Source organism: Dasypus novemcinctus, chromosome 14 (genome assembly GCF_030445035.2).
Source record: "Dasypus novemcinctus isolate mDasNov1 chromosome 14, mDasNov1.1.hap2, whole genome shotgun sequence".
Classification (NCBI taxonomy): Eukaryota; Metazoa; Chordata; class Mammalia; order Cingulata; family Dasypodidae; genus Dasypus; species Dasypus novemcinctus.
In genome coordinates, this window is record NC_080686.1 from 69,075,734 (window position 1) to 70,227,325 (window position 1,151,592).

The window sequence follows — 1,151,592 nt, forward strand, 5'->3', positions numbered from 1 at the left end:
GTGTTTTTTGTGTTTTTTAAAACTCTTGTGATAACCTATATTTCTATGAAGTTTTGTAGAAATTGAATTTCAATAAATAAAATTTCATTTAATAAGTTTTTTACATAATGAAGCCTGCGGTGAATCATTCTGTACATGAGGAAATATTTAATAATGGGAATAATTACCTCCTGTATCACTTTCTCTGATATCTCTTCACATATATTTAAAATAACCTAATTTTCTCTTATTCTTTCTTTTTTATTATCTTTTTTTAAAAGATACATAAATCACACAAAATCTTATTCTTTTCAGAATTTAATTGCAGTTTAGAATTATTTTTAGAGTGGCAGGAAGGTGATGCTATGAAAATATTTCAATTTGACAAAATTCTGTCCTTTATAAACATTGATAATGGTAGCTATCATCATATGTGTGAATCTCTATTTAGTCAAGCATTTTACAAATAGCAAATGATTACATTGAGTCTTTGTTACCATGGAAAAAACAAAATGTTTAGAAGCACAGAATCTGGGATGGAGTCCTTGGTTGATCATGTAACAGTTGTAAATTGGGCAAACACTTATTGTGGATACTTTCACATAAAAAGTCAGATCTAGATTGCTACTTCACAGGTAATGGAGAAGATCAAATGAGATTATGTATATAAAGGTGCATTGTAAAATTTAAAGTTTTCTATATGAATTGTTATCATTATTTAACAAGGAACACATTTGAAGATGTCTCCCTTTGTTCCCATTATTCCTATAAAGATGCCAATAAATTACCTTTTTCAATTTCCTACTGATTAATATTACCTCTGGCATCTAGACACATCGGTTAAATGCCATGCAGCAATACCTATACAGTTTATTAGAGTAGAGATAAAAGTGTCTCAAAAGATCAAACTCAAAGTCACAGCTTAAAGGCTTCAGAAATAGCCCACAGCTAGTAATTAATGATCTTGATGAATCAGTATTATTTATATGATAAATGATTGGACATGGTTATATGCACAACCCATATATTCCAGACTTTAATACAGTGTCACTTTTGAAGAAATACCAGAAATCATAGTGTTCCAAACCTAAACTATTTGCTAAATACTGTTAGAGATGATCCTTAAAGCCATGGATTTAGATAAACTAAGAAGTTCAGTTGTTTTTCAAGCTCTCTCACCCCAGATGTTCTCTATCCTGATGGTAGTGTCAGAGCTGCTGTATACAGCCACACAGTGATGAAGGGTCCAGGGAGCGCCATTCATACAGAATAGAATAGGAATTGAATACCTAATCACTGCCAGGGTACAGCCTTGTGCCATACATACAGCAACTCCTACCTAACCAAGATTGACTTCGCCCCTGACCTCCTCCTCAGACTTCCCATAACACCCTGGAAGCATGCCACACTTTGGCTGCTATAACCTTGAGTACAGCCCATGCCGAGTACGTCTTGTTTTGAGAAAAGAGCACATAATAAGATGTTTACCCAATACTTGCCCACAAGCCCCTGGTACTTAACCGCCTTTGTTAGTGAGCTCAGTCTAGACTGTAGAGTGGTTGCCATAGGTGTGAACTTCTTGCCATCTAGCTATTCATTGTGAGGAACCTGCGGCTCTCTGTACATAAATTCCCCTAATAAATGCTTTTGGACTGATCACCCTAGCATTTAATGGCTCTTTCTACTGAATCTCCACCAGCCCCATTGTAGGGCATTTTGGGGCAGTCCCAGCTGGATCTTCCCTAATTTCTTTTTTTAGGGAGAGTCCTGTTGTTGATTCAATGGGAGTCAACAACAAACCTGAGAGTCCACAAGTGGAGACACCAAGGGTAGTGGTGGGTATTTCTCATACAATAACAGGAGCTGTCTGCAACTTCACACTCTTCTGTGTGACCACTGCTTTCATTGTCCTGGTTCATTGACTCTGAAGCTCCACTTTCCACAGTCAGCTGCTCATGAGTCATTGTCCAATCCACTTCCTATTTCCTCAGGATCTGAAATGTTCTTTTTCTTGCCAACCCATCTGGGACAATTTCTTTTCTTCTTGAGATGAACTCTTTATGAGTATGTTCCCTTAGAAGTGTTGGGCCCCTAGTGACGGTGGGTTTCTTTACCCCACAGCCCTCCCTCTAAACTGCATGGTATGGATGGGGAGTGTAGAGGAGGTATGGTGGTACATGGGCTAAGCTATCATGACAGAGAGCCTCGCTCTGTACCTGGAACTATTCTGTCTAGCTGACTATGAAACTGCCTTTACTCATAGTGCTTTTCTTTAAGTTTTCCCTTTTAGTTCAAGCCTTCTTCAGCAAATTGTGGTTCCTCAGACAGGGAACCCCAGTTGTGAACCAGGTTTAAGTTCTCTTTCTCAGGCCCCTCAGACTCTAGGCAAATCAAGAGACCTGGTTGGACATGTCTTTCAATGCTAATGAACATTCAGTGAGAATTAAGTTCCCAGATAAAGGACAGAATTCTTAAAGGATGATGATGCCCACTGCTATAAGTAAACCCAAAGACATCTCATTTCTGTCCCAAATATTCAGTTACATAGCATGATGAATATGCTATTATTCTTAAGAACATTCTATAGTACTTCCTTAAAATATTATGTGCAGTCTTAAAGGAGCTCCTAGAAATAGCACACCTCTTCTCCTTGAAAGTCTGAGCAAATTGACCAATCAAATAAGTCAGTGTATCTCAAGAGGAGTGAGTAGAGGTGCAGGGTTGTTTCAGTGGAGCTTCTTCACCTGGAAAAATAAAAACAGCTGGAATGTAGAATAAACATTCCTTATTCATATAATCATTCTAGTATCTCTATGGAGTCTTCCGTTAACACTCTCCAAGTATAGGAAGAGGAAAAAATTGGACCAGGTGGACCCTCAACTGACAATCGCAATCAGGAGCCTAGTGGTGAAAGGAGACAGAACAGGAAAGGAAATCTTCTGTAGTCCTGTTCTTGTCTTTGTATTATACAGCAGGTGTACACAAATAGAAAATTCAAGAAAGGTAAACACAAACAACACAGGCATTACAGAGTCCATTTCCTTTATCGAACCAAATAAATGAACTCCTGTTGCCTAAAATTTAGGATAAAATCCAAACTCTTTGGCTTAGCATATAGTATACTTCATAATTGTACCATTATCTACTTTCTAAGGTCCATTTCAAATTACTCTCCCATATGTATCCTTTAATCCTGTAATACCAAACTGCTTAGTGTTCTCTCAAATCATCATATATTTTCATACCTCTCTGATATGCACATGCTGTTTCCTCTTCCTCAAAAGGCTCCCTCTCTGACCTTGTCTACTTGGTGAATTCCCTCTCAAATGGACCTACTTCTCTGTTTTTAACTTGTCTTAGGGAACATTTATTTCCAAGGAAAAGAAATTCAAACTAGAACTAGTCAAGAGGTAAAAATCCTATTTATAAGTATTATAACTAGGACTTTATCTAGAAAATCTTCTACTTTTTATTGCCTTAAAACAATCAACTGACCCTCTGAAGTTTCCAACATCAAATGCCAGGGAAAAAGTCTGATTAGAACCATTTTTCAAATCATTGTTAGAATGGAGAAAACGTGGCCACTTTGGTTCCACCATTTAGAGGGAGTTGATAAGGAGAGCAAATACTCAAAAAGATGGTGAAAAATGTGGACATGGACAATGCATTCTTTTGGGGGAGGGAGGCGGGTATCACATTCAAGTAGTCTTAATTAGCCTGAAAATTCCTCATAGGCAAATCTTGAGGCCTGGTTTGAAGAACATGTGAACATGTATACAGTCCATCTGATACATTGTGTGACCTGTAACAGTTATTCAGTAAATGGTAGCCATTATCCCTGACTCCTACCATCATTGAAAGTAAATATTCCAAAATATTTGTTGAATGAACTATTGAATGAATGAATGAAAATTTAATAAAGGCAACTGAATGTACACAATCAGTTTTTGCTATTTCCATGTCTGCCCATGACCAGATATCAGGAAAAGCTAATTTTCTGTAAAGTTTATATTTATTCACCAAACTGCATAACATTATAGGTAAAACAACACTTTGAACTAAACCATACTGAGAATCTGAGAACCTAAGAAGCTAGATTGAATTTGGGAGCTTTTATTATCCTCCTCTCCATTCCCCCTGCCTTCAGGGTCCAAACCAAGAAACTTGTGGAAAGCAAAACATTTTTCAAATATGCTACCATGACCTTACTCAATTCCCACCAATTGAAATTTATTCTGTCCACGTTGGGTTCTCTCCATGTCCAGCAAGATCAATAAGCATTTTCTATTGATGCCAAAATAAATGGTAACAAAATCTGCTGATGAATATTTTTTGGAAAGGGCTTACAAAGGAGAATGATGATCACTCAAAGAACAAGACATAGGTATCAGGAAATGGGTTATTCTTTCCAAACCTCATATAGCAACCTAAACAAAACACTTGGTCTCCTTGGGTCTTGGTTTCTTAACATAGAAAATGGTTGTAAAAAAAGTATCTCTTTGTTCATTGCCAAGACACAAATACTCTGAATGCATAATAAATTTCCTAGATTTCACCCAAATTCCAGTGTTTTATCATCACTCAAACTGGAAAGAAAACCTATTACATATGGGGAATTTGGACTAAATAGACTTGGGCAGGAAGGGTTCAAACTGATCTCCTCTGTCCTTTGTAAAGATAGACTTTCTCTGAGAGCACGTATAATCATTTTTTAAAAGCTCATCAAGTAATTCTTGAATTGAAATGATGACTCTATAGACATGGACAGTCTACAGGAAAATGAAGGATGTACTTTCCAGCTGCAAGTCCACATATCAGACATAGAGGAGAACTGAAACTCAAAGGAAAAGAACCACACAGACATGCCCTCCCCACTTCTACACCCTAACCTCCTTGCAGTGGGAAATGGCCTAATGTGAGATGGAGTTGAGGCTAAAGAGTAATGGAGTTAAGTGGGGAGAGGGGTTTAAATAGCCTAACCATCCTATTACCATTGAATGAGCATAGGGATTTAAACCTGGGCCTTCAGTTTGCAGCCAAATAGCTTCCATAACAACAAACCTGAAAAGAAACTTACCCCAAGAAGAAAATAAGAAGATACTGATTTAAAAAAAAAAAAAGAAAGAAAGAAAGAAACATAATTTTGGTCCCAAATTCAGCCACTAATTCCCTGCCACTCTTCCCATATACCCTTCTTCAGCAAATAAGCCAGCTCCCTCAAATATTAGGAAAATCCAAATATTAATAGAAATCAGTTTATACATAGAAAAAGATGCACCCTAACAAAAATTGAAGAGAAAGAATTGTAAGTAAAAAGGAGTCATAGAGGAACGAGTGATTTTTCAATTTTAATTTAATTTAATTAATATCCTACAAATTAATAATAAAGACAAAATCCAATTTCAAAGGCAGCAAAAGTCTTGAACCAATATTTTACACAAACAAATAAAGATTTATCAACTGCAAATAACACATGAAAAATTGTTCAACATTATTGGTCATTGGGGAATTGCACATTAAAACCACAACAAGAGAAGCAGATGTGGCTCAAGTAATAGAGCTTCCACCTACCATATGGGAGGACCTGGGTTCCATCCCTGGAGCCTTCTGGTGAAAAAGAAGAGAAAGCATACCCACTCGGCAAGCCAGTGCCACATGGTGAACCAGTGCCCCATGCAAGTGAGTCACGCAAAAGATGATGACGCATCAAACGAGAGACAAAGGGATAGTCAAAGTGAAGTGCAACAGAAACCAGCAACTGAGGTGGTGCAATTGAAAGGAACCTCTTTCCCCATCAGAGTTCTCCAGGATTGAATCCTGGTAAATCCTAGAGAAGAGAAAATGAGAAGAGAAGACAACACAGACAGCAAAAACAGGGTGGGAGGAGGGAAAGGGGGGAAAGCAAATAAATAAATATTTAAAACAAAACAAAACAGAAAACTACAATAAGATCCTATTTCATACCCACCATAATGGCTATAGACTAATAATCTCCAATGTTGGGGAGATATGGAATAATCATTTATTCTCTTTTATTGTTGATGGGAGGCTAAAAGAGTGTAACCACTTTGGAGAACAGTTTGGTAGTGACTTTACATTTGAAACTACATCTACTCCCTGTTCCACAAGTAGATGCCCTGGGTGACAGCTCCAGCAGAGGACTCAGCCAACAGTCAGCCTCAACTGCTAGACACATGAATGAAGACATCAGGAGATGACTCCAGGTCCCACCTTTGAGTCACCCCCAGATTTGGCATCTTCCCACTGAAAGTCCTGATATCCTGGGACAGAGAAAAATCATCTCTGTTGTGCCCTGTCCAAAATACTGACCCACAAAATTGATAAACATAATAACATGTTTTACTCCATGAAATCTTGGGATGGTTTTTTTATGCAGCAATAGTAGCAGACAAAATTTGCCTCTTTCATCTAAGTTGTCCAATTTGCTGACTAAAACCGTGTATAGTGTTACTTACCTATTTAATAACCATACGATCTATGGCAATAACCTTGTTTCCCCAGATATTGATCATTTATAATCCCCCTCCATTTTGCTTAATAAATCTACCTAGGGGGTTATGAATTTTGTTCATCTTTCCAAGGAGCCAGCTTTTGGCTTTGTTGATGTACCCCATTGTTTTCTATGTTGTTTATTTTTAACTTTTTCTTTATTATTTCCTTCCATTTACTTATTTTGGGTTTTTTTTTTCTCTTTTTCCCAGCATTGGGAAGTGTAACCTTAAACTATTGAATTTATATCTTTCTTCGTTCTCAATATAAGCATGTAAAGCTCTGTTTCCCTCTAGCAGGGCTTTTGGGCATCCCACAAACTTTGATATGCTTTATTCTACTTTTCTTTTCATAGTCAATTTCCAGTTTAATTCTACTGTAGTACACTTTTTGTTTTTGCTATTTTTGTATTATTAAACATTGTATATCAGGGAAGGAAGAGGAGAGCCATATTAGCACAAACCAGGAATATAATAATGCTTAAAAATCTTGCCAATTTTTCTTTAAATTAGTGGTCACTTTATGTCCATATTGAAATCCAGTGCAAAAAAATTTTAAATAGCTAATTTTAGTGTAAAAGAACTTGAGAATAATAATGAAAGCAGTAGAATGCTCTATCATTTTATCTAGTCTAGCTTTAAAAGGGGCCAAAAAAACAATACATCAAAGTTAGTAGGGAGACAAAGGATAAGATAGAAGAGCTGGTCCTATAGGGCACTTGTAGTTCAAATGCCCATAATTCTCTTATCTTGTTATCCAGAGAGTCCTACATGCTTAAGCAGGTCCTTCACTATAGAAGGGCACCTGTGATTCACTCGCCCAGGAAAGCAGCAGCAAGAGGAGTTCACCTAATCTAGAACAGATTGATATTCACAATTTATCCTTGGATTTTCTTTTGCACATTTCTTACCAAAATTATTCAAGACCAGTGGTATTTCAATATCACAAGAGAAAAAGTATTTTCTTAATTTAGATGATTGTTGTTGTGGAAAGTCAATTTACATGATCCAAGATTTTGTTATATCACATATACAGGATTCCTATGTGGTGGAGCATAAGGGATTTGGCCTTTATTTAACATTTACCAATTTTCATTTGCTTTATGTATATGTGTGTTGCTTTATTTTTCCAGTCCTACAAAAGGATTGACTTTTTTGTTTTTCATTCTCCTACCTTCAAATGAAAAAAGAGAATTTCAAAGATATATAAGTAACTTGCCTATGATCAAATAATAATTGGCCTTCCCAGGATCCTTACCTATATCTGTTTTCACTCGATTTCATGATATTTCTATTGTGCTGCACGGGCACTTCAGCTGTCTTAAATAATACTTTTATCCATTTCAAATATAATAATTATCCTTATTTGATATTTCACTTTTGTTGATGACTAAATAGCAAACTGATAAAATTGCTGGCCAATATATACTGCTATTTAGATAATATTGGCATCATTGGTTTTTGTCAGGAAGGCCAGCAAAGGGCAGATGAGGACTGACTCTCCCCTCCTTCTTAGAGCCAGTTGTACTTGAATCCCAGTTGAGAGAGTGCACTTGGTTTGGAGCCCACAATCTTTGAAAGGTAACATAGTAAAGAGAATGGTTGGGCAGGAAAATATTTTGCTTATCAGTATTATATTCAAAATAATTTTTCATTAATACTTGTTGAAATACTCAGAATGTTTTTTAAAAAAGAAAAGACGTCTGAGAAAATCTGAAAATCAAAAGATGGAATGCATTTATTAGAATAGGATTTTGTAGATTAGATGGGCCATAAAGTTCTATAGTCTCTTTGCAGGCCTTACTTTTTCATAGAGTTAATGCGTTGAACATAGAAGAAAATTCCCCTGTGCATAGACACATAATTTTGAAGAGGCCATATTAAGGATTTTGAACTTTCTCAATAGGAAGCTATTAAGGATTTTAAGCAGGGCAAGGATGTCATAATATTTGCTTTTGAAAGAGAGCTCTGACTGCGGGTGGAGAATGAAATGGATGGACAGTGGATAGAGTTGACAAAAAGGAGAACTCAAACACAGAACAATTACAGCAGTCCAGGTGAATAATAATGGTAGTTGGACTTAGATGATGGCAAAGAATTTAGATAGAAATGGATGGGAATAACTTACGGAATCGATAGCACTTGGTGATTGATTTGGGCTATAGGGTATCAGAGAAGGATGTGTCAAGAATGACACCAAGGTTCAGGTATATGTAACTGAGTACTATTTACTAAAATAGAGATTGCAAAAAGAAGAATAGGTTTGCACGGTAGTGTTAGGGATATCACAAGTTAAATTTTAGGTACTTAGAGCTTGAGATGTCTGTGAGGCCCACATGCAGGGATTAAAAATGGAAAAATCTGGTATGATCTAAATTATCTTCTTCCTTCTCTTTTGAGAATTAATCTTCCATGTGTTCATATCCTGCATTAGTTCCTATTGGATCGTTCTTTGCCCTAACAAGTAAAAAGTATGAAAAAAAATTCAATGTACATTCCTATGAAATGCATAAGGCAATGATCCAAGTTAGCCAGTAAGATCTATGAATTAATCATAAGAGATTAGCTTTAAAATTATTCCCTTTAGCCTTCTAGTTAAGTTGTAAAGGGAGAGAATGTTAGAAAATGGGGATGGGATGGAATTTGAGCTCTAGTACCACAAGAGCTAGGATAAGTAGTATGAAATATTCTGTTACCAGCAATAGTACCTGAATAATTTACCACCTGCTAAAAGTTCTTCTATCTCTGTGGTCAGCAGCTTCCCTCTTCTCCTCCTCACCATCCTTCCTTGGTTTCCTTTTTCACCAGAGAAAGGACTAGTTTTTCTCCATGACCTAAAGACCCCACAGGATCTGAACCCTGCTCCCAGTCCACTCTCGTCTTGCACCACTTCTTTCAATCAGTTCATTTATGGGCCTTCTTGGTGTACTTTAAGTCAGCCACACTTAAGCCTGTTTCAGAGTCTTTGCATTTCCTATTTTGCTTAAAGCACTCTTTCCCATCTGCCTGGCTCACTCCCGCCCCTTCACTTCCTTGACATCTCTATTCACACATTCCTCATAAAAGAGGGCTTCCCTGGTCATCTAAGTAAATTAGCACCCCTCCTCATCACTCTATCCTCCTTTTCTGCGTATTTATCTCATAACATTCACTGCCACCTGATGTACTTTCACATATTTATTCTTTCCCCATCTCCCATTCCCAATATAGACTCTATGTTCCTTTAGCGCAATGGCTTGTTTTGTTCACTACTGTATTTCCAGAGCAGAGAATAAAGCCTGACACATAATAGATAAAAAAAATAAATATTTGGTTAATGAGTGAACAGATGAGTGGATTCCTGGCAATTACAGGATGGCTGCCTAAAAAGAGGTGGCAGGAAACTTGAGGACCACGACTCACCTATTCCGATTAGATTACTCTACATGTATTTGTTACTCGGTCATGCAGAAATTTTACTTTTTACATATTCATTTTTTTTTTATATCCCTTTAAGTCCTTGGGTCCTAAGCATCTCTCAGTTATTATTCTTTTCTTTATTAGAGAAGCAGTGAGTTTACAAAACAATCATGCATAATATAGAGGATTCCTGAACACCACCCTGCGGCGGCTTGCTCGGTCGGTGGCGGTGGGGTCAGGCTGCGGACGAGGGGTCGGTCCAGCTTTGGACGAGGGGTCGGTCCGGCTTGGGATGAGGGGTCGGTCTGGCAGCAGACGAGGGGTCGGTCTCACAGGGGTTGTGCGGTTCGGCTGACGGGGTCGCCCGGCGAAGCCGACGACGAAGGGGTCGCCCGGAGAAGCAGGCGACGAACTGGGGACAAGGGAGGCCAAGCCCTTGTCGGGGACTCTCAGGACTGGAGGGCGCACGGCAGAAGAACTACCGCGGAGACGAGGTAAACACGCAGGTCCAACTTTATTGAGGAAGTGGCTACAGTTTTATAGGGGCTAGGGAAGGCTGATTGGTCGAAGTTTATGCCATGTTCTGATTGGTTGTCGCAAGCAGTTACTGGGGAGAAAGGTCGGTGGGAGGTACTGGAAGGGGGAGGGGTGGTGGTTAGGGATTGGCTGTTGCTGTTGCTGGGGGAAGTGGCAGGGTTTAGGGATTGGTGGCTGCTGTTGCTGGGGTGGAGGGCAGACTTGAGTTTCCCGCCTCGTGCCTGGCTGTTGCTGCTATGGGGGGGGGGGGGGGGAAGGCAGACTGGAATTTTCCACCCTGCGCCTGCGCAGGGAGAAAGAAGAAGAAGGGTGTTGCCTCATAAGGCATCGTGTGGCGCTATCCGGGAGGAGGGGCGGCCGCGGAAGCATGGCTGCCGAGAAGGGGAGACCCGAGGGCACTCTGCGCCCATGCCGAGCTCCCTTCAGGGGTGGCGGTGAGTCCGACCAGCCACCCTAGTATGGGGGCAGCGGCTTGGAATTAGGCCTACTGCGGCTGCTCCCCCGCCAGGCCAGCAAACCACACTTCAGCCCGAGGGGTGACCGCACCACCCCACCAACAACAACTCGCAGTGGTATGGAACATTTGTCACAATTGATGATAGTAGCACTTTTTATAATTCAATTATTTGTTAAAATCCATGCTTTAATTTAGGGTTCACTGGCTGTATGGTACAGTTCCAGGGATTAATTTTTTTTTTAATTTTGTTGCCATATATACAATCTGAATTTCCCTCTTTTAATCATATTAAGATATATATTTCAGTGCTTTTACTTGTGTTCACAACATTGTGCTAAAACCACCACTCTTACCAAAATATTTCCATCATTCCAAATAGGAGTCCTGTACATTTAAAGCCTTACCGTCCTATTCTCTAACCCCATCCCATCCCTTGGTAACCCATATTATAGATTCTGACTCTTTGAGTTTGCTTATTCTAATTGACTCAAGTCAGTGAGATCATACAATATTTGTCCTTCTGTGTCTGGCTTATTTCACTCAACATGATGACTTCAAGGTTCATTCATGTTATCACATGTATCAGAACTTCATTCCTTTTTTTACAGCTGAATAATATTCCATTGTATATATACATAGTACATTTTATTTATCCATTCACTGGTTGGTGCATACGTGGGTTGCTTTTATCTTTGGGCAATTTTGAATAATGCCTCTATGAACCTCAGTGTGCAAGTATCTGTTCAAGTCCCAGCTTTCAATTCTTTGGGGTACATAGTGGAATTGCCAGATCATATGATAGTTCTATACTTAGCTTTCTGAGGAACTGCCAAACTGTCTTCCACAGTGGCTGCATCATTGCTCATTGCTACTGGCAATGGATGTATGCCTATTTTTCCATATCTTCTCTAACACCTGTTATTTTCCATTTTTCTTTAATAGCAGCCATTATAATGGCTGTGAAATGGTATCTCATCGTGGTTTTTATTTGCATTTCCCTGATGGCTAATAATGCTAAGCATCTTTTCATGTGCTTTTTGAATATTTGTACATCTTCTTTGGAGAGATACATTTTTTATTTCAGTGAAACAAAAGTTTGTCAATTTCTTTTCTGAACAAACACTTATTCTATTATTTATGTAATAGCCCACAAAATCTCCCATTTTCACATTTACTGTCCTCAATATTCACACCACAGTACTGTGTGCACATACCTGTGGGCTGTAATAAAGATCCATCCATTTAAAAAACAGTCACTTGGAAAAATGTCAACTGATAAGTGTAATTCAAAATAATAACCAGCAGATGGCAGACTTGCAACAACATCCTGATAGTCTTATGCTTGCCCTGAGAAGCACTGTAACGTTAGATGTCAAATTTTTCCACAGATGATAGAACTTTCTGAGTTTTGGCCGCTTCAGTGCCAAAGAAAAGGAAATTTTTTGTGCTGTTTCTTGCTCATAATAACTACTTTTAAGGTATAGTCCTCACAAAAAACATATGCCCCTGGTAATATCTCATTTTCCCATAGGTGGAACTGAATACTCAGGGCCATTCATGAGCTTAAGGAAATGTCGAATATAACTTCATCTTCAGCCTAATTCACTATTTAGATAGGACTTCATCTTTAAATGACGTCTGTTAGGTGGTCATTAAGACTACTACTTTAAATCTTTTAATGTATGCCCTTTGAATCTCACTCAGGCAAAGCCATATATTAAAAACTAAAATTAGTATAGGGCTTACTAATTTACGTAATTCCATCAAGTGCATTTTTATCTTCATAACAACAGTAAGGGATGAACTAGAAATTGATTTTTAAGATAGAAAATCCTAACTTGGTCAGGAAACTCTTTTAACACAGTGGGCAAAAACACATGAAGATACTAGCAAATTTTGCATTTAAATATAAAAATTGTGTAGAGCAGGGGAAATGCATGATGTCTAAAGACAAACTGAGTTTTTATCCTGACTTCTTTGCTTTCTAAGTGTTTGATGTTGGGCAAAATATGGCAAAATACTTAGTTTCTCTGACCCTCAATTTTCTCATCAAAAAATGACAATGATGAAAGCCATTTTTTCAGTCATTGCAAGTGTTAATACTATAGCTTATTATCATATTCATATTTGTCTTTTTGACAAATGTTTGTCACATAGAGCACTGTGTATTAACTTAGGAGTACACAGTTAGCATTTGAACAACATATATGAGATACAAGCACAGGGGAAACTCTTAGTGGAGGGTCAGATAGATTTGATTTATACAGACTTAGAAAAGAGGAATTGCGATTTAAACTGAGGGATCTGGTCTAGGAAAAGATATTGATAATTACATTCTGCTGGCTTGTTAGCAGCAACTGCATGATGTGATTATGGCAATACCTTAATTATCCTGGCCAGTCTGGAAAATTCAACTGTCAAGATTGGCAAAGGACTCAAAAAATGAGCACAGGGACCTGGGAGCCTCCAAAAGATATCACTGCATTCACGCATTTCTCTTGTAGGTATGTCTATGGTATTATACACGTGAATCTAGAAGACTAAGTGACCTGATTTATGAACTCAAAAAACATGAAAAATAAAAATGAAAGGTCAAGTAAAAGTTTCCAGAGCTAGATATCTTGATGCAACAAAAAAGTAAGAGCTGCCTCATTGAGAGTGAGGAGGAAAATAAAATAAAAGTTAAAATCAGTAATAAGAGACCTTGAATCATGATATTTCATGGTTAAGTTTTTCCTGCTTGATTAGCCTTGGGATTTTGATTATATACAGAACAATGAAATAATTGATGTTCAGAACTGTGATTGCTGATTTGAGCAGTATAATCAACTTTGGAAATATTCCCATTTAAAAAATGTTTAGGTGTGTATGTGGTAAGGTTCAGGTATTCATACAATTCCACAATTTTTCTGATTTATAGTGTCTGATTTATAGAAATAATACTTTCATAAAGGCACCAAAGATTCTTAAATAACAGATTTAAATCATCTAGTTCATTGATTCATTTTTATATTAATCTAATGTTTACTGAGTTTATCCCATGTATGAGATACTGATCAGAATGTCTTGAGAGGTCTGATCTCTGTTTGCTTTTAACAATCCTTTTCCATGAGGAAAAGAAAAAGATATCAGTGCAGCTATGATTTATGCAAGGCTTTCCGGTACTTTTCTACCCTTTGGGAAAACTGCTCAGAGCAGCTGAAAGAGCACAAATTAGCTAGCAAATCCCATTATCCCTTACCTTCTCTTTCATAATTGATTCAACAAATGAGAAAATGTAAATGCAGCATATTGCAAATTTGTGGCTTGTAAGAAATACAAAAAGAGATGAGGGAAATAAATATCCATTGAAAAATATGTAAATATGAATTTTCCTAAGAGGATATTATCAAAGGTAGATATTAAATAACTTTTTAATAAAAGTGTATGAGATGGTTAATCCTTTTTTACTGGATCCAAACTTAACAGTTTCAAATATTTGTTATTGCTCACTGGAAATGCATAATTATATACCCAAGGTTCATTTCATTCCATTGAAACCAAGAAGTGTTCTAGTTAGATAACATATGGAAATATAAACCCCAAGTCAGTTTGGGAGGAGTTTTTTGCTCCTTTTTGTTTCCATACTTAACAGTGACATAAACTTGTGGAGCGTTTAAAAGCAGACTCATATATGCCTACTCATCAGTGCTTGACAAATACATTCATCAGCCCTGGCCCCATTCTTTAGCTGATTTTTACTTTCCTCAAAATGGTTTTGTAGTTAGAGCTGAGTAGTGTTTCCTGAACTTTGAAATATATTTTTTAATGGTCAAAAACCAGTGCAGTTGAGTCAGCAATTGGAATCTGCCTCACCAGGAAAGAGTCAGATGTGTGAAAAGCTATGAAATTCTGAGTCCGCTCAAAAAGGACTTTCACCAGAAAGAGTCTGAATCTCCAAACTCGACACACTGGATGACTACCTGAACATAATTCAAAAAGCAACAATCTTGTCTTAAGATGTGTGTAGAATTCTGGTGGACATCACATTCAGCTCCATTTTGTACTTGTTTCATCTATAATTTCCATTAATTGCCTCAATGATTTTCTGAGTAGGTATTACAGCCATCTTTTTAGAAACAAACTATAATTCAAATGGCTTTTCAATTTAAGTGGCTTTTCCAATGTCATCTAGTAGGTGAATGACAAAGGTTGTAGTCCAACTCTTGTGTGATTTCAAGGGCCATGCCCTTTCCACTTCTTACAATATCAAACTGCTTCTTGAACTGAACTTGAATATCATAAAATTTCATTATATTCAAGTACGACCTCCTGTGCCCAGCATCAGCCTGAGGGATAAACTTGTTACGTTAGTTTGCCCTTCCACATTTCCTTTCAGCATCTTGCCATCTTGCTGCCCACTAGATTTCCAGTGAAATAACATATTTCCATCTAGATGCCCATGGTCCTAGCTCCACCCCCCTCCTCTTTTTACCATTACATGTTACACTGAATTGAACATCTTTTCCACCCCAGAATTTGAGGCACTGTGGCATTTCACAGAGAGAAATTTTGGGACAGAAGGGCCTTTTCTTTGCCTGTGAGGTTGGATAAACATACAGAATATTATTTGTGTCATTTCATATATACTTAATCATTAAAAGTAATTATATATGGGAAATTGTGCAATATTTCTCTTAATAAAGAAACAAACACCTGGCAATTAAAAGTACTAACCTCAGGTTGAACTAGTGGTCTAAATTCTGAATAGCCTATTCAAATATTTGCTTCAAATTTTCTTGTATTCACCATTTTAGAAGTTTCTTGTTTAATTTTGTAAAGAATGTTTAAATTGCATTTTAAGCTGATGTGCAATATTGACATTGTGCTAAATATTTATTATCTACATTTAAAAATGACTCCTCAAATCTTGGAGATTTTCATGTATCACACTGAAAGCAGAAGATGGGACATCTTTTGACTATCTCACATACTGGATATTCATTTTTCTCTAGTAAAATGGAAATTCCATGAAGACAGAAATTCTTGTTTCTTTCATGAATTGCTACAAACTCCAATTCCAGAGCAGTACCAGGTGTATAAATAGTTCTCAGTGAATGTGGGTGAATGGATAAATACTAACTTGTCTTTAACAATTCACTTTAAAATTCTATACACACAAATAATTTTTAATGTGAGTATGGTAGATGAATTGTGTACCCCAGTTTGGACATGTTCTTTATCTTGGTCCACCATGTGGCATATATTGATACTGAATAAAGATATATTATTATCTACATTTTAAAATGACCCCCAAATCTTTGGTACTTTCACGTGAGTATCACACAGAGAGCAAAAGATCATTCTGGTAGCTGTGGACCCATTGAAAATAGAATCTCTTGAAGATGTTACTGCAGTGGAGATGTGACCCAACTGAATCAGGCTGGGCTTTAATCCAGAATACCTAGTTCATCATAAGCAGAATGAAATTTGACAGTGAGAGAGAAAGCCACAGAAAGAAGCCGGAAGTCAACAGAACCAGGAGGAGAAAGGAGAAGAGGTTGAGTTATTCTTTCCTTTTCTCTCTCCAATTTTCTTATTTTTTTTCAGATTTATTTTTTATTTATTTCTCTTCCCTCCCTCCCCCATTGTCTGCTCTCTGTGTCCATCCGCTGTGTGTTCTTCTGTGTCCGCATGCATTATCTGGCAGCACTGGGAAACTGCAGCTAATGCAAGCAGATGCAGAACACACAGCAAATGGACACAAAGGAAACAATGTAAAACTCACCTTCACAGACTTTGCAAATTGGCTGGTGCTGTCCTTCATGGCTTTGCCTTCTAACCAAGAAGATTGGTGCATATTTTTTCCCAGGATTTTCTTAGCTTGGCTCTTGCTCTGGACATGTGTTCATGGCCTAGTGCTTTCCACTGTTTAGAGGGATAAATAGTCCCTTTTCTCCCTGTGAAATGTTTCCTACCACCACCCTGGGTGTGCTATTTTATGTTTTTAATCCAGTAGTCCTTTGACCTTGGACATAGTGCTTTTTTTTTAAGATTTATTATTTATTTATTTCTCTCCCCTTCCCTCCCAGTTGTCTGCTTTCTGTGTCCATTTGCTGTGTGTTCTTCTGTGTCTACTTGCATTCTTGTCAGCAGCACTGGGAATCTGTGTCTCTTTTTGTTGCGTCATCTTGCTGTGTCAGCTCTCCATGTGTGCGGCACCACTGCTGGGCAGGATGTGTTTTTTTTTCACGTGGGACGGCTCTCCTTGTGGGGTGCACTCCTTGAGCATGGGGCTCCCCTACGTGGGGGTCATCCCTGTGTGGCACCTTGCGTGCATCAGCTCTGCACGTGGGCCAACTCACCACACAGGTCAGGAGGCCCTGGGTTTGAACCCTGGACCTCCCATGTGGTAGGTGGATGCTCTATTAGTTGAGCCAAACTTGCTTCCCTCTCCAATTTTTGATTACCATTTGAACACATTTTAAACATTTCTACTTATTTTTTAATATCTCAAACTTTTTACATACATCAAAAACATAGCTAAATTACTCCTACAGAGGGCAGTAGAATCATGTCAGTGGAGCTCAATGAAGAACTGCAGAAAACAGAACAGATGAAATAAAATGGCGTAAACAGCAGGATAGAAGGCTGCATCTTTTTCTTATTTTCTTTATTTTCCTATTGTACTCAAGTAAAAAGCTGCACAGAGATCTAAAAATGGGGTAATATGGGAATAAGAAGAGTTCTTTTTTTCCTCTCTCTCTTTTTTTAGGAGAACAGTGTAGGAAAACCAAAAAACGGAAAAGTATAAAAGGAAATGCATTGTTCCCCAAACATTTTCTCCTTCATGCCTTTACTCTCCTGAATAACATGTGTTCTTCTTTGATGATTCCTATGTAGGATGTCATTTTCTCCAGGAAATCTTTCCTAACTCTCAAGCTCCCAGAGACCCTGTTATGTACTCTTAGAATGGCCTGCCTTTGTCACACCAACGTATTTCCCAAACTAAAGTTATCTTTGTTTACTTATCTATCTCACACACTACACAATAAACTCCATGAGATTCTCAGTCAGTTTTATTTTTCCAAGACCTATTAAAGAATTTAGCTCTGAGTGGCTTCTCAATAAACATTTTATGAAGGAAGTAAAAAAGATAACCAATACATATTTTAAGGTGATTTTTAATAATTGCACACACACGCACATGTTCTTTTGTCATCTATAACATAAGCTATCTGGAAAACATTGCTGGTATTAAACACTGAAATTTCTGGTAGTAGTACATTAAAACTACTTTGAAATGCATCACTGAGTTGGCAGAAAATGAGTGATCCCAGAAGTTCAGAAATGATGGAACACTCAAATCCAGAGAGGGAAGGGATGACTGAAACTACTGCTCTTCCAGGGGCACCTTTTGATTCCTGGTGTTCCACAGCTTGTATTCAGATGGACCCTGTCAGAGGGGCAACAGAGGCAAAACCTTGCACCTTTGCAAACTGGGAGGCCAGGTCAGAGATAAATCCCAGATGCTCCAAATGTAAACTAGGGGCAAAAAGTAAAATGAGATGATATTTTGTTCGCTTTGACTCTAGATAGAGAAGAAATAAAAGATATGTTTCTCTAATATGACAGTTATCCTGAGTTAATAGGTTGCCTGACAAAAGCAAATGCAAGTAGAGAAACTAAACTAAACTAAAGAAAAATAAAATAACACTGTTACAGGAACTAGATCTCACAGTTTTAAAAAATCATAAATCACAGGAGAACATAAGTCACCATGCAGCAGAAACAATTAATGGTAGAATTCATCTCAAAAAAGTATAAATATTGAAATTACCAAATACAGAACACAAAATCAGTAAGTTATTTTTAATCTTTAAAGAAAATAGGAGATATTGAAAGCATGACACATAAATAAAAAACTTCAAAATAACAGGAAGTACAATACTAACATGTGATGTTAGTAATAGAGTGGTTTATGGGAAAATACTCCTAATGTAAGTAGTAATGTACTACTACTATAATTAGTAGTAATATTTAGATGTTCTTTTATCAATTGTAACAAATGTTCCACAACAATGCAAGATGTTGGTCATGGAGTGGTGTGTGGGTTTATTAGTCAGCCAAAGGGGTGGTGATACAAAATACCAGAAATTGGTTGGTTTTTATAAAAGGTATTTATATTGGAGTAGGAGCTTACAGATACCAGGCCATAAAGCATAAGTTACTTCCCTCACCAAAGTCTATTTTCATGTGTTGGAGAAAGATGGCTGCCAATGTCTTTGAGGGTTCAGGCTTCCTGGGTTCCTCTGGGCTCAGCTCCTCTGTTTTCTCCACAAGGTCAGTTGTAGACTATCAGGCTAAATGCTCTCTCTCTCTCCCTGGGGCTCCAGCTTCAGCATCAAGCTCCAAAATCAAAACTCCAACCTCAAAAACCCTCAATTCTGTCCTTTGCCATGCCTTTTATCTGTGAGTCCCCACCCAACCAAAGGGCGGGAACTCAACATCCTACTGGCACAAGAGGTTTACATAATTACTTAATCAAGTAAACCTGTGAATCCAATATAATCTAATGTGCTCAGAGGAAAAGATCAGTTTACAAACATAATCCAATATTTCTTTTTGGAATTCATCAATAACATCAAACTATTACAATGTGATTCCTTATATTATGTATGATTGTTTTGTAAATGCACAATTTCTATAAATAAATAAAGGAAGGAAGCTTTAATAACAAAAAATTTAATGATTGAAATGAGAGACTTTCAATTTGAAATTAACTTTCAATTAATCTGTTGACTAGCAGTTTAATCCCAGGTGAAGAAAGAATTAGTTCACCAAAGGTAATTCCAATGGAAACTACTCAAATAGCAGAACAGTGAGAAAAAAAGATGGAAAATATGAAAAGATAAGGGACATAGAAGATAAAATGAGAAGACATGATGATATACACTTTACTATACACTTTACTATACACTTTACTATAGTTTCAGAATAAGAGAAAAAATAATATAACGAAGAAGCTGTATTTGAAGAGTCAATGGCTCAGCATTTCAGAAACAATGGAAAATCTTCAGATTTAAGAGAAACTAACAAATTCCAAGAATAATAAAAAAAAGGAAATCTACACTGGACATAGTATATTCCAACTGTAGGACATCAAAGGCAAAGAGAACTTAAAAGCAGCTGGGGTTGGGGGAGGGAGTAGGGAAGGAGGAGACTGCTTACCTACAAAGAATGATAATTTCCATATGGCTATCAACCTAGATTTTTATTATCAGTATAACTATCATTCAAGAATAATAATGAAATGAAAGTATTTCCAGTTCACCCAAATACAATCAACTAGTACCTCTGCTGGCTTTTTCTCCATTGTATTAGTTAGCCAAAGGGGTGCAGATGCAAAATACCAGAAATTGGGTGATTTTTTTTTAAGGGTATTTATTGGGGTAGGGGATTACAGATACCAGGCCATAAATCATAAGTTGGTTCCCTCACCAAAGTCTATTTCCACATATTGGAGCAAGATGGCTGCTGACATCTGTGAGGGTTCAGGCTTTCTGGGTTCCTCCCTTCCTCAGGCTTCTTCTTCCTGGGCTCAGGGTTTTGTTCTTCCTGGGGTTTGCTTCTCTTCCCTCTATGAGCGTATTTTCCAGGACTCCAGCTTAAGGCTTCAGCATCAAACTCCAACATCAAAACTCCAACATCAAAAATCCCCAACTCTGTTGTTCTTGCCATGCCTTTTATCTATTGCCCTAATCATAACTCAGTCATGCCCAGGTGCAGATCAGATTACAAGCATAATCCAATATCTATTTTTGGAATTCATAACCACATCAAACTGCTACATCCATTATCAATTCTAAAGAAACGGGAAAAAAAACATGAGGAAAATATGGAGAAACCCTTGAGTGACAGTTCAGGATGGGAACCTATATTTAGCAAATGTGTGATGAAGGTGGATGGATTTGGCCTTGGTTAGGAGGCAACTTTCCAAAGCTATGAAAAATAAAATAGATATGGGAGGGAATTGTTAGAGAACTGTTCTTACTTCTCCCAGCTATTGCCTTAGGACAAACAATGCCTGACCTGGCTACAGATGGCTGATCTAGATCCCCTCAAGGGTAAAATCAGGGAAGCTCAGAAGTCATTTGCATGTAGGATGCTGAGAAAAATGGCCAGAGAGAAGTTGTTGTTTCATGGTACATGAGACTCTGTTTTATCTCCCAGTCTCTGTAGGTGAGAAATGCAGGCATGATTTAGCAGGGTCCTCTGCAAGGCTGCAATGAGGGTGGAAGGCTTATCTGAGGCTCAAGTGGGGAAGCGTCCACTTCAAAGCTCACTCTTGTCTGCAGAACTGAGTTCCTTATAGTTGTAGGAGTAAGAACTTAGTTCCTTTTTTTTTTAAAGAATTATTTTTTATTTATTTCTCTCCCCTCCCCACCCCCGTTGTCTGTTCTCTGTGTCCATTTGCTGTGTCTTCCTCTGTGCCAGTCAGCCAGAGGCCTCCGTCAGCTTCCCGAGGTCATCTGCAGTTCCTTGCCCTGCTATCCCTTAATGGCTGCTGGCTTCCTTAGAGCCAGCGATGTAGAAACAGACCCAGCAAGATAGTAGCTATAACTTTATAGAGAGAGTCACATGCACATAATCGTGCACATCCTGTCACCTTTGCTATATTTTGTTGGTTGGAAGCAAGTCATAGGACCTACTCAAAGGGATGTGACTACACAAGGTTGTAAACATCAGGAGGGGGAGCCGTGGGGGTAATACTCTAATGTCTGTCCACACCCTCTCAGGTTCCTTCAATCCTCTCCCCCCCTCCACCTTCTGAATTCTTTGGGATAGACTGGGACTGGTATCTGCCTTTCCTTTATGCATTGCTTGACAGCTATTCTTAGCTAACAGATCAGGCTCAGAGGCTAAAATTGTAAGGCAGTCAGGAAATAACACCATTCCAAAATGAGATATTTTCAAATGAACAACAAAAAAGTCAGCATAAAAGCTCTAAAGAAATCTCTCAAAGATGTACTTCAAGAGAAAGGAAAGTGATCCCAGGGGGAAAGAGTAAGAGAATCTTATTGCTGCAATTCATAGAGGTCAGCCTCCTGGAGAGTAAGCCTGCTGGGTAAGTATGAAGACTAGATTGAGAAGTTATCTTGCAAAAACCAAATTCCTGTCATATGCTGCTTTTAAACTACATACCTAAAACATAAAAATTTGAAAGGAAAAGATTTGGGAAGCATACCAGGAAAATATTAATCCTTCTAAAAAAGTTATTTTATAATATGTATTAATATCAGATCAAATGGACATCAAGGAAAATAATACTAAAGAAAGTCATTACTTTTTTTATTAGCAGTCATTACTGCTAAAAGGCTTATAAAATCCTAAAAGTATGTACAACTAAAATACAGTTTCTCATATATATATATATACACACACACACACACACACATACACATACACATATAAACACCATTGTACATAACTTCATGGGAAAATCCACAAACCTCTATTAGAGTGAGAAATCTCTGAGAAATTGATACATCAAGCAGAAAAAGAAATCACTAAGGACATTGCAGATTTGAAAAGCCTCATTAATAAGCTTGCTCTAATGGGTATAGAAAGAACATTGTATCTAACAGCTGAACACACATAACACATATAAAAATTGACAGTGTACTAGGTAATCAAGCAATTTTAATACATTTTAAAGTATAAATATTTTACAGACCACATTCTCTGACTACAATTCAATTAAATTTGAAATTACAAAAGAGTCATTCAAAACTCCACACATCTGGAATGTTAAAATTATATCTCTAATGAACTCATTGGTCAAATAAATTAATACAAAATAAAAATAATAATAACCAAATCATAATTAAGATAATGCATATTAAAGTTTGTGCAAATGCATTACTATAGAGGTATTTATAACTTAAATTATATTTATATATTTATAACCTTAATATTTGTGCATTAACCATCAAACTTAAAAAGTCAGAAAAGGAACAATGTAAAAATCTCACCAAAAGATGAAGAAATAGAATAATAATGCTAAGGCTAATAATTAATGAAACAGAAAAAAGAGAGAGAGAGAGAGATTAGTAACACCATAAGTTTTCTCTTTGATATAAGATTATTAAAATGGAAATAGTGATAAAGGAAGAGAAAGACCAAATAAATAATATTAGGAATACAAAGAGATATAGCTGAAATTTAAAAACATAATGGAAATACTAAAACAACTTAATGCCAATAAATTTAAAATTTAGGAGGAAATAAAAGTTCTTTTAAAATCTCATGGTGGGAGTTGATATGGCTCAAGTGATTGGGTGCCTGCTTCCAACATGGAAGGTCCCAGGTTCAGTTCCTGGTGCCTCCTAAAAACAAAAAACAAAATAAAACAAAACAAACAACAAGCAAACAAATGAAAAAACCAACTCAGGAGAGCCAATGTGGCTCAGTGGTTGAGTCCCAATTTCCTACATACAAGGCCCTGGGTTCAGTTCCCAGCCCCAGCACCTCAAAAAAAAAAAAAAAAAACTCATGGAAAAGAAATATAAAACCCAAATTATTCTATAACATTATAAAATGGAACTATAAACATTAATGTAATTGAATACTTATTTTTAAATATCCCCACAGAGAAAAATCAGGCCAAAATATTTAGAGGCAAGTTCTATTAAATGTTTGAAGGACAGAAAATTCCAATGTTTTACCATTTTTTCAAATAATACATTTTTAGATGCCCTATCTTATTTTACATGCCTAATATTGCCTTAATATAAAAAAATCTGTTAGGGCTGATATGTAAATGGAAAATTGTAATGGAACATAACCACCTGAATCTGGAAAAGGAGATTAGCTAATAAAATAACTAATAAAACTCAGCTATGTATTAAAAGATAATAATAAAATCAAGTATGATTTATTCTCTGAATTCAAGATTCACATCTTGAAAGAATTAATATAATTCAACATATTTTATGAATTGAATTTACCACATAAGCAAATTAAATCATCTCAGTAGATTTTTTTAAAACTTTGATAATATTTTGATAATAATCCATTATAAAAACCTTTAGCAAACTAGGGAAAGAAGAAAATGTCCTCCTACCAATAGAGATAACCACTAAATAATGGGCAGATAGCCTATTCAGTGGTGAAGTATTAGAAGCATTCCTCTCAAAATCAAAAGCAAGGAAAAATACCTGCTTGCCTCATTCATTTTCAAGTAGCTCAATATGCTAGGAGAAAGAAACAAAAGCCATAAGGAAATAACAGGAAAAGAAAAAGTGAAACTCTTAATATCCTCAAATGATGACTGCCTCCCTGGAAAACACAGAGAACTTATAGCCAAATGATTAAAATAAATTAATTCAATCATTTTGCTGAATAAAGCTTAATTTCAATCTCAGCTAAATTTCCACAAAGAACAAGAGTTAAAATATTTTATTTAAAACAGATACCATTTAAAATAGCCATAAAATATAGGGTAATCAAGAATACATTTAAAAAGATGTGCAATACCTTTATGGTAGAAATTATGTTTCATTGAAAGGCATAAAAGAAGAACAAACAATGAAGGAATTCATGTAGCCAAGTTAAGGAGCACTCAGTACTAAAAATATTTCAATAATCCCTAAATTAGTCAGTTGAATTTTAATGGAATTTGACAAAAAGGAGTTTAAATTTACATAGAAGAGCAAAATGGTCAAAGTTAGCCAAGATAAAACAAATGGAGAATGTATCATATCAGATATCAATACTTACTATAATTATAGTTATTATAAAGCTATAATTAAGGCAGTGTAGCATTGTCAAGATTACAGAAAACAGGTGTGTTATGGAAAGATATAGCTATATATAAGATAGAGATTACATTGTAAATAAGTTAGGAATTGACAGAATATTCATAAATTCTGGATTTTGAATAATATTTAGAAAGTTCTTTCCTATCTAAAGGTTATAAAATAATTCACATTTCATATGTAGTATCTCTTTTTTTATATCTAAATGTTTAATCCTTTTGGAATTTATGCTGGTATAAAATGTGAGGTATGGTTTTAAATGTATTTATTTTTTATGGCTATGCAATTGTCCCAATAACATTTTTGGACAAAGCATTAATTACTTCACAGACTTGAGATGACATTTTTATCATATGCAAAACTTATGATACATTTTAATATTTTTTCAAACTGCTATCCTGTATCACATTGTGTGATATGGAGGGTATCTGATATATTTTAATGTGTGATGTGACCAGTTTATCTCATTGCTTTCTTTCTTCAATTTTCTTATCCATTACATTTGTCTATTTTCTCATATAAATTTAAATTATCTTGTCTGGCTAAAAAACTATTGATAAATTTATCAGGATCACACTTTATGTATAATGGGAACCCTTTATATTACATTGTATAAATCTACCCAGATTTTCTTTCGTATCATTCAGAAGTGGTTTAAAGTATTTCATCTACAATTTAAATATTTCTTAAGTTTATTCTAATTATTTTATCTTTTGTGTTTCTATTACATATGGGGTTCTTTTTCTAGTTATGTCTTTTAACTGTTTATTGCTTGTATATAAACTAATGACTCATATCTGATGCACCACCAACTTACTGAAGTATCTTATTGCATGTGGTAATTTTAAAATTGATTCTTACAATTTATACAAGTATACAGTCTCATTTCTAATTTTATACTTATAATATTTTTCTCTTACCTAATTTTATTATATAGTAATTTCACAGCAATGTTAAATAATAGTGTTGATAGGGAGTAATCCTGTTTTGTTCCTGATTTTAGTGGAGCTCTCTCCGATATTTTCCATTAGGAATGCTGACTTTTGGATTGAGACAGCTATCATGTTAAGAAAGAACCTACATATCCTTAATTTATGAACTGTTCTTACCAAGACTTTTCATTTGATTTTGACAAATAACTTTAGCACTATTGAGAAAAATGAAGGGATTTCTTTAGTTTTGGATTTAGTAATATGGTTAATTAATAGGTAACTTAATATTGAACCATTCTTCCATTCTTGGAGTAAACCTCATTGTTTCAAAGTGCTGTTTTAATGTGCTGTTAAGTTTCTACTTACTAGCATCATATTTAGGATTATTTCATTGATAGTCATGAGCTATACTGGTCTGTAGTCTGATTTTGGCAGTAAATGTCATCACATCTTATAAAATAATAATGTTATATTCTCTTCCTAAGAAATAGATTTTAAAAGTCTGTCTTTTCTTGCTATGTTATTGAAATCATTCAAATAACATTTCAATTTATTGGCTCTTTGAAATATTGGTGAAATTTTCCTGTGAAACCATCTGAGCCTTGTGATTCTGGAGAACTAATTCTTTGACAAATTTATCTTTCATGGGAATCAATCTTTTAAAATATTCTAATTCTTTAAAAGCCTCTTTTTGTACATCCAAAATTTCTTGGGAAAATATATATTTATCCATGCCTTTAAATTTATTTTGCATAGAATTATGGAAAATAGTTTCCTTATGACATTAAAATTTGCAGTATTATTAACTCCATTTTTGTTAACTCAATATTTGAGGTGAGAAAACAGGCTGATAAAATATTTAGTTCCCATTTGCACAGTTAGGAAGAGGCAGATCATGCCTTCAAAACCAAGCCATCAGACTTGGTTTGTGTGTATTCCCCTAAATCTCATTGCATGTCCTCCCAGTTTCCCAGCAGTCTGTCTTAATAGGGCATTGGCTTATGAAGTTTTTGTCAGTGACTGAGACCCCTTAAAACTAATGCTACTTTTGCTATGACAGCATTACGAGTTCTGTCATATCTCCTCACTGAAGATATATTCTGGCAATCCTGTACTGAAATCAAGCAGCTTGAATGTGGCTAACAGAACACTAATCAAAGTGACATCCTGCCATATATTGGGCTAGAGGAATTGATATCTTCTTTAAAAAAAAAATCAAATTAGATACTGCTGTTCTGTTGCAATCTGGCAAAAGACTATCTACTGATAGTACAACTCAATATAACCAGCTACAACTTTACTTAACAAAAGTAATTACACAGAAATATTTGCTAACTCATATTATTCCAACCCAGAGTGGAAGAGTTCATTGTAATTAAAGTTGGATTGAAAAATAATAAATATAAGCAGTATATAATTTAGAGGAGAAATTCTTATAAATAGGAAGTTTTATGAAATGGTTTCTAATATATTAATTCCTTTAAGTGTTTAGACTGAATCATAAAAAATTTATACCAGGAAAAAATTATAATTGAGTAACTCTCTTAAGTATAATGGAATGACCAGCTCAGCTCTGCTCCACTATTAGTGCCAAGCAATTTCTAATTCCACACTCTCAAGTACTGAGCATAAGCTAGAGGAGTGTCTTGTGATCCTGAACTTGCCAAAAGACCAAGCATCATTCATCATGAATTTAATTCATGAAGTGAGGACAGTAATATCACAGGAAGTCTACCGTTTCTGTCACTTACCCACTTTTCCAACTTCATTGTAAATATTTGCTCCTACTTGTTTACTAAGCTTCATCCACTCTGCCTGGGTTTTTGTTTCCTAGAATATATTAATTTTTACCTGCCTCAGGATCTTTGTGCTTGCTGTCTTTTCTGGCTGGGAGATCTTTCCCCAAATCTCCATATAGCTGGATCTTTATCATAATTCTGGTTTCAACTCAAATGTCAACTTCTTTGGAGATGTCTTCTCTGACTGCAACTGTTATTGGCCTGAATAAACACCAAGACAATGATCTACAACAGATATTTTACCTTTAGGAAGTATTTAGTTCAAGGTCAAATGGAGTCTTGGACATAGAACAGAGGATGTAAAAATTCCTGATTTTGTGTTTATGTCCGGAGAGATAAAGATTTACAATGAAGAAAAATCTACTTTAGACTTTTAAAAAGTACTGGAGTATTTAATAAAAATTAACCTTATTCAAAGTTTAGATTTTAAGGAATGAGTTTGAAAGGCTTATATAAGACATAATAAAAATAGGTTTAAAAGAAAAAATTATCAATTTTATTATAAATATTCCTAAATTGATATTGCATTAAATTTTTCATGTATCTTAAAATTGTTTATTGGAAGTGCACACATCTCATTTAACAAAGATTTTGATGGGGACTTCAAAAGACATCTTTCTCATCTTTTTCAAGTAGGACCCAACCAGACAAAATATTACATCATATCTGTATGTAGAATTAGCTATTCTACTGGAATAGAGACTCCATCATAAGCATAGGTTTTCTTTTGTGTCAATCAATGATTCTAGCACCACAACGGTCATTATGGGGTATCCAAAAAGTATGGCTGGATCACCATTCATTAGATTATCACAGTCTTGTGGTAGAAATAATAAATACATAAATATAAGAATCAATGAGCTCATCAAAATACATAAATCGAAGAATCAATGACCTCATACACTGAAATAAATTCTAAAGGGCAGTGGAGAAGAGTATGTCATGCCAAATAAAATGGTTCCAGTTGTCTTAAGAATAAATTCCTGGGGCTGCCAAGGGAGCAATATGGATTAGACTTCTCAAGGAAAATTTCATAAAATTGCTGCTACTTAACTGGGGATGGTGAAGAGAAGTGAGATATGGATAAGATTAAAAAGGAGGGAGCCTATTGCACAGACTATTTTAGAGTTTTCACTCTATATGTTTGTATATACTCATAATGATACATATCAACAGTTTTAAATATTTTTGTTAATGTTTTATAGTTTTACAATATTACGTATTCTTACAGATTATATGTGCACAAATGTACGAGCACTCATTCATATATTTGACTTTGTTTCTATTAATAGCTGTTAAAAGTGACCAATCGTTAATTTTGGAGACAGCGCAAAGTTTCACTCATCCAAACTGTCATATGAATCTCTTGTACAAATCTATAAGCTCCAATCTGAGTTCAGCAAAGTACTGCACCAATGAATTGCCTGTTAACCAGAGGCTAATTTTTTAAATGTTTCGTTTGGAACCATACTCATATCCTCTGCTTTGCAATCTAACGATGGCAATTTTTTTAGTTAACTTTATAAGATCAGTGTTAAAGAGATTACCAAGCTACTAAGAGAAATAAGAAGTGTAGATTAAGTTTAAGGGTCTGAAACATCTGAAGACTATATCTTTTGATACTATTAACATTTTAATTCTCATGGACTGGTATTTTTCCTGTTGATAATTTAAAGAGAACTCATTTACCTTTCTTTTTCTATCATTTCTCATTTTGTACTTTAAATTGCCTGCCTGTAATTAAGTGTACTTTTTTCCCAGATCGTTCATAAAATAGAGTATATTAGCATTTTCCTTATCATAATGCTCTATAGAGGTATATGTTAATGTACACTCTATAATTTTTAGATGAAGTTAAACTGCTTTGACTGAAAGTGAGAATATCAGAAACAGTGTTAATAAGTTGCTGTTATTTAAAAAAAGCTTTTCTTATCTGTATGAAATGAGATTCAAATTTCAACTTGTATTGATCTGTAGATCCTTTATTATGACACTGAGTTAAAATTTATTTAATTCTGCAAATGAAATTCCTAAATGGATAATTGGGGAGAAACTTTTCTCTGAAGATGGTAATATATGGATAACATCTTTGATAACTTGCAAATATAAAAATAATTCTTACTTGATCACCTAAAAATGGTCTTCCTGCTATCCTGGGTGACAAGTACAATACAGCATTAATATGTCTCTAATTCAGTAGCTGATGTTAATGATATTTAACCATCATATTAAAAAAATCTAACAGAGTATAATGGCTATTGTTCATCCCTTTTTATTCAAGTCGTTCAGTGAAATTTATAGTCTTAGTTTCTATTTGCTTAACTGTATAAATTAATGCCATCTACCCTAAACACAAAGTATAGAAATTCAAGGTCAGTTTGTAGCATTTAATTAGTTCAATTCAGCTCATATTTATTGAGCATATGTCATGCACTCTGTACTGGGTTAATATGGAGGATACATAAATATGTTACCCTTATGTTTGTCTAGTGGAGTGACAAACCTAAGGAAATCATTGCAATGCCCTATGATGGTAAGTGTCATGATAGAATTGTGCAGAGATTGCACACTCAGAAGTGAACTGAGATTGTACAGGGGACCCACATAATCTAGATTGGAGTTGGGTTTTAATTGAGTCGTTAAAGATGGCCAATACTGGGAGAATTAGTGCTAGTATGTGGTGTGCTGCCAGAATGAGGGGGCAGTTTGTGCAAAGGCCAGAGGTAAGAAACAACCTGATGTACGCAGGCAGTGATAGCAGTTTAGTGTTGCTGGAGCACCATTTCCAAAGACCTTGAAATTTTATTTTAATATCTGAGAGGCTACAGAGTGACTAATCTTCAGAATCAGACAAATCTGGATTCAAATCATACTGCTTGTCTGACATACTCAATATATGACTTGGGGCAAGTTATATATCTTTGCTAAGCCTCATTTGCCTCATCCATAGGACAGTTAACCATGCCTGACTGCTAGGGCGATTGTGAGGATGAAGACAGAGACCATATAGTAATAATCTTAGCACAGTATCAGGGATTTATTTTACCCTCAACATAAAACCAAAAGAATGATTGAGAAAGAAAAAAAAACTTCTGAATTAGAACTTTCCAACTGCATGGCATCAATAATTAATCTCTCTGAATTAACTATAATATAAAAGAAAGACTCTATAAATGCAGTTCCTACTGTGCACCAGGTGTTTTAACATATGCTAGCTCATTTGGTCTTTGCAACTCTATATTTCAGATGGCATTGTAGATTTTTTTATTAACAGGAGAGAAAACATAGCTTCGGAATGTTTAAATAAGGTACAAAAAGTAACACATCTATCAATTTCCTAAATCAAGTTTCCAACTCAACCTGATAAATTACATTGCCTTCCAACCTTTTACCTGTGACAATCTCGTGGTATAATGCAAATAATATAATTTTAAAACTATAAAGCACAATGCAGGTGTTGGAGGGATTATTAATATTACCTTCTAAATTGTTCAGAGACACTTGCTTCCTACACACCAACTGATTTGCGTATATAGTTGCTTCCTGTGGTATCAAAAACTGAAATTTGCAGCTGCCAAAGAGTTAACAAAAAGTGCTATAAGGCAAGGCAGTCACTGAGAATTCTCTTAGCACATGATATAATACAATGGCATGGGTCAGGGAAAACCAGAAACCCAGAAGAAACCGGTTACTTTTGAAGAAGAGAGGACAAACAGGATGAAATCTTCCCACTAACAAGCTGAAAATGTTGTTTGCTTTATTTAATATATATCCATTCATATGCATCATTTGACCCAAATGTAATGTTAGGTCAATTTCCATGGGGCAATTGTAAATATTTTTAAAATGTACTAAATTATACACTCCATTAACAGCCCTGCTGAGCCTTAATTTGGCAGCCTCACAGTAACTCAGCAAGATATTTAGAAGATAAAACTGTTTCAAGGTCAAAGAATCGTAATCTCCAGTTGGCTTTTTTCATTTAGTAAAACTGGCTCCAGCCAGACCAGGAGATTATGGTTTAATTCCCACTTGGGCTGCTTAATAGAACAAAAGAAAAACAAATCCCTGATTCTGGCTAGCCTAGTACTTAATGTGCTTTTGAGCCCTTATCCACTTCCACCACTCCCCAATATTGTTTCCCCCAGTCTGAATACTTTCATCTAAAATAATGGCCTGGACTTGCCAATTAAAGTAAACTGTGGTATCTTGTGCTTTTCAAGTCCTGTAGAAAATTCCAGGAAAGTTGTGAACTCTTCAAATTTAGACTGTGTTCAAGAGTCCAGATCCAAGTAAGTTAGAAATATTTATTCTTTAAATTTTTCCACAGATACTTTTAAATTAGCTATAACACACATAAATGTACACATATCGTCAAGGGCAAACATTGATTCTCAAAGGTAATAATTTCGAAACAGAATCTAATCCCATAAAGAGGTAAAGAAACATTTTTCTGTCCCATAATTTCCAAGGGTATTTTCACAATGGAGTTCAACTTGAGGATATGAAGCAGCCCTTCCTCCCTTTAGCCCTCTTCCCTAGTTCTTTCCAACTTTGCCACCTAAGGCCTGCTAAGCATAAAAAGCTTCTTCTTATTGCTGAGCTATATACTTTTATAATATTTATTTTCTTAGCTCCATATAGTCCAAGCTGGAATTTCGAATTTATGGTCATAGACATCCAATATAAATTTCTTACGCAGGGACCCACCTTCCTTCCTGTTTATGACAGATCAGTAGAGTGATTTTGGTCACTCATTTACTCATATTTGTCTGCTCTCTGTCTTCAATTGCTTTCCTTTTTTTTTTTAATCCTTTGAGCTTGTGAGATATTTTCCAAAGCTCTTGGAGTTGGTTCCATTCTCTTATCATGTAAGTGTCCACTTATCTGCATTGTAACCTAATGCTTCATCTTTATTAGTCTTGTTCTCCTGACCAAACTAAACAATCTTTAAGGACAAGAACTGAAATTCACACTTTTAGTTCATACCCCTGGAGCAGTGTTGTCCAATATAACTTTCTGTGATGAGGGAAATGTTCTAGCCATGTGTGGTTATTAAGCACCTTAACTGAAGAACTGAGTTTTCAATTGTCAAATTTTAGTTAATTTAAATTTAAATAGCCTCTTCAGCTAGTAGTTACTGTTTTAAACAACACAGCCCTTTAAAAATTGAATACATAGCAAGTACTCAATAAATACTGTCTAATGAACATATAGAGCTTTATTGGTCAAAGTACCTCCATTTTCACACAATTTTTTATTCCCTTTTGGAATTTTATCATTAAACACCTTGGTCTTGGAAGGAAGAAGGAAGGCAAACAAAGTATTGGAATGAGATGCTTTCGAGGGAGAAGCTTTACAGATGTTCTTGGGAAAAAACACACTTCAAAATCATAATTTCTCTCTCTACTTAGTTGTATTATAATTGTGTTTCTTGGAGGAGCTCAAAATTTCAAGTCTGTCTCATACTTATCATAGTAACCACCATTATCAGTCATCTGAAGACAAATTTCATTCCAGATTTTCAATCAAATTTAATCAGCTTGAACCAAAGACATTCATGAATATTTTCATGAAATGTGAACCTTAACTAACTCAGAATTATAGTGCATTCTTTTTTAATATATTGGCATTTTCATGATCAGAATAACCCATTCATTTTTATTCATAAAATGTTGATTAAATTTAAAATAAATTGAATACATTTTATTGTGAATTTTACCATATCCTTTGAGACTCATGTAATGTGGTAGAAAAAGTAAGGGCTAGTTAGAGTGAGATCTATAGTACGTGAACTCTATAACCTAGGGCCAACCACTAACTTCCAAAATAATTCGGTTTTCTCAACCCTAACTTGCGGGAAATTGGACATGACTTAGAATTTTCAAACTATGTTCTGAGGAATGGTTGAAAATACATAATTTAAATCTCATGAATACAAAGGCTGATTTATGCCTAAAATTGTTATCCATAATTCCTCATATTAAATGGGTTTTCATCCAAACAGGCTCATTGTCCTCACTGATTATCTTCATTAAAAAAAAGCAAAAGTTAAAATATGTATTGATAAATAAATGTATAGTAAGGAAATATTTAAATCCATTTTATATTGAGATTCTTGTTAAATTTCATTTGGACAGGTTTCATTGCTAAAATCTTTGAAAACTGCTGGCTTGGAAGACCCTCAGGGTCAGTTGGAGCCCTACAACAGGTGTCCCTCCTCTGAGCCAGTGTCCTAGTCTATCCTGTGCTCCTTTCAGAGTTTCATCTTTCCCAGGATTCAGAAAGCCCTGCTCTAGTTCTGAGTTTGTTCTTCATTCTGAAAGCTCTTTCTTTGAGAACACAGAAAATATCCTTTCTGAGCAGAACTTTCCCTCCTTCTCTCCACCTCTTCTCTGCATTATTTACATCTCTTTGGTTGCAAGTGACAAAACCTATACGAAGAAACAAAACAGGAAATTTTTGGAATGGTGTCAGTGCGTGTCACTGAACAACCAAGTGTCAGAAGGGGCAGTGCCATGGATAGGCATCATGGGCAGGTGGATCTCGGTACTGAATGCTACCAGCAAATCCCTAGCAACTATGACTACTCAGTATACTTATCACATGGCTACATGAACGCATCATCTCTCCTTTATGCATATCACCTTCATTTGTCTCTTTTGATATAGTCCATCTTTTTCCCCATTGTAAATGTGGAGTCTCTTTAATTCTATTAATCAATTATTTTTCCATTTTACATCCATTTTCATCCATGACCCTGTTCACAAGGCTACAGAAAGAAGACATGGCTGATGTGACTGCTCCTATTTTATATATTAGAACACTGATTACATGACTGTCAAGTGCTATATCCAAAATTAGCACCTGGGTCTCCTCATTTGCAGTCAAACTTTCTTTCCACAAAACTTCTCTGTACATGGTATAATTTATACTGAAGATCTTCCTCCCCACAACATCCTAGCCCCTGATATTTTAGGGAATTGAGAAGAGGAAAGTTTACACTGGGGTAGTGTAAGTTCATGTTCTCTGTCTCCTACAACCTTCCTTACCAGCATGGTGAATGCTGTAGTTAGTCTGCCTGATGTATAAGTTTAGCTTCATTCCTCCAGCTGCATAGCTTGTCATCCAATTTGATTTGTGCAAATACTCTTATCTTAACAGTGTTTCCTGCAAGTCTGGAGGGGAGGAGACTTGATTATGGACTAGGGCAAGTACAAGTTCAGTTGATATGCAGCACACTGCATAATTTAGACTTCATCGCTAGGGATGAGACAATCAAGACCACTCATATCCAAATGAGGTGAGTGCCTGAAGAGCAACAGGGAGCCCTAACCGGATTTCAAACACACCTGGGAAATCTTGACCTCTGACCTTCCCCTGTGCGTGGAAAGAAAACCTTGGAAACAATGTCCCTCACCACCAGGGCAGCTTTCCAACTCAAGTAGGTACATATTTTGGTTCATACCAGCTGCTGCCTTCCCTCAAGTTTTGGGATTTCGTGTATCACAGATTTAGCCTGCCAAGAGACTTTGAGTTGACTATTTTTAGTCATAGGATAGATAAATCCTACAGAAGAATTCTATGGGCCCAGCTTGGGTCAGGAACTTGTTCTTGAATCAGTCAGCTCTGTCTAGAGGTAAGGTACTGTGATTGGCTTAATCTGGGTCAATTGCTCTTGTTTTGTCACATCATTAGAGTCAGGAGGCAGGATTAAATAAAAACATGCTGTGTACTTGCCTCTTCCAACTCCTTGAAGATAAGAGTTGAGATTTATTCCCATTCCTTAGCACAATGCTTGGTACATAGTAGGAGCGAAATAAATGGTACAAGTTGATTGCTGAGTTGTAAATTTTACAATTTGGTTAATATTATAGAAAACATAAGAGGGTATGTAGTTTCACATTTACTTCAAAGACCATAAACCTCATAATGATTTCAATTTGTACCCAAGTTAAGGCTGAGTCCCCACGACACTCCCCAAGGAAGAGCTACTGAGGTCTTATTTATGTATACTTCCTGATACTATAATTCTAATTGCATTCCCCCAAGATAACAGCTTGACTTCCAATTTGATTTGTACATAGGAGCTTCCCTAAGGCAAGCAGCTCTATAATGAATTTTAAAATCTATCTTCTATTTCTCCTTTTAACAGAGAGTACTTTTATATTTTTCTAGAAAATGCCTTATTCTGTTTATATTTTCTTCAATATTTCATAGTTCTTTATGTAATAATTCTGGGAACTATCTTCTGATTGTTTTCAATGTTTGTTTCTGGATATGTCATTTTAATACTTTATTTTTGCCTCTTTTTCCACATGTTCTTGACTTTCTTTTCAAAAACCAAGATGTTTATTGGCAAGGAAGTAGTAAATATTCAGAGAATGCAATGAAAATCATAATTGCAGAATGAAATGGATAACTCAAGGTCAAAAGTGAAGAAAAACCAAAATGCACCTTTTTATGGATTATATTCACCACTTCCTAATCAGGATGATTCAACAAGCAAAGTACTTTGTTTTGTTTTGCTTTCCCCAGCCAAAGTACATGTCATTTTGAATTAAATAATACTCTTCCTTTTTGGTATATTTGCTATGTCAGATGAAAATCAAGTGCAATATAGCATTCCTTTAATTTATATGATTTACCAGATTTTACTGTTGTGTGTGGGGACCTACAAAATCCAAAAGAGTAATTGTCCATGAATTTAAAAATAAACTTAGGGACGAGGTTTTTAAAAAAGCCACTCTTCAAAATGGAGTTAATAATGAAGCAAAATAAAATGGTTGCAATTAGCTCTGTGTAACCATGGTTACCTCCCTACTGAGTGCTAGCCATTTGCCAAGCAGGGTTCTAAGTGCTTTGCTTGTATTATAATTCATGTTTCTCTCACTTCCTCTTAGTTTGGATGTATCAGTTAATCTCTTCATATCTTTATTTCCTCGTCTGTAAAGTGATCATAGTAACTAACTAATAGGGTTGTTCTGAGAAGAAAGTGAAGCATAAAACATGATGTTCTTAGACTAATTCACTAGCAGTTACTAAATATTCAATAAATATTAGTTATTTTTACTGTATTCTAGGAAAAAACATTTTGTTAGGCTGCTGCTGAGCACTTAGGTGTCCAGGTAGTCAATTAGGACCGCAAACCAACCAGAAAGTAACAACTAAACCTTTATTCACGTACTGTGACAGTGGAAGTAAGAGGCAAAAAGTGCTGGCTCCTCAGTGCTCCATCATTCTTCATGGAACACACCAGACAAGGGGCAAGTGTAAGCCCCGCAAACAGGGGGGTCATCTCATTGTCTGAGAACTCCAAACAAAAGACTATTTCATAGGCCCATGGGCTGAGAAGGAGGGTTAGGGAAAGACTAGGAGTGGAAACATACTGAGTCAAAGTAGAGAAAATGCCTCAGCCACCCTCCCTGGAAAGCTCTGCAGAAGCACCTGGGTAATGCCTCAGCAGAGGGTCCCCATAAGGCTGCCACTGATTGGAGGAGCCTGGGCCAGGAATCAGCTATGCATATGAACATGGCTGGCCTAGAGTGTCAGGTATGTGATCTGAATCCATTTTTCTAACTCCCTCTAGAAAATGACAGTGCACTGATTGTGCAACATGTCTGGAGTGTGGAAGGCAGTTTCCTTTCATGGAGCTTGCCAGGCAAAGCCTTGTCATTGGCTATGGTTGGGCTTCCGTCACTGTCTAGAAATAGGATGAGAAAGTCCAACTATTGTTACAACTATACACAAATTTACATATGATGAATAACTATTAAGATCTCATAATTTGATGGCAATGTTTCTTTTAATTTTTTTCAAAAGAGGTTTTAGATTACATAAAAGGTACTTAAAAAATATAGGGTATTCCCATATGCCCCACCCCCACACATACTTTTCCACATTAAAATCATCTTTCATTAATGTGGTACATTTGTTACAATTGATGAACACATATTGAAGCCTTGCTACAACTGTGGATGATAGTTTACATTATAGTTTACACTCTGTCCCATACAGTTTTGTAAATTATGACAAAATATATATTGACCTATATCCGCCATTGCAATGTCATGCAGGAAATTCCAATATCCAAAAAAGTACCCCCATATTACACCTATTCTTCCCTCTCCCTCTCCTCAGAACATCGGTGGCTACAGCCTTTATATCAATGATAAAATCTCTTCCATTGCTGGAATAATAATAAGTCTACTTTAGTCCATTGTTCATTCCCTAAACTAGGGAATGAACAATGGACTAAAGTAGAGGGGGCTTGGATCCTATGGGGCAGATGGATGGAACCATCTTGCTTGCATTTGCAGATACTCTCTGTTCCTTGGGATGGGCATTGTCCATAAACATCTCCTTGTTAGTTGTCCTGGGTGAGTCCAACGGGAATAGAGGGTGGTGAGCCTATGGTACTGTTTCTTAAGAAATTCACCTTTTTAAATTTTATGCCTACCAGGGAAAAAAAGAAAGAGAAAAACTTCGGAGTTCCTACATGTGGTCAGGCAGAGACTGTGTACTACATGTCTCTAAAAGAATAGTTTGCATCATAGTTGATGTGAAGGGAGTCCCTTAGAATTGTGCTATGCACAACCTGCACACACATGAATGTCAGCCTGCTTCTCATGGACATGTTTGGAACTCACTCAAAGGCTGAATAAGAATTACTGGTACTTTCAGGTACATGAGTTTGGTTCATGTGACTCAGTTTTGCGAAGTCTTGCTAGTTCTAAGTGAATTGATATGGCCAAGTTTCTAAATCTGACAGTCTGAACAAAGAACTGATGATCTATATGATGATCTATAGTGACCTTACTTAAGAAGAATAACACTCAGAGACCAGAAGGGACATCAAGCTAGCTTCCTTTTTTTTTTTTCCCCATAGTTTCTTAGCAAGCCTCTATTAATCATTTCCATGTATTTGCACTTGGCTAAGTCAGGTCTTGAGTTGATAGAAGTAAGGAAAAGAGAGGTGGGAAATTACAGTATGTACAATGTTATCCTAGGTTAAAAACACCTAAGAGTGACAAGTAGCAGTAACTCCCTCAGTGTCTCTTAATGGGGGTGCTATGGAATTTTGGGTGAAATAATTATCCATTATGTCCATATACACGGATATTAACCCTGTCCTTCAGGCCCTAAGTTCAGGGAGCAAACTGTAGTCATTGTGACAAGCAACATGACCCTAATCATTTTCCAAATATTCCAGGTGGGGGAGTGAGTGGTAGTATTTTTCTCTCCTCCTAGAGTTTCCACCCTCCACCCTTCTGAGAACTACTGGGCTAGAAATATCCCATAGTCTGTAGTAGCTTAATTCTAGGATATATAGACTAAAGGGGAAAGCATGTTTTTTACTTTGTATCTCATCCTTGATGATTTGGTAATATGACTGGATCATAATTAGTTTATTTGCTTTTCTGTTATACAAAGTACTTTGTCACTGTTTTGAGCCTCCTTAGTTATGTGATGCAAAAACCTTTTCAGCATTCAGCATCTTTCATATATACTTCTTTTGCTTAGTTTTTAAATGTAAAATCAGTAAATTTAATGTAAAATATGATGCGATAGAAAATTTAAGGGAAGGTATTGGTTGATATTTAAATTCATTTAATTCTATGATCAAAAAACAATGCTTATTAAGGACAAACTATTTATTAATCATTTAGTTGCTCTATAAGCAAAGCTTATTTTTTACTTTATTAACATAGGACTTTTTACCAGTGTTCTACACTATTGTTTTAACTTTTTATTTCTTTTCCAAGAAATTATTTCCTTCACTACCTTTTCTAGCTTTCTTTTCTTCTTTTTTCTTTGACATTTTTCCATTCAATTATTTTAAGTCTATAACTTCACTGAAATGTACATGTACATTTCAAACATGTAAATAAGATTAAGCAAAGAGGAATAATCAATGTGAAATATTTTATATTTGGATTTCTTCTTACTATTCAGAATATTGAACTGGTGATACCCCTTAGAGAAAGCATTTAATCTTTTCATTTAAAGAGCTCAATCAGCCAAATGGGAAGAACAATGTCTGGACTGTGATTTTTTTCATTGTGTTAAGGGACTTAATCCTAGGATTGTGCTTTGAACTTTGACTAAATAAATTCTATATGTTAACCTTCCCCTTTATAAAAACTCATTTAATGGAGTTACATTTACCCTTTCACCATAGATTATGCATTCAAACCAAATGTATGGTTATTATTTCAGCCACAGTCTAATATACAAACTAAGTTGTAAAAATACTCATTTAACTCTATCACTCTCTCATGCCTTGCTTTGTCAGCTTTCTAATTGCTTGTCTATTGCTGAATGAGAAAATGCTGAAAGACCATTAATTTTCTTCTCTATTACTTTCTAATATTTTTCAGTAAAGCTTATAATTTTCTTGTCTAAATGTTTCAATGTTAGAAACCACTGCTAAAGTTGGAACAGTAGCATAAGTATCTGTGAAAATTATCACAGTAACCAGAGATCATTTGTACTCACTAGCATCCATCCTAAGCAATTTTCTTCCCACGTCAACCAAATGTCAGTGACCAAAAATTAAAACTTATTGTGTCCCTTTAATTCATTGCATTCATATCCCAATATACTAAGAAAATAGCTCTAAGTTTTATTTTTAGGTTTCCCTTGGCTTTAAGAAATACATTCACTTTGGAGGTAATTGCATGTATTTTTAAATAACTCATGTAAGCTATTCAAGTAATAGCATGTGGATTATCACATTTTACAACACTTTCTTTATTTTCAACTTGAGATGGGCTGTGGCAAACTTTAAAGTGCCTTGCTCCTCACTGAAGGGCACTGTCATGTATATCTACAGCGAATTTCCCACCATTCATCTCCATTTCATTCTCAGATCAGTTTATGTGCTTTTCCTATGGTTTAAGATTTAGGAAAATAGTTTATACTGATGGCATAGTAATGGTGCATTAAAGAAAATTTACTTTTGTGTTAACTAGTAGATTCCAGACAAATTATAGGGAAATCAAATTTTATGTAAATAAAATTGATAAATTCTTCCTAAATTGCTATGTGATAAGCTCCTAGGACTGGGTAGTTGGATTGAAAATTCATGATTTCTCAAAGTATTCTCATGCATAGAGGTGTACATGTTTCCATTCTCTTAAGTCCACCTGTCACCTAGAAGTCATTTAATAAGCATTTGTCAAGGGAAAAACATATAATAGTTCAAAGGTTAAGAAAGTAGGCTCTGGATTTGTACAGTCCCATTGCTTACTAGCTGTGGGACATGCACCACTTTCCCTCATTAAACCTATTTCTCATGTGTGTAGTACACAGAGGTGCATCTATCTCCTAGGCTTGCTGAAAGGATTAAATGACCTAATGCACAGTCATTACTTAGCACAGTCCCTGACACATTAGAGCACAACAAATGTTAGAAAATTGACAACAATAATCATAATGCTCCTGAATGATTACTCAAAGTAAGGAGCAGGGTGGGGGGGCCTTAGCTTTCTCTGTAAGACTCTAACATTGACATGACTCAGTTCTAAAGTATTCCACAGATGGAATCTTTTCACCACAAGTTTCTAGTTTTTCAGAAAGGGAATACTATGTTCTCAGTTGGGGTCAGGTGGGCACCCCCGAGTCAACCCTATAACCAAAGGAACAGAGTCATGAATACTACGATAAATGCTTCAATTCTGATCCTGTGTTTCATGACCATTCCCATAAGAAGCAGTAATGACTGAGAACCCAGTAGCCACCTCAAGTGTTGTCTAGTGTGGTTATTTATCAATGAATCATTGATATCAGGTAGCAGTCTAGGGATTTATTTGGTCTTGAATTAGTCCTATTTAATCTTCTTCTGTTATTAGTAAATCTGAACGAGTTTGCATATTAACTATGCAGTTTATACCAGTACTGTAGCTGGTATACGAGAGGGTTGCAGACTAAAAGAACTGGCAAAACAGGTTAGAATAAATGTTACTTTAAGGAGTTAAAGGATTGAGACAAACCAACCGACTGTAGGTAAAGCATAAAGAATGGTAGTGTCATAAGCGAGAAACAAATAAGGTAGGTTGAATTCCTTTATAGAATGGGACAAAGTTTTATATGCCACTCAGCTTTGGATATGTTTATGCTTATACTCAATATGGTTGTTTATAGTATTCTAGGACATTAATTTAAACAAAGTAATGAAGCTGAATTGTGAAAACAATGTAAAGAGAACTGGGAAGCAGCCTAGTAATCCAACCTGTCTTCTTGCTTAAGAGTCAAATATATCAACTGTCTCAAGCTCTTGCAAGGACTCTGTCTTTCAAACATTTCATAAATCAAGAGACAGTGACATATTTGAATTTCAAAATACTGTGGTCAGAAAAGTAAATAGAGCTAGACTAGCAACAAAAAACTAGTATCTATAAAAAATTCTGAAAGTAGTGAAAGTTTCGATCAAGATTGAAAATTATGTTTATCAAGGATAAGCCTGAATTCAATCTATTCAGATCAGGATAGTGTATCTCTGTATTAGGTAGGCAACTGGCAAAAAGGGTCAATGGGCAATGTTAAATACAGTTAAAATGGCTATATAATGACAATCAGAAAAATGTGGCTGCATTTTAAAAATTATTATATAAGTATAAAAACTTACTTTGCTAAATTTATGAGGATTGAAGTCAAACAACATTCAAAAATAAGATCAAGCACTTAGTTGGGTATTGGGTTTTCAGTGTTTATATAACCAAAGGCTGTAAAAAATAATAATAATGATTTAGCACTTGCTTCTTGTTTAGCACTGTGTTAATCTTTCTTAATTCTCTTAAACTACTCTATAGCCCCATTTTACATTTGAGAAAAATGAGGCACAGAGAGGTTAACTAGCTTCACCTAAGCCACCATATGAGTTATGAAGCTGAAATTAGAACCCAGACAGTCTTTCCCCATAAACTGTGCTCTTAACTTGATTTTGTAGAATTATGCAGATTATACTCAACAAAATTAAAGAACGTGTATCCAAATATTGTCCCTGAAAATCTTGGAAAATATAAATTTTGGCATTTGGGAGATTAATATTATCTCCAAACTTTCAATACTTCATTTTTTCATTTTATAGCAAATGCAATTTAAAGATTATTTTAAAATCTGTGTTAAAGCATACTAAAGTTGCCCAGAAAATTCCCCTGGGGTTCATTGTTTTTGCAGTGTCTGTATCTAGTTTGGCCTCAGCCAAGGTCTGTTGCTATAAATACTATGAACCTCAAACTGATGACTCACATATCCAAAATGATTACAACTCAATCCCATTTAGCTGTTTCAGAGACTGGAAACTATGCCCAGATGCTCAGCTGCCATTCAGTAGTGACTTGAATGGCCAAGTGTTTCAATGAGGAAAACCACGACACACACCAAAAAAACTGCATTTAAAAAAATTAACAGTAATTCATATTTTCAATAAAATTCTTCAATTGACTATTAGTTACTATATATTTATACAACTCAAGTCTCAACACAGTTTCCTAGATTTTCCTAATCTTCACATTGTTCACACCATGTAAGTTCAGCAACATCTGAAAGCTCTGGTAAAACATGCAGTCCAAACGTTAAGCCTTTTCTTTTAAGAAATATTAAACAGAATAAAATTCAGTCTAATAATATGTATATGTAAATATTAAGAGATTTATTATAGAAGTGTCTTATGTGATCATGGGTATGGGTATTGGCAAGTCCAAATTCCATAGGGCCAACCACAAGTTGGAAATTCAATGAAGGTGATGTTGAATTCCCCAGGAGAAGCAGGGTGGCTGAAGTAGAAATAGAAATTCTCCTTTCTGATTGCTGAAATCATCAGTTCTCTCTTCTAGGCCTCCAACTGACTGGATGAGGAGACTCCTCTCATTACTGAAGGCAATTTCCTTTGTTAGTTGTAGATGTCATTGACTGTAGATACAAGCAACTGGCTAATGATTTACATTCATCTATAAAATACCCTCATACTAACACTCAGGACAGTGCCTGTTTGATCAAACAACTGGACACCATAACCTGGCCAAGGTGACACATAGACTTTACATTCACCATAATCATAATGTGCTTGAGTTTGAACTTAAAGGGTCCTTAGAGGACCTTCAACCTCAGGTTTTCTAATTTTTGTTTTTAGCTGTAGAAATATTTTATGAAATAAAGTCATGTGCTATATATAACAATTCCTTTGTTAACTTAAGGGTCCTTCATTGCTTTCTTCCCACTCCCTTCCTTGACTCCCCTATTAAGAGTTATTAATTAATGAAATTGGCCAAATTAATGCATGTTGTTAAAAGCCATTAATGAGCACAGGAAAGTGGCTTGCTCACTCTCTTCTCTACCCTATGCATGCTCTGCCAGAATAATAAGTCATTCAGCCAGCTTTCAGGAATGCGCTTCTCACCAATTCTCCCTTCCTTGCTGGAGTGTGGAAAGCTTCAGGTTTAGGTAAAGGGAGAAGTAAATCTTCATGCTCCTGACCCTGTATCAATTTAGGGGAAGGACCAAGCTAAAAATGAAACTTTTCTCCTTCATTTTGTGATTGTGCATTGTGGGACCACATGGGGAAAGGTTGCTTTGATTTGGATCAAAGTCCTTTTTTATCCTGAAGGCCCTACCCTGGAGACCATGTAACAGTATTCCACACCTTGCAGAAACCTCTTCTGGTTTCTGTGAGGATGGGGAGGTCTAATTCAATCTCCACATTGTCCAAGCAATCTCAAGGAAGTTTTTTGAACACTAGCACCACTCAGAATATAGTTTAAAAACTACCAAATTCTAATTTCCTCAAATGAGGAAGCACGAATTTATCAGAAGTCTCCTGATGCCACCCCAGCCCAATACCAGCTCAAACTACACTGTTTATCATTCCCAACACACCTCCCAGGTTCTGGATCTGGGGCCATTTCTTATAGATATCACATTCTGCCAGCCTCTATTATGACTTAATATCAAAGTCTCTATAGAAGAAATGGTCTCATTCAGAATATTAGGTCAAAAGTGATAGAATTGGGTAGTGGGAATATTAGCTGAGCCTAAACTAGAATTCAAACTCTCTGGGTGGGTCTGTTGAGCAGGTTGGTCTGAGGCCTACAGGTGTCTACTGGTATTAACTGATTTGTTGGGGAGGAGGTAGAAGGACAGAGATCATGATTTCTGAAAAAGCAGAGGGCTAATTAGTGCCTGTTCCCCAGAATGGCCCAGGATGTCTAAGCTCTGGAGGGGAAGATGTGGGCAGAATCTCAAGGAAAAATGGTACCTCTTGGGATTCAATCTTCCAATTTATAATGAAATATTCTCCATGGAAAAGTATGACAAAATGGAGATACAAGTTAATGAAATTTAAGTTCTTATTCTTAATGTAATAATAACATTAAAAAGCTTAAATAAACTCAATTACAGTGGTAAGAAGCAGTGATTCCACTGGGCATCTGGAAAAACAAATTTTATTTTAATATTAGTTCAGTTGTATGATTTGACCTTTAATAAAGTCATATTAATAGGTTTCTGTGTGTGTAGAGGAATAACGGGGGGACTCAAAGGCAGATGAAAATAAACAGGAATTCAAATGTACTTTCTATACTTGTGGCTTATTTCTGCCTAGGCTAACATTTCCCAGAATATGTTTTATGTTTTATTTTTTTCTTTATCTTTATTTATTTTTAAAGACTTATTTTATTTATTTCTCCCCCCCCCCCCCCCGCCATTGTGTGCTCTCTGTGTCCATTCGCTGTGTGTTCTGCGTCTCTTTCTCTTGCATCACCTTGCTGCATCAGCTCTCCATGTATGTGGTGCCACTTCTAGCAGGCCGCGCTTTTTTTCACGCAGGACGGCTCACCTTGCAGGATGCACTCCTTGCGCGTGGGGCACTCCATGTGGGGGTGCCTGTGCGTGGCATGGCACTCCTTTAGAGTGGCAGCACTGCACGTGGGCCAGCTCACCACACAAGTCAGGAGGCCCTGGGGATCAAAACCCAGACTCTCCATAGGGTAGGCGGACACTCTATCAGTTGAGCCACATCTGCTTCCCCAGAATGTGTTTTATAGAACACCAATGCTTCCAGTAAAAATATGTTTGCTGTATTAATTTTCTTCAGAGGTATGCATGATGTCATTTAAAGGAACTGTGGTGGAAAGACTTCAGACTGCCCTCTGATATCCATGCCCTTGTGTAATCTTCTCTCCCTGAGTCCTATGGGGGCTGGTCCTATGTCTTTCTTCTAACCAGTAAAATATAACAAAGGTGATGGAATATGATCCCCTGATTATGTTACATTATATAACACTCCACCTTCTTAGCAGATTCACTCTAGAGACTCCCTGCTGCCTTGATGAAGTGTCTATGTTGGGAAAGTCCATGTGGTAAGGAACAACCGCAGCCTCTAGGAACTGCAGTTGGCCTTCAGATGCTTGGGGCAGCCTCCACTCAGGAGCCTATAAGAATCTGGAACTCTCAGTCTTACAACTTGAAGGAGGAGACTTCTGTGGATTTTTCTCCAGTCACCTCTCCAGATGAGATTGCAGCCTGACCTACTCCTTGAGTACCGCCCTGGGGGACCCAAAGTAGAAGACCCAGCTGAGCTGTGCCCACAATTCTGACCCACAGAAACTGTGAGATAATAAAGCCATGTTGTCTTAAATAGATAAGTTTATTTTAATTTGTTACATAGCAATAGAAAACAAATACAGGAACTAAGCAGTTCTGCAGGAGGTGGTTAAGCATTTCCCAGTTATTTGGAAGTAGTAAAATATATTTGGCTGAGTTTATAAGTGTATATTTAGTGCCTAGCTATGTGCTTAGAATACATTGGCATAAATATTTGAATGAATAGAAGACTGAATGCGTGCACGCATAAATGAACCAGTATACTTTAGGTCCCCAGTAAGGACGCTCGTGGATATAAATCACTCCTCCTGGGAAATTTCTACTTTTCCCATAGTTTCAACTATACCCTATAATTTGGTAACTAACCTACACCTCTAGTCCAGATCTCTCTCTTGGATCTCTGTCTCTATCTATCTCTGTCTCTGTCTCTAAATGTACATAGAGAGAGAGATTTCCAACTGCCAGTATTGGAAATCTCTTCTTGAATACCTCCAGGCGTCTCAAACCTATCCCATCCCCAAAGAAAATCTTAATTCCAACTGCACATCACCTAAAGCACAGCAAAAACCTGAGGAACATCTTAGACCCCCTCATATACATCCTGTATTCATTTGTTCACCAAGTCATATTGGCTGCAATCTCATGCAGTCTCATTATCTGCCTTCTCTATGTCTGAGCCTGAGCAACTTAATGGAGGAAATATAACTGAGTTAAGAAATAGCACATGATTATGATTACCAAATCATTATATAGATACCTTTTTATTTTCTAGTATATTGTAGAACAATCAAAAGTAAAAATCTGAAATGATGGAAATTTGCTGAACTAGAATCCAGAAGCCTTACTCTCTGATAATGATTGTAAAACTCTATACCCTTTACCTTGTGATTGTAAAGACCTTGCCTATAAACTCCTTATCCCGGTTTTCACCTTTGGAGTCATGATAACTAGGCAACTCTTTTTTTTAAATTTTTATTGACTTTGTAATAATATTACATTAAAAATATATATATATGAGGTCCCATTCATCCCCACCACCCCCACCCCACCTCTCCCCGCCCAGCAACACTCATTCCCATCATCATGACACATCCATTGCATTTGGTAAACTAGGCAACTCTTAATGTTTATTAATGAAGGAAACTGAGCCAGCCCCACCCCAATTACTAATTAGCATAAACTGCTAAACCTGTTGCAGCAATTTGATGTTATTGATGAATTCCAAAAAGAAATATTGGATATGTTTGTAAACTGATCTTTTCCTCTGGGCATATTAGATTATATTGGATTCATGGATTTACTTGATTAAGTAATCTTGTGCCAGTAGCACCCTTGATGGGTGGGGACTCACAGATAAAAGGCACGGCAAAGGACAGAGTTGAGGGCTTTTAATGTTGTTGTTTTGATGTTGGAGTTTGATGCTGAAGCTGGAGCCCCAGGGAGAGAGGCAGAACCGTTCTCCTGATAGTCTACAGCTGACTTTGTGGAGAAAACAGAGTAGCTGAGCCCAGAGGAACCCAGGAAGCCTGAACTCTCACAGACGTCGGCAGCCATCTTGCTCCAACATGTGACAATAGACTTTGGTGAGGGAAGTAACTTATGCTTTATGGCCTGCTATCTGTAAGCTCCTACCTCAAATAAATACCCTTTATAAAAACCAACCAATTTCTGGTATTTTGCATCAGCACCCCTTTGGCTGGCTAATACACCTGTAAATTATAAATCTGTAAAGATTACTGCAGTTCAAAGAGGTAGATTCTGGGCCTTTAGGCCACCAATCTACTTTGCTATGGGCAAGCAAATAAACTCTCTTTGAAACTCCTGTATCTACGAATTGGTTAATAAAATGCATCAGGCAGAAGAGCTCATGTTTTGCTTGGTTATCAAAAATTCAGCCTTGCTATCTGGTCTTCCTTTAAATTTGGGCTTCAGGGGTCATCCTCAGACCGGTGCAGTGCCTATACATAGCCTTAGGGGATCCTTTCCTTTTGCTCCTCTCCTGACCCTGAACACTTCAGAGGATCATTTCCCCGTTCCACTGACCAGAGAGATGGTCTCACCTTCAGGGTTTTAGCCTCCCTGGCTGTGGTTGGCCTCCAGGGCCAAGTCAAAAACAATTGAGAAAATCTCTTTGTCTACCTCTGCTCCAAATTTAGACTCGCCTCCCCAATCCTACTGCTTTTGTTCGCTCATCAGAATCATTAGCTAGTGTTTTGGGTTTTGTTTTGTTTTTTGGATATTTTGTCCAGAGTTTAAACTTATCCATGTCAGGGTTGATCTGTGATAGCTTACATCATTAAGCTGGAAGTAGAACTTAAAGATTTTTTAAAAATTGCTTATGTTTGGATTTATATCATTTCTTCTTTGTCATTCTAGTTTTATTTCATTTTCTTTAAAGTGTGTGGTCTATATAGTATCTACTTTGGGGGATTTATTGAGATATATTTAATGCTTTCTAAGACATCAAATTCATAAAATTGATGACTGAGAAGAGTGTTCTACACAACATATATTAAGAATTCCATTGTAGACATACTCAATATCCTTACTTATATTTTGTCTACTTGATCTGTCAAAGACTGATAAAATTAAATATAAGTAATCCACTACTATGTTTCTGATTAATTATCTTTGTATTTCTGAAGGTTTTTGCTTTACCTATTTTGTACAATATTTTTATACAATATTTTAGATCATGACATCTCTATTTCATTGTAAATAGAAACCTCCATCAATATAAAGTTATCATCTTTAATTTTCTTTGATATTATATTGTGAACTTTACTTTCCTTTTGTTTTCCTTTGATGTATCTAGAACTTAACTTACTTTTTTGAATTTTTTTTTTTTCGGTTTTATTTATTTAGTTTTAAGCAACTCTCTGGTCAAGAATATTAGGTTTATTCTGTGCTGCACTCAGTTTAACATGCCTTTTAAATAAATAAGTGCTTTTTACTAGAAAAGTTATTAGATAATTTGCTTGGTATCTTAATTTATTTCATTATGTTTTTTGTTTTCTTTTTTAACTTTTAAAAAGTGGCTAGTTTTGTTGTAATCTAGAAAGTGTAGAATGTAATTCTAAATTTAAATAACACCTTTGCACCTATGTTTTTCAACTTATATACTTTCTAAATTGCAACAGTATCTAATGAATCTCTTCCTTAATGACATCTGAGAATATTAGAATCTTTATTTTTCATCTTCTTCCTCATGTGGAGTTTGTCACCCTATACTCTAGAGTTTTGTTCTTCAGATATTGTTATGATATACAGCTTAACAAATGCACATATTATTTTATATAAAATTTATAACCATGAACATTTAGCCTCAATTTTGTGTTTAAATATATCCATAGCTAAAATTTTATGAGGTTTACATTTCAATTTATTTTTCATTACACTAAATTAGATGTTCAAGTAGATACATCAGGAAGGATCTGTGGATGAACCTGAATCCTCACATAGTTGAAAGTCCTCAGTCTTCTGTTGTCTTTCCATTGGCAAGACAGTATGGAATTAGAATCCTAGTATATATAAGTTTTGTATGAATTATTGTGCTTTCATCTAACAGCTAATTTTTCTGAGAATTTAAAGCTGGAGTAATTTTTTTCACTTCTAGGAGAACTAGGATTTTTTGCTTTAGAGTCCAATAAATTCACTAGATGCAACTGAGTGTTGGTTGACCTTTAGTATTTTTTTCTCCTTATGACAAACCCCATTAAACTATAGTTTCAGGTCCTTATTCAATTCAATTTCTGTTAAATTGTTTTTTGTTCCATATTCAAGCATGACTATTATCTCAATGGTGAATTTCCATTATTTTCTACAACTTTGATTATTTTTTATTCAACTGCATTCTTTGAATTGCATGATGTTCTCAAACTGTCCTTCATTCAGAGGCATTATGTTATTTTGCTTTCCTGTTTTCAATGTAGTTCTAAGATCCTCAATGCCACTTCCCCCCACAATTTATTTCATATTAACTTCTTTTTAATTCCAACCTATTTTCTTATTATCTTGTCATATCCTGTATCATAGAGCTAATATTTTCTTTAATTTCCTTTAAGAAAATGAAGTATTCCAATCTTTCTTCTGTTATATGGGAAAAAATAGTCTTTAAGCATATGTTTTTATCAATAATATATTGCCTACCATGCTATCCTTGCTTTTCTTTATGAGCATGCTTACTGCATAAACACATTTAATTCATCTTTAAATCTGATTATTTCTATCTGGATCTGTCATTCTTTTTTTCCTAAAGATTTATTTATTTATTTATTTATTTATTTATTTATTTATTTATTTACCTCCCCTTCCCCCCATCCTCCTGCCTAGGTTGTCTGTTCTCTGTGTCTATTTGCTGCGTCTTCTTCTTTGTCTGCTTCTGTTGTTATCAGAGGCACAGGAATCTGTGTTTCTTTTTGTTGCATCATCATGTTGTGTCAGCTCTCCGTGTGGGCGGTGCCATTCTTAGGTAGACTGCACTTTCTTTCACTCTGGGCAGCTCTACTTATGGGGCGCACTTCTTGTGCGTGGGGCTCCCCTATGCGGGGACATCCCTGAGTGGCAGGGCACTCCTTGTGCGCATCAGCACTGTGCATGGGCCAGCTCCACACGGGTCAAGGAGGCCCAGGGTTTGAACCGTGGACCTCCCATGTGGTAGACAGACGCCCTAACCATTGGGCCAAGTCCGCTTCCATTTCATTCTTTCTTAAACAGTGAAAATGGACACATAGCTCCCTTATTTCTTATATCCACCTGAATTTGCCTGTGAGAATTTAAAAATATTTATTTAAAAAAAAATAAATGTTTATTTGTTTTTTATCATGGTAAAATGGTACATAGCATACAAATCATTTTAACCTTTCAAATGGATAGTCCTTTAATACTGACAATACTGTGTAACTTTAACAACTTTTTCCTGACTATTTTCATCATCCCAAACCAAAATTCTTACTCATTTAGCAATTACTCCTCATTCCCTCCTCCCCAAATCCTTGATAACCACTGTTCTTTCTGTTTCTATAAATTTGCTTACCATTTTGATCTACTTCTTCTTTCCTTCTTTCCTTTTCTCTACATTTCATTATTTTCTTAGTGTGATTACACTGTAATTACAATTCAGTAACAAACTCTCTACTCCTATATAGTTTTGTCCCTCCCCCTTTATATTGTTATTGGCTCAGATTACATTTTTATACATTACATGCCCATTAACATAGATTTAAAATGTTATTTTACACATTTGCCTCTTAAATAATATGTGGGAGAGCAGTATAAATCTGAAGTACAGTAATACAGAATTTTATATTTACCCATTTACTTACCTTTACCAATGTTCTTTATTTTTCTTATGGCTTTGAGCTATAGTCTAATGTCCTTTTTTTTCAGCTTGAAGAAATGAAATTAGCCTTTCTTGTAGGGCAGGTTATCTGGTAATGAAATCTTTCCGTTTTTGTTTATCTGTAAATGACTTAACCTCTTTATATTTGAAAGATCATTTTGTTGGATATAGAATTTTGGATTGGCAGATTTTTTTAAAGGAATTTAAATATGCCATCCCACTATATTCTGGCCTCCATGGTTTCTGAAGAGAAATCTGCTATTAATATTATTTGGGAATCTCCTGTATGTAATAAGTAACTTCTCTCTTGCTGCTTTCCAATTTCTCTCTATCTTTGGATTTTGGCAGTATCATTATTATGTGTCTTGGTCTTGATCTCTGAGAGTCTATCCTTCTTGGAGTTTGTTGAGTATTTTTGGATGTGTATATTTATGTCTTTTATCAGATTCAGAAAGTGTAGGGCCATTATTTCTTCAAATACTATTTCTGCTCTCTTTCTCTCTCTTTCTCTCATCCTTTGGGGCCTCCACAGATACATATCTCAGTTTGCTTGATGGTGTCCCACAGGTTCCTCAGGTCCTGTTCATTTCTCTTCACCATTTTTTCATTCTGCCCCTCACAATGTATGGTTTCAATTGCCTTCAGGTTCACTATTCCTGCCTTTGCCTGTTCAATTCTGCTATTGAATCTGTCTCATGAGTTTTCATTTCAATTACTGTGTTTTGAAGCTCCAAAATTTCTATTTTATTCCTTTTTGTAATTTCCATTTCTTTTTTTCCCCAATGTTGTCTTAATTTCCTTTAATTCTTTGTATATGGATTTCTTAAGCTCATTGAACATATTTAAAACAGTTGATTTAAAATCTTTGACTAGTAGTACCAAGGCATGAGCTTCTTCAGGAAAGATTTCTGGCTAATTGTTTTTTCTTCCTGTGAATGGGCCATACTTTCCTGTTTCTTTGTGTATTTTGTAATTTGTTTTTGCAAACTGGATATTTTGAGCATTATGTTGTTGTAACTGGGGAAATCTAGTTATCTCACTCCCCTGGGATTGCTAGGGTTTGTTGTTATTAAGCACTTGTACCTTCAAATTTTGTGATGTTACCAAACTATTTTTATTCCTTAACAGGGCATGAAAAGAGAAAAGTGAAAAAAATAAGTGCTATCTCTTTAAGATTCCTCTCCTGCTTTTGTCTGAAGGAGGGAGGGGATGGAACACTAGCTGCCCTCAGAGCTGGTCCCCCAAAGGTATGAAATAGCTGATCAAAAGTGCATGTCCCTGGGATTTAAAGGACTAGTTCCTTATAGCCCACCCTGGCACCAGCAAGATGCACCAGGAGCCTAGGATGCCATCCTCACTGCTGCCCACTACCACTGGGGAATGGAGGATGATAGCCACTGCTTGGAGGGAAATTCACCAATAGTTATTGCAATTTACCAGCCTCTTCCTCCAACTTTTCTCTGGATGCTATACAGTGTTCCGTTGGTCTCTAGAAAATCTCAAAATATTTAATTTGAATAGTCCTTGCCTGTTCAATAGTTTTTTTGGTGGAGGGGTTGATTCCTGGAGCTTCCTTGTCTGCTATCTTCCCGTAATCTTCCAGTCGCTTGTCAGTATTTGACTAGAGCATGAATGTTGATACTTGTGTCATTTCAGTCATTCAGGAACTTGGGGAGAGGGAATAGAGTGAGGCTTATGGGCAGCCACAGTCAGAATGCTTTTAACTCTGTGTGCTTTCATCTTAATACCTTCACCATGTCAAGAACAAACCCCATTCTGTTAGTGAGCACATTGGGATTCATTTGGGTCTCATGTTAGTCTTTCTGTAAAGAAACTGGATTAAAGCGCTTCCCCTGGGATTGAGGGTTCTTTGCTTGATGTGGCTGCCTAATCTCTTTTCTTTGCCATGTTTGATTCTAAACCATAGCAATGACCCTTAGCTGAAACAACAGCCAGTCTTTACGTATTTGTATGATGCCCCACAACTCCTTTCTTCTGAAAAACTATCAGGATAAATAAGCATATAACAGCTTTCAGCTGTTAAGGGCTAGTTTTAAATTCTAATATATCATTATTTTCTAGAGATGCCAGTTCAATCACATTTTACAAAATTCAACCAGAATTCTTATAAAATACTTGGAAAATTTTGAGGTGAATAAAGAAATAATTTCATAGTTCTTCAAGGATTCAGGGTAAGAATATTTACTTAACCTAAAAAGTATCTTAAAAATTTCTCAAAACTCTCCAGTTAAAAATGTTTTCTAACATTTTAATAACATGAAATTATTGCTGTTGGAAGCATTATCTCATTATTCCTCACACTCCTTTGTTTGTAGATGAACCAGATAGTAAAGAAATATCCATCAGCTTAGTACTTTGTGTATAACTCAACAAGAAAACATCAGAATAATCACAGTTGTTGTTTTTTTTTTTAAGTTACTGAAGAGAATTTATTTTTCTAGACATCATAAGAAGGAAAAGCAGCAACTTCCTTGGAGAAAGCCAAAACTGATTTTTGGATTTCTATCTGTGTTTCAAACTCCTCTTTTTTTTCAAGTAATAAATCTAAATCATAACCTTATATTAAACATGAATATGTCTTCAAATCTCTTGGAAATAAGTGAATAATTTTAGTAAGTGAAATTTGCCTAGTCGGAAGGAAAACCATTTTCTGAAGGAAATGATATTTTGGTAGAGACATCATATTTCCAATTCTCTGATATGAATAGCACTGTCACTGAAAACAATACCCAACAATAATGACCTTTTTACATTAGAGTCCTTGTAGCTCTTCTACATTACTCCTGGAAGTTAGAAGACATTACAAAAGAGCAAATTGTAATAGTAAACTCAACAAACCAATTTTCAAGGTGACTGTTGCAAAAGTAACTTTATATAATAAATTAGGAAGCAAATTTTAGTTCATCAACCTTGCCCCAGACGACTAACAAAATGATGATAATGGACAACTCCCACCAAAAAATAAATAAATTAATTAATTAATTTAGAAAACCCAAAGATATCTCTTAATACAACTATAAGCAAAAGAGTTCCTTCCATCTGCCCCATAAGACCTAAGCCTCCTCCTAATCTGAAGCAGAATGGGCAACATCATACCAAAGGCCTCAAAATTGAGGAATGACAAAATATGAGGGGAATGCAGTCATGGACCAAAGTAGACTTAATAGTGTTGTAGTAATGGAAGAACTTGCAACATTAATATAAAGATAGTGGTTATCAAAAGGTTCTGATGGGAGAGGGAAGGAAGAATAGGTGGAACACTGGGCATTTGTAGGGTATCAGAATTGTCCTGCATGATATTGCAATGGTAGATACAGTCTTTTACACATTTTGTCAAAACCTATAAAATTGTACAAGGCAAAGTGTAAACCATAATATAAACTGGAGATTTTGACTAGTAGCGATGCTACAATATTGGTTCAGCAATTGTGACAAAATACTACAGTAATGTAAGATATTATTAATAGGGGAAAATATTAGAGGGGGAGGGGATGGGTTATATAGGAATTTCCTATACTTTTGATGTAACTTTTCTATAATCTAAAACTTCTCTAAAAATAAAGAGTACTAAAAAAGAAAAAAAAATTGTAATAGTCAACAAACCTATTTTTAAGATGAATCTACTGCAAAAGTAATATTATATAATAAGTTATATATAGTAAGTTAGGAAGCAAACATTAGCATTTCTACTACTTTGGTGCTTCTGTTCCACTCCTCTTCTCCATCAAGACAGCCAGTCAAAACTTATTTAAACTGTTTAAGCTTCCCTCCCAGGGAGAGAATTTGGTAACTGACTAGACACCTCCATATTTCAAAGGAAGTTTGATGTCATGAAGGCAGCCAATGACCACTTTTCCATTGATTTTTAAGGCATAATTTTCAAATGTGATAATCCATAAAAAGTACTTTGCAAGGCACTAGCAAAGAGTGAGTATTCAATAAATCAGTAAGACACACGTGTCATTAGGTATTATGACTATCATCATCATATTATTTTCTCTTGCTTGATAAACATCTTAATATATGAAATACTAGGAAAACCTGTGTTAATTAGATTCTTTGAAACTCTTTGATTACTGCCAATTAACACTTGTTTTAACTTTGAAAAAGTTAGCTTCTCTCTTATTAGTTTTATATTTAAAAATTTCTACTTACGCCTGACCTTCTCTCTGCCCTACCCCATTCCTCTCCTCTTCGACTCTCCCTTCTCACCTCCTTCTAAAGTAAATATACTTATCTTTAAACTGATTTTAAAGTGGACATTATATGATTATTATTTTTCTCTCTTTGCAGTATTTTTATATTTGGAGCAGTTAGAACAGAAAGACGAACTATACTTAGTGACTCCCTTCCCTCTGGCTATCCCTTAAAATTTAGAATTTCCTAGCACTCTGATTTCAAGTTTTTCTTCCCATGATTTATCAAGTGTCACAAACTCAGGGACTACAGGTTCAGGTAGGCAAATTAGTGAATGAAATTACCCAACTGCTCTCTCTAGCGAAGTAAGAGAGGCAGCTGATGCTCAACTCCATACTGTGGTTGCTCAGAGGAAATGTGGGCCCAATTTTGCAGATTGTCTAAGTTTTCTAGAAAAAAAGTTATGAAAATATTTTTGGTGGAATCTTCATGTTTTAAATATTAATAACCAATTAAAAATTCATAAAACACTGAACAGTGCTCTCAAAATATGTATGTATTGGACAGTGTTTGTGAGATATTCAGCTGTCCAATGAAATAACTATTTCCCTTTCTATTGGATATAGTTGTTGTTGCAGAGGGGATGCCCATCCAAGGATTAAATTTCTCAGTCTTTTGCAGATGGTGAAGCCGAATGATAGACTATGCAATGGTGGGTATGGGTATGGAAGTGATGGCCATATTGTCTTTCCTCTCTGGGAGACTGAATGGAAGCAAGAACCTGGGTGTCATCACTTTGGAACTTTTTATGACCAAAGGAGAAAAAGCACTGTGCCAACCAGTTCACTCATCCAGGACTATGTCAGCAAGAAATTCACCACCTTGTTTAAGATATTTTTTACAATTCTGGGTCTACACTTTCTGAGGCTATTTATTAACCCAACCTAACTAATACAGTTGGTTTGGGGGATTTTGAAAGATGAGTTCATTTATTTTCAAGCTCATTAGGAACACTTTCTTAGATGCAAGGAGTTATCCAAGCTGGTATAAGGGATTTTTTCCATCCTTTCACTGAATAGATGAAGTAATTGCTACCTTACCATTCAAGAAGTATTAAGCATGAAAGGCATGACACTGGTTTTCTTTTGTTGGTTTATTTTATTATTTTGTGCTTTGCTTTGCTTTCACTGTACTCTAACAGAACCGTCTAATTTTCTGTAGATTTCTGAGTGTGATTTTTTTTTACTATTATCTACTGAGATCTTTTCTATGAATGTAAAATTTGATGTAACTGTAAATTTTATATTAACTTAGTTCCTTTTGTACACTAAAAGTTTATTTTCATTTTTTTTATCACAACTTGTCTATGAGGTAAGTATCTTATCTGCATTGTACAGGAAGCTGAGGTACCGAGAGCTTCAGGGACATAATCGTGGCAAAGCTGAGATGTGAAACCAGGCAACTGGACAGCATGGTCCATGCTTGTAGCCACTAAACTGAATTCCCACTTCACCAGAATTTGTTTGGCTTTTTGTATTTAATCTCATTCAGAATTTCTTATAATTTTATTTCAGTTGATTCTTTTACAATATTCTGATATAAATATTCTTTGTATTATAGTGAGGAAGAAAGGTGGACATCAAAGAAGAGAAACCCTCAAGCAAATTTGGATGATGTTTCCCCCAGTTAGCAGGTATGGAGGCTAAATGTTGTCTAGAGTGTGGGTGGGTGGAAGGGGAAGAAGATGGAGGAGGAAAACAGCACAGCAGATGAGGAGGCATAAGTAGAGTCTTCCATCCTTCCATCCCTGCTATTATTTGCCCCCAATATCCTCGGTAGGGAGGGGGCAAAGGTCAGCAAACAGGAGATGTCTGGAAACCCTGCTGTAATCCTGATATCTCCAACTAGGCAGAGAACTCGGAATTGCCTCCACCAATATTTAAGCTAGAAGAGACAACTGCCATCAGGGAACAACCAACAAAAAGCAGGAAATGAACAGACTTGGATGGAATTCCTTAGAGACTAGTTGAGCTCCCTCATCATTTCATTAACCTTGAAAAAAAATCCTTTTTTAGTGCGGTCTAATTGTTTTGTACCCTTCATATTGCCTTTGGCAGGAGTTTAAAGTACTTTCCAATACATTACCTCATTTGATACAACCTTAAGAAGTGGACAAATCTGGTTTATTATTTCTCTTTTGGATGAGGAAATCAAGGCAGAGAGATTAAATGTGATATTGATTAATATAGCAAAATTAATAGTGATTGCTGATTTTCCATAAATTTAAGAAAGAATTTTTAAATCGAGTTGTTTTTGTTTTTATTTTGTAATTGTTCTACTATAAAAGTCCTGAACATAACATTACATCTTACCTCTGGTAGATGGTTTCCATGGCAGCCAATACAATACAGCTTAAATACGTTGTTCTCTTGTTCTTGCCATCTAATGTCCAACTGATAGTATGCCAAAAGTTCAGAGCAGTTGCTAGTTATGTGCCCTTTACAAATAGCAGCTGTCTGAATCAAGCTATTGGCATCATGATAACACTATGTCATCAGCTCAGAGGAGGAAGCTTGTCGTACTGTTTGGTATGTATAAAAGGCAGACATACACCCAATTTATCAGACAGCTATTTCATATTTTTAAAACATATGTTTTAAAGAAGCAAACTGAAGAACTTATTCTAGTTCCATACTAATTAGAATTTAACTTTTTAAACTCATTTTAATTCTGTTAAAATTATATATGTTAAAGAATTATTAATACCCAGGGATACATACTACAATTTAAAAATCAGGCTTATAATTCAAATCTGTCAATAAATTCAAAGGTTGTCATGCTATTAATGAAACCTGAAAAAAAAAAAAAAAAGCCCTAATGCTGGCTTTTAACATTTTATCTCTTAAAGGAGTAAAACTAGTATTTGGCACTGATAAGAAGATGAATAATTATGCCTAAAATTTGTATCTGTACCATTGGGAGATACCAGATTGCACTATTTAATTATGTAATAGAGAGAGGAAGAAGCTGGAAAAGAATGCAAAGGAGATATTTAACTAACAGTCCCATTAACTTGAGCAAGATAAATGCATTTGTTTAAAGACTGGGTTCTGAAATTGTTGAAGGACTTTAAACTGGAAGGGGAAATTAGTCTAATAAAGAGATTTTCACTTCAAAAATTAGTATAGAACCCAAAAAATAGGCAAATATATTCCCAAGTCTATATTAATTATTAATTTAGAGGACTAAACCCACGAGGTTTTGGACATAAACTCATTTTATCAAATCTATGGCTTGTTTATTTATAGGAGAAGCCTTTCCCCTATGAGTGGAGTATTAAATATATCTTAGATTTCAGAGGTAATTCATGGAAAAAGGAGATGTTGCAACATATGGCTGTTTGAGGCTGGGTGGACCCCAGAAGATCATGTCTTTAGAGCTAATCCATTCCTGTGCATGTAAATCTATTGTGGATGGGATCTTTTGATTAGAATCAGTAAGGGACCTTTCTTTTGATTAGATCACTTCAGTAAGGCATGACCTAATCCTTTTACTGGAATCATTTAAAAATGGCAGAGACTGGCAGAGCCACCACTATGCTCTACCATGTCCCTGATCACCCACAGCTGACAGATGGCATCTTTAGATGATGCCACAATGTGCCTGATTACTCACAGCCACAACTTGGTGAGACAGCATATCTTGATGCCTTGATTTGGACATTTTCACAACGTCAGAACTGTAAGTTCTTAACATAATAAAGTTCCATTGTAAAAGCTAACACATTTTTGGTATATCACATTGGCAGCATTTAGCATACTGAAATGTTAACCTTCTCATTCATCATTCCACTTACTTGGAAGTAAAATGTACCTTTAATGTTAATATAAAATGTAAAATATTAATCTTAAGGATGTAGATTAACTAAAAGGGGATATCAATCAGAAAATATGAGGAACACAGGATAAAAAGAAGCAACATGTTTCATTAATTCTAAGATGCACTTTTTTCACATTTTAATATTGCTAAATCAAGATGTATATTCTAATCAGTAGTGTGCCATAACTTAAATGGCAGCATTTTTTCTTTCTTGATGTTAGAAAAACCATTTGTTCATCTTAAAATCAACATTTTCCATGACTCAATGATTATCTCTTTTCTGCTTCCCTTTTAAAACTGAATCAGTATTTCTTCCCTGTGTATTGGCTCTGCCTCTTTTCCCTTGCTTTTATTATGTATTTTAAGAATCTCTTACTATTCCCTAATATTTGCATGATCATTGTTGTATTAGGAGTATTATACATGTATATATGACTATTTTACATATGCATGTTATATAAATATACATTTCTTTTGTTAAGCATATCATTATGTAATATGTTGAAATTAAGGCATTTGAAGTTTCATCACTAGGAGAAAAAGACAATGGAGAGGAAAACCTCAGTATTAGAGTAGGGAAAATGAATAAACTATTTAAATAGTTACATTCCATTAATTAGCAATAGCTAATTGCACAATGATGTGGAGATAGCTACCTTGACCCTGACTAATATACAGACATGAAGATTAAAAACCTTCTAGGATATCATGTTCCAAAAACTAGTCAGTCATCTTATGTTCCTTCTCAGTTATACCCATATGATGCAAATAGTAATAATAATAATGCCAATTTCCCTAAATTAAAGACCTTTTGCATAAATCGTATTTTAAAATAAAAATGGTAATATAGATTGTTCTATACCACTGCTGTAAGCAATTATTTCTCATATAGATTTATTGTTATGATCTTGGTGATTTCATTTTGTCACTTGTATTTCACAATTAAATTGCAAATACTACTGGAACAGGTAGTCATAAGGAATTGTGCTGTACTCCTTCCCTGTACTTTCTCACTGCTCCTGATAGAACTTAAACAGCGTTATTTAACTGGCTGTTAAAGAACATCTCCTCAGACTGTCTGTAAATAATATAAATACAAAACCTCAACTCCTTTAAAGTAGTAGTCAAACTACTTAGATAATATTTTCTAGCCTAAAGAAATAAAGTTTTCAAAATCAATTTTTGCATTTCAACAAACTATTGTGACTATATGTGCACATGTATTTATTCAGTTCCCCACTTACTCCCTCACAACATTATAGTGACTTTATATTTTTTAAAATGCAGTTGATAAGAAAGCAGTTTGCGATTCTTCCTCTTTTTTTTTTTTTGAAGTTCTATTAGTTTCATTTGTAAAAGAAACAAAACCGTGTTGAAAATAGTCTATATCATTCTTCAAAATGTTCTTTAATTGCTGTGTCCTTATTTTCACTAAGACACTATATTTTATGGGATGTAATTATATTGTACCTTATATATTTTTAAAATACATAAATATCACCATTAGTTACTTGTAGTTGTCATAGAAACTGAATAGCTAGGCATATAGATACTGCACATAAATGTATATGTACATGTTTGTACACACACATATACAAATATCATTCCTATTCCTGTTCCTTTTGCCAAAATGTACAAAGTAACACCTCACCTTTGTTGAAATCTGAAAAACTGAAATGTGGCTACTTAAAATACTGGACTCTGAGCCCTGTATTTTCCATTCAATAGTGGTAAATGAGAGCCTCCTGAGCTCTCTGTTCAGATCTTCTGAGTCTTTGGGGAAAATTTTGGGGCTGAATTATAAAGCTTTTAGACATGAAGGATTCACATGGAAATAAGCCTCTGCCCCTGAAGTTCAATGATTCATTAATCCTTGAAACTTTCTAAGTTTTTGAGATTCAAAAGCCACGAGGCAGCTTTTACTTTTTTTTTCAACAAATCAATTTTATTGGTACATATTAATATAGCATAAATCCATCCAAAGTGTATGCTCAGTAGTATTTGGTGTAATCACATATTTTTGTGTTCATCACATCAGTCCTTCTTAGAGCACTTTCATTATTCCAATAATAATAACAATAATAATAAACGAAAAACAAAATGCATCACCTCTCAATCTTTCTATGCTTCCCCTGCCATATATAGCTGCTATTCTTTTTCCTTCTTTCCGTCACTCTAGTATATTTGTATTATATTTTGTAAAAACAGTTTTATATGTGCAATATCACCCATATTCGTGTATTACATGAGGTTTTACTGTCATATACAGTACCATGTCACAGTTTCTAGCTTTCCTTCTAGTAATGTACATGACCTTAGACTTTCCCTTTCAATCACTAGCATACCCACACAATAGCACGGTAGTTACAATTACCATGATATGCTTCACCATTTCTATTCATTTCCAAAGAGTTACAAACAACCTTTTTACTTTCAGGTCAAAACTTAAATGATTTTATTAATTCTGGTGGCTCTCCAATTTTAAACTATGTGCTGCTGAAACTTTTATTTTCAAAAGATTCTGAATTTCAAGTTGTGTAATAAGTTTATGGTAAGTTCTGCTTCTCATATCAGTCAAATGTTTCAGACATGAGGTTCATTGGGATCTTAGCAACTCAGATCTCCTTACATAAGAGCAAATGAATAGATGCAAAATTTCACCCAAAATACAGAATTTAAACAATCCAAAACAGTATTTGTTTAGCCGATAAAGCTTAGCTCTGCTCCTGCAACTGTACATTTTGAGGATGTCTGAGAACCTATAAGATTACTCTAGTGGGTGGAACAGTCAGCAAGAAGTTCAAGGAGGCTGGAGGTTCTCTGGGACAGACAACTTGGCAACAGCATTAGAAAGTGCAATGACTTGTTCTTTCACAGCACAACTCCTGTCATTGCCTGAAAGTTGTCCTCATACCTTCATTGACTGGAAGGACCCTTCCTCTAGGAGTATACGCTCAAGGATTAGTCAGAATATCACATCCTTATTAAAACAGGTTCAGACTATTTTATATAATGCTAGAAAGAAAAGATAAGTTCCTAAATTGAGTCAGTATTTCAGGGCTAAGAATGCTTAGGACTAAGCCCTGATCTCTGATCAGCAAGATTTATTGTAAGGATTTTTAGGTGGAGGGGCTGAACTGTCAAAAATACTTATTGTTCTATTTGCTTTTGTGTCAGGAATTGGAGATGGCTGAGCCCCTAGGTAGACATCAGTCAAGTTATTGGGAAGGTAGGGAGTGGCAAATTTTGATAAAGAGTCACAGTTTTCCTAACAAAGAAATAAGAATATATAAAATCATTATCATGTCTAGAGCATATAACAAAAGCTCATATTTGGCTTAGCCAAATATGGTTTGTTTCGCCCTGTTTAGTAAGAAATTAGGAAATATGTAGTGCAGAGCTGATGCAGCTGTTCAAGTATGCCATCAAAACTCAATTGCCTTCCATCTTCCAGATCTGCTGTTCTGACTATGGATCTCTCCTTCTCATGGATGTAGCATGGTTATTTATTACATCCATATTCTTGACAGGAAGGTGATCTTTATTTTTATTTACCTAAAAGTCATCTCCAACACCTCATTTTCTAGAAATGTAACACATGAATACCCTCAACTGCAGTGAAGTCTGAGATAATAACATTATTTTCACTGGCAGCATTGCTGCCCTTAACAAAGTTAGTAAGAAAGAGGAGGTAAGTAGATATTGGGTAGATAGCTCCATTTTCTATTATGAATACCTCATGTACATTTTTCACATATTTTGATATTTGGATCACAAGAAATGCGTAATGAAATGGATGGAGAAATTCTTGAAAAATCCTACCATGGACATACAATAAAATGGGACACTAAACCTGAGTTGCACTTACTTCCTACCTTCAGAAGCAGAATAAACAATAAATATTTGATTTGGATAGTCACATTTCAAATATCGCAGTCACTGTATTGGAACCTAAAAGAGGGACCGTAGCATTTGTTAACTTTTCAAGGCCACCTGAGGAACCTAAAATTCAAATGTTTAAAGGTAGCTTGCTCTAAGGAAGAAAATGAGTCTTTTGGAACTTTGCAAGAATTAAAGGCCATATAATTCCTCTCAACTTCCAGAAGACTAGGTTGAAGAATGAAAACAGGGGGAAAAAATGGATCCAACTCTATTCTTAGACACTTAGTCATAAAACATCAGGGAAAAAAAAACGCAATATTTAATCTTGTGCTGATAGTTTTTTCCCCCATAGATGGTATTATTTGATTTATCTATATTGTCCTGTACAGACACACAGGAATGCTGATCTGCTCAGTTGAGAGATCAAGAGGATATGATATCAAACAAAATGGCAAATGTGGTAGGAGTATTGCCACTCATAGCAAAAAGTTGTTTAAATAAAGTCTCAGAACAGAAACTAGTTTATATAAGGATACATAGTAGTAATTTTGAAGGACATAGTCTATGGGACAAGTAGAAAACATTACTGTCTAAAATGTATATTTTGTGGAAGAAAATACTGTAAACATGTCTTAAGATATTTTTTATCTGAATGACTAAAAAAAATATTGCATCCAAGCTACCATGAGCTTATGCATTTATTTTAAGATTTTAAAGTGGTTAGTTTATATAAAATTCCTATCCAAGTCTTTGACTCAGTGAATATTCAATAAGTTATAATTAATATCTCAAGAATAAAAATCATAAATGTTTCTAAAGATCTTCCACACTTGTTCTGTTACTTAGAACTTGTTCTATTACTTAGAGGAGAATGATTTCTCTTCTTTATTTCCCATCAACAACTATTGAATGGCGTTTACATACAGTATATTGTACATAGTTTAAGTGAACAGTTCATTGAGTTTTGATAAATGTATACCATCTTGTACTTGCTACACCAATCAAGATACAAAATATTTCCGTCACCAAAGAAAATTTCCTCATGCCCCTTTTCAGTGAGTTCCTCACCCGGCAAACCACTGATTTGATTTCTATCACTATAACTTAAGTTTGAAGTTTTAGAATTTCAAAGAGTTGAAATAGTGTTGTGCATAGATTTTTTGTATCTGACTTATACTCAGTATAATATATTAACTTATAATAGAATACAATTGTGTTTAAATATATAGGATAACAATGTAATTATAATATTTCACTCAGTATAAGTTTTAGGGACTCATTCATGTTGTTGGTATATTGGTAGTCTGTTCACTTTTTTTTTTTGAAGATTTATTTATTTATTTATTTCTCTCCCCTTCCCCCTCCACCCCGGTTGTCTGTTCTCTGTGTCTATTTGCTGTGTCTTCTTTGTCCACTTCTGTTGTTGTCAGTGGCATGGGAATCTGTGTTTCTTTTTGTTGTGTCATCTTGTTGTATAAGCTCTCCGTGTGTGCAGCGACATTCCTGGGCAGGCTGCACTTTCTTTGGCGCTGGGCTGCTCTCCTTAAGGGGGCGCACTCCTTGCGCGTGGGGCTCCCCTACACAGGGACACCCCTGCGTGGCACCGCACTCCTTGCGCGTATCAGCATTGTGCATGGACCAGCTGCACACGGGTCAAGAAGGCCTGGGGTTTGAACCATGGATCTCCTATGTGGCAGACGGACGCCCTAACCACTGGGCCAAGTCCGCCACCAGTCTGTTCACTTTTATTGCTGGGTAGCATTCCTCTGTATGACTCTAGCACAGTTTTGCCTACTTGTATATTGATGGACATTTGGGAAATTTTCAGTTTGAGACTTTCATGAATAAAGCTGTGATGAACACTAATAAATTGTTTGTGGATGTATGTTTTCACACTTGGGTAAAAACCTAGGAGTGGAAATCCTGGGTAATAGGGTAGGTATATATTTAACTTTATTAGGGAAGCAGACTTGGCCCAGTGGTTAGGGCGTCCGTCTACCACATGGGAGGTCCGCGGTTCAAACCCCAGGCCTCCTTGACCCGTGTGGAGCTGGCCCATGTGGAGCCCCACGCGCAAGGATGCACCCTGTAAGGAGAGCCACTGACAGATTCCCATGCCACTGACAACCGCAGAAGCGGACAAAAAGAACACGCAGCAAATGGACGCAGAGAAGAGACAACTTGGGAGGGGTGGGGGAAAGGGGAGATAAGTAAATAAATCTTTAAAAAATTATATTTAACTTTATTAGAAATGGTCAGTTTTTCAGAGTGTACCATTTAACACCTACAGCAATATATGAGAGTTCCTGTTGCTCTATATCCTTGCCAGCACTTGGTATTGTTAATCTCTTAATGGGTATGAAGGGGTCACATTTTGTTTTAATTTGACTTTGCTAATGGCTAATGATATTGAGCATCTTGTCATGTACGTTTGGCCATTGGTATATCATCTTTTCGTAAAGTGACTTCTTGAGTCTTTTGCCCATTTTTACTGGCGTGTTTTTCTTTATATAATTATTACATATATATCTGGATATAAGTCCCTTGTGAGATATATATTTTGAAAATGTTTTCTCCCACTTTGTGGCTTACTTTCTCATTTTTTTAGTATATATTGAAGAGGGGAAGATTTTAACTTTGTTTAAATCCATCCAACTTATGATTTTTTTCTTTCTTGATTAGTGCTTTTTGTGTTTTGTTTAAGAAATCTTCACCTACACCATTTGTGAAGCTATTCTCTAACATTTTCTTTTTGAAGTTTCATACTTTCAGCTTTTACACTTAAGTCTATGATCCACCATGAATTCATTTTTGAGTATGTTGTGAGATAGGAATTAAAGTTCATTTTCCCCCATATGGATATCAGGTTGTTCCAAACATTATTTGTGAAAACACTATTCTTTTCCTTAGTACATTTCATTAGTATATTTGTTGAAAATCAATTGACTTTGTAGGTGTGGGTCTATTTCTAGAATTTCATTCTGTTATGTTAATCTATTTATCTGATCTTATGCCAATGCCATACTTTTTTGATTATTATAGCTTTTGACTTAAGTTTTGAAAATAGGCAGTATAAGGTCTCCTACCTTGCTCTTTTTCAAAATCATTTTGGCTATTTGGGGTATTTTGTAATTCCAAATTTCAGTCAGCTTATAAATTCTTATAAAATTTTTACTAGAATTGACTTGAATCTATGAACAATTTGGAAAAAAATTGATACCCTCAACTAATGAGAATACAATCCATGAAAATATCTCTTTCCATCTATTTGGGTATTCATTCATTTCTCTCTGCATTCTTTCATAATTTACACTGCAGAGTTCTTGGACATTTGTAATGTCTGTCTGTATATCTATTCTAGGTCACTGAAATTACTTATATATTTTGTAATATATAATTGGTTGTATTTTATATAGGCTGCTCAAAGCAGATACCATGAAATGAGTTGGCTTAAACAATGGGAATGTATTAGCTTACTGTTTGAGACTGAGAAAATGTCCAAATCACACCATCATCATCATCAAGGTGATGCTTCCTTCCTGAAGACAGGCTACTGGTGATCCTTAGCTCCTCTGCCACAATGGCAAGGCACGTGGTGGTGTCTGCTGTTCTCTCCCTTTTCTTCCAGGTTTCATTTCATTGATTTTAGCTTCATGCGTCCATGGCTCCCTCTCTGTATTCACTCAGTTTATAAAGGGTTCCAGTAACAGGATTAAGACCCTTCCTGAGTGAGTTGGTCTCACCTTAACTGAAGTAACCTTATCAAAAGGTCCTACTTACAATAGGGTCACACCCACAGGAATAGATTAGATTTGAGAACATGTTTATCTTGGGTACCTACGTCCTCAAACCACCACACCTTATTTATCTCCAACAATAATTTTTACCTTTACCTCCTTGTGTTAGTAATTTCTTGTGCTCCTTAGGGAATAAAACATTGCAGCTTTAATTTGCCACAGTATACCCTTCAAATAAAAATATACTATTTTTATGATCTACTTATAAGTATCAAAATAAATTGCTGGGTTTTTTTCTTTTTAAATTTTTTTTTTATTTTTAAGGAAGCTTTAGAGTACATAAATATTAGATAAAAAGTATAGGGGATTCCCATATACCCTGCATCTTACCCCCTCACTTTCTCCCACATTAACAACATCTTTCATTGTGATACATTTGTTACAATGTGATGAACACATATTTAAGCATTACTAATAACCATGGACTATAGTTTATATTATAGTTTACACTTTGCCCTGAACAATTTTATAGGTTTTGGCAAAATGTGTAATGACCTGTATCTGTCATTGCAATGTCATGCAGGACAATTCCAATGTCCAAATAAATGCCCCATGTAACACCTATTCTTCCCTCTCCCTCCCCTCAGAATCACTGGTGGCCACTGCCTTTATATCAATGATACAAGTTCTTCCATTGGTAAGTCTACTTTAGTACATAGTTGCATTCCCCCTTTATGTTTGTTCATTCTTGGGTCTTGAGAATTTTGGGATAGTGATGCCCACCCTACCTCTGATTGAGAGGGATCTTTGAACTCAGGGAGCAGATGGATGGAAATGTTTTGCTTCCAGTTGCAGACACTCTCGGCTTCCTGGGATGGGCACCGCCCATCTTCATCATCTTTTTGTTTGCTGTATTGGGTAAGTTCAGCGATGTGGAAAGTAGGTGTTGTAACTCTGCTGAGATTCAGGGTTTAACCAGCATATAAACAGACCAAAGATTCGAGTCTCTGGGGCATATATTAGCAAGAATAGTGCTAATTATAGGTTTTCCTTGTCTATGTAGTGAATGGTGAATGGCCAGTGTGCCCACTCTCCTTTCCAAGCCTGAAACTTTTGGTGTTCTAGTTTTTATCAGTGGCTCTCGTCCCCAGTTTAAAATTGAGGCTAGTATTTTCTCTGTTTCATATCTTTGGTCATTTCAGCTGACACTTGGAAAAGAGAAGAAATTATAATATATGCTTAGAATACCATCTGGAGACAGAACTCTCCCATCAGAGCTTTATTGTCTCTAAATTTATTCAGAATTATTTTGTTTTATTTTTTGTTTTGAGTTGGAGGCTGAAAATGGAGCTATACAGCATAGTCACTGTTGTACTGTCTTTTAAACATTATGTATAGCATGAGTTTTGAGTGGGTTACACCTTGAAATCTGTGAGTAGGAGATGAGCACTCTATCACTGAGAGAAGAGAAGAATTTAATCACTACGTTTGGACAGAGTTGTTAGAATAATTACTGACAGAGGAGACTTCAGAAAAGAATAAGGAACAAAAAGAAGGTCATTCCTTTGCTTTCTTATGAAATATTTTTTTCATTTCACAACACAGAACGTTTTCATTACATCTTTTTCTGTAACGACAGAATGTCAGAGGCCCATGTCCTCAAGGTGCTATGCTAAACAATTCTACTCTCCTCCTCTCACCATTTTCAATGTTCATAATATAGTGACACCCAAGAAGAAAAATTGCAGGTTTTACTTTGGTTTCCCTTGAGGCAGCAGATATTAGTCCCAGAAGCAACACAGCATATATATATGACAAAGTTTTTTTAGTGTATCAATTTCTATATAGTGTTCTCTAATATACTAAAATTTCTGAAAATAACTTAATTTTAAGTTTGACACCAAGGACAGATTGTCAATATTCAATATAAAGGGAACTATAAACAAATTCTGATACATTCACTAACATCTTAACATTTGGAATTTATAATCCAAAACTAAAGCACGTGATAGACATGCTGTCTTTAAATTGGCTCAATACATAATGAAATCTTTTTTTTCTTTTCTTTCCCTTCATGTTTAAGGAAAGGAATAAGCATACAAATGAATCAGTGTTTTGGGGATATAGTTAATTTTTCCAATGATCTACAATTTTCAGCCTTCTATAGTTTGGCTTTTTTAACTGATGATGCATATAAAATCATTTTCAAATAAAGGCAACTTAAATTCTGAGTTTCTACTGTGGTAAATCATCATTGTCCTATCCTACAAGAATCTACCCCAATATATTGTCATTCTTTTCTTCCTTTGTATATATTTCACTTATAATGTGTAAGTTTTTAATTGTTTCTTATCTTTGAAGGATAAAGCTAGTGACAAAAATATCTCACACATTTTCAGAATAATCAAATGAATTGAAGGATAATGGAAGGCATTTTCTCTTTGTGTGGTGGAATTTCACTGACAAATATATGTTGAGTTAGACTTAACATGAAATATTTTGACATAATATCAAACAACTGGGCAGAATATTGCTTCAGTTGGATATAGCATAATCCAGTCTGGAGGAGTAACTTATTTTACTTCCTAGAAATAATAGGTTAGGAAAGAAATCCAAATCATATCCAAAAAACAGACTTTTGCTTCTGGTCAGGATGGAATAGCATGGACTAGATTCACATTTCCTTTGAAACAACAACAACAACAACAACAAAAAACAGTCAAAATGTAAGAAGCAATGTTTTTCAAGACACTGGACATCAGACAATGCAGGACAGTGAGCCTGAGAGAAGGAAAACAAAGTGAGTCCTGCTATTGCCGCAGCTTGCTGCATTGAAAGAGTTTCTAATCCACAGCAGTGGAAAAGGAACCTGTGGGGAATTAGGAAGTCCAGTAGTTGAGGAAATGGAATCAGAAGCTGAGCCAAAGGAGATCAGGTCACCTGGAGTTCATAAGCAGAGTAACAGAGAGGAGAGAGCTACACAGAGAGAGAACTCTGAAGGTCTGCTGGAGGTCTCTCTTTAGTATTCAGTATAGTGGTGACTGGCTTATGTATGTGGGGGAACCACCCATGATTGGGAAAAGAAACAACTGAATAGATTAGAAGCAACAGGGCCTGGCACTCAAACAGGGCCAGGAATAGTGTCTATTTCCTAAGCCAGAAAGAAAAACGTCATAATTCAAGAGACTTTAGGTAGAGAACCTATAAGAGCCTTGTCTCCATGGTGGAGAATAATTAGTTAAAATTAATTTCTCTCTTCTCACCTTACAAATCTTAAAAAGCAAGAACCAAAAGAATCAAATTGTTTTCAAGTAAGTTAACTGCTTCCTAAAGCAAAGAGTTAAATAATATTTATTAGAATACAAATATATCCAGCATTCAACAGGTAAAATGCACAATATCTGGCACCCAACCAAAGATTATGACCCTTGCAAAGAGTTAGGAAAATACGAACTGTGATGAAAAAAAAAAAGTTAAAAATGACCTTCAGTGGAAAGACATCCCATGTTCATGGATTGGAAGAATAATATCATGAAAATGTCAATCCTACCCAAACTGATTTATAGATTCAATGTAATACCAATCAAAATTCTAACAGTCTACTTTATAGAAATAGGAAAGGCAACTACCAAATTCATTTGGAAGGGAAAGTGTACCTTAGTTGCCAAAAGCATTCTAAAAAATGAAGAATGATGTGGAAGGAATTTCAGTGTCTGATCTTGAAACATATTACAAAGCTACAGTGGTCAAAACAACATGGTATTGACTTAAAGATAGAAAAATTGATCAGTGGAATAAAATTGAGAATCCAGAGGTAAACCCTTACCTCTATGGCCAACTGGTTTTTGAAAAGCCCACCAAAGCCATGTTAATGAGACAAAAGTTTCCTCAACAAACAGTGCTGGGAGAACTGGATATCCATAACTGAAAGTATGAAAGAGGACCCCTATCTCACTCCCTATAAAGAATCAATTCAGAAGGATCAAAGACCTAAATACAAAAGCCAGGACCATAAAACTACTAGAAGAAAATGTAGGAAAACATCTTAAAGACCATGTGATAGTGGTTTCTTAGACCCTACACCCAAAGCATGAGCAACAAAAGAAAAAACAGATAAATGGGAAATCCTCAACATTAAACACTTTTGCACCTCAAAGGACTTTGGCAAAAGGGTGCAAAAGCAGCCAACACAATGGGAGAAAATATTTGGAAATCATGTATCCAATAAGGGTTTAATATCCATGATATATAAAGAGATGCTACCATTCAACAATAAAAAAGACAAGTGGACAAATGAACCTTTTAAAAACTCGGCAAAAGACTTGAATAAACATTTGTCCAAAGAAGAAATACAAATGCCAAAGAAACACACACACACACACGAAAAAATATTCAGCTTCACTAGCGATTAGAACGATGCAAATCAAAGCTACAATGAGATATCATCTCATACCTATTAGAATGGCCACTATTAAAAAGATAGAAAACTACAAGTGTTGGAGAGGATGTGGAGAGATATAATACTTACTCACTGTTTGTGGAAATGAGGAATGGTACAGCCACTGTGGAGGACTGTTTGGAAGTGCCTAAGAAAGTTGAATATAGATTTGCCACATGACCCGGCAATACCATTACTGGGTATATACCCAGAAGAGCTGAGAGCAGAGACATGAACAGACATCTGAACCCAATGTTCATAGCAGCATTATTCCTGATATCCAAAAGTTGGAAACAACCCTGGTGTTTATCAACCAAAGAATGGGTAAATAAATCATGGTGATTACACATGATGGGATATTATGCACCTGTAAGAAGAAATCAAGACTTAAAGCACTTGACAAAATGGATGAACTTGGAGGACACCATGTTGAGTGAAGCAAGCCAGACACAAACAGACAAATACTGTATGGTTGCACTACTATGACTAAATATGTTGTGTAATATCATGGAGTTAATAACTTGAATATGAGATAACAGAAAATAGAATGAGATTGGAGAGTGGAAAACTGAGGGTTAACTTGTGCAGAATTGGTAAAAATGATGTGTGTTAATCTTTGGAAATGAATAAAAACGGTGAAAGTTCAGCATAATGTTTTTTACTAGCTGTACTATTATGTCAGCATGAAAGTGGTTTAAAGCGAAAGTCTATGATCATGTATATTACTAAAAGGAAAGATAAGAAATGTAACATCAGACTGTATAGCATAATGAAAGTACATGTGAAATATGCATATGGATAAAATTGCATATATAAGACCATCTTTCTTTGAAATTGAACAAATGTAGGTTAATATTGCAAGATGTTAGTATCAGACAAAAGAAAAAACATTATGCTAAGTGAAAGAAACCAGACACAAAGTACTATATATTGTATGATTCCATTTAGATAAAATGCAAATATAAATCAATTTATAAAAATGAAATTAGATTAGTGGTTATTAGTCTTTATAGGCTGGGAAATTACTGCTAAGTGATGTGGAGTTTTTTTTTTTTGGAATAATGAAGTTGTTCTAAAATTTTTTGCAGGGATGAATGCACAACATTGTGATTATATAATAACCATTGATTATACACTTTGGGTAGATCATGATATGTGAATATATCTCAATAATACTGCTTAACAAATAAATACATAATTGTGCAAGAATAGCTAGAAATAGCAGCCATGCTTATCAGGGAAAGCATAGAGAGATTGAGAGCTCAGGAATATTTTTGTTTGTTTCTCTGTTTTTGTTTATTATTATTATTGAAATAATTAAAATGCTCTAATAATGATTGAAGTGATAAATGCACAACTATGCGATTATACCAAATGCCATTTACTGTACATTTTTGATGAATTGTATGCTTTATTAATATGTATCAATAAAATTATTTGTTAAAAAATTTTTAAAAAGCAGAGAGAGAGAATTAAAAGTTTTTTTTTTTAATGACCTTGAGTTGACACAGACATCCAATGAGCAGGCAAGGAGATTTAAAAAGTCCCTATAACTGTATTCCATATGTTCAAAAAGTTAAGTAGAGACAAAGAAAAAGCCTCAAACAGAAGTTCTGGTGAGGAAAGTTACTATTTCTGAGATGGAAAGGGCATAAATTGGGCTTAATGGCAGATTAGACATTGCAGAAGAAATAATTAATGAATGTGCAGTCAGTAATAAAAACTATTAAAAGTGAAACATAGAAAGAAAAAAAATTTTTTTTTAATTTAGAGAAGATCTGTGAGCTGAGGGATAACTCCAAGCAGCTTAATATGTGTGTATAGTCCAAGAAGGGAAGAGAAGAAAGGGAGGAGAGAAAAGTATTTAAAAAGAAAAAATTTTTAACCAAAAATTTCCAAATTTGATGAAAACTATAAGCCCACAGAATCGAGAATTTCAATGAATCCCATGCACAATAAAGTTAAATAATGGAAATGAGAACAGTGAATCAACATTTTAAAAGTAGTGAAAAGTCATCCAAGAATAATATATCCCAAAAAAATCTTTCAAAAACAAAAGCGAAATTAAGATGTTATCACACTTAGAATAGTCAAAGAACCCATCACCAGAACACCCACACTACAAGAAATGTTAAAGAAAAAATTTATAGAAACTCAAAGGGAAATAGAGAAATTCACAATTAGAGCTGAAGATTTCAATACTACTCTCAATAATTCAAAGGATATAGAAATTGTGGAAAACACCATCAACCAGCTTGGACTAACTGATGTTTATAGACCATGCCACCAAATGACAAATGAATACACATTTTTTCCCCAAGTACATATAGAATGTTTCCCAAGATAAAATATATTCTGGGCCAAAAAATAGGCATTAATAAATGAAAATGAATTCAAGTATAAAAATTACATTCTCGGGAAGCGGACTTGGCCCAGTGGTTAGGTCATCTGTCTACCACACGGGAAGTCTGCGGTTCAAACCCGGGTCTTCTTGACCCATGTGGAACTGGCCCATGTGCAGTGCTGATGCGTGCAAGGAGTGCCCTGCTATGCAGAGGTGTCCCCGGTGTAGGGGAGCCCCATGAGCAAGGAGAGCTGCCCAGCGCAAAAGAAAATGCAGCCTGCCCAAGAATGGCACTGCACACATGGAAAGCTGACACAACAAGATGACACAACAAAAAGAAACACAGATTCCCTTGCTGGTGACAACTGAAGCAGACAAAGAAGAACACACAGCAAATAGACACAGAGAACAGACAACCGGGACAGGGATGGGGAAGAGGAGAGAAATAATAAATGAATCATTTTTTTAAAATTACATTCTCTGAGCACAATAAAATTAAATTACAAATTAATAAGAGAAAAATTGCTGGAAAATCCTCAAGTATGTGGAACTAAATAATATATTGCTATAAAATAATAGGTCAAAGGAAAAGATCAAAAGGGAACTACAAAGTCTTTGGAGCAGAATGAATATGAAAACACAATATCAAAAGTGTGAGATGCTACTAAAGCAGTACTTAGATGTAAATTTGGGGATAAATGTTGAAAGTTCTCAAATCAATGATTGCTTCTACCTTAAAGAGCTATTAAAAGAAGAGCAAAGGAAACACAAAGTAAGCTGAAGAAGGAAATAAAGACCAGAACTGAAATCAATGAAATAGAATCAGAAAATCAATAGATTAAAAATAAATGAAACCTCAAGCTTATTCTTAGAGAAGATCAATAAAATTGATTAACCTTTAACCGGAATGATCAAGATAATAAAAACAAAAAGGAAGAGAGAAGACACAAGTTACCTATATCAGGAAGGAGGGAAATGAAATCACTACAGCTTCTAAGGCTCTAAGAACAATAAGGAGTATCATGAGCAACTTTATATCCATAAATTCAGCACCTTGGATGAAATGGACAATTCCTCAAAAGGCACAATTACCAAACTAACTTAATAAAAAAACGGACTGCTGATTAGTCCAGAATCTATTAAATAAATTGAATTGGTAGTTTAAAACCCTTCCTGCAAAGATATATAAGACCTTGGCACTGAAAACTACAGAATATTCTTGAGAGATATTAGAGAAGGCCTAAACAATCGAGAGATATACAGTGTTCACAAATTTAAAAGATCCAATATTTTTAAAATGCCATTATTAAATATTAAAATGCCAATATTTTTAAAATGCCATTATTTCCAAATTGATTTATACATTAAACCTAATCCCAGCCCAAACCCCAGTAGGTCTTTTTTATATAGTTTTTAAGTTGATTCTAAAAGGCATATAAGGAACTCAACAAAACCAGAATATATTGAACAATTTTGAAAAATTAAAACTAAGTTGGAGAACCAACATTGCCTTATTTCAAGACTTAGTATAAAGTTACAGTAACTGAGATAGTATCGACATATATATAGACAGTAGATTAGTGGGGTAGAATAGAGTCCAAATAGAACAACAAATAAGTAGACAAATAATTTTCAACAAGGATGACAAATGCAATTCAACAAAGAAAAGATAGTTTTTCCCCACAAACACTACTGGAATCAATGGATATCCATAAGCGGAAAAAAAAAAAAAAAAAGAATTTCTATCCATATGTCATGCCATACACAAAAATTAATTCAAAATGCATTATAGACCAAAATGAAAAATCTAACACTATAAAACTTTCAGAAGAAAGTATAGAATAAAATCTTTGTAGGCCAGGGTTAGGCAAAGATTTCTTAAATTTGGCACTGAAAGCAATAATCATTAAAAATATATATTGATAAATTGGGCCTTATCAAATTTTAAAATTTATTTTCTTTGAAAGATCCTGTTAGAATAATGAAAAGAAAAATCACAGATTGCAAAATAATTGCAAAGCATATATCTGATAAAGTCCTAGTATCTAGAATATATAAAGAGTTCTTAAAACTCAATATTTTAAAAAAACAATTTATTGGAAAAGTGAGCAAAATATTTAAATAAACAATTTACAAAAGAACTATGATGACAAACAAGCATTTGAAAAGAACCTCAATATTATTCATCATTAAGGTAATACAAACTAAAACCATAATGAGCTAGTACCACAAGTCCATAAGAATAGCTAAAAATTGAAAAGACTCACTACACCAAGTTTTGGTAAGGATGAATAGAAAATGGAACTCTCATACACTGCTAGTAAGAATGTAAAATGATGCAGTCACTTTGGAAAAGAGTTTGATAGTATCTTGAAAAGTTTAGCATATAACTAACATATAATCCAGTCCTATGTACTTACCCAGGGGAAATAAAAAGCCCATGTTCATACAAAGACTTGATGCAATTTTTCATATCTGTTTTATTTGGAATAGCTCCTAACAAGAAACAATCCAAATGCCCATCAGCAGGTGAATGGAAAATATAATGTGGTATATTCATACATTCATTCATACATACATACATTTAGACATCAAAAGGAATGAACTGACAACTACAACATCGTTGAATTTTAAAATAATTATGCTGAGTGAAAGAAGTCATAGAAATTATTATAGTTTTTGCCAGCATAAAGCACTTTTATTGCAATAGCACAAAACTCATATATACAAATAAGAGTTCACACAATATTATTTCATTAATATAAAACTCTAGGAAATGAAAACTAATCTGTAGTAACAGAAAATAAATCGATGATTGCTTGGGGAGTGGGGTGCATGGAGGGGCAGGTGGGAAGGATTACAAAGGGCCATGAGGAAACTTTTAGAGAAGATGGATATATTCATTATCTAGATGGTGGTGATATTATTAGTTTCTTTGACTATGCCAAAACACATCAAATATTTCACTTTAAATATTTACAGTTTATTGTGCATAAGTTATACTTCAATAAAGCTGTAAAAATTAGCAAATAAAAATACATTGGTGTTTATATTGAATGGAAATTATTTTCAGTTGTTTAAATTTAGGAAAAAAATTGGCATAATGACTTACTAGAAAACAGGAGATTTTTAAGGTGATCCTCCATATATTAATTACGCAAAGGGTTCAGATAGATTATGTCTTCTACATAATAATGCAATTTTTCATTTTATGATATGAGTTAATGATATTTTGTAATTTTCTTTGTTCACTCACTGAACAATGAATTCTTCCCAAATAGTTAATTCTATTGGGTAATTTTACCTTCAGTTACTAAATAGATTAATAATATCACAAAAACTTTTCTTTCATAAGTTACTTAAAAAATAAACAAAAGGACAACCATTTTAATGTTATATTACTCTATGGAAATGTGCCAGCTCAGAATTTGAATACCCTTGACTACTTATGTGAATACAATATGTTCATTTATCTCCATACACTTCTCATTATCTCATCAGCGTTTGTAGGCTTTCTGACTCACCCCTCCACTGAAAAGGCCTTACCAAGGTGAACTGTGAGCTACTTCTTGCCACAGCTATTGGTGGATTATCAGTCCTCATTTCATTAGACCTCTTACCTGCTTTTGAGGTGGTGTACCACTTGTTTATCCTTGAAATATTTTTTTCAGAAAGTGATATCATATTTTCCTGATTTTTTCCTTTATTTTCTTACCCTTGGCAGAAAATTCTGTCTCCTTCAGGACTTTTCCTCTTCATTTGACATTTAAATGTTGAAGCACTTCACAACCCAATCCTCTTATTTTCTCTGTCTCTTCTCTTGGACAAGGTAAGCTTGTTTAGTACTATAGCTTCAAAAGCACGGTGTTGATGGCTCTCAGATTTTTGTCTTCTTCTTGAGTCTACTAATTTTTTCCTCCTCTAGTTAATCCTACTTGGGGTAAACTTCCTCAATTTACAGATTAGGAAACTAAGAGCCAAAGATTAAGCAACTAACTGAGAGTCACAAAGTTAAAAAACCAGCTAGATTTAAAGCAGAGCACATTTTTATGTTACTAGTCTATGAGAAAAATGATTCTCAGATACATAGAAGAGGCAGAACACAAGCAGGAAAATAATTTTGCATTGGTAGTATGATATAAATTTATAAATCATTTGATCAGTACGGTGAACAGATGGCTTCCATTAATTTCATGGTCTAGAAATTGCTGCTCAACAGTAGTTCTGAATATATTCTCTGTATCCAACAATACTCCCAGTTCTAAAGGCTATTAGTGATATATTTAGAAATTCTGCTGCTATTGAAGCTATATTTTAATCTGAAAACAAGCCTTAGAAGATATTCCCATCATAAATAATCAGTTTGGGGGGTTAAAAGAAACCCAAGCAGAAAATAAATTTCCTTGTGTCTCATTTTCTGACACAGGAGATAACATGAAAATATTTGACAGTGGAACATGAAATTTTATTTATAGAACTTTGATCCATCTCAAACTCAGAAGAGTAAACCTATTGAAAAAAATAAATTAAAACATGTTTCAAATACAACCTTGGATATTTGACAAAACTAGGTCATAATTTTAGGGTCACGTGGGCTACAGTTCTAAAAGAATACCTAAAAGTAAAAAGAAAATGATATGTGTTTCAAACTTTATTGAACAATGAAATTGAAATTCTCTTATTCCTTATTCCTCCCAGGTTCTCTGATTCCAAATCTAGACAAATTCTTTGCTTCACAATTCAAAACCAAAGAGTATCAAAAAGTTAACTAACTAACTAAATAGTGAGCCATGTTTTGAAGCTACAATCGTGGTTGCCTCAACCACAAAGTTCTAGTTAGTGACAAAAAGAATTTTTGCTTTAATGTGAGTTTTTAAAAAGATTTATTTATTTATTTATTTATTTATTTATTTATTTATTTCTCTCCCCTTCCCTGCCCCCCACCCTGGTTGTCTGTTCTCCATGTCTATTTGCTGCGTCATCTTATTTGTCTGCTTCTGTTGTCAATGGCACGGGAATCTGTGTTTCTTTTTGTTGCGTCATCTTGCTGTGTCAGCTCTCCGTGTGGGCAGCGCCATTCTTAGGCAGGCTGCACTTTCTTTCGTGTTGGGTGGCTCTCCTTATGGGGTGCACTCCTTGAGCGTGGGGCTCCCCTATGCGGGGAACACCCCTGCATGGCAGGGAGCTCCTCGCGCGCATCAGCACTGTGCATGGGCCAGCTCCACACGGGACAAGGAGGCCGGAGTTTGAACCGCGGACCTCCCATGTGGTAGACGGACGCCCTAACCACTGGGCCAAGTCCACTTCCCTTTAATGTGCTCTTGTTAGCAGTTGAGAACCCATAGTATGATTCCAATAATTACAGAATTTGAGACCCCTGCCTTAGGAAAACTTTCATTACAATATACACTGCCATCTCAGCTTTCCAAATTAACCAAAATGAATTTAAAGATAACCACTATAAAAATTCCCCTTAAAAATATCTTGTAGTGAAGAACAGATTAGTGGTTGCCAGGGAATACAGATGGGATGGAAGACTCACATGTAACTGTAAAGTCATAGCACAGGAAAGTTCCTTTTTAGTGATGAAATATTGTTGAATCTCGATTGTTGTGGTAGTTACCTGGGTAAAACTGCATAGAACTATATACCCATGCACACACATATGCATGCACACACAAATACACAAACATGCACAAATGAGTGCCTATAAAAACTTGAAAACTGTTGAAATCTGGATTAGCTCTGTCCATTGGTAATAGGATTATACCAATATCAATTTACTAGTTGTAATATTGTACTATGGTTATATAAGCTATTACTATGGGGGAAGTGCACATAGAACTCTACTATTTTTGCAGCTTCCAGTAAGGTTATATTTATTTCAACATAAAATGTTTTCAAATATCTTAAAGTATGAAATAAAAAATAAAAAGCCATTTCACATTTTACATAGGAGCAGGGAGTAGTCAATGAGAAACTTTTATTAGTTTTAAAGCATTTTCATAAGAACTGGTCTATTTCTTTCACTATCAAGTTTTTTAGTTGATTCCCTGATGATACCTACTTCCAGGCATTCTTTCTGTTGTTGTTCTCAAACTTGGGATATCCTAGGTGGGCTCTGGGTGCTTAGTGCAAACAGCTGAGATGATTGAGGCACTTTTTAAAAAACTTTCTATTGGCATATAATGTAAATGGAGAAAAGTGAATGTATACTAAGCATAGAATTTACTGAATTTCCATAAGCTGAACAAAAGCTGTAACGAGCGTTCAATTAAGAAAGAGAACATTACCAGTACCCAAGAAAATCTTTGTGCTCCCTTCTTTTATCCTACCTCTGTAAAGATAACCACAATCCCAACTTCCCATGCCCTCAGTTAGTTTCACTGATGTACTTTTTATAGTGAACAACTCTTAAACCTGAGGAAAAATCATCATTGTTGTGCCACTGTGTCCATACAAGTCAATGCCTAGAGAACCTGAGAGAAGAAGTAGCTGAAAAAGAGGCCACAGTGTTGCATCCCTGAATTTTACCTTCTTCTTGGTTTTCTACATGTGTACACTCCAGAATCATAGTAGTAGTGCACCTTTTAAAAATGACAAGAGCTAGAAACCTTTGTGGGCAAGACCAGGAGTAACAAATTCCAACTTTACCTTCTACGAAGAACTCTGGACTTCTATTCAGTCCCCAATCTCACTAGCACTTTAAATCAATGATCCCATCTGCTGAGACTGTTCCTAATTTATAAGGATATGCTCCATCCTAATTAGAGTACAAGTTTCAAAACAACATTCATGAAGAAGACTGATGCCAAAAAAAAAGCAGATTGCATTTAAAAATAGAATGTTTTCCTGTATGATTAAAATCTAATTATAAGGACACTTCATATTTCATTCTCTTGATTAAAACGTGAGACTACATAAAATAACTTCATTTGCTCATTCTACTACCCATCCATTCAACAAAACCAAATGAACTACCAATAACTGTATGCATACATATATGCAAATACACTCATATTTTACTTGTAGTATGTGAGGATGCAGAGATAAATGATACATACCTTGGTCTCATGATCAATGTAATCTACCAGATACTTACAGAGAATATAAAATATGTAATTCAAAAAAGTCTCCCAAAAGAAGCCCAGAGCACCATAGAGACTTTTTAAAATTAAATCTACTCATATAAAATAAATAAAGCTTCTAGTGGATTTATAGATTCTAGTAAGGGTATATCTGAAGTCCTATAATATAAATATTTTCCATTATCCTCTTCTTGACTCTGTTAAAGAAATGTTTGCAATCTCTCTTTCTTCCTTGTGTATGTAAAAAAAGATTAGTCTATGTGGGAAAAATTAATGCAATTTTGAGGATTCAGTGAGGGTATCCTATTCTTCATGGTAATGATCAAGTAAAGATTCAATACATACTAAGATTAGGCCTTATCCAAGTCGTTAATATTTTTAAACTAGGAAGGTATTAGACCTCTTAATTGTTCCCTTCGTGTTAGATGAATTAGTTCAACCTGGGAAGAGCATTCCAGGAAAGACTGCTGTCTTCTTCATGCTTTATTGTGTGAAACAGCTTATGTACCTAGGCTATAAGGAAGGAGTCCATGAAAATTGTTTTAATGAATCCCCAAAACACAGAAAAGTGCAAAGAAAAAAATTAAAAACTCACTCAGATACCAAATTTCCAAAAGTAACTATTTTAAACATTTCACAAACACATTCAAAACATTTCTTCTTATATAAATATGTATTTATATATAATCTTATATATGCTTACAATTATGCATATATATGTAGATAAACTTTTATATACATATATTTTTATACATTTTCATATATATAGACAAAGGATAGACAAAGAAAATCTAACCTGTTTTTAAAAATGGAATCCACTCTAAATGCAGATTGTAAATAGACTTAAAATTTAAACTTTAATGAATTTAACAGAAAAAAAACTGAAATAAAATTTAAGGACTTTCTTGATATCAAGTACATATTTCTTCACCACAAGAGAATAAGTTTATAGAGATAACTAAGTTCAGAAAAAAATAGATTTAAGAAATTAAGATATTTGTTAAAATTATATTTCAGTATCTACTGATTTCCTGCTATGAAAGCTGAGGAAATTAGCACTTTTTACTTCCTTTGAGCTACACTATTATAGCATAGATTATTTAAATGTCAAAGTGTATAAGATTTATATTTAGTTTTATCACAATTTTCCTACTATGTGAAATCAATTTTTATCAGCTAAATTTTTTATCATAACCAACAAGTCAAAATAGCTTTAAAACATATTTTTTAGTTCACATGTAGGAAGACACATTAATTTATGTGTGCACTTGTTTATTTATTCATTCAAAAACTGAGTGTTTGCCACAGCCCCAGCACTGTGCATTGGGGCTCCAACAGAGAACAAAACCAGAAATCATCCCTGCCTCCATGAGGTTACATTCGAGCTGGGTACAGACGTAAAATGAGATGACAGATCAAAAACAACAGCCTCCCCTTAGTCAAGATATGCCAGTTTCCTTCCTGTCTTGATTTTCCTCCACACCCACTTCATTTTGGGAGTTCCACTGTTGATCTCACTTCCTCCAATCTCTGAGGCTTTCCTGTTAGCATCCTTCAACAACTCGGTCCTTCATCCTGCACTGAAATCTTTGTAAGCATCTCTGGTTTTAGTACCTGGTCCTATCAATCACTCTTTTCTCTACAGTATCTCACATACTGCTTTATAATACGTATTTTTGCATGTTATCTAAAATGTGGTGAGTAAATCTTTCACGAACTTACTAATAGCTTAGGAAAAGTGAGAGTTTGTTAAATGGCAGACTGATTTTTAGAGACTAAGAATTACATAGGTTAATGTGGTTTTTCCTGAGAATGGAAATAGTAATAGTTTCTAACATTTGTTGCCTTTAGTTTGTGATAGACACTATTCCAAGGGCATGGATTATGTCATTTAAATCTCACAACCATCCTATTTTACTAATGGGAAAACTGGAGCAGAGTTACTTGCCCAAGATAACAAAACTAGTGATGAAATCTTAACCCTAGCTGTAAAGTCTTAAGAAAAATTTTTATGAGATTTTAAGTATAAGCATGAAAAAATAGCTGAGAATATATGACAGGAGACTGTTGAAAAGCTTTATAACAAATTCTGTGAAGACAATTTAATGGCATAGAATCATAAGACTATAGGTGCTTGAAGGGGCTTTGGAAAAAATATAGTTCAATTTCTTATAGATTAAACAACAAAAATAACACTTTATATCCTGATAGGTTCTTTAACTTGGCCTACATCTTATAGTTAAAATGTACAAATCTTGACTCCTTCCCTTAACAGCTAATCCCTCCACTTGTGTTCTGGTTTCCATATCTTCCTGACTTTTCAAAGACTCATTTCCTGTCATATCTTTCTTGGTCATTAAACTCTCGCTTTGTTTGAGATACATTTCAACAGCATGAAACTTGCTCTAATCATTCTCATCTTTAAACAGCTACCCAGTTATGGCTTCATTTCTATCTTTTCTATACCAAGAATTTGCAAGCCCCTAGACTTAGTTTTTATTGCTAAACTGAAAACTAAAGTGTATACTCTTTCTGTTCACTAAACTGTCCATTGTCCCTACTAAACTTGAACTCACAGAATATACTTGTATACATTTATTTATCTGGAGGCCATCTACTTCTGAGAAGTGAAAACGAACATTTGCTTTATCTCACAAAACATTCTTGTGTCCTTATTCCATTTTTCTCCTGACCAATCTAAGTACCTGGGATGTATAAAATCTTTGCTGTCAAAAGGCTGCAAATAAAGGCTTTCTCTTTGTTGCTCTTCTTGGATGGCTTTTATTTCAGAACCCTTACACCATCACAGCCTCACTTCTTAAAATGTGTGCATACTTGAGATTACCTCCTCCTCAACCTTCCCCCTCCATTCCAATCCAGCTTCCACTCCCACCAATCCTCCAAAACTGCTCTCCTTAAGGTTCCAAATACCTCCATGTTACTAAATCCAATAGGCACTTCTTAGTGTTATTTTATTCAGTGTTCAATGGCTTTTATTACAGTTGGGTCATTCCTTTCAAAACTCTCTTCTCATCGTGCTCCAAGGCTATTTTGAATTTCAGTTATGCCGTTATATTGCTGGGTCATTTTGAGCAAATTATTTAACTTTCCTGGACCTTGATTTCCTAGTTTGTAAAAGAGGCCTAAAAGTATCCTCCATTTTATTCAGTTTTTGTAGAAATATTGATTATTATTCCAGAAATTGATTCATTTTTCAGTTACAGATTAAAGCCACAGGCACTATAGTTCTATGTGGGCTATATGGATCTGAAAGAAGATCAGGAAAAAATATTACCAATGTAAGGTGATTGTACATAGTCTGGCCATCATTAATTTCTTAGTATACCACAGGAGCAGGTTCTGATAAATTCAATTTTGTTCTAGTATAGAAATTAGCAGGGTTTATAGCAGAGAGGCTTGAAAAATCTTGATAAAGGACAATTAACAAAGAAGGAAATGTTATTTTAAGTGGTAGAAACTCTACTAAATCAAAGCTTACTCTTTGCTTTATGATCAAACTTTCAAAACCTTGGGAAGCCATCTCATTAACTGGTATAAACCTTGCTTTCAAGATAAAAGCAATTATAATTTGTAAATGGCCCTCTTTGTTGGTTTTGAATATTCACCTTGTAACTACATTCAATACAAGGTTAATTGGAGAACTCTTTTCCTGCTACAACTTCAATGCTTAGGTAATAATCCAGTTCTTATACAAGCAGTCAATGTTAAGGAAGCAATTTGTTTGAAGACAGTTCTATTTTCATGACTGAACAATATTCTAAATACTGGGAAAAAATCTTTATAAACAATGTTATTTGGTGGGAAAAAAATCAGCTTTGGGCTCAACTCACAAAGTACATGTTTGTAGAGCAAAGATTTATCTAAGAGTAAACATGCTTCTTTGGATTTTTCTAAGATACAAGTGTATGCATTGTTTTTTTAAGAAAACATTACCCAGTTGTTTACCTAAACAGCTGTCTATTGGAAATACAGGTACTTGAAGTACTTTTTCAGGGTGTATGTGAGGTTTCCGTACATGGAAAGCACAGTCTTATTTACCTCCTTAAACCAGGATGCATTGTTCTCTTGTGCTTTGTACCACCTGAGCACATGAACTGGCTTTAGCCAACCCTACTGGTGGGTATCCCATGGCCCTGGAGCTCTAAGACCACTCTTAGACAGAACCATAATTAAAGTTACCACTTTTTAAAACATATACCTACCTACATACATACATATATATATTTGTGTATACAGATATATATATATGTGTGTGTGTGTGTCTTCAACCACTTTATTTGAAAATCCAGTTAGCAAGTTGACATAGTTCTTTTCTTATGCAGGTAACTAAAGAGCCTACGGTGGCCATGCCACCTGCTAAGGTGGCTACAGCAACCATTCTTTCAAAAGTGTCATCTTTGGCAGTCCCAAGTCCTTTAGAATCCTTAAGGCCTCCGAATGCGGAGTCATCTGACAACAAGAGGATGAGAGAATAGGTCTTGGGAGGCTTACAGTCATCTCCCTTCCTTAGCAGGCCCTGTGGCTCGCCTTTTCCTAGATGACACAGGCCAGTCCCAGAACACAGGGGAGAATAAGGAACAAGGCAATTGAAGATTAAGGTGCTGCAGTGGAATAGACTTCGTCAGAGAATGCTTGGGTCCCTGTTGCAGAGGCAAATGTCTTCACTTTAAACCTCTGATAGTGATCAGGATGGGTCACTAGGAGTCAACCAGATGGAAGGTTGTTTGGTGGTTGTCCAGATTATATTCACAGCCATACACAACAATATCACACTGGGGGAGAGAAGCTGGGTCCATGGTGGCAGTGGCCCAAAAATCATCTAAGACCATCAAGTCCTCCTGGGTAATTATCTTGGTTAAGTCTCTCCTATATTGCTTCATTATATTTTTTAATGTTTTTCCAAAGTTGGAAGTGGCTCATGTACATCCTATAACCAAGGCACTATGAAAGCAATTTAGGTTATACTACTAGCATGAAATTCAGCAAAACTGTCTGCTCATTCAATAACTTGTGTGCAAATACAAAGGTCATTCAACAAGTATTTGCTATTACCACCTGTCAAGTGCTAGGCCAGTTTCTATAATAAAAAGCTGAATATTATGCATATTACTGTGAATAAAATGAACATCTAATTTAACATCATATGCAGGTGGTGCAGAGTCACCTGAACCTACCTATTTGGAAATAATTATTCTTATAATTTCTGAGTATCATCTACAATCCAAATAGAAATAAAATTAAAAATAATTTATTACCTTAAAAACTCTGCTGGGCTTTTAAAATGGCCAACTCTGTCATGGCCCAGTGTTAGCCTTGTGTTTCAAAAGTTCACAAATGCAAAGAAAACATTTTTTTAAAATAAGAATGATTCATCAAGAATAAGTACTTCTTTTAAAATGCATAGGCATTCAAGGAAAACACCTCCAGGTCACAAAATAATAAAAAATAATTCTGTCATAAAAATTATTTATAAAAAGCATTATAAAAATTTTTAGAGAGCTGATCATTGGTGCAGAGCAGAAATAAAAAAGCATGCCAGAGAAACTTTTTCCAGCAAAGAAATGTTAGAAATCTTTTGATGAAAAATCAAAGGAATCAAACATGGAAGAACACAATACTAAAAAAAAAAGAAAAAAAAAAAAAGAGGGTAACGAGTCCAGAATTAAAAAGAACATGCAGCATTGGCCACCATCACTTGAGTTCATTTAACAAGCCAGACAATATTTCAATCCACTGAACATACCTGCAAGGCAGACTTTATTTCCTCTTTTTTATAAGTAAAAGAATGGAGACCCAATTGATATGCAGATCAAAACCCCACCAGTAAAAATAATAAGGCTTGGATTTGAATAGAGCTGTATTTTACATCCAATCACTCACTCTTTCTAAAAGGGTAAATTGCTCTCTCTAAAGTTTCCCTGAAACAAACAAAGTGTGTGAAAAGACAATGGTATCAGCCTGGATATCCCATTCCATGCTTTTATCAGAGGACATGGTCTCTAAAGAAGAAACACATGATTTCTCACTATTGTTTATTAAACTGCTCTCAAAGTAAGTCCCTAATAAGTTCATTTCTGTTATCAATACTCTGAATATTAAATGTATTTGTACCATCATTGCAAGATCTAATATGAAAGCTGGGTGGAAAAAATTATGAGGATTAAAAATTATCTAGGAGGAATGAAGAATAATTCTTGTAATCAAAACTCTGAAAACCAAAGAGAAAAATATTATGAAGAATAATATAGCAACTATCATATAAGAATATAAAATTAAATCTAATAGCCAGTTTCATAATTACTATAATTTTCACATATTATGACAATGTTATATATTAGCCCCAATAGTAAAATTTTAAGTAAGTAGATTGTACAGAATGGCAATTGCATGAAGAAGCCCCAATGTGTGATGGATAATAGCAACAGTGGATGTTAGAGAGGAAAATTAACATCCCATAGTAAGCTTACTCATGAGACATAAAATTGCTGGCATTTGAGACATTTTATAATGATGACTTAGAAATTTGTACTTTGGGACAACCTAACAAGGAGAATCTTCTGAATCTTCAGTGATTAACCTTTTCATAGACTACACTAACTTGAATTAGATGCTTTCAACTATGTTGGCTACCCCATTCTGCCAAACCTACAAACTCCCCTTCTCTAAGGTCTGCTGCATATACCTGTAGAACTTGACATCTCTGTTCTCATTCCTCTTCTATTTCCTGTCTATACTCATTCCATTGGTAAATTCATACAGTCTCATTGCTTGAAGGGTCACTTGTATACCGACCACTTTCAAATGTAGGATTCTAGCCTGGATCATCACACTAATACCAAACACTCATCTCAAACTTAGCCATCCAAGGTTAAAATCCTGATTCCCCCAAACTACTCCACCCACTCTATATTTCCATTTGATTTCCCAAACCATGGAGTCATCCTAATACCTCTCTTTCTCTCACTGGCCCAGATGCAATTTATTAACAAATCTTGTTAGTTCTACCTTAATAATATATCCAGAATCTGACCATATCTCACCACCTCCTCTGCTACTGCCATATTCCAACTACAATGATCTGTCAGCTGGTTTATTAAAATAGCCATCCAAATAGTCTCTCTATTTTACCTGATCTCCAGTCCATTGTTAGTAAAGTAACCAAAATGGTCCTTGGAAACATAAGTGTAATCATGTCATTTCTTTACTAAAAAGACTCAGGACGCCCCCAGTTTCACTTGGAATTAAAACTATGAAGACATTAATGTCCTACATAGCCCTTCATGATTTGTACTCCTTTCTTTGTCTCTCTGGACTTATCGTCTATAAGTACTCTTTTGCTAAATCCCTCATTAAGCCATATTTACCTCTTTAGTATTTCTCAAACTTGACAGACACTCTCCAGTCTGAACCTTTGCATTAGCTATTCCTTCTGCCTAGAACATTCTTCCTCAAGTTACCCTTATAACTCACACCAGCTCTTCCTTCAAGGGCTCAAATATCAATTTATCACCGAGGCTTAAACTAACATCCTATTTAAAGTGCAATCCACAGCCGTCCCCTCAACATCATGCATCCTTCTGAATGCTGCTCTATTTTTATCCATATTACTTATCATTTATAATTTTACAGAATATAAACAATAAGATTAATTAGCTAGTTATTTGTTGGTTATATTTATTGTCTGGATTTTCTACTAGAAATATAAACTCCATTAGGGTAGAATTATTTTCTGTCTTATTCCTTCTGCTATGTCTTCAGTGAACAGTCCTAGTATATGATAGTCACTTAATAAATATTGATGAAGAAATAAATGAATGCACATAGTGTTGAGTTTCTTCCTAGGATCAGACTACACATTATTGGGCAAGCTACTTAGCCATTTTAAGCCTCTATCTGGAAAATGGGGATAATAGATTATTACGATGATGAAATATATATATGTATATATATGGAAAATCACATAAACTATTTTTAACAAATCAATTTTATTGATACATATTAATAATGCATAAATCTATCCAAAATGTACAATCAGTGTTATTTGGTATAATCACAGAGTTATGCATTCATTACTTCAATTATTTTTAAAGCATTTTCATTATTCTGATAACAATAATAATAAACAAAAAACAAACAAAAAAGCTCATCACCTCTCAATCTTTCTATGCTTTCCCTGCTATCCATAGCTGTTATTCTATTTCCCTCTCTGTTTATTTGCTTTTCTATTTTTTAAATACAATCTTATATATGATATATCACCTGTATTCATATTTTAAATGAGGTTTCACTATGTTATACAGTCCCATGTTACATTTTTTAGTTTTCCTTCCAGTAATATTCATGACCTTAGACTTACCCACTCAACCACTGTCATACCCATATAATAGTGTGCTAATTACAATCACTATGTTATGCTTTCACCATTTCTATTTATTTTCAAAGATTTACAAATAACATTTTCATCAATTCTGCACAGATTAAACTTCAGATTTCCATTCTCTAACCTCATTCTATTTTCTGGTGACCTGCATTCTAATTATTAACTTCACAAGTTTACACAATATATTTAGTTCATAATAGCACAATCATACAGTACTTGTCCTTTTGTATCTGGCTTGCTTCACTCAAATGTACTCCAGGGTTATCCATGTTTTCATAGACTTTACAACTTCATTTTTTCTTACCGCTGTGTAATATTCCATCATTTGTTTACAACACAATTTGTTTATTCCTCCTTCAGTTGGTGGACACCTGGGTTGCTTCTAATTTTTGGCAATTGTGAATAATGTTGCTATGAACATCAGTGTGTAGATATCTGTTCATGTCACTGCTCTCAGTTCTTCTGGTATATAACTAGTAATGGTATTGCTGGGTTACATGGAAAGTCTATATCCAACTTCCTTAGGAACTGCCAAACAGTCCTTCACAGGAGCTGTACCATTGTACATTCCCACCAACAGTGAATATACATTACTGTATCTCCATATCCTCTCCAGCACTTAGTTTTCTGACTGTGGTCAGTTGTTTAACAGGTGTAAAATATCTCATTGTAGTTTGATTTGCATTTCCCTAATCACTAGTGATGTTCAACAGTTTTTCATATGTTTTTTCACCATTTATATTCTCTGGAAAATTGTCTTTTTAGATCTTTTGGCCATTTTTTTAGTGGGTAGTTTATCTTTTTATTGAATTGCATAATCTCTTTATATATTATGGGTATTTAACCCTTATCAGATATGTGATTGCCAAATATTTTTTCCCATTGAGTTGGCACAGCCTTTTTACCCATTTGACAAAGTCCTTTGAGGTGTTAAAGTGTTGAATTTTGAGGAGGTCCCATTTATCTATTTTTTCTTTTGTTGCTCATGCTTTGGTTGTAAGGTTTAAGAAACTATCATCTACCACAAGAACTTGAAGGTGTTTTCCTATGTTTCCTTCTAAAAGTTTTATGGTTGTTTCTTTTAAATTTAGGTCCTTGATCCATTTTGAGTTAATTTTTGGATAAGGTGTGAGATAGGGGTCCTTTTTATTTCTTTTGCATATGGCTATCCAGTTCTCCAGCACCATGTATTGAATAAACTGTTCTAGCACCAGCCAGGAAGGCTTGATAGCCTTGTCAAAAAGCACTTGACTATACATGTTAGGGTCTATTTCTGAGTTCTCACTAAAGTTCTATTGGTCCATTTATTTCCCTTTATACCAGTACCATGCTATTTTTACTGGTATAGCTAGGTAACATGATTTAAAGTCCATCCTCCTCTTTTCCATCCTCTTTTCCTTCTGGGACAATGATAATGCATATGTTTGCATTTTGCATTGTCATTCAATTCTCTGAGACCCTTTTGCATTTTTTCCCTTCCTCTTCTCTTTCTGTTCTCCTGTCTTTTCCAGTTCAGCTGTTCTGGATTTGAAATCACTACTTCTGTCTTCAAGCAATTCAAATCTGCTTTTATGTGCCTCTAATGAATTTTTAATCTCATTTTTTTTGTCTTTCATTCCCAAAAGCTGTTACTTTTCTTTGCAGGATTTCAAATTGTTCTTTATGCTCACCCAGTGTCTTCTTAATATCTTTTGTCATTTTAGTCATATTTTCTTTCAATTCTTTGAATTGATTTAGGACAGTTGTGATTTTCATTGAACATCTTAAATCCTTGATCTTTTCAGGATATTTGGTGTTTTACCTTTATTATAGTATGGCTTGTAATTTTTTGCTGATGTCTAGACATCTGAATGTGTTGATGAATTTACACTGATGGCCAATTACTCTCTCTTATCTATGTGGGATTTTTTTCCCCACAGTTTTTCTTTGGTATTTAGTTCAACTTATTCTAAGTCTTTAAAAATGTCCAGCTTAAGTTATCAAAATCAGGCCAGGGACTCACTAATGGGGCACGGATTTTCTTCCAGGAGTTCAGGTTTAGAGAGCCCTAAAAGCAGTTTTTCTCCTTGCAATTTCCACACTGGCCATCAGAGGGTGCTAGTTGGTGTACCTTTCCATGAAGGTATTTCTTTAAATCTCTGCTTTCCTGTGTTTAGGTCTGGCCAGAGTCTAGATTCAAAGTAGGCTCTGCTGGCTGAATTCACTGAAGAGAAGCCCCCCAACTTTCCTTGTAACAGCAGACAGGGAGGATGACCTCTGTTCCCCTCTTAGTTGGCTGCAGTAAGCTAGGGGTTTCATCCCAGCTTACTGTCTTGGGGGTGGGGTATGGGAGTCCTTCCCAGAGACTGCAGGTGTTAGTAACTCATGCTTATTGTTTTGGGTCCTTTGTCTCTCTGTCCCTCACCTTCCTGGGAGTTATGTAGCACTGTTGTGGTCTGCTGATCCCCAAAGCAGGTCCCTCAACCAGATTTTGGTCCTTTCTCCATAGTTTTTGTGAGAGAGTTGAGCCCTGCCTGTCTACTCTAATGCCATCTTCCCAGAACTCCTCTATATCAAATATTAAGCATGGTATTTGGAACATAATAACAGATATAATTTATTGAAAACTTAGTATGAGATGGCATAGTTTGTTTTACATGGATGGGAAAAACTCATGTAATCTTTACAACAGTGACTTGATAGGCACTGCAATTTTCCCAATTTTATAGATGAGGAGGCTGAAACATAGACTCTGCAAGTAAGTTAACCAAGGTCATGCAGCTAGCAAACTGTAAAACTGGGATTAGAATTAGATAGTTTGGTTCCAAAGCCTAATACTGCACTTTACTATAATTATGTCTCCCAGAAGTTAATCTAATAAATGCTAAATATTCTTTTAATCCTTTATAGTGCAGCTCAAATGTCATTTTGGCTGCTATGCTTTCACTATCATTCTTTTATTATGCTTCACTCAAATTCTCTAAAGAATGTTTCTGTTCCCTGTATGACTTCCAGTATTTTATTCCTGCTGCCAGTATAATCTCTTTAGTTATATACCTAAGTGTCTCTTCTTTCAGAAAGTGAACACCTTGGAAGCAGGTACCCCAAGCTTCTAGCAGTGTCTTGCACATTGTAGACTCTCAATTATTTGTAGTTGTAATAAATTTGTTGGATCCATATTTTCAGTTCACTTAGTAGTGTTTTATTTTGTAACTGGGAAATGTTAAAAAATGAACTTTTAAAGCACTACATAGAAGATAAATATAAAATCAGCTATTTAGAAACTGGTTGGTCTTAGGTCCTTCCAGGATAGATGTGGTCCTGACTTTGTTATTAACAGAAAATGAAAAGACAATGAAGATATCTAAAAGTGTAAAATGATACAGGTTTGCCCAAGCAAGTAATCAAACACAATTAAGAATAATTACAAAGTAATTACAGATATGACATAGTCATTAGCAATAATATGTGTTCTAGAATAAAACTGATGAAAAAATATTCTTATACTTGTACTATTAAACTATAGTTCATCATCTACAATAGAGTTCACTGTGTTGTCTAGTCTTTTGTTTTATCCTCTAATTTTTTTCTGTTAATATATAAATCCTAAAATTTCTTCTTTTAACCATAGTGGGGGGAAAAAGCTCTATGCAGTGGAGTGGAGTACAAGCATCCTGTATTTTATGCATGATTGTTTTGTAAACTCACAACTTCTCTAATTAAAAAAAAACAACTGATGAAAGGTCTGAGGAAAATGTAATACGATCCTTGAAAGGAATAGCATAACCCACTGAATGTACTGGGGGAGAGAGTAAACTACAATGTAAACTATAATCCATGCAGTGCAGCAGTGCTCCAAAATGCATTCACCAAATGCAATGAATGTGCCACAATGATGAAAGAGGTTGTTGACATGGGAGGAGTGTGGGGTATGGGGTGTGGGGTATATGGGAACCTCTTCTATTTTTTAATGTAATATTTTTTGTGATCTATATATCTTCAAAAAATACAATAATTTTTTTTTAAAAAAGGAAAGTAAAACAGAATTCTGTAATTGCTGCAGTAACTTTTGCCAGCCTCCCAAGTTTTCCCTTCCATCTTGCCCTAATATATGTAGCACATGACCTAGTTCTTAAGAAAAGCATCTTCTGTCATCCCACTGGAAAACATGAAGACACCCTCACGAAAATACATTTAACTAACTAGGTTGACATCAGTGCATAAAATGTGTTGCTTATACAGGAATAGGGGCAAGGGGAAAAAAGGAGAACAAATACAACATCTGTATTAGAGCCCTGATTTTCCATTGGCCTATGTTTTTCAAATCTGGGCACCCTTAAAATACTTGTATATGTATTGGAGGGATTGTTTTAGCAAATGGGAACTAATGGATAAGAAAGTAGAGTCTTCAATTTATCTGGGTTCTCAGAACATTGCCTTTATTTTTCCATTGTTTGATTTACTTGTGATGAAGTAGCAGTGGAAAAATATCAGCATATTCTTAAGTCAGAATTGTCATAGGTATACTCCCCTGACCTTGAATTAGTCTATCAAAACAGATCTCAAACTGGTCAAAGCATAAATTTTCATACTCATACGTATATGCCTACATACATATACACAAGGTTCACACAGGCTGCATAGAGAGAGCTATTGCATACATGTTCTTTTCTGGGACAACACAGTAAAGCACAGCGTGACACTGTACTGGTTAACATGCCTAAAATGAAGTCCGCACCTCCTTATTTCTTTGCATCTAGAGCTCACTAATAGAAAATGTCCATTTGATGTTAAAATTATGGAATGATGGTAGTTGCAGCAAATGCCTGGTTCTCCTTACTAAATGTGTAGGAAGCATTCATCCTCACTCATACCCAGGGTTTATTTATTATGTCAGCATTTCCCAAACATGCCTAAAGTTTAGAGTCAAGTGCAGAGATTTTTGACAGTATTGATAACCTAGACCCATCCCAGGCATCTGGAATCAGAAACTCTGGAATGCAGCCTCGGGACTGAGAACCTCTGTCCTATGAGATTCTGTAGCCAAGTTTCGATCATACTTACAGGACTTTATGATTTACTACTGGCAGATATTGTCATGGGACTTGGTTTCTTTGCAATAGTTGTTAAAGCTCGTGCTACTCTTTACTTGATGTTTGCCTGGATAAGATACCTCCTATAGCTGGGTTTTTTTTTCCCCATTGAGATGGTTATCTTCTGAGCTACTGCCCCCAAACTCCTGTAGTTTCCTCATCTATGCTTACCTTCCCTCCCAGTGGGATCTGATTCAAGTTTAAATCAAATAATTACTATGATAAAAGGAACAATTATTTTCTGAGACTATGGACTCTATATAATGAATCCAGAAAACAATTGTAGCTTTTTCCATCTGCCTATGTGTATGTGTATATGTATGGATTTTTTTTTCCAATCACAGAAACCTAAAATGAACCATCAAAATACATTTGTCCTATATATTTTATATATATATATATATATCATGTTTCTCCAAGCTCTATTTATTTGCCAAGCTGCTATATTTATTAGCATAAAGACCTAGAACTCAGATTTAAATCAATCCAGTCAAAACAAAAATTTGGCACATTATATTTTTCTGCAGATCTTGCTCAACACTCACTCCTCCTCCTATTCTCCTCACTGCCCCCAACCCATTTAAATTAAATAAATTTTGCTAGTGTTTTTCTTTGTTTGTTTACTCCTCAACCTTATCTCTTGATATACATCAAAAGGTCTTATTATTTTGGGACGTCTCCTATTCCTGATCTTGGCAGCCTCTCTCTGGGTTATATACCACATGAACCAAAGCCACTCTACTTCTTCCTAATTTTTAAAAAATTTAACATATTTTAGAGAAATTACTTCATGTTGGGCACTCTACTTTTCCAAAACTAAAACTTAATTTTATTTTAATAATATAGTATTATTAATATATTATTAGGGAAGCAGATTTGGCTCAATGGATAGAACATCCGCCTAACACATGGGAGGTCCAAGGTTCAAACCCAGGGTCTCCTGACCAGTGTGATGAGTTGGCCCACATGCAGTGCTGATGAGCACAAGGAGTGCCGTGCCATACAGGGGTTTCCCCTGCTTAGGGAAGCCCCACACACAAGGAGTGCACCCTGTAAAGAGAGCTGCCCTGTGCAACAAAAGTGCAGCCTGCCCAGGAATGGGGCCGCACACACAGAGAACTGACTCAGCAAGGTGACACAACAAAAAGAAACACAGATTCCAGGTGCCACTGATGGAAATACAAGCAGACACAGAAGAACACACAGCGAATGGACACAGAGAGCAGACAATTGGGGGTGGGGGAGACGGGGAAACAAAAAATAAAAAATAAATCTTTAAAAAATATATATATATTATTATTATATTTAATAATATTACCCATACATTAATCTCTGGGAGGCCATTAAAATGAGTTTAAGAATGTCTTCAGGAACCAGATTTCATAGAATCAGAGAGTGGCTTATAGGTTTTGGGAGAGGGAGAGGGAATTATAGTAGAATGGGTAAGTAGTTTCTGTTTGAGGTGATAAGGTAGGAGGGATAATAGATGTTGATGATAGCACAATATAATTGTATACTTGAATGTGGTTAAAATGGGAAATCTTTTGCTCTATATTGGTTACTGCAATAAAAAGTTTTATAAAAGAATGTCTTCAGGGGAAGGCAGAGAATGGAAATCACAACTGTATCATATGTATTCCCAAAAGAATGGGAAATTCTGCACACTGGGCTTCATGGTTAGTGCAGAATGTATGCAATGCCTTGTTTTTTTTCTGGACATGTAACTTTGTAATACTTAGATTTTAGACAAAGTGTTGAAGGTTTTTTAGGTAAAAATTAATAGAAAAATCAATACAGTTGATTATAAAAGCAATATATTTCTCACTGTAGAAAAATTATAAGACAAAGGGGGAAAATAATTACCCACCCATGGTTTTCCATGGAATAATAACTCTGTACAGTTAGGCTTGAAGAGAATTTTAGAGAAGTATAAGAATCTTACATACTCTTACTAAAAGTTACAAAATAAACTGGAAGGTCTTTGAAGCTAAAGGCAATATATTGTTTATTGTTGTATTTTATGCAAAGTATCATGTGATGGTTTCAAAATATGCATTCCATCATTTAGAGAATAAAATTAGACTGAAATTACTTTTACAAAAGAATTTGAATCTATTATCCAAATAGATTTTATTAGATAAAATTATCTAATAAAGGATAAACAATCTCCACCATATTCTTTGCCAAAGTACTTGATCATTTGGTGAGTGTACATTTAACTTTTTAAGAAACCACCAAACTGTTTTCCAAAATGATTGTACCATTTTGCATTCCTGCCAGCAGTATATGAGAGTTCCAATTCTTTCACATAGCTGTGGGTCTAGTTCTGGAATCTCTATTCTGTTCCATTGATCTATTTGTTTATCTTATGACAACAGCACACTCTCTATTACTATAGCTTTATAATAAGCCTTGGTTTTCTTTTTCAAAATTGTTTTGGTTATTCGGGTTCCTTTGAATTTCCATATGAATTTTAGAATCAATTTATCAGTGTCTACAAATCAACTGGGATTTTTATTGGGATTGAATTTATGTATAGGTTAATTTGGAAAGAAATGATATTTTAACGATCTTAATTTTTCTAACTGCATACATTGTATTTCCTCCATTTACTTAGATCTTTAATTCCTTTCAGCAGTGTTTGGTAATTTTCAATATATGGGTCTTGGATATAGTTGTCTGACCTCTGTGGAAGAATTCATATTTTTGATGATGTTATAAGTGGTATTTTAAAATTTTTAATATTTCATTTTTCATTGTTAGCACAACCAATGTATAGAAATGATTCAATCATATATAGAACATAGTAATAAACTAATTTTTATATGCTGATCTTATATTCTGCAAACTTGCTGAACATGCTGACTAGTTCTAGTAGCATTTTTGTAGATTCCTTCTCATTTTTTGTGGAGGTGATAATGTCTTCAGTGAATAAAGACAATTATACCTTCCCATTTCCAATCTGGCTGCTTCATATTTCTTGTTTTCTTATTGCATTGGCTAAAACTGTCAGTACAATGTTAAATAGAAACGGTGAATGTGGATATCCTTGTCTCATCCCTGATCTTAGTAGGGAAACATTCAGTCTTTTACCATTGATTATGATGATAGTTACAGATTTTCTTGTGTATCTTTTATAAAGTTGTGGAAGTTCCCTTAAATGCCAGTGTGCTAAGATTATTTGTAAGGAGTATATGCTTGATTGTGTCACATGACTTTTTCTGAAACTATTGAGAAAATCATGTTTTTTCCATTTTAATTTTTTAAAATATCAAATTATATTGGTAGAGTTTGGAGTGTTAAACTAATCTTACATTCCTATGATAAACCCCATTTGATCATGATATGTTGTGCTTTTAACATATCATTGGATTTGACTGCTAAAATTCTATCAAGAATATTTCTTCAATGTATATGAGGTATAGTCTCTATGACTTTCTTTTCCTGAATACCTTCATCTGGTTTTGTTATCATGGTAATGTTGGCCTCATAGAATGAATTAGGAGTAAATCATTCCTCTTTAATTTCCTAGAATATCTCATTTAGAATTGTTATTATTTCTTCTTGAAATATTTGCTAGAACTCATCATTGAAGCCATCTCAGCCTGGAGTTTTCTTTAGCAAAGGTTTTAAATCACAAATTCAAATTTATAATAGATATGTGTTTATTAAAGTTATAAATTTCTTAGGGGGAGCTTTGGTAATTTGTGTCCTTCAAGGAATTTGACCATTTCATCTAAATTGCTGAATATTTTTGGCATAAAGCTGTTCATATAGTCCCTTCAATGTCTGTGGAATCTTTATTGATGTCACCAGTCATCAGTCATATACCATGTATTAAAATTTTTCTTCTCTTTTTTCAATCTGACTAGTGGTTATAAATTGTATTGATCTTCTCATATAAATATCCTTTAATTTCATTGATTTTCCCTATTGCTTTTTTGTTTTTATTTCATTGATATCCATTCTGATATTTTCTATTTCCTTTCTTGTACTTTGAGTTTAATTTTATCTTTTTTCTAGCTTTTTAAGGTAAAAGCTAAGTTCATTGATTTGACATTTTCTTGTATCATAATACATGCATTTAGCGCTATAAATTTGTCTTTAAGTACTGTTTTAGATGTATCCCATAAATTCTAAAATGTAGTGTTTCCATTTTTATTTAGTTCAAAATACTTTCTGTATCCATTGTCTCTCAACTTGGTCTTCCAAATTATTGAGAGATGAACTTTGAGATCTCACAATATAATTTCAGATTTGTTTTGCTTCTTGCAGTTTTATCAATTTTTGTTTCATATACTTTGAAGTTTTGTTATTAGATGTTTAAAAGAAATATTTCTGGGCATAGAATTCTAAACTGACAGGGTTTTTTTTTCCTTTATTACTTTAAAGATAGTGTATTTTTGTATTCTTGCTTTGTTTTCAATGAGATATTTGATGCCATCTTCATTTGTTACTTCTTGTATAGCAAGTTTTTCCTAGATGATAGTAATATTTTTTCTTTATCCCTTGTTTTGAGCAATATGAGCCTTCAACTTCCAACTTCATCCTGATGAGATACAAGTCATAGGTTATTTAGGAGGTGAGTGGATCCAACTAAATGTCCTGTAAAACTGTGGACCTGATGGTGGGCATATGAACCCAAGAATCATTTAGAGATTTAAGCTTTACTTTCAGGCATCCTCAGAATATTCTTTTTATTTAAGCAGGTCAAATCAGCACTCTAGAAGGGAGTCTCCAGGCTCCTCAATTTTGTGGCAGTTTGAGATTATTTTTGAATTCCAAAAAATATATAGATTATGTTTGTACACTGGTCTAATCCTCTAGCCTTGATACCCTTTGATTGTATTAGATTCAGCTGAGATGGCTTTGACTAAATTATGTCAAGATTTAGGGCTTCGATTCAATCATATCATTAGGGCATGCACGATTGAGTCCTCGCTCCCTCTGGTAGGCTACATAAATGGATGCTCGATCAAGAACACAGAGGAGTAGATACACAGAGAAGATACACAGTGGATCCTGAGACCTGGGAAGAGAGATGAATCTCATAGTTTACAGCTGACCTTGTGAAAAGAACAGGGCAGCTAAGCCCAGAAAGGAATGAGCCCCAGAAGAGAAACAAGCCTGATGCAGCCTACAGCTGAGATTGGACAAAGCTGGGACCTGGCAGCCTTAAGAAGAAAAAGTCTGAACCCTCACAGGTATCACCTGCCATCATGCCTCAACATGGCAACAGACTTTGGGTAAGGAAGTAACTTGAGTTGAATTCTTTAGGGCCTTTTGACTGTAAGCTTCTATCCCAAATAATTACCCTTTATAAAAGTCAACAGAGTTTTGGTAGTTTGCATCAGCACACCTTTGGCTGACTAATACAAGTTGTGAAAGACCTTGCTAGTAGAGGATTGAAGTAGGTGGTAATTAAGCCATTGGGTAGTACCTGCCATGTCTCCTTTGCTTCATTCCATTGCCACCATCTTATTCACAGATACACTAGTTTCACCACAGTCAACTTTAGAACATATTTGTCACTGCAAAAAGAAATCCTCTGGAGGCGGGGCAAGATGGCGTCTGAGTGAGTGCACCTCGTAACATGTCCTGCAAAGAAGCAGCTGAGTAAGGTTGGAGTCCTGCTGGACTGGGCTGTTTTGGGTGCTTGCAGGGCAGGAGGTGTCTGGAAGTTGATTTGTTGGGACAGTGACAGAGGAGATTCTTGTGAGAGGTGGAATTTTGGGTTTCTGACACAGACGTCAGAGGTTCTGGCTGGAGACCCTCCCCCCTAGGGCTGGTGGCCGGGCCGCAGTGATCCCTGGGATCTTTGTTGTGTGGGGTGTTCCCAAACCCTGAGCAGGTGGTTTCAGGGGACTTGCAGGGCAGGAGGTGTCTGGAAGTCAATTTGGTGGGACGGTGATGGAGGAGATTCTTGCGAGAGGTGGAATTTTGGGTTTCTGACACAGAGGTCAGAGGGTGTGGGCGGGACCTCTCCCCCTAGGGCTGGCACCCAGCCACAGGGATCCCTGAAGGCTGTGTTGTGCTGCAGTGCTCCCAGGCCCCCTGTTAACCAGATGCGTGGTTCCCAGGTCTGAGTCCCCTAAACCCTGATCACCCACACTCCAGAGACTCACACACCATGAGTCTGCAGTGTCACAGACTTCCCATCCCTGAATCCACCATGCCCAGAGGTCCATCTGAGGTCCTTGATTACCCTAGTCCTCAGCATTTATGGTTTTTTTTTTCTTTTTTCTTTTCTTTTTTCTCATCTTGGTTGCTAATATTGCATTGTCTCTTGGTCTTTTCTCCCATTTTATTCCCCAAGGTCCTTCTTCATTTATTTAGTTTTTTTCCTCCTTTTCTTTTTCTTCCTGGATTCCCCCCTTTTCTTTGCCCACCCCCTTTTTCTCTTCTCTTTTATTCTTTTCTCTCTTTTTCTTCTTATTTTATTTTATTTTCTTTATATAATAGGTGTTGCAGGGAGCACTTCACACTTGCTGTGTTTCCTCATCCTCCATTTCCTCTTTTCTGTGTGAATTGATTTTGGCCACCTACACTATCCCCTTTCCCCCACATCTTGCCATCATCTGTCATCTACTGTTTCTCTCACATTCCACCTTCCTTTCTTTGGCCCAAAAATTGTCTGAATTTTAATTTCTAATACTTTGTTCTGTTTTCTGTCTTTTATCCACTCTTGATATTATTGTCTTTTTTTCTCTTTCCCTCTCTCATGAAAACACTGGCTTTTTAATTCATACTATATTCCTCCCCATATTCAGTTGACTATCTCATTATAGATACTCTACTTACTGCTATAAACCTACACAACTTACATGAGTCTAATGCCCATTCTCCCAGATCTCATATTGTTGCTCTGTTAACATTTATTACCAATACTGCTTTATACATTTTCTTTTCTTACTCATTTTGCTTTCCCTGGCCCTAATATTTTCCTTCAAAGTGAACTTACCCAGCAACAAGAAAATAGAGTAAGAAGAACAAAGTGACAAAGAGAAGACATAACACCTATGCATGAACAACAACTAATTAATCCCCAAGACAAGACAAAGAAGCTAAGGAACTGATTAAACCCATCAAGATAAAATGATGACCAGACAGCAACAAAAAACTACAAGCCAAACCAATAATCAGGAAAACATGGCCAAATCCAATGAATAAACTAAAAATCATGAAAGGGAGCAGAACATCAGACAAGTAATTAAGATCTCAAAACATATATTAGAGACCAACTTAATGAAGTAAAGGAAGAGATTAACAATATGAAGAAAACACTTGAGAGGAAATTGCAGACATATGCAATAAGATAACAGATATGATGGAGATGAACACTACAGTTCAAGAAATCAAAAATACACTCTCAGCAAATAGCAGCAGATTAGAAGAGGCAGAGGAGAGTATTAGCAACATGGAAGACAGTACATCTGAAATCAAACAGATAGTAGAACTGATCGATAAAAAGATAGAAAAAATCCAGCTAGGACTGAGGGACCTGAATGACAATGCAAAACTCACAAACATATGTATTATAGGCATTCCAGAAGGAGAAGAGAAGGGAAAGGGGTCAGAAGGGGTGTTGGAGGAAATAATGGCTGAAAACTTCCCAAATCTACTGAGAGAGATAGATGTATATGTCCAGGAAGCACAACACACCCCAAACACCATAAATCGCAACAGGCCCACCCCAAGACATATACTTGTCAAATTATCCAATGCTCAAGACAAAGAGAAAATTCTAAAAGCAGCTAGAGAAAAGAAAACCATCATGTACAAGGGAGGTGAGGCTCATTAAGATTAAGTGCTGATTTCTCATCTGAAACCATGGAGGCAAGAAGGCAGTGGTATGATATAGTCAAGGTACTAAAAGAAAAAAATTTCCAACCAAGAATACTCTACCCAGCTAAACTAGCATTCAAAAATGATGGAGAGTTCAAAATATGCACAGATAAGCAGAAATTGAGAGAGTATGCCAACAAGAACCCTGCCCTTCAAGAAATACTAAAGGGAGTTCTGCAGGAAGAAAGAAAAAAACAGGAGAGGCCAAGTTGGAGAAGAGTGTAAGAGCAACAAAGAAGACAAAAAGAGAAGGAAGAAAACAAACAAAATGTGACAAACACAAATCCAAAAAACAAAATATGGCTCAGATAAATAATTCCTTGAAAGTAATGACATTGAAAGTCAATAGATTAAACTTACCTGTCAAAAGATTCAGACTGGGAGACTGGATAAGGAAATATGACCCACCTATATGCTGTCTACAAGAAACACATCTTAGACCCAAGGATTCATGGAGGTTGAAAGTGAATGGCTGGAAAACAATCTTACAAGCAAACAATAACCAAAAAAAGGCAGGAGTAGCTATATTAATATCAGACAAAATAGACTTTAAATGCGAAAAAATTTGAGAGATAAAGAAGGATACTACATATTAGTGAAAGGGTCAATCTTTCAAGAAGAATGAACAGTCATAAATATTTATGCTCCTAACAAGGGTGCCTCCAAATAAGTGAGGCAAACACTGGAAAAACTAAGTGAAAGAATAGATGCCTCTACAATTATAGTGGGAGACTTTAATATACCACTATCAATGTTGGACAGAACATTTCAAAAGAGAATCAATAAAGAAACAAAAACTTTGAACAGTATGTTAGAGGAGCTGAATCTAATAGACATATACAGAACATTACACCCAAATACAGCAGGATATACATTTTTCTCAAGTGCACATGGATCATTCTCCAAAATAGACCATATGCTAGGTCACAAAGAAAGGCTCAATGAATTCAGAAAGATCAAAATCATACAGAATATTATCTCTGACCACAGTGGAGTGAAGCTGGAAATCTGCAAGGGCCAGAGGCCCAGGATTCACACCAAGATATGGAAATTAAACAGCACAATCTTAGAGAAACAGTGGGTCAAAGAAGAAATCTCAAAAGAAAATAATAACTACCTTGAAACTAATGAAAATGATAACACAACTTACCAAAATTTATGGGATGCAGCAAAAGCAGTAGTGAGAGGGAAATTTATAGCCATAAATTCATACATCAAAAAAGAAGAAAGAGCCAAAATTGAAGAACTAACTGCACACTTGGAGGAAATAGTGAAAAAACAACAAAGTAACCCCACAGGAAGAAGAAAGAAAGAAATAACAAAGATAAGAGCATAACTAAATGAAATAGAAAATAAGAAAGCACTTGAAAAGATAAACAAAACCAAGAGCTGGTTCTTTGAGAAGATCAATAAAATTGACAAACCCTTAGCAAGACTTACAAAGAAAAAAAGAGAGAAGATGCAAATACACAAAATAAGAAATGAGAAAGGATATATCACCCACAGAAATAAAGACTATCATAAGAGGATACTTTGAAAAACTATATTCCAACAAAAATGGCAATTCAGAGGAAATGGACAAATTCCTGGAAACACACAAGCAGCCTATATTGATGAAAGAAGAAATTGATGATCTCAACAAACCAATCACAAGTAAAGAGATAGAATCAGTCATTAAAAACCTGCCAACTAAGAAGAGCCCAGAGCCAGACAGCTTCACAGGTGAATTCTACAAAACATTCCAGAAAGAACTAACACCAGTCCTGCTGAAACTCTTCCAAAAAATTGAAACAGAAGGAACATTACCTAACTCATTCTATGATGCCAACATTACCCTAGTACCAAAGCCAAACAAAGACACCACAAGAAAGGAAAATTACAAACCAATTTCTCTAATGAACCTAGATGCAAAAATCCTCAACAAAATACTTACTAACCGTATTCAACAACACATTAAGGGAATTATACACCATGACCAAGTGGGATTCATTCTGGGTATGCAAGGATGGTTCAACATAAGAAAATCAATCAATGTAATACACCATATAAACAGATTTAAGGGGAAAAATCACGATTATATCTATAGATGCAGAAAAAGCATTTGATAAATTACAGCACCATTTCTTGATAAAAATACTGCAAAAGATTGGAATACAAGGAAATTTTTTGAACATGATAAAGAGTATATATGAAAAACCCACAACCAACATCGTTTACAATGGTGAAATCCTAAAGTCCTTCCCTCTAAGAACAGGAACAAGACAAGGATGCCCACTCTCACCTCTTCTATTTAACATTGTCTTAAAAGTACTTGCTCGAGCACTGAGGCAAGAACCAAATATAAAAGGCATTCAAATTGGAAAGGAAGAAGTCAAAATTTCATTATTTGCAGATGACATGATCCTATACATAGAAAAGGTCTACAACAAAGCTTCTAGAACTCATAAATGAGTTTAGTAAAGTCGCAGGTTATAAGATCAATGCGCAAAAATCAGTAGCATTTTTGTACACCAATAATGAGCAAGCTCAGGAGGAAATCAAGAAATAAATACCATTTACAATAGTCAATTAAAAAATCAAATACCTAGGAATAAATTTAACTAAAGATGTAAAAAACTTATACACAGAGAACTACACAACACTGTTCAAGGAAATCAAAGAAGACCTAAATAAATGGAAGAATATTCCCTGTTCATGGATAGGAAGACTAAATATTATTAAGATGTCTATCCTTCCAAAACTGATCTACACATTCAATGCAATCCCAATAAAAATCAACACAGCATTCTTTAAGGAACTAGAAAAACTAGCTATGAAATTTATTTGGAAAGGAAAGAGGCCCCGAATAGCCAAAGACATATTGAAAAAGAAAAAGGAAATTGGAGGAATCACACTACCTGACTTCAAAACATACTACAAAGCTACAGTAGTGAAAACAACATGGTATTGGCACAAGGAGAGACACACAGACCAGTGGAACCAAACTGAGAGTTCTGATATAGATCCTCATATATATATAGTCATAATATATTTGATAAAGCCACCAAACTCTCTCAACTGGGAGAGAATGGCCTATTCAACAAATGGTGCCTGGAGAACTGGATATCCATATGTAAAAGAATGAAAGAGGATTACCATCTCACGCCTTATACAAAAGTCAACTCAAGATGGATCAAAGACCTAAATATAAGAGCCAAGACCATAAAGACTTTGGAAAGCAGTGTAGGGAAGCATATACAAGACCTTGTAATAGGAAATGGCTTCATAAACTTCACACCAAAAGCATGAGCAGCAAAAGAACAAACAAATAAATGGGACTTCCTCAAAATTAAAGCCTTCTGCACCTCAAAGGAGTTTGTCAAGAAAGTGTAAAGAGAGCCCACACAATGGAAGAAAATATTTGGTAACCATATATCTGATAGGAGACATATAACCTGCATATTTAAAGAACTCCTATATCTTGAAAATAAAAAGATAAACAACCCACTTTAAAAATGGGAAAAGATTTAAACAAACACTTCTCCAAAGAAGAAATACAAATGGCTAAAAAGCACATGAAAAAATGCTCCAAATCTCTAGCTATCAGGGAAATGCAAATCAAAACTACAATGAGATACCATCTTACTCCCATAAAATTGGCAGCTATGACAAAAACAGAAGACTACAAATGATGGAGAGGATGGGAGGAATGGGAACACTCATCCACTGCTGGTGGGAATGCAGAAGGATCCAGTCATTCTGGAGGACAGTTTGGTGGTTTCTCAAAAAACTAGCCTTAGATTTGCCATATGATTCAGCAATTCCACTGCTGGGTATATACCCAGTAGAACTGAAAACAAGGACACAAACCAATATATGTACACCAATGTTCATAGCAGCGTTGGTCACTATTGCCAAAAGTTGGAATCAACCCAAATGTCCATCAAAAGATGAATCAATAAATAAATGTGATATATACATACAATGGAATACTACTCAACTTTAAGAATGAATACACTACAAACACACGTGATAACATGGATGAATCTTGAGAACCTTATGTTGAGTGAAGCAACCCAGACATTGAAGGACAAATACTATATAACCTCAATGTTGTGAAATAAGTAAACCAAGCTGCCTCAAAGAGCCAGAGACTAGATGATAGGCTTACAGGAAATCGGGGGGTAGAGGAAGGATGTAAGCTGACACCTACATGGGTGAAATCTATGATAAGATAGAGGTAAGTATTTGTACAAGGAAGGGATAAAATGGGGGCATAGGGTCACCTTTGGGTGGGGCTTTGTGGGCTTGAGGGGGGCTAGGGATGGGGGGATGGGTAATATTGCCCAAGAAATTGGGGGGGAGGGGGAGCAACATACGAGCATAGGAGATTGTCAGGTATTTGGTTGACAGTATAATGCTGAGAAATCTTTTTTAAAAATATAATAAGGAAGGTTACCTGTTTAAGATGCTTAAAGGGGATAATCTTATGCAGGACAGGCTCCTAGGGAATATGTGAATGCTCATTTTGCCAAAGTGGGTTATATCATTGGATAGAGACCCATTTAATGAGAGTGAAGGTATACCCACATCCTGGGGAGGACTGATGCCCTCAAATAGAGGGAATTGTATCTCTCAAGAGAAATGGTGGCTCCCAGTACATTAGGGCAGTTGAGCATGTCAAGACCTCAACACTATTGCAAGTATCTCTGAACATGGCCCTTCAAGCAATGAAGATTGACTGTCACTGTGGGCCCTAAAGGGAGGGGGAAAGAGGTATTGAATAGATGGAACCAACGTAATTGTGTGGGCAATAGAAGTGTTCCACAAGAGTACGCAAGGATGGATATAAGGCATGTAAAATTACACCAAAAATATATAGGGGCTGATAGGCTAAAATGTAAGTCATAATGTAACACACAAGATAACTACAAATTTAGAAAATTGCATAGTCTAAAATATAAACCACAATGTAAATACAAATATTACCTTGTTTGAAAGCTATTATCTCAATATCTGTACATCAGTGTCAGTAAATATAGTATGAATATGCAAAATGATTATAGCTGTGGGAAGGAAAAGGTTTTATGTTGGATAATGTGGGAGTACTGTATATTGTATATATGAACTACTGTGATCTAAAACTCTTGTGAAGATAAGCTTAATAATTAGAAAAAAGGGGAAAACAGACTTTGGCCCGGTGGTTGGGGCGTCCATCTACCACATGGGAGGCCCGTGGTTCAGGCCCCCGGCCTCCTTGACCCGTGTGGGGCTGGCCCATGCGCGGTGCTGATGCGCGCGGGGAGTGCCGTGCCACACAGGGGTGTCCCCCGCGTGGGGGAGCCCCGCGCGCAAGGAGTGCGCCCATAAGGGGAGCCGCCCAGAGCGAAGGAGGGGGCAGCCTGCCGAGGAATGGCGCCACCCATACTTCCCGTGCCACTGATGACAACAGAAGCGGACAAAGAAACAAGACACAGCAAAAAGACACAGAAAACAGACAACCAGGGGAGGGGAGGGGAATTAAATAAATAAAAATAAATCTTAAAAAAAAATAATTAGAAAAAAGAAAAGAATAAGATAGGACATAGACACTGAGGAAAAGACGTGAGTAGTTGCCTTGCCAATTTGCATACAGGGCAACACATTGCAGTGATGGAAGGTAAAATATCAAAAACAAAGCTTTTGCATTTTTAAATTTTTTGATACCCCAATTTATTTTTACCTTAATTTTCCCAAATTAATATGTATTCTATAGCTAACCTTTAAACTTATCACTATGTTCCATTTTACTATTAATGGAACCTGGCAATATATTGGGCTTCACTTTTCAGGAAGTTTTGGATCACAGAGAGGTTCAACAATGGCAGGGGAGGAATACTGGTGTGGGGTGTTATTGACAGGGGACACATGGTTGGCAGGGAGTTCTACAGGGCATATATCCAAGGTAAATTAAAATGTTTGGATATTTTCATAGTGGATAAAATTTAAAAAATAACTGAGGGAGTGCTGAGTTCCTAGCCAGGGGAGCTCTATCACAGTCCCTAAAGGAATAGCAACAATCCCCCAAGTGCAACAGCAAAGACCAAAAAATAAGGAAGGTCCAACAATGAGTCCTTGATACTAATGACTATGCTTGTGAGCCTGTGCACCTGAAATAAGAACAAGGCCTAGAGCTGTTACCACGACAGAGTTACCTCCTGAGAGCCTCCGTGTTGCTCAAATGTGGCCAGTCTCGAAGCCAAACTCAGCATGTAAATGCGTTGCTTTCCCCCCAGCGTGGAACATGACTCCCGGGGATGAGCCTCCCTGGCGCCAAGGGATTACTACCAAGTACCAGCTGATGATGTAACTAGAAAATGACCTTGAATAAAAGGGTCAACTCGGACCAGCAGAATATCTCAATCTACATTTAATACCAGGAGTTAAAATGCTTTTTGACCTGAATCAAGGGGGAAATGTAAAGGACAAATGAGTTTATATGGCTATGAGTCTCCAAAAAGAGCCAGGAGGTTATCAGAGGGGTTGCCCTTAAACACACTGCAGCAGAGTCCCAGAGACAGTTAAAGTAGATACAACCCCAGGTATTGGTTCTTCTGAGGGCTACAGAGACCCACAGGTTCATGGTCATGGCAGATGGAGTTCAGTGTCATCTCAGTTGTGTTTCTGTATGATGGAGCTGGACTCAGATGTAATCTTTGTTCACAAGCCTCTCCTGTTACTTTTACCAGAACTAGTTGGTGCTGGGGTTTAATATATACCCAGGAGACCTGAATCTATGGACTGACCATGTGATAGCCAGGCCCTGAGCCTCAACAGACCAGCTCCTACACTCTGGTTTATTGAACTTACCCCACTCAACTAACATGGAGTTGAAGAAGGTCAACCACCACACCATGGAGCCAAGAGTGCCTACAACTGAAAGCAGGAGGGTTGCATCCAGCATCCATGTGGAATCTAAGCCCCCTCTTGTTACAAATGTGGAGTGAACATAACCATTCCAAGGTCCATGGGATGGAGGAATAGAGTATGGATTAGAGTGGATTTACTGATAATCTATTCATGAACTACTGTGATTAGTAATTGAAGAAAATGTGGCATTGGTGTGGAGAAAGTGGCCGTGGTGGCTGCTGGGGGTAGGGAATGGGAGGAAGAGATGAGATGTGGAGGCATTTTTGGGACTTGGAGTTGTCCTGGGTGATGCTGTAGGGACAGTTACTGGACATTGTATGTCCTTCCATGGCCCACTGGGTGGAACGTGGTAGAGTGTGGGCTATGATGTGGACCATTGACCATGAGGTGCAGCAGTGCTCAGAGATGTATTCACCAAATGCAATGAATGTCTCATGATGATGGAGGAGATTGTTGTTATGGGGGGAGGAGTGGGGTTAGGGGGGTGACGGGTATATGGGGAACTCATATTTTTTTAATGTAATATTAAAAAAATAAAGACAAAAAAAAAAGAAAGAAATCCTATCTCACCATGCTGCCCTGCCTAAGCAACCACGACTATTTTCTGTCTCTTTAGATTTGCCAGTTCTGGACATTTTACATGCACGGAATAATGTAATAGGTGGTCTTTTGTGACTGGCTTCTTTAACTTAGCATAATATTTTCAAGGTTCATCCACATATAGCATGCATCAGTACTTCATTATTTTTATTGCCAAATACTTTTCCATTGAATGGATATACCTCATTTTTTCTATCCATTAATCAATTGAAGAACATTGGACTATTTCTACCTTTTAGCTGCTATGAATAACACTGCCATCAACAAATGTGTACAAGTTTTTATGTGGACCTATGTTTTCACTTATCTTGGGATTCCACCTTGCAATTCTTAAATAATTGTTTTGTCATTTTCTGTATGCCCTAAAGACAAGAGAGCTTTTCCAGAGACTTTAAATCATTGGTTTTTACACATAGTTTTCCCTATTTTCACTGGGGAGCAGGTCTACAAAGCTCCTCATACTGCCGTATTGGAAGTAGATAATCCAAAGTGAATTATTGAGACAACACATAGCAGGTATCCTACATCCTCTCTATACTTTTCAATCCAGTCACCAATTCATCTTTAAAATCCCATTTCAGAATATATCACTGCTCAGATCATTCCACTTGATGAAAGTATCTTTTTTCATCTTTCTATTTATCTGAATACTATTAAATTTTTTCAATACTAACTTCAACTTATGCTCTCTTTTTATGGATGCCCTCAGCCAGGACTCCATCTTTAAATTTCCACTGCTATTTTAACATGTTATTTTTAATTTTGAAATGTTATCATATTTCCTCTGATGCTGATAAATATCTATTATACATTGAGCACAGTCTTGAATTTCCTTGTGCTGGGTTACACTTTGTGGAGATGCTTTTCTGAATTAATAAGATCAAGAGTTAGTACATTATGAGTTGTCTTTATTAGATACATCACAAAGCATGTTTTAACACAGGATTTGTGGAAAATTAGGTTTAATTGGAGAATCATTCCATGAATTACTCTGAAGGAATATGGAAGAAAGACAAGGAAGAGAGGAAAGTCAATCAAGAATGTTTATTGAGCAGATTATCTCTGTGTGCCCCATAGAATGCTAGGAACTGTCTAGCACAGCCTGCCATGTTACCTGATTCTATGGAGGGGTCTGTGTATTTCATTGTCTTTTAGTTATTATAATACTTTAAGTTTTAGAAAACTGATTGTAATGCAAATTATTCTTGTACATAAAGATGCAAATGATTTTTTTCCAGTGGAGGTACACTGATTTCCCCAGTCCCTGTAGAAGAAGCCAATTTTGTATCTATTAACAAATCTCACATAAGCATTCCTTTATTGCCTATCAATATGTCTGCTCACTGGATTCTCATGTGAACCAGGTTTTAATATCTTTACTAATTTCTTCACTAATGAATGAGTTAAATAAGATCTTTAACAAATATTCATTTGTGTTTATAAGAGAGTCATGATTCACTATTTTTTAAAATTATCTCGTAACACATTTTTAAAAAATTCATTGAATTATTTTTGCCTCTTCCAAGCATCTAAATCGAGGACAATGGTGATGGGATAGGGGGATATGGAGAATAGTGACTCAGTGACAACTTGCCATGAACAAACAGGATAATTAACCTTTCAAGAGGGATGAATAAAATGAATGGTTTGCACAAAGAAATGTCATACTTGTTTCTTACTCTACATCAGTAATTGCAGTTTGGATAAAGAAAGGGAGTTCAATTATTTGGCCTTTTGCTTTTTAAAAGAGTATCTTGGCAAATATATGTATTGTATATATAACAGAGTTTCTGTATGATGCAATGAGGAAAACGCATATAAATGCTTGATTGGCTCTTGGTAAAGTCCATGTAATTTTAGGTTAGGTATTAGCTTACATTCATAAAGCTAAACCTTTTTAAAAGGCTGCTTTTTATCATAGGACATTGGGTGCTTCACTTTAAATTTTGCTTTAAACGGAAACTTGTTTCAGTTTTTTCCTAACAAAAGACAAGGAGCCAAGATGATTCAGCTTACATTTTTACCTTAGGTGAGTCATCCTGTGATGCATAGCATCCTTCACCAGATGATACAGCTTCAGCTGCAGGCTGCTGGTGTCCAAACCTAATTACTATCGTTGAAACACTATTGAAGAAGATATCTTGAAGTGTCTGCCTATGTGAATTTAGGCTGCTATTTGTTAGTTCTAATAGGAATGAGTTTCTTAAATTCATACCATTAAGACACGCACATTGTTGACTGGTATATGACTGGTTTAACCCCATTAGGTATTTAGTTATTTATTTCTAATCTTAAGTTTACTTTCCTTTGTGAAATTTTTCACATAATAAAATTGTAAAAATGAAACTGATTTTGACATGACTATATCAGGGTTATAATTTAAGTAGCACATTCAATAGTATGTTAGCTGCAGTTACACAGTAGTACAACCTGATTTTCTTTAATGATTTTTGGTGGTGCATGGAGTCCTTTTCTTCATAGCCCCACTTTCTTTTACCAAAAATAAAGAGATCTCTACTCTCCATGTAGAGAAAATATCAAAGAGGATCCTTGTTTCTCTTTCCATCTTTTTATTTACTACAATGTTGAAAGAAGAGCTTATTTAACTAGTGGCATCTTAATATCCACTTGGTCCGTACAGTGGGTAAGATTATTGTGTCTCAAAAGAGTCTGTTCTATGCTCTTGTACTCCCTTTCTCGTGCATTGTAACGATGGGTCAAGGCTTCCTCTCTACTTCTCCATTTCTTTATTTTCTCATTATGGTAAATGCACCTGCAGGAAGTAAGCCCAGATACCCAATACGCTTTTTGTGTGCCTTATGATGATGATGCCTGGGTTCCCCAGTATTTTCCTGTGCCAGCGCTGCTATGACAAATGCTACACACACAATGGGCTGGCTTAACACTAGAATTTATTGTATCACAATTTTGAAGGTTAGAAGAACAAAATCAAGGCATGGACATGGCATGCTTTCTTCCAGAGAATGTAGCATTCCAGTGCAGGCTTGCTATAATCCTTGGGCTTGCATCCCTGCCTCTATCACATGGTGGTCTGTCTCCTTGTTCTCCTTCTTTGACTTTCTATAACTGAATATGTCCAGATTTCCTCTGCCTTGTAAGGACTCCCATCATATGGATTAAGGCCACCCTGATTCATTTTGACCTTATCTAAACAGGATGTTTAAAGATCTCCTATTTGCAGACAAGTCTATACCTTCACTAATAACATCTTCAGAGGTTCTATTTACAGAAGGGTTCACACCCACAGGAATACAGATTAAGATTTGAACACTTCTTTTGTGGTGTACACAATTCATCCCCCAACACTAAGTAGGGCTGCAACTCTAAGGAATCTGACTGGGTAAAACTATTTGGTGCCTGCTTTAAAAATTCAGCTCTTCCCAAAGATGCATGTAAAGGAATAAAGTTGTGAGTAAGAATTAGGAGGTGACCGCCTTAGCCTCATATTCCAGACTTTCTCTCCAGTTCAGCTTTTTTTTTTAAAAAGATTTATTTCTTTATTTAATCCCCCCCCCCACACACACACACACACCACCACCATCCCCATTGGTGTTTTGTGCTCACTGCTTCGTGTGTCCATTCACTGTATGTTCTCCTGTGCTTGTCTTCTTTTTAGGTGGCACCAGGAACTGATCCTGGGATCTTCCAGAATGGAAGGGAGGCACTCAATCTCTTGCGCCACCTCAGCTCCCTGATCTGCTATGTCTCTTATTGTCTCTCCTCTGTGTGTCTTTTTGTTGCATCACCTTGCTGCACTAGCTCTTAGGGTGGGCCTCTGTGTAGCCAGCACTCTTGTGTGGGTTAGCATGCCACACAGGTCAGCACTCCACAGGGGCCAGCATTCCACTTGGGCCAGCTTGCTGCATAGCCCAGCCTGCCTCCACGGGAGGCCCCAGGAATTGAACCCTGGATCTGCCATATGGTAAATGGGAGCCCAATTGCTTGAACCACATCCACGTACCTCCAGTTCAGCTTTTTTGAGATAGTTCTCTATTTGGAAATTTAATAGACCAGTATTTACAAAATTCATATATTGGTCTCCAGTTGGCATCTTTTATTTGTTTCTTCATGAAAGAACCTAAAGAGGAGACATGATAATTGAGAGTCAAATAGAAATATATGGCTTAAAAATTTTTATTACAAAATACCCTAGTTTATTAGAATCAGGTATCTTTGGCAGAAGTATTGCTCCACTTTAACATTTACCAGTATTGATTAGATGAGTTGGAGTCCACATATTGATGCAACATGCTATTTCTGAGTCTAGAGCTGGGGCCAGCAAACTTTTTCTATATACATACCTGTCTCCAGCTTGATCCCAGCATTTTACACATGAAGTTCTTTTAGAAGGCAAGCTATGACTGCATTGTTCAATAATTCAGTATCTTAGTTTGCCAGACTGCTATGACAAGTGCCACACAATGGTTGCCTTATGCAATAGGAATTTATTATCTCACTGTTACAGAGGCTAGAAAACTTGCTTCTTCCCAGGATCTACAGTGTTCTGGTGCTGGCTTGCTGCAGTCTATGGGATTCCTTGGCTTACATCTCTGTCTCATGTGATGTGGCTTTGTCCTCTCCTTTCTTGTATCCGCTTTTCTGGTTTCTGTTTTCTTTCCACTCTTGGTTCCTCCTTGTGGCTATCTCTATATAAGGCTTGCCGTAATCCTGTTTAAAATCAACCCTGCTTCAGTTGGCTACACCTTAACTAAAAATTACACCTTCAAAAGGCCCTATTTACAATGGGCTTACACCCAGAGGGATAAGAATTAAGATTAAGATGTTTATTGGGGTACATAATTCAACCTACCACATTTACCAATATGTAAATTTTGAGCTTTAAGAAATGCTGATGGATAACAAAATAGTCATTCTAGGAATATCCTAATGGACAAAGCAAGTACTTTGAGTAACCTTTATTAAAAAGTTTTCATATTGCCCCCAATTCAACATAAATTGAGCACATACATTTGCTTCCTCTCCCATATGAAAGCCCACTAAAAATTAAAGGAATTTGAAAGGGTGTAACCATGAGGCAAAACTAAAGAGGGACCATTTGTAAATGATAGATATCAACAAATTTCCAGAAAATCACAATCAGATGGTAATGTTGAAGTATGAATCAGTAAAGGAAGCCACAGCCTAGGAAAGGTACTGTGGGGGCTATGGTAGCAAACAGGAGCTGATCACCTGGGTGGAAACCCAGAGAGATTCCAGACAAGAGTCAGCAACCTACCACCTATTCGGCTACTTTTACACTACAATGGTAGAATTGAGTAGTTGTAACTGAGACTATCCAACCAGCAAAACCTAAAATATTCACTATCTGCCTTTTACAGAAAAAGTTTGCTAGCCCCTGCTCTAGGCTGAGAAATAGCATGGTGCATCTCAGTGTAAACTCCAATTCATCTGCTAAGGGCAAGAGCACAGAGGGATCCCTGCAGGGTTTCCCTCACAAGTAACAAGCAACAACAATCTACCACTGTTTGAGAGGAATGTGGATAAAAAAGAAAGACTCCTTCTGAAGACAAAGCATACAAGGAAGGTCAGAAGTTGAGAGAGGAAAAGGCACATTGAGGGAAATCCCTCTGCTACCTTGGTTCCCACCCAAAATATAGGGTAATGCCATAGGGACTTAAAGCAGTTGGTACACTGAAGGGACCATAGCAACAAAACCCAAACCCAGCTCCAATCCTGACTAGATTGACTCAACCTCCCCACACTAATGGCCTGGCAGCAGCAGAAGACTGCCTATTTCCAGGCATAATTATCATGTTCTCTATAAACAATGTCCAGCATTTAATGAAAAATTATAAAGATCCACCAAGCAAAAAATCAATAAGGCTATGGTTGAACTGAACAGCACCATGATCTAATTGACATTTATAGAATGCTTCATCTAACAACAGCAGAATACACATTCTGCTCAAGCTTGCTTGGAACAGTCACTTCACTAGAGCACATTCTGAAAAATTATGAAGATCCACCAGACAGAAAATCAATAAGGCTGTAGTTGAATTGAACAGCACCATAATCAAGTGGATCTAATTGACATTTATAGACTGCTTCATCCAACTACAGGAGAATATACATTCTGCTCAAGCTTGTATGGAACAGTCACTTAGATAGACCACATTCTAAGCTGTAAAACACATCTCAACGAATTTAAAAGAATAGAAATTATACAAAGTATGTTCTCAAAACACAATGGAATAAAACTAGAAGTCAATTACAGAGAGATAACTGGAGAATGGTAAAATTTTGGGGATTAAGCAATACACTTCTAAGTAACATGTGAGTTAAAGAAGATATCTCAAGAGAAATTTTTTAAAAATAACTAAATGAAAAAAGAAAATACAACTTATCAAAATTTGTGGGATGCAGCAAAGCCAGTTCTTAGAAGGAAACAGAATTATATGCATATATTAGAAAAAAAGAAAGATCTAAAAATCGACATTCTAAGCTTCCATCTTATGAAACTAGAGGAAGAAGAGCAATATAAACCTAAACAAGTAGGTTAGAAATAATAAAAATTAGGGTAGATATCCATGAAATTGAAAATTGGAAAATAATAGAGAAAATTAACAAAACAAAAAGCTGATTCTTATAAAACATCAATAAAATTGATAAACCTCTAGCCTGGTTAACCAAGAAAAAAAGAGAAGACACAAATTACTAATATCAGAAGTGAAAGAGAGGGCATCACTACTCATCCCAATGAAGAAATGTTATGAACTCTAAGTCCACCAATTTGATAACATAGATGAAATGGATCAATTGCTTGAAAGACACAAGCCTTTATCAGATAAATGTTTTATAAATATTTTCTCCCAGGATGTGGCTTGTCTTTCCATTCTCTTGACAATGCCCTTTGGAGAGGAGAAATTTTATTTTAATGATGACCTAGTTTCAATTTTTTCTTTCATGGAGTATGCTTTTGGTGTTATTAATATATCCAAAAATTCATTGCCAACCCTGCACCACCTAGATTTTCTCCTGTTATTTCTAGAAGTTTTATAGCTCTTCATTTTATACTTAAATCAAAGATACGTTTTATGTTAATTTTTGTGAAAGGTGGAAGATCAGTATCTAAATTGTTCCAGCACCATTTGTTGAAAAATTATTCTTTCTCCACTGAATTGACTTTGTTCCTTTATCAAAGACAGTTGACTGTATTTTTGTAGGCCTTTTTCTGGTCCTCTATTCTTTTCCATTGATTTATTTGTCTATTATTTTACCAATACCACACTGACTTGATAATTGTAGCTTTAGGTAATTCTTGAAATTGGGTAGTGTAAGTCCTCCAAGTTTGTTTAATGCCAGTATTGTGTTGCTATTCTGAGTCTTTGCCTTTCCATATAAACTTTAAAATCAGTTTGTTAATATTCACAAGATGACTTGCAAGGATTTTGATTGAGTTTGTGTTGAGGCTAGAGCAATTTGCGAAGAACTGACATCTTAACGATATTGAGTTGTCATATCCATGGACATGGAATATTTCTCTATTTGTTTAGGGCTTTGATTTCTTTCATCAGTGTAGGTTTCCTCATATAAATCTTATACATATTTTATTAGATTCATTCCTAAATACTTCATATCATTTTGGTGACAATATAATGGGAATTGTGTTTTTAATTTCAAATTACAATTGTTCATTGCTGGTATATAAGAAAGCAATTGACTTTTGTATAATAATTTTGTATCTTGCAACCTTGCTATACTTGATTAGTAGTTCTAAGAGGTTTTATTTTTGCCATTTTTGGGGGGATATTCTGCATAGGCAATCATGTCATTTGTGAACAGAGACAGTATTACTTATTCCTTCAAAATCTGCATAGAACTCATAAAACTCAAAAATAAGAAAACAAACATTACAAAATGGATAAAAGATCTGGACACCTCACCTAAGAAAATATAGGTGGCAAATAAGCATATGAAATGCCCAACATAATATCTCATTAGGGGATTGTGAAGTAAAACAACAAGATATACCCCCCATACTTGTTAGAAATGGCTAAAATCCAAAACACTGAGAATACCAAATTTTTGAGGATGTGGAGCAACAGGAACTATCATTCATTGCTAGTGAGAATGTAAAATGATACAAGAACTTTGGCACTGTGGTGGACTTGGCCCAGTGGTTAGGGCGTCCATCTACCACATGGGAGGTCTGCAGTTCAAACCCTGGGCCTCCTTGGCCCGTGTAGAGCTGGCCCCATGCACAGTGCTGATGTGCGCAAGGAGTGCCGTGCCATGCAGGAGTGTCCCCCACGTAGGGGAGCCCCACGAAAAGGAGTGTGCCCCGTAAGGAGAGCTGCCCAGCACGAAAGAAAGTGCAACCTGCCCAGGAGTGGTGCTGCGCACACAGAGAGCTGACATAACAAGTTGACGCAACAAAGAGAGGAAACACAGATTCCCGTGCCGCAGACAACAGAAGTGGGCAAAAAGACGCAGCAAATAGACACAGAGAACACTCAAGGGGGGGGGGGGGGGGGGAGAGGGGATAAATAAATAAAATAAAATAAAGAACTTTGGCAGACAGTTTGGCAGTTTCTTACAAAGCTAATCACAATCTTACCATACAATCTAGCAACTGCACACAGATGTTTATAGCAGTTTTATTCATGATTGCCCAAAACTGAAAGCCATCAAGATGTCCTTTCATAGGTAAATGGGTAAACAAACACTGGCACATCCATAGAATTGAATATTATTCAGTGATAAAAAGAATGAGTTATCAAGTCACACATACACACAAAAAACCATGGTAGAATCTTAAATTCATATTGCTAAGTTGAATAAGCTAGTCTGAAGAGGCTACTTACTATATGATTCAAACTATAAAATATTCTAGAAAAGGCAAAGCCATAGTGACAGTAAAAAATCATGACAGTATCCATTTATCAAAACCCATAGAACTGTGCAACAAAAGATGAACTCTAATGTAAACTATGAATTTTAATTAATAATAATGTACCAATTTTGGTTCATCAATTTTAACAAATGTACCACAATAATCTAAGATGCTGAGAAAAGGGGAAATTGTGAACAGGGAAGATGAGGGGTTTATGGGAAATCTCTATACTATATGATCAGTTTTGTATAAACCTAAAACCACTGTAAAATATAAAATCTATTAATTATTTTAAAAATTAATGAGAAATACATGTTTTTTCAGACAAAAGCTAAGAAAATGCATTATGAGCCAGGACAGTTTGAAGTTCTTTTGTGAATCCCAGAAGAAGATCTTGTTCTTAGAACTAATCCATTCCTGTGGGTGTGGGGCACTTTGATTGGACTGTGTCAATAAGGTGTGACCCATGGTGGGTCTCCACTCTTTGCTGGGTTTTATATAAACTAAAAGCAGAACTGAGAGCCACAAGCAGAAAAAGACAGAGAAAGACAGCCACCATTTTGACCCTGCCATATGAGAGAGAGGATCACCTACTGTTGCAGAAAGACAAAGAAGCTCCAAAAGGCTGGCAGAGGTTCTAGAGCCTGCAGGCTGTGTATGCTCTAAATCAGCAGAGCACAGAGGCATGGGAAGAGGCCCCTGAGAGGCGTGGCCCATGAAGCTGGAGCAACCTAAAGCGGAAGAAAGCAGCTCTGCCATGTACTTGATTGCCCACAGCTGAGCTCCAGATGGAGAACAAGCACTTTGCCTTGCACATGACGTGGCAGGATCTCAGGATAACCAGCAGCCAACCTTTGTTGAGCTACCTTGATTTGGACATTTTCACAGCCTAGGAACTGTAAGCTTTTACCCTAATTAATCCCCATTATAAAAGCCAACACATTTCTGTTATTTTGCATTAGCAGTCTTAAGCACACTAAAACACCAGACATGCCCTACAAGAAATAATAAAAGAAGTTCTTCAGGCAAAAGGAATATGATACTAGACAGAAACTTGGATCTACAAAAAAAAGATCGATCTCTGGAAATGATTAAAATAAAAGTAAATATGTCAGACTTTTCTTTTTCTTGTTTTTAATGATTCTAAAACTGAATGACTGTGTAAAATAGGGGTCGACAAACTTTTTCTGTACAGGGTCAAACAGTAAATACTCTTTACAGGCCATTTGGTCAACCATGGATGGTATGTAAACAAGTGAGCATGGATATATTCCAATCAAACTTTATTTAGATAAACAGGTGGTAGCCCAGTTTTGGTCCTTGGACTTCAGTTTGCAAGCCCTGATCTAAAGGAAAAATAAAGCAATGCAGTGTGGATATAGAGCACATGTAAAATGAAATATATGACAATAGTACAAAAGGCAGAAAAAAGGAACTAGGAGTATACTCTTGTTAGGTTCTTAGAGTTTACTTGAAGAGGTGTAGTATTATTTGGAGTAAGACTGGGTTAATTGAAAATGTTTAATGTTAGGACTTGTTCTTTAGTGTTTCTTAGAAATCAAATCTGTGATGCTTGGCAAGTTAAATTGTAGGCGTGATTGTGGAAAGGGAAATATAACATTGGAGGAAGTTTCAATGGCTTTTTGTGTATAGTCAACAATAAATACATTACATATTTTATGTAAATAAATTATGTACTTAGCTAGTGATTTGAAAGAAGTACCTCACTGTTCTTTATTTCCTGTTTTTTCTCAGTGGGTATTTCTCAGTGGCTAAAATGGTCTAGGAAATTCCCCAGATTTTCCAGGGATAAAGAAATAGAGGCCTGCTTTATTAAAAAAATAAAATAAAACATGACAAAGTGTTCTGTATCAATTTTATGGATCACGTCCTTTAAGTGTTTACAAATGGACATATGTTTTGTTGATTTAAATACCCAGGAAATTAAAAACAAATGTTGACTACTTCCTCCTGGTGCAAGTTCTTTGCTGCTGTGTGTACGGGATAATATATTTTAGAAAGAATAAAAATTACAAAGCCCCAGAAACCTCTAAACATAGGCATAATCTACGATCCAGTTCTGTACAGAAATGACTTGTTTAATAAAAAAAATTTTTTCAGCAAATTTAAAACAAAGGAAAACATTCCTACTCTTGGATTAACTCCCACTCTGACTAGTCTTCTCCCAAACAGCTAGAAGAACTCACAATGTAGATGAAACTTTGACATTCATGTTGTCTGACCCTTGGGATCTCTGACAACGGTGAATAATCTTCAAATAAACGAGACTTGGCATTTGCACTGCAGGCAGTCTTGTTTGTCATGCACACAGCCTCTTGTCCCTCAAAAAAGAGCAACAAGGCAATAAATTAAGATATTTTTTCCAGTTTAGCTAATGTTTCTGATAAGCATTTCTTGGACTTGGACTTGGAGTAAAATTGATAACAGAAGATAAGGCTCAATGCAATATCTTCATTGCCAGATAAGGTCAAGTGCTTACTAAACATGGTTCCTGATAGATACCCAGGGCTTTTCTATACCCTTAGTACTCATACACAAGGAAGCTTAATTAGCATGCCTGGGTTATAGATTTCTTAATCACCATGATTCACCAGTTAAATTAAAATTAACAATACTCCACAATTGCTCAGCCACCAAAAGAATACAGCTGTAACCAACAACAACAACAAAAGAGGACTAAAAATGCAAGTCAATAGAATGGAAATGGATGACTTGGGGATGCATAGCACATGTTTTTGGGTTTTCATCTTCCAGTCTCCACCCAAAACCCTTCCTTTTGTTTTTTGTTAGTGGGCCCATGGATATTTTTCTTCTTTTTGTTAGTATTTTGCATCTGGAGCTGTATCTTCCTTTTGGAGGAGGCCACAAAAGGAGATTCTGGAAATTTACTAAACACTCAGAGTGAACATTGACTGGCCTTCAGCATGACTTTACCAAAATTAAGCCAAAGAAAGAACCAGAGCTAACTTCTATTTTTTTATTTTCTTAGAATTAAGTTTCCTGATAGTGCAATATGATCATTACATTAACTTAAAATAGTACTAAATTTGGAAATGAACAAAAGGTAAATGCAGGCAAATTAGGTCTAGAGGACTTAAATTTAAACAGTATTCTGGGGTCTAGTATATAAGTTGTGGCAGTTTGATATTATTTATGCATTCCAAAAAGAGATATTGATTATGTTTTTAAGCTGGTCTCTTTCTCTGGGCATGATACTCTTTGATTGTATTAGATTCAGCTGAGATGCCTTTGATTAAATTATGTTAAGATTAGGGCTTGCAAGGTTAAGTCCCCACCCCCCTTGGGGTATATAAAAGTCACTCACTCAAGGAGAACATAGAAGCAGATATGTGAGAAAAGAGGATGGGAACTCCAAAGACATGGAAGAAGATCCTGTGGCCCCAGAAAGAGAGATGAAGCCATTTCCCTAATAGTTTACTGCAGACCTTGTAAAGAGAACAAAGCAGCCAAGCCCAAAAAGAAACAAGCCCTCCAGCCTACAGCAGAGATCAGAAGGAGTTGGGACCCTGGAGCCTTAAGAGGGGACAGGAAGGCTGAACCCTTGACGACACCACCCACCATCTTGTTTCAACACATGTCAAGAGACTGGTGAGGAACTAACCTGGAGTTGAACTCTTTATGGCCTTACAATTGTAAGCTTCTACCCAAATCAATACCCTTTATAAAAGCCAACAGATTTTTGGTACTTTGCTTCACCACCCCTTTGGCTGACTAATACAATCAGTATATCAATATTGTTTTGTTTTGGTTTTTTTTTTTTACACTTTTTTTAAATTAAAGTTAATAGATCATAAAGAACATTACATTAAAAAAACATTTTAAAAAACATAAAAAACATAAGAGGTTCCCATGTATCCCACTCCCTACCCCTCCACCCCATCATTTTCATAAATTGTATTTTTTGAAGATATATATATCACACAAAAAAAGTTACATTAAAAAATATGAGGTTCCTGTATAACCCCCACCCTCACCCCCACCCCACTTCTCCCACACCAACAACCTCTTCCATCATTGTGGCACACTCATAGCACTCAGTGAACACATTTTGGATCACTACTGAACCACATAGATAATAGTTTACCCTGTAGTTCACATTCTCCCCCAGTACATTCAGGAGGTTAAGGCAGGATATATAAAGTCCAGCATCTGACCCTGCAATATCATTTAGGACAACTCAAAGTCCCCAAAATGCCCCACATCACATCTATTTTGGATAAACTAAAGAGTGATATCTAAACCCTTTGGTTCAGATAATTTTATGAGACTCTAATAAAAAATAGGGGACTCTTTTCCCAAATACATTGACTTTGCAGAGTAACACTGAATTTTATTATATAATTTCAGGAGGTTTATGATCCCACTAAAGCCAATTTGTAGAACAGTTAAGAATACTTGGTCAAAACAAACTATCTTCTGGTTAAATGATACAATTAAGTAAAATAGCTGAATATTTTAGCAAAAACAGTTTATACTAAAGAAAAGTTAGCACTTCATGCCTGAGTCCTCCAGTTTTGTTTTCCACAGTTCATTCTTCCCACATAAGTAAAATGAAAGCTTTTTACTCACATTTGTTCTCTTCTTAGAGACTAGCCGAGTAGGGGGCTAGTTGAGAAGAGGGTTTTCATAGAGCGGAATGGGCAATCTCAGGGGATTTTAGGAGACACACCTGGCATAAATTTCATCCTTACTTTTGAATAATGAAAGAAATAACCTAATTCTTTGCTCAACTCCAGAGTCATTCCAATACAAGTCCCATTAATATTGTTCTGGGCCTTTTTACTCAAGGCTAGACAAGGTTAGGAATCGTCATTTTCTTTATCTTAACTTAAGCTCTACCATGAGAAAAATATGGAGTGCTTAGTAATCACCAGCACCTGAAACTAATAATAATGGACTTAAAAGCTATGAAACCATTGCAGTGAAAGATAGAAGCAAGTCTATTTTTATTAAAATTACATCTTTTCAATAGGAAAAAAGAACTTACGGCATATGAAATGGGAATATAAAATAAGACAGAACAATCTGATTTTAATTATGCTTAATTAAAATCTGTACATTTGGGACTATGACAGAGCAATGAATATTCAGTTTCAATTACTTTTTGCTGAACACTGGTAGGAAGGAATGTAGCTTTTACAATATGAAATTAAATCATTCAAGAAAGGTTGCACTGAAGTATATTTCATATTTTAAAACTTTTGGAAAAATTCATATTTATGCAATAAGAATTTCTGAAGGTTTTACTTAGGAAGTGATTTCAAAACCAAATGTCAGAGGTCAGGGGGATAAATTTGTGAGGATCTTGCTCTCTCCAAAAACTATTTATGAAGCATCATCTGTCTATAGTGCATGTTTTTTCTCCACACTGAAAGCTTACCTAAAACAAAGATATACCAATAAATAAAGAGATGGAAGGAAAAAGACAGGAAGAGAAGAAAGAGGACTAGAAAAACATCATCAGAATTTATTACTTGCCTCACTACAAAGAATATCACAGGCATTAGTGACATTAGACTCTGGGGAAGGTACTAAGTTTTAAAGGTTCAAATTTATCATTTGCAAAATGGGTACAAGAGTTCCTACTCAGTGGGTTTATCATGAATAATGGTATAATGTATATTAGACATCTTGAACAATGCTGGGCACATAGTATGTACTCAGTAAAATGTAGCTGAATATCCTGAACTCCCCTATTACAGTGTGCTTAAAGGTGAATTCACTGTTTTCTTTCCTATATTAAATAATCTATTCTTTTACTCTTTTCTATTTTACCTGCCCAATATTTCTTAGACTTGTAAAATTTTAGCTTCTCACCACCATCTCATTAATTAGGACTTTAGTACTTTACATGGCAATTATTGTAAAGATTCCTTAATCCATGTTTTTTCCATTGAATCCTTGCAAATTACCCATACCTAATGTGAATAGAGACAAGTAACAAAGTACCCTGAATGCTATGGAATCTCAGCAACAAGCCTATGGCCTCATGGGGGTTTCCCTGTAATAACTAACAGGAGAAAAAAGGCCTGAGCATAGTTCACAGATGACTTGGCTGACTGTTAGTGCAAGTGCAAAATAGCATGCTGTCATTTCCTGCCCCACTCAGGACTTGCCTGAAGGTTGGTGGTGAAGGAAATTCTTCCTAGTGGGCAGAGCTCCAAGCAAACTTAGTTGTTCATCCTGTTTAGAGGAAGTAGTAGCCTCAGGTAAGGATATAGACAACTCCTGGGCAGCAGCAAGTTGTCTTGTCCACATGCACAGAAGCCTAGTAGTGGCAAGATTGGAATAATGACAAAGAAGGAAATTTGCAATCAAGGCAAGTTTATGGACCTACTGGAGGGTTACAAAAGGTTCAGAGGATAGTTGTATTTCACTTTAAAGCCTACCAGAGAGCACAGGACACACTCAACAACCAGGGAGAGAGTATGACTTCTCTTGTGGATGCCAGCCAACCTCTCTCCTCAGCCATCCAGTGCTTGCTTAAAGGACATAGCAGCACAGTGGCAGAAATGAAGGTTATTCAAGGGCCCAAAGCATCTTTTCCTAAGGCTAATCTAGCTATTGCAGTGGCTGAATACCCCAAGCCTGCAATAGCAGAGACCTACACAGCACCATCCCACTAGAAGACTGGTACTGCTTCTCAGCGACAGGTTGATTGCACAGAAGCCTTTTCCCTCTAATCCTGAAACATAAATATGGATGCAAGAAATGAACTTGCATTCCTTACTTCTGCCAGCACCACTCTTCAAAGGCTTACAGAGTTTTTGATTTGTCCACATGGACTCCCACATACAATCATCCCAGACAAGAATTCCATTTTACAGCGAAGGCAGTGGGATAATGGGTTCAGTAACCCTGCCATAGAATGCATGACCCAGAAATTTCCAGACCAATAGAATGTTTGGATAGTCAAAGGCTAAGGTGATAGCTCAATGACAATACTTTCAGTAGTTGGGAACTGTCTTCTATGTGCCAATTGCCAATACACAGGGTTATCTCCTAAGTAGTTAGAATATACTTTCTGGAAACTAAGGAGTGGAGGTAGGATTTTCTCTCACCTTAACTCCCAGTGAAACAAAAGCAGAATTTTAGAATTTTTTATACTATCACTTCCTGTAGCTCCAGACCCTTCTTGATTAGAGATCCTGATTCTTGTGTGGTGGGGAAGGAGGATGGACTTTAAATCATGTTACCTAGCTACAGAGGTAAAAAGCAGCATGGTACAGGCATAAACACAGACATATAGAGCAATGGAACCAAACTGACTCTCACATCTATGATCGAGTGATTTTTTGTTTTGTTTTGTTGGAAAACTTACATTTCTTAAAATATTTTGAAGTTAGAGTTGTGGACAAATCAGATACATACAGGAAACACTGATTTGCAACTGAGCCAGAGAGGGTGAGGGAGAGGATTCAGTACATCATTTGTTTCTGCCAATTTAAACACAAGTGATGTGTTTTTGGTTACAGCACCTTCTTGATTTCATGACTTCCTGAAGCAGCAGTGGTAGCTTCTGAGGTCAAGACAGAATTTGTAGCATGATTCCATAGTTACCCAAGGTGGCAACACCTTCTTGCTTCTTGATTGCTCAACTTGTTATGGGATTGGTAGCTTTCCTAAAGTTTCTGTTTCCTCAAGTCCCTCACAGCACAAAACCTCCTCACTTCAGCTCCTTCTGGTCCCAGTCAAGTGATTTTTCACAGGGCTATCAAACTCACCCAGCAGGGGCAGAACAGTCTGTTCAACAAATGGTGCTGGGAGAACTGGATATCCATACCCAAAAGAAAGAAAGGACCCCTATCTCACACATTATATAAAAATTAACTCAAAATGGACCGAAGACCTAAATATAAAAGCTAAAACCATAAAACACCTAGAAGATATAGGGAAACATCTTCAAAGTTGGTGGTGGTTTCTTAAAAATTACCCGAAAGCATGAGAAATGAAAGAAAAAAATGGCTGCATTCTCAGAAGGCAGCCAGCAACATCATTACATGGCAGGAAAGAAGGAAGGGGCAGGAGGCTCTCCTCTGTCACCACCCACCCACCTTCTGGTTACCTCATGTCTCGTGATAGATGAACAGAGGTCGCCTCTGGTCAGTATGACCTGCAGAGCTTGTGGACAGCAGTCAGAAGCCAATCACCACCCGACAGCAACCCCTGACCCACTAAGAGAATCAAATCACCCAAGAGAATTGCCCTGCTTTGTCTCAGATACGCTGATCAGCACATTCCCTGGAGTCCTGTACCCCTAAAAGAAGGGAACTCCAGGGCAGAAAGCATTCTTCTCTACCATGAGCATGCCAACACCCACATCTCAGGTGTGTACTTATCTTCCTTTGTTTACCCCCCAATAAATCCTCCATAGGCCTGATTAATTTGTGGCTCATCGTTGAATTCTTTCTCACAACAAAATCAAGAACCTAGATACTGACTCCGATAACACTTCTGCCATCTAGAGGTCTCTTCCCTCCTATGTAAGACAAATCATTCTTGCTATCATAAGAATGTGCCTCTGTCACTATCTTTTGTCCTTCCTCTCCCACACTCTCTCATGCACTACACTTCCTGGAATGCACTGATCTTGTTCTCCTTTGGTATCGGCAAACTTGCTGAGCTCTTTCCAGCCTTAGAGCCTTTCCATTGTTTTTCCTTGGTCTGAAGCACCCTTCCTAATATTCCTTTCTCATTCACACAGAGCTCTGCTTAATATCAACAACCAGAGAGACTTTAAGTGGCAACCATTTCAAAGTAGCCCTCCTCTATCCCACCCTCAATTTCAATGAGCTAGTTATCACAAGTTGTAGGTGTTTGTTTGATTACTATTCAGTGTAAATCCCCCATCCTCACCCCTGTCCCATTCCACACTGTAACCTTTGAAAAGGTAGAAACCACATGTATTTTGTTCAATGCTGAATATCCAATACATTAGCTGAATGAATGGATTTTTTACTATTAATTATTCTGTTTCTCTTGTATCTCGTCACCTCACACTCTTTAATGAACTCTTCCAGTTATGCTCAATCTTTCCCATATTTTAATCATTATCATTAATATATCCTTTAATTAATCATTTCCTTCCACCCCATATCTCTTTTCCACTTCAAAAGAAAATGTTCAAAGGAATCATTATACCCTATTTTGTTTTCCATTATATCTTAAACCTATACCAATTTATCTTCTGCTTTATTTCTCAATTGAAACAGCTCTTGCTAAGGGTGACACTAACTTTCTGAGGCCAAATATAGGGAGTATGGATTAGCCTTTTTAAAAACTTGTTCTTTAACACTATTTTGCATTATTTACCTCTCCATCTTTCTTAAAACTTTTGTTTTCCTCCTACCTCTCTGGCCATTCTTACTCTTTTCTCGCTGGATCACCCAGCTTTAGCATCTTCAAGACCCATCTATACTACCTATGCTTTTCGGACTTCACTTTTCTCCCTAGCATTTCATCCATGCCCATGATATCCATCTCTAGGCCAATTCCTCCCAAGTATTTATTTCTAAGTCAGACCATATCTTCCAAGCTGCAGACCCATATATCCAGCTGTGTACTAACTGCCTCTCTGATGGCTCAAAGACACCTCAACCTAAACATTTCCAAAACCTAACTAATGATACAGTTCTCCAAGGGATCCCACTCCCTCATTTCCTTTTATTCAGTAGGTACACCACCCATGCAGCCACACAAACCAACCTGACTCATTCCGACACATTCACCTCTATCCAATTCATCAGGTTTTATTGCTTTTACTTCCTAAATCACTCTCGCCTTTATCTAATTCTCTTTCTCTCTAATACCCTTACCCTATCCAAAGTGGTTTACTATTATTTCTTCCCTAATCTAATATGAAAACTTCATTAATAATCATTCTAGGAAGAAGTTATATTGAAAATATTATGATTAATACTGATGTGGGCTATGGGTGGGAGGCTCTTTGTCTCTTCAGAGATAACCTAAGCTGTCTGACTTGTAGGTGTGAGACAGTAAGAGGCTGCAGTCCAGTCCTTGGTGACCATGGCAATGACTCCAGTCCCAGGAAACAGTTTAACAATGCAAGGTCTATAAACTTTAGGTATGCAGAGGAAATGCAAACCAAATATGCCAAAAGCTTATCTAGAATGTATAAAGCCCATGCTAAAAGCTTACCTAAGATGTGGAAGATATATATGCTAATTCAAGCCTATTGAAAACTGAAACAAAGGGACCATTTAACCTTTCCTCTCTGTATAAAAGAAACTCGAAAGTCTTGTTTGGGACTTGGGATTGAAACAGAAAGCTTCTGAGTCCAGCAGCCATCAATAAACCATTTTTCCTTCTCAAAATCATTCCTGAGTCCTGGCCTCTCTATACGCAAATAATCGAACCTCTCTCAAATTCTACAACAATACCAGACATAGCATTCTGGAGGCCCATTGCTGCACCTGGTTCATGATTCTGGCATGGAATTAGGATGCCTGAAGACATTTAGGGCCCAAGGTAACAACTACTTCTAACAAGAATGAAATTATGTTAGTATTGTAACAATCAGTATGGTTGTACTGTTGCAAATGACTGATGCATAATGATGCATACCAGTTGTATCAGTTTCCCCGAGGCTTCTTTATCAAAGTATCACAACTGGGTGGCTTGAAACAATGGAAACTTATTCTTTCTCATGGTTTCAGAGGCTAGAAGTCCAAAATCAAGATGCAACAGGGCTATAATCTCTCTGAAAGCTCTAGGAGAGGATCCTTTCTTGCCTCACCCAGTTTCTGGCAATTAGGGCAATATTGGCATTCCTGGACTTAGGGCAGCATAATTTCTGTCTCTGCCTCCATCATTTCAAGTCTGTCTTTCCTCTGTGCCTGTCTCTCTGTTTGAATTTCTCTTCTTAAAAGGACACTAGTCATATTGAATTAGGGTGGTTCTAGATCCTATTTCCAAATATGTTGGCACTCACAGGTATCCATAATTAGGGCTTGAACCTATGTTTTTAGAGGACACAGTTCAACCTAACATCTTTTCCCAACCACTCATAATAAAACAAAAAGGGATCTTTAAAAATATACACACGTGTGCTTTAAACTCTTCAATGCCTGCCCAATTCTCAACATGATCTACAAGTCCTGGATGGTCTGGCCTTTGATTACCATTTTAATGTTATATTGCTTAATGATATGGGCTCTCCCCAGCAAAGGCATCCAGATGAATGCACTGTAGGATTCATTTACAACCCAGAGTGTGTGCAGGAACCCCCAGCAGAAGATATGGAAAAAACAAAGTAGATGAGAAATCCAGTGCTATGTGATAAAATCATAAATGAGAAGCTACAGAGAATATGTTAACATGAAATGAAACTAATTTTTATGAATATTAGAAAGACAATTTGACAAATTATATTGAAAGTCCTTAAAATACATATGCCCTTTTATTCAGCAATTCCAATCCTAGAAATTCTTCTTAAGGAAGAATAAATATACAAATAGTTTTTGCATAAGGATGTTAATCACAGTGTCCCTTATTATAAAGAAATGTCAGAAAGCTTCTAACCATAGGTGATTAGTGATATAAAGTATGGTTCAACTATACAAGATGTGATATACAACCATTAAAAATATTTGAGGCCAATGTTTTAAAACATTGCAAGTAGTTAATAAGTATTATTAAATGAAAAATTGAGTTACAAAGTAGAATGTGCAGTGTTGTTACAATTTTTTATCTATAGACCTAGAATAGACTCAAACCAAGTGGTTAATTTAGGTGATGGCATAGCAAGTAATTTTCTTTTCCTTCTTTATATTTTTCTGTATTTTCCAAATTTTCTTTAAAAATTGGAATTGTCTTTATAAGTGTGTGTGGGGGGGAGGAAGGAACGCTAATATATTTTACTAAAAGTATGGTAGTATATTACTTTTGAAAGGAGGTTATACCAACATGCTCTCTACTGACATTTTGGTCTGCTGTAGAAAGCAGACCTTTAAATGTCTATAATGCAAGGATAATAAAAGAATTTCTGCTAAACAGAGTTAGTGCATTTTCTGGGCTTCTTTTTTTTTTTTTTCTGTGAATTTTTATGGTGCTTTAAGATGATGCAACAGATTTTTTCCTAAGCTCCAAGAGCAATTTTTGTTGAAGATGATTTTCTTCAAATAACTTTTACATATTAAAAGACTGAAATAGAATAAAAATGTATAAAACCAGACAAGATGAGGAAAAACAAGTTCAGACTCCTGTTCTACTTTCTCAAATGAGCACTGTATTCCCTCATAGCTTGTCTCCATTGAAAAGATCTATGTGTTTTGCTCCTCAAAGACATTTTGAATTGGTATAAATTAAAAGAGGTATGGGTGACTTCTGAAAATGATATCAAACTAAGAATGCTTCTATTATTTACAGGCCAACAATTTTTAACCCATTCCATTAGATAAGACTTGAATCTGTACGGGCTCAAGAAAATTTTAATCCAAATTACTTGCTGATTTCCTATAGTTTCAATGTCTATTCACAACATGTTCATTCTAGCTGATAAAATCTTCAGTAGTGATGCTAAGAGAAATGCTTGTCAAAAGTTAAATCAATGTACCAATTAGTTATTCAAATTTTGTCAATTTTCCTATAAAGTCACTTTTTACATGTTTGGTCTTTCAGTTAAGGAAAATTATAATTTCAATATATAATTCTCTTAAAATTTCTAGGTCTTTTATTCCAACAAGAGAAAAGTTCCTTTTTTTCAAGGAAAAAGAATTAGATAAATTTTGATATGTTTTGGTTCCTTTTTCTTCCTCTTTATTGTCCTCTTTTCTGCATTGCTTCAATTACCTCCCATATTTGTTTTATGAACAGATAATAGTTTTGTTCTCCAATATGTCCTGCTAGATAACTTTTCTGGAATTCCAGTTTTATTATATCACCTTTTCTTCATATATCTGCAATGACTTACTGACCAAGACTCACACTGGCACAACTCAGTCTGGCATCAATCTATTATATCTACCCAATTCAACTTAAACTATTTCTCAACAGATGGTTTCTAATCTGGGCTGGTAGCTGTCTTTTTTTGCTACATGGCATGTTATTTTTCTTTTATTGTCATTCCTTGTGCTTTCATCCCCATCTAAAATATCCATTTTGGACCTCTCCTTTTCTCTCCCTTACCTTCCTGTCCTTAACCAATTAATGTCCTATCTATCTCAATTCTTTGAAATCCTTTGGCTTTCCCTTCCATTTCCTCACCACTAATTTAATTATCTCAAATAATTATTTAATTATCTCACCAATACATGTCTACTTGTTGATGCACCAACAAAATTATAAGCTTTTTTATGGGTAGTGATAGCATCTTAAAACTTTATATTACAATTAGCTATTAGAATTTATTGGAATAAATTGGAGGATTTATGAATTGGGACTAATATACTGTGAAGACATCACTTAATTATATCAGCCAGAACATGACTACTAGTTCTAGAACTGCTTTCTAAAGTCATGAATTCATCCAATTACCTATCAAACATGTGTAGAGGAAGTGACATGGAAATGGAAGAGATAGAGAAACCTGACTTCATTTATTTCTTAAACAAATCTTGGATATCAAGCAGTGATAAATAAAATAAAATGATAATTGATAAATAAATTCAATGACAAAAATTTTGAGATGAAAAGATAATACACAAGTTACAAAACATATATACATACATGTAATTTAAAAATTGTGATCAGTTCTATGACATACACAAAAGGCAGGGACTAAGAAGAATGGAGGAAGGTAGGGAAGAGGAGCGCAACTTAGGTTGTCTGGAGTGACCTTGCTGGAAAGGTGACATTTAAGTTGGGACCCAAAGGAGAGGATCAAGCCATGAGAAGATGGGGTAAAGGGACTTTCCAGGCTATGGGAAGATTATAGAAAGAGGCTTAAGAGTAGAAGCAAAAGAAAAACTTGTACTTTTGAAGCATTAAAGGGGGTCAGTAAGGTGAGGGGTTATGTCCTGAGGCTAGAGCAGAGAGGTTGCCAGGATTCCGTGTCAGGCAGGGCAGGGTAGGCCGAGTGAAAAAATGCAGATCTGACCTTAACCGAAATGTGGTTTGATTTGTTCTTTAATTTATGGCTATGTGGAAAATAGAGTTGGGACTATCCAGTAAGGCAAGATGTTTATGCTTTGAATAAAACACAGAACTATGTCATTCATGGTTTTCAACTTCTACAATTAGTCATGAGACAATTGTCAGCATTTTAAACTGACAGCTTTTTCATTATATCTAGAGATCCCTACCCTTTTATTTATTTGTTTCAGAGATGATTTTTAAAATGCCTTAAGTTTAGCTTCACTAAACTTATTTTCCACTAATACTATGTGGAAATGATTTTCTGTATTGCTCATCAATGTTCAGGAAGGTATTACATGACATCTATATAGTATGCCTCATCTCATAGCTAGTCCTTCTCAAATCCCTAAACAGGAGTTTGCCGATGAAAGTATTCCTTAGTAAACTTTGATGCCATCAAATTCAAAAATATCTATTTGCCTCTGTTTAAGATTAAAGCTAATTTGAACCACTTCATCCTTGAAGAAAAATAGTTAATATCTTTCCCCACTATTTGTTTAGACTTAATTTTTCAGCTAATTTTTTCTAAGCATCTCAAGGAATGGCTCACAGTAAGTTGTGTTTCTGTGGAGATGGACCTTTAGGAGAAAAGAAAAGGCTTGTATTTATAACCCTAATCTGTAATACCCCTTCCAATTCATGATACAAAATGACCTAAATCAACCAAATTAAAAAGAAAACATGTAGGAGTTTAGCTAACATGGCCCTTATGTGATTACTGTCATGAAATCTCAAAACTCATCCAATTTTCAACTGCTGTTGAAGTGAGATGAGATGAGATGAGTAGATATTAAATAATCCTCTATTTCCTCTCAACATATTTCAGTGACAAATTCCATTTTAAACAGTTACATGATTGTAAGCTCTGAAATTAAATATTATGATGAATAACTAAGCATCACTTTTCGGATTCCCTGGGAGAAACCACATTCTCTGCAGCACAAACACTTGGAATAATCAATTGGGAGTCAATTGACAAAGCACTTCAGATTTAATTTGCAGTGTTGAAGGAGCCTCCTTTACTTCATCCATTAGGGTGTGTTCTGCTGCTTCTCTTTGTCCCATTTTGCAGGGGTTGGGGGGTGGGCAGGATTTTATCTTGTTTTGGTATTATTCTGTACTGTAAGATGTGATTCCTCACTTGGTTTTAAAATACACTCATAGGTGAGAGTTTCACATGAACTACAAAAGAGCAACTGAATGAATATCTTGCCAAATTATTTAACCATTTTTTAGAACCATAGACAGGAACAATGGAAAACTTAATTTAAATTTTTCTGTTAGCTGTTTTTTATTCTGTATTTCAGGAGGCAGCTGATGAAGCAGAGAAAAAAAATACATGGTCTTTGTTTTGAGAAAGTTCTAGATTCCAAAATCCTGGTTGGGATCAAAAACGAATAGTTAAATTTCTATTTTATCTGCAAAATGTGGATAATAATGTTTCTCAAAGTAGTTGTGAAGAAAAACGAGAAGTATAAGTAAAAAATCCCTTGCACAGAGGTTGGCCAAAATAGAGAGTTGTCCCTAAGAATAAAGTCTGGATGATTCCTTGTTCACAGACCAAAGGGAAGAGTACAGGGATGTTATTCAATACAATTTCATTTTCAAAAAGATTTACCCTGCCTTGAATACACACCAGTCAGGAGCACACCTGAGTGACACACTCCTCACAACAAACCCAATGTGGCCTGTCCAGGCTATGCCACCAATGGTGTGGGTAGATTCCAGCAGTATAGTGTAGACCAGGAATCAGAAGACATTATATTTATGCACACTGAATTTTGAGTTCATATAATTTCTAATTTTTGAAAAGTATTCTTTTTTCTAGTTTTTTTTTCAACCATTTAAAAGTGTAAAACACTTCTTAGCTTACAAGTAGTACAAACACAGACAATAGGCAATGGCTGTATTTGTCAAACAGGCCATAGTTAGCCAAGAATAGGAGAGAGAACAGGCTCTATAATCCGAAAGATATATTCATATTTCATCTCTGCTACTTAATATCTAGTTGAATTTAGACAAATTACATAAACTTCTTGGGTCTTACTTTCCTCATAAAAAGTACCCCCTTTAATGAGGATAATAAATTTGAGAGGAAAGAAAATAAAGTCAAACCACATCAAGCATATTGCCTGGCACACAGTAGATAAGTAATGTATTTAGTTTCATGCCTCCTTTTACAAATTCTATAAAAGAATAAAATTCTAGAGCAGATAATACACAAGTCAGTGATAGTTGACATATGGTTGGCAATTAACACATTTTCTTTTGGGAAAAAAATGAATGAAGCTGCAACCCTTGTGTAGCAGGTAAAGGGGGTCTTTGAGTCATATGAAGTTTACCTCTACTCTAAATGACTATATACATTGGATGTGAGCTCTTTGAGGGCAGGCTGCAGATCAGACTAAACTCTGTACACCTCACATAGCCTTGCCTGGAGTTTCATATGCTCAGCACATAAAATATTTTTCAAATGAGTGAATGAAATACTGTCTCCCAATGGAAGCACCTGCTTGACTGTGCACTACAGAGTTTCCACTTTTTCCTACCACCATCATTCACAATTTCCATTAAAATGTCTGGTTAAATTAAATCTTGTTTAAATTGGGAAATTTCAGTTACATATGAAATTATCAATAAAAATTTGTTGAAAGAATTGTACACCTATTAAAAATTGAGGCCTCCAATCTCTGGAAAGGATAGTACTCAAATAAAAAATAAATTCTATATGAAAGGCTGTGAATCTCATCTTTTCTTAAAATCCATACTGACAGCTCTTATACTCTGGCTCTCTCTCCCTCTTTTTCTCAGTTCTGTACAGTTCTTTTTTTTTAAGATTTATTTATTTATTTAATTTCCCCCCCTCCCCTGGTTGTCTGTTCTTGGTGTCTATTTGCTGCGTCTTGTTTCTTTGTCTGCTTCTGTTGTCGTCAGCGGCACGGGAAGTGTGGGCGGCGCCATTCCTGGGCAGGCTGCTCTTTCTTTTCACACTGGGCGGCTTTCCTCATGAGCGCACTCCTTGCGCGTGGGGCTCCCCTGCGCGGGGACACCCCTGCGTGGCACGGCACTCCTTGCGTGCATCAGCACTGCACATGGGCCAGCTCCACACGGGTCAAGGAGGCCCGGGGTTTGAACCGCGGACCTCCCATATGGTAGACGGAAGCCCTAACCACTGGGCCAAAGTCCGTTTCCCTCTGTACAGTTCTTTACCACCACAATGTTTCCCTCTTTTCTCTTCTTCTTTCCATTATATTGCCTCCCAATTTGTTGCATAATTTAAGTAAAAGAATATCTGTTATCTCAAAAAAAATGTCAGTGTATAATTTCTATAATAATGGCAGTATTGTTTCCTTAGTTAAGGGTCCCCACTGCATGTCAATTAAAATAAAACTGTCCAACTATATTCTGACCCATGTCTATCTGTCCAAATTCATTTCGATCCACATTTCCTCACTAACCTTGGACCCCTCTGGCTTTCTTCCTCTTTTTCAAACTCTTGCATATCTCAGGGTCTTTGTGTATTTAGTTTCCTCCGCAGGAATGTTCCAATCTTTCTTCCTGTGATTGGTTCCTGGATATTTTTCAGATGTCAGCACAAATGCCACAATCCTCTAAGAATATTACTGGTCTAAATACTAATCCCCTTTGTTCTTGAGCACCTCTTCCTCTGTTTCTTTCAAAGAACAGATCACAGTTTGTAATTTTTTGTTTGTTTTTCAATTGTTTGCCTGCCTCATTAATTTTTCAACTCTCTGAAAGCAGTTTCCAGGTCTACTTCTTTCAAACTTTGGATATACAACAGCTTGTGCCATCTTTAGCATATAGTTGATCTTATAAGAAAATGTTGAATGAATAAGTAAACAAAAGAAATAGTGAATAATGTTCTTTTAACTTCTCTGGATTTGCGTTTACAGTTTCTAGGCTGAAAAAATTAGAAACTTTTGCTTATATCTAATAAAATAGAGATTTTGATGCTTTGAGTAACTCTGTATTGTGATTTACATTAACAAAACATTCATTTATTTCTCTCTTTTCAATTAAGCAAGTGTTACTCTCTATTGATAGGGGCTATCAAAGGTATTCACACCACTCAATCATTAGAAACTCAATCAATAACAATATGTAAGAAACTTTAAAGGACTTCTCTGAGCCAACAAACTACTTTATTATTAGATATACTTTCTTTACATGCCAAACACTTAGCCATTTCTCAATTTGTTGTCATTCTTAAAGATACAGATAGTATTTCATCTTTATTGCAGCAAAGTAGTAGAATATTTTAGAATAGGGCACTGACTCAATCAGTATTTTAAATTTATGTACTCAGAAAAGAAGGCCTTCATTATTATGTATTTCTCAAATTTGGCAATAAAGGAACTAATACATATTAATAATAATGTTTATTATATGTGCAACATTAAGTTATTTTGAGAAAGAATTGGATTTTATTTCTTCAAAGTTTCTTTCTTTTTGGCAAAAAACTCCTAATTACTTTGAACTCTGAAAACATCTATCTGTAGCAACATTTCCCTGATGGCAGTTCTATTTTGAAGATACCTTTTGAAATCACTTGTTAAAAGAACATTTAGAAAAGAGGTAAAGTGTAGTCTCTAACAAAAAAAATAAGTAGCAGTTTTTAAAGAATTTTAATTCACTTAGATTTTTTAAGAATCAGAGGTTCATAAGAATGCAAATAATTACTATTTCTCAACATAAAAATAGATTTGGCAATCAGAAAAAGAAGTATCCCTGATTAGGAGCTAACCTTACCAGTATATTTATCTTTCTGCTTATTAATTTTTAGAACTTGGGACTGGATTGTCACTGGATCCATTCTGGAAGGAACTGTCCCAGGGAAAAGGACATTGGGTATTACCAAACTCCTCTGGAAATAATAATGATAATGGTAATAAAATAATAACAATATAAGCAAATACTTATTGAGTACTTGCAGTGTACTACATAATGTGTAACTAATTTACATGCATTGGTTTGTTAATCCTCAAGTAGGCACAGTTTTTATCCCATTTTATGAATGAAAAAACAAAGGCTATGCAAAGCTATACATCTGAAAGGAAGCAGCAGTTCCAAAGAGATGGTCTCTTTGGAAAACAGGAAAAAAAAAATAATTGAAAGTATATTGCTTCAGCAAAAGGAGGGTGACAAAAGGACAGAAAGATCTCAGACCCTTTACTGAGAAGCATATCCCACCTGAACTATTTAATTAGCACAGGCAGAAGAGAAAGAAAGGAGTGCTTAAACCTTCGATTTACAAAGTTGTAGATCAATAAGAATCATTTATAATTCAAGGAAGAAGAAACAAATGTGGTCAGTGTGTTTTTTAAGTTGCAAAGGTAACCGAAAACAATCATATACTTGTATTGGGAGGGTGAGGAAAAGGGGGAGGGATCCCGAGACCAGCCTGCAGCCTGTTCAGGTCAGCTTAGCTTTTACACCTTGAAGTATATTTGTAAATGCCTTTTGCTGCTATAAATCTGAGAAGTCTTGAAGTGAGACCGTGGAAAATTCTACATTTTCCACTGAAGAATATTGAATAGGACAAGGAACTGGGAAAAGACCGCACGTGCACTACCATGCCTTTGCCCAAGCTCTTTCCCTTGCCTTGATGCTTTCTGATTGCCTGAGCAAACTCCTTTAGACACATTTCGCTGCCATAAAACTTTCTGCAGACCTTGGCAGATCTTTGGGAGCTGCAGTCCCATTTCCCTCTGCAAGTACCTCCAACTAGCCCTTCTAATTTTGTATTTTTACTCTCATCCTCACACCAATAAAAACCACTGTTGTTATTGAGTTGCTTGTAAGGTCCAGAAAAGTTTATTGAATGAATGAAAGAAAGTTTAGCAGTAATAATCTTTGAGAAACAAACAAACTTGACTAGAGCTTGACTAGGAAGACAAAAACCATGACGAGTTCTAGAAGCTTAGATACACGGGACCCAGCACCAGCTGGTTCTGTCCTGATATTGAAGTGAATTCTGAGAAGCATTCTGATTGGGAATGGTAAGTGAAAAAAGATAAAGTGGGGAATCCGGAAGATGTTCAGAAATATGGATAGGAGCTGTTTGTGATTTGGCAACTACTCAGAAAATAATAGTGATGGCTAATTTTTATCACACCATGCATGGAGTTATTTATCACTGACGATTTCAGTACTATTGCTTTTCTTATTTTATAAATGAGGGAACTGAAGCATAGGAAGGCCAGGTAAATTGCCCAAGAATCCACAGCAATGAGCAGCAGAGTCTGGAATCCTCCACCTCCATCCCCAGAGACTGCTACCAGGTACTAGACTACACCATCTCTGTTAGATTGTAGGGGTGAAACTGAGAGAAGTGACAAGAAAAATGTTCTTGTTTTGAGCTCAGATAAATTGGGGTGCTTTCAACAAAAAAGAAAAACATTAAGTTCATTTTGTTTTGCCTCTCATTTTTCAAGGCAGGACCAAAGGAAGAAATGAAGTAACTTACCTGAGGTCACATAGGAAGGTTCTACTGGGTAATAGAAAGAAAGGGGATTTGTGCTTCTTAAGAGAAGTTTAAGTTGTAGCTTTACCAGTGTACTAGCTGGCACGTCATTTCTTATGTGTCTTATGAGAATTGAATTTCTAATACTACCTCTGATGTGAGAGAAGAACTGGGAGATATTGGAGAAAGACCTCAACCTAGGGTAGGAGGGTTTTTTACACAGTTATGAGAAAGAATTCAAGGACTAATCATACAGTAGCAAGAGAATTTAACAAAAAGCAGAAGTGTAACTGGATTCCTCTAGGTTCTTGGGTATGTTATGTAAAATAATTTAAGAACATGCCAGGTTAGTTAGGCCAGTAATTTATTAAGGAAATGAGAGAAGAGAATAGAAATGGGAGAAAATAACAGATTATGGGTCCCCAAGTGTACTTGTGGCCTGGTCCGGGCAGAGAGTGATTTAGCTCGAGCAGTTACTTTTTAAACTGTTAACTACTATTCCTCCCTTGCTAATTTTCAGGGAAGAGGCCCCAGCTGTTTGCTGTTTTGATTGATTAATGCCCCCCCTCCCAATTCCCCCTGGGGGAAGCTCGATGATAAGGCCTGTTGAGAGTATCCCTCGCTTTTCCTCTATCCTGAATGAAATCTCGTTCCAAATGGGGGATTCTCCAGCAGACTTCTGATAGGGTCTTTTCCTCAGGGGATTTTCAGACAGGGTTCCATGGCCATGTATTTTATGGCCATGCTTTTCTGCCAGGTTTTAGATTTGTCTTCCCATTCCCTAAGCTAGCCTACCTCAAAAACACACACTCAAGATGGGAGAGCTGGCGTGCTCAAAAGAGTTGCACAAGTTGTGCCTGCCGGGACTAGGGGTGCTGCTTTATTGAGGCTGGGCTCACCCTCTTCTTCCCCCTCTATGTAAAGCGAGGACTTCTAAGTCCCAATGTCTCACTGGTCTGTTTATACCAAAGAGGAACCCAAAACGACAACTTTTTACTGACTCTGTACTCCTGTTGAAGGGGAAACTGTCTAGGGGAGGGATTGGTGAGGCGTGGTGGTCAGGTGATGAGTGGGCCTTTTGTCATCTGGTATCTTCTGGCACTAGGCCTTGGGCGGGTGGTTTTCCACTGTAGTTAGGTATTATCTGATGGTGATTTTCAGTTGGTTCTCCTCCATTGATGAATTATTTCTCCTACCTTTCCCTACTTCACCTCCAGAGGAGGATTTAACCATGAACTTCAACCATAGAGTTGAAGTTTCAGGGCTTCACTTACATACACCCCTCACTACCTATTTTTCTATTCATAATCTTATCTTTTTTTTTTCCTCAGGAGTCCTCCAAAGTTGTATAAATTTCATCTTCCACAAAAGTGTGATCAGCCCTAGATCTATTTCAACAAATTCCTTAAGGCTTTGTTTATATATCAGGGGGAAAATATCAAGGTCTCCTGATATCCAAGCCAGACTTCCTACTAGATATAATGGATACCTCTCCACTCCCATTTCTAAATTTCTGGGTCTCTCTCCAATCACTCCTTCTAGCACCTACTGATTGCTGAGGTGTAGGAGCTCCCATGCAGACCCCTAGGTAGTGCTGAGGGACGTAAAATAACGTCATTCCTACCTACCTCTGAAAATACCTACAGGTACCATCTAATTACCACTCTCTTAGTTACATTTTTTAATGTTAAAATGTTTTTTTAAAACCAACAAGCAAAGGACAGGTAAATGCTGCAAAGTGTTAACTGCCATGTTTCCAGGGTATTTGTATTTTAAGGGAGGCTTTATGTTGAAACAAAGGAATGAATAAATACATAAAGGTGAAATTTCCAGCTGTTGAGTTGGCTCTTACCTTTTTGCAAGGCCAGGTTGCTATTCTGGTACTATTTGGAATCCAAGGATGGTAGTTGTGCCCCAGGAAGTCTGGGAGAAATAATTCAGGGAAGTGAGTTTATAGTCATTAAAACCACTTTAATTCAAAACCTCAATTCTAAACAAATGTTAAAGATTGTTAAAATGAAAAATAGAATTATGGGCTGTGTTAGTTACATTTTTCATGGTGCTTCAGTTGAAATCAGGAGCAGTTAAAATTTAAACCTTGAAAATAACTGCATATTTCACAAGTATAAATTCAACTTTGGATGGCTTAACACACTTTCTAGTTAATGAAGCATTTCAAATGCATTTATCTTCTTCCTATAAAAGAAAGGAAAAAAATCAAATAAAATTGTTATTGAGTTTTAATCATGACCAAGTATATTGTTTGATACAGGCTTTTCACAGATATTTAAGATCCTTTTCCCATAAAACCAATATGGACAGAATCATCCTGAAGTATGCTAATAATTTATATTATTAAAATATTCTCATCTCTTAAATAAAAATTTTCCAAGTATTATACATAGCAGTTATTTTGGATTTTCTGCCACATGTAAATTAGTTCATGAAAGATTTAATTTCAATTCATTTAATTTCAAGGTGATATACATGAAAAGTGTTGAGAAGTTTTAAGAACAAAGTTTTTTAAAAAATTCATGATAATGAGAAGATGGATACGTAACTAATAAAATCACATTTCAGATTTAAAATGCAGTATAATGAGAACCAATGCTGCAGTGCTTGCTGGTTTTTGATTCCTCAGAAATATAGCACTGACGTCATTTGGAGATTTTTCTTTCTTAGGTCTCATGTCTTGGGGAGATTTTTCTCATTCTTAGCTCTCATATCTTGGAGTATAAAGGCCAAATTATAGGGTCTATCTTCCTCACCAGTGATACCTTCAAGGACTACTAAAAAGCAGAAGAATAAGCTCTGTGCATGGGTGGTTTTAGCTGGGAAATTTTTGCTTGATTTTCAGCCACAAGCCATCTGGCTCAGAGTAGTCTGACCAGAATATAAACAAGAAGGCTTTTTGAACCAATCAAACTTAATATGCATTTGAACACCCTGAAATCCAGAGACTTCACCAGAGATCCCCAAATAGGAGAAGTATTACTCTCCCAACCCCACTCCCCAGTCTGTGACTTCAATGGTCAAAGGTAAAACAGTCTCTCTCCTGTAATCCAGGTATCACAAACAACCAGACTGATCTTTTTGAAAAAGGTTTAAGTCCTGTTACATTCTCCTTAAAACATACACTCAGAATAAAATTTAAACCCCTTCACTCTTCCACAAGTCCCTTCCCTAAACAGACCTCTCCAGTTCCTCATCTCATCCCAGTCTCTTCCTTGCCACCACTTTCCTGCCCCAACCTCCATAGCCTCCTATTCTGTGAAGTCCAACTCTTTCCCTCCTAGGGGCTTTTGTATTTGCACTTCCCTCTGCTTGGAATAATTTTCCCCCAGTTGTCCACAGGGGAGCCTGCACTGACCGTACAATCTAAAATAGTTCTCTCTCTCCCACCCCATGGGTCTCAATTTCATCAAACCATTTCCTTTCTTCCCCAAATCATCTTATATCATTTGTTCGTGTTATTGTCCATCCCTCTGAGGTCAACACTTTTGTTAGCACTTCGTCTTCAGCACCTAAAACAGCTCCAGGTACAATGTAACTGTTCAGAAGTTTTACTTGGATCAACAAATAAATTAACTAATGAACAAAAGAATGTTTTCCAATGAAGGGAGAAAGGAAAAAAGGAAACGTCAATGAATGACCTGGTGGAAAATAGATTTATCACAAGAGAACTAATTAGGCCATCGCAAAAGTCCCATTAGAAAATCAGAAAGTAACTATACAGGACAATAATAACACAGAGAAGTATTCCTTTTTATATCTATGATGGCATTATATTCATTTTTTAAAATCTAAGTATTTACTGAGCAAATAAAATGGACTTTAGGTTCTCTTCAATTTTCTCTAATAAATATTTATTGGTCAATTCAAATCTTAAAATATAAAATTTATTCATCTCTTTGTGTTTTCCTGTTTGTAAACAGTACGATTTTGGTCTAAGACTTAAAATAAATACCACATTAATTTATTTCAATAATTTTATGATGGAATACTGCATGCATGTTTGTGTTTTGCCTAGTTTTGACTTAACAAAGTTTAATGCCATCATTCATGCCCAGAGAAAGAAAAATTTACTTTCTTTTGTTTTTAAGCTTCATTTTTCCCCTCCTTTTTAAAGAAACTTGGTCAAATGGGCCATATAGTACTTAAGACACAGGCCAAACTGATAAAATAAATAGACATACAAATTCAACTACTTAAATAAGACATTTATTCTTCTCTCAGGTCAGGGTCCAGAGGTAGGTAGGCCAGGGGTGGAAGGAAGGCTCTGCAATCACTAACTCATCCAAAGCAGCTCTTCCTTTTCTCCTCATCGTGGAACCTGTGAGAAGGGAGAAAGGGCATGAAGAAAACATTCAATTTTAGGTGCTCAAGCAGGAGCATCACACATCACTCTCCCACTCATATCCCATTGGCCAGAACTTAGATTTACACAAAAGCAGGACGTCCTGAAATATCATAGATTTTTAGCTTACTTTCAGGAACACATATGAATTCCGTCACACTAGCCACCTCTTACTCATTCTATTCAAACAGCGTGATGCTATTAATATAATGGACAGATCTAAAATTCTGAGTGACTTAGTCCAGATCTCTTCACACTATATTTTGATAGGGAGATGGTTGTTGGTGGTGGTAGTGGTGGTTAGGGTGGTGGGAATTGGTATAGCTTTGAAATAAAAGCATGAATGAATATATTTGACCAATTCATGTGGATGCACACTGTTTCTGATCCTTTTTTCTGGCTGGAATAAAGAACAAATCACTCACCAAATGAATGGCTGCATGCCATGTATGCGAGGCGTTATGACTCTGCTCTAGCAATAGTACTACTTGCGTCACGGCAGGTATGAATAGAGCTACAACTCATTTAAGCTTGCAATGGTCTACACTGCAGTCATTTGCCAGGATTCATCCATTTCTGCAGGGGCCAGACAAGCAAATTAAATAGAAATAAGCAAGAGAGCATTACATCTGCATTCTTTAAGCATTCTAAATGGTGGCATACCCTCTGTATGGCCCAATATAAATTATTTAATTCTGTCTCAATTTCTCTACCTGTAAATAAGGTTAGTAATATTTGCCTTCAAGCTATCTGGTATGGAATGCTATTAAGTAGAAAGATGAATATATGATGTTTCCTTAATAGTGGTAGATGTTTGTTGTTGTAGTAATAGATTAGACAGGTTACCAAGCACTCTGAAAAGAGATGGAAGCAATTTAGTATAATAGAATTGACTGTTATTGCAATGCAATTGTGCCTTGTGATACATATAGTCACTTAATTATTTAATAAAAACAAAATGCAAAGTTAAAATATAAGTAAATGACTTGCTTGCTTCAAATACATAGTAGGTATGATTTGTGAATTTGTCTTCTGCTGTAAACATTGACTAATGCCTTGATATAACCATGCATGAATGTTACAAACGTTTTTCCTCAAAGGCAAAGAAATCCACTAAATATGATAAATTAGTTTAAAATAATGCTTTAAATTAAACATGCCTTCTATTATAAAGCCTTTTTAAAGTATAGCCATAATTAATTATAGAAAGTGAGTATATAGTTCTAGTTTATTTACTAAGTTGATTTATAGACAAGGAAAACTGAAGTGTCAGTTATGCCTAATTCATTTTGATTAAGTAATCAAATTAAATATAAAATATCCATTATTCATAAAACTTCTGTAATTTCTTGTGGGGGATATACCACAGAGTTCTATTTGTCAAATACTCCTTTTATAAATTTCACAAAGCAAATTCTCAAGTGATAAATAAGCAATAAATCTAGCATTCACCTTCCAAAAGCTGGTGATTGATTATAAGTACAGAATAATCACTTCAGCAAAACTAAGAAGTTCCTTGATGATAATCAGTAAATGACACTCATATGAAAAATTAGAAGCCTAATTTAAGCTTAGGAAATTGACAGAAAATTGACAGCAAGTACACTAATTTAAAATGTCTGGGTCAGCTGTTTTAATTCTCAGAATTCAGAAACTATGCCCATATTACTTATTTTATTCCACAGTATAGACTGACATGATTTCATTGTTTCTTATTTATTTTTTTAATGGTTTCAAAAGTACATAAAACACAGGTATACAATTTAATTAAGAATTATAAAGCAAGCATCCATGTAATCAATACCGAGGTCAAGAAATAAAAATACTGCCAACACTCCAGAAGATCTTTATCTCTTCCTTCCCTATTATAGCCCTTGGTCTGCCAAAGATAGGCTCTATCCAGACTTATGGTAATCCTTCCCCTGCATTTTCATATGGTTTTAAATCCATTATATGCATCTCTATGTGATAAAACTTATTTTTACTTGTTTTATAATTTCATGTAAATAGGTTCATATTATAAGTATTTTTTGTATATTGCTTTTATAGCTCAATCTTATGTTAATGGGATTCATCTATACCATTTCATGGAGCTATAATTTATATTATTGCTTTATATATATTTATATATACTTTATACTTATATACTTATATATACTTTATATATACTTATATATAATTATATCAATTTTTTTTCATCTATTCTGTTGCTGCACATTTTGGTTGTTTCCATTTTTGGTTATTGTGAACAAGTGCTCTTGGAAATTTTTATATATACATATTCTGATGCAAACTTATGCAAGTTTCTCTTCGGAAACTTAGGAGTGGAATTGCTGGTCATATATTTTTATGCATTCACCTTTTAAAATAGTACCCAAATATGTTCCAAAATGTTTGTACCAATTTATCCTCTCATCAGAAGTATATAAGGGTGCCTTTGCTTTATATCTCTGACAACATTTTGATATTGCAACCCTTTTTCATTTTTGCCAATCTGGAGAGTATGTAATGGTATGGTGATTTTTAATTACATTGCCTAAAACACTATACAAAATTGAGAATGTTTCCACATGCTTTTTGTCATTTTAAATTTTTTCACTGAATTATCCATCTTTTCTTTGGATTTGGAATAGTTTGCAATATATTCAGGATACTAATCAATTGCTAGTAAACATCTTATAGTATTAGTTAGTAAGCAATATTTTGCCCGTGGTATAAATAAATATTCTCACCATATATAATTGCACTTTTAAAACTCTGTAGGGTGTCATCGGATGAACAGAAGTTCTTATTTTCAGAAACTCAATTTACCCATATATCAATGTTTTTCTTTTTAGTAACTTTAAATGTTGTTTTGTTTTAAAATTCTTCATTACTTTAAGGTCATGGGTATATTGAGTCCTATATTGCTATCTAAAAGCTTTTTGACTTTATATGCCAACCTTGCATTCTGAATAAACATTAAAGTCAACACTTTCATATAATACTACTAGTATAATACTTTTTCTAAACCACTGGCTCTGATTTGCTAAATATATTGTTTGGCATTTTTCATCTAGGTTAATGAGATAATTTGATCTATAATCTTTCTTTCTTGTAGTATATTTGTCAGATGTTGCTATGAAGATTTTACTGAACACATGGAAGACTTGGGAATTATTGTTTGAGAGAATTTATATAAAACTAGTATTATTTATTCCTTAAGTGTGTGAAAGAATTCTCACATGAGGTAATTTGGCCTTGAATTTTCTTTGTGGATAGTTTTGTAAAATTATTGTCATATTCTATTTATTTAATAGACATAGCACTATTAGATGCTCTACTTCTTGTATTAGTTTTAGTAAGTTAACTTTTCAAGAAATTTGTCCATTTTATCTAAACTTTCAAATTCATTAGTATAATGTTAGTTAGATCACAATGTTATCCTATTTAATGTCTGTAGGGTCTGTTGTGATGTTCCACATTTCATTCCTAGTATTGTGTCTTTGTATATTATTCAGTTTTTCTATGTATTTATGAATTTTATTATGCTTTAAAAATTACAAATATTTAGATACTTTTGTTAGCTATTTCATTGATTTCTAATTTTATCTTTATTATTTGCTTTTATCTACCTGGGTTTAATTTACTGGTTTTTTTTTTTTTTATCTTTAAAGGATTTGCTTGGATTGATTTTTCTACCTTTTTCCTCTTCCAGTGGGAGCTTCATGAAAAGCTTGAATTAAAGTTTATTAAAAGCTATGAATTTCCCTCCATGCACAGCTTTCAACACATCCCAGAAGGTTTAAGATGTTGTTTTTCATTTCCTGCATTTTAAGTTATTTTCTAATTTCAGGCAGTTTCTTTATTGATTTATGGATTATTTAGGATTATGTTGTCTAATGTCCCATCATTTGGGAATATTAAGTTATCATTATGCCATTAATTTCTAACTTCATTGCACTGTTTATGGCCAAGCATAAACACTTCATAAATCCTTGAGAAAATGTGTATCCTGCTGGAGCCCTGGGGACAGAGCCAAGCCATTCACCGGAGAGTTTACAGCTGAAGAGACCAGAGCCCTGAACAGCTGAGAGAGCCCGGAAAGAAATGAGCCCCAGGGAGAGAGGTGAGCTTTTATCAGCCTACAGCTGAAATTGGAAGAATCTGGGACCATGGAGCCTTAAGAAGAAGAAGGAAAGCTGAACCTTCACAGACATCACCCACCATCTTGCTCCAACACAAGGCAAATGACTTTGGGTGAGAAAGTACCTCTTATGGTTCCTTGAGTTAAACTTTTTAGGGACTTGTGACTGTAAGCTTCTACCCCAAATAAATATCCTTTATAAAAATCAACAGTTCTGGTTCTTTGCATCAGCACCCCTTTGACTGACTAATACGTGGGCCATATAGTCTCTATCAAAAATACTCAACTCTGCACAAAAGTAACACAAAAGCAGTCATAGATAGTATGTTAATGAATGAGCATGGCTTTGTTCAATAAAACTGTTTTTACAAAAACAGGCAGTGGATTCAATGTGGCCTGAGAACTGAAGTTTTCCAGCCCCTAGTATAGACCACAGTAAGGATATTGGATTAGTCTAAATACTTTGGGAAGCGTTTTAAGAGGTATTTTTGTGTTATTTTTTGTTTGCTTGTCCAATAAGAAGGTCTGAATAAATATTTTCAAATCAACACTCAGGTTGCTATGTGGAGATTGAATGGTAGGGAGGAAAAAGTGGAAGCAGAAAAAACAGTGTGATTACAGTGTTCAGTCAAGAGGTCTTGGATGGCTTGCAGTAGAGCTAAAACCCAGCATATAAATTGGTGCAAGAAGAGAAAGGATTTGGTAACAAAATAAATGTTAAACATGAGGAAACTTTATAAACCAAGGAATGACTTATGTGGTGGCATTTACTGACATAGAGATAATTTGGGATTAAGTTAGATGGAAATACAAATTTGTATTTTGGACATGTTTCATATTTTCAGATGCCAATTAGAAACCCAAATGGAGAAGTTACATAGACAGCTGGATATGGAACTCAGAGAAGAGGTATGAGTTGGAAATATATCTCCAATGGAGATACTTTGGGATCTTTTCCAGACAACTGCAATAAAGCAAATATCACAACAAAATGAGAGACAAAATTTTTTGGTTCCCCAGTGCATAAAGAAGTTATGTTTGCAGTATATATTGTAGTCTATTAAGTATGCAATAGCATTATGTCTAAAAACCAACACATATACCTTAATTAAAAATACATTGTTGCTTAAAAAAATGCTAAATGTTATCTTAGTTATCTTAGCCTTCAGCAAGTCATATTATTTTTGTTAGGGGAGGGTCTTACCTTGATGTCGATGGCTGATAACTAATCAGGGTGGTGATTGCTGAAGGTTGGGGTGGATGTGGCAATTTTTTAAAATAAATCATCAGTGAAGTTTGCTGCATCAATTGATACTTCCTTTCATGAAAGATGTTTTCTGCACCATGCGATGCTGTTTGATAGTACATTATCCAAAGTAGAACGTCTTTCAAAATTGGAGTCAATCCTCTCAAACCCTGCCACTGCTTTATCAACCAAGTTTATGCAATATTCTAAATACTTTGTTGCCATTTTAACAGCATTCATAGCATCTTCCCCAGGAGTAGATTCTATCTCAAGGAACCACTCTCTTTGCTCATGCATAAGAAGCAACTCCTTATCTGTTCAAGTTTTATCATGAGATTGTAGCAATTCAGTCATCTTCTAGCTCCACTTCTAATTCTAGCTCTCTTGCTATTTCTACTACATCTGCAGTTACTTCCTCTCCTGAAATCTTAAACCCCTCAATCAACTACTTCAAAACTCCAGTTAATGTTGATATTTTTACCTTCTCCCATGAATCACAGATTTTTTTTAAATGTCCCCTCCTGCCCTGCAAATGGCTTCCTCATCTGTTTACTCATTGTTTTTGCTCATTGTCTGCTCTTTGTCTGTTTTTTTTTTTTTTTGCGGCACTGGGAACCAAACCCAAGACCTTCCATGTGGGAGGCAGGCACTCAACACCTTGAGCTACATCTGCTCCCTACTCATTTTTTTTTATTTTGCTTTTTGTCTGCTAATTGTTTGCTTGTTGTCTTGCTCATTGTTTTTTGCTCATTGTCTGCTTGTTTTTTCTCATCTTGTTTTTGCTTGCTGTCTGCTACTTGCTTAACTTCTTAAGGAGGTACAAGGAAACGAACCTGGGACCTCCCATGTAGGAGGTGGGTGCTCAACTGCTTGAGCCACATCCACTCCCCACAGTGTTCTTAATGGAATATTGAATGGTGAATCCTGTCCAGAAGATTTTCAATTTACTTAACCCAGAACCATCAGAGAAATCACTACCTATGGCAGGTATAGCATTATGAAATGTATTTCTTAAAAAAATAAGATTTGAAAGTCAAAATTACTCTTTGTCTATGGACTGCATAATAGATGTTGTGTTAACAGGCATGAAAACAACATTAATCTCATTGTACATCTCTATCAGAGCTCTTGGGTGACCAGGTGTATTGTGAATGAGCAGTAATATTTTGAAAGAATCTTTTTTCCTGAACAGTAGGTCTCAACGGTAGGCTCAAAATATTCAGTAAACCATGTTGTAAACAGATGTGCTGTTATTGTTCCATTTATAGTGCAAAGGTAGATCAGAATTAGCATAATTCCTTTTGTATTACATTAAAAAATTTTTTTAGTTAATACAAAATATATAATGGCGTGTATCCATCATTACAACATCATGCAGAACAATTTCAATGTTCCACAAATGCCCCCATATTACACCTTTTTTCCCCTTTCTATCCTTTCAGAACCTCCGATGGCCACTGCCTCCACATCAATGATAAAAGTTCTTCCCTTGCTAGAATAACAATGTCTATAGCAGAATAACAGTAAATCTACTTTAGTTCATTGTTCATTCCCCAATCTTGAGAATTTGGCATTGGCAATGCCCACTCTGGCTCTAACTGAGAGGAGGTTTAGATCCCACGGGGCAGATGGATGGGGCTATTTTGAGATGTAGCATAATTCTTAAGGACCCTAAGATTTTCTGGTAAATTGCTCCAACCATTGGCTCCAACTTAAACTCACCAGCTGCATTACCTCCAACAAGAGAGTCAGCCTGTCTTTTGAAGCTTTGAAACCAGATATTGACTTCTCCTTTCTGGCTATGAAAGTCCTAGATGACATCTTCCAATAGAATGCTGTTTCATCTACATTGAAAATGTGTTTAGTGTAGCCACCTCCATCAATTAAATTTTCTGGATAACTTGCTGCAGATTCTGTATTATCATTTGCTGCCTCAGCTTTCACTTTTATTTAACGGAGACAGCTTCTTTCCTTAAACCTCATGAACCAACCTATTCTAGCTTCTTCCACAGCTCCTCACCTCTCTCAGGTTTCATAGAATTGGAGAAAATGAGGACCTTGCTCTGGATTAGGCTTTACTTAAGGGACTGTTGTGGCTGGTTTGGTCTTCTATCCAGACCACTAAAACTTCCTCCATATAGTAATAAGGCTGTTTTGCTTTATCATCCACATGTTCGGTGGAGTAGCACTTTTAATTTCCTTCAAGAACTTTTCCTTTGCATTCAAACCTTGACTAATGAGCACGAGAAGCCTAGCTTTCAGCCTATCTCAGCTTTTGACATGCCTCCCTCACTCAGTTCAATCATTTCTAGCTTTTGATATGAAGTGAGGGATGTGTGACTCTTCCATTTGCTTGAATACTTAGAGGCTATTGTAGGATGATTAATTGGCCTAATTTCAATATTATTGTCTCTCTGGGAATATGGAGGCTCTAGAAGAGAGAGAGCAACAAGGAACAGCCAGTTGATGAAGCAGTCAGAACACATGCAACATTTTTCAATTAAGTGTGCTTTCTTAATTGGATGCAGTTCATGATACTCCAAACAATTACAACATCAAAGATCACAGATAATAGCCAATTATAACAGATATAATGGAAATTTTGAAATATTGCTAGAATTACCAAAATGTGATGCAGAGACAAAAAGTGAGCACATGCTGTTGGAAAAATGGCTCTGATAGATTGACTTGGCACTAGGTTACCACAAACCTTCAACTTGTAGAAAACACAGTGTCTGAATACGTAATAAAGTGAAGCACATCAAAATTAGGTGTGTTTGTGGCTCAAATCATAAAATTGCTAAGATGTGCCTAATTTTCACTTATAAAAATATTAATTCCATATGGATCAATCTAATGAAATTTGATAGCTTGCCAAGGAGAAAATTTAGGTGAGAGAAAATAAGAATAATAAGGACAGAGACCTGCCTGAATTATACCAACATTTAAAGGTCAAAAGAGGACAAAATGTCAGCAAAGAGGCTGAGAAGGAGCAGTCCATGAAGCAAAAACAATACGGGGAGAGTGTCATATCATGTAAACCCAGAGAAGAGATTTTAAGAGGAACTATGTTCAATGCTTCCAAGAGGTTGAGTAATGAGAGGAATGGCCATGGAATTAGGTAGTATAGATGTCATTTTTAAGAGAACTGAAGGAAACAGAAACTGGACTTGAATAAGTTAATGAATGAATGAGAGAGGAGGAAATAAGCATAATGGCTATCAACAACTTCTTTAGGGATGTTTTACAATGATGTTCAGAATCAGGAGGGTAATGGGGATTTTACCTTAGATTATTTGTTTTAAGATTGAAATAACAAAAAATATTTAATATAACAAAATTTCCTATTAAAGAAGACAATGTAGGTGATGCAAGAGCAGCCAGATACCTAAAGGAGGGAAATGGTTAAGGAGGTAAAAATGTATGAGACCTCATGTACAAGCTAAACAGAACAGGGATCCAATATATAAGCAGTGTACCTGAGTTATTCGTTCTCTAAATCTGGATTTCAGCTCTTAACCTTCCAGCCCTGACAGATGGCATTAATATGCCATCTATCAACAGAAGGATAAAGCAGCCCATTTCCAACACAGAAAGCAAAAGAAAATTATAATTCTGAAACAGATTAAAATAAGAAAAGTGAAAAGAGAATTCGAAATATATTGTGAACTTGATATATGTACATATTGGCTCCAAGATGAACTAGTCAAAGAGCTCAACATATTCTGCTCAGTAAACTAGGCAGAGAAGAATAATATTTACACATTTCTTTGAGACAAAAATGTGAGTGGATTGTTACTGAACCAAAGTATATTTCAGTTGTGATGAAGAGGGGAAGAAGAAGAATAAGAAAATAATTTTGAGGTTTTAAAACCCCATTCATTCAAACAACTAATGCAAGATGTTACCAAGTGAGACTCTTCAGCCAGGACATACTGGTAGGACCTTACTGGTTATTTAAATATTTAAATAATGTCTCACCCTTTGGTAAACAGAGCCTGTCTCAAAATTTTCTAGCTCTCCCCTACCATCTTTGTTCCTTCCATAGTTCCCTGTGCTTCCCAGTTATCCAGCAGCCAAGGAGTCAATGCTTAGCACAGCAAAAGACTTCTGATCCTACGTAGTAAACTATAATTTTTTTCTTTAGCAACCTGACACTAAGTTAAAGAAAAGCAACTCTTCCATATGAATATTCTCTCAATACTTAACTCTCCCCTGCAAAATTGTTCCAAAAATCTATGACATTCCTTAGTTTAAAGGCAAGCGCTCATACATTCCTCACAAAGAAATCAGACAGTGTGGCAAGTACAAGGAGAAATGAGATTGCATAGGAAGGGAATAGGAATGTGTTTGGAGAACTACAAATTAGTCCAGTTTGTCTAGAGTGCAGATTATATGAAAAGTAACAGGAGGTGATAGCTTGGAGAGGAGAGGGCAAGGAGGAATTGACACTATTTATAGGGTTTCTGGTGACAGACTGTTATGTGTGAACTTGAGTAAGTTATTTAACTTTCTGTGCCTTAGTGTACTCATCTAAAAAATGGGAGTAATAATATCTACCTCCTAGAGTTATTAAGATTAATTGAGTTAATGGATGGAAAGTGCTCACCTAAATTCAGTGAGTATTCAGGAAAATTTAGCTGCTATCTTGGTGGAGAGAGGTGCCTTATCTTAGGAAAAGCAGGGGTTGTGCTTAGTTTGCATTTTAGTAACTAAATATAACTACCTCTGATACAATTAAAACATAAAGAGGGCATAATGTAAACTCTTTCAAAATGACCATGACTCTCTTCAAGAATTTGGGAAGCTTGACTGAGTCATAGGAAATCTAAGTTTAAGGCCCTATAAAAGAAGTTCTTTAGCATCAAGCTGGCCTAGCAGCATACAGGATAATTTATGATGGGAAGTGGTTGTGGCTCAACTGATAGAGCATCTGCCTACCATATGCAGGGTCCAGGGTTCGATACCCAGGGCCTCCTGACCTGTATGATGAGCTGGCCCACGCATAGTGCTACCGTGTGCAAGGAGTACTGTGTCACACAAGGGTGTCCCCTGCATAGGGGTGCCCCGTGCACAAGGAGTGCGCCCCATAAGGAGAGCCACCCAGTGCAAAAAAAGTGCAACCACCCAGGAGTGACGCCACACACACAGAGAGCTGATGCAGCAAGATGACGCAACAAAAAAAGTGAGTTTCCCAGTGTCCCATGACAAGAATACAAGCAGACACAGAACACACAGTGAATGGACTCAGAGAGCAGAAAATGGGGGGGGGGGGGGAAAGGGAGAGAAATAAATAAAATAAATCTTAAAAAAAATTTATGCTTACAGCTGCAGTTTGACACTGTTTGCAAAACTCTGACAGTAGGATTTATTCATTTTGTATTGCAAATCTCCTAGGAAAAAATGTGTATTGGGGATACAATCTAGCCAATAATTAAATTTTGCTACTTAGAAGATAAATTAAAAGGACTTAGATAAAGTGGATTTGATAGAAATGAAAATTTGGACAATTCGTATAAATCAAAGAATATTAAGGCAGGGAGGCAGGCATGAGGCCCCTCTTTGGTAGTATTGAATATCTTAATCCCCCAGGTGATTAAGTGGTACTTGCAGGAGAATTTTATACTACAATTTGTTTAGTGTTAGAATTTGAATCTGTGAACGGTGGCAAAGAAATTCAAAAATGAAACTATGCTAAAATTGATTCCATAACATGTCCAAAAGACAGAAACCAGGCAACCATTAATTTGTTTTTTGGTACCAGATGAAACAAATCAGAAACTGATATAGTATTTTTGTCAATTTATCTTTAGTTTTATTTCTCATTTATGGTTGCTTATAAGAAATTGACTTATTTTTTAAATTCTTCCAAGTTATTTTAGCACAATAAACCACACAATGAGTTCAGGTATTTAACATGGTAAATTAATGCAGTTAGCTACTAATCCAGTGATGATGGTGTTATGGTAGCATTGAGGAAAGAAACCAAGGCTGAGCTACACTGGGGATACCTTCATTTATTCCCCAAACATTTATTAAACAGTGTGTTATGAAATGGGGACACGAAGCTAAACGAGGCTAGACCTTACTGCCTAGAAGCACATATTCTTGTGGAGTATTCAAACATATACACAAGTGACTGCTGTACTATGCAGTGAATTTAATGATAAAGGTTTATACAGGACTGAGCAGTGGTACCATTTGTCAAGGTTTAATAACTCACTTGAGAGAAATTCCTCCTGTGCCAAATATAAATTGTTCACCATGAACACATATTGATTTTCTCTTCTGTTGTCCAAACTGAAGACAAAAAAAAGTTGACTATCATCCCTTACTAACTTGAACACAACTCTGTGACTATTAAGGAAAAGAATAAAGCCTTAGATTCTGGGGATGGAAACTAAGTTTTTTCATCTGATGGGAAAGATTATTTCAGATATGGAACATAAATATATCTTGGCTTTCAATGGAATATAACATTGCCTTTGTATTCAAACTCTCTGTGCATTTCTAGGAAAAGAAAATAAATGTTAAGTGACCTAGGAGAGGCCTCAATCTTTTCCATTGAAAAGCTAATCAGCAATATTTGAGCACCTGCAATATTTAAAACAATCCTCAGAGTATTCTGAGAAAAGTTCAAAGTCCAGCTTACAATCTAATTTTGGAAGCTAAATATACCATATATATACATCATTTGGACTTCAGAGTTAGATACGAAGGTACAAGTTATCCATACTCTGATTTTATAGGCAGATATACATGATATATCTATTTTTACATTTAAAATAATTCTATTTATAAAATTTTATTTACACACACCTTTTTAGGACTATATCTGATCTATAAAACAGCAAACATATATATTAGCAATAATTCTTACCATTTCTTTATTTTTTAACATAAATGCCTAATACAGCAACTGATATTTAACAGATACATATTCAATATTATAGAAGAGGTTAATGAATATTTTCTGATCAAAGCACAGATAAAAGGAACAGCTATCAACTACTTATTCAGCTTCCTCAAGAATATTTGGGGGAAAATAAGGATGAAAGTTTTTGAAGACTCCTAACAAGGAGCTTTTTAAACTGCACATAATGCAGTCACCATAGAGTTAAGGATTACCAAAGACAATGTTAGCTTGTCTAAGAAAAAGATAAAAAGCTTTCATTGCTTTGCAAATGATGAAAATGTTTACAAAACCAGAAGAGCATTGTTTACGTAACAGGTAAAAACAAAGTAGAATAAATCATTCTTTTCCTGACTCTTTGTCCTCTTCTCTGCAGACTACCTATGGAGACTAATCTCACAGTCTTTGAATTGGTAGTATTTTGAAAATTTGCCTTTGAAATTTCAGAAGACTTAAAATTCCAGCCAGGGGACAAAATTTTCCAATAGCATTTCAGTATTTTATTCCTTGCTAAATATAGAAACACACAATCCAAAAACAGGAAATATCCTTGGAACCTATATTTTATAGCTTTAAGATTTTTTGAAACCTTTTTTATCAGCAAGATCCTAACCAATCCTGAAATATACTTAGATCTAGTAAGGGTGTGGGCATGTCATTTGACATGTCATTTACTTTTTGTTTTGTTGTTTTCAGATAATAAGGAAGATAATAAACCTCTGATGATTTAAGCATGTTTTCACAGGCAACTGTGATGCTTTTGTGCACACTGCCTCTGAGTAGATCATACTTGAGCTCTGGGAAGAGAACGAATGTCTCATGCTATTGAGCAGCAACCTGTATGTCAAATAAAGAATGGCCCTGAAATCTCCCACAGAATTTTCTGTCTAATTTTTTTCAGCTTTGTGTAAGATGGATTTGCAAGAAAAGCATAATGGCAAAAAAAAAGAGGCTGCTTTGGGGAAAAGCATTGTAGAATGATCAGTGATCAGAGAGAGAGATCATGGCTCATTTGTTTTTCAGCATGAACAACAATGTGAACCTGGATTTACTGTAGTAGGCAGTAGGAGATTTCTAAGTAAAGGAGGCTTTATTTAACAAAGGAGAACCTCAGTCTGTTTAGTGATTAAGAAGACCAGGAATTCAAGTGAACTTTGCCACTATTGCCAGTTTCATGAGAGAAAGATGTCTCTGGTGGGGCACAGATGGCATGTTTGAAAGAGAAGAAGATTATGCCAAGAGGTTAATATGCCTCAGAGCACAGCTTATTGATCTGTGTGTAGGACTGCAAAAGAACTAGCTATGAATATTGAACTGTAAGACACAGAAGAGCTGGCAGTGAGGAGGAGTGCATAACTCTCTCTGAAACACCTGAGAAAATTAAAACAACTTGAAATATAGACCCAATGCAGGAATTATTTTAATTCTCCTGGTTTCTATTTTATTTTTAAAAATAACTAGAAAAAATCCCATCTGTTTAAAATGCAGTACACAAACTTTAAAACTTGGAACATTAGAAACCAGGGTTTAAGCAAGAAATATTTGCAGTATTAAGAGAAAAAAAAAAAAAAAAAGCACAAAGTAAAGAAATAACAAGGAAAGGGACTCCAAGAAAGGTTAGAGCCAGATCTGCTTCAGCAGCAAAACCAAATGCATGTGTTCTATCGGTGGGCTTTCACACAGCTCAGTTCCCTTAAATGACAGTTCTATTTTTTGGAAGTGTTTGGTCAATTTTGGTCTTCTTCAGTACATAAAGTGGGCTCTGGCTGCAACTCTATTGTCTCTACCTTAATCTCTGAAGAAATATATGTCTCTCTTCCTACCAACAAACCTTACTCTGAGGGCATAAACTTTTATGAATGTAAAATCCTTGGGTTTCTTGCAACTGAACTTCCTTAAAGGCCATAGAAATTTTTAGATTTCTCATCATTAGTAATTAATATTCATTTAACATTTCTGGATATATTAAGTTTCACAAAATAAAATTAAAATGCAACTTCCTGATCACATACACTGTAATACATAAGAGGAGAAATTTACTCTGACCCAGATAAATGTATTGAGAAATTTCATTCAAATAAGTCTAGAAGACAAGTTTTGCTACCTAGCTTTAAAATGTAAGTTGGAATATTCTAAAATATTTTTAAAATGTTATTTTTCATTCAGTTTTTCCCCATTTTTGTAAACATCTTCCCTATAGTTGAATTAAATAACAAAGAAATAACAAAAACCATAGAGCTGTGACAAGATAAATGCCCTGACAATTCCATGGAGAGAGGTATGCTAAAATCTTTCACTATGATTGTGTTTTGTCAATTTCTTCATTTAGTCCTGTCAGTTTTCATTTCATACAAACTTCAGTTTTATGTTAGTAATTCCAAACAAATTTAGAATTTTATGTCTATCCAGTGGATTAGCTATGTTATCACTATGAAATACCCTTCTTTATCCCTAGGTTACCCTAGATATTACCACATGCTTGACTTTTTAGAAGTTAATATAAATTACTACTTTTATCATATCACAGCAAGGAAATTAGAATATTTTTTACTCTACCTACTCCCCCGACCTTATTGTAGAATTAAGAATTTAAAAACACTTAGCTAGAATGACAAAGAAAGAAAGAGAAAATGCAAATAAATAAAATATGAGAGGGGGGATATTGCACTGACCCCCATAGAAACAAAGAGATCATAAGAGGATACTATGAACACATATATGTCAAAAAACTAAACAATGTAGATGAGATGGACAAGTTCCTAGAAACACTTGAACCACCTAAATTGACCCTAGAAGAAATAGAAGACCTCAACAAGCCAACCGCAAGTGAAATGATTGAAACAGCCTTCAAAACCTCCCAAAGTCTGGGACCAGATGGCTTCACAGGTGAATTCTACCAGTCATTCAAAGATGATCTAATACCAATCTTGCACAAGCACTTCCAAAAAACTTGAACAGGAAAGAATGCTACCAAACTCATTCTATGAAGCCAACATCACCATTATTTTTCAATATTGTGCCAGAAGTTCTAGCTACAGCAATTAGGCTAGACAAAGAAATAAAAGGCATTCAAATAGGAAAGAAAGATGTAAAACTTTCACTATTTCCTGACTATATGATCCTGTATTTAGAAAATCCTCAAAAATCCACAACAAAGCTCCTAGAACTATTAGACAAGTTCAGCAAAGTGACAGGATACAAGATTAATATGCAAAAATCAATAGCATTTCTATACACTGCTAATACACAAGCGGGGGAGGAAATCACAGGAAAAAATTCCATTTATAATAGCTACTAAAACAAATATTTAAGAATAAACTTAACCACGAACATTAAGGACCTATATTCAGAGAACTACAAAACATTGCTAAAAGAAACTGAAGAACATTTAAACAAATGGAAGGACATTCTGTGTTCATGGATTGGAAGACTAAATATCATTAAGATGTCAATTCTACCCAAGCTGATTGGCAGATTCAACACAATCCCAATAAAATCCCAACAGACTTTTTTGCAGAAATGGAAAAGCCAATGGTCAAATTTATTTGGAAAGATAAGAGGACACAAATAACCAAAAATGTCTTAAAATAGAAGAATGATTTTGGAAGACTCCCACTTCTAGACTTTAAAGCATATAAGTTAGCATAGTGGTAAAAACAGCATGGTATTAGCATAAATACAGACATATTTACCAATGGAACCAAATGGAGAACTCGGAATAGACCCTCATGTCTACTGTCAAGTAATTTTTGACAAGGCTGTAAGGCCCACCCAGCTGGGCCAGAACAGTCTATTCAACAAATAGTGCTGGGAAAACTGGATATTGAAAATAAAGAAAAAGGATTCCCATTTCACACCTTATACAAAAATTAACTCAAAATGCATCAAGAATCTAAATATGGGAAGTGGATTTGGCTCAACAGCTATAGCAACTGCCTACTACATGGGAGGTCCAAGGTTCAAACCCAGGGCCTCCTGACCCATGTGATAAGCTGGTCCATGCACAGTGCTGATGCTACACAAGTGGGTCCCCTGTGCAGGGGAGCCTCCCCACACAAGAAGCCCCATAAGGAGAGCCACCCAGGACAAAAAGAGTGCAGCCTGCCCAGGAGTGGCGCTGCACATACGGAGAGCTGAGCAGCAAGATGATGCAACAAAAAGAGACACAGATTCTGGGTGCCACTGACAAAAATACAAGTGGACACAGAAGAACACACAGTGAATGGACACAGAGAGCAGATGACTGGGGGGGGGGGGCAGGGAAAGGGAGAGAATAAAAAATAAATCCTTAAAAAAAAAAGAACCTAAATATAAAAGCAACAACCATAAAACCGGAAGAAAACATTGGAAAACATCTTGAAGATCTTTTGATAGGTAGTAGTTTCTTAAAGTTTACACCCAAAGCGTGAACAACAAAAGAAAAAATTGATAAATGGGACATCCTTAAAATTAAACACTTTTGCACCTAAAAGGACTTTGTCAAAAGGTTGAAAAGTCAGCTGACTCAATGGGAGAAAGTATTTGGCAATCACATATCCAATAAGGGTTTAATTTCTATGACATATAAAGAGATCATACAACTCAACCATAAAAAGACAAACTACCCAATTTAAAAATGGGCAAAAGACTTGAAAAGACAATTGTCCAAAGAAGGAATACAAATGGCAAATAAGCAAATGAAATAATGTTCAATATCACTAGAGATTGGGGAAATGCAAATCAAAACTATGAGATATTACTTCACATCTATTAGACTGGCCACTATTAAAACGTTGGAAAACTATAAACGTTGGAGATGATGTGGAGAGACAAGAACACTTATTCACTGTTGGTGGGGATGTAGAATGGTAGAGCCACTGTGGAGGACTGTTTGGCAGTTTCTAAGGAAGTTTTATATAAACTTGCTGTGTGACCCAGCAATATCATTACTAAGTATATACCCAGAAGAACTAAGAGCCATCATTCAAATAGACATCTGCACACCAATATTCATAGCAGTATTATTCACAATAGCCAGAAGTTGGAAACAACCCAGGTGTCCACCAACTGATGAATGGATAAACAAATTTTGGTGTATAAACACAATAGAGTATTATGTAGTGGTAAGAAGAAATGAAGTTGTAAAGCATTTGACAACATAGATGAACCTGGAGGACATTACGTTGAGTGAAGCAAGTCAGACACAAAAGGACAAATACTGTATGATTGTGCTATTATAAACTAAATATATTATGTAAACCCATGGAATTTGTAATTAGAATATAGTCACCAGAAAACAGAATGAGGGTAGAAAATGGAAAGCTGACAGTTTATCTGTACAGAGTTAAAAGATTGTTTGTAAAACTTTGGAAATGAGTGGAAATGGTGATCACATATCACGGTGTTTGTGACTATCAGAGCTATTATATGGGTATGACAGTGGTTGAAAGGGAAAGCCTAAGGACTGTAACACATAGTGAAACCTAATGTGAGATATGAATATGGGTGATTATGCATAAATGACTGTTTTGACAAAATACAAATACAAAAAATAAACTAGATAGAGGGAAACAGAATAGCAGCTATGTACTTGTAGCAGAAGCATAGAGAGGTGGAGAGGTGGTGAATTTTGTTTGGTTGGTTGGTTGGTGCATTAGTTAGCCAAAGCAGTGCTGATGCAAAATACCAGAAATTGGCTGGTTTTTATACAGGATATTTATTTGGGGTAGGAGCTTACAGATACCAGGCCACAAAGCATAAGTTACTTCCCTCATCAAAGTCTAAGAGCTGCCGACATCTGTGAAGGTTCAGGCTTCCTGGGTTCCTACGTTCCTGGGGCTTACTTTTCTCTGGGTTCAAAGGTTCCTTTCTTCCTGGGGCTGGCTTCTCTTTCCTCTGCGCGCTGACTTCCTGGGGCTCCAGCTTAAGTCTTCAGCATCAAACTCCAACATCAGAAACCCTCAACTCTGTTCTTTGCCATGCCTTTTCTGTGAGTCCCCACCCATTGGTGGGACTCAATGCTCCAATCATAACTCAATCATGCCCAGGTACAGATCAGATTACAAACATAATCCAATATCTATTTTTGGAATTCATAACCGTATCAAACTGCTACAGTTGGTTTTTGGTCTTTTGTAGTAGTGGTATTATTAGTGGAATAATAAAAATGATTGAAGTGATGAATGTACACCTACATGCTTATACTGAATACCATTGATTGTACACTTTGGATGGGTTTATGCTTTATTAGTACATACCAATAAAAATGATTTGTTAAATTTAAAAAACTAAAAAAAAAAAAAGAATTAAGTTCAATTACACTTATTTTCATCCCACAAGTATTATTGTTTAATGGAGTTATATTATATATATTTACTCACATGTTAACTTTTGTGGTGCTCTTCACATATTTAAATTTTGCCTCTGCAAATAGATTGTAAGCCCCTTAAAACTAACCTTATTTGTCTTCTTCATAATATTACCCCTGTCTCTTCAGCCTTACATCTTACCAATGCCTGGAACAATTTAAGTTCTAGCAGTATCAAATACTTATTACTAACTTCTGGATAATCATATGATTTAATGGGCACTTGGGTTGCTTCCATCATTTTGCAATTGTGAATAATGCTTCTATGAACATCAGTGTACAAATAAAAGTTACAATCCCTAGGTTCAATTCTTTGAGGTATATATCCAGAAGTGGCATTTCTATATTTAGCTTTCTGAGGAACCACCACACTGTTTTTCACAGAGGCTAAACCATTTTATATTCCCAACAACAATGAACAAGTGTTCCTATTTCTCCACAATCTCTCCATCACTATTTTCCTTTTTTAAAACATGCCATACTAGTGGGTGTGAAATGTCATCTCATTGTGGTTTTGATTTGCATTTTCCTAGTGGCTAATGATGTAGAGCATCTTTCATGTGGTTATTGGACACTTGTAAATCTATTTTTCTTGGTGAGCTGCAGGATTTCTCCACATATTTTGGATATTAAATTTTATTGGATAGGTGGTTGCCAAATATTTTCCCCCATTCTGTAGGCTGTCTCTTTACTTTCATAATAAAGTTCTTCGATGTGAAAAATTTCTTAATTTTAATGAAGTCCCATTTATTTAATTTTTCTTTGGTTTTTCATGTTTTGGGTATAAAGTCTAAGAAACCATTGCCTAACGCAAGGTCCTGAAGATGCTTAATTATGTTTTCTTCTAGGAGTTTCATAGTTTTGGTTCTTATATTTAGGTCTTTGATTTCTTTTGAGATAATATTTGTATATGACATGAAGTAAGGTTCCACCTTCGTGTATTTACATATGGATTTGCTCAGCACCATTTGTAGAACTATTCTTGCCTGACTGAGTGGACTTGAGACCTTGACAAAAATCATTTGATCATAAACGTGAGCATTGATTTCGGAGCTCTCAACTCAATTCCATTTGTCTATATATTTGGCCTTGTGTCATTAATATGCAGGCTTTTTTGTTGTTGTTTTGTTTTTGGAAGGTACTGGGGATTGAACCCAGGGCCTTGTACATGGAAGCAGGCACCCAACCACTGATCAACACCTGCTCCCTACCATGCAGTTTTGATTATTGTAGCTTTGTAATAAGTTTCAAAATCAGGAAGTGTGAGCTCACCAACTTCATTCTTCTATTTTCAAGATGAGTTTGGCTTTTCAGGGGTCCTTATACTTCCATATAAGTTTGATGATTGACTTTTACATTACTGCAAAGACTTGGAATTTTAATTGGGATTATGTTGAATCTGTAAATTGCTCTGGGTTCAGTTGACACCTTAACCGTATTTAGTCTTCCAATCCATGAACAAGGAATGTCTTTCCATTTATTTAGGTCTTCTTTGAAGTCTTTCAACAATCTTTTCCTTGTGCAGGTCCTTCACATCCTTGGTTAAATTTATTCTTAAATATTTGATACTTTTAGTTGCTACTCTAAATGGAATTGTTGTCTTGATTTTTCCTTCACATTGTTTGTTACTAGTGTAGGAAAACACTATTAGTTTTTGTGCATTGATCTTGTACTCTGCCACTTTGCTGAATTAATTTATTAGCTCTGGTAGCTTTGCTGTGGACTTTTCAGTATTTTCTATATATAGAATCATGTCGTCTGCACTTAAAGCTTAACTTCTTCCTTTCCAGTTTTTATTACTTTTAGAACTTTTTCTTACCTGAAATAAATTCCCCTTCATCATGGTGAATATTTCCTTTGGTGTGCTGTTGGATTTGGCTTTTCAGCATTTTGTCAAGGATATTAATATCTATATTCATAAGAGACACTGTTATGTAATATTTTTCTTGTGGTATATTTTTTCTTTGACTTTGGTATTAGTGTGATGTTGACCTCATAGAATGAGTTAAAAATTACTTTTGTTCTCTTCAGGTTTTGGGAAGGGTTTGAGCAGAATTGGTGTTAATTATTCTTTGAATGTTTGCTAAAACTCACCAGTGAAGTCATCTGTACCAGGGCTTTTTTTTTTTTTTTTTTTCCTTGAGATTTATTACTAACATTACAGATTCAGTCTCTTGGTTATTTGTTGATATCTTTTTTTGTTCCTTGAGTCAGTGTAGGTAATTTGTGTGTGTCTAAGAATTTTTCCATTTCTATTTATTGCCATACAGTTGGTCATAATATCCTCTTATAATCCTTCTTATTTCTGTGGGGTTAGTAGTAACGTCCCACTTTCATTTCTGTATTTTAGTTGAGTCCTTTCTATTTTTTTCTGTAAGTCTAGTTAAAGGTTTGTCATTTTTATTAATCTTTTCAAAGAGCTGAATTTGTTTTCATTTATTCTATTGTTTATTAATTTCTATTTAATTTAACTCTGTTTTGTCTTTGTTATTCTCTTCCTTCTTCTCACTTTGGATTTCATTTGTTCATCATTCTCTAGTTGTGAGGTTAGGTCTCTGAATTGAGATCATCTTTCTTTTTAATATAAGCATTTAGTGCTACAATTTTTCCCTCTCAGCACTGCCTTTGTAGCAATCTCTAAAATCTCTAAGTCATTTTTTTATTCTCAAGATATTTCCAAATTTTCCTTCTGATTTCTTCTTGGACCCATTGGTTTTTTGAGTGTGTTGTTTCATTTCCACACATTTGTTACTTTTCCAGTTTTCTCTCTGCTATTGATTTCTAGCTTCCGTAGTGGTCAAAGAAGTATGATTTTGATATATTTTAAATTTATTGAGACTTGTTTTCAGAACTAAGATATGGTCCCTCCTGGAGAATGACCCATGTGCATGAGATAAAAATGTTTATTCTGCTGCTGTTGCATGAAGCTTTCCTTCTACATGTGCTTTTTAAGTCTAATTGACAAAGTATCATTCAAGTCTTCTATTTCCTAGTTGATCTTCTGTCTAGATGTTCTATCCATTAGTGAAAATTGTTTATAAAGTCTCCTACTATTAATATAGAATTGCCTATTTCTTCAAATCCATGGGTATTTGCTTCATATATTTTGAGACTCTGACATTAGTTGCATATGTTTTTTTAATTTATGTCTTCTAATTGAGTTGACCCCTTTATCAATATATAGTGAACTTCTTTGTCCCTTGAAAAGAATTGTTTGACCAACGATCCATAAAATACAGGATTCCCATACACCATCATACCGTGAACATCTTGTAATGGTGTGGAATTTGTTACAATTGATGCTAATAACATTTTTGTAGTTACACTTTTTTAAACAATAGTAAACTGAGTTACAAGTGAAGAAAAATTATTAAAATAGTACTATTTAATATCACCCATAGTTTACATTTAGTGTATTTTTCCCATATACAACCCTATTATTAACTCCTACTATTAATGTCATACATTTGTTATAATTCATAAAAGAACATTCTTATATTTGTACTATTAACTATAGTCCATAGTCTATAATAGGGCTCACTGTGTTATACAGTCCTGTGTTTTATCTTTTCATTTTTATTCCAGTAAAATGTACAACCTAAAGTTTCTCCTTTTAACCACACTCATCTAAATAATTCAGTGTTGTTAATTACATTCACAATAATGTTAGCATGACCACCATCCATTTCCAAACCTTTACAATCAACCTAAAGAGAAATTCTGTAAAATTTAAGCATCATCCCCCCAATTCTCTAACCTCAATCTATTCTCTGTAACCTATATTTTAGATGCTAACTCTATAAATTTGCTTATTATAATTAGTTCACATAAGTGAGATCATACAATATTTGCCCTTTTGTGTCTGACTTATTTCACTCAGCATAATGTCCTCAAAGTTCATCAATGTCATCACATGCATCAGGTCTTCATTCCTTTATACAGCTGAATAATATTCCATTGCATGTATATACCACATTTTGTTTATCCATTCATTGGTTAATGGGCACTTGTATTGTCCCTATCTTTTAGAAATTGTGAATAATGCCACTATGAATATAGATATGCAAATATCTGTTCAAGTCTCTCCTTTTAATTCTTCTGGGGCTATACCTAGTAGCAGGATTGCTGGGTCATAAGGTAATTCTATCCCTAACTTCCTGAGGAACCTCCAAACTGTCTTCCACAGTGCTGCACCATTTTACATTCCCACCAGCAATGAATGAGTGTTCCTATTTCTCCACATCCTCTCCAACACTTGTAGCTTTCTATTTTTAATAGTAGTCATTCTAGTGGGTGTGAAATGATATCTCACTGTGGTTTTGGTTTGCCTTTCCCCAATAGTTAGTGATGTTGAACAACTTTTTAGACGCTTTTTAGCTGTTTACATAGCTTCTTTGGGAAAATGTCTATTCAAGTTTTTTGCCCACTTTTTAATTGGGTTTTCTTTTTTGTTGAGTTGTAGTATTTCTTTATATATTCTGCTTATTAAACCCATATTGGATATGTGGTTTCCAAATATTTTCTCCCATTCAGTAAGTTGACTTTCCACTTTTGTGAGTCTTTTTAAAAAAATAAATAGTTTTATTAAGACAAAAACTGACAGTGTGGTATGAAGTATACATTTAAACAAAATTTTCACAAAAACCTAACACATGCCTAAAATGATTTTACAACGCAGCTCTAGATGCAAGTCTAGATGGTGTCAAGATTGCATAGATCTCATGATTCAAGACAAAGCATTTTGCGTATCAGTTCATTCTCTAGGATTTTCTTTTTTCTAATGTGGGTTTTTGTTTGTTTGACATGAACCACTGCCTGAGTGTAATTTCTTCTGAGACCAGGATTTCTGAAGTCATTCAACCCTTGAACTGATTCATTGAAACTTGTGCTGTCAATGATTGAACCCTACCACCAATGGTTTCAGAGTTCAAAGTTCAAAGAGCAGAGAAGCTTTAAGAGTTTTCCACCCTTAGAGCAAGGGCCCTTGTCTTTCCCTATTCTCCTGTCTCCTATACCATTCTCTTCCCCTCCCCCAAATACCTCAGCCAGTGGCTAGGATGGACAAGCTGATATTTATAAATTAATTGTAATAGAAAGAGTCTTCTTGTCCGTTTCAAGAATTAGCACCTCAAAGAATGATCTGCCTGTATATTCACTCCAATAAAAGACTTTCCGTCCTCAGTCAGTTTCCATCTCCAAATGACAGCTTTGGTAATCACTAACTGGCTTAGTCTTTTCAGGGGGGCAGCATTAAGTTCCAGAAGAGAACACCTTGGCTTATAGGTTTCAGGCATTCCAGCTTTGAAACAATCTCTCACTATCCTCATTTATCCGTCAATGACATTTTTTGAAAAGGTAAAATATTCTGTACACAGAACCAAATCATTAGTAATGTGTTTTTTCCACTGCTTCACCATTTCCCCAATTAGGCCCCAAATTTCAGCAAAAATGATCCTACCCATCTCCTTTCCTCCCACCCTATCCCGCTCCTCCCTCCGCCTCCCCCTCCCCACAATAACACACCAGTAACAGCCAAAACTACACACACACTATGCTGTAAAAATGCAGAGTTAACACTATTGGGAAGAAGGTTGTGGGTTTATGAAGATGTGCTTTGAAAAGCTACGGTATCTTTTTGCTCTCCTACATGCCACCCTGTAAGTTTTGTCCTTCATAGGCTCTATGATTTTGTCAGCAAGTATTTCAAAGTGCCTTGAAATACTTTTCCCCATTTCCCCTTCCCTGGAATGGGTGTGCAAACTGTACGGCAATGAAAGGCTTTAAAAGCACTTGAGCTGCTGCAGGGCACAGAAACTATAATGGCTCTTCAAAGGACATCTCAAGACCCCTCTATGGTGTCAAGAAAAGTAGAACTCCTTCCCTCCCCCACTTTAAACCCACCGTCAGAAATGACAGGGGGCTGGTACTTAATTAATCCTTGTTATCTTTTTGTCACCATCCTCTGAGGGGTAGGAATGCCACGTCAGCCTTTCCTCATAGAAGGATATGACAACCTGTGGGCACTTGACATTCGCTTCTTTGGCAGGAACCAGCTCAGCCTCATCAGAGTTTTTCCATTTCATCAGGAACATGAGTTCTCCATTGGAGTCTGTAGCTCCAATAATCCGCTCTAGCTCCAAACCCGAGGCAAAGCTTTGTGGCTTTTCTGACTCTTTCTTCTTTGGTTTATTCTCCTCTCCCTCATCTTCAGAATCAGAGTCCGCTTTTGCTTGCCTCCCTCTGCCTTATCTGTCTCATGTGCCGTTTTCTGTGACTGCAGAAACTCAGCAATGAGGTCGGGGCAACCCAGGTTCTCTTCAGGCTCCCATGTGTTGTCCTCATCTGAGAAACCCTTCCACTTCAGGAGGTACTCCGCTTGGCCCTTCACCACTCGGCAGTCGAGAACTTTTTCTACCACATATTCCTCTTGCTCTTCTTCTTGCACCTCTCCCACTTTCTTCTTGTTTTGTTTTCTCCCCATAGTGCCCACCAGCCTTCCGGTGTAAAAGGTGACGCTTGCTTAAAGCAGAGCCCAAGAGCCGGAAGGGAATCGGTACTGCAGAGCGTCTGGCCAGCAGGGGAACCGCGCCCAGGAAAGCAACGAGTGGCCGCGGGGTAACTCCTGGCTGGGGCGAGAACCGGTGCACGCGCGGGCCAACCCCTCCCCGCAGGTCCACACCGCGCAGGCGCGTCGACCGCCGCCCGGCACCGGGAGAGTCTGTTGGTGCACAAAAGTTTCTTATTTTGAGGAGGTCCTACTTATTATTTTTTTCATTCATTGCTTGTGACCTGGGTGTAAAGTCCAAGAAACTGTCGCCCAACATAAGATCCTGAAGATGCTTCCCTACATTTTATTTAGGTCTTTGATCCACTTTGAGTTAATTTTTGTAGATGGTGTAACATAGGGGTCCTTTTTCATCCTTTTGCATATGGATATTCAATTCTCCCAGAATTTGTTGAAGAGGCGATTCTTTCCCAATTAAGTGGGCTTGGCAGCCGTGTCAAAATTTCATTGGCCAGAGATGCAAGGGTGTGTTTTGAACACTGGGCCAAAACCATGATGTTTTGACCACTGTCTCTTTGTAATATGCTTTAAAGTCAGGGAATATGAGTTCTCCAGCATCTTCTTTTAAAATACGTTTTTGTCTATTTGGGGGCCTACCCTTCCAAATAAATTTGATAACTGGGTTTTCCAATTCTGCAAAGAACACTTAAAATTTTGATTAGGAGTTCATTGAATTTGTAAATCAGTTTGGGTAGAACTGACATCTTAACAATATTTAGTCTTCCAATCCTTGAACACAGAATGTCCTTCCACTTATGCATGTCATCTTTAATTCTTCAATTTCTTTGAGCAATGTTTTGTAGTTTTCTACACAAATCTTTTATGTCCATGGTTAGAGTCTCCCACCATTTTTAAAGCTGCATTTTCTTGAATTGATAATAGGAAATGACTGCAACCCTTTAACTGTTTTCCGTAGTTTTGAAGAAGATTGTTCTCCCTGTTTTGCTAAGTGTTCAAAGGTCCTGTGGAAGAACCACACCCTGGAGCATCTTATGCCACAATCTTGGTTGACTGGAAGTCTCTGTGATATTAGTTTTATAGACTATTCTGACCAAAAGTTTATAGAATTGTCTCTCTACTACAATTTGAATTTCTTGATTCCAGGACAATACTTTCTAGTTCTGAATGCTCTTCCCCAGTCTCTGTATTTGGCACATAATAGGTCATCATTTACATGGGTGGAATAATTTATTGGTTTTGTGAATGAAGAATTTGGATCGCCTAGGAGAATATATAGAGTAAAGACTATGCCTAATTGATTTACTGTAATTGTGACAAAGGGACTCATCTTTCAGTTTATATATAAAAGTACTAGACCATATATATGAATTGAAAAAAGAGTACAAAAATTACATAAGTTGTAGACCCCTGCAATAATGAAAAATATTTTCATAGTTAGTTATATATGTTACGAAATGATTTATTATTTGCAGCAATTATATGCTGAGAAATTGTTTAAAATAATTTTTAATTTCTGAGTATTTATTTTTAGCTAAATATATTCTTCTAAATTTTCAAAAGTAAACAAAAGTTTGAATTTAGTCACCAGAGGGAGCTATAGATCACTGTAGATAAAACATTTTAAAAACATGTCAATGTTGTAGGTATTATAAACATACACTTAAACTTATAAAAATAAGAATATCAAGAATAGAGTTGCAGTAAGAAGTACCCAGATTTGAACAAATTCACCTAACTGATGTTTATAGAACATTGTACCCAGTAACAGTAGCACCCATTTTTTAAAAATTTTGCTTGTTGTCTGCTCATTGTTTTTGCCCATTGTCTGCTTGTTGTTTTTACTCACTGTCAGTTTGTTTGTTTTTTCTTTAGGAGGCACCAGGAAATGAACCCGGGACCTCCTATGTGGGAGGCAGGCATTCAACTGCTCACTTATTTTTGCTCATCGTCTGCTTGTTTTTGCTCACTATCTGTTTGTTTGTTTGTTTTCTTTTGGAGGCATCAGGAACTGAACCAGGGACATCCATGTGGGAGATGGGAACTCAACTACTTGAGCCATATCCACTCCCAAATGCCTATTTTTCACAAGTGGATATAGAATATTTACCATGATAGATCATCTTCTGGGCTATTAAGCAATCTCAAAGAATTCAAGCCATTTAAAACAAGTTATCTGACCACAATGGAATTACTGAAAATATTTCTGAACAATCCCTAAATATTTGGAAACTGAATAACACCCTTCAAAATATCCCATAGGCCAAAGAAGAAATCAAATGGGAAATTGGAAAGTACTTTGACCTGAATGAAAATGAAAATGCAACATATCAAAATTTGTAGGATGGCTTCCAGTTGACCCAGCAATCACATTTCTAGGTATATACTCAAAAGATTTGAAATCAGGGACCCAAATTGATATTTGTACACTAGTGTTTATAGTGGTATTATTCACAACTGATAAAGGATGAAAGCCGCCCAAGTGTCCATCAACCATGAATGGATAAACAAATATGGTATATACTTATAATGGAATATTATACAGCCATAGGAACGAATGAAGTTCTGATACATACAACAACATGAATGTCTCTTGAAGATATCATGTTGAGTGAAATAAGCCAGATAAAAAAGAACTAGTATTGTATGATCTCAATAATATGAAATTAGAATAAGCAAATCCATGGTGTTAGAAACTAGAATATAAGTTATAAAGGAATAGAGTAAGAGTAAGAAATAAGGAGTTAATGCTTAATTGGTACAGTTTCTTTTTGGGGTGATGGGATATTTTGGTAATGGATGGTGGTGACAGTATCACAACATTGTAAATGTAATTAAGTGCTCTGAGTTATTTAAATAAAATATTTAAAATCATGTTACTGTACAACACAATGAACCCTAATGTAAACTATGGACCATAGTTACAGTACCATAGTTAACAGTACAATTAAAATAATATTGTTCCATAAATTGTAACAAAGTTACTACACCAATGTAAAATATTAATAACGGGAAAATCTGTGTGTGGGGAAGGGGTTTATGGAAACTATATAAACCTATAAATTCTCAATAAAATAAATAAATAAAAACTTATGGGGTACTGATAAAGCAGTAAATGGGGGAAATTTATAGAACCAAACACTTCTATTAAAAATGAATACAGGGCTCAAATCAATGACCTCAGCTTCCACTTTATGAAATTAGTAAATATAAGAGCAAATTAAGCCCAATAAGAGGAGAAAGGATAAATAAAAGTCAGGCCAAAATCAAGGAAATTAAAAGAAAAAAAACCAGAAAATAGGAAATTTAATAAAATTTAAATCTGGCTATTTGAGCTGATCAATAAAAAATAATAAACCTCTAACTAGACTGTTCAGATGATCAGAAAATAAAAGAAGAATTTATATGATCAATGAAGAAATGAGGGTAGGGAACTCACTACAGATTTTATAAAACTGCTGCTAAGCTATGGGAGTTCAGTTTTTCTAACCTATGAATTCAGAAAGAATACTTATGTGTATTATGTGTATGTGACTGGTCTTCCTCATTTCTATCTCTGTAGGCAAGTTTTGATGCTCTCTCTGGGGCCTCTACAGCATTTTTCTATTTATCCCATGTATTCTACTTGATATTCTACTATCTCTATCATGGTGTTTTGAAGTTGTATGTACTCCAAGCAAACATGTTCTTAAATCTAATCTATTCCTGTAGGGGTTAACCCATTGTAAGTAGGACATTTTGATGAAGCTACTTCAGTTAAGTCATGGCCCAGGGTGAATCTTAATCCTATTACTAGAGTCCTTTATAAGAGAATGAAATTCAGACAGAGAGAGAAAGAAAGTCACAGAAGCAAGAAGCTGAAACAAAAAACCCAGAAGAGAAGGGTGAGATCAGCACGTGCTGCCATGTGCCTTTTCATGTGACAGTGGAGCCAAGGTTCACCAGCAGCCTGTGTTCAGGAATAAAGCACTTTTTTGACAATGCCTTGATTTGGACATTTTCATGGCCTCAAAACCATAAGGGAGTAAATTCCCACTGTTTAAGCTGAACCATTTCAGGGTATTTGCTTTGAGTAGCCTAGGAAACTAAAACAGATTTTGGTATTGAGAGCGAGATGATGCTATTGCAAATACCAAAAAAAAAAAAAAAAAAAGTGGAAACAGCTTTGGAATTAGGTAATGGATAGTGGTTGGAAGAATTATTAGGTGCTTGATAGAAAAGGCCTAGATTACTTTGAAGAGACTGTTGCTAGAAACATGAATGCTAAATGTACTCATGAGATCTTAGAAGGAAATTATGAGCGTTCTATTGGAAACTGGAGGAAACATAATCCTTGTTTTTAAGTGGCCAAGAACTTGGCAAAATTGAGTTCTAATGGCAGATGGAAGGCAGAATTTGAGAGTGATGAAGTTAGATATTTAGCTGAGGATATTTCAAAGCTAAATATGGAAAGTGAAACATGGTTTCTCCTTGCAACTTACAATAAAATGCAAGAGGAAAGGGACAAGCTGAGAACTGAAGTTCTGGGCACAAAGAAACCAGAAATCAATGGTTTGGAAAATTCTGAGCTTTCAAAAAGTGAGTCCCTAGAGAACAGTGCTTCTTTTAAGGGTTTAACTGAACATGGAACCAGTCAGCCATTTCAGGGCAAGTCAGGATTAGAAATGCAGTTATCCAGGAAAGTTCTTCTGTCTAATGTAGTTTCCATGTAAAACTTAAAAGTTTTTTGCGAGATCTGTAGGAATGGAACTACTGCCAGCCTGAACTAGAAAGGACAGAAAAGGGACAAATTGAAGGAAAAACCACATCAAGGGGAGAAAACCATGGAAGCAAATAGCTGAAATCAATGAAACCAGGGAGAGAAATGAGAGACTGGTAGGTGCCTTGCCATGCGACAGAGTAGTCAAAGATCACCATTGCCTTTATGATGCCTTGATTTGGAAGTTTTTCCAGACTCTAATGGTGAGCAAATAAATTCCCATTGTTTAAGCTGAACCATTTCATGGGATTTGCTTTAAGCAGCCCAGGAAATTAAAACATCACATATATTTGACTCCTTTCTTAGCTGAAAATATGAAAGTGTAAAATACTCTTGATTGTAAGAGGCAAAGGACAGAGTAGAATAAGAATGAACTTCAGCAGAGTCAGTGAGCCCCCACTGGGTGAGTTCACAAAAAGTTATTGATGAAAGCATAACTAATGTAAATACACTCACAAGCCAAAATTAATCATAGATGATATTCCTTTCTTATTTTTGCTAGAGTTTTCATTTGGAATATCTAGTAGATATTTTCAAAGTCCTTTTATCATCAACTTAATTTAATCTTGAGATTTCCATCCCACCCCTTAATTTGTACATATATTTAATTATGTTAATAATAGTGATACGGGAAACAGACTTGGCCCAGTGGTTAGGGCGTCCATCTACCACATGGGAGGTCCGCGGTTCAAACCCCGGGCCTCCTTGACCCGTGTGGAGCTGGCCCATGCACAGTGCTGATGAGCACAAGGAGTGCCCTGCCATGCAGGGGTGTCCCCGCGTAGGGGAGCCCCACATGCAAGGAGTGTGCCCCGTAAGGAGAGCTGCCCAGCACGAAAGAAAGTGCAGCCTGCCCAGGAATGGTGCCGCACACATGGAGAACTGACACAACAAGATGATACAACAAAAAGAAATACAGATTCCCGTGCCACTGACAACAGAAGCAGACAAAGAAGAACACACAGCAAATAGACACAGAGAAGACAACTGGGGGGGGTGGGGAAGGGGAGAGAAATAATAATAATAATAATAGTGATGATATATTTCCAAATGTTGACACTAATATATATTCTTGAAATAAATTCTATCTGCTTATATGGACAATTTCAAATTACTTATGAATTTAATTTGCTGATTTTATAATTTTTACATTGGATTTGTAAATGAATTTGATATATGTTTTCATTTTCATACTAGCATTAACATATTTTGTATTCAGATAATGCTTCATAACTATATTATTCTATTGTCTGAAATAGTTTAAAAGCCATCAGAAGCAAATTATTTTTAAAAATTTGATCAAACTCAGACACAAAACTGGGTTTGGGTAGGGTATGTGATTGAGCTGGCTGAGGTCATGTGATCAAACTGGCCGTGACCCTGGGCCTGGGTTTTGTTTTTTTAAGATTTATTTATTTATTCCACCCCCCCCCCCATTGTTTTGCCCTTACTGTATGCTTTCTGTGTCCATTCACTGTGTGTTTTTCTGTGTATTTGTCTTCTCTTTAGGCAGTACCAGGAATCCATCCTGAGACCTTCTGGAGTGGGAGAGAAGCACTCACGCACTCTCTTGCACCACCTCAGCTCCCTGGTCTGCTGTGTCTCTTACTGTCTCTCTTCTGTGTTTCTTTTGTTGCATCATCTTGCTGTGCCAGCTCTCTGCTTGGGCCAGCACTCCATGTGGGCCAGCATTCCGTGTGGGCCAGCTCTCTGCTTGGGCCAGCTTGTCATGGGGGCCAGCTTGCCTTCACCAGGAGGCCTCAGGAACCACACCCTGGACTTCCTATATGGTAGACAGGAGTCCAATCACTTGAGCTACATCTGCTTCCCTGGGCCTGGGTTTTAACTGCCACAGGAAAGGGATAGAGGGACCTATCCCTATACCAGGGTTTAAAGGCTAAAAGGATATGCATTCCAACCTGGCCTTGGAAAAAGCCCTGACTAATACACCATGGTCTTCCTTTCTGAGTGGTGTAGAATAGTTACTCTCTGGACCTCAATTCCCTCACCTGTGAAATGAGCACAGTATTGCCAGAAGTGGGCTGCATGAAGGCTTAAGAGCGGTAAGGTGTGTGGAAGTGCTCTGTCAAGTTTGAAGCAGGGTGATGACCTCATGGGACGGAGTGGCCCCAGAAAGTGGCCATACATGCCTGGTGACTCTACTGCTCTGCACAGAAAGTAGAGCACAGATCAGGGACTGACAGAGCTACCTCAGACCCTGCTTTGGAACTAAAAATATATCCAGATGTGTCTAAAGCCAGGAGGATGTGGGGAAGCTGCCAAGTAGTCCCTGGTCTTCTGTCTGGCAACCACCAGCAGTCTCACTGCTGTTCTCACTATGCTGCCACCCCCTAGGGGAAAGCCTTCCACTCCTCGGACCCCAAATCTCACAGTATCTCTGTCATTTGCTTGTACCAGGCAGTAGACCCCTTTATATGCCTCTCCCTTGACTCTCTCATCTCTGGTCACCACCCAGCGTGTGGAATCTTCATCTGGAGAACCTGGCTCTGACTGGTCCTGTCTTCCTGCACATAGATTATTCTTTGTTTTCTTGTTGCCCTTACCTTTTCCTACTCCTCCTTTTTTTTCTTCTTCTTCTTCGTTTTCATCATCAGAAAGGTCTGTAAGTTGGCCTGGAGAGATTATCAAAATCATCCCATTGTTTCTGTGACAAAATATATACTAGTTCCTACACCTGGGCTCCCATTAATAGTAATAAAATCCACATTGGCCACTGTGAGAAGATGGCAGAGGAGGAAGCTCCAGGAATCAGTCCCCCCATCAAAACAACTATTGAACAGGAAGGAAGTGTCTGAATCAACTATTTTGAAATTCTGGAGTGCATTCAGGGAAGAGCAGGGGGAAGAGGCTGGTAAAGTATGGTAAATACCAGTAAATTAGTCTCTCTGCATGATGGTTACTAGCACCCAGCAACCTCTCTTGTGGTGGGCTGCAGTGGGGTCCAGACCCTGGTGTAGCATGCTGGTGCGAAAAAAAGGGGCATAAAATCCACTTCCCCAAGATACAGGGTGAGCATGGGCCAATGGTTGATCTTGGCTTTTTTTCCTTCCCCTCCTCCTCCCCTTCCCCCTCCCTGACCCAGCTGTTTTTGCTGTCTGTGTCCATACACTGTGTGATCTTCTGTATCTATTTCTCTTTTTGTCTTCTCTTCTCATCTTTCTCCTCTAGAATTCACTGGGATTCCATCCTGGGACTTCTGATATGGAGAAAGGTTCCCTGTCAGCTGCACCACCTCAGTTCCTGGTCTCTGCTGTGCTTCACCTTGACTCTCCCCTTTGTCTCTCTTTTGTTGCATCATCATCATGCTGCATGATTCACTTGTGTGGGCACTTGGCTTGCTGCATAGGTACTCGGCTCACCATGTGGGCACTTGGCTCGCCATGTGGGCACTTGCGTGAGCACCCAGCTCACCATGTGGGCACTTGGCTCGCCACATGGGCACTTGTGTGGGTACTCAGCTCACTGTGTGGACACTTGGCTTGCCACGTGGGCACACACATGGGTACACAGTTCACTGCACAGGCACTTGCCTCAATGCGTGGGCACTTGGCTCACCGCATGGGTGATCGGCTCGCCATACGGGCACTGGCTCACTGTGCAGGCATGCTTCCTCTTCTTCTTTTTCACCAGAAGGCCCCAGGGATTGAACCTGGGTCATCCCGTATGGTAGGCAGAGGTCTTAGCACTTGAGCACATCCACTTCTCTGATCATGGTTTTTGATTGGTTACTTTGGATCACTGAGGGCCTGGCTATGAGAGTGGCCATTTTCCCAGTCTCCTCTAATGCCCAGATAAAAGCACTAGAGGAGAATTAACAACACTACACATCTTCAGAGCTGTGGAAGGACTATATTTGCTGGGCAGGTCATAAAAGCACAGCTCTGGGGATTTGTAAAAGAAGCTCTTGGCATGTTTCCTGGCCCCTCCTTTACCTATCTTGAGGGAAGTTTGGAGTGGGCCTGCACACCCTTTGTGGGCCCTTGGCCTTGTTCTAGCTGGGAATCAATGACTTGGGAAACTCCTCTCCAGTGAGTCCCCCCGCCCCACCCAGAATTTTATCTCCAGTCAAAAGCAGCTTGAAACAACAAAAGCAGTGTAAAAAAGAATTGAGGTGCATGGGGCAAAGGCTTATCTGCTTTAAATCCAGCTGTGGAACACCTGAGAGAAGGAGATCTGTCTCCTGGGAAGCAGAGGGGACATTCAAAATCCTGTAAACAGGGGAACTCGTAAGCAATTAGCAAGCACAAACCTAGGACAAGAAAAGCCAGGGGGAACCCTGCACTTTGCATTCACCTGGGCCTACCTTCCAGACAGAAGGACTGACACTCAAGAAAATCTCCACCACATCACAAGCTGGTTAGAAAATCAAGAAAGACATCTCAGGGAATTAGTCCCATGGGTAGCATTTAAAAATACTAAACTGTACAGTATGTAACAAAAGATTACAAGACAAACTAGGAAACAGGCTCATCCAAATGAAGAAGATAAAAATCCAGAAATACTAACAAAGAAGACCATACTGTGAACATACTAGACAAAGTTTCTTAAAAATGCTCAAGGAGATAAAGGAAAATACAAAAAAGGATATCAGGGAAACAATGAAGGAACAATATGAGAATCTCAATAAAGAGATAGAAATTTTTAAAAAGTAACCAAAAAAGAACTGAAGACCACAATAAATGAAATGAAAAATACCAGAAGTGTTTCAAAAGTAGAAGTAAGAATCAGTGAGTTCAAAGACAAGGCAATTTAAATCAGTCAGGCTGAGTGGCAGAAAGAAAAAAGAATTATAAAAGCCTAAGAGACCCCTGCTAAACCATCAGGAGGACCAATGGACTCATTATAGGAGTCTCAGAAGAAGAAAAAGAGAAAGGGGTAGAAGGACTATTCAAAGAAATAATGATAGAAAGTTTCTCAAACATGGCAAAAGGCATGAATATGCACATCCAAGAAGTCCAGAGAATACCAAACAGTATTAATTTGAAGAAAACTTTACCCCACCATATATTTATCAAACTCTTCATTATAAAGGACAAGGAGATAGTTCTGAAACCTGAAAGAGAAAAGCAATGTGTTATGTGAAAGGGAGTCCCAATTAAATTGTGTGCCAATTTCTCATCAGAAACCTTGGAGACAGAAAGGCAATGGTTTAAAATACTTAAATTGCTGAAAGAAAACAACTCCCAGCCAAAATTTTATTTCCAGCAAGATTTTCAAAAGTAAGGAAGAGATTAATACATTACCAGAGAAACAAAAACTGGGGGAGTTCACTCCAACTAGACATGCCCTAAAAGCAATGCTAAAGGGAGTTCTTCAGACAGAGAGGAAAGGACACCAGACTTGGTCCAGAGGAACAAAAAGAAGTGAAGACCTCTGGTAAAGGTAAACATTTGGGCAATTATAAATGCCAGTACCATTGTATTGTATTTTTTGTTATGTAACTCCACTTCTTACTTCCTACAGGTGCTAATATGCAAAAGCATAAAAAGTAATAAGAAATCTATGGTTTTGGCCACATACTATACTAAGATAAAATTGGTAATGAAGTACAAAAAATGGTGGGGGTTGGAGAGGTATAGGAAAAATGAAAGTGTAGCTATTGAGTGAGTTTGGTATCAAATCAAATGTGATTGTTTTCTATGTAGGATGTTTAATTTTAACCCCATGGTAACTTCAAGGAAAATATATGAAAAATATATTCAGATAGAAATGATAAGTCATACAATATGGTAAAACACAAAAAATCAGATAAATATAAAAGTTGACATTAACAGAAGAATCGAAGGACAAAAAGCTATAAAACTTACAAAGAGTAAATAGTAAAATGCCAGAAGAAAGTCTAGCATTTTCAGTACTGAGTTTAAATGTAAATGGATTAAACTCTTCATCAAAAGGCGGAGACTGAGAGAATGAGTAAAATAGTATTACCCAATTATATTCTGTCTGAAACCTTGCGGACATTGGCAGCCGTCTTGCTCCAACACATGAAAACAGACTTTGGTGAGGGAAGTAAACTTATGCTTTATGGCCTGGTATGTGTAAGCTTGTACCCCAAATAAATAGCCTTTATAAAAACCAACCAAGTTCTGGTATTTTGCATTAGCACCCCTTTGGCTGATTAATATAGTACACCATATCTTAGGTTACAAACACATTTCAATAAACTAAAAAATATTGAAATTATAAAATGTATCTTCTCTGACCACAATGGGATGAAGCTAGAAATCAATAAATGGATTTATAGGAGAAATGGAAAATTCACATATATGTCGAAATTTAAAAAAGTACTCTTAGAAAAAAACATTGGGTTAAAGAGGAAATCATAAGGGAAATTAGGAAATATGTTGAGGCAAAGGAAAACGAAAACACAACATACCAAAACTTATGGATGCAGCAAAGGCGGTGCTGAGAGGGAAATGTATAGCTCTGAACTCTTACATTAAGAAAAGAAAAACGATTTCAAATCAGAGCTACAACCAGAAAACTGTAAGAACTAGAAAAAGAAGAGCAAACCAAACTCAAAGCATGCAGAAGGAAGGCAATGTAAAAGATCACAGTGGAGATAAACAAAAGAGAATAAAAAAATATAGAGAGAATTTTAAAAAAAAGTTGTTTCTTTGAGAAGATCAATAAAATTGATAAACCTTTAGCTAGACTGATGAGATGAAAGAGAGACAACACAAATAAATAAAATAAAAAATGAAAGGAGGGCATTACTACCACCCCACTGAAATAAAAGGGACCATAACAAGATATTATGAACAGCAGTACATGAACAAATTAGATCACCTTCATGAAATGGATAAATTCTTACAAACACACAAACTATCTATACTGACTCAAGAAGAAACAGAAGATTTCAACAACCAATAATGAGTAAAGAGATTGAATGGGAATTCAAAACTCTCCCAAGAAAGAAAAGCCCATTACAAGATGCTGCCCAGGGGAATTTTACCAAACATTTCAAGAAGAATCGACATCAGTCCTCCTCAAACTCTTCAAAAAACTGAAAAGGAGGGAACACTACCTGACTGATTCTATGAGGCCAACCTCACCCTTACACCAAAGTCAGATAAAGATACCACAAGAAGAGAAAATTACAGAACAATATCTCTTTTGAATATAGATGCAAAAATCCTCAAAAAAAAAAATACCAGTAAACCAAATCCAACAGCACCTAAAAAAATTATATACCATGATCAAGTGAGATGTAACCGAGATATACAAGGATGGTTCAACATAAGAAAATCATCATTGCAATACACCACACTAACAGAATGAAGAAAAAAACCTGCACAACCATCTCAGTTGAAACAGAAAAGGCACTGGAAAAAATTCAACACCCCTTCTTGATGGAAACATTTAGGAAACTAGGAATAAAAGGAAACATCCTCATCACAATAAAAAGCATCATATGAAAACCCAGAGCTAACATCATACTTAATGGTGAAAGACTGAAAGCTGTCCCTCTAAGATCAGGAATAAGACAAGGATGCCCAGTATCATCAGTGGTATTCAACATTGTATTGTAAGTTCTAGCTAGAGCAATTAAGCAAGCAAAAGAAATAAAAAGCATCCAAATTGTAAAAGAAGAAGTAAAAACTTTCCCTATTTGTAGATAACATGATCCTATATACAGAAAATCCTGAAATATCCACAAAAAAGATTATAGAGCTAAAAAATGAAATCAGCAAATTTATGGAGTACAAGATCAACATGCAAAAATCATTAGTGTTCCTATATACTAGCGGTGGATATTTGGAAAAATAAATCAGGAAAAAATTCCATTTACAATAGCAACTAAAAATAAGATATCTCAGAATAAATCTATATAAGGATTTAAAGGACCTATGTGCGACGGCTTGCTCGGTCGGTAGAGGTGGGGTCTGGCTGCGGACGAGGGGTCGGTCCCACTTGGGACGAGGGTTTGGTCCCGCTTGGGACGAGGGGTCGGTCCCTCTTGGGACGAGGGGTTGGTCCGGCAGCAGACGAGGGATCGGTCTCACAGGGGTTGCGCGGTTCGGCTGACGGGGTCGCCCAGCGAAGCCGGCGACAAAGGGGTCGCCCAGAGAAGCAGGCGACGAAGGGGTCGCCCGGAGAAGCAGGCGACGGACGAACTGGGGACAAGGGAGGCCAGGCCCTTGTCGGGGGCTCTCAGGACTGGAGGGCGCACGGCAGAAGAACTACCACGGACACAAGGTAAACACGCAAGTCCACTTTATTGAAGGAGAGGCAACAGTTTTATAGGGGCTGGGGAAGGCTGATTGGTCGAAGCCACGCCCTGTTCTGATTGGTTGCCGGTGAAAGGTCAGTGGGCGGTACTGGACGGGGGAGGGGTGGTGGTTAGGGATTGGCTGTCGCTGTTGCTGGGGGAAGGGGCAGGGTTTAGGGATTGGTGGCTGCTGCTGCTGGGGTGGAGGGCAGACTTGAGTTTCCCGCCCACGCCTGGCTGTTGCTGCTGTCGGGGGGGAGGGAAAAGGGCAGACTGGATTTCTCCGCCCACGCCTGGCTGTTGCTGCTGTCGGGGGGAGGGAAAAGGGCAGACTGGATTTTTCCGCCCATGCCTGGCTGTTGCTGCTGTCGGGGGAGGGGAAAAGGGCAAACTGGAATTTTCCGCCCTGCGCCTGCGCAGGGAGAAAGAAGAAGGGTGCCGCCCCACAAGGCATCGTGTGGCGCCATCCGGGAGGAGGGGCGGCCGCGGAAGCATGGCTGCCGAGAAGGGGAGACCCGAGGGCACACTGCGGCCATGCCGAGCTTCCTTCAGGGGTGGCGGTGGGCCCGACCAACCACCCTATTATGGGGGCAGCGGAATTAGGCCTACCGCGGCCGCTCCCCCGCCAGGCCAGCAAACCACACTTCAGCCCGAGGGGTGACTGCACCTATGCACAGAGAACTATAAAATATTGCTAAAAGAAACAAAATAGTACTTAAACAAATTGAAGGTCATTTCATGTTCATTGATTGGAAAACTAAATAATGTTAAGATTTCAAATCCACTCAAAGCAATTTACAGGTTCAAGGATCCCAATCAAAAGTCCAGTAACCTTCTTAGCAAAAATGGAAAATCCAATCATCAAATTTATATGGAAGGCTGAGGGGCCCTGAAGAGCCAAGTCATCATGAAAATGAAATTGGAGAACTCAAACTTCCCAATCTTAAAACTTATTATAAAGTTACAGTAATCAAAACTGTATGGTCCTGGCACAAAGACGGACATATAAAAATATAAACTAACTGAAAGATAAAAAAATCAACCCTCATATTTACTGCCTATTGATTTTTAACAAGGGGGCAAAACCTACTCAATCAGGAAAGAACAGTCTCTTCAACAAATAATGCTGGAAAACTGGATCTCCATTTGCAAAAGAGTGAAGGCAGTTCCATACCTCACATCATATATAAAAATAAACTCAAAATGGATCAAAGACCTAAACATAAGAGCTAGAATTAACAAACTCCTAGAAGAAATATAGGAAAGCATCTTCAGGTCCTTGTGTTCAATGGTTTCTTAGACTTCACATCCAAAGCACAAGCAACAAAAGAAAAAATAGATATTAAAATAGGACGTCATGAAAATTTAAAAATTTTGTACATCCAAAGACTTTATAATGAACATAAAACACCAACTTAGATAATGGGAAAAATATTTGGAAACAACATATCCAATTAAGGTTTAATATACAGAATATATAAAAGAAATCTTTCAACTCAACAACTAAAAGACAAACAACCCCATTAAAAAATGGGCAAAAGATTTGAATAGACATTTCTCCAAAGAAGACACACAAATAGCAAAAAAAACCTCATGAAAAGATGATCAACATTATTAACCATTAGGGAAATGAAAATCATAAAATGTGATACCATCTCATACTCATACCCAAATTTTTAATTCCCTGTCTCAGAAAACGGCATCAAAAGTTCCCAGTTGCCCAAACCACACATCCCCAAATCACGTGAAACTCTACCACTTCCTTTATCAGCATGACCTCAATTCCCCACCTTATACAACAAGTTTTACAAGTTATGTCTATCCTAAGCACAGTGGTTCTTAACTTCTGGGGTTAGGGGGTATAGACCTATTGAAAATCTGATAAAATCTCATTCCCAAACACCCTTATACAATAAAGTACACACAGTTTCAAGGAGCAACTTGAAACTGTTACTCCTTGTAACAGATGTTCTGGAATCCATCCTTAGATCCCAATCTCAGAAGCCCTGTTCTGATCTCCTCAGTCTGTCCCAGTTCTGCCCTTATAATATGCTTCAGTCTTCATCTTTCAGTTCAGCTATAAGATATTCTGTCAGTTGACTCCGACTCCTGTCTCCAGTTGATCCATTAACCAGATGCCAGGATAAACTTTCTAAAATGTAAATCCAATCATGCCACTGCCTGTCAATGGTACTCTTGAGCCAGCTCATCCTGGCTGACAAGAGCTAATTATGCACATCTCTTACCAGCTCTAAACTTAAACGTTGTCAAGTTAGTAAATTAAAACCAGTTATGGTGGGCATCTTTACATGATAAAAATCAACAAAGTCTAGAAATCAGGGCATTTTTTCCCCCAGAGAACCAGTTTGCCAGCTGTGACAGTTTGAAGATTTTTGGGAATCCTAGAAAGATCATATTCTTGAAGCTGATCCATTTCTGTGGGTGCGGGACACTTTGATTGGGTGGGATTCAGTTGGGGCCTTTGATTGGAGTACTTCAGAGAAATGTGACCCAAGGTGGGTCTTGGCCCTCTTGCTGGAGTCTATAAATGGTGGAAACATGCAGAGAAACACAGAGAACAAGAGCTGTCATTTACCCTGCCATATAAGAGAGGATTTCAGGATTGCCTGTAGGTGCAAAAAGAAAGAGAAACACAGAGAGACTGAGGGAGAGGCCAGAAGATGGAATCAGCAGAGTAGTCAAAGCCGAAGCAATGAGGAGAAGAGAGATGAGCCATATGCTTGTAACTGAGAGCTCTGAGAGAAAGCATCTTTAGATGATGCAGCCATGTGACTGATAGTCCACAGCTGCAACTTGGTGAGACAGCATCTCTTGATGATTCCTTGATTTGGACATTTTCACAGCCTTGGAACTGTAAACATCTACCCTAATAAATCCCTGTTGTAAAAGCCAACCCAAATGCTGGTACTTTGCATTGGCAGCATTTAGCATACTAAAACACCAGGTCACCGCTGCCTGTATTTTCAAATGTTGGTGTTTTCCATTGCTTCAAGTCCAAACTCCTCAACACGTTAGGCCTTTATCGTTTGGCTTTTCTAGCTTCTTATCCTACTGTTCTCCATGACCTATATATCTTAATTTTCAGGCACACAAAGCTGTTCCTAGCTCCTTGAATATATTAAATGGTTCTCACTTCTGTAACTCAGATTGTGTCAGTCCCAATACCAAGAATGCGGTCTTCTCAAGATCCAAATCTAACTTCCAGTTCCTCTTCTTTGTTCAATCTATTTATTCCCCCAGATTGACCAACCATCCTAGGTATAGAACCTCATCCATTGGAAATATGATATGTAATAAAAGTTTGTTAAATTTAATCAAAACTTGTTATGGTTCCAGTACAATCCAATGCCTCATTTGATTTTTAATAGAATCCAAGGTAGTGAAGCCAGAATGAATAATATATGTGTACCCCATCTCAGATACAACAAACTTGATAAAGAACATCAGGATACCAACTATTAACAAAGTAGAAGATAATATCTACAGTATGATATCTTTGTATTTGAAGCACCCAGAGGAGTACTTTTAGGCAATTAATTTCTTGTTCTCAAGGCTAATTTGTAACCTTCATTTCTAGCACTACTTGATTGTGTGCTGTGAACTCCTATTGAGGGCAATTACTGGTAAAATTACTTTTAGGAGCAGGTTTGAGAATATATGAATTTGCCTAGCTTTGGTGGATATTAACCGAGCTAGATGTCACATCGTTCCTATGACTCATTCCTCACAGCTGTCAGGAAGAATGAATATTTCTATTCCTAAATTCCCAAAGAGGAAAGTAAGGCAAAAGAAGACTGTGTGGTTTGTTCACATTTAGCATGAAATGTGAATAGCATATGCACTGACACAGAGCATCCAGACAGCATTTTAATTGCTCATCTAACCTCCGGAAAGAGTCACCATCTGTTGAATTCTGAAGATTAAAAGATATAAAACCTGACAGGAAACAGAAAGCACACACTATACCATACAGACTACTCACAAATCTTGGGGAAAAAAACCCACAGTAAAATGTAATTTATCTACACATAAGAAGATAATAACACCACCAGTTACAGGAAAGTGCCAAGAAGTATTCACGTGGGGATGAACATCCAGTGAAACAGTGTTTCTACCTTTGGAAGGCAGTCCACCTTTCCCCCATGATGAAAGTCTTATTGCCTGTGATCAACATAAGTTTTCTTAGCCTCAAAAAAAAATCAAACTTTTTATCGTTAAAGTTAGTTGAAATCAAATTAGCAAAGGCTAGATGACATTTGACCATTTTTACAGAGCCAAGCTATTCATCTCTGGAAATGTCAACGTTTTGCCACGGGTCAGTCATTAATTTGATATATATATATATATATTTTAAAGATTTATTTATTTATTTAATTCCCCCCCCCCCAGTTGTCTGTTTTCTGTGTCTATTTGCTGCATCTTGTTTCTTTTGTTCGCTTCTGTTGTCGTCGGCAGCACGGGAAGTGTGGGCAGCGTCATTCCTGGGCAGGCTGCACTTTCTTTCACGCTGAGCGGCTCTCCTTACGGGGCGCACTCCTTGCACGTGGGGCTCCCCTACGCGGGGGACACCCCTGCGTAGCAGGGCACTCCTTGCGCGCATCAGCACTGCGCATGGGCCAGCTGCACACGGGTCAAGGAGGCCCGGGGTTTGAACCGGGGACCCCCCATGTGGTAGACGGACGCCCTAACCACTGGGCCAAGTCCGTTTCCCTGATATATATTTTTACAATCTCATTTTATTAGCAAAAGTTGCCAATGCTAAAACTGCTTTTCAGTCCCCAAGTACTTCTAGGTGCATGATGTAGTTCTAAAGTGTTTTAAACCTACTAGTGAGACAGATATTAATGTATTAACCTTACCTCAAACCTCATTTCTGCTCTATAAAATGATTGATTATACAGTCAGTCAAAGGGTACAGATGCAAAATACCAGAAATCAGTTGGTTTTTATGAAGGGTATTTATTTGGGGTAGAAGCTTACAGTCACCTGGCCTTAAAGCATAAGTTACTTCCCTCATCAAAGTCTTTTGCCACATGTTGGAACAAGATGGCTGCTTACATCTGCTAGGGTTCAGGCTTCCTAGGTTCCTCTCTTCCCAGGTCTTGCTCCTCTTTCCTCACAATGAAGTTCCTCTGTGTGCTTACTTCCTGGGGCTCCAGTTCAAAATATCAGCATCAAAAACTCCAGCAGCAAAACTGCAGCATCAAAGCTCTAACTCTGCCCTACTGATGTGGCCCAATCAAAGCCCTAATCATAATTTAATCATGCCCAGGTACAGACCAGTTTACAAACATAATCCAATACCTATTTTTGAAATTCATAACTATATCAAACTGCTACATAAAATAATCAGGTATAGGTGAAATTCCAGGTGAATCCCTGCCCTAACTATAATCATCAGTTGATTAGTACTTGTTAATGATAATAATAGCAGTTAATATTCTTTGCAGTAGTTAAAAGCTTTACATTATTAATCCCTTTAATCTTACAACAGCCCTATAAAGGCAATATCATCACTAGTCCCATTTTATATTTCAGGAAACTAAGGTATCAAGAGTTTTTAATTTTGCTTAACATTACAGCTAGTGAGTACTAAAGTCAGAATTCCAACCTAGGCAGTCTTGTGCCAGAGTCCACACACTTATGCTATTTTAAAGCAAGGGAAAAAAATAATCTAATAAAAGTTTAACAATAAATGTTATTAATTAAAAGTTCACTTGTAATGGAATTTTCTAGCTAGAGAGTAGTACAGTTTTTTATTTTTTGCTTTTGGTCAGCAACAGAGTGGCAGCATTTACAATTTTTTCAAATAAATTAGATACATTGATTTTTCAACAAATAAATGTGAAATGCCTGCTGTGTGTCAGATACTGTGCCAATTAATTCCTAGGAATCCAAAAATTAATTAGGCATGATATTGTCCTTCAGAATTTGAAAGTCAAAGGAGGCAGACTCAGTGCACAGAGCACCACAAAAGAACACAGCGTACCACGTTTTGCAGGCAGAGGAGACTAGGGAAGGGAACTGTGGAGATTTGAAGCCATTTGTACCTCAGAAAAAACATGTTCTTTAATCCATTCCTGTGATGTAAATCCATTGTTAAGTAGGACCTTTTGATGAGACCACTTCAGTTAAAGTGTGACCCACCACATTCAGGATGGATCTTAATCCTATTGCTGGAGTTCTTTATAAATGTAATGAATTCAGAGGGAGAGCAGAGAGAAAGCCATGACAAAGAAGCTGAAATCAAGGAAACCCAGAAGAGATGGGAGAGACCAGCAGATGCTGCCATGTACATTGCCATGTGCTTTGTCATTGTTTAATCCCAAACTATTTCATGGTATCTGCTTTGAGCAGCCTAGGAAACTAAGAGTAGGAGATCATGATTGGATTCTTTGATCGGGGTAGGTTTAGGGCAGATGGGCTTTATTTTGTATTGGGTCAAACATAATGAACTAGGGTCTTGATTGGCAATCTGGGTCAGCTGCCTTGGGGATTTCAAATTTCAAAAGATAAACAGGAACCTCAAGAGGGCATTTAAAGAGGAAGTAGAGCATGGCTTTTTGTTTTTGTTTGTTTGTTTGGTTTTTGTTTTGACTCTGAGGGGTACCCAGGGCTTGCTCTGTATAACTTTATTACCCTGGAAACTGTGAGTATGATACTTACATGGCAAAAAGAACTTTAGATATGATTCAGCTAAGGATCTTGAGGCAAGAGTGGTTATCCTGGATTATCCAAGTGTATCCAATGTAATTACAAGGGTCTTCATTAGGGAAAGAATGAGGTGGGTAAGAAAGAAGGAGATGGGAGATGGAAGCAAAATTCGGAGTAACAGGATTGCTGGTTTTGAAGATGAAAGGGCACAAACCAAGGGCTATAGGTAGCCTCCACAAACTGGAAGAGGCAAGGAACAGATTCTTCCCTAGAGCTTCCAGAAGGAGTGCAGCCCTACTGACACCTTGATTTTAGCTCTGTAAGACTCTGACTTCCAAAACTGTAAAATAAAAAATAGGTGTTATTTTAAACCACTAAGTTTGTGGTAATTTATTATAGAAGCAATAGGAAATGAAAACAGATATCCTTCAGGCTTCAGATCTAACTTGAATGATGATCTGCAGATCATCCCTAGCTAATCAAATAATGTTTCTCCTCTTATTCTCTCATATCACCTGAGTATTTTTTTTGAACCAACATAATGCCTTATCAACTATATATTATTATATACAATTATATATGATATGTAAATACATGATAACTGTTTTACTTATTTAATGCCTCTTCCCCATTGAACTGTCAACTCTATAAGGGCAGGAACCATGTCAGTTTACCCTTTGCCTAGCACAATACATAATACATAGGATCACTCAATAAATATTTGTTGAATGAGGAAAAAATTAGTGAAGGAGCTGACTATGGAAATACATCAAGCTTTAGGTGAAGATCTAGAGCTGGGCCCTTTTAGGAAATGGAGGATGAGGAGTGGAAAGGATGGAAAGTGAAAGGACAAGGTAAAGAGTAAGAAAGTTTGAGAGAGGCTGTGTTAAGTAGCTTGGACTTCCTGACTATTCTGCTGCCATTCCAAGATTTTTGTTTAAGTAGAAGAGTAAAATTATCAGACAATACTGTGGAGAATGTTTGGAAAGACCAAGACTTGAAGGAGGAAAACAGTTAATTGATTTTTTTGCATGAATCCAAGAAGGAAATTATGAGAGTCTGAATAAAAATGATGAAGAGATGGAGAGAAGGAAATTAATTCATGTGATAAAAAGGAAGTCATTTTTTCTTTTAAAAAGCATACTGTTGGCAAAAATAATGAACACATGTTAATTTAGCTAAACAATTTCATTAGTCTTCCAGTTATTTTTTGGTTCAATCAGTTAGATTTCTAGAGGACTTACAGTCTTCAGAATTCCAAGGATATTTTTAAAATAAGACAGCATCTCACAAACTTTAATCATTCAAAAACCAAGGTAATGATTTTTTTTTTGCCATAGACTTATCATCTACACTATTGTATATGTATTTTTCTTTAAAACAACATTAAATGAGCAACTTGAATAAAAACAACCTCATCCTAAGCAACATCAGAGAAATCAAAATTTAAAATACTGTTGTATATTTCTAGTACAATTAAAATAAATGTTTAATCATTAAAATGAGTGTTATTTGTTGACCGCATAAAATTATCTCATCACTTATGTAACACACTTTGGAGAACAGTGACATGGAGGCTAATCCATATGAATATGCCTCTTAAGAAACGGGATAAAGATGACTTTGCAAAAGAAAATGGAAACCATAAAAGAGTAAAAAAAACTGGTTCAAATCCTAACTCCACCATGGATTGCCTTTCAAACTTAAGTCAACTCTGAGTCTAATACATTCATCCAATCAATGAGAGCAGTAGTCAAGTGTATCTAAAGGGTCTTCTATTTCACCTCTAATATACTATGACTGTGACAGCTTCCAAACTTTGCTCTAAATTCTTCCAAAGGAAATCATTTTCGATTATCAGGAAAAATGATAGAAAGTAAAATTTTATAATTTTTTTAAGTCATTAGGCTGCTGGCCAGTCCAAAAGAGGATGCTGTCCACTGTCTTCTGTGTTCCTTTTACTTGCCAGACTAGTCCCTACGAATTTTTGTTGCTACTGTTTTGTTTTGTTTCACTGTTCTATGTGTATGGCTACAACAGGAGAAGCTACAACTTTTCGTTCAAGTTCCTGCAAAGGGTGAATATAATATTGCAAAATGAAAGTGCACCATCATAAATCTGGGCAAACGAGATTTTTAGAACACTTCATATACTGCATTTTTCAAAATATTCTAAGTCAACAGAGTCTGAATTTGATTTCAAATGTTTAAATCATTAATTCTATATGCAAAGCTATAAATTTGAAGTAAAACAAGTAGAAAGCTTTGCTTTAACAATCCTCCTTTTAATCCAGTTTATCCTACTGACATTTATTAAATATCCATGTGGCTAATTAATCCAATCAAATATCTCTTTACCAACCCATTGTAGCATACCTAGCACAGAATTCAGCAAAATCTCATTTTCTGATATAATTATTATTTTGGAATATGTGGTAGTTCAAATAGTTTAAACTTTTTAATTTACCTTCATGGAGAATATTTTAAAAATTATTAAGCTTCAATAGTGTAAACAAGGGGACTATTTAATCTGCTTAAAAGTTAAAGTCAGTCAACCGCTTAGGGAATTTGAAGAAAAAATGCTTTAAAAGCTGTATTTGCATAGAAACAAAGATTAAGCTAATTAACATTTTCTATAGCATCTATGTCCAGCTACTCCTTTATTATTTAGTTCTATACATAAAACTATAAAAACTGTAACTTAACTTTAAAATACCTATATAACTTAAATATACTTACCATGCTTGTATGTATATGTGTGTGTATGTAACTTAAAATACTCTCCTAGGTACTGTATATGAGAAAAAAAATTGTGCTTTATAGCTTATATTTTTCATCATGTAAATAAACTCCTTCCTTCTCCAAGTAATGATACAAGGGCACATAAAATATATATACATATGTGCATGTTATTTTGCTATATCATGCCATAAATCATAGTTTTAAACTAGAAATAGAAAATCATTTCTTGTCTACAGAAATATTTTTAAATGAGATGCAAAAAGCCACCACAGTATGGAATACCTACTAAATAAAAATTAAAGTGAACTGCTGATTATGTATAGTGTTTAGGTTAAAGGATATGCTTCTTATTAACTTTAATGAATATATTCTCATATACCTTAGTTAGGAGGCATCTTAAAAGTTGTGAGAGGCCGCGGACTTGGCCCAGTGATTAGGGTGTCCGTCTACCACATGGGAAGTCCGAGATTCAAACTCCGGGCCTCCTTGACCCGCGTGGAGCTGGCCCACGTGTAGTGCTGATGTGCGCAAGGAGTGCCCCACCACGCAGGGGTGTCCCCGCTTAGGGGAGCCCCACGCGCAAGAAATGCGCCCCGTAAGGAGAGCCACCCAGCGCGAAAGAAAGTGCAGCCTGCCCAGGAATGGTGCCGCACACATGGAGACACAACAAGATGACTCAACAAAAAGAAATACAGATTCCCGTGCCACTGACAATAGAAGCAGACAAAGAAGAAGATGCAGCAAATAGACACAGAGAACAGACAACTGGAGTGGGGGTAAAATAAATAAATAAATAAATAAATCTTTAAAAAAAAATGTTGTGAAAGACAAAGTCTTTGAAAATCTTAAAAGTAAATGTAGTACTTTAATATGTATTAGTGACGTGTTATAAACACATATGGAGTAATCTAATTGAAAGTGATATAATCAAAAGGTCCCATCTACAATGGATTTACAGGCACAGGAATGGGTTAGCTGTTAAGAACAGCATTTTCTGGAGTTTGCAAGACTCAAACCAGCACAGGTCTATTTCTGGGTTTTCTGTTTTATGCCACTACTTGTCCGTTTCTATGCCTACATTATTTAATGTGATTATTAAAACTATTTTTAGTATTATCATATCTAATAAAGTAAGAGCCCTCATTCATTATTCTTCTAATGCATATATCCTGGCTATATTTTCACAATTAATTTATATACCTTTAAGGTTATTTTAGCCAATTTTCTCTACCTAGATATAAACTTACTGGGAAACTAATTGAAATACAATCATTTGTCTTGATGAATAAATAGTATCATAGCTGGTTTGGGTTTTTATGCTATAGTTCTTTTCTCTTGGTAATCTGTAGTTATTATTTCTGTCTTTTAATTTGGCAGCAATTGTTGATGTCCAGCAGCAAATCTGACTTTCTTTTCTTCTGTAAACTACTTGTTCTTTTTGCATGAATTTTTGCAAGCCTAGGAATTTTGCCAGATTTGCCTAGGCGTGTACATTTTCTCATCAATCCTGTCTGGAGCTTACTGAACCCTTTCGAATGACAACTTGGGTTTTCAGCTCAAATATCAATTATTTGTTTAATTATTCCCTCTCTTAACATCTGTTCCATTCTCCTTCTGCAAGCCCTATTTTTTTAAATGACTAGTTAATGACATGATATATTAGTAAGTTCATGATACATTAAAAGAAGCAAATAGATTATATGTACTACGTAATATAAATTATCAATACCAATTTTATTTGAACTATTAACACACCATGCAATAATCATTTACTTATTTTGTGTACATTATAGTCTGGTTCTAGGTTATATGTATAGTTTCTCTGATTATTGATTTTGCTATTAATACTACTTATTTAGATTATTAGCAATGAGGAAAGTTAACATTTTGTTGAGCAAGTGTCCTTTTATCACTCTTATCAAAAATGTCTTGTAAGTTATTTTTCCAGTTGTTCTTTGGAATCATTTGTTAAATTCCAATAACAACAAAATTTTAAAATCTAATCAATTTTTTATCCCTCCTCAAGTCCCAACAAACCAAATCAAACAAACAAAATTACTATACACCATGATGGAATTTTAAAAGTTACTCTTACTAATAATGACCACTATCCAGAGATAATCAGAGATTAATACAGTTATATTTGCAAGCCCTATTTTTTACTTTTTAATTCTCCTGGATCTATCCTCCAACTCTCATTTTTTTCATTTTGTATCTTAAATCTGTTTATTGTTCCCTCTGTGCTTTGGGATATTTCTTAAACTTGATTGTCCAGGATAATAACTCAGGTTTCAGCAGAATTCATACTCTCTCTCATTTATCTACTGAATTGCATAGCAGTGAAAATTATGTTTTAGCTCCAAAAAGTGCTCTCATTTTTCTCTTCAAATCATCTTGATCTCCTCTAGACTTATTTCACTTGAGATGTTTCTGTCTGTTTTGATTGTTCTTCTCTTTCTGGGTTTTGGTCCTCTGAGGTGGGTGGGTGGTTTTCTTTATCTGCTCATTAAAGCTTCGCCAACATGAAAGTTCCCTAAGAGTTCTCATAGGTGGTGTAAGGAAATGTGGTCTTACTCCCATGCGTTGAGAGCACGTAAGAAGGCACAGGCAAAATGCCAGTTTGCTGCTGAGAGACCTGCAAGAAGACTCCCTGCTCTTGGGTGTTCTTGTCCTCTCCCATTTTGAAAGAACTCGGCTTATCCATTCAGCTCCTACTTGGCCTCTTGGAGTTGGAAAAACCTCACACAATATTCTAGGGGTGATGCGAGTCTTCTGTGTGTGTGTTCCAGTTCTGAATCCCAAGTCTTAGCCACTACTCTCAGATCTTACACTGAGGCTCTTTTACTATTCTCCAGATGCTCTCCAAGAGCCTGTAGGGAGAAATCCCAGTACTAGTTTTCCCCACAAGAATCCCAACAAAGCCTATAGCATCATTTGAACACATCATCCTTCAGGACCCATTATCCCTTCATATCAGAAGAGGCAAATAGCTCGGATTTAGGTTATGGGAACAGAAAAATGGAAAGAGAACTGCGTGCAAGTCACTGTATTCCCAGTATACCCCTCCCAAATATTTTTCAAAGTTTTTCTGTACCTTTTAAGTGTTGTTAATGCTCCAAGAAGGCAGAGACCATGTCTTTTATTCATCACTGTATGCCAAGGCCTAGTACAGTGCCTGCCACAAATAAAATAAACCATCATTAAATATTTATGGAATAAAATGAATGTTTGTAATAATAATCCTCCAAGAATAGTTTTTCAATTAAGTAGTCAGAGCTATCCCCATTTTCCTTCATTGTTCTTTACATTCAGTTTATGCTTAGAAAGACCTTTCCAAATCTGACATTTACTAAACTTTTACATATAGGTTCATCAGAATTATCCTGTTTTTGCATAAGATCAACCCAGAGTTTTGCTCATTTTAATGATTCTATGACTTCTCTTGGGCCTGTCACAAGGTAAGCTAGAGCTTTCTCATTCAGCTAACATATTTTCCCCTTTAGACATACTTGCATTTATCTCAGGAACAATCTGAGTTTAGTTTCCCCATAAAACTAAATAACCCTCAGAAAACCATGTCATTAGAATTAGATCAGCAACATATGACCATGTTTTTTAAAGGAAAATGAAAAGCACACTAGGGATTTTTTTTTCTGTTGTTTTAACTCAGGGAGCTTGAGAACATTAACTGCTTTTCCAGTCAAGAACAGGTGCAGATTCAGTGATCAGGTGATACCGTTGCCTTGACAGAGGATAACTATTCTTGCTCATAACAGATATATCCAAAGGTGAAAAGACAATATGTTCTGGACTATTTTTACCAGTAACTTTCCACATACATTCAAGAAAAGAATCTTTTATGATAAATTCTCTTCCAATTAAACTGTGCTCTTCTCATACCCATCTTGCTCTATTACGTCAGTGGTGTTCGCACTATGGGGGCATTTTACAGACCCCAGTGCTGAGACTATACCTCATACTAATTAAAACAGGATTGCTGAAAATGGGATCAAGAAAACTGCGTTTTTTAAAGTTCCCCAAGCAATTCCAATGTGCAACCATGTTTGAGAACCAGAGCACTTAGAACTTGCTGCTCAGAGGTTTTCTGAACAAACAGTATCATCTTAGGAACATTTTAGAAATAACAGATCTCAGGCTGAGGATCCCCTGGTGATTAGCATGGACATTCAAATGTAAGAAGCATAAAGCTAGATCACCTGGTTGGTCTCACTTCCAATGACCTCTGCCAACAGGCTGGTTGCAACAATCCATACAGAAATTGCTTATTGAGTGTTTATTCTATGTCAACCATCTTAATTATCAAGATACACTGCTCAAATGCTTTTTGTAGTCACTGGAGCAATGTAGAGTTAAATACAGTTTAAGACCTATCAGGTTAATGTCCATTCCCCATTGGCTCACGAAGATTAGTGAGGAGCCTGGCTGTTCTATGTAGACAAGCCAACCTCTATGTGGCCTCAAAGGACTTTATATGCCCTTCTGCCCCCTCCCTGGTTTAGGTTTCAAGTCCACAAAATCCCACTCCTGCAGAATTATCGCTAAAATACCAGAAAATATTTGCATAACCAAATTGTTAAACTTGCCCTTAATATTCTGAGGGGCAAAGTTAGAGTTGCCTAGGATAGCAGCAGTCTGGGGCTGTAAACTAAAGCTGCTGCAAAGACTTTTGCACATAATCTGGTAGACTGGTAGTGTGTCTGGTGTGTGGGCTCTCTGGTTGATTCTGTGGGTGGGGTTTTTATTGGTACCTTCTTTGACATCATTATCACTTAAATTTTAATTATATTTATGTATTTGCTCTAGAAATAGGTATATTTGTCTGATTAGCACAATCTCCTTATTTTATTTCTAAATCAGCAACCAGCCAATCATGATTACCAGATAGCAAAATACAAGTAAGATAGGGCCTCTGATCTCCAGAAATTCCCATACTACATTTTTTCCTGCTGTTTTGCACTGGCAAGTATTGGAGGGTGCCATCATGTCTTAGTTTTTTTTCCAGTAGGGCAGAGAGAAAAATGATTTGGACTTTTCCAGTTGTAGCTGCTCAAAACTCTACTTCCTTCCTCAATTTATCAAATTCCCGCAGTTGGATTGTCTTATTACTACCATATCTAGTAATATAACTACTAATGTTCTTCTATTGATGGTATCAGTTGCAAAATGCTAACTGTGGCAAAGACTCTACTTGTCTCCTAATAACCATTCTCTCCTTTTTCTACATTAATATAATACCTAATTTTCAGCTTGGGGAATGATCCCATGGACTAAAGGTATTTCTCAGTCTGCACTTTTTTTTCTTTTTTCATTTATTTCTTCCTCTCCCCCCTCACCCTCGTCTACTCTCTGTGTCCATTCGCTGTGTGTTCTTCTGTGTCTGCATGCATTCTTGTCAGTGTCTTGTCTTTTTGTTGCATCATCTTGCTGTGTCAGCTCTCCACGTGTGTGGCACCGCTCCTGGGCAGGCGGCGCTTTTTTTGCACAGGGTGTCTCTCCTTGCAGGGTGCGCTCTTTGCACGTGGGGGCTCCCCTATGTGGGGAACACTGCTCCGTGGCAGTGCATCAGCACTGTGTGTGGGCCAGCTCACTTCATGGGTCAGGAGGCCCTGGGTTTGAACCCTGGGCCTCCCATATGGTAGGTGGATGCTCTATCAGTTGAGCCAAATCTGCTTCCCTCAGCGTGCCTTTTAACTAATTTAGCCACATAGCTAAATTTGGGTCAATGAAATGTAAGAAAAGGTTATATACACAACTTTTGGAAGGTGCCCTCACTTTCCCCTTTTCTGGTTGGAATATGGAAGTGATGGCTAGGGTAGGGTCCCCAAGTTGGAAGACATGTTGAGCATGGCAGAACAGTACTTAAAGTTACCTTAGGTCCTTGATGATTTTTGAGCTGTCACACCAATCTTGAGCTTGCCTACATTTATGTGATAGAAAAACTGATTTCTAACATTCAAAATACTTTTATCTTAGGTTTTCTGTCACTTGTTGCCAAAAGTATACCTTACTAATATATTAACTATGTGCCAGATTCCAAAGTAAGTGCTACATATGCATTATATAATTTATAATATATTATGCATATAGCAACTCTGGAGGTGCGTATCATTTTACCCATCCAGTTAACAAACCTGGGGCTCAGAAAAATGAATTGCTCAGAGTAGTGTTAATGGATTGCCAAAACAGGTGTGTCCATGTCCAAAGCCACCACTCACAACCAATGTGCCATATTATTATTGACAGAATGTAGTATATTTGAGGTTCTAGGTTCAATCTAATCCAAAAGAAGAGATAGATTACTTGGAAGGTTTGTTGTTACCACCCTCCAACTCTAATCCAAATGTAAGGACCACACTGACATCCATTTCCTGCATGGAATAAAAGGTATAGGCATTTTTTAAGAATGGTGGTATTGTCTTACTTTAAGAAGATTCTTTAGCTGGAGTTATCAGTTGGAAAATAAATAAATAAATTTCTATGATTCACTTAGCTATAAACAACCATATGGGTATAAAGGTAATTTTAATCTAGGTCATTTGTCTGAAATCATATCATCTGAATTTGATCTGAGCTACAGAGAATTTGCCTTTTAAAATGATATGTGGGGAGACTTGATTACTAGATGCATTGACATTTTGGGAGGAAACTGCTGGCAGCCTGTCTTGGAGCTGCTCATGCTTCTATCTGCACAATCACTCAACCAGGGCTGCCACAGAAAACTCAGTGAAAAATGTCACCAGCAGAAAATAAACCAATGAAAGTCTAATTATCACTTGGAGAGAACAATCTGAGTGCAATGGCTATTGCACAGATTCAAGATGAACAGCTTCCAAGTTTCCGAGTTGAGTAAAGGGCTATAAATCCATTCTGGGCTGAAAGCATTAATTCAGTAAAATATTTTGTCTTTATAAAATGCATACTCTCCAAAGTGCCTCAAAAGATTTCAAAGATATTCCATAGCCTTCAAACTGGGAGCATACGAAAGGAGATCATTTGAATTTATTTTTATTCACAACAAAACTCTAAACCCACCACCAGATTTCTCCTGGCAGGTAATCAGAATACCTGCTTTCCAGGAAAGTTTGAGACCATGTGATATGAATTCCCTTACCTCTCCTCTCTCACCTTCAAACCCTGTTTGTATGGAACCCATCAGCTCTCCCTGGCTCCTTCAAGACCTTGCTCTACAAGTCTGTTCTACTTCCTTATATATTCAGCCCTCCCTTTTCATTTCTTCCCTTCCCCCAACTTGGAAACAGCTTCAGTCTGTCTCTTCATCTCCCCTTCCTCCATAAGATAGCTGGTGAAGGAAGCTAGCTCCTTTTAATGCAAAACATATTGAAAGAGCATTACTGTTTACCTCCACTTTCACTCCCATTCTCAATTTTAGCTTCTGTAAATCTGGACATTGTCCCTATCTGTAATGCAATTGTTTTATTAAGGCTCGCTAATATTGTCCTAAATTCAGTGGACTTTTCCTAGGCCTCATTCTGTGTAACTGTTAATGTCTCTAGCAGCACTGATTTTTTTGCCTTTTCTGAAGCTGAGCTCATTCTTCAGACCTGACTGATCTCTGCAGGGACCCCATTGTTATCCAGATCCTCAAAACTTTTTCCACCCTTGACTTCCTTTCAATCTGCAGTGGCCTAGTTCTTCTATAATTTCTTCTGATTTTGCTCTTCCAGCATGTTTTATCTGCCCAACCCATAATTATACATGTTCCCCTTAGCACATGTTGCTCCTCATTATGATCTGTATCAGAAATTCCATTCATTTTCATAGTTCTCATGATTATTTCCATGTAAGTAATTCTCAAATCAAATGTCTTTACCTCTGAAACTTCTTCCATGCTCCAAGCCAGCCATACACTGTACGTTCTAAATGACTGCCACATAGACACAAAAATTAAGGTATTTCAAACAGAACATATCCCTTTTATCATAATCCTATCTCTCCCCATTCCTTCTGTGTTCTGCCTCTATTAATGGCCACACCATCATCTTGATTTCTAAGACTCATAATACAAGTGTCATTTTCTATCCTCTCTCTACTTCATGATGAACCCCAAGCCCTTGGAATCACTGACTGCACTCTGAATGAGTACAAGAAACTCTCACAGATACCTTAGCAGATGCAAAATAAAGAATAAGCTTCCTAAAGATGCCTACAAGTCAATGCAGGTCCCGACAATTATGTCCACACAATGACTCTTGTGTCCATCCACTTCTTTTTATTCTAATAGACTCCAAATCAGACCCACATAAACTCTCCCATTGTCCATTATTATAGCCTCCCAAGAGGTCTCACTGTCTCCACTTTCTTCCCATATCCTAATGATCCTCCATTTTGCTGCCATAGTTACCAATTCTAAAAGAAATACAATCAGGATATTTATCTGGTAAAAGCCCTTTAGTGCCTCTTCACAGCACCTCATACAGAATCCATATTCCTGCTTGACATTTAAAATCTCAACACAATTTATTTACATGTTTAACTAAATTTAGTGAGTGCACATGTACCTAAGCACAGTCAAGAGGCTGGGGACAAATAGTCCTTGCCCTTAGGAGGTCTAAATTGAGCACCACAGGATCATAAACAATTTTAAACACAAAAAACCACATGCACAAAAAAAAAAAAAAGGCGATTCTTGTGGAATAACATTTAAAAAGGAAAGTTAGCAGTTGATAGCAACTCAAAAGTAATTCCTATCTTTACACGTGCTTCTTAGAAAATATTACCAGAAATTCAATTTATATCTTATAGTTACACTCCACAAAACCTATTTTCCTTGCCCTGCCTCTCTAATTCCCTCATTCTCTGCAAATTATTTAGAGCCTACTATTTGTTAAATCTTTAAAAATTCATTCCCAGTCCACCCAGGTGGCCTTTTGGTTTTTCTCTCTGACTTCAAATTTAGCTTCCTCTTTCTCATCAATCACTGGGATTCTTCATCACAAAAGTAAACCCAGGTATTGACCCAGTAAACAAGAATAGTTCCTCCTTTTATGCAGCCTTTTTAGTTCTGCCTCTCTCTGTTCAGGAAGGAAGCTGGCAAAGAAATAATGCCTTCAGAAGTGAAAAAAGGATGGGAAGACAGATTTTGAATGCTCATGCATTAAAATATTTTGTCTTCAACTGAAAAAATACAAAGGAAATTCCTTACTAGAGTTATCACTGCTGGGAGAATGAAGAAGTCTGATACAACCAGTCAGAGATGGCTCCCTAGAGAAGCAGACATCAGAGTTGAATCTAAAAAATTTGAGTTAAACTGTTAAGGGCAAGGTTGAGAGAGAGAAAGACCATCATTTCTATATCATGATATTTGAGACAGATGACAGGATAGGATATTTGAGAGTAGTGACATGGAAGTCCAACAATGGTGGGACCTTAGTTGCAAGACTGAGAATATTGAAATAGAGCCACAGACTGGCATGAAAAAGAAAGTAGGAGAGCGTCCTGGGCTTGGGCCCAGTCTTGAAAGTGAATCGGGAAATTTAGAAGAATGGACAGAAAATTTAGCAAGAGAGATCAATTTAAGTAACCCAGCACTATGGATTGCAGCAATGCTGTGTGCGTGTGTGTTTTATGATTGGGGTTAGCAGGAATGATGGAAGGAGGTAGTAGTTGATAGCAGAGAAGATGAAAATGGAGAGAGGAAACTGGAGACTATGTAAGTGTGCAGTGTCACCCCAGAGAGCTAGAGATTCCACCTGTGTTGAGTAATTTAGGAGGCAATTGGTTCTGACCAATCCCCTGGATCCCAGGTGTGAGTAGTTCATAAGTGGAAGCCCTTCTAAATGGAAGCTGGGATGCCAACTTTAGTGGGATTCTTCCTGCTTTAGAAGGGATTAATCCAAGGATTCAGATGAAGTTTGAATCCCTTACTTGCTGCTTGCACATGTAGCCAGCTATGAGTTCCTAGGACAGGAGGGGCAGAAAATATGATGGGTATTTCCTACCTTTTCATCATTATTTTCTAATCTGTTAATTTTCTTCATGATTTTTGGTCTGACCTTCAAGGATACAGAATTGCCCAACACATAATCATTATCCTTGATTCACAAGATACTATCATCATTGGTATGATGACCCTCTTTTATTTTACTTTATTTATGCTGTGCATTTAAAGTTTATTATTCTATAGTACAATGGATATTCATAAAACCACTACCGAAACCAAGAGTAAAACGTAACCCATAACTTAACATTTACCTACCTTCTCCTCCCCTGACTCTCCTAAAGTACTACTATCCTGAGTATTTCTCATTTTGTTGTTTTTTATTGCATATACAGATTTAAATATGTAGTTTTTATGTTGCCTAGTTTTCAACTCTATAAAACGGATACATGGTGAAAAGTTCTCATTTGCTTTTTTCACTCAATATTGTGCTACAAAAATTCATACACATTGATGTATATACCTATAGATTATTCATTTTCATGGTTGTATGCAAGCCAATTATGTAAATGAACTATTCAACCCTCTAGTCAGACTACTTCCTGAACCCACAGGGACACCTAGACTATTTGCTTTGACTCAATCTATTCCTTCTGCCTCTTTCTCTATTGTTATACATGTTGAAATCATCATCCAAATACCAGCTTAAAAACATTTCCTTCTCCAGTTCTATTGCTCAATATCTCGGTCTTAGCACATATCACAACCTATTCTTTATTTATAAATTATGAGCAACTTTAGGTCAAAGGTAGAGTTTAAATCACCTTTGAATTCTTCCTAGCACCTAGAACAGAACTTTTCCTTTACTAACTACACAAGATTTTTGTTGCATTAAAGTGTTGCTGAATTATTAGTAGAGAAATAATAATCTGGCACACAGCACGTATCACTGATGACCAGTTGTCTAGTAAAAGCTCTAAATAGTCCACATAAAAACACAGTTTTTTTATAATTAGGTTAGAAATATATTAATGGATATCACCCAAACATATGAGTGTAATTGCTTTTATTTAGAATAGTTCTAATAAAGTAAATAAAATTTTAGATAACAATCACCTCAAAGAGGGCATTCATTTAATTATATAATTATTTCTAGGAGGGAATTCATTAAATTATAGTCTAATAAAAATTTCAATAAAGGGACATTTTTCTAAATCTTTGTGTTTACAAATTAATGTATCTTTGTTATAATCACTATACACCTTTTACTGCCTATCAGGTCTATAATGAGACCAAGATCTTGCTCAGTAACTATTGATTAAAGTTTCTGGTGACTTTCTACTACACATTGTCACCAATACACTTTTTTTTTACTTTATTTAAAATTTATTTCATTCAGTTTTATTTCAATAATAATTTCACAAAAGTATAAAACTCATGGTACTTTCAAACTTCCTAAGTGTGTAGAAATGGTGACTTAGATTTTTTTCCATGGCAGAGAAATCTGCCACCAGAAATCTGCCACCATAAACAACTATAAAACTAGGCAAAATAAACAAGCAAGTGTTTTAAGACACTGAATAATATAGAGTATGGGTGTGGAGAGAAGGAAAACTTTAAGTTTAGTTTCACTTTCAACCTGGATTACTACCTAGGGCATTTTACAGAGTGTTGCACAGAGAATGGAAGCCCAAATAGAAAGCAACAGACTCAATGGGCACAGAAAACAGAGACTGTAGTTTGGGTCTATTGAGTCAGTAAAATATTCAAGGGCAGTATAACAGAAATGCCAGAGTTACACTGAGGAGATTTCTTAATTCTTTAGCCAAATAGTAAATTACACATCCACAGGGTGAGACTCCTGGCATCCTGGCAGAGAACAATTCCTGGATTACTATGAGATGAATGGCAAATCTGGAGATCACATAGTAATGGGGAGCATTGAAGTTCCAACCAATTAGAATAGATAGACCTCACTGAACATGCCAGGAAATCATAGGAGAATGAAATAGGAGAATGACACCCAAAACTATGAAATAAGAAACTGTCAAAAGAAACAGTCCCAAATATGATGCACACATTGCAGTTAGCAGAGGACATTAAGCAGCTAGTCTAAATATTTTTAAAGATGTAAAATAAAATATAAAGACAATTAGTTAATGTATAGGGAATTACAGTAGATAAATAGAACTATAAAAGCTAAATGGACATTTAGTTTAATTTAATTTTTTTAAAGATTTATTTTATTTATTTCTCTCTCCTCCCTCCCCCCACCCCCACCCCCCCTACCCCCCGCCATTGTCTGCTCTCTTCTGTCCATTTGCTGTGCATTCTTCTGCATCTGCTTGCATTCTTGAGGGACCAGGAATCTGTGTCTCTTTTTGTTGAGTCATCTTGCTGCGTCAGCTCTCATTGTGTGCGGCCTCACTCCTGGGTGGGATGCACTTTTTTCATGTGGGGCAGCTCTCCTTGCGGGGTACACTCCTTGCATGTGGGTTTACCCTAAGTGGGGAATACCCCTGCATGGCATGACATTCCTTGCATGCAGCAGCACTGCACTTGGGCCAGCTCATCACATGGGTCAGGAGGCTCTGGGTTTGAACCCTGGACCTCCTATATGGTAGGCAGATACAATATCAGTTAAGCCACATCTGCTTCCCCAAATGGAAATTTTAGAACTAAAAACAACAATATCTGAGAAGAGAAATCACTGGGTGGCTTTAATCAAATAGAAACTATTCAGACTGAAGCAAACAGATTAAAAAAGACTTAAATGTGACCAACCCCTAGTGACCTGTGGGTTGACAATAAGCGCAATAACACATAATTGGAATCTCAGAAGAAGAGAGAAAAAAATGTATTCAGAAAAAAATGACTACATATTTTCTAAAATGGATAAAAAATATAAACCCACAGATCCAAGAAGTTTAACAAACTTCAGGTATGATAAATGGGAAGTAGTAAGGAGAAATATCTTTCAGGGGAAGAAATAATTATTGCACTAATAGGCAGCATATGATAGTGGTTAAGAATGTGGTCCCCAGAGATAGATTTCTTGCGTTTGTATCCTAGCTATTTAATTAACTAATTGCATACCTTAAGCAATTATTTAACTCCTCTGTGCCACCTGTAAGGACAATAATAGTAACTATTTCATAGATAACAAGATTGTTGTGAGGATTACATGCGTTAACATATGAAGCATTTAGAGAAGTTCCTTGCACATATAGAGTATTCAAAAATCTGGTTTTAAATGGAAGGGGAAACTTTGACTAAGAGATGAAAAGGAATATTGAAAGAATAGTGTGTTATGAAGATGAGGCATATCATTTCTGAATTATATGTAGATGAATTCATTTTCCTCCTTATAAATGTCTTATTCTTTATGCATGCCAGTGATTCCATATCCTAAAACCAAACAAATATAAGGGGGTAAGTGAGATATTCAAGTACAATGACAACACCAAATATTCAGAAAGCCGATGTTATTGGTATTAAATATGCTAGTCATAACAATAATTTTTTTGCATAGCATTTTTTCCAAAAAGTGAAAAGTGTTCATGACATGAAAAGTGGTTCTTAATTTTATGGGTATTCTTCCTCAATTGAGATGTCATCGTAATCTCTAAAGGAAGATTTCTATTTTTCATATAAAAGCCCCAAGGAATAAATTCTCTATAGTTTAACAGGCACAAAACATGACATGTATATTTATAGCATGTTTTTTTTAAAATATAATCCATATTATGATTTACCAGTGAATTATATTCTCACTATTCTTACTTAATTTCAGAATAGGGCCTAATTCTAATTATTGGTATTTAGATGTAGATCATCTAAACTGACTTTCAAAATGAGTAGGCCAATTGCAATTTAAAAAAATTATTTGGCCTAACTAACTTAATTCTATGATAGAGACTCCAGTTAACTTTTCCAAAATCATGATTGACTTAAAAATTTTATTTGACAAAAACTTAATAGTACATTCAAATACAGAGAGATATAGGAGGCTTTTATTCATTCATTCAATGAGTATTTATTGAAGGGCTACTATGTGCTTGGGACACATAAATGAATAAAACTGACAAAAACACTTTGTTCTTTAAAAGCTTACCTTCTGAGTACTCTCAAATAATGGGTCACTGATGCTTCCTAGACAACTCAATAGAAAAAATACTCAGAAAGACATTATAGAATTTTATGAACAATTTCTAGGAAAACAACTTTCCTGCCTGTCCTCCCAACTTCCTGACCACTCGTCTACTTCATGAGCCACTCTTCCCTCTCCACACATAACTAAAAATGTCTCCCAACGCTCTGGGATCAGCACTTTTTCCATGTCTCTAAATTCATTTTTCTTTCTATCATTTCCCTTTATTTCACTTCTTTCACAGCTTTAGTAATCATCTCTAGATTGATAACAGTTTGATGGCTTAATATTAACATTAGACTAGTTGGTCAAAAAATCTGGGCGCTAGCTCTAACACACACTAAATTGCTTTGTGATTTTGGGCATGTTATGTAAACTCTTGAGGTCCGATTTCATAAATCTATAAATTGAGATTATATGATATGCTGCCAAAGGTCCCCTCAACCAAGAAATGCTATGATTCCCTCACTCTCAAATATGAATCTTCATTACTATCTGCCACTCATGGTCTATGCCTATAGGCTAGCTATCTTTAGATTCATTTGTTTGACCCATAACTGAAAAATTTATAATGTAAAAGATCAGTGAATCAAAAACAATTTGTTTCTGACCAAACTTACTTTACTTTCAAAATATTAATGTCTTTCAATTGCACAACTTGATTCCATATGAACCAATAATAGGCAAGGACTGGTTAACAGAAAGATACCAGCTTGATGTCATAAAAGAAGCTCTCCTCCAAAAGAAAATATTCCCTCTTTTGCAAAGAAAATAGCAATTGGAGAAGTTGCAGGGGTAATGAGATTTCCAGGGAGCCTTAAATTCGAAAGATTTTCTTTTTTCTTCTTAAAGTCCACATAGATTGATACAACCCTTCCCACATTAGGAGACATTTTTAGACATGTAAACTTTTAAAGAGAATTTCACAAGAAAAGTGCAGTTTGTACACCACAACACCACAATAAGCAATTACTTTAACCAGACAAATTTCGACAGTCTTCTCTGCACGCCGTATTTATTATTTCTTATACATGCTGTGGTTACATATTACATATTAACCTCTACTCTTCCTTCTGTTTTGAGGGAGGCCTTATAGGTACAGGCATTGTCATCAGAAAGTCCTGAGTTTATTCTATCTTTTACTATCTGTTTTATCTCGTGCAAATTACTTAAACTCTCTTAGCTTTAGTTTCCTCAATTAAAACAATTAGCATTGAGCCTGCACAATCGTAACTGATTTTAATTGCTATCATCATCATCCAGTTTTAACCCATTCACTTGTTTTTTTAAACCCATGTGAAATTATCTTTCCCCCTTCTCTCACTTATTTCCTGCCTAATCAATTTGCTTTAAAATACCACTCATTATTCTACAAATAAAATCAAAACTCCAGTGGCAATTATGAAAGTTTCTGATTTTTTTCAATCAATGTCTTACTTTAGAAATAAACATTACCATAAGGTTTATTCCAGGAATGACATACTGATTTAGTTTTTGGATTTGCTTTGAGGGATGGGTAGAATGACATTCATTTCTGGAAAGGCCCTGTTTCCTTTCTCCAGTCTACCTTTTTCCCTCTTTGTCACCCCTGATTCCACTGAAAACGAGTAATGCAAATCAGTTTTTATTACCAGAGGACTTTTTCCCCGTGTACAATATATAGAAAGATCCTAAAGGGCAAGAAAGAACTGGAGGAGGGGGGGACAGCAAAGCAAAGAGAGGATATGCCCCAAGGGTGGTACCTCTTCTTAGTTTGGTATACTTGTATCTGGAGAAAACTGACCTTGGCAGAGATTTTATTAGAAAGACTAAGGGAATGCACATGGGACATTTTAACGAATCAAAAAAGTTTGAAAACTAAATGCCGTCCAACCTATTTGTAGATGGCTCTCAAATCCTGGGCTAGATTAATAGCAAAATGTTTCTAAGGGTAAGAATAGACTCATCAAGCCACCTTAAACAGTAATATTTCTTTTTGTTATCTAGGATATGGGTAGAATAATAGGAACAGAGAATAAAACATATTGCTATTACTATATATTCCATAACACAATTTTCATTTGGAAATTTCCCTTTGACTGTTCACAGGTGCCTCCTACACAAATTTATGAAAATAAATACTTTTTAAAACTCTGATATTTTTAATAACTCAAATCCTAGATAAATGCAGGATGGAAAATATAGGATGCCCCAAAACAACTGAACAGTTGGCTCTGGCATCTGTCTCATTTTCTTATAATATGTGGCAGACCTTTACCATTGTTTTATGATGCAATATAAAGGAAAACTGCAGGGACTGAATGGAATTAGAACTGAAGTGGGAGTCAGTTTTCTAACATTTAATCTACCTATGTATATTAGTTCCCTACTGCTGCCGGAATAAATTACCACCTTAGTGGCTTTTAAAACAATACAAATTTATTATATTATAATTTAGAGATCAAAAGTCTGAAATGAGTCTCACTGGGCTAAAATTAAGTTTTATGTAAATTTGTGTTCCCTCTGGAATCTTTAGGGGAGACTCTATTCCTTTTTTTTCTAGAGGCCTATAAAACCTTTGTTCAGGCCCTTTTCTTCTATCCTCAAGTCCAGCAGAATTGTAGTGGAGAAATTCGGGTATGCGCGGTATCGAAGGCCAGGACACGAGAATACCGAGAAGGAAGTTGGTTTATTTCGACTGGCCGGGCTCGGCGGACTCTTGCCCTAATAAAAACCGAGCCCCGAACAGCCTTTTCCAGACCCTTTTATACAGAGGATATAGGATTAGGAAGACTAACAGTGATGGTAAACAGACCTTTGGTTAGGTTCTTCAGTGTTTGATCTTAGTATCAGATAGGTTATTTCCTCCAGGTGAGTTACATATTCTCACATCCAAGCCAGTTTGGATTAGCATATCTTCCACATCGTCTGGAGGCAGCCCTGAATACACACTCAGTCTCACATCCCTTCTGAACATTCAAAGACTGTAGGGCCTATATTACTTATTTGGCCATCTTGGAGACTAGGTACTCTTGGAAATAATTTTGATTTAATGCACAGGCTATATCAGAATAGCATCTTCAAATCTCATCTTTCTCAGACTATTTTAAGGACCCTAATGATTATATTGATCCCACCCAGGTAATTCAAGATAATCTCTCCATCTCAAGGACACATCTTCAAAAACCCTTTTGTAATATAAATCAATATATTAAGTTGTTCCAGGGATTAGGACATGGCTATACTTGGTGACCACAATTCTGCCTACCATACCATGTTTTGCATCTGTGCCATCCCAGGTTTTGACTGAATTCCTGGGAAATTTTCTCACAGATCCACAGATCTGTATTTGTGCATACAATGTTAAAGATCCATATTTTTTTCTGATCATAATATTTGAGGACATTTCTAAGCCTGATGGTCTTGAAAAGGCTTTCTTGCAGTTTGAGATTTTTGCACCTTGCTATTATGCATATAGAAAGAATTTTTAAATAGAAATGAAATCCAATCCTACTTTCTTAAGCAGAAAACCTAAAACAGCTTTGAACTTATTTATTATATTTAAATAACTTTGCCACATGTTTTTTCATATAAGTAGCTTTTCTACATGTCAATCCAAAAACAGTCAGCTAGCAACCTGGAAATATTAAATTACTTTAAAAATTTCAAGATCCTGCTTTCCAAATCTCCTTAGTCCCCTTATGGAGCCATTAAGTTTGAAAGAAAACACAGACAAAATTCTGAAACTATTTCATCCAGCATTAAAATTTTAATATTCCATTTACCTAGAATATAGTATAGGTAGACAACAGAAAAGAAAACACTATCACACTCACTATTGTCAAATTGGATGCCCTGCAGTTGGTTAACACACACTAACACTGCTTGAGCATAACAAGAATCAATTTACTGACTCAGGGGAAAAACAAAAAGAGTAGGACCCCCTACTTCCCACTTCCTACTCCATTTCCAGGTAAGAGGAAGATTACCCCTCCTAGGCTCCAGACTTTCTGCTTCAGACAATCCAGAGGCTAAAGGAGTAGAAACGGAAATATATGAATTTTAAATAATCCAATTTTAATTCAGAAAAAAACAAGCTGTGACAATACAGATAAAGATATCTCTTACCTTAAACATACGGCGTAAGAAAACACATGCATTTTTAAGTTATCACCTTAAAACTCCCATGATGTATCCAGTCTAGTTAATATTTATCCACTCCCCAATAAATAAATCTAATTAACTCTAGCCAATATCATTTAGAGGAAAGTATATAGCTTTCAATGAATGCCTCTGTCTATTCTCTTGATTCCAGAAAAAGCATACACTGATGCTACAGTATGTCAAACCACAAACATTAGGGATGATAGGAAGCACAGAAGTAGACATTGGTTGCCCAAGAGGAAAATAAACCTCAAATCTGAGATGTTTGAAGCATTTCAAAGAATGGAAGCATGGCTTCTTTGCATCTAGTTCCTAAAGCAAAGGAGCATTAGGAAAAGCACTCCTAGATGAGATTGCTGGGGGAAGTAAAAACAACACTCTTCCTTAGATTTTACATAAAAAGTTCATAATCTGTATGGGGGGAAACTACAGGGAATGACCTTTTGGTTCCTTAAAAAATCTTCTACATAGTTAAAGTCCATCCAAATAGAACAGACTGCCTCAGAAGATAATGAACTGTCCATCAATGGAGTTGCTTAAGCACAAGCTGATCAAACACTTGTTGGGAGTATTAACCAAGCACCAGATGGAGGAAGGAATAAATATCTACCAAGTCCCTGTCCCACTCTGAATTGCTGTAATTCTATAGTAATATAATGGGAAAAGAGGGAGAATTAAAAACATGTGGGTATAAAATAATTTTATCTAGCAAATTGGTGACCAAAGGAAAGACTAGTAAATAAAGCAAGGAAAATAGTACTAATGTTTTTACTGTGACCATTCAAAACAGTAATTATATACCATTTATCAACTATTAAATTAGTAGAGATTAAAAATAATTACATTACCGAGAGTGGACAAGCATGTGAGAAAATAGAAACTTTCATGCACTGTGATGAAATTATAAATCAGTACAAATGTTTGGTGGACAATTATTAAAATTTAAAATACCCAAGTCTTTTATCCAATCATTTCACCTCTATGAACCCATAATACAGAAATATTCATAGTATTATTTATGGAGATATGTACAAGAATTTTATTTCAGCCCCAAAACTAGGAAAACAAAAATTAGAGTCAATATAAATGCACATCAAGAGAGGAATTATGGTATTTTATAATGTACAATATTTTATAGTTATTAAAAAGAAAGAAAACTCTCTTCTAATGAAGGACAATTTCAAAACTCATATTGTTCAGGGAGGAAATGTACACATAATATAACTGTATTTTAGTTTTTGTTAAAAATCAACAACAAAAATTGATTGAATTAGCACCAAGAAAGCTTCCTTAAGAATGCACACTCCTGGCAGTGGACTTGGCCCAGTGGTTAGGGTGTCCATCTACCACATGGGAGGTCTGCAGTTCAAACCCCAGGCCTCCTTGACCCGTGTGGAGCTGGCCCATGCGCAGTGCTGATGCACGCAAGGAGTGCCCTGCCACGCAGGGGTGACCCCGGCATAGGGGAGCCCCACACTCAAGCAGTGTGCCCCGTAAGGAGAGCTGCCCAGTGCAAAAGAAAGTGCAGCCTGCCCAGGAATGGTGCTGCGCACACGGAGAACTTACACAACAAGATGACGCAACAAAAAGTAACACAGATTCCCCGTGCCGCTGACAACAACAGAAGCGGACAAAGAATACGCAGCAAATAGACACAGAGAACAGACAACCGGGGTGGAGTGGGGAAGGGGAGAGAAATAAGTAAATGAATAAATCTTTAAAAAAAAAAAGAATGCACACTCCCTGTTAACAGGAGAAGAGAAGATACGATTAATGGCAAGATTTTCACTTCTTTCCATGGTAACCTTGGAGCTGTTTAAATTATTTTTGAGAAACATTTACAACTTTTTCATTTTTTTTAGAAATCCATCACAATTTTAAAACCTTATTTATCTCTAGCCAGTGTTTCTTACTGACAATCCCCAAGTGCCATGCAAGTTGTCAGACTGAGAAACTTTATGCATTCTTGTAAAAACTAATATTCCCTTGGGTCAGAAAGCATTAATGCAGAGGGGAAAAAGATTCATTACAAGAAGACGCTTTAAATAGGTTGATTCATTTTTCTATCCTTTGTTTCTATCTTTGTAAAAACTTGCAACATCAAAATGAAGAAAATAGAGAAAAAAGGGATTCAAGTCTAAACTTAATTAATAGTTTATGTGATCAACATGGTGTGGAGTGAATCTTGCAATAGAGTACCAGGAGAGAATCCTCCCAAACTAGTAAACATTAATTAGGTTTCCAGATACATTTCCATTACTTGCCTAGTCTCCTTTGTGCACATCAAAAGCATTTAGGTCAACTTTGCCAGCTTCCCTTCATGACTCACAAGAGATTATATAAATTGTTGGTCATGCTGCAGAATTGTGTAAATGCTTGCTTAAAATAAAATTTATTTCAGGGAATAGGATTTTTTCCATCTTCTTCATAATTTGAGTTTGGCATCAAAATACATCGTGAAAGGAAAAGGAAACCATAATATAATTTTATTAAAGATTTAATAGCAGATCATATTCTCCAAATTCTCTGTTGTTACATCTTAAAACATCAAATTTTATACAATAGAAATTGAGTGTTTACTCTCCACAATAGTGTAATGGCATGTTGCAATAATAATATTAATCTCTCAGTGATATTCAATATCTCATTGTTTTCAGTTCTATTTGAAGGACTCTCACAATCATCATTCCCTGCTAACCAATTACTTGGCCTAGTAGAACTGGCTCTTTCACATTACAAAGATCAACAATTCAAGTCTGATTTGAATAGTTTTAGTTCAACAATACAAATACAATTAGATGCTTTTCATTAACAAATCTCAGAAAAAGTTTTGATGAATGACTACAATATAAATTATCTGAATTAATTACTTCTGATTCTTCTCTGCTCCAGCTCTGGATTTTCACCCTTTTCCTGGACCAGTTTTCTGAACTTTTTACACTTTTCACTACATTGCAGTCAGTAAATCCTCAACATAAAAGTTCCTGACTCAAGGCCATTCTCTGTAATGAGAAAACTTTCACTTCCAATAACAGGGCCATGTGCAGGCCAGAAGCTCACCACAAGTTTGCAATGAAGCCAGTAGAGCCCCTTTAGAGACAGTTCAGTCTGTTCTGATACTATTGCCAAAGGACCCTTCCTATTGAATCTTCTTTTTGGGGGGCACCCTGCCCTGTTCTTAATTACATTTCTGTAGTTGCAATTTCTATTTATTTCCCTTATACAAAAAAGTACCACTTCTCCTCAAGTCTTTGTGAATTTGCCCAATTTCTTTTTTCTCTCTTCCTTATTTGAGGATATGATTAAATTGCACAGAATATTGGCCTCATTTTCTGGGGTGCATTATACAGACTTTCATTTTTCTACATTGACAGCTTCTCAGCACAGATACTTTCCCCATGTTCACACAATGGTACTCTGGGTTGGAGTATTAATTTGCTTGAACACACATGTCAGTCTTTTGTCCAAAATCCTCTTCCCATCAATAGCTACTATTCCAATGTCAGATTTATAAATGAGGCACATTGTCTGTGTCATTTTCTCTCAGAGAAACTCCTATTGGAATCTACAAATAGCATTTAACAATTAGTGAGCACCTACCTTATACTAAGTGCATTCACATATGCTACTGCATTTAATCCTCCTATCAGCTCTCTAAATTAGCAGTATTATATCACAGTACAGATAATGAAACTCGGAGTGAAGAGAGGGATCAAGTGACCTGTCATGGTCACACACTATTTTTTGCCACCTGATGGAGATATTTTGAAAATTAGTGAAATTATACTTAAGAAAAGCATGGTAATAAATTGTTATTCATGTGTCTTTGGTGTGAAAAAAAGAATAAATCTAATGGGAATTAATCAGTACACTGAAGGAGGAATCTAATGTGTGGTATAGTTCCACTGGAGGCTATGTAGGGTACTGAGAATGTATTTACAGTAGAGAGGAAATTATATATAGTCTCTAAAAGAAGATAATGTTATGAATAGATGCAAATAGATCTGGCCAAGATGGATTCTTTTGAAATATTTGAGAACAAATTGTATATTTATGATCTAATAACTATAAAGTGAATTGTCATTGACAGAAGGAGAGTTTTTTAGGAAGAAGAGTGTTTTCTCATTTTTAGTAAGTTTTGATGACAATGGTGGGGGAAGAAGAATTGAAAAGGTAAAATCATTGGAAGAAGTAATCACAACCACCTATTTCACTCCTGCTATGAAGAAACCTGAAAAACTTTGGAAGGGGATGTGTGTCAGAGAAGGAAACCAAGCTTGGAATTGACTTAGAAATCTACCAAATAAATCTCTGATATCTAGCCATATAATATGGGACAACTAGTGATATCCCAAAGTTCTTGTATGAACAAATTATTTTTCCTCTTTCTCTTACTTTAATCTAGATATAACTATGCTGTGTTCTTCATGAAATGGTAGATCATTTCAAGAATACTATTTCATTTAATTTCACATTAAGGAAATAAATACCTTGGTCTTTGGTTTCTCTCTCATTGCTTACTCTACATTTTCACACTGTTTATGGCCCATGAGAATGGTCTAGACGCAGACATATTCAATAGAGCCTTCTTAAGAGACTGTATCATTTCTGATTTGTTCATCACTGTCGTTGGACACAGTATATATGAGAAATACCATAAATATTTGATGACCAAGGAAGGTTTCCTTTTAATAAACTCATGGCTATAAAAATGAATCTCCTGGTTTCAAAAGCTCAAATTGTGCTATTGTAATTTAACTTCAAATATTTACCTTATCTTCCATCTGTATTACCTGTCCAATCCCCCTTCCATGTCATGGAGTCTAGAAAGTAGAGGGTGGGCATGAAAGAGAGTAGCTGGCAACTCTTCTGAGAAGGTGAAAATAAAGATGTCAAAGAGGGAATGCCTACCTGGGTCAAGAGTGGGTCATCAAGCCATGGATGCATCAAGAGCAAACTTACAGCCAAGCAGAGGTCAGAAAACCAAGGAAGAACACAATAAGGAATAGTCAGTGAGAACAGGGGAAATGACAGATGGGGGCTGAATGGTCACCACTGAGTTTTTGGGTGCCCTGGCCTGATGTTGTAGTGTTAGGTGGTGATCCTTTTAAAGAAGGCTAGAAACAGCTGAAGATTAGACATGTAACAAGACAGATTAGGTAGCTAGGTCACCTTCTCCTTAATACACCTGGGAACTTTCTGGTATTTGCTCTAGATGTAAGTATAAGGTTATCCCTGGGTTCTCTGAAATGTTGGATAACCCAATAAGAAACATTGGAGTGTTGCAAAATGATTCAGCAGATTTTACGAGAAGTATACATATTAGTTTGTATATTATGTCATATGCAATGTTCACTGCCTTTCCTCTGGTATAGTGAAATGGCTAAAAAAAAAAAAAAAGGAAAAAAATAGGCAAAGCAAGGGGAATAAGAAGAAAATAATTTGAAATAATTGACCATAAATCTAATTGAAATATGACTGCCCATCATAAAATTGGATACTTAAACCACATATATTTTAGATGAAGATTCAAGGCATTACATATGTAGTCATTAAATAATCAAGCTATCCAAGTGGCATGGGCAATGGCACTTGGACTTTTGCATTTGGGATCTTAAGGAGTGGTTCTATATTTTGGCTCTAACATTTATAGTTGTTCACAACTGAGTAATTTACTTAACCACTTCAACTTTGAAATGGGAATAATAATTATACTGAGTTTTTGGAAGTAACTAAGATCAATGTGCTTTGTAATATGTAAAACACTATTAAATCTTAATTACTATTATCATTGACACAAAAAAAACACATGAAACTTTCAAAACAACCAAGTCAAGATTAGAAATTAATAAAATAATTATTTGATTATTATTAAATAATAATCAAATATTTATTAAAAGTTTGATTATGAATTCTATTAAAATCCCCTGATATACTAACCTAATTAGGCATTATACTATTTTAAAAACAAGAATGTTCTTCCTTGCCATGAAGTCTGGTTAACATTAATTTATAGCTTATATACTACTTTAACTTTCCTGTTTTTTATTGTCCATTTTACTTCATGCTATTTTTATTATCCAAAATAAACATGCCAAATATCCAGTATTATTACCTTGCCTACGGTTGTTTTGTTCCCACAAATATCTCCAGTAGGTTTTAGCATAGTTGTCATGTCTATGATACAAATAGCACCTAAAAATGAGTCTTTCAAAATCATAATTGTGCTTCACTGATTACCACAACCTTTTCTATTTTAGGCAAGGAAAATTCATGACTCAGAGCAAAGAAATCAAGGCCAGACACAGTAACAAGGGATGCAAAATTAACATTCTGAAGAAGATCTGCTTTTTGCTTATCCCATGCAATCTGATTTACAATATTTCCTACTGTGTTTTAGATCAGGGAAAGATGAATCAACTTGAAAGGATAAAAAAATTGTATTTAAGATTTTTCCCCTGGGTCCAAAGCAGCATTTCCCAAAGTGTCCTCAAACACAGACTAGTTCCAAGAGTTTCTTTTTAAAATTTTTTTCATTATTTTTAAATAGCTTTAGATTACATAAATATTACATCAAAAATATAGGGGATTCCTATATACCCCACCCCCTCCCTTTCCCACATTTTCCCCCACTAACAACATCTTTCATTAGTGTGGCATATTTGTTACAATTGATGAATACATATTGAAGTATTGCTACTCAGCATGGTCTGTAATTTACATTATATTTTACATGTTGCACTGCACAATTTTATAGGTTTGACAAAATGTATAACAGATTGTATCCATCATTGCAATATCATGCAGAACTATTCCAGTCTCAAAAATACCCCATGTTATTCATATTCTTCCCTCTCCTTCCCCTCAGAAACTCTGGTCACCACTGTCTTTATAAATTAGTATTACAAGTTCCTCTATTACTAGAATAATAATAAGTCTGCTTTAGTCTATTGTTGCATTCCCCCCTCACATTTGTTTATTCCTCTAGCTTAAGGATTTGGGAATGGTGATGCCCACTCTGCTTCCAATTGAGAGGGGCCTTATATTCCATGATGCAGATGGATGGAAATGTCTTGCTTGCAGTTGAAAATACTGTCTGCTTCCTGGGATAGATGTAGTCTATCTTCTTCCTTTGTTAGTTGCCTGGGTGAGTCCAATGTGTAGCAAAATTTTAAATGAGTCTCCGATACATTGGGGGAAATGGGTTATCATATACTCCAAGGTAAGGCCCACTGATGGGGTTGCCCATTCCCTCATGTTGTCTGCCCTGTCTATAGAGTCTAGATGTCTCCAAGAGTTTCTTATGGGTGGGAAAAAATAGTGAGGGTTCTGTTTACAAATAATGTTCCAACCCTCTAATTCTTCTTAAAGAGTTGCAGCAACTATTAGAATTTTAGGGCTCTAGAAAATTCTAAAATAAAGACAAATTGTTTAATTTAATTATGCCCAGCATTTTCTAAATACATTTGATCACAGGATGTTTTTTTCTTGTTTCTTAACAATGATATGAGTACACTTTGGGGGTCTCTGTATTAATGAAAATGAGTCATAGAACATGAAAAAGAATGACCTCAGAAGTAATCAGGTAAGAAATGCAGGGTGCAGAATCTGATAGGCATTGCTGCCGGGATCTAGGAAAAAGAAAGCTCAGATTTAAGAAGACATTCTAATGTTCAGAGTTTTCCTAAACAAAACTCTCTCTTCAGTTATCAAAGTTTTCATCTGTGGAAAACATGCATACAAACATAAACACACACACAACCTAACCTAGAAATCACAGTCAAAATTATCTCCAATAATCAGACTCTTAGTTACTGCTGAGAAGTCCATGCCAATTACCTATGCAGTCTTTTAAAAAGATTACCATTGGGTCAACTTCATGTTCAATCATATGCTTAGTTTCAATGACTTAGATAACTGAGGTACAGAAGAACAATATTTTTTTCAATCTTTTTGGCACTTTCCAGCTCAATTAGGAATTCTGAAATATATTGTATTAGGTATACCTGTGCATGTTTGGCTACCTGCCCAACTACTTTCCTCTCTTCACTACTGAGACCTTTTGATCCTCTCCTGCAGCAGGATTCTATCTTTTTCACATAGGAGGTATTAAAGAAAATCCTTTTCAACACTCCAGGAACTCAGCACTGAGTGAAATATGCTGGATGTCCTGCTTAGACAAACCTCATGTCCAACTCTACCAACTAGACTACCATCTTATTCCTTAAAATATTAAAACAAATCCCCACCTTAGACCACAGTTCTTGTTACAGGATTTTCACTTTTTTTCCTTAAGCATGGGTCTTTGTCCCGAAAGCAAGTATGTGTCAATATCTCTAGAACTGCAGCATAAGTGGGGATTTACTCATAAGGACTTCAGTGACAGCTTAGGTTCTAGAATTGAAGAAATGTCAGAGCAGGTTCAGCTGCAGGCTGATTCTCATCCACTGAAATACCAAACTAGAATGAGTCTCAGAATATTGTTTTGGGCTAAGCTCACAGGTGGGGATAATGTGGTCTTTGTAAAGGCAGGGGGTTCAAGGGCAATGAGCAGGCAGATTTCTACCTTTCTACTTCTCCATATGCTGCTAATCTGAAAACTTGTGTGTCTGCCTGCAACTGTGAAGCCAGGCCCATAGTAGTAAAGTGGAGTGGGGAAATAAGAAGATGAATCAGAATAATTCAACCCATTTAAATTACCAAAGAGTAATAGCCAAATAATTGGGGAACAAGTATGTTGGGATTTGGACTTGAATTATCTTGGGTTTTTGTTTCAGTCTCCACAACAACTATTAGCATTTTTAGGGTTCCTGAAAATTCTATAATAAAATTAATTTTATTCTTCCCAGTATTTCCTAAACGCATTTGATCCAGTTTTCCTAGGCATCTTATCTGATCAATAATATCCCCACTACTTCCATCTATTTCATCATTAATCACCATTTATTAGTAGCTTGTTGTAGTAGTTCTGCATGAAGCCAACCCAGAGACATAAACCCTGACCAAAAGACTTACCATAGGACCCCAAAGTCCCAACAAAATAAGATGGAAAGAATGCATGGCTGTTTGGCCTGATGCCCTTCATCTGAGGTCTTGTTTTATGTGGTTGAGTTTACTTTCATATCAGGATTCGTGAGGACCTACAATCCAATATTTCCATCACTGTCTATATTGCACAACAATCTATTAATAGCTTTAAGTTAACTCATCTCAAATCATTAAATTATTCAATATGTACATTAAAGTTCCACTAGAGCACTCCCATTTTGTCTATTCAAATTATTTTTGGCAAAATTGTAGTCTTAAAAACTTGTCTTGTAAATAAGAAATTTTTTAAATTTGTAAAGCATCTGAGTAGGAAGCTTGACTATAAACTAGAGTGATAAAACAGCAGTGCTGGTCATCAATCTGTCACATTTTTCATTTGCTCCTATTTACTGAATATTATATTATGCTGAGGGTAACACCTCAATTCCTTCCCGTGCACATGTTCTACTGAAAGTGCTACCACAAAGAAGGATATTCCAAAGGAGCCCAAAGTTTATGTGAAAACTTAACTTATAATTTTAGTTGTTCATATTTAATTTGTTCAGAAACAACAACGTCATTAATTTTTTAGTAGTTCAGTCCCTGTTTGGGTAATGATTTTGTAACCATTCATGTTTCTTCCAAAAAAAGATAGATATTAGTGCTCTCCTAATCTGCAGTAGGCCTGAAATTGGGTGATGAGTGTAACAGATGGAGGTTGACAAGTAAAAGTTGTTTATAATGTGATCTGATTAGAACTTAGTATGCTCCATGGACTGCTGTAGGTACACAATTAATACCTGTTAAATAGGTACATGAATCTCAGGAGGAACTCCCAAGTATGGTGGAAAAGTTAACAGCTTTAAAATGGTGAGTTGGTGGCATCTGTAGGGTGCTTAAATGGAGATGTGAAATAGGCAGCTGGATTTATAGTGGAGCACAGGGGAAATTACGGGGAGATATATCTTTAGGATTTATCTATTCATGGCACTTGAAGAGGAAACAGATTTCCAAATGCAAAAAGATGAAAAATCTCATTTCTTTTAATTTTGCTTATGAATTCTATAGAGAACACTGTCTTTACAAACACAATATTCCAAGATCCTTAAGACAAGAGGCAAGATTAAAAAGAACCAGAAGTGTACTTTATTTTGAAGACGTTACATTTCTTTTAAAATAGGGTCTGATCCATTTAATTAACCTCTAATTATAATTGTTTTCTTATCATCCACATAATGGCCTGAACCCCAAAGACTACAACCTCCTTGAAGTCAGGAAATATCTTTCTATTATCCACCCACCAATGGACACTTAGGGCTATCCCAGTGCATGGTATGCAGTACACAAGTGATCAAGAATTGTTTGAATGAATGAACAGCTTTTTACACAATTTGGAGATAAGTGCATATGGCCACCTGCTGGGTAGATGTACTCTGTGAAGTCAGACCCAAGCCTGAGGATTTGGAGGACTCAGGATTCTGTGGTTGTAAGTTTGAATTTGGATCTATCCTACTGAAGATGTTTCAAAGATTAACATTAATGAGTCAGTATTTTAGAACTTTCCATTTAAAAAATTGTTTCTGTCTTATTTGCCTTCCATTCTTAGAAATATTTTTAATGATGAAACACAAAAAGCAAAAGGTGACATCATTAATGCTTAATTATTTCTACTCCCAAGTAGAACATTCTCTTCTTGGTTTAACTTCATTTGAATACTGTTTTTTGTTTTTAAAATAGTGATGGCTTTCTCTCATGTATAAATATCAATCCACAATAAGAAATTAAGTACATGTATAGAGGTCACAAAAAATACTCTTTTTCACTTCTCAATGTTTCACTGACAACGAATTTTAAAATGGTTCCAAAGTGCAATTTACCAGGGCCAACTATTATGTGGTATCTACTAAGGAACATTTGTTTGGGAGTTTCCTCTCTCTAGTGGTAGAAAAAGAACTGATTTTTGTTTTTCTTACAGGCCAAAATGCTAAATGTTTTGCTTTTGATATGATGGTGCTTTTGGCTAGGAACACTTTTCCTCTCCTGATCAATTCTGGTTTAGATACATGTTATTTACATAAGGGAGCTTTCCAGGTATGTTTGCATTTTTCAGGGGGTTCCTCATGCCCAGTTTATATAAACAGTAAAAATTCACAGCAAAACAACTTTCTGCTTTGGCTTTCTCTGCCTACTGTCTTGTACTTGCTATTTTTCTTGCTTCTTGGTCTTTCTTTCTGTCCCTGTCTATGTCATATTAAGGTTGGCTTCAGAGTCTTTGTCATTTTTCCCAGTAACAGGTGGATTTTATTACCCACTGTTTGAATCTGGTTGACTCTTTGCTGCTGCTTAACAATAGTGTGATGGAAGTGACAGAGTACTAGTTCCAATATATCCTTTAAGAAGACAGCAGGTTCTGCTTCCGCCCTCTTGGAATGCTCACTCCTGGGACATTTTGCCTCAGTACCCTGACACCATACTACAAGAAGCTCAAGCCACATGGGAAACCATTGTATGTAAGTATTCCAGTTGAGACCCTTGGATGAGCACCTATCTGAAAGCCAGCATTAATTGCCAGCCACATGAACAAGAAATTTTACATGTTCTGTCACAATAGACTTCTCAGATAACTATTTCCAGCCTTACTCATGTGGAGCAGAAGAACCACCCAGCTGAGCCCAGAAAAACCACAGAATTGTGAGAAACAACAAAATGGTTGTTGTTTTAAGTTACTAAGTTTTGGGATAGTTGTTATGCAGCAATAGATAACCAAGATACTACTCCCAATGAAAGGCCTGGCTCTCCTCATCTGTCTTTCTCTTCCTGTTATTAGTCCTAGCCTTAGTATTTTTCCCTTCATTGTTCTTCTATTCCCCACTTACTGATTCAGTTTAACTCCAATCAATTTGAAAGAATCAGGAGCAGGCATCTGTAGTTTTCCACATTTTTGCCTAAGATTCTGTATTTCTAAGAACATATTTTCTAAAATAAATAAGTTTAATAGAAGAAATAGCAGAAGAAATAACCTTCAGTATTTTTTGAAAACTATCAAGAATAAAAGAATGATTGATAATTTAATGACTCCAGTTATTAGAATCTATTTGTTGTTAGAGTTGAAGCATTAATTATAATGCTTATATGCTTATATATAATTATGAGTTAGGTATCTTTGAGAATGTCATGTAGCCTACCCATGTAGGCTATGTGGGAACTTTTAGTAATAAAACGTATGATAGTTTTGTAATATATATTAAAAGAATCTAACCTCTTGATATGATAACACCAAATGAGTTTTGCAATGGCACATGAGATAAACTGGAAGAATCAAAGGAACAGGTGGATTTAACTCACTAAAAGAGCTGAGCTTCCCTTAAGTTAAGGGGTAATAGAGTATATTACTTTGGATTTTCCCATTTGTAGGGATCGTCCTTTGAAATATAGCTTTTTCCTCTGGTGAAGCTGATCTTTCAAAGGTCATTTTCTCAGTTTGTCTATTATTTAGATTTCCTGCAACATTTGATGACTGCTCAATTCTTTAATTCTTTTCTAGCTTCTCTTCCTTCTCCTTTCGCCTAAATGCAGCCATTTCTCGCAAACACCTATTCTTGATCTTCTTCTACCTTCTCTGAATAGAGTATACCTTGGTGGCTTTCATTCCCACAACTCAGCTATTATCTCTGTATCTGTCCAGCAAAATGGGTCATTAACTGTTGTTGAATGATAATGTTCAAATCAAGGTCTCCAAATATGGACTTCTTTCCCAAGCTCTCGGCTTGCATTTGTAAATTCTCTACAGAGCATCTTCACCGAGTTATCCTGATTGCACTTCAAAATAAATAAACCTCCAAACTCTTCATCAACTCATAGTTGCATTAAGTCAACTACTTACCAATTATTTTATTTCCTTTATTGCTCCACAAATTTTCCAGTTAACTTGTTACAAATATATAGAATTATTTTCAGATTTTTCTTCCTCCTCCTTCCACAATGGTTCAGTCTGTGAATTTATCAATGCTACTACTAAAATATCCACTTCTTATATCTACGCCTTTCTTCGATTCCCTAGTGCTTAAATCATAATTTAAATTTTTGTATCTTCTTCCTTCTTCGAACTATAACAGTAACCCCCAATTATCTTTCTAATCACACTCTTTCTGTTTTACCATGGAGTCTACACCCAACTATGAAATTAATCCTTTAAAGCAAAGTCTTCCCTCATTACCCATAGAAATTTGCAGGTCTGCTCACAACCTTCAGAGTAAGTTTTAAACTCTGCCCTAGAATTAAAGGTTCCACATATTTTAGCACTACTTTCCTATTCCTCTTACATATCCCTCTTCCTCTAAACATACATTTAAATATCAGTTAAATTGGACCTGTTATTGCTTCCAAAATCAAACAGGTCTTTACCAAAATTTACATTTTGATCCATGCCCTTCCTTCTATTTGAAACAGACCTCTGATCTATCTTTATGGCCTTTAAATGAACTAAGCTCAGTTATGTAAACCCACATTAAAATCCAATGAAAATTCTCAACAAATGTTTTTCCTGTATGTTTATCTAGATCGCCTTCAATTATGTTACTCCCTACTCCCTATTAGTTTTTATCTCATTCTTCCACTTGCTGCTTTTTCCCTCTACTATCACCCTCATTCATAATCTAGCCCTTAGGTTGAAAAACCAGTTGGCATTTGTTATCTCACACTTCATAGTACCTACTGTCCAGCTGCTCATACTCAACTTTCCACTGAATTCCACCTTGCACTCCACAGGCTGGCATGGTAAACCAGCAGGCAGATCCATGCCTGCCTCTACAAGCCTGTTCTGCTCACTTTCAAGATCCTACTCAAGTGTTTGCTTTTCAAAGAAGACTTCCTTGTTCCAGGTATTAAATATGTTACTATTATTATTACTAAATTATTAGAATTCTCATAGCTCCATATTTGTATTTTGTGGAAGTTTTCAAAATTTACCTCATACAGCAGGAGCTTGTGAAAATGACTCATTTATATACTATTTTTTTAATATATGTATAAATGTTATTATTGGCTTTTTCCCCCTCCCATGCACCACTGTTTTTTTTGCTGTCTGTGTCCATTTGCTGTGTGATCTTCTGTATCTATTTCTCTTTTTGTCTTCTCATCTTTCTCCTCTAGGATTCAATTCCAGGGACTTCTGATGTGGAGAGAAGTTCCCTGTCAATTGTGCCACCTCAGTTCCCAGTCTCTGCTGCACTTCACCTCGACTCTCCCCTTTGTCTCCTTTTTGTTGCATCATCATCTTGCTGTGTGATTCACTTGTGCAGGCACTGGCTTGCCGAGTGGGCACTGGCTCGCCACATGGTCACTCGTGTGGACACACAGCTCACTGCACAGGTACTTGGCTTGCCACACAGGCACTTAGCTCACCATGTGGGCACTAGCATGGGCACTCAGCTCACCACGCGGGCAGTTGGCTCACCATGCAGGCACTGGCTCACCAGGCAGGTACTCATGTGGACATTTGGCTCACTGCACGAGCACTCGGCTTTCTGTGCGGGCACTTGGCTCGTCATGCAGGCACTAGTGTGGGCACTTGTCTCACCATGTGGGCTTGCTGCATGGGCACTGGCTCACTTCACAAGCATGCTTTCTCTTCCTCTTTTTCACCATGGTGCACCTGGGTCTTCCCATAAGATAGGTAGAGGCCCCATCACCTGAGTCATATCTGCCTCCTTATATACTAATTTCTAATCTTCTTGAAGAGCAGGTTCTGTGCTCTTGAGGATCTCATAATAAACACATACTTTTTCTTCGCACTTATTATTTAGTCACATTATATATTTTCATTTACATTATGATTATCACCTAACCCATGTCTACAAAAATGTTTCACAGAAATCATAAATAGGCATTGACCTCAAGTGAGCTTTATTTTAAAAATCACATTATAGAAAATTTTAATACTTAGAAATAACAGAGAAGACTGATCTTTATAACATATCATCATGAAAGATTTTTATCAGATGAGGAAAGTAGACTGATTCCCTGAAAGCTAATTATGTGATCAAAGTTTTCTTTCTCAATTTATTTTCTGCTCACTTGAATTTTCCACTTAAGACATTTTCCATTTGATACAGATGAGCCCTTGTTTATTCTGTATGGCCTTAATTTATGTTTCTTTCAAACCTTCATGAAAACTTTCAAAGTTATGCCAACTGGATCTATCATCTTGATAAAAACAACAGTTTTAAATCTTGCCATTTTATCTTTTAAGTAATTTATTTATTTGGCATGATTCCAATTCCTAACTAAAGTCATCTTTGGTAAAAAGAAAATAGAAGTTTCTTTTTTTATTAAACCTACACTAAACAACTACCTTTTGAAATATACAGCGAAGAATGCAGAATTTTAGAAACCAAATAAAGTTATTACTGAATTCTTTTATCTCTCTCCTTTCTTTAAAAGGTGAAATCAAGGAGCAACATCTTAAGAAAGGGAATTATGACACACTTGTCACTTGACTACTCAAAGTACCTAGCACCAAGATTGGTTGAATAAATGAATCAACAAATGCTTTAGATTCTGATTATGTGACAAGGATGAGGTAAGGGGCAAAGATATGAAGATCAGTTTTTGAGATGGGGACCGTAAATGGCCTGTGAGATATATTAAGGTAGACCTAGTCAGTTAGCAGTTGGTTTCAAGCCCCAATGAAGGAAAAGAAGTCTAAACTGAATATAAAAATATGAAAGTCATTGGTGTGCAAGTGGTAGTTAAAAGAATTGGGAGTAGATGAAAATATTTAGGTAAAAATCTGTAGCATGCTAAGAGAGATGGTGAAAGAAATTATTATATTTAGTATATGTCTGAATGCTTTAGTAGGGATGGGAAATAGAATTGTGTGTCAATACAGAATATGATTCACCCAGGACAATAAAGGTAATGCTATATATAAAAGAATAATTATATGTGTGCACATAACTTTCTAATGTACTGCATAAATAGTTATACTTTATCTATGCAAACAAGACTGCACTTAGATAGAGGGGAAGGAGTAAGGGGTAACTTTGGGATATATGTTGAATGAATGAATGGGAATACGTTCAATGACTACTTCTAAGAAGGCCTCCTGACTCCTGGATTGGAGAGTTAGTCCTTCCTTTTCTTTAACTAGCTTTCTACTCTATCCAGCTCAAAATTTTCACGCCAAGGTTGTAAGAGGTAAAACAAAATAGATATTCATTCTAAATGCACCTGCTCCATTTCTCACCACATTCTCTATTCTGAATCCTTACCATGCTGAGTATGACTGTGTCACAAAAAGGATCCTTTTACCCTTCTTAACTTAGTGCTTTCTTCTGCACCAGCTCTGGTTATTCTGACTCTGTAGGATGAATGTTAACTACCAAAGCAAAAACTTCCCACCTCCCAGTCTAAGATGTGACTTTCCTTGCCCCACCTCCACACAAAGTACTGTTCTGACTGAAGTTGAAGGCTTTTCATAATCCTTTCAATCCTTTCAATCCTATAAATAAAATGTTTTAGACCCTACAGTTTTAAGATATCTGGTTGGGGGAGGGGAATGCATGGAGCAGGAGTTCAGGAGAAGGAGGACGGAGGTAAGTCTCTAATAAGAAGCTTTCTCCTCTCTATGGATGTTTTTCTTTCTATAGTGATTTTTTTATTTCTATGTCATTGGTTCCTGATAAATCCTGTAGTAGACACTGTTGGATGTTCAAGGAAATTGATCTCTTTGTCTCTATCTCCCTTCCTTGAGGGCAATACAAGTTTCCTATTGTATCCAGCTGTTCACCCTCCACTGGGCTTTGTGCTCTGGAAGGTGTCAGGATCCCCAGCCTAGAAAGGTGGTTCTTCATTACTCCAAGCCATTTCCCTTGCTAGCGACCGGTGTAGCATGAGTCATGGAACCTAATTCTGGAGAGTGGGACACAAGAGGAAGGAAACACAGAAGAAAAGGTTACTGTTTCTGTTTCTGTACCTTTTTTTGTTTGTGAAGATGCAAAGGTTGAAACTGTTGTAGCCATCAAGAGACCATGGGAAGTGTGAAAAGTGGGCAAAACGGAGTTCGTAAGGATAAAAACTGATTAAATGTATAGAAATAACCTGACCTACCCCATACCTTCTTGTTATATGAAATTATAAATTTTCCTTATTTTTATGACCTTAAATTAAGGTTATTACTTTCAGCCAAAATCATACCAAGTGATACAAGATCCTACTGAGTAAGGTAAAGAAGGAAGGGTATGGGCAAATATTTACTTCTAGCCACCTGAGTGTGGGTAGTAGGTGAAAAGGACACCATTTGGGGAAGTAGATCAAAGAAAATCTTGAATAGCAGTCTGATAGAAAAATCATAAGTAAAAGTAATTCAATATTTCATTGGCCTACCAAAGACACCAAAGGGTTGGGATCAGATTAATATATTCTAATTTACAGCAAAAAGTTAAAGAAATAAAATCTTCCTTTTATTTTTGTGATCTCAACTTTACCCGTAAGAATGCAAGCTGTTCCCCAAACACCTCTTCCCGTTTTAACTCCGATTCTATAGCTGCTCATACCCACAGACTAAGCCCCTCTCAGTGCTTCTCTTTCCTTCCCCTTCTCCTCTCTTTTACCTTCATTCTTTCTTTTATTACATCAGGGCAAGTCTATCTTGTCAATTTCAGAGGCAAATTCTGCATCTTGGCTTTTCCCAAGCCTGTTGCTCTCTGTTCTCATCCAGATTCTGTGACACAAAACCCCAAGAACTGCTTTGGCAATGTCAGATTTCTCATAGGGCCAGAAGAGCAAGGCTGTGAACACTTACACCACATACATTACTATATTTTTGTTCTCAAAAATTCACAGCTCCAGGCTTTGGGAAACACTACAGGACAAATGACCTGGTTCTTCAACAAATAAGTTACAAGTTGGGGTGGGAAAGTAGAAGGGCAAAGACCAAGGGAGAACTTACAGATGGAGAAAGACTTAAAAAATACATCAATCAATCATGATATGGGGCCTTTATTTGGATTCTGATTCTACCCCCCAAAAATACCTCATATTATGAGTCCATTGGAAATTAGAACACTGACTAGATATCTTCTGATATTAAGGAAATATTTTTAGTTTTATTTGTGATAATGGTATCTGAAAAAGAGTTATTAACTTTAAGGGATATGAACTAAAATATTACAGATAAAATTATACGGTCAGAAATTTACTTCAAAATATTATGGAAGAGAAGAAGTAAGTTAAGATAAAATATTTGCTGCAAATTGATCATTTTTAAAGTTGGAAAATGGTTACATAAAGGTTTGTTATATATCTCTGCCTCCTTCAGTTTATGGTTGGATTTTACTGTAATTTAAAATTAGATAGGCACTTTTCAAGATGGCAGAGTAAGACAATTCAGGTCTCCAGCCCTCTACCAGCAAGAACTAGCACAAACATCTTTCTCAAAGCTCCAGAAAACAGTTAAAAGACTACAGTACCAGTGTGAGAGCCGAATCCAAAAAAAAAGAAGAAGAAAAGACAACTTAAAAGCAGTAGAATCTCCTGGTGCCCTGGCAGCCATTCACCCCCCACCACCCCTCATTGGATCAGTGCAGAGCCACCCTACACTCCCATTTGGATCCTTGGTCCCCAGTTTTGAAGAGAGCAGGGTAAACCTCATAAACATCCTGGGAACATTTATGTCTGGCCCAATCTGTTGGATGGTGACCTAAAGGACTTGCCATCCCAGAACTTGCCCTGCCTGTACAAGACAGCTCATGGAACTCTACGCAGAATGCTATAGGAGAGCAGTCAATCATACTGCCTAGTGCAAGTGTTGCTGGCTCTAAGATATGCAGTGCAGTGCCTGGAACCATTAGGAAACTATATCCTAGGGACGTTCAGGTCTGTGCACAAGCCCAAGACAAGACACATGTACAGAAAGGATCAAGGTGGCTCCTAAGCTTTGGTATGTTTTTCTGGGGTACATACAGTTTCAAACTACCACAACATCCAAGATAAACTCAAGTAGACCCACACCATGGGATATTATGATCAGATTGTCTAATGCCAAAAATAGAGAATTCTGAAAGTGACAAAAGAGGAGCAAAGTGCCATGTACAAGGGATCCTCTTTGTAATTAAGTGCTTATTTCACTGAAAAGTCATGGAGGCAAGAAGGCAGTGGGATATCATATTTAAAGTGCTGAAAGCAAAAAAATTACCACCCAAGAATTCTGTATCTAGAAAAACTGTCTTTCAAAAATGAGGAAGATATTAAGATATACCCAGATAAACAAAAGCTGAGGTGTTTGTCACCACTAGACTGGTCTTACAAGAGATGCTAAAGAGAGTTCTGCAGGTTGAAAGGACTAGACAATTGACTGAAGTCACTTGAAGCAGTAAAGATCCTTGGTGAAAGTAACAACATGGGTACATAAAAATGTCAGTACTGTTGTATTTTTGGTTTGTAACTTCATTTATTAGTTCCTGGAGGATATAAAAGGAAAACACATAAAATATAATGACAAATCAATGGTTTTGGACTAATAACATACAAGCATGGAATTTGTGATAAGAACTACAAGAAGGTGGGGGAGTGGAGGGGTTAGGAACATAGTTTGTGTACTCTAGTGAAGTTAAGTTGGTATCAAAATAAACAAGATTGTTATAGATTTATGATATTAAATTTAAGTCCCATGGAAACTACAAAGGAAATAACAAAGAATATGTAAGTTCATAGAGACAGAAATTAGTTTCCAGGGCTGGTGGGTAAGGGGAATGGAGAGTTAATGCTTAATGGGTATAAGTTTTCTGATTGGGAAGATGGGAAAGTATATTTCAATATTGTGAATGTGATGAATCCCATTGAATGGTATGCTTGAGCAGTTAAGAAGGGAAAATATATAGTGTATATATGTCCCTACAATTTAGGAGTGGGGGGAGGAGGAGGGAGAGGGGGAGGGGAAGAAGAGAGGGAGAGGGAAGGAAAGGGGAGAGGGAGGGGGAGGAGAGGAGGAAAAAGAGCAACTGAAGAGACAATGACAATTAAATGCAATACATGATCCTGGATGGGATATAGGAAGGGAAGAGAAAAGTCTCAAAGGAACATTATTGGAACATATTTTAAAAATTGGAATATAGAATACAAGCTTTGTATCAACATTAAATTTCTTGAACCTGATAACTGCATTTAAGATGGTTACATAAGTGAATACCCTTATTCTTAGAAAATGTACATGGTAGTAGTAAGTGTTCAAGGGGCATAATGCATACATCTTACACTCAAGTGTTCAGAAAATAGAGAAGGGAAGAGAGAAGGAAGGAAGGAATGAAGGAAGGGAAGGAGGGAGGAAGGGAGGGAGGGAGGGAGGAAGGGTAAATGTGGCAAAATGTTAAAATTGGTGGATTTGGGTATCTGTGAGGGGGGTGGGATTTTGGAGTTCTCTGTGTGGGATTTGTCCTGTGAGTCCTTACCGTCCTATAACTTTGAAAGTATTTCAAAGTAAAAAGTTAAAAACAAATTAGATAGATGATGACTAGAGAAAGAGAAAGAGAGAATTTTACAGAAATAGGAGAACCTGAAAACCTACTGCTGGCGGGTGACTTGATGAGGGCTACTTGGCTAAGCCTTGGGAGAATAATCCTAGAAACTCTATGGCTGCTGTAAACTTAAATGGCATCGCATGCATCCCTGTGATCTATGTGCATAATTCCTTGAAGGCATTGAGAACTTGCATTTCAGGCCCTCTGCGTGGTGTTTGCAATAATTCTGAAGGGTACTATGACCTTTTCAGATTTTCTGAACACCCACCTACCCTCTTCATACATCCATATGGGGAAGATTTCCTGACCCAAGCCTATGAGAAAGGATGGTGAAGCAAGGCTGAGTCATTAGACAAATCTGTGGGAATTTTCTTTCAGTCATTTATGCCATCAGTCACGGCTAAAAAGGCTTTTTTAAACCTACCTTTCCTGTCTTCCATAATGTACGTATTCAGATTTCAATCTTTCCCTCATATTTAGTATTGTCTGTAAATGAAAAGGAGGCCAGAGGCCAACTCATATTTTAAATCTCTCATGTGAAGTTGTCTCAGAAAACGTAAAATTATTTTTCATCCATTGTGACTCACTCTTTTATGAAAGACCTTAAGTTCAGATTTTAATATCCTTAAAATTTTTGCTCAGTTTTATTAATCTGAATTTGTTAACTTCATTTCTTATGGCTCTGACATAGGTCTTTTTCATAACTCATTTTTATTTGTAGAATAAAGGGCCAATTTCCAACTCTACAGAACAGTTTACGGACTTTAGTTACTGGAACTTAAATAGCTGTCAAACGCAAAACACGTGTATGTTCTTGAAACTTGGATTTCTCTTTGTACAAATTCCTGCACCTGAAAAAATATAACACTTTACTTAGTTATTCAGCTTTGTAATTCTTCAAAGCATGTCTGCAAGTTCCGTTTGAGGGTAAAATGTTCAAGAGTAGGAAGCATGTTTCTCAAATCCCTAACATAAATGGATTGATTTCTGAAGAAGATTTGCATACACTATAATATAGAGGGGAAGCTCTGTCAGGGACAAAACGGGCAGTGGGATCTTATGTAGAGAACATTTGTTTACTTCTTCCTTCCCTTTTATCTGAACTTCCTTTGAGTATTTGGAAATTCTCTCTCTGAACATAAGTCTTGATAGGAAGCAGAGTCCATCTGCCACTAAAAAAAAGCCCAAAAGTTGGGTTAGTTGTGTTCCAAGGCCACATGGCAACTACTATGCAGGCATGTGACGCAGGCTCAACCAATCAAATGCACCTGTGTTGGATTTGGACTCCGGAGTTCATGACCTAAGGAAGCAGTGGCACTGGCGAATTATTTCTATTGCAGAAGCACCAACAGTAACACCCAGAAATGTAAAAAATCCCCCGGATCTTCCAGAGGTATAACTGGCTTTATTGCCATGATGAAAACCAGTACCCAGTACCAGCAATGATGTGGGTACAAGGTGCAGCATTCATGCCTGGTGGCAATAATACCAATGTTCTCACTGGACCAGTTCTCAGGACTGGTTTTCATTTTTTATTCTGGCTGCACAGTCATCTTTTATACTTAACCATGCTCTGAGCTGGTTCTTTGTCATTACCCAGATTCCTCAAATTACCCAATATCTATTTAATACATTATTTTTCAGCTTAATTCAGACAAAGTCAGTTTCTGTTGTGGTAAATAAGAATCCTGATGTTTACAGAAAATGGTAACAGTGTGGCTATAACTGTATTTAGTCAATCTTAACAGATGGGAAACTGGCAACCCATGAGCTACCATAGAAAAATGGCTAATAAAACTATTCCCTGAGTTCACTGGAAGGAAATGCCCACCAAAAGCAAGACTTTAGAGATTTGGACTGGGGAAATCATGGACATGCACCAAGGCCATCTCTAGCCCTCACCTATTCTCCTCCTTTTGTTTGCTGATGTTTCAACGTTTCAATATGTTTCAATTTTGCAACCCAGGAGAGACTTGACAGTCTAATACTCTGAGGGAACATGGAGCAGCCTGACCCTACCTTAAACCCCAAACTGGTACAAACAGCCCCAGCTGCTTATCAGTGTGGGAACTGTGCCCCAAGTTTTCTTCAAACATGTGTTTTGCTTAGTGGTAGTGGTAGTAGATGACTGGCTTCTCCACCTGCAGTATGTAAATACACCTGTACTCAGGTGGTGTCTCTTGTCTCTAGTGGGAAGCAGGGCATGCAAAGCTGCCATCCACTGACCCTGACCTGAGGAGTCAGCCTTCCTGGGAGATCAGCCACTAGGGGATCTCTTCCCCTGCTCTTATGGATGCTTTGTGCTGTGTAAGTAATAAAGCAGTCATTTGTTGAAAGTTTCTGTTGAAACTGAGCCTGTGTTCCTACGATGAACCATATAGCAACTTCCAGCTTAAAGGACATATGAGACACTCCAATCCCCAATTCTTATCTCAAGGCATGGACCTGTGTATCTTGCCAGATGCACCTCAATCTCCTACTTACAGATGTGTGGTTTATGGATGATGCTGCACTAATGCTGTTATCGGCTGGCAGAGGCTGCTGCAGAATTGTATCCCCACTAAGTGTGACCTGAAAGACTGCAAATAAGGAAAACACTATCAATAGGCAAAGTCTGGGGCAATATATATATCATTGTCCTCTTTGCCTAAAAGGAGAGATGGCCTAAAATCAACACCAATTGATGAAAAGCTAATAATTTTGCTCACTGGTCAGGGACTTGGGAAAAAACACAAAATAAGCCTAGGACAACTAACAAGGATGTGAGGATTGACAACCACCATACCAAGGAAATGAGAGAGCCTACAAGTGCAAGCAAGAGTCCAATCCTTCGGCCATATGGGATCAAAGCCCCCTCTCAATTAGAAGTGGAATGGACAAGTCCCAGAATCTTCAGGACTAGGGAATAAACAATGGACTAGAGTGGACTTACTGGTATTCTACTATAGACTTACTGTGATTCTAGCAATGGAAGAAATTATAACATAGATGTGGAGGCAGTGGCCACTGGAAGCTCTAAGGTCAGGGAGAGGGAAAAACAGGTATAATACTGGGGCTCTTTTGGGACTTGGGAATCGTCCTGATTGACACTGAAACAACAGATATAGGCCATTTTATATTTTCTCATATTCAGAATTGTGTGGGAAAGAGTGTAAAACAATGTGAATTATGGTCTATGCTCATTGGCAATGCCCCAGGATGCATTTATCAATTGCAATTAATGTGCCACACTAATGAAGGATGTTGTTTATGTGAGAGGGTGTGAAAGGTTGGGAAGTGGGGCATATGGGAATCCCTATATTTTTTGTGAAACATTTGTGTAATCTAAGTGTCTTTTAAAAATAATATATATATATTTATATTATAATATATATTATTAATAATATATTAATAATATAATATATATTATTTTTTTAAAAAAGATTAGTGACAAGTTGTGAAAAAGTTATGGATAGACCCAGAATACAAACTGGGTGTTTGTCACATGCATTATCGCCAATGGCTCCCACTTTGGAAAAGATGTTTCATAACCAGGCAGAAAGAGGATTCACTCTGGATCATTTCCCCATCACCCCGGTGCTTGCTCAGTGGTCCCATGCACAAAGTTTCCAGAGTGGCTGTTCAGTTATCTATTTCTGTGTAACAAGCCACACCAAAACTAGTGTCTTAACACTAAGAACTGGGGAAGGCCTGAGAAAACATGAATACTTGCTGTGGTGTTGCAGTATCCTTCCTTCTGGGAATCAGACCTCTCCTTCAATCAGTACGTTTCAGCTCTAATAAATATCAGACTGAGTCTGGGCAAGGGATTGTAACTTTCTGGGGGTAATCACCCTCAACAACCCAACCGTCCTCAACCTCCCAATCATCTATTCATGGTTTCTTTTAGTTCCACACTTTGAGTAGTACTTTTACTAGTTTCCCATCATTTTTCCCTAGGGAAACCATGTTCTAATAACCATGTCTGAAAGTCAGGACCGACCCAGCAGCTCTTCAAAATTTGCCACTCGTGTCTACTTGAATTTTGGTTGTTAAGTACTGACATTGGATTCTGTTGTTTCAGGAGTCGTCTTATCCCCACTACAATTAATAAGGCAAGTTTTGTAATGACAGGTCTAGCATTAACCCTGACCTACAAAAGATGGCTACCCTTGAACTTTTTAGTGATTCTGGTGCCCTCTCATGATATATTTTTATTGCTTTGGTGTATGGTGTGTTTTCTGGGCTCTTCTATGGAGCATAGTCTCCTGGTTGGATTTCTGGCCTTGAATAACATCTTCATAGGATATTCACTCCAGCATGCCCACATCTCTCAGCTTTTTAATCTCTTTTTACACTATATATCATGGCAATTCTGGCATTTCTACCTCATGTATGGGCAGTGACTAGCAGCTTGTTTTCACCGTCTCCCCGAATCTTTGCCAGGGTGTTAAACCCTGTATCTCAGAAAAGTTATCCCAAATAAACACTCTTTCTTCTCCAACCCTTATATCCTGCCCAACCTGATCAAACATCTGCAAAATCCAATGCCATTAGCACTCTTTCAGCTCCTGAGGTTGCATGTCAGCCAGTCCACCAGCAAGTTGGAATGTAGCCTTTATCCTTCCTTATCAGGAACATCCCTTGCCTATCACATCCCTGGCTGTGATTGTGTTGTAACTCAACCCTAGGTTTTGGCCTAGTGGACAGGACAGGAGTTTGAGAGCTGATCCTGGACGAGTAGGGGGAAGGGTGTAGACATATATCATCTTTAGGGAGAGAGGACTCTGCATCATTTTTAAGTGGGGGGTACATCAACTAGAGGTATTTGGGGTATACCTGGTCTTTTATATGGAGGAGTAGGCCTTTTCCAAAGGCCCAGAGGACTCAAGAGGATATGAGGATTCAAGTATTTTAGGGCATCAACCCCATGGGCTCTGATATAGGCATAGCAGTGCTATATTAGAGGGATTTTTACCTTCTTTGGATATCAGTAGTACCTGGCCTGGTCTTCAGTTTTTCTACCCTCCTGCTGCAGGAGATAAGAGCTTCTTTGATGCTACCAAGGAGGACCTCAGGCTTTCATGCTTAACTTTTTTTTTTAAGGAGGTACCAGGGAATGACCTCAAGACCTCATACATGGGAGGCAGGCACTCAACCAATGAGCTACACTTGCTCCCTTCATGCTTAATTTTTAAGTAAAGATTAACCACTCTCAGCTTTTTGTTCTAGTTTTTGAAAGCATAAATCAAGCTTAGCAAAAGTCACCTTCCTCCTTATAATTACTATTTTCCCCATATTTCTCAAATGCTTGAAATATTACACCAACAAGTACATTCTTTTCTACCTGTGTGCAATTCCTTTACAGGTATAAGTTTTAGCAATTGTACTTATATCTTATTCCAGGGGTTCTCTGTGCTCCACCAACAGCAATGATTAGGCTCCTCTTTGCCTGTCATGCCAGTGTGTGATCCAGCTCCAAAATCCTGTCCTACTCTGTGTTTTCTTGGGTCACTCTTGCTACCTTCTTACAGATTGGGTTCCCTGTGAAGCACAAATTCTGATCCAAAGGTTAGCATGCAAGCATTTTACCCTTTGGCTCCATATCTCCAGAAAAGAAGGTGAAGAAAGGAAGCAGAAGTTGGCAAAGATATGTAGTACTGTAGTTTGAGCAAGCCTTATGGAAAATGCTGGAGATGGAATAATCCTGCAGAGCGGCCCCAACTTGGGGAAAGGGGAATGGGTCACTGCAGAAAGCCAGCTTGGTCAGGAGGCTGTTTTCAGCTGAAGGCTGCCTGCCACAATATCTCCAAAAGCTGGGTGAATAAATCCTTCACTTTATATCCTGTACCTCGCATCAAAGCATCCACCAGAAGCAATCTGCATCATCATGGTAATAGAGAAGAGAATGAGTAGAACCAGGTAGTCTCTTGGCGCATCTCCAGTACTACAACTTTCAGGAAAAAATAATGGAACATTAGAGGATCCTCATATGACTAGATTGTTTGAAAATAATTTTAGCTAGCTATCTGTGAATTTGCAGGTAATATTATTTATTTAATCTTCTGACAAAGCCTCCTCTGAAAAGCTACTTTAAAAGGGGAAGTACACAGGAGGGGCAATTATTCTGGTCTTATTGTAACCATGGAAGGCTTCGCATTCAGGCTTTAGATCGATAAAGGGAGAAGAGCATTTTAAGCAGAGGTACAACATTGGCAGAAGCCCAAATAAAAGAAGTATGAAATGTTCTGTGCACTTCAGGCATTTAATATTGACATTTTCTTTGCATTAGAAATTAATGTTTAAAGGGTAAAGACTACAAATGCTACTCTCTTTTCTTCATGATAGATCAATCAGGAAGTATGAAGTGTCTATTCTGTTTACATCTCTGCATATCCTTTGGATGATGACAGCAGTCAATATAGAAGAATGTGATCTCAATGAAGGAATTCAGAATTCAGATCACATTCTTTTATATGTTGGATGTGTTTGCTGGTTTGATCTTAAATAATTTATAATCATATTTCCTGACTTGTCCATTAATTTAGTATGTTCGACATCTGACCCCAAATGATCTCTGTTAGGAAAAAAAAGTGCTAACACCATTTTTTGTGAGTTTGACCCTGATGGTAGTTCAACTTAAGATATGGCTCTCGTTGACTTTTCTTGTATCCTAAGGTCATTACTTTCTTTTTACTGTTATATGTTTTGTTTCACAACAGGGAAACAACTCCCCCGACCCCGTTAATCATGTATTGCTAGCTAATGTGTCTGCTCAGATTCACGGGAGTGCTCACGCTGGTCACAGCAGTGACGCAATGTCTTTCTGTGAATCACTTCAGGCTCCCTAGGAAGGCATTATTACAAGACCTTACATGCCATCTGCCAAGCCATCTGTATCTTACTGTGGAGCCTAAATAAAAGTAATAGTCCCTGGTACCTTATTATTGGTGCCCTTCATTCAACAAACATTTAATGAATACCTACTGTGTGCAAGGCACTCTACCAGATACCGTAGGTTAAAAAGGTCTCACAGAGAAGAGCACTATGCAAGCAACTAACTACAGAACAATTTCATCAGTGATAGATGTATGTGCAAATTCTAGGGGGAGCTGTGGGATGTACGTTGGGAAGAAAGTGCGTAAAGATGTTCTTCATGTGAAAATTGCACCATGCAAATAAACATTTCATCCAGACTTTCAAATTACTAAGGAAAAGTGAAAATAAAGATAAAAATAGAATCCAAGGTATTGAAATGGTGTTTCAAATTGCCCTTCAGGTAATCATATTGGTCATAAAGTGAAGGTGGCACTGCTTTCAGCTTGTGAAGCATTACCTATTGCTCATCCTTGAATGTGCAGACACCCAGGGAGAAAAAGATAGATTGGCTAGGTAGGGGAGAGTAAGGGTCTTAGGAGAAGCAATGCCCCGCGTTATACTTGCAGTCATTGATGTAATTGCATGTTCTCTCTACTCCTATGTGTTAGGCTATATTTATATTGAAAACAGGTTCCTGCCAATATGTAAAAATGAAAAGAATGCCCTCGGTGCATTCCCTACTATGCTAATTATGTTTTCAACTGTAATATGCAGTCTTTTATTTGAGGAACACTTACTATGCGACACTAACTATGGGCTAAGTGTATTACAGAGGTAATTTCTTTTAATCCCTCACAGGAACTGTTTGATGTAGCTATTAGTAATTAGTATCCCCATGCACATGAGTTAACTGAGGCTGAGAGAGATTTAATACTGTAGCAATTGGGAACCCAGCAAGAAACAGATTACATGTTCAAAAGGGACACTTTCCAAAGGTGAGAACAGAAGTAAAGAAATAAATAAGAGACATCAAATACCATCGAATAAGCATACAATAATGTCCATAGGAACATGCAACAGCAGGGAATCAATACCACAGGGAAGCCCAAAAGGCAGAGATGGATGTTACCAGAAGGGACATCATTGAAGGAAGAAAGACCACCCCTAAAGAAGTTACAGCTTCAAAGGAATTCAGCCACTGCCTAAAGCACAGGGCAAGGAGGAAGCCAACTGGAAGAACAAATACCCTGTCCTCTCTCCTCTAATCCTCTAATCTCCTGCTGATGCCTTCCACTGACCAAATCACTCAGTGCCAGAGGGCAAGGAGCCTAAGTGATACACTGACAAATGAGGCATGGAGAAGTTGGGGGTGAGGGCAGGATTGGGCAGCAGAGAATAACCAGTGCAAATGATTTTCCCAAAATCACACAAATAGTAAGAGGCAGTGCCAACGGATTCTGCAAACTGTCAAAGATCATGTGGCTTCTATTGGGATAAGTTGTTTTCCCACAAATTATATTAATAACTATTTCAGACAGTTCTACATATTCAGAAAGATAACAGAGATCACATACTCTATAAAACCAAAACATGTTTTTAAAAACATATACATCTGATTGTACACCTTGGATGAATTGTATCCTTTATTAATATGTATCAATAAAATAGATTAAAAATGTGTGTGTGTGTATATATATATATATAAGCTAGAAAATAAAAATATTTGGATTATAAAAGGAAGAATTTTCTATCAGTTGGACCTATCCAAAGGTTACTTTGACAGGTACTGAGATCCCTCATTAAGGTATTCAAAGTGGTAGGCATTCAATAAATATTTTGTGATTACAGTATGAATGAATGACTATCAGGGCCTCTACAGAAGAAAATTCCTAAGCTTGTAGGACTTTTAAATTTGCTTAACTCTAAAGATTCCTTGTATCTCTAAGATTCTATTATATAATTCCATATATATCTGATATATTCCTCAGAGCTCTCAGTTACAAATACAAATTGCTTTAAAGAATTAGTTGTACAGGATGTTTAAACAATCATATGACTAGAAATATTACATTCCCAAGGGGGGAAATCATGAAGGATCATATCTCAGTCAGGAATGCTTTCAGCTGCTGGTGAGAAAAAAAAATCTGAGCCCATATGTTCAGACAAATAGGTGGAGAGCATTTGTAAGGCAGTTGTTGGCGCTGATGTCTTCGCAGTTCTCAGGAGCTTTTCCTCAAGGTTGCACATTAGCTACAGCAGCTCCAAGATCAGTTTTCATGATTAAGGCCTAAAGAAGGAGGAAGTGGCAATGCCTGAAAAAGGTTTCCCCAGGAATCTCATCACAGGACTCTTCAATTGCATGACCAGACAGAAAGAGGTTGGGAGAAAAGGTTGATAATGGGAAGTGTCTGCCACAGCTTCACTGGTGTTATCAGTTGTAAAAATGGACCTCCAGCAGATGTTCGCATCAATTGATGAAGAAAGGAGACAACCAACAGCCTTCTCACAGGTTCACGTTCAGGTTCTGTGGGTGTGCCATGTTCCTTAACATTTCCTCCAGAGATTAGAACCAGGCAATAATTAATCCATAGCCATCTACATTACAGGTAATGCTGTGACAGATAAGTGTGGAGAGTTTCTCTGAACAAGTTTGAAGGTCATTGCAACTCTTAAAGACAGTTTTACTTCTCTACTTTTGGAAAATGGAATTAATAAAACTGGAATTATCAGAATAGTGCCACCTTTAATTTGGAGGTGAAAATTGTTGATTTATTTTAATCTTTAATCTGATGGGTTTTCTGAAATTTCTGATGGAGGTTTATTCAACATCTGCTTTAACGTCTCTAGTGACAAGGAGCTCATGGCCCACAAGGTAGATTATTCCTTTGTAGGAACAATTTTTTTTCAAACCACAGTCTACCCTTTATTCCATACTTTTTTTTTCATTTTAAAAACAATTTACTGAAGTATATCATTCATACATGAATATACATTTTTAAAAAGTATATAGTAAAAGTTGTGAACTTACAAAACAAACATGTATAACATCTTACAGGGCTCCCATACACCACCCCACCACAAATAACTTGCATTGTTATGAAACATTTGTAACAAATTATTAAAGAACATCAGCAAAGTATTAATACTAACTATAGTTTGTATCAAGCATTTGGTGCATTTTCTCCCAACCCACCCTATTATTAATTTTTGCTCATAGACCACATAATATATCTAAAGTGTACAATCAGTGGCATTTGGTATAATCATCAAGTTGTGCATTCATTACTTCAATCTATATTAGACATTTTCATTTTTCCCAAATAAAAACAACAAAAAACAAACTACTATCATATCTATGTGTTAGCATTACTAATTTCAAATCCTATGATGTGCTTTCACCATCTCATTTCATTTCCAAATAATTACAAATAACTGTTTACCAATTCTGCACAGATTAAATCTCATCTTTCCATTTTCTGTTCACATTCTTTTCTCTGGTGATGTATCTCTCAGCTATTAACTCCATGAGTTTGCTCATTATATTTAGTTCATAATAGTGAAATCATAAAATATTTGTCCTTTTGTGCCTGGCTTGCCTCATTCAACATAATGTCCTCCAGGTTCATCCACATTGTCATATGCTTCACAACTTGATTTCTTCTTACAGCTGAATAATATACCACAGTTTGTTTATCCATTAGTCATTTGATGGACACCTGGGCTGTTTCCATCTTCTGGCAATTGTGAATAATGTCACTATGAACATGGATACGCAGATGTCTGTTCGTGTCACCTCTCAGTTGTTTGGGGTATGTACCTAGTAGTGGTATTGCCAGGTCACATGGTAGATCCAACTTCTTTAGGAACTGACAGAGTCCTCCAGAGTGGCCATACCATTTTACATTCCCAACAACAGTGAGTAAATGTTCCTATCTCTCCACATCTTCTCCAACACTTGTAGTTTTCTGTTTTGTTAATAGTGGCCATTCCAGTAGGTGTGAAATGATATTAGTATCTCATTGTAGCTTTCATTTGTGTTTCCCTAATAACCAGAGATATTGAACATTTTTTCACGTGTGTGTGTTTTATTTTTTGCCATTTGTATTTCTTCTTTAGAAAAATGCCTATTCAGATCTTTTGCCCATTTTTTAATAGGAGTCAATTGTCCTTCTATTGTTGAATTGTAGGTTCTCTTTATACATTATGGATATTAGACCCTTGTCAGATACACAATTTCCAAATATTTTCTCCCATTAATTAGGCTATCTTTTTACCCTCTTTACAAAGTCCTTAGAGGTGCAGAAGTACTTAATGCTGAGGAGGTCCAGTTTATCTACTTTTTCTTGTGTTACTAGTGCTTTGGTTGTAAGGTTTAAGAGACCTCCACCTAGTATAAGGTCTTGTAGATGTTTCTTTCTGTTATGTTCTATGAGTTTTGTGGTCCTGGCCTTTACATCTTAGATGCATTTTGAGTTGATTTTTGTATAGGGAGTGAGATAGGGGGCCTCTTTTATTTTTTTTGGTTATGGATATCTGGTTCTCCAAGCACCATTTGTTGAATAGACTGTTCTGTCCCAGCAAAGTGGACTTGGTAGGCTTATTGAAAATCGGTTGACCATAGAGGTGAGGGTCTATTTCTGAACCATCAGTTTGAGTCCATTGATCAATATGTCTATTTTTTGCCAATACCCGTGCTGTTTTGACCACTGTAGCTTTACAATATACTTCAAGATCAGGAAGCATGAGTCTTCTGACTTTGCTCCTCTGTTTTAGGATGTTTTTGGCTATTTAGGGACCTTTTTTCTTCCAAATAAATTTGGTAATTGACTTTCTATTTCTGTAAAGTAGGCTGTTGGAATTTTGACTGGTTTGCATTGAATCTATAAATAAATTTGGATAGAATTAACATCTTCATGACGTTTAGTCTTCTAATCCATGAACACAGAATGTCCTTCCATTTGTTTAGCAGTGTTCTGAATACAGGTTCTTTATATTCCTGGTTAAATTGATTCTTAGATATTTGAGTCTTTTTGTTGCTATTGTAAATGGATTTTTTTTCTTGATTTCCTCCTCAGTTTGCTCATTACTAGGGTATAGAAATGCTACTGATATTGTGTGTTGATCTTGTATCCCACCACTTTGCTGAACCCATTAATTAGCTCTAATAGCTTTGTTGTAGATATTGCAGGATTTCCTAAATACAGGATCATGTCATTATAGTGAGAATTTTACTTCCTTTTTCCAGTTTGGATGTCTTTTATTATAGGAACAATCTTAAACTTTTTAAATGTTGAACTGAGCCAGTTTCTTCTTAAATTCCTATAATTGGCCCTAGTTACAATTTTTTAAAAAACACAATTATTCTTTTATTAATATATAGTGTCCTTTGTTTCTTACAATGGTTTTGCCTTTAAGGTCTATTTTGTCCAATATTAGGATACCTACTCCCACCCTTTGATTATTGTTTTTATTATGTTTTTAATTTATTTTTAATTGTCTTTTTTTAAAAGATACATGATCAAAAAAAATGTTACATTAAAAAATATAAGAGGTTCCCATATACCCTACACCCCACACCCCACTCCTCCCACATCAACAACCTCTTTCATCATTTTGGCACATTCATTGCATTTGGTGAATACGTATTGGAGCGCTGCTGCATGGCATGGATTATAGTTTATATTGTAGTTTATACTCTCCCCCAGTCCACTGAGTGGGTTATGGCAGGATATATAATGCCCAGCATCTGACTCTGCAAAATCATTTAAGACAACTCTAAGTCCAGAAAATGCTGCACATTACATACAGCTAAATTGGAAAAAAATCCCTATTTCTCATGACATCCCATAAATGAAGTCATTGTTCATATTCCCACTTTGGCCACTTCATATTGTTTTCTATCTAGCTAACATCGAGAAATGCTTATTCTAATATACTACAGTTTGACAGGGTCCTTCTCAAAACTTAAAAGATATACATAATATGCCATTCTGTTTGGGATATACAGAATAGCATATTCTATTCTGTTTGCTATTCCAAACAGAATAGCATTCTTCAGATGTAATTAGAATATACTGATTCTTTTCATTTTTATACTACTCTTTTTGAGACCCAAGATTATGCTAATTCTATATATGAACTGTTCTTGATTTAGGATAAAGCAAGTTACAGAGCCCTGTGGCCTGCCTGTAGATACCTTCCTTAAGGTTCAAACAATTCCTTAATTATTTCATGTTTGTTATGTTCAAAGCACTTAGGGACTTTTTTTCAAGCTTCCTCAAACTCTTCAGATTATATAATGATTCATTCCACTGCTCCATTTACCCATATTTATTCAATCAAACGTCTTTTCATATGTCTTGTTGAAATTCATTATAAATAGATAATTTTGATAAATGAGAGAGGGTAAGTTGGAAAATTTCAATGAAACTGTATAAAAATCCATTACTTTATAGGTACTCTGGAAAGTGCTTCAAGATATTTCATTAGAATCTTGCAATTAGTATGCTTTAAAATGACTGTATATAGGGAAGCGGATATGGCTCAAGTATTTGGGTGCCTACCTACCACATGGGAAGTCCCAGGTTTGGTTCCCAGTGCCTTCTGGAGAGGACAAGGAAGACAGCAAGCTGACTCAAAGGGCTAGCATAGCAAGCTGACATAACAAGATGATGCAACAAGGAGACACAAATGGGAAACACAATGAGAAACACAACAAAACAGGGAGTGGAGATAGCTCAAGCAACTGAGCACCTCTCTCCCACATGGGAAGTCCAGGGTTTGGTTCCCCGTGCCTCCTAGAGAGAAAATGAGCAGACAGAGAGAGTGCATAATGAATGCACACAGAGAGCAGACAGCAAGTACAAACAACAAGGGAGGGGGTGAATAAATAAATAAAATAAATCTTTTTTTAAAAATGACTGTATATAAAAGAAAAAACTCTGACATCCTTGGAAAATTAAAGAAATTATCCTGGAAATATTCCAGTTTTTAAAACATATAACCAAAGTAAAAAGAACATTACCATATTAGAATGTCACAGGTGTGGTACAAATGAGAAATGAAGACCAAAAGCACCTTCCAGAGAATATAATATAGAAGATATGTTTTGAAGACAGAAAATGGTCACCTGATGAACATGGTATGCAGGGCATATTAAAGGAAAAGAGCAGATAGCAGAGAGTAAATAAATTATTTATTAACATTTTTAGGGAGGAAGTTGTTAAGAGTTTACTCGCTCCCCAGTTGCCTTTTGAAGTGTGCAGACTGGAAGTACATGAACAAACATTGGCAAATGCCCAGGAATTCTGGAAATTATGCACAAACTAAATGTAGTTAAATCTATGAGACCAGATGGTAGCTACCTGAAATTTTTTTATTTAACCCAGAGAGGAAATTGTTGAGCTGTTATCCAAAATTCAAAATCCTTTTTTTATCAAGTACAATGATGCTAGAGATTGAGAGTTTGCCAAAGAGACCCTGACCATGAGGAGACCCCCCAGGAGATTGTGGAAACTACAGCCAGGGATACTCACTGGCAAATGTTGGGCCATTGCACACATAAAAGCTTCTAATACAGGGGAAGTACAACCTGGTTTATGAATAAGAAACCATGCTAGCCTAATAAGTACATGGAGAACAAAAAACCCATTCATTCGACAAACATTTAATAAGTTCCTGCTGTGTGACAGAACCTGAGTTTGATGCTAAGGAAAAAAGAAGGAGCATCACTACCCCTTCCAAGTGCTTGAACAGAGACTATGCTCTCCCTAAACACTGGCATGAAGGCCCTACCTTCTCCAAGCGTGGGGACAGTGGCTAGGCTCTCTGTGAATGGTGGGTCACAGGCCCACCCTCTCAGAGCACTGGGATCGTGGCCAGATTCTCTGCAATCCCTAGGGCACAGGCTCCACCCTCTCCAAGCACTGGGGATGGGAACACTCTTTCTGAACAAAAGGGTCAAAGACCGAGCCTCTCCAAGAGTTGGGGCAGACTCATTCTTTCTACACACTTGGGCTGGCCTGTTCTCTTTGTCTGAGATGTCAAGATGCATGGTTTGCCCGTGAATTGATTTTTCGTTCAATTTGTCCCTTCTCCATAGTTCAAGCTGACAGTGGTTCAGTTCATACAAACTGCACAAAAAACTTGTCGGCCTTGCATGTAGCTCACTGGGGTCCACACCATCAAACAGTAGGACTTTCTGCAGATCCTTTCTAGATAACTGCCCCTCTAATCCTGACTTGCATGGAAATTGCTGATTGGTTATATGTTCAGTTAAATCCTCACAAGGAGTACTATGCTCTGGAGACTTGCTTTCCAGAAGCTCAAGCCATCAATTTCTGGATTCTTTATCCTCAGGAGTTCAGTTCTTAGCTTATCCCTTTCTCTTGCATATTACTATAAGCTACAAGGAGCAGCGATCAGGCTTCACATTCACATTCCACATTTGGCTTGGAAATCGCATCTAAATATCCAAATTCATTGCAAGTTCTGCCTTCCATCTGACATCAGAACTCAATTTTGCTGCCACTTTAAAACAAGGATCGCCTTTCCTCCATTTTTTCTTCTAGGTCCTCATCAGAAGTGTCTTTAGCATTCACATTTCTACCAATAGTCTTTTCAAAGTAATATAGGCCTTTTCTTTCAAGTACTTCACAATTCTTCCAGCCTCTACCTATTGCCCAATTACAAAGTCATTTCCACATTTTTTGTATTTATAATAGCAGCACCACGCTCACCTGTTTTCCAAAATTTGTTTTAGTTTCTTAGGCTGTTCAAGCAAATAGCATGAGATGGGTCAACTTAAACAATGGGAATTCATTAGCTTACTGTTTTGAGGCTATAAGACAGTCCAAATCAAGGTGTCATCAGGGTAATTCTTTCTCCCCAAATATCGGTGTTCTGGGACAGGATGCCAGCCATCGTTGGCTCATCTGTCACATGGCAAGGAACATGGCAGCATCTCCTGGTCTCTCACTTCTCTTCTGGATTCTGGTGATTTCAGCTTCTGGTTGCTTCCTCTGTGGCTTTTTCTCTCATGGTATGAATTATAAAGGAAACCAGTATTAGGATCAAGACCCACCCTGATTTAAGTGGGTCACACCTTCTTAACTGAAGTAACATTATAAGTTCTTACTTACGACAGGTTCACACCCACAGGAATGGATTAAATTAAAAAACATGTTTTTCTGGGGACACCATCACCTACAGTTTCCAATCATAGCACTTAACACGCTGACAGAGCTCAACAATGGAATAACACATGCAATGGACATGTGTTTTGTGAACAAGCTCCTATTCAAGGTTTACAGATAATGTTGGGTAAAGGAGTAAATCAGGCAGTGGTATGACTGCTTCATTCTAATTCCATTTTGTAAAAATCTGTAAGGAATTTTTTAGGGGCCAGATTTTTTTTTTTTAATCTGGCTTTCATCTTGAAATAAGGAAAAAAAAATTGTGAAAATCTGGGAATCACTTTAAATTGTGATTTGTGGTGTGTGTGTGTGTGTGTGTGTGTGTGAGAGAGAGAGAGAGCGAGCAAGAGAGAGAGAACAGACACAGAAGGACATCCAACATGGAATTTAGATAGCAGAGACATTATGATGCTCTTGTTGTGATACTTCAATTTTGAAGAATAAAAATGCAAACATTTCAGCACTAGCAAAAAGTATCCTAAGAGTTAAAAATGATTTCATTCAATATATAACATGAAAATGTCCATTGGTGAACTTTTATAAAATGTGGTTCTTCTATAATGTCTCACACACATTCTAGCTGTCAGTAGTCATTAGTAAGATCATTATCATTTTTAGTTTAATATAAATGGAAAGAATGAACCAACTATCACCAGAATTAGGTTAGGTCTCCCTGTTATTCATTCTCATGGCACTGTGTACTTTCCCTCTTAATATTTGCCACAACTACATTTATGAAAGAATTTATTACTTTATGGCTGTTGTCTTAACATTGAAGTGCCAAGATGACACAGATTTGGTCACTACTGAGTCCTAGCATCTAGTACAGTGCCTGGCACATAGCAAGTTCTCAAATATATTTGAATGAATCAATGATAGGATAAATGTCAGTAGCAGCAGTTTTAGAGATGAGGTGAAAGGAGGCCAGCGGTTATATGCAGCTCAGAAATAAGGTGAGAATTGGGATAGGTTCAAGGGCCAGTGATGACTGAAGTTCAGTGAGGGGGTAAAAGGTACCTGCTATAAACATGACTTTATAACATAAAATAAAACTGAATGCCTACATATTTGTTTTATGTTGTTGTTTATATTATGTTCGTTTTATCAGGAGGTACTGGGGATTGAACTTGGGATCTAGTACGTGGGAAGCAAGTGCTCAAATCACTGAATTACATCTGCTCTCCACATTTGTTTTTGTGATATTTAATTTTAGAATCAAAGTATATGGTAAACCATATTTTTCATATTTTCATCCCTGAAGTCTAAATATATGTTTTATATTCTCTGCATTGAAATGTTGGTTGCATTTGTCTGGTGATGGTTGCTTGAGAATATTCACTTTGTGACAATTCATTGAGCTGTGCACTTTTTATATATGCACTTTGCTGTATGTGTTTATACTTCAACACAAATTTTACTTTAGAAGATGACAATATTTGATTAACATATTTCTATTTATAGCTAATCCTTTTCAAAGCTCTGACTATTCAAATTTAAGACCTCTAAAGAAACGCTGTCCATCCTTGAATTGCACAAATTATAAGTGTTCCAACTGTTTATTTTTATTTCACTATAATGTTCATTTTGCACAAAACCTAATACTGAACTTCCCTCGTAAGGATCTTTCCAGCTCCAAAACTCTGAGTCATATTTCTTCCCAGATGACATACTGGGATAAACAGGGCCAACTCATCCAAGAGGCACAGTAGGTACTATGCCTCAGGGCTCACAGAAATGCCTGAATCTCTTTTAAAATTAGAAGAAAAAAATGAACATTTAGTTTGAAGATTAGGTTTTCATATAAAATATTAACATTTATATAATACATATATTAGCATATTGATATATAATATTAACATATACAATATAATAGTCACATATTTGTCTATATAAATCATTTGGAAGATAAAATATTTAATGTTTTTGCAGAAAAAGGTCTCATAAAGTCAAAAGTGTCTCGTTGCCATTAAAGTCATAATGTGGCCCTGGGGATGAAATACATGACAGAAATGGATGGATTAATCTTATTATCCTGAAACACATTATGGTTTAAGGTATGAAATCCATGGAATCTTCTGAAATTAGGTCACAGACTAACATGGCCCCTATAAGCCAGTTTTTTTTTTTAAAGATTTATTTATTTACTTATTTCTCTCCCCTTCCTCCCCATTCCCCCCACCCCAGTTGTCTGTTCTCTGTGTCTATGTGTTGTGTGTTCTTCTTTGTCTACTTCTGTTGTTGTCAGCGGCACATTGCTGTTTGGTCAGCTCTCCGTGTGTGCGGTACCATTCCCGGGCAGGCTGCACTTTCTTTTGTGTTGGGCAGCTCTCCTTACAGGGTGCACTCCTTGCGCACGGGGCTCCCCTACGCGGGGGACACCCCTGCGTGGCATGGCACTCCTTGCGTGCATCAGCACTGCACATGGGCCAGCTGCACACGAGTCAAGGAGGCCCAGGGTTTGAATCGCGAACCTCCCATGTGGTAGACGGATGCCCTAACCACTGGGCCAAGTCCGCTTTCCATGAGCCATTTTTTTTTTTATGAAACTGTAAATCAGTCTGTCTTTTTAAATGGCAAATTTCAGTAAAGTCTATCACTTTTACTTTGTTAAAATCTTTAACTAAAGGCTATCAGAACTAAAAACAGAACTCACTCTGATGCTGCAACAGTGAAGAATGCTTAGAAAATACTTTAATCATATTTCTCTTTTTTATTTCATTTGTTATTTTTTCTTTTTCTATGTCGTTACTATATTTTTCTCTATCAGCAGAATTTTTGAATTTATATAAATAGCAATACCAAATATTTGGAAATTTCCATAAATCAATTTGAAAAGCAAATAGTGTTTTTAAGTTGTGCTTATGATATTCTCTTTCTCCCTTTCTCTCTCTCTCTTTCTCTCTTATCTTGTTCTACTTCCACTAGATGAAAGATTTGTTCATTGTATGCTTTAAAGCCTAAGCAATAGAATCAAAAGACAGGCATGGGATCCAACAGGATGTCAAATGTAAGCTATCAATCACAAGCATATTGACAGGTATTCCTCATCAGATGAATAGTTTGATGCCTTCTCTATACCAGGAACTGTAATTCAATCCATAGGAATGGACGGTTTTCAACATCTGGTTCATTTTCCTCTCTAAAATTGGGCCCTATTTTCCTGCTTAAAATAGGGTCCAATCAAAAGACCCAGGAGAGTCTGCCCAAATCAAGGTACAGATAACTATTTTAGAAATATGTAAAACTGCTCCTCAGTGACTGGAAAAATAACAAAGCATACAAAATCTTAGAAAGATTGACTTACTTTGGACAATTTTTTTTTTAGTAATATATATACAACTTAAAATTTCTCCTTTTAACCTCATTCAAATATATAATTCAGTGCTGCTAATTACATTCTCAGGGTTTTGTTACCATGACCACTACCCATTACCAAAACTTTACATTACCCCAAAGAAACTCTGTACAATTTAAGCGTTAACTTTCTATTTCCTATACCCACTCTGGCCCCTAGTAACCTATATTCTAGTTTCTACCTCTAGGAGTTTGCTTAGTCTAATTATTTTATATCAGTGATATCATACAATATTTGTCCTTCTGTGCCTGACTTGTTTAACTCAATATGATGATGTGTTCAAGATTCATCCATATTGTCACATGTATTAGAACTTCATTCCTTTTAGTGGCTGAATAATATTCCATTGTATATATCACATTTTATTTATCCTTTCATTGGTTGATGGACACTTGAGTTGCTTCCATATTTTGGCAATTGTGAATAATACTGCTATGAACATCAGTGTGAAAATATCAGTTCAAGTCCCATTTTTTAATTCTTTTGGGTATATACCTAGAAATGGGATTGCCAGGTCTTACGGTAATTCTATACTTAACTTTCCGTGGAACTGCCAGTCTTCTACAGTGCTTGCACCATTTTACATTGCCACCAGCAATGAATGAGTGTTCCTATTTCCCTATATCCTCTCCAACACTTGTGATTTTCCATTTTTTGAATAGTAGACGTTCTAGTGAGTGTGAAATGGTATCTCATTGTAGTTTTGACTTGCATTTCCCTACTGGCTAATAATATTCAACATCATTTCATATTTTGCTCTTGTCTTTTTACCGCTTGCGTATCTCCTTTGGAGAATGTCTACTCAAATTTTTTCCCCATTTTAAAATTTGATTGTCATTTTATTGTTGAGCTGTAGATTTCTTTATATATTCTGAATATTAAACACTTATTAGATATGTGGTTTCCAAATATGTTCTCCCATTGTGTAAAGTGTCTTTTTACTTTCCTGATAAATTCCTTGAGGAAAAAGTTTTTAATTTTGATGATGTCCCATTTATGAATTTTTTTCTTTTGTTGCTTATACTTTAGGTATAAAGTCTAAGAAACCATTGTCTAACAGAAGGTCCTGAAGAAGCTTCTCTATGTTTTCTTCTAGGATTTTGATAGTTCTGGCTCTTATATTTAGGTCTTTGATACAGTTTGGGTTATTTTTGTATATGTTGTGCAGTAGGGGTCTGCTTTCATGCTTTTGCATATGTACATCTAGTTTTTCCATAACCATTTCTTGAAGAGACTATTCTTTCCCAATTGAGTGGACTTGATACCCTTGTCAAAAATCAGTTGGCCATAAATGTGAGGGTTGATTTATGAGCTCTCAACTTGATTCCAATGGTCTATATATCTGTCCTTGTGCCAGTATCAGGCTGTTTTAATCACTATGGTTTTATAAATTCTGTGTAGATGTTCTATCCATTTTTGACAGTGATGTATTGAAGCCTCCTACTATTAATGAAGAACTGTCTATTCCTTCCTTCATATCCATCAATATATCCTTCATATATTTGAGGGCTATGCTTTTAGGTGTATATATATTTACAATTTCATGTCTTCTTGTTGAATACCCATTTATCAGTATATTACTTTCTTCATCCATTGTAACAGTTTTTTTACTTAAGGTCTATTTCATTTGATATTAGTTAAAGATATCTCAGATCTCTTTTGGTTACTACTTGCATAGCATTTTTCCCATCCTTTCACTTTTAAACTACTCGTTTTAAATTTTATGATGATTCTCTTGTAAACAGCGTATTTTTTAATCAATTTTGCCAATCTTTGCCTTTGACTGGAGAGTTCAATTAATTTGCATTTTAAGCAACTACGGCAGAACTTTATTTTAAGATTTATTTATTTATTTCTCTTCCCTTCCCCCTTGTTGTCTGTTCTCTGTGTTTATTTGCTGCGTCTTCTTTCTTTGTCTGCTTCTGTTGTTGTCGGTGGCATAGGAATCTGTGTTTCTTTTGGTTGTGTCATCTTGCATGATTTCTGATTAGAAATTGGCACTTCAGTTTGTTTGGGAATTCCCTTGTATATAGCTTCTTGCTTTTCTTTGGCAGTTTTCAGAACTCTCTTCTCATCCTTGGCATATAAAAACTTGATTACTAAGTGTCAAGCATAGTTTTCTTTGAGTTTATGCTGCTTTGGGTTCATTGGGCATCTTGAATGTGCATATTCATGTCTTTCATTAAATTTGAGAAGTGTTCTGCCATTATTTATTTGAATATTCTCTCTTCACCTTTCTCTCTTTCTTCTCCCTCTGGGACTCCCATATGTGTATTTGGTGTGATTCATGGTGTCGCATAGGCCTCTTAGGTTCTGTTTGCTCTTTTTTATTCTTATTTTTTATGCTCCTCAGCTTGAATTATTTAGTCTTGTTTTCAGGATCACTGATTCTTTCTTCTGTCACCTCCAATCTGCTGTTGTCAATCTCTAGGGAAGTTTTCATTTCAGTTATTAAGTTCTTTAATTCCAGTATTTCTGTTTGGTTCTACTGAGAATCTTGAAGAGATTCCCATATTATTTATTCATTCTTTTCCTCATAAATTTTATTCTTTCTCTGTGTTTTCCTTTATTTCCTTTAGCATATTTAGTATCATTTTTTTTTTAAGTCTTTGTCTGATAAGTCCAAAGTCTGGTCTTTTTTGTTGATGGTTTCTGGGTTTTTTTCTTGTTCCTTTGGACGAGCCATCATTTCCTATATCTTTCTTTGTCTTGGAATCTTTTGTTGCACACTGTACATTTTAGTATTTTTAACTGTTAACTCTGGTATTTGGTTTCTGAGTTGTCTGTTCCTTGTGTTTGTATTCAGCTAGTGATATGACCCGGATTTTCTTGATTGCCAGGAGCTAATCAAAACAAACAAAAGCAAAAAGCACCTTTCACTTTTTTTGCAAATTGGTTCTTTTTTGGCTGGTGGTCTTTTTCAGAGCTTAGCCCTCCCATCAACACTATCAATCCAAGGCAAATGCAAAGTATAGGGTCCTCTTTGTCTTATCTGAGCCTGTGAGGAGCCAAGGAACCTGATTCTTTCCCTGGGATTGCACGTTTTCCTGGCCCTAGGAATTCCCTATTTATAGCTTACAGGTGTTCAAGTGAACACCCCCTCTACTCCCTTTGAAATAGATTTTCACTGCCTCTTGGATGCTTTTTTGTGTGTCTTAATGCAAGTAGTCCTTTGCCCCAAGCCCCTTTGACTTAATTGTTTCTGACAGTGCTCTAGCTGTTTGAAAGCTGCTCCTCTGCTCTCAGAACAAACTCTGGGAGGTAAGCCTGAGAAAAATTCCCATACTTAGTCCCACAGACTTCCACCCAATAGATTGTCACTGGCATACATGCACCCCATTATGCCACTGCCGCCTGCCATGATGCTGGGGGTTGGTGTACTGTAGTTCCTTCAGGGAGAGTGGAAATCACTGTTTTTTACTGCGATTTACCAGCCTCTCCCTCTGACTCCTCCCCAGATGCTGCACCATGTTCCACCAGACTCCAGAGTTTCAAAATGTTGATACAGACAGTTCCTGCCAGTTCAACAGTTGTTTGGTGGAGGGACTGATTCTTGGAGCTTTCTACTCTGTCATCCTCGCACAATCTACCTGTACTATGGGCAATTTTGAATAGCTTAAAACAATCATAAACTTCTTTAAGCTAGTAGACAGTGCCTAAGAGCATTAGAGAATTGAGTGTCTGATTAGATAACATTATCTTAAAGATTTGTCATGAAATAGATGGAAAATCTAGGCCATGATACTCTATTAAGATAGGCTCCAACAATGTAAATGATGCTGTTTAATATACAATTACCGCAGAGATGGTTCTTTTTAAATTAAATTATTATTCTAGCATAGGGGTTTTTTTTCTCCATATAATGCAGGTATTACATTCTTTGCTCTTAAATGCAGGATGTCCATGTTTACCTAAACCTTAATTTGGACCCCAAAACTTACAATTGTGCCCATATATCTTAAATGTTTATAAAGGGTTTGTTCAGCTTTGTCATTATCTCCAAACTTAGCCTCCCAGAGGAAGCTATAGTCCCAGCAGACCAAAAATTAAACTATACCCTAATATCTATATCTCACACTTACTGTTTATTTCTCTAAAGTCATTGTAATGATCTTAAATCTACATTGGTACTTAGAAATGAGGACTGACCTTCTCCATACTGCCAAAGCAGGTTCTGAATTTGGCTGCATATTTTTTGCCTTGTGGAACCAGTTTGAATTCTGTGAACCAAATTTTAATTAAAACAAATTTAGCTTGTCTCTGGCTTTCTGATGTTCTTAGTCACATAGTTTTAATAATTCATATTAAGTAAATTGCTGAGTTAAGGAAAATCCAGTAAAGAAGAAAGATATTTTTATTAAACAAAAAAGAAATAGAAGAATCAAGAAGAAGTCAGAGGTAGCCAAACCTAAAGATTTTTAGGTAATTTTAGTCCAGATTAAACAAGCTTGTTTTTAACCTAGAGTTAAAAGTTGGTATTATGGATTGAATCATGTCCCCCACAAAGACACATTCAGGTCCTATCACATCCACATCCTGTGGATGTGAAGATACTATTAAGATGAGGCCAAACTGAATCAGAGTGGGCCTTAATCCAATATTACTGGAATCCTTATTATCAAAGGAGATTTGGACAAAGTATTAGGAATGATGAGGAGACAGATGGCAATATGACAGAGGCAGAAACTGAGTTATGAATTGCCAAGAAGCCACCACCAGAATGCTAAAGATATCAGAGAAAGCATGATCCTGCCAACATCTTGATTTTGGACTTCTAACCATCCAAAACTGTAAGATAATAAATTCCTGTTGTTTAAGTCAACTATTCCTTGGTATTTATTAGGGAAGCCCTTTCAAACTAAGATAGTTGGGTATCATTATCTCATAAAAAAGTGATAGAGCAGACTAAGTATTTCTTCCTTCCTCCAGTATTAACACTAGAAAAAATCATCATATATTAATATTATCCAAGGTAGAGAAAGAAAAAGAGACTGCTTTAACAGTGGAGGAGATATTCTAGAGACCCAGTGTTGAGGGTCTGATTATTTAGATAGTCCCCTGGGACAATTCAATGATTCTTGCCCCACTCTACCTTCTCCATCCAACATGGAAATGAATGCAACTAAATGATAGAAGACAGTACTACAGGCTGAGAAGAAAATGTATAAATCTAGGGAAGACAAACAAAGGATTAGGTTACCACTGAGCCCTATTATGGAAAAGAAAAAAGACAAGAATCTGAAACATCGAGTTTGCTCACTAAGAGTTGCAAGCAGGTCTGCTGGTGAACTGACCCAGAGACCCAGGTCGCTGGTGAACTGAGAATTATTTTAAAAGAGCTAAGGAACCCCTTTCAGACTCCACCACAGCTTTTCCCCACCTAATGCTCCATAATTCCTATAAACCTGGTGTGGGTTCAAAATGAGCCTGAATTAAAAGTTACATTGTATATTCTTCCAGACTTCATATGTGTGCATAACTAACCAACAGAAAAGCAGCTCAATAAGGGACTATACTAGTATTCTTTTCCAATTTTGCAGGTAGTGCTAAATTATACTAACTTCAATATATTCTGTTAAGTCTAATTAATCTAATGGGGAGGACAAATAGCCCAATTTTCTTCTCTCCAAATACAATATCAGATATTTCTGGAATGACCTTAGTTCTAAGCCAGAGTCCAGCTATTTTGAAGAACATAGACAAATATAATAATTTCAGGAGATTTAAGATACAGGTTAACAGGAAAAACTAAATCCAGGATAATAAGGGGGACTTCTTGTACCATTGAAGCAGTTTGAGGAGTAAGTATCCAGAAGTTATGAATTGTGGTACAAGTTTGTTGGATAGAAAAGACTAAAGATGTGTTCTAGGGTGGTTTTACGTCTTCCTTAGTGTGTATTTATAGAAACACTGCAGAAAGGAAAAGCTTTTCCTGCAAAGTATAGATCAGATACTGCTCAGAGTGATAATAGGAAATGTATAGCGAAATTTCGGGAGTTTCCCAATTCTACCACAATTATAAATAAGAAAGTGAACCAAGTTCCAGAGGAAATAATTGAAATCATAACTGGGATTTGAGAAGAATAACTGGATAATCCTACCCACTGATTCATCCTTTCAATCACCAATTTGGTATAATATGAAGAGTGATAGGTCCTGCAGATTAATTGTAGATGTTGGAAGCTAAATGAGTGAGTGCTAACTGTAGCTTGTGCTAGGCCTGGTATTGCTTCTAATATTAGAACAATCTTTTCAATTTTGATTTGGTGCAATAATGTATCAGAAAAATGCATTCTTTTCTTTCCTTTTTCTAACTGTATTTAATTTTTGAGTAAGTTATTTATTCACAAGTTTTCACAATTCTAAACATACAAAAGGATATGTAATGAAAACCCTCCCTCCCATCTCTGTACCCCAGCCATCCATTTTCCCTCACTCCAAGGTCCCCAGTGTTATCAGCTTCTCACATATCCTGCTAGATCTTTTATGCATATATGAGAAAATACTTATTATTCTCACCTTTTTTTACATAAATGGGAGTATACTATGCACAATGTTCTGTACCTTGCTTTAATAACATATATCTTAAAAATCATTCCATTTAGTACATAAAAACATCCCTATTATTTTTAAATGACTATAAATTGCTCCATTGTATGAATTTACCATTCTATATTTAATTTCTCTCATATTTATTGACATTTAAGTTGTTTTGTCCTTTGCTATTATAACCATAATGCTGCAATGAATATTATTCTACACACATGTTGCAGAGAACAAGCATAACTATAAAATAAATTCTTAGATAAATTCTAGGCCATAGTATATAAGCAAATTTATATAGAATTTTAATTTTGATAGTTATTGCCAAATTATCCTCTATAGAGATTGTAACAACTTATACTTTACCTCAATCAACAAAATGTTTTTATTTTACTAAGTCTTATATATAAAAAATAGCATTTCTGTTCAGTTCTACTTTGTATTTCTCTAATTATGAGTGAGGTTGAGTATCTTTTCATATGTCTAACAGCAACTTGTAAGTCCATTGCTAGGACAATTATACCATCCACTAGAAAGTAAATACCTGTAATGTCCTCATTCAGATTGTAAGATAAAGTTTCTGGTAAATGTAGCAAGGGAGCATCAAAGATTAGTAATCTTAGGCAGAATGAAGATCAAATATACAGGATTTCTGGTCCTAAGATATCTATCTAGGGAACAAACATCAGAACTAGATTGCCTATGAGTAATTATATAATAAGAATATAAAATGAAGATTTATCTTGCTATTACCTTCAAGCCATGGATCAAATGGAACTGTGGAATGGATTACTTAAGTCTCAGCTCAAAACCCTAATAACTCTGAAATTTTAACAAGTTTGGATTTATTAACAGGCCCTTTTTATTTTTAAAGATTTATTTATTTATTTATTTATTTATTTATTTATTTCCCTCCCCTTCCCACCCCTGCCTGCCCCAGTTGTCTGTTCTCTGTGTGTATTTGCTGTGTGTTCTTCTTTGTCCGCTTCTGTTGTTGTTAGCGGCATGGGAATCTGTTTCTTTTTGTTGCGTCATCTTGCTGAGTCAGCTCTCCGTGTGTGGCGGTGTTCCTGGGCAGGCTACACTTTCTTTCGTGATGGGCAGCTCTCTTTACAGGGGGCACTTCTTACACATGAGGCTCCCCCACTTGGGGACACCCCTGTGTGGCACGGCACTCCTCGTGCGCATCAGCACTGTCCCTGGAACAGGCTCTTTCTTAATGAAGCCCTTCTTTATAGTGTCATCTCCCCAGTTGCATGCCATCTGACAGATAAGACCAATGAATAGGGAAAAATGAAGTGAACAAAATAAATGTGATCTGTAAATCATACCACCCTCCAGTTCTAGGTATATTTTGCCGTAACTACCATGAAACTTGTAGTAACAAGTAAAAAGACTTGAATATTGCTTTTTTGAAACCCAAGTGTAGGAAGCAAAATTGAAGCTTATGTGCTTCCTGGATTTATACAAAGAAATACAATTCATAGGAAATAAATCCATAAATTTGGGGGAAAAAAATAAACATATGAAAAAAATAAACATATGATTAAACCAGACTAGGGGATGAGATAAAAAAGACTAAGTGAAAATGTAAACTCCCTTTGACCATAAAGGGGGTAAATTATGGGTTAATTATGCAAAAAGGAGAAGAATGCTTGAGAGCCCAAGAAAAATTATATATGAAACTGAACAAGGACAAGAGAAATAAAACTTTAGACACCAAGTTATTGGATATTAAGAAATTTTACTTGATAAAAGTTTTTCTTTTCCAGTCTGAGTCACCTTAGCCCTGTTTCTTCTAATGATAGCTACTTGTGACTATGGCTACAAACTTAATTTGTACAAAACCCTCTAGATCAGGGGTTCTTTACCTCTTTTGTTCCATGGACCCTTTTGCCAGTCAGGTGAAAACCACAGACCCCTTACTAAGTCCACACTATACTGTGGTGGATTATTTAATAAATATATCACACCTGCACCAACATGTCCCCCCAAGAATAATGGTTTTGAATTTCAATTCAGGCTCACGGACCCCTTGTTAAGAATCACTGTTCTAGAAACAAGTATTAATTGGGCCTAGAAAGCAAAGCCATCCCTCTTTTGGAAAATGACACAAACTGAAGCATATCTGGTAACCACTCATGAGGTTCTCTGGACAGACTGAAAGTACTCAGTCCCCATGCCTAAGACTAACTGGACTTTCATGTAATTAACATATAATTACACAACTTCTTTGCATCTGTCGGAGGTATAGATGGGATTTATGGAAGGTGTAAGATTTCTACCATAGCTGCTGGGGAAGGGAAACTAAAGCAAAAACAAGCATTGATGATAATTGGCACATACAGAAACCCAAGTCAACCTTGAGGTGCCTGGTATGAGGATATAGTTTAAAAGTATGCTGGATTTCATCCAACAATGCCTGACTATAAATTAAATGTTTCTATTAACAGGCATAATACTCAGGAAGCATTTACTGGTAACATAAGTGGTGGAGAAATAAAAATAGATTTTGTATTTTTAAAATTCTCAAGTCTAGGATAAATAATCAATCTAATATAATTAAATAACACATTGACAACTGCAGAGAGAAATTTTAAGAATAACATCCTGAAGAGGATACAGCAGAAGACTGGACTATTTTAAGATTCTATATACACCTAAATTATATTTTGATATATAATTTACCTGGATTTCACTGGGGACATCCATCCTCTAAAAATTCCACATCAAATATCTATGTCAAATTGAAATAGATGCTGCCAAATCTGACCCATAAAATAATCAGTCAGCATATCTTTAGGGATGGTTGAGGCTGTGGAAATCAATAAGTAATGCCGTAGTGTGTTCTGAACTGCATGAGTCAGTCAAAATTTAACTGTGGGTCAGATTTTGCCCACACTCAGGAGACTGAGGTTATCAATATGTTAGAAATAATTAGCAAAAGAATATAACTTGATTTGATGGACTTAGAAAAGTATAAAGCTGTGATTCAAAAATAAATCATGATATATAATTTACAGTTCATATATAAAGAACAGATAATAGCTAGATAGTTAATAAGGCATAATCTTTAGTTATGTCTTCTAATGCCTTAGTTTTGGGGTATGTTTTTTTTCTTTTTTATTGAAGTGTAAAAACCTACAGAAAAGTGAAAAAATTATATCAGTGTGTGCTTTGATGGATTATAACAAATGGAAGACATCTATGTAATCAACACACTGCTCAAGAAATAAACATGGCAATGATCACTGAGGGTCTCTTCATGCCTCCTCAATTTCTAGCCCCTCCAACTTTTGCAAATATAATTGTTCTTAGAATACTATAGATTATTTTGCCTGGTTTCAAATTTTACAAATAGAATTATATTCTTTTGTATCTGTCTTCTTCTATTCAATATTGTATTTGTGAGATTCCTCTGTGTTGTTTGCATGTTTATTTATTTCATTTTAGGGTGTAATTTTATCAATAGCCTCTTGAAAGTATATAAAAAAGTGAGATCTGCTAGGGAAGTTATAATAGTCAGTCGTAACCCTCAGGAGTGTCATTCCTTTTTGTTCTTCCAATCAATAGACTCTTCCACTTAACAGCACTATGCTTATGTTACCACTATTCCTCAGTGAGTTGTTTTATTGCCTCTGGTTGAGAGTTTAAAATCATTGTTACTGAAGCATAGAGAGAAATATCTGACTTTGCTCTAAGAGACTGTTCTTGCATATTCAGCTACTCCTCTGTCTGTGGAAAAGACAACAATTCTAACTGGTCAAGGAATTAGTGTCAATTTAATGCATCTTATGTTAATATCAGTCACTCTCAGAAGACCACCCTTTCAATGTAACAGACACACTAATTAATAGTGTAACTTTTATAGCTACAAAATGGTGCTTTTCAGAATGAAATTACAATATTTGTATAGAAACTTGTAAGGACCAGTATCACACATGGACTCAAGGGGCTGAGGACAATTGGGCCCTCTTTCAGTTTGTAAATCATCTTCATCTGTATCTTAGGTTAATATAAGGTGGAAAGGCCATAGAAGTGGATGTTAAATGAACACAATAATGAAACAAATATATTCGAGACATTAGGAGCCAATTTCAAACTTGTGAATGGAGATCCCTAAACTGCTGAAGAAGTACCCTTGCTTAGCAACTTGCAGCCTTTCCATGATTGGGCAGGGTGTCTATTTTTAGTTGTCATCTGTTGCTGAGCCAGATGAATGCAGCCCCCTTCTTTCACTTTGCTTTGGATAATGGCCAAATACCAGGATTTACTATTCCTTAAATAGTATAGCTACCATCTGTTCACAATCAATAGAAAAAAAATTGAGATGGGGAATATGCCATGGTCTCTTGGCCTTTCTTGCCTCATTAGAGTGAGAGAACATTGCGCTATTTGCCATGTGACTTTGTTTCTTGCTTTTTTGAACATATGGAATTGTTAAGCTGCCTTTAAGAGGGTATGGTACAGCAAGCCTCAAACCGGGTTTCTCCTAGGAAATAATATAATTCATAATGAGGTAAATAAAATGAAAGCATAGTTTATTTATTCTTTCTCCTGTGCATGATATCCTGAAAATTTTTGCATATAGCTATTTCATGTTCTTAGAGAACAGAGGAAGACTACCATTCATTTTCCCGAATAAGAAAGGAAAACTGGTAATTGGCTGTGCTCTCACTAGGTTATGCTAGACAACAAACAACCCCAAAATATCAGTGGGTTTACAATAACAACCTTTATTTCTCATTCACATTCAATTTTGCCTGGAGGAAGCTGTGGTTCTGCTCTATGTGGTTTTTCTGTTCTAAGTTCCAAGAAAAGGAGCAGCCCCTATCCAGACCTTGCCATTCTGATGGAGAGGGAAGAAGCGGTAACAGAACTTGACAATGGTTTGTAAATTTTCTGCTCAGACATGGCATATACCACCTATGTTTACATTCCATTGGCTGAAGTAACTTGCAAAGTATCTTGACCAGTGTGGTAGCTTGAATCACATACCCTGGAAAAAACCATGTTCTTAATTTTAATCTATTCCTGTGGGTATTGTGAATAGGACCTTTTGAAGATGTTATTTTTAGTTAAGGGTGAATGAGTTGTTCTTAATCCTATTGCAGGATATTTTAGGAAGACAAAGCTTCGTAGAGGAGCAGACACTGGAAATCAACTGAACCAGAAGAGAAAGGCAAGGCTGCCATGTACATTGCCATAATCACAACAGCCTGGCCCAGAACATCGCAGTCTTCCAGGAGAAAGTATCATCTTGTTTATGCCTCAATTTGGACTTCTAGCCCAAATCCATGAGCCAATACTTTTCCATTAGTTAAGCCAACCCATCTTGTGGTATTTGTGATGGCAGCTGGGAAAAGAATACACTAACTCTGATAGCCAGGGTGCAGGAAGATTACTTCTACAGGGAGACAAAGCTCAGAGGGCAGGAGCTTGGTAGAAAGAGTCAGCAAACATTTTGAACAAATAATACAATCCACTAGAACTAACCTCATTGTTAATCATCTTGGTTATAATAAAGAGAGTTTATTTCAAGGTGGAGATGCTGTGATGGGAACATATCCATGGGATTTGGCCATAGAAAACCCTTTTGTCCACCTCGTCTTTCCTGAAACAGATGGTTGGCGTGACAGTGAGGACATTTTCACTGTTTTCTGACTGAATCTTTAAAACCGTTTAAGGAGAATGAGCTAGAGGGAGGATTCTGAGAAGCCAGTAAGGGAAAAATCAAATTGTTACATATTTGTTTTTTCTTTTTTTTTTTTTTTAAAGATTTATTTATTTATTTCATTACCTTCCCCCCCCCACCCCCCGCCGGTTGTCTGTTCTCTGTGTCTGTTTGCTGCGTCTTGTTTCTTTCTTTGTCCACTTCTGTTGTCATCAGCGGCACGGGAAGTGTGGGCGGCGCCATTCCTGGGCAGGCTGCACTTTCTTTCACGCTGGGCGGCTCTCCTTACGGATGCACTCCTTGCGCGTGGGGCTCCCCTACGCGGGGGAGAACCCTGCATGGTGCGGCACTCCTTGCGCTTATATCAGCATTGCGCATGGACCAGCTCCACACGGGTCGAGGAGGCCCGGGGTTTGAACCGCGGACCTCCCATGTGGTAGACGGACGCCCTAACCACTGGGCCAAGTCCGTTTTCCCTGTTACATATTTGTGAGAAGAAAATAAAAGGACTCTGTTGAATCCTTTTGACTGATATCTATCTTTTAGAGTGTGAAGCTTTTACTTGCTGCCTCATAACTTAGTAATTAATTTGAATCCTCACAAGAAGCAAATGTTCTCCCCTCCATTTTAAACTAAAAATTTCCTTAAAAAGCAATCCCTTGGCAGAATATTTGCTCATCCACAACTCCTGGGTTTTACTTTTAGAATTACAACTTCCAGGGAAGAATGTGACCTCATGCTCTCTGGCACCAAGTCCCTTGGAAGGGACTTATTTGACCAACCAGGCTCAGGTGTCCACTAGAAAACCAATCAATCATGTCTGAGAGGAGTCAGAGCCATAAAGTATAGAACAGTTTCCATGGGAACCACATAAACAGCAAGGGGGGAAGCAGACGTGGCTCAACTGATAGAGTGTCCACCTACTATATGGGAGGTCCAGGGTTCAAACCCAGGGTTTCTGGCCCAGGTGGTTAGCTGGCCCACATGTGGCACTGCCACGCACAAGGAGTGCCATGCCTCACAGGGGTGTCCGCCACATAGGAGAGCCCCACGCGCAAGGAGTGCGCTCCGCTATGAGCCACCTGCAAAAAAAAGCACAGCCTGCCCAGGAGTGACACCACATACACGGAGAGCTGACGCAGCAAGATGATGCAACAAAAAAGAGACACAGATTCCCAGTGCCGCAGAGAATAAGTGGACACAGAAGAAAATGTAACGAATGGACACAGAGAACAGGGGTAGGAAAAGGGGAGAGAAATAAATAAAATAAATCTTTAATTAAAAAAAAAAACAGCAAGGGGATGTACCCCAAAAGAAAACTGAGGAGACAATCCCATAGATGACCCACACAACCATATCTGTCTTTCAGCTTGGTGCTTGTACCTGGTATTTCAGCTCAACTCTGGCTCTTTTTGAAAGACATTATCTCATCTTCCCTTTTCTGTCATTCTCTACTGAAAAGGGAAGAGACTGAATTGTCTCAGGTGCTACAAACCGACTCAGAGGTGGTTCTTGGATAGACAGCTCCACTTGCGTTACAGTGTGAAGACACACACGTTCTTCATGGTGACAATTTAAAAATACCTTAGAACATTTAATAAATTGAAGGAATATCAAAACTAGAACAAATGGCATTATATACTCCTTCACTTATTCAATTATTCATTATTCATTTATTCAGAGAAAAGTAGTTATTGAATGCTGAAAATGTTAGACCAGTGTCTAGCTAAGTAGGTTATGACTCCTGTGAACATACAGATGTTGTGACCTCATTATCATAGTCATTATCACAAGATCAATATATCTCAATCATTTTGAAATTCCAAGGGCTACTGTTGGAAACATAGCTGTGAACTAGTCTATTAACTCAATTATGCTTGGGAGATGTCACTTAGAACAACTTTTAAATAATTTGGAAAACAGATAAAGAGTCATAAAAATGCTTATATTAGTGACCTAGTCATCTTGTATATTAGAATTTATTCTAACAGGAAAATGTACAGATGTTTATGGCAGCCTTAAATTTGAAATAAAAACCTGGAAACCACCTGTGTTGGTTTGAGTCTTTTGTGGACCCCAGAAAATTCTGTTCTTAAAGCAAACCCATTCCTGTGCCTGCAAACTCATTGTAGATGGGACCTTTTGATTAGATTAAGTTATGCGACCCACCGTGTTAGTCCTCTTATAGGTGTCCTTTATAAAAGGAGAACTAAAAAGTCACAGTTACAGGAAAAAAAAAAACTGGGGAGACAGAGAGAGATCCCAAGAGTCTGAGAGAAAGGTCCTGGAGGCCAGAGACTGGAATCAGCCAAGCACAAAGGCACGTAAAGAAGTCCCCGAGAGGCTAAGTGAGAGCCCACAGAGAGCAAGAAGCTGAAGCAACAGGGCCCAGAGGAAAGGAGAGAGATGAGGAAGCACTGCCACGCACCTGACTGCTCACAGCTGAGCTTGGGAAGGTGTGCCTGGAGGGGAAGGCAGAGACTGGCACGTGGCAGGAGTACAGGATCACTGGCAGCCGACCTTCCGTGAGACAGCATTTCTGATAATGCTTGATCTGGACATTTTCAGAGCCTCAGTAGCTTTTAAGTTAATAAAATCCCATTGTAAAAGCCAACCCATTTCTGATATTTTGCTTCCAGTAGCTTTTAGAAAACTAAAACACCACATGAATGTACAAAAATAAGGGAATGGTTAAGAATATTATGTCAGTTAAATGCAAATATTATGTACTTGTTAAAATAATATATATGAATATGGGAAATTTTTGTTAAATGGTTAAGCCAAATGTAAAAAGATCAAATCACTATGATATATATTACTTAAAACTTGATGTATGATCAAAACTAAAGGGCAAACAAAAATAAAACTTTTTGTGTTTTATCATTAGTATGTTTGATCATTAATAAGTTTAATCAGATTTTCCCCTTAAGGGACATTTTGGAAAGCATCAAATCAAGTAATATGTAGTTTTTAGGTTTATTGATATTCTTTGGTTTTGCATCTGTGGGAACCCTGGGCCTAGTCTCTCACTAAGCCCTTAGCATGTAGTTCAGCATGTAGCTGTACATGTCTCAGCAGGTAGGGTTATAGGTTAATAACTCTCCCTGGAGGGAAACGGTTTGTAAATGGTATCAAAAACCATAATCTCATTTTGGTAAAACTCCATTCCCATGATAACATCACCAGACCCCATACATGCCATCATGGGTCCCTAGCAGGAACTATTTTCATACCCTATGGAATTTCTTCCTTCTGAAACCCCTTATATTACCCTGTGGAGCTCTACCTTCATTCTCTGGACCACCACCACCAGAGACTCTCCTGTCAATAAGTCCAAAGAAAGCTTATGCCTGACTTAGTGCCAGGTGCATTTTTCGGTCTAGTGATAGCCCTAACCCATACCCTACAGGAGTTGGGATGGAACAGCATCTCTTTACAAAATCCCAAAGAAATTTTTTTGGTGGCAACAGTGCAATTCACCAGTATACTTGTAAACTGATATAAGCTGCTATAACGAATTGTCCTAACAAATGTATGTTAGCTCAAGAACACTAGAAGTTTTGTATGTTTGTTTTGATTCTTCGGCTAAAACAGCAGAAGAGATGATTTATCATGGATGTGTTACACTCGACCACAAATGATAACAGAATAGTCCAGAGTCCAAAGCCAAGGACCAAAAGGGACTGCTTTGGTACAGGCAAGGAGGATCTGTCAGAGGTGTTCAGGGAGACTGGATGGTGTCATAAGTTCTAGATCCATTGAGAGAGAAGTTCTAGGTAGTAGTATGCAGTCAACAACTTCTACCAGCGTCCTTGGCCTCTGCCATTCCATATTCCTGCTCCTGAGGCCTCCTTGGTGCACAGCTAGTCCTTTACTTGAACCTCTGCCTCATATTTTTTTCTTTTGAGCTCCAGCCTATGCATTTGCTTCTTTCTCTACGTGGCTCTCCTGGCAAGGAAATTTCCATTAAGATGACGCTAAAGCTGAGAGTAGTAGTTTATTTGTTGCAAATATAAGAGCCCAAGTCAAGTGTTCCTGGTTGATGGGATGAGCTCTACACATGGCCATTGGGGGGCTAAGGCTGATGGCTGTCATGCCTTCTTCAAGAGTTCATAGATTGCTTTGATGGTTGCCATCTCAGTTAATACTTAAAAGACCATGTAGTAACACATATGGGGTTTTTTATGGGCCAAACCATATGCATCAATTCTATTGACATTCCAACTTCAGATATTTGGCCATACCCAATTGAAAGGAGGTTGTAAAACAGATCGATTGTGTGCTCAGGAAGAAGAGGAAATTAATTTTTAGTGAAGATTCACCAATTTTTGCCACAAACTAGAATTTCATTCAGATCCAGATAATGGTTTCCTAAGACATTTCCTTGAGGGAAGCGGACTTGGCCCAGGGGTTAGGGCATCCATCTACCACATGGGAGGTCCGCGGTTCAAACCCTGGGCCTTCTTGACCCTTGTGGAGCTGGCTAATGCACAGTGCTGATGCATGCAAGGAGTGCCCTGCCACGCAGGGGTGTCCCTTGCGTAGAGGGGAGCCTCACACGCAAGGAGTGTGCCCCGTAAGGAGAGCTGCCCAGCACAAAAGAAAGTGCAGCCTGCCTAAGAATGGCGCACCCACACAGAGAGCTGACATAACAAGATGATGCAACAAAAAGAAACACAGATTCCCGTGCAGCTGACAACAACAGAAGTAGACAAAGAGGATGCAGCAAATAGACACAGAGAACAGACAACTGGGGCTGAGGGGGGGCGGGGGGGGGGAAGGGGAGAGAAATAAAAAAAGACATTTTCTTGATATGTGGTGTGAAGCAGTTATGAACTAAGAGCATACATTTACAGAGAAACTATTAAGTGCCAGGAACTGTTTTAATTATCTATATCTATATATTTATATATCTGTACATCTAAATGTGTATATGTGTGTGGTATATGTATATATGTAAGTATATATGACACATCAATTTTCATAACTTTATATTATCATCCTTTTTTTAAAGAGAGAAATTGGATGTATCAAAATCCCAACAGGAAACAGATGGTATACCCAAAGTGGCAATTGAAGAAGTTTAATAAAGTAACTATTATAAGGGCATGTGAAAAGTTAAGATTGACCAAGAATAGATGGTGAAGCATTCTAGGACTACCAACATTGGGGAGCAATTATTACCACTCCTAGGTCTGATGAGAAAAGGGGATGGAGTAGCTTCAGGAGCCATGGCTACAGAAGACCTGGGCCTTTGGTAGAAATAACCTAGATGTTGCCAACCATATGATGGTGAGAAGAGGTCAAAGGGATAAAAACCTAAATCTGATTCTCATCTTGCCCTCCAGTTCTATGCCAGTATTTTCCCAACTGGAAGCCAGAGGACTAAGGAGGCAATTGATGCAGGTCATAAGTCAATTTCAGAGGCACAGGGCAGGGTGAAGAAGGATGGTAAACAGATCTGAAGGCGCAAACAGAAATTATCCAATATATTGGGGTTAAATAACTTGCCATGGTCACCTAGCTTATTAATGGAGAGGCTGACATTCTTCAACTTGGCAGTCTGCTTCCAAAGACCTCAAATTTAACCATTATACATTCTGTCTTCAATAATTTGACTTTATTAATAGAATTTTGAAGTTTACAGATGATTTACTTTTTTCCTTACATTGGACTAGATTCAAGATATTTCCAGTAACATCTCCCTCACTTGCCAGTAAATATATATGCTTTCTTAAGTAAGAAATTGACTGAAGCTAAAACTGGAAGTACAGCAAGGTTTGCATTTTATTTTTGGTACATAGGCTAGTGAACTATAGTGACCAACTTACCATTAATGGTTGAAATGGCAGCAAATGGCTAACATGATTTATTCATTGTGTTCTATTATTGTTCTGATTTTTTAAGTCAAAATATGGGAACACCCGTTGCCAATGAAACTATACATCATGAACAATTAAAGTTTAACATTACCAAATTTATGTGTATGTGAAAAAGAGTGAGAGAGAGATGAAAAAGGGAAGAGGATATATCCTATTAACCCCCAAAGCATAAGAATCTTTAAAATCGAATGAAAATAGCTTGGCTCATATAAACTCTGAGTCTCTTTCTTAAAAGACCAGTGAAATAATGTTTCCCATAATCCAGCTTATTTTTCTTCAATATACAATACTGTACTTTCTCCCCAGATTGAATGAGCAAATCCTAAATGCCTGAGAGGAGATAAAATTGCATGGGGAATGAATAAAGGGAATGCTATTTGATCACCAGATCCTGGATAAGAAGGCTTCCTTTGAAACCTGGAAAAGTAATCATGGAAAAATTAAAGTTAGGTTATACTTCTCTCTAGGGAATAAATTGAAAATGTAAGCTAAAAAATAAAATAAAAATTTTGGAGTAGCTGAATTCATGAGTTTTACCATCTAGGAGATTTAAGGGAAAACCTCTACTGAATTTGAAAATAGTTGTATAGAACTGAATCAAAAACTAAACCTGATAAATGATTCTGTGGCTATAAACACAATACTAGGATTTGGTGAGGTATTATCATCACTGTCCCTTTTAAAGAAAAAGTCATATTTTAGAAGAATCAGTTGTTATTATGCTAAAATTCGGTCTCAAATAGATCTCACGTTTGCTGCTCCTTCTAATTAATATGTGGGATTTCTGCTGAGTTAACCAGATCTGGGTTAGTTTCCCCAACTGCAAATTTCTCACTGATGATGAGTGTTTTCTATTATAAGAAGGAAACTCTTCTCTGAATAATGTATTAGGTTTGACTATTTTAATATCTTATATTGAGATTGATATAACACCATGTGTATTTGGGGACATCTAGAGTGCATTGTTTAAAAGTTTCCCTTTTCTCAATTCTAAGCTCAAGCTTAACTGTCCCTAGAAAGGAATCTCAAATATCATTCTTGATAACTTCCTGTCTGAATTCCTATAATGTTTGCATCTGTCCTACTCTTTCCATGTATATTCTTAATTTGATCCTTCAGAGTTTAAACCCCTCTGGAGCTGCTTCTGTTATCCTTTTGTAGCTCAAGTACTCAAGACATAATATGCTTTTAATAAAAATATGTGCTGATAATGACAGTATTTAAATTTTTGAATTCTAAGAAATATACACTAAACTATTTTACATGATGATATCTTTATTTAAACAAATGAATCCCTTAATTCAGTGAGGAATCCTGGGATCTTTAGGAAATTGAGACTTCAGGATTACGGAATCGCTAGGAACTAGCTCTTTAAAGTGAAATTTTAATTAGATCATAATCTGTCATATTAATATGTAGGTCTGAAAGGCTCAGGAATATCAATACAATATATGAACAAATTTCTCTTAGAATTGAATACTCATATTTAATCCATTTTTATGTAAATAATGATATAATTATGAACCACCATGTTTTGACCTGCTAGGTTGCCAAAATGTAATATATCAGAAATGGGTTGGCTTTTACAATGGGGATTTATTAACATACAAGCTTAAAGTTCTCAGGCCATGAAAATGCCCAAATGAAGGTATCATCAGTTGATGTTTTCTTTCCAAAGACTGGCTGCCAGTGATCCTGGACTCCTCTTTCACATGCTAGACACATGGCAGCATCTGCTGGCCCCTCTCTTCTCTTCCTATTTTCCTTGCTTTCAGCTTCTGGCTTCAGCAGCTTTCTCTCTCCTCTCTTCATATTCATCCTGTTTATAAAGGATTATAATCCAATAAGTGGACAAAGCCCTACCCTGGGCCATGCCTTAAATAAAGTAACCTAATTAAAAGACTCTTAACTGAAGTAACCTAACCAAAAGATCTCACCCAGGATAGGTTCACACTTATAGGAATGGACCAGGTTTAAGAATGTGATTTTCAGGGGTTCATACAGTCTCAAACTACCACATACCATTTATTAGCACTTGATAGCAAGATACTGAGCTTCTATATAATAACTACATGCTATTATGTAATAATCCTTTTATAAAGGCAATTTTAATGATTTTCTGTTTTACTTAGAATCGTATCCAAACTTTGCTATGATCTCTTAGATCCTCTTCAGTCTCATCTCGTATCATTACCCACCTTGGTCTTTCTATTTTAGCTAAATAGCCTTTTAAAATTTCTTTAGCCATTGTACCATGCTCTTTCTTTGTGTGTGTGTGTGTGTGTGTTGAGGGAAATCCCTGCCTTGGCAACGTCCACCACGTACCATGCTTTTTCTAACTTCAAAACCTTTGCACGTGCTGTTCCTCAGTGCCTGGAACTCTTTCCTTCTAATTTTCACTGCTTGTTCTTTAGATCTCAATTCACAGGTAATTTCCAAAGAAGATTCCCCTAACTCCTTCTCAAATCTAAATTTGTTCCTTCTTGTTATTCACTCTCTCAGTATCCATTCTTGTCCTCTATTATCATGCATGATATTTGTAATTATTCATTTAGTTTTATATCTGTATTTAAAGGTCTCCTTCACAAAACTATAGATCCAGAAGGGCAGGGACCAAATCTAATCTATTCACTTTTGCAAGGTGAAAGGCATGTAATAGTATTTACTGAGCGGATAAATTAATTTACACATCAAAAAATGTAGTGTTATAGCATTGAAGTATGGGACTTTCTAAATTGTAATCTTAAATGATTTCATTTTAAAAGTTATCCAAAAAGTTATAATAGAAAAAAGTTATGTGTCTAATTACAAAAAGCCTTTTGCTTTTTTTTTTACAATTTAGATAAACAAGTTGTTACAATAATCCCTTATTTTAAGATTTCAAGTGTTATTATTTTCTCACAGAAGTAAAAACTTACCACCTCTAAGAAGCAATCCCTTGATTTAGTTACAAGGGAGAGTGAAGAAAATATTCAGAATATCAAACATAAAACAGTTCAAAACATTTAGCTGTAACAATAAGAAAATAGCCTTATAGGATCATTTAACCGCAAGTCCTTTTGTAGGTAGATTGCCAGTTAGTTCCAAAAGGCCTTCATCAAATAGTTCCACAGCACTAATTTCTCCAGTTTTACAAAATTCTACAGCGCACATTATAGCACTCATTTATGCACTTAATCATATAAAACTTTGAAATGATACTTTACTATTTCATTTCCTATCTTCCCAAATAGGTGTAGCACTTCTTCTAGAGAGTAGAGACCGTTTCTTAAATTTGTTTATACTATCCTCAGTGCAGTGCAATGCACATAGATTGCATAGTAAATACTTGCAAAAGAAACATATTCCTAATTATTTTATTGCATTTAAGTGTTAAATTTCTGTTTTTATTGGGAGTGGGAGATATTTTCAAAAAGTGCATGAAGTTTGCATAATTGATTAGTGAGAGAAAATTTTCCAAAGGGGTCAGATATTTACTGAATGCCAATTACCTGCCACGATTTTATTAGATGTTTATCTCATTTGATACTTCCAATAACCTTATGAGATTGTTGTCATTGTTATTATTTTTATTTTGCAGTTAAAGAAATTGAGTCTATGGTACTAAAATCTGTATTAGGGTTCTCCAGAGAAACAGAACCAAAAGGATATATATTACCTATCTAAATGTATTATTCTTAAGGAGTTTGTTGTATGAATTAGCTCATGCAAAAAGGAAAAGAAAAAGGAAACTGAGTCTAAGCTAATTTTTAGGAACAAATAGCTAGTAAGAGTTGTATTTGGAATTCAAATCCAAATCTATTTGACCTCGAGACTGCTCTTTCCAATAACTCACTTTACCTTGGAAGACCAGAGAACAGAAGTGACTATACAATGGTGTGTGTGCATGGCAGAGAGGAAATAAATACAAAGGAAAGAAAAGAAAGCCTAAATTTAGATATTGAAATAGTCATCTAGAAAGAAAAAGCTGAGACATTTCCCCTCACTTCTGCTAAAACAAAGATTACATGAGCAACAGATACTAGAATAATCCAAGAAACGACACAATTCCTAAAACTATGCCCCAACTGATAAAGCTACCACAGGCAGCTAAAGACCAAGATGAGATGGCCACAACGAGATCTCAAGGAAACTGAGGCAAAGAAGAGTGACATATCACAAAGGAACTGACTGGCAGGCTGAACTTACAAGGCTCTCTCTGTCTTGGGCTGCTGTAAAGAGGTGGAGGACTCCCCAAAGATAGAGAGACTGGGGACAAGAATAGTTCTCATCTTTCATATGCCACCAATTAACCTGAAGCTTTTAAAAAAATAGAATTTTCTGTTTATTAAAAAAAATTCAACATAGTAAGGCCACAAGAAGATTGGAAATACTTGTTGTATCGATCTGATATTCTTTTAGTGTATGGAAGGAGGAGGAAATTATGTTAGCACTGATTGACAAAAAGGATTATTTTTAAACTCACAGAAAGGTACAATAACAAAACTGTCATATATATGTGTATGTGCATATGTATATATGTAAATGTATAATGAATATATAAGTTAATAAAATGTAAAGTTCCCCAAAAGTACAATTATCTGGTAGCAATGCCTATATTTGCAAAGATGCTAAGAGATATTCTCTTAAAGAAAAAAAATTTAACTCTAAAAATTGGTAAATATCCTGAGTTTGTGTGGAAATGCAGAATTTATATGTGATTTATTTCAAATTCACAAAAAGTTTAGTGTCAATTCACTCTATCCTCATTGCTATTGGGGACAGAAGGTAAGTGCTGTCATTTTTGTTCTTTGTGTAAGTCATTTTTTAATTCTACAGAACATATCTTAGAGACTATGATGCTACTACAGATATGATCTTTATATTTTGAAGGTTTTACTTTTTTTTAATTGAAGTATATCATTCATACATGAACACACATAAACAATAAGTGTATAGTAAAGATTGCAAGCTTACAAAATAAACATACATAACATCACACAGGGGTCTCATACATCACCCCTCCACCAATTTTAAAGTAAGTTGCAGATAATTAAAGTATGTTGTTACTAAAATTTATAGGTCTTTTTTGAAACTTTTACTTCTTTCTCTTAGTTACTCAGAACTTTTAAAAATGTATATGGGTTTTCAAGTCTTTTTCTAAATTACCTTAAGCTATTAAAGTGTGTCATTGGTGTGGAGAAAGTGGCCATGGTGGCTGCTGGGGGTAGGGAGTGGGAGGAAGAGATGAGATGTGGGGCGTTTTCGGAACTTGGAGTTGTCCTGGGTGGTGCTGCAGGGACAGTTACCTGACATTGTATGTCCTCCCATGGCCCACTGGGTGGACTATGGGAGAGCGTGGGTTATGATGTGGACCACTGACCACGAGGTACAGCGGTGCTCAGAGATGTATTCACCAAATGCAATGAATGTCTCATGATGATGGAGGATGATGATGGGGGGAGGAGTGAGGTGAGGGGGGTGAGGGGTATATGGGGACCTCATATTTTTTTAATGTAACAGTAAAAAAATAAAGACAAAAAAAAGTGTGTCATTTTGATAATGACTTTTTTTATATGGAACTTTGAGTTGGTAGTAAACAAGAAAACAGAGTAGTTAAAATTGGAACCACAGTTTAGTTGCTGGAGAATCTAAATGTCTCAAAGAGAAAAAAACATGCTGCCCCCATAATTAATCTTACTGACCCTAACTCCTGAAGGCCTGACAATAGCCTTTTCCCAGAATTTGTTCTAGGAACAATGCTCCTGCAAGATCTTTATTACAAAAACATTTGGTGGTTAACTAAGTCAGGGAAATGTTGCATATTAGAGCCGTCTTCTCTGAGATTACTAATGTCCATTAGCATTGTAGAGGCTTCAAAACATTTTGAAGTAAATAAGCTCCTTTGTCTTTGTAATACCCAATATTTCCTAAACTTACAATAGAAATCTTTTATTTCCCAGGGAGAACCTAGTAGTTTCCTGCAGACGTTATAGCCATGAAACAAACTTTGGGGATTGTTATTGTATAGGGTTTAACTGGAAAACTACATGAACAATCAATAAACAAACAAGAGAAAACACTAATAAGGGCAGTAAAGCTTTAAAACAATTTCATTTAAAACCGAGTATGGTTTAAATATTTGTTATGACAGTATGTATAAAAAAGTTTTTATTACTTTAAAGGGAAGTCAGTCCTGAAATGTAAAAAACAAAACAAAGCAAAAACGGTTATTCTAACTGGGCTTATCTTGACTCATTATTAGAAACAACATTATCAGTATTACGCTATAGTTTTAATGGGTGCCCCAAGTATATTGTGACATACAGATAAATGGGATTCTTGCTGTGTGATTTTCCTAGATGCAAAAAGTAAAGGAGTATTTTCTTCTCATATCTTAATTTTGCTAGACATCCCCATCCTATTTTTTCTCATCAAATTTTGACAAATTGGGTATTTTACACTAGTGTGAAAACACATAACACAGCTGTATTATCCAAGAAGAAAGGGCAAAGAGGCACTCCAAGCTTCCTAGCCCTTCATCATTAAGGAAGATGGGTCTTAGCCCAGCCTTTCACATTTCCTCCAGCCCTCCCTTCGTGATGTCAGTCAAGCTCTGTGTATTCAAACAGATACAGACAGAACATTTTGCTGCCAATAGTGAGTCTAACAAAAGAGAAAGCCCAGAGAAACAAGATACATACCTTTAGGACTGTTAATCTTAAGAATCCCTGTCATGAACATATTTATGAAAAGATCAATGATGACTTTTATTTAAAGTTCTGTAATTAGACAATCTAGTTGAAAGGAGAAGAATCTGCAGAAGTTAATATGCCCATGGTAAGTGCTTTTTTAAACTTTTTATTTTGAGATCATTTCAAAACTTACAGGACAGTTGCAAAAAGAATACAAACCTGATACAGAGAACTCTAACTATCCTCACTTCCCCAGATACCCAGATTTACCAATTTTAACATTTGCCACCTTTGCCATATCATTATATCATCTATCTATCTACCTATCTTTTTATCTATCTATCTTCTATCTATATCTATAATTTTCTAAACATATGAGAGCAAGTTGCACATATCCTTCTTCTTGAATGCATAACACTTCCATGAATATGTCCTACAAATGAATAAGTGAACTTACATATTCACTTTCAGTGCAGTTATACAATTCAAGAAATTTAACAATGATATTAAGTTTTCATTCTATATTACAATTTTTTCTTATGTCCCAATAATTCCTTTTGAGACTTTTCTCCTCCATATTTAGATCCCACCCAGGATTATGTAATGTATTTAAGTGTCATCATATCTTTAGTTTACCTTTAAAAAAAAAATTGGGGGTATATATAAAATAAATTTTAACCATCCCAACCTCTGCCAAGCATATCATTCAATGATATTAATCTCATTCACAATGTTGCAGTACCTCACCATTACTAGAACTTTCCTTTGACCCCAAACAGAAATCCTATACCATTTTGCATTAACTCCCCATTCCCCATTTCCCCCATCCCTGGTAATCAATACTCTACTTTGTCTCTCTGAGTTTGCATATTTCAGATATTTTCTTTGTGGCTATCTGAGGGCTTAAATTGAACACCCAAAAGCTATAACAAACTCATTTTCTTCAATATCAATTTAACAACTTAAATAGCATATCTAAACTATGTTCTTTTATACAACCATCCCCCCAGATTTATGGAGTTTTTATCACAAATTACATGTTTATGCATTCAGTCGAAAACCACTCTTTTATCCTTACAGTTTATACTATGCCTTTTAGAGCCTATAGGAAGTAAAAAGTGAAGTTACAAATAAAAAATACAATAGTACTGGGATTTATATTTACCAATGTTATTAACTTTACCAGAAATCCTTATTTCTTCATGTGGCTTCAGTCAATTGTCTAGTGTCCTTTCTAGTCAACTTGCAAAATTCCTTTAGCATTTGCTATAGGACCAGTTTAGTGGTGACAAATTCCTCAGCTTTTTTTTTTAACAAATCAATTTTATTGATACATATTAATAAAGCATACAATTTATCCAAAGTATACAGCCAGTGGTATTTGGTATAATCACAGTTTTGTATTCATCACTTCAACCATTATTAGAGCATATCATCATTTCAAAAATAATAAAAGAAAAAACAGACAGATAAGAAAATTCTTCACCTTTCAGTCTCTCTGTGCTTCCCCTGCTGTACATAGCTGCTATTTCTATTTTTATACATGTATTTATTAAGCAGTTTTATTGAGATATATTCCCATATGATATGAACTACCCGAAGTGTATAATCAATGGCTTTTAGTACCACAATGGTGTGCATTCATCACCACAAAAAATTTTAGAAAAATTTCATTACTCCAAAAAGAAAATTTCATACCCCTTAGTAGTCACCTCTCAATCCCACTATCCTTCCCCAGCCCTACATAACCACTAACCTAATTTCATCTTTATAAATTGATTTATATTTACATCTTATATAAATGGAATCATAGAGTGTAGTACTTTGTGTCTGGCTTCTTTCACTTAGCATAATGTATTTTTTTTTGTCTGATATTAACATCTTGTATTAACAGACGTCTGTTCAGTTGCAAAGAAAAATGGTCTTATACATGCAATTTTATCCATATTCATATTTCACATGCAGTTTTACTAAGCTATACAGTTCCATGTTACATTTTTTAGCTTTCTTTTTAGTAATATACATGACGTTAGACTTTTCCTTTAAACCACTGTCATACCCACATAATAGTACTGATAGTTACAAACATGTTGGGCTTTCCCCTTTTCTATTCTCCATAAGTTAATGCTTAGCTCTTAGCTTTTATTTATCTAAGAATGTCTTAATCCCTCCCTCATTTTTGAAAGACAATTTTGCAGGATATAGAATTCTTAGGTGGCAACTTTTTGTTTTCAGCACTGTAAATATGTCTTCCTACTGCCTTCTTGCCTCCAGGGTTTCCAGTGAGAAATCAGCACCTAGTCTTACTGAGGCTCCCTTGTACATGCCACGTTGCTTTTCTCTTGTGGCTTTCAGAATTCTCTATTTTGGCATTCAGCAGTTTGGTTATAACAGAGCACAGTGTAAGTCTATTTGGGTTTATCCTCTTTGGGGCTCATGGAACATCGTGGATGTGCATATTCATGTCTTTTATTAAAGTTAGAATATTTTCAGCCATTATTTTTTTTAATATTCTCTCTGACCCTTTATCTCTTTCTTCTCCTTCTGTGACTTCCACAGTGAGTATATTGGTAAGCTTGATTTCTCAAGCTCTGTTTACTTTTCTTTATTCTTTCATCTTTCTACTCCTCAGACTGAATGATTTCAATGGTTTTATCTTCAAGTTCTCTGATTTTTTCTTCTGCCTGCTCCAATCTGCTGTTAAACCCCTCTGGGGAATTTTTAATTTCTCTTACTGTGGTCTTCAGCTCTGTTTGGTTCCTTTTCATAATTTCTATCTTGCTATTGATATTCTCCGTATTTATCTACCATTTTTCTGATTTCCTTTAGTAGTTAGTTCTCTGTCAGTGTTTGTGGTGGTTTGGAACTGCATGTAGCACAGAAAAACATGTTCTTAAATTTAATCCATTCCTGTGGGTATAAGCAGGATCTTTTGTTGAGGATACTTCAGTTAAGATGTGACCCACCTCAATCAGGAAGGATCTTAATCCTATTGCTGGAGTCCTTTATAAATGTAATGAATGCAGAGGGAGAGGGAAGCTGAAATCAAGGAAACCTGGAAGAGGAGGAGACAAGGAGATGCCACCATGTGCCTTGCTATGTGGCAGAGAAGCCAAGAATCACCAGCAGCTGGTCTTGGGAAGACAGCATTGCTTTGATGATGACTTGTTTTGGATACTTTCTCAGCCTCAAATGGTAAACTAATGAATTCCCATAGTTTAAGTCAACCCATGGTATCTGCTTTCAGCAGCCTAGGAAACTGAAAAAGCGGTTTCCTTTAGTTCTTTGAGCATATATAGGACCATGAAAAAAAAGTACTCTTTGTCTGGAATGTCACAGGTCTGATCCTCGTTACTGATGTTTTTAATGCCGTAATCTTCTCCTTTGCCTGGTCCATCACTTCCTATGCTTTGTATGTTTTGTAATCTTTTATTGAAACGTGGACATTATGATATTTTGGAGTTCTCAATAGAATTCAGATTCTGAGGCATCTGTTTCTTAAGCTGGGATCCAGTTAGGGTTATGACAGAACATTCTTTGATTGTCAGGACCTAACAACAAAAAGAAGAAGGAAGCGAAGGAGGAGGAGAAGTTGGAGGAGGAATAGGAGGGGGAGGAAAAAAGAAAACACCTTTTCCATTCTTGGCAGATTGGCCTGTGCTCTCCTTCAGGAACTGTCCTGAAGGACATACAATGGGTTGCATGAGACGAGCTCCAGACCAAAGCTTAGGGACCAATCTGATTCTTTCCGCATATGCCTCATGCCTGGGGCATAAGCATGTGGCCCCAGGAATTCCTCTGTTTATACAAATATGAATGCCCCTCTTCCCTAGGAAACAGTGTCCTTATATTTCCATACACTTTGCTGTATGTTCTCCCATAGCATTCTGTAAGACAGCTTGGTAAACCACCTTCCGCATGCAGAGCAAGTTCTGGGACAGTGATCTCCTTAGGCCACCAGCAGGTGGATTGGGCCACACATACCTGCTCCCAGTATATATGGGTTACTCTGCTTCCTCCAGAACCAGACCCAGAGATCTGCGCTAAGAGCATTGGCTGGCTCTACACTGAGCCCATGAGGGAATGGGGGACATTCCAGCTGGCGTACCATGAGATTTTCCTGTTTTTAAGTGGCCTTTTTCTTGTTTGAGCACTTGTCTTATTAATGCAATCCTTTAACTGTTTCTAGAGCTTTGAGAAAGGTGTTTCTGCCAGTTCTTGCTGGTTGTTTAAAGTTTCTGTGGGGGTATAGAGCACTGAAGTGTCTCACTCTGCCCCCATGATAAATGTTTTTTTTTAAAAGATACATAGATCACACAAAATATTACATTAAAATATATAAGAGGTTCCCATATACCCTGCTCCCCATACTCCCACTCCTCCCACATTTACAACTTCTTTCATTAATGTAGTACATTCATTGCAGTTGATGAGTACATTTTGGAGCATTTCTACACAGCATGGATTATAGGTTATGTTGCAGTTTATACTCTCTTCCAGTCCATTCAGTGGGTTATGGCAGGATATATAATGTCCTGCATCTGTCCCTGCAATATCATTGAAGACAACTCCAAGTCTCGAAAATGCCCTCATATCACACCTCTTTTTTCCCTCTCCCTGACTTCAGCAACTCCTGTGGTCACTGTCTCCACATCAATGATACAATTTCTTCCATTGCTAGAGTCAGAATAATTCTAAAGTAGAATACCAGTAAGTCCACTCTAATCCATATTTTATTCCTCCATCCTGAGGACCCTGGGATGATGATGTCCACTCTACTTCTAAATCAAGAGGGGGCTTAGATCCCACATGGCTGACGGATGGAATTCTCCTGCTTGCAGCTATAGACTCTCTCTGTTCCCTGGTTGAGCATCCTCACCTCCCTGTTAGCTCACCTGGATAAGTCCAACGAACTGGAGAGTAGGGGTTGCAAATCTGCTGAGGCTCAGGGCCCGGTCAGCAGATAGAAAGTCCAGAGATTCAAATCTCCTGAGCATACACCAACTGCAGCACCAACTACAGGTTCAGTACAAGTGACAGAAGAGGCATGCATAGAGAAGTCACATCTGAGTCCAACTCCATCACACTCAGGAGCACAAATTCCAAAGTAGGGTTCACTGGCAAGGCACTGAACTCCAGAGCCATCTGCTATGACCATAGCACCTGGGTTTCTCTGTAGCCCTCAGGAGCACCTGTGCCTGGGGTTGTGTCTACATCGGCTGTCTCTGAGATCCTGCTGAGATGTGTGTAAGCACAAACCCCATGATGACCTCCTGACTCATTTCATAAGTCTCTTAGCAATATAAACTCATTTGTCTTTACCATTTCCTCCTTTTATTCAAGGTTTTCTCCTAGTTGCATCACCAGCTGGTGCTTGGTAGTAATCCCTCAGTGCAGGGAGGCTCATCCCCTGGAACCATAACCAAAGGTATTGGAAGATCTTTGTGAATGATTAGTCCACATTGAATTGGTCATGAAACTGTCAGAGCACACTGATGGAGATGGAGACATGGACATGAGTGACAGGCCAATGTGGAAACTAGATAAGTAAAATGAGTTTTTGTATTGGGGGACACTTTTTGACAGTTCCTTCTGAGGTGGCACTCAAGCCAGACATTCCCATTTCTTTGCACAAAAAACTATTGTTAAAAAAAAAAGCACCTCAATTTTTTTTTCAAGAAAGAAAGAAGGAAAAGGAAAAAGAAAAGAAACAGTGGGAGGAGGAGGAAGAGAAGGGGAAAGGAGGAGCAACATAACCTTCTGATAGCAAAATAACAGTAACAGATCCATATTTAAATGTCAAAACACCATGACCTAAAGGTTAATTCTTAAGAGAAAAGAAACGTTTTTCTTTCCCCAGAAAACCCCAGTAAACATTTCCTCACATTTCATTTTCTGAACAAGGTCTTATGCCTTTTGGTGGGTACATTTTTATCAAGGGGACCCACTCTTGGATCTGAGGAAACATTCAGCTTCCTTTGAAGTACATGGGCACTATTGAGGAGCTGTGGATATGAACAAAAATTTGAGCACTATCAGAAAAGAAGAAAGCAGGAAAAGGATGCTTTTATTTTTTCAAGCAATATTTTCTTCATCCTATTATTTTTTTAAAGCTTTATTGTTTTTTAGTTTTTTTAATTAGAGAAGTTGTGAGCTTACAAAACAATCATGCATAATATGCAGAATTCCCATTTATCACCTTATCACCAACACCTTACATTCTTGTGAAACAATTTATTACAGATTTTGAAAGAACATGATCAAACTATTACAACAAACTATGGTCCAGAGCATACAGTTAATATATTTTTTCCATTCACCTCCTATTATTAACTTTATGTATTAGTACTGTTCATTTGTACTAATTTGTTGTTCATTTCTTATGCTTCATGAGAGAACACATTCATATTTGTACTGTTAACCATAGTCCATCTTCTACCTCATGGTTCATTGTGTTATGCAGTCCCATGCCTTGAATATGCTATCCCAAGTGTATACTCAGTGGCTTTTGTTTTCATCACAGAGTTGTATAGCCATCACCTCAGTAAACCTCTGAATATTTTCCTCAGTAAAAAAACTATTTTTAATACAAATGTTTTATTTTTTGCATTTATTTCTTTAGTGTTTTTTAAAAATATCCACTTTCCTTCAGCTGTGTTAAAGGACCCAGCTGATGTTTGTTTGCTTCTTTGAAAAAATACTTGAACCAGAGTATTAAAGAAGGAACTGTGAGCCCGTGGGTGCCAGGAAGATGATGGTAGTCATCAAGAAGATATTTAGGACTGCTTGGTCAGTCACTCTTACCCCAACAAACTGGAGTTTCCCTTTGGTAATGGACTATCTGGAGTTCTTACTGCCCCAGGATGTAGTTATCCTTCTGCTAGTGAAAGCACCCTTGATTCTCATGGTGCATCTTCCATTCTCAGGCTACATGGTTACCTTGAGGCAGACCCCATTCTCAGGTTCTAAGTGTTCACATGTAACGGTTTGGCCATTTCTCTAGCCATAGTAATTAATTTAGGGATGGGCACAACACCCAAGCTTTGCAAATCAGAGACAAAAATTCATCCCCAGAACCTCTTTCCACTTTATCTAGCTGTATATGGCCTAGAATGATCAGTAGCAAATTTGACCACTGTGTAAAGAGCTTTCCTAAAAATAAAGCTAATACTGAAGACAGCACAGCCAACAGGTTAAGACACAGAGTGCATGATGAGCCTTATGAATTGTTTGAGCACCTGGATTCAATTGTGTCTGAAACTAATATCCATCTAGACTTCTCATTTATATGGCCCAAGGTATTGCCTTTCTTAGGTTAGACTGGGTTCTGACTCTTGTCACATGACCTAACCAATTCACCTTCCCACTGCTAAAGCTGGGAAGTAGATATCTTTTTTTAATTAAAAAAAATTTATTGAACTATATCACCCACACACACACATAGACAATAAGTGTATAGTAATAGTTGTAAACTTATAAAACAAACATATATAACATCATACAGGACTCTCATAACTCACCCATATACCAACACCTTACATTGTTGTTAAGCCTTTTAAACTAATAATTAAAGAACACTGTCAACATAATTCTACTAACCAAAGTATTTTCCCCCAACCCTGCCTATTATTATTATCTTTATGTCATTTATATATGAACATACATAAACAATAAGTGTATAGTAAAAGTTGTGAACTTACAAAGCAAACATGCATAACATCATACAGGGGTCCCATACATCAAGCCTCCATCAACACCTTGCATTGTCATGAGATGATTTTTACAAATTATGAAAGAATATTGTCAAAATCTTACTACTAATTATAGCCCTTACTTTACATTTGGTGTGTATTTCCCCCAACTCACCCTATTATTATTTTTTAAGTATATTTTTTAACAGAAGTTGCAAACTTATAAAACAATCATACACATGTGCAGAATTCTGAAGCAATACCCCTCTAGCAACACCCCACACTGTGGTGGAACATTTGTTACAGATAAGATAATATCTGATTGTTACCATGTCCATAGTATACATTTGGCTCACATTTTCCATACAGCCCCATTATCAACACAGTACATCTTTGTCATAGATGCAAGAATATTATATTATTACTGCTAACCACAGTCCATAGATCATTCCACTTGCATTTTTCCCACGTGTTCCCAACACCCTGCAGTAGTGATGTACATTTGCTCTAGCTCACAGAGGACCCTCTTGCATCTGTACCATCAACCACAATTCTCATCCACCTCTTGGTTTACTGTGCTATTCAGTTCCCAGATTATTCTCTAGCATTCTGTCAATTGGCATTGACATCCCTAGACTACCATTTTAAGCCACATTCCCATTTATAAACTAGCTATTATTCACTATTTGTTGCCATCTATTCTGTACATTTCCACACTTTTACAGTAAAGCTAATTAAAACTTATACATACATTAAACATCAGTAGTCCGCTCAGTCCTTCTCTTATCTCCATTAAGAATCCACCACCTACCACCAGGTCTTAAAGATATTTTCCTACAATTTCTTCTAGACATTTTAATGGTTCTTGCTTTTATTTTTAGGTTTTTGATCCATTTTGAGTTACTTTTTGGGTAAAGTGTGAGATAGAGGTCTTCTTTCCTTCTTTTGGCTATAGATATCCAGTTCTTTCAGTATCATTTTTGCTGAATGGACTGTTCTGCCCGAGCAGTGTAGGTTTGACAGGCTGGTCAAAAATCACTTGACCATACATGGGAAGGCTGTTTCTGAACCATCAATTTGGTTCCATTGGTCTATGTGTCTGTCTTTATGCCAGTACCATGCTGTTTTTACCACTATAGCTTGGTAGCATGATTTAAAGTCTGGAGATGAGGTTTCACTTTTTCTTTTATGATGTTTCTGGCTATTCAGGACCTCTTACCCTTCCAAATAAATTTGATAATTGTGTTTTCAATTTAAAAAAAAAATGTTTGTGGAATTTTAATCAGGGTTACATTGCATCTGTATATCAATTTGAGTAGAGTTGACACTTTAATGATATTTAGTCTTCCAATCCACGAGCATGGAATGTTCTTCCAGTTATTTGGGACTTTTTAAAATTTCTTTTAACATTGGGTTGCAGTTTTCTGAATACAAGTGCTTTACATCGTTGGTTAAGTTTATTCCTGACTATTTGAGTTTTATTTTCACCACTCTGTGACATTTTTAGTTACTTTTATTGATATAATCTTCATTTCTAGACTCTCTTCCAGGCCTCTCTCTCTTGTCTTTTCTTTTCAGGCTCTAGCACACACTTTAGTATTTCCTGAAAATCTTGTCTCTTGCTTAGAAATTCTCTCAGTTTCTATTTACCTGTGAATATTCTAATCTTGCCCTCATTTTTGAAAGACAGTCTTGCTGGACATAAGATTCTTGGCTGGAAGTTTTTCCCTTGTAATATGTTATATGTATATCAGACCACTGTCTTCTGGCCTCCATGGTTTCTGGTGAGAAGCAGTACTTAATCTTATTAGGTATCCCTTATATGTTATGCACTGTCTTTCTCTTGCTGTTCTCAGAATTCTCTCTTGGTCTTTGGCATTTGACATTCCGGTGAGTATCTATCTCTGAGTTGGTCTATTCAGATTTTTTTCAGGTGGGAGTACATTGTGCTTCTTGGACATGGATATCTATATCCCCAGGGACCAATGAAGTTTCTCCCAACTTTCTCTTTTCCCAGAGGTAGGAACAGAGTCACAGTTGTGTGGAATAATCCAAGTCATGCAGTCCTAGACTGTAGAGAAACTTATGAAGCTTCACACACTTTTCTCCCCTGCCTGGGGCATGGATGGAGCTGCAGGTGTGGGCAGCAATCTATGCAGTGTGGGTCCAAGATGACTGCAGTTGTCCCAGTAGACTTCCAATTATTCAGTTTGTGCCAGCCAAAATTACCCTCCGTTACCTGGATAGACTGGTGCAGAGCTAGTCAGCCTCCTCCCTGCCAGCAGTGGGACTGAAGCCCAGGCTAGGGCTGCAGGCTGATCTGGGTGAAAGAAACCAGTTCCTACTATCACTGTGATATTTGGTCAGCCCAGTTTCCCCTCAGGCTGGGGGTGGGGTCAAAATGGGTGCCACCGGCCTCTTTCTGACTTGGACCAATTCACACCCCAGCTGTCTAGGGTTATTCCTTAGCCATTGGAGTCTACCAATCAATAGCTGAAATCAGCAGCCAACCGTCTCCTCCTCCCCTGTTTTTGGGAAATGGAGCTTCCAATTCTAGTCACAGAGCAGCTCCTGGGGCGGCTTGCACCACCAGAGTACGACAATCACCCACCTCTGTGGCTTGGCCAGTAATTTCCTGGAGAGGCTAGCACAGGTCCCTGCAGCTTCCTCCCTGTTAGAGGTGGCACTGGGGTTTAGGTTAGTCCTGCAATCTGATCTGGATGGAAAGAATCCAGTCCCCACCAGCACTAGGATTTTCATTCTGCTCGCTTCCCCTTGTGCCAGGTGCGTAGTTAAGAATGCGGCTCCTGGTCTCTTTCTGATTCGGACAGGCTCAAATTTTAGCTGTTCTCAGGATTATCCTTTAGCTGAATTTACTCATCAGTAGCTGAAATTGGTGCCCAACCATCTCTTCCTCCCATGTTTTAGGGAAGTGGAGCTTTCAATTCGAGCCACGGAACAGTTCCTGAGGCGGCTTGTGCCTCCAGTGGAGGATGGGCAACGGCCTCCAAGGCGCGGAGCGTTCTACTTAATGAGTCTTCTCTGCAGACGGGCATCTCCTCCTTCCACTCCCCCAAGGATGTTGCAGGATGCTCTTCTGGCCTCCTGGAGCCCCCAAACAGGTGCTTCAGCTAGCTCCAGAGAGCTCTCGATGTTTGCTAACTGCCCTGTAGCAGGAGCTGACTCTAGGAGCTCCTTACTCTGCCGCCATCTTGCTTTCTGTCCTGGAAGTAGACATTTTATTACATTATACTTATTTCCTTTACTTATACTTCAGCATTTCTTCATTTCTTTCTTAGCCACCATTTTACTTTTCACAATAAAATATTATTAAACAGTGAAAGAAGAAATAGGCTACTACTTTCTACATGAAGCCTTTCTGGGTTTTCCCAGCTAGAAATAATCTCCTTTTCCTTTAAATTACCATGAGACTTTATTCCTCTAATACTTTAAACTCAGAACAATAATGTATAATACAATATGCACTTATTATATACTGCTCATATGTTCTTGAGATTAGGACAGCTAACAAGGAGATGATGATGGACAATGCCCATCCCAAGAAACAGTGAGTGTCTGCACAACCGCAAGCAAGATAGTTCATTTATCTGCCCCATGGGATCTAAGGCCCCTCTCAATTAGAAACAGAGTGGGCCTCACCATCACAAAATCCTCAAAACTAGGGAATGAGTAATGGACTAAAATAGACACTATTATTCTATTATAGACTTATTGTTATTCTAGCAATGGAATAACTTTTAATATTGCTATAAAGGCAGTGGTCATCAGTGGTTCTGAGGGGAGGGAGAGGGAAGAATAGGTGTAACATGGGGACATTTTGGGAATTGTCCTGCATGACATTGCAGTGAGAGATACAGGACGTTATATATTTTACCATAACTTATAAAATTGTGTGGGATAGAGTGTAAACTATAATGTAAACTAGAGTCCATGGTAAATAGTAATGCTAAAATATGTGTTCATTAATTGTAACAAATGAACCACACTAATGAAAGATGTTGTTAATGTGGGAAAGTGTGGGAGGGAGAGGGGGTGGGGCATATGGGAATATTTAAAAATTAAATATCTTTAATGTAATATTTATGTAATCTAACGCTTCTTTAAAAATAATAATAAAAATAAAGAATCAATGCCTGCTTCAAACTGATAACAAAGAGGCAATAAGAAAGGTGAGGGTGGGGATGTTGGAGGGGGAGGGGTTACATAGCATTCTCTGCATTCCCTTCCAACCTTCCAATAGTAGAGGGTTGTGACTAGTTATAAATACCCTCACTCTTTTCCTCCTCTATCTTTTTTTTTCTCTCTGAGGGACTGAATAGACAGTCACAGAGTTTTCTAGGAATGCTAGGCAAACTAGCTCATCTAGGAAAAACTGAAGTTTATTTCATTAAGGAAGGCGTATTTGGAGAAGTGTTCATGAAAAGTTTCAAAACTGACAATCCAGGGAATGATATGAAAGAGCCAGTCAATTGTGTTGTGATGTTACTTCACTTTCTTTACAAGATGGTGTTTCTTGAGAAACCTCTGAAAGGGCAAAGATTTTGTTGGAATATTTCAGAAGTATAATTTAGGAGGATTTTACTCTCCAAAACACAACAGAAATGAATCCCATTGTACTTCCTGTATTTATAGATGTTAAATCATCTCTCTTCCTCTACCTGACAAGGACTCTTAAAACATCTGTCTACCTGACATTTCAATTTTCTAATTTGCTTTGTGGGAAAAATAAAAACTCTTCTGACATACTGGCTGAGTAACTGTGTAGGAAGGAAGAAATCTGTATGCTTCCATTTGGGGGAAAAACTGAGAATGCTGATTAGGGACATGTAAAAAAAGTAAACAGATGAGTGAAGGAGAGATAAAAAGATGTGAAAAATATTTAAAGGCACTGGGAAGACATTGCAATAAAACCGGCACCACCAATTAATACTTAACATTTCCTCATTGGTTCTGTCGGGTTGATTATTTATCCATATGAGTCCCCTATCTTCCCAGCTGGGTTCTGAGTTCCTTTCAACCCCACTACCTAACTGAAAGCTTTTCTCTCCACTGACTGCCAAAAATCTTTGGCTGTCTACACATCATAAAGAACAAAATGGAGATGGGCTGGGGGATTTCCCAAAGACAAGATCTTAACTAAAAAGGAAATTATCCCCCAAGGGAGAGGATATGCTCCAGCCTAGGAGGCTGACAAGGTCCATATTCTAAAGATAGAAGAATATCAAGGAAATGGCAGTTTTCTATGGGCTGGGTGGCAAACAGATCTGCTGGCCTTTGAACGATTAGGCCTTCCTGGACCCTGGCCTGTTCAGTAGTAACCAGTGAGGATCAATGAAAAAAGTGGTACATTTCTGATGAAAGGGAAAATAAGACTAAATTTGCCACCAGGCTGGCAGCATGGGGACTTTGGTTGGATTATGTTGATTCATAGGAAACATATCTTGCATAGATACATTTGTGGAATAAAAACCCTGGATGCAATATGTTTTAAGTGCTTTGAACCATTCAAGATACCAAAGGGGAAATATATTTTTATATAAAGTTTATCTTTCCTATTTGTAGGACATACACTAAGGCACAGTGAAATAAAAACGACATAGTGTTACCATCTAGAAATCTCCACTGTTGGTATTCTGCTTCACTTATTTATTTTTTCATTTCTTCCATTGTCTATCTAAAAGGTCAAAATTTTTCTAAAAACTCTCTTTAATGGAAAATGGAACATTTATATATAGTAAGCAGTCATCTATTTCTACTACATATTGTATCTTCCAAGTAAAAGTACTTTTATAATCAACTTTGTGGTAATGTGTAAAAACAATTATTTAGAGTTAGTTTATAAGTCTAAATAGTTTTAAGGCCAACATATCCCAACCAAAATGTCATCATTTCTGAGGGTTTTTTTTTACAGTCAGTTTTCATTGTTCTATAGCATATCTTCAAGTAGATTATTTAGGCAATTTCGGTGACAGATCAGTTCATAGTAAACAACAGAATGTGGTGGTTAAAAAAAGTACATGTACTTCGCAGTTTTACAGCTTAGGATATGAATTCCAGCTCCACAATTAATGACCTTGTGACTTTAGGAAATTTATTTGACATCTCTGAAGCATGATAATAATCATTTCTTAAGGTAAATATCTAATAAATATATTAGATAAAATAATCTGTTAACCATTTGGCTTGCTTGGCATCTCATAAATTTTCAGTGAGTGATATTGGTTTTAATATTATTTCAGGATAAAACTATCCTAATTACAATGCCTATTACAACTCTAGCTCTAGTCAGCAATATTATCCTATGTTACCCATCCCCAAACTACATTTACAGACGGTTAGGTCAAGTGCAGATTCCTAATCTGCAGCTAATCCATAGGCTGATATCAAATTAAAAATCAAGTGACCAACAGTAGTAAGCTGGTCTAATGATATTGTTATTCCTGGAAATCTGACATAAATAATCATATAGGTACTACAGGAAGGGTTATTCTAAAGGGAAATTATACCTGATAGAAAGACAGACCTACAGGAAATAAATGGCAAATGAGGAGATTAAATGTAAAAGACTCTAAGTTTTTTCCTGATTTTTTCCTTAAAAGACAACTATTTTGTTTAAAGCAAAAATAAGAACAGTGTAAGGTAAGGTACAGAAGGAGAAGACATAAAACAGTAATTCAAAATATATTGGATTGGCAAGTAAACAAAATTACATTGTCCTTAGGTTATTATATTTGCAAGTGGGAAGTAGCAGGTAGAAAGTAGAAATTTAGAAGTGAGAGTGGGGAGTTAAAGTTTCAGGTATATAACGTAAAGTGGTACAATATTGACTAATTAGATTTCAGCAAGTTAAGAAATTTAAGGATGCATATTATTAACTAGAGCATTATATTATAAAATATAATGAAGTAATAAAAGAGGTATAGCACTAGAGTAATCACTTAAAAATAAAACATATAGCTAAAAAAACAATAAAGGAAATAAAATGGAATGTGAAAAAGTGTTTGATTAACTCAAAAAAAGAAAAAGATTAACAAAGGAATAAAAACAAAAATCACCAAAGGATTTCTTAAAGGGAAATCTGATGATTTCAGCAGTCAAAAAGAAGAATTTCTACCTCTACCTCAGCTTCTCTTAGGGAATTCATTGAAAACTTTCATCAGAGTTCCTGGTTTGAGGCTTGTCCTATAGAAGTCAGACATGCCCATCCCCACAGTCACCTGAGCCAGATTATGAATGTCTTTTTGCTAACATATTGAATAATTTAGATGAAATGGATAAATTCATTGAAAAGCACAAGTTATCAAAACTCAAGAAAACAGAATGTGAATCACCTTATATTTATTAATGAAATTAAATTGATAATCAAAAACCTTTCTACAAAGAAATCTCTAGGCCCAGATAGTTTCAGATGGTAAATTCTCTGAAATATTTAAGAAGAAAATAACATTAATCTTATACAAATTCTTTCAGAAATTAGAGAAGGAGGAAATAGTTCCCAGCTCATTTTATGAAGCTAACAAAATCCTGATGCTCTGATAAAGATGTTAGAATATTGGTAAATTGCAAATCCAATGGATGTGTCATGATGATGGGAACGAGTGTTGTTGGGGGTGGGGAGAGGGGGGGTGGGGGGGTGGGGTTGAATGGGACCTCACATATATATTTTTAATGTAATATTATTACAAAGTCAATAAAAAATAAAAAAAATTAAAAAAAAAAAAAAAAAGAATATTGGTAAATTGCAATAATCCTCATGAGGATTCACAAAAATCTTCAACAAAATATCAGCAGTCTGAATCTAGTAATATAAATAAAATAATAATCATTTATTACCAAGTAAAGTTTATCTCAGGAATACAAGCCTGATTGAGATTGTAAAAATCGATGTATTCCAACGCAATTCAAAATAAATGGGGAAAATTTGACAAAACGTAATGTGCATTTATCATAAAAGTTATCAAAAAATCAGGAATCAAAGGGAATTTTCCTAATCTGATAAAGAACATTGTGAAAAACCTACAGTTCACATCATACTTAATGGAATGCTTTTTTTCAAAGATCAAGAAAAGGTATGGATGTCTGCTCTCATCCTTTCTACTTGTCCAAATATTTGTAATGGAATTTTTAGCCAGAGCAACAAGTAAAGAAAAAGAAATATAAAGAATAAACATTTGAAAATAAGAAGTAAATGTCTCTATTTGCAGATGATAGGGCATGATACATAGAAAATACTAAATAAACTATTTAAAAAGCCACTAGAACTCTTAAGTGATTAAATTCATAAGATATGAAGTTAATTTACAAAAGAAACCACATTTTTATATACTAGCAACAAATAATTGACATATGAAACTAAAATAACAATATCACTTACAATAGCACAAAAAACATAAGGTCTTATTACTTTGGAGTAGACAGGCCACAAAAAAGTTCTAATCATAAACAAAAGAATCCAATAACTGGCAGGTGCTATGGAAAGATCTCATTGTCTATAGCTATGGAAGGAATGCCTTAGAAAACTCTAACTGTAATGATTCCTCATTTGTACCACAGTTTGCACTAGGGACAAAACAGGCCTTTCTCCCTATGCTGAATGGATCACAATGTAGCCAATCCTTGGAAAAAAGTGCGAGTTCAGGTTGTAGGCATTTTGCTAAGCCCTCTGTCAATCTTCATCTTGATCTTTTTCCTATGAATTAATGAGTGTCATCAGGGACCACCAGGACATTTTCCGTCACATCCAGGAAGATGTTCTGTCAGAAGAGAGGATGTCAAGTGTCATTTTCAGTGTCCTTGTTCATTCAACCCATTTTTATTAAAAACAACTTTGTGTCTGGACACAGAGCCAGTGTTGGTTATATTTTTTAAAGCAAGTTATAGCCCCTTCTCAATTTGGGAAGCAGATACAAAAGCAGGTAACTATAACAAGTATTATAGAGGAATGAGTAGGATTTGATAATATGACTAATAGAAGGTGCACCCAGTCCAGCTCTGTGTGGTGATGATGGGGTATAGGTGAAGTGATGTCTAAGCGGATACTAGACAAATGACAGGAGGTGGGTGGGAGAAGCAAATTCCACTAGCAAAATGTTTCATGCAAATAACACATTCATGGCTTTCTGTGTAGACTTTTCCCTGTTTGCATGATCTATTGGTAGGAAGGAGTGTCTGCTCACGATATCTTACCCTAGAAGCTTTCAAAAAATGCAATTTAAGTTTCAGTGAAAAAAAACTCCACCAACTGTTACTTGAATATTAAAAAACCATTACATATTTTTTGCCATTAATGATTTCTTTGAACAAAATTGGATATGAAATGTTTTCAAGATGATACATTTTTGTTTACTCCTTTCTTTGGTCTCTTTGACCTCTTATCTTCTTAAATATGTATCATATTTTGTTTCCTGAACTCTTGGCTCAATATTAAATGGTAAAAGCAAACAACGAATATACAAGAGAATAATATATTAATAATTGTCCTATGCGACCAATACCTTCCTAACTTCTCTCAAAGTAAGGCATTATTCTGTCCTTTTCCATAAATGTAATTTCTTTCAAAACACGGAGTCACTGAGAATTGAGGATATTTATAAAGTTTATTACCTATTCTAAACCATGCTTCTTGCTCTAAATGATTTCACATCCAGTCTTATTTTAACAGGATTCAAAACCTTTCCAAATTACAATGCCTAGGAGTAAAACCTTCATCTCTTCTGAAGAAGACAGCTGTTATAAAACTGCCACCATTCTTCAGGAGGTGACACACAGTAAATAACACACCTCTCTACGGAACACACATTTATTCTAGGTGCCAGGGTTGTACTAGGAACATGGTGAACAAAGCAGACATAATCCCTGTTCTCCTGGAATGAATAGTCTAGCTGAGACGAACACTAAATAATTACCTAATTTAACTAAATTAGATCATGGTAAGCGCTAAGGAGCAAAAGTACTGACTGCTATTAAGGTGACTAATAAATGTAACCTAACTTTAGGAAACTAGGAAAGATTTCCTTAGCAATTTTCACTGAGACTTAAGGGAAAAAACTGGAGATCATATTCATTCATAAATAAATTTTACAATATGCTAAGTGTTAAATTAATGTTCACTATGACTGTCTTTTAGACAATTAGTTGAATTAGTTGAATTTCATTTCAAGGGAATATCTTAAGCACTTAAAGCCATAGTGACAAACTGTATGAGTTCAAATTCCAGCTTTACCAATTGTGGTGAGACCTCAAGCAAATTTCTTAACTTCTTTGTGCCTCTTAGTTTCTTCTTCTGTAAAGCGGGTATATTAAAAGTGCCCATCAAAGGAACTGCTCCTTCTGCCATTCAGGAAGCTGTGGGGGTATGAGGAGGTGGGGGGGGGGGGGGGATGGGGGTGTGGCAGGGATAGGAAGAGCATGAGGATGTTACTCCACCTAAGGGCTCCAAGTCATATCATCTTAGCTGGGATTTGGGGATCAGGAAACCACTACAGCTGCTGTTGTTTACAGAACATATGATATCTTAAGATTTCAACCAGAAATTTATTAAGTTTGTCCTTCTCTTCGCACTGAATTCACTTCCAAATCCAAATCTCATATGAGTTACCAGATTGGCAGAACCTAAATCGTGTGGGAACTGTAGTTATAAGGTTTCTGGGAAATGTAGCTTTTAATGGTCCAGCTTCTACAATCTGGGAAAATGCACTAGAAGAATCTGGAACTGCCATGAAAATGCCAAAGTCTACACTTTTAGTCACTTAATATCCACACATATCCTTCTATCCATACTTAAATATAAAATGATATGCAACCGAGATGCTTTTCTTCAATGATGAAACACTCAATCCCCCAAAAAGGAGAACAGAAGTCTCTTCCATTACCACATCTATAAATATGGCTAATGGTCAGTCCTCCAGTTCAATCACTATCTTGATACCTTGTAACCTTTGGTTTGAATTATGAAGCTCATCAACTCCTAATACACATTACAGTAAAAACAAAACAAAACAACAACATGGATAAAGGGGAGAAAAATTATGTATAATGGGGCAAGGAAATAATATGGGTAGCTGTTATTTTCTTCATTTCTGCAAGTGGTTACAAAATTGTAATTGGTATTTATACTTTCTCCACTACACATTCTATATTACTTTTGCTTTAATCAGCACATTAACTGATTCGGGATTTTTGACTTGTGGGTAAACATTCATTGCTGAAGAATTTGAACTCTTGGAGGACCTGCCTATATTTTGATTTTTCATTCTTCCATTAATTTCTGTAGCTGGATGTACAAGAACTGAGACAAACTCTGGATGATACTCTGGCTTCTAGATATACTCTGATCCAAAGCCATTACCTAACAGCTACCTTATTTCCCCTTTTTAAGGAGGAACAATCACACTGGCTCAGGAATTCTGTATTTTACCCATTGGTCTAGAAACATAGGGAGCCCAAAATGGATAGTAGAAATTTCAAATCTAGTTCAAGAAAGTTACTGTTGTATCCTGTGGTAGAAGTATATTTTCCCTCAAGTTTTAGTACCTCTAAAACCGACCCTCAAATCACCAAGATAATGAAGCACACATTTCAGCTATAGGATAAAATATATAATGGTGAGAATGCTTAGTTTCTAGTCTCATGCATTCTAGCCATGGGGAGAAAATACTATATTTTGGCCACTTTTTACCACATTTACTTCATTCTATAGAATAGCACCATAACCTCACTAGGTGTGGTCAAAATTGCATCTTCAATAAGCCATTCTACTCTTCTATAAAGTCAGATGTTTCTGGGTGAGGAGTATACAGTAGGATTGATGAATTTCATTGGTTTCACTTTCTTTTGCCAAAAAAAAATTCCTTGGTTGAGAAAATGTCATAGAAAAAAAATAATAAATACGAGAAAGGCATTCAATAAATCTGTTGTTGCTGAGGAAGGATGGGTACAGAGACAAATTCGAGTCCAGATACGTGTCTGTTCCATTAAGGACAAAAATGGTTCTCCCTTCAGTCACATATAATCAACCAAGAAACTGATTAGTCTTGCAGGATTATGGTTCTCTAACCTTATTCAGCAATTCTTCTCTGCTACTGGAAGATTAGATCTGCAGTAGTGGAAATAGCCAGTCCAAACTTGGTGAGAAGTTCATTTTATTTAATGCCTGCTGAAATTCTATTCCTGCCATCCTGATCACTTTTTCCTGAGTTGTTGGGTAAGCATTTAAGCATTTGGATGGTTGGGGAGAGACTCTAATTACGATCCATGGAACTCATCATCTTGTCTACTATATTATTGAGAAGCTGCTCTGCAGTGGAGGTCTTATGATGAGTATTTCCTATACTCACATATTCTTACATTCTTAAATTCTGGTACTACTCAAACTAGTGTATCACATAACTTTCCCACGCGAACATATATATGATATCGTCAGTTCTCTAGCCCATTCCTTTCAAGTCCCATTCAGCTACACCATTTTCACCACAGAAGATCCAATCTCTCAGTAGTGAACAACTTCTGAGCCCTGATACAGAATTGTACCCTTGTAGGATCAGATTGCCACTTGGTTGGTTAATTTGAACCAGTTCCATTGTGGAGAGGTAAACAATTAGACCCTGCCAAATCTGAGGTAGATTTGTACCTCAGGCAATCTCTTCTTTCAGGCAAAGTGGATAATCAGATATACTGCATGAAGTTCTGCCTATTTGGAGGATTTTCCTTTCTACTGTATGTGCCAGAATACTGTGAAGAAATAGCTGTAAACTTCCTTGGTCACCTGGTTGTGGAGAACTCCCCATGAGGCCATGGAGGTAGACTGAGGGACTACTGACAAGGATAGTCATGTTAGGAGTATGAGCCACAGTTCATGCAACTCACTTGTGCATTTAGGACCTGCTAGAATTAGATCTTGTCTTAGTCTCTCAGCTGCTAAAACAAATACCATATAGTGGGTTGGCTTAAAACAGGAATTTATTGGCTCAGGGTCTCAGATGCTAAAAGGCTTGCTTCTTCCCAGGGCTGGTATTGTTTTGGATGGCCAGCACTCCTTGGGGTTCTTTGACTGCTCCCTGTCATGTGGTGATAACTTTTCCTTTCTCTTCTGGGTTCCACTGAATTCCAGTTTCTGTTCCTTCACAAGGCTTTGTCTTCATAAAGCCTCTAGTAGTAGGATTAAGGCCCAACCTCATTCAGTTGTGCCAATTTAATTTAAAATAGCATCTTCAGAAGATCCTATATACAATGGGTTCACATCCACAAGACTAAATTAAGAACAATTTTTTTCTGGGATATATAATTCAACCTTCCATGTATCTCAAATGTCCTATTTCCACTTGATGATCAAGTGTTTTGGCTGACTTCATAGTTTGGAAATAACATTCAAGGTTTCCTGCATTCCAGTATCAAACCAGAAGCTGCAGAAGGAGGTTTTACTCTAAACCATAGGGATCTGCTTTGCAATTCTCCTATACTGTCTCCTGTAGGTTCCATATAGCACTTAAATACCGTTGGACCCTGTGGGTCATGAGCATCAAGTTGCAGAGCCGCTTGCAGTCTAGCTGGGATTATATGGAGTTTTCTATCCTGAGATTTTTTTAAATCTGGAAGTTTAGAGATTTTCTTAAGTCTTAAGTAAGGGGTTACCTAGACTTAAATAAGTTGGCGTAGCATACCCAAATATGATATATGTGGCCTAAAAAATCTATTTAAGTCCAGCAAACATTGTGGTTTTATTTTTCTTAGTGAAAGGGAGTGCAAGGTAGTTTTGCTTTTTTTTTTTTCCATTTTGGAGACATTATCCCAATATGTTCCAAACTACTGGGCCCCAAGAAGTTCTCTGAGGTTGTAGCTCCTGGATAAATTTTCATCTGAATCTATCTTCCATCTTTGGCAAATATGTATTTTACCAAGACACCTAGTGTACCTTCTATTTTACGCTCAACAGATCTCACCAGCATGTTAATCATCAGTATAATTGACCATCATAAAACCTATGAGATGGTGACATAATCAAGGAGCCTCTGGCTTATTTTATGGCACAGAACCAGAGAATCAATCCAGTCCTGAGACAAGACTGTAAATTATACTGCTTCTCTACCAAGGGAAAGATTAAACCAAACACTCTTTCTGGGGTTCTGTGTTTATGGGTACAGGTAAAAATACATCTGGCAAATGAATAGCTATATGCCCAGTATCAGGGGCTATGTCAGGTTGTTCCAGTAATAAGACCACCTTTGAAAAATCAACTGCAACTAGGGTAATCACGCAATTAAGCCTTTTATAATTCTCTGTCTCTTCCCAGGACCACATAGTGTCTATGTTAAGTTAAACAGGTTAAATGGTGATGTGGTTGTAGTCATCCTCCTTGCATCTTTTAAGTTTCTGGTGGTGACAATATTATCTGTGATTTCTCTAGGAGGTATGTGAAATGCTTTGACTTACTATATTGTTATGGAGGTTGAGATCTAGGTTTTCTTTCCCTTTTATACATTGACAGCATTCATGATAATGTCAGGGAACTAATAGCATTTGCTAGAGTATATTTATTCCAACTCTTTACTTAGGGAGTGGGGAATTAAGCACATAATGCATTTACAGAATCACTGTGCCCACTGTGACACTGACTCAGTGCAGAATTCTTATTTATCACCTGCCAGCGGATCAAAGTGGCATTCTGGGATCCAAGGATTAACTTTGGCTCAGACATAGACTATAATAATCCCCAGAAAGGTCTGGGTACATCCCTTTTCCAGGACACAGCTATCCTGGTAAATAACCTAAAGTCTTTTGGAGAAGTGCAGAAAAACTCAAATATATATTTGTGATGTAGGATTCCTTTCTGAGTGTATTCAGACTCCAGTGACCTAACTCAAGTCTGGAAATTACATGGGGAGCCATGACTCTCTTTTGTGATGGTTTAAGTCAGTTCTATGTTCACCACAACTAAAGTTATTTTGGAAAGAATTAGAGGGCCTTCAGGTAATATCCACGTATTCTATTCTGAATCCCATAATCTCTTAGCCCTTCCAAGGATCTCTGTGGGTTGCACCTTTCTGACTACCATTTCAGTACCATTGCCTATTATGATAAGCAAACCTACCTGGACTCTGGTGATTATGTTACTACCTGGCCTCTTCCACCCTAATGCTTCATTTCCATTAAAAAACAGTATGGTGGCTTGGAGTTATGTAACCTGGAAAAACATATTCTTTTTTTAAAATTTTTTTTTTGGTCTTTATATATATATATTTTTATATATGAGGTCCCCATATACCCCACCTCCCTCACCCCACTCCTCACCCCACTCCTCACCCCATAACAACAACCTCCTCCATCATCATGAGACATTCATTGCATTTGGTAAATACATCTCTGAACACCGCTGCATCTCATGATCAATGGTCCACATCATAGCCCACACTCTCCCACAGTCCACCCAGTGGGCCATGGGAGGACATACAATGTCCAGTAACTGTCTCTGCAGCACCACCCAGGACAACTCCAAGTCCCGAAAATGCCCCCACATCACATCTCTTCCTCCCACTCCCTGCCCCCAGCAGCCACTATGGCCACTTTCTCCACACCAATGCCACATTTTCTTTGATTACTAATCATGAATAGAATATCAGTAAGTCGACTCTAATCCATACTCTATTCCTCCATTCTGTGGACCTTAGAATGGTTGTGTCCACTCCACATCTATATCAAGAGGGGGCTTAGATTCCACATGGATGCTGGATGCAATTCTCTTGCTTTCAGTTGTAGGTACTCCTAGCTCCCTTGTGTGGTGGTTGACTTTCTTCACCTCCATGTTAGCTGAATGGGGTAAGTCCAATAAACCAGAGTGTAGGAGTTGCAAGTCTGTTGAGGCTCAGGGTCTGGCTATCACATGGTCAGTCCAAGATTCAGGTCCCCTGGGTATACATTAAATCCCAGCACCACTACAGGAAAAACATACTCTTAAACTTAATCCATTCCTATGGGTGTGAACCCATTGTATATAGGATCTTTTGATGAAGTTACTTCAGGTAATGTGTGGCCCAACTGCATTAGGTTGGGTCTTAATCCTGTTACTGTAATCCTTTATAAGCAAAATGAAATTCAGGCAAATAAAGAGAAAGCAATAGGGAATAGACAAAAGCTAGAAGTCAACAGAACCGAGAAGAGAAGCCAGGTGAGGTGGCCATGTGCATTGACATGTGACAGAAAAGCCAAGGATCATAGATCACCAGGAGCCAGCCTCAGCATGCCACAGTCTTCTGGGGAAAAAAAAAAAAACATCACTTTGATAATGCCTTGATTTTGGAATTCTCCTATTCTCAAAATCATGAGCCAATAAATTCCTGTTATTTAAGCTAACCCATTGCATGGTAGTTGTTTCAGCAGCCAGGAAACTAAAATACTCAGATACCATTTCAATGTCAGCATCTCCCGCCATCTACTCTAGTCTGCAAAAGAGAGGAACACTTAGTATTTTGATGAAAAGGGGTGTGTCTTCTTCTCAGGGACTTATAGTTAGGGAGCAGCTGAGCCAATCACCCTTTGTAGTGCCACTCCAATATCCCTATCTCTATAATTCTTTAAAATTTTTATGTAGGAACTTTTAGCATCTCAGAGTCTTTCAGCACAATCTACTATTAAGACTAAGTGAACAAACTATTAGAACCACACCTAGCTATTAAAACTAGTACTTAAACCCAGATCCTCTGATAAGTACTCCCATTTGATAAATTATGTTCCTTTTTCCTCCCTGGTCTAGTAAACTCAGAATCCACTAACACACATATATTCCTCTAGTTGTTTTTTTTTGAGGTACTGGGGGCCAGGGATTGAACCTGAGACCTCGTATGTGGGAAGCCAGCACTCAACCACTGAGCCACATCAACTTGCCTGAGTTGGTTTTATCATTTGTTTTCCTTCTTGTTTGTTTTTTTCAGGAGTTACCAGGAACGAAACCTGGGACCTCCCATGTGGGAGGTAGGTGCTCAACTGCTTGAGTCACATCTGCTCCTCTAACTGATAAAATTTTAAAACAACCAAATATTGCTATTCTTTAAGAATAGAGGACTTCTACTAGGTTTGACTTTGTAATTGTCCTCCCATCACCACCCCATCCCCTTGGCAAACTCATTCATAGCATAAGTTTAGAGGCCAGGATAGTTGGGAGAGGTGGATAAAAAGAGAATAGATATCATCTCTCAAGGCAACTACCTCAGATGAGGTAACTACAGGTAAGGCAATCAGACAAAGGAGTTTCTGCAAGCATGTAAGGTCCAGTGGAGTTTTGTACTCATGATGTGTAGTATTACAAATATTTCAAATGACATCATATACGTTTACCATTTCAATTCCTGAGATCATATACTTTCTCAACCAATCCCTTTATTTTCATAAAGGAGACTATGAAAGTTAGATATCCATAAGATTAGATTCTACACCTGATGTTTTAATATGTAAGTTCAGCAGCTAACTATAAAGGTAAAAGTTTTTCTTAGAACAAATTTAGAAACTCTCGTTTTCTCTGCTCATGCCTTGAGCTAATTAAAAGCCAAAACCTTTCATTTTCTTTCATGATGCTCTTCAATATAGTTATACACAGCCATCTCATCCCCACATTCTTTACATTTCCCATTCCCATCATGTGTCATGACAGTGGCATTGGGACCACCAATTTTGCATTTTGATCAGGCATTTCAATTCAGTTAACCATAGGTGATAATTTTCACCAGCAACTATTGTAGATGTCTAGTATCTCACTCCCTTCATACTTAACTAGGTCAGTCCTTCCTTAGTGGTCTACAACCACTTCTGGGACCAAATACTGTATATACCATGGTTCAGTAGCAGATAGAATTATCTTACATTAAAGAAATTATTCAGAAAATGAGTGCTTACACAAATCATCAGGGGAAGCGGATTTGGCCCAATGGATAGGGCGTCCACCTACCACATGGGAGGTCCAAGGTTCAAACCCAGGGCCTCCTGACCTGTGTGATGAGCTGGCCCATGCACAGTGCTGATGCGCACAAGGAATGCCATGCCACGCAGGGGTGTCCCCCGCATAGGGGAGCCCCATACACAAGGAGTGTGTACCGTAAGTACAGCTGCCCAGAGCAAAAAAAAAAAAAAAGTGCAGCATGCCCAGGAATGGCGCTGCACACACAGAGAGCTGATGCAGCAAGATGATGCAACAAAAAGAGACATAGATTCTGGGTGCCACTGACAAGAATGCAAGCGGACACAGAAGAACACACAGCGAATGGACACAGAGAGCAAACATCAGGGGGGAGGGGCGGGGAAGGGAGGGAAATAAATTTTAAAAAATAAATTGTGAAAAAAAAAATCATCAGAAGAGTTAGAGGAACAGGCCTCCAGGAAAGACTTTCAGAACAACCCCACAGAACTGGCTCACCAGCATACTAATTACCTCTGCCAACTGCAAGTTCCAGAGTTTCACCACCATAGCTGAAATCTGGATACTGTCAGAATATTGTCTAAGCTCTGGTCTGGGGATGAGGAAGACAGAGGATGACCACACCTACAATTGCTATCTTAGCAAAATGAAATGTCTCAAGTTCATCCTATTTCCCCCCATAAATTCAGCTCCAATTTCAAGACTCAGGTAGGTGCTTCTCATCAGTGGAAACTAAATCATGTTTAGATGTTTGGGAAAGGTAGTTTTTTTAGCTTTTCAACTTCTGTGTTCAATAAAACCTCAAGAATGAGAATAGAACTTATGATAACTAGACACCTGGAATAATATCTAAAATGTTGGGTAAAGTTTACCTAACATAGTGCCTGGCACATGGCAAGCACTCAAAAAAGTTTGTACTTGTTTATCTAATCTCAGCTAAAGCACCATTTCCGTAGGTCATTTCTGTCCATCCAGATTAGATTAAATTCTCTGGCCATATGCTCCCTGAACTTCTACAATTTTTTAACCCTCACCACATATATTAGTAGGCAAAGGGGTGCTGATGCAAAGTGTAAGAAATCTGTTGAGTTTTATAAAGAGTATTTATTTTGGGGTAGAATCTTACAGCCACCAGGCCATAAAGCATAAATTACTTTTCCCACCAGTCTATTGCCACGTGTTGGTGAAAGATGGCTGCCGGACTCTGCAAGGGTTCAGCCTTCTTCTTCCCTCTTAAGAAACCATGGTTCCAGTTCTTTCCATTCTCAGCTATAGGTTAGCATAAGGCTTGGTCTCTTCCCTCGGGCTTCATTCTTTTGGGGTTTAGCTGCTCTGTACTCTGCCCAACTTCAGCTGTAGACTATCAGACTCTCTTTCTGAGGCCTCTGCCATGTCTATGGAGCCATCTCTATTCTTCTGTGGTCTACTCCTGTGTATTTGCTTCTGGGGACTCCAGCATCAAAAACTCCAACTCTCTCCTCTGCCTAACGTTTTCTCTGTGAGTCCCTGCCTCCTTAACATCCTACTGATGTGGCCCAATCAAAGTCCTAATCATAATTTAATCAAGTAAAATTGAAACCTCTGAAGTTAATACACTCTAATGTGCCCACAGGAACAGACCAGTTTACAAACATCAACTAATATCTATTTTTGGAATTCATAAACAATAGCAAACTGTTAAACCACACTTGTAATTACATGGTACAGTGTCTGTCTTTTATACTGAAATGCAAGCTCCATTAAAGCAGGAATCACATCTATCTCATTTTATATAATATCACCAGTGCCTAGGATGGTAGTTGGCATAACAGGTGCATAATACAGGATTATGTATTAAAAAATTGCATAGACAGAGGCTGCCTCATTCTCGTTATTTTCCTAAAACATATTATTGTCTCTTAAAGGTCTGAAACACAAATGACCATGTAACCTGGATTAAAAAAAAAAAACTTATTAAACTAAGTAAGTACATAATTAAGACAATTTATTTTTAAAATCTTGCCTTTTTCTAGCTATTTGAGCCAAATTATCAACCTGACATTTCTAAAATCAAGTGTTAACCTTTCATGCATATTACCTGTAAAATAACCTAAATCCTGATCCTTGACTCTACCCTAATTTTGGAGAACTCCATCTAATTTGATATTTGTAGTTATGCACGGTGTCCTCATAACAGAACAATAAACTTTTAGGTCAGAGTTTTTCACCACTTTTTCTTTGCAGTTTGGGCTAAAAGATTGGCACTGGTTTTACAAGTCGGTATCATCAATATTGAGGGATGATTGAAAATAATGACAGGAAACATTAATTTTGTTCTTGAGAGTGATTAAGAACAATACTCCCTGAGTTTGAATCCTAGTTTTCATTATTTACTATCTCTCTAGGTAAATTACTATATTAAATCAAATCTAAAACAAACATTGACAAATAATTAAGAAAGAAAAGATGCATTCTGGTTTCTTAAAGGTTAAAATGTAGAATGTTTCACCGTAGAATTGATGAAATATAAGCAGGGGTTCCTAACCTTTTTGTTCCATGGACTCCTTTGCCAGTCAGGTGAAAATCATGGACCCCTTACTAAGTCCATATTATACTGTGTATTATTTAATAAATATATCACACCTGCACCAACACATCCCCATAAGAATAAAGTTTTTTTAAAATTTCAATTCAAGCTCACAGACCCCTTGTTAAGAACTCCTGAAATATAGTATCCAGCCTTTTGACCCTCACATTTATCATGTTACCAGTTAGAGTCTTGTCTGGCTCACAATTATCTAACACATCTCTGGAAATGACTGCGATAATAAGTGTGGGCCCCAAAGACCATTTTCCTGCCAGATACCCTGCTCTGGCATGAACCCAATCATTTGACTATGCTTTTTTTCCTCTTAGATTATTTTTTACTATTATTGGCCTCAATTCTTTATGCTAAATATTTTTTAATTCTGAAAAATTTTTAAATTTATAGAAAAATTTTAAAGACAGTACAGAGTCCAGTATATCTTTCACCAACCAGTCTCCCCTATGGTTAACATCTTACATTTATCAAATATCCATGGAACATTTGTCAAAACTAAGACATTAACATTGGTACATTACTACTAAGTAAACTCCAGATTTCACCAACTTTTTCATTAACATTACCTTTTTGTTCCAGGATCCAATCCAGGATACCACACTGGATTTAAGTGTTATGTCTCCTCGGTCTCCTTTGGTATGAGCATTACTCTGTCTTACTTGTGACTTTGCAAGTTTTGAGGAGTACTGTTTAGTTAGGTATTATGCATAATAGAATGTCTCTCAGGTTGGGTTGGTCTGACATTTTCTTCATGACTGGACTGGGATTATAGGTTTACTTGCAAAGAATTCCACTGAGGAGGTAAATGATGACCATTTAACATCACTGATGATGTTGACTTTCCTTCACCATTTGGTTAAGGTTGCATTTTCCAGGCTTCTCCACTCTAAAGTAGCTATTTTTTTTTTTTCCCTTTTTAGATTCTATTGTCTGGAAACAAGCCATGACATTCTCCAGGAATTTTAAAATGAAAACAAATGGAATAGATTCCAAGTCCTTAGTGAATGGAGGGATCCTAGAACTATGCAGCTTGTGGAGGAAGCCAGTCTGCAGGGTAGGAAAATAAAGATGATACGAGATGAGAGATGGACAGAACCATGGCAGAATTTCCAACCCTAAGGCTCAGAGAAGCCCTCTGCTTTCTAGAGGTTACATGTTAAATGCTTCTTAAACAAACTAACTTAGGTTGGAATTCTATATGTGCAACCAAAATGATGAGTAATATACTCCATCATTGTATTGCTATGAGAATTAAATAGTAAGTAATATGCGAAGTGCCTACCAAATAGCCAGACACACAGAGGCATCAATAAATGATGGTATTATCATTATTCACTGATTCATTATAATTACAGACCACTATTTTGAATCCATTATATTCAAAATCATTGTGGGGATAAATTAATGGTCAGGCATTTCTATTTTTTTCTTGCACAATTATTTAATTATTAAGCAGTTTTATTAAGTATATTCATATATCATATGATCTATCCGAAGTATATAATCAATGGCTTTTATTATCACAATGTTGTGCATTCATCACCACAAAAAATTTTAGAACAATTTCATTACTCCAAAAAGGAAAAACTCCATGCCCCTTAGCAGTCCATCCCCAGCCCTATATAACCACTAATCTAATTTTATCTTTATAAATTGACTTATATTTATATTTTATATAAATGGAATCATACAATATGTATGTGTCTGGTTTCTTTCACTTAGTATAGTCTATTTTTGTCTGATACAGTGTTAATATACATTTCTTGAATTTCAAAGAAAAACAGTCATATATGTTCATATTTCACATGTGGTTTTACTATGCTATACAGTTCTACGTTACATTTTTAAATCTTTCCTTTTAATAATATATATGACCTTAGACTTTCCCTTTAAACCCTTTCATAGCCACATAATAGTACTGCCAGTTACAGACATTATGTTGGGCTTTTACCATTTCTTTTCATTTCCATAGATTAACACATATCCTTTTTACCAATTTTGTACAAGTTAACCCTCAGGTTTCCATTCTCTAACCTCATTCTATTTTCTAGTGACCCATACTCAAGTTAACGCTATGAGATTACACAATATGTTTAGTTCATATTAGTGTAATTGTACAGTATTGGTCCTTTTATGTCTGGCTTGTTTCATTCAGCATAATGTCTTCAAGGTTCACCCATCTTGTCATATGCTTTATGACTTCATTTCTTTGTACAGCTGCATAATATTCCACCATGTGTACATAATAGAATTTGTTTATCCAGTCATCAGTTGAGGGACACCTAGGTTGTTTCCAATTTTAGCAATTGTGAATAATGCTGCTATGAACATTGCTATGCAGATGTCTGTTCATGGCTCTGCTCTCAGTTCTTCTGGGTATATACCTAGTAGTGGAATTACCAGGTCACATGGCAAGCCTATACTTAACTTCCCTTAGGAAATGACGAACAGTCTTCCACAGTGGCTGTACCATTCACATTTCCACCAACAGTGAATAAGTGTTCCTATCTCACATCCTCTCCAACACTTCTAGTTCTTTTTAATAGTGGCCATTCTAATAGGTATGATACGATATCTCATTGTAGTTTTGATTTGTATTTCCCTAATTGTTAGTGATGTTGAACATTTTTTCATGTGTTGTTGTTTGGTTTTGTTTTATCACTTGTATTTCTTCTTTGGACAAATGTCTATTCAAGCCTTTTGCCCATTTTTAAATCAAATTTTTTGTCTTTTTATTATTGAGTTGTACCATTTCCCTATAGATCATGGATATTAAACCCTTATCAGATATGTGATTTCCAAATATTTTCTCCCATTGAGTTGGTTGCCTTTTCTCCTTTTTAATAAGGTCCTTTTAGGTGCAAAAGTGTTTAAGTGCAAAAGAGGAGGTCCCATTTTACTATGTTTCTTTTGTGCTCCTGTTTTGGGTGTAAGATCCATGATGTTTCCTTTGATTTTCTTCTAGTAGTTCTACAGACCTAGCTTTTTACATTTAGTTCTTTGATCTATTCTGAACTGACTCTTGTACAAGGAGTGAAATGGGATCCTCTTTCATTCTTTTGGTTATGGATATCCTGTTCTCCCAGCACCATTGTTGAAGACACTGTTCTGTTCCATTGACATGACTTTGGTAGGTTTGCCGAAAACCAGCTGGCCACAGAAGTGAGGGTTTATTTTTGGATTTTCAAATCTATTTCACTGATCAGTTTGCCTACCTTTATGCCAATACCATGCTGTTTTGACCACTGTAGCTTTGTAATGTTTCAAGGTCAGGCAGTGAAATTCCTCCCATGTCACTCTTCTTTTTTAGAATGCTTTAGGCTATTTGGGGGCACTCTTCCTTCCAAATGAATTTGGTAATTGCCTTTTCTATTTCTATAATGTAGGCAGTTGGAATTTTGTTTGGTATTGCATTGAATCTATAAATCAGTTTGGGTAGAACTGCCATCCTAACAATACTTAGACTTCCGATCCATGAACATGGAATGTCTTTCCATTTGTATAAGCTTTTAAAAAATTCCCTTTAGCATTGTTTTGTAGTTTTCTGCATATAGGTCCTGAACTTCTTTGGTTCCATTGATTCCTAGGCATTTGATAATTTTTGTTGATATTGTAAATGGAATTTTTTCCCTGATTTCCTCCTCAGATTGTTCAATACTAGCAGTCAGAAACATTACTAATTTTTGTGTGTATTGATCTTGTATCCTGCCACTTTACTGAACTTATTTATTAGTTCAAGTAGCTTTGGCAGATATTTCATAATTTTCTACATACAGTATCATGTGATCCTCAAATGGCGAGTTCTACTAAATCTCCTTTTCCTATTTGGATGCCCCCCATTTTTTTCTTATCTAATTGCTCTAGTTAGACTTCTAGCAGAATGTTGAATAACAAAGGTGACAGTGGGCATCCTTGTCTTGTTCATGATCTAAGAGGGAAATCTTTTAACCTTTCTCCATTGAGTTCAGTGTTGCCTGTGGGTTTTTTAATATATGCCTTTTATCATATTGAGGACTTTTCCTTCTATTCCTATCTTTTGAAGGGTTTTTCATAAAAAAAGATGCTGGATTTTGTCAAATGCCTTTTCTGCATTGATCGATAGGATCGTGTGGTTTTCCCCTTCAATTTGTTAATGTAGTGATTGATTTTCTTATGTTGAATCAGCCTTGCATACCAGGAATAAATTCCACTTGGTTGTGATGTATAAGTCTTTTGCTACTCTGTTGGATTCGATTTGTAAGTATTTTGTTGAGAATTTTTGCATCTATGTTCATTAGAGAAATTGGTCTGTAATGTTCTTTTCTTGTAGTTCTTTTACTGGCTTTGGTATTAGGGTGATGTTGGCTTCATAAAATATGTTGGGTATTTTATCTCCTCTTTAACTTTTCAAAAGATTTTAAACAGGATTGGTGTTAATTCCCCTGAAATGCTTGGTAGAATTCACCTATGAAGCTGCTGAGCCATGGACTTTTTTTTGGGGGGGAGGTGATTTTTGATCAGTGATACAATCTCTTTAAAAGTGATTGGTTTGTTAAGCTCTTGTATTTCTTGTAGCATCAGTGTATGTTGTTTGTGCATTTCTAGGAATTTATCCATTTCATCTGGATTGTCTAGTTTGTTGGCATACAGCTTCTCATGACATCCTCTTTTGATCTTTTTAATTTCAGTGGCATCAGTCATAACTTCAACCCTTCCATTTCTGATATTATTTGCATCTTCTTTTTTAAATTTGTTAGTCTAACTGGGGGTTTGTCAATTTTATTGATCTTCTCAAAGAACCAGCTTTTGGTTTTGTTGATTTTCTCTGTTGTTTTTTTGTTCTCAGTTTATTTCTGCTCTAATCTTTATTATTTCTTTCCTTCTGCTTGCTTTGGTAGTGGTTTGCTGTTCTTTTTCTAGTCTCTCCAGTTGTTCAGTTAGATCTTTGATTTTAGCTCTCTTTATTTTTAATATGGGTTTAGAGTTTTAAATTTATCTCTGAGGACTGCCTTCCCTGTATCCCATAATTTTTGGTAAGTTTCGTTCTCAGTTTAATTTACATCAATGTATTTACTAGTTTCACTTACAATTTCTTCTTTGACTCACTGATTATTTAGGAGTGTGATGTTCAGCCTCCACATTTTCAAATTTGCCTCTTTCTTGTCTATTATTGATTTCCAGTTTCATTCCATTATGATCTGAGAAGTTGTTTTATGTCATTTCAATCTCTTTATACTCATTGAGACTTGCACTGTGACCTAACATTTAGTGTATCCTGGAGAAAGATCCATGAGCACTTGAGAATATATAACCTGGTGAGTTTGGGTGCAACATTACGTATATGTCTGTTAGGTATAAATAGCTTACCATATTGTTCATGCTCTCTGTTTTCTTGTTATCTTCTGTTAGTTGTTTGATCTAATGATGTAAGTTGTGTGTTGAAGTCTCTTAACTATTAATGTAGAGATGTCTATTTATCTTTTCATTTTTGCCAGAGTTTGCCTCATGAATTTTTGGGCACCCTGGTTAGGTGCATAGATATTGATGACTGTTATTTCTTCCTGGTGGATTATTCTTTTATTAATATACAATTAACTTTGGTAACTCTTATTATGTTTTTGCATTTAAAGTCTATTTGTCTAATGTTAGTATAGCTATTCCTCCTCTTTTTTGGTTACTGTTAGCATGCAATATCTTTTTGGAACCTTTGACTTTTAGCTGGTTTGTATCCATGGGTCTAAGGTGAGTCTCTTGCAGACAGCACATGGATAGCTTGAGTTTTTTATCTACTCTTCCAGCCTATATCTTTTGATTCAGAAATTTAATCCATTCACATTCAATGATATTACTGTAAATGCACTATTTACTTTCCTCATTTTATTCTTTGGTTTTCATTTCATGTCTTATTTTTATCTATCTTTTTACTTTTTTGGTTATCTTTTCTGCTATCCTTTCTTCTATATTCTCCTTTAAATTTCTCTCTCCTGCCTTTTCCTTTCGGGCTCTAAGGATTCCTTTAATATTGCCTGCAAATGTGGATTCTTTTTAAGGAACTGTCTTAGTTTCTGTTTGTGAATATTTTAAACTCACCTTCATATTTGAAGAAACATTTTGCTAGATAAAGAATTCTGAGCTGGCAGTTTCTCTATTTCAGTATCCTAATTGTATCATAACCACTATCTTCTCACGTTCATGGTTTCTGATTAAAAATGCACACCAAGTCTTACTGGGTGTCCCTTGTATGTGATGGTTTGCATCTCCATTTCTGCTCTCAGAATTTTCTCTTTATCTTTGATGTTTGACATTCTTAGTAGTATGTATCCTGGAGTAGGTCCATTCAGGTATATTCTGATTGGGGTATGCTGTGCTTCTTGGACATGTAAATTCATTTCTTCTATTAGAGTTGGGACTTTTCAGCTATTATTTCCTCAAGTACTCTTCTGCCCTTTTCCTATTCTCCTTCTGGAACTTCCATGATATGTATGTGGTTGTGTTTCATGTTATTAAATTCCCTGGTCCCTGCTCAATTTTTCCATTGTTTCCTCTCTTCAATTTTTTTTTTAATTTAATGAGCCCTCTTTAAAATTTTTTTCTCTCTTTATTTTTTTAAAAATGTTACATTGAAAAAATGTAAGAGGTCCCCATAAGCCCCCCACCCCCTCACTCCACTCCTCCCACATTTACAACCTCTTTCTTCATCTGGGACATTCATTGCATTTGGTGAATAAATTTAGTGTAGTTTACATTCTCCCCCAGTCCACCCAGTGGGCCATAGCAGGACATACAATGTCCAGCATCTGTCCCTGCAGTACCCCCCAGGACAACTCCAAGTCCTGAAAACATTCTCACATCTTACCTCTTCAATTTAAGCTGTTCTGTCTTTGGTATCACTTATTTTTTCTTCTGTAATTTAGAGTCTGCTGTTGTATGCCTCTAATGTGTTTTTTATCTCACCCACTGTGTTTTTCATTCTGATAAGGTCTGTTACTTTTCCATTCAGGTTTTCAAATTTTCCTTTGTGCTCACTCAATGTCTTCCTGATGTCATTTATCTCTAGCCAAATTGTCTTTTAACTCATTAATTTGATTTTGGAAACCTGTGTACATCTCATTGATTAGTTGTCTCAAATCCTGCATCTCTTTTGGGATTTGATATATTCCTTTTCTTCGGCCACGTCTTCCATTTTCTTAGCATGTTCATAATTTTTTGCTGATATCTAGGTGTCTGATTAGGATGATGAGTGAGTATATGTCTGTTTATATAGCCCACCAATGGGGCAGGAACTCATCCCTGAGTTATACCCTATGATGTGGTGGAATCAAAGTTCTAATTTTAACATAATTTAATCAAAGACATCTTAGCTGAATCTATTACAACCAAAGGGGATCACACCCAGAGGAAGAGACCAGTTTACAAACATAATCTTTCATTTTTGGAATCCCATAAGTAATATCAAACTGCTACAGTGAGCTTACTGAGGTGCTCAATTTCTCTTTCTTTGGGATTTAGTGGTGGGAGACTATTGGTTACTCTTGTTCTTTGATTCTTGTTTTAACCTGTTCTGGATCTTTAGGATTGTTCCTGTTATTTGCTCAAAACTGGGCTCTGGACCCAGTAATGGGTTGCACACCCACTTCCTAGGGTCTTGGGGAGGGAGGCTGCAAAACTCATGTCTTATTTACTTTTTTTTTTGAGTTTACTTTTTAAAATAATTTATTGAATATATCACTTGTACATAAACATACATAAACAATAAGTGTATAATAATAGTTGTGAACTTACAAAACAAACATGTAACATAATATAGGACTCTCATTACTCACCCTACCACCAATAACTTGCATTGTTGTTAAACCTTTTTAAATAATGATTAAAGATCATTGTTAAAATATTACTATTAATCAAAGTATTTTTCCCCAACCAACCCTATTACTATTATCTTTATATCATTTATATATGAACGTACATAAAAAATTAAGTGTATAGTAAAAGTTGTGAACTTACAAAGCAAACATGCATAATATCACACAGGCATCCCATACATCAACCCTCCATCAACACTTTGCATTGTTGTGAGATGTTTATTACAAATTATGAAAGAACAATGTCAAAATCTTACTACTAATCATAGTCTTTATCTTACATTTGGGGTGTTTTCCCCCCAACCCACCCTATTATTTTTTAAATATATTTTTTATGACAAAAGTTGTAAATTTATAAAACAATCATGCACATGTGCAGAATTCCCAAACAACACCCCTCCATTAACACACCACACTGGTAGAACATTTGCTACAGATAAGATAATATCATCTGATTGTTACCATGTCCATAGTATACATTGGCTCACATTTTCCATACTGCCTCATTATCAACACAGTACATCTTTTGCATAGATGCAAGAATATTATATTATTACTGCTAAACACAATTCATAGGTCACTCCAGCTGTATTTCTCCCATGGTTCTCCACATTCCCAACACCCAGCAGTAGTGATGTACATTTGCTCTAGCTCACAAAGGAAATTTTGCTTCTGTACCATCTACCACAACTCTCATCCACCTCTTGGTTTACTGTGCTATTCAGTTCTTAAATTATTCTCTAGCATTCTGTTAATTGGCATTTACATACACAGACTACCATTTTCAGCCACATCCCTATTTATAAGCCAGCCGTTACTATGTGTTACCATCCACTCTATATATTTCCACACTTTCACAGTAAAGCTAATTAAAATTTCTACATATTTTAAACATCAGTAGTCCATCTCAGTCCTCCTATCTCCTTTTAAGAATCCACCACCTACCACCAGGTCTTAAAGATATTTTCCTACAATTTCTTATAGAAGTTTTATGGTTCTTGCTTTTATTTTTAGGTTTTTGATTCATTTTGAGTTAATTTTTAGGAAAGGTGTGAGATTGAAGTCCTCTTTCCTTCTTTCAGCTATGGATATCCAATTCTTTCAGCACCATTTAAAAAATACACTGTTTTGCCTGAGCTGTGTAGGTTTAAGAGACTTGTCAAAAATCACTTGACCACACATGTGGGGGTCTATTTCTGAACCATAAATTTGGTTCCACTGGTCCATGTGTCTGTCTTTATGCCAGTACCATGCTATTTTTTACCACTACAGTTAGGTAATATGATTTAAAGCCTATGGATGAAGGTTTGCTTTTCCTTTTTATGATGTTCTGGCTATTCAGGACACCTTACCTTTCCAAATAAATTTGATGATCATGTTTTCCATTTTTTTTTAAGTGCTGGTGGAATTTTTATCAGGATTGCATTGAATCTGTATATCAATTTGAGTAGAATTGAAATCTTAATCATATTTAGTCTTCCAATCCATGAGCATGGAATTTTCTTCTAGTTATTTAGATCTTTTAAATTTTCTTTTAACACTGAGTTGCTGTTTTCTGAGTAGAAGTGCTTTACATCATTGGTTAAGTTGATTCCTATTTTAGTTTTATCTGTTATATTTTATTTTCTCCACTCTTTTGACACTTTTAATTACTTTTATTGATATAATCTTCATTTCTAGACTCTCTTCCAGGCCTCTCTCTCTGGTCATTTCTTTGCAGACTCTAGCACATGCTTTAGTATTTCCTGAAAATCTGGTCTCTTGCTTAGAAATTCTCTCAGTTTCTGTTTATCTGTGAGTATTCTAATCTCGCCCTCATTTTTGAAAGACTGTCTTGCTGGATATAAGATTCTTGGCTGGAAGTTTTTCTCTTATAGTATCTTAAATATATCAGACCACTGTCTTCTTGCCTCCATGGTTTCTGGTGAGAAATCAGCACTTAACTTATTGGGTATCCCTTATTTGTTATGCATTGCTTTTCTCTTGCTGTTCTCAGAATTCTCTCTTGGTCTTTGACATTTGACATTCTGATGAGTATGTATCTTGGAGTTGGTCTATTTGGATTTTTTTGGATGGGAGTACATTGATACATGGGTATCTATGTCCTTCAATGGGCTGGGAAATTTTCTATCACTATTTCTTCAAATATTACTTCTGTCCCTTTTCCCTTCTCCTGTCCTTCAGGGACATCCACGGCACATATAGTTGCATGCCTTTTGCTGCCATTTATTTCCCTGAGACACTGTTCAATTTTTTCCATTCTTTTCTTCATCTGTTCTTTGTATGTTTACTTTCAGAGGCCATTTCTTCAAGCTCACCAATTCTTTCTTCTGCTTCCTCAAATCTGTTATACGATTCCAATGTTTTTTAAATTTCATTTATTGCTCCTTTCATTCCCATAAGATCTACTATTATTCTATGTATGCTTTCAAATTCTTCTTTGTGTTCATCCAGTGTCTTCTTAATATCCTTAATCCTTTAGCCATCTCTTTGAATATATTAAGAAGGAGATTTGTTTGAACACCTATGATTAGTTGTCTCAACTCCTTTGTCATCTGGAGGCTTATCTTGTTCCTTTAACTGGGCCATAGCTTCCTGTTTCTTGGTGTAGGTTGTAATTTTTTGTTGGTGTCTTGGCCCCCATCTGGCTTACTAGAGTATTTTTTCCTGGGTGCAGGTTTTCTCTTTAGTTTAGATCTTCCTGCCCTTTCTCCCTTGCTGGTTGTACAATAGGAACCACGGTTGTAATTGGTGCTATAAGGTGTGGAGGCTCAAGCTGCCCTCATTGCCCCAGGGACCATGAAGCTTCTCCCAACTTTCTCCTTTGCCAGTAGGGACAGAGTCACAGCTGTGTGGAATAATCCAAGTTATGCACGACAGAATGTAGTTGTCCAGAGAGACTGATGAAGCTTCACACCCCTTTCTCCCTTGCCTGGGGCAGGGATGGAGCTGCAGGTGTGGGCAGTAATCTATGCAGTAAGGGTCCAAGTCTATAGTTGCCCCTGTAGATTTCCGATTTTCAGTCTGTGCCAGCCAAAGGTACTTACAGTTACCTGGATAAGCTGGTGCACAGCCTGTCAGCCTCCTCCCTGCCAGAGGTGGGGCTGAAGACTAGGCTAGGACTACAGGCAGATCTGGGTGAAAGAAACTGGTTCCTAACGTCACTGTGATTTTTGGTCAGCCTGGCTTCCCCTCAGGCTGGGGGTGGAGTCAAAATGGTGGCCACCGGCCTCTTTCTGACTTGGACTGATTCACACTCCAGCTGTTCCCCATAGTTATATCATAGCTAGCTGAGTCTACCAATCACTAGCCAAAATCAGCAGCCTACTGTCTCTTCCTCCCTTGTTTTTGGGAAATGGAGTTTCCAATCCAGCCACAGAATAGCTCCTGGGGCAGCTCATGCTGCCAGAGTAGAATGATCACCAGCCTTGGTGGCTTGCCTGGTAATTTCCCAGAGAGGCTGGCGCAGGTTCCCACAGTTTCGTCCCTGCCTGAGGCAGGTCTGGCACTTAGGCTATAGGTGCAATCTAATCTGGATAGAAAGAAGACGGTCCCCACCAGCACTGGGATTTCCAGTCCCCCTTGCTTCCCCTCATGCCAGGCGTGGAATTAAGATGGCAGCTCCCAGCCTCTTTCTGGCTTGGACAGGCTCAAACTTTAGCTGTTCGCAGGATTATACTCTAGACCGCTGAATTTACTCCTCTGTATCTGAAGTTGGTGCCCAATCGTCTCTTCCTTCCCTGTTTTTGGGAAGTGGAGCTTTCAATTCCAGCCGCTGAACAGCTCCGGAAGTGGTTTGTGCCTCCAGTGGAGAATGGGTACCAGCCTCCGTGGCGTGGAGCTCTGGACTTACAGCTTTTCTCTGCAGATGGGAAGTCTCCTCCTTCAAATATGTGGTAGGATGCTCTTCTGGTCTCCTGGAGCCCCCAAACAGGTGCTTCAGCTAGCTCCAGATAGCTCTGGGTGTTTACTAACTGCCCTGTTAGGACTCTAAGAGCTCCTTACTCTGCCACCATCTTGCTGGGTTCTCTCTTATTTACTTTTAATTTACTCATGTGCACTTCCTTGGTCTTCCAGCAGATGGCACTCTGGCAGCCCTCTCAGTTCATTGCCAGGTTGGACTGTGCTGCAACAGGGACAGATCTTTGCGACAGAAGATCCTCCCTTTAAGCTAAGAGCCTCATAATTCAAACAACCAGTCTTGGTCAGTAGAGAGTGAGATTGAGAGGACCAGATCTCTTTTGTCCTGGATCTCTTTAGTCTGGAGCTGGTCCCCACAGCAAACAATGGTGCAGCTCCACTGGGCCTGGAAGTGCTGGTGGGACACTGCTGACTCAATTTATGGGTCAAAAGCTGAGTCCGCCTTAGCCTATGTTTCTCTCTCTCCCCCTTCCTGGGAAGGTGGATCCCTGGAGTGGCCATTGTCTGTAGTTACCGGTCTTGAGGCCTGAGAATTGAAAAGTGTCTGTTGTTCGGGGAGTGTGCTGTCAGTTACAGTTCCCACTTTTAACTCACAGGTTTGGAGTTGAGATTCTTTTCTTTTGTCCGTTTCTTCTGGGAGGTGTCCAGCCTTCCCCTGGTGTCCTAAAACATAGAAAAAAAATTTCCAGGCCATTTCTGTCTGTCCTAAGGCTATTTTTCTGGGAGAGGAGAGTCCCTATCTTTCTAGGTCGCCATCTTCCCAGAAGTTCTTGCATTTCTTGATAATACTTGAGAATCTTGATATAGTTCATTAAAATATTTGTTAATGTAAAATGGAACTTAATGAGAAGTGAAAAGAGTTGCAGCTGTGTCAAGACCTTGCTGCTTGTTCAATAACTAAGTCATGTTTGTACTAGATTTTGAGGCAAGAAAAGAACAGACTGATATTTAAAGAACATAATTATCCACATCCTTCCTCCCTGAGGAAAGGAGCTAAGTCTTTTAGTCAAGAAGCATCTTTGTTTCACAAATACTGTGAGCATCCTTAATGTCTCATGACTATTACCTAGAGCAATTTTAGTCTTAAAGTGCAGAGGCGGGGGGTAGAGAAGGAACATTTATATCTTTAATACATATCGTTAGTTGATCTGTTATGACATTTATCTATAGTCATAAAATGAAAGAATAATTTGGCATTAATGATTTTGAATTATTACCATTTTATTTTCTATATTTAAAGAAATTTTTCACAATGGGAAAATATCAGCTATGAAGAAGACAAGTTTTTAATAGTCTTTAATGACACTTCCTTGATATTTTCCTTTTTTCTTAAAGCATTCAAGTATGAACTACTTCACCTTCCTTATTTAGTTTCTGACTTTTTAAGTTGATTTTGTATCCAAGAAGTATAATGGACAGGCAGTGCAGTACCCAATTGTCTAAAAGGGACTGCCTCTGCCTACTAATAAGTAGAATATGCTCACTGGTCAATGCCAATAGGAAGAAAAAAAGATACTTGGTAGTGTGGTAAGCATTGTACTAAAGGAATTCAAAGTTAGGAAAGTTGGGTGGAAAAAGTAAAGGACCTATATAGTTATTTCCAGACAAAGTGATGAAACAGGCAAAGGTCTATATCCATGTGATCCTACCTCCAGCATAAACTCCATCTTTTTTCCTACTTACTAAAGCCCTTGTTTCACTGCTGACCTCATGAATCATCTTGTGTTTCACACCTGAATATTCACCTTCCTCTTATAATCCATTAATGCTTCAACAAGCATATATTGAGCACTAAGGAAGATAAAAAAACACTAAGGAAGATAAAAAAACACATAGTCACAATCCTCCCAAAACTTGTAGTTCAGAGGCAGAAGAAAAGCAAGTACGTAAAATAAAAATGAGAGTGGAGTATGAGTGGCACAAAGAGCTACAGAGATGAGATAAAGGAAAGAAACTGAGGAGTAAACAGACATGAGAAGGCATGGTGTAAAGAAACTGAAGGAGAAATTTCTAGAAGAAAATGTGCAATGCAGTCAATGAGGAATATTAAGGAAAAATTTCTGGGTTTGATAATGTTGCTATAACAATAAAATGCAGTGTAAATGAAGTGACTCATAGATTTCATTCATTTATTCATTAACAAATACTGAAAGAGATAAAATGTAACTGTTTGGGATTCAGAAATAAGAGAAAAGCAGAGGTGGTCAATTATTTCAATAATTATAGCAATGATCCATACAAAATAAATAGTATAGAGGCTATAAGGACAGCAGTATTTCCCCCCTGACTCTCCAGGCTTGGGGACAAAAGGGAAGAAGCCCACTTTTTATTGCCAAATGATTTACTTAAGTTAAACCAACAAAGAAAGAATGAGCTTTAAATATGGAAAATATCACTTTCCTGTACAGGCAGATATGTAGAGCTGGCTAGATTGCTCAATAGATTATTTTAATGAGTGGCAATATCTCGGAAGTAGCCAGTGTCCTGAAATAAGATGAAAAGATAACAAAAAAGGGTCTAACTGGTATCCTCAGGCAGACAAATAAAAGCATCTGAGCCTAAGGAGATATGGGGGAAAATCACTTCAAAGCATTATTATTCTTTTGCTCATTTCTGAATAATTCAAGTCAACAGATATCATCAGAGGTTTGCTGTCCTTTTTTGTGGAGAAATGGGCCAGTTCATGGATGTCATGGATATCTATTATTTCTATTTTTTACACATTTTCTATTCCTTCTTTTGCTAACTGGATACTTTCCTTCCTTTGAGGATCTTTCTTCTCCAGAGATAGAGCTTTCTTTGGAGATGTCCAAGGCAGGACATGTTCCAGTCTAGCCAATCAGAGTCCTTTTTCAAAGATTTATCTGCTCATCAGAACTAGAGGGTTACTCTCTTATCTCAAACTTTGCCGTCTACATAGGACTGGAATTTCGGATACAACCTTATTGAGAATGAAGCCAATACAGAAAGTAACACTAAGATACCGAGAGGGAGAGTAACATATACTTGCTGATCTTAAGCCCCAGATCAGCCCTGCCACCCCTTGTACTTGTGAGTTACGTGGGCCAATAAATTTCCTGTTAGAATTGAGCTTCTGTTGTTTCTTACTACTTGAATCCAGAATAGAATAGTTTTTCAAACCACCTATTAGGTAGGAGGTCAAAAAGTCTTAACTTTGATACCACAATATTCCCATTTCATGATTATGCCCAATGGGCATTGTATAGGAAAAAGATGCTCTAACGATGATAACCATCTTAAGAACACTGAGAAAAGAAGCAGGAAAACAAGCAGGATAAAGATAAAAGTTTACTTTTCATCTTCTTTCACTACTTACAGAAAGTAAGGATGTTGTGTGGATAAACTAAGGAAATTAGGAAAATGGTGTTGCCATTACAAAGGGACTCTGATCCTAGAGATGACGTCAGCATACCCAGTAGTCCAGGACAAAATGGGTAGAAAATCTATTGGAGACACACTCTAAAGGAAGAAGGAATCAAGGAGCTGGGAATTAGAAAGTAAATGATCAAACACTTATTGATCATCTATTTTTGGCTGGGAAATGCTCTAAATTGTAAGTGGGGAGAGAAGAGGGCTACTTAGGAGGGAGGACAACTGTTATGTCCCAAACAGTAATACACCACTACATTTGTGTGAAAATCATACATACATTTTTAATAGGCAAACCAAAATCTCATCAAATTTGTAATAATGGCAAATGGGAACCGCTTTAGCAGTCTGAACTGTGAGATATTTTAAAATAAATTCCTAGTCAACGCATTGCCCTTATTAGATGCTCAGTAATGCTTTGTAAGTGGATGAACAAAAATGAAACTCAGTTATTTTCAACAGAACATACAAAAGCTGTTATAAATGCCCAGAAAGAAATTGGGGGAAAAAATAATGGAGACAATTTTTTAAAAAAATCAGTTTTCCAGAGATAGAATCCCAAAACTCTTGCTTACCTTAGGTAAAGCTACTGATTCAAAGCTATGAAGTAACCATGTTAGTTTCTAGTCTGGCAGACGCTGGGTTCAACACTATATTATACCAGAGATAAAGAACCTCTGAATTTCAAAGTCTTCGTCATCAAATGGGAACAATAATGATTCTCTCATGGGTTTGGTGGTGATAGCTGAGTGAATTTTACTTAGGCACTTCAAAGGGGGTAAATTTCTTTTTAAATAAATCATCCAGAATTAGGTAGAAAATAGAGAAAATTAATAGCCGAGAAACAGCTAATTTGCAGTTGAGGTGGCTCTGAGGCCCTCAGGGTGGGAGATTTTGCCGACTCTCCAGGGGCCCAGGATACCTCCCGACCTGGAAGAGACTACAGTCAGAACCCCACCCTTGGCTCCTCGTTCCTCAAAGTCACAAAACAGCCTGGTTCCATGCCCAGTTTGCTTTTTCTTAAAGTCGGGTTCGGGTGGCAGTGGTGGTTGAAAATGGAAGAAGAAATCTGCAGTTCACGTACAAAAACAACAAAATCATCAAGGTCAGGGTAGGTGTTAACGAAGTAACTGCAAAACCCTTTGGAATGAGGAGCTCCCAAAGGTCCAAGTCTAAAGGAAAGTCTTTCCAGTCCTCTCAGCCCGCTCCACGCTGCTCCTCTACCCCACCCCGAGACTATTTTACGAAGCTTTCCTTTCCTCCTTTTTTCTTCCAAGGAATATCTTTCAAACTTTTTTTTTTCATAGCAGAGCAAAATTCGTTGCAACAAAGGGGTGTTTTCATTGCTTTAACCCAACTTTCCTCCATTTCGTTGGGCGATAGCCCCAAATTTGATTCGCCGCGCTGACAAGAGCCGGATCTCCAAGCAGGACTCAGCTTAAGTGCAGCAAAACGCGCCAAGGTCGCTCTGAGAGGCGCCGTTTACCCGCGGTGGGGCTGAGAGTGCGGGCAGTAATCAGGAACTCGAGTGCTGCGGTCCCCGCCGCGACTGTGAGTGGACATTCCCGAGCACACAAGTACCTGCGCCGGGACGCGCGCTAGGGCGCTTTGAGACCTTCAGCTGCTTCCGCGGGAGCTATTTTTAGCGGTGTCTCTCCCTACCGCTTCACCCCCAGTCTGTTGGCCGTGGTAGCCTCCGGGCGGCCCATCCTGTCAGTCTCCCCCTCCGATGCCCGCTCTTGGTAGCTTCCACGCCGGCAGGTCCGGAAACTGAGCATGTGTGGAAGCGCTCGGCAGCCTTGGCGGCGGCGGAGGCAGAACTAGGCTGCGTCAGGCTGAGCCCATTCACCGCGCGGCTGCAGGAGCGCCGCGCTAGCGCCGCGCCGCCCAGCCCCGCCGAGAGGGGCGCACTCGCCACCGCGGGGCTCGCCACCGCTCACCGCAGCCCCCTCCTGGCGACCCACAAGTAAGTTTGTGATGCTCCTGGGCGGTGGGGCAAAGGCTTGGCGCCCGAGGGAGCCCAGGCTGGCAGCGGCGAGGCGCGATTGGCGCCCCGGAGAGCCGGATGGTTGCTGCTCCCCGTGCCCGGTGCCTCCCCGAGCCGCTTGGCCAATTTGAAAGCAGGGTGGCCACTGGGAGAATCGGGAGGTTTGGGGGGTGACAGGCAAAACTAGCGGGCAGAACTGGGGAGAAGGGGCGGACCTGGGGAGAGGGAAGGACCGCTCTCCGAAGGAGGGGACCTGACAGGCCCAGAGCGAGCTGGTGCGGGTTGGGAGGATGGGTTTAGGGCGCGGGCGCTCCACCGAGGACAGCCGCAGAGGGGAAACTGGGTCTCCCTGGTGGTAGAATGGGAGCAATGTGGGACTCAGTGTAGGGGCAGAGTAGCGGGCGAGCGCGCCCTGCGCGGAGCAGCGGGAGGGAAGATGGATGGAAAGTGGAGCGCGTGGAAAGCGGATTTGAACGAGAGCACAGGAGGCCGGTGGAAAGAACAGTGAGATACAGAGGGCGAGTGGACTCGGTAATCTGGAGAATCAGTACAAGACTTGGGCGGTATAATAGTGGAGGGAGGTAGACTTGGGTCCAGGGCTTCAACGAGAGTAAGCGAGCCACACGTTGAGAGCCGGCTGGAAAGAGGAGGATGAAATGGATGTAGAAAGTGGCCTGGAAGTGAGGGTTGGAAAATCGCTGAGGGATTTGGGTGAAGGGGAGGAGAGTAGGGATGCAGAGATGGGGATGTGGGACAGGACCTCTGAATAGTGATTTAGTAGCGGCTCTCGGAGGTCCACTTTCACCCTAGACTCCTCCTGCCTGGTTTGGCCACAGCGCGGCTCGCTGTAGGCGAGCTTGTAGGAAATTTGGACAGACCTCAGGGAGCAGAAAAGATGGTCATTTGCAGAGGGACTGCCTGACTTTCCTGAAGTGGTTCCAGGCCCCCTGGGGGTGTAATGTGGAGTCTGAATGTGTTTTGGGGAGGGAAGGGTTGGGCTGTTCCAGCGTCCTGGAATCCGTGATTTCGCCCAGGAAGTGCGGTGTTTTGGCCTGGAAGTCAGGCAGAAGTCTGCAACGTGCAACTCGCGGCGGGGCGTGTGAATGTGCGTGTGTGCGTGTGCCGGCCTCGGGTCGCGAGTGTTGCGGCAGTCTCCATGACCAGGAGATCCAGAGCACCGGCAGCACCGGGTAAGGATTAAGGGAAACACGCCTTTCTCCGTCGCTTTACTGCCTTTCCCCAGGGTCACATGCTTTGCTCGCCCAGTGATGCCGCTCTCTTACCTCTTCCCAGTCTTCCAACCCTCCACCCCAAATCTAAAGCCAGTCTTGTCTTCTCATTCCGCACCGGGGGAATGCTGCCGTTCCGGGCTGCTCCCACCAAGGACTACCTTTCTAGAAGGGAATCCTGGAAATCACGGTGGTCAAACCGGCACTACGAATCCGCGGGTCCTCCCCAAGGCGTCCCTCGGAGTGTTGGTGGTTGGCTCTGCTGCCCCTGCAGGAAACGCGGTGATGCTGCGTTCCGCGGACTGGGGGAGCGCGATGACCAGACAACCAGCAGAGCCGAGATGCCCCACAGTGACCAACCTTCAGTCGGGCTCTCCAGTAGTGGGTTCTCGGCGGGGGTGGTAGGGGGAGTTCCCTGGGCAGGGGAGGGGGGCCTCTCTGCGCTCCCTCCATGTGCCTGTGATTTAAAAAGAAGAGGACCGGATTCAGGGAGTAAGCAAGCATCTCTTCCAAAAGCTTCATGCAAAGACACCACTTTGACCAGCATATACTTAACCAACCACTAGAAGAAGGAAAGGAAGGTGCATCACAAAATACAGGGTCGGAAACTGAAGTGGGGGTGGGGGACTGGTGTCACTGTGGCCGCTGCTTCTCAGACTCCATCTGGCTTGATGTATTCTGTCATTGGTGCCACATTTTAAGAGACATTTTCCCAGATGTGGGGAAGTGAACATGAAGGTGACTCTGGAATCCTGTGGCATCTGTGAAAGGATCCAAAGAAGGGGAGCTAGAACCATACATGCTGTATGCCAGTATCTGACAGGGCTGATCTCTAGGCCATCCAAATTGCTGGGGGCAGACTCAGATGAATGGCAGTGAGAACTCTGAAAATGTGACAAGGACCTTAATGGGTTGACTTGCATAGTGGTGACTGATCCGAGGAAGTACACAGCAGAGAGGACAAGCAGCTTGGTGGTCAACACATGCCTTCTTATTCCATGTGACAGTGGATGGCCCAGTGTCTGGCATAGGAGCTATTGAAATACACTCTTTGAATTATGTCCGTTTTTCTGGACATCTATAAGATGGAAAGTTTGAATAAAATGATTTCTGTCATTTTCTCTTTCTCTTCCAATGTTTTTTTTTTTTCATTGATTATTATAGAACATGTGGTGAGGGCAAAATAAGTGATTGTTTTAGACATTAAAGCTATTTTCTCCAAAATCCAATTCAAATAAAACATAACCTCTTACATTTGCTTCTGCTTTGGTTTTTGTTTTATTATGGAAGACAGGGAGGAGAGGGGACTGGACACATTTATTGGGGTGTCAAACAGAGCCACCTAAAGATCTTGTGAGTGTGAGGGAGTAAAAACTTCATTTATAGAATACTAAATTTAATGGGAAATGAGAAAAAAAAAGCCATTCCCCCACCCCTCACTTCCTGCACTTGAAATGCAAAGGATTGTGCCCTCATGCTGGGTTCTAGTATTTAAGTGGAAGCCTACCTTGAGAGTAATTTTCCTGAAGGATTGTTCTCAAAGCTCTGGTATGCCTTAGAAAATAGTCAATGTACTCTTCTTTGCTTCTCCAAAGTAAAGGGATTTAAGAAAAAAAAAAAAAGGTGATGAAATGGCTTGATGGTGCAGAAGAATGACAGGTAAGAGATGTCGGAGTGGAAGAAGAGAAATCACTTTATTTGCCTCGGTGATGGATCCTATTGGCAGGCTTAGAACTTTAGAACAGTGATTCTCAGTGTGGGGCAATTTTGCCCCTCCAGGAGACACTGGCAATATCTGAAGACACTTGTGATTGTCGCAATTTAGAAGAGGGGGGCATTGCTGTCATCTCACTGGTAAAGACCAGGGATGCTGCTAAACATTCTTCAAAACACTGGACAACCCCAACAATAAAGAATCATCCAGCTCCAAATGTTGATTAAAAAAAGATAACAAAAAAAATACCTATAGTACTGAAGTTGAGAAACTGTCTTAGAACACGGCATGATTAAGGATGATTTTAACCACTTTTTTTTTTTTAAGATTCATTCATTTATTTCTCCTCCCTCCCTCCATTGTCTACTCTCTGCACCCATTCACTGTGTGTTCTTCTGTGTCTGCTTGTTTCTCATTGGGTGGCTCTGGTAACCGATCCTGGGACCTTATGGAACTGGAGAGAGTAATAATTCTCTTGCACCACCTCAGCTCCCTGGTTTTGCTAAGTCTCTTATTGTCTCTCCTCTGTGTCTCTTTTTGTTGCTTCGTCTTACTGCATCAGATCTTTGCATTGGCTGGCACTCTGCAGGGTGGCACTCCGCATGGGTTGGTACTCTACGTGGGCCAGCTCACCTTCACCAGAAGGCTCTGAGTATCGAACTCCGGACCTCCTATATGGTAGGTGGGAGCCCAATTGCTTGAGCCACATCTGCGTCCCGATTTTAACCACTTTTAAGGATGCTTTCAAATACATCCATTGAGAGTCTATCTTGAAAATCAAGACTAGTCAATATTAAGAGACTTTCTTTGTAAAATCAGTTTCATCTTCAAAAACACTTGTTTTAAGGAAATTAACACAGGTTTCTTCCCAGCTGAACTTTCCAACCTTTAAAAAATATCCTAAAATATATCTGGAATTTAACTTGATGACAAGACATTAAAACTCTTTTGCTGTTTGGTTTTTTCACTGTTTGATAGTTACTTTTTAAAAATAGTTTTAATTTCTTAGTTAATATAATTAAAGTTATGACTGTGTACGTTCTTTAGTGAGGGGCTGAGGAGAATCAGAGAAAAATGTTAGATTACTACTCATTAGACGCCTTAGGAAATATTCTAAAATGAAACCTTGATAATTTTAGGCATTTACACAGGAAGGTATAAATCCATATAATTTCCATGTATTTAGTTTCAGTTTTAAATTAATAGCATAGCATGTTTTGAGAAACAACAAGTCTTTCTGGTCTATAGTTCAGTATATTGGCCAGAGAGGAGACTAATAGCTTATACTCATAAATCTAATAAGGTCTGTTAACTGTTCTAATAGCAGGAATTCAAAGCACATAAAATTTGTCATTATTGCACTGAGAACTAGAGAAACTAAAGAGATTTGGTCAGGTCACTGTTCCTATTCTTTCCCTGCCCCCTCCCCTTGCCATTGTTTTGTTGGTTAGTTTATTCGTTTCAGAATCCATTCTGAAGGGATCATTATTAGGGCTGCTTACTTCCCTTCTTGTTCTAATAACCATTCCCTCCACCCTTGGCCATTGCTGTCCCCCAGGGATTTTTGCAGCAGCAGAGACTTTATACTTCTCTGGGGCATCCAGCAACCCCTCCCTTTCTCCTGTGTGTGCAAGCACAACCGGTTCTTTCCTGCTTCCAGGTGAAAGAGATTTGTGTCTCTCTTGGCAAAATGCTATTTGGAGAGCCCTTGTTTTTCACCAAGGCAACCTCGAGTTCTCTGCTTGAATCTTTGCTGCACTGCTGTGTTCAACTGTGTGTTCAATTGCGTATTCTTCCTGTTAGGAAGGCTTCCTTCTTCCCAAGGGAATAGTGAAAGAGCTGTGGAATACAGAACTTCAGACTAGACAAGGAGGGGGTGGGAGATTTGAGGTTAAAGGGGTCAGTCTTTGTCTCCCCATTTCTCTATTTGGGAAATGGTAACTGATTGGACATCTGAGCAGAAGAGATGATTTTCTTCCCTGCTTGTTGAATGAAACCGTGCCCTCTTATCCTCTGATAGCCCTAGAGGTAGAAGGCAGTGGGAGAGATGAGTATAGCAAAGCTGAAAAAAGGGATCCTTGATTGTAGAAGGTTTTTACTTTTGTTTATGGATGTTTTTTCATCTTAAGAAACAAGTAGCCCAGAAAATATCCTGAGGCTTTCAGCCTTCATTATAAATAGTGCTTCTCTTCTTTCTTGGATATTCATTATGTGGTGTTCGGAATTTGAATACTGGGGTAGGTAAGATGGTTGATACAGCCCCTTGTAATTTTGTGTTTAGGGTTATCTGTCCTTTTGAAGAAGTGAAAGAGAGGCACTATTTGTCATTGGCAGTCCAAGTATGGATGCTCACAGCAGCCTGTTTTACACAAGGGCATGCACGTTGCTGAACCTTGGTCTGGAACCATTCCGAGTAGAATAGGGATCTTAGACTTCTTAATTATGAAGCCAGATTTTAACAATTTGATTTTTTTTATTTGCCCCCGCCTTGTGGCTTGCTTGCTGTCTGCTTTCTGTGTCCATTCACTGTGTGTTTTTCTGTGTGTCTGTATTTTATTTTTATTTATTCCCCCCCTTGTGGCTTGCTTGTTTTCTTTTTTCTTTCTCTCTGTGTCCATTCACTGAATGCTCTTCTGTGTTTTTTTTTTTTAACTTGTCTCCCCTTTTTTTGGTCATTGTGTCACCTTGCTGAGTCAGGTCTCTGTGGGCGCTTGAGGGCCAGGTGGTATCCTGAGGCACTTGCGGGCCACTGGCTCTCATGCGGCATGTGCAAGCTTGCCTTCACAAGGAGGCCCTAGGACGCGAACCCAGGGCCTCCCACATGGTAGATGGGAGCCCAACTGATTGAGCCACAGCCGCTTCCCAACAATTTGATTTTAACTAGTGTTGTAACCGTGCTTGAGAATCAGTTGATTTGGAAAAGACCAACCTTCATTTAGAAGGAAAGGGGCACAGCAGATTAGGGAACGTTGTGAGCTTTGCAGTTAAATCCTGGCACTTCAATTTAGAAGTATTGTGACTTTAGATGAGGTTTTTTGTTTTGTTTTTTTTTTAACTTCACAGAGCTTCAGTTTCCTCATCTTTAAAATGGAGATAATTATGTTTTTTCTGAAGAGTTGGTTATAGGATTAGAGGAAATATTTTTTAAACCACTGGTGGTAGAGCATATATGTACTGCTGGAATTTTAATGTCTTTTTCCAGAATGGGGCAGGGCAGAGGAAGCATGTCATCAGAAGGAACCTCGGTGAGCAAAATGAGATGGAAAAGAAGCACAGGGTGGGATCCCAGGGTTGGAAGGGATTTTGGAGGAGAAGTAGTCCAATAACTGCTCTTGACTGATGAGAACATGGGGAGTCAGGATTATGAAGTGATGTGCCTGTTATCAATAGTCACTCTGCTTCATTTCTAGCTGAATTTACATTCTCAGATTCTCCATCTAAATATTTTCCACGCTTTATTTACTGGTTAAATTTATGTTACTTCTGTTTATTTAAAAATGCCTATTCAGCTCAAGAAACTGTCTTTTCAGTTGTTATATTCCAGGTCTTCCATAGACAGAAAGGTCACTGATGAGTCTCTAATTCAGTTTTTGCAGTAGTTCAACTAAGGTTCTCACCTGAAGGATCAAGCGCCCACCAGAAAGAATATAAGTCGGACTTTAGGTAAAGATTTTCCTATTTGGTTTAAAAGCAAAAAGTAGAAGCAAAAACTGGTACTATGAATAATGCCCTTTAGGTGATATTCATTGATTATCAGCAAGCTTAAGATTGGTTGCTGTTATTAAATTAATAGCTTTAAAAAATCGATTCAGTGCTGTTGACATTGTGATTTCTTGAAGAGTTTCAGATTCAATAAAAGTATAAAAACCTACTCTGTTAGAGGTCTTTTGCTAGTTGCAAAGTATTTGATGTATGTTGTCTTATTTGCAATTTATTGCAACTGATTTATAGCAAGTTGAAATAATGAAAAACTTAAATCAGAAGACAGGACTGATGGCATCTTTGAAATAGCATTCCCTTTAGAATCAGACAAACTTGAATTTAAATCCCCATTCTTTAGTTACTAGCTATGAAATTTGGGCAAATTACTTTCCAGCTTCTGTCTTTTGAGAATCATATTTGCCAAATTAGTATTTTTGTTTAGAGGTTCCTCAAAAGTTAAACATAGACTTACCATTTCACCTGGCAATTTCACTTGTAGGTATATACCCCAAATATTTGAAAACAGGGACACAAACAGATATTTTTATACCACTGTTGATAGCAGCATTATTCACAGTAGTCAAAAGGTATATCCCAAATGTTCATTAACAGATGAATGGATAAACCAAGTATGGTATATACACATACAGCAGAATGTTATTCACCCATGAAAAGGAATGAAATTATGCTATGTGCTATAACATGGATGAACCTTGAAGACATACTAATTAAAACACGTCAAATACAAAAGGATAAATATTGTATGATTTCACTTATATAAAATATCTTTAATAAGCAAATACATATAGAATGAAAGTGGATTATATGCTACCAGGGGCTGGGGGGGAGGTGGGGTAGGGTGTTGCAATGGAGAGTTATTGCTTAATGGGCAAGTTTCAGTTTGAGGTGATAAAAATATTTTGGCAATAAGTGGCAGTGATAGTAACACAATATTGTGAATATAATTAATACACAATATTGTGAATGTAACTAATATATTTGAAAGTGGGAAATTTTGCAATGTATATATGTTAACACAATTCTTTTTTTTTAAAGTAGTATTTTTGTGATTTTTAAGTGAGATAAGAAATTAAAGTGTATTTGTATACTTCTGAATCCACCACATTTCACCTACCCTCTCAAAAAGTGATCATCTATGCTTGAATAACTTCAGATTATTTGACTGTCCTAAAAAGACAGAAAACCTGATCTCAACTGCCTTAAGAAACTTCTTGTGTTACTGAGTAGAAGAGGAGACTGTCTGCCTCCAGGTATGACTTAATTAAAGGCTCAAATCATTTAGCCAATTCTTTGATTTCAAGTTGCCATTTCTCAGCTCCACCTCCTAAATGTTGACTCTGTTCTTGATAGGCTCTGTCCCATGGGATCTAAGATGGCTGCTAACAGCTTGCAGGGCTTCAGTCTTGCAAAAAGAGTGTCTTCCCATAGTACTTTCAAAGGAGAGAGGAACTTGCTTTTCCCAGAAATCCCAGCAAATGTCCCCTCACATCTCCTTAAATCTGAACAGGTAAAGAGCCCATTCTTCCACTGGGCACAGTGGCCAGGAGGATGGACTATACCGGTTGAGGAGGTCTCTTTTCCTATAGGAATATGGGGGATTGTTTTTGGGAGAAGGGGGATTGTATGCTGAGCAGGTTACCATTAGGAAGCACTACAACATTTGTATTATTGTTTGGCCCCAAAAAGTCATGGTATTATTTCATCTGGATCATGGTTAATATATATAGAATTATTCCTGCTCCATTACCAAATGTATCTTTCTAGTGATTGATTTTAAGTGTTTTGATTACTATGGTTAATCAAAACCAATGCAGGTTAATCTCTCCTCCTTTATTATATACATCATTGGAACTGGCTGTTGTAGACACTAGAATTCATGTTTAGCTACAAATAAATATTTGTTAAAGGATTAATTAATACATTTTCTTACATTAGGTACTAGTTTGTAGGACTACTGTTTTCTGGAAAACATCAAGAGAAACTATCATTATGCCAATTATTATTATTTAATGTCAAATGATTTAGCCCTTGGATCATGGGTGACCTTGCTGATCTCTGGTCCTATATCCATGGACCAAATTGTCATGGGCAGTAGGGCCACTAAACTTTATGCAACAAATAATTCCTAGTATCTACAAACTGCTCCCCACAAGCATCTAACAAAGTATTCCAGAAAGGTTAATTTGTTAAATGTTTATATATTTTTTAAAAGTCTACAATACTTATTGGGCTCTTCTCACAGAAAGTTCTTTAAGTACAGTGGTCATACATTTTGAATTAATAATATCTTAAGGACAACTCCAAGTCCCAAAAATGCCCCCACATCACATCTCTTCTTCCCTCTCCTAAATGATATTGCAGGGACAGATGCTGCACATTATATATCCTGCCCTAACCCACTGAATCTACTGGGCGAGAGTGTAAACTACAATGTAAACTATTATCCATGTGGTGCAGCAGTGCTCCAAAATGTATTCACCAAATGCAGTGAGTGTGCCACAATGATGAAAGAGGTTGTTGATGTGGGAGGAGTGGGGTGAAGGGTGGTGGTGGGTATAGGGGAACCTCTTATATTTTGTTAATGTAACATTTAAAAAAAAATAAAGACATTGTATAAAAGAAAAAATATATTAAAGACTAAAGACACTCTTCTATTTTTAACTATTTGCATAGATTACAGGGACAGAATGTCACAAGCACACATCACACATTTAGGAAAAGAATGTTAACAGTTATAAGAAATGACTGAGTAAAAAATATTTTTTTCTGTGTTCATTCATCTTAATTATTTAGTAATATAAATAAATATTAGTGTCATTGTAAAATGTTTCAAAGTGGAAAAATCATGTCACATACCCATGAATTTTAAAGGCTAGAGTATGGGCAACTGTAAAATATAATCTACTTACAATGAGTAAGGGAAGAATGTCATTGAAGCAGTTGGTTTTCCTAAAGTTAATTTCCAATGTGGGGGAAAAGATAGTCTAGGACAAAGAAGTTAAAAAAGTGGAATGTTAGAAATCAGCGATGAATTTATTACCTGTTAAATCTATTTAGAATATAAATTTTAAGAATTCCAGGGAATTTGAAAGCTGCCTTTATACAACTAAAATATTATTGAAGTAAGATTTTTGTCTCTACAGGCATATTTTAAAATTTCAGATCAGCAATCACATTGATGAATGTGTAGTAGCAAAGGCACACAGCCATGTGAATGATGAAGATACAGTTTATAATTATCTGAAATATGAAATATAACAAGAAGAAAAAATATTCTGGCACTATGGAAAATTGCAATAATTTTTAGAAAAATCTGTAGAGAAATCATTCTAATATATCCTTATAGATAGAGCTGCTGATTCTATTACATAGTAGGAGTTTGTGTTTTGGCACCCCACACACATAATGTTTGTCATTAAATATTGTGGGGAAATATTTTTTTGGTATTGTAGTTCATGAAATATTTTTGCTTCTTAATGGAAGTGAGAATAACAAGGTTGTTAGTAGTTAAGCTGGTAACAGTGCATTAACTTTTTTTAAGTTTCCTTTCAGTGTCCTCTTCTTGAACTGAAGGCTTAGACTTGCAAAAACCATAATAAATTAATGATAGGTAGTAGTACAGAGAAAATGTTTGAGCTGATCATTGAGATTATTTTTCTGGGAAGAAATGGTGTGAAGCTGAAATTTCATTTGCACTTCCTAAGAATGGTGAGTAAAAATAAGAGAAACAATTACACGCACAAAAAAAACAAAGTGCAAAGATTCAAAGTTGTAATTTATAAGTTTCTTATTTTAGTTAACCTCTGGTTCAATTAAAGCAAAAAGGAATTCATTGGATGGCTATGGAGGAGCTCATGGAATTGAAGGAAATCTGAAGAACAATTTTTGGTTAATCTAAGCAAAAGGGAATTCATTGGATGGTTATGGAGCTCCAGTGGAATTGAAGGAAATCTGAAGAAGAAGTCTTTGGAAAAGGAAGACATCTAGGACAACTACTGGGCTCAAAGTCGCAGGATATAGCAGACAAGTTATCCAAGGCACCACTGCTGGGATGAATCAGCCGTAGCTGTTTTCCATCACTCTGTCACTGTGCTCAAGACTCAGAATTGTGATAGAAGAGGATGAGGGAGAAGAAAAGATAGGTAAGGTAGATAGGGAAGAAGGAGTTAAGAGTTCAAATGAGAGGGGGTTAAAGTTAGAATTTGGGGAAGTGCAGGGTATCTTGATTGGCGGTCCCACCAATATCGGGTTTAGAGTAGACTCAGGAGTTACCCTCAGGCATAAACTGTTGAATAGTTTGAAGGAGAATAGATGATGCTGGGCAGTCATGTTCAACTGATGTCCACCACATGAATTCAGAATGGAAAAATACCTCTGTGATGATGAATTACAAGAGAGAGAGAAAAAAAAACAGTGTCTATATGGAAGACAAAAGTATGATGTAGATAAAATAAGCAACAATGCATATAGTTAGGTCTAAAGCAAAAGAAGGGGTAATATCCTATTTTTCTCTGTTCTATAAAACTATTTTGGAAATACCATGCCTGGTTTTAGGTGTTGCTTTTCAGATACTCCTGCACCAACTGGAGAATTGCTGGGAAAGCAATTTCTCGTTTAAGAAAGGTAACTTGGCAAGGAGAAGTTTGAGATATATTAAGATAAATGTCTAAAGGAATAACGAGGTACTCTTTATTGCTCATTTTGACAAAACTAGTATGTGTGACTGGACATTTCAGGGAGGAAGATTTTCTCTGTGTAAGCAAGAACATTCTTATTTTAGTGTGGTTCAAGAGAGCAGGGAGCTAACTTGGGAGTGACAGAGGGCTCCACTCTGGAAGCATTCAAGCAGAAGCTGGATAGCTATTTGTGATGGGTAAAGTAGAAGGGATTTCCAATATGAAAGGAATTTAGATTAGATAATTGCCCAAGATCCCTTCATGGTCAAGTGTCTCTGCTACTATGAATACACAGGAAACCCCACACACATTTACTGAGCATCCAACACAGTATTATGTGCTGGGGGAAAGAGAAGGTAAAACAGGGGACATAGTCTCTAGCTATTACATAGAGAAATATTTCAGAGGTGTATGTGGTGGTGATAAAAGAACAATCCAGAATCCAACACATTATCTGGCACAAATCACACGATGAATAACTATTTTTTGAATTAATTTGTTTTTGAATCAGAGTCCCCTTTACAAATATATGTTTTAAACTGTTTACCTGGAGCACTTACCTGATCATTATCAGCCTTGCCATATTCACTCACCCTGTTTCTTCATAGTCTTCTGGTTAATTGGAGTTACCTTGTTTATATGTCACCCTCCCTTTGTTTCTCTTTTACCATCTTGGAAATGGGGGTGGAGGGTAGGAAGTAATTTTTCTCCTTAATCTCTTTTCTCCTTTAGACTGCCTTAGCCTCGAACCCCTGAAGTTAAGGTATTAATGTTAACATTAATTTGGCTAAAACACTGTTTCCCAAAGTGTGGGACACTGCAACCGGTGTGATGCATGGTGACTTTGTATTGCATGTATTGCATTGAATTCAAAGAATTTTGAATCTTTTCCCTTTCAATATTTATATGAAGTCAAGGAGAAAGTTTCATTTTGGTGCTAGTTTTTAGTGCCTCTACAATACATGCATAGAATCTCTCATTTTAAGAAAGAGCAATCCTCAGATGCCAAGACTTTGGAAGTCAGTAACACTGTATTTGTTTTCATTATATTCATTTAAAATTTTATCTTCTATTTGTGCTAAGTGCTCATTTTTATATAAAATACTGACACAAAACTTTAAAAAGCCATGCAGTTAAAATTTTAAATGGTATGATACTGAAAAATATCAAGAATTCAATACGAAAAGGATTGAGATTTGAAATTTCTATGTCTAGTTTCCTCTGACAATTCATTTGTCTAAACTTTTTTCCTTACTATTGTTGGCACTATTTTGCATTGTACACAGCTGGAAGCAGCTACTTTGTGTTAGAGTTTTTCTTTCCTCTATTGGTTCAGAGGTTATCTTTTGTCCCATAAAGTGAAATTATGTGTATCTATGTGTATATGTACACATATACACACACATACCACACAGCTTTGATTTGCATAGGCTATGTGCATTTCTGAACTACCCTTTAAAATCAATTCAAGTTTGTTTTCGTGGCTTCCAAAGAAGATACTTAGATTGTTAGAGTAAATGCCAAATTAAACTATGTAATTCTCCACTGTTTACCCCTGCTTGTGATAGGGCACAGACTTCAAAGGAGCAAGGAGATTTTTCAATTTTATCATGTCATTAATTTTATCATCTCTGGAAATCAGTTATTATAATTTAGATCACTGTAGGTACTAAAAGGGTTAAACAGGCAAACACAAGTCTTACACATATGCATATTTAAAAAGTCAAATAGTTCTAGAAGTCATATAATGTAGCATCACAGTTTCCTGCTCCACTCCTCACCATATCCAATTCCCATTCACAGGAAAAAATCACTTTTAACTCTTTTAGCTGTTTCTTCTAGTATTTAACTCAGTATTCCTAAATACATGCTTAGAGTTCTAGATCTTGATATTTATGTTTGATAGTACCTGTTGGCCTCTAGATTGGAATATATGGAAGGTGAGGATTTATATCTCTTTTACTCACATTCACATACTTTTTCCTTCCCCATCTTCTCATTCTTTCCCACTTTGAATCCCAATATTTTTATAAAGTAAAATTCAGAAATTCCCTTTCCACTTAAGATGTAGAAAGAAATCACTTCCATCCTTATATTGAGAAAAGGTTGGATAATATTCAAAATCATAAGTTTCTTGAGCCTATCACATAGTTGAAGTCACAGGACAAGCAAAGGAACTGAGATCCAAGTAAAGACAAGCCTTTCCAAGGAGAGATGGGACACAAACTCTTTCCTCTTTGGCTGAACCTAGAAAGAAAAGATAAGCTATCATAAAAATGAGTAAGAAGAAAGCAGCTAAAATTTTAAGCAAATTCTTGAAGGCCAAATGACGGCTTGCAGGACAGTTGAGAATAACTGGTAGTCCCAGATATAAGGGGATTATACAGTCCCTCTCAGGCTCTTTCCCATGTGTCTGTTCAGTGTTCACCAGAAAGTTAGGGGGTAGAGTAATTGGTGGCACAAGTGTGCAGGTGGTAAAAGTCACAGACACAAAATCCTACCCACAGACTTCTCTCACATAAAACAAAAGCCTTAAGCCCCATGGGGAGAGGGAGGTACTCTATTGGGCCTAGCATTCTGGACCAATGCAAAGTGGAGTTCTGCATCAGAGCATACAGAGCATATTTTGGTTACCATGGGAGCAGGAGGGACAGGACTCAAGCTCCTCGGGCTGAAGACTGAAGTTGAACCCAGGGAACCAAGAGCCCCATCTCGTCCCTACCACAAGCCTCACCCCAAGTAGCCAGCAACAGAATTCTCCTGCTGGGAGAGGGGCAAAAGAGTGAAAGAGACCATTTCTGTGGCATATACAGGGACTCCTGCAAGCTGAGGGTGGAGTAGAAACACTGAGACAAAACTCTCCAGCATCCTGCACTAAGCACAATGTTAAAACAGCCCACCACTGGCAGAATACTGAAGTTGATTATGTCAGAAACAAAACTTAAACCTAACTCAACTACTGACTAGATTAACCCTACTTTTCTCCTACTCCCCTTCAAAATGGCATGATGGAAGGAAAGGAGTGCCCAATTTCGAGTGTAAGTACTATTACCTCAGTCTACCCTTCCTCTACACATATCTGGAATTTAATACATATGTTTCTAGACCCCAAAAAACAAGCAAAGCAAAAGTGCGAAGAGATAAAGCAATCAACAGATCCAGACACAAGGAAGATCCAGATGTTGCAACTATCAGACAAGAACTTGAAAATAATAAAGGATTTAGTGAAAATGATGGGCAATATTTCTGTGTATGTGGAGAATTTCAGCACAGAAAATGAAACTAATACAAATAGTCAAGTGGAAATGCTATATACAAAAATCACAGCTTCAGAAATTAAGAATTCTTTTGATGGGCTCTTCTATGGACTTAGCAGAGCCGGTGACAGATTCAGGGGATTTAAAGATAGGTCAATAAAAATTAAGCTAAAACAGAGATAAAAGAGTAACAAAGTAGCAAAAACAAGAGCCCAAAAGAGCATCCAAGAGTTTTGGATCAATAGCAGACAGTTTAACATGAATGCATTTGAAGGCCTAAAAGAGAGAGTGAACAGGTGAAATGAAATATTTAAAGGGAACTAGCTAAAATTTTCCAAATTAATGCAAGACAACAAACCATAGATCCAGCAAGCTCAGAGAACTCCAAGCAGTATGAATTTAAAAAACAAACTAAGCCAAATGGAACCAAAACAGAAAGAGAAAATACCTAGACACATTAGAGTCAAAATTGCTGAAAAAGAAAAAAAAAATTCTTGAAGGCAACCAGAGGAAGAAAAACACACCTGGATTTCATATTAGGTATGATATCACCCAGGAGAAAAAAGAACAACACCTTAAAAGTACTGACAGGGAAAAAATAAAAATGAACAACTGTCAGCCTATAATTTTATGCCATGTGCATATAGCTTTCAAAAATGAATGTGAAATAAAGACCTGTTCATACCAAGATGTGAGAATTTGTAGCCAACACATCTACACTACCAGAAATATTAAAGAAATGATTTTTAGGAAGAAGGCATGTGATATTAGATGATAAAGTTGATCTATACAAAGAGATAGCATCAGAAACGGTTAAAAAAATAAAAATAGAAATATTAGATATTTTAGAAATATTAGATATATAATATATATAAAAAAATAAAAATAGAAATATTAGATATATAAATATGCTTATACACATATTATTTTTAATTGCTTTAAAATAGAATAGTCTAAAGCAAAAAGAGTTACAGTATTTTATGGCAAGTATTAAAATGTATGAAACAGTTCTAGCAGGACAGGAAGGAGGAAATGGAAGCATATTGTTATAAGGCTTTTCTACCATATATGAAGTGGGATTATTATTTGAAGTCGAACTATAATAAGTTAAAGATATATATATATATATTAAAACCTAGGGCAACCACTCTAAAAAGCTTTATAGCAAATAATCTGATAGTGGAAATAAAAATGGAATCATTACAAATACTCATTCCCAAAGAAAAAGGTAAAAAGAGAAGAAAAGAAACAAATAAGATGGGAAAATAGAAAACTAATAGCAAGATGGTGGATTTATATCCAGACATATCAATAATCACATGAATATATAAATTGTCTAATACTTTAATTAAAAGTCAGATGTTGTCATATTCTGTGCAAAGCAGGAGCTCGCTATATGCTGCTGAAAAGAAACTCACTTTAAATATAAAGATACAGATAGGTTAAAAGTTTTAAGGATGGAAACAGTTATACCATCATCTCCTGATCTAGAGAAAGCTGGAATTGCTCTATTAATATCACATAAAGTAAACTTCAGAACAAAGATGATTAATAGTGAAAAAGAGAGACATTAAATAATGATTAAGGGGATCAATTCACTAAGAAGCCATAACAAATCAAAAATACATAGCAAATCAAAATTTGTTCTCTGACCACAAGGAGCTTAAAGAGAACATTAACAGAAAGTCTGGAAATAATATCTGAAAACTCCCCAAATATTTGGTAATTAAACATAAATCTGAATAACCCATGGGTCAAAGAGGAAGTTTGAAAGGAAATGAGAAGATATTTTGAATTGAATGAGAATTAAAGCAGTGTTTAGAGGGAAATTTACAGCATTAAATGCTTAGTAGAAAGGAGGAAAGTTCTCACATCAGTAATCTAAGCTTCTACCTTAAGAAACTAGATGAAATAGAGCAAATATTAAAGAAAGAAAAATCATCAATACTATATAAATACTTCCTTAAAATCAAAGAGAAAGAAACACTCCCCAACTCATTTGATGATCATCTATTCAGAAAATACCAAAATACCAAAAAACCTACAAAACAAGCTTTTAGAATTAACTAATGAATTTAAGGTCACAAGATGCATGGTTAGAATACAAAAATCAACTTTATTCCTGTATACTAGCAATAATAATTAGGTATTAAAGTTAAGTAGCATTTACAATAGCCAAAAAATATGAAATATGTAAGAATGAATTCAACAAAATAATTTGTATGCTGGAAACTTTAAAACATTGATGAGAGAAATTAAAGATGACCTAAATGAGTAGAGAGAGATATATTGAGAAGAACCAATACATGTATTTTTTCAGGTCCTCACAAGATTTATTATTATTTTTTGTCTTTTCTTTTTTTAGCTATGTTTTTAAAGAAGTTTTAGATTATAGAAAAGGTATATCGAAAATATAGGGGATTCCCATATACCCCACTTTCTCCCCCTCTTACATTTTCCTCTATTACTAACATTAGTGTGGTACATTTGTTACAGTTGATGAACAAATATTGAAACATTGCTACTAACCATGGTCTATAGCTTACATTATGGTTTACGCTTTGCACAGTACAATTTTATAGGTTTTGACAAATGTATAAAGGCCTGTATCTGCCATTGCAATATCATGAAGCACAATTCCAGTGCTCTAAAAATACCCTATGTTCTACTTATTCTTCTCTCTGCCTCCCCTCAGAACCTCTGGTTACCACTATCTTTATATCAGTGTTACAAGGTTACAAGTTCTTTTGTTACTACAATAATAATATTTTTAAGATTCAATTATTCCGAAATTTATCTGTAAATCAGTATAATTGCAATAAAAATCTCACCAAGCTTTCTTTGAAGAAATTGACAAATATTCAAATATATATATATATGGAAATGTTAAGGACCTAGAATAGCCAAAACAATTGTGACAAAAAGAATAAAGTTGGAGGACTCACATTACCTTAAGGTGTATTATAAAGTTAACAGTAATCATGTCAGTGTATTATGAAGTGTAAGGATAGATATATAGACCAATGGACTAAATAGAGCCTAGAAATAGATACACATATATGGTCAGTTGATTTTCAAAAAAGGTAAAATGTTAGTCTTTTCATCAAATGGTGTTGGGATACTTGTACTTCTTTATATATATAAAGTTTACATTATAAAAGAACTCTAACATTTTCTTCATTCTTAAAAAAAAAGCTGTTAAATTGTCCAGACATTTACAACCAAAATAGAATACTATGCTAATAAATCAACAATAGAGATAAAAATAGGTTATGTAAAAATTCCCTAGGTTATACACAAAAATCATGAATTATAATAGAACAAATTGATAAATTGGATTTAATAAAAATTAAAAACTTGTTAGTTCAAAGGCTCTCCAAAGAAAAAAACACAATCCACAGAATGAGTAGAAATATCTACAGAGCACATGTTTGATAAAGGAACATAAAGAACTCTTAAAACTCAATAATGAGACAAACAACTCAATAAAAATGGATAAAATACTAGAACAACTACTTTACCAAAGAGACAATAGTGTTGACAAATAATACCTGAAAAAGATCCTGAGCATCATTAATCATTAATCTTGAGGGAAATGCATATTAAAACCACAATGAATACCACTGTTCACTTACTAGAAAGTCATAATTAAGAACAATAGTAATTCCAAGTGCATTCAAGGGGGTTGAGCAACTGACACTCTCATGCATTTGTGGTGGGAATACAGGTTGGTACAGGCTACTTTGGAAAACAGTATGTTAATTTTTTTTATAAAGTTAAATGCATACCCACTAAATGACTCAGCAGTCCCACCTCTGGAAATTTACCGGAGAGAAATGAAAACGTATGTCCATACAAAGATCTGTACGCGAATGTTTATAGCAGTTGTATTCATAATTGCCCCCAATTGGAAACAATCCAGATGTCTATCAATTGTGGGATAGATAAACAAATTGTGGTGGCATTCCATAGAGTAGAATTTTGTATGACAATAAAATGGAATAAAAGAAACATTACTGACCTCACTGCTAAGCTAGTGAGCTCTGAGATTTCAGGGCTGGAACCAAGAGAGTTTCATGAAAATCCTGGCACTTCTATAAAATGTACAGATTTAGAAGCAGATCCGGACTATTACATAAAGCACAGCAGTAGCTTAGAGGGACTGATTGTAGTAAGGACAGAAGGTGTAGCAGTTTGATATGGTTATGAATTCTAAAAATCTATATTGGATTATGTTTGTAATCTGGTCTGTACCTGGATGTGATTAAGTTATGATTAAGACTTTGATTAGGCTACCTCATTAGGGCATTAATGACTCACAGATATAAGGCATGGCAAAGGACAGAGTTGGAGGGTTTTTGGTGTTGGAGTTTGATGCTGAAGCCTTAAGCCGGAGCCCCGGGAAGTAAGCTCACAGAGGAGAGAGAAGCCAGCCCCAGGAAGAGAGGAATGCTGAGCCCAGGAAGAAGCAAGCCCTGAGAAAAGAGCACCCTGAACCCAGAGAGAGAAGCAAGACCCTGGAAGAGAGGAACTCAGGAAGCCTGAACCCTCACAGCCATTGGTAGCCATCTTGCTCCAACTCGTGAAAATAGACTTTGGTGAGGGAAGTAACTTATGCTTATGGCCTGGTATCTGTAACTCCTATCTCAAATAAATTCCCTTTATAAAAACCAACCAATTTCTGATATTTTACATCAGCATCCCTTTGGCCATCTAATACAGAAGGTAAGGCCAGTATTGAAACACTTAGCTGCCATAATTTGCTTACCAAGAGAAAAATCCTACATACTACTCGAGATTATTTCATTAAGATTACTAAAATCCTCCTGAATTATAAACTTTTCTATTTAAAACTCAAAGTCCTCAATAAATACACACAACTTTCCCCTTATCCCACCTAATATTATCTCAAGACCATAGAGTCTTCAAGGAAAAGGGATCTTTAGCATTCATTTAACTTCCTTTTAAAATGGATTTTTAACCTATAGTTCATAGACGGATAGAATTCAGTTGGAACACAAAGTTGGAAGGGGAAAATTACATCTTTATTGTTACTCTCATCTAATTGAAAATTAGCATTTTCATTGAGTGTAGATCACCAACCATATTAGTAATTTGTAGAAGTCATAGATAATGTCGCATCTGCAGTTGTTTGCATATAGTTTGAAAAATCATTTATACTCATCACTACTTTGAAAGAATGACTATTAGACCTATTGTTAGATCTTTTGGCTTCAAGTATTAATAAAGAAACATACTACTTTATCACAAGTTAAAATATGTTAACTGTTTCATTGTATTAAGATTCCTCCTTAATCCTATGTATATCAGTCTTAGACAGGATCATAGGTTTTTCCAGACTCCCAAAGGGATTCATAGCACAAAAAAGATTAAGAACTGAAAAATCTTTCTTGGCTATCTCTGTAGGAAGTTTCATTCAGTGCAAATGGCTTGTTCCAGAAAGCCAGAACTATTGAGTGTATTCCAACTTATTGCAAATGCACTTCATCTACCAGATGCCAGCTGTGCCATTCCACGGGAAGCATTGGCCCTATTAGGTTTCACAGCACTTAGTAAGTGCAGTAGGCACATTTTCAAGAATCTGTAGGTTCCCATGGTTTATATACAAGGCCTTTTCTTTAGTGGGTTCATTGCATATTTCAAAGGATTCCTGTGGGATACTCTTTAATATGGATTTTAGAGCACCATCCCATATTTATGGCTTCTGGCCTCTGGAATCCTTGGTAGGGAGATAGGCAATTTTGAGAGAGGTCAGTCTGGTTGGTTGTGAATCCTGGAAGGTCTGGTATTGAGCTTCAGAGCCCATAGGTTTTTCTAAATTTTTATTCAGTTCCTTGGCAATCTGGGTATTTTATTTAAAATAACTGCTCCCTTGCCAAGATCTATTTTATCTTTTTTAAAAAATTTATTTTTTTAAATTCATTTTTAAAAAAAATTACATTCAAAAAATATGAGGTCCCCATGTACCCCCCACCCCCCTCACCCCACTACTCTCCCCATAGCAACATTGTCCTCCATCATCATAACATATTCATTGCATTTGGTGAATATTTTATCTTATTTTTAAAAATTTTTAGGAGCTGCTGAGGATTGAACCTGGGATCTTGTATGTGGGAAGCAGGTACTCAAACCACTGAGCTGTACCCACTCCCCTCTATTATCTTTGAAACATTATTCTAAGTGCTGTGATGCCAGTGCTAACCATTTAGGTGATAAATGACAGTAGTGGCAGTACTCTAAAGGGGATACAAATGGGCCTTGAAGAAAAGGAAGATTGCTTTTCCATGGCTTAAAATTTTTTATTATTGAAAACATATCCATTTAAAAAGTAAATTTTCTCAATATGAGAGGGTAGCTCATTTTACTTTTTGACTACCCTGACAGGAAGGCTTGCCTCCTTTGGAGTAAAATTTGCATTTGTGTAATTTCTATCATTGACCGACTTGATCTGTGAAACTTCACAATTACCTAGGAATGCCCTTACTGTGACCTTCCTCATGTGCTTGAGGAATCCAAATAAAAATATATTTTTGCAGAAATGTACTTACTGAAAAACGTTAGTCTTAGGCTGCATGGAACATTTTTCTAACAAATGTTTAGGATTCAAGTATATGCCAGGCACTCTGCTGAACACTGGGGATATATTATGAGGCAGAGCAGCCATTGTCCCTGTCCTTGTGCAGTTTATAGTGCAATGAAGGGGAAAATGGGTGTAAGTTCTAGAATGGGGAAGGTGCTCCGAAGGCAAAACCTGTGGGACTGGGAGCTGTGCAGTAGAGGGACTTGACTTGGAGAGAGGAGAGGATCCTAGGTCGAGGGCTGGGCAGGGCTTGGGGCGGGAGGAGAGGGTTGCTACAGCAGAGGAAATAGCTTAGCATATATGAAGAATTGAAAGATTGCCCATGTGGCTGGGACAAGGGTGAGGGTGGAACCTAATGGAGGTAGAAATGTAAGAGAGAGCCAGATAATGCAGGAGCATCTTGGTGAGGTTAAGGATTTTGGTCTTTAAAGCTAGTGGTGACATAATCAGCTGTCCTCTTCCGATACAGAGGTAATGATATTTTTCTAGAGAAAAGATAACATTAAGCAAAAGCAGAATATCTGGCAACATGAAAAAAAAAAGCAAAGAAAAAGAAGGCTGATATTTAAACACTGGACATGACACATCTACCACATTATACATAAATTATAAATTATTGTAAATATTTCTTCACGTCTGTGCAGTAAGCTTTTGGTTTCAGTGACTGGATTAAATTACTTGTTTCTTTGATGATCTGAGCGGGGAGAATTCTAAACTGCTTGCCTTTGTCATTTTTCTTTTAAGACTTCTTTGTAAAGTTTCCATAATAAAAGACTATAACATTATCTTCATGCTTTAAAAAACGGTATTAAAATAACTCCAATATTTGCTTGCTATGGTTGTCATAGTTTATCTATTTATTTGGGTGCTATTATAAAAGGTAGGAAGTATTACTATAATTGAAGTGATTGGCAAGAAAGTTCTTTTTAAGGTCAATGATATCTGGTACATTTACATATATAGAAAAATCTTCCACTGATGACAGTGTTTAACAACGATGTGTAAATGGCCCTTTCAGCCACTACTCTGTATTAACAGTCCTTGCAGTCTTTAGATCATTTGAGTAAGAATGTAAAGTACAGTATTAATTTTATGTATGTACTTTTTGAGGTGTCAATTTTGTCTACTTAGTAATTGAGTAGCTCTGCCTCATTTTTGGTATTAACAGCCAATGGGGATTAGTCACTAGCTCTTTGTATAATTACGCTGGATAATAAGACTTCTTTTCTGGATATTCTGAGGCAGTGGACTTGAAGAAACTGATTACCCTTCCTTTAATGTTGTCAACCCAGTGTCTGTGTGTCCCCAAATAGGCAATTTCTAATGCTTTTCACACGAAGCTAAGGCAGTGGGTGCTGAAATAGCTAGCCTTCAGGTGTGCCTAAGGGGCTCATTGTTAGAACCTAGGTTCTTTTTTCTTTCTTCAAGCTATCATTTTTGAAAAAATTCCTCTCTCTATTTATTTCTCACCCCTTCCCCACCCCCCACCCCCAGTTGTCTGCTCTCTGTGTCCATTTGCTGTGTGTTCTTCTGTGTCTGCTTATAGTCTTGTCAGTGGCACCTGGAATCTGTGTCTCGTTTGATTGCGTTATCTTGTTGTGTCAGCTCTCCGTGTGTGCGGCACCACTCCTGGGCAGGCTGCACTTTTTTTTGCGCTGGGCGGCTCTCCTTACGGGGTGCACTCCTTGTGCGTGGGGCTCACCTATACGGGGGACACCCCTGAGTGGCATGGCACTCCTTGCGCGCATCAGCACTGCACGTGTAGAATCCAAGTTCTTATTACCCAGTATGCAGGTATAAGAGGAGACTTATTGATTCTACATTGTGAACAACTTTAAAAGGTCATCGAAACAAATTAATTCTGCGTGTGTGTTTGGCATCTTTATATGTGATGTCAGCAAGAGTGTCAAAGTCTATCAAAGGGCCTTTTTCTTTGCTTCTGGTTCTTTATTTTTGAGAACTTACTTTTGTGAATATCTGTCTTTTATCTGTACAACATTTCTTTGTGGACTGTCTCCATCCCATAATCAACTTTTGCATTCCTTTTGGTTGATGTGGGCTAACATGTTTCCACTGTCCTCATTTCACTAGGGTGGGCATGTGACCTACAGAGCCGAAATACCCTCTGCCAGGAGCTATTAGAAATATTAGAATGTGTGTCCAGAGCTGCCCTATGGCCATCTTTGTTTTCAAATGGAGGAAGGCTGCCTAAAAGTGAGCCTAGTCCGAGGAAAACTGAAACAAGAGATGGATAGGCACTCACTGTCCGGATAAACTAGTTTGAGCCCCTTAATTCTACCATGCCTGAAACCAATACTATTCTTGAATATTTCATTTGCTGGAACCCATTATTTTTTCACTTCTGTTTAAGTTAGTTTGAGTTAGATGTTTGTTACTTTCAACTAAAATAATTAAGACATCAATGCTACCTATGAACTTTCCCTATACTGAGGTGACAGTAGGAAGAGAGAGAAGGTCTGAAGATATCATCTGGTATAGGTGTGACAAGTTCAAAAAGCTTTGAAAAATAAAAAGCTTTGTTGCCTTAACCCAGAACGAATTTATAAGAGAGGCCAAAGTAGGTGATAATTCTCCCATCTATTGCCATGTCATCTACATAGCACTGGATCTTTTAATTAAAACTATCTACATTTTGAGATAGTAGAATCCTAGTTTTTCTCATATACAAAATAAGTAACTTAGTGTTGCTATGTATTGCAAAAACAAACATAATTGGTGGTTGGTTGACTCCTAGTTACAGCCTTACCATCTGAAATCCATGGATACATTTATTTGTTATGCATTTGCTTTTAACTTGAAGTATTCTAGATTATAATTTTCAACAAATAAGATACTACAACTCCAGCCTGGTCTCTAACATGAATAACATTAGAGGGACAAGCAGTAAAAATAACAAAAGATTAATTATCACCAAACCTCTATTTGTAGTAACTCAGCAATGAAAGTCATTTCTGTTCTGATTTGGGCATTAAATAGCTAGAAAATATGAATCAGTCATTTTGGATGCCAAATTCTGTCAGTTTCATTCCATTTTGTATCCTAGGTATTGGCTTCTCATAGTCATTTCCTTTTCAAGACAGGGAAGAAAAGGTATACAGGATAGTAATGAAAATGAATATTTCAAGTGTCCTGTGAACCTAAAGTGAAAAGGAGAAAGTAGAGGTTAATCAGATTTATTTTTAATGACTAATGGTAATGGCATTTATGATACAAATTTATGCTGTAGCTTATTTGTAATGTTTATAATGAGACATACTAAGCATATAAATTAGTGTTCCTTATGGCTTAAAGGAAACTAGGGGTATTGGAAGCACTCTTTCTTATACTATTAAGGCTCACTTTATCTTTCACTGATGTTTGTCCAGTGGATTTCTGCTAAGAAGAGTTATAAGATAAGTCCTTAGGCTAAAAATAGAGCATGGTTATTAAGCTAGAAGAGGCTTTGCCATATCATAATTCAGTGGCCAGAAAGTGTTGTTCCCTAGGGTGTGGACTGGCAAGTCTCCAAGTAGGTTACGAAATACCTTGGTTAGCTCACTGCCATTTAGATGGGAAGCTGTCATAAACACCAATGTTCCACAAGGTGTCAGAGACTGTGCTGAGGTGTTTATTAGCCCTTGTGCTGATGGAATAGGGAAAATAGGTCTCTCCCTTCCAGGCAATTTAATGGGGAAAAAACACATTTTCAAAAGAAAACTGTTTTACCAGAGAAAGTAACTTGAGGATAGTGAAAGTAACTTGAGGATAATGAAACTCCATTATGCTGTTTAGTGAACTGATAACTTAATGACTATCACCCTCATGATTAAAAAAACCCCACAAACACTTCTGACCTTTGAATCCATAGGAGATTGTTTAGTAAAACAAAATTAGCATTCACATTCAAATTGGGGATTGCCTCGAAGTGTTTGTTTTGTTATTAGTTATCGTTTGTACAAGTGTGGATGGCTAACAGAAGTGTCCCAACCAAGTGGGACCTTCTGTAGTCTCACATGGGAAGTAGCTAGAATCCATTTCTCTGCACAATGGAATTGCCTTTGCATTTGGATCTCTGTCTGCATGGTCTTCCACCAAAAGGAGTGAAGTATGAAGGACATCCAGTTGCCACAGCCACATCCCTGCAGAATGCTGAGGCTGCAGGCTGGATGCTCCAGCAGCAGCCTGAGGACAACTGGGCCATGCAAACAGATGGGGTTCCTGGAAGGAGAGCATTTAATAATGGCAGACAATATGTATTGGAAGACATGGGAGGCTCCTTAAATTTTGTGAAATTAAGAATAGAAAGAGCTAGAACTGCAGAAGTCCAATTGGTGATTCTAATTTATGAACCACTCACTTGCTGACAAAAAACCTAAGTATTCTCTGCTATTTGCATAGTGAAGCCTGATGCAAGAAAGGAATTGTTGCAATGCACTGCACGCAGCATGAGCCACAGACGAACAACATCTAGGTGAAAAAGGAACAGAGAAGATCTAGACATTTACATAGGCATGAATAAGGGTCTGACGGGAATTGATATAGAAACCCTCCCCTCAGATATATATTTTGCATAATATTATACTTCAGTATAATGAACTCCATCATTTTCATTTCATATAAATTTCAGGGATTCACAATGCAGTTATTCTTTCATTCTTTAATTCAACATGTATGTTGATCACTCACTTTTTGCCAAACATTGAAAAATAAGTGGTGCATAAGTTCCTGCTTTTATGGACTTCACATTTTAGTTTGTGGAGAGAGACAATCAACAATTAAGCACATACATAGATAAAAGCTTTGATGAAAATATAATCAGATAATACAATAGAGCACGACTAGCATGGGGGATGGGGAACAATAATAGGATGTGAGTAGAAAAGAGAAGGGATCTGAGGATTGGCTTGAGGAAAGTCCAACATTTAGAGGGTGGGAGGACAAGGAGGAACCAAGCAAGGACCACAAGAAAGAGCAATGCATAAGGTAGAGGAGGACCAAGGAAGTGCTCCCTAGAGAATGTTTAAGTCACTGGACCACTTCAAGTCCAGGTGTGATGTGATCCAGTTGATGGTTTTGGAAGTTTCACCCTGGCTGCCAAAGGGTGGTGGATTATACAAGGGCAGAGTAGGGAGACCATTTAGTAGGCTGATGCAGCAATAGAGGTAAGTATTATTTGGTTTGTGGTGGTAGCAGTAGAGGAGGTAAAAGTATCTGGATTGGGGGTACATTTCAAAGATTTCTTACACAGGATGATGGTGCACATAGAATTTATTGATGGATTGAATACTGAGTATGAATGAAAGAGAACTCTCCTACTCAGGTGATTGTCATTTAGATCAGTGCTACTCAAAGTGCTGGTCTGCAGACTTTGCTACTGGTTTGAAACAAGGAAAGGAGCTGGTGGCAAAATGTAAATCAGCTGTATCACTAAGCACATTGTTTAATTCAGATAACTTTTTTTCATAGCAGGCTTTTCTTAGTTAAAGAGGGAGTACTTTGATTTTCATTCTAGCACAAACTCCTTGTTTTGCCGTAGACCAAAAGTGTTTTACTGACCAAACTAATCTGCAACCTTCATTTTGAGCAGCACTGATGTAGAAGAAGTCATCAGTGAAAGCTATTATCAAGTTTTCAGGGTTTACCCATTTATAGCACATTCTTGAAGACTTGTTTATTGTCATTGTAGAATGTTGTGTTGCCAGAGTTACATGGAATTGTACACAGATGAGTTACAAAATATTTTTTGGAGCAACGTTCTTAAAATTATGATTATAGATTTTCATATGTTTTTTCCCCTAGTTATTAGTTTTTGATTAGTAGGCAAATATATGAGAATAAGCTTAGGAAAACATAAAAAAAAATAACAAATATAACTCATGTCTATGTTTATAGGGCCATGAGGCAGCTCAAGCTAATCCTTATTGGTTCTTCAAAACTACCTTTCTAGAAAGGCTTCCAGCTCTTCTTAACCATTCTGATTTGTGTCTCTCTTTGGTAGTTTTATAACTTCTTTGCATTTTACTTTTATCACAGCACTATTATAAATCAAGAATGGTTGATTTTCTTTTCCCTGCCTCTACACAAATTATAAGCAAGTAGAAGGAAGGCTGTGTTTTATAGCTCTAATACCCAGTAGAATGCCTGGATATTCAATTAAATCTTTCCAAGCTGAAGTGGTATGACCATAATTTCAAAGAACAAAAGTACAACTACATACACAGTTGGACCTAATGGTCATCTTTCAAGTTTAGGTTAACTACAAGAGCAAAGACTTCTTTAGGTTAACCAAAATCTAAGATGTTATCAATAGCAGCCTCAAATATGAAAGCTTTTAATGTTTAAATGAATATTACACATTGAACTTTTCAATCATATCCTTTAAAAGGGAGCAGTTGGCATGTGTGATATTTTAGAATTAAAAGGTATTACTGTATATATGTATTATAATAACCCCATTATAGAAGGCATGGCTCGTTATATAACAAATCATGTTACTATATGATTTGAGGTGGCAGGATGTAGCAGTTTCTCTTAGTTGTTTTTCTAGCATCTGTTGAAGTTCACATGTGGTATTTGGAAAATTTCCCTGAGAACCTGAGGAACTGCTTACAATTTACGAGCTGACCAGTTACTATCCAGAGATTCTAGATTTCTTTTTCCGTCAGAATACTCGGGTGTAAAGTATTTTCCAATTTTTTTTCATCCAACAGATTTCTTGAGCATCCACCAAGTCAAAAGGTACCAGGGATCATTAAGGTGCAAGGTGCTGTGGGGGATAGAAAGATGAATCAGGCATGGATCTTGTCTTTAGAGAGGAATAACATGAAATAGTATGTCTCTCGGTTGCACATACTTCTATGTGTTATAAAGATAGTGCTACAAAGATAAAAAGCTGAGCTCTTTTCCCTGAAAGGTGAGTCATGCCTATAAATCTTGTAGCATGACCCTGTCTGCTGTTTCCAGTGTCAGCTCCTAGAGGTGGCTGCTTTCATCAGTTCTCACTCATGAGGGCAGGTCACAGCCATAGCAGTAATTTCCCAAAGCCACTGTTCACAGCTTCCTGCTGGTCCCTCTAGTCTGTAGCTCTTAGAGTGTCTCATGGGTTTGTAATGAACTTGAATTGTAATCCCCTCCTTTCATTTCCTTTTTTTGCCTTGAAGCAATCAAAGTTTTTGTCACCTCTTACATGGCTTCTGGTGAGGTCCCTGAGAGGAAGATACCAATATTATCTCCATTTTACAGATGAATGACCTAGGCAAAGAGAAGTTAAGTAACTTGCCCATCATACTTTCCGCATCTCCCACCATCAACTATAAGCCCCCTGTAAAATCAACTCCATATAAAGCACTGGTTCTCTTTTTATCTTCCTATAATTGACTTTCAGATAAACTCTAGTGATAACCTGGGTCATGTTGACTAATAGTAGTGAGGGCCAATGTACATTTTGTAGACTAAAGATAGTCTCTGGCTATCAGTCTATATGGCCCTAGATTGAGTCAGAGGCAGAGGGCAGTTCAAGAGGGGAATGATATTGTTGGGACAAGAGTAATCTCAGCTTCTAATTCCTGGCCCTTGTTGGTACAAGTGTTTCCAAAGTTTGACTGATGAGCCCTATGTGTTTATTTTGACCTGAACTGGTGACACATGTAGTACTGCCTGCCAGTGGTTTGCCCTGAAAAGGTTATTCTTCATCTACCAGGGGAGTCCCAGCATATCTTAGAGATGTGGTGGTGGCTCTGCTCAAAGTCATCACCACCAATATTGAGAAGCACCCAGAAATTGTGCTGTTTCATGATGCATTTATCTCATTTAATCTTCTTTGAAAAAAAATGTCATGAGGTTGATTCTACTCTTCTATAAGTCCAGTAATCTGTATGTCTGGTGACTGAATCTCATGCCTTTTCTATCCACATAAAATGACTTGACTCCAAGTGGACTCTAAGGTTTTATTTTACTTTGTCTTGGATTATAATTTTCCGAAGAGGAGAGATACTATTACTTATTAAATACCTCTTGTCTGCCTGGCACTATGCTAGCTCTCTCCTTATAGGTACCATTTTTTACCAATCTTGTGACTGAATGTAAATATGCATTGAGAGTGCTTTTTCACCGTGCATGTCTTGCTTAAGAATACCTGGGAAAAGGAGTAAGGAGAAATCTCTGGATGAAACAAATAAACAAATCTAGTGGGGTTACTTAATGAATTAAGAACAAATGCTTAACATGCAGAACAGATCTTTAAGGCAAGCTATAGCCCTGGTGCATACATAAAATTTATCACTATAGGAGGCAGTGATCAGGGAATGTACCAAGGGTAAACCTTGCAAAGAAATATTTCAAAGAAATCTAGTAGGTAAGCAGCAAAGTCTTTTTTTGTAATTAGTGTGATTTGCCCCTTTGCCTTCTCTGTGAGGTTTGTTGCTGCCTTGTAAATTAGAGTATATACTTATAGATGCATATCAAGTAGGGATTAGGGAAAATAAGTCTTTAAAATAGAAATAGTCATGATGAGTACAGTCCCCATCTCTATAAAATCTTTTTTAAAAGCAGTTATTTGTAAAGGTAAGAAAAAATAAATAGTGATGCAAAGTAGGTAATAAGAACCAGAATTTTATGAAGATGGAATTTGTACATAGCTGATTTGATCTGGAGCATCAAGTGATATTTGTTTATTGTTTTATACAAAGAAGAACTCCTTCTGGGCAAGCAAACAGAACAAAAATCATTTTATTTGTTGGCAGAAGAGTAAGAACCTGTCCAGACTGCCACACTCCCCCTTCCTTCCCCTCCTGTGACCCTAAAGCCTAGAAAAGTAAACATAAGAAAGATGTTTATACATATTTACATATGTCTATGTGTGTTGTGTGTGTATGTATACATATATAATCTCACAAATATAATGAGTAGCTAGGCTATGGTGTGTTCACAATGAGCCCCAAATCTCTGTAACTTGGAACCACAAAAGTTTATTTCTCGCTCATGTTACATGTCTATTACAGGTCAGCTGCAACTCTCCTCCACTTCATTGTGCTCTGGACCCAGACTGACAGTGTAACCTATATCTGAAATAGTGTCCATCTCATAATAGAGAGAAAAAAGAACATGGCACACCTCATAATAGGTCTAAGAGCTTCTACTTGCATGTCAATTTTCCCGTGTCTTTGTCAAAGCAAGTCACATACTCAAGCCTGAAGTCATCACAGCATGAGTATATGTAAAATCTTCCTGCAGAAATATTTTTGAACAATAATTCAAGCTACTACATTATAGTAACACATTATAGTGACACCCTATGCTAATTCTTTCTCTATTAGGAAGAGTATTTGTGTTTTGTATGCATTTTGTTTTCAGAATATAATGTACTAAGGAGAGCTCTTCCATATACCCCTAGGCAGTAGTGGTGATAGATAATAGAACCTTGCTTTGTGACTTTAACTTTACTTAGTCATTCTATTAATGACACATTAGTGACTTTGGATCACTATTTCTATATTATAAAATTCACTTGATATTTTTTCAATAACATATCTATTGAGAACCTACTCTGTGCTGGGCACCCTACCATGTGCTTTCAGACACCTTATGACTTATTCAGAAGTTTCCAAGTCACATAAGCCCTGGAGGTAAACAATTTTCTTTAATTAAAAAAAAAGCATAGTTATGTGGCACTATGAGATGAAATCTGACCTGTTTTAAGGCGAATGAATAGGATTTTGTCAGAAATCAAGGAAGAAGTGGGGTAGATGCTTTCTGTACAGAGGAATCACCGTAAACCAAAGCAGAGATACAGGGGGAAGAATGCAAACCTGTTTCATAAATGTACAGTTTATTTGATAAATGTAAGTAATTCTTTAAATTGTTGGTGTATAGAGTTTGGAAAAAGCATGGTTGGAGATAAGACCAGATAGATGGATTAAGAGAAATTGTAGAATTACTTGGTAAAATTCATTGTACCTATCTGGAAAGACCAGCTTTCCTGAACCTCTGACTGTTCTCTCTGGCCACATTACAGTGGAGCCTGACCTCTTCCTTTTATTCACTCATATTATTTGAGTCGTGTTCCAGACTCAACCATGTGGATTCTTTTCATCCATGATCTTAGATTATTTGGGCCCTTAATCTTACCCCTTTCCATGTCTATGTGATATTTCTATTTAAGCCTCTTTGTTTACGGCGTATTCAGTCGTGGTGGAATGGGCTAGCTCCAGTGAGTACCTGATAAGATTTCTTTCCTCTAAATTTCTCATATGGATTTCCATAATTCTGTTCAACATATACAATTCTCTCTGTTATGCATAGCTCTCTCAGTTGATGTGTTTAGAATGATGAATTAATTAGACAAACTGAGTCATTTACAACATGATGTGCCACAAAGATTCACCCCAAGACATTTAGTGACTCAGGTGCAGCATAAGGACTGTACTATACAGGAATTTCAGAGACAGATCAAAATGTAACCTGCCAGGAAAACCATCATTGGTTCAGTTATCCTTTCATGAAATGCAGTGGTACATATATTGAGAAAGAACATTTCTGGCATCATCTTTTAAAGAGGTTCAATTGAATTCAAGTTGGGAACAATATGTTGATGCTTTGCTCTTCTCTGTGGAGGAAGAATCTCTTGTACAACTGTCTTCCAGGGTGTCTCTGCATGTTAGACAATTACATTATTTCTCTCCACCCCTCTTTTTCTTCTCTATATCTGGGTTAGAGGATGGATAGGTTGGATTTACAACTGAAATATTTCAAAGTGACCTAAAGCCTTATGTAGTAAAGTGATACAATTTTAGGTCCAAAAACATGCAGTAATAAAACCAAGATCATGTAACAGCTGGGGCTATAATCTGGGATTCTTGACTTTCAGTATAGTGTTCATTTTGGCATGACTGTAAAATCACCCCAAGGTAAGAATAATGAACATGTAACTGGAGCCAAAGCATTTAAAGACATGATGCCTTTTACACAGGGCATTTTAAAAATAAATTTTACAATCACTTTATATTTTAGCTATGCATATGTATCCATTTCATTACCTAGAAAGTTATCATACAATTAATTTGTGAGTTGAGAGTGACTTTTCATGCTATATACAGTATCCATTTAAAATTTAGTATGAGTTTATTTTTATTTTTTTGATTGATCAATTGTAGTGCTTAATAAATAGGAAATATTTTTAAAAATGTATCCAGGCTTTAAAAAAATTTACAGGGACTGGGAATACAGTCAAGTGTTTAACTCAGGGTTTGGGCCCAACTAACAATTTTAATTCAATCATATAGAGGAACAAGGGGGTTTGGATTGAACAAATCTGCATCTGAATCTGTTATGATGCTCTTGTTGCCAAATTTCATGAAAAAAGACACTGTTGATTATGAGTAGTATCCTAATTTCATGCTTGTAATACATTAAAAAATTTTTTTTTTCCTTTTTAAAAAGTTTTATTAAAGGTCTTTATAGAGCATTATCAAGGCTCCAGGTCAGCTGCCAAGGAAACCATTTTATGCAGTCGAAAATGGTTGGGGGGTGGTGAGTGGCTCTGGCTTCCCACCCTTCTCTTCTGAGACGGAAGTAGTGGGTAGGATCTCATCTTTTGGTTCTACGATGGTCAGGCAGGGGCTTCTTAGGACCAGTCTTACCACTTGGGTCCCGGGGCAGCATCGTCTTCACTTTGATGCCCAGCATTCCCTGTCTGAGCAGCACATGGTACATGTCGTTAAGAACATAGTAGTTAAGTGCGTGCCCACTGCCGATTATCAGGCCACTCATGAACCTTACGGATGTAGCCCTCTACCTGTGGAATTTCCGACAGCCTGACATGGCAGCCTGGCCCCACTCTCCATGACGAACCACAGCACACCCTAGCAGGCCCTCCTCACAGTGAGCCGTTCTAAGGATTGTGACACAGAGACTCTGCCTGCGCAATGGCACATAGACCTCTTGTGGCCACCTTGTCAGCGTCAAGCTCTACACTGCCCTCAGAAGCCAAACTCTTCGGAACTACAGCAGTCAATTTCCGGATCCACCGACCTTTCTCACAGAGAACATTCTGCATCCGGATGGTCCGAATAATGATTTCTGTCCTGGTTGGCATAAATTGAACCTCAATTCCAGAGTAGCTAGCTCCCAACTAATTAAAAACCAGGATACAAAGTTACTGTTTGCATTTTTAGCATTTATGGTTCATTTGCTCAAAAACACAAGTATTTATACTTATTTATAATTTTTAATTATAATTAAATATATATATATAATATATATGTATATGGGAGGCAAGGGAGTAAAGAATTTATTAACAAGAAAATTAGAAATGAGTCAAGTACACAACCCAACATGGGTTGCAGGCATACTGCAGGGTGACATGGACACGTGCGACCCCAGGTTAGCCCTTTTAAGACCTGTCCTCTTCCCCTAAATACTTTTAATTGGGGTAGCTGTAGCTTTCCTTCCTATGCCTGTCAGGTAAATGTATTTGAGTATGTGATTCACCTTCCAAAATTGTAATATCCGCTACTGATTTGTCAAGTATGTTGAAAGAAATAAAATAGGAAAGTACTGAAGAAAAAATACCATTGATCAGTTCTCTCTTCTTAGCTGTGTAATTAATCTATGATAATAAAATCACTATTTAAAAATTTCTGTATATTTTATTAAATAAAATAATTTGTCTATAACACTATACATTTTTTAATTACTCTTGTAGGAAAATTAATCCAATCAAATATTCTGACTAGTGATTGAAATCCTGATTAAATTTGAATTATTTTATTTTATTTTTCTCTATTTTTAAAAAATTGTTACATTAAAAAAATATGAGATCCCTATATACCCCCACTCCACTCACCCCACTCCTCCCACATCAACAACCTCTTTCATCATCATGGGACAGTCATTGTATTTGGTGAATACATTTTGGAGCACTGCTGCACCACATGGATAATGGTTTACATTGTAGTTTATATTCTTCCCCAGTCCACCCAGTGAGCTATGGCAGGACATATAATGTCCAGCATCTGTACCTGCAGTACCACCCAGGACAACTCCAAGTCCTGCAATTGCCCCCACATCATAGCTCTTCTTCCCTCTCCCTACCCTCAGCAGCTACCGTGGCTACTTTCTCCAAATCAAAGCTACAATTTCTTCCATTACTAATCACAATAGTTCCATAGTAGAATGTTAGTAAGTCCATTCTAAAAAAATTAAATTTGAATTGTTTTTAAGCAAATCCTATAATTTAGTTTGTTACTGTGCCAAAATTTAATCTTTCTGCTCTCCAAGCGATAACTGAACTTCTGTGCTTAACTAAAATCTTGACTCATCACTTCCCATTCCTTAATATTTCATGTATTTTATTTTAAAAGTAAGCAGTTCCATCCCATTTTACATTGTAGGTCTTTGGTTGAAGAAACATTTTCTTATTTTCTTGGATAAGTGTTAAAAAAATTCTGTCTCTCCTGTTGTATAAAGTCTAAACTTAGAATTATGACCAATAAATTAATAGAAACAAACCCGTTAGTCTCAAAAAATGTTGGGACATGATCATGATGCATTTTAACTTGAAGAAAGTAAAATGAATTATAACTTCTATAATTTATCAGAACCATATGTGTTTTGTTTATTTGATTTGGTTTTAAAGGAATTAAAACAGAGCTACCCAATAGAAATGTAATTTGAGCCACATATGTAATTTAAAATTTTCTAGTAGCAACACTTTAGAAAGTAAAAAGAAAAGGTGAATCTTTATTTTAAGATTTATTTTATTTATTTCTCCCCCACCCCAGTTTTCTGTTCTCTGTGTCCATTTGCTCCATGTTCCTCCTTTTTTCTGCTTTCTGCTGTTGTCAGCGTGCACAGGAAGTGTCTCTTTTTGTTGCGTCATCTTGCTTCATCAGCTCTCCGTGTGGGCGGTGCCACTCCTGGCAGGCAGCACTTTCTTTCCCACTGGGAGGCTCTTCTTACAGGCCGCACTCCTTGCGCGTGGGGCTCCCCTACGTGGGGGACACCCCTGCGTGGCACGGCACTCCTTGTGCGTATCAGCACTGCGCATGGGCTAGCTCCTCACGGGTCAAGGAGCCCCAGGGTTTGAACCGTGGACCTCCCGTGTGGTAGACCAACGCCCTATCCACTGGGCCAAGTCCACTTCCCTGAAATTGTTTTTAATATATTTCATTTAGCCTAATGTGTCCAAATATATCATTCCAACTTGTAAGGAATATAAAATAATTAATGAAATGTTAAGCATTATTTTTTTCATATTCAGTCCCTAAAATCCAGTGTGTTTTACATTTATAGTATATCTTAATTAAATTTAAAAATTCACCTTCTTCATTGCCCTAACCATCCTTCAAGTGCTAGATAGCCATGTGCAACTAGTAACTACCTTATTGGACAGCCCAAATCTAATAATTTTTTGAGGGAAAACTCTCTTGGCAGTTTCTACCTCTAATATAAGGGAATTTCAGTTTCATTGTAAATTGAGATCAATTGTCAGGTATGATCACAAGGCAGTTCACAGTAGCTAGCATGTCAGCTAATATATAAGTTGAAACATGTCTAGTGTAAATTGATTTTTCTTATTTTTGATTGAGAGGAAAGTATAATAAACTATACTAAAATACCTTTTGCTATATACCAGTTAAGTAGTATAATATTTTTAAGCAAAACAATAAAAACTAGATGGAGAGATTCTGTGATTTTACTTTCAAATGATAAGGATTTACTATGATATAGAAATGGCCTGTGAAACTATGGTATAGAAAAAAATATTCTCTATATTCTATTCTCCTTTTTGTTTTATCTTATAATTTTCCCTTAATTTCTAAAGTATATAATATAAAATGATAATGAAAAAAAGTGTATGTGTATTCCAGCATGAACCCAATCAGGATGAAAGTACCTATTAGTTTCCACTTTATTTCAGAGAGTTAGATTTAGCAAATATACTTTTAAGTGTTAACAGCACTGGTTAAGGGAAATACTCCTATTAAATGCATTTAAACTAATTTAGGAGATAGATGAATTCTTTTCATGACTTTTCTAATAGTTCCTTTCTCATTACAGTAAAAATGATCTTTGATATATTTACGTTTACTTGAGAAACATTATATTAAAATAACATTTAATGACTTGTTTAGCTGTGTGGATAATTGTGCTACAAATAACTTCTGGTATTCATTTTTACTTTCAAACATTCCGCCAAAACCCATCTATTACCTTCTGCTATGGCTGCTGCTCTTTATTTTTTTAAAGAAAAGTTGTAGGCTTACAGAAAAATCTTGCAGAAAATACAAAGTTGTCATATACTGCCCCCCCCAATATTTCCTGTTTTTACCATTTTGCATTACTGTTATCTGTTAAAATTACTGGTATCTGTTAAAATTGATGAAGGAATATATTATAATTGTGCTATTATTAATACCTATAGTCCATAAAATATGGTTCACAGTTTGTGTTGTATAGTCTGATGACTTTTAAAAAAATTTCATTCTATACCATATATACAACTTAAAATATCACCTTCTATCCACATTCAAATATGTAATTCAGTGCTGTTAATTCATAATGTTGTGCTACCATTACCACCATCCATTACTAAAACTTTTTCATCAGCCCAAATAGAAAATATACAGCTTATGCATTAATTTTGCATCCCGTACCCTTACCTTGCCCCCTGGTAACTTGTTTTCTAGTTTCTGAATATGAATTTTCTTTTTCAAATTATTTCATATAGTGAGTCATGTAGTATTTGTCCTTTTGTGTCTGATTTATTTTATTCCACAAAATGTCTTCAAAGTTCATCTATGTTGTCATATGTTATCAGAACCTCATTCCTATTTTCAGCTGAATAATATTCTATTGTGGGAAGCAGACTTGGCTCAACAGATAGAGTGTCCACCTACCACATGGGAGGTCCAAGGTTCAAACCCAGGGCCTCCTGACCTGTGTGATGATCTGGACCACGTGCAGTGCTTATGTGCACAAGGAGTGCCATGCCATGCAGGGGTGTTCCCCGCAAAAGGGAGCCCCACATGCAAAGATTGTACCCTGTAAGGAGAGCCGTTCCACGCAAAAGAAAGTCCAGCTTGCCCAGGAGTGGCGCTGTATGCATGGAGAGCTGACGCAGCAAGATGACACACAAAAAAAAGACACAGAATCCTGGTGCCACTGACAAGAATACAAGCAGACACAGAAGAACACACAACGAATGGACACAGAGAACAGACAACTGGGGGTGGGGTGGGACGGAAGGATAGGGGAATAAATAAAAATAAATCTTAAAAAAATATTCTATTTTATGTATTAATATATATCACATTTTGTTTATTCATTCATCAGTTGATGAGCACTTGCTTTGCTTCCATCTTTTGGCAATTGTGAATAATGCCACTGTGATCATTGGGGTGCAAATATCTGGGTCCATGCTTTCAGAATTTTTTTTTCTGGTAAGTACTTAGAAGAGGGATTACCAGGTTATATGGTAATTCTATATATAACTTTTTGAGAAACCACCCAATTGTTTTCCTCAGTGGCTGGGCAGTATTCATATTTCTCCACAGCCTCTCCAGCACTTACTTACAATTTTTTGCATATGAACTGTTCTAGTGGGTGTGTGCAATGGTATCTCATTATGGTTTGATTTGCATTTCCCTAATGGCTAATGATGTTGAGCATCACTTTATGTGCTTATAGGCCACTTGTATATCTTCTTTTGAGAAATGTCTATTCATGTCTTTTGCCTATTTTTAATTGGGTTGTTTATCTTTTTGTTTTGCTGAGTTGTCAGATTTCTTTATATATTCTGAATATTAAACCCTTATTGGATATGTGGTTTCCAAATATTTCCTCCTATTCTGCAGATTGTCTTTTTATTTTCATGATGAAGTCCTTTGATGCACAAAAGATTTGACGTAGATGAAGTTCCATTTATTTACATTTTCTTGTGTTTCTCTCTTCCCGGGGCCACGGGATCAAAGCTGACAAAGTTTTCTCCTCTGGTATCTATGGTGCTTCTTTCTTCCCATGTGTCTTCTTTTGTTTGTCTTCTTGATTGAGTGTCAAAATGTAAATTTTGTTTTTTAGTCAAATTATATGTACTTAGTTTTAAGGTTTTACAGATTTATAACAAAATGTGGCACTACTCTTTCCCTCTCCTCCAGACATCCCTATTATTTATTCTTTTGTACAACCACTTTGAGAATTTATAGCTGCTTTCCCCCAAATTTCCCTCCATGTTTCTAAATATTTTTATTTCTTTCTGTTTCTGCTTTGCATATTGTCCTCTGAATTCCTCTATGGATATAAGAGTAAGTTTTAGAATTTGTTTCTATTCCTTTATCTTTTCAATTTGATTATATCAGTTTTTCAGCTAAATTAATACATCGTGCTGACTTCATGATTATGAAAGTATTATTCATAGTTGATAACATGATTGCATTTAATTTTTTCAAAAACAATGTCTTGTTTCTCCTGGAGTTATAATTGGCATGTGCTCTCCCTGTCTTTTTTTAAAAAAATTTCATTCCTGAACTCTTGATTAGAAACTTAAACTACCTCATAATAACGTTCAAATCATGTAGTCTGTCATGTTTTTTGTTATTTTTGCATTCCTAGAGATATCTCTCTTACAGCTGTTGTATATCTATCTATCCTGTTTTTTCTGAATTAGTTGTACTGAAATTCTCTCTCACAGGTCTAAAGTATAATTTCCTTTGACTAACATCCTGAAAATTCTCATTGTGTCTCTCTTGTCTTGGATATCCTCTCTTCTGGACCTTATGCCTTCCCTTTTCCTAGTTTGCCCGCTCATTTTAGCCAGGCACATTCTTTTTTAGCTTTCAGAGAAAGCCTATAGAAATAGAGAGACAATTCTGCAATTTTACATTGATCTCAATATGTCTTTATTCTCATTTTACATTTGACTGATAGTTTGACTAGGAATAGAGCTATAGGCTTGAAATAATTTTCCTTCTGAATTTTGAAGGCATTTCTCCATTATTTCCTTGTTTTTGGTTATTGTTGAGAAGTCCGATGCTATCTCTGCTGCCTAATATTTCATTTATGGTCCGATTTTTTAAACTGTTGTATTATTTTCTTGATGGAACTTTTTAAGACATTCTCTTCGTCCTTAGTGTTCTGCAATTTTACATTGCTGTGCCTTAAATTGGATCAGTTTTTATTCATTATTTGAAATCCTTAGTGGACCCTTTCAGTTTGGAAACTCATGTACTTTAATTCTAGTGTATTTTTTGAACATTTAATAATTCCCTCAGTTTTCTGTTTTACATTTCTGAAGTTTCTGTTATATTGATGTTGGATGAACTTAATGGATCTTCTAATGTGCTTATTATTCCTCTCTAATTTTAATCTTTTTTCCTCATTCTTGTTCCATTTTATGTGATATTTCTTCAACTTTATCTTATGCTGCTTTATTGAATGTATTATTTCTGTTCTTATTTTTAATTTTCACTATCTTTTTTATAATTCATGTTCTTGTTTCATGTTTGCCTGTCTTATTGATTATAATTTTTTCAAAATTTTCTTCTGTCCTCTATATTTTCCCTTTTGTCCTGTTTGATTGATCATTTATATTTGAAAATGAGGCACTTAAAATCTGATAGGATACCTGGTATTCAGGAGTAGATCTCTGAGTGTTCAGCTTTACAGTACTATAATCAATTCATTTTATTTGGGTATCTCAAACTATCAGTATTTATAGGTATTTTGTCCTGTATTTGTCAATTTCCTCGGAGAGGAATATTCTGAATTCCTTTCTACTTAGCTGCTGGAATTCTTAGAGCTCAGTAAGGCAGAATAGTTGGAGTGAGTAGTGGGAAAGGAGGATCATTCTTCAGTACATAGACACCCACTAGGTATTTACTCATTCCCTCTTTTCTTTATGACACCCCAGCTCCTGGCTCTGTCTGGGGTCTTCTACGCCCACAGTACTCTGGTTTAATCTTTTAGGACACTGGACCGCCATTCTTTAGCCCCAGTGGAGGAGGCAAAACTGTTTGGTTGCTTAAGCTAAAGGAGTAAGTCTAAGGGCCTACCTGCATTTTAGACATTTTACCAACCATCCTTTTCATCTCAACCTACTCTGCTACCTTTAGAGATCCAAGTGCCCTGTATTCCTCCCATTTCCTGAGTTCTGTTAAGTGAAGTTGCTTGTTTCCTGACTGTTGTTCCTCCCCACCCCATTTTGGCATTAATTTTTCAGCTTTTTCTGCTGTGTAAAGTTAAATTATCCCTATTGTTCTACTTTACAGCATTCTTGTGAATGCCCACTTGCAGGTTTGTATTCTCAAACTCTCTCTCTCTTTCTCTCCCCTTCCCATTGTCTTCCTATTCTCATTGTTCTTTTTTATGCCTATTGTAACCACTTAGTATCACTTGCATGTAGTCATGGGATAACGAAGAGGCTAACGTATTTAACTGGGAATCAAGTATTTTAAGTTTTGAAGATTGGATTTCATAGCTTTGCAGTATATTCTTGTACTATGTCTATCTTAGGTGTTCATCTCCTGCTGTACCTTCTTTTGCTTCTGAATAGCGGTAAATAACTGTAAATTTTACCGAACTCCACTCTGAATGCATTAAGATAATTGCAGACCTCAATCTCAGCTTAGCCTAGGACCAGCTTCAATTTCAGTGTAGGGCCATTTAGGGGAAAAATAGATAACAGACATAGAAAAGCTTTTGGAGTAGTGGAAGAAATGTCTTCCAAACAGACCTGGCAGAGCAAATATTCTTTTTTTCTGTCATAGACCCTTTTCTATAATAACAGAAAATATTCCAAAGCAAAGTACGTTTGTGCTTGATGAATCTTATATAGGTGACATTCTCTCAATTTTGCATACATTCATTTATCTGGTACCTATTAAGTATCTAATGTGATCTAAGCACTGTTCTAGGCATTGGGGTATAAAGTACAAAGTAAAACCAAAAAAATTTTTTTCTGCACTTATGGAACTTATACTTATTTTTTTCTTGTAATTCCTAGCACAGTGAACCCTTTACATTTGAGAGAGATGCCCCAAGTTCTTTAAAAGATTGTACTTGTTTAGTGTCCACCACTAAAGCATATACTTCTTAAACATACTTATACGACAAATCAGAAGTTATAGAGCTGTGTGGATTGAAGGTGCTAGTTATCCACTGCTGTGCAATAAATTATCCTACAACTTAATAGTTTAAAGATACAATAAATATTAATCATTTCATATAGAATCTGTGGATCAAGGATTTAGGAGCAGCTTAGCTGTATAACTTTGGCTTGGAAGTTTCTCCTGAGATTGTGTTAGTTTGTCAGGTAGGGCTTCAGTTATCTGAAGGCTTGACTTGAAGCTGCTTCCAAGATGCTTCATTCACATGGAGCTAGTTGTTGTCAGGAGGCCTTAGTTTTGCCCTGTCTGGACTCTCCATGCTAGAATATCCTCATGACATGGTGCCTCGCTCCTATCAGAGTGAGCAAGCCAAGAAAACAAGGCACGAGCCACAATGTCTTCTATGACCTCATCTCAGATGCCAAACTCTTTCATTTCCAGAGCATTTAATGAGTTACAGAGATCAGCCAGCCTTTTTCATTATGGGAGAGGGCACACAGGAATGCAAGTATCAGGAGGCAAGAACTACTGTGGGCCATACTGGAAGATGACTATCATATTGGATATTCATCCAAGCTCCCTCAGTAATTAGGTTGCTGTCATACACATGCTTGAGTGCTCAGATTAATGCCCTCAGAAGAACTAAATCTTATGGTGTTACTTGTGAAGAATCAAAATTTAAAAATATTAGTTTCTTTAAATCTATTTATAAAGCTTAAATGAACCCAACAGCCAATATAATCAGTTATATAATATGAATTCCATTTCAGCTAACTAGTCTAAGGACTCTATAAAGAGGTCCAGCTTTTAAAGTTAACTTTTCAGATGTTGTTAATAAGAGGTACCCACATCTTCTGAGTTTGGTGTTTCATCTGGGTAGGCCAGGTAAGCAGGCTAAGATAACCCCATGATAAGGACTGCTGTTGGGAAAGCTAGTTCTTCTAACTGCAGAGAAAGTAGTGTGGGGGGATTATCTTATTTAGAAAAGGGTTGTTAGAAACATGTGATCATACGGCACATCAGTGACCACTCTGCAAAATGAGATTTAGGGAGCGCGTAGAAAAACTTGATATTTTTCTTCAGTATCCATTTGTATGTTTTGTCCTAATGTTCCAAGTAGTTCTAATGCTGTGTGAAGTGTCATTTCAGGAGGATAGACTCTCTTGTTGAGACGTAGTTGCTAATATCATAATTGTCTTGGAGGTTGGTGAAGATGTGCCATTCCCTTATATAATGCTGTTGAAACTATAGGTTCATTCTTGGAATTTTTTTTTTTTAATTTAAGGAGGCCTCAGGGATTGAACCCAGGATCTTGTATGTGGGAAGCAGATGCTCAACCATTGAGCTATACTCACTCCTCACTTGGAATTTTAAAATTCTCTTAGTACATAGATTTTTTCAGAAAGTTATTTTAATTGTTTTAAATCCATTGGAAAACAACCTACGTAGGGTACATCATATTCTGTCTTGCAATAGATTTTAAAAACATGCAAATGAGGTACACTATTTTCCATGGTCATATGATTTTTATGTGGTTGCTTTGAATTTAATATTTTTCTAAATTGGTGACCATTAAGCTGCTACCATATTTTATGGTGGAAGCATTTTTTTTCCCTTTTAACAAGCATAGTTATCAACTTCAATACACATGTTACTGTTCTGTGATGAGGAAGAATCCCCAGTGCCATGTACTTTGTGTTTTTTTTAATCTCTCTTGTTAAGATAAAATGGATTCTTCCAGCTCTGTCATAGCCAAGAGATATGTTATTTCTGTGGCAGGACTCCATTGCCAAATGAAAAGAAACATAAAGCTTTTTTGGAAGTGAAACAGTTCATGAAGGTAGGAAGTGTAAGACTCACTGCCATATGCTATTCTCATCCTGTAGCTCTCAACACTGAATTACTTGAAAATTTAGCATGTACCTCCATTCCTCTATAGCAGAATTTTTCTGAAAACTAGAGAGGAGATCAATAATAGAAGTATTTTTTACTAGAAATTAAAGAAGAGTGTTTTTTTTTGTCATCCTTCCAACAGAGATTCAAAGGAGGATTGTTGAATCCTAAACTAGGTTTCCACAGAACTTGTTTGAATAGGTGTTATGTGGAGAATAAAATTCCATGATCATACAAATTTGGAAAATTTTGAATCAAACAAATTTAAACAGGCTTCCATACTGCGGGTCACCACAGAGCACTAATCGTCATGTATAACCAAAAGGGTATATTTTATTTGAATCCAAAATTGCAGGGCGTCCTTTTTCCTATAAGAGTGTATATTATGGGGTCAGTATCTATGGAACAAATTCTGGGAAACACCTTCCTAGGTGTTTCTTACTCATTTCAGAATGAAGTTCTTGACATTATTGATCTAGGTGTGACCTCTAAAAGGTAGATATGATGATGGACCACCATGTAATTTTCACCAGTTCTCCAATTCTAAAGGGAAGACATATTTGATATGTTAATTAGTGAAGGAGCTGAATATAATATGTCCAAGTCTAAAATTAAATTTAATTACTTCTATATATAATAGTGAGCACAGTTTGCTCACTTCCTAAGCTGAAGTTAAATGCACTGAGAATTTGAATTCCCCTTATAGGCTATGTACTTTATTAACATTTAAAATATTTATGGGACAAATCAACTGGGCTTACTCTGTGCCAGAGAGGGTGCGAAGAGCTTTATGAAAATGATGTCATTTAATGCTCACATCTACCCATGGTGATTTGGCTTAAGAAGCTTAGTGACTGGTTCAGGGTCCCATGCATAGTAATTGATGAAGGAAGTAGTAATTCAAACCTAGCTCATTCTAGTGTGAAGTCCTTGATTTCACACAAGGACCTAACTACTGCCCCACAAATATAAGTTGGGATATATACTAGTAATTGGTTTTTGAGTCTGGTCAGATAAAAGGAATCCTAAAATATGTGGCAATAATGGGATATTACTGAGTTTTTTAAAAGGTAATGGTAATTGGAAGATACAATTATAGACACTTTCAGAAGTCTCTCTGGGATGATTGGTTTTAATGTTAGTTATCGGAGAGTAAATATCCCTTAACTGTTAAGGTGAGATGACATTCAAGATATATTTCTAAGCAATTTATTTTAAGTACATGAAAGTATATTTTCTCAGATATTTTGTCTGGTTTTTGTAAACTTTATTACTTGACATTTTTTGGAGAGGTACTAAGAGGAAAGGGATTTAGATTTTTTAAGCCCTACTCCATCAATTACTAGATAAATTATTTTAGGTAAATACTTGTTTTATTTCCTTTAAACCTCTGTGAGCCTGCATTTCTTTCTATGTAAAATAGGTAAAGAAATATGTATTACATAGGATTGCTGAAAATATTGGGTAAAAGAGTTTATATTAAGCATATAACACAGGGCAAATAGTAGATATCAAATGGTATTTTCTTTCCCTTTTCCCTGTCTTAGTAATATTTAAACTTTTTATTTGTTATTGAAATTAATAAAATTTATTTGATATGCTACCTATTTATTTTTTTAGGAGGTAGCAGGGAATGAACCCAGGACCTCACACATTCAGGAAGCAGGTGCTCAACCACTGAGCTATATCTGCTCCCCTTGATATGTTTTTAAATCCCAGGAAAAAATACCTGGGGCCTTTTACAAATGGGTGGCAACCTTCTGACATAATAATACGTGGCTAGGGTGTATAAAACCTGGCTGAAAATAGCCTTTAAAAAAATCATGGGGCAACTGGGGAAACTGGTAGAGTAGGAAGCTCCAAGACTCAGTCCTTCCACCAAAACAACTATTACACAGCGAGGAACTATATGAAAGAACTATTTTGAAACTGCAGAGGGTAGAAGAACACAGTACAGCATCCAGGGAAAAGCAGGAAGAAGAGGCTAAAAAACTATGGGAAAGAACTGTAGATTGCTCTCTCTGTGCCACGGCTACCAGTGCCTATCCCCCACTCTAGAGGCAGGCTGCCATGGGGTCCAGCCCCTGGATAATGGCTGGTGACAGAAAGGGACAAAAATCCTCTTCCCCAAGACCAGGGTAGTGCATAGCTGATCACTAAATATGGCATTTGATTAGTGAATTTGGATTGCTGAGCCCTGGCTCTGAAGGCTGCTATTGTTTCAGTCTGCCCTGGACAAAGGTGGCAGAAGCTATTGTTCCAACCCTCCCCAGAGAGGGGCAGAGGTGTGGAGATTTAAAGACACAGGACTTCCTTAGGGCTGTGGGAGTAAGTTGAAGGGCTGTATTTGTTGTACAGGCTAGGAAAGCTCAGCTTTGGGGAGTCATGGGAGAAGTTTTGGACATCCATTCTGACTCCATCCATAGGGTACTTTGCAACCAGTCTTCATCCGCTTTGTAGGTTCCTAGCCCTGATTTTGCTGAGAAAGACCAAATTGAGAAAGTCCTCCCCTGTGTGCCCCTCCTCCCAGAATTCGTCCTCCAGGCAAAAGCAGCAACACAAGCAATGTGGGAGTCTTAGTAAAGAGAGAGAAATTTTTTAAAAGTACCTAAACAGAACTACTGGAATTGAAGACCAGAATAACTGAAATGAAAATTGCCCAGAAAGTTTCAATAGCAGATTGGAGGGAAGCAGACTTGGCCTAGTGGTTAGGGCAGGTTCAAACCCCCGGCCTCCTTGACCCGTGTGGAGCTGGACCATGTGCAGTGCTGATGCACACAAGGATTGCCCTGCAATGCAGGGGTGCCCCCGTATAGGGGAGCCCCACGTGCAAGGAGTGCGCCCTGTGAGGAGAGCCACCCAGTGCGAAAGAAAGTACAGCCTGCCCAGGAATGGCGCCACACACATGAAGAGCTGACACAACAAGATAACGCAACAAAAAGAAACTCAGATTCCCATGCTGCTGACAACAACAGAAGCGGACAAAGAAGAACACACAGCAAATAGACACAGAGAGCAGACAACTGGGGTGGGGGGGAAGGGGAGAGAAAGAAATAAAATAAATTAATTAAAAAAAAATAGCAGATTGGAGCTGGCAGAAGAAACAGTGAACTTGAAAACAAGACACTTGAAATGAGTCAGGCTGAAGAGCAGAAAGAATAAAGAAATATTAAAAGTGAAAATAGCCTAAGACAGCTGTGGGGCACCATCAAGAGCAATATAAACATTATGGGAGTCCCAGAAGGAGAAAAAAGAGAGAAAGGAGCAGAAGGAATATTCAAAGATATAATGGCAGAGAACTTCCAGACTTAACAAAAGACATGAATAGCCACAACCAAGAAGCTTAAAAAATACCAAACAGGATAAGCATGAAGAAAAATGCACCTCATTATATACTGACAGCACTATGCAAATGAAAAGGACAAGGAGAGAGTTCTGAAAGCTACAAAAGAAAACCAATGTGTTACATACAAGGGATACCCAATAAGATTGAGCACAATTTCTAATCATAAACCATGGAGTCAAGAAAGCAGTGGGTTGAAATATTTAAAGTGCTGAAGGAAAACCACTGTCCCCCCAAAACTTTATATCCGGTGAGATTAAGACATTCTCAGATAAAAGAGGGAGAAATGAGGGATAGACTAAGACATTCTCAGATAAATAAAAGCTGAGGGAGTTATCTCTACTAGACTTGCCGTTTGACTGTAGGTCTATCTGTAGGTAGATAGACCATGTAGGTAGTTGATCTCATGTGGTTTGTGTGATTTTATAATGGCTTTTGTCAAATAACTATGGTAAATCCATACATTATATATGCATCATTGATGGCACTCAACTTTGGTAATGGACTATGTAAAGAAAAATCTGATAATTGGAGAAATACAGGCACTCATATTGGACGATTATATCCCAATGCAAACCTATCTGTTGCTTTGGTTGTATAAGGGTACATTTGTAAAATACATGATTCAAAGCGGCTTTTTCTCATGTCAGGTATAGACAGAAACAGGCTAATAACATAGCCAAGGAGGAGTTTAACCTCCCAGAACGGGACAGCTGAAGAATAATGACATATATTCTGCCTTGAAACTGTAATCAATCTTTATTGCAAAGAATCTCCACTGAAGACAGGCAGGGCTTTTTGAACAATCCTACCTCATTACCTTTTGCATTCATCTGCAATCTTATTACCTCTCTTGGTCATTGTGGGTTATAAGCATTTGCTTTGAGTGTTTTTTTTTTTAACAAAGGAAGATAAATGAACCTCCAATATTAAAGCATATTCTTGTTCTTCATTATATTTGGACCCCTGTAAAGATTTAATGTCGCACTTCTCCCTTAATACAAAATAAAACATTAGGCTAGGAAAGCTTGATGTATTTGTTTCCTCTGTTAAAAGACACAGCAAAAATTTTAAATGCTATTTTATTATCCAGTGTACAACATACCTTGGTATTTTTTTATATATTAAAGTTTGGGTCAAGATGACTTAGATAATTAAGCCTTTATGGTATAATCTAAGGGATTTCATGTTTGTGTATATGAATAGTCTTAAGTTTAAGGTCTGACATTAATTATTGGTCATATTAATGCATTTTAACCTGAAGTATAACCTTAATTTGTGTTTTCCTTTGGCTCTTGCCCCCAAAATGACTTTCTAGCTAGGACACTATTGGAGCAAGGCAGTCAGAAAAAAGAGAGAGCTCCTCTCCTATTACACAGCACAGTGTTTCCGGAGATTTCCTATTTTGAGCAGCTGTAGGATCTAACTGACACAGCAGGGTACCTCAGAATATCTTTCTGTAGGAGAACTCTCATTTGCTTTTTTTTTTTCATCTTTTCTAACTAAATTCCAGAACAAGTAGCTGGAGATTTTCTATTTTTCTTCTAAAAATTAAAACTTAGAATATATGTGTTTGCATTTTGTTACAATAAAGTGTGTGTCAAGATTCCAATCTTCCTTTCTTCCATTAAAGAGGATGAAAAAGGAAAACCAACAAAAGGAAATGAACTGGTTCTGTAAAGAATAAAATTGAATGTAAAAAGATAAAATTAATATATTCCTAACAACTCTGACAGAAATAATGTTAATATTGTCACACTCTAGTCCCTCTTACACATATTTTACACATAGATATCTCAAATAGAAATTCAAATTTGAGAATTATAGTAACAAATATTATACATTAAAAAATTTTTGCTGTTATTTGAGTGTAAAATAGAGAAATTGAAATGACTTAAGTAATTGGTGATAGGTTCTCTCCTGTTTCTGCCCTAGAATTGATGAACTAAAATTTAGCTGTAAGAAAATGTGTTTTTTAAAAGCTATGTTGTGTAATATTTATTGCAACTATCATTTTGCTTCAACTTTAATTTAGTCAAATGGTAAAGTCATGGTAACCTTTCTAACCAATGTCTTTGTTTGAAGGCTCATACTTGCTCAGAAATCTTTGACAGCTTCTCAGAACCTCACATAAATTTTAATTTCTTTTTATAGTATTCAAGAACTTACAAAAACCTATCTTGTTAGCTTTTTTCCCCACAGTATCTGCCTTTCAACCTTCTTCTTTTCTGCTCCCCGTGCTTTCTGCCCTTCCTCAAAAGTTATAGACTTTCAGTCCTCACCCAGTTGTCTTTGAAATGCCTCAGCAACAATTTCTTACTTATTCCTCAGGGGTCAGCTCAAATTTGCCCTCTGTGTGAAGGCTTTTTTGCATCATTCTTTCTTTTTAGTGCTGGCAGAATTACTTTCTCCTTGGCGTTTCCATACTCCTTTATTGACATCACAGGTATGGCATCTATTACACAATTATTATGGGACACCTTGCTTTTTTGCTGTTTTTTTAGTCTTGTGGAGAGCAGGTACCATATAGTGTCATCTTTTCATCTCTAAAGCTTGTCACAATAAAGCTGGTAAATAAAACTTTGCTGAATTATTGAAATGAATAAATCTATAACTGTCACCAGTCAGTAAGGGAGAAAATATCCAAAATGTCTCCCATTTTTAAATGAGGATATTAATCTGAATGATTTAATGGACTATTTGAATAGTCAATTTTTCTAGGAAGTTTTATATTCCCAAGATGTTGCATTCCACCCATGTTTTACTATAGTCTTTAGTCCACCCTGATGGGTTTCATAAAGATCCCTTACAAAATTAAATTAGCTAAAATTGTTTCATATCGATTTCTTTTCTTTAAACTGATTGCCTTGCAGGCTTTCATTTCCATGAGATCTCCCTTAATACTACATATGAAGTAAATTAGAATTTGGTATCTATCCAAAAGTCTTTGGGATAGTTGATGGCCATTGAAATATAGCTCTACCTATTGAAAAAGATAAAGAAGCAGCTTAACTACCCCTTTGCCAAGAAGCCAAAGGAGGGGACTGAAAAGTGACTTCTTTGACTAAAGCAAATCACATTCCACTAAAGGCAGCATATTTTTAGACTGGTTATTGGCCAACTTTATCTCTGGAAGGAAAGCTATTTTGTAGAGGGAGTAGCCTTTCATTAAATTAAACTTTTTGTCTAGGTTTGGACTGAAGAAAGCAAGCCATATTTCTTCTATATTGAAGTAGGGCAATTAAAGCTCTTTCAGTTCATAAGACAAAAATCAAACTCCAAGGGAATTTTAAAAGGCTCCTCTTGTAAAATATGACAGTTTGCAGAAGACTTTTTCTTCTTCCATTTACTCTTTCAATGAGGAAACTTATCTTCCTGACAAAAATTACGTTAAGAAGCAGCTGCAGCCATTTCCTCTTAGGCAGCATTCTGGGAGAATATTTGAGAGAATAACTCCCTGAAGATAAATGGATTCCTTAGTAGCCTCAGACAGGAGGAATAACGATTATCCTTTATTTTTTATGCTGTGGGCACTTCTGTGAATTGGCTGGTTAGCCAAAGTTAGAAATCAACAAACTTTAATCAGGAATAATTGCAGATCAGCAGTATTTCCTGTCCTAGTTGAAGTTTAGCAGTGGGTGCTGTGGAAGATTAAGACTCTTTATTTCCAAGCCTGAGAAAGTCTGACGTGAGACTGAGAATCTGCGAGTGAATGCCCCTTTAAATGTGTACCTCTTCTGCTCTCTCCCTGCTCTCAGCAACTACCGTGGACACTTTATCCACATCAGTGCTACAATTCCTTCCATTACTAGACACAATAGTTCTATAGTAGAATACCAGTAAGTCCACTCTGGGACTTGGAGTTGTCCTAAATGATATTGCAGGGTCAGATGCTGGACATTATATATCCTGCCATCACCCACTGAATATACTGGGGGAGAGTGTAAACTACAAGGTAAACTATCATCCATGTGGTGCAGCAGTGCTCCAAAATGTATTCACCAAATGCAATGAATTTGCCACAATGATGAAAGAGGTTGTTGCTGTGGGAGGAGTGGGGGTGGGGTGGGGGGGCATATATGGGAACCTCTTATATTTTTTAATGTAACATTTTTTTTGTGATCTATCTATCTTCAAAAAAATACACTTAAAAAAAATAAAATAATGAAATGAAAAACAAACAAAATAAATAAATGTGTACTTCTTTGTCAGGACTTTGTCTCCAGACTGAAAGTCTTGCAACAGTGGCAACTATTATTTAAAAATAATGGACCCTATCCAGAATGAAGTTTTAAAGGTACTTTTAAGTCCATTAATATAATGGACTTATATTATATTTGACTAAGTTTGACTAAGTAATTATGGTATAGTCTTAGAGTGGTATATGAAGCTGTTTCAAATAATGGCTTTATATCACTTTTCTCAAAGATACATTGTTAATAAAGGAGCAAAGCATATAGTGCTACCATTTATGCTTGTGTATGCTAGAATATTTCTGGGAATATTGGGTGTTTGGGATATAGGAATGTCTGTAGGTCCTTTTATACCATTTGAATTTTGTACCCTATATTTATATTATTAAAAAAAATTAAATAAATAATTAAAAAGTAATACAATGGCAACAATATAATTAAAATACTGAAGACCTAAACACATCTCAGCATGACAACCCACTCAAAAGTAACAGAAATCTGGCTCCATAAAAGGCAGTAATATCAACTTTTATTATCTTGAGGAGGCTTAAGAAGCAATTCTTTCACATATTGCCTAGCAAGGCTTCCTAAAATCCCTTCTCTGAAGGTTCTATTTAGGTGTCCAACTCTCTTCATCAAGTTCTGGGACTCTGCGAACTGTGCCTCGTGTCCTTTCCTCCCTCTCCCCACAAACAATTTCTTCTTTCTCTCACTGCTTTCAGGATGTACTTGTTGTAGAGTTAGGTGTCTCTAAGTATTTGTTTCTACCTTTTACCCTTGAGTAGGGGAGCAGTTGGTTGGGTTATGAAACTTGCACTATAACATTTTATCCTGCCCCATATTTACACTGCCTTATCTATAATGGTGCTAATTGAATATCCCCTTTCATTTAGCATATAGGGCAGATAGGTAGTATTGGATCAGTTAAGAATTTGTTGAGTATGTGCTCCTTTTCATAAGTAATTTTGAAGTCTCATTCCCTCTCTCTTCTCTCCTCTCTCTGTCTTCCTCCCTCCCTCTCTCCCTCCTTCTCTTTCCCCTTTTCCTCCTTATCTCTCTCTCTCCCTTCCTTTCTTTCATTCTAGTCAATAGTCATTACTTGCTGATAGTGTTTTGAAATCTAAAGATGTTGATTAATCTCTGCATAAGACTTAGGAACACAAATCTACAGTACTTCATGTGATAAGAGCACGATTTTTCTTTCAAATCTGGAATCTGGTTTGTCTCTGAAAAATGTATTTTGAAAATAGCAGTTTTTAAGTAAAATGACCTTTGGAATCCACTGACAAATTGAGCTTGGTGAAAGTTTTCATTTTGGTGATAGAAAGGCAAGTGGCTTAGAGTATATTTTTTTCCTCTATTGAATGTTTTGTGTTGATTCACCTTCAAAGAATAAATATAGTTAGGTTATATTTAGCACATTTATTTTTCTACAATGATTAATGGAATGGAGTCTCCACATTGAGGGAGGTCCTCTGAAGGTGGGCCTGTGACTGGCAATAATATGTCCTCCACGGTGTAACTGGAACAGGTAAGAAACAAAAGTTGGGTGGTGGATATTGATGAGGTTGCGGGCAGGAGTAGGGGTGGAAGATACAGATGGACCAATCAACCCTAGATGTTACTCAATAACAAAACAGAATATTTTCAACAATTTCTAAATGATGCTAAAACTGTTTTGAAAAAATATTAGGTGAGCAGTGAGAAGTAAGATTGAGGAGGTGGAACAGTTAGGCTTTCCCACAGACCAAGCTCACAGATTCAGATTCTACCTTGAACTTCATTTTCATTGAAATTACTTTTACCTCTCCTGATTAGGGGTTAAAATTAGGTATTATGAGTTCTGAAGCAATCACTTCTTTAACTGGGAACTACCATATATCTGTTGTGTTTGATGTTGGTAAAAAACTTAGGTCAATCTGTTGTTGAGAAGCCTCGAATTAGTAACTTGGAAAACAAATTTGCTGTAATATCTGTTTATATAACTTTATATACCTTATTTGTTCAATTAAACAATAAGTGAGTGATAATAAAACATTACTGTATGAAAGAGCATTATGTAGGCAGAGAAAAGGTTTGTGAACCAATATGCATGAGTGTTAGCTCTGTCCTCCCCATCCCCAACTAGAGTTATCTTTTACAGAGGATCAGCTACCCACAGTAGACAATATGGTGTAATGGTTAAGAGTCCCAGGACTGGAATCAGATTTCTTGAGTATGACCCTCTGCTCTGCTGTTTGCCTTTATCAAATAACTTAAGCCCTCTCAGTTTCCTCAACTGTAAAATAATAATATTATCTATGACATAGGGTACCTGTGAAGATTATAGGAAATAATATATGCAAGCATTCACTGCATAGTTCTAGTTACTACATATTCAAAGCATGTTATCCATTATTACTGTTCTTTTTCACACAAATCAACTCCTGAATCAGTCTGAAATACTCAATAATGTTTATTTCACTGGATTTATGTTTTTCCCTTGGACCTGAATGTTTTAGGAAGATGTCCATAAAGAAGAAAACCTTAAAATACATTTTACATTAACATTTTTGTGCAGTTATGCACAGATTATTTTTATTTTAATTGCTCTTTATGAGAACATTTATACCTATTTATTAAAGTTGCCATGAAAGAGAATTCTCTTTAAAAGTGAAAGTATTGTGTATCAGGATCAGGCAAAAAATGAATTTAGAAGATCTAATCTAAGCATAATTCATTTGTATTGTTTACAAAATAAAAGTAGAACAGAGATGTATGTATGACCATTAATGTGACTGATCTTTTACACCCTCGGATATGAGATAATAAGTTCAGTTTTTTTTGCTTCTTTGGAGTTATAATAGGCGTGGGTGAACATTTTGACTGGTTGCTAATAATTATAGTATTTGGTGGGGATGTACCATCTTTGACCAGATATTCTGTCAAAAGTTCAAATTGGCTGCATGTCTCCCTCCATCTCGCACCCTCCCAAGAAGCATTGCCAAGATGAGTCTGTCTTTTTAATGGAAGAATGTCTCTTCAGTGTGTTAAGTGGAAAACGAACACCACCATTGTGAATGAGGAATTGGAGGACTCCTTAGGGAAAATGTGTAATCATATTACTAAAAGTTTGACCCAGTAGCAAAGCCTAGGGTGGTTTTGATGGAAGAATAGCCTGGTGTGTCTCCACTCTTAGATCTGCTCATGAATTAATATCTGGCTTCCCAGAGAGAAGGAGGGTTCTATGTGAGACTTTTGACTTTAATAATATGTAAGAAATGAGGTCATGTGCTTTGGTTCTCCTCTATCATATAAAAGGCACCATTGTACATTCTTGCACCCGAGGGACTCAGTGTGTTCCCATTGCACTTAAAGGGGTCTGGCATGTGATATACATGGTGCCTGATATGAATTAACAATGCTCACTAGAAGTGGCGGCAGTATCCAACCACAGTGACCACATCCAGGGGACCAGTGATTCTAAGTCAAGAGAAAATGGTATCCAATAGAAGTGCTTTGTGTGCCAGGAAATCATGCATGTATCTGGGGGTACCTAGGGGTGGTTTGATGTAGAGCATCAAACATAGCATTACCTAGTAGAGAGGGTTGTGACAGAGGAGGAAAGAAAACACTGTGGTCAAATGGCAGCAACCAGGAAATTGATGGCAACCAAACCATAGGCACAACTTTTAAGGCTCCCCCAGAAATATTTGGGAACACTTTACTGCCAGTAATATGTGGGAAGTACTTTGCTAGCTTTTGTGGCTACCCATGTGTTTTCCAGGAATATGGATGTTTAAAACAATTCCAGGAACAATTCTGGAATATTTTTGTGTTAGGACAAGATTTGTTTATAAGCTTCCAGAGACAAGAATTACACTATGCTACTACATTTAGGATATAGATAAAAATTAATAACCCTGAGTTTTGGCATCAGTTCTATTCTTAAATTGTTGTATGCCCCTGACCAAAATACTTAACTTTTCTGAGCTTCCATTTTTTCACTGGACTACATTATCTCTACGGTCTCTTTCAGAAGTAAAAATATTTCCCTAACATTTTTATGATTATGAAAGCACCTGAGATAGATTTAAATGGATAGTAGATTAGTAGATGAATATGGACAGTTATTTGAATACCCTTTGCAAAGAAGCAGGAGAATAATATTTGCTTCATATAAAGATATATGTTGGACTCTAAATCACCCTTTTTTTTATGAACTTAACCATTAAATTAGATTAGTGTATACAGATAACCCATTGCACATTTGAACAATTAAATGGTTGGAAGAGAAAACAAACATCTTCTGCTGAAATATGGCTATAGTGTCTTATGCACTTGGCTTGCTTTTGACTTTTGTTTTTAAACTTAGCATACAAATGAACTCAATATCTCTCGTCTTTCAGAGTTGCAAAATCTGAAAGTGTTTGATTAATATTTTATTAAAGTTCCCAATAACATAAATTTAGCTCTCTAAAATAAATTTTATTGGCTGTCTGATTAGATAGAACATTGGCTATATAGTTTTCAAGTGAGTTATGTAATTATCTCATTGGGCCAATAAGATTTTTATAAGTGAAAAGATCAGTGAACCATAAGAGAACATAAGGAGATAGGCAATTTAGTGACAACTCCAAGAGGGCTGCTTGAGGCAAGGCTTCCTGGAAGAAATGGGATTTGACCCTGGCCTTGAAAGTTGTGTTGTGTTTTGGGGGTCCCTAAGACCACCGTGAGACTCAGTGATTCACTAGTCGGGCTCATAGGATTTAGTAGTTGTTATGCTCACAGTTATGGAAAATGATAATTCAGGTCTATCTAAAAAAGAACTGTGCTTACTAAGGCAACTGAATATATTAGACCCATAGTTCCTAGCCTTAGCTATACATTAGAATTGCTTGTGAAGTAAAAAATCCTGATTCCTAGGCCACACTCCAGACCATTTAAATTGGAATATCTGGGGGTATGACTAGAATCAGACACTTTAAAATCTCCTCGGGTGATACCAACTTGCAGCCAGTTGTAAGAAACACTGCTGTAGAATGTAACCTCCATGAAAGCCAGGATTTTTGTCTCACTCACAGATATATATCCAGCACTTAGAACATAATCTGACACATGATATATGCATAACATAAATCTAAAAGTAGCATTTGATTGGGCCTAGGTTTTAGAAACCCAGAGAGAAGCAGATGATATATGGAAATTATCATCTTATTTGAAAATTGTAGACAAGATTACATCTGGTAAGTGTATGTCAGGCCAGAGAAAACACAAAGCACCAACAGAAATTTATCCTACTTTGGGTTCTCCAATGCCCAGCACAGGTCTGAGAACACAGCAAGAACTTAATGAATGGTTTTCAAGTGAGTCATTTAATGAATGTGGCTACGAACCTAAGAAGCAAAAACCAAAACCAAAAAATGAGGATAAGAGTGTTTGTATGTGCTCTTATACACACTAGAATGGCTGGAATTGAGTGCACTCTTAAAGTTTTGTTTTTAAAAAATATTTAATTGCAATTTGAAATAATTTATTGAAGTTTATCACTCATACATAAGCAATAAGTGTATAGTAATAGTTGTGAACTTACAAAACAAACATATATAACATCATACAGGACTCTCATAACTCACCCTACCATCAATACCCTGCATTGTTGTTAAAACTTTTTAACTGATGATTAAAGAACATTGTCAAAATATTAGTACTAACCTAGGTATTTTTCTCCTAAACTACCCTATTATTATTATTTTTATATCATTTATATATGAATATACATAAACAATAAGTGTATAGTAAAAGTTGTGAACTTACAAAGCAAACGTGCATAACATCATACAAAGGTCCCATACGTCAACCCTCCACTAACACCTTGCATTGTCGTGAGACATTCGTTACAAATTATGAGAGAATATTGTCAAAATCTTACTACTAATTATAGTTCTTATCTTGCATTTGGTGCATTTTCCCCCTAACCCACCCTATTATTATTTTTTAAATATATTTTTTTATGACAGAAGTTGTAAACTTATAAAACAATCATACACATAGATAGAATTCCCAAACTGCACCCCTCTATCACCACACCACACTGTGGTGGAACATTTGTTACAGATAAGATTATATCATCTGATTGTTACCATGTCCATAGTGTACATTTGGCTCACATTTTCCATACTGCCCCATTATCAACACAGTACATCTTTGGCATAGATACAAGAATACTATATTATTACTGCTCACCATAGTCCATAGGTCACTCCAGTTGTATTTTTCCTATGCTTCTCCACATTCCCACCACCCTGCAGTATCGATGTACATTTGCTCTAGCTCACTAAGGACACTTTTGCATCTGTACCATCAACCACAATTCTCATCCACCTGCTGTACTGTTTATTCAGTTCCTAGATTATTCTCTAGCATTCTGTCAGTTGGCATTTACATACCTAGACTATGCTATTCAGCCACATCCCCATTTATAAAATAGCTGTTAACCACTATTTGTTACCATCCATTATATACATTTCCACACTTTACAATAAAGCTAATTAAAGCTTTTACATACATTAAACATCGGTAGTCCATGTCAGTCTTCCTCTTATCTCCTTTAAGAATGCATCACCTACCACCAGGTCTTGATATTTTCCTACAATTCTTCTGGAAGCTTTATGGTTCTTGTTTTAAGTTTTAGGTTTTTGAAACATTTTGAGTTAATTTTTGGATAAGGTGTGAGATAGGGGTCCTCTTTCATTCTTCTGGCTATGCATATCCAGTTCTTTGAGTACCGTTCGTTGAATGGACTGTTCTGCCCGAGCTGTGTGGTTTTGACAGAATAGTCAAAAATCACTTGACCATACATGTGAGGGTCTGTTTCTGAACCATCAATTTGGTTCCATTGGTTTATGTGTCTGTCTTTATGCCAGTACCATACTGTTCTTATCACTATAGCTTGGTAATATGATTTAAAGTCTGGAGATGAGGGTTCGCTTTTCCTATTTATGATGTTTCAGGCTATTCAGCACCCCTTACCCTTCCAAATAAATTTGCTAATTGTGTTTTCAATTTTTTTTTTCAATGTTCGTGGAATTTTTATCAGTTGCATTGAATCAATTTGAGTAGAATTGACATCTTAATGATATTTAGTCTTCCAATCCATGAGCATGAAATGTTGTTCTAGTTATTTAGGCCTTTTTTGATTTCTTTTAACAGAGTTGCAGTTTTCTGAATAAAGTTGGTTAACATCATTGGTTAAGTTTATTCCTGACTTCACGTTTTATCTGTCATATTTTATTTTCCCCACTCTTTTGACACTTTGTTACTTTTATTGATATAATCTTCATTTCTAGACTCTCTTCTAGATGTGTCTCTCCTGTCTTTTATTTTCAGGCTCTAGCACACCCTTTATAATTTCCTAAAAATCTGGTCTCTTGCTTAGAAATTCTCTCAGTTCCTGTTTATCTGTAAGTATCCTAATCTTGTCATCATTTTTGAATGACAGTCTTACTGGGTGTAAGATTCTTGGCTCGAAGTTTTTCTCTTGTGGTATTTCAAATATATTGTAGCACTGTCTTCTTGCCTCCATGGTTTGTGGTGAGAAATCAGCACTTAATCTTATTGAGTATCCCTTATAAGTTATGCACTGCTTTTCCCTTGCTGTTCTCAGAATCCTCTGTCTTTGGTATTTGACATTCTGATGAGTATGTGTCTCGGAATTGGTCTATTCAGAGTTTTTCGGATGGAAGAACGTTGTGCTTCTTGAACATGGATATCTATGTCCTTCAGTAGGGTTGGGAAATTTTCTACCATTATATCTTCAAATATTCCTTCTTCCTCTTTCTCTTCCCTCCTTCTTCTTGAGTACCCATGACACGTATGTTTGCATGCCTTTTGCTGTCATTTAGTATCTGAAACCTTGTTCAATTTTTTCTCATCTGTTCTTTTGTATGTTCACTTTCAGAGGCCATTTCTTCAAGCTCACCAATCCTTTCTTCTGCCTCCTCAAATCTGCTGTTATATAATTCCAATGTTTTTTAAAAAAATTTCATTGATTGGACCTTTCATTCCCATGAGATCTGCTATTTTTCTAAGTATACTTTCAAATTCTTCTTTGTGCTCATCCCATGTTTTCTTAATATCCTTAATCTCTTTAGTCATCTCACTGAATTTGTTAAGGAGATTTTTTGCACATCTGTGATTAGTTATTGCAACTCCTTTATGTCATCTGGACTGGAGGCTTATATTGTTCCCTTAACTGGACCATAACTTCCTGTTTCTTGGTTTGAATTGTAATTTTTTGTTGGTGTCTTGGCATTTGGCTTACTAAAGTATTTATTTTAGGTGCAGTTTCTCTCTTTAGTTTAGGGCTTCCTGTCCTTTCTTTCTCTGGTTGCAAAGTAAGAGCCAAGGATGTAGTTGGTGTTATAAACTGTGGAGGCTCAAGCTGCCCTCATTGTCTCAGGGACCAATGAAGTTTCTCCCAACTTTCTCCTTTGCCAGGGCTAGGGACAGAATCACAGCTGTGTGGAATAATCTAAGTCATACTGGCCTAGATTGTAGTTGCCCAGAGAGACTGATGAAGCTTCACACCCCTTACATCCCACCCTGGGGTAGGGATGGAGTAGCAGGTGTGGGCAGCAATCTATGCAGTGTGGGGCCAAGATGAGCACAGTTGCCTGACAGACTTCCAGTTATTCAGTCTTTGCCAGACAAAGGTACCTGTAGTTACCTGGAAAGGCTGGTATAGGGTCCACCAGCCTCTTCCCTCCCAGAGGTGGGGCTGAAGCCTAGTTTAGGGCTGCAGGCTGGTCTGGGTGAAAGAAACCTACTGTCACTGTGATTTTCAATCAGCCCAGCCTCCCTTCATGCTGGGGGCAGAGTCAAAATTTTCCGACTTGGACAGATTGACCCACTCGCTGTTCCTAAGGTTATACCTTAGCCAGCTGTGTCTACTAATTAGTAGCCAAAATTGCTGGCCAGCCTTCTCCTCTTCCCCTATTTTTGGGAAATGGAGCTTCCAATTCTAGCCACAGAATAGCTCCTGGGGCAACTTGCACCTCCAGAGTAGGATAATCACCAGCTGCTGCGACTTGGCCAGTTATTTCCTGGACAGGCTGGCCCAGGTACCCCAAGCTTCCTCCCTGCGATAGGTGGTGCTGGGGCTTAGGCTAGAGCTGCAGTCTGACCTGGATGGAAAGAAGCCGGTCCCCAACAGCACTGGGATTTTCAGTCCACCCCACTTCCCCTTGTGCCAGGTGTGGAGTTAAGATGGCGTCCACCAGCCTCTTTCTGACTTGGACAGGCTCAAACTTTAGCTGTTCTCAGGATTATACTTTAGCCTGCTGAATTTACTCATCATGTTGTAGAATTTGAGAGAGGTTCAATTATTTGCATATAGAGAGGCCAGGACTCAGGAATGATTTTGAGAAGGAAAAATGGTTTATTGACGGCCGGCCACACTCGGGAGCATTCTGTTTCAATCCCGAGCTCCGGACAAGATTTTTGAGTCCCTTTTATACAGAGAAGAAAGGCCAAATGGTTCTTTTGTTTCAGTTCTCAATAGGCTTGAATTAGCATATATCTTCCACATCCTATGTAAGCTTTTAGCATGGACTTCATACATTCTAGATAAGCTTTTAGCACATTTGGTTTGCATTTCCCCTGAATATTCAAAGTCTATAGAGTTTGCATTGATAAACTGTTTCCTGGGACTGGAGTCGTTGCCATGGTCACCAAGGGCAGGACTGCAACCCCCCATCATCCCACACCCACAAGTCAGGACAGACAGCATAGGTTAAGGTTATCTCCGAAGAGACAAAGAGCCTCCCACCCATAGCCCACATCAATCAGTAACTTAAGTTGGTGCCCAACCATCTCTTCCTTCCCCATTTTTTGGAAGTGGAGCTTTCAATTTCAGCTGTGGAGCAAAGGCAGCTTGTGCCTACAGTGGAGGATGGGTACTGGCCTCTGTGGCGTGGAGTGCTCTACTTATGAATCTTTTCTGCAGATGGGCAGTCTCTCCCTTCTGTTCCTTCAAGAATGTTGCAGGATACTCTTCTGTTCTCCTGGAGACCCCAACCAGGTGCTACAGACAGCTCCAGATTGCTGTGGGTGTTTACTAACTGCAGTGTAGCAGGAGCTGACTCTAGGAGCTCTTTACTCCACCACCATCTTGCTGATTGTCCTGCACTCTTAAAGTTTTAACTTTGTATTCATAAAGTAAAGTGTTTTTTCAAACTACTCATTTCCATTCTGTTTTAATTGTTTGTAATATGATTATATACCCTACTTGGTCTCCTGATATGTAGCAATGGATGAGTTACTTTCAAGATTTTGTTCTTATCATCTGATAAAAGAGGATCGGATAATAAGGTTCTTTGGAATTTTAAATCTATGATTCTAAATGGATAATTTTATGAATCAATAGCTATTTCCCTTAAAATACCTAAGTAGTTTTGAAAAAGGACTATGTATTTATGAAGATGATTTTTAATACCTGAAAATTCTATATTATATCTTATCAGATTGGTGAAAAGTATTATATAGGATGAGTGTTCAGGTATTCTGGTTAGGTAAACTTTCCTGTGTTTACATGGCTCTTAACATGGTAGCATTGCCTGCAGTATAATTCCAGTAAGACAAGAAAAAGTGTAAGTTGAAAACTATATTGGAAAATAGAGAGTCTTATTTGCTAACCTAAATTCTTCCTCTGGCAAGAGAAATCTGATTTCTTTCTCTAGTCAATGAAAATAGAGTTACTACTAAAATTTTGCTTGTTAGAAAATTTTATTTTACCCTAAGTCAGAGATTTTTCAGTTTTTTCCCCATATTCTCTACCTTAATCTTCTTAAGAAGCTTTCATTATTCTCTAGGGTTTCAATAAGGACATATTTCTTTTCTAAAATTTTTAGTTAAAAAAAAAAGAGATAGATACATAAATGTTACACAAAAAATATAGGGGATTCCCATATGTCCCGCTCCCCACACTGCCCACATTTGTCCACATAACAACATCCTTCATTAGTGTGACACATTTGTTAAATTGATGAACATTCATTTTGGAGCATTGCCACTAGGCTTGTATTATAGTTTACATTGTAGCTTATACTCCCACACAATTCTGTAGTTTATGGCAAGATAATGGCCTGTATCTGTCATTGAAGTGTCATTCAGGACAATTACCAAGTCCCCAAAATGCCTGTATTGCACTGTTTTCCCTGTCCCTGACCTCAGATCCTCCAGTGGCCACTGCCTCCACATCAATGATAACAGTTCTTCCATTCCTAGAATTGCAATAAGTCTGTAGTAGAATACCAGTAAGTCCTCTGTAGTCTTTAGTTCATTCCCCAATCCTGAGGATTCTGGGATGGTAATGTGCACTCTGTCTCTAATTGAGAGGGGCCTTCACTTCCATATAGCTGATGTATGGGACTCTCTTGCTTGCAGTTGCAGACTCTCTGTTCTTTGGTACTGTGGTTGTCCATTATCACTTCTTTGTTAGTTGTCCTTGGTGAGTCCAATGAGCTGGAGAGTAGGTGTTGCAACTCCATTGAGGCTTATGGCCTAGCTGGCACATGGACAGCCCAAGGATTCAAGTCCTTGGACATACACCTACCAACTCCAGCACCAACTATAGGTTCAAACAGAAGGGACAGAAGAGCCATGTTTAGGGAAACCACAACTAAAACCAGTTCTGTCACACTGGGGAGCACAAACCCCAAAGTAGTGCCCACTGGCAAGGCACCAAACTCATGAGCTTTCTGCCTTGATCACAGTGCCTGGGTGTCTCCAGAGCCCTCAGGAGCCCTATTTTGGGTAGTTTCTAATTTGGCAGTCAATGAGATCCTGTTGATACCTGCATAAGCCTAACCTCTGGAATGACTTCCTGACTCATTTTGAAGTCCCTTAGCCATATAAACTCATTTGTCTTTACCTTTATCCCTTTCGTTCAAGGTCTTTTTCCAGTTGCATTGCTAGTTTGTGTTTGGTAATAATCCCTCAGGGCCAGGGAGGCTTATCCTGGGAATCATGTCCTATGCTGGGGGGAATTTGTTGCATTTATATGCTGAGTTTGGCTTAGAAAGAGGCCACATTTGAGCCACAAGGAGGTTCTCAGGAGGTAATGCTTAGCATCCTATAATACTAGGCTATGTTTCAATTTCAGGAGTAAAGTTTCATAAGCACAGTCATCAATCTCAAGGGCCTGGCAATGAACCATCTTCCTTTACTAGCCATTGCCTCTGGACTTGGGGGATTCTTACTGTTCTATCAGAGAATGTGGCAGAGCTCCCCAGTGTGGGAATTCAATATTCTTTTAGTTATTGTTTGAATCTCCACCACTGTGACAAGGCCCCAGGAACATTTGAACACATTTATATGCCCTATATGTGTGCCCAGGTTAACCTCCTCCCATGTATCCCCCATCACTGACACCCCACACAAATGGTCCTCCTCTACTACAGTTGTAACCCTTCTATGATCCAGAACTTCTTAAAAAATGAAGCCAATAAAACAGCCAAATACAATTAATCAGAAAATGAAATAATAATGGTAGTTTTAAAAATAAGAAATAAAATACAAAAAGTAAAATAAAAAAATAATTTGGGATAATAAAAAATAATGAAGTTATTTCATCACTATAAGATCTGTTGTCCTGAATGTACAGTGACATTTTCTTCCATTTATTCCCCCAATGTGTTATTTTTTCGTTTTGTCTTCAAGAAGTTTTAGATCACAGCAAAGTCTCATACAGAATATAGGGGACTCCCATATATCTAATATCCTCCAAGAACACATTTCTATATTTCTGCTTTCTATATAACTTTTTTTACTTTTGGGATAAAATAGTTATTTTGGAGCAAAAATATCTATTATATTTGGAACAAATAAGAAACCTGAAAATTTTTGGAAGTCATTTTCCATGATCTCCTCTCCTCTCTTTTTCTCAATTTCAAGATTCCTGAACCCTGAAATCAGTGTAATTTGGTCTCTGTACCTCACATGAACAAACCTAGAATTTCTATTTCTAACAAAAGACTAGTTCCCTCCATATGACCCCTTCCTCTCTCCTATTTAATTTAGAAATCTGGACAGAAACAAGCTTCTTGTCACTGCCTTGGTCCGATGGACAGAGTTCTTTTAGTATCCTTTTCACTGAGGGGTAACTCCTTTGAGAATTCTAGCTTTAGGAAGGAGCCTCTATTCCAGTTTCCTGCCATATCCCTGATCCACTAGTGATGAAAATGCCTTGTCTGCTAAGCTGCTAGGACCTATATGCTGTATGTTAAATCCCCAGTCCCTGCAGCTGTAGCTCATGAGCTTACCATTCTCTCTTATTTTATTTTTATTTTTAGGACCTGGGGATTTTTCTTTTCCATTTCAAGTCCAAATAATTTTTTTATTGGTAGATTTTATCCAGCATTTCTTTGTCTTGTAAAAGAGATTAGGGAATCCACATTAGCTTATCCACATTACTAAAAGTGCAAGTCTTGGAGTCATTCTCCAGGTCATTATTACAAAGAAATTACCTCCAATTTTTGACAGGTGGGAACTGCAGTATTTCTTGTTCTCCTTTTTCCTCCCTTTCCCCTTCCTTCTCCTGACTTGCTCAGTCTCTTCTGAGACAAGTGACTCCAAACAACTGAACACTGGGGTGTACTTCTGTTATCCTCTAAGGCCAAATGTATTCTCTGGACCCAAATTACTTATAATTGCCTCATATATACAAGTGCTAGATTTACTAATTTGATTACATTTTGAGGTTTACAAGTGACCTAACAAATAAGTAGGCTCCGTATGCCATTCATTTTCACTCTACATCATCACAATCAACCTTACATTTATTCACTCAGTAAATATCTACTGAACACCTACAATGTACCCCTGATGAACCTAACAGACCAATCCCTGCCCATTTTTGTGGGGTTTGGATTAAATAGGGAATCAATAAAAACATATTAAGAATCAAGTTGTATAATTTGTTAAAAGGTGGTAAAGGGAATGAGAAAATACAATAGAGCAGGGAATGGGGAACTGAGAGGTCTTGGAGGGGCAATTTTAAATTGAGTGGTCAAGATAGGCCTTCTTGAAAAAATGGCACTTGAATAAGTCTTGAAGGAAGAGAGGGAGGGAGGGTGGCTCTCTGGTCAAAGAGAGTTTCAGGCTGAGGAAACAGGCAGTACACAGGCCATAGGATGGATCATGCCTAGAACATTTTTATTTTTTTAAGATTTATTTATTTATTTCTCTCCCCTTCCCCCCCACCCTGGTTGTCTGTTCTTGTGTCTATTTGCTGCGTCGTCTTCTTTGTCCGCTTCTGTTGTTGTCAGTGGCACAGGAATCTCTTTCTTTTTGTTGCGTCATCTTGTTGTGTCAGCTCTCCATGTGGGTGGTGCCATTCTTAGGCAGGCTGCATTTTCTTGCATTTTCTTTCATGCTGGGTGACTCTCCTTATGGGGCGCTCCTTGCGCATGGGGCTCCCCTACATGGGGACACCCCTGTGTGGCACTGCACTCCTTACACGCATCAGTACTGCGCATGGACCAGCTCCACACGGGTCAAGGAGGCCCAGGGTTTGAACCGCGGACCTCCCATGTGGTAGACAGATGCCCTAACCACTGGGCCAAGTCTGCTTCCCATGCCTAGAACATTTGAAGGGCTTTAAGGAGGCTGGTTTGACTGGACCAGAGTAAGCAGATGAAAGCGGTAGGAAATAAAGTCAAAGAGATAATGGGCAGAAGTTGAGGGACATGATGAGAGCTTTGTTATAGGAAATGGTGCCTTTTTATTAACTTATCTGCTGAGAACTTTCTATTTTAGAAACTAATACATACTTTGTAAAGTGTTCCTTTATTTTAATATTTAAGAGAATCATATATATATATGTATATACACACACACATATATAATCATTTTCATTTTCCATCTTCGATAAAAAGATTGGCCTTTAATTTCAATAATGAAGAGTCCTTTGTAAAAATTTTCTCCTGTATCTGAGTGCCAGGAGTTTTTAAATGTGTTAAATTTAGTTTGAATGCAGAACCTATATCGATCAACTCATTTGCATTTGCACTATTTTGTGGAGAATAAAAATATAGAGATCAATTTTATGTCCTCTCAAAAATGATAGTTTGAACCAAAATGAGACTACTTCTTGCTTCTGCTCTTTGATTTCATTTTAATTTCAAAACTAATTTTATGCTTTTAAATGTTAAATTACTATAAGTGTTTTCAGCTTCCTGTCTTTAATTCTAACATTATCTATTGTCTACTATGCACATTTCTTTTCTGATTAATTGGGAGTACAACAGACACCAGCACAAAAATAGCAGAGGTCAGTATGCTTACCAAATGAGAGTCTGATGCAATGCATAATTCATGAAATAGATTCACTTATGTTTTCACATCGTCTTCAGTTGAAGATGTGACTTGCTAAATGCAGCTCTCCACATTGTTTTAAATGTTGAAATCTTCAGATTCCTATTGTTTTTATATTTTTGAGAAAATATCTTTTAGTCTGTTTTGTCACTGGCTCTCTTTAAAGTGTTTCTTCTAAAAAGATTATTTATTTGCCTTTGTACCTCAAGGTTCTGTAATAGTTGGTTACTCAGTGCCAAAAAGTTATGAGTATAAGCTCATAACCAAGTTAACCTTTTGATAGGCAAAATATAAGATTACTTCACAATATAATGTATTTGTTTGTACACAGTATCCTATTATTTTGTGTTTTCAAAGAGAATAATATAATTTATTAATGTTCTCACATTGGTCATCAGGACTCTTTCAGCTTCAAGTAGCTGAAAATCAATCCACATGAACTTAACTAAAACAGGGATGGGAAGCCTAAAGGGTGTGGGGTTGTTTTAAGGGGTTAAAATGATACCAGTTGGATTCCAAATATCTGTGTGTGTCTCTCACCTTACTAACTTCTGCTTTTGGCGTAATTCTCAGGCAACATCAAACAAAGATGGCGCTCTGTCAGCCCCAGGCGAGAATGGCCCTCACTAATGATGCCGGATGAAAGACTGATTCCCTCTCCTTTATTCTTTATAGTATACACAGAAAGGGCTATATTTGGCTTTTCTTGGCCATGTGCCTAGCCCTTGATAAATCTATATCCAGAGGGATGAAACTGCCAGGCTAGTATGGGCCAAGTTCCCATCTGAAGTGGGGAAAGGTAAAATGGCTGGATAGAGGAAGGGCAATTCTCAAATGGGAGATGCAAGAACAACAGTAATTGCAAATTCCCATATCTAACGCAGTCCTTTTTGTTGCCAAATGGCAATGACTTTTAACAGCTCTACAGTTTAGTTACTTGAATTTTAAAACTGCTTAAGTTTAGAAATTGTAAATCTCCAAGAACCATGGGCAGCTTGTATACAATTATTCTCAAGAAATAGAAGCATGCTTTTCCTGCATTCAAATGGTAATCTCCTCTGTTAATTACGTGGCCCTCCCAGAACTCCTGGAGAAAGAGAAACACTAAATTGGTGTAAGGTGTATATTGTGTGTGTTCTATCACTTAGTATTCTTTGAAGTGTTAAAGTGCCAAGGCGACAGGATGTAAACTGTTCTTCAAAGAATGTGCCATTCTGTTTTGTATTTCTTGACCTTTATTCATAGTGTTTCCTCTTTCCCCCACCCTAGACTGAACTGTTTAAGGTTAGTAATTATATCTTACTTACATTTACTATACTTAACACAGTATCAGTCACTTAGCTGTGACTTGTACAAATATTGGCGGATAAGGACAACTGTTCATTCCTCAAGATAGGATTGGCTTCCTCATGTATTTGTTTAGTTCACCCTCACTGTGGGTAGTGCTGGAGACTCTTTGGAAGGAACTATTTCACTCCAGGGTCCTTGGAGTTACAGAATGAGTTCTTTCTGCAGTGATTTATTCACAGCCTATTTAGTTTTCTCTGACCAACCTGTGTAGCTCAATTAAAGCTCTCTTTAACACTGAAAAAGGAAAACAGGCTCACTTATAGATTATAAGATGAAAAATAAGAATTATCTCATGGGTAGAAATTTCTCTGGATGTGTGTATATGTATGTTTTCCCCCACGCATGGGTTTTTTGACCAATGGGTGTTAAGAATTCCTCCTAGAGCATGGCTTGTCTTCTCAAGACCCCACATTTCCTTCATTTCCTGCATAATCCACTATAAGTGCAGGGCACTATAATTGAGGTCATCAAGCTATGCCATCCAAGTTCAGAAAGCTAGTGGCTCTCTCATTTTGATCAACCTTGAAACATTCAACCAGGGTGATGTAACCACAGTAAAATAGTTTAGCAGTTCTCCTACAAAAATGTGGAGTTGTTTCTTGACAACTCGGAAATAAGAATTCTTCTTTGATAGCCATAAGATAGCTGTTCTAAGGTTGATCACCTGGTTTCACAAACTGTTAGTTAAAGGAAGTATCTGAAGTGCTAAGAGGAAACATTGGTTCACTGTAAATGTCTTAGACTTTGGAAGTTACTCTGCTTATATATTGCAGTGAGTTAGTAGTATTGATGAGTTGCCCAGAATAATTTCAATACAATAAATGACTGCCTTATTTAAGACATGCTTGTGACTTGTTTGGTTTTGTTTTTAATCTACTACCCCCATACAATTCCCCCTTCCTTATAAATATTTAAATTTACTTTGTCTTTAGGCCTCAAAGAAACAACTCTTCCAGTGACAGAAACAGCAGCGTGTTCTCATTATCTAATGTCAACAAAACATTTTAAAATTAACTTTATGCAAATATGACTGGATATTTTCCATTAGTTGATTAAAATGAAATGTTTCAAAAATTGCTTCAAATATTTTTCACAAATAAATTATCATTACTGTAGATTATTTGTCTTTGAAATACATACAGATACATGTAATTCCTTTGGTAACACATTGCAATCAGTGTCTTAGAGGAACCTTAGAAATAAATTATAAAATTTTTTAAAGCAGATTCTTATATTAGCTTTTTAATAAAAATATAATATAAAATGATGCCTTTTAAATTTTGATGAACTAAGAAAGGAAATGCTATAAATCCCACTTTGGAAATCTTATTATTTGTAATTTGTAAGGGGATACATTACATAAAATAAGGGAATGCATTCAACACCATTCACTATATTTATTAATATATTTTTTAGAAAGAATAGGGTATATGCGCATGTACATTTACCCTCCTTTATACTCTCCACATGCTGGTTTCTTTTCTTCATAAAATAAGTATTAACTGTTTTGGATTTAGGAATTTATAAAATCAAGTCATGTTAAGGAATTGGGAAGCATATATGAAAGGAGATCAAGGAAAAATTTAGGCTATGATAAATTAGCAACTTACATATTGAGCTGTGCATATACTGTTTTAAGAATCTGTCTTTGCCACGTTTCTTTTTCCAGTTGCATTCCCACTTTCTAAAATATTATGGAACAAAAGCAAACACTTAAGATCTTGTTTTGTAGGTCTAAGGAGCTTGCAATGTTTATTATAAAGGATTAGATTTTTATTGATGCTTAAATTAACCATTAGTAGGAAACTGCATGCATTTAATAGTACAAAGACTCATCTTAGGAAAAGCTGAGAAAGGTTCAATTAGGTTTTGGAGACCTGTGCCTTATAATTAAGACTCAGGCCTACCATATATGTCTGTAGAGTTTGCATTTCCTTTGGCAACCCATTGGGTCTTTTTTCATTAATTGAAATATCTTTCACATACTCTAAAAGTCACCATTTAAAGTATAACAACTCAGTGGATATATATATATATATCAATGTAGCTTCATAGTAAGTTTTGATATATCAGAAGTGTGAGTCCTCTAACTGTGTTCCTTTACAAGATTGTTTTGGCTCCGCTGGGTCCCTTGCATTTAGGATCAGCCTGTCAATTTCTGTGAAAAAAAAAAGCAGTTGGAATTTTGATAGGGATTGCATTGAATTTGTAGATCAATTTGAGGATGATTGCCATCTTCACAATATTAGGTCCTCCAATCCATGAACATGATATGTCTTTTTGAATATTTTCTACAATTTTTGCAGTTTTCAGTGTGTACGTCTGGTACCTTCTTGGTTAAATCTCCAGGAGGCAGCTTTTTGTATTGTAAAAGCTCCAAGTCATGTCAAATCCAGGCATGTATTTGAGTGGGGGTCTTCCAGGGAACCGCCAGAGAGGTAAAATAATGACAATTTTTGGAAATGAGTTCTTAAAAAAGGTCCAGCTGTATTCTGCTCCCTGGCTGTACCAGGAGTGCAGGGTCTGGTTTCAAGGCTTTTACAGAGATGGAAGAGAGGGTGGAGAATAGGCAACTTAAAATACCAAAAAGCTCTGTTCTTATCCAGATTCAGCCATTTTTCTTCAATAATGTTCCCTGGGTTGCAGCGAACTTTTGCTTCATTTAGAGAGTTCTGGAAAATTTTCCTCCAGGTTTTTCATTGCTTTAATGGAGGATCAAATTTTCAGAGATACTTACTCCATTGCCCTTATTGATGTCACTCTGACATATTTAATCTTTGTTTCCTCCAGGAGAAGGTTTTTTATCTCCTACTTGCCTTGCTCTTTAGTGGACTAAATTTATCTCTGCCCATAACTTCAGCTGCCACTGGCATGCTGATATCATTCTCAAATGACATCTCTAGCTCATGTCTCTCTCTTGGGTCCCAGACATAATTCCTTTGTATCCCTTATATATTATATGGGCATTTCAAAGTCAAGACCTCACTCGAAAATCTTTATCTCTACCTCCCTTTTCGATACCTCAGTTAAAATACCACTACTCCTAAGATTTTTTCACTGATTAACATTATTCATGTTGTCACTAAGTCTTGTATAATACCATCCCCAAAACCTCTGGAATTTATTCCATGTTCCCTCTTTCTGCTGCCCCTACTTTGTTTCAGTTTTCATTTTTTCCAGCCTACACAAGAACATTTTAAATTATTCTCTCATACTCCACTCTTTCTGTCTTGCAATTCATCCTCCGTACTGAAATCAGAATAATTTTTTTCTAAAATGCATATCTCCTCACACTGCACTACTACTGCTTAAAAATCCTTCAGTGGCTCTGCACTGATTTGCCAGCAAATACCGACTTCTTGGCATGCCATACCATTACCTTTCTTGACAGATCAAACCTACCTATCTTTCTTTGTCTCCATGCCCCACCCTAAGCACACACACACACACACACACACCCTTATAGTTTAGCCATTCATATTCCTAACCACTTCACAAACATGCTACATACTCTCTGTGACTTTTGTATATGTTCTTTGCTCTGCTGAAGCACTCTTTCCTCCCTCATCCACAGTGCCTCAATTGGAAATGTTTTTGAAGATTTAGTTTATTTATTTCTCTCTCTCCCCTGTCCGCCCCCCCCCTTTTTTTTCTGCTCTCTGTGTCTACTCCATGTGTGTTCCTTTGTGTCTGCTTTCCTCAGTGGCACTGGGAAACTGCATCTCTTTTTTGTAGCGTCATCTTGCTGCATCAGCTCTCCATGTGTGAGGCGTCACTCCTGGGCCGGCTGCACTTTTTTCATGCAGGGCAGCTCCCTCTACAGGGCGTACTCCTTGCGAGTGGGGCACCCCCACTTGAGGGCGCCCCTGCATGGCACAGCACTCCTTGTGCGCGGCAGCTCTGTGTGGGCCAGCTCACCACATGGGTCAGGAGGCCCTGGGTATTGAACCCTGAACCATCCTGTATAGTAGGCGGACCCTCTTATCAGTTGAGCCACATCCACTTCCCTGGAAAAAATTTTAAAGTCCCAACATTACCTTCTTTAGGGAGCTTTCTCAGACCCTTTTCCCCTTGCTCTGTTCAGTGACTTTGCTATCCTCTTCTTTCTTTTTCTAATCCCCAGACATGCATCAATTATGCTATACTTTAATTGTTTATTCACATCTCTGCCATCTACCCTGCACCTTGGCCTCCTTGAGAAAAAATTCTGTCTTTCATTTCCTGATACCCAGAGTTCAACAGTGGTATAAAGTGAATTCTCAAAACGATTTGCCTTTTATTCTCCTCAAACTGCCATCCCTAGAGTATGGAATAAAAAGCTGAGTCTTAGATTATTCTCCATGGTGCAACCAACAATCTGGACCTTTTCTCCCATTTTCCCTCTTTCAGCTCATCATACCCATTTGGTTACAGTCACTACAGTATCTGTACACTGAAGTAAAACCAGGGAAAATAATTTGAGCAAAGGATTTTCCTGAATTATTTTATTCCTAATGTGATTGAATATTGATTCCTTAATTCCTTGGGTCAAGAGAAAGAACTAGGATCAGAATCTTTGTTTTTTCTTTAGAGTGAGTTTCAAATTCACAAGATATAAAAGCTGGCTGTAATGCCAAGTTCATCTGCCTTAGACTTGTTAAGAAGAAAGGGGGATGGAGTCTCTCACTAAAAAGGAATTTAAAAGATTAAGAGTTGCTCCAGATAAGGTAAGGTACATACTGACAATACAGAAGAGGAGTTGGGAAGTGGATGTGGCTCAAGCAACTGAACTCCCGTCTACCATATGGGAGGTTCAGGGTTCGATTCCCAAGGCCTCCTGGTGAAGGCGAGTTGGCCCATGTGGAGTGCTGGCTTATGCAGGAGTGCTGGCCTATGCAGGAGTGCTGGCCTGCTCAGGAGTGTTGGCCCACATGGCAAGCTGGCCTGAGTGGAGAGCTGGTGTAGCAAGATGATGCAGCAACAAGAGACACAGAGGAGAGATAATTAGAGACACAACAGACCAGGGAGCAGAGGTGGCGCAAGAGATTGAGCATCTCTTTCGCACTTTGGAAGGTCCCAGGATTGGTTCCTGGTGCTGCCTAAAGAAAAGACAAGCAGACACAGAAAAATGCACAGTGCATGGACACAGAGATCAGACAATGAGGGGGGGTGGGGGGAGAGAGAAATAAATGCATAAATAAATCTTAAAAATATATATATGTATATAAAGAACAGCAGATCCAGAGACTGGGTTACCTGGATTATAGTCTTTTGAGTCATGTCTTATGGAAGCAATAAAACTCACTCTCTTTAAGTTTATTGGGAAAAAAATTGCATCAGCCAGCTTTAACTAATTTAGGACAGTTTTTTGCCCCCTCCCCAAATCTCATTCCTAAGTAGAATGGGGGTCGGGGGGGAGTGATAGCTAGTCCCAATACAGTGACTTCAGCTTTCTCTTCTGAAAGTTATTTATTTTTGGTGGCCTCCTACAGCTATCCTTAAGAGATGAATACCAAGTAGGAGAATTTTTGGCACTGTGGTAGGTTGAGAAAGCTTCCTGGTACTTCATGTCATAAATACTGGACCAAAATGACTTTTTAGTGACCTGGAAATACTGACATTTCCTTAAGCACATGGCTTTATATTACTACCAAGAGTCCTTTAGACACTCGGGCTAATTCAAACTTTGTTAGACAAATGTCTAAACATGTTTACAGGATATAATAAAACCTTAATAAATAAGTAAAACTATATTTGCATTTTGCAAATATGTTTGAATTTTACATCAAGCAGTTATGCTTAGTCAGTTTTCTAATTTGGAAAAATCTCTTGAGTTATAAAGCATGACTTAACATTTAGTTTTGTAATAACATGGCAAAAAAGATAATTCATAAGTATGCCTGTTCTTTTCTGATGAGATTTTGACTCTGCTTTGAGGCCAAAATATCTCCACCATATGGCATATTTAATGGGTAAAAAGAGTTTTAAAGGAAGTTTGAATCATGAGCAAGAAATTTTATAGTCTAGACTAGTGTTCTGCACATTATATGGGCTTGTTGATTAAAATAAATGTGAAAATATAAACTTGTATAAAATGTGACCCTAGCATAACATGAGAAATATAGCACAAAGGAAGAAAAATCTGTAAATTATGAAAAATTTAAAACTCTTTAATGTATATTTCAGCTGCATGTCATAAAAAATAGCATTTCCTAAATTTAAGTTGTCACTGAAAATATGACACACCTAATAATATAGTATTGATTTACGAATTTATTTAAAAATAGGGGAGAAATGTGTGTGTGTATGTATATAAAGTAAACCATGTAATTATTTAAGAGTGACTTGGGACTAAGGCATTCTTTTTATTTTATTTTTTTAAGATTTATTTATTTATTCCCCCCCACCCCGTTGTCTGCTCTCTGTGTCCATTTGCTGCATCGTCTTTGTCCGCTTCTGTTGCCATCAGTGGCATGGGAATCTGTGTTTCTTTTGGTTGCGTCATCTTGTTGTGTCAGCTCTCAGTGTGTGCGGCACCATTCCTGGCTGGCTGCGCTTTCTTTCGCTCTGGGTGGCTCTCCTTACGGGGCGCACTCCTTGCGCGTGGGGCTCCCCTACGCGGGGGGACACCCCTGCGTGGCAGGGCACTCCCCACGTGCATCAGCACCGCGCATGGGCCAGGTCCACATGGGTCAAGGAGGTCCGGGGTTTGAACTGCGGACCTCCCATGTAATAGACAGATGCCCTAACGACTGGGCCAAGTCCACCGCCACATTAAATATCTGATAAATATATTGTTGAATGCCTGTTAACTAGAATATGATGAAATAAATTTAATATTGAGACTATATGGACTATAATTTAGTATTTGGTGATTCAAAAATTTACTAGGTTCTAAGAAGAGCATTACAGCAAAATTTTAGAATCTTAAAGCTTGAGAAGACCTTAGATAAGGATGATAATACATCTAGACATTATTGAAAGAGTATGAAGTTTTTTTAATGAAATTTTTCATTTAGTTAGTCATGGGCAGATGATCTGGTTCAACATCCTTGATTTACAGATAGAGACTCAGATTGCCATTCCTTAAATGACTAACCCAGGCTCACTGTGTTACTGACACCGTCCTGGGGTAGAACATGTTTCTGAGCCATTACCTTTGTAGCTTTGTGCCCGTGGGAAACTCCCATTGTGAAACAGCCTCTTTAGGTGCCTAAAATCTGGCTTTACAAATTGTTTGAATATTGTCAAATTTATTTCAGTCCTAAATTTCTCAGCATTCTAAACATAAATGTTTTTGAAGTCATATTTTCCCCTTCTAGTCATAAGGGAAAAAATAAAATATTCCTCTTAACTAAGGGAATGAAGTATTACGTTTCATTTGGAAATTCAGAAAATCACCTTTCACCTATGTTGAAGTATAAAAAGAACTTCATATTGCAAGTCAGTTCATGTGTTATCAGATGTACTTTTATTTTAATATATAAAATTGTTCATAAGGGAGAAATAATATTGTAACAGCTACCTCAAAATCTGAAAGTATTTTGGCTTTTTATAGGTTTAAGTGGTAAATCTCAGAGTATTCACTCTAAGTTCAGGTATATCTGAATGATTAAGTATAATTCATGAAACTCATTGTATCCTAAACTGTCCATGCTTTATGCTTCGAATTGTCTGAAATAAATTTTGTGATTCCTGATATCTGTGCAAACACAAAGATTTACTATTTGGAGGAGAAATATGTGCTCACCTGTTATCACAGTGCTTATGTCTTTCTATATTGAATGGAAATAAACATTACATTTTAAAAACTTATTATCTTTTCTCCATCTCACACAAATAGTTTGTGAATATTCTTTGTCCTCTCTAGTTTCTCTCATTAGTCAGAAGACAAAATTTATATATGGCACCTAAATAAATAAAATTGAGTTTTTTCAGCTTCTTAGTTAAAGCTGCCCCTCTTCTTAAAGGGAGTTTCACATTTCAGATTCCACGTGTTCCTTTAGGAATGGACTTATATTTTTTGTTTTCAACATTGGGAAACTGATTTGAAATCTTGATATTTAGAGATTTGGCCCTGGTGCATGTGTATATAAGTTTAATAGACACACAGATAAATCAGATAATAGTATAATACTGGAAATTAACATAAATTGCTTTTTGGAAATACATATTTAAAAATAAGTCATACTGGCCTTTTGCTGTACTTGGAACACGTCAAATTCATTTCCATCTCAGGGCCTCTAGGCATTGTTCTCTTTCCCCTAGATGTTTGCCTGGATCACCCCTCACTTCATTCAGGTCTCTGCTAAAATGTCCCCTCCTGTCTTGCTTTTCATCATAGCACTTTCCACTAGCTGATATTATGTAATATATTCATATTTTCTTTCATTATCAGTGGGCCCAAGTGAATGCAAATTTAATGAGGGCAGGAGTTGTTTGATCCTCGCTGTACCTGTAGGATCTGGAAAAGGGCTGACCCCTAGTATTGCTCCATAAACAGTTGCTAAATGAACCACTGAATGTGCACCTTGTCTGGTGAAGTGTTTGAAAGGGAAGGGGCTGAAATCATATTCCCTAAGCTCACATCTGAACCCAGTTGTTAGAATTATGGAACCTTGTGCAAGCTATTTAACTTCTTTGGGCCTCAGTTTCTTCTCTGTAAAAGGAATGAATTATGAGATTTACTTCAGAAGATTAAGGGAAATGATATAAGTAAGACATTTAATATATTGTAGCACATGGGCACTCAATAACTTATTTTTATTATTGTTACTCATTGAGCCTGTTTTTCCTGGCACTTCCAGAGCACTGCTTTTTTCTCTGTTAAATGTAATATTAAGTGAAACATACATTCATTAGTAAAACTCTGAAGAAGGTACTACCATTTTCCCTATTTTACAAATAATAAAATTGAGGAGGCAAAGAGCTTAGCTTTTGAAGGATTAGGTGAAGATAAAGTGCTTATAACAAAGATTGAAATAGTATGCACTCTATAAATATTAGCTGTTATGATTTTATATGTAAATAACATGGTTGCATTTAAATGTTTTTTATCCCAAAGTCAGTATATACAAAACACAATTTTCTGAGCTGAGGAAAGATTTTTTTTATAAGCCCACAACCAAAAGCTCTGGAATTTCATTATGTAGGCAAACTTTAAAGCCATCATTCAGAACTTTTTGACTGTTTACACTAAATCCTTTTAACTTAAGTTCTGATTTTTGATACCACAACCGTTAGGGGCAGTGAGCTCATAGGTTGTATTGAGAACAGCTATCAGTGAGAGAAAAGAAGGAAAAGCTTCTGATTTAAAAGGATTATAAAAGTGGCCTCCCACCTCTAGTCACCAAGAAGAGCTTAGATTATCATAATTTTATTGCATTTAAGGAAGCAAGGCTATATGCAGTAATATACTTTCGAAATTTTATCTCAGCAACTAAATATGCTTTCACCTTTGCAAATTTTAAACATTTTCAAAATCCGTAAACCCTTTAGAAAGGAGTGCAAATTATTCTTTGATATTTTATATTCTCTGCCTTATTGTCGCATCCTTAGATGGGCCTTCCCTGACCTATATTTAAGGTTCTACCTTCTCTTAACTATAGGGGCTACTATATCTAAAATAGTAGCCCCCATTGCCTAGTAGCTACTTACCTTGCTTTATTTTTCCACATAGTATTTATCATTTCTTGATTTATAGATACTCATAATTTTTTGTTGTCTTTTCTTCCATTAGCATATAAGCCACATGAAGACAGCAACTTTGAAAATAAACTTTTCTTTGTTTTCTGCTATATTTATGGCACATAGAACAATGTCTCTCATAGTCATTCAAATATGTGCCAAATGAACCATTGAATTAATGATCAAGAAAAAAAAAAGTACCAAGGTATATAGCAGGAAGCAATGACAAATTTATATTCCCTACTTAAATTTTAGGAATCTCAAATCTTATCTTAAAACCTGTGAATTATTCAACATTTTACTGATATTTGCAAGACATTTACAGCAAAGCTTGCTATAATCTCAGAGATACATTAGGTAAACTTACATTATTCATAATGTAGAAATAAGCAAACATAGCGTATGAAGCTGTTAAGACCCAGGTTTATACAGTTTAGCTGTCCCAAAGGCACTGAAATATTCCAGCTGCTCCTACTAAAAGTTCTATTCTACATTTCCTGTAAAAAAGGGAGAGCATTTCAGAAATGTTTTATGTCCTCTATATGTATATAATCTCATTTATCACCACCACCTTTAGTTATACTTACATCTTGTATATAAGTGTTGTCTACTGTAGTCCAAATAAATGCTAATATGTCTATAGCAACAAATACCATAAATATGATGTGCGCATACAGATCAATGAGATTTCAATGAGATTGTGGCATAAAGGACATTTGAAATAGACATGCTTTTGGAAATATCTACATATTTATCTCCTCGTTTATTAAATCAGCCAATCTCTCTATATACCTACCCACAGTTATTAAAAGACAACATCATGCTGAGTGAAATAAGTCAGCGCAAAAGGAGAAATATATGATCTCACTGATATAAAATAATTAGAATAAACAAACTCATAGAATCAGAAACTAGAGTGTAGGAGACCAGGGACCAAGTAGGGGGTAGGGAATGAGGAGTTAATGCTCTAATTGTATACAGAGTTTCTATTGGTTTGATGGAAAAGTTTGGTAATGAATGATTTTGATCACAACAGAATACTGTGAATTTAATTAACAGCAACTGAGTTATATATTGGAATGTGGTTAGAGGGAAAATTTTGGGTTATATATATGTTACTAGAATAAAAATGACAAAAACAACAATGTAGGACTTTACAACACAGTGAACTGTAATGTAAACCATGGACTATTATTAACACTAAAGTTATAAAAATGTTCTTTATGAACTGTAACAAATGTACCACACTAAAGCAAGTGTGAAAATAGGGTAGTATATAGGAACTCTGTGCTTTATGCATGATTTTTCTGTAAACCTGTAACTTATTTAATAAAAAAAAAGACAAATGTGTATGCTAGGATATAAATTAAAGAAATGAAGATAAATAAGATTTTCTCATTCCCTGGAGGAATTTCAGTTTAGTGGGGGAAGGTAGGTAGGCACATCATATATGTGCATATCTCTGTGTGGTGTGCACCCATGTGTGTGCTTGGTTGTCTATGCACACATATGTGTAGTACTTAGTATTTGCTTTCATTATCTGCTCCCATTCCTCACTGAGCTCTTCTATTCTCTGCTATCCCAAAGTCACTGACCATATGGTCTTGTCTCTTACCCCTCAGAGGAATTGGAGATAATGAACTGTTAGTCCTAAGCACAGCAATTTCCTGTTTTTGTAGTTGCAAATGTTTCCCTCTCTGCATCCAATTCTACCTCCTTTAGTCAAGTCTCAGGGTAAGTTTCCTCCCTTTTCTGTACTAGACTCATCCATCCATCTATAGTCTTGATTTGATCTCTTCTCTGAAAAATTTCTTCACTTGCTTCTCTCTCTATTTTTAAATGTATTTTATTAACTACAAACTCTAAATTGGCTAACTCATCCATGCCTGTAGTTTAAAACCATTTCATTTATTACTACCTAATATAAAGCTCCAGGTCAAAACTTTACCTGACTTTCAGATTGGCATGTCTGTTTGCCTTCTTAATATTCCTACCAGATTATGTCACAGGCAACATAAATTCAATGTCAATACCTTAAATTCATTTTCCTTTCCCTTAAATGTTCTCCACCTTCTGTATTTCCTGTTAAGATAAGTGGCCTCATCATCCACCAAAACAACGAAGTGAAAAACCTAGGAATCATCCTAGACTCCTTGCTTTTCTTTATGCTGCACATCCAGTCATTTGTCCAGTAACTACCTGTCTCTCTTCTTTCCCTACTCCATATTCACCACAACTACTCTCTTTTATGTCCTCATCATTTCTTACTTACTCGTTATAATTTCCTTCTAATTTGCCTTCCCACCTGCTGTCAGACTCTTCAGCCAGTACTTTCCACTGATGCTCGAATGATCTTTTAAAAATTTAAATCTGATCAAGTCCCTCTTCCTACTTAAAATCATTATTTATCATATAATACTCTTTTTTTTTTTTTTTTTTTTACAAATAACAAAGAATGCTATTCAGATTACTTAAACAAGATGAACTATTGGCAGGGAACAGATATGAATTGAGTGAGGCCAACAGGAATTAGTTTCTCTTATTCAGTTCTGCCTTCCATTTAGTTGGCTCCAGTCTTAGGTTCACTGTGATAGCAAGATGGTGGGTACTGATCTCGCTGTAGAATTTCTAAACTTTATGGTCCAGCAGGAAAAAAAACAAGGACACCAAAGGTTCATTAAGATATTCACAGTATCTTATCATAATTGGAATATGTACCTACCCCTGTAGCAATCGCTCTGTTTAGAAGATTGTAGCATCTTGATTGGCCAGCATCCAAACCACATGAGAATTAGGGAAGATGTATTCCAAATAGAAATCAAACTGTTGCTAGAAGATGGAGGAATGGATGTTAAGGAAGCTACTACTCATTATGATAGCTTTTCATATTAAAAGCATGAAAGCTTCTAATTTTTATTGAGTGCTTTTTATGTCCTAGGCATTGCTTTAGTGTGTTTCATATATTAACTTTTTTATTTTTTAGACCATCTCCATCAGGCAGTGAGTAAACTAATGTACAGAAGTGTTACCAGATTTTGACTAAGTTCTTGACTATGCTGCAGAAATGAATTTCAAGAGCACATAGGGTGTGTTAGGCCAGTGATTTATTCAGGTAGGGAGGGACGAGAAATGGGAGAAAATAACCGGTTATGGGTCCCAAGTGAAGCAGAAGGGGCTGAAAAGGATAAAGAGGGCTGATTTACATACTACAATTCTCCATTATAGGTTATAAATGCCAAAGTTTTACTTGCATGGCCACATGGCAGAGGAAAAATTGCGAGAGTGGTGCACAGAGGACAGGACAGTGGTCCACAGGTGAGAGAGAGAGAGAGCACATAAGAGAGACCTTAGACCCTATGCCTGCATTTTTGCACTGTTACCTATCCCACCCCTTTGCTAATGGCAGGGGAGGAGTTCCACCTGTTTACTGTTTTGATTGCTTCTTTCTCCCATCAGTCTCCTGGGAGGTTCCCAATGATAAAGTCCTTGGGGAATATCCCAGGCTTCTCCTGGCTTCCGGAGAAGTCTTCTTCTGAGTGGCTGAATCTTGGGGAGGGTCTTCCAGCAGCCATCTTGGGGTTATTGATGTCCACGTGGACTTCTGGCAGGTTCCAGATCCATCTATTGATTCCCTATCTTACTAGTCTGCTTCAGACAGCTTAGTTTTCCCAAATTAGACAAAACACATGACCAATATCAATTACAAAGTAGAAATTTCTGAATATGGGCCGTCTTCTCCTTTCTTACATAATAAATTTTGAGAAAGTTTGTAAGTCAAATGATAGTTTGAAAAATAACTTACATGGTGGGGGTGTTCCATTTTCACAGAGCTAAAAATTTGTTAGAGATTTCCTGTATTATGGTTTCTGTAAGCTCTGTCTCCCAGTCTCCCCCAGCACGAGGCAAGCTGAAGAGTTGGAAATGTCAGAGGTGGTTGGAGTTCCCAGTTATCAGGAGGTTGATAGCTCAAGGTTAGGGTGGGGAGGAGGCAGAAATCCTCTTCCCATGAAACACTACTGCTGTCCTGATCCATGCATAGGCATTAGGGTATAAGGTAAGCTAACCCCTCAATTTTTTAAACCATTGCTAGGGTGGATTGGGAATGCCATAAGATGCTAACCTGTCTCTTAATAGAAACAGTGAACAGGAAGAATTTGTTCAGCTGATGCATGAAAGGTAAAGTTCTGCAAATAAGGTGTGAAAGTTCATTAATCACATTTCTTCATGACAAGAATGACCTGTATTACTGCAAGGCCCTCCATGATCTGCTAGTACTTGTATTCCTTTTCAGCCTTACCTCTTACCATGCACCTTTCACCTCCACTCCCTTACTCTAAGATCCAGTTTGTCACTCCCTTATACATGCCATGCTCTTTCAAATCTCCTTTAGTGTCTGGCTAATGATGCACCTGCATTTGATGGATCATCTTTCTTCAAGTGTCATCTTCTCAATGAAAACTTTCCTGAAATTACTCTCCCATGAGGAAATAACTATGCCTCACTTTGTACCCCAACAATACTTATAAGAACATTTGCCGTAGTTCTTATAAATTATTGGAGTCACATATTTATGTTTGTCTACTTCTGTGCTGCAAGATCCTTCAGAGCAAGGAGCACATTTTATTCATTCTTATATCCCTAGCACAGTGGCAGGGATATATTCCTAACACATGGCAGGGACTCAATAAATATTAGATGGGCAAATGAATAATATAAGAAATATGTAAAGTTGTAATAGTGGCTCTTAATTAGCTAAAGCTAGGAGGAATGATTTGGGTAGTGAATGTGTCTCCCTTGAATATTCTAAATTGGAGATCATTAAACAGATATATTCCTGCAGTACAGATAGCCCTCATTGCCTGAACTCTTACATCAAAATATTTTCTGTAACATTTTGCAAAAATTTTCACCCCAAATTTACTATCAAAATTGAAATCCCACCATAACAAACTTATATATGTGCAACAGTGAGAATGTTAAAGGTGTAGGTGAGTCAATGGAAGGATGTAGAGTACCCTTCAGTCATAGCTCAGAAGTTCTCTTTATAGAATCATGTCAGTGTCTTCTAAGAATCTGGAAAAGGCTGTGAAGAAAGCTGGTGCGCATGGAGGTCTAGAAAATCCCATGTTTAATAAACATTGGAAGGGTAAAGTATATTGAGAGAGGCAAACACAAAAGATGTGCACTTTTCCCTATCTATGATGCTTATGATTTTTTCTACATTTGAGAAAATTTAAAATAATATTATATTATGATAGTTGGTTTTGGAAAGCTTCACTATATTACTCAAGAAAGCAGGATATATTTGAAAATCTAGAGAAGTATCTTATGCCATCAACTGATGACCATAGTCATTGAAACGATGTAGATAACACTGAAGACACTACACATCTTTAAAGATCTGAAGGAGAAAATAAAGTATTTTGGTCATTTGGAATAGAGGTTGCATTTCAAGTGCAAGTTTGGGATGGTACTAAAGATTTAAAAACTGCAAGATTGCATCGTTTGAAGATCACAGAGGAAGCTGCTTCTGGGTAATGAGGTTGCAGCAGTATGCCCCAGTGAATTGCAGAAAACTCTTGAAAAAAAATACCTATGCTACAGTGCAGATTTTTGTTATTACCAGCTTTCTATATAAAAGTTTGACTTTTAAAAAATGAATGTCATCTTACCAGAAGTTAAGAAAAAGAAGACCAGATATTAAGCATCTGAAGACAATGCTGATACAGCTTTGAAGTAAAAATTAGAAGGTGATGTTAAACTGAAACACCTATGTCGTTGTGTAATGTGAACATCCCACAGTCCTTTTGGAAATGTTGAAGTGTAAATTGCCTAATGCATGACTCTCAAATAAAAACATTTGGTAAACAAAGGAGGCATTCAGTAATTATTCAAGAAATCATAATTTCTGACATTCCGTTTTTGAGGGTGTGTGAAATCTCACAAGGAATTGAAGTTTTGGGGTTGTGACTTGGGTGAGTTTTTATTTAATAAAGAATTGATGAAGTGCTTGTTGTACCAAGTGCTGTTGTGAAGAAAGCCAGTTTGAATGATTAGCTAAGAAAATGCATTTTTTTTCACCTCAACGTCAATTTCTGAACTATTTTTTCCACCCCTAATTAATTTGGTCAGTGGTGACATCACTCCTCTGAGGAGGGGGCTGTGCTCCTTCACAGGCCGTGGCTTCACAGAACCCTCATTGATGCTCTCTGAATATTTTTTTTTGTTCTCTCTGATGTTTTCATGTACTTTTTGTTTAGCTCCAAATGGTGGAAGCTCTTTAGTTTTCAGTTTTGATTAAACATGTCCATGCCTGCAGAATGCAAGTCAAGAGCTCTTAGAGAAAAATCAACTTTTCTTCTCCAGGTTTACTGAAAGGGCTTGTTTAAGCGAAATGAGCTGATTTTGATCATCACATTGGGTATTTTCAAATATTGTCAAAATGAAGAAAACATTTGTTTAAGCAAATGACTTGCTAATATTTTTCATGTAATCTATGTCTGTGAAAACTGCCTCATTTCCAGATTGCTAAGAAATAGTATTGCCTTTGTCTTGGGGCTAACTAGGGATTATCAACAGGGGAATTCTTTCCCTGTAAGATTTCTTCTCTTGAAAGTAGGCTGTCTTTTCTTATATCTGTTGTTTAAGTCTGAGTCTCTAATGTTAAATCACTTACCTCATGGTTTAACAGAAATCAATAATTTGCATGACTTTGACAATTTAGCAGTTCAACTAAAATGAATTTTAACAGCTATTTATTAAGTATTTATTCTAGGTAATAAACTGTGTTAGATATTATAAAGGATTAGGAAAAATATGATATAATTCTTGCTTTCAAGAAACAATTGGGAAAAGGAAAAGATACATGGATAAACTATTTCCTTTGTACTTTTTCTGAAAGACAAAGAATTATGCATTATATAAATATTACTCTATTTTCCCTTTGGTTGTCTGCCCATATATTATAACGTAAGTGTGTCCCACTGTCCAGAAACCTGGAATTCCATATTTCTTAAGTAATAACTATTTCTTGAATAGTTACATAATATCATAATATATCATTAACATACAGTGCTTACCTTTCATAAACTGGTAAACAATAACTCTAGTGAAATATGATCAACATTGAGAAAGACATATATACAATATGTGAAGAGTACAAAAATTATGGGGCATTTAATTCTGCCAAGTTTAAGGGGGCTAGGATCAGAATGGGTAAAGAGTTAATCAGGCAAGATTAAAGGGGGTTATTGATATTTGAGCTGGAGTTTGTGGGACAAATAGTTTTTCAGGACAAGAAGGGGAGGGACATTCTTGGAAGTGGAAACAGAATAATCAAACTGTTAATTCTGAAACAGGCATTATTCAGAGAGAAACCTGACATAGGTTGCAGGAGAAGTAGAGATAGCTCAAGATGAGGACCAACAAGGTGGCCTGGGCTGTGCTGTGACCGGCTTTGCAAGTAATGCCTAAAAAGTTCATCTGTCTATATTTATACCTTCAATGGCTTTGGAGGGGGCAGGGGAAACTTGTATCACATTCCTACACTTACTGTGTTCACTGCCTGATTTTCCATACTTCTCACTAACTACTTCTGAACGTTGAAGTTCTTATGTTCAGAGAATACAGAAGAATTCATTTAAAGTATCTAAGGTATTTTTTCACTTGAACATTTATTTTAAAAAATCAATCTGCTAGATTTCTTTTTGTTTTTAATTAAACTCATTTTTGGCAATCCTGATTACTGCATGATCCATATGGGACTGATCCTTTAGTGACTCATCAAAAGTTATGGTAAATTCTGAAAACATTAGGCAGCTTAGAGATAATAGTACTTATTAAAAGTTTTGTTTATTCAGTGCTACTCTTGGGAACAATAATGGATACTTGAAAAGTTTGAGACTTTGAGAATTTAATGTAATATTTCCTGACTAGTTCCAATATACAGTTTGCTGTGCTAGGCCTTCAGAAGAGGGTCGTAACATTCATCGAACAGTAGCATTTCAATGTGATTGAAGGTGAGCCTGAAAATATAGGATGGGACGTTCTGAAGAAGATCCCAGGAATAATATTTTGGTGATAAGGAGCTGTTAGAGGTTTTCTAAATAAGGAATTTGCATGTTTAAGGACTTTGTCTTGATAAAATTAATGTGTAGGATCGATTGGAATGGGTCAGAAATAGGTTTGGAGGCCAAAGCAATAATTTTTGTCTTGCACTTTGCAAACTGAGTATGAGAGAAAATTACTGCTCATGAGAAATGTTTCAAGATTTTCCTTTCTGGGAAGATGGCAGATGATAAAGATGTGGGAATCTCTTCTCTGCCAGAAAAAATAGAGGACAGACTGAAATGGCCTGGAAAAAGATCTTCGGGTTTAGGAAACCAGGCAAAGACTGGATACTGCCCAGAGTACAAAGGGACAGACAAAGGAGGGGAATTATGGTGACGGAACTGTGAGTTGAAACCAGTGGCTACTGCTGCCAGCACCCTCCCCTACACTGAAGACACTTGAGAATTCTCAGGTCTCTGGGCCTGTGGCTACAGACAAAGGAGGCTCCCGGATACACCACTCCAGGAAAGGGGAGAGAGAGGGACGCTGCCTAAGGCTGCAGCTTCTGACACACAGATTTGATCTGCTGTGTTCCAGGAGCCTTTCCAGGCCAGGTGGGGTGTGCCATTGTTTGCCTTGGTAATTGGGGAGGGGTTAAAGATATCCAACCCTCCCAATCTCCTTCTGTACTGAGACTGACTATTGAGGACTCAGAGGGGACTGGAAATATTTCCTACCCAGGTAAAGGGAGAGACTGCTAGAGAAGGCTGGAGAACTATCTCTGAGAAAGTTTGAATTACAAGGCTCTTAGCCTCCAGGCAGGAAGCGCTATCACATTGATCAGGTCTGTGATGCAACAAATACACTCTGACCAGGCATTGAACTGAGAGCTGCTGGCAAACCAAGGAAGTGCACGTGAATAAATTAAGTAAGAGGCTTTTCTGGGCCTTTATACCTTCCCTCCACAAGGCCTTAGGAAGTGGGTCTGTAACCAATTACTGGTTCCAGAGCCCAGTTTTGAGCAACTAGCAGGGACAATCCTAACATCCCAGGTCAAGCCAAGAATCAAAAAACAGTGGTAACATACAGCCTCCTGCCACTAAGTCCCTACAAAAGAGAAAGAAATTGAGCATCTGAGTAAACTACATCCTAATCAGATATCTAGACAACAACAAAAAATTATGAGCCATCCTAAGAAATGGAAGACATGGCCCAAGAAAAGGAATATCAAAGCCCCAGAAGAGATACCGATTTGAGAGCCCTAATTAGTGAGATGTGCAGAAATTTCCAAAATCAAATTAATGAGTTGAAAGACAGTATGGCTCAGGATATAAGTGATGTGAAGAAGTCATTGAGCAAGCACAAAGAAGAATTAGAAATCCTGAACAGAAAAGTAACAGACCTCATGGGAATGAACTACACAATAGGTGAGATCAAAAACCCTTTAGAGGGAAACGGACTTTGGCCCAGTGGTTAGGGCGTCCGTCTACCATATGGGAGGTCCACGGTTCAAACCCCGGGCCTCCTTGACCCGTGTGGAGCTGGCCATGCGCAGTGCTGATGCGCGCAAGGAGTGCCGTGCCACGCAAGGGTGTCCCCCGCGTGGGGGAGCCCCACGCGCAAGGAGTGCGCCCGTGAGGAAAGCCGCCCAGCGTGAAAAGAAAGAGCAGCCTGCCCAGGAATGGCGCCGCCCACACTTCCCGTGCCGCTGACAACAACAGAAGCCAGAAGTGGACAAAGAAACAAGACGCAGCAAACAGACACCAAGAACAGACAACCAGGGGAGGGGGGGGAATTAAATAAATAAATAAATCTTTAAAAAAAAACAAAAAAAAACCCTTTAGAAGTATACAACACCAGACTTGAAATGATGGAAGAGAGAATAAGTGATACAGAAGACAGAACAGTGGAAATTGAAGAGAGAAAAGAATAGATAAATGGAGCAGGGGCTCAGAGAGTTGAATGACAACATGAAATACAACAACATGTATGTCATAGGAGTTTCAGAAGGAAAAGAGAAGGGAAAAGGGACAAAAAGAGTATTTGAGGAAATAATAGCTGAAAACTTCACAACTGTCATGAAAGAAATGAACTTACATATCTAGGAAGCACACAGTACCCCAATCAGAATAAATCTGAATAGATCTACTCCAAGACACATACTACTACTCAGAATGTCAAATGTCAGAGATGAAGAGAAAATTCTCAGAGCATCGAGGGAGAAGCAAACCATTACATACAAGGGACACCCAGTAAGACTTAGCACAGATTTCTTTTCAGAAACCATGGAGGTGAGAAGACAGTGGTATGATACAATAAGGATACTGAAAGAGAAAAACTGGCAGCCAAGAATTCTTTATCCAGGAAAATTTTCCTTCAAATACGAAGGCAAGTATAAAATATTCACAAACAAAGAGAAACTCAGAGAATTTTCAAAAAAGAATACACCTTTGCAGGAAATATTAAAGGAAGCCTTAGAACCCAAAATAAAAAGACAGGAGAGAGAGGCCTGGAGGAGAGTATAGGAGAAAGAATAGAGAAAGGATAACCAAAAGAGTAAAAAGACAGATAAAGTCTGATATGACATATGAAAACCAAAGAATAAATGGTTGAAGTAAATAATGCATTTACAGTAATATCATTGACTGTAAATGGATTCAGCTCCCCAGTCAAAAGATATAAGCTGATGGAATGGATATAAAAACATAAGCCATCCAAATACTGCTTACAAGAGACTCACCTTAGACCCAGGTATACAAACTGGCTGAAAGTGAAAGGTTGGAAAAAGGTACTCCATGCAAACAGTAACCAAAAAAGAGCAGGGGTAACTATTAATATTGAACAAAAGAGACTTTAAATGCAAAAAAGTTATAAGAGATACAGAAGGTCATTATATATTAATAAAAGGGACAATTCACCAGGAAGAGATAACAGTCATAAATATCTATGCACCTAACCAGGGTGCCCCAAACTACATGAGACAAACTCTAGCAAAACTGAAGGGAGAAATAAAAATCTCTACAATAATCATTGGAAATTTCAACCCTCACTCACATCATTAGATAGAACAACGAGCAGAAGATCAACAAGGAAACAGAGAACTTGAACAATATGATAAATGAGTTAGACCTAACAGACAGAACTCTGCAAATCTAAACTCAGCGGGTTACATTCTTCTCAAGTGCCCATGGATCTTTCTCCAGGATAGACCATAAGTTAGGGCACAATGCAGCTTTCAATAAATAGAAAAAGACTGAAATTATACAAAGCACCTTCTCAGATTATATTGGAATGAAACTGGAAATCAATAATAGATGGGAAAAAAGTAGATTTGCAAATGTGTGGAGGCTGAAAAACACACTCATAAATAATCAGTGGGTTAAAGAAGAAATTGCAAGTGAAATTAGTAAATATATAGAAACAAATGAAAATGTCATAACCAAGTGTGATTTATTCCTGGTGTACAAGACTAGGTTCAACATAATGAATCAATCAACATAATACATGACATTAACAAATTGAAGGAAAAAAATTGACACGATTGTCTCAATTGATGCAGAAAAGGCATTTGAAAAAACCCAGCATCCTTTTTTGATAAAAACACTTCAAAAGATAGGAATAGAAGGAAAATTCCTCATTCTGATAAAAGGCATATATGAAAAACCCACAGCCAACATCGGGTACTCAATGGGGAAATGTTGAAAGCTTTCCCTCTAAGATCAGGAATAAGACAAGGGTGCTTCCTGTCACCATTGTTATTCAGTATTGTACTAGAAGTTCTAGCTAGGGCAATTAGACCAAAAAAAAAGGCATCCAAATAGGTAAAGAGGAAGTAAAACTCTCACTGTTTGCAGATGTCATGATCCTGTATTTAGAAAATTCTGAAATATCCACAACAAAGCAGTTTGAGCTAATAAATGAGTTTAGCAAAATGGCAGGATACAATACCAACATGCAAAGATCAGGAATATTTTTGTACACATGGTTTGTACTGAATAATCTGAAGAAGAAATCAGGGGGGAAATCTCCATGTACAAAAGCAACAAAAAGACTCAAATACCTAGAAATCAATTTAATCAAAGATGTACAGGGCCTATATGCAGAAAACTACAAAACAAAGCTAAAAGAAATAAAAAGAGATCTAAAATGGAAAGACATTCCATGTTCATAGATTGGAAGACTAAATATCATGAAGATGTCAATCTTATCCAAATGAATATATAGATTCAATGCAATATCAATCAAAATTCCAACATCCTACTTTACGGAATTAGAAAAGACAATTACCAAATTCATTTGGAAGGAAAAGTACACCCGAATAGCCAAAAGCATTCTAAAAAAGAAGAGTGATGTGGGAGGAATTTCACTGCCTGACCTTGAAACATATTACAAAGCTACAGTGGTCTAAATAGCATGGTACTGGCATAAAGATAGACACATTGACCAGTGGAATAGAATTGAGAATCCAAAAATTAACCCTCTCCTCTACAGTCAACTGGTTTTTGACAAACCTACCAAGTTAATATTAACAGGACAAAACAGTCTCTTCAACAAATGATTCTGGGAAAACTAGTATCTTTAATCAGAAGAATGAAAGAGGACTCCTCTGTCACTCTCTATACAAGGATCAATTCAAAATGGATGAAAGACCTAACTATAAAAGCCAGGACCATAAAACTACTAGAAGAAAATATTGGGAAACATCTTCAAAACCTTGCAGTAGGTGGTGGTTTCTTGTACCTTACACCCAAAGCACATGCAACAATAGAAAAAAATAGGTAAATAGGACCTCCTCAAAATTAAACACTTTCGCACCTTGCAGAAATTTGTCAAAAGGGTGAAAAGGCAGCCGACTCAAAGGGAGAAATTACTTGGAAATCACATGTCCAGTAAGGGTTTAATATCCAGGATACTTAAAGAGTTGTTATAACTCAACAATAAAAAGACAGACAACCCAATTAAAAAACGGGCAAAAGACTTGATTAGACATTTCTCCAAAGAAGAAATACAAATGGCCAAAAAACCCCACATGAAACAATGCGCAACATCACTAATGATAAGTGAAATGCAAATCAAAACCACAATGAGATATTATTTCACACCAATCAGAATGGCTACTATTAAAAAAGACAGAACTACAAATGTTGGAGAGGATGTGGAGAAATAGGAACACTTATTCACTGTTGAAGGTTATAGCAGTTTGATATGGTTATGAATTCCAAAAATAGATATTGGATTATGTTTGTACTGGAAATTCCAAGCCTCTGGAAATCAAGCTCCCAGATGAAAGTGCCCCATTGGAGGACTTAACTAAACTTGAAACTTGTAATCAGGACTGGACTGTTGGGCTCAAAGAAAACAGAAACTGATTCTGGAAATTCCAAGCCTCTGAAAATTAAGCTCCCAGATGAAAGTGCCCCATTGGAGAACTTAAAGTAAACTGGAACTGGTAAGTCAATATTGAAGATGCAGTTATCTCAGAAAGACTTGTGGAAAGTCCTTACTGTCTGATGGCTTGGACCCCTGCTTCTTGCATGCTAAACCAACAAGGCTTTTGAGAGAGCTGTATGAACAAAACCACTGTCAGCCTGGAATAAAAGGGACACAAAAAGGAGAGATTGAAGGTGAAACAACTTCAAGAAGAAAATTATAGAAGCTGAGACCTGGAATTAAGACATCACCTTGGGCCAAGAGAGGAATACCACTCATGTGTACAGAGAGGGTGAGTTTGCCCCAGGAGTTGAAGAGGACGGATGCCACTGTCTGATGTTCTGGGAGAGTTTTGCTGCTCCAGGGTACAGAGAGGGTGGAGCACATTCCCCAAGGATTATGGCTCAGCACCCCACAGGTCTGAGGGGGGTGGACCTGTCCCCCACGGATTAGGGTATGCCAGGTGGTCAACTCTTTGCTCTGAGAGGGTTGAGCTTGCATGCCAAAGTTTCAGGAAGGCCAGGTGGTCAACTTGTTCTGAGTGGGTTGATTCTGTATGCCAAACGTTCAGGAGAATGTTGTTTTCACATCACTGTGCTAGGAGGGTTAAGACTCTAACCCAAAGATTGGGTAAGGTGTGGCAATTACCCCAACACTCTTTGGAGGGTGATATCTGGAGCTTGGTCGATACCCAGAAATTTGATGAGGGTGGAACCAAGAAAATGGCCCTTGGACAAGCATGTGGAAAAGGTGGGTTCCCATAAGGCACCAAGGAGAAGAAACCGTCATCCTAAGAATGACTCTCAGAATGAAACCGAATGGAGGATGCCCTGCAGGTTTACTGAACTGCAGAGGACCTGTGATTCATATTTCCCTCCCAATTTCTCCTTATTGTAATGAAAATATTTACCCTTTTTCTATCCATTTGTGAATTGGAAACAGATAAATTGTTTTGTAAGTTTCATAGGTCTATAGCAGACAGGTCTTTGCCTCAAGACAAACTGTGTTTCTTTAAATTGATTGTGATATGATTTAGTATGTACATTGTTACTGATTTAAGTTTTTTTGATTATTGTAATGTCTTTTTGGAATTCAAAGGGTGGAGTGTACCAGTTTGATATGGTTATGAATTCCAAAAATAGATAATGGATTATGTTTGTAAACTGGTCTGTACATGTGCGTGATTAAGTTATGATTAGGGCTTTGGTTGGGACACACAGATAAAAGGCATGGCAAAGGACAGAGTTGAGAGTTTTTTATGTTGGAGTTTTGATGCTGGTGTTTGATACTGAAGACTTAAGCTGGAACCCCGGGAAGTAAGCTCACAAAGGGAAGAGAAGCCAACCCCAGGAAGAAAGAAACCTTGAACCCAGAGAGAAGCCAGACCCTAGAAGGAGGAATCCAGGAAATCTGAACCCTTACAGCTGTTGGCAGCCATCTTGCTCCAACACGTGAAAATAGACTTTGGTGAGGAAATTAACTTACTCTTTATGGCCTGGTATCTGTAAGCTCCTATCCACATAAATACCCTTTATAAAAACCAGTCAATTTCTGGTATTTTGCATCAGCACCCCTTTGGAATGCAGAATGATACAGCCACTGTGGAGGACTGTTTGGCAGTTCCAAAAGTAGTTGAATGTAGACTTGCCACATGACCCTGCAATACTGCTACTGGGTATATACCCAGAAGAACTGAGAGCAGGGACATGAACAGACATCTGCACACCAATGTTCATAGCAGCATTATTAACAATAGCCTAAATTTGGAAACAACCCAGGTTTCCATCAACTGATGAATGGATAAACAAACTTGCTATATTCACACATGGAGTATTATGCAGTTGTAAGTAGAAATGAAGTTGTACAGCATGTGACACATGGATGAACTTGGAGGATATTATGTTGAGCTAAGCAAGCCAGACACAAAAGGACAAATACTGTATGATTGCATTAATATCAACCATACATATTATGTAACATATTGTGTGATTCAAAAATTTTTTGTATGTATCCAGTACATTTAATTGAGAAATGCATGTTTTTATTCAATTGTATTTTCTTTTTATTTCTTATTTATTGTTTATATTTTCATCTATTAAATGTACAAAATGAAGTTTAAAAATGATTTTTCTAACAATGATTTATAACCTACCAAATAATGAATATTTTAAACTGACAAAGAGCCTTTTTCACCTTTTTCCAATTAACATGCTGGTCCTTAAGATTTCATTTTTAAAATATGATTCAATGCTATTTAAAAATTTTAGTAAAGATGGTCAAGGCAAAAGATAAGGACTTCAAGTTGGATGGTGATAGTATAGAAATAAAAGGAAGACTGACTTAAAGAAACATCATTGAGTGATTAAAAAACCCACAAGACTAGGCAACTAATAAATATTTTGGAAAAATGATTCTGGAGCTCAGAGAAAAGATCAGATCTGTATATAGAAATTTGGGAATTATCTACTAAAAGAAAGTTATATTAGACAGAACTTTGAAGAATATCAGCATAGGAGAAGTGGGAGAATGATGATGGATCACTGGAGAACAGAGAGTGTTAGGAGAGCCTGGATATTTTAAGAACAAGTGAATGGTGGGCCTAAGAGAGTGGAGTGACAAAAGGCTAATGGAATCAGTAGTTAAATATTGGTCATTTGACTGGCAATGACAATGTTGGGTTGGAAACTAGAGAGCAAAATGATTATGTAAAAAAAAGAAGGAAGAGTTATAGAGTAATATTTTGTGGAATTTGTCAATGAAGGGAAGAAATGAGAGAAAGGAATAGGCAAGGGAAGGTTGTATATAATCAAGGAAACAGCGGGGAAAGAATCAATAAGAGACAGAGATGAAAGATAAAGGCAACAGAGAAGAGAATGATTTGATTGAGGTCCAAGAGAGGATGAGATCAAAGCATAGGCAGAAAAGTCTTGTTTATGTTCATGTAAAAGTAAAAGTAAATTTCTCAGAAAATTATAATATGTGATGCAGTTAATTATTCTCAAGAAAATAATCGCAGACTCTTTTAGAGTGATCTTTGTTCATAAAAATGTACAATTTATTTAAAAAATACTCAAAGGTCCATAACCCTTTATATCTCTGGCTTTGATAAATACTTCCTGTAATTTAAGCATAAGGGATATTTGTGAAGTGGGAACTTATGATAATCACAAATATAGTCAAGCCTCTGTGATAAATGCTTTAGACCAATTACTGACATGTTCAATTGAATACTAATACCTCCCATGAAATTACTTTATTACAAGTAAAATGACAGCTGCACTGCAGTGAAAGGACATATAAAGCTTTGCATTAGCTTGTCTCCAAGGTTACCATCTGGTGCCGATCTGAAGTTTCAATGTGTGGGATTTCTCAACCCTGTGCAAAGAGTGTACTTTGAGGGTTGTTACCAAGAGGGTACAAAAACAGCTTGGAAAGAGCTTGAGCATTTATGTGGTCTACATCCAGGCTAACCTTACTCACTTTTTAGTTCTAGAAAGTCATGTTTTTGTATCCTGTTAGAAATTTTGAGTGATGATTGTAGAAGTAGCTGTAATGCCAGGATTCTTTATCCGATTGCATATACAAATAAAAACAGAAGTTAATTTAAATTTTGTAATATTAAGCCATATTCTGTTTAAAATTAAGAAACAAAGCAAATTTGAATAATTGAATGGCTTCTACCCTTGTGTTTTCATAATTACTATTCCTTTAATATATACATTTAAAACAAATATAAAAATTAGTTTAAAAGTATAGAGATTTAGAAGTATGACCTCTATAAATATGATAAAAATTAAAGAAATATTTTTATAGTTTCAAAGGACAAGAGACACTGCTTTTAACTTAACATTGTGTAGAAGTTTGTATTTCTTGATTTCAGACTTTTATTCTTTTTTTTTTCTTTCAACAAACATTTATTGAATACCTACTTGGTCTCAGAAACTGTGATAGGCCTTGGTTTTACAAGGTTAATGAGATTTGTATGTCATCAAGGAATATACAATCTGGAGGAAAAATGCAGACCAGCTTCAAGAAATTAAGCCACTGTTATCTAAAGGTTGTCAGTATTAAGTACAAGGTAGTTTGAGAGAACACAGTGGGGTGCAGCTAACTAGTCTTTCGTTGTTAGCAAGGTTTTGGAGAAATGGTATATGTTGAGACCTAATGAGTTAGAAGCTAAGCAGAGGGGGATAGGACAGGAGTTCCTGAAAGTCAATATAAAATAAGAATGTCAATTATTTTCAGTCATTCAAGTCACATTTACTGCTAACACATTACATTTTGTTCATTATTATCAGTTTTTAGAAAGTACTTGGTACATATCCAGATGCTCTGGAGTTAGTGAAATAAAAGATCCAAGCCCAGGTCTTTACAAACTTAGCTCATTTGGGCAAGTAAAACTAATATACATGAAAAATTTAGTAGATACTTTAATGCTTAGTATATTTCAATTGCTAAGTTAGATGTAGGTTAGTTCAGAGAAAGGGAAGTTTAGAGGTATGAAGCTGTGTGACAAGAATTCATAGGATTGGTGGGTGTGATATTGATCCTTGAAAAATTTGAATAGGTGAGATAAGACTGAAAAGAAAGCTTCAAACCACAGAGGAGAACCAGAACTTCATAGTATAGTCATTGCATTGTAAGCAAGCAAACCCAACCAGACTAGAGAGCCTAGGGTGGGTATTATTGAGATAGCTTATAAAGGAGCCAGAAAGGAAGAGGTCTTAGATTTGATGTGATAACAAAAAGGAAGCCACCTGCAAAACTCTAGATTCTATTATTTTCTTGATAATTCATCTTGCAAACATTTATTTTGAATCTTTAGCATGAAAGTATTCCTTCTGTTCCTAATGCATTTTATTTTATACTTTATGCCCATTATCTCATATAGTGTGAGGTTAGTGGATTTAGAGTCTATGTATATACCACTACTTGTACAAAGCATTGCTTAAAATTCAATGGACCTACCATTGGACTAATCCCGTTTGAAATTACTGTATAATTTTTAGTGTCCCTTTTAGGCTCCAAGGTTTCTTTTCTCTAGGCAATACAACGTAATTTATAAAGCGGTATGTTATATTCACTCTATACTGCTTATGGTCATAACCATTAATGTTTTATTCTTCTTCTATATAACTTTTTCTAGATTTGCCATCTTAAGTATCAAATATATTAACTCTACATTTATTATGTGGCAGGATACTTAACTGATATTAATGGATTTTAAAATCTTAAAGATACAAAAGCATGTGTGTATTCATGGAACTAGGTTATAAAAAGTTGCTTTTGGTTGATTAAAGTCACTTTTCAGAAGTTATTTTATGGATTATTATATTACTAATTTGCAAAGTAATTAGAATTAAATGAATTTATTAGAATATAGTATTCTTTTCAGCTGGATTTAAAGTCTAGAATTTTATTCATGAATAAAATAATATAAAAAACTGTTTCAGTAAAGTGTCATCCCAATAACCCATTGATTTTTTTAACTGTTGCTCACATTTTTGAGATATATGTCAAGTGGGGGTCCTTTATTAAAGTAACATACTATTTTAACATTACACTCAAAGAGTGACTTGAAGAGAACTGTTGTGCCAGTGTTTACAAGTACAATCCTGGATGGCATATAGGGGAAGTCGAGTCACATCTTATATTTTGAAAAGATTCCTCCAACATGAAAATATGATCTCTTTTTCTTGTAGCAAGGGACAGATGGTGGCTCTTAGTAATGTTAGAATTTTGACTGAAAACTATGAATTCATTTTCAAGTGTGTAGATTGAGGTCAGAGATTGGTATAATAATTGTGAATCATTTAAATGAACAGAAAATTTAAGTTCGCCTAAAGATCCTAAAGATATTTTCTTTGGAAGTGTTACATTAGTAAGCAATGAATCATTTAAATGTCATATAAAAGAATAACAAGCCTGCTACTGAGGTCTTGGAAAAACCTCACACCAGCAAAATGTAAATGAAATAGGCTTTTTTGTTTTGCTTTGTTCAACTCAGTAAACTTTATTGAGTGCCTGGTGGATGCATTGTACCTTGTGCCTATCTTTGAAGAAATAAATCTGATAAAACTCAAATAAAAGTAAAAAGTATATAATGCCAAAGTGAGTGTCAGAGTGATTATTGTAATCACCATGGTCATTGTGAATTGTTTTGTGTTCAGATTTTACTTCTCATAAATACATCTAGCTTTAATGTCAGAAAAAAATGGAATCTGTTATTCTACATTTTTACATGTAATTTAAGCTATCAAAATTTAAGTTGGTAGTTTTTATGGTTAAAGAACATTGAGAAAAGATTGCACTTATTTTTAACATTGCAGAATCTTAGAAAAATTTTCAGGACTTTAAGGATGAAAAACCGTATCTTTCATTCCTATTATTGTACTATATACACTGTCAATATTTGACCTTCATAATGTTCAGGATGCTGGGATAAAATATTCATTATTTCTACATTCTGTGTAAACAAACAAATGTAAAATTGTGATCTTTAATTTTACCCTTTCTCATTCTAAAAGCAGTGCATTATTAGTTTTCTAGGGCTGCTATAACAAATTACCACGAACTTGGTGTATTAGTCAACCAAAGGGGTGCTGATGGAAAATACCAGAAATTGGTTGGTTTTTATAAAGGGTATTTATTTGGGGTAGGAGCTTACAGATACCAGGCCATAAAGCATAAGTTACTTCCCTCACCAAATTCTATTTTCACGTGTTGGAGCAAGATGGCTGCTGAAGTCTGCAAGGGTTCAGGCTTCCTGGGTTCCTCTGGGCTCAGTGCCTCTGTTTTCTTCACAAGGTCAGCTCTCTAAGCTTTGCTTCTCTCCACAAGGTCAGCTGCAGACTATCAGGTGAATGGCTCTGTCTCTCTCCCCACCATTCCAGTTTAAGACCAGCATCAAACTCCAACATCAAAACTCCAACATTAACAACCCTCAACTCTGTCCTTTGGCATGCCTTTAATCTGCGAAGCCCCACCTACCAAAGGGGCGAGGCGAGTACTCAACACCCTACTAACACAAAAGGTTTATTTGATTACTTAATCAAGTACACCTCTGAATCCAATATACTCTCATATGCCCAGCGGAAAAGACCAGTTTACAAACATAATCCAGTATTTTTTTCTGGAATTCATCAATAATATCAAACTGCTACACTTGGTGACTTAAAACAATATAAATTTGTTTTCTTTCAGTTATGGATGCTAGAAGTCTGAAATTAAGGTATGGTAGGTAGAGCCACATTCCCTCTGAAGGCTGTAGAGAAGAGTCCATTCCTTGTCTCTTTCTAGCTTGTGGTGGCCCCAGGCATTCTTATCAGTCTTCGGCAATATAGAGGAGAGAGGAGATCACATGGCCTTCTTCCCTGGGCAAGTGTCTCCCTTTCCTGTTCTCTTCTGATAAAGATACCTGTTATCTGACAGTATGAATTCATCTTAACTAATTACTTCTCAAAGACCTTATTTCCAAATAAGGTCACATTCTGAGGTTCTGGGTAGACAGGAATTCTGGGGGGACATTATCCAACCCAGTACAGGAATACTTTTAAAAATATATTTATATAAATATAATATGGGCATTTATGCATATGTATGTTTCAAAATCAGCAGATTAAAAATGAAATTTAGTAAAAAAGGAACATCAGGCTAGTGTAAAAAGGCAGGCCTCAAGGCTATAAATAGTTCTTAAAGAGATGCCACTGACTTGTTTCAGTGTATAAGCTAACACAAGAAAAGAAGTGTATTAAATTACAATAATACCCCAAGGATAAAAGCAAATCAGAAACAGAATGGTTTTCCTATTGTTGAATCCTGATACAACTTTGTCCTTTCAGTGATAAAGGTAGCATTTTTGTGTTGGTAAAATATTCCACTAAAAGTACTAGTGATAGAGCTTTTGAGAGTTTGATGTTATCATTTTAGGGGCAGAATTTGGAGTTCCCATGTCCTTAATAGAAGTCTATATACTTTGACAATTAACTGAGTACATTTGGGGTGTAAGCAGACTATTTAGGATATAGCTATTGATAGCTGCTTACTCCATTGGCAAGCCAAAATCGTTCTGGTAGTCTGGGTTTATTAAAATTAGAATCCATTAGTCTTATAGTTATTTCTCTATTCTCCTATAGTCACTCAAATGCACTTGTATGTACTTAACAGTTTTCACAATGCTTTTTTATTATATTTATTATTTTACATGATGATCTTTTTATTAGTTCTTTATGTGTAAAGACTGTATTTTTTTAATCTCTGTATCCCTAGTATTTAGAGCCTAATAAATAGAAGGACACAATAAATATTTTGTTTGACTTTAGGAATGATTTAAGAAAGGTGAAGAAGTTTGATATTTAAAAGTTATAGATCAAATATTGAAAACAAACGGACTGGCTCCATCTCTCCTCTGCCTCTTTGTTTGCCACATTGCAATAAATATTTGCAGTGCAGAATCATAAAACGTTGGGGTAGAGGCCACAGAGTCTCAAACACAGTGGCAGATACTGCTAATTATTTCCCAGTAGCTGCTTCTTCCCTTCTTTACACTTTGGTTTGTAGTTGGGCGTACAGCTCTCTAGAACAATGGTTTTCTCTAGATAAGGGTGATGTAGTGACTAAATTCTTACCAGTAAAATGCAAGCAGAAATGTCATGTGTGAATTTTAGGAGGCATCCTTCTTTTCCCGTCCTCTCTGCTGTCTGGAATATAGACAGTCTCTGGAGCTGAGAAGCCACTTGGACTGTGAAGAATGGTGAATGACAAGGAAGAGGAAGCCTCCTTCCTGGTGTCCATGTGCTCACCTTTCCTGCCTTGGGCTTCTTAACTTGAGTTTTGTTTATATGAGAAAACAAGAAACTTCTATCTTTTCTAAGCTACTTTGATTTTGGACTTCCTGAAACAGGCACTCAAACCTCATAGTAGCTGTTTGTTGCCTATCTTCTTCAGCAACCCTTCCCATATCCCTAAGTCTAGGCTGGAAGCAATTGTTCTGTAGTCCCACATTTCCTTTGTATACCCTTTATTAGAACTTGCACCCTGTTTTATCAAAATTATCTTATTTTACGTAAAACATTCTTCGAAGACATTCATGTATTTTTCTTTTTTCCTTTTCTTTTTGAATTAACAGACTTTACTTTTTGCAGCAGTTTTAGGTTTACAGAAAAATTAAGTAGAAAGTACAGAGTTCCCATATGCCTCCCCTCCCCCAGTTTCCCCTCTTATTATCATCTTGCATTAGTGTGGTATATTTGTTACAGTTGATGAACCAATATTGATACATTATTATTAATAAAGTCCGTTAGTCCATAGCTTACATCAGGGTTCATTCACCCCGTATTGTACAGTTCTATGGGATTTAACAAATTTATAACGTCATGTATCCACCATCACAGTATCATAAAGCTTAGTTTCACTGCCTTAAATGTATTCATGTATTTTTCATTTTTATCCCTGGGCATAACTAGAATTGTATAAGTGCTTGTAATAAGTGCTCAATAAATGCTTATTTAATTGAACAGCATTGGATTATATACCAGAAATAAAGTGCCTAACATACATGGAATAAAAAATACCCTAAGAAAATTTTGATTCTAGATCATAGTATCCTGTATACAATATATGTTCAATAAAAATGTGTGGAAATGTTTGTTATGTAAATTAATACAGGTATATATACAGGTATATCTCTTACATGCTCTTAATATAAAATCTTATTTACTCTGTTTAGTAAGTGAACGATAATTTTTATTATAGCCTTAGATGTGATTATAGCTTATAACAAGGAATTACATTTTTTGAGTTTCTACTGTGGACTAATCAGGATATTTGTTTTGATCCTTTTATCACAGTTATATAAAACTTCTTCAGAGAACATAACTGATTGCCCCTATGGAGAAAAAAATTGGTGCCTCTAAAAACACATTCTGGCCATGAAAAGACATGGAGGAACCTTAAATGCATAATATTAAGTGAAAGAAGCCCATCTGAAAAGGCGATATACTGTATGATTTCAACTATTTGACACTCTATAGAGTCAGGAATCAGACAAATGGCTGCCTGGGTTTGGATGGGTGAAGAGATGAATAGGCAGAGTTTGGGCATTTTTAGGGCATTGAAACTATTCTCTATGACACCATAATGGTGAATATATTACATTATAGATCTGTCAAAACCCATAAAACTATACAACAAAAAGAATGAACAGTAATGTAAATTATGGACTTAAGTTAATAATAATATATCAATATGAGTTCATCAATTGAAATAAATATACTTACTAATACGAGGTGTTAATAAGAGAAACTGTGGGGTGGAGGATATATGGGCGCTCTCCATAATGCCTGCACGTTTTGTGTTAACCTAAAACTGCTCTAAAATATAAAGTGTTTTTAATAAAACATGCAAAAAACCCTACCAAAACACATTCTGTTCTTTGCTGTTTTCTCTGCATTTTATTAACTTGTCAACTGATTTTAAAGATAAGGTGTTGAGCTCATCATACAGTTGAGTTAATTTTATCTTTGGTTTACATGTGTTATATTTCAAGAAAAAAAATCATGTTTCCTTTTGCTTGTCTTATACCATGATTAAACTATGGTCCTGAAGGAAATAAATCTGTGAAAAGTCATATAGATCAGGTACTATAGATATCATTGTATTCATTTTCTTTATAGGTCCTCTGAAACAGTGAGTAGGACTATATGGTTTGTTCATCGTTCTGTTCACAAAGCTAAATTACCAGCCGTCTAGACTACTGTTACCCTATTCTGAAATCAAGAGAAGACCCCACAAATTGCTGCTGCAATGTCTGTATCCAATCTTTCATGGTGAGTAAATCCTTTTCTAATGTTGAATGCAAATAAATGTATATCATGAAGCAATATTTTGAGAGAGAATTTGACCCTTAAGACAAGGTCAGGGGAAGAACTTAATAAGTCCACTTTCCAGAGATTGTCAGCCTGCCTTAGTGCTGAGGAATGCAAAGTAGACCCAAAGTTTAACTCTTTAAGCACTATGGTATCTGGGGATTCTGGAAGGGGTTTAATTAAGCCTCACTTAGAATCCCAGGGGCAGCCAATGCTTTTCTTCTCAGCACTCAATGAGGGAGAGAGTAGTAGGAACAAAATAGCCTTTCAATGCTCTTTGCATCTGTTTTATTCTCAGAGACAACTAACAAGCTGTAAGGATGACTTTAAGGGGGGACAGATACTTGCTCATCAGTGCTTCATTTCTTCAGACTTTGCACTTCAACAGATCTACCCAAATTAAACCCTCTTCTCTCCTATAAGGAAGAGAAAAGTTCTTTTAAATTTGTATCTCAAAATAACTGGCAATCTAAATTATCTCTGAGTTCTAGTTCATGTTTAAAAGCTGCTTGTGTTTTTTTTTAAAGAATATAAAGGTATTTCTGGCAAATAGTCAGCAGTATTTCTATTGCAATGAAGGGCAATACTGGCAGGGAATAATTTGAAACCATTTTATTGAACTTTGGATTTTTATCTAAAGAGCTGAATAAGTAATTCATACAAATTCACAGTATTCAAAATGTGAAAGTAAAAAAAAAGGTCATCTTTTCCATTTCCTTACCCTTGCCGATCTCATCCTTGCTCTTCAATTTGTGCTGGAAATATAGATAGCACCAGATTAAAAAGTAGTTTCCTACTGCAATTTGGCTCCATAAATTTATTTTTAGTTAAGTAATCAGTTTCTTTAGGGTTATAATGATCTATTTAGATTTATAACTATGTTCTAAAGGTCCTAATTTTTATGGATTCCCTTGAATTTATTCTTGGATCTGTAGACCTGGGACTGAGGATTTCAGTTTTTTAAAAAATGAATTAGAGAAGATAAATATATAATGTAAAAAAAGTAAATTTTTAATTATTCCTGCAAAATTTTTTTATATTGTTATAAGTTATCATTAATAGTAAACAAAAAGAAAAACCTAAACAATTTCCATAGAGGATGTGATCCCCTTTGGATTAATCCCCAAGGAGCCATCAGCCCCTGGGAGACATTTAGGATACATTTCTTTAAAGGAATTATACCCTTGGCAAACGTGAATGGGAGAAGAATCCACAAAAATTATTTTTCCTGGACCTCTGTTAAATGGTAGGCAGGAAGCATGCCAAAAAAAGAAGAAAAACGTTAAAACATAGATATGATTGTGATCTGGTTTACAGAGTCAGGGCCTGTCCTCATTACAGTCTGCTTTCTCTGTTATCAGCTACCCTGATATGATGTAATAGTTAAATTAAGGCCATACTATATACAGCAGACTCCATGAAGATGAGATTGTGCTGTATTCACCTTTCCAGCCCAATTGTCTAGCACAGTACTCAGAATTTAGTAGGTGTTCTTTAACTGTGTTATGTAGATAAGTGGAAAAATGCAAAACCTGGAATTCAATGGTAAATAAACATTTTCATTCTAAGAGAAAATTTAAAAATTTGAGCATATCTTATAGAATTTATATATCTGAAACTTGCTAGAATTCTGTCTATGTCAAAGGTTCAAATTTTATAGCAGTAATTCTTGGATGTTTTCATTCAACAGTCCTTGATTCCAGTGTTCCACATTAAATTTCCCTCTAGAGGGCTCTTAATTTGCCACTCCACCATATGGCTGTATGGTGTTCAGCATCTCCTGTCTCCCCGTTAGCCTGTGAGCTGCCCAAAGGCTGACAGGAAAGGAGTAAAGGAACTAATCTAGGATGTGCAAAACAACTCACTGATTTATTTCACTTACATCCAGTTTAGAATCTTATTTTTTTTTCCATGGGAGCATATGATGATCCTAATTTTTTTATTAGATAAGTGGGTTTATAGAACAATTATGCATAAAGTACAGATTTCCCATATATTTTTCACAATAACCTTTGTAATTCTTCTATAATTTCCAATGCTTATTTTGAAACATTTTGTTTTATAAGTATTTGAAAGAAATGTATAGTGTAATTCTCCATGGGAACCACTCACAGAGTTATTTTAATTTAATGAAATTATAGTACAGAGTCTGACTATGTCCTTTGAAATCCAGAAACTTAAGACATGAAAACAGAGCCTAATATTGAAAAATAAATTGGATCAACAGATTATTATTAATTTAAATAACATCTGTAAATATTGAATCATGGAATGCTTGATTTGGTCTGCCTAGTGCATTTTCTAACTGTTGTGGAAAACTACACAGGAATCTAAATTAAAAGTTAGGTTGATGATCATATATTCAAAAAGGAGAGTTATATGCTTCTGACGTTCAAAGGTCCAAGAGAGAGCATACATGGCAGGATGTCTGTTAGGGAGGTATCTGCCAGACACCCATGTCTGCTTCTCAGGGTGACTTCTTCTGGCCAGGAGTTACAGTAACACTGCCAGCGTTCTTTATGATTTTTCTAAGTTTCACTTCTGCCAGACTCCCCTTTGCTTGGCTTTCTTGTTAATGTTAGGAAGCTTATGATCAAAGCATACTTAAGTTGGTAAATGGTTTGGTCTGTCTACCTATGACTTTGTATAGATCTGTCTACAGCTGTATGTTGAATTTATAAGTTAACTCTAAAGCTTAACGGAGAGGGGTGCCTGATTGAGATCCTCTTATGCGATCTATGAATTTATAAAATAAAGGCTAAGATGCTTATATTCATATTTATGACTATTCAAGGAAATACCCCTAGCTGTTAAATATCCAGTACAGGAAAATTCTCTTTTTAAATATTAAAAAAATTTTTTGCTCTAGGAGTTATGTGTATAATTGGAAGAAATATAAGATAATTTGGTCCTTTCACATAGAGTCTAAAAAAAAGACTCAAGTCTAAGAATCTTCCAAGAATTTTAAGATTGACACTACAGCATCTTTCAGGAAAGGGGGTAGTGGTGACTGGAATTGATTGTAGGAATCATACAGAGACATACTTCCTATGTTTAATGAATCTTCCTGTTTGGAAAACATCATAATTACAGAGGAAGACAATTATTGAATTGATGCTGGGTGAGATAAAAACAAAGGGTTGTATGGAATCAATTCCAGGCACCTATGAACAGATGACAGTTCCAGGCTATGATCTGAGGGATGGAATTGTTGCTGGTAGCAGAGATAATTAATAGGAGATATTAGGAGGCATAGAGAGTTGAAAAGGGTCCCATTTCTATGCCCTAAAAAGGGAATTCAGGGAAGTGGACTTGGCCCAATGGTTAGGGCATCCGTCTACCACATGGGAGGTCCGCGGTTCAAACCTCGGGCCTCCTTGACCCATGTAGAGCTGGCCCATGCACAGTGCTGATGCATGCAAGGAGTTCTGTGCCACGCAGAGGTGCCCCCCGCGTAGGGGAGCCTCACACGCAAGGAGTGCACCACATAAGGAGAGCCACCCAGCGTGAAAGAAAGTGCAGCCTGCTTAAGAATGGCACTGCCCACACGAGAGCTGACACAACAAGATGACGCAACAAAAAGAAACACAGATTCCTGTGCTGCTGACAACAACAGAAGCGGACAAAGAAGAAGACGTAGCAAATAGACACAGAGAACAGACAACCAGGGTGGGGGGGAAGGAGGAGAGAAATAAATGAAATAAATAAATCTTTAAAAAGAAAAAGGAATTCACATGATGCCAAGGGGTGCTTGAAAGAACTTTCAGTGCTTTCTTCACCAATACTCATCATCTATCCCCATAAATACATACCTTACAAACTAAGTAAATATTGTTTTCAATAACAAACATTTACATGGCATTTACCATGTACCGGTTATGTTTCAAGGCACTTAGCAAATATTAACCCATACAACCCTCACAAAGACCTCAGTAGGAATGTAGTATTGTTATTTATCTTTTTACAGTGGGAAAAATGAGTCACAGAAAGGTTAAGTAACTTGTCCAAAATGACACACCATTGAGTAGTGGAGTTAGGCAATCAACGCAGGCAGCTAGACTCTGGTCAGTGCTCCTAACCATTAAACTATGTGTGAAAACAGTGTCTTTGCTGGATGCGTGCAGCTGCAAGACAGTACCTTGGTTCCTGTTTTCCATTGGACTGTCTCTGTTAAACTTCTCTAATGTAGACATTCTCTCACCTCTGCTATATGGAAGTAAGTATCTGGACCTGAGAGCACCATCATGCCTTAGAATAGTATTGGCAGTAGGGCATGGGACCCCTAATTTCTCAGGGGAGTGATAAGGGGATTGTCACTGTCAGAAACTTACTTGAAATGTACAAAATTATATGCAGTCAGCTACCCAAACCATGAAATATGTCTTCTGTTTGTTATGCACAGTCTAGAAATTATCAGCTTTCCATCATCCCACAAATAGGAGCACAGCAGAAATATATGAGCACTTTGGTATAATGTAACTGAAAGGGTTACCTATCTCATAGAAACTGTCCTTCCAAGTCAAGTACCTTACTCCCCCTGGGCTCCACTGCACCCCTCGGTTTCCACTAATTTTAGTGTTACTGTATATATATTAGCCAGATATCCTAGTGGAGATTCAGCTTATTTTGCCAAATGACAAATTTTTTTGACACAAAATTTATTTTCATTGTTGTGTATGCCTACATTTATTATACCATAGTGTCTTTTATTTTATTATTTTAAATTATCACTTTTTTTAATTTTTAAGATTTTTATTTCTCTTCCCCCCTTCCACCTCCCCCGCCCCCCCCCTCCCCCCGTCTGCTCTCTTGTGTCCATTCGCTGTGTGTTCTTCTGTGTCTGCTTGTATTTTCAGTGGCACTGGGAATCTGTGTCTCTTTTTGTTGCATCATCTTGCTGCGTCTGCTCTCTGTGTGTGCAGCACCATTCCTGGGAGGGCTGCACTTTTCTTGCATGGGGCAGCTCTCCTTGTAGGGTGCACTCCTTGCGCATGGGGCTGTCTTATGTGGGGGACACCCCTGCGTGGCACGGCAGCACTGTGTGTGGGCCAGCTCACCACACAGGCCATGAGGCCCTGGGTATGAACCCTGAACCTCCCATATGGTAGATGGATGCTCTATCAGTTGAGCTACATCTGTTTCCCCCCATAATGTCTTAAAGACTGTTTGGTATCTGACATAAGTGAAGGTAATCCTACTAGAGCCAGGTATGGGGGAGAGAAGATACTAGATGAAAGAAGCCAAGTGACCAGTCAGATGTATTGAGCTACTGTAATGTGTCGTGAACTGTGCTACAAACAGGGATCCAATGTTCATCAGTATACCTATAGCTCTTATTGAAGTTCATATTTTAGCTGGAAAGAGTAATAAGTAATCAAATAACAGTGATTCATTGCGATAGGTGTGTCCAAAGGTATGTCCAAAGTGTTTTGGAAAAAAATTGGATATTTGTTTCAACTGCTTGAGAAGAAATGACCTTTTTCAAAATATAAATGTATCTCTTGCATTTCAAATGCTATAGAAAATTGTAAAACAAAAACAAAAGAATGATCTAAAATCTTACCTACAATCATTTAAAATCATAAAATGCTGAGGTGAATTCTTTCCTACATGTGTTCACATATTCTCACGAAAGTAGTCTGCCACTGTGCATGATATTTTGCCAACTTCTCTTTTCAACAAACCATTTCTAAGGACACCTCTCCATTTGATGACTCTAGAGTGATATCATCATGGGTAAAGGCTAGTGAGTCATCGTATGGCAGTAGTGCCATTTATTTTGCCCATCTAGGTTGGACCATGGAGTGTTTTCTGATTTCTTTTTTAGCACTGTTAAGTACTTTTAAGTACAGTTATTTAAATACTGCTGGGTCACAGGCTACTGTGCTTTTCAGGGCTACCTGAATTGCAGACTGCAAGGAAATGTGTCTGTAAGAAGAGGTCCTACCGCCTTATCTCCTTTTTTATTTTAGAAAAGGATCATATCCATCATGCTTGCTAACACTTTTACTAGATTTAGTCCTTCATAAACATTGAAAAATGTGTTGATCATTCTCTAAGAAATATTTACTTTGGCTAAATAGAATTCTCTTAGAATTGGCTAATAGAATTTTTTCAAAGTCAACAAAATACTCTGTTGTACATGTCCATAGGCTAGAAACATAACAGTCTAAATAGTATAAGTTATGAATGTATCGACTAATTTTACAAGTGGAAATGATATTTCTTTATTGAATATCCTTATAATGTAAAGTGCTCTTATGAATGTTGGCAAGTTCAAAACCATTCTAATAGGTGATAAAAACTGATTAGGATTATCTTTTTTATCCAGTAATAATGTACTGAGAATTCTAGAAGTGTAGAAACCATACATTTTCAGATTATTCACATTATATATAATATTTATATCTAAGATCTTCTTTAATGAATAAATGAAGAAATGAATCATTCCATATCATTCTTTGGTATCTCCATTTAGGAGAAGAAAATTCTGAAGCCAGAATCAGCCTATTCTAAGTAGCAGTAAAGGGGAAGTCAGGAACATTCTGCAAAATTTGCCATAGCCATTATTCTATAAACTACTTGTCTTATTTACAATGTTAAGTTGTAGGCACCCAGAGACAATAGTCACGTACACATGTTTGCAATGGTAGAGGAACTAAAGACTTGAAATGTCTCTATTTTTGGAGGGGTCAGAACCCACAGGAAAAAATCTTGGATAGCATGAGGTTGAGAGAGAAATTCCTAGCCTCAGTTTTATAGTAAGGGGAAAAATTCAGAAGAGTTTCTTTCCCTTGGAGACAAAGAAAAGAAAAAAGTTAGACATAGATGTCAAGTGATGTTTCTAGTTGAAAAGAAGAAACATTCTGAGTGATAAGCAAAGTTTAGTTGGGGAGAGAACATGAGTACTTTTCAGCAAAGTGCACGTTGAATAAATGACTATTATATTGAGGTTCTGGTAAGAGAAAGTTTTTCAAAATGCAGGCTAAAACTTAAGAATGCTCATGTAGGTAAGAATGGTCAGCTTGTGAAGGAGCAGAGCAGAGTTAGTGCAGTTTATGGAAGAATAAATAAGGAGAAAAAAACCTGAGAGAGGAAATGAGAAGAGAATAACTGTATTAGTCAGCCAAAGGGGTGCTGATGCAAAATATCAGAAATTGGTTGTTTTTTATAAAGGATATTTATTTGGGGTAGGAGCTTACAGATACCAGGTCATAAAGCATAAGTTACTTCCCTCACCAAAGTCTATTTCCACGAGTTGGAGCAAGATGGCTGCCAACATCTGTGAGGCTTCAGGCTTCCTGGGTTCCTCTGGGCTCAGCTCCTCTGTTTTCTCCACAAAGGCAGCTGTAGACTCTGAGGCTCTCTAGGCTTTGCCTCTCTCCACAAGGTCAGCTGTAGACTAGCTGTCTCAGCTGTAGACAGCACTGTCTCTTTCCCCTTTCCCTGGGGCTCCAACTTAAGACTTCAACATGAAACTCCTGCATCAAAAGTCCAACATTAAGAACCCCCAACTCTGTCCTTTGCCATCCTTTTATCTGTGAGTCCCCTTTGGTGGGTGGGGACTCAACTCCCTAATCATAAATCAGTCATGCCCAGGTACAGATCAGATTACAAACATAATCCAATATCTATTTTTGGAATTCACTCAATAATATCAAACTGCTACAGTAACTAAATAGCCAAAATGAAAGTTCAAGAGGAATGAAAATATGTCTCCCAAATTACATAAAACTTAAAGGTGACATGAAATTATTTGAATGAAAGTTGATTTCCTGAATTCTAAAAAATTTCACTATGCTTTTCCATGCAGAATATGCGTTTTCAAATAGAAATCCCTTCGTTATTAAAATGATTAATACTGTTTTGATTTGGGCTTGACATTTTAAGTAAATATTCCATTTTAAGAGCTTGGGACTATTTTTTACTTTGATTTATGAATCCTTAGAAATAGTTTAGTGAGTTTTTAAAAAAATTAAACTATTTATAGGAAAACTTGAGGATCTTTTTCTCCTTATAAATCTACCTCAGATCCCTTCTCCTTGAATAATGAAGTAATTTGTGAAAAAGAATATTTTATTTTTGTTCTTAAGTGTAATGTCAGCTAGACATAAATCATACCTTTGACGAGATTTGTTTGGTAGGTTTTATTCTTAGCAGCGTTTGCTTTCTTTTAGAGTTAATTAGTCTGAGATTGTAGGTTCAGTTCTCACTGGGACTAATTAATTCTACTTTCTTTCATAGCCAAAGCCCTCACCTGTACCCTTTGCCAGACTTTCTTCATATACTCTTCATCACTCATACGACAATAGAAACAGCTGATTGGTCATCACCAATTTACCATCAGTACTGGAGGAAAAAATATAAATACTGAAATTAAGTGTTACAGTCTTCAGAGTTAGATAATGGGTTACGTATGTCATATTCCTTTTTAAATACGTCTTTTTATAATTCTCAGGAATCATAATTTACTCCCTTGTAAAAGAAATACCAAATAGTTCCTCGAACTGTGGAAGCTTTGTCATAGAATTGGGCAGTCGGTTCCAAACCTTAGGCTAGAGCAGGGATTCTTAACCTTTTGTGTTCCAGGGACCGCTTTGCCAGTCAGGTGAAAACCACAGACTCCTTACTAAGCACACTATACTGTGTATTATTTAATAAATAGAGCACACTGTCACCAATATGTCCCCACAAGAATGATTTTTTTTTTTAATTTCAACTCAAGCTCATGGACCCTTTGTTAAGAACCCATGGGCTAGAGTTACTAAACACCAATACTTTTCAGACTTGAAAATAAAGCTAAAGACCACTAAATGGTCTATGATATAATTTTACTTATTAAAATAGTTATGTAGGCTAATATTTTCAGTATTACCAAATTAAATTCACTGTAAAATCTTAAACATCATTTGCCATCATTCTATAAAATTATCAACTATTGTGATTTCCCAGTATATGCTCTCCATTTTCTTTATGTTTGCTTGTATATAGGATTTTATTATTTTATTTTTATTTTTATTTTTTTGCTTTAAAGATTGTGAAGAGGTTTTACTTTCCAACTCAGCTGGATGGTCACTAAAGGAGTTAGATCTATTCATTTATACTTGGTTTTCTGTTCCATTTTTAAGAATAGTTTTATTGTTTTGACATGTGAAAATAATTTGAAGTTACTCTAAGATGAATAGGAATTTAAAAATAATTCTTGCCCAATTAGAGAGGACCTAGTATAGTTTAATTTTATTTAGACAAGGACTACATTATTTTTATGTAAATTAGAAGTGATTTTCTTACATTTATACTCATCCATCCTTTTGTTCAACAAATATTTTTGCTTACCTACAAATGTGCTAGGCACCATTCTCATTCTGTGGGTAGAATAATGAATGAGACAAAATTTCCTCTTCTCACGAAGCTTATAATTAGTATTCAAGACAGGTAAACAAATATGTGTTGCAATGTCAAATAAGAATTTTGGAGAATAATAATCAAGCAGAGTAAAAGGATACAGTGTGATGGGGAGGGGGTAGTTTATATAAGTTGGTTAGGAAAGGACTCTTAGAGGTGGTGGCATTTTAGCAGTAAGGGATCGCTATACAACTCTTTGAGGAAATCCATTTCAGGCAGGGAAACCAGAAAGGTAAAGGCTCAGAGACTGAAATGTGCTTGGTGTGTTTGAGGGACCAGCAAGGAAGCTATTATGGTAGAAACAGCAAGTAAGGGGGAGAGTCGCAGAACCGAGCTTGGAGAGGTAGCAGAGGGCTGTTGGGCCATGTGACAGACAAGGTTGTATTCTCAGTGTGCTGAGGAGCTTTGACATCACCTATGAAGTTTCAGGTAAAATTTTGTATAAAATATAAATTTAGTGAAATCCGGTGACAGGAGGAGTAGTGTTGACAGCAGAATCTTGACATGTTCTGATTTCCATTTTAGAAGGACTTCTCTGATCATAATCTTCAAACTTTATGAAAGTTATTTATATTACAGTCTTAATATAAATACTTGGCAATTATAACTAAAATATGTACTAATGAGAGAAAAAAATAGTAGGGTAATGAAAAAACTTTTTCATGAATATAGACTGTGTTCTAGTATCTTCCTTTTTCAAAGATTCAACAAGTCCAAAACATTTGAAAAGTTAAGGACATATTTTCAAAGGATTTCACCTATGAAAGTATAATTTTAGGTGGTATTAAGGGTTTTAACAATAGATGTTTTAATGTAATATTATTACAAAGTCAATAAAAAAAAACTTAAAAAAAAACAATAGATGAATGAATGTTTTTGTAAATTATGGAAATTGGAAATATATTATTGATTTTCCAATGTGCATTTTATGTTATTTTTAAATCTCTCATAAACTGTAAGGCTGATAAATACAAAAGCATATTAAGCAATGAATTGCCTACTGTATCCTGCTTGTTTAATGTTTGTGTGGCTTAAGGAGGAATTAGATAGTAATATAATATCCATCCAGGTGCTAAGATGTGCTGTAGACAACAGGTTGGGACAAAACTAGTAGGTGTCTGTGATGGTTAAGCTTATGTGTCAACTTGGCTAGGTTATGATGTCCATTTGTCAGGTCAAGCAAGCACGGGCTTAATAGTTACTGTGAAGGTGTTTTGAAGATTTAAATTATCAGTAAATTGACTGCATCTATGACTGATTACATCTACAACTAACTGAGATTGCCTTCAGCAATGAGAGACATTTCATTCAATCAGTTGAAGACCTTAAAGGGAAATATTTCAGCAGTCAGAAGTGAGAATTTCTATCTCTACTTCAGCCAGCCAGCTTCTCCTGGGTAATCCATTGAAAACCTTCATTGCCATTTCCAGCTTGCAGACTACCCTACAGAATTTGGACTTGTCTATCCCACAGTCGCATGGGACAATTCTCATAAAAATATCAGCTTTATTTTAATTGAAAAAATTAAAATATAAATATATATTAAAAATATATATTTGCATTATATATTTTTTACATATATATATATCCTGTCAGTTCTATTTCCTAGAGAACCCTAATACAGTATCCTTTCTTGGAAAAAAATTACCTTTATTGTAATGGTTTTTAATACTTTCGGTGGAAAAATTTGGTTTCTTTTATGGTATTGGTTATAGATGGCAGTTATGGATTTTTTAATGTCTGTGCTTGGGAACATAAAAGTTGGTAATCCAATGTTGGTCTCCCATCTGATTTAGATTTTTTTAATTGGACCATAAAATCAAAAATTCTGGAACCTGGGATATATTAGGAATTATTTCAAACTGGCTCCAATCCACAGTATTAATTGTCAATGGCACATGATCCTAATCACAGAAGAAATCATTCATGGACATTCATCACCTTTATATATCACTGTGCATTTGTAGATTCGGTGTATTGAGAGTATTTGAAAATGTTGTAATTATCTAGAATGGGAAAAATGGTCTTACAACCATATGAATATCCAATCTATTGGATTCTTCTTTCACTAGACACATGCGAATCACTGCTTACCTAAGAAGGCATGGCTAATTTATCCTTCTTCCTAGATGGACTTTGGCCATTTGATGTCTAGGAAGAATCTTCACAGGGTTAGAATGACTTCTTTTTTTTTCTTTTTTCTTTTTTAGAAGGTACTGGCGATTAAACCCAGGACTCATACGTGGGAAGCAAGCACTCAACCAGTTGAGCTACATCTGCTTCCATAGGATGACTTCTTTCCTACTGTTGCTTTTCAGTCATATTGAACATTTATACATTTTCCTTTTCCTTTTAATAATTATGTTTTCTTTATTAGATAGCATCAAAGCTTTCCTACTGGTGGTTCAAACAAGTACAATTTTTATTATGGTGAAAATTAGTTCCTTCTTCAATGTTATTTATCTTGTTAATATATTTCCAAGTAATAAAAAAGGTATCTGTTTTTCATGATAACTGGTTCCTTTGAATGCATTTTGAGACCCCCAGATTTGGCAAGTTAATGCTTTCACGTTCATAGAAATGATATTTAGTGAGTTGAAGCTATTAAATATAGATACTGAGTTAAACTCAAGTGAAAATTTTACTTTGATCTAGGTCTGCTTAGATAATATGGTGCATGATTGTAGCAACTTCCTCGCTAGGTATTTAGAACAGCCTAGCAGCAGCAACAGGGGTGAACACACTAACCCCCATTGACCACTGACTCTCTAAAGAAGCGGGTGCACCAGGCCTCCCCATTTCAGTTAAGAACTCGTGGTGGACAGCTGAGACTCTGAGACACTCACCATCTTTTCTGACAGATGAATTTTGTATGGGAGGGACATTATTGTCCAAGATGGATTTTTCAGCTCTATGCACACTAGCTTCGTTGACTCCTGCAGGAGTTGAAAACTGGTTTTACTCCAACATTTGACAAAAAAATTAGATTAGGTTAACTACTCTTTGGTTTTAGATTACTGATACAAAGTGCTTTCGTGAATATGACAGAGATATTGAAATTCACACTAAGTGATGTCCCTAGTGCATTTTCTTTAAGACATTTTCCCTGAGGTTTTTTATAGTATCATAAAATTGCATTCAGATGCAGAATTTGCGCAGAATCAGGCTCATTGAAATTTTGATGATCTTTTTCAATCCATAATATTCCTTTAAATGTCTTTTTGGGAAACTAGTTAGGTTTTTTGAAGTGACTATAAAGATGATGATATGAAAAGATTAAAAAGGCATCTATTAATTTTCTTGCACAGTGAAAGCATTCATTATGTTTATTACTTCTGGGTTCTTATGAATTGAGTAAGAGAAAGTAATTTTCCTGAAGTAAGGATTTGCTTGATATCCCTCCATATTTTTTTCAAGTTCATACTTTTTAAGCATTTGGAAAATAAAAGTTATTTAAAATGTGTATTGTACTTTGGCAAGTTATAAATGTGATAAATTGAAAAGTCAAGCATTGAGCTGTGGCTGTTACCAGGGCAAATATGATCAGATACATGAAACTTCAGCTTCCCAGTTAGACCATCCACTAGACATCAGACTACTTGAGTACTGAGGTGGCATTTTCCTAATACATTGCTGGCACCAGCCACAAATGTCAGGATTGTCACCTGAATATTCAGTCCAGTTCCTCAGCCAGGCATTAGAACAGAGAGTGTATGTATACTGTGAGTGGGAAGATTTTGATTTTTTTTAAAAACCCAATATAGAAACGGGAAGTGAAGTGATTCGGCTGCCATAACATCCTATGTCTATTGTAGGCAGTCATTTGTCACTGGGCACTGAGGAGTTCTGTGGATATATTTTCAGCTGTGAATTAAAGCTCTGCCTCATTTGAGCCAAGGGGAAAATTTCCAAGAAAAGAGCCCTGTTCCCATTCTCTCCTCTTGATTTTTAACATCTGATCCATGTTTTGCCAACTTCTGCCCTTTTGTCTCTTAGCCTTTTCTCATCATTATAATAAATTTGCTGACATTGAAAGGACATTTGCCTAAAATTGTAGTATATTTTCTAGAATGAGACCATGAGGTCAGAGAGACCATTGTTTACAAAGTCTTGGTTCATGGACCAGGGTAAGTAAGCGACAAAGCATTTTGTTATATAATGAAAAATATGAAGATGACGTTGGTCTAAGATTGCAAAATGAGAAAAATAAAGATAATATTGGTCTAATATTACTTATTTTCTTTCTTTGGCCTGAAATGATGTTCTTTCTGATATTTTGGTGCTAAACTAGTCTTTCAGGAAATGAAAGTGATAATAAATTATAATTATTGTCTTCAGTTGATAAAAGCCAAAGTGGTTAGTTTAAAAGTGAGTCTCCCATTCTAATTTTCAAAATTTTGGGTCTGGTAGTCTGGGAACTAGTCATCTAGTTCAGTTGTTACCAAAACCATGAATCCCATCAACAGAACCCTAACAAGTGTTATATCAGCCTTTCCTTAAAACCCTTTCAGTGGGTTGTCAACTTCATAGGCTGCCATTGTGCTTTTGGAATTTCTAATTATAAGTTGTCCTCTATGCTGGATCTAGGTCTCCTACTCTAATTACTACTTTTAAATTTTACCTAGAATGACATATGCAATGTCAACTTTATAAGTTTTTCCAAAGTGTCTTTCACAGGACACTAATTTTATGATATATGTTATTATAAGTGGAAGGAGTCCACAGTCAGATTATTTTTTAGGAAAATGTATTAAAACAATACATTACTTAATTTCAGTACTTTACACATTCTTTTTTTTTAAAAGATTTATGTTATTTATTTCTCCCCATTCCCTTGTTGCTTGCATGTGCTGAGTCTGTTTGTCTTCCTTGTTTCTTTAAGGAGGTACCAGGAACTGAACCCAGGACCTCTCTTGTGGGAGGGAGACACCTAATCACTCGAGCCACTTTTGTTTCCTGCTTTTTTGTGACTCTCATTATGTTTTTCTTCTTGTGTATCTTGTTGCATCATCTTGTTGCTTCAGCTTGCTCTACCTGCCTGTGGCATGAGCTCACTGTCTTGCTCGTCTTCATTAGGAGACACTGGGAACCTCTGCTCCCTGCTTTGTTGTGTCTCTCATTATGTTTTTTTTTCTTTTGTGTCTCTTGTTGCATTGGCTTGCCATGCCTGCCCATTGTGCTAGCTCAGTCTTCTTTAGGAGGCCCTTGGAACTGAACCAGATACCTCCCATGTTGTAGGCAGGAGCTCAATTGCTTGAGCCACATCCACTTCCCCACGCATTCTTTATTGTGCTAATTAATTTAAAAATACTTATTGGGCACCTACTACATGTCAGGGAGTGTTCTATATGCTCATCTATACTGGAGGTATTTGAGTGGAAGAAATAATATTCTAGGTTTCCCAAACTGACCATGAAATCTTTTATTCTTCTTTCTTGGAATCAATGTTATTTGACACAACACTAATATCATTAGCTGAAAGCTACCTTCTTCCACTCCTTTCCCTTTCTTTATGGATTCTCAAACTAAACTGATAATTCCTTTAACCCTTGTTTAGTTACATCATTTCCAGACCTTTCCACTCTACTCTGGATGTACTTTAGTATGATACTGATTTTGACTAATGCAGTAGCTTTCTCTTAATCAAGGTTATCATAGCAGTTCCAATCTATCTGAAGGCTCATATAGCAGCTTTGATTCTTTAATATAATTACAGTTGAGCCAATTAGGATAAATTAGACAAAAGTAGGTCCACAAGAAAACAAAATAGACTAGTATAGAACAGTGGTTCTTAAAGTATGGTCCCTGTGCTAGTATCAATTGGCATCTTGTTAGAGGCTCCACACCAAAACTTCCCACTCAGGAATTTGGGGTAGAGCCCAACATCTGTATGTTATCGGATCCTGCAATGATTCTGATGCATGCTGAAGTTTGAGAGGAACTAGTATAAAATTATCTCATTCGAGTCTAGTGTAGCTAGATAATTATTTTGGGCATAATTGTTATGTAGAACATATTTCAATCATTTTAGAAGGAGAATGTCATCAGCATATAAAACCTTGTTTGTTTTCCCTGCTAACTGTAGTATCCAATTGATATAATAGTTGGACTATTTTGTTTGTATACAAGCTAAAAACAATAAACCTAGTTTTTAAAAAAAATATTTAAAACATTCGAAGAGGAATGTATACCGCTGTAGATCATTTCTGTCCATTCTGGTTCTCAGAGTAGTATTTTTTTTTAATATAACAACTTTATTGGGATAGAATTTCACGTATCATACAATTAACCATTTAAAGTGTATGACTCCATAGCTTTTACTGTATGTTCTAAGAGTTTTGCAACCATCACCACAGTTAACTTGAGACTCATGAGCATTCACTCCCCATTTTCCTCCAATCCTCCTTGCATATCCCTAGGCAGCTCCTAATCTATTTTCTGTCTCTATAGATTTGGCTGTTCTGTGCATTTCATATAAATGGCACCATCCAATATGTGGTCTTTTGTGACTGACTTCTTTTACTTGGCATAATGTTTTCAAGGTTTGCCCTTGTTGTAGTATGTTTCAATACTTAATTTTTTTTTTGCGGAACAACATTCTCTTGAATGTATATACCATATTATATATTTTTCATTGATCAGTTGGTGAATTTTTTGGTTCATTCCAGTTTTGGACTAGTGTGAATAATGCTGCTATGAAATCTCAGGTACAACTCTTTGTGTGCACATTGCTTTCATTTCCCTTGGAATATACCTAGGAGTGAATTTTTCTGGGTCATATGACAATTCTGTATTTAACTTTTTGAGGAAATGCCATATTATTTTCCAAAATGGCTATACCATTTTACATTCCCAAATTCCTAGTGGGAGATGAGGGTTCTACTTTCTCCACATCCTTAGCAATACTTTTTATAATTTTTTTGTTATGACTGTCCTACTGGCTTTGAGTAGTATTTCGTTGTGGTTTGGTTTGTATTTCTGTGCTGGCAGAAAAGAAGTTGAGCGTCTTTTCATGTACTTATTGGCCTTTCTTTGGAGAAATGTCTCTTCAGATCCTTCGCCCGTTTTGTAGTGGGGCTATTAGTCTTTTTATTATTGAATTGTAAATTTCTTTACAGGTCTCTGAACAGATACATGATGTATTATGTATCTCTAGGGATCTCTAGGGAAACAGAACCTATAGGAGATATCCGTAAATAGTATGAGATTTTATAAATTTGTCTCACGTGACCATGGGTATGCACAAGTCCAAATTTCATAGGGTAGGCTGCAAACCAGGGACTCCAGTGTAGGTCCTTGATGAGTTCCCCAAGAGGCACTGGCCATTTGATGCAGAGATGGAATTATCTCTGTGAGTGCTGAAATCATTTCTTCTTTTAAAGCCTTCAACTGATTGAATGAGACATCACTCATTACTGACAGCTGTCTCCTCAATTGATTGTATATGTAATTACCCATCTATGCAATCAACTCACTGATGATTAAAGTCCATGAAATGCCCTTGTATTACAGTTAGCCCAGTGTGTGCTTGACCAAACAACTGGGCACCATTACCTGGCAAGTGACAAGGGGTGGACTGTGATGGTTAGACTAATGTGTCAATCTGGCCAGGAAATGTTCCCAGTCTACCTGTTATTTATGCAGGATGTTTAATTGAGGGGTTTTGCCTGAAATTTGATGAGGAAGGAGTCAGTACAGTTTTAAAGGAGAGTTTCCATAAAAAGGCAACAGGTAAATACTGAAGAGAGTTAAAAAAGAATGGGAAATAAATATAAGCTATTAAATTTGGAAATTAGAATCCTGGTTATTGGTTACACTGGAGAACAGTTTTTCTGGGATGATGGACAACAAGCATCAGGCATTCATTTTTTAAGTGAGGGGAATGGACAGAAATTGAGATAGTATAGACTTGCCTCCATTAAATTTGCAGCATGATGAGTGGAGAGGAATGTTGGTATTAAGGTGGAATTAGTCAAGGAAGAAGGTCTTTAGATTGGAGTGATTTGAACATGTTTGAAGTGATTAAAAGGAAGTGTGTGGAGAGGGATTAATTGATGACACATAAAAGAAAAGAGTAAAATCTCAGTAAGGAGGGAGGCAAATAAAAAGCACAGAGGGAGCAGTTTCCATGATGACTGTCAAGCCATTTCCTGAAGCTCCTCCACCATTCTTAGATGTGGGATCCAAATAGACAGGATGTGTCTTTACTGCTCACATCAGACTTCTAGAGCTGAATGAGGTTTCCAACCCTCATCACACATATCTTATCATAATATATTTATATTAAGTTTATATTAAATCATTAACATTGATACTTTAGTGATGAAAGCTCCTTATTATAAAATATTCTATATTATTGATATTTTTTCTAAGTGACATTATGTAGTTTCATGCAAGTTCTTAATTCAAAATTTACCTGATCTCCCTTACAATCAGTGTTTCAATGGCTTAAATATTTCTCCAACTTTGCCCTGTTCCAAGTAGCATTTAATTGCATGAAGTGTGTACTAATTTTAATACCTTAGCTGAAGTAAAACTGTAAACTGTAATTTAAACATTCCTTTCTAAATTATGAGCTCCCCTGTCATAATTTTCCCTTTCTTTCTGTGGTTGATATATGAAGTTTTCCTGTTGATGTGATTCAATACCTAGAGACTGATTGCATGGAAATTGACTTTTAATTCACCAGAAATCAGGAGGCCCATGTCTTAAGTCCTGTTCTGCTATTAACTAGCTATGTGTCCTTAGTAACTTCCATTTTCTTGATGTTTTATTTCTTTATTGTAAGACTATAAGATTGAAGTGAAATTAAAAATCCGTTTTAGCTCTATTAGTTTATAAGTCTTTATATAAGTTTGAAGGTTTGCTTTCTCATCTTGGATACTAATCCATAGCCCCAAGTTTAGATGTATAAAATTTTGATACATATATATATATAATTTTGATTTAAAGGTATATGTGTTGTAATGTCTTATTTTCTCATTAATGATTCCTTTAATTGGTTGCAAATCCTCTAAAAAGAAATTCTGATAGTGTTTTCCTTATATCCGTGGATTCCTTCATGCATAATTGAAATTGAAACACTGATCCAGATCTTTTTGCTGGGATGTCGTGGCTTCATGGCTTCCTGAATTCATTTGTACATTTGTTAGGACCTTGGCCTCCTCAGTGTAAACCATGATTATGATTATTCCTTTCCTGTATCATGAGGGTCCCATCAATCTGGTATTTTGTTTTCTATTCCAAATCCTCCTATCCAGTCTGTAAACGACCATTTTTTGTTGTTATTTTTGGGTTGTTTGATTTTGATTTTTTTTGTGTTTTGTTTGGATGGTGGGAATAAAAATAATAGCTATCAGCTATTATTTATTGAGTGTTTTCTATACTAGGCATTGTGGTAGGTGTTCTGCAGTTTAATTCCAATGAATTTTTGTACCTATCCTGGGAGTTGGGTAATGCCAATTTTATACAACCTGGAAACCAAGTTAAATAATTTACCCAAGTAAATTGAGGGAAATTACTTGAATCTCTGATAGCTAACATCCAAAGATGTTGCTCTTAGCTACTCTGTTCTTGTGTATCTGGCATAACTCTGTAGAGGAAGAATATTGGCATTAAATGGAGAGAAGAATTTAAAGGTTCCTTTCACTTATGTTTTTTCCTCTGGATGCCTGAATTGTGGAGAGGAGGGAGACTTGAAGAATATGAGCAAGGAAAGATTGAGAACCATCTCTCCAGAGAGTGTACTCATTTCATTACAAGGTGTCTATTTTAATGGAAGTCATGTCTTTCCATTGTTAATAATAAATGATCATAAAAGCAGTTGTCATCCATTGAGTTGCTTGTGTAATGAGACAAGGACACTGTTGATAAGTATTTTAATTGTGTTTAACATGAAAGGTGTTTTTAAATTTCTCTGTGTAAAACTTTCAAGCATTTGATATGGTTAGGATCACTGGTTTATCTACATTTAAGTTTATTTTTAGTACCTGTAATAGGTCATGCTGTATTAGTTTGGAAATATATTATTGATGGCATATGTTCCATTTCTAGGCAGCTACAAGATTGCATTAAAATGAAGAACTGTTCACAGACCAGATGTGTACCTTGTCATTGCATCATTTGAAATAGGGCATTATGAAGAAATTGAGACAATGCTCACAGATTCATCAGGATTATTTTGCACGTTTTTTAAAGAAACTATTAATTTTAGTAATATTTTTTAAAAGATACATATATTACATAAATGTTACATAAAAAATATAGGGGATTCCCATATGCCCTGCTCCCAACCCCTCCCACATTTTCCCACTTTAACAACATCCTTCATTAGTGTGGTAAATTTGTTACAATTGGTTCACACATTTTGGAGCATTGCCACTAAGCGTGGATTATAGTTTACATTGTAGTTTACACTCTCTCCTGCACAATTTTGTAAGTTATGACAAGGTATATAAGAGCTTGTATCGGTCATTGAAATGTCATTCAGGAAAATTCCCAAGTCCTAAAAATGTCCTCATACTATACCTATTTTTCCTTCTCTCTCCCCTCACTACCTCCAGTGGCCACTGCATTCACATCAATGATATAAGTTCTTCCATTGCTAGAATCACAATAAGTCTATACTAGAATACTAGTAAGTCTACTCTAGTTCATTGTCACTCCCCAATCCTGAGGATTCTGGGATGGTGATGCCCACTCCACCTCTAACTGAGATGGGGCTTAGATCCCATGGGGCAGATGGATGGAACTTTCTTGCTTGCAGTTGCAGACTCTCTCTGTTCCTTGGGACGATCATTTTCCATTACCATCTCCTTGCTAGTTGTCCTGGGTGAGTCCAGTGAACTGTAGAGTAGGTGTTGCAACTCTGTTGAGATTCAGGGCCCAGCTGGCACATGGACAGCCATAGATTTAAGTCTCTTGGACATATAACTATTGACTCTAGCACTATCTATAGGTTCAAATAGAAGGGGCAGAAGAGCCATGTGTAGGAAAACCACACCTGAGTCCAACTCTGTCACACTAGGGAGCATAAGTTCCCAAGTAGGACCCACTAGCAGGCTTTCAAACTCCAGAATGTTTGTCCTGCTTATAGTGTTTGGATGTCTCCGCTATTTGAGGCATTATTTACTTTGGCAGTCAATGAGATCCTGCTGAGACGTGCATAAGCGTAACCTCTGGAATGACCCCCAATTCACTTTGAAGTGTCTTAGCCATATAACCTCATTTGTCTTTACCTTTTCCCCCTTTTGGTCAAGGTATTTTTCTAGTTTCACTGCTAGTTGGTGCTTGGTAGGAATCCCTTGGTGCCAGGGAATCTCATCCCCAGGAGTTATGTCCCATATATGGGGAAAGGTAATGCCTTTATATGCTGAGTTTGGCTTAGAGAGAGGCCACATTGAGCAACAAGGAGGCTCTCAGGAGGTAACACGTAGGCACCCTATAATATTAGGCTAAGTTTTAGTTTCAAAAGTAAAGGTTTGTAAGTGCATTCATCAGTATCAAGGGACCATCAATAGTTCTTCCTTCTTCACTAGTCACTGCCCCTGCCTGTACTTGGGGGATTCTTGCTGTTCTATTAGAGAATATGGCAGAGCTCCCCAGGATAGGAATTCAATATTCTTTCGGTTATAGTGTGAATCTCCACCCACTGTGACAGTGCCCCATGAACACTTGTACATATTTATATGCCTTATAGGTATGCCCCAGGTGAACCTCCTCCCATGCATCCCCCATCACTGACACCCTGTGCCAATGATCCTCCCCTGCCACAGTTGATCCAAAACTTCTTCAAAAATGAAACTAAGAAACTAATAAAATACAATTAATAAGAAAATGAAATAATAATGAATTTTAAAAAATAAATAAAATATTTAAAAAATTAAATTTTGGAATAAAAAAGAATTTAAAATCTAAAATTAAAAATTTTTTGACATTATGTCTTTTATCACTGTAAGATCTGTTACCTTATATGTACAGTGACATTTACTTCTGTTTATTCCCCCAGTGTCTTTTTTTTTTTTTTTTTTTTTTTTATTTAATTCCCCCCCTCCCCTGGTTGTCTGTTCTTGGTGTCTATTTGCTGCGTCTTGTTTCTTTGTCCGCTTCTGTTGTCGTCAGCGGCACGGGAAGTGTGGGCGGCGCCATTCCTGGGCAGGCTGCTCTTTCTTTTCACGCTGGGCGGCTTTCCTCACGGGCGCACTCCTTGCGCGTGGGGCTCCCCCACGCGGGGGACACCCTTGCGTGGCACGGCACTCCTTGCGCACATCAGCACTGCGCATGGCCAGCTCCACACGGGTCAAGGAGGCCCGGGGTTTGAACCGCGGACCTCCCATATGGTAGACGGACGCCCTAACCACTGGGCCAAAGTCCGTTTCCCTATCTTATTTTTTTTTTCATTTTGTTTTCAAAGAAGTTTTAGATGACAGAAAAGTCACATACGGAATATAGAGGATTCTCATATACCCAACATCCTACCCCCTTCCCCATTTCCCCTGTTAGTTATATTTTACAATTGGATGGTACATTTGTTACAGCAGATATATAAATATTGAAACATTGCTGCTAACCATGGTCAATGATTTACATTATGGCTTACATTTTGGATCATACACTTTTTTATTTTTTTTTAAATTATTGAAGTATATCACTCATACATAAACATACATAAACAATAAGTGTACAGTAATAGCTGTGAACTTATAAAACAAACATATATAACATCATACAGGACTCTCGTACCTCATCCTACCACTAATACCTTGCATTGTTGTTAAACCTTCTTAACTAATGATTAAAGAGCATTGTCAAAATATTACTACTAACCAAAGTATTTTCCGCCAACCTCCCCATTATTATTATTATTATCTTTATTTCATTTATATATGAACATACATAAATAGTAAGTGTATGGTAAAAGTTGCGAACTTACAAAGCAAACTTGCTTAAAATCATACAGGGGTCCCATACATCAACCCTCCACCAATACCTTGCATTGTTGTGAGAATTTTGTTACAAATTATGAAAGAATATTAATATTGTCAAAATCTTATGACTAATTGTAGTCCTTATCTTATATTTGGAGTATTTTCCCTTCAACCCACCCTATTATTATTTTTAAATATTTTTTTAATGACAGAAGTTGTAAACTTATAAACCAATTATGAACATGTGCAGAATTCCCAAACAACACCCTTCTCTCAACTCACCACACTGTGGTGAAACATTTTTTACAAACAATATCATATCATCTGATTGTTACCACATCCATAGCATACATTTGGCACACATTTTCCATACTGTCCCATTATCAACACAGTGCATCTTTGGCATAGATGCAAGAATATTATTTCATTACTGGTAACCACAGTCCATAGGTCACTCCAGTTGTATCTTTCCCATGCTTCCCCACATTCCCACCTCCCTACATTAGTAAAGTACCTTTGTACTAGCTAACAAAGGAAACTCTTGCATCTGTACCATCAAACACAATTCCTATCCACCTCCTGGTTTACTGTGCTATTCTGTTCCTAGAATATTCTCTAGCATTCTGTCAACTGGCTTTTTCATCCCTAGACTACCACTTTCAGCCACATCCCCATTTATTTATTATTTTTTTAAGATTTATTTATTCCTGCCCCCCCCCCCCCCGCCCCAGTTGTCTATTCTCTGTGTCTGTTTCTACGTATTTTTCTTTGTCAGCTTCTGTTGTTGTTAGCGGCATGGGAATCCATGTTTCTTTTTGTTGCATCATCTTGTGGTATCAGTTCTCCGTGTGTGTGGCGCCATTCCTGGGCAGGCTGCACTTTCTTTCGTGCTGGGTGGCTCTCCTTACGGGGCGCACTCCTTGCGTGCATCAGCATTGTGCATGGGCCAGCTCCACATGGGTCAAGGAGGCCCGGGGTTTGAACCTCAGACCTCCCATGTGGACGCCTTAACCACTGGGCCAAGTCTGCTTCCCTACATCCCCATTTATAAACTAGCTGTTACTATGTGTTACCATCCACTCTATACATTTCCACACTTGTACAGTAAAGCTAATTAAAACTGCTACATACATTAAACATCAGTAGTCCACCTCAGTCCTCCTCTTTTCTCCTTTAAGTACCCACCACCTACCACCAGGCCTTGAAGCTATTTTCCAACTATTTCTTCTGGAAGTTTTATGGTTCTCGCTTTGATTTTTAGGTTTTCGATCCATTTTTAGTTAATTTTTATATAAGATGTGAGTTAGGGGTCCTCTTTCCTTCTTTTGACTATGGATATCCAGTTCTTTCAGCACCGTTTGTTTAATGGACTGTTCTGTCTGCGCTGTGTGGGTTTGACAGGCTAGTCAAAAATCACTTGACCATACATGTGAGGGTCTGTGTCTGAATCATCAGTTTGGTTCCATTGGTCTATGTGTCTGTCTTTATGCCAGTACCATGCTGTTTTACCACTATAGTAAGGTAATATAATTTAAAGTCTAGAGAAGAGAGTTTGCTTTTCCTTTTTAAGATGTTTTTGACTATTCAGGACCACTTACCCTTCCAAATAAATTTGATAATCGTGTTTAAATAAAAAAAATGCTGGTGGACATTTTATTGGGATTGCATTGAATCTGTATATCAATTTGAGTAGAATTGACATCTTAATGATATTTAGTCTTCCAATCTATAAACATGGGATTTTTTCCAGTTATTGAGGCCTTTTTAAATTTCCTTTAACATTGAGTTGCGGTTTTCTGAATACACGAGCTTTACATCATTGGTTAAGTTTATTCCTGATTATTTGTGTTTTATCTGTCATATTTTATTTTCACCACTCTTTGGACACTTTCAGTTATTTTATTGATATAATTTTCATTTTAGACTCTCTTCTAGGCCTCTCTCTCCTCTTTTTTTTTTTCAGGCTCTAGCACACTCTTTAGAATTTCCTGAAAATCTGGTCTTTTGGTTCGAAATTCTCTCAGTTTCGGTTTATCTGTGAATATTCTAAACTTCCCTTCATTTTTGAAAGACAATCTTGCTGGATATAAGATTCTTGGCTGGAAGTTTTTCTCTTGTAGTATCTTAAATATATCACACCACAGTCCTCTTGCCTCCGTGGTTTCTAGTGAGAAATCAGCACTTAGTCTTATTGGATAGTCCTTATATGTTATGCATTTCTTTTCTCTTGCTGTTCTCAGAATTCTCTCTTTTTCTTTGGCATTTGACATTCTGATGAATATGTCAGAGTTGACATTCTGATGAGTGTGTCAGAGTTGGTCTATTCAGATTTTTTCAGATGGGAGTACATTGTGCTTCTTGGACATGGATATCTATGTCCTTCAATAGGGATGGGAAATTTTCTACATTATTTCTTCAAGTATTCCTTCTGTCCTTTTTCCCTTCTCTTCTCCTTCTGGGATACTCATGACAGGTATGTTTGCATGTCTTTTGCTATCATTTAGTTCCCTGAAACCTTGTTTAATTTTTTCCATTCTTTTCTTCATCTGTTCTTTCTTATGTTCACTTTCAGAGGCCATTTCTTCAAGCTCACCAATAATTTCTTCTGCCTCCTCAAGTCGGATGTTATACGATTCCAATGTTTTCTTAATTTCATTTATTGTGCCTTTCATTCCCATAAGTTCTGCTATTTTTCTATGTATGCTTTCAAATTCTTCTTTGTGTTTATCCCATGTCTTTTTTTCTTCTTCTTCTTTATTTTCTTTTAAATATTACATTCAAAAAATATGAGGTCCCCATATACCCCCCACCCCCCCCACACCACCCCTCCCACATCAACAACCTCTTCCATCATTGTGCACATCCACTGCACCTGACAAATACATTCTGGAGAACTCCTGCAACACATGGACAGTTGTCCACATTGTAGTCCACGCTCTCCCCCAGTCCACCAAGTGGGCCACAACAGGACACACAATGTCCAGCATCCATCCCTGCATCACCACCTAGGACAACTCCAAATCCTGAAAATACCCCCACACCATATCTTTTCTTCCCTCTCCCAACCATCAGCAGCCACCATGGCCTACCTCTCCACATCACTACTACAATTTCTTTCCTTACTAATTGCAGTAGTTCCCTAGTAGAACACCAGTAAGTCCATTCTAATCCATACTCTATTCTTCCATCTTGTAGACCTGGGATGGCTATGTCCAGACCCCCTCTACATCAAGAAGGGGTTTAGATTCCACATGGATGATAGATGCAATTCTCCTACTTGCAGCTGTAGGCACTCTTGGCTCCCTGGTGTGGTGGTGGTTGACCCTCTTCACCTCCCTGTCACCTGGCCAGGGTAAGTCCAAGAAACCAGAGGGTAGGAGCTGCAAGTCTGCTGAGGCCCAGGGCCTGGCCCTCACATGGACAGTTCAGAGATTCAGGTCTCCTGAGTATACACCAACCCAAAGGCCAACAACAGGTCTGGTAAAAGTAACAGAAGAGGCATGTGTAGAAAGGTTATATCTGAGTCCAACTCCATCACACTCAGGAACACAAACTCCAAAGTAGGGCCAACTGATATGGCCCTGAACTCCAGAGCCATCTGCCTTGACCACAGAACCTGTAGGTCACTGTAGCCCTCAGGAGAACCAGCACCTGGGTTTCCATCTACCTTGGCTGTCTCTGGTACCCTGCTGAGGCATGCATAAGCATCACCCCCTGATGACCTCCCAACTCTTTTTTGGGGAGACTCTAAGCCATATAAACTCCCTGACCTTTCCACTTCCCCCTTTTTATCCAAAGTCAAAAAACAGTTTTTAACACCTGATATTACATGTAGGCAGAGATATTCTGCCAGTCTGAGTTGACCTCTTTGTTCATGGTCTTTTTGTGGTTACATCATCAGCTTGTGCTTGGTAGTAATCCTTCAGTGCCAGGGAGGATGATCCCCGGGAGCCATGTCCCATGCTGGGGGGAAGGCAATGCATCTACATGCTGAGTTTGGCTTAGAGAGTGGCCACATTTGAGCAACATGGAGGCTCCCAGTAGGTAACTCTTAGGCATCCCACAGCTATAGGCCTAGTTCATATTTCAGGCACACAGGCTTATAATTGGAGCCATCAGTATAAAGCATTCATCGTTGGACCATGCATCCTTATTGGTCTTTGCCATTGCACTTGGGGGATTGTTGTTCCATTGCGGAATGTGATAGAGCTCCCCTGGTCAGGAATTCAGCACTCTCTCATCTGTCGTTTCCAACTGAAACCACTATAAAATATCCAAACCTTTCTATGCACCCTGTATACATGCCCTGGAGAACTCACTCCCAATTGTGTGCCCCCCACCAATGACACCCCACACAAGTGATCCTCCCCCACCATAGTTGAACCTCTCTGTAGTCCAAAACTTCTTAAAAAAGGAAGCCCAATATATTGCCAGGTTCCATTAATAGAAAAATGGAATATAGTAATGGGTTTAAAGGTCAGATATAGAATACATAGAAATTTAGAAAAATTAAATACAGGAAAAATAAATTGGGGTATCAAAGAAATGAAAAAATGAAAAAGCTTTGTTTTTGACATTTTGCCTTTCATCACTGCTACAGGTGTTACCCTGTATATACAGTGGCAAGGCAATTTCTTCCATTTCTTCTTCAGTGTCTAAATCCTTCCTTTCTTTTTTTTTATTTTCCTGATTATTAAGTTTCTCTTGACATAAGTTTTAGGTCATTAATTCACATATACAATATATGGTACTCTCATATATCCAACATCAAACCCTTTGTCCCTTCCCCAACAGTGATCTTTTTACAAGTTCATATTATATTTGCTGCAGCTAATGTACAGATATTGAAACGATAACTTTCAAACATGGTTCCTTTTGGGTATATATTATGGTTTATATTTTAGACTATACAATTTTCTAAATTTTTAGTTATCTTATGTTTTACATTATAGTTTACATTTTAGCCTATAGACTTTCACATTTTTGGTGTAATTTAACATGACCTATATCCATCATGGCATGATCTTGTGGAACACTTCCACTGCCCCACAGTTACCCTGGTTCCATGTATTCAACACCTCTTTCCCCCTCCCCTCAGGGTCCACCATGACAATCAATCTTCATTACTTGAGGGACCATATTCAGAGATACTTGCAAAAATGTTGAGGACTTGATGTACTTGACTGACCTAACCCATTGGGAGCCACTGATTCTCTCAAGAGATACAATTCCCTCTGTTTGAGAACATCAGTCCTCCCCAGGATGTGGGTATACCTTCACTCTCATTGTATGGGTTTCCACCCAATGATATAATCCACTATGACAAAATGAGCTCTCACACACTCCCCAGAAGACTGCCTGTGTCAGATGCTCCTCCCCGCCTTAAGCATCCCAAACAGGCAACCTTCCATATTACATTCACTAAAGAGTTTTCTCTGCATCACAATTTCAACCACATACCTGACAATCTCCCCTGATCAAATGGTCCCCTCACCCTCTCCCCAATTTCTTGGGCAATCCGACCCATCCTCCCCTCCCTAGTGCCTTTAAAACCCATGCAGCCCCACCCAAAGTTATCTTTATGCCCCCATTTTTTCCCTTCCCTGTACAAATACTTACCTCCAGCTTATCCTAGGTTTGGCCCAAGTAGCTATCAGCTCACAACCTTCCTCTACTCTCCAATTACCTTAAAGTTTATCATCCAGTCCCTAGCTCTCTGAGACAGCTTGGTTTACTTATTTCATATCAGAGAGGTCATGTAGTATTTGTCCTTCAATGCCTGGGTTGCTTCACTCAACATAATGTTCTCAAGATTCATCCATGTTATCACATATGTTTGTACTATATTTGTTCTTATAGCTGAGTAGTATTCCATTGTATGTATATACCACATTTTATTTGTCCATTCTTCTGTTGATGGGCATTTGGGTTGATTCCAACTTTTGGCAATAGTTAGTGAATAGTGCTGCTATGAACATTGGTGTGCATATATCAGTTGTGTCCTTGTTTATAGATCTTCTGGGTATATACCCAGCAGTGGAATTGATGGGTGATATGGCAAATTTATAGCTCATTTTTTGAGAAACCACCAAACTGTCCTCCAGAATGGCTGGATCCTTCTGCATTCCCACCAGCAGTGGATGAGTGTTCCCATTCCTCCACATCCTCTCCAACAATTAGACTTCTGATTTTTTGATAGCTGCCAGTCTCATGGGAGTAAGATGGCATCTCATTGTTTTTTGATTTGCATTTCCCTAATAGCTAGGGATTTTGAGCATTTTCTCAAGTGCTTTTTAGCCATTTGTATATCATCTTTGGAGAAGTGTCTGTAAATCTTTTTCCCATTTTTTAAATGGGCTCTTTGTCTTTTTGTTTTCAAGATATAGGAGTTCTTTATATATGCAACATATAAGTCTCCTATCAGATATATGGTTACCAAATATTTTCTCCCATTGCATTGGCTCTCTTTTCACTTTCCTGACAAACTCCTTTGAGGTGCATAAGGCTTTAATTTTGAGGAAGTCCCATTTATCTATTTGTTCTTTTGCTGCTCGTGCTTTTGGTGTGAAGTTCATGAAGCTGTTACCTACTGCAAGGTCCTGTAGATACTTCGCTACTTTGCTTTCTAAGGTCTTGATGGTCTTGGGTCTTATATTTAGGTCTTTGATCCATCTTGAGTTGATTTTTATATAAGGTGTAAATATGTAATACTCTTTCATTCTTTTACATATGGATATCCAGTTCTCCAGGCACCATTTGTTTAAGAGGCCATTCTCTCCCAGTTGAGAGTGTTTGGTGGCCTTGTCAAATACCATATGGCAGTATATATGAGGATCTATATCAGAACTCTCAATTCCATTGGTCAGTGTGTCTATCCTTGTGCCAATACCATGCTATTTTCACTACTGTAGCTTTGTAGTATGTTTTGAAGTCAGGAAGTGTGATTCCTCCAATTTCATTTTTCTTTTCCAATATGTCTTTAACTATTTGGGGCCTCTTTCTTTTCCAAATAAATTTCATAGTTAGTTACTCTAGTTCATTAAAGAATGCTGTGTTGATTTTTATTGGGATAGCATTGAATCTGTAGATCAGTTTTGGTAGAATAGACATCTTAATAATATTTAGTCTTCCTATCCATGAACAGGGAATATTCTTCCATTTATTTAGGTCTTCTTTTATTTCCTTGAACAGTATTGTGTAGTTTTCTGTGTATAAGTCTTTTACCTCTTTAGTTAAATTTATTCCTAGGTATTTGATTTTTTTATTTACTATTGTGAATGGTATTTGATTCCAAATTTCCTCCTCAGATTGCTCATTTTTGGTGTACAGAAATGCTACTGGTTTTTTGCATTTATATTGTAACCTGTGACTTTACTAAATTCATTTATAAGTTCTAGAAGCTTTGTTGTAGACTTCTCAGGGTTTTCTTTGTATAGCATCATATCATCTGCAAATAGTGAAATTTTGACTTCTTCCTTTCCAATTTGGATGACTTTTATGTCTGGTTCTTGCCTCAGTGCTCGAGCAAGTACTTCTAAGATTATGTTAAATAGGAGGGGTGATAGTGGGCATCCTTGTCTTGTTCCTGATCTTAGAGGGAAAGATTTTAGGATTTCACTATTGTAAATTATATTAGCTGTGGGTTTTTCATATATCCTCTTTATCATGTTCAGAAAGTTTCCTTCTATTCCAATCTTTTGCAGTGTTTTTATCAAGAAAGGATGTTGTATTTTGTCAGATGCTTTTTCTGCATCTATAGATATGATCATGTGATTTTTTTTCCTTCAATCTGTTTATGTGGTGTATTACATTAATTGATTTTCTTGAACCATCCTTGCATACCAGGAATGAATCCCACTTGGTCATGTTGTATAATTTGTTTAATGTGTTGTTGAATACGAATAGCAAGTATTTTGTTGAGGATTTTCATGTCTAGGTTCATTAGAGAGATTGGTCTGTAATTTTCCTTTCTTGTGGTGTCTTGTTTGGCTTTGGTACTAGAGTAATGTTGGCATCATAGAATGAGTTAGGCAATGTTCCTTCTGTTTCAATTTTTTGGAAGAGTTTAAGCAGGATTGGGGTTAGTTCTTTCCAAAAGAAAAAAGAGTTTTGAGGGGATAACGAGGAAGGAAAAACAAGGAAAAACCAACCAAATAGTAGGGAAAGTTTCAAGCGAGGAATCCTGTTTGTAGTTAGGGATCTGACGTTCCCCCTTTTTTCCCTTCCTCACTTCCCTCTCTCCTAGGCAGCAGGAAAGCTGCCTGAGAGGTCCAGTAGGAGATTCAAGTGGGTCCTTGTTGAATCAGCTCCGTACAGAAAACAATGACTCTTAATTTCCAGAGAGAGAGCACGTACACCTCATCAGGAGCCCCAAGTATGTTATTGGAGGCTTGGAAAACACCTCCTACAGTCCCTCTCCTTTAGGTGTGTTATGAGAGGGCTAGTTGATTTTCTGAATCCACCTTTTCCCAGGCCAAGTTCCTATCCCAGGGTATTTAGGTGAGTCAGGCTTTCTCAGCAGATTTGCCACTCCTCTCTTCCCAGACTCTCCCCAAGCCAGCTGGTATGTACCTCCAAGTGCAAAAAAAGAAAAAAAGAAAAAAAAGGGGTGGGGGGACACCAGAAAATTGAACCCACACTAGCCAGGCCCTCCTACTGCATCCCCCACCAAATCCCTCCCACCCACGGAGTCAGTCCAAAACCAAAGGACTAAGGCAATCCCAGACCTCCCTCTGGGAGCACTGGACTTAGGAAAGGGAAGTCTGGGACTCTGCAGACCCAGGGCACATAGCTCCATGGAACACAGGCTATGGGGACTCAGGGGACACTGACCTGGGGACCATGGGGCCCAGGAACGCCACCGTACAACCGACAGTTCTCAGGGAACACCGCAGCCACCAGCCTCAGTGGGAAGGGTCCTGCCAGTCCACAGCTTCTGACCTCTGTACTTATAAGGCACAGTTCTACCTTTAGCAAGCACCACCTCTGCCACTCTCTCACCAAATCGATGTCCACACACCTTCCACTCTGCAAGCCCCCAGACAGCCCGCTCCAGCAAGACTCCAACCCCACTCGGCCACCTCTTCTCAGGAGAGACTGTAAGGTGCACTCACTCGGACGACATCTTGCCCTGCCTCTCTCTATCCCGTGTCTTCTTAATATCCTTAATCTCCTTAGCCATCTCTTTGAATTTATTAAGGAGATTTGTTTGAACATCTGTGATTAGTTGTCTCAACTCCTTTATGTCATCTGGAGGCTTATCTTGTTCCTTTAACTGGGCCATAGCTTCCTGTTTCTTGGTTTGGACTGTAATTTTTGTTGGTGTCTTGGCACCTGGCTTACTAGAGTATTCTGGGTACAGTTTTTCTCTTTCGTTTAGGGCTTCCTTCCCTTTCTCCCTTGCTGGTTGTGCAGTGGGAACCAAGGATATAGTTGGTGCTATAATCTGTGGAGACTCAAGCTACCCTCATTACCACAGGGACTGAGGAAGCTTCTCCCAACTTCCTCCTTTGCCAAGGGTAGGGACAGAGTCACAGCTGTGTTGACTAATCCAAGTTGTGCAGACCTAGACTCCAGTTGCCCAGAGAGACTTTTGAAACTTCATGTCCCTTTCTCGCCTGCCTGGGGTGGGGATGGAGCTGCAGGAGTGGGCAGCAATCTATGCTGTGTGGGTCCAAGAAGACCGCCGTTGACCCGATAGACGTCTAGTTATTCAGTCTGTGCCAGTCAAATGTTCCTGAAGTTAACCTGGAGAGTCTGGTACAGGACCCGCCAGCCTCCTCCCTGCCAGAGGTGGGGCTGACTCCTAGGCTAGGAATGTAGGCCGATCTGGGTATAAGAAACCATTTCCTACTATCACTGTGATTTTCGGTCAGCTCTGCTTCCCCTCATGCTGGGGATGGAGTCAAAATGTTGGCTACTGGCCTCTTTCAGACCTCGACAATTTCAAACTTTAACTGTTCTTCGGTTATATTCTAGCCAGCTGAATCCACCAATCAGTAGCTGAAATAGGTGTCCAACCATCTCCTCCTTCCCTGTTTTTGGGAAATGGAGCTTCCAATTCCAGCCACAGAAAAGCTCTTGGGGCAGCTTGTGCTGCCGAAGTAAGATGATCACAGGTCTCCATAACTTGGCCGGTAATTTCCCAGAGAGGCTGGCACAGGTCCCTGCAGCTTGCTCCCTTCCAGAGGTGGGGCTGGGGCTTAGGCTAGAGCTGCAATCTGATCTGGTTGGAAAGAAGCTGGTCTCCAACACTGATTTTCAGTCCACTCCACTTACCCTCGTGCCAGGTGTGGAGTTAAGATGGCAGCTCCCAGCCTCTTTCTGACTTGCTAAAACTTTAGCTGTTCTTAGGATTATATTTTAGCCCGCTAAATTTACTCATCAGTAGCTGAATTTGGTGCCCAACCATCTCTTCCTCCCCCGTAATTGGGAAGTGGAGCTTCCAATACCAGCAACGAAACAGCTCCTGAGGTGGCTTGTGCCTCCAGTGGAGGATGGGCACTGGCTTCCGTGGCATGGAGTGCTCTACTTATGAATCTTCTCTGCCGATGGGCAGTCTCCTCCTTCCTTTCCTTCAAGGATGTTACAGGATGCTCTTCTTGTCTCTTGGAGCCCCCAAACAGGTGCTTCAGCTAGCTCCAGATAGCTCTGAGTGTTTACTAAGTGCCCTGTAGCAGGAGCTGACTCTTGGAGCTCTTTAGTCCTCTGCCATCTTGCTAGTTGTCTCTGTACCATATACTTCTATAAATTTTAGTGAAATTTAACATGACCTGTATCCATCATTGCAAGATCATGTAGAATACTACAATTAACCCCAAAATGCCTTATGTTCCATCTATTCGATTCCTCTGTCTCCCTCCCCTTGGGACCCATGGCAACCACCATGCTATACTCCTTGAAGAACATGATTCAAATTACTTGCAACAATATTGATACCGTGGCATTTCTTTCTTTCCATATTTGACACTGCATATGCTCTCAAGAGATTCCAGCCCCTCAATTTGAGAACATAGCAGGACTCCCCAGGATGGGAGTCCAACACTTTCCCACTCATCATGTGGGTCTCCACCCACTGATACAATATACTATGATGAGATGAACACTCACACACTCCCTAGAAGCCTGCCCAGGTGCGCTCTGTCCCAAATGCTCCCCACATCTAACACCCTAAACCAGTATCCCTCCCCTGCCATATTTCCAAAAGAACATTCCCAATTTTGTAATTTTACCCACATACCCTCAATTCCCCAGTGTTTACCTGGTCCCTCCCCCAACCCTCCCCCCTGTTCCATGGACAGTCCCCACCCTACCCCCTCACAAACCAGCACTGCCCAACCCAGTAGTACCACTGCACCACTGTCATGCCCATCAACTGCACAACTACACACTTTCACCTTATCATAGATTTTCCCCATATGGGCATTGGCTTCACATATTGGATAAAAGCTAAGGGATCAAATTATTACTGTATAGATTTTAGCATTTTAATATGTATTGAGGGCACAATTTTGGCCAAAAGATAAGATGTTCAAGGCAGAAACTGTGGCTTCAAATAGCTCATATCTGATGTGGGAGATGGATATAATTAGAGAATTTCAGCACCATGGGAATCATCTTCATTTAGTTTATCCTATTTACATACAGTATCTGAACCTAAATGAGTTCAGAGTTGCCTCTAGAAAGAATTCTTTTATCATGTAGCACCTAGGATTAAAAAAAAAAATCATCCATAAAAATATAGAATGAAAGAGACTTCGCATAATAGCAGCTCCTCTGAAAAAAGGCCTAGGTATTTTATTTGTCCATAAAGACAAAATAAACCAGAAGTGTAATAACCTTCCATACCTATTGTGATAGGTGGCATTAATAGACCAAGAAGCAAAAAACAAAGAGGCAAGGGAGAAAAGTTCTCACCTCTGTCTGCCACATTATGGAAGAGATTGACAAAATGAAGACTATCTTTGAAAGGTATACAACATCATCACATAAGGATGTTTTAATGCAAAATGTTAACTCTACTTAAGATCAGTTGAAGTGATGGATGATGGTAGTGGTGATGTGATAATATATTAATGATAATGAAATTTTATTATATTATTTCATTTAATACTCATAACCCAGTGAGTTAGGCACACTTATTACCCTCAGTTTACAGATAATAAAATGGGCACAGAGAAGTTAATGTGCCTCTGAGATCACACAGACAGTGAGTGGGAGAGCTAAGCCTATGTCCCTAATGATGGTGCTGTAACACATTCTGTCTAAACTGCTGCCAGTCCCAAGAGCTGGACTGTAAAGCTTTGTTTGGGAAGGGAAAGAGTGATCTCAGAGAGGGTTAGGGTATGGAAGTAGCCAGTGGGTTAAATTTGGCAGGCATATTCCTAAGCATAATGTGAAGGATTTTCTGATAAGCAGTGATGCTCAAAAATGACAAGAGAAGCTGTTTTAGGTTTATGCCAAAACCAGGGGAGGCTCTTTTCTTTGGTGTGGGCCTAATTTAGATTCTTTTAATATAGAGATTGAGAATCCAGTTGCCTAGATACAAAGAGTAGTCCAAAGCTGTTGTTGTTGTTGTTGAACTCTCCTTATATTCTTGTCTCAAAAGAATTATTAAAGAACGTTTGCTATGTCCCCAACTAGTTTCAGTCTTGACTATTTATTCCACTCAGGTTGAAGTAGATTGTTTTCCCAGAACTCAAAGTAAACGTCTTGCCTTAACACTGTGCAAATCTTTCAAAGAAAGGAGTCTGAAACCTTTCAATACCTTCCCTCAGACAGCAATGGTAGGCTGTGACGATTATCTAATATGATATGGGTTATTTACAGGTCATTTTCTATTTTCTAATAGCAACATTACAAAATTACAACATCAATGTGGCAAAATGTCTGGAGAGAAAATTCTCATTAGTATTTTGCAAATATCACAGGCTTCATTTCTTGCAATCAATATAACATGTCTTTTGGGAAAGATGCACATATGTCTTTGTGTGGCTTGCTTAAGTGCAAATGAGAAAGTCACAATATTCTAAAAATATGTATAACTAACATTAACTGAGCACTTAGTATATGGCAGGCCGTGTCCCAAGCACTTTACATTTCAATGCTCTTAATCCTCATACCAACCTCGGGAGTTGAGTTATAATTACCCACTTTTTACAAACGACAGAATCATTAAACAGAAATAATAAGTAATGGTCCAAGGTCACAAAGATAACAAATGTCTGAAATGTGATTTAAACCTTAACAGTTTTGCTTCAGAGTCTAAACTCAAAATTACTTCTCCAAAAAGCTTCTCATTTTCTAGTTTGTTATCCAGGAGAGAAACAAAATCATTCATTGTATGGTGAGTGAATGGAACAGATAATGCAGTTGGCTCACTTGGTATGAATTCTACTCCCATTATAGTATATCTTTTTGTACTAGCAAAGCTGGTGACTTAAACAAACAAACAAATAAACACATAAAAAACACTCTTTGAGACTCTCTCTTGCAGTTAAAATTCTAAGTGTGCTTAAATTTCTGCAAAACAGATTCAATTGTCCAAGACTTGAGTGTGTGAACTGAGGTGCAAACATATGAACAAAGACATTTGGCTCTTCTGTGGTTGCTAGTTTGGACTTTGGCATTATATCTGCTCATCAGGGACAGCAGTGACAGCAGGATTTCTATGATGACATTCTTGTAGTGTGGTTGGGAGTTTCTGTTACTACTTACTACCCTGCAATACAATTCTTTCTGTTTAAGCCAACTAGATTGGGTTGCCTGCAAATGAGAACCCTGATCAATACAGAAGGCTTCAAGCCTACAAATAAAAAGGGTCTCCCTGACCCTTAGTGTACCTTCAGTACTGGAAAGTTGAACTGAGGCAACGTGTTCCTCCAATATTACAAACTCAGACTAAAAGGCTCATTTCCCATTTAAAATCGTCTGATTTTTAAGATGCAGGACCAGAGTGTGGCAGAGGAGACCCTTCCTATGAGTCAACCAGTTTTTCAATAGAGATGACCTATTCTTACCATCTCACAAAAAACATTGCATTTCTGGGAGATGTGTTTCTTTTGAAAACAAAAAGTAGGCACTGTCTTGAGAAATAATAGAACCTAAACAGTTAAGAAAGACCCCCTAAAACATTGCCTGATATGCTCATACCCTCAGTTTTGGAGGAGTAATAATGGTACAGGATTTCCCTCATCTCTCTCTCTTGCTTTTATTCTCTTCTCCTTCTCATACACTTCCCATAATGTATCAAGGGGAAATGGGACTTGTATTGGGTCTTGAAGGAAAGGTGGAGAGGATGGTTTAGGAAGCATCTATTGTGGGTAGCAATCACTGAGGTGGAAATAGGAAGGATGTTTTTAAGACAGCAAATCTGCAGGATTAGCTGGGATGAAGGAAAGTGGGACAATAAGAGTAGATAAAGTTCAAGAGAGTTGCTTTGAATAAACTGAGGAGATGGGCTTCTGTCATACAGAGGGGATTTGACAGTTTTTGAGTGGGCTTGAAAAAAGGATTTTTTTAAGGAAATTAATATGAAATTGGTAAGTTGGATGATTGGAGGTGGGAAAGAGAGAGAAAGGAGAATAGTTATGTAGCTGCTTTTAAAACCTAGCAGCAGGCGGCGGACTTGGCCCAGTGGTTAGGGAGTCCGTCTACCACATGGGAGGTCCGCGGTTCAAACCCCGGGCCTCCTTGACCCGTGTGGAGCTGGCCCATGAGCAGTGCTGATGTACGCAAGGAGTGCCCTGCCACGCAGGGGTGCCCCCCGCGTAGGGGAGCCCCACGTGCAAGGAGTGCGCCCCATAAGGACAGCTGCCCAGTGCAAAAGAAAGTGCAGCCTGCCCAGGAATGGTGCCACACACACAGAGAGCTGACACAACAAGATGACACAATAAAAAGAAACACAGATTCCCGGTGCCGCTGACAACAGAAGGGGACAAAGAAGAATACACAGAGAACAGACAACTGGCGTAGGGAGGGGAAGGGGAGAGGAATAAATAAATAAATACATCTTAAAACAAAAAACAAAAAACCCTAGCAGCGAGATAAACACCTAACATACAAAGCTAGAGAGGGACAGACAGGAATTAGTAAAGGGGTAGTGGTCCAAGTTAGGAAATTATAAAAGAACTTTAAAAAGATGAAAGTGGTCATCAATGCCATACCTCAAAGATATAAGTAGGAATAATAGTTTGAAAGTTTATATCCTCTAAACTATTTGCATAGTTTCAAATAGTGTTGGAAGTAGATGGCATATAGCAGGGATGCATTCATTCTGAGTTGTTTGTTAGTGACAGTTTGCTATTGTAATAACCAGTACTGAACACACAATAGTGGCTGTAAATTCCATAGTAACTTTTTCTTTCTCCATCTACATATAACCCTGCAGAGAATTTCTGAAGAGAACTGACTTAACATTTTCCAGTCTGCACCAGGCAGAGTCCCATGTGACTGCTTTCCTGGGTCTAAGAAAGGAAATCAGTCTTTAGAGATTGTTGGGACTTTGACTGTGGTCATTAATCTAGTTTTTGCTTCTGTTTTTATTTTACTTAAAAATCTGTATAAAAATGCCACTATGAAGGCATTGGAATGCTTAGTAGATGGAGTAGATAGAAGATAGTGGAGAGACCCAGGGGTCATAAGCAGAGCTCAAAATAACTTTTCTTTTGCCACGTGGAAATTTTAAGAATAATTTTAAAAAGCATCTCAAATCTAGGGTTATGTCTCTCCTAGAATTTAATTTCAGCTAGTTTATTGGAGGGCACATGCTGTAGACAGTTATACAAAGGTACCCAATTTCCCAAGTAATGAGATTGCTCAGCTGTTCATTATGATCAATCACTTGGGTAGTATGCATCAGAGCAGTACTAAACTGGTGACTTCAGGGGTTCTAAATACATTTATGATAACACCTTATTTATCTCAAAGTAATATATTTTGCAATTTTAGTCATCCTAGGACACGTTAAGTGCCAGGAATCAAATTTAATATTCCTTTGCATCCTAAAATAGATATAGTAATGTCTATTGCCTGAAGTCTATGTACTTTCCATGGGCAAAACTCAAGCTGATATTCCTTTTATTTTAGATCCAAATTAGAATTAGATTGTGGCTTCCTGGCCCACAACAAATTAGAAGTAACAAAGTACAAAGAGGACAAAGCATGACAGATAAACCTACTTCATCAAGAAGTGAAAGCTAAGAGTTCCACATTAAGCAGGACTTGGAGTTGTTCTGATTGATATTGCAGGGACAGATACAGGACATTATATATCCTGCCATAACCCACTGAATGGACTGGGGGAGAGTGTGAACTACAATGTACACTATAATCCATGTGGTATAGCAGTGCTCCAAAACATATTCACCAAATGCAATGAATGTGCCACACTGATGAAAGAGGTTGTTGATATGGGAGGAGTGGGGGGTGGGGAGCAGGGTATATGGGAACCTCTTATATTTTTAATGTAACATTTTGTGTGATCTGTGTAGCTTTAAAAAAAAGACAATAAAATTTCATTTTAAAAAAACATGCAAAATAAATGTTGGGTTTTAGCCATTGGGGGAAAAAAAGAGTGAATGAAGAGAAGCAGATGTAGCCTTCACCTACCATATGGGAGGACCTGGGTTTGATCCCTGGGGCCTCCTGATGAAAAAGAAGAAGAGAAATTGTGCCTGTGTGGTGAGTCAGCGCCTGTGTGGCGGGCGGAGTGCCCATGTGAGTGCCTGTGTGGTGAACCAAGTCCTCGTGTGGTGAGCCAAATGACCGCATGGTGAGGCAAGTGTCTGCATGAGTGCCTGTGTGGCAAGCTGAGTGCCCATGTGAGTGCCTGTGTGGTGAGCCAGTGCCTGCATGAGTGCCTGCATGGTGAGCCAGTGAACATGTGGCGAGCCAGTGCCCACGTGATGAGCTGAGTGCCTGCACAGCAAGCTGAGTGCCTGCATGGTGAGCCAGTGCCCGCACAAGTGAGTCAGGCAGCAAGATGATGACACAACAAAAGAGGGACTAAGGAGAGAGTTAAGGTGAAGCTTAAGAGACCAGGAACTGAGGTGGCACAATTGACAGGAAACATCTCTCCACATCAGAGTCCCCAGGATTGAATCCCAGTGAATTCTAGAGGAGAAAGAAAAGAAGACAAAAAGAGAACTAGATATAGAAGATCATACAGCAAATGGACACAGACAGCAAAAACAGCAGGGTGGTGCGGGGAAGGGGAAGGAAAAAAAGAACTTAAAATATAGTACTGTAAATACATTATTTTAAAAAAAAGAAGAGTGAATGAAGATAAATGTAGTTCGTATTTCTCCATTCTCAGGAAAAAACTTCTCAAAGTCCTAAGTATAAATAAACTACTTGGCTGAAGTTGGATGTTCCACATCAGGCCTGTGCATTTGTATCAGTCCTTCAAAAGCCTTCAGCCCTTGCCTTTGAGCCAAACTGCTATTACACCATCTGTTACCACCAAAGTCCATGAGATTTTTAAGCTGTTCAAGGGGAACTTCAATAACCCAGCACCTAAGAAATTCTCCCATTCCACTTTCTTTCACCTTGAGATTTATAGGTTCTTTCTTTAATGAGTTAGACCAATGAGCTAGGCTGGGAAGCTGATAGTGTAAAATTCTTAGGGCTCCAGAAGTCCTTCTTGTTCTGCAAGATCCTTTTGTTCTCTTCCACTTCAGGAGAGTTTCCTCCTGGGATACACTGTAAGCTCAGGTGTCTAAGAATTAGCTTCCATTGTCCTGTAGGTAGCAACACCCAGGTGGGAGGTGGTTATTTAAGGGCCTTGCTCCAAAATCAAGCCCAGTGACTTTCCACACTTGCTGAGTGTTTAGTGTAGGCTCCTTCTTTACCCTCATTCTGTTAATAAGAACTGAAAAATCATAGCAGTCTGGGGCCTTTGGCAAGACAAGCAGCTTCCTAAACCACAGAAACTCCCAAGGACATTCCTGTATTACAACATAGAGCAATAATTAATTTTGGTAATGATGACCTTGTGTCATTATGAAAATGTTAAATTATTCAACATAAAATTTAACCAAGCAATGCCTGTTATGTGCAAAAAGGCAAGGAAGAATTTAGCACATTTTGGAGAAATGACCACAAAAAGATTTTAAGCACTACAGAGAGAATTTTAGATTATTTGAAAAGTTAAATTCTTTGAAACAAAGCATATCTGTTGGTGCTGGTTAAATGAAGCACCTCCATGTTTGGCAGTGGTTTTTCCTATGAAAGCAAGATTTTGATTAATAAACATGGAACGATTACCTATTGATCAATCCTAGGATGCTTTTATCTGTAGAGCCTAAGTAAGTTTTTAATTGAGTTTTTTATCTTCTTTGAGTTATTCATTGAATGATCCATATGTTTGGAATGCTTGTGAAAGGTTGATCACCCTCATTTCCCAATTGTTTTTCTTTTTTTCTTTTAAAGATTTATTTTATTTATTTCTCTCCCCTTCCGCCCCCCACCCCAGTTGTCTGTTCTCTGTATCCATTTGCTGCGTGTTATTCTTTTTTGTCTGCTTCTGTTGTTGTCAGCGGCGCGGGAATCTGTGTTTCTTTTTTTGTTGTTGTTGTTGTGTCATCTTGCTGCGTCAGTTCTCCGTGTGTGCGGCACTATTCCTGGGCAGGCTGTACTTTCTTTCACGCTGGGCGGCTCTCCTTATGGGGCACACTCCTTGCGCGTGGGGCTCGCCTATGCGGGGACACCCCTGCGTGGCACGGCACTCCTTGCGCACATCAGCACTGCACATGGGCCAGCTCCACACGGGTCAAGGAGGTCCGGGGTTTGAACCGTGGACCTCCCATGTGGTAGACGGATGCCCTATCCAATGGGCCAAGTCCACATCCCTGTTTTTTCTAATATAGACCTGACTTACCAGAATGAGTGTACCTTTGTAAAATAAGTAAAAGTTCAACCTGAATACAACTGGTATTTCATATTTGATGATATGTGCATTCACATATTACTGGAATGACAGAACTCTAGGGCATCACTGCCTTTTGGATATGGATTAGCTTTATTTGCTCTTGGCTTTTAAAGTTATGCATCATGAATATAATTAATAATCACAGAATTTTCATTTCTTTGTGTTTTTTTAGTTATGATTTTTATTTCAGCAGGATTGTTTAACATTGTTATTCTTTAATGTCATTCTACATGATACATATTCATATTTAAAACTTTCTTTGTAATAAGATAACTAAGGTTTTCTGTATTTATTATTCTACAAATATTAAGTGAGTGTGTTTTGTGCTGGTTTTAGGCCCTGTGGATACATTAATAGGAAAAAACCATCAGTCTTTCTAGAGCTTCATCGTGGTGAAAGAAGAAAAAAATTATACCTTACATTTACACAGTGCTTACTACATGCCAAACACTGTTCTAAGCAATTTACATATATTTTCAGTTAATCCCTCAAAGCAGCCCTATGAAATAGGAATAATTATTATCCCCATTTCATAGATGAGGAAACCGAGATAGGAAAGGTTGAGTAATTTTCCCAAGAGTTAGTGTCATAGGAACACTTCAAACCCCAGTAGTCTGGTTCTAGTTAGTCATGTTCCTAACCATTGGGCATACTGTATTTATATTTCCACTCTACAGAAATGTTTTTATTATAACAAGCAATATTTTCAGGATAAGTAGATGCAACAGAAAAGCTTATCTTTTGAAAATGAAATGGTTAATTTGCTAATAATAATAGTAATTGCATTGTTTATAATTAATATTCTATACGACCTTAATTCTTCTATAAGTCAATATATATTGATTGCCCAAGCAGAGTCACATGTAAGACGTTCCAGTACATTTCAACCAAAGGGAATGAGTCACTAGAAACTTCAACGAGTAGTCTTTTAAAAGTCCAGATTTAGTAGCTTCACATTAGAATGACCCATTCACATTCTTTATTGATTGCTCTGTTCCTTGCTGACCAAGAGGCATCAAGAGGAGCCTAGGCAAAACTGTGAAGATGGCAAAGCTGAGTTTTGGTACCCTGAATATATTGGTCAGGGTTCAGCAGAGAAACAGAACCTACAGGATTGTAGATAGATAGATAGATATTAAGAGGTTACTATTATAGGAATAGTCTATGCAACTTCGGGGATTGGCAAGCCTAAATTCTGTAGGGCAGGCTACAAGTTGGGAATCCAGTGAAGGTTTCAATGGAAAAGCTAGCTGGCTGAAGGAGAAAGATTCTACTTTCTGACTTCTGAAATCATCAGTTTCTCCCCTTATGGCCTCCAACTGATTGCATGAGACTTTTCTCATTGCTGAAGTCATTCTCCTTTGTTGATTATAGATGGATGCAGGCATAGATGCAATTAACTGACCAATGATTTAATTCCAAAAGGCGTGTTTAGGTCCCAATCCCTGGTCCTTGGGTGTGAATCCATTTATAAGACCTTGGAAGATGTCAGTAGTTAAGGTAAAATGAAACTTAATGAGTTCCAATTTGCCTCAATTTGCCTCAAGTCCTTATTGGCATAGAAAATTGGACACAGAGGAAGCCATGGGGAGCCTCCAGAAGCTGGAATTCAGTGGAACCTGGAAGATAAAGAAGATGCAACCATGTGCATTGCCATGTAACAGAAAAGCCCAGGACCAAGGATCATTGGCAGCCAGCCCTAAAATGCCACAGTCCTTGGGGAGAATCTCCTTGCGATGCTTTGAGTTTGGACTTCTCCTTGCCTCAAAACCCTGAGCCAATGCATTCCCATTGTTTAAGCCAAACCATTATATGGTATTTATTGTAGCAGCTGGGAAACTAATGCAGTGGCTATATCCTGTATTTTGCTATATTTTATTGAAGTTACTTATCATCTGTAGAGCTCAGAAATTATATGAATATGCTTCCCTTTCTGGGAAACCTATTTATATTTCATTAAGGGACATTTTGAGAGCATGTCTTACTCCTAAGAAATGCCTCTAAGTCATTATCAGGTACTACATAGTACTAAGGGATGTATTTTATGATCGTTTGGTCTTTTGAAGCTAACTCTGTACCTGTGACTGCCTTTTGTATAAGAACAGAAAATCAGTGTAATTAACTTGAAGGTCACATTCCCTTTATGTTTGTCCTAAATCTCATGTGGGGTTTGCCTTTAAAAACAATATATAAACTTAAATCATATGAAGTTCGAGATTTGCTTCAAACTAATTGGAGTTGGCAAAAGTGAATAGGAGTATAGATGAAACAAAATTGGTCATGAGTTAATAGTTATTGAAGCTGCTGGATCAGTTGATAACTGTCAAATCATGTAGATTCATTATATTATTCCCTTAACCTTGCATATATTTGACATTTTCTGTAATTAAAAGTTTTAAAAAGATGTAGAAGTTGCATTTGATAAAAATAATTTAAAATTTTACTCTGTATCTTATTCTCCCATGGTTAATATCCAAAGTATCTACAAAGTAAAATTTTGGACATGCATAAGAGTTTACATAGATGGTATTATGGATATGAAAGTATAAATAAATGATGAACCATTTTCATTAAAATGATGCCCATTTTCCCTCACCATGGCATATATTCCTTGACTTGAGTCATGAGGGAAAAATGTGTTCTTTCTTTATTAAAGTTTCTATTGAGTTATAAAAACTGAGTTGTAACAAACAATACATATGTTCTATTTAAAATGAGATTTAAAGTCTGTACCCCTTTAGTTTTATATACCACTATAAACATTTTTTACTGTATTGATTTTCAGTTTCTCTTTGAAGTAGAAATATACTTGTGCATTCTCTCGAGATTTGCAAAATCAGACATTATTAAAAACTTAGCATTTATTTTTATATCCCTCATTCTTTTCTTTTTTAGTGCTTTTCCAAGCATTACTTACTTATTTCTAGTCTTTAAAGAAATATATTTACAACAAAGAAAAATGGAAAATATATAAAATTTTGAAGAATTGAAAAAGTCACCTGCAAACCCATGATCCAGAAATATCAGTAAAACATTGAAGGTAGCAGGTTAGTGGCATCTCCACAGTGTTCCTTGTCATTGCCTAGAGAAGTAAGATAGCATCAGCAGGGGTTGCCACATGGCACCTATGTAGTCAGGGTTCTGCAGGTAAAAAGATCCAGCAAGATATGCATATATCATATATCCATATATATATATGAATCTATCTTAGATATATCTCATATATATCCTATATATATTTTTTTTACCTTACATGTATATGTAAGGGAAATATTGTGAGATTTATTGTAGAATTAGCTCACACAACTGTGGCGATTGGAAAGTCTGCATTCAGTAGGACAAGCACAAGCTGGGAACTCTGATGAAGGTTTTCGATGAACTCTCCAGAAGAAGCTAGCTGGCTGAAGTAAAGATGGAAATTCTTCCTTCTGACTCCTGAAATCATCAGTTTTCCCTTTAAGCCAGGGGTTCTTAACAACTGAACTGAAGTTCTAAAAAGCATTATTCCTCTGGGGATGTGTTGGTGTGGGTGTGATATATTTATTAAAAAAGTACACAGTATAGTGTGGACTTGGTAAGAGGTCTTTTGTTTTCACCTGACTGGTAAAGGGGTCCATGAAACAAAAAAGGATAAGAACCCTTGCTTTCAGCCTTCAACTGATAGGATAAGACTTCTCTCATTGTTGATTGTAGATGTTATCATCCACAGATACCATCGATTTACTGATCATTTAATTCCATGAAATATCCTCACAGTAACAATCAGTCAAGCGCTTGCCTGACCAAACAATTGGGCTCCTAGCCAAACTGACACATGCCCCAGTGGACTCCCAGCCTCAACAAAGGCTTCTTTACCCTGATCATAGCGTAGAAGCCATAGAACTAGCAGGCCCTTGAAAGAAATCAGGGTGGTGTGCACCGGTCTGCATGTTTCACTCAATGGCAGTGGATCCTTATGATCCTCTGTGGCCATTTGACTAATCAGTGGTTGCCCATCTCACTAATGACTGACTGAATTTTCCACCATCTCACAGATGTACAGTCTCAATTCATGTTGAAATTAATTGAAAGAAAATAATGAAATATGCTAATTCTTTCCCTACATGTGTGTTTGCTTTGTGTAACAGACCAGAGGATAATACCATTCATTCTTGTAGAGGACAGTGAAAGAAGACTGAGTTGGTGGAGGGGGGAAGGACTCATGAGTTCAGTTTTAAAAATGGTGAATTTGAGGTTTCTTTATCACATGTCAGTGAAAATAGAAAGTAGGTAGTTAGAGCAAGTGAAAATTGAGCTGAGTTGGTGAAGAAAGCGGGACTTTTTCCACGTGAGGTATAGCATAAGCAAGGCCACAGAGTAGAAATATGAGGAAATATTACTAGTTCAAATTGAAGAGTAAAATACAGTATTAAGGTAGTTTCCAAATATGTAAAACATACAACTTATGATATGCCAGGATGGTGTTAATGATTAATCATTATTTTAAAAATTGTAACAGAGGGCAATTTCATATTGTTTAATCAAGGAGCTACAGAAGGAGATTGTCTAAAATCCCTCTATAATCCATTCATTACTCTAACCTAGTTAGATATATTATAGATGGTAATATTTGTTTCCACCTCTCTCCTTTTTTTCCACCTGGAGATTTTCTTTTCTGAATCGCAATTTCTGCATGGTTTCTGTTTCTGTCCTTCATGAGTGAGTTGATTACTATAAATCTTCCCATTGCTATAGTTTTTTACTATAACTCTAATTGATCTCACCAACGCATGATAAAGGGAACCTAGTAGAGCCAATATAGGTGAATGTTATCTATTCAGAACAGCTTTTCTAATAATTAACTGATAACTTTATCTTTGCATATCATATCTGAGATAGTTATTCATTATTTAGCTTACTACACCATGGACCTGGATAGTCCCAGAACATGGTTAAGAATCAAAATCTAGCCACCCTTTCATAGCATGCTTTGGATTTTTCATTCACACTACTAATTTGCATATGAATCTATTTTTTAACAGTCTCTGGGAAAGTCCTTATACTGCCATAAGAAGTAGTAGCTAGGAAAAAACATACGATGTCTAAATCTTTTAAAATATTCAGCATGTTAATGCTACCAAAATTATAATCTGAGTTCCTTCTTTATTCCCCTTTCATTTTCCTTAAAGATGAATGTAAGTAATGAAATTTGTATCTATTTAGGGTGAATTAAAAATAACTTTATTTCAGTTTTATAATTTAAAAAGTACCTTAAAGCTTAGAATTATAGAAATTTTTAAAAAGCAACTTTTCTAGTAAATATTTTCTATGATTATACGTAATTCTATTAAGTCTATAAATATGTTTTCCTATCAAATTATACTAAGCACTTGATACAACTGTATACTGTATAGTTAACATTAGGATTTCATATTACTATATATACTGCATATTATACTGTACTATATATTATATACTAGGTCAGAAACAGTGAATTACTAGCCAACAAAAGGTAAAACTTTCATATTCTTTAGGGAATTAAAGCTATAGAAGTTTAAAACAGATTTTAAGAAAATAATAGAACGTATGTTTTAGGAAAATAGTAGAAAATCATTTTTTTTTCTTTTTGTAGAATCCCTCTCTCCAGAAGCTAACCATAACATTATTAGTCTAAAGATTTATTATCTATTAGGTGGTGAGATGTCCAATGACTGGTATTTCAAAGCACAGTATTTTATTTTAAAAGGTGGGGCAGAGAAGGAAAGATATTCCAGAAATTGACATACAACCAACCACAAATCATGACACATTGTTCCTTTTAAAACCTGAAGTCTTCACAATTAGAGTACATATTTAAATGGTATATTTACCACTATACACCTGTTAGAATGGCAAAATCAAAAAGATAAAACATTTTCTTACAAAATTAATCATACACTCGCCATAGAGAATGGGTAAACCAATGTTGTACGTCCGTGCCGTGGAATACCACTCAGCAGTAAAATGAAGGAACTGTTGATATTAACAACAAAACAACAATAGGGATGAATTTTAAATATATTTTGTTAAATGAAAGAAGCAAGATGCAAGAAGCTACGTATTACACGATTCCAATTATTTGACCCTGTTGAAAATGTATAGGCATAGAAACAGTGGTTGCCAGGGTGTGGGGAGCAGGGCAGTGGTTTACTAAAAGGGACCATTCAAGGGAACTTTTAGGGTGATGGAGCTGATCTGGATACTGGGGGTGGTATGTATGCATTTGTTTAAGTCCATTGAACTGTACAGTCCAAGAGCTAACTTTAAAGATGAAAATAATTTCTTAAAAATCAACCAGGATGACAGGAGATCCCAGGATGGAATACAGACTGACAAATATGTTTTAGAAACATATGATATAACCTCACTGAAAGTAATGGTGAAAAAGAGTTGACCCAAGGAACTTGGGAAAATGTCATTTTGACTGAAAACTGTAAAGCTAGAAACAAAATAAACTGTATGTAAACACTGTACTGTAGTTGGAAAACTTGTTTTTCACACAGATACCTACTGCTTAACAGTTCTGAAAATACATGCATACTGAGGTTGAGCAGGCATGTAATTAAATTATAAATAATGGTAGTAGGTTCATCACTATCAGAGAAGGAAGTTGAAAATAAGCAAGGAGGGAAGATAGAATGAGTCCTGTGGTGCTGGATTAAAGTTGGAACCATCAGTATGAACTCATTTATTGTGATATATACAAATAGATGCAAGAATAATTATAGCTATGTTGTATACATGGGTTTAGTGTGTGTGTGTGTATTTCCTAGTTCTTTCCACTGAGGGGCCTAGAAGCAGTGGCACACCAGTAGCAAAGAGTGTCCCCAATGCTAGACAGCTCTTGGTTGGCTCCTATGCCCCTTGGAAATGTAGTAGGTGGCATGAACTTAGCCTCATCTGCTTGGGTCTGCTCTCTCCTGCCCATAAGTCCCTTAGCCTTCATTTGTCAGGCCAAGGGCTCACCGTTTAAGTGATCGAGATGTCTGAGATTGTAAATATAGCAATTTGACTTTCTTTTCCCTGCTGATAAATCACTGCTTCACTGGTTTTCTTATTCTCTAAAAAATTCTTTCTGCAGGCATGGCTGGAAATTACAATTTAATCCTTCCTCCCATTAGTCTTGTGCAAATTGGAATACTAAATATTTTGCCTTTGTCTCAATTGTCTTTATTTCCACCTGCCATCATTATTTTTGTGCCTCTAAGGCCACTTAAAAATACTAAATTGTTGTGAAGTCCTAAATGAAAGCAACTACCAGTTAGATATTAAAAGTCTCTTAAATATTCCTGAGTCAGTTTCCTCATCTCTGACAAAGATATACTAATGCCATAATTTCTGCAGCCTACCTCATTGTGTTCTTGTTAAGATTAGATGAATAGGTGGCGGACTTGGCCAAGTGGTTGAGGCTTCCATCTACCACATGGGAGGTCCGCAGTTCAAACCCTGGGCCTCCTTGACCCATGTGGAGCTGGCCTATGCACAGTGCTGATGCGAGCAAGGACTACGTGCCACGCAGGGGTGTCCCTGCGTAAGGGAGCCCCATGCGCAAGGAGTGTGCCCCGTAAGGAGAGCCGCCCTGTGCAAAAGAAAGTGCAGCCTGCCCAGGAATGGTGCTGCACACATGGAGAGCTGACACAAATAAGATGATGCAACAACAACAAAAAGAAACACAGATTCCTGTGCCCCTGACAACAACAGAAGCGGACAAAGAAGACGCAGCAAATAGACACAGAGAACAGACAACCAGGGTGTGGGGGGGGGGGGGAGGGGAGAGAAATAAATAAATAACTCTTTAAAAAAAAAGATCAGATGAATATAGTAAAAAAGACTTGGAAAATATAAAATACTCTGTATCATTTTTGTAGTCAGTGATACAAATATGAAAATAGCAATCCTAGCATTTCATCATCATCATTTCATCTAGCTCCAAATTGTTTACCTGACTGGGAACAGTTGAAATAAAATAAGTTTTTATAGCTCATCTTGGCTTTATAATCTCATGCTATCGACCTCATCCAGTATAACATTTTTGAAACTCATAACACAAAAAGGGACTCTACATTGACAAATGTGAATAATAAAACATTTAAAAGAGCATTTCACTATCCCAAAAGATGCCTTTCTGAAATGCATAATACTCAGGCTGTGATTAGAAGCCTTATTTTTTTTATAATTCTTCAATTTCTTTGGATTCAGGGGAGACTAAAAATGGGGCAAGGAACAATCACCCAATAAAAAATGGAGTGAAATGAAATAATTAAGTTTTATCATTTCCTCTTAGGATTAAAAAATGTGTTTGCTGTCTTACAAAATGTGATTATAAAACACTAAAGAAGCAGACTCTGTGTAATGTTAGGGTAGGCAATTGTCAAACCTCTGGCTAATACAGCAGAGAGGAACAATAAAAAAATAATGAATTGTGATCCTTTGTCTAATTCTTTCAATTAAAGATAATTTTCTGTATCCTAAGTAAGACCACCCATATTGATTATAAGTTAGTATAGGAAAGTTTTGAGTATTGCTCTGTTGTTAAATATAAGGTAAATTGCAAATGTATTTTCATTAATTAACAGCCACTTATGACTAAAGAAGTCAGAGTATTGTTATAAATATATAGCTATCTTTGAAATGGAAGTGTAAACAGTATTTTCATTATTTAATTTTCTATTATTTTTCTAACATGTAGATTATCAGGATTTCTCTTTTTGGGATTCATAAAATAATGTCAATCTGTCCCATATGGTAATGTCTGGAAATGTTTTTGATTCTTGTGATTTGTGGGTGCTACTGGTGTCTGTGGAGAGAGGCCAGTGACACTGCTAAATTTCCTGCAATGCGCAGGACAGTCTCCACAACAATGCCCAAACCCAGCCCAAAATGTCTCTCTGCACACAAAGATTTTAGTAGGACTTAGCTGAGGAAAACAAATAGCATTCACAATATTATAATCCTAATAACTTCCCAGAAGAAAGAAAAGACCATTTATTCTATGGTGTGGTAAGAAAGTTGGCCTATCAAGAAGGATTTAACCGATCCTCCAGGAAAAACTTCTTTCACCTGAGTGGTACTTATGGTATAATAAATTTATTTCCTTCCCTAGACTTTGAAACTCTTGAGTTTTTCTTTCCAGTGCCTAGTATACATTACATTAGTCATACCATAAATGCTTACTACGCTTACTACGACTAAGCATATTGGGGATCATTCACCACATTCCCCCATGGTTATTAGCTTTTCCAAAATCACTGGTAGGGATTAATTTTGCAAAAGCAGAGAAATTAGGTATATCATTACACTTTTGTTAGTTGAAAGAAAAAAAAAGATTATTTTACTATTGAACAGGAACACAACAAAAATTTGTTTTCATGTATAGGTATTTTTCCTTGTCTGTAACTACTAGTTATTACTATGTGATTATACAATTTGGCCGAGGAAGGAGAAATTAAAATTTAGGCATCTGTTTATTTCCAAAGAATTTAAATTTTATCTTGGACTAGAAACAACTGACTTGTCAATGTATTCAGTACACAACACCACTGAAATTTTGAAAGTAGTGAACATGGAATTTGAAACACTTGGAAAACTCAGAGGAGTGGCATTCATGGAAATTAATTGGCAATACTTAGAAAATACTTAAGAATATTTTGATTCATGGAGAAAATGATATGGCTACCCTGTAATGGCTTAGTTATGGTTGGGCTTAATGATGGAAAAAGAGTTGGATTGATTTTCTTTTTATTTGGAATATGTAAAGTAACTTCATATGGTCTGTAAAAAAGAGTTTAGTGAAGTGAATGATTTTTTTTAAGCCTTCTTAACCTCTCTCCCCCTTGTAAGGCCATCTTATAAATGTGATTCTTGTAGCAAATAAAATCTTTAGGATTTCTGCCCTGACACAATTAATTACATGAGTCAGTGTTTAATTATATTGGAGATGTTATGAAGAAAAAGTATCTCATGAGGTGTGAATAGTTTATAGGGAAATTTGACCTAATTTACAGAAGAGAGATTTCTCTGTTAAAGGGGCACTTAAGCTGAAACCTGCATGTGGGCAAAAGCCCTGGTTTGGGAAAGGCCTGGTGTCTTCAAGGAATTAAGGTACTTGAGAGAAGGCTAGAGTGAGGGAATCAGCAGGGGGAGTGGCACAACATCAGGCAAAGACCAGATCATGCACAGCTTTAGTCCAGGTTAAACATGTTGGCTTTTAACCAATGGATGCCTATTATGTACTACACAGTGAAGGCTCTGTGGATGCATATAATACAGAATTGGCACTATAAAGGACACAGAAGTGAGGAGGACACAGTTGGTTCCTCTAAGGAACCTCCAGGATCATAAAGAAAATGTATAAATGCTACCCCCCCCCCCCCCGCAAGGTGATGTAGGAAGAGAGGGTTCCTGTCACTTTATTTTATACCAATATATATAATGCAATATATAGTGTCAGGTTTGTGTCAGTAGTAAATATTTGTTGATTGAATTATGGTTATAAATACCTGTAATGTAATGAAAATATTACAAATATCTTGAGGATTATTCAAATGAAATCATGTTTAAGATCAAAGTAGAAATAGACCATTTCTGTTTGTAACCTTTTAGGACATTTTTCTCTACATCACTGATTGTTTCTTAGGGAATTTTTTTAGAATTTAAATTGTTGAGCCAAAAGGTAGGTATATTTTAAGGACTTTACTATATGGCCAAATTGACCTTCACGATATCCATATATTCCCATAACAACGTATAACTGTATCTATATATAATATTACCAACACTGGTGTTTAGTATTTTTTTAAATCCTTGAAAATTGGATTTGGGGAAGTGGTATCTTGTTACTTAGTTTAAATTTCTTTTATTACTAATGAGATTGAAACTTTTCCCCTACATGCTGTTTCACTTATCTATTGCTGCATAACAAATCACTTCAAATTCAATGACTTAACATAATTTATTATTTCTAATGGTAGTGGGAATCAGCAATGCAGGAAAGGCTCAGCTGATTGGTTCTTCTGCTTTACAGGGCAGCAGTTAGGGTTACTTAGTTGGCTGCATTCAAGTGTGGCTGGACTGGGCAGAAATGTCCAAGACCGCTTCACTCACAAACTGGTACCTCTTTGCTTCTCTATATGACCTCCTTTTCTCTATGTGGCCACTTGCACTTCATTATATCATATCAGTCTCAGGGTAGACAGACCTCTTAGATGGTAGCTGTCACTTTCCAAAGAGAGGAAGCAGATGCTGCTAGTCCTCTGAAAGCCTCAGTCAGAAGAAAATCACTTTGCCACATTGTATTGATCAATGCAAGTAACAAGGCCAATTCTTATGAAAGAAGAGAAGACATGGACTTCACTTTTTGATGGGTGGCACGCATATGCATGCAGGGAGGGGAAAAACCTTTGGAGACCATTTACCACACATGCTTATAGGCAATTTATTTATTTGTTTGTGAATTACTATTTTATATTCTTTGATACTTTTTCTATTGGGAACTCTGTTTTTCTTAGTTACTTGTATGGGCTCTTTAATAAGATTAACTAATGTTCTTGTTTATTGAAGGTTGCCTCCTAGTTTAAACTTTGCCTATTAATATTTTTCATGGAAAATAATACATTCTTATGGGGTGAACCTTCTTTCAAAATATACGTTGTAGCATCAGTACACCCTGAAGCAATTCCTCCTCCCACATGTCCTTTTTAATTAATTAATTTATTTATTTCTCTCCCCTTCCCCGTCCCTCTTCCCGCTCCCTCCCCCAGTTGTCTGCTCTCTGTGTCCATTCACTGTGGTTCTTCTGTGTCTGCTTCTGTCAGCCCTGGAATCTGCATCTTGTTTTGTTGCATCATCTTGCTGCATCAGCTCTCTGTGTGCGCAGCGCCATTCCTGGGCAAGCTGCACTTTTTTCGTGCTGGGCGGCTCTCCTTATAGGGTGCACTCCTTGCCTGTGGGGCTCCCCTATGCGGGGGACACCCCTGTGTGGCAGGGCAGTCCTTGCGTGCATCAGCACTGCGTGGGGGCCAACTCATCACATGGGTTAGGAGGCCCTGGGTTTGAACCTTGGACCTCCCATGTGGTAGGTAGACGCCCTATCCGTTTGGGCCAAATCCGCTTCTCCCTTGCAGGTCCTTGAGCAATGAGAAGGCTTTGCTAAGCCAGGGTCCCTAATTTCTGTACTACTTTTTTAATCTTAGGCCTTTGGCATTTTAGATTCCAGGGAATTTGAGGCTTCAGGTCACTTCTGTCCTTGATCCTGGTGATTAAAATATACCTCCTTAGATAGAAGTATCTGAAGGCTCTGCTCCATTTTAAAGGCAATGTTAAGTTCCAGGCTACTAGAAGGCACAAGACACACAGTATCTCACTGTAGCAGACTAGGAATTGAATACTTTTGAGTCAGACTGCTTAGAGTCCAGCCATGAGTCTGCTTCTCACTAGTGTTGTGATATTTTAATTTTACTGTTACCAGTTTTCTCAGCCATAAAATGTAGATAGAAACAGAACTTATTTGACAGGATTATTGTGAGGGATGAATGTGAAAATGCTTGCAAAGTTCTTAGTACACTCAATTATACATTATTACTAAACACTCAAAAAATGTTACCTGTTGGTTTTATCATTGTTGTTGTTATCAGGCAATTCTCACAATTCTTGTGAGATACTAATTTGAACCTAGAATTTTTTTTTTTCTTTCTGACATTGTGCACTCATTTGACTATATCAGGCTGTCCCAGACTTTTGTGACTCTCTGGAAATTTCTTGAGTCATATCTAGGAGCACAGAATTCCCATGGTTATTCTGTCATTCAAATTCTATAATGGAGAAAATGTAACTTTGAGACTGAAAGTGAGCTATATCTTATTTCTCAAACTAAACTCTAAATATAAAAGCTATTTACAGCCCAACCTGGGGAACAATTTCTAGACTCTTTTAAATTGTCACTATGCATAATAGTGTGCAGCTCATAACATAAGAACCAAGCATACCTTTGGGCTGTAAGAATTCCCACCTAAAAGTTCTCATCAAAATTCTATAACCTTATTTACTTTGGCATGGAGAGCCCCTGAGCAAATATTATCATTTTTCAAGGAGAAGTAAACAAGAAGTTAGGAGGTTTTAAACTTAACTCTCTGCCTCTAAATAGTAGTATGTTTATGATTAAGCCTGGTAATCTCTGCTTCCATTTTTATTAGTTAACTGAAAGAGTTGATCTTTAATTCTCATATGTATTAGGATTGATTTTTCTTTTCATCTTGATATTTTTCTGTATTTTTCATAAGTTTTATAATATGTGTAATTTATATAGCCAGAAAAATAATTTTCTTATATATTTCATTACAGAATAACAACGTGTATATGTATCTCTTCTGTAATCTCATTTATTTTTATTGCTATCTAAAGATAATACTTACGATCAACACATTATAGAAATTCAGTGACACATGAGAACTTGCATTTTTTGTGAAAGCTATTCTTGATGGATATCATATGAATTTTCATTGCTTACTAGAAAATCTACTTGGTTGTCAGTGACAGAGTAGATCATTTTTTTAAGCAAATGACTGAAGTGAAGGTCCAACATTACTTCATTTAAAATTTTTTAGAATCTATGCCTCATTTTTCTGGAGTGTTTATTAATCTGTTACATTCACCGTGGAGGAGACCTGCTTTAAAAGTTCATTTTATGATGATATTTGGCTTTGGCCTCAACTTTGGCCTAACATTACTTTTGAACACTTGATCAATTGATATTAGGACAAAAATGTATTTGATGTACATTGCAAGTGCCTTACCCTGGAAATCCTCTGGTACTCTCCATGCACTTCTCTGAGAATTAACTATTCCAATACACATTGTGCTATATTAAAGTATGTGATAATATTTTTAGAAAGATATCAATATCTATAGAGTTTACAGAACTCTAAGTTCTGTAAAATTTCAAAGTATCCTAGACATGGTTAGTGATGATTAAACATGTTAAATTGATTAAAAGTTAATTAAAACAAATTTTCAGTAATACAGAGAAGACTTTTAACAGATATGTTAAGGGTCAATAAATAGATTTTATTTTAGCTCCAGGCTGTCTAGAAAATATTCTTAATTTAATGCTTTTCAGTTTCTAAAGCAGAATCAGTTCTCAGTGCCTACTGGGTTAGCATATTATAATAACAAAAAGGGATTAAAATATAGCTAATGCTATATCTACTTTTAGTTGAATATCTTATAATAATTTCATCTTTAATATTGAATAGTTCCTTTTATTTTCTTAGCCAATAGTGCAGTTTAGTCAAAATAAGGTGCTAACTAGCTATGTTAGATTCCTGAACCTGATGAATTTATTTGTGATATTAGGGAGTTTGTATTCTGGCATTGATGGTTTTTCGACATTACATTTGTCGATGTGTCATCAAAAATTTGTCACTGATGAAAGACAGATATTTCCTTTGTGGCAGGAGTTATGAGACCATGCACAATTCTCAGAAGACACGGAGTGATTTTGGTAGAGTGCAGTTCAGAGAGAGAGAAAAATTCAGGGAAAAGGTGTCAAAAGCTGAGCTTGTTGAAAATAAAAAAGCATAACCTTGCAAAACTATCTAACAAGCCACTCCTGTCCCCTATTTCTGTCAATCAGCCCATGAGAACATGGCCTTACAGGGGACTATCAAACAAACCACTCCTGCCCCCCCCCCCCCCCCCCCCCGCTTCTGTAATCTAATGAACCACTCCTGCCCCCCATTTCTGTAAATCAGCCCGTGAAAGCATGACCTTGCACCTGCCTTCTGCTTCTGTAACCCCACTTGCAAAATTTCACCTAGCAATGCGTTAGCCAATGAGTGAGGGCCGTGCTGGTCCTGCATAAAATCCTATATAAACCTGTGAAAACTGAAAAACGGGGCTCAGAATTTGGAGATTGACTCTACCCTGGGCCCACGCATAATAAATCTGTTCCTCCACCCCTCTGAGTGCTGTTTGGGTTTTTCTGCTGCTCAGAACTTCTGGCTTTGCTGCAACATTTGGTTCTCTGACTGGGAAACCTAACCAAGCAGGCCTCTTGAGCCTCTGGTTTGGGATAGGTGGGCACGGCCGGTGGAGAGCTCTACATGAACGAGGCAGCACCACCTGCCCTCTTTGCAGGGCCTCCTTTGGGGTAAGGATCCCTGGGGGCCATGTCTTTTACCCCTGCCTGACTCAGTGGAGAGATAAAACCCTGGGGTTCTGAATCCCAGTCAAGGCTGTCTCTGGACAGAAGGGGAGACTGATCACCTCCCCAAATCCTGAGATTCAAGATTCCAGGATAGGGTAGTCTCTTGGGTGGGACTGTGTAACCTCTGAGTGATTGAGTGAATGAATGGGGACTAGAGAGGCTTGCCTCTGCTGATCTAGTCTGTGGCTCCATGGCCTGTGCTACGGAGTCCAAGTGGGCCCCAAGTTGACTCCATGGTCACGTCATATGGCATAATGGCTAATCCAGACTCTACATGGATGCTTTAGCTAAGACAAGCCTAAGTTCTCACAAGAGACACAGACAGGCAGGCATCTGAGTGGCTTCGTGAGAGGGTCCCCTCCTTTGTTTGTCCGGCAACACTGGTTCAGAGATGGGATCATCACAATCCAAACTCACAATCTTAAATTGTATGTTAAAAATTTCAAAAAAGGCTTTTCAGGGAATTATGGTGTCTTTATGTCCCCCAGAACTCTCCAGACTCTGCAAATTGGAGTGGCCTAAGTTTAGTGTTAATTAGCCCTCAGAGAGAATCCTAGAGATGGCCAAGGTTCATGTAGTTTGGCAGGCAGTCACTGGGACCCCCAGTCACCCTGATCAGTTTCCTACATCAATTCCTGGTTAGAAATTGCCCAAACTCTGCCCCCTTAGGTTCAGTTCTGTGTTGGAAGGAAGGGTCAGAGTAGGGTCCCAGTAACTCGAACAGCCAAACCTCAAAAACCTATTATTCTACAAAAATCTCTAGAAGACCCACTACCCCCACTGTATGTTCCAGCCATTCCAGCACATCTCCCTGCCCTGGAGCCTCCACAGGCAGATCTCCCAGACACTCCTCCACCTTCAGCCTCCCTGGGCCCATCAGCGCCTCCGCCCGAGGGGGATCCTGAAACTCCTTTAATGAGGAGACTTTCGTTAGCACAACCTACGCTTCAGATGCCCCTCCATAAAATTTAGGGTCCAGCCCAGATCAGTGAAGGCAGAACAGCCCAACCCGGGAGGCCAATGCTATTTCATCAGCCTTTCACAACTGCAGATCTCTTAAACTGGAAGCACTATACCCCTTCATATTCAGAAAAGCCCCAGGCTCTTATTGACCTCATGGAGTCCATTTTCCAAACCCACTGCCCCACTTGGGATGATTGCCACCATCTCCTCCTAACCCTGTTCAATATGAAAGAGAGACACCAGATCCTCATGAAAGCCAGAAAGTAGTTGCAAGAACAGGCCCCCATAGGTGTCCTGGAGCCAGAGAAATGGGCCCGAGAGGTGACACCAGAATCTCAACCAGCTTGGGACTTTAACACAGATCAGAGACGGGCTACCCTTCAATGGTATCAAAAAAGCCCTCCTCAGAGTGGTACAGGAAAAAGCAAGGCAGCCCACAAGCATGTCCAAAATGGCCTCTGTCACTCAAAAGCCTGAGTGATTTATATGAGCAACTCTAAGAAGCCTTCAGGATCTTCCTCCCTGCAACCCAGAAGCCCAGGAAAGCCAGAGAATGGATGCTGTTATTAAAAAAATACACTAGCCAATGAAACTTTCATCACCCAGGCAGCACCGGACATCAAATAAAAACTTCAGAAGCTAAACAGGTTCACAGAGATAGAGATCTTCCAGCTCCTCAAAGTTGCAAGCAAAGTATTCATTAATCAGGACAAAGCTGCTGAGAGGGAAGCAAAAAAGCAAATGAAACAGCAGGTCTTCCTGTTAGCATCAACCTTAAAAATCCAGACCTAACCAATTGAGAACGACCACTCCAAAAAGGGGGGGGGGGGATACTTCGCTCTGAAACACTCTGCTGCTGCCAGTAAAAAACCTGACAGGATGGGATATCGACCCGTCCAAGACTTGCGGGTCATCACCCGGTGGTTCCTAACCCATACACTGTAATAGGGCAATTACCGCCTGAAGCTGCCTGGTTTACTTGTCTGAACTTAAAAAAAAACACTTTTTTCTGCCTGCTGGTGGCTCCCCAGAGCCAATTTCTATTTGCTTTTGAATGGGAGAATCCCAAAACTCAGCAAAAAAACTCAATTAACTTGAACTCAACTCCCACAGGGCTTCAAAAAACTCCCCCACCCTCTTCAGAGAAGCCCTGGTGGCAGATCTCACTTCATACCCAGGGGAAAACTTAAACTGTACTCTCCTTCAGTACATAGAAAACCTCTTGCTGGCTAGCGAAACAGAAAAAGTATATGCCAGCCATCCCGATCTCCAGGACAGGCCACTTCCTTGCCCAGATCAAACCCTATTCATGAACGGCAGCAGTTTTATCAGACATGGAGAGAGGCTTGCTGGATATGCAGTCACCATGGCTAAACAAGTAGTGTTTAGCCTACCTAAGGGTGGTCTGCACAGTGAGCAGAACTCTGGGTGCTAATTTGAGCCCTACAACTGGCCACTGGGCAAATGGTAAACATTTACCCTAATTCTAAGTATTCGCTACTGTGCATACCCATAGAGCAAGTTATAAGGAGAGGAGACTCCTAACTGCAGGGGAAAAACAATAAAATAAAGAGGAAATTCTTCAACTACTAGTGGCAGTCTGGAAGCCAAGCAGGGTCGGCATCATCTACTGTTGGGGACATCAGAAGGGAACGGATGCAGTTTCTAAAAAAATACACTAGCCAATGAAGCAGCTCAACAGGCAGCCAAAAAGTCCTCAAACTGCAGGCCCTGCTGCCGGCACCTCACCTGTCCCTTCTAGGGCAACACATTAAAAAACTAAACTATACCTGGGAGAAATGAGTGGGCAAAGAAAGAAGGAAGGCCTTTCTTCTTACCCCAGAGGGAAAGTGGCTACTCCTGGATAGCTGAGTCTTCATCCCAAAGGGGGCCATCTACACCCTTGTTCAATACCACCAACTCACCCACTTAGGAAAGACTGTTTTAAAAGCCCTGCTCAGAAAAGATTACTACATTGCCTGGATGACCTCGCTCTGCACCAGTTACCAGCTGATGCCAAACCTGCACTAAAAACAACCCCTCCCAAGGTCCCCAGACCCTGGCCAGCATCCAACACACAGGAACTGCCCCCTTTGAAAGCTTAACAATGAACTTACAAAGATAAAACCAATTCAGGGGAATAGGTTCTTATTAATAATAATGTGTACCTTCTCAGGCTGGGTCAAGGCCTTTCCCACTGCACTGAAAAAGCAAGAGAAGTAACTAAAGCTTTGCTCTGAGAAATAGTTCCCCAGAATGGGATACCCTTATCCGTAGGCAGCAACAATGGCCTGGCTTTCATGGCAGCCATCATCCAAGAGCTAGCAAAAATCTTAGAAATTAAGTGAAAACTCCATACAGCATATAGGCTGCAGAGCTCAGGGTAAGTAAAACGCATGAACTGAAGCCTCAAAACCACCCTAGCCAAGTTCTGTGAAAAAAAAAACAAACTGGCCTCCCATGAGTAGATCTGCAACCCTTAACCCTTCTTAAATTCGGATGCACCCCCAGACCCTCAGGCTATTCACCTTTTGAAATTTTGTTTGAATGACCACCCCCAGTTATTCAAACCTGCAAGGGAAATCTCAGGCTCCTAGGAAAAACTGGCCAGGATTCTACCCTCCAGCAGTTGGAAAAAACCCTGGCACAAATACACAAAACTGTCATGTCTTGTGATCCCATCCCATTTGGCCACCCATACACCTGCACTTGCCTGGAGACCTAATTTGGGTAAAAAAAAAAAAAAAAAAAAAACTGGAAAAAGGAGCCCCTCCAGCCCACCTGTATGGGCCCACATACTGTTATCCTTGTAACTCCAACTGCTTTCAAAGTTTCAGGTATTGCCCCTTGGATTCATCATACTAGAGTTAAAAGGGCACACTCTGAGAAAAACAAAGACGACTAAACAACTCACCCTATCCCTGACTGTCCCTTGAGACTCTGAATGGCCCAGAGCCACTGAGAATCTCCATCACCTGACTAGATGAACTCCTGTTCCCTGTGGTTCCTCCTCCTCTTCAAACCGCTTAGCTTTTTGTTTGGGACTGGACTAGCAGCTATAGCTCCTAAAGACTGGAGTGTAGTTAAAAGGATACTAATCTTAATAATGTACTTGTGTCTTGTAAAATGCTTTGCTACCTTAAATTGTTTTGCCACTTAGCACGAGTGATGCCCTATAAAAATATAAGGGCGTCAAAGGGGAGAAATGTTGAAAAATAAAAAAGCATAACTTTGCAAAACTATCTAACGAGCCACTCCTGCCCCCCATTTCTGTCAATCAACCTGTGAGAACATGGCCTTTCAGGAGACTGTCAAACAAACCACTCCTGCCCCCAGTTTCTGTAATCTAATAAGCCACATCTACCCCGTTTCTGTAAATCAACTGCGAAAGCATGATCTTGCGCCTGCCTTCTGCTTTTGTAACTCTGCTTGCAAAATTTCACCTAGCAATGCATAAGCCAGTGAATGAGAGCCATGCCGGTCCTGCTTAAAATCCTATGTAAACCTATGACAACTGAAAAATGGGGTTCAGAATTTGGAGATTGACTCTCCTCTGGGCCGATGTGTAATAAATTGCCTCTCCGAGTGCCGTTTGGGTTTTTCTGCCACTCAGAACTTCTGGCTTTGCTGCAACAAGCTGAGCTGCCACGTGTATTCTATAGCCAATTAGGACAACAGTCAAGCCAAAATGGAAGTTGCTAGTAAAGCCTCTGATCACTTACTGCAAATTATAAGCAAGAGGTAACCCAGAGAAAACCACTGGCTCCTGCCTTTTTCTGTTTCCCCCATGGAATGGCACCACCAGCCTGGGGTCAGATGGATCAACTCTGTTTGATCTATCTCACAGCCAAGGGAGTCCCAAACAAAAGGCTCCTGCAATTTTACAAACTCAGGGCTTGGGGGAGGGGTGGTGGGTGGCTAGGAGTGGAAAAGTACTGAATACTGAATCAGAGTAGATTAACTGTCCTCAGGTGTTTTCAATGTCACCCTGACCTTCCCCCAATAAGAAGGTCTCAGGTTGAGAATGCAGATATGAGTAGGAGCATGATGGGCTGGGAAGGCCTGAGCCCTTGGCTATAACTCACTTCAGAGGCAGCAATGCAGTGGCTGTGCTCTAGGCCTGTATGGGGAGGGCAGCTTTCCCCCATGAGGGCTGCCAGGTAAAGCCTTTGCAATTGCTATGATCAGGACTGAAAATCACACATAGGTTTTTTAGCCAAGAGCTCACACAAAGGGAAGCCAGTGTATGCTGGTTTTCTACTTGTGCCAGGCATTAGGGCAGGTTCCTTACTTGAGGGATCTCATTTACCATGTTCCAGGCCACCCAGCAAGGAGAAAGAAGAAAGAGCTAGAATTCAAAACCAAATCCAGCTAACCCCAAAGCTGTTATTGTTCTCACTTGTAGCATTTAATTTCTTTGATAGACAAGGACCTTCTGAGATGCATCTGGAAAGCTTGTAAGCTTTGTTTACGAGGAAGGATGGGTGGGGATGGGATGCAAAAAATGGAAAGAAGAAAGAATATTGTAGTCAGAACCACATGGGGAAGGGACAGTGAACAGAAAAAGTATTTGTAAAACAAGAATTTGTTTGACCACACAAGACCAACCTTTGGAGGAGCAGTGAAAATACAGACCAGAAAGGAAAGTTAGCAGCATAGTGTAAAGGACCTTTGAATGCCAAGAGAAGGAGTTTGAACTTAATTACAAAGGCAGTGGGGAGCCAGCAAAGGTCTTATGTGGAGGAGCAAATATGATTACAGCTGACAGCAGTCTTAATAAGGCTTAATAAATATAGTTTATAACTTTAGGCCAACTGCTGAGCTGAAGTCAAAAGCTATGCTGCAGAATTAGCAAACCAATTACTGTGAAGGGATGATGGCCTGAATTTAATCTGAATCATCCTTAAGACTGGAGTAGAAACTCCTGGAAATGTAAACAAATATTTGAAGTGACAGGGGATATTTCAGTTTGGAGCTGACTTCCCTGATTTGACTCTACAGTGACACCCTGACATGCTGTTTAATGCCTTAACAGTGCCATAATTTGCTTTTCACCATTTTTAAAACCTCTCTTCCTTGTAAATATTCAGTGAGTTTTTATAGCTTTTCTGCAGGCCTAAAATCTACCACCATCTGTCTTATTACTTGAATTAATGCTTTGCCATCTTTTATTGGTATTAATATGTCTTGCCAAAAGTGAAGACATCATTATGTTATCTGCAGTTTCATTTAACAGCTGATGTTGACTACAAGAAAATATTCAAATTTCAGTTCTAGCAACCAGGACATTTAATTTAGAAAGTTGGCATCCTAAGAATCTATTCATTTCCTTTATCCTTTGATCATTTTAAGAGGACTTTAAAGTGTGTGTGTGAAATAGAAAGAGAGAGATGGGGGGAATATGCATATGTGTATGTAGAGAATGGATTAGATGTTTCTCATATCGTTTTGTTCTGGGAAACAGCTCCTGGTGAAAAAAACTACATATGGCATTTGGTTTAAAATGGTAGCATTTTATTTGCCATTCTAGACTTTATAGGCACATTTAGAGTATATATTAGCATTCTAATATTTATAATGGAAAGATAATAGTAGTACCTACTACTGAAGTGAATTTTCAGAGATAATGCAAATAAAGTGATTAACATAGTTCCTGGCAAATGTAAGAACTCATTATGTATCACTGGTATCTCTTACCTAGTGTTCTGTCTTGTATTCATGGTAAAATACCCACAGAGGTGTGAAGTACTTTAAGGGGGGTGAGAATGCATAAATTTAAATCCCTTGAAGTCTCGTCCTTCTGGTGTAATAATTCATAAGTAATGTTTTACCCCTTGGGTCAACCAAAGAGATACTTATTTGGCCATTTCTCATCTCCCGATTTAAACCCTAAGTATCACCTTTTAAAGATTTTATTTCATTGGATGGCTTAGCCTTTTATGACTGATGACACCTAGAAGGACCCCGGACTCCAGAAACATGGTTGAGGCATCAGGAGAAAGAGTATTCTAAAAAGGCATATAGAATATTACACATCAAAAAGATCTGTGTGTGCCTAATGAATATTTTTTTAGTGTTTTAATGTTAACACATGTTTTAAACTGTCGAATTTCACTTCTGCCTTATTCTGTCTGACCTCATTTGAAAAGAAAGGTCAATAATAGTGCCATTGTCATAAAACCATTAGAGGATTGTATACAATAATCTATATAATGTACTTAATATGGTGGTTGTCAAATACTGAAGAATCCACCCCTGTTGGCTATTAAGATAATGGAGATGAAGATTATGATACAGTTAGTCTTCACAATTTTTCAAATAAGACAAATTTGCACTATTGTACAAATAAGGAAAAATGGAGTTTCTCTGAAAATTTATCACTCTGATCTTAGTAAGATTTATTACAATATATTATGTGCAATCCATATTCTCAGGAAATAATTATATCTTACTTCAGACTCTGACCCTGAAGAAATTCAATTCAATTCCAGCATAATCAGAAAATACCTCGTAGTCTAACTAAATTAAAAAATATGTCTTTGAGACCAATAAGTTCATTTATCAAAATTTCTATATTTTTTAAAAGTTTTTATTTATTTATTTCTCTCCCCTCCCCACACCCCAGTTGTCTGTTCTCTGTGTCTATTTGCTGTGTGTTCTTCTTTATCCACTCTGTTGTTGTCAGTGGTATGGGAATCTGTGTTTCTTTTTGTTGTGTCAGCTCTCCGTGTGGGTGGCACCATTCCTGGGCAGGCTGCACTTTCTTTCGCGCTGGGTGGCTCTCCTTACGGGGTGCACTCCTTGAGTGTGGGGCTCCCCTACATGGGGACACCACTGTGTGGCAGGGCACTCCTTGCGCACATCAGCACTTCGTGTGGGCCAGCTCCACACGGATCAGGGAGGCCCAGGATTTGAACTGCGGACCTCCCCTGTGGTAGGTGGACACCCTATCCATTGGGCAAAGTCTGCTTCCCAAAATTTCTATTTTTAATTAATATGTTTGCTGTCTACAAACACTATTACTGTTCACAGAAAAAAATTTTAAGTTTTCTAGTCAGCCAAATTTCGTGATGTTAACAAGGAACCAATTGGAGTTCCAACTTTTATCATATCATGTCAATATTATTATTGTTTTTTTTTTTTTTTACCTATGAAAGAGACAATTCTGTCAGGGTCCCAGCAGGAGACATATGGAACACTGAAAATGGGTAATTTGAGGAGAGTTTCATAAAGGGATGACCTACAAAGGTTGGACTGGGATATGGAAAACCATAGGGACAGCAGTGGTGGTGAGGGGCAACTCTGCCACTTCTGGGCCTGAAGGAGGTGGACCGAGGCAAGGCTTTGTGGAGAGGGCTGCCTCATCGAGGCCAAGACCTTCTCTTAGGGGTGTGGCAGCTGTTTGCAGTAAAGGAACTCATTCGAAATTTCAACTTTTGACAAAAATGGCAGCTCATCCAGAAACTGATAAAATAGTATTACAAGAAGGTATAAAAAAAATTAAGTCAGTTTGGTAGGAGGTCATTTAGGGGCTGTGTTGTTGTCAGAAAATGAAGTCTAGGAATTTTGAATTTTGGAGTCTTTTTTGTCTTGTAAATGAACCACTCAAGATTTACTTAGTAAATTACTTAAAAATTACTTTAGGGAAGTTGACTTGGCCCAATGGATAGGGCGTCTGCCTACCACAGAGGAGGTCCGCAGTCCAAACCCCAGGCCTCCTTGACCCATGTGAAGCTGGCCCAGGCGCAGTGCTGATGTGCACAAGGAGTGCCGAGCCACACAGGGGTGTCAGTGCACCCCGTAAAGAGAGCTGCCCAGAGCAAGAGAAAGTGCAGCCTGCTCAGGAATGGCACCACACACACAAGAGAGCTGACACAACAAGATGACGCTACAAAAAGAAACACAGACCCCAGTGCTGCTGATAAGGATAGAAGTGGTCACAGAAGAACACACAGTGAATGGACACAGAGAGCAGACAACTGGGGGTGGGGTGGGGTGGGAAGGGGTGAGAAATAAATAAAAAATAAATCTTAAAATATTTACTTTAAATAATGCTCTTAATCTGTTTATTGAAAAGATTTCCACAATAACTGAAAATAAAGCAGGTTCCCAGATAGCATATATATATATATATAGGTTGATAGATAAATGTCATTTAAAACATATCAAATGTGTACATGTGTATAAATATTGTGTATATATACACACACACATATATGCATGGTATGTGTGACCACAAAGATGTCTAGAAAGAGAGTCACTAAAATATTGTCAGTTGTTATCTTTGGGTGATGGGATTCAGAGTTATTTTACTTTATACTGTTTTTTATCATTTGAATTTTTTGCAATGAACATGCATTATATTTGTACCAAGAAAATAAATTCACTTTGATTTTTGGAGTGATGTTTAACCATTAAAAAGAAAGCACTGCTATCAGTAAAAAAATAAGCAAAATATTCCACTCCTGTATTTATTACCCATAATATTTACTGACTTTATTGAAATGGTCCCATTGATCTATTCATGACATAGTACATGTGACATTTTTGGAAATGGAAGCACAGAAATTTGTGAGGAGTAGTGAGCTCTTACTTCAGTCACTCTGAGTGCTGTGTACTGGAAAATACATCTTTTTTTTTTTTTTTTACTTTATTTTTTTATTTTATTTTATTTTATTTTATTTTTTATTGACTTTTAATAATATTACATTAAAAATATATATGTGAGGTCCCATTCAACCCCACCCCCCCACCCCCCCTCTCCCCCCCCCCAACAACACTCGTTCCCATCATCATGACACATCCATTGGATTTGGTAAGTACATCTTTGGGCACCTCTGCACCTCATAGACAATGGTTCACATCATGGCCCATACTCTCCTCCATTCCATCCAGTGGGCCCTGTGAGGATTTACAATGTCCGGTGATTACCTCTGAAGCACCATCCAGGGCAGCTCCATGTCCCAGAGACGCCTCCACCTCTCATCTCTGGAAAATACATCTTATCCTGACCAAGCATCTTCCTTCCTCAGAACTGTCAGTGAATTTAAAAAATATATCTGTTCAGTGTTCTCATATTCTGGGGAGGCTGGTAGTTGGCAGGTTATTTCTTAACCTCTGTTTACAGAGAAAGAACATTGAAGTATTGGATTGACTTTAGACTGGTCTATCGGTTTGTTCCAGATCACATGGTGAATTGGTCAGCAGATCTGCAGAGAACAGCCCAGTCGCTGGAGTCTAGGTCTAGTCAATAGCCTTTTGACTCAAAGGCTAAATGGATGACAGATGAGCTCATTACATGGCTCAAGGCCTGGGAGCTGAAATGTGACAGACCTGTCAGGAGACTTTCTTCTGCATCATGTCCCAGTCCCTTCCTGGCACACAGAGGGTCCCCAACCAGGACAGACTTGGGCTTGCAGCATTCCTCAGTTCTGTTTCCATATGTATTGTTAGTGATAGAATAGTTTCTTGGCTTTCCTCTGGTCCTTTGTTTCTTATTTGGGCAATTATTCTTTGAAATTTCTTAAAATCCTGGGCTTTTCATTTATCAGTCTAACTGGAATAGTAGGATTGATTTCATTTTATTAAATTAAATATAACTCAAAACACTATGCAAAATTGACATGCAAATTAGACATTGCTCTTAAGTCCTATTTTTCCCACAAGAAATTTTATTTTTCAAAAATACAAAAAAAAAAAAAAACAACCCACAACAATTCAACTTATATAAGCATATGCACACTATTCCCACCCTCTTTTAGAGAAAGAAAACTGAGCTTTCAAAAAACCAGTATCCCCAAATATTTTAGTCCCTGGAGTGTAAAAGAAGGAAATCATTTTACTGTTGAGGGGAGAAACATCTCTTGTCCTTTAAAAAAGAAAACCAAACAACGGTTAACTATGAACTTGTGTGAATTTGGCAGAAAGATCTAAAGAAAAAAGTATATATAATATAGTAGCATCAAGAGAAATCCATGCTGAAGCAAAGTTGACAGCTTTAAATTACTTTCTTTTTAAAGGTAGAGCACACTGTAAAATTGTTTATGAATTGGAGGTCATACATCTTTGTTAATTAATTTGTAGAATTTATGTTCTAATACTTTTACTCTCTGAAGTCATGATGAATATCTGTCTTGTAAATTTCCTTATATCTGAAAAATACCATTCTATACTAATATATTTACTCATAGATTAATAATTTTAGTTCCAATAAAGAGTTAGAGTTTCTTTATATAATCAATTAAATAAGCTATATTTTAAAATCACTTTATCCCATTAATATATACAATCTCTTATAAAATCACAAACACCCAAACCTTTATATCCCTTAAAATAATTGTGTTTACTGACATTTAATGATTGAATATTTAATAGTAAAAGCTTTTTATTGTGAAATAGCTTAAAGTTATTAATAAGATATAGTATCATAATTGGTATTGCCAGTACAGCATTAATATTTGAATACTGTTCTCTCAATTCAATTATTTTTATATATAACTGTTCTGTATACTGACTATGCATTAAAAACACACACACAGTAATTTACCTTTATTTTTCAGCTTCCCTTTATTAGATCCTAATAATTTTTATAGATACTAAAATCTCAACAGATGTGGAAGATACAAATGACATCTAACCTGATAATCGGTCTTCATTTGATTTCTGAATATATGACCCACCATGAAAACCCAAACTGCAAGGGAAAATAATACTAGAGAAGAAAACAACCAAATGTAAGCAGAATTAAGATAGACTTCAATAAACTTAGAAACAAAAAAACAAAAAAAAAATTTGGAAATGTTAACAGAAGCAGACAAAGAACACGCAGCAAAATAGACACAGAGAACAGACAACTGAGGTGGGGGGGGAAGGGAGGAGAGAAATAAATAAACTGAAAAAAAAAAGCGGTCTCTGAAATTTTGATTGTGCATTCCATCAATAAAATATGCACCTCCAATGTATGTACATGGATTTATTAATAAGTTATAATAATGAGCTACTATAGTGACATACTATATACATGATAAAACATATTCCCCAAATAGAAGTATTAATATAAGTAGAAATTTTAACTTTTTTTTTTTTTTTTTTTAAGATTTATTTTTATTTATTTAATTCCCTTCCCCTCTCCCGGTTGTCTGTTTTCTGTGTCTTTTTGCCGCGTCTTGTTTCTTTGTCCGCTTCTGTTGTCATCAGCAGCCCGGGAATTGTGGGCGGCGCCATTCCTGGGCAGGCGGCACTTTCCTTCGCGCTGGGCGGCTCTCCTCACGGGTGCACTCCTTGCATGTGGGGCTCCCCTACACGGGGGACACCCCTGCGTGGCAGAGCACTCCTTGCGTGCATCAGCACTGCGAATGGGCCAGCTCCACATGGGTCAAGGAGGCCCGGGGTATGAACCGGGGACCTCCCATGTGGTAGACGGACGCCCTAACCACTGGGCCAAAGTCCGTTTCCCTTAACATTTTTAATGTGACTCCTTTGGTAGGTTGGATTATGTACCCCAGAAAAACATATTCTTAATCTTAATCCATGCTAACAACCCATCGTGAATAGGACCTTTGAAGATGTTATTTTAGTTAAGGTATGGCCTATTGAAACAGGATGGGTCTTAATAGATATTATGGGAATCCTTTATAAGCAGAAGAAATCAGTAATGGTAGAGAAAGCCACAAGGAGGAGCAGAAGCTGGAAGTCAGCGGAACCTGGTAATGAAAGGGGAATATGTCTCCTTGTGCATTACCTTGTGACAGAAAAGTCAAGGACCCAAGAATTGCAGGAAGCCAGCATTTGTGACACTGTGATTTGGGACTTCTAGCTACAAAACTGTGAGCCAATGAAGTACCCTTGTTTAAGCCAAACCATTGTATGGTCATTGTTTTAGCAGATGGGAAACTAAGACACCTCCCAAGTAGATAATTTTGTGAACACCTGGATGTGCACCCTCGCCCTTCAGCCCCCCTAGCCTCCCCCCCCCGCCCCCGCCAAGCACATTTTGCAAAACAGTAGTGTAGAATTTTGCTGTTCTTTAGACCTCTTGAAAAAATTCTGACTTGTAAATTGGAAGTTAAAATTAGGAGATGTTTATTTCTGTGCTAATTTACAAGTATATCAGTTGTCTATCACCAGAATAGTAACATGTAACAAACTGCCCCCAAATTCAGTAGTTTAAAACCATAAACATTTTTATTATTATTTACATGTTTATAAGTCAGCTGGGCTCACTTACTATGTTTAGCTGCAGGTTGGGAAGGTGGTTTTGTTGATTTTGGCTGGGTTCTCCTGGGTACTTGTATACTGCTTCAGCTGGGACAACTGGGCTACCATCCAAATGCTTCTCATATGCTTGTCTCTCACATTCCTTAGGAAGATTAGACTGGATATGTTCTCAAGATGTTCTCAGAAAAGCAAGATTGGAAGCAGAAGTGTGCAAATGTTTTTTCAAGCCTTTGCTTGTATCAATTTTACTTTTATTCTGTTGGCCAAAGCAAGTCACTTGATGGAGTTTTGCATCAGATTAGGAGCAAAACACTAAATTACAGGGCAAGCAAGCAATCTACAGCAACGAGAAAGTCTCTAACATACATTCAACATACACAAATGGACTGATAATAATTTCCAGATAGCCAAAAGAGTGCCCAGTACAGATTATACCCAACTTGCTGAATTATTTGAGCCTTTAGGGTAATTATCTAGGCATTGGGGCTATAGAGGTTTCATCTTTGGAAGTCAGCTCATTAGAAGTTCAAGTTAAATTTTAAAATTTTATTTCCAAAGGGGTTTCACATCACTGGCTTGCATAGTATGAACTTCAAGAAAGCAAGGAAGGTAGGATGGTGATTGTTGTAATCATGCATTTGCTTGTTATGCACGTGGATACTCCTGCCCAGTTCTATGTAGGACCCTGTGTAGTGGAGAAGGAAGCCTTCTTTCATAAGCTTTGACCTAAAATTAAAGAGAATACATGATAAAAATCTGTCATTTAAGTTAGAATTCATAAGTTCCACAAGGAAAGCACAGAAGTCTGCGACCTGTAGTGTGTGTGTGTGTGTGTGTGTGTGTGTGTGTATAATACAGACATTTATTATTTTAAAGATATGCCATCCAAAGCTGGAAAAGAAGAGCACCTCTTTCCAAAACTGAAAAAAAATATTATGTTAATTCTGAATAACTTTGTACATATTTTTGAGGCTAAGTTATAAATCTCCCAGATTCTGTGTTATTGTCTTAGAATTTTAATTATTTGTTCATTTAAAGCAGAGGTTCTTAACCTTTTTTTTCCATGGACCCCTTTGCCAGTCAGGTGAAAACCATAGACCCTTTACTAAGGCCACACTATACTGTGTATTATTTAATAAATAAGTCACACCCACACCAACAGGTCCCCACAAGAATAATGTTTGTTTTGCATTTCAGTTCAAGCTTACCAACCACTTGTTAAGAACCCTTGATTTAAAGCACTATTAAATAGTAAAATGATTAATGATAATATCTTAGTTTTAAAATACATTTAATAATTCTCCATGTGTTTTCCATGTAAATTATTTCAAATAAGGACCCTAATGACTTCTCAGTGCACATATTCACCCTTATAGCAAAAACTACCATTTTTAGAGCACTCTTTCTGTGCTAATTTAGAACATTCATTTAGTGCTCACAACAATTTTATGAGGTAGCTATTTTTATTACCCTAGTTTTATGGATTAAAAAAAAAGAAACTTTGAGAACTTGAATACATTTTTCTGTGACACCAAAGTCTATGATGTTAAGCATTATACTGTACTGCACTTAATATTACGTGAATTTTATGACTTTAAGCTGAGAACCTAGAAACCTTTTAAGAAGTGAAAGATTTGAAGTACCTACAAGGGAGAAGGTCAAAATCATCCTCAGTATTGGCCAGCAGAGAGTGTCCTCTGGCTTACCAGCTTAATTATCCAGCATTTCCTGATTCCTCTGTCTTCCAGAGCTCAGAAACGTTTATCCTGGAGTTGACCCAGCTCATTGGATCAGAACCTTGACTCTGATTGCATTTTCATTGGGCCATCTTCTCAGTATAATTTGTTGCTATAATGAATGGGAACAATAAATAGTCTGGAGTTTATTTCTTTTTAATTGACTAAATTGGCATATAGGTAAATAAAAATATAAAAAGAAAAATTTTAAGAGGGACCACGGCTCTTACCTTCCTAGACTCAATCTTCAAAGCTATGCATGTCACCTTCAAAATATGCATGATGAATACTGTCAGATATGAGGTCTGTTCTAAAATGCAGCCATCAACCAGCCTGTTGATCATTCTACTTTATTTGTAAAGTGATCTTAGGTGATAAGTCTTGGAATTGTCATTCAGTTTAAATGATTGGGCTTATTTCTTTAAGGAGCTATTTCTGTTTTTTCTGGATGTATAGCTAGGATATACTCTAGAAGCAATTTGAGAACATTAGTTGGCTAAATTCTGGCAGGTAAATTAGCTATACCCAAGATGCTTCTAAATTGAGTTTACTTTTCTAAGCCTTTGTTATGCTAATTTAGTGTGCTAGAACAGCTGTTTATTCAGTGGAATTCTACATCATTTAATTTTTTGGTTAGGCAAAACTAGAGGAAAAATTGGTTAATGCTGGTCTGTACATGTGGCCATCCTTTTCAACTATAGTAGATGAAGACAGAAGGAAAAGCCTCATCCCCAAAGAGTTTGCCCCTTTCTCTCTGAATGATGAATCCTGTCCTCTCTCAGGACCCTCTAGCCAGAGAAAAATAATACCAACATATGACCCTCGATAAAATATGAGGAAAAGGTGAAAGCCCTTAACCTACTTTATCGGGTAGTTCTTTTTTAGAAAATAATCACTTCTTAGTGAAAAACTTGTGCTGGTTCTTTATAGAAAACTTATAAAATACATGAAAATAAAAGGATCAATACTGGAATTATTTATAATTCAATCATCCATATAAACCTTTAGCTATTTATGTGTACTTTCCTAGGATTTTTCTGTATTTTTAAATGGCTTTATAATTTGTCATTTTTTTTCCTACTAAGATCTGTATCATGAATATTTTTCTTTGTCCTTAAATATTCTTCAATAACATTGTTTTTAATGGCTACCTAGTAATTTGGGGTATGTATTCCATTATATATTTAGCCAGTCCTATTTGGAACACTCAGAATTTTCTAATTCTTAGTCTTAGTCTAATTTATGACTAAGAGAATACTTCATTGAGTATCCATGTAACAAAATCTTCCAATATCCTAAAATATTTCCTTGAAAACAATTCATTGTAGTAAAAGTGATGGGTCAAGAGTATTTAAATTAGAAATCTCTAATGAGTTTTGTGAAATTGTCCTTTTCCAAGGTCTTAACCAAGTAGTAGTAGGTTTAATAAGATTCTGATTTCCTTGTATTCTCTCTATCACTAATTACTATCATTTAAATTTTTTGAGTTTTGAGTTATCAATATCTTTGTCAAAGATCTAGGTGGTAAATTGTAGGCAACACTGGACTTGGGCTTCAAGACTGTTGGTGCTATAGAATATAAGACTAGAACTCTAATTGGCTGGCATGCTACTTAGAAACAAAGAGCACGGCTTGTGATGATGAGTACAGTGTTGTATTTAAGAAAAACAAAAATGATTGAGTAGTACAGGTGGATTTTGAAATATTAAAAACTAACATGTTATGGAGGAAATAAAGATATTAGAGTTAAGAATTCAAAACTGTGATGTCAATATATATGTAAGCATCTAATGTTTATGGGATGTATGGGAGGCAGATTCTGGTGCAACAGGTGCCCATTAGTCCACCCTAGAAACACCCTGCCCTATAACATCAATGTTTATCCTCTGAACCATGAGCAGATATTTAAAACATCCCTTTACAAAAGAGAAACCTATGGCTTGGAGCAGTTAAGGCTTTTGTGCTTAACTCTGTAGCAGAGTCAGGAGTCAGTCCAGGACTGAGGAATGAAGCCAGGGCTCTGAAGTCACTCAGCCTTGGGCTCACATTCTGGTTCTGCTACTTAACTAACCAGGTGACCCTTCTAAGACCCGTATCTATTCATGTTTGTTATTACTTGAAATTCATTAACAGTGGCTATCCTATTAGATAAAGTCACTCTTTACCCTCTATCCCCAGTGCCCTGCCCAAGACTATGAGTTTCTCAATGTTAGGAGTTTCTTCTAATTTTCTTTAAATCCCAACAGACCACGTGACACATAATAGGTACTTTACTTTTTTTCTATCAAGGATGATTGAGATTGTTCCAGATTGCTTTTGAGTTTCTTAGTTTTGCTAAGGAAACATAATTGTGAAATTTAGATAGAATTTGTGAATGCCTTAAATTATTTTTATTCAGTGTATTTAAAGCTGGTGTATGCTCAATTAAATATTCTCTGGTAATCTCTGCAAATATTTCTCTTTGAATTGATGGTGTATTCGTCAGCCAAAGGGGTGCTGATTCAAAGTACCAGAAATCTGTTGTCTTTTTTTTTTCAAAGATTTATTTATTTATTTAATTTCCCCCCCCCTCCCCCAGTTGTCTGTTCTCTGTGTCTATTTGCTGTGTCTTGTTTCTTTGTCCGCTTCTGTTGTCGTCAGCAGAACGGGAAGTGTGGGCGGCGCCATTCCTGGGCAGGCTGCACTTTCTTTTGCGCTGGGCAGCTCTCCTTACGGGGCGCACTCCTTGCACGTGGGGCTCCCCTACACGGGGGACACCCCTGCATGGCAGGGCACTCCTTGCGTGCATCAGCACTGCGCATGGGCCAGCTCCACACGGGTCAAGGAAGCCAGGGGTTTGAACCGTGGACCTCCCATGTGGTAGACAGACGCTCTAACCACTGGGCCAAATCCGTTTCCCAGATATCTGTTGTCTTTTATAAAGGGTATTTATTTGGGGGTAAAAGCTTACAGTTACAAGGCCCTAAAGAGTCCAACCCAAGTTACTTCCTTCCCAAACTCTGTTACCACATGTTAAAGCAAAATGGTGGGTGATGTCTGTGAGGGTTCAGCCTTCCTCTTCTCTCTTAAGACTCCGTGGATCCAGCTTCTTCCATTTTCAGCTGTAGCCTGGCATAGGGCTCATCTCTCTTTCTGGGGCTAGTTTTTTTTTCCGGATTCAGCTGTTTTGTTCTCTTTACAAGGTCAGCTGTAAACTAACAGGCAAATGGCTCATCTCTCTTCCTGGGGCCTCTGCCATGTCTATGTAGCTGTCTCTCTTCTTCTTTGTAGCTTCCCTGTGTATCTACTTCTGTGTGTCTCCTTGATTGTTTGTTTATATAGCCCATGAAGGGGTGGACACTCAAACTGAGTTATACCCTACTAATGTGGTCAAATCAAGCCCTAATCTTAACCTAATTTAACCAAAGACCTCTCAGCTGAATGTAATACAATCAAAGGGTACCACACCCAGAGGAACAGACCAATTTACAAACGTAATCTCTCCTTTTGGAATTCATATCTCAAACTGCCACAGATGGCTATTCTGATTTGAGTTCCCTTAAAATGAAAACTAAAAATTGATGGATTTCTGTAGCCTTTTCTTTGTGTGTGTGTGTGTATGTGACTTTAGTACTTTCATTTACGTAAGTGGTTGATATTTTTTATCTTTAAACATTTTTCCCTGTAAATATATTATAAAATTAATGTATTTCCCAAACATCCAAAGGCCCATTGCAAAAAGGTGAAACAAATTCTGGGTATTATATAAACCACTGGGCCATTTTAGTTTGTATAGTCTTAAAAGGCAACCAATAAGATTAAACTAGCTAGCATTTTTATAATAATTTTATATAGCCTAGTTGGGAATGCATGTTACATTTATCCCATACATGTCCCGTAAATCTAAACTGTCTTCTTTACCTATCTGACTTAATTTCAGGACCAAGTGAGAAAACATTTATTACTATGTTCAACATGCCTTGCTTTTAACAGCTGCCTCATGAAGAAAAGTTTATTGATTTTATAATCTTAAGAATGAAAGTTTCACTTATCTAACTTTCTCCTCCTCTAAACACCTGCTGGGTGTAAAAATGATACTCAACCTTTACTGACACAAAGCTGCTGTATATTTTATAGAAGTCATAAAACTTTGAGAACTAAGATACAGAGTTTAGAGTACCTTAGAGCTGGTATTTCAGTTTATTTTCCTATCATAGTCTTACAAGAGCTGGAGAAAATAACAGAGCCTTCTATGAGTAGCACCCTCTTCCTGTACTAGAAGATTTCAAGTATTTCCCAGGCCCTCCTCATCTTAGGGAAAATGGTTTTGTTAGTTCCCTGTAAAGTCTGAAGGGGCAAATCCATTTTAGAGAGCCTACTATGTCATAGACACTTTCTATACATTATTTGCTATCCTTTCAGCTCTCTGAGATAATGGAGCAGTGGAGATTATTGCTCCATTTTATAGACTGGATTAATATATCTCTGAGGAGCTAGGTAAATTTTAGTAATACCTAGCTATTACTAAACAATAGCTACTATTTAATAACTGCCTATTGTGCTTGCATATGTTATTTCTAATAGGCATGATGCTTCTGTCAAATACATATTGTTGTCCTCAGTTTACAGACTTGAGACTGGAATTTAGAGAGGTTGCATTAGCATGCTCAAATTAACACTGCTGGTGTGAAGCTTATTCAGGTTTCAGATATGATCTGTTTGGCTCAATAGCCCAATTTCTTAACCACCTCACTCTCCTGCCCCATTAAAATCAAAATAGCCACCATTGGTTGAGTGCCTCCTACTGTCTTCCAGGGACTTGTGCATTTTATTACCTGGATTACGCCTCACTACAGACTAATAATATGGGTATTTTGTGCCTACTTTATCATTTTAAAAACGGAAGTTAAGATAAATTTGGTAATTTACAGTTTAGTTAGGACCTTACAATTTCAAGTGACAGAAATCCTAGGTATTAATAGATCCTGTAAAGTTCAGGGGTAGAACTGGCTTCAAATATGCCTGATCACAAAGGAAGTAAGTTCTCTCTGTTCCTCTCTTGGCTGTGCTTTCCTCTCTGTAGGCTCTCTTTACACACAGCCTTTCCTGTTGAGGCGGCAGAATGACTTCCAACAGCTGCAGGCTCACATCTTCTCTCAGCAATCCTTAGTGTATCAGACATACCTCTCTCCCAGCAGGTCCTACACATTTCTAGAATGGAGTTCATTTGCCTTGTTTGGCATGTCCTGAATCACATGCAGGGCAGGGGAGTGGGATCAACATTACTCAAACCCCATGGAGAGAAGGAGAGGAAAAAGGTAAATTTTACCTTTTCTGCCAGAAAGGGGAATGATTGTCAGCTGAGCAAAATAAAACAAAATACACAAAATAATCTTTAAAAATATATATATTGTGAGATCATTTATCAAGCTCTTATCCATCTGTGGAAAAAAGTTGCCAATTTGTTATGTAAATGATGTTTACAGTGCATCAGCATACTTGTGAGTTACCTCTTAACAAAAATAATTACAACATGCAGAGAAATACTTCTAGAAGCCAGAAACTCTTTAAATTTTAGGTAAGAAAATATAACGATTTAGTGTCTAAATTACTAACATATTTTGCATTGAGTAAAATGTCCCTATTCACATCTCCAAAATAAAGGATATTTAGAAGAAAATGGACTTTCTCCTCACCTTTGTTTGAGGCTACACTACATTTTCTGTCTTTCCCACCAGTACCACCAGCCTTTGTCGGCAATTCAACAATCATTCCTGTATCTGTGACCTTTGGGTTTGGGCACAGTAATCTCCCCTTGGGAGAAGTACAGCAGAAAAGCATCAGCAGAAAGAAATAATGTAAACTACTGGAAAAAGTACAGGATTTGGAATCAAGAGACCAGGATTATGATCCCAGTTCGACAATAGATCCTTGTGCTTGAGGGATGGCCAATGAGGTTCTAAATTTCCGAAATGATTTCCAATGATGCTCTTATATGGTCTCTTTAACAGTTATGTTTTCACATTGAATGCAGTAGAGTTTTTAAAATTAGCCAGTGAAGCAAAATCTATTCGTTCTGATAAAGTCTATTAAGAGTCTATGGCAAGGCACGGTGGTAGGTGCAGTGAAGGCTGCAAGATGGCTCCCCAAGGGAATCTGTTGTCCACAAAAATGAATTGTCTAAAATGTGCTAGGAACTAGGCCTATACAGGTCCATGAGAAAAAGCCTTGTGGGATTTATAGTCTAGCTCGAGAGACCTGGGCACGGAGAAAAATAAATATACAAGGTTGCTTAATCAATGTGCCATTTGAATAGGACAAACAAATGCTTCAAGTGCTCATCTTCTAAAGAACATTTTGGTTCTTTTGGGACTGTTCACACCTTGTATTGTAAGTGAATCTAATCGCTTCCATGAATATCAAGGTAGGGACACAAGGACTTGGCTGTTTATCAAATAGATCCACTTCTAGAGTAGAATGAGTAAAGGAATTAAGAGATTGAGAAACCTGGTGCAAACCCAGAGAACTGAGCATATTTTTATTAGCTGTAATGCTGCACTGTCTATTAAAGGAGTCATTAATCTGAACCAAGATGTGCTCTAAATCAGGTGTTTTTTAACAAGGGGTCCATGAGCTGAAATTGATTCCAAAAAAACATTCTCATGGGGATGTGTTGGTAAGGATATGATATTTTTATTAAACTACACACAGTATAGTGTGGACTTAGTAAGGGCTCTCTGGTTTTTACCTGCTGGCAAAGAGGTCCATGGAACAAAAAAGTTTAAGAACCCCTGCTGTAAATGAAATATACATACCAAATTTTGAAGATTTAATATGAATAAAGATTGTAAAATACGTAAGTGATTTTTTATGGTGACTTCATGTTGAAATGTAGTTGTAATATTTTTAGGTATATTGGGTTAAATAAAATCATACTAAAAGCAATTACTTTTTAATGTGGCTTTTAGGAAATTTAAAATTACACATATGCTTTGCATTATTGCTCTTTGTACAGTGCTATTCTAATTAACTAAATTGGGCACTGGGAATGCTTTATGAATCTCCATTTTCCCAAGTTCCGTATTCTAAGTTGAGAGAAAGCTTAAGGTTCATCTATTTCTGAAGCCTGGTCACTAATTCCAAAATGAGCTAGTGGGACATTGATGAGAGAGCTAATACTCACTGAGTATCTCATATTTTTTGGGCTCCCACATGAAGTAGGTTTTATAATCTTTACTCCAAAGGAGGCTCATTCAGATCAGGTAACTTGTCCTGGATCCACAGAGAGCAAAGAGTGTTCACTCAAGGCTTTCTTACTCCAAAAGCAGTGCTTTTTCCATATATGATGTTGTATCCCCAAAATTCTGGTGATGAATCAGTACTGTCTAAGTGGTAGAAAGTCACCAGTGTATTTTCATGCCCTCATATAGAAAAGAAGACATAAAGGGATAAAGAGCAAGGGCTTTGGAGTAATCCACTTGAGACTATGCCTGGATCTACTGCTTTGTAGCTAGTTATTTAACTGCTCTGAGATTCAGTTTTATTTTCTGAAAAATGGTAATAGTAGCATTCTCACAATGTTGTTCTAAGTGTTAAATGAAATATTTATTAACGGTGCCCGGCTCATGGTTAAGATTCAACAAGTGATAGTAGCATGTTGAAGATAAGGGGCCAGAGATATGGCATGTTGTGCAGGGCCCTTTAGCTTATCTGGGAGGTGTAGAATTAGATTAGCACTGCTCTGGTGCCTTTATTATGAGCCATGTGTTACGGGTTTAATTGTGTCCCTCAAAAAGTTATGTTCAAGGTCTAATGCCCAGTCCTATGAATGTGATCTTATTTGAAAATGAGGACTTTGACGATGGTATTGGTTAAAATGAGGCCAGAATGGCTGGTGTTCTTGTAAGAAGGGGAGAATTGAACACAGACAGAGGGGAGAGCACCATGGTAACAAAGTAGACAGCAGTTGAAGCTCAGAGACTATTGACGCACCGCTAGAAGCTAGAAAGAGGCTAGCAAGGATTTCCCCTAGAGATTTTGGACTTCTGGCCTTCAGAACTTATGAGGCAACACATTTTTGCTGTTTTAAGTCACTCCATTTGTGAGACTTTGCTATGGTAGCCCTTTGGAATGAACATACCATGTGACCTTGTACAAGTTATTTAGCCTCTCTGTACCTCATATGAATTAGGATTAAAAGAGTCCCATCCTCTTTGTTGTTGTGATGATTAAAAGAGATAATGCATGAAAGGAGCCTAGAACACAGCCTGGAGGAAAATAAGAGTGAATGTTAGTTGTGTTATTGTCGTTGTTATTCTGAAGGCACTTGCTTTTTAAATTTTTACTTTGGTGTTTTATTTTAGTTTTTCTGTTTTTGTTTTCTTTGGTTTAATTTGCTTTTCTGACCAGTGCTTTAGAGTCTAAACCACTATGCTTTCTGAATTCATTCCTTCTAGACTCTTCTCATGTAGCTAAGACTGTGCAAGTATCAGCCATAGTCACTGTCTACCCCAGCTCAACCCCTTATTTGCTACTTCAAATATTTGTGGAGTTTATCTTGCAAACACCACCGGGAGAGGGACCGGATCATTTTCTGCTTACTGTTGAGTCCTCAGCACCTAGTGAAGTCCCATCCACATAGCAGGTGCTCAATAAATTTGTTGAATGCATGAGAAACCAGATAGCAAAGCTTGCTAGATTAATAATGAAATAAAATTTTAGACATAGTTCTAATGCACATCACCTCTCCTGAGAACAAAGTATATGAGAATTTGCCAATTTCTCAATTATTAACTGGGTTCTGGGGTTCAGGATAGGTGAAGTTGCTGCATAAATAAGGTGTTACTGTGCCTGACAATATTTGGAGGCATAATTTCACTTAATTGACCTTTTAATTCATCTTCAATAAAATGGAAATACGATCAGCTATCTCTGTCATAGAAATAAGTAATAGTGGTACTTCTACTCCAAACTACACTGATAGTGTTCATAGTGGACAGCAATGTTAGAAACTCTTGGGTATTGTCTAATTTATTAGTTTTGTAATTGATTGGCTTTTTCCACCCACACCCTACCCTATTATAACAAGCTATAATAGAATAGGCTCTGTGCTCCAAAGAGTAAACATTTTCTGGACAGTTGGGCTGAGGGATACCATATGGACCATGGCACAATTTGTCCTTAAGACTAATAAATGTCACAGGAATATCAGCACAATCTCTAATGAAATTGTGATTTTATTTTCTCTAGACACTGAAAGCATTATTTTGTTTTATTTTATTCATTTAATTTAATTTATTTTATTTTTCCTCCCTTTCTCCGTTGTCTGTTCTCTGTGTCCATTTGCTGTGTGTTCTTCTGTTTCTGCTTGTATTCTCACTAGGTGGCTCTGGGAACCGATCCTGGGACCTTCCAGAGTGGGAGAGAGGTGATCATTCTCTTGTGCCACCTCAGCTCCCTGATCTGCCGTGTCTCTTATTATATCTTCTCTGTGTCTCTTTTTGTTGCGTCATCTTGCTGCGCCAGCACTCCTGCATAGGCCAGCACTCCATGTGGGCCAGCTTGCTACATGGGCCAGCTCGCCACATGGGCCAGCTTGCCCTCACCAGGAGGCCCTTGGCATCAAACCCTGGACCTCCTATATTGGAGCTGGGAGCCCAGTTGCTTGAGCCACATCTGCTTTCCTGAAAGCGCTTCTGATGTCAGTAGCAAAGGAGAATGGTGTGTGGTTACAAGTAAAAAGAGACTTTGTTTCTAGTTGTGGGTGAGAGAATAACTTCCAACTCATTATAATTTATTAGATTTTACTATAGGCATAGGCAAAAGTATCAAGCCACTGATGAACAGAATATTATCCACACTGTTTACTTTCATTTGATTCTTTTCAAGAGACTTGGTTTGTAGTTTGTTTTAGATATAAGCAGTTTAAAAATATTGAAGAGACCATTCTGCAGTTCGTATTTTTAAGTAATAAAGTATTAAAATATAAAGTATTACCAAATTGAAGTGAAAATACCAATATGGCATGTTAATCTAAATGGCCAGAGTGTTTGTTCATTACTTGCTTGAGGTTTTATTTATTTATTTTATTTTTTATTTATTTCTCTCCCCATTTCTGCCCCCCCCCCACCAGTTGTCTGCTTTCTGTGTTTTTTTGCTGTGTGTTCTTCTGTGTCTGCTTGTATTCTTGTCAGCAGCCCAGGAATCTGTGTCTCTTTTTGTTGCATCATCTTGTTGCGTCAGCTCTCCATGTGTGTGGCGCCACTCCTGGGTAGGCTGCACTTTTTTTTTTGTGCAGGGCAACTTTCCTTATGGGGCGCACTCCTTGCACGTGGGGCTTCCCTATGTGGGGGACACCCCTGCATGGCACGGCACTCCTTGTGCACATCAGCACTGCACATGGCCAGCTCACCACATGGGTCAGGAGGCCCTGGGTTTGAACCTTGGACCTCCCATGTAGTAGGCGGATGATCTATCAATTGAACCAAATCCGCTTCCCTGCTTGACGTTTTAAAACATAAAATATCATATGAAAAATTTAGTTCTAAAATTATTACAGAAAATATATGTGTACACATTCACACACATACTCAAACCATATGTACATACTGCACAATTGTTGCCATTAGGAGAATTTAATATAAATTACAGTCTTTAGGAACAAATATAAAACACTTTAGATATGACTTTGTACAATAGGCATTAGGAATCAGAGGAGAGTTCTTTTTTCTGGTGTTTCTAAATCCTTTGTCTAATGAGTCCAACAACAGAGCTATTTATTTATAGGGAAGTAGATGGAAACCACTAATAAGATCCTATACTATCCACCTACATTCCTGTGATTAAAAAGCCGTGAAGAGCAGTAGAGTTAGACAAACATACTAATCTCAAGAATTCTATTTTTTTTATTTTTAATATAACCTCATGGGCTGGTAACAAGTTTGCAGTCATTTGGGAGGCTTATTTAGGCACTAATAATAATGGTGAGCTCCAGTAATGTAGAGATGAAAAATATCATCAGACTTAACTGCTAAACTCTTAGAGTCTATTCATATTTCAGCATTTTCACAGTACTAGGTGAATTCATCTGCAAGAAACTGAGGCAAACATTCTAGGGCTCACAGTTGGGAACTGGTTCTTATTAACTGAGTCATGTCTCAGGGCAGTGTTCCCCACAAGGTACCACTTCCAGCCTGTGCTCCAAGAAGACCAGCCTCTTCACCATGCCTTGCACCCATGCACCTTCTCATCACTCCTGCCAAGGCAGAGGACATCCCTCTTCATTTCCATCCAGGTCCATCATCTCTTGTCTTTTTTAGACATGACTTACCTTTAAGTTTACTCTAGATGTCCATTGTTTGTTTCTTGTCTGCTGAAACAAATGCCAACAATAGTAATTTATTGGCTCATGGTTTCAGAGTTAGAAGGCTTCCTTTCTCCCTATGTCCATATCTTCTGACTAGATGGCAATCTTCGGGGGTTCTTCAGCTTTTCTGTCACTTGGCAGTACGCAAGGTGGCATTTTCTCCTTTCTCTTCCAGGTTTTGTTGACTTTCAGCTTCTTGTTTCTCCCAAACTTTTCTTTTGGTTTCCAATATAGACTTAGACTATATTGGATTAAAGCCAATTTCATTCAGTTTGGGCACACCTTAACTAATGTCATCTTCAAAGATCCAGTTTACAAATGGGTTCACACTCAACAGTACCAGGGCTTGGGACCTAAACATGCCTTTGTGGGGGACATGATTCAGTCCCCAATATCCACTTAATCAGATTTTACCTGAATAAAATGTTTGGGAAAGAAATAAAAGAATGCTTGCTAATTAGTTCACACCTTATCACTATCAGATTTCAAAGCTTTAGGAAGAATTTCTGGGCATGGAAAGTCATTATTATTTTCTGCTTCTTCTAAAGTGCAACTAAAATGCGGGTCCTCTTGAAGGATATTGGCAAAAATGGAGTTTTTGTTGGGCAGGCTAAGTCCTGCCTTTCAAGCAATTTGGCGTTAATTTCTCCTGGAGTGAAAGTGCTGGTGAACAGAAGCATTACCAAAACCAGGCCTTAGCATCTTTCTCAAACCCTAAGTGTGCCAAGGGAAGCAAGTGGAGTGATTTCTTACTATGTAATGAAATGGAGGTTAGCTTTGCGACAATTTTGTTCTCCAGTCCAGGCACATGGATGAGTGTGGAAAATACAAGTGCTCATCTCTTTTTCACACTTACCCTCTTGAACTCAGCAAGGCTGACAACCTTGTTGTGTTCAAATGCAGTTCTCTACCAATTTGGCTTATATTCTGAGGAAACTGCCCTGTTATAACTCACTTTTATTTCTCTTCGCAAGTCAAGGTGCGGAAGTACCCTGAAGCTATCCTATTTCATGATTTCTTTGAATCCATAGGGAGCTTCTCCACTAAGAAATTGAATTTTTACAGTGTTCTCTGGTGGAAGAAATCTAAATAATTTTTATTCCACTCCCAACCTATCTTATAAAGAACATCCATTTGACCCTTCCTACTACTTCTATTAGTTGTAACTAGATTATTGATAGCTAAGCACCATTTTACAGATTTTTGAATATCTTGTCAACATTCACATCTTAGATTTTAAAAATACACTCAGGGAATTGTGGGGAGATGGCAGTAGACTAACAGGCAGAACTCAGTGCTCTCACATAAACAACTGAGAAAGAGTTGAAAGCTGTCCAAGGGTCCTCTTAGGAGCCAGCAGACCAGAAGAGTGCTACACGACTCCAGGAGGTTGAGGGACAGAGACAAAGAAGCCAAAAAAAATGAAGGTGAGTTACCAAGCCCCCAGTGAGGCTGGGAAAGGCTCGCCCACACCTAAGATATTAAGCTGGGGTAAAACCCATGGCTCACTGCAGCTGACTGAGGAACAGACACCTCCGTCCCTGTCAGCTGTTTCAAGAGAAAAGGGAGGGGAAGCCAGGGGGCTTTTCTTCAGTGAATTTGGCCAGCAGAGTCTGCTTTGAATCTTTGCCCTGGAGATTCAGGGCAGGAACACAGGAAAGCCCAGACTGAAACACCTCTGTGGAAAGGTATGCTGAGGAGCGCCATCTGCTGGCCGGTCAGGAAATACTGTGGGCAAAAGCTGTTCTCTGTTCTATCTGTATCTCAACCCTTGGGGGGGGGGCGGAATCTGCGCTCTGCTATTGAGTCCCTGGCCCAATTTTAATGACTTAAGCTGGACAATTTTATATAACTTAGACTAAGTTGAAGCAAATATCAAGAAGAGCTGTGAAAAAAATAGGCAAGAGAGAAAAATTGTCCATCAGAGTAAATTCACCAACATATTCAGGTGCCTAGACATCAGCAAAAAATTATAAGCTATACTGAAAAACAGGAAGAGGTGCCCCAGCCAAAAGAACTAATCAAATATCCTGAAGAGATACAGGACTTAAGACAATTAATCAATGATAATCATACAGCTCTCCTAAATCACTTCAAAGAAATTAAAGAAAATATTACTAAAGAAATAATGGATATTAAGAAGACACTGGTGAGCATAAAGAACAAGTTGTAAGCCTGCAAAGAAAAGTTACAGACCTTATGGGAATGAAAAACATGTGGATGAGATTAAAAATACATTAGAGGCACATAAGAGCAGATTTGAAAGCCTTGGAGACAGAATTAGTGATTTCAAAAACTGAACATCTGAACTGGAGAAGACAGGAGAACAGAAAGAGAAGAGAATGGGGGAAAAAAAGGAACAGTCTCAGGGAATTGAATGACAATGCGAAATGCACAAACATTTTCATTATCTTGCCCCAGAAGGAGAAGAGAATGGAAAAGGGGTAGAAAGAATATTTGAGGAAATAATAACTGAAAGCTTCTCAACTTTTATGAAGGACGTAAATATCAATATCCAAGAAGGACAGTGCACCCCAAACAGAATAAATCCAAACAGACCTACCCTGAGATACCTTCTATTCAGAATGACAAATATCAGAATTAAAGATAGGATTCTGAAAGCAGCAAGAGAAAAGCAAAGCATCACATACAAGGGAAACTTGATAAGATTAAGTGCTGACCTCTCATCAGAAACCATGGAGGCAAGAAAAAAGTCTCATGATGTGTTTAAGGTACTGAAAGAGAAAAACTGCCAACCAAGAATTCTGTATCTGGCAAAAATGAGGGTGAGTTCAAAGTCTGCGCAAACAAAAACTGATAGAATATGTTACAAAAAAAAAAGAATTAAGAGAGATACTAAAGGGAGTGCTGCAGCCTGAAAGGGAAAAAAATGAGGGTGAGAGATATGGAGATGATATTAGAAATGTAGATTATTAGGAAGCATAAACTGAAGGGTAAGAAAACAGGTAATATGACAACAGGAGCTGAAGGACAAAATGGATGAGGTAAGTGATGCCTTTACAATAATACTGAATGTTAATGGACTGAACTCCCCAATCTGAAGATGTAGACCAATAGAATGGATGAAAAATATGAGCTATATATATGTTGTCTACAAGAGACCCACCTCAGACATAAGGACATAACCAGGTTAAAATTGAAAGATTGGAAAAAGGTATTCCATGCAAATAGTAACCAAAAAAGAGCTTCAGTAGCAATTGTAATATTGGGCAAAATAGATTCCAAATGCAAAACTGTTATAAAGAGTGAAGAGGATCATTATATATTACTAAAAGGGGGAATTCATGAAGAAGAAATACCTATACTGAATATTTATGCACCTAACCTGAGTGTCCCAAATACATGAGTCAACACTGGAAAAACCGAAGAGAGAAGTAGATATCTTTACAATAATAGTTGGAGACTTAAATGCACCATTCTCAGTATCAGATAGAACATCTGGTCAGAGGATAAATAAATGTAGAACTTGAATAATATGATTAATGAACTGGTCCTAACAGACATCTATAGAGCATTGCACCCCAAAACAGCAGGATATTCTTTTCAAGTGCTCATGGATTCTTCTCCAAAATAGACAATATGTTGGATCACAAAATAAGTCTTAATAAATTTTAAAAGTTTGAAATTATACAAACACCTTCTCTGATCATAATGGAATGAAGCTGGAGATCAATATTGGATGGAAAAAGGGAAAATTCATAAATATGTGGAGATAAGACAACACATTCTTAAATAATCAGTGGGTCAAAGAAGAAATTACAAGAGAATTCAACAAATTTATTAAGACAAGTAAACATGAGAACACAATGTATCAAAACCTATGGAACACTGGAAAGGCAGTGCTGAGGGGGAAATTCATAGCTGGCAGTGATTACATTAAAAAAGGAGAATGAGCTAAAATTGAAGATCTAACTGCACACCTGGAAGAACTAGGAAAAGAATAGCAAACTAATTCCCAAACAAGCTGAAAGAAAGCAATAATAAGGAGCAGGGAAGAAATAAATGAAATTGAGAACAACAACAGTAACAAAACAATAGAATCAACAAAACCAAAAATTGGTTCTTTGAGAAGGTCAACAAAATCAACAAACCCTTAGCTAGACTGACAAAGAAAAAAGGAGAGAAAATGCAAATAAATAATATCAGAAATGGGGGGGGGGGTGCATTATCACTGACTCCACAAAAATAAGAGAGATCAAAATAGGAGACTATGAACAATTGTATGCCAAAAAAACTAGATAAAGTAGAAGAGATGGACAAATTCCTAGAAACACAAAACCAACTACACTGACCCTGGAAGAAATAGAGGACCTCAACAAACCAATCACAACCTCTCAAAGATGAGAAGTCCATGACCAGATGACTTCACAGCTAAATTTTACCAATCATTCAAAGACAATCTAATATCAATCTTGCTCACACTCTTCCAAAAAGTTGAACAGGAAAGAATGCTACCACACTCATTCTATGAAGCCAACATCACCCTAATACCAAAACCAAATAAAGATACTACAAAAAAGAAAATTACAGACCAATATCTCTAATGAATATAGATGCAAAAATTCTGAGCAAAAAACTTGCAAACCGAATCCAAAAGCACACTAAAGTAATTATACACCATGATCAAGTGGGTTTTATCCCAGGTATGCAAAGGTGGTTCATCACAAGAAAATCAATTAGTATAATAAATAACATTATAAAGTGAAGAAAAAATAATCACATGATCTTCTCGATTGATGCAGAAAAAGCATTTGACAAAATACAGCACTCTTTCTTCATAAAAAACACTCCAAAATATAGGAATAGAAGGAAGCTTTCTCAATATGGTAAAGAGCTTATAGGAAAAACCTACAGCTAGCATTGTACTCAATGGTGAAAGACTGAAAGCTTTTCCACTGAGGTCAGGAACGAGATAAGGATACCAACTATCACCATTGTTACTCAGTATTGTGCTAGAGGTTCTGGCTAAGGCAACTAGGCTAGATAAAGAAATAAAAGGCACCCAAAGAGGAAAGGAAGTAGTAAAACTTTTACTATTCGTTGATGATATTATCCTATATCTATAATCTCCTGAAAAGTCCATATTAAAGCTACCGGAACTAATAGATGAGTTCAGCAAAGTGGCGGGATATAAGATTAATACTCAAAAATCAATAGTGTTTCTATACACTACTGATGTGCAATCTGAGGAGGAAATCAGAAAAAAATTCCATTTATAATAGCAACTAAAACAATGAAGAATTTAGAAATAAACTTAACTGGGGACATAAAGAACCTGCATTCAGCAAACAACAAAACATTGCTAAAAGAAACTGAAGATGACTTAAAGAAATGGAAGGACAGTCCGTGTTCATGTATTAGAAGACTAAATATCATTAAGATGTTAATACTACCCAAACTGATTTATAGATTCAATGCAATATCAATAAAATCCCAACAGCCTTTTTTTGCAGAATTGGGATTACCAATTATCAAATTTATTTGGAAGGTTAAGGGGCCCTGAATAGCCAAAAAGATCTTTAAAAAAAGAACAAATTTGAAGGACTCTCACTTTCAGACTTTAAAGCGTATTACCTAGCTACAGTGGTAAAAACAGCATGATACAGGCATAAAGACAGACACATTGACCAATGGAACCCAATTGAGAACTCAAATAGACCCTCATGTCTACAGTCAAGTGATTTTTGACAAGGCTGTTAAGCCCCCCAGCTGGGCTGGAGCAGTCTATTCAAGAAATGGTGCTGGGAGAACTGGATATCCATATCCAAAAGAAAGAAAGAAGAACCCTATCTCACACTTTATACAAAAATGAACTCAAAACAAATGATGGACCTAAATATAAAAACAACAAACATAAAATTCCTAGAAAAATGTAGGAAAAATTCTTCAAGATTTTGTGGTAGGCAGTAGTTTCTTAAATTTTATACCCAAAGCATGGGCAACAAAAGAAAAAAATATATAAATGGGACCTCCTCAAAACTCAACACTTTTGTACCTCAAATGACTTTGTCAAAAGGGTGAAAAGGCAGCCAACTCAAAGGGAGAGATTATATGCAATCTTACATCCAATAAGGGTTTAATGTCCATGATTATACAAAGAGATCTTAAAAATCAACAATAAAAAGACAAACTACCCAATTGAAAAATAGGTAAAAGAGTTGAAAAGACAGTTGTCCAAATAAGAAATACAAATGGTAAAGAAACATGAAGAAATGTTCAGCATCACTAGTGATTAGGCAAATGCAAATCAAAACTACAATGAGGTATCTTGTCACACTTGTTAGACTGGTCGCTGTTAAAAAGTTGGGAAACTGTAAATATTGTAGAGGATGTGAAGAGACAGGAACACTTATTCATTGTTGGTAGGAATGTAGAATGGTGCAGCCACTGTGGAGGACTGTTTGGTACTTCTGAACGAAGTTGAATATAGACTTACCGTGCAACCAAGGAATTCCATTACTAGTTATATACAAGAAGAACTGAGAGCAGAGACACGAACAGACTTTTGCACACCAGTGTACATAGAGGCATTTTTCATGATTGGCGAAAGTTGGAACCAACCCAGGTGTCCATCAACTGAAGAATGGATAAACAAATTGTGGTGTATACACCCTATGGAATATTATGCAGTGTTAAGAAGAAATGAAGTCGTGAAGCATATGACAACATGGATGAACCTGGAGGACATTATGTTGAGTGAAACCACCACACACAAAAGGACATATACTCTATGACTGCGCTATTTTGAACTAACTATATTGTGTAATCTCATGGAGTTAGTAATTAGAATGTAGGTCACCAAAAATAGAAGGAGGTTGGAGAATGGAAAGCAAGGATTAATCTGTGCAGAATTGGTAAAAAGGCTATAAGTCTTGGCAAATGAAGAGAAATGGTTAAAGCATGTTGTGGTATTTGTAACTAGCAGTGATATTGTATGGGTATGACTGTGATTGAAAGGGAAAGTCAAAGATCATGTATATTACTAAAAGGAAAGCTAAAAACTGTCACATGGAACTGTATGTGACAGTAAAACCTCATGTAAAGGTTTTACTGTAAAACCTCATGTAAAACACCAGTATGGGTTATACTGCATATATAAGACTGTTTTTACAAAATATTTATACAAATATACTAGAAAGAAGGAAAAAGTGGCATCTTTGTATGGCAGGGGAAGCATAGAGAGATTGAGAGGTGATGAGTTTTGGTTTTTGTTTATTATTATTATTGGAATAATGAAAGTGCTCTAAGAATGAAGTGATGAATGCACAAATATGTGATTACATCGAATACCATTCTTGTGCGCTTTGGACAGATTTGTGGTTTATTAGTATGTATCAATAAAATTGATTTGTTTAAAAAATTTTTGAAAATACATTCAGAGGTAAATATTTCTGTGGGGGCATTTTTAACTTATTGAGGGCATTGATTTTTCTCTTAGTACCCAGGCTTATCTCCTGTGGACTACTTCACATGGAAACACTGCATCTATCTTACCTAAGTATTTTCTTCTAATATTTAGGGAGAATGCTCAGGTGGTCTGAAGAGCTCTATTGAGGGCAAGACACCTGTGATAAGGTGGTCAACCAGTTAAGACTTTAGATCCTGACGGGACAGGGTTCAGATCCCATCTCCTGCTTTTACTAGCTGTGGCATCTTGGACAAGTTCCTCAAACTTGCTGATTTTCCATTCTTCTGTTAATCAGAAATAAGAATAGTATCCACCTCATAGACCATTGTGAAGATCTAATTAAGTAATACATTTAAAGCACTTATCCCAATAAGAGCACAATGAATTATAGTGAGAGCAGTATCAACACCAATATTATTGTATTCCTTGGTGGCTAAAAGTCTGGAATGGGCACTATCTCTAACTCATTTCCATGTTTTCTTTGTAGCATATGACCATGTATCTGAGGAGATATATGAACTGCATATTTCTTTGTGGGAAAACTGCTTACTGTGTGGTGTTCGGGTCTCCTTTTCCCCTGGCTGCTTTTCTGCCTGCCAGCTCCTCCCCCAACAGCCGGGCTCCTCTTGGGGTGCTGGGTGGAGCTTGCCAGCCCTGGAGTGCCAGGCTCACAGGTAACTGAAAGCTCATCTGATCCGCCTGGGCTCTTTCCACAGCTCTAAGGTTGCCTGCTTGCCTGCACAGAAATGACGAAGGACAAAAACAGCCCAGGGTAGGTGGGGTCTACCAGCCTCCATCTGTTGTTACTTCCTCTGTTATTATGAAGAAAACATTTCCTAGTTACATTATGAAATAGATCTCTGATTTCTGTGCAAGTGGGAAATCAGATGTTTGTATTAATGGCACCAAACAGATGGATTTCTGTTGCCATTTGGTTCCTAGTGAAATGGGACCGAGAGAAGGCAGACGGCCAAAGGCGTAGGTATTAAAGGGAAAGCGCTTTTGCCTTGCTTGGTTTGCCATATCGATTACATTACATCTGACCTCTTTCAAAGAAAACTTAGGGTTTTGTAATTTTAAAATGGTATTTTTCCTAATTTTACCTCCGCACTACCTATCATTTATTCTTGCTGTATGGTTTAAATAATTTAAAATGGCATGGGGAGATAATTGTAATTTGTATTTTCAATTAAAAGGATTTAAGTCCTCATTATATAGTTTAGTATGTTGTACTTTGCTTCAAATGTGTTATTTAAAAAACATTTTTAAATAATTACTTGAGAAAACAAAAATCATGAAAAATTTTGTTTATGTTATCATTGAGAATATTAGTTTTTTAGGTACTTAATTTTGTATTTAACAATGGGGTAGATGTAGCAACACAGTATCTATGGGATATTCTTACTTTTCCATTCTTACGGGCATATAGCTCATTGGCAGTGGTGGATTCCCATGTGTTCTTGCTATAGCTGAGGGGCAGAAAGTTGTCCACACGCCTAGCCATGGCAGTAAACTCCTTTAACTCACAGATTTCTGCACTTTTTGACTTTGAGATTTATTTTTCTTCATTTAAATTAAGGTGTAGAAAACATAATTGATAGTTTTAGCATCATTCAAATTTCAAAGTTATCTGATAATATTAATTTGTATTATTAAAGCTATCTTTTCCTTCTGATACAGAGTTTATAGATGGAAAACTGGAGAATTAACAGCTTTGAAATGTGGGCACTTAACTAGTTTACGTAATTAGCACTCTGCTGTGTGGCTTGACATTTATAGTGACTGAATTTTCATCTGGGAATTCAGAAAACCACAATTATCTAGAAAACTCAATAAAATTTTAAATGTATATGTATATACCCTGAATTCTGCAGATATTTGCTTGGTTAAAATGTACAAGTTCTGATACGTGCTATAACATGGATGAACCTTAAAATCATTATATTAAGTGGAATTAGTCAGACCCAAAATACAGATATTGTATGATACCACTTACATGAACTATATGAAATAGGCAAATTCATGGAGATAGAAAGTACATTAGGGGTTGCCAGGAGCTGGGATGGGGACATGAATAAGAAGTTACTGCTTAGTACATAGGATGTTTCTGTTTGGGGTCATGAAAAAGTCTTGGTAATGAATAGTGGTGATGGTAGCACAGCACTGTGAACACTAAAGTGTACATTTAAGATGGGAAATGTTGTGTTTTATATATATATATATATGTTACCACAACTTTAAAAATAAAAAGAATTAAATTGTGTCAGCAGATAGAATTCCTTGATCACTTTTGACTCTGTATAATGAGAAAAAAAACTTTTTCTTGCCTTCTTTCCATTAACATTTAAATAAGGAAAACCATGCAAAGCTATGAGTCAAAAGCCTGTAGCTACATAGAATATGTCCTCATTTCCAAACCAAAAGAGGTATCCAGAAACCAGCACAAATAGTTTCTTTAGGCATGTCCCCAGTTACAATACGAATGCTAGAAGCTGACATTTGCTGAGTCTTTAATATGGGCCGTGCACTCTTCCGGGTGCTCTCCCTGTATTAACTTTTTCAGTCACCACAGCCACTCCTGTGAGGGTTTGTATGTTTATTATTGCCATTGTACTAATTGAGATAATGAGGTACCAAAAGAGAAGTAAATTCCCTGACGTCACACAGCTAGTAAGTGGTGGCAGTAGGGTCCATAGTGGCATGGTAAGAATTTTTAAAATTAAAACAAATCCAATCCAATTTAAAATTCCTTTCAGATTTTCCTCATTCCTTTCCAGATATTAAAATTGCAAAAGTAAGATTTGCTTATTGATGCAAATAAAACAGCATAAAAACATGCAAAGAAAAACTTAATTACCTCATATCCCTTTCTAAACATACTCTCTTGATATGTATCCTTCCACATTTTTTTCATATTTAAACATCACACACGTTTACTCTACCACATACCTACATATTTTTAAACAAAAATGAAAATGTACTATAAACATTACTTTGAAATTTAGTATTTCACCAAACCATAGAGCACAGTGCTCACTCCAGGCCATTAGAGTTATAGCTCAGTTTTGAGTTGGTGCATAATATTTCATGTGATGAATGAAGCATAATTCTTCACACTGTTGGTGGGTATTCAGATAAATGAATGATCAGTTGCCTAAGTGCTTGAAGTAGACACCTGTCAGAAAGAGTGAGATGAGCCGGGTGGTTTTGCTAAACTACAGTTTGATTATGAAGACGTTCCTTATAACACTTCAATTTCCTGAAGATTACCTGATCAAAATTATGCCTGGTAATATCCCAAGTGCACATTTCTTAAATTGTTCCACATCAGCTCAAGGCATGTAGTTGATTTCTTCATGTTTGTCTCTATCTAATATTTCCAACTGACATTCTTCAAAGCAAACCAGGCAGATTTAGGAAGTGTAAAAATTGAAATGTTTATAAATTAAGCATTTTTGCTAATGGGAGGAAAATCTACTAAATCATAGCAGTCCTGAACTTTGGATTGGAAAGAAAAAACAAAAGTGAAAAACAAAACAAGAAGAGGCAGCTCTGGAATAAACACATTGCCCAGGGTATTCTTAAGAATGTGCTTCCTATGACTGACACTACAGCAGTTTTACTGTATACCACAAGCAGTAAATCCCATGTTTTCCCTAGTACTGATAGCAATTTCATGTAGAACGGAGCAGACATCTTTAATCACCCAGGTATTTGAGCATATTCTTTAAATATTTTTGTGTTTCTATTTCATAGAGCCCAGAGTCATTTTTTTTTTAAGTTTTGTTTAAAACAAAGCAAATATTCTACAATTTGAACTTCACCTCTGTGCCTTGGAAGAGTAATTCCTCCTTTCATTTTTTTAAGAACAAGTAGCTCATCGGATCATTTACCCGGACTTTTCCTGTTTCTAGAACTGAATCAGACTTATTCAACCAGCAATAGTCTTGTAAGGCAGCAAAACAGTGATATTCAGTACTGTGCCCACCACAAGTTAGGAACCCAGAAAGAAAGCAACACATTCTTTGTGCTCCTATGAAACCCATCAAAGCTAGTGATGTTGAGCCTGACTCTGTCCACATCTCAATTGTCTGAAAGAAATTTTACACTGTATTTATTTATTCAGGGTTTAAGCAAAACAATATGCACTTGAGATAATGACAATAGTGCAATCATCTGAGAATGTGAGTTTTAATATTGCTACTCTGAGCTTTCTATTCTGGACTGTCTATAATCAACGACTATATTTAAGTGCATGATATTTATAACAGACTTAACACTACATTTGGAAATATACTGGCTGAGTACTTATTTTATTCACACCGATGAATTCTATCCAACTAGAAACAAAAAACTTTTCCAGAATGTACATCGTAGCAGTTCTTTAAACCTACCAATCAGAAGAGAGTAAAGGATTCGTTCTTATAGTTTTGACATTTTGAGAAATTTTGGGTACTCATAATTATTCACTTCAAAGCAATTTATGTAATGAGTGTTTTTAATTCAGAATAATTCGAATATTTTTTCCTTTTTTTTACAAATGTTGGTATGGTGATGCTGAAATATGCTGGTTGGAACATTAATGGTTTTCAAATAACACAAAGAAACAAAGAGACACTACATGCCTTTATATAATACATATTATATATATATAAACACTCATTATCTATTGTTTTAGCAATAGAGAATTTTAAGTGTTATACATACATCTCTAATTTAGTTCAACATAGATTTCTTTGGTTTTTTTTTTCAAGGCCCTTGACTTTTTGTTACAAGATTGAATAATTTATAAACATGATTCTTCCTCACCAGAGTTTTACAGGTTAGTGGGTTAGACTAAGAGTTTACACATGTAAATAATAAAATGGTATAGCAACAGGGAGGCTGCATCCTGCTTTCAGAGTATGAAGTCAGAAACAGGTGATGTCATGAGATCATTTGGGAAAGTGAGCACACTTGACTGAGTGCCCACTGTACACTCAGGTATTGCAGAGTCTAGCAAACATTTCCTGGGTAGGATAGCTCCAGACCCCATCAACATGTGATCTCTATCTGCTGGGGTCTTGTGTGTAATTAGACTCAGGACAATGAAGTGCTTCATTCTTCAGAGCTAACTTAATGACATAAGATGGGTGCAGAGCCTCACAAATATACAAAACAGAGCATAGTATTACCTTCATTATTCATTCCCTTGTATTTTCTTAAATCTGTGAAATCCATGTAAATCTGAACTCAAAGGCAGCACTGTTAATCTACTCTGTAAAAACTGACAGCAAACCAAAATGTTGGTGTTGAATTGAATCAACCATTTTTATGTATGTTTTCTTAAATATACTATGCTCAGAAATATGAGTTACTTTTAACCAAAAAAATTACCCCGTATTTTTTAATCTTTACAAAAAAAATATTTAGATTATTCCGTATCTATGTACAATTTTCCTTCAGACCATCAAAGCACATCATAGGCTAACTCTTAAAACAGGGCCACCCTTTCTACTTGATAATTGGACTATAAACAAATAGAACAATTTTAAATTGATCATCAGTTTACTCCCCCTGGCATTTCATTATATGAGGGGGCATTTAAAATTAATTGCATTCTTAATTGGGGTTAGAAATTGCTACTCTTCTATTTGTTTTTAATAATGTTTATTTTATTTTGAAACTTGTGAAAAACTGTTTTAAGAAGTGTTTTTATATGTAATCCAAATTTAGAGTGGTAAGAAGTTTTGAAGACCTATTTAAATAACTCCAACAAAAATATAGACAATCTTCTATATAGCATTTATTTCTAGGATTAAATTGAAACCCTTTGATAAGATGTAGGACCCTTTGGGTTATCTGTTCCTTATCTCTCCTCAGAAACAGCAGACATCCTACATTCAGCCATATCCAGATATTAAAAATTGCCCCACATGTGCTTTGTCTTTCTCAGCTCTGTGTCTTTGCACAGCATTACTTCTGCCTACAATACATTTTCTTGCTTTATCCACTTCATGGCTTCTTTGTACTAATTCTTAAAGTGTCTGATCAGATGTGACTTCCCTTTGGAGATTGTTTCCCTCTCTAGGTAGTGCTGCCCACTTAGAACCTGCACAAGATCTACTTGACACCTCTATTACTGCACATTTCTCTAGTCATCCTCGATATGTCTTTCTCCCCCAACAGTGAAGACTCCTTTGTATTACCAGGATTTAGCATGGTGCCCTGCTTCAGTGTTACACAAATTAATGCTAAAGTGTATGGACCAATTTGAAAGTGTTTGGTGATTAAATAGCTCTTTTATGCTCTATTTCCTGCCATGTGAAGGCAATTTAAATTGTCTGCTGTATTTCTTTAATCATGAACTATGATCAGTAAGAATCATTTGATTAAATCCTGTTCTTTCGTGGCCATACCTTAATCCAGGTCCTCATTATATCCACATAAACTATTTCAAGAGCATTCTAACTAGTCTGCGTATTGCCAATCCCCTCTTGTACCTTCCATCTTGTACATGGAATAGAGGGAACATTCCTGTTCTTAAAATCCCCAGGCTTTATAATAATAATCCATAACCCAAGCCCAGCATTCAAGACCATACGCTGTAAGCAGTATGAGACCTAGGGCAATGTCATTTTTGTCCACCATTACACTCCTTGCACCTACCACAATGTTTGGCATATCCTAGGCACAAAGTATATATTTGCTAATAGCTAATTTCATCAAATCCAAGATGTCAGTGATCATAAAACACACCATAATTTTGAATATCACAAAAACATCTGCCATCCTATGGAACAAGGCTTTCTTATCCCTTAGAATTTTTATTTTATTCTTATTGAAAGACCTCTTTCAGACTTCTTCAAGAAAAAAAAAATATTATATGTCACCCTTGTAAATGAATAATAATGAAAATATCAAAATAAGTTGATTAAGGTATTCTTTTTTTTTAAGATTAATTTTTTCAATTAATTTTTCTCCCCTTTCACCCACCCCCACTGTCTGTTCTCTGTGTCCATTCGCTGTGTTCTGTGTCCACTGGCATTCTTGTTAGTGGTACCAGGAAACTGTGTCTCTTTTTGTTGCGTCATTTTGCTGCGTTAGCTCTCTGTGTGTATGGCATTACTCCTGGGCAGGCTGCACTTTTTTCGTGTGGACAGCTCTCCTTGCGGTGCACAATCCTTGTGCATGGGGCTCCCCTATGCAGGGGACACCCCAGCATGGCACGGCACTCCTTGTGTGCATCGGCACTGAGCATGGGCTAGCTCACGACATGGGTCAAGAGGCCCTGGGTTTGAACCCTGGACCTCCTATATGGTAGGTGGATGCTCTATCAGTTGAGCCAAATCTGCTTCCAGGTTAAAGTATTCTTACAGCTTTGTGTTTAAAGTTGTGCTTTTCTGGATCTCTTTCCATCTCAGAGTTGTTACCATGTTGATTTTATTTTGATATTACAATTTAAAAAAATGTTTTTACATAGTTACAATTTTTAAATTAGAGCATTTGTAGGTTTAAAGAAAAATACAAAAAATATAGAGTCTCCATATAACCCTCCCCTTACATGCAATTTTCACTATAATTAACACTTTGTACTAGTGTGGTAAATTTGTTACAATTGATGAAACAATATAAGTATGTAATTAACTGTAGCCCCTAGTTTAAATTAGGGGTCACTATGTTGTACAGTCCTACTATCGTTTTTTTAATTTGTTTTTTGTTTTTACTTTTTATTCTAGTAATATTTATTCAATCTAAAATACCTCTTTTAACCACATTCAAATATATTAATATAATTTAGTAGTATAGATTGCACTCACAGTGTTGTGCTACCATCACCATCCATTAGCAAATCTTTTCCCTCATCCCAAACAGAAACTCGGTACCAATTAAACATTAATTCTCTATTTCTTAGCCCACTCGGCCACTTGTAACCTATATTAGGGTTTCTGACTCTATGAACATGTTTATTGTAATTATTTCAGGCCAGTGAGATCATACAATAATTGTTCTTTTGTGTCTGACTTATTTCACTCAACACAGTGTCTTCAGGGTTCATCCATGTTGTTGTATGTATCAGAACTTCATTCCTTTTCATGACTGAATAATATTCCACTGAATATATGTTTTATTTATCAATTCATTGGTTGGTAGACATTTGGGTTGTTTCCATCTTTTGGCAATTGTGAATAACTCTGCTCTGAACATCAGTGTGCAATTATCTGTTTGAGTTCCCTGTTTTCAATTCTTTTAAGTATATGCCTGGTAGTGGGATTGCCAGATCATATGGTAATTCTATTCTTAACTATCTGGGGAACCACCAAACTGTTCTCCACAGTGGCAGCACTATTTTATATTCCCCCAACAATGCATGAGTGTTCTTATTTCTCTTCATCCTCTGCAACATTTCTTTTTTTCTGTTTTTTCAAGTAGTCATTCTGGTTGGTGTGAAATAGTTATTTCGTGGTTTTGATTTGTATTTACCTGATGGCTAATGATGTTGAGGATTTTTTCATGTTCTTATAAGCCATTTGTCTATCTTCTTTAGAAAAATGACTATTGAAGTCTTTTGCCTATTTTTTAATAGGGTTGATTTTATTTGAGTGCTAGGATTTAAAAAAAAATAGTTTCTGGACATTAAATGCTTGGTGAATAAGTGGTTTCCAAATATTTTTCTCATTCTGTGGATTGTCTTTTTACTTCCATGATGTTATCCTTTGGTGCTCAAAAGTTAATTCTTGCCCAAAGATGTACTTACCAAATGCAATGTATGTGTCATGATGATGGGAACGAGTGTTGCTGGGGGGGGGAGAGGTGGGGTGGGGGGGTGGGGTTGAATGGGACCTCATATATATATTTTTAATGTAATATTATTACAAAGTCAATTAAAAGAAAAAAAAAGAAAAAAAAAGTTAATTCTGATGAAGTCTCATTTATCTATTTTTTTCTTTTGTTGCTCATGATTTTGGTGCAAAGTCTGAGATACCATTTCCTATCAGAAGAACCTGAGGATATTTCCCTATGTTTTCTTATAGGAGTTCTATAATTTTGATTCTTATATTTAAGTTTTAATGTGTTTTGCATTAAACTTTATATATTTTGTGAGGTAGGAGTCCACCTTCATTCTTTTGCATATGGATATCCAGTTTTCTGAGCAACATTTGTTGAAGATTCTATATTTTCCTCTTGAGTAGACTTGGCACCCTTGTCAAAAATTAATTGGCCCTGCATATGAGGATTTATTTCTGAACTATTAATTTCATTCCATTGATCTATATGTCTATACTTGTGCCAGTACCATGCTATTTTGATTGCTGTCACTTTATAATAAGTTTTAAAATCCTTGGTTTTATTTATTCCTAGGTATTTTTTCTGGATATTTTTCTTGATTTTCTCTTCAGATTTTTCATTACAGTTTATAGAAATGCTACTGATTTACTTATTTTTTATTTCTCTCTCCTCCCCCCGCACCCCGAAGTTGTCTGCTTTCTGTGCCCATTCGCTACGTGTTCTTCTGTGACCACTTCTGTCCTCATCAGCAACACTGGGAATCTGTGTTTCTTTTTGTTGTGTCATCTTGTTGTGTCAGCTCTCCATGTGTGCGGTGCCATTCTTGGGTAGGCTGTACTTTCTTTCATGCTGGGCGGCTCTCCTTTCGGGGTGCACTCCTTGAGCATGGGGCTCCCCTATGCGGGGGGACACCCCTGCATGGTAGGGCACTCCTTGCGCGCATCAGCACTATGCATGGGCCAGCTCCGCACGGGTCAAGGAGGCCCAGGATTTGAACTGCGGATCTCCCATGTGGTAGGCCGACACCCTATCCATTGGGCCAAGTCTGTTTCCCAATACTACTGATTTTTGCTTGTGAATCTTGTACCACAACACTTTGCTGAATTCCTTTACTAGCTCAAGTAGCTTTGTTGTGAATTTTTAAGGAATTTGTACATGTAAGTTTATGTCATCTGTAAAGAAGGAATGTTTTTCTTCTTTCTTTTCAATTTGGATGCCTTTTTTTCCTTACCTAATTGCTCTGGCTTGAACTTTTAGTACTATCTTGAATAGCAGTGGTGACGTGGGCATCTTGTCTTGTTCTTGATCATAGAGGGAAAACTTTCAATATTTCACCATTAAGTAGGATGTTAGCTGTGGGTTTTTTACATATGTCCTTTCGTATCTCTAGCAAATTTCCTTCTATTCCCAGTTTTCTTCCAGAAGGGTGCTGAATTTTGTCTAATGCCTTTCCTGCATCAGTTGAGATGATCGTGTGTGTTTTTTTCCATTCATTCTATTAATACTGTATACTACATTAATCGATATTCTTATGTTATAAGTACCCTTGCGTATCTGGAATAAATACCACTTGATCATGGTTTATAATTATGTTAATGTGCTATTGTATTTGGTTTGCTCATGTTTTTTGAGGATTTTTGTATATATGTTCATGAGAGATATTGGTCTACAGTTTTATTTTCCTGTGCTTTCTTTATCTGGATTTAGAATTAGGGTGATCTTTGCCTCATAAAATGAATTAGGAACTGTTCCCTCCCCTTCAGTTTTTTGAAATGATTTGAGCAGGACCGATGTTAGTTGTTCTTGGAATATTTGGTAAAATTCACCAGTGAAGTCATCTGGTCATGAGCTTTTTTCCCTGGGAGTTTTTTGATTCCTGAAGCAATCTCTTTACTTGTTATTAGTCTGTTAAAGTTTTCTATTCTTGAGTCAGTGTTGATGGTTTTTGTGTTTCTAGGTATTTGTCAGTTTTATCTAAGTTATCTAATTTGTTGGTGTACAATTGCAAATAACCTTTTTTTTTCCTGAGGGTTGGTAGTTATGTCCCATCTTTCATTTATTTTATTTGTATCCCTTCTTTTTACTGTTAATCTGTCTAAATGCTTGTTGATTTTATCGATCTTTTCAAAGAATCAACTTTTGGTTTTGTTAATTCTATTTTTTTTGTCCTCTAATTTATCTTCACTCTAATCATTGTTATTTTCTTTCTTCTGCTCACTTTGGGTTTAGTTTGATCTTTTTTTTTTCCTAGATACTCCAATTATAAAGTTAGGTCTCTGATTTAGATCTTTCTTTTTTTTTTTTAAGATTTTTTTTTTTATTTCTCTCCCCTTCCCCCCCCACTGTCTACTCTCTGTATCCATTCGCTGTGTATTCTTCTGTGTCTGCTTGCATTGTCAGGTGGCACTGGGAAACTGTGTCTCTTTTTTGTTGTGTCATCTTGCTGTGTCAGCTCTCTGTGTGTGCAGCACCACTCCTGGGCAGATTGTGCTTTTTTTCACGCGGGGCGGCTCTCCTTGCGGGGTGCACTCCTTGCGTGTGGTGCACCCCTTTGTGGGGCACCCCTGCATAGCACAGCACCCCTTGCACACATCAGCACTGTGCATGGACCAGCTTACCACACAGGTCAGGAGGCCCTGGGTATCAAACCCTGGACCTTCCATATGGTAGACAGATGCTCTATCAGTTGAGCCACATCTGCTTCCCTCTTTCTTCTTTTTTATAGTCAATTTTATTTACACAGCATACTCTTTATTCTTTTTAATAAAGCAGACCTATAAATTTCCCTCTCAGTACTGCCATTGCTGCCTCCCATAACTTTTAGTATGTTGTGTTTTCATTTTCTTTTGCCTCAAAATATTTCCTGATTTCCTTTGTAATTTCTTGTTTGGCTTATTGGTTAAGAGTGTTGCTTAATTTCCACTTATTTATGAATTTTCCAGTCTCTCTCTCATTGATTTCCACCTTTATTCTATTGTGACCAGAGGCGATACATCATGTGATTTTCAATATTTTTTGGGTTATTGCAACTAGTTTTGTGACCTACCATATGGTCTAACCTGGAAAATGACCTACGTGCACTAGAGAAGATTGTACACTCTGCTGCTGCTGGGTGAAGTGTTCTATATACGTCAATTAGGTCTAGTTAGTTTATAGTATTGTTCAAGTCTTCTATTTACTTATTGGTCCTCTTTCTGGATGGTCTACCCATTATTGCAAGTGGTATATTGACATCTCCTACTATTAATAAAGAATCATCTATTTCTCTTTTGAAATCTGTCAATATTTGTTCCATATATTTTGGGGCTCTGCCACTAAGTACATATGTATTTGTAATTGTTATTTCTGCTTGTTGAATTGATTTCTTTATCAGTATATAGTTACCTTATTTGTCCTTCATAATAGTTTCTGACTTAATGTTTATTTTATCTGATATTAGTGTAGCTACCCCAGCTCTCTTTTGGTTACTATTTACATGGTTTTTTTTTTTTTTCACTTTCAGCCTACTGTTTCTTTGAATTTAAAGTGAATCTCTTATAACAGCTCTTTGTTGAGTCATCCTTTTTTTCCCGTTCTGCCAATATCTGCCTTTTAACTGGAGCCTTTAATCCATTACATTTAAACTAACTACTGATAATGCATGACCTTCTGCCATTTTGCTATTCGCTCTTTCTTAATCTTCAGCCTTTTTGCTCTTCAGTTCTTCCACTAATGTCTATTTCATATTAATTTGATTTTTTTATTGTATCATTTTGAGTCCTTTCTCATCTTTTTTCCTGTGTATATTTTTCATATATTTTATTTGTTGTTACCATGGGACAAAAAATTTAACATCCTAAATATATAAAAATCCATTTAATTTGATACACCTTAACTTCAATAGCATACATATACATTCTTCCTGTACTCTACCAACCCCCAACCTTTTTTGTGGCTGTTACAGATTATATCTTTATATATTATATGTCCCAAAGTATAGATTTATCATTACTTTTTATGCATTTTATCACCTGTAATAAATAAACAATGAGGTTGCATACCAAAAAATATAATATAATAGTATAGGCATTTATAGCTACCCACATGTTTACTTTTAGTGGGTATCTTTTTTTCCCTATGCTACTTTGATCCAGTGACTAGTGTCCTTTCCTTTCACACTTTAACATTGTTTGTAGGGCAAGTCTAGTGGTAACAAACTCCCTCAGGTTCTTATTATCTGGGAATGTCTTCCTCCCTCATTTTGAAAGACAGTTTCCCTAGATTAAAAAATTATTGATTGGCAATTGTTTTTTCTCAGCACTTTAAATATTTCATGCCACTGCCTTCTTGCCTCCATGGTTTCTGATGAAAAATCAGCAGTTAATATTATCAGGACTTTTTTTTACAGAACATTTTACTCATCTCTTGTAGCTTTCTGACTCTGTCCTTACCTTGGCATTCACAGTTTAACTACTGTATTAGTTAGCTAAAGGGATGCTGATGCAAAGTACCAGAAATCTGTTGGCTTTTTTTTTTTTAACTTGTGGTGTGTCTTGAACCCAGGACCTCTTATATGGGAAGTCATTGCTCAACCACTGAGCCACATTGGCCTCCTTGAGCTGGCTTCTTTGTTTGTTTTGCTTGCTGTTTGTTCCAGTTCCTTCAAGAAACACCAGGAACCAAACCTGGGCCCTCCCATGAGGAAGGTGGGCACTCAACCACTTGAGCCACATCCACTCCCTGTTGGTTTTTATAAAGGGTATTTGTCTGGGGTAAAAGTTTACAGTTAAAAGGCCCTAAAGAGTCCAACTCAAGGTTGCTTTCTCACCAGTCTGTTGCCAATATTGAAGCAAGATGGTGGGTGATCTCTGCCTGGTCTCTCCTTCCTTCTATCTTTTAAGGCTCCATGGCCCCAGTTTCTTCTGATTTCAGCTCTAGGCTGGCATAGGGCTTGTCTCTCTTCCAAAAGCTTTAGCTTTTTGAGGCTTCTCCTTTCTGTCACATGGCAGGACTGAAATGTCCAAGTTCTCTCCTCTTCCATGTGTCTTCTTGAGTAAATATCCATTTATATCAGCCCACCAAGGGGACAGGACCCTGACCCTGAATCATGCCCTACCAAGGTGGTTGAATCAAAGCCCTAATCTTTTATCAATTAAACTTAAAAACTTTGAATTTAATACAATCAAAGTTATCACAGCCAGAGGAACCAGTTTAAAAACATAATTTTTCTCTTTTTTGGGGATTTATAAATTATATCAAACTGCCGCAACTACTATATATCTGGATGTGGTTCTCTTCTAATTCATCTTGTTGGGGTTCACTGGACTTCCTGAATGTGCATATTCATGTCTTTCATTAAATTTGGGTAGAGTTCTGCCATTATTTATTTGAATATTCCTTCTGTCTCCTTTTTTCCTCTCCTTTTGGGACTCCCATAATTCAATAAGATATATTGGTATGCTTGATGGTGTCCCACTATTGTTTTAAACTCTCCCCCTTTTTATTCTCTTTTTTAAAGTTCTGTTCCTCAGACTGAATCATTCCAATTGATTTGTCTTTGAATTCACTGATTCTTTCTCCTGCTAGCTTCAGTCTCTTATGGAAACCCTCTAGGGAATTTTTCATTTCCGATATTATGGCCTTCAACTCCAGTGTTATATTTTTGTTCATTTTAAAAATTTCTGTATTTTCATTGAGACTCTCATATTGTTATTTTTAATTTCCTTGATATCCTTTAGTTCTTTTCCTGTGTTTTTCTTTATCTTTTTGATTATACTATAGATCATTTTTTTAAAGTCTTTCTCCAGTATGTCCAAAGTCAGGTCCTCTTCATTAATGGTTTTTAGATTTTTATCTTGGTACTTTGAATTGGCCATAATTTTTTGTTTCTTTGTTTTTCTTGTAATCTTTTGTTGGACACTGTAAATTTTGGTATTTAAAGTATTAACTCTGGGATTTAGACCTTAAGCTATCTTTTCTCTAAATCTATATCCAGCTAATGATATGACAAAGATTTCCTTGTTTGCCAAGAGCTAATGAAAACATACAAATCAATGCACAAACACCTTCCACAGTCTTTGTAAATTGGCTCTGCATTGGCTTGTGCTCTCCTTCAGCATTTAGGCCTCCTGTCCAGAGGATTAGTCTGAGGTGAATGTGAAATGCAGGGTTCTCTCTGTCTTTTCTGAACCTTCGTCTTGTCCTGGGCTTGTGCCTGTTTGTTGTCTTAAGAATTTCCCTGTTTACAGGCAATCTAGTGCTCACACTACTCCCTATGAAATAGAATTTCTCTACCTCCAAGATGCTTTATTTTATGACCTAAAGCAGGTAATCCTTTGTTCCAGGCTGATTTGACTGTTTTTTACACTGCTTTAGATATTTGCATGCTGCTTCTGCCTGCAGGGCAAGTTCTGGGGTGGCGAACCAGAGAAAAACAAAAAACATTGTTTTGTTTTTCAAGCTGCCACCTGACTAATTGGCACCAGCATACGGGCACTACAGCATGCTCAAGGTGTTACTGTGATCCCTCAGAAATGGGGCAAGGGCACTCAGTGTGAGTGCATGCCAGCGCCACACCATGCCAGGGGGATGGGTGTCAGAATCTTCTTCTCTTGTTTTTTTTTCTTCAAACAAATCAATTTTATTGATACATATTAATAAAGCATACAACTTATCCAAAGTATACAGCCAGTGGTATTTGGTATGATCACATAGTTGTGCATTCATCATGTCAATCATTATTAAAGCATTTTCATTATTTTAATAAGTAATAAACAAAAACAGACAAACAAGAAAATACCTCACCTCTCAATCTTTCTGTTTCCCCTGCTGTACATGGCTGCTATTTCTGGCTCTTCTTGCATAATTATTTATTTGTTTATTAAGGAGTTTTATTGAGATATATTCACATATCATATGATCTAACCAAAGGATATAATCAATGGCTTTTTATTTTAGTTGTTAAAAAGTCCTTTATTGTAAAATTGTAAAATAATTAGAAAAATAGATAGAAATTACAGATTTTAAACGAGAGTACAAGGTCAACTTAGATTTAATATAACCAATTATAAAAAATACATAGCAACATTTATAAATATAAGTCATAATTCAGATATAGAAATTAATTATAATATTCTAATGTTTATATTATAGCTCTAACTATTGGACATAATTTCTAAGAATGAAATAAATTATTGGTTTAGTTATTTAATTTCCATCTAGGTCATAATTCTTTCTAGATAATCAAATTCCTATTTGGGAATTCTTCACATCTTATTGGAATGAATTACAGCAGATAACAATTTGCCAGTTCACGATAAGTCATTATTGATCCAGATAGATTGTTTTAATTAAAGAATATGAATAAGAAAGGGTTAGAGAAAAATGAAGTATCCAAAAATATATCTCTTTCCCAGACCTCCTCAGTTAAAAGCAAGTGTTTATTTTGTATGAAAAAAAAAATCATGGAATACTGAACACAGGAACAATTTGCAAGTTACACTAAGTAATTATTATTCATATACTATAATATTGTTATTTTACATTTATCTGGTCTACTCCAGCTCTATTTTAGTTACTATTTGCATGGAATACCTTTTTCAAACCTTCATTTTTAACCTAGTTTTGTCCTTATGTCTGAGGTGGGTCTCTTGTAGACAACATAAAGATGGCTCATATTTTTTTCTCCATTCTATCAGTCTGTCTTTTGATTGGAGAGTTCAATCCATTGACATTCAGTGTTATTACTGTAAAGGTATTACTTACTCTTCCTAATAATCTTCATTTCTAAACTCTTCTCAAAGTCTCTCACCCTTGTTTCTTCCTTTCAGGCTGCTACACCCCCTTTGGTATCTCTTGCAAGTCTGGTCTTTTGGTAACATTTCTATCCATTTTTGTTTGTCTGTGAGGACTCTGAATTCACCCTCATTTTTGAAGGACAGCTTTGCCAAATAAAGAATTCTTGGCTGGCAGTTTTTCTCTTTCAGTACCTTAAATATATCCTACTACTTTCTTCTTGCTTCCATGGTTTCTGATGAGAGGTTGGCACTTATAATCTTATCTAGTTTCCCTTGTAAGTGATGCTTTGTTTTTTCTCTTGCTATTTTCAGAATTGTATCTTTATCTCTGATATTTGTCATTCTGAATACTAGGTGTCTTGGGGTAAGTCTTTTCAGGTTTTATTCTGTTTGGGGTGTGATGTCCTCCTTGGTATTGATATTTGTGGTCTTTCAGTAGGGTTGGGATTTTTCAATCATTATTTCCTCGGATATTCTTTCTTCCCCTTTTCTGTTTTCTTCTCCTTCTGAGACACCAATAATATGAATGTTGTGCATTTATGTTGCCATTCAGTTCCCTGAGACTGTTCCATTTTTTCCATTGTCGTCTCTTTCTGTTCTCCAGTTCAGATGTTCTGTCTTCGAAATCACTAATTCTTTCTTCAAGCAATTCAAATCTCTTATGTGCCTTTAATGTATTTTTAATCTCATCTATTGTGTCTTTCATTCCTATAAGGTCTGTTACTTTTCTTTGCCAGCTTTCAAATTGTTCTTTATGCTCTCCTGGTGTCTTTTTAATATCCTCTATTTCTTTAGTCATATTTTCTTTAATTTCTTTGAAGTGATTTAGGAGAGTTGTGTGATTATCACTGATAAATTGTCTTAAGTCCTAAATTTCTTCAGCATATTTGGTTTGTTCTTTTGTCTGGGCCATCTCTTCCTGTTTACTAGTATGGCTTGTAAGTTTTTGCTTGATATCTAGACAACTGAGTATGTTGGTTAATTTACTCTAATGGCTAGTTTCTCTCTCTTGCCTATTTTTTTCCCCACAGCTCTTCTTTGATATTTGGTTCAACTTATTCTCAGTCTTTAAAATTGCCCAGTGTGAGTTTTCAAAATTGAGCCAGGGACTCACTATTGGGGTGCAGATTTTCTCCCAGGGGTTGGATACAGAAAGCTTTGATAGTTTTTGTATGTGCAACTTACAGACAAGCCCGTAGATGGCACTAGTCAGCACACTATTCCCCAGAAGTGTTTCACTCTCAGCTTTCCTGTGTTCCTGTGTTGAAACTCCAGATCAGAGGTTCAAAGTGGGCTCTGCTGGCTGAACTCACTGAAGAAAAGCACCCTGACCTCTCCTCCCTTTTTCCTTGAAACAGCTAACAGGGAGGAAGATGTCTGTTCCCCTCTCTGTCGGCTGCTGTGAGCCAGGTCTTTTCTCCCAGCTTAATATCTTGGGGGTGGGGAAGGGGAGCACTTCCTAGCCAACACGGGGGGCTGTTTAACTCACATTTGTCTTTTTGGCTTTTTCATCTCTCTATCCGTCACCCTCCAGGGAATTGTATAGCACTGTCCTGGTCAGCTTACCTAAGCAGGTCCATCAAATAGCTTTTGGCTCTTTCTCCATTTTGCATGTGTGTGTGTTTGTGTGTGTGTGTGTATGTGAAAGCATTCAACTCTGCCTGCTAGTCCATTGCCATCTTCCTCCTATTGTTTTCTAATGCATGTTTTCTTGACTTGGTAATCACTCCATTACTGCAAACCTTGAACTGTTTACTGGAATTCTGAGAAAGATATCTCTGCCACTTTTTGATCATTTTTCAAAGATTCTTTGGGGGAAGGACACCCTGTAGCACCTTAGGCCACTGTCTTGGTCCACTAAAACCATAATGCTGGTATCCATGTTTTCCCATACTCTCTTGTTCTGTTTTTCCATCAGGAGTATTGGGGTTGAAGTATCTGAAAGCAGTTCTGTTTTTGCAAGTTTTGTTGTGTATGCTAGGTATTAATGACAGTCTCATGACTGTCATCTTGGCTACTGCATCTAAATAAAATTCATCTAGAATCAATGAAATGAATGACTATACATTGAATGAATACATGCCCCCGTTTTCCTCTTCTCCCCTCTTCAACACTCAATCTCACATACTCTTACTCTAAATTTTGAAATGTTTTGTAAGGACCAGATCCTTTTTCAACTCTGTGCTATTGTATTCATTACTATTCACTTGGCATAAAATATGAATCTCTTCTCTATTCTCAAACTAACATTATTCTTTCTGGATCCAATTTAAGTGCAATCTCCAAACCTTCCTCATTACCCCAGGTAATCTTGACTTTTGCCTCTTTGGTACCCTCTGAGCATTTTGCATTTAACCGTTTAATATCTTACATCTTTTTGTAATTTCATTGTCAAGAATAAGGGCCAAATATGTGGCATTTTTCTCTGTACCCTTGCTGCTTGCACACAGGTATTATTCAATAAAACTTGAATAAATATAATTTTATATATTTCCTTCCTCCATTGTATTTAGATGAATATGCATGTAAAATATGGTATAGAGTGAGAGAGCAGTGTTGCAAAGTTGTACTGGAGGGATTTCTGATATTAATAACTTTATATAGCTGGCGCCCTTGGTCAGAAATCATCTAAAAAAGGGATTGTTGTTCTGCGTCTTTCAAAAATGTCATGGCAGAATAACTGTAATAATAATTGCATTGATTAAGGCCTACATTTTTACAAAAAAAAAAAGGTAAAAACGAATCCCATATTTGCTTACATTTCATTAGTATTGTAGAATCTATTTGTTAAACAGTAACTTATATCTTTATAATATTCAACCTAAAACCAACCCAGAGAACAGAGCCTGAAAATAGGCAAATAAAAACAATTTCATGGGGAGTGGATGTAGCACAAGTGGTTGAACACTTACTTCCCATGTACAAGATCCTGAGTTTGATCCCCAGTACCTCCTAAAAAAACAAACAAACAAAAACCAAAAAACAAAAATTTCAGGACCTTCAGGAGCAAGTTTAAGGGCTTAGTTGACTTATTATCTGTTGATTAAAAACATTAACCAAGCTCAAATATATGCCCTTTAAAATTGTCTTTTCACTTCATTCACAAGAGTCAGGGAAGCGGACTTGGCCCAATGGATAGGGCATCTGCCTACCACATGGGAAGTCCGTGGTTCAAACCCCGGGCCTCCTTGACCCATGTGGAGCTGGCCCATGTGCAGTGCTGATGTGCTCAAGTCGTGCCCTGCCATGCAGGGGTGTCCCCCATGTAGGGGAGCCCCACGCACAAGGAGTGTGCCCTGTAAGGAGAGCTGCCCATCACGAAAGAAAGTACAGCCTGTCCAAGAATGGCACCGCACACACGGAGAGCTGACACAACAAGATGACACAACAAAAAGAAGCACAGATTCCCAGTGCCACTGATAAGGATAGAAGGTCACAGAAGAACACACAACGAATGGACACAGAGAGCAGACAACTGGGGGTGAGGGGAAAGGAGAGAGAAATAAATAAAAAAAGTAATACCAAAAGTCTGTATCCAAATCCCTAATGTTGGACATAAGTCATACTATTTATAGATGCTAACATAATTCTGTAAAAGATTTTGGCAAAGAAACAGATAATGCTCCTCTAAAACTGTGCTACTGAAAATATTGTCTGGTCCAACCTGTGTCAGTTACATGGTATGCTGGACAGAAATTCAGTCTCGTGGGGCCATACCCACAGCTGCTAATGCCCTTAATTCTAGGTTATTCTTTTATACACAGAAGCTCAAGAATATATGCTTTTAGATTATGATACACAGAACCTCTTAACGCAGACGATATATTAATGTTTTCCTTGTGACCCTAAATTAATTCTCAAATTCCAATAGGGATTTTTCTTCTGGGCTGAAAAAGTTGGTGCTGTTAAGGCCCATAATTCAAAACCTTTGAAAAGTCATTTTCTATAATGACTTTTATCTTTAGGTTTTTACCATTAAATTCTTGTGTAAACTTCAGGACATTTCACTTGAATCTCTACACCTTGGGAGTGAATAACCTTCACTCTGAATACCTCTAGAAGGACTAAAAACGATCATTATGTATGTATGCTTTCCAGAGGAAATGATTTATCGTAGAGAATTAAACAGAGAACTTTTAAAAACAATTCTGAGTCACTGCCAGCACTCAGAAAAAGATATGTGAGTCATCATAGGTCGCCCAGAGGATAGCTATAGCTGGGAATAGAATGCAGATCTCGTCCTTCCATAATAAACCCACTTGCCTCCTTCCTCTGACAATTTTTAAGTCTTTTCATTGAGTCATATGACTATGCCAATGTGTGCTGTTTCCTGAACAGCTTTTCATTAGGGATTTTCAGGACTTCATCTAGTATAGTCAGCAGAAGCAAAACAGGCATTATTTACTAGAAAAGTATTGAATGATTTACATAATAAAAAGGAAACTTGAAAAAATGATTAAATAATTGAACCTGAGTATATCTGGCACCATTGGCTGGCTTCATTCACATTGATAAAATAATTATATTGGAAATTATTTAACAACATCAATGTAGTTTTAAAGGAGAGGGTCAAATTGAATCTAGCTTGCTGAGCTATTGGGTTTCTTTTTTCTCCAAACCATGATTTCACCTACAAATTTTGTTTTGCAGCTTGTGTAGCTTCTAGAACATCCATCCATGATAAACACAATAAGTTAGGCAGATGTTTCATACCTCTTGACTCTAGTTCATTAATTCCTATGCTCAGCCCCTCTTTTGATTGGGCTTTTCCAGAGTCTCAGTTCAGGTGAAGAATGACAGATATATGGAGACCCAGGAATCCAGGAGACCACATAGATGTGTGTGTGTGTGTGTGTGTGTGTATGCTCTTCACATATTTGTTTACTTCTTATATTTATTATATTCATTTTATATAAAAGTGCATCATTGAGTTCACTTCTAATTCATCGTCTAAGACACCTGACCACTGTCATTGTTACCAAATATTTCAGACAATTTTCATCAACTTTTAAAGTTTGTTTCCATTTTGTAAGTCAGGATTTATTCATCTAATATCTTCTTACCTATCAATGACATTTACTAAACACCTCCAATATTCTAACCACTATGCTAGACTGGGACTCATAGTGAGCAAGATAATTCCTTTTAACCACTTTACTGATCAGCCTTTATAGGTTGGGCTTCTACCATCACATGCTAGAAGAATCCTTCCCTCTTCTGTCCCTATCTATGAAAAATAACCTTTTCCAGTCTAATTAAGGAGGCTTTCATTAGGCGGGAGACAGGTCAGAATGTTGGAAAGCCCAGGACAAACCTGCTATCAATTTAGTTTAAAATGTCTCTTATGACATAGCCACATTCATACATGTCAGGTTTCTCCTGTTGCATCAGTTATCATGGTATGTTCTTCTTAATTGACTTAAAAACAATCTTTTGATTTAATAAAATACATTTGTTCTGATAAACGAAGTCTCCTCCAAAAGATGACTTCATGGTTAACCCTCATTTTTCACGCTGTGTCACAAGTCTGCTGTGCTGCATGTGCTACAGTCATGGGGAGGTGAAGCATTTGCAGTTGCCTCTTTTCCTATGGCTGAACATTTGATTGTCAACTCATCATAATTATTTACTCATTCTTTCCTTCATTCTTTTAAAAAAAAAAGACAATAGTGAGTGCCTGTTTTGTGGCAAGCACTATGCTAGGTATGAGACATGCAGCAGTCTACAAGACAGAGATAGTCCTTGTGCTCATGGACTCCGGTCTGTCACCTGCCTACTCACCTTTAATGTATTTTGACACCAGTGCTCTCCAATCAGTGAGTTCACACTTTGACAGTGACCGGCAGAATAGGTCACTGAGAATCTTTTTACATCTGAAAATAATCTGCCAAGATTTTCATAGCAATATCTGAGACCACCCTGTCCTTCAGGAGCTGCCACCATCAGTTTCCAAGCAGAGGATTAAATGCCATCATCATCTTTTAAAGTAAGAGAGGCATGGTTCACAATACCCTCTATTCTGGTTCCAGTTAACTGGAGACAGCATGGAAGGCAAAGCAGTGTATTCTAATGAAGCACGAAGACCTGTGTTCTTTCCTGCTATGCCCTTTCCTGGCATTTCGGTCTGTGAAAACATTTGTACAAAGTAAGGTGATAAGGTCACCCACAGCTTGGTTTCAGAAGCGGGTCTGTCGGTGGCTAAGGGGGGTTAAAAGCATTTTCTAACGCAGCTAATATGCATGCCTCGTGCCTGTATGGAATCAAGTCTATTGCTGGTAAAGCTGGTAAAATGACAATGAATAATTATTGTCATTTTATAGAAGTGAGTTAATAAGCATGTGCTTAAAGCCTGGGGCGTGTTCTGTGAGGCAGAATCCTCCCCTCTACTCTGACTGTATCAGGCCTAAAGCAGGTGGCTGGTGATGAACCTCCCCATCCCCAACATGCAGAAGTTTCCTAGAGGAAGCTGTTTAACGTTTGCAACATGGAAACATCCTTTTAAGGACCAGCACCTCCTGTCACACTGCAGAGGAGATTTCAGACTGTCCCTGGGCTATGGCAGGGCCATCCTATTTGGTGCCTGACTTCTGAGTCTGCATCTTCATGTTGTTGCCAGCATTGTTTTAGAGGCACAAGATAAAGTCTTTACCAGGGAGTTGCCTTTGATCTTGAAATAAAATGGCACTAGCTTTGATTGAACATGTTTTTTGTTGTTCCATGCTCTGTCAGGCTCAGCCTGTCTAAACTATGCCCCTACCAAAGAAACACAGAAAAGTAACTCAGAGTGTCAAGATATTTCAGAATAAGTCTGCAAATAAAATATCTGAAGGTAACTTCAAATTAGAAAGCACACTAAATATATGCATATGTGTATGTGTGTGTGTGTGTGCATATGTGTAATAGCGGGCCTGGGGGAAAATATTTTACAGCTCTCTGTTGCTTCCTTTATGGGGAGTGGGGGAGGAAGTCTTCGCATAATACCTGGTTTACAGAAGTCAATTTAAGTCCCTCTGCCATTACTGATATGCAAACAATTATTGCATTCATTTTTAAATTGTAAATTTAGAAACCTAAAAAAGAAAGTAAAAATTGTTTCTCTAATATGGCAGTAGGGAATTTTAATTCAAAGCAGGTTTTTCTATAGAATTTAATAATGTATAACAGTAACAAAACCAATAATAAATTCTGAGGATAATAGGTCAAACGTGTGTCAAATGTTTTCTCAGTTATCCAGGGCACAATTAACATTGTATAGATGAACTCCACTAGCAATCACCAAACTCGCCTTTAATTACTTCCAAGGTAACAAGCTTTTAACCCATAGATGCTAGCCACTTTATTAAACTAATTAGTCAACCAACTCTTAGTTCTCCTTTTCCTTAACTTTGGGATATCAGATGATTCCTCTCTTGCACACATTCCAACTGATTGGTAGTGTTTTCTCAGAGAGCTGCCTAGAGAATTCCGAGGCCTTGATCCAGGCTCAGTGTTGAGTATAGTAATCTATTAACATTGCCTGCCATGGGCAAGGCAGGACATTTTGTATGTTACTTGTGTTTGATAACTCAGTAAATTCCTAAAGCCGTTATAACAAGTATTAGATGATCTAGTGTTCAATTTTAATTGGATATATTTCATATTGTTAAAATTAGTCTTCTCCAGCTGGGCTATAAACTGCTTGAAAAAAGTACTATGTGTTATACCATTTTATTTTTTTCCATAGGTGCTAGCCCAACTTTGGGTAGATAGTAAGTACTCAGGTATTTATCGATTTGGTAAAACAATTATGATTGAATGAGGTTTGGTTTTATCTCCATAGAGTTGCATAAAACCTCACAGAGAAATACAAATTATTGGAGACTATTCACATTAATAGAAAAATTGGTGTGTGAGCTGTATTTATATAAGTATATATAATTTTATGTAATTGCATAGGATATCACATATTCCTGTGTTATGTATCAATTATATATAAAGTTATCTATCATGGAAAGAAATATGGTTTTATATATTAAACTAACATAAAATGTATATTAGGATGCAGTTCTCCTGCTTGCAGTTGTAGGCACTCTTGGCTCCCTGGTGTGGTGGTTGACCTTCTTCACCTCCCTGTAAGCCCCCTCTTGATATAGAGGGAGACTGGACATAACCATCCTAGGGCCCACAGTATGGAGGAATAGAGTATGGAGGAGAGTGGACTTACTGGTGTTCTGCTGGGGAACTATTGTGATTAGTAATGGAAGAAATTGTAGTATTCATGTGGAGAAAGTGGCCACGGTAGTTGCTGGTGGTAGGGAGAGGGAAGGCAAGATATGATGGGGCATTTTCAGGATTTGGAGTTGTCCTGGGTGGTGCTGCAGGGACAGATGCTGGACGTTGTGTGTCCTGCCGTGGCCCACTGGGTGGACTGGGGGAGACTGTAGCCCACTGTCCATGTGGTGCAGCAGCACTCCAAAATGTATTCACCAGGTTCAGTGAATATGCCGTGATGATGAAAGAGGTTGTTGATGTGGGAGGAGTGGGGTGGGGGAGGTGGGGGGTATATGGGGATTTCATATTTTTTAATGTAACATTTAAAAGAAAATAAAGAAGAAAAAAAAAGATAGAGACTATAGTTAGTATTATTTTGATGATGCTCTCGCATAGTTTGTAACAAATGTTTCACAATAATGCAAGTTGTTGGTGGAGGGGTGATGCATGTGGTTCCCTGTATGATGTTATGCATGTTTATTTTGTAAGTTCACAACCTTTACTATACACTTATTGTTTATGCATGCTGATGTATGAGTGATATACTTCAATTAAAAATATATTTTAAAAAAATATATATTAGTTGCATATTTTATATTTATATATTTTTAAGACATGTAGGAGAGTTGAACAAGCAGGAGGTTTAGCCTGAAGGAAAGAACACTAGGTGGACATATTAGATTAACTCATATATTTGAATCTGTTTATCAAAGGTAAAGTAGAGCCAGTGGTTTGAGACTATGTGGATGAAGTTTGGGGCTCACCATAAGGAAGAATTTCCCCAAATACAGGTCTGGCCAGGGTAGAAATAATCTCCCTTGGGCTGTAGTGAGTTCCTCTTTGCTGCAAGTACTTAAATATAAAATAGAAAATGTAGAATGGCGTCAAGCATTGGATATGTAGTTTAAATAGATGGCCTTTAAAGTTATTTTAAACCTGAAAATATAGGATTCTTGTTGGTTCTTGGTTTCCTCATTTGCTAACTGGTGATAATAATGCCTGTCTCACCCCTTACATGTTGTGCAAATCTGATTAGATAATGTATGCAAAGTGTTGTAAAAATGTAAGGAATGAGTATTTATGTTGCACCAAAGGAAGTTACTCATTGAGTGTGAATCAGACCTGACTAATGCTGCAGTTATTCATGAACATCTATAAGAATCATCTAAATTAAAACACGTAAAGGTATTACATGAATTTGTATTTTCCAGGCTTATGTTTTAGGTAAAGTGCACTGACTCACTTTTAAGGAACTTGGATTATAATGGATTTATTTCCCTTTCATATTTATCACTTTTTAGTTAGTTGCACTGATATATTACTATTCTAAGTTCAGTTAAAATAGAAGACCATGGGTGATCCTACAAGCAGGTTTTGTTCAGTCTGTTGGTCTGCTTTGAATGTCTCAAATTAAAGCAGTTATGGGAAAAGATAATAAACTGTGTGAGAAATGCCTACCACTACAAATAAAATAGCAGAATTAAAGCCATTTAAGAGAAATGAAGTTAGACTTCCAAAATTTATTTACTCACATTCTTTTTTTAAAATATATTTTAAGTTTATTTTTAAAAGATACTTAGATTACATAAAATGTTATATAAAAAAATATAAGGGATTCCCATGTGCCCCACTCCCCACACCTCTCACTTTTACCCACACTAACAACTTCTTTCATTAGTGTGGTATATTCATTGCAATTGAACACATTTGGAGCATTTCCCCTAAGCATGGATTATAGTTCACATTGTAGTTTACACTCTCCCACTCAGTTCTGTAGGTTATGGCAGGATATATATTGGCCTGTATCTGTCATTGCAATGTTGTTCAGGACAGCTCCAACTCCTGAAAATGCCCCCATATTACACCTCTTTTTCCCTCTCCCCGACTTCAGCACCTTCAGTGGCCACTGTCTTCACATCAGTGATACAATTTTCTCCATTGCTAGAATCATAATAAGTCTATAGTAGAATACCAGTAAGTCCACTCTACTCCATACTTTATTCCCCAATCCTGAGGATCCTGGGATGGTGTTTCCCATTCCACCTCTAATTGAGGGGAGGCTTCAATCCCATATGGCAGATGGATGGGACTGTCGTACTTGCAGTTGTAGACTCTCTCGGTTCTTTGGCGTGGTAGATGTCCCTCTTCACCTCCTTGTTAATTGTCCTGGGGTTATAGTCCTACAATGAACTGTACAGTAGGTGTTGCAACTCCGCTGAGACTCAGGACCCAGGTGGCACATGGACAGCCCAGATATTCAAGTATTTTGGATATACACCTACCAACTCCAGCACCAACTATACATTCAAATAAAAGGGACAGGAGGCATGTGTAGAGACTCATATTCTTAATGATAGTTTTTATTATCCTTTAAAGGACATAAGGTTTACCTGATAGTCACGTTTTAGGCAGCATGTAAGAGTGCAAATGAGGTATTGTGTTGAACTTCTTAATTGCTCTTTCTGCATCAAATGTGTTAATTTGCCCACCTCTCTTTCAATCACTACACATTCTTATACTCTTCAGTTCCTGTGGTTAACTTTGGGAAAATACATTTCTGCTCTAGGTGAATAATTAATGCAACACAAGACCTTGAGTTAAGCTATTTAAAATTCTAATAAAATCCCATAAAGAATGAATTTCATCAAAAACATTATCATGGCAGGAACATTTTCTAGTTTTCTCAACATCAGCATTTATTTTGTTGCTCTAAAGCCAATGAATATATTAGAAAGTCAGTAACATGTACCATTATTTTTACTGTGCCAAAGACAAAGATTTGGTAGAAGGTGCAGTGCATCAGATGTTCTGGTTCTGACATTGGCTAATGGTGTGACCTTGAGTAATCCACTAAACTCTAAGAACCACATTTCCCCTTGAGCCTGAGACACAGTAATGACTGACCCACCCTATCTTAAGGCTAAAATGTGGTAACATATTGATCTCCATCTACCATCACAGGCCGAGGGGCCTGCAACCTCCTTGCCCTCAACCACAATTATGTTTGTTTTTTATGCCAACAGTGGATGATGGTGGAGGGAACTGATTGGTGGGGAAGGTGTAGATTTGTGTGGCCAGTAGATCTGCAGACTCCAGTCTTTGTCATGTATAATAACAAACTCATAGTACCATAAACATACAAATTATTAGAAGATTTTAGTAGTAATAAATATAACTAGCTATATTCCTACCAATAATAACAATATTTAATTTTTTAATAATTCTTTGTTATTTATAATTCCTTGTCATTTATTACCTCCATTTCATCTGAGAACTGAGGCTCAGAGGGTTTATCTGCCTCCATGTTCTGTGCTCTTTCTACTAAACCCTGCTGCCTCTGTAGTAACATAAGTACCTGGTCTTCTAAGTCCGTATTTTATCCACTTTAAGGAAACAAACTAGGAAGTCCTTGGCTGGCAGAAAGAAGTGCGGGGAGAAACTAGTTGTCAGCCTTAAACAAGGCGAGACCTTCGCCTTTTCTTAAATGGCTTTTCCATGGGACCTTCAACTGCAATAGTCTCTTAACTGCAATGGGAGTAGGTTTAATAGGAGAGGGGTTATTTGAATCCATTTTCAATTTAATGCATAAAGTAAACATTCAGTTTTTCTCATCTAATTCAGCTATTAATCTAAGGCAGTATTTCTCTGCTTTAAAAAAAATAATCATTTCCCCTCATAGGGAGTCTTTTTTTCTTAATTGCCAGACTCCATGAGATTTTAATTCCATAAATATACTGTACATGTGTTTATGTTCTGTGGCCCTTTGGAGGGCCGTGAACCATTGTGCTAAGATATTTTTTTATCCCCTAAGAACTAATTTTGTTTGACAAGAACGCATGCAGATTCAGGATGAAAAGCTAAGCAGTCTTCCTCTGCTGAGAGAAATGGCATAAGCGGGAGCTCTTAAGGGGTCTGTGAGTGTGAACTGAAATTCAAAAAAAACATTTTTGTGGGGATGTGTTGGTGCGGGCATGATATATTTATTTAATAAGGCACAGTATAATATGGCCTTGGTAAGGGTCCATGGTTTTCACCTGACTGGCTGAGGGGTCCGTGGAACAAGAAAAAGTTTATGAACCCCTGGCACAGAGGTTCAGAAGATAGTCTTTGTCAGTCTGCCTGGGTTCAGATCCGGGTTCAGCCACTTCCAAGCTTGCAACTTTACCTTATGGTTGTCTCAGCTCACCTAGCAGTGAAATAGAGATGATCAGAGCACCAGCCCCATCATGTCACACATAGACAACACCTGGCACATAGCAGAGCCATAAATGCCTTATCATGCTCTTTTTAGTGTCCTGAATTGTGAATAGTAAAACCTGAGCTCTAAACCTAACTAATTTGGGTAGCACAGAGTCAGTTGTTGCTCTAAGTTCCAGTTTCTTCAGTGATATAATTGATTTCATTCAAAACCACAGGTGCTTCTGCATTGAAGAATGTAGTTACAGGACCTCATCTATTTAACTTCATTCTTGAGTGAACTTATGTTTTTTCCCTGTTACTTCTATATTGATTTTATTCTAAAAGAATAATTTCTAAAAGAAACTTTTAGAAATTAAAACAAGTTTTAGACATTAAAACCAAAAGTAATTTGTAAAAGAATCCCTGGTTATTTTCTCATTGTTTTGCCTGGTTATAGTCTATGGATTTGAACTGAGAATCTTCATAGAAAAGTACCATATTGCTTAAATGTTTCGTATAATAATAACACTTTATGGTGTATAAAACATTTTTTAAGACAATATTGTACTGGTCCTCAAAACATATTGTGACATAGGTGTTTTTATTCATATTTTGTGAGGAGCATACTGATTGCATAGTTATTAAAATAAAATTAGACTATGGGGAAAAATTTCTAAGTTGTCTATTTCTAGACCACAAAAGTAATGCATGAGAAATGTGCATCTGTGAAGTCAGAAGAGGTTTGTTGCCCCCTGTGCTGAGTTTTGAACAAAATGCAAAATTTTAAAAATTGAAAAATAAAAGATATGAAGAGAAAACCATTCATTTCCTGGCTTCTATTATGACTTTTCCTCTTCTTCCTAGAGTGGAGGAGCTTTTGACATGACAAATTTCAAGCTACTGCAGCCATTTCAAGAGATATCTCCAAGTTTCTTGACAGTAGCTTAGTAGAGTGGCAGTGAGAGCAACTCTCAGCAGTCCACCCATTGACCTTTTTATTGTTATTGTTGATTTCATAATTGTTGAATAGCTGGACCTACTTATTCTGCAACTGGAATAAATACCCTTATGTCATTTGTTTATTCATTCATTAACTCAACAAATGTTTATTTAGCACCTAGTATATGTCAGGCACAGAGCTGCTTCTCTACTCAGTTTCTGTGGATTTTCTTATCTGTTCCCTGTTCTGCATCACTGATCACAGGCTTATTCTTTGCTATCACGACATGTGTGCACATAACTTTAATCAGTGTATCTTTATTGAGTAGCTGCTACATGTTGGGTACTCTTTTAGGCACTCAGGATAAAGTAACAAATAAAAATAATAGCTCCCTGCCCTCAATGGAGCCCATATTCTAGACAGAGATCAACGCAGATAAGCAACATGGTTAAGTAAACTATATAGTGTTAAATACTTTTATTTCTAAGGGAAAAAAAAGTAAGGAAAGGGGATATAAAATGTTGGGGGAGTGTGAAATTTTAGATGATTTGGCTGTGGAAAGCTTCACTGTAAAGATGACTATGAATCAATATCAGAAGAAGTGTGGGAGCTAGCCACAGATGTCTGAGAGATGAACATTTCCAGGTGAAGGAAAGTCAGTAAAAAACTTTGGGCTTGGACCATGCTTGATATGCAGAGGGCAATATGATTGAAACAAAGTCATTACAGTAAGGCAGAGAAGTAATGGGTGTTGGGTCAGAAAAATCAAAAGGAAACCAAGCATTATCGATTCTTGTGGGTCATTATGAGGACTTGGGCTGTAGTTCTGAATGAGATGGGAAGCCACTGCAGGGTGCTGAGCAGATGAGTGTCTTGATGGGATTTGTATTTTAACAGGATCACTTTGGCTGCTATATTGAGACTAGATTATGGCAGGGAGAAGGTGAGAGATCTTGGCTTGGACTGGAGTAGTGGTGGTAGGAGGATAAGAGGTGATCAAGTTGTGGATGTATTTTGACGGTACACCATATGTGATTTGCTGGTGATCCAGTTGTAAAGCATGAGAGAAAGAGAAAGGTCAAAGATATCCCCATGGTCTTTGATGTGAACACCTACAAGACCAGAGTTGTCATGAACAGTCTGAGGACTGTCCTTACCAGTCAGGATCTTTTCTCCTCTATTACTAGATTAAGAGTGAAAAAAATTGCCAACTTGCACATAGTGGCAAAATACTATTATAGTACTTTACCCAAGATATGGTTTCAAGATTTATTTCAGAATCTTCCATGAACTAGCCGTGTGATGCTGGACAAGCCACTTTGAGCCTCAAATTTATTTCTTCATAAATGAAACTGACCAGCCATTATTTTCTCTAAGAAGCTTTTCTGAGTGTCATTGTCCAAAAAATATTAATCTCTTCCTTCAATTGCATTACTTCTATACCTTTATAAGTTTCTGCTATTCCACATACTTTACTTTGATTGTTGGAATATGTTTTTCTGGTAAGGAAATTTGATTTTCATTGGAAGTTTTTAATCATAGTGTGATATATTTGGGTTTATGTTTAATAGGACTTCTTTGGCCATTTGTGGTGAATGGATTTTAGTTGCACAAGAGAAACAGCAGGGAGTCTGGTAATGATTATAGTAATTGAGCCAAGAGATGGTACATTATTAGGGATTATTTAGTCATGAGAAACAAAAACAAATTGAAGTTACTTAAAGTAAAAAAGTGATTTTATTGTAAGGAACTCAAAGTATCCTATGAAAAACAAAAGCAGAAAGTATAATTAGACCTCATAAGGAATTGGAACATGGAACAAAATGTTATCAGGAACCAAGGAATATTAATATTCATATTCTCTCACTCTCTATTTCTCCTTCCCTCTTTCTCTCCCTTATTGCATATAGACTCTCTGCTTTGACATATCTGTGGCCAAATGGGATTCTGAGTGCCTCTTTGCATAATTTCTCAGTTTGAATGTGTAAAGAAGACTGTGAAGCTTCTCTATAGTTATATAGCTTCTCTGAGTTCAAATTAAAATTTTACTGACAAAAATATTCAGCAGGCTCATCTTAGGTCATGTGTCCAGCTCTGGTCACATCAGCTATGGCCAGATATGGGCTGAGCCAAAGTAGGTAGATTAGCCTGTAAGAGACATGGTAGCACAATTTTCATAGAAAGGCATGTGTAACTTGGAAGAGAGGTCTGTAGAATTCTGCTACAATTATAGGCAGAAATATAAAGGATCAAGTATATTTGGCCAGTAAACTTGGAATGGAGAAGATTAACTGGAAGGATTTGAGTAGGCAATACAACATACTCAAACAGATGTGTAGCTTGTGATTAATCATGTCTGTTTTGTGAGTTGTATGATTGGGGCATCCTCCAAGACTTCCTCTGGTGGCCACACATCATTGTAGAGGTTGAAACAAGTGGGATATTCAAATACCTGGTGGACATATCATAGAAAATGTTTGTAAAGCATGGAATGGACATCAGGAGTGCTAGGGGTGAACTCAGATTATAAAAATAGTTCAGGTGGTCAGGGGAAGTCCTGTAGACTTCATTAAAGAGGTGAGTTTACAGAAAGATATGAATGAGGTGAGGGCCTTAGCCAAACAGATCTCTGAGGGAGGCACAATCTAGGCAGGAAGGACAGCTAGAGCAACACTCCTAAGGTGGGAGCATCTTTGGCCTGTTGAGGAGCATCAAGCAGACCAGAGTGGCTGCAGTGCAATGAGTAAAAGGATGAGTAAGGTAAATGTAGCAGTTTGATATAATTGATGAATTCCAAGAAGAACTATTGGATTACGCTTGTAATCTGATCTGTACCTGGGCATGATTGAGTTATGATTAGGGTGTTGAGCCCCCTTGGGGGGTCAGGACTCACAGATAAAAGGCATGGCGGAGAACAGAGTTGAGGGTTTCTGATGTTGGAGTTTTGATGTTAGAATTTGATGTTGAAGACTTAAACTGGAGCCCCGGGAAGTCAGTACACAGAAGATAGAGAAGCCAACCTCAGAAAGAAAGGAACCTTGAACCCATAGAAAAGCAAGGCCCAGGAATGGAGGAACCCAGGAAGCCTGAACCCTTGCAGACGTCAGCAGCCATCTTGCTCCAAATAAACTTTGGTGAGGGAAGTAACTTATGCTTTATGGCGTGGTATCTGTAAGTTCCTGCCCCAAATAAATACCCTTTATAAAAACCAACCTATTTCTGGTGTTTTGCATCAGCACCCTTTTGGCTGACTAATACAGTAAGGAAGTCAGAGAGGTAACAGGAGTGGAGGACGCATATGATTGGCCCCTAAGCTGTTATTAGGACTTCCACTTCAGTGGAAAGGTGGGCCATTGGAGGATTTTAAACAGAGGTAGGACATGATCTGAAAAAATAAATTTTTCCCATATAAACATAGCAAAAATATGTACACTGTATGAAGCTTGTGTTTTAAAATGAGAAGATGCTCTGTGGGCAGGGAGAGGGAAGAAGAGATGTGATGTGGGGGCATTTTTTGAGACTTTGAGTTGTCCCAAATGATGTTGCAGGGTCAGATGCTGGACTTTATATCTCCTGCCTTAACCTACTGAATGTACTGGGGGAGAGTGTGAACTACAGGGTAAACTGTTATCTATGTGGTGCAGCGGTGCTCCAGAATGTGTTCAGCAAGTGCGATCAGTGTGCCACAATGATGGAGGAATGGAGAAGGTTTTTGGTATGGGGTGGGGGGTGGGGGGTATACAGGAACCTCTTATATTTTTTAATGTAACATTTTTTTGTGATGTATATATCTTCAGATAATACAATTTACAAAACTGATGGGGTGGGGGTGGGGAGCTGGGTATATGGGAACCTCTTATGTTTTTTATGTTTTTTAATGTAACGTTCTTTGTGATCTATTAACTTTAATTTAAAAAGTGTAAAAAATAAACATTAAAAAATTTAAAAAATGAAATGATCTGTTGTTCCTGCATTTTAAATATACAGCTACTTTTTGCTAGTACATTGGATGTATGAGTAAAAGAGAGGAATCAAGGATAATGCCAAGTTTTTTGATCTGAACAACTGGAAGATGGACTGGCCTTCAACAGAGATGGGAAAGCTTTGGGTAGAGCCTTTGAAAGAAAGAAAAATTCAATCTGGACATGTTATGGTGTGATATCTATTAGGTAACCAAGTGGAGATGTCAATAGGTTGGATATTGAATCTGACTTTGGGGGAGGTCTAGTCTGGTGTTCAAAGTTTGAAAGCTGTCAGCATAGAGATAGTGTTTTAAAGCTATGACTTCACTAAGGGAGTGAGTGTATATGGAGACGAGGACTAAGGGGTGCCCAGCAGCATCCAACATAAACAGATTGTGGGGAAGAAGAGGGTCCAGTAAAAGGAACTTTATAAAATATACACATTTACCCCTTTTGTCATTTTGATGATTCTTCTTTTCCATTGTCCCAAATCAACCTTACACATTCAAACTGAGAAATTATGTAAAGTGTGGCTGAGAAACTCATGTTTGGCCATAGATATGTCAAAGCAGAGAGTCTCTATGAAATAACGGAGGGAGGGAGGAAGGGAAGGAGAAATAGAGGGTGAGAGAATATGGGACAAAGGAAAGGAAGAACCATTTTCCCAGAAACAACAGTGCTTATCTTCCCATATATTGTTTGGTCTGCCTGATCTCATGCCCATTCCCGAGCTAATCACTGTGCACTGTGGCCATAGGAAGACAGTGTAGGGATGGCTTAAGTCTGTATCACATGTCCCACTCTGGGGTTTGGGTATAAAGTCAGCTTCACTTGAGGCATATGACCTAGAAGGGAGAGGGGCTATTCCTCTTAGAGAAAGAAACATGCAGTTATAGGATGGAGGGTAAATGTATGCTGATTGACAAAACAGCAGATATTCACTACAATCCCCAAATATGAATCCGTTTTATTCTAGAGGGGTAAATGTTCTTGAGCATATGACAAATTCACTGCTATAGTAAAAGATATATAGTCACATGTCTAAAAAAAGCTTCTATCCCATGCTTTGGTTGTAAAAGAGACTTATGTAATTAAATTACATTAATCTATCATTGCTGTCACTCTGGCAAAATGTATCTTGTTTTCTTCTAAAGTTAATAACCATTTGCCCTTCATCTAAATATGAGTGTCCAGTGGTCATGTTTCTCAGAAATTTCTCCCTATTAAGCAGGAATAATCCATATTCTCACTCCATATGGTCCTTTGGTCTGGGCTGCAGATGCTTGAATTTTTGCAGCTGTCCTTTTTAACCTTGTACTCTGAGTTTTAAGTTGCTTTGTTTGTTATTTTTCCCAACAATGAGCCATGTCGCAAACTGTCCAACCTGGACAGGCATTATGTTTTCCATCATTCTTTTTTGTCCCTCAGAGTGGAGGCAGCATTACCCAAATTGCACATCTCTGATGTGGCTTACAAAATCTGATTTGCTTAGCCATTTTGAGTTGAGTTTGTCATGAAATGATTGACAGGGAAGGCTGTAAATATTGTACTATTCAGTAAAGGAGAGGAAATTCTTTCTCTGAACTGATAATGGATTCTTGGTTGGAGCCTCATGTTGGATAAAATGACCACTCAGGCTTTCTTTCAGCCCCAGGCAGGCTGGAACTTAATGCCACAGTACTAATAAGCTGCTGCCACAACCAGGCACCTGGTAAATGCCTTTTGATGATGGTGATTAAATAAAGGTCAAAGAATATCACTGCATCCTAATGGTAGTCATCACCCAACATTCAGTCTTCTCCTGGTGCCTTTGAAAATGCCACTTGAAAAGCCTGTAAAAAAAATGTGTTTTGTTTAGGCAGTAAATGCTTTCATTAGGCATCTCAGAGTTTCTTCAGAAAAATAAAACAAATGTTAGGGCTCTGAGTACTAGATTGCAGGTTTAAAAGAATACTAAATGTAACCTTTTGTTATGTAAAATAATAAACTCCTAAGATAACCATAAGGCTTTCTTTTAGCACAAAATATATGTCTTTCTATTTTCTAGAATGCTCCAAAAAGAGCCATGTGATATGACCACAAATCTATCAGGGTTAAAAAAAACACACTTTAGTAAAGTAGGAGTTAACAGTGTATAATTTCTAGTGGAAAGTGTCGAAATTTGGAAAGAGCCTTATTTCATTTTTCAGAAGACAAAGCTGAATAGTACATAAAAGTGTCACAATACTTTTAAATACTTGCCTATGGAATTATTCCTGTGCATTTAAAAGTCTAGGGTGTCTTCAGAGGGGGAAGTTTCAGTCCTACCTATTCAACACACTACTAAGATAAACCAGACGAGAAACCCCCCACTTTCCTATTCTCCCAGTACCTTTTTTGTTCACTGGCATGGCCCTACAGCTGTTAATGGAAGGGAGAGAGGCTATCCAATTTAAAAGCAAAAGTTTGATAACTCATTTGCACTGTACTATTATACTATGTATCCTATGAAAAAATGTATATCTGTTATATTTTATGTGAGTTCTAGACTGCTCTAGAATTGAATTCAGTCCTTTAGGACCGAGAACAGATAGACTGTGTAATTCAGCGAACCTGTCTATATACCTGAAGAAATGGCAACCCCATACAACAGGAGTGTAAACTCGAAATGTATTTGTATGGCATATCTTTTCAGCACCTCGTTGTGGACAGCAGCATACTATTGAGTATATATTTCAGTGACTAAGAGGTTTATGATAATCTAAATAAGTGCATTTTAACAAGAGCCCTATGTACATGCAAATAACTGTGGCCTGGAGTTTGAAATCTGGAGATGGACTACTTCAGATTAATATACTAGCTCAGACAATCACAAGCTGAACCCAGTGTCAACCTGTGCTCCAAATCTATGTATGGCCTGTGACCTAGGAATGGTTTGTACATTGTTCAATAGTTGAAAAAATCAAAAGAATAATGTTTTGTGACACATGAAAATTATATGAAATTAAAATTTCTTTTTCTATAAATAGTTTTATTAGAATATGGCCATACTCTTTTATTTATGTTTTGTCCGTGGTTGCTTTTGTGCTACAATAGCTGAGTAATTGTGACAGAGACCCTAAGATCTGCCAAGCCAAGCATACTTACCATCTGTCCCTTTACAGAAAAAATTTGCCAACCCCTGAGCTAAGTGATTGTAGTTAAATTATTTACATTTTCTGTGCTTCAGTTTCCTCATCTAGGACCTTTTTCAAAGAATTGTCATGAGTGAATAACAAAACTGCATAGTGTAATTGTCACAAGCATAGATTTTTCAGCCAAATTGAATTTAAATCTTGGTTTCTTCTTTGTAGCCATTGGTTTGGGCAAGTTACCTGATGTCTCTGTGCCTCAGTTCCCTAATCTGTAAAATAAAAAATATATAGTCTATTATGTTCCTCATAGAATTACTACACAAGTAAATGAGTTAGCACAAGTGAAAATTTTAAAGCAATCCAGCATTACTGAAATAATTTTATTATCATTGGTGGTGGTGATGTGATTGTTTTAATCCACCTCACAGAATTATTTAAAAAATTAAATGAGATAACCCAAGTGAAAATTAGGGAATGTCAATCAAAGTTAGCTGTAGTTGATTAGTCACATTTCCAGCTGTAATGTGTCAGTGTATCTATGATTCTCAAGTTGGCTGGGAACTAGGAGGCTATCAGAATATATGGATGGAAGGGAAAAGTAATTTGGAAAGGGCTTCCATGTGACTCATATAATGTTTATTTTTACATTTAAAATCATTGACAAAAACCAACCTTAACTAAACAAACTAATAACTAGTAGTAATGTTTTTAAGTGACCTTGTTATATAAATAAGTGGGAAACATTTATCAGTGTGTAAGTTGTTTGTAACTGGCTAGTCTATAAGGATTGGGTATGACTGAAGTCTTTTCTTAAAAAATTTGGTAATATATATTCAATATAAAATTTCCCATTTTAACAACTTTCAGTGTTATAATTCAGTGGTAATGATAACATTCACAGTGTTATGCTGCCATCACCATCATCCATTACCCAAACTATCTTTAGTTTATGTCATTTCACAAAGCATACCATCCTTAATATCTTTTTAAAAAAGAAACTGACAAGCCTCTGACCAAATTGCTATGTGTTTGAAATCACTGGATTCCAAGTAGATTAGTTTTTACTAAATTATATTCTTCGGTGCTCCTCAAATCACCAAAAGTTGGCATTTTGCAAATTGTATTTTAATTTATACTTACAAAGAAAAATAAAAAGGTAATAGAATATCTCATTGTTGAACTCTTTTGAATCTGCACAGTAAGTAGGAAACGCTAGGCAGAAAGAACACCTATTAGAAAAAATGAAATGCAGTAATTGGTTAGAAGAGGTGGTTTTGTTTACAGGTAAGCACTTGGCTCAATTACATGCAGAAAATGAGAATATTTTAGGATGAGAGGTGGGTGAATATAGAGTGAGAATTTGGTGGGAGAGCCCTGGTGCCTTTGAGCTAGCTAATAGTTAAATTTACCTGATCTATATAATTATTTCTAAAAGTAATTTTATTATTGGAAAGAACTGTTATATAATTTCTACTAATGCTTATTATTTATTAAAAGCCCAGCATAACTTTTTAACAATAAGAAAAATGTTTTCCTTCAAATGAAAGTTAAAAATTGAAATAGATTTCTAGGAAAAGTTGGGGAATGTATGTTTGTGTATGTGTGTGTGTGTGTCCTTCTTCTAAGATAGGAAATAAGATTGCATTTAAGTAATCTATGATAATCTGAGTTCCTTATCCAATTCCCTTCCAATCTTATAATTTTGGTAACTTCTAGATTATAGTCTTTGAATAATATATCAATTCAACACCCACTTCCTCAGGAGAGGAAGAAAAAGAGTGACTTTTTACTCAATCACTTTTAACTCCATCCTATTAATAACGATACTACGCTAATATTTTTATATGGTATCGATAACTAACTTCTTTGGTCTAAAGAATTAGTGTATGGCCTGAATATTATTGTCATTGTCTGTCTTATATTGTCCATTTCTCAAGGACTGTGCCTGTTTATATTTCTTTCGGAAATCGGTATGCTGCTGATTGTTATTCATGCTACCCTGTTGCTATGCCTAATGGAATCATTAATCAAAATATTTCATTCAGTTCCCCTTGACATACTATATGCAATGTGTCATCTGCCTAATGAGTCTTTATTGGCCTCTACAGTATCACTTTAGATTCTCTCACATTTTCTCTATTTCTAATAGATAGCAATTTCTTTCACTAAATTCACTTGCAGGGCTGCTGCATTGTATGATTCCAGGGGTACTGTTGGTCTCCTGGTATTGTGCAGTTGCACAACCTGTTTGGCCATACATGGCAACCATGTGATTACTTTGATGACATAAACAGAAGAATTCAACTTTGGGTATTTATATTTACTATTTAGAGATGGCCAATTAATTTACATAGAATTTACATTAAGTAGCCTATTTATAAAGATCCAGGATTTGGTTAACAAGATTCAGTTGTGGGAAGCAGATGTGGCTCAAGTGATTGGGCTTCTGCCTACCACATGGGAGGTCCTGGGTTCAGTTCCCAGTGCCTCCTGGAAAAGGTGAGCTGGCACGATAGTCAGCAAGCTTATACAACAAAGTGACTAAACAAAAGAGACACAAAGAGGAAAGACAATGAGAGACACAACAAACCAGGGAGCTGAGGTGGCTCGGGTGATTGAGCACCTCTCCCCAACATGGAAGGTCCTGGGTTTGGTACCCAGTGCCACCTATAGAGAAGATGAGCAGACACAGAGAGAACACAGCAAATGGACACAGATAGCAGACAGCAACCACAAAACAATGGGGGAAGGGGAGTAAATAAAAATAAACCTTAAAAAAAAGAGTTGCTGTAAATTTAATTCAATAGTCACTACAGTTTTATTATATTATTTATTCATATTTATTCCTGAATTGGAAGCAGCACATAAGAATATAAAGATTTGGACTTTAGAATATACTCATGAAAAATTAAAGTTTTTGATTTGATTTAAAGAATAAACTTAAGAGGCTTTACTGAGAATATAAATAGTTTTGGTATATTTACATTGCAATGTTTTCAGTAGTGACCTTGGCTACTTATGTAGGTGGAAACTGTAGGAGTTGTGATAGTCAATATATTATAAGAATTTTGCTACTCCTTGTTGTCTCTTTATTTTTAACACTGTAGTAGCACTGCTTCAGTTTTCTAGAATGCTCCCTGCCTCTACAGTGGTTCCCAAAGGCCTGATTGATTTTCTCATTAATCCTCTGTATGTGACAAACATTTGAGAAGGATAGAAAGAAGATGAAAAAAGAGGAGATACCCAGAAAGATCAACTGACTTTATTAACATCGCACACCAATACAGCAGAGCCAGCTTACTTCTCCACATTGTTATACTCCCCAAATTTATCTTGCTTCTAAAATTCAAATCTATCACAGCTATTTTACTTTCTGCATTTTTCCCATTTCCTTTTATTAAATGCATGATGTGAATAGATTTTAGTTTAATTAGGCTTATGGAAAAATAATTGCTATAATAATGCCAATTTTTTTTCTTAAAATATTTCTGGGAAGCGGCTGTGTCTCAATCAGTTGGGCTCCCATCTACAGTATGGGAGAACCTGGGTTCACGTCCCGGGGCCTCCTTGTGAAGGCAGGCTCGCCTGCCTGCTGTGGAGAGCTGCCTGGCCCACCAGTGCCATGGAGCGCCACCCAGCCTGCAAGCACTGCAGAGTGCCGCCTGGCACACAAGCGCTGCGGAGAGCCGACTCAGCAAGATGACGCAACAAAAAAAGGGAGACAAGCAAAAACACAGAAGAGCGTGCAGTGAATGGACACAGAAAGCAGACAGCAAGCAAGCCACAAGGGGGAGGGGAAACAAAAGAAATAAATACAGACACAGAGGCACACACAGCAAGTGGACACAGAGAGCAGAAAAAAATACATATCATTTCTTTTGTCCTATTGATATACTTACCTTAATTGTTTAACTAGATGATTAACTGCTAATAAACTACAGAAATTTTTCGGTCCTGGACCATTTGGGTGACAGTATTACTTAATTTCTTCATATTTTTCTGTCTTGAATCCCAAACTAGGGCTTTTGGGATGCATACGTGATACACATGATGAGGGCCTTCAGTAAATATTTGAGATGTAGCCAAAAGTGCTCCAACATCGGAGTCACATCTCTGAATTTGTATGTCCCCTCTCCCAGGCACTGCTACGTAAACTTTCCTGAGTCACTTAAGTTTTCTGAATTTAGATTGCGCCTAAAAATAAAAGCACCTGCCTTGCCTGTTTCATAAGAGTTGTGTGGATCATATTATTTAATGTTATGTGAAAAACTCTTTAGACCAATAAAGTGCTATATGAATCTAAAAAAAGAGAAAGATTAAATACTTCTCATCTAAATTAAACTGACAGTTATTGTTTAAAAGCTTTCCAGTTTTAGGTCACTGGATAGAATAAATTGGTATCCCTGAATCTTACATAATCATGTCCAGCACTCTTAGGACAGCTTTAGCAACTAAGTGCAGATAATGAACAAGACCATGAATACAAGAACGATGTGGTAGATAATGACAGTGGCCACATATTTCTCTGAAAAGTTTATATTGTGCTACTTAAAGCAGGCAAGTGGTTTTACTAAAGTGTGTTTAGATCTTGGAGTTTTAAATAATTGGGCAATTTGTGACACCTAAGATCTCGATGTTAAAGACTGACATTGAATGAGCCTTGAAAGGCCTGATACTGAAACTATGTAACATTATTTTCTCTGCCTCTTTAATTCTACCTGGTAGATTTAGACAAAGAGAAACTATATATATATATATATATATATATATATATATATATATATATATATATATATATATAACAGAAAGACTGCATTAGAAACTTAGAACAATAGAGAAAGGCTGGATCAGAAACAAAACAACCCCATATAGAAGGTTTTGAATATTGATGTTTCTGTAGACACAAACAAAGCTTTCTAAGGCCAATTTTTAAGAAGATCCAGTATGAACATCTGAACTGGCTCCTTTCTAAATATTGGCAGGACTTGAAATTAGGACAAAAAAGAAGTGTCTTTGGGCTAGAGAACCAAGAAGATAAATTCTTAAGGTAAACCATAGGGGAGAAAGTGTGAATGCATACAGTTTTTGAGAAATAAAAGTATAAATCATCCTCTGCATGGAGCAACTCAATTTTACCACCCATTTCTTTGACATTTTAACTTGTTTTACTTAGAAAAATCCATCTAATGTATACTCTAAGTATTCTTTTCCATATTATGTCATCATAGCAATCAGAGAAGTGTTCCTTCCTCAAGACATTTTACCACCATTATACTAGAGTGTTATAATAATAAAAGATACAAATATATTATGGCTATGAAGGAAATGAAACCCTCTAGAATTAAGCAGGGCCTAATCTACTACATGGCAGTAAAGAGTGCTTGTAAGCCAACTGACTAAAGTTATATACAGAGAAGAGCTGATCGAACACAACAGGAGTTAAGTCCATAAAAATGTCATCACTAACACTACCAACTTAAACCCCTAATAAAAATTTCTGAAATGTGCAGGCAGTACTTCCATATGTTAGTTATAATCTAATTATTATAATAAACTCACAAAAAAGTGATTTTAGATTTATAAACTTTACAACATTTATCAGTTCCCACAGACTAAGAAGTATAACCTTTTACTTCCTAGACTTATAAAGAAAGTGGAATATAAAATGTGAGGCTTTCAAGACTTGACATTGTAATGTAAGGCTTAAAATAAAATGGTTAATCAAGTAAGTTCTGTTTAATTTATTACCATGATTCTCTGATGGACATAACCAAAATCTAACTCAGAATGACTTAAGCAGGAAAAAAATAATTATTAGCTTGCAAAATTGAGAAGTTTAGGGTAAAACTAGCTTCAGGCATGTCTGAATCCAGAGGTTAAACAATGTCTCTCCACTTCCTATATTTTATTCTCTCTTGTATTTATTTTCCTGTATTTACTTTTCTTTCCCCATTTTGGCTCCATTTTGGGGAAGGCCCATGCCTGGTCATGGTAAGTTGGCTGCTAGCAACTCCAAGTTTTTTTCATAATAGCTTCATATACTGAAAAAGGAAAGCAATCTCTCTTCCCAGTAAATCCATAAAACTCCCAGTTCTGAGGGTCACTGGCCCAAAATAGTCATATGCTCATCCCTGAACAAATCACTGCAGTAAGGTGAATGGAATGTATTGTTTGGTGTAGATCGGAATTACTTGTTCCTCACTGGAGCTGAAGGAGCAGAGTCACCTCACTCAGACCGTGGGGACTGAGAATGGCGTGTAAAAATAACATACACATAGCATTTATTCATACAGTAATTCAGCCATTAAATATTTTATTGAGAGTTCAGCTCTGACACAGGTACCAAACTGGCTTACGTTTCAAAGAATCACAACTTTTTGATGGAGAAAGAGTACAAAATTGCAAAAAGACTTAGAGTAAGTAACATCATATGTTCCTTGGGTACACCTGGTCTCCTTATACCACTGAATCTTGGTGGAGAATGGGAGAATGTGTTAGCAATGGATACTCCAAAGGGCTATGCTATGGGCATGTACACTCTAAGGTCCAAATTACTTTAGGGACAAAAACAAAAGCAGGGAATAAAATTGCTTCTCGGCGACAGACTTGGCCCAGTGGTTGGGGAGTCCATCTACCACATGGGAGGTCTGCGGTTCAAACCCCGGGCCTCCTTGACGTGTGTGGAGCTGGCCCATGTGCAGTGCTGATGCGTGCAGGGAGTGCCGTACCACGCAGGGTTGACCCCCGTGAGGGAGAACCCCACGCGCAGGGAGTGCACCCCGTGGTGAGAGCCGCCCAGCGCGAAAGAAAGTGCAGCCTGCCCAGGACTGGTGCCGCACACACGGAGAGCTGACAGGACAAGATGACGCAACAAAAGGAAACACATGTTCCCGTGCTGCTGACAACAACAGAAGCGATAAAGAAGACGCAGCAAATAGACACAGAGAACAGACAATCGGGGTGGGGGTGGGGGTGGGGGGGAATAAATAAATAAATAACTAGTTTTAAAAATAAATAAATAAAATTGCTTCTCTAGGGGACCAGTCAAGAGGATCATTTATCAATGAAGGGTAAGATTTTTGAAACAGTGTTGGTGGGGTATTGAGAAGAACAAGAGTTTGAAATCAGACAAAATTTGCCTCAAATCCATCTGTAGTCCTAGCAAACTCAGTGACATTGAGAAAGCTAAATAGGTTCCCTTAACTCTGTTTCTCATTTTGAAATAGGTAATAATAGTGACTTCTTATGTTTGTTATATAGATGACCTGCACAGTATCTGGCAAATGGTAGGCAATTAATCAATATTAATTTTCCTATTGCTAGATTGACAAACTGTTGTCAATAATATAGTTTGATGGTCATCTAGTCAATTAGGAATCCATATACTTACATAGGAGAGAAAGTAATAAAATCATCTTCCTCATCTCCCTTATTAACTTGGAATTTGTTTTGTTCACAACTCATTTTGATTTTCACTTCACTATGAAACTTTTCTTCCAGGTTTCAGAGACTTTCAAATGAGTATTGGCTTTGCACATGTCATGATGTGAAGGCATTTAGACCAGTTTTTTAGTTATGAGCAGAATGTGTCTTGCCAAATATAGTTTCCTTAATGTTTAGTTGTCTGCGACTTCAGTTTCTATAGATAAAATAATCAGCATAGCTAATGAAGTAGAACATGTGAAAATGCTTTGAAAACTGGCAATGTCATTGGTCACTTTGTCACCTTATTCTTGTAGGTAAACATTGCAGCAACAGTTCTAACCCTAGAGACTTAAAGAAATAAGATTGCTTTCTGATAGTTAAATTATAAAACTAGGTAAATTATAAAGCTAATATTATGTATCAGAACAATGTTAAAGATTTCAGGGCAAGAATTGACACTGAAGGTATTGACATTTCTATCCAAGAGAAAAGAAAATATAAAATAATGGCAAGAAATAATGGTGACCTAGTAAGGGAATTGTAGGCAGGACACCTCTAACACCATCCAGAGGGGGAGATGTTGCTATGGCACATGAACACAAATTCACTTAGAATGTATGTCTCAGTAACTTCATGAAAGTAGCCATGAAAATCATCCACCTAACTCCATGTTCACCAAGTGAGCTTCCAGTTATTATCTGGATATGAATTATAGCTTGCATATAGGCAAGTGAACTGTATCTATTCCACGTAAAGCCAAGTTTCTGATTGTAAATTAATGACTTGGCATTGTAATTTTAATGTTTTAGTCTCTTGAAATCTGATTGTCTGCAGACTTTCTCCTGTGCATTAACAATTAAATTTCCCAGCCCACAAAGCTGAGAACCAGATTCTGGGAAATAGTGATGTTATCATGGGCTAAGAAGGAGGATCTATCTGAGGAGCCAGCCAGCCTTCCCCACATGTCCTTGCCAAGAGCCTTTCCATTAGAAATGAGGCTGTTCATAGACTCTAATAAAATGACCGAATTTACGTTTAATTTTCAAGGGTTCAGACAAAGGTCACTGAATTTGGTTGTTAGCCTCTTGTTCTATGTATTTAAAAATTACAACTAATTTGAAAAACACTTTGTTTTAACTGATCAATAAACAGTTCCTCACTGGGCTGTGCTAACTTATGCATTTAAATATCACTTTACGTTTTTGGGATGGGTTGTTTGTTTTATAAAGATTTGCCAGTAACTGAAGTTTCATTGTATTGAATGTTATTAACACTATTTTATTAAGGAAAAAGCTTGGTCTTGCTGGAAGAGTACAAAGCACTTCTTTGCCTTATAAACTGGATGTTTTCAGTTAAGAAATGTTGCCTGATTGACTGGATTTATGGTCAGGAATTTTTCCTTAATAACTATAATTTTAATCTTATTTTTTTATGTTCTTGATAAACTAAAAATCTATGTCCTAAATAATCTAAATATATAAAATAAAAATCATTAACTTTAATGTTGGATTATTTGTCAGAAAGTCAAAATAGGCACATAATCTTTGTAAAATTATAAATGTATTAATATACAAATAGTGGAACGTGGTATTTTTTGGACTATTTAAAGACATTCTTCTTTATAACCCTGTCCCTCCTAACATGGAATTTTCTCTGATGGAGTGCAAGTTTCTTATGGTACCAACAGTATAGAAATTTAAAGATACCTAGCAGTCATGTGTGAGGAAGCAGTGGCTTGCCATGATTTGCTCTTGCATAACGGTTTCCTATGTCATTCTCTTCCTCTTGGCAATTATTTCTAGCCTAGAAAGCTTGTCTTCTCCTATACCCCGTCTTCAGCACCCCCAATGACTAAAATCTAATTTTCAAAGCTATGCATAATCCACTGTCGTGTGGTAAAGAGACAGTCCTTTGTGGAAAGACTGAACAGTTATATACACCACAAAAGCTCTTGATAAAAAAGCAGTTAAGAGGCAGAAAACTGATTTCCCAGAGTGGGGAAGGGATTGGTAGCAAGGGGAAAACCAATCAGGGGCATGGTGCTCTTGGGTACTCTGGCTGTGGTACAGTGTTCTAACCAGCCAAGAGTAAGAAGAGGGAGGACAGGGCCAACTTCCAGCAGTAAGCGAGTATATCTGATCACAAGGGCCTATGGGAGGGACGGGGGTGGCGGGGTGGGGAGAGGAGGGGTGCCTGAGCTATTTTCCAGAAGAAAGTGGAGAGAGAAGCAGGGGAGCAATTGCTGTCTGTTAAAAGACATGAGAGGGACGTGAGGGAAAGAGAAGACATTTACAATGTTTGAACAGCATTAAGAATGCATGGTCCCTCATCATTTCCTCAAGAGAGTGCTACAAAAATGGACTGTCCTATGAACTCCAGATGCATAGAGCCAACAACCACCTGCTGCACGTGTCCACTTGGGTTCCCATAGGCACCTCAAACACAGCATCTACAACTGACCTAATTATCTGCCCTTTTCTCTCTCCCACCCCAAACCCTGCTCAGGCTGCTCCTTTTTTGGTGCTCCCATATCTGGGAAATGGAACAAATTAATTTAGTCCCCTAAACCAAAAATCCAATCATCATCCTTCCCTGTTTTTATTCATCCCCATTGTATCCAGATGGCTTCTATCTTTTTACGTCTCTTTCTCCATTCTTCTGTCATCAGCTGTAATCTAAGCTCTTATTTTTTATTCTGGTTTATGGTAATAGTGTCCTAGTCTGAATCTAGTCTTTCTCCTTGTATTAGTTTTCTATTGCTGCTATAACATATTACTATACATTTAGTGGTTTAAAACAACATAAATATATTATCTTACAGTTGTGGAGGTCTGAAATCCAACACTGGCCTCATTTGGATAAAACAAACTTATTGGCAGAGCTCTGGACCTTTCTAGAGGCTCTAGGAGACAATCTGTTTCTTTTCCTTTTTTCTGCATGTAGAGACAGCCCACATTCCTTAGCTCATGACTCCCTTCCCCCATCTTCAAAACCAGCTAATGATGCATGTCGCTGACCACTTCTCTGTGGTCACATAGCCCTGTGACTCACGTTCTGTCTCCTTCTGCCACTTTTCATCTCAATGTTCTTAATCACATCTGCAAAGGTGTAAAGTAACCTATTCACAGATTCCAGGAATTAGGATGTGAACATCTTTGGGGACCAGTGTCCTGCTTACCACATCCCTCTAATCCGTTTCTTGCCCTCCCCCCCACCCCTGTGGCAGGGTGCTTAAGTGCATTGGCTTTTAATTCTGGTTTCACCAGATTTCACCTGAGTGGCATTACATAGGCACTGAACCTCTCTGAGTCTCAGGTTTCTCATCTATTAAATGAGTTTTCTTGCTTACCATGAGGCCTGGAGTATAATAAGCACTCAATAAATTATAGCTGTTTCTGGTAATATCATTCTCATCAGTATCCTATTTCTTTGTCTCCCTTAAATCTTTAAGCTTCCTTAGAAGAAGGGCCAGGTCTCATTTATTTGTGTTTGTAATGCCTAGTATGGGGCCCAAAGATATGTGCTCATCTTAATAAATGCTTTTGAGTTCCTTCAATAAATAATGACTGAATTAAGTAAAAGAAAACTGCCCACTTATCTCAGACTGTTAGCTTAAGCTACTTTTTTTTTACCTTCAAAGAAATGCTATGCCACAAACCTCTAATTGCTTCTACTTTCCTGCTCTATGTTTAGCTAATGTCACTGAAATTGCACACCATGTTTCAAATTGGTTTTCTTTTAGCAAATTGTGCATGTGTACATTCTTTCAGATTTGACCTTCTGGATTTCTGGGCAAACTTGTCAAGAAATAAGACGTGATGTGGCTCTTCTAGTTCTATAGACTAGCTGTCACTGGTTTAGCCTAAATGAACCTGGCAAGAATTTTCTCTCTTCTTGACCCTTCTCTTTAAAGGGTAGAATATGAACATTTAGAATGGAAAGAAGAATTACTGTAATATACTGTATACAACCTTAAAGAAAAAAAAAAGCCCTGATGAAAACATTGGGGAAAAATTTATACCTGGTTTTGTTCACTTTATCCTTCCTGTCTGTGTTATGTTGATGGAGATTTCATTCTTTAATTACTATTTTGTTTTCTCCTTTGTATCTGAAGTACCTTTAATTTATTTAATATTCATTGTTTTAAGCTCTACCATTTTGGAATACCTGTTAGTTGTTAGTATTTATGTGTTATCAGGAGTGTACACTTACTCTTTAGTATGGTTTTTTTGTAGTAAACTGATCTCCAAAGATTTCTTTTTGAAAACATCCCCCTCCTTCCTTAGTTTTTACATTCCATACTTTTTCCTAAATATTAAATGTGCTTTGACAGTTTTGATACTTATGTGTTTGGGGGGACAAGAGTAAAATGAATCTATCATTATATCAGAAAGTTTGTTTGAAACTCAGATCAAATATACCTTAATGAATTATTTTTTCACTTAGATTTCAAACAATGATAGGATTGCCATTTTAATATACATCACTGGAGATCTGCCTTTTCTTCATTTGGAAAAATAAGCCAATAAACAATATCTTTCTAATGTTAAAAAAAGAAGACATGATCATGGTTAAAATTCTCAAAGCATGTCTTCTTTAAATTTGTTTAATCAAACAAAATGAATTAGAGTAAAATACTTATATTTTGGGCTTTTTCTAACAATGGTATTTTCCTTTTCTTTTTGTAGTATTAAAATTACATAGATAGCAAAGTGTATGTTTATATATTAAGTTGCCTGGGACTATAGAAAATAAGCCTATTTTGCTTATGTGAAGAGATTTGGAGATTTGTCATCATTTCACTTTTTCACTTTTATTACTGTTTAAAATATATGCATAAAATGAGGCTTTCTATTACCTAAGGAAGAAATGGAATTTGTGATTTTGCCTATACATATTTTCTTATTGAAATGCCCAGATATATGTAAAATAATAATACTATATTATAATACATGAAATACCAAGATAATTTTTAACCTAAAAATTCTTAATGTTCAGTAAACAACAGCTTCAAGAAATAGAGAGTAAACATCCCAAATGTTGAGAGGCCTTCCTTGAATATTCATCTAAGGACCTCTAATGCTATTCTGTGACTTAGGAAGGTCAAGATGAAAGATGGAGGATGAACCTGGGGGCTTCCATATCCACCAGAAAAGCTCATCATTGTTAGTTTCCCAGAAGATAGGTTTCATTTAGTAATTAAAGAGATGTGTAATTAGAAGCAGAGTGGGCGTCACCATCCCAAAAGCCTCAAGACTGAGGAATGAACAAATGTAAGGGGGAAATGCAGCTATGAACTAAAGTAGACTTATTATTCTAGCAATGGAAGAACTCGTAACATTGGTATAAAGGCAGTAGCCACCAGAATTCTGAGGGGAGGGAGAGGGAAGAATTGGTGTAACATGGTGGCATTTTTGGAATGTTGGAATTGTTCTATATGACATTACAATGATGGATACAGGCCATTGTACATTATGTCAAAACCTAAAAAATTGTGAGGTGCTATGTGTAAACAATAATGTAAACTATAGACCATGGTTAGTAGCAATACTTCAAAATTTTTAATGAATTGTAACAAATGTACCACACTAATGAAAGATGTTGTTAATGGGGGAAAGTCTGTATGGGGGGATATATGGGAATCCCCTATATTTTTGCTTAACATTTATGTAATCTAAAAGCTTCTTTAAAAAATAAAAAATAAAGTGATGTGCAAAAAATGTACACAGTTTATACTGGTGTATATGACATATTATTTTGTATCTTTTTCGTATGAGACACTAAGTATATATAGTTCTCGACTTTTGAGGATATTAGAGTTCAGAATATTTTATAAATTAGTGATAATATAGAAAACACAAAATTTTTTTTTGATTTATCAGGGAATTATGACATGATTATAAAGAATAATAATTTCAATAAATTTTCAAATTAATGAAAAAGATGTGATTCAGCAAACTTTCTTCTGTATTTATGATGCTTAGTATTTTGAAAAATACTTGCCTCTTTTTGACGGGATTTATATGCTTTGTGACACAAGGAGTTCTTATTTTTCCTGTGTGCTATGATTTTGAGGAAATAATTTAACCTTTCCTGCAATATACTTTGCTCATCTAAAAATACAGCTTTTCTTCCTGGAACTAAGGTGACCATATAATTTGTATCCAAACTGAAACCCTGGAGAGTGAAGGAGGGCACATTAATGCTTAGGCCAGGACAACTGGCGTGAGCTAGAGTGTCCCAGGTGAATCAGGATATGTGGTTACCCTACCTGTAACCCCATTATCATTAAATTCAGTAACTATTGACATTTTAAATCTACAAGGTACAAAGTTTAAAGAAAGCCATATCTCATGGAAGGTAGGAGGTGGCAATATTTTAAAAGTGTACTCTTCTTTAGGATGATCTTTGAGGGGTGGTTAGAATAGCTAAAGATGGAAATGTCAGTGGACAGCACCCCTGACTGAGAGAAAAATTTAAATTCTGTTTCCTCTGCTACAAAGTGGCACAGAGGAAGGATAGGTCCCATTTGGTGTGTTTTGCCTGTAAGTGGGGGAGCCATGAGAACCAATGCCGTATGGCTGATAGATACTCTATTGTGGAGGACCTTGTTTGCCAACCTGAAAAATGTATACTTAATGAATTTAAACAAATGATAGTCTCCAGCCCTGTTGCTTGACCTGCCTTTACACTGAGAGGTTATGTTTCAGTTCGGTGTTATTCATTTCTCTCCCTTCCTCTCAGAACTGCTTTCCTGATGTATGTGCATCCTGATTTCTACTGATTCTTAACACAATAGCAACTAACATACTCTTGGCTACTTATCCCCTGGAAGAAGTGATCCCTTTGCCCCATCTTGCCTACTTAGATAACCAGTCTTGCTCTTCTTTCTTTCCTTTTACTTCCCACCCCCTATTTATCTATTTTTCATGAGTATTTTTCAGTCTTTCATGAGTGTTTTCCCCTTTCCTTGTTGGCATTTTCAGTTAATAGAAATAAAACAAATGTATGTGTAGACAAACACATTCATACTCACACACATAGGTATACCTGCACACAAATGTGTGTATGCTGTTTTTCCTTGGCTCAAAGACACCTAAGCTCTGCCACACACATTTTAGCTAATCTGAAATAAAATGTCCTTTAATGAATATGTACAATTAATGCGGTGATGTATCTTTATTTCTCAGCTCCCATAAAAAGCTCCTATGAAATCTGTGGCATTTTAGAAGTGCAAAAATATTGGTAGTGTGAAATTTTCAGTTTTCAAGCCTGTGAAAGCGAGCAGTGGCTTGTTGACTTGCATGCCATGCTTTTTTTAGTGACTACTGCCTGGCAAGGCACAGCAGTGTGTGTGATGGTTAAAAGTGCCAGCTCTGGGGGCAAACCACCAGCACAAAATGTGTGTGATCTTGGGAAAGTGAATCAACATCTGTGTCCCTTTCCTTGCCTGTAAAATGAGGTTAAGTAACAAGTTTGCAGGATTGATCCAGACAGTTTACCTGAGAGTTTAAGATCAGTGTTTAGCTTGTACTAAGATACCTATGTCATCTTTATTATGTTACTCCCAGATTTAGCAATGGAAAAGCAAAGGAAAAAGGTGGAAAATGGCATAAAGTGCTATCTGATGATATTTATGAGGCACTGCAGAGGTTCTTAGACGTTCTGCATTCACCAGTAGTGTTTCAATTTTTTTCCATGGTGCCCCAAGGTCAAAATAAATACCTAACAGTTCCACTTATTAAGTGGTTAGATCCAAGCAACCTAAATATAGCCATTTGCCTGGTATCTGTCAGATGTCATGTGTTTTCCTCAAAAATTTAAAATATCCCCTGGCACCCCTGTAAGAGTGCTGTGGTGCCCCCAGGTGCCTTGCTTCACAGTTTGGGATTGATGTTCAACACTTACCTTTGACTGCTGTGTAACTCATCAAACATTTAGCAAGTACCACTTGCTACTCATCCATGACTCACCCCTCCCCAGTATTTTTTAATCTCTCTAGATGGAGTTAATTGAGAAAGCCCTCAGAGGAAAACTTGAAAACTAGGGCTTCTGGTAAAGTGTTGCTAGGTGGCAAACAGGGACATATTTGGGCCTCAGAGAAAACAAATCAAAATGGGAAGAAAACAAGAGACTCGGATCAATCACAGTTTTGCTACTCTTTCCCTTAAATCTTGGAAATCCCTGCATTTATGGCTCTCTGAGGTGCCTCAGCAGATAGACCGGACAGAAGTTATCTGAGCGTTGCCTATACAATGGAAATGTGAAACCCATATTTGTACTGTTCCTCTAAACTCTGGAATCAGGGACCTGTGCAACATTTTTGGCTTCCTTTCTTTCAGATCTTTTTATACGTTTAAATTGCTGCCTTTCAAGTATTTGGTCTGGTATAGAAAGCTAAATCTTTGGAGTAAGAAAGCTCTATCACTCTAGACCTGGAAGCTGGCAAGCAATTAACACGTCTCCCAATATTATATGTTATATACAAATGCATACCAAATTGTGCTGTTCAGTCTTTAATGAAACTTTATCAATCCAGAATCGTAAGCAGGAGAATCTAGGTTTCTGAAGACTAGGGGATAGTTAGAGACAAGTTTACATATGAACTACTGTTAAAAAGATTTTTTTTTCTAAAATGTATCATAATTTTTTCTACATTCTGGAAAGTTATATTTATATATACAGAAGTAGCTAGAGTTGCTTGGCCTTGGGCTAAGTGTCTGTCCCACTAAACTAACGTTAAAAATGCATCTTCAGGGAAATGGATGTGACTTAACAGATAGAGTGTTCGCCTGCCATATAGGAGGTCCAAGGGTTCGATACCCGGGACCTCCTGGCTCGTATGGTGAGCTGCCCCACACGCAGTGCTGCTGCATGCAAGGAGTGCCAGTCCATGCAGGGATGCCTCCACATAAGGATGCCCCCCCACGCAAGGAGTGGTCCCTGCACAAGGAGAACCGCTCTGCACAAAACTGCAGCCCATCCAGGAATGGTGCCACACACTTGGAGAGCTGATGCAGCAAGATGATGCAACAAAAAGAGACACAGATTCCCAGTGCCTCCTGATGAGAATACAAGGAGACACATAAGAACACACAATGAATGGACACAGGGAACAGACAACAGCAGAGGGGAGGGAGAAAGAAATAAAGAAAAAAATAATCATCTTTGGGAGTGAATGTGGCTCAAGTAGTTGAGTGCCTGCCTCCCACAAGGCAGGTCCCAGGTTTGATTCCCAGTGCTTCCTGAATAAACAAAAATAACAAGCAAAACAGACCAAAAATAAAAAAACAGCTCAGAGAAGCCCTGTGGCTCAGTGGTTGAGCACTGGTTTCCCACATACAAGGTCCCTGGTTCAATCTCTGGCTCCCAGTACCTCAAAAAAATAAATAAAACAAACAAACAAACAATTATTCCTACAACGCATTATATATTGTTCTACATTCTTAAGTGATGTAGCTATAGACATTGATGTGGTTGGTAGGGCTCTTTTGGATTAAGTGATATTACCACTATATTACAATTTAAAGAAAAGTTGCCACAGCCTGCTGAACTGCATTGCTCGACACACAAAGCATAGCATGCCACCTCCATCATGTTCAAATATGTGTTTGTCACATTGCTCTTCCCCTTTGAATGCTCGTTTCGTCTCCCCTTAGTAGTTCTCTGCTCTCCGTATTATACTTTTTGTTACCAGCACATCTAAGACTTTGATCAAAAATGAACTGCTTGAACTAGAACCCCCTGGGGAACTTATTTATAAGGTACTTCTACAGAATCAGAACCTCTGGGGGGGAGTCCATGAATCAACATAGTTAATTAACTTCTGGGGTGATTCTTTTATTAGCTAAAATTGGACAAAGTTCAGGTCACACTGAATTTCTTGCTCTTTCTGTCTTGCTCTTTTAGGACTCTATACATTAGACTGTGCTTTCCTCCTGTCCTTGAATGTCAGTGTCTTTCCAACCACACTTATTTCTTCTAGGGTTACAGTATCTACTGGTTGAGTATCAAGGCTCTTTTTTCACATTTTAGTTTGATGTTTCTAGTCATTGTAGGAGGGAAGATGGAAGGAAAACTGAGCTGGAAATTAAAATGAGTTCAGTAAAAAAACAGCTCCATAAGGTAGTATAAGCTAAATGCAAGAATGGACTCTTTGAAGCCTGTGACCAAACCTTAACCCTGCAGTGTGCGATTTGCATGATCCCGTGTAGAATTCTCAACCACTCTATGTGTCGGTTCCTCATCTATGAAAAGGGGATGACTGTAGCTTCCTTAAAGTGAGTCATAATAAGAGTTATATCAGAGAATGTTTGAAAGAGCTTAGATGTCTGAAAATAGTAAACACAGTTTGGTTATTATTATTAGCCCCATTTTACAGATGAGGCTACTAAGGATGGAAAAGTAAGGGAACATACTGCATGTCATGGCTCATAAGCCGCAGGACAGAAGGCAGCTCCCACCCCATCTGCCCCATTCTACAGCCTAACTTTTTCCTAGTAGATAGCCCCATACCTTCTATCTAAGGGTTTAAAACATAGGGATTTCGCAGATTTGGGGTTTTAGCTCTTTTTTGTTGTTTAGAGTAGCATTTACCCAGTGAAGACTGAAAGCGGACTATTGTTCGTGGTCTCACTAAAACATTGGCTTTTCTCAATTAGAATTCAAAAACATTGTCTGATGGCCTTTCACCACACATGGCAGATGTGTGCCATGAGGGATGAATTGAGCCCTATAAATGATCCAAGTTCATTTAAAGCCTGAAGGCAGTTATCTGTAACCCATAACCCTCAACTTTCATGAGTATCTTCATTTATCAACCTACAGCTACATTATGTTGTCAGTTAATGGATATTCACTATGATTAAATGAATAAGTATTGAGCACCTACTGTGTACTCCCATGTAGTTACCTATGGCAGTGCTTCGCAAACATTAATATATCAGCTGGTCATGGGGAATCTTACTAACATGTAGAGTCTGGTTCAGTAGGTCTCAGATGGGACCTGAGACTCTGGATTTCTAACAAGCTCCCAGATAGCACAAATGTTGCTGATCCTTGGACTAGGTGATTCTTATGCACATTAAAGTTTAGAAGCACTGTGATACCACATTCTTCTCCTTTAATTCTCTGCAGAACACTTATTCTTTGACATTTCTTGGTTGTTTATTGTTGTTTTCTTTATTGCTTGTAATTTAAGTTCTGTGGGAGCAGAGACCTTGTACCTTGTTCATCACTGTGTTTGCAGCACCTAGAGTAGTACCTGACACATGTGAGTGTCAGTGTTAGGGAGCTGACCACTAAGTATTCACATATTCACTGTTCTTAGCTTGCAAGCAGGCCCAGTGGGAGTATTTACACCACAGAAATTGGAAGACACTACCAACAGGATAGGTTTTTTCCCCCCCCAAAAAACTGATTTATCAGAACACCAGTGCTCAGTAATATTCGTGACCCAATAAATAACTGAATGCATATATCCATAGGTATATAATGCTTACATGTTGTTTTTTATAATCCCCCAACAGCACTATAAAGATATTATTATCCTCACATTGTAAATATACAATAGCATATGCCAAATTAGATTATGATCAACTGTAGCACAGATTCCAGGTGCCACTGACAAGAGTTCCTGAAATTAGATAACTATTGGAACGGGCAAAAAGATAGAAATTTCAGTGGTCTTAAAGGAAGACAAACGTTTCTGTATATATAGGAAGAGGGGAGAGAAGGGTATTCCATATAGATGGAATTAAGGAATTGTATGGCAGAATAATTTTTTTAGATTTTATTTTGAGTTTTATTCCCTTCAAAGTTTCCCTATTTCCAATCAGTTCGCTGGGTGCCTAGTTTTCCTAGTTTTAAAAAATTTTGCTGTGCAGAAAGAAGTTACTGCCTTTTCTGTATTTTGTTAAAAACCTAAATTTGCTAAAGAGATTATTCTATACATTCTGGGGTAGGATGGAAGAAAGAAGAGTTCTTTTGAGGATAACTTGATGAAAAGGAATTTTCCCAAAATGGGAAAGAATTCCATCTGAGCTGAGAGAATGCTGTTGCAGATACTCTTTATCTTTTCTTTGCTGTGGTCCCTTTATATAGTTTGGTGAGGATCACAAAGGATTTCAATTATATTGAAATTCATTATCAAATTACTTTTAAAAATTGGGATATACTAATGTATGTGTTTGTTTGTTAGTGCATAAAGTAATAAGATCTATTAACAGATCTTATAACTTCCTAAACTGTTACATGATGAGCAAAAATATCTTAACTGTACAGTTTCTGTTGATGACAGATTTGCAGGTACTGCTAATACTATTGTGGTGTATTGCCTACATTTATAATAGAAGGAAATGCTAAAAATTTCAGTTATAGATTAATGAAAATAAAGATGTCATCTTTTTCCCACCCAAGACCATAGACCCTTGGGATGGATCCCCGAACCCCTGCCTTAGTTGCAGGGCTTGCCTATCACTTTGCAGTTCCTGGAATAGCTAGGTCAGTAGTTCTCGAAGTCTTGTACAGCAGCTTCAGCATCACCTGGGAATTTGTTAGGAATATAAATTCTCAGCTCCTAACCCAGTCCTACTGAATCAGAAACTGGGAGTGGGACCCAGCAATCCATGTTTGAACAGTCCCTCCAGGTGATTGTGATGAATGCTCAAGTTTGAGAAACACTAGGCTAAATATTTACTTTGTTATAATATAAACCCAAATCTCAGTAGTATAAAATGACATGGCCTCATTTCCATCCTGGAAAGCATAGGCTCGTTCTGCTCCATGTTTATTCACTCCAGGACCCTTTCTGGACAGTTCACAGAGGAGCCACGATCACCAACATTGTTGTTACTATGTCAGAGGAGAAGGAGCACTGGAGGGTCTCACACTGGTGATAAATGGACCAGAAGTGACACATAGCCTTGCCCCTAAAAACTAATTGGCCAGAACTACTCATATGGCTCCACCTTACAGTCAGGGGGACAGGCAGAACCCAGAAGCCCAGACCTGGTGATGACAAGAGCTTCAGTGCTGCCCTGCTAAAACCTGGAGCCATGTTCTCCACAGGCACAGAAGCAGCAGAATCACAGGCCCTGGAAGAGTCACACAAAGACAGTGGATGGGCTGTTGTGTTCCATACAAGTAGGGACTGTGGTGGGCCACAGGGGATCCTGACTCGAGGGCAAGGGAGGAGGCACTGCCCTTTACTTTGGTGATGCTTAAGGTCCTGGGATTTTTGCACAAGGAAGGAAGGTGCAAAAGTGGCTGAGATGTAACTTTCCGCCACAGGATGCTCAGTGTGACGTTCAAGTTGAATTAGAGTAAAGTAATATATCTGACACATCTGAGCTCATAGCGTAAGCATTGTGTAACTGCACTAGTTCAACACTTAATGCAGGGCATTTTAGAGGGAGATTTTATAAATGCTTTTGATGATGATAAAATAAACTCTTCAGATATTTGAACACTGGCTAAACTGATAAAATGGTTTAGAAAAGCCTTAAACCTATAATCTTTCTGAATTTGTATTGGGACTCAGTTAATAGAGCAATATGAGTCATTTCTTTGAGATTGTGACAGGTCATTCTTTTTCATCTATTAGAAAATTTTACACACATTCACCTGGCGTTTTTCAATAATATTCTCTGCTGGCCCTGCTTTTATCTCAAAATAAAGAGAAGGCATTAGCCATGTAACGATGAGGAAGTAGTACAGTACAAGTTGAACTGATGTAGTCTTATAAAAAAAAAAGAAGCTGGATTTTTTTGGTGAAGACTTTATTGCTTGAAACTCTTGGAAATATGTACTTTAGTCTTAGGCACTATGCCACTATAAATGTGTATTTGATAAAGACTGCAATCTACAGTTAAAAATAGTACTTTTGTATTTGGTGACCCTGATGTTTTATCAGTTTCATTTTAGTACCTCAGTAAGTAATTAAACCCCTCTCCCAGGAAGCCAAAGAGTAGCTTCTGTGGAAGAGGTTTTTTTATGACAGTATTTATATTGGTGTCTTCCCTGTATGTCAGAGAGTGAGACCAAATGCATGGATGTTTCATCTTCTGCACATTTCATTTTCTGCTCCCATCTATGGCCCTGATTTAAACCCATTCTCACTATGTATCTGTATAGTCCAGGACTGGGTGCCCATGGCCTAGCACTTCTCTAACCTTTGTGAATATGACAGTCTTCTACTTATAATTCCCTATGAAAAAATTGCAGACAATTTTTCTTAAGTGAGAGTCAACAAAGCTTTTATAAGAACTCCTGTAAATGTGCATCTTGCTTTCTATGAATTCCATTTTGCAATATTGTAGTAAAATAGTATTTCTAAGAAAATGTTAACAATTTTATTAACATCAGGTTTTATATTTCTTGAGGAGCATTTTTCTCTAGTGTGTTCTCTTTTTTTAAAGGATTTATTTATTTTATTTCTCTCCCCTTCCACCCCACCCCCAGTTGTCTATTCTCTTTGTCTATTTGCTGCATGTTCTTCTTTGTCTGCTTCTGTTGTCAGCGGCATAGGAATCTGTGTTTCTTTTTGTTGCGTCATCTTGTTGTGTCAGCTCTCATTGTGCAGCACCATTCCTGGGCAGGCTGAACTTTCTTTCATGCTGGGCGGCTCTCCTTATGGGGTGCACTCTTTGCGCGTGGGGCTCCCCTACGCGGGGACACCCCTGCGTGGCATGGCACTCCTTGCGCACATCAGCACTGCGCATGGGCCAGCTCCACACGGGTCAAGGAGGCCCATGGTTTGAACCATGGACCTCCCATGTGGTAGATGGACGCCCTAACCAGTGGGCCAAGTCCTTTTCCCTCTAATGTGTTCTTAATGTTTACTGCTCACATAATAAATCCAAACATGAATATTTCTGTAAACATAAATCCCAACATACTATGTCTTCTAAGTAGATCAATCAACAGAGTAATATAATATGTTAAAAAATATGGAGGAAAAGGTTGTTATTTGCAGAAATAGTAATGTTTGCTTATAAAAGAACAAACTTCATGAGACAGTTTGCATAAAATATATTTTAGCCTTAAACAAGACCTTTGTACGAAATATAAAGTTGACCATAGCAATGCAGTGTATTTCAATTGGACTTTTAATGCAAAAGAGTTGTGTTAAATCATGATTGCATCTCTATTTTCCATTCTGTTCTCATTCTAATAGATAGATAGATACATACATACATACATAAATAGACAGACACACATAGACATAGGAATAGTGATATTGCATCTTGGAATCCATTGTGGCATGTTACCTTGAAGTTTTTAAAAAATGTTTGGACTTGATTAATTTTTCCCCCAGGATACTTTCATGTACCATTATTTCATTTCATCCTCTTAAATGATGAAGGATTAATTGATCCAGGATTTACCTCTTTGACTAAAGAATGAACAGATGTTTTTAAAAGTATGTGTGTTCCTAGTTTCTTTGACAACTGTAATTTAGCCCAGTAGGTGATTACCAGAATAATTGCTTGTTAATTACTAGTTTTGCCTTTAGTTAGTACTTATTCCTATATAAAGGTGTTATTTCTGGTGGTCTTCATTGAGAACCATATAGTGAGGGTCATTCTAAGTCAGGGAAAAAAGTGTGCATGTTTAATGTAAAAATGTCCATGGGTCAAACCTTTTGTGTATCATGGTTTCTTTCTTATTCTGTGCTGTCAGCAGCAGAAATAATAAAACTGATTCTGTTCAGTTTGTCCAGAGTTGTCTTTTTCCACGTTTCAAAATTTGATACTTTGCTTCTGCTATGTAAGAAAGATGAAAACACACAACAGACCTGTCATTGCCTCCAAAATAATTACTGCTCTTAACCAACTGAGTGCATGGAAAGAATTATGAACAAGTTATACAATTTTCCTTCTTCTTCCTTAATTTGGAAATGGCTATTAATAGTAGAATCTTATACTACATTTTGTGTTGAGGAACAAAGACAATACAGCAATATAAGAAGTGAATGTTAATGGTGAGATAAAGCAAAATTTGGTTTCTGACACCAACAGTAACCCTCATGTTAAATAGGAACATATCTGGTGGACAAAGAATTGCTCTCCCCCCCAAACTCTAACCTGTTTGTCACTGCCTTGGCAGTAACTTGGAATTTAAGTAATTGTTGTATAACAAAGCAATGTTTTTGTTGCCTGCAGCTTTGAGAAATGGGATACTAAATATGTAGTCACTGAGCATCCATTTCCTTACTGGAACAAAAGACAGTGACCCAGGAATTGTTAAGTCTTGACCAACGTCTATCCCCTGACTGTAGTGCTCTGTGGATTTTTGTTGTACAAATTGTCATTGTGAATAGATTGCTTAAGTGAGGTCCTGAGAAATTACCAAAGATTAAACAATTATATTCATCAAGGAAAAATATAGCGGATATCATACATGGAATTAATATATGTATATTTGTTTCCTGGCTGCTAAAACAAATACCATAATGTGTTTGCTTAAACAACAGATATTTACTGGTTCACAGTTTCAGAGACTAAAAGACTTGCTTTCTCCCAGAACCAGTATCTTCTGGCTAGCCAGCAATCTTTAGGATTCCCTGGCTTTTACATCACATGGCAATGAACATGGAGTATCTTCTTTCATTTCTGGGTTCCATTTACTTCCAGCTTCAGGCTGCTCCTCAAGATTTCCTTTCTATGGCCTTCTCTAAAAAGCCTCTAGTAATAGGATTAAGACCCCTCCTAATTCAATTTGGCCACACCTTAACCAAAGGTCCAATATTTCCAGTGTGTACATACCCACAGGAACAGATTAAGATTGAAAACATGTTTTTCTTGGGTACATAACTCCAAGCTCCAAACTACATGTAAGATGTCATTCTTTTTCCCATTTATTTTGAAATCTCTGCAGGAAAATTGCCATTTTAAAAGGATATAATGTTTATAGCATTTCTTTCTAGTTCAAAATCTTTGCAGATAAATTGTTATTTTTAAATGATAGAAAGTCTCAACATTTTCTTCTTAGTTAATTAAAAATGAAGCATTTGAGTGTGTTGCAAAATTGTTGTGTCATCTAAAACATTGTTATAGGCTCCAGGGATCCCTCAGTGTAAGACGCTTCTGGCTCTCACATCACTATTGAAGGACATAAGTGTCATGAATAATACACAAGCAAATATATCAGTGGTAAATAATCTGAAGGAAATAAAAATAAAATAGGGTGATGGATAGATAGGGAATCACTTCAGGGAAGTTGTCTAAAACTTAGGTTGAGTGACTAAGGAAGATCTTTCTAAAAAGGAACTTTCGAGTTGAGACCTGCATGACAAGGAGCCAGATGTGAAACTTTAGGAAAGATCTATTTCAGGTAGAGGGATCTTCTAGTACTAAACCTCTAAAGCAAGTGCAATATCTAGGAAGAGCTTTGAGGAACAGAAAGTGTTAACAGAGAGTGAAGGGGAGCATGGAGATGAGGCCAGTGAAGTAAGGAGGGGCCAGATCAGGTAGGATCTTGCAACCTGTGGTAAGTGGTTTGGATTCTATTGTCAGTGAGATGAGAATCTGTTGAAAGAGAGAAACTTGATCTGAATTATGTTTTCAAAAGAGCACTCTGCTGCCTGTGCCTGGAGAATGTATTGAATGAGAAAAAAGAGTAGAAGCAGTAGGAGGAGGCCACTGTGGTATCAAAGAAGGAATAATGGTAGATTAGCCTGATTTGATAGCCAGAGCAGCATTCTCTGAACTCTTCAAATTACCCTTGCTTTGAAATGCCTCCATATCTCTGCACAGTAGAAATCTCTCCAATCTAAATACTTCTGCTTTAGTGCAAAATGCAGAGAACAGTATACTTCCCCCATAACCCGTTGCTGTCCCAGGTCTTGGGACTTTCATTTTCCTTTGCTCCACATGGAACTTATTTTGAAATGTCCCTGTCATTTTGATCAATTGTATAAGCTCAAAATATTATTCTTAAACTCTGTTAATAACCCTACAGACACAACAATTAACTTGAACTGACTGTGGAAATTTCAACTGCCAGAAGGCTAAGACACTGTTCGAATTCACAATCTATAGTATTTTGGGGTTGAGGTGTGACTCAAAGGACAGGATTTACTGACCAATAGCAAGATTTCATCTAGCTCAAAATGTTCCCTTGTGCACGGTTCCTAGGTGGTAATACATAATTTTTTCCTTTATTTTTAAAGAAGTTTTAGATTACATAAAAAATTACATTGGTAATATAGGAGGTTCCCATACACTCCACCTCCTCTTCTCACATCCTCCTCCATTAATAATATCTTCCATTAGTGTGATTCATTTCCTACAATTGATGAACAAATATTGAAGCATTCCTACTAACCATGGTCTATAATTTACATTATGGTTTATATTTTGCACTGCACAATTTTATAGGTTTTGACAAAATGTATAATGGCCTGTTTCCATCATTGCAATGTCACACAGAACAATTCCAATGTCCCCCAAATGCCCTATTCTTCCCTCTCCCTCCCCTCAGAACCTCTGGTGACCACTACCTTCATATCAATGATACAAGTTCTTCCATTGCTAGAATAATAATAAGTCTACTTTGGTCCATAGTTGCAATTCCACCTTACATTTGTTTGTTCCTCAGTCTTGAGGATTTGGCAATGGCAATCCCCATTCTACTTCTGATTAAGACGGGGCTTAGTTTCCATGGGACAGATAGATGGAACTGCCTTCCTTGCAGTTATAGATCCTCTCTGTTTTTTGGGATAGGTGTTGTCCATCATCGTCCTTTTGTTCGTTGTCCTGGGTGAGTCTGATGAACTGAAGAATAGGTGTTGGCTATACCTCTGCTGAGATTCAGGGCTCAACTGGCACATGAACAACCAGAAGGTTTAAGTCTCTAGGACATATTTAATGGGTATAGTGCTAATTCTAGGGTCAAATAAATGGGGCAGAAGAATCATGTATAGGAAAATTATAAATGAGTCTAACTCTGATACATCAGGGAAATAGGTTATCATATATTCTTAGGTGAGGCCTACTGAGAGGATGCTGATTTCCTGGGGTTATCTGCACTGCCTATAGTGTCCAGACGTCTCTAGAGCCTTCAGGACACCCCCTGCTTGAGGCATTGTTTACTGAAACATCATTTTTTTAAAAGCTGTGGTTTGGGATAACTAATTTGGAGGATGGTGTCAGGCAGTACAGGCAGGGCTGGCTTCATGGACATGTCACCGGGGCAGTAGCACAGGGTCCCACGCTTAGAGAAAGAAGCTGGAGTTGAACTGACAGGTACCTGGGGGCCAGGGAAGGAACTACTGGTGACCCCTGGGAAGAGTTGCATTTACCGGCAAAGAAGAGATTGCAGATGAGAGATATCCAGTGAGGAGTGATCTAATGGTTTAATGCTCTACTATCACTTTCTTGAAATTCTTAATAATTTTTTAACAAGAACGCTCATAATTTCATTTTGCACTAGGCACCACAGATTATGTCCTGAATACAGGGCTTGGAAAACTGTAAGAAAATCTGTTACTGTGCTATAAAGCATAGAAAAATAGAGGCAGGAGAGAACAGATTTGAACAAAGGGACTCTGGCACAGCAAAGTCATTACGTTTCAAATTTGAGATCACCTAGTTCATTGGTTCTCAAATGACTGTGTCTAGTTGATTTTCACCTATCCGTGGCAAAAATAAGAATGTGAATGACAATGCCCACAGTTTTGTAAATTCTCACAGATTTGAGAATTTTTTCTACTCAAAGTTCTGCTCTTTTTTCTGAGATTGCCATCTGTCTTGCTGAGATTGCATCTAACATATCTTTTGTTTTGTACATACTGATAATAGATGGCAGCTTTTCCTTTGTTTTAAAGCTCCTTCTGTAAAATAAAACTTGGCCACCTCATTTTATCCCAGTGCTTACTGCAGAGAGAATGAAGGGGAAAGGGAAGGAAGAGAAGAGAAGGGAAGGAAGAGAAAGAGGGAGGGTGGGAGAGAGGAAGGAAGGTCCTCTGCATTAGCGTTATCCCCTTTTTCTAATCCTAACTGCACTTTGCTGTTATTTAATTATTCTCAGTAGCAATGGCTCACAGTTCACAAATTCCTGCACCCCAATTTCTTATAGATGACTAAAAGGTAATCAGAAATAAACCATCTTCTCTTCATCTTTGTATCCCTAGCACTTAGTATAGTGCTTTGGACTTAATAAGTTTTCAATGAATAGAGAGAGAGTAATTTTTAAAAAACAAATAAATTACTTTTAACTCGAAATGTCCCTTAAATAGAGGGTCCTCTCCTTTCTATTACCACTTTCTATGGTAGTTCCAATCCTTTCTTACTTAGCCAAGGAGAGTGATGGCCTTAAGAAAGGTTAATAAAGGTGCATTATGCCTGTAATAGGAATTAAATAAAATTAAACATTTCTCTCCTTTTCAGCTGGAACCAAGAAGGTACTTATTACTCCCCACATTTCAAAGTGAGCTGTGAAACCACCAAATCAAGATTTGGAAACTGGTTGCCAGGAACTGATTGTGTGTTCTTTAGCTGCCCACCCACCTCCAGCCTATATAACAGTTTGGTAATTAAAACAGGATTTTCAGAGAGAGCTGTTGTGCTGGGAATCCAGTCCTGTGGAAACCCCAAGGGGAAAGGAGTGAAGGATGCTTTTAACCTACTTCGAATCCAGGGAAAGTGCTTCATTGAAACTCCCCAGAGAGTGTGGGAGACAGAATGGATTGGACTTTGCCTCAGACCTGAGAAACGTAATGGAGTAGAGACTGTAGCTGCCTGGGGTCTCTGACAGTGGGGTATAAAGAGCTTCCACATGGGGTATCCAGAAGTCTGGGCAAAAGAATGTTCATTTCCAATTGGCAGGGGAGAGCCTATCTGAAAGTCTTAGTTCTTGTCCAAGAGAACTGGCTGGAGCAGAGAAGTAAATCCAGCAAGAAGAAGATGGAAGTGTACAGACAGATACCTGGGGGCTGAGTGGGGAAGGAACTATTGGTGACCAGTGGGAAGAGTTGCATTTCCCCACAAATAAAAAATTTCAGAAGAGAGATCTCCAACAAGGAGTGGTCTACAAATTCCTGTAAAATAACCTGCCTGACGAGAGAGTTGCTTTAAGCACATAACAAAATGCAGAATGCTGAGGCCAGAAAATAAGATTCCCTGGAGTCTAGTACAGTGCCTTGAACAGAGAGGGCCTTAGCAGCTACAGTAGTGAGCCAAAGGGGTGCTGATGCAAAATACCAGAAATTGTTTGGTTTTATAAAAGGTATTTATTTGGGGTAGTAGCTTACAGTTACCAGACCATAAAGCATAAGTTACTTCCCTCACTAAAGTCTATTTCCACGGGTTGGAGCAGGATGGCTGCCAGCGTCTGTGAGGGATCAGGCTTCTTGGGTTCCTCTGGGCTCAGCTCCTCTGTTTCTTCCACAAGGTCAGCTGTAGACTATGAGGCTCTCTAGCCCTTGTCTGTCTCTACAATATCAGCTTTAGACTATCAGGTGAATGGCTCTGTCTCTCTCCCTAGGGTTTCTGCCATGTCTAAGGAGCAATCACTATTCCTCTGTGTTTTTCTCCTGGCTTAGGTCCTCTCTTCTTGGGGCTTGCTTCTCTTTCTTCTGCATGCTGACTTCCTGGGGCTCCAACTTAAGACTTCAGCATCAAACTCCAAGATCAAATCTCCAATATCAGAAAACCCTCAACTGTGTCCTTTGCCATGCCTTTTATTTTATTTGCCACCCCTTGGAGGGTGGGGACTCAATGCCCTAGTGACGTGGCCCAATCAAAGCCTTAATCATAACTTAATCATGCCTAGGTTCAAACCAGTTTACAAACATAATCCAACATCTATTTTTGGAATTCATAACTATGTCAAAGTGCTACAGCAGCTATTTGGGGAAAAGAACAACATGTAGTGTTGTTAAAAAAATATGGCAAGGGTGTTGATCACCATTGCAGAGATGGAAATTCTGAGATTCAGGTTAAGTGCTTTACTTCAAGTTTTCTTTCTCATAATGGCAGAAACTAGGTCAGAACACTGGTGTTTTCATTTTAACTCAGTCACAGTGGAAAAGAGCCCAGACCAGCACCCATAAAATTGTATTGCCAATATCAGATTCGTGATGTAAAGCAACTGAGTATTCATGAGTGGACTTCAAGATAATCCTTGCTGTGTCATTTGTATGAATACTGTGTAGCTGGCAGACTACAAGGCATTGTTGGTTCAAATATCATTTTCAACTTCAAGTAGCTTATGGCTTTAGTCTCTGGATTAAAGGCAATAACTTGTGATTTCTTTAACACAGAGCAGGAGATCCAGAAATACTAGTTCCCTTACCACCACCATAAAATTAAGTGGTTGACAAGGTTCCTTACAGATTTAAAAATATTCTAATCTACTAGTAAATATGGTTTGCTACTTTTTTGCAATCATAAGATTTTACTTCTTATTCTTTAATAATGATTGACTGAATATAAATAAAATGTTATCTAGAAATTTCTATCAGCCTTTCATTGAATTAGAAATTAACTATATGTATAATTTCCATTGCCCTTTTTTCTGGCTTTGTTAATGTGGAATATTTTGCTTCTCTGCATTCAGTCTCCATTTGAGGTTTCTCCTAACGTAATTTACCATCTGGCATGAGGTCTGGAAAATGCACAAGTGAAAGGCTCATTAGCACAATGCCAGTAAATCAGTGTGTATTTAGAGGGGTCTTAAATGTAAAGCCTATTTCATAGATCATGTATTCAACTATAATTTTTAATTTTCAAAACCGTCCAAGAAGTAGATCAGCAGGCAGTTCTTTTTTGACATAACTGTTATGTTATTTTCTAACCAAAAAGATACGACAGTAATTTCTTGAGAAAGATTCGAGGCATTGTGACTGAGCCAAACTAAGAATGAAAGAAGATTGAGAAAATAAACAGAACATCATGTCCCTGCAAATCTCCTCCACGAAGACATGTGTAGAGGGGTCCTTTATTCATCCCTTCACGCAGTAAATAGTTTTGGTGTATATAGTATGTGCAGGACCTTGTGTTAGGTGCATAAAGTAAGTATGCTTTATAGTTCAGTGGGGGTGATAGAACAGAAATAAGTAAACATGGAAAGAACATCATTAGACTTTGTGATAAATACCATGAGAAGCAGATAAGCAGAGTACACCGCTAAAGAATAACCTGGGGTGGAGGGGTGGGGCATGGAGCAGTAAAATAAGAGATAACTACTTAGAATTATACAAGATGGTCTCTCTGAGGAGGACACTTAAAAGTGGGAAGCAACCAGCAACCTGAAGAACATTTTAGGGACTAGCATATGCAAAGGCCCTAAGGAGGGAAAGTGATTGAAATATTTGGGGAACTTGAAAAGTACCAAGGTGACTAGAAACATGGTGGGCAAGAATGACCTCCAAAGATGAGGCAGAAAATGAGGTATATCGGGCCCTTTTTAGACCAGAGAAAAAATTAGAAATTCATCTGGCCAAAGGGGAAAGCCATTCAATTCTTAGAAGCAGAAAAATGAGTTATGAGTTATCTGCTTTATGCTTTAACATACTCGCTATGGCTGCTATAAGGAGAATAAGTAATAGAGAGTGCAGAGAAGACCAGTTTGGAAGCTTTGGGAGTAGTCCAGAAGAGTCAGACTAAGGTGGTGGCATGGAGAGGAGAAGAGAAATTTGAAATCAAACGTGGAGGTAGAAAAGAGAGAATTTGCTAATGAATTACAAGTGGGGAGTGGCCCAAAGTAAGGGATTAAGGATTGCTTCCAAGTTTCTGGCCTGGGTAACTGTGTAGATGTGGTACCATTTACAGAAAAGGAAGGCAGGAGGGAAGGTTGGGGGTGAGTTTAGCAATCAAGTCTCTGAAGGCACGTTTATTTTGAGATGTGCTACATGTAATGGCTAATACTAAGTAGTCAATTGGATATTCAAGTTTATGGTTCCTGAGAAACTTTGGGCTGGAAGTATAATAGGGAATGTTTGTCATATAAATATTTAATCCCAAAGGAATGAATGAGATCATCTAGTAAAATATTGAAAATGGAACAGAGGGAGGCCCAGCACCATTAGGCCCCAGTGATATTCAAAATTTAGGGGCTGAAAAGAGAAAGAGCACCTTCAAGGAATAATGAGAAAAGGATTAGAGGAATTGTGGGTCAGGTAATCTCAGGTAGAATGTTTCAAGATAGATGGGGTGGTTTTAAAAAAAAAACGTTGAGTGATTATACATACCAGTGTTTGCCATGCTGAATGCTTTATACAGATATTATGTAATCCTTTTTAATAACCCTTTAAGATAAGGACTGTTAAGCCACTCTCATCAAAAAAGAAGATAACACGTTAACCTAGAGAGGACATGGCATGCTCTATGGTAGCAAATCAGAATCTAAATGGGTCAGTTTTTAAAACAATCCTTTTCTATCAATAATATCATCAATAATGTAATTCTGCATTTGAAAAAACATAAAATGTCATTTTCATTTGAAAAAGTTTAGGATGACCTGAGAATTTATTTATAGGATGATTTATTTTGCAGAGGTCAAGAAATAACAGATTGAGACTTATGTTTTCCATCAAGTTCCTAAATTAATGTGTAAATAAGAGACCCATACTTTTGTTGTATAGCTTTTTTTCCATTTCTTGTGTTTTCGTTTGGCAAGATTAAGATGGGGCTTGCTGTGCTACATTTGTACTTTAACTATGTACCGTTGAGCTTTGACCTAATTATTATTACCTGCAGAAGCTATCTTGATTAAGTTTAGAGTTGCCTTATGTTGTACATAAGCAAAACTCCATTTTAATCAGTTAGTCCATATGCTTTATACAGATAGTTTGTAATGGGCTCTGCTAAAAATAGATTTCTTTGATCAGTAATGTTGGATAGAAGCCTAAAGTCTCTAAATAGTCTTATTTATTCTGATTCCTTCTTCTTAAAATGAATAAACAGAATATGATCGATGTGGCAATAGCATGTTACAAATCATTTCATCAGAGGTAATGAAATTAAATTTCAGCTCTATGGGTTTTCGCAGAAGACTGCTTAACATTTATAAGAATTTGACTTCCAAATCTTCTTCAAGCCCTAATCTTTGGATTTACATAATGTGTTTCCACTTTCAGGATTTTCTAGTTGAAAGGCTTTGAAGTTCCCAGGCAAAAACTGAAATAAATTGGAAATTTGTATAGTTTCAAAGTGAGTGCTTTCAACATAGTGGCATAATTTGAAAGTACATGCTGGGGGAAACTCATAAAAATGTTATTAACTTAGTGCTTTGAAACTTAATTCTTAGAAAGATGATGTGCAGAATTCATAATGACTGTTCCATGACATTTTCCAATCAATAAAATTAAATTTTTTATCATGGAGTCGTTTAAAAGCAGCAGAATCTGAATTTGAACCAAGATCTTTGATTCCTGATTTCTTTTCTTTTTAAGCCATTTATTGCAAGCATTATGTAATGATAAAAGTACAGAAAAAAAATTATCTGACTGACCCACAGCATTCATACCACACCAAAATTTACCTGTAATAAAACAGTGAATTTTATCCCAAAAGGTAGGTAGGTACATGCTGGCTAAATACTTGGTCCCATCCCAATGAAAAACAAAAACAAAAACAACTAAATACATAGTGCATGCTTAGCAGACACGTAAGTAGTGTATAAGTCAGCCAAAGGGGTGCTGATGCAAAATACCAGAAATTGGTTGGTTTTTATAAAGGGTATTTATCTGGGGCAGGAGCTTACTGATACCAGGCCATAAAGCATAAGTTACTTCTCTCACCAAGGTTTATTTGGAGCAAGATGGCTGCCGACGTCTGCGAGGGTTCAGGCTTCCTAGGTTCCTCCATTCCTGGGCCTTGCTTTTTTCTGGGTTCAAGGTTCCTTTCTTCCAGGCTTCTCTTTCCTCTGTGAGCTTATTTGCCCAGGGCTCCAGCTTACGTCTGTAGCATCAAACTCCAACATCAGAAACCCTCGCATTAAAAGCTCCAACTCTGTCCTTTGCCATGCTTTTTATCTGTGAGTCCCCACCCACCAAGTGGCGGGGAGTCAATGCCCTAATCATAACCCAAACATGCCCAGGTACAGATCAGATTACAAGCATAATCCAAAGTCATATATACAAAAGACAATTTAAAAAATAGTGATGTTGGAAACTAATACCAAAAGTAAAAAAAAAAAATATATATATATATATATATATATTAAACTGCTATAGGTAGGCATTCACCATTCTTTAATTTCCCCTCCCCAGGGCTTTGAGGGATAGCAGAGAGAAGTGGACCACATGTGCACTCATAAAGGCAGAATTCTCCTCCAAGTAAATTATAAAAATTCACACATGTGACCTTTTTTCTGTCTTGAACAATAGCTAGGATTTTATCTGTGGAAACCTGCCTTGGAAATTACAACCACAACAAAAATCAAGAGGAAATTTTTAAATATAAAATATACCAATATATCTGAATGAGGACTTCCCCAGAACAGGGAGAAGGGGATGACTAGGTTGAACTACCTATGAAACAAATTTCCTTTAAAAATAATACTCCTTTTAGCTGTCCCTGCTATACAACGTTCAAAAACAAATCTGTGCAAATAAGGATCATAGAAAAGGACCGGGGAGGATGTTAAGTTGCAGAGTCTTAGGATCAGCTCTAACTGTTGCCATCATCCAGACCCTCCTCTAAGAGAAGAGGGTTCCTGTCCATTGAGGAACTGCTCTCACATCATCCCTGCTGCTTCACCACAGATGGCCCAGGTCATGCTATCAAACTTAGTGGAATTGACCTGGACTGAAATGGCACCTCTGCAGAAGCTGTCCAGCTTCTTCCAGGTTTTCTCATGCTGGGAGGATTTGCCTTTGGTGTACTTTGGAACCTGATTGGCTCGCTTCCCCCCAGTCTCCAGCTGCTCAAAGGAAGCGTCTGCCACTTGCTCATCCACCTCGATTTCCTATTCCCTGACCCTTCAGAATGGGCATGATACCCTTTTCTCCGCTTTCTTCCTTTTTGGAAGGGTGTTGGGAATCTGGAGCTTCAGCTTTTTGACTTAAGTTTCTGCCTCCTTGGCAGCTTTATTCTGCTTCCGCTTCTTTCCTGAGCCTGGCTTGGACGCCCCCACTGTCACCCTTTTCTTTCCTTCCTCCTCCACCCCCTCCTTCTCGTTTTTGTTCTTAGTGCTTTTTCCATTCTGGACATTGGCCTTCGGTGCTTATGGCCTTGGGGTACACTTGCCCTTGGCTTCTCCTTCTCTTCCTCACTGGAGTCATCAGAACTGCTGTTGCTTCTGGCCTTTACTTTCTTTTTGGAGGGGCTGCAACTCCTGCTGCCTTCTGTGGCTGCTGCTTTTTTTTTTTGCTTTTATAATGGGGATCTATTAGGATAAAAGCTTACAGTTCTGAGATGGCAAAACCGTGTGGCTTCTTTTCAATGGGGAGACTAGATATCTTCTGTTCCTCCTCCTCGTCCTCACTACTGGGGCTTTCTGAATCAGAGGTGCTGTCCCCGCCCAAGGGGTATCTCTGGCAGGCAGAGATGGAGTTACTTGGGCTGTAACTTTGGACTTAGATGTGGCCATAGTCTTTGTCTTCCCCCCCCCCCCCCCCCCCATTAGAACTGTTCTCCTCCTCACTGGAGCTTTTGTGGCTACTGCCTGCAGGTAGCTTAGGAGTTGCAGCTGCTTAAGCTGCAGGCTGTTTGGTAGTGGCTTACCTGAGGGATTCTTAGTGGTGCTGGCTGGCGCGGCAGGAGCTTCATCCTCAGAACTGTCTGAGTCCGCCCTGTCTGAAGAGCTTTCTGTGGCCTTCTTTGCTGGAGCTGGTTTAGTGGTTGCTTTGAAGAAGACTGCTTTAGCTGGGGGTTTTTCTTCATCCTTCGGAACTTGAATCAGACTCATCACTGCTGTCCTCACTGCTTTCCTCTGCAGCTTTCTTGGGGGACGGGGTCCCCAGGGACTCCTTCAGTGGGAAAGCAGAAGCTGGAGGGCTGAACTGTAAGAACTTGTGTTTTTCTTCATGGGTGTTTTCTTTTCCTCTTGCTCCTCACTGGAGGAGTCCTTGCTGCTAGAACTCTTCTGTTTAGGGGTGGCAGTTGCTTTCACTGGGGCCTTGGCTAACACTTCTTTTTTAGATATAGTCTTCTTGGAAATGGCTGCTGCCTTCTCCTCTCGGAGTCGTCACTGCTGTTTGCTTGCTGCTTTGCTGTTGGTTACTTTAGGTGCTGCCCCAGCTGCTCTGCCTGGTTTGGCTAGAGCTTTTGCCTGAGCTTTAGCTGCCATAGGTGTTGTCTTTGGCTTCTGGTTCTCTGGTGCCTCATCCTCTGAGCTTGAGTCAGAATCAGACTTGGAGCTCTTGGTCTTCTTGGGAGGAGTGTTAGCTGGCTTGGTTTGGGACTTAACTCCCCTTTGGACAGGCTTTTTCTTTTTGTCCTCCTCATCATCATCCCTGGATTCTTCACTGCTGCTGCACTCTGATGTTTTGGCCACAGCCTTTCTGGGACGTGGAGTGGCCGACTTAGCAGATACAGCAGCCTTCTTAGTTGGAGGTCCTTGGGCTTTTTCCTCCTTGCTGCTCTGCTCACTGCTCTCACTGGATGAAGTCTTCTTCTTAGCCTTCTTAGTCACTGCTCCGTTTACCTGTAACTTCCACTTTGGGGCCTTAGCAGACTTGAGCCAGAAGCTATAGATACCCAAAAGGGAACAGTCATTGGCATTCAGTTGAGTAGCACCTGCTGCCTTGGAGAACTTGTTTGCCACCTCCAAGAGCTGGTTGTTGTGCAGGAAGCCGAGCATGAGGGGATAAAGTTCACTGGGAACTACGTGGCCTAGCCGAAGTCTGCCATCCTCCAGGCTATACACATCACTCTGATTCCAGATTTCTTGCTCTTTTCACTATATCAGATTAGCATTTAGAGTTTGCACTTTTCATTACACCAAACCGCCACTGAAATTTTTTGTGTAAGGATGTGAACTGATCAAAGCTGCAGAGTGTTTCTTTAGAAAATACAAAACTAAACTTAGTTAATAATGGATTGTGAGAGTGTTTGGGTTTATCATCGTTTCGATGATTGAGATGAAATTATTTGCCTTTTTCTCTCCAAGCTGCAATGCACATTCCACTAATGGAGTCAGGGGAAAGCTAAAGCTATGCAGTGTCTTAGATTGATCATGCTATCTGCTACCCAGCTGCCTAAATTCTTACTCATTTTGTTTGCTTTCATGCATTTTTAGTATGTGATTACCTTGCATTTTTATACTATTCCTTGTTTTTCCCATAATTAAAACATTTATTCATTCAACAATTTATATATACTAAGTGCCCCTGAATGCCATGTAGTATGTTAAGTCCTGGGAATAAAATGGTGACTAGAAGTTCCATGAATGAAGGAATTACATTGATTTGGTGGTGAGGACTTTGAATAGAAAATGCTTCTTTTATAACTCTTTTCCTGGGCTGGTATAAGCACAGGGGTGTAAACAGCTGACAAGCTTATAGACTTGGATATCTTTTTCTCAGAATTTTATTTTTGTATTGATAGCACGAAATTAGGGATAATGCAATGAATCCATATATCCTTTTATGGGATTCTTATTATACTTACAGGGCTTGCCCTTTATAGAGTTGAATTCAATTGTATTTAACAAGAGAATTTCTAGAAAATCATGCCTACATAACATTGCTCCTGTGAATTAAGTTCTTGATTTCTCTGTTCTCTCAATTTCCAAGGTAGGAAAACACGAATTTCTTAGAATTAATTTCAGGGTTAAAAATATGTACTACTATTATTACAAGGTATCTAATTTTTGGGTCCCATTAACTTTTCAAACATCAATTTGCATTCCCAAAAGAATGTTGGGAATGTTGAAACATTTTGCATTGATTTGGAATTATAAAAGAAACTTGCATAATTTCTGATTCCACATTTAATGAAACTTTCTGTCTTAATCCTCCTGTTTAGGGACATGACGAGTAGTATGGCTATGGCAATTATAGAATAGGCCGTAATTGGCATGTTCTGTGTCCCAGGGGATTGTTTTCTGTATTAATGTATAAATTTCCAATCTGTCATTTCTCCTGTAATTGAACTTCTTTTTTGCTGATTTTGTGGGGTTTTTTCCCTGCTGATTTTCAGTCAGACAGTGCAGGAGGTGTAACAAAAGCCCTCAATTTTGTAATTTGAAAATATTTTAGGCATTTGTCCTCAAAAATCTCAACCTCAGATTTTTGCAGCAGCCACATGTCCAATTTGAAAAACCTGCATTCTCAGCAGCTTTACTTCTTTAAATAATATCCTTACATTAGCTCTTTTAGGAAGCAAGGAGAAAGCTTCTCTAACAGTGATGAGATATGTAAACCACAGATGGTCTACTTGCTAGAAGTTACTGGAATGGATTTCAGCACATTTTAAAGTTTTGGGCCTATGGGGAATTGCCATTCACTTGCATCCTTGTATATATGTGCACATGTACATTTGTGTAAGTTTAACTTCTTATGAATGGGGTGATGAGTAAATTTACATAGTTACTACAAGTACTATGGATTGTGGAATTTTATGAAGTGCTTTCACATAAAATAATACATTTTATGCTTATCATAGCTGTCTTAGGTAGTGTTGGCAGGTAAGTATATGTATCATTATTATGGGTAAGAAAACAGACTTAACACAGTCCACATCCTTGTCCAAAGCCAATGTGGCTTGTGTCAGAGCTAAAGTAAATCTCTATTTCCTAATTCCAAAGGATGACCTTTAAGTCAGATTGCTCTGATTGCAATACCAGATCCCCTAGTTTCTAGCACTATAACTTTCTCCAAACCTCAACTGACTCCTATACAAATAGGAAACAAGATACCTACCTCATTGGTTTGTTGTAATAAATAAATGAAATAATGTATAGATGGCACATGGCCTTATAGCTGGTACATTATAAATAAATGCTCAATGACAGTGTTTGCTTATATTTTGTTTAAAGCAAAAGCTTTTATAACACTTAATATATGCCAAGTACTCTTCTAAGTGCTTTTACAAATATTAATTTAATCTTCATGTCAACCTTACAACATAGGTATTATTAATATTCACCTTTTACAAATAAGAAAACTGAGGCAAGAAGAGGCTAAGAAGATTACCCAAAATCACACACTTAGTAAATGCCTGAATAGGGAGTCCATTCTAGGCAATCTGGCAGTATGTCCATGGTATTAACCACTGTGCTATTATTCTTGAGGTGTACAGATCAATATATGGAAATGTGATTTTTATATTCTAATGTTGTATCACCGTAAATCTCTACAAGTTATAGTCCCACTAAACTATAGTAGGTTTTCTTAACTATTGCTCCTTTTGCCACCTACATCTTGACACTATAATTAGTGGATAGTGGAAGATTCACTTTTTCAAGAGCGCCACCAAACTCGGGAGCGTACCCGATTTTTAAAATTATTATTATTTTTTTTTATTAGAGAAGTTGTTGGTGTACAGAACAGTCATAAATAAAAGACAGAATTCCCATTCACCATACCCAGTGTTCTGCACAAATGCAGAACATTTGTTAGCACTTTTGATATCATACTATTAATTTAAGTCCATGGTTTAACTTAGGGTTCCTTGTTTGTATAGTGTATTTCACAGCTTTTTTAAAATTTTTATTCTGTTACCATATATACAGTCTAACATTTCTTCTTATGATTAACATATTGAGGTATAAATAAATTTCAGTGTTGTTAATTGCATTCACAATGTTGTGATACCATCACCATTATCCATTATGTAAACATTTCCATCATTCCAAATAGGAATCCCATACATTTTAAGCCTTAACTTCCTATTCTCTATCCCCACCTTGTCCCCTGGTAACCCACATTATAGATTCTGACTATATAAGTTTGCTTATTCTAATAATTTCAAATCAGTGAGATCATAGTATATTTGGCCTTTTGTGTCTGACTTATTTCACTCAACATAATATCTTCAAGGTTCATTTATGTTGTTGCATTTATCGGGACTTCATTCCTTTTACAGCTATATAATATCCCATTGTATGTATATACCACATTTTATTTATTCAACACTTGATGGACACTTGGGTTGTTTCCATCTTTTGGCAATTGTAAATAATGCCGCTGTGAACATTGGTGTGTAAATATCTGTTCGAATCCCTGCATTCATTTCTTTGGTGGTATAAACCTAGTAGTGGGATTGCCTAGTAGTGGGTTTCTGTACTTAGCTTTCACAGAGCCCACCAAACTATCATCCACCACAGCTGTATCATTTTATATTGTCACCAGCAATGAATGAGTGTTCCTATTTCTCCGCATCTTCTCCAAGACTTGTTATTTCCCATTTTTTAAATAGCAGCCGTTCTAATGAGTGTGAAATGGCATCTCATTGTCATTTTGATTTACATTTCCCTAATGGCTAATGATGTTGAGCCCATTAGTTTTAATACAGGCTCAGTTTTAGGTCCACTGATGGGAGAGAGAATTCCTATTCACAAGTATAATAAAATGATAGTACTTTTTATCCATTCAAGTTGTATCAGGATTGAGCACAGGCTTAAGATGGAAGTTACATTGTACGTATTTAGACACCTTAAAACTGTTGAAAGATGGAGGGCATGTTAGACATGGAAAGATAAAAAGCTTTTTGCTTCCTTATCCCTGAAATGCTGAGATACACAGGTGAAACCCCTACAAGATGAGAAGAAAAGGGAAGCTAAGATCAAAACAGTATGATAAACAAAAATAAAAGTAATAAAGAGCTAGATGTGAAGAAGGTTAGAGAAAACTTCTCCCCAGTGATAACTATTGAAATAGAGAATTGACCCAAGTTTTGGGGAGAAATCTCTTTGATGGGCCGTGTAAAGCAAGACACATCATTTACACAAACTCTGGGCTTTGGAATCTGTTAACTTTTTTAAGCCAAAAGAGGTCATGTATTCTGCTCAGTGATTTTTAAAATGAGGGGAAAGTATTTCTTTGGCTTCTAGAAAATAAATCCAAGAATAACACTTAGCTGATTATTATGACAGTAATTCTTTTTAAATTGGTTCTTATTGGAAATTTTCTGCCAATTCTTTTTTTTTTTTCTTTAGTTCCTGTGACTTCACATTTCATTATCAGCCTAACTAGACTTCTTCTGCTCCCTGAAAACCTGGTTGAAATTTGCTTGGACCTGATTTTTACAGAGTAGGAAAGTCAAAAGCCTTCCTCATATTTCCTTGCCAGTTCTTGTCTTTACTTACTCATGGTTCCCTGGTCTTCACTTCTGCTTCAGAATTTGCTGTTTTAGTTCAACCCCACACAGATTAAAAAATGTATACTCAAGTGAAATAGCCTATGGATTTAGTTGTTTTTCTAAAGATTTGGGGATTACTACAAGAGAAAAAGCACATTGCACACCACCCAGGAGACTCCTGTTTAGCTTGTCTCTTGTTATCATCCACCCTTTCTCCCAAACCCACACTCCAGAGTAAATAGAGTCCCTTAGAAAATGTAGTGCAGTCCTGAGGCTCAGATTTTATCTAAAAGCATTATGGCTGGGAAGGACCAGAAACTGATATAGTTTCTTCAGCTCCCCTGGGAACTTGGAAGAATAAAATTCTGTCATCCTTGCTGGACTTTGTATGTCCTGTCATGGCCCACTGGCTGGACTGGGGCAGAGTGTGGACTACAATGTGGACCACTGTCCATATGCTGCAGCAGTTCTCCAGAATGTATTCACCAGTTGCAGTAGATGTGCCACAATGATGGAAGAGTTTGTTGATGTGGAAGGGGTGGCGTGGGTGGGGTGGGGACTTTATGGGGACCTCATATTTTTTATGTAACATTTAAAAGAAAATAGAGAAGAAAAAAAAGAAAAAAAATTCTATCATCCTCTTACACCCTCTTATGAGGGGATTGGAACTTGGATATATTGAGAACTTCCTGTGTAGGTTGTGCAGGGCATTTTCAAATATGATGTTTACGTAATCCTGACAATCTTTAAATTGGGGAACTGGGCCTCAGGAAACTGAATCTCAGAAAAGTGCCCAATATTGTTACCATGTTAGCACACAGGAGTCAGAATACTAATTCTTTTCTGCTCAAAAGGACAGGAACAAGAAAAGGTCAAGATTATAAAGCAACAGACAATCTCTTCATCAGGGCCAGGCCAAGAGGAATCGCTTCTTTTATCCCTTGCCTATTTGCCATCCAAGACAGAAGCAGCACTCATTTTCCTTTGGAAATGCAGAGCACTTTAAACAAAGATCCTTTCAATGCTTATTAAGAGATTATTTTTATCTCTATTCATAAAGTTTCATTTATTATCAATGGGTATTTTATCTCATGCACACCTCCATATTACATTACTGTATATTTACATTTGTGTAACACATTTAATTAAGAACATTGTTAAAAATTTAGAAAGACTTCCCCTTTCATGAAATTTGGAAATTGAAGGTAGCATTTAGCAGGTTTCCTTGTCAACCACAATAGTCATTTTTAGAATCTCTAGGGAATACTTCAATTACCCACACAGTTCTGCTTTCTAAGAATGTACAAATGGAAATCTTTGTTAAGCCAGCCTACTACCAGTGTTCCAGACTTCAGCAACAGAATAAAAAGATGATACCCCTCAAGTCTTAGTTGGGAAGAGTGTTTGGGAGAGAGAGGAGGAGGAGAAAAAGAAGACATAACAAAGTACTATTTTCTGCTTGCCTTTGGCTTTCTGGATCCCAGAGCTATGTCCTTTCCTCATTCCAAAGAGGCTACAGAAAGGACTAATGAAACACTTAGATGCTTTGAAGTGATGTAGAAACTCCATCAGCTAAAGTATCTAGCACTTTATCTAACATAACTGTTGCTGCTAACATCCTCCAATATACGACTTTGATTTCATAACTCAGATTAATTCTAAACAGGGAAATGTAAAATAAAAACAGTTTCTGGTGGTAAAACAATCTACTGTGTGAATTTGAGATCAGACCTCTCAAATTTACATTTTGATAATCATTGCTGAGAGCTAGCTAAAGAGCTTCCAGCTTCCTTTCTGTAAAATTCAGCACTTTTCTTTAAATTTCTATATTGAAGTATAACATTACCCCCAAAATGCACAAATCATACATCAATGAATTTTCACAAAATAAATACATCTTTGTACCAAACATTTTGTACCCAACATTGTCACAATCCCAGAAACCATTTTATGTCCCTTTCAAGGTAATAATCCCTAACAGTTACCCTACCCTCTTTTTTTTAAGGTTCCAGGGACCAGAGATTGAACCCGGAACTTTGTATGTGGGAAGCTGGCCTTCAACCACTGAGTTACCTTGGCTCACCTCAGTTCCTTCCCTCGTCATTTTGCTTATTGTTGTTTTTTTTTTAGGAGGCACCGGGAACTAATCCTGGGATTTATTGTATGGGAAGCAGGCACTCAACCCCTTGAGCTACATCCACTCCCCCATACTTTTTTTTGAGAAGTTGTGTGTTTATAAAACAATCATGCATACCATACAGGATTCCCATACATTATGCCACAACCTACACCTTACATTGTTGTGATACATTTGTTCCATATGATGAAAGACCATCATAATGTTACTGCTATCTATATTCCATAGCTTTCATTAGGTGTATTTTTCCCACAAACCACCCTATTACTAACACCATGTATTGTAATTAACAATATTAGTATTGTTTATTTGTTATAGTTTATGAGAGAATGTTCTCATATTTGAACTGTTAACCATAGTCCATCTTTCAATGTGGAGTTCATTGTATTGTATGGTCTCCTGCCTTGTACAGTCCACCCAAAGTGCACTTTCAGTGGCTCTTAGTTTTATCTCAAAGTTGTGGTGTCATCAGCTAAGTCCATTTCAGACCTATGCATATTTTTAATACCATACATTAGTTTTGCATGTGTTTTAACTTTATATAAATGAAATCACACAGTATATGCTCTTATGGGTTTGGCTTCTTTTGCTCAACATTATTTTAAATAAAATCCATCCATGTTACTGCATGTAGTTCTACTTCATTCATTTTCATTGTTATAGCAAATTAAATTTTATAAATATATCGTAATGTATATACCTATTCTACTGTTGATGAACATTTGGGTTATTTTTTGTTTTATACATTGCAAATAGTACTGCTTTGAACATTCTTGAATACATCTTTGGGTGAATATATCTATATGTATATAGGACACATCCTAAGAATAGAATTGCTATATCAAAAGCTGAGCTTTAGTAGATATTACAACTGAGCTTTAGTAGATATTACAAATATTGTTCAAAGTGGTCATACCAGTTTACACTCCCACCAACGGTACAGCAAAATTCCAATTGCTCCTCAATGCCACACTTAGTATTGTCTTTCTTTTTCCTTTCAGCCATTTTTGTAGGTGTCTTATGAGTATAATGTGATTTCAATTTGCATTTCTCATGACTAAATACATCGAGCACTTTAAAATATACTTGTTGGCAAATTTGGATAAAGTGAGTCAATTTTAATGAATATTAAGGAAGTAATGTAGTTGGCATGTGGTATGGCAGAAATCATATAGATAATAATTAAATATCTAAGATTTAGTAAACACTGCTTTCATAAGTGAATCTTACAGTAATTGATATTCTCTATTACCTTACCAAAGCTTTTGCTTTGATAAATTCAATTTAATAGACATTTATTGAGGATGACTTATGAATATCTCCTTCTACTAGGTGGTATGAGGTTACCAAGGCCAATGTCATAGAAAGCTTCTCAGAGGAGATTACATTTAAGCTGAATTCTAGATGCGTGAGCAGGGTTCTGACAGTTGGGTACAAAGTGGAAAATGAGGTATTGGAAAAGTCTGAATAAAATGTGGAAGTGTGAAGATGTACTGAATTTAGGAAATTACAAATGTTCAGATGTGATTGTGATAAATAATAAAGAAGACGTATATAAACCAACTTGTTTTATATAAAGACTTAAGTCTTGATGGAATATGATGCTTAATGTTAGCCTTTAAAAGTACCAAAGGCCAAGAGTAAGCCAGACTTAGGGTTTAATTACATTTAGTTCTGTAGCTTGAAATATTTCAATTTAACTCATGTCACTTACCAATGATTCCATCATTGTCTTTGATTTTTACACCAAGAGAAACATTATCATGCATGGGGGGGAATGTTTCATGGACAATGTTTTATTTTTCATGTTAGACCTGATATCAGATCTCTAAAATGTAGAAGTGAGCAACTCATTTATTGTCATTGAGAATGTCATTGAGAAATAAAGAGAATGCTATAATATTTAGAGCAAAAGTTACTATAATAGATTACACAGAAAAGTACTGACAATCTCTAGTTACCCAAATAATAATTTCATTATCCTTTCCTAAGTTGCAATTATTTATTTCTAATTAGTGTTTTACTATATTTGAAAAATTCATTTCAGAACTAAATAGAGTAGCCAAATGCAATACATTTGCCTGATACTACATTTTAGTTTGCTATTAGAAAAATAAGTCTTTTATCACCTTACCTTTTAATGTATTTTAATAAAATCTTTTTTAAAATAATTAGGCAGGCAAAGATGATTTTTCAGCTGATTTCAAAAATATTTTAAAGATTTATCTTAAAATAATTTTAAAATATTTTGTGGATTTACCTTAAAATAATGTAGTGGGGGAATGGGTGGTTGAGTGCCTGCTTCCTATGTATGAGATCCAGCGTTCAATCCCTGATACTTCCTTTAAAAAAAATGCTATAGGGAAGATCTATATTTTCTAAATATACATTGTCACCTTCAGGGCCAAATAAAACTTAGTTGTTAAAAAGTATGATGGAGAAAAATATGGTATCTTTTTCTTTTCTTGGACACAGGACATGTGTGTGTCTTGAGGCAATCATCACAACATGTTGTATTCTTTACACGTAGGTTGAAGAAAAAATCCCAGTCAGTGGATATTACTGCTCCAGGGTTCAACCCTTTGGCTGGTGCAGGAAAGAAAACACCGCAAGCTAGTAAGCCCCCTGCAACCAAGACCCCCATCATTGAAGAGGAGCAGAATAATGCAGCAAATATCCAGAAGCATCCTTCCCGAAGGAGTGAACTGAAGAGATTCTACACCATTGGTGAGCACTAGACATTTTATGAAAGTGAATAGATGAAGTCTATCTAAATGGCATTGTGAGTCTGTGTGAATTTGTGGCTCTGTAGTTAAATGGCCCCTTGTTATATAAAGTGTATCTTTCTGATGGTTTATTTGGATATTTTGTTACAGTAGGAACTCGTTTTACATGAACTTAGCACACGCAAATTCAGGTATACGTGCCTGGCAATCGAAAAAAATAAAGACAGAAAAAAACATAAAATCCGCACCATTTTCCCAAGCAGGGTAAAGTCTTACAGCATCTCACCCAGTCACTCATTCTCGCTCTAAGATGTGTTATTGTGAGTCATCACATTGTTTTGCGCCACATATTAGTTCCACATTAGTCTTTGTCCAGAGTTCACACTTGTATCAAGTTGTGTCTGCATCAGAGCGGTGCTTCTCTCAATGAGCCTGGGTTATCTGAAGCTAATTATCACTACTACAAAATGCCTACACATTTATAGTCTTCCAGTCATTTTTTCGCAACGGCAGGTAGGCATTCTTATTGTCATCATCATGATCAGGATTTCAAGATGTCCAAAGAAAAAGGATAGTGAGTACAGTATATGTACGGATGAAGAGAGAACTAAAAATTTTAAAAATTATTTCTATGATTGATTAATTTTGTTTACTTATTGTTACTAGAGTGTTTATTTGCCTTATTTATTTAAAATATGATAGGTATATTAGTATAAGAAATACTTATTAAATGTGGCTTGCTATTGTGCACAAATTCATTGGAATGTATTGGGCATGTAAAATGAGATCCTACTGTATATGTCTGAAGTTGAAGATGGGAAAATACTGGAAACATCACTAAAGTTAAATAAGAGAGCAGGCTTGAGGCCCTTCTATATCCTAACCTAAGGAGAGTAGATTGTGTATGTGTGTGTGTATATATATATATAGTTTTCAAGTATTAAGTTTTCCCGTTTTTAAGCATATATACCACTATATCCATTTTAGCCATTCAATAGCCAGCAATGTTTTTGTTTTTTGTTTTTGCTCCTTTCATTTTCCTCCAAGGCTCCCAAGTCTGTAACCCTGTTCTGTCAGGTTGTTAAGACAGTTGTTGCTATCAGCTGGTAACTAACAAAGCCACTAAGTAGAAAATTATTATATTTTGGTGAGGACAAATTACATTCTGGGTCTGTTTTGACCATGCATTTTACTTCCTTTGGAGAGACTGAATCACATCCAGAGCCCTTCATATAAGAGAGTATGCTGTGAGTATGGTCTCTCAGGTATTACCTCCTATAACTTTGGACTCTTACATTTAACTGGAGAATTGTAGGTAATTAATCTAAGGAAGCTGAATTACCAACTTTAGTGTACCAATATTTGTCCAACATATCTTTGACCTTGCTTTTGAACTAATAAGAACAATCTTTAGGTCTGAGGTCTATTTAAGATAAAAGTTATTAAACATCTTATATGAAGGAGAAAGATAAGTAGGGGAGCTGTATCTATCCATGAAGAATATGGCTACTTTGGCTTTCTGTAACACTCATTTTCAAGCAATACAGACACATCTAGAAGTCTTAATAGTAGAGACTGTAGCTTTGGGGTTTTACCAGAGTTACATAAAGGAGGTCATGCTTTATTTGGCATCCACCAACGTCCTCCCACACTAATGGATGTTTGTTTTTAAGATGATTGAAATTTTGTCTCAGATATTGTAATGTCCTGTGATAAAGATTTCTAGTTCTGGTTCTCTAACCAGTGTTCCGTGTCACTTCATCAATTCATGTCCTAATCCTTTCCATCAAGCTTGAAGAGATGCCCCCTTGTAGTTCTAGTGATATTTTGGAATTTGGCTTCTAATACCATGTTTTCCCTTTGTAGCATTTTATGTCTTGTTATGTCTGTTCTTGTGCTTCCTCTTTCCAGATTAAAATATTTGTCTTATTTTTCAACAGGCAACAAGCATGGTGTCTTAATTATGCCAATAGTCAGATAATGAGAATTGATATAAGATATTTTTAAAACCTAGGATGCATTGTCCTACCTGCCACCATTAGACATGTCTACCTCTTTCTATTACTATTTGGATTTTATTTACTGCCTAAGAAGACATGGGTTTTTGCCTCCAGAAAGTAGAGTTTATCCTACCAACTTAGTATCTCTTAAAAATTGATAAAGTTGGGGAGAAGCATTGACCAATGTGGCCACAGTAAAGAGCTTAGCCTAGTCAAGAGCATCAAAAGTAAGTTTGACTTGAAGAAGGATGAACTATGAGTTATTTTAAGTAACGCCATCTCTAGTCAATTTATAATTTTTGGATTTGCAGCAATATGAACCCTAGTCAATGTCAGTAGCATATCTTTTATTGTAAGAAAAGACATGAATTTATGGATTTACTGTTTTCCTGTAACTCACCTACTTTTTGCATCTGGAAACATTATTTTCAAGGCTGAAATTTTAGCAACCATGGTTGCCAAACTGAAAAATGATTTCACAAAACAAGTCTAGTTTAGTATCTCTTAATAAAACGTACTGGTTGTAATCAACAATAATTGCTATTTGTTGGTATTATCATATGCCAGGTACTGGTTAGCCTCCTTGTTCTATTATTTCAGTTTATCCTCCACTTCTCAGAGGTAGGTGTTATACTCCCTATTTTTATAGATGAAGAATCTAGGCTTCGAGAAGTTAAAGGAGAATACATGAGCCATAGATAACAGACACTGCAATAAAATTAACCTTTAGTGTGACACTTCAGAATTAGCCTTCTGCCATCCCCCTCTGCTCAGAAGTGATCTGGAGGAATTTCTCTGGGTCATACAATAAAGTGACATTTTTATGGCAAATTCTCAGAGAATCTCTCTGGAAGAAACCTATCCACTAATTAGTCCACCAGTATGCCATTAGAATATTTTTCAGTGTCTCAATTTAGGGTTCACACAACTAGAAAAACCTGGGAGCCCTCTTGTGGCCAAGTATAGTATACTTAAGTGAATTATTATATTTACATTTATGCAATGATTCTGAAGCTTAAAGAATTTTCAAATAAATAACGTGAAAATGTTGGCAGTTATTTAAATATCACTGTTAGTGGCTCATGGTAGTGGCTGCAGGAGCTCTTCTAGAAATTCCATTTTGAACTCAAGCTGTTTTCTTTAATGAACCTATATATGGGGTCTACTTCCTGTTGAAAGAAATTCTAGGAAGAGAATTCATTTCTTCCTTGTGTAAAGAACATACTCAGGTCCTTAATTATTACTGCTAACATAAACATAGCAAAACTAATATAAAAGCAAAACAAACACACAGCTGAAACTCAAGATTTTGATAAGAGTAACCAATCTTTCAAGAAGGATATTAAAAAAATGTCAGTGAGTTGTAATAAATAGGGGAGAGGCTATTCTTAATTGATGTGAAATAAAATCTTCAGATAAATTAAAAGGAAAGTAACACAATATCAGAGCTGAGACTCAGTAAAGAGTCTGCTTCTCTTACTATGTAATTGTGCACAAGTTATTTACAATCACTTGACCTTAATTTTTTCATCTGTACAGTGAAAGACAGATGACACCAGTGTCTTTCTTGTTTTTTTCTCTTAATCTCTTTGTATTATCACACCTGACCATATAAATATTGTATAAGTTTTCTACTGCTGTGTAACAGATCACCCCCCACTCGTGATTTAAAAGAACACCCTTTTATTTGCTCACAGTTCTGTATGTCAGAAGTCCATATGGTATGATTAAATTCTCTGTTCAGAGTAGCACAAGACCAAAAGCAAGTTGTTAGTTAGGATGGAGACTTGTCTGGAGACTTGACTAGGGGAAACTGTGCTTCCAAACTTTTCCTTGTTGACAGAATTCAGTTCCTTGCCTTTGTGGGTCTGAGGTCCATTCTTCCATATTGACTGTCAGCCAGGGGCCATTCTCGCTGCATGCCCCCTCTTCACCCTCCCCCCGCCCCATCCTCAAGCCAGCAACAGGGCATCAAATCCATCTCATTGGAATCTTTGACTTCCTCTTTTTCAGCCAGCTAAGCACATTCTTCTTTTCAAAAGAACTCATGTAATTAGGACTGACCCTCCCCGATAATCTCCCTATTTTAAGGTCATCATAACCTAATTATGGAAGTAATATCCATCATATTCATAGTCCTCAACAATGTACAAGGGGGAATATACCAGAGGGGTGGGAAATCTTGTGGAAAATTTTAGACTTCTACTCAACATGGGTACTTTTAACCCCAATACCCCATGTATACACACACAGATACCACCAAAGCTCAAACAATTTCCCAAGAATATTTCCCTTACTACCTATTCTGATCATTTTATTCTATTCTATTTCATTTTTTAAATACAGTATCAACTCACTAAAGTGATTTCATACCATTTTAACCATTAATGCAGGAACTCTTAACCAGGGATCCATAGGAAGTCCATGAGATTGAATTGCATTTTAAAAAACAACACTATTCTCATGGGGATGTGTTAGTTCAGATGTGATGTCGTTATTAAATAATACACAGTATAGTGTGGACTTAGTAAGATGTCCATGGTTTTCGCTTGACTGGCAAAGGGGTCCATGGAACAAAAACGTTTAAGAACTCCTGTACTAATGACTTGTGACCTGCAGTTTGAAAAAGTCACTTGCTTGTATGATATTTTAAGCCCTTCAGGTATTTAGAATTCTATTATTCTCTTTAAAATAAAATTGTTAATTAAAATTAGGATAAAAATATTAAATTAGCAGATTAGCTTAATGGATAAAAAGACTAAAATCGAGTAAAATTTTTCGTTACTCCAGTTTTTGTTTATTCTAGACAAATCTACCTGAGTTTGACAGTGTCTATATTAAGCCTATATTTATCAAGAAAAATAGACTTCAACCCATTTCAACAAAATTTTACCAGATTCTATGTTAGTAGAACATCTTTTCCCTGATGTTTAATGTTCTTGCATCTTGTAAATTAATACATTTTTATTTAGGCCAAATAATTTCTATTACTTCATTTTTCAGACAGTTACTTTATTCTGATTTGTTAAACTTTGCAATTACTCCCTTAAGTTTGAGCTCAGAATATGGACCTCATTCAAAACTATAGCCTCTCCTTAAATATAGAAATTAAGATGAAACCAAATAATACACACAGATATTTGAAGTACTAAATTTATTCTGATACCCTTAATTTAGAAAACTATGTGGAAGAATCTCTAAAAGAATTGTAACTTAGGTATGGAGATGGTTAAGAAGCCCGTGGGCATAGGATCCAAAAATGTGCCACTGCTCCCCTGGTGGATCTGTACAATCCCACGTAATATTCGTTCCTCACTTCAGGACCCCAAGGTCAAATGTCTTTCTCCAGCCTTTGTGGCTATTAGTAGAATGTGCTGATGCCTTCTCAGCCCTTAATTCAGAAGATTTTCCCCTTGGCAGGTGTTAAGGCAACTCTTGAATGGTTGTCCCCATAGTCAGTCCCTGCTGTGTAAAGGCCTCATGGAAAATGCTGCTCAGAATAGAAAGAAAAGTAAAATGGAGATCCTTGCCTTCAAGGCAGTTTTTGTGAGTTGGGAAAGGGGGTACCTGGTTAAAGCTAGCACATTGGTGCATAGAATATAAGACAGAATGCCCTAAATTCCATGGGGGAATGAGGAGAGGGAAGCAGGGAAGGGAAGGGGAGAAGGAGAGGCTCACTCAGAGAGCCATGAAGAAATCATATCAGATTGTAAGAGTCTCAGAGACTCTTTATTGGTTTGATCTATCAAACCACCCCTCACTGTCTCCTCCTACCCTGTTGATTTGCTGCCTTGGCATCAGGCCCTGTCTTCTTGTGTTAGCGCATCTGCCTCCATAGGAATGTCAATTTATATGGGTAGGGATGGATGATGCCTTTAATTTCACTAACCCCATCTCTTAGCACAGTGTATGGCACTTATGTAAGGAAGGGTTTTAGAGGCTTTATGGCATTATAGAAGGTTTGCAAAACCCACTACAGAGAACAATGACTAAGATAATACAGCCTTAATGTACGAAAAGGTTAGTGTTACCAAAGCCCTGTCATTGTTCAAGCTACTTAAATGCCTTTTGCAACTTTAGAGAGAAGGATGAGTCTTACTTAGCCTTCCCAGGTTCCTCTCTCAGCAGGGCTTCAGAACAGCTCAAATGAGGGAGATCCTTGCCCGAGAGGTATCTGAGTAATACTTCTGGACCTTTCCTTCAGTGGAAATCCCTCTCCAGTTCTCATTTTGTCACCTCCACTGACAGTTTGCTGACTCCTTTTAATCTCCTGTCTGCCCTAAGGGATCAGACTTTACCTTTTATCCTGTCTAAATTAATTGTACAGTAACAACTTCTTACTTCCTTATATGATACTATCTGACTATCTGTGATTAGTCATTTATTGTTCTTAACACAGTAATTTCCAGTTATGTTAAGATGGATGAGTTCTCAGTTTATTCAGGGATATGGATAACTCAAACTTTTCCACATATGAAAACATGTTTATTCACTTATAAACCCATTGATTTATAATTCAGCTAATACTTACTGGATGCCTGCCATGTGCCAGCCTTGCTTCAAGGTGCTGCATGTACGACAATAGATAAGACCAAGTCCCCACTCTCTAGGGCTTAGATTTTAGTGGGGAGACAGAAAATAAAAAATCGGATGCTTAATATATTGACAAGGAATGATATGTTTTTTTAAAGAAAAATAAAGTAGGAAGAAAGAGTAGTAGGGAGTTTATTCATGTAAAATGTATTTAAATCATATATAAGTTTTATAAACATTCTAACAGATGAATTGTACAATTTAACTGAGAAAGTCAGGCTGACTTCAATTGCTAGACATTAGATGTATTTATAAATTTTTCAAAAACTTGTTTTTACCTTCTTTGGAAAAGGATTTGTTTATAAAAAGACTAATGAAATTGAAATTTGAAGCATGGAAAAGTAAGTGATTGAGGGGAAATTTAATGATCCTCAGGTCTCCCAGAATTACTTTAAAGAGGAGGTATTCAGATGTTTTTCATTTCTACCAAGAAAAGAATATGGCATGTGGCTTAAACTGTAGCATAAAATATGAAATTATATGTCAGGGAGAATTTAACAAATTTTAAAATATGAATAAAGGAAGTTTGGGTTTTCGAAGTATATCTGTTATTTCTTGGAGTGGCTTAAATATCAGTGATCCTAAAGGAAAGGGTGATAAATATAATCATCTCTCAAAGATACTAAATGATTTTGGTTAAGGCATGAAGGCTGAAGTTTTGTTGTTCAAGGGATGTTTATTGAGTTCCTTCATTTGCTCAGATAAGCATTGGTGAGGCACTTGGCCTCTGAATCTCAAAACTCAGTGTCCTCACTTATAAAAGGAAATAATATTGGTAATAACTCAAAAGGCTATTGTGAGGAGTAAATGTAAAGTGCTTTGCTTTTCGTAATGCCTAGAACTTGCAAGTCCTCAACAAATATCAGTGGTTTTGTTGTTGTTGTTGTTGTTGTTGTTGTTGTTGTGCACTAAGGATTCAGCATGAATGAAGCACCACAGTCCCTGCCTTCATGGAGCTTATATCAGCCCCTGTCTTGAACCTTGCTCACTGATCAACTAACCACCTGCTTAAAATCCTGCAGTAGTTCCTCATTGCTCACGAGATAAGGTTGTTATTCTTTTGACCGTCCATGCTCTGCCCTTACCTCTTCCCCAGCTCTATCTCAGACCCCAACCCTACATTCCATCCAAACCAGACAACTCGCATATTTCCTCTTCCTTCTGACTAAAATGATGTTACTACTACCGATTTAAGCCTTCTGAACATTTGTCAGGATTCATCATGAACTTCCCTCGGATCTGGCCACTCCTCCCCCAAATCTAATCAACAATAATACATTTCAAAGCATTTTGGCATACAGATTTGCAGTGATGATTAGGTGACTAACAAATACACTTTGAATGTAATGAAACCTTATGACAGTCCTATAGGGTAAATGAGACTATACACATTTTTAGGATTTTAAGTCTGAAAGTTGAATGACTTATTCATGATCCTACTAAAAATATTGCCAAAGCCAAGGAAAGAATCTAGGTAGACTAACTAATGGTAAAGAGTTTTTCCTCTATGTATATTTTCAGGTCAACCTCTCTACTCAAAAACAAAAACAAAATTAGCTCATCAACAGAAATCTCATTGAGTGGTTTCCCAAATGCTAGTCCATAGTATCCATGGCGGAATAGATCCATTGTAGAAGAGGACTGGATTTTCATGAAACTCCATTTATTAGGTTAAATTTACTGTCCTTTTCTTCCTTCCTTCTTTTTTCCTTCCATCCAAGTGAACTGTCTTTTCTGAAATTTTGGCATATAATATAAGAATTAAGTTTACTAGATTTTTTTTGTGTGTGTATGAGGTTTCTTTGATTTTTTTTTCTTTAATCACCTCAGTTGTAAAAATATAAAGTTGTGAAATGATCCCCAAAACTTTCTTTTGAAATTTTGCTGGTCTGTGAAATTGTAAAATTTGGAACCTAATGATTTAGTCTTTTGCCTGCCTTCAGGAGAAAATACCTTTAATATTCCAAACTTATGAGGCATAGTTAATGACAAACTTGTATTTTACTCACCCGAGGCTGCTTTACATATTGAAAAGAGAGCTAAGAATTAGGGGTTCCCTGGGAATTCTCCTCAGTAGTTGGCAAAATTAAAATAGTAATAGCTGGTTAGGAAACTCTAAAAAAGAGCAAAGGAAAACACAGATATAACTGTTTTTTAATTGCAGTACACCAGACATTTTAAAATACCATCACAAAACTTGTATGCATCTCATTTTGAAGTCAGATTTTTTAATTATAAGAATAAAAAAGACTAACTCTATCATGAAAATACTGTAACAGGAGAATAAAAAAAGGAAAAGACTGATCATGCTGGAGGCAACACATTCTACAGTAGAAAACTAGGTCATCACTGAACCAGAAGCATCTCTCCAAGCGAGACTCTTCATGTAAATGTGAAGGCACTATGATTTAATCAGCAGAATCATCCTGGCACACAGGTCACTGGCTGTACTCATAACTAAAATGGATAACTGTTCTGAGGGTTCAAATTAAATTGTGTTCTTGAGAAAAATGATGTCCTGAATTGAAGATTTTTCTGACAGTTTGATGACTTCTTATATTTTCTGACTTATAAGATGTTTAGGGAAAATTATTTCGTTGTGAGGGTCCCTGTTACACATGGTGTCTGGAATTCCCTTAATAGTCTTAGGATTTTGTACAGATTTTGAATGGTGGTGCATATGCAGGAGTGCATAATGTATAATTTTTATTGAAACAGTAAAATTTGAAGATGATGCAATCCAGTTCATTTGTTTGTTCATCTGTAGGAGAGGGTGATCTTGTGATTCAATATATGAGTTTATGAGAGTTTGTGTGTGTGAATATATAGTGGGGGAGTTTTTTATTGTGTTTTTATTTATCATTTTTTACTTATTCCATGTCAAAATTCACTTTAAAATATGAGACTGGGTAAACCCACAGGCGGAAGCTCCTTTTCAACTCCATAATTCACTTGAGAGCTTTCTTTCAAGGGAAACTAGATTTTTCATTTACTAATCACTTATACAATTTCAATTAAAATTTATAAGCAGCAGTAGATTTCTCAGAAGGAAGAAAAAAATGTTTGTTTGACACCCCTATAGATAGATGGAGCTCATAATGAGTTAGTTAAGTTTGCCAAATCTAATTTTACAGAGTTAGTACCACATTTTGTAGATTTGTTTTATTCTTCTTGGCCTAATTCTGTGATTATTATTTTGTCAGGAGTAATCAATCCAGGATCAAGAACTATAGCTTAATCATGACTGTGAAAAATGGATTAAGGAATGTCAACTTTGATGTTTCCCAGGCCACATCATATGTTATTGTGTTTGAGTTGCAGCATAAAATAGTCTTATAACTTACTTATTAAAAACAAATTATATCTGTCAATTTGTTTAATGATTTCTAAGCTGTCCAATTAAATCTATACTAGTTAACGTTGTGAAGTAATTAAAATTGACATTGTTTTATGGTCAAGAAATAATCTAATCCTGGTTGAAATTTGCTAACTCTGTATTAAAATAAGTCCTTCAGCACTTCCAGCAATCAAAACTTTCCCTTTCCCCCACCACTTACTGTAGTAAGAACATTTTGCTTCACTGAACCATGAAGAGGGGAAGAAAATGACAGATTACCAAGAGAGATCTGCTTTATTTTAAATTTTAATGGTAGAATTAATGGCAATTTGAATGATGAAAATAGTAGGTCTAAATTCTCCCAGTATTTCTACTTTTTTTAAAAAAAAAACATGAATTTAAAGACTTTGGTTTATTGGACTTACCCTGGCCAGCGAACAAGTTGGTGAAGAAGGTCAACCACTACACCAGGAAGCCAAGAGTGCCTACAACAGCAAGCAGGAAAATTGCATCCATCATCCATGTGGAATCTAAGGCCCCTCTCAATATAGAGGTGGAGTGGGCATAACCATACCAGGATCCACAGGATGGAGGAACAGAGTATGGTTTAGAGTGGACTTAATGATATTCTACTATGGAACTATTGTGATTAGTAATGGAGGAAATTGTAGCATTGATTGGAGAAAGTGGCCACGGTAGCTGCTGAGGGTAGGGAGAAGGAAGAAGAGATATGATGTGGGGGCATTTTCAGGACTTGGAGTTGTCCTGGGTGGTACTGCAGGGACAGATGCTGGACATTGTATGTCCTGCCATGGCTCACTGAGTGGACTGGGGAAGAGAATAAACTACAATGTAAACCATTATCCATGCAGTGCAGCAGTGCTCCATAATGTATTCACCAAATGCAATGAATGCCCCATGATGATGAAAGAGGTTGTTGATATGGGAGGAGTGGGGTGAGGGGGGTGGGGTGTATATGGGGACCTCATATTTTTTTAATGTAACATTAAAAAAAATAAAGAGAGAAAAAAAGTCTCTCTAAGGTGCTGCACACATTCAGAAATAAAACTATTGGTATCTGCTGGTTTTTGTTTTTTAATTTGGTGTTTCTTTCTACTTCATATGTAAAGATAGTTCACCAAGCATAAAAATTCTGCTAGATTTATATTCCTCAATGAAATTTTGGCCATGTTCATAACTTTGATCAGCAGCCTATTTAAAAGAACCGAGAAATAGTAAAGAGCCAGCCACAATTGTGGCAACAAGCATCTATTGCTATTTCTGCCAGAAGTTTGAAACTGCTTTTACTATCATTAATACATTTGAATAACCCAAGTTAAGATTACAAATGTTTCATTTACCATTTATAATAGATTACCCATAAATTATGGATTTATCTACATAAAGGCAAGCTATTGGCTATTTTAAGACTTCACTAATTCATACTTTGTCATCATCTGAACAAACAATGAGATTAAAAGCCTTTGTGTTAGTACAATCTATGAAAAAATGCTATAAGAATTTGTAAGGGTAACATGATTTTGACTGCAGAAAATGTTGAGTTGAGCAAATTAGCTTAATGCACAAGCTTTTGAAACATTCAGAAATACCTACTGAGAGAAATTAATGTGTTTGGTTTTGCAGTAATCTTATCTATTAGCTTATTTCATTTTAACATATTTGTTTGAAAATAATAAAGTTGAGTTTCAAAATAGTATATGGGTAAATCGCCTTTAGTAATTTAGATCCATGTTTCTCATGCAGCCCATATTATCTGCAAGATCATGGCCAGCGAAAGTTAACATTCCATTTCCTCATGTTACTGTTAGGTCATTCATTTGGTGATTCTCTTATATAAATTTGAACCTTTAAGTCTTCAGTTAATTTTGTCTTATGGAAAGAACTGAAGAGCATTAAATTTACTTTTTTCCTTTGATCCTTTATTCTTCACCTAAAGCAATTTTAAACAACTTTTGTATACTACACACAGTAGAATCTGCCCTCCGCTTATGAGATTTTTGTGTGTGTGTGTGTATGTGTGTATCCGCTCAGTTCCAAACTCCTTACTTTTATGGGGAAAGTAGACATATTTGGCTTTACACACACCTGAGTAACCACTTGCTAGGGGGAAGGCATTCTGATCTCTTCTTCCTCTAGAACATGAGCAACTGGATGTGAGGAGATCTAGTGAAAACTGTACTACCTCAGTGGAACCTGGTTCACCATATAAGACTCTCTGGGTTCTTTAGCAGCAATTTCTCATAAGAACTTTGCAAGCATTACATGTAAAATGCATTAAATTGAAAAGAAACCTGTTATAAATATTGGGAGCATTATACTCGGATGATAGCCCACTGTTAGTGAAATCATCCAGACTTCAAACAGTGTCTGCCTGCCTGCTGCATTATAATATTTTTTGTTTACAAATATTAGCATTCATAGATCTGTAAAGTCTATTTTCTTGAAAATTTTTGTACATATTGATAGGAAGGACACTGATTCCCTCTCGTAGATCTCTGAAGGAAAAATTACCTCCTATCATAATATTATAGATAACAATAATATAGGTGTCCATAAAGAGTTGAACTTTGTGACTCCTGTGGATTGAATGTCTCATAGACCAAGTCAAAAGAATTACCCCTCCAATTAGGTGTTTCAGTGTCTTTGAGATATTTTTCAAGTACAATTTCAAGTGAGTCAAAATATAGCAAAAGCTGCATAATAATATTTACTCTAGGTAAAGAAACCAGGATATCTTTGCTTAGAGTAAAGATCAAGTTAGGTCAAAGTTGTTAATTTCTTGTGTGTATTGTTGAAATCATCTGTATCTTAACTAATTTTTTATCTGTGTAATATAGTTACAGAAATGTTTTAAAATCTCATGATTTTGGGTTTTGTTAATTTCTCTTTCAAATTCTTTTAACTTTTGTTTTAAATTCAGAGACCATGTGAGATACACAGAGGTATATTGGGTTTTTCCATCACTGGGTTGTTCCATTATCATTAACTTATGTTCCTCTTCATCTCTATAAATTTTTTGTCTTTAACGCTATTTTTCCCTTATGAAAATAGTTACTTGCCATTTACCTTAGATATCTTCTTCCATTTCTTTGTTTTCAGCCTTTATATGTGTTGTTATATTTTGGGTGTATTTCTTATCAGGTCACTGAAATTTATGCTTTAAATTCATTTTGTGAGTCTTTGAGCTCCGTATGTTTATGATTATTACTAATAATCTTTGGATTTATTTCTACCATCTTAGCTTTTATTTCTTATTTTCTATGTTTTTTTTCCTTTGCTTTCATTCCCTTCCTCTTCTTTTTATTGCATTCTTTCTTTGTTCCTGTCCCTTTTCCCTTATTCTTTATTCTGCAGCATAGAAATTATATATGTTATATTTATGTTCTTTTTTCTAATTTTTATTTTTAGGTTTTTTTATGTTTTGTTGTGTTTTGTTTAACAAATCAATTTTATTGGTACATATCAATAAAGCATAAATCCATCAGTGGTATTCAGTGTAAACACGTATTTGTGCATCATCACTTCAATCATTCGTAGAGTACTTTCACTATTCTAATAATAATAATAAACAAAAACAACAACAACAAAGCTCATCACCTCTCAATCTCTCTATGCTACCCCTGCCATATGTAACTGCTATTCTTTTTCCTTCTCTCTAGTATGTTTGTATTTATATTTTGTAAAAACTGTCATATATGCAATATCATCCATATTCATGTTTTACATGAGGTTTTACTGTCATATACAGTACTATGCTACAGCTTTCCTCCTAGTATATTTATATTGTTTTTAATATTCATGTCTAACAAGACTGAAGATAGCCAATTTGCCTTCCACCCAAAAAGTATCAGAGATGCTTTAATTTAATTACAACTGTTCTGTTTTTTATAAAATATTTTTAATGCCTCTGTCTTATGCATAATCATCTCTGTATGGATGCCCAGTTGATACTTTACACCTGACATTTTGAAAACAAAATTTATTTTCATTCCCTTGCAAATGTTTTTACTTTTCCCATGTTAGTTTGTGGTATTTTATTTACCCTTTCTAATATTTGCCTTCTTGTAATTCTGCTTCTAAGGTATCTCTTGTGTCCACCCCTTTCTTTACATCCTCAGAGCTATAGTCACGTACGTAAACTTTAGGGACTCTCACATTGCTTTAAGAATGTCCTGCTTTCCACTTCTTATTCCGTGTGTTAGGCCTTTGTATTCCAACCTTCAATCTCTGCTAGAGTTATCTTCTTAAAACACAGGTTGGATCTTCTCACCAACTTAAAATGCTTCTTCTGTTTAGCGTAGTAATGAAATGATCTGTCTCTTCATTAATTTTAGTCATCATTTCTTGTTATGTGTCTTCACATACCCAATTTTTCAACCACATCCATTTTATTACCATTTCCAACATTAGAAGGCACTTTTATGATATGCACAATAAGCCAAAAATTGTTCTGTTCCTTCAGGCGGATATGTGCTTTCCCTTCATTCCCCAACTGTCTTCTTTAGGCAGCTCTCAAGGCCTACTTTGGATTCCACCTCCTTGAAGCCATCTTCCAATCTTGTTCCATCTCCCAGAACCAATTACTCTTTTCTTAGAGAATCTTGCTGGTTATTTCTGTCTGTTTCCAAATTCTTTTTGTGTGATATTTACCTAGTGATCAGTCTGTGTGTCTTCTACTATATCATAAGAGCAGGCAGGATGGAAACCATGTCTGTTCCTTTTGATCCTGCAGTACCAGGCATAGTACTCAGCACATTTAATTCACTCAATATGTACTTCTTTAGTTGGAACTGGCCAAGGAATAGGAAAAATAACAAAATTAAATGGGTCCGTCTTCACAATTAAGACCAAATTGTGCTTGAAATCGTATTAAATTGTGGGCAGGGCCAGTTCAATTGTCCTAGGTTTAATTTTAATAAAAAAGACAACTAAATAATCAAGAAGCATGGTGATGTGTTGTAATGGCTAAAAGCCTGGGGGCTCTTGGGACTAACTTCAAAGTGGTAATTCTACATACTAGCTCTGTGATCCTGGGTAAGTTATTTCCTCTGTGTCTCAGTTTCCCAGTGTAAAAAATTGGAATAATGACATAGCACTTATCTCATAGGGTGCTTAACAGGATAAATCGAGTTAATGCATGTGAAATACTTAGGACATTGCTTGGCACATAATGAGTGTTCAAATGTCAGCAATATTATTTTATTCTTTTATTATAATGTAAATTTTATTATTTTATTATCATGCAATGTAGGAAGCAATTTTTTTTCTTATTTGGAAGCAGAGGGAGGCATTGGGAATTTTTAAATTGGATCTCACAGATTTCTGGAGGATAAAGGCATGTAGAAAAAGATATTTTAAAAGAATGCTTCAGTCTTAGTAACCAATTTGACATTATTTTATATGTATTATTTAACTTACAGAAGTGTTGTTAGGAATGTATACTTTGGATTATGTGTTTTTTAAGATTATTAATTGTTTTGATACTAGAAGCAAAATAAAATATATTGAAAAAGTGAAAAAAAAATATAGCTCCTTTCACAACCAAAAAGAATATCTCTATGAGCCAGAAAAGGAATAAAAAACACATAGAGTTAAACTGCTCTGGTCAGCGTGGCAGAGTAAGATGCTTCAGGGATCCATACCCTATAGAAACTTTATAAGAACTGGCAGAAACATCTTTCTTGAAGCTCCATAAACAGTTATTTCAACTGTTAAACAGTTAAATTTAATGAAAGACAGGACTATACACATCCAAGACATTCAATGAACTACATACATGATAAAGCCAAATATACCCATATTGTAGCATATTATAATCAAATACCAAATATAAAGAGAGACTTCTGAAAGCTACAAGAGAGAGACAATTGTGTCACATACAAGGGAGCCTCAGTAAGATGTTCAAATTCTCATTGGAAACAATGGAGGCAGGAAGGCAGTGGAGTGGCGTAAAGTAATGAAAACAAAAAAACTGCCAACCAAGAATTCTATTTCTGGCAAAATGTCTTTAAAAAATGAGAGATTAAGATATTCTTAAATAAGCAAAAGCTGTTTCTGTTCACCACTTAGCTTGGCCCAACAAAAAATGCTAAGGAAAGTTCTGCAGATTAAAGGGAAAGGACTCCAGAAAATAGATTGAAGCCACATTAAGAAACAAAGATAAGCAGTGACAATAATGAAATATTGTATTTCTGGTTTGTAATTCCACTTTTTTACTTCCTATGGGATCTAAAAGGCGAAATGCACAAAATGTAATGACAAATTAGTAGTTTTGGACTTGTAATGTATAAACAAGTAATTTATGATAAGAACTCCCCACATAAATGTGGGGAGGCAGAGGGATATGGGAACATAGTTTGTGTACTCTACTGAAGTTAAATTGGTATCAGAACAAATGAGATTGTTATAGATTTAGGATATGAAACTTAAGCCCCATGGTAACAATAAAGAAAATATTGAAAAATATGTAAGCTCTTAGAAACAGAAATTAAGAGTATAGGTGCCAGGGTCTGGGGGGAGGGGAGCAAAGAAAATAGGGAGTTAATGCATAATGGATACATGTTTTCTGTTGGGGTCATGGGAAGGTTTTAGTAATGGAAGATGGCGAGGGTACCACAATATTGTGAATGTGATAAATCCCGTTAAGGTTTGCTTGGGAGTGGTTGAGATGGAAAAGTTTATGTTGTATATATGTTCCCACAATTGACGGAAAGGGAAAAGAAGAAGAAGAAAGAGCAACTAAAGAGTCAATGACAATTAAATTCATTACATGATCCTGGATGGGATTTAGCAAAGGAGGAGAAAAGGTACAAAGGAATGTTATAGAGACATATGAAAACATTAGAATATAGACTGTAAGCTTTATATCATTGTTAAATTTCTTGAACTTGATAATTGCACTTAAGATGGATACATAAGTGAAATTCTTCTTAGTAAATGTACATGGAAGTTTAAAGTTTTGAGGATCTTGATATATACAAGCTACAATCAAGTGTTCAGAAAATGGATTGATGGATAGACAGGCAGACAGATAAACAAATGAATAGAAAGAGAGAATGAAATGCCAAGTGTAGCAAAATGTTAAAATTGGTAGATCTAGGTATCTGGGGTGGGGGTGGGGTGCTGGGTAGATGTATGTTGGTGTTTTCTGGATGGTGTTTTTGTGTGTGTGTGTGTTTGTTTGTTTTATAACTCTTCTGTAAGTTTGAAAGTATTTCATAATATCAGATGAAAAAAAGCCATAACAATAAATGAGCATTGATGCCATGGGCCTCACCTGCAATAGAGCGAATGGGATTAAAAGGACACCATGTACTGTCACAGTCCAGAAGAACCCAAGGAGATAAGCCACTAAATGTAATGTGGTATCCTGGATGGGACCCTGGGAAAGAAAAAGGACATTAGAGGAAAACTAAGGAAATCTGAATAAAGTATGAACTTAAGTTAATACTAATGTTTCAGTATTGGTTCATAAATTGTAACAAAAATACCACTCTAATGTAAGGTGTCAGTAAGACTGTAAAATGAGTTTGAAATACATGGGAAATCTCTGTATTATTTTTGCAATTTTTCTGTAAGTGTAAAAGCTGTTCAGAAATAAAAGAGTTTATTTAAAACAAAAACAGGCCACCATAAATGGGGTGGGGGGCAGGGAGACCAGTGCCATGCTCACTTCTTTGCACTTAGACCTGAGCAAGGATTCCTAACCATTCAAGAAGGCTGGAAAGAGCTGTGATTGCTGCCCGGGTTGTGGCTTGTAGAAAGCTTCAGAGTCCAGAGGGAGGCTTGCAGGCTGGACTTAGGTGAAGCCACCTGCCCATTCCTTATCTGAATCTGTTTTCTCCCCACTAGAAGCTTGGGACATGAGCCCCAATATAAGACCCAATGCTGGAACAGGTCCCATGGGGTAAGAAGAGCTAAGAGCAAAATGGCTGCATGGAAAGAAGGGACATTGGAAAGAGAGAGAAAGAAAGATGTAAAACCTCAAAGCTCGCTCTCAAGAGAAACCTGTAACTAAAATTTAAGTACAAGATGAAAGCTAAAACTGAGAAGGTCAACAGAACCAAAAACTGAGTGACAAATTCACTCTTGTTAAAATTAAATAAATAAATATATATATATTAAAATGACTATGTTTTGTTTGAAGGAGGAGACCTCTAGGATAACTACTGAGTTTCTGGTTTGGACATCTGGTGAATGATGTTACCATTTACAAAGATACAGACTATTCCAGGGATAGCTTTTGCAATGGAATATGGAGTTTAGTTGTGGGTAAGGTGAAGCCTGGTGTACCCATGAAAATAGGTAGTTGGCTTTACTGTTCTCTTGCTCAGGAGAGAGGTTTAGGATGAAGATATCAATCCAAATCATCATATAGGTATAGGAGTTGCTTTTTAAAAGTGAGTAAAGTGAGAAGAAAGGAACCTGCTCAAAATTCAAGATGTAGGGAACAGACTAATAGGTTACAAAATAAACTGTGAAAACTGATTGGAGATGTAGGAGGCGGTCTCCGGTTTCCTTAGCTCTATAGTCAATAAATGTGTCAATTCTTAACCTCTACTAATTATTTAGGAAAGAAGTGAAATGATGTCAATCATAACTAAAAGTACAAAGGAGGATTATCAGAATGGGGCCTTGACATATTAGGATTAGTAAATAAAGGTGTTTATTGGAGGTGGGGGAGAAGATCCTGTTGTCCAAAGAGAGACAAGCAGCAGCAGCTTCTCTGGCTCCCTTCTTCACCTACAATTTAAGTTTACTACAGTAATAAAAGTGGGAAGAACTGGGATTGATTTGTAAATATCATATCAGAAACCTTTGGGTGTTAAAGGAAAATAATTTTATCTAATTTAGAGAAACTGAAAACTCTACCTTTTCCAGTATTGAATCAGTATTCATCAGTCTGTACTCTTAGTGTAAATCACAGTTATGATTCATTCTGTTTAAATACCCCAAGTATTACAGAGTCAAACCACATCACATGGCCTGAGAACTTTCTCCTATGTTATTTTGGGGCTTGTTGAAAACTTAATATGAGCAGCAGACAGCAAATGGCTTAGGGTGTGAAGGCAATTCCATGATTCCACCTGAACGGGAAAGATTTGGTTTTACTTCTAATTAGCAGAATTAAGAGGGGGAAAAGCTTTAAAGCCTTTAATATATTCTAAAAAGGTGCTTCCCAAATTTTAATGTACATTGGGAATCTTATTAAAATACAGATGCTGATTCAGTAGGTCTAGGTTGGGAGTCCAAATTTTGCTATTTGTAACAAAATTCCAGGTGCTGCTGATGCTGCTGTTTCATGGATCACTTTGAGTAGAAAGCCGGCTATTCTGAAGAGCCTAGAGACTTTTTTTCCCACTTGGCAACACATATAGAACATTTTTAATCATTTGCCTCCAACTTATCTTCGTCGATCAAGAATTTATCATTAAGCCTTGCATTCCTTTCTTAAAACAAACTACCCCACTCTCAGTCCTTAATAACTATGATATTCAAAACTTTCATAGGTAGAAAAACAATGTAATACTACCACACACAAATGGTTTGTATTCTATAAAAGATCAAATTACCTTAAAGTAATAACAGATATAATTAGGGTGTTTGAAACATGTTAGCATTTTCTGAATTTGATTAGCCAAATGTTAGCTATGACAGTGTATTGTAACTTAGTGCTCTGAGACAAAAGGGCCATTGCCATGCTTTGGGAGTTAGCAATTCACTGGCTACTTTAGCACTGCTGTTTACTGGCTGTGTTGGTCAAATTTTTAGCTGGTCAGTTTTTCCAACTATTGAAATGGTGATAAAAACACTGTTTTCATAGGGTCTTTGTGAATATTAAATAAGAAAGGCAAGAAAAGCTCTTCGTACTGAATCTCATTAGTAAGTACTTAACATATATTTGCTGTTTCATGGAAGAAGAAGAAAGGAAATGAAGATTGGAGAATAGGGTAGGAATAACTACTCAGTAATAAGTTCTTGCTTGGGAAAAATACACTCTAGATGCCTTTGTAATATCTTTATTTATTTTGTCCTGAAGTAAATACAAGTCTTGTGGACCAGACTTATTATTAATATCTAGAGAAGTAGCAGCACAGAGTCCCCTCTCTGCCACTCCACCAGGACGACACTGTGAGAACAGAAGTCAGCTGCACGTACAGGGGTCTACACTGCAAGACACCAAAATTAGGACTTTAGGAATTTATATAGGAACTGGACAGCTGCTTCCTGCCCACTGTAGGGAGGGAAAAGAAATTTTGTCCCTAATGTAAACAAATCTTCTCTGGGAAAGGTCCCTAAATTTTTGCAGTCATTTGAAATACAAACACAATAGCTGGGGAGAGGCAACTGGAATCCTTGTTTGATGTGTAAGCATGTGGCTCCAAGGAGATCAATCTCTGAATCTCTCCAGAAGTGATCTATTCAATCATCCTTAACTTAGGTGCCAGTTTCTTTACTTAGAAAGCCTGGTCATGCAGCAACGTGAAATTATTCACTTTGTTTCCTGATAATTAAGACCTTTATTACAAAGTTATGTTGGAGAAAAAAATTATTTACATTATATAAATGTAAGAAAGTAAAACATTATACATGTACTTATACATGTATAAGTACATTATAATGTACGTATACATTATAAGTACATTATATAAATGTAAGAAAGTAAAACAAATCTGCCTTACCCCCAACTTTAATTTCCTAGTTATAATAAAGAGGAAAACCTTTATTTCCTACAATTTTCTTGAATGTTTCATTAATAATTCATTTCATTCATCCCAATCCTCCATGCAAAGCAATGTACTAAATAGTGCAGAAGATAGTAAGATAAGGTCTGTTCTTTAGGCACTGACAGCCAGTACAACTGAGCAAGAACAAGTGAGGGTACAGTGACTCAAATACAACACAGGCTGCGAATGCCATACCAAAGCAGGTGCACAGTGATAAGGGAGTTTAAAAGAGAACGGGCTCATACTTAATTAAGGAAGGGTGTAGGATGGATTCAGAATGAAGGGATATTTGAGATGGACCTTCAAATATGGGAAGGATTTGATAACAGTTAAGCATATTAGTGACCATAATTGAAGGCCAGGTACAGATTTCCACAGTGAAGAGAAGAGGAATTCCAGACAGAGGCTTTCAATAGGCTTAGCCTTTGGATGACTTAAAACTATTCCCACATTTACTTCTAACCAAATGTGTGATCCTGAGACATTGCTTATCCTCCCAGGATTCTACATCCCACATCTGTAAATGAGGAGATTTGATCTCATGATCACTAAGACCCCTTTTAGCCTCAAATTCTTGAATTTTAATATATTGAACTGAGGTGCATTTTATTAGTGCTGCAATCAAAAAATTATTTTGAGCATTGATTTTTGACACAACACCTCTATAAATAAAGCTCAAAATAACATTTGTTTGTGAAAACGTGTTTTGTTACTCGTGTGATCTCCTTTCTGCCATTTGATAGAATTCTTTTTTGGTACTCTCTTTCATTAAATTTCATTGTTCCCAATCCAGGCTCTTTTTCAAAAATGTATAAATTTCAGGTTGGGCCTGCTTATTTCCTGTTCCTAATTCCAACCTTTCATCATGATTTATCTTTCTTGCAGTCCCCTAAATCTCTTTATTTAGTACCACAATTGTATTGCTACATTAAAATGAGCTACCTTTGAATAATTCTCTTTGTAGAAAAGAATCTATTCCCTGTGGCTATGCCCTTTGTTTTACTTTCATGACCACAGGTATTTCTGACCAACTCAAAAATTGTGAACAGCATAAAAAGAGGTGTTTTTTGACAATATATTATTTTTAATATAACAAACATTATTTTTAAAGAGATTTTAGATTACAGAAAAGCTCTATCGAAAGTATAAGAGATTCCCATATTACCACACTCCATCCCCCTCCCACATCTTCCCCTTTTAATAACATCTTACAATTGTATGGTACATTTGTTATAATTGATAAATATTGAAGCGTTGCTACTAACCAAGGTCTATAGTTTATATTGTAGTTTACACTTAATTCCAATGCCCTAAAAATGCCCTATGTTCTACCTACTATTCCCTCCCCCTCACCTCAGAACCTCTGGTAACCACTATCTTTATATCTGTGTTACATTTTCTTCCATTATTACAATATTTAAAAGTTTACTTTGTCCATGGTTGCATTCCTCCAGATGTTTGTTCATTCCTCAACCTAGAGGATTTTGGGATGGTGATGCCTGCACTGCCTCAATTTTGCTTGCAGTAGTAGATACTCTCTGTTTTGGAGGATGGGGGTTGTCCATCGCCATCATTTTGTTAGTTATGCTGGGTGAGTCCGATAAACTGGACAGTAGGTGTTGGCTGCAACTCTTCTGAGATTTAAGGCTCAACTGGCATATGAACAGACCGAAGATTTAAGCCTTTGAGACATGTATTTAATGGTATAGTAGTAATTATAGGCTCAAATAAAAGGAGTAGAAGAATCATGTGTAGGGAAATTATAAATGAGTCCAGCTGTTACACTGGGGGAATACGTTGTCATTTATTTCAAGGTAAGGCCCACTGACAGGGTGCTGATTTCAAGGGGTTGCGTGCCTTGCCTATAATGTCCAAATAGCTCTAGAGCCCTCAGGAGCACCCCTAAAAATAGGTGTTTTGAGGGCTGTAAAGCAAAGTTAAAGGTTCAGCATTCAAAAATGTATATGGAAGGGAGCAGATGGGGCTCAGAGGGTTGAGCGCCTGCTTCTCACATGGAAGGTCCCAGGTTTGGTTCCTAGTGCCTCCTAAAAACAAAAAAACAGACAACAAGCAAAAAAAATAAACAAAAAAATCAACTCAAGGCAAACAATGTGACTCTGGTTGAGTACCAGCTTCCCATATATGAAGTTCTGGGTTCAATCCTCAGCCCAGTTACTTCAGGAAAAAAAAAAGTACAAAGTAGGGAAAAGTAGGGAAGAGGTTGGGGAAAGGAACCAAAATTTATTGAGCATGTGTCTGTGCTGGATGCTATGCATATCATCTCATTTAATCACCAATAAAAAAGACCTTGATGTGATAGATTTTATTAATCCTCATTTTTACATATGAGGTCCAGAAATGTTCCATGACTTGCCAAAGGTCTCCCAACCTATAAAGGGTAGAACAAAGATTTACTTAAATTGACATTTGCATTCTCAGGCTTTGAGAAATTTCACTTTCTCCACACTGGTTTTCTTTTCTTGTGGCTAATTATTATTTATCAGATGAGAAAATGGTTGTATAAGCGCCAAATAAATTGTAAAGTGCTATACACCTGTTACTGTTGCTATAATTGGTAAAACTGCATAGGTCATTTAAGTTTCTTGAAGAACAATAATAAATAATTTATAAGCATAATTATGCATTTAGTGTTCATGTAATTTTACTTCTCATGTATGTATTTAAAATAGTATTTTATAATTAATACATTGTTCCCACTGAAGTACTAAACATACCATTTTCATATTGTTTTTAAATGATAGCAGGAGACTGACAATATTTAAAACTCACTGTTTGATTTGGCTTGGGACTTGTTACAGATTTTAGGTGTATGTATACATATGTGTGCAGATTCCTTACTCAAAACTACAGAGGACTCCAATAATTTGCTTGTTTTATGCTTTACTAAATTATGAGCTGAAAAATTAAAATAGATTTTTGACAGGAATCAAAACTAAGCACTCTAAACAAATTGCTAAAGAAATGGTAAATTGTTTTTTTTAAAAAAGCTTAACAGCAGGATCTAATATGAGTCCTTTAAGAATGACTAATACCAAACAAACCTTTTCATTTCAGAATCATTTAACAAATTTCTTTTGATGGTCAGTTAAAGAGAGAAATATGCATGAGCTAATACTGCAGATACTCCTTGTTTTCAGGGTAAATAATAATAAGGGATCAGCTTAGAGAATGACCTTACAGGGTCTGTATTTAAGGTTTTGCCCCATTCAGATTTTACCAATGTTTTAATACAGACAGAAAAGATGCTTATAAATTCACACAGTGCTGAGAGAGATCATAATATAAGTTCACCTTAAATAATTGACTATAAATGAAAAAGTAACATTTATTTCAAACCTTATATAATGACTAAAAGAGAAAAGTTAACATTTACTATTAAATGTTAATTTCTTCTCTTTGTGTAATAAAAATAAACTGTACATATATAGATTTCAGAAAACCTAACTTAATAGCAAATTGAGTAGAAAAAGGTCTATGGATTTTAGCTGGAAATGTAAGTGTAGGTGAACTGCCAACAACATGACATAACAAGCAAAAAAAGAAATATGATCTTAGGCTGTCAGGGTCACAGTCTTCTGTGTGGTGCCCAAGGGTAGCTCTTAAACCAGTGAGTAGAAGTCCAGGAAGAGCACTGTCTAGCTTAATAAGGAACGACTATATGAATAAAATAATAAAAAGAAGGGATTCTAAGCCGACTCTGCCCAACAGTTTACCTATTTTCCTCTTTTAAAATAAGACATTTGTTTCATTTTTTACCAAAAAAAAAAAAAAAACATGCTAATGTCTGTATCATCCCGTTTTTAGTATACGTGATGCTGCAGTCAACTTCCTTTTGCATTTAGATAGATTTCTGAAATGATTTCTAGAAGGACTTCTTCATTACTGCCTCATTCGGGAGGGTTCCTTAGTAAGAAGCAGGGTAGAAGGTGGTTAATGCCTTGGTTTTAGAGCCAAATATTAGCAAATTTAAATCCCACCTCCACTACTCTGTGACATTGGAAAGGTTGCTTAATTTCTCTGGACCTCAGTTTCTACATCTGTGAAAAGAAGATATCATTTACATCACAATGTTGTTCCAAGGGTTCAATTTGAATAATGTATTTTTTTTTTAAAGATTTATTTATTTATTTAATTTCCCCCCCCCCTCCCCTGGTTGTCTGTTCTTGGTGTCTATTTGCTGCGTCTTTGTTTCCGAATAATGTATTTTTAAAATCATGATATCCTCTGAAATATGGTAAATGTTTAACATGTAACACCGATTAACAATAGCTTAAAGAGCATAATGATTCATGTTTTAAAAATACTTAAACTGTCAGAGGCATAAGTGGTAAGTAAATAAAAGTGAATAAAATAGATAATATGTTAATGTAAAGTAAATTGGCCTAGTGGGGTTGTTGGAATGGTATTTCAAATGTGTCAGGACCTAGCACTAATCCTTCATTCCCAATCCCTGTGCTTCTATCAGCAAGCTCCACTTCATGCTATATTCTCTCCTAAATTTTCCTTAAGTGCAAGTTCGTTTCATCATGATTCTCCACATTCTTGCCTAACACTTGGGGTAAAATGCTGAAAAAGTAAATGGAACAAGATTCACTTCAAATATTGGTGCCTACACATGCTGCAAGATTTGAGGGGTATCATAAAGCTGTTTCTACCCTCAAAATATTTTCCCTTTTGATCTGACCCCAAAGCCCTCCTATTTGTTTGTTACTAAACAAAGATAGGGACTTTTTTTTCCCCCAAGGAATCGCTGATCCATTTGAAAGGAAGAAAGGGAACACATCATTTTTGTTCTAACAGCACTACAGCAAAACGGAATTGAGCAGATTAGCAGTTGATACTTGAGAAGCATGGACGCAGTTCCCTGAGGTATGACGAGCTATGGAAACAGCTGATTTCAGGCAGAACTGGAGAAACAGGCCAAGGATTGCAACTGAGTGGTTACAGTAGAGGGCAGACTGAGGTGAGTGAGCGGAGATCTCAGAGGTGATAGGGAGCAACTCTTAGTTGCTATAAGATTCCTACGATTAACTAGGCTCAGTGTTTATTGCTTTGTTTTTCCTCTTGGGCCTTAGGTATAGCATTCTATTTATCTTAAGTATATCCTATGAATTATGTGTTTCTATTGAACAAATGAGCAAAACTAAGGCCCAAAGTTTGCCTGAGATCCCACAGTTAGTAACTGGTAAAGCAACGATTTAAATCTACCTTCTGTGGAAAGGCAGTGGTACATCTACTCTGTATTACTGTGCCTACAATGGATAAATGATCTTTTCTTTTACATAGGGTATTTATTTGGGGTTAAAACTTACAGCTACAAGGTCCTAAAGAGTCCAACTCAAGGTTACTTCCTCACCAAAGTTTGTTGCCACATGCTGAAGCAAGATGTGTGGGCTCCCTCTGCCTGGTCTCCTTCCTTCTTCCTCTTAAGGCTCTGTGGGCCCAGTTTTTTCCTATGTCAGCTGTAGGCTAGCACAGGGCTCATCTCTCAGGCTTCCTATATCAGTCTGGCATAGGACTCATTTATTTCTAGGCCTTATTAGCTGCTCTGTTCTCTTCAGCTGCAAACTATCAGGCAAATGGCTCATCTCTCTTCCTGGGGCTTTAGCTATTTGAGCCTTCTTTCTGTCACATGGCCAGACTGAAACGACCAGATTCTCTCCTCTTTTGCTGCCTATGGAGCTCTCTCTGTCTTCCTGTGTGTCTTCTTGAGTGAGTGTCCATTGTACATCAGGGGGCAGGGACTCAACCTTGAGCCACACCCTACTGATGTGGTCAAATGAAAGCCCTATTCTTAACAGGTAATTTAATCAAGACACACCCGCTAGATTTAATGCATTCAAAGTGCATCACACACAGAGGAAGAAACCATTTTACAAATGTTAATCTCTCTTTTTGGGTTTCATAAAAAAATGTCAAACTGCCACAAATACTTATAAAGGAACCTATTTGTTTTTGTAGCTAGGAGATATTTTATCTAATTCAACTCTCTCATTTTGTCATAAACAAATTCATACCCAGAGAAGTGATGTTACTTACTCCAGGTTGAATGGCTATTTTAAGGACAGGGCATAATTCCTGACTCCTGGTCCAGTGCTCTTCCTACCAAGACTCATGCCCCTCCAGTTGCTCAGACAGACATTTTAACAGGGACAGGCTAGAAACATTCCATTGTAACTTCATCGTTGCCTGTCTCTTGCTTTACAACTAAACATTTTCTAATCTCCACTATAAAAAAGAGAGATAGGAAATGTGTGAGGCCACAGAAGAGACTATAAAAATGTTATATAAAAAGGTGAATAAGAAATATGAACAAAAAATTGTACATACAGAAGAATGAATTAAAAAGTAGTTTAGTCTCTCAACAATGAATTGATAACCAGTTGAAATAGTTTTAATTTGTTGGGGCATCAATGCTTTGCAGGAAATTGCAATGTGTAAAAGAGTGATGAATGTATTAATGGGATGAGCACTGCATGTTGTTTTGTCATTTTCTAGTAATATGAAGAGATTTGGATTTGATTTTTAGAGTTCTCAAAATATTTGGGAATTCAGAAGTAATATAGTCTGTGGATATTATAAAATGTGCCATTTTCTGACAGTCTAAAACCAGCTGCAGAAGAACAACAACTTGTCTAAACATCCAATCACAGAATACTTCCCCCTCACTGAAACTGATCACAACACAAAAATAACCCTGGCACATTCATGAATACATTAAAACAGCATAAAGCAGCAGTCCTGTTGCCAGTGAAGATTACACCTGCCTTATAGTAATGATCTCTGGAAAAACAGCAGCAGTGATGTAAATCTTAAGCAATGGACTTCCATCTTCTCGAGGAAGTTGGAACAACTTAAATAGAAATAATGTTTCTAAGAACAAAGGAAGTTGTAATGCCACAAATCTGACTAAAAACCTACCAGATCCCCTTCAAAAAACATATTAAATATTTTTGAAGTTCCATTCATCCCTCGCATGTAGACTGTAAGCTCCAGGAAAGCAGGAGCCATGAATGCTTGGCTCATCACTGTATCCCCAGCACTTCTCACAGGGCTAGGCACATAGGAAATATTCAGTAAACATCTGAAGAATTGATGAATTGGAGAGTCAGTAAACATTGAATGTTATATATGTATGAGCACTGTGACAGTTTGAAGCTAGGTGAATCCCACAAGATCATGTCCTTAGAGCTAATTTATTCCTGTGCCTGAAAACCCATTGTAGTTAGGACTGTTCAATTAGATTCAGTTAAGGGACCTTTTGATTTGATCATTTCAGTTAAGGGCCTTTGATTAGATTGCAGGGTCCACAGTGGGTCTTAGTCCTCTTACTGGAGTCCTTTATAAATGGAGGAATAAAAAGCCACGGGTGCAGGAAAAAAGCCACCGTGGCAGAAAGAAGCCTCCAGATGGTTGACAGACCCAGAAGTGAGAAAAGCCTCTCAGATGGAGCAACCTGAATCTGAAGCATCAAGGCCTGGAGGAGAGGGAAGAGTGGAGTGAACCCTGCCGTGTACCTGATCACCCACAGCTGAGCTTGGGGAGAAAGTGAGCCTGGAGGAAAAGGCAGACTGGAAGAGCCACAAATGCTCCTTGTCATACTGCAGGAATCCAGGATTGCCAGAAGCTGACCTTCAGTGAAAGAGCATCTCTGATGATGCCTTGATTTGTACACTTTCATGGCCTCAGAATGGTCTGCTTTTAACCGAATAAATTCCCATTTTAAAGCCAACCCACTTCTGGTATATTACTTTGGCAGTATTTAGCAAATGGAAACAAACACAATTGGGAAATTTCTAATTCTTAAAAACTATGGAGTTTTATTTATGTGCATAACACTAAGGATTCTTTCTTACTAATGACCTATCATTATATCTGTTTAAAATGGTACCATCACTTAGATGAAATCCTAAAGGCATAAACAACAAGGGCCACATACCGTGTTTTATCCACATAGGAGATCCTCCTGTGTCCTCACCTCTGTCTCTCCTGCTTTAGGGAAGAACATGATTTATCAAGAGGTCATCTTGAATTTAAAACCTAGTATTTCTGAATATTTACTCTTTGCCTGGCATCATCCTGATCTTTTCCTCGATATCTAATTTAATCCTTACAACAATGCTATGAGGTACCTGTTATCATTCCTATATTAAATATGAGAAAGCTGTGCTTAAAAACGTTAATATTTGCCCAAAGTCACAAAGCTACAAGGAACAGAACTTGGGAACTTGTGTTGTTAGTCCTGGATTATACTGGTAAAGTGGTTACCAAGTGCTCTCTGTCAGATAATCCCAAACTGCTGTTTCTAAGATACAGTATCTCAGCAGCAGAATACTGTAGTCACAGCTTTCTAAGCACTTAGTGTACACTAGACAAAGAAGGGCACAGTAGAAGTCCACTCAACAGCATTCCATAAAACTCATCAGTAAGACTTTTAGAAGCCTCACCCATCCTGATTTGTTTACATTTGAGGATCCAAATTAAGTAAAGATGACCATGCAGTACAAAAAAGCAACTTTCTCAACATTTCAATACCCAATTGTTTCTTTACTTGAATGCCTTCTCTCTTAACCCTCAGTTAATTGATAGCTTATTTGTCCTCTAAAATTTAATTCAAATGCTATATCTCCTGTGAAACCTTCCCTTTAGTCCCAAAATGAATATTTTCTTTTTCTGTGCTCCCATTCTGTTTATATATTTGCTTGTTTAGACATTTAATTGGGATAATATAGTTCAAATAGTTTACCATCAAGGGCAGTTACATTTTAAATAAGTATGTAAATTATTCAGAAAATTCACTCTTCTGGAGCACTATATATTTCTAGTCAATTAAACATAGTATTCATCCAAGAACCAGCTTTGTAGGGTTCAAAAATTGCTGTGATTAGGGAATTCATCCTAAAGAAGATCGCTGAAATTAGCAAAATTTAGTTGAAACATAATGGTTAACAAAAGAAATGAAGCACAGAAAAACCATTCTGAAGTGCCATTCTGTTAACATACTTTGGCTATATAAAAATTCTTAATTACTTATTTGCTTTAGCATTTGATTCTTTTTTGCCTATGTAGGTTAAAATGAATGCCCATCAGCTACTTGAGTCTGACTTTTATTTGGGTTAACAGCTGAGTTTAGAATCCTGAAACCACATCTGAAATCTAAGGTCAGGTTTAAGAGGAGAGAGAGAGAGAATGCATGCAGGAGAGGGAGATGTCTTCCATGGTGGTCATCTGTATGCTAGAGATGCTTTTTTAAAAAAAGAAAAAAATTTATTTATTTATTTCTCTCCCCTCCCCCTCCCACCCCGGTTGTCTGTTCTCTGTGTCTATTTGCTGCTTTTTTAAAGTAAATTTGACTTTTTTAAGAAGAGTAGGTTTCAATAAAATAATCACTATTATATTAGGGGGAAAGGGAGGTTTTATACATCACTGAAGGTGCTAACATTTTATCTCTGGTGAAAGGACAGAGCCTGTAGACAAAGTACATGGCCAAGGTCAACATTGTTGGAAGAGCTGCAGCTGAAATGAGAAATCAGATGGTGGTTTCTTTTATGAATCTATTCTAAACAGTCCCATTTCTATTTATCAATTTTGATCTTGTCCCCCAACCTCCTATATGAATATTCTGGGTGGGCAGATAGCTATATGTCTCTTCTTAGGCAGGATAAATCTATAGATTTCAGGCCTAAACCTTTCAGAAGTAACACTTAGAAATCAGAGTTAAGTACAGTATTCATAGGGACTTCAGAAACATTGATACCTAGAATTTTGTCAATTTAGCTGTTAATTGACAAGATATATTTATGAAAAAACACAAAGCCAAAGTGAATTGTGATTCCATTTATTCTGTATCTTGCTAAGAGAAAATTCAGAGACTTTGGCATTTACAAAAGATAAAATATGTAGCTTTTCTGATGGATGGAGGTGGTCAAAGCTTATATTTATCTTTAGATTTTGAGTTATAAAACTCGTTTGAAAGGCAGTTAAGTTCTTCAGTATGCTATTTCATTTCCTGTAACAGTAGTGGCATTGGTGGGTTTATTGATTTACTTAGATCCATGTGGTTTCTGGAAGCTGAATGTGGTCCTGGGAAGTGAATCATTTCACCTTGTCTCTCCAAATAAGCAATACCATCCTGAATCTCAAAAACTGCATTTTAAAATTCCATTCATAATAGCATTAAAAAAAATAAAAACCTAGAAATAAATGTAACAAAGGAGGTGCAAGTCTTCACACACTGAAAACTTCGACACATTCCTGAAAGAAATCAGAGAAGAACTAAATAAGTGGAAAGACATCCCATGTTCATAGATTGAAAGATTTAATATTGTTAAGGTGACACTTCTACCCAAAGTGATCTACAGATTCAACACAATCCCTACCAAAATTCCAACAGACTCTTTTTGCAGAAATGAAAAAGTTGATCATCAAATACATATGGGATTACGAGGGACTGCAAATAGTCGAAACCGACTTGACAAAGAACAAAGTTAGAACACTCTCACTCCCAGATTTTAAAACTGACCACAAGACTACAGTAATCAAAAACTATTTTAAATTCTCCTTCTCTTTTGTTCTCCTCAGCACTGATCACAGTGCTGAGCATACAGTTACTGTTTCATAAGTATTTGCTGTTATCTTAAGAAAGAAGAATTTTCTAAACCAAAGAAATACAAAATTTTCATAAGCATAATTAGAAATGTGTTTTCTGATTGTAAGAGAAAAGAAACCTAAAATGTTGCACATTAAAAAAACAAAACTAATTGTATGTTCATGTGTGAATGATAAACTTCAATTTTTTAAAAGTTTGAAAAACAAATCAAAACCCAAATTTAAAACTTTGATACCATTTTATTTTTATAAATTCCTACATAATATTTTAAAATAACATTATACTATACTAAGAGCAAAGTGCGTATAACCGATTCCTCCTTACTCCCCACCCACAAGCCTTGGTATTCTTGCCTCCAGGTCTTTGTTCCTGCTGTTTCTCTTGTCTGAGAATCCATTCTCACCCATTATTAACTTTTACTCATCCTTTAAGATTCAGCTCAAGTAGACTCTTTTCCAATAAGCCTTTATAGTACCTCTGTATTAGCTCCTAAAATACTTTTAACTCCATTTCCTTAAGCTCCCTGAGGGCCAAATTTAGGTCCTGTCTGTCTTTGTTTCCCAGAACCTAGCACAATGCCTGGCACATAGTAAACACTCAGTAAAACTTTAAGTCTAAGTGCTAGTTATTTTTATTTTATTCTTCGGTTTTCAATATCCAGTAGTTTCTTCTTCGTCTTATCCTCAGGATCCATCAAGTTGCCACAGTTTGTTCGAGACACTCACCATCATCTCTTCTAATCCAGTGGTTCACAAAATTAGGTGCCCATTGGCCTCACCTAAGGAGTTTTGAAGGCTACTGATGACCTTAGTAAGACAGCTGTCACATACCCCTGATAAAATGTTCTGAGGGGAGCAGAACATCACTTCTGTGGTATTCTTGCCAAAAATTCATAACCCTAGTCTAATCAGGATATGTCATCAGACAGACCCAATTTGAGAGGTATCCTACAAAAGGCCTGGCCAACACTTTTCAATGTACCAATGTCATGAAAGATAAAGACTGAGGAGTTGTCACAGATTAATGGAGACTAAGGAGATGACAGCCAAAACCAATGTGGTATCCTTGATTGGCTCCTGTTCAAGAAAACGGACATGAGTAGGAAATCTGATGATATTTGCATAAGACCTATAGATTAGTTAATATTATTCTAGCAATCTAATTTCCTCATTTTGATCATTGTACTATGGTTATGTAAGGTGTTAATATTAAAGAAAGGAAGCTGGATGAAAGTTATACAGTAATTCACAACTTTACTGTATGTCTAAAATTTCAGAATAAAAAGCTAAAAAAAACTTTTAAAAACGTGACATGTCACCCCTAGATGTTCTAGATTTAACTTGTCTGGTATGATAACTGGGTAGAAATCAGGACTTTCTAAATCTTCTCAGTGAGTCTAAAGGACAGACTTTGTTGAGAACCACTGCTCTTCTAAACCAGTGATACTTGATGTTGGCGGTCTGTTAGAATCACCTGGCAAGAATTTTTTAATCCCCGTACTTAATTTTTACCCTAATTAAATAAAAATATCTAGGCCTTAAGCCCAGGAATTGGTAATTTTTTAAAACTCTTCAAGTATTTCTATGCAAGTCATGGTTGAGAACCACTGCCCTAAACTAATATTTGCAAATGTGCGTGATCACGAGCATATCCTAGATTGTCAATATAGAGTTCTCACCCCAGTACTACTGAGGCAATATTCAGGGCAGAGGAGTATTTTTAACATTCATCTAAGGTGAATTTTGTGATTGCAAAATTTGGGGAGACTTTAAAAGCTACCTAGAAATTCAAGAGTTGGTCCTGATTCTGGTAGTGAAGGCTGAGAAACCTTTCCTTAAGGTGAAAGTAGCAGGAAAAGAAGATTCTAAACAATGGACTTCAGAGGAAATCCATGGATGTTATAAAGCTAAAACTTAGATGGAATATAAGCTAGTTTGATCCCCTATTTATTCAGTAGTGATTTTTTGAGCACCTCCTGTGTTTAGTACTGGGGTACTAGGGTAGGGACAGTCAAGTCTCTGAATTCACAGAACTTGAATTCCAGTGGTAGAGGACTGCAAATGATAAAGAAGCAGATTTACAAATGAACATGATAATTTTCAAGTGGATAAAGTGCTCTTAAAAAATAATTAAGTTAGGGAGACATCATAGGGAGCAGTAGATGGTGGATGGCTCCTGAGATTGGGCCATCAGGAAAGGCATCTCCAAGAAGTTGCCTTTGAATGTAGACCTACATGAAAAGAAGCTAATCATTTAAACATCGAGTGGGCAGAGAATCCCAAGTGCAGGGAATAGCAAATACAAAGATCCTAAGCAAGGAACATTGTAGGAAAGGAAGTAAGGCCAGAGTCATGAGGAAGGGGGAAAGTAGTAAAAGATAAAGTTTGAAAAGACTATTGGGGTAGGTCTTGTTGGAGATTATAGACAGTAAGGAAGTTTAAACAGAACATTCATCTGTATCTAATTTTGTTTTTTAAAACTTAGGGTGTATGAAGAATGGATTATGGGAGACAGGAAGCAGGAAGACCAGCTAAGATGCTGTTGTCATGGGGCAAGAAAAATAATACATTGCATTAGAATGATAGAAACAGAAAGAGAGAGAAATGAATGGATTCAGAATTATTTTTTTATTATCTTTTTTTAAAAAGATACATGGAACACACAAAATGTTACATTAAAAAATATAAGAGGTTCCCATATACCCCATTCCCCACATTCCCCACTCCTCCCACATCGACAACTTCTTTCATTAGTGTGGTATGTTCATTGCATTTGATGAGTACATTTTGGAGCACTGCTACACAGCATGGATTATAGCTTGTGTTGTAATTTACACTCTCTCCCAGTCCATTCAGTGGGTTATGACAGGATATACAGTATCCTGCATCTTTCCCTGCAATATCATTCAGGACAACTGCAAGTCCTGAAAATGCTCCCATATCACACCTCTTTTTCCCTCTCCCTGCCTTCAGCAACTCCTGTGGCCACTGTCTCCACAGCAATGATATAATTTCTTCCATTGCTAGAGTCACAATAATTCTATAGTAGAATAGCAGTAAGTCCACTCTAATCCATATTTTATTCCTCCATCCTGAAGACACTGGGATGGCGATGTCCTTTCCAAGAGAGTCTGCAGTTGCAAGCAGAATTCCATTCGTCAGAATCTGTTTTGAAGGACTTGCTGATGAAGCTGGTATGGAGATATTAGGGGAGGGAACAGGACCGAGGGGGAAGTATTTGAGCCCAAATTTTCCCAATTTGAATGAGGAGACATCTGAGGGAGAGCACTTGTGTTTAGCATCTCTCAAACTCCGAGGTGTCTTCTGGCCCTGGTGAATCCTGTTTATTATCTTGATAATCAGTGTCAAGGGTATTTTCAGAGCTCCCTAAATAACTGCTGAAGATGAGCATCTATTTCATTTCAGTCATCAGTGGCCTTATTCCAGGGTGATGAGGTAGGTGTCTTGCTGAATTACTACTATATGTCTTTTTTTCTTTTTGTCTTACCTATATCCCTGAAGTCATGTGGGAAATAATAATGAAGCTGAATATTTGAGACAAAAATTCTTCATGTAAATGGATGTGGAATGGATGGAACCAAGGTAAATGTGGGGGCAAGAGAGGAGTTTTGCAAGAGTACAAGAGGATGAATATAAAACATGTAATATTACACCAAAAACATATAGGGGACGACAGACTAATAATGTAAACCATAATGCAAAACATAGGATAACTAAAAAATTTAGAAAACTGTACACCCTAAAGTATGGACCACATTGTAAGCACAGATGTCACGTTGTTTGAAAGCTATTGTTTTGGAATCTGTACATCAGTTTCAGGAAATATGATATGATTAAGTTAAAAGATTATCGCTGTGGAAGGGAAAAGGTTTTATGGTGGATCTGTGGGAGTACTGTATATTGTATATATGAATTACTGTGATCTAAGACTCTTGTGAAGAGAAGCTCAATAATTAGAAAAAAAAAGAAAAGAAAAAGATAGGATGTAGAAATTTTTCCAAATCAATATGTACTCTAGATCTAACCTTTAAACTCATCGCTATATTCCATTTTACTAGTAAGGGAAACTGACATTATGTTGGGATTCACTTTACAGGAAATTTTGGATCACAGAGTGGTTCAACAATGGCGGCAGAGGAATACTGATATGGGATGTTATTGACAGGCTATATATGGTTGACAGGGAGTTATACAGGGCATATGTCCAGGGTACATGGTAATGTTTAGATATACTCATAGTGGAAACAATTAAAAACAACAGCTGGGGGGGTACTGGGTTCCTGGCCGGGGGGTCTCTGTCGTGGTCCCTGGGGGAGCAGCGGCAGTCCCCCAGGTGCAACGGTAAGAACCAGGAAGGAATGAGGGCCCAACAAGTGGGCTCCTGATACTAAGGGCTATGCTTGTGAGCCTATACACCTGCAATAAGAACAAGGCCTAGAGTAGCATTGTGCCTGGGAGTTTCCTCCTGACAGCCTTCATGTTACTCAAATGTGGCCACTCTCAAAGCCAAACTCAGCATGTAGATGCAGTGCATTCCCCCCAGCGTGGGACATGACACCTGGGGATGAGCCTCCCTGGCACTGAGGGATCACTACCACATACCAGCTGAAGATGCAACTAGAAAATGATCTTGAATTAAACGTGCAATGCGGATCAGCAGAATATCCCTGTCTACATATAATAACATGACTTCAAAATGCTGTTTGACCTAATGTAAGAGGGAAATGGAAAGGAGAAATGAGTTTATAAGGCTACGAGTCTCTAAAAAAGAGTCTGGAGGTTGTCAGAAGGAATGCCCTTATGCACAACTGAGCAGAGTCTAAGAGACAGATAAAGTAGATATAACCCCAGGTATTGGTTTTTTTGAGGGATGGAGAGACCCACGGGTTCTATGGTCATGGCAGATGGGGTTCACTGCCATGGCAGATGGCCCTTCTTTGGAGCTGGTGTTTCTGCATGATGGAACTGGACTCAGAGGAGATCTCTTTTCACAAGACTTGCATGCTACTTTACTGGAATTGTAGTTGGTGCTGGGGTTTAAGATATATTTAGGGGATTTGAATCTCTGGACTGACAATATGATACCCAGGTCCAGAGCTTCAACAGACTTCAGCTCCTATACTCTGATTTATTGGACTTACCCCACCAGCTAACATGGAGTTGAAGAAGGTCAACCACCACACCATGGAGCCTAGAGTGTCTACAGCTGAAAGCAGGAGGAGTGCATCCAGTATCCATGTGGAATCTAAGCCCCCACTTGGCATAAATGTGCAATGGACACAACCAATCCAATGTCCACAGAGAAAATGTGGCATTGGTGTGGGAAGGGTGGCCATGATGGCTGCTGGGTGCGGGGAATGGGAGGAAGAGATGAGATGCGGAGGCGTTTTCGGGACGTGGAGTTGTCCTGGGTGGTGCTTCACGGTCAATTACGGGACATTGTAGATCCCCCCAGGGCCCACTGGATGGAATGTGGGAGAGTGTGGGCTATGATGTGGACCATTGACTATGGGGTGCAGTGATGCTCAGAGATGTACTTACCAGGTGCAATGGATATGTCACAATGATGGGAGAGAGTGTTGCTGTGGGGGGAGTGGGGGGTAGGGGCGGTGGGGTTGAATGGGACCTCATATTTTTTTAATGTAATATTTAAAAAATAAAATAAAAATTTAAAAAAATTCTTCATGTGCTTCGAATTCTCATACACAAACACGTGGACTAAGAGTAGAAATAAATGAGTCAAACATCAGCGTCTTTCTGTAGATATCACTCAGGCTAAGTCCACTGGATGCCTTCTTCCTGCCCCTTACAGACTCTGAGTGTCCGGGTTGTAAGCCCATGCCTCTCCTTTAAGAGCTCATTAGATGACACCTCTGCAGAGGGAGCACTGACCCTCTCCTTGCACTGCAGCTCTTCCCTCAACCTCCACTCTCTGATCTTTAAGACTTTATGATCTGTATGTGGTGGGGGGGGAGCCTGGCAGCCCCATATTTTGTCCGTACTGGAAGAGTGGGAAGGCTGTGTGGTCCCCACCTTGTTTTTCTCACCTGTACTCTTTCAACAAATATCCCACATTGAGGAAGTGGTATTATATGGTTTCCTGTAGGGATGTCAGCTGCAAGTAAATCTTACTATTCAAAGAATTTGGTAAGAAACAAGGCTATAACTGCACTTCTTTAAGTTGTCTTTTTTATAACATATTATAACAACTATAGACCTGTTCAGGGATCCTTACAAAGGATGACCATGACTCTTCCATTCTTTTTTTTTTAATAAGGAACATATTTTTTTTTATCCCCCCCCAAACCCCTGTTGTCTGCTCTCTGTGTCCATTCACTGTGTGTTCTTCTGTGTCCACTTGCATTCTTGTCAGTGGCACCAGGAATCTGTGTCTCTTTTGTTGCATCATCTTGCTGCATCAACTCTGCGTGTGTATGGCGCCATTCCTGGGCAGGCTGCACTTTTTTCACACAGGGCAGCTCTCCTTGCAGGGGCACACTCCTCACACGTGGGGCTTCCCTATGTGGGGGATACCCCTGCATGGTACAGCACTCCTTGTGTGCATCAGCACTGCATGTGGGCCAGCTTCACCACATGGGCCAGGAGGCACTGGGTTTGAACCCTGGCCCTCCCATGTGATAGGTGAATGCTCGGTGAATTGAACCAAATCCATTTTCTAACTCTTCCATTCTTATCAAAATATATTTATTCATAGCATTGGCAATTAAAATGAAAAATATATGAAAATGAGATTTGCATATTATTTGAGGACATTCAAGTTTTCTATATTCAGTAGAAATAATTTTCCAGTCTCTTTCCTTTGAAAAACAAGTACTATGCTGATAAATATTGAATAAACGTCCTTCAGAAAGTGGTCTAGGCTTTTCCACCCCATGTATAGAAATACTTAATTCTGCTTATACTGTTATACTAATATTAATCTAATAGTTTGCCTAGATTTATTCCCATATCTTTAATAAATCAAAAGTTTGCCAATATGTATTGCAATACAATATGTACTCCCATGACTTGAAAATAATTAATATATATATCAATATCTATTTTTTGATCCAATAATGATATGATCTGAGTTCAGTAAATACTGAGGACTTTCCAAATTCCCTCTTCCAGAACATCGTTTATCACATAATGCCCTAGAACTAGTATTTTGCCACAGGGTAACAGAAACCCTGAAAAAGATATTAATTGGCCTCATAAAAGTGAATATTTCACTTCAAGTATATTTTACTTAAGCAACTTTTTCTTGGGATCAAGTCTAAGCATGTGTTCACATTAGCATAAATAAATATGCTTGTAATTAATGAGTCTTATGAGGTGTCTTCTCAAATGATGCCAGAGAGGCTATTTTCCAAGGTTACAATTAAGTGTGAATTGAAGCCTTTCTAGCATCTTCTTATGATCAGCCTGATAAAATACCTTAGGACAAATTCTGATCTGAATTATAAACTCATGTTCTGAAATAAAGTTTTGCAATAACATATAAGTTGACCATGGAAATATTGATAAAATTTGGGGTTCAGTGGTACCAATGACATGCTATATTCTGATAATAATATTGACATGTTAGTTGCTCCCCTAACAAGATACTGAATTGATACTTACATAATATAATTTGTTCCTTCATTTTAGACAGTTCTAAATTATTTATTTTAACTAAGTTCTACAAATTCCTTAACTTACTGGTAAACCATTCCCCTGGGATATTTATGTATTAGATATAAATCTATGTACCATTCCAAAGACTGGCTTATTACCCGCTTTGAGTGGAAAACATCACTTTTCTATGATCTTGGAACTCCATCAGACTGCGGATCAAGTCATCTGCTTTGTTGAAAAAGGAGATGAGCAGAGTCTTCTGGGTAGAAGATGAAATTCGCAGCAGCACGAAATTGTCCACCTATCTAGTATAAGTCAAAACTTTGCTTCTGAGGAAAATTCTCAGTGTCCATTTGCAAAGTAAGCTCTGTTTCAGCTGTAGCATTAAAAAAATTAAAAATTTAAAAATAAAAAATAAAAAACAAGCAGCGGAATGTCTTTTAGATTGGCTGGAGGCTTTGCAGGTAGGGGATGGGGTGGGGTGGGAATGTTAAAAGTTACAGCTGAGAAAAATGTTTCCAAAGATAACTTCCTATACGTGGCTGCAAAATATGTATTCCTGTTTTCTCTGATAATTCTGTTATCACTCAGAGTCCTTCAGCAACAGCATGATCTGAGAGCTCCACAAAACAAAGCATTAGGGATGACCCTTGCCTATGACCTGCCGTAACTGTTTTTATAATAGATGCTTCATAGGAGAAGGAAGGCAAAATTCAACTGGGGTGGCAGGAAGAAGCAGATCAAACACCTCCCATCCAGGCCCTTGTTGCTTGGCTCTGGGGGCAGTTTGGAAGTCTATTGAGTAATGAGACAGCATCACAAACCTGTTTTGTATTTTGCTTACATTTAAGGCTCTGGGAATTTAGACAATTCCAGGAAGAAACACAAACTATTCCTTGCTGTGCTGACAAATACAAATCATTTATGTTTAAGAATAAATATATTACTGTCTCAACATCAGTCACTCTATAGCCCCATGGTGAATATGTGCATATGTATCATATAACACTACCTGCCCTCAAATCCTAGCTCTGCTTTTGTTAACCGTGTGAGCTGGGCAGATCACTTAATATCTCTTGGATTCATTTACTTCATCTATAAAACAGAGCAATGGAAGTACTTAATTCACAGGTTGCTGCAATTAAATGATATCATGCATGCAATTTGAGCATAATAGGAAGTCAGATGTCTTTAAAACACAAAAGGCACAAAAATAATTGAAAACTGACTTCAGCAAAGGCATCACAGAAGCCCCTTGTTATGTAGGATGACTATCTAATGCTATGCCTGTGTGTTACATAATCTTTCCTCACTGGTTGTGTAATATCTCTTGCTGCTGTTGCCTCACAGGCACTTTCCTGTGGATATACTTCACTACTAAATGTTCTTTCTAACCCGCAGTGTTGCTTAACAACTAGTTCTGAGTTTTCCTTCCATAGCTTCAGGGCATGGCTTCCTGTTCTCTCATCTGAGACTGAGCAATTCCCTTCCCTCATTGATTTTGTAACCTTGAAGGTATTTAAGAAGTCTGAGCAAATAACCCACATGCAGTTTTCTTTAACTCTTATATAAATCTAATTCTTTCCTTTTCTTGTCACACATATGTGTAAAGTCACGTTCCATTTCGTCCCTTAGTATTTGCTCTAATTGTATTTAATGAAACTTTGTCTACATTGAGCTCTTCCAATTAATTAGATCAATTAAGATTTTTTTTCTTTTTCTAATAAAGGAGACATAACACATTACCTGAAAAGCTGATCAAGTAGCATTTAAAGAAACCTTTCCTCTTTGTGGTACTTAAAACCATTTTAATTTCATGCTGTCCTTAATAGGGAAACTGAAACTTGGGAAGTAATTTAATCACAAGCTTAAGTTAATATGCAGTATAAATGAAATCTTAATTATACAAATCATAAAGGTAAGAGTTACCTTATCCACAGAAACAAGTATATATTTCTCCCAGATGGTGACAGCGATTGACAATCTACTCAGGTATTTAGCAATTCCTGAACATGTTCATCTGAACACAGACTTCTTTATCTGAGAATTAGCAGAGAGTACTTCTCAGTAAAACCACGGCCTTGTGGAATTCTACTTTTTCTTTGGAACAACCTTATAGAAAGGCAGCTCCCAAGAAGAAAAAATAAGCATATCTCTCCCTAGATTCACTACTTGTTGAATTCACCACAAAAAGAATATGGGACTCAGCATTTAGTTTTCATCCCTGCAGGCAAGTAAGGAGCTAGGCTAAAATGCAACAAGGTCAAGGATTTACTGTCATAAAGAAGAGCTGCAGTCCTAGGCAGTGAGCTAATCCCACTCACTTCGGTGATAAAAACTTCCCCACTAAAGTGGGTTTGGGTTATGATTTGTCCTTTGTTTTTATTTTTAAGAGAAGAGGCTCCCTGGCATCTATCTCAAGACGGAAAAATCAACAAGAAATACTTTAAACATAGCTACCTTAAAAACTAAACTGCAAATTGAAGCTAGATTAGCAAACTAAAATATATTACATGTTATTTCCGTGTTAACCTCAATGATTTTGAAGTCAGACATACTGGCTAGTCAGACATGCTAGCTTTACCACTCATTAGATTTATGACTTTGAAGGAGTCGTTTCACCTCTTTAAGCCTCCATTTCCCACATATCAAGTGGGAATAACAGTTACTTTATAGAGTTGCTGTGATAATTTCATGAGGGATGAGTTTCTAACCCTATGATATGTGCTTGGAAAACCTTTCCTCTTGAAAGGCCTGCCCTGGGAAGTAAAACGGCCCTTTTGTATCATTTAGCTGTCATTGCATAACAAACCAACACAAAAGTTTGTAGCTAAAACAACAACCATTTATCTACCTCAACTATTCTTTGAGATGGCAATTTAGCTTATACATAGCTGGTTGATTCTTCAGGTCTCACTGATAATTCCTCAGGCTTCTGCAGTCAGCTCAACTAAAAGAATCAATATTCATGAATATTTATATATTTTACCTTTATGCAAGGGTGATACTCAATATATTCAGCAACCAGTGTGGCAGAAGTTCAGACCAGTCTGTTGTAGTCTGCAGTACTGGACATCAGACTGGAGGGCCCCTGCCAGGTGACTGTCAATCCCTTAGTTCCTGTGAGGAGCCTTAGTTCCTGTGAGGTGGTGTGAGGAGCCCAATGAATTGTTGGAGCAGCAGCTCTTTATCTGCCAATTCAAAAGTATTTCTGATATACACTGGTTGAATGTTAGCTCTGTCCCATCCATATTAGAATCATCCACCTGTCTAGTTTGCCCCAACTTTCTTGGTATTGTAGCATAAATATACTTTACCTTGCAGTTAACATCAGCTGCTCCCTACATCTTCTCACCAAGGATACTGCTTCTATCCACGGGTGTCTCTTTACCACACCTGTCCCCAATTCCAATAAACCCTTGTCAAGAAAAAACACATTAAATAAGTATTCCTTAGGAATAGAATAATAACTCTTAATTGGATGCAATTGGATGCAAATATATAACAATGGGAATGGGACTTGGCCCAATGGTTAGGGCATCCGTCTACCACATGGTAGGTCTGCGGTTCAAACCCCGGGCCTTGGTGACCCGTGTGGAGCTAGCCCACGCGCAGTGCTGATGCGCACAAGGAGTGCCCTGCCACGCACAGGTGTCCCCGCGTAGGGGAGCACCACGCTCAAGGAGTGTGCCCCGGAAGGAGAGCCGCCCAGCACAAAAAGAAAGTTCAGCCTGCCCAGGAATGACGCCACACACACAGAGAGCTGACCCAAGCTGACGCAACAAAAAGAAACACAGATTCCCATGCCACTGGCAACAACAGAAGCGGACAAAGAAGAACACACAGCAAATAGACACAGAGAACAGACAACTGGGGTCGGGCAGGGGGGAAGGGGAGATAAATAAATAAGTAAATCTTTTTTTTTTTTTAATATATATATATATAATGTATTTCAAATAGGGACCAAAAAAATTTTTTTTCGAAGTAGAAAATAAAGTTAGTGGAGATTTTTCCAAGCACACAATTCTTAAAGTGGGAGGAACAACGTACCCCTTTGCAAAAGGCAACATGGATTAATGGATAGGGCATCTGCCTACCACATGGGAGGTCCGTGGTTCAAACCCCAGACCTCCTTGACCCGTGTGAAGCTGGCCCATGTGCAGTGCTGATGTGCCCAAGGAGTGCCCTGCCATGCACGGGTGTCCCCCGCGTAGGGGAGCCACACGTGCAAGGAATGTGCCCCATAAGGAGAGCCACCCAGTGCAAAGTGCAGCCTGCCCAAGAATGGTGCCGCACACACAGAAAGCTGACGCAACAAAAAGAAACATCGAATCCTGGTACCGCTGATAAGGATAGAAGCGGTCACAGAAGAACACACAGCAAATGGACACAGAGAGCAGACAACTGGGGGGGGGGGCGGGCGGGAGGGGAGAGAAATAAATAAAAAATAAATCTTAAAAAAAAAGAAAAAACAACATTGAAAGACATAAAACCAGGGGAAATATGGAGGATAGAATCTCTAGGGTGTAGCCCAAAAGTCTGTATTTTAAACAGATCATTATTACTGACAATAAAGTTTGAGTTTGAGAACCATTGGATGCAGACAGTCTGCTGTATTAAAGAATTACAGTTGTAAAAGTGCTCTAACCTAGGTAATAAAGGGAGGGAGTTGAGTTAGGCAAATTTGAGATATCTACTAGTAATGTAATTCTGTTCCTTAAACTGTTTTGGGTCTTTCCTCCTAGCTCTTTTTGCAAAACCCACACACAGGCCCATCCTGATAGCACTGATTGCTCTCAGGTTACTCATTTTACTTCTATGCAAATTGTATACCGCTGGCCAAGATCTTTCGCAGCAGGCATCCAGAGGTATTCTGGTCTTGAACCTTGACTCATTTCTTAGAAATACATGCTTACCTTAAAAGTCCCATCTCCTGAGCAGGGGTGTCAACCTGATGCCTTAGGCTCCAGATAGTACTGAAGCAACATGCCACATCCTAGGGGCTATGAGAGGTAGATCCCACCCTCTGATGAAACCACTCTACTTCCACCTATCTCATTTTTATCCAGTATGCTACAAATGTGACTTAAGAATTTGTTTATCATACCTCTTGTGAGATTATTTTGTTTTCCCACTCTCTGTCTTTCATTGGCTACAGGGAGAAGAAAGGAGGAACTTTCTCTATTAGAAATGTTTGCTATGCATATAGAGATAGCTAGGATGTTGAATTTATTTAGGTACGAGACAGGTGGTCTAAACACTTCAAGTATGTTCCTTGGGTTTTCAAAAAGCATTACTCATCACTTCATGAAATGCTCTGCAATTTCATCAGGACTGTATACTGTATACTGGTACTGCCTCAAAAAGGAGAAATACTTAGTTTGATGTCATGGCTTTCGTTCTGTATTCATCTCAGTGAGGAACAGAATCAAATCCATTATTTTCCACTGTTTTCTTTGAGTAGACTGCTGTACAGTTATCCAAATAAGGAGTTACTTCTCTGGAGTTTGGCTTGCCAAAATTCAGTGGGATACCAAATAAAATGCTGTTAAAATGGGGAATATTTGGAAGCTCACCTTGGTCTCTCAAAATAATAAATATATTGCATAATTTAAAAGCTGTGTATTTTATACATCCTCTAGATAAAGAAACAGAAAATTGGGATGCCCTTAACAATACAAATTATTGAGCAAGAGTTGATAAAGGTAATGCAAACTAAATAAAGGTACTGCAAACAAAATAAAGTTTTCAAATAATTTTCTGTTACTCTCCTACTTGATAATAAATATAGACTATCTCCAATTAAAATGTAAATGGAATTCATTGCAGGAAGCTATCTGGACGATATGTCATCTTTGAATAATTTGCTAACAGATACTGAACAATGGCCAAAAGAAAAGAAAATAGAATTTTTGCTTTATGGTTCAGTATCATTTCTCTTTGGAGCTGCAGGAATTTGATGCTGTACAAGTTTCTCAGCCTCCTACAGCCTTCCTGTTCCCATCTAAAATGTGAGGAAATGAAAACACATGATCTACAAGATCTGTTCCTGATCTTACAATCTATGACTTTTTAGGTCATTGACTTTATCTTCTTTTTTTCCTGCCTTCCCAACCGAGTTAATGAAAGGACTGATTTTGGACCCAGATAGGAAATTCCAATCTTGTTTCCTCACTTAATAGCTATGTGAACAGTGACTGGATACCATTAACTGTGCTTCCTCATGTGTGAAAAATGGAAACCACTTATTTCATTAAATTAAGATAAATAAGGAATTATTTTTAGTACAAAACACAGAATCCTTCACTTATCATTTCCTCAATATATTGTATCCTTTTCCTCTCTTATATCCTTTTAGAAATCACAAATTTGTCTTTTAAATAAAATCTTTTGCCTCTGGGCTCCATTCCCTATGGAAAAATTCACAATCCTAGAGAATCCATGACTGTACTAGAGGATAAGACTGTACTCAGATGAGAATGGCTAGGTGATAAGTCTAATTCCAGAGTTGTCTTGGTAAAAAAGAATGATGGCATCAATTGAAACAGTTATCCTGCCCAGTATTTGGTTTTCTTTTTGTCTTTAAGGTCTTCTGGCATTGGCCCAAAGAAATATATCTGAGTCATGAGATATATGCTTTCTGTATGATAGAAAACATTTTCTTGTTTCTCCTTTTCAACAATTTTGTACTTTTGCTGATTGATTATACCCAAATTTTAAAATTAAAAATAATTTATTATTTGTTCATTATACAAAATACTAGAAAACATAAAAATAGAAGAAAGAAATAAGGATAATCACACCTTTCACAGAGAACTATTTTATACAACTTGCCATATTTTATAACTACATGTAAATAATATATATATATGTACTCATGTATAAATGGGTTACTATTCAGTCGTTCTGAGGTGAGCACCATGTTGTAAGCTCCAGAAGGGCTGGGCATGATCTTTTTTGTTCATTGATGTTCTCCCACCATCTAGAACATGCCTGTCACAAAATACATATGCAATGCTCTTTTCTACTGACTATATCCCATGTCCTCTTGTGTCAATTAATATAAGTCTGTACATCATTTTTAATGACAATATAGTGTTCTATAGTATATTTACCACAACTTACTCAATTGAGCCTCTATTATTGGGCTTATAGCATTTTCTCTGTTCATTTTTGCCTATAAAAGCATTTTGATGAACATCCATGCAAATAAACCTATGCCTTTTGCATTTGTCAGCCAAAGAAGTGCTGATGCAAAATACCAGAAATTGGTTGATTTTTATAAAGGATATTTATTTGGGGTAGAAGCTTACAGTTACCAAGCCATAAAGCATAAGTTGCTTCCCTCACCAAAGTCTATTTCCATGTGCTGGAGCAAGATGGCTGTCTATGTCTGCAAGGGTTCAGGCTTCCTGGGTTCCTCTCTTCTGGGCTTGTTTCTCTCCCAGCTCAGCTGCTCCCCTCTCTCCAAGGCCACCTGTAGACTATCAGGGAACAGCTTGTTTCTCTTCCCAGGGCCTCTGTTGTGTCTAAGCGAGCCTTCTCTCTGTTTCTCTGTGTGCTTACTTCCCGGTCTCCAGCATTAAAACTCCAGCATCCCTTCTCTGTGGTGTGGTTTCTCTGTGAGTTTCCATAGCCAAGGAGGGGGGCGGGTACTGAATGTCCTACTGATGTGGCGCAATCAAGTAAAAGTGAAACCTCTGAATCCAATATAAATTTAATATGCCCAGAGGAAAAGACCAGTTCACAAACATATCCAATATCTATTTTTGTAATTCATAAACAATATCAAACTGCTATACCTTGCTTAATGATTTTGCTAGGATAAATTCTTAAAAGTGGAATTTCCAAATTGAAGTACTTTACTAACATTTTTAGGGAATTATTACAAATTGGTCTCCAAAAGATTATATCAACTCACAGTATAATCAACAAAGATTTCCCATTTCCCTGTACCCTCATAAAAATCACATATGTTGAAAAAGTATTTTGGGGAAGCGGGTTAGGCTCAACTGATAGAGCATCCGCCTACCATATGGAGGGTTCAAACACAGGGCCTCCTGACCCATGTGGCAAGCTGGCCCATGTGCAGTGCTGCTGTGCGCAAGGAGTGCCATGCCATGCAGGGGTGTCCCCCATGTATGGGACCTCCATGTGCAAGGAATGTGCCCTGTAAGGAGAGCCACCCCAGCATAAGCAGCCTGCCCAGGAGTGGCGCTGCACACACAGAGAGTTGACACAGCAAGATGACACAACAAAAAGAGGCACAGATTCCTGGTGCCACTGACAAGACTGCAAGTGGACACAGAAGTACACATAACGAATGGACACAGAGAGCAAACTATGGGGTGGGGGCGGGGGGAAGGAAGGAGAAATAAATAAAAAATAAATCTTAAAATGTATTTTCAACTAGTTTTAATAAGCAGGTTATTGCACACTAAATTTTGAGTGGCAAGGATATCCATCCTGTATGCTATGTTACCAGCCCAAGACAAGTTTCAAGTTTCCAAACCTTTTTTCCTAAGCTACAAGAGCCTAGCATCCATTAAGATTACGGTTTATGCGAAAACAGTATAAAGAGAGTTGTTAGGTTTGACTAATTTAGTTAATTCCTAGAAAGGACAGGAAATTTCCTATAAATATTCCATTGATAGTCACATCAGAACTCACTTTGATGTTCTATTATTGCACATTAAAATCACTTTCAGTAAGTCAAATTTCATATTTGGATAGTTTGATAGTGCCCCTTTAAACTAATCCCAAAATGTTATGAAATCTAGAAACACTACAAAATCTTGTTAAATAATGGTAACCTGTACAATATTTTCCTTTTTTGTAATCAAATGTGAAATGTCTGTTTTTCTAAGGCAAATAGATAATTATTTAGCTCCTACATTACTCTACATTACTCTAGGTGTAAATGCTTTGAAATAACCAGAACACATTAAAGCTTGATGTGGCCTGTGGCCTTACATAATTTTCACAGCTCCTGCATTCTTGTCAGAGCATTGTTGTGGTGCAGCTTTGATGATGTGAGCTCAGTTTGACCCCCAGCTGTGATTCTTACTCACATTTTTATCATCCACTTTATTGGAAAAATAAATCTGACAATATCCAGTAGTGCTTCCTGGTGTTCTCAGACTCTAACAATCAGGAAAATCATTAATGCTGCTTCCATTGTGTCTGCATCTTCCACCTTTGGAGAAGTTTCTAGAATACTGGAAGTCTGCAAGTCTAGGGCTAAATCCTTTGTGGTTTCTCCATTGCATAGAGCTCGATTTGATGATTACTAAGACCTCCAACCATGAGCTCAATATTTAAGAAGTAGCTCAAAGGGGAATAGTTTACAGTACAAGCGATTATAAAGGAGGTTGACTGATACTGTAGAAATTTAGGGGAGGGAGAGAAATGAGAATTAAAAAATAAAGTGTTAAATACGACCTTGAGAGAAAAAAATAGGAAACTTTAGCTTTGATACATGTTAGAAAGAGATGATATAAAAGCAGGCAAAGAGTCTGACCTCACCCTGCAGAGGAAGAATGTTATTATGGAACAGAAAGCCCAAAAATCAAAGGAGAAATTACAGTAGGAAAGCAGAAAATGGCCAAGATTCAAGCTTTAACAATAGAGATAGATTTGAACTGTGAGACTGGCTAGCTTAGAGAGAAAGGGAAGAAACCTAAAAATAGCTCTTTGATAAAGGCTCATTTTATTCATGTGATACCTATTAAGGCTAAAGACCAAGAGAAAATAGTTGCTAGCTGGCAGACTCTTTGAATTAGCAGTCATGTTTTTCTTTTTTAAAGAATAGTGACATGTGGTCTTATTCTGGAGATATTGCAGTTATCTGAAAGTGGTCTGGAAAATTCTCAATTTTTCTCAAACAAAATTCTGATTCTTAAATGCTATACAAATTTACAGATGTGGGGGGGTGGCCAGTGTTTGAAAAAACACATGTTAATTGATATATCCATTGGCCTATTTTGATATGTTTTTAATTTGTTATTTAACTAAGGCACTCAAGCATACTAGAAAGAGCCTGGACTTTGGAGGTTCAAGTTCCATCAGCTAGATTAACTGCTGTGTGACTTCGAGGATCTTCTTCAAGTCTCATTTTCTTCTCTATTAATGGAGACTCCACTTTCTCAGTTCTGAGGATTGAATAAAATAGTGTACACGAAGTGCCTGCCTCAGAGTAGGCAGATAATTAACGTAGGATTCTTTCCACCACCTTTTCATGCAATCTAAGAAAGATCTGCAGAGGTTTACAAAATTAAACATCCTGTAAAATGGTATAAACTTCAAAAAACCGGATCTGCCTTTAAGAGAGGGGATTGGTGATACCAGGAACGAGAAATGAAATAAGTGTTGGAGTCCAGCCCTGAATTTTTCTCATCTCTTGCTGGTTCTATCAGGATGTTATTGGTTGGTTACGAGTAACAGAAAACCTATCATAAATTGAATTAGACATTAAAAGAAGCTCATTGATGCTCATGATTGAAATCCAAAAATAATACGGCTTTCAGGCACATGCATCTATAATTTCTTGAGATGACACTTGATGTGTCTACCAAAATGATAGGAGAAGGACTCATTTTCATGCCCTCTCCATTTTTTGACTCTGTTCTTTGCTAACTCTATTCTAAGCAGGCTTTCTACCTCATGGTCTCAAGGTGGCTGTATCATTCACATTCCCACTTCTTTTTCTTTAAGATGTCGGATTTGAAGTCGCTGACATTCTGTAGTAAGTGGTTGAAAAGCTGACTCTCGTACATGCTCTCACATAACGTGGCTGGGGATATGGTTACGCAAATTAGTTTAGCCCTGAGCATAGATTCTACCTTTAATCCTGGAGTGGGGAGGGCTGCCCAACCTTGAAGCAAATGGGGAATGAGAGTGCTATTATCAAGAGTAAAAAGAATACATGCTAGGTGGCCACAAGCCTCAATAGCCACCATATTAGCTACAACTAAATAGGGAGCATTGGGTTTTCTTTCTTTCATCTATCATCTGTCTACCCACATGCATTTTTTAAAAAGGAAGCTTAAAATTAATTTTATCCTTCCAGAAATTAAATTCAAAGAAAAGTTTACAGAATGGAATATTGGCTAAAAACAAACAAACTTTTAACAGAGTCATGTATTCAGCCACCATTCAAATACTAACTTTTCATATACATATTTTGTTTTCTGATGTTCTAATTTAATGGTAGGTATTTGGAGAACCAAGAATAGACTGTGGGGTGCTGTGATAGTCAAGTGGTTAAGCACCTGCTTTCCATGTACAAAGTGCCAGGTTTGATCCCTGGTACTTTCTAAAAACAAACACATAAAAAAACCAACTCTCATAGGGGAGCAGATGTAGCTCTTCGGTTGAACACCGGCTTCCCATGTGTGAGGTCCTGGATTCTAAAGAATAGATTGCTAATATATCCATGAGTACTTCAAATAAAGCCATTTTAAAGAACTGAACAGTGTTCTATTGCTGTTTGTTCGAAGTTTAGTTCTATAAGAAGGCACTATAGGTCAGGATTCTAAGATATTAACTAGAGCAAAGTTTCTTTATGCTTAAGATGTCAGATCTGAAGTGCCTGAATTCCTCTTGAACAGTTCAGAGCCTGACTTGTTTCAGTATGGTGTGGGAAGCCATATGGCCTGCAATTACTCCTAATAAATACTTTGACTCTTTTCCAACATCTGTGTTGAGCCATATGGCATATTATGAGTGATTTTAATTTGAAAAAAAAAAAAAAAGGCGTTCATTCTTAGAAGAACCTTAGATGGCTTCTGGGACATCTGGTTTCAAGTAGCATGGCACTCTGCACTCTCAAATAGCTATATTAATTGGCTTATACAGTAGATTATTTAAAATTAGCTGCTTAAGTGTTAGAGAATGGTTTCTAAATATGGTGATTTTTGTTTTGATACAACTAATAATGATGAGCTCATCTTCTAAAAGTAATAAACTAAATCCAGATGCTTCTGCCAGACAGAAGCAGTAATAGTTGGGCTATTAATTTGGCTGCTATAACAAAGGCCAAAGAAGTAACTTAAACGAAATAGAATATTATTTTTGTCTCACACAACAGTCTGAGGATAAGTAGTCCTGGACAGTTTTTTGATGTTAAGGGAGAGACTCCTTCTAGGTCTTCTCGCATCCTTAGTATTCAACTCCCATCATTTGATCTAAAATGGCTTCTCCAGTGTACACCCCAATATCTACATTCCAGCTGGTGAAAAGAGGGGGAAGGAAAAGATGGAGCATAGACCTACAATGACCTTTCCTTGTAGGAGTATCACCCAGAAGTTGCCACATTACTTCTGTTCATTTCTCACCGGGCAGAAACTATCACATGGTAACACCTACAATCAAGAGGGCTGGAAAATCTTACCTGGACAGCCTTGCTGTCTATTTACATATATATCATGATATGATGACTAATATTAGGGAGAAAACTAGCAGGCAGTGACACAGCCTCTGAAGAAAGGAGACTGCTTAACTTCCTTTCCAGCAAGGCTAAGGTACTTCTGTCCACTTCTCCCAATAAGTGTATCACGTTGTCCAGATATAAACTATCATGGACAGAATAAAAGATTTTTGTACCCAAAAATGTTTCTACTGCAGTTAGCATGAAAGCTAGATTACAGCTTTTAAAAAAATTGTAATGTATATTTTTCTTTGTTAAAAATGCATATATTTGAAACTTTGGAAAATACAGAAAATTTAAATGAAGTAATAGTAAGTAATAATTCTATTAACCAGAGATAACCATTGTTAAGAGTTTAATGTATTTCTTTTATGGTTTTGCCCATGTGACTTTTTAAACAAAATTTTATAATTGGATACAATTTTACATTCTAATTTTTTATTTAACCTGAGCATATATATTTTCCCTACATCATTAAAATGTTATTGCAAATATCATTTTCTTTATGATTGAATTTTTTTAAAAACTATAGAAGTACCAGATTTTATTCAGCATGTTTCCAGTATTGGATGCTTAGGGTTTCCAGTCCTTGATGATATTAGTAATCCTACTATGAACATCTTTGGATATTAATTTTTGTCTGCATTTTAAATTATTCAAATAGAGTCCAAAAAATGTTATTACTGAGACATAGGGCAGGAAGATTTTTTTAACTCTTGATCTGTACTGCCAAATTACTTTCCACAAAGAGTTGTGAAATTTTTCCTTTCTACTAATTCTAATGGTCCATTTCCTATCACTCTCACTAGCATTATTTTTTTCACTAAAATCATTATAATTTAATAAAAATGGCTTATTTGATTATGTGAAAAGGACTCTTGCCTGCCTTTGGTTACTGAGTAGGCTGAGTAGGTTTTCACATGTGCCAGCACTGTTACCATATAAAGTCTATCATTTTGATCATTTATTCATCCCTTCTTTTAAGGCAAATATAAATTATCATGTGCCCAGACTGTGTTAGACACTAAAGAAGGTATCAAGTGAATGTATGACATCTTATTAAGAACATTTAAATGCAACAACAACCAACTTGATCTGGGAAAGAATCTTGAATAAAATATTTTTTGTTAAAGAGGGGTGTGTTGATTTGCTAAGGTAAATGGCACTTCATTTATGTGCCAAAGCTCATGCAATTTTCTCAGAGGAGAGACTTCAAATTCTCATTTCAAAGAACATTAAATCTGAATTTAGATAAAACTGTAACACATTTGATTATATGGTTTCAGAGTCTATGACAGATAAAAAACAGCAAATTAGAAAAGAGCAGCAGACACATTAACAACAAATATTGGCAGCCAAGAATTGCCAAAGAGGTGAGAGATAGGTTGTTTATACTTTTTAAAGAGAGACAAAACCAAAACATGAAATTATATTTTAAAAAATAACAACAGTTATAACAATAGAATAATGCTTAAGTAAATTATGGCTCATCTGTTCAAGGACTATTAAGAGCTTTAATATCACAGAAAAATACTTTTTTGAAAACTGGGTACAAGTTTGCATGTAGATTGTGATCACAAATATGGTTTTAAAAATTGAAAAGAGACATCCTAGAACTAAATGCACTAAAATATTAACTATTATTTCTTGGAGTGGGAAGATTACTTTTTTTTCTATTTTTTCATGTATTTTCTAAATTTTCTAACATATATGTATTACTCTAAAAGATACTTAAAATTTGTTATTTTTTAGGATAATCTAGAAATTTAAAAAGTCATTGTATATATTAGTAGCATATAGAATTATATAATCATTTGTATACATGATGATCACCAAGTCAAATAAAAAAGATAAAATTTATTTCCACAGACTCTTTTACGGGAGACATGGGAAAAAGTATAGTGTGTTTTTGAAGTATTTTCATGTGAAGTAAAAAATATGCTAAATGTGCAATTTAAAAAGGAAACTAGCAGAGATTCAAAACAATTAGGCATGATTTTGGGGGAAAAAAAGGTGATATTTAGGCAGTCATACCTTGGGAATGTCTCTTGGATGCTATTTAAATTATCTTTTCTGTAAAGGAATGATCATAATAAATGGTTGTACATTATGACATTTGAAAGGAAATTCTTAAATTAGAAAGTCAAACATCACTACACTTGGAAAGAGTGCTCATGCTATATAATATATATGGTAAACATTCTACGAATTAAAATTATACTTCAGACCAGTGTTACTAACAACTTAAACCAAAAAAAGTATTTAAAAGTTTTCATGTACCCTTTTCTTACATAAGGGTGGAATTTTTATGTAAATAGTTTTTCACCATTTCAGTAGGGAAATATGTTTTCTTTGATTTTAGGGGAGCAATTTTTTTACTACTTGTACTCAGAAGAGTTCCTAGTATTTTTCATAAAATTATTAAATGTATAAAATATTTTCTTTAATATTAGCTTGAAATTAAGGATATGTAGATTTTCTAAATTAACCACAGGAGCAATTAAATAATTATGTGTTTCCTTAATTAAGCGATAAATTATATTGAACACATTTTTACATGTGCCAGTCATTAAATTATTGTCTCTCAGATCCAAACTCACAGTGCTCAGCTTTGTGATGGGACTCAGCATACATTTTTACTTTGCCTTTTGCTTCCTGCTAGGCTCTGCCAATAGGGGGTGCCAGAGGGAGGCTGTGAAGCTGGAGGAGAAGGAACTTGCTCTACCCTGTCTGCCGGAATTTCCTATATCTCCCTATTTACCTTCCTTACTTTGGCAACAACTGAATGTAGTTTGCACTTTTTCTACCATTTGCAGATCCAGTTCCATCAGACCATCCTCTTTACAGACTCTAACACCAGCTGACCAGTAAATTACAGCCCCACAGGTTTAGGGTTGTCAGATTGAACAAAGAAAAATTCAGAGCACCCAGTTAAATTTGAATTTTAGATTAAAAAACCTATTTTTTAAAAATAAGTGCAACATACATGTCATGGAAGTTCCAGAAGAAGAAGAGAAGGAAAAGTGACAGAAAGATTATCTGAGGAAATAATGGCTGAAAATTTCCCAGCTTTCTTGAAAGAAATGAATTTACATGTCCAAGAAACACAGCATACCTGAATTAGAGTAAATATGAATAGACCTACTCAAAGACACATGCTACTTGGAATATCAAACGTCAAAGATAAAGAGAATATTCTGAGAGTAGCAAGGGAGAAGTAAACCATCACATACAAGAACACCCAGTAAGACTTAGTGTGGATTTCTCTTCAGAAACCACGGGGGTGAGAAGACAGTGGTATAATACAGTTGGGATACCGAAAGAGAATAAAACAATTGGGGTTATTTATAAATGTGATAAGAAGAAAAAATTTACAGATTTAATATGGTTGTAAAATAGATCAATTGTTAACTTTTAAATTTGATTAATTTCATTGTCCCACTTGCATCTGAATTTTTAAATGCAAATGAGTACTAAATTCATTATTTAGCAAAGTACTTAGTATACCGAGATGGATGTTCATCAGCTCAGTGGTATTTACATGGTGACTGCATTGTTCTTATCAACAAGGTTGTCCCAGTCTTCCCGCTTACTTTCTACCCTGTTCCTGCCATCAGCTATATTCATCCACTCTGATTGTGGCACTGTCGTGGATTGAATTATGTATGCCAATTTAGGCATGTTCTTGGTCTTCATTGGGTATGTGTGAACCCATTGTAAATAGGATCTCTTAAAGACATTTTTTTAGTTCAAGTGTGACCCAACTGAATGAGGGTGGGCCTTAGTCCAGATTAACAGAGTCCTTAATAAGCAGAAGAAGTTCAGACACAGAAAAAGCTGCAGGTAAGAGCTGGGAGCCTTAAGTCAGTGGAACCTAAAAGAGAAAGGAGAAGAGATGGCCATGTGTTGTGGGCAGGGATACAAGCCAAGGAACTCCAAGGATCACTGGCAGCCAGGACAAGTTTGAGACTTGAGGACATAGCTCGCCTTGCTCACTTCATGATTTTGGATTTCTCCTAGCCTCAAAATTGTGAGACAACAAATTCTGCTTGTTTAAGCCAACCCATGTGGTCTTTGTGATAGCAGCTGAGGAAACTTATGACAGGCACTTTAGACCTTACTTTCCACTTAGGTCAGTTTCTCACTATTTTTCTTGCCCAGAAAGAAAATCTATCAAACCCTCCTGAAATATGTGCCACCTCCTTTATTGCTGACTTGAACTGGTCTCTCATGAGCTCCTGAAATTCTTGACTCCTTCCTCTTTGCCATGGCTGTTTCGATTCCAAGATTTTTTTTTTTTTAAGATTTATTTATTTATTTAATCCCCCCCCCCCCCCCACCCCCCCCCCCCCCCCCCCCCCGGTTGTCTGTCTTGGTGTCTGTTTGCTGCGTCTTGTTTCTTTGTCCGCTTCTGTTGTCATCAGCGGCAGGGGAAGTGTGGGCGGCGCCATTCCTGGGCAGGCTGCACTTTCTTTTCACGCTGGGCGGCTTTCCTCAGGAGCACACTCCTTGCGCGTGGGGCTCCCCCACGCGGTGGACACCCTTGCGTGGCAAGGCACTCCTTGCGCGCATCAGCACTGCGCATGGCCAGCTCCACACGGGTCAAGGAGGCCCGGGGTTTGAACCACGGACCTCCCATATGGTAGACGGACGCCCTAACCACTGGGCCAAAGTCCGTTTCCCCCGATTCCAAGATTTTTAAACTGAGTCCGTATTCCCAGCTTGCCCCAGCTACGTTTTTGGCTTACTGCTTAGCTTTTGCTCTGATTGCCTTTTTATGCCCAGGCCTGGTTATACAGTGACCACTTGATTCTCACCCCTTCCTTTCTGATATTCTAAATTGCTTTTGACACTTGCAACTTTTCATCCTTGATTTGCCTTAAGCTTCTGTTTCTTACATAATTCCTTTCATCTTCCTTGAGGCTGTTGGTTAGCCCTGGCCTTCCTGCTGCCCACGTCTGCCAGCTGTTAACTGAATAAATAAGCAGAAAGTCTAGGCAAAAGTGGGAGACTATTTTTGCATGTCTGGTTATCTGTGAATATTCAGGGAAGGGTGTTGTAGAGCTTTGGGGCTGAGTTTGCAGATTCTGGAGACACATGCACTTTGCTCAAATCCTGGTTCAATCATTCACTACTTGTGGGACCCTAGGAGGTTTCCTTACCTTTCCATACTTCAGTTTATGAACAATAATATGAAAAGAGCAAGACTGTCTACCTCAAGATCATTGTAAAGATTACTTTAAATAAATTGCTTACAAGAGTCCAGCACTAAAATGCACTAAAATGTTAGCCATTATTATTATTAATCTTCAAATATGGTATTTGGTCATAATTCTTAATATCTAAAATTGAATGCTATATCTAAATGACTGTTTTTCTGACATTTGGAAATCATTATGAGTGGATTATTGAGTAGATTTAGCTTACCTTACACAAATATTGAGCCCACTATCTTTACATTGTGCCTATTTCAGTAAGTGAAAAAGAAAAATCATTATAGTAAATTGTTTGGCATCTTATTTCAGTCTGTATTTGAAGCATCCAAAGAGTGTTAGAAACCTAAAAGAATAAAAATCATAGAACAGCCTGGACCAGAATGGAAACTGTAGAGCAGCTGTTGCATAGCCAAGTTGCAGGGTTAGGCAATTAGTAATCTAGCTTAAATTTTGAATAGTGTTTGAATTTTGGATCCATGTATGAGATAAAGAACATTTTCACCTGTGGTCATTCTTAATCATCATGTTACATGTGTTCATTTTATATCATTGCACCTTTATCATCTGTCCAGTTCTTCACTTCAGGAAGATTTGGGGTGGTAATGGTTGGTTAAAATTCCAAACAGTTTCACTGGACTCCTGGCAGCAGTCCCAATGCTGGTTTTCATCCTAGGCTCACAGCAAAAGTGTGCATACTTATTGACCACATATTTCCAGTCAGCTGCATAAAATCATTATTCGTGATTTAGATTGAAAAACTTGATAGCGTGAAGAACGTTTTCTTTCTGTGTATGATTGCCTGGCAGCTATGACTCTAACCACACAGAATGATAGAGAATAAACAAAGTATCCTTTCAAATATTGTATATATTTGTATTTCTTTCTGATGAAGCAATATATTTCTTTTTATTTTAGAAAATAGTATATTACTGAAGCTATTACTTTGTGAGGAACAGTGAGGGACCAACATATTTAAATGTTCTCTATCCTCTAAATATGCAAAATTTCAGATGCTAAATATTTCCCTGAACATTCCTTGAGTAAATGAATAACTTGCCCTTTCAAACCTGAAACACATATTTGTTTCTTCATTCTTTTGGCTACCACTGCCTTTTAAATTAGTCAGAGGGAGACAAGAGGGAAGGTATAGACTTCTCACTTGAACAGCCTGCTAAAGATGGGAAAGAATGGTGCTATTCAAAGACACTCCATCCTTAGAGACTTAGAATTTGGGATGGAAATAAACCCAATGAAGAATGTTCGAAAGAAAACTGGCAAACCCACTGCAGAAGGCTGGATTCCAAGAAAATAGGCCCAATAACCATGAAACTGAGAAGTAAGTTTCTAAAATCATACCTATTTATCTATTTCTCAATTGCTTGAAATGTCAGTCATTAGTTGTAGAAATCATAGCCCTGCTACTGAGCATAACATTTATTTAACCAAATAGTGAAATCTTACACAAATTAGTATAGATATTTATATTTCTATTATTGCCTTTTTATGTAGTAACTACCAGAAATGGCCAACTTTTCACTTTTTCAAAAGAACATTTTTTATGTTAACTATCTGTAATTTTGATTCTGTAGTATGAATTGCTTTTTTTAAAAACGTCTTTAAAGCATTTGTTTTATTTCTATCGACATTGTTTGATTTGTTTTATTTCCATTTCCCATTTCATTAGTATAAATTTCTAGAAGCAAACATCTTTTTTCACTCTAAACATGAGAACAGATGAAAAAAATGAAATTATAATACATTAAATGTCACATTCATTTACAATATTTAGATTCCCCAAAGAATTGTTGTGTGGAAAAGAAAGTCAGAAGATTTTATTTTTTCCAGCCAGGGGCTAATGGATTTTCTAATGCTATCAAATCATTAATTTAAAAAATAATGGATTAAAAAAACTTGAAAGGTTTTTTTTAAAAAAAATAAACAAATATGTATCAAAAAGCAAATATTGGTCAAAACACAGAATAGCCCACTAAGAGAGAAATAAAAATAACAAAGACCTATTAGGTAAAGCAAGATTATGCGGAAGTATAGAAATAAAAGTTAATAATAAGCTAAAAACAGGGCACTTCTTCTGTGTGGCAGCTAAAAATAGCAAGCCATGAATTTTCTCCCCTTATTTATTCTATGTTGCCATCATCTAACATGGTAAACAAAACAGAAATGTTCCTGCTATCAAGAGCTTACTGTTTTTCCTTCACAGTGATGTTTGACAGTGAAGAGCATTAAATAAAAATAAGCGGTACTTTAGCACTTTAACTTAGCTTTTTTTTGCTAAATTTAAAAAGCCAAATTCCTTATTGTTTGAGTAAAGCTTAATAATAATAAAGTCAGAGAAAAATACCAGTTTCCTTAGAGTGGAGGAAAAAAGCATCAGCAGTGTTGTATTTCTTGTTTTTAGAAAATAACTCCTAAAGGTTATCACTTGACCAGCAGGCTTATTTTATGAAGGAATCACTAATTATAATATAGGGAGCCTTTGAAGAAGTCAGTAGACCTAATTACAGTTGAAGAAGTCAAGAAATAGAGAGGAAGGTTCTTTGAGAAAATTGGCAAAGAGATAAGAATCCACATCTTTGACCTTTCTAGGTACTCTTTCAGCAGTAATTGGAGATAAGTAATGTCCAACCATAGTTCTCACTGTATGTTATTTCTTTTTAGTCTAGCAGAGTCTCTTACCAATGAAATAGCACAGGAGCACCAAGTCCTGGCAAATACTAATATTAGATTCAAGAAGCTTTTTTGACTTATTTTGACACAATATTTGTTTCAGATAAATACTGTTTTAATTTCCTGGCTGCTTGAGCAAATACTATGCATTTGGTTGGCTTAAATAATGGGAATTTATTGGCTCAAGATTTTGATGCTCAAAATCCAAAATCAAGGCATCATCATGGTGATGCTTTCTCCCAGAAGACTGTGGTGTTCTGGGGCCACCAGCCATACTTGGTCCTTGGCTTTTCTGTCACATGGCACTGCACATAGTGATGTCTCCTGGCTTCTCTGGTTCCCTTGATTTCTGACTCCTTCCCATAGCTTTCTCTGTCTCTGTGGCCTTCCTTATAAGGACTTCAGTAATGGGATGAAAACCCATCCTGGGGGAGCGGATATAGCTCAAGTGGTTGAGTGCCTGCTTCCCATGTACAAGGTCCCAAGTTCCATCCCTGGTATCTCCAAAAAAAAAGTCCTGATTCAAATGGGCCACACCTTAACAGAAATAACATCACCAAATGTTCTCTTTACAAAGATCATACTGACAGGAATGGATTACATTTAAGAATATGTTTTTCTGGGGTATGTACTTCCAAGCCACCATGTATAGTGAGTGTACTTTTATGGAGTCCTACATAATTGTGCCAGAGTATGTCTAATTACAATTCATTTGAAATGAAGAATGCCTTTGCTCTGGCTTACTCTTACTACTCTGCCCCCAAACCCCTCATTCTGCTAGAGTTCCTTCACTCCCTAGGTATCCCTGTTACATTGGGCTCTTTTTCAGACAACCTCAGGGAGTTACCTACCATGGTGTCTGGTTCACAAAATAGACTATTTTGCTCTGCCACTGGAAGGAGTGCAACTCAGCTACTATGCAACCTCCTCTCTCTCTCAGGTCTGCAGCTGAAGGAAGTTCCTTAATTGGTCCCCTCGAAGGTCTTTAATTGGCTTGATATGAGGAGGATGCTCTCTTTACCCCCCTTCCTAATACATATGGAAGAGGAGTTTAAACACCTTAAAATCAGGACTGGAGGCAGGACTTCCATTTAAAGATGGCAGGCTATCTACAACCATTAAGGTTCACTCCTTTTCAAAACTTAACCAAAATAACAGTGGAAAGATTTTCTTTTTAAGACCTAAAAGAACAAAAAACAGAGGAAATAACATCAACAGACTGGGGCAGGCCAGAATGAAAAAGTTGAAAATGGGTGGATCTGGGGAGTGGGAAAGTGAAAGGTGTTAGAGGAATTGTTTTTAAGAAGCCTGGGAGAGCTATTTGCTGTTTCAGTTCATGTATAACTTTGATAAAATTTAAAATTACATTTATAACAGGATAAATCAAATCATCATGTTGGTTAAAAATTCACTTTAACTCTGTAAACTCAGCTTAAACAATATTAATTTCTTTATCATCTTGCACTTTACTTTTATACTTTCCTGGGATTGAAAAGGTACTCATTCAACCAAGGAGATTATTTATCGTCTCCAATCTACTATAGCAGCCATGGTCATAGATTTGGGTTGTGATTGGAAATTCTAGAACAGGACTTCTTGGTGCTATTTATAGGAAAATTTTATCCAAACTACTAGGTTAACAAGCCAAGTCCCTGCTTTTAATGGGGCTTTTCAAGTTCACACCTTTTCTTACAAACTGATGCATCCATCTGCCCTTAAGTAATTTTTACTATAGCTTCAGATAACTTTTTTCTGAACTGATTTAAAAGGTTATGTACCCATTACCCAGATTACAAGTAATCAGGTCTGCCTGATTGGATGCAGTCCTTTTTTTAAAGAAAAAACTTTTTGTACTGTATCTATCTCAATTATCTACCACTCTACATACTACAATAATTCAATTAATTTCCTCATGGAGCTTGCATATGGACAAAGGAAGACAACAACAAAAAAGTAAACCATATAGTTAATTAGACAATAAATGCTGTTGAGCCAGGTGAAGAGAATCAGGTGGGGGAGAGTGTTGGGTTTTTAAATGGTGGTGAATATCAACCTCATTGAGAAGATGATAAAGATGAGCAAAGACTTGAAAGATAGAGGGAATTTACAATGCAGAAACCTGGGGAAATGGAACTTCAAGAAGAACACAAGAAAGCCCTCAAGTAGAACCTTCCTTGGTACGTTTCAGGAGCATACAGATGAGCATGACTAAAGTGGAGTGGACAAGGGGAGAATAAATGGGAGATGAGTTTGTAGAGGTAATGAGGACCATATCATATAGCATCTTATAAGCTTTTACTCTGGGCTGTAGGACTAAAGCTCTTCCTCAGAGTGAAATGAGGAGTGGTCAGTGATTCAGAGCAAAGAAGTGACAAAATCTAACATTTTGAAAGATTCTTTCTGACTGGATATGGAGAATAGACCAGCAAGGATGGAAGCAGAGATACTAATTGGGAAGTTACTGCATGATCCAGGTGAAAGATGATGGTAGTTCAGATGAACATGGTAGTTATGGAGGTAGTAAAAGTGGTCACATTTTGGATATACTTTAAAGGTAGAGCCAACAGATTTTCCTTATGGATAGGGAGAGGGGTTTGAGATAGCAGAGAGAAGGTTTACAAAATTAAAGAGACTTGAGGAGTAAAATATTTCTCCAAGATTTTTGGTCTAAGGAAATGGATGGATTTGCCATCAAGTAAAGTTGGAGAGAAGAGAGTAGAGATGGTTTGCTGAGAATCAGGAGTTTCTGAATATATTGCATTTGAGAAGTCAAGTAGACATTCAAATGGAGATATAGAATAGGTAAGTTGACTATACAAATCTGGAGTTTGGACTAAATATAGACTGGAAATATTAATTTGGAGGTTCACAACACATAGATGATAACATATTGATGAAATCACCCAAGGAGTAGTATAGATAAATGGCCAAAAACCAGGGCCTAGGTACTCCAGTGTTGGGAATAAGTAGATATTTCAAAAGAGACTGTGAAGCAGTAACCAGCAGAATAGGAAAAACACAGGAGATTGTGGTATACTGGAAGCCAGTGAAGAAAGTATATTTAAGAGGAGATAGAGGTCAACATATTGAATAGAAACTGAGGCTGGACCATTGGATTTGAAAAGGTGGAGGTAATTTGTGCTTTAACGAGTAATTTCAGTGGAGCAATGGCCTTGAAACCCCAGTTGGAATAGATTTAAGAGAGAGCATGGGAAGAAAGAAACTGGAAATGAATACAGGGAAATTTCAAGGAGTCTTTATATAAAAGTAACTGATGTAGAAGATGCTTATCCATGGAGTATGTTGGGCCAAGAGAGGGCTTTTTTAAAATGGGAAAAATAACATTTTTATATGAACAAAAGTAATCCAGTAGGGAGAGAAATATTTGATGATAAAGAAGAGAATGGAGAGTTTCAGAAGGAATGTCTTTGAATAGGTAAGAGAGGATGGGAAGAAATAGCTCAAAAATGGAAGCTGGAATTGTTTATCTATGCGAACAATTAAGATGGGAGCAGATGCTGGCAGGAGAGTGGTTGTGGTACTGTGGAAGTTCTCTGGATGCTTTGTTTTTCAGTAAGTCAGGGAGCAATATTCTCAGTGGAGAATAACAATGGAAGAATTGTTGGGGGTTTCAGGAGAGAGGGAACAGTGTGAAATTGTCTTTTAAGAAAGTGGAATAGTTTGCTTATAACTATATAGTAATGTTTGAAAATACAAAAAAAAAAAACAAAAACCTTAATAATCTCAACATTAAATGTTCTCAGACTAATTTGTTTAATTTCTCCTATCAGTTAAAATAGGTCAATTTTCAATCATTAACAAGTTTTTGTTCAACATATATGCACATGTGCGGCCACTGCTGTGCCTGGATAAACTGAACAACTTGGATTTTCTTCCCCATCCTCCTGAAACCTCTCCATATTCCCATTTCACATGTTCTCCCATTGTGATTGGCATGAGTCCAGATGAAAATGTTAATATTTGAACTGATGAATATTAATATTTTTGAGCTACGAAGAAGGAAATAAAAGGGTGCTGTCATGCCATACCCTAGATAAAAAGCAGGATGAAGGAACAAATATTCATAATCTATCTCAGGAGAACTCCCCTGCTATCTTCCATTACTTTCAGTAGAATTGCCAGATAATGGTTTAACCAAATACCAAACACCTTACTTTAATGATCTGATTTTTCAAACAAGGAAAGAAATGTTCATTGTTTCTTGGTTTTCACTTGTTTATTGTGGCAGTTTGAGATTATTTATGAATTCCAAAAAAAGATGTTGATTATGTTTGTAAACTGGTCTATTCCTCTGGGCAAATAACCCTTTGATTGTATTAGATTCAGCTGAGATGCCTTTGATTAAATTATGTTAAGATTAGGGCTTTGATTTGACCATGTCACTAGGGTGACTCAGTTTCAGTCCCCACCCCTTTTGTAAGCCATATAAAAATTCAGTCAAGTATACATACAAAAGATACACAGAGAGGATACATAAGAGATAGAGATTACTCCATAGGCATGGAAGAGGAGAGAACTTGATGGTGGGGTCCCCAGAGAAAGATGAGCTCTGCCTGATCATTTGCAGCTGTAGAGAACAGAGCAGCTACAGCTGACATTAGAAGAAGCTGGGCCCATGGTGCCTTAAGAGGAAGAAGGAAGGAGAGACCAGGCAGACATCACTGGCATCTTGCTCCAACATGTGGCAACAGACTTTGGTGAGAAAGTACCTCTTATGATACTTTGAGTTGGACTCTTTTAGGGCCCTGTAACTGCAAGCTCTTACCCAAAATAAATACTTTTTATAAAAACAGATTTCTGGTACTTTGCATCAGCACCCCTTTGGCTGACTGATACATTTGAAAAAAAAAATTTTGAAATAATCCCTCACTTACTTTTTGTTTTTTAAAGGAATTTCAGGGGTTGAACCTGGACCCTGTACATGGGAAGGAGGTGCTCAACCACTGAGCTACACCCACTCCCCTCCCTCACTTACTTTTAAACCAAGCAGTTTCGTATAGTTGGGTGTGATGGTTAAGAGCGTGCATCTGAACTAGATCTAGACTGCCTGGCTTCAAGGTTAGGGCTTATATTTCTTAGCTGCATGACCTTAGAGTGTTATTTAATCTCTCAGTGTTTGGTGTTTTAATAGCTAATTCCTAGAGTCATTCTAAAAATTAAGCAGTATTATTATAATACATTACCTTTTACTACTTGTTCCCAGCATTCCCAAGTCCATATAACTAATAAGTAGAGGAACTTGGAATACTGCCATCACCACCACAATTGTGAAATCCGATTCTTGTGGGGCCCAATAACACAGTCAGCTGTTTCCTGCCTGGAAATAAAATCAGGAGGCAAGAGTGAGTTTTCTGTGTTCCTTGAATTGAAAACTCCATTTTTACAGACAGAAAGGATAGTTCAGATTTCATTTTTCTGAAGATATCAGTTCCTTTTTAATTCCACAGTATGTAAAGGCTTGATGGATTATTTAAATACAAGGTTATTCGGGTAAGGGAAATGATAGGACACTTTGGCCTAAAATGCAGATGCATGTTCTTTTTTTTATACTTTTTAAATTAATGTTAATAGATCACAGAGAAAGTTACATTAAAAACATTTAAAAACATAAAAAACATAAGTGGATCTCATATACCCCACTCTCCACCCCCCACCTCATCATTTTTGTAAATTGTATTTTTTTGAGGATATATACATCACAAAAAATTGTTGCATTAAAAAATATGAGGTTCCTGTATACCCCCCACCCCCCACCCCACTCCTCCCACACCAACAACCTTCCCTGTCACTGTGGCACACTCACTGCTCTTGGTGAACACATTTGGGAGCACCGCTGCACCACATAGATAATATTTTACCCTATAGTTCACACTCTCCCCCAGTATATTCAGTGGGTTATGACAGGATATATAAAGTCCAGCATCTGACCCTGCAATATCATTTAGGACAACTCAAAGTCCCAAAAATGCCCCCACATCACATCTCTTCTTCCCTCTTCCTGTCCTCAGCAACTACTGTGGCCGCTTTCTACACCTCAATGCTACAATTTCTTTTATTACTAGTCACAAGTTTTATAGCATTTTCGACACACTGCTACCCCCTGCTGGTTGGCTATTTTGTTTCTTCATGTGTACCCTTATAAAATGGGAATCCTGTATTTTAAGCATAATTGGTTCTGTAATCCCACAACTTTTCTAATTAAATATTTTTTGAAAAATAAACAGGACTATCTAATCCAGATTATAGAATCATACTGAAGAGGAAACTGGGGCCTGAAAGTGACCAAACTGATGGTGGCAGATTTAGCATTAGGTTACCAAAAAGTCACTTTTTCCTACTTTACTATATTGCCTCGTAAACTAAAGGTCAATAAATTGTTTATTGGGCGCCTGCTATGGGCTTGATATTGATAGAAGCACTGAAGATGGAGGAGTGACAAACAAGTTTACTACACTGATAGGAGTAGCATTGTTGTGGGAGGAAGTAGCCAATAAAAAAATAATTTGGATAATGATGATGCATTAAATAGTAATGCTGATACCCTTTATAGGCTGTGTTCTAGGCATTATTAAAAGCACATTCCATGATTTGTTTCATTTGATCCTTACAGCATATCTCAAGTGGATAGTTCACTTAACAGATGAAGATACTGAGAGAAAGCCAGAATGATCATAAGCTTTGGAACCAAGATTTGAAATAAAACCAATTGGCTTGAGAAGTTATTAGAGTAGGCATCACTGAGAAGATGTTGAAATGAGGTCAAAATGATGATAAGGAGCCAAGCTTTCAAAGATTTTAGGGGAAAGCATGCCAAGCAGAAGGATGAGCAAGCACAAAAGCCCAGGAGTGAAAATGAGTTTTGAATATCAGAGTGTGGGAAAAAAAGGCCCACGTGGCTATTTAAAAGAGCAAGCAGAGAATGTATCAGAAGCCAGACCATACTGAGGAGCTTAGATTTTATTCTAAATTACAAGAGGAAGCCATTGAAAGATATGAATCAGAGAAGTGACATTATCTGATTCATAGTATTAGGAACTCACTCTGTGTGTTGAAGGTAAATAGATTGTAGGACAAAAGTTGGCAAAGGGTAACTAGTTGAAAGGTGATAACTTAAGTCTCACCTATGCCCCATCTTCTGGAGGCCTAATGGTTGTGGGTCCTCCAGCCATTCCTCTCACCAGAGCCTCAGCCTGTTTGCCTTTTGTCCCTCTGTGAGAGGGGACTCTCAGCACTGGGCACCCTACGCTAAATATCATCTGACAGTGGGACAGCATCCCTTAGTCACATGTTGTGGCACCAAATGCAGCCTGAGATTGCCTTTGCTTTTCTACCTAATGTGGCCCATTTAACTGTGGAATTGAGCTTGTAGCCAACTAAATAGTTATGTGTTGAATTTAACCCTTACAAAGTCCCACACCATGTAGTTAGCAATAGAGTATTTTAAATCCCTCTTTTTAGACAAATAAGACCAATACTCACGTTTCTAAATACAAAACCTTGTTTTAGTTCTACATTTTCTTCCCAGCAATAAGAAACTGAAATTTTAGATTTTAATACCTCCGATTTCCCTTTTTCTTTTTTTTAGATTTTTATTTTTTATTTATTTCTCTCCCCTTCCCTCCCACCCCCTATTTTCAGCTGTCTATGTCCACTCACTGTGTGTTCTTCTGTGTCTGTTTGTGTTCTTGTCAGCGGCTCTGGGAATCTGTGTCTCTTCACTGCATCATCTTGCTCCGTCAGCTCTCCAGTGTGCGGCGCTACTCCTGGGCAGGCTGTGTTTTTTTGCACAGAGCAGCTCTCCTTGTGGGGTGCACTCCTTGTGCATGGGGCTCCCCTATGCAGGGGACACCCCTGCGTGGCACAGCACTCCTTGCATGCATCAGCACTGCATGTGGGCCAGCTCACCACACAGGTCAGGAGGCCCTGGGTTTGAACCCTGGACCTCCCATATGGTAGGCAGACACTCTGTCAGTTGAGCCAAATCCGCTTCCCAGATTTCCCTTTTTCGTAGCCCCTACTTTGAGGAAATTCTTCTAAATCTCCTTAACTTTTGGGGGCATAGCCCTGTATGATAAAAAGCCCCTTTGTTCCATAAATGTAGTAGCAGATCTATAGTGGAATGATAAAGAATCAGTCTCAATGGCAGACTTGGCCCAGTGGTTAGGGCATCCGTATACCACATGGGAGGTCCGCGGTTCAAACCCCGGGCCTCCTAGACCTGTGTGGAGCTGGCCCATGCGCAGTGCTGATGTGTGCAAGGAGTGCCCTGCCACACAGGAGTGTCCCCGCATAGGGGAGCCCCAGGCTCAAGGAGTGTGCCCCGTAAGGATAGCCGCCCAGCGCCAAAGAAAGTGCAGCCTGCCCAGGAATGGTGCCGCACACACGGAGAACTGACACAACAAGATGACGAAACAAAAAAAGAAACACAGATTCCTGTGCAGCTGACAACAACAGAAGCAGACAAAGACGACGTGGCAAATAGACACAGAGTACAGAGAACCGGGGTGGGGGAGAAGGGGAGAGAAATAAATAAATAAATGAATAAATCTTAAAAAAAAAAAAAGAATCAACCTTATTTCTCTAAGTAGTAAACATCAATGAAAACAAGGTAATCAGAACCAAATTTTCCATTATTTCAGTGACAATGTGTATGTTATCAACATGTATGTATGTTGAGCTGGTAGTATCAGAGATCAAGCTACAATATTTAGACAAATTTAAAGCTTTATTCTATCATCTATAATGTCCACAGGTAGGCAGCCCAGGTTCTACAACGTCATCAGGATGTTCTGCCATCCTTAGCACATGCCTTCCACCTTTGACATGGCTGCTAGCACTCCAGCCATCAGGCTTCCCAAATATCTTCACCTGAACATCCCTCCCATCTATCAAGCTTCACTCTCCCTGGAAACCCACACCTTTTTCACCCTTCACCTGTAGCACTCTCCTGCTGAGCACCTGTTAGTTTTTAAGGGCTGCTGTGACAAACTAGGCAGTTTATAGCAATAAATTAATTCTCTCACAGTTCTAGAGGCTAAAAGTTTGAAATCAAGTTGTCATTGTGGCCATGCTATCTCTGACAGCTCTAGAAGAGGATCTTCCCAGCTTCCAGTGGTTACCAGCAATCCTTGTCATTCCTCAACTTGTGGCAGTGTAACTCCAATCTCTGCCTCAGTCTTTGGCACATGGCCGAATTCTCCCCGTGTGACTCTGACTCTATCCGGATTTCTCTCTTCTTTTAAGGATTCCATTCATATTAGATATTTATGATCCTCCCAATCCAGTATGAGTTTGTCCTAACTTGATTACATCTGCAAAGACCCTGTTTCCAAAAGAGGTCACATTCCCAGGTATTAGGGGTTAGGAATTCACTGTGTCTTGTGGGGGGACATGATTTAACCCATAACAACACCTTCCCCTTTAAAACTTGTTTTTGTTTTGTTTTTGGTTTTTTGGTTTTGTTTTTTTTTTTTTGAGGTACTTGGGCCAGGGATTGAACCTGGGACCTCATATGTGGGAAGCTGGCATTCAACCACTGGCCACATCTGCTCCCCTGAATTCGTTTTTCATTTTTGTTGGCTTGCTTGTTTTCCTTTTTAGAAAGCACCAGGGACCAAACTCTGGACCTCCCATATGGGAAGCAGGCACTCAACCTCTTGAGCCACATCTGCTACCCTAAAACTTTTGTTAGCAACAATTACCTCCTAAAGAGATAATCTGTTACTGTGTCTGAAAAATTCTTTCTCTGAAGTGTCCAATTTGTTTCTCCTTTCTATCTCCATTGCAATTCAGGTTCTTGTTGGCTCTTAAAAACTGCAATAGTCTCTCACCCCCAGTTTCCCATTTTCATCAATTTTACTCACTATTGCCAAATTGATCTTTAGAAAGCATAAATCTGACTTGTCAAATGAGAAAAATAGTTATGTTTGAGGAGATTGAAGTCACAAATGCGCTTGACTTTTGTTCTGCCATTTATTAGCTACAGGCACGAGAACATGAACTTTTCTAAGCTTCAGTGTCCTCATTTATAAAATGAAGATAAACCAGTACTCAGCTCATAGATTGTCATGAGTTAAATGAGATAATGCATGCCAAGCATTTACTAAACTACTTGGCACAGAGTAAGCACTCAATAATTGTTAAGTAGTACTCAATAATTATTAGCTTTTGACAATGGATACTGAATTAAAAACAAAATCTTCAACTTGGCAGTAAATGCCTTCCACATCAGGTACCCAATTAATTGTTAAAGCTTCATCACCCATTTTCACCATTTATATAAATATTACATAAACCCAGCAATACTGAACCATGTGATGTTTCTTAAATGTGTCCTCACATTTCCCCTGTTCTTTTCTCAGGTTTTTCCTCTAACTGAGTCCTTGAGTCCTCTCTTCCTTTCCTTTGCTCCCTCTCTTCTAAGACTTCTTTTGGAAAGCTTTTCCTTCAACAGTATAATTGCATTCTTTGAACTCTGTATCATTTCAAATGTAGTTTTCCTATGTTAACCTCTGTCCTAGCATATTCATTAATCTGCCCCACTGACTCTTTTAGACTCTAATCTTGAGATCAGGGCCTAGGAATGGCAGGGCTACCATGTGTAACTGTACATGTTGACTCTTTCCCAAGAACACTAGCCAAGGCTCTGATTTGAGGCTGAAATACAAACTGAGCTCTCCTGGCCAAACTGAGCACTGACAAGAAGAGTGTCCTTTTTTACTTGCATAAAAGTACCATATTGAACAGTGGGCCCAGAATTTATTTTACTCACTTCATCCCATGAAGCATATACACATAGAAGGTGTTCAGTCAACCTGATTTAATTTGGTTATTTAACTAAGTTCAGTTGTTGAAAATAAAACCAAAAACTCAAGGTTTAGAATACACTTTGGTCGTTTACCAAGGCTGTATGGAGAAAGGCATGGGGTCAGGATAGATTAGGGAGTGGGGGGCAGGGCATACTAATCCCCGGTGAACAGCTTCCATATCTCATGTGCTTGGTAGACTGTGGTTTATAGCCACAAAAGAGGTGTGATGGATTTGTTTTACCATACATCATGCTGAAACAGCCCATCATGGTGAAATGTTAAGGAACATTGTATAATATTCTTTTAGACCACAGATTAAAAACTTTGAGGATTCTTTGGTAAGATTGCTGATGACATACTTTTGGAAGGAGTCACAGAATGTCTGGGAAGAGTAAAACATAAGTGTCTATTAGATTGCTACAACTTTAGCTTTTTCTCTAACTGGCAGTTTATAATATATGTGGCTCTGTTTTGAGAGTTGATCTCTTCTTTGTTCCCAGTAAAATGAATCCCTCAATTTGGATGTCAGTACCTTTTTTTTTTTTTTTTTTTTTTAATGTAAAACGATCTTGTGACCTTTTAAATCAATACAAAGTATAGCCAGCTATTTCATCTGGCAGTTTGTAAAAGTGGTTCCAGTCAGGGATGGTTCTCTTTGTTACAAACAGGAATGGTGTAATGACATCACCTCCCTAGCCCAGTGCCGTGGAAGCTCAGAAACTTCCACCCTCCCATCCCCAACAGCTACTTCACTGATGCTACTTCATTTTAAGAACTTTATTATTTAGTTGAGTGTTAGAGCCCTTGTTTGGAGACCTCTTGAGGTTCTCATCTGCCACTGTCTTCAGTGTGAATGAGTTCAATATCTTTTCTAAGAGCAAGGTTGGTTAAAGAGAACAAAAATCGTTGACACTTAAAAAAATAAGAGGATGTCAGCTAGGATGAAGCATGGAAATTTGACCATAGGACACTGGTAAAAACTGACTAATTCACAGTGCTGCTAGAGAGTCAGAACTGACTGAAAAGCACAAACAGCAGAGTGAGCACAAATGAATCAGAACTGGTCTCATCCATTCAAGGGTACTCAGTCTTTACACAAGCCTCCATGCCCATCCGGACAAGTACTACATATGAGGGAAAGGGCCATATGGAGATGCTGGAATTGGAAAGCACCTGCCAGATCTAAAGCAAGTAGTTCCTGTAAGCTGTTGCCCTGCAATGACTGTCCACAGTGCCATATTTTTTTTCAGTGGAAAGTGTAAATCTAGATTTTTATGCAAAATCTCTTGATCTTTAAGTGTTGGCAATTAATTCACTTAAAGAAATCTGTATGGGAGCCAGATGCGGCCTGTGGACTATCCATCTGAAGTTCAATTACAATAGACTTCTGGTCCCTGGACTCTGAAGAAGGATCAGGCACAGAACTAGCTTTTTGCTTTATTAGCAACCAGTCTTGTCAGTACATTTCTGTTCCTATAGAAGCATGGTTTTCCTGTAGGAATGGCAGATCTCTACCTGACGGGGGAAAAAATCGGCGAGAAAGCCAGCATATGTTTCATTTTTTTGGTGACTTTTACCAGCATGCAATAATGGTGGAAACGGCCTTTTCCTCTTCACTTGTAAATGAGCCCAGAAGTATAATAGGGATGAAGTGCATTCAGTAAATGGTCAATAAAACCCTCGAGCATTATTCAAATCCTCAATAACCTGATGAACTTATAATGCAGTGCACACGTATTTTTTGGAAATCTGTCTGTGGCATGTCTAGCTATAATCTGTTAGAAATCCAGGTCAGAGGGGACTAGTTATCAGGAACTCTTCTTAAAGAAAGTGTTGAATAAGGCATTAGATTTCTGAAAATGTATTTCAAATATTTCTTCTTCCTAATTTACATATCTTAAAGCAAAAGGGAGAAGACAAATTTAATGTGAACAATTTTGCCTAGTAAAATTCTTTAAAAATCTACTTTTGGTACTTTGTGTTGTCCAATCAGAGAAGGGGATAACATTACCACATATTTCTGTAATGCTTTATAGCTTACAAAGTTCTTCTAGTCATTTGATGCTCATTATAACCTAGAGAGAGGTAGAACTGTTTCCATTTTTTTAGATGAAGAAATTAAGCTTGGAAGTTTGGTTAAGTTACTCTCCCTTCATTGGTTCTCTAATGCCTTCAAGATGAGTTCACAAGGTCCTCCACGATCTCGCCTCTCCTTTCCTTTCCAGATCATGCCTTTCCAAATTCCCCTTCACTGCAGCCATATCAAGCTACTTTCTTTTCCCCATTTGCTAAGCAGTCTCTTGCCTCCGGACCTTTACAGATGGTATTCCGTCTGTCACCTCCTCTGACCAGCCTCTGCTGATTTATCTGGTCTCTGTTTGGACATCATATCCTCTGAAAATCTGTCCCTGATTCCACCAGTGCTGAAGTGGGTGGCCCCTGTGTGTTTCCGTAGCACCCTATGCCTATCCCTATCATGGTTCTAACTGCTCCTTCTGTAACGGCTTGTTACAGAAGCCGATAAGACAGAGACTGTCTTATCCATCACTGGATCCAAGGGCATAGCACGGTTTATGAGCCATGTGGGTCTTCCAACTGATGAATAAGTAAACAACTTGATTAATTAGTTGTTTGGACTAATTGGGAAGTTGCAATACTAGAATTGCCTATGCAAAATCATCCAAGTCCTGGGCCTCCGCACTATTCCATTGCTGACTTCTGGTCCATTGTAATTTGCTCAACCCTTCCCTTTTAGAGTCCCACATGATGATCCCCACCCCTCACCCAAACCCTATTAACTTGATCTGGTGGATTATTGTACCCTGGGTACAGTGAAATCCATAATATGACTAGTTCATTCTTCCCCACCTCTTTTCAAATTTTGTATTGATTTTCCAAGCTGATAGCTCAGTCATTTTATGTATTCCTCCTTCTGTGAGTGTGATGCCTTATACGGTATCTCTTTCTGGCTCTCTGCTTCTGCTAACTTTGGTTTCCTCTTCCGGGTGCTTCCTGTTCTTGTCACAGCCCTAAAGCTACAAAAGAGAAGGTAGTTCTCTCCTTTCTTTCTGTGGGGCTCTCTAGAACTCTTCCAGTTTTGATAATTATTTACTAATGTATAGGAATTTCCCAGTTCTGCCGGTACTGTCCATCTATCACTTTGTCGGAGCAAATCCTGAATGCTCACTCGAGTTTGATTACTACCTTCAGAATTACCTGCTGCTTCCCCTCCCCTTTGGAAAGCATAGATTGATCTTGTGGAAAATGTCCACAGCTGGCTTGTTCTTCTGGATGGCTGAGACTTTCTAGATCAGAACAATTAGTAGTAAACATCATTGCTCTAAAGAAGATATTAAAGATCATTAGCTCCACCTTCAGTTTGCTGGCCTTAAATACATTTGGCTCTGGATGTACCAGTATCACCCAGTTATTTTCATTTTCACTCACAGTAGAAGTAAAACTTTGAGAATTGCTTATCCTTGATCACCTCTTCCAGGTGTAATCATGCTGGCAGATTGCTGGCTCCAGTGGGGAGAAAGTAGACTAGAGAATTTTAATTATAAGTTTGTTAACACATAGATTTTCTTAGAGCCACGGTTAAACAAGGGAACCTTCACACAGACTAAGCCTTATGACCCACATTGTCTCATTTGATTCTCAGTCCCAGAGGCCTTTTTTACAGATGAATCATAAGAGTCTTAGGAAAGTCAAGTGACCTTTTAAACCAGTATTACACAGAAGTAGCAGAACCAGGACATCAACTTAGGTGTTCCTTCCATTGTATCACATTGCCTCTTAGTAGCTCTTGTTTACATACAATCTGTGCTCTTACCAAACTTGCCCTCTGTTTAATGCCAGGGACTTTGCATGGTACCTGAGCCTGTCCAAGAGAGAGTTCCTTCATCCATTACTCATGCGTGGTCTTTTGCTTCATTATGAGTTCTTAAAGAGTGATGAATATTCCTAATTTGGCACAAATAATTTAAATCCTTCTATAGAAACTTAGGAAAACTCTCAGTTAACAAAAATCTGCAGGTAATTTTGCTCAGTTGAATTTTCAGATCAACAAATGCCAATTCAGAGAATTATAATGGAAAGGGACCATTTCCAACTCCAGTTGGGTAACATCAATCAATGAACCTCAGTTCCCTTGTGTGTAAAGCAGTACTATTTACAGTTGTCAAGAATAAGATTTTGTGTAGAAACTAAAACAACAGAAGCATTCACACTTGCATGTGTTTGTATTATCATTATTTTGATGAGAATTCTTTTGAAATATTGCTTTTTCCAGTCATTATTTCTCACTACTTAAGTGTATTCCCAATATATTGGGAGGATTCTTATGACTATATCTCAATATTTATTTAATTATATAAATAACACATTTTTATTACATTGAATAGCAATTCCCTGGGCTATTGGAATTTTGTTTATATGGATAAAATCAACATGTTTTTGCTGACTTGTTTTATTCCACTAATAGAATTACTTAGAAAGGGAAAAAACTTCAGTTATTTGAATTCAGAATAATTACTGTTTTAAGGTAATATTAAGAAGGCAGTGCAATTTAGTGGTTTGGTGTTCTGAGGTCAGATAAGGAAGGGACTATTAACATTTCATTTCATTCTTTGATATTGCATAAATTGTTAAAATAAATATCCTACATTTGTAATTGAAGCATGTATTTGGAGAAAGGGAGAGAGACAGAGATCCAGGGCAAAGATTTCTGGCTCCTATGTTTCCTGTGTAATTGATAGTTGAGTAAATGCTCTGGGCCTCAGTTTTCTTATGTACAATTTTAACTATGCAGTCAAATGCAGTCAAAAGAATGAATAACAAACAAATCTTTAAACAAAACCACAACTTCATTGCTGACAAAGTAAATATCCAAATTATAAGGTCAGGGACTATTTATTCTATGACTATTGGCCCAGGTACTGATTGATTAAATGGTAAAGTTTATTAATTAGAGAAATTTGGGATGAAATTTACAGTATTCTACTAAAAATACATCATTTTTTCTTCTAGGTGTCACATAAAAAACTTGGGAATTGTTGCAACTATTGTCCTTTGTTTTGGAGAAAATTATGAACAAATGAGAAAGAAGGGAACCGGGAGATAAGTTTAAAGTCTTCATATAGTGGGACCTAATTTCATTTAAGGAGACTACCTGAAAGGCAGATTAAAGGATAGTGTCATTTCCTTCTCATGCACAGTAAGCACTTTTCTTTCCTCCTAGTTGCTTTTTATTGCTGAGGAAAAAATGTCAGTATTACTCTTTTTTTTAAAGATTTTTTTATTTTTTTATTTTTTATTTCTCTCCCTTCCTTGCCCCACCCCCCAGTTGTCTGCTTTCTGTGTCCATTCGCTGTATGTTCTTCTGTGTCCACTTGGATTCTTGTCAGTGGCACCAGGAATCTGTCTCTTTTTGTTGTTATCTTGCTGCTTCAGCTCTCCATGTGTGTGGCACCATTCCTAGGCAGGCTGCACTTTTTTCTTTTTTCACACTGGGCGGCCCTCCTTATGGGGCGCACTCCTTACGTGTGGGGCTCCCCTATGCGGGGGACACCCCTGCATGGTAGGGTACTCCTTGCATGCATCAGCACTCGTGTGGGCCAGCTCACCACACGGGTCAGGAGGCCCTGGGTTTGAACCCACATGGGAATGTGGTAGGTGAACACTCTATCCATTGAGCCAATTCCACTTCCCAATTTTACTCTTTATTCAAATACTAATACATCATCTCAAATTGTTACAAGCAGTGGCAAGACACAGTCACTAAGCACAGTAGTTTAAAGTGTTGCACTGATAAAATCAAATATAATTGGAATATAATTGGTCTGAAACCAAAACAATATTGAGCCAGAAATCAATAGTTACATGATTAGTCTTTCTTTATATACTTCCCCTCTCATATCTGAACTGGATCATATTTATTCTTCAACCAATTACCAAAAAAAAAAAAAGTTTCTTTTCATTTTCTTTTGATCCACATATGTATTGGATTGTTTTCAAGTTTCTTCTTAGAAAAGGTTAAGTTAATATTTTGATATTGGCTTACTTGAGCTTTGGTAATCAGAGTTAGATTTCATAGGCTAGAATGTCAAAGATGAAGGGCAGAAAAAGGATTTGCAAATCATACAGTGATATTATTCTTAATGTAATGTTCATAGCCCTCCATGCCAACAACTCTCTTAACATATTAATTTATTCCTTATTTTCTGGTATTGGAGGAAAATTTAGAGAGTCCAAGGGGAGCAAACTCAGATGTCTCCAGGGAACAAGCTTCTAATACAGATTAGTGAATTTACCATTTGCAAACAGCAGAAGTGATGGAAACCACGGGAATTTAAGAGCATATGTCCTGTCTAAAGATATTCAGATCAAGTTAAACTTAAGGGAAATGGATTTGGCTCAATGGATAGAGGGTCCCCCTACCACATGGGAGGTCCAGGGTTCAGAAATGGATTTGGCTCAATGGATAGAGGGTCCCCCTACCACATGGGAGGTCCAGGGTTCAAACCCAGGGCCTCCTGACTGATGTGATGAGCTGGCCCAAGCACAGTGCTGATGCGCACAAGGAGTGCTGTGCCATGCAGGGGTGTCCCCCGCGTAGGGGAGCCCCACATGCGAGGAATGCACTCCTCAAGGAGAGCTACCCCACACGAAAAAAGTGCAGCCTGCCCAAGAATGGCACTGCACATACGGAGAGCTGACACAGCAAGATGACGCAACAAAAAGTGACACAGATTCCCTGTGCCGCTGACAAGAATGTAAGCAGACACAGAAAACACACAGCGAATGGACACAGAGAGCAGACAACTGGGAGGGGTTGGGGGGGGCGGTGAGTAGGGTGGGCAGGGAAGTGGAGAGAAATAAAAAATAAATAAATCTTAAAAAAAAATTTAAATGTTGTGCCTTTAAAAACAAGGGAAAAAAATCTACAGGCCACATTTAGCCTATGGGTCGCCAAATTGCTACACTTGCAAATTAGCCCAACCTAAAAAACAGTTTCTCCCAGCCTCTCAGGCAAGGTTCAGGTCCTGTCTCCAACATTCCTGACAAGTTGCTATTCAGCCTCTGTTTAAACATTTCCACTGCTGGGGAATTTGTCACCTCTTGATGCCACCAAGTCCTTTGTGAATCATATTAGTGGTGGTAGTGGAAGAGGTAGTCTTTATTAGGCTTTAATATAAAAATTGTAATGGATTACTGAACTTTAACAGTAGCTTCTTCAGACCAGCAAGTATCCAATAGGACTTTCTTTGTTTTGTGACTCTGAAAATGTCATTATTGAGGGTTTTAACTCTGCCTCATGGATAATACAGTTCCCAAACTGCAAAGAGAGTCCTCATATTTGACTCTATTATTCCAAGGTTATTATGTGACTCATGCTATACAGGCTAACTGCCTCAGAAATGCCCATTTGGGTTTACTCGTCCTATCACATGTTTGCTGAGTAATTTCTTCATGACAGGCACTGTGCTAGCTAGTGGGATACAGTGGAGAAAAGGATAAGAAGGACTCTCTTTTCCTTGAGCTCGCATTCTAGTCATGGTAACAGATAATAAGCAAGAAAACAAGAGCAAGATAATTAAAAGTTTTAATAAGTGCTCTGAAGGAAATGGAAGCTAGAGAGGCAGAAAGGAGCGAGATCATGCAGGGACATCTAGGCCAAGAGGCCTTTAGAGTTTTCTGAGAACATAGCGAGAAGCTACTGAAGGATTTTAAGCAGAAAAATCATATGATCTTAGAGAATTGTTTGTAGAGAAAGAATACTAACCTACAGTCAGTATAGAAAATTCAGATAATACAAAAAATATTTAGAAGAAAATAAATTATACAGGATATCACCAACCAGAGCCAAGTATGGTGTGGCACAGGGGGTCTGGTAGACAGAATTCTAATATGACTCCCAAGATTATCACCCCTGATATACAGGCCCTGATGATACTCTCCCCTTGAGCATGGGCAGGAATATGAATTGATGGGATATCACTAGTTATGTTACGTGGTAAAGGTATAGGGATTTGGGAGATGTAATTAAGGCCTTTAATCAGATGATTTTAAGTTAATCAAAAGGGAGATCATCCTGGAGGGGGCCTTTAACAGAAGATCTAGAAGTCCGGAACAGCAAATATGATCTCCTTTTGGCTTGAAGAAGCAAATTGCGATGTAGAGGTACCTCATGGCCAGGAATGGCAGGTGGCCTCTAGTTTCTGAGGGCCTCGGTCCTTTACCCAGCAACCAGTGAGCTTGGGAGAGGCTCAGATGAGATTGCCACATTGGCCAATGCCTTGATTTAAGCCTGGTGAGACCCGGAGCAGAGAACCCAGCCAAGCCATACCAGAACCCCAGTCCATGGAAACTGTGAGATAATACATTTGCATTGTCTGTAGCCTCTACGTTCTTGGTAGTGTGTTCCACAGTAATAGCAAATTCATGTAAGAGGGATGCCGTGATCTACTTTATGATTGAACTAATTATAGTGGGACAAGAATGGAGACCATGTGGAAAGTCTTTGCCATGGTCCAGGCAAAAGATGATAGTTGCTTGGAGAGGGATGCTTAAGTGGAGATGGAAAGTAGACAGATTTTAAATAAATTTTGGGGGTAAAACTGCCTTGCTGATAAATTGGATTTGGAGGGTGAAAGAAAGGAAATAATCGAGAATGATTCTCAGGATTTTGGCATGAGCAAATGTATCCATGGACAGTGGTCCTGCTCATTGACCATTGAGAGATCAGGGGTGGAATATTTCGGCCTGCAGGATGGCAGAAGATGGTGTTTCATTTTAGAAATAGTATGCAGTTTAAGAGGTTTTCTAATAAAATTAGTTTGATACTGCTTCATTTTACTTTCTCCTCAACAGTAAAATCTTGCATTTTAATGATTGCATGTTATACCCTATTTCCCCTATTTGGAATATTTAAGCTGTTTTTAATTTTTTTGCCTTTATGAAGGAAGTCGTAGTAAATATAAGAATACCTAAATCTTACACTATGATTTTCATTATTTTTTTAGAGTAAGTCATCCGAATTATAGTTACTGAACTCAAAGGTTATGAACATTCTTAATATTTTTTATTCATATGCGTTAAATTGTCTTGTAGAAATGTGCATTCCCTCCAACAGTATTTGAGGAAACTTCACCACTGGGTTTTATTATCTAGAAAACAGCTTTGTCATTTGAAGGTGAAAAATAAATCTCATTTCTCTATTAATTTATCACAGCCCAGGTGTCTTGAAGGTGAGATATTGTTTTGTCTTTTCTGCCTGGCCTGACGTCTCTCCTGTATTCCAACTCCATATGCCTGTTGTCAGGTTCTGTCATTAGTAAGCACAGGGAAATAGAACTATGTCATCAAATCTCATGTGGAAAGGTGCAATGGACACAACCAATCCAGTGTCCACATAGAAGAGGTGGCATTGGATTGGGAAAAGTGGACATAATGGACAAAGGGTATGGGGAAAGGCAGGAAGAGATGAGAGGTGGAGGCGTCTTCGGGACATGGAGCTGCCCTGGATGGTGCTTCAGAGGTAATCACCGGACATTGTAAATCCTCACAGGGCCTACTTGATGGAATAGAGGAGAGTATGGGCCATGATGTGAACCAATGTATATGAGGTGCAGAGGTGCCCAAAGATGTACTTACCAAATCCAATGGATGTGTCATGATGATGGGAACGAGTGTTGTTGGGGGGGGGGAGAGGGGGGGGTGGGGGGGTGGGGTTGAATGGGACCTCACATATATATTTTTAATGTAATATTATTACAAAGTCAATAAAAAATAAAAAAATTATAAAAAAAAAAAAAAAAAAAATCTCATGTGGGCATTTACTCTGACATTTTCCCCAAAATTTTATCTGGAATCAGGAAACCTTAATATTGTCCTCATCCTCAGTCAGCTTCCCACCAAACACATAGAGCTGACAAAAGGCCAACTTTAATTCAATGTAATTTTCTTTTTATAGTTTGCCAATATTTAACCTTTCTTCCTGTTTTTCTTTATTCTTAAAATGGTATTTGGTAGTTAATACTACCATCCTTCTGAGAATAAACTATCAGGTAAAACCTTTACAAGCTATTTCAAGAATCAGTAGTTAAAAATATATTCGGTACATGGGAGTGTGTGCTATTTAGTAATGGTTCCCTCTGGATGATGGGCTTATGTTGGGTAATTATTATTATTTTTTTATTACTTTTTGGCATTTTTCAAACATTTTACCATGAACATGTGATTTGCAATAAAAAGAAAGATTCGAACAGAGCTTTCAAAATTTAATGAAAAGTATTTTAAAGTGTCTTAGAGAGTATTTCTTTGAAATGACATAAAAATCAAAAACAGAAGCAACACAATTTCAGGGAATGTAGCAGTTTGATATTATTGATGAGTTCTGAAAAGAAATATTGGATTATGTTTATAAATTGGTCTTTTCCTCTGGGCATATTAGATTACATTGTGCCAGTAGGGCATTGAGTCTCCGCCCCTTGGTAGGTGGGGACTCACAGATAAAAGATATGGCAAAGGACAGAGTTGGAGGGTTTTTAATGTTGGAGTTCTGATGTTGGAGCTTGATGCTGAAGTCTTAAGCTGGAGCCCTGGGAAGAAAGCACACAGAGCAAAGAGAAGCAAGCCCCAGGAAGAGAAGAACTCTGAGCCCAGAAAAAAGCAAGTCCTGGGAAGAGAGGAACTTGAGCCTGGAGAAAAGCAAGACCCAGGAAGAGAGGAACCCAGGAAGCCTGAACCCTCACAGACGTCGGCAGCCGTCTTGCTCCAACACATGAAAATAGACTTTGGTGAGGGAAGTAACTTACACCTTATGGCCTGGTGTCTGTAAGGTCCTACCCCAAATAAATATCCTTTTTGAAGCCAACAGACTTCTGATATTCTGCATCAGCACCCCTTTGACTTACTAATACAGGGAATAAATGAAATAACTTTTCCAAAAGTGGATTGATACAGTGTACTACTTGTATGCAGTAACACTTGGTCTCAAACCAACAATTATACTTTTGTAAAAACTCAACTCTTTTAAAATATATTTTCATATGCTTTTTAAAAATGTATTGGAAAAAAGTCATAAGGAAGTCTCCCTATCAGTGACAGGATTAGTCTGACTTTAAAAGGAGAAGAGAACCTCTCACAACTCAGCATCAAGCACATATGCCAGTTATTAAATGACATTTGCAAACCACATTAAAAGACCCACAGTTTTCTCTTTATAAATGATGATATTTGCCATGTGAGTTTTTACTATGTGCTGAACAGTCAGCTATTTGCTTTATATACATACTTTTTTTAAAAGACCTAACAAATTTTTTAAGTTACCTAATTTTACAAATGATACTCAGAAGGATAGGTTGCCCAAGATCAACCCTTGATAAATAGGGTAGATTTGACTTCAGTATTGTCTGTCTCCTGAATCTTGCTCTCAGCCACTACTCATAATCCTTAACTGCTATCTCTTAAAACAATTTTTCTTCCCAGTTTAAACTAGCAAACTTCCACTGATTTCAAGAATAGCTGTCACTGAATCAGACTGTGCTGCATCCTGCCTCTCTGCCATTCTAGTCTCTAATCATTGTTCTTCTGCCTAGTGGGTATAGAGCCTCACTCACTGGCCCACTTTACTTCAAGCTGGAAACTCCATTTTCCCTCATGACCCACAAAGCACAACTAAAACAATGTTAATGATTCTAACGTATTCTACTGAAAGTTGGAGGGTAGAAGATGAGGTCAACGTGATTACTGCAAAGAGTAGGTAACAACTTCAAGTTCAGTGTCAGACATACATTCCTAGGAACTTACCACAATTCCCCAAAACTGAACAGGTTGCAGAGTTGTTTAGCTTTCCACCTCCACCCATCTAGGCTCTGACTTTATATTTGTATTTCAATAATTCATTAGGATATTCTGCTAAGTAAAGCGCTATCCAATCAAAATTTGCCCCTTCAATTTTACAAAAGGACTCACTGGAGCTTTGAAATTATAGTTTTTTTCCTTAGCATCCCCTGAATAGAATTCTCCCACCCCAAGCAACCTAAGCAAACTCTAACTATTTGAGTTCCCATTATGTGCCAAGAATGATAATCGAGGCATGGTCCCACTCATTGTGTGTACAAAGTAGGTGAAAACAGCCCATACTCTCAGAAAGATCTTTCTCAGTTATGCCCCCAGACTTTGTATGGATCCACTACCACATTTATAGATCTGGTGTGAGGGCTAAGTTTTCCAGTGGTAGCTTTGGCATCAGAGCACTAGGGGTAAAGAAACATCATCACCCTAGGCGAATTCTGGGCATGGTTCCAGTTATTAGCAAAAGAAGAAGTTTTTATATCTCTGGAAGAAGCTTGTCAGCTAATGGGAAGAAACTGTCTTTGAGAGTAATGGCTGCATTCCTTTGTGTGGCATAATGGAGGTGGAGGATGGTGCTTAGTGGAAATTCCAATTCTGTCAGATTTACTGGTTAGACAGCCTTGAGCAAAACCTTCTTGGTTCATTTTTCAGAGCTTTAGTGAGGGTCAAATGGGAAAAATATGTAAGTTTTCCAGCAGGATGTTTGGCATAATAAATGGTAGAGTTCTTTCTAGTTAAGGCTCTCTGAATCATGAAAAATTAAAACTGACCAAAACAACTCAAAAAAGAAAGAGATGATAAAGATTGGGCAGTCCACTGCATGGGCATCCAGGGGCCAGCTAGACTTCATGAAGACCAGGCTAGAAAGGATACTAGATCCTAGAGGATCCTAGAAAATTAGGGGCCAACCTTGGCCCCTTCCTTCCACATGATCTTTGACTTCAACTTTTCTCTGAGTCTTTTCCATTCTCCTCTCTACAGAATGGCTTCTTCTGCTTACCCATTGGCTTGTACATAGCTTTTATTGTTGTGGTTACAACTGGGTTCCAACACTACCTGGTCAACTTTAAGCTCCAGCATCCATCACAGACTGTGTTGCCTCCATCTCTTAGTTCAAATTTGAGAGTGTCTGATTGGCCCAGAGTATCTCTGTCTGTGGAAGAACAGCACTTAAGTCAAGTTCAAGTGTCAAGTAAGACCTTATCCAGTCAACTCCAAAGAAAGGACCATGGAGAACCATATGTCTACATAGGCTCACCTGTTCAACAAGGGAAATATGTGGGCATGGGTGATATTCCTAGACATGTTTACCACATGTAGCTGCGGTGGAAGTTCATCACCTTGAATGTATTCTTAGACTTTAGAGTCTAACTCCGTACATATAAAATGTGATTCCACTATCATCTACTACTCACGACAATAAGTAAATCTACTAAAATTATAGAGCTTTTTGTGATAACAGACCAAAAAAGCAGAATATACCTGCAAGCAGGCAGAAATGTTTTAGAATCTCCCATTGCCAAGACCCCATTCATCACTTGGTTTTCATAGTTATCTTAAAGGCAACGTGGTTTGAATATCCAAACTCTGTATTTAGGCTTACCTTTTGTTCTTCCTTAAAACATACTTTCATGTGCTTAAGAATTTCTTTCTCTACTTGTATTGTAGATACAAAACTTTGTATATGTCTGTGTTCATGACTTTTTCCATTATAGATTTGACAAGACATGATTTTCATCTCTTCCTTGTCTTTAGAAATTATGTGCAGGCATTATCATTGGTATTTAAATAGAATATAACTATTTTGAGTTTATAGATGGTGCTGATTAGTATTTGATCTTATTGGCTTGGTTAATCATATATTGTTAAAATAAATGTTGGAAAGGTAAGTAATCTTAAAGATGATATACTAAGGTTAAATTATTTTTAAAAGTTGTCTAAGGTTTTTGCAACTAGTTTTAGAGGCAAAATATTTGGACTCCTATTCTGTGCTTTTCCTCCCAAAGTTATCACCTACCTGTAAACTTTGTTGTATTTCCACAGCCAACCTGTTATTTAAAAAACATAGGCTGTGAAGATGCAGAACAGCAAAAAAAAAAGGCAAAATCAGCCCAAGGCCATTCCTGTTAATGGAGAGAGAGTGCAAAACTTGGTCCTTATGTTTGTGGCTTTAGTAGTATCTTTTTCAACGGGGAACAGAAAATATATAATTCATTGGACCAGTCTACATATTTGTGTGATTTTAGGGGCCACCATCTTTTCCTTTCCTGTCATGTATGGTATTGTTGATAGCCTCCAAATTGGATAGGTTATTGAGTTCTGGCCTTTTGTAAAAATCTATGGCTATCACTACTAAGACTTGGAGCATTAAAAATCACTGCCTTTTGAACTCATCCATTTGTTTGTAGACAAATGCAGCCAATTTATGCAGGAACAAATCTCAGTTATTTTCCTAAATTGATGGATTGCATTTTAAACGGGTTCAAAGAGGAGAGAGGAAGAGTGTTACTGAATAAATGTTTACTGCCTTTCTAGTACACAGCTACTTAGCAAATGGTTGCACAGGTCTTTGTGACATAGAAAGTATGCCTACCTTTTGATAATTATTACATAAGCTTTTCTTGTTTGTTTTCATAGAGTTGTTTGAAAAACGTATGTAATATGCCTGAAGGTTCTACCAAGAAGGCAGCTTTTCAGAAATGATTTAAGCTCTTGCAAGTGTATGCACCCACATGAGTGTTTGGGCCTGCACAGATGCATATCCTTGCGATTCACACACTTCCTCCTATGAAGATTGTGAGGTGATGTCATTTTTTATGAGTAAAAAGCCAAAAGAGATAGTTATTAGTTAATAGGTCAGATACCACATATTACTCTTCAGTTTAGGTTTCTTGAAATCTTGCAAGTTGAAGAAGATGATATCCTGGAATTTTTTATTTGCATTGGGAGAAAATGATTTGTTTGTGAAGGATGTGAAGTGAAATGATTCTGTGGGAAAGGCAAGTTTTTATAAAAATTATCCTATGATTCATAAAGAAAAAAATGCATATTATACTTGCAAACTAAGACTTGTATAAAAATGCATATTATTTATCAAAATGAACACTGTAGGGGGTAATAGATGTCAGTGATGATAGCACAATACTGTGAATATAATTAATACACCGAATTGTACACTTGAATGTAGTTAAAATGGGAAATCTTGTGCTTTTTGTTGGTTACTGCAATAGAAAGTTTTTTAAAAAAATTAAAAACATAGGAATTAAAACACAAGGATAGGAAGTAGAAGTGGCTGAAGCCATTGGGTGCTTCCCACCCACATGGGAGGTCATGGATTCGGTTCCCAGTGCCTTCTAAAAAGAAGATGAGCAGACACAGAGACCAGACACAGAGAGCAGACAGTGAGGCAAACAACAAGGGGGGTGGGTGGAAATAAATTTTAAAAATAAATCTTTAAAACAAAAATAGTCCTACAAGGATAGAATATAGCTGATGGCTGACTTCACGCGTAGATGATTTGGTTTCTGTCTGAGGTTTATGTGAACAGGTCACATATTCTTCCTGCTTCTCCTATAATTTTCAGCCTAGGCTTGCCTAATGGCCTGCTTTAATTAAGCCAACCACCTTCTGCTGGGGAGGAGCTAGGACAGACAGGGCCAGGATTTAATGTTTAGAACAGGGTGTTGATAAGCATCTCAAATTGGGTCTCTCCTGCTTATTCTTGTTGAAAACATAAACATCAAGAAATGGAATGGCAGTTACTTATCTGTGATATTTGATATTATTTATGAATTTCAAAAAGAAATGTAGATTATGTTTGTAAACTGGTCTGTTCCTCTGGTGTGCTAACCCTTTGATTGTATTAGACTAAGTTGAGATATCTGATTAAATTATGTTAACATTAGGGTGCTGATCCAACCATGTCATCAGAGTGTGACTCAGTGTAGAGTCTTAGCCCCCTTTGGTTGATAAAACAGACTGTCACATGGAAGTAGACACACATAGGCAGATATACGGAAGAGAGTGTCCTTCATAGACACGCCCTGGGAAGAGAGATAATTCTGATAACCTTGTGGAGAGTTAGCTGAGCCTAGAGAGAAATAAGCCCCAGGGAAAGAGATGAGACTTATGCTAGACTACAGCTGAGATTGGAAGGAGCTGGAACTACGGAGTCTTAAGAGGAAGGAGGAAGGCTGAACCCTCACAGATGTCGCCTGCCATCTTGCATCAACACATGGCAACAGACTTAGGGTGAGAAAGTACTTCTTACGGTACCTTAAGTTGGACTCTCTAGGGCCTGGTAACTGTAAGCTTCTACCCCCCCCCCCCCAAAATACCCTTTTTAAAAGCCAACAGATTTCTGGTACTTTGCATCAGCACCCCTTTGGCTGACTAGTACATGTGACAAAATCCTTTTTGTGTTCGTGGTTGAGAGCAACTGATGCAAAGTAATTATGCATAGTAACAAGAGGATGGTTATATTGTTTTTAGTAGGTATGATTATAATCCTTTCTTGTCTCCATTATACCATGAAGTTCAATGGATGAGTTTAACTGTCTCAAAGAATTTTCTAAGGAAGGAAGATGATGGCTTGAGGCTTCCCTCTAGATATTTTGGAAGAAGTTGGAGGGAGAGAAAATAAGTGACTATGAGCTTGGGCTTTGCTATCAGACCAGACTTAAAAACTTCTCTAAGTCTTCATTTTTGCTTTCTCAAAAATGGGGCTAATGATAGATCATGCCTCTTGTACGGTAAGTAAAATTTTCATCAGATGCAGTTTCCTCATGCAGCTATAAAAATTTACTGGAAAGTTAGTGCCTAGAAACAACACAGACTTATTATTTAACAGTTCTTGAGGTCAAATATTCAAAATGCATTTTAGTTAAATGATTTTAACCTGCATTTCTTGGCTCATGGGCCTCCACCATCTTCACAATCTGCGATGGCTAATCAAGTCTTTTTCATATCACATCACCCTGCCTTTGACTCTCCTGTCTCCCCTTTTCACCTCTGAGAACCCTCGTGATTTTATTGGGCTTATCCAGGTAATCACAGTCATCTCCTCCATCATAAGAGGAGCTGATGAGCAACATCATTTGCCCCTGCAACCTTAATTCTCCTTTGCCGTGTAATCTCACATACTCATGGGTCCTGAGGATTAGGATGTGGACATCTTTGGGGCTATTATTCTACCTTCCACACCACAGCACCTGCCACCAAGTTAGCACCAAGTTAGGGAATGTCCATTTTTGCTGTTCTTAAAAAACAAAGAAGGAAATGCTGGTCTGAATGTTTTTTATGGTTTAGGTCAGATGACAACTGACCAATGTCCCAGAGACCAGAAGAGTTTGGAGCCCCTTGCACACTGCATTTCAACACCCTTTACAAACAGTAGTTTTGGTACTCTGCCTGTAACACTGAAAAATAAAGAGCAGGGTTGTGTCCAAACTAAATGCACATGGTCTGTCACTTTCTTGCTATCTTTTCTCTATATTACTGCGATGGCATCATCTCGCCTACTCCCCAAGAGTGGAACATGAGTGCTAACCTCTCTGTCAAGCGTAAATTAAGCACCACACATCCAACTGTAGGCTGGGCAACTTCCCCCCAATATTCTGTTTGACGCTGGAAACATCTCTAGAACTCACCTGTTTTTGACTCAAACTATCCCTTTTTCCATACTGGTTGTCAGGGCAGCACCACTCATGCTGTCACTCAGATGTGAACATGTGGTGTCACCTGCCCCCTTATATTTTCCACACTCTCCCGTGCCTCCTCAAGTAGTCTTCCTCCCTGGTGCTGTCCCTGTTCAAGCCTTTTATGCCTTTGTCTTGGCTATAGGTGTAGTCTCCTGACTGTCTTCTACTTTCCTGACTTCATAGATTTATACCATTACCCCAGCAAAAGTCTCAGGTCCCTCTTTTCTGTCTCTTCTGCCTTCTACTGGCTCAATAGGGTATAGGGAACTGTTTTAAGTGCCTACCATATGCCAGACTTGTGCTCAGATATCTTATATACATTATCTCATGTAATCCTAAGTTAATGCCCTGGGAGGCAGATGCTATTTCTTCTTTTATACCAATGGGGTAACTGGGACAGAGAGAACTTTATATAATTGAGTCAAAGCTACATAGTAAGTGACAGAAAGAGAATTCAAACTCAGATCTGTCTGACCACTGACAGGGAGTCCTGTCATTCTTTGTTGTTAAGGTATCTGTTTTATCAAGGCTGGTTTCAGTTCATGTACTATAGCAGCCAATCTTCCCAAGGACTAATGACAAACGTATAACAGGTTGGCCCTCTTGGTGGTGTTTGTGTGGGCAGCTAAGGACGGCTATATGTGTTTTAAACAGAGATCTAGCATATTGTCAAACCTCTCACTTTGAGTTAGTTTACACTAATGTCCAGGTACATTTCTCATATTTTAAAAAAAAGTTGGGGCAGTGAGGGCGGGAGTCATTTTTCCACAAATGGGTGGCTTTGAGCCACATTTAGCTGGGGCTCTTATGAAGGTAAATAATTATGACAAATCTGTTCTTTCTCCATTACAGATCAACTCTCAGTCCCAGTGACAGGCCAAAACATGTTCTTCTTCTTTGACCAAAACACCCACAAAGGAAACAGAAACCAGTTTAGCAACTTTGTGAGTGAGTGCTAAGGACTTCTATAAATAAAGCCTCCCATTGTGCCTCTGTGGTCATGTTAGGTTTGGAACACTGATGGGTTTAAATTGTCCTATTCTGAACTCTGACTGGCAATGTAGTAAATTTAGCTCTAGCTGACTAGTTCCATTTTTTAGTCTTTTAATTCTGATACTCCTTAAAGTTAACCCTCATGATAAAGTACACTTTGTAGAATGGACTTTATCACCCCATCACTTCCCCTCATCCTTTACTGCCGAATTTCTGAATTTTCTTTACCTTCTTGAAGGGAAAAAACATATAATCCTTTTCCCATAAGGTCTGGGGGCAGTAGAGAGCATTTATGAGGCATTTGGTGCTTCCTTTAAAATTTCAGAGCACATCATGAAGCAGGGTTCTAACAACAACAAATCGTGTCACGTTAAAATGTGCAAGCAAAGGGATGAAGACATTGACCTTACAAACCTTGTCTCATTTAATCCTCCAATAAACCTGAGAGATAGGTATTGACCATCTTTCTTTTAGAGATGAAAACGCAGGGGCCAAGTTCACACATCTACTCTATATATCTAAAGGATATTTTAATGATTATAGCTGCTTACCATGTGTCAGCCAAGTGCTTTACGGGTATTTTATTACTGCAGTTAATCTCACAACAGCACCATAGCAACAAGGTGCTGTTACCATTCTCAGGCAAAGAGAGGTCAGTTTACTTAACATCATGCTTCTGGCCATTGAGGGGAAGACTTGGTGGTGGAGTTTTGCCAGGGCTTTTCAGGAGAAGGGTTTGCAGTGTGTGACTCAGTCTCCCTGGCGTTGCTTTGGGCTTGCTGTTGAAATAGGCGTTGACTTAACATGCACATGTGAAGCCCAAAGCCAAACCAAATGGGAAGAAGCCTGCCCCAGAAGAGAAGAAGATCCACCTGGAGCCAGAGTACACCAAATCCAGAATCACCGACTTCGAATTCAAGGAGCTGGTGGTGCTGCCCCGGGAGATCGACCTCCACAAGTGGCTGGCAAGCAACACAACTTTCTTCCACCACATCAACCTACAGTACAGTACAGTCTCAGAATTTTGCACCAGAGAGACGTGCCAGATGATGGCTGTGTGCCACACCCAATACCACTGGTATGACGAGCTGGGAAAGGTCAAGTGCACAGCCCCTCAGTACGTCGACTTCATTATGAGCTCCGTGCAGAAGCTGGTGACAGAGGAGGATGTTTTCCCCACAAAATAAGGCAGAGAGTTCCCTGTCTCCTTCGAGGCCCTGGTGAAGAATATCTGCAAGTACCTGTTCCGCGTGCTGGCACACGTCTACTCGTCCCACTTCAAGGAGACCCTGGCCCTCGAGCTGCATGGACACTTAAACACCTTGTACGCACACTTCATCCTCTTGGTCAGGGAGTTTGGCCTGGGCGACCCCAAGGAGACGTCCTCCATGGACCACCTCACGGAGGCCCTGTGCAGCAGCCCGGGCGCCCGAGGGGGCGGCACGGCACAGAACCACATGCAGGAGAGATGAGCCCCGATGGCCGGCACGGCCACGCCAAAGACCTGCAGTGTCTGTGCGTCTGGGGTGAGCACGCGGACACAGGCGCTGGCGCAGAGGGCTCTGGAACCGCCACGGCCTCCCTGGGCTCGGCGGCACAGGCGCTGCTGGGACCGTGGCGAGACAGCCTGGCTGGGGCTCCGGTTGGGGCAGACGTGCGCTCCTGGCGGAGGCCGCAGCCGGGCCCCAACTCCCGCGGCGCGCAACGAGGGGTGCTCGCGTGCTCCTCCGGGTCTCCCTCCGTTGCCCTCCGCGCAGGCCTTCCCTTCCCTCTGTCCGGCGGCTCTGGCATTTTAAAGGAAAGTAACGTAAACGCTGCACCCTTTGGAGAAGGCTTAGCTGGTCTCTCTGGGTTTTCTTTGCTTTGGGTTGGGATTTTCGGTTTGCCTGGGGGTCTCCCTCCCCGCTCCTCTCCACAGGGTCTGGGCTGTTGGGGGCTTGGGGGCAGTTCCGGGAGAGGCAGTCTCTGGGTCGCGGAGAGCCCGGCTGTCCCCCTGCTCCCAGGCAGCCGAGGAGGGGCCGTGAGGCCGGCTTGCTCAGCGCTGGGGGTGGGCCGCTCTCATGCCCAGTCCCCGGGGCAAGGAGGGGCCTGACCGCAGGAGGACGTGCTGCCTCGCTGGTCTGCTCCCTTCGGTCCTAATTAAAGGTTGTCTCAGGTAAAAACAAATAATAATAAAATAAAATCTGTTTGATGCCAAATCTTTTTTCACTATACCAGAGTACCAGTAGGGCTAATGAAGTTATCAACCCTTAAACTTAACACAATAAGTCAAACCAAGTGATCTCAATAGTAGCAAGAGGATGCTCTGGGCCCTTAAGAGAATTTTATACGTATAAAGCATCAAAGCAAATGCTATTCAACTGAGGTCGGTTTGGGCAACTTTTTTTTTTTTTTTTTGCCTATTCACATGGTAGCTTTACCCTCATTATTCTAAGTAAATTTGGGAACATGTAGAATTAAGCGATGCTGCAAGAAACATGAACTTCACTAATGTAAGGAAATATTCTCTCAAAGTTTATTCTTTTATAGGAAGGAAAATGCAAGCAAAATCAATTATTAACTGTGTTTCCTAGATTCTTACTTTGTGAAAGCTAAATATAGCAGAAAAAAATAGACCTGAAAGTGATCCTTTTAAATGTTGTCTGGAGTTATTTTGGGGCCAATATTCAAAATTGGAATGCAGACTAGATTTTCATAGGCAATGTACACTTAAGTACTTAGGGGTTAAGGGCTATGATGCATGTTGCTTACCTTCAAATGATTCAGCAAATATATATATATTATGTGTGTGTTTATTAGTGAAAGAAAGGAAGCAATTTATAAAGCAGATGGGATAAAATATTAACAGTAGTTGAATCTGGGTGGAGTACATGGGTATTTTGTGTACTGTTCTTAATCTTGTAACTCCTCTGTAAGTTTGAAATTATTGCCAAATAAAAAGTTTAAAAGTATTGTTGAATAAAAAAAAGTTTAAATTCTTAGCATGTTATCAAATGCTTATTTAAATGGAACAGTCCTGCCTCAAACCAATAATTTGAAGCAAATTTAAAATAAAATGGTAATAGGGTTATTATGAATATAGTCTTGAAACTGGCATAAAGCATGAACACATTTCATTCAGTCAATAAAAGTTTCCACAAATATTTATTGAATAGCTGTGATATGCCCAGCAACTTCTTGTTGGGTCATTCAGCAAATATCTCTGGATCTCCCTCAACATGCCAGGCACTGTGATCACAGCAGTGATCATTCCTAGAGCTTAATTCTAGTAGGGATGACTATTCACAAACATATAAATACAGAAGCAATAAGTGTCATGAAGAAAAAACATGTAAGGCATACTGTCCTAGATATAGTATCCAGGGAAGACCTCTCCAAGGAAAAGGTATGTGCACGGGGACCCAAGGAAAATGATGGCACAAGGCAGGCAAGTGTCTGGGGGACAAGCATTCTAAGGAAAGGGGGAAACATACTGAGGCCTTAGAATGGGATGATGACGCCTGGTGTGCTCAAGGAACTGCAGAGACCTGCGTGTCTTAAGTTCAGTAAGCAAGGAAGTGATGGTGGACAGGGCTTCTGAGAGGTATGTCGGGTCAGAGCCCCTAGGTCTCAGAATTAAATCCCACTCTCTCTGGTTGGCTTTAGTCTATGGACCAATTTCAGATACATTCATGATTTTTACTTAAAGGGGGCTGAATTTTATATGGAGGGAGGGCTATTAGGAGCCAAGGACAATAGGAGGAGATACTCTCTCTAGTTCAAACTTGTTGACCTGGAGATCAATGAGCTAAAAATTGATAGACCATGGAGAGCTAGAAGAGTGAGGTCAGAAGCAGAGCTCTGTCCCACGTGAACTTGTAGTGCTGTTCAGACAGTGCACAGCTATTCCATTTGGCCTTTCCTACCCCACATTCTGCCGGCTGTTTCAAAATGAAACTGAATTTGCCAACATCTTGGTTCTTTCACAGCCATTAGGTGGTGATGGAAAATACTTTTGTTTTTGAATTACAGCAGTGACTTTTGTCAGGAAGTGCAAGACATTGTTTAAAAAAAAAAAAAAAGAATCCCAGTTTTCACATCAGTTTCCAACCAGATGGTCTAAATAGACCCAAGATAATATAATTTTAACTTATTCATCTTTGTGCTGAAAACATGTAGGAAAAAAAATAAAAGTTTTCTCTATATGTTATAGAGAGAGTTTCTCTCTATATTTTAAGAGAGCCAACTTGTTTCCCCGATTGACAAACACCAATAAAAGATCTTGAATTTTTTTTTCGAGAATATGTTATATTTTTCTTTCCTTATTAACCAGTCTCTAATCATTCCATAATTTTCCCCTTTCATTTCTTCTTTTGATTTCTGTTTCTGCCTCTTCCCAAAGTCCATAATCTTAAAGACCATTTCCCTTTTGTTGAAAACATTTTTTTTCTTGTGAGCTTACTCTTTCAAGTTTGTGAGGAAGGAAGGAAGGAAGAATGGGAGGGAAGGTAGGGAGACAGAGAGGGAGAGGGAAGGGAGAAGAGAAAATGAAAGGGAAGGGAGAGGAAGGAAGGAAAGAAGGAAGGAAGGAAGAAGGAGGGAGGGAGGAGGGAAGAAGGAAGGAAAGTAAGGATAGAAGAGAAACTAGAGAGGAAAATAATATGGAAATGTCAAGTGATAGTTTATAATGTCAAAAGTTAAAACTGTGTACTATTAGACCTTCTCCAAAGAGCCTGTGATGGTAAGGCTAATGTGTCAACTTGGCCAGGTAATGATGCCCACTTGTTTAGTCAAGCAAGCACTGGGCTATTTGTAATTCAAGGGCATTCCATGGACTTTAATCATCAGTAAGTTGATTGCATAGATGGCTGATTATATCTACAATTAACTGTCATCAGCAATGAGTGACATTTCATCCAATCAGTTGAGGGCCTTCAAAGGGCAAGGATTTCAGCATTCAGAGAGAGAATTCCCATCTCTACTTCAGACAGACAGCATCTCCTGGGGAACTCATCAAGGACCTTCTTCAGAGTCCCTTGCTTGCAGCCTCCCCTACAGAATTTGGACTTGTACATCCCCACAGTCATGTGAGAGAATTTCATAAAATCTCTTCCTATTTACAGATATCTCCTTTTGGTCCTGTTTCCCTAGAGAACCCTGACTAATACAGTACCATTGATGTAAAGTATTTTAATCAAACATTGACTTTAACACAAAAATTTTCATATCCTGTGTAACTTACTAAGTTTGTAATCATTAATTTTCTTCAACAGCCTTTATTATAGCAGCTTGCAATCAAGCTCAAAATTCATTTATTCCTTTCTGCATCTCTTTTCTTGTGACAATTTTGAATTCTCTAATGGAAGTAAATAAGAAAATCTTTGTTTTGAAGATTTCTACATTATGAAGACTAATATTAATAATAGTCTATCTTGACATGGCAGGCAATATTTGATATTATCCACATATACTTTTACAGCTGTCTCTTCATGATAGTTTTAAGAACTAGTATTTATTGAGCATTTTCAGATGCCAAGTACTGTTCTAAGTATGTTACCTGTATTAAATCACTTAATCAACAACCCAAAGAGCTAGGAAACATTAATATCCCAAGTTCACACATGAGAAAAGTGAGATGGAGAGAGGTTAAGTAATTTACTCAAGATCACATGGCTGGAAAATGGAGGAAAGAGATTCTAACCCAGACAGACTGACTCTAGAGTCTTAACTCTTCATTTCTCTAAAATACTTGGTCTCAGAAAAGAATTAGCCCATGGAAAGTAGGAGGCAACCTGAATATATTAGTGCAAATTGCTGAGAATGTAACATGAAAGAAAAATAAAATGAGAAAAAAATGCTTCCCACCTTATATGAGAGATTTTTTTTCCTGACAGGGGAAAACACAAAACTTTGAAGGACTTTTCTTTTCAGTCAGAAAGTACATTCACAAGAAGAAAAGATGGAAATGAAAAAGACTGCATCTATCAGATGACTGTATCGCCATTGTAAACTCAGTGCCCACCACAGGCTTGCCTCAAACAGTAACTCAGTAAAAACACCCTTAATGTTTATTGCATGCTAGTTGATCTTTTATGCAAGCCAAACCTCAAGAATTTTTTTTAAGTTATTTTTTCCATAAAGCCTAACATATTTGATATGTCCTATAAATATTAGCCAGTGATCTTACTGCTGTAAGTAGTTCAGAATTTCTTTTAAGAATTGCTATTAATATCCTTTCTGTTCCCAGAAGTATATATTTAAATACTTGATAAGTAACTTACATCACAGAGAAGCTAGATGTTCTCCCTGGGACAGGAAGTTATTGCCTTTCCTTGCATCCATCCCATGGAGGACCTTCTTTCAGAACTGATAACCTATCTCAACATCTTGATCATATTTGTTTCCCTATCCAGCACTTCATCTGAAAGCAAAAATGTTCTTTTTGGTCTTCTACAGAGTGCATTTTGACAAAAGTGCACACCACAAGTAAAATTCCCATCTCAGGTGAAGATTATTTCCTTGACATTGTAATATGACACAGCAAAAGTGCTTTTAGAATCCTGCCAACAGCTAGCATCTATAAATGGGAAGACCACATCCCAAATTACCAAAACTTTGGAAAGACTTTTACTGTAAATTTTTCTTTAGCCAAGAGTCTATCCCAACCATCTTTAAGAGAAAGTTGTCTAGTTTGAACAAGCCTTAATTATGTAATCTAACAGATTTAACTGTCTCAAAAATAAACCAATAAACCTTCACATTTAAAATCATATTAACATAAATTAATCAATATACATGGTATGATAACATATGATCTAAGGAAAATAAATAAAGAGTGAAATAAAGAACTAAATTAGAAAAAGATTCTAGACTAAAAACTAGAGAACATGTACAACCAGGACCACAGAATTTAAAATATTTTGAAATCAGAGCTTTACAGTCTGGATCCCAAAGTGATGGACAGATGAGAGGGAATGATGTCTGAAAACCAATATTACTTATTGAAAAGTATGCTCTTTAGATACCTAATGAACAGCAGTAAGCACAAATTTAAAGACTGACTTGGTCTTTTAAGATGTTCAAGAACCCTGCCTAGTGATTCAAGTCTAGTTCTTTTAACAACTCCTGATGAAAGGAAACAAGAAAGACCAAATGACAAAATATTGGGAAATATGTATCTTGTGTAGATATGGCTTGTGTATGGATAGATTAAAAAATGATAGATATATATGTAGGTACCTGTCTCATGACCAATTCACAGGTATGTTTGATGTATGTATGAGGTTTTTTAGCTCTCTTACTCATATTCAAACACAATGCAAATATAGATAGTATTACCATCAATATAAGACATAAATATGTAATTTTTTAAAAAGCCCCCCTTGTGTAAATGCTGTAAACCATATATGTTTGTGTTGTCTACTTTTTTGTTGAGTTTTCTTCTTGTAACATATGAAGAAGTCTTGCTTTAAAAAAGAGCCAGTTCATTCCTGATTTCTACCTGCTGCTCTTGTTTCCCGGGAGTCTGCAGCTATACTGAATTATTTGAAGAAGAACATCTGGACAGCTTGAAAAACACTTCTTCTGCCCTCTTTTTCTGCTCACCAGATAAACCTGCAAGGAAAACATTCTGTCAATATTTTTCCCCAAATAGCTGGCTCAGCAAACTTTTAGAATAAGCACCATCTCCCAGGGCAGTTGTATGGATAATATGAGAATATTAGTTAAAACACTTTGTAAATGATAAAGCATTACACATATGTTAGGCACCATAATCATTAGCATTACTTTAATGCTAATAAATTGATATCTAGTACCAGAATAAGCCAGTTATGGCTGGAAGGAAGGGAGTGGAAATTAATATTTTTTATGCTCCTATTTGAAATAGAATGCCAGGAAATTTACTAGAAATTTTACATAGTGTTTTAGTTTGCTAAGGGCTGCCAATGCAAAAATACTAGAAATGGATTGGCTCTTATAATGGCAATTTATTAAGGTAAAATCTTACAGTTCCAAGGCTGTGAAAATGTTCAGATCAAGGTACCATCAGAGATGCTGCCTTACCAAAGGTCCAAAGGTTGGCTGCTGGCAAATACTGGACTCCTGCCATGTGGCAAAGCAAATTGGAGTTGGTTTCTACCTTCTCCACCAGGCTCACTTGCTCCCCAAGCTCAGCTCTGGGTGACAAGGCATATGACTGGTCTCTCCCTGGGCTGTGTCTCTTCAGCTTCAGACTACTCTGCTGATTCCAGCCTCCAGTGTCTCTCTCAGCTTCTCAGGGCTTCTCTAAGTCTTTCTGCAGCTATAGGCAATCCTGGAGTCCTCTCTTTCATGGAAGGGTAAAATGGCAGCCTCTCTTTCTCTGTGTGCCATTTATATAAAACTCCAGTAAAAGGATCAGGACCCACCCTGGGTCCCACAATCTAATCAAAGGCCCTTAACTGAAACAATCTAATCAAAAGTGATTAATCAAAAGACCCCTTAACTGAATCTAGCCCAAAGGCCCTATGTACAATAGGTTTACATGTACAGGAATGGTTTAGCTTAAGAACATAATTTTCTGGGGTCCACAGAAGACTGAAACGAGGACAGGTAATTTGCCAAAGGACTGTCAATGCAAGGTACCTGAAATGGGTTGGCTTTTATAGTAGGACATTTATTATGGTAAAAGCTTACAGTTCTGAGACCACGAAATGTCTGAATCAAGGCACCATCAATGATGCTTCCTCACCAAAGTCAGCTACTAGTGATCTTGGTGCCCTGCCCACATGGTAAAGCAACATGGTGGCCGACCTCTACCAAGGCCCCTGCCTTCCCCTTCAGGCTATCCATCTCTTCAAGCTTGAGCTGCTCTGTGAACCCAGCATCTTGGGGGCGTCACACTTCAGCGTAGGCTTCTAGTGATCCTTAAGTCCTCTCTCTCACATGGCTAGGTCAAAATGGCAGAGCTTCCTTTTTCTGTGTATCTCTCTTCCAGCAAGGGGGCAGGGACTTAACCTGAGTCATGTCTCACTGATGTAGTCCAATCAAAAGCAATCTAATCGGTGATTAGGTCCCTTAACAAACTCTAATGCAGTCAAAGGGTATCACACCCACAGGAATAGATTGGTTCAAAAATATTGTTTGTTTGGGATTCACCAAATTCAAACTGACACACAAAGATTACCTTACTTATTTAATAGCCTTCCTAGGAAATGCTGTGGGAACTTAAATACAGAATTTGTAGTGGAAACAAGTGTAGTTCATCAAGAAGATTAGAATCATAAGTTTCATTTGGGAATGAGTTTTATTGCCAATTTGTACCATTTTCCTGTAAAGAAGCTTGTTGACATGGTCTTGTACTTTACTAGTCAATGAGAAGCTTATTATGGAACTGTCAGAATCTGGCAAAGGCCATAAGCTCTGTATTGCATGCAGAAGCTTGGTACTACTACTTTTACATAGAACTGGTGGTGTGAACTGGTGGCAACGGGGTCTCTGTTTCCTTTATAATCATTATCAGTTCATTGCAGTATACTAACTCTGCCACATAGTTTGTGGTGACTTTTATACATTTTTAAAAAAGATTTATTTATTTATTTATTTATTTATTTATTTATTTCTCTCCCTTCCTCCCCCCACGCCCCGGTTGTCTGTTCTCTGTGTCTATTCCCTGCATCTTCTTCTTTGTCCGCTTCTGTTGTTGTCAGTGGCATGGGAATTTGTGTTTCTTTTTGTTGCGTCATCTTGCTGTGTCAGCTCTGTGTGTGTGTGCGGCACCATTCCTGGGCAGGCTGCACTTTCTTTCGCACTGGGCGGCGGCTCTCCTTACGGGGTGTACTCCTTGCGTGTGGGGCTCCCCTACGCGGGGGACACCCCTGCGTGGCATGGCACTCCTTGCGCACATCAGCACTGCGCATGGGCCAGCTCCACACGGGTCAAGGAGGCCCGGGGTTTGAACCGCGGACCTACCATATGGTAGACGGATGCCCTAACCACTGGGCCAAGTCCGCCGCCTTTATACATTTTTAACTTACCCATGAAGCCCACTTATTTCCTCAATCCAGTAGCTCTTTGACTTGCAGGGTGTTTTACCTGCTGAGCTGACATTTTCATACCTGATGGTTGTGATCCTTAACACCAAAATAAAAACCCATAAAAATGGGGTGACAGGAGACAATAAAAGGGAAACATCCGTCAAAATCTTCTCCATGATTCTGGAGTTTAAGGACATGAACAGAGAGGGAGTGAGAGAATTAGGCTGTAGAAGCTGCCATTTGCTACCATGGAGCTAACAGGGAATGTAGATTAAGGGGGAGCCAAGTAGGAAGGGGAAATTTATTATTACTCTTACCCATCTGCTCATTTGCCACATGTTCAACCATACTAGGTGTGGTAGTGGGCTCTCTCCTTGCCCTAAGAGGGAAAAAAGACAGAAAGAAATAGCTATGATGCAAAGCAGCATATACTTACCATGACAATGCAGTAGGTGGTTCTGGGAAAATTTTCAAAGGTATGTTCTGCTAATGAGCTAGCAGCATTTAAGTAGCTGTAAAGGTAGAAAACATCAGCCTGGTTAGTACGCAGCTTATCAAATCCGCTGCCAGCCAGTGCTATGAGGACTATACAACAGAGATTTGCTAAAGGTGGCCACGCCATTGATTTACTTTATGATAAGAGCTGGTACAGAAGTTAAATATTGAGTTCTGTTATTAATCCAGTGTAGGCTTAACTGGGTCATTTTAGTAACCTGTAATGCAGAACATGCTGCCACTGTTTCCAAAATGTTCAGTGAGCCAAGAGCAAGCCCACAGTCCCAGGATGGGTGCAGTGCGTTTCCAATGAGCAGCACAGAAACCTCTGAATCTCGCACACTGCCACCAGGGGTCAGGGACCCAGTGGGAGGAGAGGGCACTCTCACAGCAAGGAAGTGTTACATTACCCGGGGAAGCACACGCACCCAAATTCCTGGCTCCTCTTTCCTGAGAACAGCATATTGCTGGCTTTACAGGGCTTGAAGGGAGGACTTCAGAAATGCTCTGCTCACGTAAAGGTACAGTTAAGTACTCTCAGCATTTGTACAAGTCGTTTTGGAAAGTCAGACAAGACTTGATAGGGTTTACTTTAGGTTATATTTTCAAAACTCAGATGAGTGGCTGTATGGATCTGTGCCTACTGCCTCCAGAAAGGGAATGTCTAACGGGGGAGGCGGGGAGGGGTAACTTGTCAAAATACTTGACCTAAATGTAATTTATGAAGAAAGATTTTATGTGCCTGTATGTTATTTCTCTATGATTTGCTGCAGGGACTGCTGCTAATTGTGATTCTGTAAGGAGCTGCTCCCAGAAAACAGACATTTTCAGTCTGTTTTGGTGTCTTATGGGCATTTGTAACAAATCATTAGTGAAGTTTCTTTTTTTCCCCATTCCTTCACAGAAAATCATTAGGTTTCCTTATTGCCCTACGCTGCCTTTAACTAAAAAAAATTGTGCATAACTTGGGTAATGATTGTGATCAAAGTCACATGCTCATGCTTTATCACCACTATGCTCTAGGTCTCAAGGACTGGTTAATACATTTCTTTAAGGGTCCTGTAACCATCCCCTTAAAAGTCTGCTTAATGAGGAGAGAAATAGGGACTTTTTTACCTTTTTTTTTTAAGTTTTGGTCAAACAGGCCAAAAATTACATTAGTATTGATGGATCGACCTGTACTTTTAAATGGAAGGAATAAAGATATAAAAATAACTGAGGCATGTAAGTAATCTCTTTGATTTTTAATGGCATGCAGTAGATGGAATTCATTATCGACTTTTAAAAATGAAATTGTTCTGCATTATTATTTATTTATAGTTTTGCCTTTCAAAAAAAGTAATTACCATTAGTTTTTCTCCAATACAAGCAACTATGTAACAACACATCTGAATGTGTACTATAACTTGCCACTTAGTCATGAAGCTTAATGTTGTTGCAGGATATTATCCCTTTCAAATTATTACTAAATTGATGCGCATAATGCCCAGTTAAAAGCTCAATGGAGGAGGGGGCGGAACAGGAGTACATTCAAATGTGAAAGCAGTTATTTCACATTATAGGGAATTTATTTATGAAATTCTTATTGCAGAAACAGAAATGTTTTTAATTAGAAATAAGCAGTCTAATTTCATTTTTCCAGTTCAGCATACAAATACTGTGGTGATAATCGTAACACACACAAAATTTTCAAGGAAAAAAATTTAGATGATTGGTTTCAGCCTAAACAACTATTTTATTTTAATCACAAATTCCAAACTTTTAAATCAACAGGGAGGTTGATAACCAGTCATAACAAAATTTAATTTCTAAGCATGCCAAATATTTAATCAATTACATTCGGTTCAAATTTGAGAAGTATTTAAATTGTCTAGTTTTCAATCTTCATAATTTAAAAAACACACTAGAATGGAAATTCTTCTGTATTAGATATAGAGTTGTAGATGTTACAAAAATATATAAAGCCCTTGTCCAAGCTGATGTTTTAAAGTATTATTTCTGATACAGGACCGCAATTATATTTCAGAAGATCAGAAGATTTGGTGTAAACGGGTCTAGAACACTTTTGAATTTAAATGAAGCTCAGGGTTAAATTGGATCTCTCCTCTCATTCTTCCTACCCCACCCGCAAGCCACACTCCCCTGGCACCACCTATTTCTCCCTCTTTACTCTGCTTTCTCTCCTGCATCTCATATCCTCCTGGGACTTGCATACTCAGACATCTTTTTGCCCAAATGATTCTGTTTTCAACAATAGTCATCATTGTGAAGGATAGTAATTAATATTTCATATGTAGTACTTAAGTTACTTCCCCTAGATTATGCATTTTGCTTCTTTGTAACCATCCATAGGCACTTAATAAATGTGTATTGTTTGTCTAGTAAGATGATGTTATGACTGTTTTTGAGAATTTTCTGGCCCTCTGCACTGAGCAGCTCTCTATTTCCTTGCTTCTAGGAGGCACCTTTTTAAAAATTTTTGTTACATTTGATAATATTTTTTAACTTTATTTTAAAGAAGTTTTAAGTTACAGAAAAGTTACATCAAAAAACCTTGCAATATATGATTTTATAAGTTTTGACAAAATGTATAATGGCCTGTACCTGTCATTGCAGTAGCATCAGATCAATTTCAATGCCCTAAAAATGCTCTATGTTCCACCTATTCTTTTGTCCCCCCCCCTCTCAGAACCTATGGTTACCACGATTTTTACAATCAATGTTACAAATTAAGATGCTCCTTTTTTGCATTTTTAATTTCTTGAAATCTGAAAGCTTCTTATGGTCAATAATGTATTGTAGTTTCATTAGCAGGGCGTTTTTTTCTTTCTCAGTGGTACATCTTAAAATTGATGGTGTTTTTAGATTTTATAAAATGTGACAATAATTAAATACAGACAAATCTCTTAGTTTTATGATATGATAAAGGCTGTACACCTCATATTCAACTATAATACCTATATTTTGTTGTAAAAATAAATATCATTGCTATCTCTCCAAACACAAGGTACTTCACTAATACTTAAAGTATAATAATGCTGTTGAATACAAATGGGGGAAACTGTTCAAGGGGGAGGGGTTAAGGTATATGGGAACACCCTATATTCTTAAGGTAACATTTATGTAATCTAAAGCTTCTTTAAAAATTAAAAAAAAAAAAAAAGAATGCAGAGGGGGAATAAAAGGTAATGTGCTTTGTGTGTGTTTTGATTTTGAGAATAGGGATACTTTCAGGAAACAGGAGTGAAGAAAAAGCCGGAAAAGGGCAGGTGCATGTCCTACGGTACCCTTCTTTCCTGCAGTACCCCCTTGTTTACTCCACTTAAATGTTGCCGCCTTTTGCTGTTCCTTTAAAACACCGGATGTGGGCTTCTGTCTCAAGATCTTTGCAATTACTGTTCTCCTTGCCTGGAATGCCCTTCCTACAGAGATCAGCATGGCTGGCCCTCTCACTTCCTTTGGGCCTTACTCAGAAGTTGCCTTTTAAGTGGGACTTTCCTGGCCACCCAGTCTCCAACTTCAAATCCCCCTCTTCCCCATCCTTTAAGAGTTCATATCCCCCTTTTCTGCTTTGCTGTGGGCTTTTTTCTCCTTAGCACTTATTGCTATCTAGCACTAGTGTATCTCTGTGTATGTGTGTATATATACTCACCTTGCTTACTGGAAGGCCAACTTGTAAAGAAGGAATTTCCATCATTTTCTTTCTATATTCTATCCCTAGTCCCAAGAGAAGTGCTTGCTACATGGGACATCTTCAGTAAATATTTCTTGACTCTAGCCCCTAATCAACCTTAAGCCTTTGGTAAATTTACTTCTCCGATTTTACAGTAGAGGAAGCTAAGGTACAGAAAGATTAAGAAATTTACCCAAGGTCAAGCAAGCGGCAGAGCCACTTAGTATTCAAACTTAAGACCAGCTCCAGAGTCCTTAGCAATACAAGTGGAGTCTAATGAGGGAGACATACATAAGCAGACCATTATATTTATGCATTTCTTCCCCCCCCCCCCCCCCCCCCCCGCTGAGATGGCTCCATCTGTTTGCTTGTTGTTTTTGCCCGTTGTTTTTGCTTGTTGTCTGCTCACTGTCTGTTTGTTTTTTCTTTAGGAGGCACTGGTAACTGAACCCAGGACCTCCCATGTGGGAGGCAGGCACTCATCTGCTTGAGCCACATCCACTCTCTGCTCGTTTTGTTTTTGGTGGTTGTCTGCTTCTTGTTTTGCTCATTGTATTGGTTGTTGATTTTGCTCATCATCTGTTCATTGTCTTTTTTTCTCATTGCCCATTGTTTTTGCTCGATGTCTGCTCATTTTTGCTGGATGTCTATTCGTTGTTTTAGCTCATTGTTTGTTTGTCTTCTTTAGGAGGCTAGGCTCCGGGAACTGTACCTGAGACCTCCCATGTGAGAGGCAGACGTTCAACTGCTTGAGCTATCCAAATGCATGACATAGAAAGCAGTCAATTTCATGTCTACTTTCAGTCTGTTGTTTCATAGTATTCAGTTTGCAAGGTACTGCCAAACAAGAGCAAGAAATTCTATTTTCAGTTATTTGCTCTTTTGGCTAAAATATTAGGTCAACACCAATCCTACATTTAATAGCAAAACAAACAATCAAAAATGCCATTTATTCTAAGTCTGGTTTGCATTTTCATCCTTATGTGTGTTTCCTTACCCTTCTTGTTCCTCTAGAAGAAATTAGGGTTTTCAGCTGCTCATTTCTCTTATTTGACAAGGTCGTTCTGAACTTCCTGACTGTTAGCCAAAGCATTGGCAGTCCTATCTAGCCTACTGTACTGAATGCTTAGTCATTGACCTGCTGGTCATTCAATAGATAAACAAGTGAAAAAGAAATAGGAATTTCACGTAAGTATGAAGAAGAAAACAGAAGAGCAATGTGATCAAATGAGACTGGAGTGGGTGGGGCAGTTTTGCAGTTAGCTTGGAAAATGATCTCTAAAGAGGGATCATTAGCGCTGAAACCGAAATGATGAGAAAAAGTCAGGTATACAAGAATGCAGGAAAGTGGCTAGCCAGGTAGAAAAGATAGTAATGCAAAGGCCTTGAGGGGAAATGAATTTATGTTTGTTACCAATATAGCTAGACAGAGTGGTAGCAAGACAAGGTGAAGTCTCACAGTTAGACAAGGCCTGGATATAAATGCATGACTGACCTGCTTCTAGGATATCTCTTGATTTATGCCTATGAACAATGGCATTGTTGATCTTCTGTAGGCATGTCTTCCAATTCATAAAGTCACTGTTATTTATCACTGAAAATAACTTCAATTTGCCCTGTACTGGATAATGTATAAAAAGCTTTAACACACCTTCTCATTTTACTTAAACTTTCATAACATCCCTGTGAACATTACTTCCATTTTACAAAGAACTGAGGTACATAAATGTTATGTTATTTACTTATTATAAAGGTCTTCAGAGCCACCTTACGTGTTCTGACATATTATGCTTAATCAAAATTTTCAAAAAGTCAAAACTTTTATCCTGTGTTTGAAATGAATTCAGGGCATTGATATAAAGAAGGGCTTATTAGTGCTCAAAATAAAAGACTAATAAAAACAGTTGCTACAGTGAATGAAAAAGCAGGGTGACCTCAGTTTGCTCTAATAGCACATGTATATAGAGTGAGAATCTGCATACTTCTTGTTTGACCCTGACTTTGGTTCTACTGGTTAGCTAGTTTATGCATCATATATTCACTGTCAGATTTAAGTTTTAAATAATTCACCCTAGAACATGAATTTGATGAGAACAGGATAGATATGTTCAAGTGAGAAATGTCAACATCCTGAACTGAGGTTTAGGTCTTATAGTCCCATCCACTTTAGTCACTAAGTTATTGCTGCAATGTGAGATAAATAACACTTCCTTGTCTTGTTGAAATGTTGTCACGTGACAGCACTTTAAAATTTCAAAAAAAGAAAAGCTATATTTATCTTCTATTTTTCACATATTTACTTTATGAAAAAATGTTAAATTATTTGCAACAGTATTTGCTTATCATAGAAATTCTAATTATAGTTAATGTATACCTTTTCCTTTTCTATAGGCATAGTATTTGCTCTTTTAATTTCATATTTTTTCAAATACTAATCTGTCTATAATTTTGAGAATTTAAAAAAAATTTCTCTGTATTATATTGTTCTCTTCTGGGTTTTGTTTGTGTGTCTTTTTTGGTAGGAAAAGTTCATTAAGATAAAAGGAAGTAATTTTTAAAAATTGAAAAAACAATCAGAGATATTAGAAATATTCCAGGGCCAAAGCCATCAAGTCCACTTGATTGAGGCAAGTCAAGGTCTTACACCTAATTGTATGTTTTATCTTTTTTTAAAACTGTTAAAATTAAGTTACCATATAAAGGCACATCATTTGCTATGTCATCCTATTCACTAAGAAAACCCTTTTCACTTTTTGTAGATGATAAAATTAAGGCATTTGGGGAGTTAATATTTTAAATAGCAAATTTTTTCTATCTCTTACCGTTTTATTTTTTCAGTTGTCTTTCTACTAATATTATTCTCTGTATGGCACGACCTTGATTGAAGCTTAGTGACTTTTCCCGTTAAATTTAGTCCTTATTCATATTTTTAAAATTAATTTACTTATTTTTGCTTTCATCTTGTGGTTTCTTGAAACCTTCCTTTGTCTGATTTATTGTCTTTGTAGTAAAATTTTTAGAAGTGCCTCATTTTCTCATTTCTTTTTTATTTTTACACATTTATTAAACTTGAAATGTGTTTAATTTAAGAATGACTTTTTTTTCCTTCTCCACCCTTTCCTGCCAAGTCTCAGAGATGATTTCCTGGTTTAACAATGTGGATTCATGTAATAACAGAAAAACAACAACAAAAACCAGCAAGTCTTAAATCTGAGGAAAATATCTTGTGGTTATTATGCATTAGTGTTCTGATATGTTTTCTCAGTTTCAAACACTTTCAAACACTTCAAATAAATTTAATATTGTATCATTATAAAAATTCCCAAGAACATTTACCATATCTAATTTTCATTTTTAAGTATTTTGAAACAATTTATGTATATAATAACATGCTTTAGCTGCATCATTATTTTTTTAGAGGAGCTTACCTTTTTTTTAAAGGACTTTCGTGTACTTTTTCTTATGTTATTATTAAATTGCAAATTCTGATAAATATCTAGTGCTAAGACCCTTTTTTTCTTCTATGTCCTGAATATTTTCTCCAGATGGTTATCTCTTATATCGGCAGTAGCATGGATCCCAATGTACACAGATATGTTATGCAAACATTTGAAATCAGAGCAACTATAATAAAGCATGTCTTGTAAAGCAAAATTGGATATGAAACATATGGAGAAAGAGAAAAAAATCAAACTGACAATGTTTTAGTTTCTGAGACCTAAAACAAATATCATACAGTGGATTGACTTAGCAACAGGAATTTATTGGCTCATAATTTTGAGGCTGGGAAAAGTCCAAAATCCAGGCATCAGCAGAGCAATACTCTCTCCCTGAAGACTGTGGTGTTCTGGAGCTGACCCCCAGCCATCCTTGTGTCCGTGGCCTTTCTGCCACATGGCAGTGCACATGGCAGCATCTTCTTTCTCTTCTGGGTTCTGTTGACTTCCAGATTCTTTCTCCTCTGGCTTTTCCCTGCTACCTTCCTTATAAAGCCTCCATTGATAGCATTAAGAATAATCCTGAATCAGTTGACTACATCTTAACTAAAAATGACATCTTCAAAAGGTCCTATTTACAGTGGGTTCACACCTACAGGAATTAAGATTGAGGGCATGTTTTTCTGAGGGTAAATAACTTCAAGCACCTGCAGAGAAGGTTTCAAAAGAAAATTTGTTTGTACACCAATTTTCATAAACGTATTAGTCACAATAGCCAAAAGGAGGAAAAAGCCTGTGTCTTTTGACAGGTCATGAATAAGCAAAATGTGGTATATATACACAATGGAATATTACTTTAAAAAGGTAATGAAGTTCTGATACATGCTACAACATGGATGGACCTTGAAAATATTATGTTAAGTAAAACAAGCCAGACACAAAGGGGCAAATATTATATGATTCCATTACATGAAAGTCATGGAGACAGAAAGTAGATCAGAGGTTGCCAGGGACTGGAATGAGAGTTATTGCTTAATGGGTACAGAATTTTGGTTTTGAGTGATGAAAGACTTTTGGTAATGGATAGTGTTCATGGTAGCACAGCATTGTGAATATAATTAACACTAAATTTTACACTTAAAATTGTTAAAATAGCAAATTGTATTTTATATATATATATTAGCTACCACAATTTTAAACAAAAAGAAAGAGAAAACTTGGTTTCTAACAGATTTCTAATGATATAAAATCATATTGTATTGCATAGTCCAGATAGTAGTCCTTCTGAACTATTGAGCTTCTGGGATTTTGAAAGAAGTGTAGCCTTCAACATTTTTTGGGTGGGTTTTGCTTTTATTTTTTATTTTTTTTATTTTATACCCTTCATTGTGTTTTAAACTTCTTTCACATTGCTTGCTCTTTCAAAGTATACATTTACTCTTAAATAGTTCCATAAAAACTAGTTGAAAAAGACCACTGTTTTGTACTGCAAATGTTACAATGCTGCTGCAATAAGAAACATAGTCTTTTTTAATTAATAAAAAAGACAAAACACTAGATATGTGGTGACAAATGAATGGTAAACTGAGATATTGTCTTTTATGTCAACTCTACTATTATATATATACCACTCTTTAATCAATGTATTATTAATAGTAGATTAATGACACTTATGAAGATGACAAAATGATAAAGCTATTGACACTCTCCAAATGCTTTTATTTTTTTTTTTAATTTTTTTAAAATTTGTTTTAAGATTTATTTTATTTAATTCCCCCCCGCCCCCCCCGGGTTGTCTGTTCTCTGTGTCTATTTGCTGCATCTTGTTTCTTTGTCCGCTTCTGTTGTCGTCAGCGGCACGGGAAGTGTGGGCGACGCCATTCCTGGGCAGGCTGCACTTTCTTTCACGCTGGGCGGCTCTCCTTACGGGCGCACTCCTTGCGCGTGGGGCTCCCTTACGCGGGGGACACCCCTGCGTGGCAGGGCACTCCTTGCGCGCATCAGCACTGCGCATGGGCCAGCTCCACACGGGTCAAGGAGGCCCGGGGTTTGAACCACGGACCTCCCATGTGGTAGACGGACGCCCTAACCACTGGGCCAAGTCCGTTTTCCCTCCAAATGCTTTTAGAACTCCTTTCCACTGTTCCACTGAAGCCAAGAAACAATCATACTGATATTTAGTTACTCCAGTTCCAGCAGAGAGCTTACTTACTGTCTTTTCAAAGATAATTAAAACCTCATGCCACTTCATAACAAAGAAAATCAATCTAAGAAGTCCACCATTACTAGTAGACTTCATACTTGAAAGATTTAAGCATTTTGGAGGTAAATTCTAAAGCTTTTGCTATGATGGAGTATAGGAAGGGATAGAAGTTGTAGACAAAGGGCATCCACCAGCCATCCCTTTTCAGAGTCTATAGTATGGCATTAAGGAGAGTATTTCCCATTGTTATTATCACACCAAAGTGATTTATAACAAGGAATTCATAATTGAACACCTAGCCTTTCTTCATTCCCCCTGCCCTTCCAACCCATTATCCATGCTGCCATCTTAATAATCTTTTTAAAACACAGAACTCATTAGTTCTCTATTTTAAGATTCCTCAAAAATTTCCCATGGACTGCTATGTAGTCCAAACTCCTTATCTTATTGTACATAGTCCTTCAGGGGTTTAAACCTATCTTCCTAGCACTTCCTGTGTTCCATATCCTCTTCACATAAAGCTAATGTTAGAAATACCAGTCCATTGGATTGTTGTAAGGATTAAATGAGAGAATGTACCTAAGATACTTAATAATAACTAATATTCATTGAGCCCTTATCAACTTACCATATGCTAGGCACTGAGCTAGGTGCTTATGTGCATTTGCTCACTTCATCTCCATTTATCCCTATGAGGTATAAATGCTTTTATCATCTCCAAAATATAAATTTCAAAAAGAGATATTTGAGAGGCCAAATTTTCCCAAACCCCCCGTCAGCATCGGGGTGCAAGCCGCCCCAGCCGCAAAGGTCAACCCATAGATAGAATTGAATTTGTTTCTGTCAACTCCAAAATGGATGCTTTTATAGACTTTATTGCTGCCTGGCACATTGCCTGCTGAACAATTCAGTTTGATTAAATATTTATTTTTTTAAAAACCCATTACTATAAAACTTACAGTACAATTTTTTTTGTTTCCTTCAGACACTAAGGTTATCAGACCACTTCTTCTCTGATGCTGGAAATGCTCCAGTCTCCTCCTTGCTGTCCTCCTCCATCTTCGCATATGTAAGAATTAGGTTATTTATCTTTTGGCAGTTCCTTGAGTGGAGGAACCACATCTTTATTGTTTTCATATCTTCAGAGCTTAGCATACTGTGCAGCACTCAACAATTGCTGAACAATTGAAGGAGTGAAGCAAACCATGAGAAAAATTTCAAAGTCTGGGGCTCTCCCCTTTCTCCAGTATGCTGAATTCCTGCTTCCATTTAATGTTTAACTACAACAGCCCTTCAAATGGACTCTACCAGATCCTTATGAAAGAGCTAAGATGGTAAGAGGGGCTGTAGAGAAGAAAAAATCGCTGTTTCTTCATTTCTCTTTTAAATTGGCAAAATTGAAGGATTTTCTTACTAGATGAGAAAGATACATTGTTAAAGGGAGAGAAGATGACATTAGGAAAGATATTTTAAAAGTTTCTACCTATTTAGAAATAGTGAAATAATATTTAAATTCTCTTATTAAAATTACTAGCTATGCTTCATGCTAAGTCTGCTAAGGCTGAAATCTCAAGCTTTTGTGTTTTTTTCCCTCTAAGCCCTTTTATAGTATTTTGCAAACACAGTCATACCTCCATTGACAGTATTTCAGAGAGGTTGGCGAATGAGGAAACACTAATTCTAACATCTGAGAACATGAGGGAGATCAAGTGATAGGCACATGGTCACAGAGTGAGTCAGTGAATGTTCCAGGAATAGAGCTTGGATCTTTTGACTACTAGTCCCCTATTCTTCCCATTACTGCCATCTTCCCTGAAGATTTTGGTAAAAAATAGAAGGTGGTACAGTTAACAAAGTAAAATCGTTGTCATTGCCAGTGTCTGTATTTCTATTTTTCCATTTAATAGCATAATTTTAAAACTCACAAATGCATTTGTGCTATTGGTTGTTTTGTTATTTTATTATGCCAAGAAGACTAGCACAAAAATTCTAAAATTTCTTTTATCCCCTAAATTATAGGGAGCCCACATATATCAGCACTAAAGCATTTTAAATATAAAATAAATCACATCAGTCCATCATTATTTTGCCCAAATAATTCTTAATAAACTGCTTTTGTTTGTGTTTGTTTTTTGAGTTGCATGGCAGCATCCTCCATTCCATCCCTGAGAGACATTCAGCAACTCTAAGGTTTAAAGCAGGTTTGGTTCTCTGGGGACAATAAAAGTAGTTTGAAAAGAAAAAAAAAAAGTCAGTGTCCTCTAACTATGGTATATCTATAAATTACAATTCCATGGCTTAAGAGAAAGAATTCCTTGCTTCGTCCTTTGAATTTAAGGGTCCCTCTCTATCTCCCCAATTAAACCCCCTGTTTGTATATGAAAGCTGTGACTTAGCTTTCTCTGCAGAGATAAAAGGCAGATAAAACCTGGGTGTCCCTGCCACTGCCAGCTGTGCAACATTAGAAAAGTCACTGAACTTCCTTTAGCCTTAGTTTCTTCACCGGGCAATAAGGGAATAATGTTACTCTCCTTTAAAATGTTGTTGCCAAGGTTAACGATATATGTGTAAATGTGAGCTTAAGTCATAGATCCTCTGTTGAGAATCTAACCACCATTTTTTTCACCTAAGAAAACTGAAGCATATTAAATGCAAGCATGGTAAATGCTGTGCCCACTTTCATACAGAGAGGGAGTCAGATCTGTGGCTAGAAACCAAGTCTTTTGGTTCAGTGCTTCTTTTTTAACTTGCTAGGCACAACGGAACTACTACAAACATGTAAGGAATATAATGACTACTAGAGAATAATCTGGAAGAGGAAGTCGGCTGTTTACACAAAACACCATGAACGCTGATGTGAAAAGAGGAAGGTAGAAGGAAGAATATTTATTAGAGGGTTTATACCAGGCCGAGCATAAATTTAAAAGTTAAAAAATTTTAACTACCCGTTTGTATTACATGTTAAAATATCCACTAAGGATGTTTTTAAAATGTATAGAATTATCAAAAACTCATTCCTTTCTAACACTCTTCTAATTCTAGGAATCAGCAGCTCTTAACAGTGAGCACCAAATCCCTGCCTTCTGCAGTATTGCTATCTGTTCTGGCTGGGTGTGGAAATTGCAGCAAGGAAGCTTAAGGGGAATGAGTAAGCAGAGGGTTATAGGTGAGGAGCACCAGCCAAGCCCCCCCACTCACAAATGACTCTTTAGTGCTTTCAGATCTTAGAGGTTCAACTGGATTTACAAGTCCCTCTTACAAAATGTATATACTCTCTTAAAATATTTGCATCCCCATAAATTTCTTCAATTATATTAATTTTACATTTCTCCTCTTATTATATAAGTTTTGATAGGTAGAAGAGAGGGAAAAGAAAGGCTAACTAAAAGCTTGAAGCATTTCAGAAAGGGTGGGCATTGATTGGAATTGAATGGTAGATGTCAAGATACATATCTATGAAATAGCAAAAACGGTCATTGGCTACAACTTTGGCATTTTGTTTAAGGCTGTGGAAGTACCAATTAAAACCCTTCCTCTGAAACTACCCTTGTGTTTATGTTCTAGGACTTGGTGTTGAATCCTATATCTTATATGTATTGGGAGTTAAGAACACTTAAAGTTATAGTTCAGGAAGACAGATACCATAAGAGAAAGATAACAGAATTAAAAGCTGAGCACCTAAATTCAAATTCCTACTCTAATATTGTATCAATGATGAATTGCATTTTTCCCTGAGTAAAGACTCCTAATTATAATCACTTAAACACGTAACACTTTTTTTCCTCAGGTAGAAAAAAAACTCAAGAATAGATAATCACTGGTATAGGTTTAGGATACCAAAACTGAAGTTGCCAATTAAAAAAAAAAAAATTTTATTGTAGCAACATATATAAACTCGAAATTTCCCATTATAATGATTTTCAAATGTACAATTCAATGGTATTAATTACATCCACAATATTATACTACCAGCACCAATATCCATTGTCCCAAATTTTTCATCACCTCAAACAGAAATCTGCACCCATTAAGCAATAACTCCCCATTCTCCTCACTCCCTAGCTCCTGGTAACCTAGAATCTACTTTCTGTCTATGGGGTTGCGTTCATATAACAGAATGCATACAATATTTGTCTCTTTGTATCTGGCTTATTTCACTCAACATGATATCTTCAAGGTTTATTCATGTTGTTACATTTATCAGAATTCCATTCTTTGTTATGGATGGATAATATTCCATTGTGTGTATATAACACATTTTGTTTATCCATTCTTCTTTTGATGGTTACCTGTGTTGTTTTTACCTTTTGGCTATTGGGAATAATTCTGCTATGAACATTGGTGTACAAATATCTTTTCAAGTCCCTGCTTTCCATTCTTTTGATTATATACTAAGAAGTGGAATTACCAGGTCATATGAAAATTGTATGATCAACTTTCTGAGGAACTACCAAACTGATCTGCACAGTGGATATACCACGTTACAATCCTACCAGAAATATATAAGGGTTCCAACTTCTCTGCATCCTCACCAACACTTTTATTTTTTGTTGTTGTTGTTAAGAATATCCATCCTAGTGGCTTTGCCCTTGGATTTTCTTAGCCTTTTCTCTTGTGGTTCTTAGAGAGCTCCTGCAGTTCATGCCATCACATCCATATTCCAGGAAGCAGGAAGGTAGAGGCAGGAAGAAGTGGCCTGTGTATTAGTGAGGCAAAAACTTTCCCACAAACTTCAAGCAGACTCTAGCTTTTGCCTTAGTGTGCAGAACTGTGCCACATGATGACCTAAAAAAAAAAAAAAAAGGATTTTTACTCTATGTGTGTGTGTATGTATGTAGTCCTAAATCGAATCAGAGTTCTGTTACAAAAGAAGTGAAGAAAGGATAACAGAAATTAGCATTCTCTTCCCACAATCACTAAACAACCTCTGTACAGTATTTTATTGTCTTGATCTACGATACAGTTATCATAAATAATCTGCTCTATCTTAACCCTCTGCTCCTCTCCCAGCATTGAGCTTGGGGGAAAGAAATGACATTTAAAGTTAAAAAGTGGTATATAAATATAAGGTACTTATATCAAGAAAGTAGTAGAAGGCAAGAGTATGTATTAGAAAGAGACTCTAATGCATACCTTTTTACTTTTCAGTTTATCAGTAAGAGTGAAATAAGCATAAATTATTTTAAAGTCTGTATTGAACATTTAAAAAGTATACCAAGAGGTAACTTAACCTTAAAATATGCCAATTGCAAATTATTCTTATAATCCATAAACTATATGAACTCTGGCATAGTGCAACCTAAATGTGGCCTCAGCGCTTCTTGAAAGTTGGGTCAGATGTGTCTGTTTTGAATGGACAAGACAGAAAAAATACTTTTACCTGGAAATCTGTAATATGGATTGCTAATCAGGAAAAAATATTTTGAAAAAACTTTCTCTACAAAATAAACCAAGGGGCATTGGGTAGGGAAGTTTTTTAAAGTAAACCATGGGAAACGGACTTGGCCCAGTGGTTAGGGTGTCCGTCTACCGCATGGGAGGTCCGTGGTTCAAATCCCGGGCCTCCTTGACCCGCGTGGAGCTGGCCCACGCGCAGTGCTGATGCGCGCAATGAGTGCCCTGCCGTGCAGGGGTGTCCCCCGCGTAGAGAGCCCCCCGCGCAAGGAGTGCGCCCTTAAGGAGAGCCGCCCAGTGCGAAAGAAAGAGCAGTCTGCCCAGGAATGGTGCCGCCCACACTTCCCGTGCCGCTGACGACAACAGAAGCGGACAAAGAAACAAGACAACAAGACGCAGCAAATAGACACAGAGAACAGACAACCGGGGGAGGGGGGAATTAAATAAATAAATAGATCTTTAAAAAAAAAATAAAGTAAACCAAATGATCTACAATAATCATTTTGTCTATTCAAGAATCCAAGACCTTCAGACTTCTCTAGTGAAAAACAAGCATTCTTTGTCAGTCTGACAGTATTCTACATTTATATGGTTTTTTGCAATACAGTAATGTATTAAGATTTTTTGCTTTCTAAAGAATTACTATGTAACAAATTAGAATTACATTTGAGTCAAAGAGCAGCTAACTAGTACCTTGAAGCAATCCTTACAATAACTTTGTCTTATAAATTCAAATTCAGAAATAATTAAATAGCCTATCAATAGAAGAGCATCAGGTACAGCAAAACTGAGACAGGATAGCAACACTAAAAAACAATTTAAACAAATTACCTCTTAAGAGCTAGGATACAAATCAAATTAGTGAAGTACTTGTTGAATTCAAAAAATTTAAGACTACTACCCAGAGGTTTTTTTTTAACATATTATACTATTTATTTAATAAAATAGCTATCATATGACCATGGGGCAGAGTGGATACAGGTTCAAGAGCATTAGACCTCTTGCTTGTCCATGACCACAGCTGCTCCAGTGTTCAACAAACAGCCATGTGAATTCCTGCAAATAATCCATAGCATTGTGCTCAAGTGAAAATTATACCAGTTCCCCCCGGAGGATTCTATTCTGGTCTTTTCCTATGTGAAGTAGGACCTGACCTCAAGTTTGAAGCCTGGAGGAAGACACCACAGATCAAGAAAGCAAAAGAATTTCTTCTGGGTAGAGGGAAGTGGTTATCTGACATGGAGATAATTGGAGGAGGAGAAAATAATGATTAAATATGACAAAGTCTGGTTCAATAATGAAAGGTAGGGAAGAACAACATGGGCATGGTGAGAGATGAGGGGCAAAAAAGAGAACTGAAGGCTGTGGAAGTGCTTGAAGTTTGTTTTTGTTTGTTTGTTTGTTTGTTTTACCAGAGGTTGAACTGGAGCTAGAACCAACTTCTTAACAATTTGTACATAGGATTAGATGATTACTAAAATTTCTTATGCCTCAGTTCTTTGTTTTATTCCCTTAATGTCCATATCTATATAATTAGAATGATAATATTACACTTTAATCTGTGGTTTTATGAAATCTAACAGCTATTTTATAATTCTTGGTAGCTTTGTTGAAGATTTTAACCAGCTACTTTTGGGTTTTTTTTTCTTCGAGGTAAAAAATCCCCGGGGCTGGGGATTGAACCTAGGACCTTGTATGTGAGAAGCCAGTGTTCAACCACTGAGCCACCTCAGCTCCCGTGAATTGATTTTGGTTTTTCATTTGTTTGCTTGTTGTTTGGTTTTTTGTTTTTAGGAGGCATCAGGAACTGAAGCTGGGACCTCCCATGTGGGAAATAGGTGCCCAACCGCTTGAGCCACATCTGCTTCCCAGCTGTTTTCTTATATGTGTATGGGTGGAACATGAAAATTAAGAATGGAAATAAAGTGCCTTCAAAAATATTCAATCTGAACTCTTTTAACCACATTCAAGTATATAATTCAGTGCTGTTTATTGTATGTTCAATGTTCTGCTACCACTACCACCATCCATTACAAAAACAGAAACTCTGTATGTTTTAATCATTAACTATTCCTTACCCCCACCATGACACCTGGTAACTTATGTTCTAGATTCTGGCTCTATGAGTTTGTTTATTCTAATTATTTCATATCAGTGAGATCCTATAATATTTGTCCTTTTGTGTCTGGCTTATTTCACTCAACATGATGTCTACAAAGTTTGTCCATTTCACACCTATCAGAACTCCATTCCTTTTTATGACTGAATAATATTCCATTGTGTTTATTCATTCATCAGTTTATGGACACTTGGATTGCTTCCATTTTTTGGCAGTTGTGAGTAATGCCACTATGAACATTGGTGTGCAAATATCTGTTTGAGTCCCTGCTTTCAATTCTTTGGGGTTATATACCTAGAAGTGGGATTGCAGGGTCATATGGTAATTATCTATACTTAACTTTCTGAGGAACCACCAAACTACCTTACATTTTACATTCCCACCAACAATGAATAAGAGTTCCTATTTCTCCATAACCACTCCAACACCTATAATTTTCCATTTTTTGAATAGTAGCTATTCTAGTGGGTGGGAAATGTTATCTCTTTGTGGATTTGGTTTTCATTTCCCTAATGGCTAATGACATATAACACCTTTTCAAGGACTTTTTTGGCCATTTGTATTTCTTCGTTGGAGAAATGACTAATCAAGTCTTTTGCACAAGTTTTAATTGGGTTATTTGTCTTTTTGTTGTTGACTTGAAGAGTTTCTTTACATAGTCTGAATATGAAATCCTTATTAGATATGTGGTTTCCAAATATTTTCTCACATTTTTATAGATATTCCTTTTACTTTCATGATGAAGTCCTATGATGCACAAAAGTTTTTCATTTTGATGAGGTCCCATTTATCTAAGTTGAAAAAACCATTGCCTAATGCAAGGACCTAAAGATGTTTCCCTAGGTTTTCTTCTAGGTGTTTTATAATTTTGGATTTTATATTTAGGTCTTTGATCCATTTTAAGTTGATTTTTTGTATATGGTGTGAAGTAGGGGTCCACCTTCATTCTTTTGCATATGGAGATGTGGTTTTCCATGAAACATTTATTAAAGAGATTATTCCTTCCCAATTGAGTGGTCTCTGCCCCTGTCAAAAATCATTTGCTATAAATGTAAGAGTTGATTTCTGAGCCCTCAGTTAAATTCCATTGGTCTGTAAGTCTGTCCTTGTCCCAGTATCATGCTGTTTTGATTACTGTCGCTTCATAATAAGTTTTAAAACTGGAAAGTGTGAGTCCTCTGACTTTGTTCTTCATCTTTGAGCCATTGTTTAGTGTCCTTTTCCTTTCATTTGAAGAACTACTGGTAACATTGCTTGTAGGCAACAAATATTTATTGGGTGGCTAGTATGTGCCGTGAATGATCTAGGTCACATCAAAAATTATCATAATTAGCGTACTAAGAAAGCGTTGACCCTAATGAAATGGTATAATTGTTTAAATATTCCATTTCAATGAGCTTAGTTTTCAACACAGATTTACTTGGGGAACTTATTACTGATGTAGTGATTTAATCGGCAACAAAAAATCTCTTCAATAAAGTCCTCTCTTCTGGTGAAATTCCTATGTCTGCTATTTATTATAATGTTTTATACAGTACTATACCCATCATTGGGATACATTGCCAAAAATATACTAAATACTTGCAGTTTAAAAACTGAAATAAAATGAGAGGCACCTAGACAAGAAGTCTGATTGAGAAAATGCTCCTGATATGTTCCCTAAACCTAACTATGGTTTGGGAAGGCGGGTTTTCAGGAGACGAAGATCTTGTGAATATCAACAATAAAAAAGATATAAAATAATCCAGTACATCTCAGATTTTAATAAAAGATTTGGGGAGGAAAAAAATAGTGTTCTTCATGTTTAATGTGAAAAATAGGCATTACTTTCCAGTGGTTACAATGAATACATAGCTAGCTTTACATAACATCAATTATTGGAGTTATTAATTACATAACACATTTCCTAGGTCTTCTACTTTTATATGGATGAATTCTGGAAAATGGTGATGGCGTGAAGTATGAACACATTGAAAGCACTACTTTGTTCCTAGGTAATTTAATTTCAAGCTAAATGCATTCAAATGTCTGAAAATAAAGCAAGTTGTCAAATGAAATACTCTTCTGATAATAGATGAGTTGTCTTCAGTTGACTAATGCTTATTCTGTATTGATCTTTATTCATGTTCAGATGCTATATATTTATATACTAAAGAAAAAAAGAAGGTAGGGCTTTTTATAGAAGCAAGCTTATTTTTTCCTTTAAATTTTTGCTGCTTTAGTAGAGTAAATATAATTATGTAAAAGTCCATCATACAATTTCTAGTTATTTTGCCACTTGTATCACATGTAAATATTGATTCCAAAACACTATGTACTAGTAAAATTTATGGTAATAGCACTATACTGTGATCCTATGACTGTCTTACAAATAGTTCTTCAAAAGTAATTGTCTTTCAATGAGGAATGTACACTTACTGTTGAGTATGTTTTATTTGCAGTAAATTTAGCTCCAAAGATTTCCATTCAAAAATGCCCTCCCCCCCCCCAATTTTTACATTCCTTACTGTTTTACTAAATATTAAGTGTTATTTGACAATTTAGGTACTCACATGTCTGGGGGAATAAAAGTAAAATGAATCTTTCATTACATCAGAAAGTTTGTTTGAAACTCACAGATCAAATGTGCCTTAATTTTTTTTCATTTAGATTTCAAACAATGATAGGATTGCCATTTTAATATACTTCATTGGAGATCTGCTTATTTGTAAATAGCCTTTTGCTTATTTGGAAAAATAAATCAGTAAACAATATTTTTCTATTGTAAAAGAAAAACTGTAATTTATTTTCCAAATATCCCTTTCAGTTATTTTGCTTTGGTTCTAATAATATTCTTTGTTGATGCTACCTTTTTTTTCTTACTCTCCATATCATTAAACTAAGAAACTATATCTCTGAAACAAATATATTCATAGTTTCACAGGAAATACAGCTAAAAAAATCAAACTCAAATGAAAAAGAAGAGCAAAGTGTAGGATAATGTTAGGCTCATTGCCTAATTTATATTGATCCTGATCATCTGGACCAGCACTTGATTGTTATGAAAACTGACTCTAAGTTACTCTTTGCTGATAGAACATACTATAAGGAAAGAATAATTTAGAAGTCATGGCTTCAACTTATAATTGCAGACTTCAGGTCCATATAAACATGTTTTCTGTTCATAAAAGCACTCATAAAAAAGTTCAGAATGCACTATTATGGATTGTCCTAGGCTTCCTTACTTAGCACACTGCAGTATCTAGTTTCTTAGGTTTTCCAAAGTATCAGGTTTTAATTTGGAGGTTCTCTCTGAATTGTAGAAGCCTATTATAGAGAAATAGGCTCAGCTTCAGTAATCTCTTGAAGACTAAACTGAATTCTTCATATCAAAACATTTCCTTATTACTGAAGACAAACAGAAAGACCATATAATTCATACAGGAATTACATGAATGAACAAGAAGCTCCCTTAGGTTTGTAATAGCCATGGAAGAGTGTTGATTTTGAACCATTTTACATTGTATAATTTTTTTTAAAGATTTATTTTTTATTCAATTTTCTCCCCTTCCCCCGCCCCCCCCATCAGTTGTGTGCTCTTTGTGTTCATTCACTGTGTGTTCTTCTGTGACCACTTCTATCCTTATCAGCGGCACCAGGAATCTGTGTTTCTTTTTGTTGCATCATCTTGCTGCGTCAGCTCTCTGTGTGTGCGGCGCCATTCCTGGGCAGGCTGCACTTTCTTTCGCGCTGGGCAGCTCTCCTTACGGGGCGCACTCCTTGCGCGTGGGGCTCCCCTATGCGGGGGACACCCCTGTGTGGCACGGCACTCCCTGTGCGCATCAGCACTGCGCGTGGGCCAGCTCCACATGGGTTAAGAGGCCCGGGGTTTGAACTGCAGACCTCCCATGTGACAGGCAGACGCCCTATCCATTGGGCCAAGTCCCTTTCCTTAAATAGTTATTTAAATCACACAACTCCTGCCACAAAGAGCTGTGCTTGAATCTATTCAAGCTTCTAGAGTTACATTCATTTATAGAAATAAGGGTGATGGGGGAGGAACAAGTTAAATACAGTCACATGAAAATAAACATGCAAAAACTGAACACTGGACATTCTCTAGGATAACTGTCCTGTTTCTGCAATAAGCCAGTGCCATGAGAAAAAAACAATCAAGCATACAAACAAAAGCCAATCGAGCCTTTCCTAGGATCTTGCTACTCAAAGTGTGATCCTCACTCCGACAACATTGGCACTACCTTGGAAGATTGTTGGCAGTGCAATATATCAGGCTCCACCCTAGATTCTACTGAATCTTAAGATCCCTAAGGTTGCATCTGCACATTAAAGTTTTAAGAAGAACTGGTCTAACGACAGGAGTCTTGACAACTAATTATGATATATAGGCCTTATGCAGATCCTGATTCAATTAAACTAACGGAGGCAGCGGACTTGGCCCAGTGGTTAGGGCATCCGTCTACCACATGGGAGGTCTGCGGTTCAAACCCCGGGCCTCCTTGACCTGTGTGAAGCTGGCCCATGTGCAGTGCTGATGCGCGCAAGGAGTGCCCTGCCATGCAGGGGTGTCCCCCGCGTAGGGGAGCCCCATGCACATGGAGTGCGCCCCATAAGGAGAGCCGCCCAGCACAGAAGAAAGTGCAACCTGCCCAAGAATTGTGCCACGCACACGGAGAACTGACACAACAAGATGACGCAACAAAAAGAAATACAAATTCCCTTGCCGCTAACAACAGAAGCAGACAAAGAAGACGCAGCAAAATAGACACAGAGAACAGACAACGGGGGGAGGGGGGGAAGGGAAGAGAAATAAAAAATAAATAAAAAATAAATTAACTGAAAAAAGACATTTTTCCAATTGGGGAAATTTGATCATGGACTAGTGGTTAGAGTCTACCAAGGAATGAGTGCTTTTTTCATTAGGTATGAAAATGGCATATGTTTATGGATGAATGAACAAATGTTTTAAAATTTGCACATGCATATTAAAGCATGGAGTGATGAAAAATACATTGCCTGGAATTTGTTTTAAAATGTTTGAGCAAAGAAAATAAGGACAAATTAGACAAATGTGACAAAACCTTGACAATTGTTGAATCTGTGTGATGAGTCATACTATCTTCTTTTGAATACTTTAGAACTTCTCATAATAAAACAAAGCTAAAATACCAAAAGAAATGGGCTTATGCTCTATTATAGGAATTTTAAAATAACTATGAGATTCTTATAGTAAAAGTGATTGATCACTTAAAGAATGCCAGACTTTTTCGCCACAGAATTTTAAAAGAACTATACAATTGCATTGGTCTACGGCAGTTTTAGATGTAGTCCTGGTGAAAGCCAGAAGACTTAAAAAATCTGTCAAGCTCCCTTTCTCAAAAATGATTCCATGGTAGGCATTATATTTTGTGAATACTTTAGGTCATCAATCTCAGGTTTAACGCCTTAGTTTATGTTAAAAAAAAAAAAAAGCAACACACACAAACACAGTGACAATGCCTCTCCTTGTTTCTCCTCTCCTCATTGCACTCTTCCCTGGCAGTCCTATTAAATGGCTGGCTGATGGAGTGTTGAGTTACCTCCTTATTCAAATCAAGCATTTAACAGAGTCCTATACTGACCTGTCTGTTTAGAGTCTATCCTCATAAGTGTAGACTAAAGCTATTTGACGTTGTGTGATCAATAGGAAACCCTTTAAGCTGGTATACATTTATCATGTTAAAAGGCATTCCTTTCAACTTCCTATAGATGCCCTTAATGGACTTACCCACTGTAAAGTCTATCATTATATTGCTTTTTTTAAAAATGTCTGAAAAAAGGATGTAAAAAGAATTCCACAAAGTATTTCCAAAAAAAGCGGGGGGAGGGGCTACAATTTTGCATCTTATTAAGTGGCAGCATTTGCAATAATATGTCTTACATTTTCTGGCTCCTTCCTATAACAGCCCAAGAATGGATCTCAAACCCCAAATAATAAATCCAGCCAGCAGCCCCAGTAGACATTACACTTTTTACAGATGAACAACCAACGCCTGACTGGTTGAGTAGGTGCCTCATGTTTATAGAGCGAGTCAGTAGACAAGCAAGAAGTTGCGTCCAGAAACTGTCCCATTTCAATCTTAAGCCGTTTCTTCTGTCTGGTGCTGTATTTTAGCCTGTTGGTTTGGACTTTATGGAATAATCTAGAGGATTTAAGATTTTCCTTTAGACATGTATTAGGAATCTTGAGAAGAGGAATAGAATAGTGGAGGAAATTTTGGTTCCAACTCTGAATCAGAGAGTTGCTGACACTCAAGTTCTTCTTTTTCACTTCTCCAATTTAGATTATGTCCAAGGTGAGAAGTCCCCCTATTAATAAGAAACAGCGTTCTTAGATGTGTATGGTTTTCGATTTTGTAAACATGTAGTTTGCTTTTTCCCTTTTCCTGTCTTTCTTAGTAGATGCCCAGGCACCTAATCTCTCTCCCTGCTCTCTCCACCAGTGCAGCCTCTAAATGTAATTTCCCCTATTGCTTATTAGCCCTCAGTCAGTAAAACAAAAACCTGGTAGATAGTCAAACACTGTTCTTCTGATAAGCCCTAAACATGCTCCACCAACTCTTCCACTCCTCAACCTCTGGGGATTCAATTCATTCTACTACAATACAATATTACAATCCTTGGCTAAAGAAATATAATTAGAAAAAAAATTTGTTTTTCTTAACCTTATTGTTCCTGTTAAAAATCATTTATTATAAAATATGACAAGATATCAAGAGTCCTAAATGCCTTTATTATTTAGATCGATTTGAGAGGAAGCATGAAGCACAGTATCAAAATCCAAGGAAGTAATACATAGAGTCACAATTTTATTGCCCTTTGCTATTTTGAAAGTATATCATTATGTCAAAAGAAAGAACTTTAATACATGCATATGTGTGTATGTGTGTGTATAATCTCAAATGGGTTCTAACTGAAAAATAAGACAGAGATACCATGCAAAAACTGATTCTTTTCCTCCCAATGTACTTTTTAAAAAAATTATTTTACTTTTTTAAAGAAGCTTTATATTACATAAATGTTACATAAGAAATATAGGGGATTTCCATATTCCCCACCACCTCCCTCTCCCCCACTATCCCACATTAACAACATCTTCCATTAGTGTGGTACATTTGTTACAATTGATGAGCACATATTGAAACCTTGCCACTAACCATGGACTATAGTTTACATTATAGTTTACATTCTGTTCTGCACAATTTTTTAGGTTATGACAAAATATATAATGGTCTGTATCTGTCATTGCAGTGTCATGCAGGACAATTCCAACGTCCTGAAAATGCCCCTATATTACACTTATTCTTCCCTCTCCCTCCTCTCAGAACCTGTGGTGGCCACTGCCCTTAAATCAATGATAAACATTTTTCCATTGTTAGAATAATAATAAATCTGTAATAGAATAATAATAAGTCTACTTTAGTCCATTGTACATTCCAAAATCTTGAGGATTCGGGGATGGTGATGCCTAAATGTTACTCACTGAGAGGGGGCTTAGATCCCATGGGACCGATGTATGGAACTATCTTGCTTGCAGTTTGCAGACTCTCTCTTTCTTGCGATGGGCGTTGTCCATCATCATCATCTTGTTAGTTGTCCTGGGGAAGTCCAATGAATTGGAGATAGATGTTCAACACTACTCCTATTCAGAACTCAACTGGGACTTGAACAGACCAAAGATTTAAGTCTCTGGCACATATATTTAACAAATATAGTGCTAATTATGGGTTCACATAAAAGGGGCAGGAGAGCTATGTGTTGGGTAACTAAAAATCAATCTAACTCTGTTATACTGGGGAGCATAAATTTAAAAAGTAGGGCCCACTGATGGCATACCACATTCCTGAGCTTATCTTCCCCAGTGTCTTAATTTTTTTTCATTTTATCTTCAAAGAAGCTTTAGGTTACAGAAAAGTCACATAGAAAAACAGGGGATTCCCATATACCCAACAGCCTCCCTCTTTTCCACTCTCCCTATTAATAATATTTTACATGCAGATGGCGTATTTGTTTTAATTGATGTACAAATATTGAAGCATTGCTAGTAATCATGATCAATGGTTTACATTACAGTTTACATTTGGACCATTCACTTTTATAGGTTTTGACAAAATTTAAAATGGCCTATATCTGTTATTGCAAGATCATAGAGAACAATTCGAATGCCCTAAAAATGCCCTATGTTCCATCTGTTCTCTTCTTCCTTCCTCCTCCCCTCAGAACCTATGATAACCACTAAGTTTCAATTTTTGAAGAATAAGATTCATAGTTACTTGCAATAATATTGAGGGTTTGACATTTTGGTCTCTTTTCTTTTATTAGGCACTGCCTATGTTTTTGAGGGATTCTTATCCTTCTAACTGAGAACATAGCAGGACTCCCCAGGATGGGAGTTTAATATTTTCTTGTTTAAAGCATGGGTCTACACCCACTGATATAAACATTATGACAGGATGAACACTTAAATATTCCATAGAAGCCTGCTTGGGTACATCCTGTCCCTCATATCCCCCCACATTCAACACCCTACACCAGGAACCCTCCCCTGCCGTATTTGCCAAAAGAACATTCCCAACATTGTAGTTTTACCACAGACCTGAAAATCCCCAGAATTCATCTGCTCCTTCCTCCAACCCTTCCCCTAGTTCCATGGATTAGTTTCATGGATTATTCAGCCCAACCCCTCCACCTTACTCCCCCTCATAGACCAGCACTGCCACACTCAATCACAACACTGCACCTCTCTCAATCCCATCCACTGTCCAGCTGCACCCTTCTACCTTATCATAGATTTTACTTATATGGGCACTCTATGTACTTTATTATTTTTTTTTATTTTTTATTTTTTATTTCTCTTCTTTCCCTCCATCCATCCCCCATTGTCTGCTCTCTTGTGTCCATTTGCTGTGTGTTCTTCTGTGTCCACTTGCATTCTTGGTGGCACCAGAAATCTGTCTCTTCTTGTTGTGTCATCTTGCTACATCAGCTCTCTGTGTAGCACCACTCCTAAGCAGGCTGTGCTTTTTACGCACAGGGTGGCTCTCCATGTGGGGTGCACTCTTTGCACATGGGGCTCCCCTACTTGGGGGACGCCCCTGCATGGCATGGCACTCCTTGCGCACGGCAGCACTGAGCATAGGCCAGCTCATCACACGGGTCAGGAGGCCCTGGGTTTGAACCCTGGACCTCCTATGTGGTAGGCAGACACACTATCAGTTGAGTCACATCTGCTTCCCCCCTATGTACTTAACAGACCAATTTTTGAGACACCAGGGTTTCAAAAAGAGGATTTATTTGTTTGCACAAACAAAGGAACACAGTGGTCTAATGACCCAAAACTGCCTCCTGGAACTGCAGTAATCCTAATAATTTATAATTTTCAGTTTTAGTAGTTTATGCTAATGAGTAATTGGGATGGGTCTGACTCAGGTTCTTTCATTAATAAACATTAAGGGGATGAACAGGATGGGGAGTGAGTACCAAACTAGGGTAAGTCACATGGTTGCAATCATTATCAGAGATCAAGGCATCTGAGATAGGGTCAGTTACAAGGTTTTTCATATGGATATTAAAGAGAGGAGGTAGGAGTGATTATCACCACAATAGTAAGCATACACAAGGGTGAGCATAGTTTTAGAGTAACCATAAATAAGGGTAAAGTCTGTCTAGAATTACCATCACAATATAAGTATATACAAGAGTAAGGTTAAGTCTAGAGTAACCGTAAGGAGGGGTGAGACCAGTTTCAGTAATTTCAAATATTACCTTCAGCTATTTTATAACTTAAAGGCATCTATATAATGATTCAGTAATCATAATTATTTGTTAATTCTTAACCCTTGGTTACAACTGTAAGACAATTCTGTTTAAGGAAAATTTTCCCCAAAAAAGGTAAAATCAAGATTCTGATACACATAAAAATTAACACAGGCTTAAATATTTTATTTAACTCTTTAATGAGGGACCAGAAAGATGTTAAAACCAGTTCAAAAGAGAATCCAAACAACAGACATATTTATACATCAGGATTATGAAATGAATTTGTAGATGGAGGCATATTCTTCCACAGATGAGGAAGAAAGTCAATCCAAAGTCTGTTGGACAAAACCTGCATGTTTACAGGTAAGAATTATTTTTCATTGCTATCAGTTATTTATTTATACAGCTGCATATTAGTTTCCATATAATTATTAGTGCAACGCTCTGGGTTCTGGGATTCTAGGTTCTTGACATGTTGTATAAAAGAATTTAAGGGCATGCCATTCAGTAGGCAAAGGACCAGAGAGTTTATTAAGAAACCAGAAAAGAATATACAGTCCAAGACGTGGATTGTGGGCATGCTGCAAGGTGAATCGCACACATGGAGCCCTGGGTTAGGCCTTTTTTAAACTGTTAGAGAAAACGGTGCTCACAGGGACACAGAGACTGATGTGATTGCAGACAGGAAGTTTATTGGGAAGCTTTCTCAACAGAGGGGGTCTGAAGAATAGACTTCAGTCCCTCCACCAGCATGGTCTCTGAAGAGAGACTTCAACCCACCCCTGGAGGGTGGTGGGAATGACTTTATACAGTATATCAATAGGTGGGGAAAACGAGGACAGCCTGGGCCCAAACGGCCAGAGGGAAGTGGGTAGGAGGTCTTGGAATACAGGAGAGGTTGATGGTGCCTGAGCCCATAGGGGGTAAAGATCCTTATCTGTTCCACTTTGTTTATTCTTGGGAGGGAATGGGCTGCCTCCTAGCCCCCCATAGGCAGCTTGCTCAATGGATCTGAATGGAGTCACAACCTTTTGACCTGTTAATTATTGCAAACCTTGTAAGGGGGAACCTCTAACAAAAATCTTTACTCCTTCCCCTTCAATATATTGAGGGGGCCCCAGTTGTTTGCTGTTCTGATTTGTTTCCTGTCCATTAGCTCTCAGGGGGCCAATGGTGAGACCTTGTCTTTGAAGAATCCATTGCTTTCCCTTCACCCTGGAAAAAGTTCCAAATGGAACCTCATGGCCAGGGTCTTGTGGGATCTTCCCAGCAGCCTTCCTTTCAGGTTTTCATGTGGGGTCTCACAGCCATGTGGTCTGCTGGCCATGTTGTCTCCCAGCCCGAGATACCTTGCCTCTTTGACTATGCTAACCTGCCTCACAATCAGAATCAGATAACCAGAAAAGTGTGCTGTAGATACTCCATAGCTTTCCACTGGCGCACAGATTTTTCCCTACAGTAACTGTATCCCCAGGTGTGTCATACCATTAGTTACTCCCTACTGCCAACAGAAAGAAGTCCAAACTCCTTAGGCTGACATCCACAAATTAGCTTCAACCTCTTTCCAACACAATCTATAGTCCATCCCAGCACCCTTGTAACCTACTTTTTTCAGCCAGTTTAACTACATATTCCCAAATTCTACTTATTCTTCAAGCCCCTGATCAATTGTTCCATGAAGCCATGCTGTGCTTTATACACTCTAGATAGAAATTATCTGTCCTTCCCCTTAACAGTCATCGCATTTTTCCATACTTATTGTATATATAAACAAATAATTACTGTGGTAAAATAAGTGTAATTGAGGTAGTCACAGAGTCCTTTGGGAGCAAGTATGTAAGATACTACAACCTCCCTGCCACTGCCACTGCCCAGAATTATAAGATTATGCATGTCCTACTTTAGTTTATCTCTGGTGTATCAAGGAAAAGACACTATATTTAACAAGACAATGTTCTTGCTTGTTTCCTTGTTTCTTTTTTCTTTTGCTTATACTAACAGTACCACCAGACCTGACTTGCCTACTTGCACATGCATTCAATATCAAATTTGGGGGAAGGAAAACAATTCATATTTGTTAAGAACCTCTATTATGTGAAACATATAACACATTACTTACATGTTTTCCATTGCACAGATTTTAGATTTTTGTTATTATTATTATCCCCTTGCTAATGCAGATAATCCCTCTTGGGGCCTTAAGGATAAATGGACCCCTTGATATGTTACCGGGTGGACTTCCAGGTCCTTGGCCATTCCATGAGAAAGAATTCAAGAACGTGCCACAGTTTAAGAAGCAAGTAAAGAGTTTAATGTAAAGCTAAATATACATTCAAGATGATGGGAATGCAGGCATGTTCAAGGGGAAGATGCACACTCTGGCAGGGGAGGGAGCTTTATTAAGGCTAGCACCCGCTCCCCTTCTTCCTTCCGCAATGAAGACTTGTGAGTTGCAACATTCTCATTGGTTCTAGTATACAAAAAGAAGGCTTGGGAACACAACATTCTAGTTGGTTCTGAGTGGCTGCCAGCCTGAGTGGGGTCAGGGGAAGGGATCTGCAAGTGTGCAGTAGTCAGATGACAATGGGCCTCTCCTTATCTGTTGTCTTTGGGCTCTGGTCTTTGGCAGCAGTTGCTTCCTCCTTTGTGGCTAGGACTTTCCGACACTGTTGGTATCTCTGTTTCTTCAGAGCCAGGGACAGGCACAAGCAGAGGTGGGCAACTGCAAGTAAGTGGTTCACACAGAACTGACTGCTTTGTCCCCGTCACCCTAGTGCTCTCCCAGGGCAGCTTTCCTTCCCCCTCAGTCCCTGTTCTAGCCTGTCTCACTCTATTCTGCCTCCGGTAGAGCCCTTCCTAGTTTATCCAAAACTCTTATTTCTTTGGGAGAGAATAAGTAGTGAGTATGATGATTTTAAAGCAAAGAAATCTTCTATTTAAAAATAATAGAAATAAGTATATATATTTTGAAGGCCCAAGTTAGCATGTGATCTTTACTTTGAGAAATAACTCAAGCTATAATCTTTGATGGCACAAAATTACCATCTATTACCTTGCATATCAATTCTGAAAAACTCATTAAAGTAAATGTATTAAAGTTACATCTAGGAAGGATAAACTAAGTGTTTGGAAATTCTAATTCTGCTGCATGAGTCAATACTTAATGTAAAAATTATTGAAATACTAGTTAAAACTTCGTTTTTACAAAGACACATAATGTTTGATTACAATACTTGAAAAAATATCTAGCATACCTTTTATAAATTCCAAAAGAAAACCAGAAAATATGCATATTATAATGTAAATTTACTTAGATTTATTCATAGCAAACTAATAGTACATACTCTGTAAAATCACTGAGGTAAAATTCATTTTAATATTCATTTACTAAAGTTTTGAGAAAGCATATACATGGTAGTTTAACTTCAGAATTTATCAAATACGTACCATCATGCTAACGGCAATCACAACATAAAAATTTGCTAGCTAAAACAGCATCATTCTGTTAGCAATAAACTATTTTGAACACAGATTTCTTCTGTCATTGCTGTATGGGCCATTATCACACCTTTCTTTCAGTCCCAGATTCTTTACTAATTGCAGCTAAGTCAAATTGGGGAAAAGAGGACTTCAGATAGTAAAGTATCTTAACTGGAACGACAGAGTTTGAAGCTGTAAGTGAAAATGTGGGGCTGAAAGAGGAAATACAGAAAGACATGTCAAGAAGTGGCAATAGCCTGCCAATCTTTTCTGTAAACAAGATGGAGAAGTATTGAGATCATCAAGCATGCTACCTCTATCCTAAAATTTCAAATGTAAAAGAAAAGTAGACATAATTTAGACACAGGATGAAATGAGGCATTCTTAAAACTGATGATAAGAATTGCCAGAGTCCGGACATGCTTAATCATTCCCAATATTTGCTAGACCCAGGTTTTTCAACCCCAGCACTATTGACATTTGAAGCTGGACAAGTCTTTGTTGTATGGGGTTGTCCTGGGCATCATAGGGTCCTCAGCAGCATCCATGACATCTACTCATTAGATGCCAGTAGGCCTTAAGTTGGACAAAAAAAAAAATGTCTCTCAACATTGCCAAAAGTCCCTTGGGGGATAGGGCTACCATATTTAACAAATAAAAGTACAGGAAGCCCACTTAAATTAGAATTTCAGATAAATAACAAATAATGTCTTGGTATATCCCAAATATTGCATAGGATATACTTATATCAAAAAGTAATTTTCTGTTTCTCTGAAATTCAAATTTAACTGGGAGTCCTGTATATTATCTGGCAACTCTATTGGAGAGCTGGGTATGGGTAGGAGGGTGGGAATCACCCCTGACTGAGAACATTTTTGCTAGATATATCAGTAAGTTAGGAGCTGAACACCTCATAGATTCTTTTTTTTTTTCCGCCATAGGTTCTTGACCTACCTGACTAAGAATATCTCCCCTCTGAACCACTCTGATTTCTATAATCTTACTACAAAGCAGAGTTCATAAACTTGCATCACAGGGTTGAAGTGAGAATTAAATAATGTATGAAAAGCCCTTAGTATAATGCCTGACATAGGAAATAATATATACTTGTTATTACTACCTAACATCTCTCACAAGATGGTGCCATAGTATTATTGATCTTTGGGCTTGTCACTAACAAGAAATACCCATTTGTTGTTATAGAAATAACAGGCGCCCTGCAGTAATTCTCAATCTTGGCTGCACATTGAAATGATCTAAGGGGTCTTAAAAAGCTGATGACTGTGTTCTAACCCCTAAAGATTTGGATTTCATTGATATGGGGTGTGGCCTGGACATTGGGAGTTTTAAAAGCTTAACAGGTGGTGCTAAAATGTGTAGCCAAGGTTAAGAACCACTCTTTGAAAGGATCAGTTGATAATTGGTACTCTTTCTTAATGAAGAGAAGGGAGTATGCTGGACTTAAGTATATCTGATTCTTGGATTTTTGAAAAGTAGGTTGGGGTCAAATATAGAGAAAAGATGAACATGATTTCAGTCATTCATTCAACAAATATAATATCTGAGGCCTCCTATGTGCCAGGCCATATTTTAAGGAGTGATGGAATCCCTGTCTCATGGAATGCTATATCGGGGGTGGGGAGTGGAGCACAGACAATAAACAAATAAGACATTTTAATTTAAATTCAAAGACTAGAACTAAGGCCTACATGAGAGGTGGTAGCCTCCCCCAAAATCAAACTCTTATCACAATTCATGAATAATCTTAATGAGAAAGTGACAGGGTTAGAAACCAATGTGACTTGACGAGATGTTCTCTGACCTTAGATCTTAGAAGAGACCAAAGAAGGAAGGGCATATTACCAGGTTTTATACCATTTTTTAAAAATGGTATAAAACTGTAAAAAGTATGTCATAAAGGCCGATACATAAAGTGTGTTTTAGAAACACTAAAGAAACTGGCTTACTATGATTAGTCTGCAAAAAAGAGAAGTCCTAGAATAAAAAAGAACAAGAAGGAAGGATGACGCTTTCTTTTTCTGAGGAAGATGTCTATTGTTTAACAGGTTTCTAAAAAGCAGAACAAGTTTAACATCAATTTTGCTTTATTTAAGAGTGAGCAACTGGAAAGGATAAAACATTCTGTGAAAAGGGAATTTATAGGTTAATATAGGTCAGGATATAGTGAAAGACCACCCATATTCACTTTATATGAATTGAAACCTCTTGAATCAGAAAACTGAGTTACTGGGATATTTTAATATATGTGGTCATATAAACTTTGGTTGTAATCTTCAAGGCATCATAGTGCATTTGTGAAAATAACACACTTTGCTATCATAAACAAACCCAAATATATGTATAATTGCTTAAATACAATAGTTTATTTCTTGCTTAAATCCAAAATTATAGTTTTTGAGTAGTAGATCACACTCCTCTAAGTTTGGATTTATGGACCCAAGCTCCTATCTCATGCATGGTTCGGCCATCTTAACATGCTTCTAATATTGCTATGCTTATCTGCTTCAAGGCGTTGAAAGGCAAAAGAGAAGAGCATGGAGAATCATCAGCCAGATGCTTTCCTGAGCAAGGCCTCTTAGAAGTATCTCACATAATATCTGCAGTCTTTTCATTGGCTAGAAATCCATCCATTAGACACCCCTGACCAAAAGAAGAATCTGGAAAATTTTATGTAGCTGTGTGCCTATTGTAAGAAAGAAATTTTTTTTCTGGAAGAAAACAAGGCTCACTCGATTGTGAAGAAGAAAAGAATTTATTCTTAATCTTGCAAGAAGGGGTGTACAACCAGAAAATGTGGCTGGTGTGCTGAACAAAGAAAAGTGACACAATTTATGCCCCTAAACCTAGCACACAAGCCCTTCCTCTGTGTCTCCATAGATTGGATACTTCAGAGGTTGCAGCCTATCCAAGAAGTCTGACTTTTCCATTCAAGTTTTCCAATTTTTGATTAACTGCTTCCCCCATCACATTCCAACCATTTTAGCTTTTACCTGCTCCTTTTGCAAAATAAGGAATGGAATTCAGTGCTGATTTGGCATTGACTTAGCTCTTTCTTGTGCATCCTTTTTACTGGCCGTAGGACTGGCTTAAGCTGGTTTCCTTTGTTCCTGCTTAACCTGAGAGTGGGCGATTAAGGCGGAAGGCTGCCAGGTTATATTAATTTTTTCTTCCTTTATGTGAAAACTAAACTGATCTCCATTTCTTATAATTGCCCCTCTTTCTTTTAAACTCTTTGATTTTCACATTTCTGTTTTTTAATTTTTTTTAAGAACTGTTTCACACTCTTCATCATAGGGATCTCCTTCCTTAAGGGGGTACAGATGATTTTGTTTATACTGTGTGGCCATTTGTTTGGTTAGGGTGATTTTAGTGAGTTTTTGAACTAGCCCTCAGGCACATGGAATGATACAACATCCAACTGTGGTAAGCACCCCAGCTGAGATAATGAGGGAAGTTAAGATGGACAATGCAACCCCTTTCCATTTTCCAAACCAATTTTTAAGCCATCCTGTGGGTGGATTGCTAATGCCAGAATTCTCTGCTAATTCCTCAAGGGCTGTTAGGCCCTATAAAGCTTTAGTAATAGTTCCATTAGGGGCAGTGTTATTGGGGATGAATGTACAGCAACTACCTTTAATCATAACACAGACTTCCCCTATCTCAGCTAGTATTATATCTAAGGCCATTCTATTTTCCCATGCCATTTTGCTAGTAGCATCTAATTGTTTTGCAATTTCCTTAACTGAATCCCTGGTGTAATTAATAAATCTTTGTTGATTATAATAAATGTAATTAATTTAGTCTACATTTTTATTAATGGTGACTCACCAAAACAAGAACGACTCAAACCCAGCTGCTACTTGATTTTTGCCTTAAATTTATTTGGGACTCCTCAGGGAACTCCTATATTGTTAGATAGATTCACTTGTCAAAAGAACTAAGTAGACTTTTCTTTTTTCTCCCTCCCTGTGATGTTATTTTTGCTTTTTTTTTCAAATGCCAAGGTAAATGGGATAGCCAGTTGGATCAGAGCACAGGTTTCACCCCACCTCTTAGGCAGTATTGATCTGAGAACACCCTTTCCACAGTACCACCACAGGTTTGCTCGAGGTATGACTAAACTGGAGAAATTGTTAGTACTATCACTGCTCACATTCCACACTTGTGTACATGAGGCCATGGTTCCAAGATTTCTGGAACTTTCCCCATTTAGAGAGACAAGCAGAGTGATTTTTTGGGCCTAGATGGGTGGCGGGTATGGCCTTGATGTTTCCGTTTTTGACCAGTGGGAAGAGAGAGGACAATGTACTACAGTTTTCACCAGGAGTAGCATTCTGGAAGAGGAGTATCATGCACTTAAACTCCCTTTCATGGTTGTCTATAGCTAGTGGAAAGGGTACATTATGAGCTGTGGGTTGGCCTGTTGCACAAGCATAACAGTTGCTTTTGTTTAGACTCTAGACTGTGTATTTGATCCATTCTACCCAGGCATTTGTGTCCCCATATCCTGTTTCTGTTTCTAAGGTTTGCTTTAAATCTTTTGCCTTAAGTATCCTGACTGCTTTGGGATTATTTTAAATTAGGGAACTGGCTTTCTTGTGGTATTTTTGAGGGATTAACTGGAGAGGGCATTGCTGATGTTACATCTACAGGGGGAGGAAGGACGTGGATATGGAACCATCCTGGAGGATCTTTACCTGTAATGTTTGCTCCCATTCCATATACTCTGTTGACTACTTGGTCCCTGGTGCTGCTTCCAGTTTCTAATTTGTTTGCCTTCTTAATAGTTATTACTACTGGATTGCACTGAACACTTTTGTAGTCTAGTGGGGTATTGCTTTTTTTAAAAGTTATCTTACCCTTTAATGGCCTTGAACTTGGTGAGACCCATCCCATATTCTCGGTCTATCCTTTATACTGGGTAGTCTACCATACATTATCCCAGGAGGGGCATGGGAGGGCTTGACTGTAACCATTCCCCACTGGCTCTGGGCATAGGTATTTATTTTCCCCACTCAGCCCTCACTGGTGCTCTAAACTCCCACAGTCTACTACTTGGCAGGCATTAAACTGCATGGTCTGGGACTCCAGACCTTTAGTCACATGTGAAACTAATCCAATAGCACTAGTTGCTTCTTGAGTTTGAAACATTATGGCTAGTAAGATTATTTTCACTTGTAATTTAAGGTTTGAATTCTTTCTTTGGTATTCCGATAGGACTAGGGACATTGTTGACTAGGATGATACACAGCTCAACCCCTCCCCTGCCCCAATTATTGTTTTTTTAGTGTGATTTTTAAGGGATTTGGGGCTGAAATTATTTTCCAAGACTCAAACGAAGTTGTTGGGTACTTATCTGGTTCAGGTACTGGTCCTTTTACTCGAGTGTAATGAGTCCAGCCTTTTTCTGCCATTTGGACTGCTGTTTCAGTTGTTAGCAAGACTTGATAAGGTCCTTCCCAGATCAGTTAGAGTTTGGATTCTTTCCACGACTTAAATTAGGAGCCAGCTGCCAGGTCGGTGTTGGTGGACTGCAAATTCAAGAGGCGGAGTGTGAGTCAGCAAACACTGATGTCTGAGGGATCACAAAGTAGAAAACAAGGCCAGTACATAATTTTGAAGAAAGAGATCCTTTGACTCAAAGGAAGGGAGTTCTCCAGGCTTCCCAGGGAAGGGCAGACCAAAAAGCATTTCATAAGGAGAAATTCCCAGTTCCCTCCTAGGTGCAGAGCTATAGGTAAACATTTAACCCGTGGTAATTTGGTTTCTAAGTCCAACTTAGAGAGATGTTTTTTTAGGGTTTGGTTCATTTTTTTCTACTTTTCCTGAGGATGGCAGGTACCAAGGTGTATGGAAGTTTCATATGACACTTAAACCTTGCATAATAGTTTGCAACACTCTGGATGTAAAGTGATTTCCATTGTCTGAATCTATATTTTCTACTAACCCATACTGGGGAATGATTTGTTCAAGGATAATTTTTGAAGTCCCTGAAGCTATAGCTGAAGCAGGAGGGTATGCTTCTACCCACCCTGTCAGGTGATCCACAATAACCAGAACATACTTTAATCGACCTACAGGGGGCATTTCAGTATAATCAACTTGAATGCTCTGGAATGATCTGAGGCCGGGCTCCCTCCCACTTGGCACTTGCTTTCTTAAAACTTTCTTATTAACTCTCTGGCAAATTATGCACCATTCACTTATTTTTTTGGCTGTAGTATAAAGGCTCACACACCTGAAATGCTTGAGGACTAGGTCACTAGGTCACACATGGCCTGTACTTCCCAGTGACTCCCTTGGTGCAAAACCACTGGTACTTCCCTCATTCTTTGCTTATTCAACATCTATCAGCCGGCTGGGTGGAGCCACTTCCCTTGGCTACCTAAGGTCACCCTCAATTGTTCTAGTTCTTTTACTTCCTTTTCAGAGAATACAGGGATTCCAATTTCTTTGGGGATAGAGGGTATCAGGACCATCAGTTCCAGAGGAACAGAGGGAAGTCTTTCTGACCTTTTATTAGCCAATCTATTGCCTTTTGCTTCAAAAGTGTGACATTTTTGATACCCATTTATATGTACCATGGATATTTCTCTTGGTAAGAGCAGACTGGCTAACATTTGTTTTACCAGTACCACATTGACTAATTCCTTCCCTCTGCTATTGATCAATCCCCTTTCTTCCCAAATTTTTTCAAAGATGTGGATCACGCCAAAGGCATATCTAGAATCTCTGTAGACTGTACCATCTTTTTCCTCTAACAATTTAAGGGCTTGATTTAATGCATACAGCTCCCAAGTTTGAGCTGACCAATCAATCATTGGGGAGCCAGCCAGCTTCTTTCACCTCACAAGTTAGCCCATCAACAACAGCATAGCCATTGTGCCTTTTTCTTTCCTTTCCTTAGAAGACCCATCTATAAATATTTTTCCCAAAGGTAAAGGAAGATTCCCTAGGTCAGGCCAGACTCGGGTTTGGAATTTAATTAAGTCTGAACAATCATGTTCAGGAGTTTCTACCTGGTTGGACCCTTTCCAAGGGAAAGAGATTGGGTTCAGACTATGATCAATTGTCAGTATGAAATGATCTTTTTCCTTTAGAATCACCTCATATTTCAGAATTCAGGAATCCATTAACCACCTTCCTGCTTTTTGAGATAAAATAGTACTGACCTGATGAGGGGTACAAACAACTAAGGCCCCTCCAAAGGTCAGTTTCCTGCTTTCTTCTACTAAGAGAGCAGTTGCTGCCACAGCCTGAACAAACACACCCTGGCCATTCTCTGGAGACAGGGTCCAGGATTCTGGAAAGGAAGGCATTAGGCTTCCTTTGGCCTCCTCAGATCTGGTTTAGGACTCCTAAGGCTATCCCCTTATCTACTGTAACAAACAGATGGAAAGGTTTTTCAAGGGAGGGGACAGCTAGAACAGGGGCTTGCACCAGTGCCCACCTGAGCCCCTCTAAGGCCTTTACTTCCCCCTCCTTCTACTCCAATTTATTAGGCTCCTCCTCCAACAGTTTTTGGTATAACCCTTTAGTTTGGGATACATAAGAATCTATAATTTACAATATCCCACCAATCCCAAAAATCTTCTTAGTTTTCTTTTTGTTCAGGGAAGAGGTAATTCAGTAACGGCCTGAATTCTTTCTGGATTTATCTAACTTCTTCCCTTACTAATGAAATGACCCAGCTATTTGACTTCTTTTCTACAAATTGTAGCTTACTTTTTGACACTCTTAGCCCTTGATCTTCCAGGAAATTCAGTAAGCTCTTTGTAGTTTGGACCACTATCTGCCTTTCTTCATCTGATATTAGCATATCATCTACATATTGTAAAAGGGAAATTTCAGATGGGACTGCAAATTTCTCCAACACTTTTTCCAGTTCCTGCCCAGAGGATGGGGGATTCTGTGAACCTGGGGGTAAAACTGTCCACCTATATTGCTGTTTTCTTCCAGTAGAAGGATCATCCCACTCAAAGGCAAATAAGTCTCTACTCTGGATCAAGGGGACAGGCCAAAAGGCATCCTTTAGATCTATTACACTGAACCATTTATGAAGGTAGGGGATTTTACTAAGTAGAGTGTATGGGTTTGGGATTCCTGGGTGTTGAACCTGAGCGATCTAATTAACGGCTCTTAGATCCTATACCATCCTCCAAGTACTGTCCAATTTCTGAATGGGCAAGATAGGAAAATTGAAGGGAGACATGCAGGGCTCCAAGAGTCCATTCCGAAGGAGGCCTTCGACAATGGGTTGAAGTCCCTACCTCCTCTTAAGGGGAATGGGATATTGTCTTCAACAAAAAACTCCCCCTTCCTTTTTCACTTTGATTTCAATAGGAAGTACCTGCAAACCCAAACCCTCTTTATTCCCTTCTCTCACCCACACTTCCTCTCTGATACCTTTTTCATTTTTTTTCAGTGAGCATGGTTAAGACTACTTTCATCTACCCACCCCTAACTTCCAAATCCAGACCCATGAATACTATTAAGTCCCTTCCCAACAAATTACTCCCAGCTTCTAGGGTGTACAATAAAGGCCCTGCAATTTGATTATCCTTCCAACAAATATTAGTGCAAGAAAGAATGGGGACCTCAAATCCTCCTCCTTTTATCCCTGAGACTGTAAGGGAACTTCCAGAGAGTTTGGTGCCTTTGGGAAGATAAGTCACAGAGGATCAGGCTGCCCCAAGTGTCTACTAAAAATGTAGTTTTTTCCTGATATGGGCCCACCCTTAAATTTACTAAAGGCTCCTCGTGGGCTTTAGAAGTGAGGAGCCTCAGACACCCCTAGTCCTCAAAATTCATGAGGGGGATTACCCCACTCTCTTTCTTTAAACTCAGGCATCCCCTTTTGAAATGACCAGTCCTCCCATAGTATTAGCACCCTGCAGAGCCTTGCATTCTCCTTGCCTCTTTGACTAAATAAACCTGTTGTGCGTTTTTATCTCGCCTCTGCCTGTTTCCTCCCTGACTCATCTCCAATCTTTTTTTAACCGTTTGGTTAACTTTGCTTATCATAATCTTTGCTTTCTGTTTCTGCTTTTCATCCTCTCTCCTTACAAACACTTTCTGGGACTCCCTCAATAGTTCTTCCAATAGCTTATCCATCCAGCCTTCTATTTTCTGAATCTTTTTTTGAAAATCAGGCCAAGACCCCTTCACCTAGCTGACTTTTAACATTCCCTGAGCCACAGGATCGTCAGGGTCCATACCTGAATATTTCCTCATTTGGTCCCTCAATCTTTGCAGCTAAGCAGAGGGAATTTCATCCTTCTCCTGGGCTATTTCAAAGATCTTATTCAAGTTTTCAGATTTGGGTATGGCCAATTTGATCCCTTGTACAATGAGGCCTCTAAGTTTTTTTGTGCTCTGTCCCCCAGGTCTTTATTATTCCAATTAGGGTTTGTGTTTGGGAACTTCTGTTCTACTGCCATTACCCCCTGTCCGGGCAGATGTCTTTTCCACTCCTTCATAGCTGCCCTCCATACCATTCCTCTTCTCCCATAAAGAGGATATTCAATATGGATATAAATTCGGGCCACGTATATAAACTAGGACCTAAGAATTGACCTACTTGTTCAGTCAGCTCTGCTGGATCTTCTATTAGTGATTTCATCTCCTTTTAGAAGTTTTGAAGTTCCTTACTTCAGTACTCTTCAGTGGGGCATTTACATAGCCAATCTCCCCTGGCCCCATAGGTACTTCTCTCAGTGGATACAAAGGCTCAATGGAGTTTTGCTCTTTCACTGTCTTATCCTCAGGTGCTCTGGGGAATGGAAAATTCTGTATATCTTTTTTATACTGTTCCAATTCTTTCCTCAGCTGTTAGTGGGTTGTAACTGGTGGGGCTGTTGGCCCTGCTTGATTCTCCAGTTCCCCAGGGTTTAGAATGGGTTTTGGGGCCCCCCAAGTCTAATGGCATTTCTCCCAGGAGGGGAGAGGGACCGTAAGGAGGAAGGAGATTCAACAGGGGCTCCCAGTGTTTAGTTTCTGCAGCCTTAGTTTATGCAAGCTTAGTCTCAGAGTCTAGATTTTCAGCTTTCATAGGATAGAGAGTGGCCCCCTTTCCCTTTAAACAGCACACGTAATAGTCAGACTCTTCTTTGGAGTAGGGTGTTTTCCCATTAACATACTGTACAAGGTCAGCACAAAGCCAATCTTCATCTGCCCTGTATTTTGGCCAGAAAACTTCAGGTGGTAAAATACTTTCCTTGGTTCAGATACAACAGCAGTATTTAATCATTTTCTTCTTGTTTTTTTCCCCTGGTCCAATCACTATCAGTCTAATCACTATTGGTCCAATGCCTTAACATCCACCCTAATGGACTATCTGGAGGAATATCTCCAGGGGATCCTACAGATACCCCCAACCCCCTTCCCCCTTTTCCTAGTCGACTGACTGCCTCTATTTTCCATTCTCAATCTTGTCTGGGTCTCTTTCTCTTGAATATTTTGCTTTGTCTGTCTCTGGCCCTTTCCCTCATGGGAGAAGGGAAATGTAAATTGGGACTCTGCACTCACTTTGTACAGTATGTCACATGTCTCATGCACACACAATCAACCTCAGACTCATCAGAATTTCCGACCACCAAGGTAATACTTAATGGCCTTTATTCTTACCTTGGTCCATGCATGGAATCACCTGGTCAACAAGAGGCAGATTTTCCCTTCCCTTTTTCTCATCCATCAGCAGATCTAAGCATCTATTCTTGGGCCTCTTGGCTGCCAGAGGCGAGGCCCCTGCCAGTGGAGTCCAAGACCACTTAAACAGCAGGGTGCGCCTCCCTGTTGTCAACCCCCGGGCTCTGCTCTCTGAAGTTTTAGAATCTCAATTGAGCCCCCAAAGCTGTAAGAAAGAAATCTTCTGGAAGAAAATAAGGCACACTAGATTGTGAAGAAGAAAATAATTTATTCTCAATATTGCAAGAAGGGGCACACAACCTGAAAACATGGCTGGCATGCTGAACAAAGAAAAATGACACAATTTATACCCCTAAACCTAGCATATAAGCCCTTCCTCTGTTTCTCCATAGATTGGATACTTTAGAGGTTACAGCCTATCCTAGAAGTCTAACTTTCCCAACACAAGTTTTCCAATTTTTTATTAATCACTTCCCCCATCACATTCCAACCATTTTAGCTTTTACCTGCTCCTTTTGCCAAATAAGGAATGGAATTTAGTGCTGAATGGTGTAGACTTAGCTCTTTCTTATGCATTCTTTGACTAGCTATAGGATTGGCTTAAACTGGTTTCCTTTGTTCCTGCTTAACCTGGGAGTGGGAGATTGAGGCAGTAGGCTGCCTGGTTACATTAATTAATATTTTTTTCTTTCATGTGAAAACTAAACTAATCTCCATTTCTTTCATCTATGAAGAATAATCAGGTTTTATGACAACTAGCCACTCTTTAACTGGAGAATGGAATATCTTCCAGAAAACTGTAACTAGGTAAATATGCAAAACAAAAAAATGGGGTGAAATGGTGTTGAAGGATTCTAGAAATAACATAGACTTGAAACTACTTTGAAGGGGGAAAACAGTAATCACTTGGAGTCACTATGTCATCTTCTTTCATTAAAAAGACTTTTAATAAATACTTGACATTATTGATAAATGTGGGCCAGATGATAGTATCTTTTAGTAGATTCATACTTCTTTATACAACCATCTCCACTGAGTGGTAATCATTGTCAACATGAAGGCAGCCTCTTATACTGTGCCTTGGGACTCTCCTTGCCCGTGTCTCTAAATATTTTTCTGAACAATTTAAATAGAGACAAATCTGTGGCAAATTCATTGAAGAGGGACTGAAATGATACTGTGTATGAAAGACTCGAGTAATTTCAAAGTAATCTAAGCAGTCTAGAACATGGGAATGCAAAGTTTTTCTGAAATGGGCCATATAGTAACTCTTTTAAGCTTTTTGGGCCATAATCTCAATCACTAGTCAATTCTACCATTGTAGAGCAAAAGTATGCATAGGCAATATGTAAATGAATGGATGTGACTGTATTCCCATAAAACTTAATTAAAAAAACAGGTTGCAGACCACATTTGACCCCAAGGTCCTTATTTTTAGGTCTTTGTTAAAATATATTGAAATCTGAAGGCATTAAATATAAATTCATTCGAGGGCAAAGAACAATAAGCCTAATACTGAACATGAATCGTGTCCCTCCCAAACCCATTAGAACTGCAAAGTAGACATCACTGCTCTTATTTTACCAATAAGAACTCTAAGCCTCAAAGAAAGAAAATGGTTTGACCTAGTTTTCACAGCTGGAAAATGCTTTATGGGACATAATGTCACCTCAAAAAAATGTTTGTATGAATTAAGAGAGTAACAATTAATTGCTTAAGTAAAAGATGGAGGAAAATTTTCCCCTGGAAAAGCCTTGGGTTCTTCTCCTGACTCTTATTCTTATCCAAGTGTGTGACCTTGAGAGATTCAGTTTCTCCGGGCATTGCCAATCTAATTGATAAAAATGAAGAGGTTAAACTAGATAACCACTAGATATCTCAGGTCTAATAGGTAATGTTGGTATTAATATGTTAAGGGCATCATGTACAAGAGAATTGAGACTTATTCTTTATACCTCTAAAAGCATATTTTTTTCTTTTCTAGTGTAGTTTTACATGAAACCAAGATGTAACACAGAATAAAATGTCATTTTATTAGCATAAATGTGTTCAGCAAGTTCAAATTTATAAAAACATTAATTGAATTGGGCTGATTTGAAACTAAATTTTTAAACTGGGAGTAATGGAAGGTTTTTTTACCCTCAGTGCCTCAGCATTCTAATTTTGTTTTTGTAATTTGTGTGTTTGCTTGCTTTCAGTTGTGAAGTATCAAGAAAAAGAAATACCTTATTCACATACAGAATACAAATGGTTACAAAAAAGTCTTGCAGTCTCAGAATATAAAAATAGCAAGAGAATCCTGGGGGGAAAAAATTGCATTAACCCCACAGCACAAATAAGATGGCCTTCAGTGTATTAATTTGGCATATATGATATGATTTAAATAAAGTTTAAATCAAGCATTTGCAAAACGCTTGGTTCAGTCCAAATAGGATAAGCTTATGGTATTGTACCCAATTAAACCCCAAATCTCAGTGGCTTTCTATTATAAGTGCTTATTTCTTGCTCATATTACATATCCAATTCAGACTGAAATTGGTTGAAGAAAGACTGATCCACATAGTTTCTCAGCTATCCAGGCTGGTGGAAGTTTCATCATCTTGTAGCTGAAACATTTGGAGCATATACTATACTTGGTTGCTGAGGCAGGGACAAGAAGCATCTGGAGTATAAAACACAGGCTGTTCTAAATAGAGGGTGTTATTTACACATGTGAATGTAAAACACATGTCACTTTTCCTCAATGATTGCTAGAACTAGTTTCATGACCCTATTTCAGAGTTAATGTGTGACTCTCATGAGCAAACTATTCAAAAGCACTTGGAAGATCTGTAAAGATCTCAAACATGGCTGGGAGTTAAAAACTACATGTTCCTATTCTTCCTAAAACCTGGGAATTGGGATCTCTGGAATATAATTGGAGAGTTTACCCTTTCAAAAATGTTCTATAGCTGAATTTCAATAGGAAGCTACCACTGTAAACAAGGAGCATTTTAAAAATTTATTTTTATTAGAATCATTTGGAGTTTACAAAACAACCATGCATAATGTGTAGACTTTCCATACATCACCTCTCCACCAACACCTTACATTGTTGTAGAATGTTTTTTACAGACTATGAATAAACATTGTATTAGCTAAAGGGGTGCTGAAGTAAAATACTAGAAATCTGTTGGCTTTTATAAAGGGTATTTATTTGGGGTAGAAGCTTACAGTTACCAGGCCATAAAGCATAAGTTATTTCCCTCACCAAAGTCTGTTTCCATGTGTTGGAGCAAGATGCCTGCCAACATTCAGCCGTTTTCTTCTTCTTAAGGCTCAGTGACCCTAGCTTCTTCCAATATCAGCTGTAGGCTGGGATAAGTTTTGTCTTTCTTCTGGGGCTTGCTCCTCTCTGGGCTCAGCTGCTCGGCTCTCTCCACACAGCCAGCTGTAAACTATCAGGCTAATGGCTCTTCTCTCTTTCTGGGGCCTTTGCCATGTCTGTGGAGCTGTCTATATTTCTCTTTGTTCTTCTCCTGTGTGTTTACTTCCCAGGGCTCCAAGCTCAAAACTCTTCTGCCTTGTCATTTTTTCTGTGAGTCCCCATCCACCAAAGGGGCAAGGACTTGAATGTCCTACTGAAGTGGCTTTACTGACAAGATCCTGATGTGATGTGCAGAAGCATAATCTCTGGAATGACCTCCTAACTTATTTTGAAATCTCTTAGCCATAAAACTTCATTTGGGTTTACCATTTCCCCCTTTTGGTCAAGGTCTTTTTCCAGATGCATTGCTAGTAGGTGCTTGGTAATCATCCCTTAGTGCCAGGGAAGCTTATCCCCAGGAGTCATGTCCCATGTCAGGGGGAAGGCAGTGGTTTTATATGCTAGTTGGGCTTAGGGAGAGGTCACATTTGAGCAACAGGGAGGCTTTCAGGAGGTAACTCTTAGGCAATGCATAATACTAGGCTAAGTTTCAATTTCACAAGAAAAGATTTATAGGTATAATCATCAATAACAAGGGCCTGGCATAGTGGTCTATCTTCCTTCACTAGGCATTGCCATTGCATTCAGGGAATTCTTCCAGGATGGGAATTCAATATTCTTCAGTTATCGTGTGGGTCTCCACCCACTGAGACAACATTCCATGAACACTTGAACACATTCATATGCCTTAGAGGCCAGGTGCCCCTCTCCCCATGCATCCCCTGTCACTGACACCCTGCTCCAGTGATCTTCCCTTCCACAGCTGTGACTCCTCTGTGATCCAAAACCTCTCCAAAAATGAAGCAAACAAAATAATGAATTAAAATTAGTACATAAATGAAATAAATATTTTAAAAGTAAAAAATAAAATTTTAAAAATATTTTAAAAATTTGAAATAATATTTTAAAAAATTTTAGGCATCTCTGTAAGATCTCTAGTCTTATATGTACTGAAAATTTTCTTCTGTATAGTTCCCCAATGTTTTATTTTTTTCGTTTTATCTTCAGAGATGCTTTATTTTTTTTTAAGATTCATTTTTTATTTCTCTCCCCTTCCCCACGCTGCCCCACCCCCACCCCAGTTGTCTGCTCTCTGTGTCCATTCACTGTGTGTTCTTCTGTGTCCACTTATATTCTTGTCAGCAGTGCCAGGAATCTGTGCCTCTTTATTGCATCATCTTGCTGTGTCAGTTCTCTGTGTATGCGGCGCCACTTCTGGGCAGGCTGCACTTTTCTCATGCTGGGCGGCTCTCCTTACGGGATGCACTCCTTGCACATGGGGCTCCCCCACACGGGGGACACCCCTGTGTGGAACAGCACTCCATACATGCATCAGCACTGCACGTGGGCCAGCTCATCACATGGGTAAGGAGGCCCTGGGTTTGAACCCTGGACCTCCCATGTGATAGGCAGATGCTCTATCCATTGAGCCAAATCCGCTTCCCTTCAGAGATGCTTCAGTTAACAGAAAAGCCACATAGAGAATATAAAGGCATTCCTATATACCCAATGCTGTCCCCCTTTTCCACTCTCCCCTATTAATAACATTTTACATGTGGGTGGTACATGGGTTACATTTGATGTACGAATGTTGAATTGTTGCTACTCCCCATCATCAATGGTTTACATATTGGTTTACATTTCAGACCATTCCCTTTTGTAGGTTTTGGCAAAATTTAAAATGGCCTATATCCATTGTTGCAAGATCATGCAGAACAATTCAGATGCCCTAAAAATGCCCAATGTTCCATCTGTTCTATTCTTCCTTCCCCCTCCCCCCAGATCCTATGGTAACCAGCAAGTTCCAATTTTTGAAGAATAAGATTCATAGTAACTTGTAATAATATTGAGGGCTTGACATATTGGTCTGTTTTCTTTTATTAGGCACTGCCTATGTTCTTGAGGGATTTTTGTCCTTCTGAGAATATAGCAGGTCTCCCCAGGATGGGAGTTTTAATATTTTCTTGTTTAAAGCGTAGGTCTCCACCCACTGATATAACATACTATTACAAAATGAACACTTAGATATTCCATAGAAGCCTACCCCAGGTGTGCTGGATCATGTATACCCACACACACACACCTGACACCCTACACCAGTAACCCTTCCCTGCCATATTTGCCAAAACAACATTTCCAATATTCTAGGTTTAACCACAAACCTGCAAATCCCCAGGGTTCACCTGTTCCTTCCCTGACCTTCCCCCCAGTCCCATGGATAATACAACTCAACCCCCTAACACTGCTCCCCATCACAGACCAGCACCACCAAATCCAGTCATGTCACTGCCCATCCACTGCCCAACCACACCCTTCCACCTTATCATAGATCTTGCCCTTATGGGCATCTGCTCACCACCCTCTACTCCCTTTCTGTCTCCTGTAAAGCTATCTTCCAGATTCAAGCTCTGTGGGTCTGCTCAGTTTGTTTAATTCATATAGTGAGGTAATACAATATTTATCCTTCAGTGCCTGGCTTACTTCAGTCAACATAATGTCTTAAAGATTGATCCATATTATCCCATGTGTTAATACTAAATTCCTTCTTACAGCTGAGTAATATTCCATTGTATGTATATAACACAATTTGCAATTCACTCATCTTTTGATGGACGTTTGGGTTGTGTCTAACTTTTGGCAATAGTAAATAATGCCGATATGAACATTGGTATGCATATATCTGTTTGGTGCCAGGGAGGCTTATCCCTAGGAGTCATGTCCCATGCTTTCAATTCTTCTGGATATATACCCAGCAGTAGGATTGCTGAATCATATGGCAGTTCAACAGTTAACATCCTCATGAACTGTCAAACCTTCCTCCACAATGGCTGGACTATTCTGCAGTCCCACTAGCACTGGATAAGTGTTCTGTTTTCCTCCACATCCTCTCCAACACTTGTAGTTCTCAGTTTTTTTAATAGCCACCCATTTAATGGGTGTAAAATGATATCTCAGTGTAGTTTTTATTTGCATCTACTAATCACTAGTTATATTGAACATCTTTTCAAGTGCTTTTTAGCCATTTATATTTCTTCTTTGGAGAAGTATCTATTCAAATTTCTTGCCCATTTTTTAAATGGATTGTTTGTCTTTTATTTTTGAGATATAGGATTTCTTTATATGCTGACAGATAGTTGATTACCAAATATATTCTCTCAATGAGTAGTGCCTATGCAAAAAGTTTTAATTTTGAGGAGGTCCCATTTGTCTATTTTTTCTTTTGTTGCTTGTGCTTTGGGTATAAAGTTTATGAAACCATTTACTACTACAAGATTTGTAGATGCTTCCGTACATTATCTTCTGGGAGCTTTAGGGATTTGGCTCTTATATTTAGATATTTGATCCATCATGAGTTAATTTTTGTATAGAGTATGATATTGTGATCCTCTCCCATTCTTTTAGATATGGATATCCAGTTCTCCAAGCACCATTTGTTGAAGAAGCCATTCTCTCTCAGTTGAGTGGGCTTAGTGGCCTTCTCAAATATCAGTGGACTGTATATGTGAGGATCTATATCAGAAATCTCATTTCAGTTCCATTGGTCAGTATGCCTATCCTTGTGCCAATACTATGCAGTTTTGGCCATTGTAGCTTTGTAGTATGTTTTAAAGTCAGGTAGAGTGATTCGTCCAACTTTGTTTTTCTTTTTCAGTATGTCTTTGGCTATTCAGGGCCCCTTGTCTTTCCAAATAAATTTCATAGTTAGCTTTTCCAATTCAGTAAAAACTGCTATGATAATTTTTATTGAGATTGAGTTAAATCCATAAATCAATTTGGGTAAGAGACGTCTTAATGATGTTTAGTTTCCAATCCATGAACAGGGAATATTCTTCCATTTATTTAGGTCTTCTTTGATTCCCTTTAACAATGTTGTATAGCTTTCTGTGTACATGTTCTTTACATCTTTAATTAAGTTTATTCCTAGGTATTTGATTCTTTTAGTTGCTATTGTGCATTGATTTTTTTTTCTTGAATTCCTCCTCAGATTCCTTATTATTGCTGTACAGAAATGCTACTGATTTTTGCACATTGATCTTATAACGTACAACTTTACTGAACTTGTTTATCAGCTCTAGAAGCTTTGTTGTAGACTTTTCAGTGCTTTCTATGTATAGGATCATGTCATCTGCAAATAGTGAAATTTTTATTCATTCCTTTCCAACTTGGATGACTTTTATATCTTTTTCTTGCCTTAGTGCTCAAGCAAGTACTTCTAACAGACTGTTAAATAAGAGTGGTGACTGTGGGCATCCTTATCTTGTTCCAGATTGTAGAGGGAAAGCTTTTAGCATTTCACCATTGAATATTATGTTAGCTGTGGATTTTTCATATGTACCCTTTATCAGGTTGAGGAAGTTTCCTTCTATGCCTGTATTTTGAAGGGTTTTTATCAGGAAGATATGCTGTATTTCGTCAAATGCTTTTTCTGCATCAATAGACATGGTCATATGATTCTTTTCTATTGATCTATTAATATGCTATATTACATTGATTAATTTTCTTATGTTGAACCATCCTTGCATAACAGGGATGAAACCCACTTGATTATGGTGTATAATCCATTTGAAGTGTTGTTGAATGCTCTTAGCAAGTATTTTGTTGAAGATTTTAGCATCCAAGTTCATTAGAGAGATTAGTCTGAGTTTTTCTTTCTTGTGGCATCTTTATTTGGCTTTCTTATTAGGGTGATGTTGGCATCATAGAATGAGTTATTTCTTGGAAGAGTTTAAACAGAATTGGTGTTAGTCCTGTCTGGAATGTTTGGTAGAATTCACCTGTGAGGCCATCTGGTCCTGGCTCTTCTTAGTTGGGAGGTATTTGATAACTAATTCAATCTTGTTATTTGTGATTGGTCTGCTGAATTCATTGATTTCTCCTTTCATCAATGTAGGCTGTTTGTGTGTTTCTAGAAGTTTGTCCATTTCATCTAAGTTATCCATCTTGTTGGCATACAATTTTTCAAAGTATCTTCTTATGATACTCTTTATTTCTGTGGCATCAGTGATAATAGCCCCTGTCTTGCTTCTTATTTTATGTATTTGCATTTTCACTCTTTTCTTCTTAGTCTAGCTAAGGGTTTGTCAATTTTATTAAACTTCTCGAAGAATGAAGTTTTGTTAATTTTGTAGTGCTTTCTTATTTTCAATTTCATTTAGCTCTACTCTAATCTTTGTTATTTCCTTTTTTCTACTTTCTTTGGGATCAGTTTCTTGTTCTTTTTCTAATTCCTCTAGGTGTGCGATTAGGTCTTTGATTTTAGCTCTTTCTTCTTTTTTAATATTGGCATTTATGGCTATAAATTTCCCTCTCAACCACTGCTTTTGCTGCATCCCATAGGTTCTGATATGTTGTATTGTCATTTTCATTTGTTTCAAGGTAGTTACTGATTTCTTTTGCAGTTTCTTCCTTGAACCACTGATCGTCTGAGTGTGTTGTTTAACTTCCATATCTTTGTGCCTAGTCTGGTTCTCTGCCCCTTACTGATTTCCAGCTTCATTCCATTGTGATCAGAGAAATTACTTTGTCTAATTTCAATCTTTCTGAATTCATTGAGAGTTCTGTGGCCTAGCATCTGGTCTATCCTGGAGGATGATCCATGTGCACTCAAGAAGAATGTATGTCTCACTGTATTTGAGTGTAATGTTCTGTATATGTCTGTTAGGTCTACATCCTTTAACATATTATTCAAGGTCTGTTTATTTTTTGTTTCTCTGCTGAGACATTGTGTAATTGTGATTGTGTATTAAAGTCCCCCACTATAATTGATTGTAGAGGCATCTGTTACTCCACTTAGTTTTTCCAATGTTTGCCTCATGTGTTTTGAGGTGCCCTTGTTAGGTGCATAAATATATATGATTCTTCTTTCTTCTTTGTAGATTACCCCTTTTTTTAAAGATTTAAAAAAAAAAATTTCTCTCCCCTCCCCCCCCATTGTCTGCTCTCTGTGTTTATTTGCTGTTTGTTCTTCTGTGTCCTCTTGTATTCTTGTCAGCAGCACTGGGAAACTGTGTCTCTTTTTTGTTGCATCATCTTGCTACATCAGCTCTCTGTGTGTGTGGCACCACTCCTGGGCAGGCTGCACTTTTCTCTCATGGGGTGTCTCTCCTTACAGGGCACACTCCTTGTATGAGGGGCTCCCCTACATGGGGGACACCCCTGAATGGTACAGCACTCTTTGCATGCATCAGCACTGCATGTGGGCCAGCTTGCCACACAGGTCAGGAGGCCCTGGGTTTGAACCCAAGACCTCCTATGTGGTAGGCAGATGCTCTATCAGTTGAGCCAAATCTGCTTCCCAGATTACCCCTTTTATTAATATATATTGTTCTTCTTTGTCTCTTACAACAGTTTTGCATTTAAAGTCTACTTTGTCTGATATTAGTATAGCTTACTCTGCCCTTTTTTGGTCATTGTTTGCATGTAAAATTATTTTCCAACCATTCACTTTCAACCTCCTTGCATCCCTGGGTCCAAGGTGAGTTTATTGTAGACAGCAAATAGATGGGTCATATTTCCTTATCCATTCTGCCAATCTGTGTCTTTTGATTGGAGAGTTTGATCCATTAACATTCAATGTTATTACTGTCAAGGCATTAGTTACATTAGCCATATTTTCTTTAGGTTAGTATATGTCATATGCTGTTTTAATTTCTCTTTTTATCTTTTTAGTTATTCTTATGAATAATTTTCTTTCTTATGCTCTCCTGCAACCCTCTCTCTCCTGTTTTTTCCTCTCAACCTGCAGAACTCCCTTTAGTATTTCTTGAAGGGCAGTTTTCTTGTATACAAACTCTTTTAATTTCTTTGTATCTGTGAATACTTTAAACCTTCTCTCACTTTTGAATGCCAGCTTTGCTGGATAGAGAATTCTTGGCTGACAGTTATTATTTTTTTTCTTTTAGCACCTTAACTATATCATACCACTGCCTTCTTGCTTCCTTGGTTTCAGAAGATAAATCAGCACTTACTCTTATTGAAGAGGTCTTCTGTTTCTTCTAGGGTCAGTGTAGTTTGTTCATTCCTAGGAATTTTTGTTTCATCTACAGTGGCTAATTTTTTGGGATACTGTCATTCATGGTATCCTCTTATAATCTCTTATTTCAGTGAGGTTGTAGTAATGTCCCTGTTTTCATTTTCATTTTTTATTTTGTTTATTTGCATCTTGTCTCTTTTTTTTCTTTGTAAATCTAGCTAAGGGTTTGTTGATTTTGTTACTCTTCTCAAAGAACCAACTTTTTGTTTTGTTAATTCTCTATTGTTTTTTGTTGTTGTTGTTCTCAATTTCATTTGTTTCTGCTCTAATCTTTATCTCATTACTTCTGCTTGCTTTGGGAATTGTTTGCTGCTTTTTCTCTAGTTTCTCCAGCTGTGTAGTTAGGTTATTGATTTTAGCTCTTTCTTCTTTTAAAAAGTAAGCAATTAGGGCTATAAATTTCCCCCTCAGTATTGCCTTCACTCCATATGTTTTGTAATTGGTTTTGTTGTGGAATTTAAGAGAAGTTCAATTATTTGAGTATAGAGAGGCCAGGACTCAGGAATGATTTTGAGAAGGAAAAATGGTTTATTGACGGCCGGCCGGACTCGGGAGCTTTCAGTTTGAATCCTGAGCCCTGAACAAGATTTTCAAACGTCTTTTATACAGAGAGGAAAGGCCAAATGGTCCCTTTGTTTCAGTTCTCAATAGGCTTCAATTAGCATATATCTTCCACATCTTAGGTAAGCTTTTAGCATGGACTCCAGACATTCTAGATAAGCCTTTAGCATATTTGGTTTTTGCATTTCCCCTAAATACTTAAAGTTTATAGCCCTTGCATTGTTAAATATTTCCTGGGACTGGAGCTGCTGCCAGTCCCTAAGGGCAGGACTGCAGCCTCTTACCGTTCCACACCCACAAGTCAAACAACTTAGTTATCTCTGAAGAGACAAAGAGCCTTCCACCCATAGCCCACATCAGTTTCATTTGTCTTGAGATATTTATTGATTTGTCTTGCAATTTCTTCTTGACCTATTCATTATTTAAAAGTGTATTGTTTAATCTTCATATATTTGTGAATTTTCCCTTTTTCTACTTGTTATTGATTTCAAACTTTATTCCATTATGATCAGAGAAAATGCTTTGTATGAGTTCAATCTTGTTGAATTTATTGAGATCTGTTCTGTGACCCAACATATGTTCTATCCTGGAAAGATCCATTAGCACTGGAGAAGAATGTATATCCTGCTGTTTTGGGGTGCAAAGTTTTGTATATAACATATGAGGTTTAGTCCATTTATCATAGTATTCAAGCTCTCTGTTTCTTTATTGATCCTGTACCCAGATGTTCTATCTAATGCTGAGAGTGGTGTATTGAAGTCTCCATATATTATTGTAGAGACATCTTTTTTCCCCTTCAATTTTGCCAGTGTTTGCCTATGTAATTTGGGGCATCCTGGTTAGGTGCATATACATTTATGATTTATATTTCATCTGAAGTGCCCCCTTTTATTAATATATAATATCCTTTCTTGCCTCTAATATCAGTTTTGATTTTTTAAAAGTCCATTTCATCTGATATAACTATTCCAGCTTTTTTTTTTTTTTTTTCTTACTGCATGCATGGAATATCTTTTTCCAGCCTTTTATTTTCAATCTACTGGCATCCTTGGGTCAAGGTAAGTCTCTTGTAGACAGCATACAGATGGCTCATATTTTCTTATCCATTCTACCAGTCTGTGCCTTTTGATTGTGCAGTTCAATCCATTAACATTCAATGTTGTCACTGTAAAAGCAGTTCTTAATTCACCCATTTTGGCCTTTGGGTCTTATCTGTCATTTTATTCTCACCACTCTTTTTCCACTTTTGTTGCTTTTACTGAAATAATCTTCATTTCCAGAGTCTCTTCTAAGCCTCTCTTTCCTGTCTTTTCTTTTCAGGCTGTAGCACTCCCTTTATGACTTCCAGCAAAACTAGTCTCTTGCTTACAAACTCTCTCAGTTTCTATTTATCTGTGAATATTCTAAACGCATCTTCACTTAAAAAAAAAAAAGCAATCTTGTCAGATATAGGATTCTTGGCTGCAGTTTTACTCTCACAGTATCTTAAATACATTATACCACTGCTTTCTTGCCTCTGTGACTTCTGATTATAAACCAGCAGTTAATCTTATTGGATATCCCTTGTATGTGATGCATCACTTTTCTCTTGCTGCATTAAGAATTCTCTATCTTTGGCTCTTGGCATACTGATTAGTATATGTCTCAGAGTAGGTCTATCCAGTTTTGTTCAAATGCAAGTATGTTGGGAATTTTTACCACTATTTCTTTAAATATTACTTCTGCCCCTTTTCCTTTCTCTTCTCCTTCTCTGACACCCATGACATGTATGTTTGCAAGTTTCTTGACATCATTTAGTTCTTTGAGACCCTGTTTAATTTTTTTCATTATTTTCTTTTTCTGTTCTTAGTTTGTTTTCAGAAGCCATGTCTTCAAGCTCCCTGATCCTTTTTTCTGCCTCCTCAAATCTGCTGTTACATGCCTCCACTGTATTTTTAATTTCATTTATTGTGCCATTCATTCCCATAAGCTCTGCTATTTTTCTGCGTATGTATTGTGTTCACCCTGTCTTCCTAATATCCTTATTCTCTTTAGCCATCTCATTGAATTTATTAAGGAAATTTGTTTGAACATCTATGATTAGTTGTTTCATCTCCTTTGATATCTGGAGTCTTATCTTCTTCCACTGACTGGGCCATATATTCCTGTTTCTTGGTATGGATTATAATTTTTGTTAGTGTGTTGGCATCGCTTAGTCAATGTATTTATTTGGGGTTCAGTTTCTCTCTTAGTTTAGGGCTTTCTTGCTCTTTCTCCCTTGCTGGTTGGATAGTAATAACTGAGGATGTAGTTCGTACTGTAAGCTGTGGAGGCTTAAGTTGCCCTTGCTGCCCAGGTATTGACGAGACTTCTCCCCTGCCAGGGCTAAGGATGAATCCACAGCCATGTGTAGCAATCCAAGCTGTGCAGGCCAAGACCCTCTGTAGTTGCCCAGAGAGACTGATGAAGTGAAGTTTCACACCCCTTCCTCCCCTTCCTGGAGTGGGGACATAGCTGCATGTGTGGGCAGCTAACTAAGCCATGTGGGTCAAAACCGATCACATTTGCCCAGGTAGACTGATGTAGCACTGTGCCCCCTTTCCCTGCCAGGGGTGGGGAAGGACCCTTGGAATGCCCAACAATCTAATCCATGTAGTCCAAAAGTGCCTGCAGTTGCCCTGAGACACTTAGGGAGTATTGACCATTCTGCCTTTTAAGGGTTAAGAATGGTATCACAGGCGCCCAACAAACAAGTCCCTACAGGCCAAAAGCACTTGCAGTTGCCCAGAGAGGCTGAGGAAATACAGCTCCCTGCCCCTCCTATAGGTGGGCAGGGATGGAGCCACACGTGCCTGACTCTCCAGTCCGTGTTGGCCAAAAGTGCCTGCAGTTACCCAGAGAGGCTGGGGAAATACCGCCCCCCTCCTATCCTATTGGGGGTTGTGGGTGGGAGCACAAGCGCCCAACAGTCCAGTCTGTGTGGGCCAAAAGTGCCTGCAGTTGTCCTACAAAGCTGAGGAAAACTAGCTCCCTCCTATCCTATGGAAGGTAGCATGGATGGTGCCATAGGCGCTCCACAAACCAGTCCATATGGGCCTAAAGTGCCTGTAGTTGCCCAGAGAGGCTGAGAAAACACAGCTCCCCACCTGTACTATTAGGGACCAGAGACGGAGCCACAGGTGTCTGACTATTCAGACTGTGTGGTCCAAAAGCACCTACAGTTGCCCAGAGAGGCTGGGGAAACACCACCCCTTCTTTCCTATCAGCGATGGAGTTGGAGCCACAAACACCCAGTAGTCTAATTCATGGAAGCCAAAAGCACCTGCAGTTGCCCAGAGAGGTTGAGGAAACACCAGCCCCCTCCTGTCCTACTGGGGGCAAGGATAGAGCAATAGGCATCTGAATATCCAGTCTGGTGGGCTAGAAAGGGCCTGCAGTTGCCTGGAGGGGCTTATGCGGTTCCCCCCAGCTTCCACGCTGCTGGAGGTGTGGCTTGGGCCTAAGCTAGAACTGCAATCTGGTTTGGCTGGATAAAAGCCAGTCCCTACCGTCACTATGATTTTCAAACAGCCCTGCTTTCCCGCCTGCCAGTGGCGGAGTTAAAATGTGGCTACTTGCCTCTTTCCGACTTGGACAGGCTCAAACTTTAGCTGTTCTTAGGATTATACTTTAGCCAACTGAATTTTCTAATCAGTAGCTGAAGATGGTGCCCAACCATCTCTTCCTCCCACATTTTTGGGATATGGAGTCTCCAACTCCAGCCACAGAATAGCTCCCAAGGTGGCTTGTGCTGCTCTTGGAGGATGGGCACAGGCTTCAGCAGCGTGGAGTGCTCTACTCACGAATCTTCACTGCAGATAGGCAGTCTTCTCCTTGCCTTCTTTCAAGGATGTTGCAGGATGCTCCTCTGGTCTGGCGCCTCCCAAACAGGTTCTTTAGATAGCACTGGGTGATTACTAACTGCACTGTAGAACAAGCTGATTCTTGGTGCTCCTTACTCTGCTGCCATCTTGCCCCTCCTCCTTCTCTATAGACTTTTCTAATTTTTTTTCTTTGAGATACCAGAGCTGGGGATTGAACCCAGGACCTCCTTCTCTATGGACTTTTAAAGCTTTGTTGAGTTTTCACAATTTTTGACACAAACATTAATATATCTGGGCACTTGCTTGCTCAATGAGATAAGTGATACTGATCCAAAAACCAGACGCTACCACATTCCAGGAATGGAGTATTTTATACTGTAAGTATATAATTATAATTATAATCTAAATAGAATATAAAAATAGTATTGAAATACTCTGTGGTAAATTGATGTTAGTGTGACCTAAGTTTTAATTCTCATTTTAAATTAAGTGGTGGTATTGCTGATGGTATTACTTATTTGACTTGACTCTATATGTTATTCCTAACGTGGGAGTTAAAACTTCAGATAATCTTACTTGTTTTTTATCAGGGTTTGTAATGATTATATCCATAGCTGATACCTCTTAAAGGGAAAAAAAAATTTTTTTAATCATTGTTAAGTGCTTCCCTGTTCTATTGAAAAGCCATATTAGATCTCTGTGGTATACATTTCAGTGCTTTGGTCTGGATGTATGCAAACAACAGGCCTCTTTCCCTCTGAGGTAATTTTGATAAAGCTAAGGGTCGAATATGATGGAGTTCAAATGCTAGGCTTTTAGTGGAGAAAGAAGCACTAAGGCTGTGAATAAAGAAATGGTTAAGGGTAACCAATTTGGATATCTACCAAATCAGGCTTTTAGATTTACTGACAGTTCCAGGAGTGTTGGTTGTATAATGGATTCATTCCTCTGTTGCTTAACATTTACAAAACCATTTTGCTTAGTGTCAATCTGCTTTATTGATTCTGTCAGTGGTTCTGCCTATTGCATCAGAAATTCAAGTCTAACATTTTAAAATCTAAAATGTTTGCTAGGTGGATATTACATTATTACCTCAACTTGAAAAATTCTTTTTCATGCAACCCTTTCAGGCTCTAACTGCTCTTTTCTGAATTTAGTCATATAAAAATGCGGATCAGCAGAATATCCATGTCTACATAAAATACCATGACTTTAAAATGCTGTTTGACCTAAAGTAAGGGGGAAATGGAAAGGAGAAATGAGTTTATATGGCTACGAGTTTCTAAAAAAGAGTCTGGAGGCTGGCAGAAGGTTTGCCCTCATGCACAACTGAGCAGAGTCAGAGAGACAGATAAAGCAGATACAACCCCCAGATATTGGTTCCTTTGAGGGCTAAAGAGACCCATGGGAGTTATGGTCATGGCCGATGGGGTTAACTACCAGGGCAGATGGCCCCTCTTTGGAAATGGTGTTTATGTGTGATGAATCTGGACTCAGATGGGATCTCCCTTCATAAGACTTTCATGCTAATGTGCTGGAGGTGCAGTTAATGTTGGGGTTTAAGATATATTTAGGGGATTTGAATCTCTGGACTGACAATGTGATAGCCAGATCCTGAGCCTCAACAGACTCCAGCACCTACAATCTGATTTATTGGACTTACCACACTCAGCTAAGATGGAGGTGAAGAAGGACAACCACCACACCATGGAGCCTAGAGTGATTACAACTGAAAATGGGAGGATTGCATCCAGCATCCAGGTGGAATCTGAGCCTCCTCTTGACATAAAGGTGCAATGGACACAACCAATCCAGTGTCCACATAGAAGAGGTGGCATTGGATTGGGAAAAGTGGACATAATGGACAAAGTGTATGGGGAAAGGCAGGAAGAGATGAGAGGTGGAGGCGTCTTCGGGACATGGAGCTGCCCTGGATGGTGCTTCAGAGGTAATCACCAGACATTGCAAATCCTCACAGGGCCTACATGATGGAATAGAGGAGAGTATGGGCCATGATGTGAACCAATGTATATGAGGTGCAGAGGTGCCCAAAGATGTACTTACCAAATCCAATGGATGTGTCATGATGATGGGAACGAGTGTTGTTGGGGGGGGGAGAGGGGGGGTGGGGGGGTGGGGTTGAATGGGACCTCACATATATATTTTTAATGTAATATTATTACAAAGTCAATAAAAAATTAAAAAAGAAAAAAAAAAAAAAAAGAAAAAAAAAAATAACTATCCTTTCAATGAGCACATAGATCTCATTTTTTACCATTTTGCTTAGAGATTTGTAGGCATATGATACTCTTATACTGTTTTTCCTTAGAATGTTATATTTCTGCTTCCACTTTATATTCCACTTTATTTCCTAAGATTCATTTATTTTAACTGCATTAAAAGGTATTTTCAGCAAGTAACAAATCCAATGTTGTAACTACTCCTAATAGTTTTAGTGAGCCAGGAAGTATGCCAGGGAATGGTTATTAATAGAAAAGCCATTTTATGCCATCTTCTCAGAAAAATAAAGAAGTGAGCTGAATGTAGAGAGCTTGGTATATAGTATGACTGATAAAAGTGGGAGGTGGGAGAAGAATTGAGAAGATTAAGCATTAATCAAGACTTTAGACAGCCAACATAAGCCAACAAATCAAAGAATGTACCCCTTAAAATATAAATAATCTGTTAAAATATATAAAATTAACAAAACCAATGCTTTTTGGCAATCTGGTTCTCATTCTTATTAGGTTGTTTAATATATCATGCCTTTTGTATAGGAAGAAAATTAGAGCCACTTACCTAGTTTTCACATCATTTTCTCCAATTCATATTTTTAGCAATAACTGTCTTATGAATTTTTCATATTTAAGGTAAGTCATCTGTATTATTTGAAATTGTAACTATTGTGTTTTTGTCATTATTTCCACAATGGAAGAACATTTTCTTTAAGAAGTCGTGACAGGCAGAATTTCTTAAAGCATTTGGAGGGTGGGGGCTATTGGTTAACTAGGTAATCTGAATATACAAACTCCAAAGAGTTTTTAGCTCTTATAGTTCTTTCTGGAAGTAAATGTGATAGAATTAAATTAAATGCTCTGGCAAATAATAATAAAAGCCTTGGTCAATAGATAATAAATTCAACTCTAAAGCTACAAAAGTAATGAGGTAGATTTAATATGAATTAATATGGAAAGTTATTCAAGATACATTAAGTGGAAAAAAATAATTGTGCAAAACTATGGACACAATGTATTCCCATTTGTGTTTTTAGAAAGAAATGGATACATATACCCACATACACACTCACTTAAATACATATAAAATTTCCAGAAAGATACATGTAAAATTTAGAGTTGTGATTCTGGAAAGATGTAAGAGATTTACTTTTCATTTTATACCCTTCTGTACTATTTGAGCTTTCTTGTTTTAATTTTGTTTTTTTACCATGTACTTGTATTTAATTGTATATTACCTGTTTAATTTAAAAATCTAGTAAAAAAAAATAATTTTAAAGAGACCAGAAATCACAAAATAAAGAAAAATGCAAGGCAGGATAATTTTACCTTTTTGAAAAAAAGGCATTTGAAATGTAAGGTGAGATTATAACATTTATTGTATGATTAACGAAAACCTGTGTTGGGTCTTCATAAGGATGTTTTCTGACAGGAAATGCTAAATATCTGTCATAAATAAATTTAAATTAGGTACACTAAATAACAACATAATGAGCCATGTCTTCAATATCAATTCCTCACAAATGAACCCCCCAAATATGTCAGAAGTACAACACGAATAGGGTAACTTGACAAGGTATTTTGATAGGAAGCATTGTATTAATAACTCATACTTAACCAAGATTTACTATGTTCCACACATTATTCTAAGAAAGTTGCTTGCCTTATCTCATTCAATCATCTCACTTCTCTGTTATTTCCATTTTACAGGTGAGAAACAGAGGCTAAGTCAGTTAGTTGCTTCACATCACAGTGCTGAAAGTGGTGGAGCCAGGATTTGACTCCCCTTGAGTCAAATCAAGGCTCATGTTCCTTTTTTTTTTAATAACATGCAGTTTTATATTTTTAAAAAGATACTTAGATTATATAACTATTACACAAAAAATATGGGGGATTCCCATATGCCCCGCTCCCGATCCCTCCCACATTGTCCCATATTAACAACATCCTTCATTAATGTGGTACATTTGATTCAATTGATGAACACACTTCGGCGCATTGCCACTATTGTGGATTATAGTTTACATTGTAGTTTACACTCTCTCCCGTACAGTTTTATAAATTATGACAAAATATATAATGGCTTGTATCTGCCATTGCAGTGTCATTCAGGACAATTCCCAAGTCCTGAAAATGCCCCCATATTAAACCTATTTTTCCCTCTCCCTCCCTTCAGAACCTCCAGTGGCCACAACCTCCACATCAATGATAACAGTTCTTCTGTTGCTTGAATCACTATAAGTCTATAGTAGAATAACAGTAAGCCTACTCTAGTCCATTGTTCATTCTCCAATCCTGAGATTCTGGGATGATGATGTTCACTCTACCTCTAATTGAGAGGGGGCTTAGATTCCATGGGACAGGTGGATAGTACTATCTTGCTTGCAGTTTCAGACTTTGTTCCTGGAATGGTCATTGTCCATCATCATCTCCTTGTTAGCTGTCCTCGGTGAGTTCAGTGAACTGGAGAGTAGGTGTTGCAGCACTGTTAAGATTCAGGGCCCAGCTAGCTCATGGAAAACCCAAAGATTTAAGTCTTCTGTACATACACCTATCAACTCTAGTACTAACTATAGGTTCAAATAGAGGGAGCAGAAGAACATGTGTAGGGAAACCACAACTGAGTCCAGTTCTGTCACACTGGGTACCAAAAATTCCAAAGTAGGACTCACTGCCAGGGCACCAAACCCCTGAGCTGTCTGCCCTGCCTATAGTGTCTGGGTGTTTCCAGAGCCCTCAGGAGTCATGCTATTTGAGGCAATATTTACTTTTGCAGTCAATGAGATACTGTTGAGATGTTCATAAGCATAACCTCTGGAACGACCTCCATCACACTTTGAAGTCTCTTAGCCATATAAACTTATTTGTCTTTACCCTTTCCCCCTTTCGGTCAAAGTCTCTTCTCAGTTGCATTACTAGCTGGTGCTTGGTAGTAATCCCTCGGTGCCAGGGAGGCTGATCCCCACAAGTCATGTCCCACACTGGGAGGAAGGTAATGCATTTATATGTTGAGTTTGGCTTAGAGAGATAAGGCTCATGTTCTTAATGAGGAAACAATGCTGCCTTCCAGGCCCAGTATATTGACTTTAGGTGACCCAACTTGATATAGGGATAACATTTAGACAACTTAAAGAGAAACAATAGATTACATGGTTCTCAATGATATATATTTTTAAAGATTTATTTATTTATTTCTCTCCCCTCCCCCCCACCCTGGTTGTCTGTTCTGTGTGTCTATTTGCTGCGTCTTCTTTGTCCACTTCTGTTGTTGGCAGCGGCACCAAGAATCTGTGTTTCTTTTTCATTGCATCATCTTGTTGTGTCAGCTCTCTGTGTGTGGCACTATTCCTGGGCAGGCTGCACTTTCTTTCACTCTGGGTGGCTCTCCTTACAGGGTGCACTCCTTGCGTGTGGGGCTCCCCTATACGGGGACACCCCTGCATGGCACCACACTCCTTGCGCGCATCAGCGCCCCTGCGTGGCATGGCACTCCATGCGCCCATCACCACTGCGCATGGGCCAGCTCCACATGGGTCTAGGAGGCCCGGGGTTTGAACCATGGACCTCTCATGTGGTTGACAGACGCTCTAACCACTAGGCCAAGTCCGCTGCCCTCAATGATATTTGACAAATGATATTTGACAAATGCAGTCTATCTTAAACTCTTTTTGGCAGAAGGTGAATGGTAGTTCAACAAAGGGCAATCCAGCAGCCACCTAAATGACAGAATAGGCTCATTGAAATAAGGTTCATTTTCATTTTTTCTTAATTTAAACAAAATGATTTTTGAATAGGTGATACATGCACATGGTTTATCAGTGAAAACTTAGGCTCTCTCTCATCCCTCCCCTAGCCACCTAGTTCTCCTAAGAATGCAAGCACTATTACTTGTTTCTTGTATATACTTGTTTTATATATTTGGTATATTCTTGTTTTGATCATGTAGACAATTCCTCCTACTACAAGTCTGACTGTAAGATTGGGAAAAAAGATGAGATTTAATTTGTCAACAGCATTTCATGATAGTTGACATCAAGAAAGTAAATTCAGTCATCCAGACAAAATAAATGAAAGTACAATACAGATTATAAAAACACTTTCCTTTAAGGAAATGACAGAGCAGCAGAAGTAGTAAGACGCAAGAGAGAGGGAGAGAAAGAGACAGAGAAACAGTAAAAGATGTAAGAATGAGAGAGAGAAGCCTAGTGAAAGATGTAAGAAAACCCAGAAAGCAGAAGGAAGGTATTAGGGTGAACCAAATGTAATTACGAAATGTGAACTAATTTTCAAGAAATGCAATGAAGGGGAAGCTTAAATTGTACACTTATAACAAGTGAGTTTTATGGTATGTAAATGATATTTCAATGAAGCTGTATAAAAAATGAAGCAGAGGGTAGCATGAGGAGTCAAGTGTGGTATAAGAAAACTTTTTTGTTTAAATTCTAATTATGGTAACATTAACATAAAATTTTCCATTTTAACCATTTTTTAGTGTATACTTCAATGATATTAATTGCAATCAGAATATTTTGAAACCATCCAAACCATCCATTACCAGACTTTTCACCACTTCAAATAGAAACTCTGTACATATTAAGCAATATCTTCCCATTTCCCCTCTTTCCATGCCTAATAACCTCTAATCTATGTCTGTCTGTAAGAATTTGCTTATTCTAGGTATTTCATATAAGTGGAATTATTCCATATTTGTCATTTTGTGTCAGACTTACTTAAAAATGTTTTTAAGGTTCATCCCATGTTATAGCATGTATCAGCACTTCATTCCTTTTTATGACTGCATAATATTCCACTGTATGGATATACCACATTTTGTTTATCATGCATTTGTTGGTGGATAGTTGAGTTGTTTCCAGCTTTGGCTATTGTGAATAATGTTGCTATGAACAATGGTGTATAATTATCTGAGTCCTTGCTTTCAATTCTTCGGGGTTATACCTAACATAACGCGGAGTTGTCTGGTCATCAGGTGATTCTATGTTTAACTTTTCTGAGGAACTTTCAAACTGCTTTCCACAGCAGTTGCACTGTTTTAAGGAAATTCTCTCCTTTAAGGATGGGAAGGAGTTACGTGGAAGGAAATGAAGTGGAGGAGGAGAGGACGAATACAACAGAGAAATAAGGCTGGCAAGTCAAAGAGAAGAGAAACCAGACTAAGCTCAGGAGTAGATTTGGAAGATGTGAGTGTTGGAAAAGGACTAAGCACCTCCCTGCTTGTAAGGCAGTAGCTAAGGATGATTCAGTATATGGAGAGCATGTTTGTAGATCTGAAGAAAAGGAAATATTGATGTAATATGATGGCCTATTATTTTCTGGGTCATATAGAAGGCAAAGTAATGTGTTCTAGTGGTGAATTTTGTAACTTCAGGAAAATAGCAATGCTTTAGACAACAAATTTAGAGAATAGAAAAGATAGATGAATACACGAGTAAAAAGATCTTAAAGGCATTGGGGCTCAGCCGAGTTCAAATCAAAATTTGCTAGACACTCAGTCATCAAGGTTACACATTTTTCTCTAACAGCTCTAGCCCTCCATGGAATAGAAGCAGAGAAAATTGATGGGTTAAATGCCTGTTAACCTGTTATCTGAAATGGCAGAACATAGGTTGTGTGTAAAAGTGGAGATTTAAATCAGGTGTAAAAAAACTCAAATACTATTTTGGATATGCTTAACACATAAATGTAAACTGGATACCCTTAAATGGTAAATGGCCCTTTTGGAAAGATATTTTAAAAATTAGAAAAAAAATTGAATTTTGTTCAAGATTAGATCTAAGTCATTGATATTCGATTTTTAAAGCTTACTGAGCTTCACAGGAACTTAGAAGTGGTGCTAAGCTGAGTAATGCTTATTCAAATCGAATTCTCAGAAATAAAAAGGGGCCACTTACCGTCTACCAAATGTGCACTAGAAGGTACAGAAGAACGTTTGGGGTGGTATTTTCCCAAACAGCACATCAAAACACAAGGATGGTTGCTGAATATGCAAATTCCTGGGCCTGCTTCCCACAAACACGGTTAATTAGACCCTCTGGGGGTGTAGCCCAGACATTGTGTTTTTACATGTATAAAGGTGGTTCTGATGTTGGAATGGTAACATTAGTCTTAGGTTAGAATTAAAACTGAAAATGTGGAAAGCGGGAAAAAGATCAAACCATTAAAAAAAGGAGCAGGGGAATAACTTCAGTGGTTTGGCAAAGAGCGTAAATTCCTACAAGATTTTCTGGGTACCATTATTTGGAATGATTAGCTCTTCAACTCCCAAAGTAATTCACCACTTTTCTTCTAAAACATTAAAATATTAGTGATTCCAAGAGAGTCTATTTATTAGTCTGAGAAAACTAAAAGAGCTCTAAACCGCTGTGAAAAACAAACAAAACAAAACAAATCTCACAGGAAACAAAATCAAGTAATAAATGTCTGTCAAAAGTCATTGCTCTTTCTCTGTCTAAAGGAGGACGAAGCAGCCCTGCCCAATATAGCTTTTAATAAACCATGTCTTACAGGGCTGGATTCATGGAATGCCAAACTGTAACATCAGTTCATAATGCCACAGTAAACGTACAAAGTGCCTACTAATACTTTCATAAAGATGGTTCCATAAGAAGCTTTAGTGTAATGTAGGGCTTGATTATGTTTTAACTGTGATTGCAGCCTTAAGCTAAAACGAACGCCTTCTTCCTGCAAATAATTACAAGCTGTGAGCGTTCTGTGGACTGTGCCCACCCACCCCCAACCACACACACACACTAAGAAACTTCCTGACACTCTGTTTTGAGGTCCCGGTACTCTACGGAACTCCCAACAAAACTTCTCCAGGGCCATTTTTACCGCCTGTTGGGCGTCCGCACCGCCAGCCTCGCCTCCTCCCCTCCCCTCCCTCAGCAGTCCTGAAAGGCCGGTTGGGTCCCACACCCGGCGGGGCAGGGCTGGGTAGGCCAGCTCCATGGAGCACAGCAGCCGGGGGGGTGGTTCGTATAGATCCGGTCCGGCTTGTTTCCCAGTCTCCCCCTTTCCGACCCTGTGCCCGCCCCAAGCAAAACGCAGCTTCTCTTACATGTAAATTCTGTCTAACCAGGCGTCTGGAAGCAAGAAGAAAACTTTTGAAAAAGTTTCGTCCAACTTCTGCTCCCCCGACGCGGAGTTTCCCGATGGCCCGCCCCCGGGCCACGCGGGGGGCGCCCCTCCCCCCCCGCCTCCTAGGAGGCTCGCCGAGCCCCGCTCCCGGATAGGGGCACGCGTCGGGCGCGCTCCCCGCGGCCGCCCCCACGGAAACCATCGCCCTCCTCAGCCCCGGCCTCGCGGCAGCATGGAGTACCTCACCACGTTCACCGGGAAGAGCGGGCGCCTCCTGCGGGGAACCGCCAACCGCCTTTGGGGGATCGGGGGCGGCGGCGAAGCCCGGCAGGTGCGCTTCGAGGATTACCTGAGGGAGCCCGCCCAGGGGGACCCCGGGTGTGGGTCCCCGCCCCATCGGCCCCCGATGCCATCCTTCCTGGAGGGACCTGGTGAGCCCACCCATCCCTCGCCTCCCACGCGGCGGGCCGGCCTGGGGGGAGGCGGCGGCGCGACCCGCGGGGCGGGGTCACGCGGCGGCGCGTTGGCAGGTGGGCCTGGCGCGGGGCGGGGGCGCGGAGGAGGGGCTGCTCGGGCCCTGGGCCCCGGAGGCTGCAGTCCGCGCCGTGGCTCTTCCTGCCCTGCTCTTCCTGCTTGCTTCACCCAGACTCGACTTTCATTACCCCGCCAAGTTTATCAAGGGTACGATCCACTCCTTTTTTCTCTCTCACTGGGAAGTGAATATTATGTCAATTATGACGTCCGTGGTTTGTTTTGTTTTTTTTTTATTTTATCTTTTAGATTATTAAAAACGCCGCACCTGGCTTTGTTTTGGTTTGGGTCAATCTTCTTGACATTTGCCAGCTATTAGAAGTCAGCATTTAAAGTAAAAAGCTAAATACTTGTCTTACACCAGGTCCCAGCTGATTTTATTTTATTTCATTTTATTTTCTGTGTGTGCCATGTACTTTGAAAGACTGCACGCTGTTGTTGTTCGTGTTGTTTTTTGACTAGGGCTGCACGTTGTTTTAAGATAGCAGAACTTAGAAACTTTCAGAATAATTGTTTGTAGTGCCAATTGAGTTAATTCGCCTTCATCACAGTGGCTTTGTACCACCCGATAAAGAAATCAACATGATACTATATCTTACAGAATATTTAAGAGCGTTTGCTATATAGAGATATTATCATAATGGATATAGTAGCATTTGTTGTGTTGTTGGCTTCTTTTAAGTTAATAGGTCATTTATATTTTATTTTTGTTACTTGTTTTATTATATGTTTGAGGGTTATGATCTTAAGTATATGAGCATAACCTCACATCCTGCTATTCGTTTTAAAGCAGTGAAACAGTGAGGCCATCTATTGTGTAGGTCTGTAATTTAAGCTTTGAAGAAATTTAAATATAAAAATCTAACTTTACAGTGGCACAGAGAGCTGGATCAGAAGAGTATTCTTCTGTCTAGTTCCTTAATTCTTTGAATCTTTAAATATTTTTAATATTTTTTCCTCAGTGGTCTTAAACTATCTTCTGTCTTTAAAATTCCTGTTTATGGAATTAGTAAATGGAAAGGGGGGGGGAATACTTTGTTTCTGCACTGAAGGAGAGTAACCAGATGCAGAATCTTCTTAAAGGACCGGGAAAAAGTAAGGATATCTTTTTTTCATGTCTTCAGTTGCCTAGTTGAAAAGTTTATATGTGACCAGCCGCTAGATAGATGGAGAATTTAGAAATATGAAGTGTAACTAACTAGAAAGCAATATGATCAGAATTTAATAAATACACGCAAACATACACTTTTGATTATGCTAAAACATTTTTGAGCACACAGATATATCTGGCACTTTTCTTTAGAGTAACACCTTCAAAATACTCTACAAATTACTCTTTCATTGAAGATGCCTTATGAATTTGTGACATATTCTTTAATATTCATGGTGCCCAGAAATCTCTAATGGAAATTAGAGAGGCCTTGTGATGTAGCAATATGACTTTGTAGTCAAGTGGGGAGGTATATCCTAGCATTGCTGAAAGAATTGGGACAAGTTATGTAATCTTTGCACCTCTTTTCTTCCTTCTCATTTCTAAAATAAGCTTATACTAGATGATCTGAAAGGTTCTTAGTTTTAGAGCTCTTTTTTCTTCAGAACCAGAACTGATGAAAAAGATTGACGATGATGCTAGGAAATAACATGTGGTGACAAAATCACTGTATGTCTATGAAATTGTGATATAAAGTTCTGAAGGAAGTCAAAAAAATTGGTGCTCCAGTAGTAATTTGATCACCCCCTGCCACTGTTAAAGTAGCTTCTCAAGTTGATTGAAAGGCAACATATATATAGTTAAGTAAAATAAACAGTTCTTTATTTCTTGCTAACCTTTCCTTAAAAGGGAAGGGGATCTCTGTTCTTTGCTGCCTACCAGATGAGTTTTGGCTATAGGGTAGTCCTTTTTTTGTGTATTTTTCAGAACGTGTATCTGTCTGATAGATTTCTTCTGCTTCTGCTAATGACTACACTTATTTCAGCTTTATTTTGTAACAGCTGCTTAAGTTTCCTACACCCTGTCACCTTTCCTTCAATTCTTTAATAATTCCTGTGTAGTATTTATTGTCTAGATACTACCACTCTTGATTAGCTGTGCTCCAAAACCCAATTTGTTATAGTAATCTTGCCCCTCCCCATTTCATGTTCAGTAATGATGTTGATAAAATACTTTTTCTGTGGACAGATTAAAGATTGACCAGATAAAACTTTGGTCAAATCTTTCTGGTTTTACTCTTTCTATAAGAAACCTCTTACCTGACTCTGACTCTGTCACTGCTGTGTGCCTTTACTCGTCTCCAAGGTGGCTGCTTTTGCACTTTCCAGCTTTTAGTGTTTTGGGCTCCAACAATCACCCTTATGTAAACCGTAGTTGAGATTTAGACATCAAAAGGAACTTAAAACGCTATTGCTGAGGTTAATCCCCAATTTTAAAGGAAACATCTTTTTTGTTGTTGTTTGAAATGTGTTTGTTTTTTTTTAAAATTAGCAGTTTTATTGAGCTTTATTAACAAGGAAACATCTTATATACAATACTTACTGTGTGGTGTTGCTTAAAGGGCAAATCATGATTTCACTTTTTAATAAAAAGTTTGTCCCTTAAGTATAGTTCTTATTTGGGGGAGTAGCCATACATCCATATTGTGTTGTCTTATAAACATAGACTAGACCATATGGAAATAAATAAATGTTGATCAAAAGACTCCCTAATTTAGTAAAGAGTTTTGATTTATTGTACTATAAACATGAAACAGTTTCTATCATAAACTGCCCCAGCTGTGTATGTCAGTAAACCTTTTCCTACTTGATGACAGGATTCTTTAAATTTAGCCCTATTAAATTTTATTTTTGTCTATTCTTAGCTATTAAACAGTATCTTTCAGTTAAGATTCCGCCCTTCATTTTAAAATTTCAATCTCATATTCAATATTAAAGCTCCACCCATCTCATCTATCTACCTACCCCCAGTTTCCATTCCGGGTTAGGTTTGGTAGGGAGGGGAACTATGATCTAATGCTCACATATGCCTAACCATTCCTGCCCCCCCTCACCCCTTCTTTGATGCATACGCCTATGGTGTTAGGAAAAGGAATGGAAGCTGGAGTCCAGTTTTCCATCCTAATGTCCTCCTTTGTCCCTTGGTGAAAGGGTGATGATGGTGGGAAGCTGTAGTGGAAGTAGTTATGGGACCAGTTATGCTAAAATGGCTACTTCTATGGAAATGCTAGCCCCCCCCCCCACCTCCTCCCCATATTCAGCAATTCTTTCAACCTTGAATGTGGGTCATTAGGGTCTTTTAATACTAGCTCTGGGCATTAGTTGCAAATTGTTGAACTGACCTTCAAAGGATTTATCATCTAGTAACAAAAACAGAAATTGTATTTTATTAAATCATTTTATTAAGTTGGGACTTCAGATCACAAGCTCATTAAAACAAGTTCTTAGACAGAATTAATTTCACTTCCTGTTTACAGCAGGAAAATTCTATGTGCTGAATGAAGAAGGGTTGATAAGCTGGAGATTGATACTCTTGCTTACTATTGATAATCATGTAAAGTGAGTAAACCAAGACATGGAATAATAATAATAGCTAACACAGTGTTTACTATGGGTCAAGCATTTTTAAGCACTTCACATATTTATTTAACCCTCAACAACATCCCCACTCTGAGGTAATTGCTATTATTTTCTTAATTTTAAAAGTGAAGGTACTGAAGCCTATTAATGATCCTTTCTAGTTGGAAAAATAGACATTAAGGAATTTATAATTATGATGGCATGGGGAAGTAAAATATGCTATAGGAATGTATGTAAAAAAAATACTATCTTTTGCTTGGATAGGGGACTGTTGATATAGATGGGATAATGATAATAGTAATAACAGCAATAAAAATAATGATAGCTGCTATAAGCATTCTGTTTGGGGCAAGCACTGAGCAAGTTTTTTTTATCCAATTTTAATAACCTTATGAGTTAGGTGTTATTATTATTCCATTTTTTTTTGCTTGAGGAAACTAGCCAAAGTAGTGAGAGAAATACATCACCCATTTTTAATATTTCTAGCCCTGCCACACAAGCAGAAAATATGAGAAGAATGCAAAATTCCATCTAGCATTTAAAGTGTTAAAGTTAAAACAAATTACAAAAGATTTTGCCAAGATATGATGGAGGATAGGAGAGATTGTCATTAAAGAATTTCTTTAGAGTCGGGAAAGATGACATTAAAATGACTGAGCTGAAAATGCAAAATCCAATAAAGTCTTGAGAAAGTTAGTTATGTCTTAAGTTGGAAATTGCAGGCTCAGATTATCTGGAACAGTTAGCTGATGGCTTATCTTAAACCTAGAAAAGACCAAATGGGGAAGCGGACATAGCTGAACTGATAGAGCATCTGTCTACCTTATGGAGGGTCCAGGGTTCGATATCCAGGGCCTCCTGACCTGTGTGGCAAGCTGGCCCATGTGCAGTGCTGCCACGCACAAAGAGTGGCGTGTCACACCCTAAGTGGGGGTGCCCCACACACCCAGGGGTGCAAGGAGAGCTGCCCCATGTGAAAAAAACGCAGCTCACCCAGGAGTGGTGCTGCACACATGGAGAGCTGACACAGCAAGATGATGCAACAAAAAGGAGACGCAGTTTCCCAATGCCACCTGATAATGCAAGTGGACACAGAGGAATACAGAGCAAATGGACAAGAGAGCAGACATCTGGGGGGAAGGGGAGAGAAATAAATAAAATAAATCTTTAAAAAAGGGTGGCGGACTTGGCCCAGTGGTTAGGGCATCCGTCTACCACATGGGAGGTCCGCTGTTCAAACCCCGGGTCTCCTTGACCCATGTGGAGCTGGCCCATGAGCAGTGCTGATGCGCGCAAGGAGTGCCGTGCCATGCAGGGGTGTCCCCACGTAGGGGAGTCCCACAATTAAGGAGTGCACCCCATAAGGAGAGCCGGCCAGCGCAAAAGAAAGTGCAGGCTGCCCAGGAATGGTGCTGCACGCATGGAGAGCTGACACAAGATGACGCAACAAAAAGAAACACAGATTCCTGTGCGGCTGACAACAACAGAAGTGGACAAAGAAGACGCAGCAAATAGACACAGAACAGGCAACCATGGTGGGGGGGGGAGGTTGGGGAGATAAAGAAATAAATAAAATCTTTAAAAAAAAAATCTTTAAAAAAAAAAGAAGAAAAGACCAAATGCCTCTCTTTAGAGGACTTGAGTGCCAAATGTTAAAGTAACTATAAAAAAGGTAACTCACCCTGGTGGTCAGTGATGGAAGAAGATAACCAGCTCGGGTTGGGGAGAGTGTCTCTGGTTGATGAACACCCCCAATCAATGTTGATGGTAATCCCAACTAATTTGAGTTCTTTAGTGTTTCTTTAGTGCAGTAGCACTCAACCATGAGGTAGATTTGCCTATTTTAGAATTGATACATATCTCAGAGTGTGGCTGATCTGAGGAATGTTAAATTTTCTGTTCTAGGACAAAATTGCCTCTTAAGTGATTGAGGCTGCAGTAGTGCAGTTGGTCTTAAACTTTGGCATGCATCAGAATCTCCTACAGGATTTGTTAAAAGAAACAAATTGCTGGGCCCCTTCCCCAGAGCTCTTGATTATGTAGGTCTTGGTTCAGGCTCAAGAATTTGCCCCTTTCCTCAAGTATTGCTTCTGCTGCTACTTTAGGAACCAGTTTTTGAAAACTACTACTTTCTTTAGGGGTAAGTCTTTTAAGCATATGGAAAGGTTAAAAGCAAATATAAAAATGATGAAATTTTGTAGCAGTTTGGTATTATTGATGAATTCCGAAAAACAATATTGCATTGTGTTTGTAATCTGATGTGCCTGGGCATGACTGAGTTCTGATTAGATAAAAGGCATGACAAAGAACAGAGTCGGGGGATTTCTGATGTTGGAGTTTTGATGTTGGAGTTTGATGCTGAAGACTTAAGCTGGACCCCGGGAAGTCAGCACGCAGAGGAAAGAGAAGCCAGCCCCAGGAAGAAAGGAATCTTGAAGCCAGAGAAAAGCAAGGCCCAGGAACAGAGGAACACAGGAAGCCTGAACCCTCACAGCCGTCTTGCTCCAAATAGACTTTGATGAGGGAAGTAACTTATGCTTTATGGCCTGGTATCTGTAAGCTCCTACCCCAAATCAACCAATTTCTGGTATTTTGCCTCAGCACCCCTTTGGCGGACTAATACAAATTTATTAAAGTATTAATTTTTTAAATTAAATTTATGAATAATATGAATTTAGAGACAATTAAAGGGCTTAAATAGAATATGTTAAATTTATTAAGTGCAGTTTAGTATATGTAAGAGAACTGAATTATCCAAGTTTATAAATAGGATTGATTAAGAATATTTAGTTTGTTCAGTTTGAGTTGATTACCTATCAGAAGCACCCTAGCAAGTGTGTTAAAATTTACTAGATTTATAAATAAGATTACAATTTGTAGTTGAGGGTAAAAGTAATGGTTTTATATACATAACTTCAAAAATTGAAACAGTATATTAAAAAGTAGTAAAGTAACTGCAAATAGTTTCTTTCTGGGTAGAACATCTCCCTTCCTGATAGTAGTAAACTTTCACTCACAGACCGGGGATGAATTTTGTTCAATGAATGAAAAACATTAATACAAAAAAGGGCATTTTTTAAAACTTGAGATGCGTGCTTAAATTTTAGGCCAGAGAGTCTCTGATGTAGAGTAGTTCTTCTGGAATAATTGTTATGGTTCTGAGCAAGTTTAGAGATGGTGTTTTTTTATTGATTTTACTTTTGGAAATTTAAGAACTATAAAAAATTACAGTCTTCCATTTTTCTGCATCACTCACAATTAACAACCATTAATATCTTGGCATATTTACTTGAAGCCTTTTATAAGAAAAAAATTCTTTGTTTTAATGATGATTTATATAACTGTAAAGTCATACATTAATACGTTACAAAGATTAGAGCTTAAAAGCTACCCCAATTTCAACTACCAGAAAGAGACATCATTAATAATTAGGCATCCTTAGTCTCTCTCTCTATTATGTAAAATGATGAATGAATGGTTGGAAAGAGGAAGAGACAGAATGAAAGGTAGTATTTCTTCATCACAAACTATTTCATAAAATGTCTGTCTAAAGTGAGATTCTACTGAAAATTTAAGAGATCTAAGTTACTCTTCTTATATTTCTGTTTGAGTGGCAAGTAGAATACATTTAACTCTCTGCTTTGAAAAATGACATTAACAGTTCTGTCTCATGTTTTTGTATTCCCCACCCCTTGATATTTACATATTTTCACACTTATTTGTAATATTCACAATTCATTTTCACCTACCCACATTTTTAAAATTTATCTATTGTTCAGTATTCTTTGCCAGTCTTTTTACCATGTCCTCCTCATTCCTGACTTTTTTATGATACTGTTGGCATAATTTCAGTCTTGTGGCATTAAATAATGTTTCAGTAGAAAACAAGCAAGCCAGACTTTTTCTTTTCCTTCAAGTAGGTAGTTTGCTTTTTATGCGTGAATCCCTGAGGAATTCTTCCATTAACTTCAAAGTACAGTAATTTAACAGGAGCAGAGATGGGAATGGCCAGGTATATGTGTGGTCTTTTAGGTCTTTCCACTTGGATCTATGTTGGTGGTACTACTACTATATGGACCATCTCTAGTCTTGAGATAAAGGGAAAAGAGGCATAAGAAATATAATTCTAACTCTTACCACTTCTACCTGGAAGACACATGCCATTTATATTCATGTTTCATTAACCAAGCAAGTCATTGGCCAAGACTGACAGTAGCTGGGTGATGGAAGTATATTTTATATTCTTACCCAGGGAAATACAGAATGTTTAGTAACAATAATGTAGTCTATCACAGGACAAATTTAGGAGAAAATTATATTAGTTTGTTAAAGATTTGAAGACTGCTAGTGTTAATGTTACAAGTAAGGAGTTGGGTACAGAAGCCCATTCAGTCTGTAAGTTTGATTCCTTTAAATGTTCCTTCAAATTTATTGTGCGAACAGTTCACTCTTGAATCATTAAGTCTTGAGGGAGCCCTGAGAGCCTCCTTTCGCTCCTAGTGATACTAATGCTGGTCCATGGAACATACTAAGTAGCAAGGCTCTATAACACTTTTTATTAGAAACCTCATTACTTAGAAGAGGACCTTGGAATTACAGATAGGCAAGAGGGAAAGAGAGAAAAATAAAAAGGTGAGGCCTTAGAGAAATGTGAAGTGTTACTGAAGTACAGGGAAAGAGGAGCATGTTAGTTGTATGCTTCATAGAGAATAAATAAAATACAATTGGAAAAAGTCGATCAGATTTGCCAGTTAGTTTATTTTCCTTTGTCAAGTTAGGTTTAGTGAACTGGGGAAAAAATAAGATAGATTGGCAATGCAATGAGGAGTCAGTGAGAGGGAATTGACTAAACTCAGTAAAAGTAGATTCTTGTTTCCAAAAGTTCAACAATGAAAAGAAACAGGAAGATAGGGTGCTATCTAGAGGAGGATGGATACAGAGTTGAGTGAAAATTGAGGGGTTTCTGTTATGTTTTGTTTTATGGAGAAGGAAGGAGTCAGTGAGCAAAGGTTAAAAATGTGCAGGACATTTTTCCTGTAGCAGGGAGGGATCAGTCAGGAAAGCTGTAACAAGCATTTTTAGGATGTTTAAAGTTAAATTTGTACTTAAATGTGCATATCTCTTTAAAATTGTTTAAAGTTAAAAGTTAAGTTTGTATAAATGTGTTTGCAAATACTGACATTTATTATTCCCAGCTCTTTTTTCTTTTCTTTTTTTTTTTTTTGAGGTACCAGGGTCAGGGGATTGAACCCTGGACCTCGTATGTAGGAAGCCAGCGCACAACAACTGAGCCATACTGGCTTCCCTGAGTTGGCTTTTTCATTTCTTTTGCTTGTTGTTTGTTTTTGTTTTTTCAGGAGGCACTGGGGGTCGAACATGGGACCTCCCATGTAGGAGGCTGGTGCTCAACGGCTTGAGCCACATCTACTCCTTCATTATTTTTAAATCAAATTTTTATCAGTAAGTACTCCCAAACATAAAACATTCTGTTATGATAGGGGTATTTCAGTACATTAAAACTTCATCTGATATTATTTTCATTGTTTGTCTCCATGCTTGCTTCTTTCCTCAAGTCTACTTTTGCCATACTATTACTAAAGGGATATTTTAGGTCTGATACTACTTTGTCAATTCCATGCTTACAGAAGGACTTATGAATTTGATAATAGGTAATTCATACTATCGTTTTGATTCAGAATATGAGAAAACCGTTATGATTAGGGGAGGATCTGAAAGAGGACAGAAGCCCAGGGAAGGGGAGACCCAATGTGGTGCTGCTTTTTCCCTGGGGAATGTGTTAATTCCAGAAACAGCAGCTAAGAAACAAAGCAGTCAGTGCTTTTGAAAGCCTTTGGGGATTAGAGGCAGGGACAGAGTTCAAGGCCCATCACAAGAGATGGATTGGCCCTTGTGAACTCTTCTGTGAACTCGAAAATGCTGCACCTTAGGAGGAAGGATAAAGTGGAGTAACTAGGCTCTCCTGGAATGGTAGCTCACCTTCAAAGCATCAAAATCCCTATAAATAGTATTAAGAAGATCTGGGATTACTAGTGTCCTCAGGTGCTTTTATAAGCAAACATCAATCTCCTCTTAAGAAATAGAGTTTTCTGTGCATTAAATTCTTTCTACAAACAACTTTGCAAATTTATAATAAGTAGAAAAAATATTAGGCATCTGACTAGACAAGACATCAGAAACAACAGATAATAAAAAAGCAAGTATATGGGAACTCTAGATATTGGCATTATCAGAGATTTGAAATAACTGTGGTCAATGAGGTTAAAAGATGAGCACTTTAGCAAAAAGATCCAAACTATAAAAAAGAAAAATGAATACTCTAGAACTGAAAAATATAGTCTTCTAAGTTAGGACCTTTGTGGGTAGATTTAACGGCAAATTAGGCATTATGGAAGAGAGAATTAGTGAACTGTAAGATAAGTTATAAAAAAATAGCCAGGAAAAAAAAAGACAAAAAAATGGAAAATATGGTAGAGGGTAAAATCTCAAGAGAAGATACAGTGAGAAGGTCTCATGTATGTATGAGGTCCTGAAGGAGAAGAGAGGGAATGAGAAAGAAGCATTATTCAATGAGAAAATGGCTGAAAACTTTTTAAAACCAACAAAAGACTCTAAGTCACAGACTCAAGTATTCCTGCAAAGCCCTATCAATACAAACCACACCAAAGACAGAAAATCTTAAAATCAGTTAGAGAAAGTAGTCCTATTTACCTTCAATGATATAGGAATAAGATGGACAATTGATATCCCCGCAGAAACAGTAGAAGCTACAAAACAGGATTTAAATGCTTAAAACACCAAAGACAGAAAATCTTAAAATCAGTTAGAGAAAGTAGTCCTATTTACCTTCAATGATATAGGAATAAGATGGACAATTGATATCCCCGCAGAAACAGTAGAAGCTACAAAACAGGATTTAAATGCTTAAAAGTTCTAAAAGAAATACTTGCCAAATTAAAATTCTGTGCCTTGTGAAATTGACCAGTGATGCAATCAAAATGGTCAATAGTGCAAAATTAAACAAATATTGCTTCTCTAAAAAATAGTGTGGCATTTAAAAAAATTCACTTATATGTAATTCACGTGATAATTGCGTTTGAGTCTTTGTTGGGGCACACACAGTTTTTAAGGTCCTTGCATTGTCCAAGAAGAGAGTAAAAATTCCAGTTAATATTAGATTCTGGTAAATCAGTAATTCAGGCTGTACTATCCATGATGAACCACTTAAGAGCATTGTTAAAGCATGTCTAACATACACATTAATGGGAAGAAAAATGGAAAATTCATAAATAATATTCAGTCCAAAAGAAAGCAAGAAAAGAGAGAAAAAGAATATCAGGAAAATAGAAAGAATAGACAAATAAAAGCAACTTCATAAAATGATAGATTTAACCCAGAGTGACCAATAAGTGCATCATATGTTAATGGATTGTTTAAGCCATGGAAAAAACTAGGACTGAAAACTAGGAAAAAAGTCTCAACTACGTACTATTTATAAGAGACAAATCTAACCATAAGTATACAGAAAGATTGAGAGAGAAAGAAAAAGCAGACAGTACTGGAAGGAAAATTGGTTTAATTATATATTAATTCAAACAAGGCAGACTTTAAGAGGTGTTATGAGAAAGGTTCAATTTACCAAATTTAAAATTTGTATATCCCTGATAATATCACAAAATATAGAAAACGAAGTAGAGAGACACTACAAGGAACCCACAATCATAGTGAAGTATTTGGGGAGGGGAGGGTGTGATTTTTTTTTTTAATATTTCATTGTGCTAATATATATAACAAACTTATGCATTTTTTTTTTTTTAAAGATTTATTTATTTATTTAATTTCCCCCCCTCCCCTGGTTGTCTGTTCTTGGTGTCTATTTGCTGTGTCTTGTTTCTTTGTCCGCTTCTGTTGTCATCAGCGGCATGGGAAGTGTGGGCAGCGCCATTCCTGGGCAGGCTGCTCTTTCTTTTCATGCTGGGCGGCTTTCCTCACGGGCGCACTCCTTGCACGTGGGGCTCCCCCACGCAGGGGACACCCTTGCGTGGCACGGCACTCCTTGCGCGCATCAGCGCTGCACATGGCCAGCTCCACGCGGGTCAAGGAGGCCCGGGGTTTGAACCGCGGACCTCCCATATGGTAGACGGACGCCCTAACCACTGGGCCAAAGTCCGTTTTCCAACAAACTTATGCATTTTAACCAGTTTTTAATATACAGTTCAGTTCTATTAGTTACATTCACTATGGTGTGTTACCATCGTCACTGTCCGTTACCAAAACTTTTTCATCACCCAAACAGAAACTCTACATATTAAGCAATGACTCCCTATTCTCCCTACCTCCAGACCCTAGTAACTTCTGTTTTACTTCTGTCTCTATGAATTTGCCTATTCTAAATACTTCATGTAACTGGAATCGTACATTATTTGTCATGTTGTGTCTGGCTTATTTCACTAAGCTTGTTTTTAACGTTCATCCATGTTGTGGCATGTAGCAGAACTTCATTCTTTTTTTGGGCCAAATAGTATTCCATTGTGCATTTGTGTGTGTGTATGTATACCCCATTTTGTTTATCTGTTCATTTGTTGATAGACACTTGGGTTGTTTTTACCTTTTCACTATCATGAGTAATCTTGCTAGTAACATTGCTGTACAAGTATTTGAGTCCTTACTCTCAGATATTTTCAGTATATACCTAGAAGTTGAATTGCTGGGTTATATGTTAATTCTTTGTTTACATTCTATGTTTCCACAGCATCCCTTCCATTTTACGTTCCATAGCTAGAGATTTTAACACAACTTTATCAGTATCTTATACAATAAGCAAACAAGAACAAATCAATAGCTGACATGATTTGAACAAAACAATCAGCAAAGTTGATCTCATAGGTATGGAGATATTACATGTGTGTAGCATGCACGCATGTGCACACACATATAACATGACACCCTACAGTTCACAATATACATTCTCTTTAGACACATAGGGCACATTTACTAAATTTGTATATGATCCCAAACAGGTTTCAATAAATTTAAAAGATTATTTTTACCACAGTGCAATTAAGCTAGAAATCATCAGCTAAAAGATAAATTAAAAAATTGTAATATGTTGGTAAAGTAAATAGTACTCTTTATATAGAGTGTGAGTAAAAGAAGAAATTACGCAGAGGTCAGAAAATATTTTGGTTGTATTATTAAAACAGCATATCAAAACATGGATGATTTACCTTGCTGGAAATTCATTGCTTTAGATACATATATGAAGTTTCTGCTTCTGTTAATGATAGAGTAAAATCTAACCCCTTTGCTTTCTCACTATTCCAAGATGATTTCATCTCAGCTATGTCTAAGGGAAAGGTGGTGGTGTTTTTTTAAGGTTTATTTGTTTTTGCTGTCTGTGTTGTCTTCTCTTCTCATTTTCTCTCCTCTAGGACTCACCAGGTTTCAATCCTGGAGACCTCTGATTGGGAGAGAGGTTTCCTGTCAATTGCTTCACCTCAGTTCCTGGTTTCTGTGGCACTTCACTTCTCCTTGTCTCTCTTTTGATGCGTCATCATCTTGTTGCATGACTCTGTTGTGCAGGGCACAGTCTCACCACACGGGCACTCGTGCAGGCTCACCACACGGGCACTTGCTTGCCAAGCGAGCACACTTCATCTTCTTTTTTACCAGGAGTCCCCAGAAATCGAACCCAGGTCCACCCTTATGATAGGCAGATGTTCTATCAGTTGAGCCACATCCACTTCCCATGGGAAGGTCTTATTTAGTCATTAATCTGTCAAACATTTATTGAGCACATACTATACATCAGACATAGTATTGGGTGCTGGATATATAGTAGGGTTCCTCAGCCTCAACATAATGGCATTTTGGGACAGATGAGAAGCCTGCCCTGTGCATTGTAGAATGTTTAACAGCATCCATGGCCTCGACCCACCAGATGCAAATAAAACTCCTCCAGTTGTGACAACCAAAAATGTTTTCAGACATTGTGAAATATTCCCCAAGGGGGGAGGGCAAAAATCATCCCTAGTTATATACAAATATGGCCTCTGTCCTTATGAAACATATTCTAATGATTGACTCTAAATATTTAGCAGAGTGGTTGCAAGCACAGGCCCTACTGGATTCGGTCTGCTGAGTTTAGTTTCAGCACAGCTATTTCCTTAACTGTGCAATATTTATTAATTTCTCAGTGCTCCAGTTTCCTCTGTCATAAACTGAGATTAACAATACCTACTTCATAGTGTTGATGTATCAAATAGATGATTTATGTAGTAAAGTAGTTAGAACAGTGCCTGGTATATTCTAGCCACTTGATAAATGTTAACTATTATTTTTATTATTAAACCACAAATAAATATATTTTTATAAACTACAATAACTATTGTGAGGGAGAAGAATAGGGTGATAAGTTCCTCAGTCTTCCCCTTCATGCTCCCAATCTAAATTCATATTTTCTGGGAACTGTCTTTAAAAGGGTATTATGGGAAGTGGACATGGCTCAACTGATAGAGCATCTACCTGCTATACGGAGGATCCAGGGTTCAATACTCAGGGCCTCCTGACCTGTGTGATAAGCTGGCCCACACACAGTGCTGCCGCATGCAAGAAGTACCATGCCATGCAGAGGTGCCTCCTTGTAGGGGAGCCCCATGTGCAAGGAGTGCGCCCCGCAAGGAGAACGTCCCCACATGAAAAAAAGAGCAGCCCACCCAGGAGAGGCACTGCACAAATGGAGAACTGACACAGCAAGATGACGCAACAAAAAAGAGATGCAGTTTCCCTGTGCCACCTGACAATGCAAGCAGGTGCAGAAAACACAACAAATGACACACAGAGCAGACACACAGAGCAGGGTGTGGAGAGAAATAAGTAAAATAAATCTTTGGAAAAAAAAAAGGGTTATGAAGTAGATTCTTGTTACTAAGTAAGAGACTGGACTAAGTAACAACTGAGATCACTTTCAACTCTAAAATATTGTAATTGTGATTGTGTTTTCATATTGGTTTAAGAGTGATCACTTTATTTCATTGTGTTCTGTTACTGGTTTTATGAATAAATGAATTAATGTGGATTTTTAAAATTTAGAACTTTATTAATAGATGGATGATTACAAAATATTTTATAGTTTTAAATTTTTGAAGTAAATATTTTCCATTTGCTTTTCAAACTTTAAACTGTGGAAACTTAGTATAAATAGTGTTCTTGTCCTGAACTCCAGTCCATGACAAACACTTGAAAATTATAGAGCAGTCACAGACTTTATTGTGATTACCTGCTTAATGACAGCTTGAGATATTATGAAACAGATTGGAAAAACTGTTAGGCAAAGAAAATGTAGACTAACAAGTTACTCCTGCAATCATTGTAGGAAGGATATATATCTTTAGTTAAAAGTTATCTGTCATTGTATTTTGAATTGTTTAAGGAGTTTAAATTGCAAAATGAGGAAAATGTTTTTGGCTCCTTCTGTTTATGTTATAGCAAAGATAAATTACTGTTGAAAAAAGATAAATTACTGTTGAAAATTTAATTTATTTGAAAATAATGTTAATATTTTTCCATATTAAGTTAAATTTATGTATAAAATCTTCAATACAGAAAAATTGGAATATCCTGACAATCCAAGGTAATATTACCTTTTTATTTTGAAATAATTTAAAACTTAGGGAAGAATTTTACAAATAATACAAATTCCTATATACTCTTATCCCAGATTCATTAATGTTTAAAGTTTGGCCATTTTTGCATATCTCACTCTCACTGTAAATACATACTTCTTTTTTTTAACCCTGAACCATTTAAGAATCTATTGCAGATATCCATGCCCCTTTACTCTTACTACTTCAATATTCATTCCCTAAGAACAAGATTATTCTCTTGCATAACCAGATTAACAGAATCTAATATAGGAAAGTTAACATCGATGCAGTGCTATTTAATATTTAACAGTCCATATTCCATTTACACCAATCATCTCACTAATGTCCTTTATATAATTTTTCTTCTGATCTGAGATGCAATCTAGATCAGGCATTGCACTTAGTTTTCACGGCTTTTTCATTTTCTTTAATTTGAAGCAATTCATTTCACCTATGCTTGTTCTACATGTTATTGGCCTTTTTAAAGAGTGCAGTTCCCTGTTTATAGAATGTCCCTTTGTAGGTTTGTCAGATATTTTCTCATGATTTGATTGAATTTATGCATTTTGGGCAGTGATTAACTACCCTGTGGTATTGTATTTCCAGTGTACCACACCAGGAAACAGAAGATATCAATTTGTCTCATTATTGATTATGTTAAAGTTCATCATTTGGTTAAGATATCTGCCACATTTTCCCACTGTATGGTTACCATTTTTTTTGTAATTAAGTAATCTGTGAGAAGATGCCTTCAGACTATGTAATTATCCTACCCTTTTTCAGACTTCCACATAGTAGTTTTCACATTTATTCATGATGTTTGCCTGATTAATTTATTAGTATATTGGTTTGCTAAGTAGTGATTTTCTCGTTTCTTATTTTTTTGTCATTTTTTAGTTGGTGCTGTACTATAAGGAAGAGCTTTCCATTATCTCTTATTTATATATGTATTATTCATGCACTCATTGTTTTTGACTACTTACTAAATAAGAAATCTAATAAATGTGAAATGATTGTATTTGTCTGAGTGTATATAGACAAATCTCCATGTTCAGAAGTTTCTTGGATTAGTTCTTTTTTAGAATGGTTATATTTTTCAGTTGAAATATAATTAGGTTGATATCTTGCTGTCTGTAATTTTAGTTTTTTTTTTTAACCTTGTTATTACATTTATTTTTGAACAGGTGAAGTATTAATGTAGCTCCAAAAGTGAAAAATAAATTAAGAAAAGGTATATCCAGGAATTATCACTACCTTCTCTGTCCCTTCTACCCCATTCCCACTCACTCCCTATAGTTAACCAAGTTCATTAGTTTCTGGTTTATTTTTCTGGTGTTTCTTTTTACATAAATAAGCAAAACACTGCATAATGTATTTATTCTTTTATATTTTGCCTTTATTCACTCCTCAAAATATCCTTCAGTTTACATCTATCACTGTTAATATTTTCACTATAGAATTCTTTCATGTAATTAACCAAAGTTCTTACATATGGGGCATTTAGGTTTTTGTGTTTTGCAATTACAAATTATACTACAATGAATTAACTTGTGCATATGTGTTTGTTGGGGTAATATGTCAGTGTAAATTCCTTAGAAGTAGGATTGCTAGGTCAAAGGTAAAATATCCAGGTACCCTACATAATCATCTTAGATATTCTGGAATTTCTTTCCATAAGGAGTATACCATTTTGCATTCCCACCAGGAATGTAGGACAATGCCTATTTTGGATTTTTGCCAGTCTGAAAGTTAGCTTGTGAATTGAGCATCTTTTCACGTGTTTATTGGTCATTTGTTTATCTTTGGAGAAATGTCTCTTCAAGTCCTTTGTCCACTTAATTGTAATTGAGTTGTTATTTTCTTGAGTTACAGGAGATCTTCATATATCCTGAATATTAAAACCCTTATCAGATATATGGATTGTAACTATTTTCGCCCATTCTGTAGGTTTTTTTAACTTGATAATGTCCTTTGATGCACAAACTTTTAAAATTGTGATAAAGTCTAATTTTTTTTTCTTTTGTTTTGATCTCATGTCCAAGATTCCATTGCCAAATCCAGGGTCTTGAAGATTTGCCCCTATGTTTTTCTCTTAAGAGTTTTATGGTTTTAGTCTTAAATACTTAGGTCATTGATCCTTATTGAGTTAATTTTTGTATTTGGTCCGGTGTCATTCTTTTGCATGTATGAATGCAGCTTTACCAGCACCATTTGTTGAAGAGGCTTTTCTTTCTCTCTCTGAATGGACAGTAGGATAACTTTTTTAAGCATAGCAAAACTTTTTTTTTAGAATTCAGAATTGATAAATCTTCATTAGAACCATTTATCTAACAATTTACCTAACTAGGTACATATAAACAAATCTTAATAGGATCAAAATGTCAGTCTATTAAGATTGAATAGAGGGAGAGCAGTGAAATATATTTTTTCCAGATTAGTTAAGTGTCAAAAAAAATTAATCTTTCTTTGAAAATGATGGTTGTAACTTATAAAATTTTGAGGGTGAGTTTATCAGTTCAGTGCTCTCAGCAGTTCCTGAGTAGTCCTTTAGAAGATGAATATGTATTTGTTGTCACATGAAATATAGATGAGAGGGTTAACACTAATGCAAGGTAGAATATGTTCAAAACTGAAACAGATACCTTTATCTTGGGGTCTAAAAGATAATTAAATATTTAAGTGAAATATTTCATGAGCATGTGAAGAATATTTGGCATGTTATCTGAACATGAAATGCACAAAAGTATGAAAACGAATATTTTATTTCATGCTGTGTAAATAAGGAAATTAATAATTTAAACAACAGAAGACCACATATTAACCTAATTTGTGGAAGCAGAGAAATTTTCTATTGTGAAGACTAAGGTTCCTTTTTTAAGAGTTAGTTTGGTTAAGAGTATGTATGTTTGGGTAAGATTATATATGTTTCAAATTACAGTTTACCACAAGTTTGGATTAGATGTGTTTAAAGAAAGAGTCCCTAATTCAGTGTGTGTTTGCTTGCTTGCTTGTTTGTTTTTCAGGAGGTACCAGGGATTGAACCCAGGACCTTATACATGGGAAGCAGGTGCTCAACCACTTGAGCTACATTTGCTCTCCCTAATTTAGTTTTTATTATCTTCCTTCCTACTGATACTTACATTTTGAATTCACTTCCAGTTTTTATAGTGTCTCAGCACTATAAAGCAAGCAATGGGAAATACAGTTCCTTTTTGATTGTTGATTATTTTTGAGAACAGACTCATAGGGAACAAACTATATAACTAATGAATTAAATATCTGCCCAGTGAGTTCTATTCAGCAGTCCCTGACATTACTCTGAAAGGAAAATAAATTTAACAGGAATTTGCCTCAATTTTTTTAGACACTGGCCAAAAGAAGACCCTAGACAAGAAAGATGGGAGACGAATGTCTTTTCAGAAGCCTAAAGGGACTATTGAATATACTGTAAGTTGTTTTTGAAAACGTTGATTTATCTTTGTAGTATTTTTATTTAAGGTATTCTCTGTATATAGTATAATAATTAAAGGATTCTTAATTCCTTATTTTAAAAATCTGTACTTTATTTTTTCTGCTTTAAAAATAATATTGAGTTCTTAATTATATTTCAAGATTCCTCTCCTTACATAGAGATTTTATTAAGTGAGATACAAAGATAGTTATTCCAGCTAATTTAATTTATTATAGATGATAATTTACTGGGAGTCAGAACATTCCTGTACTACATACAATAACTTTTATTAGGTTAGACTTTTAGGAAAATACTTTTTAGAAATGTGATCTTTTATTATATTCCTGTCAGCACTAATGATGATGATAATAGAATACGTAAAAGATAACTTGACATAAATTTTCAAGAATAGCCTTCTAACATTAAATCATTTGCATTGATGTATAGCTGTCTCTTTAGCTTTGAAAATGGAACTTTTTTCTGACTGCTGTGTTCTTGAAATGACCCTCATCTTCCTGCTGTCAGCTTTTTACTTTTCTTTTTACTTTGGGAAACTGAAGTAACAAATAGACTTTGGTATGAGATGGGCAATGTATTTGCTTGAATGTAAATATTGCATATTTAGAAAATGTTAAGTTGCAGGGCAATTATATTAACTGAACTTAATTTTATGCCATATTTTGTGTTTTTAAAAAATACTACAGTATAACTGCATTAAAGGACTACAGCATTTTTAGCATTAATTTATGCATTTGTGTCATTGTGACAACTTCCAATCTTAGTTTGAATCTTGGTTATTTTCCATGAATCCTTAAAGTTGAACAAATGATCAAAACCTTGAGGTATACTTTGTTTTTTCATGTACTGTATAAGTGATGAATTGAGATTTTAGGTGTTTTTAAAAAGGTTAGTGTAGAATGAAATTTACTACAGTCAGAAGAATCTCTTCTTAAAGCATTCTATAAACTTAAATTGAGTGTACTTGTACCTTCTCTGCATATTGGGAAATTGAAAATGTAATTTCAGAGTAAAATACTGGGTAACTTAATTTGATGCATTCATTGGTGTTTGTTATAAAATCTGATATAATCAATGAGAAATTGGAAAAGTTTACTTCATTTTGAATTCAAAAGTTTACTGAGTTTTTTTTTTGTATACAATTTAATAAAACTTGTGCTCTCTTATTGGGGGCTAAATTTAAACAGGGCCTTTAGGTTTTAGGGAAGGTTAATTGAAACTTGAATATATTTTCTCCATTTTATTTCTTAGTGTATTCCTTTGGGATGTAATCAGATATTGGCCAGGATACTACCCCCACCCCCCAGTCTTTGTTTAGATTGCTTTTTCATTTTTTAAAAAAAAATTTTTAAATTTATTTTTATTTATTCCTCTGCCCCCTGCCCCATTGTCTGCTCTCTGTGTCCATTCACTGTGTGTTCTTCTGTGTCCGCTTGCATTATCCTACGGCACTGGGAAACTGTGTCTCTTTTTTGTTGCGTCATCTTGCTGCGTCAGCTCTCCAGGTGTACGGCGCCACTCCTGGGTGGGCTGCGTTTTTTTCACGTGGGGTGGCTCTCTTTTGCAGGGTACGCTCCTTGCATGTGGGAGACTCTTATGTGGGCATGGCCCTGCATGGCACAGCATTCCTTGTGGCAGCAGCAGCACTGCACATGGGCCAGTTCACCACACAAGTCAGGAGGCCCTGGAGATCGAACCCTGAACCTTCCATATGGTAGGCGGGTGCTCTATCAGTTGAGCCTCGTCAGCTTCCATGCTTTTTCATTTTTTAATCCTACTATTCCCTAAAACAAATCCTAGAAGATATAAACATTTTCCAACCTTTTTATTGATGGTGCTTAGGAGGTGTTTAAGAAAATCAAACGTATTATTTCTAAAACTAAGATACTGTCTTTTACTCCATTCTTACTGTAAGCTGTAAAATCTTTATATAGCATGTTTCTCTTCAAGTAAAATATTTTATATCACAATGTATTCTCAAAATCTGTTTCTTTTGAAATGTTTATGATCTATCTTAATTACATTTCCAGATCTCCTAAATGTAATATAAAATCAGTCATTGTTCTTTTAAATAGCCTTGTAGTTAAAATGATATATACTATATACATATATGGGATATATATTACACACATTCACATACTATTAATTTAAAAATCAAAGTAAAATTATTTTCAGTGGGTTTCAAAAATAAACTTGAATATGCTATACATTATTTTCTTGCTTGGTAATTTATTATTCCTATACCTTTCTTTTACAAGTGCCTTCTTCAAATCATTAATACTTTTCTAATTACCAAACCCAATGGCCTTCCCTTTGTTGATGCATCCTGCATACCATTCCTTCTTTCTGGTTTTAAGTTCCTTAAGTTCTTTCAATAGTTCTTTCAGTGAGGGTATGTGAATGGAAAAATTAGACAATGTGTCAATTAACTTCATTGTACCCTCACTCCTGGTAGTTGAGCTGTTTATAGATTTTTAGATTGACAGTTATTTTTTGTCAGCACTATGAAGATAGTTTATTGTCTTGTGCCTCTTTTTTGTTAGAAATATATTACTATATTTATTTTTAATATTGAATCACTTTTAAATTACAAAATTTGTTGAATCACACTAGCCATCAGTATACAGTAAAAATCTTACAATTTAAAAATGTACACAATTTAACTGAAAGTTCATTAACTATGATATTGCCGTAAACTTCTCAAGACTGTATTAAAGTACAACAGGAAAACCTCCTCAGTGATTGCTTCCTGCATTCCTCATGTGCAAACAGAATTACACAGTGGTCCCTATGCCAGTGCTGTTATCAAGGCCTATCAACACCTGTGCAAACTTACAAACTTAAACAGAATAACCTGTGTTCAGCCATTCAAACTGACAGTTTGTTGGTAATACATTTCTGCCAACACATCTTTAAGAAATTCATTTCTATACTAAAGAGAATTTTTTTTCAATCTCCAAGACTTGAACCAACACCATGACTACCAAGGCCTATTACTTTTGAGATTTAAATCCGAAGTAATTCTGTCTACCCATTCTTATTTGAAGGCTGATATTTCCAAGCCCCCTATAATAAAGCCAAACACCTGGAATAATTGATTTTTCTATTTCTGTAAAGTATGCTCTTGGAATTTTGATTGATATTACATTAAATCTATAAATCAATTTGAGTAGAATGGACATCTTCACAATGTTTAGCAGTGTTTTATAGTTTTCTGAGTATATATTCTTTATATTCCTGGTTAAGTTAATTCCTAGATACTTGAGTCTTTTTGTTGCTATTGTAAATGAAGTTTTTTCCTTGATTTTCTCCTCAGCTTTCTCATTGCTAGTATATAGAAACTCTGCTGATTTTTGTGTGTTGATTTTGTATCCTGCTACTTTACTGAACTCATTTATTAGCTCTAATAGCTGTGTTGTAGATATTTTGGGATTTTCTGAATATAGGATCATGTCATCTGTGAATAGTGACGATTTTACTTCCTCTTTTCCAAATTAGATGCCTTTTAATTCCTAATTGCTCTAGGTAGAACTTCTTCCATAATGTTGAATAACAGTGGTGACAGTGGGCATCCTTGTCTTTTCCCTCGTCTTAAAGAGGGAAAGCTTTCAACCTTTCCCCATTGAGTATGATGTTGGCTGTGGGATTTTCATATATGCTCTTTATTGTGTTGAGAAACTTTCCTTCTGTACCTATCTTTTGAAGTGTTTTATCAAGAGAGGATGCTGGGTTTTGTCAAATATTTTTTTCTACATAATCAAGATGATCAGGTGTTGTTTTCCCTTTGATTTGATAATGTGGTATATTATGTTAATTGGTTTTCTTATGTTGAACCACACTTGCATACCAAAAAGAAAATCCACTTGATTGTGGTGTATGATTCTTTTAATATGCTGTTGCATTTGATTTGCAAGTATTTTGTTGAGAATTTTTGCATCTATTTTCATTAGAGAGATTGGTCAGTAATTTTCGTTTCTTGTGGTATCTTTATCTGGCTTTGGTATTAGGGTGATGTTGGCTTCATAAAATGTGTTGGGTAATTTTCCGGCCTTTACAGTTTTTGGAAGAGTTTAAACAGCATTGGTATTAATTCTTCTTAAAATGTTTGGTAGGATGCACTTGTAAAGCCATCTTGTCTTGCATTTTTCTTTATTGGAAGATTTTTGACGATTGAGTTAGTCTCCCTTTACTGGTGATTGGTTTGTTGAGTTCCTGTTTTTCTTGAAGATTCAATGTAGTTTGTGCATTTCTAGGAATTTGTCCATTTCAATTAGATTATCTAGTTTGTTGGCACACAGTTTCTCATAATATCCTCTTATGATCCTTTTTATTTCTGTGGGGTCAGTTGTAACTCCCCCTTTCATTTCTGATTTTATTTGCATCTTCTCTCTTTTTCTTCTTTGTTAGTCCAGCTAAGAGTTTATCGATTTTATTGATTTTCTCAAAGAACCAGCTTTTGGTTTTATTTTCTCTATTTTTTTGTTCTCAATTTTTCATTTATTTCTGCTGTAATCTTTGTGTTGTTGTTTTTTTCATTCTGCTTGCTTTGGAATTGGTTTGCTGTTTTTTTTCTAGTTTCTCCAGTTGTTCAGTTAGAACTTTGATTTTAGCTCTTCTTTTTTAATATAGTCATTTTAGGGCTATAAAAACTTCCCTCTCAGCACTACCTTTGCTGTATCCTATAAGTTTTGGTAAGTTGTGTACTTGTTTTGGCCAAAATCCGAATTTGCTCTAGGCTCTATCTCTTCCTCTCCCCTTTCTTGCGAAAGAAGACCCCTGCAATCCCCTCAGTCCATTGGTGCTGCAGTGCACAGACAGCTCTTTGCTCTAAAGGAGGGGGGATGGGCTCCAGAGGCTATTGCTGACGCTTATTGATGGGATGTTCCAGCCAGCTAAGGCTTTTTCCTTCTTCCCTCTCCCTTCTGGATGATATCTCACCTTCCACTGGTTTCCTGAGCCCCAGAGCAGCCCTCCAGACAGTCTCCACCTGTCCTCTAGCCATTTTTTCTGGAAGAGAAATGATCCCTCTGCCTCTCTAATTCTCCATCTTCCCCAAAGTCCCTCTGATGTATTTTTAATCTCATCAATTGTGTCTTTCATTCCTGTAAGTTCTGTTAGTTTTCTTTGTAGGCTTTCTAATTCTCTATGCTCATCCAGTGTCATCTTAATATCCTTTTTCTCTTTAGGCATATTTTCCTTCAATTCTTTGGATTGATTTAGGAGATTTGTGTGATTATCATTAATTAGTTGTCTTAAATCCTGTATCTCATCAGGATATTGGGTTTGTTCCTTTGGGCCATCTCTTCCTGTTTCTTAGTATGGCTTGTAATTTTGTGCTGTGTCTAAGCATCTGAATATGTTGGTTAATTTACTCTGATGGCCAATTTTTCTCTCTGGCCTAATCGTTTCGTTGCACAGCCCTTCTTTGGTTTTTTATTCAAAGTCTTTAAATTTGCCTAGCTTAAGTTATCAAAATAGGACCAGGTACACACTAATGGGGTCTAGATTCATTCCAAGTGAACAGAGACAAGAGACTCCTAAAAGCAGTTTTTCTCTTCATTGCCCAGCTGGCCAGCAAATGGCACCCATTGGCGAATCTTTCCACAGAGGTGTCTCTTTGAACTTCTACTTGCTGGTGATTCTGGACTGGCCAGAGCTGATATTCAAAGCACATTCTGCTGGCCAAATTCACTGAAGAGAATCTACTCTTTGCCCTCTGCCTCACCCTCCTTTTGCCCAGGGAGGAAGATATCTGCTCCCCTCTTAGTTGGCTGCAGGGAACTACAGGTTTTATTCTGGCTGTTAGCCTTGAGGGTGGGGGTTAACAACTCGATGTTTTCATTTCAGCGGCTTCATCTCTCTGTCCCTCACCCTCCTGGAGGATGCACAGCATTCTTCTCGTGTGCAGATCCCCAAAGGACAGCTTTGTATCCTTCCTCCAGTTGTTTATGTGAGACATTCTAGCCTTGCCAACTACTCTCATTCCATCTTCCCAGAATTCCCCTACCTTAATCTTTTTGAACATTTTTATAAACTTAAACCTGGTCTACTGCTGTAACACTACAATGGTTTCTCTGAATCCAGGCTCTGGCCCCATTACTCATAGACCTACCAGTAATCAAATTTCTAAGTCGCCACTTGGGCCATGTAACTCCTTTGTTTCTATAACCATTGATATTTTTATTACTTTCATCATCCCATTTAATAGGATCATTGTGTGGATAAAATGTGTGATAATTAATATGAAAGTATTTTTTACACTTGTAGATGTTACTGCAAAATACCATTTGGTTACTAAGAGCTTTAACATATATTATCTCAATAAGGTAGGTGTTATATCATCTCATTGAATAGATGAAAAAAGTTTCTACAGAAGGAAATAGGCAGAACTTGATTATTAACCCAAATATTTCACACTGGTTTGGCTTTACAACACCATTGAAGAAAAAAAAGGTTTAATTTTTACACATACCCACACACACCTGCTTTGCCTGACTTTCAAAGTCTCCTACAACCCAGTTCTAAACCTTTTCAGTTCCATCCTGTTTTGAAATTTAACTCCAGTAACTTACCTTCCTAAAGTCTGTGCTTGATAAATATACTCTGAAAGGTTTGGAAGGAAGTGAGAATGTCGCATCAAGGTGTTTTATACTCTTTAGTTTCTAACCATGTCATTTCTTTTCACTCTGAATGTTCTTTCCCTTCTCTCTGCTTCTCAAATTCCTACCAATTCTTCAAGACCTAGTTTTAAATCTTTTCTCCTCTGTAGTCTTTCTTGGACAATTTAAAGCACATAATCTTCTGTTCATATTTGGAACTTCTATAACATTTGTTTTTCCATCTTAAATTGCATTTCATCTTTGATGTAACTTTCTGTGTATCCTCTTTTTCAGCTAGCCTGTAAATTCCTTGTACACTAAAACCAGTTGGTTATACACTTAGCTGTATTCTCTACTGAGCTGTCATAATACCTATGTATAGAGAACTCTGAAAGGCTATGTTGACTGATTAAATGACTATTTCTTTCAGGAAAATTGACAGAATTCCATGATTCTGTGAAAACACACAAATGATTTAGGAACAACTTTAGTCAAATATATTTTCTAATTTATACATCTAAATGACAGCATGTGGATATATAAATTGGTAGAAATAACATTTTGAGGTTTTCTGGTACAGGTATAGTTTGCTAAAATAAACTTAGTATATTTCTTAAAGTTGCATATGTTTTGGAAACATTTTAAAGGAATAGTATGTTATTTTTCAGTCCTTGTGAATTGAAATATTTGAGTTTATGTTTGTAAAGTGTATTTTGTATTTTGAAATTGCTTGAAGTAGAGGCCCCCAGATTTTGTGATGTGTTGTGATAAAACATACAGTCTATATCATAATAGTTTGAGACTATTTGGTAATAAAACACAAAATTTTTGACAGTTATCTTATTTCCAAAGATGAAAATACTATTTATTAACCAAAAGTAAAAGAGGTCCTCAGAAATACTAATGATTATAAAGCCTTATTGTCTAGTTTCTCTGTTTTAACAAATTAAAAGAATTTATTTTTTCTTTGAAACAGGTTGAATCAAGGGACTCTCTGAACAGCATAGCCCTGAAATTTGATACAACGCCCAATGAACTTGTTCAGTTAAATAAGTTATTTTCCCGAGCAGTTGTTACTGGACAGGTAGTATCTTTTTTTAAAATGTATTGATATTTAGAAACATTAAGTAACAAGATGGAAGTATCCATTGCCATTATAGTTAAAATATAGAAAATTCAAGAAGAATGATTTTATGCATGCTTTCCACAAATAATATTGGCTATGTAAGAGAAAAATAACTGCCGTGTATATCCGTATGTATTTTTTAATACACAATGAAGATCATTGTAAATTGTCTTTTTAATAGTTTTAATTGGCTTTTAAAAATATCCAGTGTAATACATTCACATGATAAAATATTCAAACATTTCAAAATGTGAGGTATCCTTCCATGTCACACTTCCAATTTCATTATTCAGAAGAAACCACGGTTACCAGTTTGCATTTCCTTTCAGAAATATTCCATCTTTTTTTTTCCCCAAACTTTGATAATTAAAGTATGTTCTAGCTAATCAGAACTTTATCTCACCTCTTTTAATGTTGTATAGTATTGCAGTTTATATATCTTTCTCTATATGTGGAGGTATTTCTGTAGAATAAATTCCTGGAAGTAAAAGTTGCTAGGTCAAAGGATAGCGTTGTTAAGGTAATAAATATTCTTTTAATCTCAGACTTTCAAGTGTTTTAATTTATTGCTAAAGATCAGAGTTAATAGTAATTGCTTCTAGAATATTACCCTTATTAGCATTTCAGTTTTACTGAATACTTATATGAATGTTTTCTTAAAGGTTTTGTATGTTCCTGATCCCGACTATGTCTCCAGTGTTGAGAGCTCCCCATCTCTAAGTCCCATTAGTCCTCTGTCACCAACATCATCAGAAGCTGAATTTGATAAGACCACTGTAAGTGTCCCTGTCTTTTCAAAGATGGCTGTGAAGGGATCTCACTATATGTATATTGGACTTTATGTCCATTCTGCTTTGACTGTTTAGAATGAAATTTTACTTTGTTACTTTGTAAATCCCAGTTTTGAAAGTGAAACATTCTTATTGAATCAGATACCTCAAATTAATTATTTTGGTGGTATCATTATCATACTCTTGAACTCTGTCTTGTAAATGTCATATAATGTAACATAATAATTTAACTTGGGAAGGGATTTCACCTTATAGACGTGAAATTATCATGATAGGACTTAATCCATTACCATTCATATTTTTATTTCATGTATAAGGCTATTCCATTAAATGACTAGATTCTTGGTTGATTCTTCCATTATTTCTGCCATCTTTAGGTGATATCCTTTTCTCTGTCCCAATTTGCACTCTAACAAAGTTTGGTATGACAAATGCCAAACTGATAACAAAACACAAATTATTAATATTATTTGCCTATCATTATTAGTTTCTAAACTCTATTATTAGACTAGTTCTCCTTTATTATATGGAATAAAATACAGGTATTGTTGATAACTGTTTTTCTCCCTGCCAAGGGACTGTGTGTGTACGTGTGAGAAAGAGAGAAAGAGAAGGGATGGGTCTTTTCAGATGTTTTTTGGGTATCTTACTCTTATATAAATATAAGATCATTATGCTTTAGAATGCAGTTACATTAAATAAATACATTTAGGCCCATCATTGAACAAGAATGGAAATCAGGTTCTAATGGTAGGTGTTTCTAGATCAAATGACCTAAAAATACCTTTATAAACCTAGCCATACCATTTTCCCATGGGATTTCCAAGGAGATATATCAGAAGAACTAATGACAAAGGGAGGCAATATAGTATTAGGTTAATTGGACTTGTGCTTCAAATCAGAATTGTGAAAAGCTAGACTAAAGCATCTTGTCTGCATAGAAACCAGAGGGGTTCCTTTTCACCCCTCAGCTTTATCCCAAATCTGCCTATGCGCTGGCTTTCTTTGAAGGTATCAGATCAAAGAGAAAAGAGTGGGGAAGCACAAGGGACTTACAAAGCAGGTTTCTTCCTACATGAAAATAGTCCCTTCCATACTTTTGCTATGTAGGTGAGTGAGAATGCAAGAGCACCAATGCCATGTGATTGACCTTTTAGCCCAAAGTGACTCTACCTACTGTCAAAGATGGCCCCCCAAAATGTCCTCTAATACAACCCACCATATTAGTAAATTCTTTCTCCTTGCAATGGATCAAGGAAAGGAAAAAGAGGTGGATGAGTTCATGGACTTCCCTTTACCCAGGGGATGATAATCATCTCTTGCTATCAAAAAGACTATGGGCATAAGACATATCTTTCAAAACATGATTTTATAAACTTTATTTTTCCCCTAGAATTATATTATTATAAGGGTCCAAGGTAATATTCCAATATAACTTTGTGCATTTCTCTAGTGCGTATCTCTCTTTATTGTAATTATTGGGTTTACATAAGTCCCTTAAATGCAAGGGTCTTATGTTCTGTTGGATACAGTTTACATTTATATTATCTCAAGTAGAATGTTTATTGGCATTGTGTTATTAAATATTCTTGAAAGTTAGTAACCACTGATATTTTCCCTCAAATGTCCAGCTTTGTAGTGACTTGTCTATGAGGCTACAATGTTATGTTCTTTGCTTCATTTGATTTCCATAAGAAGGATTCAGTGGTTTTTGAATAATAGATTTTTACATTAAAATGTTATCTTTGGGCATTTCCAGAGTCAAACTTTTTTTTTTTCTCTCTTCACACATGGATGAAGAAACATAGAAGGAGGAAGGAACCAAAGTGAGAAGAAAAATGAAAGTAGCTAAATTTCATACTGCATTCAAATTAGTTTTTTTTATAAGCTTTTTCTATCAGTTATTATTTCCTTGATGTATAGATGAGAAGAGGTTTCTCATAGAGGTTTCTCAATTTTGGGAAGGGGGAATATTTGTGAAATCAGTAAAAAAACTCCTCCACTCTAATCACACCAACAATATTTTAATCACACCAACGATATAATTCACTGACATCTTGAAGTTGTATATCAGAAAGCAGGCATTAATTACAAGTAGTATCATAAGTGCAATAATTTTAAAAAATAAACTTTAGTTAGAAATATCAATGTAACTTGAAGAGGTTAAATATTGCATATGATTCAACAATTGTTCTCACCTACATCATCCATAACTAGTTTCTAACACATCTGCCCTATGTCCATATTGTTTTTTGTTTTTCTTTTTGTTTTTTTTAAAGATTTCTTAATTTATTTCCCCTTCCCCCCAGTTGTCTGCTCTCCCTGTGTCCATTCTCTGTGTGTTCTTCTGTTACCACTTCTATCCTTAGCAGCAGCACTGGGAATCTGTGTTTCTTTTTGTTGCATCATCTTGTTATGTCAGCTCTTCGTATGTGCGGCTCCGTTCTTGGGCAGGCTGCACTTTCTTTCGCACTGGGTGGCTCTCCTTACAAGGCACACTCCTTATGCATGGGGCTCCCCTACATGGGGGACACCCCTGCATGGCAGGGCACTCCTTGCGCTCATCAGCACTGCGCATTGGCCAGCTCCACACCGGTCAAGGAGACCCGGGGTTTGAGATGCGGACCTCCTATGTGGTAGGTGGATGCCCTATCCATCAGGCCAAGTCCACTTCCCTCCATATTGTTTGAAAATGTATAGTATTGTATATTTAAACTTAAAATAAGTTTAAGAGCCCTACACCTAAATTATAATATGTATTATCATTATAATAAAAATATAATATAATACATAAAATATGTTATATCCTATGAAATATATATAGTATGTTATTTAATATAGAAATAATATATAAATATATAACAAATACATAAATTTTATAATATACACTATGTTATATAATAATATCTATCATGTGTTATATAATATATAAAATTACATAAGTAATATAAGTATGTAAATATATACTATAAAATGTATAAGTTATATATCATATAAATAATTTAGCATTGGTGCTTTTAAACTTGAAATCAGTATCAGAAATTTATTAAAGGATTATGATTTTTAAAATTTGTACTTACTAAAAAGTTATTCCATAATCATACCTTGGTTTTATTATATTCTTTAGAACAAAATTTTAGGGTTAATAGCTTAAAAAATGGAGCTTTATAGTAGACTTTTTATTTATCTAGTTATTATGTCAGCAATTCTTTATATTAAAGAAGAACTTTTATTTGTAATATTCCAAGTAAGAAATGGTAAATCCCTGGGTATCTTTCCTTCTAGATTTGGATGAGTGCATCATTTCCATAATTAGAATTCAAAAATTGATCTTTCTTTGCTTTTTTAACCTTACCGCCAAAACTCTTAGAGCCAAATCCAAATTCCCAAGTATGGTGCTTACATTGTTCCTTACAATTGTATTTTATTTTTGACTCTGTTTCCTTTTTTTTTGGTATTGTATTATTTTGCTTTGTTTTACTTCTAAGCAACCTCAAATTCTTGTCCTTAGAATTTAAATACACCCTGAGAGAGATGTTTAAATATGATTTATAGGGAATAATTAGTAACCATTGTACCTGTTCTCTTGAATCTCATGAAGAAAGATAATATACGTTGTTTAAAAATAAATGTTTTCTTTTAAAGTGTATATTGTGTACATATGGCATCAAATAAATATGAAAGTTGGTATTTCTGTGTCTGTGTGTTTTTTCCTCCTCAAACTTCCTTTTCCTTACCTATGTTTACCAGAGAACATTTCTGCAGATTTTCAGTCACAAAGGGGCAGAACCACAATAGAGTCAAGGAAAGACAAGAACTGGAGAGTTTGGATTTTTATATTATTTTATAGTAATAATTTATAATACTGTTATACAAACCATACTGTATAATGTATAGTAATATTGAACCAAAAAAGATCATTATAAGTTAACCTTTTGGGGACATTTTGTACTAGCAGTGCTTTCTTTTTTCACACTTAAACATTGGGGGCAATAATTGAGGTTAGACAGATTGATGTTTTTACTTACTGCTGTAGTTAAAACAAAACTATGCAAAGAAGCTTCAGCAAGCTCTCAAATGAGCTTCAAAACCACTATGTTAAGAATGAGAATCTATAAATACTAGTCAATGGGAAGCAGATTTGGCCCAATGGATAGGGCGTCCGCCTACCACATGGGAGGTCCGCAGTTCAAATCCCAGGCCTCCTTGACCCATGTGGAGCTGGCCCATTTACAGTGCTCATGTGTGCAAGGAGTGCCGTGCCATGCAGGGGTGTCCCCAGCGTAGGGAAGCCTCACACGCAAGGAGTACACCCCGTAAGGAGAGCCACCCAGTGCGAAAGAAAGTGCACCCTGCCCAAGAATAGGGCCGCACACACAGAGAACTGACACAACAAGATGACGCAACAAAAAGAAACAGATTCCCAGTGCTGCTGATAAGGATAGAAGTGGTCACAGAAGAACACACACAGCGAATGGACACAGAGAGCAGACAATGGGGGGGGAGGGGCGGAGGGAGGAGAGAGAAATAAAAATAAATCTTTAAAAAATATATGTATGTATAAATACTGGTCAAAACCAACTACAAAGAGATACTGAATACTTCAGGTCGTGTATATCTGTGTGTTATAATAAGGACTCTCAATGATTCCTCTGAACTTCATTCTTTCCTGAAAGAAATGATTCTCTTTTGTGCTATACTTTGAGCATTGGCCAAGCTAATCTTGTGTATTCTTTTTAATAGGATTAATTCGACTAATCAGGGGATTATTATAGATAATGATTTGTAGAATTTGAGATCTTGAGGGATCCTGAGAAATCATGTTTAATAAGGTATATCTGAATTTATAGGAAAGCATTTGACAGTATACCTTGATATTTTTTATGAATAATATGGTAAAATGATAGATAGATAGATAGATAGATAGATAGATAGATAGATAGAACTGTTAAGTGACTTTAGCAGTAATTGAACAGTCATAACAGCATGTTGATAGCTTTGTGCTGACTTGTAGATGGCCTTCTGATGGCTCTGCATTGGTATTGTTGCTCACCCAGTTATCAATTCTTGGGTAGAAAATATGAAAGGAAAGGTGTATAGTATTACAATTAGGGATTTGTATCTCAGCTGCATCATAGTCTTGATAAACTACTAAACTTGCCTAGCATAAGTTTCCTTAAAATTCAAAATGGTATGTAACTTATAGCAGTGATTTGAAAATTGAATGAGATGATCCAAATAACAAATTTAGCAAGTATTCATAAATGTCACTTGAGATTATTGTTAATATTATCTTTTGTTTAATATGTGCTATATGTGCTAAATGAATTTATATTTGGTGCAAAACTCCTAGATATAGTAATTACCAAAGACAACCGGATAATTCTGAAGTTCTAAATGTACATCAAAAAATTAAAAGATTGAGGAAAAATTACAGGTGCTAATGACTCAACAGTGTCATGCAACTCTTTTTTCAATTTTAGTTTCTTATGTTTGAATCATAGTATATTAAATATGATGGTTTTACAGTATTCTGCAGATCCTTCAACAAAACATCTGGTTAGTAGCTGCCACTGTGCTAGAGATTCAGCCCCATATTTTAGGAGAGACATGAAATTTATAAAGGAGGTCTGAAAATCATGCCCTATTATTACCTGAAGAAATTAGATCCATTTATTAGAAAAAGTCATGTTAAGTTGGGATACCTATTTTAAAGTATCTGAGCGTCTCTGAGATTGAGGAGGTGGTCTTTGTTCTGTATTATTTCAAAAAGCCAAATCACAACTAAATAGAAGTTAAAAAGTTGCACATTTTAGCTCAAAGCTCAGAAGAACCTTGCTTCTATGAAAACTGTTCTACAAGGCAGTGTGCATTTAATCAGAAGATATAAAATGTCCCCGTGGAAGTATTTAAAACAAAAGATGAAAAGCATTTGTCTAGCCTTTCTGCACTGACTAATTGAAATTTTGAGAAGTGAAACTGAATCGTATATAGGGAGTCTGTGAGCTTGAGTATAAAATATCTACATATTTTTACTGACTTGCAAGTGAAATATACCATTTCTTTTGGTTATGAATATAAGCAGCAAAGTAGAGTATATTTCCGTATATATTTGAGACTTTAACCCCCAAAGAACTCAGAGATATTTTCAAATCACTTATTTGGTTGTAGATACCACAACATGTTGTTTATAGCCATCAAAATATATTATGCTTATAAGTAAGCATAATCATAATAAAGAAGCATATATCCAATTTATAAAAATATTTGGATATTATACACTGGAAAACCTTCTAAGAAGAGTTCACTATGAGAATGGTCTGTGGCATCTAAAAAGTTAGGAACTCTGATCCAGCTAATTAATACTTTAAAGAATAGAATCTCATTGTAGCTTGAGATGTAAAAAGGCCGTTCCAGTGAATGTGTTCTGCTGTATCCCTGCATACCTCAGACAAGCTCTTCTAGCCTTTTTTGATGTATATTATATGGTTTCTTATTAGTACCATTGGTTCAGACCAAGAGCAACAGTTTGTGTGTGTGTGTGTATGTGCTTGTAAGCGATAACAAGCTTTCAAAGTTCTCTACATGTTTCATATGTAATCCCTATTAGTATAAGGAAGTTTAAGCTGTTTGAGGACTTTATTCAACATGAAGACAGTGCCATTCTTTCCTTAATTCTTACTTATATTATTAATGTTTTGAGCTGAACTCCAAAATATGGGAAAGAACAACACTGATTGGGAAAGCTGTTTAATAAGGCTATAATTGCTTATTTTTCTTACTTTTAGTTCCCTGAAGTACCTTTTCTTTTTTTTGTTCTTCTCTTTTTTTTTTTTTTTTTTTTAAAGAATCCTGATGTTCACCTGAAAGAAGCAATTCCATCATCTAATTTTACTGGTATTCGACCTGCACGAGTTGTATCTTCTACTTCTGAGGAGGAAGAAGCATTTACTGAGAAATTTCTTAAAATTAATTGCAAATACATTACCAGTGGCAAGGTAATGAATGACTCTTTAGAAAAAACTTTGAATCAGACTTTATTACTAAATATGACAGTTTGCTGTTTGCTTCTTAAGTCATCAACATCAGTGAATGCTTGACTGTTTCAAAGAGGTCAGTGTTAGTATCATTTTCGATTAGTTTGGACCTTCCTGATAATTTATTTACAAATCCAGTGTACTTGAAATTGTTAAAGGCAATGAGATATAAGTATACTTATGATAGTAATACACATCTAATTTGCTGTTGATTAAGAATATATCAAAAAGCGCATATAAAAAGACACAATTTTGAGAGAGAAATTTTGTACAACTGGTATAGCACATGAATAGGAAGGAAAGACTACCTGCTATATGCCAGAATCTAGGTGAAGTATTATGATTAAAGCAATCCTGTGAGACAGGAGATCTGTTCCTTCTTCACAGAAAAAAGGAAGGAAAAAAAAAAAAAAACAAGTCCAGAAAGGTTAATAGATCCAAGGTTTCTTTATTATGGCCAGAATTCAGACCTCTAGTTTGAATCCATTTTTTTTTAATCTACCACACTTTGCTGCTTTTCTAAGCAAAGAACTTCTATTCTGTAATGGGAACATAGTAAAGTACCACAAAACTTGGAGAATAAACTCTGGGATTTACTTAGGAAATGATTATAATATGGTACTGACTTCAGAAGTCACACATGAGATAACTTTATAGTCATAATTCATAAATTATAAATATTTGTAATACTGTGTTCAGTGCTATAAATTTCCTAACTGCATCCCACAGAGGTTGAAATGTGTTTTCATTTTCATTCAGTTCAAAATACTTTCTAATTTCTCTTAAATTCTTTGTCCCATGGAATATTTAGGAGAATTTTACTTAGTTTCCAAAATTTTGAGATATTCCTGATGGTTAGAGAACATATTTGCTTTTTGAATGCTTAATTTATTGACTTATTTTATGATCTAAATTATGGTCTATCTTAATAAATATTACGTGTGTACTTGGGAAGAATGTTGGAGAAATGTCCTCTTCGTAAATTGACATGATTGTCATTTTAAAAAAATTCTTTTACTCCTAATAATAATTTGCTCTGAGATCTACTGTGATGAATACTAATATGGCCTTTTAGCTTTAAATTAGTGTTAGATAATATATCTTTTTCTATTATTTTAATTTTAACCTAATCTATGGTTTTTATATTTAAAGTGGGTTTCTTGTAGACAGTATTTAGTTGGATCTTGCTTTTTTAAGTAATCTCTGCCTTTTTTCTCCCCCGAGGTACCAGGAACTGGGAATTGAACCCAGGACCTCATATGTGGGAAGCCAGTGCTCAATCACTGAGCTATATCAGCTTCCCTGAGTTGGTTTTCTCATTTGTTTTGCTTGTTATTTGTTTGTTTTCTCAGGAGGTATCAGGAACCAAACCTGGGACTTCCCGTGTGAGAAGTGGGCACCCAACTGCTTGAACCACATCCACTCCCAATCTCTGCTTTTTAATTTAACATAATTATTGATATAGTTAGGTTTAAATCTACCATTTTGCTATTGATTTTCTATTTTTCCTATCTGTTCTTTGTTCTTTTTCATCTTTTTCTGTCTTCTTTTACATTGAGTGTTATTTGATGATTCCATTTAATCTCCTTTGTTGCTTTTTTAGCTATAACAGTTATTTTAGGGGACATTTTAGGGTTTGTAGTATATATCTTTAATATATCATGCTCTCTTTAATATATCACTTCATGTAGAAGAGCCTTAGAATAGTATTCTCTCATTCCCCCTGCTTTAGCCTTTGTGTTATTGTTGTTATAACTTTTACTTCTACATATTAAACTCCAAAGTATATTAGCATGTTTGCTTTGACGAGTGTATTAGTCAGCCAAAGGGGTGCTGATGCAAAATACCAGAAATTGGTTGGTTTTTATAAAGGGTATTTATTTGGGGTAGGAACTTACAGATACCAGTCTATAAAGCATAAGTTACTTCCCTCACCAAAGTCTGTTTTCACATGTTGGAGCAAGATGGCTCCCAGCATCTGGAAGGGTTCAGGCTTCCTGGGTTCCTCTGGACTCAGCTCCTCTGTTTTCTCCACAAAGTCAGCTGTAGACTATGAGACTCTCTAGGCTTTGCCTCTCTCCACAAGGTCAGCTGTAGAATATCAGGTGAATGGCTCTGTCTCTCTCCCTGGGGTTTCTGCCCGTGTCTAAGGAGCCATTCTATTCCTCTGTGTTCTTCTCCTGACTCAGGTCCTCTCTTCCCAGGGCTTGCTTCTCTTTCCTCTGCATTCTGACTTGCTGGGGCTCCAGCTTAAGACTTCAGCATCAAACTCCAACATCAAAACACCAACATCAGAAATCCTCTTTCTGTCCTTTGCCATGCCTTTTATCTGAGTCCCCACCCGCCAAGGGGTGGGGATTTTAAATGCCTTAATGATGTGGCCTAATCAAAGCCCTAATCATAACTCAGTCACACCCAGTTACAAACCAGATTATGAACATAATCCAATATCTATTTTTGGAATTCATAATTATATTAAACTGCTACAAAGAATTTTTTTTTCCCATTGTCTGCTTTCTGTGTCCATTTCGCTCTGTGTTCTTCTGTATCCACTTACATTCTTGTCAGGTGGCACTAGGAATCTGTGTCTCTTTTTGTTGCATCATCTTGCTATGTCAGCTCTCTGTGTGTGTGGTGGCATTCCCAGACAGGCTGTGCTTTTTTCGTGCAGAGGCGGCTCTCCTTGTGGGGTGCACTCCTTGTGTGTGGGGCACCCCTACGCGGGGACATCCCTGCATAGCACAGCACTCTTTGCACAGCAGCACTGCACATGGCCCAGCCCACCACACAGACCAGGAGGCCCTGGGTACTGAACCGTGGACTTCCTGTATGGTAGGCAGATGCTGTATCAATTGAGCCACATCCCCTTTCCTAATTATTTTTTAAAACTGGTAAAAATTTAAGGGAAAAGTCTTCTTTACCCATTTTTGTATAATTTCTTCTGTGTTTCATTATTTTGTACAGCTCTAGATTTCCATTGTATATTCTTTTCTACAGAGGAACTTTCTTTAACATTTTTATAGTATAGGTCTTCTGGTGATAAATTCTTTCAGTATTTGTGTGCCTGAAAAAGTATTTTTCCTTCTTTCTGTAAGATTATTTTCAGTGTACGTGGGATTCTAGATTGACAGATGGGTTTTCTTTCTTTCAGAACTTCAATGATATTACCCCACTGCTTACATTGTTTCCAATGAGAAGTCTGCTTTTTTCTGCTGTTTCATGCTCTTTTCAAAATGTGTCTTTTTTTCCCCCATCTCCTTTTAAGATTTTCTCTTTATCACTGATTTTGAGCAATTTGATTATGATATGCCTTAGTATATGATGTTTAATTTTTCTTTTGCTTTCAGTTCATTCATCATCTATCTGTGGGTTTATAGTTTTTATCAAATTTGGAAATTTTCCAGTCATATTTTTTCAAATAGTTTTTCATTCCTATGCTCTTTCCTTTTCTTTTTTGGAACTCCAATTATGTGTATTTTAAGTTTAACATTATCTGTTACTTTTTTAAAAATTCTCTTTTCTCCTTTTTCATAATGGATATCTCCTGGGTGGGTAGCACTTTTTTTGTGCGAAGCAACTCTCCTTGCAGGGCACACTCCTTGTATGTGGGGCTGCCCTACGTGGGGTTCACCAATGCATGGCATGGCACTCCTTGCACATGGCAGCACTGCATGTGGGCCACCTTACCACACTGGTCAGGAGGCCTTGGACCTCTATATATATATAGGAGGTTCAAACCCTGGACCTCCTATATGGTTGGTGGATGGTCTATCAGTTGAGCCACATCTGCTTCCCTGCAATATTTTTAAGTAAACCAATTTTTTCTGTAGTTTCTAATATTCTGTTAATCCTAGCCAGTATAATTTTAGTATCAGATTTTTTTTCATCTCTATAAATTTAAGTTGGGTCTATTTCATATCTTCCATGACTCTATTTGCCATTCACAGTCTTTTCTTCTACATTCTTGGAAATATGGAATTCTTTATAATCATTTGTTTTAATATCTTTCTCCACCATTTCTATCTTGTCTGTCAGTGTGAGGTATGTTCTTTTAAGTGATTTGGTTCTCATTTCCTGCTTATTTGCATGCCTGCTAATTTTTGACTGGCTGCCAGACATCATGAGTTTTTTCTTGTTGGATGCTGAAATGTTTATATTCTTATAAATATTCTTGAACTTTTTTTTCTGGATATGATTTTTTTTTGGAAGCAGGTCTCGTCATGCTTTGTTTTTAAGTTTTGTTAGTCATTTACAATATACTAAGGCAAATCGTAATACAGTCTTCAGTCTACAGCTAAGTTTTCTCCACTACTGAGACAATACCCTTTTTTGTGGGGAAAGGGGGCGAGGATTGAACCCAGGGCCTCATATGTGAATAGAATTAAAATGTGTTTTGTTTTTTGGTTGGTGGAAACACAAGCTATTTCTAGCCCTGTGAACCAGAGATGGTTTCCTTACTTCTTTTAACTCTCCTTTTCTCAGCCTTGAATAGTTTCCTTATACATAGGTGCAAATCATTGCTCAGTTGAGCACTCATAGGTACCTTCTGGAGATCACCAAAGCTTTCTCTCTGGGCAGTATTCTTCTTGCCTTCCTTTTCCTGGAAACTGTCTCCACTCAGTCAGCTGGGCCAATCATAGAGCTCATCTTGTTTTTCTTTAATTAAAATTACTGCCTGGCATTCCAGTGTCTGAGAGCAGTTATTTTGTTTAGCTTTTTGTTTTTGTTTTTGTTTTCTTAGTAGTTTAGGCAGTTTCTTGGCTAGAAGCAGAAGTTCAGTTTCAAGTATTTGAGTAAAATTTTACTTAAGGATCAAAGCAAAGATAAAGTCATTGGCAGAAATAGGGAATGGCCTACAGCCTGATGTTCTTGGAAGATAATCCTTTGTTGGAATCTATTTATTCTAATAAATGGGGAAAAAGTCAACAGGAAGAGATGGTTTTTCTTAAAAGCAATCTGTTTTTATTTTTCTTCTTTTGTCTTCCTCTTGGGTGATTGTAGTAAGGGTTATTTATGTAAAAATATATGTCAGCAATAATTGTAATGGTCAAATTATTGTGTACTAAAGACTGAAAAAAATAATCAGTCTATGTTTTTCTTCCTGTTGGGATGGTTTCCCAAATCATAGTCTTTTAGTATTTACAGAAGTGTAGCACTGTAAGTGGTAACTTTTCTTTTACAGATAGACTTTGCTTTCTGATAGAATTAATTTTCTCCTTAGAAAATTAGTCAGATGATTGCTTACTAGGAATTGGAAGTTAAAGCTAAAGTCAAATGTACTTGAAGTTTCCGAAGGTAATATGGCTTAAGAAGATGCTTTAATTAGAACCCTCTTGCTCACAACAGTCTTAATATAATGTTGGTAATATGTCATGATTTATGAAACAGCATTAGAATAATGAAATGGGAATATTTTAATGAGAGTTTATGATTTCAGACTTGGTCAAATGAATTTGGGAAGTTACTTTCTTAAGAGATTTCTTTGAACTGATTTTATGTTGAAGTAATATTTCTCCTGTCAACTCTTTTGAGTTATGGAGAATGTCATCTGATAAAATAACTCAGAAAGCCCCAGTTATATGGGAACCTTGATTATAGAGCAGAGAAAAGAAATTTGGCAATTATATCAATGCATCCTTTCAATAATAAAGCATAGAAGTGGATTTCTAGAAAAGAACATTAGCAGACTGATTCGGCCTTGTTACAACATAGGGTTTTAAGCCTTTTGTGACCCAAAAAGTAAAAGCAGAGTTTTGAAACGCTTTTCAAATGACTTTTGTATATACTACTAAGATTGTAGTTTTACTGTATATAGAAAATTAAAAACATTATCATTACACATAGGCTTTTTCATGAACTAGTAATCCTTGTCCTTGTGAAAATCTTCTAAAGTGAAAGATATTATGTAATGTTATACTAACAAACTATAATGTAATGATTTAAAACTAATGCTCAGGAGTAATTTATGAAATCAAGAATAATCTTAAGTATTTCTGAGAAACCGGAGTTTGCTTTCTCTATTTCTGACTGTTCAAATTCTCAAATAAAGTGACCTTATGGAAGGTGAAAGAGAGGAGAGTATTAAAGATTGGATGCCTTAAGGTTTTCTACATTAGTCCCTTCTTACACTGCTAAAGCTATCTTCTCATAACTCAGCATTTTATTGAGGCTGCAAATGTGAATTCCTGACTAGATTGTTTTGGAGTGAATATGATATTCCTTGTATTCTACCTTTAATAAAGAGGCGAATTTAGTAGAGATATTTGGCTTCAATTGTAAATAGTTTCATGAGAATGCCATAGTACTTCAGTGTACTAGTTCTATATATATTAAGTGACCTAATGTTAGATGAAAGCTAGTAAAAATAGCTATAATACTTTTTGTATATTTTAACATTGAAGATTAAACATTATTTTTTTTTTTCATCTCAGGGCACAGTCAGTGGTGTGCTGCTAGTTACACCAAATAATATAATGTTTGATCCACATAAAACTGACCCGTTGGTTCAAGAGAATGGCTGTGAGGAATATGGTATCATGTGTCCAATGGAAGAGGTGATGTCAGCTGCAATGTACAAAGAAATTTTGGATAGCAAAATAAAGGAATCCTTACCCATGTAAGAGTGGTATTTATATTTCTTTGCATGTAGATGGTTGACCTGGTCTAATAGTCGTATTTTTTGTTTGTTTTATTATAGCTGCTTTTCTTTTTATTAACTGTGAAATTAAAAAATACCTGTAGTATTGAAAAGATTATTCTTAATGTATCTAGGATAGTTAGGAATTGTTTCATATTTATATTTTTGGTCAGAGGACCAGATACCTGAAAAGTAACCTATAAAAATAATTTAATTCAGTGTTTACCAACCTTTCTTACTCAGACACACAATCCAGAATTCTCAGTTACCTCTATGAGTAACAATCATTGATGGTAATATTTAATTTCTTTCCCTTGGAAGTGTCTGAAGAGTTGAGTATAAGGTTTGGGGACAGTCACATGAGCAAAGACCTGACACTGCTATAACCAAATGCTTTTATTTATTTGTATATTTACACTTGTCTGCCTCAGAGAAGTAAAAAAATATAGGAGGAAAAAAACACAAGTTGTACAGTTATAAGGGATTACCTTGGAATATACTGGTCAGGGAATTTGTGTAATGCTGATAGCAGAGATGTGAGAGCACATGTCAGGCACAGCCTTTGAAAGTAAAATGCCTGACCAAACTATTGACAAGAGAGAACAGTAGGAATGAGAACTAAAAGAAGAAAAAGATAAAAGATACTTATACAAAGAAAGATAGGACAGGGAAGTAGAAAGGAAGAAAAATTGATATGTAATGGAAGAATCCTGCGTGCCTCCATACACGACTTTGTCAACTGGTTATTTTGTTTTAAACTAACCCTAAAGGGCAGAACCACTTACACGGAAGAAAAGTAATTATTTTTGTTTCTGAGACAGAATACATGCGTTGCTAGGATATCTGTGATCAACTAATATCTCTTATTTAGAAATTTTCCACCTGACATATCTTCCACCCAGTAGAGGTTATTTTGAACTGATAAACTAATCTTTAGTAGGAGTAGATAATTCCTAGGAGATATCAGTATTCTCTACTGTTAGTTATTTAATAAGTCATTATCAAAAGTCAGTTTCTGCAAATAGGGATTATTGGGGGTATGTGGAGGAATGGGACAAAGATGAAGGAGTGCAGTATTAAAAGAGAAAGAGGAATCATTGGTGAGATTCACTCTATTGCCCTGCTTTTGTACCTTGATATTCTCTTGGTCTGAGAGATCCATAACTATTATGCCAGAATGCTATAGGGCTCCTCCTCTTGGACACCGCTGATATATCATGCATTGTCACCTGAAAAGACCATGCATTTGATACAAACATTTATAACATTTCTCCCAAATAAAATGGCTCTAAATCCCACCTAACAAATTGATTAAAAACATATATTTGGCACTAAATAAAACAACAATTTTACAGAGTAATGTCAAGTAAGGCAAAAATAGTTTGGAGGTTTGATTGGTTTTCTTTTGTCTTATGCTGCTTGGGAGTCAAATTCAAAGATAATTTTATCTAGAACTATTTTGAGCAGTAGCAGCATCATTGGCATAAATGTTTAACCATTTAGTAATCAACTCTGAAGAGTACAACACTTAAAAATATATATGTGTGTGTGTGTGTAAATATATATATCCTGTTAGGTTTGTTAATTTTTCTCTTACCTTCAGATCTTATAAATAAAATCTACCAGATACAGTTTCTCAATACTTTGCCCAAGTTCTAAAACTCCATATATGTAGTTTGAGTGAATCACCAGTAGATGACACTATTGCATATTTAATAGTACAAATCAGATGCTTGTGTTTGGGAATCAGATACAGAGGAGCCGGAGATATTAATTAGATTTCAACTAATTAATATTTTTTTAATGAATTTTACCTAACCTAGTTATAAAAAAGATACATACTTATTATAGAAAATTTGGAAAAAATATCAAAAAGTAGAACAAAAGAAAGAGTTATCTAGCTTTCCCAACCAAGACAGCAAATTACTTTCATGTTGTCTTACTTTCCAGGTTTTTCTTCCAGCATATTTTTATATGGTTATACTGTATATGCATAAAGGTTGATACTTTTTCCACTAAGAACCCATGCAGTTTCCATTTATCACAAATTGCATGTAATCCACATTTCAAATGGCTGACTTATATTTCATAGTATGGATGTTTGCATGACCTCTTTACAGAACTTAAACTAGACTTTGACCACTGGTGCTTAAGTATACAAATGCCATTAAACATGGAAATCTGGGCTCAGATTTCAACTGTCTAATACCTAAGCTTTTTTCTGAAAAAATTCTCTTATGACTTTATTTAAAGTTATTGCTGGTTGTCTGACGATTTCCTCTATTAAATATTTTTGGCTCAGTTCTACTCAGTTTGGTTTTAAGCCTTGTATTTGGGCCATATATTTTAATCTCTTAATTAAATGCACATGTGCATTGTGTGTGTGTGTGTGTGTGTGTGTGTGTGTGTTCAGTATATTTTTCCTCTTTTAGGGGCTTCAAAATTCCAATCAAAATTTTATCAAAGTTGATTTTCCATATTCCTTCAATGTATAAATTTTAATTTAGAATGATAGCTTTATTCAGAACCTATTTCATTGAATTCTCTGCAGGTCGATTTACATGGATGTTTCCCAGATCTCAAGCAATCGAACAAAAATTTGACTTAATTATTTAGTCTGGTTTTGGTATCCTATAAAGAGATGATGCTATATCTTTTTAGAAAAGCCTTTAGAGTAATTTTAATTCAGTGTTAAATTATGGAAAATAAAATTCTGTAATTTAAAAAGTCTAATAACTTTTTATTTACTGACAGAGAGATAGATCAATTATCAATAAGGGATATCTGCCATGTGAAGAAAATGACAAGAAGTAATGTGGAAGAAATAGACTCAAGAATCCGCGATGCAGGAAATGATAGTGCCAGCACTGCTCCTAGGAGTACTGAGGAGTCTCTTTCTGAAGATGTGTTCACAGAATCAGAACTCTCTCCTATACGAGAGGAGCTCATCTCTTCAGATGAGCTGCAACAAGATAAATCTTCTGGTGCGTCATCAGAATCTGTGCAAACTGTCAGTCAGACTGGAGCAGAATGTTTGGCAGACAAATCAGAGTCACCTAGTATTATTGGTCACTTAAAATCCAGTACTGGACATGAGGTTGGGACTGTATTGCATAAAACTGATTTACATAATACTGAAATGGCTATAAAAGATCAGATTGCAGATAATTTTCAAGAAATATCAGGTCCTAAAGAAAAAAGCACAAGTATAAAAGGTAATGCAGACCAGGATTTGCTTCCTGAGGGTTCCCTACACCAAGGAGAGGATGAAAAAGAAAGTGTATCTTGTGATGTAACAGAATTTAAACAGAAGCAGGCTATCAGTAAAGGTAAACTGGGCAAAGAACAAAATCAGGATTCAGAGACAGAGGTAGAAGAACTCCGTAAACTCTGGAAAACACATACTATGCAACAAACTAAACAACAAAGGGAAAATATTCAACAGGTGTCACAGAAAGAAATTAAGCATAAAATTGCTGTTGCTGATGGACATGTTGAAGGTAAGTGCTTAGGAATATATAAAGTTATCTTATTGCACATTGTCTTCCTCATTCCTCACTAATGAAGTGCTGTAAGGCCACCCTGAAGAGTAGTCAAGTGGCCCTTCACTGATGTTACCCTGTTTACATGTATGCGGTCTTTTCCTTTCTTATCCCATAGGTGTATTTTACATATGTTGAACCATGTTACCATATTAAACATTCCTAACTCACTGCATTCTATTTTTAAACAGATTTTTTCTTGAAAGTACATATAATATCTCTAGTACTTCTGATTTCTACAGTCTTTCTTAAAAATTTTTCAGTAAGCTTATTATCTAGGATAAAAGGTCGGGGTACTGGATCAGTTCCTTCCTACTGAGAAATGGATTGGGGCGGGGCTCGTATCAGCTTTTTCCTCTTGACTTTGAACTAAATGGAGAGAAAGGGGAGATGACCATGATGAGCTCAGCAGCTGCTGGTGTTGAACTGTAGGTGATTACTGAGCTGTAGTTTGGTTGTTATAGATTATTGAATTCAGGTAATTTTGCTGGGCCTTTTGCTCCTTAGCCAGCTGCTGGTTGAGGTTACCTCATGCAAATGTATGTTTTTATTGCACATGTAATAACCTAATTGCAATTTGTAGTTGCCAATATTGTGTTTGTAGTACACTTAAAAATCCCAAATTTTCAAATTCCAAATTTTTTAAAAAGTGCAGTTAGACCTAAAAGTCAATTTCTAAAACTCTTGGAAATGTCCAAACATTCCATCATCTTTTGACTAAATGTTTTCCTGTAAACACTGGCACTCAGGTACATTAATATGGTTGTAACTGGATAGTAGGTAGATTATTCATCATGCAGAGCTTTACATCAGAAAATAGTATAGTCAAGCCACAGCATTATGAGAGAGCAATGAGGGGCAAGAATCCCTGAGTAAAAGTATTGGTTATTTCTAAAAACATTGCATGATGTGATATTTTAGGAGTAAAGTACTAATTCCTGGGAATTTATTTCAGACTTGACAAATGGGTTTTACTAATAAGACCTCAGATAGTTGTGGGAAAGTCTTATGTAAATCAATAGAAAACATGGTATGTTATAAATGATTTTGTTTTGTAGTGATAAATTTTAAATTTACTAAAGTGGATTTATAAGACCATATTTAATGATTATTTGAGATGTATTATCTATATATAGATAAGTAGATAGATGTTATAATTTCAAAGAGCATTAATTATCACGTTGAGATTTACATGTTTTTAAATTGTAAAATAATGATACCTTTATGTAAGATAATTTTATATGGAAGGCAAAAATTTAAAATATTCTAAGGACAGTTCATTACTAGAAAAAGTGTGTGGTTCTTGCAAAGAACTGCTTTAGAACTTAAGAATCAGTGTTCTTACTTAACTGCCTTATTAAAAATTATACTGTCAAGGGAATAAAAGTCGTTATTCAGTGCCACAAAATGGTCATTGTTCTATATGGACTTTTGTCATTATTTATATATTTTAGAAATGTTGCTTAGATTTTTTTCTCCCTTTTTATGTGAACTTAAAAAAATGAAGTGATAGAGGGCATTATTTTGTATGGCAGGGGAATATTTAAAAGCTTGATTTGGCTCTACTACTTTATACTTACAGATTATTAGTATTTTAGCTAATCTCTTTGAGCCTCAGTTCCTTCATTCTTCCTCTGTAAAATGAGAATTTTAACAACTCTCAGGCTTACTTTACAGCATCATAAGCTGTAACTATTTTAGGTTGTTTATTATAAGTAGATTGAAAGAGTAATATCATACATCAAGAAGCATTCAGATTTATACTTAATTACATTCTATATATTTAGAACAGTATTGGAATATGTTTGTTCCAGGAGAAAAATGTTTTTAGCTTTATATTTCTTTATTGAGTGGCTACCTGCCTTCCCTGACAACACTCTCCCTCACCTACCCTGCCTCCCCAAATCCCAACAGAATAGTTGAAGTTCCTTTGGGAAAAGTTTCTCATGGTACAGTGTCTTTTTCTTTCATAGCACTTATCTAAGGTAACATTTTCTCCCCCACTTTCATGGAGTTTACAGTCCAGAAGGAGTGATTGAAATGTATAAATTTTGTATGTGTGTTTTAGAGATTATTTGGTCAACATCTTTCCTTGTAGATTGTAAGTTCCATGAAAGCAGCAACTAATTAATTAGACTTTGGCTCACCTTTGTATCCTCAGTACCCGGAATCAAATAATAAGCCATGTAAGCTATCTGTAAATAATTTTTTAAAATTTTATGTATTTTTTATCCCCCCCCCCCATTGTTTGCGCTCGCTGTCTTCTCTCTCTGTCAATTTGCTGTGTGTTCTTTCTGTGTCTGCTTGTCTTTTTCTTCTCATCTTTCTTTTTTATGAGGGGCCAGGAACCGATCCTGGGAACCAATCCCAGGACCTTCAGGTGTGAGAGAGAGGCTCTCACTTACTTGAGCCACCTCAACTCCCTGGTCTGCTGTGTCTCTCACTGTCTCCTCTGTGTCTCACTTATGTTATGTCATCTTGCTGCGCCAGCTTTCCACAGAGTGAGCCTCCGGCTCTCCTTGGCGCAGGCTGTCAACTCTCCACAGTGCAGGCCAGCTTGCTTTTACCAGGAGGCCCTGGGAATCTAATCTAGGACCTCCCATATGGTAAATGGGAGTCCAATCATTTGAGCCACATCCGCTTCCCTGCAAATAATTTTTGAATGAACAGATGTCTTCTTTCTTTCTTACTCTAAACCAACCAGGTATTACTACGTGTATACTAGAGCATTGTTGTTACTATGTCTCATCACTGTAGGGTATGAAAATGTAGTCGCATAGAAAGAATGTTAAAAAGTGAGGACCTTTCAAGAGCTTATTTCATGAATAAAGAAATGGGCTGCTGATAGAATGTTTCTGTATTACTCTTTCCTTTTGAATATTATAAGTCTAGCTTACTTTATGGATGAATAGTTATTAATGACTTGACCAATAAGTAGAATTTCCGTTTATAGCTTTTGGGGTTTTTTTGATGGAAAAATGCCTTCAGAAGTCAGTAATCCACTATCTGCCAAGCATTATACTAGACATTGGGATAGAGATAAAAACCATATATGCTTTTAAAACTAGAGAAGCAACTAATAAATTAGGTATAGTAGAGGAGGTAAGACACATTTGTATTTTGAAAAGGTGGTAGTCATATTAAAAATGAATGAGAGGGGCCAATCAGCAAGATGGCGGCTGAATAAGGAGTTCCTAGAATCAACTCCTCCTACAGGACAGTTAGTAAACACCCAGAGCTATCTGGAGCTAGCTGAAACACCTGTTTGGGGGCTCCAGGAGACCAGAAGAGCATCTTGTAACATACTTGAAGGAATGGAAGGAGGAGACTGCCCACCAACGAGAAGACTCATAAGTAGAGTGCCTCATGCCCTGGAGGCTGGTGGCTATCCTCCACTGGAGGCACAAGCCACCTCAGGAGCTGTTCTGCTGCTGGAATTGAAAGCTCTACTTCCTAATAACGGGGGAGGAAGAGACGGTTGGGCACCAACTTCAGCTACTGATGAGTAAATTTAGCAGGCTAAAGTATACTCCTAAGAACAGCTAAAGTTTGAGCTTGTCCAAGTCAGAAAGAGGCCAGTAGCCACCATCTTAACTCGCAACTGGTACGAGAGGAAGCAGGGCGGAGTGAAAATCGCAGTTCTGGTGGGGACCGACTTCTTTCCATCCGGGTCAGGTTGCAGCTCTAGCCTAGTCCCTAGCCCCACCTCTAGCAGTAAAGAAACTGCAGTGAACTCTGCCAGCCTTTCCAAGAAATTACCTGCCAAGCCACAGAGGCCAGTGGTTATCCTACTCTGGCAGCAGGAGCCACCCCAGGAGCTATTCAGTGGCTGGAATTGGAAGCTCCACTTCCCCAAAATGGGAAAAGGGGATGGTTGGCTGCCAATTTCGGCTACTGACTGGTAGACTTGACTGGCTAAGATATAACCCTGGCAACACCTAGGGTGTGAGTCTGCCCAAGTTTGGAAGAGACTGGTGGCTGCCATTTTGACTCTGCATCCAGCCTGCAGGGAAGCTGGGCTGACCGAAAATCACAGTGACGGTAGGAACCAGTTTCTTTCACCCAGATCATCCTGCAGCCCTAGACTATGCTTCAGCCCCACCTCTGGCAGGGAGGAGGCTGATGGTCCCTACACTAGCCTATCCAGGTAACTGCAGGTAACTTTGGCCAGCACAGACTGAAAATCTGAAGTCTACCAGGGCAACTGCGGTCATCTTGGACCCACACTGCATGGATTGCTGCCCACACCTGCAGCTCCAACCCCACCCCAGACAGGGGAGAAAGGGGTGTTAAGCTTCATTACTCTCTGGGCAACTAGAGCAAATGTACATCACTACTGCATGGTATTGGGAATGTGGAGAAGCATAGGGAAAATATAGCTGGAGTGACCTACGAACTGTGTTTAACAGTAATAATATAATCTTGCATTTATGTGAAAGATGTACTGTCTTGATAATGGGACAGTATGGAAAATGTAAACCAGATGTACACTATGGACATGGTAACAATCAGATGATAGTATCTTATCTGTAGTAAGTATTCCACCACTGTGTGGTGTGTTGATGGAGGGGTGTTGTTTGGGAATTCTGCACAAGTGCATGATTGTTTTATAAGTTTACAACTTCTGTCATAAAAAATATTTTTAAAAAATAATAGGGTGGGTTGGGGGAAAAACACACCAAATGTAAGATAAGGACTTTGGTTAATAGTAAGATTTTGATAATATTCTTTCATAATTTATAACAAATGTCTCATGACAATGCAAGGTGTTGGTGGAGGGTTGATGTATGGGACCTCTGTATTATGTTATGCATGTTTGCTTTGTAAGTACACCACTTTTACTATACACTTGTTTATGTATGTTCATATGTAAATGATATAAGGATAAGAATAATAGGGTTGGCTGGGGGAAAAATATTTTGGTTAGTAGTAATATTTTTTTTAAAGATTTACTTTTTGTTTATTTCTCTTCCCTTCCCTGCCTCCCCCCGCCCCCAGTTGTCTGCTCTCTGTGTCCATTTGCTGTGTGTTCTCCTGTGTCCGTTTGTATTCTTGTCAGGGGCACCCGGAATCTCTGTCTTGTTTTGTTGTATCATCTTGCTGCATCAACTCTCTGTGTGTGCAGCGCCATTCCTGGGCAGGCTGCACTATTTTGCGCTGAGCGGCTCTCCTTACGGGGCGCACTCCTTGTGCGTGGAACTCCCGTGTGTGGCACGGCACTCATTGTATGCATCAGCACTGCGCGTGAGCCAGCTCATCACACGGGTCACAAGGCCTTGAGTTTGAACCTTGGACCTCCAATGTGGTAGACAGAAGCCCTATCCGTTTCCCAGTAGTAATATTTTCATAATGCTCTTTAATCATTAGTTAAAAATGTTTAAGAATAGTGCACATTCTTGGTGGTAGGGTGAGTTATGAGAGTCCTGTATGATATTATGTTGTTTTGTAAGTTCACAACTATTATATTATATGTACTATATATTGTTTATGTAGTTTATGTATGAGTGATATACTTTAATAAATTTTAAAAAATAAAAATAATGAAAAAAGATGAATGAGAGCAAAGGATGTGCATAGTTAGAATTCTAATGCAGTGAACTAGAAGAAATGATGAATGCCTTAAAGTGGTGGAAATGGGGACAAATTTGAGAGAGATGTAGGAAGTACATGGAGAAATAGAATGGGCAGTATTGGTGATTGATTATATCTAGGATACAGATTACAGAATAAAATGTTTTGTACAGAAAAAGGCTTAGTTCAGTTTTTGGAATACTGAATTTTCTTTACATCATCCATTTGAGATATTCAGAAAACCTAAGGATTATATTCAGTTAGATGCTAAAGAACCCACTTACTAAAAACAAGTTCTTTACAAGATTGAATATTTCTTCTAATGTAATAGATTTCCTTTTTTCAGAAATAATGATTATTCATTTTTTTAAAATCGGACATGTAGGAGTTTTCTAGAAAATTTATAAAACTTTCCCAGAATTGCATTACCCAGAGTTAATCATTATTAACAGTTTGATGTATTTGTGTTTCTTATAGGTCTTATTTGTGTGCCTATATATTGTGTGTGTATGTAATTTTGATATAATTCATTTGTATCTGTACATATTTTTTTTTCTATAAAACCAGGATCATAGTGTATACAGTCCTGCTTTTTTCTTTTACTATTTTATGTCATTAACATTTTCCCAAGTCATTATAGTTCTTTGAAAATATGGCTTTTAATTACCCTATAATTTATTTAAACTATTTCCCTGCTATTAAGACACCCAAGGTATTGCCCATCTTTAAAATGTTGTAAAAAAAAATGCTAGAATGAATCTTTATTCATATATCTTTGCATCCGATGGTTGCCTTATACTTTGAAACCTTTGAAAAGTTATATTAAGGATTCTGTTTAACTTTATAGTGTGTTAGACTCCTTTAATTTTAGTGAGTTGTTGTTAGTGGGGTGGGATAGGGAGAAGGAACAGGAAGAGGTCCCATTATGACCAAGTATCTCTAGAGCTGTAGATTTGCAATTTGGTTTCTTCTCCTTCCTTCTCTTTTTTTTTTTTTAAATTAGTTTTAAGTAACTAGTTAAGTAATTTGAAATTCTGTAACATGGGAATATGCAACATTTTCTAATCTTTGTAATATCATAACTGAGGAATAAAAATAAAATTGTGAAGTAAAACTGAGAGGAATAGCAAAAGTTCCTTCCCCCTGGCAATCATCGTAAATACTGCAGTTCAGATAGATTTATTATGTACCTTGCACAATATGACTCAGAAACAAGCCATGACTTGTACCCAGGTCTCTTGACTATACGTGATCTTTCCCCCACAGTTGCCACCTTCACATGGTAATTAATGTTCAGGTTCCTGGACTCTACCATATTGTTCAGGCCCTCAATATACTTTATGCCAGTCTCAGGTTAGAAGAGTTAGAGGTAATTCAGACTTAAACTATCCAAACAGGAGGCTCAATCTAATGTATTGTTGACTATATTATCTCACCTTCATATTTTTATATATTATGTATATATGTTATATATGTTAAACTAATTTAAAAATTTCTGAAGCCTTGACATCTTTTCCTAATAACTCAATATCATTTCAGGTCATTAAGTTGGCTCTTTTATTAAGCTTAGTATTGCCGTACTTGTGAGTTTACCGTTAATGGAAAAAAATACAAGTTACTTAAGAGAACTATGTGAGTTCAGTAAATTGAAGTTTTATTCTGTAATTATTTGTCAAAAACTTGGGGAGGTCCGCGGTTCAAACCCCGGGCCTCCTTGACCCGTGTGGAGCTGGCCATGTGCAGCGCTGATGCGCGCAAGGAGTGCCGTGCCACGCAAGGGTGTCCCCCGCGTGGGGGAGCACCACGTGCAAGGAGTGCGCCCGTGAACGAGAGCCGCCCAGCGTGAAAAGAAAGAGCAGCCTGCCCAGGAATGGCGCCGCCCACACTTCCCGTGCCGCTGACGACAACAGAAGCGGACAAAGAAACAAGACGCAGCAAATAGACACCAAGAACAGACAACCAGGGGAGGGGGGGAAATCAAATAAATAAATAAATCTTTAAAAAAAAAAAAAACAAAAAAAAAAAAAAACTTGGAGGTGAAATGCTACCTAATCTGAATTAGTTAAGTTGTTGTATGAGAAATAAACACTGTTCACTTCTCAATTCTAGGTTCTGCACTTTTAAAAGAAAAGAGAAGGCATCGGTTACATAAGTTCTTATGTCTTCGAGTTGGAAAACCAATGAGGAAAACATTTGTATCTCAAGCAAGTGCAACAATGCAGCAGTATGCACAGAGAGATAAGAAACATGAATATTGGTTTGCAGTACCACAAGAAAGGTAAAGAGAGAACAAATAAAACTTTAAAATTATTCAGAATCTTTGAATTAAAATTACTGTGTATATTTTACAGCAATGGCAGAGTACATTTTAAGTATAGCTTATGGTTAAAATCTCACATTAAATCTACTTGTAATATTTACCTTTTATATATACTTTGTAATTTGCCTCTTATACTTTTTAATTTGCCTCATTTTATATTTTATTCCCTTTTTCATTTGGCAAAAAGTGAACATGTACCCAGTTTTAGCAGTGAAGAGACCCACCTAAAACATCTTAGAGTAGGAAGGTTCACCATGATACTAACTGGTATGGCTTCTCCCTAAAGGCCAGTAAAAAGATGTTTAATTCCCTTTTCTGAAAATTTCTTTAAATATGTATTGAATACCTGCTATATTCATGGCACTAATTCCAGTCCCAAAGGGTATGGTCATCAAACTAATTTTTGCCTGTATACCCCTGCACAATAATTTTTTTCTTAAATTGAAGTCCTTGCAAAGATATTCATTGTAACTGTTTTGTAAATATTGACATTTTAATTTAAAACTGTTACATTGATCTTTTAAATAAATCTAGTATAATGTAAACATCACAATAATTTGCCTTCTACCATTATCTGTTTAAAACTACTTAAATTTGCTCTTTTTTAAGAATTTGCATCATTTTTTCTCTTTGATCTTATAGTCCCATTACACTTCCTCAAGGAATTTTATTATAAGGAACTATATTTTTATCCCTTATTATATTTCTCTGCAACAAATTACGTATACATATACACCTCATACACACACACTCACTGCAGTTACATTTATTTTTCAATTTTCTGTGGCTGTTGTCAAAATAGTAAAGAGTCTAAGATTTTCCCCTACTTGTAAGCTAACATGTTAGCCTGCTTCACTTTTATGGAAGTTCTCAGAAAACCTGAGAGTCACAACGTATCAGTAGCCAGAGTGTCAGCATTTGTGTGGACACTTACTTTAATCCTCAATTCCCATAGGGTGATGTGAAGCAGGCCATAGGTTGTGTCACAGCAGAGTAATCCTAAATTTAGGCAACCTGGATCTTTTATAATGGGCATTAAAACATACTTTCAGTTTATTCCAGAGGAATATACTCTACCTTCCAAATCTTTTTCCTTTGTTACTTGTGATCAAAGATACTCAGTATCTCTGCTCACAAAACATGCAGATATCCAAGAGATGCAAGAAAGATCCCTACTCAAGAACTATATTGTTCCAAACTTTAAATACATCCAAAAGAAAGTTTATTGCAATTATTAATACACAGTTGATTAAAGCAACAAAAAAATTATTAATTGCTTTATTAAACATGAAAAGTAAAATTTAATAGGAAATAATATATTAATGAGCTTTAAGGAAGAGATGAGATGGGATTCAGTATCAGTTCTTCCCCTCCCCTTTTTCTTTTAATTATTAAGAAGCTTTGTCACAAATAAGTAGATGAGACTGACAAGAGTTTAATGTCACTCAATTCTTTAAACATGTTTCTATTTATATTCCCAAATTTAGTCATCTTTCATCAAAAATTATTTTTAGTTATCAACAGTAAACCATTATAGGAACTCCTTTATAGTTTTGTGGAAGTCATTGAATTAGAAATCACCTGGTAGGCACAAGGTCTTTAAAAGAATTCACTTTTTCAATTCTAACTCTGAGCAACCTGGAAGATTTTTTTTTTAATATTAGGGATGTATCGTAAAATTCTGAATGGGTGAGATTATGCCCTCCTTATAAAAATAAGGTAGACATGTTTTAGTGAAAACAGAGAATGGAATCTCAAAGGTATCTTGACCACACTCCTGAGTGTTCTCAGGAGGTTAATATGAGCAAAGCGGAACAACTGAAAGTTAAAGCTATACAAATTAATTCTCTTAACTTAGAACTATCATATGTGTCCATGTACCACTTGAAAAACCTTTGTCACTCTGAAGACTATTACTTTAGGAGATAAAATGATAAATTTCTCTCCCACCATAAAAATGTTTACAACAATATGTGCATTCAACAAAATGTGATTCAAGTAATTAAAAAGTATGGTATGATTTGTGTGATTTATGAACACCTGAAAGGGACAGAGGCAACTATATATAGGTAATCCTTCCTTGAGCCAGAATTCATATTTACCAGTTATATGGAGATGACTGCAATGAAAAATGTTAACTATTACATCTTTGAAACTGATGTAAGTATTTATAATAGATTTCTTTTTTTATTATGGTTGGTTTTATTTTCCTTTTCATGTGGAATTTTCCATTTTAATATTGTTCCATCACCTGGACTGATGCTCATTAAAATCATTTTTATTAGTACTAACTTTCTTGTAGACATGTAACTTATGAAGATTGCTGTTTTAATAGGGACACATCAAGTGAGAAAATAAAACAATACTCTTTTAATATGTTAATTGCTGACATATAATGAATAATATATTTAAAAGTCAGTAAATTGGAAATACAATTTCCAGAACCAATGTTAGTTTTTGATTGGTATATGTTAGCTGAGAGATTTGTAATCTATTAGTTATTCATGCTAATTAAAACCAACAAAACAGAAATACTTGATACATGTGCTTTGACCCCCAAGTATAGTTATCAGTGTTTTAATTCTTTTTTTGCAACCACAGGTGTTACTATAGCAAACAAAAGATTGAAAAGAGAACAGAATTTTGTTTTAATTAGTAAACTATTTCAACTTCAAAAAATAAAAGACAAAAGACAGCTTAACAAATTATAGAAGCATTACTTTAAAAAACCGTTCTAGGCACTTTTTTTTTTTTTTTTTAAGATTTATTTATTTCCCCGACCCCACCCCTCCCCACGCTCACTGTCTTCTTTCTGTGTCTGCTTGTCTTCTCTTTTCATCTTCCCTTTAGGAGGCACTGGGAACTGATCCGGGATTTTCCAGAGTAGGAGAGAGGCACTCAATTGCTTGAGCCACCTTAGCTCCCTGGTTTGTTGTGTCTCTCACTGCCTCTCCTCTGCTTCTCTTTTTTTGTTGCGCCATCTTGTTGCACCAGTTCTCTGTGCCCTGTGGGCCATACAGCTCTCCACACCGCACAGACCAGCTTGTTTTTCACCAGGAGGCCCGAGCAGTGGAACCCAGGACCCTCCATATGGTAGATGGGAGCCCAATCACTTGAGTCACATCCGTTTCCTTCCAGGCACATTTATCTTTTTTAATCCTAAAAACAACCTCAGTTGTTTCTCTAGTGTTCAGAAAGATGAATAAATGAGCACAGACTGATTAAAAACAAGAGTTTTTAAGAGATTAGAGCTATGCCTGCACCAGTAGTTCATTGTGTGTTCTTCATATCATTGATTTAAAAGTTGAGCACCTTACAGTGACATTAACTTGGAAAAAATCTCTATAATATCTAGGTCTCAAAATAGGCAATTAGTAAATTTTTTTCTTGTATTTTAGATCATTGTATAAATGAGGTTAAAGTTGTAGTTCAATTTCCCTTCCCATCACTAGATTATCTAAGGAAAGAAAACATTACTCTGGACAGCACCCGAGCTGGTCAAAAAGCTTGCCAAGAGACTCTTAATATAGATTTCTCAGAACAACTTATCAAAATACAAACGAAATAAATTTCACATCTTTCTGTTTTCACTTTTTATAAAATGATAGTATATTTTGTGTGTATTCTGAGCCTTCACAGTTTATCAAGATATTTAACAAACATAATTTTGTAATTCTAGCTAGCAATACAGAATATTAGATCTGTTATTAAAAGTCATTCACTCTAACAGGACAGACCACTTGTATGCCTTCTTCATTCAGTGGAGTCCAGAAATATATGCAGAAGACACAGGTGAATACATTAGAGAACCTGGATTTATAGTAGTAAAAAAGATGGAAGAGTCTGAAACAAGTGAAGATTCTAATGAAACAGCTGCCAGAGAATGGGAGGTAAGGAGAAAAATAACCAAGATTCATTCATCTTTTTACTTTGTATGAATTTTTAGCTTTATGGCAATATAGTCAAAGTACAAGTAAGCTCTGCACAAAAGAATTTTTTAAAGTTCGGGTTTGTTGTCCAGGGATAAATGTATTTATTGAAAGAATTTGAATAGTAATATTGGTTTAATACTATTTGTCATTCTGCTTTTGTTTTAAAATACTACATAGCATTGACTAATTGTGGGTATTTCAGACTATTTAGTGTAGGAAAGAATAACATTACAACAAAGAGATATTAATCACTAACTAACTTCCATAAAATAGGTTTATTTCAGTTCTGATTTATTTTAATTTTATCTCCTGCATAGAGGAAGTACAGTCATTTAACACATCCATGTAAATTAGAAATTAGCACTCTTTTCTAGGTTCAAGGTGCAAGCATTATCTTGATGTGATTTTAGCAATATTGTTAGGGAAATAAGCAAAGGCCAATTTTACAAATAAGTAAAATTTGCATGTGCTCAAAGTTACTGAACTGCTCTAAATGGTGACATTGACACTAATCAATTTTTTTGACCCCTCTTAGATCTATCTTTTAATATTATGGGATAAAGTTTATATGCTTTGTCTGTCTTGTGGGACTGATAGAATGAAAATAATCTAGGTTTTTTTGTTGTTGTTGCCTGGATTAATCTCCTCTTGATGCACTAAAAACAGAGAGCAGATGCTAAAATGCAATCAAGTTTTGTTATTTCCATTTGGTGTTAATGTTTGTATTTGTGACATGGATTATTGTTTGTACTCAGCATGTTTAATGTTTGAAGGTATACATGGTATGTCTTTTATTTAAAATGCAAACCTGATTTTGAGTATGTCACAGTATTCCATTCTGTGTAGTATATACAAACATCAGTTTTTACTATAACTCCAATTTGATGAAGGAAAAGAAGGGAGAGAAGTAGTATTACTGAGTGCCTATTGAGTTTGGGGTTTATTTAATATTTAAGCCAACATTATTAATCTTCATACCAGTTTTATTCATAAAATCAAAAACTGTAAATAACCTGAATACCCATCAGTGAGAGGATGAATGAATAAATTTAGGTATATTTATAAAATGGACTACTACAGTAATAAAAAAAAAGATGTACGCATACCGGCAACGGCTGGATGAATCATACAGATAATACATTGAATAAGAGAAGGCAGACACAAAAGATTATAAAATGTGTAATTCCATTTACATGAAGTTTAAAAAGGCAAACCTAGTTAAAACTAATCTGATGCTAATCTCAGATTAGTATTTACTGGCAGTTTGAAAGATAGCTAATGGGCAAGAGGGAACCTTACAGAGTATTGAAGATGTGCTATATATTAATCTGAGTGGTGGTGTATGGATGATTATATATATATTTTTTAAATCCCTGAACTGTGTATTTTACATTACTAACTTAATAATTAATTAACGTTTAATAGTTCAGGTGATCAAAAATATGTACCTGTACGAAGGAAGCAACAGCTGAAGGAGGAGTAGAGGGGGATGAAATAAAGCCAAGAAAGTTATTAATGAAACTAACAACTAGGTAAAGAAGTTTCTAACTTACATGGCATTGTGTAGAGAAAACTCCCAATTGCTTAGATTTGTTGGAATTTATTTTTTAATACACTTTATTTTTAGAGAAGTTTTAGATTAAAGAAAAGTTACATAAAATATGTAGGAGATTCCCACATAACCTACCCCGTTTGCCTCTCACATTTTCTTCTGTTAATAACATCTTACATTAGTGTGGTACATTTATTAGAATTGATGAACCAACATTGAGGCATTAGTACTAGCCAAGGTCTATAGTTTACATTATGGTTTACACTTTGCGCTGTACAGTATTCGAGGGTTTGATAAAACGTATAATGGCCTATCAGCCACTGCAATGTCATGCAGAACAATTTCAATGCCAAAAACATGCCCTATGTTCTACCTACTCCCTATCTCCTGGTAACCTGTCTTCCAGACTCCATGAGTCTGCTCAGTGTCCTTAGTTCATATTAGCAAGATCATTCAGTATTTGTCCATTAGTGACTGACTGACTTCACTCAAGTAAGGTCTTCAGGATTCATTCATGTTGTCACATGTGTCAATATTGCATTCCTTCTTACAGCTAAGTAATATCCATCGTATGTATATACCACATTTTGTTTATCCATTCTCCCTTACAACTTTTAGTCAACTGAGAGTGTAGTACAAGTAGAGTAAATGGCAGCAATATTTGACTGGCCCTTTAAGAATTATTTTAAGAGTGAGACTGGTGCTTATGTTTTAAAAAAATAATATTGAGGTTCTGCATTACTTGCTTATCTATACCCTTTTCATAGGATTTAAAATATCTTTACCATTTTTAACTCTAGAAGTTTCTATTGTATTTTACATTTGTGATATATTTGTAGTACTCAGAAATGTTTGTGATCCTACAAGCTCTATGTCCAATATAAATACCATACATCCCATACAAGGGATGCCATGAGATTTCAGCTTCATATATTGATTAAAATCTTATACTCTTTGTCCTTTACTTTGGGAATACTATGCACTTACATTTAAGGATGTGTCTGACATTTTAAGAATATAGTTCAAACCAAATTATGACCATTTAGCCACATCACGAAGATCTTTGGATGTTCTAAAAATTTTCTTATTGTTTCTGTTTCACCTTCTCACTTTGTACACATACTAGGATCCAAAGAGAAAAATCATATCTAGCCAAGTGACTTAGAATAGTAAACAGAAACTTAAAATGCTTTGTGGGGGAGCAGGTGTAGCTCAGTGGTTGAGTGCCTGCTTTGCATGTGCGAAGTCCTGGGTTCAATCCCTGGTACCTCCTAAAAAAAGAGTGCTCAGTGAGTGCCACTGAGCGCTATACATAGGGAAGAATTGAAGAGATACCGAACCTAAACTGGAGAAATTTGTAGATTTTAGAATGTAGATCAAGCTTTAAAGAATAGCTGCAGTGCATGTGTCTAGCTGTTTCACACTTCTGCAGTATTTATGCTGTAGTCAAGAACTATCTATACTGCCTTACTACTAAGATATGGCTATTTTGAGAGGAAATAATGTGATATCTAAGAGCAGGTTCGGTGAATATATATCATATATCACAGCATGCCTTTTTCTTTTGTTAAATAATGAACAGCAGGGGAACTCAGGTTTAATATCTATTAACAGACATGGTTATAGAAGGCTAAGTGTTTTATGTATATTATTTCATCCTCATAGCATTTTTATTTTCATTTTAATGATTTATTATAAAAAATGGTAAATATACAAAAATAGAGATATTAAAATGAACTCCCATGTACCTAGTACCCAGCTTCATCCATCTATGTTCTTCCCTTTACCCAGTTGTTCAGATTTCCTCTATTTCATTTTAAGATGTTTAAAATACATGTATATGTATGTATTATTACACTTTGTTATTTGAATCAGGGTCAACTAAGGTTCAAGCATTGCAGTTGGTTAAAATGGCTTTAAGTGTCTCTTAGTATAAGTACCCATTCCACTTATTTTTCTTTTCTATGCCTTTTCTTTCATGGAATTTTAGTTTTTAAGTCGTTTTATTTTTCCTGTAGAATGAACCACAGTCTGCATTTTGCTGCTTGCACTCCCATGGTATCTATTCACATGTTCTTCTTTCCCTTGGAATTCCTTCTAAATTGATAAATATATCTACAGCAACCCCTTTAAGTGTAGATTATCATCTTTATTATACAGATAATTTCTTTAAGCTTCTACTTATTTGCCTAAAGTCTTCATAGGGATAAAAGGGTTTATTTAAACTAAAACCTAAAGAGTGACTGGGGTTGGCACCCAGGTGAGGCAGAGCTGAAGCCACAGGAAGCAGCCTGTGTGGATGCCCAGAATGGAGCAGGGGCTAGTAGTTAAATGATCGAGGTTTATACTCTTACTATGCACCAGGTTCTCAGCCTTGATGAAGGAACCCTAAAATCACCTGGGAGAGCTTTTAAAAATCTTATTGCTCAATTGACATCTCAGTTAAACCAGAATCATTGTGTTTGGGGCTTAGTTATGACTATTCCATGAAGCTCTCAAGTGGTTGTATTTTGCCGTCAAGGTGGAAAAACCACTGTATTATACCATGTTACCACTACAGGTATTCTTTTAAATATATAGAATGTAAGACTTGTATTAATCAAAATATATAGCTCATAATAAGGTTCAATTTTTGAGTTCATGTCATGAAACTTACATTGTAAAAAATACTTTTCAAAATATTCCTTTTATTTGGGTGTTGCATCTGCCCACCAAAACGTTAATTTGAGTCACTGTGGAGAAAAGTTTCTTTAATCATTTTTTCCTTGATTTTATTTTAAGAGGTTTTCCTTTCCCCTCAAAAGCAGTCTTGCTGATGCAATTAATTTAGGTATAGCTTGCTTACATACCAAAGAACTCCTATCATGTTGTATACTCAGAAACTCTACAAGGAGAAAGAAATCAATAAACATAACAGTATAAGTCATGGATCTGTATCTTTTGAACATTATCCATCAATATTCCTTAAAGTTTATTGTGCTTGACAAGTCTTCAGGAGTCCAGTGGCATAGTCTAAAGCACTGGCCAAATTAATAAGCCTAAATGTTTTAGAAGTGTATTTTATCTTCAAAATTCATGTGAATTTTCCATTCAGCATCACAATTTATTACAACTCAAAAGTAATTTTTAAGATTCCTTATCAAGTAGTAACAATTATGCTATAATAAGATGAGTCAAATTTATCTTGTCATCATGGACCATGGCTCATTATTGTATCCTGAGCTATATATCCCTATATATCCTATATATCCCTATATATCCCTAACCCCAAGAACCAAGGTTAGGAGGCTTTATACTAGAATCCTCTGAAAGTCTTGGGTTTCAAAGTTTCGTGTGTGTTTCACATACTATGTGGAGGTTGTATTGTGAATCATTAGGTTATTTATTAGGTTTTCTAGAGAAGATTTTCCCAACAGTTCAGTATTACTGCAATTCCTAAGAAGCACCAGTAATAGAAAACTTCAGTTAATGTGGTAATATTTTATTTCTTAAGCTGTCAGGTAGTGAGTATCCTAATGTTCATTTTATTATTCTTTAGATCTCTTTTGTGTGTTTTAAATACTAAAGCAGAGGTTCTTAACCAGGGGTCCTTGGGGTCTGGAAAGATTCAAGAGGTTCCATGAGCTTGAATTGAAAATTCAAAAAAAATTATTTTTGTGGGGACATGTTGGTGCAGGTGTGATATATTTATTAAATAACACACAGTATAGTGTGGACTTAGTAAGGGGTCCATGGAACAAAAAAAGGTTAAGAACCCCTGTACTAAATGTATTTTAAATAAAAAATGCAAAAATATTTTTGTATTAAAGCACAAGTAATGCCAAAATTAAAATTAAATCAATATATAAAACAAAATACTCTATCTTCTCAGCCTAGCCAGCAGAACCCACATAGAATTATTTTAAGTTTGTTTTTCAAGATTCTATGTCTCAAGTCAATACACAGGTGTTTTGCATTTCTCAGGGAAAGCCAGCCTTAAAAAAAGAGAGACTATACATAGGATTTTAAATAGGCTGAATAATAGCATAGTTTTACTAATCATAATTCCCAAAGAAATTTAATAAAGTCAAGAAAGGTAGAAATCAAAACAATTAAAAATGTAATTAGAAGTTATAAGTCAAAATAAACTTTTAAACAATATTTCCATATTGGGTATTCATGTAATTATAAAGAAAATTTTCTGAACTATTTATATGTTTTCTTTTAGCATTTGGGACCCAGGATTCCTGTCTGATATGGCTTGTTTTGACTACTAATAATGTTGACTTAAAGTTATAACCTAAATGTTTTGTTGTATAGTAGTGATGGTAACACAACATTATAAGTAATTAACACTACCGAATTATATATATGAATGTGGTTAAAAGCAGAAATTTTAGGTGGTATATATGTTGCTAGAATAAAAATAGAAAAAAAAAAAATAGGACTGTACAACACAAACAGTGAACCCTAATGTAAACTATAGACTATAGTTAGTAATATGTGGGAGTCCTGTATGATGTCATGTATGTCATGTATATGACAATATTCTCTCATCAATTGGAACAAAGGTACCACCACACTATTGCAAAATGATAAAAATGGGAGGTAGTATATGGGAGCACAGTATTTTCTACGTTATCTTTCTGTAAGCCTACAACTTCTCTAATTTAAAAATAAAGGCGGGGAGGAGAAAAAAGATGTAGCCTAGCTCAGGAAAGTTTTGAACCAATTCTTGTTTCCCTGTTAACATTAGTCTTCCTTAGTTACTAACCAGAAGTTACGGGCTATAAAACTTCCATAAAAATTCAAAATGTTATTTAACTATAAATTGCGAAGAGAGACAGGATAGTTGGATAGGTGCCAGACTGGTTTATGATTTTAAATGTTTAAATTATTTCTATAATAATTTCTGAAAAGACATCTTTTTGCTTAAAAAATGTTCACATAAAAGATGGGATTATTTAAGATTCTTACATATAAATAAAGAATTTTATAACCATGAGGAGACTATGTAATGTTAATTGAAATAATTTGTATATGTTGTGAGTGGTTCTGAAAACTGAACTTATTTTTCTTGTGACTGAGTTACTTTTAGTATGTTTCTTATTGTACTTATATTTGGAATTACATGCTCTGTGTCTTTAAACTTTTGAGCCCTTTCTTTGCACATTTGGGTACAGTGCAACCAAACTTAAGTATGGGAAACCCTCTGCTCCCTCCCCAGCTTTACAGTCTCCACTCAGGACTGGCTTTGCAGTGGATACTATTTAGTGATTAGCTCTCTTTCTTGTCAATCAAACCTTTGTCTCTAGCAAACTGTTTTGTCACTGTAGTAGTGCTCTTGTGCTGGAAATTTATCTTTGACTGAGGAAGAATGCTTTTTAAAACAATTCTTACCTGATTTGATGTAACTTAATTTGCCCTGGAAAGGAAATGTCTCGTCTCTGGTATGGGACAAAGGGAAGAAGACACCAACCAATTAATCATAAATATACCCTGGTAAATCTTAGTTAATTATTTAAATTTCTGTATTTAGCCTTTTCATGATCACAGTATGCAGAATTTTACAATTTCTAAAAGTTTAAGTATAGAGAATATTTATAGAATATAAAATTGTATGATTGCAAAAAGTGTACTTTTAAATTATTTCTACTTATTCCAATTATTTCAGAAAAAGGAAATGACTTGTGTTTTGGTTTTCCTATTCTATTCCAACAAGAAGATACCAAATCTTTATTGCTGCCTTAATATTTTTATATAAGCTTAGCCTTGTGGGAAAATATTTAGAATTTTTTTCTTTTGAAATGGAAAATCTGATTTAATTTTAGTCTTTATCTTTAAGTATTTTTTTGTGTATTTTAAAAGAAGGTCTTGTGATTTATAAATTCATATTGTGCTTATAGTTTTAGTCCTTCGATAATTAGAATATATCCTTGCTTAAAAATACATTGGACTAGATCCCAAACTAGGTGCATTTAAGAATAATTTTAGCAAGCTAAGAAAATGCTTTTTTTTAAAAAACCATTCAAAAAGTTTTCAGGTAGCACTTTCTAATATAAAACTTTAAAAGATATTTTAGTAAGGACAAGTCTCAGTTACCCTCATACTATTTTAAGAATCCAAGTTATTTTTCAGCATAAATATGTGCCTATTATTTGTTACAAAAAGTACTGCCAATGTTCTTTCTGAGATGACTCAGGAATATATCTTGCCTTATGAATATCAATATTATTTTTACAGTAATTATTGATGATTTAAATAAGGCCAAATATATAGTTAGAACCAGGAGTGACTTTAAATGATGCCCTCACAACAACTTGCCTCTCTTAAAAGTTAAGCATTTCAACATATAAAAATGTTTTCATTTGGGCCTTTGAGAGTAGTTTGCTCTCTTTTTTTTTCCCCCTAAGTTTATTAATTGCAAGTTTTTGTGTATATGATAAATCAGCACATTGGGATTTAGACATCTGAAATAATTGAATGTTTTAAAGTTTTGATCAAATTTTACTAGATTAGCCAGTTAACACAACTTTTTTTCTTTTTTAATCCAAAAACAAATGTTCTGTTTTCTGATTTGTAGTTCAAATAAATATTTATCAATAGTTTGCTAAGACTTTAATTCATTATAAATATTTTTAATTTTATAGCTTAGTGTAATGTGTATCACACACCTTATTATACTCACCAGTTCCTCTTGTTTGTAAGGCCGTTAGGTGATTTTGTCAGATAATTTATCTCTTGTCTGAGCAAGCATGTCCCTCAATGGTAACTAACTTGTCTTCAGTTCTGCCAGTACATATAGTTTGTGTTTATATATATTTAAAACGTATATGTATATATGTATATACATTTAACCTTCATAATAACCTTGTATGGTTAGTAGTAGTATCACCCCCATTTTAAAGATGAGAAAACTGATGCATAGAGTAGTCAATGAACTAGGCTGACATAGAGCACAGAGACAGCATGAGCCTAGCACATTTTTAACCTTACCAAGATTACTTTCAGGGTTTTTAAAAATGAAATAGTGTGATGTGTTTGGGTATGTAGACAAGCTCAGGTTCCAGTTTCCTTACTGTTTTCCTTGGTTTAGAGTGGGGCTGTAAGTCAAAGGGGAAAAGGCTTGAGAAGATTAGGCTTAAAAGCATAGCAGCTGTTTTTGTTGTTATTGTTGTTCTTTCAAATTTTCAATCCTTTTTTTTTAAATTTATTGAAGTGTATCACTCTTACATAAAAACAAGTATATAGTAATAGTTGTGAATTTACAAAACAAACATACATGACATCATACAGGACTCCCACACCTCACACCATCAATACCTTGAATTATTGTGAAACACTTTTAACTAGTAATTAAAGAGCATCATCAAAATATTACTACTAACCAAAATATTTTCCCCCAACCCACCCTTTTATTATTTTTATTATATCATTTTTACATGAACTTAAATAAACAATAAGTGTATAGTAAAAGTTGTGAACTTACAAAGCAAATATGCAGAACATCATACTGGAATCCTACACATCAACCCACCACCAACACCTCTCATTGTTGTGAGACATTTCTTACAAATTATGAAAGAATATTGTCAAAATCTTACTACTAACTATAGTTGTTACCTGACATTTGTTGTATTTTTCCCCCAAACCACCCTATTATTATTTTTTAAATATATTTTTATGACAGAAGTTGTAAACTTAAAAAACAATCGTGCACGTACAGAATTCCCAAACAACACCCCTCTATCAACACACCAAACCGTGGTGGAACATTTGTTACAGATTATAAGATAGTATCAGTTTATTACCAGATCCATAGCACATTAGGCACACTTTTTCCATACTTCCCCATTATCATAACATCTTTGGCATAGATGCATGAATATTACATTATTACCATTAACCACAGTCCATAGATCACTCCAGTTGTATTTTTCACATACTTCTCCAAATTCCCACCACCCTGCAATAATGATGTACATCTGTTCTAGCTCACAAAGGACATTCTTGCATCTGTACTATCAACCACAATTCTCATCCACCTCTGGGTTTACTGGGCTATTCGGTCCCTAGATTATTTTCTAGCTTTCTGTCAGTTGGTATTTACATCCCTAGACTACCATTTCCAGCCACATTCCCATTTATAAACTAGCTGTTACTCACTATAATGTGTTACAATCAACTATGTACATTTCCACACTTGTACAGTAAATTCAAACTTCTACATACATTAAATATCAGTAGTCCATCTCAGTCCTCTTATCTCCTTCAAGAATCCAACACCTACCACCAGATCTTGAAGATATTTTCCTACATTTTCTTCTAGAAGCTTTATGATTCTTGCTTTTATATTTAGGTTTTTCATCCATTTTGAGTTAATTTATTTATAAGGTGTGAGATATGCGTCCTCTTTCCTTCTTTTGCCTATGGATATCCAGTTCTTGCAGCACCATTCATTGCATGGACTGTTCTGCCCGAGCTGGGTAGGTTTGACAGGCTAGTCAGAAATCACTTGACCATAAAGGTGAGGGTCTGTTTCTGAACCATCAGTTTGGTTCCATTGGTCTATGTGTCTGTCTTTATGCTTGTACCATGCTGTTTTTACCACAATAGTTAGGTAATATGATTTAAAGTTCAGAAGTGAGAGACCTCCAACTTAGCTTTTCCTTTTTAAAATGTTTCTGGCTACTCAGGACCCCTTACCCTTCCAAATAAATTTCATAATCATATTTTCCATTTATTTTTAAAATGCTGTGGAATTTTTACTGGGATTGCATTGAATCTGTTTATCGGTAAGAGTAGAATTGACTTCTTAATGATATTTAGTCCAGTCCATGAGCATGGATTATTCTTCCAATTATTTAGGTCTTTTTAAATTTCTTCTAACAATGTATTGTAGTTTCCTGAATATAAGTGCTTTACATTGTTGGTTAGGTTTATTCCTGAATATTTGGGTTTTATTTGTCATATTTTATTTTCACCACTCTTTTGACATATTTAGTTACTTTTATTGATATAATCTTCATTTGTAGACTCTCTTCCAGGACTCTTCTCTCCCGTTTTTTCTTCTCAGGCTATAGCACAGCCTTTAGTATTTTTTGCAAAGCTGGTCTCTTGGTTACAAACTCTCTCCAGTTTCTGTTTATCTGTGAATATTCTAAACTCACCTTCATTTTTGAAATACAGTCTTGCCAGATAGATTCTTGGCAGGAAGTTTTTCTCTTGCAGTATCTTAAATGTATCATACTGCTGTCTTCTTGCCTCCATGGTTTCTGATGAGAAATTGGCACTTCGTCTTATTGGGTATCCATTATATGTTATGCATTGCTTTTCTCTTGCTGCTCTCAGAATTCTCTCTTTGTCTTTGGCATTTGATACTCTGATTAATATGTGCTTGGAGTTGGCTTGTTCAGATTTACTTGGATGGGAGTAGGTTGTGCTCCTTGGACTTGAATATCTATGTCCTTCAATAGGGTTGGGAAATTTTCTACCATTATTTCTTCAAATATTCCTTCTGCCCCTTTTCCCTTCTCTTCTCCTTTGGGACACCCATGACACGTATGTTTGCATGTCTTTGCTTTGTTTAGTTCCCTGAGAACTTGTTCAGTTTTTTCCATTCCTTTCTTTATCTGTTCTTTTTACGTTCACTTTCAGCAGCCATTTCTTCAAGCTCACCAATCCTTTATTCTGCCTCATCAAATCTGCTATTATATGACTCAAATATATATATATTTTCATTTACTGTGCCTTTCATTCCCATTAGATCTGCTGTTTTTCTGCATATGCTTTCAAATTTTTCTTTGTGCTATCAAATGTCTTCTTAATATCCCTAATCTCTTTAGCCATCTCTTTGTATTTATTAAGATTTGTTTGAACATCTGTGATTAGTTGTCTCAACTCCTTTGTGTCTTCTAGTGGCTTATCTTGTTCCTTTAACTGGGCCATATCTCCCAATTTCTTGATATGGATTGTAATTTTTTGTTGGTGTTTTGGCACCTGGCTTACTAGAGTATTTATTCTGGGTGCAGTTTCTCTCTTCAGTTTAGGGCTTTCTTGTCTTTTCTTCCTTGCTGGTTGTGTGGTAGGAGCCAAGGATGAAGTTGGTGCTGTAAGCTGTGGAGGCTCAAGCTGCCCTCATTGCCCCAGGGACCAATGAAGCTTCTCCCAACTTTCTCCTTTGCCACCTGTCAAGACAGAGCCACAGCCATGTGTAATAATCCAAGTTGTTTAGGCCTTGACTATAGTTGCTCAGAGTAATTGATGACGCTTCACCCCCTTTCTCCCCTGCCTGGGACCGGGATGGAGCTGCAGGTATGAGCAACAAGCCATGTCTGAGGATCCAAAATGACCACAGTTGCCCCAGTAGACTTCTGACTGTTTAGTCTGTGCCAGTCTTTACCTGCAGTTACCTGGAGAGGCTGAGGCAGGGCCCAGCAGCTTCCTCCCTGTTAGGGGTGGGGCTGAAGCCTAGGCTAGGGCTCTAGTCCAGTCTGGTGAAAAGAAACTGATCTCTACCATCACTGTGATTTGCGGTCAGCCCAGCTTCCCCTACTGCAGGGGATGGAGTCAAAGTGGGGGCTACTGGCCTCTTTAAGATTGGGACAAGTTCAAACTTTAGCTGTTCTTAGGGTTATACTTTAGCCAGCTTAATATACTAATCAGTAGTTGAAATAGGTGACCAACCATTTCTTCCTCCTCTGTTTTTGGGAAATGGAGCTTCCAACTCCAGCCACAGAACAGCTCCTGAGGCAGCTTGAGCCAGCAGAGTAGGATGATTATCAGCCTCCACGGCATTGCCAGTGTCTTCCCGGAGAGGCTGGTGCCGGTCCCCCCAGCTTCCTCCCTTCGAGAGATGGATGGGGCCGGTACTTAAGCTAGAGCTGCTAGAGCTGCGATCTGATCTGGATGGAAAGAAGCCAGTCCGTGCCAGCACTGATTTTCAGTCCACCCCACTTCCCCTCCTACCAGGGGTGGTGTTAAAATGGCAGCTATGGGCCTCTTTCTGACTTGGACAGATTCAAACTTTAAGATTGTGCTTTAGCTTGCCGAATTTACTAATCAATAGCTGAGGTTGGTGCCCAGCCGTTTCTTCCTCCCCCGTTTCTGGGAAGTGAAGTATCCAATTCCAGCCGCTGAATAACGTCTGGGCAGCTTGTGCTGCCAGTGGAGGTTGGGCACTGGCTTCTGTGGTGTGGAGCGCTCTACTTACGAACCTTTTCAGCAGATGGGCCGTCTCCTCCTTCCATTCTTTCATGGATGTTGCACGATGCTCTTCTGGTCACCTGGAGTCCCCGAACAGGTGCTTTAGATAGCTCTGGGTGATTACTTAACTGCCCCATAGCACAAGCTGACTCTGGGAACTCCTTACTCTGCTGCCTTCTTGCTAGTTGTCCCAGAAGTTCTGTTTTTATTTCTTCTGCATATTGAGAATCCCTAATAAGGTTTTGCCTGAAAAGGAACTCCTCTGGTTTAAATCTGAAATTAGGGGATGATTCTTCTAAGACAATAATTATTTTAGAAATGAAACGTCACTTTTTTGATATTGCATTTTTTAGCTTTTTAGATACATTATCATAGCTTACTCTGCTGATTAGTAAAATGGTATCTATTGATCTCTGTGATAAACTATCTTATAGAGCTAATAATAATACTGCTATGTAGCTCTGTAAACAGTGACAATTTTCTGAATGCTTGTGTATTCATTATCACATTTGACCTTTACATTAACCCTGTGGTGTAATTAGGTACAGATTTTTTTTTATATTATAAGTGAGTTCATTTAAGTCTCAAAGAGAGTAATAACTAATAAGCAGAACATACCCCAAACAAAATATGTAGACAGTCCCATTAGCTTCAGCAAGAACCATACGATTTAATCAGGCTTGCTTTATTTTCCTTATCTTCCTTTTTTTTTTTTAAGGCTTAGTTTATTCTGACAAGTTGAACTTTAATCTCTAATCATTCATTTACTTGAACCATAATAAATTCTAATTTGTTAGTGTCTATTGGTAAATTATAATTTGTTCGATAATTATAAACCTATTGTAATATGGATTTAAACTTAATCAGATTATAGCCACACATCATTGAATAGCAACACTGATTTATTATCTGTCAATATTTCACTAATTTAATCACCCTTTTTAAAAAATTTTCAGTTCTGAGAAATGAAAAGACAGGATTTTTTTTTTAGACTCTTTATGTAAAAACACAGGAAAAAACTCCTATGATGAATTATTTACATCTGCACAAGAGTTACCTCACAGGTAGAATTTAAGAAGAGCTGTGTTAAATGTAAAAATCTTTCTAATGACCTCAGCTCAAGGTAAGAATGATAAGAATGATAGCCACCACTACTGACCCTGTAAATTAAATATTGTTCCATGCACTTAATGAGTTAGTTTGTTTAATCCTTATAACCCTGCAAAGTAGTATTGTTATTATCTCCATTTTAAAATTGAAGAAGCAGAGACATGCAGCAGTCATATTTTGTTTATGTAATTTTTTCAGGTAAACCAGTAAGGGTCAGAGCTGGGTTTTGCTATATTCTCTCTCAAAGTCTTCTGGATATAAATCGGGAGAAGGAAATTAACATTTATTTTGCACCGTTTATATACCAGGATCTGTTTTATTTATATGTGTGTGTGTGCTTTACACATATTATCATTTATTCCTCATAAAATGCTTAAAGCATGTATATTTCCATTTGGAAAAAAAAACAAGGAGAGCTTAAGTGAGGTTCCTCAAATTCATAAAACAAAGAAAAAGCAGAATTCTTAAACCAGAATAAATGCAGAAACCAGCATTCTTTCTGCCACACTGTGTTGCCTGTCTATGATAGATATTCATAGGAAGTTTAATAACTGTTATTTATGCCTTATGGTGAGTAAAACATTTTCTGCTCTATAGTCACTGAAAGCCTAATTTAAAAGAGGAATATATACACATATAGTCAATGTAACATTTTTTATTTGCCTCAGTCATTGAAAAGTATATTTATTACATATGTAAATTATGAGGCATAATGATAAAATGAATACCTGTGAACTCACCACTCCACTTAAGAACTAGAACATTACCAGTGCAGTTGCATATCCCTGTGTGTTCTTTCTCTATCTCATCTCTTGTCTCCATCCAGTTGATAGCCACCTCCCTGAATTTTGTTTATCATTCCCTTGCTTTGAAAAAAAATAGTTGTATCACTTTTGTCCCTACAGGTCATTATGTTTGCCTATTTTGAACTTAGGAATTCTATTAGACTATTTATATAGTCATCAGGGACTCACCTTTTCATTCAGCATTATATTTCTAAGATTCATCCATCCTGCTGCATGAAACCGTAATTCATTGATTTTTCACTACTGCATACTATTCTGTTCTGTAATTATACTCCCAGTTTATTATTCTTAATGGTCATGTGGTTTCCAGTTTTTTATTATTATGAATATTTGTTTCTGTGAACATTCTGATATATGTCTCCTGTTGCATATGTACAAGAGTTTATCTAGAGTAAATACATTAGTCAGCCAAAGGGGTGCTGATGTAAAATACCAGACATTGGTTGGTTTTTATAAAGGGTATTTATTTGGGGTAGGAACTTAGAGATACCAGGCCATAAAGCATAAGTTACTTCCCTCACCAAAGTCTATTTGGAGCAAAATGGCTACTGACATCTGTAAGGGTTCAGGCTTCCTGGGTTCCTATATTCCTGGGCCCTGCTTTTCTCTGGGTTCAAGGTTCCTTTCTTCCTGGGGCTGGCTTCTCTTTCTTCTGCGTGCTGACTTCTTGGGGCTCCAGCTTAAGTCTTCAACATCAAACTCCAACATCAAAACTCCCAGAAACCCTCACCTCTGTTCTTTGCCATTCCTTTTATCTGTGAGTCCCCACCCCAATGCCCTAATCATAACTCAGTCATGCCCAGATTACAAGCATAATCCAATATTTCTTTTTGGAATTCATCAATAATATTAAACTGCTACAATAAATATTTAGGAATTCACTTGGTTGTAGTGCAGTGATAAAATATTCAGTTTTTAAAAATAACATTTATTGTTTTCCAAAGTGAACATTCCAATTTACATTCCAACCAACAACACTTGAATCCCCCTTAAGCCATTTTCTTCAACATCAGGATTTGTTATTGGACTTGTTATGGTCAGACTTCATTTTTTCCTAGTGTACAGTGAATTTATTGCACTGTGGTTTTAGTTTGCATTTTCCTGGTTACTGGTGGAATTGAGTAGTTTTTATCATCCACATGATGGATGTTCTTCTGCCCATTTTCCTGTTGGGTAGTTTGTTTTTTCTTAATGACTGTAGGCATTCCTTAGATACTCTTCCCATTATTCTTTTGTGGGTTATAAATTTTGCAAATATGTTCTCCCAGATTAGGTTATCTCTTATCATTTATAATGTCTTTAAGTGAAGATGGGGATGAACTGAACTTTTCTTTAGTGGCCACAGTTTCTTTTGCTTGGTTTAGGAAAGACTCTCCTAACTTAAGATAATAAAGATTTCTTTTTTCTCTCTCTCCTCTTCTAAAAGAACTTAATCCTTTTGAAATTGATTTCTTTTTAGTATAGTGGAAGGTTGACTTTTTGTTTCCTCCTTTCTTCCCTCCCTTTTGGCCCTTCCTTCTCTGCCCCCTTCTCCCTTCAATATAGAAATTCATTTATTCTAGCACTTCTCATCAAGTATACCTGCTTTCTTAGGGATCTGCTGTGCCCTCATTTTTCAGATTTTCTTTCTTGCTCTTTCTGGGACCTAGGGAAGGGATTTCCTTTTCCACGTGCACGTGCGCACGCGCGTGTGTGTGTGTTAAATCTCTTTCTTAAATACTTTGGTTTAAACTTGTGTTTCTGTTCTTTTAATGGAATTCCTGAGATTTTGTCCTGCATATTTACGTTTATGAAGTCTAAAGTTAATCAGTGTCTTAACCTCTCCTCCTGAACAAAAAAAGGACCTTATAAAGTTCAGTGCACATCAGTCTTATTCCCAGTTCCATGCTATTGTATTGTGTATTCTTTCTATCCTCTTAAAACCTAACAAATAGACTTCATTATTTTATTCAGTCTATAATTACTTCATGTATTAATCTTTTTGCTTAAATTTATATGTACATTTACCATTTTATTTGCTTTCCATCCTTTCCTGTATCTCAGACCTTTTTCCTAAAGTATATATCTAGAAATTTCTTCAGTGAAGACTTTTTAATGTTAGTACTCTTCCTTTCTATCTGAAAATATCTCTACCTCTCCATTAAGATAGTTTTGTGTTTGATAAACAATTCTAGGTTGACCATTATTACCGTCATAGTGGATTCTGTGTTTGGTAATCTTTCCTTGTGAGTTCCTATTTGCTTAAGTACAAGTGTTGAGGGGGTGAATTAAGAATACTTTTCCTTCTGATAGGATTTGCATTTGTTATTGGGAAATCTGTCAGTCTAATTGGCATTCCTTTGTAGATTATCTGACTTTTCTGATGACTTTTAAGGACTTAACGTTTTTCTTAAATATGATGAAGCTTTACTGCAGTATATTAGCTATGTATTTCTTATTTGAAATGCAGTATGCTTCTTGAACTTATGGATTCTTGTTTTCATCAGTTCTGGTAAGTCTCAGGTATTAGCTCTTCAAATATTTTCTTTCCATGTTCTCTTTTTTTGTCTGGAACTCTGATTAGAGTATTATTACATCTTATCTTTGTCCAAATCTAACTTGTTTTATATTTTTTATTTTCTTGCTTTTAGTAGCATTGTGGGTAATTTCCACTCTGTCTTTTATTTCATTAATTCATTTGCCTATCTGCTATTTAACTTAATCCACTTTTTAAAAATTTTCAAGTTATACTTATTACTTCTGTAGAAATTCTATTTGATTCTGTTTCAAATAAGCTTGCTTATTTTTTAATAATCTTACTACTTGCTTATTTTTCACCTCTTTAGCATCTCACATATAATTTATATAGCTGGTAACTCTAATATATAAAGTTGGCTCAATGTTTTAGCTTATTCTCATTTCTGGTAGGTTATTTGTATATATGGGTCTCTTTTATTATGACCTCATAATTGCTTAATATTAATTTGTGAGAATCATGAGAACCTGAACTGAGAATCTTATTTCAGAGAGAATTTTTTTCTGCCAGGAACCAATTGTGCTATTTGTATGGCACTATTTAATCCCCTTTTGTGGGTCCTTACCTTAGTGCAAGAGATGCAGTTTAGGACCCAAGACTTTTTCTTTTGTAATTGATGGCAAGGGTCACAGCTCAGGAGAAGCAGCACATTTTTATAGCACCACCAGAGTTCAGTATGTTATGGTAACTGTTGGGAACTATGACATGGTCATAAAAAGCTGTAGCCATTGTGTCAACCTGAAGAAACTTGTCTATTTTTGTGTGCTTTTTGTAGTAATGTTTAACTACTATGTATATTTGTCATACATGGCTTCCAAATTCAGTACTGTGCAAGAGACTGGTCTAGGCAATTACAAAAGAGACAGAATTTCCCTTAGAAAGTTCGAATGTAGAAAATGAATTAAATTTTATTCACAACTGCTACAGTATGTATCATATATAATGAATAGGAAAGACAAAAACTAGAGTAAGTCATTTGAAAAGACTGAAGTAAACATGCCTAAGAAGGTGCTGTTGATTAGACATGCTTTTGAAAATCTAGGTTTCTATTTTCTAGTGCTTGTTTTCCATATTGTCTTAGGTTTTAAAACTTCTTACCTTTTTTTCCCTTTCCTTTCCTTTTGTTCTGATACAGATCATATAGCATGGGTATGTTTGCTACCTTTGTCTAGAAGAAATTCTTCCAGCAAGGTCATTAGGATATAATATTTGAGCTAAACTGATTGAGAGGGAGTTGAAACAACCATTTTCCTCATAAATTCCAAGAGCTTTTAGATTTTAGATATTACCATTAATTTTAGCAAAGCTGGTTATGTTTTACTTAGTGTTTCCTTTATACAAAGCTAAAAATCTATTTTCTAAATTTAGCCTTTAATAGTTCTTAAAATCTTCTTATAGTCTCATCTCGTTGGATATAGTGGTTAAACTCGGTCATGGGTGTTTCACGCTATGTACAAATTCTCTAGGAGCTTCAACATGGAGATGAGGAGATTTTCTTGAGTTTCCTTTATGGTCTGCCATGAGTATAATTATGTTGAACTCATGGAGTCCCTCAAAATATACTTACATAATATATATAAAATCATATAATATTGATAACCCTTTTGCTTTCTTTACAGTTCTCTTACCCCCATTTAAATTTCTCCATTGGTTTAGTTTTTTTATTTTCTTTGGGCATTTTTTTCTTCAACTGTCAGTGGAATTATTGTCTTCCTGTTTCCATATTCAGGTAGTGTCAGTGGCTGAGTATCACCGCAGGATCGATGCTTTAAATACTGAAGAACTGCGCACACTCTGCAGACGTCTCCAGGTGCCCCCTTCAGTAGTTTAAACCCCTCCAGAGATTGAAGGCTTCCTGTTTTCAGTGTTCTTTGTCAGGGCAAATCTCACATTTGAAGGATTTGTTTTGACTGCACCACTAAAAACCCATCAGAAAATTCCTTTTTTTTTAGAATAAAAAGTATAGTACTGTCTTGGAGAGGATTATCTTTTCTTTCATCTTTTCATTTGAAAAATAATCAAGAACTTTCTGTTACTTCAGAACTGTTCTTAGTACTTTGTGTTTCTTAGAATAATGAGGAATTTTCATGTAATTTTAACATTGGAAGAATGTTGGGCTAGAGATTGAATATGTACTTTAAAATCTGAAAGATGTGATACTTTGAGAAAATTAAAAAAAATTTTTGTATAGAAAGGCTTAAGTCCTTTTCTTTAAGGCTATTTCTGTTGTAATCAATCCCACCTCAAATATCTTAATGGGAGAAATTCTTTGTGTCCTTGAGGCAGTCCTGGTTGGTAATTGGAACTACTTTACAATAGTATAGGTTAGGCACTGGAACTAAATAAATTATTTGAAATTTTGTGAAATAACCTTTGTGATTTTTATACCAAGAAAATAATATAGTCAAACTCATTTTTTTTTTCCATTTTGTGCATTATAATTTGTGTGTTTTTCTCTCCTTAATAGGTGTACTTTCATGGTTTTGCTAGACTTGCTGAATATTTTCTTTTCTTTCATTGCTGTCATGGATTTATTTTTAACATTTCACATCATCAAAATAAGGGTAAAACATGATGATGTGAAAGAATTAGTATAGGTTAGCTTCTCATCAGGAAACAATACATTTCTAGAACATGTATTGGTTGAAAATATATGGTGTTCAGTTTTGGTAAGAAATCTGTTTAAGGAACAAAATAATTTAGCAGAATTTTATTCCTGTATGGAATCAGATTCGCTGGGTATTGCTGCATTTTAGTTATCTGCTCCTTAGAATTCTATATATTTTCCAAGTTAAAAGTTTTATCAGCACTAGTTATGCTTCATGTCTTATGTTTTCTAAGGTTATTGCATTTTATATATTAAAATAAACTCCAACAGTACAGAGTATATAATAGTGAGCTTTTTTAAGTTAATCAACATTTTTAGAAATAATTTTAAGAGTATCAGTGAGATAATTTCCATCAAGCAAAAGTATGTATTCTTTTCAATACATCATTTCGGTCTGATTTTTAAAAATTGATTTGTGAACAGTAATTTTACATTTTATTGTTTGGTCTACCTAGATTTTAAAAATTCCAATATTTAAGAAGTAAAAAAGTAAAGGTTTTTTTAAATAATGGTAGTTTTTTACAAATACATATCAATATATTCAATGAAAAGAAAGTTCTAACTTTTATTCTACTCTCATTTAAATTCATTTTTTGACTTCCAGGAATTTTCCTTAATTGTTTTTGACAGATTTTATGAAAAAATATTGTTTTAAAAAGTGCAAATAAAAAGCAAGCAAACTGGCTCACTTTGGTCTTTTAAGAGGCTAAATTAAAAGTTTGCATACAGCTATCTCCTTTTCAATAGAAATAATGGAATTTATCATCCATTACTAGCCCTTCCTTCATATAATGAATGAGAAAAATGCCTGCTTATAGTATAAAATCTTTCTACATCAGCTATGCCATTGTTACTAAATGGAGCAGCTTTTTCCTTATAAAATCTTGAGTTAAAGCTTTAGCCATTGTTTCTAAGGTGCAAAGTTCTCTCAAACGGCTGAAAGTTTTTGAAAATATGTCACAATTTTATATTCATATGCTGCTGCTGTTTACTTTTTTAGATTACTACAAGGGAAGACATAAATTCAAAGCAGGTTGCTCCACTAAAAGCAGACCTGGAGACTGAATCTTTTCGACCAAATCTAAGTGATCCTAGTGAACTCTTGCTGCCAGAGCAAATTGAAAAGGTATGATGTGCCCATGATAGTAAAACAGCCTGTTTTCAGTTGTTTCAAAAATTGAAGCAGCAGAGTTACTGCTACTGCTGTCCCTTCCATGAAGAAAAAGTAGACAAAATGCTGCAATTGGTGTAATAGAAGGTATAATAAGGAGATTTAGGTAAGTAGACACCAAAATAAAGTTACTTAACAATTTATGTGAGTGACTGACTATATTAGTCAATATTTGAGTTCTTACTGTGCTTTATGCAGATTATTTCATTTAATTATCACAACAGCTCTAGGACTTGGATATTTATGTTACACACATTTTAAAAGTAAAAATAAAGAAACACAGGAATAGGTTAAGTAACTTGTCCAAGATCATACAGGTATAAAGTATTGAACTTGATTTATAACTCCAATAGTCTGATTCCAGAGCCTGTTTATACGAGAGGTATTTTAATAAGCAAGGTATTTTTGTCAGTTAAAAGACAGGGAGCACAAGCAACAAATGATCCATGTTTCTTGTTTCTTTTCTAATGTGTATCTTGTTCAGTATGATTCTTTCCATGGACAATTAATATTTTGTGCTAAGAAATATATAATTACTTTTCAAGTATCACTGAGAAAGCTAAATAATTTCTACTGTTTATTTGTTTTTTGTAACCTACATTTAAATTACAACTGGCTTTAGTATCTTAGATATTGTCAATAAGCTATCAAGTAAATGTTAGCATTTTGTTTTTCAAAGCTTACCAAGCATCTTCCACCAAGAACGATTGGCTATCCATGGACTCTTGCTTATGGTACCGGGAAGCATGGCACAAGCTTAAAGACCCTTTATCGAACAATGACGGGTTTGGACACCCCTGTGCTGATGGTTATTAAAGACAGTGATGGGCAGGTAAGAAAAACTTACTAGATAGACACATTACTCTTTAAGAGTTTAGAGTAACAACAACTTTTTTGGGCTCCTTGACAAAATACCATTTTCATCAGTACATTTTATTAAGTACATTTTATAATTATTAACTGATAATTATTGAGTCCTTCTAACATGCATGGTAATAGTAAGTGCTACAGAGGATAGATACAAGTATGAATAATTAAGAGTTCCTGCCTTCAAGGAAATCAGGCTGGTAGAAAAGATTTAAGTACATCAGTATTTCTGATGCTAAGCAAAATATGCTAATTGTGGTAAGAGCCCAGAAAAAGTGAAACGGGTGTTTAGAGTAAGTGTTGCTCATATTTATATGGGGAGAGATAAGAATGAACTTGGAAACTGACAGAGTCTTTTAAAACATGGGTGAAGTTATAGAGAGTTCAAAAGCACGGAAGAGAAAGAGAAATATTGGTTGTTCCTAAATGGCAAGCTCAGGTCAATTACCAGTATTGGAAAGTAATAAGATGGCGGAAAAGCAATATTTATTAGAAACAAAAACAAAAAACTCTACCACTACTACTCACACATTTAGCATTATTTGCCAGACACTGGCTAACCATTAGCTTTATATCCATTATTTTATTTAATCGTTAAAGCCCTATAAGGTTGATATTTTTATTATCCCTGTTTTAAAGGTGAGTTAACTTTTACTTAAATGAGGGTTCATCAACTTGTCCAAGGTTATATACCCAATAAAAAGCATATACAGCAATGAAAATTAATGAATTATTGTTACATGCTATCATAGATAAATGTCAAAAGCAAAATATTGAGTTAAAAACTAAAACCAGACACTAGAGTATCTTCTTTATGATTCCATATATAGAAAATTTAAAAATGGGCAAAACAGCCAAATAGTAAAGGCCTTTTTCAGGCAGTTGGAGGTGGTAATACAGAAAAGACATAAAGAGAATTTCTTGAGTACTGGTAATGTTCCATTTTTTAGTCAAGGTGAAGGTTAAATTCGACTTTGTGAATTTCAAATTGAGCTATACATTTACATTTTCTATATACATGAAATAACCTTTTATTAAGAAAGTCTGTTTTGAAAGTTAAGGCTATAAAGATAAAATATCAGAAGAGACAGTGACTATAAAGATTATTTCTTGAACTCTCTGCACTCCTATTTTATGATGAGGTGCATTAGGCCCAGAACATGTCTAGATCTCTTATTCAGTCATTCTCTTATATGGCATCTGTATGTATACTTTGCAAAGCCAGGGCTTAACAGGTCCAAACTTTGCTGACCAAAGTTCTGCCCTCATGGAGTTTATTGATTATGGAAAAAATCAGTATAACTTTTTATAATAGAATGTTTACATTTACTGAATGTTTTTGCTTCCCTAAGTGTTAGAGTCCCACAGCAGTATATTATCCTTATTGTACATACATTGTGCATATGTCTTCCTGAAGTGTGTTAACTACTTGTTAAGATTGTCTTGTTTGTTATAAGCATTTTTCTTAGATGGTATGAAAAAACCTTTTTCCCATTGAGAAACTGATGCTCTGAACCTGACAGTAATGTGAGCTGTATAGCAACTGATCATGTTTCCCTTTTGTCTTGCTTCTAGGAAGCTCAGTAACCTGAAATACTCAAATATGTGTGTGTTTAAAAGACTTATCGTTGTCATAATTATATTCTCATTTTCCTTGATTCTCATTTCCTGTTGAACATATATTTTCTGCAAGCATCCTCAAATCCTTTCTGAAAAGAGAAGCAGGGTATAAAATCTTTAAAATGCAAGTAGATAATGCTTGTATTCAGATTTCTTTTTTTTTTTTCATTTTATTTATACATATATGATGAGATAATGCTTAATGAAACAAATTAGTAGTCATGTCTTTGAACATATCTTTTTTTATTCTTAGGTTTTTGGTGCACTAGCATCTGAGCCATTTAAAGTGAGCGATGGCTTTTACGGTACTGGAGAGACCTTTGTTTTTACATTTTGTCCAGAGTTTGAGGTAAGGACTCAAATACTCCAATTATAAAGAGGTGGCATAATGAAAAGAGCATGCCCTTTCATATTACTTACATATGTCCCCCACCCTTGCTTTACTAACTGACAGTTTAGCCTTTCTTTGACCTTTTTGAGCTTCAACATTCTGGTAGATAGAATGGATATCTTAAAACATGGCAGAATTGTTTAAAAGTTAAATGAGAACATATGTGTACAACATTTGGCATGGTGCCAGACAAACGTTAGGGATTCATTAAGTAGTATATATTATTATTGTTCTGTTTATAAATTGTGATTGTGAAATTCCTAGAAATTTTTAATGACTAAATAGGTTTAATGATGTAAGATGTAATGATCTAATGTAAGACTTGGAAATTTTAAAAATAATTACTTGGGGGAAATGGATGTGGCTCAACCAGTTGGGCTCCCGTCTACCATTTGGAAGGTCCAGGTTTCAATGCCCAGGGCCTCCTGGTGAGGGCAAGGTGACCCACACGGCATGCTGGCCCATGCAGGAACGCGGCCCCACGCAGGAATGCCGGCTGACACAGAGAGCTGGTGCAGCAAGATAACACAACAAGAGACACAGAAGAGAGAGAATAAGAAGATATAGCCGAACAGGGGAGCTGAGGTGGCGCAAGAGAGTAATTGCCTTTCTCCCACTCCAGAAGGTCCCAGGATTGGTTCCCGGAGCCGCCTAATGAAAATACAAGCAGACACAGAAGAACATACTGCAATGGACATAGAAAACAGACAATGGGGGCAAGGGGAGGGGGGGGGATAAATAAAATAAATTTTTAAAAAATAATAATAATAACTTGGATTAACTGATTTCTTTTTCTTTACCCTGTATGGCAGTCTTAACTGTGGCTTGACCAATTTAAATGGAGTACATTCTAATGCTCATAAAGTCTAAGATGTAAAGATATAAATGAACTTCAGTAAATATGTGACTCTGCTTAAAACATTGACTACCACATCAGCATCTTAGCACATTGAGATGCAGCATGACAAATAAAATGTTCCCTAAGAGATAAAATTGTATTCCAATCTTGAGAAAAGGAATCAACAGAGTTGGGTAAAAAATAAAGTTCTTTAAGGAACAGTTTCTATAATGAACAAAATAGGAAGGATTTGATAGCCAGGAGAACCTCTGTTAACCATTTAATGCTCTACTGCTTACCCAGTTAACCATTCCCTACATAAAACATTGACTGATGACTATAGTTAGCAGGGAATTTGTGGACTGCTCTAAGCACTGTACATATCAATGCTTACCACTTGTTTCAAATTTTCTAAGCTTCAGTTACATTTATTCTCAAACCTTTTAATGCTTTTTCTATCTGATACTATTTAATGATCTTAAGTAAATGTTATATAACTATGAAAATACTAGTGTTAGAAGAAAGTTTATTTTAATAAAACCTATAATGAATGTTTTGGAAAAACGATCATAATATTATGATGTTCTTTAATCAGTTGTGACAAATGTGTCACAACAATGTAAGGTATTAGGGTGGAGTGATGTATGGGAATCCTGTATGATACGCATGATTGTTTGGTAAACTCAAAACTTCTCAAAATAATGATAAATACAACTTTAATTTCTTTAAATTCAAATGAGAAAAAAATAGATGTATAGGAATAGCAGGAGACATTAAAAATAAAAAATAGAAATAGAGATTGCTTTACAACAGTCAAACCAATCCTACCTCTCCCACCTAGTTTTTCTCTTCTGCTTCTTATGTCCTTATAATGTCCTCCTCTTTCCGTAGAATATTCATAGATCCTTAAATTACAAGGTTTCATCCTGCACTTTTCCCTCTTCTACGTGCTCTTCCTGAGCCAATTTATTAACTTAATCTAATTTCAAATAACCCTTTAAGCCTTGCCTCTCTCCTGACCTCTTCTGGTTTATAAAGTTTCTGCAGCTAGATTCTGTAAGTTCAGAACTGCTCTTAATTTATCCCTTATCTCAGCAAGTAACAATAGTATTCATCTAGTTGTTTAGATAGAAACCTGGGGCATCTTTGATCATTTTTTTCTCATTTACTCAAACATAGCCAATAACTAGGTCTACCCAATTCTTTTTCCTAAATACCATACAGTAACCAAATATAAAGAGTCCTCACATTTTCCTCTAGTAAGAAGACTCCCCCCTGCCCCAGCCAAATATTTTGGTTCAACTGAGTATATTAATGTTGAGGGGTATAAATGAAAGCCAAATGCCTACGTGTAATGTTTAATTCATTATTTTAGATACATATACATACTTAAAACTATACTATATAAAACATGAAGAAATTTTGTCCTTTTTCCATTTTATTTTAACAATTTTATTTAAATATTTCTAGCTTATATTAGTTTGGTCTGTTTTTGAATTTTATATAAAAGGAATCTTTCCGTATATATTCTTTTGTGTCTTGCTTCTTTCATTGGGCATGGTTTTTTTTTTAAGATTCAGCCATGCTGTTACCAGTAAAGTAGCTACAATTTAATCATTTTCATTGCTATAGGTATTCAATGTTATGAATCTCCCACAATTTATCTGTCCATTCTATTGCTGATGAACATCTGTATTGCTGTATTGTTTCCAGTTTGGACTATTATTAATACAAATATTCTTCTATGAACATTTTAAACACCAACACGTATTTTCAAGAGTATATCTCAAGGATGAACTCTGCTGAGTCGTTCTGTTTTTCTACATAATGCCAAACTTTTTCCAAGTGGTTTCTAATTTATATTCCTACTAACATTATAGAGAGTTCCAGTTGCTCCACATTTGCACTAATACTTGGTACTTGGTATTTTAAGACTTTAAAAATTTTGGTCAATCTGTTGTTACTTTTATTTATTATTTATTTTCTTTATTAGAGAAATTGTGGGTTTATAGAATAATCATGCATCAAATACAGGGTTCCTATACCTGGTATATATATGATTTTAATTTGCATTTCCCTGATTGTTGAAATTTGGCATATATTCCATATATTCATTGTGTACTTGCATTTTCTTTTTTGTGAGGTGCTTTTTTCTACTGTATTGTCTTATTAAATTGTGTGAATTCTTTATATATTCTAGATCCAAGTCCTTTATTAGTTTTATAGTTTTCCTATCCTGTAGCTGTCATAGTTAAGCTCTTTATAGTCTTCTTTTATGAGGAAAAGTTCTTAATTTTAATATAACTAATAATACAGATATTTTCACATTAGTGTCTTAAGAAATCTTTTCTGTTCTGTAAATGAGAAAGTTTGTATTCTGGCTTTTTGGGTTTTGGGTTTTTGTTTGTTTGTTTGTTTGTTTTATTTTCTTTTGTGAACCATGTATCCATTATGTCATTTCAATGCAAAAATGGTATTTTGATTAGTAGTTAAAAAAAATAAATATGAGTTGCTAAAATTTACTATTAGGTGTAAGTAAACTATCTATAACAGATTAGGAAAAAATATTTTAAGACTATTAAAATCTAGAAGGTTTGACCTCAGATTTCTCCAGTATCTGTAAGTTCTTACTACTCTTTAAAAAATTTGAAACTGGAAAGCATAATTATACATGCACTATGGGCATGGTATAAACAATGGTTGATCAAATCCGTACCCAAAGAAAAGACCTTGTCACTTTTTTAGAATATTATCAACTTTATATACATTTATGTCTTTAAGGTTGAAATAAAAGTTAATGGCATCTATATCAGGTTTTTTTAACCAATCCTCTGATTTCTTTTAACTTTTTACATTAACCAACCAACAGCTGGAAAGAGAAGTATAAACAGATAACAAGATTTGAGGAATTGGAATTGATTTGTAACAAGATTTGAGGAATTGGAATTGATTTGTAGTAGATTGTGTGCTTTCATTTAGTCATACAAATACTGAAACCCAAAGCACCAGACCTGTTTCCAGCTTTTTGTTGTTTCTATTCCTATTACAATCAGTCTAGACCTTATTAAGCGTTTTGAGTTTTGAAAAATTAACTCAGTATAGTTACCATTTTCATCTACATTTGTAATATATGTGCCTCTTTCTACCAAAATAATATTTAAAGACTTTTTTTCATTTATGTAGGTCTTCAAGTGGACAGGGGATAATATGTTTTTTATCAAAGGCGACATGGATTCCCTAGCTTTCGGTGGTGGAGGGTAAGTCTCTTGAATACTTTACTATGAGATTTTTAAAGAAACTCAGTCCATTTGGATTTTTAAAAATCAATTATCTTTGGAAAGTTTTGACATTGAATCTTATTCTATGTAATGAGACAAAATATACTTGCAAGAAGGAACTCAAGTATAAAATTTGAAACCATGGGTATAATATTTGTTACTTCATTTTACAATACTATATAATTTTTATTAAACCCATCTTTTTCTTTAGATATTTGAAAGGGAAATATATGATATCTTTTTAGCTCTCAAATTTTCCAATGACCATGAATGGTCTGTTAGTGTTCCTATTGTACAGAAAAGACTTAATTGTTTTAAGGTCATTCTACCCTAGAGAATATTTGGGTCGATATTTTAGAAAATAATAGAAATTTCTTTTCCGCCAAAAAATGTTAATAACATTTTTAACAAATAATGTTAATAACACCCAAGTTTTTATGTTTTTTAGTGTTGTTTTTAACAGTATGAATTAATTCAGTGTCTTAGTTTCCCATCTGTTAACACAGATACCTTATAATGGGTTGGTTTATTTAGGAGTGTGTTGTTCTGCCTCCACACTTTTGTGATTTTGCCTCTTTCCTGTCTACTTTTGATTTCCAGTTTAATTCCATTATGTTCTGAGATGGTACTTTGTATAATTTCAGTCTTTTTATATTTATTGAGAACTGCCTTGTGACCTAACATGTGTTCTATCCTGATCCATGAACACTTGAGAAGATTGTATAGCCTACTGAGTTTGGGTGCGACATTCTGTATATGTTAGGTCTAGATCATTTATCATATTGTTCAAGTTCTGTGTTTGCTTGTTGATCTTCTGTCTAGTTCTGTCTAATGATGTGAGTGGTATGTTGAAGTCTCCAACTATTGTAAATGTGTCTATTTTTCCCTTCAGTTTTGCCTCATGTATTTTGGGGCACCCTAGTTAGGTGCATAGATATGTATGACTTATTTCTTCCTCATGGATTGTCCTTTTTATGAATATATAATGGCCTTCTGTATCTCTTATAACTTTTTTATATTTAAAGTCCGTTTTGTCCAATATTAGTATAGCTGACCCTGATCTTTTTTGGTTACTGTTTGCATGGAGTATCTTTTTCACTTTCAGCTGGTTCGTATCCCAGGGTCTAAGGCAGCATATGGATGGTCTATGTTTTTTATACATTCTGTCAGTGTAAATCTTCTGATTTGGGGGTTTAATCCATTCACATTCAATGGTATTTCAGTAAATGCATTATTTACTTCAACCATTTTATTCTTTGATTTTCATATGTCATATCTTATTTTTCCATCTGCCTTTTTATTCTTTCATTTATCCTTTCTGGTAGTCTTTCTTCTATATTCTCCTCCAGTCCTCTCCTGTCTTCTTCTTTCAGGCTGTAAGGATCCCTTTAATATTTCTTGCAAAGGTGGGGATTCTTTTTTATGAACTCTTAGTTTCTGTTTGTTTGTGAATATTTTAAACTCACCTTCATATTTGAAGGACAATTTTGCTGTAATGAATTCTCGGCTGGCAGTTTTTCTCTTTCTGTGTCCTGATTGTATTATACCACTGTCTTCTAGCCTCCATGGTTTCTGATGAGAAATTCATACTAAGTCTTACTGGATGTCCTTTGTTTGTGATGGTTTGCTTCTCCCTTGCTGCTCTCAGAATTTTCTCTTTATCTTTGACATTTGACATACTGAGTAGTATATGTCTTAGAGTTGATCTATTTCCATTTATTCTGATTGAGGTACACTGCACTTCTTGGACATGTCCGTTTTCATTTCTTTTCTGAGAGTTGGGAAATATTCAGCTATTATTTCCTCAAATACTCTTTCTGCCCCTTTCTTTTCTTTTCTCCTTATGTTGTATTTCATGTTATCATTCAGCTCCCTGAACCCCTGGTCCATTTTTTCCATTCTTTTCTCTGTTTCTTTTCTCTCTTCAATTTCAGCTGTTCTGTTTTCTTTATCACTTTTTTCTCTTCTATCATTTCAGTCTGCTGTTGTATGCCTCTAATTTATTTTGGATCTCACCTATATCATGTCTTTCATTCCCATGAGCTCTGTTACTTCTCTGTTCAGGTTTTCATATTCTTTGTGTTTGTTCAGTGTCTCCTTGATATCCTTATCTATTTAGCGACATTGCCTTTTTTTTTCCTCTCTTTTTTTTTAAATGTTACATTCAGAAAATATAAGAGGTCCCCACATATCCCACCCCCCACCCCCATATTGTCTTTCAGCCCATTAATTTGATTTTGGAAATTTTTATGCACCTCAGTGATCAGATAAATTATGTGTCTCTTCTGGGGCTTTGATATATTCCTTTTCTTGGGCCATTTCTTCCATTATTATGGCTCGTAATTTTTTGCTGATATCTAGGCATCTGATTAGTATGCTAAGATTACTCAGATGCTCAATTTCTCTCTTTCATAGGGATTTAGTGGAGGGAGGCTGTGTGTTACTGTCATTCTTTGATTCTTGGTTCAGTCTGTTCAAGGTCTTTAGGATTGTCCCCGTTAGTTGCTCAAATCTGGGTCATGTCCCCAGTAATGCGTTGCAGACCTGCTTCCGATGGCCTTGGGGAGGGATGCTGTGAAGGCCAGAAAAAGCCTCTCATTTATTTTCAGTTTGCTCAGGTGCACTTCCTTTGTCCACTAGTAGATGGCGCTCTTTGACAGCCCTCTCAGTTCAGTGTCTTATGGGAGTGTGTGTGCTGTGACAGGGACTGGATCAGTGTGGGAGAGGATTTGCCTGGAAGCTAAAGAGTCTCATAATTCAAAACTTTCTCAGAGGCAATTCTCCAACCTTTGCTAGCTGCCCCCTCCCTTTTCCTGGATAGGAAATAATTCCATTCCCTTCTGCACCCTTAACAACCAGTCCCCATCAGTAGAGAGGGAGACGGAGAAGGTCGGATCTCTTTTGCCCCTTGCTGGCACCCAAAGTAAACAATGACACTCCACCCCCGCACTCCACCCCCACTCCAGCCTGGAAGGTCTGTGGGGCACCGCAGATCAAATTTGTGGGTCAAAAGCTGAGTCAGCCTTAGGCTGTGTCCCTCTCTCTCCTCTTTCCTGGGGAAGTGGATCCCTGGGACTCCCTTTGTCTGTATCCCTGATGCCTCAGTATTCAAAAGTGTCTGTAGAATAGGGGAGGATGCCAGCAGTTGCAGCTGCAGTTTTTAACTCAGTTTTGTCATCATGATTCTTTTCCTTTGCCCCTCTCTCTTCTGTGTGGTGTCCTTCCTTCCCCTAGAAGATTTTTTTCCAGGCCATTACTCCCTTTCCTCTAGCTATTTTTCTGTGTCTTTCTAGTCTTCCATCTTCCTGGAAGTCATGGGTTGGTTTAAACAAAAGAAATTTCTTGGCTTACCATTTTGAGGCTAGAAGTCCAAAATCAAGAAATCAGTAAGGAAATGCTTTTTCCCCAAAGACTGCGTGCGGTATTCTGACTGCCTACAATCCTCGGGTCCTTGGCTTTTCTGTTCTGTGGTAATGCACCTAGTGGCATCTTATTGTCTTTCAGCTTTTGCTTCCACGTGGCTTTCTCTATATATATATGAATTTCATTTGTTTTATTAAAAATTCCAATAATCCAAATTAAAGCCCAACCCACTTCAGTTGACTAAACCTTAAATAGAAGTCACAGCTCCGAAAGGTATTATTTTCAATCAGTTCATAATCACAGGAATGGATTAAGATTAAGAACATTTTTTTTTCTGGGGTATGGAATTCAGTTTACCAATCAAATAACTTTTTTTTGATTCTTTTTGACATAACAAGTTCTATGAAAAACTTTGTTTTCTTACTCTTTATCCCAACCTTATTTAGACTTTATGGTGTTTGGAAGTTGCTTGCCTTCCTACATCCTACCCTGGACTTCTCATATATTACTTAGCAAGCATTAACTTCTTTCATTCAGGGTAGGACTTGCAAAAGTATTAAATCATATTATTATATGGATAATATGGATTGTAACTATTATCCATAGTTAAGGATAATAATCATAATCATTCAGACCACCGATTCTCTTTAGCCTTTAAGAAAATTCTTCAACCCAAATGATTCTAGCACATTCCTTTATAACGTCTTCATAGAATAGGTGTTTGAAAGACATGGTGTCGGTGTTGAAAAATACCCATGGTTATTGCAGCCTTCTCTGAAGGGCATAACCAGGTAATTAAAAGTAGGATATTTTAGTTAGACTCAGCATATAATATTTATATGGTCCAATTACAATTTTTGTTGTTGTTAAGCCCTCCCGTAAATGTCAGTCTTTCATATGATTGAGTTAGTTCTCCAAGAAGGCCTCACAAGCAAGGAGTTTATAATTTCAAATTCTTAAGGGTTCTTTGAATCTTTGAAAATAACACATAATGTCATGAGAATTCTCCTGGAACTGGATTTTCAAATCTAAACTGACCATTGTGTCATTTGAGAACAAATTAAAACAAGTTTCCAGTCTTTGAAGCGAGAAAACAAGGCTCAGAAAAGCAGTAGCCCCAAAGATAACAAAATCATGATGTGATGGATTGAATGCAGGCTTTAGCTGTCAGAGACCTAATTCAGATTTCAGCTTCAATATGTACTACATGTGGGAACGTGAGTAAACACTCTACCATGTCTAAACTTTCCTTAGCTGTAAATTGGAGATTGAACCCACCTTAATAGGGAGATTGTGAGGAATTGAATGAGATATGAACTGTGTACAAATTGTAGTATAGTACCTACTACATACTAGGTACGCAACATGTGAGTGTCGTCATTGCTCATTTCCTTCCAACCATCATCTTTTCTCTTCTGGTACCTTGAAAGGAGTTCTGCCTGAGTTCTGCCTACAAAGATATTGAATCATCCTAGTTACGTGACATTAAGGATTTGGAAAACTGTTTTATTTCCTTCACTTTCTTATCCATTCTTTTCTCAGAAAGTCATGAATCATCTTCAACACTATGCTCATATAAAAAAATACTTTCTGGATGTTTCACCTTTAACAACTCTATCTCCCTTGAATATATTTTATTAAGATTTGGGGGAAGGGTTGTAGACCCCTTCCAAATGCTGAGTAAAGCCTTGAGCCCTATTTCCCTAAAATGAATATATATAAGCCAAATGTTGCCTATGATTTTAAGGAGTTCACAAACTCTAAAAGTTTCCAACCAGGGGTTTAGATTGCTTTAGAGGAAACCTTCATTCCTACTTGGTAATGAAGCTTATTGCAGAATTAATGCAATAATTCTGTGGGTTAAATTTGGGTTAGTTTTGAGGTAGTTCTTAAATCCAGTTGTCTGAGATTGCAACTAAATGTATAATAACTTTTGTCATTTTTTACAAATTATTCTTATATGGTGAAATAGTGGTTTTACAAGAGGTTTGACCCTTTCATATTTTCTTATGTAATAGATAGGCTGGTAAAAATCTCACATCTGCAGCTCAGTGATGCTGTTCCCACTTCGAAAGGCACATGGATGCAGGTCTCTCTAAAGGGCATATTGACTCTGAAAGTCTATTGCTATAACACAATGTGTTTAATTCTAATACAGTTTCAAATTTATCTTTGTGTTTCCCAGTGCCTAATAGTGGCACAGTTAAAGTGGAACCACTGAATCAGACAAACATGAATTTCAAGTTGAACCTTAAGAAAAACTATGGCTTTCTGTTTGATGAAGAATCTCAACATCACATTTTTATCCACTTAAAGCCTTCTCAAACCGAATGGTTTTTGCTAATCTCATTCTACCTAGAAATAGAAAACCAGAACCATTTTTCACACAAAGTTTAGCATGTTACTAAGAAAGAACAAATTCTCATTGTTTATACTGATTATCTGTTTTAGCAGCAGAGTTCTTTCTTCATTTCTCAAAGAAACATAAGTCTTATTCACAAGGCCCTTAATGTTAACTCCACATTTTATTTTAGATGATAAGAAGTTTTCATGCTCTGAGAAACTCATTTTAAATACATTGAAGCCCAGCAAAGAGAACCCCAGAAGAATAAGAGATTAACAGACTAGTACTAACTAGTCTCAAAAGCTAATTCTATAATAAAGTTAATTTTGGAAGTGTCATTTTATCCCTTGATATTTATAATAAGTGCTTTCATAATGGGATATGGGCAAAACAAAATAGCCTCATGTCATGTGTAAAGGAGTAGATAGGATTTGGGAAAGTTCATGATTTTAAGGCTGATGGATATTGAAATATCTTGCTCAAATTAATTTGTCATATCAGCTCAGATTATTTTATAATTCAGGGCATAAGTTTCAGGACTTGTTTAAATTATTTTTTATTTGTCACTTTATGTATTACAGGGGAGAATTTGCTCTTTGGCTTGATGGAGATCTCTACCATGGAAGAAGCCATTCTTGTAAAACATTTGGGAATCATACACTTTCTAAGAAGGAAGATTTCTTTATCCAGGACATTGAAATCTGGGCTTTTGAATAAATGTAATGCTCTCTGTCTTAGCAGGATAATGCCCTAAACCTGATATGGACAAACATTGCTTGGAAAGTGTAAGAAGCAATATAGTATAACATGTCACAAGTCTATGCCACTGTTTATTATAGCTATAATTTTGGAGTTTATTTTAAAATCATGTTTCTGTCCCAAAGTTCTTTAGGTTTAGACGGTGACCTGGGTCCATGCACTATAACAACTTGGGTTTTGTTAGAATTTTGGCAGCATTTTATTCATAGTGACCCCTTCCTCTACAGTCCCTACTATCTCTTTCTTCCTATTGGATGGTGCTCTTTTGTTGAACCTATTTTGGTTTATTATTTTTTAAACCATATTGATTCTTTTACTTGAGCAGTCTAATTGGAGCATTAAGGGAATGAAGACTAAGTGATTCTGCTGCATCACAATGAGGGTGGCTGCCACAGGTGACTTTTGGACATGTTCTACTTAGCCATTCTTATGAATGCCAAAATAATGCATAGTATATAGACCACTGAATTCTAGTTTTATTTTATGCTACAATATTCTCTTCATTAATTTTGAAGGTATCTGGTTCTAATGACCACATTGCACATAATCTGCAGGTTTGGGCATATGCTTTTATCATTGAATTATCTGATAAAGATTTATAAAATGACAAAGGAGAATGAGAACTTGATTCTATTGGATTTAATATATTAAACAAGAAAATATAATACTTTATTTGTAGTTTAGCAGGGCATTATAAGTACAAAAACTATGAAACAGATACATACTTCTTCAACATATTATGTCAGATATACTGTTTTATAGTTCTGTTGGTTTAGCCTTGTTGCACTCAAACTCCCCAAATATAGGCTATTCCTGTTCAAAAGGAAAAAAAAACCTTGTGATTTTTTAAATTGAGTGGTATATGTTATTAATTACTATTAGCATTTACTGTTACAAAAGGGCAGTGATTATAGTAGACAATATTGTAACTGTAGACTCGTGGAATATGCGAACTTAACTGTCAGGTGACCTCAAAACAATAAAAAGATAGAATATACTAGTAGTTCTTATCCTCTTTTGTAGGAAAACCAATGACAAGCCATTGTGGCAATAATTCACCAATTAATTTCAAAGCTTCATGTTATGCAAAAAAAAAAATCCTGCTGTTATATATGTGACAGTGACTTTGTGCTGAAATTTCAGCTATTCCAGATAAACATTGTATATTATCTTGTAAATTAATGTTTAAAGATAGTTTTGTTCTTATAGAAAGTGTTGATTGCCAGATTGCTTATAGCACTTTAAATTATTCTAAAAATGAAATTATAAGCCAAGTATGTTGGCTTAAGTAGTTTTAGTTGTATAGTATTTGAATATATTTCTTTTGAACGTTTAAATAATTACCTGAAGAAAGCATAATGTTAATAGGAAAAAATCTGATGTTCTATTATGCTATTGCTGAATATGTATAGAAATAGAGGGTGTCATTTCCTTGTCTATTAAAACTCGCATTGTAAGTTAGTAACAATACATAGATTAAATGTTAGCAGTATAGGAAATTGTAAATAAACGTAACAATTTTCCCCTTTGGTCTTCCACAGCAGTATTATTGTCTTTGTGGAGTTGACTAACAATAAAAAAAAATCCTGTAATGGATTTCAGTTATAATAAGGTCATGGTGGTATATACCAAATAAAATTAAATATGTATATACAGATTTGAGTTTGGATTTATTGAATGATCAAATTATTTTCGTAATCTAAGAAATCTTTGATTAAGCATACTACTATCTTTCATGTGTAAAAAAAAAATGCTTCTAAAAAGTTGCCTGCATTAATGTGATGGTGACAGAAGGGTACATTCCAGTTAACAGGAACACCATAATTTTTATAATGGGCATGTGAGAGGGCACTTGGCACGTGAAAGGGCATTTACCACAGGAGGAGGTGTGCAAGTTAGTCGATTTTTTTAACCCATGTAATTTTCCTTTTTAGCAGAGGGTGTATAAGGAGCTTTGTTGGGTGCAGAGTCAAGAAATTTAGAATGTTTTTAACCCACATTTGAGTGGGCATGATCAAATTTGCATTTTAGGAAAATCTCTATGGAAAATCAAGAGAGGAAAAAATTAGAGACGAGGCAATAATGAAACTAACATGTTATAAAATTCACAGAAAAAAATTATGAGGCCGGAACAAGAATTGTAATAATGATGATAAAGAGGCTTGGATATGAAGGAAATTAAGAATTAGGGTTAATAGGTTTTGGTTATTGATTGGATAGCAGAGTTAAGGATATTGCTTTCAGGTGTTTGACTTGGGAACTGGGTGTATTATTTATTCATCAAGATGGGTAATTTAAGACATGTTATGGGCAAATGAAGTTAGTTATGGACCTTTATTAAGAATGATGTGAGAAATTAGAGAATAGTTTGGGTGGGAGAGGCCATTTATATTCCATTCTGATAAATAAAAAGATAGATATGAACTAAAATCAATGGTCAGAAATCAGTGGAATTAAAAACAAATAGTACAGAAAATCTCTGAAAGAGTTAATAAAATTATAAAGCACTAGCAAGACTGATCAAGAAAGAGAGAGTAAAACATATACCCATTGTGAGAAATTTAAAAGGAGCCATCACTATAGATCATCTAGATTAGATAATAGGATACCATGAACAACTTTGCATCAATCAACTTGACAGTCAAGGTGAAATGGAAAAATGTGCTAGAAAACAATTTATTAAACCTGAGTTGAAAAGAAATAAAAAATTTTTTTTTACAGAAATGCAATGTTAATCTTTTTAATTTAAAAAGAAAAAAAAGCCTGCCCACAAATCCCAAGTCTGGATGGTTCCGCTGGTTAATGTATCAGTCCTACACAAACTCTTCCCAGGGCAGTGAGAAGAGGGAACATTTTCAAATTGCTTTTTGCTGCTAGCATAACCTTGATACCAAAACCTTACAATCCTTATAAAAAAGAGAAATTATAGAATAATCTCTTATGAACATAGGTGCAAAAATGCTAAATATTGGGAAATCAAATTTAGCAATATAAAAAGAATGATACATCATAATTAAATTAAGTTTATTCCAGAAAAACAAGAGTAGTTGAATATTTGGAAATTAATGTTATCTACTACAATAACAAAAAAAAAAAAGTCCATGATTATCTGAATATAAGCAAAAAGCATTTGCTTAAATTTTATTAAATTCAATACTTGTTTATGTTTAAAACTCATAGCAAAACAAAAAAAGTAGGAATCTTTCTTAATCTGATAAAAAGAATTATCCTTGAAAACATACAGAAAACAGCATACTTAATGGTGAATCAAAGTTTCCTACCTGAGATAAATCTAAGTAAGTGCTATTACACTTCTATATAGTATAGTTCCAAAAGTTCTAACCAGTCCAATAAAGCAAGACAAAGCAAAGACTTAAGGATTAGGAAGGAAGAAATTTAATGTCATTTATAGATATCATGACACTTGTGCTCCCAAGTGGTTGGGCTTTTATATACCCCAGGGGGGAAGGAGCTCTCACCAATGAGCAAAAAGCATTCATCAGGCAACCCCTGTGCCCTATCTATCAGGCAGCTGGCGCTGGTTAAGTAGATATCATCTTCCCCCAAGATGCAAAATAGAAACATATAGAACTCCTGCACTCAAATAAGTACACACAAATGTAGAAAGGGGGTTAGGCAAGAATGTGTCTGTGACTTCCCCAGCACCCATCTCTCATATACAAAAAGTAATTACACTGCCCCATAATACCCTTCCCTTGTGTGCAGCTGACCACAGGCGTCACTACAGATCTCCAGCTGGAGCATCTCTCAAGGACCCCCAGTGTAGCCCTCTCCCCACGAACCTCCTGATGGTCACTATAAGTTCAACCCCTTTGTGACTTGGACTGCAGCAAGAACCACAACACCACTTCAATACCCCTTGGCACGTGTGAAGGAAGATCATGTCGTCCCCACTCTCCAAGGAGCTGCAGCAGAAATACAATGTCTGCTCAGTGCCCATCTGCAAGGCCAATGAGGTCCAGGTGGTTCGAGAACACTACAGAAGTCAGCACACTGACAAGGTAGTCTAGGTATACAGAAATAAATAAGCTATCTATATGGAGAGGGTGAGAAGGCTAACAGCACAACCATCCACGTGGGCATCCACCCAAACAAGGCTGTTACCATGAGACTAAAACTGGACAAAGATTGGGAAACAATTCTTGAATGCAAAGCCAAATCATGACAAGTTGGAGAGAAGAAAGGCAAATATAAGGGAAAACTTACTGAGAAGGCAGGAATGAATACATCCTGTTGTGCAACCAGTTTATACATTTTAGTCCAGTGTTGTGTTCCTTTGGAACTTTACAAGATGTCTCTGGAATGTTCCTTTGCCATCTTGTTTTGTCATTGGTATGTGGCTGTGTAATCTGCTTTTGCAGATTTTATTAATAATTTTGAGTAAAAATTGGAAATGTTTTCTTTAAAAAAATTAAAGTTTGTAGATCTAAATGTGAATATTAAAATGATAAAGATTAATTTAAAAGCAATACCTATTTCTTAAATGGAACACAAAGCGCTAACCACAAAGGACAGAAAAAAAGATAAAGTGTACTTTTTAAAAGTATTTAGAAACAATATAGAAGTAGCTCATTGCTGCTGGGGTGACATCACTTCCAGGGTCTTTTAGTAGAAAACAGATAGGAAATTCACATACAAGTTTACACTGACCTCTAATTCCATTCTAACATAGCAGAATTTGTTCTCATCTTCCCTCATTCCATGTTTTTTTTGTGTTTTTTTTTTTTTTTTTGGTAGTTTGATATTTTATGAATCCTGACAAAGAGAAAGATTATGTTTGTAAACTAGTCTGTTTCTCTGGCTTTGATACCCTTTGAATGCATCAGATTCAGCTGACATATCTTGGTTAAATTACCTGTTAAGATTAAGGCTTTGTTTCAACCATGTCAGTAGGGTGTGACTTGGGGTTGAATCTCTGCCCTCCTTGATGGGCTGATATAAACAGACACTCAAGAAGACACTGGGGAGAGGAGAGAACTTGGTCCTTTTGGTACTGCTATGTGACAGAAAGAAAAAGGCTGAAGCCCCAAGGAGAGATGAGCCATTTGCCTGATAGTTTGCAGCTGGGAAGGCTGGAGAAACCAGGCAGAGATTGCAGCCATCTTGCTTCATTATGTGCTAACAGGCTTTGGTGAGCAAGCAGCCTTGAGCTAGACTCTTTAGGGCCTTGTAATTATAAGCTTTTACCCCAAAAAAATACCCTTTATAAAAACCAACAGATTTCTGGTACTTTGTATCAGCACCCCTTCGACTGACATACATTCCTCTTCTCCCATAGTGAGAAGTATATTTACACATTTGCTTAAACTTACAGTCTACACACTATAGTTTCAAAATTGCTGCAACCATACTCTCACAAACAAAATTAAGTAGAGTTTAGTATTCTTTTACAGTTCTTTTTGTCTACGCTGAGGGGCCTTTAATAAAAGTATTTAAAAGTTACTCAAATCTCTTTATTTTCCTCCTGTGTGGATAATTTAATGAAAATATAGAGGTAGATTCACTTTTCATATCCAACTTTAGGTTTTTTGCCCATTCTCATTTCATTTTACTTCAGTATATGTAAAATATTACAGGGTTCCAAAATTCAAAACTTTACAAACAGATCTGTAATCTGGGATGTTTACCTCTTTATATCTCTTCAACTCATTCCTAACCCTCACCCCCCATAGGAACCATTCCATTATTTCTGGTTATCCTTTGTTTTCAAAATAGAGATTATATAAACATATGCACATATATATAACCCATTGTGTGTGTGTGTATGCACATATATACAAACTTAGTATAACTCCATTTCAGTTCTTAGAGAATTTCCTTACTTTCTTTTTATTGTTGCATCTATCGTGTGGATGAACCATACCTTATTTGATCTTTTCCCAATATATAGGGGTTAGATTATTTGCAATATTTTACAATTAAAGATAATGCACAATGCATTGTGCATATATATTTTCATATTGTTGGAGTTGAATCTAAGGGCAATTTTAGAATTGAGCTTGATTTGTCAAAAAGTAGATGCAATGTAATTTTGTTAGATGCTAACAAAATTTAGGCACACCATGAAATCAGCTGACCCTCATTGGGATGATGATGGGTAAAACAGCAATCTGAAAACTTCTACATCAATTAGGTCATACAACACTTTTAAGAATTAGCTAAATAATTCAACATATAAACTGTGTGCTTACTATGTATATTATGTACTAAGAAATGCCCTAGATATTAAGAATATGAATAAGACACAGCTCCTGCCCTTAGGAATCCTGAGGAGGCAGCTGCATTAACAGGCCACTTTTGCATGGACCAGATGGTCCATTGCTTCTCATATAATCACTGAACAGAGTCAATGGAGAAGGTACAGTAATCCTTCCCCAAGCATGAGTTTTCATTAACACAAAATTCTAGTTTACACAAAATTATTACCATATCTGTATGCACCTGTAGTCTTGCATTAGTACTGTTAAAAAAAGAAGTTAACTAAAGTTGGACAGAAAGGAAAAAGCAGAAGGCAAACTAAGGATATAGAGGCAGCCTCATTTTGCAATCTGGGAGGAAAACTACATGTTTAGTACTTCCCTTTTGGTGGCTTAAGTGGGCAGAGAGGTGATAAAAAGGTAAACTTGAGGGAAGCAGATTTGGCCCAGTGGTTAGGGCGTCCGTCTACCACATAGGAGGTCCGCCGTTCAAATCCCGGGCCTCCTTGACCTGTGTGGAGCTGACCCACGTGCAGTGCTGATGCATGCAAGGAGTCCCATGCCACACAGGGGTGTCCCCCACGGAGGGGAGCCCCACATGCAAGGAGTGTGCCCATAAGGAGAGCCGCCCAGTGTGAAAGAAAATCAGCCTACCTAAGAATGGCGCCATCCACACAGAGAGCTGACACAACAAGCTGACACAACAAGATGACGCAACAAAAAGAAAAACAGATTCCCGTGCCACTGACAATAACAGAAACGGACGAAGAAGATGCAGCAAATAGACACAGAGAACAGACAACCGGGGGGGGGGGTAGAGGAGAGAAATAAATAAATCTTAAAAAAAAAAAAAAGGTAAACTTGAGAATCGAGAAGTCATGAAACCTCAAATAAAGGCTGAAAGGTAGCAAGCATTTGGATGAAGTCCAGAGAAAGAAGAAGAGTACATATTGATAGGTCAAAAACCCTTTAAATATATGAAAGTTTGGAAAAGGAAAATCCCAAATATCTGGAAGCTGATTGTATACTACCTATTATGGAGAATTTAGAATTACCAATAGTGTTCTATTTTGCTTTGCTGCCCAAATCAGATACCGTAAAATGGGTTGGTTTTTAACAGTGGGAGTTTTTTACCTTACAAGTTGAGAGTTTTGAGGCTGAGAAAAATGTCCAACTCAAGACATCATCAGGTAGTGTTTTCTCCTAGAAGACCAGCAGCCAGCAATCTTAATCTCTTCTAACTGCAAAACACGTATTAGCATCTGCTGGTCTCTCCCTTGTCTTCCAGGTTTCATTGCATCCAGCTTGCTTCTGTTGCTTTCCCTCTCTTTGTCTGAATTTCACTCTTGTATAAAGGACTCCAATAAGATAAAGATTCACCCAGAATGAGGTGGTGGGTCACACCTTAGTTATGATCCTACTCACAAAAAGATGCTACTTACACTTGGTCCACATCCATAGGAATGGACTAACTTTAAGGACATGCTTTTCTGGGGTACGTACAGGTTCAAACCATCACAAATGGTAGAAAGCTATTGAAAATATATTCATGTGCTATCATATTATTTTGGTGACAATAAAGAAAAATCTGTGAAGACTTTGATTAGCTCTTTTGTGACCTGAGAGCCACTTACTACTTCCCCCTACCCTTTGAAATGTCCTAAGTTTTCTACCTATGGATGTTTCTGCAATAAAGTTTGAGGATAATCCTTCAGTTAAAGAGAATATTTTTTGATCTCCAAGTCTGGAAACATCAATGACACATGATCTGACAAATATTTAGCATAAAAAAATATACACTACACCATGAACTATGTGTGTAATAAAACAGCTCTGATGATGATACCTACCTTACATGGTACGTGTTAGGATGTGCCTGTCACATAGCAGGCATTTTCCTCTAAGAAAATTTGCTTCCTGACTCTACAGCCTTGCCTTATTCAGAATAATGTTAATGTATGCTCTCCAAGAAGAGGACTCTTTACTCCATCCTCAAATTCATACAAAGATAAACTAATAATCAGTCAATGCCTGCATGAACAATTATGATCCATAGTTAAATATGAGGGAATTCTTTTGAAACCTTGGTTTAATTATTCTGCTGATAATAGAAGTAATCCACATTGCACTCTATGATTTTGTGTTTCAAACATATAAGAAAAGGTATTGTGGAATAAACCTAAAAATAGTATGAAGACAAGAACAGAAAATACAAGAAAACATCTTTTATTCTTGTGTCATTTGTCTTTAAATTTTGAGATGTTTCACCATTGTGATAGTAGTGTATATTTTATGAGTTCTACTTAATAACATTGGTCATTAATTTATAATTTTATAAATCTTATAGAAACAAAAATGTATATACTTTCTTCTTTAAGAAGATGGCTGAACTTTCAGTTTGAAAGAAGCATACATGAAAACAAAAATAATTCTAGTGGTAGTTTAATCTGTGCTTTATTTGAAGCCTAACACCTAATAATTTATGAATGCCAATTATCTTGAGATGTCATAATTTGACATTAATTTCTCTAACACCAAAGTGCTATAATATTGAAAATAAAATATTAGTAAATTTGTAAAGGATAACTTATTTTCAGAAGACTTGTAATATCACATTATTTTCAGGGTTTTTTATTTGAATTATATGTTACATTAAATCTAGTCATTAAAGAGAATATTTGACACTAGCAGATTAGTGACAAGTAATTTTCTTTGTGCTGTTGCATTTAACAACTACTTTTTCACTTGGGCTGAACTAGTATTGCTGTTTTAGGACTTTCAGACATTTCAGAAAATTTTCTTTGTTTGAGAATGAAGTAAATTGCAGTACCTCAAATTTGTTTCTAGTTTACCTATGATTTTATAAGATTCTTACAAAACATTCCCTTTCATCACAGAATTTTCTGTATTTGTCTTTCATTTTGCATTGACATATAAATGTTAGCAGCATAACTCATTAAGATTTTAAGAAAAGATAAACTCTAGGAAGCCCTACACAGGCAGATAAATCTGACTCTCCCATCCCTGCTCTACTTTCAGAATGAAGGTGAATTACCTTTTCCGTTGGTTCTAAGAGCACCAGTGAGGTCTGTTTTTATGTGGTTTACTCAAATCACACAGAAGGCAGCTAACTTTTACTGGAAACTTGTTACATTCCAAGTCCACAGAGGGACTGCAACAATTTCGACCTCTTATTTTCAAACTTAACTTTTTATATCAGCACCTATTTTATGGGTAATGCTATGATAAGTACAGTAGTACAAAGTCAAGCCTTTAAGTTTAGTTTTGCCAAACTTAATGGAATTATTTTTTCTTAAAGATGCTGACATTTTAATATGTTCTGATGAGCTTTAAAGTCAGCATTCTCTCTGGATATATTTATTTCATTAAAAATAATTCTGCTATGAATAGCCAAATATTTTTGTCTTAAAAAGTAATGGAATTGGGGAGCAGGTGTAGCTCAGTGGTTGAGCGCCTGTATGAGGTCCGGGGTTCAATCCCTGATATCGTCTAAAAAATAAAAGTGAATTGAATTTCAAAATATTAATACTATTACATACCAGTAACAGTCTTTGCTTTTTGAAATACTTTATGTATAACTTTCTCAAAGTCTTCAAACTTCCTCATAGCTCATAAAAAGTGTGCAAAGAAGTTATTTATGTAAAAATTGTTTAATATTTACTAGCTTATTACAGAGCACTTTGCATTTTAATTGTTAATGCATTAGAATTTCTCATTATGACAATAATGGGTCAAGGCTGGCTTTAATTGTTAAAAGGTTCATTCCAGCAGAGTAATCACAACGTGGTCATCTCGGCCTTGCCATAACATTTCTCCTTCAAAGTCCACCAGTCCGTGTTTCCTGGCCCGCATGAGAATGCCCACTACTTTATCTGAAATACGAACATATCTGTCAAAGAGATCTCCAAAAGTAACTTGGATCTTGCCATCTCGTCTGTGGCAAGCCATTGTGCGGATTATGAAGCACATGTCCATGATTTCTCTGTAAATGTGCTCCTCAGCTCGCTTGGCCCTTTCAGCAGTTTTGGTTCCCTCCTTGGGACGGCCGTAGCCCTCATCTCCTTTGTGTAGGCGGGTGGACATGGCCAGCTGATAATCAAATTCTTCACTAAAAGGATTGAGCTTCTGGGATTGTGTGTGCTCATCGGCCCACTGTTGCCATCTCCCTTTCAAGTTATCTACTTGGCTGTATTTCCGCTGGGCCTTGCAGTTAAGTTTCTCTGTAAATCGGTTTGCCCTAAAGTGGGGAAAGAGTGAATAATCAAGACAATGATATTTTAGAACCCAACTGCCTTTTCCCTTTGTACTTCCTGCCCATGTACAGCTTAATGTAAGTCTTTGTAATTTTTTCATTATAAAAAACATATAAACACAAAACTAAATTTAGAAATGAAAGAAGAAAAAAAATCACAGGCAGTCCCACCACTCTTATTAGTTTTGTGTGTCCTTCTAGAATATTTTCTCTGAACAACTGTAATGTCTTAAGCACTATAAAATAATAGTATATGCTTTCAAGAGAAAAGCCTCCTTATAGCTAGTTAGCGCAAATGTGTGTATCTTTAAGTTTATGTTAATGGCATTTTAGAACATAAATCATTTAAGTGCATTAAAGGAATCTGCTTGCCATAGGACTACTGATATGAGTTATTTCACAAAGATATGGCTTATATCACCACACTCACATTTAATATTCACCCATTATAGATTTCACATATGGATTTTTTCATGAAAGCATATCTACATGCACCACAAACTTTGAATTATCAACTTGCGCAGATAGAAAACACCAGCTTGCAAAAGGAACGTTTATTGGATATTTACTATGTGCTAGCATTCTGCTAAATATTTTTCATTAAATTCTCCCACAGACATTCCTTGAGAAAAGTACTTTTATCCCCACTTCATAGATGAAACTGAAGTCAGAGACCTTAAGTAACTTGCTTAAAGTCATAAAACTCTTCAGTGGTAGAGCCGGATGGGAATCGAAGTTAATCCTGACTCCAGAGCCTGTGTTTGTAATTACTATAAAACACTGCCTTAAATCATGATAGAGCCAGGATTCAAACATAAAACTGTCTGAGGCCAAAGTCAGTGCTCTTTCTGCTGTGCTACAATGTCACCCAACATGCAGGTAAAGACAGTGTCTAAGAAATAAATGAGTTGTGTTTCAAATGTGTATACTGTCCTTGGAATTTGGAATTCATCTTTCTATAAAGCATAGTATTGGAAAGTGTAGACCAGCACTGTCATGAGGCTGCAGGCTTAATTTTTAAATGGGCAAAATTCTCTTTGAAAGACTTTCCCATCATTTCTGTATCTCCCTCCAATCTCCTATCTTAATTCTTAAGTTTTTTTTTCCTTCACGTGTAAACCATGAAATCCAGGATTAATTAAAAGCCAGAGATTTTCACTCCACAAGTGGCCTCCCTTCTCTTCTACCTCTGCCACTCCAAGTGGCATCAAGTCTGGAAGCACTGGGAATAAAGATGTAGAGTCAAAACTACTGATGTAAGTGGAACGCTGGTATTAGGAAGGCTCTGTTATCCAAACTCACAATTCGCTCTTCAAAGCCCAGCAACAGATCAGATTGGAATATCCTCCCCATACAAACTCACTTCCTGAAATCAGGTTATCCAAATGCAGGAGCCAAATAGACTTGGAGGAATGCTTATACATTCCTCCAAATAGACTTGGAGGAATCATATATATAAGCATTTGTTATTAGCTTTTTTCCCCAAGAGGAATAATATCCACTAGGTGGCAAACTTTCATTATTTCCCATGCTCTGTGTTTCCAAAAGTCCTCTACTTCCTACATTCAGCTTCCACCCTTGAATAGAATTTGAAAGGGAAATCTACTGTTACATATTGCTCTCCTAATGTTTGTAGCCTCATGGACAAAAGTCTATGACAACATTACATGGGGAGAAAAACAGCATGCAAAAACTATACACAGTTATTACAACTTTATAAAGTCATACATGCATGAAAAGATACTAAGAGGAAAAGCATCTTAATGGGTATTTATCTTATAAATGTTCTATATTGTTTTTTATATTTCCAATGTTTTAAAAGTCTGAAATGATCAGGCTTAAATCATATTAGGAAGTCTCTTCTTAGTCCATGAATACAATGCTTAATATACCACCTTTTCCTATTTCTGTATTTTCAAGTAAAATTGTGAATAGTGTAGATAGAGCTTTAGAAAGACAATCTAGTAAAAATTTAAAGAAAGCAAAGCAATATTCAAACCTGCCTTCTCAATTATACATTAGGATAACATTACTTAATCCAGACTACCTTCTTATTTTTCTCATTATTCCTAAACAAATTTTCTTATAATCAATCAAAAAGTATTTTCCCTGCTCCAGCTTAGTGCAAGGTAACTAATTTCACTAGATATAAATCTTGTTTCATTCACTGAAAAAAAATTGTGAAAATGACATCGGCTCGAGTGCTGCTTTTTTATCTGAAAGGGGCTCTTTAACAATATGAGACTATGGGAACCAACTGCACCATAATTCTGTCATTTTGGTGGGATAATTACATAGGTAAATTTTGAAACATGTAAAACCCACAGTAAACAAATCTTCTGAAAGGTATATTTCAAACCTAACCAAATTCACTGGCACTGAAAACGTTCTCCTGCAGGTACCCTTCACCTGAATCACCAGCCTCAAAGTGTCATGCAGCCTAGAGGCGAGCTTTTCTTGTCTAAATCTTAGACATATATGAAGACAGTGGAGCTCAGCCCCACCCCATGGATCTTCCTATAGAGGGAGCATTTCTCATTGCCCAGGCACCATTCTCTACCAATAAAGCAAGAAACTTCTGCCGCCTACAATCTCTCAGAAGTTCTGGGGGGAGTTTGCTCGTTTGCACATCAATTTGCTTGCTCTTCCCCACAGGGAGTGTAGCCAATTTGATTAATGGGAGCATGACATCCATCGGGTCACATTTATCAGAAGCAGGGTGACTGCATTCAAAAGGCAGTGTGAATATCTCCAATCAGCAATTATGCTTTCTCTTCTGTTATCACTTAGGTTTGAGAACCAGGCCTATAATTCTCCTTGCAACTAGCTTAGTAAAAATCCCAGAGTCCATGGAAAGAGTTCCAAGCTCTAGAACTGGAGGTAGGGAGGAGGGGGCCATACTTTTGCTTCAGTTTCTAAGTTCTTCAGTGCAGTTGTACCACAGCCCAGTATTTTGGGAGTTAATGGGATTCCATTAATTAAGCTAATATTTTGATCCCTAATTTAGTCCTTGAGTCTATTTTCTACTGAGTGGCAGTAATGGTTAACAACACAAGCTCTTAACATCATAACTTAATAGCTGTGTGACTTAAGTTATTTAACTTCTCTGTGTCTCTATTCCCTATCTATTGAATGGCACCCTCATGCTGAGCTACTAATATTTTACTGATTAGAAAATGGAGCAGAGGAGGGGTGAGTAATTGGTTCTTCAGTATTCCACCAGAACCAGTTCCCTTTCTCTAAAGGGACTCAGGTCAATGAGTCATATAATTTAACAAATGAAAGAATATTTTTAAAATAAGGCGTAATATATAAACCATTTTCATAGTAAAATCTCTGTTAGCAAAACCACTATTGGTAAAGAATGTCTGTACTTTTTAACAAACATGATTTGTTTCTTTCTATTATCTGTGGAGCATCTTAACTGCCAAGAAAACTCTTTCTTTTTTTTTTTTTTTTTTAAAGATTTATTTATTTATTTAATTCCCCCCTCCCCTGGTTGTCTGTTCTTGGTGTCTATTTGCTGAGTCTTGTTTCTTTGCTTCTGTTGTCGTCAGCGGCACGGGAAGTGTGGGCGGCGCCATTCCTGGGCAGGCTGCTCTTTCTTTTCGCGCTGGGCGGCTTTCCTCACGGGCGCACTCCTTGCGCGTGGGGCTCCCCCACACGGGGGACACCCTTGCGTGGCACGGCACTCCTTGCGCGCATCAGCACTGCGCATGGCCAGCTCCACACGGGTCAAGGAGGCCCGGGGCTTGAACCGCGGACCTCCCATATGGTAGACGGACGCCCTAACTACTGGGCCAAAGTCCGTTTCCCAAGAAAACTCTTTCTACTTAAACACCCATGATGCGTAATTTTCACCTGGGGGAGAGGAGTATGGGAAAAGAAGAGAATGGCGTCTAGCATTAAAAATAAGTGAACAAAATATCCTTTCATACTGGCTTTCTCAATAATGCCACTTTTTCTCTAGCAATATTGGAGAGTCCCATCAGGCAAGAAGTCCCATTAGGTTTCTGCTGAAGCTTCCTGAGCACAGCTAGGATTACCACTGACATTTTAATAGCTGCTGTTGCTGTGTGCCGCATTCTGGTAGCCTACATACTCTGAGTGGGTGAAGGCACTCAAGAAGAAAAGAGACTCCCCCTTTATTCCAGACTGCCAAGGCCCTTGAGTCTTGAAAGATTGAAATCACCAGGCCTGAGCCCTCCATTATAAAGGGTACAGCTTATTAAGTAGCCTCTCTGGGTTCATTCCTTTATATACCTAATATCAAAATAACTGAAATATGAGGTTTTTAGAAAAGAACACAGAGGCTCCGAATTTGACAAAAATAATCATAATTCAAATCTAATTGTTTCTTAATCAAAGTATACGAGTTGTCCATCACACTAAGAAGGGGCCCATGTACATGCTTGATTTCAGGAGCCCTGAGAAGGGCCTTGTGTACCGGTCCCACTTCCAAAGGAGAGAGTTTAGATATTGGTCAAGTCGATGGGCTCCACAGCCAGAATCACTGTGTTCAAGTCCCATGGGCTGTCTAATCTTACACAAGTTCCCTAATGTTTTTTGGTCTCATATCCCCAACTATAAAATGGGTATAATGATTGTACCTATCCCATGGGGAGTAAATGAATCAACATATGAAACATGCTTAGACAAGTGCCAAGAAAGAGCCCAGCCCCAACATATGGAGGGGATTTGGTCCCAGTCATCCTCTCCCTACCTCAGGCCAGTTCTAACACACTGACAGGAGGAACCTCATTGTGCCATCCTCAGCCTTTATTCTGTTAGACTCTATTATTCCAATTCTAGTGCACATGCGTGTGCACACGCACACACATGCAAAACCACAGGGCCAGAATTTGGTAGAAGAGTTACTTCTGATCATGAATTCTTATATCACTGTAAGTAAAGTGCAAATTCAGATCTCTGAAAACGTCCTTAAGGCACCAAGTGAGAGCACCATGGCAAGTCTCAAAACGTTGCATTCAGAGTCAGGCAGGCCTCAGGTTTATCACTAACTTGCTGGGAAACCTTCCCCTCTGAGCTTTGGTGCTCTCACATTCTTGCTCCTAAAATGGTATAATACCTACCTCTAGGATTGTGAGGGTTAAAAAGTCAGTGTGTGTAAAACACCCAGCACAGCCCGTGCCACACACTAAATGCATAACAGATTGGTCCAGTTATCTAAATTTGCCATTTAATTTGTCTTGAAAGTTTGCAGTATAATAGTCCTAATTTTTTCAAAACACTTTTAAAGCCACCACCTGTAAGACAGCTCATTGTAAAGCAATTTTGTTGTTTACTTTCTGGTTGCTTCATAAGACTCAAAACACACACACATCTAACTATTCCAGAGGGCATCATTTTCATGCATTCATGACACCATAGACCTCGCCCATATTCTGACACCTTGTGGTTGTAGAGTGGAACATGCTTACTTTATATTATGAGAGGAGACAACCATCTTAAAAAAAAAGCATGTTTCTAGGCTGAATACATGTTTCAGTTTAAGTCGTGTGTGTATGTGTATGTATTTGCCATCTAAATGTTTTAAGATTGTGATATTTTAATTATCCAGCATTAGTAGCATTGCTATCTGTTCACAAAGTTTTTTTTGAAAGTTGGAAAGATTGTTAAATAGAATCTATATGAATAATAATAGCTTTCATATATGAGCATGTTGTCAGGCATGCACTAATCTCATCTACCTTAATCTTGTCTACTTCTTCCAATCCAATAGAAACTGTCCCAAAGGGTTACTATCCTAGTTATTTTTACAAATCAGGAAATCAGCTTAGGAAAAGAGCTAGTGAGGGGTGGAGCAGGGATTTAAACTTGGGTCTGTCTGATTCCTGAGCCTGCCCTCAAGTTAGACAGTGGGTTCCCACCTGCTTACAGAGCCATGGAGATCTGGGTTCCATGCACACTATTTGGGTAGAAGTGTCTCCTGTAAATATTATGGACTGATTTGGAACAAGGGAAATGTCTCTACAGTCAGTCTCCCAGCAAACACTCTCTCCAGAGAAATCAACTTGTCACTTATTATAAAATTGACTTAAAGCATTCTCCCAAAGAGATAGCCATCTCTGATGGCATGTCCTTGCTAAGGCTACAACTTAGGTGTTCAGTTCAAAATAGAAAGGAGAAATAACACAGGGCAGCCCTTAACCCAAAGGTCCATGCCTGCAGTTAGGTAGCACTGCCCTTTCAGTACTGCGCCTTCCCCAGGTGACCTGCCCAGTCTTCTACAGATCGGGTAGTGCGTCCCTGGCTCTCTGGATCCTACTACAAGGAGTGGAAGGACACATTCACTTACTGGGAGGGCAAGGGGCGCTTGATTCTGGCAACAGCCACCTGCTCTCCTTCCTGCTCGGGCCTCTCCTCGGCCTCCCCTCCGTAGCCGCTGTCCTCCGTGTCTAAGCTGTCACTCCTCCACTTGGGCTCATCCTGCTCCATCTCCTTCCAGCCTTTGGTCAGCTCAGACACCAGGTTGCCACACTTCCTCCTCCGCGTTGGGGAGCCATGGCCATGGAGGATTCTGTCGATATCGTTTTCTGGCTGCCCAGGTTCAGGCACACCGCCGTCCTCGTACTTGTTGCTGAGCTGGCTCACGTCCCCTCCTCTCTCATAAACCTTGCTGACAACCGTTTTGGTTACCTCTTTCCTTTTGATATGAGAGACCTCAGCAGCTTCCTCTGAACGTTGTCCATCTCCATTCCCCTCTGGGTTTGGGCATAGAGACTTTGGGGCATGCTGATCTTTCTGGAGGAGAGTGGGGTGCATCCCTGGTTTAGGAGCTTGGGGTGGGTCCTGGGTGCCTCCGGGCATCCAGCCTGCAGGTTCCTGGGCCTGCTTGCTGCTGTTCTCATTTGCCCACTGCTGCCAACCTCGGGCCAAGCTGATAACCAGGGTAGCTCTGCGTAGCTTCCTGAAGGCGCCCTTGGTCGACCCCTCTTCCCTTTCCTTTTCTCCAGGAGCCATTTCTACCTTTCTCTTCTCTGCTGGTGGCCCGGGTACTGGCTGAAATGACTGCAGTCCAGTGGAGTGCCTGGGATTTATATAGAAGCACAATGTGGGGGCAGGGACGGGAAAAGAGACCTTGTTGATGGTGGAAACTATGTCAAGCATTTCTTGCCAAGATGTGGTGCATTCACCCTGACAGTGATCTTTTTTTAAACCCTGACAGCTCCAGTTTCATCACGGCAGGCAGAGGGACATCTCTGCCAGTAAAAGACAGCTATATACTCTCTCTCTTCTCCAAGTGCCAAAGTGGAATTTACTGATCATGTGCTCAACCTTACGTTTTCCTTGACCTTAAAATGTGGCCCTATCTCCTGCCCGATCAAGACAGTGAAGAGAAATGTTTCAGAGCTCCGGCCCTCCACAGAGGCTTTGAACGACCAGCGAAAACTGGCAGAAAATATCTGCAGAAAACGATTAAGGGATTGCAGTAACAGGCAAACACTGAATCAGGAAGGAGGTTTCTGAAAAGCAGTAGGATCTCATGGTACCCTGGCTGGTCCCTCCCCTCCCTCAGCCCTCACTGACTCAACTCAAAACTGGAACACGGTCCCAGTGTGGATCCCCGGCTCTGGTTCCAGAGGGAGCAGAGTGGCCATGGCCCAGTCTGGCTGGTGGGTCCTACACATAGAAGTCAGCGCACAGAGCTCTCCTACAGTATGCTGCAGGAGAGCGGTCAAGTCGTGCTCCCTGGGACAAGGGATTGCTGGCCGTAGGACATGCAGAGCAGTGCCTGGGCCCAGAGGAAACTGTGCGGAAGAGAGGACATTTGTAACTGTGTAAATGGGAATTCCTAGGGCCACATATGCATGCCCCAGACTAGACCCAAGTGTAGAAAAGATCAGGCAGGCGCCTACACCATTCTCCTGCAACACATTGCATTGTGTGAATAAGCCGGGAAGGAGCGCACTTACACGGGTTCATGATACACCCAATTTACACTCAAGTGTTCAAAAAACAGATAGATAGGTACATACATACAGTAATAGAATGACACTGCAAATGTGGCAAAAAAGTTAAAATTGGTGGATCTGGATATCTGGGAATGGGTAGGGATATGATGGAATTCTCTGTAAGGGATTTGTATTATTTTTGTAACTGTCCTGTAAGTTTGAATATATTTCAAAATAAAAAGTTTTTAAAAATGTGGCTCTGTCATTTATGTGAGAACATACATGCACAAATTGTGCTAGGAACATTATATGCTTGTTCTCACTCGAACCTCAATGTCCCTCAATATAGGTCGTTTTCTTTTGTTTTTTCCTAACAGGTGTCTTTTTTTTTTTAATTTCTCTCCCCTTCTCCCCTCCCCCGTCCCAGTTGTCTGCTCTCTGTGTCCATTCGCTGTGTGTTCTTCTGTGACCGCTTCTATCCTTATCAGCAGCACTGGAATCTGTATTTCTTTTTGTTGTGTCAACTTGCTGTGTCAGCTCTCCATGTGGGCGGCGCCATTCCTGGGCAGGCTGCATTTTCTTTCACACTTGGGCGGCTCTCCTTACAGGGTGCACTCCTTGCGCATGGGGCTCCCCTACGTGGGGGACACCCCTGTGTGGCACGGCACTCCTTGTGCGCATCAGCACTATGTGTCGGCCAGCTCTACACGGGTCAAGGAAGCCTGGGGTTTGAACCGCGGACCTCCCATGTGGTAGACAGACGCCCTAACCACTGGGCCAATCTGCTTCCCTATAGGTCTTAATTAGCTCCATTTTATAGATAAATACAATGAAATTTAACTTCCTACAGCTGATAAGACCTGAGATTCAAGCCCAGATATCTTTCATTCCAATGCTTGTGTTCTTTGTCACTATAAACTGCCACCTTTCATTCCTTACCGAAGATCCTAAGTGTCCCTCTTCATTCATTTGTCTTCATCCACAGTAGAAACACTACCTAGGAGTCATCCCATCCAACATTCATTTTCTAGATGAGAAAATTGAAGCCCAGATAAGTGGAGAGGCCATGGTCTGGGTAGTTAAAAGTTAACAGTTTTTGCTGTATTGACAAAATCATAGTGATATACAAGAAGGTGGTCAAATGTTCATTCAATCATTAAAAATCTTTAAATTGGAAGACCTGTACATACTCAATTTTAAAGATCGTTATCACAATACAGCTATTCAAATATTTTATAAAAGAATAAAAGGCTATTTATTTAAAGACAACTGAATGCTATTACAAGAGTCCTCTCCCCTCCTCTTTGGTTTTTATTAACACACCTTCCTCCGCAGGCCTTCAGTTAATGTAACTAAGACACCTTTCTGAACCTCAGAACAAAGTCCGAAATATATTTTTCAAAAGGACTGGAAAGATAGGTCATTTGGAAAGAAAAAAGAACCACCTAAAAATACAGTAAACCAGATAAAAATGCCCAGGGCTCAGCACTGAATAATTTCTATGATGGTTTGGAGCTGTATGTACCCCAGAAAAACATGTCCTTAAGCCTAACCCATTCCTGTGGGTGTGGACCCATAGTAAGTAGGACAGTTTGATGAGGTTACTTCAGTTAAGATCTGGCCCACTTCAGGCAGGATAGGTATAAATCCTATTACTGGTGTTCTTTATAAGGAGAAGGAAATTCAGACACATACAGAGAAAGACCCAGAGGAAGCAGCCAGAAGCTGAACATCATTGGAACCTAGAAGAGAAGGGAGAGACCAGGAGAGGCCACCATGTGTCTTGCCATTTGACAAGCTAAGGTCCAAGGATCACCGGCAGCCAGTGTGGGACACCAGACTTTGGGGAGAAAGCCTCACCTTGCTGATGTCTTGATTGTGGCTTCTATCTTAATCTCAAACCCATAAGCTAGTAAATTTCCATTGTTTAAGCCAAATCATTGCATGGTATTTGCTTAAGCAGCCAAGGAAACAAAAACAACTTTTAAAAGTAAAACAAGACATTTGTTTTTCATTTAAGAGTTCTGTAAGCTTTAAAATGCTCTTTTCCTCCAATCTTGACATGCAGTTTAACCACACTGACTGAAAATCACTGTCTAAGATCATTAAAAAAGGAGGAAAGTTAATTCCTTCTAATGGCGAGACATGATTTTGAAAAAAAAAAAATTGTAAGCTTTTCACCATGTAGGTCATTTACCACCTAGGATTAAACCAATTTGTGATATGATTTGATACTCTATCTAGAAATTCTTCAGTTGTGTTTTCAGAGTTCAGTAGTATTGGATAATGCTAACTGAGGACCAATAATGCAGAGGAAAACTCCCTCTTGATTAATTAAGAGGAAATTGGATCACAAGGAAGAAAACTATTATGAACAAAGATTTAAATCTGAGTCTGAACTTTCTGCCATTCATTCTTGGAATGTAGATACACTGCAGGCTGTTTAGTTCCTGTCGGATTACCCTAAATCCCACTTGGAAGCCCTAGGGAAGGAATGGGGTTCCTTAGAGACAGCCCAGGATCAGGCTAATTTGAGTTTTCTGTTTCCCTGCTCCATATTCAAATTCTGATAGAGGGAGAAGGAATGGAGAGCACAAAGTGATAATAGTCTTTCCCATATGAACAGGCATCACAGTGAGCCCCCAGGGGTCTGGGGCTATCAACTATTGGCTTTGGCAAAAAAACAAAGACAGCTCCTTAAAGAATTTAGTCATTTCTTCTGCAATTTCACCTCAAGGCAAGTGTGGTCCTTCCTTCCTATTTCCTCAGAAGAGTGCATTGAATCCTTTTTCTCATCATGTCCACTTTGTGTTTTCCTTCCCTAAAGCACAGTCTTTGTATTACCTATTCGGCATTTTTTGATTACCATAGAAGTGCTATGTTTCTCCACTTAGATTCAGGTTCTTAAGAGTCTGGTACTTTTCTACTTTAACATAAAATGTGAAAGGAATGACAATTAAATTTTGAAGGCAAAGATTGTAAAATTAGAATTAGTTCACAATGTGAGTTTCCTATGAGGCTGTGAGATTTGAAACTGAAGTTGAAGGCACAGACCTAGTTAATGAAGTAATTATCACCTAAGACATTTTCTATAGGTGTGAAAATGTATGGGAAAAAAATAGATACTATATATGATATGGTCAATATCAGGGAAAGGAGGTGTTGAATTTATACACTTCTCCACATGTTAAATGTAGAACCCAGGTCGTAAAATTCTGGCAACCAGCTGTAAAATGTAGAATTTTATTGACCCTGTCTATAAAACTAATAAGTCTATTACCTTTTGGTAATGAATGGCCATGAAAATACTTTAATGGAAAAAGCAGAAAGATCCTACTTCTGCAATTGAATTTACTTTTCCCAATATTCATGGATTTTTACAATGGACAGGTCACTATGGCAAACATGTGGGATGGGATATAAAGCTGAATGAAACAGAACCGACGCTCATGTTTTCCCAATCACTAGAAAAGATAGAGGGTGTGTAAGAGAGAGACACACAACTGCCAGTAATAGTTGGGGGAGTGCTATGTTAGAAATAAAAAGCTTAATGGAAGCATTGAGCAAAAGGTGATTGATTTTATTGAAAGGACTTCACAGAAAAGGCGACCCTTTTTTCTGGACCTGAAAAGATAAGGATTTTACCAGACAGAAAAGCGCACCATACTCTAGATAAGCAACATGACAAAGCTACAAGGACATGAAGATAGGTTATAGCCAAATGACCTAGAGCAGAGGCTGTAAACTCAGATGACTACAGGGTCAGGCAGGTAACTTAAATGCATGGGTGAGTTGAGTTGGGGATGAAACCAGGTGTTGAGGATTGGGGGCAATCGATGATAGTTTTGCAAGAAAAATAAGAGTTTGGAATTTTTAAATGAACTCCCCCAATTCTTTAAATAGTGACAATTAAAACACATAAAACACATAAATGACAATTAAAACAACAAAATGCAGCATGATTTCGGACCAGATGCTGCTTGCAGGCCCCCAGTTTAATAACTCTGGAGAAGAGCACACTTATGGTGTAAGGACAAGGGGCGGGAAGCAGTAGGAAATGTCGTGGAAGTAAGCGGGAGCTAAATTGTGAAGGAAGCCTTGCTAAGGCACAAGTGTTTGATCATGTGGTGCTCACAACCTCCATGAAGGATTTTTAGTCTCAAGTGATGTCAAACTTGCATTACCAAAATATCAATGTAGAACCAGCAGAGTGGGAATTTGAAAAAGTTGAGACTGGGGTGGGAGACTTTTTGCAGGGATGACTAAAATAATCTTGAAAAGAACCCAATGAGGATCTAAAAGAAGATAGTGGGCAGGAAGAGAAGGGTTTAAGAGCCATTGATGGTGACATTGAAAGGACAGACGGACTGTCTAGTTGCTTTGGGCGAGGGGTTCTGTAGGAGGATCCAGAGATTTCTGATTTCGTTGATGGGTGTGAGGAGGTGCCATTAGTTAAGAGAGGGCAGGGGAAGAAGGGGAAGAGTGAGGAGAAGGAAAAGCTTTCCCCTTGAATTGAGACAGCTCTGGGACACGCATGTGGAGATGTCAGCAGTGAGCGTAATCAGGAGCACGAGCCCTGCCGTCAGGCAGAGACAGCTCACCACCCAGGCCCTTCTGGTTAGCTGGGGGACAGGGGCAACTTAACTTCTCTCACATTCAGTTTCTTCATCAGCAAAATGAGAATTACCAGAGCACCTTCCTCCTGGGGCCAGTGTGAGGATTAGAGAAGTTAGCCCCCATGGAGCGCTGAGCACCTTTCCTGGAACACACACTCATTCAGTAAATGGTTGCTGTTATGAACATCTTGGTGTTGAGTCATAGGAGTTCCCGAATTAAAGCTCCTTAAATTCTGTTTGACCAAGGACAGGACTAATACTAGAGCCAGGGCAGGGGTGAGTTTTCAGGTGAGAGGGTCAAGTGGGGTCACCCGTAGGGCCTGGAGGCCTCAAGGGAAACTTATTTATAGCGTTTTATTTTAAGGTAATTTATAGAGAGGCTCTTAAGGCTGTGGCTTAACAGTTTCTCTTAGCCTGGTGGAGAGTCAGATCAGGTGTCAGTTACTGGGTAGTGAAAAGGAAGAGTTGGTCACAGGCTTTCTCCAGGTAGTTCTTAAATATTGGGCTCAGTGGTTCACTGGGACTCCCATTAGGCTCCTGAATCACATGAAGATCATGGAGCTTTAAAAACTACAGCTGCTAAAGCCCTGTCTCTGGCACCTGCCAATTCTAACATAACTGGAGACCTGTGGTCCTACCCGACTAGGGTGCCCTAGGTCCAGCGGACACTCAAGATGCTGATTTTAAGACTGTAGTCAGGGAAGTGGATGTGGCTCAAGCAATTGGGCTTCTGCCATGGCAAGCCAGTGCCCACATAAGTGAGTCACGCAGCAAGATGACGCCACGAAAGAGAGATGAAGGGGAAAGTCAAGGTGAGGAGCAACAGAAACCAGGGAGTGAGGTGGCACAAGTGACAGGGAACCTCTCTCCACATCAGAGGTCCCCAGGTTTGAATCCTGGTGAACCCTAGAGGAGAAAAAGCAAAAAGAGAAGACAAAAAGAGAAATAGATAGAGAAGATCACACAGCGAATGGACACGGACAGCAAAAAACAGCAGGGGTGGGGGAGGGGAGGGGGAGGGGCAGAGGGAGGGGGGGAAAAGGAAAAAAAAAAGACTATAGTCACCAGTACCTCAGATTTGGTCTCAGGCTTATGGGTTTTTCATTCTGGACCCCTGTTTAGAAACTGTATAGCTTTGGAGGATTATTAAGCTTCTCTGAGACTCAATTGCCTTGTCTGAAGTGACAGTGAAACTATCTTTCCCCCTCTTCACCCCAGGGCTGTTATGAGGTTTATATAAGATAATGTTAATGCCTGTGACACAATCAGCCCAGAGCCTGGTATGAGAGCACCACATGGAAGCAATTAACATTGTTGTTATTTGTACTTCTATTGAGAATAATGATTTTAAATAAATTACCTAGATTCAGGGACAATATATTAAACCTCAGTATGAATAATGCAAGAAAACTCTTAAATTATAAACAATAATAATTTACATACGTTATCAGAGGCTAAAGAAAATATCAGAGGACCAATGTCACAAAGTCCCATTATCTATTAAATTATAGTTATACTAACAATTGATGTTTGTTAATTAACAGTGGTTACACATAACATAATTGTTTATTATACCTAATTAAATCTGAACAATGGTGTCTCAGTAACTGAACTTGTAATTAGGACTTAACCTCACTTTTCTCTAACAATTTCTCAGTCTTAACTGTATTATTAATACTGTCGGTTCAATTCGCGCCCAATTCACTCCAAACCATACTAATTTAGAGGTATATGTCATAAAATTGAGGAACCCCCTAAGATATCATGCTCCTAACTTCTTTTCTCAGTGACTTGTAACATATACCATATATAACGAGGCACCAACTTATTGTTCAATGAAAGTAAAATCAACAACTGCTCTGGTCTCATCTTCTCCCACCTACATTAGTACAGTAGCCTCTTAATACATTTACCAGTTTCCAACTTTGCTCTATGCCAGCCCTTCTTGTATACTATTACCATGTTTATCTTCTTAAAATTCAAAATTCTTGCACTCAGCTGATTAAAACCCTTTCAGGGCTTCTCAATACCATCCAGATGAAGTTCAAAGTTCTTAGCTTGGTAGTCAGTGCTAACTGTAATTTGCCTTCACTTTCTACTCTAGCTGGAGCAGATCCCAGTGGCCAAAACCTTGGGCCTCCTCACTTTTATTTTTTTCTTGCTCTGTGGGCTCATGTCTAACAAGCCTCTTCCTTTCTCTTCCATAAGATATGTAGGTGAAAGAAGTGTGGACTTGCATGAGAAGCCTTGTACTGAAATTCTATTTCTTCCACTTACTAGCAGTGTGAATTAACAAATTTCGTTTTATTTCTGCACCTCTACTTCTTCAGTAAAATCAGGATGCTGAGCCATTTCTTTGTTCTGGACTTGGTGTCAGGGTCAAGTGACATAATGCATATGAAAGTGTTTTATAAACTATGAAAGTTAGCAGTGCCGTCAAGCTCTGATCTTTCTTTTACTTATCATTTGGTCCATAGGAATGCATCCATCCTCTGGAGTGCCCCTTTGCCATCTGTTTAGCTCTTACTATGTAATTGTATATCTATTTAGTGATTGAGTATTCCCATGTTCTATGTAGGGGATTGGTATCAAAAGAGATGAATCTAACCAGTGTCTTGTCCTTATGAAGCTTATAGTAGAACATGTAGAGAGAGAGAAAAGTAAACTGGTACAATCAAATGTAATGGGTTTATGAGATATAGGTTATAAGAGGAACATATATGAGGTCATGCTCAGTTATATCTCTGGGGTTACAGAAAACCACAAAGAGAAGATGCTAGTTAAGCAAGCTGAGCATTATAGGCAGCTGTCAAATGGATGAGTTTAGAGGAAGATGAGCCCCAGAGAAAGCAAGAGAGCACTTCATGATCCAAGGAGTGGAGAAGTAAACAGCAAGGCATAATAAAGGATAATCTGACGTTCCCTACTTATTATGGCATGCCAATCTTTCTTTTTAATAGCCAAATAAAATAACTTAAACCCCCCCTCAATGTAACCAAGGGGAGCTAACAGCCTAAGTTACAAGTCGTTTCAATTGTGAGTGTGTATGGAAGTGAGGGGTAGAGGGCTGAAGAGCGGGGATGGAGGTGTTGCCTGTATATTGGTGGGCATGAGGCTTGCCTTACAGCTACCATCACTGATCCAACTGAACATACACAACGTCTCCTGTCGCGCTCCTCCAATCTTCACCCTTCTCCAGCAGTGTTGACCTCCAAGCCTGTTCCTGCAAGGCACACTTCCCTTTCTGTTAACCTCCTTATTCCTTACCAAGCTTCCTGTCATTGCCTCTACATAATTGAAAGACCCATTAAAGTCTTTTTCTAAACATAAGATATTCTCCTCTTAAGAGGAATGATGCCTTCTCTGGTGATACAAGGTATGATGTTGATTTTATGCACCAGTTTGGCTAGGCTATGGTGCCTGGTCAAACACTAGCGGTTACTGTGAAGGTACTTTATAGAGGTGATTAGTATCTATAATCAATTGGCCTTAAGTAAAGGAGATTACACTTGATAATGTGGGTGGGCCTTATCCAATCAGTTAAAGGCCTTAAGTGCAAAAACTAAGGTTTCACCAGAGAAGAAATTCTGCCTGCTTCAAGACTAACACTGCAGCACCAACTCCTGCCAACTTTCCAACCTGCTGGCTTACCCTGGTTCTTAAACATAATGTGTCAGTCCCCCAATCGCGGGAGCTAATTCCTCAAAATAAATCATATTTTGGTTCTGATGCAGAGGAAATAGTATCTTCTTTTATTTTGCCCCTCTGCAATGGAGACTGAGTAGGGAGATACAGAGGGGGTTGAAGCTGGAGAGGTAAATGGTAACTAGATAGGACCAGATCGTGGAGGAACTTTACAGTCCTGATAAGAACTGTAGGTTTTCTCCAAAACTTTTTTTTTTAAAGGTAGAATTAATATTTTATTGTCATTTATAATCAGATGGCAGTTGGGTATATAGTCTTCATATGTGATCTTTTTTGTAAATTAAAAAATTACAAGTTAAGTTTTAAACAGCTGACAGCTGGTTGTATGTTCAGAAAAAATGATTAGCTCAATTCATTAATGGTGGCTTCAGACTTTTCCCTATTAGCGCCAGAAAAGTCATCCACCTTTTGTCCCTTTTTTTTTAAACTGAGATGTTAGCATGCATTTGACTTCACAGTCTGCAGCAACATCCTGACAGTTATCCACGTCTACTTCAAGGAACATCACTGTGCTCTGTTTTTCAGAGAGGGAATGAAAGGAAGGCTTGATCACTGTACAGGGCCCATACCATGTGGCTGAGAAATCAACTACTACACCAGCACTGTTCAAGGCTGCCAGAAAACCGTCTCTGCTCCCGACGTGCATCACCACTTTGGCTGCCGCGGGCGGTCTGACGAGCGACAGTGGAGAGTGTCGAAAAGGACGCAAAAAGCAGGACTGTGACGGGAGTCCAAAACTTTTTAAAGATTTAAAACTGCAGAATGACAGGACCACAACTGCATTTTATTAACATCCCTTTGGTGGTATGGAGGATAGACTCAAGGATGATGTGTGAGTGAGAGTAAAGTCTGAGTTAGGAAACCTTAACAGCAGTCTAAGTAAGCGATGATTAGAACCTACTCGGAGGTGGAAGCAGTACAGAAGGGCCTAAATACTAGTGGTGGAACGTAGAGGTAGAATTGATACACATTGTCCCAGTTAGATGGTAGCTGTGAAGGAAACCGAGGCATTTCAGATGAACACAGGCATTCTGGCTGGGGTTACAAGTTCAAGGATGAGAACAAATATTAACGTAGAGTCTAAACATTAATTTGTAAGTACCTATAGGACATCCAAGGGAAGCTCTTCAGTAGACTGGGACCAGAGCTCAGGAGAGAGTTCTGGGCTGTTCTGTAGATTTAAGATATCATTAAGCATCAGAGAGATTAGGTTGGACCAAGTCACAGAGCCAACAAGAGTTACAGCAGGGATCAAACCTAAGCAGGCTGACTGGAGAGTCAGGGCTGTCAACCAATGTGTTCTAACACAAATTCCTTTCCTCCTCCTTGCTTTCCCTTCCCACCCTGAAGGACAAGGACCTCACAAGACTATGACACCATGCTCTAAACAAGTTGCTTGAGGGGATCTAAATATAGTTTCTTAGCCCTGACTTTCTATTTGATCCCTTAAAACTTTCTTGGGCCAAGTGTCTTTAAAAAGCAGTCTATAATCCATCTTCATTCATCACCTCCTGTTCACGTCTCATCTCATGCTTTCGAAATTCTGGTTTCTGCCCCCAAACTCAATTTAAGCTCACAGATGACTTCTCCACTGATAAATCCAAGGGAGACTTTTAGTTCTCACTTCTTTAATCTTTCTATAGCATTTGATAGTCTTGTATACATCTCTTCAATATATGTGTATGTGAATTAGCATATTGAGAGAGAGAGAAAGAGAGAGAGAGAAAGGGAGAGAGAAAAGAAAGAGGAAGTTTAGAAAGCCAGAAGGAAATAGAAATCATAATTATACCACACTATTACAGCTCATCCTTAGGCATACATATTTCATACAGAATTTCAATCTACTCCCAATTCCAAAACTTTGGTTGTGGTAGAACATGTATTCCTTTCAGTGCAAGCTATCATTTAAGAAAAAAATTGCAGAGATCGTCATTGAACGTGGCTTGTACATTAGATTTTTCCTTTTCTCCTGAAAATCATCTAAGCAGAATTAAAAACATCTAGACAAAATTTTAAAAAACATAAAAACTCTCAAACTCTATTTCAGTTAAATAAAAGACCTAATCGACAGACTCCAAACATGTATGCAATGACTGCTAAAGCTAGCTGAGATTGGTTGAGATCCACCTAGGAGGAAATCAAGAGGAGCACTGAGAAGACCTAGTAGTGGGGGTTGCAGAAGGCTTTTGCAAAATTACCTTTTCTGAACTGAACATGATCACCCTTCAGTCAAAAAGCTACGTCTATTGTTTGCTACAGTGAATGCAGGAATCTGGTGGCAGGAGTGGCTATAGAAGTATGCTTAGACCTGAGAAAAGCAGTGGATTTAGAGATGCACAGGCAGTCAGGTTACACAAAGGACCTCTTGGATGTGCCATATTTGCAGTAAACAGTTAGTTTGGGGGGCAGCAAAAAGCAGATTGTACAAGTCTATCCTGGCCCCTTTTCTCCACACAGGAAATTCTTTAACATAGCTAGACCAAAAAAATTAAATGTGATGATGTAATAACTTTTTTAAAGGGAACAATATCTATGCAAAGACGTTTCATGAAAAAAAAAAGTAAGTCATGGTAAAACCCAGTAACAACATTTATCAGAAAAAAGTTGCCATAGAACAATGGAAAATGTGAATATTTGCCCAATATCTTTTTCTTTTTTTCTTTCTTTTTCTTCCCTCCCTTCCTCCCTCCCTCCCAATATTTAAAGGCAAAGAAACTTCACATTGATGAAAGAAGGGAGAGCACAAAGCAGATGCAAGAATTTGTGGGAGAGATGGCAAAAACACCTCTCAAAGGAGAAAATAGACTAGACAAAGAAATTAGAGATAATAAATGGGAAAAGATAAACCTTTCACTGTTTGCAGATATTATGAGTACATACATGGAAACACAAGCATCTGTTGAAAATTTTTTAAAAATCAGTAAGATAATTCAGTCAGATGGTGGGGTACAAAATTAATAGCAAGAAATCAATGTCACATATTTAAAAAACCATTAGGAGACATAATTGAAGAAAACCATTTATAATAGCAACAACAGAAATAAAATGCCTATGAATAAACATATACAAGAACTATATAAAGAATACTTTAAAGAACTTTGAAAGGCACAAAATATGACTGAACAAAGGAATGATAAAGCCATAATCCTAGACAGGAGGACCACATAGCATCCCAACAAAGGCATCCCTTTGTTCTATGGTACTTCCTAAGTTTAACTCTATCCCAATAAAAATATAAACTTTTTTCTTTGTTTATGTTACAAGCTGATTCTAAAAGTCATATAGAAAAATACATAATGAAAAACATCCAAGAAACACCAAAAAGGAATACATTTCAATAATTAAATAGTATTATACTGATGTATGAATTGACAAACAAAATAGAGGAGCAGAATAGAAAATTTAAAAAATAAACCCAACTACATACAAGAATTTAAAACACAATAAAGTTGTCATCTCAATACTGTAGGGGTAATGGACTATTCAAAAATAGTGATGGATAAACTAGGTAGTCATCTGGGGAAAAAATTGGATCCATTTTTCACACTGTACACCAGAATACAGTCTAAATGAATCAAAAGTTTAAAATTTAAAAGTGAAACCATAAAGAAAATGAAAACATCCCTTTGTAAATTTGAGTAGGGAACATCTTTATTAATAATATGACTCATTCCTAAAACCACAGGGAAAAAGATTTATAAATATTACTATATATAAATATTATATATAAAATTTTATATAATAGATATAGTTACTAGATATAAATATAGATAATATATATGTAAAATCTATTAGGAAAAAGAAATCTATAAGCAAAGTCAGAAGACAACATGTAGGAAAAAAATTTGCAACTTATAAAATAGAATATTCTCCCTAATATATAAAAAGCATGCGAAAACTAATGTGATAAAGGACAACAACCTAATGGAAAACTGTACAAAAAAATAAAGAGTTCAATGGAAAAGAAACACACATGGCTCTTAAACACATGAAAAGATGTACACTTCATTCATAATAGGACAGATGAAAACTAAAATTTCAATGAGTTATCATTTTCATCCAATCATAGTGGCAAAAACCAAACAAAGTACAAATGTTTGTTTGACATCATACTCTATTTGCAACCTATGGGGAAATAAGCAATACCATGCACTGTTGCTGGGAGGTTTACATTAATAAAACCCCTGTGGAAGACAATTTGACAATATTTGTCAAAATTACTCATATAACATTTGACCCACTACTCCTTCTTCTGGAAAATATCATAGGAATTCAAATTACATTTACACAAAGTTATCTATAAAAATATTGTTTTAATTAGCGAAGGATTGAAAACCACCTTAAAATCTGTCATAAGCAAAGTGCTGAATTATTGTTTATGTACACAAATAAGGACATTCTATGCAATAGTAAAATAAATAAATAAAGGAACTCTCTATGATCCTTTCTCAGTCCTGCAAAAGTGCTACGAGGGCACTTTCAGTCAGCCAGGGCCCCTTTAGCAGTAACTGATTTGCCGCAGCCTCCTCTTTGTGTTCTCAGCTGATTCCAGGCTTTTGGTCTCTAAGGCAGGGGTTCTTAAACTTTCTTTGTTCCATGGACCCCTTGGCCAGTCAGGTGAAATGAATACTACTGTCATTTATTTATTGCATGCACTCACACATGAAGGAAATGCTCGATTTCAGTTAGTGGTCAGAGAAAATAAAAATAAGTTGATTTTTTTCCATTCAAGCTTACGGATCCCCTGAAATCTTTCCACAGACCCCTTGGGGAACCGCCGATTAAGAACCCCTACTCTGGGAAGCAGATTTGGCTCAACTGAAAGAGCATCGGCCTACCACATGGAAGGTCCGCGGTTCGAACCCCAGGCCTCCTTGACCTGTGTGGAGCTGGCCCATGCGCAGTGCTGATGTGCGCAAGGAGTGCTGTGCCACGCAAGGGTGTCCCTTGCTTAGGGGAGCCCCACGCACAAGGAGTGTGCCCTGTAAGGAAAGTTGCCCGCATGAAAGAAGCACAGCCTGCCCAGCAGTGGCGCCGTACACACTGAGAGCTGATGCAACAAAAAGAAGCACAGATTCCCGGTGCCACTGACAAGAATACAAGTGGACACAGAAGAACACACAGTGAATGGATACAGAGAACAGACAACAGGGGGTGGGGGAGGCAGGGGAGAGAAATCAATAAATAAATTAATTAAATTCTTTAAATAAAAAAAAAAAAGAACCCCTGCTCTAAGGTCTCTCCATTCACTAGGCTTCCAGTGATTTCTGGGGACTAATTCAACAAACTTTCACTGAGCTACATATAGGTGCCCTGATGTGAGAGGCACAAAGACGTGTGAGATGCCATTGCTGCCCTCTCAGGCCTCCAGTCTAGTCAGATACAGGCACACACAAGCATCCCAGGACCTAACCCAAGTCTCTGTGTTAGTTTCCCAAGGCACTGTAACAAATGATCATGAATTTGGTGGCTTAAAACAACGGACATTTTTTTCTCTCACAGAGCTGGAGACCAGAAGTCTGAAATCAAAATGGCAGTGGGGCCGCACTTCCTCTGAGGGTTCTAGGAAGAGTCTTGCCTTGCCTCCTCCAGCTTCTGGTGGCTCCAGGGGCTCCTTGGTTCATGACTGCCGAACTCCAATCCCTGCCTGGATGTCACAAGGTCTCTTCTTCTGACTCTTCTCTTTTGTCTATTATTTCCCTCTGTCTTTCTCTTAAATAAGGAAAGTTTTTATATAAACACTGTTAACCCCAAATAATCTCATCTCGAGATCCTTAATTGCAGCTGCAAAAACGCTTTTCTAGATAAGTTCACTGTATTAGTCAGCCAAAGGGGTGCTGATACAAAATACCAGAAATCAGCTGGTTTTTATAAAGGGTATTTATTTGGGGTAGGAGCTTACAGATACCAGGCCATAAAGCATAAGTTACTTCCCTCACCAAAGTCTATTTCCATGAGTTGGAGCAAGATGTCTGCTGATGTCTGCCAGGGTTCAGGGTTACTCCCTTCCTCAGGCTTCTTTTTCCTGGGCTCAGGGTTTCTCTCTTCCTGGGCTTGCTTCTGTTTCCTCTGTGAGCTCACTTCCCAGGGCTCCAGCTTCAGCATCAAACTCCAACATCAAAACCCCCCCAACTCTGTCCCTTGCCATGCCTTTTATCTGTGAGTCCCCCCCCCCCTTGGCAATGCCCAACTGGCACAAGAGGTTTACCTGATTACTTATTCAAGTAAATCTATGAATCCCATATAATCTAACATGCCCAGAGGAGAAGATCAGTTTACAAACATAATCCAATATTTCTTTTTGGAATTCATCAATAATATCAAACTGCTACAATCATCTTCATAGATTACTGAGGTAGGACACAGACGTATCTTTCGCAGGGACCATCATGCGACCCACTCCAGTCTGCTTTCAGGGTGTCCTCTTAACTTTCTTTCAGCACGTTATATTGTGCTTTTAGTCTTCTGTTTTAGTATTATTTAGGCTGACTTTGAATCATCTTAGGCCTGGTCACCAGCTAGCTGTGAGGCTGAAGACATGGCATTTAATGTCTCTCCATCTCAGGTCTCTATATCCAAATGAGAGTGTAAATATGCATTCCATAGGATTGTTTTTATGATTAAATGAACCACTGAATGCACAGTTATTAACACAGCCCTGGATACATATTAAATAATCAACAAATATTCATAGAGATTATCTCATGTAGTTAGTATCTGTAACGGTTTTGAGAGTGGACCTTAGCATTCCAAAGTGTGGTTTTACAAGGAGATACGTCTCTAGCCTTTTGCTCCAGTGCTTACTAAGATAGTTTTGGGGGATTTCTGCAGTCTTGGAACTCTGGCTTTGAAAGCCTTTGCAGGTAGTTGGCAGACAATTGAAAATCTGCTATTTTTATAAGGAAAATAGACATAGAGCACAGGCAGGAGGTCTGAGTCATGTTAATTTCACATCCCTCTGACAGGCTTATCTTCAGATTTTTTTTTTTAAATAGAGATTGGTGCTTATTGAGTCAAAGGAAGATGTGTGGGGAGTTATCTGTTTAACATCTGTCCATCATTTAACACCACTTGTCCCACAAGGAGAAAGGAGAGGCTGCCTGGAGCTAAATTTAAGTTGTAAGGGTCTAAGCAGACTTTTTAAAAGAAGGCAGATAACAGCATCAGTCTGGGAGAGATTACTGAAATAGAAACTTTCATTTAACATTTCCTTACTCTTTTGGTGAGAATGATTCAACCCCACCCCCACCCCCACCCCCCCACCCCGAAAATCCAAGGAGGTATTAATTTGTAGTTAGGTAAGTAAGATGTTTTAAATCTTTGTATTTTCTTAGAATTATTCTTTCTAAGAAAAAACAGAGTGTTTAAATTTTCACTTCCTCCCTTTCCTTTTATTTAAAAGGAAAAAGTTTCTCTGGTAAAACACTTTGGCCTAATGAGAATTTCCATGAAGACCCAATTAAAAAAAAACAAATGAAGAAGAAAATTCTCTCATTGAGGGAGAGGGGTTGATAGTCTAGACTCCAGCACAATACTTACCCCCCTTCCTCAGCAGGCGAACCATGGGGTCCCTGGGACTTGTGGGTCTCTATCTGAAAACAAAACCTGATGAAGCCTCAACCCAGACAGTCATCCTATGCCCAGGGTAGACTGTCACCTGCTGAGGAAGGAGATAGAGGACATTTGAGCTGGCTGGAATGCCCCAATCTTCAGTCAAGTTGCATTGTGACAAAGGCTGTTCTGTAAGCCACATCAGTGTGAAAAGAGGCAATGAGATGTCAACTACATTGCATACCTGAGGGTTCAAAGGCCAAATGTGGAGCAAAAATAAAACCAGACCTGTTAGTGATAACAACCTTAGGGGAAAAAAAAAAAAAAAAAATCTGGGGGATTTTGACCAGCATCGTGAAGTGGTTTAGAGTACAGGGCCAGGAGCTCAAACTGCTGGTTGCAATGCAAGTTTTACAGTCCTGGGTGATGCCCAGACCATTTGGTAGCATCAGCATCACCTAGGAACATGTTGGAAATGCAAAATCTCAGGACCCATCTCAGACCTACTGAATCAGAATTTAGTGGGAGCCTCAGATGACTTTGATAGGCACTGATGTAGTGCGGCAGACAGACCCTGCGGTGGCCTTCAACAGTTATTGTTCAAGTCTCGACTCCTGACCAACAGAAACTGTGAGTTACTACTTTTTGGTAAATCGTTACATAATAACAGAAAAGTAGTAAATTTAGGGCAATTTATTTATCTACTCTTTGTCTTAGTCTGCCTAAATTAAAAGAGGGTGAAAATAGTATCGACTATAGAGTTACTGTGAGGATTAAGGAGTTATTGGGTGCAAAGGCTTAACATTCTGCTTGGCATATGGTAAGTGCTCAATAAATTGTGCTATTATAACATTTACCCAATATAGAGAATTATGTGATTATAATTCCCTGCCTTTTGAAGACTGCCTTTTATAGGGCTGAAGCAGGGTGAGCAAAATCAATGAAGGTCAAGTAGTTGTGTTATTTCTCATATATATGAGTTTCCAGAACATGAATCCCTTGTGTATCTTTTGTATTTGCTTTGCTGAAAATGTAGGGAAATGCTGCTCTAAGAAGTTTATGTGTTGCTTTTTGTGTCTGGCCGAGAACTTACTCTTTATCTCTTGGTCATCATTTAGGACAGTCCCCCTCTGCATGCCCCCTGCTGCATAGTCCCTCTGACAGAGATACTCTCTTGATCAAAGGCTTTCTGACGTGCAATTATGAGGTTCATTCAGTTAAGAGAATATATCCAAGCATCTCCCAGGTACAACCCAAGTTGGGAGACCATGACTATTATTTTCATTTTACAAACAGAGAAATGGAGCCATGGACAAAATGATTTGTCTACATCATGAAGGGAATAAATGACAAAAGGAATTGAAATCAAGCATCTCAACTGAAGCCTGGATTCTCACAATATTGTAGTCTACGTCCTACCTGCCAAAAGACAGATTCAGGTGGTCTGCGTAAAATGGATATTTCCCAGCACAAATTTCAGCTCTTGCTTTTTTTGTTCTGTGCCTGCCCCTCCTAACCTTCCAGTCAGTAAACCATCTATGTTTTCTCCTTTGACAGAAACTTTGTTTTGAGACTTTCGAAATGCTACTTGTGATTATACACCATCCTTTGCAGGTATAAACAATGCGGGAGCAATAGTGGGTCACTGAGCCTCTGAGTGGCAGCACAGCTGATGTCATGACAATAAAATTAGAATGGGAGACAAATTCCACCCTTTTTCTGACAATTTTTAAGTCACTGCAAGAAGCTTCTTGTGCAGTGCAATTCTGGACACTACTTTCTGAGTATTCTGTCTTTTTTTGTCAATGGCTGTGTGATCTTCTTATTGGAATGACCTTGAAATTTGATTTAAAATGCTGTGCTGAAAGATTTAATTATAATGCCCTTTCATGATACTTGTAGTTGGCAGTCAACTGTTGTATGCATTCAGGAATGCTTTCTGTTCTGCTCCACCAAAGGCTTTCATATTTGGTTCTTGGCAAATACCATAGACAGGGTCACTCTATAATTGACCTTTCATAAATCATCCTCTGCTATGCACAGCCATGTTCCCACAACCTTTTTTCCCCCCTCAGAAACCTTTTCTAAGCCACTAAGGATGAGATAAAGAAGCAGGTTTATCTCTCGCTGTACATGTTTTACTTTTCATTCCTTTATCAACTAAGGGTTTAGGTTTTGTTGCTAATGAAAATGTGCTATTCTCACCTTAGCTTGCCGAAGAGGAAGAAGAGTTGTGAAAATTGTATGTTGTATGCATGATAATATGATTGGGTATGTTTTTAACCCATTCAACAATACTTGATTTTGCAATAGTGAAAAAAGTGAGCATAAACTTTCCTTTCAAACATTATTTGGGACTGAGGGTATCCACATGATGCCTACACAGGACACTACTTTTGTTCCTGCTACCACTACCACTACCACTTTTAAAATCTGAATCCAGCTAAGTAAAACATGCAAAAGATTTTTTATAGACTGTTAGGAAAGTCACATGGCCAAAATTCTTCTTTAAGACTCTTTCAAAAACGATATTAGTGTGTTATAAGGATATTTCTAGATGATGAATTTTCTGTCAAAAAGCTTTCATAATGTGTTTTCATGATGTCTTGATTTAGCATGGGAAAATGAAGACACATCGAGATGAGATACTTTATACAAGAAATATAGCAAAGGTGTAAATCTAGATCCTGAGATGGTATTTGTTTCCCATTGTGTCCTGTAATGAGCAGTGTTGAGAGCAGCAGGGATGATATTCAGCAGGTTCACACAGACACAGTTAGTCTAGTTGCTAGAATTTTGAAATGCTCATGTGAACAGCACGTGTGCTGAACACTCCACCCCTGAGTCCAGGGATTTCTGGATACCATTAATCCAGCAACTAGAGGATTAATGCCTGGCACATATACTGGGACCCTCAAGACTCAGTTCAAATAGTTCTTGGGTTTGTCGCTGTGGTTCAATATTTTGCACATCACCCATGAATAAAGTTACTTAAAAATTAATTGTGATACCTGGAGAAGTTTCGGTGATTCAAGTGACTTGCAGTTGTCTCAAAAAGGATTGTGATGTGTCTTTGCTTCTTTCGGATGGAGCATGTTTATTATCTTCATATCTCAAACTCTAAAACTGTCAATTAGCCAAGCTCTGCTTCTGTAAAATTCCAACCTGGAAAGCTACTTCATTGGATATGAAATCTGGAACTCTGAATACCTTTAGGAAGCTCCTAAAAACTCTTGCTGAAGGGAAGCAGATGTGGCTCAACTGATAGAGCATCTACCTACCATGTAGGAGGTTCAGGGTTCAAACCCAGGACCTCCTGAAGGAAAAAAAAAAAAACCTGACAGGAAAGGAAGATAGAAAAGAAGTAGTGTCTCTACAAATGCTTTAAAGCAGTAATATGAGGAGAATAGAAATAGTATCAGAATGACTTCCTAGACAGGGGTTCTTAACCGTCTTTGTTTCACAGACCCCTTTGTCAGTCAGGTGGAAACCATGGAGCACTTCTCAGAATGTAATTGGCAGATAATCTATGGGACTCAACATCAGCATGTCTCTAACTTAAATTTTAGGATTGTTCAAAATTATTTCAAGTTCACAGACCCTTGAAATCTTTCCACAGACTCCTTGGAGGGGGGGCAGTCCCTGGTCCCTGGTTAAGAGCCCCTCCCTGTCTTAGAGGATGCCAGGATTTAGCCTACAGCTGCAAAAATTGCTAGTTATGATAAGCTGGCCTCATAGGAATAAAGAAGACTTTTCATTTTCTCTGGAAGATAAACAAAGGCAGTCTGAATTGAGTTAAATAAACCACATGGGTTTTTTGTTTGTTTGTTTTTAATGGGGGAGGACTGGTAACTGAAGTTTGAAATATCTATGAATGAATCACTCTTGCCTTCCTGCCACAATATGCTACACCAAGGTCAAAGCACTTCCCATGTAGTGGAGATACACCTTAAATTTCCACCATATCTAAATGACTCAGTATCAAGAATAGTTCTTAGGGAAGGAGACTGATGGCTCGAAGTTCAGATGTCGGTATTTGTTTCAGAGACTATTTGGAGATGCTATCTTGGTATAAGTTCATCTAAATCTTTTTTCTCTATGGAGTCCAACTGGTTATTTTCTATGACCTTCATTCCCTCTTTCCTTTCTAGTCCTCATTTTTCAATTAAAGCCTTTTTTAGTTAAGTAATGGCCAGCCCACATCAACAAGGTGCAGATCTTGCTGAGTGATGACCAATTTATTTCACTCTTTTCCAGGGTCCTTGTGCTCTGATTTAGCCTGAAATGCACACCCCCATTACCTTTCCCTGCTTACCGAAACGGATTTCAGGCTTCACTACTGAGAGATATTGGTGAATTTTCGTGTTTTCTGATACAGTGGCAGCCCCTGATGTTTTCAGTCAGTGACTAGAAAGAATGTTCTCACTCTCCCCACTTGTTACCTTCTCCCACTGGACTCAGCTTTGAGAAACAACCCAGTTGCACTTGAGTCTAAATATATAGCTGAATGGCTCGACTGTTCGATTCTGCAAGCTCTCTCAGGGCAAGTTGTGCTACCAGTTACTCCCTTTCACATTTCATAGCAACAGGCAGAGCATGTCTTTCTTTTGTCACTTTTCTAGCCACCAATTGCTTTGCTTAGCAGGCAGCAGTATTAGAGCTGGGAAAGGCACCCTTCTAACAGACTTAAATCTTTAACCAAGAGCATCCTCTTGGGCTAACCTACCAGCACAGTGATCCTCAATCACACATTTTCTGCATAACCAGTTCATCGTAAGCATGTTGAAAACTCGTGATTAGAAACTTTGATAGAGTGGGATTTACACTCACTTGGGGTCCTGAAAGCCTTGGGACTCTTGGCTTATGCTTAGAACATTCATGAATTATGGAAAGGAAGCAGCAGTGAATGTTATGGTACAAGGCAAGGCATAACCAAGATCTGCATTACAGGCCATTTACTTTGGTTAACTTACCATTTTGTTTAAATGAAATTAGCCTTTCATTTTAATGTGGCCAGGCATAGAATTAAAAGAAACGAAAGGAGATGTAAACAAAATCAAACAGGAAATAAAAAAAGGATAAACCTTGAATGTACTGTGATCTAATCTCTTATAGAATCTACAGGGTAAAAATGCTTGGGCAGATTGCGTTTTATTTCATTCTAGGTTCTCAGTTTCTCCTCCCCACATGTCAACTTTCTTCTCAACCTAGCTCTCTTTATTCTCAGAATTGTCCTAAACAATCCATATTTCAATCTAATCCAATACACAAATCTCAAATTTTACCGAACACCACGATCCACCAAAGACAGCTTTCTTCCAGCTTATCTTTATGACTGACCTCCACAGTCGCCCCTCTGCCCCTTGTCTCCCATGCCAGGAAAAACCCAAGTCATGTTGACTGTTCATATGTAGGCACTTTAGTTAATGACTGGCAACCGAGCTCTCAGTGAACAGCCAGCATCCACAGCCGGTCATCAGAGTGAATCCTCTTAGATGTCCAGCTCAGTTGAGCATTCAGACAGCTCCAGCCCAGCAGCATTGAAATTGCATCTGCTTGAGCGATCGCAAAAGAACCTTCCGAATGAATTTAGTCGACCCACAAAATTCCTTTTCAGATGGCAAAGCTCTCTCATTTTTTACTAGGTAAAGATCACCCGAAGGATGCAACTATAAGATTCTTTGTTAAGAATCCTGAAAGAATTAAGGGCACATCTTAGAGACCTTTTACATTAGACAATAAGGATTCTAAGAATCTTAATGGCATTGCCTCATTTAGAGTTGCCAGATAAAATAGAAGATACAATATTAATATCCGGGACATACTTAATACTAAAAAATTAGTCATTGTTTATCTGGAATTAAAATTTAACTAGGCATTTAAGATACCTAAATTTAATTCAAATTTAGGCATCTTGTTTTGTTTTGTTTTTGTTTACTAAGTCTAACAACTTTAGCACAGCACCCCAAGACAGAAAGAAGCTTGTCTCCAAGAGACTACTTAATTTCTCCATCCATATTCCATACCTTGGTTCCTTATTAGATCAATACAGAAAGTAAATTCGCTGGATCAATTAAATCTGCCCATTAAAGTGCTGCACACCTTTACCCAAGATCCTCTAAGTAAATGTTAATTCCCAAGTCTCCCAAACCTTTATAAAATATATAATTGAATCCTACAAAACAATTTCAAAAGCGAACTAGAATGGGATCTTGGAAAAAAAAAATAGAAAGGAATGCAAGTAAAAACAGAGTCTAAATTAAACAAAGCATTACTTCTTTTGATTTGTCTCCAAAGGACACAGTGAAGGGAAAAGAAACTGAAGAATTGGAATGACTTTCAGCAACAATGACAACAAAAGACCTCAAAATTTATGGAAAAAATAATATCAATAACATTTAATGTTTTGATATTTCTTTACCGTTTACAAAAGATATTATCTAATTTGAGTTTCATAAGAGCCTATGTGAAGTAGAAAAGCAATGGATCATTTTAAAATCCTGTGGCCCTTACTCCTGACTGGCACTCAATGTATTATTGTTAAAATGATTAAATATTTCATTTTACATACTAGGAAACTGAGGTTCAGAGAAATTATGTTAGGTGCCCACTGCCGTATAAATGAGTAAGAAAGCCAGGGCTTGAACCTGATGTTCTGACTTCTGATTCAATAGTTTTTCCTAATACCATGCAACTTCTCTGAAAACGATATAACCATTGAAAACCACTTTAAGACAAAACAAAACGAAAAAGCCACATGAGTGAGTAAAATGCTGATTCACCTAATATTATTGAACACCTATTTTATTATATACTAAACTAAGTGGTTTTGCACATGTTTTGTCACTTCACAAGATTTTTCTAGTAACAATATAAAATCCACATATCTAAAGCTCCACTATCTAGAATAAGGTCAAGAATGTGAAAATAAGTTTAAAAGTCTCAGAGCAGTCTAAATAAGTGCCAAACTGCAAATTCATTTGGCCATTCCACACACATTTGTTGAGTATTTATTTTATATTAGCCACTATACTAGGTCCTAAGAAGGCAGACATAATCCTGTTTTCTCGGATTTTGATGTATATTGTTCGCTGAATATAAAATATAATCTATGCACTGATACTGTTATACCTTCTTCTTTGAAGAACCCCTTACATTATTTCATAGACTCTATTTACCCTTATTTTAGACAACATTCTAACAAGCTCAGTCATGTTATCCCTTCTACAGCAGGATGGAAACTGAAATAAGGAAGTTGTACTTGTCTCACTAAGAAACCACAAAGAAGCAGGCACTGCGACTGTCTGGCAGTGGAGAAGACAGCAGATATAACTCCAATTCCAAGTAAGTTTAAGGTCAGCTAATATACTTACTAAGGTTCCTTCAAACCCCAATAAGCCATACCAAAATAGTGCATAATTAAATAATTATCTGGAAATACTTCCTATGCCAAATACCTCCTTTGATGACAATGTTAAATAAAAAATATTTTTATATTAGGATTATTAAAAGGCAATTACGTAAACATATAAGAAAATTTAAAAGGCTATTCATTATTACCCTTATTTTAATGCATGGGTCTTTCTGCAAATAATGTTCAGTTGGTACCAAAAACATCTTTGACAATTTCTGCATTAAACATTAGTATGGGCTGAAACATTAAGGAAAAATTCCAATATGAACCTGAATAGCATAAACTAAGTATCCAGTAAAATCTTCAATGGGCTGCAGGCAATTCTTTTTGCAGAGTTAGGTTACCCTAAGAGTCATCTGCAGTGGTTGGGGTAGCAGCTCTCAAACTTTTATCTGCTTTTGCACACATGATAGATGATTCTAAAATTTTTTGCATTTAAATTTAGCATTTATACCGTACCAAAGTATACCATAAATGTAACAGTCAATACAGATGTGGATAGACTACTTACTCTTTCTGCATTTTTTCCTTGCACTCTTCTTTATTCAAATTGTATCTATTGATAAATAAGACAACAAATTGGAAGAAATTATGAAATTTTAACCAACAAATACTGCTGTAATTTGTAATTGCTGGCAGTGTCATGCATGTGAGTGTAATGATAGGTTTGCCTGTTAGGTATAATTGACAAATGTTACTGCTGAAACCACCCTGCTATATAGAGTTGGCTACTGTTGGTTTTGTTTGTTTGGATTTTATTTTCCTTTCTTCTGAAAACAGCATCTCAACTCTCTGCCTAAATAGTTGGGTGTGACTGAAAACCCACGTCTGTCCAGTTGGTCCCCTCCCACTGAGTGATTGGCCTAATAAGTCAGCATAGTTCACAAATCCCAGAAACAGGAATGGACAGGTGACCCCAATGATACATGAAACACAATCTCAGAGTTTTGCAGAAATTATTGGGAAGGAGAGGCTTTCTTTGTATTGGTGTTACTAAGTTATCAGATAAGCTGTTTTGCCATTTCAGGGGGAGGGTCTGGGTGAAAGCAAAGCCTAAAGATGGCATGAGTCCGACTCATAATAACATTGTGTTAGGATCTTGGGAAAGCCATTCCTGAAGGTGGTACTCCCTTTGACTCTTCAGTTATGTTAACTATTAATAATAATTTCCCTCTTTTTGTGTAAACTGCTTTGTATAGGAATTTCATAATTTAAAATCAATCAAAATCCTGAATTAAACAAAATGTAAGTCATTGAGAGTGACATTACAGGAATGACCATGATTCTTCTTTAATTTAAAAAAATTGCATAAAATCTGGTTCCTTAACTGCAGTAAGTTACTATTCATTTGTGCCACTCATCTCATAATATAATGAAATGTCTGTAAGGAAGAACACAAGTCGACGAGATAATTTTTCCTTTGTGACACTCAATAATCTCCTTTTTAAATTAATTTTTTATTTTTTAAGAACCTTCCCCCTAATAATCTATTATGGCCTGGCATTACAAAAAAGTTTTGGTTTCATAAAAGAGGCAATTTCCATTTCTATGGTCACCACCATTCATGAGAAATCCCAGCACAAATTACAACATAATACTTAACCTAAACACATAATACAATGCCTAAATTTGAAGAGTTTTTGAATTCGATTGAGTATAGCTTACCCATGTGAGAGACAGAAAAATAAGATGCCCTTATTTTAACTTCAAACACTTCTGGTCAGCTGAAACAAATGTTAGGTTATGAAGAGGCTGCCATTCAATGAACACCTACCTTGTGCCAGGGACTATAGTATAGAGGGAGTTACTCACTGCAAGATTATTTTACAGGGGTGTTAGGGAGGCAAATATTTATATCTCTCAAAAGGAAGGATTGTGGTTAGTGTTTCTACCAAGTAACTTGTCCATCAGGGTTAAAAAGGACATTGTAATCAGATCCACTTGTGAATTATACCATAAATGTTGGTGATCACATATAAGGCTGGTAACATTGAACTAAGCAGCTTGCAGAGGAAAGATCAGACTTTCCTCTTATTCCTAAGAAAGCCCCAATCTGAAAGGAACTCCTTCCTCTCCTTTCAAGTCATGTGTAGTTACCTTACCCACATACTAGCAGGTCTAGATTTATTTCCTCCCTGGCCAGAAATAAATAGTTTTTTGACAAGTTAAGTCAACTTTGCCTTGGACTGGGTTCTTACCTGAACTCTTTTCAGAAATTATTTTCTGACTATTGGAGGCACTTTTTCAGAGATTCTTTTGCTTTAATTTCTAACTTTATCAATTTATCAAAACCTGTCTCTTTCTTTCCGCCTCCCCCCCCCCCCCCCCCCCCCGGCATTCTTGCTTTCTCTGTATGTGTGTGTGTGTCAAAAACAAGTGACTACTTTTAAGGGTATGACTCTTTCCATATCCCAGACTGGAGCTGTGATGAGCTTCTGGAAAGAAAGGAATTTCACAGCACTAAAGAGTGACTGCAGAGAGGGATAATGGACATAGCTGGATGACTTGCTTGATGAATCAACAAAACGGTATGTGTTTGCCTGGTCAGTACTAGAGAGAACATGGTCTTTGATATGTTTTATTAGTCTCTGCTGTATTTAACAAAATAAGTTTGTGCGGTGGTGAACAACTTGAATTCTGCAGTGGGATCTGGATTTAATGTCAAGTACAGCCACTTACTAACTGTATTACTTCAGATGACTTTCTGAACATCTCTGTGCTTTGGTTTCCCTTTCTGCAAAATGGGAAAGTACAAGGGTGCTGTTATGGGTAGAACTGTGTCCTTCCAAAAGATATGTTGAAGTCCTAACCTCCAGTATGTCAGAATGTTACCTTACTTGGAAAGAGGGTCGCTGCCGATGAAATTAGCTAAAATGAAGTATAGTGGGTTAGGGTGGAAGGGAAGAAGAGACTCAACAGAAGAAGATGGAGGCTGAGATTGGAGGGATGCCTCTAAAAGCCACGGAAGACCAAGGATTGCCAGCAAACACCAGAAGCTAGGATTCTTCCCTACAGGTTTCAGAGGGAGTGTGGCCCTGCAGTCACCTTGATTTCAGACTTCTAGCTTCCAGAACTGTGAGACAATAAATACCTGTTGTTTTAAGCCTCCTGGCTAATTAAAATTTGTTACAGCAGCCCTAGGAAACTAAGACAGATGCTGAAAGTAATATCTGTGACATACTCAGGACCCAGTGAGTTCTGACGAGTCCATTGCTGGACCCCATTCCTACCTGAAAGTGGCTGGTACACCTGCTCAAATGGTCAATATCTGTTTCTAGATTCAGTTCCTCAGTGGTAGTTGAAGTGTGATATGAACCTTGACATAATTTTTGTTGTCAGTACTAAGAATTTGGATTGTGACAAACTTCTAAATTCTAAGATAGAATGAAAAGTCTGCCCCCTGTATTCTCCCCCTTTCTCTTACAGTTGCAGAGCTAGCCTGACCTGCAGGGTGAGGATCCACATGCTAAGGCCTGCCATATCTCGACACCATGGATGTAAAAATGGGGTATTTCCAGTAAATCGGTGCTGGGGATGGAATCAGTCTCCCCACACACTCACATAAAAACATGCTCAAATTTTAATCCCTGTTCCTGTGGATATGAACCCACTTGTAAACAGAAGCTTTGAAAAGATTATTATTGGTTAAGATGTGACCAAAGCTGCTATCAGGGTGGATTAATTAACAGGGGTTGGAGGATGGCACTTTCCTTGCTGCTACTATAACTGGCTTAAAGTTGCTACAGCACACTGTCGCCAAGGGGGAGAGGAACCTGGCCTGCCTTCCCACCTCATTGCTCGGGACTTCCACCTGGTCCTCTTTGACCCAACCGTGCCACCTTCTACCACTTCCTCAAAAGCACGTTGCTCTGTTGTCCTCTGGTCCTCATGCTTCTTCTGTTTGGAACACTCATCCTTTTCCTTGTCCAACCCCCACTCCTTCCTCCTTAGGCCTCAGCTTAAAGGCCGCTGATGCTCGCAAGCCCCACTTCACCCTACTTGGTGAGAGGCCACTGCCACATGTTTCAACCATGCCCTGTGTTTCTCCTACAGTTTCTCACTTGTGCTACTGCTTGTTCAAGTGCTTATCTTCCTGCCTGACTGCTGACTCCCTGAAGGGCAGGCCTAGCTTGATCTTGCACTCCACCCTAATACCAGTGTCTACCACAGAACCTATCACAAATAGGTCCTTGATACATATTGAATGAATGAATGATTTTAGTTCATAATATAATAGGGGAACAGGTTTGGGTAAAAATTCTGAGCCTGCTTAACAGAATCAGTATGGGATCTATCTTATTAGGGAAGGGACGTCAACTGGATTTTAAAAAATTTTGTGGTTGGGGAGGGACAATGAGGGAAGAGGTGACAATGGGCCATTCCTCATACCCCGCTGAACTATGGGACCGGTGGCTCCAGCACAGAGGCCGGGACAAGGCTACTTGCCACTGAGGCTGGAGAGGGCCAAGTCGGTCCCTCTTGGGGGAGGGGCTCTGGCATCTCAGAGGCTGGGACCTGGGGGCTGCGATAACAGCCACCTTCCGGGTGCCTTTTCCGTACTGCAGACCATTACAGTGGGAAGAGGTCACTCCAAGGACTTTTGGGCTAGCTTTTATTTTTTTCTTTTTAGAGCAGAGATCTCCTCTGGACCATTTTCCATAAATGATGATGAGGCCTTTTCTGTTGTCCAACAATTCTCACTAAACAGACAAAAGTGTTTTTTGTTTTTTTTTTTTCAATTTTGTTCTAAAATTTGATTTCCTGGAACTTTATTCCTTGTCCTTGTTCAAGAGAAATCTGTAGTGATTTAATCTATATCATATGTAACAGACCATGAAATATCTTATGAAAACTGTTACTTGTGGCCACAGTGACTTTATGATGTATTGGAGACATTGTGTCAAATTAATATGAAAGAAGAATGTGAGCTATGAACATATTCTGAAAGAGAAATGAATGAGTTTTCTAATTGTGTATTGATTATTAATTACAGAGAGTATACTCATTAAAACTAAGTTAAAATCCTGCTAAAAAATTCAGTTTTCTGCCACTTTAAGTCACTTTCCCAATTCCAAATATTGCTTCCATAGACCCTGTTGCTATGTATGGCAAATGGACATTATAAATTTGCTTTATAGGAAACCTCAATTTGAAAAAGTCAATCTTGGCCCCAAAACAAGGAGAGCAGACTTTAATTATGGTCTGAAAGAAATGCCACCCAAATCCTTAGTTCCTTTGTTATGGAATAGAACCTTGGATCATTTGCCCTGTTACTTTATTAATTTGGGTTAATATGATCATGGTGATGTATTACTCTTTGCTCTAGTCTGAATTCCCCATTTTCAAATTATTGTCATATGAATTCATGTACTGACTTTTTTCACAGGTTATAAACAACAAACTCAGTTGCTTTGTTTAGTTCCTAAATCACCTCCCTATTTTTAGATCATTACTGTATTTGAGAAGAATAGATAACCTTTGATTTCTTGTGCATGTGGAAGCCTGAGGTGCCAGAATTCTGGCCTAAGTCTTGTTCTGTAATAACACTATGGGACTAGTTGTATGTGTGAAACATTTTTTTTTCTATGAGAATAGATCCCATCTAAAAACTTTGGCCTAAGGTAATTTTGCTGTTTGAGGCCCTACCCTTCTCAGTCAGTGACTCCTGGTCATGTCTCCCCTCCCACTGACTTGTGCTCTGTAATGCCAAGCCACCTGCAGTTAATTGTTCTGGCGTGGGACAGCCTAAGAAGTCATCATGCCTTATAAGTGAAGCTGCAGTGCTCAACCCTATTTACGTCATTCCATGCCAGATTGCCAGGAAAAAAGATTGACTAATGGAAAGAGAGCTTGTGTTAAAAGAGGAGAAGAACTCGGAGACTATATCTAAAATGGTCCTGATACCTAAGTCACTTGGAAGTCAGTATTTGTGTCCCTGATCCAGTTTATTTCATATACTGGAAATTTAAAGGTCTATGAGATTCAAATGTGATGTACAAGTGGGTAATTCTCAACTGTCCATTTTCATGTTCAGAAATTTGAAAATTATCCTTATAAGAGAGCTACTTTTTGTTTCAAGAGATCTTTGGGTTAGAAGAATAGTGATTTTGTCACTCAAGGAGTGATTTTATTCCTCGTGGACACATTTGGCAATATCTGGAGACATTTTGGTTGTCACTGCTGGAGCGTGCTACTGACATCGAGTGGCTGGAGACCAGGGATGCTGCTAAACATCTGACAAGGCATAGGACGGTCATCCCCCACCCCCCAACAAAGAATGATCTGATTCAAAATGTCAGTAGTGATGTGGTTGAGAAACCCTGGGTTAGAGAATTTCTTTCTAATTGATTTAAATTTTTTCTTTATTGACTTCAACCATATTTCCTGTTATAATTTTCTTGAGTCTGACAATGATCCAGGTTAGTTCATAACTGCTGCTTATCAAAATCCCCTGATGCACATCCAAGATAAACTCGTCTTACCAGTATAACAAGGAAAGACTGTTCCTCTATGTCTTTTGCACCTTTCATGAGGGAAGGCTAAATAGGAATAGCTATTAGTTTTCTGTTGATGTCATAACAAATTACCACAAATTTAGTGGCTTAGAACAACATAAATTTATCACCTTATAGTTCCGTAGGTCAGAAGGATGACATGGGTCTCATTAGGCTAAAATCAAGGTGTTGGCAGAACTGCATTCCTGCTGGAGAATACACGTTCTTACTATTTCCATCTTCTATTAAGCCTCCCACATTCTTGGCTGTGGTCCCCTTCCTCCATCTTCAAAGCCAGTAATGACGCATCTCTCTGGCCATTTTTTGTAGTCAGATCTCTCTCTGACCACAGCTGTGAGAGGTCCTTTGCTTTAAATAAAGGACCTATGTGATTAGATTGGGCCCACCCAGGTAATCCAGGACAATCTCCCATCTCAAGGTCCTTAATTTAAATACATCTGCAAGGTCCCTTGTACTGAAAGATAAATTTATTCACAGGTTCTGGGGATTAAGGTATAGACATCTTTGGGGGGTATAACTCTGTTACCACAGAATAGGGTGGTTTTGACAACGCCTAACTTCCATTGAGCAATTTATGTCCTTAAGCTGAGGACAAACTAAAGAACACAGACTTGGGATATGTGCTGATATCAGAGTTGTCCTGTGGGCAGCTTGACCATCATCCTGTAGATGGCAGTGGGTTTATCTGTGAGGGAAATGGACAATTCATTTGTCAGTCATTCTGAAAAGAAGTCATTCCTGAGCAAATCCAAGAACAGAGTGAGCGAAATTCTTTCTTCTCTCTCAGAGACTTGGACTCCCTTTAGCCTAGACCTGGAGATGTGGTGGTATCTGGAACTTGTATAGTGATTGGGAGTAGATAAACCCTTGGGCTAAGATTGAGAAAGTGAACATGCTTTGTAAGGGTCCTAGAATGGACAGGAGACCCTTCTTTTCGAAAAGTCTTATTAAAAAAGAAAAAACAGCTCTGCAATGCTGTTAGAATTGCAGAGAAACAGCTTTTGTTGCACAGGGCGCTAGCCATTCTGGGATGGAAAGAAAGAACAGAATTCAGACTCAGCTGGTGAAGGGAAGATCTGAGGAACATGTAAGATACTGAAATACTCAGAAACGGCCAGAAAAGGAAAACATGGCAAAGGTCAGATGTCAGATGGGTGGGATGTTCAAATGCTGTGATTTTTATGTTGAAGGGAAACGTCATCTCACAAGCACTGCAGTCTTGGATATTTGGGTTATGTATAAAAATCTGTTCTTATAGTAACCAGTACAAGTATGGGGTTTCAGAGCATTTTGGTAATGAAATTACATTTTTTGATTCCTATAATGCCCTCTTAAATCATTAGGTTTTACATTGTAATGCTGCAGGGATTATATGAAGGTCTTCTTTTGAAGGCATTATTTGGGTAGAGTTTGGAGAAAGAACTTTAGACTGGTCATGAGAAGATTGGATTTTGTGTCTACTGTTTTTCCTCCATGTGTTGTACTGGAATGAATGCATCCACTTCATGATTTAACCACTGTCATACACCCTGATGATTCTTGGTATAATTCTGTCCCTTCAGCTTTGACCTCTCTACGGAAACCACAGACCCTGTTCTCAAGAAACTCAGAGCGTAGTTTGTGTCTTTCCCGTTTGTACATACAGGTAGCCAGTGCTGTGCCTGAAACAGTATGCACTAAATTATTTTTTTGCTAAATAATTACATCAAGGTTATTACTCTTTTATTAACCAACTGGCTCATCTTGGTGAACTCATTTTACTGGGCCTCAGTTTCCACACCCAAAATGGGGGGTGTAGAAATCACAATTCTAAGGTAATTTCTGGCTCTACCATTTCTTATTCTTTTCAGTGTTTAAATTGTTGCTTCAGCCCAGTGATGATTTTACCTATTCTTTTTGGGGGAGGCAAAGTAGAACAGGCATCTGCCAGTGAAGTCTCAGATGCTTCAGTGGGCAGGTTAACTAGGATAGCCCTTGATACACACAAACACACACACACACACACACTTGGTTCCTTCTCTTTCAATCAGTTCATGTTATGTGTACACAATGTCAAGTGCACAGGAAATGAATCCCATCCCTGTGCCTTATCAGACTGAATCAGTTTCTGGGTGCTACATCAGACAAGGGTTTGGGCAAAGTGAGGAATGGAATGAGACCCTGATCTTTTACTGTTTTCTTCTCCCTTGGTGTCCTTTTAGGCTTTTTGGTCAGAGACATGTATCTGGTCCCAGAGAGTCCATTCCCCCGGACTGATCCCTTGGATCTTCCTCAACAATCGTCCTGTATTCTCCAAGGGAAATGCGGAGTTGTGTGCTGAAAGGTTTCTTAAATGCATTTCCCCCCAGGGACAACTCCAGTTACCTTTCCTCCAGTACACATGTAGCTTTCTTTTGAGCTTCAGCAGGTGGGTAATGACAAAAATATACTGGCTTACAAATGTCAACACCCAAGGCCACCCCAGGGATGCAGAATTCACCCTCTGGGGTGTTTGACATTTGTGTCAAGAAAAAGCAACAGCTGAGCAAAGCCCTGTGAGAAGTACTTTCTCACATAGGAAGGAAAGGCTGCCCAGAATTGTAAATCATTTCAGATGTCTATTTCTTCTGACTAGTTCGCCCAAGGTTTCTTAGCAAAGGATGGTTTCACACTGAGCAAACTGTAGGCCTTCTGACAAGAAATCTAAGGGAAAATTGGAGATTTGGTTCAGCCTGTCATAATTTCCTCGGTTTCTGGACCCTGTCAAACCATAGTTTGTCCAGTTGCTACCATATATATGTATATAAATTACCATTGGAAGTTTTATTTATTTACTTCATGTAAATTAATGCATTAGACCAGTGGAGGTAGAGTGCCCAGATTTTATGGTATTTTTCAGGTTGACATGAAAAATGGATCAGTTAATTCTACTACATGAACTAAGAACTTTTGCTGATGAAAAATATTTTACGTTTATAATTTAAAATCATTATCTTGCATATACCTGCCCATGAAATAAGAAACCACAAAACTAACATGACTAGCTTCTTCCTAGGTTTCCCTCTTTAATAGTCACTATTTCTTATTCTCTTTTTTTTTCAGTGTTCAGCATTTGATCACAGAAGTGTGGAGCAGGCCTGCCAAAGGATTAACATAAATATATGTGACACAAACTTGACATTGAGAACATTTAAATTATTTTTTTTAATTTTTTATTTCTCTCCCCTTCCCCACCCCCCTGCCCCTAGTTGTCTGCTCTCTGTGTCCATTCACTGTGTGATCTTCTGTGTCCACTTATATTCATGTCAGCGGCACTGGGAATCTGTGTCTCTTTTTGTTGTGTCATCTTGCTGCATCAGCTCTCCATGTGTGTGGCGCCACTCCTGGGCAGGCTGCACTTTTTCCACGCTGGGCAGCACTCCTTATGGGGCACACTCCTTGCACGAGGGGTCCCCCTATGTGGGGGACACCCCTGTGTGGCATGGCTCTCCTTGCATACATCAGCACTGTGCATGGGCCAGCTCATCACATGGGTCAAGAGGCCCTGGGTTTGAACCCTGGACCTCCCATATGGTAGGTGGACTCTCGATCCTTTGAGCCAAATCTGTTTCCCTAAATTATTTTAAATTTAAAATTCTTTTACTGAAAATAGGGAAAGTAACAATATTTTATATTAATGATACAATACCTTTTGTCCGATTTGGGAAATATCTGGATTGCACAAAGAACACTTTGATAATCTTTGTGCTACATTTGGAGGAGACATGCAAAGGAAGCTTCTAGCTATAAAATGGGCAAAAGAAAAGCTTTTCTTATTTCCATGGGTTTAGCTTTTCCTTTTTCTCAGTTACTACTTCACTACAATCTTAGGCATGCTTTTTGCATTTTTTAAAATTTTTTTGAATATTTTTTATTAAATGGACATTTTTTAGTCTGCATCTTTCATAAGTACCATTGGCCATGCCCTTCTTGAAACTCTCCTTTTGCTTTCTGGGACATTCAGATTCACATCCTATACCTCTGATTGCCTACTAATGACTCTTCATCCTTTATCTGTCCTTAGAGGTCGACACTCCAACACTGGCCAAATTCTTCTCTGTCAATCTCATCCATGTCTACTTTTTCTCTATCACCTTTATGGTGATGATTCATAATTCTCCAAGTTTAGACCATTCTTCCAATTTTAGACCTTTGTTTCTACTGTCTTTAGTTGGCTTACTCTCAGGCATTGAAAGCATTTTTTCACTTAACATATATATATATATATATATATATATATATATATATATATCTTCTAAAGATTTATTCCCCACCCCCCACCCCCAGTTGTCTGCTCTCTGTGTCCATTCGCTGTGTGTTCTTCTGTGTCTACTTGTATTCTCCTCAGGCAGCACTGGGGATCTGTGTCTCTTTTTGCATCATTTTGCTGTGTCAGCTCTCCATGTGTGTGGCATCACTCCTGGGTGGGCTGCAGTTTTGCATGGGATGGCTATCCTTGCATAGGGGTCACTCCTTGCATGGGGGCACCCTTGTGTGGGGGCATCCCTGTGTGGGCTGGCACTCCTTGTGCACAGTAGCACTGCGTGTGGGCCAGCTCACCACACGAGCCAGGAGGCCGTGGGTATTGAACCCTTGGACCTCCTATATGGTAGGTCGATGCTTTATCTGTTGAGCCATGTCCTCTTCCCTCAACATATATTTTTTGAGTACTGAGAATATAATAATGACACTTTCTCTGCCTTCAAGTTTTCATGGCTTAGCATGAATGACTTTTGTGACTATTTTCTCTGTCTTATCTAAGATGTGAAAAAAAAATTTTTTCAGGCTATTAAAAAGAATTTATTTGAGAAATAGGGGAAAGAACAGAGCTTGCTGAGACATGGGAGAGAGAGAGGGAAATACAAACCATGATTTGGTGTGGGTTCCTCTAGGCAGAGAGAGCCTAAAATTTTAAAAAATCGGAATTGCCTTTGTTTTGTGTGTCTTTAGATTCTAACAACAACTGGTATGTTGAAGATACTCAAAAAAATGCTTGTTCAATGAAATAATAGTGAATTGTCACTCTTAGGGGTAAAAGGGATCCTACGCTCAGTCCTTTGCCTCAATAAGATACTTGATTCTCCTCTAAAATATCTCAATAATTGATCACCCAGTTTCTGCTGGCACTAGAGAGTTATTGTCATTGATATTTATATATTCCATGTAAAATGGCTTTCTTAGGTTTCTTCTTTCATAATGGGAAGGAAAAAAAATTAATACTGATCCAAGGAAAGATATCTCCCAAGATATTTGAACAGAGGTAGAAAGAACCGACCATTGTTTAATGAGAAAGTCATATAAAAAGGTCGGAAAGAGACTGAACTGTTCATCCCATGAAGCACCTATTCGAACCAGGGTCAATAACTACAGCTGTTTCAATTTTGCCAATTTTGCCCTCTGAATTAGACACGTGCCTTCATTTACTTTAATAGGAGCCATGTGTGTGAGTTGATGGTAGTACTTATCGCGAAGGAAGCAAAGTGCTGAGTTCCTGCCACCCACCCACATCTGTGGCTTTAATAAGCCACAACCAAATGAAAAACAAACTTTCTGCTGGCACATTAGGAAATCATGGGACTTTGACAAAACCAAGAAAAAGTAAAAGAAAGTTGGGATATGGAGCCTCTCTCAGCTCTCTAAGCTGCTTGAGTATCACAAGAGGCCAGGACTCTGAATTCACTACCCACGGAGCACTTTGCTCTTCCATCATGGGGGACTCTGGTTGAAGCAGAGGATTTTTCTGGGACTCTAAAGTCCAGGAATGAAGCATAACACATACAGTTAATAAAGATGGCCATTAATTTATTCAACAAATATGTATTAAGTTCCCAGATGTTGTCAGCTAAGATAGAGTAACTCTTCCCTTAGCACCAAATTTTAGCTTTACGGATATGGATAACTTTCCCATATCACCAAGTTTGGCTTTAAAGAAAAACCTATTTTTATAAGCATAATCAAGGATATTCATCTATGCATTCTTTGTGATATCTAATTTGGAAAAAACTCAGTGGTTAGCAAGAGCAGACTTGATAAATTATTAAAACTTTATACATGGGAATGGGTGTATGTAGCTCAGTGGTTAAGTGCCTGCTTCCCATGTACGAAGTCCTGGGTTCAATCCCTTGTACTGTTGTGGAATTTAAGAGAAGTTCAATTATTTTAGTATAGAGAGGCCAGGACTCAGGAATGATTTTGAGAAGGAAAAATGGTTTATTGACGGCCGGCCGGACTCGGGAGCTTTCAGTTTGAATCCCGAGCCCCGAACAAGATTTTCAAACGTCTTTTATACAGAGAGGAAAGGCCAAATGGTCCCTTTGTTTCAGTTCTCAATAGGCTTCAATTAGCATATATCTCTTTCACATCTTAGGTAAGCTTTTAGCAAGGACTCCAGACATTTTAGATAAGCCTTGGTTTTTGCATTTCCCCTAAATACTTAAAGTTTATAGCCCTTGCTTTGTTAAACATTTCCTGGGACTGGAGCCTGCTGGTCCCTAAGAGCAGTACTGCAGCCTCTTACCGTTTCACACCCACAAGTCAAACAACTTAGTTATCTCTGAAGAGACAAAGAGCCTTCCACCCATAGCCCACATCATTCCCCCCTTTCTGCCAAAGATTAACTTGCTAAGCTTTGGCATAATTATTGTTGGAGCTATGAGGTGGATGGCTGTTTGTTGTTTTGATTGATTATTTATCAGTCTTTAGTACAGCATCCAGGACCGTTTTTAGAAGTTTAGAGCTTTTCATTCTGGACAGCAGAATCTTGGGCAGGGGCCTCCTGCAGTTATTCTGCTGCCACTGGCACTCACGTGGATTTCCAGTGAGGTTCCAGATCCATCTATTACCTTTATTTTACTCTTAAAGAGTTTACACCTTTAATTTAAAAGGGGTGCTGAAGGGAGACGGATCTCTTTTCTGTAACTGCTTCCTGCTGGCCATGGGCTGTAGTCATTGCCTAATAAGGTGTAAAACTCTTTAATTTATTCTAACTGGAGGAAGATGGATCTGGCATTCTGTACGAAGTTGGATGAAGTTTTCATATGGTTAATAAGATGTTCACTCTGAAAGAAACAAACTTAATTAAAATTTTGGAATACCTGTTTTTAAAAGAGGACACATTGGATTACAGAGGTAGACAAGGTTAGGTACCTATAAAGATGGCATTCCTTAAAAGCTGGTGGGAACAGCATATATATTCTTTTTTAAGTTATCCATCTTTAGAGAGAAATTGCAACAGACACTTAGCTTTGTCTGAAGACACATTCCAAGCTGTTCAATGATTGACACTCATTCGCTCTGTCAGATGCTCCTGGTGAACTGGTACTCCTTGGGCAACTGGCTTCACTCAGGATTAGAACACTAATTTGGAAATACTCTTAGTTTTCACCTGTGGGAGTGATCAGAACTACAGAATAAAGATTTTTACACCTTGGTTTTCATTGTACAATTTCTAGCAATTTTGACTTGTTCAATAGGTGACTCACCATCAGCAAGCAAGCCTCACTTTTGCTAACTGAGACTGGCTGAGACTGCCACCTTATTCTATAGACATGTTATTAACTGTTTAGAAAATGATTTTACCAGGAATTTAACATGTCTAATATACTTCTGCACTTGATCCAAAATAGAAAAGATAACATTACAATTATTAGGCATATATTTAGTACAGGATAAAGGTACAGCACTTAATATTAACTAATGTATTACTTAATGCATAAGGATTCAGAGTTGCCATTATTAGTTTTGAGTTTCAGGTTTGTAATACTTTACATGTTATCTCTCCATGAGAGCAGGCCATAATGCCAATTGTTTAAGTTTTACTTACAGTCTCCTGGTATCATGGCTCCACTTAGCATGTTCTTCAACGCAGTGAGCAAGTTGCAGCATCCTTCCAGTATTCCAGAGATTTTCCAGTATTCTACTAGCCTGGTGCATAGCGCTCTCTGGCACCATGGAACAGTGCCAGTCTGGAAGCGATATCCACTGTACACTTGGCTGTACCGAGTCATTATTGGCTGCAGGAGCTTGAAACTGCAATATAGTTTCCATCAACTTCAGGAGCAGAACCAGAGACTGATATAGCACATATTTTCAATTGAGGGGTCAGTGACCAGCCCAGCCAACAACTCACATGGAGAGGCCACCTGTAATGTATACAAGGCCTGGTTCGAATGCACAAGAGTTTGACAATGTTAAAGTCTATTCCTTGTTTTATATATTTTAAACAACTTAACGCAATACATATATCAAATGACCATCTACTTACACAATTTTACTATGAAGATAACAGTAGGTACTTCACTTTAGTAATAGAGGAAAAATATTATTTTTCATTGTTAGAATGAAAACAGAATATTTCCAATAGAATCAAGACAACCTTTTATTACCATTTACTTAAATGTGTATTTTGCAGTGGCCTTCAGACAGGTTTATTATCATGAAGTTATTTCTGCTACCAATACCAATCTAAGTTTCTTTAGTTAACAATGACTTCTACAACTAGAACTATTTAAACATTTTCAGTTTGGAAGATGTTTCACAAACTCTTTATAATTGACTATAACCGCATTGACTAGACACCTCATGTTTAAATAAACTTACTAAATTACAATTACCAATGAAAGAAATTTACTCTTTATTTAAGAGAGCATATCTACAATCTTTTTCCTTTAGCCTAATTTCACCAATGTGAACTTACAATTTTCATTACTGTAAAGATTTTGTACATATGTTAATTTAGTTTATAAATTAACTATGGGAGATTACACTCAAGTTAAATAAAATTGAAACCATAATAGTTTATGCAAGGAATGTTCTCTTTTTCCCTTACAGGAAGCTAAAAACTTCTTTTCTTTAAGTTATGAAAATTATTAATTTAAAAGCATAACTGACTACCAGGTTTTAAAACACAAGCATAACTGACTTCCAGGTTTCAAAACACATTACACAATTACTTAATTTTTTAAAATCATAACCCAGGAAAGATCTCTCCATAGTTTTTATGGACTTTCCTTTACTTACTGAAATTTGTTAATAGAGCCACTAATTACCTTATTTTGTTGGAAAGAAATCTTCTGGAAGAAAATAAGGCTCACCAGATTGTGGAGAAGAAAATACTTTATTCTCAATCTTGCAAGAAGGGGCGCAGAGCCAGATATGGCTGGTGCCCCGAACAAAGAAAAATGACACAATTTATACCCCTAAGCCTAGCATGCAAGCTCTTCCTGTTTTTCCATAGATTGGATACTTCAGAAGTTACAGCTTATCTGAGATTTAACTTTCCCACGCAAAAGTTTGATTTAACTGCTTCCTCTATCACATTCCAACCATTTTAGTTTTTACCTGCTCCCCCCTTTTTCAAATAAGGAATAGAATTTAGTGCTGAAATGGCACCGACTTAGTTAGCTCCTTCTTGGGCATCCTTCCACTGCCCATAGGACTGGCCTAAACTGGTCTCCTCCACTGCTGTCCAACCCGGGAGTGGGAGACTGAGGCAGCAGGCCGCCGGGTTACATCAACATTTTTCTTCTGTGAAAATTAACCTAATCTTTGTGTGTTTTTTTTTTTCCAATTTATGGCTGACAAAGGTTTAAACTGGGAAATTACCAGGCAAACTGATTCTTAATTCCCTAGCCTAGTAGATAGGTTTAATCTGCCACACCTAGTCTTGCCTTAAAAGCTCTTGCAAAGAGGAGGCCCTTTCCCAATTGTTTCCATAATCAGATTTCTGACTTTTTCATCCTGCTTAGTTCAATTTGGGCTTTAAGAATATTTATAAATATAACTGCATATTTAATTTTTAACAATTTGAGCAAATAGGCAGACATGAATAGTTTGACACAACAACATGACTTTAGTTACTTTAAACTTTTCAAAGACTTTTGAAACTCTTCTTAATTTGCACTATGACCATGCAGTTTACCACAAGAATTTTCTTTCTTACTTAATGGATTGTAATAACCAAAATGTTCTCAATGCCTTAGCACCATTTTGTTTTAGAACTTTATATTTTACCTTGAAATTAGCAGAATTTTGGATAAGCAACAAGATTAGTTTTATATATATTTACTGAGGCTATTTGAAGCCTCAGGGAGACAGACTGCTTTCTCTCATGAATTGCCACTCTTAGGAACACTGACCGTCAAGGCAGGAGACTTCTCCCCCTCCACCCCCCTTTTGATTTTGGAGATAATAAAACTCCAGTGGCCATTTAACCTTATTCTATCAGGCAGCAATTTATTTAGTTTACACTTGAATTCATGAGAGAAAGGGTTACTAATACCAGAAGAGGAGACAGTGATGTCCCAGCTCTTCTCAATTATGAAATAACCACAGGCAAAGGCAAAGGGCGAGGTTAGGCCTGAAGCAACCATAAACAAAGGAAAGGTTAGTGTAGAATTTACACTTAAATAATAGTTTCAGGCTAAATTCACCCAGCTATAATCTCAGTTATTGTCTTTCCACTGTTTTACAATATAAATGCATTTATAAATGATTTTAACTCTTAGTTACAGTTTTTATTAATTTTTTAAAACCTATTAATTTTATAACACCTTTAAATACCTTTCATTCAACTTATAACATATTAAATGAACTTAACCATTACTTTAATTTTTCCTTTAAAGTGAAAGAATAAATCTCTTGCAGTTAGTTTGAAATAAAAGGCTACTTTTCAGGATTTGATTTCTAGAACATAAAATGTTCTTTTAAAAGAGGTAAGACTCTTCTTCAAACATTGAGGATATGATGAGGTTAAAGCACAAGAAGCTATTGATAAAATATTTTCTTTGTATATTGATCTTACTCAATTTAATCATAAAAATTTCCCTTCCACAAACCTTCTACACTTTCAGTATTCATTCAGGTTCTGTCCCACACTCTACTCTTTCCAATAATCAATCATTTTATCTTAGGACAAAATCATCTTCTGTTGCCTTAACAATAAAAACACACTCCATATATCCCACATACTAAGTTACCAGGCAAACTTCTTGCAACATATAATTGCCATTAATACTAAACAAGTTTGTTAAAATAATGAACTTTTCTTCACTTTAAATACTTAGTAGCATGTAATACCAGAAACAGTTTTTTTGGAAGCAAGTTGGCAGGGGAGATTGGCTGCCGAATAAGTTTGTTATAAAATTGCCTTTTATTATTATTATTATCAATTCAGTTTTGTTAAATAATGACTTTCTGCAATTAGCCACTTAAATACCTTAAACAATGCTTTGTAAAACTTTTATATTTATACCCTTAACACAAAGTTTACCTTCACAGAACATTCTCTTACTTAAGGTTACTACAATACCTTCTAAGAACCTGAGCAGAATGCAAACGTATTTTGGCTTTGACACCCTAAGGAGGGAACTTTACTGCATTTATTCTGATTCTGCTTTTCACCTCCTTCACTTCCCCCCCTTCCGGGCAGTCGGGTGCACAACAAACAGGAATGCGGCTTATGAATAGAAGGGTGGACTCACTGGAAAGGGGCAAGCCGCTCCCCCCTTTCCAGCTTTCAGCCAAAATGGGCAGACAGAACCTACTCAAATTTGGCAACTCTCCCAGGAACCCAGCCGCCCTGACTGGGACATTCCCAACAGACTTGGGTGCTTGGCGCGGACACAGATGGCCTCCCAGCCGGGGCAAAGGGCCAGACCAGAGACAAGACACCAGAACATGCACAAACATCTAGACTCCTCAGCTTTTGCCCCAGAATCATTTCACCCCCTTGCCAATGGCAAGGGAGGGCTCCAGCTCAGCTGTAATTCTACTTCATGTAAGGACACAACTCCAACACTAACATTGAGCTGACACAGACAGAAGCACAAAGGTCACTAATCTGACTCACAAGTTTATATATTTATTTTCACCACGGCTGCCCCCACAGCCATCACAAACCTCAGAACACTTAACATTTGGTATAAAGCAAATTCATTCACAAATTAGCACCATAACAAAAGATTTCAGCTAGACTTTTCCACTGTTTAAACTTTACACCCAGACCAAGCTCCACCAGAAAAGCCGATCCATTTTCCTGTAACCAAGTTTTGTTTTCCTTAATCTAGACCAATTTCCAGGATATTAGGACTCGAACCTATAAATACCCTTCCTATTAAAATTGAGACTCCACTCCTTTAGTGGATATAAGACCAGTACCAGATTCTAACATGCAGTTAGACAAACCCAAAACACCAGGGCTTTTCCCCGGTTTTCCTCCTTTTCCCAAGCCTAGAGAGAACGGCTTCCCCCCAGCCTTCTGGGGCTACTAGGGTTCTCTCGGGAGGTGATCAGCCTCCCCTTCCTAGCAATTAAAGCTAGGGCCTTCCAGACTGTGCTCACCCGGGGAGTCTTACCTTTTTCCATGTTCGGAGTTCTTTTTCGTTCCCAGAATCTTTCTCTTCAGACCTTCCATTGCCCTCGATTTTTGTCGGGAAGATTCTGGTGGAGCCCACATCTTTTCTGGATTAAATTTAATCCAGGGGCGCCCAGATTTGGGGTTCACCCGAGTCCTCCCGGCTTCCTCGGGGATTTGGAAGGGGCAGCAAAATGCTACCGTCTCTGGCCTTCATTTATTATCCCTTCGTGGTTGCCATTAATGTTGTGGAATTTAAGAGAAGTTCAATTATTTTAGTATAGAGAGGCCAGGACTCAGGAATGATTTTGAGAAGGAAAAATGGTTTATTGACGGCCGGCCGGACTCGGGAGCTTTCAGTTTGAATCCCGAGCCCCGAACAAGATTTTCAAACGTCTTTTATACAGAGAGGAAAGGCCAAATGGTCCCTTTGTTTCAGTTCTCAATAGGCTTCAATTAGCATATATCTCTTTCACATCTTAGGTAAGCTTTTAGCAAGGACTCCAGACATTTTAGATAAGCCTTGGTTTTTGCATTTCCCCTAAATACTTAAAGTTTATAGCCCTTGCTTTGTTAAACATTTCCTGGGACTGGAGCCTGCTGGTCCCTAAGAGCAGTACTGCAGCCTCTTACCGTTTCACACCCACAAGTCAAACAACTTAGTTATCTCTGAAGAGACAAAGAGCCTTCCACCCATAGCCCACATCAGTACCTCTTTAAAACAACAACAACAGCAACAACAACAACAACAGCTTTATACAATGAAATATCTTGTAGAAGTTAAAGAGAGGATTAAGTGTGTAGGTACTGGTATGGGCCTCTTGCCAAGAAATACTGCTAACTGAAAAGAAAAGCTACAGAAGAATATATGTGCAGACCTCTGTTCAAAAGATTCGGGATTCTCTGAAAACACAATTTTTTTTTTCCCCATTCACTATTGTTATTTCTTAAATTTTTTATTGGAGCAGTCATAGGTTTATAGAAACATCTTGCAGAAAGTAAAGTTCTCCTATATACCCCCCTCCCACTGTGCCACTGCATCTTTTTTATTGTTTAGATTTTAAAATTTTTATTTACTTTTTATTTTTATTTATTTTTAGGTACCAGGGGCTGGTGACTGAAATCAGGACCTCGTGTGAGGAGAGTAGGCACTTGATCACTGAGCCACATTGGCTTCCCTGAGTTGGTTCTTTCATTTGTTTTGCTTGTTGTTCATTTTGTTTTTTTCCGGAGACAACAGGAACTGGACCCAGGACCTCCCATGTAGGAGGTGGGCACTCAACCACTTAAGCCACATCTGTTCCCCTATTTTTATTTTTAAAGAAGCTTTAGATTACATGAGTGTTATGTAAAAAATGTAGGAAATTCCCAAGCTTAGTAGTTTGGGATCTATTCACACCCAGTCAGTTTCAGTACTTGCAAAGATAGTTATCTTGTCAAGCCAGGGCCCTAGAACTTAACTCTGGCAAGTGAATTAAAGAAAGAGCTATTTGCATCTGACCACAATTTAGCTTAATATAATCTAAATTGACTTTTCTCAAGATAGTTCAAACCTTTCAATTCCTCTTTCCCTGTCCCCAATCTGCAGCTCCATGACTGGTCCTCTTTTTTTTTTTTTTTTTCAGTTGTCTCCTTTCTTAGGGAGTTCACAAGTTGGAGTGTTTAGGAGAAGCCTGGGGGAGAGAGGTATTGACTCCTTTAAGGTGCCTATCTTATCTTCTACTTTGCTTGATCCTCAATTCCAAAATTAGCCTGGAGTAAAGAATTTAGCCTCTCTAACCCTGCAAGTATAAAGATGGGCAGACTCTAAAATCTCTTCAATTAGTTGTTGAAAGCAGAGAGGATCTTCCTTAGCAAAACTTTAATTTCTTCCCCTTCTGTTTCCAGATGGACTATTATATATAAAAAGTTCATTGCGAGAGAAATCTTTCTTGCTAGGTCTTAGTGAAAGGTGCAAGGAGTAATGAACACATTCCTATATTCTAGTGCTTTTCTGCAAAATTTCCTAATACTCCAACCTTGTTAGACATATTGTTTCTATCCCCAGAAACAACAGGGTGACAGGTTAAATATCATGTAAAAAAATATTGCCGACTTCTTAGATTGGGATAGAAGAATCCTTACTGTCATCTAACATATCAGAGCTCAGCCAATACCGCGTATTATGGACTCTTAATTGTAATGCCCTATTTCTGTCTTTCAGTTCTATCTATTTAAAATAATTGATTGTCTTCCATATCTGAAATACAAAGGTAATTTGGCTTGAGACACAGCTGGGTTCCATAAAAGTTTACTAGGTTTGGGATTAATCTACTTGAGTGATTTGTCACACCCAGTGCATTTTTTTTCCCTATTTCTTAACTCTATTTCCTAATATTGGCATTATTCTCAGCTTCTACCCCTGGCAATTATAGGTCTATGTATTCCTAAGGCTGGTATCCTCAAAAGAAAGAGAAATCCTTTTGTTTAATGGCATATATAGTCTTGGGATTGTTCATGGCCTCTAATTGACCTGGCTGGGACATGTGTTCATCCTAAACCTCTGTGGAGGTTCAACTGAGCCTCAGAACACTGAGGTTTGGGGAGGGAGTGGCTTCTTATAGGAATTAAACTTTAGTTGAAAAGAAGGAAAGAGAGAAAGGTAAGATACTGAGTAGGCTGAATTTTTGAAAGAAAGGAGTTTCTGAGAAAGCAAGGAGGAGAAATTAGAGACATTTGCTATATTGTGATGCAGGATTTTGGAAAGACTGAATTTTTTAGTGTACTTTACTTTTTATGCTATGTAATTTTCTCTGTCTCTTTCCAAGAAAAATATAATAATCAGACACATACTAATTGTGAAGGCTTTTTGGAGCTGCATTTACATTGCCTTATGGATACAATACTACACTGGTTCTCATCTAGAGGGCACCTAGCTTCACTTGGGTTACATAAGATACTTGCTAACCATTGCTAAATCTTTAGGGAGAATGACTATAATTGGGATAATGCTGAGATCAGAAACTCTACTTTCAAACAGCAGTTACTGTCTCCTCAGAGCTCTTCCTTTTCTAATAGTCTTCAGTTTTTCTGACTGGCAAATCTTTTAACAAGGATTTAGGGCCATTTGCATGTAGTGACTGTAGCAACAGAGATGAGCAGTAGGGGTGGGTAGCCCTAAAGTATCAGGAGGCTTTGAAAACAGTTCTTTTTCCTGAGAATTGGTATTTATTGTACATGAAAACAGTAGAAAGCAAAAATTCACCTAGCTTCACATTAGAATCACTAAAAGAGTTTTAAAAAATGTCACTACTAGGGCCCCACTCCTAGTGATTTTAATATAATTGATCTGGACAGGTTTGACATCAGTGTTTTTTAAAATTCAAACAGTTATTTTAGTTAAACTAAGTCTTTCATCCTGGGTACATTTGGCCACTGAATAACTTAGTCACTGGAGAGGTAGTTCAGTGATGAAAGTGAGCAAAGTATTTTTTTAACTTTATTTTGAACTGCTTTCAAACTTATAAGACAGTTACAAAAATACAATAAATGCCATACAGAGAACTTGACATACCTTTACCCACCTACTCCAGCCTCAGACACCCAGATTCACCAATTTTTCACATTTTGCCACATTTGCCATATCAAGTTTCCTGATTCTTTATTCTGTCAGCTCAATCTTCTGTTGAACCCCTTTAGGGAACTTTAAAGTTCTGTTACCATGCTCTCCAGTTCTGTTTGGTTTCTTTTAATAATTTCCTTTCTAAATTTTATTTTGTTTATGTTCATCTATCATTTCCTTTAGTTGTTTGTCCATGCTTTCCTTTAGTTCTGAGCATATTTTAAAAAAATTCTTTGTCCAATATGTCCCAGATCTGGACCTCTTCATTGATGGTATCTAATGATTTCATCATCTCCTTTGCCTGGGTCATTGCTTCCCATTTCTTTGTATATTTTATAACCTTTTTTTGAAACCTGGACATTTTGATATATTATTGTTATTTCTTGAATTTAGATTCTGAAGCATCTGTTCTTTAAGGTTATATCCAGCTAGTGTTACGAAAGAGCTTTCCTTGAATACTAGGTGCTAACCAAAAACAAACAAACAGGAAAACACCTTTCCTGGTCTTTGCCGATTGATTTGTGTGAACACGCTCCTTTGCTTCAGCTCAAATCATAAGGCCTCTCTAACCCTTTCTGCACATGCCTCTTGTTTTGTGAACTCCGCCATTTACACAGTTACAAGTGTCTCGTTTTCCTTATGATACAGTTTCCTCCCTCTCCCAGGCACAGGACCGTGTGTCCTACAGCCAGCACTCCCTTGCCCCAGGCAGCACGACTGGACCGTTTTCCCACAGCCATTCTGTAGGAGAGCCCTCCAAATCACCTTCCACACACAAGGCATGCTTGGGGACCGCGAGTCCTCAAGCCACCACCAGGCAATTTGGGCCAGACATACATGCTTCCAGCATGTGCCTGAGGACCACTCTGCTTGCTCTGGAACCAGAGACTCGCACAGGGAGCCCCACCTGTGTTGGGGGAGTGGCAAACCAGGACGCCACGGGATCCTACTGCTTTTAAGACGTCTTTTTCCTGTTCAGGGCTTGCCCTGTCACTTCAGTCCTTTAACCATTTTCTGGAGTTCTTTTTTTTTTTTTTTAAAGATTTATTTATTTATTTATTTCTGTCCCCTCCCCCCCCACCCCGGTTGTCTGTTCTCTGTGTCTATTTGCTGCGTCCATTTGCTGTGTCCTGTTTGTCCGCTTCTGTTGTTGTCAGCAGCACGGGAATCTGTGTTTCTTTATGTTGTGTCACCTTGTTGTGCCAGCTCTCCGTGTGTGTGGCCCCATTCCTGGGCAGGCTGCACTTTCTTTCTTTTGCGCTGGGCGGCTCTTCTTATGGGCGCACTCCTTGTGCATGGGGCTCCCCTATGCGGGGGACACCCCTGCGTGGCACGGCAGGGCACTCCTTGTGCGCATCTGCGCTGCGCATGGGCCAGCTCCACACGGGTCAAGGAGGCCTGGGGTTTGAACTGCAGACCTCCCAAGTGGTAATTGGATGCCCTAACCACTGGGCCAAGTCCACCACTACTCTGGGGTTCTGAGGTAGTTGTTTCTGCAGTTCTTAGCGTCTTGGGGGGATGGAGCTATGAGGTGTCTCTCTCCGCCATCTTGATCAAGGCAGAGCCTCGAGCCTGTCATCAGCAGTTTCAAAAGCTCTCTAGGTGTTTCTGATGTGCCACCGTACTTGAGAACCACTGCTGTAGCGGTAATGGCCTCCAAGCCTGCATATTAAGGCCACAATCATATTGTTGAGAAATAAAAAGCATAACCTTGCAGAAAAAATACCTAATGAGCCGCTCTTGCCCCCACTTCTGTAAATCAGCCTGTAAGAACATGGCCTTGCAGGAGAATACCAAACGAACAACTCCTACCTCTCACTTCTGTAATCTAGCAAACCACTCTAGCCCCCCACTTCTGTAAATCAGCCTGCAACCATGCACCTGACTTCTGCTTCTGTAACCTCGCTTGCAAAATTTCGCCTAGCAATGCATTAGCCAATAAGCAAAAGTCATGCTGATGCCACATAAAATCAGATATAAACCTATGAAAACTGAAAAATGGGGCTCAGAATTTGGAGATTGATTCTCCTCTGGCCCACAAGAAATAAATCTGTTCTTGGGTTTCTTCTGTGGTTCAGAACTCCTGGCTTTGCTGCAACAATATGAACTACATTTGTCAAGAACTCATACATTTTCTTCATTACCATCCAATATTTAATTAGTTTAATGTTACTAGGGACAGCTTAATTGTAATACTCTTTTTAGGAAATAAGGGTGGTTTTGAGTCAAGTAACTCTTTGAGTTGGTATGAAGGAGCAGGATTTGACCTGCAGAATAATTGTGAACCAAACTAGGTATTCAAGATGGCATTTATAGATTGTATTTGTAATAGATGGTAGAGCCAGAGTTAAAGCCGTGTAAATGTCAGTAACCTGCAGGAAGAGCTTTTCAGTTCTACCAAGCAAATCAAATGTTCAGGCATCACTCTTATGGCAAAGCTGTATTTGAATTTCTGCACCATAGACAGGAGGAGAACTTGGTCATTTAGTTCAGGCTTGACACATTGTGGCAACTCTAATTCCATGTTAGGAGAGTTACTGTGGATTTAGAAGAAATAGTGTTATGTCACTTTGAGTTAGAAGATCAGGTTTTGCACATCATTCTGCCCCATCCATTCCCCCGAGTCCCTTTATTCTGCTCAGTGGTCACCACCCACCCCCTTGCCTGCCCTCTCTTCTCACTCTTCTTCTTATTGCGTCCTGGGGGTGGTCTCTGGTAGATGTTGTACTTGTTATTCCTGAGGCTACTTCTACCTGCACAACCAGAATCCTGTAAATAAAATCCAGGGAGCAAATGTGTTATGATAATTTCCTCCATTTTGTATCTTTGAATAAATAAAACCCCTCTTGCTGTGGAAATTGAAAGGAACCACCCACGACTTTTACATACTGCTTAAAAAAGAAAAAGAAAGAGGCTGGTGAGATTTTGTTACTGCAATGTTGAAAATTACACTTTTATTTTGATGTGCTCATGTTCCAGGAAAAAACCATTTCCTTAGTGTCCTGTGGTACTTTTCTATCAGAATAGCCATTTCTGAGGGTGAGGACCATGAAACTTTCTAAACAGGGATCAGAAAGTGGATTTTTACTTGTTTTTAAATGGGAAAGCTTTGACAGAGCTGAGTTTTGGCATGAGAGAAACTGGAGCAAAAAGTGTGTGGGGTGGGGAGAGGAAGGGGAGAGGGAGGGACACTAGTGAAATCATTGGCTTTCAGGGTCACCCCAAATCATCTAGATACTCTCAGGTCTTTTTAAATACAAAGAACTAGTGCCTTTTACTCCCCTTATCTGATTAGTTGAGGTCGAAGGAGTTTTACTTTTCATGAGGTTTCTTTCAGTTATCTACTGCTGTGTAACAAGGTACTCCAAACAGTGACTTGAAACAATCACAGTCTTTTATTATTGTTATCTCTCGTAGTGCTGGGGGTTGGCTGGGCTCAGCAAGGTGGTTCTCATGCAGGAGTTCTAATGTGATTGCCGTCCGTCCTGGACCAGGGGAAGCATAGAGCTAAATGCTGCTCCGTGGTTGGCCAGTGCTGCTTAGTGGGTGTGACCAGAGATGTTGGGTGTGACCAGAGCTGTTGGCACCCTGCCCTATCCTCCCAGCATTCACCTCTTTATGCAGAGGGAGCTAATTACAAACACCTACACTTTCTGAGTGTTTTTTCCTTGGCTACAGAAACATGCTTGACCTTTGCACAAGATAAGCTGGAAGTGCCCAAATAAGGATGGTGGGAAGATAATGCATAAATACTCCAGCTTCCTGGCCACTAGGTCAAGATAATTCTAAGAGGAAAGTTCTATGCTCTCCTTGAGAATTCCCTGGCTGGCTTGAACTGAGGCTGTCCACAGTGGTAACTGGCTCTAGAATGCACCTCCTTTGTTGGCTTTCCTCCCTTACTGCCTTCCCCCCCTACCCCCACTGGGATTATAAACTACTTGTGGTCAAATCTTTGTTTTGGGCTCTGCTTTTGTTAATCTGTTCAGGGTCCATTATTAGGAGTCACTGTTGCCTCCCTCCCAAGCCACATTTTCCCACAGCCCCATGAGTGATAAAGAAGAGTTACCTCCTGAGAGCCTCCATGTTGCTCAAATGTGGCCACTCTCTAAGCCAAACTCAGCATGTAGATGCATTGCCTTCCCTCCAGTGTGGGACGTGACTCCTGGGAATGAGCCTCCCTGGTGCTGAGGGATTACTACTAAGCACCAGCTGATGATGTAACTAGAAAAAGAGCTTGAATAAAGGGGTCAACTCAGACTGGAGGAATATCTCAGCCTACATGTAAAATCAGGTGTTAAAAACTGCTTTTTAACTTTGGATAAAAGGGGGAAATGAAAAGGACAAGTGAGTTTATATGGTTATGAGTCTCCAAAAAAAGTTGGGCGTCATCAGAGGTGTCGCATTTATGCACGCCTCAGCAGGGTACTGGAGACAGCCAAGGTAGATGGAAACCCAGGCGCTGGTTCTCCTGAGGGCTGCAGAGATCCACAGGTTCTATGTGTATACTCAGGAGACTGGAATCTCCTATCGATGTGATGGCCAGGCCCTGGGCCTCAGCAGACTTGTGGCTCCTACCCTCTGGTTTGTCAGACTTACCCTGGCCAGCTGACAGGGAGGTGAAGAGGGTCAACCAGCACACCAGGGAGCCAAGAATGCCTACAGCTGCAAGTAGGAGAATTGCATCCATCATCCATGTGGAATCTAAGCCCCCTCTTGATGTAGTGGGGGACTGTACATAACCATCCCAGGGTCCACAGGATGGAGTAATAGGGTATGGATTAGAGTGGACTTACTGGTGTTCTGCTGGGGAACTATTGTGATTAGTAAGGGAAGAAATTATAGTAGTGATGTGGAGAGGGTGGCCATGGTGGCTGCTGATGATAGGAAGATGGAAGAAGAGATATGGTGTGGGGGCATTTTCAGGATTTGGAGTTGTCCTGGGTGGTGCGGCAGGAATGGATGCTGGACTTTGAGTATCTTGCCACGGCCCACTGGCTGGACTGGTGGAGAGAGTGGACTACAATGTGGACCACTGTCCATGTGGTGCGCCGGTGCTCCAGAATGTATTTGCCAGGTGCAGTGGATGTGCTGTGATGATGGAAGAGGTTGTTGATGTGGGAGTGGTGGGGTGGGTGGGTTGGGGGGTATATGGGGACCTCATATTTTTTTACTGTAACATTAAAAAAACAAAGAAGAAGAAAAAAAGATACTATGAAAAAAAAAATATGACATTTCCAGCTCCAGCTATTTGCCTACTTCTCTGTTTATCTCAATTAGTTCAGAGCTCATGTGGGCAAACAGTTTATATTATGGGGGCTTCTTAAATCCCCATGAATTTTAGTTTTCCATCTTTACTAGTTTCCTTACAATAAAAATTTAAAATATGAAGGTATGCTTAATAAATAAACACCAAGTGACTTTAACTCTCAACCCACTGGGCTCCTGTCAAACACATGGAGAAAATGTGCAAACTTGGGTTAATTGGTTAGCCTCAGTCTCCTCATCAATAAAATAAGGATGATATTATTGACAATAAGATTGCTGTCAATGTCAAATACATGGGTGAAAGTATTGTCTTACTAAATAATATAAAAATGTTGCTTTTTACTTCCTCAGAGATAATTTTGTTTTTGAGGCAAAGAGCAGCAGATACATTTCTTCAAGAATAAGGCTGATTTGAAAGTATTGGAGAGGCCCACATAAGACCTCTTAAGTAAAAAAAGTATAAGAAATTAAATAAAAAAGACGAAAACATGAAATTATTTCCTAGAGGGTACCAATGTATTCTAAGTATGGTGAATTTAGTGTACATGATGGGGAGAGGGGATTATTTTTACTTGATTCTTTGTGGCAGAGACAATTCCTCAAATAGGTAGAACTTTCTCTGGAATTGCTAGTAAGAATCTGAAATAAGGGAAGGGGACTTGACCCAATGGATAGGGCCTTCGTCTACCACATGGGAGGTCCGCGGTTCAAACCCCGGGCCTCCCTGACCCGTGTGGAGCTGGTCCGTGCACAGTTCTGATGTGCGCAAGGAGTGCCCTGCCACGCAGGGGTGTCCCCCGCATAGGGGAGCCCCACGCGCAAGGAGTGTGCCCCATAAAGAGAGCCACCCAGTGCAAAAGAAAGTGCAGCCTGCCCAAGAATGTCGCCGCACACACGGAGAGCTGACACAACAAGATGATGCAACAAAAAGGAACACAGATTCCTGGTGCCACTGATAAGGATAGAAGCGATCACAGAAGAACACACAGCAAATGAACAGAGAGCAGGTGGTGGTGGGGGGGATAAATAAATAAATAAATCTTAAAAAAAAAAAGAATCTGAAATAAGGTGGTTAGCATGGGAAAGACAGCTAAATTTCCTTTAAGTTGGTTATTAGCTGTGGTCCTCAAAAAAGTGCCCTTTTTACATGTTGTTTGTTTTGATTCCAGGTGGGAACGCATCTGGTAGTCAAGTTTATTAAAATAATTTTGATATTTGCTGCATATATGACCAATGTGACATTGGTTAACTAAAATAGACATTCTCCTACATCATGGGGAAAAATAGTGTTCATTTATCATGGTGTTCATTAATAAACTTTTTTTTTGTTAATTTTTGTGAAATTTTGTCTTTGAGATTTTTTCTTTATATATCTCAAATATGTCCAAAATGTCATCTTTTCATGTAAATTTAGGCAGGTTATTTAAAACAAAAACAAAAAACCCCACAAAAACTCACGAAGACTTGTTTTTATTTTCTAGCTTTCACTGACACCTGGTGGCCACTCCGCTATGTGGGGAAAGAAAGCTAGTTTGGGTTGTACTGTGGCGGGACCACAGCTTGGTACTCTCTGACTTTGTGATGAGAAATAAAATTACTGTCTCTCTATAGTAAGATGAAACTAAATTTATTGAGTCTCCAGATGCTAGAAATGGGGACTTATACTAACAAGGCTAAGGGTAGAGTGGAAGATATGGTCTAAGATTATGAAGTGACACATTTTTTAGAGTTAGAAAGAATTGTGGAAATTAACTAGTCCCAGTTTTATAGATAAACCAAAGCCAGAAAAACGGATTGCGTTTTCTCTCAGTTACCTGAGCTCATTAATGGCAGAGGAGGTCTGGAACCATGTCTGTTTCCAGGCAGTGTGTTTCTTTTCTTTCCACATAACCTTTGCCATTTATTTGTTTCATCCTTCCACATAAGAAACACACACGCAAACTCTCTCAGTAGAACACCAAATGCCCTTAGTCAATTTCCCCTTTAAAGGACCTTAAAATCTCCTATACTTAGCATATAATTATTATTTTTTTCTCTTGTCATGAGAAACAAATAGGATTGACAAACTGTGCCCATTGTTTATTCTTAAATAAGTCTCTATAAGATAAATTCCACGTAATGCAAAATGGGGAAAAGCATGTTAATGCTTGTAAAATTTCGCTGATAAAACTATTTGTCCAACAATTTTGCTTGCTGTTTAATGTTTCCATAACAGGTTAGAGAGACCAGCCTCTTCGTGCCTCAAAAGAAATAGAAAAGTTGTGATTAGATAGCACAGTGTGAGGTTCAGAAGGTAATGAAAGATTGGATATAGCACCTCGCGCCTTTGAATGGGTCACAGTGGTGGCTGTGAAGGTCACCTGTGGATTGTATGCAAACCCTAGGTGTCCCGGACTGCTCAGGTGGGGACACTCCTTCCTGCTCAGGTCAGGGCAGAGCTGGTATCATCCGGGCATTGCCTGGCACTGCCTAAAGGAACAGTGAGGCCCTGTTGGCTGGTCTCTCTAATTGTCCTAAATTTCCATCTCATTGTGATTAAACAATGCAAAGGAAGGGGCAGTTTAGAAGGTGGGGCTATCCTAATTTTTAATACTCTTAAGGTATTTGACACCAAATTTTAGCAGATACTGAAACAGTATTGGAGAGAGAAATTTGAAAAAAAATTTAAAGAGTACTGTTCTTGCCACAGTCCAATGTCTTTCTGTTGGGCTATAACACCTCGAAGGTAGGACACATGTCTTTGTATTTCCAGCACCCAGTACATTAATAGGCATACCATTAATGAAACTCGTGAGTAAAAGTTTGGGTTATATGGCAGATCAGAGGGAGAGGAGGCTAGACAATGGGCAGCTTGCACAGGGTCTTGAATGTTAATGATGTAAGGAAACCTGATGAACATTTGGTTGATAATGAAAATAAAAGAAATATTATTAATTGGATATTTGAATCTGAAGCTGTAAAATAAACTTAAAATACAATAAAAAATCTATAAGAGGAAATATGGCATTGTGGCCTCTATTTGAGACTTATGACCCTCTAACTTAAAATAGGATAGTACTTAGACCACCTAGAAGAGTACACAGTTAACAATGGACCTTAGCATGTCTCTCAACATCAGGTGTTCATGTGAACTTTTGGCCGGGGTTGGATCACAGAGAATTTCTGCCTGCATTCACAGAGTGCCCAAGTGCCAACTGTCTGTGGTTTTGATTAAAGATAGATCTACATGCCTTAGCTGCCAGACTTGCAGGCGGCGTTGTTGACATTCTGCCATGAAATGTTAGCAGGCCTGGCTTTTGTGCTTATACACAGAGGATCATTCCACAGCTAGGAGGCGGCTTCAGGGCTGCCTAAGAGCAGGGGAAACATTTTTGTTAATTTTTTTCTTTGTAATATGGCTTGGGCCTTTAATCCACTAATCGTTTTTGTAAAAAATTTTCCTGAGAAAGATAAAAAAACCTTGTTAAGGATGGCCAATGGACAGGCTAATTTTTTTGAGTTACAATTTCAGAGAAGGGGGCTGGAAAACCTATAAACTAGAAGAGGACTTTGAACCTTGGCTTCCTGGGAAAGGGGCAAGGAAAATTTAATCGGCAATAATGAAACTGTCAGATAAAAGAATTTCTGATAGTTGTTTAAATCTAATACTGGACCTCTATTCAAAAGTGTTACAGAAATGTAGTACTGTTGGATCAATTCACCCTATTGCTTAAAACTACCCAATGGCACTTTATTGTCTCTAGAGTAGTGTACATGTTCCTTAAATGACTGTGTTAATCAGCCAAATGGGTACTGATGCAAAATACCAGAAATCTGTTGGTTTTTATAAAGGGTGTTTATTTGTGGTAGAAGCTTACAGTTACCAGGCCCTAAATCATAGGCTACTTCCCTCACTTAAGTCTGTTGCCATGTGTTGGAGCAAGTCTGCAAGGATTCAGCCTCCCCTCCTCTTAAGGCTCCTGTCTCTCTCCCGGGGCTCATTCCTCTCCAGGCTCAGCTGCTCTGTCCTCTCCACAAGGTCAGCTGCAGAATGTCAGGCTCTCTCTCTTCTGGGTGCCTCTGCTGTGTCTATGGAGCTCTCTCTATTCCTCTGTGTTCTTCTCCTATATGTTTACTTCCTGGGGCTCCAACTCAAAAGTCCAACCTCCCTTCTCTGTGACACAGATTCTCTGTGAGTCCCTACCCACCAAGGGGGCGGGGGCTCAACGTCCTACTGATGTGGCCCAGTCAAAGCCTTAATCATTATTTAATCAAGTAAGAGTGAAACCTCTGCATCCAATATAATCTAATATGCCCAGAAGAAAAGACCAGTTCACAAACATAATCCACTATTTTTGGAATTCATAAATAATGCCAAACTGCTACAATAATGTTCAAAACTTTTCAAATGTAAGAGTTTTATAGTTTCAGCTTTTATATTTAAGTCTCACAACCAGCTGGAGTTGATTTTTATATATGGTATAAGGCAAGGGTTCAACTTCATTCTTTTAAGGTGGATATCCAGTTGTCTCGGCATCATTTGTTGAAGGTACAAACTTGCAGTTTTGACATTTCCTTGGTATATATTCTACTTCTGCTCTTTAAGTGAAGCAAAGTTTCCTGTAATGATACCGCTTTTCTGGCTGCTCTCTCTTTTTCCAAGAAGACCCTGGAAATATCAGAACACTTTAAGCTCTCATCTTCTGCCTCTCTTCCACTGTTTTCCTACTAAGCCTCCTTGGTGACTTTCATTGGAAGCCCAATATTATCCACTTCTGTCACCTTTTCTTCACCCTCATTGCTGTTATCAGCTAATTATATCTTACGTGATGATTTCAGTACTTAGAGAAGTGTTTTTTTGTACTACTGAATCACTGTTGTCATCTTTGTATACTTCAAACATTGTATTGATGACTGGCCTCTGTTACTTAGCTTTTGCAATGCAGGAGCTTGATCTTCCCTCTTCTCAACCATGTGAGGCCATGCTTTAGATTGCATCACCATCAGAAACATTTTCCATCACAAAGTTTAAAACTGAAGTTCCCGCCTCTCAGCACATTCTTGAATTCTTCTGTCTCTTGATCTACTAAGTCAGCTACTCCTGTTAAACTTCCTATTAAATCTGTCTTTATTTATGATCTCTTTGCCATACCCCATTCTTCTAAAGCAACATAAACAAAAATTTTGTAACTTTTAAGCTTCAAATACATTTTTGAATTGTAGAAAAGTTGCAAAAATAGTACAAAGAACTACCTACTCCCTATTTAGATCAACCAATTATTTATACTCTACCCCTTTTGCTTCACCATTCTCTCTCTTTTTCTGATTCATTTAAAAATAAGTTGTAGACATAAAGCCCCTTTCCTCCTGAAGAGTTCAGGGTATATTTCTTATGAACAAGGACATTCACTTACCTGATTACAGTAAATTGATCTAAATCAGGGTATTTAATATCGATTATTATCTATCTAGTTCATATTCTACATTCAAATTTCATCTGTTGTCCTAATAATTCTGCTTTTCTCGCCCAGTCTAGTATCCAATCCAATATTGTGCGTTGCTTTTAGTTTCCCTGTCTCCTTAACCTGGGATAATTCCTCAGCCTTCTTTATCTCTCATGACTTTGATATTTTCTAGGAGGACAGGAACACTAATTTCTAGAATGTTCTTACATTTGAGATTATAATTTCCTCATGATTAGGTTCAGACCATGCAAGTATACTATGGAAGTAATGTTATGTCCACAGAGCATCATATCAGGAAGCATTTAAATAGCATTGTCCCATATCAGTGACATTAACTTTGATTGCTATGTTAGAGTGTTTTCCATCAGCTCTTTCTTCTGTAAAGTTATTATGTTTTCCTTTGTCATTAATAATTATCCTAGAGGAGATACTTAGAGACTATGTCAATATTCTGCTCCTCATCAAACACTCACCCATTAGTTTTATTATCCATTGATATTCTTACCCAAATCAATTCCCAAGATGATTGCAAAATTCTGATATTTTCTAACCATAATTGATTCTATATTAATTGCCATCTAAATGAAAAATAAAGCTTTGCCTTCTCCCTTATTCATTTATTTACTTATTTATTTTAGTGTTGACTCAAATATTTTTGTTTTATTCAAAACATAATATTATTATCTGTTATTATCATTAATTATTTTGATGCTTAAATTTCTAAAGATTTAACCAGAGAATGCTCCTTCACTCTAGTTCTTCAGTTCTTTTGAAATGACCTGTTATATTTTGAGCTTCTCCTTACTTTTAGGCACAAGAAAATGTTTCAGGCTTTTCTTGTACTTTCCTTGCTTCAGGCTTGCCCCAGAGTTTTCAAGAAACCCTGGTTCATTTTAGTGAGGAATGGTATTTTCTAATCAAGATCTATGGACTAGGTGTGTTTATTCCCCTCAGGTGTCAATATTTCTAAGGCTTCTCAGAATAAACAGCTGTATTTTATAACTATATTTACTCTATGATCTATCTATCTATCTATCTATCTATCTATCTATCTATCTATCTATCTATTTCTATTCATTATCTATCATGTCAAACACCATGAGTTCATTCTAATACTTTCAATTCCAGTCTAACATTCTAGAATTCTCCATTTCATTGCTTTTAATTCTTTCCATTATTCTCAATATATCGACCCACTTGCTTTTTCCTACAATATACACAGAAGAGTTTCAGAATTGCTAATGAATATCACTGTGAAAAGCAACTGACAAACTAGAGTTGAATTTTTGTTTGCATTTCTTTTTGTCTTTAGAATGAAGAAGGATTTTGAGTTCTCTTTGGGCCATTTAAATTTGAAATGCTTTGCCTACTACATATTGGAGTAGATTTGTAGAGTAGGCTTTCTGGATATCAGAAGAGATGTCAGGAGAAAAGATAAAGATTCAAGAGTCATCAGATTATAATGATATTTAAAGAACTTATAACTCACTTAAGGAAAGTGAGGATGGAGAATATGGCTGAGGAGAAGCCAGCAAAATGGACTGAAAAGAGGGGCCAGCGAGGCAGGAGGCATGTTCAGAGAGTATAAAATTCTGGAGGCCAAGTGAAGAAAGTTTCAAGAAGGAAAACATTACCTGCTGTCTCAAAGACTGCTGAGAGGTCTTAGAAGATGAACGGTAGGAATTAACCATTAGATTGGTCCACTGGTTATCTTAACAAGTGAGGTTTCCATGGACAAATATTTGTTTAGAATGAATTAAACATAGCTAATGTCTTCCAAGAATGGAATGTGAGGATGTGGAGACACTGAGTACAGACCAAGTATTGAGATATTTTGCTGTGAACGGGAGCAGAGAAATGGGTTGTTACCTGGAGAGTGTTATGGGGTCTTTATAGAGATAAAAGATACTACAGCATGTATGTATGTTGATAAGAATTCTTGATCCCATGGGGACAGAAAAAGGGTGAGGCAGGAGAGAGAGGGAGCATATTTAGAAACACAGTCTTTACAGAGCTGAGAGTATAAGGACCATTGTACAAGTGGAGTGGTTTCCTTAGATAGGAGTGGGGGGTTCATCTGTGACAACAAAAAGGACACTGAGAATTCTGAACCGAGTCTTTCTAACTGCTAGGTCACCATCTCATATAATAGCATACTGAATCATTAATTTATATTGCTGCAGCTTGCCTATCAGGAATTTCTTGTAATTCTTCCTCTCCCCAAGTGCCCTGTCCTCCATTCAATAGACCATGGGTTTACATCACATTCCTGCCTCCCTCTGAAAATGCTTTACAAACTAAGAATCATAGGGCATTTTCATTGTTTGTCTCCTACTTTCTTCTAACACCCAAGAGTCATGTTCCTACCTGTCCTCACCATGGACTGCAGATTGCTTACAATCTAGATGGGATTCTTTTTAGAATAAAGGCTCAAAAGATCTTAACCTCCTTTCGTGAGGTCACATTTTTGTTTTGTTTGTAAACCATCATGTTACCGCTCTACCCTGCATGGGAGAGACAGACTGTTTTAAAAATAAAGGACCTCAAAATCTTAGCTTTAAATTAAAAACTATGGGATATGTAAAACCTATATTAAACCTACCTGTGGAAATGGAAAGAATTTTGAAGTACTGATACATTGTTCCATCACCCTTAGGCTGTGCCCCCACTGCCTTAGGACTGAGGAATCTGAGAGTAGAACGCACTCACAGCCACTCCCTGCTTGAGATCTTTGAGAGTAGTAACCTTGTCTCTTCTTTCCACACCATTGGACTGGGGAGGAGGAGGGGGAAATGACTAAAAATGGTGACATGATATATTTGTGCATCAGTGGGTCAGAGGCTGGCCTCTCCCCTCTGAGTTTCTCAGGCTCCAGAAAGGCCTAGAAAGGCCCTGGAATTCCACAGGGCCTAAATGGAGTATAGAATTGGCAAAAGTGGGTGCTCCCAGGCCTGCCACCAGGTGGTTATGAAGTAAGGGGAACCCTAATACAGTCCCAGGGTAGAAGGTTTACCCAAGATATCATCAGGAAGCTTGGCTGGAATTTCAGTTGGTCCCAAAAGTCAGGGAGGAGGGAGGAAGTGGAGTCAATCGCACAGAATGCTAAGGTCAGCCATTGATAGGACAAGGATCTAGCAGCTGATGTACTACCTCCATGAGTCAATGCAGGGAATAGTGTTACTGGATTTTGGCTATGCTGCAGGAAGGAATTTCAAGAGCACACCGGGTGAGTTAGGCCAGTAATTTATTCAGGTAGGGGGGGAAGAGAAATGGGAGGAAATAGAAGATCAGGGGTCCCAGGTAGAGAGGAAGGGATTGAAAAGTGATAGAGTGGCCTGATTTACAGACTACAATTCCCCATTATAGATTATAAATGCCCAGATTTACTTGTGTGGCCTCATGGCAGAGGAAAAGTGGTGAGATCGGCACGCAGAGGGCAGGACAGCTCCACAGGCAAGAGAGTGCATGAGAGAGCACTCAGCCCTTGTGATCTGCTTATTAATTATCCCACCCCTTTGCTAATGGCAGGGGAGTGGTTCCAGCTGTTTGCTGGTTTGATTGATTACCCCACCTATCAATGCCCCAGAGAGGACCCAATGATAAAGTCCTTGGGGAATATCTGGGGCTTTTCCTGGCTTCCAGAAGGAGTCTTTGTTCTGAATGGCAGAATCTTGGGGATGGGGCCTTCCAGCAGCCATCTTGGGGGGTTATCTGTGGAGGCTGCTCCTCTGCCAGGTTCCAGATCCATCTTTTGATTCTCTGTCTTACTAGTCTGCTTCAATAGGGGGAAGGAGAAAACCTAAAAACCCGGAGAGAAATTTGAACTATCACTACACTGTACCATAGGCATCAATTGTCTGAGAATTTGGGTTGGACTAAGATATGACCCAGGATTGACAAGTTTTCCACTAAGACAAGAAACAGAATCTGGAGACCTAGTCAAGTCCAGTTATAGAGCAGAAGGACCCACAGTTATGTACTTAACATGCATGTACTTTCCAACAAAATTAGTTACTTAAACATGCCTTAAATTTAAAAATAGAAGTTCTAAGTATCTAAAGATGAGACCTGATCTCCATCTCTGTATTATTGGACTATTAAGATTTTGTAAAAGACGAAACTTTAAAAAAAATTAAATTAGTATATAATAATGATTTATTTTCATCAAATCTGTTAGAATATCTAATTCTTAAATGACTAAATGTTTTCCTTTCATTTACCTAAGTATTATTTTTTGGTACATTTCTGAATGTGGATTAATTTACGTTTTGGTGAAGATTACTTTATGTTGACTAAGTTAGGGGTTGGAAAACTATGGCCTGTTTTCATGGGACTGCCCTCTTTTTAAAAATATAGGTTTATTGGAACACAGCTACTCCCATTTGTTTACATACGGTCTCCAACCTCATTGCACTTCAGCAGCAGAATCGAGTAGTTGCAACAGAGACCATATGGCCCAGATAGTCTAAAATATTTACTATTTGATCACTTGAAGAAAAAGTTTGCCAACCTCTAGACTAAGTCTTAAGGCAAAATGAATATACACTTTCCTCTCTTAAGACATTAAATAGAGACTATTTTACTCCCCTTAGATCGAAAAGGCCTTATTTCACTAAGACATGGTGCGTTCTACATATAATGCTTGAAAGCATTGCAAGGGAAGAGTCTCTAGGGATCTTGTCCTCTAAAAGATGGAGTATCAAATAGAATGTTAATCCAAGGACTCAAGGGTGGGTATTTCTAGATAAATAATGATGTAACGTTCTTTACATTACATTTTGTCGTAAAACTCAAGTGCTGTGTAATATAGCTGGAAAGGTGAGTCTGATATTTTATGAGAAAAGAGTTCAATTGTACCATCACTCTTACTTTGTAACAGGGACATCTAGAGAGGATCACACTACCCTTTGGAATTATATACCCACAGAGTGTATAAAAATTAGAACTAAGGGACATTTAAAATGGCTTGTGTTACTCTATAAGTCCATAATTGGGCCCTGATATCATAGTGATTTTCCCCTATCTATCTAATCTCATTTTTCTTGAAAATTCTCTTTTTTAGGTGAGTAAGTTTCTTCTTGTTGGCTTTATATGCTATTCTCATGTCCCACTTTAAATATGGCCATATATATGTCAAAATACTTGTGTAAAAATAATTTTGGGCTGAGGACCAGAGCTTCATTTCTAAATAAAAGCTCTGGAATTCATACCATCAATCAGTGTTTTTAAAATGCAGATCAATATTCATTTTAGGAAAAAGAGAACACTTGAAATGAGAGCAAAAGGAAAAAAATGGAACTTATCCATGAACTTTCCCCCTGCACCCCCATCACCAGACACCGACTTTACAATTTTGGTGAATATGTTCTTTCAGAAATTTTTCTATGCATACATACACTTTTTTGTTGTTGTTGCTTAAAACACAAAAATTAAATGGTAACATTTGTATTGCTCCATAACTTTATCATGAATACCTCCCTATATTGACAATAATCAATAAACTTTTTGAATGGTTTTATGTTGTATCCTGTCACAAAATTTATTTAAAACATTACTATATTGTTTTTCCCTTTGATTGTTTCCAGGTTATCATTATTATTTGTGATAGTGTGAGAAACATATATATCTGAGTACTTTATCAAATACTCCTTTAGGCTAAATTTTGAGCAGCAGAATTACGTTATCAAAATATCTGAACATTTTTGAGGCTTTTGGTACCTACTGCCAAACTGATCTTTAAAATGACTGCACCATTTGAAATTTCTTATTGAAGTGTAGGAGAATGCTTCCCCCCCACACACAATCACTGTTACCATTGGTTAGAAGGTTATCCAATCCAGTGACTTCTAAAAATTTCTAGTATGTTACCCAATAGTAAGAAAAACATTTTATTTTGTGACTTAGAACACACACACATTCACACATTTAATAAATGTATATGCATATATAAATACACATTTAAGTAATATAAAAAGCTCACAAAACAATATTAACTCTTGATTTTCTAGTGTAATCTCTTTCATTAGGAAGAAAATGCTTGCAGGGGCCCACCAAGTTGATTTCATGAGTGATATTAAGCTGGAAGAAATGGTCAAATTTAGGGTTAACCTAGGATTATTAAACTATAGTAAAAAACTTGTCTGGTCTTTGTCCCTAGTTCCTTGGGAAGCAACCTCTGAATGTTTGGAATTTCCTGTGCTAGGGTGTGTCTTTTGTTTTTCCTGGTGGGCCAGGATCACACTTGATAGTTAATGTTCTAGTGAGATGACTGAGTGGGGTCAGCCACATATGTAACTTTAGGAAGGGGAGGGGGACTGGCCACTAGGAAATACCAACAATGGGATTAGGGGATTGGGGTTATGTACCACCCTCATATCAGCCCACTTCCCAACCTCTGAGAGGGGAGCGGGTTACTGATAGAGTTCAACCACAGGAACATTGAGTCTACTCAGCATGCCTATATAAGGGGACCCATATAAACACGGGCCATTTGAGGTCTAGTAGAACTTCCATGATTGAGAAAATATATCTCTGTGCCGGGGTAGGGGGTGACGTGTTCTGACTCCAGGTGGGCCGAACATGGAAGCTTGTCTTTGAGAGCCTCCCACACCTCGCCCTGTATGTCTCTTCTTTTGGCGTCTTCTTATTTGTCTTATTTTGCTATAATAAAGCCATAATGGTAAGTACAGAACTTTCAGTAAGTTCTGTGAGTTGTTCTAGGGAAACCAAGGAGGTGGTAGGAACCCCTGAATTTGTAGTTGTTCGTGAGAAGTGCAGGTGGCCTGGGTCCTCGAACTTGCAACTCAAGCCTCTTGTAGAGGACTGTCCTTAATGGGTGGAGTCTGGCCTGAGTCCTGGTAATTAGAGTTAGAATTGAATTGAATTGAGGTACTGCAGTATTTGCACTTGCTGATTGAACTTTTGCACTTGCTGATTGAACTTTTGACAGCCTTAATAGATAAGAAAAGCATCTTAACAGCCAGAGCAAAAGTTTGGCTATATATAGCAAGATGAAATTTAACATGAATGAGGTTCTCACTTGGGATCAGCAACAACATCAACAGCAATACCAGGACCAGAGGACAATGGATATGTGTTTGAAAGTTATGATTTTAAAAACTGAGTTGATGGACCATTTGAGAACTTTAAAATAAAAACCCAGGTATCATGATGATAGCTGGAGGCATGGATAGGTTAGGCCCCATTTATACCAGGGTCCTAACTTATTTGGGGTGTGAGGTTTTGGATGATGTAAGATGCCTTCCTTCTTCTATTTTCCCCTCCTCTTCTGCATCTTATTTTATTCCTAGACTTTTCCTCTACTTCTTTTCTCCAATCCCTCTCCTCCCACTGCCTATAAAGCACATTATTAGGAAGATGGGGTAAAACATGCTCCACTTGTATAAACCAAAATGATAAGATATAACACATGATGGTATATGAAATTAGGCATGGGAAATTGACCTACCTCAGTCATATTTATTTTGTAGCAATATACAATTTTTTTTTTTAAAATTTTTTTATTAAGATCAAGTCTAAAAGTAACCACTGGGAGAGAGGAGTTCATCTGCCTTACTCCTCTTTGCTTCTGCTGGTATTCCTTTTTTTCTTTATTTGACCTTTCCTTACTTCCCACAACATCGTTTCTTTCCTTCTTCCTTCATTTTAATTTCTCTGATATGATTTTAAATTCTTCCAAATAAGAGCAGGAATGGTTTGTAAGTATTCAACAATTTTGATTAAGACGTATTTTATGATATAACTTGATCGAATTCTCTCTACTAGCTGTGAAGAGCTTAGGCAAGGACCATGTCTTTAGCATCTAGGACATTTCCTGGTATACAGTAGGTGCCTAATTTAGCTAGTTGAATAGACTGGGCAGTGTTTTTTAACTTATTTTGGAAGAATTTTAGACTTATAAAAAAGTTGCAAATGTACTATAGAGAGTTCCCATTTACCTTCATCCAGCTTCTCTCCCCTAATATTAACATGTTGGGTAAACGTAGTGCATTTGTCCAGTGAACTATGGACATTAACAGTGGTAAAATATTATAAACTACAGACCTTCTCAGATTCCACTAATTTTTCTGCTAACAACCCCCCTTTTTTTGTTTCAGGATTGAATTTATATTACCACCTTGCATTTAGTCATCATGCCATCTTAGTCTCATTTTATCTTGGACATTAATATCTTTAAAATTTATCTTTCATGATTTTAATTTTAGTAATCAATTTTAAATATTAAATAGTATTGAAAGCTAAGCAAATATTATATAAAATGTAAAAATAAACTATATTATATGTCATTTTTCAATGACTCCAATTTTGTTTAAATTTAGGTTGGTTAGCATCAATGTATGGCAGAAAGGAAAACTATCAGATTTTAGGTTTCAACATTCTGGAAGGAGAACATTTTCCCTGCCATCTCTTGAGCTTTCAAATTCCCTTTATTAAAATATAGCCCTACTATTTGACTTTTGAAATATAATGAAAGTTTATTTCTTAGTATTGATGATTCAAACTGTTCTCTGGCAAGATTAACATTGCTATCTGAAAAATGTCTTATAATTTTATTATTGTTAACACATTAAATTCCAAGGGAAATACTTTTGGAAACAAAAAGGGTTTGGATTTCTGAGTTTAGTCATCAGATTATTGTGGTTGTACTGGTAGGATTTTAAAAAATTACCAGACATGCCTAATTGCTAAAATATCTTGACTATTAAATAACATACTATCCAAATATTCTTGTTTTTTCTTCCACCAGCGAAACCAAACCAAACCAAACCAAACCAAAACCATGATGTTCTTTCTAAGCCACATGGTAATTTAAGGTACTGTTTCTTTTTTTTTTTAACTGGAAGACCTTGCCCAACAAAATCTAGTATAACCTTTGGCATATAATATGCATCCAAAAAAAGATTTGATGGTTTCCATAATAGGAGACCATATCAGAAAAAGAAGCTGTAAAACGACTCCCATACCTCTGAAATTCAGCTTAAATCCCTGCCTGCCATCTTGTGGACACAGTCAGAATTGCATTACACTCTACCTAAACCCTGGCCACACATGCTAACAGCAAAGCCATCACAAAACAATTTTTAAAACAGACATGAGTTGCGATAATTTCTCAGATGATTTGGATGAAATTATTGAAGTGATTTAAAACAAAATTACTAGAAAGTTCTCTCTGTTCTACACTTGATCTTGTTAGAGAGGAACATGGTAAAGTATACCTTTTAGTACTAATTATCTGCGTTGTTTCTTTAAGTTCTCCAGTATCCATGTGGATTCAAGTAGTTTGTTTAGTTTTCTTAAACAGCATATTGCTTAAGTTGGAAACAGAAGAAGAAGACTGCTGATAATAAAGCAACAGTGAAGGAAGATCAGGCAGGAGAAATGAAAGATTTCTTTGCGTGTGGTGATGGATGCATCTCTCTTGTATTGATTAATATGAGCAGAATTGATGGGAAGGATTTGTGGCCAAATAAATATGAGCATAATCCCTTTTTCCTCTCTTCCTTCTTTGTCCTTCTGCCTCACTATATGTACAGGGACACAACCACCTCAGCAATTTTAGCCTCTTGTAAACTGTTTATCCTTTTTCTTTATTTTTCTTTATTTCTTTTTGAAATCCATAGGTATCTTTCTCTATAACAGCTGATTCATCTCCAGTGTGCTGTTGCTCAGTCCATGGTCCTTTGTTGCTCCATCTCCTGTCCCATTTGCTTCTTCAGTGCACTGCTTTGTCCTTCCAGATGTCTCAGAAACAGAGTTGTCTTGTCTTTTCTTCACCGTTAGAAAAGTGCACTACCAGACAGATAATGAGAATGCTTATATCATTATGGACATGTTTCACAGATGAGAGTTGTAGAGGGCATGAATATAACATCCTAGGATTTACAAAAGTATTGGAACGTGGTGCAAGTGGTAACACACTCAAGGACGAATTAATTCTATACAGCTATAGATTCCTCAGTGTGGAGTGGACTAGCCACAGTTTATGGAGATTTTCCACTCACTAGACAAGAGTTATAAACTATATTTCTATTTCTCTGGTATTTTCAGTTCCTATTTGCTACTGCATAGATCTGTACAAATGCTGAGGCTGCAAATCACACAATTCCTTTGAAAGCTAAGATTTCTGAACAGGGGCCAACATACTGTATAACTATGTGCGCCTCACAACATTCCTATGAGGAAAATACTATCATTATCTCTATTTTAGAGATGAGAAAACTGAGGCAGTGAGACCTAGAAAATTCTCCTCTCACCATCGCCTGAAGGGGTCTCCAGAAGCAGGAAAAGAAATGGTAAGAATATATTACCCATATAGAAAGAAATGCACAACAGTGGTGGCAACATTAATATTCTGCAAAGCGGAATTCATGGGAAAAACCATTAAAAGAGAGAGATGTATTTATTTATTTATTTTGATAGGTAAATGATCCACATGGGTGATGAATGTATATATGTCAATAGAACTGATAACCTCGCTTACACATAAAAAGCAAAATCAGTAATATATGAAGAAATTAAAGATGCCCATCCTACCCCAACACAATGTAACAAATATATCTAGCAGACTTTGATCAAACATGTAAAAATTAAGAATACAGGTAATAGAATTATCAAACATTTTTACTCAGCGAGAATATAACTTATTTTCAGATATTCATGGAACATTTTTCAAAATTTTTACATTCATAATCCAGTGATCTCAGGTGCAGTATGTACCCAAACAATACTGAGGTAAGGAAAAAGTTAATTAAATAATATATTAGTGCATGAATATACATTTACTGGAAGTGCAGGCTCATTATTTTCATGGATAGGTATTTATGACCTAAAAGTGTGAAGATCACTGAATTGATTCCCAGTAACTTTTCTAAGGCAATAATTTTACAGAACACATTCTCTGACTACAACACAAAATAGCAGACTTTCATCCTCTGAGGTGGTTAGGAGATGTATGCATCTTAGAAAACATGTCCTTAAACCTAATCCATTCCTGTGGGTGTGAACCTATTGTAAGCAGGACCTTTTGGTGACGCCACTTCAGTTAAGGTGTGGCTCAGGGTGTGTCTTAGTCCTCTTACTGGAATCCTTTATAAGCAGAATGAATGCCAGATGGAGAGTAAACCACAGCCCGAAGCTGAGATCAATGGAAAGAGAAGGGATAAACCAGGAGAGGCCTCCATGTGCAATGTCATGGGACAGAAGAACCCAGGACCAAGGGTTGCCATCAGTCAGCCCCAGAATGCCACGGTCTTTGGGGAGAAAGCATTGACTTGATGAGGCCTTGATGTAGACTTTTTCCTAATCTCAAAACTATGAGCCATTAATTTCCATTGTCTAAGGCAGACCATTGCATGGTATTTGCTTGAGCAGTCAGCAAAACCAATATATTCTTCAAAACAAATGAATACATACACTCACACACAAACGCACATATTCTGGAAATCATTATATCAAGTTCAGTAGACACACTTACTGCCTTCTTCACTCATAATCTCATAATCTCATAATCTCAACTGAAACTGCTCTCTTAAATGTCCCCTATCCTTCATATCCCAGGGTTCACATTTGATAGTCTTTTCTTGGATTCCCCTTCTATGCTCCATTTGCTACCTGACAAATTCCCTCATCTCCTTTAACTCTGTCAATATTTTTTTATGCTATAATCCTTGGTTTTGTTTCTTTGGCTTTTCCTGTTCTCGCTTCTTCTTTGACTCATCTCCTCCCATCCTGTCTTCTCTAAATCTAGGTTCTCTTCAAGGCTTAATGTAGATTTCCCCTCTTTCAGCATCCTTTCATTTCTCTGTATTATATCAACTGTCATTTCTGTTTAGAGGATCCAATTTAGACCTCTCATCCTGAGCTCCTTCTTAAGATGCCAAATAGAAATTTCTACCATATATGCCTACTTAGCAGGATTTATTGAGCATCTACTATATGAAAGGCACTATTTTAGGTATGGTCACACATCTTATCTCACTTAATCTTCAGAACAACCTGCAAGATAAGTAGTATCTCCATATTTACAATCAAGGAAATCAAGTTCCAAGAACTTTGGGTAACTTGTCCAATTATGGATAGGAGAACCTGTTTTTAAATCTTTTTCTACCTGACTACATGCCCAAGTAAAGAACTAGTGAAAATTAAAATTTTTACCATTTGTTTAAGAAAGGCCTCCTTTGATTGTTGAGTTCATTGGAATGAGAAATAAGGAAAATGTTTTTGAGAACTGCTATGTACATAGCACCATGATACATTTTATACATTTGATTTAATTTGTTTTACAACAATAGTAAGTAGTGGAAGTAGATAAGAAGACTTTAAAAAAATTATGCAGCAGACAAATCATATATAAGAGATTTGAACCTGGGTCTTTTTCTTTATTACAGTGCTCTGCCTCTCTGGCTATATTAACTATTTGTTGTAAATTTGGGACTAACTTACCTTCCCATCAGGTCTGTGCTCAGTTCCCTTATTTTTAAAAAGTGGAGTTAGTCCTCTAATAACCAAGCACACCTTTGGCTAACCAATATATCAACTCTCCATCTTTCTAGTCCATTAGGTTTATTTCTTCTCAAGACTAGATCAGGTGTCATTTCTATGAACTTCTGAATTATTAATATTGTCCTGGACTTACCCAATGGTGTTTATTACAGTATCTGGAAACTGTTTATTGTCTCTCTTCCCCACTAAGTTGTAATATCCTTTTAGATGGAGAGTATATACTTAATCCAGTGTGTGGCATATTAAACATGTGCATGTGCAATAAAATACTTCCTATAAGAGTCATGGCTCCTTTGTGCACCAACTAATCTCTTTATCATGCAAATATTTGTTCTTGGGATTCATTTCTGCTCCCCACTGCTTCCTAGGAATACCTGCTAGGAGTAGTGGAATAATCATGAGGAAAAAAAGGTCAGAGGAGAGAAGGTGATGAAATTTGACATAAAGAGAATAAAAAGATCATGTAAATGTCCCTTCACAGATATCCTGGGCTTATTCCAACTCTATCTTTTAGAAAAAGGAGCTAGAACAGAGGCAAATGGTCAATTGTACCCTGATGAAAAGGGAGAAAAGTGTTAAAACAAATGTGGGAAGAGCTGGAAGACCTATATTTTTCATTTATTTAAAATTCAAGGTCAGTCCTCTCTAGATTTCACATTCCAGAGTAAACTTTTGCACCATTATGTGGTCTTGTCCTTTATTTTCCTCTGATGGAAGTGGTATTTTCTCTGCTCTGAGCTTATCATCTATTCTCTCATATAGCAATAGTACTCATTAGGGGCAGTTCTCTTGATAAGAGATGTTTGGAAAATCTGGGGAGGGAGTGAGAAAGAATGCTTTGTGGTTGTCTCAATGATTAAAAAACTCTACTGGCATTTAATGAGTGGGGACTAGGGAAGCTGGATGTATAACAATGTTCAGGATGCATAACCAATAATTGTCCCATGCACTGCTGACTTTTAGAAGTCTCACCAGACATTCATATATATATATAAAACCTATTATAATTGTCTGAAGCTAGAGCCAAATTATCTTTTACATATAAACATATGGTATTTTTATGCAGTTTTAGCATCAACTGAGTTTTCCAGACTGTGACTCTTGTGTAAATTGAGAAAGATTTAATTTTGTTTGTTTGGAACTTTACCAAGAATTGTTTACCATCATGGTAAATTTAATTATGTACCCCAATTTAGAAATGCTCTTAATCTGTCTTCCTGTGGGTATGGAACTATTTTAAATAGGACCTCTTGGAAATGTTATTTTTAAATAAGGCATGGTCCAACTGAATGAGGTTGGGCCTTGTGGATTACTAGAATCCTTTCTAAACCAAAGAAATTCAGACATGGTAGGAGAGACAGTCATGAGGTGAAGTCAGAAGCCTGAAGTCAAAGGAACCAGGAAGAGAAAGGAGAGAACATCACCATGTGGGCGGAATGTTAAGGAACCCAAGGGTTGCCATTCAGCCAGAAAACTACCGACCTTGGGAGGAAGAAACCTAGCTGACACCTTGATTTGGACTTCTGGCTTCTGAAACTCTAAGCCAGTAATTCTCATTGTTTAAGCCAAACCATTGTGTGGTATTTGTTTTAGAAGCCTGGAAAATGGAGACAGCTATTAAGGGAAATTTCATCACTGACCACAGTGCTGCTTGCACTATTTGAGTGCAAAATGCACCAGTCTTCATTTTTGGCCATCTAGATCATTATTTTTTCCACTATGGTTCTGCCTGAATATTTGCACATTGAATTGTCTATTATTTTACTGTAAATTGCACTCTTTTTATTTCTCCTTTATGTAAAAAGTAGGGCATTCTAGGTTTTGTTTGGCTTTGCTTTAATTATATCCGAAGGGAAGTAATATTTTCTATGAATTTTATTTCAGGATCGCGAAGTAGAAATTATACAATATTCATTTTAAAAGGAGGGTATTTGATGTGGTAGGGTTGAAAACCTTTGATTTATGGAGAAGGGCATAATGATTAAGAACAAGGACTATGGAGTAGGCACTGGGTTTGAATTCACCTCCACCAATCACTTGCTGTGAGAACTTGGGGAAGTCATTCTCATTGTTTGATTTAGTTTCCTCATTTGTAAAATAGGTACCTTGTGGAGTTGGTCTGGTGATTAAATAAGTTTATACAGCAGAAAAAGCTTACATCTATGCCTTGTACATAGAAAATATTTGGTAAATACTAGGTATAATTATTATAAGCATTAACTTTTTAAATACTTATTTCCTATGTATTTTTCAATCTTATCTGAAAGCATCTGCTTCATTTTTTGTTCTCTTTTATTTGTTATTAGATTTTCCAAAGTATTTTGATCTTTGAGTATGAGAAATAACTTGTCAAACTCTGTTAATATTCCATAGTTTAAAGTACAAAATTAATCACTTAAAATATTTTTGAAACATGTGTGGGTGGGGAGGGTTTATAATCATTACTGGGAATTATTTTAAGAGAAATAAATAGTTACAGATTGGAGTTTGTAGATTTACTTGGATGATAAATGAATTTAAGACATATCTGAGTCTTCTTTAGGAATCATGATAAATGTGAAGATTTATTGGTGGATGAGAGTACAAGGTAGAACGGTGAGATGGCCTTGATTAGTGAAGTAATTCATCTTAGTTCCCCTTTTTGGTGGCAGAAGACGCCTGCAGATATCTCCAACACATGCTGCTGTATTCCTGTTAAAACTCCACTTTACGGAAAGCAGCAGTCACCTTTATAAATTGCCAGCAGTTCCAGTTAAAGGGTGCGGGAGAGGTGAAGGCTTCCAGAGTCGTGTATTGTGGGAGGGTGGAGGAGGCATGGTCAGAGGGAGGAATGTCCCAGAAGAGAATCATCATGCCAAGAAAATAGAGAAGGAAGAGAGGAAATCTGAATGTCCAAGGAGGATCATCAACTGTGGATAAATTGGGTTAACAAATAACCAGATTTGTTTTGCTTATGTGATGCGAAAATGAAGTTGTTGTTTTTTTAATTGACAATTGGAGGTTTGACTTTTTTTAAATTTCAGGAGAAATTCTGCAGCATTCCAGACAGAAAACTTAAGTTATAGAAATTTTGACATATTAAAACATGTGCAACTAGAAATTTAATCACCATATTCCTTAATCTGGAAATGATGTTAAAATTATTCAAATTTATTTGTGGCCAAAACACCTTTTCAACTTGATATGTTCTTAAAACTCTTCCACAGAAATTGGTATAGTGTATATATGCTTCCAATGACTTTTAGTATCTAAAATCCTGACCTTTGTAAAGTGCATGAGCCATTTCAAGATAGGAAGCATGGTATAGCCCAGGAAATGGAAATTTCATCATCAAAATTTACTAATCTGTGAGAGGCCACTGGGTATGTTATACTGACAGGAAAATAAATAATTAGCATTTTTTAAAACCTCAATTAGTTCAAGTGACTTAGGTTTTCCAGAATGTGATCACAAAATAGATGACTCCAGTCAAAAGGAGCTAGAGCTTTTGCACTCACATAGGACCTAACTGGTGAAAACAATTACTCCAATATGCTTAAGAAGTATACGGATATGTCATCAGCTATTGTTTTTCTGGTGAGAACACTGCTGAATATGAATGCTCTAGATCCTGAAGAATGAATAAGTTGAAGAATTATTAGAATTTTAGAGCTCAAAAGTTGAAAAAGCTAACCCAAGAGGTAGGGAGGCCACATGATTTATCAAATAAACCAAAATGTGTTTGTGTGAACAACTGGAGATGCTATGATAACTCTGGGACATCAGGGGAAGCTAGTTCTCTTCTGGGATATATGGTCCCTTATCAAGAGGTCAATTAGCCAAACCTCATAGTACTCATTAGGATATAAACCTACAAAGGTTTGCAACTTAGTCAAGTGACATATTCCATCAGGGGCTGTCTTAGCTTCCTAGGGCTGCTGTAACAAAGTACCACAAACAGAATGGTTTAAACCAACAGAAACTGATTGTTCCACATTTCTGAAGATAGACATTTAAAATCTTCAGGGGGAATCCCTCCTCACCTCTTCCTTCCTTCTGCTAGTTTGCTGGCAGTCCTTGGACTTCAGTCCCTGCCTCGGTCGACACACAGTGCTCTCCTCTAGACTGTCTCTCTCCTTCTTACAAACCAGTGTAGTCTCATCTAAACTAACCATGTATTCAAAGATCCATTTCCAAACTGGGTCACATTCATGGGGCTGGGTTCCTTTCTGGGGACACAATTTAATCCATAAGAGGGGCCAAGCTAGGGGTAAAATCTAGCTCTTGGTAAAATGGTGGTTCTCTGTTTCTCTTATACACTTGCCTTCCTTTCTAACTGCCTCATTGACCCATGTTTCTGTGCTCTCCTCCCAAAAGAGGTTACATCCTTATCTCTGCAAATCAGAGTAGAAGGAAATAACAGGATAAAGATGTATTAATCAGGGTTCTCTAGGGAAACAGAACCAAGAGGAGATATTTGTAAATATATGAGATTTTATAAAATTGTCTCACATGATTGAGGGGATGCACACGTCCAAATTCCATAGGGCATGCTGCAAGCCAGGAACTCCAAATGAAGGTCCTCTATGAGTTTCCCAGGAGACACTGGCTATCTGAAGTAGAGGTGGGGATTCTCCCCTGAATACTGAAATCATGTCTCCTTTTAAGGCCTTCAACTGACTAGATGAGACATCACGCAATCTCCTCAGTTGACTGTAGATGTAATCAGGCACATATGTTATCAACTTACTGATGATTTATGCCCATGAAATGCCCTTGTATTGCAATTAGCCCAGTGCTTGCTTGACCAAACAACCGGACACCATTACCTGGCCAACATGACACATTAGCCTAGCCATTACAAGAGGTAAATTCTTACTCTTCACCTTGTTTTTAGAAGTTCATCTTTTTTGCTCTTCTGCCTGCACATATTCAGAGGTCAGAAGAATAGAATGAAAGAAGAACTTTGGAATTATACTATTTAGTGAACTATTATTGATCTGAGCTGTTTCAAAGACCATGTAACTTCATTTATTTTAATCTTATTTTTCTTTGGATCTGGTTTCAAGGCATGAGTACTCTTTATTGTTCTTTCCTGCTCTTGTAATACTGGCAACCTGTTGAATTTAAATGGCATTTTTTCAGCATTCCATGTCTTTTATATTTACTCTTATTCAAATGTCTAGGCACAACTTAATTCTTTACCAGTTTCTTTGCAATCAGCTCTACCTGAACCCTGGAACAGATCAAATCTTCTAGGAATTCCGCAGAACAAATGATTTGCATTTAATGTCTCCAATAGTTATTGCACTGAACTGTGGGTGAACTGAGGGGACCACAGTAGACAGAGTCCAGCCTCGGGGTTGTATATTTGGGGACCTTTTTGAGTCACCAAGCACATTGATTTCTGCTCTCATACATAAGGTTTTTTAAGCCCTTCAGGCTGTGATTCTGATTGTTTCATTGCAACATATGCCAGAACATCTGTAGTTCTTAGCAGATGGGAAAACATGTGGCAAACATTTGATTTTACTTGTCATCACTTTATAAAGAGCAAAAAAGACCTAGGCTTAATAGGTTTCATGTTTTATATTTATACATAATAAAATTGGTTCATTAAAATGAAAATTTTGGAAATTGCTCAGTTGATAGTATTATTTTGTGCCCTGAAAATAAAATATTTTGAGTATAAGTGATCTAAAGAAAATAGATTTTATCCAAAAACTACAACTTAGAACAGAGAACTGAGATATGAATTCATAGGAGCTCCCATTAATTGAGCCCTCATCATATGCCAGGCATGGGATTATATGTTTTACAAATCTTAAAAATTAAAAAAAAAAGGAATATGAGGTTTGGTTTTGTGAGATATGAATATGATTAAGCATGTTTTCTCTTCTTCATTTTTTTTCATTACTAAGGAGAACTTGACTATGTCATTTAACTAATCTGTGTTTATCTGGGTATCTTTCTGAACACTAGCAGAACAATTGAGTTAGGAATTGGAATTAGATGAGACAAAAGTGCCTGGACAGAACTTTTTTAGGAGTAATGCTTCCATAACCTGTTGAGCTGCATTTTTCTGTAATTTTTTTTTTAAATTTGAGATAATTATTTTTAAAAATCTGTATAGCAATACAGAAAATGCATATATTATGACCACATTATATATGAGGAAACCAAGGTTCACAAAATTTGTGTATATTGCCCAAGAGTTGGTACTATGACATATACGTATATGGTGCATGACATATTCTCTTGCCTTAGGAGGTAAAAGTAACATAGTTCAAGCAATGTCAATTTAGCTCAAGAGTCAAATCAGCTATAGACTAGACTTTCTCTGTGATATAAAAAACTTAGTTTTTACAGAGTTATTCAGGAGCATTGTAACTATTGTTAAAATTCAGTCTCAGGGTGGATGAAGATTGTAGTTAATAGTACAAGTACAAGAATGTTCTATGAACTAGAACAAATGTACATCACTATTACAAGGTGGTAAAAATATGGTCATGCATGGGAAATATATAATTAATGTAATTTATGGATCATAGTTATAGCAATATTATAATATTCTTGCATCATTGTCGAAGAAGGTACTGTGTTAATAATAGGGGGTATGGAAAAAGAAACCAAATGTATGCTATAGACCACAGTTAGTGGTAATGTTTTGACGATGTTCTATCAGAATCTGTAACAAATGTTCCACAACAGTGTAAGGTGTTAGTGGAGGGGTATTGCATGGGAATTCTGCACATTATGAATGATTGTAAGTCACAGCTTTTCTCATATATGTCTGTCTGTCTATCTATCTATCTATCATCTATCTAGAAAATCAGTCTCTGGTCCTGTTTCCTCTGGGTTCACACACAGAGTACATGTGGAATAAGCAGTTTGAGCACATTGTGGCAATTTGAAGCATCTGTCCTTGTGGCCTTCTGTTTGGGGATCAGATTTGAAACTATTATTGTTTTTTCTGCCAATGGTGTCTTAACGTATTTGACAGATCTCTTCCAATTGGGGGTCATATTGGGCTCTCTCTGATCCCCTTGTCAGCTATTCAGGCATTTGGTTGCCTGATTCATCAAAAGTCAATCATCCCATGAAGATTGTAATTCATAGTATAAATACAAGAATGTTCTTCTAGGAACTAGAACAAATGTATGTCATTATTATAAGGTGTTAAGAATATGGCGATATATGGGAAAACTAGCAGTTAATGTAACTTGTGGACTGTAGTTAACAGCAATGTTGTATTCTGGCATCAGTGGCAAAGAAGGTAGTATATCAATGCTCATAAGGGTCAGTAATAAGGGCATGTGGGATTTTTTCTATTGGAGTAAGGAAAATGTTCTAAAATTGACTGAGGCAATGACAGGACCACTCTGTGATGAAACCGAGAGCCACTGAATGTACACTTTGGATGGAGGGTACAAGGCATGGGACTGTATAACACAGTGAACCAAGTGGTGGATGATGGACTGTAGTTAACAGTATATGAGGGAAGCAGATGTGATAGAGCATCTGCCTACCATGTAGGAGGTCCAGGGTTCAAATGCAGGACCTCCTGTGTGGTGAGCTGGCCCATGCACAGTGCTGCTGCCCGCAAGGAATGCTATGCCATGCAGGGGTGTCCCTCACGTTGGGGAGCCCCCTGTGCAAGGAGTGTGCCCTGAAAGGAGAGCTGCCCCTTGTGTAAAAAGTGCAGCCTGCCCAGAAGTGATGTCATATACATGGAGAGCTGATGCAGCAAGATGTCACAACAAAAAGACACAGATTCCCGGTGCCACCGAGAATGCAGGCAGACACAGAAGAACACACAGCAAATGGACATAGAGAACAGACAATGGGGGTGGGGGTGGGGGGGAAGGGAGAGAAATAAATAAAATAAATCTTAAGAAAAACAAAAAACAAAAACAACAACCAGTATATGAGAGCAATCTCTCATGACCTATGACAAATATACCATACTAATACATGGTGTTAATTTTAGGATGGCTTATGAAAAAAATATACCAAATGTAAGCTTTGGACCATAGCAGAAATATTTTGATGATGTATCTTCATAATTTGTAACAATTTTTCCATAACAATGCAAGATATTGTTGGAAGGGTGATGTATGGGAATCTGCATATTATGCATGATTGTTTTGTAAGCTCCCAACTTCTCTAATAAAAATTTAAAAAAATTTTTGAAATGTAAAAATAAGTCAATCACTCAAACATAATTTACAGACTTTGTGACAGTATATACATCTTTATTAATATCACAATAGACATATATACCATAAATGAAAATTTGTTCCAGTAGATTATTTAATACTCTTATCCCTGTGTTTTGTTTGGGGTCTCTGACTGGTTTCTGCCAAAGAAATGGGAACCTAAGTGAAGTATGTGCTTCTGGGCTTCCATGATTACACTGACATCCCATTGCCTTGAAGATAAGAATCAAATTCTGAATATGTTTATAAGGATTTTCATGGTCTGTCTGCCTTTACCTCCAGCCATTCTCTTGTCATCTTTCTTTGTCTCAACCATACTGAAGCTTCCTGAAAGCACTAAGCTCTTTCTCACTACTGGGTATTCAATTCAAGAGATACTTTCTCCAGGAAGTCCACCCTGACCTCCAAAGAATGGATTAAGTAACATTCTATGTGCTTCTACAGCTCTCTACCCACTCCAAAATTATAGCACTTATTACACTTTATTGAAATTTCCTCCTTATCTGTCTCTGTTTTACAACTGAATTATATGCTCCCTGCTATGTAGACTGATGCGTCTTCATTCACTCATTAAATGTTTATTTCCAACCCTAAATATTGATCCCCTTGCTCTTATTCAAATCCCTCATTTCCCCCTTTGCTTTAGAGAAATAACTACAAGGCATCTCTGAATTCTTTGTTTCTCTTCCCTCCCATATCTCACCCAATAGCAAGTCTTGCTGGGTCTACCTTGCAAATCGTGCATCCATCCACTTTACTCAATCTCCACTATTACCACCTTAGTCCAATTTCTTGTTTAGACTATGAAAGTGCCATTCGAATTGGACTCTACTTCCACTCTCATTTCCTATTTGTCAAGTCAGATTCATATTCTATTACATCCTTATTAGCACCTACAATGACTGCCTATTTTATTTAGAATTTAATGTGAACTCCTCATCATGGCCGACAGAGCCCTATGTGACCTGGCCACTACCTTTCCTTTGACCTCACCTCAGATATGATCACACTTTCCAAGCACCCTGGCCTTCCTTTTGTTCCTTGAACAAAATAACCCAGAATTGTTTAAATGTGTATGTGTGTGTCCATGTGCTGTCTGAATATCCCCATGTGATACTACAAAGTGCTGGGGAGCAGGGACAAAGGAGCAAGTACAGTGATAGGCTATCTTTATTACCTAGTGTTTTTTCTTTTGCCGTGCCAAGTAAAATGCTTCTTATAATTAGCTTTGTAGTTGTAGGTCATTATTAGCTAAAGAAAAATAAAGGCTAAACCATTGCATATTGACTGATGGCAGAAATCGTGCCATTGCAGCCAGGAAAAATGCCTGTGATCCTGGAGTGGGAACTTGCTCAATGGACAGAGAGCTTGTAAGGAAGTGCACAGAGGCAACTATCTGAAAGTACAGCTGCTTCCTGACCATTTCACTTGCTAAAACTCTCCCCCATTCTATCTTCCAACAAACATGTAGAAAAAACCCCTTTCAACGTCTTGCACAGAAAGAGTGCCTTTCAACATCTACCAATAACCAGACAATAACTGGAATGGGACCTCTTGAAATACTGTGAGAAAAAAATCTGGACAGGAATATGACAAACAAAGGGCTGAAAATGAGTACAGATGAGAAATACTTTACCATGAATCATGTAAAAATCAGAATAGTTTTTGTAAAGTTAGTTTAATAGTGAATCCCTCTTATAAATGATCAAAGTAGAGGTAAGATAGTAGAAGTTTGTAAAAAATAAGTTGTCAGAATTCAGGAAAGAAATGTGAGAAATAGTACCATTTCAAATATTAAAAGCATAGATGAATTAACAAAATGATGAAGCATTGTTGAACATGCAACTAGGGATATGAAAAGCAAGTCCAAAGAAATTGAACAAAAAATTAATAAAGAATAAAACTTAAAAAAAGAACTGAAAGAATACACTAGCAAGGCAAAAGAGATAACACACACATAAGTCATATCCCTTAAAAAGAGAATGGGAAAAAGGGAACAAAATTTCCTGTAGTATGCTGGATTAGATGCTCTAATATTTATTCTATTTAAAACAACTGAAAATGCTGGAAAAGTATAATAAGAATTTTTTAAAAAGTATCATTGAGAAAATAAGAAAATAAGAAATCCACACAAGTAAAAACAATGCAAAAGCAGAAATACTGGGAGGTATATTAGTAATGATGTTTCAGTTGTGGGTTTTGGTTATTGACTAGAGAGTTGAGGAGCAGGACTCATGGTCTCATGTCTTCCAACATGATTTTTCTTAAAATATGCTATCAATAGGCTGGTCTTGATCTTTATATTGGGGTCCTGCTTCCCTTGTCAATAGACTAATTACATCTGAGATTTAATTTATCAATCCACAGTAAATTTAACTCTAATCCATTATTTTTAAAGATGTATTTTTTATTTATTTCTCTTCCACCTCCCCCCAGTTGTCTTCTCTCTGTGTCCATTCACTGTGTGTTCTTCTGTGACCGCTCCTATCCTTATTAGTGGCACTGGGAATCTGTGTTTCTTTTTGTTGTGTCATCTTGTGTCAGCTCTCCATGTGAGTGGCACCATTCTTGGGCAGGCTGCACTTTCTTTCATGCTGGGCGGCTCTCCTTATGGGGTGCACTCTTTGTGCGTGGGGCTCCCCTATGCAGGGGACACCCCCGCGTGGCATGGCACTCCTTGCATGCATCAGCACTGCGCATGGGCCAGCTCCACACAGGTCAAGGAGGCCCGGAGCTTGAACCGTGGACCTCCCATATGGCAGGTGGATGCCCTATCCATTGGGCCAAGTCCGCTTCGCCTCTAATTCATTTTCCAACTTCAAACTCTTTTCTAATCTTGTCCCCAAATTTTAACTGCCTGAACTGAAAACATAGAATTTTTCACCCCACATTGATCTTATCCAATTGCTTCTCTATTTGATTGTACTAACCTAATCTCTTTATTACCTAATGGAATTTCTCATTCTTTTTATTTTTCTTATCTTCTTTCTACATTGTTAAGTTCTATTATCATTTTATTGACAGCGTCCTCAGTTCCTCTGCTCCTCCTTTTTAAAAAATACATGTTTCTTAATCTATTTTTAGTCAAAGCACAAAGGAAACAAATTACACTATTAAAATTTCTGACCTTGGAAATTGTGAATTACTGAACCTTCTTAACAAAACCTAATTACTCTCCATGGGTTCCTTTGGCTAGAATACCTTGAGCTATGTGTATCCCTCTCTTGCAACATTTTATCAAAATCTTAGTCATATGCTCCTGGTCTAAAAATAAAACAGAAGACAGCTTAATCAAACAACTTGCTCTTTAGAGTAACAAAAATTGAAATGTTCCCAGTCCTTATTATAAGAAAATCTTACCATTACTCATTCAACTGCTGCTTATTTTCACATTTTAGGGTTTGCCTCTTGTCATACTTGGAAGGAGTATCTTGGATACATCGAAGGACCAATTTCTTTCTTAGTCAGGGCTCTCAGTTGCAAGCAACAAAGGATTACTCTGGCTAACTTACATTTTTAAAAAAAGAGGTCCGAGGTTATTGGAGAAACACTGGGCTAACTCAGAGAATCAAAGGATCAGCAGAACAATTTAGTCATGGAGAAATGGAGAATCAAATGGACTTTGAAGATCTTCTCTCTAGTGTTGAAATATTTTGATGACTTAGCTTCAAAATGTTTTTCATTATCTAAACCCAACTCTTTGTAAAACATCCTTTAGAACTCTCAACAATCCTTGGCAAAACTCATCAGTTCTATCTAGTTTGAAACCCCTTTTCATTTTACAGGTGAGAAAATAGATCCAGAATGGTTAAATAACTTAATTACAATGAATATAATAAAACTCCATTGGCATTTAAGCAAATAAATCCCTTTGAAAGTTCCTGAGAGTCAATTAACTTCTAAAGCCTCCCCAACTGTAAATGTGATTAAAGCGATATTAAAGAATGTGTGCCAAGTTCCTTTGTTGTATCACCGAATAAGACACAATAATCTTTATTACACAGACATCATTCTTTATACTTCATACTTTTCCTGTATTTATTGCAATATCAAGATTATATATGTGTTACTTGTTGCATAGAGTCAACCAGTAACCATGGGAACACATCTGAAACAGGCTGCCTGGATGTAACAATGTAGGAAAATATGATTTCCCTAAAGAAGTACCAATACATTTTATTTAATGACTTGTTAAAATTAGATTGCTCTGAACAAATCTGCTCTTTGAATTTTACTCATTCATCCTTCATCCAACAAAGATTTATTTATCAATGTTTCTGTTACAGTCACATAACATTTTGGGGTGTTTTAGTGATCAAATCATGAAAACAAAGATAAAATATCTATGGCTTCATGAAGCTTATATTCTAGTTAGAGAGGTCAGATAATAAAGGATTGATTGTGAAAGTAAACTGTATAGTATATTAGCTGATAGTACTCATTATTGTAACTAAAGCCGAGCAGGATAAGGAGAGTCAGGAACTGGAGTGAAGGACTGAAATTTTAAATGGGGTGGTAAGGGTGGACTTCATTAAGAGCAAAGGATCAAGGGAGGTAAGGGCTCATGTGATTATTTGGGGGGAAATGCTGGACTACTTTTTGGGTTTCCTTTGGATTTCTAAAATCAAATTTATGGAGGCATAATTTATACACACCCCTTGTACCCATTGCAAAGGTAGAGTTTGGTGAGTTGTCACAAACACTTATTCATCTATTACCATCACTATAACCAAATATATATCAATCCCAAAGGTTCTTTATGCCCCGCTCTGTACCTTGGCTCCAGGTAACCTCTGACCTACTTTCTATACTTACAGATTTGTCTTTGTAGAGTTTTGTAAAAATGAAATCATTCCATATGTACTCCTTTGTGTCTGCCTTCCTTTGCACAGCATAACACTGTTGTGAATCATCTATGTTGTTCTGTGTTTCAGTAGTTAGTTCCTTTTCATCACTGTGTAGTATAACCTGGTTTACTACAAGTGCCATTCACTTGTCGGAATTTGGATTGTTTCTAGTTTTTCATTATTGCATATAAAGCTGCAAAGAACATTTAAGACAAGATTTTGTGTGGTCATATGTCTTCATTTCTCACATGTGAATGTCTAGGAGGAGAATTGTTAGATCATATTCAAGTGTATGTTTAACTTCGTAAGAAACTATTAATAAACTATTTTCCAATGTGTTGGCACCATTTTACATTCCTACCGTCAGTGAGAATGCCTGTGAGAATGCCAGTTGCTCCATAGACTTGATAACATTAGGCAACGCCATTTTAAAAAACATTTGAGGCAATACAATGATTGTGTAATAGTATTTCATTGTGGTTTTAACTGGCATTTCCCTGGAGACTAATGATGTTAGCCTTTATGGATATTCTTTTGTGAAGTGTCTATTCAAATCTTTTGCCCATTTTACAAATTAAGTTGTCTGCATTCATATGAAGTTGTAGGAAGTCTTTATATATATTCTGGATGTAAGTTCTTTGATATTCATAAGTATTTTGAATGTTTTCTCCTTTACTGTTGACTTTTCATTTTAGGTTTTTTCGAGGAGAAAAAGGTTTTACTTTTCTCTTTAAACTTTTTGTTTTGAAATCATTTAAAACTTATAGTAGAGTTGTAAAAATAAATCAAACCCCATACAGAGAACCCCAACATAACGCCATCCCCACTTACCCAGATCCACAAATTCCAACATTTTACCACATTTGCATATCTCTTTCTCTCAGTCATGTATTTTCTGAACATTTGTCTTCAAATGTTCATGGTCTTCAAAGAATTACTACTTCCATGTACAATTCCTAAGAACAAGAATATTCACTTATATAACTTTCTGAAGTACAATTATCATGTTCAAGAAATTTAACATTGATTTAATGCTTACAGTCTATATTTCAGTTTTTTCCTATGTGCCAATGATGTCCTTTTTCCCACCCATAATTTTTCAAATTAGAGTAGTTATAAATTTACAGAAAAATCAAGTTGAAAATACAGTTCCCATGTACCTCCCCCCCCTTTACACACACAGTTTTCCCTATTATTAACATTTTGCATTAGTGTGGTGACTTTGCTACAATAACATTGTAATTATACTGTTAACTTTAGCACTTAATTTATATTAGGGCTCACTGTTTGTATTTTACAGGCCTATTTTAAAAAATATTTTATTCTAGTACCACTTAAAAAACATAAAATTCCTCCTTTTAATCACATTGAAATATATAATTCACTGGCCTTAATTTCAATGTTGTGTTATTTATGACTACATAAAATTCTATTGTATGTATATACCATGTTTTATTAATCCATTCAATTGTTGATGGACCCTGGTCAGTTTCCATCTTTTGGCAATTGTGAATAATGCTGCTATGAACAGCCCTGCTTTCAATTCTTTGGGGGTGTATACCTAAAAGTATGAATACCAGGTCATATGATGATCCTATATTTAACTTTCTGAGGAACTGCAGCTGCATCATAGTACATTCCCACCAGCAATAAATGAGTGTGCATATTTCTCCATATGCTCTCCAATACTTATTTTCCATTTTTAAAATAGTAGTCATTTTAGTGGGTGAGAAATGTATTTCACTGTGATTTCCACTTGTATTTCCCTAGTAGCTAATGCTGCTCAGTTCTTTCATGTGCTTTTTGATCATTTATATGTCTTTGGAGAAATGTTTATTTAATTAAGTCTTTTGCCAGTATTTCAGTTGGGTTGCCTTTCTGTTGTTGATTTATAGCATATCTTGATATATTGTGGATATTAAATCTTTATCAGATATGTGGGGTCCCAATATTTTTCCTATTCCATAGATTGTCCTTTTATTTTCATGATAAAGTCCTTTGAAGAACAACTGTTTTCAATGTTGATGAAGTCTGATTTCTCTATTTTTTCTTTTGTTGCTCATGCTTTTGATGTAAGGCCTAAGAAATCATTGCCTAACACAAGGTCCTGACGATGCTTCACTGTTTTCCTCTAGGAGTTTCATAATTTTAGTTCTTATATTTAGGTATTTGAGCCATTTTGATTTATTTTTTGTATATGATGTGAGATAGGGGTCCATTTTAATTCTTTTGCATATATCTATCCAGTTTTCCAGCACCTTGTCAAAAAACAATGGGCTATAGATGTGAGGATTTATTTCTGAACTCTCAATTTGATTCTATTGGTTTATGACTGTCCTTGTACTGGTACCATGCTCTTTTGATTACAGTGGCTTTGTAATAAGTTTTAAAATTGGGAAATGTGAGTTCTCCAACTTTGTTCTTATTTTTCAAGATAATTTTGATTATTTGGGTAGCCTTACTCTTCTATAAATTTGATGATTGGCTTTTCTAATTCTGTAAAGAAGGCTGTGGAATTTTAATTTGGATTGTCTTGAATCTGTAAATTGCTTGGGTAGAATTGACATCTTCACAATGTTTTGTCTTCTGACTCACGGACATGGAATGCATTTATTTACATCTTCTTTCATTTCTTTTAGTAAAGTTTTGTGGTTTTCCATGTACAAGACTTTTACATCCTTGGTTAAACTTATCCCTAGATATCTGATTCCGTTAGTTGCAATTGTAAATGGGATTTTCCTCCTGATTTCCTCTTCAGATTGTTTATTACTATTGTATAGAAACATTACTGATTTCTGTTTGTTGCTCTTTTATGGTATAGCAGTTTGATAAAATTGATGAATTCGAAAAAGAAATATTGGATTATGCTTGTAACCTGATCTGTACTGGGGCATTGATATGATTAGGGCATGATGAAGAATAGAGTTTGAGGGCTTTTAATGTGGAGTTTTGATTTTGGAGTTTGATGCTGAAGACTTAAACTGGAGCCCTGGGAAGTCAGCATGTAGAGGAAAGAGAGGCCAGCCCCAGGAAGGAAGGAAACTTGAAGCCAGAGTAAAGCCAGGAACGTAGGAACCCAGGAAGCCTGAATCCTTGCAGACGTCGGCAGCCATCTTGCTCCAAATAGGCTATGGTGAGGGAAGAAACTTATGCTTTATGGCCTGGTATCTGTAAGCTCCTACCCCAAATAAATACCCTTTATAAAAACCAATCAATTTCTCATATTTTGCATCAGCACCCCTTTGGCTGACTAATACATATGGTACCACTTTTCTAAATTCATTTATTAACTCTAGTGGTTTTATTGTGGATTTTTCAGGATTTTCTATTTATATGATCATGTCATCTGAAAATAGGGTAAGTTTTACTTTTCCTTTCCAATTTAGATGTCTTTCTTTTTGTTTATTTTTTGCCTAATTGCTCTGGCTAGAACTTCCAGTACAATGTTGGATAATAGTGGGACAGTGGACATCCTTATCTTGTTCCTTACCTTACAGGGAAACATTTCAGCCATTTACCATTTGAATGTAATGTTAGTTTTGGGCTTTTCACTTATGTCTTTTATCATGTTGATGAACGTTCCTTCTATTCCTTGTTTTCCACGTGTTTTTTTCAAGAAGGAGTTCTGGATTTTGCCAAATGCATTTTCTGTGTCAACTGAGATGATAGTGTGTTTTTCTCCCTTCATTTGTTTAATGTGTATATTACATTAATTGATTCTCTTATGTTGAATCACCCTTGCATGTCTGCGATAAATCCCACTTAATCATGGAGTATATTTATTTTGATATGCTGTTGGGTTTGATTTGCTAGTATTTTGTTGAGAATTTTTGCATCTATATTCATAAGACATATTAGTGTGTAATTTTTTTTTATTGTGGTATCTTTATTTGGCTTTGGTATTAAATTGATGTTGGCCTTATATAATGAGTTAGGGTGTATTCTCTCTTGTTCAATTTTTTGGAAGAGTTTAAGCAGGATTGGTGTTAATTCTTCTTGGAATGTTTGGTAAAATTATTCAGTCTGACCATCTGTTCCTGGACTTTTCTTTATTGGGAGGTTTTTGATTATTGATTCAGTCTCTTTACTAGTTGTTTGTTGAGCTCTGTTGCACTTTTCTATTTTTTTGAGTCAGTTTTGGTAATTTGTGTGATTCTAGGAGTTTGTCTATTTCAACCAGGTTATCTAATTGTTGACCTGCAGTTGTTCATAGTATTCTCTTAAAACCCTTTAAATTTTTGTGACTTTGGGAGTAATGTTGCCCCTGCCATTTCTGATTTTAATTATTTATGCTCTAATTTTTCCTTGTCAATTTCATTAAAAGTTTTTCAGTTTTATTGATCATTTTAAAGAACCAACTTTTGGTTCCATTACTTCTCTTTATTGTCTTATTATTCACTGTTTCATTTATCTTCACTCTAATCTTTGTTATTTCCTCCCTTCTGCTCACTTTTGGTTTATTTTGTTCTTTTTCTAGATTCCTCAGTTGTGAGGTTAGTTCTCCGATTTGAGATCTTTCTTATTTTTTAATGTGAGCATTTGGAGATATAAATTTCCTTCTTGGCATTGCCTTTGCTGCATCAAACTTGTAGTATGCTGTATTTTCATTTTTATTTAACTCAAGATATCTCCTAATTTCCCTTGTGATTTCTTCTTTGACCTACTGGTTGTTTAAGAGTGCATTGTTTATATATCAAGGAACCGAGAGTGCCTACAACTGCAAGCGAGTCCCATCTATTGAATGTATGGGATTGAAGCCCCCTCAATTAACAGTGGAGTAGTCATCACCATCCCTGAGTCCTTAGGATTAGGAACCAAACTATGGACTAAACTAAACTTACTAGTATTCTACTATAGACTACTTGTGAATCTAGCAATGGAAGAAATACCATTGTTATGGAGGCAATGACCCATGGATGTTCTGGGGTTAGGGAGAGGGATAAACAGGTATAACAGGGGGCATTTTTGGGACTTGGGAATCATCTAAATGACATTACAATGACAGATACAGGCCATTACATATCTGGCCATAAGCTACAAAGTGGAATGAGACAGAGTGTAAACTACAATGTAAACTATAATCTGTGCTTAGTGGCAATGCTCCAAAATGTGTTTATCAATTGCAGTGAATGGACCACACTGAAATAATTTGCTAGTGTGGGAGGATGTGGGAGGTGAGGGACTGGGGCATAAGGGAATCCCCTACATATTCTCTGTAACATTTATGTAATTCAAGTATTTTTCAAAAAATAAAAAAGTGGAAAAAACGAGAGCATTGTTTACATTATAGTGTACATTCTGCCCTGTGCTATTTTGTAAGTTTTGACAAAATATATAATGGCCTGAATCCGTCATTGCGGTGTCATTCAGGACAATTCCAATGTCCCAAAAATGCTCCCTTATTACACTTATTTTTCCCTCTCCCTCCTCTCAGAACCTCTGGTGGCCACTGCCTCCACATCAATGAAAAAAGTTGTTCCATTGCTAGAATAGCAAAAAGTCTATAGTAGAATAATAGCAATCTACTTTTTAGTCCATTGTTCATTCCCCTATCTTGAGGACTTGGGGGTGGTGATGCCCCTCAGCATCTAGTTGAGAAGGGGCTTAAATCCCATGGGGCAGATTGATGGGGCTATCTTGCTTGCAATTGCAGACTCTCTCTGTTCCTTGGGACAGGCATTGTCCATCATCATCACTTTGTTAGTTGTCCTGGTGAGTCCAATGAACTGGTGAGTAAGGGTTGGGTGGAACTCTGCTGAGATTCAGGGCCCAAATGGTATATGAATAAACTAAAGATTCAAGTTTCTTGGACATACACCTATCAAGTACTAACTGTAGGTTCAAAGCGAAGAGACAGAAGAGTCATGTGTAAGGAAACCACAAATGAATCCCACTCTGTCACCCTGGGGAGCATAAATTCCAAGGAAAGGTCCATTGGCAGGGTGCCAAACTCCTGAACTGTCTGGATGTCTCTAGAACTCAGGAGCCCCACTATTTGTGGCACTATTTACTGTTGCAGTTGATGAGATCTGGAATGACCTCCCAAATCACTTTGAAATCTCTTAGCCATAAAAACTCATTTGTATTTACCATTATCCCCCTGTGGTCAAGGTGTTTTTCTAGGTGCGTTGCTAGTTAATGCTTGGTAATAATCGCTCAGTGCTAGGGAGGCTAATCCCTGGGAATCATGTCCTACACTGGGGGATAGGTAGTGTGTTTATATGTTGTGTTTGACTTTGAGAGAGTCTACATTTGAGCAACAAGAAGGTCACCAAGAGGTAACTCTTAGGCAACATATAATACTAGGTTAAATTTCAATTTGCAAAGAAAAGGTTCATCAGTACAATCATCAATATCGAGGACCTGGTGCAATGGTCCATCCTCCTTCACTAGGCACCACCCCTATATTCAGGGGATTCTTGCTATTCCATTAGAGAATGTAGCAGAACTCCACAGGATGGGAATTCAATATTTCAGTTATTGTGTGGATCTCCACCTACTGTGACAATGCCCCATGAACATTTGAACACATTCATATGCCTTAAGGGCATGACTCAGATGAACCACCTCCCATGCATGCCCCCATCACTGACACCCTGCAACTAATGATCCTCCCCAGCCAGAGTTGTGACCCTTCTGTGATCCCAAGCCTCTCCAAAGATGAAGTCAAGAAAATAACCAAATAAAAATAAGAAAATGAAATAATGTTAGTTTTAAAAATAACAAATAAAATACAAAAAACTTAAAAATTTTTGAAATAATAAAAAAAGTTTAGGAATTATGTTTTTCATCACTGTAAGATCTGTTGTCTTGTATGTAATCCACTGTTAGTGGCAATGCTTCAATATGTGTTCATCATTTGTAATAAATGTACCACACTAATGAAGGATGTTGTTAATGTGGGAAAGTGTGGGATGGGGAGGAAGTAGGGCATATGGGAATCTTTTATGTTTTTTATGTAACATTTATTAATCTAAATCTTCTTTAAAAATAAAAAATTAAAGATGAATAATGTAATATTTTGCAAAATGGCAAGAAGATATTTTTTCAATATTAATGGACAACAATAGGGACTTATAATTGGTAGTGGGATTTTTCATTTGGAGTAATGAAAGCATTCTAAAATTGACTGAGGTAATGACAGCACAACTCTGTTGTCAGTGGAAGCCACTGACTGTACACTTTGAATAGACTGTTCAAAACATTAGAGTCTATAACATGGGAAATCCAGAGGATGAGGTACTGTAGTTAACAGAACAAATATGAGAACGTTTCTCCTAAATGATAGCAAATATTTAACTAATATAAGTTGTTAATAATTTGGTCATTTTGGGAGAAAATGCACCAAATGTAAGATATGGGCTAAATATTATTTTGATGATATTACATAGTTTGTAACAAGTGTTTCACAAAAAACACAAGGTATTGGTGGTAGGGAGATGTATGGGAGCCTTGTATGATGATATGCATCTTTGTTTATAAATTCACATATTTTACTATACATTTATTATTTATGTATGTTCATGTATGAATGATACACTACAATAAAATTTTATTTTCTAAAAAGTGCATTATTTAATCCCCATATATTTGTGAAATTTTCACTTCTCCCTCTGTTACCGATTTCTAGCTTTATTCTATTGTGTTTGGAGAAGAAACAGTATGATTTTAATATTTTTGAATTTATTGAGACTTGTTTTATGACCTAACATAAGGTCTATCATGGACAATGGTCCATGTGCACTAGAGAAGAATGCATATTTTGCTGTCACTGTGTAAAGAAGTCTATATGTCTGCTAGGTCTATTTGGTTTAGAACAGGGCCTCTTAACCTTTTTTGTTCCATGGACCCCTTTGCCAGGCAGGTGAAAACCATGGACCCCTTACTAAGTCTATGCTATACCGTGTATTATTTAAAAATATATCACACTCACACTAACATGTCCCCATAAGAATAATGATTTTTTGAATTTCAAATCAAGCTCACCAACTCCTTGTTAAGAACCCCTGGTTTAGAGTGTCATTCAAGTCTTTTATTTCTTTATTGATCCTCTAACTAGATGTACTATCCATTATAGAATGTTGTATATTGAAGTCTCCTACTACTAATTTAGAATCATCTATTTCTCACTTCAAAATCTGTCAGTATTTGCTTCATATATTTTGAGGCTCTACTGTTAGGTGCTTATATATGTATAATTGTTATATCTTCTTGTTGGATTGAACCCTTTATCAGCATATCAAGACCATCTTTTCCCTTCATAACAGTTTTTGACTTAAGTATAGGTACTCCAGCTTCCTAATTGCATTGTATATACATATTTTCCATCCTTTCACTTTCAACTTTTTAATGTCTTGAATTTAAGATGTATCTCTTGTAACAGCATATTGTTGGGTCATGCTTTTTAATCAATGAATCTCTGTCTTTTGACTAGAAAATATATTCCTTTTATATTCAAAGTAACTACAGATAATGCAGGACTTTCTTTTACCATTTTGCTATTTAGTCTTTGTAAGTCTTATACCTTTTTTGTCCCTCAATTCTTCCTTTAATACCTATTTTCATAATTATTTGATTTTCTGTCTTGTACCATTTTTTAGTCCTTTTTCATCTCTTTATGTATATTTCCTTTCTGGTTACCATATGGCTTAAATTTAACATCTCCAACAATCACATTTGACTTAACTTCAATAGCATAAACATCTGCTATTCCTATGACCTTTCACCCCCTCACCTTTTTTGTTGTACTTGTTACATATTATATCTTGATACACTGTGTGTTCAAAACCATCTATTTTCATTACTTTTTATGCACTTCAGAACTCATAAAAAGTAAAAAGTGAAGTTACTTACCGAAAAACAATGCAATAGTCCTGGTGTTTGTAATTACCCATATGGTTACCTTTACTGGAGGACTCTATGTCTTTTACTGCTTCAATCCACTCTCTAGTGTCCTTTCCTTTTCATCTGAAGGACTTCTCCTTTCAATCGCTTATAGGGAAGGTCTAGTGGTGACTACTCCCTCAGCTTTTGTCTATCTGGAAATGTTTTAATCTCTACCTCCCCAAAGTCTCAAAATGATGGGCTAGATCACTCTGTGATGGGAAGGATGCCAAAGGAAAACATCCCTCTCTAGGCCCACTTATTCTATCAGAGACATTGGCTCTTGCTACCAGAATGGGAAAGCAAATGCGATTTTGGAATGTAGATGGAAGCATATGAGAGGGAAAAGAGCTAGTAATTTTGTAGGTGGCACTTGAAAGTAGCCTTGCCCATATTCTTCTTAATAGAATGGTATGTCTTTTGGAACAGCTTAAAATGACCAAATTAGGAATGATTGGGTATCAATGAAGACCAGAAAGCCAGGCAGGATGGATGCATTTTCATCATATAAAAATTCCCATCTCTTGGTACTGGCTTTACTGCTGTTAGGAGTCCACACAGTCCATTATGCCCCCACTTTCTTTGAACTTGACAGCTTCTATAGTACCAGGCAGATAAAAATCAAGAGGGATTCATTTAGATTTATGCTTTGGGTTGGGAACTGGCTTAATTTGTGTTCCCAGCTCATATTCTGCATTTCACATTTTTAATTAAGCCAAATGAGAAATACCCATTCCTCAAGGGAGGATGAGTCTTACTTTACGTACAACTGGGATTTACTTCACATGGTGAATTTGGATTTTGAACAAGGAGCATGTCCCTAGAGGCCAGCTATAGCTGAACTTCTACTCCTTTCACTCATTTCAAGCTGTAGTGGAAATCTCAGCAGTATAAGTACTTTCAATGAGACCATCAGCACTTTGATCAGAATGCAGATTTTGTTATTATTTTTTTGTAGGATAGGTACTCATTCCCTAGGATTTTTTTTCCATTTATTTTTAAGTATAATTGAATGGTTTTCTTCCCTTAAAAATACTTTCAATAATAAGAGTTTTATTCCTTCAGCCAGGTGGATTCCAGTGATATTTACCTAAACCCTCACTGGAATCAAATGTTCACATAAATTTGATTTACTTATGGCTCTGTTTTCTAAAATAGAGGGATTTCTTCTCTGTTTATTTTCATAGGATATAGATAGAATTTTCCCACTTGGCATATACTTTTCTACAGAATTCTAAATTTGAATATAACTTTTTTAGTCTTTATTTTCTGCTTATTTATATTTATTACCACTTTCTTGTATTTACACAATTTTTTTTTGTAGAATTTTTTCGAAGAATTTCATATTACTAAGAATTCCACATTATTAAGGTAGAGATTAATTTCATTTTTGTGGCCTTTTTCAATAAAATATTCAAAACAATGTTGAGTGAAGTTTTCAGTTGGTTCTATTCCACGATTTAACATTTTGGTCATCATATAAACATCCATTACTCTGCCACTCCAGTATTTTCACATTTTTACTGTCATCAATGATGGGCATAGAAAATATAGTAGACATTTTAAAATTTAAAATGTGCATCTAGGATTGCCTACTGGTGGTAGGTTAGGAATTCTCACAACATGTTTTCTTTCTGGGAATTCTGTAGTTTTGGGATCTGGATAAGTCTCTGAGAATTCTAAGAATCTGGCTTCTTAAAATAGTTGTATCTATTCAGAGATCAGGTGGTTTGGCCAGTGAAAGGGCATTATCAGGACAAGCAATAATTTATCATGCCATCATAGAAAAGCTTCTTTTTCCTATAATCTGCAGTGTGGGGAGTGGCTTTTTCCCAATCACCAGCTCCATTCTACCTCCACAGTAGACATCTGCTCTAGCCCCTTTTTTGGCAAGGACTTTTTGAATATTGTGAAGGTTGTTTGCTGTTCATCTGTCTTGATAGTTAGCAAGAATGTGTATGCTTTTTCAGAAGTTCCCTTCAACTTTTTTTTTTTTTTGATAAGTGATGAAGGTGACTCCTCAAAAGGCTGTCCTGTCCCCAGCTGTTCCTGAACTTTATTTAGGGCAATCATATAAGTTATCCCAAACTGGGGCACTTTTAAGAATGAAAGAGATAAATAATTACACTTTGAGGCAGATTAAAACAGGACTATTCCCAGGCAAACTAGGATGAAAACACATCTTAGCTATAATGGCTTAGAAGCTTCATGCAGTGCTTATATAGTGAGAGTGATTGACAGGGAAAAGATGTGGCTGTGTCATAAGATAAACTAGGTGGTGGGTTAATGCAGTACATATGCAAGGAACTTATAAATCATAGGCCACAGAACCAATACAGAAGAGATACACTAGATCATTGTTTATCATTCACACAAACCTGGTTTAAGTAAACCAGGATTTTTTCCATTTTAAAAAATAATTTTTTATTGAAGTATATCATTCATACATGAACATATACAAACAATAAGTGTATAGTAAAAATTGTGAACTTACACAATAAACATGTATAATATTATACAGGGGTCCCATATATCACCCCACCATTAACACCTTGCAGTGCTGTGAAACATTTGTTACAAACTATTCAAGAGCATTATCAAAGTATTACTACTAACTGGACTTCATATCTTACATTTGGTTAATTTTTCCCCCAGTCTCCCTATTACTTTTTAAAATATATTTTTATTACAGAGGTTGGGAACTTACAAAACAGCCATGCACATGTTTGGAATTCTCATACAACACCCCTTCACCAACATACCACACCAAGGTGGAATATTTGTTACAGATTATGAGATAACACCATCAGGCTATTACCACTTGCCATGGTCCATAGCATATATTTGGCACACTTTTTCCATACACCTTCCCCTGTTATCAACACAGTACATCTTTGGCATTGATACAAGAATATTATAGTAGTGCTGTTAACCACAGCCTTTAAGTCACACCAGCTGTACTTTTCCCATGCCTCTCAACATTTCCACCACCCTGCATTAGTGATGTACATCCACTCTAGCTCACAGAAGGACACTCTTGCATTTGTACCATCAACCACAATTCTCATCCACCTCTGGGTTCACTGTGTTCTTCAGTCCTTGATTATTCTCCAGTGTTCTCTCAATTGATATTTACATTCCTATAAGTCACAGATTTTTTTTGAAATCTAATGAAAGCTAATGACACTCTCTGCAGAAAAAATGCACATAGATATCACCATTTGTATGCAATTCCAAGGGAGTCTTAGTTTCCACGATGTCATCTATGAAAATATGGACCTTAGATTTAGAAACCCTAGCATAAACTGAACAATAGACCTTTATTACTTTTTACAAGGGTGCTACAATAATGTAAGCTTATGACTTGTAGAATTTATTGAGACAGACATGATCAAAACTATTAGGGAACAGGTAAATATCTAACATTTGCATGAAACTAGTTCATAAGTAGATCCATTAGGTTCACTTTTGTAAACCTTCCTATGAGTCTTTGCTCCAAAGGTAAACATTACTCTGAAGTAGGTGTTTCTCATTCCCATGCATTTCTTTATCCTTTTATGATATATTTATGTGGTCCTAAATAATATACAATTCCGAATGATGTCATACTGTATATATTCTCCCTTTATTTGTACAACCTCATATTTTTAAGAGTTATTCGTGTAAGTAACTATAACTCTAGTTCATTTATTTTTTGCTGCTACATGGATTCTTTTGTATGTATCTACTATAGTTCATTTTTAAAATCCGTTTTCCTGTTGGTTTCTCTCATTTAGGTTGATTCCATTTTTTTGGGAAACAATGTTGCTTTGAACATTCTCATCTACGTTTCTTGTTGAGAGATATGAGAATATACACATAGATTTAGAATTGATGGATTGTAAGCTGTGAACATTTTCATCTTCACTAGATTTTACAAAATTGGTTTCTAAAGAGTAGGTACCAATTTCCACACTACCAGCAATAAATAAGCATGCTTGTTACTCTGTATTATCACCAATAGTTGGTTTTGCCAGGCTTTTGAATTCTAGCTAATTTAATGAGTTTAAAATGGTAAATCATTATGCTTTGAATGTGCATATCATTGATTACTAATGAATTGAACACTTTCATAGGTTTATTGGCTATTTGTCTGTCCTCTTCTGTGATTTGTGTGTTCCTTGTTTTCTTTGAAATGTCTTTTACTTATTAATTTATGGTAGGTTTATAGCTTTTTGATATATTCTGGATACTAATTCTTTGCATGTCTTGTATATTGCAAATACCTTGGCCCTGTCTGTGCTTGTCTTTTCAGTTTTTAAATGCTGAATATTTAAAAAATTGTATTTTATATTTTAATGTAGATAACTTTATCAAATTTTGTATTTCTGCTTTGCATATTTAGGAACATATTTTAAGAAAATACTTCCCTATACTGTGATCATAAATCTATTGTACATTTTCTGCTATAGTTTCTCTAAAGTTTTTTTTTTTCACTTTTTTATTTTTAAAGAAGCTTTGGATTACATAAATGTTTCATCAAAAATATAGGGCAGGGAAGCAGACATGGCCCAGTGGATAGGGCGCCCGTCTACCACATGAGAGATCCGTGGTTCAAACCCTGGGCCTCCTGACTCCTGTGGTGAGCTGGCCCATGTGCAGTGCTGATGCACGCAAGGAGTGCTGTGCCACGCAGGGGTGTCCCTGCATAGGGGAGCCCCATGCGCAAGAAGTGTGCCCCATAAGGAGAGCTGCCCAGTGTGAAAGAAAGTGCAGCCTGCCTGGGAATGGCGCCGCACACACGGAGAGCTGAGGCAGCAAGATGATGCAACAATAAAAAATACAGGTTCTTGTGCTACTGACAACAACAGAAGTGGACAAAGAAGAACACACAGCAAATGGACACAGAGAGTAGACAAGGAGGGGATTGGGGGGGAAGGGGAGAGAAATAAATAAAAAATAAATCTTAAAAAATATATATATATATATATATCTATAGGGCATCCATATATACCCCACACCCTACCCCTCCCACATTTTCCCCCATTAACAACATCTTTCATTAGTGTGATACATTTGTTACAATTGATGAGCACATAGTGAAGTATGCTACTAACCATGTCTATAGTTTATATTATGTTTCGCACTTTGTCCCACATGATTTTATAAGTTTTGAGAAAATGTATAATGGCCTGTATCTATCATTGTAATATCATGCAGAACAATTCCAATGTCCCCAAAATGCCCTTGTTATACCTATTCTTCCCTCTCCCACCCCTCAGCCCCTCTGGTGATCACTGCCTTTATATCAATGTTACAGGTTCTTTCATTACTTTAGTCCATAGTTGCATTTCTCCCTTGTGTTTGTTTTTTCCTCAATCTTGAGGATTTGGGGATGGTGATTCCAATTAAGAGGGGGCTTAGGTTCCATGGGGCAGATGGATGGAACTGTCTTGCTTGTAGTTATAGATACTCTCTGTTTTTTGGGTTGGGCATTTTTCATCATCGTTTTGATAGTTGTCCTGGCTGAGTCCGATGAACTGGAGGGTAGATGTTGGCTAGAATTCCGCTCAGATTCGGGCTCAACTGGCATGTGAACACACTGACGATTTAAGTATCTGGGACATATATTTAATGGGTATGATGCTATTTATAGGTTCAAATAAAAGGGGCATACGGATCATATGAAGGAAAATTATAAATGAGTCTAATGCCAATACATGAGGGGGCAGGTTATTATATATTCCAAGGTAAGGCCCACTGACAGGGTGCCAGTCTCCTGGATTTGTCTGCCCTGCCTTGTTCTGCTAAAAAAGAGGCAGAAACTCTAAATGCTATACAAAGGCAACTTTATTCAATCAAATGAGTTTCAGGTTATAGCAAATATTATAAAAATTGAGCAATCACAAAAGAAAGTAATCAATTAAAGACATAGGAAAGAATGAAAGTATATACAACCATTCACCAAATCAGGGGAAAACTCAACATCTGATCTCTCTCATGGCTGGGGAACCCCTTTTGCAGTGGTTCAGAGTCTTGATTGGAAAAACGGTTCCAGGCAGTGTCCTCTCCTGGGTCAAGCTCCAACTGACAGCTTGGGGGCCATCCTTTTTAAGGGGTTCCAAACCTCAGAACACCGATGAGTCTCCAACTTGTGAGGAATGACCTCATAGAAAGTAACCGAATCCATCCAGGGGGCAGGGGGTGGTGGCCAGCCCTCCATAAGAGAGACGTGGTGTCTCGAGGGGTCTTTGTTCTATTCAGAAATTCATGGTACACTGAACAGGAACATAAGGTTTTCAGTTTTTAGTTTTACAGGGAATACAAACAGGATGTGCACATCTGGTAACTTGTTCCTTTGAAACATTTGTTTTTTGGTTACTAGGTTGCCTGCATAGCAGCATTAAAACATTCCAAAGGACAAAAGGACAAGTTAATAATTCACAATTCTAGGCTAAAACAGCAGATACTATTGATTAGAAAGCTTATGAATTCATAATTCTTAATAATTTTCTTATGCCTATAGTGTCTAGATATCTCTAGAGCCCTCAGGAACCCTCCTGCTTGAGGCAGTGTTTACTGTGGCAGTCAGTGAGATCCTCCTAAGACATGTGTAAGTGTAACCTCTGGAATGACCTCTTGACTCACTTGGAAATCTCTTAGCTATAAAAACTCATTTGTATTTAATATTTTCCCCATTTGATTGAGATGTATTTCCAGATACATCTCTAGTTGGCACTTGGTAATAATCCCTTGGTGCCAGAGAGGCTCATCCCCAGGAGTCATGCCCCACACTGGCGGGGGGGGGGGCAGTGAAGGGGGAGGTAGTGACTTTATATACTGAGTTAGTCTTAGAGAGTGATTATATTTGAGGAAAAAGGAAGTTTTCAGGAGGTAACTCTTAGGCAATATATAATACCAGGCCAAGTTTCAATTTCAAAAGAGCAAGTTTGTAAGTACAAGGATCAATCTCAAGAGCCTGGTGTAATGGTCTGTCCTCCTTTGCTAGGCACTGCCTGTGTACTCTTGAGATTCTTACCACCTGTGTTAGACAAAGGGGTGCTGATGCAAAATACCAGAAGTCTGTTGGCATTTATAAAGGGTATTTATTTGGGGTAAGAGCTTACAGATACCAGGCCATAAAGCATAAGTTACCCTTACCAAAGTCTATTTCCACAAGTTTTAGCAAGATGACTGCTGATGTCTGTCAGGGTTCAGGCTTCCTGAATTCCATTCTTCCTGGGTTTTGCTTTTCTCTGGGTTCAGGGTTCCTCTCTTCCTGGGCTTGCTTTTCTTTCCTCTTGTGCATACTTTCCAGGGCTCCAGATTAAGACATCAGCATCAAACTCCAACATCAAAACTCCAACATCAAAAACCTCCAACTCTGTTCTTCGTCATGTCTTTTATCTGAGTCCCCACCTGCCAAGGGGTGGGGACTCAAATCCTACTGACATGGTCTAATCAAAGCCCTAATCATAATTTAATCATACCCAGGTATAGACCAGTTTACAAATATAATCCAATATCTGTTTTTGGAATTTGTAACTATATCAAACTGCTACATCACCCTATTAGAGAATGTATCAGAACTCCCCAGGATGGGAATTCAATATTATTTTGACCTTTGTATGGGTCTCTACCCACTGAGACACACCCCATGACCACATGAACACATTCATATTCCATGCAGGCATGCCACAGGTGCACTCTTCCCCACATACAATCCCACCACTGACACCCTGCACCAGTGATACTCCCATAACAGTTGTGACCCTTCTGTGATCCAAAACCCCAAAACAAAGTCTAAATAATTAAATAAATAAAATAAGTTTTTTTTTTTTGCATTGTGCCTTTTGTCACTGTAAGGTGTTTTATCTTTTATGCACATTGACAGTTTCTTCTGTATATTCCCCCAGTGTATTATTTTTTTTCACATTATTTTCAAAGAAGCTTTAGCTTATAGAAAAGGGACATAGAAAATATAGGGGATTCCCATATACCCCACCACCTTCCTCCTAACATTTTTCCCTATTAATAACATCTTACATGAGTATGTTATATTTATTACAATTGATGAACAAATATTGAAGCATTGCTACTAACCATGGGCACTTGTTTATATTATGGTTTACATTTTGAACCACACACTTTCATAGGTTTTGACAAAACTTATAAGGACTTGTATCTATCATTGCAAGATCATATAGAACAATTCCAATGCCCTAAAAAATGACCTATATTCCATCTATTCTCCCCTCTCCCTTCCCTTCAAAACTATGGTAACCATTAAGTTTCAATTTTGGAAGAATAAGGTTCATAGTTACATTCATTAATATCTTTTATTAGGTACTGCCTGAGTACTTGAAAGATTTTTAAAAATTAATGAGTTAATTAATTAATTTCCCCCCAACCCTGCCACCTCCCTGTGGATTTGCTGTGTCCATTTGCTGTGTGATCTTCTAGTGCAGGCCATCAGCTCCAGACCCTGGGAAGAGAACCCAGGACCTTCCATTTGGTAAATGGGAGCCCAATTGGTTGAGTCACATCCACTTCCCTCTCCATTCTTTTTTATTGAAAATTGCTTTAGCTCTTTTAGGCCCTTTACACTTCTGTATAAAATTTTAAGTGAGTTTACAAGTTTCTCAAAAACCTGGTGGGATTTTTATTTAAATTGCATTGAATTTACAATTAATTTTAGGTATTTGACATCATTAAAATATAGAGTATCCTTATCTATGATCATGGCATATGTCACAGACTGGAAAGCAGCTTCTGAGAGGAAGATTTGCATGCAGGAAGTAGATTGGGAAGATCTCAGGATTAGGAAGTAAAGGAGGCAGGATTTGGTAGAGGAAGGCACTGAAGTGCTCTACAGCCACACCTAAGGCCAGCAGATCCCATGAGGATCTCTGGTGTTGGAGTGGCTCTGCAAAGTAGCCTTGCAAGGAGGCCAAGTCTGTGGAGCTCCTCATAACATAGGCATTGGTTGTGAACTGCCTATGGGCGGTGATATGACCTTGCGTGGGGTAATTGTCTTCTGCTGAAGGACGTGAGGGCAAGTCCAGGAGAGGAGAGTCTCTGAGAACTATCAAACCTGGAGGACTGGGTCTTTTTATCCTGGAGTGGTGATCTGACTAGGCACCACAGCACCCACTACAACAGTGGTTCTCAAAGTTCCCTGCACATTAGGATCACCTGGGATACTTTGCAAACTCCTGAAGCCTGGTTGGCACCCAGACCAATAAAATAATAATTTCTGGGAATTTTGTCCAGGTGTCAGTACTTTTTAAAACCTCCAATGTGCAGTCAGAGCCTGACTTGAGAAACACTGTATTTCAGTACTAACTCAGGTCTTTTAAAATGTCTTTGGTTAGGTTTTATACTTTTCTTCATGAAGCTCTTACCTTAAATTTCTTTGTATCTATTGTTTTTCTTTTTATTGTAATTTATCAGTTGCTTTAAAATTTTTCATTTTCTGTTTTTTGCCAGTGTTTAGAAATAAGACTAATAAAAATAATCTACATATATATATCAGTCTTGATATTTTCTCATATTAAATCTCATAATTTATCTCTACTCTTTGGGATATTTCCATAGATCATTCTAAAGTGTGTGAATATGATTGTTTAGTTTCTCTCTTTTCAATCTTTATTCCTTTAAATATTATTTTTTCTGTCCACAGTAGTATGGATTAGAAGTGATGATGGCAAGCATTATCTTTTCATTCCTGAATTGAAAGGGAGAGCTTTTAATGTGTCACTATTAAGTATATTATTTGTTGTAAGTTTCTTTCAGATCCTATTTAGGTTAATGATTTTCTTCTGGGTTTTATAAAAAGCTTTATCAAAAATGGTATAGAATTTTCTTAAATTCTTTCCTGCTAAGGTCAATATGTACGTGTTATTTAAGCTGTTATTGTGGTGAATGGTATTTTCTGTTGTTAAATTTTTCTTTCATTCATGGAACAAAACCAACATTTATTATTATGTGTTTTCAATTCTGTTCATAAGTAAGTTTAATCTAAAAGTTTACTTTTTCATACTGTAATATTGGTATTAAGGTTACACTCACCTCAAAAAAAAAGTTATGTTTATTCTCCTCCTTCTTCCCCTGCAATGGTTTATGGTTTTTAATGAGCTCTTCCTTCATTGTTTTTTTTCAAGATTTATTATTAATATTTTTAAATTTATTTCTCCTCCCCTCATTGTCTGCTGTCTGTGTCCATTCACTGTGTGTTCTTCTGTGTCTACTTGTATTCTCATTAGGTGGCTCTGGGAACTGATCCTGGGACCTTCCGGAGTGGTAGAGAGGTGATGACTCTCTTGCAGCACCTCTACTCCCTATTCTGCTGTGTCTGCTTATTTTTTCTCCTCTGTGTCTCTTGTTGCATCATCTTGCTGTGCCAGCTCTCAGCATTGGCCGGCTCTCCTGCACAGGGCAGTTTTCCCATGCTGGGTGGCAATCCCATGCAGAAGGGCATTCCTTCTTGGGGCGGCATTCCCGTGTGGGCTGGCACTCCACATGGGAGTGCTCACTTCGTAGACCAGCTTCCCCTCATCAGGAGGCCCTGGGCATCGAATCCTGGACCTCCTATATGGTAGACGGGAGCACAATTGGTTGAGCCACATCCATTTCCTTCTTCCTCCATTGTTTACTACAATTTGCCTGTAACACAGCAGAGACTGATGATTTGGATTAACTGGGTAGATTTTTCAACTATTAATATTTCTTTCATGGTTTAAGGACTGTGGGAAACAAAGGCACATTGTTTCCATTAAGCAAGTTACTTCCTTGACCACTGAGACATACTGTCACCATGGCTTTACATGCAGGTCACAAGGCCAGCAAGGAGATGTATGTGTTCAGGTGGAACAAGGCAAAGTGAACAACAAGATTTATAGGCTTGTTTATAGAATAGTGTTAAAGAACACGGTGATTTTGTACCTAGAGGTGTAATCATGCAGGTCCTGTACATTAGATGTGTATCTACTTTTACTGGAATGGGTTGATGTAATGGTAATAACTAACTAGGAATAATTGTGTGCTTTCATGCTCTGAAGAGGTATAAAAGGAAGCCCCTGAAATTAGTAAACTTGTCTGATGAGTCTGACGAGTCTGTGCTCTCAGACCCCCTGATTCCAATCTCTCTTTGTCTTTCATTCCTGATACCCTTTGGGTCGACCATTCCGACAACTGGCACCTAACATGGGGTCTGAAGAAGTGAGTCTGAAAAAAGTGAGTCTTCCATAGCCATATCGGGAACCTGCAGAAAAGACTTCATCAAGGGTCAAGTGAGACGTCCAAAGCAGAGTGACTCGAGTCTTCAAGATTAAGTAAGTAACATTTCCGTGAAGTCATCAGGGTAAGGGTAATCAACCGGGACATTTGGAAGAATATTCTCAAGTATTAAAAACTTTATTAAATACTACAGGGGTGTCAGTGAAAAATGCTGATTTGTTAAAGCTCTTTGCCTTAGTTCAAAAACATTGTTATTGGTTTCAGCCACAGGGTAAAAATCTCTTAAATTTGAAACAGTTGAGACAAGTGATGAAGGCTTTACACAGAGCCTGTCAAAAGGGAGAATCTATTCCCTGTCAGTTTGGGCTTTAGGCCAACAGATTGCTGCTGCATTAGACTTGCTACAATCTTAGGGAGATGAGAAAGAGATTAACATATATTCCAAATACCCAATAGAAACAGATCCTTGTGGAAATGAAGCAGATGAAGAGGGGCAGGATGAGACAGAATTAGAGGAATCTTATTGTTTTATGTCACACCTGAAAACTAATCCTTTTTTGAATAAGGACAAGGAGGATGAGATCTCAGAAATGTCTGACCTACATATTTCCAGTCCTTCGGTGTTCCCTAATTTTTGCACCAAGCCATTGCAGGTCCAGCTAAGCCATCTCAGGTAAACACCATGCCTACGGCACCGGGAATCTTCTCCAATGCTATTGATGCTATGCCTTATGTTAATAGATTTTGTGCCTAATTCAGCCCCTGCTACACCTGTGATGCAGTGTCTGTTACAAGGATCCAGGCAGGGAGATCCTGAGGCTATGCAATTGTTATTTGCATTTCCAGTAACTATTCTCCCAATACCTCCAGATATAAACAACCTCAGGGAGGTATTTATTTCCATTATGAATCCATACCATTTAAGTTACTAAAAGATCTAAAGCAGGCATGTGCTCAATATGGGACTAATTCCCTTTATACCATAGGACTAGTTCAAGGCATGGCACAGGCGGATAGATTAATTCCTTGGGATTGGGAAATGCTGGCTTACACAGTATTGAACCCTGCAGAAAATTTACAATTTAAAACCTGGTGGACTGATGAGGTGAACATGACGGCATGAAGAAATGCTGCCCAAAATTTTCTAGTACTCATCTCTGCTGAACAGTTATTAGGGGCAGATAGGGCCGGAGTTCAGAGGCAATTACAGTATGATGATGTTGCTATAGTTCAGGTTAGATTGACTTGCTTAGCTGCTTGGAGATGCATTTGTGCTCCTGGGAAACCCACTCAATCTTTCGCAAAAATAATACAAGGAGTTAATGAACCATATGTTGCATTTGTGGCTTGATTAGCTGACATCCTTTAAAAGACTATTGATATTCCTGAAGCTCTAGAATTGGTTCTATTGACTCTCACTTTTGATCAGGCTAACAGTGAATGTAAAAAGGCAATTAGACCCATAAAGCCTGCGGGAGGCTCAGTTCAGGACTATATTAAGGCATGCCAGGATATAGGTTCTACTTGCCGTCGGATAGCAGCAGCTTTAGATCCTTTACAGTCTGAAGAAGGAGAGAAAGATGAAATTTCTGTATTTTCTAAGCCCATAAGTAAAACTGAAATAAAAGAAAGTAATTTGGAACAAGAACGGGAGCTTGAGGTGAATGGGGAACTGTCAGGTTTCCCCCCTCATCCTGATACTTACCCTTTCATCAACAAAAGCTCAATGAAGTGTCCTAATGAAATATCTTTTATGTATCAGTACAACCCTCTGCACCTACTGAATTGCCTTCTATTACTAAGCCTAAATTAGAAATGTTCTCAGATGTTGCCGATGCTTTGCCCTATGTTAATAAAATTGTTGTTCCTAATCCAACTCCACAAACACCTTTGATGAGATGTTTATTGCAGGGATCTAGACAGGGGAACCCCAAAGCTATGCAATTATTATCTGCTTTCCCAGTAACATTACATGTTATACCACCAGATATAAATAATCTGCAAGGGGGTGTCGAGTTTCATCATGAGCCAATACCTTTTAAACTATTGAAAGATTTAAAACAGGCAAAAATACTAAATAAAGTCCTTGTTAGTGAAATCAGGCTTGTAAGAAAACTCTCTGTTAAAGTGTTAACTGAGATAAGGAAATTATTCTGGCAGCAACTCTGCAAACCCCCTGCTGTCTACATGACGATGTAGCTGTGGGCTAGTGAGGGTTAATGGAATTAAGCTGCTGGAAAAGGAGAAAAATATTGCAACATTGGTGTTCTGTTTTATTTCCATGCTAATTGTGATTGGGCCTATTTAACCAAAATAATAAAATTAGTAGAAAATTTTTATCAAGGTGTTAAAAGGAATTTTTGGTTTTAAATCAATAGTTTAGTTCTGAACTTCAAGTCTCAGTGTAATATTAAAGAGTGGTTCTTCAAAAAATGTGTGTTAACAGTCTGTCTAAACTGCTAAATAAGAGTTTAACTACATTTATGGTGCTCAAGTTATCTTAACTGATAACTAATAAAATGTTTCCAAGAACAAGCTTGTATGTTACAGGCAACATGGATTCCAGAAGAAATCTTAAAAACAGTCAAATCTAAGATGTGAAATGATGGAGAACTTAAAAACAGCTATTCCAAAAAAGTAAGAAAGTAAGAATTATGAGTCAGCTGTAAACTGTATGTTTCTGTTGGTGTGTTGTAATTGTTTTGTGTTTGTCTGTTTGTTCAATGTCAGTGTATATTTTAATACCTCTGGATGGTAATATAAGTTAATAAATAAAAGTTTTAAAAAGAGCTCTATTCAAATGGCCAAAAATTAAATAAGCGCTTATATTAATACATAAGTTTAAATGTTCAAAATTACTATAAGTCTTTTCATAAAATATAGTTCTTGCCTAGATTGAAATGAATAGTTTACCTTTCCTCACAGGATAAAATGAAGGATGTAAAACTTAAATGAATATTAAAGAAGGTTAAAATTTTGTGGGAATGCTGACTGAAATTTAATAAGTTTTTTCAAAAAAGTGTGTTTTGTCCTAAAATAGGAAGGCTAATTTTCATAAACTCATGGGACTTAAATGCATGTAACAAGTTGTAGAAGGTTGTGGTAACTTTAAGTAAGGCAATGTGTTTTGTGAAGGTAAAATTTGTCTTAAATAATATAATTATAGTCTATATGATTATCTATAATTATAAGAAGTTTAACAAAGCATTGTTTAAATTAAGGTTTTTTTTTTAAAGATCTATTTTATTTATTTCTGTCCCCTTCCTGCCCCCCTCAGTTGTTTGTTCTCTGTGTCCATTTGCTGTGTGTTCTTTTTTGTCCACTTCTGTTGTTGTCAGTGGCATGGGAATCTATGTCTCTTTTAGCTGCGGCATCTTGCTGCGTCAGTTCTCCGTGTGTGCGGCGCCATTCCTGGGCAGGCTGCACTTTCTTTTGCACTGGGCATCTCTCCTTACAGGGCGCACTCCATGCACGTGGGGCTCCCCCATGCGGGGGATACCTCTGCATGGCACGGCACTCCTTGTGCGCATCAGCACTGCACATGGGCCAGCTCTACACAGGTCGAGGAGGCCCAGGGTTTGAACCACAGACCTCCCATGTGGTGGACAGACAACCTAACCACTGGGCCAAGTCCACTTTCCAAATTAAGGTATTTAAATGGCTAATTCCAAAATGTCATTATTAAAAAAACCCTGAATTAAAAGTAATAATAAAAGGTAATTTTATAACAGGAAAACTTGTGCGCAGTCAGCCTCCCTTGCCATCTTGCTTCTAAAAGACTTCCTGGTATTGCATGCTACTAAGTATTTAAAGTGAAAAAAAGTTCATTATCTTAACAAACTTGTTTATTGTTGATGGTAATTATATGTTGTAGGAAGTTTGTCTGGTAACTTATGTATGTGGGATATATGGAATGTGTTTTTATTGTTAAGGAAACAGGAAATAATTTTGTCTTAAAATGATTGGTTACTAAGAAAAAGTAAAATGTGGGACTAAACCTGAATAAATACAGAAAGTGTAAAAGGTTCATGAAAAAGGAATTTTTGTGGTTAAAGTTAAATAAAATTTGATGCATCTGTCTATAAAGTTTTAAAAGGTTTAGTATCAAGTAGTATAGTAATGCAAAGTTAAAAATTTTGTTCTTTCTCAAAGTCTTTCAAATTGTTAGTCTGTTTTGGTAAAAGTTTATGAAAAGTTTTTATCCTAAATAATCAGTATACAAAGAAAGTCTGTTTTATCAAAATAGCTTCTTATGCTTTAACCTCATCATTTCCTTGGTGTTTGAAGAAGGAAAGGCCTTATCTCTTTTAAAGAAACAAAATGTTCAAACCTGCTTTCTCAAAATCAAATCCTGAAAAGTAGCTTTTTATTTCAAACTAGCTACAAGAGATTTGTTCTTTTACCTTGAAAGAAAAATTAAAGTAATAGTTGAGTTCATTTAATATGTTATAAGTTGAGTGGAGGGTGTTTAAAAGTATTATAAAATTAACAGAATTTTTTAACCCTCCATTAAAGTTGTATGAGTAAAAGTTTCATATGAATGCTTAAGAGTGTATAAATTTACCAATATTTCAGGGAAACGGACTTGGCCCAGTGGTTAGGGCGCCCGTCTACCACATGGGAGGTCCACGGTTCAAGCCCCAGGCCTCCTTGACCCGTGTGGAGCTGGCCCATGCGCAGTGCTGATGCGCGCAAGAAGTGCCGGGCCACGCAGGGGTGTCCCCCGCATAGGGAAGCCCCACGCGCAAGGAGTGCATCCGTAAGGCCAGCCGCCTAGCGCGAAAGAAAGTGCAGCCTGTCCAGGAATGGTGCCGCCCACACTTCCTGTGCCACTGACGACAACAGAAGTGGACAAAGAAACAAGATGCAGCAAATAGACACAGAGAACAGACAACAGGGAGAGGGGGGGAAATTAAATAAATGAAAAAAAAAATTTACCAATATTTCAACATAATATTAAACAAAAGTACAATGTGGTTAATTAAGGTTTTAATTAATATAAAAAAGTTTGTGTCACAGAAACAATCTCTTATCGTAAACTAAAGTAACACCATTGTAGTATGCTGCAGTCCCAAATATTGCTAGTTTGTTGCAAAAAAGTAATATCCAACTATGTCACTATCACTTTGTTTTAAAACATGCTAAGGCTTTCTTTAGCATTTCCTTAGGCAAGTCAAGCCAGCCTGCATTTTCCTACCTGTAGAAAAGTCAACAATAGTCTTTTCCAGTGCCTCAGCATGGCTGTGTGTATAGCCCAACCATCTGCCCTGGCCTTGTGGCAAAGAATATGGCTGTGTGAAAGAAACCTGTGGCTAAAACCCTACTGATGACATTATGTTAACCAGTAATCCTTTTTTTCAGAATTAAAAGAAAACATCAGAGAAAATAGTATCTTATCTTAAGAACCTGAACTAGGCAAACAATTGAAACAGGCTGCAAAGTCCCTGCTGCTCTATCAAATTCTTAAATGTTGTTTGGTTAGGTAAAACAAAACTATACTCTCTGCTGTAATTGATAAAGTACAATGTTTTCTCATGTTAATAGCATTGTAATATTCTTAAAATACTAAAAATCTTTCATCCCTCATTTAGCTCAAATATTAAAACCATTGTATGTATTAATTGGTAAAGTCCTTCATGGAAGTAGGAAAACGTCCAGCAAGCTGCTTATAATAATAATAAAAGGGAGGTAAATTGTGTGCCTGTGAATCGGATGTGGCAAGCACCAATATTAGCTTTGGGTGGAGTCTGTGGCAAAGGCAAAATTCTAAACACGTACCCCTTGGCTTTTAATCACAATTCTGGAAAGAGGCCAAAAGTACAAAATAAAAAAAGCAATTGTGTGCAGCTTGGGAGGTCCTGCTAAAGGGGAAGGATTTAACCCAATAGTGTCTGGTCACTCTGAAGACTGCCATCCCTATCCAGGGGCAGATTGCAAATACTAAAAGCAAGACAAAAATAATGGACTGTTGTAAATCACCTCAGATCTATGAAAAAACATCTGGGATACCTGCTAGTAGTAACAAGTGACTGTCTGTCATGTCCCTGTCCACTCCACTAACATCTGTTTTAGGACTGTTGATGCAGATGCCTTTGTGAAGATCCAGGGCTCTACCACTAAAACCTGAGAAAAAGGCAAAATGGTGAACATCATGAGTACTAAACCTTGTGGTGCCTAGCCCAGCAGTTCCGGCTGCCCATTAGACATCCCCCATAACTTCCTTCATGCTTACTCCAATGACTGTGACATCAGATCCCTCCTGCTCTTGAGAGGAATGAGCCCTCAAATGCACAATTCAAACCCTCTGGGGAGTACAACAAAAACCCACTGGAGCTGTTTTCATTACTTTAAAAAATAAAAGGGGGGGGGGGGGTAGAAGGGAATGTGGAAATATGGCCAGAGGTTAAAATACTTCACTAAGACCTGTGGCAGTTGCTGCCATGCATCACATTAACTTTACAAATCCTGGAAATGTGGACTTGCAGCTTGTGTCTGCCTATGGACTTTGGGTCTGTGTGCCCTCTCCTTATGCTATTGTGGCAGGAAATGTTAACATTACAAAGAAAAATGGGTACTGGTCCCTTGAGCTAATGACACTCATAGTCATAACCTACAAAAGAATTTGTGGAAAATATTTCCTGGAATTTCCCCTGTTTATGAATGGTTGGGAAATATAAACAAGACAGAACAGTATTTGACCCTTAATCAAACATATCATCTTAAGGCTTATGTTAGCGATCCATTTGTATTCATAACTGGTAACATAACTATTAAGAATGACTCATTGTTTTATGAAAACAGTACTTTGTATACTTGTCTATCAGAAAGTGTATTGCAGGATGGAAAAACAATAACTATGGCCAGAAGAAGAAAAGGCATCTGGATACCTGTAATAATGATGCAGATTTGGCAGTTGTCTCCTGAAAGCCAGTTATTGCTACTTATGGCACAAGAATTCTTGAAATGGACTAGATGCTTTATTGGACTGCTTATTATAAGCATTTTGGGACTAACTGGAATCATTACAGCTGTTGCTATTGCTGTGGTAACTTTGCATGAAACAGTACAAACACAACAGTATGTACATGATTGGCATAAAAATGCTAGTGATTTGTGGCGTAGTCAAGAACATATTGATGAGCAGTTAAGTAATTGGGTTAGTGATTTAGAATCAGCTGTTTTGCATATTGGAGATCAATTGTATAATTTAAACTTGTTAAGAGGATTGAAATGTGATTGGAATGAAAGCAACTTTTGTATTACTCCTCTTGCCTATAACTCATCAGATATAGTATGGGAAAATATTAAGAATCATTTATTAGGCCATAAAAGTAATATCTCTCTGGAAACAATTGAATTACAAAGAAAAAGATGTTAGAAATGTTTCATAATCAGATTTAAGTGGCTGATGATAAGGATATCTTTTCTGATCTGATTTCACATTTTAAAAAGTATAATCCAATAAGTTGGTGGAAATCTCAACATTTCTTATCTCTAGGAATATGACTCTGTGTATTGGTCTTATTGCTCATTGTTGCTGCTAACCTAGGGCACTGTATTCATAGAAGACTGCATGGTATAGATGCTATGGGATGAGCTAATAATCTGGTGCTTGCAAAAACCCTACAAGGAACTCCCCAGGGTCAGTGAGCTTGGCTGGTAGTCAATGATGGGTAAGACTCTCAGAGGAGGGCAACCTAAGACAGGCACAGCCACCCTGACTAAAACAAAAAAGGGGAAATGAGAGAAACAAAGCACCTTGTTTCCATTAAACAAGTTACTTCCTTGACCATTGAGACATACTGTCACCATGGCTTTACATGCAGGTCACAAGGCCAGCAAGGAGATGTATGTGTTCAGGTGGAACAAGGCAAAGTGAGCAACAAGATTTATAGGCTTGTTTATAGAATAGTGTTAAAGAACACGGTGATTTTGTACCTAGAGGTGTAATCATGCAGGTCCTGTACATTAGATGTGTATCTACTTTTACTGGAATGGGTTGATGTAATGGTAATAACTAACTAGGAATAATTGTGTGCTTTCATGCTCTGAAGGGGTATAAAAGGAAGCCCCTGAAATTAGTAAACTTGTCTGATGAGTCTGACGAGTCTGTGCTCTCAGACCCCCTGATTCCAATCTCTCTTTGTCTTTCATTCCCAATACCCTTTGGGTCTACAATTCTGACAAAAGACTATTTATGTTTTCTATTTCTTCTTGAGGAAGTTATACTAAGTATTTATTTGCAAGAAATTGTCCATTTTATTTAAATTATTAAACATATTGTCATAATAATAATGTATTACTTTTAGGTAAATCTATTCTAAATTTATGGCTCTGTATTTACTCCTAATAAAATTTATTTGTCTTCTCTGATTTTTTTCTTGAACAAATTTGCCAGAAATTTGTTACTTATGTTAGTCAATTCAAAGGACCGTCTCTTTTGACTTTGTTCATCTTCTCCACTGTATCCTTGACTTTGTTATTTTCTGTTTTCATTTTTACATTGCCATTGTTTTTTTAAACTTCTTATTTTAAATTTCCTAATCAGTTTCACTCATGTTTCTCTTCTAATAAAAGCATTTAAAAATTTTAAATATTCTAAATTTTAGGTTCATCCTACATTCCTTGAATTTTGCTGTTTTCTGTATCTTTCAGATTAAAAAAAATTCCATATGATTTCTTCTTTAATGCACAAGTTATTTGTTAATTAAAACAATTTTTAAAGCTTGTTTCCTCTTTGAGTTGTATTTCAGTATTGATGCTAAACCTTGTCTATTTTATCCAATGTTAATTTAGTTGTAATAGATTTATTTTAGTTGGTCTTTGCTTGATATATGCATTTTTTTCTTCATTTCATATCTACTCTTTGTTTTCACATTTTAGGTTTATTTCTTGGAGAAAGCATACAATTGAATTAAAAAAAATCTAATATGACAGTCTCTTTTAACTTCCCTTTTTAAAAAATTACAATTATTTTAATGACTAACATTTCTCTTCATATTACCACTTGTATTAGTCAGGGTTCTCTAGAGAAACAGAATCAACAAGAGATATCTGTCAATAGCATGTGATTCTATAAGAGTCTCTCACACAGCTGTGGGTATGCACAAGTCCAGGTTCCGCAGGCAGGCTGCAACCAGGGGCTGCAATGAAAGTCCAATGAAGGTTCTTGACCAGTTCTGGGAGATGTTGGCTGTCCAAAGATGAGCTGGGAAATTCTCTCTCAATGTTGGAATAACTTCCCCTTTCAAGGCATTTAACTGATTGGGTTAAGCATCACTCATTGCAGATGGCAATCTCCCTGATTGATGTAATTATAACCAGCTATCTATGATTTACCACTGCAGTAAAGTCAATGGTAACGAAAGTCCATAAATGCCCTTGTATTACAGTTAGCCCACTGCTCTTGCTTGACCAAACTGGACACAATTACCTGGCTGAGTTGACACAATAGCCTAACCATCACACTACTTTATCTTGTGATTTAAAAAAAAAAAATCAAGTATTTCTTTGATGGTAATTCTATTTTCCATTTTATTCCTTCCCCTTAAGACAAACAAACCTTTTATTCTCTGTTATTTCAACAGTTATCCTAATACTAAAAAGCCCTATTAATTTAACAGTTTAGTTGCTTACTGTTTCTACCCTCCTTCACAAACAGTATAAGAACTTAAGAACACCTTAACTTTGCTAATCATTCCCCTCCACCTTGCATGTTATTGTTCTTTAGTTTACTTCTATTTATTTTTAAACATTCAGACTAGGAACATTGAATACTGAAGTGTTTACCAATCTCTTTTTTCTCTGTTTCTTTTTACATCTAGGACCTTCCTTCCTGCATCATAGCCCCTTTTACCTGAAGCATATACTTTAGAAAATTCCAATAGTGAGAATATCTTGGTGGGAAGCTCATCCTCATCCTCAAAAGGTATTTTTCTGTGTAAACAATTTTAGTTTGACACTTTTCTCTCAGCATATAGAAAATATTATACGGCTTCAGTGTTGCTTTTGAGATATTTACTGTGAGTCCAATTTTCCTTTCTTTTTACATAATCTGTCATTTCTCTCTAGTTGCTTCTATCTCTTTTGTGTGTATGTATGTGTGTGTATTTTTACTGTGCTAGACATAGGCATGGATTTGTTGCCTTTCTGGAATCTTAGGATTTAGGTTTTTCACTAGGTTGGTTAAATTTTCAACTACTTTTTCATCAAATATTTCCTCTCCCTCTTCTTCTTCTTCTTCTTCTTCTTCTTCTTCTTCTTCTTCTTCTTCTTCTTCTTCTTCTTCTTCTTTTTAATGTTTCTGATTCTTTAAACTTATTTGATCTTTTTATTATATTCTACATGCCTCTTAACTTCTCTTTCATATTTCATTATTTTGTCTTATGTTGTCTTTTCAGTGTTTTAATCAGACCTGTTTTTGAGTTTACTAATTCTCTTTTCATCTGTGTCATGAATGTCTTTCTTTTTAAGAATTATGATTTCATTTCTAGAAGTTATTTTCTTTTTCCAAATGTAAACATTTTTGCTTGTTTTTAATGTATTTTATTTTCCTTAAGTATTTAAAACATCATTTTATTCTGTATGTAATATGTACAATATTTGAATACATGTGACATAATGCTGCTATGTGTTGCCTGTGCTTTGAATTCATGCTTGGCAAGGGTATTTTCTGGACAAACCCTCTAAGGTCTGGCTGGAGGGCACATTCCTCCAGAAAACAATGAGAAGATATTGAACTCAGTTGTAGAATATGTACAATTTGAGCGCCTCTGAGACATTCAAGTGAAGATGGCAAGTAGGACTGTTATATTTATATATCTAGAGCTCAGAAAAGAGTTCTGGACTGTAGGTATACATATGATCAAAATTTTAGATCATAAAAACTGAAGCCATAGGTGGAATGATCTCATCTCAAGAGAGTATAGATTGTAAAAAGAAGAGGCGAGGCTTATCATCATGAATTCTGATCATTCCTGGGGAAATGAATGAATAATGCAATCTTCTCATTTGTTTAGGGGTATGAGGATATTCCTTTTCAAATAAAACATTTGGATTTGACTAATGCTTTTTTTTTCCCTATCTGGTTGCATCATCCTCTTTTACTTTTGGTACGTTGCTTAGCACCACGTGGAGCTTAGCACCATGCACTTAGTGCCATGCTTAGCCATGCAGGGGGCCTGTGCCTCTCTGTGTGGTGCAGGTCTGGGATACCTTTTTTTCTTTTTTTTGTTTATCAGGAGATTCTGGGGATGGAACTGCGTCCTCCATATGGTAAACAGGAGCTCAATTGCTTGAGCCACAGCTTGACACAGCTGTTTTGCACAAACGTCAAGTGTCTTTGATGACAGATACAACAGGCGTACTTTGATGGATGTGTGCTTTACAATCAAGACTTGATAGAAGTCTTCCTAATCAACTTGATAGGACTGTTTTGCCTCACACACTGCCTGAGTTTCTTTTTTGGTAAAAATTAAATAAAAAGCGAATCCAAAAATAAGAAATTAGATTCAAATTGTATAGCCAGGCAATAAACTAATGGATTAGTTTGTTCATTCACCCATTCAACAGATATTTATTAAATATATATCATGTGCCAGGTGTGATCTTAGGCATGCCACATCCCTGGGCACTGCCAATATGCTGGCCTTGTATGCCAATGTCCTTGTAAACTTGAGATGTGTTATTTCTAGGGATCCTAAGAAACACAGTAGAGTGCTCATAAGGGCCAAGATCAGCAGTAGGATGAAAACACTGTGTCAAACACTTGAGAGAAACGAAAACATTGGGCTTCCTTTCTGCCTCTCTTCAACCTAAGTCCTTGTGACAGGAGTATATTTAGGTATGTTTCTCTCCTGGTGCAATTGTTTATGTCAGATTGATGTCACCCAGTGAGGGGATCATTTGTTTCATACCATTTCAATTGCCAGTGGAATTTGAGTAGCATACATACTTCTTTAACTTTGTTATTCTTTTATTTAATCACTGTCATTTCTAATATATTCTGAGAGATTTAGTTACATAGCTATGCCCACTTATATCAGGCAAAATATTTTTGGCTTTTAAAAATCACAGTCTGCAGTGATACTGGAAAGATTTGAGTCAATAGTCAGTTATATAAGTACTATTATACAATTTTCAATTATAACCTGTTGCAAATTGCTTTTCAAGGGGGCAATATGTGATATTCTTATTGCCTTTCTTTGGTGGAATATAGAAATCAATATTTCATTCTCCATTATCACAAATGAATAGAATTGTACTGAAAATGATTTGAAGACAGTTCCTATTTCAGTGCCCATTTAAACTGTTTTATACTCTTTTTGTACGATTTCAGAAGAGAACTTCAGGCATATTATAATTGAATGGTTTTCAATCTAATTTCCATTCCAATAAAATTATTTCAAATGCTTTCATCACTAATTGAGACACTTCCGAAGTGATTTGATTGGGGGATGGTGAGATTGATTAGAGATTGTGGGAAGTTTATAAAACTCCCCAAGGAATTTATTAACAAAGAATGAGGGAAACGGAGTTGGTTCAATGGATAGGGCATCCACCTACCACATGGGAGGTCCAAGGTTCAAACCCAGGGCCTCCTCACCCATGTGATGAGCTGGCCCATGCACAGTGCTGACGTGCATGAGGAGTGCAGTGCCATGCAGGGGTGTCCCTGAATAGGGGAACCCCATGCACAAGGAGTGCACCCCAGAAGGAGAGCCGCCCAGTGTGAAAAAAGTGCCACCTGCCCAGGAATGGCACTGCACACACGGAGAGCGGACACAGCAAGATGATGCAACAAAATGCGACACTGATACCGGGTGCCGCTGACAAGAAATACAAGCAAACACAGAAGAACACACAGCGAATGGACAGAAAGAGCAGACAACTGGGGTGGGGAGGATGGGGAAGGGGATAGAAATTTTAAAAAAATTCATTAAAAAAAGAATGAATACTGTTTTGCATCTGCTATTTGTTAAATACTGTCCTAGATACTGAAGATATTGCATTGAGCAGGTTAGTTACTGCCCTCTTGGGATTATATTATATCAGGGGAGTTGGGTAAGTATCAGACAGTTTTACTGCAGAAGGGTAAGAGTGAAATACAGGTGCTCATAGAGTATGGAGGAGAGGGCCAGAACCCATTTGGCTTATTTAACTTAGAAATTAAGAGAAGGCTTCCTGGAATAAACCATTTCTAGGTTGAGACCCAAGTAATACTACTAAGGTAAATGAAGAGCTGTCAAGATTACTGGAAGTTCTAAGCAGCAGAAAAAAATACATGTGGAATGGGTGGAAGTTATTGGGAGCAGGGCAAGTTTAAGAAATTCAATATTTACTTGCTGGATTGTAGAGAGTGTACCAAATGAAGTGAAGCATTTTTAGGACATGGTTCTGTCTTCTTTTTTTAATGTAATTTTCTTCTAATATACTATAATGTATTCGATGAATGCATAGAATTTGCATTCTACACTGTATAGTCCATTTCTACTTATGATCAAATATTTAATGCATTAAAAGCAAAAGAAGGGCAAGTGGATTTGGCTCAACTGATAGAGCATCCGTCTACCATATTCAAACCCAGGGCCTCCTAGTCCATGTGGTGAGCTGGCCCACAGGCAGTGCTAATGCGTGCAAGGAGTGCCATGCCACGCAGGGGAGCCCCATGCGCAAGGAGTGTGCCCCGTATGGAGAGCCACCCTGCGTGAAAAATGTGCAGCCTGCCCAGGAGTGGTGCCGCACGCATGGAGAGCTGACGCAGCAAGATGAGGCAACAAGAAGAAACACAGATTCCTGGTGCTGCTGACAAGAATACAAGTGGACACGGAAGAACACACAGCGAATAGACACAGAGAGCAGACAACTGGGGGAGGGGGGAAGAGAAATAAATAAAGAAGGAATCTTTTTAAAAAAAGCAAAGGAGGGGAAACGGACTTTGGCCCAGTGGTTAGGGCGTCCGTCTACCATATGGGAGGTCCGCGGTTCAAACCCCGGGCCTCCTTGACCCGTGTGGAGCTGGCCAAGCGCAGCGCTGATGCGCGCAAGGAGTGCCGTGCCATGCAAGGGTGTCCCCCGCGTGGGGGAGCCCCACGCGCAAGGAGAGCGCCCGTGAGTAGAGCCGCCCAGCGTGAAAAGAAAGACCAGCCTGCCCAGGAATGGCGCCGCCCACACTTCCTGTGCCGCTGACGACAACAGAAGCGGACAAAGAAACAAGACGCAACAAATAGACACCAAGAACAGACAACCAGGGGAGGGGGGGATATCAAATAAATAAATCTTTAAAAAAAAAAAAAAAAGCATCAACTTTAAAAAAAAAAAAAGCAAAGGAATCTTTTGTTTTGGAGTATAGTGATTATTAGTGGTTTGACTAGTGAAAAGGGCACAAAATTTAATATAAGTGAACCTCATTTAGACTCTTTTGGTTCAAAGTTATAGAAACAATACAAAATAGCTTCAGCCTAAGGGAATTTATTATAAGGTTACTTGTGGGCCCATGGAACCCAAGAACAGGAATGTGATTAGCCTACATCTCATGAATAGGCAAAACAGGTTTTCTCAGTCTTTCTCTTCTGCTCAGAATAAATTTCACCCTTCTGTAGAAATCATAGAAACCAATAGTTCCAGAGTTAAACATAATAAAGCCCTATCATCAGAGAGAAACTTTATTGGTGTTTAAGTCCAAAAAATCTTGAGAAAGGGACCCATTTTCTCAGCTTAAGTCAGATATCCACCCTTGGACCAATCAATGGCGGCCACTGTGAGTGTGGGCTGCCATTATTGCTCACTTTGGAAGTTCTCACAGGAACCATATGAATGAAGTGGAAGGCAGGGCATCTCAGGACAAAGAAAAATGCTAGCAACCAAAAGAATAGGCATCTACAATAGTAAAAATGTTTATTAAAATGTCACCTAATTTCTCTGAGCTTCAACTTTTTCTCTTGTCTCTAAAATGGTATGAATTTGTATCAGATATTTGTAAGCTGCTTAAATTATAAAGTTTTATACAATTGCAAAGTGTTGCTCTGATTATTACAGCAAGTTTCCTGAAGTGCAGAGTAGAAGCTATCTCTGAAGACCTTTAATTTGTGATTTTTCTCTATTTCCTATGGTTATGGGCTAAAAAAAGTATTATTGTAGCTGCTTTGCACATATCATTTTCTTTAATCCTCACAATAGTCCTATAAAATAGTCTTACTAATTTTTATCAAATAGGCACTTGAGGTTAAAGAGCATAAGTAGATTAATCTGCTATATTTAATAAATGTCAGAGTGAGGTTTGTCTGATTCCAAAGGTGGAATTTTGGTAGTTGATGGGAAATTTGAGGAGTCACTTTTAACTCGTATTCTATGATTGAATTGTAGTAATTTATTTCTATTGGTCACCTTCACAATTCAATTATTATGATGTTTGTATTATTCTTAACTAATATTCTTAAAAGTTTTGAATAATATTTTACCACTCCATTTCTATCTGGCAATTTGGTGATTGTATTTAAAATCCTTTCTTTTTTAAAACCTAAGTGTTTTATACTGTGGATCTATGAAGAACTTCTCTACTATCATTTGGAGCTATTCAAATTTTTAAATGTGAATAGAAAGCTTGATTCTGGTTAAATACTGTAAGAAGAGCAGGAAAAACAATCATAATTTGCCTAGAAACAGCATTGCAGCCTCCAGAGTGGTGTTTGGAAGAATTCTCAACAGCTGTTTAGCATTTTTGGTCTTGATGGTGGAAAAGATTAGTGAGTAATTATTAGAATTATAGGATTTTGATCTCGTTGAACAGAATACATCCTCTTTTCTTTTATCACTTATCAAAAAGGAGGTCCTTGGCTCATCTGAGGATTATGAATAGTTTTGTGGGATTGTGTTCTAAAAATGAATATAAGAGTTTTCTATGTACCTTCATAAGGCAAAGATTCTCAATTGGATGACTGATACCTAAAAAAAGGTCTTCTACTTTTATGTTCTTTATATAATGAAGGACTGTAAACTCCAAATTTCATCCAAAGACATGAATGAGCTGGCTTGTATGATATTTCTCACTACTGGAATAGCTTATGATCCTTACAGGTATTTCTGTAAACACGTTTATTTAACTGGCTTGGGAGACCAAGAGTTTACCCTTCATTAATTAACACATGGCAAGCCTCTTCAGTGCCTCAAATTGTTACTGTTTACTTCCAGAAAGTTTCTGTGCAATACTTTTCTTTTTTTGGCTTGACTATATGCCTCTTCTTTGTTAGTTGTGTGTGAGAACTTGATAGTTCTCTTTCAAAGAGTATGTTTCCTTTAAGGTTTAATACTTCCAGAATTAATCCAAACTTGAGACTTTATGTGAAACTCCAGGAATTGTAAATTTATATATCTGGGAGAACAACTTCATCCACACTGTATTATCTCATCATTTATTCAGAAAATATTAGATTTCTTTGCACGTGTCTTGTGGAGTGAGCTGTCCCTTTCAAATACCAAAAACAGCCTCAGGTATGTAGAGCTTTCATATTCGAAATACCTTCAAAGAAGGAATCTTACAAAGTTTGAAGGGAATATAATATTAATATTATTTCTAATTTGCAGGTGGTAGAACTAAAGTTTTGTTAGGCAAAATGGCTTTTTATACAATGCCAGATGGGAAATGGAAAGCAGCACTCAGGTGCCTGGCTTTTGTTTCAGAGTAGGTCGTGTGATCCCTTTACTTTCATCTCTATTATGTCATTTAGTTCTTAAAGTAATATGGCATGTAAGCAGGAACAGATTTGTTACCCCACTACTTTACAGATGAGAACATTGAACCTTTGAGGGGTTTTGCTCATGGGTACATAATATGAAACATTTTGCCTCCAAGTCCAAGTTCATTTCCACTAAAATTTACTGCCTCTCTAACTTTAAAAAGTCCTTAAGTGGCCCATTAAAAAATTCTAGTCTTTCGGTTTTTGAGAAAAAAAAATTTAAAAATATTTTTCTGATCTCTTATACATGTAATATTAAAAATAAATATTTTATTGAATTAATAAAGCAATACTTCATGTAGATTTCCAGGTTGGGTCTCCAGGGAGCCTGCCTGACCTGCTGCTTTCAAAGTATAACTGCAGCAAGTCACCTTTTTGATTGAGATTTACATCTCCTCTGTTGCCAATAAAATGAGCATGTCCTAAGTGACATGTGAAATAAAACCTTTAAAGGTATGGATTGTTTTTATCATTGTAGACCAAAAGTAAAACCGTTTTTTATGATTCTTTTCCTTTAGAACTAATTGATATTAATTTAAGGAAGCCATTATCTGTATCTTTCAAAACATCTGTTAATTTGCTAAATGTCCATTAGGAAGTAGTTTAATATTTATTAGCAGGAAATATAGGTGGATTCCAATTTCATCAATAGTAAATTAGTAGAAAATAGAGTCAGTGTTCTAGACCCATCTTTATCCCTGAAACTTTGAGCAAATCACTTTAAATCTTTACTTGCTAAGACTTTTGCTGCCATAACTAATTACCACAAACTTAGAGCCTTGTAACAACATAAATTTATTATCTTATGTCTCTGTAGATCATAAGCTCAACACGAGTCTCATTGGACTACAATGATCAAGGCTGCACTGTGTGCCCCTTAGTCTTTAAAGCGAGCAGTAGTGGTAGTTATCCTTCTCATGCCTTCTCTCGCCTGACTCCATTTCTGTCATCCCATCTCTCTGACCACAGCTGGGAAGGTTCTCCTCTTTTAAGACCTCATGCGATTCAGATGGGCTCACTCTGACAATCCAGTATAACCTCCCCATCTGAAGGTCCATAACCTTAATCCTGTCTGCAAGTGCCCTTTAGCCATGTAAAGTAACAGTCACAGGTTCTGGGAATTAGGGTGTTCCACTTTGGGGTCTATTATTCTACCACAGGTCGCTTATGAGATTCTGTGACTTTTTGACTCAAGTTTATGTCTGCTTTTGATTTCAGAGAAATAAAAAGTATCGGGAAAGTTATGGTTCAAGTTTTTCAGGGACTGAAGATCTGTAAATTTAATTGTATTAAAAATTACTGAAGAAATGAACTCTGTGCCCCAGTTTGTGCTAAGTGTGCCAAATAAAACGTTGCTTTAGTTAATTCAGTCAGTTAATGCGTTGAAAACATTTTTACTCTCAGGTGTTGTGACAGTTTGAAGCTGGGTGGATCCCAGGAAAGCCTGTTCTTAAAGCTAATCCATCCCTGTGATGTAAAACTATCAGAGATGGGACCTTTTTAGAGTTAGTTAAGGAATTTTCCTTTCTTTTTTTTAGTGTTTAAAAATTTTATTACTGGTATTTTTGGAGGGAGCATTCTGCTTTATTTTTATCATTATTTTAACAAATTAATTTTATTGATACATGTTAATAAAGCATAAATCCATCCAAAGTGTACAATAACATAGCTGTGCATTCATCACTTCAGTCATTTCTAGAGCATTTCATTATTCCAGTAATAATAATACTAAAAATCAGAAACCAAACAAACAAAACCCATCACCTCTCAATCTCTCTATGCTTCCCCTACCATACATAGCTGATATTCTGTTTCCTTCTCTCCAGTTTATTTGTATTTATATTTTGTAAAAACAGTCTTATAAATGCAATATTGTCCATGTTCATATTTTACGTGAGGTTTCACTATGTTATATGGTCCCATGTTACAAGGGACCTTCCTTTTGATTAGACCACTTCAGTAGGGCATTACTCAGGATGCATCTTTATCCTCTTACAGGAGTCCTTTATAAACAGAGGAATAAAAAGCCACAGAAATAGAAAGAAGGTTGCAGAAACAGAGAGCAAGCCTCCAGAAACTGAAATCAATGAATCTGGGATAGAGAAAAGTCATAGATGAGCAGCCTGAGCTAAAAGCAACCAGGCCTGGAGGAGAAGGGAGAGTCTAGCAGACACGACCATGTGCCTGATTGCCCATAGCTGCAGCTCAGTGAGAAAACATCTCTGATGGTGCTTGATTGGGACATCTTCATGGTCTCAGAACTATAAACTTTTACCCTAATAAATTCTCATTGCAAAAGCCAACTCGTTTCTGGAATTTTGCATTGACAGCATTTAGCAACCAAAATGACGGAAGGTCCCACTTTCGAGATGTGAAGAAATGCCATGCTAAAATAGCCTTGAGGAAAAAGAAAAACTTTGAGGATTCCAAACTCCCTCTTCTCTTCTTTACCTCCTGAGGAAGAGGGGATGGTATTTTGGACTAAAATCGGGGCATTAAAAATAAGACACAAAGTAATTAAATTGTATATGTTTCCAAACCTCATAGAAGGGACCAATTTCTCTTGAAATAGTGAGAAAATTTTCTTTCTGCCAGCTCTTGAGAAAGGTGAGCTATTGGAGACAAATGACAGCAGTGGCACTATAATAATTGGTAAATACATGACCTTGTTATTTTATTTTTATTTGTGTGTTTGTTTATCCAATAATCTGATAAACATCCTGAGTTTAGTCACCAAAGAACTATAATAATAAACATTCTGAGTTTACCAACAGAACAAAGAATTGTAACATTACCATTCATTCTACCTATGTACTTCTCCCAAGTTTTTTACATTGTCATTGTCTCAGAGAACAATGCTATATTAAACTTTAGATTTATCATTTCTTTGACTTTTGAAAAGTTTATCACATACATGTATATGATTGTGATATATTCTTTAGTTTCACTTGTTTTTGTACTTTATGAAAAGTGTACCATTTGTTCACATTTTAGACTTGCTTTTTCACTCAACATTTTTACTAAAATTCAGTGTTTGGGTTGTAGATGTTGATTCATTCATTTTTGCTGTTATATTATACACAATTCTGATAATATACCACAATTTGCTTATCCATTCTCCTAATGATGGCCATTTGAATCCTTTGCATTGATTGCAATTAAAAAATGCTGTGTGGGAGATGGGGCAGCCAAAGAAGTCAGGAAGAGGACAGATATGAAGAGACAGCAGAGAAGCCAGCAAAGCTGTGGGAAAATCATGGCATTGAGAAGACAAAGACTGAAGTTCAGCCCCATGACAAAATAGGACTTTGGTAGTCATTTAGATTCTTAGGGCTTGTAGGCTATCCTAAAAGTGGGAGAAACCAAAGATGCAATAAAATTTTCAAAACCTCAAATCAACTCAGTTGCTGGTTGATTTGAAATAATTTTCCCTTAATTTTGCTGCTTGCCGGAAAATAAGAAGAAACATCTCTGGAAGAAGAAAGTATCATCCAGTGATTGTATAAGTTTTCATATAAAGTGTCTAGTATTTCATATATGGTGTCTCATATTTAATAAAAAATTTCCAGGCATGCTGTAATAGTTAGGGTTCCTCAGGGAAACAGAACCAATAGGATATATATATACACACACAAAAATTAATTTTGGACATAACTGAATAGTCCAAAATTTGTAGAGTAGGCCTACAGGCTAGAAATTCCAGCAGAATTTGAGACAGAATTCCCTTTTTTTCCTGGGAAATCTCAGTTTTGCTTTTAAGGCTTTTAACTGATTGGATGAGGCCCACCCACTTTATCAAGGGTAATCTTTACTTAAAGTCAACGGGTTGTAGACCTTTACTACTCTACAAAATATATTCATAGGAACGGCTAGATTAGTTGTGATTAAATAACTGAAAACTATAGTTTAGCCGTTTTGGCACACAAAACTAAACCATCACATAAACCACAAAACAGAAAATAGAAATAACCTCTCACATGTGATCCAGATATTGAGTACATCAGATGCAGTCTTTAAGATAACTTTAATTAATATATTCAGCAAAACAGAAGATAAGATAGATACTTTCACTGAGAGAATGGGACTTATAAAATTCAAATGTAAATTCCAGAATAGAAAAATTCAGTAACTGAATTGAAGAATACAATAAATGTTTTTATCAGCAAATTGGACAAGCAGAAGATTGGACTGGAAGACAGGTCCACACAAAATATGCAAGCTGAACTTGGCAAGCAAAAGGGATGGAAAAAACAGGAAGGAAGATAAAGAAACATATCGGATATGGTAAAAGGTTCAACACATAGGGTAAATGGAGTCCCAGAAGGAAAGTAGAGAAAGAAGGAATGGGATAGAAGCGAATATTTGTAAAGAAAATGGCCAAGACTTTTCCAAAACTGATGAAAGATCTTGAACAATATATTCAAGAAGGTGTATGAAGACCAAGCAGGATTAATATAAAGGAAACCAAACCTAAACCTACTGAAATAAAAATGCTCAAAAAGAAAAAATAAAAGGACACACTGAAAAATCTTAAAAATAGAGGCAAAAATCTACATATTACCTTCAAAGATGCAACATAAATTTGACTACTGACTTCTAAATAGAAATGATGGAAACCATAAAAAAAGGAATGAAAATTTTTAAATGCTGAAAAAAACTGCAAACCTAGAACTCTATACTTCATGAAAGTAGCTTTGCAAAATAAAGGCAAGAAAAAACATTTCCAGGAAAAGCAAAAATTGACTCACACTATGAAAACAAACAAAGAAACAACCAAAACTAAGCTAAAATGAATACTTCAGGTTGAAGGGAAATAATCTCAGATAGAAACATTCAAATATAGAAAGAAATGAGCCACAAGAGGATAAACTTGTGGGTACACCTGCATGTAGTCTGACTGTACAAAATAGTACTAATGTCTTGTAGGGTTTAAAAGATAGACTCAAAATACATGAAAATAGTAACGTAAAAGTGGAGAGGACAAGTAGAGTAATGATATTCTAAGGCAGCACTTGGTGAACAATGGATTGCCACCTTTTTTTTTCTAGTTAAATTTTATATGATGAGATAATTGTAGATTCACATGCTGTTATAAGAAATAATATAAAGTTCTTGTGTATTCTTTACCTAATTTTCCCTAGTTTTAACATCTAAAATAACTAGAGTACAATATTAAAACAGGAGATTATCATTGATACAAGATGCAGACTATTTCTATTACCACAAGATCCCTCATTTTGCCCTTTTATAGCCATACCCCTTCCCTCTGCCTTCCTCCTCTGTAAACCTTAACAATCACCAGTCTGTTCTTCATTTTTATAATTTTGTCATTTCAAGAACATTATAAAAATGGTATAGTACAGTATGTAAGCTTTTTTCACTCAGTGTGATCCATCCAGTTTTGTGAGTTAATAGTTAATTTTCTTAAATTTGCTTAGTAGAATTTCATGATCTGAGTGTTCCATAGTTTGTACCCAAAAATGTATACACTAACATATAAAACAATCTGTAATTGCTAATAGCCTCAAACTGGAAACAACCACTTCAATGAACAAGTGGATAGATTTTTGTGTGAACGTAAGTTTTCATTTCTGTGAGATAAATGCCTAAGTTTGCAGGTTTTGTTTTTTTAGGAAACTGTCAAATTACTTTGCAGCGCTATTATGCCATTTTACATTTCCACTGACAATGTATTAGTGATCTAGTTTCTCTGTATCCTTGCCAGTTTTCAGTGTTGTCACTGTTTTTTATTTTAACCATTCTGATAGGTGTTCAGTGATACCTCATTGTATATTCATTTGCACTTCTCTAATGGATAATGATGAATATCTTTTTATGTACTTACTTGCCATCATTATATCCTTGTCTGCAAAATTCCTCTTAATTCTTTTGCCTATTATCTAGTGGAGTGCTTATTTTTTACCACTGCATTTTTTCCTACTTTTTTAAAATTTAAATTAAAAAAATTTTTAAAAGATACTTAGAGTATACAAATATTACATAAAGAAATAGGGGATTCCCATATGCTCCGCTTCTTACACCTCCCACACTTTCCCACATTGACAACATCCTTCATTAGCAAGGTACATTCATTGCAATTGATGAACACATTTTGGAGCATTGCCACTAAATGTGGACTAAAGTTTACATTGTAGCTCACAATGTGTAGTTCCCACACAATTATATAGGTTATGGCAAGATGGGCCTATATCTTTCATTACAATGTCATTCAGAATAATTCCCAAATCCCAAAAATGCCCCGGTATTACACCTGTTTTTCCTGCTTCTTGCCCTCAGAGCCTCCAGTGACCACTGCCTCCACATCAAGGATATAATTTCTCTTGTTGCTTGAATCACAATTAGTCTCAGTAGAACACCAGTAAGTCTACTTTAGTCCACAGTTCATTTCCCAATCCTGAGGATTCTGTGATGGTGTGTCCACTCCACCTCTGATTGAGAGGGGGCTGTGATCCTATAGGGGTGATGGATGGGGCTCTCTTTCTTGCAGTTCTAGACTCTCTTGGTTCTTTGGTATGGTAGTTGTCCATCAACACTTCCATGATTATTGTCCTGGGTGAGACCAGTGAACTGGAGAGTAAGTGGTATTGCAACTCTGTTGAGATTCAGGGCCCAGCTGGCACATGGACAGCCCAAAGATTTAAGTCTCTTGGATGTACACCCACCAACCCTAATATTAATTATAGGCTCAGATAGAAGGACAGAATAGTCATGTATAGGGAAAACACAACTAAGTCCCACTCTGTCACTCTGGGGAGCATAAATTCCAAAGTAGGGCCCAGAGACAAGGCACCAAACTCCTGAGCTCCCTGCCCTGACTATATTGTGTGGATATCTCCAGAGCCCTTGGGAGCCCTTTATTAGGGGTAGTATCTACTTTGGCAGTCAAAGAGATCCTGTTGATATGTGAATAAGTGTAACCTCTGGAATGACCTCCTGACTCACTTTGAAGTCTCGTAGCCATATAAACTCATTTGTCTTTACTTTTTCCCCTTTTGGTTAAGGTCTTTTTCCAGTTGCATTCCTAGTTGGTGCTTGATAATAATCCCTCTGTGCCAGGAAGGTTCATGCCTGGGTGTCATGTCCCACCCTGGAGGGAAGGTAATGTATTTATATGCTCAGTTCAGTTTAGAGAGAAGCCACATTTGAGCAACAAGGAGGCTCCCAGGAAGCAACTCTTAGGGATCCTATAATACTAGGCTAAGTTTCAGTTTCAATAGTAAAGGTTCATATGCATAGCCATCAATATCAAGGACCTGTCAATGGACCACCCCCCTTCACTAGTTATTGCCCCTGTACCCAGGGGGTTCTTGCTCTTCCATTAGAGAATGTGGCAGAGCTCCCCAGGATGGGAATTTGATATTCCTTTGGTTATTGTGTGAATCTCCACTCACTGTGACAATGCCGCATGAACATTTGAACCCATTTATATTTCTTATATATATGCCCAGGTGAACTTCCTCTCATATGTCCGCTGTCACTGACACCCCACATCAATGGTCCTCCCCTACCACAGTTGTAACCCTTCTGTGAGCCAAACTTCTTAAAAAATGAAGCCAATAAAATAGCTGAATACAATTAATAAGAAAATGAAATAATAATGATACTTTTTAAAATATGAAATAAAATACAAAAAAATTTAAAAATAGAAATTTTGGATAATAAAAAATAGTGAAAAAATATTAAAATTTTTTTTGGCTTTTTGCCTTTCATCACTGTAAGATCTGTTGTCTTATATATACAGTGAAATTTTCTTCCATTGTCCCCCACTGTCTTTTTTTCTCATTTTGTCCTAAAAGAAGTTTTAAGTTACAGAAAGTTCACATACCGAATACAGGGTGACTCCCATATATACTCACCATCCTCCTTTTCACCCTTCGCCTATTAATAATATTGCTTTTCTGATTAAAGATTTATTTATTTATTTTCCCTCCATCCCTTAATTAGGGGATGCACATGCTGTGTCTGTTTGTCTTCTTTGTTTCTTTAGGAGGCACTGGGAACTGAACCTGGGACCTCTGATATGGGAGGGAGGAGCTAAATTGCTTGAGCCACCTCCATTCCATGCTTTGTTCTGTCTCTTATTTTATTTTTCTTCTTGTGTCTTTTGTTGCATCATCTTGTTGTGTCAGCTTGCCATGCCTCTGTCCTGCCAGCTCACTGTCTTCTTCTGGAGGCTCCAGGAACTGAACCTGGAACCTCCCATGTGGTATGTGGGAATTCACTTGAGCCATATCTGCTTCCCCACCATTGCATTCTGAGAGTTCTGTATATATTGTATCTACTAGTTCTTTGTCAAAGATGTGGTTTGTTGATATTTTCTCCTAGTCTGTAGCTTGTCTTTTCATTCTCATAACAGGGTCTTTTACAGAGCAAAATTTTTTAGTTTTGATGAAGTTCTAATTGATCAGTTTTTCCTTTCACAGATTTTGGTGCCAAGTTTTCAAGCTTCTTGACTACTCCTAAGTCCTGAAGATTTTCTCAACGTTTTCCTTTGGGTTACCCAGTAGTAGATCTGAGATGAGGATTTTTAGAAGAGAAAATTTTTTAAGAAGTGCTTCCAGGAAAATCTGATGGAGCAGTGGGGAAGCAAAACCAGAGAAGGGATAAAGGCAAGCAAGGATGGAGATTCAATTGTAACCCCTCAAAGGATAACTTTGGCTTAGTTCCACAGGGGGACTTTTGAATACAGTAGGCAAGGGATCTGGAACATCTACACTTCTGTACCTACCAGTAATTTTTAAGTGCTGCTGGCACTCCATTTCTCTCTGTGTATAAACAAAGGAGATCCTGACAACCTGAGGGTTTTCTTCCAACAAGAGAAGCAGGTGCTGACTATTGAGAGTGAAGGAATACTTGGAAATGATGCGCACAAAAGTGGCACTGAATCTAAGGGGTTATGGATTAAGCACTATGTCTTCTATATTGCCTATTTTGATAATTGTTTCTACTTTGCCACTGATGGTTAAATGTTGCCACCTGACATCTACTTTTCCAGAACCTTGTAATTCCTGTTGGTCTGTGACTCATTAGATGCCAACTTTGTAAGACCATCAACTACCATCATCTCTTGCCTATAGAGGACAGCCACCTCTGGGCCTTTCAACAATTCTAATGCACCTCTTGCTTGTGCATTTTTTCTTTCTTTGATGAATAGAGGATCCCCTGGGCCCTCACAGGAAAGTGAGTCAACTGACATTACATATCAAATCCATTTTAACACATCATCCTTTGTGAGTCTTATGACCCCTTCCTCAATACTTTAGAAGAGTGTTTCAGGATCTTTATGTCACTTACTGCAGGTCATTGTTTTCAAGCTTTGAGAGATGTAATTCTAGCAGTATATTTGCACAACTTTGCAGGATGTTAAATACTGAGTCATGGGTGAATTTCCTCATATCAATAAATTCTCATGTGTCCAGACTTATATGCTTCCTCTTACCTGTCCCAGGCCCTAAAAATTCATTCCCACCATATTCTACAAGTTTTTGCCATATATATTAGCTAGGTACATTTAGTGGATAATCTATTTCATGACCATATTGTTTTAGTGACTAATTCCTTTTCTCTTCTTCTTTGGCTATGCTGAGATTTGACTCCAATTATTGGCCTAGAAGCAGCAAGGAGGCTGGAACAGATTTTGAATAAGGGAAACATTTTGAAAGGCTTCTGTTTCATTTGAGACTCTGCATATCTCAAGGCAAGGGGAGATCTCAAGGGGGAAAGAGACTCTGCTGCTTATTTGGAAGATACAGGGAAATCAGGAGACTTAAAATTTTAATGTCTATCCACCCAAATGTTTTCAACCAGTGTCACACTCCCATCCTATCAGGCCTTGACTTTAGTATAGGTAAAAACTTATTGGGCCTGTGGTTTTAGCCTCATCTGTAACTCTGCCTCCATTACCATCAGAGGTTCAGCCTGATTGTCTGCCCAATTTATTCTTTAATTGTAAATCATGCTGTGTGAGTTGCTACGTGGTATGTCATGGGAACAGAAGTTCAGGCACTAACCCGGCCTGCAGGTCAAACGAACCGGCACCTGAAAGAGGGAGTGGGAATTGGGGGACAAGAGGCGAGAGAAACGGAGACAAGACAGGATTCTGATCAAGTCTCCGTTGATTGAGGGTAGAGCATCAGAATATATACTAAGGGGAGGGTATTAGCAGGGGGTGATAGGCTGATGAAGCGGCTCTTCCATATAAGGCAATAAAATGCTGTTACACCACTTGCTATAGGTTGTGAGTCTTTAATGCTGGTCATGGCTTCAACATCTTGTTGCGCAGGTGCGACACTTTTTGCCCGGGAAACTGGGGGAAGGGGAAGAAGAAGGCCGAAGCACAGGGGTGGAGTAGGCGTACTTATTAAAACCGCCATGTTGCTGGAGAGGGCAAATGACGTAGCTCCGGGCGGCTCCCCACAAGGCACCATAAAGACTTTTGGCAAATGACCACTTTATTACCTATACAGCATAAAGGGTCCAAAGGAGCAAGGAAGAGACCGTTCTTCCGAGGAGGCCAACTGCTTGGGTCAGGGTTGGATGGCAGTTTTGCATGCCTCACTTCACAGAGAGAAATCTGTGCTGTTTGAGTGTTGAGTATTTATACAACTCCAGAAGGAGGGGTCCTGCCACTGAGAGTTTTTGCCCCGATAAGTATCTGGGACTGCTTTAAGGTATGGTTAGATCTTTCCATTTGACCTAGCATCTCCCCCAGGCTATGGAATGGAAATGTACTGAAATATGTATACCCAATAGAAAAGGAGGCTGAGGTCAGTGAGGGATGGGAGATGGCTGCTAGATGTGTCCCTGACTTCCCAAAAGGGTATGAAGTTTCCTTAATTGTAAGGAAGTCTTGATAGTTTTGGTTTTCAGTGTGCCCTGAGTTGATAGTTGGCTGATATGAGCCTGTTATTTTCTTCCCTCAGGGTTTCTGTAGTAACTGAACAACTCTAAAATCCATATCACTCAAGTGCTAGAGCTATTGCATAATCTAGTACATTCTGATTCTGTTTCAATCTCAATGACTCCCCCCAGGCAAGTGTCTTGGTAATAGTGGTCCTTCAGCAATCTATGGATTATCATAAACCTATCTCACATCAGCAATGGTATCTTTTTCTGGCCACCTTGCCAATGGATGATCCTATTACAGAATTCCACCCTGAGGGACTCCTTCCTAGGATCACTTTTTTCAGTGTCATAGGTTGGATTCCCCTAGTAGCACACCCTGAAACAAGGATTTGTGAGCAAATAATTTGTTTGGGAGATAATCCCAGGAAACATCTGTAGAGAAATGAAGATGTGAAACAGAAAAGGGAAAGCAATCATAGGGCATGTTATCAAATAGATTATTATTGTGGACAACTAGAACTCAGTTCTGCTTGGGGACCTTTGAGAGACAGAATTAACTGATCTGATGAGGGCGGAATCATGGAATTTAGACTCTCACTTCCAAATTTCATTGGCTGTAGACTACTTTTAAGGGCATTAACTATCTGGCGTTTTCAGTTTGCCCTGCATGGAACCTGAGAGAAAACACTCAAATAGAAACTGGAATGCTAAATAGCAAGGGTCAGAGATGGGGCACTACATATGCTAAATGTCTTTTTTTTTTTTCCATAATGCTTTAGATATGTCCTTTAAAACAACATAAAACTTTTTTCTTTTAATTTAATGTCTTAATTAATGGTATTAGTCCACTTATGTATATTGTGATTATTCATGTATTTGAAGTTATTTCTACTATTTAAAATTTTTCTTTGTTCCTTTTTCCTACTTTTTTTCATTTTTCCTTTTGATTGAGTTTTTATTATTCACTTTTTTAACAATAGAAAAATATTGTTAACTGGCTTATTTTTCCAAATGAGCCACAGGCTATTTACAAATAAGATTTCCAATGATGTATATTAAAATGGCAATCTTATCATTGTTTGAAATCTAAATGAAATAAAACTCATTAGGGCATATTTGATCTGTGAGCTTTAAGCAAATTTTCTGATTTAATGACAAATTCATTTTACTTTTGTCTCACCCAAATATGTGAAGCATGTGAGCACCAAAATTATCTAAGAACATTTAATATTTAGTAAAACAGTAAAGAATGTAAAAATTAATGACAGTGGTTAAAAGGGAAAGTCTAAAGACATGTATATTACTAGAAGGAAAGCTAAAAAAAGGTAACATGGGACTATATAACATAGTGAGAACTCATGTAAAATATGAATATGGGTGATATTGCATGTATAAGACTGTTTTTACAAGACATAAAATACAAATGAATTAGAGAGAGGGAAACAATAGCTGTGTATGAGAGGGAAGGCATAGAGATACTGAAAGATGATGAGTTTTGTTTGTTTGGCTGGTTTTTGCTTATTATTGTTATTAATATAATTATTACTGGAATAATGAAAATGCTCTAGAAATGATTGAAATGATGAATGCACAGCTATGTGATTGTGCCTAATGCCATAAATTGTATCTTTTGGATGGATTTATCCTTTATTAATAGGTATCGGTAAAATTGATTTGTTAAAGAAAAGAAAATGATAAAAACATTAAAAAATTAAGGAGGGGGAGCTTTTCAAAAGAAAATCTTTGGAGATCAGTTTACTGCAAATAAAACACACTGAATAGTGAGTGCATACTACTGATACATATAACTACTAATAACTAGCAGCTACTCCAGAAATGGCAGAGCTTGAAACAATGGGCATTGAATAAATTAAAGCTACTTCAGATACAAAGGAAAAAACAAAACCATAATTAAAGATGAAATGGCTATTTCCATCAACATAACACAGACAGGAAGGATCAAAAGAACAAAACCAGGTACAAGTATTTCCTCAGTATTTCCATTGGGTTTTTTTTCTTTATGCATGCATACATTAGATTACAATAATTCTTTTTTCCATTCTGAATACTAATATTTTACCCTTTAAAGTTAAGGGTCAGGAAGAGAGAAAATTTCAAATATTTTTTGAAATTACTTTTTCTATTTTCTCTCTCCTTTCCTTTTGATTGTGATTTTTTTTAAAGATTTATTTATTTATTTAATTCCCCCCCCCCCCCCCCCCCGTTGTCTGTTCTCTGTGTCTATTTGCTGCGTCTTGTTTCTTTGTCCGCTTCTGTTGTCGTCAGCAGCACAGGAAGCGTGGGCGGCGCCATTCCTGGGCAGGCTGCACTTTCTTTCACGCTGGGCAGCTCTCCTTATGGGCGCACTCCTTGCGCGTGGGGCTCCCCTACGTGGGGTACACCCCTGCGTGGCGCAGCACTCCTTGCGCACATCAGCACTGCGCATGGGCCAGCTCTACACGGGTTAAGGAGGCCCGGGGTTTGAACCGCGGGCCTCCCATGTGGTAGACGGACGCCCTAACCACTGGGCCAAGTCCGTTTCCCATTGACTGTGATTTATCATTTGTTTTTTATCCCCATTTATCTCACTTCTTTGACTTTTACTATTTAGAGTTTATATACTCTCCTGTTTGTTAGTACGTATAATTTTATTATGCACATTTTACTAATAAACCCTTAAAGTTGAACAAATAATGCACTTTAAAACATTATTTGTACATCAATTGTAACAAATGTACCATCCACATGTAAAATGTTATTAATTGGGGAAAGGGAAGTAGGAAGAGGATGTGGGGTATTTGAGAAACCCCTATCTTCTGTATATGACTTCTGTAATGTAAAGCTTCTTCAAAGAGAAAATGAAAAAAAAAAAGACACTGGGGGAATAAATGGAAGAAAATGTCACTGTACATATAAGACAACAGATTTTACAGCGATGGAAGGTATAATGCAAGATAATCCCATCCATCTGCCCCATGGGATCTAAGCCCCCTCTCAGTTAGAGATGGAGTGGCCATAGCTATCCTCAGGATTGTGGAATGAATGATGAACTAGAGTAGACTTACTGTTATTCTACTATAGACATTGTTATTCTAGCAATGGAAGAACTTTTATCATTGATGTGGAGGCAGTGGCCACCAGAGGTTCTGATGGGAGGGAGAGGGAAAAATAGGTGTAATATGGGGGCATTTTTAGAACACTGGAATTATCCTGAATGACATTGCCATGACAGATAAAGGCTATTATATATCTTGTCATAACTTACAAAATAGTGCAAGAGAGAGTTTACACTATAATGTAAACTATATTCCATGCTTAGTGGCAATGCTCCAATATGTGTTCATCAATTGTAACAAATGTACACTAATGAAGGGTGGTATTAATGTGGGAAAGTGTGGGAGGCATAGGGAACCGGGCATATGGGAATCCCCCACATATTTTATGTAACGTTTATGTGATCTAAGTATCTTTTTTAAAAAAAGTATATTAAAATTAAAAAAAGCACAAAAAAATCCATTATAGGTTTAATCTTTCCCTTCCCTATTTTAGCACTATTTTTTTCTCCCCCTCCTCCCCACCCTGCTATTCTTGCTGTCTTTGCTGTCTCTGTTCACTGGCTGTGTGATCTTTCTTGTCTCTTTCTTTTTTGGCTTTTCTACTCATTTTCTCCTCTAGGAGTCACTGGGATTTGATCCCGGGGTGTCCGATGTGTGAGAGAGGTTGCCTGTTGCTTGCACCATCTTAGTTCCTAATTTCTGTTGTGTCTCGTAGTGACTCTCCCCTGTGTCTCTCTTTTGTTGCACCATCATGTTGCTGCATCGCTCACTGCATGGGCCTGGCTTGCTGTGTGGGCACACCTTTACCAGGAGTCCCAGAGATTGAACCCAGGTCATTCCTTTTGGTAGCCAGAAGCCCAATTGCTTTATCCACAATCACTTCCCCCTATTTTTTTTGTTTTTAACTCCACAAAGACCTTATGTAGAAAATATTTTGTTTGCATACTCTCAGACTGACATTCTTGAAAAATTTTCTTTCTCATTGAAGTACAACCTTCAGAATTCTTTTATAGAAGGCTTCTTGGTGGTAAACCCACCCTGTTTTTAACTGAAAATATTTTTATTCATTCTTATATAATAATTAATCTAAGTCAACAGTCATTTTCTCTCATCACTTTGAAGTTATTTTCCTCTATCAAGATTTTATTTTAGGTGAGAATTCTGCAGTCATTATAATTGTTGGGTTTTTATTTTTTTTGTAGATTAACTGTGTTTTATCACTGGTTGCTCTTAAGGTATTTATTCTGTTTTGTAACTTTCTTATGATCATAAATATGGACTTTTTTCATTTGTCATGGGTCTCTTGATTCCTATTTTGCATTTGTTCTGGGAATTTTGCAATCATTGCTTTTTTAAAATGTTGCCTTTCCTTTATTCTCTCCATTTTATTTTTCTGGGACATTTAAAAACATGTGTACATAAGACCTTCTCATTCTGTCTTCCATAACTCTTAATCTCTATTGTATATTCTTAATCCCCTTATGCTTTACTGTAGATAAATTCTTTAGCTATATCTGCCTTTAAGCAATAGTTATTTCTTTAATCCATTTATTGACTATCCTTGAACTTTTATTTCAACAATTTTATTGCTTATTTCTGTAAATTGCAACTTCCCAATTTATTGGTTAATTTCCTATATTTCCTTATTCTATACTTATCTTTGTAACTGTACTTTTCTTTTCATATTTCATATATAGCTATTTTCTATGATGTCAGTCCTCTTGTTCTAAACCGTTATTTCTTGCCTGCTGATTCTTTCACATAGTGGCTTGTTTTTCTCTACATTTAGTGAACTTTGTAAGACCATATTTGCTTTTAATCTGTAGGAGTCCTGTGGGCCACCCTTATGGAAGTTTTTCTCCAAGGAGAGTTTACTTCTACCTCTACTGTTGAAGGGATGGGAAGAGGCTATTCTGGCCCCTTCAGATGCTTTAGCCTTAGGTGAAGAGGAATCTTCTCTCCCTCATGCTACACCTTCAACATTGTTGAGTTGGGACTCTGCCTCTCTGTAGAGCCTGTTCATTTAGCCCAGCTCCCTGACACTCTGCCTACCTGTTACTCCAACTCTCTGTTTCCTTAGTCCAGGGTCTCCTCCTTTGTGGTCCTGGTTCCTGGAAATTTCAGTCTAAGCCTCTGGGTATTCCTCCCTTGATTAATGGCTGACCAAGGCCCCATTCCCTAGGAGCCCTAGAGTCACTGAAAGTTTGTTTTATTTTTTGTGGAGGGGGCATGTGACCCTGGGGGATGTCACTAGTTGTCCTCTAAGAATGTATAGTTTATGGTTCTAGTTGTGAATAAAATGGTTGCTCATACATCTGGATACTAGTAATTCTCTAAGTGAAAACAAGCCAATAGCTTCTTGGCACTGGGATGTACAAGTGGAAATCCCAGAACATAGCTATATATTTGTACACAAGGGAGTAAGGGAATTGTATTTAGCAATTTATATTTTGGGAAGAAAATGACTATCTCCTTTGCATCTGTGAAAAGAAGTCAGAAATCTGACAACATTGCAAAGGTAAAATGTGCCGACAAATTAGTTCATGTGCTCTGTGGAAAGAAAAGGTTGACAGTTACCATCTTATAAAGGATATTATAATTATTAAAACATGATTTAACTTTACTTTAAGAATGAACTATTTTCTGTTTTCCCCCCCTAGGAGGTGTAAAAAACTAGCTAATAATCTAGAAAAGGAGCATTCATCTTCTGTATATATTTGTATTTAGAGGTATAACTTTAGAGGAGTTAATATCACAGTGTCCAATATCTATGTAATGAGTGAAAAGCTTCCAAGAATTATAGAATTTTGTAATTATAAAAGATCATCTCAGTTTAGTTTAATGAGGGCAAATGCATTGTTTAAATCCGAAGAACTAGTGAGTGACACAGCTAGTTCAGGGCAAGCTTTTGATTTCATTTGGTGCTCTTTGCACTGTAACTGCTGCTAATCCAAGGATAGGTGATCAGGGCCATTAGAGACAATCTGGGTAGAAGACAAGGGTCTGCAAATTAAAAAAGAAATCTAAAACCACAGTTGGCTTTATTTAGCCCTTTACCAGAAGGCATTAATTTATGAAGAAACAATGCAATAACAAATCTTTCTTGAAGTATTACTGATTGAAATGTCATGGTGTTGATTAAAACAGTGTTTGCTAGAGAAAAAGAATGCTTGTAGCTTTATTTCTTCCTAATGATGTAGAACTTAGCATTTATGTAAAAATTTAAAAATAAGTTTAATTTTATGGTGCTCATTTTTGTCATTTTATGTTATTGAACAGTTGATTAAGAAAAAAAATTAGGGAATGGTAAGTGCTTTTTCAATAATAATGATAACAGCAAGCATTTTACACTTGATCCAGTAGTGCTCTAAGTGTTTTGTGGATATTAACCCACGTAACTCTAATGAGGCAAGTGCTATTATAATCCCATTTTTTAAATTATTAATGACAAAACAATCATGCATAATGTGAAGAATTCTCATATATCACCCCTCCATCAACACCTTGCATTATTATAGAACATTTGTTACAGATATCATCCCCATTTCAAAGATGAGGAAATAGAGGCATAGGGAGGTCAATGAAAATGTTCCCATATTGAATTTCTAAAGTGAAGTATTTCACAAATCTTATATTTTTGGAAATGACTAGCAGAACCAAGCTAAATTTACAAATCTAAATGAAGAGTGTTCATATGAATTCTTTATCTGGCTCCTGAAGCCTACCTACCAAAGTGAGAGTATGAGATCTCAAAGTGGTACTTCAAATCCATTCATGACTTCTGCTATTTTTTCTTTTCCTGTACTTAACTGTGGATGCTCTTCAACAAGACACAATTTTACTATTAAAAAAACCTTAAAGGACAACCAGCAAGATTGTGGTGGAGTAAGGAGTTCCTAGAGTCAGTTCCTGCTACAGGGCTGATAGTAAACCCAGAGCTATCTGGAGCTAGATGAAGCACCTGTTTGGGGCTCTGGGAAACCAGAAGAGTATCCTGCAACATTCTTGAAGGAATGGAAGGAGGAGACTGCCCATCTGCACAGAAGATTCGTAAGTAGATTGCTCAATGCCACAGAGGCCAGTGCCCAACCTCCACTGGAGGCATAAGCTCCCTCAGGAACTGTGCTGTGGTTGGAATTGGAAGCTCCACTTCCCAAAAACAAGGGAGGAAGAGACAGTTGGGCACCAATTTCAGCTACTGATGAGTAAATTGGAAGGCTTAAAGTATAATCCTAAGAACAGCTAAAGTTTGAAACTGTCCAAGTCAGAAAGAGGTCCATAGCCACCATCTTAACTCTGCTCCTGGCACAAGGGGAAGCAGGGAGAACTGAAACTCACAGTGCTGGTAGAGAGTGGCTTCTTTCCATCCGGAGCAGATTGAAGCGCTGGTATAAACCCAGCCCCACCTCCAGCAAGGAGGAAGCTGTGGGGACCTGCACCAGGCTTTTCAGGAAATTACTGGCCAAGCCATGGAAGCCAGTGATATCCTACTTTGGTAGCACAGGCTGCCCCAGGAGCTATTCTATGGCTGGAATTTGAAGCTCCATTTCCCAAAAATGGGGGAGGAAGAGACAATTGGCCACTGATTTCAGCTACTGATTGGTGAATTCAGCTGGCTGGTGTATAGTCCTAGGAACAGCTAGGGTATGAACCTTTCTAGGTCTGAGAGAGGCTGGTGGCCACCATTTTGATTCTGCTCCCAACATGAGGGGAAGCCAAGCTGATCGAAAATCACAGTGATTGTAGGAACCAGTTTCTTTCACCCAGATTGGCCTGCAGCCCTAGCCTAGGCTTATATCCCACTTCTGGCAGGGAGGAGGCTGGTGGGCCCTGCAAAAGCCTATCCAGGTAACTGCAGGTACATCTGGCAGGCACAGACTGAATAATCAGAAGTCTACCTGGGCAACTGTGGTCCTCTTAGACCTGCACTGCGTAGATAGCTGCCCACACCTGCAGCTCCATCCCCATCCCAGGCAGGGAGAAAGGGACAGGAACCTTCATCAGCCTCTCTGAGCAACTATAGTCTAGGCCTGCATGACATGGATAACTCACACAGCTATGACTCTGTCCCTACCCCTGACAAAGGAGAAAGTTGGGAGTAGTTTCATTGGTCCCTGGTGCAAGGAGGGCAGCTTGAGCCTCCACAGCTTATAGCACCAACTACATCCTTGGCTCCTACTGCACAACCAGCAAGGGAGAAAGGGCAGGAAGCCTTAAACTAAAGAGAAAATCTGCAACCAGAATAAATACTCTAGTGAGCTACAAGCCAAGACACTAACAGAAAATTACAATCCACATCAAGAAACACAAACATATGGCCCTGTTAAAGGAAAATGATAAGTTTCCAGATGACATAAAGGAGTTGAAACAACTAATCATAGATGTTGACGCAAATCTTAATAAATTCAATGAAATTCCAAAAGAGATTAAGGATATTAAGAAGACATTGGGGAAAGTGGACTTGACCCAATGGATCAGGTGTCTGCCTACCACATGGGAGGTCCGCGGTTCAAACCCTGGGCTTCCTTGACCTGTGTGGAGCTGGCCCATGTGCAGTGCTGATACACGCAAGGAGTGCCCTGCCACGCAGGGGTGTCTCCTGCATAGGGGAGCCCCATGTGCAAGGAGTGCATCCCATAAGGAGAGCCGCCCAGCGCAAAAAAAGTTCAGCTTGCCCAAGAATGGCGCCGCACACATGGAGAGCTGACACAGCAAGATGATGCAACAAAAAGAGACACAGATTCCCAGTGCCACTGATAAGGATAAAAGTGGTCACAGAAGAACACACAGTGGATGGACACAGAGAGCAGACAACTGGGGGGGGGACAGAGAAATAAAAATAAACCTTTAAAAAAAAAAGAAGACATTGGATGAGCACAAAGAATTTGGAAGCATACATAGAAAAATAGCAGATCTTATGGGAATGAAAGGTACAAATAAATGAAATTTTAAAAATACATTGGAATGATATAATAGATTTGAGGACACAGAAGAAAGGATTGGTGAGCTTGAAGAAATGGTCTCTGAATGTGAACATACAAAAGAACAGATGAAGAAATGAATGGAAAAAATTGAAGAAGGTCTCAGGGAACTAAATGACAGCAAAAGATGTGCAAACATACATCTCATGGGTATCATAAAAGGAGAAGAGAAGGGAAAGGGGCAGAAGGAATATTTGAAGAAATGATGCAGAAAATTTCCCAACTCTGTTGAAGGACATAGATATCCATGTCCAAGAAACACAATGTACTCCTATCTGAAAAAATCTGAATAGACCAGCTCTGAGACACATACTAATCAGAATGTCAAATGCCAAAGACAAAGGGAGAATTCTGACATCAGTAAGAGAAAAGCAAAGCATAATATATAAGGGACATCCAATAAGACTAAGTGCTGAGTTCTCAACAGAAACCATGGAGGCAAGAAGACAGTGGTACGACATATTTAAGATACTACAAGAAAAACTTCCAGCCAAGAATCTTATATCAAGCAAGACTGTCTTTCAAAAATGACAGTGAGTTTAGAATAGTCATAGATAAACAGAAACTGAGAGAATTTCTAAGCAAGAGACAAGATTTTCAGGAAATACTAAAGGGTGTGCTAGAGGCTAAAAAGAAAAGACAGAAGAAAGAGGCCTGTAAGAGAGTCTAGAAATGAAGATTTTTTTCAATAAAAATAACTAAATGTGTCAAAAGGGTGGGGAAAATAAAATATGACAAATAAAACTCAAGTAGTCAGGAATAAAAGTAACCAACAATGTAAAGCACGTGTATTCAGAAAACTGCAACTCAATGTTAAAAGAAATTTAAAAAGACCTAAATAACTGGAAGAACATTCTATACTCATGGATTGGAAGACTACAGATCATTAAGATGTCACATCTACTGAAATTGTTACACAGATTTAATGTAATCCCAATAAAAAGTACACACGTATTTTTAAAAATTGAAAACACAATTATCAAATTTATTTGGAAGGGTAAGGTGTCCTGAATAGACAGAAACATTATAAAAAGGAAAAGTAAACTCTCATCTCCAGAATTTAAATCATATTACCTAAGTATAGTGGTAAAAACAGCATGGCACTGGCATAAAAACTGACACATAGACCAATAGAACCAAATTTATGGTTCAGAAACAGACCCTCACATGTATGGTCAAGTGATTTTTGACTAGTCTGTCAAACCAACACAGCTTGGGCAGAACAGTCCATTCAACAAGTGGTGCTGAAATAACTGGATATCCATGGTCAAAAGAAGGAAAGAGGACCCCTATCTCACACCTTATCCAAAAATTAACTCAAAATGGATCAAAAACCTAAAAACAAAAGCAAGAACCATAAAGCTTCTAGAAGAAATTGTTGGAAAATATCTTCAAGGCCGGTGGTAGGTGGTGGATTCTTCAAGGCAATAAGAGGAAGACTGGGATGGACTACTGATGCTAATGTATGTAGAAGTTTTAATTAGCTTTACTGTAAAAGTATGGAAATGTGTAGAGTGGATGGTAAAGCACAGTGAGGAACAGCTAGTTTATAAATGGGGATGTGACTGACAATGGTAGTCTAGGTATATAAATGCCAATTGACAGAGTGGTAGAGAATAGTCTAGGAACTGAATAGCATAGTAAACCAAGAGGTGGATGAGAATTGTGGTTGATAGTACAGATGCAAGAGAGTCCTTTTTTAGCTAGAGCAAATGTACATCATTATTGTAGGGTGGTAGGAATGTGGAGAAGCATGGGAAAAATACAACTGGAGTGACCTGTGCACTGTTAGCATATAGAATATTCTCGCATCTATGCCAAAGTTGATAATGGGGCAGTATGGAAAATGTGTGCCAAATGTACACTATGAATGTAACAATCAGATAATATTATCTTATCTGTAGCACATATTCCACCACAGTGTGGTGTGTTGATTGAGGTGTGTTATTTGGGAATTCTGCACATGTGCATGATTGTTTTATAAGTTTACAACTTCTGTCATAAAAAATATATTTTAAAAATAATAATAGGGTGGATTGGGAGAAAATACACCAAATGTAAGATAAGGACTATAATTAGCAGTATGATTTTGACAATATTCTTTCATAATTTGTAACAAACTTCTCACAACAATGCAAGTTGTTGATTGAGGGTTGATGTATGGGACCCCTGTATGATGTTATGCATGTTTGCTTTGTAAGTTCACAACTTTTACAATACACTTATTTTTTAATGTATGTTCATATATAAATGATATAAAGAAGATAATAATACGGTGTGTTGGGGAAAATACTTTGGTTAGTAGTAATATTTTGACAACACTGTTTAATCATTAGTTAAAAATGTTTAACAACAATTCAAGGTATTGGTGGTGATGTGATGTACAACAGTCCTATATGATATTATATATGTTTGTTTTGTAAGTTCACAGCTATTACAATACAGTTATCATTTATATATGCTTATGAGTGATATTCTTCAATAAATTTAAAAAATTAAAAAAATTATACACAGAAGAGGGACAGTAAAAGACACAGTAGACCAGGGGGCTGAGGTGGTGTAGGAGATTGAGTGCCTCTTTCCCACTCTGGAAGGTCCTAGGGTAGGTTCCCAGTGCTGCCTAAAGAGAAAGACAAACAGACACAGAAGAATACACAGCAAATGGACACAGCAAGCAGTCAGAGAACACACACTTCAAGGGATGGGAATAAATAAATAAATCTTAAAAAAAAAAAACTGTATAAAAAAAACAAAACAAAAACCAAAACAAACAAACAAACCCAAAACTTTAACTAGCAAGGCCAGAAAATGGACTAATTCCAATTTCAACATTATTGCACAGTCTCTGTAAGAAGCAAATAGAATGTGTTTGGCATGAGTAATATTACTTTTTACGAACAGAACACTTGATGACAGTACCATGTGCCTGTCACATTAAGTGAGTTACCCAACCAGTGATGGAAATTATGGTGTGAAGAAGAATGCTTAAGAAAATCTAAATCAAAGAGTGAATAAAGAATTAGAGATGACAACAGAAAAATTGTTGATGGTAAGAGACAAAGAGGTAATTGGACTAAATAAAAGTATATGATCTTATTGATTTAAAAATTATTTCGCAGAAATACAGAAGTGTTTTAAATGTCTAGGCCTAAATAAAATTCAATGCACAAACCACAGGGTATCTCTAAAAATCATCAACATACTGGGTTACAATCTGTATTTTTGTATTTGTTTCAGAAATACCTTGAAGAATATTATACACAAAGAACCTGACATTGCCTAAATATCTGCATGAGCTTACTGTAAAGAAGTAACTTAAGTTGGAAGAATTTATTACCTTGGACTGGATATTTCTACAAGTCATAAGGATGAAATACAACTCAATAGAATGTGGAGTGGATAATCTGCTGTGCTTTTGCTGTTATGTTCATAGGGATATTGATAAGGACATTGTCAAGGATGAAGTTTCACATTTTCCATTTCTTACTGGCCAAAAGAGAAAATTTCTGACAGATTTTCATGACATGACAAATTGTGTTTCTTTTGAGTGATTGATATTTTAAAATCTTTGGATATTGTGTCTCTTGTAAGTAATTCTGTTTCTCTCTTTGCTTTGTACACTAAGAATCTCAAAGCTGAACTTGTAAAGGATTTTTAGTAGCTATGTAAGCCTTTTGTTTCAATTTACATACCTCATTCAACCTTGAATTCATCCCAGGGGACTGCCTTTATTCTCCTTTGCACTCATTTACTAATCGCTTTATGGCTCTCTGTTTTATCTTTATTTATATAAACAACTCAAAATCATTTTGAAAGCATATAGAATATAATTACCTGAAAAAATACTCTTTTCTTTCTTATCAAAACCCATAAGTACAATGCACAGTGATAAGGAATGAATTACCAATTATTCGAACATGACATAGCAACACAACCCATACCATTATTTTCTGAGTATGAGATTCCAAGTATGAAGAAGATCAGAAATAGAAGGATCTTAATATTAAGCTGAATACAGTAATGGAAAGGATAGGCAGAAGCTGACACACAATTCTTATTTTTACCAGATAATATATAAAAGTTATGGGAAGGAGTTAGGACTCCAAAGTCAATTATAGTTTGATATCCGAAAAAAACAGCTTATTTATTGACAAAGATATATGAGCTTTGTAATCTATTCTGCCTTGTTTTTTGAATTGTCAATGAGAATATTCAAGGAACAAAACCTAATTTGCTAAACATTCATTTTGGCTCTTCAAAGGTCTTTACTTTAGTTGAATCTATCTAATTTCATCCTCTTAATGTTTCAGTGTGTTATATTGCCTGTATCTGTTAGAGTAAGCAAAGTTAATGTGCAGTAACAAATGATCTCCCTAAACCTAGGGATTTTAAACAATAAAAGTTTATTTGTCATTCACATCTACATGTCCACCATGGGCTAGGGCTTTGATATCTGCTGTCTTCAGTCTTGGTCCCACGCTGATGGAGAAACTCCTGTTGGGGACATTGCTAGTTTCATAGCCGAGGAAAGATAGAAACATGGTGATCTATGTACTGGATATGAAAGCTTAGGCTGAGAAGTGACACATGTTATTTTCTGTTCACATTTCTTTGTCCAAAGGAGTTCATGAGTCTAAACTTCTTGTCAACAGAACAGGAATGTATAATTCTTCCACAGAGGATTAGTGGATATTTTAAATAATAATGCAATATATCACACTGCTGCAAGCAAAAGGTCTTACCTCTTGGGTTTTTTTTTGTTTTGTTTTGTTTGATTGAATTTAGTATAATGTCAGTGCTTAATATATGCACTACCAGTCTGTTTAGTACACAGGATACATGACTGGTCTTGATACTGCCACAAATAAATGGCATTTCTCTCTTGCATCTCCTAGAATGCCTACTCTTTGCGTTGATGACAACTGATACAAAAGCTAAATTTTTTACATTCTTTTCTAAACTGCTTTATAAAGGATAAATAGAAAGTATATGTGTGGCCTTAGAAAAAATACATTTAATCCACAAACCAACCTCTATAGATGTAAATATATACCTCATAAGGTTGTTTTGAAGATTGAATGAGAAAGATTGTTGATGGTCTTTAGCAGGGTGTTTGGCACATGGTTAAGTGTTCAGTGAAAGTGAAAGTTATCTGTTATTAGTAGTATTATTTCTAGAATACTGTCTTTTGCTATATTTACAACTCAATACTTAAATAATCATGTAAAGAAATGATTTATTAAGAACAAAAATGGAAAAATGATGCCATTAAATAAATACTGTACTATTACATGACTTTGTATTTTATTAATAAAATAGTATAGTAGACAGACATATACACCAACACTCACACATAACTAGAAAAGATATATGTGAGAGATAGTGTGAATTTAGTCTACTGAAAAGGTATGGAATGTGCTCCAAATTATTTGAAGACCTTTTGCAACAAATCTGTTTCTTCTAACTTGTTCTGACCCTCTGAAGTTTCATAGTTAACCTCTTGTGTATATAGACAAATGCTTCCGCTCCTTCAGTAGAACACTAATTCTAACTCTAGTCTCTCACTAACTGCCAATCACCTCTCTCAACATTATTCTGTAGGTTTAGCTAACCTTATTGGTCAACACCAAGAAGGCCAATTAAATGTTAATAATTTCAAAATGAATCAAACTCTCCTGAATCAAATTTCCCTTTAAGAACACATAGTTTTCAAATTGAAGGGTCAATATATTTCATAAAATATGTTTTGAGTTTAATGAACCCATGACTCAATAATTTGAGTCACAAGGACATCAACATGTATGGCAAAGACTTGACTACTCTGGTAAACAGCAATGCCTTTTGTAACAGTTTTGACGTTATATTTTATAGAACTATAACAAGAGAGAATTTGATTGCTTACATCAGCTCAGTTCTTGGAATCATTTTCTGAATAGAATACAGAAACTTTCAAGGAAAATAAATGAGTGAGAGCATGCAATACTATATATACATTTGAGTTTATTGTTCACCAGAGTTCTATGTTATCATGTACACTGTCCCTTGCATTTTCCTTGTCTTCTCCAAAAAAATTATTTTCCTTATGGTGGAAGTCTAGTGATGTTTCTTATAATTGACGTTTTCTGTCTGCAGGAGAGAAAACAGAGCAATACATGTATATAAATGGAGGGGGGTGGGAAAGAAATATTTGAGGGAGAGAAAATGTTGTATGGGAGTTCATTCCTTGTGTATGAAAGGGCACAGACATTGATCATGTGCTGAAATAGATTTCCATAGTTCGAAACATGTCATCACTGAAGCACCGTATGAATTAATGTTTTAGAAAATGGGATGGCTTCTTCCCTGTGCCTTATAACTATATGAATATATATATATTTTAATTTCTGATAGATTTTTAACAATGTGAGCCATTGCTCAACTTGGAAATTAACTAACTTCTGTGTGCATAATATTTGGAAGACTAGAGGATATCATACCCTTTATAGAACCTTGAGATGAGTGAGTGCTTTGGTAAAGTGAAATATACTTTTCTAATATTAAAAATCACAGTTAATCTCCTATAAACTTGGTCTTTTAATATTTTTTTAGCATATGCAATATTTCTTCAAAGTGAGTGTTTAACGAATAATCCATTTTTAATGTGAATGTCCACCATGTATTTTTTGAAGATATGGACCAATTACAATTTTCAGGGAATGTAGGAAGGATAAATACCTCTTTGGGGCTGGGGTTGGTTGGTCCTGAGGGATTTTGCCAAAATGGCATGCCCTCTTAGGTTGGAGAGGCACGGGACTCCAGTGAAGTCTTACCCATCTTGTGTAAGGGAGGGCATTCACCTTCATTCCTAGTTCCCATGGTAACTTCACATGGCATTTGTCTTTGGCATTAATAGTGGCATATCATGTTAAATGAGAGCCAAGGACCCAATCATGAACACTTTTCATCCCTGACATATGAGAGATAGCATGATTGAGAGAAAAGAATTATTTGTAAGTAGCAATTAGGGGAGTAAAGAAATGCACTGAGATTTATTTTTTTCAGTGAAGTGCGGTTAATGGAGCATGCAAATGGAAAGGATTTTTTGTCCTTTGGCTAGCTGATGCATTCCCTGATTTAATCAAATAAGACTGAAGTGTGCCTTTTACTTTCTATACAATCTGACAAAGGTAATTTAGGGTAAAGCTTTAAGATGCAAGTTGGCTGCTGCCTCCAGGATTTACATCTTTATGAAGGAAATAGAATTGCAGATGTCTCCTTAAGCTGATTGATAGGCAATAAGAAAGTGAAACAAGAGCCCAATCTCCAAGAAATGAGAAAAAGTTGTGTTTGTTAAATGGGGCAGAAAGATATCTGCTATCCTCTTGTGATTTTTGAGTCTAATTTAGTGCCTGTGCAGATCTGTACTGTGGCATATGAAATCAGATACACATTACCAATGTAATATGCTTCATTTGAGTCCTAACATTTTCACTGAACTGCATAACCTATAATGCTCCAGAGCCAACCTAAAAATCTTGGCTGATCAGAATTATCTGCATTTGTAAACTGCTGAGGTTGGTCCTGAGAATAAAAGGAATTGCTGGGCTGAGGGCTCTAGTACACATTGGGATTAGTAGAGGATTTTAGATTTAGATCCTTGTTTTCATGCTCAAACCACTCCTTTTTTCACATAAAATTTATACACTGAAAATCGAAGGCAAATGTTATAAGGTCACAATATAGATTACTGCTTAATACTACAGCACATTCCTCTTTCGATTCTTACAAACATTTATTGTGGCTTTACATACCTAACAGGGCTTTGCTATATACTGTGGAGATAGACATAAAACCAAATAATTATCATGCACTGTGCCTGGACAATAGTAGATCATTTTTAAAATAGATGATTAAGCCTGTGTAAGATGTTTGGAAAGATAGATTCAGCAACACTTTTAGAAGTTTGGGGATGAGTCAGAGAAAACTTCACCACAGAGTTCAAGGAGAAAAGAAAATTCCAGACAGGGAAAACACAGACAGTGATTCAGTGACAGAGCAAGGTATTTTCAGTTGCTTAGCTCTGGGCAGGGCTTTAAGGAAGGCCTAAGTATGAAGGATTAATGACATTAACCTTTCCAACTACTCAGCTGGTTTACCATGTTAGCTTGGTGTTAGGAAAGTGGGCTGGGCTTTAGGACAAAAGATTGTAGTCAGGAATGAAGGTTGAACATTAAATTCCTCTTGTCATAGGTCTCAGCACCCAAGTGTTATGAGATTAGGCAGTGTACACATTAATGAAGAAGATCCAAATATTTGGTGCAGATAGTATGATTCTCCTCAATTTTGGAGAAATTATGGAAAAGCAAAAGTGATAATTAATAGCCAAAGGTCATTGTGAGATTTCTATCTTAGATTATTGGTGATATTTGCACAGGCATTAGGCAAGTTAAATTTGAAGTGCTGATGGACCATGATATTTATCTTGTAACTAGACCTACAAATTTAGACTCCCAGAAAGAAACTGGGATTGCAGTTATAGATTTGTAAGTGCCCATTATATAGCTAGTAATTAAAGCCATGGAGTAGTGGATTAGGATGCCCCAAATTGCTGTACATGAAACTCTAGAAAACCACAAAATTTAATTCATGCTCTAGGAGGAAGCTGAAAGATAATAACCATGACTGGCATTTGTCTACAGTCAACCCAGCCATGATTCCTTGCTTCCTTCTTGAAACAGTACCCAATCTTTGGTTTAGATATCCATAAACACTTCCACTATGTTGCTGATGTGTTTCCTCAGAAGTTGATTCCAACCCAGCTCTAAGCATCAGCCATTCAGAATAATTGTTCAAATAATGTAACCCTAAGTTAATTAGAACTTGACATTTCTAGGTAAGAAGAATTTGTTTAGGAAGGCCAATTACCCAATTAAATTTAAGTAGACATGGTTGTTTAAGTTTTCTGGAGGTTTCTGGGAAAGAATCTTCTGAAAGACAATATTCTCCTTTTGAAAGGTGCGGCAAGTTAATGTGAAGCTTGGAACTGTTACTGTTTAGGATGAAACCAATAGCAGAGAAGCAAAATATAAAGAAAGAAATCAAGTCAGCTCTGAAATCTTCCTTAGTTGAAAATTTCTGTTACCTTATGTCTTAGTTTGCCACAGGACTTCTGATGCAAATTACCAGAAATAGGCTGGCTTTTATAATAGGAATTTTATTTAGGCTAAAAGTTTAAAGCTCTGAGGTCATGAAATGTCTAAATCAAAATATCATCAGAGATGCTTTCTCATCAAAGTATGCTACTGGTGATCCTGGTGTCCTGCCAGGTAGCAAAGCAAGATGGCAGCTGATCTCTGCTGAGGTTCCTGCCTTCCCCTCCAGGCTCACCACCCTCCCAGAGCCCAACTGTAGGTGATCAGGCGTATGGCTAATCTCTTCAGCCTTGAGCTGCTTCTTCAGTCAGCCTAATGGGGACCTCTGTCCGTGCCTCTGTGCTTTGCAGATTCCAGGCTCTGGGACCTCACTTAGCCTCACAGGGCTTCTCTTTCTTCCTGCAGGGCCCTCTTTCACTTGGCAGGATCAAATGGCACCTTCCTTTCTCTGTGTCTCTCTCTGTGTTTCCATTTATATAAATTTCCAATAAAAGGGTGGAGACCCAACCTGAGTCACCCTCACTGGTATAGTCCAATTAAGAGTCCCCTACCCACAGAAATGGATTAGTTAAAAAACATAATCTTTTCCTTTTTGGGTTTCATAAAATAATTTCAAACTGCCACACCTTAACTTATAAATTGTCATTATTTTTCAGGTCTATTTTAGTTGAATTTTTTGCATCCTACCTGAAACAGATGCACCATCACAATCAAGAAGATGTTGAGTAAATTGTCAAATGCCACAGAGAAATCAATTAGACATGAGGTTGGCAAGTATAGGTTATTGCTGCTAGAGCTGTGGGTGAATGGAGAAGTAAAAACAGATGTCAGTGGATTGAAGAATTAATTGTGATGGTTAGGCTAATGTGTCAACTCTGCCAGCTAATTGTGCCCATTTGTTTAATCAAGCAAGCCCTGGGCTAATTGTACATAAGAACATTTATGGACTTTAGTTATCAGTGAGTTTACGGCATAGATGGCTGATTACCCCTACAATCAACCAAGAAGATTGCCATCAGCAATGGGTGACACTTTATCCAATCAGCTGAATGCCTTGAAAGGGAAAGTGATTTCAGCATTCAGAGAGAATTTTCCAGCTTAACTTTGGATAGCCAATGCCTCCTGGGAACTCCACAAGGACTTTCATTGGAGCCCCTGGTTTGCAGCCTGCCTGCAGAATTTGGACTTGTGCATTCCCACAGTCACATGAGAGAATTTTATAAAATCTCATACTATTTACAGACATCTCCTGTTGATTCTGTTTCCCTAGAGAACCCTGACTAATACAGCTTGGTACCAGGGTGGTTCTTGAGAAACAGAATCTTAAATATGAGATTTCTGAAATGGTTCTGGAAGTTTTGCAACTGGATCTCTACTCTAATTGGATTCAAGAATACTAATGACACCTTTTCCAATAATCAAGTGGCCACTGACAGTACATGGCATGAGTTGGCAATGGAGATATGTAAAATGTTATCACTACTTCCGTACTTAAAAGAAGCATATATCTGGGTGAGAGTGTTTTCAATACCTTATCAGAGTTTTGTGAAATTAAAAGGTCCAGTTATGTTGGCTGGTTCCTCCTACATACTCTGGATACAATTATGAAAGAAAGGGATGAGATAAAGACTTCAAATTTGCAAAAAATGCTGCATGAATGATGTGAAAGCTTTTGTGTGTACTCTGAAAGAAAATCTAATTTCATGCAGTCACAGACTTGAGATCTTTGAAAACCAGACTCAGTATTATGTACAAGTAGCAGAATTACAAAGGAAACTAAAATCTCAACCTCAAAGAGTGTCTGCTGTTAAAGTGAAGGCAATGATTGGAAAAGAATGGAACCCTGAGGATTGGGATGGAGACATATGGGATGAAGGTGATATTGGTGGGGGTGTTGGAACCCTAAATTCTGCTAAGACTTTGCCAGATAAACCTGCTTTGGCCTGCCCTGTGGAGACTGCACAATGTCAACCTTGTATTAACCAGCTTCCAGGCTGCCTCAGGGAGTCTGGACCTCCTTCCAGTCCTGAGATGGGTGTCAGCCAAACTCCATCTCCACCCTGCCCTGAGGACTCTGCCCTCAATCCCCTGCCTGAAGAGATTAATCATGTCTCACCACGTGAAAATGCAAAATGCCCTAAAGTCAGTAGCTTACAAAGCATTTCTAATCCTCCTTATCCACCCACCACCCCTCTTCTCTTTGAGACCTATTACTAGACTAAAATCACAGGTGCTCAAAGGTGAAGTACAAAGTATGACCCATGAGGAAGTATGCTGTACTCTAAAAGAACTGCATCTGTTTTTCAACTTATATAGACAGAAATGAAGGGAATAGATATTAAGAGTATGGGATATTGGTGGAAGGAATATAAAGTTGAGTCAGGCTGAATTTATTGATATGGGCCCACTAAGCAGAAATTCTGGATTCAATACTGTAGCTCAAGGGGTTAGAAAGGGTTCTAACAGTTTATTTAGGTGGCTGACTAAACCATGGACCAAAAGATGGCCTAGCATGTCTGAGGTTGAGACACCTGATTTGCTTTGGTATACAGTAGAAAAGGGAATTTAAAGGCTTAGAGAGATTGGAATGCTAGAATGGATTTGCCATTTAAGACCTGCCTGACCACCCCGGGAATGTCCAGAGAACACACTTTTAACCAGGACTGTAGGACTAACTCCATCTTCCCTGAAGAGCTCTGTGGTTGCTCCTCTCTGTAGTCCAGATATTACTGTAGGAACTGCTGTAATGGAACTAGAATCCTTAAACATTAAGGGGATGATCAGATCTCAGGCTGGTAAAAGTCAAGTATCAGCAGTTAATCATCAAAGACAAGGTGGGTGTGGCTACTGCAATGAAAAGCAGATTCAAGGCAGCAATCAAAAGAGTCTGAGTCACATAGAGTTATGGTGCTGGCTAATAGATCACGGGGAACCTAGAAGTGAAATAGATGCTCAGTCTACCAAATTCCTACGTGATCTGTATAAGCAGAAGAGTTCTAGGTTGAGTGAACAAAACCCTAACTTGAATTACAGACATGGAGAATCATGGCCGCTTAATCAATTTCCAGACCTGACACAGTTTACAGACTCAGAGCCCCTTGAATGAGGAAAAGCCAGGTCCCTTTGGGGAAGGATCTTGTTATGCAGCCAAAATTCATACTGTTAATCTTCCCCCTATCTTTCCCAAAGGAGAAATTTTACTGGAGCATTTTACTGGAGGCTGCATTGGGGAAAAGGAAATAATCAGACATTTCTGAGATTATTAGAAATGTCTGATCCAGGAGACCCAAAACATCACTGTGGTCCACCAGTCAGAGTAGGGGCTTATGGAGTTCAGGTGATTGATGGAGTTTTAGCTCAGGTTCTTCTCATGGATCCATTCTGTGGTTATTTCCCTAGTTCCAGAATGCATAATTGGAATAGACATACTCAGTAACTGGCAGAATCCCCATATTGGATCCCTGACTTGTGAAGTGAGGGTTATTATGGTAGGAAAGGTCAAGTGAAAGCCACTAGAGATGCCCTAATCTAGCAGAATAGTAAATCAAAAGCAATACTGGATTTCTGGAGGGATTGCAGAGATTAGTGTCACCATCAAGGATTTGAAGGATGCAGGGGTGGTAATTCCCACCACACGCCCATTCAACTCTCCTGTTTGGCCTGTGCAGAAAACAGATGGATCTTGGAGGATGACAGTAGATTATTGTAAACTTAACCAGGTGGTGATTTCAATCACAGCTGCTGTTCTAGATATTGTATCATTACTTGAGGAAATCAACACATACCCTGGTACCTGGTATGTAGCTATTGATCTGGCAAATCCTTGTTTCTCAATTGCCATTAGTAAGGACCACCAGAAACAGTTTGCTTTCAGCTTGCAAAGTCAATTTTACCTTCATTGTCCTGCCTCAGGGGTATATCAACTCTCCATTCCTATGACATAATATTGTCTACAGGGATCTTGATCATCTTTTCTTCCCACAAGACATCACACTCATCCATTTTATTGATAATATCATGTTGATAGGACCTAGTGAGCAAGTAGTAGCAAAGATTCTAAACTTATTGGCAAGGCATTTGCATGAGAGAGGATGGGAGATAAATCTCCCATTTCTCTCAAGCAAAGGGGCCTTCCACATCAGTGAAATTTCTAGGTGTCCAGTGGTGTGGGGCATGTTGAGGTACTCCTTCTAAAGTGAAGGATAAGCAGTTGCATCTGGCCCCTCCTCTGACCAAAAAAGAGGGACAATGCTTAGTCAGTCTTTTCAGATTTTGAAGACAGCACATTCCTCATTTGGTTGTACTACTCTGACCCATTTACCAAGTGACCAGAAAAACTGCTAGTTTTGATTGGGAACCAGACAATAGGAGGCTCTGCAACAGGTCCAGGCTGATGTGCAAACTGCACTACCATTTGGGCATAACAACCAGCAGATCTAATAGTGCTGGAAGTGTCAGTGGCAAATAGAGATGCCATCTGGAGCCTTTGGCAGGCCCCTATAGGAGAATCACAAGGCACACCCTGAGGATTTTGGAGCAAAGTCCTGCCATCCTCTGCAGATAACCACTCTCCTTTTGAGAAACATCTTTTGGCCTGCTACTGGGCCTTAGTAGAGACTGAACACTTAGCTATGCAGCACCAAGTTATGGTGAGACCTGAGTTGCCTATCATGAGCAGCATATCTTCTGACCCACCACACCATAAGTTGGCTGTGCACAGCAGTATTCCATAATAAAGTGGAAGTTGTATATATGAGATAGGGCTCGAGTGGGTCCTAAAGGCACAAATAAGTTACATGAGGAAGTAGCACAAATGCCCATTGTCACCACCCCTCCCATGTTACTTTCTCTTTCCCAGCCCACACCTTTGGCCCCTTGGGGAGTTCATTGCAATCAGTTGACTGAGGAAGAGAAAACTTGGGCCTGGTTTATAGATGGTTCTGCATGATATGTAGGTACCACCTGAAAGTGCACAGTTACTGCATTGCAGCCCCTTTCTGGGAAGTCCCTGAAGGACAGTAGTGAGAAAAAATCCTCCCAATTGGTGGAACTTCAAGCAGTACACCTGGTTGTTCATTTTGCTTGGAAGATGAAATGGCTGGAGGTGCATTTGTACACTGATTCATGGGCTGTTGCCAATGGTTTGGCTGGAAGGTCAGGAACTTGGAAGTAGCTTGATTAGAAAATTGGTGACAAAGAGGTCAGGGGAAGAGGTATGTGGATAGACCTTTCTGAGTGGGCAAAAAACATGAAAATATTTATGTCCCGCGTGAATGCTCACTAAAGGGTGACCTCAGCAGAGGAAGATTTTAATAATCAAGTGAATAAGATAACCTGATCTGTGGCTAATGCTCAGCCTCCTTCCTCAGTCATTCTTGTCATAAATAAAGTAGCCATGGAGGTAGGGTTGAAGGTTATGCATGGGCTCAGCAACATGGACTTCTCCTAACCAAGGCTGACATAGCTACTACCATTGCTGAATGCCCAATCTGCCAGGAGCAGAGACCCATACTCAGCCCCCAATATGGTACCATTCCCCAAGGTGATCAGCCTGCTACCTAGTGGCAGGTTGATTACATTGGACCACTTCCATCATGGAAAGGGCAATGATTGTTTTTACTGGAATAGACAAACTCTGGATATGGGTTTGCACTCCCTGCACACAGTGCTTCTTCCAAAACTACCATTTGTAGATTACGGAATGTCTTATCCATCACCATGGCATTCCACACAGCATCACTTCTGATCAGGGAAACCATTTCACAGCAAATGATGTGTGGGAATGGGCACATGCCCATGGAATTCATGGTCTTACCATGTTCCCCATCATCCTGAAGCAGCTGGACTGATGGAATGGTGGATTGGCCTTTTGAAAATAATTAATTTATTGAAGTATAGCACTCATGCATAAACATATATAAACAATAAGTATATAATAATAGTTGTGAACTTACAAAACAAAGGTATAAAACATCATACAGGACTCTCATTACACACCCCTATCACCAATAACTTGTATTGTGGTTAAACCTTTTTAACTAATGATTAAAGAGCATTGTCAAAATATTACTACAATCTGCAAAGAGGTGGCCAACTGGGGTTGGAGTCTTGCCAGAGCAGGCTGTCTTGGGGTATTGCAGGGCAGAAGGTGTATGAACATGGATTTGGAGAGACAGTGATGGAGGTAGTGCTTGCTAGAGGTAGAATTGCAGCTTATGAGTACAGAGGTTGGAAGCTGTGGGCTGGTGGGACCCTTCCCTCTGGGGCTGGTGGCTGCAGTGTTCCTTGAGAACTGTCAATTGTGCAGTGGTGTTTCTGGGCCCCATGGTCCCCAGGTGTGTGGTCTCCAGGTTCATGTCCCCTGAGCCCCCATAGCCTGTGTTCCATGGACCTATGTAACCTGGGTTGCAGTGTCCCAGACTTCCCTTGCCGGGTCCAGTGCTACCAGAGGTCCACGATTTCCCTAGCCCTCAGGTTTTGGACTGACCATGGGGGGAGGGACTCAGTGGGAGGTGCAGCAGGGGTGCCTGGCTAATACGGGTTTGATTTTCTGGTGCCCCCCCCCCCTTTTTTTTCTTTGTTTTTGTTTTTTTGTGTGTGTGTGTGTGTTTTCTCTTGTGCTTGGAGAAGCATACTGGCTGGCTTAGGGAGAGTCTGGGAAGAGAGGTGTGGTGAATCTGCTGAGAAAGCTCAATTCACCTAAATATGCTGGGATAGGAAACTTGGCCTGGGAGGAGGCAGAGTCAGAAAATTAACTAGCCCTCTTGTAGCACACCAAAAGGAGAGGGACTGTGGAAGGTGCTTTCCAAGCTTCCAATAGCATACTTGGATTTCCTGGTGAGGTGTGGGTGCACCCTCTCTGAAACTCAAGAGTCATTGTTTTCTGTGAGGAGCTGGTTCAACAAGGAACCCACTTGAATCTCCTACTGGACCTCTCAGGCAGCTTTCATGCTGCCTGGGAGAGAGGGAGTGAGGAAGGGAGAGAGGGGGAACGTCAGATCCCTAAGTATTTTTATTTAACTGCAAAGAGGATTCCTTGCTTGAAACTTTCCCTAGTTTTTGGTTGGCTTATCTTGTTTTTCCTTCCTCTTTATCCCCCCAAAGCCCTTTTTTCTTTCTGTTTTCTTTTTCTTTTTCTTGCTTACTTCCCCACTCCCTTTTGACTCTCTTTTTTTCTCTTTCTTTCTTTCTCTTCTCTTTTATTATTTTACATTAGGTGCTGCAGGAGTGCTTCACATTTGCTGTATTTCCTCATCCTCCATTTACTCTCTTCTGTGTGTATTGATTTTGGCCACCAAACACTATCCCCTTTCCTCTACATCTTTCTATCCTCCATCATTGATTGTTTCTCTTATATTACACCTCTCTTTGTTTGCTCCACTATTTTTCTGACTTTTTACTTCTAATACCTTTGTTCTGTTTTCTATCTTATATTTACTCATTACATTATTGCCTTTTCTTTTCTCTTTTCTTCTCTCACACTGGCCTTTTAATTCACACTATATTCCTTCCCATATTCAGTTTACTGTCTCATTATATGTACTCTACTTTTCTTACTCTTATAACTCTACATACCTTACATGAGTCTAATATCCATTCTCCTATATCTCACATGGTTCCTCTGTTAATATTTACTATCAATACTACTATTATTCATTTTCTTTTCTTACTCCTTTTGCTTTCTCTGGCCCTAATATTTTCCTTCAAGTGAACTTAGCCAACAACAAGGAAATAGAATAAGAAGAACAAAGTGACCAAGAGAAGACTTAACACACATGAAAAACAACAACTAATTAAACTCTAAACTAGACAAAGAAGCTAAGTAACTGATTAAACCTGTCAAGATAAAATGATGATCAGACAGCAACAAAAAACTACAAACCAAACCAATAATCAGGAAGGCATGCCCCAATCCAATGAACAAACTAAAAACCAGGAAGAGGAGCAGAATATTGAACAAGTTCTCAAAACATATATTAGAGACCAATTTGATGAAGTGAAGGAAGAAATTAAGAATATGAAGAAAACAATTGGAGAGAATACAGAAGAAATTGTAATCATACACAAAAAGATAACGGATATGATAGTGATGAACAGCACAATTCAAGAAATCAAAACTACACTCTCAGCAAATAACAGCAGACTCGAAGAGGCAGAGGAGAGAATTAGTGATGTGGAAGACAATACATCTGAAATCAAACAGATAGTAGAACTGATTGTTAAAAAGATAGAAAACATCCAGCAGGGACTTAGGGACCTGAATGATAATGCAAAACATGCAAACATATGCATTATAGGCATCCCCGAAGGAGAAGCGAAGGGAAAGGGGACAGAAGGGGTGTTGGAGGAAATAATGGCTGAAAACTTCCCAAACCTATTGAGGGAGGTGGATGTACTTGTCCAGGAAGCACAATGCACCCCAAACAGCATAAATCCCCAAAGGCCTACCCCAAGACATATACTTGTCCAATTATCCAATACTCAAGACAAAGAGAAACCACTAAAAGCAGCAAGAGAAAAGAGAACCATCACAAACAAAGGAGGCTCCATAAGATTAAGTGCTGATTTCTCATCTGAAACCATGGAGGCAAGAAGGCAGTTGTATTGTACTAAAAGAAAAAAATTTCCAACCAAGAATGCTCTATCCAGCAAAGTTAGCATTCAAAAATGATGGAGAGTTCAAAATATTCACAGATAAACAGAAACTAAGAGAATATGACAACAAGAATCTTGCCCTTCAAGAAATACTAAAGGGGATTCTGCAGGAAGAAAGAAAAAAACAAGAGAGACAGAGTTAAAGGAGAGTGTTAGAGCAACTAAAAACACAAAAACAGAGAAAGAAAATCAAACAAAATATGACAAACACAAATCCAAAGAAAATATGGCTAATACAAGTAATTGCTGGAAAGTAATAACACTGAATGTCAATGATAAAACTCACCTGTCAAGAGACTCAGACTGGAAGATTGGATAAGGAAATATGACCCATCTATGTGCTGTCTATAAGAAACACACCTTAGACCCAGGGATTCAAGGAGGTTGAAAGTGAATGACTGGAAAACAATCTTACAAGGACAGGAGTAGCTATATTAATATCAGACAAAATAGACTTTAAATGCAATAGTTGTGAAAGAGAAAGATGGTCACCACATATTAGTGAAAAGGATGATCTTACAAGAAGAAAGAACAATCATAAACATTTATGTTCCTAACCAGGGTGCCTCCAAATACATGAGGCAAACACTGGAAAATCTAAGTGAAGGAATATATGCCTCTACAATTATAGTGGGGGACTTTAATACACCACTATCATCTTGGACAGAACATCTCAAAAGAGAATCAATTAAGAAACAAAGACTCTAAACAATATGTTAGAAGATCTGGACCTAATAGACATATACAGAACATTACACCCAAATACAGCAGGATATTAATTCTTCTCAAGTGCACATGGATCATTCTCCAAGATGAACCACATGCTAGGCCACAAAAAAATTCTCAATGAATTTAGAAGGATTGAAATCATACAAAAGAATTTTTCTGACCACAGTGGAATGAAGCTGGAAATCTGCAAGGGCCTGAGACCAGATTTGGCACCAAGATTTAGAAGTTAAACAACATACTCTTAGAAAAACAGTGGGTCAAGGAGGAAATCTCAAAAGAAATTAATAACTACTGTGAAACTAATGAAAATGATAACAAAATATCCAAACTTATGACATGCAGCAAAGCAGTAATGAGAGGGAAATTTATAGCCATAAATTCATATGTCAAAAGAGAAGAAAGAGCTAAAATTGAAGAACTAACTGCATACTTGGAGGAATTAGTAAAAAAACAACAAACTAACCCCAAGGGAAGAAAAGAGAAAGAAATAACAAAGATCAGAGCAAAACTAAATGAAATAGAAAATAAGAAAGCACTTGAAAAAATAAACAAAAACAAGAGCTGGTTCTTTGAGAAGATCAATAAAATTGACACACCCTTCACTAGATTAACAAAGAAAAAAAGAGAGAAGATGCAAATACACAAAATAAGAAATGAGAAAGGAGATATCACCACTGACCCCACAGAAATAAAGACTATCATAAGAGGATGCTTTGAAAAACTGTATTAACAAAAATGACAATTTAGAGGAAATGCACAAATTCCTAGAAACATATAAACAGCGTACATTGACAAAAGAAGAAGTTGACAATCTCAATAAACCAATCACCAGTAAAGAGATAGAATCAGTCATTAAAAATCTCCCAACTAAGAAGTGCCCTGGGCCAGACAGCTTCACAGGTGAATTCTACCAAACATTCCTGAAAGAACTAAAACCAATCTTGCTTAAACTCTTCCAAAAAATCATAACAGAAGGAACATTGCCTAACTCATTCTATGATGCCAACATTACTCTAGTACCAAAGCCAAACAAAGACACCACAGGAAAGGAAAATTACAGACCAATCTCTCTAATGAACCCAGACATGAAAATCCTCAACAAAATACTTGCTAATCATATTCAACAAAACATTAAACAAATTATACACCATGATCAAGTAGGATTCATACCTGGTAGGCAAGGATGGTTCAACATAAGAAAATCAATAAATGTAATACACTATATAAACAGATTGAAGGAAAAAAAAACACATGATCATATCTATAGATGCAGAAAAAGCATTTGACAAAATACAGCACCCTTTCTTGATAAAAACACTGCAAAAGATTGGAATAGAAGGAAACTTTCTGAACATGATAAAGAGTACATATGAAAAACCCACAGCTAACATCATTTACAATGGTGAAATCCTAAAATCTTTCCCTCTAAAATCAGGAAAAAGACAAGGATGCCCACTATCACCCCTGCTATTTCACATAGTCTTAGAAGTACTTGCTCAAGCACTGAGGCAAGAACCAGACATAAAGGCATTCAAACTGGAAAGGAAGAAGTCAAAATTTCACTATTTGCAGACGGTATGATCCTATACATAGAAAACCCTGAGAAGTCTATAACAAAGCTTCTAGAACTTATAAATGAGTTCAGTAAAGTCACAAGTTACAAGAGCAATGTGCAAAAGTCAGTAGCATTTCTGTACACCAATAATGAGCAATCTGAGGAGGAAATCAGGAATCAAATACCATTCACAATAGTAAATAAAAAGTCAAATACCTAGGAAAAAATTTAACTAAAGAGGTAAAAGACTTATACACAGAAAACCACACAAGACTGTTCAAGGGAATCAAAAAAGACCTAAATAAATGGAAGAATATTCCCTGTTCATGGATAGGAAGAGTAAATATTATTAAGATATCTATCCTACCAAAACTGATCTACAGATTCAATGCAATCCCAATAAAAAGCAACACAGCATTCTTTAATGAATCAGAGAAACTAATTATGAAATTTATTTGAAAAGGAAAGAGGCCCTGAATAGGCAAAGAAATATTGAAAAAGAAAAAGGAAATTGGAGGAATCACACTACCTGACTTCAAAACATACTACAAAGCTACAGTAGTGAAAACAGCATGGTATTGACACAAGGATAGACACACTGGCCAATGGAACTGAATTGAGAGTTCTGATATAGATCCTCATATATATAGCCATATAATAATCGATAAAGCCACCAACCCTCTCAACTGGGAGAGAATGGCCTCTTCAACAAATGGTGGCTGGAGAACTGGATATCCATATGTAAAAGAACGGAAGAGGATTACCAACTCACACCTTATACAAAAATCAACTCAAGATGGATCAAAGACCAAAGACCATGAAGACCTTGGAGAGAAATGTAGGGAAGCATCTACAGGACCTTGTAATAGGAAATGGCTTCATGAACTTCACACCAAAACACGGGCAGCAAAAGAACAAATAGATAAATTGGACCTCCTCAACATTAATGCATTCTGCACCTCAAAGGAATTCGTCAAGAAAGTGAAAACAGAGCCTACACAATGGGAGAAAATATTTGGTAACCATATATCTGATAGGAGACTTATATCTTACATATATAAAGAACTCTTATATCTTGAAAATAAAAAAACAACAGCCCATTTAAAAAATGGGAAAAATATTTGAACAGACACTTCTCCAAAGAAGATATACAAATGTCTAAAAAGCACATGAAAAAATGCTCAAAATCCCTAGCTATTAGGGAAATGCAAATCAAAACAACAATGAGATGCCATCTTACTCCCATGAGACTGGCAGCTATCAAAAAATCAGAAGACTGTAATTGTTGGAGAGGATGTGGAGGAATGGGAACACTCATCCACTGCTGGTGGGGATGCAGAAGGATTCAGCCATTCTGGAGGACATTTTGGCAGTTTCTCAAAAAAATAGCTATAGATTTGCCATATTACACAGCAATTCAACTGCTGGGTATATACCCAGAAGATCTGAAAACAAAGACACAAACTGATATATGCACACCAATGTTCATAGCAGCACTATTCACTATTGTCAAAAGCTGGAATCAACCCAAGTGCCCATCAACAGATGAATGGATAAATAAAATGTGGTTTATACATACAATGGAATACTACTCAGCTATAAGAATGAATACAGTAAAACACATGTGATAACATGGATGAATCTTGAGAACCTTATGTTGAGTGAAGCAACCCAGGCATTGAAGGACAAATACTACATGACCTCTCTGATATGAAATAAGTAAACCAAGCTGTCTCAGAGAGCTAGAGACTGGATGATAAACTTAAAGGATTTGGCAGGTAGAGAAAGATTTCCAGCTGACACCTACTTGGGTGAAATCCATGATAAGCTGGAGGTAAGTATTTGTACAGGGAAGGGATAAAGTCGGGGTATAAGGATAACTTTGGGCAAGGCTGAATGGGATTGAAGTGGCTAGGGAGGGGAGGATGGGTTAGATTGCCCAAGAAATTGGGGGAGTGTGGGGGGAACATTTGAACATAGGGATTGTTAGGTATGTGGTTTAAATTATAATGCAGAGAAAACTCTTTGGAAAATATAATACCTGTTTAAGATGCTTAAGGGGGGCCATATGACACAGGGCAAGCTTCTTTTTTTAAAAAAAAAAATATATATATATTTTAATTCACTTTTATAAAATATCACATTCAAAAAATATGAGGTCCCCATTCACCCCCACCGTCCCCACCCCACCACTCCCCACACAGCAACACTCTCCCCCATCATCATGACATATCCATTGCATTTGGTGAGTACATCTCTGGGCATCGCTGCACCTCATGGTCAATGGTCCACATCATAGTCCACACTCTCCCACGTTCCATCCAGTGGGCCATGGGAGGATCTACAATGTCCAGTAATTGTCCCTGCAGCACCACCCAGGACAACTTCAAGTCAGGGCAAGCTTCTAGGGAGTGTGTGAGTGCTCATTTTGTCATAGTAGGTTATGTCATTGGGTGGAGACCCACACAATGAGAGTGAAGGTATACCCACATCCTGGGGAGAACTGATGTTCTCAAACAGAGGTAATTGTATCTCTTGAGAGAATTGGTGGCTCCCAATGGGTTAGGGCAGTCAAGTATGTCAAGCCCGCAACATTTTTGCAAGTATCTCTGCATATGGCCCTTCAAGTAATGAAGATTGTTATGGCAGGCACCAGGGGAGGGGGAAAGAGGTATTGAATACATGGAATCAGTGTAACTGTGGGACAATGGATGTGTTCCAAAAGATTATGCAATGGTGGATATAGGACATATTAAATTACACCAAAAATGTATAAAAGTCTATAGGCTAAAATGTAAACCATAATGTAAAACATAAGATAACTAAAAATTTAGAAAATTGTATAGTTTAAAATATAAACCATAATGTAAACCCAAATGGAGCCATGTTTGAAAGCTCTTGTTTCAATATCTGTACATTAGGTGCAGCAAATATAATATGAACATGTAAAAAGATCATTGTTGGGGAAGGGACAAAAGGTTTGATATTGGATATGTGGGAGTACCATATATTGTATATGTGAATAACTGTGATCTAAAACTTATGTGAAGACAAACTTAATTAAAAAAAAAAAAGAAAGGAGGTAGACACTGAGGAAGAAATTGCCTTGCCACTGTACATACAGGGCAACACCTATAGAAGTGATGAAAAGCAAAATGTCAAAAAGAAAGCTTTTTCATTTTTTCTTTTTTTTGATACCTCAATCTATTTTCCTTTAATTTTTCTAAATTAGTGTGCACTCTATATCTAACCTTTAAACCAATCACTATATTCCATTTTACTATTAATGGAATCTGGCAATATATTGGGCTTCCTTTTTGAAGAAGTTTTAGACTACAGAGAGGTTGAACTAAGGCAGAGGAGGAGCACTTGTGAAGAGTATTATTGGTGGGGGGCACACAGTAGGGAGGGAGTTCTCCAGGGCACGTATACAAGGTACATAAAAAGGTTTGGATATTTTCATAGCAGTTTCAGTTGGAAATGACAGATGAGAGAGTGCTGAGTTCCTGACCAGGGGAGCTCTATCACAATTCCCAATGGAAGAGCAACAATCCCCCAAGTGCAATGGCAAAGACCAACAAAAATGGATGGTCCAACGATGAGCCCTTGATACTGATTGCTCCGATTATGAGCCTATGTACCTGCAATATGAACTAGGCCTATAGCTGTGAGGTGCCTAAGAGTTACCTCCTGAGAGCCTCCATGTTGCTCAAATGTGGCCACTCTCTAAGTTAAACTCAGCATGTAGATGCATTGCCTTCACCCCAGCGTGGGACATGACTCCTGGGCATGAGCTTCCCAGGTGCTGAGGGATTACTACCAAGCACCAGCTGATGATGTAACTAGAAAAAGGCCTTGAATAAAGAGGTCAACTCAGACCGGCAGAATATCTCAGCCTATATGCAATATCAGGTGTTAAAAACTGCTTTTTGACTTTGGATAAAAGGGAGAAATGGAAAGGACAAATGAGTTTATATGGCTATGAATCTCCAAAAAAGAGTTGGGAGGTCATCTGAGGGGTGATGCTTATGCATGCCTCAGCAGAGTACCAGAGACAGCCAAGGTAGGTAGAAACCCAGGTGCTGGTTCTACTGAGGGATGCAGAGACCCACAGGTTCTATGGTCATGGCAGATGGCTCTGGAGTTCAGGGCCATGTCAGTTGGTCCTACTTTGGAGTTTGTGTTCCTGAGTGTGATGGAGTTGGACTCAGATATGACCTTTCTACACATGCCTCTTCTGTTACTTTTATCAGACCTGTGGTTGGTGTTTGGGTTGATGTATACTCAGGAGACCTGAATCTCTGAATTGTTCTTGTGACAGCCAGGTCCTGGGCCTCAGCAGATTTGTAGCTCCTACCCTCTGGTTTCTTGGACTTACCCAGGCCAGCTGACAGGGAGGTGAAGAGCGTCAACCACCACACCAGGGAACCAAAAGTTCCTACAACTGAAGCAGGAGAATTGCAACCACATCCATGTGGAATCTAAGCTCCCTCTTGATGTAGAGGGTGACTGGACATAGCCATCCTAGGGTCCACAGGATGGAGGAATAGAGTATGGATTAAAGTGTACTTACTGGTATTTTTCTGGGAACTATTGTGATTAGGAAGGGAAGAAATTGTAGTAGTGATGTGGAGAGGTTGGCCACGGTGGCTGCTGATGATAGGAAGACAGAAGAAGAGATATGGTGTAGGAGCATTTTCAGAATTTGGAGTTGTCCTAGGTGGTGTTGCAGGGATGGATGCTGGATGTTGTGTGTCTTGTCATGGCCCACTGGGTGGGCTGGGGGAGAATGTGAACTACAATGTGGACCAGTGTCCATGTGGTGCAACAGTGCTCCAGAATGTATTCGCCAGGTGCGGTGGATGTGCCACAATGATGGAAGAGTTTGTTGATGTGGGAGGGGTAGGGTTCGTGGGTTGGGGGGTATATGGGGACCTCATATTTTTTGAATGTACATTTAAAAGAAAATAAAGAATAAAAAAAAGAAAAGAACAACAACAACCAAAAAATATTACTACTAACCAAAGTATTTTTATCTCAACCAACCATATTATTATTATATCATTTATATATGAACATACATAAACAAATAAGTGTATAGTAAAAGTTGTGAGCTTACAAAGCAAACATGCATAACATCATACAGGGGTCCCATACATCAATCCTCCACCAACACCTTGCATTGTCGTGAGACGTTTGTTACAAATTATGAAAGAATATTGTCAAGATTTACTACTAATCATAGTCCTTATCTTACATTTGGTGTGTTTTCCCCCCAAACCCACCCTATTATTATTTTTTAAATATACTTTTTATGACAGAAGTTGTAAACTTATAAAACAATCATGCACATGTGCAGAATTCCCAAACAACCTCCCTCCATCAACACACCACACTGTGGTGGAACATTTGCTACAGATAAGATAATATCATCTGATTGTTACCATGTCCATAGTGTACATTTGGTTCACATTTTCCATACTGTCTCATTATCAACACAGCACATCTTTTGCAGAGATGCAAGAATATTATATTATCACTACTAACCACAGTCCATAGTTTACTCCAGCTGTGTTTTTCCCATGCTTCTCCACATTCCCAACACCCTGCAGTAATGATATACATTTGATCTAGTTCACAAAGGATACTCTTGCATCTGTATCATCAACCACAATTCTCATTCACCTCTTGGTTCACTGTGCTATTCAGTTCCTAGATTATTCTCTAACATTCTGTCAATTGGCATTTACATACCTAGGCAACCATTTTCAGTCACATCCCCATTTATAAACTAGCTGATACTCACTGTGTGTTACCATCCACTCCATACATTTGAATACTTTTACAGTAAAGCTAATTAAAACTTCTATATCCATTAAACATCAGTAGTCCACTCAGTCCTCCTCTTAGCTCCTTTAAGAATCCACCACCTACCACCAGGTCTTGAAGATATTTCCCTAAAATTTCTTGTAAAAATTTTATGGTTCCTGCTTTTATTTTTGAGTTAATTTTTGGATAAGGTGTGAGATAGGGATCCTCATTCCTTTTTTCAGCTATGGATAGCCAATTCTTTCAGACCTATTTGTTGAATCAATTGTTCTGGCCCAGCTGTGTGAGTTTGACAGACTAGTCAAAAATCACTTGACCATACATGTGAGGTCCTATTTCTGAACCATAAATTTGGTTCCATTGGTATATGTGTCTGTTTCTTGGCCAGTACCATGCTGTTTTTACCACTTTAGCTAGGTAATATGATTTAAAGCCTGGAGATGAGGGTTTGCTTTTCATTTTTATGATGTTTCTGGCTTTTCAGGACTCTACCCTTCCAAAGAAATTTAATGTTTGCGTTTTCAATTTTTTCTTTAAAGCTGGTGGGATTTTTTTCAGGATTGCATTAAATCTGTATATCAATTTGAGTAGAATTGACATCTTAATGATATTTAGTCTTCCAATCCATGAGCATGGAATGTTCTTCCAGTTATTTAGGACTCTTTTGATTTCTTTTAACATTGAGTTGCAGTTTTCTGAATACAAGTACTTTACATTGTTAGATAAGTTTATTCCTGACTATTTGAATTTCATTTGCCATATTTTATTTTCACCACTTTTTTTGACACTTTTAGTTACTTTTATCGATCTAACCTTCATTTCTAGACTCTCTTACAGGCCTCTTTCTTCTGTCTTTTCTTTTTAGGCTCTAGCACACCCTTTAGTATTTCCTGAAAATCTGGTCTCTTGCTTAGAAATTCTCTGTTTCTGTTTATCTGTGAATATTCTAATCTTACCCTCATTTTTGAAAGACAGTCTTACTGGATGTAAGCTTCTTGGCTGGAAGTTTTTCTATTTTAGTATCTTAAAAATATCAGACCACTCTCTTCTTCCCTCCATGGTTTCTGGTGAGAACTCAGCACTTAGTCTTATTGGATATCCCTTATATGTTCTGCTTTGCTTTTCTCTTGCCACTGTCAGAATTCTCTCTTTGTCTTTGGCATTTGACATTCTGATGAGTATGTGTCTTGGAGTTGGTCTATTTGTATTTTTTTCAGATGGGAGTACATTGTACTTCTGAGATCTGGATATCTATGTCCTTCAATAGGGTTGGGAAATTTTCTAACATTATCTCTCCAAATATTCCTTCTGCCCCTTTTCCCTTCTCTTCTCCTTCTGGGACACCCATGACATGTATGTTTGCACACCTTTTGCTGTCACTTATTTTCCTGAGACCTTGTTCAATTTTTTCACTCTTTTCTTCATCTGTTCTTTCATATGTTCACCTTCAGAGGCCATTTCTTCAAGTTCACCAATCCTTTCTTCTGCCTCCTTAAATCTGCTATAATAATATTCCAATGTTTTTAAAATTTCATTTATTGTACCTTTCATTCCCATAAGATGTGCTATTTTTCTATGTATGTTTCCAAATTCTTCTGTGCTCATCCAGTGTCTTCTTAATATCCTTAATCTCTTTAGCCATCTCATTGAATTTATTAGGGAAATTTGTTTGAACATCTATGATTAATTGTCTCAACTCCTTTATGTCATCTGGAGGCTTATCTTGTTCCTTTAAGTGGGCCATAACTTCCTGTTTCTTGGTGTGGATTGTAATTTTTTGCTGGTGTCTTCACATTTGGCTTCCTAGAGTATTTATTCTGGGTGCAGTTTTTCTCTTCAGTTTAGGGCCTCCTTTCCTTTCTTCCTTGTTGGTTGTGCAGTAGGATCCAATCTTGCAGTTAGTGCTATAAGCTGTGGAAGCTCAAGCTGCCCTCATTGTACCAGGGACCAATGAAACTTCTTCTGACTTTCTCCTTTGCCAGGGTAGGGGCAGAGTCACAGCTATGTGGAATGATGCAAGTCATGCAGGCCTAGACTGTAGTTGCCCAGACAGACTGATGAAGCTGCCTGCCCCTTTCTCCCCTGCCTGCTGTGCGGGTGGAGGTGCAGATGTGGGCAGCAATCTATGCAGTGCAGGTCCAAGATGACTGCACTTGCCCCGGTAGACTTCTGATTATTCAGTTTGTGCCAGCAAAAGGTACCCACATTTACCTGGATAGGCTGGTGCAGGACCCGCCAGCCTCTTCTCTGCCAGAGGCGGGGTTGATTCCTAGGTTAGGGCTGCAGGCTGATCTTGGTGAAAGAAACTGGTTCCTATCATCATTGAGATTTTCAGTCAGCCCAGTTTCCCCTCAGGCTGGGCGTGGAGTCAAAATGGTGGCCACTGGCCTCTCCTGATCTGGGCTGATTCATACCCCAGCTGTTCCTAGGGTTATATCTTAGCCAGCTGAGTCTACCAATCAGTAGCTGAAATTGGCAGCCAACTGTCTCCTCCTCCCATGTTTGCGGGAAGTGGAGCTTCCAATTTCAGCCACAGAACAGCTCCTGGGGCGGCTCGTGCCGCCAGAGTAGGATACTCACTGGCCTCTGCGACTTGGCAGGTAATTTCCCAGAGAGGCTGGCACAGGTCTGTGCAGCTTCCTTCCTGTTGGAGGTGGGGCTGGGGCCTAGGGTGGAGCTGCAATCTGACCTGGATGGAAAGAAGCCAGTCCCCACCTGCACTGTGATTTTCAGTCCGCCCCGCTTCCCCTCATGCCAGGTGCTGAGTTAAGAGGGTGGCTCCTGGCCCCTTTCTGACTTGGACAGGCTCAAACTTTAGCTGTTCTTAGGGTTATACTTCAGCCCACTGACTTTACTCATCAGTAGCTGAAATTGGTGCCCAACCGTCTATTCCTCTCCAGTTTTTGGGAAGTGGAGCTTGCAATTCCAACCATGGAACAGTTCCCAAGGTGGCTTGTGCCTCCAGTGGAGGATGGTCACTGGCCTCTGGGGTATGGAGCACTCTATTTACAAATCTTTTCTGCAGATGGGCAGTCTCCTCCTTCAATTCCTTCAAGGATGTGGCAGGATGCTCTTCTGGCCTCCTGAAGCCCCCAAACATGTGCTTCAGCTAGCTCCAGATAGCTCTGGGTGTTTACTAACTGCCCTGTAGCAAGAACTGACTCTCGGAGCTCCTTACTCCACTGCCATCTTGCTCTGTGTTTGGATTGGCCTTTTGAAGACTCAATTTTGATGCCAACTAGGTGGCAATACCTTGCAGGTTTGGAGTGGTGTTCTCCAGGAGTCTGTGTATGCTCTAAATCAGCATCCACTCTATAGTGCTATTTCTCTCATAACCAGGATTCATGGGTCCAGGAATCAAGGGGGTGGAAATGGGAATGGGACCACTTACTATATCCTCTAGTGATCCATGAGGAAAAATTTTGCTTCCTGTCCCTGAAACCTTAAGCTCTGCTGCTCTACAAGGTCTTTGTTCAAAAAGGAGGATGCTTTCACCAGGGAACACAATAATGATTCCATTGAATTGGGAGTTAAGACTGCCACCTGATCACTTTGGGCTCCTTTGTGCCTCTGAATCAATAGGCAAAGAAGGGAATTACTGTACTTTTAGGGTGACTGATCCTGACTATCAAGGGGAAATAGGACTGCATCTACATAATGGTGGTGAAGAAGAATTTTCCTGGAATATAGAAAATCCTCTAGGGTGTCTCTTAGTACTACCATGCCCTGTGATTAAAGTCAATGGAAAGTTGCAGCAACTTATCCAAGTAGGACCAACAATGGCCCAGAATCTTCAGGAATGAAAGTTTGGGTCACCCCATCAGGCAAAGCTGAGTTGCTTGCTGAGGGTAACAAGAACATGGAACGGGTAGTGAAAGAAGTGATATATATGAACTTTGACCACATAACCAGTTACAGAAATGAGGACTGTAATGGTGATGAATATTTCTTCTTGTTTTGTTATGAGTGTGAATGTTTATGTACATAAAATGAGTAACTTTTTTTCCATCCCTAAATTTTTCCCTTATCATATGACATAAGTTGTATTAGTTTCCTGTCATAATATTTAAGGATGTCAAGTTTAAGAGTGAATATTATCCAAGGACTTGCACCCTCTTCTGTAGGGAATTCTGCAATTCTGGTTGTACGCAGGGCAGTTAAATATTGTTAGGCAGAAATTTATGTATAGCATATCTGTTATTGTTTTTATTTAGAGAATAAGTATGGTTTAAGGTGATGCATATGGTTGCCAAGTTCACAAGGGATGGACTGTGATGGTTAGACCAATGTATCAGCTCAGCCAGGTGATTGTGCCCAGTCGTTTGATCAAGCAAGCATCGGGCTAATTATAATACAATTACATTAGATATGGCAAAGGCCCTGGGACTAGAGATGAGTCTGATAGTCTACAGTTGACCTTGACCTTGTGAAGAGACCAGAGCAGCTGACCTGGAAAAAAATGAACCCTGGGGAGAGATGAGCCTTATGCCAGCCCACAGCTAAAATTGGAAGAAGATTAGACTATGGAGCCATATGAGGAAGAAGGAAGGCTGAATCCTTGCAGACATTGCTCTCCATCCTGTATCAACAGGTGGCAACAAACTTTGGGTGAGAAAGTACCTCTTATGATATCTTGAGTTGGTCTCTTTAGGACCTTGTGATTGTAAGATTCTACCCCAAATAAATACTCTCTATAAAAACCAACGGATTTCTGGTACTTTGCATCAGCAACCCTTTTGGCTGGCTAAAACAAAAGATATTGTGGATTTGTGAGGATTCAGAAAATCTGCCAAACATGTACCCTAAATTGGAAAAATATTTGTAAACATTTAAATCAGAAAACTACCTCAAAATAGGTGTAGATAAAGAGGAACAAGAAATGAATGACAAGCAACAAAATTTAAAACGTATCAAAAGGACACAAAATGTATATAAATGATGTAAAATGCATATAAATACATAGTGATAGTGTAATAAGGAATGCATAATTTAAGTACTAAATAGAAATTTTTCAAACAGAGAGATGTACAGTAAGAGAAAGCTACATTTACTAAATGTTTCCAGCAACACTTAAAATTTTGGTTTTCGCATAGTGGGATGGAGTAAGACAGAAGGAGTATTCCTCACCAAGAAGGAGAGTAGAGAAATAAAAGTCTTTTAATGGTTTTCTTGGGGAAGAGAAAGAAAATGTAGTGGAGAAATAGCATATCTAAGTTGGAGGAAATAGTTATTTTGATTTCATATAAAAAGAGAAGTCAGTGTTTAAGAGTGTTAGAAAAGAGAATGTAATTACTGGTAAAATGGAAAGGTACAGAATTTCAAACTAAACATGGGAAAAGGACAAAGCAGCAGCAAGAACAAGGAAAAGCAATAATAGTAAGCAATAAAGTAAAAACCAAATGAGCAAACATGGAATAAGAATTTCAATGTTTACATTAAATATGACTTGACTGAATTCCTTTATTGAAAGATAGAAATTGAAAGATTAGGGTAAAAAAAAGTTTAATGAAACACACTTATTGTGATACAGAAAGTTTGAAAATAAAAGGATGGCAATATTATTAAGTGAGGTAGAACTTAAAAGCCTCAAATAGGGAAGTGAATGTGGTTCAAGTGATAGGGCTTCCACCTACCATATGGGAGGACCTGAGTTCGATCTCTGGATCCTCCTGGTGAAAAAGAAGGAGAGAAAGAGTGCCTCCTGGTGAAAAAGAAGAAAGAGAAAGAGTCAGTACCTGTGTGGTGAGCCAAGTGTCTGCACAGTGAGCTGAGTGCCCTCTTGGTAAGCTGAGTACCTGCATGGTGATCCAGCGCCTGTGCGGTGAACCAGTGCCCATGTGGCAAGTCAAGTGCCTGTGCAGGGAGCCAGCACCTGTGAAAGTGAGTCATGCAGCAAGATGATGATGCAACAAAAGAGAGCTGAAGAGGAGAGTCAAGGTGAAGAGCAGCAGAAAGCAGGAACTGAGGTGGCACAGGTGACAGGAAATTCTTTCCACATCAGAGGTCCACAGGATCGAATCCCAGTGAATCCTAGAGGATTAAAAATGAAAAGAGAAGACCAAAAGAGAAATAGATACAGAAGAGTACATAGCAAATGGACACAGACAGCAAAAACAGCAGGGCAGGGGGAGGGGGAGGGGAGGGGGAAATAAATAAATCTTAAAAAAATAAATAAAAGCCTCAAATATGTATGTGCAACAATAGAGTGCATTAGATCTACATTACTTTTCCTGGTGAGTTTTACATATGTAAGTATGAAATTTTAGATGTGCAGGATCATGTCAAAATGAGGCTGGAGGAAAAAGCAAAGTAGGGTTCAATAATGCCAAACTCTGAGCAAATGCACTGATAAAAACACCACCACCACCACCAAAACCAGATCTTTCCAAAAGCCTCAACAGTAAAGGCCTTGGATCAAGGTGGAGATCTTGAGGAAGATGGAATCAACGAGCCCAGGGTCCTAGAGAAAATGTTCTGGAACTGACCCTTAACTGTTTGCTTAGGCAGACTACTCAGGGGGAGGATGCATTCTTTTATATTTGATTGATTTATGAGCGTGTATATATTTGTACACAAAGAAAATTGCAGAGAGGTAGAGAGTTAACATTTTAAAAAAGAAAAGAAGAGCATAAAAAAGTGTGATTGATTAGAACAAAATTTACTTGCCTTGTAAACTGTGGCCTAGGAAGCCTTCAAAATGCTCTAGATGAATATACATTAAAGGAGTATTGCTAAGTCAATTTTCCAGACCCTGCTATCACCAGGACTGATGTATGGTCATGCAGTTTAAACATAAAAAGAGCAGCAGGTCATCCAGAACACTTTGAATCTGTACTCTTTCATTTTCACTGACATATCCTTTGGGGTAGGTTAGTTTTGAAAAGCTAGACACATGCATAAAGGTTTCCTTGTTATTACCCAGATCTTAGTTAATTGTTTTGAGTATTCTGCAAATGTCTGAAGTCACCTTTATTTGGTGATTATAAAGAAAAGACAATTTAGTATGCAAATCCTAGTAATGCAGATTTTTTTTCTGTACATTTCAAGATTCAAGAAATTACAGATATAAATATTAGACTAACTTTGCGGTATGCTTAGATAAATTTGTCACAGATAAGATTTTTTTCTATAGCTTGAGAGGAAGCCAGTCAACATGCCCTCTGATTCAAAGAGAATGATAAATTCATTTACAGAGTGTTGGATTAATGATAAGGCTGGATTAATTGATGTTGGTTAGTATATTTATAGTTTACATGTATAAATTTAGCTTCTGATAACATTTTTAATTTAAGTGAATAATTATAATCCCCTGTAACAAATTTTCATAAAGTTTGTGGTCATCAAAACTTTACTGTTGTTACTTTCCTCTGTGATTAAACAAAAAGGTTAGTTAAATGACTTTAAAATGCTGTTTGACCTAAAGTAAGGGGGAAATGGAAAGGAGAAATGAGTTTATATGGCTACGAGTTTCTAAAAAAGAGTCTGGAGGCTGGCAGAAGGATTGCCCTCATGCACAACTGAGCAGAGTCAGAGAGACAGATAAAGCAGATACAACCCCCAGATATTGGTTCCTTTGAAGGCTAAAGAGACCCATGAGAGTTATGGCCATGGCCGATGGGGTTAACTACCAGGGCAGATGGCCCCTCTTTGGAAATGGTGTTTATGTGTGATGAATCTGGACTCAGATGGGATCTCCCTTCATAAGACTTTCATGCTAATGTGCTGGAGGTGCAGTTAACGTTGGGATTTAAGATATATTTAGGGGATTTGAATCTCTGGACTGACAATGTGATAGCCAGGTCCTGAACCTCAACAGACTCCAGCACCTACAATCTGATTTATTGGACTTACCGCACTCAGCTAAGATGGAGTTGAAGAAGGACAATCACCACACCATGGAGCCTAGAGTGATTACAACTGAAAATGGGAGGATTGCATCCAGCATCCATGTGGAATTTGAGCCTCCTCTTGACATAGAGGTGCAATGGACACAACCAATCCAATGTCCACATAGAAGAGGTGGTATTGGATTGAGAAAAGTGGACATGGTGGACGATGGGTATGGGGAAAGGCAGGAAGAGATGAGAGGTGGAGGTGTCTTTGGGACATGGAGCTGCCCTGGATGGTGCTTCAGAGGCAATCACCGGACATTGTAAATCCTCACAGGGCCCACTGGATGGAATGGGGGAGAGTATGGGCCATGATGTGGACCATTGACTATGAGGTGCAGAGGTGCCCAAAGATGTACTTACCAAATCCAATGGATGTGTCATGATGATGGGAACGAGTGTTGTTGGGGGGGGAGAGGGGGGGGTGGGGGAGCGGGGTTGAATGGGACCTCACATATATATTTTTGATGTAATATTATTACAAAGTCAATAAAAAAAAAAAGAAAAAAAAAAGGTTAGTTAAGCAGTTGAATATTAAAGCTTCCTTTAATCATGCTAATAGGGAACAGAGCTTGTATAGATTTAAATGTGAGGAAGCAATCACCCCTTCTGGCTAATCTCTGTATTTGGCTAATCTCTTGGTAGGTCCCTTGCTCTCTGGTTTATATTTGGGTTCCACCAAGGAGAGGTAGAGGCAGGAAATTGGAGGCTGGGAGTTTGGGTATTTATTCTTCCCACTCCTGTCCTATTGCAACAGGTTCTTTGCATTTGTCTCTGGAAGTCAAGGACTTCTGTTTAGCAGCCCCATCCACATACAACCCACTCCAGCAATCACTCTTTCCTTTTTGCCTTTCCTGCCTGGTGGTGGTAATGGCTCCGCTCTAGCCCTACTTGTCTGTGCTGTGCTCACATTTTTGCATATAGACCCATTGTTGAATTCTCCTGACTACCTCATCAGTGCCAGATGTTTATTGTTAGGACCCTACCTGGCTGATAGAATGTATTATAATCTTCTCTTATGTAGCTATTGTTCAGAAGTACAATTTAAACACAGAACTTTCTTACTTATGTCAACAATATTGTTATTCTCAATTGTATTCTCATTAAATAAAATTGTACTTTATGTTTTCACAGTCCAGGTCTATCAAAGAAATTAAAATTTTCTAATTCTGATTTCCACAATAATCTCCTGTTTCATAAGTTAATAAACGTGGGCAATTCAATTATGAGGTGGATATAATGACTTATGCATCTCATTACTATGGAGGTTCCCAGCTTTTCTCCTATATTTACTTAGGCTGTTGAATTAATATTTTGACATTTTCTGGCAATGATGTGTCTTTGTGAACACCCTCAGTGAGTCTAAGTGACGATGATTTCACAGTTTGTCCTCACTTGTATGGATGAGAGGCTCAGTGGATGCCACCTGGGGTGCAGAAGAAGAAGAAGATGTGTGTGTGTGTGTGTGTGTGTGCATGTGTGTGTGCTTAGTCTCCAAAGGAGAAGGATGTCCATGTCTCTGTGTTACAGGTGGCAGTGAAGAGTGACTCTTCTCACCCATTCATCTCTCCAATTAGGAATTCATGGACATGTAGAGTTTGAGTTTCTGGAGAATGAACTAGAGATTCTCCCCTGCTTCAGACACTTCTCACCTCCAATCTAGCTGATGGCAGAGAGGTATTTCTCAAACTGAGAAAACCCTAAAGAGCTTGATGGAAGATAAGCAATTAATAATCGTAAACAACCTGGCAGCCCAACAGGCAAATTGCCGAAGGTCTGATGTGAATCTTAATGTTCAAGCTTGGCCTGTGTATAGGAAAAATGACTATCAGTACAACACAACTGACTGACCATGTTGGGATAGAGCCTCTTCTTGACATGAAACAGATGTTGGAAGATTTCTGGATATTATTTTTGACCACTTGCTCAGAGATGAAGAGGTAAGGAAGGACACAGAGCTGTCCCAGCCTGGTTTTAGTAAGAGGCATCCTTTGAGGACGAAGTGGTAATGAACAGGAGAAATTTGGAGACTCAAGGCAATTTTCCTCTAGATAAAACAAGAAATGAGGTCCAGATTTAGATGTGAATTATATCAGTGAGGCAACAGGTCTCACAGATCTCTAACTTCCTGGGCACATGTAGATAGTATTAAAAAAGCCTCTGTGTAAACTGTAGGACCCTTCCACACTGTGTCATGCAGAGTGTTAGAAATATAAAGTAGGAAAATCATTCAGCCAGTCATGGTGGTATACTTATATCCTCAGTCCAGTATTCTGATGCACTGAATTAACCATGGTAATCTAAGCTTACTGATGGTGGGAGGTTTAATAAACACCCTTAGTCTGTTAACAGATTTCTCCACTGCTGCTGGTGTAACTGGCCATTTTTTAAAATAAACAAATCAATTTTATTGATACATATTAATAAAGCATACAATTAATCCAAAGTGTACAATCAACGGTATTTGGTATAATCAAATAGTTGTGCATTCATCACTTTAACAATCAGAGCATTTTTATTATTTCAATAATAATAATAAACAGACAGACAGGAAAATTCTTCACCTTTCAGTCTCTCTATGCTTCCCCTGACATATGAAGCTCCCATTTCTGGCTATTCTTGCACATTTATTTATTTTTGATTGAGATATGTTCTTTTTATTTTTGATTCTTAATATTTTTGATTGAGATATGTTCTTTTTATTGTTTTATTTTATTGTCTTTTTTTTAAAAAAGATGAATAGATCAGGTAAAATGCTACATTAAAAAACATAAGAGCTCCCCATATACCCCCACTCCCCACCCCATCCCCACTCCTCCCACATCAACATTCCCTTTCATCAGTGTGGCACATTCATTTGGTGAATGTACCCTGGAGCACTGCCACACTGCATGGACCATAGTTTACATTGCAATTCACACTCTCCCTCAGCCCAGCCAGTGGGTTATGGTAGGATATATATTGTCCTGCATGTGTCCCTGCAATAACATTCAGGACAACTCCAAGTCCCAAAAATGCCCCATATCACACCTTTTCCTCCCTCTCCCTGCCCTTAGCAACTCCCATGGCCTTATCTCCATATCAATGATACAATTTCTTCCATTACTAGAGTCACAACAGCTCTATAGTAGAATACCAGTGAGTCCACTCCCATCCACTCCCATCCATATTATATTCCTCCATTCTGTGGACCCTGGGATGGTGATGTCCACTCCACCTCTAAATTGAGAAGGGACTTAGATACCACATGGCTGATGGATGTGATTCTCCTGCTTGCAATTGTACACTCTCGGTTCCCTGGTGTGGTGGTTGACCATTCTCACCTCCCTGTCAGCTGACCTGGGTAAGTCCAACAAACCGTAAAGTAGGTGTTGCAACTCTGCTGAGGCTCAGGACCCAGCTGGCACATGGACAGTCCAGAGATTCAAGTCTCCTGAGCATACACAAACCTTAGCACCAATCACAGATTCAGTAAAAGTGACAGAAGAGGCACATTTGAGTATAACTCCATCACAATCAGGAGCACAAATTCCAAAGTGGGGGCAACTGGCAAGGCAGTGAGCTCCTCCAGGCCACCTGTCACGACTGTAGAACCCGTGTGTCTCCACAGCCCTCAGGAGAACCAGTACCTGGGATTGTATCTACTTTGGTGGTCTCTGGGATCCTGCTGAAATGTGCATAATTGTGACCCCTCTGGTGACCTCCTGACACATTTTGAAGTCTCTTAGCCATATAAACTTATTTGTTTTTACCATTACCCTCTTTCATTCAAGGTCTTTTTCTAGTTGCCTCATTAGCTGGTGATGGTAGTAATCCCTTGGAGCCAGGGAGTTCATCCCTGGCAGTCATGTCCCATGCTGGGGGAAGGTAATGCATTTACATGCTGAGTTTGGCTTAGAGAGTGGCCACATTTGAGCAACATAGAGGCTCTCAGGAGGTAACTCTTAAGCACTCTGCAGCTCTAGACCTAGTTGAAATTTTAAGTACATAGTCTCATAAGCATAGTCATCAGTATCGAGGGCCCATCATTGGACCATCCTTCTTCACTGGTCTTTACTCTTGCACTTGGGGGATTGTTACTGTTCCACTGGGGAACGTGACAGAGCTCACCCTGATGGGAACTCAGCACTCCCTCAGTTGTTGTGTGTAACTCTATCCACTATGATGACATCCAATGAACATCTGAAAATATCTATATGCCCTATATACATGCCCTGGAGAACTCCCTCCCACCCATGCATCCCCAATCAATGACACCCCATACCAGTGTTCTTCCCCTGCCATAGTTGAACGCCTCTGTGATCCAAAACTTCTTAAAAAATGAAGCCTAATATATTGCCAAATTCGATTAGAAGGAAAATGAAATAGTATTGACAGGTTTAAAGATAAGAAATAGAATACATCATAATTTAGAAAAATAAAAATAAAGTAAAAATAAATTGGGGTATTAAAAATGAAAAATATTTTGAAACTTTGTTTTTGATGTTTTACCTTTCATCACAATAATAGGTGTTGCCCTGCATGTACAGTGGCAAGGCAATCTCTTCCATTCCTTCTTTTTTAAATTTTGTCATCTAAAAATTTTAGATCACAGTAAAGTTACATATACAATATAGGGGATTCCTATATACCCAACATCAAACCCTTTTCTCCCTTCCCCAACAATGAATTTTTTACATGTGGATGTTATATTCGCTGCAGCTGTTGTACAGATATTGAAACATAGCTATTAACCATGGTTCCATTATGGCTTACATTATGGTTTATATTTTAGACTGTATACTTTTCCAAATTTTTGGTTATATTATGGTTTACATTATGGTTTACATTTTAGACTATACACTTTTATAAATTTTTGGTGAAATTTAGCATGGATTATATGCATCTTGGCACAATCTTTTGGCACACTTCAACTGCCCCCCAGTTACCCCCTCTTTCTTCTATTGTATTCCTCTCTCCACCTCCCCTCAAGGCCCACAGTGACAACCAAGCTTCACTGCTTGACAGACAAGATTCATATATACTTACAACAATGTAAATATTTCCTAAATTACTGCTCATTGACCTTGAAGTATTTAATAGTTTTTCCAAAGATAGAGGATCCTCCCTGCACAGTATCTCTCTAGGAGAGTAAGACAGAGAATAAGATAGAAGTTATATTTACAACAATGACCAAATAAAACATTTTGTGTTATGAGCTCACAACTTTGGAATGCTTGATGTTCTTGGGCAACATTTCCCGAGTCCCTTAATCTTTCAGTAGTTTCTAATTGGCCAAGAAAAAGACAGCAGGAGGGCACAATTCTGCATATTACTATTTATAACAATTTTGGATCTTTTCCCCAGAGAAATTGATGATCCTTTGGCAGGTAGTAGATAATCATCATCTCATTCTTGCAGAGAAGAAAGATAGTTTTCTGAATTAACAGATAGGTAAAATATGACCATAGATGGAGATAAAACTGGATCTGGGAGAGGTACCAGAGATCTTGTTTCACAGTCACGTTGAAGAGTCTAAAGTACTGGATACTTATGGCACTGGTGGCTGCTGCTGCAGCTTCCAGGAAAGATTGACTTGTTTGTCTTGACAGTCTCATTCAAGAGTGGATGGATAAACAGGACAGCATGATTTTAGGGCAGAAGTGTTCTGACATTTCTCAGGCTATGCATTCTTTCATTTCTTGGAAATTCAGCACATGCATTTATCCCATTAGTGGTAAGAGAAAAAGTCCTGATTACCTTCCAATTCACATGATATATATCAGGTTGGAGCTGCAGGTGGTGACGAATTCTTCTCTGCTTAGACAGAACATGTATTTAAGGGTCCTTGAAACCCATAAGCGTCCAGGCTACTTTCTCTAGCTACTACCCAGATACGTATTTCTAATTTAAACAAACAACTCAATCCAAGCTATCGAACTCTGAAGAAGGAAACTGCAAATTCTCCTAATTTCAATTCTTTTTGGTGGCTTGCCTCAATTTTACTGATATGAAATTTAAGTTTGCTTTATGTTAAAAAAAGAAAAATATACATACATACGTTTATACCTCACACATGTACATACACAATAACAACATCAAACAGGGCTATTTGTTCTTCAGAGCCTCTTGTTCCAGGGTTCTGTGTGGCTGCTATTAGAATGGTACATTATATGAGAAATGAGGAGAAATGTTAGCATCCTACTGGCAGGGGGCACTGTGGTAATTTTTTATGTAGGGTCTTTTTCCTCCCACCACTCCCCGGCAGACTGACATAGAAGAAGACTCAGACAAGCTCTCGACCTAAAACCTTTTTGTCTCTTTTCTCAGGGTCTGGTTAGACCAGGCTAACTATATATGGAGATGTGGTTGAGCTGAGTCCTCTGCTGAATGGTGGTTGACCCAGAGATCCTAAAGAGTAGATTATGTATACTGTGAGAGCAGCAAAAAGCAAGACTACTCACCAGCAGTGCAGAATAGGCATTACAAATGGCTTTAAGAATGGTCAAAGTTGGGATTCAACTCTACAGGACCATGACCTTTAGCTGGTGCATGATCTTCAGTGAGCTTTCATTTTCTTCATCTGTAAAATGATGTCAGTCAGAAGAAAATGTAGATAAAATACTTATCATAGTTCCTGGCCTATAATGAGCATTCAATCTATAATGTAATGATAGTGATCATAGTCAATCTTTTGAATCAGAACCCTGATTTCCAGGATCTTCTACAGATTTACTGAATCCGAGTAGCTGAGACTGGCAACTAGGCAATTGCATTTTAGAAAATTCCATAGGTGTTTGTGGTAGGGACTGATAGAAAATCACCCATCTGAGGTTAGAATATTCTCTGACTTCTGTTATTTTGGTCTCTGAATTTCTGATTCAGATAACTTCAGTCTACTCTATGCAGGTAAATTCAGTCCCGAATCAGCCCTTCCCAGCTGTTATTCAATTCCTGCCTCACTGCAGCAACCATTTTTCTGTCCCATCCCAGAACACCACACTTTATGGGGGTAGTGAGTGGCTGCTAGGAAAATGGCATTTGAAAGAGAATTCTAGGTAGACTGAGGAAGGACAAATCTTCTATGTAGAAGGTGCAGGTTATGGAAAAAAGTTAAATTATGAGTGGCAGAACCATATAATGCATGGTGAAGTTGCATAGGCAAAATTGAAAAAAACAAGCTATTCGGATTCATTTATTCTTATTACTCAAACAAATTTATCTAAACTTCTTTACATTTCTGTGTCCAGTGTTCAAGGAAGGAGTGAACTAAAAGTTTTAGCCTAGAATTTTCTCTGTTAACTCGCAGTTACTTGTTAGGAAGCAGTGAACATTCAAATGTTGTGTCTGCCTATGAGCTGTAGCTGTTTCATTGGGGAGGAAGGACTTGGATTGAACTCAGGTGAGTAGAACATGGCTGTTCATAGAGCAACCTTCAGAGAGCGTGAACACTGTGAAAGAGTGAGGACAACCTCACTAATTGGGGAGTGTGGAAAAAGGTTGGAGTGCTAGGCTATATTCCTGGAAATGGAATTTTGAATTAGAAGCCCAATTCTAAGTATCTGGATACATTTTTATGAAATAGGTTCAAGAGCACAGAAAGAAAAGCCCCAGAATAAAAAAAAAAAACCTAAGTAGTGAAGAGTTTGCACTACCAGGAGAACAAGAAGTAAACAGGTGGCAAACCAGGAGAGTTTAGCCTGGGGATGCCACTTTTTCAGGTTAGGGAATAACCTAATGCTAAAGCCTCTTAGGATAAAGTTAGGTACTTCCTGCTTCAAAGAAACTAGAATGAAGTGAAATTTTCACTAAAAGAGATTAATAGCTATAACTGTGGGGAAGTTAGAGGTAAAAAACAGGGCTAAGGTGATGAAGAGAGGGCTAACATCACCACAGTATTTCCACCTTTGGATTTCCCTAAATGCAATTTGGTTACAGATAAATGCCATCACCACCTTCGATTTATTGAGCAACTACTATGAGCCAGGAACTGTGCTATGTTACATGCATCATCTCTTTATTCTTCTTAGCAACCTTATAAATAGATCTCTTTCATCATTTTCACTCATCAGTTGAAGAAACTGAGTTTCAGAGAGGTTAATATGCCAAGGTCACAGAGCTGTAAGAGGAAGAGTGAGAATTTAAACCCAATTGGGTTAATTACTCTATACCTCCTGATTTAGCTGTAATTTGCTGAACTGTGCTAAAACAAAATAGTCCTTCCTGAATTCCTTTCCCCTGGTAACTCCAGCCTACCCAGAAGGAAACTGAAGACATAAAAGACAAAAGCAGCACCAATTGCATTAATTCTTTAATGATAAAAATACTGAGCTTCTATTCTGTCCTGAACATTAAGACAATGAGAGGGATTCAACAATGTATAAACACTCTCTAGGCTCAAGGAGTCTATTATATAAAATCCAGTTGGCAGCTAAGATGGAGTTGAAGAAGGACAATCACCACACCATGGAGCCTAGAGTGATTACAACTGAAAATGGGAGGATTACATCCAGCATCCATGTGGAATTTGAGCCTCCTCTTGACATAGAGGTGCAATGGACACAACCAATCCAATGTCCACATAGAAGAGGTGGTATTGGATTGAGAAAAGTGGACATGGTGGACGATGGGTATGGGGAAAGGCAGGAAGAGATGAGAGGTGGAGGTGTCTTTGGGACATGGAGCTGCCCTGGATGGTGCTTCAGAGGCAATCACCGGACATTGTAAATCCTCACAGGGCCCACTGGATGGAATGGGGGAGAGTATGGGCCATGATGTGGACCATTGACTATGAGGTGCAGAGGTGCCCAAAGATGTACTTACCAAATCCAATGGATGTGTCATGATGATGGGAACGAGTGTTGTTGGGGGGGGGGAGAGGGGGGGTGGGGGAGCGGGATTGAATGGGACCTCACATATATATTTTTGATGTAATATTATTACAAAGTCAATAAAAAAAAAAAAGAAAAGAAAAAAAAATCCAGTTGGGATAAGATGAACATCATAATACCATAATGAAGGGCATAGATATCACATGCTATACAGTCAAGCAAATAAAATACTATAGGAGTCCAGAGGAAGGGAGGGAAGCCCTTTGATATTAGAGATGACTTCAGGGGTAAGGAAGTGTTTCAGCTAGACCTTCATAGTTTTACATTAAAAATCAGCTGATCCAAGTTTGGTGCTTTATGTCTGTACAAGAGATATCTAGAATGGTGCCCTAGACATAGTAGGACTCAATAAATGTTCAGAGTTGAAGGAATGAATCAATGAGTGATCTCTATTGGCCATTTAGTGCATCTGTTTTTTGGAACAAATTTATGGCCACACACAAATTATTTCCTTTGTACAATTGCTATGTATTATTTTTAAATATAATGACATTTACAATCAATCCTTTTAATCCAACCATCTTGTAATATTTGTGGTTCTTGAAAGGGGCTTTCAAAACAAAGCTGGAAATTGAACAATAACAGCAATGAAACATTCTAATGTAGAAAAGTATTGCAAAGTGTTTTGAATTAGACTCATTAAATTGTGCATATTTGTATTTTTCCACAAATGAGAGTTGCAAAATTTTGTAGACAAACAGTTTGAGTTTGTTCTTATCTTACTGAAAGAGACTAAAATAAAAGTAAACTTTTCCTTTAGGAAACACCTTTTTTTGTTTGTTTCTGGGGCTGGAGATTGAGCCTAGAACCTCTGTATGTGGGAAGCTGGTGCTCAATCACTGAGTCACATTGGCTCCTCTGAGGTGGTTTTTCGTTTGTTTTGCTTGTTGTTTTTTTGTTTGTTTGTTTTGTTTTTAGGAAGCATTGGAACTAAACCTAGAAATTCTCATGTGGGAAGCGGGTACTAACTGCTTGAGCTAAATCCACCTAAGGAGACCAATTTTATTACATGATTCTTCACTAATTTCAAAAAGTTTAAGTCTCCTCTCTTTCTGTCTAAAGGCAGCTGCATTAGTTATCTATTGCTGTGTAACAAATTACCCTAAAACCTAGCTGCTTAAAAAAACAATTATTTATTGTCTCACAGCTTCTGTGGGTCAGGAATTTGAGAGCAGCTTAGCTAGGTGGTTCTAACTTGAGGTCTCTTGTGATATTGCAGTTAAAATGTCAGCCTGTCAGCCAGGACTGCAATCACGTGAAAGTTGGTCTGGGTTGGAACATTTACTTCCAAATTCATTTTATGTGACTGTTGGTAGCAAGCCTCAGTTTGTTACTGGCTCTTGGCTGGAGGCCTCAGTTCCTTGTCACGTGAACCTCTCCATAGAGCAGCTCACAACACGGCAGCTGTCTTTCTCCAAAATGAGCAATCCACTAGAAAGAGAGAACAAGATAGAGGCCTTTTATTGGATCTAGCTCCTGAAGTCTCACACCATCACTTTCACTTTATTCTTTTCCTTAGAAAGGAAACTTTAAGTCCAACCTCCACTCAAAGAGAGAGAAAAATCAAGGCGAGGAGGACGAATAAAGGATTTGTGGACGTATGCTTAAAACCTCCACAGCAGCATATTTATATTTGTTTATATTTTCCTTTTGCTTTAGAACATAAGAAAAATATTTCTTTAAAAAAATGGTGTTCATTTTGATATATATCACTCTCCATGATGTAAATGAGTTGACATGATGGCATTGGAGTATTAATGGAACTGTGTGAAACTCATTGCTCTGTTGACTATATAAATATATATTATGCTAAATGAGGAATAGCTGTGCTACATTGAAACAACTAATTTGTTTTTATCTTTTGAGTCCTGTGAATCTTTTAAACTATCAAGATTTGTTTCCTCCTCATACTACTTGCAAAAGGATTGAAGTCAGATTTTGACCCAAGTTTAGCATAATTACAAACGTTTATATATTAAGAACTAATTTCAGATCTGACTTCTTATATTTTCCCTACCATAATTTACTGTTATCCCAATAGTCTTACTTTTATTTATTTATTTATTTATTTTTGGTAAATTTTTCTTATTGTTTAGCATACAGTTTTGACTGTGGCCTCTTGCTTGTGCTTTCTGGAACAAGACAGACAATAAATAAGCAAGTGTGTGTGGACCCACATCATTCTAAAATAGCAGCTGTCTTTTACTGAGTGATTATGATTTATAAGTCATGTTATGGACATTATTATAATTTAATGTTCAAAAATATCCTTTGATATAGGTAACATTATCCCCATTTACAGATGATGCTTCAAGATTAAAGAGAGCTAGTAATTGGTAGGACCAGATTCAAACTCTTGTCTCTCTGACTCCAAAGTACCCCTCAAAGCCTACCTAACTAAGTGGCCAAGATGTGCGTTCCCTCAGATTCAGCTTCTTTCCCAATGAAACTCTCTCTACATTCACTGCTGAGCAAGTATACTTGGCACAGGTGAAGACATTACGGTGCTGCCTGGGGTCACATGCTTGAAATGAAATCTTTCTTTTAGTGGAGTGAGGACTTAACCTTTCCCACTATTATCTGTTCCATGTAGAAAAAGGAAAGAAAAGAAAAAAACAAAACAAAACAAAATGATAGTGCTAGTGGAATGTGGACTAAGATTTATATTTTGGGAAGGAGCAATCAGCTTTGTGGACTTGGGATCCTTGACAAATATCTTTGAGGGATATAAAATTTCCCTTTACATTTGTGTATTTGTATTGCGGGTTTTAAGATTAGTATTTCACTTGATATTCCATCCTACTGCCAAAATAAAACTATGGCTTTCTTCCTGTTTTTAAATAAAATCTATACAAATTACTGAGCTATACAGCATTTCTACCTGAGTTAATAAACTAATTATTTAAAATCAGATCTAAAATCAGAGAGAAGGGCAGAGTGGTGTACACTTCAATTGACCTGTTGCCTGATGAAGACAGAAAATCAAGTTTATGATATTCAAAGTCACATTTTGCTTTCAATCTACTTTTGTAAAGTCAAGATAATTTTTTTCACTGTCAAATTTTGCAAATGATTAGCTTATTGAATAGTCTATTCAATCCATTTTATGCCAGACTGACCAGATGGAAGCCCTTGGTAGACATTTACTCTCTGAGTTGTATGTGGTCTATAATATTTGTCTATTGACTTGGCACAGGGAAAACTCAATTTATTCGCATTGGAACATGAGTATTGGTTGATTGTGGCTCCTGTCACTTTTGCTTCATGTATATGGAGTTTTGTTTTAGATCCTAGAATATGAGGCATATTTGAAACTCTTATACAGATAGCTTATATTTTTATAGCAATCCTATCCTCACTCTCCCTGCCTTTTTTTGTCTGTCACAGTTAAATACTTTTAGAAGGTAGGTTTATCAGAATGCAAAGGAGTATCTGAGAAGTTGAATAGAAAAGTAAAAAATTAGTTTCAAGGATTGCAGCAGTACTAATTGAAGTTCTCCAAAGTAAAACAATTGTGCTATGCTCAGACTGCTGAAATTGTAAGAGAAAATGACTTTTCAAATGCCTAGAAAATGCCAAAGAATTCTTAAGAAATATTTATAAAAGGAGTTGACCAGGAGATTGGTTTTTCCATACCTTTTCTGACACCAATTCTCTGTTTAAATTTGTAATTTACAATTGCTGAAGTACTAGGACCAAAAATGATTTCATCTGATATAGCCAAGTAATTGAAGCAAAGTTAGTATCTATAATTAAAGAATTCAAGTTTTCCTTAAATTTCTCCAGTTACCTATACTAACATCGAGTAAACCAACAATTGTGCATTTGTGTAGTTTCTGGGATAGACAAACTCACAATGCCAAAGATTTGGGGGACATTCATTTATTCATTCACTCAACAAACTTTACTGGTTACATACCATGTACCAAGCAGTGTTGTAGGAACTTAGAATGCAGCAGATTTTTAAAAAGCAAACAAAACAAAGACAAAACTCTCTAATCTCATGGAGCTTACATTCTATTTAAGGAGAAAGACAATATAGGAAATAAGTGAATATATATTTTGTTAGATAGGGGTAAGTGCTAAAGAGAAAAAGCAGGGAAGCAGGGTAAGAAGTGTTAGGGGTGAGAGTGGGGAGGATGAAATTCAGATCCCATGGCCAGAGAAGTCTTCTCTGATAAGGTGGCATTTGAGTAGACACCTGCTGGGAAGGAAAGAGTAAACCAGGTCAAGACGTGGAGATAGAAGTTTCCAGGCAAGATAACTGCAGTAAAAGAGACCCTTGGGTGACAGTCTTTCTGGCTGATGATGGAACAGAAAGTAAGGTGACGAGTGTGGCTTAAGCACAGTAAAGGAAAGGCGGGTCATGAGAGATGAATTAGAGAAGTAATTGGGGGTCAGGAGGTGGGTCCCTTAGGGCCTTGCCTGTCTGCATGGCATAGCAAGGACTTTTGCTGTTTCTCTATTTCAGGGATTGCAACCGCGCCCTATTGAGATTTTGCTGCAGGGGCTGTCCTGTGCATTGTAAGATGTTTAACAGCATCTCTGACCTCTATCCACTAGATGCCAGTAACCTCTCTCCAGTGTCACAATCAATTCTCCCCCACCCCCAATACTTGAGAACCACTGCTTAAATTGGTGTGAGAAACCACTGAAAGGAGGAGTACATTATGTAATTTAAAAATTAGCATAGTCACTCTGGCTGCTAATTTTAGTATAACATAGAGGGAGAAAAGGAGGTCACAGTGTTTCTACAATTAAGTAGGTCCTTAGGTGGCTTTTTTTCCTTTTAACAAATCAATTTTATTGGTGCATATTAATAAAGCATAAAGCCATCCAATTTGTACAGTCAGTGGTACTGGGTGTAATCACACGTTTGTGCATTCATCACTTCAATCATTCTTAGAGCACTTTCAATTATTCCAATAATAATAATAAACAAAAAACAAACAAAACTCATCACCTCTGAATCTCTCATGCTTCACCTGCAGAGAGAAAAGAATAACTGCTTTTCCCTTTTCTCTAGTATATTTGTATATATATTTTGTAAAAACAGTCATATATATGCAACATCACCCATATTTGTATTATACATTAGGTTTTACTGTCATATACAGTACGATGTTACAGTTTTTAAGTTTTCCTTCCAGTAACATACATGACCTTAGACCTTCCCTTTCAACCACTGTCATACCCATACAATAGCCCTGCTAGTTACAAACACGTGATATGCTTTCATCACTTCTATTCATTTCCAAACATTTAAAAACAACCTTTTTACCAATTCTACACAGATTAAACCTCAGTTTTTTGTTCTCTAACCTCATTCTATTTTCTGGTGACCTATATTCTAATTATTAGCTCCATGAATTTACACAATATATTTAGTTCATAATAGTGCAGTCATATAGTATTTGTCCTTTTGTGTCTGGCTTGCTTCACTCAACATAATGTCCTCCAGGTTTGTCCATGTTGTCATATGCTTTACAACTTCATCTTAACATTGCATCATGTGAATGCACTGCAATTTGTTTATCCATTCATCAATTGATGGACACCTGGATTGTTTCCAATTTTTGGTAATGGTGAATAACACCACTAGGAACATGGGTGTGCAGATGTCTGTTCGTGCCTCTGCTCTCAGTCTTCTGGATAGGTACCTACTAATGGTATTGCTGGGTCACATGGCAAGTCTATATTCAAATTCCTTAGGAACTGCCAAACAGTCTTCCACTGTGCCTGTACCGTTCTACATTTCCACCAACAGTGAATAAGCATTCCTATCTCCACATTCTCTCCAACATTTACAGTTTTTTGACATTTTAATAGTAGCCAGTCTAATAAGTGTGAAAAGAGATCACATTGTAGTTTTTTTTTTAAGATTAATTTAATTTAATTTATTTCTTTCCCCTTCTCCCCGGCCCCGGTTGTCTGTTCTCAGTGTCCATTTGCTGCATGTTCTCACATTGTAGTTTTGATTTGCATTTCCCTAATTGCTAGTGATGTTGAACATTTTTTCATGTGTTTCTTTGCCATTTCTATTTTTTCTTTGGACACTTGTCTTTTCAAGTGTTTTGCCCATTTCTTAATCAGATTGTTTGTCTTTTTGTTGCATTGCATGATCTCTTTTTGTATCATGGATACTAAACCCTTATTGGATATGTGATTGCCAAATATTTTTTCCCATTGATTCAGCTGCTTTTTCACCCATTTGACAAAGTCGTTTGAGGTACCAAAGTGTTGAATTTGAGGAGATTCCATTTATCTGTTTTTTCTTTTGTTCTTCTTTGGGTGTAAGGTTGAAGAAACTGCTGCCTACCACAAGACCTTGAAGATGTTTTCCTACATTTTCTTCTAGGAGTTTTATGGTTGTCACTTTTATACTTAAATCCTTCATCCATTTTGATTTAATTTTTTAATATGGTGTGAAATAGAGGTCTTTTTTCTTTCTTTTGGATATGGATATCCAGTTCTCCTACCACCATTTGTTGAGTAGACCGTTCTGGCCCAGTTGGAAGGACTTGACTGCCTTGTAAAAATCACTTGACTGTAGATGTGAAGGTCTATTTCTGAGTTCTTGATTCAGTTCCATTGGTTGATGTGTCTGTTTTTATGCCAGGACCGTGCTGTTTTTATCACTGTAGCTAAGTAATAAGCTTTGAAGTCCAGAAGCGAGAGTTCTCCAGGCTCATTCTTCATTTTTAAGATCTTTTTGGCTATTTGGGGGCACTTACCCTTCCAAATAAATTTGATGATTGGTTTTTCCACCTCTACAAAAATGGCTGTTAGGATTTTTATTGGGATTGTGTTGAATCTGTAAATCAGTTTGGGTAGAATTGACATTTTAACAATTTTAGTCTTCTAATCCATCAACATGGAATGTCCTTCCATTTAATTAAGTCTTCTTCAGTTTCTTTTAGCAATGTTTTGTAGTTTTCTGAATACAGATCCTTTATGTCCTTGGTTAAGTTTATTTGTAAGTATCTGATTGTTTTAGTGCTATAATAAATGGAATTTTTCCTGATTTCCTCCTCAGATTGCACATCAGTAGTGTGTAGAAATGCTATTGCTTTTTGTGTTTTAATCTTGTATCCCACCACTTTGCTGAACTCATCTATCAGTTCTCATAATTTTGCTGTGGATTTTTCGGGAGACTCTAGATATAGGATCATATAATCAGCAAATAGTGACAGTTTTACTTCTTCCTTTCCTATTTGGGTGCATTTTATTTCTTTATCTAGCCTAATTGCTCTAGCTAGAACCTCTAGCACAATTCTGAAAACAGTGGTGACAGTGAGCAACCTTGTCTTGTTCCTGATCCTAGCAGGAAAGTTTTTATTCTTTTACCATTGAGTACAATGCTAGCTGTAGGTTTTTCATATATGCACTTTACCATATTGTGAAAGTGTCCTTCTATTCCTATCTTTTGGAGCGTTTCTATCAAGAAACGGTATTCTATTTTGTTAAATGCCTTTTCCTTTTTTTTTTAAAGATTAAAACAATTTTTTTATTTATTTCTCTCCCCTCCCCCCCCCCCAAACCCCCGTTGTCTGCTCTCTATGTCCATTTGCTGTGTGTTCTTCTTTGTCCGCTTCTGTTGTTGTCAGCGGCATGGGAATCTGTGTTTCTTTTTTTGTTGCATCATCTTGTGTGCCAGCTCTCCGTGTGTGGCATCATTCCTGGGCAGGCTGCACTTTCTTTCGCGCTGGGCATCTCTCCTTATGGGGCGCACTCCTTGTGCGTGGGGCTCCCCTATGTGGGGACACCCCTGTGTGACACGGCACTCCTTGCATGCATCAGCACTGCTCATGGGTCAGCTTCACAAGGGTTAAGGAGGCCGGGGTTTGAACCGCGGACCTTCCATGTGGTAGACAGATGCCCTATCCACTGGGCCAAGTCCACTGCCTTCAAATGCCTTTTCTGCATCAATCAAGAAGATCATGTGATTTTTCTTCTTCTAGTTTTCAATGTGGTTTATTACACTAATAGATTTTCTTGTGTTGAACCTCCCTTGCATACCTGGGATAAAACCCACTTGATCATGGTGCAAATTCTTTTAATGTGCTTTTGGATTCAGTTTGCTAGTATTTTGTTGAGAATTTTTGCTTCTATATTCATTAGAGATATTGGTCTGTAATTTTCTTTGTTTGTAGTATCTTTATCAGGTTTTGGTATTAGGGTGATGTTAGCTTCATAGCATAAGTTTGGTAACATTCTTTCCTGTTCAAATCTTTGGAAGAGCTTGAACAAGATTGCTATTAGATCATCTTTGAATGACTGGTAAAATTCACCTATTAAGGATCTGGTACGGGGATTTTCATCCTTGGGAGGTTTTTGGTAATTGTTTCAATCTCTTGACTTGCAATTGGTTTGTTGAGGTCTTCTCTTTCTTCTAGGGTCAGTGTAGGTGGTTTGCACGTTTCTGAAAATTTTCCCTTCTCCTCTACATTGTCTAGTTTTTTGGCACACAGTTGTTCATAGTGTCCTTTTATGATCTTATTTCTGTGGGGTCAGTGGTAAGGTCCCCCTTCTCATTTTTGATTTTATTTATTTGCATCTTCTCTCTTTTTTCCTCGTCAGTCTAGCTAAGGGTTTGTTGATTTTCTCAAAGAATCAACTTTTGGTTTTGTTCAATCTTGCTATTGTTTGTTTTGTTCTTGATTTCATTTATTTCTGCTCTGATGTTTACTATTGTTTTCTTTAGCTTGGTTTGGGATTAGTTTGTTGTTCTTTTTCTAGTTCTTCCAGTTGTGCAGTTAGATCATCAATTTTAGCTCTTTCTTCTTTTTTAAATGTAAGCATTGAGGGCTATAAATTTCCATTTACAGTGCCCCATAGGTTCTGATACTCTGTGTTCTAATTTTCATTTGTCTCCAAGATATTTGCTGAATTCCTTTCCAGTTTCTTCTTTGACACACTGATATTTAAGAGTGTTGTTTAATCTCCATATATTTACAAATTTTCCCTTTCTCTGTTCATTATTAATTCCCAGCTTCATTTCATTATATGATCAGAGAAAGTATTTTTTATCATTTTAATTTTATAAATTTATTGAGACTTATCTTTTGACCCAAAATATGTTCTGTCTTGGAGAAGGATCCATGAGCACTTGAAAATAAAATATCTTCTGCTGTTTTGGGGTGCAATGCTCTATAGATGTCTTTTAGGTCTAGTTCATTTATTATATTATTCAAGTTCCCTGTTTCTTTCTTTATTCTCTGTCAAGATGTTCTATCCAATAGTGAGAGTGTTGGATTGACGTCTCCAATTATTATTGTAGAGACATCCATTTCTCCCTTCAGTTTTGCTAGTGCGTACCTCATGTACCTTAGGGCACTCAGATTAGGTACATAAATATTTAGTGTAGTATTTCATCTTGGTGAATTGCCCCTTGTTTTAATATATAATGACCTTCTTTGTACTTTATAACAATTTTGCATTTGAAATCTATTTTTTGAGCTCTTTTTTGGTTACTATTTGCATGGAATACCTTTTTCCAGCCTTTGCTTTGGTTGTTTCTTTATGTCTGAGGTGGGTCTCTTGTAGACAACATATAGATGGCTCATAGCTTTTAATCCACTCTATCAGTCTATGTCTTTTGATTGGGGACTTCAAACCTTTAACATTCAATGTTATTACTGTAAAGGCATTACTTACTCCATCCAATTTGTCTTTTATCTCTCTGTTGACATATCTTCTATTGTCTATCTTCTTACCTTTTAGTTTACCCTTCCTAATAATCTTCTTTTCTAAGCTCTTCTCCAAATCTCTCAACCTTGTTTTTTACTTTCAGGTTGCAGCACTCACTTTAGTATCTATTTTAATTTCTTTTTTTTTTTTTTTGTAACATATTCTATCAGTTTTTATTTGTCTGTGAAGACTTTGAACTACCCTTATTTCTGAAGGACAATTTTGCCAGATAGAGAATTCTTGGCTGGCATTTTTTCTCTTTCAGTATCTTAAATAGATCTTACCACTTTCTTCTCGCCTCCATTGTTTCTGATGAGAAATCAGCACTTAATATTATTAAGTTTCCCTTGTATGTGATGCTTTGCTTTTCTCTTTCTGCTTTCAGAATCCTCTCTTTATCTCTAATATTTGTCATTCTGTATAGTAGGTATCTTGGGGTAGGTCTATTTGGATTTATTCTGTTCGGGGTGAGTTGTCCTTCTTGAATATAGATATTTATGTCTTTCATAAGGGTTGGGAAGTCTTTGGTGATTGTTTCCTCCAATATTCTTTCTGCTCCTTTTCCATTCTCTTCTCTTTCAGGGATACCAAAAAATGTGAATGTTTGTGCATTTTGCATTGTCATTCAATTCCCTGAGACTCTGTTCCATTTTTTCCATTCTCTTTCCTTTCTGTTCTCCTGTCTTTTCCAGTTCAGATGTTCAGTCTTTGAAATCATTAATTCTGTCTTGGAGGCTTTCAAATCTGCTCTTATGTGCCTCCACTGTATTTTTAATCTCAGCTATTGTGTCATTCATTCCCATAAAATCTGTTACTTTCCTTTGCAGACTTTCAAATTGTTCTTTATCCTCCCCAGTGTCTTCTTAATATCCTTTATTTCTTTAGTCATATTTTCTTTAAATTCTTTGAAGTGGTTTAGTACAGTTGTATGCTTATCACTGATTAATTGTGTTAAGTCCTGTATCTCTTCAGGATATTTGATTTGTTCTTTTGGCTGGGCCATCTCTTCTTGTTTCCTAGTATGGCTTGTAAATTTTTGCTGATGTCTAGGCATCTGAATATGTTGGTGAATTTGCTCTGATATCCAATTTTTCCATATACTTTTTCACAGTTCTTCTTTGATATTTGGTTCAGCTTATTATAAGTCTTTAAAATTGCTCAGCTTAAGTAATAAAGATCAAGCCAGGGACTTACTAGTGGGGTGCAGATTCTCTTCCAGGTGTTAGTACACAGATAGAAGAGAGCAGTTTTTGTCCATGCAATTTCCAGACCAGCCAGCAGATGGTACTCTTCAGTACACCTTTCCACAGAGGCATTTCAGTCTGGACTTTCCTGTGTCCCACTCCTGAATCTCCAGAGTAGAGATTCAAAGCAAACTCTGCTGGCTGAATTCACTGAAAAAAAGTCCCCCAACACCACTTCCCTTTTCCCTTGAAACAGATGACAGGGAGGAAGGCATCTGTTCTCTTCTCACTTGGTTACAGCGAGCCAGGGGTTTTACCCCAGCTTACTATCTTGAGGGTGGGGGAGGGGAATCCTTCTCAGTTGCTGCCAGGGCTTGGTGACTCACGTTTGTTTTTACAGCTTCTTTAGTCTCTCTATCCCTCACCCTCCTGGGAGTTGTGTAGTACTGTCCTGGTCTGCTGACCTCCAAAACAGGTTCTTTGGATAGCTTTTGGCTCTTCCTCCATTTTTTTTGTGAAAGCATTGGACTCTGATTGTAGTGCAATGCCATCTTCCCACAATTCTCTTAGTTGGCATTGTAAAAGTGGACATTACCAGTCAGAATTTTCTTGCCATGCATCAAGAACCCCTTCTGGTAAAACATCTGATTTCTCAATAGTTAAAGGAAATTCATAACAATTACATGTAATCCAAATATGACATTTCTCCTTTACATTCCAAAATAGAAAGTTAAAAATTTTCTAACTTGTTTGTAAAGAAATCTCCCTTCATATTACAAATGTATCAGAAAACTAACATGGCAGATTTTTAAAATTAAATTAATTTTTTATTAAGTTTACGTAATGGCCAAACTGGGCTATTAAAACTGAAGACAAGAATAATGACTTCTTCCTTAAGTAGGTATTGTATAATGGGTCTTAATTCTGGTAAATTGTGTTTTAATCTATACTGGACTATATGACCTATTTTGACTGGAGAGGAAGGTCCATGTTAGGGAGTTATCAAGCTCACTTTAAGTGCCAAAGACTAACTTTTATTTAAATTCCTTGTTCTTTAGATCAGAACACCCATGCCTACTGTCAGAATATTTTAGGGCAATGGCACTATGACTAGAGGAACTTTAGGACCTCTGGTTAAGCTCAGACATAACTTTTTTACTTCAATTATGTTTGTTAACTTCCCTAAGAGCATAGGGGTACTTTACTTAAATTAGTGGAATCCTCAAGTATATTTTTAATTTGAGCCCCAGTATTGAGTAAGCCTGTGATGGTCAATTGATGCATTTCAGCAAATTTTGAAGGTGTCTTCAAACTTAAGTTGTAGAGGAGTAAAAGACATTTGGTACCCTTTCTATATTTCTGTAATATGAATTCTTTTTGTAAATTTTGCATTCCAATTGGACCAAATTGTGGATCTCTGTTTTAGTTTCTGTTTATCTTTCTTATAAGGTTTATTTGTTTACTTTATTTACTCTATGTGCCTCAGAAGGATGAGTCCTCTACCCTGCTTTTGTTTGTAGGTTTTTGTTTTTTTTTTCCTGCAGAACCTTTAAATTCAATGTCATCAGGATTAGGGTCCCCTTTCATAGTGATTGTTACTTTATTGTGTTTAAGGATACTGAGCTTGAGGCAAGTTTGAATTAACCTCTTGGCATGTTGATAAACTGTGGCACTCAACTGAACTCATAGTTTTTGTAAGTGTGTTTTACAGATGTCCAATAGTTGCCCTCCTACTCTTTAACAGGGAATAGGATAAAGCATTTGGAGCTGCTTTACATAAGGGTGTGTGCCACAAAGGGTGCCATGGATTTTTTCTTTCTATCACCCTGAGGATTAGGACCTTTGTTGTGAAAGCAGCAGCAGAGGCACTGAAGGCCACAGAGGGTCCTGAAGACCCACTTGCTCATCTGCACTGCACATAGTGATCACTCTTCCTCACTGAGTAGCCACCCCATGGACCTGTATTGCACACGTACCCCTAGACACTCTATAGAATGTGGATAAGTGCCTATTTGAGACATGCAATGAGCAGTCACAGAAGAATCATCCCCTGAACAGTGTCAGTTATGGCTTATGCTGGAATAGAGACATGTGGTACAATCTGAGACACATGGAGAGGTCTGGGACCATTTAAGTAGGATCCCAATCCCATACTCAGGTCTTTAAATAGCAATTATTGAACCTTCTGAGTCAGGTTGGTTAACTCCATAACAGATGTTCATTAGGATTCAGCGCATGCAGTGGAGCACAGTACAACTCAAAGTATAAACTTACTAGCAGGCATCAGCCTAGCTCAAAGTGCATGCTAGTTAGCAGGCAGCAGAGCCAATCGGCAAGGGAAGAGAAACCCCCACGAGGTGGTGGTTTTTGCCTAGGCCATCTGCTAAGAGCAATTGTTTTGCGGTTGCCCTGTAATGGGATGTAAAGTTTTATTACTTAAATGAGGAAACTTTCTGGGGAGAGGACGGCAGATACCCAAGCCCATCCAGAATGGTTTGAATGAAGGGAAGGATGAGTGGCTTTGGTTTTTATCATGGATAAGGGGTGGGCCTGGGGTGAGGGTTTCCACCTGTGGGCCAGGGTTAACGTGGTTTGAACTTCCCTGCTAGTATCAAAGGAGAGAGCACACAGGCTTTGTTATGGGCTTGTCCAGATGTAGGGCAAGAGAAGAAGGGGAAGAGATGGGGCTAGAAAGCTGCCAGTGGTCAAACATACAAAAAGAAGTCAGACTCTATTATAGTATACTTATTTTAATTCTGTTTATTCTGACAAAGAATTGGAACCAACCTAAATACCCAAGGAGAAGATCAGGTAAATAATTCTGTAGATTCATGCAGTAGAATATTGTTGTGACAGAAATGTTATTAGGTGAGAAAAGTAAGTTATGCAAAGTAGTACAGTGTGATTCTATTTTTTGTGTATATGCACATATACATCTAAAAACATATACAACATTAATACACACATAAACACAATTAGAGGGAAATGCACCAAAATGTTAACAGTGGTTAAACTTGGTGGTAGAGTTACAAAGATTTTTATTCGGATTTTAATTGTTTGCTTATTTATATTTTCATATAATGTTTATTACATTTGTAGTATTTTTAAAAAAGATTTTTGTGTAAACAGTTCTTTTTAGAAATCTTCAGTTTTATATAATTTTCAGTGATGGGGCCACACATACAGTCTAGGTGCAAGTTAGCAGTTTTTAGCCTGTGTATTTCATCATTTTGCCTGGTCTAGTTTAAGGATGATCCAGATGGCCAAAAATTCTGTGTGGAGTAAATAGCTTTGCTTCATGGTCTGCTTAATTTTTATTTACCATGGTTCAGAACATCTTGAATTACTTTTACATTTATTTTGTAATTTTGTAAAATACTCAAATTTCTGAGATAGAAAGATATGACTATTCAGAATTGCCATGGTAAATTACCTACTCTCCACTTCTTCAGTGCCTTTAATAGTGTGTATTTAAAATGAAACATCTTTAATAATAAAATTATTGAATTCTGAGGATTGAATAGGGTGAAAATTTCATCCATCATGATTACTTCATTATTAAAGGAAATAAGATTTAGAGAAGATGAGCAATTTATAGCCAAATGAAGTATAGTAAATGAGTCTATTAAAAACTACTTGGCATGCTTGAAAACAGCATAGTTTTCTATTAAAACTTAAATATTATTTCTTTTAAAATGAAAGAACAAAAAACATTTATGTTTATGATTTTAAAGCGTTAATACTAGTATCGTAATCACTGAGAAAAGAAGATGCTTAAAAATTGGCTTAGCAGGCAATCTAAAATTAAGAAATCATTATTGTGTGGCAATTACTTTCATTTAGAATACTAATTACTAGTAACAAATAATGACCCTTGGCCAAATGGGTGATACTGCAGTGCTTTCTAAATCCCTCAAAAGGAAAAGGGCTTATTGAATTAAAAAAGCTTTGGCAATAAATATAATTATTGCATACTAATTATTTAAATTGATAATTTATATAGCAAAGTTCCCATTCAAACACATTAATTCATAAATTACAAAACTTATTCTCTGCCAGATGTAAAGAATTCATATAATTTCCAGGGAGATATTTTAAAAAAGAAATTGATCTCAGAAATTTGGGTATTGGCAATTTTAGGTTCTATAATAATTCATAATTTATAATAATTTAGATGTAAATATAATTTATATGTTTCTACATGGACCTAATATTCACATATCTATATGCCACTTATATATGAACATAGCATACACACACACTCAAACATTTTGTCTAGTGTATCTGGATTCTATGGCTTAACAGTGATAGGCTGATTAAACTTGCCATGTATTATTGAGATAGGCCCAGAAATGTGAGAAAACATACAATAAACATAGCCTTTTCTCTACACTGGAATAAATGATTGGTATTAGACTGGGAAGAGAAAAATCATACTTTCTTGTCTATTATGTGCCAAAAGAAAACAAAGGACTTAACCCCCATTGTTCATTCATTATCTTTTCAACTCCTAGTGAGCATCCATTGAGTGCCAGCCTTAAGTTCCCTGAGGTCTCTTCTTGGATGGAAATTATACTTGTCTATATATTTTAAGTCTTATTGCAACTCTTTGAAAGAAGTATTTGTGGTCAACCAATGGAAAGAGCTGTCTTCCCTTTATCTTTTCATCCTCCTTTGTAAACAAGTTGTGGGTATATGGCCTATTACCTACACTCTGTCAATCAGACACTTTGACCCTAAATTTCAAATGGGATGAAAGTGTTCTGATAAAGCAGGAGCCATGAAAAACACCCATGCTAATGACAGATAGGAGCAGTGGGGACAGACAGACGTGTCCATTTTCCAGGGGTAGCCAAGGCATCTGAAAGGTGTAGGGTGGCACCATGTGGGAGCGCGGCGACAGCAAGGGTCGGCTTGTCTCCAGGCGCCGGTGCAAGTCGGACCCGGGTGGCGGGAACGGGCGTTAAGGCCCTCCGCTTGGGGTTTGGGCGTACTGCCCGCCCCTCTGCCTACCTGCACCCGCTTCCCCCTCGGTGGCCTAACCCCGCCTCTCCCCCAAGGGCCACTGCCGCACCATGACAGCCCCGCCTCGCTGCCGCCGAGAACCCTGGCTACCCCGTCTTCTGCCTGCAACCAGTGATGCACCCCTGCACGAACCTATCAGCCGTCCGCCACCCCCCGGCCACGCCCCCCTGCCCCTCCCCCATCTTCGCCCTATATTAACCACTGTACTTCCTGAATAAATCAGACTTGCGCACAGATCCTGGTCTCCTCTGTAGTCTTCTTCCTACCGCGCGTCCTCCGCACCTTGCCGGCCCCGGAGCGCCTTCTCGGAAGGCCCCTCCGTGTGTTGCAGCCCTCTGCCCAAGCCCACACCGCCCCTGCAGCGGCCCTCCGGGCGAGCCCACACTGCGACAGAAAGGCAAGCTAAGGTGTCTGCTAGTAGTGGCTACTATGGGGTCGTCAGCCTCTGAGCCTGGTTCTCTGGTTCAATTTGTTTCTAAGAGCTGCTGTGACAAATTATCACAAACTGGGTGACTTAAAACAATAGACATTTATTCTCTTACTGTTCTGGAGACCAGAATTGTGAAATAAGGTGAAATCAAGGACTGATTTCTTTTAGGGCCTCTGCAGGAAAAACCATTCCATGCCTCTCTTCTAGCTTCTGGTAGTTGCTGGCAATTCTTAGTGTTTCTTGGCTTGTAGATGTATCACTCAAATCTCTGCCTCCATCTTCACATCACCCTCTCTGTGTTTTCTCTTTTTTCTGTCTTTTTTTTTTTTTATTAAAGAAGTTGTGGGTTTCCAGAACAATCATACATAAAACACAGGACTCCCATACATTGCCCTACCACCAATACCTTGCATTGGTGTGGAACACTTGTTAAAATTAATGATGGCACTTTTGTATAATTGTGCTATTTTTAAACAGTAGTTACCTTTGTTACACTTGATGAAAGATTATTAAAATAGTACTATTAATTATCATCCATAGTTTACATTGTGTATATTTTCCCCTATATACCATCTTATTACTAACACCTTGTATTAGTGTCATACATTTGTTATAATTTGTGAAAGAACATTCTTAGAGTTGTACTATTAATTATAGTCCATTATCTATAATATAATAGGACTGTAAAGCATACAGTCCTATGCTTTATCTTTTAATTTTTATTTTAATGACATATAAGACCTAAGTTTCCCCTTTTAACCACATTCACCTGTACAATTCGGTGCTATTCATTACACTCACATTAACATGCTCTTATCACCACCATCCATTTTTAAACCTTTGCAATCAACATAAATAGATATTCTGTACAATTTAAGCATCAGTTCCTCATTCTCTACCTTAAATCTAATCCCTGGTAATTTATATTCTAGATTCTAAATCTATGAGTCTGCTTATTATAATTAGTTCATAATAGTAAGATCATACAATATTTGTTCTTTGGTGCCTTGTTTATTTCACTCACCTTAATATCCTTAAATTCATCCATGTGGTTGCATGCATCAGGACTTCATTCCTTTTTATGGCTGAATAATATTCCATTGTATGTGTAAACCCCATTGTATTTGTCCAGTCATCAGTTGATGAACGCTTGGATTACTTCTGTCTTTTGGCAATTGTGAATAATGCCACTATGAACATTGGTGTGCAAATATCTTTTTGAGTCCCTGCTTTCAGTTCTTCTGCATATGATTGCTGGGTCATATGGTAATGTTATATTTAGCTTCCTGAGGTGATGCCAGTCTTTCACATTGGCTTCACCATTTTACCTTCCCACCAGCAATGAATGTGTCCTTCTATTTCTCCACATCCTCTCCAACACTTCTAATTTTTTTTTAATAGTAGATTTTCTAGTGGTTGTGAAATATCTCACTGTGGTTTTGATTTGAATTTCTGTAATAGCTAGTGATTTTGAGTATTTTTTCATGTGCTTTTAGCCATTTGTATATTCTCTTTGGAAAAAATGTCTATTAAAGTCTTTTGCCTATTTTTTAAAAATTGGGTTGTCTTTTTATTCATTGAGTTGTAGGATTTCTTTATATATTCTGGCTGCTAAACCCTTACTGGAATGTGGTTTCCAAATATTTTCTCCCATTGAGTAGTATTTGTCTTTTCATTTTCATGACAAAGTCCTTTGAGGCACAAAAGTGTTTAATATATTCTTTTGTTGCTTGTGCTTTGGGTGTAGAGTCTATGAAGCCATTGTGTAACACAGGTCATGAAATGCTTCCCTGCATTTTCTTCTAGGAGTTTTATTGACCTGGTTCTTATATTTAGATCTTCAATCCATTTTGAGTTACTTTTTTACATGGTGTGAGATAGGAGTCCTTTTTCATTCCTTTGTAAATGAATATCCAATTATCCCAGAACCATTTATTGAAGAGACTATCCTTTCCCAATTGAGTGAACTTGGCTGTCTTTTAAAAAGTTAATTGACCTTAGATGTGTGAGGGTCTATTTTGGAGCTATCATTTTGATTCCATTGGTCAATATAGCTGTCTTGAGCTAGTACCATGTTTTTTTTTAAACTTCTGTAGCTTTGTTACATGCTTTAAAGTCAGTAAGTGTGAGTCCTCTAACTCCATTCTTCTTTTTCTAAGATATCTTTGTTTATTTTGGACCCTGCACTCTTCCAAATAAATTCAATAATTGGCTTTTCCATTTCTGAAACTTAAGCTGTTAGAATTTTGATTGGGATTACATTATATCTGTAAATCATTTTGGATGTAACTCACATCTCAATGATATTTAGTCTTCCAGTACATGAACATGGAACATTTTTCCATTTTATTTAGGTCTTCTTTAATTTGTTAAGCAATGTTTTATAGTTTTTAGTGTAGAAATCCTTTACAGCCTTGTTTAGCTTTATTCCCAGTATTTGATTTTTTAGTTGCTATTTTAAATGGAAATTTTTTTTCTTGATTTCTTCCTTAGCTTGCTTATTACTAGTATATAGAAATACTAGTGAGTGTTGCATGATGATCTTTTACCCTGCCACTTTGCTGAATTCATTTATTAGCTCTAGTAGTTTTGTTGTAGATTTTTCAGGTCTTTCCACATATAGGTTTGTGTCACTGCAAATAGTGAAAGTTTTACTCCTTTCTTTCCAATTTGGATGTCTTTTATTTATTTTTCTTGCCTGACTGCTCTGGCTAGAATTTCCAATACAATGTTGAATATTAGTTGGGACAGTGCACATCCTGTCTTGTTCCAGATTTTAGAGGGAAAGCTTTCGGTCTTTCACTATTGAGTATGAGGTTAGCTGTGAGTTTTTCATATATGTCCTTTGCCATGTTGAGGAAGTTTCCTACTTATTCTTATTTTTCTAAGACAGCACAGGAGTAGCTCAAGCAGGACACAGTTCTCTTGCGAATAGGCATAGACATAGTCTGAGTGAGCTGCTTTGGAAACTCCTGTAGGCCATGAAAGGGCCACATCCCTCATCCAGAGGGGACTAGGAATGCAGAGATGGAGAGGTCAAAGGGAAAACCATGAAGTGATATCCCTGCAGCTGGGAATGCTGCCCATTCCCCACCTTTGAGGTGATCATCCTCAGTAAAACCTGAGGCTGAGCAGCCAATGGAGAGGGGAAAGACAGAATCCTCCCAGGGAAGAGGGAGGATGTGGTAGAGGGCTGACTGTGATTTCTCTTCAGTAAATGTAATTATCATAATTCACTAGCTCAGAAGAGGTAGTGGAAATCGAAAGGTTCATCTCTGTGGAAGGGTTTGCAGAGGAGTGCCATTTACTGGCCAGTTGGGAAAGTGAAGGAAGACAGATTAATCTCTCCTGATTCTTTCCCAGACATAGTAGACTAGGTTGGACCCAATTAGAGCCTTCCTGCCACAGTTTTGACTACTTAAACAGGGCAATATTGAAGTTTTAGAAAAAAAATAAACTAAAAATCAAAGAGCTGTGCAATAAAACCACTAGGCAAGAGAGAGAAATTGATCAACAGAGCAAAATCATCAACATAAGCAGATGCCTAGGTATCAGCAAAGGATAACAACTCACACACTAAGAAACAGGAAACTATGGTCCACTCAAAGAAACAAGACAAGAATCTAGGTGAGACTCAGGCCTTAAAACAACTAATAAATGAAATTCAAACAAACCTCCTTAATCAATTTAAGGAGGTGAAGGAAAATATGACTAAATGATGAAAGACATAATGTCAAAATTTTTTTATTATTTCAAAAATTTTTTGTATTTCATTTGTTATTTTGAAAACTATCATTATTATTTCATTTTCTTATTAATTTTATTTGGTTATTTTATTGCTTCATTTTTGAAAAGGTTTTGTTTTTTTATTTTAATTTTTTAAAAATTATTTTTGTTCGCTTTTTTTTTCTTTTATCTCTCCTACCCATGCATCCTCCATCAATGACACCCCACACCAGTACTCCTCCCAGCTATAGTTGGACCCTCCTGTGATCCAAAACTTCTACAAAAATGAAACCTAATATATTGCCAAATTCAGCTAGTAGGAAAAAGAAATAGTGCTGACAGGTTTAAAAATTAGAAATAGTATACATAATAATTTAGAAAAACTAAATTAAAGTAAAAAATAAATTAGGGTATTAAAAAATGAAAAATATCATAGAACTTTGTTTTTGATGTTTTGTTTTTCATCAGAGTAATAGGTGTTGCCTGGCATGTACAGTAACAAGGCAATCTCCTTCATTCCTTCCTCAGTGTTTACATCCTTTTTTTTTAATTTTTAATTTTGTCATATAAAAGTTTTAGATCACAGTAAATTCACATATACAATATATACACAGAAGGGTCACAACTGTGGCAGGGGAGAATCATTAGTGTTGGGTATCAATTATGGGGGCTGCATGGGAAGAGGTTCACCTAGGTCATATTTCTAAGGCATATGAATGTGTTCAAGCATTCATGGGGCATTGTCATGGTGGGTGGAGATCCACACAAAAACTGAAAGAGTATCAAATTCCCATCATGGGGAGCTCTACCATATTCTCTAATGGGACACAAGAATTCTCCAAGTACAGGGGCAGTGCCTAGTGAAGGAAGGTGGATCATTGTGATGAGTCTTTGATATTGATGACTGTTCTCATGAACCTTTTCTTTCGAAAATGAAACTTAGCCTGGTATTATAGGGCATCTATGAGTTACCTCCTGCAAACCTCCTTGATGCTCAAATGTGGTCTCTTCCTAAGCCAAACTCAGCATATAAATGTATTACCATACCCCTGGCATGGGATATGACTCCTGGAGATGAGCATCCCTGACACTAAAGGATTATTACCAAGTACCAACTCACATTAGAACTGTAAAAACACCTTGACCAAAGGGGGAAAGGTAAATACAAATGAGTTTTTATGGCTAAGAGATTTCAAAGTGAGCTGGGAGGTCATTCCAGAGGTTATACTTAGGCACGTCTCAGCAGGATATCATTGACTGTGACAATAAATACTGCTTCAAATAATGGGGCTCCTGAGGGTTCTAGCGACATCCAGACACTATAGGCAGGGCAGACAGCTCAGGAGTTTAACACCCTGCCAGTGGGCCCCACTTTGGAATTTATGCTCCCCAGTGTGACAGAGTTGGACTCATTTGTGGTTTCTCTATCCATGGCTCTTCTGCCCCTTCTATTTGAACCTATAGTTAGTACTAGATTTGATAGGTGGATGTCCAAGAGACTTAAATCTTTGGGCCATCCAGGTACCAGTTGGGCCCTGAATCTCAACAGAGTTGCAACAGCTACTCTCCAGTCACTGGACTCACCCAGGACAACTAACAAGGAGATGATAATGGACAATCCCAAGGAACAGAGAGAGTCTGCAACTGCAAGCAAGATAGTCACGTCCATCTGCCCAATGGGATCTAAGCCTCTTCTCAATTAGAGGTGGAGTGGGCATCACCATCCCAGAATCCTCAGGATTGGGGAATGAATGATGGACTAGAGTAGACTTACGGATATTCTACTATAGACTTATTGTTATTCTAGTAATAGATGAACTTATATCATTGATGTGGAGGCAGTGGCCACTGGAGGTTCTGAAGGGAGAGAGAGGAAAAAAATAGTATAATAAGGGGGCATTTTTGGGACATTGGAAATGTCCTGAATGGCATTACAATGACAGATACAGGCCATTATATATTTTGTTATAGCTTACAAAATTTTGTGGGATAGAGTGTACACTGTAACGTAAACTATATTCCATGTTTAGTGGCAATGCTCCAATATGTGCTCATCAATTTTAACAAATGTACCCTGCTAAGGAAAGATGTTGTTAATATGGGAAAGTGTAGGAAGGATAGGGAGTGGGGCATATGGGAATCCCCAATATATTTTATGTAACATTTAAGTAATCTAAATAATATTTAAAAAAATATATAAACATTATAAAATGCATTAAAGGAGTGTAACAGCAGATTTGAAATGTTAGAAGAAGATATAAGTGAATTTGAAAATAGAACATTTGAAATGAAAAAGATAGAAGAGACAGAAAAGAATGCAAGAACTTAACAGGGTCTCAGGGAACTGAATAACAACATGAAATACACAAACATATGCATTATAGTTGTCCCAGAAGGAGAAGAGAATGGAAAATGGGTAGAAAGAATATTTGAGGAGAATATGGAAAATTTTCCAACCTTTATGAAAGACATGAATATCAATATTCAAGGACAATGTACTCCCAAAAGAGTAAATCTTAACAGACCTACTCTGAGACATCTACTATTTGCATTATCAAAGGCCAGAGATAAAGCAAGGATTTTGAGAGCAGCAAGAGAAAAGCAACATGTTACTTACCAGGGAGCCTTAAGACAGCTTAGTGCCAATCTTTCCTCAGAAGCCAAGGAGGTGAGTAGGTAGTGGTACAGTATATTTAAGGAAATGAAAGAGATAAAATGCCAGCTAAGAATTATTCATACTGCAAAACTATCCTTCAGAAAGGAAGGCAAGTTTAAAGTCTTTATAGACAAATAAAAACTGGGAGAGAACATTACCAAGAGACCAAGTCTACAAGCAATATTAAAGATTATGTTCCAACCTGACAGGAAAAGACAGAGAGAGAGCCCTGGAGAAGAGTTTATAAATGAAGAACATAAGAGAAATGGAAAAGGTTAAAAGACAGACAATAGTAAGATATGACAACAGAAAGCCAAGGGATAAAATGGACATAATAATGTCTTTATAGTAGTCACTGAATAGTATATAGTATAGTAGTCTCTGAATGTCAGTGGATTAACTCCCCAATTAAAAGACATAGACTGATAGAATGAATAAAAAAACATGAGCCATATATTTGCTGCCTACAAGAAACTCATCTTGGGCAGCAGACTTGGACCAGTGGTTAGGGCATCCGTCTACCACATGGGAGATCTGTGGTTCAAACCCTGGGCCTCCTTGACCCGTGTGAAGCTGGCCCATGCGCAGTGCTGATGCGTGCAAGGAGTGCCCTGCCCTGCAGGGGTGTCTCTGCGTAGGGGAACTCCACGCGCAAGGAGTGCACCCCGGAAGGAGAGCTGCCCAGCGTGAAAGAAAGTGCAGCCTGCCCAGGAATGGTGCCGCACACACGGAGAGCTGACACAACAAGATGACGCAATGAAAAGAAACAGTTTCCTGTGCCGCTGACGACAACAGAAGCGGACAAAGAAGATGCAGCAAATAGACACAGAGAGCAGACAACCAGGGTGGGGGAGGGGGAAGGGGAGAGAAATAAATAAACAAATAAATCTTAAAAAAAAAAAAAGAAATTCATCTTACATGCAAGGGCACAATCAGGCTGAAAAAGTTTGGAAAAAATATATTCCATGCTAACAGCAATAATAAAAAAAGAGTGGGAGTAATGATACTAATGCAAGATAAAATAGATTTTAAATGTAAAACTGTTATAAGAGATGAAATAGGGAAGTGGATATGGCTTGACAGATAGAGCTTTTTTTTTTTTTTTTTTTTTTTTTAAATTAATTTTTTTTTATTGACTTTGTAATAATGTTACATTAAAAATATATATGTGAGGTCCCATTCATCCCCACCCCCCCCACCCCCCCTCTCCCCCCCCAACAACACTCGTTTCCATCATCATGACACATCCATTGGATTTGGTAAGTACATCTTTGGGCACCTCTGCACCTTATAGACAATGGTCCACATCATGGCCCCCACTCTCCTCCATTCCATCCAGTGGGCCCTATGAGGATTTACAATGTCCGGTGATTACCTCTGAGGCACCATCCAGGGCAGCTCCATGTCCCAAAGACGCCTCCATCTCTCATCTCCTCCTGCCCTTCCCCATACCCATCGTCCACCATGTCCACTTTTCCCAATTCCATGCCACCTCTTCTATGTGGACATTGGATTGGTTGTGTCCATTGCACCTCTATGTCAAGAGGAGGCTCAGATTCCACATGGATGCTGGATGCAGTCCTCCCATTTTCAGTTGTAATCACTCTAGGCTCCACGGTGTGGTGATTGTCCTTCTTCAACTCCATCTTAGCTGAGTGTGGTAAGTCCAATAAATCAGATTGTAGGTGCTGGAGTCTGTTGAGGCTCAGGACCTGGCTATCACATTGTCGGTCCAGAGATTCAAATCCCCTAAATATATCTTAAACCCCAACGTTAACTGCACCTCCGGCACATTAGCATGAAAGACTTATGAAGGGAGATCCCATCTGAGTCCAGATTCATCACACATACACACCATTTCCAAAGAGGGGCCATCTGCCCTGATAGTTAACCCCATCGGCCATGAACATAACTCTCATGGGTCTCTTTAGCCTTCAAAGGAACTATTATCTGGGGGTTGTAGACAGATAGAGCTTTTACCTACCATATAGGAGGTCCAGGGTTTTGATAACCAGGGCCTCCTGGCCCATGTGGCGAGCTGGTCCACGTGGAGTCCTGCCACATGCAAGGAGAGTCGCCCCACACAGGGGTGCCCCTTGTGAAAATAGTGGTCCCTGTGCATGGAGTGCTGCCACACACAGGAGGGCAGACTATCCTGGAGTGTTGCAGCCCACAAGGAGAAGCTAATGCAGCAAGATAACATAATGAAAAAGAGACACAGAGAAGAGAAAATATGAAATGTAGCAAACTAGGGAGTTGAGGTGGAACAAGAGAATGGTTGCCTATCTCCCACTCCAGAAATTCCCAGGCTGGGTTCCTGGAGCTGCCTAATGAGAATACAGCAGACACAGATGAACACACAGTGAATGGACTCAGAGAGCAGACAACCAGGGGGAGTGGGGTGGGAGAAATAAGGGGGAAAAAAAAAAGAGATGAAATAGGTCACTATATATTAATAAAAAGGACAATTCCCCAAGAAGAAATAACTATAATAAATATTTACGCACTGTGGCTGTTTCATATTATTTTATGAATCCCAAAAGGAGAAATATTATGTTTATAAATTACTGAGTGTGATACCCTTTGATTACATTAGATTTAGTTGAGGGCCTTTGATTAGATTATTTGATAAGACTGCTTTGGCCTTTTGATTCAACTACATCAATGGGCGTGACTCAGACTGAGTTCCCACCTCCTTGTTGAGTCTGATAAATGGGCACTCACAGAGAAAGGCACAGAAGAGAGAGCTCCATCATTTTTTATCTTACCATGTGACAGAAAGGAGAAGCCGCAAACATTTGAGGTCCTGGGCAGAGATGAGCAATTTGCCTGATAGCTTACAGCTGTCCTTGGACTAGGAAAAAACAGCAAACTAATGCCAAAGCAAGCAAGAAGAAAGAAATAACAAAGATTAGAGCAGAAATAAATGAAATTGAGAGTAAAAAAATAGAATTAGCAAAACCAAAATTGGTTCTTTGTAAAGGTCAATAATATTAGCAAACTCTTAGCTAGACTGACAAAGAAAAAAAGAGAAGACACAAATAAATAAAATCTGAAATTATAGGACATTACTACTGACCCCCCAGAAATAAAAAAGAGGGTGCTATAAACAACTGTACAACAAATTAGATAACTTAGCTGAAATGGTCAATTTCCTAGAAACACATGAACGACCTGCACTGTCTCTAGAACAATTCAACAGACCAATTATAAGTAACCCTAACGCTAACCCTCAACAAACCAACTGGGAGTAAATAAATTGAAACAGTCATTATAACCCTCCTGACAAAGAAAAACCCAGGACTAGATGGCTTCACAAGTGAATGCTACTAATTACTCCAAGAAGAATTAATGCTACTCCTGCTCAAACTCTTCCAAAAATTGAACTGGAGGGAAAATACTACATAACTCATTCTATGAGGCCAGAATCACCCTAACACCAAAGACAAATAGAGATATTATAAGAAAAGAAAATAAAGACCAATTTGTCTTGTGAGTATAGATGCAAAAGTCCTCAACAAAACACTTGCAAATTGAACCCAACAGCACACTAAAAGACTTACACACCATGAGCAAGTGAGTTTTACCCTGGATATGTAAGGGTGGTTCAACACAAGAAAATCAATTAATGTGATACACCACATTAACAAAACAAAGGGGAAAAGCACATGATTTTCTTAATTGATGCAGAAAAGACATTTAACAAATCCAGCATCCTTTCTTGATAAAAACACTTAGAAAAATAGGAATTATTCAACTGTGAAGCCATCTGGTCCTGGACTTTCACTTTAGGGAGGTTTTTGATGACTCTTTTGATTTATTTAATTGTGATCAGTTTGTTGAGGTCTTCTATTTCTTCCTAGGTCAGTGTGGTTTCTTCTTCTGTTTCCAGAAATTAGTCGATTTCATCAATGTTGTCCAGTTTGTCTATGCAGTTGTTTATAGCATCCTCTTATGATCTCTTTTAGTTCTGCTGGGTCAGGGGTAATGTCACCCTTCTCATTTCTGATTTTATTTATTTGCATCTTCTCTTTTTATCCTTTGTTAATCTTGCTAAGGGTTAATCAATTTAGATGATCTTCTCAAAGAATGAACTTATAATTCTGTTGGATTTTCTCTATTACTTTTTTCTACATTTCATTTATATCTGCTCTAATCTTTATTATGTCTTTCTTTCTGCTTGTCTTGGGATTGGTTTGCTGTTCTTTTTCTAATTCCTTCAAATACGGAGTTAGTTCTTTGATTTTCATTCTTTCCTCTTTTTTAAGGTATGTATGTAGGGCTACAAATTCCCCCCTCAGGACTGCCTTTGCTGCATCCTATACGTTTTGATATGTTGTGTTTTCATTTGTCTCAAGGTATTTACTGATTTCCCTTGTAATTACTTCTTTAACCCACTGATTGTTTAAGAACGTGTTATTTAACTTCCACATATTTGTGAATTTTCCAGTTCTCTACCTGTTATTGATTTCCAGTTTCATGCCATTATGGTCAGAGAAGATGCTTTGTATAATCTCAATCTTTTAAAATTTAGTGAGACCTGTTTTGTGGCCTAATATGTGGTCTATCTTGGAGAATGATCCATTTGCACTTGAAAAGAAGTAAATCCTTCTGTTTTGGAGTGCAATGTTCTGTATATACATGTTAGATGTTGTTCATTTATCATATTCAAATTCTCTATTTACTTACTGAAATTCTGTCTATATGTTCTATCTATTGAAGTCTCCAACTATTAGTGTAGAGATGTCAGTTCTACCCAAATTGATTTACAGATTCAACACAACCCCAATAAAACTTCCAACAGTCTATTTTGCAGAAATGGGAAAAGCCATTTATCAAATTTATTTGGAAGTTTAAAGGGCCCTGAATAGCCAAAAATACCTTTTAAAAGAAGAATGAATTCGGAGGACTCTCATTTCCTGACTTTAAAGCATGCTGCTTAGCTACAGTGGTAAAAACAGTATGGCACTGGCATAAAGATAGACATATTGACCAATGGAATTGAATTGAGAATTCAGAAATAGACCCTCACACCTATGGTCAAGTGATTTTTGACAAGACTGTCAACTAAAGTAACTTATGGACTATAGTTAACAGTAATATTGTATTTTTGTATTAATGGCAAAGAAGGTACTATATTAATGCTAATGGTCAACATTCGGGGGTGTAAGAGGGTATGGGATTTTCCTTTTGGAGTAAAGAAATGTAAAATTGACTGAGGTGATGATAGGACAACTGTGATGAAACTGAGGACTGCTGAGTATATGCATTGGATGGATAGTACAAGACATGGAGTCATATAACAGGGAACACAGTGGTAGATGATGGACTGTGGTTGATTATACAAATATGAGAACATTCTCTCATGAACTATAACAAATATACAATACTAATACATGGTGTTAACAAGTAGGATGGTTTATGGGAAAATACACCAAATATAAGCTATGGATTTTAGTCAGCAGTAATATTTTGATGATGTTCTTTCATCATTTTTAACAAATGTTTCACAACAACATAAGGTGTTGGTGGTGGGGTGATGTATGTGAATCCTGCATGATTGTTTTGTAAACTGATTGCTTCTCTAGTAAAAAAATTAATAAAAGACATTATTTAAAAATTCTACTTTGTCTGATATTAACATAGTAACCCAGTTCTTTTTTTGGTTACTATTTGCATGGAATATATTTTTCCAACCTTTCATTTTCAACCTGTTTGTGTCTTTGGGTCTAAGTTGAGTCTCTTGTGAACAACATACAGTTGCTTTTTTTAATCCATTCTGCCAGTGTGTGTCTTTTGATTGGAGAGTTTAATCTATTTAACATTCAGTGTTATTACCGAAAAGGTAGCACTTCACCCATTTTCTCCTTTGGTTTTTATATATCATATCTTTGTTTTGGTCTCTCTTTTCCTTTATTACAACCTCCTTTTCTGTAGAGTTAATCTTTTGGGATGTATATGAGTGATCCCTTTCTCATATTTTTCAAATACTTTTTGCACATTTTCAAATACTTCCCTTGTGGTTGCCTTGGAGTATGTAAAGCACAACCCAGATCTATAACCTACTATTTTGAAAAGATACCAACTTAGCTTCAATAGTATACCTATTCTCTGAGCCTTCATTTCTTCCCACTACTCCAAGTTACTCTCTTCTGTATTTTTCTTTCAACCTGCAGAACTCCCTTTAATAATTCTTGTAAAGCAATTTCTGTTTATCTGTGAATATTTTAAACTTCCCCTCATTTTTGTAGGATAGTTCTGGGATAAAGAATTTTTGGTTGGCAATTTTTCTATTTCAGTACTTTAACTATATCATACTGGTGCCTTCTAACCTCCATGGTTTCTGATGAGAACTCAGCACTTAGTCTTATTAAGGATCCTATGTATGTAACCAGTCACTTTTCTCTTGTGACCTTCAGAATTTTCTCTTTATCTTTGACATTTGACATTCTGATTAGTATGCATCTTGGAGTAGGTCCATTCAGATTCTGTTTCGAGTATGTTGTGCTTCTTGGACCTGTATACTTGTGTCTTTCATAAGAGTTGGGATATTTCAGTCAATATTTCTTCAAATATTCTTTTAGTCCATTTTCTGTTCTCTTCTCCTTCTGGGATATCAAAACACATGTGTTTGTGTACCTCACACTATCACTCAAATCTCTGAGACACAGTTCAATTTTTTTTTTCTATTTTTCTGTCTGTTCTTCTAATTGTATAATTTCAATTTTCCTGCTTTCTATTTTGCTGGTTCTTCTTCATCCTGTTCAAATGTACTGTTGTATGCCTCTGTTGTGTTTTTGATCTCTATTATTGTGCCTTTCATCCCCATAATTTCTGTTATGTTTCTTTTTATACTTTCACATTCTTTATGCTCACACATTGTCTTCTTAATATCCTTTATCTCTTTATGAATATTTTCCTTTTTCTTCTTGAGTTTATTTAGGATATTTGTTTGAAATTATTTTGTAAGTTGTTCCAAATTCAGTGTCTCCTCTGAATTTTTAGTTGTTCCCTTGCCTGAGCCATATCTTTCCATTTCTTAGGATGGCTTTTAATTTTTTGCTGATGTTTAGGCATCTGATTAGCTTGACATGTAACTCTGAAGATTAGTTTATTCCTCTTGTCTAGGATGTTATTGTTGGTAGACTTTGTGTTAAGGCTCTTCTTCGATGCTTGGACCATTTTATTCTGGACCTTTAGAAAAGCCTGAGTATTAACTGATCAAATTTTCTCAACTCTTCTTCATCTGATTCTTGCCCTGGATCTGTGGTATAATTTTTAAGATTGCACATTTTGTGTTATTTTTTCACCTGCAGGAGAAAGCTTCCTTTCCTCTGTTCCATCTATGGGAATCTTGATTTGTTCTGTTTATTTTATGCAGAATTTTCTTCCCAGCTCCTATGATTTGTTTAAGTTCTCTGCCTCACTCAGTCCACATTTTCTTTACTCTTTTAAATTCTGGGACTCTCTAGTAATACAGAAGTTCATTTTACCCCTTGTTTTGTTTTCCTCTGTGAGACTTTTCTGCCTCTGGTTTCTTCCCTACTAAGTTTTCCTGCCCCAGGGAGCCAGATGGGGTCAATCCAGAAAAGTGAGAAAGGTGAGAAAAGTCCCCAGACAGTAACCTGATTGAGTGTATGCACTGTTTGGCCACTGCCATTGTGCTGTGTTTTGCTCCTCCTCTCCCTGCCAGGATCCCTTTTGTATGAAGCACTTCTCAGTGGCTTGTGTTCTTCCCTGGGCTTCTGTGACTTCCATCCCTGGGCCTGGATATGCATTGGGTTCTAACTCACTGCTATGAGTTCCCTTCTAGTCTTTGTCCCTGGTGGGAGGGACCTGAGACAATGCGTTTGGAGAACTCCTAAGCTTTGTTTAGGGCTGAGTAAAGGCAGGGGAAGAGGACTGGTATATCCAAAATGGAAATTTCCTCCCTGATATTTTTCTCTCTTCTTGATTTATCATTTGCAGAGTCCTTCTTCAGTCTCTGCCATCCTCCACAGTCCTAAGCAAATAGAATTTGTCCTTTTGTTATTTATTCACTGATTCTTTGGGGAGGTTTATTTTCAGGGTATGTCTTAAGTCACCATGTTGATGACATCACCCTTTCTGTCTGTTATAAAGACACTCTCATTGGATTTAGGGTCCACCCTAATCCAGAATGGTCTAATCTTTGGTTCTTACCTTAATTACAACTGTAAAGAACTTTTTTCCATATAAGATAACATTCCAAAGTTCTTAGTTGATGTAGATTTGGGGGTGATGCTATTCAACTCACTACACTAGTCTTTCTTGAAATTCTGTGAACCATTAATTGTTATTCATATTAAGTACATTTTGTGAGCCTGTGTGTGTGTGTGTTAAACCAGCCAGAGTCAACATCCTTTGCTTGCATCTGAGAATCCAAGTAATTTATTGTTGTTAATCTTGTTTCACCAAGCAGGGAAAAAAAATAGAGAACTTTACAATTTCTTTGCTTACAAAGTCCATGCTCTTTTTGACATGTCATGCTGAAGAGATAGCTTCTCTGAGATACAAAGCTGCCGCTATGTCCAATTTTACAACCTATTGGAAAATCACCTCCAATGAGAACAGAAATAGACAGACTTCACAATCCTAACTCAACTCAGATTATGTCTATGGTGCTGAAACAAACTTTGATTCATTCAATTTACTGAGAAAAACAGTGAAAAATGACGTAAAAGTAAAACGGCATTGGGGAAGCAGTTCATTGACTTACTGCGTATTTTTGTTTTCAGATCATTGTTTTGCCAGCAAGTATAAAATAACAATTTTAAAGTAAAACCTGGTCATCTTCTATTAAAGACAGCAACTGTTTGAAGTGCTATAGGAGTGGTGCTGGGACTCTGGTGACTATCGCTCATTTCATACGCCCCTGCTGTTATGTGGAACATGCTCTCCAGATTTATGTTTGCTTTAAAATTAATTAGCCCAATGCAAACCATATGTGATTTTGATTAATTAGTTTCATAATGGCAGACTGATATGGGTTCACGATCCAATGCTGACAGAGACAGGACATTAATTGTCCATGGGGGAAGGGCCAGCAGGTCTAATATGGTAGGGATGGAAGGCTGTTCCATAAGATGTCACTCGGTTCTCTTCAATCTAAATTTTATCCTAACAAAAAAACTGAGCAAATTTTACACTGTCTTATAGCAAAAATTTACATCTCACAATTCTCACAGTGATTTCATGACCTATCACATTTCATGTTCAAACTTGTTTCTGACAGTTACAATGACTTTATTTTGTTTTCTTTTAACCTTCTCTGGGTGTGTTATTTTATGAAATTCTGATGGTTGTTGCCTCTTTTTTTGTGTGCCAGACCTCTTTTTGAGTAAATGAACAGTTTTTCTGGTTCTCTTAGTATGCCTTCTATTTCCCAAATTAACTACTAGGGATTTGGAGCAGTCCACTGCACTTTTGTGGTGGATGGTGGGCAGGGAAGATTTCTTCCCTACACCATGCCAATGAGTTTTCTGTGCAAGGGCCTTTCCACGTTGGTTTCTCCCCATAGCACACAACTGGAAACAAGGGAAAACACTCCCACTTTTAGTTTTACCCTCAACCTACCTAATAAGTCTCCTGCCCCAACCTAAGATTTTGACTTTAAGTGGGGAGGAGTTACTGATTGCCTGCAGCAACTATATCTTTTCTTCTTTCCACAATCCTCCAGGAGTGGAAGAGACTTCATCCTCTTTCCCAAGGTAGCATCTGTCCTGCTACTTTCTCTGCACCATAATGGTGGTTAAGGTGCAATGAAAAAATTGGTTTACATTTAAGAAAATTTCCAGAATTTTATGCCCTTCACATTTTGTGTGTATGTGTGTGTAAATTTGGGTCTATTGACATTAAATAGGTACATAATATTTTTTTGTTTTTTATAGATATAACTTCATAACAAATCTTAACACCTTTCTTTTGGGGAAGTATCCATACAACACTTTAATAAAAAAAGGCAGAGGAAACCATAAGAAAAGCTGTAGTCACTTATGTCTCCTATCTCAGTCTTGGCCCCTAGAGGGAATAATTTTTTTTAAATCTTTTTATATAATTTCTGTTTGTTTTCTGATAACCACCTCCATGTCACTAAATAATACAGCATCATTATGAGGAGGAAAGATGTCAGCCTGCAGAGAACTTGTCCACCCCACCTGGAGGTGATGGGTACAGGGGCTATGGGCTAGGCATCAGTTGCATCTGCTTTACTTTCTCTATCTGGACTATGACCATTCATTCCTTATTAAAATATATGGGTACAATTAAATTTACTATAGCATTTAAGTTAAGCATACCTAATTATTTGCAGATGTCTTAAAAATTGGAAAACTACAACATTTATAATGAAGATTACATATATGGAATGGGTATGCATAACTGATAAATTGAATGCATAACTCAAGGGATGCTATCAAAGCTTTGTCTGTTAATGCCCCATTCAATTTTAGTCAGTGGGGGAAGACTTTCCTTTGCCACCAAGAGTTCCTGAAATAATAGACTATCATAAAATATAGTCACGATTTAAGTAGTAAAAATATATGATCCAAGCTATTATTCAACAATGTATTCAAAGTATGACTTCTCCATTTCTCTCAGCTAAGGTCTTTTATACTACTCTGAGTGTATGTTTTCTACCCAACAAGGGTTAACATAATGGGAGGGAAAAGAAAGGGGATTTAAATAGTACTTGTCTGGCTTTGTGTTCTCTGTGCTGGCATGGTTAAAGCTGACTCTTCTACTTGTGGTTCCTTCCATGTAGGCATCTTTGAGAATCCTAACTGGGTACTCTCTCTCTTGCTATTCCCTTGACCCAAGAGATTGACCCTCTTTTTTGGCTGATCACTTCAGCCTCCTTCTTTATTTCCAGGAAACCGTGTCCCTTTCCAGCTTCTTGCTCCTGGCATTTCTTTGACCCTTTTAGTACAGAACCCAAGACAAACCTACACTAGATTTCTCTCACTTATGGCACATGGAAACACTCACATATCCTTTTCCCCAACAAACTCTAGGAGTGCAGCCAACCCTACTCACTGGCAACTCTCCCAGCTCTGCTGCCAATGTAGTGAGTCAGCTGCCCTTTCATCTTCTAGTGTTACCTATTCATAGAACATTCTCCATCTCACTGCCCATATTTGCCCCCTTCCATGACCAACAGCTTTCTAGCCCATTATGCCCCCACTTCAAGGGTCACATAGTAAGCTTTCTGAGGAGTCCCATTGAAGGCCTTCCTCACTAGGACATCTGGTGAAGGGAGTTGGATTGTATAAGGCCAGCATGAGGGAGCCACCATGTTGGTTGTCTGCACTCTTTATGGATGTTGTCCATAATGGTGCACTGGGTGCACAACTTGGAGCTTCCTTCACTACCAAAACCTTCTAAATTCATGCAAGTGAACATTCTCAGGTGTCTGTAACCTGATTCATTGTTGACTGGAGTCTTTGGTAATAAGATTGTGTTGGCATCTGCTGGAATCAGGGAGCCTGGAAACCATTTACCACTTATCAGATCTGTTATTTCACTAAAGGAAAATTTTGACTCTCCAACTCCACATTCCCATCCTGCAATGAGTATTTTTTTGAGCTGAAATCCCATATAGAAAAAAGAACTTGAGAAAAGTAGAACTGGTATATCCAATCAAGGAAGAAGACCAGTCCTCTAAAGCTCAGCCAACTACAAGAACAAGTGGCTGCCCATCGATTAGGAAGATAAATGGCTACATAACTGCTTTGTTTAAACTGCTAGCTCAGTCAGAACTTTGCCTTCGAGACTTGCTAAATAAGTGACTCCTTTGTAGGACAGTTTACCTCAGAGGTGGTTATATTAAATGGGCTATTACTGTCATCAGTCTTAGAGATGGCAAATTCTGGTAGCTCACAGTATTAGTTGTTTTGCCCAATGAGCTGAAATTTAAGCTGTATTTTTTATGTCCTAGCTGCATGATCAGGTAGAGAGTCAGATTATTAAGGGCACACTCATAAGAAGTGTCTTCTATGGAAACAAACTCGTATTAGTTTGACTGAAAGTGAATAGATGGACCTAAATTGGGACATTCTGGTCCATGGGGAGGTAAGTGATAGTAATACTGATTGCAAGGGAAATTCTAACTCCATTTTTGTATTGAAATTACCTTTCTTTGTTTGTGGTCTCACCTTTGCGTGAACTCCTGAATTCCTAGAGAGTTAATTTCTCCAGAAATAGGACAGACTGTCCTCTAAAGAAAGAGGGAGAAAAATGTCCCTTGATTATTTGGGTACAGACATGATGTTGACATCAGGAGAGGTGGAGAGTTAAGGAGTGGGTAACTTGTTCTCTCTTTGCAACTTATATATGGATCAGTAGTTCACATGCCCCTTAGACCGTCCAGGCAGGAGCCCAGAGTGAAAATTTGTCAGAAAAGTTGGTAATCTCAGAAGCCCCATACTTCATCTTAAGACTTTTAAGTTATTGTGGAGATTGACCCTCATCCCTTGTTTGGTGATGGTCTTATTGTTCTTTGTCTCTATCTGGAAAGTAAGGAATTGGCTTTTCCTAGTTTCTGATCCCATAAAATCTAAGTGAAGTCCATTTGAAATTCCCTGCATTTAGCTCATCTTTATCTAAGATCTATCTCCTCAAAGCTCAGAGAATCTGGCTAGGTGGCGGGCAAGGCAGCAGGAGTCAGGAAGCTTAATTAATTAATTAATTTTAGTTTTTATTTTGTTATTTGATTTGATTTGATTTTTTATTTTTGGATTGGCATGTCCTCCTAATTCCATGCTAGCGATTTCCAGCTCTAAGCATGAGAGCTAAATCTGGTCTCTAATGACTAACATATAATATTTATTTTAAAATTTGCCATTGTTCAAAGATGAGACTATATTACGTACAAATATGGATGTAGATTTTTTATTTTTTCCTTTAAAAAATCATGAATGGAATTGATTAGCTGGAGCTGGGAAGTGGCTGAACACTAGATGGAATATGTCTTTTCCAGCTCATTATAGTCTCCACCATTCCCTATGGTCCTTTCATCTTGGTACTTAGTGCCACTTATTATCACATATATACTGAAATTAGTCTCATAGTCAAAAAGCAAGGAAATCAATGATTTTTGCTATAGCTTCAATAAACTGGATTATTATTACTTAAGATGTTCTATCAAAAATTTCCCATGGGGAATAAATTGATTGGCAAAGAATTGATTGAGTTTTGGGATACTCTGAACTTGATTTATCAGTCAGGGTTCAGAGAAACAGAACTGAAAGGATGAGTGTGTATTTATTTATTATAAAGAATTGGCCCACGTGATTCTAATGGCTGGACAAATCTGAATTCTGTAGAGCAGGCCAGAGGTTAGAAATTCTGATTGAAGTCTTGAATCCAAATTTCTTAGAAAGGAAAGTTGGGAATAAGTATGGTCTTGAAGCAGAATTCTTTCTGATCCTTGGAACGGTCATTTCTTCCCCTTAAGACCTCTGCCTGATTAGATGAGGCTCACCCACATTATTGAGTGTAATTTCCTTTACTTAGAGTCAGCTGGTTACAGATTCTGATTCCATCTCCAAAATACCTTCAGGCAACAATTAAGCCAATGTTTGACCAAACAACTGGACCCCATAACCCAGCCAAACTGACACATAAAAACAAACATCACACCAGGTAAAGTTAAGCTTTCTTGTATAAACTTTTAAACTACCACATTTAAAAATATTAATTTCTTTATTATATGCACCTCCTCAAATTACAGTATAATTTCTATGATGGAAGAAATTTACATTTGTTTAGTTCATTTCCATCACCTACAATAGTGCTGGAATTTAGGTGTTTAATCAATATTTTTTGAATGGATATTTGTTCAATGGATAAAGAATCATTACTATCTGAATGCATATTTGCTGAATGAATAATGTGTGCTTCCTGTTTATCTGATAATAGAAACAAATATTTTTCAAAGTAGTTTTCTAAAATTTGAGAATTGTGAGTTATATAACAAAATTAATAATCAGGAATTAGTGTAGTTATTTTTACCAGAATACTATTCATTGTTTAATAAGAAATAAAGGTTATCTCAAGGGAGATTATGGAAGATTTTTACTGTTCTTGTCATAGTTTTTAGTATGCAGTTTTCCAAAAGCATGCATATTCCTCTTGTGATCAGAAAAAACACCTAAATCCATAAATACGTATTTTTTAGATTGTTTTTAGTGTTTGGATTTTAACATATCTGGACTAAGATCAAATTCTGAGGGTTGTTAACAAATGGGGCATAGATTGTTACTAATTCGTAGTCATCTGGAATCGCAATGTATCTCACTCATTTCATGCTTCTTTGCTATGCATTTACCAGGGCCGAAGAGTGAAATCCTGAAAGATTCTGCACCCTAGGAGAATTCTGAATATATCCTAAAAGATTTTTATAAGTAAAAGTAAGCTAGTTGGAATGAAGAGGAAATAGAACATTTAAAATTGCATTCCTTTACTTAATTCAGATTTTTTGTTGATTTTCTTTCTAAATGGATTTGGCATGCATTTATTTTATTTTTGATGTAGTTTTCATAATATTAAAATCTGTGTTTAGTATTATTGAGAGCATTGCTTCAGGCTTATTCTGATTTTTATCACTTTCTTTTACATATTTATTTTATTTAAGCAAAGGAACTTTTAAAACAATATGTATGATTATTTATATAAAGCCTCTTTAGAAGGGATACTAAGGTGATTTATGAAAATTGTCTTCACAGTTTTATGAAATAGGGGTGGAGCAAATAGTTCAATTATCCTTGTTAATAATTTAAATTGAATTTATCCCCATTCACCATGTGGTGTATTTTAGCTCCTTCATACATGTTTTCTATGATTCATATCCCACTGAATTTGCTGGGAGAATTTGCAGAATGTAGCAATCTAGGCTTAAAATCTTCACAAATAGATGGCAAGAAGCAGAAGAGAAAAGAACTTGGATATCTCAGTTCCTAGATAAGTGTGTTTAGGTCTAAGTACAGTAGTAATGGACTTGAGGAAGATTCTGCTGTAGCCATGGCTTTGGTGTTATGGATTTTGAGTGGTGAAAAGCTCTGGCTCTGAAGTTATAAACTTTTATATTGAAATAGTTACAATTTCATATAATTATGATCTTGGTCTGAATTTCTCTAAGCCTTGATTTGCCTATCTGGAAAATGGGTGCTATTTTACAAGAATATTATACCTATTTGCTTGTCTCATTTTAGGGTCTATAAGTTACATATTAGTCTCCCCTAAATTAAGTGCTATCACTGACACTTTGTAGCAAGGATCATATAGGCTTAGTGACCTAAGACTTTATAATAGTAAGTGGCAGAGTCTGGTTAGGGCTCACTCACACATCATTCAGTATTATATTATTCCTATTATTCTCCAATGGGATCAGCTCAGACCTACCTTACTGGACCTGTGGGATCCAAAAGAAGGAGAAACAAAAAGAATTGCAAATGAGATACTAAGAATTATTGTGACTCTAGCAATGGAAGAAACTGGGTCATTGATGTGGAGATAGTGGCCATGGGAGTTGCTGACGGCAGGGAGAGGAAAGAAGAGGTGTGATATGGGGGCATTTTCAGGACTTGGAGTAGTCCTGAATGATATTACAGGGACAAATGCAGGACATTATATATCCTGCCAAAACCCACTGAATGGACTGGGAGAGAGTATAATCCATGCTGTGTAGTAGTGCTCCAAAATGTATTCATCAAATGCAATGAATGTGTCACACTGGTGAAAGAGGTTGTTGATGTGGGAGGAGTGGGAGTGTGGGGAGTGGGGTATATGGGAGCCTCTTTTATTTTTTAATGTAACATTTTGTGTGATCTATGTATCTTTAAAAAAAAAGATAATAAAAGATTTTAAAAAAAGAGACAATGAAAGTAAGAGGGAGAGGATCTGTGAGAGAGGTATTAAATCCAGTTCTAAGGTATTTTATTGACTTGAGTAAAAGTGAGGTGACTGCTAACCATGACATATTTTTAAAGGGAAAATGGAACTGTGTCATATTTGCATTTCACTTATCCAAGTTCACTACCCAAAACAGTCGAAAATCTTCTCTCTTTCCTCTATCTTCCTATCTACCATCTATCTAATCATTTATCTATCTGATCTATCACCAGTTGTCTTGTAATATGAACTTTATATATTAGCTATTTATTTATTTCCCTGTTTCCTTACTTAATTCCTTAACTTATTTGGTGCTACCAAAACAAAACAAAACAAAACAGAAAACCCAGCAATTTGACCTAATAATATTGGAAAGAATGCACAAAAACACATAGAGTATTCTTTATGGGTGATTTAGAGGGTTGAGGGTAATTTTGCCATTATGTAGTTTTCTCCTTATGCATGTATTTTAGAATATAGTCCATGTTAGAGATAATTTCATTGCGGTGTTAATGTAAACTCTTCCTAATGGTTAGATTACTTTTTGCACAATCTATTACTGTTCATAGATTTGTACCAAACCTCTGTATTCTGCAAAAAGTTTTAGCTAGTACAAAACTGGATGTTTTTCACGGTGATATATTAATAAGTCCGTTATTTACTAGTTCGTTTATATTTATGTAGTTTGCAACTTATTCATATGTTATATACATTTACATATAGAAACATTGTTATAAATGATGGGTAACTTTCCAGGAAAGCTTGACCCCCTCAACTCCCAAAACTGCAATGTACCTGAAGTGTGCCCTATGCATTCATAATGAAAACAACAACACAATACCAACTTGAAAGTTATCTTCCCTGGATGATTCATAAAGCAGAAAAACCTACCCATGAAAATGCTTTGAAGGTCTTGGAAGAAATGTGCCGTCAAAATGCAAATATGTTTTCACTTAAAAAGAAAAAATTCTCTGTGGAAATTGGTTTACATAGGATTTGGAGTTAACATTCCAGTTTTTCAACTGATTGAAACCATTGGCTATTTTATTTACTGATTTTTTTGGACATAGAACCATCTGCTGTTCATTGTTACGACATGAAAAATTCCTGGGATTGTATATCCTCCAGCAGATTTCTTTGCTATGGTCTGTTTTGTAGGCTGTTGGTTCAACTTTTTGTGGTGACTCTAATATTCATTTTGCTGAAATCTGTGCTTTGGTACAGTTCTTCCATGACCTGAACTACAAATTCCCAATTTCCAGAAGAAATGACAATGCACATGCAAATTGTTATAGCTTAAACGATTCTGACCCTGTTAACCACACTAACCCTTTTGCTTTTGATAAGGATTTGTTTTTCTTCCCCGCTACTCCAGGGAATAAAATCATTTTCCTTATTTTGTTACACGGTATTGTTAAGCAATACTTTACCCCACTAGCCTGTGAAAGAAAGATCTCCCAGATCTGTTGCTTATCCACTAATGTTGTGACTCATTCTATACTTTCATGCATTTCCTGTCTTCCCAGACCTTCCTACTTCTTCACCTTTTTTTCACTACCATTCCTGCAGCAAAGACTGATTGTCTCTCATATCCATATATTCAAAATTTACTTCTTATTTAAGGTACTGCTGCTCAAATGCCAGACCGCTTATGAAAACTTCATAAACAATATACTTTTTTAAAAAAGATTTATTTATTTCTCCCTTGTTGTTTGCTATTTACTGCACTTATGTCTGTTCTCCTTCCTTGTTTGTGTTTTTTTGGAGCTGAAACTGGGACCTCCAATATGGGAGGGAGGTGTATAATTGCTTGGACTACCTTGGCTCCCATTGTCTTTCCTCCTAGCATCTATTGTTGCATCATCTTATTGTGTCTGCTCGCCCTGCCTACCCGTTGTCACATCAGAATCTGATCCAGCAACCTCCCATGTGGTAGGCGGAAGTCCAGTTGCCTGAGCCACATATGCTTCCCAACAATACATTTTTAATAAAAATTATGGGTATCTCCTCCCAGCTGTCCCATTTTGAGATCCTCAGTTCAACCCCAAAGTCCCTGCAGGAGAGTTTCTCTCCATCACCAGAGTAGAAGCCCAGGGTACTCCATTGGGCTTATGTGTATTCTGCAAGGTATGATAAGCTTGCTAAACGGGTTATTAGAAGAAGACATGGAATATGCACATGGAAACTGATATAAACAGGTGCATAAGGAGATGAGTGGTGGATGGGAAAATTGCCCCTATCTACCCCTGGCTGAATTCTTGGGCATTATCAGTGCTCCTAAAGAGTTTCTTCTTTATACCATTTACAAAGGTTTTTCCAAGTCAGTAGAACTACTGAAAACATGTTCTTCTATATTTTATTCTAGTTCACTTAAAAAAAATCTGTTAGCATTTGATATGAAATGTGAACAGAGAATATAAATTGATCTTTTCCAATTCTGCTGCAACAGAATAACCCAGAATAACCCAATATGCCAGGCCCTTGATATTGATGGTTGTATTTACGAACCTTGTTGTGAAAAAGAAACTTAACCTAGTTATATATATTGTCTAACAGCTATCTCCTGAAAACCTCCTTGTTGCGCAAATGTGGCCCTTCTCTAAGTCAAACTCAGCAAATAAACTCATTACTTCCTCCCAGTTTAACACATGACTCCTGGGACTCCTGGGAATGAGACCTCCTGGCACGGAGGAATTACTACCAAACACTGACCAGCAACGCATTTGGAAAAAAAAGGGGGAAGGGATAAATACAAAGGATTTTATGGCTAAGAGATTTCAAAATGATGTTGGGAGGTCATTCCAGAGGTTACGCTTACGTATGTCTCAGGAGGATGTCATTGACCACCACAGTAAACAATGCCTCAAGTGGGGGGCTCCTGAGGTTTCAAGACATCTGGACACTATAGGCAGGGCAGACCACCCTAGGAAATTGGAAACTGATTGGTGGGCCTTACCTTGGAATATATGATAACCTATCTCCCCAATGTATCAGATTTATAAATTTATAATTTTCCCTGACATGGTTCTTCTGCCCCTTTTATTTGAACCTACAGTTAAAACTATACCTGTTAAATATATGTCCCAGAGACTTAAATCTTATGACTGTTCATATGCCAGTTGAGCCCTGAATCTCAGGGGAGTTGCAGCCAACACATACTCTTCAGTTCATCACACTCACCCAGGACAACTAACAAAAGGATGATGATGGACAATGCCCATCACAAAAAACTGTATCTACAACTGCAAGCAAGACAATTCCATCCATCTGCCCCATGGGATCTAAGCTCCCTCTCAATCAGAAACAGAGTGGTCATTACCATGCCAAAATCCTCAAGATTTAGGAATGAACAAACATAATGGGGGAATGCACCCATGGACTAAAGTAGACTTGTTATTATTCTAGCAATAGAAGAACTTGTATCATTGATATAAAGGCAGTGACCACTAGCGGTTCTGAGGGGAGGGAGAGAGAAGAATGGAAGTAACATGGGTGCATTTTTGGGACATTAGAATTGTCCTGCATGATATTGGTGGATATAGGCTATTATACATTTTGTCAAAACCTATAAAATTGTTTGGAGCAAAGTGTAAACTATAATGTAAACTATAGTCCATGGTTAGTAGCAATGCTTCAATATGTGTTCATCAATTGTAGCAAATGTACCCCACAGTAACGAAAAACATCAGTGTGGGAAAGTATAGAAGAAGGTGGGGATGGGTATATGGGAATCTCCTTTATTTTTGACATTTATGTAATCTAAAGCTTTTTTAAAAATAGAAAAAGAAAAAAGAAAAAAAGACAAAAAAATGGGTTTGAAAGATATTCTTCAATTTGTAAATATGCTTGTGAAATGGATTATTTTATGTACATCATATTTAAATTTTCATAAATTGCATTGTATGCTATATCCTCACCATTTCTTATGTTTTCACTCAGTAGTGTGCTTGTGTATATATTGCTCCTAAAATCTGCTTGCTGTTCCATAGCACTGTGCACATAAATATGCAAGGATAATGATGCAGAACATTTATGTCATCCTGGGGCAGAGGCCATGCTTATCTTCTCTGTATTTTTGTAATATTAGTATGTGGGCTGCCAAAGCAAGCACTCCTTGCATATTCATGGATGTGCTTCTTTGAGATATAAAGACAAGAGAAGGATCACTAGATGGAAGGGTTTCAATGTCTGACAAAATGGTGTCAGATTTTCCTCAGTGATTGCATAGTCTTCACTTGTACTCAGAGCTTGAGAGTTCCCATCTCTCTAATCCCAGTCAACATTTGGCATTATCCAGCTCTCTAATTTTTGCCATTCTGAAGTATATAAAGTGTTATCTCATGTACATTTGTATTTCTGACTGCAGAAATACTGGTTTGGGCATCTATTCAACTTGCATTTTTGTATTTTGCTGATCTTTAGCCTTTGTCTATTGGTATTGCTATTCTTTCTTGTCTTGTTGGTTTTCAGAGCTTTTTTTAGAGTCTAGGGCAAGGGCCAACAGTCTATATCCTATTGGCCACATCTGACTTGCTGCCTGTTTTTGGATAACACACAGTCTAAGAATGGTGTTTTTAAATGATAGAAAAAAAAATAAAAAATCAAAAGGAGATTTTGTGACACATGAAAATTATGTGAAATTCAAATTTCAATGTCCATGAATAAAACTGTATTGGAATACAGCCAAGTTCATATATTTGCATATTGTCAATGGCTGCATCTATGCTTCAGTGGCAGGAAGGAGTAGTTTCAACAGGGACCATAGGATACACAAAGCCTAAGTATTTACTATCTGGCTCTTTACAGAAAAGGTTTGCTGATCCCTAACTTGAGTTTTTTGAAGATTTCAAACATTGTTATGTTCCCGTCTTCCCATCTTACCTCAATCTGTTTAATGTGCCCAAATATTCTCCAATCTATAACCATTCTTTCTTCGATGTAATCAAATCACATTTTAAATTACTTTTGTCTGATATTTTGAGATTTTCATTTAAGATGTCCATTTCCACCTATGACATTAAGATATTTTCTCATATCTTCTAAACCTAGCTTTATATTTTAATGTTTTTTAATATTTTTGTGGTACCAGGGGCCAGAGATTGAACCTAGGACCTCACATGTGGGAAGCCAAAACTCTACAACTCAACCACTTCGGCTTCCCTGAGTTGTTTTTATTGTTTGTCTTGTCTGATGTTTTTTTTCAGGAGGAACTGGGAACTAAACCCAGGACCTCCCATGTGGGAGGCTGGCACTTAACTGCCTGAGCCACATCTCCTTTCCTATAATATAACTTTACATTTAGGTGTTTTATAAACCACAATTCTACCTTTCCAAATCTTATTAATGAATGAGTTAATTTTATTTTTCTCTGTATAGTGAACCAATTTTCCCCAAACCATGTACTAAACAAGTGGTTTTCTCTCTATTGATACATTGCTAAATATTGTCAACATTATCATATATTACATTTCTATATGTTCATGGGTCTGTCTCTAAGCTCTCTATTCTGATCTATCTGCTCATTTTTCTAATTACTGGTTACTGTACTATCTGGAAGAATAACTCTTCCTTTTTGCTTTTCTTTTTATAGGTTGATTTAGTTCTTTGTAGTCTTGTATTGGTCCATAAAGAGTTTAGAATATGTTTGATTTTTAAAAAAATTTCAATTGGAATTTTTGTTGAATTCAATCACTCTTATAGATTAAATTGGGGGAGGACTGGTATCTTTATAAAGCCAAGAGGACTCATCCAAGAGCACAGACTATATCTCCATTTATCAGATCATCTATATTCTTTTTTTTATAGTTTAACATTTTTAAAAATGAGGCTTTGTGTGTTCTTCAAAAAGATAACTCCCGGATATCTTATAATTTTTGTTTCAATAGGAAAGCATCCTATTTTAAACTATATTTTCTAATTAGTTATTCCTGGTTAGAGAATGCTGGCGGTTTTCAAAGCCCCCTACCTCATTCTCCAGCTTTCCTTTTAAGATTTTTTGGTCAATTGGTTGTTTGCCACAACTGTTATCACCCCCTCAGTCAGCTGTGATATGAAACAATTATTGCTGATTGTTTTTGACAAGAGCCCCCAGGGAAAAGACTGTTTGCACTGGATGGACTCTGACTTAGGTCAAATAAAGATAAGTCATGAGAGCAGAGTATTCGTGGTAACTGCCAGACAGGTTGATAATAGAAGTTATCTGGGAATAAGGGTCTGGAGAAATGTGAACCCCATTCCATCCCCTCCAGTGGTTGTCAGGCTATTGGTTTTCACCAATTGTGGGACGATTGGTTTTCAAGTCTACCGTGGAGCTGGGGAGAAGGGGATGGGAATATGGCATGTTCAAATGCCACAAGGGTCTTTGTTCTTATTGAGATTCAGCCATTTTTCTTGAATAAATACTCCCTGGAATGTTGTCAGGCTTTGGTTGGTTTCCAGGGTTCTGAAAAGGTTGACTTTGACAATTTTTGCCAGTGTTCTTTTTGATTTTATGGAGAAGAGGACTTTAGGAGATCTTTACTTTGTCATTCTCACTGACATATCTCCTGTATTGATTAATTTTTTGCTATAGAATCAACTTTGGGTAACCCTAAGTTACTATTACTAATGATTTTTTAAAAACAAAATGTTGGATTTTTTTTTATACTAAATTTTATTTGGGATTTTTGTAACCAGACACATGAATGAAATTGGTTTATACCTTTATATTTTGTTCTCACATCTGATTTTGGAATCTTGATTATACTTTCTCTGACTGATATTCAAACTTTTATCTTGCATAATGGCATGGACACTGAACAATCACAATGGACAATTAGTGTGGCAATTTGATATTATTTATGAATTACAGAAAGAGATATTTGTTTATGTTTGTAAACTGGTCTGTTCTTCTGGGGGTGATACCCATTGATTGTATTAGATTCAGCTGAGATACTTTGATTAAACTATGTTAAGATTAGAGCTTTGATTTGACTATGTTATTAAGGCATGCACAGTTGAGCCCTTCCCCCTTTGGTAGACTATATAAATGAATGCTCAATCAAGAACACATGGAAATAGATACAGAAGTAGAACACAGAAGAATAGAGACAGCTCATTAGGCATGGCAGAGGCCACAGGAAGGGAAATGAGCCTGATAGTCTACAGTTTACCTTGTGAAGAGAACAGAGCAGATAAGCCCAGAAAGAAATGAGCCCAGGGAGAGAGATAAAGCCTTATGCCAGCCTAGAGCTGAAATCAGAAGAAGTTGGGACCAAGGACCCTTAAGAATAAGAAGGAAGGCTGAACCCTTGCAGAATTGCCTGCCATTTTGCTTCAACACGTAACTGATGATTTTGGGTGAAAAAGTACCTCTTATGGTATCTTGAATTGGACTCTTTAGGGCCTTCTGACTCTAGGTGTCTGCCCCAAATAAATATCCTTTATAAAAGCCAACAGAATTCTGGTAATTTGCATTAGCACTCCTTTGGCTGACTAATATAATTAGCCAACCAGAATCTAAGCAACTGATACAATTGTATAGCTCAAAATTGACTGAATAGCACCTCTTCATGTAAATTAAGCTGGATAGTTTTTGTTATTTTCTGGGACAGCTTATGTCAGAATGTAATTATCTGTTTGTCAAAGGTTTGGGAGAACTCACTTGTAAACCTTAGGACTATTTGATGGGGTGGGGAGAAGATGCTTTGACTGTAATTTAAATTTCCTTAATGCTTCTCATACTATTCAGCACGTCTATTCATGGTTGGATCAATTTTGACATATATAGGAAGTCAAAGCTTTCATCTTAGTTTTAAATGTAAAGTTGTTTATAACACTCTTATTGTTTCCTTTTGTCCTAATCATGACCTTTATGGCAATTTTTTTCCCCACAGCCCAGGTCCTAATTCAGAATCATACATAACATTTAGTTTTTATGTCTTTTCAGTTTCCTTAATCTCAGCATTTCTTTGTCATTCATGACAATGGCATTATGATGTATTAAAGTCAGTTATTTTGTAGAACGTTCCTTAATTTGGTTTTGTCTGATGTTTCCTCATGATTAGATTAGCCAAAACAATCTTGATATAGAAAAAGAGTTGGAGGATTCTCATGTTCTGATTTCAAATTGTGTTAAAAAGCAGTGTAATCAAAAAAGTGATGGTAGTCATACACACAAAATAGACAAATCAGTAAAACAGAGTTGAAAGTCCAGAAATAGACCCACACATCTATGTCCAATTAATGTTTTAATTTAATTTTTTAAAAGATATTTCGATTACACAAAATGTTACAGACAAAAATATATGGAATTCCCATATGCCCCACTCCCCACACCTCACACCCTTCCCTACATGAACAACTTCTTTCATTAGTGTGGTACATTCCTTGCAATTGATGAATATATTTGGAGCATTGCCACTAAGTATTACATTGTAGTTTATACTCTCTCCCACTCAATTCTGTAGGTTATGGCAGGATATATAAAAGGCCTGTATCTGTCATTGTAATGTTATCCAGGACAATTCCAACCTAGAAAATGCTCCCATATCATACCTCTTTTTCCCTCTCCCTGCCTTCAGCATCTTCAGTAGCCACTGTTTCCATATTAATTATATAACTTCTTCCATTGCTGGAATCACAATAAATCCCACAGTAGAATACCAGTAGATCCACTGTAGTCCATTATTTTATTCCTCAGTCCTGAGGGTTCTGGGAAGGTGATGCCCACTCCACTTCCAATTGAGAGGGGGGCTTCGATTCCATATGGCTGATGGATGGGACTCTCCTGTCTGTAGTTGCAGAGCCTCTTGGTTCCTTGGTATGGTGGTTTTCTGTCCTCACCTCCCTGTCAGTTGTTCTGGGTGAGTCCAATGAACTGGAGAGCAGGTCCTGCAACTCTGCTGAGGCTCAGGGACCAGCTGGCACATGGACAGCCCAAAGATTCAAGTTTCTTGAATGTGTACCTCCAACTTCAGCACCAACCATAGGTTCAAACAGAAGAGACAGAAGAGGCATGTGTAGAGAAGCCACAACTGAGTCCCACTCTGTCACGCTCAGGATCACAAACCCCAAAGTAGGGCCCACTGGCAAGGCACCAAAATCCAGACCTATTTCCCATGACTGTAAGACCTGGATGTCTTGAGAGCCCTCAGGAGCCCCACCATTTGAGGTAGTACCTACTTTGGCAATCTATGAGATCCTACTGAGATGTGCATAAGCATTACCTCTAGAAATACCTCCTGACTAACTTTGAAATCTCTTAGCCATATAAACTCATCTGTCTTTACCTTTTCCCCCTTTTATTCAAGGTCTTTTTCCAATTGCATTGCAAGTTGGTGCTTGATAGTAATCCCTCTGTGCCAGGGAGGCTCATCCCTGTGTGTCATGTCCCATGCTTGGGGGGAAAGTAATACATTTATATACTGAGTTGTCCAGTTAATTTTTGATAAGAATACTAAGAACATGCAGTGGGGAAAGAATTGTTTCTTCAGCAAACACTGTTGGGAAAACTAGATCTCCACATATAGAAGAATAAAGTTAGACCCCTATCTCATACCTATACAAAAGTCAACTAAAAATGGATTAAGGACCTAAATAGAAAAGCTAAAACTATAAAAATCTTAGGAGATAACATAGAGGCAAATCTTTAAACTCTGGGAATTGGTAATGGAATCTTTGATATGATACAAAAAGCACAACAAAAATATCATAAAGCTTTAAAACTCCTGTGTATTGAAAGAAGTTTATCAAGAAAGTAAAAAGACAACCTATAGGGAAGTGGATTTGGCTCAACTGATAGAGCATCCACCTACCATATGGGAGGTCCAGGGTTCAGACCTAGGGCCTCCTGACCCATGTGGTGAGCTGGCCCATGCACAGTGCTGATGCATGTATGGAGTGCCGTGACACACAGGGGTGTCCCCCATGTAGGAGATCCCCACGCACAAGGAGTGTAGCCTGCAAGGAGAGCTGCCCTGCATGAAAAAAAACACCACCTGCCCAGGAGTGGTGCCGCACACACGGAGAGCTGACACAGCAAAATGATGCAAGAAAAAGAGATTCCGGGTGTTGCTGACAAGAATGCTAGTGGACACAGAACCACAGAACACACAGCGAATGGACACAGAGAACAGACAACAGGAAGGGGGAGAAATAAATAAAAAACAAATAAATAAATCTTAAAAAAAATTAAAAAAAGACAACCTATAGAATAGGAGAAAATAGTTTCAAACCATATATCAGATAAGGGTTTAATATCTTGACTATATTAAAAAAAATTACATAATGCAGCAACAGAAAAAACAACCCAATTAAAAAAATGGACAGTTTTCCAAAGGAGATATACAAATGACCAATAAATACATGAAAAGATGCTCAACATCTTTAGCCATTAGGGAAAATGCAAATTAAAACCATAACAAGATACCACTTCGCACTCACAAAGTTAGCTGTTATAAAAAAAAAAAAAGGAAAATAAGTGTTGGAGAGGATGCAGAGAGTAGGAAGACTAGTGCATTTTGGTTCAAAATGTAAAATGGTGCAGCCACTATGATGAGCAATATGGTAGTTCCTCAAAAAGTTAAATATAGAATTACCATTTGACCGGGAAAAACCACTTCTAGGTGGGATTCCACCCAATGAGAGTGAAAATAGGGTCACAAACTCCGTTTTTAGCAGCATTATTCACAATAACCAAAAATCTGGAAACAACACAACTGTCCATCAACCAATAAATGGATAAACAAAATGTGGTACATACAAATAGTGGAGTATTATTTGGACATAAGAAAAAGTGAATTTCTGAGATAGGCTACAACTTGGAAGAAACTTGAAAACATTTGCCTGGTGAAATACACAAGAAACATAAGGACAAAAATTGTATAATATCACTTGCAAGAGATATTAGTAGAAATAACAAATTTGCAGAGATAAAAATCAGATAAGAGGTTACTGGGGGAAAGAGAACAGCGAATGTAGAAAAGGCAGTGTTTGTAAAAAAAAATAAACTCATGAAAGACACAAAAAGTAGGCAAAGGATACAAATAGGTATTTCTCTGAAGAGAAAACCCAAATGACCAACATATTTGCTCACATCACAAACATAAGGAAATAAAAATGAAAATAAAAATAAGATCCTGTTTTACCTTCATTAGATTGGCAAAAATTTTAAAAAGTCAGAAAATACCAAGTGTTGGTAAGAATGTGGAATAAAGCAAACTCTCATAAACTGTTATTGGAATATAAATTAACACTATGGCTTTGAAGAAAAATTTGACAGAATATATTAAAAGAGAAAATGCATAACTAAAACCCAGAAATTTCACTTCTAGATGTCTGTCCTATACAGCCATTATAACTTACCCACATAAGATGATGTGTTTGAGGATGTTCCCTGCAGCAGTTTGAAATAGAGAAAAAAAAAGGAAGACTGGATAAATGGATAACTGGACAAGTGAAAATGAAAGATCTGTTCCTTTGTATTTCAACAAGGATAAACATCAGAAACAAAAGTTGAGAATAAAATCAAGTTATAGAATCATTCATATAATATGATAGCATATATTTAAAGTTCATATACTAAATCTTGTTCACAGCTATCTACATACATAGAAGTAGGTATACAAATCTTGTTCACAGCTATCTACATATATAGAAATAGTTACACAAATCTTGGATGAGGTGGTGGTTTTCATAGGAAGAAAAGGGGATGGGATTTCAGAGAAGTCCGTGGGGCTGCAACTATATATTTAATGTTTGGTTTCCTAAAAATAAAACAACCAACCTAAAGTCATGCAAATATGGTATTGTGTTAATATTTATTAAAACTGCTTGAAAAAAAAATTGCTTGCAGGCTTATGGGCGTTCATTATATTAGGTTCTCTAATTTCCCATGTTTGAAATAATTTATAAGAAAAATTAAAAAAAAATCTCAACAGGGTCAAATAATGTGCTGAAAAGAAACAAGATAAAATTTAAGAGGGATAAATTGAAAAAAATCCTAGTATTGAATCGAATAGAAACCCCACCAATTGGATGCATACATAGGGCAGGGTATGTGAGTTAAAGGTAGAATGTGTTTAGGTATCTTTGATTTGATTTGACTACAATTTTGTGTGTCCATATTTCTAAGTCCTGCTAACAAAACTAATTTGTCCTTAAACTGAATAGTATAAATGCAATATCCAAAACAGAAAAATGAAGTACTATTTGACTCTACAGCAAGTCAAAACTTATGTTGCTCAATTTCATAGAAATTGGAAGCTGGTCAGAAGATGAAGGCCAGAATGAGAGGAACTCAAAATTGTGCTATATGCAGCACCAGCGAATGCTTGGCCTGGAGAAGACAATGTTCAGGAAGGACATGGCAAGCATCACAATTGCTGTCCTGTTGTAAAGGGATTTGGCTTATTTGCTGTGGCTGGAAAGACAGAGTAAGAGCCAAGGATGAAAGCAGGGACTTTTCACCTCAACATAAAGAAGACTTTCCAACAGGACTGGCCAAATAGGAAATGGTCTTTCTCACCACTGGAGTTGATTAAACAATGAGCCTGACTATTTGGCTGTGAAGTGTTGGTTCTTGGCTGGACTAGAGCAGAGATTCCAGAATTTTAGGTTTCATGGACGAGTAAAACTTCAAATAAATAGCTGGAGAACTAAGAGAGAGTTGCCAATTTACTATTTTGCTAAGTAAGACTGTTACAAACAGATAGACAAAAAATGTACAACACTACCTATTTTCACCATGATTTCATAAAATAAATATAATTTAACCTCAAAAGTTAAGGAATCATATAATCTCACAATATTTTTTTCTCCTTAAGGAAAGAAAGTTGGACACATTGCACTGATGTTTTAAAAAGTATGCAATTTTTTTTCAAATAAGGAGCAATTTCAACACATTTTATTTTTGTTATTATATAGTATGTAATTGTTTTCTTCATTAAAATATCAATTTGGGAATTCATGCATATAATAGTATAATGTGAACTGGAGTTCAAATTCCAAGTTATTCTTGATGTTTATTTTTGTTTATAGTCATTGTCAAATATATCACCTGACCTAGGAGTGGAAACAAATTGCAAACATTTTTTCACATCATTTAGAATATTCTAAATCTACGCTTTGCACTTGAGTCGATGTTGCATTTCTTTTTCTCAATGGCTGTCTGGATGTATGCCTCAGGTGGGCTGAGAAAAGCCAAAGAGCAACAGCTAACCTATCTCTTGTTTTGATTTTCTTTTTAGGCCACAGAAGGTCAGGATCTGAGAGCCAGGTCTGCTGGAAGAGAGGAGCAGGACTATGTACTCCAAATAATTGCTTACAAGGACGGCCTCCCAGCTTGGAAGCAGATAGAGAAGTCTCACCAATTGGATGAATATACATTAGGAGGAATGTGGCCCCAAATAACAGCATACCATGAGGTCTTTTAGGTCAGAAATCAGACCACATCAGCCCACGCTTCCTCCCAGATTGGGCAGATCCACCGGGCCATTGGTCTAAAACAGGGTTTCCAGCCTTGATCTTGACATTTCTTGTCAGGAGCTGTCCGGTTCATTGTAGGATGTTTAGCAGCACCCTTGCCTCTACCCATTAGATACTAGTAGCACACCCCTGTCCCCAGGTGTGACTATTAACAATGTCTCCAGATGTGCCAGATGTTCCCTGGAGGACAAAAACACCCCCCAAGTTAAGAACCACCAGCTTAGAAGATTTTCAGGCTCTTCGCACCCTGGAGATTTTAGGATCAATCTACTAGAAGTACACTGATGTGTATAAAAGAGAATTTATAGAATCACTTACTTGTTTTTGTCATCTTTAAATACAAATGAAGATCAGGAATGATGAGACAGTTTTACAGGCACTCTTCTGTTTAATCAAAGATCCTTCTTCCTTTGGATAAGGACAAAAATATATGGGAACAAGTTTCAGCTGCAATTGAGTGTAGGGAAATTGGTGAACTTCAAATACCATAGCTGCCCTCTTCGCATTAATCAGTTTTAATGAAGGCTGTGGTTCTTTTATCATGCTGTTTCTTCTTTTAAAAATTACCTAAAAATATTTGGAAAATATTTTAAAAGTTTTATACTCTGTTACATTTCCATCATCCACCAAAAGCCATCAGAAAAGCTAACTTCATTATTTGGGGAAAATCCCTACTTATGTAGACAACTTTCTCACAAATATGTACATATGGCTTCTCTTATTCTAGGTTTGGCTTTCTGCCTGGAAGTAGGAACTGATTTGTATTTGCCTTTGAGAAAGGGTTTTGTGACCTGACTTTTGTTTTCCAGTGCTGTTTTATAGAACTCTGCAACCACACACTCCCCAGATGTAAATAGCCACCTTTGTTCATCTTAACAGAAAATTATACTCTGTGTAGGTACTGGATCTGTGTCTGCAGTTAAATACTACTGTGAATTGTGAAAACAGCAAAAAACAGAGACTCTACCAGTTAAATGAATACTTTCAGGGATTTTAAAACAAATCCTTATTATGCTCTGTGTTCATAGTAAGACAAAAAATAAAGAATACAGCAGTTTGAGCAAAGCAAATTTACACATAGATATTATTATTTGATACTAGTTAAGTAGGTCATAGAAATGAATTTCGTACATGCTTAAATCCATCTCAGTTTCTTAACAGAGTTGTGCATAGCGTCTGGATATTATGTTTTCCAGAATTTTGACTCTTGCTTGTCCTCAGAATCCCATTTATTCTAGTAGGAGAAAGAAATCCAGTTATGGTAGCTGAATATTCAATGGTCTGCTTTGGAGAGGGGGCATAAAGACTAGTCAGCCTAATGGTTCTAGGATCTCTTAATCCCATAAATTAGAAATGATTTAAAGTTAGAAAAGTGGTATAATGGGATAGTCAGAGTAGCATTTGTTTTCATTTGTGGGGTTTGTTTTGTTTAGTTTGAGAATGGGGTAAGACTTGTTTCAGGTATAGATATTCCCAGAAGCAAAAACAAAAACAATTGAAAAGCCACCTGTAATATTTAGTCTCCCCTGCGGTCTGATTATCTGATTCATTTACCCTTTCGGCTGCTTGAGAATAAGGAATGCCATTTCAGGAAGGTTAATGGCACCATCTGAGTTTTTGATTGACAGAATTCTACTATGTGCTCTCTTGCCCTTTTTTTCCCTAGGAAACTAAATGATTAAGATCTCATATCTCACTTTTTATTTGTTCACACTTTTCTATCAACAGCTATCTAAATACACATTCAAGAATCATTTCGTTGCCTAGCTCACAGTTGCAGGACATTTTCCAAATATTACTCATGAAAATGTATGATTTTATTTTTTATTACTCTTCCCTTTCCTAGTTTTTTTTTTTTCAGATGCCAGAATCTGATGATCACTGTCTTTGTGTTTTTTTTTATATCATTATTTATTTCAGCTGATTGCCCTTCTCCAGGAATTTGCGTTGGTTGCAGGCAGGTTCTTTGTTTGACATATAAGCTGCCTTTTTGCTAAATTTGAGGGCTTTTCTTACATTCCCATAAATATCATATCCTCAAATTTTATTTTTATGGTAACCGTACATTTTTAAGATTTTTATTCTATTTTTTTCTTGGGTACTTCTTACATGAGGATAGAAATCCTCTCGCACTGGCAATGCACTGTTTTGAACCAAATGTTACTTGAGGTTAATGGTAATTGATAAACCCAAGAGCATCAGTGACAATAACCCTGGGATTGGTTGAATACCAAAGGGCTCAGTAGGATCATGACAAGAAGAAAAAGAATGAGACCAACATGGAGAAAGTGAGATAGGGAGAAAGGAAGAGGGGAGAATTATGAGCCTATACCTATAAAAGGAAGATTGGGAACAATGAATTCTTCCCTTCCTGGTTACACTTGGGAAGTTTCAAGGGAGTGGAGAGTGTAAATGGGAAAGGCACACAACTGAATAATCCGGGGATTATTTAGCATCTGATAAAGTTATAGTAAAGACTTATCTACAGAGTGAACCCCTTGTATACTAACTGACCTACCCTCACATGATAAAGAAACTGATATATTGGCAAAAGAGCATATTGTTTTTACATAAAGTAATTAATACTATCATATTAATATTAGTTTGTGGTAAAATGTGATTATCTATGTTTCATATATATCCAGGAGTGTTAGAACAGCCTATGCCAAGTTAAAAATGTCTGTGAAATCATTTCTACAGAAATATATGCAAGAGGACACTGATAGGAGTCTCCAGCAGGTGCTGCTGCTTATTGGTGGCTAGTCCTCTCCAGGCTCCTGTAAAATCTCTTCTACATTTATTTCTGCAGCCCTTAGAGATGGTGCCTATTTTATTCACCACTATAGCCCTAGTGCCCAGGCTAGTACTTCATGCATAATAGGTGTGGTGGATCGAATTATGTACCCCAATGTAGACATGCTCTTGGTCTTGATCTGCATTCCTTGGTTATGAATCTATTGTAAGATCTCTTAAGAGTGTTATTTCAGTTAATGTGAGTCCTTAATCTGAATTACTGAAGCCCTTTACAAGCAGAAGAAATTCAGATATTGTCAGAGAAAGCCATGGGTGGGGGGACCCTAAGCAGAAAGTCAGCGGGATGCTGAAGAGAAAGGAGAGGATATCTCTATGTGATAAAAAGCCAAGGAACCCAAGGATTGCCAGTCAGCCAGAATGCTACAGTTCCCCAGAGGAGGCAAGCCTTCTAGCCAATGCCTTGATTTGGACTTCTGGTCTCTAAAACTGTGAACAAGTATATCCTGTTGTTTAAGCCAAACCATTGTGTGGTATTTATCCTAGAAGCCTGGCAAATTGAGACAATAGACCTACAGTGATCATAATTGATGGAAACTAATATTTGAATGTTAGTGTCTGGTCCAAGATAATACTGCTCGAGCTAGTAAGTATCAAAACAAAAATTCTAATCCAGGTCTATCTAGTTTTTCTTTTTCTTATGTTGATTCATTCATAATAGAATATATTTAATTCTCCCTTATTTACCATTTTAAACAAAGCAAATTATGGGGTGTGTTAAATAATATGCAAAAGCTCTGATTAAAACATCAATGTGCAATTTTCAATAAATGTAAATACTTTATATGACATCATGAAGGATAGTAAAGCCAAAACTGGTGAACCCATGATTTAGATTAAGAACTAGAACATTTCCAATGTCATTGAGTTACGTATGTATTCCTCTAAAATTCCATTCCTCTGCTTCCTTTCCAGATGTAACCACTATTTCAAATGGTATATTTATTAATCCCTTTCTTTCTAAAGTATTTTTACTACATTTGTAGCAATCTTTAAATAAAATAAAATGTCTTTTCTTAAAATTGGTAAAATGGTATATATGGCTTTCTATAACTTTTTTTAATCAGTAGCTATAGTTCATTTGTTTTCATGGCTAGACAGTTTTCTATTGTGTGAATATACTATAATCAGTTTGTCCATTTTTAGGTCAATGGGCAAACATTACATTAACGGTAGAGTATTAAAGGCATTCATTTCAATAACATGAACAAGAAAAAGATGCTCAATATTGCTACTTTTCAACATTGTACTTTAGTTCCTATTTAGTTTGTAAGTATGAACATGGAAAGAAAGAAGCCAAACTATCACTATTAACAGATTATATGATTGTCTATATAGAAACAAAGACTCCAAAGCCACAATAAGGGTTTAGCAAGGTTCCGAATATAATAATATATTTCTTTCTGGTAAGTACCATTTATCAGATAAAGGAAGTTGTTTTCCATTATTTCTTCATAAGGATATTGGTTTATGCTGTTGCAAAGGGTTATGGCAAATGTTTTTTTCTGAATTTATTGAGAATATCATATAATTTTTGTTATTTAATCTGGAAATGTAGTAATTTATATTTATAAAGTTTGAGTTTTAAACCACCTTTTATTATTGTGATAAACCCAACTTCTTCAGGATGTAATAGTTTATTTCTCCCCCTCTCTCTCTTTTTTAAGGAGGTACTGGGGATTGAATCCAGGATCTCATACATGTAAAGCAGCAGGCATTTAACCACTGAGCTACATCAGCTCTGCAATTTCTTATGTAATGCTTTGCTGCACTTGGATTAATAAGATTTTCTTTAGGACTTTTTTTTTTTTTAAAGATTTATTTATTTATTTATTTATTTTCTCTCCCCTTCCCCCACCCCACCCCACCCCACCCCACCCCAGTTGTCTGTTCTCTGTGTCTATTTGCTGCATGTTCTTCTTTGTCCGCTTCTGTTGTTGTGAGTGGCACAGGAATCTGTGTTTCTTTTTGTTGCGTCATCTTGTTGTGTCAGCTCTCCGTGTGTGCGGTGCCATTCCTGGGCAGGCTGCACTTTATTTTGTGCTGGGTGGCTCTCCTTGAGGGGCACACTCCTTGAACATGGGGCTCCCCTACGCGGGGGACACCACTACGTGGCACGGCACTCCTTGCGTGCATCAGCACTGCACGTGGGCCAGTTACACATCGGTCAAGGAGGCCCGGGGTTTGAACCGCGGACCTCCCATGTGGTAGGTGGATGCCCTAACCACTGGGCCAAGTCTGCTTCCCTTCTTTAGAACTTTTGAATTATGCTTGTGAGTGAGATTGGCTTGTACTTTTCTGTAATTGGATTTTTATGATTTTCATATCAAGATAATCCTAGAGAATAAGTAAGTGAATATTTTCTCTTTTCCTAATCTCTGATAGATTTTCTAAATGACTGAAACTTGTGGCATATTTTGCATTTCCGCAAATGCCAACTGCAATATTTCAGTTACACAAATTTCACAAGAATTTTGTTACTTTTCATGAAGAGTTGGAGTTTGTTTCCCTTACCCAAAACTAGAGGGAGCTTTGTAACTGCTTCACCAGACAAAATGAGGCAGAAGTGATGCACCATGACATTTAAGGATAAGGATTTTTGGTTTTGTTTTGTTTTTTACTGTCTTTATACCAACATTACAAGTTCTTCCATTACTAGAATAATAAGTCTAGTTTGGTGCATAGTTGCATTCCCTCCTTATGCATATTCACTCCTCAGTCTTGAGGATTTTGGGATGGCGATGCCCACTCTGTTTCCAATTGAGAATGGGCTTAGATCCCATGGGGCAGATGGGTGGAACTGCCTTGCTTGCAGTTGTAAATAATCTCTGTTTTTTGGGCTGATCATTGTCCATCATCATCCTTTTGTTACTTCTCCTGGGTGAGTCCAATGAATTGGAAAGTAGGTATTTCCTGAAACTCTGCTGAGATTCAGGGCTCTTCTGGCATATGAACAGACCAAAGATTTAATTCTCTGGGACATATATTGAAGGGGAATAATGCTAATTATAGGTTCAAATAAAAGGGTGAGAAGAACCATGTGTAGGAAAGTTATAAATGAGTCTAACTCTGATACATTGGGGAGATAGGTTACATATTCCAAGGTAGGGCTCATTGACAGGGTTCCAATTTCCTGGGGTTGTCTGCTATAGTGTCCAGAGGGCTCTAGAGCCCTCAGGAGCCGCCCTGCAGCACTGTTTACTGTGGCAGTCAGTGAGATCCTCATAAGCATAACCTCTGTAATGAACTCCTGACTTACTTTGAAATCTCTTAGCCGTAAAACTCATTTGTTTTTTTCCCAAATGCATCACTAGCTGGTGCTTAGTAATAATACCTCAGTGTTATGGAGGCCCATCCCCAGAAGTCATGCCCCACATTGGGCGGGAAAGCAGTGAGTTTATATGCTGAGTTTGGCTTGGAGAGAGGCCACATTTGAGTAACAAGGAGGTCTTCGGGAAGTAACTCCTAGGCAGTATATATTACTAGGCTGTTTCAATTTTACAAGAATAAGGTCCATAAGTACAAGCGTTTTTTTTTTCTGGATTCTTTTTTTTTTTTTGTCTTTATTAATTTTTTAAATGTTACGTTCAAAAAATATGAAGTTCCCATTTACTCCCCATCCCCCTCACCCCAAGTACAAGCATTAATATCAAGAGGTTGGTGCTTTGGTCTGTCCTTTTTCACTAGGCACTGCCTATGAATTCTAGAGATTCTTGCCACTCTATTATATTAGAGAATGTAGCAGGACTCCCAAAGATGGGAATATAATATTTTGTTGGTTGTTGTGTGGGTCTCCACTGATGACCAAATGAATATATTCGTATTCCATGAGGAAGGCCCCAGGCGCATCCTTCCCCACACAACTCTCCACCACTGACACTCTGCACCAGTGGTCCTCCCCTGCCATAGTTGTAACTTTTCTGTAACCCAGAACCTCTCCAAAAACAAAGCCCCCAATTTTATTTTATTATTTTTGCTTTGTACCTTCCATCACCATAAGACCGTTATCTTTTAGTGGCAGTGGATGGGGGTGATGGTGATGGTGGTGCAGGGATGTGAGCAGGGGCGACAGTACTGGCATGTGAGCATGAGCACAGTGGGGATGAGGGGCTGGGTTGGACTATCCATGGAACTGGGAAGAGGCCTGGAGGAAGGAACAGGTAAACTCTAGGGATTTGTAGGTCTGTGGTTGAGTCCACAATGATGGGAATGTTCTTTTGGCAAATATGGCTGAGGAGGGTCAATGGTGCAGGGCATTGGTGATGGGGGGATATGTGGGAATGGGTGCACCTGGGGCAGGCTTCTGTGGAATATCAAATGTGTTCATTTTGCTAGTAGATGTTATCTCAGTGTCTGGAGACTGACATAATAAACAAGAAAATACTAAACTCCCATCCTGGGGAGCCCTGCAACATTATCAATTAGAGGGGCAAGAATCTCTCAAGTACATAGACAGTGCCTAATAAAAGAAAACAGACCAGTATGTCAAGCCTTCAATATTAATGCATATAACTATGAACCTTATTCTTAAAAAACTGAAACTTAGTCATTACCACAGGTCCTGAGGGAAAGGGGAGGAAAGAATTTGTGGAACATAGGGTATTTTTAGAGCATTGGAATTGTTCTGCATGATTTTGCAATGATGGATACAGACCATTGTACATTACGTCAAAACTGTAAAAGTGTGTGGTGTGAAGTGTAAACCATTGACCATAGTTAGTAGCAATGTGTGTTCATCAATTATAACAAATGTACCATACTCATGTAAGATGTTATTCAGAGGGAAAATGTGAGAGGGGCAGGGGTGGGGTATATGGGAATCCTTTGTATTTTCCATGTAACATTTCTATAACCTAAAACTTCTTAGAAGATAAAATGAAAAAAATAAGATATTGGGCAAACACACAGGAGAAATTATAACGCTAAGTTTTAAAATATAAAGTGGCTTCTGTGTGCCTCTCTGGATGCTCTTGGAATTCAGCTGGGTCACATGAGGGTAACATGTAGGTGATCTAGCTGAAAGGTCCAGCTAAGGTCTCAGTCAACAGCCAGCATCCCTCACCAGATGTATGAATGATTGAGCTTTCAGACTTTCTAGCTTCTAGCTTTCGAGCTGCTCCTGCTGATTCTGAGTTCAGCAGAGAGGAGCTAACCCTGTCAAATACTGCTCAAATTAAAGATTCCTGAGCAAGATAAATGTTATTCTTTTAAGTCAATAAGTTTTGGGGTCGTTAATGGTGGTTCAGCACCAGATAACTAATACTTTGGCAGAAATGATCTGTAAATGCTTGTTTTTTAAAGTATATTTTTAAAATTTATTTTTAAAAGATACTTAGATTACATAAAGTGTTGCATAAAAAAAACAAGGGATTTCCATATGCCACACTTCCTATACCTCCCACTTTTCCCCACATTAATAACTTCTTTCATAGTGTGGTACATTCATTGCAATTGATGAATGCATTTGGAGCATTGCCAGTAATCATGGATTATTTTTTGCATTGTAGTTTACACTCTCTCCCAATCAATTCTGTAGGTTATGGAAGGATATATAATTACCTATATTGTATATCTTTGTGTTTGCAATGCCATTCAGATCAATTCCAAGTCTTGAAAATGTCCCCATATTACACCTGTTTTTCCCTTTCCCTGACTTCAGCACCTTCAGTGGCCACTGTTTCTACATCAATGGTATAATTTCTTCCGTTAATAAAATACCAATAAGTCTATAGTAGAATATCAGTATATCCACTGTAGCCCATGTTTTATTTCCTAGTCCTGAAGATTCTGGGAGGGTGATGCCCACTCCACCTTTAATTGAGAGGGGGCTTCAATTCCATATGGCTAATGGATGGGACTTTCCTGTCTCTAGTTGCAGACTCTCTTGGTTACTTGGTATGGTGGTTTTCTATCCTCAGCTCCTTATTGGTTGTCCTGGGTGAGTTCAATGAACTGGAGAGCAGGTCCGCAACTCTTATGAGGCTCAGGGTCCAGCTGGAACATGGACAGCCCAAAGATTCAAGTCTCTTGGATGTACACCTACCAACTCATAACCAACTATAGGTTCAAATAAAAGGGACAGAAGAGACATATGTAGGGAAGTCACATCTGAGTCCAACTCTGTCACACTCAGGAGCACAAACGCCAAAGTAGGGCCCACTGGCAAAGCATTAAACTCTGGAGCTATCTGACATGACTGTAGGACCTTGGTGTTTCCAGAGCCCTCCAGAGCCCCACTATTTGGGGTAGTATCTACTTTGGCTGTCTATGAGATCCTGCTGAGATGTTCACATGAGCTACCTTTGGGATGACCTCCCGGCTCACTTTGAAGTCTCTTAGCCATATGAACTCATTTGTCTTTACCTTTCCCCCTTTTATTCAAGGTGTTTTTCCAGTTGCATTGCTAGTTGGTTCTTGGTAGTAATCCGTTGGTGCCAGGGAGGCTCATCCCTGGGAGTCATGTCCCATACCTTCTTAAAAGGTTATCATGCATTTATGTGCTGAATTTGGCTTAGAGAGGGGCCACATTTGAGCAACACAGAGGCTCTCAGGAGGTAACTCTTAGGCACCCTATAATACTAGGTTAAGTTGCAAATTCAAGAGCAAAAGGCTCATAAGCATCATCAACAATATCATGGGCCCATCAGTGGATCATTCTTCTTCAATAGTCATTGCCCCTGTACTTGGGTGATTGTTGCTGTCTCATTACATAATGTTGCAGAACTCCCCAAAATGGAAATTCAATATTCTTTCAGTTGCTGTTTGAATCTCTACCCACTGTGGCAATGCCCCCTGAACATTTGAACATATTTATATACCTTATATGTATGCCCAGGTGAACTTCCTCCTATGTATGTAAGTGTTTCTTCTTGTGTCACTTTTGTTTATATTTTTACAGGAACTTTTCAGTTTTGTCTAGATTTTTCATTTTTTAAATATAAAGTTCACAATATTACATAGTTACATAATTTTTTATGAATCGAACCTCTTATTTTTACCACAAAGTGCCTTTTGATGTTAAAGTCTATATTCCTGCTGTGTTTTCCAATTTTTCAAGTATTGCAGGTATTTATGTTTTAGGTTTTTCTCTGATAAGCTGCATATCTCTAAATCCTTATAGATAATTTCCTTTTTCAGTCCTCATTGGCAACTTCTGTCAATTTATGTTTATTATGATTATAAATATTTTTGGAATTTTTATCACTTTACTTGGTGCTCTCTATTTGTCTTACTTTCATTTGCATCTTTTTTCCTTCTTTGCGTTTTTTATTTATTGATTTTTTTGTTTTGTTAATTTTTCTTTATTTTGTTTTTCTTCACTTTACCATTTTGACAGGTAATGACTATTTTTGTTCTTAAAAGGTTATCATTAAAATTTTACCAGGTATTTTTATTAGTATGAAAATATAAAGATAACAATTTCTTAACTACTCCTTCCAAGAATACAGGGCCCTAAAACAATTTACCTCTGATTAACTCCCTTCCAAATAACAAACTATTGATTGCTTAGAACAGTGCTGTCTTATATAACTTTCTGTGATGATAGAAATCCTCTATATCTGTTATATCCTTTCCATAGTGGCCTCAACCCACATATAGCTATTGAGCACAAGAAATGTGGCTAGTGTGGCTGAGTAATTGAAGTTTTAATTTAATTTAAGTTTAATTAGTAACTTGTAGCTAATAATTACTGTACTTTAAAATGCATTTTAGGGAAACGGACTTTGGCCCAGTGGTTAGGGCGTCCGTCTACCACATGGGAGGCCTGCGGTTCAAGCCCCGGGCCTCCTTGACCCGTGTGGAGCTGGCCCATGTGCAGTGCTGATGCGCGCAAGGAGTGCCGTGCCACACAGGGGTGTCCCCCGCGTAGGGGAGCCCCACGCGCAAGGAGTGCACCCATAAGGAGAGCCGCCCAGCGCGAAGGAGGGAGCAGCATGCCGAGGAATGGTGCCGCCCACACTTCCCGTGCTGCTGACGACAACAGAAGCGGACAAAGAAACAAGACGCAGCAAAAAGACACAGAAAACAGACAACCAGGGGAGGGGAGGGGAATTAAATAAATAAAAATAAATCTTTAAAAAAAAATGCATTTTAAACATTTCTTTAAATATTTCATAGCGTGATTACTTTACATTTTCTACCAGGCCAATTTCAATATTTCCAGTCTTTGGCAATATATATTTGTGGTTTGTTATTTCTGCTAACTTTGATTCATGGTGACACATTTCATTCTGTATTAGGTGATTTTTATTATTATTATTACTCAATTTTATTTTTTTAAAATTTACTCTTTGGAAATTCTGAAAGCCTAACGTAGGTGACCTTCTGCCACATAAGCTTTCGTTTTGCTTCTTGTGCCAGAAGGCACACAGACCTATTGCTACTTTGTTCCTCTGGAAGATCCTGCCTAGATGCTCAGCATCCTCAGCTTATGAAAATTCACTTATGTTATAGATCAGATAGACTAATTCTTTTAATAAGGTATAGACAAAATTAGATAGTTATATCTGAAAAGGAGACCTAGATTTTGCATTTACAGTCTTTCTTGGGAAAATGACCTAGGTATTATCTCCTGAGCCTATGACTGGGATTAGCACTGGGGAATCCTGACTTTTGTTTTTGCTTGGGACATTGTTCAGAGTTTAGCTCATGGTTTGAGGTTTAGGTCACTCTTTTTCCTTTTTCCCCCATTTATTCCCTCCTTCTTTCCATATCCTCTGTCTTCTTTGTTCATCTTTGGAAATTTTGCATGGTTTTTTTGAGACCAAGGATGCTTTAGAAAGTAATTTTGTTGTAGTTATCCAGGATCAATTTATATGGTAGTAAGAGTGTCAGTTGGAACATCTATCCCAAGATTCTGTTAACATCAGAAGTCAGCCCATGACTTTTTTGTTGTTGTTAGAGAAGTTACCAGTTTACAAAAAATCATGCAGAAAATACAAGGTTCCCATAAACCTCCCCCTATTATTATTAACAACTCACCCTAGTGTGGTATATTTGTTACTATTGATGTAAGAATATTATAATTGACTTGCAGCACACTGCCTTCTCTAGAGCCCTGCAGCATCTCAAATTGGAATTGAATCACTTTATTTCCTCATATGTCAGATATTTTTGGGATTCATGAAAATTCACTCATGTTATAGATCAGATAAACCAATTATTTTAATAAGATATAGACAAAATCAGATAGTTATATCTGAAAAGGAGACCTAGATTTTACATTTACAGTCTTTCTTGGGAAAATGATTTCCAGGCAGGCTAGAGGTGTTTTTTTTTTTTTTTTTTCTTTCGAAATCTATTCTTCTGACTCACATTGTCCAAGATTGCAGGGAAAGGTAGCTTGTGGAACGAGTACTAGATGTTGAGTCAGAAAAACTCAACTATACTCTGTTTAGTTGCTAAGCATATGATTTTCAACAATGTAATTACTTTCTATAAGCCTGTATCTATTCATTTATATAATGGAGATATTTCATTTTTAGACAGATTTTATAAGAATTAAATCAATTAAAGAAGATAATTCTTGTTAGATACTTATATAATACTTAGATAATACTCATTATTTTTTCTTCTCCAAAGATCTTTAGCTAATGTGACTAAATGTATGATTTCCAAAAACATATCTTGAATTTTTAATGATAAAAGTGATTTTAATCACTTCTAGGATGATACTATCAACCTTATATCTGCACTAAATTGAGAGCTAATTTTTTAAAATGGTGAAGAATGTAACTCCTACCTATACAAATTAAACTCTTTTCAAAATATGGAAAGTTAGGTCTGACTATATTTAAAAATGTGAACAATGCTTGTGTAACTTCAGTTAGTCAACATCTGGAACTGATCTCCAGAACTTTGATTAACAGAACCAGTGTGATAAATTCCAGATGTTTAAACATGGCTGTGCTTTATAGACTCACTGGATTATGAGAATGAATATGTGGAAGGCAAATGTTCAAAAGAAGTAGGTGTTGAAGAGGCCAAGGGGGTATTTGAATGCTGGCTCACTTGTGGGGGTGGGAGTTGTTTCTCTAAATGAACATCCCTCTTTATGTTTTATATATGCTATTAAAGAAAAGGTCCAATCTTTGATGACCTCAATGGTATGCTAGTCTTAATAACTTCACTCACATTTATTACTGCATAAATATATCTTTGAGCACCTAGATATGCAAGGTCTTGTGGTTACAAGGAAAAATAATAAGTGCTCCCTGTCTTTGAAGTGCTCATTTTGGTAAGTGAGGTAAGAATGTGAGCTATGATTACCAGCAGTTACAACTTTTGTAATAGAGGGTTGAGTTCAGATTAACCAGATCTTCCAGGGAAAACAGGAAGGTTTCAAAAAGGAGACACCAGTTTCCCTATTTCCACACAATATTTAAGCTGTATTCAGCTGTGCTAATATAATATAGTGCATTGCAAGTTCCATAGGCCATGGACCATTTATCATGTCAAAAATTATATGTAAAGCAGCGATTTCTGAAATTGTACAGCTAAGATATTTTGACAATTCAATCTGTTGTTAAAATAGTAAAAACTTGATTAATAATCACAATATGGACTTTCTGTCATTTGGTAAAGCTTCTAGAAAAACAATAAACATTATAGTCTTTCTTTTCTCACAAATTGTGCTTTCAAGTGAAATTTGGAATGTCTTTGCCTTTGTAACCTTTTTCTTGTTTTCATGCATGCCTTAAGCTGTAGACAGGAAAAAATCAGAGAAAGTTCTGGGTTCAAAATAACTTTAGAAGCCTTTGGAGGAAGATTTGTAGCTATTTTATGACATACATAATTCCTCATAAGATCTTCTCCATTTTTTCCCCCAAGGAAATATACCCTGAGTCAAAAGAAACAAAATCTTAAGGAGAGGAAGTTATGCCCTAGTGGCAGGAATTTTGAAAAGAAGTAAAAAAAAAAAAAAAAAAGGCTTCAGAGGTGAAAAGAAGGATAAGGTATAAAACAGTTACTTCATGACAAAAATTAAAAGGTTGACTAATTCTGGATAAGATTTTCAGTGAAAATTAATGGCTCTTCTGGTTCAAATGTGCTTCTTTGACTCCTTTCTTTATTCAGGGTCTCAGTCTCCTTCATCATCTACCAAATCCATATTGTCCATTAACTCCTGAAAATTCTTCCTCTGAAATAACAGATATACCTGTCTCCTTATCCAGAGACACTACAAATAACAGATCCTGACTTTACTCTCTTTTTGCACTGTCCCCTAACCCTTCAAACTCCTCACCCAATGGAGATGATGTCTTTCAAGACTTGGTTTAAATATCAGTTTTTCAGAAAATACTCCCTAATCCTTCTAGGCTAGGTAAAGTCTACTTCCTACATATACCCGTATCACCCTATCACATGATTTTAATTTACATGAGAGCAGGAACTTATTGTATCTGTATTCACCACTGTGTCTCCAGCTCATCATATTCACTCAGTAAGTATTTGTTGAAAAGAATACATTCCCATATTTTTATCACTACTTTAAGCCCTGTTTAGTTGCCAAGGGCTGCTTGAGCAAAGTATCAGAAATGTTTTGGCTTTTATAAAGGGTATTTATTTGGAGTAAAAGCTTACAGTTCCATGGCCATGAAAAGTCCAACTCAAGACATCATAAGAGGTACTTTCTCACTTAAGTCAGCTGCCTTGTGTTGATGGTGGGTGATCTGCCTGGTGTCTCCTTCCCTTCTGGACTTCCTCTCAGGCTCAGATGCTCCACTTTCTTCCCTGTTTCAGCAGCATGCTGGAATAGGGCTTGTCTGTTAGGGCTTCCAGTATCAGTCTCCACTGTTCTGCTCACTTCCCAAGTTCACCTATAAACTATCAGGCATGCAGCAGGGCTTGTCTCCTCTGGAGCTGCTCCATGCTTTAGCAATCCTCTCTCTTTCATGGCAGGATCAAACATGGCAGTTCCCCTTTTCCTCCTCAGTCTGTCTATGTGACTCCATTTATATCAGACCCAGCAAGGGAAAGGGGACTCAACCTTACATCTCACTGTCTAGTCCAATAAAAAGCTCTGCAGAAATTTTAACAGGTAATCTAATCAAAGTCCTTGCAACTGGATTTAGTGCAATCAAAGGATATTGTACCCAGAGGAATAGATTAGTTTAAAAACATAATATTTCTCTTTTGGGGATTCATAAAATAATTTCAAACTGCCACAAACCAGATCTATCTGGAAGGTATTTCTTACCTTCAAGCTTTAACATACTATTCTTTCTATCAGGAACAACTTTTCCATAAATGATTACTTCTTGATCCTCAGGTCTCAGCCAATACCTCACCTTTTCATGGAAACCTTCCCTCACCAATCTGAGTTATTTTCTATTAGTTTATATTACTTGTTTTCTCCATAATGTTCATGAAATTTATAATAATATATATATATATATATATATATATATATATGCGGCGGCTTGCTCGGTCGGTAGAGGTGGGGTCTGGCTGCGGACGAGGGGTCGGTCCAGCTCTGGACGAGGGGTCGGTCCCGCTTGGGACGAGGGGTCGGTCCGGCAGCAGACGAGGGATCGGTCTCACAAGGGGTTGCGCGGTTCGGCTGACGGGGTCACCCGGAGAAGCAGGCGACGAACTGGGGACAAGGGAGGCCAGGCCCTTGTCGGGGGCTCTCAGGACTGGAGGGCGCACGGCAGAAAAGCTACTGCGGAGACAAGGTAAACACGCAAGTCCACTTTATTGAGGGAGAGGCAACAGTTTTATAGGGGCTGGGGAAGGCTGATTGGTCAAAGCCACGCCCTGTTCTGATTGGTTGCCGGCGAAAGGTCAGTGGGCGGTACTGGATGGGGGAGGGGTGGTGGTTAGGGATTGGCTGTCGCTGTTGCTGGGGGAAGGGGCAGGGTTTAGGGATTGGTGGCTGCTGTTGCTGGGGTGGAGGGCAGACTTGAGTTTCCCGCCCACGCCTGGCTGTTGCTGCTGTCGGGGGAGGGGAAAAGGGCAGACTGGAATTTTCCGCCCTGCGCCTGCGCAGGGAGAAAGAAGGCATCGTGCGGCGCTATCTGGGAGGAGGGGCGGCCGCGGAAGCATGGCTGCCGAGAAGGGGAGACCCGAGGGCACTCTGCGCCCATGCCGAGCTCCCTTCAGGGGTGGCGGTGAGTCCGACCAGCCACCCTAGCTTACTGCGGCTGCTCCCCCGCCAGGCCAGCAAACCACACTTCAGCCCGAGGGGTGACCGCATATATATATTTTCCTTACTTATTCAGTAACAACCTTGAGGGCAGGACTGTGTAGTCCAGTGCCTACCTGGTGTCTGATAGACAGGCAGATGCTCACTATAAAAAAAATAAATGAATAGAACTTGAATGTGTGGATCTTTTGTGACTGACTAAATATATTGTCATTTTCTTAGCAGATGGGCTGTGGTTTTTAATTTCTGTTTTTCTAGTATTTAGCATTCTTCTCTCTCTATATATAATCATCTCATATATTTCAAATGAATGTGTAAACAATATTTGGAGTCATTGAAAAGATAGCACTTTTGCAATATCTTATCATATAAGACCTGTTATTTATATCTATTAGCAAAAAATCCAACTGATATCAATTGCATATCTAAGGAAATAAAACATCAATCACCAAAACTTAACTGTATAAGTTTTATTCAATAAGTTGAATCTATGTTCAAAAGTGAAATGGAACCTCTGTGAACAAGACATAAATGATGTGCTCAATCAGTTTTGTTATTGTAACCAGGGTGTTCCCTCCATCAGTTTTTCAGGAGTGTTGCTGCTGGGTTCCAGTCTACTCACAGGATAAAATGATTGGCACCTGTCTTCTCACCTATTGGGAATAGCAAGGAATCTAAAATAACCTCCTTTGTCATTCTGACCACTGGTTCCCTAGGACTAAAGACTCACTGGCAGTCTCCTTATATGTACCTTGTGAAGTGTATAAATGCCCTGAGGTGGCAGTTTCGCTATGCAGAGCCTGAGTGAGGTCCCAGAGATGCTAAGGTCCATTCTTTCCTGAAACTCCTGGAGCTGGTCTGGGGAATGTAAGATTAGAACCTGGGTGCTGAGCTGGGCTCTCTGTTGAGGACAATGACAGGTTACTGGGATGATGCTTCTTTGTAGCTGTTCTTTTTTCACTTCCCTGGCACTGTCACTTCCCAGGCCTTGAAACAGCATCAGAGAATGCGACAGAATTGGGATGAACATCTGTCAATTGATGGTCAAGTGCTTACCTTCCTAGTCCTGGGACTGCTCCAATTTAAATTTAGAAATATGAAAGACTTTGTTCTGCCTTCTTTTCAAGGACAATGTCACATCAATATCTGTTAATGAAGCTTTTAGTGATTTCAGATTCTTTTCTCCCTTAGGGTAGGAATGGTGAGTTGGTGTTTCCAGAGGGTACTATACTTTTCCCACCCACCCACCCAGCCTCTTCTACAAGAGATGGACCTCACTTTTGCTTTTCTTTTCCTCTTCTAAAGCATCTTTCTTCTGAGGGAGAAGAGTAAAATGTGCCAAAGTTAATCTGTATCAGGACAATCCAAATTTGGCAATAGTAAGCACGATAAGGTGTTTGTAAAGATACAGTTATGAGTGGTACATGTCATAAAATCAGAACGAATGTTTAAATAGTGTGCTTCATGAGCTCATGGGTAGGGGAAATCACATTTACCTGTGAGAGCCAGGAAGGCTTTGTGGAGAAACTGGCAATGGAACTAAACCTATAGGGCAGGGCAGAATTTGAACATGTGAAAAGGTGGTAGAGAACTCTGGGTGGATGTAACAAGTTAGGCAAAAGCACAGAAATGGGAAACGGGACATAAATGGAAAGAGAGAACAAGAAAGTTCGTGCTAGAACCAGGTCTTGGAGATCTTTTCATGGGAAACTAAGGAGACTTGAGTTAGTTAGAAAAAAGAATTTGAGGAATGCATATGCTATGTATAGAATTGATGGATTCAGGAACATGCTTGGAAATTAGGATATTCCAAGGGGAAGCTAATAAAGACTTGATTTAAAGTAGAATAAGTGGAAATAAAGAGGAGAAAGATGGACTGAATTGATGGGTCAGCTCCTGGATGTCAGAAGAGGGCAGGATCAACAAAACTTCCAGTTCTTGGTGGAAAGATCGGCTGGAGTTGCAGTGTGAGCTACGCCTTCTTTTAACAGGAGAAATTGCTTCTGAACATCTTCTACAACCTTCTCAGAGTGAAAATATAACTTACATAAAACCTCTTTACCTGCTTAGTGGCTTTCTAAGAGCTTTTCTTCTGCCCTTGATATGCTTTTTTGCCCACCAAACATGAATTTCCTTTGTGGCAACTATGTTAAGGGTCTTATTTGTCCTTTCTTTTAGTAGTTAGGAAAATTACCTTCAGGGATTTCTTTATATTCAGCAGGCACTGAAAGTGACCAATACTTGATAGGTGTTTTCCACATACTTGTTCTCATTGTGTTCTTATCACAGCACCATGAGGAATCTGCTCTTCCTTTGTAGGCGAGAGGCAGAGTACTCTGTTTAGCTGTCATCAACATTACCTGAGAAACCCAATAATAATAATAACCCACCTTTGTACAGTGCAGTAGAGAATGAAAGTCCCCTAGGTCATACACAATCATCTGTGGCTTTAAAGAAATGGAGCGTCTGTTTGAGGTGCCACTTGAGACAAGAGTCACTAGTGTGCTATTTCAGGCCGAGATCTGTAGTGGAGATCCAGGTATTAACCCTTTTTCAGCCAGTTACCAGCTGCATGATCTTAGGCAAGTTACTTAACTTCCATGAGCTTTAGTTTCCTCACCTATCAAATAGGGTTACAGTGGTCTTCTTCATTAAACGGAAAAAAAAATGTAGTAGTATTGTTGCCGGATTTTGTCTAGGCTCTTGACTAAACTGCAAGAAATGAATTTCAAGAGCAAGTCATGTTGATTAGGCCAGTAATTTATTAAGGTAGGGAGGAAAGAGAAATGGGAGGAAAATAACAGATCATGGGTCCCAGGTAGAGGGGAAAGGGCTGAAGTGTGATAAAGAGGACTGACTCATAGAATACAATTTTCCATTATAGGTTATAAATCCCCAGGTTTACTTGTGTATTGATCCAGGTGGGGGCAAAGAAGACCAGATTAGGGTATGAACAGGCACACAGACAGACACTGGGACAAGGAGAAGGCAAGAGAGAGCAAAAGGTCTCATGCTGGCTTTTTAAACCATTAATTATTCTGCCCTTTTGCTAATGACATGGGAGGAGTCTCAGCTGTTTGCTGTTTTGATCGATTACCCCACCTGTCGATCCCCAGGGAGGCCCCAATGATAAGGTCCATGGGGAATATCCCAGATGGGCTTCTCCTGGCTTCTAGAGTAAATTTCGTTCTGATTGGAATGGGAGAACCTTGTGAGGGTCTTCCAGCAGCCATCTTGGGGATACTGAAGAACGCGTGTTAATGGCGGCGGTTTTTCTGCCAGGTTCCAGACCTGTCTAATGATTCCCTATCTAGCCTGCTTCAGTGTCAAAACAACTAATAGGATGCCTTTCTTATTTATTCAGTTCCAGACATTAACTTAGAGTTTTACATCAGTTAATTCTCCAAATGGTCTGAAATAGTTACTAGTAGTATTTCTGTATTATAGAGGGAGAAACGAAAGGACTTTGAAATATCGAGTAATTTGCCTAAATTACAAATCTAGTAATTGAAATTTATGTTGACTGATCTTAAAACGATGCTTTCAACTTTATTCTAAACCATCTTTGTGTACGTAAAGTACTTAATATGGTGTCTGGAATGCCGTATGCACCCGATATATCATATTATTGCTATTCTTATTAGTTCTAAACCAAATTATGTCTTAAATCAAATTACAATTTAAATTGTTTAACCTATGCACTCTGTAAACTGTTTAATGTTTTATGCACCTAAGGTTTTGGTAAAAATGTTGATGAGAATCAGGATGAAAGCAATAGTTTTGGGAGTGCTATCTTTTGGTAAAATATGGACTTTAGGAGGCACTTAAGGAGAGAAAGTGATAGGCCTGAAAAGAGAATGATTAGAGGGCTCAAAGGATAAGGAAAAGAGAATCATCAGTGGTAGCAGTTCTACCATATTCCCCAATGAACTTGGAATATAATGTCTGCAGTAGCTGTATCAACAGGCACGGGAGTCTATGCCGTAGGTAACACATGATTGCACCACCACTAGGGCTGTCTTCAGGCCAGCCGTCTTATTGTGCAGATTGATGAAGGGGATGGTGAGAATAACATGTTAAGATATTTCTAGTGTCCTGGTATTCTAGTCGCCTGGAAAGAAGCTTTGGTGTGTGAAGAGAGAAGGTCTATTTTTCCACATGGTGTAAGTTGAAATCTTTGGCCGGAAGTTTAACTGAGGTCTTGATCTTGATGTCTTCTAGCAGAACTAGATTCTACATGGTGTTGGCCTCCAAATGCAGAGGACGTATTATATCACCTCCCTGTTGTCTCAAAGGAATTGCTAATCTGAAGAATGCCAGTGGCCAGGCACTTAATGCCCTCATGGTTCAATGTTAGTACCCTATTCCCTGATTGCCGATATGTTCATATCTGCATGGAACCACATTCTGAATTAAGATGGTCTCAGAATTGTTCTTTAGTTCATCTGTATAACCTGTATGACTTGCTGGTGTCTCCTGAAGTATCTGGAGCTCATGTCTTCTTTAAAAAGACATGTGTACTTTTCATATCCTGCCTGACCAAGGTAACTTTCTTAAAGGAAAGTGGCACCAGATGAAAAATTGCACTTTACTGAATGTGGTTGGTCATTCCTAAAAGTATAGTTGAATCCACATTTAAAGAATCTATATTTGATTGGCATGGTAGAACAATTGCAGTTTTCTTTCACTGAACTGGCTGGTTGTACTATTGATTTAACTGAATGAACCAGTTAATTTTGTTCTGTGTTGGCTGTAGAAACCATCTGTGTAGGCTGTAGAAACCATCTGTGTAGAACATTATTATGTGTTTGGTCAGTGTTGTCTGTATTCAGAATTTTCAAAGGAATGCAAAACCCCTCATTGTGAAGCTCTTTCATGGGCTGAGTTTCAATTTAAAAATGCAACTGCTTTTTAATGATTTTTACAGGCAAGCTAACCTGGTTAACTTTTTACAAGAGGGCATCTTATAATTTTGTGGTTCTTCTACCTTCCTGCATTCTAATGACAAGTATGTCTTTGCTTCCTTCCAATGCTACTACAAGTAATCAATTTGAGCTATAGAAAATTCTGGAAAGTTTCACCTCAAAAGAACATTTTTGGCAAGTTTTAAATAATAGAAACCATTATGCATATCTCCACTGCTGAGCGCAGACCTCATGTTTTTACAGTCACCCAGCGCTAATGCAGCAGGAGGGCCTCGTCCTCGAGTCTCTGTGTCTCCAGACTACTTTGTTTCCTTTCTTCTCACCATGGGAGCACTTTTCCTTTTTCTGTGTATCAGGGACTCTCAGGGCCTATGAGACAACATTAGCCCTTCTGGCTCTATTTCTTGGCTCTTGGTCTTTTTGGCTTCTTCTGTTTCAATTCTTTCTGCTTCTCTGCAAACAAGGCTGGATTCACTACTAAATTAAAGGCTGAGGGAATAGTAATAGTTAATCAACACTTATTGTACACCTGGTATGTGCCAAGCACTGCAAGTGCTTTACATATTTTATTGGTAATAAAGCAACCTGATGAGCATGGTGTTAAGATCCACATTTTAGAGTTGTGGAAACCAAGGCTCAGAGACTGAGAAAATTGCCAGAGATCACAGAGCCAGTAAGTATCAAAGTCAACATTAGGCCTCAGGGCTGCTGCCTTCCAAAGGCCACACTCTCTTTACTGTGCCATGAGTAGATCTACCCCATCTAGCTTGGCTTTGGTTACCTTCCCAGACATGAGACACTGATCTTCCACTGATGACCATGGACTTTTATCTTTATGTGAATATTAAGTTTCTGCTTTGATTTCTGCTACCTTCTCTTGCTTTTCTGGATCTGTCTCAGAACTGCAGCTCTAACTGGGAACCCACGAGGCTATGCACTCCTGTCTGACTTCCAAGACTTGGCTCTTTGCATACTGCCGCACTTCCTATCAGCAGGATTAATCCGTTATAGCTTGTCCACCAAGTGCTGGAGGCTACAATGAAGTTTGAACTTCAGTGCTGGAGTTTCTGGGAAGGCTTTCAAACTTATTGAAATTTTCTGATTTGCCCCAAATATACCTCAGCTACTCTTTTCTAAGTTATTCCTCCACCAGTGTCAGTCAGAATACACCCATTCAGTTATTTTGAGCAGAAAGAGGTTTGAAGCGAAGAAGGAATAGCCTTCCTTGTCCTCCAGGAATGGCCCTCAGAACAAGACTGAGGAACAGGCTGACCATGGATGCTGCTGGCTCTGCCACAATCAAGGGATTGGAACCATTAGCCAACATGGCAGCCTCTGCCACTGCTGATGGAAGCCCCCATGGCAGCAACTGGGCACTGGGGCTCCACTTCAGAAACACCCAGTGTCTTTGGCTGGGGTTGTCTGAAGAAACAGCAATTAAGTGGCCTCTACCCTACTTCCATTTTCTGGACCTTGCATGAGTGGATCTCATTGTTAGAACCTGCTGAGCATCTAGACCCTAGATGCGAAGGAATTTATTAATGAAAATTAAAAGTGATTTTTAATTTTCCAGACTCTGCTGCTCAGAAAGTCACCCTAGAAAGAAGAAAGAAGGTGGGATATAGGATTGGTAAGCCAGTTTTCCTTATACAACAGAGGAGCTTTTAGTAAGCATTTTTGCTGTTTTTAGTGAAAGTCAGATGGGGAGTTTTTGGTAAGTAGCCAAATAATGCAAACAATAACAATAAAACACAGTGTGAACACTTCCATTATCTGGGTGATTGTGTGTTGTCTTGTCCTACTGGATGGATACAAATATTTATGCTTTATTGGTTATATTATTTGACAAAGGTGTTTTCCTTTCTCATATCCACGCATGATTGGGTAACTTGAGGGACTCTCTCATAAATTCTCTGAGTCAATGTTGAAGGATTTGAGGTATAGAATTTAAGTTTTACAATTTTTAATGCTATAGAAAGCCTGGGAAAATGCTAGACTTATGTTATATTTCAGTTTGATCTAAAAAAAATCATTAGCATTATAGGGAACCTAAAACCAATTCAAAGCAAACTTGTCAGTTGTAGAGAAGTCAATTAATAGTGGGAACACCATGCAATAAAAAATGCTGTCATTAATTATCTAAAAGAGAAAAACTTGTCAGAGGCTTAAGAAATAATAGTAACATTAATGACCTAATTCCAATTGATAGAATGAAAATTAACATATGAACATCTCATGTCTTTAAATGAAGCTTGAAACTAAGTATTTCTTAATTATGTCAGATACAAGTAATTATTGGAATAACCAGAGATGTTTTCCCCATAAATGAGCATTTTTTCTTTGAATTATTTTTACTTGAGTTAACTAGTAATTTCAAAGAGCTTACTGCAAAGTATACTTATGTATAAAACAGTGCAAAAGACAAAGTCTTTGAAGAATTAGCTTTTAAGAACTGAGGTTTAAATATAATACCAACTTTTTATATGGATAATTTAAAAATTCTATTTTTATGGCTTTAAGTGGATCTTTTTCTTCCTTGTCTACTGTTTGGGGGGCAGGGAAAGTTCTTAAGGATAATTATTCTGCTCCATTTTTCAAGGGCACTTTGCAACTAGATTTTCGTTTTTTAATTCTTTAAATAAATACAAATGTTTTAGTTTTATTTCCTACTAATAGGTTCAAGATTTTAGCCCTGGAAATTTTGATTTTTAAAAAATGTGTGATTTCTAGAAATAAACTTGGCAAGTCTGTTATAGTTCTCATTGTCGTTTTACCACAAATTTATGTCTGAAATCAAAATAGAATCTGAATTTTGGACTCTGAAAAATAAATGTAAAGCAATTACATCAAAAGTGGCTGGCACAATAACTTATTTCCAACAGAGTTACAAAGGGAGTTTTGTTTATTTAACAGGATTCTTTAGGGTATATTCTTTAGAAGCAGAGCCTGAGACAAGGATTAAGAGGCAGATTTATTGAGGCAGTGCTATTCAGATAAAACATGTAAGAAAGGAAGTAAAGAGGATAAAGAAGGTGATTGAGAGGGGTAAGAAGAGTAACCTGTGGGGCAAGGCAGCCCTTGCGAGCTGAGGGGAGTTCCCTGGAGAAGGAGGGCAGCTGTAACTTGTAGCAGTCACATACACAGCAGCTGGAGAACATGTGCACTGACTGGTAAAAAGGAGGTGCCCTGGGGACCACGTATCTACTGCAACAGGAAAGTTGCACCAATTGCAATTCGTGTAATTCAGAACAATTGTGGTGGTTACTCTCCTCTGTCCCAATCTAAGGATAACTAAGCTGTCAGCAATGGCTGCAGAAGGGGTGTCTGGACTATGTGGCCCTCAAAACTATAGAAGATTGGAGGACCAGGGGAGGGGAGGAATCTAAACGAAGGGTAATTAATCCACAAATTGGTCAATGGCCTCTGATAAGAACAGGTTTAAAAGATGAAATGGGTCAATCAGATTTCTTAATTTGGAAATTTGAAGTAGGCAGTACTAGGAGCAGAAGCTGAAAAATCAGAGAGGCCATGATATATAGACTGACATTATGAGGGAGGCAGGTACCATGAGTAAGCAGTAATTGTGAGGTAGAGAAGAGGCATATCCATAGTACAGAGTGAGGAAACTATTTGCTGAAGAAACAGACATGGAAAGAGAAAGCAGAAGCCAAAAGGGTTACTAAATCATACTGGTAGAACTGAGGAAAGGACTGCAAAGCCCTGACACTGAGAGTTTTTTTCATTAGTTAGGGGAAAAGATTTCAAAGAGCACGCTCAAGAAACATTAACCTGGATGAGGGTTAATGGGCCTCTAGGAAAGGTAGACCCTGTTAATTGTTTTGTCTGCTCAAATGGGTCTCCTATGCTCTAGAGTTGAATTGCTCTGCCTAAGACCAGGATGCTGCCAGAGGGAGAAGGGTAAAATAGGTGATTAGATGTTCATGCAGAAATTTTTAAGTTGTTAATGATGGTGGGTGCAGTGAAAACCCATCTACATAAGTGAGTTTTTTTTTTTTTCAGAAGTGTGATTATTCAAGCAGGAGAATGACAGAACAGTTGACTTTTGGTTCATACAATATTATTGAGAATGACAGAACAGTTGACTTTTGGTTCACACATTATTATTTGAAAACTACACTGAGAAGGGGACAGTGGTATGCAAAGAATTCCATTTGAACTTACAAGAAAGGCACTTGCCAATGGATTCAGTAAAGATGTTTGGAGGTCAGAGAGAGGGGCCTGAAGGACAGGCAAGTGAGGTGGAGGAAGCACAGGTGATTTGTTCTGGACAATGATTCTTTATTGCCCAGAATAAATAAATTTATAGTGCTCATCTTGAATCAGGCATTTGGAATTTGCTCAGCAGGTAGAAAGAGAAGCTTGAGCATCTTGGGTAGGTTCATTGAAGTAAATGCTTGGAATTTGGAAATCATTTCCACTATGCTGTGGGCTTTCTCAATGGCAAAGTAGGGAGGCTTGAACCTGATTATTACATGTTGCTCCCACTCCCCTATAAGAATATTCTGTAGGAGAAATTAAGTATCCAAATTCTTAAGTTAAACAGATTGGCAAAATCTCCAGGAACTGTTAGATCTTCCTTGACATTTGACAGGTCAACTGCTTGACCCAAGGAAAGAGTGTGCATGTGTGTATGTGTATGTGTGTGAGAACATATTTCTATATCCACATTTATAGGGTCAAGAGGATTTCAGATATACATCGTTATTTCTGCATGTGCTCTTTGTACTTAAAGTTTGATCCACTGATTTCTTGAACATGATATTAAAACAGGCCTCAAGATAATAATGCAGAAGTTAAAAACTAAAAATGAAATAAATTAATAAAATGACAACAAAAGAGTATGGTGTGGAGAAGATTGGAAACAAGTTCATAGTGTAAACAGCCTTCATTGTATATGGTGTTTGTGAGCAAGTGGAGCTGTATTTGTAAGTGCCTAATTCTATGAACTTAACATTAATTCAGCAGAAACATCTCTTAGTAATTAGTGATCACCTAGTTCTGAAATTCTTGGGTTCCTCCAGATTCCTCTTGAAAGCACTTTATAAAGCTACTACAGATATCTTTACCCCAGTGTCTGGAAAATACCTAGAGGATAATTTCACAGGTTTTCAGTGCCAACAATACTAATCACAGAAACAGAGTCTTTAATTTTAAATGGACCATTTTCTTTGTTCCCACTGAGTGTTGTCAAAAATGAAATACAAGCACTACAAGAAAAAGCATTAAACAGATCAATTCAAGGTTAGAACTTCAATGGAATGCTCTAAAAATCAAAACAGTTTGCCCCTAATGTGATAATATGTACTTATAAACAGGATTTTGTGGTTGATGCCATCAACCACTTTGAAAAGTCTTGCCAATAATTTTATTGCCATAAGAATTGGAGAGTTGATTAGTGGGTTACTTAAAACTGTAATCTTAGCCTTTAGGGGATTTACTTAAATCTAATTTAAAAAGAGTTCCTTAATATTTATTTTAACAAAAAATTTACTTAGAAATTTAAGATTAGAAAATACTTTCAAATGAGTGCTGCTGAAATTGAAAGAAGTTGGATTTGTGGCTTTTTTCCAAGGTGGTCGTATTTCCCTCAAGGCCAATTTGTAATTGATGAAACATCTGTCTAAAACCATTCATCTGTGTTTTGAGAACCCCACATCAATCACACTTTCTGTTTGGATAGTCACATTGTTTTCTAAGTAAACCTGGATGACACTAAATGAATCTAATATTTTTAGGTTTAATTTTAATGTCTATGTATTTTTTGAAATTGGAAAAGTACCGGGGTGGTATTTTAGCTTTTTACCTTATCTCACAATTAAGTTCTTATTGGAAACTGGGATAAGGAAACAGTTGACAGATATTTAGAAGTCTTATGAATATTTTTAAGTTTTGTACTAATGGCACTTTCTTATGAGAAGTTTGACTATACTACCAGTGATGTAACAGCAGGTTTATAAAAAATTGCTTAAGGTTCTTTATTTTCAAACATTCTTCTTTCAAAGGTTCTAAAACTATGGTGTCATTCTACAATACCAGAATTTACACACTTACTTATATCCTGCATTATAGCCACATACATGAGATGTATTGTGCTATGTTATATGCAAACTGGAATTTTTAGCCTTCGTCAATTTAAAAATAAATGATAACAATTTGGACCTTCTGGGGAAGTGGATACGGCTCAACAGATAGAGCTTCTGCCTACCCTTATAGGAGGTCCAGGTTTCAATACCCAGGTTCTCCTGGACCATGTGGTGAGCTGGCCCACGTGGAGTGCTGTCACATGCAAGGAGTGTCACCCCGCAGAGTGGTGCCACCTGCGCAAGGAGTGGCCCCATGAAATGGAGTGCAGCCCCGCACAGGAAAGCAGACTGCCTAGGAGTGGTGCCGCCTACATGGAGACCTGATGCACCAAGGTGACGCAACAAAAAAGAGACACAGAGAAGAGACAATATGAGATGCAGCGAACTAGGGAGTTTAGGTGGAGTAAGAGAATGATCACCTCTCTCCCACTCCAGAAGGTCCCAGGATGGGTTCCTGGAACTGCTTAATAAGAATACAACAGACACAGAAAAACACACAGTGAATGGACATGGAGAGCAGACAATGGGGGGAGAGGGAGAGAGGAAGGAGAAAAAATAAAATAATTATAAATTGGACACTGGGCGGCTCTCCTTACAGGGCACACTCCTTGCACGTGGGGTTCCCCTATGCGGGGGGCACCCCTGCGTGGCAGGGCACTCCTTGCACACATCAGCACTGTGCATGGGCCAGCTCCACACAGTCAAGGACGCCCTATCCACTGGGCCAAGTGTGCTTCCATTTTTCTCTTAATCAATGACAACCTCTGCGCAGTTGCTGCTGGTAGAAGGCTTTCAGCGTATCTCTATGGACAGACTGAGCCAATGTGGACAGAAAGGCCCCTCCTCCCAGGAAGAGCTGTGGGAAAGAAGGAGAAGTCAAGTAAAACCAAATCCACTGATGACCTTCAATAAAAGGAGGCACTGGGAACCAAACCTGAGACCTCCCATGTTGGAGGCCGGCACTCAACTGTTTGAACCACATCCACTCCCCACTGCTAGAGTTTTGACTTGAACAATCTGGAAGTTCCAGGGATCGAACCCGGGCTCTCCTATATGGTAGGCAGAAACCCTACCACTTGAGCCACATCTGCTTCCCTTAAAAGGCTGCTTGGTGAGAGAAGGAACCACATCGGAAAGAGATGGTGGATGCATTGCTCAAGGAGGCTCCAGGAAACAAACCTGGGACATCCCATGTGGCAGGTGAGTGCCCAATCACTTGAGCCACTTCCATTCCCTGCTGGTTGTGGCATCTGCTCATCATCTTTAGGAGGCACCGGGAACCAAACCTGGGGCATCCCATGTGGGAGGCAGGTACCTAATGGCTTGAGCCACATCCATTCCCAGGTCTGCCCATTTTTACAAAAAAGCCTGCTGAAATTTTGATTGTGATTGCATTGAATATATAGATCAATAAAGGAAGAATCGACATCTTAAATTTTAGATTTCTTATCCATGACCATGGTATGTCTGAACATTTGCTTAGGTCTTTAATTTCTCTCAGTGATGTTTAGTTTCAGTTATAGTTATTGCAAATATTTAGTAAATATATCCCTAAATATTTCATGCTGTTATAATACTTTTCATTTCTAATTGCTCTTTGCTGGCATATAGAAATACAATGAATTTTTGTATATTGACTTTATATCATGACTTTGCTAAACTCATTTATTAGTTCTAATATTTTATTTGTAGATTCCTTAAAATTATCTACCTGGATGCTAATGCTAATATTTACTTCTTCCTTTCCAATCTTTGACATTTCCCCCTTTCCTTAATTGTCCTGCTAGAACTTGAAGGATAATGTTGAACAGAAATGATGAGATTGGATATTCTTGCCCTGTTCACAGTTGTTATATAGCTGTGGGTTTCTCATAAATTCTGTTGAGAGAGTTTCTTTCCATTCCTGCCTTGTTTTCTGGGAGGTTTCTTTCTTTTTTAAAAATCATGAATGTGTGTTGAATTTTTCCAATTGCATTTTCTACATTTATTGAGATGCTATATTTGTCTCTTATTTTTTTATGAGTAGTTATTTTTGTCTAAGTTTTAGACTAATTTTTGAATGCTTAACCATCCTTGTATTTATGGGATAAAACCAAACTGGTCACAATGTATTACCTTTTTAATATATTGCTGGAATCTATTTGCTAGTATTTGGTTATATTCATGAGAGATATTGGTGTGTAGTTTTCTTACAATGTTTTGCCTGGTGTCAGGATAATGCTGGCCTAAAATGAGCTAAAAAGTGTTCTTTCCTCTTAAGTTTTCTGTAAGAGTTTGTGTAGATATGTTTGCAGATGTCTTTTCTCCACAGGTCTTATTAAAGTAATACTACATCCTTGAAAAAAAAAATAGGACCTTTTGGAAAGAGGTAAATTTTAATTGGTTAATATTTTCACTGAATTATTTGTTCATTCATTTACTTGATAAACGTTTATTGAGTGTCTGCTTTCTGTGTGACATATTTTCCATTGTATTACAATCTCTTATCTCTTATCAGACTGCAATCTTCTGTCTTGGTAGCTGGAAAATAGTCAACATTTAATTGATTTTTTATGCATACGTGCCAAACAAATGAAAAAATGTAAGGATTCAAAAGTGATTTTAAAAAAATGAAGGGGAAACAAAGTTACAGGTAACATTTATTTAGCATCTAGTATATGTTAGATAACTTATGGATCACTTCAAGAACATGATATTTACTTTATTCACTTATTACATAAACCTCTGAGAAAGGATGTAAATGAATAGAATCAGAGAGATTGAGCAACTTATTCAAAGTCATCATGCTGATAAGTCAGGGATGGGAGTTGAGTTCTATTAACATATGGTCTGTATGGTCCCAAGGTCCTTGTGCTTTAGAATTCACAGTTGGCCACACAGAAGGCATACCACTTTACCAGCTTAAATAAGAGAGAGAGAGAAAAAATCTATGGCTATTATATCAAAAAGGGGACTTTAATAAGTTTCAAAACTTATTCTATTAAAGCACGTCTTTTAAAGCAGTAACCACTATTATGTGTTCTTTTAAAAAATGTGATGGAATTCAGCTAGTTTGTTATTAATTACTGTTATATAAATTATGGCCAGTTGAAAATATATGGAACATAAATTTTAATAGTAAATGTAGGAAAGTTAGAGAAAATATCATAGTTTGTAGATGATATAGTTAGATACCTAAAATAGTAAAAAAAAAAAAATCCAACTCCGTTAGAAATTGTTAAAATTAAAGTGGCCAAATGCATGGTAAACATGCTAGTAATAACTATTCTTTTTTATTCATTCAATAAATACTACTTTATACAGTCACTACTCTTCTAAACACGAGGGATATAATGAGGGGCAAGGGAGACAAAATTCTTGCTCTCACTAAGCTTACATTCTAAAGAGGATACATATAATGATATTTATAATAATAGTTCATATGTAATGCACATATCTCAGATAACCATTTTTTCTAAATGTTTTTCAAATGGACACACATTCCACTAAAGAAATTTGTCTAATTGTTACACAATTTAACAGCCCAATGAGATAGGTAGGTAGTATTAAACTGCCCATTTTACAGATATGGAAATTGAGTCACAGAGAGTTAAAGAAAGTCGACCAGGGTCAAGACAGTGAGTGGTGGAGACAAGATTCAAATCCAAGAGTTCATTCTCCTTTGTCAGTTATGATTAGTGATAAGAAGAAAAAGAAAAGCAGAGTAGAAATGGATAGTGGTGAGGGCACTGTTTTATTTAAGATGTTGAACACAGACCTATGGAATGAGATGAAATTTAACCTGGGGTTTACATGTAAGGCATAAAAATGTGTTCAAGTGTTCATGGGGCATTGTCACAGTGGGTGGATATTCACATAATAACTGAAAGAATATCGAATTCCATTCTGGAGAGATCTGCCACATTCTCTAATGGAACAACAAGAATCCCCCAAGTAGAGGGGCAAGGAGTATGGTCCATTGATGGGCCCTTGATATTGATCACTGTACTGATGAACTTTTATTTTGAAATTGAAACTTAGTCTGGTATTATAGGGTACCTAAGAATTGCCTTCTGAGAGCCTCCTTCTTGCTCAAATATGGCCTTCTCTCTAAGCTGAGCTCAGCATATAAATGCATTACTTTCCCCCTAGCATGGGACATGAGCCTCCCTGGCACCGAGGGATTATTACCAAGCACCAACTGGTGATGCAACTGAAAAAAACCCTTGAATAAAAGGGGGAAAGATAAAGACAAATGAGTTTATATGGCTAAGAGACTTCAAAGTGAGTCGGAGGTCATCCCAGAGGTAAGTCTTATGAACATCTCACAGGCAGCCAAAGTAAATGCTACCTCAAATAGCAGGGCTCTTGAGGGCTCTGGAGACCTCCAGACACTATAGTCTGGGCAGATAACTCAAGTTTAGTGCCTTACCAGTGGGCCCTACTTTGGAATTTATGCTCCCCAGTATGACAGAGTTGGATTCAGTTGTGGTTTCCTATACATGGCTCTTCAGATCTTTCTATTTGAACCTATGATTAGTACTAGAGTTGATAAGTATACATCCAAGAGACTTAAATATTTGGGCTGTCCATGTACCAGCTGGGCCCTGAATCTCAATGGAGTTGCAAAACCTACTTTCCGGTTCTTGGGACTCACCCAGGACAACTATCAGGGAGATAATGATGGACAATGACAATCCCAAGGAACAGAGAGGGTCTACAACTGCAAGCAAGAGAGTCTCATCATCCGCCCTATGGGATCAAAGCCCCCTCTCACTTAGAGGAGTGGACATCACCACCCTAGAATCCTCAGGATTGGAGAACGAATGATGGACCAAAATAGACTTCCTGATATTCTACTATAGACTTACGGTGACTCTAGCAATGTAAGAACTTATATCATCGATGTAGAGGCAGTGGCCACTGGAGGTTCTGAGGGCAGGGAAAGGGAAAAACAGGTGTAATATGGGGGCATTTTCAGGATATTGGAACTGTCCTGAATGACATTGCAAATGGCCATTATATATCTTGCCAAAACTTACAAAATTGTGTGGGAGAGAGTATACTACAATGTAAACTATAATCAATGCTTAATGCCAATGCTCCAAAATGTGTTCATGAATTGTAATGAATGTACCACACTAATGAAGGATGTTATTAATGTTGAAAAATATGGGAGGGGTAGGAAGCAGGGCATATGGAATCCCCGTTGTTTTTGTGTAACATTTATATAATCTAATTATCTTTTAAAAATATATTTAAATAAAAGAGTGATAATTTAATCATGAGATTATCCAGGAATAAAAAGAAGTCCAGGCAGTGTACAGCAGATGTAAAGGTCCTGTGATTGGAGCACACGTGATGAGTCTTAGGTATAGCAATGAGGCAGTGTAGCTGGAGTAAAGTACACAAGGGCCGAATGAAGATGAGGTCAGATAGTTAACTATGGGTGATATTATGGGATCTGTATGCATGGATGGACTTTGGATTATTCTGAGAGTATTGGGAAGCCATTGGGAGATTTTTGAGCATAGATCTGGTATAACCTAACATTTTAAAATATCCATTCTAATAGCTTTATAAAAACTAAACTGTAGACTTGCAAAATTGGAGGTGGAGATATTGTTTAGGAAGCTACTACAATTTTCCAAGAAGAAACAGATGGTAACTTTAAACAGGTGGTAAGAAATGAGTAACTTCTGGATATATGTTAAAGAAAATGAATGAGATTTACTGAGAGATTATTTCTTTTTTTAACTATATTTTTAATTTTTAAAAAAGATACTTAGATTACATAATGTGTTACATAAAATAATAAAAGGGATCCCCACACCTCCCACTTTTTCCCACATTAACAATTCTTTCATTAGGGTGGTACATTCATTGCAATTGATAAACACAATTTGAAGCATTGCCACTTAGAATGGACCATAGTTTACATTGTAGTTTACACTCTCTCTCACTCAGTTCTCCAGGCCATGGCAGGATATATAATGGCCTGCATCCATTGCTGCAATTTCATTAAAGACAATTCCAAGTCCCAAAAATGCCATATCCCATATTACACCTCTTTTTTTTCCTCTCCTGCCTTTAGCACCTCCAGTGATCACTGTCTACACATCAATTATACAATTTCTTCCATTGCTGGAGTCACAATAAGTCTATAGTAGAATACCACTAAGTCTACTCTAGTCCATATTTTATCCTCCAATCCTCAGGATTTTGGGATGGTGATGTCCACTCCACCTCTAATTGAGAGGGGGCTTCAATCTCACATGGCTGATGGATGGGACTCTCTTGCTTGCAGTTGTAGACTTTCTCAGTTCCTTGATACGGTGGTTGTTCATCCTTACCTCCTTGTCAGTTGTCCTGGGTGAGTCCAATGAACTAGAGAGTAGGTGCTACAATTCTGCTGAGGCTCTGGGACCAGCTGGCATGTGGACAGCCCAGAGATTAAAATCTCCTGGACACACACCTACCAATTCCGGCACCAACTATGTGTTCAAATAGAAGGGACAGAAGAGGCATGTGTAGAGAAGTCACAACTAAGTCCAACTCTGTGACACACAGGAGCACAAACTCTGAAGTAGGGCCCACTGGCAAAGCACCAAACTCCGGAGCTATCTGCCATGACTATAGGACCTGGGTGTCTCCAGAACCCTCAGGAGTCCCACTATTTGGGGTAGTATCTACTTTGGCTGTCTATGTGATTCTGCTGAGATGTGCAAAAACATTACATCTGGGATGACCTCCCAACTCACTTTGAAGTCTCTTGGTCATATAAACTCATTTGTCTTTACCTTGCCCACCTTTTGATCAAGGTCTATTTCCAACTGCATTGCTAGTTGGTGCTTGGTAGTAATCCCTTGGTGGCAGGGAGACTCATCCCTGGGAGTCATGTCCCATGCTGGGGGGAAGGTAATGCATTTATCTGCTGAGTTTGGCTTAGTGAGAGACCACATTTGGGCAACATGGAGGCTCTCAGGAGGTAATTCTTAGGCACCCTACAATACTAGGCTAAGTTGCAATGTCAAGAGTAAAGTCTCATGAGTATTGTCGTTAATATCAAGGGCCCATCAATGAATCACCCTTCTTTACTAGTCATTGCCCCTGTACATAGGGGATTGTTGCTATTCCATTAGAGAATCTCTATCCACTGTGACAATATACCATGAGCATTTGAACATATTTATATACCTTATATGCATGCCCAGGTGAACTTCCTCCCATGCATCCCCCATCACTGACACCCCACACCAATGATCCTCTCCTGCCACAGTTTTAACCCTTCTGTGACCCAAAACTTCTTCAAAAATGAAGTCAAGAATATTTTGAAACATAATTAATAGGAAAATGAAATAATAATGATAGGTTTAAACATAACAAATAAAGTACATAATAATTTTAAAAAAACTAAAACTAAAATAAAATTTAAAAATTGGGATACTAAAAAAATAATGAAGAAATAAAAAAATGTTTTTTAACATTTTGCCTTTCATCACTGTAATATCTGTTGTCTTGTATGTACAGGAACATTTTCTTCCATTTCTTCCACAGTGTCTTACTTTTTTCATTTGTCTTCAAAGAAGTTTTAGGTCACAGTAAAGTCACATACAGAATACAGGGGACTACTGTATACTCAACATCTTACCCCTTTATCCCCTCCTGTATTAATAACCTTTTTATATGTGGATGGTACATTTGTTACAACTGATGAACAAATATTGAAACATAGCTACTAACCATGGTCAGTGGTTTACATTATGGTTCACATTTTAGACCATACACTTTCATAAATTTTTGATGAAATATAACATGGCCTGTATCCATCATTGCAAATTCATGCAGAATACTTCCATTGCCCCCTAGATACCACCTCTTCCATCTATTCTATTCCTGACTCCTCCTTACCTCAGGGCCCCTGTCGGCCACAAGGCTTCACTCCTTGAAGGACAAGATTCTAGTTACTTGCAACAACACTGAGGACTTGACACACTAGTCTGTCCTCCCCTATTAGGAACCACCCTGCTCTGGAGAGACACCCTCCCCTTTGTTTGAGAACATATTTGAGAACACTGAGAATGGGAGCCCAACTACTTCCTGCTCATTTTTTGGGTCTCCACCAACTGATACCGCATGCTATGACAAAATGATCTCTCACGCATTCTCTAGAAGACTATCCCAGGGGCACCCTGTCCCAAATGCCGCCCCCCTCAACACCCTAAACCAGTAACCCTTCCTTGTCATATGCTAAAAGAGCTTTCCCAACATTGTAGTTTCAACCACATACCCACCAACCCCCAGTGTTCATCTGCTCCCTCCCCTCATCCAACCCACCTCCCCACCCTAACCCCCTGTCACCTTGCACTGCCCAACCCAATAGTATCACTACACCCCTGTCATATCCCTTTACTGCACAACTACTCACTTCCACATTATCATAGATTTTGCCTGTGTGGGCATTGGCTCACAATCTTCTCCCTTTCTACTTTCTTTTTCCTATAAATATATCTTCCAGACTCTAGCTCCTTGTATCTGCTCAATTTGCTTAATTCCTATCAGTGAGGTCATGTGAAATTTCCCCTTCAATGCCTGGCTTGCTTCTCTCAACATAAGGTCCTCAAGATTCACCCATGTTATCTGGTGTGTTAGTACTATATTCCTTCTTACAACTGAGTAATATTTCATTGTACGTATAGACCACATTTTGTTTATCCATTCATCAGTTGATGGACATTTGGGTTGATTCCAACTTTTGGTAATAATGAATAAAGCCACAGTGTACATTGGTGTGCATATAACTGTTCATGTCCTTGCTTTCAGTTCTGGGTATATACCCAGCAGGGGAATTGCTGTATCATATGGCAGATCTATAGTTAGTTTTTTGAGGAAACACCAAACCATCCTCCACAGTGGTTGGGTCCTTCTACCTTCCCACCAGCAGTGGATGAGTTTTCCCATTCCTACACATCCTCTCCAACACTTGTATTCCTCTGTTTTTTTAAAATGACTGCCAATCTAATGAATGTAAGATGATATCTCATTGTAGTTTTGATTTGCATTTCTCTAATAGCTAGTGATGTTGAACATCTTTTCATGTACTTTTTTTTAGCCATTTGTATATCTTCTTTGGAGAAGTGTCTGTTCAAATCACTTGCCCAGTTTTTAAATGGGTTGCCTTTATATTTTCAAGGTAGAGGACTTTATTTATTTTATTTTATTTTATTTTTAAATATTACATTAAAAAAATATGAGGTCCCATTCAACCCCACTGCCCCCAGCCCCCACTCTCCCCATAGCAACACTCTCTCCCATCCTCATGACACATCCATTGCACCTGGTAAGTACATCTCTGAGAATCACTGCACCCCATAGTCAATGGTCCACATCATAGCCCACACTCTCCCACGTTCCATCCAGTGGGCCCTGGGGGGATCTACAATGTCCCGTAATTGACCATGAAGCACCACCCAGGACAACTCCACGTCCCGAAAACGCCTCCCCATCTCATCTCTTCCTCCCATTCCCCGCACCCAGCAGCCACCATGGCCACCCTTCCCACACCAATGCCACATTTTCTCTGTGAACATTGGATTAGTTGTGTCAATTGCACATCTATGTGTAGTGGGGGCTTAGATTCCACATGGATACTGGATGCACTCCTCCTGCTTTCAGTTGTAGACAGTCTAGGCTCCATAGTGTGGTGGTTGACCTTCTTCAACTCCATGTTAGCTGAGTGGGGTAAGTCCAATAAATCAGAGTGTAGGAGCTGAAGTCTGTTGAGGCTCTGGGCCTGGGTATCATATTGTCAGTCCAGAGATTCAAATCCCCTAGATATATCTTAAACCCCAGCACCAACTACAATTCCAGTAAAGTAGCATGCAAGTCTTGTGAAAAGAGATCCCCTCTGAGTCCAGTTCCATCACGCAGAAACACCAGCTCCAAAGAAGGGCCATCTGCCATGGCAGTGAACCCCATCTGCCATGACCATAGAACCCGTGGGTCTCTTTATCCCTCAAAAGAACCAATACCTGGGGTTGTATCTACTTTGTCTCTTAGGCTCTGCTCAGTTGTGCATAAGGGCATTCCTTCTGACAACCTCCAGACTCTTTTTTAGAGACTCTTAGCTTTATAAACTCATTTCTCCTTTCCATTTCCCCCTTACATTAGGTCAAACAGCATTTTGAAGTCATGTTGTTATATGTAGACAGGGATATTCTGCTGATCCGTATTGAACCTTTAATTCAAGGTCATTTTCTAGTTGCATCTTCAGCTGGTATGTGGTAGTGATCCCTCGGTGCCAGGGAGGCTCATCCCCGGGTGTCATGTCCCACACTGGGGGGAATGCACTGCATCTACATGCTGAGTTTGGCTTTGAGAGTGGCCACATTTGAGTAACATGAAGGCTGTCAGGAGGAAACTCCCAGGCACAATGCTACTCTAGGCCTTGTTCTTATTGCAGGTGTATAGGGTCACAAGCATAGCCATTAGTATCAGGAGCCCACTGTTGGGCCCTCATTCCTTCCTGGTTCTTACCGTTGCACCTGGGGGACTGTCGCTGCTCCCCCAGGGACCACGACAGAGACCCCCCCAGCCAGGAACCCAGTACCCCCCCAGCTGTTGTTTTTAATTGTTTCCACTGAGTATATCTAAACATTACCATGTACCCTGGACATATGCCCTGTATAACTCCCTGTCAACCATATATAGCCTGTCAATAACATCCCATATCAGTATTCCTCCGCCGCCATTGTTGAACCACTCTGTGATCCAAAACTTCCTGTAAAGTGAATCCCAACATAATGTCAGTTTCCCTTACTAGTAAAATGGAATATAGCGATGAGTTTAAGGGTTAGATCTAGAGTACATATTGATTTGGAAAAATTTCTACATCCTATCTTTTTTTCTTTTCTTTTTTCTAATTATTGAGCTTCTCTTCACAAGAGTCTTAGATCACAGTAATTCATATATACAATATACAGAGGATTTTATATATGCTGGATATTAGGCTCCTATCAGATATACAGTTACTAAATATTTTCTCCCATTGGGTAGACTGTCTTTTTGCTTCCTTGACAAACTCCTTTGAGGTGCAAAAGTTTTTAATTTTGAGGATGCCCCATTTATCTATTTTTTTCTTTTGCTGCTCATGCTTTGGGTGTGAAGTTCATGAAACCATTTCCTATTACAAGGTCCTATAGATATTTCCCTACACTGTGGTCTTTATGGTCTTGGCTCTTATATTTAGATCTTTGATCCATCAAGAGTTGATTTTGTATAAGATGTGAGATGGTGTTCCTCTCTCATTCTTTTGCATATGGATATCCAGTTCTCCAAGCACCATTTGTTGAAGAGGCCATTTGCTCCCTGTTGAGTGGGCTTGGTGGCCTTGACAAGTATCAGATGACAGTATATGTGAGGATGTATATCAGAACTCTCAATTTGGTTCCATTGTTCGGTATGTCTGTCCTAGTGCCAATACCATGCAGTTTTGACCACTGTAGCTTTGTAGTATGTTTTAAAATCAGGTAGTGTGATTCCTTCAATTTCTTTTTTTTTTTTTTTTTCAATATGGTTTTGCTTTTTGGGGCCTCTTGCCCTTCCAAATAAATTTCATAGTTGGTTTTTCCAATTTGGTAAAAAATGCTGTGTTGATTTTGTATTGGGATTGCATTAAATCTGTTGATCAGTTTGGGTAGGAAAGACATCTTAATGATGTTTAGTCTTCCTATCCATGAAGAGGGAATATTCTTTCATTTATTTATGTCTTTTTTGATTACCTTTAACAGTGTTGTGTAGTTTTCTGTGTATAACTCACTTGTATCTTTAGTTAAACTTATTCCTAGGTGTTTTATTCTTTCAGTTGCTATTGTAAGTGGGATTTTTTTTCCCTGATTTCCTCCTCAGATTGCTCATTATTGGTATGCATAAATGCTACTGTTTTTTGTGAATTGATCTTATGACCTATGACTTTACTGAACTCATTTATAAGTTCTAGAAGCTTTGCTGTAGATTTCTCAGGGTTTTCTATGCATAGGTACATGTTTTGCATAAACAGTGAAATTTTGACTGGACTTCTTCCTTTCCCATTTGGATGCCTTTTGTATCTTTTTCTTAACTAAGTGCTTGATCAGGTACTTCTAACACAATATTAAATAGGAGCAGTGATAGTTGGCACCCTTCTCCTCTTCCTGATCTTAGAGGGCAAGGTTTTAGGATTTCACCATTGAATATGATGTTAGCTGTGGTTTTTTCATATATACCCCTTATCATGTTGAGGAAGTTCCCTTCTATTCCTATCCTTTACAGTGTTTTTATTAGGAAATGGTGCTGTATTTTGTCGAATGTTTTTTATCCATCTAGAGAGATGATCATGTGATTTTTTCTTTTGATCTGTTTATGTGGTGTATTACATAGATTGGTTTTCTTATGTCGAACCATCCTTGCATACCAGGGATGAAACACATTTGGTCATGGTATATAATTCATTATGATGTGTTTTTGAATACAATTAGCAAGTATTTTGTTGAGGATTTTAGTATCTAGTTTCATTAGCAAGATTAGTCTGTAATTTTCCTTTCTTGTGGCATCTTTGTTTGGCTTTAGTATTAGGGTAATGAAGGCATCATAGAATGAGTTAGGCAATGTTCCTTCTACTTCTATTTTTGAAAGAGTTTTAGTAGGATTGGTGTTAGTTCTTTTCAGAATGTTTGGTTGAATTCACCTGTGAATCCATTTAGTTCTAGGCTCTTTTTGGTTGGTTTTGATGACTAATTCAATCTCTTTACTTGTGACTGGTCTGTTGACTTCATCAATTTCTTTCTTTCATCATTGTGTGCTGTTTGTGTGTTTCTTGGAATTTATCTATTTCCTCTAAATTATCATTCTTGTTGGCATATACTTTTTCAAAGTATCTTTTTATGATACTCTAGTTCTGTGAGGTCAGTGATGATACCCCCTTCCTCATTTCTTATTTTGTGTATTTGCATCTTCCCTCTTTTTCCCTTTGTTAGTCTAGCTAAGAGTTTGTCAATTTTATTGATCTTCTTGAAGAAACAGCTTTTAATTTTGCTTATTTTTTTTCCAGTGCTTTTTTATTTTCTATTTCATTTAGTTTTGCTCTAATCTTTGTTATTACATTCTTCCTACTTCCTTTGATGTTTGTTTGTTGTTATTTTTCTAATACCTCTAGGTGTGCAATTAGGTCTTTGATTGTAGCTCTTTCTTTTTTTTGATATATGCATTTATGGCCATGAATTTCCCTCAGAACAGCTTTTGCTGCATCCCATAGGTTTTTTTTTTTTTTTGACTTTTTTTTTAATTGATTTTGTAAAAATATTACATTAAAAAAACAATATGAGGTCCCATTCAACCCTACCACCCTCACCCCACCACTCCCCCCCAGTAACACTCACTCCCATCATCATGATACATCCATTGCATTTGGTAAGTACATCTCTGGGAATCTCTGCACCTCATGGTCAATGGTCCACATCATGGCCCATACTCTCCCACATTCCATCCAGTGGGCCCTGGGAGGATTTACAATGTCCGGTGATTGCCCCTGCAGCACCATCCAGGGCAACTCTAAGTCCCAAAGGTGCCTCCACATCTCATCTCTTCCTGCCATTCTCCATACCCATATCAGCCACCATGTCCACTTTTCCCACTCCACTCCAATGCCACCTTTTCTCTGTGGACCTTGGATTGGTTATGTCCGTGGCATCTCTATGTCAAGAGGAGGCTCAGATTCCACATGGATACTGGATGCAATCCTCCTGCTTTCAGTTGTAGGCTCTCTAGGCTCCATGGTGTGGTGGTTGTCCTTATGTTGGGTCGTCATTTCCATTTATTTCAAGGTAGTTACTTATTTCTTTTGAAATTTCATTCTTGACTCACTGTTTGTCTGAGTGTATTGCTTAAGTTCCGTATCTGTGTGCTTGATCTGGTTCTCTAGCCCTTACTGATTTCAGTTTTGTTCCACTGTGATCAGAGAAATTACTTTGTATAATTTCAGTTTTTCTGAATTCATTGAGAGTTGTTCTGTGGCCTAGTATGTGGTTTATCTTGGAGAATGATCCATGTGTACTCAAGAAGGATGTATATCCTGCTGTATTTGGATTAGTGTTTGGTATATGTCTATTAGGTCTAATCCTCTAATGTATTATTCAAAGTTTTGTTTCTTTACTGATTCTCCATTGAGATGTTCTGTCTAATGTGATAATGGTATATTAAATTTCCCCCACTATAATTGTAGAGGCATCTATTTCTCCACTTAGTTTTTCCAATGTTTGCCTCATGTATTTTGAGTCATCTTGGTTAGATGCAAAAATGTTTATGATTGTTTTTTCTTCTTTAAAGATTACCCATTTTACTAATATATAATATGTCTTTGTCTCTTAAAATAATTTTGCATTTAAAATCTATTTTGTCCAATATTAGTATAGCTACTCCTGCCCCCCTTTTTAATTGTAAAATTGTTTTCCAGCCATTCATTTTCAGCCTCCTTGAATCCCTGGGTCTAAGGTGGATTTCTTGCAGACAGCAAATAGATGGGTCATATTTTCTTCCTTTTCCATTCTGCCAATCTGTGTCTCTTGATTGGTGAGTTTAATCCATTAACATTCAGTGTTATTATTGTTGATGAGTTACTTACATTAGTCATATTTTTTTGGTTTCTGTATGTTACATGTTGTTTTTATTTCTCTTTTTGTGTATTTTTATTTTTTTTTACACTCTCCTCTAGCTCTCTCCTATTTTTTTCCTTTCAATCTGCTGAACTCCCTTTAGTATTTCTTGAAGGGCAGGTTTCTTATTGGCATACTTTCTTAATATGTTTATCTGTGAATATTTTGAATTCTCCATCATTTTTTAATGCCAGCTTTGCTAGATAGAGAATTCTTGGCTGCAAGTTTTTTCTTTTAGCACCTTATCATATCATACTAATGTCTTCTTGCCTGCCTGGTTTCATATCAGAGATAAGCACTTAATCTTATTGAGCTTCCCTGATATGTCATGGTTCTCTTTTCTCTTGCTGCTTTCAGTATTCTCTCTTTGTCTTGAGCACTGGACAATTTGACAAGTATATCTTGGAGTAGGCCTGTTTGGATTTAACTGTTTGGGGTGTGTTCCATTCCTGGGCAAGTACATCCATCTCCCTTAATTAGGTTGGGGAATGTTCAGCTATTATTTCCTCCAACATTCCTTCTATCTCCTTTCCCTTCTCTTCTCCCTGTGAGATGCCTAAATGCATATGTTTGTGCATTTTGTGTTGTTGTTCAGATCCTTAAGTCCCTGCTGGATTTTTTCTATCTTTTTATCAATCTGTCTATCTGTTTGATTTCAGATGTACTGTCTTCCACATCACTAATTCTTTACTCTGCCTGTTCAAAACTTCCAGTGTATTTTTGATTTATTGGATTGTGCCTTTCATCATCATCATATCTGTTGTATTTTTTATGTATGTTTAAAATTTCTTCATTATGTTCTCCCAGTGTCTTTTTAATATCCTTAACCTCTTCCTTCACTTAGTTAAGTTGACTTTTGATATTTGTTTGGACAGCTCTGATTAGTTTTTCCTTGTTCTGCATCTCCTCCTGGTTTTTAGTTTTTCATTAGACTTGGCCATGTCTTACTGTTTCTTAGCATAGTTTATAATTTTTTTGTTGGTGTTTAGGTATCTGTTTATCTTGATGGGTTTATTCAGTTGATTAGTTTCTCTCTCTACTTGGGTTTTATTTTGTTGCTGTTTGTGTGTGTGTGGTAAGCTTTCTCTTTGACATTTTGTTCCTCTTATTCTATTTTCTTGCTGTTGTCTATGTTCCCTTGAAAGAAAAAGATTAGGGGATAGAAAAATTAAAAGGTAGAAGAGGAATCAAATAAGAGCTAGGAAAAATAATAAATAACTCATGGAAGAAGTGCAGAGGAATAAGAATAAAAAGGTGGGATGCAAACAATGAAATGAAAAACTGAATAGAGAAAAATATTTAGAATTAATTCAAAGGCCAGAATGAAAAGAAGATAGGGAAAGAGAAAAGAAAGCCATTAAAAATGTTTAAAAGGGAAGAAAACACAGAATAGAAGAGAGAGAAATACAAACAAGAAAAATTGAAGACTAAACAAAGTAGGGTGGAATGTAAGAACTAAAACAGAAAGCAGAATATGGGAAGACGAAGGGAGGAAAATAAATAGTGTAGGTAGACAAAATTGATATACAAAAAAAAAAGGGGGGGAAATTAAGGAAGGGGAACCTAGCAAACAAGATACAAGCCAGTAGCATCTAATTTAAAAAATGGGGGATGGGGTGGGGAGTGGGGAGAAAGGGGGAAAAAAGGAACATAAAGGAAAGACTCAAGCAAGCAATCAAACAAAAACTTAGGAAAAACAGCCTTTCTTCTTAGGCCCCTGAGAAACTTCTCAGGCTGTTGGTGTTCATCAATCAATTACCTTGCAGCCTGCCTTCTGCAGGTTTTGAATCAGGTTTTAGCAAGTAAACAAAGTTAATTTTTTTTAAAAAAGTGCGGCGGTTTGCTCGGTCGGTAGAGGTGGGGTCTGGCTGCGGACGAGGGGTCGGTCCAGTTCTGGACGAGGGGTCGGTCCCACTTGGGACGAGGGGTCGGTCCGGCAGCAGACGAGGGATCGGTCTCACAAGGGGTTGCGCGGTTCGGCTGACAGGGTCGCCCGGCGAAGCCGGTGACGAAGGGGTTGCCCGGAGAAGCAGGCGACGAAGGGGTCGCCCGGAGAAGCAGGCGACGAACTGGGGACAAGGGAGGCCAGGCCCTTGTCGGGGGCTCTCAGGACTGGAGGGCGCACGGCAGAAGAACTACCGCGGAGACAAGGTAAACACGCAAGTCCACTTTATTGAGGGAGAGGCAACAGTTTTATAGGGGCTGGGGAAGGCTGATTGGTCGAAGCCACGCCCTGTTCTGATTGGTTGCCGGCAAAAGGTCAGTGGGCGGTACTGGACGGGGGAGGGGTGGTGGTTAGGGATTGGCTGTCGCTGTTGCTGGGGGAAGGGCAGGGTTTCGGGATTGGTGGCTGCTGTTGCTGGGGTGGAGGGCAGACTTGAGTTTCCCGCCCACGCCTGGCTGTTGCTGCTGTCGGGGGAAGGGAAAAGGGCGGGCTGGATTTTTCCGCCCACACCTGACTGTTGCTGCTGTCGGGGGAGGGGAAAAGGGCGGGCTGGATTTTTCCGCCCACACCTGACTGTTGCTGCTGTCGGGGGAGGGGAAAAGGGCGGGCTGGATTTTTCCGCCCTGCGCCTGCGCAGGGAGAAAGAAGAAGAAGGGTGCCGCCCTACAGGCATCGTGTGGCGCCATCCGGGAGGAGGGGCGGCCATGGAAGCATGGCTGCCGAGAAGGGGAGACCCGAGGGCACTCTGCGCCCATGCCGAGCTTCCTTCAGGGGTGGCGGTGAGTCCGACCAGCCACCCTATTATGGGGGCAGCGGCTTGGCCTGCCGTGGCTGCTCCCCCGCCAGGCCAGCAAACCACACTTCAGCCTGAGGGGTGACCGCATTTCCCCCTTCTTTTCAAATAAGCACCAGGATGGCAGCAGCAACAAGTAGCTGAGGCCCAAGAGGCAGTAAGCAATGAGGGAAGCGGGGCTGAAGAGGGAGGTGAGTATGATGGGGATACAAATGTACAATTTGGGGGGCAGTATCTTGCCGTTGCAAGCAAGGGTGGCCAATGTCCAATTCCCGTTGATCTCGGTGGCTATAAGGTCTATCTGTTGTTAAAAGTCCAGGATGATAGCGCATTACAGGTGGTTGATCTCTTCTTGGTGGCGAAGAGCGGCAGAGGCAGACTGTGTGATGGTCTGGAGGATCACAGTGGTGAGGACAAGTTGCGTCAGGGCACCAGCGACGGTGGTGGCGGCAGCGTCGGGAGTGGTGGAGACGTAGGCGAGGACAAGAAGGCCAAGGTCTTCACGGGTGCGAGAGAGGCCGATGTTAATGGGGCGGGCCGACATGGGGCGGCCCAATCTGCAACGCAATGGGGGTTCAAGCAAAAAAAGGAGGGGGGCGGGGGACGAGAAAGGACGCTTTGGAGGCTGAGAAGAGGAGTGAGGTCGAGACAGGAGGAAGCTCCGCAGAAGTATGGGGAGGCAAAAGCAGAAACGTTATTAGATGCTAGAAAGCAGGCCGCAGGCCGGGGAAAGCGGGTTGCGGGCCGTTTTGCGGGCCTGGTGCTGCTTGAGAGCGATGGCGGCATGGGGGGCCGGGGTTACAGAAGACTTGGGGCTGTTTTAGAGAGATCTTACACCGGTGAGTGTCTAGGAGACCGGCGAGAGCCCGAACTTGTGGGGCTTGCTTAGCAGATAGGATGTTACCCATTGCTAATGGCCTTTTGGAGCCGATAAGAAAAGGGGCCCTTACCTTGAGAGCGCGGCGATGGGAGCCGAGGTGCGCGGTGAGACGAGGGGTCGGAGCCGGTGGGGCTCCGACGGTGGTCGCGGGCCAAGAGAAGGCCCCGACGAGGGGAGGGCGGGACGACGAGCAGTGGAGCAAGGCAAAGGGGAGCAAGCGCAGAAGGGAGGAGGCAGAGGTGAAGGCAGGGGTGGAGGTGCTCAGGCACGTGCTCCTGAGAGTTTTATTGGCGCCTCTTAATCATAGCGGGTCGGTATAAGCCCCCGACATGGAAGGAGAAAGCCATCCAGCGATTCTCCCAGACCGCCGTGGATCATATGAGGTCACCAAGGTTCAGGAGCAGCAATGCAGAGCGAAAAGATAGGGGTGAGAAGAGAGGAGAGCGTAGGGCTATGGTAGGATTACTTCAGACGTGCAAGCGCGCGCTCCCGAGAAATCCAAGGCTCCTCTTAATCATAGCGGGTCGGTATAAGCCCCCGACATGGAAGGAGAAAGCCATCCAGCGATTCTCCCAGACCGCCGTGGATCATATGAGGTAGCCAAGGCTCAGGTAGCAGCAATGTTGCACGAGAGAAGTCCCAAGGTGAGAAGAGAGGAGGGCGTAGGGCTGTGGTAGGATTACTTCAGACGTGCAAGCGCGCGCTCCCGAGAAATCCAAGGCTCCTCTTAATCATAGCGGGTCGGTATAAACCCCCGACATGGAAGGAGAAAGCCATCCAGCGATTCTCCCAGACCGCCGTGGATCGTATGAGGTAGCCAAGGCTCAGGTAGCAGCAATGTTGCACGAGAGAAGTCCCACGGTGAGAAGAGAGGAGGGGGGGCCGCCAGGTTATGGAGTGAGGCTGTGGTGGGGTTGCCTTGCCCCACGTTGTGCTGTGGTGGGGTTGCTTTGCCCCACGTTGGGCGCCAACTGCGGCGGTTTGCTCGGTCGGTAGAGGTGGGGTCTGGCTGCGGACGAGGGGTCGGTCCGGCAGCAGACGAGGGATCGGTCTCACAAGGGGTTGCGCGGTTCGGCTGACGGGGTCGCCCGGCGAAGCCGGCGACGAAGGGGTTGCCCGGAGAAGCAGGCGACGAAGGGGTCGCCCGGAGAAGCAGGCGACGAACTGGGGACAAGGGAGGCCAGGCCCTTGTCGGGGGCTCTCAGGACTGGAGGGCGCACGGCAGAAGAACTACCGCGGAGACAAGGTAAACACGCAAGTCCACTTTATTGAGGGAGAGGCAACAGTTTTATAGGGGCTGGGGAAGGCTGATTGGTCGAAGCCACGCCCTGTTCTGATTGGTTGCCGGCAAAAGGTCAGTGGGCGGTACTGGACGGGGGAGGGGTGGTGGTTAGGGATTGGCTGTCGCTGTTGCTGGGGGAAGGGCAGGGTTTCGGGATTGGTGGCTGCTGTTGCTGGGGTGGAGGGCAGACTTGAGTTTCCCGCCCACGCCTGGCTGTTGCTGCTGTCGGGGGAAGGGAAAAGGGCGGGCTGGATTTTTCCGCCCACACCTGACTGTTGCTGCTGTCGGGGGAGGGGAAAAGGGCGGGCTGGATTTTTCCGCCCACACCTGACTGTTGCTGCTGTCGGGGGAGGGGAAAAGGGCGGGCTGGATTTTTCCGCCCTGCGCCTGCGCAGGGAGAAAGAAGAAGAAGGGTGCCGCCCTACAGGCATCGTGTGGCGCCATCCGGGAGGAGGGGCGGCCATGGAAGCATGGCTGCCGAGAAGGGGAGACCCGAGGGCACTCTGCGCCCATGCCGAGCTTCCTTCAGGGGTGGCGGTGAGTCCGACCAGCCACCCTATTATGGGGGCAGCGGCTTGGCCTGCCGTGGCTGCTCCCCCACCAGGCCAGCAAACCACACTTCAGCCTGAGGGGTGACCGCAAAAAAGGAAACGTTTTTAAAGAAAAACAAGAGACCCAAGAGAAGCTAATGCAAAAATAATGTCTATGTGTTCTCTGTCCTAAAGTATCAGCTGGGTGTTTGATATCCCAGTGGATCACTACACAAAGGAGTGCTGTGACCCATACAGCTGAACAGGTTCCTGAGGTGGGAGGAGTGTGAGCTGAAGAAATGAATGACACAAAATAATGGGGGCCAGGTGGACTGTGAGGAGCTCAAAACTACCTCAGGCACCTGGCTTACTCGCACACTTTATTTTATATCATAAATGAAGACAACGCATTTGGGAGGTTTGCATTTCTAGGTCACTACAAATACAAAAGTTTATTCTTCTATTCATAAGCCCACAGATAACACAGTTTCTTTCTACTTCTTATCCTCACTGAGCATATTTAGTTCAACACATGACCTTGCCCAGTGGGCACCTCCTATTTTATCTCCAGACTCTCCAGGTGCACTATTTTCTTTCTTTCTTTTTAAAGATTTATTTTTTAAAAATTTCTCTCCCCTTCCCCCAGTTGTCTGCTCTCTGTGCCCATTCGCTGTGTATTCTTCTGTGATAGCTTCTATCCTTATCAGTGGCACATGGAATCTGTGTTTCTTTTTGTTTTGTCATCTTGTTGTGTCAGCTCTCCATGTGTACGGAGACATTCTTGGGCAGGCTACGCTTTCTTTTGTGCTTTTGTGCTGGGCGGCTCTCCTTATGGGGCACACTCCTTGTGCATGGGTCTCTTCAACACAGGGGACACACCTGCATGGCACGGCACTCCTTGCACGCATCAGCACTGTGCGTGGGCCAGCTCCACACGGGTCAAGGAATCCCAGAGTTTGAACCGTGGGCCTCCCATGTGGTAGGCAGACACCTTATTTTCTTTATCTACATTCTTACTGTGAACTTGGAGCCTGCTTTGCAGGGATCCCTACTAGGGAGAGCAGGGAATTGAACCAGGGACCTTTTATATTCAAAGCAGAGACTCCTCCACTGAGCTAAACTTTCTCCTCCTGTTGGTTAGCTAGAGAGCTATCCAGCCACTTCCCTAGGGCAGGTTTGACTCTTTGCAAGTGGGTAGATTCCTACTCATTAGGAGCCTGTCTATCCCTGCCACCTTTCTATTCTTATTGCTTTCTCCCCCAGGGTAGCAGGATGCCATAGCCTGTGTAATCAGATCCCTCCTCACCTCTTCTGGTCAGTTCGAGTTCCCTTCTGAAATTCAAATGGGACCCTGGTATCTGAACTCACCACAGATAAATGACTCTCGACTCTCTTTCAGATCTCCCCCTTCTCTCAGGGGATCCTAAATAGGCCCTTGGAAGGTTATTAAGTGCTTCCTACTGCCTGCCTCCCCTAGGGGAGTTGGAATTTTGACAGTTTTCAGCACCGGATTAATCAATTGCCTGACTCTGCCTTCTCCCAGCCCAAGTTCCTCTCTCCCGGATTGGCTAGGTAAATCAGGCTGTCTGAGCAGAGTCACCTCTCCCCTCTTCCAGGGGCCACCTCTTGCTAGCTGGGATGCTCCCTTAAGTTCAAAGGGGTTCTGGGTAACTAAACCCAAAGAAAGGAAACCCCTTTCCACTGTTCACCAGAATCCTCTAATTCCTGGAGAATACTCCCTCCCATTTGGTGGCTGGTGGGAGTCTGGAGTCAGCCTTTTGCCTTGAGAGTGGGATTTAACCACCCAACATTTCCAGCCACTGAGGTGAGAAACTCATGGTTTTCCCTTGGGCTTTTTATCTCTCTGTCCAGTTCCCTCCAGACTGATGCTCTGAAGCCTCTTGTGCTGTGGGTTCCCAAAACAGCTCACTCAGGTGGGATCTAGCCCCTTAGCTGTTTTTTGTGAAAGAACTGGTGAGTGCCCACTTAAACTGATGCCATGTTTGAGAGGTTATTTCTGGTATGTGAGAAATAGTCAAGATGACTCTACAGTTTTTGACCTGAATAATTGAATGAACAGAGTTGCCATTTACCAAGAACGGGCATAATTTTGTTTTCGGACAATTCAAGTGTTAGCTGTAGATCAGACATCTAAGTAGAGCTGGAGGTTGAGTAAATAGTTGCATGAGTCTGGAGACTGGATACAGAGATACACATTTAGAAATCACCAGGTCATGAATGATTTTAAATCCAAGGCCCTGAATGAGCACACTTAAAGATAAATATACATAGATAAACAATAGAAGCCTGAGGAATGAGTGATAAAGCATTCTGATCTTTGGAGGTTGAACAATGAGGTTTAGATGAGGACGATGAGTAAAAATTGGTGGTGAAGTAGAAGACTCCAGTGCCTTGTGTCCCCCAAATCAAAAACATTTTTAAGAAAGGGAGTTATCAACTATATTGAATGCTGCCAGGGGATCAAATAGAATGGAGACTGATAATTGACGGTTGGATTTGTTGGTAAGAAGACACTGGTGACCTTGACGAAGCATTTTTGATGAAGTGGTGGCAATAAAACCTGTTTGGAATGGACCCAAGGGAAAAAGGGAGAAGGAGAGATGGAGAGAATTAGTATAGTCAACTTCTGGATTTTACTCTAAAGGTAATAGCTTGTGAGTAGATGTAAGGCTAGGGGGAGCTTTTTTCAAGAGGGCAGATGTTTCAACACTTTCACATGCTTATGAGAATGTTTCAGTAGAATCAGGAGAACAATGCAGGAGAAAGAGGAGCAGTTGCTGGATCAAGGTCCTTCAGTGGACAAAAGCTTGCAGTTCAGTGCCCAAGTGGAGTATTTGGTCCCATAGGGGAGCATGAATATTTCAGTTATTGTAACTGGAGGGATGCAGAATATATGAATATAGATGTGGATAGGTGGGTAGATTTGGGGGCAGGATGATGTAGAAGTTCTTCTTCGATTGCTTCTATTTTCTCCATGAAATAAGCAGGATCATTTGATGAGAATAAGGAAAGGAGAGGAGGTGTTGGAGATTTGACAAGTTATGTAAAAGGCATCTGGAAGAATAAAAAAGTGAAGTGAAATGTATTAGTAAGTTTGGCAGGCAGTACTGAGAGCTTAGTTAGGATCTTTAATCATAAATTTAAACTTCGACTGTTTAGCATGACTCCAGATTTTATTGTAGCTGTATTTAGCTACTTCAATACAGTGAGAGCAATCTGTTGGCTTTAATCAGGTTTGAGGAGTTGTAATACTCTAATTAAGGGAGAGAGAGTAAGGGAATTTGGGTGTTCACAACAATTTAGTAAGTATATTGTAGAGATGTCCCATCCCAGTGGCAACACAGTTATTAACAATTATGCATGTGAGCCCCGTGTATGATACATGAAAAAAATTCTATTAGGAGATATGGGGCTTTGTAATGTGTCAACCTAGCTACACTGAGCTCCATTTCTCAGGATTTCCTTTCCTGTACCTTTCCAGTGAGGTGCGCAACTAGATATTTTTGTGGGAGGTTTGGGAGGTGGAAATGAAGCAGAAGCCGTTTTGTAGCTCGCACACAGTGGTGCTGACCTGTTGGCTCCTCTTGTTGGGGTGAGACAGTAGCTGGCCTGCAACTGCACCGCTTTCCCCGGGATCCCCCTTTAACTTTTCCAGCTCCAGGCAAGTATGTGTTTAGCTGCTAATGAAGGGCACCCGTTTTCTATGCTATACCTTCACGATCAGAGGCAGAGAGAAGGATGCGGGTTTTGTTCTGTCCTGTGCTCCTGCTTGTGAGTTCCAGCTTGGCTTGCTCTCCCCTGTACACTATCCATCTTCTCTTCCCAACTCCCTGCTTGG

At 37.3% G+C, this 1,151,592-nt stretch overlaps 2 protein-coding genes, 1 non-coding gene and 4 pseudogenes across 25 annotated transcripts; 2 read left to right on the plus strand and 5 right to left on the minus strand.

The window, feature by feature from the left end:
* Nucleotides 1-168,097: 168,097 nt before the first annotated feature.
* Nucleotides 168,098-168,651, minus strand: LOC101434998 (chromobox protein homolog 1 pseudogene; annotated as a pseudogene).
* A 149,896-nt stretch (nucleotides 168,652-318,547) lies between these two features.
* Nucleotides 318,548-850,375, plus strand: OXR1 (oxidation resistance 1). Of its 23 annotated transcripts, none has more exons than XM_058275906.2 (18): nucleotides 319,086-319,286; nucleotides 420,558-420,710; nucleotides 593,188-593,384; nucleotides 766,985-767,087; nucleotides 776,655-776,737; nucleotides 784,335-784,442; nucleotides 785,147-785,260; nucleotides 792,124-792,273; nucleotides 798,744-798,928; nucleotides 801,704-802,449; nucleotides 810,172-810,340; nucleotides 814,113-814,272; nucleotides 833,211-833,291; nucleotides 835,090-835,215; nucleotides 835,940-836,092; nucleotides 838,001-838,096; nucleotides 842,160-842,233; nucleotides 848,543-850,375. In XM_058275906.2, the coding sequence occupies exons 5-18, from the start codon at nucleotides 776,699-776,701 to the stop codon at nucleotides 848,676-848,678; spliced, it is 2,337 nt and encodes a 778-aa protein (XP_058131889.1). In that variant the 5' UTR covers nucleotides 319,086-319,286; nucleotides 420,558-420,710; nucleotides 593,188-593,384; nucleotides 766,985-767,087; nucleotides 776,655-776,698; the 3' UTR covers nucleotides 848,679-850,375. The 23 variants fall into 23 exon arrangements, with proteins under 23 accessions (XP_071064085.1, XP_071064088.1, XP_071064098.1 ...); XM_071207993.1 differs by lacking the exon at nucleotides 319,086-319,286 and adding an exon at nucleotides 319,592-320,497; XM_071207992.1 differs by lacking the exon at nucleotides 319,086-319,286 and adding an exon at nucleotides 319,687-319,838.
* LOC101434570 (small ribosomal subunit protein uS3-like) lies at nucleotides 352,006-389,636 on the minus strand (annotated as a pseudogene).
* Nucleotides 582,012-590,624, minus strand: LOC105746021 (nucleolar and coiled-body phosphoprotein 1 pseudogene; annotated as a pseudogene).
* On the plus strand, nucleotides 682,840-683,607 carry LOC105746020 (MOB kinase activator 2 pseudogene; annotated as a pseudogene).
* An 8,215-nt stretch (nucleotides 850,376-858,590) lies between the features above and the next one.
* Nucleotides 858,591-866,257, minus strand: ABRA (actin binding Rho activating protein). Its single transcript, XM_004457541.3, has 2 exons — nucleotides 865,531-866,257; nucleotides 858,591-859,196 (listed from the first exon to the last, which is right to left on the minus strand). Exons 1-2 carry the CDS (start codon nucleotides 866,193-866,195, stop codon nucleotides 858,719-858,721), a joined length of 1,143 nt encoding a protein of 380 aa, XP_004457598.1. The 5' UTR covers nucleotides 866,196-866,257; the 3' UTR covers nucleotides 858,591-858,718.
* Nucleotides 866,258-1,091,189: 224,932 nt separating this feature from the next.
* On the minus strand, nucleotides 1,091,190-1,091,297 carry LOC111763915 (U6 spliceosomal RNA). Its single transcript, XR_002796642.1, has one exon. It is a non-coding gene; the product is annotated as a U6 spliceosomal RNA (small nuclear RNA).
* Between the last annotated feature and the right edge of the window lie 60,295 nt (nucleotides 1,091,298-1,151,592).

Excerpts from the sequence above, each read along its gene's own strand:
- OXR1 (XM_004457544.4), top strand. The coding sequence starts at position 755,531 with ATGAAGTGGAGGAGGAGAGGACGAATACAACAGAGAAATAAGGCTGGC. Across the intron at positions 757,958-776,654 it reads ATCCTTCCTGGAGGGACCTG|ACACTGGCCAAAAGAAGACC; the intron begins GTGAGCCCACCC and ends CAATTTTTTTAG. Across the intron at positions 776,738-784,334 it reads AAGGGACTATTGAATATACT|GTTGAATCAAGGGACTCTCT; the intron begins GTAAGTTGTTTT and ends TCTTTGAAACAG.
- ABRA (XM_004457541.3), bottom strand. The coding sequence starts at position 866,195 with ATGGCTCCTGGAGAAAAGGAAAGGGAAGAGGGGTCGACCAAGGGCGCC. Across the intron at positions 859,197-865,530 it reads AAGCGCCCCTTGCCCTCCCA|GGCAAACCGATTTACAGAGA; the intron begins GTAAGTGAATGT and ends TCCCCACTTTAG.